A 1,153,433-nucleotide genomic window follows, 5' to 3' on the forward strand; every position below is an offset into this window, starting at 1 on the left:
GACATGGTCTTTAAAAAAAAATTGATCTGTGCTTTTATTTTCCAGTCGCCATTAAGAAGTAGAGAAACCAGGATTTTGTTTTGTTATTAAATAATTGCTAATAGTCTTTGACTATCTTTATATAACAGGTAGATTAATTATCATTGTTCTAAAAAGACACTCAGAACAATAGGTATCCTGCCATTTGATAAATGATTAAATGCTTTGATAAATTCTTAAACTGATTTGAAGATGATGGGTGAGTTCATATGAACCTCATGACAGTGTTCTTAGAATTTAAAACTTAACAGAAAAGTACCGAGAAATATTCTGTACTTCATCATAATGTGGCAGTTTGTGCTTATAAATTACCCTCAAGTCATCATACAGAGCAGAGGTCCAATTTAACAACACCGCTGAGCAATATTTGTTTAATGGTATCATTCTTACTGGCTACAAAATCATTAAAAACCACGGTACAGTTGGCCCTGGGAAGTCAAAATGTGAAGATTTCACATCAGTTTCTCTAGCCTGAACTGGGGGCCCAGCCTGCGTGTGCGTGCGTGTGTGTGTGTGTGTGAGGGGACAGGGAGGGGCTGCGGGAGTGGGGGGTGAAGGCTGGGGGCGCCCCATGCCATGAAGCCCTTCACTTCAAAGGGGCGGCCGGCGGGGAGCAGGTGGCCTCTAGGGAAGGTGCGGGGACAGTTGCTGTGCTGGAACACACATGTGGCGAGGCGGCACGTGAGGGGGGCCGGAGGTTCAAAGGGAAACCTGCAAGTCACAGGTCACCCCCAATCTGTACCTCTCAACTAGGATTACACTGTCAGGCATTTGAAAGGGAGCGCCTGCCCTTTCCAAGGTCAAGAGCCACAGGCTCCGGCGAGTCTGTAACGGATCTGACCCGGCCCCTGGCATTACTGCCGAGGACGGGGCCGGGCCCAGTGCAGCGCGTGACACTCGGGGAGAAGGAACCCGCATTCCAGGGGCGTCCCGGGGCTCTTCTGAAGTGTCTCCAGGGCTAAAGCAGCCACGCCAGAGGGCTCATTGAGCAAAGCTCACAAAGAACGCTGACCGCCCTCCAAACTGGCCCCGTGTCATTCCTCCAGCGCTGCCATCCGGGTACAAGAGGACAGCCTCCTGCCACTTGGCCCTTGCACAAGGTCGCCGATCAGGCAGCGACAGCATTTATAACCATCTCATGTATAAATGGCATCCGGCTTCAAGACATCACCCTTTAAGCCCTGGCCTTTTTTCTTGGTTAGAAAAAAAAAATAGACTGTTTCTAGGTTGATTTAGATTGAAGGGCCCATATGCAGTTGTAGCAGAGTCGAGCTGGTGAACAACCTGTCTTATGCATGGTGGGGATTGTTTCCTTAGACATTACGAAAAGCAAAATAACCTAGTCATTCCTTTTGTTAATTAACTGTGCGAATATCACCAGTTGTTCATGGGTCTTTGTGTTCTGGTTTCTTACTTTTGAGAGCCCCCAAGCCAGTCTCAATGGAGGTATAGAGCATCTATGAAAAATTTTGCCTAGTTCAACATAACACCTTAACTAGGCTGGTTAAGGATTACAAAGTCAGTCAAATGTTTTGTTCATGCATATCTTGTAGATTTCATTTCCAAAATTAAATTTGTTTGAGTGACTTCTGTTTTTCTTTAACTAAATACATTGAAAACATCTGCAAAATGTAGTTACAATTTTGAGGTTCCTTGGAGGAAAGACCCTGTAGGCTGAAGAGAATCCACTTTTTTCTAGCTGTCATCAGACTTGTGCAGGTGATATAAGCCACCATAACTCAGGCCTTTTCCTCCGTAGCTGGTGCTAAAAAATCTGGAGAGCTTAGATAAAAGTAGATTTTGCTCTGAGGATAATATGTGAGGTTTATCGCATTTCATGTCTCATCTTGCATGGTTCAGAGTGTCCATCAGCACAGTTCCACAAAATAACAAGTCCAGTCCAATAAATGTTTAAGTCATGTTCTCTCTGCCTGGGTACCCAGAAATGTTAGCTTATTTGATTTAATTACTGAAGAGGGTAATCAATCAAACACTATCACCAGAAAATTTCAAGCTATGCACACTCAATAAAATTATTCATTTAGTTGCCAGAAAACATGCCAAATACTCTGGCAGAAAAATCAAATTATCTGATTATATTTGATTAAAGCTGAAGTGAAACCAATGGGGAGAAAACATCGATTGTTTGTAGTGAAATCCCAACAGGGAAACAGCTCACATAATAATGTTGCTATTGGATAATGCTTAAGACACATAATTTGAAAAACCAGGTCTTTAGTGACAATAGGGACTAAAAAAAAATCAATTTGATTATAAAGGTCTCAATTTCTAAAATGCAAGCATTAACTTTTTATGATTTTCAGCAAAGAATAACAATGAGAATTCATTACCCAGTGGATGGGTGAGGTGGTTCACCATGGGGAGGGGCGTGGGGGGGACAGGACGTCCAGCTGTATGGGGCAGGTGTAAGGTGGCAAGGCCAGCCACAGTGACACCCCAAGCAGCCACACCATGGCAGAATTCTGGCTGTGCTTTACCTGTCCTGATTCCTGCCCACAGTCCTTTCCAGCTTTCCCTTAGATTCTGTCAGCTGAGCAACACTTTTAATAGATTCAATTTCAGCTTAAATTAGCCACATTTTCAGCATTGTTTGCAACCAAGAATCCTAAAAGTACAAAATATGATACAAAAGCACAAAAATGTGAAAAGGAGGTATGGCGAATAAAGGAATGTAAAATGTAGGTTTTATTTGACTGGAAAATACAGGGAAGAAATAAATAAGAACCCAACTAATTTCTCTAGCTGGCAACTTTCCTTAGGAGATTATGACAGGACTGACAAAACAGTTGAATTTTGTACCGTAGGGTGCCGAAACTGTTGTATAAAGTGAAATAGGAAAAATTTATGATCTTGGAACATATGGCTGTTTATTTCTCAAAAAAAAAAAAAATAAGTAAAAAGGAAGAAAATCTGGGCAGATGGTAGCCTATTTGAAAGCAGAGAGCTTGAACATGATTCATCTGCTCAATCCACCAACTTCAGGGTTTCCTGGTATCTGAGTTAATATACTTTCCTATGATACCCCTCCCTTGAGTTAATGTCAGTTTCCATCAAATCCCTCCTAATGGAGTACCAAGAAAATTGGGTCTTCATCTGCTCAGGAGATGAGGGCCTACTATGTGTACTGTTGCTCATAGTGGGACCACAGAGAGCCTGCCTCCCTTCTCTATACACAGTGTTGACTGAATTTTGTCTTGACTCATGCTGAGGGGCCAGGCATTCGAGGGCTGGGCTGCCCAGGCACAAGTCACCTCCTCATCAGGACTCATACTTGCTCCCTCAGGTTCTCTTGGCAGCCCTGACCTCCAGGACGCTTGGACATGTATTTTTACATTAGCTTCCATGGCACAAGCCCACAGTGCCCTGCCTCATGCCCTTCCCTTCTCTCCACCTATTGCTACTGCAGCGTGGGGAGCCAGGAACCGTCTTAATGGTCAAGGGTGTGCACCCTGGACTGACAGAGTTCATATCCTATGAAGAGTTAGCATCCCGTGGGGTAAATCTTTGACCAATGGGAAACGGGGGTTGTCAGATAAATTATTCTCCTTTCTCCTCTCAGAAGAACTGTCCTAAAATGCGGTAGTTCATGTCCTCTCAGAAGATGGCTCTGTGGGGTGGAGCTGTCATTCACTCTTGATATCAAATGTGGCCAGTCTTGTAATGCAGTTCCTTGTACTTGGCCTCCCTCCTCCTCTGCCTCATTTTCTATCTCCCTCCCTCCTGCTTCCGTGGCATTGAACTCCTTAATAATGTATCTGAGTATAAGATTTTCTGCCTCTATTTTCTACAGAGTCAGGACTAAAATATCCCTGATATTTAAAAATAGATCACTTATTTCCAATTATCTTCTTAAATTTCAGCCTTGGCTCCTAATTTACCCCCTAAATTAAAAATGTGCTATAATCAAGTTGTATCTGTCAGTTGTATATTGAAGGTTTACAAACAGCAAATAATTTAGGGGAAGGTCTGGGAACTAAAGTGGTGTTTCTTTGAGTCCAGACCCCAAAAGAGGCCACTCTGCCAGCACTCCTCACACGCAGCCTTGGTGAACTCCCTGTTGTTGGGCTATACAGAGCTCTTGTCTGTGTGTTCCCCACCCTTGCAAAGACCTTTCCTATTTATAAAACTTCTTTTCCAGTTATGCACAAACAGGTACTTTGACTAGTTTCTCTCAGGTCCCAATGGAACCCCTCACCCCACCCCAGAGAGAGACTCTGAGCTTGGCAGTTATATTAGCTTTGGAAGCTACATCTTGACCATCTCGACTTTATGCGTTAAATATTAGCAGATGTCATCGCCAGAATACACTGTGTCAGAGCTTCTTAATCTCTTCTAATAAGTCAGATAACAAACCTGTAAATAAGTGTACTGACTACTACATTCTCTCCTTACATCTATTTTTCCAAGAGTATCGATGAGAAATGAAGCGACTAAAGGTTGTTATTGTTTGTATGTTTGTTGATATAGGCCCCTCCTGTCATAGGAGAGGTAAAGTTAGAGTTAAGATAAAAAACTGCGTATGCTTAAAAGAAATTTCCCATACCCGAAGCATGTCAGCTAACAGGGGCCAGGCTCTGCGCTGAACCTTCTCACATCAAGGCTCTAACAGGGCTTCTGCGGTTTCACAGTTATTTTCTAATGCCATCACACAATTACAGTGCATATGATGGAAATCCAAATCACTCGCTCTTTTTGCTTTATCCCACACATTCCTGAGTCCAAATACCACCATCAATGATGTAGCAACAGATCTAAATTTAGGGGAAGAATCAACACTCCATTTCCAAATGATGGGGATTAACAAAGACATTGTTTTCTCCAGCAAATATTTGGATTAAACGGCTCAATTTATCCACTCTGTTGATGATCCAAGTTTCTGCTAGAAATTATTTATCTCTAAATAGCAATCTCAGCCTATTTACAGAAATAATCAGCAACAGAAAGAGTTTAATTACTCCTGTATGAAAGCAAAACTCTGGTAATCAGTCCAAGAATTCCAGGAGCGGTGTGACAAAATGCAAAAGAAACCAACACCCCAAAAACAAAGCAAAACAAAGAAACATGGTTGGCTCAAGTTAATAGCTCAATTTCAAAAATCAAGAGGAAGAGACTTTTATAAAATAGAAGCTGCACGTAAAATCAAGGTTACAGGAGACAGTGGGACAAAAAAACACCAGAATATTAGCTGTGCTCTCAACTATTCACAGGATATATTTCCTGGGTCTGAGCAAAGTGGTAGCCTTTAGGCACCAGCCCCAAACCCATCCTCAGAGAACCCGTGGGCTTGGAACCCAGCCATCAGGTTAACAGCCATCCGGCAGACAGATTTCCTGAGACTATGCCTTTCGCCTGAAGTGGGTAGCAATACCTGTTCCAGATTAAGAAATTGGGCGGGTTAAATAAAATTTAAAAATGTAAAACAATGATCATAGAGCTGGCACAGTTCTTCAATAAATTATAAGTCATTTTATTATCATTATTGTAGGAAAATCACAAGTGCTCACAATGTGGTTTTTTTTTTCAGATAATGTCCTTCTTGCTACATACTCTCATCTGCCCCTCACTATGGAGTTTAGGCTCATTTTGCCTCACCTTCCCTGTTTATATAAAAATGAGACAGGTTATTCTATTCTGGTTTTTTAAAGAGAGCAACTAAAACTAAATGTTTTGACTCTCAAGTCATCTTGATGGGCCAAAGCAGGAGATATACTAATATTTAATAATATATGCTAATCCAGTGTTTCTCCATGACAGCATTGCCCTTCATGGAAAATTCTGGAAACTTGTAGGCACATTTTTGGGTATGCCAATGACTGAGGAATTCTATTGGTATTTAATGTGGGACCAGAGATGTTGGACATTCAAGAACTACCAAAAAAAGCCCCACATTCCTCTAACTGTTCAAATATTTCTCCAGACATTCACATGAATAAGAAAAACATACATCATATCTTCTCAGAAATATCTGAGACAACACCCTACCATTGTTTCATAGATAAATACAAAATACATATGCACATACTGCTTTAAAAACTCAGAGATGCAGAACAGAAATCATTTACCAGCTGGTATGTGAATATTTCATTATTTTAACTAATATATTCATATTTAACTAATATATCCATAGTGGAACAAACCATCTATCAGACCTGCAAATGTACAGGTGTACTTTCTTTTTTAAACTGAGGCTACAATGACTCATCAAGATTAACTGAACATTTTACAAAAAACACATAATGGAATTGTTGCAATAGAATTACCATCCTTGTAGGAGTCAAATGAGGGGTCTGAAAGCTATGCATATCGCCACTGAAAGTTTTAAAAACTCTTTTAATCAGATCATCAAATAGTACTAATGATCACAGATGGAGAAAGTGATCTTACCAGGTGTATGATGGGCTTTTTAGTGAGACAAAGGGGAAAAAAATTCAACCGAAATAATGTGAAGAATGATACTGTTTTAGGAATAACCAATGAGATGCTGGAAGGTGGCAAAATTCAGCTGCTCAGTAAAGAGCCATCAGATGAACATGTATTTTGCATGATCATCAGGCTTTTTACTTACGTAACAGTTTTAAGGAGAAAAAGTTGTAAAGGCAAAGATTTTTTTTAAAGTTATAGGCAATGGATAGCTTGAAGAGTTGTCAATGTTTGAAACCTTTACAATTAGGGAAAGTATTACCTTTCCCAACACTGTTACTTCTGCAAAAGGTAAAGTTGCAACTATAATTGGTTAGAACATAGTATTAAAAGATAAAGTGAGGCACATTAAAAATTTTAGGTTTATTTGAGCAAAAATTGATTCAAAATGGGTAGCATTCAATCTAGCAAATAAAAAGGAGCTCCAAGGAGCTGTACAAAATGAGAGATTTCTATAGGCAAAGGGGAGCCAGGGACAAGGAATTTATATTGGGCAAAAACACACACAAAGCCCTGGGTTGGCTGTTGCAAGGTTACTCTCCTCTAGGGGGTCGGCAGGGACCTATCAGGCTGGCTTCCTACTGGGCTCCTCGGGAGATTTCTTACTGACTGGCTTAAGATTCCATTTCTGGGAAAACGGGAAACGATAATTAAGTCTTGTTTTGGTGACATGCGACTCCGTTTTGAGCCTGTGTCTTGCGTTTTAACAATAGACTTATAGTAGTTTTTAAAAAGTAGCACCAAATATTTTAAGAATTGATGATATTATTCCTTGACAATTAATCGCTAAGAATTCTAATGAGAGACTTGACAAATCAATAGACACTACCAGCTCTAGTTATAAAATAAGAGTAGTCTTTTAAATGACAGATTATTTTATCAAATGCTCAGTGATATGAAGACGAGTTTGTACATCTTACTCTACAAAAGTAAATAAGTTGACCCTTCAAAGGAAATCATTTGAATTTTTTTTTTTTAGTTTAATATTTGGTACTATTGTTGAGTACTACTGTTGATTTTTATTCTACCAAATAAAAAATTAAGAAAACTAAAATAAAATATTATGAAATTACATTAACCCTTCTAAAATATATTTAAAAGCTTAAATGAAATCCTTAAGCTGGAAGGAAATGAGATTATTAAAATAAAAGAAAGCTTAATGAGAATTAATAGACAAATTTACGTAATTTTAAAGTAAGCTTGACCACAGAGCTTCTGTTTTTACAGCAATTAGAAAATGATCGGCTTAAACTATTGATTTGAAAATATACTATTTCTATTTTTCCAAGTTACGCTTACTCCTGGGGTACATCCCAACATTCACACCGGCAAGAAGGGCAACCTAGCTGCCAATTCTCACCCTGAGGGTTGGTGTTTGGTGGCTCAGAGGTTTCACATTCGAAGGAAAACCTTGAGAATCCTTTCTGCACAAGCAGGAGTTTCTGTCCCACTGGGGTGTCCGCATGTGTGTCCACCGGAAAAAGCCCTCTTTTGTTTCCTCTGACACTGGTTTTTGGAAGGACAGTAGGGTATTCCCAGCATTATTAATGCCAATTGACACTTTTATTTTTCAAAGTTTTCACTCTGGTTTCTTTGCTCTGTCACTACCTACATGTGATAATTGGTTGGTCAGTAACTAAAATTACTAACAGCAAACAATCAAATACATAGATGAACTCCAACATCAACCCTTCAAAAACTAGGAATTACCAGCCCCCCACCCCAACCCCCTGCATTGCCATCAAATTCAGAGAAAAAAATATATATTTTATGCTATGGATTAGCAGACTTTGTGAGCCAACATGGTTTCCTAGGGCACATAAAAGGGAAAAAGTTTTACTGAGATTGGTATTTCTATGCTTTTTTGAGAAATTTTACTTTTCACTTTAATCAAGCTGTCGAATTACAAGCATGGAGGTAGTTACAAGCAGAAAAGTTGTATTATGAGCAAAAACCCCTTGAAATTAAAAGAAAAATGTTGGCTTATTTATGGGTATTCCAACATAATTTCAATATTTTCTTGAGGGAAGAATACTCCTCTAAAAAAGCAATGTGGATTCACACCAACAGCGGGAAATAAGCGTGTAGTTATACGTGAAGGGAAAGGTGTCAGGCACTTTTCTTTGTACTTAAATGTGGTATCTTTTATGTAAGATGGTTCTGTCAGTTTGTTCCAGATGTTTCCTTCAGCCCTACTAATCGCCCATTTAACTATGAATAAAAAAGATTTGCTTCTTTCTCGTTATTTCTGCAGATCAAGTTGAGCATTTCTCTCAAGAAACAACTAATGTCTTTAGTGCCCATGGGAAATAAAAAAACATATTTCAAAACAAAATTTCTTTCACCGAATTTCTTTCTTAGATTAATTTACCTTTTGCTCTCAGTTAGACTCAGAAATTCCAGTCTCATGTAGATATTCCCCCAGGGCAAGAGCAGAAAATATTCTGTTGATTTTCCTGATTATAAGAAAAGTGATTATCCAGGCATAAAGTTTGTTTTGAAAAATTCTTGGATTTCTGACAGCAAACATTTATTGGGACCTTTCCAGTGCATGTTTATTACAAACTACAATGAGGTTTATGGAAGAGCTCATAACTTGATTGTTGCCCCAGTAGAATTACAGAATTGCAAAGAAATTACAGAGTGACAAAAAAACTAATAATCTGTCATGCATATAAAAAATTATAAATTTTTAAATAATTTATAAGCTTAAAATTTATAACCTCTCAACCACCACAATCTCATTTCTAGATACACATTCATGCACCTAGAAAGCATTCATGAAATTTTCTGACAACCATAATATTCCCCATGCTGCTAATCATTTATGGTAGAAATGAACTGTTTATTTCAATCTATTTTTTATTAGCTTTGCAATACACAAAGGGAAAAAGGGTAATGACATAAATATCAACGAAAATTTTGTGATCTGTGGATTTGGGATATGTACTTCAAAACTAGGATTGTTTTCATGCTTCATATAAAATGGTGACTGTTATGAAACTGTAGAAAATAAAACACAAGCTGTTTTGTTGGGTTTTTTTGTGTGTTTTTTCTATTAAAAAAATAGTGTATTTTCTCCCTAAAACATGGAGGGGGGGATAAAGATTTTGAGGACGAGTTTATGAGACATGTACTGATTGTTCAGCCCACTTACGTGAAAGTAAGACTGTCTCTACGTGCTCGTAGGCTCAAGTCACATCACATCTGGGCTTGTGCTCATCAAAGTGTAAAACAATGTTTGCTCTGATGGAAAGATGTGGGATGAATGCTACTCAAAACTTCATATTTTTCTTGATTGTTTGAGTAGCTTTCCAGGAAAAACAGATTCTTTCATCAATATAGTCAAAGCATGGACTGCATCTCCCAAAATGAAAATTTTGCTTCTTGGTCCACTATTGTGGTTCCAACTTGGAGCAGGGCCCCCTGAGCACCTCAGACAATGGCTAGGGATCCCCTTCTTGCACCAACAGCCCATAGCTCCTAAGAGCATACCTAGGACAGGAGCTGGAATAATAAATATCCTACGGAGCTTTTTAGTTACCAATGTCTGTTTGCAGGAACCTATCAGTTATCACCAGATTCTCCACCCTCATCCCACCCAGCTGATAACACTCAGCAAGAGGCTATGCTCAGGTTTGAATTAAGTGTTTCTGGGGTGGAGCCTGGATGTTTGCATTGTGAGCAAGAATATCAGGTGATGCTGAAACACAGCAAAGTTTCAGAGCGTCTGGACTCGGTATGTCCCCGTGAATGTTCTCTGCAACGGAACAGAGCCTCCTGTGTCCCACCCATCAGTCTGTCTTCAGCATCCTGAGATGACTCCTCAGGGACGCAGTGAACCAGAAACATGTCAGAACAATGTGGCTTAGAAAGCAGGCTGAGCCATTAAGAAATGGCTCCCTCTTCAGCAGGTCCACAACCACAGGTCCCTGTAAAATTCCTTCAGGCTCGCTCCCTAGCTCAGGAAGGTCGAACAGCATTGGAACATTCTGGTCAAGAATCCAGGTTTTGAATTCTGGCTTCCTCATTAGCTCATTTGGCTGTTGGCAAGCTTAGTTACTTTATCTCCAAAATAGAATACCTACTTCATTAAGATTTTTTTTTGAATTTTCATTTAATAACAGTTTTATTGAGGTCTAATGCACATACCATACAACTCACACATTTAAAGAATACAATTCAGTGTCCTTTAGTATATCCACAGGGTTGTTCTACCATCACCACTATCTAATTTCAGAACATTTTCATAACCCCCAAAAGGAACTCCGTACCCATTAGCAGCCCCCCTACATCTCCCTTTCCAGGATAGGTTTCCCCATTTGGAGCATTTTAGATCCATGGAATCATACAGTATGTGGCCTTTTGTGACAGCTTTCTTTCAATTATGATGTTTTCAAGGTTTGTTTGCACTTACCAAATTTATCCCTTGTCATCGCCAAATAATATCCCATCGTGTGACTATGCCACAGTGTCTGTCATTCATCAGCTGATGGGCATTGTGTCGTTTCCAGCTTTGGGCTCTTTATTACGAATAGGGCCGCGTGGAGCATTTGGGCGCCAGCTTTCCTGTGGATGCGCGTTTGGGTGGAAGGCTCGATCACCCGGGAGCTCTCGGCTTAGCATTTTGAGGACCCGCCAGACCTTTCCCACCAGCAGTGCCCGAGGGGCCTCATCTCTCCACGTCCTCACACCCATTCTTGACTAAAGCCCTTCTGGTGACTACGCAGCGGCGCCTCATTGCGGGTTTGAGCTGCATTTCCCCGGTGGCCAGCGATGTTGGGCATCTGTTCACGGGCTACTGGCAACTTGCAGATCTCCTTCCAATGAGTGTTCAGATCCTTTGCCCATTTTTAACTGAGTAATTTGTCCTTCTATTAGTGAGTTGTAAGATTCCCTTATATATTCTGGATACAAGTCTCTTATCAGATACATATGATTTGCAAATATTTTCTCCCAGGGGGTTGTCTTTTCACTTTCTTGACAGTGCTCTTTGAAGCAAAACACTTTTCGTTTTGATGAAGTGCACTATATCTATTTTTTTCCTTTGGTTCCTTGTGTTTTTGGTACTGTAGCCTATTCCAAGGTCATGTAGATTTACTTGTGTGTCCTACAGAATTTTGGTAAAGAGTAACTGAGATAATGCTTGTAAGTCCTGGACATGTAAATAAGAGCCGAAAGTAATGATCACAATTGATATTATCATTCAGAAAATCCTCGGCTCTGTCTTCCACCCTGATCTGGTTTCTCTGGTTTCCACCCCAGTGCCCTCTCCTGGATTTTCTTTGTGGTCTGACCGGCTCTCTGGCTTCGATTTCAGTCTCCTCCTGACACACAGCATCAGGAAACTACAAGACCTTTAGTTGGAAGCAAGTGAGCTGACCGACCCTTGCTTGATCCAGGTTCTGGAGTGTCCAGGAGGGGGCATCAGATAACCAGAAGAGAGGCCCCTGGAAAAATCAGCCTTAATCACATGCTGTATCTACCATTCACTGAGCACCTGCTGTGTGATCTCCTGTCTGTATTATCTCTAGTCATTGGAACAACTGTGGGCATAAGTATTATCATCCCAATATTATGCATGAGCCAGCTGAGTTCGGGGAAGTATGGTAACTTTTCCAATATTTCGCAGTTTAGTAATCGATGAGCTGATTCGACTATTAAACCTGTGGTCTTTCTTTTATACCAGCAAGTCTCCACCTGAGAGGACAATAAGAAATCTTGAAGCAGCATTAGAACTTTCTTCTTTCTTTAGTAGCTCTGAACAGCATCAACAGATTAACAAGAATGTGCAAAGAGAATATGCACTGGACTTGGAGGACACTGACAAAACTGGAAATCAAGTTCACTGGCCACAGGGACTTGCAATATAAATAAATTAGAATGCAACAGTCAAACAAGCAACAAACCCTGGAAGCAGTTATGAAGTAATGATGCCTCGATAAAGTCAACCTTTTCTCTGGACTGGGTTATGATATTTATTATTGTTGAACACTGGCTTCAGTTTTAAAAAATTTGCACCTGATCAATTTCTCTCAGTCACTGTGCTTAAGACTTGACTATCTACCTACCCAGGGGACAGTCAGCAGTGCTTTCTCAAAATGCTGTCTGGGATCACTTGCAGCAGAATCCCGGGTATGCTCATTAAAATGCAGGCTCCAGAGCCACCCCCACAGTTGCTGACACCCAGGCCTGCTGCCTCCCGCTGCAGCTCTCAGCCCCTGTTCACTAAAAGCGAGAAACATCAAGTAGCAGAGGTCTTGCTCCATCACTGGATCTCACGAACTGCCTTTGGGAAACAACAGTTCTCACTTAAGGCCTCTCTCTCTCTTATCATGAGTCCTAAACAATTACTTAAAAATTTATAAAGCCAGTAAAATTTATATCATTTGTCACATAGTGATAATAATAATAACTAACATTCCCATAGAAGTTACCATGGGCCAGGTAATACTCTAAGCCCTTTACCAAGGTTTTTCACACATTGAATTCTCACAACAATCTCATGTTGTGGATACTATCAACTTCAAACCCATTACACAGATGAGTAAACAGAGGCCCAAGGTCAAGGTCATGCAGCTTGAAATTGATATTATTAGCCAAAATCTGAATCCACAGGCAACTAGACTTCATAAGCTCTTGGACAATATAATTCCTCTGCTGGAAAAAAATGATTTAAAGCAAAAGATTGGAAAAAACAAACCCGTATGTCTACCAACAGGGGCCTGGGTAAAGAAATTATGATTTTTCCCCCCCAAACAATGAAACACAGCAGCGAAAAACTATGAAGACACTATCACTAAGCTGAAAGGCAAGATGAGAATGTATATAATATGCTGCCTTTATGTTTAAAGCATTCCTTTTTTCAAATTGATTTTTGTTAGATCTTTATGTCCTGGGAGTTTAACCTTTGGCTGTGACAATTTTTCCCAGTTTGTCATTTGATTTTTATATCCTCATGGTATAATTTGCCATGCCACAGTTATTTTTACTCTTTGTACTTGAATTAACCTTTCATTTTATGGCTTTTGGATTTTGAAACATCTAATTAGGAAGACCTTCCCCACTCCAAGGATACAAAAGAATTCTCCCAATGTTCTCTTCTGGTGCTTTCAAGGTCTCTTTATAAATGTGGGATTTTTTCTGTACTTTAAGTTTATTGTGATATACAGGTGAGGGATGGAGGAGCTCGCCATTTCCACAAAACCCACTATTAAACTGCCCTTTGTCCCCCTGCTATGAGATGCCCTCTTTATCACCAAGTAAATTCTCCTATGTATTTCGGATCAAATCTGGACTTGCTGTGTCCCTTTGGGGACCATGTTTTTGATTTACGAGGCAGCCAGAGGCCATTGCCTTTGTACTTAAATATTATTTCAGTCCTAGAGTTAAATTTATGGCCTGTTTAATGAGCCAAGTTATTGCCAACATCCCTCATCAACCTGGGGAAGTTCCAGGAGTATGAACAGTGGTTTTACAGTGTGACTTTAGAAGGCAGCGGATCTAGAGAGACACTGTCCCTGTTGATCAAGATCTTGTGCCCCTCCCCTGAGGAGGCTTTCAAAGTCCTATCATTCTGTCCACTCAACTCGACAGGCATACAGCTAGCCTTTGGAAAACAGCAGCCACAAGGATTGGGTTCAATTCCCATCGTCTGCACCAAAAAGAGAAACTGCACTACCTCTGGCCATTCGCATCTCCTTGACTTTGTGTGGAGGCTGCAAAACCAAAATCAGACTTTCCAATTTTCCAAACTCCCAACTGGGCGTGTGTGTCTGCTGTTGGCTCCCTAGACCTGCCTGGAGTCCCCAGAAACCACAGTGAAATAGCAGCTTGACTCAGGAGCAGGGTGAGAGTGTCGCATTTTTCATGTCACAAAGTTCCCAGGTGGGCCACTCTGACCCAGACTCCCCTGAAGCCCCTAGAAAGCCCGGTTTGAATGGGCTGTACTTTCTGACCATTTTTGAACTTTGCAGACTCCATATAAGACTCCCCGTCTTAAGTTACCAGCTTGTGGTGGGACAGAGCAGGGGCAGGAGCGCTGGGCCTGGAGCCTGCGTGTGACCTGGCCAGTGCCCGGCGCAGTCCCCGCCCGTGACAAGCTGCGGGAACCGCGGCCGCAATGTGGTGCGTGCTCTCCAGGCCTGCACGGCAGGGAGGAAGGGGGCGAGTTACAAATTGAATTGGGAGGTGTAAAATGCTGCGGGAAGAAAACAAACCAGGATGGCTAAAACAGATGCCAAAGGGCGTTTGTTCACAACTCCGGCGCGGTTTCATTTCTTTGTGTATGATTAGCAGCTAAGCCGCATTAGGGAAAATTTCATGCTCCTTTAACCTTCGGGTGTCCTGAAGAGAGAAAGAAAGAACACCTGTCGCCGAAAAGAGTTTCCAAGAGAGGAGGCTCTGTTCCCCAGCAATCTCACAGGCTCTACGATCCCACACTTCGGATGGATCAAAAGACCCTGTCTTTGCCCTGGCTGGGTAGCTCAGTTGGTTAGAGTGTCGTCCCAATATGCCAAGGTTGCAGGTTCAATCTCTGGTCAGAATCAACCAATGAGTGCGTAATTAAGTGGAACAACCACAAAATCAGTGTTTCTCTCTCACACACACACTCTCCTTTCCTCTGTCTCTCTAAAAATCAATCAATCAATACAAAAGATCCTGTCTTTTAGAAACCAACCTCTTCAAGGACTAGCTGACTAGTACAACTGTCCCTTTATTGTAATTTTTACAATTTATTGTCTGAGAATCATCTCATTAGGTCTGAACTTTTTATTAGACAGACCTTAAGAAGTCACAAGCCTGCATCACTATAGTTCTAATCAGTTTGTCATAGTCCAAAGCATCTCTCACATGCTCCTGATGATTCGTGGATTCTAAACAGGAGACCCAAGGGGCAACATTTCTAGACAACAGCCACACAACACCATTGCACAATGAGCTTTGGCAGCACAGCCTGCAGGTAAACATTGGGTTGCAATTAAGCCACTAGTGACCGGCTCTCTGGCTCCACTGGTCCTTGCTGGGAGACCTGCACAGGCTTCAAATTTCCCCTCAACTGCCCTAGGAGGCAGCTTATGTGTTCCTCAGCCTGGTCTTCCTGCCTCGCCTTTAGTTTCCAGCTTTCTTCCTCGCCTGCTCTGGCTTGCTGCGTGTGGCTAATGCCTACAGAAGGTACCCCCATGGCTGCTGAGGCCTCATTGTCACATCTTTTCGTCCACATTGCAAACTGGAGCTCTGCGCCAAGGGGTTGTTTCTTAGTGCTGACACCCAAGTTCCTGGTACCTTGTGCTCTCAGGATCCTGGCTTGATAAATCTTTGACCTGATTTTTCATTATAGCCTTCACCTAAATACTCAAAGTGAAAACAGGACTTGAGGACCATCTGACTGAGTGCCAGATATCTATCTTCCCTTGAGGCCCATCATTCTTTAATCTTCTGTGCTTAGAGGAGGTTCTAAGAACCCTCTTCCATCTCAAAAGGCTTCTCAGACCTCCATGCCAATGGGACCCCAGCTAGGCTGCTCCATCAGTGCTTGAGGCAGGTCTAAGTCCTAGGGCAAACTTATACAGGCCTTCTGCTATGAGTAAAAGCAACATTGACATAAAACAACTTTGAAAGTCTCCTCTCTTCTTGAAATTGGCGTTCTGAATGTGTAATCCTTATGGGTGTAAGACAATAATTCTATCTCTGGTATATATTGAAGTTCACCTGAATTTCTTTTTCAACCCCTGGAGGGGAGCAAGAGTTGATCGTTCATAGGGACTGGTCTGATGTACAGCATTGATAATGTCCTACATTCCTATGTCCAACCCAGTTTTGGAGGAGCCATCTGCTTCATGGTGTTATATATTCAGGGCTCCCAGATCCATTAACCAGTGAAGTTCATGTGCTTATATACCTCATGGGCCATGGGTTTTCCTGTCCTTTCCATTTGGCCTCACTGTAACTCCGAACCCAGTCTCTTTGCTGCCAAGCTTGGCTTTGCAGCCAGTGGCATTTCCCTCACTCTTTGGAGGCAAGATGGCATAGTGAATTCTGGCTCCACAAAGCCTTAACAGTGTGGCCTTCCACTGATTATGAACCTTCCCCCAACGAATCTCTGCAGCTACAGAATGGGGATAATTAATAATAATAATAATAATAATACTTACTTCATGGTAATTTATCAAGGATTACATGAGGCAAAATATGTAAAAGCATATCAAATGTTAAGCATTCTTTAAATGTTAGCCAGGAATATTATTATTCATGAAAAGGCCTGCTATTAGCCCTCCATAAAGACCAGTCTCATGAATGACACTCTAAAGGGCCACTCTGAAGTACAGAGTTAGAGGATGTGATGTATAAGTACCTGGCTATTTCTTTAAAAATCGGCTCTTGGTAAATTTATCTCCATGACTACAGCTCAACAGAAATAAATTGAGTGAGTCCATAAATGGAAGGCTCTGTCACTGTCCCCTTCCCAGCACCAAGATGAGAGGGTGTGCCCTGGACCATGCGGCTCAGTTGGCTGAGTGTCCTCCTATGTCACACCCAGAGGTTGCTGTTTGATTCCCGATCAGGGCACATGTTTGGGTCATGGGCTTGATTCCCAGTAGGGGACGTGCAGCAGGCAGCCTACCAGTGTTTCTCTCTCATCCATGTTTCTCTCTCTCTCCCTCTGCCTCTTTCTCTCTAAAATCAAAAACATTTACAGCCCTAGCCGGTCTGGCTCAGTGGTTAGAGCATCAGCCTGCAGACTGAAGGGTGCTGGGTTCAATCCCGACCCAGGGCACATACCCCGGTTGTAGGGGCTGGGGTGCATGTGGGAGGCAACCAGTTGATGTGTCTCTCCCCCTCCCACTCTCTCTGAAAAGCAATGGCCTTGGGTGAGGATTTTTAAAAAATTTAAAAAGGCTCAGAAGAAAAACCAATGGCTGAGGCTGGCAGGAAAATAAGCCCTGCACAGAGGCAGGGCCAGGGCCCCGAGCTCGGCTGGGCCTCGGGCCGCCAGCTGGCAAGCAGCTCACAGTTGCCGACACGTGCTCCGGTCTTCAGAGCCCCCGGGAGCCAAAGCTGGGGTGCGAGGTGAAGGGAATTCATCTCACTCCATCTCTGGGCCACACCCTTGGTTCCATGGGTCCCAAATAGTTGCCCTGTGACTCTGAGGTGTCGCAGAGATTTTGGATAGATCCCCCCTTGAAATGCCGCCCTCGGTACGTTCTTCCTTTCAGATCGCCTGGGCAACGCTTTCTGACCAAGTTTCTATTCAGAGTCCCTCTCCCTTCCCTGAGGACACACAATCTTCCAGAGCGTTCTAGAGCCTCTCCACATCACGTCAGTCCCATGTGCCCAAATGTGTCTGAATTCGAGCATGGGCGGGGCTGAGGCCTAAGCTGGCCCCTGCCCCAAAACAATTTTGTCAGTGACCAGGGTCCCAGAGCCAGCGGGTCACAGAACTACGACTTTTGCCACAAAAGTCTGCTTCCAAGGCCCTTTTTCTTGCCCCGCCCCCCCCCACTTACTGTCTCCCTCCGTGAAACAGTGCAAGTCAATGACATGTAGGAGCAGTAGTCAGGAAGGGACAAGTCTCACTTGTCACAAGACAGCTAGCTAATAGATGGCTCTCTTTCCCCACAGTTCCCCTCCAGCAGAGGGTGTTAATGAGCAAAGTCCTTAAAAACTCTTCAACGTACCAACTTCAGAAAGTGTGGTTTTGGTATAAAACCCCAAACTAAAAACTTCTGAAAGGAAACATAAGGGAATATCTATGGTATTGAGTTGAGCAATTTTTTTTTAGACAAGACAGGAAAACAAAAAGAAAAAATGGGTAAATTTCACTTCATCAACATTTAAAACCCCCGTTCTTTGAGACACTTTAAGAAAATTAAAAGATGAGTCACAGACTGGGAGAAAGCCTTCGTGAAACACACATCTGCTAAAGAACCTGTTTCCAGAATATATAGAGAACTCATTAAATTAATGAGAAAACAAACAGCTCAAAAAGAAATGAGCAAAATATTTGAGCACACACTTGGTCAAAGGAGAGATAAGATGGCAAATAAGCATCTAAAAAATGCCCAACACATTAGTCATCAGGAAAACACAAATTAAAGCCACAATAAGAGACAAACATACACCCATTGGAATTGCTAATTAAAAGAAAAAATGCCAACTGCTGGCAAAAATGCAGAGTAACTGAAACTCTCCTAATTTGCTAGTGGGAATGTAAAATGCTACAACCACTATGGAAAATAGTTTGACAGCTTCTACTGAAATTAAATATATACTTATCATATAAGCAAGCATTTGAGTTTCCTTAAAGAGCTAGCAAACATGCCTATTGGACTTTTTAAAAATTTACTTTCTGAAAATTATCTGGTTCTTTTATTTTAAATGTGTAAGTCCCACTTAGCCTACTTATGCAATCAAAATAGGAGCTCCATTAAATTTAAGAGACTTTATAACTCAATTTATTATAAATTAGGAGATAAGCAGAGGCATAATACATATCTATCAAGAAACGTATTTTATAAAATATTTCATATTCATGTGGTAAAAGAATTTTATCCAACTCCTGAGCAAGCTAGGGAACTCTGGAGGAATTTAGTGATGGATTGCTTCCTATTATATACGTGTGTGTATTTTATTTTGTTTGTTTTTGACACAAAGCTCTTTTTCATATCTTCATCTGGTTCGTTGTGAAGTCTCGTTTGTTTTTAAAGAAATGAGAAAGGAAATTCAGCTGCTCAGCATCCTTCAGGCTGCAGAGGGAGTCCTGAAGCCCCTGGCAAGTCAGAAGTCACTTCCCCGTTCCATCTGCAGCCCCACACCACACACACGCACTGACAGAATTTCCTCCTTGGACTTGAGGAAAATTCTCAGGTCCCGACTCTTGTTCTAAAACCACATGAAACTAATCTCAACTATTTCTTAAATGTTTGTATGCACTCTCTTTTATTTGGTGGTAAATCTGTATTTTTGAATTAGATATCCCCAGTAGTGCATATGAATAAGTTCTTATGCTCAATTAATTCCCAGAAGTTGAGAGACACCATAAAGTAGGTGAATGCCAGCCACAAACACAAGATTAGTCATAAAAAGACCATTTGCAAAAGGCTAATAATTGCTTGTCTTTTACAAGAAGAGATAAGGCTTTTTCCCGTCCTATTACACACACAAACACACACACGGGGGTGGGGGGGGACAGGTGCACTTCTGCAACTGCATCCAGGAATCAAAAATAAACAACAAAACTCACCAATTTGTTGCAGCAGCTTTGGGAGCTGGGAGGCCAGAGAACAGGATTACAGGGAGCCGCTTTCCTTCCAGCAGGCACAACCATTTTTTCTCGAATGCGTTTTAGCGTGCAGTACTGTGTAAATCAGACAAACCGCACAGAGCGTCCTACCTGGGCAGGAGAAACAGCATTACGGCTGCAGGCTGCAACCTGGCCGCCTTCCTAGCCCCCCAGGTGGGACCCACTACTGGCCTGATTCAGCCTGTGCCTGCAATGCCAGCAGATGCCGAGAATCGCAAGACAGGCAAACAAAAACACAAATGGCTTTTCGATGGAGAATCAGAAGTTCAGGCAGCAAAAATCAGCTTCCTAACGTTGCTCGCACCAATGGAGCTATAATGCAGGCAAGCTGTGCGTAATCAAAAGCAGAACCAGATTTGCCCAAGACCCAGAAAAAGAACCAGGGGGGAAATAGAAGAGTCAACAAGGAGGAGAGCTTTGATAGTTGAAGGAGGCCCATCCACGGAGGCAGTCAGCACAGAAGGCGAGTCACCTGGGCAGCCCAGTGGATCTCCCACCTGTCAGAGGAAAACTCAGAAACAAGAGCATTTAGGACAGGCGTTCACTTGCAAAGGAGTCTGAAAGGGAATTGTCAGGCTTTAAAAGGACTGGCTCACAAAATAAAAAGACAAGGTATTTGAAAGGAAATCATCCCTCAAGTATGAATGACAGTTGAATTCACAGCCTGGTCATGAGAGTGTAAACAGCAATTTTTTCATTTAAGCATTCATCTCACATCTTCCGAGAAAAACCCTGGTTTTCTTATTTCTCTCTGGTTGCCAAGTCCTTTTCTTCCCCTACCCCATCCTTACCTACGAGCTGCTCCTTTAAAGAAAGGCAAGGTAAAATATTTGGTCTTGCAGCGCCCGGCTCCTCAGGCAGACTCAGGAACCCTGTTTACATTCTCTCCACAAGGCAAGCCCCAAAGAGGCCGGGTGTTTGATTATAAAGACAGATGTCCATAGTTAAAGTCCTCAGTCCCTACTTGATCTTGTTTTCGTGGCTGAGAGCAGAGATTAGTGGTTCTCAACTAGTGGCAGTTTTGCCCCATACATCAGCTGGCCATGTCTGAAGGTGTATTTGGTTATTACAGCCGGGGGTGGGGGGACGCTACTGGCATTACCTAGTAAATAGAGCCTGGGATGCTGCTAAATCGACCACTGCATGTCCGAGTTTTCCCGTCTACAGACTGAAGACAACGGTGCCTACACCTCAAAAAGCTGTGATTGGTAAGTGCTATATAATTGTTTGCTATGGGAATCTTTATTGGAAACACACAAATCTGTTCCTCCAGCGTTCTATATATCCATACATATTCATGTCAATACCACTTGGTCTTTTTCCCCTCTAATCTACATCTAAATTCTTTCTGCCCTGTTTCTACTTCTAGGTACAGAGGCCCCTACACGGGATAAATCTGACTGACCTTCAGTGAGACTCATCCCTTTCTATCAGCCATTTCTCGACATCAAGGCGTAGAGCTGGACAGAAAAGGGTTAACACAGCAGGTAGGACTGCGGTCCTTTGAAAGGGTTACTTACACGGTGGGCCTTGTTCTCCAGTATCTGAGGACTTAGATTTCGGGGGTATTCCTACAATTCCCCAAGGTGATAAAAAAGGCTCCCTGTGCCTAAACTGTTTGCACAAAATACCGAGTGTCCCCCCAAAATGTATACACTTTAACAGCTGATACCTCAGTTTTGAAAATGAGATGCACTTTAATAAGTACCGCCTTTAGAATTACTCAAACTGTGTCTGTACATATATGGGGATACCCTATACATGTGGTTTATGCAGAACGCAGGCTCACCTTCTGAGGCCGGGATTTTGTTGTACGCCTGGCAGAGGGTGCCTACCGGAACTGCCCCTATAAAGACCACAGCAGTCCTGCCCTGGCGGGTGGCTTAGCTGGTTGGAGTGTTGTCCCGCACACTGAAAGGTACGGGTTTGACTCCCAGTCAGGGCACATATTGCAGGTTTAATCCTCGGTCCGGGTGAGTATGGGCTGCAACCCTTAAACCCATAGATCTCTCTCTCTCTCTCTCTCTCTCCCCCCCCCCTTCCTCTCTAACACTCAAGAAGCACATCCTTGTGTACGGATTAAAAAGAAAAAATCACAGGCAGTCCTGAATGAGCTTTCCCGGTCGGCAACACTCCTGGAGAAAACCTTGGAAGCTCGGGCCGGGCTTCGCCCCACGCCCCGCACCCCTTCCCTTTGCCCCCGTTCTGCATCCCTTCGCTGTAACAGATCTTGGCGGTGAGTCCGACCATAGGCTGAGTCCTGCGAGCGCTCTCCGTGAAGCCCCAGGCGGTGGCCTTGGGGACTTCCAACACACAGTCCTGTTGATTTACTCCACCCGCTATGCAGAAGAAAATGTTTACCAACTTAGACTATCACGTTCCATACATTTCTCATGCACCGTGCATTGGTTGACAGACATGAGTTGATTCTAGCTTTCATTCTATTAATTCTTTTCCTGTGAAGAACTAGGTTTCAGCTGCTGTTTTCCCAGATCAAACACAGTATCTGCCATTATATGTGGGTTAATGTCAGCACACATCTTAAAGCCTGAACTGTACAGTATGACCTCTCTCCCCCTCCTGCGCATCCTGTTTCTCTTTTGATCCCATCAGCAAGGTCCTTGCAAGTATCTTTCCCACTGTCCCCACTGTCATGAGACATACTTCATTACCTCACTGAGTTCATTACTCTGGTACGTAGGGCCAGATTCAATTCTAACATCTACTATATAATCAGCCATTAATTTTTCATATTCCAAAAACTGAACTGTTCCACGTGAATGACAGGCAAAAAAAATAAAATCTTGTGTCCCAAATCCATCATTTTTTTTCTGTCTAGAGTTTATATTCCCTAACTAAAGATGCCTCACCTTTTATTTCTTCCTGATTTTTTTCAAACCATGTTCCCTGGGAACACTATCCTCAAGCTATTAAAAGGTATTTATGAAAAAAAGATTCCATGATTAACCAAGTTTGGGAAGTTAGGTAAACAAAGTTAAACAGATTCATTTATTATAAAACTTTTCAGCCTGGTGGCTCAGAAGCTGAGCATCGACCTAGGATCCAGGAGATCTTGGTTCGATTCCCAGTCAGGGCACATGCCCAGGTTGTTGGCTCAATCCCCTGCAGGGGGCATGCAGGAGGCAGCTGATCATTGACAGCGCTCTCATCATTGATGTTTCTCTCTCTCTCTCTCTTACTCTCCCTTCCTCTCTCTGAAATTAATAAAGATATATTTTTTAAAAAACAAAACAAACAAAAAAACCTTTTTAGAACCTTTGATGTAACCATTTGAATTGTGAACATTTTAGGGTTTTGGGTAGCATGTAGATTTTCATAAGTTACATAAAGTATAAAATTATTCTCCCAAGAACATCCTAGAGGGATGAAAATTTTACAGTGCACACTTGGAGAAATACTATGCCTGTCCCTGGTGGGGTAGCAGTAATCACATCTGATGTCTGAGACATCTGTGGATACAGGTCCAGGGAGGCTGCAAATATTCTGACCAACCAAATACAGTTACGCTGCTGAGTAAAGAACAAATTGCTTTTAGAACGGAAATGTCTAAAATATTAGGGAGACTATAAATTAAAAATGAGACCAAATAAAAATTCTTAATGGATTATCAGATCTTTCTATGAGAAAAATCACAATTCTGAATAACAGGGAAGGGTGGAATTTCTTTAACACTGTGGTGGTAAATTACTTGCCCCATAAAAGGAAAACCAAATTCAGTTAGTTGTAGGTCAGTAATCACTCAATAGCTCATCTAGCAAACTGGAACTTGCATTGCTTGATTTCTAAAATGAAAAGAAAAAAAAAACATACACAGAGAAACTAAAAATAAGACCACTGAGCAAGCATTTTTTAAAGCAATAAAAATAAGTTTCTACTAAATAAATTCAACAAAGAGGTTTGTTAATACTTTATTAGTATTTTCTAATGGACAGAACATAACACAAACCAAATAAAATTTTTGCTCTTTTTAGTTCAATAAAAATAACTGACATTCTGATTGTAGTTTCTTCTTTGTTAAAGAAGGAAAGTATTGATAGAATAGTTAGGCACACAGTTGACACTTACTGTACAATGATATGCACAAGTTATCTTTTAACAATTATAATCCTAAAATGTGCTCTTTATATTTTTCCCTTGTAATACAGGAGTCATGCTCCTATAAGCAAAACTTACTATTAACAAAAGAATTTTACAAGGAGTGACAAAAAAGACTTTTAAAACAAGTCCTTAAATAAAAGGATGCAGCAACAACGGAATGTAAGTTGTTGGGTTAAGAAGACAGTTTAAATTAGATCTCAAAACATTAAAAATTCATTTATTTTACAGTTACTCAAATACACATGCATTAAATGAAAATATTGCACAAAATTAAAATTTTAGATTGTGAAATTTATATTGTTCTTAATTTTTTAAAAATCGGTACACCTTCTGGTAGTACTTAACTGTTTGATTTTTTTATTCCAAACACCAGCAGCACAACTTATAATGAGCAAAATGAAATAGTCAAGAAAGTTTTAATGTTTGTTTAAAAAAAAATTAAGGCTAACCAAGTGCATCCATCGGTCAATGGCACAATTATTTTCAGCAACTATTCGAAACACTCAAATTATAGGAAATGCCCATCTAATATATTTAAATCATACAATCCATTTTCTTAGGTAAGTAAACTATTAAAAGTTAGTTGTGATGGTTCCTAAATAGTTTTTACCTGAAAAATCAGAAAACCCAAAGAATGATTACTTTTGAAGGTTTTTGCCTAAAGGCACCACTGACTTAAAAAACACATTCAAAAATCAAATATCAGAAGACATAAAGCCTCTTCATGTATATTCATATATGCAATAAATGCATTAAATGTAATAACTTTATTAAACATAGTACACTGTACTTGACTTATGGGTTAAGTATTTTACACACAGCTTGACCAAGTCATTCAAAAAGTATCTCTAAGTTTAGCATGACCATGGCTCTCTCTGATGTAAAACACAGATGTGCACAGAGAAGATGCACAACTGTTTACATAGACTACCATTTGACATTTCTGCCTTTGAAATATAAACTCTTTTAAACAAAAATTATTTTAAAAACTCATTTACTCAAATATTTTTGGTGTGATGCAGTTCTCTTGCAGGGCTGTTATGAAAATTTGTAATCTCACATGACATTTCTTTCCCTGGTTGATGGCCAGTGCTCCTCACATTATCTAGAAATGTTTTTCACATGTACACGCTAGACTCTTACATGAATTCTTCTGTTTACCCTTAGGTTTATTTATGTCAAAAATATACTTGAACTGGGCAGGGGCATATTTGAAAATCACTGCACTTGTGGCCATGCTGATGTTTTTTACAGACATGTTTTACACAGCCTCACTTTTAAAGCCTGGGGCACGGGGAGGAACCAGGGAAGGGAGACACACTGAGAAGAAGAAATTTCTTCCACCAGAGTCAGTGAGGAAAATCTTTCTCTTTTGCAAGTTGCAATTAAAGGGATTTCACTTATGCAATTCTGAAGACATGCAACACACGCTGAATAGATGCATACAACAAGTATGCACACTAGCATCATTAATAAATATGATTATTATTATAAAGCTTTAAAGGAAGGCTTTACTCTGTTATTAGGCTTCACTCTTTAAATAGGACCTCAGAGAAAACAAGACAATAATATCTTGTCCCAATCTTAAAGCTCCCAAATAACTGGGATACCAATACTTTGTCCCTTTATCTTAAGCACCCAGACGTTCTTTTAATACCCGGATCTTGGCTCAGTGGTCTGATAAGTAGCTTCACTATTTTAAGGTTTTAGTGTTAAATATTTTTAAAACAAAAAATGATGACACACCCAAACCCTTAGTCAGTGGAAGTATTTAAAACTATGCAGAAATCCTGCATACAAGGGATAGAAAGACTTCCAGGATGGACACACAGAAAGTGAGAAAACTATGGGAAATGCAGAGGCTCCAAAACTGGAAAAGGTATTTTGTTGTTGTTGGTATAAAATTATTTTAGGGACTTAAGTGTATACACTGAGGAATTTTGCCAACTTGCTTTATTTAGTAGAATTTTACATTATGCAAAATATAAATAAAAGCATATTTTAAAAAATATTATAGTTCTGTTTTCATTATTTATTTTCATATATGTACACTATAACAGAATTAGGAATTTGTATGTTTACAGATGACTAATAAGCTCATTTAATCCTTTGATTTGCTAGTTTTGCAATCACCTAAGGTATGTCTAGATCACACAATTTAAAATTATCATATGGTAACTTTCAATAGAGTGCTTATTTCCTTTTAAATTTTCATATTTTTAGGACAGAATTTATTTGGCAGTTCTTTCAACAAATTATACCCTACTTTATAAACAGTGATCTCTTAAAGATAAAGAAAACTGTAGTGATTTTGAACATTAAATGAGAGCCGCCATATGCTTCTTTTTGCACACAGAATGCCAAAAGAAAACGTGGATTGAGTACTGTAAGAGCAAAAGAGAGCCCTTAAAGCACATAAGAATCAATTAAAGTTTGTTTGATACCAGAGAACAAATCCAATCATTCTGGTTTTGATTGGCTTTATTTTATACTAGATTTAATTTTATGTCACAAAGCTGTAATTTGGGGTATAAGGTTACTTCATACTTTAAAGGCATTCTGTCACTTTCCCCAGACCCAAAACAGATGTTCCAAACATCATTCACCTGGCTAATCCACAATATGTTCAAATTCCAAGAGAGACCTATAAAATCATTATGCAAAACAAATCCCTCCAAATGGTACACTGCAGTCTCCCACTGTTGAACAAATTAGCCAATTGATCTGTGAACCGTTGTTTTGTGCTTTCCTTAGCTCCCCTCTACACACACTACTCTGGCACTTTGTCACTGCTGGAGATCGCTGCTTAGTTTGAAACTAAAGAGGTCAACATCATTCTTGCTTGAGATGGGGGCAGTATCCTCTCAATGTCGCAAAATATGCACCAAATCATTTAAGACACGGCAACTCTCTTGGTAGTGACTGGATTACAGACGGGGATGAGAAGAACCACAGTCTTGCGGGTGTGTTAATAATCTATTTGAGACACTAAGAGACTGGTGCAGGCACAACAGTATATGAGTTAAGCCCCAGAAGATCTGTCCACACTTCAGTTCTGGACAAAGGAACACCAGCTTCACAGATTGGAGGGTCACCTTTTCTGTAAAGAAGGCGCTTGAGATGTTTGAAGTTTCTGTTTGTATTTCTGCATCTGCATTGACCGTGAATGCAGTTTGTTGAAAAGTTCACGAAATTTATACTGTGGAAATAAGGTTTCCAAAAAACCTTCCAAGAAGACATAGACCATTCTCCTATTTAACTGGTTGTGCTGAAACATTTCAAAAACACGAAGAATACCTTTCCGTGTTGTCTCAGCCCCAATAATGTGCTTCAGTTCATCTACATAGGGGGAAAATAAACATAATTCATTATCCACATTAAGGAAACAAAACAGAAACTATGCTCTAAGTTAAATCAAGAATGTAAAGAACACAGCAGAGTAACTAATAGTAGGTGTTCAGTTAATGCCTTTCAGCTGTAACTGAGGCTTAGCATTTACACGTGTGTGTGCACGCATCCACCCACTTATGCGATAGACACTGGGAGAAAAGACAAAAGGGACAAAGTGAATTTAAGTTAGTGAATAGCAGTGTTCTGAGGAAGTAACAGAATGGCACTATGTGTACTTTCTTTGGGATCATGTTTTAATAAAGATTAATAATGGATCAATCAGTTGTTCCTATGTAAAAGGATTTTTTGAAAGAATTGGTTTGTTCTCTTAAGTAGAACAAACATTCTTCTTGAAAACCTCAAACTTCAGATTCCTTTATTAGCCCTTAAATCTGTTACATATTTTATCTGTCATCAACTTATTCTCAGAATGTTTCAAGGCAGCAAAGTGAAGTGGTTAAAAGCACCACTTTTTTTCAAGTGGTTAAAAGCAGTGGCTTTCAGGTCATTCAGAGCTGAGTCAGAATCCCACCACCTGCTCACTAGCTATAAACTCTGGGCGGCTTGCTTAACCTCTTTGAGCTTCTGTTTCCTCACATATAAAGCTATAACACTAACAGTGCCTACCTTCATAATAATGTCATGAGGATTGGTTAAGAAAAAATGAGGAATGCTAGAACAGTGCCTAGTATATGGTAAGCAATCAAATGGTAGCTGTTACAATCAAACTAGCATGCTCAATGCCAAAATTCAGAAGAACTACAAATTAATGAGATTTTTACCCAACATGTTCACTCACCTGGCATAATTGAAAGTAATTTAGTTTTTCCTGCAATTCTTGTTCTCATTCGGATAGCTTTATCTCTGCATGGAACAGTTTCTGCTAAAATGCCATTTGGCCAAAAGGCATCTCTATTTAAAAAGATTAAATAAATTTTGTAATCATTGTCATTTTCTAATGATACAAGTTGGTAAAATTATTCTAATTTTCTATAGAAAACACAAAGTAAACAGAAAGAGGAAACATTTCTGAAATTTTATATAAGTATAAAATCCAACAAATAGTAACTAACTACAAGGTTCAATTTTAGGTATAAAAGGACATACACAAGAAAGATACAGATGAATTTTACCCTGAAATAACTTATAAACACGGACAAATGGTAAAGACAGCAAAACGGAATACATAAATGACTATATCACAGTCATTTAAACTCAAAGTAGGCCTCTCCTCTCATTGAGATTGAATAACTCATCTAAATACAACCCCACGACATCCTGAATTCGGGCAACTTCGAGTTAATCTCCCTCAGGTCCCTTATAACTAAGCCAACATAAAAAAAAACTCTGCACCCACACCTTACAGCTGGATTGATTACAAGGTTCCTTTCACACATATAACCCATTCTCCTTCACTTTCACAGCATGCTTAATTCCTGGTTCCTTATTTATGAGGCCAAAAGCAGAGATTTAAGCACAATAACTAAGCTTCCATCTGGGAATCTGGTCTAAGGGAGAGAGAATCCCCAGAGCAGTCGTTCTTAACTTTACACATTAGAGACACCTGGGAGCTTTAAAACACTCTTAACGTGCAGGCCTTCCAACAGATTAATTAAGTCAGACTCTCTGGAGATGGGCCCAAGCACCAACACTTTTTAAAGCTTGTTTCCAAGTGATTTCAATGTGCAGCCAAGGTTGGGAATCACTGCTCACGAGGAACATCATTTACCTGGCCTGAAACAGAATCAACGTGTCAGGGCAGTGGTCCAATTTTTGGACACAGTATGGTATAATGAGGAAAACTATAGCTTCAGGTTAGAGAAACCCAGTTCCCTATTTCCAGCACGCAAGCCTCTGGGCAAGCTGCTTAACTTGTCTAATCCTCGATTTCCTCATAACAAAATGGAGACAAAAATCCCTACCTCACGAAACATGAGAAAATCAGAAAGTGTACATAAAGTAGTTGGCACAGTACCAAGCAAATGGGGCTCAGTACTGATAGCTCCCTTCTTGCTTCTGCTATTTCAAAATACAAGATGCCATGAAGATTTAAGCCTTGCTTGTCTTTCATGTCTAGAGAAGAGGTCTCCTTCTCTGCTGTTCCATGTTTTTCTTCAGGAGCTGCATCTGAGTCCCTGGTGACTGGCAAAGTGCTAGGCACAGAGGAGGGGCTCAGAATATTTTTGTAGAATGAACATATAAAGTGGAATACTACTGCCCTTAATCTGTATTCTTTTACGAGGTTCAGATAGTTAAAAAATTAGACTATGGCCAGAGACATACATATTTTTAAACCTTTTCATTTAAAATTAAGGTTAGCAAATACAAGTGAGAAAAATTAATCCCAACACTAGGTATTCGATTATATACAACCATGCCTTGCCCACACTAATATTTCAATTATTTTAAAGCCGCTTTACTGTGAGAAAATGTAGCCTGACATTTTAAGAATTTTCTTTTATACTTTTTTCTATTCTGGTTTTAAAGAAAACAAAGATCAATAGGCCCATGTAAAAAATGTTTATTACAATTCTTCCAAGTCTTTTGGCTCATTAGTGATAACTAAAACCAACTTTATGGCCAGGAAGAAAAGAAAAGCAATCAAAGTTAATCAGCAATAACTATGCTAAACTCTGTACTACCTGAAAGAAGTGACTGTGTCTTAAGATATACCTGAAACGTTTCACTAAGTCTGCTACTTGCTCAGGTGAGGTCATCCAATCAACATGGTCGACTATTTTTCTGAAAGTAAAGAAATTTAAATAAGTGAGATCATTTAAAATGAAATAATTTAAATTAGAAGATGAATAAAATGAACACTACTTTCATGGAGTACGCAACTTAGTTTGTATACGAATGCTCTCTGAGAGAGGCAGACTGCTTTAATGATGCTGAAAGGCCCAGAGGAGGAGATTCCCCTGTGAAGGTGGAGCAATCTACATCCAGAAGTAAAGTTTAACAGCTAAGCAAGGTCAGCCCTAAGTGGGGGAGGGTAAAAAACGTGGCACCTATTGATAGTATCGCCGTACGTGGCTCGAATAAGCTGTTGAAGTAGGTTTTTGATATTTCTTCGCAGCCACTGATTCCTCTCTTTTAAGTCGAATACTTCATCCATGAGAAGCAGCATTACCCTCAGTGGAATATTGTCATCCACCTGACAATGCATGAGAAGAGATAAATGCATTTACTTGAGTTACCTGTGCACCTTAGATAGATACTTGTACAAAATGACTGCTGCTATTTCACTGTCAAAGAACAAGCTATACTATAGCTTTCATAACCTGACATTTCATCATAATTTAGAAAGACATTTTTAACACTCATTTGGACAGCATACAGAAATTTACAGCCCTACAATGATGAGTAAATTCCATGACTCTGATGATGGTCTTGGGGAATGATTTTACTCTTTTAGTAGAGTCTGTGCTACTTTGCTAAGGCAAATACCAGCCCCTTACCTATATTCCTGGGGCAACTCTTTAAAAAAAAAACAAAATATTCTCAATATTTCTCCTTATTTAATACAACAAAACACAATCTATACAGAATACTGTGTTTTGCTTGGTTAATGAGTTGCATGTATTTAGGTATTTTCAGGGAAAAGAACTGAATAAAATCTAGTACACAGCTAAGCTAACATTACATAAGACATATTTCACTACTAGAATTTTCTTTTAACAAGTAAAAATTTGAACACTTTTATAATGGGAATATTTGATTAATGATATAAAAGTAAAGGAAGACACTTAGAATGCTTTGATGTAAATATATATATAGCCAAAACAGGTACAGATTTAGAAATGCAACAAAACTGCATATACAAGGTGTCCCAAAAAAAGTATACACACTTTAACAGCTGATTCTATTACATTTTGAAAATAAAATGTATTTTAATAAGCACTACCTTTATAATTATTCAATGTGTATACATTTTTTGGGATACCCTGTAATTGCCAGTTAAGTTCATAACTCTTCACTTAAAATACTCTCTCCATTGATTTCTTCATCAATGTTGTAATTTAAATATTGAGAAAATAGCATGAGTTATGCATTTTTCACTGTCATGTTATAAACATTTTCTTAGTGTGCCTTCCCTTTCACCACATACTGAAAACTCATAGCTTAACCAAGAGGAGGGGAGACATGGCAGAGGGGCAGTGAGGAGAGACACATTTCATTACTGAGGCAAAACACTGTCCTATTGTCTGATCAAGTATATTCGAGTTTGGTGCCACATGACAATTCTAAGTTAAACTGTAAAAACCTTTAACAAAAGGTACAATGTTATGGATATTATACCAGCACAACTCATAATAAAACATTCTGAAACAGTCTTAATAAACAAATAAAAATATTATATTTTTAAAAACAGTTTATCATAAAGAAATTTAATGAAAAACTGAAGGGAAATAATTATAACTTTAAAATAAATCTGCCTGATAGAGGAGAATACAGCACCCAGACCCAAATATATACAATAATCTGATTTGTGACAAAGGAGAAGCACAGAAACGGGGGAAAGAGAGTCTTCTCAGTAACTGGCGTTTGGGTCAACTGGACCCCTACATCATTCCATAGACAAAAATCATGCCAAATATAAATGTTACATGGTAAAAACAAACAAACAAAATTAAAGAAAATCACATATCTTTGTGACCTTGCAATAGGCACAGATTGTATACACCGAACAAAAGCACACAAGGAAGATATTTGCAATACACAAATCTGACGTAGAACCGATATTCAGATTATATAAAGCACTCTTACTAATCATAAGACAAAGACAGCCAAGACAACAGAAAAAATGGGGGAAAGTGCTAGACACAAAAGACAAGACACCCAAAAGGCCAATGAACATATGAAAAGGGGTTCAATATTTCACACAGTCATCAGAGAAATGAAAATCCATATGAGATACAAACACCAGAATGGCTAAAGTAAAAAAACACAACACTAGCAGGCTGTGGACCACTGGAATTCTCATGCATTGCTGGTGGCAGTGTAAGTGGAACACACACTTTGGAAAACTATTGGACAACATCTATTAAAACTGAAATTTTGCATACCCTCCAATCAAGCAATTCTATTCCTAGGTATAGGCCCAAAGGAAACAGGTTTATTTTTTTAATCAAAAGACACATACCAGAATGTTCATAGGAGTACTATTCATAATACAACAAATAAATTGTACAACAGTTACAAAATGGAGTACTGTAAGGCCACGAGAATGAAGAAAGTACAGTCACACGAAACAACATGAAGAGATAATCACAATGCTGAGCAAAAAAGGCAGACTTAAAGGAGTACATACCTTATAGTTTCATTTATATTAAGTATAAAAGCAGGGTAGAAGTCAGGATAGTGATTACCCTTGGTGGGGAGAGGATAGTGACAGGAAGAGAGCATTAGGGGCTTTCTGGGGCACAGACAACAATCTGTTTCTTGTTTAGTGTGCTGATTACATGGGTATGTTCAGTTTGTAAGAATTCATCAAACTCAACACTTACAATATATGCATATTAATCATAGCTATACATTACTACACTTCATTAAAATGTTAAGATCTGTAAAGTATGATTTGAATCACAACTGAATACTATCAAAAATAAAATTAACTCACAGTATCATCAAGTTGAGCTGAGACTCGACAATGTTCAGGATCTGAATCAGCCTTCGGAATTAAAGGAGGCATCTAACATTAAAAAAAATAAAAATAAAACAGAACAAAGTAAACACTCCGACAGTGAAAGAGCAAAATACAATAATAAACCAAAATGATTATCAAACATAATAAGTGGCATTTGATTTGATATTTGGGACAATATATAAACAAAGTATATTGTAAAAAGTATTAATAATCTGAAATTAGAAACCAAAATATAAAAGGGTGGTTACTTCATTACTGAAATATTTTTTTCCTTTAAAACGCTTAACTTTTTAGTTGGAAGGGGAGATTACTTAGTCAAACACCCATACTTTTTAGAAGAATTTAAAGCTAAGAAAGGTTAAATGATTTAAAGACCAAAAGTTAGTAACACAGCCAGGGAATAGAACTCCAATCTTTCTTTTACCACAGAGAGCTTGATAGTATGTTAACAGGGTGACAGAACTAATTAACTGATTGTTGGACAGAGTAAATTACGGTAAAAGAAAAAGAAGAAAAAAAAAAGGACAGAAAGACCATGTTAGCTGATAATCATTTATCATCACAGAAAGAAACATCAAAATCACCTATTATCACCCTTCATGTTATTGGTGAGGAGAAAGAAGCCTGGAAAAGTCCAGGGACTTTCCTATGAAGTCATAAGGGCGATTATCAGCAGAAGGGGCACTGGAAATCCTCATTTCAGTGTGAGTGTACTTCCCATGATTAGAAATAAAGATGAAGCATTAGAGAAAGTATGAGAACTAATAGAAGAGTATGACTGATACACTATTTTAGGAGTTGTCTCTATAGTAAAAAAAGTCTGTGTTTCTATATATTTCCTCTTCATTCAAACTGATCTAACAAATAGGAAACTGTAATAGCTACATGCTTTCTTTTATAGTCTTGATTATAACCTTAAACATTTAGGTCAAAATTATGAAGGTACAAATTATGAAGCCACAAACTACTTGGTCCACTGCCTATATTTGCTAATATAATGAAAAAGATTGCTAGGAAACTCTTCTACACCACTCAGGTACAGACTGGCAAGCATGGTCCCAGAGGCTCACGATGGTGAAAGACATTTCCTCCCTTTGATCGTTTATATCAGGAGAAATCAACCTTTATCTTTCCTCATGAATACTAGTATAACTAACTTGCACAATAGCTTTTAATTGTTTTGTTATAAAATTTAATAGCATTACAGGATTTAAAAAATGGCATAATGGAATAAAACAGAACAAAGAGTGTTAACTTTACCAATTTTAAATATTTGTTTTAAATAGATTTTAAAATTCTACCATAACAGAGACTGAGGAGTGACTGGATTTTATAGTATTCATTTCTGATAAGAATGTACTCTCTTTAGTTTTTTAAATTCTTTATGAGACTATGTGTTGGAGGACTTTGGACTTCCGTGAAAGAAATAGGTAAATCTAAGCAGGGGCTCAATAAATCTTAGTTGACTTAAAAGTAGTTTGCTTTAGACATTGCTGAAAATCTCTTACCTTGAAAAATGATTGCTTTATATCTTGACCTAATCTTTCTGACATTCTGCCCATGTTGTCCGACATTTTGGTCATCCCCTCTGCCAAGCTATCAGGAAGGGATTTAACCGCATTTGAAACGTTCCTCATAGAATTTCGAAGTGGGTTTACAAAAGTGTCCATCTACAGGGAAAAGATATTACACCATGACTTCACTGTATCAGATTTGTTATTCAACTGAGAAGCCTGGGAAAACACAGCGTGTAATACATAGAAGATGCAATAATTAATTTTCCAGTCTATAATAGTTCACTTCATTTTAAAAGTATGTAACTGTTGTCTTCGATGTGTCTTAAAAATGTATTTTCACATATAAGTACATGACAAACTTGAGTGATAACATTATTGCTAGAAAATATATATAAGCGTTGGCTGCCTTCTTATTAAAGAAATTCTGAAAAAAAAATAGTTTTTCAAAACAAAAACTGATGCAACTGGAATTAGCTATTAACATCCTTCTGCCACAATTCAAAGCAACAATGATACAGATATTTTTAGGAGCTACCGAACAGTTAACAAGGCAATAAAATAAACTGAAAGCTGAAATAACTAACAAGTGACTACTTAAAATTAATTTTTTAAAAATAATTTTTAGGATTCATACATCCAATAGAAGAAATTTGAAATCCATTATGAAGAAAAAGAGAAGTTACAAACCAGACATGTAAACCATATTTTAGTAACGAGAACAGAAACTGTCTAAAAGAAAATATGATCAGAGATATAAAATGAAATCATCTCCAGAGGATTTGGAAGCATTAAAATAGAACTGTGATTGTACAAATGTCAGATAATTTCAATTAGGAAAGAGCGCTACATCTAAAGAGGCCAAAGTAGCTGAATATGGAACTTTCTGAGACCAAAAAAAGGGGAGGAGACCAAAAAAAAGGGGAGGAGACCAAAAAACCCAGTCATACAAGAATATTTTCTAGAAAGTGTTTAGTCTCATAAAAACTACCACAGAAACAAATTATGTGCCATGCAAAAAGAAAAAAGCAAATAGTAAACAAACCAACAAACCACTGTTTAAGGAACACAGCACAATGTTAATACAAGGTATCAAGAAGACAAAACTCCTTCACTCTTATATGCTTTATAGTGTCCATCAAGAAAAACATTCTGAAAATGTAGAGTAATACAGTAATAACAACAAAAACTGAATTTCAAGGTAACTGTAAAAAGGATGGAGTGTTGGTTACTCCCTGGCCTAAGCTGAGCAACAGAGCTATAGACATGCTTGACGGGAATCTATGGGGGACACTGTCAAAGTAGAATTTAGAGTAGAGCCAAAGGACGGACATCAGGACGAAGAAGGATGTGAACATTACTACTGCTGAAGAGAGATGGAAATAAAAATGAAGCTAACTCTTGTGTGTTCACGTGCGCTTGCGTGTGTGTGTGAATGTAAAACTATGTTTGTGTGTGTGTACGTGTGTGTGTAATTCTAATTCTATATACAGTAATTTTTGGTTAACCAAGACAGTACTCAAATCAGGCAGAACATTATTTCCAACACTGACATTATCACATTTTTATCGCCAAGAGGTTGTGTTGTTTTTTTAACTGTAATGACATTATAAATGAACTAAGTCATAAGAACACAAGCAGAATTCTTGAGAGAGATAAACATGAGAATACCACATTTAAAATGCACAGCTTGAGGGAAAATTGCCACCTTTCTACTAAGATAATGTTCACAGAAGAGGTAGAATTTCAGAAGCACAGAAGGCACGGATTTCACTTTAATCCACAACCCACATTAAAAACTATTTGAATATCCTCAAAAATATTTTAGAATTTTATATATCTTACACTTCAGAAACATAATTTTAGTAGAAAAGTGGATTCAACTAGTACAACCTTTAAAGTTGGTTAAATGAATACAACCTCACATGCTATCTAGGTATGAGGATAAACTACAACTGATAGAAACTAAATCTATATCAAGAATTAGAAAATTACTTAAGGCCTGGCTGGTGTGGCTCAGTTGTTGGGTGTCATCCCACGCACCAAAAGCTGCTGGTTCGGTTCTTGGTCAGGGCACATGCCTGGGTTGCGGACTTGATATATGGCTCTAACATTGATGTTTCTCTCTCTCCCTCCCTCTCTCTCAAAATCAATAAAATATCTTCCCCCCAAAAAGACTATTTACAATAGTTGCTTGTGCACCATGCCAGACCTACAGAATCCATTTATCTCCTCCACCCTTTTCCCTTGTCTTTTCTTTTTCTTTCCCCAATTTCTGAGGGTAAAGCCCAACCATCTATATTAGGATAAAGATTGGGGGTACCAAGCAGGATATAGATAAATCACAGAAGACTGATGCCTAACCCTGAAGGAATTAGAATTTTAGAAGCATAAAAGCAGAGTCCATCACCATATGATAACATTTTTAACAACAGGATCTGTCTTAAAAACAGATGTTTAAAACAGAAAAAGAAAGAAACTTGCAAATTACCAAGCAGAGGAGTAAATTATGGATTGCTGGCACCTACCTGACTTACAAAGATGTTACCTATTCATTCAATTACCATCTCAGTTGAGTTATTTGTATCAATAACAACACAATCAAAGGAATTTTAACTTAAATTTAGGTCCCTAACTATAGCCTAAAATGCCTTCACACTGTGATATAAAACTGGACAGAAAGATACTGTGTGTGTACAGAGAAGACTGCTTGTCAGTTACTTTGTCATAGATTTTGCAAAGATAGACAAATTGTATGATCAAGTTAATGTTTTACAAAAAATTATTTCTCAAGCTCTAAATAGCTGATAAAATGTTTACAAGTAATTTTTTCTAATAGCTATTCAATTCCCACTAAAATATAATTAAGAAAACATATTAAACTATAATTTAGCCAAAAAGAAAATGTAGCTGAAAACCCCTAATTCTTGCTATGCATAAAAATTATTCTGACAATCTAAAAAGCTTCAGGATGACCCTGGTCATTACTGAGATGATTTTTTTTTTTTGGAAAAAGTATGTTATTGTGGATTTCCAAAAATGATTCAGAAGGATCTTTACACTCTAGCAGTAATTTTTTAAAAGGTGATATATAACTGTTTGGATATATAAAAGCTACTGCTTGTTAGTAAAAAGTATTGTGTACATTTAACAATGATTCTTTTATTTCAAAAAGCTGTTATCATTTATTAGCTTATCTTAAAATTGATGCAATCTTTTAAAAAAAAATTTACCGATTGATTTTTAGAAAGAGAGAGAGAGAGAGAGACACTGATTTGTTGTTCGACTTATTCATGCAGTCACTGGTTGATTCTTGTATGTGCCCTGACCAGGGACTGAACCCGCAACCTGTATATCAGGACAAGATGCTCTAACCAACTGAGCTACCTGGCCAGGGCTAAAACTGATGCAATCTTAAGAGAAAATAAGGTAAACATAAAAAAAGATGACATGTATTAATGCATCTCTATTGACAATAAAACCATTTAGAGCTGGAATTTAAACTCAATCACTTCAATCATGAATTACAAAGATAAGACCACCACATTTTTTTCCCATCATAAGGTTCAGGACCTGGAGTCATTAGTAAAACAAAACACTCCACCTAGAAATGTTAACATCCATTTGGATGTTAAAACCTAACAACTTCATTCACATGAAGTTTTTTTTTTGCTTACAGTTAATTCATATTCTGTACCAATTCCTTAATGTTTTTAATTTTTATTGAATTTATTGGGCTGACACTGGTTAATAAAATTCTACAGGTTTCAGGTGTACAGTTCTGTAGCACATCATCTGTATATTGTACTGTGTGTTCACCACCCAAAGTCAAGTCTCCTTCCATCACCATTTATCGCCCCTTCTCCTCTTCTACCCCCCATCCTCACTTCCCACTGGCCATCACCATACCCTTGTTGGATGTATACCTACAAGTGGAATCTCTGGGTCATAAACCAGATCCATCTTTAATTTTTTGAGGTAACTTCTTAATGTTGTTTTTTAAAGTTAGTCTTTTTAGGCAGGGCTGGGGGAATGGCAAGGGAGTCTTTTTTCTTTTTAATTTTCATTTTGAAATAATTTCAGACTTCTAAAAAGTTGTAAAATTAGTACACAGAGTTCCTTTGCCCAGCTTCCCCAAATGCTGTTACTGCTGCTGCTACTATTGCTGCTGCTACTACTAACATCCAACATTTATTCAGCTTAGTTATGTACCAGGCACTGCAATACACAGATTATCTCATTTGATTGACATGATGCTCTAAAATGAGGATTAACATCTTTATTTCCTGAGAAAACTAAAGGACCAAAAAGGTTAAGTAAAAGTTGCAGGTCACAGATGGTAAATGGAAGAGCAGCGATTTCAACCAAAGGCTACCTGATACAAAGTCTGTGTTCTCACCCACTAAGCTGTCTTGCCCAGTTTGAGTACTGAACCATTTATTGTCTTAACCTAGTATCTTATTCCAAATATAGGTCTTGCATACAAAAAGGAATTTTAAATAATAAAGATTTCACTTAAGAGGCATGAAAAATATATCCCATTTAACATTCTTCTTATCCTTTCTCCAAGCAAGACAGTCCCTACTGGTAAGAAGCAGTTCCCTTCTGAAGCTAATGAAAAGCTTGTGACGACCTGTGTTAGGCAAACCTTCCTCAATGTATCATTTCAAAGTTTTTTTTCCCTTTCTTTGGAGCTACTGCTGGATTTAATTCACACGTAAAGACAGGAGTTTATACTTATTAGATACATCTACCAATAGCAGGCTTAATAAAACACACAAGATAAACATGCCAAGGTACATTTAATAAAACTGTCTAGTTTTAAAACATACATAAATTTATTTTCTTATATCAAAACCAGAATAGATCTGTAAAGAAAATCAATGCAATGGTCTGCTTACCTTGCGAGCAAAATCCCCTTTCCCTTTACTGTAGGCTTTGTTCTCAAGGAAATCATATACATAGTGAGCCAAAGCTGGGGAGGCTTTCATCATTTCAGGAGTTAACAGTAACTAACAGGAAAAAAAGGGTAAAAAATTTTAATTTTACAGTAGAAAAACTATACAGTTAAAGTCATTAATAATTATATGACCATTAACAGTATGATGTATATTCTCCCCATCTGCTATTTTGCTTTCAGTATATCTAATGTGAAAGTTGTCCAAATATATTTACTATTCCATTTTCAGGTTTTATAACTAATCTTAAGATCCACATTAGTAAACTGTTATGTTATTCACATACTAATTTCAAATTTAACATTAATAGAAAGTACAAAATAATAATCCATAAAAAAACTTTTACGTGTTATAAAACAAAATATTGCTTTCACCAATGATACAACCTAACATTCTAGCTTAGTTCCTTCAATGAAGCATGTTTTGACATATTTAGTTCATTGGCTATATTAAAATGAAAATCTATGGGCAATAATAAACATGAACTTACCTGCAAATATGCATTAAGATCCTTTTTTCTCTTTTCTAAAAAATCTCTGTCCATATTATTAAAAGTCTTTTTACCGGGAAGCTTCAATATACTCGACAGATTTTCAAACTAGAAAACAAAATACATTCAATAATCTTAATTTTTTACTAACAGATAAAAATATTTTCCCAGTGACAATCTTGCTACATATCAAAAGCATCTTGAACAGATCACTTTGCAATATATTTTATTAAGCAAAAATCAGAAAACAGAAAAATATTTTCCAAATATGTCCAAACCACAGTTCTATATTTATTATAAATTAATTTCAATAAAGAATGACACACATGGATAACTGATGAAGATGGGTGATATTCACATGGAGTGTCATATTAATACTTTCTCTAATTTTGAGATTGTTCAAAATTTTTATAATAAAACATTTTAAAAAATATTGTCCTTAACAATCCTTTGGCTTGTGAATAAAGTATTAGCAAATAAATTTTAATGATCAAAGTTATGAGTTCCTGGCTCATTAAAAAATCTTATAAAAATATTTTTATATTGATGACATCAAATAAATTAATCACTGTAATGGCTAATTATCAAAAGTAGAAAACAAAATGTAAAAATATAGCTTAAGCTGTATAACAACTCCATATATATACAACTGTAGTACTACACTGATACTTTCCCACCAACCACATGAAAAATAAGCCCTTAGATTACTAACAAAAAAACTAAGAGCCATCAGCATTTATAGACATTTGGGTACACCTTCAAAGTGCCAGCTATGTAGTAATCTGCTGTGCCTTGCTGAAGCACAGTTTTAACCACACTAGCTGCTAACAAACAGTTTAAGAGTGAAGTAATTTTAGCCAGTGATTGTGCCTGGCCCACAGCCTAGCATCTGAAGCTTCAAGCAGTCTCATTGCTTTTCCCATGTGATACATATTCTGAAGTGAAACAACTTTCTAAAACCATCCTATGTTCAAAACTTCATCCATTTCTGGTGCAGAGATTAAAGAGAAGAGGAAATGAAAAGGTGTAGGATAATTTTCATTCCCAAACTGGAAAGTTCTGATAAATTATTAAATGGAATGGCAAATCAGATGTTTGCTTGGAGCTATAATGTGAACAAGTTCATTGTATGTTACACATGAAACGTAGAAGCAGTTCTTTTGCCCCAGCCAAGGCAAGAAAAACAAACAAGTGGAGAGGCAATTTTCAGGGGAAATGGTATGCTGCAGTGATACTCACAAATCTGGTGATTCACAAAACTATCAGAATAGGTCCTCCTTGGATATCAAATGGCCAATCAATTAATTTTTTTAAATCATACCTCACAGAGTGAATTTAATTTTTCAAGGTGTCCTAAAGATATTTAATTTCCTGGAATATTATTAATCTTCGTTATCTTAAATTATGGACTCAATTTTACAGAACACACAGTTTATTCTCGCTTTACCAATATGTTATGGGCTGAACTGTAGTTCCCCAATATGAAGGTCTACTCTCCAGTACTTCGTGAATGTGACTGTATGAAGATACAGCCTTCAGAGAGGTGATAAAATTAAAATGAGCTTTTAGGGTAGGTCCTAAACTAATCTGGCTGTTATACTTATAAAAGGATGAAATTTGGATACAAAAAAATAGAGGGAATGAGAGAGCCCGTCAAGAAAAGGCCATGTGAGGCGACAATGAGAAGGGCAGTCAACTGAAAGCTAAACTGAGGAAACAAAGTAACCAACAAGGAGATCTTGGCCTTCCAGTCTCCAGAACTATGAGAAAATAAATGTCTGTTGTTTAAGCCACCCAGTATGTAGTATTTTGTTATGGCAGCCCTAGCAAACTATACACCAAAGGAATATAACAGTATCTAGCAAAACAATTTATTTCAGAAACTTTAAAATATTAAACCTTATTAATAAAAAGAAAAAAATTCAATGCTACAATAACAATTATTTCCTTAAAGTCTAAATTATCAAAATCCTTTTTAAATTATCTGTCTGGAACAGAAGCATATATAATTAATAGTTTTCTCAAATATTGTTATTACAAAAGGAAAAAATGGGAAAATTTTATACTTCATGTTAATTTACTATAAGCTTGGTATTTAAAGTATTATTTATAAGTACAAGGTAGCCCATTCCAGAAAATTAATATAATTTCCTCTGCCAAAAATTCACAAAAATATTTTTTTTATTTATTTGTTTTTTAAAAAATATATCTTTATTGATTTCAGAGAGAGGAAAGGAGAGAGGGAGAGAGAGAGAGAGAAACATCAATGATGAGAGAGTCATCGATCGGCTGCAGCCCGCAACCTGGGCATGTGCCCTGACCGGGAATCGAACCCCAATCGCCTGGATCCTAGGTCAATGCTTAACCACTGAACCATGCCCAGCCGGGCCACAAAAATATTTTTAAAGGCATGTGAAAGAAATTAGAAATTTACCTAAAGAACCCTAAAGGAATTTACCTAAAGGAATTAAAATAAAGAATAAAAAGTAAGAGTATTTCAATGTTCACAAGAACTCAAATACTATATGTAAATCACAGACATTCCAAAAACCAAAGATTTTATATTTCCACATTGAGTATGTCAGGTTTAGATTCCTGACACACTACTGGAAAATTTAAAAAGCATCCTTGAAATTTTGTATCAGAAGAATTCAAAATGTGATTATATCCAGGCGCAAAAATATTTTTACTCAGTTATGTTAATGCATACTTAATATCTTTTAAATCCCTACTATTTTACCTATACTTATATACAGTTCACCCAATAAAAGACATGCACAGCATCTACTGGAATGTAAACTCCTGGAGGCAAGGACTTGTCTTGTTCACTATTATATTCTCAGCACTGAGAGCTGTGCCAGACCCATAGGAAAGGCTGGATAAATATGTTAAATAGATGAATGGGTAGTTCAGCCCATTTCTAAAATAATATGTTTCAGAAATTTAACATTTTCATTATTTCCTTTTAATTGTATCAATCTTTATCCATAAAGTAACAAATTAGACTTCTAAAAATATTTAAAGAAAATAAAAATGATAGTTCATATCTCTAGACTTGAAAAAAGTTATGTCACAAAGTAAAATAAAATGAAATATATTTTAAAATCAATGTAATACTTTAAGAATTCAATGCAGTTAAAATTTGTGTCAACAGTTTGTACTGTTACCAAATGGTGAATTACAAGTCACCACATTTTTCTTCTGCTGTTACAGGGAATTTGAGTTTAAAAAAAATCGATAACGCAGAGCTAAAAGGCAAACACCCTGAGTCTTATTTAGAAATGCTTAGTATTTTGCTTAAACCTAAATTTACATTCTTGACAAGCTTAGTTTTTAATTTCTTAAGCTCTGTGAGCAATCTAAACACTTAAGTAATCACTATGTAAGGTAAACACTTAAGTAAATACTACTATGACTTTATAGCAAACACAGGGTCAAAACACATCCACTTTGCCTACACTGAGCCCTTTCAAAAATGAACTGTACATTATCAATTTCATTACATTTCTGGTTCTGCATTGAAAAGGGAAATTTCTATACAAACTGTTCTATTTCTATTATGTTTTTTAAAACTATATTCTTCACTTACATTTGTAATATTTACAATCCTAGCCTAGAACATTTAAATTAGGCAATGATTATTCCTTTTAATAGCAGAAGGAAAATTAGAGCTATTCACACAAAGAAAATTTCATACTACAGAAAATTCCCATTAATTTGCAAGTAAATAAAATTACTTTGAGCAATTCAAATTTGTCCTCTTTGGTTAAAGTGAGAATGAGAAGAAATATCAGAGCTATGAGTTTTAAAACAATATCAAACAGATAATATTTGAAAAGAGTAAAAAATTATTTCTTCAATGTGGGGCAGAAAATTCTTTTACATCTGCAAACAAATCAAGAGAATCATAAAGACAAGATATACTCAACATGAACAAAAGAACAGACATATCCAAAGTTATTAATTTCCTTCTGAATATAATTCAAAATAGTCCTTTTAATATGGGCCTCTGGAGTCAACACTAACCTGTTTTTAATAATTTTTAAGCTATTAGTAGGTTATTTCACACTCATCCAAAAAGTATTTTAATGAGATTATCAGTGCCAACCATTTTTCTCCCACTACCATAAATGAAAAAGGTATTTTCTGATGACTAAACTAGTACAATGTCATTTCAAAGCTTTAGTCCACCCAGTCAAATATCACCATTAATTATTATAATTTGTATTGGTTTAATACCAGTTGTATATTTATAAACCTTTAATGAAATCAAACTCTCAAGAGTTAAAATTAATTTCATAGATCACCTATACTCCAATTCATATGATGGTAGTTTATTTTCTTCTAGGCTAAGGACAAGAAAAAATATTTAATAAAAAATAGAACAGAAACATTTATATTTGTTATCTTTAAGAGTTCTTATACTTCTATAAAGGATAACAAGAAGGTGGTATTTAGTAAAAATTAAAAACATTGTTTGATTAATGTTAAATTTAATTTAGGTTGTAGTTCTTAAAATAATTTAATGGATCAAAGATTTAACCGTTACGCTATTAAATAAGGATGTAATTTAAAACCACTATAGATCTAAATTATACTGCTGAAAGCAAACCCACACAATGTCCTACAGTGACCCCCATCCTGACCTTAAACCAAGCCCAAACACATCTGCAAAGCATGCACGTGTGCACACACACAACTCTTAAAATGAGAAATATACACTCATTTTCATTTCCCAAGGTATACCACTGTTATTTTGTCTAGTCCACAATGGTTATGATTAAAGTCTGATTTATTGGTTAAATGCTCAAAATCATTCTAACATTTATGCTGATTATATGCAAATTCTTACCTTATTTTCTTTTACTTGCTTATGGTCAATACCTTAGCATCCTCAGAACTATTTAGAATCAAACATTGAATCAGGAAACAATTTACAGTACACAAACTTTAAGACCTCATTACCTGTTCAGTGATTCTCATGTGGAAGTCATGGAAGTCACTGTAACGACGATAGGTTTTCCACATCTCCTCACTGTTTAGATTGCGCCGATGTACAGTGATGGCATACAATGCGTATGTCTTGCCATGATCATTACAAACGCCTGCCACAGCATATGGGTCATAGTCAGCATATACTAGTCATTTAAAACAAAATGAAGAGGAACAAAAGACACAAAAAGGAGGAAGATGAAGAACAAAAACAAAAAGGACAACATGAAATGAAGAATTTGAAATGACAGACTGAGACAAAAGGATGTCACCAAGGGATAAAATAGATTCCCATCCTCTGTACTCGCACCCATAAGGTATTATACATGATGGCTACACTGCAAAATAAACTACAAGCTTATGACACGACCAACCACACAACCAACCACACAGTGATGTCTACTTTGAACGATCTCCCCAAAGAGCTTTTACCTATATTATTAGTTATGATACCACAATACCACCGCCCAGGACAGCATTAACAGGACAGTATTAGGGCCTTAAATGTAATAGAGGAAAATAACAGAAATAAAACAATAACCTTTTGTACTAGCCTTCACTATTTAGTTATATTTCAATTAAAATCTCAACTGAACAGAAAGCAAAAGCCATAGGATAAAATTTATCCGCTATTTTGGCAACTCTTATTTTTAATATTCAACAATCTACAAGTGTAGTTTATTTTGGAGATTTTTTCAAAAGGCATCTTCCTACTAATTTTCCACAAACCATCCAAGTACAGTAGCCTTTAGAATCAAAACTTGCTCATATTTTGTACTAACTAATCTTAAGAGGTGCCCCTTGAACCCTTTTCTTTGTCTTCCTAGTTTCTACTTTCTTATCTCTCTGCATTGTCTTCTATTCTAGATCAGTTCTTCAGGTCTATAAAAGCTTACTGAGTCTCCACTGTACTTATTCCATCCACTGACCTTAATTCCAATCACTATATTTTTTTATTTCAATAATTTTACTTGGTTCTTTTTTCAGTGTTGTACCCTTATCTCTATGAATATTTTAAACACACTCTCAGGCTAGGAGATGCTGTGGTATACAATCACTTGAGGGTAGATGAATCTAGACATACCTATGTTGGGATACAAGATAGGCTTTCAATTTCTTGGAGGTAATAGGTACTATTTCTAACCATGATCTTCACATTCTTTGTTCTTTTCCTGGACAGTAGGCTAAAATTTCTAGAATCTCTTTTCACATCAAGTTACTCTCGTGACTCTGGGCTTTATGCAAAGGTCTGGGTTCCAGCTTCCCATGGCTTTAGGCCCATTCTGCCTCTTCTATACTTTAGGACATAAAAATGCTGTCAAAATCAAGATAGCAATCTTTATGCTCCTATAAGCTCCTTGGCTTCAACAACTCTTCACTTCTCTAAATTTGTTTTTCCTCATGGTTTATGGCACCTGTAGATTTCCCCCTTTAGTTACTTGTATTTTATTGTTTTTAGCCTTTCTGTGTGTGGGAGGTGACATTTCCCATAATAGTTTAAACTACCATATTGACCAAAATTGCTCTGCTAAAATAGATTACACTGATTCATATTGTGAATAAAAAGTGGCCAAGTTTGGAGCTGACTAAATATTTTTTATTTTCCATATAATTATGCAAAGAATTATCTGCGTAGCTTCTTAGTAAACTATTTAAATCACATAAAAGCTGAATATCTATACAGGCTTTCATCAAGTTTTTTCTGAGATTTACCACTTTTTACTCAAAATTGCCCTTCATTCCCTTTCCATCTAATATCAAGTGTTCCTGATTTGAGAAAATATAAAACTAAGGAGAAAAACTGGTTATGTTGCTCTAAGGGGCCTCAGCTATAGGTAACACTAGTTTTCACTCATCGCCTCTTCTGATCATCCTCCCAGAGACCTATGCATAAGAAACTGCAACACACTCTGTCATCATGTTGGAGAACCACCATCACTCAAGAGAGTAAGCATGGAACAAGGGAATGGCTTTAGCTGTTGTGGTTAAGATAGGTTTGGGAAAGGAAAACAGAAAGCAGAAGTCAATTAGGCAGCAAACCATAACCAATTAGGAGTTAATAAGAGCAAGGAGAATAGCACGGAACAGAAAAGGAAAGGAATGTAAGAAAGCATTCTAAAAAAGAATAATCAGGTTTGTCACATATTAATAGGCAGGTAGATCTTGGCCAGGATGCGTGCACAGTAGGAAGAATAATGAGGTTATTATAAAAGAAGCACAGGAGACAGAAGGTAATTTGATTTTAAAAGAAGATAAATGAGGTTACATACACTGATTCTGAGATGATGGTGAGATATTACAGAGGAAGTAGTAGGTTTTGTTTCCATTAGGACAACATTACTCATATCACATGATGTGCAAACTATGTTACTAATCTATAGCGAGATAAGAAAGTAGGACCAGAATATAAATCAATCTCTTCATTAAGCACATTGCTTAATTTAGCTAGTATTTTTTAAAGCAAGATTTCTCAACAAAGGAAGCTGGTAAGCACTTGTCTATGGATAGCTCTTTGAGTAGCACTGCACGAGTTTCAGTTCTTCCTGTAATAAAGATGTTAAGGGCGTGTAGATCTAGCCTCAAAGAGACTCAGGAGGCCCATTGATAGCATAAATATGTATAGAACAAGCACTAACATAAAATCCCCATTATGTAATTACTAATATAATGAGTTGACTAGTCCCATAACAACCCTATGAGGTAAGAATTACAAATTACAAATTATTAGTATTATTAGTATTAGTATTAGTATTCACAGATGAGGAAATTGAAGTACAGAGGTTAAAGAACTCCCACAATTTCACCCAGGTATTAGGTGACAGAGCTGGGGTTTCAACCCAAGCAATTTGGACAAAAAGTGCTCTTCACCACATATATGCAGCTTCTTTAGTATTTATATATGTTTGTCTGACAGGAATAACAATTTATTAAAAATGCTTAGCACTGTGCTTCCATACAAGAAGCTAATTAAAACTTGCTGAATAAATGGACAATGCAGTTGGAAAATTAGAACTCTCAGAGAAGAGAAAGATCCACATAAGAAATAGGACATGAGCACCTTCCTCTAGACATAAAAGCTTAAGGTCTTCAAGAAAGAAACAAAAGCACAAATACTAAACATTTGCACTTTAACAAAAGCTTTCACATTGGGAAAACAAGCCAACAAAGAAAATAGAGGTTTATAAAAGAATTTAAAATCTTAATGAAGGAAAAAGTTGGATAACTCTAGCAAAAGCTAGAAAGAAAAGCAACAAGACTTCTGGCTTTATTGACAGGGTTTCATCTAATGACCTTTCAAAGCAGAGTAACGTGTACACCAACTCCTTGTAAAAGATAAAGGTTTAGACAGCAATTATAGGTAAGTTATTCCAGAAATTTGGCAGAGAACAGAATGCAAAATGAGATTCCAGCTCTAGTGAGAAAAGAAAACAGAGATTAAAAAAAATAATGCAAATTATCTTTTAAACTGCACTTACACTATAAATTTCATTTCAGTATCTAAAATGTAAGCATTAAATTGAACTGAGATCTATATCTCACTGTGTTTATACTTCAGTATGTAATCTGACACAACGCTTCTAAATTCTAGGACCAGGGAGAGACCACAAAAGAAAATGTCATTATCTACTACTTACTAACTTTATCTAATAACCTAATGGCAATGATGAATATTGATTTTTTTCTCAGTTCACTAACCATATTGCTGATTGAAAAATCTTAGAGGTTTCTCACCTAATCCAAGCATGTATTGAACTTTTGTAAACTCCTATACCCAAAAGCTTCATTTACCCAATTATCTAATTGGGCTCTGCATGCATGAAAACAAAATCTGAACTAAAATGCGTCCCCAAACGATTTAATAAGAGTTATATAGACAATTATCAGCTAGACAAACAAAAAGAGAGAAAGATTGGCTCCAGAGTTTATTAGCAATGCCAAATGCTTCGAACTTGAGCTTTTTAAAATGCTAACAGTGATAACCTTAGAGAAAGGATATACCCATATACACAAGTAAAAAAATCAAAGAATTTAATGAAGAACATGCTGCAGGGAAAAAAAGTAACTTAAAAATGAATACAGAACAGAATAATGGTTTGTAAAAATAAATGTGGAAAATAATATAAGAGTAATAATAATCAAAAATTTTAAGTAATAAATATACCACAAAGTCTCTTACCTGTGTCTGAAATGTAAGCATGAAGTTGTACTAAGTCATCAGAAGATACATTTGAAAGGTCATCTAAAGACTGGGGGGGGGGGGGAATCAAAAATCAATAAACAAGATCTTTTTTATTATATAGAAAAAAGGTGTTAAAGAATTCCACAGCACATTCGCATTACTCATCTTTGCCGTATACAAGGTTTATGTTATTTGTATCCTCCCCCCTCCACAACAGTCCTTGCTAGTTACAGCACCACAAGAAAGAAAAGCCAAGATTAAGAAACTATAAAACAAAGTAATTTACAAATGCACTTAATAAATCAGATTATTTCTTCCTTCACTGTTTGTCCATATGCTAAAATTTGCCACTTCTCAGTTATATTCAATACATGGCAAGAAAAAAATGTGGATAAAAATAAGTGGACATATTCTTAAGTTAATGTTTCAATTTTTTAAATGCTGAAATATACTAAAGCCAACTCTGTATTTAACAGCGCTTTTGTTAATTTAAAAGTAATTTTAGTTAATTTAGATTCCTTACCTATAAAATGAGAATAGCACCTACATCATAGGGTTATGTGAGAATTAAAGCAGAAGACATGTAAAACATTTAAAAGACTAACACAAAAAATGTTAACTATTATGACTACTTTTTTTTTTTTTTAAATATACCTTTATTGATTTCAGAGAGAGGAAAGGAGATGGAGAGAGAGAGATAGAAACATCAATGATGAGAGTCATTGATCGGCTGCCTAGCCCGAAACCCGGGCATGTGCCCTGACCAGGAATCGAACCCCGATCGCCTGGATCCTAGGTCGACGCTCAACCGCTGAGCCACACCCAGCCAGGCATGACTACTTATTAAATGAAGTGAATCCATAGCCTAAGATGGATTTGAAATAATTTTCAAAATTAATTTCACAAACAAAAATTATTATAAATTCATTGAAAATGAATCTTTTATAACTTTGGCCTTTGGGTCAAAATTTTAAAAATTTGCTACATATATATACACCCACACATTCAGAGAAAGGAAAATAGTCATATAATGAAGACAGACTGTACAGAAAAGAGTTAATATAGCAGGCTTGAAACTGCTTGAGACTTCTTGAAATGTTGGCCCTTGGATGGCACCTGGGAATTTAGATTTAGGGAAGGTTCCCACCGTTCATTACTGCTAAGAATGGCTCACACTACCTAAGCTGTTTACAATGTGGTTTACCCTGAACATCTGCTTTCCTTCTGGAAGTATGGAATTTTGGCTTATGACAGGCAGAAGGTGCATATGTGACATGCCTCCAATAAAAACCCTGGGCATTTAGTTTGGTGAGCTTTCCTAGCGGCATTTCACCTGTGTTGTCGCATTCACTGCTGGGAGAATTAAGTTTTTCCCATGGGAAGTCTATGGGAGAGGAATCTTAGAAACTTCTGCCTGGTTTCCTCTGGGCTTTAGCCCACACACCTTTTCCCTTTGCTGATTTTGCTTTATGTCCTTTCGCTATGATAAATCCTAGCCATGAGTCGGACAATGCCGTGGTCTGTGACTCCTCTTAGTAAATCCTTGGACTTAGGAGTGGTGCTGGGTACCCTGACACACAAACATTATATGATTCAGACATATTTTACACTTTAAAAACCATATGATGTGAATGAACTTTGAAGCTCTAATGTGATATTACCAATTACTACTAAAAATCATCTAAATGACTTGAATGCAGCCATACTTACAACATAAAGCCATTTAAATTTGTCTATGTATTAAAAAAGAATCCAAAAACCTCCAGCTGCTTAAAAGCCTGAAGTTAACTGACTTATATGAATAACAAAATACTGCAAGTCAATGACCTCAAGTGTAACTTCTTCAATCCAGAGACTGTTCTGGCTTATACCACTATTTGACAAAAGAGATGTATAGCTCTCATTTGAAAAAGCATTTATTCCAGATACGGAATAAAGAAAAAATTATTTTTTTTACTAGTGTTCAAACACTTGTATAAGCACTACAAATGTAAATACCAAAATATTTCAAACCAACCAAAGATTTTGTCACATTGGAAATTTTTTCTGTATAATGAAAATTATTGCTAACATTTTCTTCATACTCTAGGAGCTATTCCTTTTTGTTATAAAGCTATTGAATATAACAAGTAAATGGTATTGATACCAAACAATTTAGGAAAACATTTTAAATGTTACAAAATATCTGACATAACACTATGGCTGATCTTATGTAGTATTTTGTTAAAGGTTATACTTTGTACAGTAATAGAACATTTACTCAATAAGGTTTTTTAGAAATAAGTGTATAGTACAGAAGACAACGTAAGATAGTGGACCTCTATACCACTTAGCTATTACAAAAAGTGAAAGAAAGTAATGTAGGTAGAAGGAAAAACACAGCAAACAATCTCCCTGCAAACTCTGGACTGAAACTTTTATAGGACACTAATATTTCTTCCTATCAGCATTTTATGAAATAAGTTATTAAATGGAAAGGATAGACATGCTATAAAAGAAGTGCAATGTTCAGTATTTCACACTTCACCTTGTATACATGAAACATCAATGACAGCTTATATGCTAAAAACATGTCATTCTTAAACCTGTAACCACAGATTAGTTGCTAAATTCACTATAAACCTCTCTACAATTAAAAAACCTGAATTTGTTATACTGTACACTTTAAGAAATATCTAGAAGTTTTCAGATACTCCAAATAGTTTTATAGTTCTTTTCTAAATACGAGAGAAGAAAACACTAATTCCAATGTAAACATTTATATGTCACAAATTTAATGCCTATCATTGTACTAATCAGAGTCATTTAAAAATACTAAATGAAAATAAGTTTCATTTTTAAATTCTAATTCACAGACGCCTTATATGTGAATTTAACATTTCTTTAAAAGCACAACTTCCTATAACACTAAAGGATGGTTTGGGGCTTCTAATATATTATTCACTTTCATATGTTAAGGCTCAACCTTTCATATTATTTTCAAGCCACTTTATTAAAGTACCCATAATAGTACTTACCAAATTTATGCTTCCTGTAGGAGACCCATTAAAAGATTCTGTGGGAAGGGAAATTCAACTTAGTATACAGTAAAACACTTTTGAAACATTTGTTTTATCTAAGGTCCAAACACCAAGAATGAAAGCCAAGTCAAGACATAACAGAACAGTAAAGAAAACTGTCACTCACTACTCCTGAACACCTGTTCCCTTAAGCCCCATGGGTTTCTCAGCTAGGAATTTCAGGTGAAAATATATATACAGGGTGAGGCAAAAGTAGGGTTACAGTTGTTTGTATGGAAGATAATATAATAATTAATAAATCATAAGAATAAACTCTGTATTTCATATACACAACTGTAAACCTACTTTTGCCCCACCATGTATGTACCTAAGTTGCCTCCACACACACACACACACACGAAGGCATTAATGTATACAGAGAACAACTATTAAATATTTTATCCTCATAGTGCCATATTAAGTTGTCTAATGCAACATAAATATGAGAAAAACACTGCAGACTGAGTGTTGGGATATGTGAGAAGTTATTTTGTTATTTCTGTCTCACTGGATTAAGAAATATTACAAATAAAGTTACCCTTTAGTGTGAAGAACAGACTTATTTTTAATATATCTTTAAGTCTACTTATTCTTAGTAGATGTGGTTCATAAACATTAGAAGTCTAGATTCTTAAATCACTACATAACTAATAGAACAAAATATATGTAAAACTCCACAGGCAATGCCATTTAATTAAAAGCAACTTAAATTATTTTAATTTATCTTTATTTTTGGAAGTATTACATTGCTGAATTCATTTATTAAATCTAGTAGTTTTCTGGTGGAGTCTTTAGGATTTTCTATGTACAATACCATGTCATCTGCAAATAATGACACTTTTACTTCCTCCTTTCCAATTTGGGTGCCTTTTATATTTTTCTTGTCTGATTACTGTGGCAAGGACTTCCAGTACTATGTTGAATAAGAGTGGTGAAAGTGCACCCCTCTTGTTGCACCACCAGTCTTGTTCTTGTTCTTAGGGGAAATGCTTTTCGTTTTTGCCCACTGGCTATGATGTTAGCTGTAGGTTTGGTTTGTCATATATGGCCTTTATTATGTTGATGTATGATCCCTCTATTCCCACTTTGCTGAGAATTTTTATCAAAAATGGGTGTTGGATTTTGTCGAATGCTTTTTCTACATCTATTGATATGATCATGTGATTTTTGTCTTTTAATTTGTTTATGTGATGTATCACGTTTATTGATTTGTGAATATTGTACCAGCCTTGTATCCATGGAATAAATCCCACTTGGTTATGATGTATGATCTTTTTAATATAATGCTGCATTCTGACTGTTGTAGCTTCTTCCAGCTTATACTGTACAGAATTTGGAAAATCATATAATTAAAGAGAAAAAAAACTATTTTTTTAATACAGCTTTATAGTTTGTGGTATACGCTCAGAATCATTACTTGTTATTCTCATTTAATCTTCTCAATAATCCTATTGTTAGTCATATTATTATTTACCATAAAAATATTTGCATGACAAAACTCAAAAAACATTTAAAAAAATTTTTTTAAATATATCTTTATTGATTTCAGAAAGAGGAAGGGGGAGAGAGAGAGAGAAACATCAATGATGAGAGAGTCACTGATTGGCGGCCTCCTGCACGCCCCCAACTGGGGATTGATCCCGCAACCCAGGCATGTGCTGTGATCGGGAATAGAACCATGATCTCCTGGACCCTAGGTTGAGGCTCAACCACTGAGCCATGCCTGGACAGGCAAAAACATTTTTTTTAAAGAATTCAAGGCTTCTATAGTTACATGTCCTAATCTGTTATTAAATTGTTGACATTTTAATTTAGTATAGTAACTAAATTTTGTCATTCATTTATACATTTTTAAATATATTATAATTTATATTTGAACTTCAAGAACATTTTTTTTTAATATATCTTTATTGAGTTCAGAGAGAGGAATGGAGAGGGAGAGAGAGAGGTGAAACATCAATGATGAGAGAGTCACTGATCGAGCCCACAACCCGGGCATGTGCCCTGACCAGGAATCAAACCATGATCTCCTGGATCCTAGGTCGATGCTCAACCACTGAGCCATGCCCGGCCAGGAAAGAACATTTTTTATCTCATCTGAAAGGTCATTTATTTGGTAAGCAGAATAAATAGGAATACATATATATATGCAATGTGTGCCGCCTACCTCCATCACCATCATCTGATCCTCTGAAACTAGGGTCCTTCAGCATATCCAGCTCAGCTAACATGCGCACGTAAAGTGCGTTCTGTCTGAAGGAAGGATAAAACCTTTCATCTCGTAGCATCAATTCATACACCTATTGAGTAAATGAAGATATTCAATCATTAATACAGAAAACGTACTGATTTTCACTAGTAAGATTTTACCAAAAGCTAGACTTAGGTCTTATTATAATGAATCACGGGCTCCATATCTACAAGATGTCACAACTAATGATTTCTCTGGTCCATGGGTACCTAAACTGCATTGAAAAGGGTCCTACTACAACATGTCACATGAGAGCAGGTTGTACATAATGTTCTAGGAAGCAGTGTTCTCTAAGAAACAAGTCCACCTAAAGGCTCAAGCACATTAAAATAAATTTGAGTGATGTTATTTATATACATCATCAACTCATGAAATTCAAAAACTATGTATCTGGCTCTTCAGTCAGATTCAAATAAAACAGCCTAAAATAAGCATTTTCCTCATTTGTTAAATAATTAAATAAACAAACAAACATAACTGGCCTGCCTTTTTTTGTAATTGAGAAGCATTATTTCCATAACTCATCTGTTTAGTTACCTCTCTAACTTTCAACCTTTTTAAAAACAAATTACATGCATGTGGAAATACACATTTTTTCCAAGAAAGATCTATTAATAAATGTTGTATATAGTACCTTTCTTTGAATGTCATCGAAGATTTCCGGAGTTGGATCTTCATGATTCAAAGTATCTGCTAATTTTGCTACCAAATAATCATCAACAGTAACTCTTGGAGATGCCTAACAAACAGAAAAATAATAGTAATTATCTTTGGCATTTCTAAATACAAGTTAAGCCTTGATAATAGGAGAATTAAATAATGGAATCATATTATTGAAAGTAATTGGCAGAAAACGCTTGGTTGCTAAACGATAACTTGATGTTTAAGAAGGCTAAAACAAGAACTAGAATCTCCTCGTCATCAGGTAATACAGTAGCCTGGTAGACAAGTATTTACTAAATCTGAAAAATGGAGATATTATTACATAAGATTATTATAAGGATTCAAAGAGATTTATGTAAACCATACAAACACAACGTCCAGCACATAGGAAATACTGTCATTAGGAGCTACTTTTTAGCATTCAGTAGTCCTGGATGTGTATTTACTGTAACTGCCAAAATAATATGCCATTGTTACTTACCGCTTACCACTACAAACAATCCTTTTGAATGGCCTTTAGAAGAAACTATCTTAATCTTAAATTTGGTTTTATTCCACTGCGGCAAAGTCCCATTGTGATATGAGAGAAAATTTATCTGAAAAGTTAATCTGTTCCAACAACTTCCAAAATCTGATGTTCAATGTGAAAAATTACTGAAAGAAAAAAATTCTGAAAATCTAGGAATATGGTTATCTTTAGGATGTCAACTTTGAATTTTTAGTTCTGAAGGCTCTGGAGAGTAAACAAGTGATAAGGATAGTAACTCCTAGAGAACTAGCAAAACAATGCATTGTTTAAGTAATTTCTCCATGCTATCCAAGAAAGTACCTAAGGAACAAAATGAATAAATCAAGAAAAAGGAGAAGAGGAGAAAAAGTAAGTATACAGCAGGGTATAAATGTACAGAAAAATGACTATGGAAGTTCTAATGCTCCCTTGTTAATTCAACATTTTTTGGGGGGAAAGGGTGCTTATCTGTTGTTTGTGTACAGGAGGGTGGGGTGTGGTGTATGTGTATATGTTTTCCCCTGAAACAGGAACAGGAGAGCTAAACAATGTGGAGTATGTGGCAAAAATTAGAGAGGAACATGATGTTAGTTGGCTTTGTACTTTCATTTGCCCTCTGAGCTCACTAAACTCAAGTTTCTAGGAAATAATAAGAGGCAAATTTGAAAATAACATTTTATATTTATTCAATTTTCCTGTAAAATTGGATACACAGAATTGGATTAAGGCTCTCTGATACAAGGTGACCAACACTATCAGAGAGCTATCATGGGTTACAACCTACCAGACTGCCCCACTCAAAAATATAGGAGAAATAGTTATACACGTTTGTTATTACTTTAACATAATAATACAAAAATGAGTGTTTTCCAAATTATCTATTAATCTGTATGCTTCACTTTTCTATTACACAAATATAGTTAAAAAAATAATAGGACTAGTTAACAATGGTAATTAGTAATTAATAGGACTAATTAAACAAATAATATGAGAAATATATAAGAATGTATTTATAGTGTTTCTGTCCTCTGATACAGCAATTCATTTTAACTTTTTAATTATTAGATATTTAAATATTATAGGCTATACTATTCTGTATTCTTAAAATTCTTAAATGTAAGACTTAAAATGAGATTATACATATAAAAGGACTAATTAAACAAATATCTATATTTAATAAAAAATTAACAATTACTTCTCTTTTTATTCCATGATCCCATAGGATATTTTTACTTTGTGTGTTTCCCTTTCAGTAAAACTCTGATCTGCCTGCAGCCTTTAGAACACCCTTTTCTTTTACATAGTGGTAAAACTGAGTATAATCAAATGTAAAAGTCACTTTCCCTTTCAGCTCTCCCGTTAAGGTTATTTCTCTTACCAGTCCAATGTGATGACATCAAGTTAAATATCCCTTCAATAAAATCATTTAGGCATAGAATAAGATTTTACTTACTAAAAACAGCAGGTTTTAAGAGCTGCAGGGATTTGTTTCCAGCTCTCCAAAAAATGTCCGTCGCCTTTGTAGCTAAAGGCTTGTTTGGTAGACCAGTTGTTTGTCAATTAGATCCTTTACATCTGGGAATTTATCATAAGCTACCTGTGTCTAAAATGGCCATTTTTTAATACTTCAAAGCTTAGTGATGTCATCATAAGTTAAACCTCTCCTCAAGGAAAATTGTTTTAAAATACACATATCCTTTAAACTTGTGAAGATTGAAGGCAGATTCTAAATAAATTAGTTTCAGTAAAGAAACAAAGAAAATCCTGTTTAAGCTGGCTGGCCCTTTCTGGTGATATTTTTTGAGTTCTCAATAGTCTTGTATCCAAAAACCAAGTCATTTTTCAATGTATAAATTTTTGTTATAGCCTACATATCAACCACTCAGGTCAGTCCATCCCTTTCAAGATTCCCTTTAGCCTCTTCAAAGGTCATTCAATAGTTTTGGAGAAAAAATTCTGTTTAATCCTTTTTACCATACTCATTCCTGATGTATTTCTGAATTAAAGAAGGATATTATTCTTGTCTCATTCTTTGAAAATACAATTTTGCTGCAGGCCAACATTTTAGCATCTTTTCTATAACTGGCAACAACGCCCATCTCAAAGAGAAATGTATAAAGAAGAAGTTATTCCTGACATTTTTTATGTCAAAAATCTTATCGTTTCTATGTTTTAAAACAAAAATTTTTTTTACAAAACCTCAGTAAGCAAATAAATATCTCCTTTTAGCAGTGTTATATAAAAGGAACACATGCTACTTAGCAGGTAAGATCTTTTTCTTTTTCTTTGCAAGAACTTTATGGACCAAATATAATTTGGTCAAATATATACTTACACTGTCTGCTAAACATGCAGATAGATGAGCAGAGTTTGTTTTATATTTTTACAGTTTATTAAAAATCTTAGAAATCAAGAAAATATCTAAAACTCCATTTTTTCAAATCAAAGTACTTAGGAGCTATGGCAAATACACTCATGTTTTTCCAATTTGATGTAACACAACATACTATAGAGAACATGATTGCTGGTAAGATCTCACAGAAAAAGTTCTAAACTTTAAAGAGTGAAATCATGTTATCAAAATGTCCTCTCTTGCTTCCCCACAGGATATTTCAGTTGAAACCTCTGAATCACAAGATATAACTCTACCCAGTTTACAAAATAATCAAGGGAAAGATAGGCCAATGTGTGTTCATTTGTGTGGTATGTCCAAGCTAATTCAACAGCCACTATTTTTTTGTTGTTATCCTCACCTGAGGATACTTCTTCCATTGCTTTTCACAGAGTTGAAGGGAAGGAGGGAGGAGGAAGAAGGAGAGAGAAAGGGAGAGGGAAAGAGAGACATACAGAAACATCGATGTGAGAGAGACACAGGAACTGGCTGCCTCCCATAAGCACCCCAACTAGGGAGCAAATCTGAAACCCAGGTACATGTCCTTGACCAGGAATTGAACCTGAGACCCTTCAGTGTGCGGGCTGACACTCTAACCACTGAGCACACTGGCCAGGGCCAACAGCCCTTCTTTTTAACTGATCACTGGGGTCTTAAAAGTATCTGTAATATTCAGCCTTCACTTTTGCTTTCATACCGTTCTCCACCATGTTTTTTGCACACTGTGCAGTGTGCTCTATTTGGTTATGTACTCTCTCCAATCCTGTTGTATGGTTCCTTCAATCTGTCATTAAAATAGTCCAGTCATTTAGTCTTCTTTTTCAGTGATGTCTGAGTCATGATGGTTTGGGTATTATAATCATTCTCATTTTCATTATCTGAACTTTTATAAAACATAACTGCAATATTCATAATGTTAAAAATTAAACACTGCTATCATAATACAAAGGCACAGGATAGGAAAAGTAAAAGATGAACTGTTAACACTCATGATAACAATGCACTTAAGTTGTACTCAGAGTGCTACACAATGGAAGATCCACTATAGTGAAGAGGAAATAATGGTTGCCACATTAGAGGTCAAGAGAAAAACAGCAATGACTACAAAGGGTAGACTACCCATGCCATAGTCATTTGACACAAGAACATGTTGTTTCAGTCCTTATTTTTGGAATCATAGGATGGGTTTTGTACTTTTTCTCAATCTTCCACATCTATGGCTAAAATCTGGGACTTTTGGTGTCCCTGGGAACGGTTTCCTGAGACGAGGGATGTCTTCATTCAATAATAAAAAAAGATTATCTTCAAAAGAAGAAACATATTGATTTCTCAATGGAAACAATGAGACACAAAACAATAAAAAATCTTTAAAAAGCTGAAACCAACTTAAGTAACTTAATTTTCGGATTTTTCCATTATAATTGTAATGCATACTATTGGACTACAATAGAATTTATAACATACTTTAAGAATTAACATGCGCCCGGCTGACATGGCTCAGTGGTTGAGCATTGACCTATGATCCAGGAGATTGAGGTTCGATTCCCGGTCAGGGCACATGCCTGGGTTGCGAGCTCAATCCCCAGTAGGGGGTGTGCAGGAGGCAGCCGATCAATGACTCTCTCATCATCGATGTTTCTATCTATCTCCCTCTCTCCTCCTCTCTCTGAAATCAATAAAGATATATTTAAAAAAAAAAAAAAAATTAACATACAGAAGGCTTATACACTCCAAAGCAGTGTTTTCAAATAGCAGAAACTTGAATTTGAAACATGAACAACAATATTCAGAGCAGCAGTGCAATAGAAACCAAAATGCTCATAAACATTATCAATGGTAAATAAATTACTGTATACCTGTGTAATGAAATACTTCAGTGAAAATGACTATTCCTGCATGCATCAACATTATGGATTCCAATATAATGGTAGGGAGTGGGAGAAAATAAATACTTACAGTATCATTCCATTGATATAAAGTTTAAAAACAAAGCTAAGTCATATATGGTTTAGAACATACATGTATAGCAAAACTACATGAATAAAAAAGTGAATAACTACAGGAGCCTGGATTCATCAATAAGAAACAAGTGAACCTGACAGGTGATAACAGGTGGAGAATACATAGGGATCTTCAAAAGCACGTAAATGTTCTATTTCTTAAGCTGGATGGTATATAGGTGTTTGCTATACTTGCTATACTATTATTCTTTGTTTTTTAAATCCTCACCCAAGGACATTTTTTCAATTGTTTTTCAGAGAGAGTGGAAGGGAGAGAGAGAAACATCAATGTGAGAGACACACATAGATTGGTTGCCTCCAGCATGGGCCTGGGGCCAGGGATCGAGCTTGCAAACCGAAATACGTGCCCTTGGCCGGAATCAAAGCCCGGACCCTTCAGTCTGCAGGCTGAAGCTCTAACTACTGAGCCAAATTGGCTAGGGCTATACTATTGTTCTTAAAAATGCACTATTTAAGTATATTTCACAAGGCAAAAAAGTAAGCAAATTCACATATGATCAGTTTTCAAATAAAATTCATACTGAAAATTCAAATTTAATTTTTGTGCTAGTAACTATAGCTTAATAGGTATTACAGCATAGCCATTAAAAGTACTGAAGTAAAAAATTAATTAAGATATTTCTTTGGGTTAGGAAAAAAATACTGGAGCACGAGTCATCTTGAATCTTGGAAATTTCTCCATCCATATTCATGGTATTGGTCTGTAGTTTTCTGAATGAAGTCTTCATCTGGCTTTGGTATCAGAATGATACTAGCCTCATAAAATGAGACAGAAAATGTATTTTTTTTTCCTATATATTATGGAAGAGTTTGTGAAATATTAGTATTATTTCTTCTTGAAATATGATGCAATTCACCAGTGAAACTACGTAGGCCTTGGTTTTTCATGAGATGATTTTTAATTACTAATTAAAATTTTTTATTTATTATATGTTCTATTTTTTCTTGAGTCAGTTTGGCAACTTGTGTCTTTCTAGGCATTTGTCTATTTCATCTAAGGTGTCTGATTTGTCAGAGTTGTTTACATATTTGCTTACAGTCCTGTTCTTTTCATTTCTATAGGGTTGGTGACGCCCCCTTTCATTCATGATTTTCGTGATCTTTCTTTCTGTCTTGGCCAAACTAGCTAGAGGTTTATCATTTTTGTTGATCTTTTCAAAGAATAAATTTTTGGTTTTATTGACTTTTATCAGTTTTTCTCTTCTCTATTTCACAGATTTCCATTCCGGTCATTACTGTTTCCTTCGTTCTGTTGCCTTGGGTTTATTCTGATTTGCTTTTTCTAGATTTTTAAGGTGAAATCGTAAATTGTTGATTTGAGATTTTTCTTCTTTCTATTTAGGCATTTAAAGTTATACCTTGCCTTCTAAGCACTGCTTTAGTTGCACTCCATACACTGCGACATTGTTTTCATTTACATTCAATTCAAAATAGTTCCCAACTTCCTTCTAATTTCTTTACTACCTAGAGGCTGTTTAGAATGTGTTAATGTACAAATCTGTATGGCTTCCAAAAATCCTTCTGTTGTTGATTTCTGATTAATTCCTTTATGAGAAAAGGACATACTTTGTATGATTTTCAATACTTTTACATTGAGAATTGTTGCACTGGCCAGGTGGCTCAGTTGGCTGGAGCAATGTCCTGAGCACCAAAATGTTGCAGGTTTGATTCTGTCAGGACACATACCTAGATTACAGGTTTGATCCCCAGCTGGGATGCATATATGGGAGGCAACTGATTGATGTTTCTCTCTCTCTCTTCCTCTCTCTCTAAAATCAATAAAAAAACATTGTAGGGTGAGGATTAAAACAACATTTTTTTTAAAACAATGTATCTGTAAATTGAGAGTTGTTTTATTGCCAAACTTATGGTCTATTCTGGAGAATGTTCCATGTGTATTTGAAAATAATGTTTATTCTGCTATTGTTATGGAAGTACTATGTAGATGTGAAAGATCTAGTTGGTTTATAGTGTTCTTTAATTCTTGTATATCCTTGGTGATTTTCTATCAAATTGTTCTATCAATTAATGACAGTGGGTACTGAAGTCTTAAACTGTTATTGCCGAATTACCTATTTCTCCCTTCAATTTTGTCAGTTTTTAAAAAAATGTTTTTATTTATTCTTTTTAGAGAGAGGAAGGGAGAGTGATAGAAACATCAATGAGAAACACCATCAATCAGCTGCCTCCAGCATGCCCCCTAGTGGGGATCAAGCCTGCAACCCGGGCATGTGCCCTGACTAGGAATTGAACCAGTGACCTCTTGGTTCATGGGTCAATGCTCAACCACTGAGCCACACCTGCCGGGCAATTTTGTCAGTTTCTTGTTTCATGGATGTGGGGCTTTTTATGTTTCTGATTGTTTTATCACCCTGATCAATTAACCTTTTTATTATTATAAATGTTCCTTTTCTCTAGTAATAATTTTTGTCTTAAAATCTATTGTCTAATATTAGTATAGCCACTCCAGCTCTGTTTTAGTTACTGCTTGCATGATTTACCTTTTTCGTCCTTTTACTTTCAACTACTGTGCCTTTGAATCTAAAGTGTGTGTTACTTTGAATCTTGACTTTGTCATTTAGTATTTTCGTGACCTTGGCCAAGTTAATTCAATTTTTTGAACAATAGTTTCTTCACCTACAAAACGAAAATAATAATACACAATAAGACTTTTATCAGGATTATATGAGACAATGTTTCTGAAAAAGTTGTGCCTAGTGTAAGTAATGGATATTTATTAAGTACTATAAAAACTGTTATTAATGATACTGCCAAAGAAGATAAGAACACAGTAACCAAAATATATCCTTACCTTTTCTGATAAATACTGTTCATAAATTCCAACAGCAGCTGCTCTTAAAAGACCTTTGGTTTGGTTGGTTTGATGTTTTCCATCTTTCTGACGGCTTAATAAAACTTCTAGTTGTTGCTGGGCTGTAACCCGGTATCCTTCCACTGTCATCCAGAAGAAGAGATGTGCTTGACCTCCAGTTTGCTGCATATAATCTACCAAACCAAATCCATAACAACATAGATAATAATGTCACACACTTCTGGGTGCAAGTAGTTGTATGATAAGCTAAGAAGGATTAAAGTTTCAAATATTTAAAATGTTTAAGGTAAAAATATAGTTATATCATGAATTAGTTAAGCTAAAAAGACGAATTATGTAGGAAACACAAAAGCACATTTTTAAAAAAATCTCATTTTTCATGATAAAATCTCGAGGGGATAAAATTGCTACACAAGGTTTCATCAGAAACAAACTATTTCACAAACATTCAGCTTTTGTTCTCAATAAAGATTATTAATCATAATATGTATTAATATTTCCTTAAATGTTAAAAATAAGGATTGAAATCTTCAACAAATCAAATATATATAATTTTGTTAATCCTCACCAGAGGATATTTTTTCCATTCATTATTTTTTTAGAGAGAGTGGCAAGGGGGGGGTGGAGAAAGAGAGAGAGAGACATGGGAAGAGAGAAATATCAATAGGAGACACATCAAATGGTTGCCTCTCACACACTCCCCAACAAGCGCCAGGGATCAAACCTGCAACCTTCAGTGCACGGGCTGATGCTCTAACCACTGAGAAACACTGGTCAGGACTGTATTTGTCTTTTTGATCATGAAAATTAAGATTCAGGAAGTTTTGCTGAAAATATCCTCCAAATAAAAGGAATTTTGATGTAATAGTAATAAAATTCCCTTCCCACCCACATACAAAAATTATGCAAACAAGTGATATATATTGCATATTCCTCATAAAGTACTCTTCCTCAAATAATAACTTCATAATAGACTCTCCTTAGCTTTATTTTAAAAGCAATTTAGCAAATGCACATTAGAGTTATAATAAGCATTTATTTATTCAAAAGCATTTATTTATTGAAAAACAAAATAAAACTCTACCTATGTTTTCCAGTGAAAAAGGAACACTTCCAAGAATAGGGGGGAAAAGAGAGACAGATTTCACATGCTTAATATTAAGTATTTAAAATTTAATAAAATTTATAATTATTAAAAATTTTAGGGGTTATATTATTTTCACCAAATGGATTTACCTACCCATAAAAAATTGTAGTGCAACATTGTCTATGAGGATGCTGTCCAGAGGGACTGTGCAAAGTTTCCCAAAGTTTGCTGCCAGTTTCACAGTATTTATTTCCTACAGGTAAAAGGGAATGTAGGTTAATATTTCATCTATTCAGTCACTGGGTTAAAGATCTTTACCTAGGTGTAAAAAAATCAAATTACAAATTAAAATAGAATAAAAATAAAGTTTTTCCTTTCTCATACATGTGGCTTCCCAAGAAAATAGTCTCAGCTCAGTGAATGTTATTTCCAGAGTTGCTTAGTAAATATGTATTAAGTATGATATGCATTCATTTCTTCCAACACAAAATAAATCTAAATTACTGTATTTTCAAATATTCTCTATCTCTACATACTCCAAATGAAAATGAATATTTTATAGGCTCAAGAGGATGTTTAAAATACTTAACATGTCCAAGAATAAGCAAATTATAACATTTTTAAGTACATATTGAAGTCTATTTACTAGGAAAACAGAAAATATTCCCAAAGAGTAGTATTGCTTCTAAAAGAGTAAAAACTCTACAAAATATTTTACAGAAATGTAAATGTAGAAAATGTATTTCTTCTCAGACTATGTAAACAATAAATTGCATATGCTTTTTGAAGTTATAAAGCACTGGTAACTTCCTACATATAAAACAAAAGGAGAAAAAAAAGGGTTCAAAATGTAGCAAATCTACACATCAAGCACTATGCTAGTACACTACACACATTACTTCATATAATCTCCACAACGATCCTACTGGATTAAGCACCATCAAAGCCATTTAAAATAAAAGAAAGCTGAAGATCAGAAAGGTTACCTATGATCACAAAGCTGGTAAGAATGAGTTTGATTTCAAAGCCTGCTGTCCTTTCCTCTAAAACCCATGATATTTCTGTGAACTATCTGTACCAGCTTCTCTGTACATACTCCCAAATCCGTATCTCACAACCCTCCATTTAAAAAAAAAAAAGATAGGCAGGTTTTCTGAAAGTTAAATAAGCTGCCTTATTCAAGGACAGATACTAAATTAGGCAAAGGTAATACATAAAGAAGAAGGAAGATAATTTGAGGAAAGGAGGAAAAATAATTCTTGTGTAATTAGTGTCCCTTCACATAAGTACCGAATAATAACAGGTAACTGAATTAAAACATCTAGCAAAACACAAACCAGTGCCAGCACATGATTTCTCCTATATTTCTCCTGCCCAGCAGCAGCTCCACAGATAATAGGCTGGGGAAGAGTATTCACTATAACTTTATTTGTAAAAAAAAAAAAAAGGGTATGATAAAGGGTCTTCTAAGAATTCAAGATGAGTAGCACAGTTAAAAAAAAATCTCTGTGGGGATTCTCAGGTTACTTCCAAAGGAAAATGCATGACCTGAACTATTGAAGAGGTAAAGCCTGGTATTCAAATAGAACTGACAGATTTCCAAACAAGGCACTTAATTTTAAAAGGATTCAATATAAAAAAGTGTATGGGCAAATAGACTTTAACTAATGATGATTAAGGATCACTAACTCTTAAGATTGAGATAGTGTACCTACTTAAAGAAACAATAAGCACTAGTGAAACCATATCATTCTTCTGTTCTGAATTTGCATAGGTATATAAACTAATTTTAAAATAGTCAGCTGAAACAAAGACAGGCATACATACAAATGCGCACACACACATATATGACAAATGTGGGTCTCAAGTAATGTTAGTTAAAATTAATCTAGCAAACTAAACTTTTAAAAAAATATCTTCTATTCCTCAAGAAAAACTGCAAAACCACAAGACCAGAGAGAGAATCACAAATAAATTTTCAAAATTAGAAAACAAGCACAAAAAAGTGACTACACTATAAAAACTACACTTAAAAATGTGTTTTCCTGTCTTACAGTCCCAAATCTCTGCTCTACTTTAAGTAAAACTCCTCCAAACAGTGAACAATAATTACTGTTTCTAATTCATCTCTTCCCATTTCCTCTTGGACTGACCCCCCCCATTAGGGTTGCTCTCCACTATTCCATCAAAATGTTATCATCAGATCAACAATAATCCCCTTGGTGACATACCCAATGGGCAATTCTAAGTCTCATCTTACTCAACTTATTAGTAGCCTTTGACATTCCTGATCTCTCATGTCTTCTTTAAACACTTTCTACATTTGGCTTCTAGGATATCACACTCTCAGGTTTTCCTTCAATCTCACCAGCCACTTACTCTGTATCTTTGGGTAGATCTTCTACTTTGTCTTAAACTCTAGTAACTAAAGTGCCTCAGGACTGAGTTCTTGGTATCTTCTTCCTTACACTCACTCTTTTAGGTAACTTCATCCAGTCTCTTAACTTTAAATAAATATCTGATAACCCTGAGGATTCTCAAAGTTTATTTCCATCACTAACCTTTCCTTGAACTTGAGTTTACCAATAAGCATGTCTACTTGAGTGTCGAACTAAAACATCCAAAATTAGATTCACTCTTCCAAATCTCCTCCTCCCTCAGTTTTATCCATTTTAATAGAAATTGACACTATTCATGCAGCTGCTCAGGACAAAAAAACTACAAATCATTCTTGAGTTCTTCTTTAGTTTCTCACCCCGTATTTAATCCATTTAATCCTGTTAGCACTATATCCAGTATCTACTTCTCACAAACTCTACAGACATCTCTTACAGGACTAAATGATCTCTTGTAAATGATTCCTAGTTTCCATTCTTGCCCCTACCACTACACCACGATTTATTCATCACAAAGAGCCAAAGTAATCATTTTAACTCACAAATCAGATCATATCACTCACCAAGGAAAATCTCCAATGGATTCCCATCACAATTAGAATCTTAAAAAAATCTTACTATGGCAGGTAAAACCATATATAATCTACCCAAGGTTCCTCTCCAACTTCATTCCTACTAACAATTTCTCTCATTCATTCTATACCAGCTAAACTGACCTCCTCAAACTCACCAAACTTTCCTATCTCAGGATCTTTGCCTTTGCTCTCACCTTGCCTGAAAGACTCTATTAAAAAATAAAATTCATAAGACTCTCATGTTATTTAGGCCTCCCTATGCTTAAAGGTCTCCAGATCTCTCAGTACTTACAGAAAACACTCCTAGACATTCTCTATGCCTTTACTTATATTTTTTCACATTTTCTTATTTTTTACATTATATATCAATTTACTTATTGGCTTACTTTATGACTCTGCAACTAAAATATAAGCTCCATGAAGAGAAAGATTTTGTCTTTTAGGTCAATCTACAATGGTTGCCGCAGGCACAAAATTCAATAAATACTGAATAAATGAAAGTGGGTAGATGAATAAATAAAATAAAATCTTTAATTATTTTAGCATTTTTTAGGCAGTGTTTCAAACTCTTCAGCGTGGTTTCACAAATACTTATACTATTGTTCAAGACAAGTTTTTTTCTAAAAGTTCTTTTGTACAGTACTGCACTGGTTAATATCCTTTTTGTTATTTGCTAGAAATTTTAAAACTTTACTTTTATATTTTACATACAATATTACATTAGTTTCAGGTGTACAATATAGTAACTAGACATTTATATACCTTATGATGTGATCACCACCATAAGTCTAGTAATCATCTGCCCCTATACACAGTTATTACGATATCATTGACTGTGTTCCCTATGTTGTACATTACTTCTCCGTCACGTATTTTATAACTGGCAGTTTGTACTTATTAATCCCCTTCATCTTTTCTACCCATCCCCCCACCCTGCTAGACATTTTAATAAAAAGTATTTATAATTAAATGTTAATTCAAAAATACTTTACTTACTTTGCCTGACTGCAACCGCTGTATTCTTGAATCACATACTTTCTTTACAAATAACAAACTATTTATTTGATTTTTGATAGTGTTGATATCTAAAAACAAACAAATTGATTATGAACTGGAAAGTGGTAATGTTATATGTGAAATACTTTAAATATGCACTTACTATAATTTAACATAAAAACCAATGCACAGAGCAATATTTTACTTAATACCCTAAAATTTTATAGTGAAATTTATTTAATTAATATTAAACCATGCCAATTCTCTTTACTTCAGAGATAACTGCTATAATAGTTTCATTTAGAAATCATAATGCCTTATCTTAGCACATGTTAAAACAATAAGCCAGATTTCAATTTAGTCAAGGCAAAAACAACTAATAGCATAAAATGACATTTAGGTAAATTACAGTTTTGTTTAAAGATAAAATAATCAATAATGAAGTAAAACATTCTTTTACTTAAACAAATTACTTACCATCACCAGCTGTATCTAGAGATCGAAGATACTGTAATTCTTCTACTGCCTTATCTCTGACTGCTTCTAGCTCTCCAATATTGTCACTCAATTTAATAATGTTCATGAAGGCCTCATAGTTGCAATTAGACTCACGGATCTGGAAAATAAAGTTTAAAAATCAGATAGGAGGGGTCTCACTTATTAAGGGAAAACAGAACTTTGAATGTCTTCCACGTGACAGGCACAACTTGTCATATTCCCAATGCTTGTAACAAAACAAAATGAAAATCTCTGTACTCATGGTACTTAAGTTCTTGTGGGTCATAAACTGTAAAGAAAGTAAGTAAAATATACAGCACAACAGAAAGCAGAAAACCATGCTCAAAATGTTTAATAGCAAGGAAGCCATGATGGTTGAGCTATATCAAAGAAAGGTAGAAGAGTAGACAACAAGATCAGTGGTGAAGGAGGGCAAACCAGTAGGATACAGTAAATGTTTTGACTTTGATTCTGAGTGGAATGAAAGTTACTTGAGGGTTTTAAACAGGCGAGAGGGATTCTCTGACCTCAATTTAACAGAATCACTGTGATGATATGAATACTTTTTATTGTCTTTTTCTTCAGTCACTTGCTATTTAAGAATAGGAATAGAGTAGATGGATATTTAAGTTGAATTTAACTTGAGTGTGGTTTCACCAAGCAAGTACAGTGAGAGAGAGAGATAAAAGGTAGTTGAGGATGTTGTGAAGGAACTAATCATTATTACTGCAAATAAAATTTAAACCAAATAAAGCTGTAAGGGGAGCTATGAAAAGGTAGCAGACTTGGGATATACTATCATCATTTTGAATGGCTGCATAGTATTCTACTGTATCAATATACATAATTTATTAAACTAATCCTCTATGTGAGACACTTAAATTGCTCTCAATGTTTTAGTATTATAAAGCAATGTTTCTATTAGCGGCCTTAAATGTTGTTGCAAATTTATTATCACTTTAGAATAAATTTCAGGAGTAGAATTCCTAACCAAATGATATACATTTTTAAAATTTTACTTATGTGGATATGCATAATTTTTTATAGACATTTTCCTCTATTTTTTTTTTAATCCTCACATGAGGATATTTTTTCCATTGCTTTTCAGAGAGTAGAAGGGAGAGAAGAGAGAAACATCAATGTGAGACACACTGATTGGTTGCCTCCTACATGTACCCCAACCTGAGCCCGGGATCGAGTCTACAACTGAGGTACATGGCCTTGGCCAGAATTGAACCCAGGACCTCTCAGTCCTTGGGCTGATGCTCTAACCACTGAGACAAACTGGTTAGAAGAGATATGCATATTTTTAAAGCTCTTGGTAGAGCCAGCAGGACTCTATAAAAGTTAACTAAAAAAAGAATATCAGGTTCTGTGACTTCCATGAAAGGGTCTAACTTTAAAAAATAACTCATCATCTATACACACAGGCAGTAAAATATCTTTTAAAATTTAAATAAGTAATAACAGCACCAAAACTGTAAAGATTATCTTACCTTTACACTTTTTTTAAAATATATCTTTATTGATTTCAGAGAGAGGAAGGGAGAGGGAGAGAGAGAGATAAAAACATCGATGATGATAGAGTTGTCATTGATCGGCTGCCTCCTGCACACCCCCCACTGGGGACTCAGCCCACAACCTGGGCATGTGCTCTGACTGGAAATCAGTGGTTGCACATTGACCTGAATCACAGGTCAATGCTCAAGCACTAAGCCATGCTGGCCAGGCATCTCTACACTTAAAGTGTAAAGATGACTAGCACATTCAACATAGTAGCAAACAGAAATACTGGAAATATACAGATTATCTCTAGATATGTTTTTATTTAATTTCTTTAATAAATTGTTACTTAATCATCCTAATTGCCAAATACTATTTCTACATTTTAAAAACCTGTTTTAAAGAGTTATAATTAAGAAAATACATACCATCCATATGATATATTGATTAATATAATCAGGATCACTGAGTTGATTTATTAATGGAAGAAGAATTCCTTGTGCAAGGATTTCCTGGACAGAATTTTAAAAAACAAAACCAAATTTAATTGAATATACTTCTCAAATCAACAGCATAATATAAATTCCCTAACACAATGCTGTTACTTAAGAAAAGTACAATACACGTAAAAGTAAAACTTGATAATCAACATAAGCTTACAAACCTATGAGCTAGTATACCACAGTTAAAATAAATTAAGTAAACTGAGATGAAGCTACCTATATCTGCGTGCATACATCTCCACAATGACACCTAGAGTTCAATGGAGAAAAGAAAAAAGACACCTCTAGTATGTTAGTATTTCTAACATACTAGAAGGCAAAACATGGCAGTATAAGTATTTATGGATTCCTATATCTATATTAAAAATATAATAACAAAGAAGAAAAGGAAAAGATACACATCAATTTTAGAATAGTGATTACCTTCAAGGGAGAAACAAAGCCACTACAGTAAAATATTAATATTGGTTGAATCTGAGTAGTTGGTACATAAATGTCTATTATGCCCTATACTTGTCTGTTTGAAAATTTTCCTATTAGAAAATAATGAAAATAATATATTAACACAATTATTCACCATTCTCTAGACTATACCTTCCCATTTTTTACAGCTGTTTATGCTACCTATCAAAATTCTTCTCTTCCTTCAAGGACTGACTACAGAGTCAATTCTCCAATTAAATAAACCCTGACCATTCCAACTAAACACTTTTTTACTTATATGTTGAAAATAACTTATACCCTGTATTTATGGCATTTATCACTTACCATTCTCTATGTAATTCTGTACCTTCCACTTCTCTAATACACTTACAACTCTCTAGGAACCTTCTGTATATGAATGAAACTAGTCAGTTGTTCTACTGATTTATGTATCTTCAAAATTATTTACCCTTCATTTTCTCAAGGTCATTGTCTTAAACATGGCAGACATTTGATAAATATAAAATGAATGAAAATAAACTAAGTATTTAGTGCTATGCTATTAACATATTTTCATCTGTTATTAATCTGTACACCTTTATGCCTGTAATATCTAAATTTACGAAACACTATTTCTTTAGAATACTGGAGAAGCTAAATAACTATAAGCTTAACAGGATGTTTCACTTTTCTTAGTAAAAGACTGATTTACCTATTCCTTCTTTCCAGATCTCTAACTTCTCTGGGCCATTATGTAATATAAGTTCATAGAAGATGGCCTTCACTTTATTTTCCTTTAGAGGAATATTATAAATTCTACTTCTGTAAGCTGTATAAGTCTCTGAAAACTATTATGCCATGATGAATCAATAATTTCAAGAGACACTAAAAAAGGCTCCAGTAACTTTCTGAAGTGTCCTTTGAAACATCTTACAGTCTCAAAAGAGAAGGAACTGCTTCTTTCAATTTGAGCTTTAGTCTCTAACTTCTTAAAAATTATTTTTAGTAATTATATAATTCCTTTCTTCAAATTATGTCTCTTTCCCATATGCTCAAATCTTAAAATGTAATTTGTAAGGAGAAAATACATAAACAAAAAACTTAAGTTTCTTTTCAAAATAATTTTTAAAAACACATGGGAAAAATTTTAAATAAATTTAATGCTTCTTATTACTTAATGCAATTAGTCAATCTGTTTTAGAAAACTACTTGGTCTTCTAACTTGCCTCAAAAAGGATTTAGTCAAGATGTAACCATATGACCTCCTATGTAGGTTCTAGTGAGGCAAAGGATAGTACAAAGGAAAGAAGGCGTCTTTCATCCGTTATTTAATCTTAACAAATACATCTTTGTGGAAAACTTGAATTTAATTACCAGCAAAAGAAAACAGATAAAGTCCTATCAAATTAAAAGGTAAAAACCTAGTTTGCTGAATGCAGAGCTCTATAATTATACTGAATTAGATTCTACCAAAAAGAAATAAAATAATTGGTCTAAAAGAACAAGCTATGCTAAAACATATTTGCTCTTTAAACAATCCTACTTATTTTAAACTACAATCACATATGACAAGGCAGATCTTCATTCGTGGATACTAAGAGTCAGCTTAATCTTCAGGGAGCTGCAGTAACATGTGCACCACTGCCAGCAAGGAAGGCAAACAGGTTTCCTCTTACATCAAAACTGATGTTCTGACTGGGTATCTGCTATGTGCCAGCTACTGGGATAACTACTAAGTACGTAATAATGATAAATACAGATATATGGCCCCTGTCTTTGTAAGGGAAAGATGCATCAAGTGAGTAAATACAACAACCAGATTATCCTTTTAAAATATGGTAAATGCTATAAAGGAAAACAACTGGGTAATGACCTATGGTAGCAGGAAATTATGAGGGTGCTTTAGATTAGGTGGCCAGGAGAGGCATTTCTGAGGAAGTGAGATATGAGGGATAAATACAATTTAGCCAAAAGGATAAAGTAAACAATTCTGAAGGGGGGAGGGGGGAGTATGAGACAGTCCTATGGTGGGGAGAAAAGGGCACTTACGGAGAAAAAAGACAATGTGGCTGGTTATAGTGACTGCACAGCACAAAGGCCAGAAAGGTAAACAAAGCCATACCACACCGGCCTTGTTAGCTTCTGAAAGAACTTGAGATATGAAAAATTTGCTAGAGGGTCATATCATTTACTGGGATGGAGAAAAAACTAAAAGGCAGACACGATATGGAGGCAAGAATAAGATTTCCATGTTGGACATTTAAAGGTTAAAAGGGCTGTAAGTCAATGAAATGGTGATTTCAGTGGGCAGCTAGGGCTTAGAAGGAAAGTCTGGACTAAAGATATAAATCTGGAAGATATTAGCATTTGAATGGCATTTAAAGCCTAAAGGATGGACGAGCAAGAAGCAAGTCCAGGCTTGAAAAACTTGGATATTTAAAAGTTAAATAAAAGTAGATGAGTTAAGGCATATAAAGATGACTAAAAAGGAGACCAAATGAAGAGACAAATGAGAAAAGAGTAATGACATGGAACCCAGGAAAGAGAGTTTCAGGAAGGAAAAGATTGCCAGCCATGTGAAATGCTGCTAAGATACTACCTAGCAGTGGCTGTCTGGAGGACGAGCTAGACAAAGATTCCGATGTCAAATAGATACTCAGCATGAATGAGTGCTACAATGGATTAGTAACATCTTCCTTAGTAGTAGAGGTGAATCAAGTGACAGACATGCCAGGTATTTACCACCCTTGAAAATGACTAGCCCAAATAACTGGTTTTATCGGTATATAATCTATTAGACTCTTCCCATCAAAACCAAGTATTTTCTAGTCACTTCAAAGTACCATTGCCCTAACTAAGAAGTGCGCTGAACTCAAGTTAGGTGGGTATTAGGAAACTGTGTGGTACTGCTTAAATAACAGCATACAAGCATAAAAGTACAACTCAGGAATTGAACTCCTGTTTTGCAGGAAGGCAGACTAAAGAGATCATAACTTTCATTTTACCCGTTCAACTATATAAGGTCTTATGTAGCTAGCATTTCTCAGTAATAACCAGCAGCCAAAGGCAAAATGTTATTCCTCTACATCTCCACACAGAATTTTCATCCAAAGGTTTATAGCCTGAGAGTAAAAAGTCCAACACTACTGTTCTCATTTGACTTATTAATTTTCCAATTACCAGTGGCAAAATCTCAGCTACCCAGTTTTTTTTCAAGTTTCTACCAGAAGCGTTTTTTTTTTAATTGAATGTTGTTGTTTTCCTCACCCGAGGATTTTTTTATTGATTTTAGAGGGAGAGGAAGGGAGAGACAGAGAAACAATGATCAGTGGCTTCCTGTACACACCACGACCAGAGATCAAACCCGAAACCTAGGTATGTGCCCTGACCAGTAATCAAGCCACAACCTTTTGGTGTACAGGACGATGTTCCAACCAACTGAGCTGCTTGGCCAGGGCCAGAAGTGTCATGTTAATCAGCCTAATTTAATTAGCATAAATTTATAGGTAAAGCCATGTTAAAGAAAATTTAAAACATCTTGGTATAACCAAAATCCAAGTACCTAACTAACTCTAAGTCAGGCAGTTCTCAAAGTGTTCTCCAGGGACCTCTGGGGAATCAGGGAGAGACAGGCATATAGTAATATTTTTCAAAAGAAACAAGATGTGATGGTATCATTTTAACTAATGAAATGTGTTTGTATATTCTTGTGTTTCAAAATGTCTTAGTTTTAATTTATAATATGGAAATATTGATAGACAAAACCAACATAAAAAAAGCTCTTTGGGGTCCTCAATAATTTGTAAGAGTGTAATAGGGTCCCGAGGCCAAAACTTTTGAGAAATGCTACTCTAAGTTTCTATACGGCCATTTATTTGGTATGAGTTTAAGCTTACCCTGACAAAGTATCGCATGGTCTTGTTCTGGAAATCTCCAGGAGGTAGCAGTAAATATAGTAAGACCTCACACAAATCCCTTAGGAATCCTAAAAATAAAAAGGTAGTTAAAATAACATTAGAAAACATGATATCTCCACCTATTCTTGATATAAAACACATAAATAAAGGTAGAAATAAGCAGTTTCTTGATTATACTGGCTTATTATTTTAGGAATTTTCATTAAAAATTCCTTTATTCTCCAAATAGTAACTACTCATTAATCAAAATGGTATTTTTTATTCTGTTCAGTTACATCCCACTTTGTGAATCACTGAGAAACTTCAATTACAAAAGTGTCCCCAAAACAACTTTAGTTGAACTATGTATTCTGTACTCTACCGCACAAATCAAATTATGTTTGCATACTTAAAAATTAATTACACACTTAAAAATATACCTGTAATTCTTCTTTCAAAAGAGAACCTCCACTATCTTGGCAGATAATAACAAAAGAAAAAAGAGTATGCTCTTCTAATTTACTGATTTATGAGGACCTGGTTTACATACAAGTACTGTACATCATTATATCTATTTCTCACATTTAGTTATTTCTTATCAATGCTATAAAATGGCAATTAAAAATTGAATTGCAAATAAATATAAAAAGGAAAGAAGAAAAAAGATGAAAAAAAGCAAATTAAAGAAATAAAAATGTTAAGCATTATAAAAATCAAAGAAAACAACTTCCATAACTAGAAATGCTTTTCTGTAGTTATTCACATGCTGACACTTCATGGGAATATAATTATATAGCTGATGCTGTTCATCTAAAAATGTGCCAAGTAGGAAAGACTTTTAGCTGTTGCAAATCTAGGAAAAAAAAAACATCCTTAGCTAAACCTTATCTGATCCAACCTCCCACAAAAAAGACAAGTTCATCCAACTCTAAAAGTTTTATTTGAAATTATAAGCATTACCTTAGAAAATATTTTAGGGTAACATATATATTCTTGAAGTAGAAATAATAAATTCAAGGTGAAAATAAAATTACTATCGATCAAAAAAGTAAATTTATAATTATAAAATGTTTACGCTTGTTATATTTTATAAAACAAGCGAGGTATCTTTAACGTATAAAGATAACCTTTAAAACAGAAAAAAAATTGGAAACTACTTTTAAGAATTAAAAGTATTTTAAGAATTAAACTATTTTAAGAATTAAAATATAAAATAAAGTGAACAGTAACAGTATCTTTACTACACTATCTGTCCTGTAAAAATAATTTAACCCTTTTATCTGTTACTGGTTCTGCTAACTCGTCTCTGACCAACTTGAACAGTTTCTATTCTCAAAAGAGTGAAAATGAAAACAAAACCTTCTTCATCTTTGGGAGAAGTGCATACTAGATCACGGCAAACGTCCTTCTCCATTTCAACTTCAACTTCAAAGAAGGTATCTACAAGATCTTCTGCTGTACCTGCACAAAGAAAGAAACAATTCAAGATACATGGAATGATAAGGAAAAACAGAATTTAAAAATCATAATTTTCAGGAATAAAGATATTACCTGTTACTTGATCATCTTTCTCTGTTATCCTCTGTTGAGCCTTTCTAAATACTCGTAGGTGTGTGCCAAAATCATCTACAATGCGTGTTGTAAAATAAGGTTGCCAGTCTATTTCTTTTGACCTTATAAAAAACACATTACAATAAAGCATTACTTAAATGCTTTTTAATAAAAAAGATATAAATTCATTTTAATGACCACTAAAAGACATCATTATCAGAGACTGGATTTATTTATACTGAGGTTTTGTTTATTTAATTAGAATTACATCTTAGCACTCCCTTTCACAAGACCCAAAGTGTATCAAAATCTATCTGACTAAGACTTCAAGCAGTATTAAGTATTTTATGTGCGAAAGCTTAAAGGTGAAAATAAACAGAAAAAAAATAAATTTTTCCAGTTAAATCTAAAATGAATCTAAGAGTTTTATCATGCAATTTCTCACCCCAGGCATAAGAATATATTAGGAATTCAGGACGTTTTTGCTTGCTTTTAAAAGAGCAGACAAACAGCCGTCAGAGGGGAGGGGCATTGGGGAGCTGGGGGGGGGGGAAGGTGAAGGAATTAAGAAAAAAAAAATTATATACATATATACATATGAATGACACATAGATACAGCCAACAGTATGGTGACAGACAGAGGGAAAGGGGTAGGGGGAGGTAGAAGTGCGCAAATGGGGGGTAAATGGGGATGGAAAGATGCTTGACTTTGGGTGATGAACATACAATGCATGCTTTTATTTCCATCTCTAACATAGGATCTGATTCCTTGCCTTTTAATCAGTCTCCCACGTCCACCCTTGTCTCCCCTCCATTCTATTTTCCATAGATCAGCCAGAGTGATCTTTTTAAAAATACAAATGTGATAGCACAAAATAAAAGCTTTCAGTAACTCTCCATTGATCTTAAGCTTGAGCACAAACACTTTCTCTAAAATCTTATATACCAGGGACACCGCTTATTTCCTCATCATCATCTGTTCCACCCTCTTCCTTCCCTTCTGTTCTGCACATTCACAGGCTTTCTTCCCATTTCTCAAACTCAAATATGCCTTTTCTTATCTCAGTGCTTCTGGACAAAATATTCTCTCTGCCAAGTTTGCTCACCCTTGCCCACTCTCCACAAATTTCCCCTCTCTTCCCCGCATTCACTAGACAATTCCCACTTATACTTTAGAGTTCGTCTAGAACATCAATTCCACACATCAGCCTTTGTTGACCCTCTCCCTCTGCCTTATTCCTTCAGGTTTGGATCTCTGGTTATATATTCTCATGGCACCAAATTTTTCACTTTTTTATAGCAACCTGCAGTTAAAAACTCTATTGCTAGAAATAAACTCAATTACTGAGACAAAAATCTCAGGAAGTCAGGAACTTTGTTTAATTCTGTGTTCATTTTATTCACAGTGGTATCCCCGGTGGCTAAATAATGTGTTGAACATTGGGAGGCACTCAATACATATTGATTTATTGATTCCTCTTTCAGGGTCAGAACATTGTTAACAGGTGCTTGAAAAATGGCCACATGAGACACATACAACAGTTGTTTTTTACTTCTTAAAATTCTGAAATAGAATATAAACTGAGGGTTTTTTTGCCTCTCTAAATCCCAAAGCTACTTACTGCTAATGCCTAAAAAGGGCAATGAATGTCCCAAATATGTGGGCTGAGACTGAGATGATATAAATTGCTTCACTGGTTCTAACTACTCTAAGCAGTGTACAGCTTATCATCACAAAAAACACCACCACCAAAATCAACCAAGTATTTCTGTAAAAAACACTGGACTAGCATATGTGTGTGTGTGTGTGTATGTATATGTGTATGTATGTGTATGTGTATGTATATATGCGTGTGTATATATATGTATATACATACGCGCGCGCGCACACACACACACACACACATCCTTAATTAAAGTAAAATTCATCATTTCACTAGTTGTGAAATTCAGCAAGTCACATCACTTCCCAGGGTTTATTTTCTTTAAGGACACACAGTTTTAAGAGTGTATGATTACATGAACTAAATACCCATACACACACACAAGAACAGAGTACATGGAAAACTGGTGACTGGTATGTACCTGTAAATAAAAATATTTGATCAAAAGAGGAAGTTATGAATATATTTCATTTTAACTTAAATCATATAAATCTTTCAGCATGAGGCTAAGACCTTTTACTTGACTGTTTTGCTTAGTGATATTAATGTAGCCTTTGTTGTGAATAAAACATTCCCACACTGTGAAGGTTATGCTTTCCAGTTTCTTTTAAGTAGCATGACAACTAAAGACACTTCTGAACAAATCTGAATGAAGAGTCCTTCACAACTTTTCACCAATACTTCATAGTTGTCTTTTGCACACCTAATTCAACTGCAATCTACCTAGCAACTAGCTATAAGTAAAATTCCAAAGCAAGTGACAGTTTTCATAGGAACTACCTTGCCATACTCCTAGTTCTTCAATCTGCACAGGAGTAGATTAAATTATGTGATTATAATTAAAAGTATAACTGGGATAACAGGTTCAGAAACAAATACAACATTATTTTTTAACACACTTAATTATCTTTCTCCTCTAAATCAGGAATGTTCAGCTCATACCACAGACCAATTGTATTAGATTTTCTAGGAGCAGGGCCCAGGGATCACATGACTTACTTCTGATAAGCTTAAAACTCAAAAGATAGGAACGGAAGTAAATAGAAGTACTAGAAAGTGGTCTATTAGCCTAGCCTTACTGCTAGGGGCATAAGTCAGTAAACCTTACAAAGGGAATGGAGAATACAGGCTAACAAAATATAAGTTAAAAGAATTTCTACTACGGTAGTACAGAATTGATACCAGTCCAAAAATAGTTAAAAATTTTGTTGACAGTTAACCATACACAGAAATAAGTAGAGGTTAATTAAGTAATGTTGTAATTTATATAGGATTAAAGAACAAGTAGTATTTAAATGTGGAAAGAAACAATATAGGAATGAGCAAAAGAAATGGAATGAATATGGTATATGCCAGAGTCATCGTCTCGACTTGCCTGACTAGAGAAGTGGGTGGCTATATGGCAATCTTTACATTCTTGGCAGAATGCTTTCCTGGAAAAAGTCCTTTTCGTCAAAATGATAAAAGTAAAAACTGATTTTCCCATAGAAACAATCCTATAATAAATGTATGTTCCTGATGCCACATTATTTTTTCACAGAAGTGACTATTAAGACTTTTTTTAAAACCAGTTAAGAATGTCACAGTATACTACTTACCGAATAGTGTGTGTATGTATATATATATACATACATATATAAATGGTTTTTTAAAGATATATTAATCAGTAAAGGCGAATATAATAACCAATCACATAAACTTAAAATAGTATGTATTAATTTCCCATATAAGGTTTTTTTATGTAGAAAAATCAGACATTTAAAAAAATCATTAGTGTGGTAAAATTCCATTTTTCTGAGTAGATTCTGACAAGCATCTACGGGGAGTTTTTGAGAAAAGTTTTATTCCACTAGAGGGCTTTTTGATCTACTGACCCATGGTGATCTTTTGTTGAAAGCAGTGGCCTATGTGTGAAAGAAGAAATTCCTTCTTCCTTAAGCCAGTGAATCAGGCAGTAACTTCCCCCTCATAACTTACTATTAGAAAGGATATACTCTTTAAAATACATAAACCTTTACTTCTTTCCATCGTTCTAGAGTTCTTGAGAAACTACTCTGTTCCAGTGTCAAAAGAATCAACCGGAGATTGAATTTGAGTCAAATTTTAAAGGCACAAAATTATAAGTGTGCTACTAAACCCATTAAAAGAATTCCCCTTCTTCCAACCTCAATTCAGTCATAAATCCTGCATGTTACAACTCTCCAGAGCACCTTTGTTTCCCTTTTAAAATCTGTAAGGATTTACTTATAAGAACTGAACATAAAATAAACTGACTTTTTTTCAAAACCCTTTACCATAATCCTCAAAAATATATGGAGAATTCCTATTTTATTGAAGTTTAATAAGCAACTACACAAAGAAACAAGTCTCATTACCAATCTGCCTGCTCCCTTTACTGGGCTGCCCTCCTCCCAGTTGTGTGCTGAGTGGGAGAGCCAGAAGTGTGCATCTCTTTCCTAACTCCATGTTCATCAGTGATGTCATGCAGACAGCTTAAAATTAGCCATGGTGGGATTATTCACACCTCACAAAACTTATAGTAGTATACTTATAAAACTACAAATTTATTGTGTTTTCAGCATTCTATAAAGAATAGCAGTAGTTTGGATCATTATAAAAAATTTTAAAGTTTCATCAATTCAAGATTTTTAACCATCAAGAAAAGATGAGTCTAAACTACGACATAGGAAATAGAGTCAGTAGTATTGTAATAACTATGTGTGGTACCAACTGGGTACTGGAAATATCAGGGAACACTTTGTAAAGTATATGATTGTCTAATTACTATGCTGTATGCCTGAAATTAATACAAAATAATAGTTAATAAAAAAGAAATAGGGCTGAAGATCATCACTTTTATTTATATTCCTTTTCTAGATAAAACTACCAAAGCCATGTTCCCATCAAAATAAGTATAGAAGAGTGGAAGAAGTTTTATTATATCAATGACAATAAGTTTTTGAACTCCTTTCAAATTATGCATCCAAATCACATAGTTATGTCATAAAAATTTAGTTTTAGTAATATATCAGCTAATAATTTGATTAGGTCCTCCTTTAATTCTGTTGAAATTAAGGAGTGGAAAAACCACCTGATTTCCAACTGGATTTGTTATGGAATCATTAGTTATACCCATTATTCTTTACTTTTAGTAAAGAATGATAAACTTAGAAAGGAGACTGGAAAACAGAAATATTAATTTTAAAACACTTCCGTCAATTCAACACTTTTTAAGCTGCTTTTATTTCTTCTCAAAGAAAAAAAAATAGACCAGTCTACTACACCTATGTTTGGGGTCAAGCATCCTACCTGACCATGTAGAAATAAATTAAAGGTTTAAATAAACTTTGTTATCATATAAGATCTCCTACTAATAAAATAGACCTGGAGTACTTAGACCCAAAGTAAATTTAATCTAATTATTAACCCTACACACTATAAAAAATAACTCCCCAAATGGTATTCAAAATGTGGGGTGTGACAGAGTATGTGAGTGTTTTTCGGAGGAGGCATGATTAAAAACAAACAAATCAAGATTAGTACCAACCTGACCTGGGAATCTCTAGTTTGTTACAACTGAAAGGGATCTGAAATAATTACCGTAAGCCCCTATAAATAAAGCCAGAACTTAATTTACTTAATCTAGATTACATAATGAAATTAAGACTTTATTTATAAAAAAAATCAGGGTTCTTTTTCAATTCTGTGTTTTCTCTACGACACCTTAACAACATGAAACTTCCTGACTCATAAAAGTTACTTTACAAAACAGTGGAAATGGAGAAAAATGTAGGCATGCCGTTTTATATAACCATATTAAAGCAATGGTACCTAGTGAGCTACACCACCACATAGGAAGTCCAGGTCTATGTCCCAATGCTTCAGAGAAGTCAATATCCAGATGTTCTAAAGGACTTGGATCTCAGGATATAATGAACAACTTGGGTAGAGGAACACACATGAAGCACACTCTCCTATTTTAGGGGTGGAGTATAAAGAACACAGAGCTGAAAGCCATACTCGAGCTACAGGAAAGGGAAAAAATAACCTGGGGCTAAGTATGCATTCTCTTAAGTATAATGTTAAATAAAGTATTAAAAATGAAATTCATGCTACCTATTAATAAACAAGATTTTTAGTGAATTTTTCTTGATAAAAAAAATAGTCCTAGGCCCAACAGTGAATATATTAAAATTTTATGGAAAAAAATTAACACGGAAATCATAAACGGGAACTTAATTTAAAAAAATATATTAGTATTCACTATTCTGTCATGTACAAAACACTATATTAAGCATTAGTTTCAAGATCACTTCCCAAGAAATAGAGGCTACCTATACCAAACATGTCACCTATAGTTGAAAAAATGATTCTTATATTTATGTTTTATTTATGTTTTCACAGAACATAAAAAGCCGAGAAACAGGTGAATTTATTTTTAAAAAGTCATCCTAGATATATTTATTGCTTATTACCAAATATTTCTAATAGATACCCATTTTTAAATAATTTCCTTCTTTAGATTTTCTGCATCAGTTATAATCAGTCATGAAGCCACAATCCAAAGGTCACTGTTAATATTTCAGTGTATTTCCTTTTAGTCTCTTTGCTATCATACAGTTATAACTTTTTAGACAGATGAAATAACATAGTACCCACTATTCTGTATTATTTTTATTCTAATATATTTCCAATTTGTTTAATAATGCTTCATAAATGATTTATGGCTGCAAAATTATCCATTCCAGAGGTCAGCAAATTTTTTCTCTAAAGAGCCAAATAGCAACTATTTTAGGCTTTGCAGGCCACATCATCTCGATCACAACAGTCAATTCTGCCACGGTAGTATAGGAACAGCCATGGACAAAATGCAAACAAATGAGCAGATTGTCCTATAAAACTATTTATGAAAACACGCAGTAGTACACTCAATAATAAAATTACAAATAATTTTAAAATGGGGGAAAGTGATAGTGAATACAGGTTATCTGAATAGACACTCTCTAAAGAAGATATACAAATGACTAATAAGTGCACAAAAAGATGCTCAAACCCATTAGCTATCAGGCAAATACAAATAAAATCCATAATGAAATGCCACTTTACACTCACTAGGAGGGCAAGGCAAGGATGTGGAGAAATTGAAACCCTCATACATTGTTGGTGGGAATGTAACACACTTTGAAAAATAGTGTGCAGTTCCTCAAAAGGTTAAACAGAGTTACTATACAACCCAGAAATTCCACTCATAGGTGGAATACACAACCAAGAGAAATGAAAACACGTTCACACAAAAACTTGTGCACAAATGCTCATAGTAGCATTCTTCATAATATCCAAAAGGTGGAAACAACTCATATGCCCACCAAGTGATGAATAGATAAACAAAAAAATGTGGTCTACCCATTCAGTGAATTGCTATTCTTATGAGTAAGTACTAATACATGCTACAACATGGGTAAACCTTGAAAACACTATGCTAAGTGAAAGAAGGCAATCATAAAAGACCACATATTATATTATTTCATTCATATAAAATGTCCAGCATAAGTAGGCAAATCCATAGAGATAAAAAGTAGTAAGTGGTTGCCTAGAGCTAGAAGCTTTTGAGGAATGGGGGAGTGACTGATAGTGGGTACAGGTCATAAAATGTTCTTACACTGTGATGATGGTTGCACAACTCTGTGAATATATTAAAAGCCACTGACTTTAAGGGGGTGAATTGAATGGTATGTGAATTATATAACTATACAGTTGACCCTTGAACAACAGAGTTCTGAACTGCCTGAGTCCACTCATATATAGATTTTTTTTCAATAAATACTCAGCTGGCCCTCTATATCCCTGGGTTTTGCATCGAGGATTCAGAGGGCCAAATATATGCATTGTTCTATACCATTTTATATTAGGGACTTGAGCATCTATGGACTTTGGTATCCGTGGGGAGTCCCGGGAAAAAATCCCCCATGGCTACCCAGGAACGATTGTAGTTAAGCTTTGGGGGAGACAAAAGTTATATGCAGATTTTTGACTATGCAAGGGGTCAGCACTCCTAACCCATACGTTGTTCAAGGGTCAACTGTATAATTAACAATCCATCTATTCTGTAGATATAAAAACATTAACATTTCTCCTTCTTTTAAATATTTAGATGGTTCCTAATAGTTTTTGCTCTACTATAGTAAATATGACAATAATCATCTTTCCATTTAATATTAGTTTTGAGCTGTTTTCAAATGGTAAAGAATATAAAATGGCAAAAGAGTATAAACTTTACTGGTGCAAATGTCTATTATTTTTATTGTGCTTGCCTTTTGAACAAATTTAGGAACATATGACATTATTTCTAGGCAAAAGGTAATGAGAAAAATGGCAAAACTTTCAGAACATACTCCCTTTTGTTCTAGAAATAATGATACAGTTACAACCATAACTGCTGAATCCTGGGACCTACAGAACATCCAGACTTCTTCCCCCAAGGGGAAAGCCCTTCAGGACAGAATGCAGTGGCATTAGAATATATCTTCTTTCCACTAATCTTGGGGTTAAAAGGAATAAAAATGGAGTGAGTTAGGAACCACTTTTCACTTTGGAGAGCAACAAGGTTCCTTGTTCATTTGTATCTCCTCATGGTTTCTACCACCTAATCTTATCCCCTTTTGTAGAACTTTGCTCACACTATCTCTCTTTTCTAACATGTCCTTTATCCCTCTCTCTCTATCTCAATATACCCATTATTGAAGACTAGTTTTGGCCTCAATCCACATGAGGTCTTCATCAGTTACTCTGGTCTACTCTACCTCTAGATGAAAATTTGCTCAGTACCATACAAACGATGACTTATTTTCCATTTCATGTGCTTTAATTTTGTCTCCCCCAGCCCCACAATAAAAAAAAAAAAAAAGCTAAGACAAGGTCAAAGAATCTGTATCCATATCCTAGGAACATAATAAATAACAAAAATAGTAACCAAAATAGCCCTGGCTGGGTGGCCCAGTTGGCTGGAGCGTTGTTGCATATACCAAAAAAAGTTGTGGGTTTGATTCCGTCAGGGCACATACCCTGGTTGTGGTTTGACCTCCAGTCGGGGCGCATATGGAGGGCAACCAATTAATGTTTCTCTCACATTGATGTATGTTTCTCTTTATCCCTTCCTCTCTCTCTTACAATCAATAAAAACATATCCTCAGTTGAAGATTAAAAAGATCATAATAATGGTAACCAAGTTAACCTTTATTGAACACTTATTATGTGCTAGATCCTGTGGTATGCTACATGTACTTCACCCCCCACATGATCATTACAACAACCCTATGGGACAATTACCCCATTTTACTAATGCAGAGACTGAGGCACAGAAAGTCAGGTAACTTGTTCAAAATGTCATTCATTGATTAACAAAGACCTTATGAAATGTCTCATACACATCATCTCATTTGTCCCATACAAATAGTATTACTATTTTAGTAATAGATGTTAAGAAATTTCCTTTTAAATACACTGTAACTTAATGCTATAGACAGAATTATAATACAGATATTCCAGGGCTTTCTGTCCTATGTCATGATATCTTATTTGAAGGGGGAATAAAAATACACAGGCTACTAAGTATTCATCAGCTAAGGCTCCAGCCTAATTCAAGTCCAGGCTGATAACACAGACTGCTACAGAAGAGGGGGGAAAAATTATGACATGAAGTTTAAAGAAAAGGTGATGGGGATCAAAAACAGGAAAAGCACTGCAAAGAGAGGAAAGAAAAGGTGGGGAGACTAAGATGAATAATCTAGATCATAACAGATATGATAGGGAATGGGGGGAAAGCAAGAACACTGGACTAAGAACAATCTGATTCTAATTCTTACTCTGCCCCCAACTCAATGGACTAATCACTTAATCTTTCTGGATCTTAGCTTCCTGATTTGTGAAATTGTGGATAATGGATGGCATAACAACTTAAATTTCTAAATTCCTTCACAATTTTTAAAACACTTCACAAGTATTATTTTCACTACATTTCACAAAGCAGGAATTTTGTTTGTCCCACTACTGCATACACAGCACCTGGTTGGTACAAAGTAGGCACAAAATATTAGCTGAATAGATGAATTTGATCCTGACAATAGCCCTTTGAGGAATGCAGAACAGGGTAGGCACCATTATGCTTATTTTACATATGAGAAAAATCAAGATTCAAGGAGTTTAAAATAGTTGCTCACAGTTCCATGGAAAAGTAGTAGAAGAGGATGCAAACTCAGGTCTTCCAATTACTAGTTCAAAGTTCTTTCCATGTCAAAAATGTGTTATATTTTAAAATACTCTTAGGCAGTCAGACACAAGAATAATGAACTCATCTTATTCCCACCCTTTCAAAGGAAAATCATTACAATGGTGTTACTACAGAAAGCAGTAAATGACTGATTCAGAAGAGTTATCTAAAAGAATACCTAATGCTTATTATTGTTACATATATGAAATAAAAGAGATAAAGCCCAATTTCTGACCTCCTTTGGTTATCCTTTATTATATTTCCTGTGTTTCACAGTTAGTCTACATGCATAATTAAAGCTGGCTACCTTGCACATGTCTGCTGTCAATCATAAGGGAGAAGAAGCTCAAATCTATCGCCACAAGTACGGTTATTGTTCAAACCATAAACCTTACTGCAGGCCTCCCCAATGACCTATGGTTGAGGAATTAACCTTCTACTCTAAAGCTCAGAATCAACTGAGTTATGGAGGAAAAGTCCTGAGAGAGCAGATGAGCTGGAAATATCTACGTGCACAGAGTGAGTTGCAGAGCAAATTAAGCCTGAAATTTTGCTGGAGGCAAAACTGACAAAACTGAAGCTGTCCTACTTTGGGCACATCATGAAAAGGCAGAGTTCTTTGGAAAAGACAATAACGTTGGGAAAAATAGCAGGCAGTAGGAAAAAGGAAGACCAAATATAAGATGGACTAACTCCATAAAAGGAGCCACAGGCATGAGTCTGCAGGAGCTGAGCAGGGCTGATGAGGACAGGATATGGTGGACATCACTCATCCACAGGGTCCTCAGAAGTCAAAGCCCATTCAAAGGTAAGGCAGCTAACATACACATAACAGAAATAAAGAAAACCAGTAAGAGCCCTAGGGAAAAAAGCTCCAAGATTCTCAAAAGTACAAGAAGGTATTTCAAGAACCAAAGTAAGAAAGAAGAAAGGGTGGCTAGAAAAAAACACTTTCAGATTTGGGAGTACTCATGGCCAAGGCATGCAGCCTAGGGCTTTGAGGATACAGGTTAGTAGGAAAATCTTTATGTGCACTGGGAAGCAAAATCTTGGATTAAAAAAAAAAAAAGGCCTGCAAACTCATACAAACATAAGTCCATCCTTTCAAAAATAAATAATTCCTGGATATGAAATGGCCCCCCTCAAAAAATCAAGTAGTTTTACTAAAAGGATATAAACCAAAATATTTTGTTATATGGGAGATACTATATAAGTGGGTGTTTCTTACAGCAAAATAATCAAAATACACTTCTCTTCTATAAATAAATAATAAACTGAATAGTCTCCACTGATTTATGCTCCTTTGGTTTCTTCTTCCATTAAGAGGATTTCCATTAGGTATGTGCCTAAAGAGAAACTAATTTCCTTAGCACTCAAAGAAAACAGAGTATCTGGATAAGGAGAAATAAACGATCAATAAGTGGGGTGGAAGGCTCTGAAATGTCACATGATTGGTCCCTGAGAAAGAAACTGACATAGACTGAGAGAACAGGGCTTAATCAAAATAAACATTCTGTAAATGTCAAGGTTAAATTTAAAGGACTAACTCTAGTTCTATAATCCAAGTTATCTATATTCTACTATTCTACTTACCTTTAAATACAGTGGACCCTTGAACAACATGGGTTTGAACTACACAAGCTCACTTATATGCATATTTTTAAAAATTTGCACAGTACTATAAAAGTACTTTCTTTACATTATGATTTTCTTAATAACATTTCCTTTCTCTCGTTTTATGGTAAAAATATGTAATACAGATAACAGACAAAATAAATGTTAATCAATCACTTGTTATTGGTAAGGCTTACAGTTTGGGGGAGTAAAGTTACATGCAAATTTTCAACTGTGAAAGGGGTTGGGCTCCTAACCCCAGTGTTATTTCAAGGGTCAACTATAATTAATGTTCCCCTCTCATTTAAGCTATTTTCCCCACTGGTACAAACAACATATTTAAGTTTTTCAGCATGAATACAATGCAGTGACCTTACCTAGTAGCAAACTGAATGAGTGCATTTTGAAGAGTCTGCCTAATTTCAAGAAGAAAAGATTCATCATCACTTAGTGTATAATACCAATACTGGACATAATCCCTCAAGGAAAACTGGATAACCTAAAACAAAAATATTGGGGGAACAAAAACAACTATTAGGATTTAAAAAGTAACAGTGGCAAATTAAAATCTAAAAAGATTATTTGCCAATTGATAATTACCTCTCTACACACTAAATTGTGGTGGCAACCTTTTTTTAATTTAAAAAACATAAATATGCCAAAAAACATTTCAAAAATTTTAAAATTACTTCGGTATCCCAATTCATACACTGCCCAAATTTTTTTTTACATTACTATCTATAGCCAAGCCTAACCCAAATTCGTAAAGACAGAGCTTGCAGAAAAAGTAAACTTTCAATGCTATAATATAATGGAGAGTTTTAATAGGTCTGATGTAATGAGATGCAAAGTAATGCCAGTGGTCCCTAATTCTCAAAAAGAAAACAATTTTTCCAATATTATATCGTCAGATTCCTTTCAGTCAAATTACAAAAATGACATACTTCAGTTAGGTCTAATACCTTTGATACTGCCAACAGTATTAAGTTAGCCAATAAATAGCAAATAATACAACTTAATGTATAATGTTTTTGTAATTCTGAGAAACTAAATATGGATTCATTTATGAAACTGTTAGAATCTTAAAGTACGCATTATAATTATCATATAATAAAAAAATCAGTGAAAAATACTATGGCGTAGAATAATTTTTTAAATTCTAACTTTTTAATGTTGTTGAATCAAAATAGGTATGTTTATTTTACAAAGTAATAAAGCTCACAGGGAATAAGGTCTGATTTACCAAAGCACTGAATCCGTTCATTAGCTAAGGATAACACTTTAACTGTAAAATAACTAGAAATATCATCAAATATATCAGTAAAAAGTTTTTTTCTAAATGCAAACTCAATCAAAAGGCTTTAATATTAAGTAAAATACCTCATTATAAATTAGTTCATAAATAAGGCATCTTTAAATATAGAATCCAAGAATAGCATTATATTTCTAGCATATTACATAAGTAGCAAAATTATTTAATATTTTCCAAAGAACTATACCTAGCACACAATATATGGAATTCAAATACCACATACTGAAACTCACTTGCTGGAGAGGTTCATCAATTATATTGGCACCAGTCAATCTTCTATCGATCTTTATAGTCCTGGCTTCCCGTTTCATTTCTTCTAAACACTTAAAGGAAACCATCACATCTTACTGTACAGTTTCTTGATTTAAAATCTATGTAGTTTACTTCTAACAGAACGTTCATTATAACTTTCCCATCATTATCTTCAGGTAAATAAATAATCTGATTTCTTGAGACTCTAGCATAAAAGAAACACTATTTCTCAAGTTAACAAAACTACACATCCAAAAATACATATATTCTTAACTTAAAAAATTTAATAAAATCAGCAAATGAAAATATACAGATATACTGTTGCCATATTTCAATGAAACTTTAAAAGCATAAGTTAGTTTTTTAAGAGAGTTAAATTATTAATTTTCCTCTTCCCTTTTCCCCCTTCCCAAACCAAAACAGCTGCCAAAGGAATATATTTTAAATTGATTTTATTTAGGGATGATTTTTAACAAATAATGAAAATTAATTTCGCTATTTCTCTGTAGTCTTCAGAAAGAACAATGGTCTGGAAACAGGGTGAAAAGTAGTGAGACACTCTTCAATTAAAAATACAAACCAAAGCGCGTATATATATATATATATATATATATATATTTATATATAACATATGCTTCACGTTTATATAACCTCTAAGATTTTTTTCCTAAAGCATGCTTATAAATCATTTTAGAAAAATAAAATCAAGTCACTATTATTTATACCATCTACTAAAATACAGATTATAAATACTAGTTTTGACTATGATTTATTACTGTTTGGCATCTTTTTTTTTTTCAAGATTTCTTTTTATTGACTTCTAGAGAGGAAGGGAGATGGAGGGGGAGACAGAAACACTGATGTGAGAGGAAAACAGATTGGCTGCCTCCTGCATCCCCCCCCCCCCCCCCCCCCCCGGGGATTGAGCCTGCAACCCTGGCATGTGCTCTGACCAGGGAATCGAACTGACAACCTTTCAGTGCACAGGACAATGCCCAACAAACTGAGCCACACCAGCCAGGGCTGAGATCTTAATTTTTACAATTTTTCCCATGTTCTATATTTATCACTCAAATGAATGGAAATTGTAAATGGTTAAGAAATGATTCAAACCAAGAAAATGTTCATTTCTTCCGAAAGATTTGCGAGCTATCTCAAAGAACACATATTAACAGGAGTTGTAAAGGAGGGCAAAAACACCTCAGTCGATTTTAAAAGTTACGGTAAGTACAGAAAAAAATTATTCATCAGTATGAAAATCAGTGGCACAGGGTTTTTATTTCAGTAACGTAAAATAATACTTTATATATTATTTTCTCTGCACCTCTTATATCTTAGCACAAATTGAACAAAATAATGAAGTTAAATTCCTAGCATCAACTCCAGACCATTTGGCTCTCCTTATAAAAGATGAAGCCATTCCAATCCCACAGCAAGAATTGAAGCAATGCAAATCTGAAGCCTATCTATATTACTATCCATAGTACTCAATTCTGATTTTATTTATAAGATATGACATTAAAGAAAAGAATTTAAAAATAAAAATAGCAACATTCAAGGTGATATGTAATTGCCCTAACTTATTAAAATTATAACTAATGCATAGCCTAACTACAAGCTATATTTTTCAAGTGAGTTAAAGAAAAAGTACCCCTTTTCTCCCTCTGCTTCCTTTGCTATTTTATTCAAAACACTACATTCATTGACACAAATCATACATGTGATACTCTGAAATTCTCAGTTAAGATAGCAGGAAAACACTCCAATTTTCTGTCTTTACCTCAAATCTGCATTCCCACTTTTAACATCTGAGAAAATTTAAAAGGTAACTTGTTAGAATGCATTTTTCTAAGCACAATCATAAAGTCTCCCATAAATGTATAATGAGCATTAATGAGTTATAAAAAAATCTGCCAAACCATATACGGATGATCACATTTTAAATTATCATTGCAGCCGGGCCAGGCGTGGCTCAGTGGTTGAGCATCAACCTAGGATCCAGGCGATCGGGGTTCGATTCCCGATCAGGGCACATGCCCGGGTTGCGGGCTGCAGCCGATCAATGACTCTCTCATCATTGATGTTTCTATCTCTTTCTCTCCCTCTCCTTTCCTCTCTCTGAAATAAAGATATATTTAAAAAAAAAAAAAAAATTATCATTGCACAGAACAGTATTTTAAGGTTTTGCATTCCTTTACCCTATTTACCTTAGGAATTCCAGTTGATGTTGGAGGAAGAAATGAGTGTTCACACTGCTCTAGGTACTTCTCTGAGTTTGTTTTTCCAAACAGGAGAGTGACCACAAAACCCCTGAAAAATATTTAATTATAGATACAAAAACAAAATTTTACTACAATCTAATACATCTATTACCAAATATATTTTTCAGAATTAACAGATCACTTATCGTTCACTAAAATATCAGTTTGCGACTTTGGCAAGGCAAGGAATTGACAGATTTTGCTACGTTCTGAAGCTTAAATCAACTGTATTTGTGAATTTACATAATAATGACTTTCAAAGTTTTCATCCAGTATATTTCATAAAAAAATCTCAGGGAACATTTTCAAATGTTAGGAAAATCAGTCCTCATTGAATAAGTAGGCTAATAAAAAAAAAAAGACAAAAACAAATGAGAGCTAAATTTATAGCTAAATCATACACTTTCTACTGTGAACTAATTAACATGAGATATTAATATAACTTGCCACTATGAATACAGAACAAAGGCTATATATAAAAAAGTGATCCAACTTATGATTTATCAAATAAGCTTGGAATTAATAAGACAAAATTATAGGGTCAAGGTAAGATAAACACTGGTTTTGAACTACTTTACTATAAGTATTAACTAAATGCTACCAGTATTTCCTCTATTTAAAATTTACCAATTAAATCTAAGCACTACTAAGTAGACAGGAATCCAATAAGGAAGAAAAATAAATTTTAATTTTGTAATGATCATATAGTAATGTTAAAGAAATTCAAAGACTGTAGTGACAAGAAGGGAGCAGGGAAAAATTACATATGGGCACCCTCAACTATTGAAGATTCTCAATGTTTTCTGCTTTTTGTGGCTATCTGCCACTTCACTGATCTGCAGCACAGGCATCACAAAGGCAGGGAGGAGAGTGGAAAACAAAAATAAAATCAGCTCATGTCACTGATTCTGTTTTTGTTTCTTTTTTAAAAGGCTGGCCTCAGAATTATCAGTAAATTTCACCTGTGTTGTATCTGATGTCATTATTAAGAATCATGTTGGCTCTGTATTTCAGCTTTACCTGGTTAAGAGCACATTTACATATATAATAAAATGTGTATATTAAGTAAACAATGTATTTCTAAAACATAATGAAACTGATAAAACATAAACCTTTGTCCACAGTATAACAGTAGGGAAGTAGGCTAAAAAAACAGTCTGATCTTCAAAGAACGTAAGTAATAAGCTTTAGCACTGAGGTTTAAGTAAAAACAGGTGCTGCAAATGATTGCATAACCAAACAAACATAACAGAATGCCATTAAGTAGCTATATAATGATATGCCAAAATAATAACTAAATAAAACAAACAAAAATCCCTCAGTGGTTTTCTAATCATTTCTAAATTATTTGAATTATATGAAATGTTTTTACTTGAGATTGATATTTAAAAGCCTATTTTTGCTTTTAAAATTATAAGGCATTAAACTATATTAAGTTAAAGAAGGGACAATCATTCTTTGTAACTAGAGCCAAAATAAAGATTTTACTCAGGTATGATAGTACTCATTGACCATAACTGAATAACCTAGAAGTGCTTAATTAATCTCTTCTTGAGAGGCTTGCTAGTATGCAAGTAGAAGTCCCCTACCGTGGCAGTGAGTTTCACTGAGATCAACAGTCTGGAACAGAACATCAATTTATGAAATGCCACCAACTTGGAATTTCACACCCTACCATGTGACTTAATGTTATCCAAAGAGTTTTTAGTGTCTCTCCCACACTCTCAAATGTCCCATCTTTTTATCTAAATATGTTTACATACTTACAAGTATCCTCTAATTGTTTTGAAAATTATTCCTTAATAAATTAGTAGATGCAAAAAGGAAACAGAGGTTCCCATGACTCTGAAATGAATGCACTCATCACTTCTCTCTGTCCCAAATTTTATACAAAGCAGTTTAGTCTATCTAAAAGAAGTAATTCTCCACCTCTCCATTTTCCAAAAGTTCCTAGGTCTCCTACCTTCCTCTATAAACCTGAAATTTCCTCCTTTTCTGAAGTATTTTTCTCCTTCACTTTTCCCAAGGGCTTATTCAATTAGTGAAATAGAAGAAATCTCTCCTTTCACAGAAACACCTCAAAATAATCTCCTTTCCAATAAGTAAAAGCAGTTATGACCCTACATGGGAAAGATGCAACCATGCAGCTATGCAACCAATTAGCTCTGGCCTTAATTTAGGGCTAAGGAGTATAATTTAGAAGCCAAAATGCTACAGATCTATGGTCTTCAATCATCTTTATAATCAATAAAGATATTTAGAACTACATTTATCTGATTCCTACTGCTTATTTCTTAATTGTTCAACAGTTATTTTATCTAAGCAATTCTAATAAAAACACTAAAACTAAAATAAAAAGTAGTTTTACAAATAGTCCTTTAATTCTTACTTGGTTCAACAATCAGTGGGTACACTCCCTATAAAATGGCTATGCATGACTTTCAAACCCATATCCTAAAAGAGGTAATAGGTAGTTAATATATTCAGAAGCCACCCTTTAGTTTCTTATACAGTTTTTCAGGCCATAGTTTATATAAGCTATTCAATTCAGCTAAGCCCTCTAAACCTATAGGATCAAATAACTCCTCCAAATTTGGGGGTTCTCATAAGATATTTTTAAAAGAACTTGTATTCATTTCACAAATAATTGCAGAAATTTACATAAATACATACATATACACATATATTAACAACAAAATGCTTATTTCAGCTAAGCTGGTTAGAGTATCTAAAACAAGCATCGCTCTTGTCTATACATTCTCTTACATGTAACTCATGCCTGACAAATGCTCTGCATGGGAAGCTATACAAAATCTTGACTGAAACCTCTCTTGTAAAGGTTTATCAAGGTAAGATAAAAAGCATAAACATTGTAAACTAAATAACCATGAAGAGAAAACTGAAAATTCAGGTGTTTGTTTGAATTTTCTTAAATAAAATGACAGCATACACTAAGGAAAATAATTAACATTACTGTTTGAAGTCTAATCAATAACACAGTATCTCTATGTAACACTTGATTTGTCATCTCAATATAACTTACCTTGTTACTGTTATAATAGATAAGGTAATTTCAACCTTAAAGGAGTAATAACACCGAAAGGAATTTAAAAATCTTAAAAACTTTCCTTTATCACAAAAAAGTTTGTATCATTAAAAATTTTATTTTATTTTTGAAGATAACTAACCATATTTCTGCCACAAATAATAACCATCATCGCTTTATTTATATAAGTATCTTAATTTTACTTTTAAACTTTGGTAAAAAATAATCTGTAAAAAAAGCATTCACAATAAATCATACTTCCATTTCTCTTGCATTTGTCTCAATTTTGAACAATAGAACATGACATATGAATTGTAAAATTATCACTGATTATACTTACCCACCCACAAAGCAGAAGATATAAAATGCCAAATAAAATATTACAAAGGGTCCAAAAGTTATTAGAGAAAGGACAATGCCAAGGCTTCCCCATCCCCATATGGATAGACTGGTCTGAAATAAAGCAAAAAAAAATTTTTTTAATAAATATGAATCAAAAAGAACCAACAAAATTTTTACATAGCTTTAAATTTCTCCTTTTGTATATTTATGGTATTGTTTCAATTACTGTTAAAGTATTTACTTTTGAAAATGTTAAGTATACTTTTGGAAATTTATCTCCAAGAAATGATATACAAAATCTGCGCGTAGAACGAGATTTATAGAACATCAGCAATGATTTTTTTTAAATCTAGTGACAATGTAAAGGTACAAGAAATAGTTATACACATTGTTGAATAATATGCTGGAATGAGTAATGATAAAGTATTTATAAAAACATTTGGGTATTTATATATGCAAAAGCATATGTAAAGTGCAGATCAAAATTGTGCTTAAAACTAAGTTTAAACATAACTATAGTATGACAACTTTAAAAAAAAAATTCAATGTAAGAAATCCGTATCTTACTGAAAATTTGTGACATTTTTAATTCAAACTGTATATAGAAATTTGTAAAATTATAATTACAAAACTTCCAACTTCCACTTAGCAAGATTTACCATGAGCTCAAACAAAACATCTCCAAAAATTCTCCACACTTAAAAAATAAACAAAAAAACCTATTTTGTTTAGAATTATGCTGTATTATCTAATAAAAATACTCCTTTTGTTGACGGCAAACTGGATTTTAGCCATTTAAGTCATTATGAATAAATAATGTATTCAACAAGTTATATCCATCTGCCTTGTATTGTGAGGTATACAAGGGAGCATTTGTCCCACTCTTTCCATCGAGAAGCACAGAGAAGACTATTTTATAGGAATGAGACAATTAAACAATGAACCCACAGAAAATAATAGAAAGCATTATAAATGCTAAACTAAACAAAATTAATGACCGAAAACTATGGAATAGATAGTAAGTGCTGTGGGTTATGAGAGAAACGACAGTTGTATTTATTCACTCATTCAGTCATTGACTGCTTCCTCTGTGCTCTAAGTTCAAGGTGCTGCGGAAACAATAGTGAATAAAACATACCGATAAATCTACATTCAATAAGGGAAGAAAGATGAGCATACCCTCATTAATTTAAAAAAATGGCAAAGAGACTTTACACAAGGTTTGATTGCTTTCATGCTCCTACTCTGTACCCTACAGTAGTCTCATGAGAATCTGGATATAATTTCTTGCTGCTTGGAAATACTTTGCAGTGGTTACTTTGCTGCAGTCCAAGCACCGCCATTTGGTCTGAGCCTGGAGATGTTGTAGACCTACTTCTCACACTGCTGGGGTGAGAATGAGGGAAATGTGCAATTTCCCAATTAGAAGATTATAAGGTACCATCACATCATTCGTTGGCATTGGAATAAGTCTGTAGCTGGAATGGGGCACTGGATTGTGATCTTGCAGTTATTAGCGCATAAGCAGCCAAAATGCCTAATCCAGAAGTCAGTCTGTTAGAAAGGGAAACGGAAAGTGACCTCCTTCCTCTGTGTTACATGAGTTCCAGAAAAGGGAAGTCTGTTTACCTTGTAGTGGGATCCCTCTGACAGCTTTTTTTTCTCCCACTTGTAGTACAAGTTGGCAAAGCTTTTACCAGTGTTTCTAAACATGTTGCATTTTCTTCACAGGCATGTCATTTTGACTATTTTTTTTTTTCAATCTTCTGTAAAGTAATGGAGGCATAAGTGGGTGGGACAGTTAGGACTCTGCTATCCTCTGATCTGGGTGTAGGATATATGCATATCTTTATAAGTTTACATTCCAGAAAGGGAAAAAAGACAAATAAGTAAGTAACTATACAGTTATGTAAGATAGGGATGAGTGTTATGGTGAAAAATAAAGCAACTTCCTCTGGTTGATCTAAGAAGCCCTCAAAGATTAGATGACACATGAACAGAAATCTTGGACAAGATTTAGGGAGAATTTATAATATTGAGCTTCCTACCCTAAAATAATATTTTTCCATTTATTTTTATCTTCTTTTATGTCACTGAGTGGTTTGTTGTTGCTGTTTTATTTCTTCTATATAGGGTTGGTACACACCACAGTACTGCCAGATGCCCAACTATGGGAAACAGATGCTATTTCCCAAGATTCACCCAGTCTTATACACGGACTTCCCTGAAAAGAGTTCTCGTAAATTCTCAGGAAAGCAGAAACCAGACTATGACCCAGATACTTTATTCAACCTGCCTCCTCGTGAGACTTGATCAAATATTAGCTATATTACCCTTTCTTTACACAGTTAGATTTATGCTTGCTAGTCAGTTTTTCAAAGTTAAACAACATATTAAGGATATATTCACAGGTCTTAAAAATAAAACCAAGCAAAGTGGCTATCTCTGGGGATAAAGGAAGAGAGCTTGCAATTGTAGGACAACACATGGGAGGCTTCTCACAGACTCAGTAATGTTCTGTTTCTTAACCAGGTGTTTGCTTTTTTTAATTTAATATGTCTTTATTATTTTCAGAGAGAGGAAGGGAGAGGGAGAGAGAAATAGAAACATCAATGATGAGCGAGTCACTGATCAGGTGCCTCCTGCACGCCTCCCTCCCCCAGCTCGGGATCAAGCCCACAAGCCGGGCATGTGTCCTGACCGGGAATAGAACCGCAATCTCCTGGATCATAGGTAGATGCTCAACCCCTGAGCTATGTCGGTTGGGCTGCTTTTTAAACTGTATAAATGTTTTATTTGTTCTTTTGTTTGAATTATATCTTCCACAATTAAAGAAACTATCAAAAAAGAATCACAGTATGGGGAAGATTATTTAATGCAACCATTAGTTAACATGGTGGAGATGCTCAACTGTCTAAAAACTCCTTTTCAGAATCTTGTAAGTATGTTATTCATTTGAAAACAGTGGCAAATTCACCAAAAACAAACCCTTATTCATTCACTTAACAAATATTTGTGAATACCTACCACGTGCCAGGTGTTAGTGATTTAACAGTGAACAAAATAGACATTACCGTCACATTAAAAAAAAAAAATCTTGATAAGACCCTTTCCTTAATTTAGTTTGAGAGAAATTTTTATATTCTAATAAAATTAGAGACTAATAAAAGTAAACATTTCCAATCAAGCAAGTTTAGTGCTCATTTGCTCTGTAGGTAATCTGTTCATTGAAACATCAGAATAGTGAACTGGTCAAAAATAAGTTTTATGTTATTCTTAGTGTTCCCATATATATAACTGGCTGAAATTACAATCTTATTTGGTGATATTAAGAAAAACATTTGCCCTAATACCATTTAAAAATTTTGAGTTCTAATTATTTCCTCAGATAATACAGGATAATTTGGTACTATGTCAGAAACCCAAGTACTACATAATCTTGCATTATTTCAACATGCATAAGGATAATACATCCAACAGTCTATTTTTAATATCATAAGCATTTCACCTTCACCAACTTTCATGCAGCTCTACTTTAGTCATAATAGTCCACACTCTTAATTTCATCATCACCTTGTCTTCTCTGAATGGGAAATGGGAAAATTAACTTTTTCCCTTACCACAACCTTCCAGTTCTAAATTAGTCACACCCACTGCCCCTATTTCATTTCCATTCAGAGCTGTAAACTACTTTCTCCTTACTTAGCCCACTTCTATATTCACTTCCCTATCGAGACTGGACCCACGGTTCACCATTTCAACCATTCTCTTGCCAGTATCCTCATTTATCATATTAGGGTGTAACTGCCTGTTTATTTTCCTGCATATACCACCATACACTATAAGTCACATGAGGACATAAACTGTGTATGTTTTGTTCCATGAGGTATTCTTAGTGCCAAGTATAACATTTGGTACATACAGTATATTGTAAGTATTACTATATACACAGATCTTCTGATTAATCATCTAAATCAATGTTATATAAATCAAGATTTTTTTTCCCAAGTGATAATCTTCACTCGTTTATCTTCCTTTCTGATCATTAATTGGCACCTTAACACTTAGGTCCCACCTGCCCTTGGTTTCTCTGTCAAATCAATTCATTGAGCAACTACTATCCATAGGACAGAGGGAAGAGAAGAACATAAAATGTAAGAACAACCAGAAATTAATAGTAAAATTAAATAAACACTTCAAGAAACTTATCAAAGCAAGAAAAGACAATTCACATCACTATCCTGAAGAGCACTTTTTAAAAATTTAATGAAAATTCTCTCTCATGTGTGTTTGAACAAGAAAGGTATGAAAGTACCCAGAACTGTCTTTAAAATGAAGAAAGCAAATAATACTTTTACTTTTTACTAAATACACTTCTGCACTGATTTACTTTTCAAAAAGCATGTGATTTTTTAACAAAAACTATATTACAAATATTTTATTATTTTGTTATTTATTTTTAAATATGTTTTTATTGATTTCAGAGAGAGGAAGGGAGAGAGAGAGAAACACTGATGAGAGAGAAACATCCATCAACTGCCTCCTAAACATCCCCTACTGGGGATTGAGCCCACACCTGGGCATGTGCCCTGATGGGGAATCAAACTGGCTACCTCCTGGTGCATGGGCTGACACTCAACCAACTGAGCGACACTGGCTAGGATACTTTGTTATTTTTAGACTGCACATACCACTTTTCTACAAGACACACCATATCCTTACCTCATTTTATTAACATTCAATTAACAGTCATTTAAAACATTTAAGTGAATACACTATTATTTATTTCTATCAAACAATGATCATAAAGGCTGTCATAAAACTTCTATTCCACCAAATGAAACACATGAAACTAACATCCTATTTGAGAAGGCAAAACAAAATTGTTGGTCCAATTATGGTAATAACAAGGAAAAAGCTTAACATACACAACCTTTAAAACAAATTTGTATGAGGAAAATCTTAAAAAGAAAAAAATTATATGTATTTGTATACTGTCAAGGTTCAATTATGTAAGTAGTAAATAAAAATTTTTAAAACATTTAATAAGTATGACACTAAGAAGATGGAGGTGATGACGGCAGACACACTACGGCAAGTGACCGCAAAGAGGCAGCTGGACCACAAACAGAGATGTACTCAAGAATATTATGATCTGAGCTATGATTCCTGAACCTGGAATGCTGATAAAATAACAAGCCAGCCTAGTAAGGAATCTCCAAAGTTAAGACCCAGAGACTCAGAATGTGCTTGGAGAAAAAAATCATGGATAAGCACCCCAATAATCATGAAATAATGCAGACAGGAATTCAGCAAGGAGGAATTAAGGGATTATACATATAAAGGAGGGGAGGGTTGGAATTGTATGGTCTCTGCTTTTGGAAGATTCTTCCTCCCCTCAAGGGTGTGGCTAACCATGAAAACACTCACAGCAGGGCAACTGAAGACAAGAACACTGTGGTGTTTTGGGTTACTGTAGTTCCCTTCCCGGCTACAGAGAACAGTGATTGTAAATTATCCAGCATTGCTACAATGTAAAACCCCAACCCCTCTTCTCCCTCAAATTCTCAGTAGTCTTCTGTAAACACACACACACACACACACACACACACACACACACACACACACCCCCATCTAGATATAATAACAAAACTCACAAAAAATTATTTTTCAAAATTTAAACTAGAAAAAACTATAATGGCTTAATTTCAGCCGTACTTTTTATCTATTTATTTTGTCTTGCTTATGTGATACTTGATACCATCTCCTGAAGCTAACTAAAGAAAATGCATTGCAAAATTTAAAAATAGCTTTTGACACCAAAAACACAATCAACAGAAGTAGATAAATTTCACTACAACAAAATTAGAAAATTTTGTGCTACAAATGATACCATGAAGAAAATGAAAAGTGAACCCACAGAATGGGAGAAAATGCTTGTAAATCATCTATCTGATAATGAACTTCTACCTGAAATATACAAAAAACTAAATAAAAAATAGACCAAAAAAAACAATTTTAAAATGAGACAAGGATAAGGGCGTTTCTGTTTGGGGTAATGAAGCCTACAACTTATTGTGGCAATACATACACAACTCTGTGAATATACTAAAAGCCACTGAATTGTACACTTTAATTGGATGAATTGCATGATATGCCAATTATATCTCAATAAAGTTATTTTTTAAATTACTACTTACTGGTTAAACAACAAAGAAAAGTAAAATAAGCAAAATAGGCTAAAGGCTAGATACACAGAATAGATTCAAGATATAAACAATTCTAAGAAATAAGTATTTTAAAAAATAAAGTGCAGAAAAGGTACTATCTTGAATGCACTGGTTCTCAGCCAAGGGGAGTTCTTCCCCCTAAGAGGCATTTATCAATGCATAAAAACATTTTTGGTTATCAAAATGGAGTGAGGGGGCTATCATAGCAGCCAAGGACGTTGCTGTGTGCATCCTACACAGCATCCTAATGCACAGGACAACCACCCACAACAATGAAGAGGGAGAAGGAGAAAGAGGAAGAAAGATGGGAGGTTATCTATTTTGGATTAAAGAGACATAGTAATAATATTGCTAGATTAGATAATGGTTCAAACTGGGGAAATTTTTATATACTAAATATTAGATGATAGTAGGGAATTGCTTGTAATTTTATTCAGTGTGACAATAATGCTATAGTTCTGTTAAAAAACTCCCTTATTCTTGGGATATTCAGGAAAGTACTTTGAGGAGAAGTGATATAAAATATGCAATTTAATTTAATATGGTTCAGCTACAATAACAACAAAAATGACACAGAGAATCAGGTCTGAAGCAAACATGACAAAATGTTAAGAAATCTAAGTAACTGATACATGGATTGATTCTGATGGCAATATTTCTTAAGATCTCTGTATGTCTGAAATTTTGCATTATTAAAACTTGATAAAAATTATGAATATTTTCCCCTAAAAATATGGAGAAAACAGCTTAAATTTTTCTGATTAAAAAAATTATAAATCATTGTATAATCTAGAGCCAGGAAAGATCTTTTTTAACATGGTAAAAATCTGCAGGAAAAGGATCACTTATTTAACAACATAAAATAAATGTATATTATAGCAAAAAAATCCATAAACTTATATATCCTTGTAAAAATATATAAACCAATTATAACAAAAGGTTAAAATCCACAAGAAAAGAGGTTATAAATCATTACGATATAGAGCAATATTTCAAAAGGAGAACAGAATAGGAACAGGCAATTCAAAACAAAATACAAATGGCCTATAAGCAAATAAAATATTATCAACCCCATCAATAATCAAAGAAATTCAACTTTTAAAGCAAAAATATAATTTTCACCTATGTGATAGACAAAGATGAAAAACTTTAAGTCAAATTTGTTCATGATGAATAAAAGCTAAATAAAAGATTTAAAAAATAGGAAGTGTGCTGTTGACATGGGTTTTAACATACAATTTTTAATAGAGTATTCATCTATTTTTATTTTATTAAATATATTTAATCAGGAGAGAGGTTGAATTTTATCAAATGCCTTCTTGGTATTATTTCCGACAATACTCAGGATTTTTTTCTGCACTGACCAATCAATAAAGTTATGTTATAATAACACTTCTAAAAAATGAGCCATTTTTGCATATCTGCAATGACTCCTACTTAAGTATAGCACAGTCTTCCTTTAATATACAATCTGACATTAATCTATTTTACTTACAACTTTTACATGAATATTCAAATATAAAATTGTTCTTTAAATTTATATTAAGTGAAGACAGGTGGGTATACAAATTTGTTTGTACATATGATCCACTTTAAAAAGTGTACAAATATAACACAGAATACTGAAAATAGGAAATGTAAAATGTGGTTATTCTGGGTGATAAAATTACAAGCAATTAATATTTCTTTTTTATATTTGACTTTATGCTTCAAATTTTATAACCATAAATTATTTTAAAAACTAACTACCAAAAAAGCTATCTTTGTTTGAAAAATAACTAGTTGTGAATGCCTACATAAAGAAAAGGAGCCCTCTGTATAACCTACTTGAAGTTCAACAACAGAAATAAGTCTTTGAATTAAAATGATAGAATCTCTAACAGGTTACCCTACTCCTGTACCTAGAAGGCTAAATGTATCTGAATAAAGGAAAAAAAAAACCTGAATTTCCTCCAATGGTTTATGAGAATTTTAAAAGACTGAAAATTATGTTACTAGATTTTTCAATCCTATTCTTAGAAATAATTAAACATTAAAAACTGCCAGGCTGGCATGGTTAAGTGGTTGAGCATCGACCTAGGAACCAGGAGTTCAAGATTCAATCCCACCTGGGGCTCATGCCCAGGTTTCCTGCTTGATCCCCAGCAAATGCATTTCTTATAAAATATTTAACAACAAAATAATTTTTTTAAATAAATCTTTATTGATTTCAGAGAGAGGAAAGGAGAGGGATAGAGAGATAGAAACATCAATGATGAGAGTCACTGACCAGCTTCAGCCCGCAACTCGGGCATGTGCCCTGACCTGGAATCGAACTCCGATCACCTCAATCCTAGGTCGACGCTCAACCGCTGAGCCACGCCTGGCCAGGCGACAAAATAATTTTTAAAATTACATTTAAATCATTTCTTTAAAAACCTCTCTCTGAATAATGGAATTTTAATTCATTATTTTTTCTTGAAACAACTATGGAAATGTTTTAATGGGGAAGAGGGCATTATTCCACTATATTTTTCAAGGCCAGAAAGAAAACATCAAAAGGAAATTACAATCTTGAATACCCAAGTTCCTTAATAATTTTCCTCCTATTCCATAAATTCTCTGTTCTTTTTAGATCCTGTCATTATGACACTACACTGAAACAAAATTATTTTGATATAATACAGTATTGTGCTTGTCATTTCTAACCCAACAATCTGTCTACTCCCTACCCACTCTGTTTGGGCCACATAAAGATCCTCAAACATCAAGACCATTCTCTATCATTACCTCATGAAAAACAAGCTGTTATGTGGCAATTCATCTTAAACTCCTTTAACAAAAGTGAATTAGAAAGAAAAGGAAAGCATAGATTTAGTTTATATCAGAACACTTTCAGTCACAAAAATGTTCCTCTACTAAAGTATACACAACTTTTACCACAGCATTTCACTGGTGCAAAAGTGAGATAAAACAGGTGTATTTGTAAACGGTCCCCTTTTCCCCCCTCATTCATATAAGACTGTTAACAATACAAGAATGAAAGTCCCAATACTCACTACTCAACTTCTACTTTTCCCCATAATATGTAATCCAAGGAGAAATCAAACAACACAGCCTATTACAGTACCAAGAGCTAGATCTTCACTTCAATTCATAGCCTAACTGAACTGTCACCAATCTCCTACCCTTCATTCATTCCTTATGATAAAGGGCACCCTCTAACGCATCATTTATTGAGTGTTTAGGATTGGCTAGGACCTTTGCTAACAACTTAATATATTATAAATATATGTATAAATATGTAGATTATAAATACATATTATATATATCTAATTCTCACAACTCTATAAGTTATATTACTAACTATTCTATAGATGAGGAAATAGCTAAGTCATAGAACTGAACCATGAACTGAGCTTGGTTTAAAATTCAAGCAAGTTCTGAACCATTATTTTACATTGACCACTGACTCTCAAGAAGGTTTTCAAAGGAGTGGGGGGAAGGTGGGCAAAATTCTGCACATAACATCTGAATAATCAAATAAAAGTAATTTATTTTTTTAAATATATATTTATTGATTTCAGAGAGAGGAAGAGAGAGGGATAGAGAGACAGAAACATCAATGATGAGAGAGTCATTGATCGGCTGCCTCCTGCATGCCTGAGTGGGGATGGAGCCCACAACCCGGGCATGTGCCCTGACCAGGAATCGAACCCCGATCGCCTGGATCCTAGGTAGATGCTCAACCGCTGAGCCACGCCCAATCGGGCTAAACGTAATTTATTAAGATTAAAAAATTCAGTTTATCAGAAAAAGCTAAAGTAACTAAACTGACACTGACACCTTCAAGTCCTGGTACTCTTTAATACGATGTAGATTTTGTAGGTATTAGTATTCAGATAACTTCCAGGGTATGTTCTAGAGTTGATACAGATTCAGATAAATTTTCTTCACATTCCTGAAGGCTATACAGTAACTCAGTATCAGAACAATGATCCTGAAAGTACTATAAGATGCCTTAATTCACAATAAAAAATAAAGCTCAAAAGTGTTCATTAACTCAGAGATTATGAGTCTTTTTAATCAAGATAAATTCAGACAAGAGGCATACAATCATAAAAGGAAATTACACTAAGCTGGATTGTTTTAAAAATGTATATAAAATGTTTTGTTTGCTTTCAAAATTAACAATGAAAAATATTTTTAAACCCATAAGTGAAGTATAACTTAAAAAATAAAAGTTAAATTCTCTATTGTGGCCAATTTGATTTATTTGAGACAGGAGGAAAAGGTAAAGGTTGGGGAAAAACAGAGAGAGCAAGAGGCAGACCTACAGACATAGAGGAAGATAATAAAAGACAGAGAGTGGGAGGTGAGGAGGTAGAGAATCAACACATCCACTAAGTGACAGGGTAAAAAAGGAAAAAATTGGTATAGAAAGGAAAAGAGAGACAGACATAGATTCACCCACAAAGGACCTAGATAATCTCCAGCTAAGTAAAATGTTGTTATAACATGAACACCCCACTCCTCTTTGAGAGTAGCAGTTTACTGTACTGTTACATGAATGCAGATAAGCACCTACTGTATAAAGGGGCTGAAATTATTTATATGCTTAATACCCATATTCAGAGTTATAAGTACAAATTTTATTTGTAGTAACTCAGCCCTAAGTTCTTTTCTTAACCCACTACACAGTTCTCCTAATACCAATCAAACCAACTACATACTTTTTACACAAAGGATTTTAATGTTCCTCACCTTTCTATTCCCTATAAAAGGAACAATTCAATAAAAGAGCTTATATAAATTTAGAGCTACTTTACATAAAATGTTATCAAACTGACAAGAACCACAGTGCTTTCCATAGCAGAAAAAAATATATAACACTGGCATTTTTAAAACATGAGATTATACTACAACTTTCCCTTTCACTTCATCTATAGTAAAAGCTTTAATGGCCAGAAGAAATTATTGGTTAGTCAAAAGTTCTAGTTATGACCAATTCATATTATAGAGGTGTAAACTCTTAATTTCATCCTGAATTCAGTCTAAATCTAAATCTTAATAAAATACATAAATTAGAAAGTTAATAAGAACAGAAAGAGAAGAATTAGATCATCTGAGCCAAAGAACATTTTAAAACTTCCTCAATGAAACAGAGCACACAAAAACAGCTTCAAACATTAAATTCTAAGTTACAAAAATAAACCACGTGCTATTTACATTTGAGGACGTAATAATAAAACTTCACATTTATTGAGTGTTACTGTGGGAAACACTGTGCACAGTGCTTAAAATGTGTTATTTCACTGAATACTTATAAAAACCTATGGGGCTAATAAGTATCATCAACTTACTAGTGACACAGATAAGAAAATTGAGGCTCAAAAAGTTAAAGCCAAAATGCTCTGAAGTGACAAAACTTAGATTCAAAGCCAAATAATCAGACATAAGCCATCATTCTTAACCAAAAAGCATATACTCTTCTTCAGAAACCAGGAATATTCAATTTATGATTAGAGGTATGTGTGTATGGAGAGAGAGGTATAATTGATTAACACTCTGAGTCCCAATACAAAGACAATCTCACTAATTTGAGGAGTCCTGTATTTTCTGCATTAATTCCTATTACTTGAATGAATATTCTCAACTATCAGACATTAACTTCTAGAGCTTTATTTGGTTCATAAAATACATTAATAAATTAAGCCAAATGGATTTTCCTAAAATTGCTATGTAATCAGCACATCCACTATTTGTAAAGTATACTATTTGTTTCTTTTTCTGTATATTTGTTGTGTTCCACCTCTCAAGTTCCAACCTCCCTCTAGCCCATTTTCTCTTATTCTAACTTGTACCAAGATTAGACCACTGCAATGGTTTAAGTGTTGAGCACTTAGGTACTATTAGTCAAGAAAAAGCATTAGGTGTTAGTAATTAAAATAACATTGATATAAAACTAGTTGATTGTATTAATAGTTGCAATCTGATTAAACATCCTGAGAAAAATTATGAGAACAAAATGCCATTTCAAACTCAGGAAAAGAAATCAAGAACAAATTCTAACGTACAGTATTATGATTTAAAGAAACACTGGAGAACACATAGTATCTTAAAATCAGTCCATGATTTCCCAAAATGTATGTAATAACTAAAATGAGGTGAAATTTTATTTCATACGTAACTCTTCCATTAAAACTGTAGAACTTCAATCAGTTTTATAATTTCTAAGCCTCAAATGATGGTGAATCCAAAAGCCATTCTCCACATGCATATTGTCACACAACTCTAGCCTGAAAATAAAAGTCACAATACACAGAATCACACACTCTCTCATGTGCCAAACCACAGTCAGGACAAAAATAGCCCCAGGGTTCCAGGAGCAAAAGGAATTCAGGTTTAAATAGAGTAACATTCAAGGACTCTCCAACAATGCAGGGCTAAGGTCAAAAGCAAAGCAGGATTCGTCTTAGGGATTTCACAGAGGTATCAGAATAAAAAGGTCCCTCAGGAAACTGGAGAAAACAGTGCAATATGCCCACAGCTGTGAATTACTCCATTTGACATATATGAGTCATTAGTACTAACTTAAAGATCACTAGACCAGTTTAATTTTCACAGTTGAACACAGCGGAATTACTATTGAACTTTTCTGGCACACATTATTTCTTAATACGCAATGGAACTGTATACGGATGGAACGATCTAACATTAAAATAACAAGTGAGAGGCACACTTCAGTCAAGAGATTGTGGTAGCAGCTGCACTCCTTGAAAATGTGCCCCCAAATTTTCCGATTTGTTGAAATCCATGACCAAATGTTTACCCATACTTGCAACTTTCAAGACAGCACACAAACTGTGAAACATTCAACAAAGTGCCACAAAAATCAGAATTATTGTACTATTATAAATGAAGCTTTCTTTCAGTTTATCTCATTTAGGAGTGCCTTTTTAAGCTGTATACATGAAGTCATAATAAAGTTTAAAGCAGTACAAGGTACAAGATAAAATCCAAGTTGTTTTGCATTTATAATTGGCTATATGAAGATAACATCAATCTATTCAGATTTTTTTTCATGTAGGAAAAATTAAGACTTTCATTCTAACTAAAAGCTTGATATTCAACTTTTTTTGTCAATTTTTTTGTGTGTTTTGTGATCCCAAACACAATATTAAACCACACTGCACTATTAAAAAATGTCTACTGGACACTAATAGGAAACAATCCTTGAAGGGTAATTAATGTGATAGTTTAAATTTACCATAGACAATGATTGTCTTGGTAATTTTTCACTTTTACCTTAATTTTACTGCAGGAAATATTCAACATTCATTCAACAGATGTTGAGTGAGGACTACTAAGCATCCAGTTCTGTTCCAGGCACTGGGAATACAACTGTAAGGCCCATCTTCAGGAGTTTACAGTCAAGTAGGGAAGAAATGAAAAATAAGGAAATAAATGAAAGGTGGGTGGAGACTAAGTATTACTTTCAACAGGGTAATAAAATTCAGCTGGGTCTTTTGGTAAAATTTGGTAGACCTCTTAAGGAGATTTTAAAGTCTTTTCAAGAAGAAGAAAAAAGACAAATTCACAGATTTTTCTTCTTCTCTGTTCTCACTTTTTCTTTCACTTCACACTATGAATTAGCTTGGAGCAAAAACAGACAGTAACTAGCTCATTTTAAAGTTGCCATCTATCCAAACTGGTTGCTTTACCTGGAGTTATAAAGCTAATACAAGTAATTACCTTTTAATTACATTCTCCAACCTTTTATTCCTCTTCACTTTTCACCCTTTAATTATGTTATTTGTTTTATTCTGACAAAATACCTCAAAGGCTTCAGCTGAATGATGGCCAAACTGGCACAATTTAATTCTGATAGTTAATTTTCTGAGGGCAGGTTTTAGGTCTGACTCACCACTTTAGCAGCAGAATTGAGCATGTGCCTACCACACAGTAGGTGTATTTGTGTTTGGTGGACAAGTTAATCCACAAAAATCAATGTCCAGAACAAGTCATAGCCAAAGCCTTATAAAAATTATCCTAAACAACAGCTTTTCCTTTTAAGAGTACCAGGATTTTTAAAATTACCAGGATTGATTAAAAATAAAAATTTCTGCCCTAGCCAGTAAGGCTCAGTGCTTAGAGCGTTGGCCCTCGGACTGAAGGGTCCCAGGTTCAATTCCAGCCAAGGACATGTACCTCGGTTGCAGGCTTGATCCCTGGACCCAGTCAGGGTGCATGAGGGAGGCAACCAATAAACGTCTCTCTCTCACAATGATGTTTCTCTGTCTCCCTACCTCCCCACCCCCACCCTCTGCTTCCACTCTCTCTGAAAAGCAATGGAAAAAATATCCTCAGGTGAGGATTTTAAAAAACAAATAAATAATAAATAAAATAAAAGATTTTCCACAAATATTTATGAATATACACACACAAATGACTGCTAACCTTCAAATAAGTAAACCTTACAAAATATTTTTTGGAACTTCCCTTTCAGAAATTCTTTGGCATCAGTTTACCAACCACACAATAAACTGCCCTCATTACTAGTTTGCAGGACATGCTCTCAGTCTATTTTTTTCCTTTCACTTCTTTTAGTTTATTCCCTGCCTCTCCTGTAACTACACCTATGGCTAGGGGACACCTTCTTTTTCCTGGAATCCACCCACCACTGAGAAGCTAGTGAGCCATAAAGCTAGAGAGAACATAGGACCTGAATTCATATTAGTACAAGGCATATAGAGAAAAAGCTGATGTACTAGCCATTGTTATTTGTATAATGATAGACAATTTACAAAGAATTATATACCCTCTTTCATTTTATTTGATCTTCACAATGAGAGAGCAGTGTAGGAAGGTGCTATTATTATTCCAGTTTTACAAAGAAGGAAACTAAGGCTCAAAGTTCAAACTACTTCCCCAACCCAATGTCACATCATAAATAAGTGAAGTTGGGACTCCTCCTTATATTGCTTAACATATAGGTCATTTGTGTGTTACCTCACTACTGTGTTAAGTATCACTTGTTGACAGACATAAGTATGCATTACCACACCTCCAGCCTATTTTTTCACTCAATTTTAACCACTTTATTAAAAGTGGTATGTTAAGAGTTGTCCACTTGCTTTAGTTCAAAGCTCCCTCTCCTCACATTTTATATCTCTTAACAGCCTTTGAATGCCAATGGACCTAGGGTGCTTTTCCTGGTTAGTTGCCTTTACAATATCATTAATTAATAATTAAAGAAATAGCTCATGTAGTTTAAGGAGCAATCCATCACAAGAGTTATTTCTATTAACAAATATATTAATCATCAAAATCAAGTCATAATTTTTTACTAATCACTTATTATGAGCAAGAGTGTATAAGTTGTGTGTGTGTGTGTGTGTGTGTGTGCGCGCGCGCGCGCATGTGTAAAAAGATCCCTGCACCTTGGCTCAGTGGCTAGAGCATTGGCCTGGGCACCAGGTTTGCAGATTCGACTGCAGGTCAAGGGCATGTACCTGGGTTGCAGGATTGATCCCTGCCCCCAACTGCATGCAGAAGGCAACCAATCCATGGGTCTCTCGTAGTCAATGTTTCTTTCTCTCCTCTCTCTCTTTCTCCCTCCCCCATCCCTTCAACTATCTCTAAAAATCAATGGAAAAAAATATCCTCCAGTGAGGATTAAAAAAAAAAAAAAAGATCCCTGCAAGTCCAGAACCCCTTCCTTGATGAACAATTCATCAAAACTCAGATTTCCTAAAATAAAATAAACTCTTTAAAAGTCTCCATATTAGAGTTTGCCAGATAAACAAAACCAATACATTGAACAACTCTGCCAAAAAATGCAAATTCTATCACCTTCTTTAATAGTAAATCACCTATCAAAAGCTATAAGGAGTCCTCCAGAGAAGAAACCTATGCAATTTCCTTTAGGCAAATATAATCCAAATGTATTTGAACCACAAAATTTTACTCCCTTAACAACTATTAACCTGGGACTTCTAAAAGTGCTGCAGTTTAACCCTCCTACAAAGGCGTGTCTGTGGTTCCCTGTCTTTGGACATTAAGAAAAAAAATAAATGAAATAATAAAATAAAAATTAAATTAAAATAAAATAAATAAAATGATAAAATAAGTAATTAAAATAAAAGTGCTGCAGTTTACACCTTTTCCCATCAGTATTATATCTGTTAACCACAAAATCAAGAATTAATAATGCTAATATATAAAAATCAATGAATCTGGATGTAAGTAACTTAACACAAATATAAACCATTTTTATTTAACATTAACTAATGCCCCATATTTGCACACAACCAAAACAACTATTAAGTTTAAATAACTACAATTTTTATTCACTATTTTTAAAAGCACAAGACAGGTGTTGTAGAAGTGACATTAAGAGTAAGAAGTCCTAAAGGGGACAAAGACAGTAGAAAAACAAAAAATTTCACCAGCATTAAAAAAAACAAGACAACCTCCTGGAGCTGTATTTTCAATTCACACTAATCTATCGTATTTCCAAGTTTCAAAGTTCATTGTACAATTTGCTCAATTGAGTAATTTTCTCTTTTAGCTTAATTTAAAATAGCCCTTAGTTGATCACTTGCATGGTTTCTCATTTCTGAAAAGATTTCAAAGATCTATTTTGACAAAAAGCACAAATGAAAAACATATGCATGTTTATCATTATTATGTTATTATGTGTCTACATACTTGGAATCCCCACCTTGGTTCAAAAAAAACTAAAAATAGTATATTGTTGATTATCAGCTACAAAAAATTAATGATGCGTTCCCTACTGAGCAACAAATACAGCACACAATTTGGAGTAAGAGGACTTAGGTGTGACTGCTGGCTCCACTACTTGTTACAGCAAGCCACTTCAACTCTCAATCTGGGTCTTCTAATCCAGCTAATGGAGATTATATCACCTTCTTCAATGTCAAAACATAAAAGAACCAAGCAGATAACACAATCACCACTTTCTGAGCACAGTATATGCTTGTTGAACATGAGACTTTCATTTTAGTTCTTCATTATACATTTTAATATCTAACATAAATTAAATCACATCTCCTAAAACTTGCTTATCTAAAGTGAGCGAGCGCTAAAAGAAGCAGTAAAAAGGAGTCCCACGCTACTAATTTTTTAGCAACTAACACTGAGTAAAAATTTTATATCTAAAATATTTCAAAATAGGACTATTCCTGAGACTTGTTTAAACAAACAAACAAAAAAGCTAACAGTAAAGCAAAAAGTCTTTCTCAAGTAATGGCAACTTCCAGTTTATATACTGACCATATTCAGACAAGAAAATAGCCTATTTTAAAATATATCAAATGAGTTGAAAACTACTCATTGAGAACGAAATGGTCCGAGTTCTGTACTGAGAGTCAGATAATGGGGTTCTAGTTTTACCTTTGCCACTAATAATTGTTTGACCTTGGACAAGTCTCTGGACTTCAGTTTTGTAATCTATAAAATGACTACTAAAAATCATAGATAAGATCCAAGTACCATTTAATCTGCACCTTACTTTAGAGAGGCATTTTAGTGTCACTGACTTACTTTAAAATATGTCACGGAAACACAAAATTATTTTAAAGTACAAAAGCTTAGAAAGTTCCAAATTTTTCCAAATCAAGACACTATCATTTTACTAGCAGACACCAAGAGTTCATGAGCTAACCTAAGCCAAATTTAATCAAAAGATTATCTCATGAAACATTGCACATTAGAGACCCCACTGAAAACTTATTATAAGACTAATTGCTCCCACCAAAATATCATGCTGAAGGTAAAAACAGAACTTCTGCTACTTCTAAGGTTTTTTTTAACCTAATACTGCTAATGACAACAGAAGCTTCTGATATACCATAATCTTTGGGAATGAAATAAACTCCAGGAATGAAAAAATCTGTGGAACTTAGAAATTACAGTGAAATACAAACTACTAGAAATAAGTAGTTCATGAATTAAAATCAATCAGTAAGTATTTAACAAAAAACATCATATGCCAGGTTCTGTGCATAGATTATTACGTACACACACACACCAAAGTAGGAAGTTCCTCAGAGTTAACCAAGTTGGAAAGGCAAGTAAGTCTTTTACTATCACATTTTCACACTGCCCTAACAAGTGTTTTTATTTCCCTTTTGGCCCAAGTAAGAATACTTCCCATTGCCCATTAAAACTGTCTCCTACCCCTTAGTTCAGCCCCAAAGATGCCCAAACTAGTCCCTGACAGCTGACACGGGAATCCTTACAGGACTTCAAGGGGGTAGCTTTTAGGATAGCTCCTTAAATCCACAAGCTTCGGAATTTATCTTCAATGATGCCCACAGCAGCACATACCACCACACACAACCGCGTTCACTGTGACAAGTGCCTAGTCCCATCCATTACAGTTCTTAAGGTATTGCCAGTAAAGGCAAAATCTACTACTTGAAAAAGTCTGCTTTTTCGCCATGGACATTAGGCACTAGAAAGGGAAATTGACTGGCTAGTTATAGCTGCCCTATTTCCATTTCAGGTTCAAGGAAAAAACTGGTCCCGGGAGAGAGCACCAAGGAGCCTGCAGCCATCAAGAGGGTGGATGCTAAACAGAACTTTCTCATTCCCACGGTTTCAGTGAAAGGTGACTGGGTGTGGAAGAGGCGGCGGGGGGGGGGAGGGGGGAGGTTCCCCAAGTGTCGCTGGAGGAAAGAGAAGGTCCACTGCACGGAGTAGTCAAAGGTGGGGTGGGACACAAACCGGTCTGGCCGAGGGACGAGCCCAGGATGCGGAGCGAGCGTGGAGGTGGAGGGCCGCGGAGGCCGGGGACTGGAGAGGGGAGACCTCGGACAAGCCGTGGGGAGACGGGGACCGGGGGCAACCCGGGGACCCACGATGCCACAGAGCAGCGTGGAAGGGGCACCACGGAAGCAGCGGCAAGTCGGGAGGTAGCGACAGCAGGAGGGAGACCAGTGCCGGGGTGACGGGCAAGTGGCAACTGCGAAGGAAGAGCGCAGGCAGCAGGAGGCGGCGGGACCGTGTTGAGTCAGCACTGCTCCCATTCGGGGGGCACTTGTAGGATCCCCGCTGCTCCTCGGGCCCCGCGGCCCGCTGCCGAGCGAGGGGTCGAGCCCGCCGGCGCGAGAAACAGTGGTGTCTGACGGGCTGTCACCGGCCCCTTCCCCATTTCACAGGTAAACACTGGCCGCCGTCGCCGCTTACCTCTGTTAACATTATTACACCCCGGGGAAGTGAGCTCCTCCCTAGCCTCGCCGCATGGCAACAGCCGTAGCAGCAGCGAAAACTGCCCGAGCCGCCGCCAACGGCGGCAACAGCTCCTTCAGTCCTTTCCCGGGCGGCGGCTTTACTCGGCTTCGCTGGCTTCCCCCCGGCCCGGCTGCTCGCGACGGACGCGCCGCCATCTTGGAAGAGCGACGTCCGCGTCTCCCGGCGACGTGCGCTCCCATTGGCGGGCGCGGGAGCCGCCGGCGTCTCGCGAAGGTCTCCACAGCGCCGGCGCGCGGAGGAGCGGAGACCGGCGTCTGGCGGCCCCCTCGGCGCCGGCGGCGGAGACCCTGTGGCTCGGCGCCCGGGCCGGCGAGGGGCCGCGGCGGGTGGAGCGAGGCCCCAGCGCCCGGCCAGCCGGGGAGCCGGCGCGCACGCCTCTGGGAACCGCTCCTCCTCCGCCGCACGCCGGGGTCGGCCGGGCCTGGGGTGGAGGTGGAGCGAGACCGGCGGAGGCCGAGCCTTGGTCGGAGGGCGCTGCGGAGCTCGCGGACAGGGCGGCAGACGTCCGGAAGAAAAGCTGCCTCCTCGCATTGCCCCGGGCGGCGGCCGAAGAGCCCGCGGGAGGCCCGGCTCCCTCCGGGGTCTGAGGCTCAGATGGGATCCGAAACTGCGGCGCGCGCTGTCGCTCTCCTAAACTTGGACAGAAACTTCCCCTGTCCCCACGGTCCTCGGCGAGCTGTGTGCCGGGGTGCGCGGCGGGTCGTGGAAGTGATACGGGCGTATCGTCTTATCATCTTTCCCCGGCTGCCCGCGCCGGGGACTGCCGCCCATTAGTTAATTGGCCAGCACCTGCATAACAATGGCGGCTTTGAGACCTCTGAAAAAAATTAAAGCCACTTTTGTTTTTTAACCGCCGTCTCAGCACAGCTTCGCCGGCTTCTTGACCCCCTGTTGCTGAGCTGTCGGGGTGCGCCCGGTTCCGCAGATGTCACTGTCGCCGTCCCGCTCCGTGGGACCGAGCTCCGGAGGGCCCGCGCCCGAAGCCCTGAGACACCCTGAGCCCGCCGCGGGTCACAGGCGCTGACCCGCACCTGCCGCCGGCGTGTGCTACCCTGTTGGAGAAACCATTTTCCCGGGAACCGAGGAGTAAATTTTCAGAGCTGACACAGAGCACTTCCATCCCTATTTACAGTGGATACAGGTAGAAAAGGAAGGCCGGTAATTCCTTACCCCTTGACCAGCGTCTCCCCGCCTCCGTACCCCTTCCTTAGTAATAACACTATTGGGAAAAGGGAATCTACTTCGCTAATAAAAGAGAGAATGCATTAATCTATCGCAAGACGTTAAGGAAAGGCCTTACCAACCTTGTGTTCTCTCTACGCTATTGAGTCCTCACCAAGGAAACGAAATGGTTCATTTCTGTAGCCAGGCAGAAATTAACGAAAAATCCTGATTGTGCTTCATTCTACTCATTGAGGACAAGTAGGTTTTTGTTGTTTTAACCTACATCTGATACATAATTTTCGTATTTCTGAGCCAGCAAAATTCTGACCTCTGCAACACAATAAAATGCGTTGCCGGTATTGACAGATTAAGCCATGAATAGGAAATAAGGTTGGAAAATACTATCTGGACTAAGATATTAAGGGACACCAAGAGATACTAGAGACAACATAGACCTGGAAAAAGATACTCTTCCAACCTGTAAATAAGAAAACAGAGAAGGAGGCTCATTAATATTTAAGATCCTAGCTAGTGAATTAAAACTGTAATTTAGGTGTCTTGCCTGAGAATTTAATTTTCTTCATATAGTTTTCCAATTCCACAAGCAAGGCATTTTCACTTATTTTTTAAATATATCTTTATTGATTTCAGAGAGAGGAAGGGAGAGAGGGAGAGAGAGATAGAAACATCAATGATGAGAGAGTCATTGATCTGCTGCAGCCCGCGACCGGGGCATGTGCCCTGACTGGGAATCGAACCCTGATCGCCTGGATCCTAGGCCGATGCTCAACCGCTGAGCCACGCCCTGCTGGGCTTCACTTATTTTAAAGGTGGTATAGACACAACTTGAGGTTTATACCAACCTCTAAATGGCATGGATATGCTTTTAACATATAAAAGTGTGCCTGGACCTTAGAACAAGACAAAATCATCAGCTCCCAGCTTTTTCAGCCAGAGTCCTTTCGGTGACCTAAAAAACATGCTGGCTAGCCTACCAAGTTCCTACAGTAACCTCTCTGACCTCATTTCCACTAAGCACTTTGTTCCAGCAGCACGCTCCTATAACAAGGAATCCTCTTGCTCTGGGGCCTTTGCACTAACTATTCCCTTTATCTGGAAAGATCTTTCCACTAGATACCTGCATGGCTCCCTCACTTCTGCCCCATCTTTGCTCAAATGTCGTCCTTTTCAAGGAAGCCCACTCTGACCACCTCATTTAAAATGTTGCCCCTCCCCCAGCATCCTCCTTTCCTTGCTTCAGTTTTCTTAATAAGCATTTACAACTTCTAACAAATACTTACCCTTTTTCTTATTGTGTCTTCCTTCCACTAGAATGTAAGTTCCATGAGGTCAGGATTTTTCTGTTTTGTTCAATGATATTTCCTCAGCACCTATTCTAGAATTCAAGAATAGTACAATGGCACATAGTAGACAATAAGTATTTCTTAAATGAATGGATGAATCACTTCCTAAAAAACCCCAAAAGGAAAAGACCTAATTACAACTGGTAAAAATAAAATAAAAAAATCCTTGATGTTGAATGATTTAATTTTTTTAAAAAGTGGCCATTGCATGTTCTTATCTTGCAATTATGGGGGAATTACTTTTATTGTCACTAAGAATGCTGGAAAGAAGTTTATGTCAATTGTTAGCTATGCCATTCCCTTCACTGCATATATTTTCAATGGTGGCAATAGGAGGGGAGATACCAAAGATAAAATATGTTAAAAACAAACCCTATATTTTAAGCATGCATCGAAGTTAATTTGCTAACAAGGGAAGCAACAAAGTGAATAAGATGTCATTTGAGAGAGTTGAGGAAATTTAGGAGTTATATAGTTGGGAGTTTTGTAAGAACGCTTACAAAAGCAGCTAGCTTTTTAAAAAAGTAAGCACCTAATTTGGTACAGATTGCAGTTCTAGTCTATATGGTCTTAAAAGCATATCAGTTGTTTAGAGGAAACCTGTGAAAGGCTGATCTGAGATGCTGCGTTCTTTGGCTATCAATCAGAAATTTAAAACAAAACAAAACAATCCATCTTAAGAAACACATGATAAGGATACATCTGTGTCTATCATTGCAAAAGGTTTGACTCTCCAACAGCAGTGTCCAGCCTGCCTGAGGAACACAGGAAAGGATGACAAAAAGAGGTCAGGGCCAAAAATCAAGTGTGATGCTTTCAAACAGGCCACTACCGGTGATTTCTAAACCTCCAAGGAACAAGTCACAATGTTCAGTTTGCTTATTTTTTAGTTTTAAAACAAAAGAATTCTGCTACATATTCAGGTTGTCACAAATTTGCTATAATTACTTTTGAGAAACAAAAAGCATAGAATCAACTTCCAAGCAAATTACATCTATCAAACAATTGTCACATTTAATCTTTTGATTTCTTAAGCCATATTATTAACTCCAGTTTCTTCATAATGCAGTGTCATTTACCACCTCTACTAAACACTACATAGTAGTATGCATTCAATAACAAGATCCAGTATCAAAGCCAGGGAATCAGTATTGAAGTAATGCATTGCCAACAGAGGAGATACTTTGTAAGAACAGACAACAGCAGGATATCCCGATTCTTTGTTACAGCTTTAGTAGGGCAACGGTAAGCAGAAATCTCAGGCCATTTATGTGTGATCTGATATCTAGCTTCAAATAGCCCAGCATGCACTTTTTTCTTGCATGGTATTTTTTGAGGAAATAGTGAGGCAAGTTAAGCCTAAAAGACAAAGACAAATAACATGAAGCTTTGCTAATAGCAGATGCAGCCATAATAATGTTCACAAGTCTCTTCAATAATAACTCCACAACGATACCAAGATCTAAAGCAAAAGGACCGTGTTATTTATATAGACATGGCTATATATATATAATAAGTAGAGGTTTGTAGAATATTTCAAAAGTATTACTAAATCACTGGCAACCCCAGTCAATAGTTTATAAAATAAGTATTTTTACATCACAAAAATTAGACCTGGAGCACTTTTCAAACATATAGTTCTCAATTATGAATATTATTTTTCAGTACCTGTTATCGGCCAGGTGCTGTGGGAGGCATTTTACATATATTTAACAATTGAAAAAGACTATCACCACAGATGTTCCCCTCAGAGGCATGAGAGGTTTAGTAACTTTCCCCAGGTTACCTATCAAAGATACATACTACCAATATGATTTATCACTCAATGTTGACATGGACCACCTGGCTGAGGCAGTGTTTGCCAGGTTTCTCCACTGCAAACTTACTTTCCCTCCCCCTTTCCATACACTTAATGATCAGGGATTTATGCTGTTTCTCCTTAAGGTTAGAGTAATCTACAAGAATTCTTTGAAATTATATTGCATAGAAAATTTTTCTCATTTCCATTTTATTGATTCAATAATTTGTTTCTATGAGTATGGACTCATAAATATTTATTTTATACTTTGGTTTAAATTCAATACTATTCTATTTTGTTACTCAAATTGTCCCAGCTTTGGCCATTGGCAGCTCTTTCAGTTTCCCTATATTTTTTAAATGTCCACCAATGTGAAGTGGTTTTTTGTTTGTTTTTCTTTTTGAACACTTCCTCACTTTCTGGCACTACATCATACCCCAGTCCTGAAATCAGCCATTTCTCCAGGGGACTTTGTTTCTTTTATTGGATAATGGTATTAGAAATCAAGGTGTAGGCCCTAGGTGTGTTATTTACTACTTGGGATGTCCTTTCTTTTTAGCCCTTGCAGTTGACAAACAAGGAAATATGTGGGTGTACACTAATCCATACATACAAACCTATCTGTGAATATTTCTGTATGGAACTATCTGTATCTGTATTAGGCTAAACAGATGTATCCAACTCTAACCCATTACCAGAAGGATCATTCTAAGATGGATCATCTCCCCTTTGCTAATCTGTAAAAATCCCTCTCCAACTGGTTCCTACCATCTGCCATCCATTTACTTAATTGTTCAATTTCAGTATACATGTATAGCAGTAAGAGAACTGTTAACCAATACCACCTTGTAAAACAACTGTATCAACTAGAGTACAATGCCTAGACACAGTTCCTTTTGTTTTTGTCTTACAAACCAATAACTTCCAAAAGTTGCTTAGTTTAGTTTAGCATCTTTTCCCCCACCCCCTTCAGTGAGGCCGTTTCATAAATTTGTAATACTGTTAGATTCTCTTGTTGCAGCCCACTTTCTTTCTTGAGATTCCTCAATCTCCTAAGTGATTTGATTTTTTAAATTGCGTCACTCTTTGTGCTGACTTGTGATAAATGTATGTTATATCATACAGAATAGTTTCACAGCCCTAAAACATAAAGAAAAAGGGAAATACATAATAAAATTACTTTCACATTTTATTTATAGGCCCAAACAACTGATGATTTCATAGAAAAAAACTTCACTTATATATAGATAGAGATATCAATAAGGATAATATATATACACACATATATATAATGTTAGATATATAATTCTCTATAATACTTCTATAACTTTTTACCATGTGCCAGGCTCTTCTAAGTGCTTCACAACAATCCTATAAAATAGGAACTGTTGTTATTCCCATTTTACAAATGAGAAAATCAAGGCTCAGAAAGTTAAATTTTTTTTTGGCCCAAGTTAACACAACTAGTAATAGAGTCAATATTGAATGAAAAAATTGAAATATATACACACATATGTATGTTTATATATATGCTGTAGAGTTTCACAATTCAGAATTATATGTGGATATAGAGTCTTTAAGTATATTGAATCAGTTAACTTTAAAAACTAAAATTTTTCAATAATCTTGTCCCCAATTTCTTATGTGAATCATAAGAATTGTGATGAGCCTTTGACCTCCTGTTTTTGCCTTCAGCCAAAGGAGGAAATGAGAAAAGGAATCAGTGCTCAAAAAGACAAAACCTTATATGTCCCCATATTTAAGGCTTACCTCAGCTAGTTCCATCTTTACAGAGTAAGGGTGAAATCAAAGACTGTTGTTATACTGCTTCCTACTTTACTAAACTTAATGACTAAGGCAAAAAATAAGATTATTCTAAGAACCACTATTGTTTTTAAACAGTAATATATTACATTAATTGGCACAAAGTTACTTTGACCTGCTTTCATCCTTACATATATGGTGATCTCTCTGTTTTCAATAAAAATTTTAAATTTAAAACTATTTGTAATATATGTATACACAATTAAGTGGAAGAACTATTAGAAATATGCCCCGTAATATTGGCTGTAGAATGAAACGAATAAAAAGCTGAGAAGATCTGCATTTTGGTTCTGTCTTTGCAATTAAATAGGATTAAACCTCAGAGTGAAAATTCATCATTTGTTAAGCTTCAGTGTCTTTTTCTGTAAAGTTAAGAGGTTGAAACCTTTCATTAGATTAGCACTAATATGCTATGTACATCAAGGGAGTCAGGTGTTTTTGAAGCATTGGACAATGCCTTGTGGCTCAAGATCACATGATCTTTAAGGTTTCTTTCAATTTTAAAACTGTGGTACCTTATGATAGCAAGTAAGTTACAAATCCTATCACTTTCCTTCAAGGAGTATATTCATCATTACCTTTTTTAAAAACCTTGCTACCAAGCAGAGATATGTGTATCTCTGCTGTGAACTGTTTTTACATATGGTAATAAACTTGAATTACCACATTTCGACTTAAAATGAGACACCTCCTCCTACCTAATCATGGTCATGTGTGTAAATACACATGAACAGAGAAATCAACAGAAATTTCAGGAAAAGGTCTAGTGTATAAAACCCAAAGCAAATAATCAAATACAAGGCATGTAAAATCAGGCTACTTATTCTGGAAAGCTATAGGACACTTACCTAATTCAAACGGGTAAGATTTATCTTGTTCACTAAGTCAGCAAAATGCTGAGGGCTTCACATTTTATTTTTAAAAATAGATGTCCTTTTTGGGTTTTCCTGTTGCTGGGGAAGTGTTCTTTCTGTTGCTCATGAGAGCTAAATGTTCTTCCTTGAATGGGACGTGTGTTTGTTTTTACAGATAGGTATGGTAGAAGGATGAATGAAGGGATCCAGTTTTTTCAACTGCGTTTCTATAAGTCAGATGTCTCCTTCTGGGTAAATGCATATGATTGACTATTTACCGGAGAATCCTTTAATAGAATCATGAAATTTGCTCATTTGTTTACACATTATTTTATTTGCTGAACCTTAAATGGGCTAACTATTCAAATTTTAAAGATCACAGGGTTATAGAATTCATGTTGAAACATCTATTACCAAGCAACCTCTAGTGGTTAGAAGGTACAAAGAGAACATTTATCATCTTTATGTTTTTGTCTGATATAATTTAGCCTCAAAAAAGCAAGGAAGAGATAGATGAGATCTGGCTTTCCCTAAAAATCTTATGATCAATACAAGCCATCTTGCTCTTCACCTTTGTATATTATTGTTTGCTCTGTCTAGGCCAGGAAACTGATAGAGGAAATATGACAGGCAAGCAAATCTGTACAAAATATTACTGTGGGACATTCTATGCTTAAAACTACATGGGGGAAAAAGGCTATTCATATCCTAAGCTTGAAATAAGAATTATAGAATTATCTCTAATGTAATTTTGTTAGCCAGAAATTAAGTTCTATATTCTCACCATCTTAACTGTGTCAAAGTACAGTTAATTTCTTAAACAGGAGCTTTTATTTTGTTTGAAGCTCTGTGTCTGAGTAATTCATCAAATTTTTATTTTATGGTTATGCCAGAAATTTGGGTACACTGAAACTCTATGCTGTGAAAATATAATTGAGTTTCTGTCTTCCAAATTTCATTTTGTTTTTAGAAGCAAGCTGTTATTCTATGAGCCATTGGCTTTTGGGAAAGGGAATATTTCAGGATATTTCTCTGAATCATTTTGTGGCATGATGAGGCTCTGCTGACCTTTCATTTCACTTTCCTAGTAATTTCATTTCCTCCTGGGCATTGAGGGAGTTTACAAATGCTGCCTTTCTAGGTGGAGTAGTGTAACTAGCTCAGGCCCATGGAATGCAGCAATTCTCTCTCTCCACTTTCCAAGGTGACTGTGGATGCTAATGGTTGAGATAATAGAGACTCAAGATAGAAAGAACCACACAGGAGAACCTGTCCACTAGATCAAAAAAAGACCTTTGGGATTTTCATGAGTGGCAAATTCTTTTATTATTGTGGGTGGTTGTTATGGCCATTAGCAATACATACCCTAAACAAAACACTCTCTAACTCTACTTACTAAAAGCAGAAAGTATCTAACCTGAGAAATCCTCACCCTCTCTGTCCCCCCTTCCCCTTAAGTGATATTACTTAAGTAAATCCTCAGTAGTTACATGGTTTTTTAATAAGTCATGGCCTGGTTACAGATTAGACACATACACACACACACAGAACACCTGAAGATTTCTGGGGTACAGGACGAGCCGAAGACCCCACGCCATCCAGTCACCTCAGAGAAGAAAACTAGGACAGTTAATGGAATAGGAAAAAGAGTGAAGGAGAGACAGGCATGAGCCAGAATCAAGGACCCATTGCTCTGAAAATCCCGAGAGCCTTCCCAGAGTTGAATAGCCATTCCCGATAGATGTGACCAGACTGGGAACTAAGGAAGGAAGAAGGTCAGGTATTTGGCTCAGGAATTATATCAAGAAGGACTTTCTGGTAACCTGGGCTGTGGGGCAGGTTTTGCCCTGGGAAAGTCTTCCATCCTGCCCTCTGATGGAGAGTTTCTCCACACTGAGCGGTTCACTCGGAAACAAGGGAACTAATGTTTATTAAACTCCTCCTCTGTGCCAGGTGCCTTGTATATCTGGTTACCCTTAATCCTTGTGGTAAGTATTGTTAGTCCCATTTTAAAAATGAGGACATCAATGCTCAGAAGATTTTTTAATATTCCTAAGAGTTCTCTGCTAATAAATAGCAAACCAACTTGAGTCTAGACTCTTCTGACTTGAAACTTACTTTTTTTTCCTGTTATCCCTCCCACAAGCTCAGCCTCAGAGCTAGGAGTTAATCTACTCTTTGAATAGCCAATAAAAGCTTATCTCTTTTTCCCAAACATTTCCTGCTTTTTACAGTCCAGATCTCATGAGGGTCTCTTTAAATAAACTATCATGATGACTTGCTTTTTCCAGTTCACCCACTTGCCCAAACCCCACTGCATCTCATATAAGAAAAGATAAGAGTATGAGTCCCACTCATCCGATTTCTTCTGTTAATTTGTCAAAATCAAACCACAGTTCTACTCTGATGTAAATACGCTGTACCTATCCTGATTGTGAAATGCTAATCTCGCAAGTTTATTTAATTTTTCTCATTGATCAACATGCATTATAAGTTCAGCTAGTGTCCCAGAGCCCCCCTCAAGGCCTCTCTATCACTGACATCAATATGACTTTATCTGTCTGTCTGGTGTCTGTGAGCCCTGCCCTAGCCATGCCTGTAACTGCAACCCATGGGTCTCTGGTCCATTTCTCTCATTCTGCCTCCCTTTCCAAGTGAACTGCAGCTGTATTGTTCTGTTCTCCTTCACTTTTCTCCCTCAGAGGACTAAGCTTTTCCCCTTTTCTAGACCAATTGCATCTCCCGCTCCTTGTCTGCTTCTGGCATAGATAAGTCTGGCATTAATCAAATCTTCCTCCTCCTGATGTAGGCTAATCCCTGGTCCCTAAAGTATCCTTTGTGACCATGGTTATAGGCTGCTTCTGAGCCCCATTAGAGCAGAAAGAGATGACCCTGTGACCTGTAACCACAAAAAAAGAACAAGCCACAAAGCACAAATGGTACACTAACTTCAGCAGCAGGCCTACTTCACTGCAGCACAGAAACATTTACGAGAAGTTAAGTCCAGAGTTCATTGCAAAATCTTCCATTTTTGACATCGCAGACAACTAATGCAGATTTAGTTTCATTATTTCATTACTTTCAGTCATTTCTGATGATTTTTCTCCTAAGCTCCAGACTATCTTTTCCTGGTTTATAGTCTCACTCACTACTCCTTTAGAACCAATTCCTTAGAAACATGTTTGGTGTACTGTATCTCACATAATGTTTTTCTTTGCTCCTTTTAAAAGAGAAAGCTACTGCAACTGAAAACATATACTAAGAAAACTGATAGGTTTTCACAACTGCTCAGTGTTTAAAAGTAACAAGTCTACTCAACACAGCATCAGAAACAAAATAATTACTAAATGACACTATTACCACAGTTTTCAACTTAATTTATTCAGCAATTACTCTCATTTATCCATTTCTTTTATTGCTTAAAGCACGTAAGAATTTGAGTCACCAGAAAGCCAACAAGCAGACACTTCTGCATTCAATGCCAAATACATAAAGTAAAAATATCAAAAGCATTTTTCACTGTTATTTCCTTTATTCCTGTTTCTTAGCCAAATCATATTCAATATTCACTGAAAGGCAGCAATATATCTGAAATAAAGAGCATATTCCTAGTGTTCACTGTCCCACTTTGCCTAGTATAGTTTTTCAGGAGGTTATTAAAGCGTGAAAGAGATTCTGATGGAGTTTATAATGTGAAGAAGTGGAAGTCAGATTTTAATCACACACATGCGTGAAGGAGCAGAAAAGGCTTTCAGAGATTCTGCATTTGCTTCCTTTTTTAACTAAACTATAAAGCTTGTGGAAATTATATTTTTTGTAAATGTGATAAAATAACCTCTCAATCACTTGCACTATTAAAAGAGAATGGATTTGAAAAATCCAAAATGGTGAATAACCTAAAACTTGTCAAACTATAAAGCAAAGCCGTTCAAATTTGAGTATATCTAATACTGAATATCCACCTAGCTATATTTATTGAGCATATTGTTTTAGATAAGTCACAGTAATGCCATGGCAGAACCTTGATTTCACATGTCAGCTCTCTATTTAACAATAACTTCAAGTTATTATTAACTACCTTTTCTTCATAGGAATCATGCAAACCACCAGTAGGAGGATGCCAGAGCTGGTTAAGACGGCTCATGAGCTAGGGCAATCATTAAAATTCTTGGAATTTTACTAGCCAATTTTTAGATACAGTCATTATTAAAAATTAAAGCCTATAAACTTGCAATTAAATAAATTATATATAAAACAAAGGAATTAAATAATCAAAATCTTCACTTTCTAATTATTTTACTGCTGTTTACTATTATCTATGTTGTTTAGATTATTTATGTTTATAGCAAAAATACCATAGGATAGTGTACTAGTTCATATCTCTGCCAAACTCTTTGTTTAGTGATGTGGTGTTGGTAGCTTAACCAGGCTGTGGTGGCAGCATTTACACCATGGAGATCTGCAAATATTACAAATCAAGGCTTGAATTATTGTCTTCTTGATTTTCTAGAGTTAAGGAAGTGATCAGGAATATATTAACAACTCATATTAAACTGAAAAGTCATCATAACTAACTCTTACATCGTGAGTAACACAAAGATATTTAGGAATTATCCTTCAAGTATTAAAAACCTAATATCCAATTCAGCAAAGAAGTTACTCACACCATTAACCAATGAACAAAGTTCTTACATCTTAATTATTAATGAAAAAGAAAATATCAGCTAGCATTCACATTCATCAAACACTTGCTTGTTCATTGCAACCATAGTTTAGCCAGGATACCAGAGTTCAGCAAAACTCAAAAGCATTAGAATAGAACCAAATAGCTGTATGCAAATAATACAAACATTTCACATTGTATCATTTTAATAAATTGTGTGCCACTCCCTCTTTAGATCAGTAAAAGATATAATAAATTTACATGCATCTGTAAATGGTTGCATACACTATTTTTCCAGAGAGCCATTTTACCAGCTCACCAATGTCTACCAGGGACACTCCTTCCTTCGCATAGCCTCAATTTACCCATAGGTTATTCCCCTCTACTCTGCCTCACATTTGATTGGTTAAGACCTGAAAGAGTTCTCAGATAAAGGTTGAAAAAGGTAATTCCTTGACCTTTATCTCTATTCTCTTAGATTCTTGATGCAGGGAGTCATGGATATTGGTTATAATATTTAAGGTGACCTACCCTCTTTTATCTAGTTACAGACTCTGTTTCCCTTGCCACAGGGGTCACCATGGATTTGGACTTGATTAATTTCAGCAACAGCAATTAGTGGATTGACAAGTGACCTAAGCAGAGATAGAGACCTTCTCTGACTTTGGTACCTGGATACCCAGGAATACTGTTTTTCCTGGGTTTGCTAAGCAGGATCTGCTGACGGGTATGTTCTCTATCACATGAAGAAGGCATCTCTGCAGCAGGAGAAAAGGAAATTAATGCACAAGAGAAGTATAGACAATCATAAAAGAGCAGTAAATAGAGTATGTTAAGTTCCCAGATCCGGTTCTTCAAATAAGTATTGCTTCCTATAGCCCCATTTCTTCATTTCTGTGTGTTATTTCAACATCTTTCCAGCTACATGGACCACTGTATTTATCTTTGCCTTAAGATAATACGAGCTGTTTTTGTCATACTTGCAATATTAGAGTCCTAACTAATACAAATCCCTATGCAGTTAATGGATAAGCTTCGGCAAGTCTGCAAACTGGCTGAAATTGAATGCAAGGTTTTCTCTGTGTTTAAGTGCATTTTCCTCCCTGGAAATAAGGTGCATAGGTTCCCTCAGAGTCACAAAAAGACCTATAAACTCACAAAAGCTGACTTAAGTTAATGTGAAACAAAATAAACTAAACAGCTTTCTGTGTCAGAATTTGCTGAGCACATACCACACCAAGCTAGAGGTTGTTACAGTCACCCGAGTAGGAATTTGAGTCTATCTTGGCCTGATGTTTCTAACCTAGATTTTAAGGCTTCCTTAGAGTTTTGAATCCCAAAGGCACTTAATTTTCATTTAATTCCGTTCTTGTTGTTACTTTCTTCACATCCTAGCCTATTTGTATATGTGTGATATTGTTAGCATATTTCTCAAGAGAGGCTAAAATGGGAAGCATTTGTTACTTGACTTATGAAGCTTCAAGTAAGATGAACATCTAATAAGAAGCAATTATCTATATTCTATCAAAACTTTAAAAATGACTTTATCTATCTTTAGGAATAACTTTAAAGGAAATAATATCAAGCATTAACTTCAAATTTTTGATAAATATATCTCAGATATTTGAAGATTGAAATGCAAAATGACTCCAGGTAAAAGGACAAGGCATTAAGTTATAGCACACGGAGAATCGTTATTGGGACAAATTAAAACTGGACTTAATAGGAATGAGAGAACCGTGAAATATAGGAAGCCCATCTTACTCTCTGGTGATGTTAGCTATCATGTGAAAAATAATTGTACTTGATAAAAAGCAAAATAAAGTGTTCCCAATACTATGCATTCAATACCTTTTACTTCAGAAAAAGCTAAAGCAATTTCAGAGGATGATTTTTGTCTAAAAAAGTAATTTATTGCTTGGATAAGCATGAAACAGAAGGCTGTGCAGGTTCTGCTCATCTAACTGAGGCAATATTTTGTTAGCCCTTGTGAGAGTTTTGGTTGATTGTACTTACTGCACCAAAAATAAATCATTTAAATCTCATTTAAAATATAATGGATACAATAAAGTAATACAGACAAAATTTTCTTTGAAAATAAATTTGTTTAAAAATTAAAATGTGGTACAATTAAGTTTCTAAAAAAACAAAACACTTTGTAATCAGAGTCAATAGACAACATTATAAATATCCTGTGAAGGCCAAAGTGAATGAACAATTTAAGGCTTATGCAATTAGACTAAGATGTCAAGTTAATTGGTAAGTCTAGTCGTGAGAGTTTAGGAGCTAAAGAGATCAAAATTACAGCAGTTAAACTTTGCTCTTAGTCAAAATTTAGGGTTACTTCTCTAAATCATATAAGCCATCAAGTTGCCAGTTGAGAATGATGCACAGAAAGAAATTCTATTCTTAGTTCTAAGGCTGCAGGAGGTTGTACCTATTTAACGGGTAGTTGTGCCAGTGTGACCTTTAAGGCTTGCTCACATTCTTGGAATCCATATTTTTGCCTATAGACTATCTTTACAAATACTTCTTATGCTATTGGCTATAATATTATATATTCTTATATATATGTTATATATATTTTTGTCTGTATAATTGTCTTCACAAATACTTCTTATGCTATTGGCTATAATATTAATCCAAACATGTTTACAAATAGATTAATAGATAAGCATGACACAGAAAGCTATGAAGACTCTGATCACCAAACAGAAATATTTTGCCACCCTTTAGTATACAGCTAAAAGAAAGGTTTGGGTAACTAAGACTAAGGAATTGGCCCCTGGATGTTAAGGACCACAGAGCTTAGACGTTCATGATGGCAATTCATTATAATAGAAGCGCAGATTAACACGGTTCTAGGTGCTCGTCAAGTGCAGCCTGTCCCTACCTCTCACGGTATTGCTAATTCATACAGCTGGGATCCGGCCTTTGTTTCCCTGCCTGGCAATCCGCTAAGACTCTAGCTTGTTTCTCTAATATCCAAAGGCTCTGCATAGAATTTACTATCATCTTCCCACCGAAATACTACTGCATCCTGTTCCCTGAATCTCCACACCATGAGTCACTGACTGATGACTGTTGTGAAATAATACCCCAGAACCAGACCGTCATCAAAATGACTTCTCAGAATTTACATTTCCCTGTACATTATACTGTTTATGCTCTGATGTGCTGTGAACTCCTTGTTTTGCTTGCCATCTCTATTATTATTGCCCAACTGGCTCTTCCCAAACAATGAATTCTGTTAGAATTAAGCCCAGGAATGCTTTAGACTATGGGCCTGGCTTCCTCAGCATCTTACTCAACAGTGACCCTTTCCGCTTGTAAACATGTCTTCCTTCCCCATGTCCAGTTCTTCTGGATAGAGTTAGATAGCTAAACCTGGGTGATTAGTTTAATCACCAAATTGCTTTTCATTATTTGGTGGTAGACATTACAGTGTTTACCAATATCAGCCCTCTTGTTCTGGAAACAACATGCATTACACTGCTCTGCCCACCTTGTAGTTAGGCAGCACTACCTTAGACCGAGTTCCCCGAAAGCAGTCTCTAAGACAAGAATGTGTGTGCAAATGATGTATTAAGAAGTGTTCTCAAGGGAGACTGGTAAGGATTGAGAGAAGCAAAACAGAAAATGAAATAAAGTCAAGCAAGAGTATAAGCTCAGGCAAAAGCCCCACAGAGAGTAGGCTTTCGCATGAGCCCACAGGAGAGTTCTGGAGGCTACGGGATGCCTCTGAGTTATCCTAAGCTGAGGATGGGATGTCAAGGCATATTCTGCACAAGACGTTCATTAATCAACAGCCACTAGGGCATATTCATGTGAATGCCAAGCATTTCTGAAACTCTGTGCAAAGCAGCTCCTGTAGCTCAAACCTAGGCTGCTGAGAAGAGACCCAGGTGTTGGCCACTGAAAGCATGCAGACTAGGGATTTAAGGGGGTACGCCAGGGAAAGACACTCTCTGCCTTGGGTGCCATGTGAGCAGTTACAGACAATGATTTTTAGATGGAAATTACTATCACAGGTAATTTGATTTTCAGTGTACAATCCTCTAGCATTTTCTTCTCTTATCTTAACAAATATAGAAGTCTACCTGCCTCAAACAATCCAACCTCACAAGATGGTGAAGTCTTGCCAGCCTGTATCCTTGAGTTGTCAGGGCAGAGACTCCTTCTGATCTGTGTTGGACACTTCTACTAGGTGAGAAGCTTAGGCTGTGTTTGTTATTACGGCACATCTCCTCCTATCCTAACTAACACATTATACATTCTTTATTAAGAAATGTTTGTTGTGCAAATACCATGTGTTAGGTCAATATTGTGCTAGAGAATATAAGAACAAAAGGAGAAAAAATGTTTTTCCTCATAGAGCCCATTTCACAAGAGAGTATAGTTAGTACCATAGTAGAGATAGGCTGTGGGATCCAGAGTGCTGTAGGAACAATGAACAGGAGACTGTAAATCAGAAAAGAAAGGCAGGAAAGACTTCTTAGAGGAGGTTATGTATGAGTGAAGTTGTAAACCATGAGTAGCAATTAGCTACAAAATTAAGGAGGCGAGGGAAGGATGGTCATCTCAGGCAGTAAGAACATGAGATGCAAAGCTCAGGTCATGAGGCACAGGAAGCACGGATGGCTCACTAAATATAGCAATACACAAATTAGTATTTTACTATTTTGTTTGTTATAACTTGGCTTATCAGATTGAACCATAGGCTAGTTAACTGACAGGAAGTCCATTCAAATGATGAAGTAGTTTGTGACCAAAGGCAAATTACTATTTTACCTCACCGTGTCCTGTTTACCTCCTCTGAAAGATGAAGGCACTGACTCACTTCATAGGGACGTTGTTTAATTAATATTTGAAGTTGCTTTGAAAATATCAAGCCCTTCTCAAACAAGAAGAACTAGTATAGCTTCCTTGGGAGCTGTGTTGACAAAAGCAGCATGATTTTTAAATCTTTATTTTAAACTTGTCTTTATTGTTGAAAGTACTACATACGTCCTCATTTTTCCCCATTGCCCCCTTCTTTAGACTGAAATAAATGTAAAGAAGAAACTAATTGCTGGCTCCCTTTCACCAGTACTAAAAGACTCTCTACTGCTATGTGTTTAATGATCTCTCACTAAAGAAAATGGTAAAGTTATGATCATTCCATAACAAGGCTGAAACACTTCACAACAGGTGGGGACATTTTCAAAGCATCCATCACTGGAGAAGGCTCCCAGGGAACCAGTACTCAGATGGCCCATTTTAAAATTTAAATGCCAGTGATGTTGATGATAACTTAATATCCAATGAGAAAAGACTGTGTTCTAGAACTGTTCAAAGTGCTTTTGCAATTAATATTTTTTTAAATTCTCTGGACAATCTTATGCAATAGGTCTATTACTATCCCTGTGTTACAGATAAGAAAATGCCGTCACATTATTTACTAACATGGCCAGGGTCACTCAGTAACCTTGGTGGCTCCTGGCTCTGGCAGTGTTCCTGAGTCCTCATGTGGCTCTGAGCTCTGTTTCTCCATATCTTTTTATGACACCTGCAATTTCCCTGTAGGTCTTGTGGGCAAAACAATGCCTTTAAGGTGTCACCAAAACTTTTGTATGTTTTTTTTCCCTGATCACTTTTAGTTGCCCTATATATTTTCCAATTCCGTGTCCATCAGAATCATGGCAGATTTCTGACTTATTCTTCCCCTGGAACAATTGTGTGTATGTATTTTTTCATGTATAACTGTTCCTGTAACTTCTGCCAGCCCAAATCTGATGTCACTTCCCAGAATTCAGACAGAATGAGAAACTACCATAGGCCCATTTTACTGACCAGACCACTTCCCAGGGGTCTCCTTTGCCCATGTTAGGATATGACATTAAGCAATGATATGTACCAAAATAATCCCCTAGGAAAACATTTTTTGTTTTTGAACACATTGAATATGTACCCTCTTATAGCATATTTTCAGTGTTCTTAGATGTATTAATGTATGGAAATGTTCTGATCCACATTTTAACTTATCTTTATAAGCCACTCTATATTTATTTGGTATTCAATAATGTTTCTTCCCAGAGAGAAAATATACAGTCTGAGGGATACCATTTTAATAAATCCCTTGCTTCTGGCTTTACATCTTGAATTTCTATGCCCATTAACCAAGGTCTGATACCATCACATACAGTGGTTAAAATTTTTCCCTGAGATCATCAAGGCTGTGTCACAGAATTTCTTGCCCTACCAAAACTCAGAAGAAAACACAGGAAGCTAGAAGTCTTTGGGTGCAATATTTTTAAAGCAATATTGATATTGCTTTAGGTTTCCCCATATAGGATATATTCTGAGAGCCTCATTCAGACTAAAGCATAAGAAAAGCTAATATAGATCAAACGTCAAGTAAATTACAGTCGGTAGTGTTTGCGTAGTATAATCTATCACATCAATCTCAAAAGACACAATTATCAAAGCAGAGTTGTATCCACTTCTCAAGTGGGCGTGTCCTATTATTTTCATATGCAGAGAATAGTCGAGTGATAGATTCACCTGTAGGACAGTAATGAAAATAATAGCTAATATTTATTGAGCACTTACCATGTGCCTGGCCCTATGCTAGTCATTTGACTTGCATTATCTCATCCATCATTTTTCAAAAATCTATGACCCATATGTATACTATGTGTACTAATCAACACACTAACTGGTAGATGGTAGAATTTTTGTATATGTTGCTTAACATTTCCATTGTGTACACTAAATAGTCTCAATTATAGGATTTTATGAAATAGATGAAAATTTTTCTAGTCATCCTATACTGACATGCAGTTTTCCCATTTGTCACTTAATTCCTATAGAAAATATCCTTTCTAATCTAGGGGTTTAATTATTACTTCTAGTGAATTTTTTTTTCACGCCTAGCATTTAGCAGATGTTGACAAGAGTCAAAAATTACAAGTATGAACAATTAGGAGAGATCAGAGGGGGAAAGACAGGGTCTGGAACCCTAGATCTTTATCAGTTCAGCTAGCAGCCAGCCAAAAGCCAGCAGTACATTGGAAGAGACATGAATGGGACTAGAAAGGGGGGAGAAAAAGAGACTTAACTTTGTGTATTAGCATCATAACGTAGGCTAAAGACAGTTACCTTTGTCCATTTCACACGAGATGAACTTGAAAGGTCAAACAACCACACAAAATCACACTGGTGGCAGAGCCTGAAGGCAAATCCAGATCTGATTACAAACCCTTGCTGCCTGGATCCATGACGCTTTTTTATTGCTGCAGTCTGAGGTGAGCTGACTTTCTCACCCTCTTCCCAAAGCAACCTACATCCAGGTTTTCTGATGTCTTTTGCAATTCATGGTCGGTGTGCAGTGAAAATCAGATTTACGTGCTGAGGCATGGAAGCAGCAGGCGAAGTCTGCGGACTCCGCAGCTTAACCTTTCAGAGTTCAAATTCCTGCTTTACTACTTGTTGCCTGTGTTTCCTCGGGCAAGTGTCTTAGACTTTTTATGAGTAAGTTTCCTTACTGCAAAACTGGGACAATAACAATACCTAGTTTATGCAGCTTTTTAAAAACATGCAGTAATAAATACTGCAAAGCACACAGAATAATTCCTTTCACACAGGGAGTGTGCAATTCACGTGGTAAGAGATTCCAACATAAATAACAAAACACAAATTCTATGATTGGACAGGAAGGCCATGAAGATCGAGCCCTGAAATCCTCTAAAGTAGATGGCAACAGCTTAGTGGAAGGAAAAGAGAGAAGGGAGAAGGCGCATAGAGACTTGTAGGCAAGTTGAACCAAAGGTCAAGTGATGAGAAAAGAATTTCAATTTAACAATCCAGAAGCTGCTGGGAGTGAGGAGGAACCCTGTCTTGCCTCCTCTAGCTGATTATAGAAACAGGAAGGCAAGAGCTTCCTAGAGGAAACAGATCTGCAAAGACCGCTGCAGAGAGCCTAGAGGAGATGGAGGGAAGCCATGAGATTGGGTAGGAGCAAAAACAGATTTGCCCTCAGGGGACTGGGCCCTGGAGGTCACAAAGGAAAGGATGGAAACCAGGGGGAAAGGAGCCTTGAAAGAAAATTGTATGGATAATAAATGTGGGCTGGGAAAGTGGGTGGGGAAAATAAGAATGAAGAAGTACTGGAGTAGGAGAAAAAAGTAGGACGTCCTATGAGGCAGAAAAGAGTCAACAGCCTGTTTTTCCAGGCACAAAGAGACCTCAAGGTAAATCAGGTACGCGGCTAGGGTTGAAAACTGCCTGTGGGTAGTCAGGTGATAGACCTGCAGTCATAGAATTGTGCTGGCAAAGAGTTACGTACCTTATTTCTAAACCCTAATCTCATAGTCACCCTCTGTCTCACCCAGAAAACCCTACTCACAGTAAGACAGACACAGACCTACAGCTTGATCCATGCTACACGTGAGTGGTTGGGATGTAGAAATCTTCTCCACACTTGTGGGCAGGTGCAAATTTAGGGTGAGAACATGCTGTTCACAATTGATGAAGCTGCACAGGCTCTATTACGGCTACTATATTAATGCCAGGGGTTCTGACCAGGGTATGATTTTAGAGCAACCTACTTAAGGAAGTGAAAATATCAGCTTTCCAGGCCTCAGAACAAATATGGTCTGGAACATTTAAATGTGGTATTTAAATCTGAATCGTTCACTCAGATTTTGACAGTGATCCTGGCGAACGGTAGAAGCCTTTGGCTCCCAGTACGGCTGTAAGTGAAGCAGGAAATCGAATAGGTTTTGAATGGAAGAGCTGGGCTGGATATATTTTTGTTCCAGGTATTGATAACATGACATTCTAAATAATCTGACTTTTTGTTTTTGGAGTACTAACATATGTTACTACAGGATAGGGCAAAAGTAGGTTTACAGTTGTTCACATGGAAAAAATGCAGTAATTAATAAATAATAATACAAGAACAAACTCTGTGTTTTGCTTACTCACAACAGTAAACCTACTTTTGCCCTACCCTGTATATTAAATATATTTTCCCAAAGATTCATTTTTTAAATAACTATAGCCAATGACTAGCAACATATTTAACTTCTTTCTAGTAGCCTTGTATTTTCCTTATAAAAATATTACCCCTTTTCTTGGGCACAACTCCCAAATATATGACATTAACTTTCAGAAGTAAAGGATTTCTGCGTACATGTAAATATTGAGATATTAAAAGATCTGAGGTTGATAGAATAATTTTTATATTATATTCTGAACTGAATTAAAATCCCAACTCTAGGTGGCAGTTTACTCCATCACTTGCTTATGTTCATTTAATAAGCAGTAGGTTCATTCACGGTTTTTCCGTGAATGCATAATTTTGTGTAAAAATTAGTCCTTGGCTCTCAATAGCTGTTAAAAATAGATTTGATTTTAGGAATAAAATCATAGCTTGACGTGCAGGTTTTCCATGTGTCTTGTCATTCTTGGTTTCATTAAGTTTATTGGATAAAGCAAAAAGAAGATGAATATTTTAACCAATTTTTTGGAATATAATCCTCAAATCATGCCAGAGTTCAATGACAAGGTTGTAGTTCTATCATGCAGAATAGAATTTAATATAAGTAATTTTTCCATGAATAATTTTCAGAAATATCAAGGATGCTCAGGACTCCTGATTCTCTGAAATTGTTTAATGGTATTGACTTATAGAAGGAAAAATATCCTACGGATAAGGAAAATGATTCATATCTGTGTTTCTTTGCATCTCATTAATGGAAACAGCCAAAGTTAAAGTTCAGTAGGGTCGTCAAGGACGAAAATACTCAGGCTGCCCATTAAAAACTCTGCTTCCCCCAACCCACTTACCCAAAAACCACAGCTGTATGAGTTCTGTTTTGTTTTATGTTTGTAAGGGCCCCAACAACAAGACATGCAGAATAACTCCCATCACTTCTCACCCAATTAATTTGCTATACTTCATAGTTCTCTCATTTTTTATTCCTATCAAGAGAAAAATGGGTAAAGATTTAAACTTTGTCCAAAAATTAGATTTTCTTTAAAATGGAGATGATAACCGTACCTACTTCTTTGTGTTGTTGTGAGCATGAAATGAGATCATGTCTGTACACAGTAACTGCCACCTGGCACTCTGTGCATATTAGTTTTCTCTCTATCCCTATTTTTAATTAATAAAGGGTACCAACTAGAATTGCGAAGAGACTGGTCAGCGTGACAAACTCATGGCGAGCCGTTACTTACGGAGTTGCATGCCTCTGGCTCACCGGGTTTAGCCCTGTCTCTATGTTCTCCTACATGTAAAAGGAACATAGGAAGAAGCCATATGGCAGGGGCATCGGGGGTGAGGGTGTTAGTCACTGAAGTGGGAAAATGCACAATTTCCAAAACGTGTCTAATTGCTTATAAAAATGAACATAAAACTGTCTTTGGCAAAGCTGAAATGGTTTTGGCATTTCTCCTTAATATTTACTGCATATGTGTGAATATATATATATTTATTTATTTATAGTATATGTGGATGGAGAGAGAAATATGCATTGTAATCCATCACCATCTCCACTCTCATTTTATTGAATGATCTTCAGGGTTTATATAGAAATCAAAGGTACCAACCTTAATAATAGATTGTAATCTTTTATTTTACTCAAGTTCCATTTCTTAGTTATTCATATAACTATGTCTAAATAAAACATCCCTATGGCAGAGCTTCCTAATTGGAATGCCATAGAGAAAATAGACAATAGGCATGCTGACATATTGATCCTTGAAGGTGTCAGGGCTGCCAGGTGGGGCCTGGAGCATCCGTGCATGGGGCCCTCAGCACTCAACAACCTCACCCATTTAACATGCGGTGCTATACAAATAGTATTACTTTTGTGTATCCTCATGTGAGAAAGGATGGGAAGAGCTATCCTAGCATAACGAGGTATTCTCATTATCAAGGGCTGAATATGTTCCATAATTACATGACCTGTCAATAATCCTCCCAAAGAAAAGTACTGATCACATGCAAAAACTTTTGATGACTCCCCATTGCCTATTAAGCAAAGCCGAGCTTCTCATGTGGTATTCAAGCCTCAATCTGGCTCCAGGCTGCCTTTCACGGCCCACACTGGAATGCACTTTCCCCACCTCCTTTCCACACACCAAATCCTGTGCAACTCAGGTGCAATTGTCTCTATATAGCCTTTCCAATTTCTCCCCTTTTTTAAGTAACTTCAACATTTTATTTTTCTCTCTGTATGATCGTTTCCATGTTCTATAAGCATCTTATATTTCAATATTAACTAAGATTAAGCTCAGCTCCATGTAACTTAAAATCACCAAATTACTCAAAATAAGAAGAGTTTAAACAAATAATTTTGTTTTCCAGTTCACATAAGTAAAATCCAGAAGGAGGTACCTAAGAGCTATTTCAGTGCCTCATAGCATCACCAACCTAGGTTCTTCTATGTCGTTACTCTACATTCCTTGGCATGTGGCGCCAACCTCATGGTCCAAGATGTGCTCAAGCTGGGCAACCTAACTAGCTGAACGAAGGGAAGAAGAGGAGCACCACCTTTGCACTTTGAAGACCCTTTCTGAAAGTTGTATACACTGCTTGCACTTATATTCCATTAGCCAGGTTTGAATTACTTGTCCACATCTACCAACTAGCTCAGCTGAAAATTCAACATTTATTCTGCATGCCCACATGCCTAATTTTTTTTTTAATTAGGTGTTATATTATTAGAGGAGAAAGAAGACAATATAGGGGACAACTATGAATGTCTGTTCCATCCACCCATGAGAGTATAAACTTTTTGAAAGACAGATCCATATTTGAAAAACAGATCCAACTTTGTAATCTGGGAATGAGAAAGAATGGCATATATATATTAATATCAAATGAATGAATACATGCATAAGAGTAAGATATGAGGATATTAGTCATCTGCTCTTTTATTGACCCAATCACTTGAAGTAACATTAAATATAGAGCTTGAATTTATCTGCACTCGATTTTATTTTATGCACACTTGACAACAGGACATTGAGAACCAAAGTGATATTTAAATATAGGGAAGTGAAATAAAAAGAAGTTACTCTAAATATTCTAAGCCATGAGAATCTGGAAATTGTGTGTATTAGACTTGTATTAATACCAAATTTAAATGCCATTATTGGCAAGCTTATTGTCATTGTTCCACTCCAACTGCCTGCGTGGGTATAGATTTGAAATTTACAAACCTGACCCTACCTAATTATTGGAAGCTTCGGGACCATCAATTATAAATTAAAAGAAGAAGAAATATGGATCACTCTCCTTGTTCCTTTCTCCATGAGGCAGTGACAGGTTGTGTTAATTTGTCACTGACAGCTACTTGGACTTGAAGGAGCCTCCTGGAATATACATTTCCACTTTTTACCGCCACCAGTGGAAGATGTTGGCTTTGGAAGAGTTAAGACATATCTTCTAAAGGTCTCACACACTGTAATTTATCATTTGATTTCTGTAGCTCCATTATTAGATTGTAATCTAGATAGAAGACTGTTGAATTTTACTTTCTAACTCTCTTCCTATGGGTCATTATTTAGTCCTATAGAATTTGTTATCATCTGAAGCGTGTCCTTAAAAATACACAGACACACTATTGTGAGAAAAGGGTCTTTCATTTGGGGAGATAGGAGGAAGAGGAGGGGAGTGGGAACTAAAAACCTATGGAAACTCAAAAATAAGTTGCACCTGTGTCTCACATTCTCAAAAACGACTACAATCTATTAACTTCTTTGACTTCATTTTATGTGCCTATCACTACAGAGCAGGCTTTATCACCAAAACTTAGACTTTATTAGGTTTTAATTAAATTCAGAACTTTAATCTTCTGTAAACTGACGAGAAGATTTAATATTGAATACACCCATTTATTCAACACATATTTATTGAGTGGCTATAATATATAAGGCACTAACATCAACACCTAAAATAAATACAGAGATGAATCCCATATCAGGTTGGCTCTCAGGAAGATGACAAGCCTGTCACGTAAAATAAATGTACAAGAGGTATTGGTTAGCATTAGGCTTAGATGTGAGTAACAAGGAAACTCAAAAGAGCGATGATTTAAAGAAGATATTTCTCTTCCATTTAAAGAAATCTAGAGGTGGTCAGTACCAACGGTACTGACAGGGATACTCCCCATGGCTGGCTTTCATGTCCAAGGCTTGTTCTTGGCCTCATGTTGCTTTTGGGGATTCCAGCCTTCATGACCAGTCAGCAGGAAAGGGGAAGGGAAAGAGGAAAGGTATACACTCTCTATTCGTTTCCTAAGGCTGCTTTAACAAATTGTTACAAAACTGGTGGCTTAAAACAACAGAAATGTCTTCTCTCACAGTTTTGGAGGCCAGGAATCTGAAATCAGGATTTGGATAGGGCCATGTTCCCTTCAAAGATACTTGGGAATCCTTCCTTGCCTCTTCAAGCCTCTGACGGCTCCAAAGATTCCTTGGCTTGGGGCTGCGTAACTCCAGTCCCTGCTGTCTTCTGATTGCCATTTTCCCTGTGTGTCTCTGGGTCACAAAAGGCCCTTTGCCTTTCTCTTGTAAGAACACTTGTCAATGGATTTAGAGTCTACCGTCAAGTCAGGATGATCATGTCTGAGGATCCTTCACTTAATTATATCCACAAGACCCTTTTTAAAAATAAGGTCACATTTATAGTTTCCAGGTGGATCTACCTTTGGGGGAGTGACAATTTGACAATTATAGTCTCTCACTTTAGTAATGCTTCCTGAAAGTTGTGCTCATCACTTCCACTTTTATCCCATTGAATAGAGTTTATTTAGTGTCCATACCTATTTATATGGGCAGCTGAGAAATGTAGTCTTTATTTTAAGTGACCATGTATTTAGTTTGAAACCAGGAGTTCCATTAATAATCACAGTAAAAGTGATATGGTTTTACCAAATCAAGAAAATGTGATCATGTTTTACTAAGGAATTACTTCGAAATGTTATTTTAACATACTGCCCATTTGAGTCAATGTTATTTTAATAAGTTAGACTCATATGAATTAGAAAAATTTTAAAAACAAATAACTTCTTATGACGCAGAAGCTGTAAAAGCCCTGCTAGGAATTTGGTACACGACAAATTCCATAACTGCCACATCTTCCTGCGGTGTTTGTGAGGTTTAGCGACACTAGTCTACAAAAGTCTCTTCAGCACCTCTTCCAGTTGCTGTTCTCTGCCTCAATTCTAGTTCCTAATAAACTCTGAGAATCACAGACTTGTTTTTTAATCAAGAAAGAAATCAGTTTACATTTGAGAAGAAAAAACTGTTACGCTCACAAATCTATAATTTGGAGGCTATAAAGTGCTTCTTTTTAAAAAGTGGCAATTGACTATATACTCAGTTGAATCAGATGGAATGATTGCTAGAAAGTTGAAAGAAGTAGCTATATCAAGTGTAAGGGTTTTAAATGAATTGCACTACAGGAAGAGACATTTCTGGGACTCAATCAGAAAGCAGCTTAATATTCGAAGTTCTGGGTAGTGGATCTTGGTTTATAAAGCCAGAAAAAATAAAGCCACCAAGATACAAGTAAGGACCTAAGTAAGTATCCACAAACCTAATGAATGAACACGTTGATCTTGTAATCTTAGACTTTCCTCTTATTGTTAAAATTTTCAGTCAAATTTGGGTCTTTTTGCAAAGATTATTTGAGTGTGTGTGTGTGTGTGAGTGTGTGAGCCAAGAGTACACTTAGACTATCAATGGAAATTATTTCTTCATATGGCCCCCTTTGCTTGGCTAGGGTTTCTTTTTACCACACTACTGAGGTTCCATTTTTGTACCCCAAAGTAGAATGCTTCACCTTAGAGAAAAATCTGGCATTTGCTACATGTTGCACAAAGAAAAATGGTTTTAAATAATCAACAATCTCATAGAAGAAAGTGATGGGAGAAAGAGGAACCTTTCTCAGGGTACACGAAACAGAATTAATTTAAGAAATCATTGGCTGTCAAAGTTACCAATCGGGTTTAGACTCCTAGTCCCATTTCACTCTCTTGTGCCTTTGAACTGCCCATCAGGGCAGACTCTGGTATATGAAAGGGAAACGAACACTTCCCTTCCTGTCCAGAGTATCCAACATAAAGATGTTAGCCATCAAGTTGCAAAAACTCCAAGCTGTAAAGCTACCACCCTCTGAGTGTATTATACGCTGGGTTTTGTCCAGATTTATTCCATGTGCTACCATTTAGAAAACCCAGGTGCTGTGTATAGCTGAGTTCTGTGAAGAATTTTCCATTTAGCACTCAGTGTTATACATGGGCAATTCTTAAATTTTAAAACCCTATTTAACTTTCGTTATTACTAAACTTTAATATTATAGTATTAGTCAGGCTTATGGGAACTGAAAAACAGGAAGTCTAGTTTTCTTTCCCTTGTTTCCTTAGAAACAAGCAAATTTTTAAAATAAAATGCTCCCCACTTCCCTTTTAGTATCTTTTTCTCACTATCTCCTCCTGGTCCACTCAGATCGGCAGTGTCTTCTTCCTGCCCCAAGCGCCCTTTATAGGCCTCTCCGAGGCCCCGCCCATTCTCCAGGGCACTCACTGGTCCCAATTATCTTATCTCCCCCACTGGAGTCCAAACTCAGGTCTCCCCCCCCAGCTTTCCTTTAGATATTGTGAGGAAAGCAATCTGATTGAATTAGTTTGAATTCTTGTGTCAGTGAGTAATAGTTTCTTTTGTGTTAATTCCTACTCTAAAACTAAGGGGTTAAACCAGATGATTTTCTGTGTTCCCTTTCGTCCTGATGTTCCTTTATTTTACGACTAAATAAGGGTTGTATAAGGGAAAGGTATTTTCAGTCACAGGCCCTTTGCCTCCCATAGCTGGTCTACTCCAGGTTCAGCTCAATTGCCGTTCTTGGACCACTTGGACTTTAGGCTGGAAACATGTAAGAAGTTCTAGACCCGCGCTGCCCAATAGAAACAGAATGTGAGTCATTATATTTTTGAGTTCTATTACCCACTTTTTATAAAGTAACAAAAAATAAATAAAAGTAATTTTATTTACCCTGACATATCCAAGAATTATAAAAACATAATCCTCATAAAAATTATTAATGAATATTTTACGTTATTATTTTCATAGTAAGTCTTTGAAATCCAGTGTGCATTTTACACTTATAGCACATCTCAATGCAGACTAATGACATTTCATGTGCTTTATAGACAGCCACATGTTGGTAGGGGCTATCATATTGAACAATGTAGTTCCAGACCATGAATCTCTACTTTGGCTGCACAGTAGAATCATCTGGGACATTTTAAGAGCCCTAATGTCCAAGCCAAACCCTAGACTCATGAAATTAGACTCTATTGGGGTAGAACCTGGCTGCAGGATTTGAAAAACTCTATCCAGGTGATTACAATGGGCAGCTAAGTTTGAGAACCCTCTAGACTAGTGTTTCTCAACTTTGGCTTCCAACACTTGTGTGGTTTTTGTTTTAAATAGCAACGCCCAGTCTCCGCTCCAGAGATTCAGATTTTAATTGGCTTAGGTTGGGTGCTAGGCAAAGATATTTATTTCAACTTCCCCCAGGTGATTATAATGTGTAAGCCAGGTGGAGAAACATTGGCTGATACTTTCGAATGCAGTATTCTGTCAGCAACTTCCTCTATGATCTTCCTCATCAGCTGGTAACAGGTCTCTATCTTGTTTCCAAGACCCACTGGCAAAACTATAGCCAAAGACTTGTACTTGAACCTGGCTTTTGTTTCTCTACTTGGGTCCTTACTTAGTATTCCATTTCTCATGGGTCTGTAGTCCCTTGCCTTGTTAGTTTCCCTCTCAGGCACTAGACTTCTCCCCCAAGACCTCACCCAGTGTATGGGTCACCTGCTGACAGACATTCCCCCAATACTTGTCTGCCTGCTGGGATTCTCAGGTGTCTCCCTTCCCTGAATTCTTTGTCAGTATGCTTGGTTGCCATTGGATACTTTCCTAAGATCACAATAGATATTCCCATTACCAGGGATTTGCCTCTCCTACCACCTATGACCACCTGTCTCTATCCACTCCAGGTACCACAGACTTCCTCAGCCTTCAATTGGCTTTATCGCCTCCTCACATGCCCCACCCCAGGATATTCAGGTAGTATATTCCCCCACTCTGCTCCATTCCGATGCAGCAGAGGCCTCATCAAACTCATGCGAAGGACTGTTTATGACTGGCACGCATTTTATTGTCAGTAGTCCCTCCCTGGTAGCCCACACTAGAGTAAATTCCCTTACACTGTTGACCTTTATAGTTTCTCCCCCAAGTCCTACTTAGATGCCACTACATTGTGATGCTGTGCTTCCCAAGTCTGCTCTTTCTCTTGTGAGCTGTCTCTCAGGCACCACCACACACCACTACCACCATCTACACTCTTACGTCAGCTAGGGGAATTTGGAACGGCCTCTCCTCCTTCACTCTCTGCCTTCAGTTGGTCACCGTGTTCTTTTTGATTCTACCAACTTCCTTCACGTTGCAACATTTGTCCAACACACTTATCTTTCTAAAAGACATTGAAGCATCACATACTTGCTGAAAACTCCCTGGCTCCCATCTGACTACAAGAGTTAAGTACAAATTCCTGAGCATGGCACATGACAATAAATAAAATTAACAATGAACACTGTTCAGGACTATGTGAAGAACCTCCATTTTTTCAGTCTGTCCTCAATCTTTCTGTTCAGCCTGATCTCATCACACTTCTGCCTTGTACGTTCTGTCTAGTCACCCTGAACATGCGTGTGCATTGGTGTACGTTTTCCAAGTTTGTTCTTTCTTCTGGTTGGACTACACAGTTAGGATGTGAGCAGGCTTCTTTATTTTTCTTTTTTTAATATTATTGATTTCAGAGAGAGGAAGCAAGAGGGAGAGAGAGATAGAAACATCAATGATGGGAGAGTCATCATTGATGAGCTGCCTCCTACACTCCCCCGACTAGGGATCGAGCCCGCAACCCGGGCATGTGCCCTGACAGGGAATCAAACTGCGATCTCCTGGATCCTAGGTCGATGCTCAACTGCTGAGCCACGCCGGGACAGGCCAGAGCACAGTTTTTAAACCAGATACTCCCTACACACAGATGCACCGGAGTGATAGATACAACACACAGATACACCAGAGTGATAGATACATAAGTCCCCAGGGAACTTGGTTCACTTAGGGGAGGGAAGAGAAGACTGAAGGGGAGGAAGAACAGAAGTGAAACTATTTTATTTTATTTTATTTTATTTTATTTTATTTTATTTTATTTTATTTTTTTACTACTGCCTGAAAGACATTACATTTTAAAGAAGAGTTTAAGATACCAAAAAGGTAAAAGTACAAGTTCTCCACCATCAATTCTGCGCCTTTGAGAAATGACTTCAAAGTTTAAACCTACTAAACACAACTGCCAAAGTGATGCATTAATGGCTCGTGACTTTCATCATTCATTCCTGTTAACAGCAGAGGTTTTCTCACTGATACACATAGGGGTGAAAATGTTGGCATTCTTCCTGTCTACCTCACCCAAGGTCAATCAGGAGACATCGCACCAGCCACTGATGGTGATCTCTTGTGGCAGCTGCGGGCACTACAGCACTTAGACCGGGGCAGGGGAAAGCAGAAAGGCCCATCAGTAGGGATGCTGTTAATGAAAAATAAGGCAGGGCTACAGAGGCGAGTCGGAAATGAATGGTTGACCAGCACCTGAGGGACAGAGCAATGGCTATAGTAGGATTCCCAGAGAGGATGCTCACAGAACCCCTGGTATGGGGATCTCACAATGGGGAGAGACTAGGAGCCAATAATGGGTGACCAAAGAGAAGGACCCTGACCATCTGAGGAAGTCACTTGATTCCAGTGGATTAGGAGACAGGAAGTATACAGGAGCTAGTCTGGTCAAGAGCAGCTAGGAAATTGACCTCATGATGTGGGTTTTGCTGACCATGTTTTGGACTTTGAACCAGCCCTACCTGCTTTCAAAGGCACACTGCTTATGACAGGGCCCTCACGGAACTCTCATGAGTTGCTGCTCTCCATTCCCACCAACCACTTTCATTCTTCAACACTTCGATGGCTTCTTCTACCTTTCTCTCTACCTCCCCTCAACTCAAGGATGCCTGTATTCCCTTACACCTTCACCTTTATCCAACTTCTTCCCACTATGCCTGCTTCTCTACAGACAATGTGTCTCACAGTAGATGACAAATCTTCTCTCACTAGCACCCGTTAAAGGTTCTTTGGCCGACCCTGCCTGTAATTTCTCAACTCTGCATCAATTGTGCAATTTGTCTTCCCCCCCCCCCTTGTAATATCCAGGCTGCAAATCAGAGCTCTAAAATATTGCCTACCTATAGAGAATGAGACCGTTCCAAATATACTCCAATTTCAGTGGAGCCTTTAATACCACGTAAAAATCCTTTTAAAAATACCCTGTGTCAACATACATTCTCCCCAAAGCTCTAGTAATCTGCCAACCCTTTTACTTGTATTAATATAAATAATAGCTAATATCTATTGAACACTCCTTGTGATAGGCATTTTACAAGCATCATCTTATTTAATTCTCACAATCACACCATGACCGGTGCTATTACTGACCTCATATTACAGGTGAAGAAATTTAGGATTGGAGACATTAAGCCACTTGCTCCCAGTCCCAGTTAGTAGATGGAGGAGCCAGTTCAAAGTGATTCCTCTCTGATTTCAGAACAATGCATTTTAACCACTAGGCGGCTCTGCATGCTTCTCAACAGCCTGTTCTAAACTTCCCCTGTTCTCTCCTCAAGACCCCTAGGATTCCTGCCCTCTGGTTCTTTTGGGCAATTGTCCTTCCTGTCTACATCACTGCAGGAGTAGATGCTGGCCTGCTGGAGCAACTATAACTCCTTCCCCTTCCTCCAAATATCTATCACCCTCCCCCCGCCATTTATATGAGAAGACCAAGTCCAGATCTTCCTGTCTTCTTCTAGGTCTTATTTTACCACTATTCCTTCTTTTGTATTATAACCTCTCCCTCTAGCTCTTTCCTCACAGGGTATAAACATGGTCAAATCTTTCTTGACTTCAGAAAAGAAAGAAAAGATTAACTTGGTTATTCCTTCTAGGTACTTCCATTTTTAACTTTCATATCCAAGCTTCATGAAAGACTAGCCCATGCCTCTGGTCTCAACCCTCATGACTGGGGGATCCGTGAGGACAGAGATCACATCTCCCTTGTTTACTGCTTTACTTACCCTCCATGCTCAGCACAGTGGAGGCACTGCTAGGCATTTGTTAAAGTTTTACTCCATTAATAAATGAGTGCATGGATGCCCTAGAAAAATAAATGGAGATTTCCATTACCAATAAATGTTTGAAAACTCTGATAGTCCTGCTTCATCTGAAATTAAGCTCAGTATTTTCCCTCTTCATGCCTATTTCTCCCTTTGTAACAGCTTCCTCTCCCTTAACTCATATGTGCAGCAAGTTACCAGATAAAACTATTACATCATACAAGTATAGCTTATGTGGTAAAGTAAAAAAAATGTTTATATTTGCCTCCCACTCTCCTTTGAAATATTTTTTTTTTTCTGGGACTAGTTTTCACTCTATCTGTGGTTGAAATCTAGGGCAAGAGCCATGATTTCCTGGTCACTTTTAGTGACCAGCTATATCAGTAGCCTGAAGACTCAGTCTACTGGGGCTAACCAACCAAATTCATTCAACAAAAGTGGCCTTTTCCCTAAGATGGATTTTCAGATCACATATATGTATATATTAAATGTAATATGAGTTATATATAAATTATATATTTTTTCCATGTTATTATATTTTTTGTTGCTCATTCTTGGCCCAAACCTTTTGGATTCATGCCTTTTAATGTGAATTTTTTCACAAAACACAGTTTCTCATTTGTGTCTCTTTGCTCTATGTATCCAAGTCTAGTAACAAGTTCCAACCTATTTCAGCTCTTAATCTCGAAACTGGCGAGCCCAGATCTTCTTGGAAGAGGAAGGTATAATTTCTAATCATTTGAGGGCTCTTTAATGGAAGGCATCATATCCTTTCATGCCCCCAACATGTAACTGTCCCCCTGGCACCCTGATATTGGCCCCGTTTTACACTTGTGCCTTAGGATCCAGCAGAATATTGAACCCTTAATGGTCAAGCTCCACATTTTGAGTTTGATTTGTTACATGTAAAAAGTCAGGTTGAGCACAGATGATCAAAACTCAAGCTACACACCCCATTGTCTCTGCAATGGGGATGCTACAAATTCAGTACCAAAATGTGCGACAATCAAATTCTGAGAGTTTCAGTACTAGAATTTTGTGCAGTTCTTCCTGACTTGTCTCATAAGACCACTGATGGCTTTCTTCCTCCCCATTGCCCATCCCACTCCTTGCCTATTGGACCCTCCTGTCACTCACTTTTTGGCATGAGTAACCCAGCCTCTGCTTGGGCCTAGGTTCAGTATGTGGCAGCTGTTTTCATTACCATCTCATTATTTCACTGAGGGGGAGATGTTTCCATGGTGATGCTGAACTGCTTAAGTAGAGATTTTACTACACTGAGCTTTCATCTACGCAGTGTTCCAGTTAGAAGGGAATTGAGCTAGAACCTTCCCAGTAAGAAAAGCGATTGTAAATCTCCCTTCTGTTTCCCATGAAGCCTGTTGCTTTTTCTCAGTGAAAGGATGATGTGATTATGAATTTTTAACAGATGGGAGTTGATGAAGAAAACCAGTAGTTGTTTCTTTTTATTTTAATTAACTTGCCCTTTTAAAATATCCATGAACGTTTTTAGAGTAGCATTACATGTAATAATTGATTGGCACTATTAATATTTTTTAAATAGTCCCACTAGGAAAAGAGAATTTGGAGTCCTAGGAAAAACTCTGTATGGCAACCGGACCCAATTACTAATGTGATTATTACCTCAAGCTTTGATTGCTTTCAAAGTTGTCATTGCCTGGGGAAACAAAGGTCATAACAGTATTGAATGGCTACTTAATACTTTCTTCCATGTGAATGAGTGGCATTGGCTTTTCATTAATTGCTTTGTGGTTAATCCTATGTTTGCAAGAAGATTTTTATTAATACGTTTTCCCCCTGTAGTAAGCCTTCAATAATTTAAAGTTCACTGAAAGTAAATCTATCCATAGCAGTGAGTTCTTTCTTCAGCATTTGCCTTTGGACTTTTAACCAAATCAAAATGCATTTGTTTAACACTGAAGATCTTAAGCATTATATTCTTAATTTAAGCAACAAAAGTGTGCTAACTGAAGTCCAAAGGCAATTTAATAGTTTGGAGGAAACAGCATTGACAATGACAAAATTCTTAAGGACATCCATTAAACAAATGCACCAATAAGGCAAATACACTGGAGCATGGGATTAATACAGAGCATGATCAAGCCAATTATGACATGGAATTCAGTTTAATATAAATTTACCTCTGAACTTATCCAATGGACTTCATAATCAGAAGAATATTGTTTTCACATAATTACTGATACCTTAGTGTTACTGCTATAGAGATTCTGCTGTGACTGATTTTCAATAAATATAATGTAACAGGTGGTGCAGAAGGATACAGAGTAACAGAACACTTCTTGAGGAAGGAACTATTGCATATTAGAGATGGTGGAAAATTTGTCTTCCTATATTACCTCACTTATTCCCTGCACCAAAGTGAGATGAATGATACTATTTCCACTTAAATGATGATGAAACAAATGTTTCAGGTATTTAAGTATCTTGTCAAATGAGAAACGTGCAGGCATTATGAGCACTGGGGTTCAAATTCTGGTGTTCAAGTCTACTCTTTCTGACACCTCATCAGAAGTAATTATGGAATTATGGTAGTCTGGGCTCTAAATAAACTAGAAAAAGGTTTTTGCAGGGGGCTGTGTGAACAATTACAGGGTGAGAGCAGGATGGAGAAGCACAGAAGAGAGAGTGAAATCCAACACAAAAATCTGATTTTATGAAGAATTCTATATATTAATAAATAATAGCAATATCTTGGACAAATAAATCACATATTAAAATGAAATATAGATATTTTTGTAGGTCAGGATTGGTTTGGTGGGACACTTCAAACTTCAGTAGAGTTTCTCCTCTCCATGAGCCCTCATTTCGAATCCCAGTGCATTAGAATTGTTCATTGCTGTTTATTTTAAGCTGCTTCTATTTCAACTAAAGCCCCACTTCTAGGGAGCAATATCTCCTGTCTCTACATAAAACTCAAGAATTATCTTCCCTAAGTATTTAGATATAACCTATAGAATTGCCATAATATGTACATTTGAAATAAGTGTAGATTCAAGACATGATGGTCTTGCCTTAATATCCCATTTGGCAAAGTTTTATTTCATTAACTCACTGAGCTAGATTAACTATAATTCTATCCTTGCTAATTAGAATGTTCTCATTTACACTCCCTGCAAAACTTTGTTTTCTGTGTCTTAAATTAAGAAGAAGCCTTGGAGTTGAGGAAAGAGATGTGCATTGACATAGGGTTATCAAGATATCATGTCTGGTTAGAATATTTCTAAAATATGCAAGATGAAACTAATACAACCAAAATGTTCATTCAAGTGTTTGTAGAACTGAGTTCTTTGAAAATCGTATTTATAGACACAGTAGAGCTCCATTTGACTACCAGCCAAGTATCACCTGGTACTATTTTTGTATAGCCTATTATTATCTAGAAACGTCTTCACAGAGAGTGCAAGTATAATGGCGTTTCAGTCTTCTAAATGTGGATAAGAGCTCAGTGTCAAAATATATCGCTATGCCTCGCCACATAGCTAGAAAGAAAATTAATCAAAATTTTATGTGTGCAGATGGAAATGCTTAAGCCAGTTTTACAAACCAATTACTGTTTGGTTCCAAAAACCTGTAACTTGTTTGAGATTTAATACACACTGAGCAGCCTCAGAACTCCTTGAAGAATAATAATTCAGGCTTAATGTAGAATGTAAGTTGACTACTATTTCTGTGTTCTTTCGCTCCTATATTTTTCAGTTAAGGTGAGTATAATTCATGACCATGCAGGAGGTGCCTTTATAGGATATGTTTTCTGCTGATTGGCCTTTTTACAAAGACTTATGCAGCATATTTTTAGTGATATAGTACCGTTGCTATTAGGGGGCCTGATTCTGCACTCCTTGTTCAGAATTAATGTCCTGAGAATCCTGGATAAAGACAGCTGAATTTAGGATCAAGAAGCGAGGCTTTATTTTACCATTTGTTGTAGCTAAAGCTTCAGAATGACTATCAAAGAATCGAATTCTGCAGGGATTTTTGTTGTTATTTTTTGTTTTTGCTTAGAAAAGCTGTTGATGTCCATATCAAAGAATACACTTTACTGTTTTAAATAACTTTTCTTACAATGTAAATAATACATGCTCAGGGTATAACAGATATACTAAAAGGAAAATAAAAATCACTCATAATTCCACCACCCAGAGATAACCATTATTCATGTTTTAGTGTTTAATATCAATGTTATAATCTAGTGAATATAGTTCAAATAATGAACATAATATGCTAAAATTGATGATACCATTAAAATTCTAACATCTTCTAGATTTTTAAAATTACAATGTATCATATTAAGACTGTCATTTAGCAAGCAATGTATTTTGAATGTTTTTCCATGTCTTCCATAAGACTATTTGTAGAGGCACAAAATATTAAAGACTAAATATACACTATATCTTTTCTAACTCTTCAAATTTTTGCTTTATTACTCCCTACAAATATTTTGAAAATTTTAGATACTCAATTGCTCATTTAAGTCAACATTTAAATTTTTTTATCATGGGTTTAATACTTACCAAATGTGCTATTTCTACAATATTAAAATATTAACATTTTAAATTAAAACAGTGCTATTAAATATAGATAGTGGTATCTAATATTGTAGTGATTGTATGCCCACATTTATACATTTAAAAGACACATCAACAAGTTCTTTTTGTCTGAAAGTATACAGTGTTTCTTTTCCTCCTTATACTCATACTCCCCTTCCACCCACCAGACTGATTTTTTTGTTTAAAGTATTTATGTTTGGAAAGGACTTGATTATACCTTTCCACCATTCTGAAACAAAATAGATACATAAAGTGACATTCAAAAGCACATTTATTGTCTGTTACCATAAAGCTCTAAGTTTTAAAAAATTTTTGATTGAGCTGTGATTTTTTAAAAATATTAATTGATCACAGATACCTAAATACATTATACTTTTTATAAATAATTATTACACACTAAGGTAAGATTTTATCAGAAATACATTTCTTAATGTGATGGATGCAGTTTTTTTTAAAATAAAGGTTATATCTCTGGATAAGTATACCTTATTTCTAAAATGAGACACGTTTTAGTGAAACTTAACTAAAAGGTCACTAATAAGTGAGCGGTGACATGATTGTTTCTAAGGGCATTGTTTGCAGAAGAATCCACACTTCCCTTTAAGTTCGTCCAAACCAAGTAAGTAGGTAGCAAAAAGGAAGAATCAGCAGAAAAGGTGATGACCTGTGATGGTGGCCAGGAGGCCTGCCCAAAGACAAGACACCCGAAATCACAGTATCAATAATATTTTAGCAAATGTTAATGGAAATATTTCTTCTATGAGTCTGAGTAAATGCTAAAAAATTTTTTTTAAAAACCCTCACTAACTTAACTTCCACTGTTGTTCTTTCCACTCAAACTTGAGAAACTAAGAGGAAGTAAAATCGGGATATTTCACTACCTCCTCTTTGAAATCATGAAAAAAAAACCTCAACAGAAACCCAAACAGTGTCGTGATTAAAGGAAGCTTCACAGACATCAAAATTGCCCCTCATTTGGCACCCCATAGGGGTTCACAGTGGGCACGAGGTGTGTTTTTCTTTGGCAAAGTGGAAAAGGGCATTAGGGAAAGCGAAGGTGGAAAAGGAAAACTGACATGATATTTTGACCACAGGCCCATTCTCAGGTTTCAGAAAAAAGTCATTTAAAATCCGAAGATCTGGAAATCGATTTCCTTAAAACTGTCAATACTGGTGTTCCATGGGGAGCGCCTTCAAATATCCCCCAAAATACTGAACCTTAGTTTCAACATCATTGGCACACTAGGTCTTCAACAGTAAAACATTTGCCTAAATTCATTGATTTAAGTGATTAATATTAAAAATACAATATTATTTGTTTTTTAGATAGTTACTCAAAGAGAGGGAATTCTAACGATCCTAGGTTACGTTATATAAAAATCAAATGATCACCGTTTGTGGCTGATGGAGACCTGCTCAGTCCCCTGAGTATGGATGGAAGGCTGAGACGCCCACAGAGGGAAATGTTTCTGCTCATGTCACCTGCATAGTTAGTTGTAACAGAGTAACTGGGATTAGCACACAAGTGCCCTCCTTTATGAACCATAGTGCTCAGGAAAGAAATTTTCTTTCATTTATTCTTTAAAGTCCAGCCTTAACATAGCTGGGAATTAGAATTCAAAAATTTCCAAGGGCCAAGTACAGAGACCCCGGTGAAGGGACTTCTCTGCAAACAAGCCTCTTGCCAGGAAATTAAATTTCAAGGAGCCCGCGTATGTCTCCATACCTGTTTATTCTTCAAGGTTTTGACCCGTGTCTGTTCCCTTGCTTTCTGCTGTGGCGTTTGCCTTCTTGGTCCTTGGAGTCTTTAGCTTCTTTTCTCCCAGTAACGAAGTGCTCAGAGACTTTCCCCACCTTGATAGCACTTCCCTTGGCAATTATCTTTGAGATTCTACTGGGCCTCCTGGAGACTGGCCCAGGTGAGTCTTGAATTCAAGAAAGCGCTGGAGCCCCTCAGCCCGTGTTTGTGGAGCCTCGCTAACGCCACGTATCAGGTATTCTCTTGGTCTTTCCCCATTTTGCTTGTCTTTTCAAACTGTGTCTCCTACCTGCTGACCCATCAGTCTCTCTCTGACTCCTTCAGAGCTTTTCACCTCTTTGATGCTTTCAGCCTCTCCATTGTTGCAGCTTTCTCTTGGTTCACTCTCTGCCACAAGACCTTTCTTTGTGTTTCCCTTCAGCTTCAATTTTACTGCCTGATTCTTTCAAATATTCACAATTGCCATTTCCTTAGAACAAGATTCTGATTGCCCCGGCTTATTTCTGCTTGGTCAGAGATTTTGATGCCAAGCAAACCTAAGCTTCTAGGCCAGCTCATAGTCTGGCTTCCTATGTGTCAGCAGCTTAGTTTTGGTCCGATCGGCTTTGGTAATGGTGGAGCACATCATCAGAGGCTTGAGGCCTTCCCTTCAGGAAGAGGATTGGCCTTGCAAATAGAACACGTTAGTGGTGCTCTGTAGAACACTGCTATAGCCTCAATAATGCTATTTTGCATCTTGATTTTTTTTTTGACAAAGCAATATATTGTGAACATCCTTTCATGATAATAAATATTTTTAATATCACCTTAGTGCAATAGTTTCCAAATAACACTGCACATTGCAATTGGGGAGCTTAAAAAAAATAATAACGCCTATGCCTCATTCCAAGAAATTATGATTTAGTTGGTGTAGAAGGTGATCTGGGCTTTGGAATTTTTAAAAGATCTCCAGATGATTCTAAATTGCAGACAAGCTTGGGAACTATGGCTTTTATAGTTGCAGACTGTCCTTGAATAGATGCACTATAACTTATTTAATGAATACAGGGTGGGGCAAAAGCAGGTTTACAGTTGTTCATATGGAAAATAATACAACAATTAACAAATAAAATATAGGAATAAACTCTGTGTTTCACGTACTCACAACTGTAAACCTACTTTCCCCCCATCCTGTATTTTCTCAGTGTATATATTTTAAGGATGTTGTTAAATTGTCACTATTTTAACAACATTAGCAAACTTTTTAAAATTGGATTGTTGGTGTTTTGGGTTTTTTGCTACAGAGTTTGCATAGGTTTTTATATATTTTGGGTATTAACCCCTTTTCAGATGTATGACTTGTAAATATTTTCTCCCGTTCAATAGGTTGCCTTTTCTTTTATTGATCATTTCCTTTGCTGTGAAGAAGATTTTTAGTTTGATGTAGTCCCACTTATTTATTTTTGCTTTTATTGCCTTTGATCTTAGAGTCTGATCCAAAAAATCATCGCCAGGACCAATGTCAAGGAGCTTATAGCCTATGTTTTCTTCTAGGAGTTTTATGGTTTCGGGTCTTACAGTCAAGTCTTTAATCCATTGTAAATAAATTAATTTGTGTATGGTGTAAGATAGTAGTCTAGTTCCATTCTTTTGCATTTGGCTATTTAGTTTCCCCAATACCGCTTACTGACGAGACTATCTTTTTCCCACTGTGTATTTTGCCTCCTTTGTTGTAAATTAATTAACCATATAGGCGTGGATTTATTTCTGGGTTCTCTGTTCTGTTTCATTGACCTATGTATGCCAGTTTTTTAACTTAAAATAAAACTTTCATTATTAATTTTCTAACCCTCCAAAAAGAACTTTTATCAAGAATAGAATTGTTTGTTGTTTTTATTATAAATGCATGAGACCTAGAACAACGTAATGAGTTTGTATTATTTAACTATTATTTGCATCCATTTCTTACCAGAAACATAAACTAAAAAACACAAAAGACATGCAAAAGTTTAACTCCATCAAAGTTTTTCCTTTTTGCAACACCTCTGCAATCCAAACACTGTAATTTTCCTGGGTATGCTGAAGCCACAGGGAAACGGCGATGATGGCATGATCAAGCCAGTGATGTTCCACTGAGGACCCTCTTGCTCATTTTATTTCATAATCAAAATCCCAAACATAAAGTTTAAAGGGGTCTGGATCCCCATCGAGCTTCCCTGACATTTGTGTTTGTCTGTAATGTAATCTGTACATATAGATCTCAAGTCCCGTGGAAAGTGAGCATTAAATTACCAGTTAATGTTCCTCTGGAAGAATCGTGTTCCTTACAGCATGTCTTTGAACCAACTCAAATATCCTTAGAGTTGTCCTTCGGTTTATGATGCTGAACCTATGGTGCTCTAGGCCTGTAAGAAAATGGCAAAGACGAGATTGCCTCGTAGTCTCATTGAGACGGTTAATTTTATCTTTGTTTTCTTAAGTCACATTTCATTGTGCTTCTCGATGGTGCAAAACTAATTGGCTCTTATCACAGTTACATTACCTTGCAAGGCAGATAAAATTAATGCAAAGTAGAAGATCGCCACAATCAGAGATATCTGCTTAAAAGGGAGACAGGCTTGCATAAAGTGGCTGCGCAATCCACAGAAGGCTCTGGCAGAATAATAAATCATGACTTTCTCCAGGTTATCATCTTGTGCTCCAGTTCATTATTTTGAATCATTTGTTTTAACCTTGGATTGTCCCTACTACATCTGCTCCACTGTGATTAATTCTGCTGATGGAAATAAACTGTCGAAGGGCAGCGCTGTGCTGCATGACTAATTAGCCTACCGAATTATGTCCATAAATTAACATTTTGTTTTTATTCATTTAAATAAATCAAAGTTGCCCAAACTTATTTTGTATAGATCACTCTAGTATCAGTGTAGTTTTGTAAACTTTCAGCTAGATCAATGTATTTACTTTTTGGTCAACTAATTCTTAAGTGGCTTCTTCCTTTCACTTTCTTAAAACTATTATAGCTAGGTTATTGTCCCTGTTGACCTAAGAGGAAGAAAGATTTTTTTTCCAGTTAAACTGAGCTCACTCCCAGGCTCTCTGCTTTCACTTACCCTTCCTCAGCTCCCTCCCAGCCCCAATCCTGGCCACGGGCCCTCATCCTCTGTTTCTATTGGTTATATGGAAATGGATATGCTGTGGACTAAATGTTCGTGTCTCCTTCAAAATTCAAATATTGAAGCCCTAATCCTCAGTGCGATGGTATTAGGAGATGGGCCTTTGGGAGCTACTTAGACTTAGATTAGGTCATGAGGGTGGGACCTCATATGGGACTAATGTCCTTATAAAAAGAACAGGAGACACCTTGTGAGGATACAGCACAAAGGCTGCAAACCAGCACCTTGATCTTGGACTTCTCAGTGTCCAAAACCTCCCAGTCTACGGTATCTTGCTATAGTGTCCAAACTACTAGGACAGGTTACTCTTGTGAAAAATCAAATTCTTCTCAAAGGAATCTTCTAGGGCCTCTATCAAAAGACTTTTAAAGATACGGAGGCAGGCAGGGGCCAAACCATTGATTTTTTTTTTAAGCCTTCACCTAGGATAGTAATTAGGACCAAGCAGGCTCACAGTAAATTTCAAACGTCAGCTCAAGATTGCTATATGAAAGAATATTATTAGTTATAAAAGAGATTATTTCAGGGACAGAAAAAATGAAGGGAAATATTTTTATATATTTTGCAACATTGGGTTGCTTGCCTCCAAAGACTATTTGAAGAATAGGACTAACCTTTCCAGAACACTCCTTCCTTTCCAATAAGGGGTTCAGTGCCAACCACCCTTGGAGACTGAATAATATGAGAGAAATCCTCAAGTTGATTTTAGAAGGTTCTCCTAGTGACTGTCCTAAACTTTCATGCAAGAGTGTGCTGGTGCAGGCTTCTACCAGCCCGCTGGACTAGGCTGTGAGCATCCTTCCCAATTTCCTGTTCAGTGAGGGTCTGTGGGTAGCTTGAATTTGGCAGCAAGAGTATTTATTCTATGGAAATATGCAAACAGGACAAGTCAGGACTTTCGCTTTCCAGAGAACTTGTGAAATACTTACCACCACCTGCTGTTTATATGCAAGCTAAATGTCCCTGGCCTCTCTCTACTATAGTGCCTTCTCTAATTAAATTCTTAGCTGGTTCGTAGATGAACCTTTATATTTATATTCATTCTCCTCCCCTCACTCCCTACCCCCTACTGGCCTTCTCTCCCCTCCCCTCCCCTCTTCTCTCTCTCTCTCCCTCCCTGGGAGCATAGGCCATCATCCTTACCTTTCTTCAGTCCTCTGTCCTGTTTGAAATAAATAATCTAGAAATTCTTTCAGAGTGAAAAAATCAGGAAACAGTTATCCCTGGGCCTCTCAACTCAGCTGAGCCAGATAGCATCATCCCAGTTAGTACTGCTGACAGGTTTCCACGATTATAACAGGTTTCTGCTTTACACGGGTGGGGTCACTTTCTGTCTTCTCTAATTCTTTGACAGGGGATAGCACCACATAACTGAATCACCATATGATACACAACTGAGCCACTACTCAGCTTGGTGGCCAACGTGTCTTCAAGGGAAGTGAAAGATTTGCCTATAGGAATTCAGTATATTGTACTAATTGTGGTGAGGGTCCCATTTAATTCCCATTTAAATATGATTCCATGGTTTCCTTACAAGTCTAGGGTGTACCCCCATACATGTTAAGAAAAGGTTAATTGAGAATTTTGCTTGTTTGAATATATTAGTTATCAAACTTTCAATAAATAACATTTTAGAGTATTTCTTCAAATTCCAACATTATACTATCCAAATTCTGTTACCAAGTAGAGGAACACAGGAAAAAGTCCTATAAGCAAGTCTGTTAATAGATGGAGATTTTTTAAAAATATATCTTTATTGACCTCAGAGGGAGGAAGGGAGAGAGAGAGAGAGATAGAAATATCAGTGATGAGAGAACCATTGATCGGCTGCCTCCTGCACACCCTCCACTGGGGATAGAGCCCGAAACCCAGGCATGTGCCCTGACCAGGAATAGAAACACAATCTCCTGGATCTTAGGTCGATGCCCAACTGCTGAGCTACACCAGGCCAGGCAATGGAGGGAGATTTTTATTTCAAGCAAAGGGAAGGAGGAGATCTAGGTTTTAAAAATTTCATTTACACACCATGTAACCAAAACTGTTCTGTTTCACACATATTCATATCGAATCACAGCAATCGTGTGAGTTATTTTATCTCCATTATGGAGATGAGGAATCAGAGGTTCAAAGATATATATTAACTGAGTAGTAATATAGCTGGTAAGCAGCCAGCTAAGATTAAAATTAAGATCTTCCAAGTCCTAAAGCTCACTTTTGTTTTCACTGTCCCATACTTTAGAAATGTCAGTATGCATAAGCTTTTATAAAATTTGAAATTTATTTTTTAAATAATACTGAAGCCATGAAGTCTATATCAATATACAGGTGCAGCAAAAGTAGGTTTACAGTTGTGAGTACCCAAAAGAGTTTGTTCTTGTATTGGTATTTATTAATTACTGTATAATTTTTATATAAATAACTGTAAACCTACTTTTGCCCCACCCTGTATATTGCTGACTCAATAAAACATCAACCCGCCAATCGTAAATATATTTTCCTAGGTAACAATTCAATATTGCTCAAAAGAAAAATCAGCTGGGAAGTCCCCCTGGTCTAGGGATAACCCTATTAGAGGGATGGCATATAAGTTTCATCTCCTATGTCTTATCAATTGGTAGCGGCTGCCTGGATCTCTGTGTGGAGAAGAAATTGAGGTCATGTCTAGAGTCAGCAGGAAGTAGCCTTGGGATCCATTAGACGTCAAGTCCATGGTCACGGGAGAGGAAAACAACGGCACATGTGCCCCGTGTTGGCAAGAGCTGACACAAACATTAGTAAAACAGTATGTAACTTGGGATGGAACTGCCCAAAACTGCCTTTCACCCTCAAAATTCTCTCTATTAATCTCACTTTTGGGGTTTAGTGTTTCCTAAGCTGGCTTAGTCATAAGAATCAGCTGGGTTAATTATTTTAAAACACTGTTTCCTGGGCCTCTTTCCTGGCGATTCAGGATGTTAAGAGTGGGAGGCCAGGAATTTTATGATCTGACAAGTCTGGGAATATCTGAGTTGCCTTTGTACTCAGAAAGTCCCTGTGAAAGACAAACATTAACTTATTAAGTAGGAATACTTTAAGGCATAATCTTTCCAGTAGAGATTTGAGGCCATACAGGCCGGGGGCAATCAACAGATCAATTTGATGGTGACCGATGATCCGAGAAATTCGCAGCAGGTGATGCCTACGGGCCTCATCTGGCTCCGCCCAAATTGCAGCCTTAATCCCACTCTGCTTTTCCTTCCCCTCAATCTGCTCCAGCCACACCAGCCTTTCTGTTGCTCTAACGAGGGCATGTTTCCTTCTCGCTCATTGCACTCCAGCCACACTAGTCTTTCTGTAGCTCTAACAAGTGCATGTTCCCACCTCAAAGCCTTTGCCCTCTTTGTCCCCCTGCATGGGATGTCATTCCTGGAGACCTGCGCAGGGCTGGTGCTTCCAACCCTCTCCAGTTGTAGGGCTGTTAAGTGAGAGAGCCTATTGGTAAGCAAGGGGGAAGGAGAAAGCACAATTTTACTTCTGTGAAGCATACACTACTCTGCCTATCTGACAACCAGAGATTCTTTAATTTGTGAAAGGGAGGCTCCCTTTCCTGGCCATAAGCAATGAGTTATGCCAGTCCTCACACAGCATCTGCAAAGAAATTAGGGTAAAGAAAATAATGGTTTTCCCAGAAGGAAAGAAACAGAATGTCGAGTATGAAAAGAAAGAAGAAAGTCACTAGTTGCAAAATAATTAAATCCGGGTAAAAGGTATTATTTAAAGCCATTCAATCACTGCCTTATCTTTTCTGATTCTTGTGGGGTGCTCATAAGTGTAATCATCTGACTGTATCTTTGAAATAGCATTAGGACTTGGGAAGCATCTTAATAAACACTAACTGGAGCAACTCTGAAGAAAACATCATTAATCATGTCATCTGATAAGAGATACTGTCAGTGTTACATTTAGAAATTTATACTCAGACTGAATTCCAGTAAACATCCCTCGTGCGCATTAGGGATTAGGACAATGAAGACTTCTTTGTTTACTCTAAATCTTTAAAAAAATTATATAGGCATAATTTTTCAAAATGGAACTCACATAGACACATTTGGTCTCCTAGTTGCAGACTCTTTCCAGTCCAGTTCACTTTGTACAATGCTGCTGCAGGCTCTTCAGAAAGTACTGCTTTCATTGCATCAGCCGCCTACTGAACATACACTGAAAATGCATAGCTCCCCATCGCTTTTCTGAATAAGTTTTAAAATCCTTAGGTTGGTATTTAAGACACAGACTTACTTAGCCATTGCTAGATTTACCCATCACCAGGTAAGGTCTATATCAATTTTAAATAATCAACCAAAGCATAATAACCAACTTAGTATATATTAAGCATTATATAAGGCATCTTAAAGATACAAAAAAATATATGAAATATTTGTAATCCTTAAGGATCACCCCAACTAATCTCTTAAGAGAAGGCAACACTGCAAAGCATGATGCAGACAATAGGAGTTTACAAAAGAGAGAAAGAAAATGGATGAGATGTTTTTAAAAGAAATGGGCCTTGAATAAAAGTCAGATTTAGTCAAGTAGAGGATAAGAGAGAGAGGCTATTTGGAGGTTAGGCGAATGTGTGTAAAGAAATGACAGAGGAGATTTGCAAGTATTTTCTGGGGCAAAGAATAGTAGAGAATTTATATTGGGAGTAATGGAACTGATTTTGATGTCATGCATCAAAATAAGGGGTGAATTTTTCTATGAACAATACAAAAATTGAAATTTTGATTATGGGATTAAGGTATTGAAAGTAATATTTTAGGCAAACAAGTCTGGCAGAAGTGCAAAGGGAATCTGTGTAGGAGTATATTTGGGTAACAGAGTCCTCTACCCTTCAGATTTGACCACAGTGGCTGAGAATAAGCTGTATCAGTGACAGGGTGGGGAAGAAGTAGAGAAGAGCTAAGAGTTGGGAGAAAAACTCCTGTGTTATAGCATCTGCCAAGTGGGTCCCCTCTGGCTCTGAGGAAGGATCTGCTCCATGCCTCTCTCCTAGCTTCTGGTGGGTGCTGGCAATCCCTGGCATTCCTTGGTTTGTAGACACATCACTTCAATCTCTGCCTTCATCTTCCTATCACCTTCTCCTCCTCTGTGTATCTCTCAAATCTCCCTCTGCTTTTCACTTAAAAAGGAACCTGCCATTGTATTTAAGGCCCACCCTAAATCCAGTATGATCTCCTCTAGAAATCCTAAATTTAATTGCAACTGTGAATACCCTTTATCTAAATAAGATCACATTCACAGGTTCTGGGGGTTATGACATGGATATATCTTTGGTGGGGGGAGCAGTTCTAGTCAACTCACTAAGGTCTGACATCTACTCCCCCTTCCAAAACGCACATCTGTCCCACATACAAAACAGATTCATCTCATGCCAACATCTCAAAAAGTCTCAGCCCATTACAACATCGATTCTAAGTCCAAAAATTCATCTAAGCATCCTCAGCTCAAAGTCCCAAATCTCATCATCTAAATCAGGTATGGATGAGACTGGGTAGGAACCATCCTGAGGCAAAACTCTTCCATATCTGTGGACTTGTGAACATAGAAAATGAATTATTGTTTTCAAAAATGCAATGGTGGGACAGGTGTGGGATATACACTTCCATTCTAAAAGGAGATATTGGGAGGAATAAAGAGGTTGTCCATCCGGAGCAAATTTGACACAAGTAGGACAAATTTCACTAGATTTTAAGGCCTGAGCATAATCCTCTGTATCTTGATGCTTCACCCTCTGGGTCCACGGCTGCAGCCTCTGGGCCTGTGGCAGGGGCTCCTTCAGCTTCTGGTTCACACAGCAGCCCAGTGGGCCTCTGGGCTACTCTCAGTGGCCCCCCTGGCATCTGCCCCAAGGGCCACTCTGCCCTTGGAGTCATTCTGTCTGTTTTCTTGAAGGGTTGCACATATTTGCAGCTGAGTAGCTCTTTCAGTCCATTTCCTGGCTATAGAATCCCAGAAACCATGTCTCAGTCTTATCTTTTATGAATTCCGAGTTTGACATCCATCTTAATAAGGCCTTTTCTGTTTCAAGACAATAAAAGTTATCCCACCTTTTCTTCCAGAGCTTAAGAGTTCTGTTCTTTATAACCATTACTTCTCAAATGTGTTTTTGTGTACCATTTAGGATTAGAAAAAAACTGGTTTCCTAATCAATATTTATCTAGCATCATTGATCAGTGCATTATTTATATAGTAACATTACAGTTTTATCAATATATTCACACTTGTTTTAATGCCACTTTGGCAAAATTAATTCTCTCTCCATGTGTATTTCCCTGTCTTCAACCTCTAAGTACTGTTGTGAGCTCTCAGCCAATGGGAGCTGGTACGTACTGTGATCAACTGCATAAAACAGTTCTCAGCTAATAATAATAAGTATACCATAGCTTTCAGTTCGGGAATCTGCTACTTTGCTAACTATGAGTTGAATATTTTCTGCAGCATGTGTTATTTAAAAAGTGCTATGGCCTCTTTTTCTTTTATTTTCTATACTGGAGAACACTTTGTCCAATAATAGCTGGTTATATGAGTGGAAATGATAATGTCAGATATACTTCATATAAACAAGGTAATCGTGTTCTAATGGGTCTTGAAGTGGATGTTTCTGAAGAGGCTGAAGCTGCTTTCCTGCATATAATCAAGCAAGCAGAAAGTTAAGACCATCAAGAAACGAGATACTGATAGGTGAGAATTACCATCAAGAAGCCCATCATAAGCATCACAATGACCTGGGGTGACCGTACAATTTTATGAAAATACTTAGAAAAACACTATGGCGGGAGTCTCCCCACTCCAGAGAATCTGAGTAGATTGCAGGCGTGGTTGCCAAGGCAGGATATCAGGAAAGCATCTCCACAGGGACTTTGTAATGGTGATTCTCCTATAGAATTGATTCAGTTATGCTCCTTTTTACAGTAACACAGTTCTTCCATTAAAAGGGGTATGTGTGTACAAAATTCCCGTAAGTTTACGTGGGTCTGTTTCAGGAATCTAAATTCTGCAGTATTAATTTATGTGTCCATTCCTGCATCAATTTAACAGTTTTAATTACTGTAGCTTTTTCACATATTATAGTACAAAAACATTTTCAGAAAGAGCTTGAATATTTCGATCACTTATTTCCCCAGATGAACTTGAAGAAAAGCTTGACAAGTTCTTGTAAATAAATTTAAAAAATTAAAATTTAAAAATTCTATGAGTGTGCTCTTTGGGCTTATTATACTGACTAGATGATTTGGGGAAACTCTCATATTGTTTTTCCTTTCCAGGTTCATGATATATTTATTCAGGTAGGTTTTATATCCTTTAGTAAATTTTTTTCATACAAGTCCTACAGTTTTGGGGTTTATTACTGGTTATTTTGTAAATTTTATTGATCTAATTGTGGAAACTTTTTAAAATTATATTTTTAAATGATATTTTCTTGGTACTTAGGAAAGGCATTTTATTTATCTGAAGTGCTGACCTCTCATAGGAATAGGTAGTTTCTCTTTTGATTGTTGAATTTTATGTTAACAATTATGACATCTGCAAATGACAGTTTAACCTTTTTTAATTTTTTCCCCCAGTATTACTACCTTTCTTATTTTCTTCGCCTTATTCCACTGGCTGGGAAATTTGCCTGATTTTAATGAAAATGTTTTCAATGTTTTATCACTAAGTATATCTTTGTGTGTCTCTGATAAATTTTCTCTATCAGGTCAAGCAAGCTTCATTCTGTTCCTATTTTATTGAGTTTTATTTTTTCACAATATCGTCAAGATGACTGTAGCAATTCTACTTTACTATATATGGTCTGTATAAATGCCTCTTAATGGAGGCATTTAGATGTAGATCATACATTTTTATCCTGCTAATTGTGTGACTGACATTTGTTTCTGCAATATTTTGATTCAGCCTAAAACCACATTTTCACATTTTGAAGTTGAATTTTAAATTATTAAAGAATTTTTGAATATATTTTCTCACCCTATTTTTTGAGCTTCTGCACTGGGCTGGGTTCATTCAGAGGATAAGCTCAGGACTAGGATAAGGAATGGAGTAGGCAACAGAAATAGCAAGATACGGTAATGCCTGTGAAACATTACTCTGTAGGGGGAAAAAGTGTTTTATATATTGACTGTGCTATTCTTATAAAACCAAACAAACAGCTATGTCAAAAAAGCTACATCAAAATGTCCTGCAGCTGATCCAGTCACTTCTTTCCTGAGCATCAACATGCTTGTCTCATTTCAGATTCTTCATAGTTGACAGTGCCTGCCAGCTCATTTCTGTCCACTGTCCTTCATTCATGTTCTTTCCTCTAGTAAAATCAACAGACCCACCTATACCATATAATTCTCATTCTCAGCCAGACTACATACAGTGATTCCTAAAGAAAATGCTGTGCCTTAATTTAGCAGCACTAAAAAGTACTTGCAGCTTCAATTAAAATGATTTTTCTCTTAGTGTTCTCAATGTGTCACACATTTTTTAAGAAAAACAAAACAGATTTTTAAATAGATTTAATATTACCTAAATAGAACTGAATACTAATGTAAACATTAAAAACCCATAATTGGTTGCGTTTTCCTTGAGGTGTTAAAGTAGGAGAAATTTTTGTCTTGCTGCTATTTTTGCTCCAAGCTCTGGCTGTTGCAACACCTCATAGTTTCAAGGATTTGTCTAGAATCATAAAATGTTAAAGATGAAATGGCCTTAAAGGCCACCCAGTCTAACATCCCAATTCACAGACAGGGAACCGAGGCCCAGAGAAATGAAGCAACTTGCCTGAGATCTAATAGCTAATTGGAGGCAGAATGTGGTCTAAAATATGGGATCCCTGAATTTTCGAATAGGGATTTTCTTACTGTCCCACTTCAAGGCCTTTTCTTTGAGGTTTGCCAGAATGAAGGGAAAATTAAAAAGTCATGCAGAAATTTTGGACAGAAAAATTTTACTCTTTTGTCAAACAACTGCAAAAAGAACAAAACCCCAAACCGGAGACTGGAAAATTCTCTTACTTTAAAAAAAAAAAAAAAATTCTGGAAAGAAATGAAGCATTAGTAGTGTCATGGAAATATCTTTATTACTCTGACATTTCTGTTACCTGGATCTACTGCAAGGGGATTTAGCTCCTGTTTACTTTAGTCGCTGTAGGGTGAGAGAGATATCTATCTTATCGTTGGCTGTTTCTGACAAAAGTTACAGGTAGAAATGATGCCTATTGAACAACACATTCTCTCTATTTAAGACATTGTGCTTTTTTAAAAAAATTATTGATTTGGTGGGGAAGGGGGAGAGAGACAGAGAGAGAGCAAGCAAGCGAGTGCGAGAGAGAGAGAGAGAGAGAGAGAGAGAGAGAGAGAGAGAGAGATTTGTTTTTCCATTTATTTATTCATTCATTAGTTACTTCTTGCATGTGCCCTGACCAGAGATCAAACCCACAACCTTGGCGTATGGAAACGATGGTCTAACCAACTGAGCTACCCGGCCAGGTACTAAGACATTGTTTCTTTTATTTTTTCTTTTGTTTAATATGTCTATTAATTTCAGAGAGAGGAAGGGAGAGAGAGAGAGAGAGAAAGAGAGAGAGAGAGAGAGAGAGAGAGAGAGAGAAACTTCAATGACGAGAGTCATTGATCGGCTGCCTCCTGCACGCCCCTGACTGGGGATGGAACCCGCAACCCGGGCATGTGCCCTGACTGGGAATCGAACTCCGATCTCCTGGATCCTAGGTCGATGCTCAACCGCTGAGCCACGCCTGACTGGGCTAAGATATTGTTTCTTAATAAATTACTCTGAAAATAAAAACTGTGGTAAAGAGAAAATGCCTTATCCTTCTCCTTCCCAAGGCAAGCATATTTAAATGTAATTTCTACAGATCTGTGAGAATATGAAGGTCTTTTGAGTGAATACCCAGAATATATGTATTACCTTGGTGATGGCTTCGTGCATTACTAATGATTCTTTTACCCTTCACAAGTCTAGCATAATAATTCAGAGAGCCCTGATGCAGCTTGATCAGCTCAAGAGAAAGGCATTCAGTCAATTCTTTCAGAAGCTGAGAAGAATGGTGGCTGTATTTTAAGTAAAATAAATGCTTTCACTAAACATACTTGCAGTTGACAAAATGCTAGATGTTTAGGTGGCAGTTATCGTCCTTTGATAAACTGTCACATCTTGTCACAACACGTTACAAACAAGGAAAGATTTTGACGTCCTTTGTGACAGCTTTGTGTAGGTTGAGAATGTTTGGCAGTTAATTTCGAACAAGGAACATGCTTTTCTTCGCAGCAGTTATCTGCTTGTTTATTAGGAAGAGTTTCTTTGTGCCTTTCATCTTACCCATTGGACTCACCGTTCCAGATCATTATTGTAACATTACCTCCCCTCACTTATTGTTCATAATCATCATCCGCAACACTTCGAGAAAACACCTTCCCACGGAGCTTTACATTGGTAGAAATGCTTTAAAGTTTGTTTTGTGATTGTTTACAATTAAAGTGGACTACTGTGTGTTTTTACTGAGCTTTTTGTTGGAAACCTGTCCTTTTATACAATAAATGTAAAGATAGTGATTAAGTAAGTAAAGCTGAGTAAAATAAGTAGGAGAAAACTTTGTGCTTCAGAAATGTGACTTTAATTCTGAGTATTATGTTAGACTCATGAGGGTGTTTTTGAAACACACTTTGGATTTTTGGTTTTTAATTTTCTGGTGGACTTAAAAATCTTAGTATGAAATAATAATCTTAGAATAACAATGCTAGATGTTTAGGTGGCAATTAGTTATTTGATAAACTAATATTATATGAGGTTACATGCTGAATAATATATCATTACAATGACAAGTGGATCAATATACGGAGAGATTCTATAACTAGTAGACTGCAAATAAAAAATATCTCCTTAATACTGATGTGCAATATTTTAAAGTAATTTAAAGCAGTTTTTGATAATGGATCTTTCCTTTCTCGTTTAGAATATTAGTTTCATGAAATTACTGAAAAGATACTCATGATAATTATATATATATTACTTTTATATATATATAATATATATAATATATTATATATATATATATATTACTTTTTAAATTTATCTTTATTGTTGAGAGTATTACAGGTATACCATTTAGCCCGCAACTGACCCCCTCCACTTCGCTCCCACCCCCTCCCCAGGCCTTCACCCTGTTATTGACTGTGTCCATGGGTTATGCATATATGCATATAACTTCTTTGGTTAATCTCTTCCCACCCTCCACCCCCCTTCCCTCTTTCATCTGAAATATGATCATCTGTTGCATGTGTCAATGTCTCTGGATCTATTTAGTTCATCAGATTCTTTTGTTCATTAGCTTCTTCTTAAAGAAGACCCTTCAACATTTCCTGTAGTGCTGGTCTGGTAGTGATGAACTCCTTTAGCTTTTTCTTATCTGTGAAGCTCTTTATCTGACCTTCAATTCTAAATGATAGCTTTGCTGGGTAGAGCAATCTTGGTTGTAGTTCCATGTTTTCCATCACTTTGCATATTTCTTGCCACTCCCTTCTGGCCTGCAAAGTTTCTGTTGAGAAATCAGCTGACAGTCGTATGGGTGCTCCCTTGTAGGTAACTAATTGCTTTTCTCTTGCTGCTTTTAAGATTCTCTCTTTGTCTTTAACCTTTGGCATTTTAATTATGACGTGTCTTGCTGTGGGCCTCTTTGGGTTCCTCTTCTTTGGGATCCTCTGTGCTTCCTGGACTCGAAAGTCGATTTCTTTCCCCATGTAGGGGAAGTTTTCTGTAATTATTTTTTCAAATAGGTTTTCAATTCCTTGGTCTCTTTCTGCTTCTTCTGGCACCACAATAATACGAATGTTGGGCCTCTTGAAGTTGTCCCAGAGGCTCCTTATACTATTTTCATATTTCTGGATTCTTTTTTCTTTTTGCTCTTCTGGTTGGGTGTTTTTTGTTTCCTCATGTTCCAAATTGCTGATTTGATTCTCAGCGTCCTCTACTCTACTGTTGATTCCCTGTAAATTATTCTTCATTTCAGTTCCTGTAGCCTTCATTTCAAATTGGTACTTTATTATGTTATCGATTTTCTCAGTTATTTCCCTAACCATCTGCTTAAACATCCTTATAACCAAAATTCTGAACTCTCTGTCTGTTAGCTTGCTTGGATCTATTTCATTTAGTTCCTCTTCTAGAGATTTCTTCTGTTCTTTCCTTTGTGACATGTTTCTTTGCCTCCACATTTTGGCTGCTTCTTGGTGTTCGTTTCTATGTATTAGGTAGAGCTGCTATGTCTCCTGGAATATGTAGAGTGGCTTTGTGTAGTAGGTGTCCTGTAGGGTCCAGTGGCTCAACCTCCACAGTCACCTGAGCTGGGCCTTCTAGGTGCTCCCCTGTGTGGGCTGTGTGCACTGTCCTGCTGTAGTTGAGCCTTGGTTGCTGTTGGCGTCCCTGGGAGGAACTACCCCCAGGCCAATCAGCTGTGAGGACCAGCTGCAACTACAGCCAAAGAGCTGCTGTGCTGGAGACACCCCTATGGAGCAGGATTTACTTCAGTGGGGCTTTGGTGTTCACCAAGTGCACCCCTTGAGTGTGTCACTCATGGCTGTGGTAGGGTTGTAATCCAGCCTGGTCGAGTCTGACCACCAGGTGCACTGTCTCTGGGGCCTCCCAGGAGGTGCAAAGTCAGCCTCTGCCAGTGCCTTGCCCAGGGCCACCCAGCATGAGCTGCACAGCAAACCGTAGTTGGCTGCTACTTGTGCTGGGCTTGGAGGTGCCCAGGAGAGGCCAAGCTATGAGCCAATGCAGCTGCCGCTAGTGCCAGGCCTGGGGCCGCTTATCAAGCCATACGGGGCAGCTGCTGCTTGTTTGAGAGATTTTAGGAAAGTCCTAAGCATGAGGCTCGAGAGGCCACTTGCACAGAAAAGCCCCTGGAAATGGCCTGGATGAGCTGCAGGTGGGAGGGCGGGGCCTCCGGGAATCACGGGGCGGGGCCAAAGGTGAGTCAGGTGCTGGCGACTCAAACATGGCGCCTGCCTGCCGGCTGTGTGCGGGGAGGACTCGCCAAAGGAGCCATGGCCTCCGCCAGCCCTTCTGCCTGGGAGGAAGCCGCCCTCCGCCTCTCGCCCGGATCTCAGGCAGGTTAGTTCCCCGCCGAGTGTCCCGGGTCCTTTCAGGCTGCTCCCGGCGCTGGGCTCAGAGGGAGCGTCCGAGTGAGTCCGTGCCGGGCCCTTTAGAGGAGCTGCTGGGGCTCCCGCAGCCTCCGCGACCCTCAGGGACAGTCCCCGCTGGTTTCACAGCCCGGAGTTGTGGGGGCTTCTCTTGTCAGTCCTGGAGCCCTGGGCTGGGGGCCTGCTGTGGGGCTGGGACCCCTCCCTCCTCCAGGAAACCCCCACCGCCGAGATTCCCTCCTGGGTTTCAACCGCGGCACCTGGTGTGGGCCCGCGGCCGCGTCTCTGCGATTCAGCCCCGATCCGCCTGCGTCTCCGCCCCTCCTACCAGTCTCCGTGCTTCTTCAGCTCCCTGATTGTGGGGCTTCTGTGCAGCCAGATTTCAGGAGGTTCTGGGTGATGCTGCTTCTGTATTTTAGTTGTAATTTTGATGTGTTTGCGGGAGGTGGCGGGTGCAGCTGTGACCTAGGCCGCCATCTTGTTTTTTTTCTCCTCATGATAATTATATTTTGAAAAATGCAAGCTCCACTTATGCTATTCAAACTTATTTTAAAGACATTTTATTTTTTTCCCTCTTCAATTGTTACTATTAATTTAATCCTCACAATGAACATTAAGTCCCGTTGTTCATTCACACAAGTAAAAACTGAGTGTCGTGTGGTTTGGAATGGTTTCGTGGTTCTCGAACTTGAAGGGCGTCAGAAGCACCAGGAGGGAAAGTTAGAATCCAGACTCCTGAGCCTCATAACCAGGGGTATGATCAGTAGACCTACGGTGGAGCCTCAGACCTTGTTTTTTGTCATGACACCAAGTAACGCTGATGCTGCCATTCTGGCGACCACACTTTTGAGAACCACTGGTTTATATCATCAGTATGTATTTTGCCATTTGGGAAGAGAAAAGGTACAGTTGATTTATTTTGCTTCTACACATTTTGCTGTCCCTTGTAATGTGGCATACTTTATTTTGCTTCTCAGTTTTTCCATGTTCTTCTTTTCTGTGTATTAACATTGCTTTCAGACTGCACATCAGTCTTTAAGAACTATAAACATACCCACTTTGACTTAAAATGTATTATTTTCCAGGAATATTTTGACAAATACGCATATTACGAACTCTTGTTATTTGGGGGTTTTTAAAAGTCCATTAGGCATCTGAATATCTAAAAACCAATTTCTACCTATCAGCCCACTAAGAACTGAATGAAAACCAAGAGGTTCTCCTACTTATTAGTGATTCCCCTTCCTTGAGTGATTTACAGTGTTCAACACTGACAAAGATCTTTTGTCATACTCTGAAAACCACTTGGTTATTCGTGATGATACTAAGGATGGTACAGAATAGATATTTGCTAGTTTGATTTGATTGGCCCTCTGGGAATGAACCATTGTATATCGGTTTATAAACAAACAAAAAAGCAAAAACAAAAGAATTTCTCTATTCAAATATGTGTTAGAAAGAGTAGCACCTTAAGGCTTCCATATTGTTTTTCCTCAAGGGTGTCTTGGCTATTCTTGACCCTCTGTACTTCTACATAAATTTTAGAATCAACTTTCAAGTTCCACAAAAATTTTTGTTGAGATTTTTATTGGAATTGCATTATATCTATAAATCAATTTAGGAAAAACTGATGTTTTAATACTATTGAGTTTTCTAATCCATGAGCATGCTGTTTTTTCTCCATTTTGTTACTTTTTAAAATGACAGTAAGTTTTTATAGAAATATTTTCTTAGATATACTTTACATATGTTTTTGATGTTTCCAAGTCCTCTACTTTTATATAGTTTGAATGGTGTCTTTTAGAAATCGCATTTTGTAACTGTTACATAGAGATATATTTGCTATTATAAATATTGTGTCCATTCTTAAAATTTATTTGTGAATTCTCAAAGTTTCTATATAAAGCCACCCTATCACCTGGAAATGAATGGCCATCATGGTTTTTTTTGTTTCTTGCATCCCCCCATGCAGTTGCTATGTGGTGCTGGGTAGGACATCTACAGTCAGGTTGACCAGAAACGCAGGCGGTGGGCATTCTTGCCTTAATCTCAAAGGAAAGCTTTTAATATTTCACCTTATGCATCATATTTGTGTTTCTTTTCTTTTAGATCAAGGAAGGGACTTGAATTAGGTCAAGTGTTTCTTTTTCCTGCATCTTTGGAAATTATAATATGCTTTTTCTTATTTAACCGCTTAATACGATAAATTATAATAATTTCTTTTCTAATGTTAAACAGACCTTACATTCATGGGATAAACCCAATTGAATCCTGATGCAGTATCTATTTTATATATTACTTGACTTGGTTAGCTAAAACTGTATTTCAAATTTTTTCATGTATCTTTACGAAAGAATGGGGCCCATAATTCTCTTGTCTTTACTTATTAGGTTAAGGAAACAAGATTATGCTAGCTATGTATGAGCTGAAGAGCATTTCACCAATTCATCTTTTTCTATCCTCTGGAAGAGTTGAATAAAGTAGGACATTAAGTGGAATTGGGCCAGAAGATTTTTGACTAATTACTCACATTTTAGTATCTGCAGGATCTTTAATATGATTTCATTTGTCATTTCTGATATTAGAGTTTTATAACTATTCTATTTCTTACCAATTTTACCAGAGTCTCCTAATTTTATCAATTTTTTCCAAAAACTTAATGTTTGAAATTGTTGATGCACCACCCCCGCCGCTGGCAGCCTGCTTTAAGCTCTGTTGACTTTAAGATTATTTTTACTATTTCCTTCCATCCCTTCTTTGTGTTTATTTTGCTGTTCTTTTTTAAACTTAAAATGTATGCTTAGCTTATTATTTATTAATCTTTAAAGCTATGGAATTTCTTCTGAGTACTGTTTTAACAGAAGAGTTATGTGCAGTATTTTTATAGTATTTCTGTTGGTGTTCAGGTTTCCAATGTGATGACGATTTCTTCTTTGTTTCAGGGGTTATTTAGTTTATTTCTTCATTAACAAATACATAAGGAAATTTCAGATATCTTGTTGTCGTTGTTTTTGGTTTCTAGCTTAATCATACTATAATCAGAAAACAAGTTCGGTGTAATTGAAATCCTTTGAAGTTTGCTAAAACTTTTTTTATGGTCCTAAGTGGTCACCTTTCATGAATATTCCATGTATACTAGAAAAAAATTATACTCTGGAGTGGTTAGGTGCTATATACTTCCACACATTAGATCTGGTTTGTTTGTAATGCTATTCATATCTTCTGTATCTTTACTGATTTGTTGTCCATTTTATCAAATACCGAGAGAAATATGTTAAAACTTCCACAATGATTGTTGGTGTGTATATATCTATCTTTCCTTCTAAGTCTCTCATTTATATTTCTCTGTATTTTGAGGCTTATTAGATTGTATGCAAATGCTAAGTTAATTTATAAAATGGACTTCAGCATCCACTGATTTTGGTATTTGAACGAGTGAGTATGTGGGGGCGTGTCCTGAAACCAATCCCCTGAGGATATGAAGGATGACTATAATGCCTTTGCCTTAAATCCTATTTTGTCTGATAATATAGTTATACCAGCTATCTTTTAAATAGTATTTGGTTTATTTCCCTATCTTTTAGTTTCAACCTTACTGTATATATTAGATGCATTGCCCGGCCGGGCGTGGCTCAGCGGTTAAGCTTCGACCTAGGATCCAGGCAATCAGGGTTCAATTCCCTGTCAGGGCACATGCCCGGGTTGTGGGCTCGATCAATGATTCTCTCATCATTGATGTTTCTATCTCTCTCTCTCCCTCTCCTTTCCTCTCTCTGAAATCAATAAAGATATATTTTTTTTAAAAAAATAGATGCATTGCTTATAAATGTCACTTAAGTTCATGTTAATTTATGCCATTTAACTTCATGTCACTTAACTTCATTTAGCCCCTCCTGACATAGATATTATCATTTACCTCCCTCCCTCCTTCCTTCCCTCCCTACCTCCCTCCCTTCCTCCCGATTCAGATTCAGTGTTATAAGTCGAGGTCTGAAATTGTTTAAAGTAATTACATGTTTGAGATTCATTTGGCTTCTTCGGTCTGTGGACTGGTGTCTTTCATCAGCTGAGGGGGAAAATTCTCACTAATTATCCCTTTCAAATATTGCCTCTGTCAAAGCCTCTCTCCTCCTACTGGAACTCTGATGAAATTTAAAATATATGTCTCATTCTATTTTCCATGAACCTCCATTTCATAATTTCTTTTAAAAAAATTATATTTTAATGTTGCATTTTTCTAACCTAGCTTCCTGATTCCTTTACTCTCTTTCGATCTGGATCTATTGTGTCATAAAAACAGTCAACAGAGGGTTTCTAATAACCATCCTTTTAGAGTAGTATTAGGTTTATAACAAAATTGAGAGGAAGGTAAAGAGATTTCCCATGTAGCCCCTGCCCCCACATATGCACAGCCTCCCTATTATCAACATCACTAACCACAAGGGTACTTTTTTTTAAAACCAGAGATTAACTACATTGATGCCAGAATTATCCAAAGCCCAGAGTTTACCTTAAGTTTCCCTCTTGGTGTTACACGTTCCGTGGGTTTGGACAAATGGATAATGACATGTATCCATCATTATAGTATCATGCAGAGTATTTTCACTGCCCTATAAATCCTCTGTGCTCTGCCTTTTCATCACCCCTCCTCTCACCACTGGCAGCTGCTGATCTTTTTAGCACCACCAAAGTTTTGCCTTTTCTGGAAGGTCATATTGTTGGAATCATATAGCCTGTAGCCTTTTCAGATTGACTTCTTTCACTTAGTAATATGCGTTTAAAGTTGCTTCCGATCTTTTCGTGGCTTGATAGCTCATTTCTTTTCAGCACTTAATAATATTCCATTGTCTGGATGGACCATCGTTTATGTATCCGTTCACCTACTGAAGGACAGCTTGGTTGCTTCCAAGCTTTGGCAATTGTAAATAAAACTGTTATAAACATCTGCGTGCAGGCTTTCATGTGGACATTAAGTTTTCACCTCTGGCTGAACACCGAGTGTGGTACCTGGATCGCATGGTAAGAGCACGCCTAGTTTTGTAAGAAACCTCAAAACTGCCTTCCAAAGTGGCTACCCCATTTTGTGTTCCCACCGGCAATATGTGAAATTCCTGTTGGTCCACACTCTCACTGGGGTTGTCAGTGTTCTGGAGGCCATTCTAATAGGCGTGTATATCTACTGAGTTTTTAATTTTAGTTCTTGTATTTTCATTTGAAGACATTTTGTTCAGTCCCTATTCATTTCTTCTGAGGCAATTTTCAGAGTTCATGTCCTCTGAAGATATCTCCAACCGTGTTTTTCCCCAAACCTTTTTTAAAATATACAGTATAATAGCTGTTTTATAAGATCTATCTGGTAATTCCAATGTCTGAAGTTTTTGGAACCTGTATCTGTTGTCTATTTTTCTTGCTCTGGCCGTTTTTCTTTTGTGCTTGCTGATGTTTATGTCCCCTCACGGCATATGCAGTGTTATTTGAGGGAATTCTTTGAAGCCTAGAACGTAAGGTTTTTTTCTTCCAGAGAGAATTTGCTTCTGACTCCTGTATATGGAATTGCTGTTAGTTTGGGACCACCTTAAATGTGCTTAAGTTTTCCTGGACCATCCAGGTGATATAACCCCAGAACCAAGCAAGAGTAGCCTAAGGTCACAACTCAGGGATCCACTCCTCCCAATCCTTCATCCCCCTTTCTCACACTGTTTTTCTCTGCTGTCTGCTATGCTCACCAATAATTCACCCCCCCCCCCATATGGCCTGTGCAGGCTAGTTTACCTCTGGTTCACCATTAGTGCTCTTCTGAAGATGGAGAGCTTTTGGATCCCAATTTAATGAATAGAAGGTCTCCTATGAGACTCCTCCCCTTGGGCAGGCCCTGAGCATTAAATTCCATTGTCCTTGACCCATGAAGTCTATAAAACTGAAACTTAAGATAATTATAGTTAGTCTTAGCTCTTATATCAAGAATTCAGGATGAGCTCATATCCCCTCCTTGAAGGCAGAATGGTAGACGCAGCAAGCAGCACCCGCCCCCCAAAGAGAACACCTGTCCCTGTCCCTGTCCCTGTCCCTGGGAAGCCATCTCAGGAGGATCAGCAGTAGCAGAGGCTGTGCATGGGGGCTGGTGAAGAGCCTGGAGTGGGCGAATCTGCAGGACCTCGTATAAGTAACAGAAACCAGTAGTTTGACACTTTGAGACAGGGCTCATTTTTTAAAATTAGCTAGTGTAAGCTTGCGCCATTATAGTCATATTTCCAGTTCCAACCTGGTTTTCCCATGTCAGCTAGGACCTTTGAAATCAAGGTTATACTGATACTTATGATAAATTCATGGTCAGTGATAAGAGACTAAATACACATAACGAGCGTGTATTCTATATACTACCTCCTAGTAATTTGTCTTTAAAAATGTTACTTGTGATTATTACTCACTTTAGCAGTTTACTTTGCCAACAGTCAATTTTTGTATAAATACATTCTGCTTCATATCCTTATATGTTAATTTACTTCTTATCAATTCAATTCATGAGCTCTTGTTTCAGATAAACAATGAAAAACTTGAAACAGCTTATTAGTGTCAATCTGTTTTCTTCCTTTCGTAGACATACCAAAAATAAGGTTTGCCAGTGGATAAGTGAATTTATGACAATAAGCTATTATGTTATTTCTTGAAAATTACACATTTTTTTAAGCAATATCTTATTTTCACTAACTCTGGAGGGTTCTGCTCTGTTTGGGGCCTAGAAAAATAGTGACTAATGGTGCTTCCAAGTAGGAGGAGTGGAATGGAAATCGTTGATTTCTGATTTTCAGTAAGGTTCTTCCAACTGCTGAGGGGCAGTTTGATGCTACGGATTTGCACACAGATTCTGATGCCAGACAGCCTGGGTTCGCGAATCCTGCTCAAAAGCTTACTGTTTGAGTGGCTTTGGGCAAACTACTTACCATATCTTTGTCAGCGTTTCCTCATCTACAAAACAGATGACAATAACAGTACTACCAACCCCTGAGGACTGTGAGGATTTAATAAGCAGAGCAAATATAAACCATTAGCAAACGACTTTACATATTCTATGTATATCACATGTACTTTACAAATGTTAGCTATTCGTGGATATAGGATACAGGTAGGTGTTGGAAGTTTTTGAAAAGTGGTAGCAGAATCTTGTCTGCAAAGAGACTCCCCCAGGTTCTTCTTTATTTGCCGCACATGCTCCTCCTGGAGGGGCAATGACAGTGCAGTAGAATGGGCGGATTATTGCTGCTCCCATTTCTCTCCCATGCGGTAGAGTGAGCTGTGATGGGAGGGCCACAGGCTGAAGGAATGCCTGCCCCAAAGAGCTCCATCTGATTCCTAGAACTGGAGTGAGTCTTTACCCAAAGGTGCCTACGTCAGGCCAAGTGAGAGCTGGGAAGGCACTGACATCTTAATGCATCCTTAAGACATCAAGCTCTCCCTACATATACAAATAGAATGAGAACCCTAAAAACAGTTTAGTTATAAGGCCTTGTGGAAAATTATTACTTAACCAAAACAGCATGGCTTCTCTCTCTCTCTCTCTTTTTTTAGTTTATCTTATAGAGATTAAACATATTTTGACTATAGATCATAAGATCTTCTGAACATGTCAATGTTTAATTTTCATAACTATGTATCAGGCCTCCATTTGTGGTATATTTTATAGCAATAAGTAGTGATTTGAAAACACCGCCTTCCTATGCTGAGATTCTGTGATAGTACACTATTGCTTCCAGCAAGACACTGCTGAAACATTTTGAACAAGGAAATACATGCCTTATTTATAATATCTGCAGGGAAGGAAACCCCACAGATCCTTTTGATGATTTGCTCTTTTAAAATAATGTCGCTCATTTTGGAAATTCTCTTAAGTATCCTCCGCCAAAGTTTAATCTCTTTCTTCCTTCCTTACTGCTTAGTAAAGGTGGAGAGCAGCTGATACCATCCCCTTCCTATACTAGAGAACCATTATTTAAAAATTCCTCTGCTGAATCATCTCGTTTTGTCAAGGCCTTCATCATAGACTCTATTTTTAAATCCTTTGATCTTTTTTACTGTTCCCCACGTCTCTCTCTTAAATCTCTGAATTTAAACAACTTGTGCTGCTGTGGGTCTGACCAGTGTAGCATTATGCTGGCTGTGTCACCTCACATTCCCAATGCTTAATGACTATTTATACACCCCAGTATCACACTTGCTTTTTTAAGAACAGTAAAAGCATTTCAATGGAGGTGATACATTATCTCTGCACATTTATTTGTGTCACAGGTAAACTAAGGCCATTTGAAAACCAATATCTTCCCTTCACACAAAAGAATATATCTTGATTGTAAATATTTTCTAATTAAACATGTTATTTAGAACAGCACTATATTTCAAAGCTTCTTGGGGTAAACTATGGTTTATTATACATTGAAGGAAGAAAAAACAGGGTATAAAGAGAATCCAGTGGATTTTTAGCAATTAATTGAATTACATAATTTTTAAAAAGCCGATGTGTCTGAAATAAATAAGTAGATCTGGGGTTGAATTATTAGATTTCACCGCTGATATGCTTTTAATCTTTCCACTTTCAATGTGGATTGTAGACCTAGTGTTTATGTTTGAAGACTGCCTCTGTCATTAGGATAGTTAAATAAAATTGGGATAATTGTGTTATGAAACTGGAACCAAAATTGGCAAGGCAACTCAGTGAAATTTAAGATTCCCTTGATTATTGTATTAGCTATCAGATTATTTCTTGAGTTTATGGTTAATACAAAGAGTAGATGACCTAGATTGTTTCTTATTTTAACTCTGTTTGCATGATAGGTTATGGTGTTGCTTTGTTTAGTGACAAAATTTCAGCTTGCTTCTTTCATTTATCTCTGGGTCTTTAAAGAGCTTTACCACTTTTTAAAAACATTGCAATCAGGGAAGATTGTCATTAAACCCTTTTTTCCATAGTTACTCTCTTATTTTGCTGATGAAATCTTTGTTTACTTTCCTTTGAAAGATTTAGATTATGGCTAACCATTTAGAGCATATTCATAATTTATTTATGACTCAAAATAAAATAAGACCAAAAATTAGTGAATGTAACACTTGAGAGGTTCCATATGTTTGGATGTGCTCAGATTATTATTTTTTCTGTATAAAGTTACAAATCACTGAGATGTAACTTCTGTGTAAGCACTGTATAAGATTCCATGAATATTTAGTGCTTTGTTTCTATTTCAAAGTCTGTGAAGTTTCATAAATCAGCACTGTTTTTTGCTTGGTTGCTACATAGCTGTGACTTTTGTGCTGTCTCTTCTGTATTATAAGGGCTGAGTTTCATATGATTTGCATATGAAAAGAGTCCCTGGTAGGTAAAAGACATATTATTTTGGTTCAGTGTTAAGGGTTATTATTTAAGTATATAATGGAAGTGGTTAATGTACATTTAAATTTCACCTTAAACCTCCAACTCTTATATGTTGTTTATAGGTTAGTAAATAGAGAGATCTTAAGAATTTATTTCCCATTTCATGATCTGGAATTCAAACTATTACCAAGTACTTATCTATCTGAATGTTCCATTGGCAATTTCTCCAATTTTATAACTGCAAAAATAGGCCCTCAGATATTTTATTGGGGTGTTACATGTTCTAAACCAGTGATTCCCAATGTAGCTAATCATCAGGATCATCTGGGTTGTTTTCTGAAAATGCATGTTTCCAGATTCAACCCCAGGACACATTTTTTACTTGGTAGCATTAAACCAGTGATTCTCAACGTTGGCTTCACATTAGAACCCCTAGGGAGCTTTAAAATAGCAAAACCTACCTTGGCTGGTTTGGCTCAGTGGTTAGAGCATCAGCCTGGGGACTGAAGGGTCCCCGGTTCGATTCCAGTCCAGGTGGTCATGTACCTCAGTTGCAGGCTCAATCCCCAGCCTGGGGCTCCTGTGGGAAGCAACCAATCAACGTGTGTCTCTTACATTGATGTTTCTCTCTCTCCCCTTTCCACTCTCTCTGAAAAGCAATGGAAAAAATATCTTTGGGTGAAGATTTAAAAAAAAAGTAAAATCTGATGTCTCATTGACATTCCATCCCTGGGGATCCTGATGTAATCAGTTCTGAGTCACCCTAACTCCAACCTGAATCCTGAGAGCTTTTCAGGCTAATGCCCAGCCGTTTTTGAGAACCACTGCTCTAAACAACACATTTCTTGATTAGAGTTTCTTATAGTACATATTGATTTATTTTACAACTTTACAATTTCATTACTACCTTCAAATATTTCTCTTTTTTTGGTTTCTAAAGTTACAGGGATAACTCCTGGGAGCAGCAGAGCCTGATGGCTCCACGCAAGCTCTGCATGGAGACAGGTATGAGCCTGCTTGTCTCAGCAGGGGAAAGAGACGACTGCTTTGAGGAGGACTGTAGAAGTTGGATTGTCATCTTTCCACCAGATGGAGAGCCTGCAGGCAGGGAAATTCAGGATGGTAGAGTTAATAAATTGATTTTGTTGTGCCCAGCACAACCAGGAGGCCTACTTTGGTTTGACTTGGCCCTTGGTAATGACAGCTGACACTTACTGAGTACTTGCTATAGGCCAAATACTTAGACTTCTTCACCATAGCCCAGCCCCATTTTACAGGAAAGGAAATGGCAGGCACAGAGGCTAAATCATTTTCCCAGAGGCACACGGCTGGTATGCAGTAAAGGCTAGATCTGACCCCAGGGCCCTTGTGACTGCCTATGGTGCCACCTTGCCTGACTAGCTAGACCACAATATGGTATAAGAGATATAAACGAGGAGGTTATATAAGTAGAATGAAGTCTGATCTTGTATAAGCGATGTTAACATATACAACTTACTTGACTTCTCCCAGATCCATGATCCCATCTATACAATGGGGTTAATAATAGTACCTTCTTCACAGGTTATTACAAGTTTTTTAAATAAAGGGTTAGCTTGGGGTCTGGAATATAGAGGTACTCAGGAAAAGACTTCTGTTTTTATAAGTCAGCACAGTTTATGAATCCAAAAGCGTAGACATTTTTGGTTTGGATTCACTGCCATTTTTCCTGTGGGTGGGCTAGATGGTAGTTCCAGTCAGTGTAGATAGATTAGTTAAGGCTTATTCTAACTCTGAAATTCTCTAATTTTTATAAATTGTATCATTCGCCCATTATCATTAGCTGGCAAAATTCTTCTAGTCCTCTCACTATGGTTAATAATTTAACTTGTTAAATAAATCTTATTTTTTCATTGATTTATATAAGCCAAGCTTCATTTTTATGAAATGTACTACTTCAGGTACTGAGCAGTAGTGTTTTCATGAGGAATTAATATGGTAGCTCACTTAAAAGTCTCCCATAACATGGTGCCACATAAAATTACTGAAATGGCTTTCAGAATAGTTGGATTCTTTCTTCTTCTTTCTTTAAGTACTGGGCAGTTCCAGGCACATTCACTTAACCTGTTAAATCTTTGATTGTCTTATATGTAAAATTGAGAAGCTGTATTATATGATAGTGATGGTTTCTTCTGACTAATATTATGTGATTTTGGATATTACAAAATAGCAGCAAGGATATATTTACATACGTAAACTATATATGTAATGCACACTGGAGGTCTCACCCACCAGCTCATCTTTTTAATTTCAACAATTTTTTCCTTAATATGATCTCTTCTGTCAAAACAAAAAGTAGGATTCTGTCATTTCTAACTTTATGATTCTATTACTCTTTTTTCCAGTATCAGCCATATGCTAAAAATGTAACAGCCTCAGAACTTAGAGATTTCTCTCCTTGTTACTCTCTAACAACTTTTACAAAATTGCTTTAACTTCTATCATCTGGTATTTTCATTACCTGATTATAGTGTTTCTCAAATATTGATTCCTGGATATGCATTTGCTTACACAGATAATGAAAATATTTTCTTAATTCACACACATACACACAGACATAAAAGTTGAATTAATGGATAGAAGACTTTCCCCATAAAATATTTTTAAACATCTGACAGCTGGTACCATTTGTTTGTATTAGAACAGAATATGACAGTGTTTCATTTAACACAAAATAATTTATGTTATAATTTAGTGCTCTAGAACTAACTTTGGTGAAGGGAAGTTTCCCTTTTTAATACCCAACTCATTGCAAACCAGTTTTTTGTAAAATACAAAAATAAGGAATTACTAGAAAAAAGATATCATCAAAAAGAAAAAAAACATACAAATCCAATTTTAAAATTATTTGTTTCAATAGACACTACTTTGTCAAACTGCTCTAAAATTACTTTCTCAATTTTTTATTCTCAATGTCTATACTTGTCTTAAACTGATAGCAGAGTTCATAGAACTATACTGATCTGTGGCTAAGACACTGGGTTGCACTACTCTTGAAAAACAAGTTTGACTTTTATTGTTTTTGTAAGTTTGACACTTTTCAGCAAAAATATATTACAACATCTACCATGCTGTGATATTGTAGTAAAAACAGTCACCTCTTCATGTACATAAAGTATATTTCCTTATAGTATTTGAACAAGCATGAAATGTAAACTGTAATGAACTTTAGCTTTTTCGCTTTGCCCTTTCTTATTTCCCTCCCTCAATTTGTGTAGTTCTTCAAAAGACTAGGTCTGGCCACTTCAGACAATCCCTACATTCAGTGACTGGATTCTTCAGGGGCTTTCCATGGTTAAAGTGTAAGTAGATATTAAGCCTCACCTCTGTTTAACCTTAGTGGAAATGAGTTGTTCAGATCCTTTCTTGATAACGGCTTTTAATTAAAAGGGGAAGAGGAAAGCCTGGGGGAGCCAGGTGACTCAGGTGTGGAGAGGGGATGCTACCAAAACAGTCTGTGTCTGCCTGAGCCACATCTCGGAAGCAGGGCACCAGAGCTTTACCCATGATTTGAAAGTCAGAATCATCGGCCAAGTGGAAAAGATTCCAAAAGGTCAATGATTTGCTGAAGGAAATGCATGTAAGATGACTGCACTGTGAAAATATAGGAGGCATTTACCCCCCCATTATATTTGTTGTAAGAAAGAATACAGAAGTTACTATTTCTCAAAATAGTAATTCTACTGGAAACTTCAAATAGCAAATTAGAAATATATGTATATAGATATTTAGGTCTATCTATCATCTCTCTCTCTCTCTCTCTCTCTCTCTCTCTCTCTCTCTCTCTCATCTATCTATCTATCTATCATCTATCTATCTCTATCTATCTATCATCATCTATCTATCTATCATCTATCATCTATCATCTATCTATCATCTATCATCTATCTATCTATCTATCTATCTATCTATCTATCTATCTATCTATCTATCATCTATCAATCATCTATCATCATCTATCTAAAGATAGTTGCTGAGTGAGTCGATTTTCCCGTCCCCAGTGAAGGATTCATTTCACAGTCAGTTTAAGCCTGTTCTTTTGAAACTTGAACCCCTACCTCATCTGGCAGAAAAAAAAGATCATAACTGCTGAGAGGAAATACAAAGATCTTTCAGGGCATCCAGATTTTACTTTTAAATCTTACCCTTTGTGGACTTTTCCCTACACTTAAAAAAAAAAAATCTTATTTATCCACCATGGAATTTTCAGCATTGTCATACAACCAAGTTGACTATTATAATGCAAAATCTACCTTGATAAGGAACCTTGAGATAAATAACGAAGTAGGTACTCAATAGCTACGTTTATTTAGCATTATTGGGAGATTTTTGCAAAAGTGAAGATCGTTTAACAGATTTATGGTGACAGACTAAAAATCAATATGAATTTTGATTTAAGGCATTAGAGTTCTCATAATTAAATTTATTTTACAGTGATGAATGTGAAAGGGGGAACGATGTCTTTAACTTTCTCCTAGATAGCACTTAGCATAGCATCATGTGTTAACAGACACTCACTGCTGATTTTGATGAATGACCAGCAAGCAATTTGCTTCCTTTCTGCAGGTCTCCTAAAAGTTCTACCACAGAGTCAAATGTAAAGAGTGATAAGCCTGGCATTAGAGCAGCGGTGCTCCAAAGCCTCAGCATAAGCGCTGGCTTCCAGATGAGGCTATTCTTGAAAGACTTAATTTAAGCTTTTCCACTTAGCATTTAATGTGACTTATTTTGTACAATGACAAAGCTGCAGGTGTTAACAAAATCTAAGAGTTTAAAAATGTGCTGTGGTATATTTAAAGTGACCAAAATAACATTTTTTAGGATTCAAAAATAAACTGTTGACATACATCACAGAAATATCACTGCTTAAGAAATACGATGTCATATTTCATCATTTTTGCTCGGAATTAAAGGTTCTTCATAATCTAGTCCCAGTTTAACTTCCGGCCTGCAGGTGTGGACGCTCAGGACACATTTGATTAGTGGTGGGTGACTCAAAGAGTGGGCTAAGCTGGGAAATGGAGAAGCCAGACCTGTCCAGTCCTTCTTGAAAGGGACTGAGGGCCTCATGGGAAGGCCAAAGACTAACGCTGTTGGAGTTGATCACTGGTCTCCCCAGGCAGATACCAAAAGCTATGCTCAAACTTCCCTGGCAGTGTGCTTGATGGAAAATGAGCGCATCCTGAGTGGTGGAGAAGCTGAGGGTCACAGGCTTGGCCCAGGGACAGTGGGTGAAGGTCAGAAGGGAAAGAGAATTCTGAACAAATCACAAGGGGTTAACACATAGCTTGTCCTTCAGCCCAGATCTTCTCAGCTCCTTCCTTCCTCAGGATTTGCAGCAGAGCTCAGCGAGAGGTCTTTTAAGTGACAAGGCACACAACTGAGAGTCACCAAGTGAGTGGTGGGTAATTAGTCGCTTTAGTCAGCAATGCAGAAGGGCAGCACAGTTGGACAGCTGAATGGGAAGCATTGGATGCTTAAAAAAAGTATTGGCTTCCACTTCTCCCTGATTCCCCATACTTCCAAGCTCCTAAACCTAAAGCAATCTAGGTTCTTTCCTAGAGAAACAAGATAACAGCATTTAAAGTGCCTTGTAATGCCTATAAAGAGATTATTTCTTGGTAGGGTCCCTCAGATGGAAGAAACCAAATGAGACATTTCACAATAGGGAAAGGGGAGGCTCCTCGTTAATTGAGAAAACATTTCTATTCACAGTCTTTAGAGTGAGAGTTAGAATGTACCAGATGAACATCTGTTGTTGGTAAAGATGGCATGACTAAATCCAACAAGTCCATTATTTGAAGGATATGGCATGCCCCCATTTCACCTTGGTGGGTCTACAGAGGAGGAAAGACCATCAGGAGCTTTCACAACCTTGTGATTACATTGAATATTCTTTTTACATAGAATAACTTATTCCTCCATCACCTCCAGAGGGAAATCTGAAAGGTTGAGCATTTATCTTAAAGATACTGAGTCATCAATATGAGTTTAAGAGACTGAGAAATCAACATTTGGTAAGTTTGCATCTCTCACCTGTAGCACTAATGCTCTCCACCAACTTCCTTCAGTATTGGCCTCAAGATAACTATTATGACCATTATCACACACACTCACACACACACACACACACTTTTCTTTGCATATCTGGTTGGAAAAGTGTTAATATTCAACCCAGTTATATGTAAATGATGACTATATGAAATACTTTCCCTGATTTCAGTCAAGTATTGCCCATCCTTTAAAACCCAATTTAAGTTCTAGACACGTTTGCTCTCCTACACTCCCTCACTCCTAGTTTGTTAAATTTTCTTAAGTCACAGTAGCACCCTCCTTTTTTAAAATTGATCTTAGAGAGAGGAAGGGGAGAGAGAGAGAGAGAGGGAAACATCAGTGTGAAAGAGAAACATTGATTGGTTGCCTCCCATACGGGCCCTGACAGGGGATTGAACCCACAACCCTTTGATGTACAGGATAACCCTTCAACCAACTAAGCCACACTAGCCAGGATGCACACCTCCTTTTTAACCTCTGAATTTAAAGCATTGTTATCTATATTTCGTATCTGTCCATTTGACAATGGTTCAAGGACACATTATTTGACTGGCTAGTCTTTCATATAAAAATTTAGTCACCTTAGACACTGATTTGTTCACATTTGATTGGGTTAGCCATACTGTAGCCCCAGCGGCTAGAAATTTGGGAGTTCTAGTCTACAAAAAGTTTCAAGACTGGCCAGGGTGGCTCAGTGATTGAGCATCAACCCACGAACCTGACTGTCACGTGGATTCCTGGTCAGGACACATGCCCAGGTATCAGCTTGATTCCCAGTAGGGGGCATGCAGAAGGCAGTCAACTGATGATTCTCTCTCATTATTATTATTATTATTTTAAATGTAGCTTTATTGATTTGAGAGAGAGGAAGGGAGAGAGAGAGAGAGAGGGAGAGAGAGAGAAAGATAGAAACATCAATGATGAGAGAGTCATTGATCGGCTGCCTCCTGCACGCCTCCTACTGGGGATCGAGCCCACAACCCAGGCATGTGCCCTGACCGGGAATCAAACTGCAATCTCCTGGATCCCAGGTCGCAGCTCAAGGGCTGAGCCACGCCCAGCTGGGCTTGGCTCATAATTGATGTTTTTATCTCTTTTTCCCTCTCCCTTTCTCTCTCTGAAATCAATAAAAAAACACTTTAAAAAATATTTCAAAATCATTTTTTAAAGGAATAAATGAACAGTTGGCAGGAAGTGCCTGTCACTAACACCATACTGAGCACGTATCAGTGGGAATTTCTCAATGGTGAACCTTAGCTCCTAGTTTTTGGTTTCTTGCATGTAATTCTATACTTTCTGTAAAGCTCCATGTTTATCTATTTCTTAATTTTTAAATTAATAAACATTTCTTGTTGAAGTTTTGAAAAGTATGAAAAAGTCTAAATGAATAGGAAAAAAAGTTACTTAAAACCTACTACTCATTTTGCCATATTTCTGGCATTTTTTGTTATCTATTTGAGACTTCACTCCTCATATCCTCCTTTTGCATTTATACTATAGCATGAGGATCTTCCTTAGTCATTTAAAACATCTAGCGAACATAGCTTTCAAGCAAAAATGAATATTTCTTTGTTTTCTGTTCTCATTATTTGACTATCTCATGTTAGCTATAGAAATTTCAAATAGCACACAAGTGTTTACAGCAACAGTAATCCCACGACACAGAAGTAAGTGCAGTAAAATTAGTGTGTGGCCTCCCAAATTTTTGTCCATGTGTTTAAACACAAACTTATATGCATATATACAGATAAATACATACAAATATGCAACATGGAGATCACATTTTGTTTACAGTTTGGCAGCCTACATTCATCACTTAATACATTTTGAGTATCTTATGATCAATCATCTACATATTTATTGTTTACTCCATTATACAGCTGCATAGTGTTAAATTCTAAAAAGAATTGTAATGATTACATAAAATTCCACTGAACAGATGTGTTATAGTGTATTTAACCTTTCCTCACTGCTCACTCCCACTCTCCCATTGGCATAGACTTGGTTTGTTTCTTAACTTTTAAACTTAAGAATAATTCCACACTAAAAATAATGCTGTGATGAACTTCTTTACTTACAGTGTCCACACATAAAATTCTTTCTTTAGAATGGAGTCTCACTCTTGAAATTATTGATTCAAGTATGTGAAAAGCTTAAGACTCTTGATAAGTGTTATAGATTTTCTATGTTTATAATGTAGAATTTCTTTGTGCTTTTCCTTATTTCATGTAAAAATTTTTGTGTGTACCTACCCTTTCCTTTTTACTGGGCTATATTCTAAAAGTATTTTACATTTACATTTTCAGTTCTGTCATTATCATTAAAGATACTGGACACGCTTTTATAAAATTTAGTTAGAATTTAAGAAAGACAACTGGGTAGATGGCTGGTGTGTGTGAAATTTGCTTGGAGGTTGATTTAATGGTGATTACCGGCTTTATCTTTTGTCCTTTGTCAGCCCCTCGGGGGAAGTTTATGACACTAAACACAATATAATGTGCCCAGAAATATGAAATTGGTCATCAGGAACTGCATTAATGGCTCTCATTCTGCCATAATGAGATGGGAGATGAGATTTGAGATCTCTTCTACTGAGAGATGAGCTTTTATTTAGAGAAGTGTTCAAATTTGAAGTTTCTTGCAATCTTCTATGACATGTGTGCGTTCAGAGTTAACATTTCATGAGTATTTTGCCCAAGGAGTTACTTTTCACCTCAGTTCAATGCTAATTTACTCTACTTGTAAGCAAACAGAATGTAGCAATACTATTTCTATCCCAAGAACATATGCACGTTGTTCCATTAGTAGTAATGTATTCATCAGAACATTGTCGAACAGTAGTGATAACATTTGTAGGCAGTAATCAGAAGCTTGACAGCTTTCCCCACCGCTAACATCCTCCCTTCTAGGAGGCGAGAGATGCACATTCAGAGAATGATTATTAGCTGATGTTAACTCAAATACCAAGCTGGAGTTGAATTACTTGTTTAAAAAAAGTTAGAGTGATCTTCTGAAGTTGCTGTATCCTAGTGGCTGCATTTTATAGGTGACAGTCATAATGGAGTAGAGAATGAAGTAGAATTAGGCAAAATTTCTTAACTCACACAGAGAAAATGTCCCTTAAGTAGCAGAGCAATCATATGCTTCATGACACAGGGGAGAGAACTGAATTAATGACATACCATGGATGCTTTTGGTCATTAAGGCTTCAAAATCCACTCCAGTGAAACCATGGTTGAGCATGGCCTGTGCCCCCACAACTTATTTCCCCCTCCACAGAGACAGCCACTTACACCCTTCATGCTCTTGCCCACCCCTCCTCTACCTCTCAGAACCCTGCTTACTACCAAACAGCTCACTTCTGGCTCTAGGCTTGCTTACTCTGCCCCATCAGCAAAACAAAACCTTCCCCCACATTTAACCAAATCGACGTATTTTCACAAAGCAATTTATCGACTTTCTACCCGTAACTCAAGTTTGACTTTTATGTGACCAAACACCCATCCCAAAGTACTTATATCCAAATATCTACCCTGCCCAGGCCGGGTGGCTCGGTTGATTGGAGCATCTTCCCATACACTGAAGAGGTGCGGGATCAGCTCCTGGTCAGGGCACATACTGAGGTTGCGGGTTTGATCCCCGGTTTGGGGTGTGTACAGGAGGCAACCGATGGATGTTTCTCTCTCTCCCTCTCTCTCCCTGCCTACCCCTCTCTCTAAAATCAATAAAAGCATATCCTCTGGTGAGGATTTAAAAAAAAAAATCTACCCAACAGGCTTCTTTGAGTGTGTGTGTGTGTGTGTGTGTGTGTGTGTAAGAGGAGCCTCTCCAAATCAATACACGTTTGTTCCCAAGTTTGGTAAGGACGACAATGTAGGCTGAAACGATATTATTTTTATTTGGTAATAATTTGAATAAGGAACAATATGAAATGCCAAGAAAATGTTGATCATATCTTCACAATCTTTATTCTCATCTTTAGCATCCTATTACTTATTCATGTTAATATAATTATTTTGAAACGCTCTTCCTCTGCTACATAAATATGCATCACTGGATAATTGGATATAAACCAGTATCTGTTCTATTCCAACGTTCCTCCCTAGACTAGTCTCCCCCACTCATGGATACCGCGCTGTGCTGTTCAAATCTCCCGTGCAGAGCTGAGGGGCTTGCTCCCTCCGCTGATGGGAAGGACTGTCCTCTGTTGAACACGGCCTCCTGCCCAACTCATGCCTCTGAACTAAGGACAGAAACGGCTCGGCCTCCTTGCCCCCGTTTAGGACAGCTGGCAAGGGCCATCCGTTCAGGAGCCCAGCTTCTCCCTCTGCCCCATCCCACTGCCTTCCCTTCCCTGCAGGGCTTGGTCCCCAGGGCTCTGCTTAATAAGCTTTCTGTACACGAATCTCCACCTTAGAGTGTGCTTTCTGGGGGAACCAAGTGTAATCCGCCCTCACTGTCACCTCCTTCCAGAATATTGGAGATTGAGTGTTTCTCACACCTGTTCCTGAGCTGCCTGCCCTCAGAGCTGCTGCTTATCGTGCTTGTCTCTGTCACCACTCACTTTGCTGCTGGCTCTTCCCTGGAAGAGCTATGCTCCCTCCCAGCAGGAGCCCCGCTAGAAGATTCACTGTGGGGCAGGAACCATTCCCTTTACTGTCCTATGTTTTTATTTTCTACAACATCACCCACACCAGGCTACGAGGATATATCGGAATTACTGAAGCACTGCAGGCAACTGAATACTATCACTATTAAATATGACTGACTCCGGACTGCAAACGAGAGAAGCACAAAATGTTAAACCCATCATGGGGGACCCTCATGGACACATCCCAGGTCTTTATTATGTTCTTGATCTTCAAATTCTTGTTCCCCCACCCCTAGAATAATAAGTAGCTCCTTTTTCAAGCATCCACAATTTACTTCTTTCTTCTCTTTTAGGGAAACCCCACTGTCAACCTGCAAGATTTCTAGGATCATCTCCCTCAGTCCGTCCCAGGGAGTAGCAATCCAATTCCTAAAATCTGGCCATCAGGTGGACAGTGCCATGTGGATGCTGGCATTTCAAGTCAGTCTACCGTGTGGTCTGGTTTTTAATGTAATGTACAGACATGTCTCTTCAGTTTCCCTGGTCATCCAGTCATTCACTATTAAATTATCTCCTAAGGACAAATGAAAAATTTCTGAGCAATTGTTATCTAACTCTGCACTCCAATATCATTTCCACGAGCCAATACCCCTTGCAGAGGTACCTGTTACTTCCAATTCTTGGACTTGAGATGTGAGATGACTTATTTCTAGTTTTAGTCTTCTCTTGGCTTCTGTATCAGCTATAATTTATCCATCTCACTTTCCAATATCTAAAATTGTGCTGTTGTCATTTTCTTTCCTATTTTGTTTTCATGGTTGGTGCTTTAAAAATATCTTTATTGTCATTTTAATAGGGTTTTAGGAGAACCTGAGACAAACACATGTTCAGTCCACTATGTTTAACTCAAAGTTCCAAGTAGAGTATTCTCAAACAGTTAAACTCTTTCTGCATAGGTCCTAATTTTATAATAAAATTGTAGAAATTCATTGTTATAAAATATAGGAATTAGTCTCTAGAATCATTTGTTATAGCATAAATATTTTGGCTACCATTGTGGTTAAATGACATTGAAATAGGAGTAAAGAAGATTTCCTGTAATTCCATACAAAATACATCAAAATGGCATTTCAATATAAGGATTTGCGAATATAGCATATTAGTTCCTCTAAAATTCCCTAGTCTTTTTTGAGGAAGGTTTCTTTATTCCTTTAAAACCTCTAAGAAAAGCAAGCAGGAAAGAACATCTCCCCAGCAAGAGTTTTCTTAACATTTATGTATGTCTTTTGCATCCTATATTTTATCTCAGTCTTTGTCGGGCTATAATGCAACCTATTTTAAATCATGGATGTGTTTCACATTAAAAGATGACCAAATATGCCTTTGTTACTAGTGAGCTAAAGAGGGAAAATAACATTTTGTTTTGCATATTAAATGTCTGAGCAACACATAAGCAGTGGAGAGCCAATAATGCATATTTAAGAAATATATTACAAATCTAAAATGCTTATTTTAAGCACTGAACTGTGCAACTGTTATGAGTTGAGTAATATACTATAAAATACAGTTACTGAGTTCTATCTTTCAAGGGTTTTCAACAGACACTATGGAAGTTTTGTTCAATTACAAAAGATCGAAGTCTTTTTTGGAAGAGAAGAAAGATGTTCTTGATGGGACTGGGGTTTACAACACTCTGAATTCATTCAGAGGAAGTCCATTTTTTGGGGGGTATAAAGAGAAAAGCATCCATAAGGGGTACCATGCTGACAGTACCTTTAAAAATACAAATAAATATTGAGACTGGAGGAATTATAAGAAAACATGTAGTTCCAAAACAACAGAAGTAGTTTAAAAATTTCCGTACTGTATTAGGGGACTAACCCCATTCATTGAGTTAACTATATTTTGCAATCATTAAAGACTATTTCTATTTATTACTCTGATTTTTCCCCCCCAACAACTCCATTGTTTCAGTTCTTTGGAACTTTGATATGAACCATTATGATATCGAAACAACCAAATGGGAGGTAAACATTTTTCCTTTTCTTTATATACACGGGTCAGCCTCAAATCTGAACCTTCCTGTTCTCTTAACACCTCACTGTGGCGTTAGACCACCTAATCTAAAGGTGCCTGGCTGGGAGTACTGAGCACACCCCTTTTGAAGACTGACAGAAACATCACTTTCTTCAATCATGGCCCTGAAGAAAACATTATAATGGAAAGAATGCTTTTCTGTGTTAAGTACTTAAAAAATGTTTCTTTTTGGTCCACAATTTACATATTTTATATGGATGATTCACTTCCATGCAACTTGCTGCATCAATACTACTAGTATTGTGTAAGATATATCTGCTGAAGACATGCATGTACATCTTACATTCACACACACACACACACACACACGGAAATACTCTTCCCTCATCGATGAGGCCAAAGCATGGAGGAATGCACACACGTCCTAGATGCCTTGAATCATGTTGAATGGGAAAGGCCGGTGTTTGTGGGAAACCTTGGGTTTGAGGCTTTGATGAGTTCCCTGTTGCGCCTTGAAAGCTGTGCAATCTTACTCTGGTGATGGTGACAGATATATGGTAGCTGACAGGGCATTTCGTAGGTGACTGATTTAGAACCTCATTCTTAGTTCAGGTAGTTTTTAGTCCAAGCAGGAAAACAGATGGCACAATCAAAGGGGTAAAGAGGGTCTGAGGGACTCCTTCTAGAGGTGTGGGCAGTGTTAAAGGAGTCAACAAGAAGTAGAGAAGTGCCTAGGGCCCAGCAATAGGGAGCAGTCCTTAATGTCCCCCAGTCTGAGGGGGCTGAAGGGGGAGAGTAATTGAGCAGAACCCCACAAGAGCTGTGTCTGTGGGAGCTGCGGGCTGAAGAACACGATCACTGCCAAGCTGTGGCCCAGCAGGCAGAGCTGGAGCGGTGGGACGAAACGTGGCCTGACCTCTCTCTCTCTGAGCCTCCCACTGGCCAAACCCAGTCCAAGTGCTACAGTCTGTAGAGGCCAAGCTTCTGGGCAGAGCCAGACTGAGAAGAGCATGGATGTGGAGGGAATAGATGAAATATTCCTTTTAAAATATTCCCTGAAAAAAATGTGGCTCGATTACTATGAAACTGATATGACATTGGGATTAAACTGAAAATGTGACTCAGTTAAACCCGGTTCCTACTGACTACCGATTACACAAAAGGCACAAATGACGCAGAGCATAACTGAACAGTTAAGGTTGGAACCCGAAATGAATCGACACATTTAATAATGTGCTCAGTCAACATCGTGTATATTGTGTTCATTTATTTATTCATTCAGTCATCCATTCAAGGTAAGCGGTTTACCATAGACTATGATTTATATTCAAAGCCTAACTTGATTTTTATTTTTTTTTAATTCTCACCAAAGGATAATTTTTCCATTGCTTTTCAGAGAGAGTGGAAGGGAGAGAGAAAGAGAGAGAAACATCGATGTGAGAGAGACACATCGATTGGTCACCTCCCACTTGCTCCCCGACGGGGGCCAGGGATGGAGCCCACAACTGAGGTACGTGCCCTTGGCAGGAATCAAACCCCGGACCCTTCGGTCTGCGGGCCAACAAACAGGCTGGGGCCTAACTTAATTTTTAATTAAAAAAAAAGACAAACTTTCCCCTCTGTTAGTGTATCAGAGGATCAGGACTAGAACCCAGGAATAAGAGGGATGAAAGAAATATGCTACATTTCATGTGCTAAGCGTATGTGGTAATTAAGTTGTAAGTGCATATAAAGGAGAGAGAGAAGCAACTGGGCCTGTTGGGGCAAAAGAGAGACGACTTGGTCAATTCAGGTTAGTAGGGAAGGAGTGGAACCAACAAACCGAAAAAGCAAGTGGCAGCATGATTTCCTCACTTGTTCACACTTAGTCCCTAGAAACAATTCCAGAGTAACAGCAGTGAGCTTTTCCTCCCACAGTGAGAAAATGAGCGGGGATTTATTTGCACGAGAATGTAATCCATATCAGATCTCTCTTATTCAGAAGGGTGTGGGACATGGCACAGGAGCCGATGGGGCGAAAGGGGTGGAAAGTAACGTTGAAGGTTTGGGAAGGAAACTTACTGATTGATCCTACACACCTTTCGCGTAATTGTGTAAATTTGGACTTTAATTCTACACACTCCTGCCTACTTTTCTTAACTCATTCTGGAGCGATACAAGCAGGACAATGCAAGTGACTGGTGCATTTCTCAAAGGGTTATTATTCAGATTGCTTGAGATAACGCATGCAGAATAAAATGCCTGAGACTTGTGAAATCTCACTGAATGTTAGCAGCTGTGATTGAGGGTGACCACGACACCAATGCCAACGTCAGAATGGTTCTTTCTGATGTTATTATGGCTGAGAGCGATATGTACCAACTCTCAGATTTAGTAAAATGGCATCGTTTGAGAAAGTCACAAGTATGTAGTATAGACAAAACTATTAGGAATTTAAGATTGAACACTTTAGTATACATAGCTACCGGTAAAGAAACATTCAGTGTGAGTTTCGACCACAAACCCCTCTAAAACAGGAGAGGTAGTTCAAGAGCCCGAAAGGCCAAGGAGCCATATCTCAGTTAATTTCTGAGGTCCCCTTGGTCTGATCTTGGTTTTTTTCAATACATATTATCTCTCTTACATAATCCTTCTTGATCTTTTCCTCCTCAATCCCTAGGGCTCCCTCTCCATTCTGTTATGGATATTGCAAGAGACGCATGGATTGTTTTTGCAAGTAATCAAGTTTACTAAACATGTATATTACCAGACTTGCTGACTTAGTGCTGAAGTCGTATGAGCTTCCTTTGTTTATCGCATATATTTCTCAATATTGCATCTTTTGTCTTCTGCATTCCATATTCAGTAAACTGTGGCGTCGGGCTTTGCTATTTCAGCACATTGCTGAGGACTTGGGCCCTGGAGTCAGCCTGCCTATGTCTGAATTTAGGCTCCAATGTTCACTCCTTAGTGGTGAGATTTCAACATTATTTAAGGTGACAATTATAAGTACCCAAATTGTAGGGTTGTTGTAAAATTAAGTGGGATAATCTACTTACTAGCACCTAGCTTTGTGCCCCGTGTATAGAAAATCCTTAATAAACATGATTATTGTTAGTACATTATCATCAGTACTACTTGAGGCTCCTCAGTCTGAGGGGGATCAGACTTCCCACTACCTTGAAGTGAGGCTTGGCTAAGTGACTTGCTTTCCCTAATGAAATGTGAGGGGAATTAATATATACAACTTTCCAAGGGAAGCCCTTAGAGCCAGTCCACCTGCCCATCATAGCTGTGCTTTCTCTGCCTTAAAAATGTACTTTCCAGAGAGCAGTGCTCTCTGTGTCAGGACCCTGCAACAGATACAACTGCTGAACAACCAAGGACCAAGTTCATGAGCATAAAATAAACCTTTGAGATCCAAATCATGCACAATTTAAAGAAAGCTAATATTTTCCTCATGCCATCAGAATTCACTCTTAGATTGTTACTTGTTCACTGTCTTTATATCTGTAGGTCTTTATTTTTTTTAATAGAGTAAAACATAGATTCTATGGCCTCGTAGTACAGGTGATCATTTGGCCACTGAAGACTTGGCCTCTGAGCAGTGCCACCCTTAAGACAAGTCCACATTACCCGCTGCTCTGTTCCATCATTGTCATAAATGTTGATACTTTGTTCAGAGTAACACGGCAACTTTTGAAAATTTAGGTATAAAATCTTGGTGTTTTCTTTTTTAAGAATTTTCTGCAATGACACTTAGGTAACTTAAAAGCTGTTTATTGTTATATATTTGTTTAGAAGAAATAATGCTTATATATAAAATGGGGATTAAATTATTTAATGCTTTCTAAGTGTTCTTGAATTGCATGAAAAGAAAAATTGGGAATTTAGAAATCACTAGAAAGCTCATTAGGTAATTAAGATCCAGAGATTAAAATTTTTAAACACTTCATAAATTTTAAGAAAAATTTCCATTTTCTAATTATATTTAACAGTGCATGATTATAGATGTCAGTGAGCAAAACTATTACAGCACAAATAATGTTTTGTTAATACGCACTCTCCAAATTAATATATTTTTTAAATTTGAATTTTCATGTCTATTTTATGGCTGTATCCTGTCTTCTTAGGCAGCCCCAGGGAGCTATAGTGAAAGAACGTACTCCTTTACAGGCACTTAGAATTCACTTTAGAGAAGGAAGGCACATTCTAGCGTTCTTAATGCTCAGAAACAACAACTTCAAAGGTAGCAGAAGGTTGAGAATGGGACAGCAGAAAAGGAGGGTTATAGTGCAAAACTGCCTTCAAATACGAATCCAAATGACACCAAATGATTTGGAAAATTTTTACCACGTATTTGGAATTTTGACTCAGAAGAGAGTTAGAGGTGGTAGGCATACTTCTGGGTTTTTTTTGTTTCTTTGTTTGTTTTTAATACTTAAACAGAAATGGCTGAGTGGTCAGGGGTTGGATGCTGACAAAGGTGTGTGTTAGATCGTAGAGGGTTCTAAGCTTTGGAATAATTAAGACCTGCTTGGACCTGGGTGGGTACTCAGTTGGCTGGAGTGCCGCCCTGATATGCCAAGGTTGCAGGTTCGATCTCTGGTCAGGGCACATACAAGAAGCAACCAATGAGTGCACAAATAAGTGGAACAACAGATATTTCTGTCTGTCTCTCTCAAAACAATTAAAAAAAAAAAAAAAGACCTAACCATAGTTGTGGGCAAGTTACTTAAAATTTCTGGGTCTGTTTCTTCATCTGTGACATTGAGTTGGTTAGATGTGATCACTAAAATCAGAGTAATGAACTTGTGAAACTATAAAATTCTCTAATAAAGCACATTCTTTTTAAAAATATTGAGTAACAAAATTTTTCTAGTACAGTCAATATCAATTTTTTTTTAAAAATTTAACTTTGGAAGCTATGTCAAATATTATAATTTGGTTCACTATTTAAACTTTTCCCCTTATGTTTCTCTAGTATAGAGGCTGGAAAAATAAATAAATAATAAATAAATAAACATGACATAAAATTGGCAATCTCCTTCCTTGCAGTCAGTGTTGATGATTTGAGACAGCTGTGGTCAGTGAGAGCTAGGTAGACATCTGTTCGGGACTTCTGGGAAAAAAATCTCTGCTTCTCTTGATACAGGTGTTACTACTTTTATATTCCCTCTCACCTTTGCTTTTTCTTACCCTCTAGGAAGTAGATTTGATGGCAGAAGCTGCAACAGTCATTTTGTGACAGTAAGAAAAAGGCCTTGAAAAATCACAAAATCTTGCCCTTCTCTTCTTGAGCTACCAAACCAATACCAGTAGCTTTCTACTTCTTATTGTGTTAAAAAATAAATAAAACTTTTAGTTAGCTCAAAACACTGCTCATTTAGATTTCCCACAGATGAAAAACAAACCTTACCTCTTAGAGTGACTGAAAATAGGATCCTTTACAAAGGCATCCTTATTGTATATGTTTATTCAGATAGCAAACAATGTTATGCAGCAGGTTGAACACCCTAGGTTTAAAAGGCAACATTAAATTTATACTTCACATTATAAGGTAACATTATATTAGAGCTGAAATATAACTTAATGATTAGTCCAAGCATAGAAAAACAACCCGAAGATAGCATTAATTTGTTCATGTTCTTCCTCTACCTTAATTGGAATAAAATTTATGTTAGGAATTATTTTCCAATAAGGACTTTAATTTACCTGCCAATATTATGTATAAATATAGGCATGCACATATAAATGTATATATCTAAATTTTAAAATATTTTATTTCAATGTAAACAGATTAGCTATAGATCAAGGGACGTAGATTCACTTTAATGTGGAATATTTATCAAACTGGATATGAAAATTATTCTTTGAAAAGACACTGTGAAAGTATAAAAAGCAAAGGCTTTTGATTGTTTCATAATTCAAAAACTTGGTTTGACAGCCTAGCAGCCCAAGGGCATAGTAGCACTTCACATTTGTATGTGACTAATTGCAGTTCAGAGTATTTCATAAATGAGCAATGGGTCGTGATTAAACCTTACCGTGACCCACACAGTTTTGCATAAGAAAGGGAATTATTAAAAATAGAAGTGGAATAGTCATCCAGTTTCCATTCAGAATTTAGCAAGGGAAAGAAATCCTTAATGGCTCACATTATAACCTCTATTACTGCACAGACCTCTCCCTTCATTGGGGGGATTCCTGAACAGAGGATACACAATACAATATCAATTGCTGCAGACCTAGAAACAGACCAAATTAACTGAGAAAAAAATAGTCGCTTAAACCTCCCGGCGAAGTATTATCAGCAACCATGAGAGAAAAAATTGTTTTCAAAATGAAATGACTTCTAGGAAAAAAGGATCTCGGTGAAAACTGGAAATTTTATGGAGAGGACTAATAATGTGCCCAAAGATTCTTCTTGGTTACAAAAAAAGAAAAAAAAAGAAAGCCACATGATGGGAAAATGCTATAGTGGGTACACAGACATTGGACTAGCAGGTTGAGTTGTTTCTGGGTTCAGGAGGTTCTGCCTAATGCTGAATATATCTCCTTTCTTATTGTAGATTCACTTGCTCACTAGTGTGCTTTTTTTAAAATTTATAATCAGATTAATTTATTTGCTCAAGGTCACAAAATGTGCAAGATAGAACAAGAGCACAGGTCTTCTTATTCCAATGACCATGTTCCTTCCCCTAAAACATTTTGAAAGATTCCTAAAAAAGATTAAACCAAAACTAGGCTATTAATCATTTAGTTGATCAAAAAATGCAAACACCCTAGTTAAATAAGTTTTTGCTTACAATAATGTATAATACTAGACTATGATAATTATATCTCTCTCTCTATCTTACTCTCTCCAGAGAATTATTTTTGCAGTAACCTAAATGGCTATCAAAATTATAAGAAAAATTATGAATGTAAATGATAAACCCCTTTCCTTTTGAGATTTTGATGCTAAATTAGTGGGAAACAAAAGCAATGAAGAATTCCAGACATGACAGACTGTTACCAAGACTTGTCTTCTTGCTATAAACAACTCTATATATAAGTTAACAAAATATATAAGGCAACTATTTTCAGGCACTGGAAAATCAGCATCTTAACATACATTCTAAGATAATTCAGGTACACTTTAGTAGCTTATAAGAACTTTTAATCAGCTAATAATATGTTTAAGGACTTAAAGGAAAACATCATCTCAATGAGTGAATAAATGGGAAAGCTGGGCAGATAAATGAAAATTACAATAAAGAACCAAATGAAAATTCTAAAACTAAGAAATGTACAATAGCATCAATTTCACTGGGTGTGCTTAAAAGACAATTTGAGACAGAAAATAAGGGCTGCTAACTAGTTTTAAATCTGACTGGGGAACCCAAACTTCAGTCTCACCTTGCACAGCACCCTTTCTGGGAAGTCAGGTGCACAGACTGTGGGAGTGCCGCCTGTTAATGTTTATGACTCTTATAGCTCTCTGCTTTCATCTTCTTATATTTGGCAATGTACAGGGAAAGAGCCCAGTCTGGCGGGGTCTGAAGCTTAATCATATTTGGGGCCCTTTTAAGTAAAATAATACTAAATTATGAATACTGGGCCTTAGAAGGCACCTGTGCAAACAAGGGTCCCTGAAGCCTAAGCTTCATTAGCTTTCTGGTAAAATCTATCTCTGGTAGTATACTATTCTAGCTAAATTTCTTTACCTATTACTTCTAAATATTACATCTTTACTTTTTCAAATGGCATCACCCTAAAATTAATAACACGAATAAAATTTACAGAGCACTTCTCCTTATAAAGAAAACTACAAAACAACTACCATTACTACTACCACAGACATCTCATTTACCTTCCTTCTACGCCTAACAACAACAACAACAAAAATGGAGATTTAGCATGAGGCATTTTCCTCCTGCTAAAATACAGAACATTATCAATTTTCTTAGAGGGAAAAAGTTCTGTTTAAGCCTAATCTTGCAATTCACAAGAGCCTATTATGGTGAGGGCACTATGCTGATCCCTGGAGAAAAAAGTATGAATGAATACACAAGAATTCCAAATAAATTGTGTAGATTACTCTACCCTAGAGGAGGCAGGACTAACTCCCACTCCTTAAGGGTGGGCCGTGCATAGTGACTTCCTTTCAAGGACTATGGCATGGAAGGGGGGGAGGGGAGAGTTAATTTCCAATGGAGAAACCTGGCAAACACTATTTCAGCCAGGTCAGCATCAACAGTGATAAATCACATCGCTAGTATGTACCCTTGATATGATGTGTTGAAAAATGACACTTTCCTTCTTTGATCTTCCTTCCCAAACCCATAACCCCCGTCTCATGAGAAAAATGCCAGACAAATTCCAACAGAGGGGCCTCCTACAATATACCTGATCACTACTCTTCAAAACTGTCATGATCTTCAAAAACAAGTCAAGTCTGAGAAAATGTCACAGCCAAGAGGGGCCTAAGGAGATATAACCACTAAATATAATGTATCTTGGATGGGATCCTGAAGTGGGAAAAGGGCATAAGGTAAAAACTAAGGAAATCTGAGTAAACTATGGATTTCAGTTAATAACAGCGTGTCAGTATTAGTTCACTGATTGTAATGAATGTACAATACTAATGTAAGATGCTATTACTCACAGGGGAAATTGTGTGTGTATGTGGGGGGATATACGGGAACTCCCTATAGTATCTTCTAAGTTTCTCTGTAAATCTAACACTGTTCTTTAAAAGGGGGTTCAGTTGAGAGAATAAAATCAGAAAAAAATCATAATACAGTGTCATAAATCTACACTATACGTTTGAACAGAGAGCTGTGGGGGTTGCATCAGGACTTTTAAGAGAAATTATAATCTTTTCTACTAAAGATTTAAAATATTTGAATCTCTGGTAGCACCCAGCAAGTGCCTTGCTCGAAGTCAGCATTCAGACACCTCAGAGAATGCAGAGGAAGACAGCTCCCTTCTGTAAAATTGACCTAGATGTGGTGGACATAAATAGAAAGAAGTGAAGATAAACTACTCCGTGTACCAGACACACGTTTGTTACACAGACAGCTGGTGAGATCCCAGCACTTTGTCCAATTTTTGTGTGCTTCAACTACACATCACACGAAAGGTTTTCTTGAGAAACAATACAGGGGAAATTATTTTTCTGTGAGTCAGTAGTAGGCAAACAGAATCACCAAAAAAAAAAAAAAAAAACACCCCACAAAAAGACTGGACACTTGACCATTTCAGAAAGGCCTCCATTTTTGGAAGGTAACTAGATGTTTACATCTGCTTATACTGTGTTTATATGCAAAGAGCATTTTCAAAATATTGTAGTCAACACCAGATTTACCACTGAGAACCCATTACTGAGATTTATCAGGCTAATTAACAGAATCCCTAGCGCAGATGGCAGGTTAAACCAGTTGAAACTCCAGCAACAACAGCCTTAAGGGCCTGATTTTTTTTCTCTCGTTAAAGCTGGCTGACCACCTCTGTGGTGTGGATTCCTGGTTAGAGCAAAGTGAGGGTAAAATCTAACCATGGCATGTCTTCGTTCTACAGTGATGGCTGAAGTATTTCAAATCAAATTACATACAGGATACCACCATGGTGTCCTGTGCTATCCTCTGGGTTATGCTTGTTTTCATCTGAACCCTGCCACCAACTGCGAGGCCTCGCGCAAATCTCCTTAGTCGTCTAGATGATCTCAGTTCCTTCTTCTGAAAACCAGGGCTCTGGTGCTTTCCATCCACATAATTTACGAACCTGCTATGTTTTAGCTGAAGTAGAAAAAACCATAAATGTACATGTAGAGCCACTAACTTTAATTCTTTTGAGTATACACACCATAAATATTAGCTTCTTTGCGGGCTCAAATGTTAGCATTAGACAAGTATGTTTAGAACTACACTTTTTTTTTTCTTTTTTTTTTTAATCTTTCAGTGTTCTGCGCTTTACAAAGGATTCTACAGGTATTGGTGATGCTCGTATAGAGTAAGTTACAGAGTGGTTTTTGTTGTTGTTAAGTCCCAAAGTAAAAACCGTAACCACTGACGGGGACCTGCCCATGGGCTCTCAGCTCTCTCCGCCTCGCGTGCTGAAGGCTGGTTTCCCTGCGGACGGTGCCCGCCTTTCAGCCTTAAAACGCGACAAACCGAATGCACGGTTCCAGCAGCAGTCACCATATTTCCTCGCGTTGCCCATTTGGTCCTTTATAAAAACCCAAACGTAGCATTTTCTATTAAAATTGAGGGGTTCCGTAAGCTCCAAGCACAGGGGAGCACCCTCCAGGTACCGACCCGCAGCGCTCCCCGCTCTCAAGAAGTCGCGGAGCTGTGGCCCCGCGGGCGCCGCGCGGCGCGCACCTGAGCCGCGGGCGGCACGGAGCCGGGGCGGGCTCCGCGGCGGGGCTCCTCCCGCACGGCCCTCGGCGCGGCCGCCGGCTGCCAAGGGGCCCGCAGGAGCAGCGCGCGCCGCCCGCCCGCCCGTCACCTTGCGCTTCGCGTGGGCGCGTTTCGCGGCAGAAGCCCCAAGTCGTAGGCGCCGCGTCCTTCCCCTCGCGGGAACCGCGGGTGCGGCCCCCGGCTCTCCACCCCGGGCGGCACCCCGGGTGCTCCTGCCTCCCGGCGCCGCCTTCCCGGGCCTCGGCCGCGCGCCCAGGTGTCCCCAGCCCCGGCCCGCGCCTCCGGGGCCTGCGGGCGTGCAGCGCCTGGGCCCGCGCTCCCGCCGCGGGTCCTGCCTCGCTTCCCACCGGCCCCGCCCAGCCTCCGCCGCGCCGGGGCTCTGGGCCCGGCCCCCGCGTCTCCCTCCCACCTCCGCCCCCCACCCTCCTCCCGGAGAGTTGCTATTTTTAGCAAATCCTCCGCGCGCCGCCACCGGCTCAGTTCGCAGCTCACAGTTCGCAGCCGCGCGCTGCCGCCCTCCCGAGCTCCAACCCCGGCGCGGCGATCGCGGCCGCGGCGCGTCCCGCACCCGGCACGGCGCGCGCCGACCCGGCCCCCGCTCCCGCTCCCGCTCCCGCCGCGCTCGCCCGCGTCCCCTCCTCCGGCGCCTGTCGTGGCCGCCGAGTCCCTGCTGGCGGAGCAGCGACGGTCCCCGAGTCAACTTTCGGTCCCCCCTTGGCTTCTGCCTCGCCATTCTCTTCTCCTCGAAAGATGGCTGTTTGGAGAAGGGGGAGAAGTTAGGGGTCGCCAGCGCGGGGCGAAGGAGGGCGCGACAGCCTCAGAAGGAGCGGGCGGAGGTGAGTGGCACCACAGCCCGGTCCCCGACTCGCGCTAGGGGGAAGCCCTGGGAATTGGGGGTCCAAGCGTCCTCCGGTGGCGCTGCTGAATTCCCTGCGCGGGTTCCCCCAGGTTACCAGCATCCCGGTCGGGACGCCGCCGCCGCTTGCCCGCAGCCCAGAGGTGGGGGGTTTAGGGGAACCTTCACCCGAAGTTCGGAGCCAGGTGATCTTTTGGTGTAGACCCTGACGCGCGCTAGGCAAGCCTAGGCGAGGGGTCGGTTGCGTGACCCCTCCCCCGCCCCCCGACAACCCCACCCTGGCCCCCGGTTTAAGCTGGAGCCGAGTTATGAATGGAAAGTTGTACTGCCAACGTGTTGCTCGAGGGGAGCGATGCTGAGTGGGGGTACCTTGCGTGTTTCGTGGGGGACTTCAGTTCCAAGTCTGTGCACCAGAATACTGTACTGGGTTTGAAGAAAAGTTCTGGAGCCTGGGGGATGGGAGGCAAAGCAGTTCCTTGGCTCGTGGAAGGAGAGTGATGCATTGTAGCTTATTCATGCGAACTGGCGAATTAAAGGCCACCCGAGACTGTCACAGTAGGGACTCCGGGGAGGGGAGGACGGGGGCGTTTCCCCGAGCGCCCGGCCGGCAGCGTTTGTTTGGCTCCGAAGCCTTCGCCCCCGGCGCGCAGGGAGAGCGGCCGGCGTCGGAGGCCCGCGCGCCCGCGGTGGGAGCGAGCGGAACCCCGCTGCGCCCCGGCTCCGGGCGCGGGTGTGGGGGAGAGGTGGCCTGCGGCGGGGAGCTGAGGACGCGGTGCGGGTGAGACGGAATTGGAAATTCTCCAGTGAGCCTGCTATGCTCTAATTTCAGGAAGATTGGTCGCGTTTGTTTTCCCTGCCAGGGAGGCGTGCGTAATCTCCTAAAAGGAACTTTACATTAGGTAACTGTGACCTTTGAAATCGGCGAGAAATCGACGTATATCCCGTTGTACGTGTATATATATATTGTGTGTGTGTGTATACAAAATGTGGGAGTGGCCTAAGAAAGGCTTAAAAAGTTTGACTTCAACTGGAAAAGAAAGTGAAGAGTTAATTTTTTTTCCCCCCCTCCCCGAAGGGTATAACAATGCTTATACAAAACACTCCTGGCGTGCTGAGATTTCTCATAAAGGGTAAGATTTAGGAATTGCAGGTATTTAGAGTACAACCAGTGTTTTCAAATCTTGCAAGCGTTATTGAAATCTAGAAAAGGGGAGTAAGTGTATAGAGAAGCTATATTAAAGAAAATTATTTCAAATTATTTGGAAAGAAAATCATTTGACGTTTGGAAAGGTCTGGATGTTATTTTCTGATGCTTTAGAAATTGTTTTAATCCTGTAATTAATAACAGCGCAGAATAAGTTGCAGTTAGTAAGTGAGGACAATTAAAATACCACGTTTGGAAAGGATATCTTTTGAACTCTCTTTGGTACTTTGGATGTTTATTAGGAAATTATTGTGACTGAAAACCTGCTGTTTGATATATTTGCTATTTACCACAGATAATTAGTCCTTTCTGTCTAAACCTCTGTTCCAGTTTGGACCAATTTAATTACCCAAACACCAAATCACTGGAAATCGTGCCTTCTGGAAAGCATTTGCATTCAAAATGCTTAATAGGGATATTGTGTTTCCAAAAGGACAAATAATTTAGTTGTAAAACTTTCTTGTAATTTCATCCATTTTGTTTGAACGAGACAACCCTCAGGGAGAGAAGCAGTTTCTTGGAGTATGTTATGTCCTTTTCTGTGTGGCAGAAAGCGAATGTTTTTGTGTGTGCTTCAGTCACAAACAGGTGCACGTAGTGTGGAAATCCCGAGTCTGGCCTTTGGTGTGAGGCTGCCAGCTGGAGGGAGAGATGCTTTCCCAGCTCTCCTCCTGAACTGATCACCTTCACTGCAGAATGAGCACCATTAGATGCGCATAAGACTGTGCCCAGGGAAGGGACGAGTTTTAAGTGAAGTGCCAGTTAATGGTTGGGAGGGAAGGTTTATTTGGTTTGGGTCTCTTTCTCTCTTTCTTTCTCTCTCTGTCTCTCTCTCTCTCTCTTTCTCCTTTCTTTAGTCTTCCTGTTTCCTTCCCTCTGCAATTAAGCCTACTGGGCCCGCCTCTAACCAATTGATCCTATTGGCTAGAGAGCGTTTGTCATATTAAATTACCGTCTGCTGTAAAAATAACGATGGCCCTCCTGAAATTAAAAAGGTAATTTTATACATTGTCACAGACTTTTATGATTGTTTTGTTAGCATTATTCTGCCTATTATGCCCAGTATTATCGTAGACAATATCGCTTTATGAAGTTATTACCACTATATATCTGTAATTACTTAATAAATTACTTAATATATGTACATATATATATATATATATTTGGGGTATATTTGGAACATACTTGGGTTTAAGGAATTTTTTTTTTTTAATTGATTTTAGGGAGAAGAGAGAGAGAGTGAGAAACATCAATGTGAGAGAGAAGCATTGATTGGTTGCCTCCCAATGTCATCCTGATTGGGGATTGAACTAGAAACCTGGCTATGTGCTCTGACTGGGAATTGAACCTACGACCCTTTGGTGCATGGGATGACATTCCAACCATCTGAGGCACACTGGCCGGGGCTGGGTTTAAGGACTTTTAAATCATAAAGCCAACTGACCGTATAACTTGTTTAATTAACTAGTTTAGGTGATACACATAATTCAGATTTGTATTAATATATCTGCATCTAAGGATGTTTTATGGTCATAGTGCTGTCATTTCTTTTTATTAGAATTACCTGTATTTTGAATTTGTTTAAATATTGCAACGTATCATGCTATAATTTATACTCATTCTGTGGGGAAGGTGTAGGTTATTCTTAAATAGAGATATGGAGAAATAGCTAATAAGAAGAGTCATTTGAGAAACATATGGACATCATAAAATCCTTCTGTATGTAGCATCTGTAGCTTCTCATTAGTGAAATATTGTAGTTATGGACATTTTTTATTATTACATCCAAATGGGGCTTTTAATTTTTGCTTCAATGGATTGGTTTGTTTTAAAATGTAATTTATATTAATGTTTAAGTTGTCAGGGGCTTTTATTGTTTGAAGCCCTTCCCTTTCAACAAGAATATCATACTTAATTTTTATTGCACACATCCTCTAATACATACACTTGTTTCCTAGCTTGTTATTGTAACTCTTACCTTTCATTTGAGAGACAGATAGGAAGACATATTGTTCTCATTTTCTGAAGGAGGCAGCAGGTACACTGATACATCCAAGGTCACACACTAGAGAATCAGTGTGAAGCTGAGGATAACATCTATGTTTCCCATATCCTAGTCACAGCAGCAAGCTGCTCCGGTGGCTGTATTATGACATCTTCATAAATTTATACATTCCTAAGTCTTTAGAGTGCTTAACTTTGTAGATCTGCAGGTCAGCTTTTCTACCAGTAAATATAGTCATAAGGGAATGAGCCTTTAGTGTTGCCTGCTGATGGAGAGCTGTGACTCCTATAGCTAGTGCTAAAGCAAACATGCACACCTCTGCGGGGTACCCATTCTTGCACATCTCTCTGCCTGCACTGGCCCCACTGTATCAACTGCATACTGCCCTTTTATTGGCCAAAACTGATTTGAAGTTTATTAGCACAGTTATCAAGCTTGAGGGTCATCAGGCTCACTGGTGAGAGAACTCAGAACATGACTTTTGAGAAGAGAGAGTATTGACCGGACAGTAATGGACCGCCCACTCTAGGACAAGCCAATATTGATTAGGGATCCTGTTGTTCTGGGTCAAGACACCTACCTTCTTTTATTAGCTCTGCTTCTTCGGCCAAACTTATAGAAATCAAAGTGAACAGAGGGTTCATGTGATTATCTAGTCATTTATGGCCATGTAGACCTGGTGTCTTGATAAATCAGAGTTTAAAAAAAGGAAAGAAAAGAAAAAGGAGAGCAATTTGTTCTTTTCTAGAGGAGATACTCTTAGGACTGTTTCTTCAACTTCCCAAATCCCTTCTCCTTCAGTTCTTTACAGAATCTTTCAGAGCAATTGCCCAAATGAATTGTAACAGCCAAGGTATATAGTCTTCTGAGATTGTATTGTTAGATTCAAAAGTGGAATATATTATCCAGGATGCAGAAGAAAGCATTGTAATTCCATAGAAATATATAATCTTATGCAAGCTCACATGTATTTTATGAAAATACTTTCAGCACTTTTGAATAAGCAGCTGATACCAGGAGCTCTCTATTTCTTTTACTGCTCTTTTCCCTAAATGTATGGTTCATAGGTGTGCATACAAATCATTTTAAATGTGAAATACTGAAAAAAGTGACTATTCCAGTGTGGCTTGCTATTTACTATAATTAATTCTGTCTAGAGCCCCAAGGAGAGGAAGTCTCCCATTCTGTATATTCTTTGCAGCACCAGAGAGAGTATAGCAGGCTGCTAGTGAGGCTGAGAAGAGTTGAAGCTGCTGGAAATGCTACTTTCTCCCTATTTCCATAGCAGGAGAAGGGTGTGGTGGCCTAGTCTAGCCTGAATGGAACAGGCATGAGTGGAATTAGAACTGTATTAGAAGATACTGACTCTGTTTGTTTTCTGTTGTTTGGTAACACATGATCACAGACTGAGCAGCTTGAAACAACACATGTTTTTTTATCTCAGTTTCATTGCTCAGAAGTCCATATGTGGCTCACCTGGGTCCTTTGCTTAGAGATTTCACCTGATGTTGGTTAGTGCTTCTGTCTTTTCAGAGACTTAACTGGGGAGAGACCTGCTTCTAAGCTTCCTTAGATTGTCGGGAGAATTCATCTCCTTGTGGATGTAGGACTGAGGTTTCCATTTTCCTCCTGGCTGTCAATCAGAGACCGATCACAGTTTTTAGAGACTGCTTGCTGTTCTTTATCATGTGACCCCCTCATGGGCACTCTTACAACATTTCACCTTACTTTTCAAAGCCAGCAAGGAAGAATATCTTTTTTAGTATAAGACAGTCATCACTCTTCCATTCAAACTAGACTAGTCCACATCTGTCTCCTTCTTCTGTAACATACAGGAGTGATACGACATCACCTTTGTCATACAGCATAATCTAATTAAGGAAGCAACATCCATCGCCTCTGCCGTAGTCTGTTGGTTAGAAGCAAGTCACATATTCTACCCAAATTTAAGAGGAGGGGACAATGCAAGGGCATGACTCAGTGGAGGTCACCTCCACAGCATTGACTAGCTCATAGAATCTCTTAAATAGTCAGCAGACGTGGCTTAGAAACCACTCATGGGAAAAATGCCCTCGATCACTCTGAAGAACTAATTTTGTGAGGTAGTGTTGCCGTCACTGTTGGCACACCAGCCTCTATAGTGGAAGGTGGGCTCTGCACCATAAGACGGAGGATTCTCCATATAATTATATGGGGTTCAGTTGCTCTCGGCCAAAAAGAATGACAAATGTCCGCTGCTGAAGGAAAGGGGAAAAAATGTGAGCAAATGATTAATGAAAGGTTGATGTTTTTGACCAGGAAAGGCGTGATGACCATTTAGAGGTGTGATTGGAGAGTAGCTGGAGTCATGCAGCTCCTTAGAAAGAAAACTCTGTAGGATTTGGGAGAATGGTGGTAGTGGGGCCCTATTTAGGCATGGTGGTGGTGAGAAAGGAGTAGAAGCATTTTAAAAGATGAATCACTAGCACATGTTAGTCTAGGATTAGACTTCATTAGTGCCCTAATGTATTCCATATGCAAATAATTTTTAAGGGACTGGTGCCACCAATCCTCGCAGGGAACCAGCACTGCAATTTGGAGGCCTGCAGTGTGGCCTGCCCTTATTTTACAAGAGGAGCAGAGCCGGAGGCCACCACAGATCCACTGTACGTCTGTGGTCCAGTGACAATGGGGTGTTGTGTAGGGACATGTGGGGGTCTATTGAGCATAGCCTGTTGCTCCAAGTACTTTGCAGGAATGATTTTAGCTAATCTGTATCTCATCTTTGGCAACTGAGTGCAAATTTCCTAGTTCTGCCCCCCCCCCCCCCCCCCCCCCCGGGAATGGAGATTTTGAAAGGCAAAATCACTTGCTAAGGGTCATTCAGCTAGGATAGGAAATCTAGGTCTGACTTCAAAGTCCTTAGTCTTGTAGTACACATCCCACGCTCACGAGCAGTCAGTGAAGTTTCCAGGGGAAGAGCTTTTATTTTTTTCCTATTGAAGAGAAAGGCAGCACTATAATTGCTCTTGGATTCCTTCATTCATCATGAGAACTGGATGCTGAAAGATGAGAGTTAAAGAGGGGACAGAGAACGTGTGCTGCACCGTGCCTTCTTTTATTTTCCCGGCAGCAAGTAGAGATTATAGGTCTCTTCCAGCTAAACATAAGACCGTGGAGTGCGGTGCATTTTTATTTCTACGTATCATCTTGGGCACAATCAGAAGCGCTGTGTCTCCTTTCTCTCCTATATGCAGATTTCCACTATTAAATTCAATCAGGAAACATTATGAATTCTCAGTGCCTCTTTGGCCACGGGGTTCTTTCTATAGGTTTTTCAGTTTTTGATCTACTTGAAAAGTCTATTCAGACATTCCTCTTTTTTTATTTCTTCTATTACTTGGTCCCCCTTTCTAGTCGGTGGTGCCCCTGTATTCTATTCATAGGTATGCTACTTTTTTTTCTCCTCTGTTTTATGTACTTAAATCTCTTCTCTAAATGGATCTAGTTCCATTGATCCGAATTGTTGGCCCAGATCCCTTTGCTGCTCTACTGGAACATACAAGCTCAGTGTGGACTCGTCTGAATTCTGTGAACTTTACTGAGTTGTACCTCTCAGCATGGTTGAGGAAGACTTAGATTTCCCTGAGTATTTAAGTCAAAATGTAAACATTTAAAATAGAATACTCCAAAGCAGTGCCCGGATTGGATTGTGTTAGGTCACAATCCAGAGCAAGCTATAACTCAAGAATTCTTGGAATAAACATGTTTCTTCATACAAGTTTTAGATTTTCTTTTTCTTTTTTAAAAATATACCTTTATTGATTTCAGAGAGAGGAAAGGAGAGGGAGAGAGAGAGATAGAAACATCAATGATGAGAGAGTCATTGATCGGCTGCAGCCTGCAACCCGGGCATGTGCCCTGACCGGGAATCGAACCCTGATCGCCTGGATCCTAGGTCGATGCTTAACCGCTGAGCCACGCCCGGCCGGGCAAGTTTTAGATTTTCTAGTTTATCTTAGACCAGATTTGGCTCTAAAAGCCCAGTGTCCTTAGCGTGGCACCCAGATTCTCTTATAGACTGAACCTCGTCTGTCTTTATTAACTTTACATTTTTTAACTCTTGCTATTCCCTGCCTTATGGCTTTAAGGATTTTAAGCCCTAAGCTTGGAGCTAGCAAATGGCTTAGATTTTAGGTAATAGAAACAGCCAGCCTGAGAGAGTCACTATGTAAAAAAAAAGTCAAGTCAAGATATGTATGCATGTGCATGTATGTGTGTATATTTGGCAGGTAGGGAACAAAGGAAAGCAGCATTTCAGTTTTTCATTTCCTACGTGTAGTCATTCTTGATGCCATTCTACCACTGATTTTTTCTGGGATTGTGTTATGTAAGCAATGAATTATCCCCAAATTGAGTTTCTGCCCCTTGTAATTGAGAGTACATACTAAGTAGCACAGATTTCTTTCAGCCTAGCATTCTCAGTACACTTTCTCGACCTGCTCCCTCAGAACTGTTGATGGCCTTCTCTTAGCTAAAATCAGGCTTTTGCTCCTCTGGGGTTTTCTTTGGGAAGTGTGCTCATTAGGAGGCTGTACCTTCTCTGCTCTCGTTTTCCTCTAGGCCCAACTTATGTTCCTCCTCCTCTGTGATGTTCCTCCGATTTCTGTACCTGACCATCATCTGACTCTTCTCTGAATTCCCACAGCAATTTAGGACTTTGGCAGTGGCTCACACAAGCTTACAAGTTGAAGTTTAGTATTAATGCAGAAATTCATAATAAAAAAGGCTGCTGCCCTGGCCAGTTAGAGCGTCGGCCCGTGGACTGAAGGGTCCTGGGTTCAATTCCGGCCAAGGACACGTACCTCAGTTGCAGGCGCCTTCCCTGGCCCCAGTTGGGGTGCATGCAGGAGGCAACCAATTGATGTCTCTCTCACATTGATGTTTCTCTCTCTCTCTCTCTCCCCCTCTCCCTTGTACTCTCTCTGAAAAGCAATGGAAAAAATTTCCTCAGGTGAGGATTAAAAGGAAAAAAAAAGCTGCTGTATGATGATAGTCTTTAAAGGAATTTTTATTTTATTGCCCAGAACACCTTTATATTTTTGAAATATAAGTAGTATATTTAATATACGGAATGATTTGTATATGTATCTGTGGTTCTTTTCAATTCCTCTGTGATACAGTACAGAGCCATGGACTCCCATGCCTAGATGGAAAGGAAGGGAGAGAAGGTTTTGCCTCCTAATGAGCACCCTCTGCAAATAAAACACCCTAGGAAGAGTGGTCTGATTTTAGCTAAGACAACTGCTCTATACAGCGTGAACCTAAGTTATTCTTATTTTACATTTTACTTAAGTATGTAGGAACATAAAATAAATACAGATGGTTTCACTTGTAGATTTCACAAATTATAAAACCAAAACCAATGAACAAACACTAAATGGGAACAACAGAACTGATGAAATCAAAAGATTGAATTATGTGGCAAATGATATTCTACTGCCGAACTTACATCACCAGTGTAGGGTTTAACAGTATAAAGATGTAGCTTCAGATCCTGTTCTTATTTAATCTGTTTGTATGTTTCATATTAATAGAAATGCAGAAAATATCCTTTTAAAAAGTCGATTAAAAGGAAACAATATTAACTTCAAGTTCGTGTTTGCTGGTTCAGGTTAATTAGACTTCATACGTGACCAAAACTCTACCAGTAAATTACCTCCAAATGTCAGTTTTAGTGAGATGTCACCTGAGAACTCTGTAACATCTTTCTGCTCTCTTAAAGATGTGATTAGCATTGTAAAGTTATTGAATTCTGAATAAAATTTTTTAGCCATATCCAAAGATTGTAGGAATGGAGAACAGATTGTGTAGAAACCACACAGAGATAGGATGCATGCATCATCTTCCTGTGATGATGATTTTAACCGTAGAGCACAGGTGCCTTTGGATGCCTGTGCTACCATGTGTTCTATGACGACTCAATTCATCTTCACCTTTTTTCTAATTAGCATATGTTTAGCGAATTGCGTGTTATTTGGCCTTCCCCTAGTACATGATTGAGAACATCTACAGCAAGTACCAAAGTGAAAATTTGGTGGCCATGTTTAGTTTTAAGATGATTATTCAGAAATTAATTAGAATATATATATATAAAATTATCATCTCAGTGCAAACCCAAAGTGGAAAAATGTCCACATCAAACTCCTGAATCTCAGTTTGAAGTACATAGTCCCAAATATTAATTGCTTCTTAAAGCATTTTACATTTAACTGTGTAATATGTCATTAACTAGGTTGTGAGTCCTTTGAAGGCTGAGAGCACTTGCTTACTGTTTTATGTTTTCTTCCACAGCAGTAAGTGCATTTCAGATAGTTGCTGCCCAACAAGCGTTTGCTGGTTGACCAACTATTTATATGTCATTATTTCCTTACTGCACCCTGAGCACCTTGAGGACAGAGACTGTTTTGTTTTCGTCTGTGGACTCCAAATGCCTAGCACAGCAACTCTTACATGAGAAACACTCAATATATGTTTTGAAAGAGAAAATGGATAAATTATGAGCTTTGTGTGTTTGTGTGTGCATGGGTGCGTGTGTCTTCTTTTCAGTTTCATCTTCCATATACAAGACACTTCCAACAGTTGTAAAGATGAGTGCTGTCCAATGGAGTTTTCTGACCAGATGGAAATGTTCTATATCTGTGTTCTCCAGGACCATAGTCACTAGCCACATGTGACCTTTGACCATGGGTAGTGTAGTCAGGCCAAGAGCCTGAATTAAATTTTAATTATAAAATAGTGTCATGTGGCTAGTAGGCAGCCCACATCCAGATATAATGCCTCTCTTCTCAAACTTTACATCTCCAACCCTACTGCATCTTTTGGTTGTAATTGGATGCTGTTACTGGCTATTGCTCTTGGATGGTTAAAGTGAGTGATATCATTTATGCACAGAGCAATGTATTCCATCAAATTGGTTTCATCTCCCAAGTGACCGACGCTGCATGCCATGTCTTCACTCATCCACCATCTGAGTTTTTTAATCATTTCTTTATATTCTTGTTGCCTAACACTGACTGCTTTACCCAGTTAAGGTTTACATACAGTTTTTTAAAAAACAGCCCAGGTTTCCTTATGTTTCTTATTCTTATTGTTTTAATCTTATCCTTTCCTAATAAGACATGTAAACTTGGGTCATCTGTGTGGTCATTGTCCTTATTCCCTTCATTGTCATCACCGCCATCCTATAACATAGTGTTTATGCTCTGCTAGTCTGTATTTGACGCACTAACGTCTGCTGATACTGGGGACGGATTTCAGATTTACTCTATTCTTAAAAATGCCTCTGAATGTTCCTTCTCTTTGATTCATTTCTTTGCTTTTCTTGTTCCTTTACTCTTTCTGGTATAGAGACAAATGAAGAAGACTCATATGCATTTAAATACATAATAACCTAATCCTTATATAAGATGTAACCCCACCCAAACAAGTGTCACACAGCTGGTGTCAAAATGCGTAATAAAATCAATACAACAGGATTTTCTGTTTAGAAAGGTAAGAATTGCTTCCTATCAGTGGCCAAGTCTTGCAACCTGTGGCACTTCTAGAGCGAGACTGTGATTGACATCCATCCTACATTTAATGAGTCCCCGTATTGGGTGTATTCACATATATTGTCTCATTTCCTTTAAGAACGCTGAATCTAGTAATATGTGACGGTTATAGAGACTAAATATTCAAATAAAGTGAAATAAACTCTTCTGACAGGCAGAAACACTTCGGCATATTTCCACTCACTCTGTACTCTGGAGATTTAATAGTTGTCTTCAATGGCAGGATTTGAAAGCACACGCTTCAGCATGGTGACTTGCCTTTTGTTCATTCTTTTAGCCTAGTGCAGTAGTTCCCAAACTTGAGCATGCATCTGAATTTCTCTGCAGGGCTATACACACAAAGGACCCTAAACGACTTTATGGCTGATTTAACTCCTTTCCCAAGGCAGTTTTGTCTAGACTAGGTTTTCATCTTGGAACCTACTTTTCCCTCACTACCCCAAAGATGCACCTCCTCTGTATTTCCTTATTTCTACTTTAATTCCAGCATGGGACTACTCATTGAGAGCATCTGTAGATATGCTTTTTAATAGATTTCACAAAATAGGAGAAAAACTCAGTAGCAATATATAGAATTTTGCACTCATTACTAACCAGCTGTGCTTTGGTCTCATGATTCATTTCATCTGCCTCTTAATGGTGAGAGGCTTCGTTAACTTCCTTTAACCTTCCCAAGAACCATTTCCTACAAGTCCTTAATGACGTTTATTATTTATTATGTTCATTTCAGGCAGGTTTGGGGAGCAAAGAAGGGAACTTTCTTTTGTGACTCATGCTATAAATATATTTTTAAATCGCCTACTTATCTGTTTGGCCCCATTTTTAAAAGTTACCTACATTAAATAAATATTTGATGAGTTAGCATTGTATTGAAACAATAGTTGTTTGCTTTTATTTATAAAGTTCAGCAAAAGCCATTGCCACACCTTGTGAGCTAACTTGTTTACTAATAAGAACACCCTTTTGGAGTCACTTACTACTTTTTCTCTATGAAAACAAATTTAATAAATTCAGCTTGTTATATTTTTGAAAGTATAATGCTAAGACTACTCAAGCCAAATGGGAAAGTGTAGGCCAAATGGAATGGGATTTCAGAATAATAGCTACAGTTTTAATTCCCTTAGAATAGCAAATCTGAAATGTTCTTGTGTGAATTTATAATTTTTAAGTAACTATTGAAACTACATTAAAATTTATTTCATATCCTCTTCTGTTTTTCTTACATATCTTATAATCCCCACATTATATTATTATTTTTGCATGAACAGCAAATTATCTTTTGGAGAGCTATTTATAATAAAAACAAATATTTTATATTTACAGTAGTTCCCCGTTATCTGTGGGGCTACATTCCAAGACCCATAGTGGATACTTGAAACTACAGATGGTACCAAACCTTACATACACTATGTTTTCCTGTACATACATACATATCATAAAGTTTAATTTCTAAGTTAAGCACAGTAAGAGATTAACAACAGTAATTAATAATAAAATAGAATTATTGTAACAGTACACTATAAAAAAGTTATGTGAATATTGTCTCTCTTAAAATATCTTTGTACTGTACTCTTCTTATGATGATGTGAGATGGTAAAGTATTTGATTGAATCAAGAACTTTCACCTTTTCATTTAAAGCAGTGATTTTCAACCAGTGTGCCACACTGGTGTGCCGCAAAAAGTTTTAAAACATCCAGTACCTGACTATTTAGTCAGGGGCACTGACCTCTTTTCCTTTAGATTGCCAAATTAAAAAAAAAAAAATGACAACAGCCAACAGAACAATAGCCATCCATTGTTAATCAAAATTATAACTTTTTTTGGTCAAATCTGCAAAAAATATATTTTTTGGCATGCTGCAATTTTAGTAATTAGTTTATGTGTGCCATGAGATGAAAAGGTTGAAAATTGATGATTTAAAGGAAGTACTTTGTGGCTTTTCTTTGTCAGATCTGAATTGTCAACATCACTACTCTTGAGCTTTGGGGTCATTATTAAATAAAATAAGGGTTACTTGAACACAAGCACTGTGATACTTTGACAGTCCAAATGATGACCAAGATGACTGCTAAGTGGCTAATGGGTGGGTACTATATATAGTGTAGATACACTGGAGAAAAGGATGATCCATGTCCCAGGCTGGAAGGAACTGGACAGATCAAGATTTTTATCACACTATTCAGAACAGCCCGCAATTTAAAACTTATGAATTGTTTATGTCTGGAATTTTTCATTCAGTATTTTTGGACTGTGATGGGTAACTGAAACCTGGGAAGGTGAAACCGTGGATAAGGGGAGTCATACTGTACTCATGTAGTTCCCATTTTCAGTGCTTTTCATTTTTCATTGTCTCTCATGTTTTTCATACCATTTCCACCTGGTATCATCTTTCTTCTGCCTGAAGCACTTCCTTTAACATTTCTTGTAGCATAGGCTTGCTGATGTTGAACCTTTTCAGCTTTTGTATGATTGAAAACATCTTTATTTTACCTTCATTTTATAAGATTTTTGCTGGGTATGGGATTCTAGATTGACAGGTGGTTTTTTTTTTTAATACTTTAAAGGTTGTTGCTTGACTGTTTTCTCACTTGCATTGTCTTTTTATGAGAAATCTGCTGTCATTTTAATTTTTGTTCCTCTTTATATATAAAATATTCTTAAAGATACTCCCTTTACCACTGGTTTTGAAGGATTTGATTATGATATATCTTGGTATAGTGATCTTCATGTTTCTTGTGCTTTGGGTTTACTGAGTTTCTTGGACCTGTGGGTTTATAATTTCCATTAAATTTGAAAAAATTTAGTCATTATTCAAGTTATTTTGGTTTTCCTCCTTCTCCTCCTCTCTTTCATGATCTTTAACACGTATATATTAGAATCACTGATGCTCTGGTTATTTGTTTTTATTCTTTTTTTCTCTGTGTGTTTCATTTTACATAGTTTCTATTGTGTCAAGTTCACTACCAGTAATCATGTTGAGTGTGTTTTTCATCTGATACATTATTGTTTTCATATTTTGTAGTTCAGTTTGGGTGTTTTAAAATTTTCCATGTCTCTATTGAACTGTTTTGAATATACAGAATAGATTGATAATAACTGTTTTAGTGACCTTGTCTGCAAATTCTAACATCTATTTAAGTTCTTAGTCAATTTTGTTTGTTTGATTTTTCCTTGTTATGGTTTATATTTTTCTACTTGTTTGTGTGCCTGGTAATTCTTAATGGATCCCAGACACTGTGAATTTTACATTGAAGGGTATTGGATATTTTTATATCCCTATAAATCTTTTTGATCATTTTTTATGGGATGTAGTCAGATACTTGGAAACAGTTTCATCCTTTCAGATCTCATTTTTAAGATTAGTTCTGAGTACTATACCCCAAACTCCATGAATTATAAGCTTTCCAGTTTGGCTGGTGGGAACAGGCACAGTTCTCAGCCCTGAGTGAGTGCCAGGTACTGTTCCCTCTAATTCTTTCAGGTGTTTCCTTCCCTGGCCATTGGTTGTTTCCTCACATATATGTGCTGAGCCATACTCTGCTGAATACCTGAGGAGTGTTTATAGATCTCTGGAGACCTTTCTTGATCAGCCCTCCTCCCTCCAGTATTCTGTCCTGAGATTCTAGCTGTTCTAATCTCCCTGGATTTTCAGATACATCTCTGCAATTCAGGGATGGTGCTGGACACTGCCTCGGTTTTGTTTCCGAGGGCTATGGTCTGGAAACTGGGACAGTCATGTCATCAGTTTCCCATTTCTCAAGAATCACTGCCTGGTGTCCAGTGTCTTGAAAATTATTGTTTCATATATTTTGTATAGCACTTTTATCTTTTCAGGCAGGAGGGCAGTTCCCTTCCCTTTTATTTTATCTTGATTGGATGTGGGCGCTCTTCATTCATTTTTCTCTTCCATGAAAATCTTGTTGGTCAAGATAATTTTGGAAACTATTTACATATTTAATACTCAATATAATGCAGTTCATTGTGATATTCTTTCTATTTTTCAGTAGTTTTCAAACTTTCTATAGTGAATACTTTGCACTGTAAACATGTTTTCAAAAATTAAGTTTTAATTATACTCAGACATGTCCTATACTGTGCTTGATGATTTTAACCCTAGCAATTCAAAACCATTTTAAGGCAAGCCAGTCATAAATCAAGAAGTTAAATTGGTTAAACACAATAATTTACATGCTTTTAAGTGGATAAAAAAATGCTACTGTAGTGAAGCACTATGTTCCTATTAGCTTGTTTTGGTTTTTTTTTTACAAGGATTGAAGCCAAGTAGCTTTGAAATAATCTACTTTTGAATTTGTAGGTATAAATGGTCATAAAACAGCTGTTAAATTACTGTCTTTTTAAAAAATATATTTTTATGATTTCAGAGAGAGGAAGGGAGAGAGAGAGGGAGAGAGAAACATCAGTGATGAGAGTCATTGATCGGCTGCCTCCTGCACACCCCCGACTGGGGATCGAGCCCGCAACCTGGGCATGTGCCCTGACCGGGAATCGAACCACAATCTCCTGGATCCTAGGTAGATGCTCAACTGCTGAGCCACACCAGCGGGCAAATTACTGACTTTTAAATTGTATCACTTTTCATGGAATTCCTTTTTATATTTATTTAGGAGATTCTATAGTTCATGGGTAGATCTTTAAAATGTTCACATATCAAGCAGTAGTGAACTATTTTATTTTTAGTTTCTCTAGTATTTGAATGATAAAATATAGCACTGTGAGCTAATATGAGAATAAAGTGTCAAAATTCAGGAGCACATGTTGCTATAGTGCATATATCTTGTTGCTTCAAGAGTTTTCTGGCAGTAAGGGCACAATTGACTTAATTTAAAAGAATCCTTGAGGTGGTATAGTTCCATATGCTGTAGGAATATGTCAGTGGTTTTTTCATTTTATAATCTGAGTATTTAATGCAGTCTTTTGAAAGCTAGTTGTTAAGCATGGCAAGAAGACTAGAGTTGCTTTAGGATTCTTAGGAAAATAATTTTGTAAGAACAAATTAAAATTAACTTTAACTTTCTTCAGCACTGTCATAAATACCAGCATGCTGAAGCCAAAATTGCAGCGATATTACATTGCCGTGTTTCCAATATTTAAGCATAAAGATTAGGCCAGATTTATATTCTCTTGTAAAATTGAACCAAAATATAAATTATTTGTAGAGTGCTAAGAACAGAATCTTAAAAAATTGAATACCACTCTGTGGTGGAGACTGCTGGTTTTCCCCCAATATCCCTTTTCTCCATCATCCTTAGATATAGAATTCCTGAAATTTCACTGGGGACAGACCCCTACAGAATACAAATGACATTTCTCAGCCTCCTTTGCAGGTAGGCATTATGCCATGTGACAAAGTTCTGGCCATAGGATGTAAGCGAAAGTGATTTGGGAAACTTCCCAATGGGGCATTCAGGACAAGGGGTGGTATGGGTTTGGTGGGATACTCTCTTAGACCTTGCTAAAGAGGCCGGCACTCTAAGGATGGTGGAGCCACAAGACGTTTTAAACAAACACTGGGGCAATGAGGATGACTTCTTGAAGTAGAGCTGTCGTAACAGCTCGGGGTTTTATGTGAGCGAGTAAGAAACTTCTATCTTGTCTAAGCCACTGTTATTTTGGGCTTCTGTCACACAGGCAAAGCTATATACACTGTTCCCACATATTTTGTTTATAAAATATGTTAGTAGTTGCTTTTTATAACTGCAAACTTGAAAGGACCAAGTGATCATGCGTCATAGATATCTAAACTTCTTCAAAGGACCTATTTTTTTGTTGTTGTTGTTTTAATTGGACTAGTTCATGATTATCAGCTGAAGAAAACAATACAGTAATCTCATCTGGCTCTTCTCTGAGAAACTTAAAGATTTGAGATACAGAATCCTTATGCTGATTTTTTAAGAAACCGAAGTTTGAGAAAAGAGAGAAAGCTAAATTATTCAGCTTTCTACTTTGCTTCCAGTCACCAAATGTTTTTTTTCAATTTGCCCGTATTTTGTATTTCATAGTTGTCAAATCCCAAAGTCCACTTTTAGTTCCCAGTGGGAAGTGGCTCCCTGTGCCATTTGATACTGTTTACTATTCCCCCTTGTGGAAACTGTCATCCCTGAGCCTCTAGGATGTCGCAGCCTTGCAGTTTGGCCCTCTGCCCCTGCCCCAGCCCCTGCCCCCTCTCTGGTCTCCTTCACCGAATCTTCTCTAACCCTTCTCTTTTTTGTGGGTGTACTCTGATTCTTGGCTTACTGTTTCTTTTACTCTGTGTTAGGGAAATCACAAATGGACACGTTGCAGTCATGTTGTGTTGATATGGCACGGAATTTAAAGAAATATTTTATTAATTGGTAATATTAAAAAATCAGGATATTTAACACGCAATTCAGATTTCGGCTTCTCTTCATCTAGGAGAAGAGCTGATGGCACTGCACCTACATTCCCCACAGCATTAGGAGGTTGGAGCTGAGTTATTGATGCTTCCTTTAGATTGGACATGCTCTTTCTTCTTTGTTATAGTCCCCACCGTTCTCTGTTGCTTACATCTTGTTTTATTTAGTTATTTTTATTACATGCCCGATCATTTAGACATTTAAGTTTATGATGCTCATATTCTTGGGTAATTTAAATTTTAATTGATCTTTTCTAAAAGTGATTTTCCTTCCCCCCCCCCCCCTTTCTTTTCATTTCTAATTCCTCCTTCCCATCCCTACTACCCTAATTAGACTATTTTATTGTCTCACCTAGCTTCCTTGGGTAGAACCTTAACTTAGTTTTGTGTCTCTTATATTATCCAGATCCTCTGATTACCTTCCACATTGCTTCTGGAATAGAGATCTTTCTAAAATTAAAATTTTCATATGACTCTATCCAGCCTCAGGACTTTGAGTGGCTGCCTTTTAGATGACTTCAGGCTCCTAAGCACTGGCTTCAGTGTCAAATGGTGCAACCACTTTGGAAAACAGTTGGGCAGTTCCTCAAAAAGTTAAATGTAGGGTTACTATATTACTCAGTAGTTCCACTCCTGGGTATATGCCTAAAGGAATTGAAAACATATCTCTAGATAAAAATGTGTACATGAATATTCATAGCCATTTATAATGTCCCCAAACTGGAAACAACACAAATGTCCATCAATTGATGAATAAATACAATGTGGTCTATTCACACAGTGGAATATTACTTGGCCATAAAAAAGAGTGAAGTACTGACTCATCTACAGTATGGATGAACATTGAAAACTTTATGCTAGGTAAAAGAAACCTGACTTGTAAGGGTTTTTTGTAAGGTCACATATTGTATAGTTTCATTTATATGAAATATCCAGATAGGGGCCGAGGGAGGGGAAGTGGGGTGTGACTGCTGAAGGATATGGGTTTCTTTTCTAGGGTGATAAATATGTTCTAGAATTAGATAGGGCTGATGGTTTCACAGCTCTGTGAATATGCAAAAAGAAGCCACTGAATTGTACAGTTGAAAAGGGTGAATTATACCTCAAAAAACAAAAATCAGAAGACAAAGCAGATATGACTTTTGCTGATTTCTCCAGGCTCCTCTGCTGGTACTTCAGCCTTCCCACAACCCCTCTCTCCCTCGTGGTGGTGTGCGGATCTCCTAACTGCTCCGATTCCATGCCAATGCTCAGTTACCCATTTACACGCTCCTGCCAGGAAAACCCTACCTGCTCCGCCCTCCCTGATTTTCCTTTAAGTTTTAGTTCAGGTGTCGCTTCCTCTGGAATTTCTTCTTCTGCAGCAGTGCTGGCTTACTTAAGATCCAGATTAGGTAGATTCTCCAGAGCCAAGCAAGAATACTCTAAAAAATAAAAAGAGATTCACTTTAATAAGCTCATCCAAATTTTGCAATCAGAAAATCTAAAAAGAAAGTCTTTTTATTTTAGTGTAAATGGAAGTGTTCATGTTTTATAGTTTTTAATTTTAATTTATTAAATTATTATTTTTTCCCTGTCACCATTTATCCCTCATATACCCTCTTCAACCTCTACCCTTAAATAAAATATGGTAGGCTTGGTGTGGGGAATCATATTTTAAAGCAAACATCCTGTCACAATCTTTATCCACCTTTGCTGCCTGCACCTCCCTCTCCCTATCCTGTGTAGGTTAGGAGAATCTTATTTGGTGACCCCAGACACCCTGGACACCCCTTATCATCCTGAATGGTAACTATCTATTGTTTTTTTCCTGTCTCCCCATCTAGATTGGGGACTTTTGGGGGACAGTGCTTGTGTGTCTTTCATTTCTCTATCTATACAAGTAAATCCTAGTAATTCTCCATAGAAAGTGTTTGGCAAATTTTGAATAAATGAATGGACATTTTCAATGACATCAAATGCATTCGTATGGGAGAAATAGCTTGCACTTACTTGCTTTACTGAAAATCAGAGATCTGAGACTGTTTAAGAAATGCTATGTAATTTGAGATGGCTTCATTAAAATACAACCTGATCTTTCCCTCTCTTCCCCTCCCTCCCTCCCTCCCCCCTCCCTCCACCCCTCCCTCCCTTCCTCTACACACATACCCTTTAAAAAGCTATTTTGAAAAAGAGTACAATAAAAAAATGAGAATTTTCACTTTTCTCACAACCTATGCGCCTGAGAAAGGTGTTAGATTTAAGGCCTAAAGTGGGCATTAAAATGGCACTTTCCCCAACAGATTTTTAAAGTGTTTTCTGTATTTTTTGAAACAGTCTTCCCTCTTTATGGCAGAAAAGTCATTAAGTTAAAATTCACGTACTAACATTAACTCCCAGTTTGGATCTTTTCACTATACAGTGGCAAATAGGGGCTAGTTAACGTTTTTTCTTTAAAAAATGTGACTGTACTTAATTATTTCTAAGTCATCCCTCACTTTTTTACCTTTGGTTTTTAAAACTAGAAATTTCTTTCCTATCCTATGTTGTCCCATCTGGATTCTCACAGTCAGACACTGAGACAAAGGTTTGAGAGCAGGTAGTTTATGTAGGAGGCAGAGAACCCATGAGCAGGACTAGGAAAGACAGACAGGAAAGGGTGTGCATTAAGCCAGCTACCATTTTGGGCAACTGAAGCTTAATTCTTCAGGGGAAACTGTAGAAGGCACCTCTTAGAATTGTCTCCCTGAGAAGCAAAGGGGCTGGGGTATTGTACCATAGACCCATCACTGCTCGGTTGAGGGCTGCTTCCATCCTGCTGTGAGGGACCAGAGGACACCTCTGGGCAACCAAATAGAAGTGTTGGCAGTTGGAGGTCCGTGGGCCTGCTTTCGAGTAGTAATGGTCAGGGGATGTGGGAGTCAACAGTGTCCGCTGTTATATGGAGGTGGTGCACCATAACGGAAGGAGTGCTAAATGTGAAAAGTGTCAGAGTTTAAGCTAGCCTTGCTCAGACATTTACCCAGCCGTCAGATAAGTACCTACTATGTGCTAAATGCTCTGCTAGGTGACGGGATAGACCTATCTGCTTATTGAGGCACTTAGCTTTTTAAAGCTCAGGTTCTTCTTTTATAAAGATAACTTATTTTCTTCCTTTCCAAGTTGAGACATAAATGACATGATATTTTCAAGAATACTTTGGAATGTTTAAATTAGTGTTTCAAATTTATTATTATGGTATTTACCCAAATTTGCCCTAAGACAGCAGTAGGAATGTGGTCAGGCCATAAACTTGTCTCTCCTCAGGGATATGTTCGCCAGTCAGAAGCTTTTTTCACTCGGGCCGCATGCCTCTGGCCTCTGCTCCATTTGTATAAGACAGAAAATTTTTAAGTTCCCTGAAAGGAAAAAGGTACCACGGGGATGGTTATTTTTAGCCAGTTGGCAGAGAAGGGATCCCAGGGAAAGTGGATTAAAAGAACCCTAGCGTAATCGGTAGGAATTAGCGGCGTGGAAACAGGAAATTGATGAAGGAACGGTGCGTTCCAGGAGGCTTTTGCTAAGTCCACGTGGCAGAGCAGGTCACAATCCACTTGATGCCCAGGGTAAGCTTCAAGCCCGTGGGTTGGCCGGGACACGGTGACATTCTGTCTCTACTGCTAACTAGCTGTGTTGCATCTGACTGGTTACTTCAGTTTTCCTGGCCTTTCTTTCCTTAGCTATAATTTTGGGAAAGTAGCACTACCTGTACTGTAGGGTTGTTATAAGGATAAATGGGATGCGTTACACGAGGCAGTTAGAATACAGAAAATTCTCAGTAGCCTCATCCATAGCTGTTGGTTTCAGTGTAATTTCAGATTCCAAGTCATATTGCCCTACGATGCACCCAGCCCCGCGCCACACAAGGTTTTCCAGAGTATATGGCACATTAATCCCACACCGTCTGCGAGAAAAAGGGATTACGAGGTTAAAAGAATGTGAGAAACCCTATTCTGTACCATAGATGGACTTTATGGAGAATCACATTAAGATATTAATAGCACTGAGGTGGCTGGGAAACGTGTTTGACTTCATTTAATACTGTGTTTTAAATTTCTTTAATTGCCAGTTTCTCCCTCCGGCCCCTCAATGTAATACCTATTTGCATTGGATGCTTCTTGAGATGTGCTGACTTGAAGAGCTTCATGAGTTGGATCAAGCAAGTTACCAATACTTATTCATCCACATTAATATTGTTTATCAAAGTAATCACCTGAAGGACTTGTAAATGTCTTTCGATAATATGGTCTTTGTTCAAAAGGTTTCTCGAGATCCTCTCTTCAGGTATGCCTCTGAGCCAATGTATGAGTCAGTCCCCACATCAGTGGTTACATGACCGTTTACATATTTCATAATTCATTTGCTATACAGAATTATATCACTTGCCCTATGATTCGTTGTAGGCCTCAGATCTGTTCACAATGATGTTTTTTTGGCCTCACTTGAGGTAATTTAAAGAACATGCCCCAGACAGCTCTGAAAGTCAACTTCCAAAAATGCTTGGAGTAGTGCCATTGTTATTAAACTAAGAGGTTAACTTTCAAGGTGAATGGTTTAAGAAGGGACAGCAGCTACTTGGATGCATATTTTCCCTGCAGAACAAATAGTTCGTCATTTTATCTTCATAAAAGGAGCGCTGAGTTCCTACTGTGTGCTTGTCCCTACGGTAGATATAGTTGATTTGGGGCATATGTTCATAACCTAGTGGGGGAGAAATAAATGTTCCAAAGTAATCATGGTCAAAGGGGATAAATCCAGTCATAGAAGGATCGGAGAGTTATGAAAGAATGGAGGAGGGGTCTGCCTTGGGGTCACAAAAAGCTTCCCAGCTGCAGGGGTACTTATGATAAGCCTTGATTGCCATGTGAGCAATAGAGAAAGGATATTCCAGGTGAGAGAAACCAGTGTAAGGGGGCTCAGAGATGTGAAAAAGGGTGAGGGAACTGCAACCACCTGAGGGCAAGTAGAGTGTAGGCTCCTCAGGAGCATGGGAGGTGATGAGGAGGTGATGAGGCCGGGAAGCCAGGTGGAGTCCTGACCACAAAGGGCTATGTAAGTGCTGAGCGGGGAGTATGGAGTTACTCCTCTAGAGCAGGAGTGGGGAACCTTTTTTGTGCCCAGGGCCATCTGGATACTTATAACATCATTGGCAGGCCATAGAAAAATTAGCTATGAAAAAAGCTCCTAGATTTATTGAATTTCAACTCTTGCCTGCAGTTGCCTTGGCAGGGCCAGACCAAATGATTTAGTGGGGATGTTCCCCACCCCTGCTCTAGATGGTGGAGCACCACTGATAAATTACTTTACAGAGATGGCCATTGTTGTAATTTTAAAAAGGTGGGTTTGGTAATACTCTGCAGGTGATTTGGAGTTGTGAGAGACAGGAGGCAATTGCAGAGGAGTGATGTTCCCTGGGTACCAGGTATATAGGTAGCCATAAGACATTTGCCCATTTGAGGATGTGCGTGCGTGCGTGTGTGTGTGTTTACTTGGATGAATTTATAGCCCTAAGGAGAGGGGCCCATAGAGAGGAAGAAATTGATGGTACAGAAAAAAGATAGAAATAGATGTTGGGAAAAGGTGACAAAGAAGTGGGAGGAAATAAGAATGCAGACCATTGTGGGAAAGTTACCCTTGAACATGGGTAGCACCCCTATTCCTGTAAGGATGAGGAATGATAATTTGAGATGTGATAAATTTAACTGCATGTACATTAAAGTCATTTACATCAGCGAACTGTCATTTAAGAAATGGGCAGGGTGAATTCCAGAAAATAAATCAAGAAAGATATCTGTTAATTGATGAATAAATTAGACAATAAGAGGTTAATGCCGTGATTGACCAGGGCAAGTTTTCATGATAATTTAATCTCTGAAAGATTATACTGTATTTTTAGTCTCTTTTTGTATGTGGAGATTTTTTAAATTAAAAAAGAGACAATTTAAAGGCACCTCGTGCATTTAAATGCCAACTATTATTTTACCTGCTAAATTTCCACGGACGCAGGTTGAGTTTCTACAAGATGATCAGAAATGGGGTATAATTTGAGGTTGACTAAGAAGCATTCATTGCATGCATGGATAGTTTGAACACAAGGTAAAATGTTATCCAGACTGCTGAAGAAAACAAGTCTTATTTTGGAACATGACTTTCTTCAGCATTATAATTTATGACTTTTCGCTTGGATTCTTGCTTTTAACACACTCATATTTATATATATGCTTCAATCAAAGAAATGCATAACATTTTGCTTACACTGTCTCAGTTCTATTAGTTTTCCGCTCTTGAAATTTAGAATTCTAATTTTTCTCTCCATTGAAATACATTAAAATAAAGAACTATTTTGTATTTTCACAGTATTTTAACATTTCATATCTTCTCAGGTCTGTTTTCTAAAAAGATATTAAATAATTATCCTAAGTATTCAGAGGTACTGGCATTGCTTATGCTAAATATAAGTATTGTTATTAAATATTACATGTAGCAGACCCTTGGTTGCCATCGTAGCTATTATTTTTTGATATTATGGTTATCTCATTTGTAGTCCGATGGTCCCTCATCCATCTGGCTGAGGATCTCAAGGTCTTAACCTTGACTTTTGGGAGGATAAACTCTCACTCTGTACTGATGTTGTTAAGAGTTAGAACAATGAATTAGAATTGTGGCCCTGCTCAGGCAGCTGGTCCTTGTGTTTGTTGACTGACTCGTGGTTGAAAGACTCTACTGTAGGTCTAAACATCATGTTCCTGTTCAAGGTAGAAGAAAAGGGTGTGGGGCAGGGAAAGGACAGTGCCAGGCATGTGTGTCCTGTTTAGAATTCTTTAGAGACACTTCCTCAGCAGGTTTCTGCCGAGACCTCATTGTCCACCCCTAGGTAAGGAGAGTTTAGAAAGTGAATATTTACTTTCCCAACATTTATTGGGGGAGACAGCAAAGGGGAAGGTGGTAGAGAATAGATTAGGTTAGCCAATTAGCAGTGTTTGCCAAAGGTGAGGATCTCAAGTCCTGTTTAGCTCCAACCTTTGCATTTCTATAACATCAACGTAAGGCTGTCTTACCTGGAAAGCAACCTTTTTAGTGTCCTTACCTGCAGGCCTAGGAGAAACATTTTTGGCCCCTCTCTAGACTTTACTTTTAATTCGTAAGTAAAGCCATGAGACAGCCCTTTCTGGAGGAGAGGATCCATCCTTCAGTATCAGTCTAGGTAGACCCATCCAGGAATTAAGACACAACTCTGAAATTGAAAGGGAACCTCCATTAACAGCATCTCAGTACCAAGCATGGCTGCTGGGAAAGCTCCTGTAAAAAAAAATCAAATTGGCAAGGAAGAAAGTAATCTAAGACTGTTAATACCTTTTTATCTGAATAATTTAAATAAGTAGAGCTACATGTATTACTGGTTGTTTTCTGGTTGGTGTGGGACCGTATATCAAGACTCTTTGTTTGAAATATGTTAGTTTCTTTCTTTACTACTAAAAAAATATTAGAAAATAGTGAAATTTAAGCAAACTCTCTGATCTTGGACCACTTGGGAGCACTGAGAAGGGATCTGAAGTGACAATATTTCCAAAATTCATGCCTAGGATTATGTCTCAATCTTGCACTATCACACCTGCAAAAATAAAATATTTATGATTCTCTAGGCATAGAATAATTTTTTGTTTTGACTTTATGAGAATAATTTTTAAATGATAAAAAATTTGCAGTGCATATAAATGAAAAGCCAATTACAAATTATTCATAAAATTAAATTCAATCCTGAAGGTATAATGAGACAGATATTTTTTCAGAGATCATATTGTATTCCAGTATTTGGGCTAAGTGATTCAGATATATTATTTTATATCCTCAAAGTAGTTAGTATTACTTCCCCTTTTGAAGAAAGATGCTCATAGAGGTTAAGTTACTTGCCCAAGTTTTCAATGTCAGTAATTCCTAGCAGCTGTGATTTCAAACTAGGCAGTTGCCATACCTGCCAGGTGTGGACCTATGCTCTTAATAATAATAATTAGGCACTATGTCAAAGATTTTATATTCATTTCATCTATTATTCATTAAGATCCTTGACTTTGGTACTATTGTCATCATCCCTGGTTTACAGTGAGAACACCGGTATTAGAAAGAGATACAGCAGCTGTGTCAATTCTTCACAGCATCCAAGTTACGGCTCCCAACCCCGGCAGTCTGGCCTGACTCCATGTGGATCCTAACCACTTCACTGCACTGCTTGTGTAGTCACACATCAGACTTGTGTCTCTAGAGTTTTCTATAAAATGTAATGTTTATCTCTAAAGAGAAAATTTCATCCACATTGTAAACCTTCAGGAAAACCTCCTCATGTTTCCCAGTGGTTCCATGCTGAGACACATTTTCTCTGCGTTGATCAAATTTGGCTGCTGTTTTTCTGGTGTACATTAACAAAAATTTGATATAGATTGGTTTGTGTCCTACATGTATGACCAGAGCTTTGATTAGTTTCATTTCTTAGGTGACTGAGTACATTTTTCTTTATCAAAAGTAACTAAATTATATTAGAAAATTTCCTGGCTGAGAAAACCTGACCTCAGAATTCAGCAATGATGAAAGATTATGCCTGACTGGAAAAGTTAATGATTTACGTTAATTGCTGATGTTTTATGATAAGGCTAAAGTGATTATTTTTATTCAAATACCACTTTGCTTAAAGGATAGTAATAGAAAGTAGTATGTACTTCCTTATACTGTGAATTGTGATTGGAAAGAAAATGTATTTGCTATTCAGTCTCAAAAAATATCTATATTCCAAAAACATTCATATGAAATTATAGTTGATTCTAGACCAGTGGTGCTTGGTTCAAATGTATATAAAAATTGTTGCATGAAAAAAAATCAACTCTGTATTATTCCAAGCACATTTCGTCACCTAAGTCTCTTTTACCCAAATTCAGTGCTGTATTTTATAGTGATTGACTCACAGGAGAAAGATCTGTGCCTTCTATCTTACTGCATGACCTTGGGGAAAATTGGCTTAAATGTATGAAAGGATATTTGAGGCATTGACTCAGACTAAATAAATGTGCTAAATTTGATACAGTGAGTGGGAAATTTTTCTCACCACATGGAACCACTAATGAGCTTGGGAAGTAAACATGGTTAAGTAGATATAGTTGCTTTTTTGTTACAATAATTCCGAATTGGCCTATTAGATGAATATCATTCAGTGAATTTCACATTTGTAGCTTTAGGGCTGACCAAAAAATTCCAAAACAAACAAAAACAAAATAAAATGTCTCCAGAGGAGAGAGCTGTTGTGGGTTAAATGGCATTCCCCAAAAAGACATGTTTAAGTCCTGTCCCCTGGTACCTGTGAGAGTGACTTTATTTGGACAAGGGGTCTTTGTAGATTTAATCAAGTTAAGATGAGATCATACTGGAGTAGAGTGGGCCCTTAGTCCAGGATGACTGGTGTCCTTATGAGAAGAGGAGAAGGAATTGAGACACTCAGGGAGCACACTGGTGACAAAAGGAGTAGAAGCTGGCAGCAGCAAACCAAAGAATGCTAAGGACTACCAACCACCACCAGAAGCTAGGAAGAGGCTGGGAAGGATTCCTCCCAGAGTCTCAGAGGGTACTTGGTCTTGCTGACACCTGGATTTCAGACTTCTAGTCTCTAGAACTGAGAGAAGAAATACCTGTTGTTTTAAGCCACTTAGTCTGTAGTAGTTAAGGCAGTCCGAGAAACTAATGCAAGAGGAAAGAATGGAGCAGTGATGGAAAGAGTGAGTGGTAGTGCTCCATGGATTTGCTCTTTCTCCTCTAGTTCCACATCTTCCTTCTCCTCCCCATGTTATTATAATCATCAGCAAACGGGATACTACCCCTCCATCATACACCTTTGCAACATTACTTAGTCTCTCTGGGTCTCATTTGCTTTGTTGGTGAAGTGAGGATCTCTCACCCTCCTGACTAATAATAATGGCCAACATTTGTGAGACTTTCCCCCATTCAGACCTAGAGTGCAGTACTTAACATGAATTATGTCATTTACTTCTCACCAGAACCCTAAGAGGAATGTGTTATTGCTATCCCTACTTTACAAATGAGCCAAATAATGACATTGACTGTGACTTCTCACTTTTTCTTCTCTGTCCCTTTAGTGGCTTGAACATGGGAGTCAGAGCTGAAATAGTGCATTTATCTTTCCTTGATGGGACAGATACCCAACTTGACTTAATCTGAGTAGAAAGCGAGTAAGAGCCTTTGTAAAGGGGATGCTACATCAACATGTTCCTCTCATGTTGGCCATGTCCCTTTATGTGCAGGACAGAGGGTTCATATTTTCATTTTTAAGTTCCCCTCCCTTTTTATACTTTACCCCTATTGTGAAAAAAATTTAATGCAGTTTTCGTATTTTCTAGCTTGCTTGAAAATGTCATTATTGGAGCTACTTCAAGTTAGGATATAATAGGGGAATCTAATGATATAACTGACATTGCTGCTAATCACTGTGTGCTACACACACATTCCATACAGCAGCCTATGAGATAATTGATAATATTGCACAGCATACAGACTGAGCCTTAGAAAAGTAATTTGGTCAAAATTACTAGTCTTCAAGTCCTTGTCTGTTTTGCTTCCAGAGTCTATTTTTGTACATTCTTGTTAGAGAAGGCCATTAACACAGCATGGATTAATTTATCATATTAATGATCAACTTGGAAGCTAGGCATATGGGCCCTAAGATGATACTGGCCAAGATAGGTGAGTATGGGAAACTGGAAACATCTGACAAATGGTATGCTGAATGGAGTAGGTTAGGCCTGGGGATGGGACACAACATGAGGACTTCAGGTGTATCAGCATGCGGATGTCAAAGATTAACTTGGCTTATTTCAGAATACTTAATCTAAAGCTATTCTAGAATTAGACTAATTACATTTAATTACCATAATTAGTGTGAAGCAAAAATGGAATGTTTCCTGCTTAACTTTTAGATTGCTTATATTTTCCCATTCAAGAACATGGTGACACACTCCACACTCTATCCCTACCTACCACTGAGCTTTTAGTACATGATAGGTTGCAACCCTATAATAGAAAAGATGCTATATTTGAAATCAGAGGGCAAAATAAATCCATTTCATGCTGTTTCTTTCATAGACATTTTGTCACATGCCTCTAATACTAAACATTCTTAGAAAATACAGCAAGCAGTAGGATTTGAGTAGGTCTTAGAGGCAAAACTGACATGACCAAGCAAGGTACGTTGGTTAAGTGAACTATGAAAGACTGCCTGTTCTATCTCAGCTGAGGATGTCTGCCATGGAAAATGTTTGTTATGGCACAGCAGAGAGACTGAAGCTACCAGTTTTTTGCTACCCAAACTTGCCTTGGTTAAATTTGTCTTCTGTCTTCTAGACCCTAGAGAACTGTCAGGCTCCTGAAGAAGTGGGCAGTATAGTGCAGGAAACAGGAAGCGGGTTTGGGGAGCTTAGCCAGGTTACCAGAAGGATTTTCTGGGAAAACGCATGGGACAGTGAATAGACACTGGAAAGTCTGACTGTCTAACTTGGATTTTCCCCTTGTACCTGTCATGGTGAAGTGAAATATCTGTTGGACTGGGAGTACGTGTGGCAGTATTTTGGCCCCAGGTTTGCTACAAATTAACACTAGGACTGAGAAGTAGTGCTTTGTGGTAGTAACTTTCTTCTTGGGTTTTTACATTTTCTTGAACTTCACTGAAGTTCCTTCTCTGCTCACAGAAGACTCTAGGTGTCATAGTGTCCTCAAGTGTTGATTAACCCCTGGACATTTGCCATGACCTTGCCACTTTTGCCACGAATGGACTTGTTCATGGCTAACATATCGGAGGTTTGACATGTGGCTGGTATCACAGTTTTTATCTGGAAACTACAATCTAATGGATAATGGTAATGACGAACACTACTAGACGAGTACTAGTATGAAGTAAGTGAGCGTTTATTTTGGGCCAGATCACTCACCGATACTCATGGGAAGGCTTTGCCCAGGGACGTTGGCAGTGTCTGGAGACTTATAGGTTATTACAACAGTGGGAGGTGCTACTGGCATCTAGTGGGTAGAGGAGGCCAGGGATGCTGCTAAACATCTTTTATAAAAATTGTCATTTGAGGATATGTTTATTGATTTGAAAGAGAGAGGAAAGGAAAGCATGTGCCCTGACTGGAAATCGAACCCTCAACCTTTTGGTGTATGGGACAATGCTCCAACCAACTGAGCCAACCGGCCAGGGCTGTTAAACATCTTTTAGTGCACAAAATAGCCCTCACAACAGAAAAAGTTCTGGCCCAAATTGCCAGTACTGTGAAGACCGAGAAACCTTGTTTCTTAGCCAATCTTTTTGTTTAGTTTAAATACATGATGATCATAGAAGATAAGCCCATTTTACAGCTGAGGTTCCAAAAGGTTAAGTCAATTTCTCAATGTTAAATAACTTATTACACACAGAGCCAGCATTTCATCTCAGTCTCTAAAGCTCACTCCTGTTAAACTAAGAGATGGTACCCAAACACAAATCTCTTTCCCCTACATTGGCAAGTGGCCTTCACTTTCCTTTCTTCATCTTTAATATGAGAAGTTGGGGTTTTTTTGGTTCTTTACCTAGAAGTTTGTAGTAATATATTTTGGTTGGGGCTAGGTAGTGGGGAGGAAAGATAGGGGTTTGCAGATTTTCAAAAAGTCGAGGTATTATACTTAAATGTAATATTTTTGGCAAAAATCTGTAGTCATAAGCAGTGTGGGTGAAATACAAAATATATATTTAGAGTTTAGTGTTGCTCATACATATGCATTGTTTTTAGATTAAGAATGAGAGCTTTTAGTTTCTGCTTCTCTTTGTATCTCTCAAAAGCAATTCGATTTGCTCTTCTCTTGGGTGTGATGGTGAGTTGTAGAGCTGGCTGGTTGTTGAGGAGTGGGACATTCTTTGTGAGTCCTTAAGGGCGAGAGTTTACTTCTCTGTAGGTGGATTTGGAGTATTTTGGACTTAAAACATAACAGGAGATGTAGAGATGTGGGAAAGGCCACACAAATTGCACTAGTGGAGAGAAGTGTGGAGAGCTCCATGGGGAAACTGTGTTTTATTTACTTCTCGGGTTACTGATCAATCTCAATTTTTGGATAAAACCCGACAAATAAGGTTAGAGTATGATGCAGGGAAATGTTAATATAAATTATTTAATTTGAAAACTTATATTTTATGAGTGGTAAGCATAGCTTAGGAAAGTGACAGGACTCATCCCTCTATATTATTAATTTTTTGCCAAAATATTAAATTGTCTTTTGCATGGTGCATTTGGGGACTTGTGCACTGACATGTCTGGACAGCTGCCTTGGGCAGGGTTATTCTTGCCCCTGGAGTTTTACACCTGCACAGAGTCCGGTTTTATTCTGGAGACTTGTGGCAGCAGCTTCAGTTGCTTTGCATGATAATCACACCGAACAAAAGGTGCCTCTTTGATCTACCTGATGTTCATTCTGTCAGTTAGAAGATTTAATGACCAGGGAAGGGACAGCGCTTGCAGCCATGGTAAGGTGAGCTCCATGACAACATGCAAATGATACTTTGGAATTATCTACAGAGGAGTCAAAAACAGGCAGCTTCTAATCAGCATCTGAAAATTGAACATTTAAGGGAGCAATACACAGAGATATGCTCAGTGTGGCAGTCAAGTTAACTGAAAGCATGGATTCCAGCTTTTTAGCGTTAATTTCAAAGCTTAAGCACACAGGCCCAGTCTTACTGCCTTATATTAACTACAGACATCATTATTTTCACAGGCATCCACTGGTCATTGACATTTATTTTTAGGTAAAAAAGTTGCTGTATTTATGAAGAATAGTTTTGGCCACTTTGAAACGTAGCAGTTTACCAAGAGAAAGATGAGACCTTGAGGAAAAGAAGGGATTCTCTGCAGTGTAGCAAACCTTGATTTGAATTATAATTGTTAACTTGTTTCCTTTTCACGGTTCTGTGAAACAAAGCTACCCCTGTGTTTCTTCGTCATGTCCATTCCCCAGAAGCCAACATCAAGATCCATGGGTTCATCAGAATTAAAATGTTACAGCAATTACAGTATTGAAAAATCCCCATCGCATTCAATCACAATGTTTTGTATAAGGCCGAGGGAAATGTCAATTCATTTCATAGACACTTGAAAGGTTATGTTAGACTTGATTTTCTTTAGAGACCAAGTGCACATGTTCCAGTGGAATAAACTCTGGTTGCCCCTTATGTGTGTCGGCTGGTGAGAATTTGGATATGCTGTCTGAGGGCGTTTTTCTTGTAGGAAGAGGAGGGTAGAAGGTGATGGAACTGACACAGGTGCTCACTAGGTTTCAGGGACAGCCCTGAGGATGCTGTGTCCTGTCAGTGCCCCAGCGGCTCTGGGTCTAGATGGTATCCTTCATTGTCCTTTTACAGTTGAGGAAATAGAGACAAAGAGCTACACTAACTAGGAAGTACTTTTTCTTTGTTTTTTATTTTTTATTAAATTTATTGGGTGGCATTGGTTAATAAGATTATAAAGGTTTCAGGTGTATAATTCTATGATCCATGATCTGTATATCGCATTGTGTGCCCACCACACAAAGTCAGATCTTCTTCTGTCACCATCTATTTGACCCCCTGTACCCTTTACTACCTCCCACCCCATTTCCCTCTAGTCACCACCACACTGTTGTCTGTGTCTATGAGCTTTTGTTTGTTTGTTTTTTTATTTGATCATTGGTTGCTTTCCTTTTTTTTCTACTTTACCCTAATCCATCTCTAGTACCTGGACCAAGAAATGGAGTTTTTTTTTTTTGGGGGGGGGGGAGGGTGTTAACCAACTATAACTTGAACACAGACTTCTGAGGGTTTGGAGTCATCCTTAAATGCAAAGGTTTCTGCTAGTTGGAGGGAAAGTTTTCATGCTCTCATTCAGGTTACTGCTTGAACTATCTCCTAGTGTTCCCAAAGACACATGGCTACAGCGACAGATTTGGCACCATGGGCACTATTTAATTAGTAAGGTAACCCCCTCCTTCAACAGAAAGTTGGAATCTGGCAGGTTATCTTAGGTCTGATTTTTTGCATTATTTGGTACTGCAAGATGTCACAACCCCTTCTTATTCAGAGCTGTTTTGTCCAAAACGGCAAAGGGACATGGATCAGTTTAAAGCCAGAAGTCCAAATGTGATTTTTTGCAACTAATAACTCAAATTTCATCCCTGTGCATTTTGATTATAAATAAATATGCAACCTCTCAATTTAAAACAGGTTGCATTCAAAAGTTCATTTGGAACAGAGTAGTTTAGAGTTTGAAACATTTTTCCATAGAAACAATGTTAGGTTTCCAGGCCAACCCACAAAAACCTACTTAAACCATATTGTACAGTTTCTGCTCTAAAATCATCATGGGGCCCACACAACATATATAATAATATTTCACTGGGAAAATGCACTTGGAGTTCGGCTTAGAATAGAGTTTCACTGGGGTATAACTGGGCACTTGAAGTCCTCCTGACAGCTTGGCAATGAGAATTAACATTTTTGTGTGTGTGTGTATGATGATATCTGTGGTTCCCATGACCTTTGGTGAAGACTCTAGCAGGATGAAGTCTAAAGCAGGGAATGGAGCATCTTCTAAGAGTGGATGCATGGTTCAACATGCTTTTTGCTGCAAGCAAGAGAAACTAAAATAATAGGGTGTATTCTCTCATAGGAAGCCTGGAACAGGTAGTTTCAGCATCGGTTAGTTAATTGAGCAACTCAGCAGAGTCAGAGTTCTAGGTTAGGTTAGGTGCTTTGAAATATTCATAACCCATGGCTGTGAGGTGTCCACTGAGGCACAAATATCTTGTCCTTGCATCTCAAACTCTGAAAGGTGAAAGAATGAGGAGTGGTCTTAGTCTTATTAAGTAGGAAAATATCTCCTGGAAGGCCCTCCCCTCAGCAGGTTTTTTCTTTACATACAGTTGGTCAGAAGCCGGCCACTGAAAATTTGTTTGCTAGAATTGGCTTGTACGAATTATATTTTATCTTCTGGGGTTGGGGTAGATGCCCACCTTCTATGAGCACAGTACCAAGCTCATTTGGAGATCTGCAAACAGCACAGAAGGTGGCATTTCTGTTGGGTGAATGTCAACTGTGTTTTCCACACTGTCTGTTATTAGTGAGTAAAGGCCTGGGGCGAGGGGAAGGTCAGAAAGTCTGAGCTTTTGTCAGCTCCCTCCACCAAGCGGTGTGATCTTGGAAAAGTCATGCGATTTCCCTCCCCATCCCCACCCCCCTCTTCAGTTTCTATAAAGTAAGGGGGAAGGACACATTCATTTATTCATTCAACAAATGTTCATTGAGCATCTAATTTGTTACGGGCAGTACTTTAGGCACAGAGGACACAGCTGTGAGCCTTCGGCTGTCCTCAGCTCTCATGTTCCTCTGGGATTCTGTGCTGAGCTGTTGTGGTGATAAAGCTTTGGGCAGCGGGGTAGGATGGTGTAGACATATAAGGCTGTTTGATAGTGTAAACTATAGGGGGGTTTTTTATCGCCCATTCTAAAACAAGACACCATCTCAGTGCATTTTTCTTATACTTCTGCCCCCAAAGGAACAGATAACTTGACTGATGTTTTCTAAGTTCTTAAAACATATATTCTTAGCAGTAGAGGAAATAGGGGGGTGGTAGTGTTTAGGGAGTATCTTCACCTGCCTTTCTTTTTTCCTCTGAGACCTGTAGAGAAAGTTACCCAAGCGCATCAAGAGAATACTAGTGCTTCCTTGAACCCAAAGTACCCAAGTAAGATCTACTTAACATTTCCGAGAAATATCCAGACTTGCTGAGGCAGGAGAGGTCTGTTGGAGGAGGTTGCCCGGTGCTGAGTGGAGCTGCGGGAGCACTGAGGAGCGAGGTTACCCTCCCATCCCTACCCGTGGACTCGGCCTTATCCATTCCCACCGCCCGGGCACTGCCCTGCCTGGCTGCGGTGATGTGCGGGAGGACCCAGGACTGGAGAGGGGAAGGGGCTGTGCGAGCAGCATAGGAGATTGCAGGCACTGAGGGAAGGGGAGGGAGAAGATGGAGAGATCCTCTGCTGAGAAGATAGTGAAGTCCCGCTGCAACCCGAGTTTCTGGGCCTCTCCTGAAGTTCCACTGAAAAAAAATAATTTTTAAAAGACTTTAAATTACAGTTGATATACAATGTTACATTAGTTTCAGCTGTAAGGCATAGTGATTGGGCATTTATATAACCTAGGAAGTGATCACCCCCAGTAAGCCCAGTACCCACCTGAAACCACACAGAGTTATTACAGTACTATTGACTATATTCCCTAGGCCGCACTTGACATCCTCATGACTGTTTTTATCAAGGGCAATTTGTATTTCTTAATCTTTTTCGCCACCCCCACCCCCAATCTGGCAACCGTCCTTTGTTCTCTGTATTTATGAGTTTGTTTCTGCTGTTTGTTTCTTTATTTTGTTCTTTAGATTCCACATGTAAGTGAAATCATATGGTATTTGTTTTTCTCTGTCTGACTTATTTCACATAGCATTATAACCTCTAGGTTTATCCATGCTGTTGCAAGCTGTAAGGCTTCATTATTTTTTTATGGCTGAGTAATACTCCATTGTATATGTGTAACCATTTCTTTATCCAGTCATCTAGTGATGGACACTGAGGTTGTTTCCATGTCTTGGCTATTGTAAATAATGCTGCAATGAACACAGGGGTGCATTTGTCTTTTCAAATTAAGTGCTTTGGATTTCTTTGGATAAATACCCGAAAGTGGAATTGCTGGGTCATATGGTAGTTCTACTTTAATTTTTTGAGGAACCTCCATATTGCTTTGGAAGTCCATTTTCTAAAGGAAAGCATACATATAATCAAAGATAACAGTAAGATGAGTACCGACATGATAAATATATTTTGCTTTATTTTTTAAAAAATAAATATTAATTTCAGAGAAAGGGAGAAGGAGAGAGGGAGATAGAAACGTCAATGATGAGAGAGTCGTCATCGATGAGCTGCCTCCTGCATGCCCTTGACTGGGGATGGAGCCCGCAACCTGGGCATGTGCTCTGACGGGGAGGGAATCAAACTGCGATCTCCTAGACCCTAGGTCAGTGCTCAACTGCTGAGCCACTCCGGCTGGGCTATATTTTGCTTTTTAAGTGATGATAAAATATGTTCCAAAGCACTATGATGATTTTAATTACCATGCTTTCGAAATCTAGTGAAACTTTTTGGGACATGTAGATAATACAGGATTACAATTTGCATCATCTATCTATATATCTGTGGACCTTAGGAGCCAGCATACTTTTCTGCAAAAGGCAAGAAAGTAAATATTTAGGCTTTGTGGGCCATATGACCTGTGTTCCAAGTTCTCTACTTCGTTGCTATACCACAAAAGTGCCATATACAGTAGGTAAATAAATGGATGTAGCTGTGTTCCAATGACAGTTTATGGACAACTTCCTTGTGTTTCCTTCAATTTCATTTAATTTGCACATGCCATCAAATATTTTTCTTCTTTTGATTTTTTTTTCAATCATTTAAAAATGTAAGAGCCACTCTTACCTTGTGGCAGTGCTAAGACAGGGCAGAGGCCAGATTTGGCCCTCAGGCAGTAGTTTGTCCATCCTGGTCTGACTATCATCTGTTTATCTATCTTTCTTCTTTCCTTTTTCATCTGTGAGCAAGAATCTGATTCCATTAAATTGTATACAAGGAATGCTTCCATATTCATATAGTCTATTGCTCTAAACACTTAGAAAGGAGATAGACTAGCTGACCTGTTGAATCTCTAGTATTGATTCACTTCTGTTTTCTGAGGTTGAACTTGTGTATGCTTTAAATATTATCATTTTGATTTTAAAAATACTACATTTAGCATTCTTATAACCAATATGGAATAATTTCCTTGTAAAAAGATTCTTAAGGAAGTACATTACATCTAATAATAAATGACGTTGGACCTTAAGACCTAAAAACCACAGGTGCGTGATAGAGTCACATCCGTTTTTACATCCTGAATAGGGCACTTGTTTTTCTGAGTCAGACCGGCAAGACTTGGATAGCCATATATTACTGTTTATGAGCCTTATCCTTCACTGCAAATCAAGTGTTTATTCCACTCCTGAACTTAATTAGCAGCTAAGAGCTTTGTGCTTTGTATTTTAAGGAAGCATGTGATTTGTTGATTAGTTCAAAAGCAGATTAATTATTATATCTTTAGTCACCATCTGTAAACACATCTATATTGGTGAGCTCTCTCCTGCTGAGTTACCTTGAAATGCCCTGTGGTGTTTTATTAGCTTTCAATTCTGTGTTTATTACAGTTGGCTGGAGGTTTTTCAATTTAGTTTATTGGCCACAGAAAGTCCAATTCTGTGGAAACTACCAATTTCTGAGGGTGAGGGATTTATTAATGCTGGCTATCAATTTGCTATAAACGTTTCCCCCAAGTCATACTTTTGTTTTGGTTTGGATTAAATATATTAGTAGGTCAATTATAAGCCAAGCTTTCAAGTACCTTATGTGTGTCTAGGTTCAAGAAAGAGCAATTGGGAATAAAATTAGTAACCTGTATAAAAAATGTCTTCCAAGTCCAGTCAGCCCGAGACAGAATTACTGAGTACACGAGTGCAAAAGGATAAATGAATAGTTATTGATGCATTGGCATTTTAATATTTTTTAATTTTGGGATTGCCAAAATCCTTTCAGGTTCCAAGTGATTCTCAGAGAATTTAAAGAGGTAACATAAGGTCAGCAGTCGATATGGGATATGAACCAAAGTCATATGGCTTGTGAGTTTATGTTCCTCTTTACCAGTGTTTAGGCTGCCAGATAAAATACAAAGATGCCCAATTAAATTAGAATTTTATATAATCAACAAATAATTTTTTTAGTGTAAGTATGTTCCAAATATTACATGGGGCATATTTTTACTGCAAATATTTATTGTTTATCTGAAATTTAAGTTTAATTGGGCATGCTGTATTATCATTATATACTAAATCTGGCACCCCTAGTAGTGTCTCTTTCTCCTCTCCCCTTGTCTAGGCAGGGCCCCCCACTCTGCTCCTGGCTTTGGTTTATTAACTCTGTCTTAGTTCCTTCAGGCTACTATTACAAAGTACCATTGGCTGGGTAGTTTATAAACAGCAAATTTATTTGTCAGAGTTCTGGAGCCTGGATAATCAAAATCAACGCACCAGCAGATCTGTTTTCTGGAAGGCCTGTTATGGTGGAAGGGGCTAGAGATCTCTCTGGGGCCTCTTTTATAAGGGCACAAATCCCATTGATAAGGTCTTCACCCTCATGACCTAATGACCTCCAGAAGGCCCTACCTCCTAACACCATCATCTTGGGGGTTAGGATTTAAACATATGAATTTTGAGGAACAGAAATATTCAGACCATAGCAAACCCCATTCTTTGCTTCTTTAGTTTGAAGTTTACCTACTTAGGAACATTAAGTGAGGACCTTATATTTCAAAGTGTCCAGTGACTAATCTGATAAAGTAGTGTGAGTTCACCTATTTATCAGAGCTAATGGCTGCATGCATTATTCCTTCCAGGTTACATATTTTACTTAACACAACCTGCTGTTTGCTAATGCTTTTAACACACAGTAACTCTAGAGGCTAGAACTTCAGATGCCGTGCAGAGAAAATGGGGATGAGTTTTGAAATCATTTTTCATTTATTCTGGTAGAGTGTTTTTTCTCACAGAACTTCAGTTTGTGACTTCAGTTGTATTTATAATTTCATCTAAAATTTGATTGATATAGTTGTGGGGGTTTTTTTGCTTATAATTCTTGTGAACTTCACATATTAAAAAGACAATTTTGGTGCAGTTTTTTCAACAGACTTATAAAATACTTTAAAAAATTTAGTGGGTGATTGAGATCTCTAACAATTCTGAAACTATATTTTCACTTTTTGCAGTAAAGCTTTTATTTCTTGAGCACATCAGAATAGAGTGGCAGAAGTTAGAGTTCTCAGCATCTAGATGCTTTCAGGGAGTGGGGAAATCAATGGCCCTGCCAAGGCAATCGCAGGCAGGACACGAAATTCAGTAAATCTAGGAGCTTCTTTTCATAGCTAATTTTTAATATGCTGATATTAATTATGTTGATAATTTTGTATGGCCTGAGAATGATGTTATAAATATCCAAATGGCCATTGGCAGAAAAAAGTTCCTTACCCCTGAATTCTAAATGATGGGAGCTAAGTAAAATAGCTTCTTAATGGGCCTTGAATTGTGCCACACCTCTTTTCCCTTGTAAGGAATGCATCTGAATCTCCAGTCTCGTCCCCTCCCCTCATCTCTCCCTCCCCTCTCCTCTTCTTTCTCTCCCTCCCTCCATCTCTCCCTCTCGCAGTTCCTTCTTTCTTTTTCTTCCTTTCCTGCCATTTTAACAATGATGAGAACAGGACTTTTAGGAGACAGTCTTCCAGAAATAGTTGTATTTATTGCCTATCTAGATTTCCAGAGCTCGTTTTTCTCCACGTGCTTTCTAATCAGAGAGAAGATGCAACACAAGCACCTAGCCTTTCAAATATGTTGAAGAGAATGATGCTGTAATTAGAGCAAGAAGATTGGGGTTTGAATCCTGTGTCCTCTTTTTATTTACTATTTTATGACCATTGGAGAAGTCACTGACTACATTTCCTATCTAAAATGTAAATAAAATATAATCCCGCACTAGTAGAGTTTCTATAACATTGAAATTTTATGGGAAAGCACTTTTTAAACTGGTATATACTGTTCAAATAATTTTTTCATGTACCTAGGTAGGGTTATTTTCTTTTCAAATTCAGAACAATTTCCAGATTTCTAAATTCACTAATAAAATTTACATTGATGAAGCGTCGTCTTTCTTATTACCCATTATTATTCAATGTTTAGAAATCTTTATAGGTCATCAGTTGGTCGTCTTTTGTCTGTTACCCAAATCTGATCTCCTTCACTTAACAGTGTTAGGAATCTGGATGGAACCTTTGTAATGTAGTAGACACATTGCATAAAGGTTTCTTGCCCCTCTCAATAAAAGGCAAACTGGGGGAGTGTGCATTTTGGAGTTTTGGATGGTATGTGGAAGGAAAAACACTTAAAAGTCTATTGTAATTATTTTTTTAAAGTAGACTCTCTGTTTTGAAGATAGAACAGTGATAACTCTATGCTCAATACTTGTTAGTATGGACTTGATTGATTGATTGATAGATAGCTAATAGCACTATTTGGTTGCTGGTTAGATATCTATAGCCTGCTGAAAATAAGAATGTTATGGTTGAAAACATAGCTCATTAGCACCAATCAGAATTCTGTGGTTTCTGGGAAATTAGGAGGTCACTTTTTTCTACTTAGGAAAAGAAATTAAGAAGTATTAATCTTCATTTATTTTTGACCGGACCATTTGTGGAATGGAGTGAGAGCTGTAGTGTACAGTATTGAACCAGTCTCTAAAGTGAGTTATAGAAAACATCTTTTGACATTAGAAAAGGAAGAGTCAATGTCTTTCCTGGGCCAAAGCTTTGGCCATTGTCACCCCTACCCCCCCCAGAGAAGGAAAAAAATCTCTAATGTTACAAGCAAGAGAGGATGGTGAAGGTGAATATTGCCATTGTAAGGCTGTGAGTAGTCTAATCCTAACAGAGGACTTTAGACCCTCCCCTCACTGCTCACTCATCTTTGGTCTTTGCGATCTGAGCAATACAAAATTTAGAAATCATGATGTAATGACAGAGAATTGGAGTCAACATTTAAGACACAGCTTCTGCAATTTGTTTTAGGCTTATTGAGGAAGAGGCTGACGTCAGGTAGTTAAGAGCTGTTTCAGCTAATGGCAATGGATAGATAATGGAGATTCACTGCTCGTTCTTTGGGCCAGGTGGTAATTACAGACTTGGAGAAATGAGTTGAATGTGTTCCATTCTCTAACACCTCCCCATACCTCTTTTTAAAAATCCTCTATTGCGTGTTCCTTTGCTCCCTTCTCTTTGCTCCCAAGTTACAGCAATTAGGGCTTTTTCTTGCCTTCATGTGCCAACGTGGCGCAGTGGCATTATTTCTCTTTTCTTCAGACAATGAGTAGTTTCCAAAATCCACAATGGTCTTTAAATTGCTAACGACAGAAGTAAAATATAACTTCATTCGAGGTGTTTAGAAACTCATAAGGTTATAGTAATATGAGGAATATTACTAGGCAAAATATTTAGCCATATCTGAGTACACTCAAAAGTTGTTATCAAAGTCTGTAGCCTATCCTTTGTGGAGTCAAGAAACTTAATATTACCTTCTGAATTAAATGGGAGAAATTAATAATTTCTAAAAAGACAGTATGTTCCTTCAGGCAAGATTATTCAGAAAATGGTATAAAATCATTAAATGACTTTGGCTGAGTTCTTTGGACCTGTGAGGCCTTAGTTTTATTATCTGTAAAGAAGCGCTCAGCCTAAATCGGTTTTTGGCGAGGTGGGTCTGCAAGGCTGACAGTGAGGAACAGCTCTTCTAAGTGATATTGTTTCTTTCTATCAGAATCCCAGGGTGCCCTGCTCTGCCTCCCCTGAATCAGGTGACTTCACTTTTCATTTGATTTTATTTTTGTAAAACATCCTAAGGTTAACAGTCTTCTAAAATAACTCTCAGAATTAAATCAGCTGGCAGTGAACTTTGGGCCCTGGCCTAACCGGGTCCTCTGGCCTTTAATATAGATGAAATTGCTCACCATGGAAACAGTTGGTATCAGTGGTCTGTTTGTCAAAGACAGAGAATCTTGACTCATACTTCTGCTCCTTACCTCCCCCACCCCAACTCATCACCCTTAGCTTCTGTCTTAAATTGCATTGAAAATTAATAACAGCAACAAAAAACCCCACAGAGATATGAACTCTGGTTTAAAGCAGAACAAATTCCTCCCAAATTATCCATGGCATGTCAGTAGAAAAAAAAACAAAACAGGATTAATCACAGAAAATAATTGTAGTCTTTGAACATGCCAGAACCTCATAATATATTTAGAGCTGTTCATTTCTCATACCACCTTCTTAAGAAAAAAAAAAATCCACTGGGCTTTTAGTAAAGTGGTGGTGATATTCTAAGTGACATATGAGAAGACTTGTCAAATATCCATGACTTGGAACTAGAAACAGCATGACTTCTTGTCATTTTAGGGAGACTTAGGAGCTAAGTCTGGTAGCCTTGGCATCAGCTTATTTTTAGCAGCGTGTGATGTCTGTTTTTCCTCGTTATGATCCTTGGGCTTAATTTTGCAATTATAAGATACACACGTTATTCAGCAGATATGAACATTTTCACTTTGTGTATTCCGTGCATATGAACACTTTTTAAATGAATTAATGGGCTCAGTGTTTGCTGGTTATTTTGCATTTAAAATGGCACTTGAGTCAGATAACCAAAAGCATCAGCATGGAAAGAAAATGGTTATTGTAGAAAAAGAGAAAGCAGTATGTTTCTGTAGATGCTTTCATGTCGCTTACTCAGAGAAAACCATTGGACTGTTGGGAGTTGCTATGGGAAGCATGCAACATTTCCATGGCATTCTATTTTCTTTTCTTGTTTGCTTGTTTGAAGTTGTTCTTAAAAAATTTTATCTATATATTTGTATATTACACATATACCTATATACATAAAAATACCTGTGTGTATACATATTACACACAGGTATATGTTTATATAATTATTTTTATTTTTTAAATGCCTGAGTGCCCCTTCTCTGGCAGGGTCAGCAGAGTAAAATTTAGCTTTATTACAATGTTCCCCCTCTGGGAATTGGTCCGTTATGACCATTGTGTGAATAACCTTGTGGAAGTTTCCCGTGACTGTGCTGGCTCCTTGGCACCATAGCGTGCTCTGTGTTCATGCTGTGGGACTGCTTAAAAGTTCAAGCCTCCCTACCAAGAGGCTTGGTATTTCAGAGAGGGATTCTCTTGGGGCTGAGCAATGCAAAATTGACCTGCTTTACTCCTAATTCTGCTGCATAGCATATTATTTTCCACTAATGTCACAGTATATATTAATTAAGAAGTGTTATTAAAGGACTGCTAGGGAAAGAAATGAGCCTTTGGGGGACCATATACATTTTTTTTTATAACTCTGATAGATCGAAACCAGTGAAACTTGTGGTTAATTTCTACCATTAACTGAATGTATACCTGACATTATCAAAAGCCATGGATTGAATATAGCTTAGAGATTCTCATGCATGACTCTGCTTGAAGCAGTAGAAATTGGATATGAGTCTTCAAAGGCAGAAATTAGTTACAAGGACTACATCAGAGGAAAAAAGAAGATCCATGAAAGTTGTCAACATTACTGAGCAACCTTACTGCTCCTTCTCAAACACTGTGATTCTGAATCAGATTTATGTTTCTCGTTCTCAGGTTCATCTCCATGCCCATCCCCACCCTCAACCCAAATAATATTTGACTGAAACCAGAAGTGTACCTCTCTCTTTATTTGCTACATTAGGGATTCAGAAGGAGTTCTGTTCACCCAGGGAAAAGAAAAACAGGCCAGTTCTGTGAAACTAAAAATAAAGCTATGCAAAATTGTTTTCAGAATGGAATTCATTGGCATTTGTTTTTATGCATGACAACCCTTTAGAATATTGCATTGAATCAAACTATGATTCTGACATCAATTATTTTTATAGTCACTTAAGAATATTGACTATAGATTTTTCTTACATGGTTTATATCTAAAGAGATCTAATTTAAATCCCTGTAGCACAGTAATAATATTAATAATGATGACAGCAGTAATACTTACTGAGTTGATTATATGTGGGTGACAATATGCTAAATTATTTACATATATTTTCTCTTTTAATTTTCACAGGTACCTTTCCAAGTGGGTAGTATTAGCCCCATTGAAAGTGTAACAAAGTGGAGAAAATGTCTTATCAATTTGACAAAAATAATAAAAATTTCTCTTAGGAAGAGAAACGTGTTATTCTGCAGTCTGGATAAGGGTTCTGGGGAGAACATCAGCTTCCCTTCCCCAATGCCTTTCTCTCCCCCTCTCCTTTCAAGGGCTTCTCTTGTCACTGGTGCCAAGACTTGAGAGTGAGAAGCGGGTTTCTGAGGAGCTTGAAAAGGGTTTGGAGTTCCTGGGTTTATGTGAGATAGAGGGAGTGTGGACTGGAGATGACAGGAGGAGGAAAAGGGAACCAAAGAGAAATATCATGGGAAGCTTTTGATGGAGTTGTTTTTTTAATTATTATTATTATTATTTTGTGCATGCAAATTTGGGCTCTAGGCTCAAATATACACAGTGCTGGAGAAAGCCCAAGCAGCAGACAGTGACAGGCTGCAACCTCCCATAGAACTGGTAGCAAAAGAGACAGGGCTATTTTGGACTTGCACCAGCGGAGGATTAGAGGCTCAAGTCTGTTTCATTATGGATCTCGAATGGCGGGAAATGCCCGGAGACTTCTCTCTCTCCACATATTGGCAAACTGAACATATGTGCCTCCCTGAAGTCACTCACCTGTCAGGGGCCAGGCTGGGGTGCAGAGCCCGACTCTCTCAGTTCAGAGCGCTTGATTCTCTGTTCCACCTCCCTGGCACTTTAGAATAAGGATTTCTAGCAGGAGACATGGTAGAGTCCCAACAGATACATGTTACGATTATATCTGTGTTTACCAGCAGTTCTAATAATCTTCCATTTCTAAACTTGGCAATCAAATGTGTTTGAAAATATTTTTTAAGTGATGTGAAAATACTTTTTAAAAGAATGTTTAGGAATATTAAATATTTAATATCATTGGCCACCATCATCATACCATTATAATCTAGACTTTCTGTGATATTTTATCTTACCCCAAGCAACAAGAAATTAAGGAACATATGATGCTTTACTTATAACCTACACTTTACTTATAATCTACACATGTTTGGCTATTCTTTTGTTTTCTGAGAGTCAGGGAGAAATAAATTGGCAGGTTTCACAAATGGTTCTATAGTATATTGGATTGTACAAGACACCTGTAGTAAGCTGAATGATAGCACCCCATAAGATATCCACGTCCCAATCTTTGGAACCTCTGAATATCACCTTATATGTCCATAAAAGGACTTGGAAGATGTGATTAAATTAAGGAACTTCAGATTATCCTGATTATTCTGTATTATCTAGGTAGGCCCAAAAGGCGTCACATATATCCACATAAGAGGGAGGCAGAGGGACATTTGATGCAGCCAGAAGAGGAGAAGGCAGTGGGACCATGGAGGCAGATTGGAGTGATGCTGCCCCAGAACTTAGGAAAAATTGTGTCCCTCTGACTAGATCCAGATTTCATCTCATCTCTTGTTCTTATCTTAATTCTAATAAACAAAAATAGGAAACTGCATCAAAACTTTGTATTATGTAGGAGGAATTATTAGTAATTATGTTTAGACAATTGATTATTCAAGATTTTCCTTTTATTTAGCTGTATAAATAACTATACCCATCTAATTATAATAACTTAGAATTTTTTGAAATTACTGCTTGGCATACAAAAGTTGGAAAAATAAAATTAATATTTTTCTTTTCCATACCAAAGATTTTAATCTATAGGCCTATGACATTGAACATATATATATATATATATATATATATATATATATATATATATATATATTCTGTTCTTCTTTAAATTTCTCTAGTGATAAATATCAAGTTAAGAACAAAGCTGCTCTGTTGGCACAGCATTTAACATAGAGGTCACTCATATTATGATTGGGAAATCAAATCGTAAGCTTTTTTTTTAAAATCAAATAGCTACAATAGAAATCTACTTCCTGCCCCTTCATAAAACTACAATTCTCAACGGGCAGCATTTTTCTTTGGAATTAACCAGCCACTATGAAAACAAGCTTCTTCGGCTGGTGAGAAGTTGTGTGCCCTGATTAGCAAGCCAGCCACACTGGGCTTGAAGCATTTCAGAATTGAACCAAGGGCCCTGCTGAAGCACAGCTTCTATTGTCTGGTAATGAGTATTTTGCAGAGTCCTTTCAAAGTAAACTGTATTGTTCCCTTGCCAGTTGCAGCGCATCGGAGTCAGGTGATTATGGTTTCCTAAAAAGCACTTTCAGGACTGCAAAAAAAATTATCTATTTGAAAAAAGATTTCTTTTCCCCCATGTCTGGTGATAAATTTAAGAACCTTGAACATTTCCTGAGCACCCAAGCAAGGGCTTTAAAATTATCTGAAAATCCTGCCTTTGATCCCAGGTGCACAGTGTCTAAAAACCCCTCAGAGCCTGCAGGCAGGGCTCTGCTTCCTGAGCTGCTGGTTGGGCAGGAAATTTTACATAATGAATACTTTAAAACATTGGTATTCAGAAAGTCCAGGGGAGGACTACCATCTCTGAATAAATAGAGCAGATTTTCAGGGCGCCGAGGCACTTGTGTGGATATTGAGGCAGCCTTGTTCATCATATAAGATGGGACATTCGGAGCTCATTTGTGTTTTCTGAAGGAATGTCTATGAGGCTCCCAGATTGGGAGGTATGGGGAGGGACTGGGGCTCAACTTTACCTCTCTGCATTTTCATGTATCCTTTCTTCTTAGTTACTTGTGCCATTTCATTATTAATAAGTTGAAATAACCAGTCTTGGTCCCGCTCTAAGAGATTATTTATTAAAATGTTCATTCTATAGATTTTATTTTTAAAAACTTATCTTTGTTGAAAGTATTACACATGTCCCCATTTTTCTCCCATTGACCCCCTTCACCCCCACCCCCCAAGGGCTACCACACTATTGTCTGTGTCCATGGATTATGGATATATTCATATAAGTCCTTTGGTTAATGCTCTATGGACTTTACATAACCTAGGCAGCATTTGGAAAACCAGGGGCCAGTATTGGATGAAGTCTAGAACACCCTGTCAGCTCATTGCATCATGATTTTCCCACACAAATCCTCGGGTTTTTGATTTATTGAATTGACCTTAGTCCTTTGTTGTCTCAGGACGTTTCCCCTAAATCCTAATTGAGTAGAAGTCCTACCTGAAGAATTCTTGCCCCACCTGCTGTCTGTGTAGGAGTTATTCTTCTGTCTCTTAGAGGAGGTGGGGCCAAGTCGCAAAGAACCGGTATCTCTAAGCGTCCCCCCATTTCTCCATCCACTGAAAGCATATTCTAGGGGATATAAAAGGGTTAAAAGTGTCTTAATTTGGCCCAAAGAAGTAATTTAATATGACCCAATGACACTATTTTTAAAATGTGATCTTTTGTTTCCAAAATGATCCGTTATAGCAGAGTAGTCTCCCGAAGGGACCCCTCACTTCTGTGTGCCCTTCCTACCCCTCTGGCTGTTCTCATTCTGAGGTTCTCCTTCCCATTGAAAAACATGCATGCTTGAAGATGAAACACACTGGAATCTTAGCACTGCCCCAGCTTACTCTAGAGACCTCAGTTCTGTTGTTCCTGGGATGAGGTCAGCATCACCCCATAGACTTTTGTTGTCCTGTCTTCATCATGCAAGAGGATTAGTCGGAGTTTTGTTAATTCCCTAGCTGTTTCTCTGTTTCTAGCAGAAAGGACAACTAGCCGTTTTTCCTTTCTGAGGCCTGCTCATCTGAGGCCAGCCTGACAACCTCCCAACTTGCCCTCTGCCAGGACCCTCATCCCTGGTGGCCCAGAGGGTGGCATGATTTTACTTCGCTTGAAGTAGAACAGTCAGCCCCCTTCCCAGGGGGTTTGGCAGGTCAGGAATATTCAGCTTCATGTTTATATCTTGTGATTCCAGCTCTTCCTGCCCGCAAGTCTGTGGACTATACTTGTAGCAGCGAATATTGCACAAAGCTGAGGGGGCCTCTTCCCTTAAAATGTTCCAGCATCTCAGCAGCATCCACAGAAGCACCGGGATTAGTTGTTAGGTATTTGTAGTCCCCCTTTTTAGATCCCATAGGTTTATGGCAACCTAGAGGAGACACTTCTGAAAACCCCACCCCTTCCTCTTTTCTCATCCAAATGTAAGCTTCATGAGGCAGGGAATCATTTCTAGCCCCCTTTTTTGTAAACTGGTGTTTTCCCCAGACCTGTTGTTGAATGAGCAAGTCTCTGCAGTGACATATTTGCATTTTGTAGTAAATACTACTAATAATTCTTCTCAAAACCTGGAAGAAAAATTCCTCTAAGAAATTAAGACATGGGGTTATAATACTTGTTAACCTTAACCACACAACTGAGTACATTAAGACACTTTTGAGAAAACTTTCTATACAAGGCCAGTGGTCAGTCTGTTCATGAAGATGGCATGTTATATATATATAAGAAGGTCTGTTTATTGGCAGAATGGTAGACTCTGTCTAAATTACCATGGCAAGATATTAAGTGTGTAAGATGAGTTGCTGCTATAAGTAAGCAAAAATTGAAAGCAACATAATCAGTTTATAGGAAGAGAGGGTCCCTTTTGTCTTATGTATTCATTTGGTGCAGACTGTGGCTATGCATGACATATCCTAATAGGAGGCATTACACAAAAGTGCTGTGGCACATGGCAGACAACCTCATTAGAAGAAGAAAAGAAGCCCAGGCTGACATAGATCACCTGGTAGTGTCATAGTCTATAATTGCTGGCTGTGTTTATGCAAAAAATTAAATCGCCAACACTCTAAATCTATCTACATGTCACACCTGGCTTTGACTTTTCTGACTTTTACACTCTTCAATGGGAAGTAAGTCAAATAATAAAACAAACATTTTGAAATTTTTTTTCTAATTATGAATAAAACATTTTAAAAGAAAACTTGTAAATTAAAAACAGGCAGAAGAAGATAAAATCACCTGAAATACCAGTTCCCAGAGACAACCATTAATGTGTTGATGTGTTTCCTTCCCTCAATCCAGGGAAAGTGAAGGCTTCTGAGCTGCCTGTTCCTCATTTCTTATTCCTGATTTCTGTGACTGGGACCTCCTTCTGGTTGGTACTTGAAATATTGGGGGCATCACTTTGAAAAGTATATGATTGTCTAACTGCTATGCTGTATACCTGAAGCAAGTACACAGTAATATTGAATGCAAAGTTTAATTGAAAAATGAAATAAAATAATAAATAAAAGAAAATAATTCCAGTAAAAAAGAAAAAAAGAAAGCTTGGGGATCATCTCTGACTTTCCCTTTTACTCACCCCTTCATCAGTTGGCCCTGTGGTCCTGCCTTGAATATCCCTGTGCTCCGTTGCCTCTGGTCCAACCCCACCGCCATCACCTTTGCTCAGTCTCCCTCCGGCTCTTACTTAGAATCCTGATGCAGCTTCCTACCCAGTCATCTCAGCAGCGTGCATCACCCTAAGACGATGGCCACAGGGAAAAGAACATTCTTCCTAAGACAAGACACTGATGGGCCAGGCGTGGGCCATGCTGCCATGCTTTTAAATTCGCTTCCTAACACGGCAGTGAACTAACGTCCTTTTTTTCTGTTAACCCAAGTAGTCGTGCTCTGGTTTAAATCCTTCTAGTGGCTCCCAGTGCCCCCCTTTTCCCGATCTGCCCTGGTAACTCCCTGGTCGCCCTTCTTGCCTTTCCCATCCCCCTTCTCAGCCATCACCCGGGTCCATCCTCAGCAGTGCCTACATTATCCTTTTATTACTTCCTTAGTGTTCACACATTCTGTCCCCTGTCCCTGTAATGCCTTCTTCCAACCTCCTTGAAGTCTCAAACCTTCTGAAGGCTAAAAAAGTGAAACAGGAGACGTTGCAGTACTGCTTGTTGATTGTAAATGCGTATTTGAATGATAGCTCCCTGTTCCTTCCGTAGAACTCAGCTTGTCATCCTCAAAGACGTAAGTTTCCCTCGTCCTGTGTTTCTGTGATTTATGGCCAGCACTTAGGCATTGTATGGCTTAGATCAGTAAGTGATCCTGAATATGTGCCAGGCAAAAAATATTGAGAAGTAATATTTTAAGTAGGTTTTGTTTGAATAGACAACAGTGTGTATGGGCTCTCTGTCATATGCCAGACACGCTTTTCTGGATCCCATAAATTAGACAGACATCATCTTAGTTTCATGGAGTTTGTGTACTGGCGGTAGAGACAGACGCTCAACAGGAGCAGCGGATAAGCAAGGCGATTATTCATGGCGTGGCTCAGCGGTTGAGCATCGACCTGGGATCCAGGAGATTACGGTTCGATTCCCGGTCAGGGCGCGTGCCCGGGTTGCGGGCTCAATCCTTAGTGGGGCGGGGGTGGTGGTGCAGGGGGCAGACGATTGATGGCTCTCATCATTGATGTTTCTATCTCTCCCTCCCTCTCCCTTCCTCTCTCTGCAATCAATAAAGACATATATATATATATATATATATATATATATATATATATGAGCATATAAATAATAATTTGAAGTAATAAACCCAGGGCGATGTGATGGGGTTGGGTGTGGTAGTTTGCTTTTTGATTGACTGAGCTGCTAAGGGCTATGCTATTTTATATATGCCAATATCGTATCCAGGCATATGCCAGTCGTATCTTCGGTTAACATCAGTTGGGTCATGGCTTATTTGAGTGGAGAGAGGGTATTAAGATTTGAAGAAAAAAATAACATTCAAGTAAGTGAAGGACTATATAACATAACAGATGCTGGATCAACCACAGAGACTGAATGAAGTAGACCAATAAATAGAACTCACAGAAAGGTATATCTCAACTTAATGTTGAGAATGTCTTTTAAATGATTGCAATTTATTCATCAATAGAATGGATCTGGAAAGCTGATGTATCAGGGGTCAGTGGGGAATTTCCTCTAAAGTAAATAAATGCCTAACCGAGGAGAAAAAGGAGTAGGTGCTCGAAGAGAAAATGATCCTCGTTAGAGAAGGAAGACCCCTCAGAAGAAGTGGAAAGAGCAAGAGATGACATTTCTCTGGAGAAGCGGGCACATAGAAAATATGTAAGAATGTAGATCCACCAAAGGAAAGGTCTTTATGATGCTGATTGGGAAAAAAGGAAACAGAAAAAAGATCAAGAAAGGGAAAGGGTCTTATTGAATAAAAGACTCTCTAGAAAGCAAAATGTAGTCATGCTCTGCATAAATCAAGGCCTTCATTAGAGGGACAAGCTTTGATGATAAGATCATGTTTGGCTGGGATATTTCTTAAGTCACTGTTTCTTAGGTGATAGTTCTTACTCCATGAGCACCCTAAGGAGTATTATGTAAATTAAAGTAGACTGGAGTAGTACGTTTATCTTTTGTTTTAGGCATAGTAATGTGGCAATCCTTATTTCTGATATCCAGAATTGCTGATTGAGGCATCCGTTGGTCAGGAAAATAACAAAGAAACATGATTTTCTTTAGAGCTGCTATTACTGCCTTTTAGTTGTGGTTGGTGTTTTGGCAGGCACAGGTATTACATTGTGTGCCACCCAGAACTAAATATAACCCATTTAGTTTTCTAAGGCTTAAAAGAAAGGGACCTTGGCTTTTGAAGAGATAAAGTAAGCTTTATTTGGATAACAATGGGTTGCAATACAATACTTCTGCTTTTACCCATGTCATATGTTTAAGTTGGCAAAAACAAATTAGTGCCAATATTTTAACTTGTGAATGCTTCCCAGAGAAAGAGTTAAAATTTTCCATCCATGAGGTAAAGCAGTCAAAGTGGAAAACCCCCTCACTTTTACAATTTCCCAAGAAGCAGAATAGTCATTTCCTAATCCTCTCCTAATGCCCTCGGGGCATTGGACGGACCTTGCCTCTTAAAAAAGAAATAGGAATCGAAGCATCTTTGGTGGAAGTATAAATAATAAAGGAAAAATATCAAACCACAAAAAGTAGATTTATATTTTTCCCTCAATATTTGTGTCTGTAGCTAATAGGCTTATTAATCCTTATGATGAAGAGTTTTGATAATGTTAAGTAGAATTGTTTTTTTGTTTATTTAACAATTTATTTAAACACTGTTTCTAAATGAACCATCTCATTTTTTGTTTGAAAGATGACAGCATGTTTATTATGGTCCATTTCATAAATACCCACTTTCAAATAGACCTCTTCCCAGCTGGGTGTGCCTATTTGGAGACATGCAGAAAAAAATCCTCCCAATGTGAATTAGTTCTTGACTTTCAGGCAGGAGATGAAATTGCTTAAAATAAATGGAAAAATAAGAATCTGTTTGTTTCAGTGTACATTTGGAAAGTTACAAAAATTGGGTCAAATATTGATATTTGCTTTTTGGTATTTTTGTCTTTTAATTGGCAAGTTAATAGGGATACTTCTTTGGGTGAGATCATTTTCTGTGAGCTTGGGAGGTATCAGTTGCCTGTTTGCCAGTGGACACATGGAAAGTACATCATTGGAGCATATGTTGTTTAGTTTTTGATGATGAACTATTTCAGCAGTACAGAAAAGTATGAATAATAAATTTAATCATCTACTTGCTATGGATTTGACAGATTTTTGCATTTCGGGTTATTTACCTTGGGACTTTTTGTTGTTGGTGGTGTTTCATGAAATAAAGCATGTAAGATGTGCTTGAAGCACTCTGTACAATTTGCTTACTTTCTGAGATAGCCACTGACCCGAGTAGAGTGTTTATCATTCCCATTCATTTATTTATTTTTAATTACAATATATTTATCCACAAATATCATCATAATCATTTTGTATGTTTTTGACCCTTACAAAAATGAACCTTATATTATATGCATTATGCCTTAGCTTATTTCATTAATTTACCATAAGTTTTGAGCTGTTTCCATGTTTGTAGCTCTAGATCCTATATATAGCTCTAGATCCTATATATTAATTACTATATATTATTCTATTATGTAGATTACCAAAGTGTTCATATATCCATTCTCCTGCTGATGAAGATTAGTTCCAAAATTTTTGTTCTTAATAGTCTTGCTGTGAACATTCTTGTGATTCTGCCCAAGAAGACACGTGGGAGAATTTCCCTAGGAGTAGAATTGCTGGGTCATTAATTGGTTTCCTACTGCTGCTGAAACAAATTAGCCCACACCTGCTAGCTGAAAACAACACAGATTTATTATCTTACAGTTACGGAGACTAGAAGTCTGACTCGGGTCTCCATGGGCTAAAATCTCAGTGTTGGCAGGGCTGTGTCTCTTCTGGAACCTCTAGGGGAGAATTCATTTCTTGCCTTTTCCAGCTCCTGGAGAGCTCACATTCTTTGGATTGCAGCCTCACGCCTCTGTCTTCAAAGCTAACAGTGCTGGGCCTCTCTGATTACTATTCCATAGTCACATCTCCCTCTGCCTCTCTGCCTCTGTCTTCCACTTTTAAAAACTCTTGTGAATACTGGACCCACGTGAATTATCCAGGGTAATTTCCCTATCATTTTTTTAAAATCTTCTCCTGAAACTATGTTTTTATTTATTTTAGAGAGAGAGAAACATTGATCTGTTGTCTCCCACACACACCCGACCTCGAATCAAACCTGCAACCTAGGTATGTGCCCTGACTGGGAATCGAACTCACAGCCTTTGAAGCATGGGCCAGTGCTCCAACCAACTGAGCCACCCGGCCAGGGCTAATTTCTCTACTTTAAGGTCATTTATTAGCCAACTTAATTCCATCGGCAATCTTAATTCCCCTTCTCTATGTAAGGTAACATAGTCACAGGTTCTGGGAATAGGCCCAGAACATCTTTTTTGGGAGGTGTAGGGTGTATTACCCTGCCTGCCGCAGGTCATAGGGTATTATAAATCTTCCATTTGACTAGATAGCTTTAAATTGCTGTTCTAAGTGGTGCCTGCATTTACACTGTTTCTGAAAGAGTATGAGAATTTCACTTGTGCCATTTCCTTGCCAACACTAGGATTGTAAGATTTTAAAAGGATACACAATCTGATGGGTGTGATTGGTGTCTCACTGAGCATTTTTTTCAGATAATTACTGGCTGTTGAAGTTTTCCTCTTAGGTCATCGTTCATTCCTCTTCCTATTTCTAAATTGTTCTTTTTTGTTTTGTTTTCTTACTGATTTATGGGTGTTCTTAAAATATTCCCATTACTAATTCTTTGTTGGTTTGCACTGCAATATTTTTTCCTCAGTGTAATTTATCTTTATGCTTTTATTTGAGATTTTCTCTTATTGAACAAAGGTTTTAATTTCAAAGTTGACAAATTCTGTCTTGTTTAGGAAATAATACCCTACTCCAAGTCATAAAGATATCTCTCTTTATTTTTTAAAGATTTGTGCAACAGAGCAAAATTTACATTTTAATATTCTTTGTCTCTGGGTGTATACATTGCTGTGTACATTCGTGAAATGTAGCTACACAAACAAGTCTGATTTATTGGGTTGGTTCAGTTTTATGGGCTGCAACTGAGAACTATATAATTGAAAGATTGATGGGTTTATGAAATGTTATTGCTTGGAAGAACTTTAGAGGCCATCTGGTCCAAAACTGATGCCCAGAGAGACAGGGATTGGCAGTTCTAGAACTACTTCTATTGACCGAGTGAATTGCATAGATACTGCACTCTTATCTTCATAACCCAGTAGCCTGCCTCACCTTTAAGAGAAGTTTTATGTTACTGGTCGATAACAACTTTTGGACAGAGTAAAATAATGGATGCTGATTTACATCCAAGAAAATAAAACATTTACGTAGAAATTTTCATGATACGGGAGCAGATCACTTTGTTTCTACGTATCCAGGGTGAAAAAAATAGAGCATGTGAAGCTAGGAATAGTTGATCGCTGTGACTATAACCCTTATTTATCCTTAAGTGATGAGCACATGACTATAAAAATAGCTAGACATCAGTTTTGTTGAAAATCACCTATTTCCCCCAGAGGGCATATTTTCTTTTGGACGGCTTCTGTCACAAACATGCCTCGATTGTGGACCAGTTTCCAAAAGTGAAACCTACTTCATCGAAGTCCCTCATCTTTCCTTTCTGGGAATTCACCCACATCCCTACCTGTACCACAAACGCCCTTCCTCCCACTCACTAAACATGTTTACTTTCCCACTATCATTCAATTCTCAGACTCTTTAGACTCAGGGATAAAAGTTAAGTGCATTTCTTATGCCCCAAATAAGCATCTCAATAATTTTTCATGATTTTTTCTCTCTCAAAGGAGTATTGCAGAGGAACTTAGGAGTGAGTAACAGTTGACAGAAGATGTGGTTGCCCAGCAACTGGCACTTTAAACAAGTAGGAGCTGATCTGATTTACCAACCTGATAAACAGCAAGAACTTTAATACAATCTTCAGGACTGCTACAGATGTTGCATTGAGCTATTTATATGTGCTGATCTGTCTCAGTCTATTTTAATATATATGTATATATGCATATTTTTTCCCTGCAGGACTGGGATATGAAAGCAAAGGCTGTAGCTCTCCCCTGTGTGACATTAATAGCAGTTGCCTGCAATAAAATGAGTTGTCTTAGCCCCTTTGTTTTTATACAGATACTCAGTTTCAAAGGAGGCTTTTTCGCTCAGCGAATACATGTTCTGTGGATTGAATGCTGAGCTTGTTTTGAGTTCTCAGATTATATTTATACACTCAGCAATTGTTGTTACCTTATTTTGTAGATTTTATCTTTTGAAACGTTTCTCCATTTTTAAAATTTTTTTTTTTTCAGGTGGAGTATTAGTTATTCTTTATCCTGCACAGGAATGATGAGGTTTAATAGGATTGGCTCTGAGTTGGCTTAATTGGTTAGTGTGCTTTACTAATGGGATCAAGAGGCCTGATCCCATCATGAGCCAGTTAGCTTCCTGGAGCAGGTGAACATTCATCTTTGCTGAAGGCAGCCTTCCTGACTCTCCAGGGACGTCTTTCACATGGTTCTCCCATCACTAATAGTAGTATAGTAACCCAAAGACTGCCCTCCCCGGCACGAGGTCAGATCTGTCATTTTGTATATAAAGAACATGGCATACCTGAGAAGCAGTCTGTCTAAACTTCTGCATCTTGGTGGGAATGGAATGTCTGACATAAAATAGCCACCGGCCCTGACCCGTTGGCTCGGTTGGAGTGTTGTCCTGTATCCTGGAAGGCTGCAGGTTCCGTCCCAGTCGGGGTGCGTGTGAGAGGCAGCTGATCCATGTTACTCTCACACGGATGGTTCTCTCCCACTCTCTCCCCTCCTCTCTAAAATCAGTAAAAACATATCCTCTGCTGAGGATTAAAAACAACAATCCTGTGTAGCACAGAACTTGAGGTAATTTTAAGGCTAATTTTAACACTGAAAATATTTTATAATATAGGAATGTAAAAATGGATCATTTCAATCATGAAATAGTTGGGGGACACAACAAGTAATTTTAAAGTTGTTTCTTAAAGCTGTTTACAAGTCATTGAGATTAGGACTTGAGGAACTTCCAGGAAAGGAGGACATTTCTGTCAGCTGTGTATTTCTGAATGAAATTCAATATCCTGAAGCTGCATTCCAGCTCTTCCATGGTACCTTCCCCTTCTACCCCTATTTACAATGAAAACTCTCTTCAGATTCCTGTAGACCTGTGCTGTTCTGTTCTTTTAAGAATTAATATCTATTAGGGCTGCAGTGTTTCACAACTCCATGGCAATTTGCAACAACAGAGGCCCTGTCGTAACGATATCTCACATTTATTGAATACTACGCTAAGAATTTTGAATATATTGTCATTTGTCCCTAGTGCTCCTGCAATAAGTATTAGAGCCAGCAACTTACTGGTGAGCAAACTGAAGGCCAGAGTGGTAAAGTAATTTGCCTGTGAAAAAAATAGCAAGAAAATCAGAGAGGGGTATTTGCATTAAGTTCTGTCAGACTCCAAACCCAGTGCACTTTTTCCCACTGTGTCACTGCCTCTCAGTATGTTTTGTTATTTGGTTCTCATACTTTAGCTCAGTGATTCAGGAGGTCTTCGAAAAGACTGCATTTTGAGGGGAGTCCTTGGACCCAATTCTGAGAAATCCCTGGTGTAAAATCTGTGAGGCCAGAACTCTCTGAGCTACCCGCTCAGCTTTGTTCTGAACATTCACAGTAAGCACTCAATAAATACATGTTAAATTCAAGCATGGTTACAACTGTCGCTCCAGTGCTAAATATAGCCCTCAAAGTTCCTTCCATAGCATCAACCTGAGTGGGTCTTAACCTGAACATCAAGTTTGTGCAAGCTAGAAAATTCAGTACCCATTGGTAAGGTGCCAATCAAAGATTCATTTCTTGTGTATTTTGAAAACTTAGGTGTATACTGAGATACCGGTATGTGGTCAAAGGAAGCCTGTGTAGAAAATGGAAAAGCATAGTTGAAAGAAAAGTCAGAAGGGGATGCAGTTGAGATAAATCTTCAGAATAAAGTAGGGTTCTTTGGAGGGTCTGAGAAGGAGGCAGAGGTGGGAGATGGGAGGTTGGTTGAGCTCGTTCGTGAAGAGGGGTGCTTTGGAAAGGGGTCAAAAAACTAAATGACCTGTTCAGTCAGAAGAGACCCCGGGGAAGACCAGTGGAAGAGAGGGTCGCAGGTAAAGGGCCAAAGAGTAAAAGGAGTCAGTGCTAAGGTGGGTATTGTTGGGGAGGGGTCCCATGCTCCTCTTGGCAGTGGATCTGGTGGCTCAAGACCTACCCTGTTCCTTCTCCATCGCGTGGCTGTCCTGCTGTTGTGATTTCTTCCCCAGAAGTGCCTAGCTGTCCATGTCTGGGGAGGATTCTGGGCGCTGGCTTAAAACTGAACTGACCACTGGTGAGAGAGAGAGCAGCGAGTAAAAGGATCGGTGAAATCCTCCTCCCAACACAAAGGGAGGCTTTAGAGACTATTGAGGTTCCCAAAGTGATCTGTTAAAACAATAGAAAAGTCCTTTATGGAAGGATTTATACAGCCCTCGGCGACCATGCTTCATGTTTCTGCAAAATGATAGTTGTTTTCCTTCCCATCAATACCCGAGTGATTTTTTTTTTTTTTTTATATTAGTAACATAAGTGAAAGATTTGGGTAAATGTGGTATATTCACAAGCAAACGATAACACAGGACATTTCCTTAGAGTACGCATTGCCTTCTAAAAGAATGAAGCAAAGAAAGAAAAAAGCTTCAGTAATTGGATCCCTGTTGTAACCCTGGTGGAGTGAGAAAGATGAATTGCTGTGCGGCAGAACCCTGTTCCAGGGCGACAGGCACCGCGGGCCACTGTTTCCTCCTGGGACGGAAGTTGGCCTCAAGTAAAACACAGTTTCTGTACTAATAATGATAATAACAGCCAACATTTTTGAGCACTTTCTCCCTGCTGAGTACATTCATTTTCTGCAAGCCTCCCAACAACCTGGTAAGGGAAATAATTTGTGTTTAAGCAACTGAGGCTCAGAGAGGTTAATTGACTTCCTGACCCTGGCTACTGAGACATTTCACTGAATGAAGGGATTATCAGATCTTCGAGAGGGAGGCTGCAGCATTAAAGAAAGAAAGCACAGACATTCAAAATACATATTCAATATTGAAGTGTGAAAAAGAGAACCACATCAGTCTAAGTTGCAGTGATGGCTAAAGATCTTTTGTGTTTCTCCAGCTGATCATAACCTGAGTCTCCACCCTGGCAGGTAGCAGACCTGGAGCTGGTTCTTTTAAGTGTGCTTGACCTTGACCGGGGCAGTTTTCTGCAGGGAAGGTTACAGTGTGAGAGTTACAAAGCCCTCCTACTGCACAGGTCTCAGAGGTTGTCTGTTACAAGTTCCTTCACTTCGACTATTACTTCCTTTGCTCAATTCTCTTTTGGACTTCCGTCTCGTGTGTATTTACAGGTAGACAAAGCTTGCTTCTTTCTTTCTTTTTTTTTTAAACAACCCCTTTGCCATGACTGAAAAGGAGCCTCGTATGTCCTGCAGTTTCTGGGCATTGTGAATCTAGTTTTAAACACAGGCTGATAATAATGGTGGCTGTGACTCCCTACTCCCTATTGCCCAAGGCGGGAAGTTTCAGGCCGGGAACTTCAATGATCCAATAAAAATCAGCGAAGGAAGGCTTTTTGATAAGATGGTCTTTATTATATAGAAACTGTTTGCGATATGACTTGGGTACTGCCCTGGGGCTAATCACAGGGTTTTAAACATCAAGGCTTATAAAGTAAAGGTCTGTTTTTATTAGTGCAGGTACTGTCGTTGGCAGAATTTTTTCTTATGAAATAAAATATCTAGCAGACCATTCCTGATTATGTTATATATTTTTAGATGTTACCATTGAGTTATATTTATAGTATAGACTACTGAATCCTATCTTAAATATGCAAAATATATGCATAACTAACCTCCCAAGCTGCGTTCCTGCTCTATATTACACCCTACAATGTAGCCTGCGCTTAAATGGTTTTTCTAAAAGGCTTACCATGGAGCTTATGATTTGCTTTTCAAATGTAAGCACAGAGCATGCATGGGAGATGTGCGGCCCTCAGGGTGACACGTTCTGCTCTTAGCTGTACTCTAAGGGGGAAGCCAGCAAATATCTGGCAAGCAGACTGGGATTGAAACCAATAGTCTTTCATCAGTAACTGCCCGGAGACCAGGATGAGATGAAAGGAGTAGCTGTACCAGTTTTTTTGGTGTGTTCAGTAATTCTGAGCACCAGGTGTCTGCTGCAGTGTTAGGGGAGGTTAACTCACTGACTGCATCCTTGGGGTGGCTCCCTTCTGTGCCCATTAGTTTTCCCAGTCTCCAGAGTCTCCCGGGGCCTGTTGCTTAAAACAAGTATTGTCGGAGCATTATTTGCATAGTCCTGCTTCTGCTACTAAAGTTGAAAGAACAAGTATTCTTAAATCTCTGTGTCCCATTCTCCTGTGTCTTGATGAAGAGTGGTTCGATTATTTTGATGTAATCGTGAGGTTGAAGAGCTTGTCTAATAAAGAAATGAATTCTTTTGGCAGAGGAAACACTGAAGCTAATAAGAAGGTTGAAAAGGTGAACCCTTCCAGTGACCTGAGAAATGACGGTATCTTGGGCAACATAATTCAAGGGTGTTGTTGGGTGCCTGGGGTCTCCCGCTGATCCAGAAGGCACCCACCTCATGTGGGTCTGCCCTTTCTAGATGGTGGCCCAAACTCTAGAGCGTTTTTCTTTCTGTCTTTGATCAAAATCAAAGGACTGTGACCTAGTGCTTCAAAACACTCTGCTGACAAGTTGGATAAATGATTCTGCCCCAGAGTCAGGCAACTACAGATTCATAGGTTTAGCCCTTTCCCTTAGTTGACTCGTTCACCTATCAAGAATTTGTTGTGTACTTACACGTACCAGGCCCTGTACTAGGTGTGGGAGTTACTGAGATGAACATAGTGTCATCCCTGAACCTAGAAACATTGTCACATGGTGGATGAAAGCAATGCGCCCACATAAGAGGTGGTATTATTATCTAACCTAAGGGGCGCTAGTATAAGTATGGTGGGAGCGTAGATGAGGAAGGTGACTTTTTCCTTGCAGTGGTTGGTTAAGAATTCTCACTGAACATAGCCTTAAAGAATTTGAGCTGGGAGGCAGAGAAGAGGTGATAGTATCCTTTGCAGAAAATGGCACAAAAACATGGAAATACGAATGATACTATACAGGGAAAATCAAGACTCACAGTCAGCTGGTGTATTTAGTGTTCATTCTGATGAGTTTGTGCCTATGTCTCAGTAGTTCATGATGTTGAATAGCACCCTAGGAATAATGACAGATTGCTTGGAACCATAGGAGTTACGTGTGAGAGAAAAAAAGAAGAGAAAACAAATTATGAGGGAACTTGAATACCAACTAAGGAGTATGCAGGACACCAGATTTTAACTTACCCATTTATTTATTTATACATCCCCCAGAGGCAGGGATACCAGATAGGAGACTAGATAAAGAATCTGACTAAGAACAAATGATTACTCGAGCCACGACAGCATTCATTGAAATGGAAAGGAGGGCCTCGATATGAAAGATATTTTTAAGACATCAGTGGGCTGGCTTTGATGACTATATATGGGAAATGCCAGAAACAGAAAATGAAATAGAATCTGAGGTTCCCATAATGGGTAGTGGAGTATCTTGGATGTTGCCAGTAAAAGTTTGTTGAAAAGAATGTTAAGAGCAGTTTTCTAGTATTTATCTCTGAAGATGAAATTCAGGTTCTGAGGCACAAGAGAGAGACTGTGGGTCTGAAGAACCTCCTGATACTCCATGAACTTGCACAGTAGGCTTATTCCACTAATAAACTATCTCTACAGTGGGTATTAGGAACTGAGTCAGCTCATGAAGCCTACTCTTCAGGGGAATTGAAGCCAATGGCTCCATCTGAGAAGAAAAGGACCCGCAGGCTGAACTGTGGGTTACAACTTGCCGTAAATCTGAGGAAGATATATTAGAGACACAGGGTTTTTGCTAGCTACATAGACTAAAACATCATTTTGCTTTCAAAGTGGCTTACTGTCCAAAATAATACAAATTGCCCAAAAGGGAAAAAAAAGAAAACTGTAATTAGAATCTCAGACTATCGTTAAAAAACCAACAGAAAGATTGTGGTAGGAACATGATGTCTAAGTCAGATTTGAAAGCTTATGTTGTGAGATTTCTTGCAGACATTTATTCCAACTATTTATTTTATCATCTTTTTTGTCTGAGTTCAGTTTAGTCACTGGCTAGATAAGTTCTGTAGTAAAGAAGACCTGTAACTCAGTGAGTCATTATTGAAATTGTGATGACTGGGTAGAGTCTTGATATTCAAGCAGCTCCTCGAGCATGGTTTGCAATTCCTTGTGATGCAACACAAGAGAGCACTGGGCTAAGAGTCAGGAGACCAGCCCTCTCATTTACCACCTCTATGTCTCTGAACACATTCCTGACACTCTCTTAGCCTCCAGTTCCTCATCTGTAGGATGGGGATCATAATGGCTTACTCAGTGTACTCCAGAGGGTTGTTGTGAGATCAGAGGAGATGATCCTTGGGCAGATGCTTTGTGATTTGTAAAGCTCTGCTGGTTTGCCCTTCCTTACTATGGAACAGGCATGTATGGAATGGTTAAAGGATTTACGAATCACCACCACAGTGATAATGAGAGCAGTGTGGGCTGGGGCAATGGGATGTGATAGTGCCCTCTCTTTGGCTGGCTGCACAAGCAAGCTAAGACATTGCAGGGTGTCCCCCCTTGGGCTGTTGCACTGTGCTATATATATTCCAGGATATCGTAGCAGTAACCTGTAGCAGGCAGATGACCAGCTTGTAGTCAGAGATGATCATTTTGTATAAAGACTCTTGGTTTCTTATTGTGGATCCAGGTAGCTCAAGGATAGTCAAGAGCCAAAATAACAATTCTTGGATCTCAATAGGTAAAAGATTCATAGGAACAATTTTGCTCTTGCTGTGCTTTATCTCCTGAAATGTAAATGTATTTTCACAGCAAAGGCAAATTAATGTGCAAATTAATCAAAACTATTAATTGAAAACAGATATATTTCTATACCTGCTTTGATAATCTGCACTCACAATCAGCATTACTTTTTTTTTTCATTTATCTACTCACTTGAAGGCCAGTTCCCTATTATTTCTAGTTGAGGCTTACTGGAAGGATGACTCACATACTAAAGGAAAATGTCCCCATTCTCAGAAAATAGTGCATTTCTCTGAAGCCCAGTTGGATAAAGAAGTGTGGGAAAATTTAAGAATAAATTGCTCATCCTCATTGACAGATGTTCCCCACCAACCCCTCTTTCTTCTCCGAGCAGGTAAAAACGGGCTTCATTTTGTATCAATTTTGTCCCTAAAAGGTGTGAATAGGGCTTCTAATCTGTTGACTTGTTAGCCACCAGGAAAGGGAAGATTAGGTAGTTGATGATATGTCGTGTGCACCCGCACACACACTCGCACACACTCACACACACACATGCACACAGTGTGCATGTATGTGTAGAGGATCCGTACCTCTGAAATCTTTTAGGAGAGCTCTTTAAAGAATCATATTTCAATTATGCAGCTATAGTTGTTATAACTTTGGTTCATTGTGGCTCATTAAAAATGGAGATGTAATAATAACTGGAAGCAAGTACATATCAACATAGAAACGCATATTTATTTTCTTTATAACTGTTCAGATAATAGGCTTTCATAATGTTGCAAGAATATGTCATGATTAGGAAGTTACTAAAACAACTGAATGGCAAAGAGAGTAGTTTAAATTTTAAAAAGGTATTTAATGATGATATTTTAGAAGTAGAGTTCATATTTCCATCTGAGATTAACTTTGCAACTCAAGTCTAGAGCTATGAAGGTGAAACCCACCAATTATGTAACTACCCATAAATCGACATGTTATGGACTGTCATTATTTATGTTTGTGGAAATAAGAGGCAGACGTGGTGAAAAGTGAAAGATCTTTGTAATTTTAGATTTGGGGACAAGTAGTAAAACTTTGCTTTAGTATTACTACTGTTAACGGTTGGATATTATTGGTTAAATTGAGTTATATTTGTAAATATACAAGCATCAATTGTAGAAAGTGATATTATAGATTTTTTTGTTTGTTTAAACACAGAGTAACTGCGCTTCTGATGGAAGGCATCTCTCTGTGCTGCTTTACTTACATTCTCTTAGAGTTTCCTGTCCCTTATGTTTTGTTATTCTTAATTTAAAATTAAACCATGCCATTGAGAATTGAGAATGCAGCCAGTCTCTCTCTCTCCCCCTCTTCCTTCCTCTCTCTCCAAAAATTCAATAAAAAAACATAGCATTGTCCATGCACTGGATGGTCGCTGGTTTGATTCCTGGTCAGGGAATATGACCAGGTCGCGGGCTCGATCCCTGGTCAGGGTGCTTGTGGGAGGCAACCAATCAATGTTTCTCTTTCCATCAATGTTCCTCTCTTCCACCCCCTCTCCCTCTCCCTTCCTCTCTCTCTAAAAAGTCAGTGAAAAACATTTAAAAAAAGAATGCAGCAATAGCTTTTATGAAATGTTTCAGACTGCAGTGTAAAAAAGTAAAAAATGGGAAAAACCTCAAAGTACACACTCATTAATTTGATATACTCTATACATTTAAATCTTACTCAGTTTTAATTTTTATTTTGCTTCATTACCTTTTAATTACGAAATAGGTGACATCTCAATATTCTCACCTATGAAGGATGTATGTGGAGAGTTCCAAGTATCTATTAGCATCGTGGATGCGAAAATGACATAAAATATGGTCTCTCTAAAAGTGTTTTACAACTATTAAGAACTACACAAGCGATTTTTTTTAAATATGACATTGACATTTTTTTATTTAGAAGCCAACATCAGAAAGTCTGTTTGCTGATAAAGAAATCAAAAGACCTTCCTGCTCTACCTTTTTCATTTTTTAAAGAAATATTGCTTTCTCATCAACATGGAAATTAAGATTCTTTAATAATGTTGGTGAAATAAGCACATCAGTGTAATTTTTTTACATCAGTGTAATTTTGAAGATTTATAAAAATATGTTTTATTGTTACTAAATCCTAATATATATCCAGCACTAAAGATGTGATAAGCAGCCTGCTACAACTGATAAATCTATTTAAGTCTTCTAATAATGAGCATATTTCTATTTAGAGGCCATTTAAAGTATTATAGGTATTCTTGGTGAGGTTACATAGTTCTTCAAAGGAAATATGTATTTATATCCTGCCTTATACATTTGGGCAAAAAATAGTAATAGCACTTTCAAAATACTGATGAGAAAACGAATCACAATAAATATGTTGGATTCTCAAGATAAAGAGATGTATGTTTCTCAGAGTTAACAGCCTTCTGTGTATAAAAATAGTGCAATTGGGTTATACTATTTTTGCAAGAAACTCATTAAGTGCAACTTTGAAAGCTCCTTCTTCCTCCTCTCCTTTTTTTAAAACTTTGACAAGTTCCAGTAAACTGTGAGGAAACTGCCTTTCCAATTGCTTTTCCTTTGCCGAGATGTCTAGCAATGAGAGTGCATTCGAATTAAAAGCAGAAAGTCCCTTAAATTCCTGTCAAGAAGTCCATCCTGTAAGTGCCACTCCTGGGAAGACCATGGCTGTTACTACTTTTGGCTGCAGCGAGATTGCAAAAGTCTTCAAGAAGAAGTGGAAATTGTAATGGAACTTTTCCGTCGCTCTTATAATTTATGGTTTATTTATTCCCTTTTTCAGTCTATTAAAATCCCTTCACCAAGAAGTCTTATCTCCACAAGGAAATCTTTGACAATGATAAAAACACTATGCAATGACATATTCATATCCAAAATTCCAAAACATAGTTTAAATTTCTTTAATAGCGATAATAAAAAACAAATTATAGGGACTAGTAAATAGGAAACTAATTATAATTATGTGAAGTGGTTTTCCATTCACAGGATTTATTTTATTTTATTTTTGTGTTCACAGTATTCCTAGTTTTAAGCAAGACTGGTAAATTTGTACCGTTACAGATAAAATTATAGATGTATAAATAATATCAATTACTTGTCTATATGTAATATCTTTATATCCATAATAGATAATATATATTGATATGGATATTCTAGATGAAGATTTAAGACACTTGGGAGGTTGATGTGGCTGCCTCTCAGACCCATGGCTGAGCTGTGGCTGAGCTGAGACTGTTTTTTCCTTTGTGGCTTGGCAGACCCCGTGTCACCCCCCTGCATTTTTCTTGCCTTCTAGGTTTCTCTCCCGGCCCCTGGTGACCCGCATCGCCAGCTGCAGGAAGGCTGTGAATCCACTGTCCCCGGTCGTCCTTTGCCCGATTGCCACGATGAGCTCGCCTGTGCAGCCTGGTCAGTCTCATTGCTTTTAAAACCATTAGCAGTCTTTATATGAAAGATGTTGCTTTGTGTTGCGTCAAGTCAAAAATTTAAGTCATGAAAGGACTGTTGTTTTGTTTTCTGATGAAGGTTGCTTGATATAATGAATTTTGGATTTTGGAATCTACAGCGTGTCCTCTGTTACGTAACCCAGTTGGCTTTGTGGGCAACTAATTTCATTCGCATTGTTATCTGAGCACTGGGTTTTCATTCCTCTGCTTCTAATGTAACATTTGGGTTGAATTTTATGAAGTTATAAATGTTTATTAAATATAATGCAGGCATGTAATTCACACCCATAGCTTTTCTGACCTCATGTGTGTCTGAATGCTCTTAAATTTTTCTGTGGACTTTGAAAGTCGGCCTGTGGAATCACTCCTTCTTCATCCCTTGACACGCAGGAAGGATATTTCTCCTCTGCACCCTGCTTTACTGTCACCCCTATACACATATTGAGTTATAATCTTAGCACCTGCTTCCTCCAAATCCAGGGTACTGTGTGGCTTGAGTAGTGTGACCAGCACTGCCAACTCCCATTCCTCCAGGAACAGGGTGTCACTTTTGGCACAAACACAGTCTAATTCTTAAGTATGATGGAGTAGGGTCAGAAACCACATGTTTAGCATGAACACATTTTAAAAGAATTTTCCGTTTGGATTATTATAGGAGCATTTATTTCTATACGCTATTTAAAACACCCTTTCAGTGTATTGCTATCCTGTGTTATCCAACTTCCAAGGTTGAAGCTAGTGTAATGTTATATTCAGAGTTTATAAAGGGATGTGTTCTGCCAAGATTTTCACTCTGTGGAGTGCCACACCCAGATTAGCTGCTCTGAAAGTTCATGGCCTCTTCAGTCTTTCCCCACAGTCCCAGTAGTCCACCAGCTTGTAGGTTGAATTTGGGACTGGAAATCATTGCAGAGTAGAACTGTGATTGTTGATTCTAAATGATGTAGCAAAGCTGTTCCAGAGTCTTTAGTCACAGTCATGATTTATAATTGGTATTGTCATCTGGATATTCAGATGAAGTGTTACCTAGGCCTCTTACCTCTGAGTCCCTGTAGCCCAGAGGTTCTCAAACTTTACCATGGGTTAGCATCATTGGAAGGGATTGTTCAAAACAAGCCCCATGCCCATAGTTTTTGACTCAGTAGGTCTGGAGTGGGGCTCAAGAATTGTGATTTTTACAGGTAGATGCTACTGCTTGCCTGGGGACTACACTTTGGCAACCACTGTTGAACCTGTTGTACCTGTTCTTTCCCCTGCCTGCTCCCTACCCCACCCTCGCAGACAGCCCTGTGTGAGCTGCATTGCTCATCACAGTTATAGTGTAGTCTTCTTATCCTTTCTATTGAGATGAACTTAAAACCATGTTTGCATTTTATAGATGTGTATAGTGCATTTTAAATATATATTACATATATTCATTTATATATAAATTTAATGTTTCAAAATTGCATAATTTAACACGCATTTAATTTAGAAGCACCACAGTCAAGCTTTTTTTCTTGTGGTAGAATGTGTTGGAATCATAAAAACATACTAAAAGCAATAGGAACAAATTGGCTAAGTACAGAAGTGGCAGAAAAAGTGGCAGAAAACTTCCCCCATTTCCAGAGGTTATTGTTTAGAATTTATATAGGAGCTTGTCTTTAATTCTTAAGACCGGAAACTAGACTTTTTATATATTTCTTAAAAATTTCCCATGTCCCTTTTCTGCCTACCCCCTCAACACACACACACACCCTTCCCACATTGTTTGTTACCTCCCGGCTTCGCTTCACAGGAGAGTGACAGGGCACGCTGAATGATGGGAAGATAGAATCTATGACAGTGACAGCAACTGAATCTAAATGAAACATTTGATAGGGCATTTCTACCTGGATATGTAATCTTGACATGGACACAAAGTGCAGATACCATCAAGGCTAATGAAGGATGAAACTACACAGGATAAATTTGAATCCAAATTATAATGAAACTCAAGTTATAAAACTTACTAACTTTCAAATAAGTGCAAGTGTAGCAATTTCAGTGTCTCTGTGGTCTTCGTTTACCATCTTTCTAACACGTGTAGACCTTGGACCTGCTTGTTTTTAATGAGAAACACGTAGTCCCATTAGAACACTGTTGGAAAGTGGTTAGATTCCCAGGTCAGCCCATCTAGGCCTATTTAAAGGTAACTAGATTGCAATGAATGGATACAGAAATATTTTGATAAACTTAGTTGAAAAAGAAAACCGATGCAATGTAATGAGAACTAATTTTAAATTTTAACATGCTTAAGGAAAAGTGGATCAAATGGCAGAACGTTAAACAGGTGAGAGATTTTATGGTGATTCTTAGTGTGAGCTATGGGCACCTTAGAGATTTCTCAGGCAGGTCTGTGCTACATCTAATTTCAGTGTAAAAGTAATATTTTTGGAGAGATCTGTGTAAGGGTGATATCACTCTTCATTTTCTCATCTATATGTGTGAGGGTGGGGTGAGATTTTTGTTATTAATGTTGTTGTTGAGGTAATTGCTTAAGATGTAAAGTATATTGGACAAGAAAGCTGTGGAAATGGTGTATATATGTAACAGATGGTCAGAATTAACATTTACTGAACTTGGTGAGGTAAGGGGGAGAAGTAAAACAGATGAGTGCATGCAGCTAATACCTCCTGAGGGAAAAGAAACAGACACGATTAAAGGGGATTTGAGGTTAAATAGGAGTTTTACTGTCCACCCCGGGTAGGTGGTTGGTTGTGTAGAAAGTGAATGTGAGTCTGTGCTTCAAGGGACTACAATGCATACATAGCTCAGCTCCTTATACTCAAGATGACAGCAACCTGTAGCATTTTAGGAAAAATTCAGAGTTCCTGTATATATATGTATTGTAAGACATAAGATGGTCAAATACATTGGACTCTCTTTCAAAAAGTAAAATAATACCAGATAACCTTGGTGAATTCCACATACAGTAGACCTGACACTAGCTCACAACTGGTAGTATTTGACAATCGAAATCAGCACAACCTGCCCCCCCTCCCCGAATATTCACTTTATAATATGAAAATATCCTTTGAGGCTGCTGTTTTAATGACGAAGTTCTTGCCAGAATGGTAATTGTTCAGTTAAGAGAAGGGAAAAAGTGAGTGATAAATGAGACAACTACTGAGTGAAGCTCATTTGATTGTAGAGTCCTTAAAATTTCCTTGTGTACTTTCTTATAAATACTGTTGTTCTGCTGAGAACAGCATTATACAGAGGTCTTAATCAATTCCGTTTGGGAAGTTTTTGTGAATGAAATCTGAATTGAGGAAAGTCGTAGCAAATGGGCCAGGTAGATGGGAGTCTTTCCTGTTTACTGCAAGTACAAACCTGAAACGCACTTGGCATATATAAAGGAAAATGTCCGGCCACAAACATTAAAACATTATTCTGCTCTTGGTCTGTATCTTATGGTGTGATAAATATTCTACTGGTGAGAAATAACCTAATAGTTTGACTTAGAAAAAGTGTTTTTCTTACATCTCCTTTTTTTTAACTATGTAAAAAGGAGAATTAAATCGGTCTTATGCCTTCACCATCCATTTATTTTGCTTTTGTTCCTCAAAGGGCGCCAAGGAGTTTTTGTGCACCAGAAAAATAAACTCATTTCAGTTATTATAGAAGTTATTTAATAGTCACTTTCTCTGACAGAATATTTCTGTTTGTCTTGAAAATTGGGCCTGGGACTGTGTGAATTCTTATTTTCCCCATGCATTGCCATCATTCTCATAAAAGTTCTCCATCCATATTGAAGTACAGTTGACACCAAGTACTGCACCATTACTGCCTTGATCATGCATTCCGTCAAAAAATAAGTGCTGAGTTTCGAATATAGAATCACTGGTTTTTATTTCAATCTTGCAGCCCCAACAATGTTCTCAGTCAGGGCACTGGGGAGCCTGAATGGAGGGAAGACTGTGTGGATAGGATTGGCAGCTAGCTGCTGCAATTGAGATAGTTACTCATTTAAAACTTATGAAGCATCTCTTTTTGTGCCAGGCAGTGTGTTATATAGTAGGGACACAAAGAGCACACTAAATCATGGTTTCTACTATTATGGACAGTACCATTCAGTGGGAGAGACAGAAGTGGAATAGTTTTGGTTCAGTCAGTGTGTCGAGTACTTTGTGAAATATATCAGCAGACATTAATTTCTTCTGTACAGCAGTATGGATGCCATTTCTGGTAATTTAAGTTTTATCAGGATTGCCAAATCTCGGCAGGAAAGAGTTGAGGGCTCATCTAATCTAGAGTTTCCCAAACATGTCCAATAATAAAAATCACGTGGAGCTCTTGTTAGCAATACAGAGTCTCAGCCCCTCCTCTAAGGAGACTAGTGTGCTAGACCTGGAGGTGGTACTAAGTAGCGTAGAGCACAGTGCTGTTCCCTGTGATTTGATGAAGTGCAGAGATGTTCTTTAATCTAACAAGCTATAGTGCTTCTTACTTTGGGACTCTAGAAAAACAAAAAATACATCATTAAATCCTATCTCAATATAGGTGTTTTCTCTTGTGAGCTGAGATATCTCAGTTATTCTGCTTTCTGACGAATAAAACACAAGTGCTGTTGAAACCTAGAGGAGGGAATGATTTGTGAGAAAACTCTAATGGCTTATATGTATTCTCTGCCACCTAGGCCATCCTGTTTTTATGTGGTGATGAACCAAAGAGATTCTTATAGAGTACATTCCTCCCCTGCCTCCACGCCCTGAAAACAAGTTTCTACCTATTTGAACCTAGATCAGAATTTTAGTATGATACCAAGATTATAAGGAACATGATTTGAGCCTGAACATTTTTAAGAGTAAATAAATTAGGCTGCATCAACCCTCAGCTGATTCCAGTGTGACTTTGAATTTGGATGAATCTAATTTATAGAAAGTAATTTTGATGAACCTGCGCCCAAAGGAATTTTCCACCCTGGAGCTATGCAATGATGGCATCTTGTGGGCTTCTAGGTGACTTTGGATGGTGGAGTTGCCTTAACAGTAATTGCAAAGTCCTATAGCTTTAGTTTTGAAAGCCTATTGCGTAAAGGTAGCTAGTTTCTCTTCAAATGCTCCACCCATATGGAGTGAAAGGACTAGGCTGTTCATACAATAAGCTAAGGGTTTATGGCAAGATCGTCTATTCCTTTTCTTTTCTCATTGGCAAATCTTAGGCAAAAATTGCTTGAGTTTTTCCTACATGCCTGTTTTGCTAAACAGCTGAATTCTCTTATAGAAATTTAGAGTAGGCCTAGCTAATGATCAAAAAGTTCTTTGAAATATAACTTTGTTATGGAAATGCTAAGTAGTATAAACAATTTGAGGGCAAGCATCAATAAGAGCTTCACTGCAAGCATTTTTAAAGAGGCCTAATAAAAGCTTCACAGTTCAATTAATACAGCACCACATTGGGTTTTCTGGAAGCATATGGGGCCCAGAAGGCCTGCCCCTGTTTTTAAAATTTACGAACTCTTTAATGATTCACCACTTTTACTCCAGCGCATTACCCACTGTGGTGCCATTTAGTCATTAAGTGGGAAACAAAAACCAGGACAAAGCTACAAACAAATATCATAATGTCCAAGTGGGGACTTTTTCTTGAGTTTCTTCAGAATTTGTTACCATAAAAAATGAATGGTACACCCAAAACATTTAATAAAAAAATTTTTTTTAAGTGAATGGTAAATGAAAGAGAGTCATAGGACAAACCAAGTAGGTTATGCCTTGCTTCCCCAGATGAGCAATCAGTTGGCTTCTTAATGAAACATAGGCCAAACCTCATTGCGATGAGCTCTATGTAACTAAAATATTTTCAGGTTCCTGGCTAATTATCTATTTCAAGAAAAATATTCTAAGATAATCAAGTAAACGAGTCCCTTGAAGTTTTTTGGTCATAGAATTTGATCACAGAGTGCAGTATGGGTGGGAACCACTGAATATTAAATTTATTGAATATTGTTTTAGATGTATTTTTTACTAATATAACTTTACAGTTAAGTTATTCATTCTCTTGGTATTTCTAAGTCTAAACTTCTCAATCTGATACTCCAGTTGAAACATAAACCAGAGTGAGCATTTTATTTTATTCATTCTCCAATTCCTGAGGGACAGGGCTTTAAAAGTGAGGCACAAGCCTTTTTCCAAACTGTTCAGTTTAAATTTATTCTGCCTGTTTATTTGTTCCCAACTTTGCTTTCCACAATAAATTTTGGTGGGTAATTTAGTTTATATATTCCTTCATTGTTGCAACACTACCAAAAGCCTCATAATGTAGTTCAAACAGGAAGCAAGGCTCTTTCTCACTCACATAAAGACCGAGAGGTTTTCCTGCATGGTGGGTGGGCTGTTCTTTTTCTAGTGGCTCCTCAGGGCCCCAGACAGCTTAGGCATGTGGCTCACACTTCTACAGCTAATGGAATCTAAGATCAACGTGCATCTCTCCACATCAAGCTGATGGAAGGGAAATGGAAGAAGTGGATTGTGTGTAAGTTTCCGTAGGTACATTGCTTCTGTTCAGTTTATTGGGTAGAGTTTAGACACATGGGCACATTAATTACAAAGAACATTAGGAAATGTCATCTAGCAGTAGCCCAGGAAGAGATGGAAGCCGGCTTGGTGACTAGCTGGCCAGTCTCCACCACGCTTGTCTGGAACATTTACACCTGGGAGTGCAAATATGGTATTGCTTACAAGAGGTGGAGTATTTCATAATGCACTTTTGATTAAGCCAGTTATTAAAGAGTTAATAAGTAAAGTTCCTTTAAAGAGATAGAAGCACATTAAAATAAGGGCACATCAACTTATACACATTTTCTAAGAGCAGTTTAACTAAGCCTTTCTTTATGAATCAGGCTAAACAGTGAAGCAGAGCTGCTGTTAGAAAATTCAAGTTCTTGATTTTAGTGGGAACACTCCAGAAAATGGGAATAATATGTATAATGTAGGATAGTGTGTCTTTAGTAAGTGTATAAAAGTCATGTCATTGACAGCCGAAGACTGAAAAAAAAAAGATCATGTCAGTTTATCTGAAATACATAGTTTCATGTATGCTGAGGGAAAACTCAATGTTCACAATTCTTATGGTTGTTCCTTATTGCCTGTTGGTGTCACATTTTTAAACACCTTCATAGTCTTAAATATTACTATGAAAATCTAGGCCAATACAATGGTTGATAAATATTTGTTTTACATTGATCTTTTCGGGAACACAGTTCTCAAACAATACTAGGTTTTATTTTCTGAAGATCCATGAGCAAAATTTTGGTAATTCTACAAAATTCACAGGGACAGCCTTTTGTTTATAGCATTACCTGGGACCTTTATAGAATTCTTTCTCTGTATACTTTAGGGTTTGCTCTGAGGAGTACCAAAAGTTTGTACATGTATAAGTTGTGTGGTGTGTGCATGTTTTCGTTTGTGTTGCAATATTATAATAACTCTGAGGAATACAGAGGTATATAGGGCCATATTACTTCCCCTAGGTAACACTCAAATGCTTTGCTTTATATGGCTTTCTGTTTATTTCTGAATTTTTGTCTGTCATCTTTTGAGAATGTCAGTATATAGCATCTCCTCCATCTATAATTTATTGCTGGGTTAGAAAGCAAAGAACTGTGTTAAATGAATTTGTTAATAAGATAAGAACAAGTTATATAGGTTTTAAGGAAATGCACAACGGTCTCTTTTATGAGCAAAATACATGTTTATTTTTTCTTACAAATAGTAATTATATTTTAACTGTCTCCTGACACCCCTCATTTTCTTGGTTCCCTCTGTCTTTGCTATGTAGATTTATAAAATTCTGAGTGTTTGTAATAGGTGAGACATTATTATGGTATTGATTTTGCCATGCATGTCTTGCAAATTATGATCAATAAGTTTAATCAACACATATCCATATGTTGCTTTATTTGTGTTGCTTTGGAGTTACTTTAATATCCAAAATGAAAGAACCACCACTAAATTATTGGTGAGTTTTTCTTTAAAATCTCCTATCGACTTACAGAAAATGGAAAAACCGAGATAGTCTGAAATTGCTTTAAGTCTTTTTTTCACGATAACTTTCAAGCATTTGATTATATAAGCCTCTTTCCTCTTGTGATAGATGGTTGCTCCTTAGGTAGTACCGCATAATTAACCTTTTCTCCCCAGACTCTTCTTAACTTCCAAGACGACTTTCTCTTCGTATTGGTATTACAGTCCCACTGGCAGCTGCCAAGCTGGGGAATTGCCTTTGGAGTTGGAATTTGCCCTAATAATTTCACCCTCTTTGGAATTACGCGAGTCCTGAGAGAGGGCAGATAATCGTCGCGGCACACATGTAGGCGTTCGTCTTTTATCTCTCACTCTTGGATGAACTTGTTCTTCCGAAAGAAATGCTGAAATGACGTATGAACAGATTATTAATAAGGAAAGCTAGTTACGAGGTTTGGACTGTGGGAAGACATACATGTTTAATAAAAGCTAGTGACACCTTCTGGGTCTACTTTTACTGAAAGAGCTATTTGATTACCTGACCTGTGTTTTTCTTTTTTTTTTTAACAGTGGTTCCTAATCCTGGATGATTTTTTTTTTTTTTAGGTATATCTTTATTGACCTCAGAGGAAGGGAGAGGGAGAGAGGGATAGAAACATCAATGATGAGAGAGTCACTGATCGGCTGCCTCCTGCACGCCCCCCACTGGGGATGGAGCCCACAACCTGGGCCTGTGCCCTGACTGGGAATCGAACCCAGATCTCCTGGATCCTAGGTCGATGCTCAACTGCTGAGCCACGCCCAGCAGGGCTGACCTGTGTTTCTCTGATCTTGAGATTCTAAATGTTTTCAGGCGATCTAAGACTACTGTACAGATAGATGGGCAAAGCCAGAACTTTATCCTGATCCCCTCTTTTTAAAATCTGTATCTGATAGGAAAAAACTGGACAAGTCATTGTATTTATTTGTTTGGTTTGTCACTGGGATCCCAAATGTCTGCCTAATGTGTTCATGGACATGGGCGTTTTGGGAATTTTACTATCATTTTGGGTGTACTGTCTGTTGAAATGGACTATTAACCCAGTGATTGTGAAAAATTCTTCCTGAAGTCCTATCTTCTCTCATTGTATGTTGTATTAAAAGAAGTATTGTAATTAAAAACTTAAGAAAATAAAACCACATAGCTATGAAAATTCTTTTGGGGTGGTTTTTATGTTATTTTTAATATATCGGAATCTTTGTGCCTTTAATATGGTGCTTCATTTTTTAATGATGAAGAATTGAATTTATCTTGTTTTGGCTTTATGTTGAAAGTGAAACAATCAATTGTAAAACAGATTTTAGAGGTAATAGTATATTAGCGAAAGGGCCTGCGAATTAGTAGAGAAAGTCAGGAAGCCAATTATAGAAAGGGGAAAATTAATACATACCATAACGTGTTAGGCTATGTGTTATTGAATCTCCAAATTTCAATAAAATATGTCAAAGTAGAGTTCATTTCCCCTTCTGTTGGGAGAGCAGATAATTCGCCTACCCATCTGCCTTCCTACCTTTCTTAGTTTTCTTTCTTTTAACTCCAAAAAGGATTTGGGATCTGTATCATAAGTTTTAAAAAATAAAATACACGAGGAGGAAAGAAAATAAGGGAAGGGAAGTGGATAAATACCCTTAGTACATACTCTTAAGCTCTATAAAGTTTCTAGAAGATGTCTAGGCTCTGAGCTCCCTGGTTGCATGTCTGTTTTCTATTATGAGGTTAATCTTCCTTCAGCCTCCATCTGTTCAAGTCACCTCTGTGTTTAAGAAATGTCAGTGGCTTTCCATTTCCTCTACCAGAGGTACAGGTGTATCTTCCTTTATCTTCTCAATGAACCGTGCACCCTGATCTAGTCACCTCTCGGAGCTGTGTGTCTTCCTCAGGTCCTCCCCTCCTGCATTTGTCTCTGCTGGGAGTGTCATCTCCCCACCATACCACCACCCTGTCCCCGTAGTTCTTGAGAAATTTCTTTACTTATCCTCAAGACTTGACTTCAGTTCCATTCTCCTGTGAAGCCTTCCTGGCTGACCCTGGGCTTCTCTGACATGTTAACTCTGTTGATTATAGAACTTCTCCCTTAGTGCTGGGAGTTGTCTTAGTAATAGACTAAGCTTTTTGAGAGCTAGGGATATCTTTCTAAGATTGTGGGTTTTTTTTGTTTTTGTATAAAGTAAAGCAATGCTATTTATTTTACTCACAGTTGCTCGCTTAGTTAAGTAATACACTGCCTAGCACATAAAAGGAGCCAAATAAGTGAGGGGAAAAAAGGACAGTTTGTGAGGAGGCTGATGATAGTGGTGCTATCATTGGAGGGTGGGGAGGCGGTTGAAAATATCTGAGCAAAACCAAGCTGCTTGATCTCTGGTAGATCGTGTCCCTTCCTCGCTGTTTTTTCTCATTTACTCCTCTGTTGACTTTCTGTTCCTTTCACTTCTGAATGACAGCTTTGAGATGCTCTTTAACTTCTATCTAGTGCTACCCACCGACGTGTTTTTTCTTTTTTCTAGGGGGGAGGGGGCTCGCCTATTCCTTGAACAATCAACATTGCAATAGGGTGGTTATTGTCTGCAAGACTTGTGGCCACATACTGAGTTCCCTAAATGTGGAGAAGCCTCTAAATTTGGAGCTGCTTTAGCTAGCACAGTGTGGAGAAGCAGCCCCACCAGCCTTTTTCCTCTCAGTAACTTGGACGCCCCCTGTTCTAACACTTATAAGCTACCTCCCTCCCCATAAAAAATACGCGTTGTAGTTAAGAATAGAGGAAAGAGTAAAAGGATTTTGAATGGTGGTTAAGCAGGAAATTGTTTTAAATTAGTTTAGAATTCATTAGTCCAGCATCCTTTAAACTTTAAGAAAATTAATGCACTTTTGCAATCTGTATTATTAAGGTACTGTTTTATATATTGTTTCTGAGGACCTTCAATAAAAATGTATATCAAACAGCTGGCTTAAAATTTATGACTTTTCAATCTATGTATGTTTTCAGTTCCTCTTATTTAAAGTAGTTTTATTAACCAATGTCACCCCAGTACATTTAATAAAAATTTTTGATATGAGGAAAAAAAATAATGAGCTTAGAAGCAATTTAATATAATCATTGAAGTCTTCAGAAAGATAAAATTAGGATCTTAAACTTTGTGTTTCCATTAACGATGTGTTTTTGGCTTTCTTATTTGACAGCGTTGCAGTATAATATTTGATAGACAAAGTGATCTCTTACCTTATACATCTAGTCAACTGAGGTTCCTTTCCTGTCTGCCCAGGAAGTTCATTTTTCTAAAGATCGTGGGCAGAACAGATGTGGAACAGGCCAACGCTGCCTGTCTTTCACACACAGCTCTCCGGGGAACCCCTTTGGGGAGGCTTTTGTTTGTCACACGCGTAACAAGTATGTCTTTACCCTGAATGATGCAACGGCCCAGCCTCCTGTGGGGTAACATCCACTGACAATAACGCCATGAGCCATTGGTTTGATCGCAAACTCCCTGAGCCCGCAGGGCTTTGCTCGGCCTAAATGAGTGACTGAGTCTTAAACTGTGAGATAACCCTGAGGTCCTTGGGGAGCAGGGACTTGTCAAGGCGAGGCTGTTTATTTCGCTTGTTATACCTGTAGGATCATTAAGGGAATGTTTGCACCCTGTTCTGGTTGTGTCCTTAACCAACATAGGAGGTGGGCAGGTTTCACCTTTCTGCTCCTGCTTCCCTTACATTCCTCATAATTCTTTCTCCTTCGCCCCTATGAAAAAGGTCTCCACACTCGTGAGATCTGAGTAATCCCATATCTCTTGCTTTGACCACTTGGTTACCTTATCTGTCTATTAATGTTTAATTATGCGAATGCCTATTTGGAGTTATCAGTAAAGGCCCAAGAATTTAAACATAAGCTCTGGAAACAAGTGTTATCTGTCATCTATCTGTGATTCACTGAATCTACCTTCATCCCAGTTTCCTTATTTGGAAAATATACCATGAAGTTGTCGCATTGGGACATAAAAGGCATAATTGTGTATAAAGATGATAGTAAAGGATCTGGTGTTCGTTTAGAATTATTGCACCTCAGGGTATTTTTTTTTCTCACCTGCAACCTGTAGCTGTCCTTTGTGAATGTCCCTGAAAACTCTGGTGTCTGCAGATCTTTCTACGCTGGTGAGAAAGACCATCATGGCCAGGTTCTATCACAATTTCCACTTTGGCTCTGTCTCCAGTTTGCTCACTTTTGAGCAAATGGAATCATTCCATTGTTCTTTTAAATTATATGCCAGCTCTCTGCTCTGTCCCATCTCCAACGGTGAGGGACTCTCTCGCCTTGCTTTGTCTTTCTGGTCTGTTTTTATAGTGTTTGCCATGCCAGCATTTCTTGTAAGCACCCCTCTCCCTCCCTTGCCCTCTGGACATTTGCTGTTGTACATTGATTACATATGGCTTAATGCAAATATTGGCCATGCGTATCTTTCTGGATCTTATATGGCAGTACTATATTGTCATTTTTGTAAAATGACTTTTTTTGCAGTTTATCATTTTTGCGGTTTCCATCCCATGACCATAGAAGAGGCTATATTTGGCACCCAGGTTTAGAACAGAAAGTTGCAGAACTCAGTGGGTTTTGTTTTCTGGAGCAGGCAGCTGAGTCCTGTGGAAAGAGAGCAAGCATGTCAGCGAGCCAGGAGATCCCTGTTAGAAACCTGGCTCTGCCCTGACTAATGTGGGGCTTTGGAAAAGTCATTTTACCTCTCCAGATATCAGTTTTCCTCTGTGGCTGCTGTAACCACAAGCTTGATGGCTTGAAATAACAGAAATGTATTCTCTCACAGTTCTGGAAGCCAGAAGTCCAAAATCAGTGTCACTGGGCTGACATCTAGGTGTCAGCAGGGCGGGGCTCCCTCCAGGGGCTCTAGGGCAGAATTGGTTCCTTGCCTCTTCCAGCCTCTGGTGGCTGCCAACATTCATTAGTTTGTGGCTGCATCACACAGTCTCTGCCTCTGTGGTCACAGTGTCTGCTCTTCTGTGCATGTCAAATCTCCCTTTGCCTCCCCGTTATAAGGATACATGTGATTGCATTTAGGGCTCACCTGATTAATACAACATTATCTCTCCATCTCAAGATCTTTAATCACAACAAAGTCTTTTTTTTTTTTTCTTCCATGTGAGGTACCATTCATAGGTTCCAGAGATAATGATTTCTAAAGTCCTGTTGGCTATAATTTCTATTCATGCATTTGCTCACTCATTCACCCATTTGCCAAACTTTTATTTCATGCCCACCATATGCCAGACACTGTTCTAGTCATTGCCTTTAATAAGTTCATTAAATTATTGATAAGATGTGCCATACACAATAAATGCAGAGATCAAGGTAAGAGAGTCAACTTGATTCAGACTATAAGATTAATTCTTTGTATGTCTCCTTTTGCATAATTTTAGAGCGTAAGTCCCCATCATTCCTCAGTGCTCATAAATTACATCAGTAATTAGGGATTATGTGCAGCATGTGGACCAGGTACATGCAGGGGGGAAAGCATGTATCAGCTTCAGTTCATTTCAAAAGAATGTGTTTAGTATAAAGTAAACCATGGACATTGACCCTCAAGGAATTTATAATCTTCTACAATCCTTATCAACCCTGGCTGCACATCAACATAAACAGCAGAGATTTAAAAAAAAAGCCATGCTTTCTCCCCCACCCCACATTGTTCTTGATTCTGGGTGCAGCCAGGGTTGTTTTGTTTTGTTTTGTTTTGTTTTGTTTTGTTTTAAGCTCATCAGAAAGTTCTTACTTGCTGCCAGCATTGAGCACAGAGAATCCAGTAGAAGCTACCTTAACTAGGAAACCAAATACACAGTTACTGATAAAAACGCAAGACAAAATGCCATTAAGTTTCATTGATATATAGAATCAAAATAATTTGGATACTCAGAAAAGAATGAATTCATACCTGGCTCAAGGGAATTTGGAGAAGAAAGCATTTGAAATGTCCTTGATGGCTGGGTAAGGCTTCAAAGGGCATCGGGGAAGGGGGCTGGGAAGAGAATCCTCAGAGGTGAGGCGGGGAAAGGGTGTCAGGCATGGCTGGAGACAGGAGCTAGGTACCAGTTCTTTTGCTCAGACTTTCTGGCCTGGAACCCAGAGGAGGCTGAAAATCTAAATTTAAACCTGGTCTTCTAGGCATTTTGAAGGTATATTTTTCCAAGGTAGGAGGTTGGAACATATTTTATTTAATAGCTGATAGGTGGATTTATACTTTTTAAAAATGTAGAAATGTGACAGACTGCCTCTAGTTGTACTCTTGCTGTAGGCCCTGCAAATATTAGGAGTAGGATTCATCGAGAGAAATAAAAATGGAGAGGAAAGTTTTCTTTAAAATGTTTCACAAAGCGAATAGCCAGGATATGGTGACTGACTAGAAGACAAACACAGTGGGAGGTAACAAAGGTCATTTTGAAGTTCAAGCATGATGCTAGAATGAGTGAGAGTGAGGGACATTGGCAGAAAAGATAGCTAACATTTGCTGAGTTCTTTCCACAAACCAGAGACTTTACTCTTGCAATTTCTTTATCTCGTGGAACTCTTTTCATAACTCTTGAGGTGGATACAACTCTTATTCCTATTTTACTGATCGGGAAATTGAGAGAGGTTAAGTATCTTGTTCTAGCGAGGTCTCACATTAAATTGAGTGGAACTTCTAGGACTCAGATCTAGTGACCCAGATTCTAGAGTTTGTACTGTTAACCATCTTTCTGCTAGTTGTCAGGAGGCTAGCTTGAGAGTAAAGTTGATGAAGAGAAGTCCAACCCAAATATAGGAGTTTAAGAATCATCTGAATAAAGGTCACAGTTGAAAACATGGGTGGCTTCAAAGTAGCAAGCATCACCTATCGTTTAAAAGATGGAAGGGCCAGGGACCATTGAGACTTTCAGGGACAGTGTCTTGTTCCTTTTTAAAGATGGGAGTCACTTAACACATGATTGATTTAAAAAAATTCTTAAATATTTAAATAAACAAACGAACCAATCTTTCAATCCTGAATTTGTCTACCTATGCTTAAGATTCTACTTAATAACTCCAATTACTCAAAGGAGACAAATCTAAACATTTCACTTTTGTTACCTGTATTTGTGAACCTGATTCCCTTTCAAATCCTTGGATTCCATTTTTCCACCTTACTCTATGTTTTTCTCCAATGGAAAGGGTTACTCCGTAGAGTGGTTATACTAGTGTAAGAGGATTGGCAGATAGTTCCATATTTTTGTCATTTTAAAACAACACATAAATGGTGAAATGTCTTGGCTAAAGAGTGTCTTTCTCTTCCTGCTCCTCTTGGAGTACCTGAAACTTCATTGCATTCCACCATTATCACAGTATATGCATAAAAAGACACTATTAAGTAACCCAGGAAAATTAAATTATTGCCTTTGAAATATGTAATATTCTTTTCTGTTACCTGTCAGTATAATAAGATCACATTTTCTAGGCTTTTCTTGTTCTTTTAACCTGCGCTGTTCCACAAGCCAGATCCAGCATATGCATTAGAAGGGTTTCAGGTATTGAATAAAAAGCATTTCAAAATAGCTCTATGGCTGTGCCAAATATTTTAATGTTATAATGCTATGTTTCTTATGCTGGTTTCCTTAGCATCACATTTTTCTCATTGATTTATAATTTCAAGTATTACAAAATTAATGTCATAACTAAACTCTGCAGAATAATCTGCATCCTGCAGGTCCCATTTTTCTAGTACTGTAATTGAATGTTGTGTATCATGTGATCTTCTTATATAACTCACCCCACCTTAGAAAAATTAATGGAATGGGACTCTTGCAAATGTGTTTGATTAGAATCAAGGGAAATCAAGCTAATTTGTATTAAAGGTCAAGATTGGCTTTCAGAGTAAGCAGTTTTATGGTTTGAAGTAAAACAACTTTCTTTACAGATAGCTGTCATCAAGGCAAAAAAAAAAAATCCATCATTTTGTTGTTTGAAAGACATTGGGTAAATCAGTGATTCTCATTTTGGGCCATGCATTAAAGGGGTGTGTAGAACTTAAAAAAATAAAAGCAAAAACAAAACCTGTACTGGGCCCTCCAACCTCAAGGATTCTGACTTGCTTGGACTTCTACGATGCCTAAGCATAGGTATTCATTAAACCTCCAAAGTGATTATAATATGCAACCAATGTTGAGATCCACTGTTAAATGAAACACCAGGAAAGTACAAGAGAGCAGGAGAAAGTAAATACAGAATTCTTACAATTTGGGAAAAAATACTTTCTAAATAAGGAAATATTGTCTAATTAGTTATGAAAATTAAGCTCTTAGTTTTACTTTGCAAGGAGACAGATTAAGTTAATTTAGATATTATTACAAGGATGTGTGAGAGTACATATTTATGTGTTTAAAAAGCCCTTTTCCTGCATGTTTCTAAACTCACCTATTATTCTTATGTTTAAGATTATTGAATCTCAACTATGGGTCTAGTCCCCCCTCCCCCCCATTATTCCAATTTATGAACTGAAAATGTACATTACTTTCCAAACAGATAATTTCAAATCATTGGAGTGACTGTGACACTTGCAGTCAATGAAAAAATCATGATTATCTTGGGCGTTTTTCCTCCATAAAGAAAGCATAGTTCCTGTTACAAAAAGATGTTTGGTCACTTTGTGCAAAGCATCTTTATCATTTTGGGCCTGGGTTACTTTCTTTGTAAGACTGGGATACCACACATTGCTGAATAGCAATGACCATGTATTGAGTGTTCATTATATTTCAAGTTCTAAGTGTGCCAAGTGCTTTATATGTGGTATATCATTGAATCATAGTGAAAACCCAATGGAATAAGTGCTATTATCTAAACCCCCCATTTTAAATATGAAAAACCAGTTTCAAAGGGAGGACATGCTGTCCAAGGTTGTACATCTAATTAGGGATAGGGCCAGGATGAGCATTCAGGGAGTACAGTGTCATGCGCGGAGTAAGGTAACAGCAATAATCCAATATGCAGACAAATTTTTCTGTTTAACCAATTAGTTAAGATCAGAAAATTAAAGCTTGCCCCTTCATTATAGGAAACCTTTCCAAAAGAAGTCCTGATATTTCCCATGAGAACAGCAGATTTTTCTGTTGGAGCTAAGGACCAGGGGAACATCCTACACTGGCACTGGCCTCGAGGGAAGATGGGTGCTCTCTGGTGCGGGTTGGATGTTGAGACAGGAGCAGTACTCGCACCACTTCTGAACCCACAAAACTCTGCCCCACCCTGCACTTGCAGATTGTAGGATGGAAAAATTAGGGTGGGATGAAGCATGGAAGAGAGCTCATCTGGAATCACATGAACGGGCGTGAGGATGTGGGTAGTGGGAAGCTCAGAACACTTGTGGTCCAAAGACCTCAACGTAAGTTCTGGCTCTGACACCGGTGCCCTAAAAGTCATTCAACTTTACCGAATCTCGGTTTTCTCATCTTTTAAATAGAAGTGACAATAATCGTAACTGAATTCCTTTACTCAAGGGGTTGAAGATCAAATGCAGTAATATACTGTAAAAACTCTAAAGCGTAAGATGTTTTTCACACCATTAATGGTAACATAGTGGATTTTTGTTAACCTGTAAAACTGAAGAAAACATTTTCTCAACAATCCCACTGTATTTAGAATGTCCTCACCAAAACACTTGGACTTATACTTCATTCAAGTGTTCAAAACCCTTATGCATTTAAGCAATCTCTAAGTGTACCAATTACTGTCTAATGGGCAAATCCCATGATCTTTTTCAGTCTTCAATAGAATTGGAACAGCAATAGTAGTAATTCATTCATTCAGTAGGTTTATTGAGTGCCTACTATGTGTCTGGAATGGTTTTAAGTCATTGAAAGTAAAAATCAGTAGACATAAATGAAATTGTTTATTAATCACCTGCTGTGGATCAAGTGTTACATTTAATCTCATTTAGTCTTCATGACAATCCTGCAAAATAGATTTTACTAGCATTATTTATAAATGAGGCACTGAGGTTCAGAGAGCTTAAGAGATGTGTCCAGTGCCTTCTAGCAAGGAGATAGTAGAACAGGGATTAAAACCCTATTTCCTCTCCCAGCAAATGGTCTTTCTTTTGACCACTCACTTATTCATTCATTTATTTATTTATACTTCACCTGTTCTATATCTTTTTTACCTTCGTTCTTTCTATGAACATCACAATTATCTTCTTAGCTACCTGTGCCTAAAGCAGTAGTGCCATTTTTGGAACTCTTACTGTGCTCCCCTCCACATCAGGTTGGCTTGAATCTTGATTGACTCTACTTCCATATTTGTTGCCAACCTTTAGCACTCATTATTTCTTGCTCCCAACTAGTCTTTCTATTTTTATTCTCTCCTCCATTCAGCCTACGTGTATAGTGCTGCCTAGTGACTGCTATTAAAGCACAAATCTAATTATTTCCTTTTTCAAAAATTTTCCATGGCTTGCCATGTTCTACAAAAATTTCCAATACTCATGAGATATTCCTAGTGTCCAGGGTATAGGGTGAACCACATTTCCAGACCTTTCCATCAGTGCACTCTCTCCCATACATGATAAGAATCACGTGGGCTTCTTAATATACAAGTTTAAGATTATTAAACAAGAAAAACAATGACTAGAAAGTAAGATGAAGGAAAAGTATTTCTTCTATAAAAACTTTCTACATTATCATTTAAATGGTTAAATAATAGAACATTGAAATAAAGGTCATTACTTCTCTTTTCCTTTTATCTTCCCTAATTTGCACCAGTAATAAGCAAAAGTACCTAGTTTAAAAATATATTATCATCTACATATATACATATTTTTTATTCTCAGTAATTTCTATTTTCCCCAAATTCCTTTTAAGTGTAGTATATTTATGAACCTCAAATTAAGAAAATTGTAAGTAAAGTAGTAGCATGTAATTATTTTATTTTTATTTTTTTCTGAAAACGAAACAATCTAGATTCTTTGGGCATTGTATGAGTTAGGGTTAGAAGTAAATACAGATACATGTTTCATTGGAAAGGGAAAAAATCATTTTTAAAATCATAAGTAAAATGAGATACTTAATTATTACATTTCAGAATGTGAGTAGTGTGACTACGAATTCATTCTTTCCTGCACCCATCTTTCCATCCACCCATTCATCCACAGTGTATTTATTGAGCACCTACTATGCAAAGAGCCGGAACAGATGAATAGCCTTAAAATTTTGCTGTAGCCTTGATATGCACCGAGTAACACTGACCTTCTCAGACCCGAAAAAAGATAAATGTGATTGGTGTCACTATCCTAGGTTGGTTGACTTCAGCATTAACATACTTTTTAAAATACTGATTTAATGTTTCAAATAAGTACTTATCTTTATTCTGTTACTCAGTGTATGAATGAGTTTTATGAGGCGTCTAGTCATAGTACATTTGGCCATGAAATCAGTGGCTCTGCTGTCTTACTGGGAGGAGTGTTCTCCTTTCCAGGTGGGACAGGGTAGTCTAGGAAATGTGTTTTTAATTAGTTCCCTGACCTGCTTTTATGGTGCCAGCATTCAGGCCTTAGTTATCTCTTATACAGAGGGGTTGTAAGTGCTGAGTGTGTTTGCGCCTGGCCCTTGAGCCTGCTCTCTTGGTGGGGAGAGTCATGCTATACACACCCCACAAGAGACAGGGAGGCTGTTGTTGCCCTTGGTTACAGCCCTCCTGTTCTAGTAGAAAGAGGCCGGGCTTTGAAGCTAGGTAGATGCATATTTAAATCTTTCTCACTTTTTGCCTCTTGGACAAATTATCATCTCTGAGCGCTCAGTTTCACATATGTAAAATGAAGAGAATATTGTCTAGGTTATGGCTCTTATTCACTATCAAAAATTTGCTTCTTTATAGTCATTAATATTGTGATAACTATGTATGGTGCTAGGGGGATACTGGAAATACTGGAGGGATCACTTTGTAAAGTATATGATTGTCTAACTACTGTGCTGTACACCTAAAACCAATACAAATAGTATTGAAAACAAATACAAATATATTTGGAGAAAAAATGCAGTGTTTGAAAAAGACTTTATTTTCCTTTCACTATCAATAACTATTTGTTTAATGTAACTAAATGATAATGCTTTTAGAATTACATGTATGAAGCTAATTTGGCTATTTGTTTTACCTGTTAGTTTTCTGTTACAGGTGGTATGTTCATGTCATCACAAAATTCAAATGTTGAAACCCTAGCCCCCAATTTGATAGCATTTGAGGGATGATTAGTTTTAGATTAGGTTGTAAGGGTAGCTTCCTCATGATGGGATTGGTGCCCATATAAGAAGAGGAAGAGAGAGATCTGTCTCTTTATGAGCATGTACCCAAGAAAGACCATGTGAGCACACAGCAAGAAGGCAGCCGTCTGCAAACCGGGAAGAGGGTCCTCTCCAGACACTGAATCTGTCAGCACCTTTGGACTTTCCAGCCTCCACAACTGTGAGAAATAAGTTTCTGTTTAAATCACTCAAGTCTTTGGTGTTTTGTTATAGCAGCCTGAGCAGACTACCACAGCTCCCTTTCTAAATTTCTTACTAACTCCTTAGGGTAAGAGCTATAATTTGCATCTTTGTTTAGGATCCGGTGTATCTTGTACTACCTAGGGCATTGGACTCAATAAATAGCTGTTGAGCACAACTGAGGTTGTAGAATGATAAATCAGTCCCCACATTCTTAGCATCTTAGCACCTACAATCTCCATTAATCACTTTCTCCACCACTCATACACAAAGCCCATCATGGTTTAGGCAAATTGGCTAAAATAAAAGCCCACAATTCGATCATAAGGCTCATCGGGAAAAGTGTGATACAGTTTCCATCTTGAGGTTGGGTATAAAACAGAATGGATGTGCATTAGGTACGTGGGTGAAGAAAAGTTATTTAACTTGACCGACTCCATTTATTCTTCAAAGAATCTTGGCAGACCTGTTTTTAGCATTAGATGGTATCATGTAATAAAAAAATGTGGAGGTTTCCTGAGTAGTTTTATCATTTTGTATCATTATTTAAATATATTTACACTGTGTCTCAAGTCCTGAAAGAATGATTTTCGAGTCATTCAGAGAACTCGCTTTTGAGTGTCATTCTTTCTTTCAGCTGTATTTCCTTGTGGCAGGAAGCGATAAAAACACATGGCGCAGACAGCTAGTGACTGAAGAGGAAGTTAATGGTGTTTGTTTTTCCTCCAGAATTAGTAGTTCAAAGATTAAAAATAAAAATGTATCTTGCCAAGTTTGAGAAATACACAGAATGCTTTGATTATAGGATTACAATGGACCTAATTTTTTTGACATTAGTATTTCTTTCATATTATGAATTGTAGTGCTCTTTAAATTTGAGGCTTTATGTTTTGTTTTATAAACTGGAATGATTATAATATCCAAATGCCATTAAACACATGTGGAATTTATTTCTTCTTTACCCTGCAGACTTAGAAATGTAGAGAAGGTCTAGAGGGTAGCATTTTGAAATCATTGACAAACACAACTGATACTGTGAGGGTCCCATGTGACGATGGTAATGCCTTTGAAGAGACCGTGATTTAGGGGGTGTTTAATCTACAGTGGCTTGAAATAAACAAGGCCTTTCCCCAGCTACATACTGAAAAAGCTGCAGGTCTGTGATTGGGAGGTATTGTTTGACTCAAAGCCAGCCCATTTCCCACCAGAGATTCCTACACGCGCACAAGTTTGGGGCCTTACTGAAGATCGTGGAAACGAAACAATTAGGTGGGGCGTGTTGCAGCAGAAAGCAGCCACTTAAGAAAATCTGCAAGAGTGACAATAGATGGTACTGTAGAAAGTCAGAATATTTTCATTTCGGGGAACATATTTTATAGTTTGGGAGGCAGAACGCCTCTACTTTGAAATCTCTCTCGTTTAATTGAAATCAAGGTTTATGGGGTGCACTGTTGCTGCATGTGTGTCCCGTTGACTTCTGCTTAGCTGGCGCCTAGTAGTTTACAAAGATTCAAATGGACTTGATTGTGGGTAAAAGGGAGTTTCTTTGGTAGATGTTAAACTTTTTATTGCAAAATTCCATGTGCTCACTTCTGCTGTCAGGTCTGGCTTAGTCATGCTCCCTGGGAAAATCATTTTGAAAGTCGGTTGAGTGGAAAGGATCATGGGTGTTTACTGTGAGGAAGAAGGGAAGGCAAAGGTGTCATAGGGATTATATCATTTCACTCAGGAATTAGCCTTGGAAAGGTCATTGAGGAACTCGTATTTGGGAATGGTGAATAGTTTTAGGCTGCTGCTTAGTAAAATCTTTTTTTTTTTTGGTCTTTTATTTTTTATTTTATTTTTTTGTTTTGTTTTAATTTTATTGCCGAAAGTATTACAAATGTCCCCCTTTCCTCCCATCGATCCCTCCCACCATGATGAACTGGAAAGAAATCATTTAGTCCAGTGTTTTCCAAACTGTATATCACTAACTATTATTTATCCATGAAATCAACTTAGTAGGGGGCAGTTAAACAACAGAACAGAATAAACCTCATCACAACATACCACAGTACACACACGTTGTAAAATTAAGTATTGATGTGATTACGCTGTGAAACTGATGTTTAAGTTCTATATAGAGAAGCAAGTTTCTACGCATATATAAATGCAGTGCATTTAATGTGAAATGTCTTTCTTTTGTGTGAGTAGAAGCGGAAGAAGCTTGAAGGCCACAGGCTGAGTCTGGCATCCTTTTCAGATGAGGACATTGAAGGAGGCTGGCTCCTAGCTTATTTGGGCGGGTCTCCTTAAGGTGGCTTCTCTGTCATGAGCTCTCTCTCCTCTTAGGAGTGTTGTGTTGATCAGGTGCACATCTTTGACGTTTTCCCTCCATGCTTTAAAATGTCTATGTTTTAGTCACCAGAGATTGGGTCAAAGATGCTGATTTTGAAGAACTGAACCTTTACCGAGCCTCTGAACACCCTGCCCTGTGGGTGATTGGTACTTGTGATCCCAAGTAGAAAAGAACAGAACATTCACAGCTCTTGCTATAGCTAAGGCCAGGTATTTCCACAGGTTAAGTCAGGTGGAAAGGTGGAACCATAGTCAGTGTCATCAATAGATACAGGTAATCTTTATTAGTGTCTACTTGTTTCAGTTCAGTCGAACACATATTTTTTCAGCTCCTGCTCTGTGCCAGGTGTTTTGCCAGCCACTTCCTTCCTTCTGGATGGGGAACGAGTATTCAGGTAATTAAAGTGATCCCTCACTTTGCCTGTGGGAAATCCCAGAGGACTTACCAAAGCACAAGGTGTTTGGGGTTGTCTGTCAAAGATAAGAGGGATGTAACCCCGTGTTTTATAACACATCATGTGCCTTTGAAACTCTGTCATGCTTGACCTGGAAATGTTCCTGATATCTTGACTCTGACTCTCACTCGTTAGGAAGCCCTGCAAAGATCAAGTTCATGTAGAATGTTTTTCTTTATCTTTGCTTCCTTAACACATTGATTTTTATTGGGCTTTTCTCTCTGTCGCTACACAGTGGCACTTCTGTACTGAGAGCTGATGGAGATTTTTAATTTTTCTCTGACAACCTTAGACTCCAGGTAGCAGGACCAAGGCGGCTGACTGTCTGGATACCATGGTGGGGGGGGGGGTTGTCCTTCCCACATTGTCACTGTTTCTTGTTTGCCTTTCTGTGTGGCTGTTCCTGAAGGTGGTGTCTGTTCTCTGTCTCTCCTTCTTTTGCTTTTAAAATGTTTGTGCAAAGTGTATTATTCTCTTCAGTTTGGTTATTAGTTAACTATTGGCCACACAAGTCATTGCCTGAGGCAGTCACAGCATCAGGAAGTGGTCCCCAGATGGCTCCATGAGCCTGCATTTTCTTGATGGCTGTCAGTGTAGAGGGGAGACCCATTAGGTCCAAGCCAGTGGAGGGAGATGTATACAAAAAGCCTGATCTTGTCAGTGGGTAGAGAAAAGTGCTTATTTTTTTTAAAGAAATTCTCAATCTTTTAAAAAAAATTTATATTTCAATTACAGTTTGCATTCAGTATTATTTTGTATTAGCTTCAGGTGTACAGCATAGTGGTTAGATAATCATATACTTTGCAAAGTGATTCCCTCCCCCCATATTTCCAGTACCCACCGAACACCATGCATAGTTATATTATTGACTATTTCCTATGCTGTACTTTACACCCCGTGACTATTTTTATCTACAAATTTGTACTTAAAAATTCTCAATCTTTTTAATCTTTGCTAATTTGAAAGATTAAACATGATAGTTTAGTAATTTTTACTTGCCTTCTTAATGATTAGTGGTTTTGAACATTTTATCCCATATATTTATTGGATTTTATTCCTCCGTTTTGAATTTCTGTTTGTGCCCTTTGCCCATATTTCTTTTAGACTTCTCTATTTTGTTATTGATTTATAAGAGCCTTTTATTATTTTATTGAAATTATTTTTCAATCATGGTAAAATATATCTAACATCAAATTTACCATTTTAACCCTCTTTGAGTGTAAACTTTAATGGTATTAAGTACATTCACATTATTATGCAACTTTCACAAATATTTCTCTCCAGAACTTTTCCATCATCCTCAAGTAGAAAACAAAACAAAACTGAAAAATCACCCCATGGTTAGATGCCACGAAGTAGGTGGCAATGTCTTTTTCCCCCCTACTGATTTTTAGAGACAGAGGAAGGGAGAGGGAGAGAGAAACATTGATGCAAGAGTGCAAATCAGTTGGCAACCCCAGGCATGTGCCCTGACCAGAAGTCCAACTGGCTGCTTTTCAGTGCACAGGCCAGTGCCCGGCCAACTGAGCCGCTCGGCCAGGGCAGTGGCAGTGTCTTAACCTGTGTGGGCACTAGGACTCTGTTATTCTGTCAAGGGGAGTGCTAACCTTTTCTTCTTTCCTATAGCACTAGAAAAACTTCTTGAATGATATAATCCCCTAATTGTTTCTCTGCATCCAGATCTTCCTTGGTTATGGCTACTTCACTTTAAAAGACATATTCATATATTAAACATGCGAAAGCTGTTTTCATACGACCATCTTACTGAGCAAGTTCTGTTTTGTTGAGTCTTTATAGTTCCCCCACTTTTTATTTAATCTTTTGGAGTTTGATGTTTTTCTCGCTTGCCAATGTGGTATTTCCAGCTGTGCATGGAAATTAATTTTCTGTTTGAATAGACAATTCCAGGAAATTATCTATTAAGATTATAGGAGGCAAAGAGAGTGCTGTTTTACAATTCTTTTCTGGTATTCTTTGCATTATAAGGGGAGGAAAAGGGTTGACTTAAGAGTGCATGATGGGCAATTTGTTTTTTGTTTTTAACTAATTTTATTTAAGTAAAATAAACTTTGCCACGGATAACAGATGTGCTTAATAATTGAATGTGTTTGGCACTGAAAACTGCTCCATTTAATAAAACAATTCTAAGTGGATCTTCCATGGACTCCCAAACCATTTTTTGGAAAATAGGCCCCTTTTTAGGACAATAGTATACCTGACTGATTCTGTGGAACCTTGAAATCTAGGGTTCGTAGAATCTTACCCCAAACCCTAGGGACCAGGTATGTTTTAAAACTGAGAATTTCTCGTATTTTAAAAAGGTAGTATGGGGCGTGGACCCTGTGTTACCTTTCATGGGATCTGGGACAGCTCTGTGTAAGGCTGGGAATATAAGAATAAAAATTAATACTCCTGCAGCAGAATTCATTGATATTAATGCTAAATGAGATAAAGAATAAATAGCCTCATGTCTGTTTTGGCCGCTTTTTGTTACCAGATGAGCTTAGATTGGTCCTCAAATGATTTATGAAAAATCTTTGTTCTTCATGATCACAAATAAAAGACAAACTAAAACTTAACTGTACTTCAGGGACTTCCAACTACCTCGGCTAGAAGTGGCGTGGCTCCGTGCTCCAGCTGTGCCTGCTTCTCCGCAGCCCCGCTCAGGCTGCGACTTAGCATTCGCAGGATTACAGACGTTTTGCTTCTGGGGCTCTGTACCTATTACTCAACGATTCTTCTGCTGAGTTAAATCTCTTGTTTTTCAGCCATCCTGTGTCTGAGTTCTGATCCTTTATACCTAGTATGCTTGCCATAGTGGTAGATGTCTCATATATATGTAATATACACGATATTCTTCATAATCTATATAAGGTATATATTATAGAGATATTGATCATTACATATGCTATGTATTCTATATGTATATGTTCTTCATCATCTCTGTTCCTTTGCACTGTTATTCTCAGTACTTGAAATGCCTCTCTCTTCCTCCTGTAAAATTTCCTCCCTACCACCTCATTCTATTAGGACAATTTAGTTTCTCCCTTTGTTATAGACCCTGTCTTTCATTGGAGCTTTGGGATAGCATGCAGTTCATTACTGCATAATTTGAATAATGATCTGTTTCTCTTATCACACTGTAAGGTTCTTGAGAGTAGCACCTCCTTGTATATCAGTTGTCCTTACACAGTGCTTGGAACATCACAGAGTCAAAGATTTTCAGCCCAAGGTAAATAGAAAGTGTGTATTTGGAGGCAATAGGGTGAGACTGGGAACCAGAGAAGAGGGTTGTGCAATAGAAATAAATTAGAGCCCTAGCCAGTTTGACTCAGTGGTTAGCACGTCAGTCCGCGGACTGAAGGGTCCCGGGTTTGATTTTGGACAAGGGCATGTACCTCAGCTGCAGGCTGGATCCCCGGCCTCAGTTGGGGTGCATGCAGGAGGCAACCAGTCGATGTGTCTCTCTTACATCAGTGTTTTTCTCTCTCTCCCCCTTCCACTCTCTCTGAAAAGCAATGGAAAAAGTATCCTTGGGTGAGGAGTTAAAAAAAAAAGAAAGAAATTAGAGAACAAGACAGAGTGGTTTAGAGGAACAGTGGTTTTGTTTTGCTTAAATGCACATGAGGATTAGAAAATTAAAATATTTATATTGTTTGGAGAATTAGGAAAACTTCTGAAAATATTTGAAGGTAGAGACAAACGTCGGCAGGTAGATGTGATTGGGGTAGACCAAGAAGCGTGAATGCACAGTGCCTTCCGGAGAAGGGCAGTGTGTCGAGGAGAGAATGGGGGTTGATGACCGAGGAAGGTATTTAAGCTACTGGCCAGTTACAATGTAAGTTCTGAATTAGGAGAGTGATGAAAGAAACAGGTCAGTAGGCCAAAGAGGACTAGTTTATGTAGGACAATATATTATAAGAAAAACAATGGATCTATTTAGAGAAAGATGCCATTGTGAGTTGAGGTATAGAACATAAATGATATGATAAAAACATTTCTGAAAATAAATGTATATCCACAGCATACCCAGTGATGCCTGAACTAAAGGATGGGGCAGGGGGTTGGTTTACATTTTTTTTTTTTGCTGAAAATCAGTCAGAGATCATAGGACCTGAACTGAGATAATGGTAGTGGGAATGAGAATGGAAAAGAGTGTGAAACTTTTGAAAAGTGAAACCATAGTGTGATGGTTAATTTTTTTGTGTCATTTTGACTGGGCCACCAAGTGCCTAAGTATTTGGTCAGAAATTATTTCTGTGAATGGGTTTTTGGATGAGATTAACATTTAAGTCTGTAACCTGGGGAAAGCAGATTGAACTCCATAATGTGGTGAGCCTCATCCAATCAGTGGAAGGCCTGTATAGAACAAAAGACATAGCTAATATCAGTTTGGGCATTTGACCAGTGTGTGATGTTTAAGTTGCAGTCTTCAAATTGGTAGTTGCAAAATAGTCACAGGGATCTAATGTATAGCATAGGGAATATAGTTAATAATATTGTAATGACTATGTATGTGCCAGGTGAGTACTTGAAATATCCGGGGGACCAGTTTGTAAAGTGTACGATTGTCTAACCACTAAGCTGTACACCTAAAACTAATGAAAATAATATTGAATATAAACTGTAATTGAAAAAAAAATAAGTTGTAGTCTGTACCCTTTAACAATTTTTTTCTGATGGTACAATTTGAAATATGGTGAATTTCTAAAGATAGTTTGGAAAAAATATAACTGCTCTATTTTTAAAATGTACAACATGTATATTTGATATATTTGACACAGAAACTGTTCAAAAGATGGGGAAGAGTTGTCATAAACTTTAATCCAAAGGCATTAAAGTACCAGCATTAAAATCTAACTTTAAAAAAATTTAAATGGAACTTATTGTGCCCCCAAGATATGCACTGTGTGTGAGATACTGTTTATCATTCTAACTGGCTGCCTTCTTCCTTTCTGGTTTGCAAAAACACTGGCCATTCTTGCTCAGTGACCGTCTACAATGTGCACCTTCCATCTGGAAATAATCTTCTGCCTTGAACTCACAAAGTGCTGATGTTGCTTTTCATGTCATTCAATGTCTCTTGTATTTGCTTTGTGGCTCCTTAATTGAGCATGATTAACAGTTAAGAATTCTCCAGGGAATAAACAGTGTCGCAACAGTAATCAGAGATGCACTTTCCTGGATCAATTCCTCTACGTACAAAGTGAAATCTAAAGATATTATTTATTTCCAATAGTAATACTTTAAAATTATTTATTATTACTTCCCCCAGACCTCAAACGTATGGATTTCTTGTGAAGGCAAGTAATTTATGTATTTGTGTATAATTTTTAAAGAATTTTATTTTTGTATGTATTTATAGCCAAGTCATTTAGCCATTTGTCTTAGTTCTGTTCGTATCATGTATGGGCACAAGCACCTGCTTTTACTATTTGCAATCAGATATATAATAGATTTAAAAATAAAATCTACATATACAGGAACATAAAAAAGCACTAGTAAAACTTTTGTGATAACTTTGCTCCATTTATAAGGCACACTAATGACTGCTTTGCTTCTCAGTAATTTTCCTTTTGTAACATTTTATACCTGAATACACAAGTGTAATGCAATTGAACAGAAAACAATTATCTGTCTGGTGGAAGTAATGTACTTATCTCATTGAAACAATTGACTTGTTTAATAATACACAGAAGTTCTAGTTCGGCTCAGACTGTGGTTACCTGTAATTGGTACAGAATTTACAGGAAAAATTAAGATCCTCTGATGTAATGGGATCAGCAATTGAATCCAATGCTTGTGAATGATACATTTCCATGCAAAATTCCCTTCTAATACAAACTTCTATTTGGAACTATTTTGGGTTTGAGAGCTTATTTCAGTAATCTCTGAGTCTTGGCTGGATCCCTGGAAAACTGCACTCAAAAGCTGTATCTTCCAGTGAAAGCTTAGATTGCCTTGTGGATTCCATGTCAGTGGAACATTTCGGGACTGTTTGGCCTGGCTTAAATGTTCCTTTGGCATTTTCTGAGGGCTTTGGCTCATCCCATCTATAGGATCACATTGGATTTTGGATAAATCCTAAATGCCATCATTCATCTGCAAGCTAATTTGGGATTTTATTGGGTTTTGTAGTGAACTAACACCACTGGGCAATTAAAGATTCAGTATTTTTGAAATATTTCCAAGGACATACCTACTTTAAAAATAATACAAGGAGAGACTACTTTTCCTTTAGCCCAGTGCTTATTCTTCTTGTATCTGATCTTTTCACAGAGGTCAGTGTTCTATTTTAATTCCTTATTATAATTTTTTCCCTCCTCAGCAGTTTCTAAAGCTACTGCAGGTCAACAGCTCTTTTTTTTCTTTTTCTTTATTGAAGAGAGATTGCTCTGGCTCTTGGCTGACTTCAGCCTTGTGATGTGGAACTGATGTGGGTTTTCATTTTTCACTTTAAAGGTGCTGTCAAAGCTAGTTAATTTCAGTTATAGCATCACAGAGTGTTGGTGCCTATAGGTGCTCTCCAGATGGTTTGGTTCAGTCCTCTCATTTTCCACAGAAGGTGACCATGCCCAGTTCCTCAGTTATCTTGGAAAGCTATGGCACTGTTAGCCTGGAAGTCTGACCACCTTGCAAGAGAGCTGGTTTGTAGAAGCTCCCAGGGCTGCTTAAAGATCTCCTCCCGCCCTTTCCCCGCCTCACACTTTGTACCTTTAGGTAGTTTCCTTGAGCCCTTTTAAATTTAGCTTTCCATACTTCATGTTAATTTGGAAAACCAGCCAAAATTTTGTTTTATATTTGCTTGGGATTCCAGAGTTTCATGTACTACTCCATTCTCCTCATGGTCTTAGCTGCAGAGAAATAAATATAGGGCATAGAAAGGGATCAACATTTGAATCTGCTTTATTACAAATAATGTTGGGGTTTAGAACATACACTGGGCCCAAGGCTGAACCTGGCTTCCTCCCCTAACACCCTATTGAACTTAGCCACGGTTAAAAAAAACCTGCATGGTCCAGGCTTTTCTCAGAGAAAGGATTTATTGAGCCAAATGCTCAGCAGGAGAGGCCCAGGTCCTGGGATATGCAGTCAACCACCAGCAACAGGGCCAGAAGGAGAAGGCAACATGTCCACCGTCCTGGAGATGGCAGGCTCTTTTACACATTACATTCTAAGGAAGAAAGACATAAGCTGGTTTGTAAGAATTTACATTGGCTACAGATGGGGGGGGGGGCGGAAGTGGGGGCAGTTCTACGACAGGGGCACAGGCCATAAGGAAGAAATACCTACTATGTTAGGTTGCTTACCGGCAATAAGCCTGAAAGTTCATGCTTATGTGGGAGGTGGTGGCATCTGGTGGACGCTACAGGAGTGGATTCAGGGCTCCAGCTTCCATTCAGGGATGTGAGCAGGCTAGTGTTAGTTGGCCCACAGCTGTGAGCTAGTTAAATGCTCTTGTCTCTTTCTCCCACTCTCAGGCCCTCTGTCATTTACTTTAGGATTCTCAGAATTTTTCTCTTGTCACCGCCCAGTTATGAACGGAGAGGTGCGGGCCTGCAGGTTTCCACCCCACCTCCACGCAGGCGATCCTCAGAGAGGACTGTCAGACCAGTGCTCCTGAGACCCCAGGGCCTCCTGCCAGGACCCTGACCCATCAGAGAAGCCCTGCCCACCCGCCGGGAGCAGCTCCTTTCAAGTAGCTCACCTTTCGGTGAGTATCTTTGTCTTTCCTTCTTTTTTTCTTGGTTTTCCCACATGCATCCTGACAGTTTTTCCCCTGAAAGATAAGCGATTTTCTCTTTACTCTCCTGCATAGAGTAAAAAGAGGAAGGGTAGTAAAGTCAGCCTGATTATTCACAGTTCAGGAAAATAAATGAGAATTAAGCTACTGGTAATGAGTTGATACCTTGTACATGTGACTGTTTTGCAGCACCAGGAAATGAGTAACTTCTCCACTTTCCCATCACCAGGCCCTCTTCTGACATTTTTAAGGAGAGAAGGCTGGGGAAGAGTTCACCTCTCTACATGCCATGTTTGTTTAAACTCTAGACCCCTGCCAGCACCCGCCGTTATATTTTAATAAATATATTCCCGGCTGTCTATAGGCACACTCAAGTGATCTGTTTGCTTGCTTCTGTTTTCTTCTGGGCCAGTGGAACGAAGTAAGCTTTCAGGGCACAGAGGTCTTGGAATTCTTAGTTGATTTTTTGTTTTATGTAGGTAGGTTTCTACTTGGTTTCACTACTTCATTTTTTTTCCCCAGACATTTTTTTAAGTGATTACCTTTTTTCTTTACCTTATGCATTTAAGGTCTTTAAGATAGTTACCTATGACAGCCCAGAAAACAGCAGTTTTCTTCCTATTAAGGGCTTTTTTTCCTTAGGAATTTTTTTTTTTTTTTTTTTTGGCCTGTGGAGCATGTTGTACTTACGTGCAGACACTTGTACTTAATTCAGAGGTAAATTAAAAGTAATTTAACATTTGGATATTCTGGATACTCATGCCTTCTTCCCCCTATTATTATTATGATTAGTAGGCTTTTCCTTCCTTTTAGTGGATTCACAACTATTTAGATAAAAAGATACTGAATTATTGATGAGTAGCTTTAAGATTTTATGTTTTAAGATGTTAAGATTTAAGATGTTCCAGTACCATTTTTGGAATCGAAATCATCATCTTTAAGATGAATTGTTTCTGAAGAAGTAGTTAAGCTGATATCTCGTCAATCATCATAATGTTTTTGCTTAGTGGGCATGTCATGTATCCATTTCAGTAGAAACTAAGAGATGGCGCACAGGAAATAGCACAAAGGTAGAAGGTGGGCACAGTCCGCAGCAGTTGGCACCTAGGCAATAGAAGGTAGTGGTGGAGACCTTGGGCCCCAGAGCTATGTACTTGTGTTGAAATTCAGTTCCAGCACTGACTTTCATAACCTCTCTTTCAGTTTACTCTCTGTACAATGGGCAGAGTAATTAATGTATGTACCTTAAAAAGTTCTTTTGAGGAACTAATTAATACATGTAAAGTACTTTAGAATGTGCTTTATAAATGTTAGCTATTAGTCTTCACATTCCTGATTGGGTTAATGGATCAAGGGTCATTTGTACTTTCAAATGTTTTTCTTAGGATGTTGGTATTTAAGAAAACCTGCACTAGAAAGATCTTTTCTGAGGTGTTCCTGGCTTCTATTTTTAGAGGTGAACTGTGCATCAAAATATTATGAGCCTTGTATAATTTTATATTAATAAATAACCTGGGCTCTTTGGTTGTCTGTATGAAAAGATTAATGATTTCAGGCAATTTCCTTTCCACTGACAAACTGTATATATTGTCTTCACCATTGGCATTGGGTTAGATGCTACAATTGTTCTGTTTTCACAGTTGCTTGGATAAGAAGGGAAATATTGAGGAAGTAGCTCTCCAGTTGTTGACAGATTTCAGTAATCATATAATAGTTGGGTATTTTGGAAGAATGTAGGAAAATATACTACCCAGGGGCATAATACCCCAAGTAGAAAATTTCATAATCTAATGTATATGTGTTTATGTGTATGGGGTGTTAATGTGGTTATGCCAGTTTTGTCAGGTAAGAAATAGTGAAGGAAAAGTTTTGGGGGAACCTAAAAGTTTTACTTTAGCTTGTATAATAATTATAATAATTAACTTGGCTACATAAATACCAGGAAAATCATTAGAATAACAGATTATGTTGAAGGCCTAAAGAAATATGTTTGACAACTCTTAATTTGTTTTCCTCCCACACATCACTTCCTAGTTTGTTTCTGGCACATCAGATGTGCCCAATGCAGTGGCCGACCTGGGTCTCCGGAGTTGTGTGAAGACCCGTGATGGTGGCATAACAGATTTTCTCATTTTGGATACATTAATCGAACTAAATGTAGAAGGAGCACTATATTTTGCAAATAACGTTATACAGATTTAAGGGATAGTCTGCCCTTCCCTCTAACCTCAGAATCCACGTGCTTTTTAAAAAAATTTATCTTTATTGTTGAAAGTGTTACAGATGTCCCCCTTCTATTCCCCCATTGACACCCCTCCACCCTGCTCCAAATGGTAAACATACACAAACAGATGCTGATTGTAACCTTGTTGCTTTGCATAGTTGGACATCAGTGGGCACAGGCATGAAGAGGGATGACTGGGGGAAATGTGAAAAATAAATAGTCACTGAGGAAGGTTTTTAAAAATAATATTTCTTTTTCTGTTTTCCAGCTTTATTGGAACCAGTTAATTTGCTGTTTTTTAAAGCTTAAAACCAGCTTTAGTTCTTGATTTCCATAGAGAAAGAACTTTCCATCAGCATTTTTATTTTGTCTTTCATTCATTTACTGTCTTAATTGTCCCATTATTCTTAGCCTTTTCTCAATTTAAATGCCAGGGTAAGTATTAATAGTACTACATCCCAGAAATTATAATTTCTTTCAAAGGAATTAATTTTGTTTTTTGCTTTGGCCTCATATGTGATCCTTCTGTGTGTCCCTAGTTTTGATCATCTAATAATTTATATGTTTTTTCATCTCAATTTTTTATGATAGAATAAACACTAGTACAAGAAGAAAGGATCTGTGCCTCAGCATACCACCTTGTGCAATTTGTTTCCTTTCAGCTTCTGATCACATTCAGTTTCAATTTACATCGCCCTTTACAGGTATTATACTCTGTAATGGGCGATTTTCAAGAGCAGTTGTTGAATAATTGGTAGTTTACTTAATAATTCCTCTGATGTTAAAGAGCTAGATTTATGATGTTTTGCTATTATAAATGATATCACCCCAAAAACCTATTTGAGTAGGTCTTTGCTTTCTTTCTTTAACTGTAGGCTAAAGGTTTTCAATATTTTTATGGAATCGAACAATATATTTTAAAAGTAGCTTTTGAAGTGTGCTGTCAATTGGCTTTCTAATGAAAATTGCCAACAATAATGTATGGCTTTATCAGTTTTATTTTTCCAGGAATCTGGACACTGTTGAGTATTGTTTTCTAGAATTGTTGCATTTATTGGTTAAAAGTAAGGTACTTCACCGTTCCTTTAATTTGCGTTGCTTGGATAAATAAAATGCTCGAATGTTCTTTTTTCCTTTGTGTGCTTAATAATTTGATTTCCCCTTGTGCATGTCCTTGTTATTGATATATATTTCCTCTGGATTTTAGGTTTTACTGTCAGATTGTTTATCCAGTCTTTGTAGCATAGAAATCAAACTTTTATCTCTTGTATTTGATAAACATATTTCTGCAACATGTTGTTTTCTTCCTTCCATGACTGCTACTTTTCTTAGTACTAAAGATAAATCTTTTATTCAAATTTATACTTTTTTGTTCACTTTATTGACTCACAGTTTAGAAAGCTATTGTTCTTTCAAAAATACTCAATTCTATTTTATGCTAATTTTATGAGCTAAATCATATATATTATACATATTTATGCAGAAATACATATACATATATACACAGATATATAGAGAGGAGATATTAGCATTATAATTATAAAGTATGGTATAAATTTTGCTCCATTTTCCCTCAAATTATCAACTGGTTATCTCAATATCATCTATTAAATAGCTTCCCTCCCCCTACCCTCACCGTTGTTTTGAATTTCCTTCTTATCATATTATTATTACCTTCTTCATATAATTAGATATTTTACTGTAGAGTCAATTCTTATTTATCAATCTGTCACAGATTAGATATCACTGCATTATTTAAATGATTAATGCTTCATGATATTTTTAAAACTCTAGTAAGTTCAGCTCTTCTTTTTCCAAAATCATTGAGCTTCTACAGTGTGCTCAAAAAGCAGATATAGAAATTAGAATCACCCAGTTTTCCCACCCCTGGTGATTAAGGTTTTGCCAGGAAAACAAACATGTAAAAAGGCATTTATACTATCATGTGATAAAAACCACAAAAGAGAAATGAATAGTGATATATGGTAGCACAGAGAAGAGCATATTTTCATTTGTTTATCTTTCTAGAATATATTTTCTAGTTCAAATGTTCTATTTTAATTATGATTGCTATTTTATTATGTCTACCAAATAAAATGAGAACATTTTAATCATATAATCTTCTCACTCAGGTTATTGTCTGTGCCATCTTTTTTACTTTCTAATTAAGTTCTGTAGTTTTCTTTAATATTAAGTGCATGTTAGAAAAATTTCAAGTTAAACATGTACATGTTAGGAATCGTATTTGTGACAGTGCCGCGATAATTCTATATTTGATTTATTTCTTTAGAAAAGTGTTTATATTGGGTTTGATACAGGGAAATTGGCACATAATTCATCTTTTTCTGTTGGGAGATATGCAAACATTCATTGATAATATTTCTGTGATTTGGTAAGACTTAGGATATATACAGGGGTTGGCAAAAGTAGGCTTATAGTTGTTCATATGCAAAACACAGTTTATTCTTGTGTTATTATTTATTAATTATTGTATTATTTATTTGTATTACAACTGTAAACCTACTTTTGCCCATGCCCATATAAGACACAAACATAGAGGTGTCATTGATGTTTACTGATAGTTAATTTTTGAAACCATTAATAGGCCAATGAGAAATTCTTGTGCAGAGAAAACGATATACTTTTGAAATCTAATTGAAATTGTAGAAAACAATCTGTGTTCCATAACCATGGAAACTTTAAGCAGATCATTTTTGGCATGTGAATTATGGCTTCTATCAAGACAGCTGTTAACTGTGGAAAGAAATGGATAAAAGGTGCTAAGGATAAACATAAACACATATTAATTAAGTAGTCATTTCTGCAATGCCACTTACATCACTTGTTTAAACTCAACTTTTAAAATGTAGAATAAACTTTATTACTTCAGTGTTCTTAATAATTATTTCTATTTATTTAAAAATACCAGTGTATTTGCAAATTAGATTTGGAACAAGCAGGACCTTGGTGATGACGTAAATAACAAATCCCAATGGAAGATTGTCTTTGGACTTTTTCTTTTATATATTTCTTTTTATATACAAGAACACTTCTCTTGGCCGGGATCCCATTATTAAAAAAAAAAAAAAAAAAAAGTGGAGGTGGAGGGGATAAATAGTCCCAGAGAGACTTCTTGAATTTCAGCCTTTCCATTACTCGATTATTCGTGTGGCTACAGGAGATGAAAGACTAATGAGTTCATTTCCTATATGAATCATAAAAAATAAAGTGGGTATGCACAGGGCCACTGACTTGAATTAATGGATAGCCTTTGACCAATTTTCCTTTTGGGGAGCACAGTGCTTTCGGGGGGACACTAAGATTGTTTTAGTGGTCTAAGTCCTGTGACTTGGAGCACATTCAAGTGCAGGAAGAGGAGTCGCAGGCATGTGATAATAAATTTACTCCAAGTGTTTAGTTTATTTAATATATGCCCCGCCTCATTCAAACATTATTTGAGACATCTTATAAGAACATATTTTACTTATTAATAAGCAAAAGTAGACAGAAAAGATTCATTATTAGGAAAATGTAAATAAGTAGGAAGTCCTAACTATAAAAAATAAGTATTTTATTTATTTTACATGTCATAGCTCATACTACATGCATTTATTATAATTATTTGTTTTATATTTATTAAAGCTTTGTATTTTGTTATTATTATTATTTTTAATCCTCACCTGATGATATTTTTTCATTGTTTTTCAGAGAGAGTGGAAGGGGAGAGAGAGAGAGAAACATCGATGTGAGAGAGACGTCAACTGGTTGCTTCCTGCATGACCAGGGCCGGGGACCAAGCCTGCAACCGAGGTACATGCCCTTGGTTAGAATCGAACCCTGGACCCTTCACTCCATGGGCTGATGCTCTAACCACGGAGCCAGACTAGCCTGGGCTTTGTGTTATTATATATTTTTAAAAAGCACATTGCACTCACATTTCTTAGGAAAAGCACAGCTATATGAAACTCTAATTTCTGAAATAAATTCTTATACATAAAGCATGTACCAAGTGCTGCACGCACTGTTAAGTGATTTTCTTTAACAGAGTTGGTTTACCTGTAGGTGATTTCAGATCAGCCCGTTCAGTACCTAATTTAAGAGTGCCGGGATAAAAAATGTTTGGGAGAGAAGTGCAGGCATGGTAGATGTGATGGAGAAAAGTGACTGAGTCCTGCCTTTGAGAGACAACTTCAGATTTTTTTTTATTGAACTTGTTGGGGCAACATTGCTTAATAAAATTTTATAGGATTCAAGTGTACAATTCTATGGTACATCATCTGTGTGTTGTACTGTGTGTTCACCACCCAAAGTCAGGTCTCCTTCCATCGCCATTTCTTCCCTCCTTTACCTTCCCCACCCCTTTTGCTCTGGTAATCACCATACTGTTGTATCTATGAGATATTTTAAAAAAAATTTATTTTGCTTAATCCCTTCACCATTTTCACCCAGCCCCCCAACCTCCCTACCTCTAATTTTTTAAACTTATTGGGTGACATTGGTTAATAAAATTATACAGGTTTTAAATGTACAGTTTTATGACACATCATCTGTATATTGCCAAGTCAAATCTTCTTCCGTCACCATATATTTGACCCCCTTTGGTCACCCTTTACTCCCCCTCAACCCCCTTCCCTCTGGTCACCACCCTGCTGTTGTCTGTGTCTATGAGTCTTTGTGTGTTTGTTTTTCCTGTTCATTTGTTTCTTTTAGTTGTATATCCCACATATGAAGTCATGTGGTTCTTGACTTTTTCTTACTGACTGACTCCGTTTAGCGCGATACTCTCAGGACCCACCCATGTTGTCACAGATGACAGCATTTCACCTTCTTTATGGCTGAGTGGTGCTCCATTGTATACATGCACCACATCAAATGCTGTTTATTCGTTACCCAGATTACAACCTCTCACAGTTTCTCTCTCAACATCTAGCTCCCTTTGCTACCCTATCACCACCTGCAACAAACAAAACAAAAATTAATTCCCGCAATCTGAAACCATTTTTAACTTGTGGGGTCCAAGTGTATTCATTCCAGTTGCAGCAGAGTCATCACTGGTAGCATAGAGCAGCGATTTTCAACCGGTGAGCCACAAGAATTTTTAAAATATGCAATACCTGACTATTTAGTCAGGGGCACTGACCTCTTTTCCCTTAGATTGTCAAATAAAAAAATGACAACAGCCAATATAACCATAGCTGTCTGGTGGGAATGAATCAAAATTATATCTAATTTTTTTGTCACGTCTGCAAAAAATATATTTTTTGGCATGCTGTAGAATTTTAGTAATTAGTTTATGTGTGCCATGAGATGAAAAGGTTGAAAATTGCTGGCACAGAGCATAGGAAGAAAATGCAAAGAAAATTTTCATTTACCTGTCAATGAGAAAGGAAAGTTGAATAGTATAAATTTGAATTTACAATGTGGTTACTAATTCTCAGAGAATTCAAATTCAGTAAATTTCTTACTGGAATAATGAGCTTTGGGCACTGATTAATCATGTAATAAAGAGTGTATGTTCTAGCTAAGTGTTTTTTGTTGTTGTTTTTTGTGTTTTTTTATTTCAGACAATCTAAGTTAAGTTAGCTTGTACCATGATTTTAAATCCTTTTCAAGTATAACCCAAATTTTACGTTTAGAACCAAAGGATGCTGAAAAGAGTTCATTATAATGTAATTGAGTCATGTACCAGGCGTATTTTAAACCAGTTATTTCCTTTTCTTTCTTTGTACCCTGTGACACATGGACTTCCAGAATCAGGAAGGTATTGTTTTTGTTTTTAGGGAGTTACTATATTATGTGGAACCAAAACTAAATTCATATGAATAGCGTTCCGCTCAAGGTAGTAAATTAAATGGAAAATTTCTTCTTCCCCCTTTAATTTAGGCATGAAGTAGTTTCTCATATTGTAAATTGACAATTTTTATTTATTCATAATGAAATAATGCCTTTTATTTATAGCCAAGCTCATCATTTTAACACTTAATCTTCAAAGACAGTCTGCAGGAGAGGAAACTTGGCAACCATTCATTATTATCTGTTTTTGCCATCAGAAGGCATTGACTTGTAAGGGGAGTATGGCAGTGACGTTAAGGATGGGAATGAAATACTCCTTAACATTTTTATACAACGTGGCCTTGCCTTCAGTATCATGAACGTCAGTATGACCATAACTACTTAAAATGCATGCAAAGTCCCCTGGAAACACCAAAGCATATAATTATAGCTGTGGAAGGAGAATGTCTAATAATAAAGGGAGAAAGGGCAATCTTGGATTAGTGATTTGGTAATCCCATCAGTGACCATCTATAGCATCTCATCTACATTCTAAAGAAGTTGACAGAGTTTTGAGCCCAACAGTGCTGGCCTATATTGAGAGAAGTTCAATGTCAAGGGCATAAGGATTTGACTTTTTAGCATGCATGTGAGAAAGATGAATGTCTATGGAAGTGCTAATATCTTCATGATTTCCTTCTGATACGGTCATAGTATTTTATGACTCTTATTTGACTTGGTCCTTATGACAAAATTACATGGGAGTTCACTGGTGTTTACTTAATTCATTATGAACAGGGAGAAAACTCGAATCTGGACAAAACTGGGGATCCTGGGGTTTTTTTAATTTGTTCCTGGAAAGAATGACTTTTGTGGTCCTGAATTTAGTAAGCGCTTCTGAGTGTTGGTGATTGTGCTGATCTCTGAGGGTGAAGACTGTGCAGTGAAGACCTGGGCATTGTATTCTAGCTGGAAACATATAAATAAGTGGCCCTAGCTGGTTTTGCTCAGTGGTTAGAGCTTCAGTCTGTGGACTGAAGGGTCCTGGGTTTGATTCTGGCCAAGGGCATGTACCTCGGCTGCAGGCTCTATCCCTGACCCTGGTCAGGATGCGTGTAGGAGGCAACCAATCCATGTGTCTCTCAGATAGATGTTTCTCTCTCTCACTCTCTCGCTTCCACTATCTCTAAAAAGCAATGGAAAAAATATCCTCAGGTGAGCATTAAAAAAAAAAAGTAATATATAGCATAGATTTGAAAATATAAAGCATGACCATTGTGGGGTTTTTATTATGGTGAGTATGAAGTATTGTGTGAGTTTATAATGGGGAAGGAGTGAGAAAAGTGAGGAGAGGGCATTTAGCTGAGAGAGGAGGAGTGAAGAGGAGACTTGGAAGTGTGTGAGAAATTATGGACAGAAGGGGGATAGTGAAGTTTGAGGGACAGAAGACCATTGTGGTGGAGTGAGCAAAGGGAAAGTGGCCTGAGCTAAAGGTTAAGGTTCAAGGATTCTCTTGGACAGAATTCTTTAGTTACGGAAAGATCAGGCTGTTTATTGAGGTAGAGCTTCATTGACTGTGTTCCTTTTTCTCAGACGCCTATAAAAATGAACATGCCCATGTCTTGCCCTGGCCAGTATGGATCAGTTGATTGGAACATCATCTAATGAACTATCTGAAAGAGAAACTAAGAAAACAATCCCATTTACAGCTGCATAAAAAAATAAAATAAAATACCTAGGAATAAATTTAACCAAGGAGATAAAAGACATGTACTCAATCTATAGATCAACTCAGTTCCTATAGAAATAAACAATAGATTTGATTAAGCAAAGGATCAAATCAGTGATTTGGAAGACAAGGTGGCAAAAAACACCCAATCAGAGCAGCCAAAAGAAAAAAGAATTAAAATACCCATATCTTTTTAGTAATGTAAATGGCTTTTGTATATTGCTGTCTAGCACCCAAGTCTGACTTCATCCTAAGTTGATGATTGGACTGATGTTTTAAATTAGAGATTTAAGTTTCCGTATTTAGTATTCATCATCTTTATTGTTCTAGGGTTCTGTTCTAGTGTGTTCTAATATGTTTCCTCCATCCAAATTTATTTAATAATATTAAATTTCTTCATGGTGCATTATTAAAATTCATTACTAACCCTGCCAGTAGTGAGGCAATATAATCTTACGGTTAATAGCTCAGGCTCTGGAGCCAGAAGATATGGGTGTGACTCCTAGTTGCATCATTCACTGCCTTTTTTACCTTGAGCATGTTGAGCCTCTCAAGACCATTGTTTCCTCTTCTGTGCAATGGGATAATAATTGTCCCAGCCTGCTAGTATGGATAAATAATGTTCCTTGAGCTCTCTTCTTTTGATTAATCCTCTGACAGAGGGGGTGTCTTTTTCTCCCTTGGGACACATCCACAGAGGAGCAGGTTCTCAAAATTAGGTCTCAACTCACCACCTAGCACCATGTTTGAGACCAAACCACAGTTTTACATAGACCTTTTTGTAATCCAAGATAGTTGTTCACTTATTAATGCCAGTGCCTTGTGCCTTGGATGTGTGAGCCCTAAAAATATACTTCCAGGGATAAAAATAGACCTCTCAGAGTTCTGAGATGCTGCTTAATCAGAACCAGCTGCAAGCTGTCTAGAAAATGCAAGTTATATGAGCCAGATGGCTTTTGCCCTTTTTGCTTTAGACAGCGTGTAATTTGGATAACTACAGCTACAGTAATACATTTTGCCAGTCACACTGTTTGATAAACATATTTGTTGAGAACAGCCACTTCCAATTAAAGACCCAGTAAAATGTTAATTTATTTTAATAATTTTTTCCTCTAGGGTAAGACAAAGAATACTTTTAAGAGGTTACAGAAATATCTGTTCACAGGGGGAGAGTACTGTTCAAGAGTTATTGTATGCCGGTGGTTAATTTTTAGGCTTGGCATTTAAATAACGATGAGGGGTATTCATGACCAAACCCTCCTTTTTCCTTCTTAAAAGCCAGCCTGTTTACGAGGGACCGTGATTTTCCGTGTTTTATAATTATGTTTGCCTTACCTGTAAAAAGATGGTTTGGCTCGTTTGTTACTCTCTTCTCCACAGATCTAATTACTATAAACTCTGATAATAGTTACTGAATTATTGTTTGTCCACAGACCGTTATTAATGTGGCATTGCTGGGGATTTTACTTTTATGACCATGTTCTTTGGGAAGGAATTTTCTCTATTATTAGCCTGATGACTGATTTTTCTAGACCGCAGATGACTGCAAACATAGCCACTGATATTAGCAGAATTTTAATTGCATCCAGTTCTTGATCGACTCATAAAACTGCAAAGCTGAACGTTTGGGCCATTCACACTTGAAGACCTGAGCTCAGACACAAGCCTGCTTTTAGAGATGGGAAACTCGCATTTCTATTTCTAATGGTGGCACTGCCTCTTGGAAAAGCATTTTGAAGCCTAGTCTCCCATTACATGTGATGAAGTATTCTCTACTTTATTTCTCAAGACATCTACCAGGCAGCAAATAATAGATTCCTAAATGCCTCTGAAGGATCTCTTGTGTCATAATTTTTTCACAGTTCCAAGCCTTCTAGCATTGTAAGTTTACAAGTCTCCCACTAGTATTTTTATCCAGTTGAGAGAGGAGAGGATATTTCATCTGCAGCATTAGTGTTATTCGAATCTAACTTCACTGTGATAACAGCTCTAGGTTTATTGACTCTTCCTGTAGTACCAGGAACTCTGCTGATCACTCTATTCATTACTGCATCTAAGCCTCGTGCCAACATAACAACATTATACGGTGTGTATTTTTATCCTGTTTTACAGATAAAGAAGCAGTGGATTTGGAGTATAATTATTCAATACCATACAGAAAGTGTCAGAGTCAGAACTGGAAGCTACTGTTGTTTTAATGGTCTGCCTGACACATGCATTTAATGTGGCATTTAATTCCACACATTAAGCTATGAAAAGTGGCATTGACTTAGGCAGAGCTGGTTTTTTCAGAGATAAACACATGTCTCTGTCCGTCCTTGGGTAACAGAGATGCTTTTTGGAATTTAAGCTCAGATTGCTATGGGAAAGAGCCTAATCTCGCTCACTCCGCTTCATTACATACATTAGAACTGCTTCAGAAGGAAACGTCCTGCCAATGGGGAGAATCTCATGTTGCTGCTTTTCCAATATGTTGGTAAGAATTGTACTGAAATGCAGTGCTGGGAGAAACTGGTCAAGTGCTTGTGTGATAGGAAACTGCATTGGAAGCTAGTTTACAAAATTTACCAAAATCTAAATCCTACATTTATGCTTTTATGTCACAGACTAAGTAATAAGATAAAGACATTCAGTAATGAATGCCACAGGTCACACCTTACACATTGTGTCACAGGCAGCAGGAAATTAAGCAGAGCATTAGTCTAGACATCTTAGTTGGGATTCTGTCCACCCAAAGCAAACTGATGCATCATGGAAGAGGTTCTTTTATTTCTGACTGTTTCAGAAGATGATAGTGTTGTGATTATTTACATTTGGAACCATAATATGCTATTTCTTGAAAGATAATATAAAATAATAGAAAAGCTTATACTTATGTACTATGGTTTAATAATGGGCTTGTGCTATCTGTTAGCAAATAGTTCATGTTATTTATTGTTTACTGGACATGGAAAGGGAAAACAGATAGAAAACATTACTTTCTAATAAACTGATTATTTCCTTTTTTAAAAAAATAAGAATCAGCATTTTAAAAATTTTTATTGATTTCTGAGAGAGGAAGGGACAGAGAAACATTATTGATGAGAGACTCATTGATTGACTGCCTCCTGCTTGCCCCCTACTGGGGATCGAGCCTGAAACCTAGATATGTGCCCGGACAGGGGATCTAACCCTGACCTCCTGGTTCATAGGCCGACACTCAACCACTGAGCCACGTCCGCCAGGCTAAACTGATTATTTCTAAAAAATATTATACAACACTATATTTAAATAACTAGTTAACCCCTTTTTTCATATCTCATGCAGTTGTACTCAATTAAGATAGAGTCAAATATGAAATCTGATACCTTCTTGGCCCAACTGAGAAAAACATTTTTATGTCACTAGATGAGAGACATTATAAATGGCCTAGAGAGAATCTCAGTCCTTTCTTTATATGAAGAGATACACCTTGAAATGACCAAAAAGCCTGATTAGTCAATAGATGTCAGTTTTCTGTTTATGTGTGAGGCATTGTTTGTTCATGCTATGGAAATGAAAGGGATACATGCAGATCAGTCTCTGCTAAATTTATTTATATTTATACAAATGTGGGTAAATTGTTCCCTTTTCACTGTGTTAAGGTTTAGTAACTTAATAATTGCTCAGCTTTGTTTAAATAACTTAATAAAGAAACACTGAACATCTAAAGAAGTGACTGTGTCATTGTCCTCAAAGAGCTTTTGGCACTTGGCACCAAAAAGGGCCATTGTTCTTGCGTGATTTAAAATGTGGTCCCAGAACATTGTGATTTTTGGAGTTTAGCGACTGTGAAGAAAATAAGGTAGGTGAAGGCAAACATCTTACTCTCTTCACCCATGGGGAACTTGATTGCCTTTGTCTTCCTGAAGAAAAGACAGGTCCTGGCCTCAAAATGTATATTCTGTACCTTTGAGCTCCATTGGCACATTCCAAGTGGTTATTGTCAATCAAATAAATACATATTTAGACAACTTAGGAAATATTTGTCAGTGCTTGAAAAGAAAGAAGTCATTTTGGTGTATCAGATTGACACGTAAGGTGACTTTCTAGAGTTCTGTCATTTCTGCACTGTGGCTTCCCTTGTCCTGCACCTCTGTCAAAGGCCTCTTTACCCCTTTCTTTTGTCATTAGACAACCATAATTTTATTTCCAGATATGAGGCAGTATGAGGGGTGTGTGTGGGGGTGTGTGTGTGTGTGTGTGTGTATGTATGTAGTGTGTATGTGAGAGAAAAAGAAGAGAAAGGAGATTGAAATATTGGTTGGCTTTTTCCTGAAAACTTTCTAGCTGTTGGTGGCATACCGAAAAGTTTACCAAAATCTCCTTATTTTACTTTTCATGGATTTCAGTTAAATCTCTTGGTTTTTAAACGATAAGCAGCAAGATTATATGCATATATATTCTGCCATTCTAATCTTTGTAAATTTTAGTTCTTTTTGTTTGTTTATGATAAAAATGTCATAATTTCACCCTAATATTAGTGAAGGGCATATGTACATCAGCCGTTATTCAGAATGATGCTAAATGTTTAATAGGGTTCTGACTCTAAGGTGAAGATAGTCTTACCATGTTATTCATTACCTGGTTTACCAGCCTATGGACATATATCAATATGACGACTATTTTTTTTTTCCTGAGGGGATGGTTCTGTTTTAATTGCTTTTGACCTGTCGATGTTTATTAGTAGGTTTCTCAATATTAAATCATTCTGGGCTTCCTGAAACAAACCGAACTGGACATATTTTATTATTATTTCAATATGCTACCTCTGTGTTCATGAATGATACTGACCTGTAGTTTTCTCTTTATTTTTAGCTATTTTCCAGGCTTTAGTGTAAGGGTTACTAAGCCCATCGCTTGTGATTATACAGCTTGTACACTGTCACCTATTGTATTGTAATTTGAAAAGCTATGACAGTTTTACAGATGAATGCAGTAGAGTATCTTGAGGAGGAGACCTTTTTCTAACAAACCATATCAGCTAGCAGAAAAGTAAGGGTTCCTTTAATATCCCTAAAATAGATTTTTAAAAATATCTTCATATTTTTCTGTTCCTTCAATGGTTAAAAGAACTAACACATAAAATCATTGTGGTCTGGAAACTTTATTTGGCAGTAGTTGTTCAGTTGCTTTGTGAATGCTTGGTCTGTTTACGTACATACTCTTCGGGGAGAATCTTTTCATTTCATTGAAATTAAAAATTTGTTTTACCAATTAACTATACGTAGCACTTTGCGATTATTTTAATCTTTCCCGTGTTAGTGATTTTTCTCTCTTTTATTTTCTTGTTTTTTGTTCCTTTTCTTGAGTACAGAGGTTCGCCTTTTTTCTTCTTTTTTCCTCCTTTCCCCATCCAAATACCTTTGGCTTTATTTACCAGATTATACGTTTTACTATTTTTTTAAAAATTATAATTGTTTTTGTCTTTAGTATTTTTTTCCTCCTGTTTTTCTTAGATATAGTTTATCTTTAAAAAAACCCAACTATTTGCATTGACTATTTGGTTAATTTATTTTTATTTCTTAGTTGCAAATGGCTGTTCCAGGGATTTTTTTTGGCTTTCTTTCTAATTTACTACAACTGTAGAATTCAGTTTATAGATTACTTGGACCTCTCTGCAGCTGAACTACACGTATATGTTACCTGGTGAGAATTCTTTGGACACATTCAGCTTGAAACATTGACACTTGGGTTAATCTTAAAAATCTGTATTAGGATTATATTGACAAACAATGTCTAGTGTTTTAAAACAGCATTTTGAGAGGAAGAACTGGGGAGGGATGGGAGATGGGGGAAGGGGGGTAAAGGGGAGAAAATGGGGGACATCTGTAATACTTTCAACAATAAAATAAATTAAAAAATAATAAATAAAATGGAATTTTGTTCGTGCTCTATTTTTAAAGAGCACTACATTCCATAAAAATTTGGAATGTATAGAGAAACATACTTTATTAGTTACCACTGCTGTGTAACAAATTACCTTTAAAATTCAGTAACTTGAAACAATAAATACTTATTTTCTTTTTTGTATTGGCAATAAAAAATGCTTTGTTTTTCTTTTAGGTTTTTAACTTTTTATTTATTTATTTTTTAATATATCTTTATTGATTTCAGAGAGACGAAAGGAGAGGGAGAGAGAGAGATAGAAACATCAATGATGAGAAAGTCACTGATCGAGCCCGCAGCCCGGGCATGTGCCCTGACCAGGAATCGAACCCCGATCTCCTGGATCCCAGGTCGACCCTCAACCGCTGAGCCACGCCCGGCCAGGCTAACTTTATTTTTAATAACAGTTGACATTTACTTTCTTACACAGTTCTGAGAGTCAGGAATCTGGGAGCGGCTTAGCTGGGCTCTTCTGGCCAAGTGTCCCTCATGAAGTTGCAGTCAAGCTGTTGGCTGGGACTGTTGTCATCTGAAGGCTTGAATGGCCCGGAGGACCCATTTCCAAGATAGTTCCCTCACACGGCTGTTGAGTGGATGCCTCAGTTCCTCAGCCACTACTGGCAAAAGGTCTTCGTTCCTGCCGTGTAGGCCTCCCCACAGGGCTTCGTGCTTCTCTCAGGGTGAGTGGGATCCAAAGGAGAGTGAGGTGGAAGCTGCAGTGTCTTTTATGAACTTCCCTCAGAAGTGACATACTATCCTTTCTGCTGTATTCCATTAATCCCACCTGCCAACCTTGATACAGTGTGGGAGGTACAGCAGTGAGTGAAAGGCAGAAGGTGGGGGACATTGGGTCATCTTGAAAGTTAGTCACCGCCCGCACCTAAGGATATAAAAATTACCCGAGTTCACCATCCATACATAGTGGATCTTCCAGGGTGTTTTTTGTTTGTTTCTTCTCTGTTTTTCCCTTCCAATGCAGTATGACCTTGAACATTTTTAAAAAACAAATTAGGAAATATATTGTTTTCAGCTTTTTCTTGTAAGATAAAAGATCACAGACACTTTTCATGTTATGAAATAGTGTTTTTAAAATGGGATTTCTATATGTTAGCGTAGCATCCATAGTGTGGGCATGCCATGATTTATTTTTACCAATCTACTAGTGTTGTCTTATCATTAGGTTGTTTTGAGTTTTTGACTATTGTAAATTATTTATTAAAAATTGTTTTTGCTCATAAATCCTTAAGCACATCTTCTACCATTTACCTATAGTAAATTCTTAGAAATTATTGCTGGGTCAATGCATATAAATATTTTAAGGTTTTATGCACACATTGCCAAAATATTCTCTGAAAATTTGTATCAAATTTATGTTCCCATTGGTATAATAAAAGAGTGTCTGGTTTCTTATACTATGCTTATCAATACTAGGTACTATATTTGAAAAATAGAAACGAGCATGATAGGGACATAGTATCTAATTGTAGCTTTAATTTTTATTTTTGGATTACTAATGAGGTAGGGGAATTACTTTTAAAGTCTTATTCCTGAATATATATAATATTTTTCTTCTTGATTTTTGAAAGTACATCTCCCTCGTAATTACTTTTAAAGATTTAAGTAGTTCTCTTTGAAAATGTCATGTTTTGTTTTCATTGGAATTTTCCATTAAGGCTACAGACTGTTCTGTAGTGAACCTGGATATATCAGAAAGTAATTGTATAACTGAAGCACTTTCAAAATACACATCAATTACAATTAGTTTGATGGCTACTAAAGTCGCCCTAACTTGTATTTTATTGTTTGAACATTTGCTAGACTTGTGGATAAAAATTGAAAAGATGCTTTTTTTGTTGTTGTTGTCAGCCATCTGCCAAAATTTGGGTGAGTATTGAAGAACATTTGTCCAGGGCTAAAAAAGCATAATTGAGAGTTGTCTCGTCTAAAAAAAAAAAAAAAAAAAAAAAAAGGCACTCTCAGTGTTCCCATGTGATAGAATGACTGTTATTACTTGGAAAGTTTTCCTGCCCAGCACTTTCATTTCACTGGTCTTCCCACTGTTGTACTAGAAAAATTTAACCTGTTGAACACTTTTCTGGATCTCAGAAAACTTTCATTTTGATACTTCGATAATAATGGATTTTAAACTTTAAATGTCATTGAGAGGCTGAGACTTGGAGCAGGGGTAGAATATGTGAACACACTGCAGGAGCAGAGTGTAGCAGGGAGACCTTCCAGTCTGAAGGTTCTCGCTTGATGGTCAGCCCTCGCTGACTTGCTTTGTGACCTTGGCCCTTTCAGCCTGTTACCTACCTGTATAAAAGGGGTAAAAATGCCTACTTTGCCACATTACATATATACACATAGTGTTTGACACCCAAGTGCACGACACGTATATGAAGGAACATGAATGACTACAGAAGTGTATACTATCCTTGGAAAGCATTATCTTCTCAAGACCTTAACAAAATGAAAACTTCAGTCATTTGTTAGGTGAATATTAAATTTATGCAATAATTCTGACCAAGAATTTTTGTGATGGGGAAGGGCATGGACAAATACTTATTTTTGCACCAGCGAACAACTTTATTATTATACTTTTATAGAAGTATTTTAAGGGATTAAAAATAGAATCATATTAATCATGACTCTCTATTCTGAACTGAGGACCATGCCAGGCAAAGAAAGCCATTGACTAATAGTATGAACATAAAAATGAAACTGATAGATATGATAAATTCTATGGTAGTGGCTCTAAATGTATAAATACATATACATTCAGGATTTCATGGAAGGAGGAGTAGGTCTCAAACTGGATTCGGAGAATGGATTGGTTTGCACAAGAGCAAGGGAAGGAGTGTCTTAGTCTGGGGATGGTAAGAGCACTTGCGCCGAAAGTGCTGCCCACGTGGTGCTTTGCAGTGAATACGCAGACTTTACCCTAGAGTACAGCATCCGTGTCTGGGATCCAGTGTGCATAGGGAAGGTTGACTGATGAACAGGCAGAAGAGGTTCAGCAGGCAGTAGACAATCCCTTGAAGCTGCTGGAGCAGGAGAGAAGTGATTCTAGTGTTTGAGGGACTTCAGTGTAAGAGGAGGAAGGCTGGTAGGAAGATGCTCGCTGGAAGGCAGCTCAGTAACCCAGGAATGGGACAGTCAGATTCCAAACACTGGAACCGTCACTTCGGTCCTGCTCAAGAAGCTTCTAGTGTTGTGTTCCTGTTCTTGTTCTCTTATGAATATATTGCTTTAAAAAAAGGAAATGAAAATGTAAGCTGGTTGGTGAACAGTCACTTACCTTTGGTTGACTTTGCTTTATTTTTTATTTTTATTTTAGCACTTTATTTTCAAGAAGGCCAAGAAAACACATGCTTTGAAAATCACATAATTATGATTTTACAATTATAATTACTGTCATATTTCACAATTTTGGTCTGTCTTGATGCACTCACTATGAATTATCCTGGCTATAGAAAAACCAGAATGGAAGTAGCATTTTTCTGAGCTCCTGTGTTGTGTTATGCATCGTAGTGGGTCTCCACACATCTTATAAAGCAGGTGATGTTATCCTGTTTTACAGCTGTGTACACTAACCTTTCCCAAAATTAGACCTCTGGTGGGTGTTGGTGCAGCCTGCTCTGCGCTGTAGCATGATGCTTCCTAAGAGAACCCAGGGGACACACAACTATTGAGAGGAGGAGTGAAGACTGAACTAAGTGCACTTAATGCTGTAGATATAGGGAAGTTACTGTCCCTTGACGAAATCCAACTTACTTCTTTCTGAAGGATATAATTAATATCTAGTATGAGGACTGTTTCTCTGCTTCCTGAGGAAGTGAAATTCTGAAACTCTTCACTAAATTGGGTGGTGGCTTTCCATATTTAAATATAGTTAAAGCTTGCTTTAGTAAAAATGTTCAAAACCATGGGAATACAAAATATTTGACCTCAAGGTTTTAATACTCTTCACTGATGAAAAAAATACCATGTTTTCATTTTACTTCAATAATCATGATTTTTCCACATAACCATAGCTTCTGAAAGAAGTGCATTAGTTTATCATTAATGATAAGAAATTATTTTTTCTTCTAAAAATTAGGTTGAAAGGTACAGGTTTTATGGGACATAGGGAATCTCTTAGTTTCTAAAGTATAAAAACACTTTGAAAGTCAAATTGAACTGGACTAATTCCAGTTATTAAGATTTCTTTCAGTGTTCTGCCTGCTATGGATTATAGTTCTTGGTTTCAAGTATTAATGGAGATGTTACTTGCACATTAAACTCTGAACAGGGAAACGTGTTTGTGAATTTCTTTATAAGTAGCTTTTTAAATTATAGTTCTTTTAAAAAGGAAGTTAACACTTGAAGTATATATTAATTCTTGACAAGGACCTTATTGAAAAAAGTGTTTTAGAAAGGCAGGTAGCTGGTAGTATTATATGAGAACCTGAAACTAGGAGAGAAATTACTATGAGTTTCTTAATCTTTTATTTTTTCCAAAAATAGAAATGTCTCTCTTTTTCTAATTATAAAAGCAATTCTTAACGTTAAGAAGAATTCAAACAGTACTGAACAATATAAATTAAAAAGTGAAAGCTTCCTATAATCTTACCCCATCAAGATGGCCACTCATTAGATATATATTCTTCCAGAACTTTTTCTTTGCAAATATAAACCTATATTACTGCCCACATATGTTTTAAATATGATTGATTATACTACATGTACTATTCTTTAATCTGATTTTTCGTATTGAATATTGGCCTATTGATCTATTTCTGCTTCAGTAATCACAGACCTACCTCTTAGGTTACTGATTTCTTTCCTTTGCTATTTTAAGTGTGAAAAATAACTATTTTGTATGTTTTTACAAACTTCTCTATTTCCATAGGCCAAATTCATATCAATAGATTGTTCAGAGAAAGGTAATGCATATTTAAATTTCCATATATCCTCATAAACATCTCTAAAAAGTTTTGCCAACTTGTTTCCTCATCAGTATTACATAAGAAAGTGCTTTTGCCCTACTCATTTACAGTGCTGTGAATAATCAGTTTTTGCTTGTCAGAAATGAGAAAAGAAATGTATTTCTCAGGTTATTAGTGAGGTTGAAAAAAATGTAATATGTCTGTGGGCCTTTGTATTTCTCTTTGGAATAGCTTGTTCATGACATTTGCCCCATTTTTTCTTGAAGTGCTTATTTTTATATTCATTTAAAGAGCTTTTAATATATCCTTGAGCATATGTTATAAATATTTACATACTTTTTTCTTTTACCTTTATTGTGATGCTGTTTGTTGCAAAAATAATTTGAAAGTATTGTCATTCTTTTTGCTGATGGTTGTGAATTTTGTTTCATGCTAAAAACAATAACTACAGCTAACATTCCTTGGGCACCTAATAAGCATCTTGTGTGCCTGCTCTCATTGGGTCCTCACAATAGCCTTATGACTAGGACACTGTTAATCTTTCTTTTACAGATAATGGGTAACTTATCCAAGGTTAGTTTTATTTATTTATTTATTAAATTTATTGAGGTCACATCGGTTAATAAGATTCTATAGGTTTCGAGTGTAGATTTCTCTGATACATGACCTATACATCGCATTGTGTGTCCACCACCCAAAGTCAAATCATCTTCCGTCACCATATATTTGGCCCCCTTCACCCTTTACTAGCCCCCACTTCCCTTCCCTCTGGTACCCACCAGACTGTTGTGTCTATGAGTTTCAGTTTTATATCCCACATATGAGTGAAATCATATGTTCTTAGCTGTTTCTGACTGACTTGTTTCACATGATATTCTCAAGGACAGTCCATGGTGCCGCAAATGGCAGCATTCATCTTTTCTTATGGCTGAGTGATATTCCTTTGTGTATATGTACCACGCTCACCCAAGGTTAGTTTTAAATGATAGTATCACAAGTCAAATTCAGGCAGTTATAACCCAAAGCCCAAGATTACTGATACAAACAACAAAACCTCTTGTATCATTTCTACTTTTTGTTTTCCTAAAAAAATTAAATAGAATAATTCTTATGGAATTCATCTTTTCAACTGTGTAAGGTAAGAGTCTCACTGTTTAATTTCATTTTCAATTTCATCTGTGTCTACCTGTAAACTCTCTTTCTTATTATAATTATACTTTGCTAGTAGTATAATTTATACTACTGTTTAAATTATTCTCGTTTTAGAGTAGTTTTCATGCCTAAGGGAAGATCTCCATCATTATTTTTCTCTTTAAACCTCCTGTTGTCTATTCTTACATACTATTTCTTTCAGAATCAATATGTTAATTTTGACTTGTGAATATTCCCTTCAAAATAGTTTGTAATTGTACTAATTGTAATTGCACAATTAGCATCTTTATAATATTGATCATCCTATTCAGGAAAATGGTATGTTTTTTTAATTAACATTTTTAATAGGGTTGTACAATTGATTTTAGTTTTTGGACATTTTATTTTAAGTACATTCCTGGTGAAAGCTTGATTATGTTCCTTACTGTTCAGATTTATAACTGAATACAGCTTGATAGTGGGTATATGTTAACTCTCATTAATATTTACCAACTTGGTTTCCATTTTATAATTATTATGCTAATTTATGGCCTTTTTCTGTATGCTCAGCGTAAGAGAGTAAGGAATGGTTTCAGTGTCTTGATGGCCAAAGACTCTACCTAATGAACTATTAGTACCTGAAAATCCAGTTTCCTTTGATGATATGATTTGTTCATATGCTCTTAATTATTAGTTGATTTGAATCCTGTATATTTATTTAAAATTATATTTGAAATCATAATGGACAAAAATTCTTGAAAATTGAACTGAAAGTCACAAGGCACCGTTGAATAGGTAGAATGTCACATTTAAATTGTTAGCAAAAATAGTTCTGCATGAATAGGTTTGTTTTTCCCCCCAGGTGTGAGTACCTTTGCCACGCATGTAGGGTATAGGAAGAGTGTGGTATGCCCTTGAAATTGAGGACCACAGTGACATCACACACTAAGACGTTTTGCTAGTTCTTCCCTTGCTGCCCTGTGTCTGTGATAACTGCAAGAAAGAAGGCCTTAGTTTATATTTTCTTGACCAAGCATGGCCAAAGGCCTGCAGAATTAGACGTGAATGGAGATTGTCTTAGAAATTGAATTCTAAAGAGGTAGGAGGCTGGACAGCAATTATAGTAGTGAAAGAAGGCCAGAGGGAGCCAGGAAAAAGGATATTAAAGAAGAGATTAAATGGGAAAAGCTGCAGAGCATTGAGACCAAAAATAATAATAATAATAATAATAAAAGCTTGAGAGGAAGTTGGAGAATATGGGGAAGAGAAGAGGAAGAAGGGGGAATGGCCTGTAGAAAAAAATGCAACCAAGTAAAGAGAGTGAAAATTTAGTCAGGTTGACAGATCCTTGCAGATGCAGTTGGCTTAGGAAAAACCCCACTGATCTTTCCCTTTAAACTGCTCAGTATCTAAAGAAAGAAGTTGTTGACTTCTCGTTAGCAGGCTGCTTCGGTAGGTGCATTTTGGAGATTTCCTCATGGAACATCGGGGTATTTTACTACCTGACTCAAAGTGAATAAACAGTTCTGGAGGATCTGTGCTGTGCGCATTTTTGCAGCCTTATTATATCCTTATATAGGTAGAGAGAGAAGTTCTACACAGAGCGTGCCAAAGTGACCACATGCTACACACTTGCACTACCTCTTTTTATGAAGCTAAATTTGGAGTTTTCAAAACCTCCTGTTTAAAAATACATCCCCAAAGACTTCTGCTTATTGCACATTTTTCCCCCCTGTCCTGTAAAACTTAGATCTTCATTTATAATTCTTCTTTGGAACATTTTTCCTTTTGTCATAAACACAAAAGGAAGATATTGACCTATAATCCTTCACGCTGGTACATGCAGTAGCATCATAACTCTCAAATTTTGAGAATATATATATTTTTTTCTTCAAGTCTAGAAACACATCTTACAAGAATGTTTAATTATGTATTCATGCATATACATGGACTTTTAAATATAATTGAATGAATAAAAATGAAGTTGCCACAAAATAGTTTATGCAGGCATTCTTCACTTAAAATAACAGATACTTTGCAAGAAAAAAAATTCTCTGACAGATATTTCTGATATGATTTATATTTTCCTGTTAGATCTCATAATAAAATTATAGATTTGTTTTATAAAAGGGAAAACTTGCTTTTTGATTTTAAATAAGAAGTCAGAAAATATATTCAAGAATGCATCAGTCCTTTGAAAATAATCTATGTAAACATAAAGTAGTAATTTTATAAAATTTATTAGCAAACATATTTAGAATATTAACATCTGTTCTTATGCTCAATAGAAAATTTAAAATTAAAGATGACAGTTCCAGAAACTCTCAAAATAATCTCTCTTCTAACTTTACTCATAATATAATTCCTTAACCTATTTGTTCTTTTCAAAATGCTAACTTGCCTATTTTCAACTATCTTCAGCTATACTTACCAATAACATGTCTGTACCTTATTTTACCTTATTCCTGGATAAGATAAATTTAGAGTTTGTGAAATTTAAGGCTAAAATGTTGGTGAAATTACTGTTTAAACATTTTCCTAAATGTGTGATTTTTCTGAAATGAACTAATGGATGAAAATGATCGCAGATTAGTGAATTCTTGCTATGCTGGCTCATCTGTTTCCAATTTAGGGCTTATTTAAATAGAGTACTATTAATAGGAATTTTTTAAGTATATCAGATTTATGTCGAGAGTCTAAAATTTATTAGATAGAAAATGTTGGAAGGAGTTTGGAAGTAAGACATATATTAAGAGTGGCTTCAACTTAACTGGTGGTAATAATAGTGCCAGAATTGTGGGTAAGCTGGATGGATGGCACCTAATTATTTATTCATCTCTTCAATAAACAGTAATTTATGGAGCACCTCCTATTGGGCTAGGTTAGAGGGACCACAGCAGTAAACCAGACATGTAGTCTCTGACTTTCAGAGCGTATAGATCATCATCAGTGACAGTACATAATTAATTATAATTGGGCTTTTGAGAGTTCCCAGTAAAAATCACTGCGTGTCCCTACCAGGTTTCTGAATGAGGTGAGAAAGGGAAGAAGAGAGTATGGTGGATGGAAAACAAAAGCTGTCACCTTTATCCTGATAGAGGTGGTGTTAGATGGAGGAGGCTGTATTAAGGGCAAGTGGGCTTCCTGATACTAAGCCCTTTCTGCTCTCATCCTGTCCGGGGGTGGGGACAACGGCAGGCTCCTCCCCAGAGAGAAGCACCTGGCCCCTGTGGGACATAGAGCATCTGAAAGTAAAGCACATGCTCCCAGGAAGAAAAAGGTGAGGGACTCTGAGTTGCCCTTTAAAAATTCAAGTCAATAAAAACATTAAATTTTTTTTTTGGCCTGGCTGGTGTGGCTCAGTGGTTGAGCATCAACCCATGAACTGAGAGGTCACTGGTTTGATTCCAGGTCAGGCACATGCCTGTGTTGCGGGCTAGATCCCCAGTAGGGGGCGTGCAGGAGTCAGCCGATCAATTTTTCTTTCTCATAAATTTCTTTTCTTTTTAAATGTTGTTTATTGATTTCAGAGAGAGGAAGCAAGAGGGAGAGAGAGATAGAAACATCAATGATGAGACATCAGCTGCCTTCTGCACACCCCCTACTAGGGATAGAGCCTGCTCGTCCCCTGATCGGGAATCGAACCGTGATCTCCTGGGTCATGGGTTGATGCCCAACCACTGAGCCAGGCCGGCTGGGCCAATGTTTCTCTCTCTATCCCTCTCCCTTCCTCTCTCTCTAAAAAAATAATCAATAAAAACGTATTTAAAAATGTAACAGGGCCCAGCCGGGCGTGGCTCAGCGGTTGAGCATCCACCCAGGATCCAGGAGATCGGGGTTCGATTCCTGGTCGGGGCACATGCCCGGGGTGTGGGCTGCAGCCGATCATTGACTCTCATCATTGATGTCTCTCTCTCTCTCTCCCTCTCCCTTCCTCTGTCTGAAATCAATAAAGATATATTTAAAAATAAATAAGTAAAATAAAAATGTAACAGGTCAGTCACTCCTTGAAGGAAGAGGAAGAGTGTCATGCTAAGAGCTCTCTTCTCATGTGAGAGAAACTTCCAGAATGAGGAAGAAGCGTTCCCCCTAATCCCCGACCCCCAAACAGTACTAATGTGTGATCAGTTTGGGGTGCTGAGAAAGGAGGTACCCAATGCTGCGGGAACATAAGCTCGTGTGGGTAGGGCTTCGGGAGAGGTGAGATTGAAGCTGAAGGAACGGGGGGGGGGGCAGGGGAAGGTTTCGCGGGGAGGAGGGGCATCATGACATCTGTGCGAGTCAGGGCAGTTCAGCGGCACTGGTGGCAGCTGAAACCGTGAGACAGTGGAGAGCGATGCAGCAGTTACGTGAGCTGTGACCAAGTCGCAAAGTGCATTGTGAGTCAGATTCAAGCGAATCAAGGGAAATTGGAAACGTTTGGAGAGTTTCAAATAGAGCAATGACATAAGCAGATTTGTGTTTCAAGGTGAAGGTCATCCTGGCTCTAGCTTGGAGGGAAGCTAAGCTGGGGGGAGGAAGACCTGTTAGCAGTATGCAAAGAAGGGAGCTTATAGCGGGGGTGGGCAGGGAACTAGTATAATTTTGTACATTTTGCCCTTGAAGGGCAAGAAAGGTATTTAGAAGGTTAGCTGAGTGCATACATGAGAACCTGCTACGAATGCCTTATATTTGAAAAATTGATCAGTGAATATATGCTAGGACAGCTGTAAGTCTAATTAGATTTCTCACCTTCTGATAGACTCTTTCTAATACTTTTGAATATTTTCTTTAGCTTTCTGGTGAATCCAATTTTTTGAATAAAATTACTTAAGAAAAAATGGACATATAAAAATTCACTTGTTTGTTACAAGATGCTTTGATATGTTGTAAGAGTTCTAGTTTATGAGAGAACAAAGGAAATTTTAAGCTCATTTTTGGTAAGGCACGTTTCCATTGAAACTGAACTTGCTAAAAGTGCATAATCATACCCAAAATGCATTCGTCATACAGCCCATTTTTCTTAGATGCTATCAAAATAGAAACATTTAAAGGCTGCACGATTTCAAAAGGTAACAATTTGTTATCAATATTCTCCTTAGGTAAATGCAAAGAGCCTGGAACCGTACCTGATAAAACTTCCAAATTTATAGGAGAAAGTCCTTTACAAAGATAATTTTGTGCTACCTAGTCAAAGGCTCCTCAGCATCAATTAAAAATGCAGCCTGCTGCATTTGTCATTTTTCTTCTTTTAGAAATATTATAGCTTATGGGTAACATTAGCTTCCAAAGAATGTTTCCTAAGATTCTGAGAACTTCTGTTTGCTCTCCAGTCGAAAGAGTGTGACCTGTTAGTGCCTACTGGATGGATTACATGTGTTGAATGTCTCTGTTTCTAAGCCACTGTGCTAATACATTCTTTATTCACTTTCCCTTGTGTTATAATAATTATATTTAAGTCTCATGGCAATCTTCTTTAGTTTATATATCTGCTCAAAAATTTCTTTTGAGCAGATATATAAATCAAAAGAAATTTAGCTGGAAATGGCACATGTGGTTTGGATTTCTTTAGCTTGCAATTCCTAATCACTGCTTTATCTGGTGCAAATGTTAATGTTTGATGCCAAAAGGACTGCAAATACCTTTGAACCCCTTTAGTCACATGCACTTTCATAGAATAAAGGTGATTGCTTAGTACTCCAAGAATTCACTGTTCCTATTCTGATTTTGTTATTTTTATTATTGCCATGTGTTTTTATAAAGAAAAATTATCTTTATAACTGACTTCACTTTTATTTATCTATAACTTCACTGTTGAAGAAAGCAGTTGAAATTACTGAAAATGAAGCTTAAAACCTTATTTATTAAAATGGTTAAAAACCATCTTACAACACCACATCTCTTAAAACACAATTTCACCCACACAGCAGTTCTGATGTTCTCTCTCACTGGTATAAAGGAAACCCGTGACAGTAGAGGGAAATATTTCTAGAGAAAATAGGCAAATTATGTTTCCTTCCCCCTGGTGAGGTTGTCTAGAAAGCTCCAGCAGGCTGCGGGGTGGAACCAGGAAGCGAGAAGGCCCAGCAGCACCTTTTCGCTTCTTTCACCCCTTTCCTCTGGTTCTAGGATCAGCATGGAAAGCACGCGTCCTCCTGCTCTTGTGGTTATGCTTCTGATAGGAGCAAAGCTGGAAAGAGCACTCTGACTTTGAGCTCAGGAAGAGAGTTTAGGCTGAGAAAATTGGGCCAAAGAAGATAAAGTCTGCAGCCTTCTAAACCAGTCCTGTTCTCTTTCTAAGTCCACGAGGTGGTAAAGTGGAATGAATGTTAGCTGACAGCATACAGCTGTGAGCCTGTCAGTCTGAAAGGGACTCTGGGGAGAGAGCTCAAAGGTCTGTATGACCCCTGCAGAGGAGGACCCAGGTTTTGTGGATTTGGGGTTCTTATACAGTTTGGGGTTCTCTTTAAGAAAAGAGATACATTCTTTTTTATAGCTGAGTTAAAAAATAATAAAATAAAATCTTACCACTTGCAACAGCATGGATGGACCTAGAAGGTATTATGCTAAGTGAAATAAGTCAGACAAAGACAAATACCATATGATTTCACTTATATGTAGACTCTAAAGAGCAACATAAACAAACAATATAGACTCATAGATATAGAGAACAGACTGATGGTTGTCAGAGCTCTGGGTGAAAAAGGTGAAGGGATTCACAACTACAAATTCATAGTCACAAAATAGTCCCAGGGATGTAAAATACAGCACAGGGCATATAGTACTGTACTATCTTAATACTGTATAATTACATGTGGTGCCACATGGGTACTTGAATATATCAGGAACCACTGTGTAAAGTATATAATTGTGCTGTACACCTGAAACTAATACACAATAATATTGAATGTAAACTGTATTTGAAAAATAAAATTAAAAGGAAAAGGGTACAGAATTACAAATACAAACTTAGTGAAAAAGTCTTGGAAGGTCCCTATGCAAGTCAAGAACCCTGAACTTCAGGCTCATTAACTTAGAGTAAGTCTACCTCCAGCCTCATGCATAAACCCTCACCTATTAAGTTAAATGTTGAATTGATAATGAAGCTAAATATTTTAATGTAAGTTTGATTGTCACATTCTTGGAGAAAATTGCCCTGGCCCCTTCCTTTGTAAGTCGACCGTGTCACGTGTCCAGTGTGGTAATTGTCCACTGCTTGTCTGTATGCCCTCTAGATTGTAAGCTACAGGCAGGTTGAGACGTCTTCCCCAAGGATGTGTCTGTTGTGCCTAGCACGGTGCTTGGGAGATTGTAGTTGTTTAAATGAGAATGGAGAGATGCTGGGATCTGGGTACCTTAGACACCTTCGACACCTTCTAACCCAGCTCTGGTGCGGTGCTTGGTGGGCTGATGGAGGCCTCTGGTGCTATTACATGCAGAAATAATCTTCATCAATCATGCGGACAGCAGCTGCCAAGTTCTATTTTACCTGGTGTGTTATGTATGGGAAAGATGTCTTTCAACTATGGGCAAAAATTCATCAAGAACAGGCTAGGATTCCATTCCTCTGGCAAGAGAAGTAATTACAACAGATCTGAAGTCAGAGTAAGGTATCAAATGCCCTCTGAGGATTTTTACTTCTCTTTGAACACATTTAAAAGTTTATTTCTTAAGACAAAAAGATCAAGGGGAACACTCATGGAAGGCATAATTCAGAGATGAAATTCTTCATTTTGATGAAGTTATGCTTCATCTAACTGGGTAATTGATTTTAAACCAGAAGTCTACTTAGAGATTTTATAGCTAAGACATCTAACTATATCTAACTAAGAAAACATCATGAAGGGTGGGCAAAGGGCGAGTGGGGGGTGGGTGGAGAAGGGACACCTGCAACATTAAAAAATTTTAATAAAAAATAATTTCAAAAAAAAGAAAACATCGTAATAAATGTGTTATTTCTGATAAAACCTGTCTTGAGCTTAAGTACATGAAGGGAGAAATATAATGGCTTTTCTTTTCTCCCAAATAAAAGAATTATATTCTTATGTTTAGTGTTCATAAGATTTAAGATTGGTGGGTTTGGTAGAGGATGTTTATATATCCATGGTGAATATTTTTTAATACTTAGAAAATATGTAGGACAAATTCTATAAATACTATACAGTACTTGATGTTGCCAACCAGAAACATGCTAAAAGAAGAAATTTAAGGCCTGAGATAAGAACAAGATGTTTGAAAGATGGCAAGACCAGCTATGCAATTTGTAGTGCCCAGGGCAAAATGAAATTATGGGAACCCTTGTTAAAAAAAATTTTTAATTTTCAAGACAACAACAGCAGAGCATAAACTAAGGGTGGGGGTGTCCTAAGCGTGGGGTGCTGTGCAACTACCTGGGTTCCACGCCCAGGAAGCTGACCCTGCAGGACACCTTTGCATGGCTTATGAAAGCTGCTATTAAAGACCTTACTCAGTATGTTGTGTGGTGAATATAAAGAAAGATTCGTGTGATAAATTCCTCTTTGGTCACTGCACCAGAATAGTGTTTATCACCCTAAATGACCTATGAGGTTCCTTTGAGCTCCCAGACTTAAGTGTTGTGTTCAAATGGGGTCCTTGGGTCCAGGTCTTCTGATGTCTTTCCTTTTTTATTATTTGAGTTTGGTTTTGTTCCCATTGTTAATGGGTTTTGGTCTTTTGTGTTTTAAGCCACCTCAGATCCTTTCTTGGAAGTCAGTAGATCGGATAAATAAACGAAACTCTTAAAAGTTGCTTTAAAAAGCCTATCATTATCAATGTTATTTACTGGGTGCAGTAATAGCTCTATTAGTGAAATTAAAGCATTCCGACAACATAATTATTTGTTTAGAGACTTCATAACCTCAGGCAAAAATAACCTGGGAAGCAGAAGTTTGCATTCCAGATAAGCAAGACTACAGGACAGACATTTTAAATTGTGATAAAAACATCTTCGTCTTAAACAAAAGCAAAAGTTAAGGTTAAAGGAGATGAAGCCTGGGACTTGGTTTATACTTGGGAGAGGAAAATCCACTGGGGACAAGCTTAGAGGGAAAGGACCTGCTGGCAGACAGCCCTTTGCTGGGGTGACGTAGGCTCACTTCAGATGTAACATATGCTCTTCTATTCCCTCAAGTTTCTAGAAGCCTTAGGCAGAGTTGCAGAAGAGCAGGAGCTAGTCTGGCTTATGGAGACCATGCTTTGTGCCTCCCTCCGCAGCTTACCCCACAAGAATTAAATTGGATTGTCATTCAGACATGGCTGCTGTGTTCAGTTGTGCAGGATTTCTCACTGCACAGATCCACTAAATGACAGGCAAGTGACATCTGAGTCCTCCCCACTTTGTGATGCTCAAGCTGTCTCTCCTTACATGTGACTGTGCCCCACTCAGGGTGCAACAACATGTAGGCTGGTGTTTAGGACAACCTGAGAACCTGCTAAGTAGGCTTAATAGACAGTCTAAGCATTCAGGAGTCCTTCACAGTGAGAAGATGCCTTTCCTTATTAAGAATAAAGATATTGTCTTTAATTAGAGAGCTCTAACAATACAAATATTTTGAGTTAATTTCAGTGTGAATCAGTACTGGTTAAAGTAGAATGGTAAGACTGGAGTTTCTTCATTTTTTTGGTAGGACTATGTTATCCAAAGAGACAGAGCCTCTATGTATGAGTTGGTGGCTAGGGAATGGGAACCATGGAGGCAGGAGAAAATTGCTGCAGTGGTTTTCACTACATTGGCTTTGGCTTTGGCTTAGGTACCCTCTTCTAAGGGTAATTGTTAATTGAACTATTACTTGTATGTGTTAATTAAAGTAATAGTAAAGAAATCATATTTGTATTCCCTTGCTAAGACTGATGAAAACATGTAAAATCATGTATGAACATATAGAAAGATACACACTGATAAGTGAGCTCGCATTTTTTGTAATAGCAAAATGAGAGCAAGTTAATTTCCACTGATGATAAAATGAGCACATTTGTGATACGTGCGGCTTGCTCCTTACAGCTGTGAGACATGACATTTAAGTGCACACTTAGAATGAGACCGAGCCTCCCCTTTTATGTTAAAACGCTGGTCACCTTCTGGGTAGGATCTTACCCTTGCGTGGCTGTCCTAGCTGCGGTGTTTTCCCTCCTCGATGTCGCTGGGCTTGACAGCCTCTCGTGTGCCAGGCAGGCTGCTAGGGGGGCAGACCCCAAAGCTCCCAGGGTTGCAGGTTAATTAGCACATGGCGTGATAATAGCCTCTCTTCATTTCCCCCCCCCTTGTTACCGTGGCCGGGACTTCCAAATGCACCCCGTTCCACCACTGTTGCAAGCCTCCACACCTCAGGAAAGGTACAGGCTTCTCTCTATTGCTGGTTTTTTGTGTGTAAAATCTTTGCCTATTCCCCTGCTTGGAGCTGATCGCTGCCTCCCTAGTGTTTTCCAGAGTACTTCGTATTTGACTTTTTCTGTCCCGGTTATTTTTATTCATGTCCTTATTTCCCCCTGGATTTCAAGTTTCCTGATGACATGGATTCTGATGAATCCTTGACCGTCCGTTGCTCACGATGTTAGCAGAATGTTTTTATCGTACTTGGTGCTCAAAAACAGTTCATTGCATCAAATCGATTGGATTAAAAAAATGGTCTACCTGCTGACGGTTCAGGGACGCAGATTGTGGACCTAGTGTGCTGCATGTGGAGCCAAATTGGGCTACTGTCCGCATTCTTCGTTTGTGTTTATTGCACAGTGGGAAACCGAATGCCCAATCTCTTATCCCTAAACAGCTCAACTATTGTCATCTTTTCTGATCTCTTTCCAGTCTGGAGTATTTGAAAACATAATTTCTATGAATCTGTGAGCATTGCCTCATAATATAGATTTAGTTTTGTGCTCCATACTATTTGTTCAGATTTGTAGGAGGCTCTTAATTAAACTAAAGAAACAAGCAATTTTATTGAAAAGCATAAAACTTTTGAAAGATTGTTGCCCCGAAGCAGCCTTTCAGTTCTGAGGGAAGCATGTCCAGAGGCTTCTTATCAGGCTTCAGAAAGTGCATCCTTTCAAACATTTCTAATGGTGGCGGCCTAAGTGATGCCCACATAGCAGATCACCAAGACTGGGCTTTTCCTCCAGTGAAACTAGAGTGTCTAATAATTCGAGACAAAATTCTAATTATTTTAATGGGATTATTCTGCTCCTTGGCATATCAAGCAATTTATTTTACACCTGAGTCATTATTTTTCATTTTTGAAGACTTAAATGGAGGAGACGTGACAGAGCAGAAGTCCCGTTTCATCTCTCGGACCATTAATTATGCTCTGTCGGTTTCAGTGTTGCTGAGGCCCCGGAGAAATGAGTCTTGTCGGGTCTTACTTGGTTTAACAGGTCTCATTCTTTATACCTCAAACGAGTTTTCTTAGAAAACCATTAATCACTAACCTATGGATTCAATAGTGACAATAATGGAAATATAACCAACAACAAATTGTTCATGGTTGGCTTCTCCAAGGATTTGACAGCTAATTTATAAAACAAGTTCTTTTTATAGAGCAAGACTTTTGTGATTAAAGTAAAATTGCTTTGGCAAAATGCTCGGTATTACTTTGTAGTCTGCGGGGGAGACGATACGCACACACAGACCTTCATCTTTCTCTCTTGACCCCCTTTCCTTACCACTTTTTCCAAGAATGTTGAAATCATTGCTAGCCTGTGGCCTTGAAGCAGTTACTCAGTTTGTTTCTATAAAACACGATGAAATGTATTTTATTTTGTCAACTCAGGGCCCACATTGGAGAGCTCTCAAGCCATAATGTAGGAAACTTGGCAGATAGGGTAAAACAAAATTTCAAGGATTCTGTTGCAGAAGAGTGATGGTCTCGCTTTGGGACAGGCACACCCTAGGGAGTGGCTGGAGATGGGGAGAAGGTGTGTTGAGACCAGGCAGTAGAGGACTTTGAAAGCCAGAATGTGGGGTTTGTGTTTTATCCATAGCACCACCTGTTGTCTTAGGACCACCTGTTTGGGATACCCCCAGAGCTTGTAAAAAATGCCTCTTCAGGATCCTTCCTCAGGCCTCTTGTTCGGATTCTCAGGGGTACACCTTGAAATTTGAATTTTTTTTTGTTAATCCTCACCTGAGGATATTTTTCCCATTGCTTTTCAGAGAGAGTGGAAGGGCGGAAGGGAGGGGGTGAGAGAGAGGGAGAGAGAGAAACATCGATGTGAGAGCGACCATATTTGTATGTATTTAAGTATGTTTTGTTTAAATGACATTTTTGTGTGGTATAAAAGGGAGAAGAAAAATGTATGTTTATCACTTATCAAAAACTGACACTGGTGGCTGCTGTGGCTCAGTGGGTTACAGCATTGTCCCATGCCTCAGAAGGTCATGGGTTCGATTCCCAGTTGGGGCACATGCCCAGGTTGCAGGCTCCATCCCCGGCCAGGGTCGGGGTGGGTGTGGGATGCAACCGATTGATGTTTCTCACATCAACATTTCTTTCTCTCTCCCCCTTCCACTCTCTCTGAAATCAATGGGAAAAAATATCTCCAGGTGGGGATAAATTAAAAACAACAACAACAACAACAAACTGACACTGGAAATATACCTGTCAAAGACCCAGTATGTCATATAAACAAACAGTGGCATGCTGGCAAATGCTTAACAACTAGCTCTCTGAAAACAAACAAACAAGCCACACACAAGTCCTGACTTGTAGTATTTGTTGTTTTCAAGCTACCAACTTAGCATCATTAAGTGTGGAGTTGGAAAGCCATGTACACAATTGGTGAATTGCATATATATAGTTTTGCCACACACATATCCAGTTTTTGTAAAGTTAACTATTTAGGCTGATGGGTATTTGTGTGCATGATCACAGATATTTACCTTAAATATAACCATTAAATATTTTCAAAGCATGTTCTAAAACAATACCTTTGAGTCCTAAAAGTATTCTGTGAAATTGCCTTGGCAGGGAAAATAATATTAGCCTTTTTTAATAGATGAGAAAACTGAGAGCTGATGGAACTTATCCCAGGTCACATGGCAATTAAAAAGCAAAGCCTGACTTAGAAGTTTCTAGACTACATTTCAAGTCTTTCTCCTTCACTCTACACTACTACTTAACAAGCTACAAGACACATTGAAGGGGAGGTATGTGTGTGGACAATGCTAAGAGAATGACACTATGGATTTAGCAAAGTGAGAATTCTGAGGTATTAGCTGATGTGTTTCTACAACCTCATGTTTCCTTGTGTTACACTATTTGACCCATCCCCAAGTCTAGACAGGTAAGGCATTCATTCCATCCTCACTGCGATTGTTTCTTGCCACTTGGAGAGATCAAAGCTTCAGGGAGACAATTCAGAGTGGAAGAAAACTAATGAGGAACTAAAATTAACTAGGAGACCTCTAGACTTATGCCACTACACAATGGGATACCGCTTGCCGTAAAAAAGGAAACCTTACCTTTCGCAACAGCATGGATGGACCTGGAGACTATTATGCTAAGTGAATAAGCCAGTCAGAGAAAGACAAATACCATATGATTTCACTTACATGTGGAATCTAATGAACAAAATCAACAAAATAGAAACAGACTCACTCATAGATACAGAGAACAGACTGACAGCTGTCAGAGGGGTAGGGCTTGGAGGGCTGGGTGAAATAGGTGAAGGGATTAAGCAAAAACAAACAAAAAAAAACACCCTCACAGACACAAACAACAGTATGGTGATTACCAGAGGGAAAGGGGGTGGGGGGAGCAGATAGAAGAGGGTAAGTGGGGTATAAATGGTGATGGAAGGAGACCTGACTTTGGGTGGTGAACACAATACAATATACAGATGATGTACTATAGAATTATACACTTGAAACCTATATAATTTTATTAACCGGTGTAATCTCAATAAATTCAATAGAATTTTTTTAAGAAAGAAAACTTTCAAACAGGATTATAATAGCTGGAACAACAACAACAAAGTGTGACCATGAGATCAACAGCATCAGCTTCACTAGGAACGTGTTAGAAGTGCAAACTCTTGGGCCTCCCACCCTGACCCACTGGATCTGAAGCTGTGGCGCTACTGCTAGTGATGTGTAATCAACAAGTCCTCAAGCAGATTCCCCTGCTTGCTGAAATTGGAGAGGGGCCCGAGGCCTTCACCATTCCTAGACCCAGAAACCCTAGAGATGTTGGGGGACCTTAAAAGAGGAGAAAACCTGGGTGTCTCTTTCCAAGCGGACAGAATTTAAATCAGAAATAACTGAGTAATCGCTAACTTGATTGTATTTACTTGAAGTGACTCAATTAAGTTGTCTGCTATTAGCTGGAATTGGGGACTTAAGGTAAATATTAAGTTCAGTTGAAAGGAAATGAAGATAGTTACACTCTATACACACCTGGGTTTGTGGCTTATAAAATTGAATTTTCAATGTACACTTTGGATGCACTTGGAATTTTGTCCTGGAATGAACCAAACAGATGAAGTGAACACGCAGACCTTGGGACCTCATGTAGTGTCAGATGGCAGTTCATACACTTGACTGAATTAAGGTTCCTTATGTACAGCTATGGGGCGGGCAGAGAAAGCATTGGAAATAGTGAGCTGTGGAGAAATACGCTGCAGGCGACTTCTCCTTGGCCTTTGGCGCTGTGAGCTCTCCCCGCCCCTCATGGCTTTCACTCACCATGGTCCTAAGAGGGTGAGCAACTCATCCCAGTTTGCCTGAGATTTTCCCAGTTTTAAAACGGAAAGTCCCATATCCTGGAAACCTCCTAGTCCCAGCAGACTGGCACAGTTGGTCATCCTGACCTTAACCCACTTAAGACCATGCTGGGCATGTCCTTTGCATCTGTCACTGGTGCAGGTTGATCCCACATCTCTGCCAGGCTGGCAGTCCCAGCTTGTACTGCTTGTGGGGGACTCCAGGGCAACCAGCTACTGAGAGTTCCCGTGAAACAGCCACTTCCTTCTTGTACCATAACTAATATTTGGAGAAGACATGATTAGTAGTTATTTTTAGCACCGTGTTAAGTATTTCTTATGATGTGGAAATGTCTAGTCACATATTACTGACCCAGCCAGATTACTAACTGTAATTTATTAAAGCTTGGAAATGTCTTGCTGTTGAATGACTTCATTTAAGGAAAATCACTCAGGGTGGATTTAAAAGTTTAAAGCTGGGCATGACACCAGGTGTTGATTATTTGGGTGATACCTGAAAGTGGAATTTTAAGAAAATTAATCCTGACATTTGTGGCACAGAGTATGGGGGTTCTGAGGCACAGAAGTCTCCTGAGGAAACACATCTGTTAGTCTAGGATGGAGATAATAAAGGCACTCTATGGAGTTAATGGTCAGAAAAAAAGAAAATAATTAAAATAATTATTGAAAGGCATTTTTTTGTATCTTTATTGATTTCAGAGAGAGGAAGGGAGAGGGAGAGAGAGAAACATCAATGATGAGAGTCATTGATCGGCTGCTCCCCGCACGCCCCCTACTGGGGATGGAGCCCATAACCCAGGCATGTGCCTTGACTGGGAATCAAACCGCGATCTCCTGGATCCTAGGCCAATGCTCAACCGCTGAGCCATGGTGGCCGGGCTGAAAGACATTTTGAGGGAAGAATGGTGGAGTACTAACCTAGGTTATTGAGAGATTAATGATACCGCTGATGGGAAAGCAGGCAAGTCTGAATTTCAACAGTTGAACTCAGTTTTAGGACGGGTAAGTTCCAGGAGCTCAGATGATCCTAAATGGTTTGAGATTTGGGTTAAGGCCTTGGAGAAAGCAGTGGGCTGCATATGACCACTGAGGTCTCTTATTTAAAGGTGACAGTTGAAAACTTGACGGGGCGTAGTATCCTTACTATCGTCACCGGCAATAGTCCAGAGCAGACACAGCTGAGCTGAGTAGTGACATGGCCATAACTCTTTTGGTTATTCCTCAGTACGTTTTGATGCTAGGTAATTAACACTGATTCAAGGTTTTATTGTGGTTCCTTCCATGACATTTTAGCAGTAGAAATTTCAGTGAACCAATTAGAACTGTGAGCTTGATTGCACATGCTAATAAGAGGCTTCTTAATTAACTTTTTATTAATAAAAACATCATCAAGTTCTCAAGAGCTACTTACGGCCACAGTGATTAGCAAATTAGGGTTTGAGAATACCAATAATAGTCGAATCCCTTTATTTCTATAGCATTTATAGTTTGCAAAGCATTTTGCCATTTATTATTTATCTCTGACTAAATCCTCTGAGACAGGTTGTTTAATGCCCAATTTACAGATGAGTAAACTGAGGCTCAGAGTGATGGTAGTGCCTAAGGACATAGGGTGAAATCAATTGTAGACAAGTCGGGTCTTTTTATTTTTTTTAAATATATTTTTATTGATTTCAGAGAGAGGAAGGGAGAGGAGGGAGAGATAGAAACATCAATGATGAGAGTCATTGATCAGCTGCCTCCTGCACACCCCCTGCTGGGGATCGAGCCCCCAACCCTGGCGTGTGCCCTGACCAGGAATCAAACCACAATCTCCTGGATCCTAGGTTGATGCTCACCCACTGAGCCAAGCCAGCTGGGCAGGGTCTTTTGATTCCTTTACCAACATAGCTGCCATACCTTCACTCCGGTATATGACTGGTTCCTCGAGTATTTCCCCAGCACAGTGTAGACTTCAGAAGCTTACAAAGATGTGCCTTCATTAATCATCAAAAGACAGACCCTCTAAAATTGGAAGTTTTAGGCGGATAAATATATCTGACACTGCAATAAGACCTTGGCGCCACAATTGTCCGATTCAGTCATCTTCACTGGAAAACCAAGAATAAAAATCGGGCTGATTGAGGGCAGAAGAAGACTGAGCCAATTAACGAAAAACCCTGGGAAGCCAGGATTAAGTAGCACAAAGATGCAGATGAGCGAGCTGATGAAATTGCACCCCTAGCTGAAAAGCAGCGCACTCACAGTAAAGCCTTCCACTGTTCCGCTAGCTTGGAGCAGTGGGAGTTACATAATGTAATAATTAATTGTCTGGAGCTCTAGGCCCATTAGGGAGTGCGGAACCGACTCCAGAGGCGACTCGCCGGCTTTGGTGGTGGTCAGAACAGTGCCTTAGGCGCTCATCTTCATCACGGTCACGCCTACGAGGGGCTTGGCCATCATTTTTAACCCTGGGTACAGTCCGGCTTGTGCTAATGGGTATTTTAAGTGTATCCTAAAGATTTTTCACAGGCCTTTCACTTAGGGTGGGGAACTGCCCAGTTTATAACGCTACATCCTAGTGTCAAATTTGGCACTAACCCCTTTCCCCTGAAAGACAATGCCCACATGAAAGGTGACAATGTCCCCGGCACACTGGAGAAAAATTGAGAGCGTGTGCCAACAGAAGGCTGCGTCCTTTTAAAATAGTTTAAAGTGCCTTTTGAATAGAAGGAACCCCATTTTATGAGCGTTGCTTTGAACGGCCCTTACTCTCTCAGAGGCGGGTATGAATTCCGACTTGCAAAGGAGGAGCCCACACAGCACGGACGGAGGCTGGAGACGGCCTGCGAGTGGAGGAAGGCCCTCAGTCGGCAGGGCCATAGGTTTCGTTTTGATGAACATAAAAGCTGACCAAGGACTTTGTGAAAACTTTGAGCTGCCTTCCTGACCGCCTTGGTTTCTTTCCTTCACCCATAGATCAGCGTCACGGACAACCCTGTTCTTTTCAAGTGGTCAAAGAAGTTAAAAATAAAGTTCTATTTTAGAGGTACCTTTGATTTTCTTCAAAAAAACATTTCAGATGATAGGAAAGAGAAATACAGTGATAAATTCGAGCAGAGACCTGGCAGAGTTTTCCTACACTTTAATAAAAAATGGGCCCTGCTTCAAATATATTAAGTTGCCACAGGAGAACGGGAGTGCCTTTTGGGAACAGTGAGTGGTTCCCAGAATTTTATTCTTCTTTTATCATAATACAGGATGAAATTTCCAAGGTAAATGAAGACAAATAATGTTTAAAGGAATATTGCCTGAAATGTAAGAGGTGACATATTTTGAAAGAGTAATCCTGTACAGCTGGCCTTTCCTATGACTTGGGCCATATATTTTCTCTGGATAATTTGGACTTCTTCCAGGACAGCAAATTCCACTGTTTCTTTCCTTTTTAAAATTTTATTAAAATTTTTTTTTAAATTTTTCAGTTACAGTTGTGTTTCAGTATTATATTGAAATATATTATCAGGTGTATGGATTAGTGGTTAGACATTTATATACCTTAAGAAGTGATTCTCCCCATGAGTCTAGTACTCACCCGACAACATACATAGTTATTACAGTGTTATTGACTGTCCCTCCTATGCTGTACTTTATGTCCCCGTGACTGTTTTGTAACTGCCAATTTGTACTTCTTAATCCCGTCACCTTTTTCACTCCTCCTCTCAATCCCCCTCCCATCTGGCAACCATCAGTTTGTTCTCTGTATCTAATTGTTTGTTCTGTTTGTTCATTTATTTTGTTTTTTTAGATTCCACATGTAAGTGAGAACATACGGTACTTGTCTTTGTCTGACTTATTTCACTGAGCATAAAATACCCTTTAGGTCCATCCATGTTGTTGCAAATGGTAAGAGCTCATTCTTTTTTATGGCCCAGTAATATTCCGTTATACGCATGTACCACAACTTCTTTATCTCTAAGCTCTGATATGGACGGGGGTAAGGTAGAGTACAAGTTTAGCTGGAGATTGGGCTGCTTCTATTATATATCATCTTCTGTTATGTAAAGCCAACGCAGTTCTGGGATTTTAGCAAACCTTTAGGTATAGCATGGATTTTAGCAAACCTTTAGGTATAGCATGAGTTTTAGATTATGGCCTTTGAAGAGCTGGTTTCCAACCACTAGGGAGGGTGCTCTGCCTGTTTCAGATCCTTCTGAACCTTGTTTTACCCCAGTCCATGATGGGGAGCCACTCGGGTATCTGCTTGTCATTCCTCAGTACACACTGCTGTGTCGCATTCTCTGACTTAGAATTTCCTGATTACTGTTTCTCCCCCAGCTTGTTGTTCTTTGAGGGGCTTTCTGAACATATAAGCCTACCTTCTGCTATATGTAGGCATTTGATACATCTTGATGGAGAATTGAAATTGTGTCATTTACAGTTATTATTTTCTTATCATTAATCCTTGTACTATTTTTGCATGGGGAGAATTTTATCAGATATTATAAACCCAAATCAAAGGAAGAAGCTGGAGTCTAATTGACTTGTTTTGAGAAGAAAAAAAAGACTAGCTAGGAAACTGAGGGATATAAAGTTGAACTTGAGCCCTTGAGCTTATCTAATCTGATAATGTATTACCATCAATCTATATAGTATTTTCTCAATTTTTGTGTGTTCTTCATTTTCTTCTTTAGAGAGAAATTTATAACATATATTTATATTAAGAATATTGTCTATTCTTAAGGATTAGGGCCAATATTAATTATTTTCTCTTTAGTCTTTGTTTCAGAGAAAATTTTACTAAATTTGTGTGCTAATTATAACTTTTCATATTTTTTCTTTTTCTGCCTTCTACTTTCCCCCTATGTCCTCACTTCAGATGCTTTTCTCACATTTCCCTTAAATGTTCCTGTTGGCTCTCAAGTCTACAGTTCCATTTCTGTGAATCTTGTGGTCTATTATGTACCTTTAGAATGGAAAAAGGAGCACAAAACTGTGCATGCTAGGTGATTCAATTTTTTGGAAAAAAAATATTTTGTTTTAGCCATTTATGCATAACAGATGTGAATGTTAGGTACCAAAATACTAACTGTGATTATTTGAGAGTGGTTGGAATTTTGGTGGTTATAGTTTTTTCTCTTTTTTTTCTTTTCTCATTCATTCATTCAATGTATATTTTTATTTTCTAATTTTTTGTACTATTAATGTTAAAAGCAAACACTAAGTGGGAAAACACATAAAAAAAGAAAAGTTCTGTGGACATAAAGGAATGATAAGTTTGATGATTTGATTTCAAATCGTATCAAATTGATGGTGTTATAAAAAAAATTTAACATTTTGTGTGTGTGTGGTTGTGAGAACTAGACTCCGATGCGTACTTCTCTCGTTTTTAGGGCATGGATTATGTCTTCCTCATACAGTCAGAATGGCTTACTTATTGTCACAGTGATCAAGGAAGGGGCTCACTTTGCATATGCCAATGAAGCAGTGATGACTTCTAGCCTCTGGGTAAATCTTGGTGGAATGGAGATACTTCTTCCAAATTCCACTCCCATAGGACAGTCCTGTTGCTGACTGAGGGGACCCCACTCAGGAGTGTTATACTGAATCTGTCCTAAAGAAAACGATAAAAGCCAGATAGAAAAGATTGGGAAAGAAAACATGGACCTATGCTAAGACCAACCCCCACTGCCACCCACACATTTGTTTTGTTTACTTGAATGAAATATAGAGCTATATAAAATTCCTGTATAACACAGTGCTATCAATAAAATGCAGTCTAGTTAAAAAATATATTTTATTTTTCCATTTGTGATTGCATTAAGCTCCCGTGAAAATGGAACTCACCAGTTTCACAGCAGGAGAAGATAGATACAGAGAGATTAGTAGGCAAGATGTTCAGAATTGGAAGGATGTGTGTGGCTGGGAGGGAGGTAATGATAATGATTATGTGATAATAGTACCGTTGTGCTGTTTTATGAGGCAGTAATCCAGCTCCCAAAGCAGATACACTGTGGGGCTGAGGGCTGAGTTCATCCCGTGGAGGGGAATAGATTGTTGCTGAATAACCCAGTGTGACAGTAAGGCGCTTGCTTTTTTGCGGCAAGAACTTAAAAGTTAAGTTTTAAAATAAATTGAGTAACTTCCCAAATATGAGCAAGTCAACAGCTGAGCAGGGGTAAAAGAAAACCAACTTGTGCAGGAGAGTGTGGACTAGAGGACTAGGGATGAGACTGTGCAATAGGAACCAGAGTTCTAGTAATAGGCAACCAAGTTTCCAGGACCCAAAACAAAAACAAAACCCCACCGCTGTACATATTGGCAGCTGAAACGCAGTGGTATCTTTCTAGAAAAGTATTCAACTGCTGCAAAATGCCAACAGATTCCCCTTCATCTCGTTTTCAGCCACGGAAAGGGCCTGCGTTATACAGCAGCAGTTACAGGCAAATGGCAAAATACCCTTGCCTTCCATGAGCTAACAGATCAGTGTTGCTTAATACGATGTTGAAAGGACGCAATGTTCAGTGTTGCTTTTGTATCCAAGATTGACCAGAGAGCAAATGCCACCCACTCTTGGAGATTGTCCCCCTTCCTACGTATATATGAGCATCTCGAGGCTACTCAGTTTTAGAAAACGGAGGTTGGATAGGACTCACTCCTCAGTCCATGTCAGTCCCTTCTCCTGGGCTCCTCACTGAGGCATGTCGTGGCAATTCAATTTGGGTGGCTCCACTGGCAGCTGGTCTCACTCGGGGACAGCTGGGAAATTCTGCTTTAGTGCTTAGTACTGATTCTTTGTCCCTCGCAGGCTGCCAGCAGGCACGACCTCCGAAGCTTCGCTATCAAATGGGCTCATCTCTCTTACACCCTGTAGAATCGCAGTGCCTATCTTTTCGAAGTATCTGGAATCTGTTAGACCTCCCAAGGGATGGGGCCACTTCTAACACTAAACCTCATCTGCTTCTCCATTTTCAAACAAATATTCCAGCTCAGCAGCCCCATGGGCTTTGGCCTTCCAGTGCAAAGGCCCATTAAGGATTTGTCTGGGGCGCCCACCCAGCTGCACCTTTTTTTCAGACTAATCGCTCAAAGAGGCCAATTTCAAGGATACTGAGGTTACTTTTAAGGTTACCTTCTGGGGAATGCAGGGATGAAAAATAAAGAGCTTTGTTTCTACTGAGTGAAGCTAAATTAAAAACAAAACAAACTTAAATTCTCAGAAGGTTATTCTGCTACACCGAATTCTCCATAAAGTCCCTGCTCTACTTAACAGGAAGCATTGGGACTGTTTGTTCACCACTGAATTCCTAATAACTGGCAAATTGCCTGGCTCATAGTAGGCCTAATATATTTTTCACATAAATCAGACTGTTAAATAGTTTCCAGAAATTGGTCACCATGACTGGTTCTGCCATTGCCCATCTCTTGGAACACTGAAGAGCATTTATTCACAGATATTTACAGAGTGTTTGTTTGTACCAGGCACTTATCTGAGCACTTGGAATCCATCACTGAACACGAGAGACAGAGTGCTGCCCTCTTGGAGCTTTCAGACCAGCAAAGGAGACAATAAACAATCCATATATTCAATAGTTAAGTTACCCAGCATGTTAGAAAATAGGGATTGAGCAGGGTAAGGGTTATCCAGAGTAAGGAGCAGTTTCTGTTCATGTCTTTCTTATAGGTTAGTTTATAACTATTTCCTCAAAAACTAAGAAAATTTGGAAATTTAAAAGTCATGGAGAGAATCTGAATAGCCTTTCCTCCTAGCCCCTTGGAAAAACAGAAAATTATATGCAGTGCTTATTTTAAGGCCTTTGCAATGCTTAATTTAGATACATAAAAATGCATTATGTATAACCGCTAATAAAGTTTTGCCTGGGATAATTAAAATATGGTAGATTAAGAGAACAATTGCAAATTTACTAATCAAATTTTCTATCTGATGTTAAGTTTTTAAATCACAAATAGGGTTCTAAAGTTGCCTTAGTGAAAAGAATTTAATCGAGAATCATATGGACACTGGAAAACTATCAATACTTATATTACCAATAAACAGATTCTGTTTTAATTAGTTTTGTGTTGTGACATTAAAAAGTTTTAGGAAGAATTTTCTGAGAAGCAGCTATATAGTAAGCAGGGGGGCACCCTTGTGTTCATTGGACGTGCTCTTTGACGTGAAACCTGGTTGAACTGTTTGCAGCTTTGAGCCGCCTCCTTGCACGGTGTCCTCTGGTGCATTGGCTCATGCCTAGCATGCTTCTTTACCAATGTAAGTGATAAATGAATGTTTATAAATGGTAGCGGGTAATTTTGTGGGTGCTTGAACACTGCGAGTTTTACTGGGTTGAAGCATGCTATTCTACTCTTTCATTTGATAATTGTGTTACAACCTAAATATTTTCAAATAAAGGTCAGTGTCTTTCATGCACCACTTGAGATGAAGGAGGCAGAAATAGATGCAGGAGAAGTCTTAGAGAATGGATTCTGCAAAGGTCTTCTCACCAGGCTGTGGGGGAGAGAGTCGATTTCATTGAACATTTATTGAGCATCTACTGTGTGCCAAGCATTATGTTAAAGGCTGTGATGCAAAGATGAGACCTAGATTAATTCATTCAATGATTAATTCAGTCAACATTTATCCAGCATCATTTCAATTATTCAGGCATATATTCAAAGACAGTTATTCTGCAGTCATTGAAAATAGAAAAAAGTTATTTTTTGCTCTTTAATTTAATTATGTAAAGTACTATGTTACCTGATACCATTTCTGTTTCTAGTTTTGAATCTAAGATTCAAACTTCTTGCTGCTGGAATCTTAGGGATCCATTTTGGGGGAAAGCTATTATATTTGTTATTACAGAACTCATAAGAGAGAGCTTAATTTTTTCATTTCAGGATATATTTTTAAAACAGGCAAAAACAGTGTTTTCATAAAATCTTTCTAAAGTATGTGTTTTTTAAGTGGGTAGTTTTATAGGTGAGGGGTTATTTCTTAAATTTCCTTCAAGTGGGCAAACTTGTCAGTATTTGCTGCTATGTCCCGCCATCTACCCTCCCACCCCCAAATTAACTCTTCCTTATCAATGAATGATCTTTCTGTTTTTCTGGGGAAAGCATCAATTAAATAATTAGGTAATTAGGTACCTAGTGTCTTTGACATTTCTTTTTAATACCTGTTAATTACCTCTTAATGAATAGGTTATATTCCCTCTGCAGGTACAAAACCAAGATGAGAAATCTAAGCAAATAGTTTTAAAATAAGGATTTAACCCATCATAAATGTGCCTGCTAATTTTAGGCAAAATTTTGCCCCAGGAACTAAAGAAATAAAAAATAAAATTAATGGTTTTCCAGCTCTGAAGGAAGTAACAATAAAATGAGAGCAAAGAAGGGAAACCAGACATTATTTAGATGGAATTGCACTAAAAGCCCCTGCCAATAAATAAAGTAAAATAAAATAACATAAAACGGGAGCAGTTGTGGACTGTTGAAATCAAAAGGAAAACCATACCCTATTTAGATATCCTTGTGTAAAGCTTGTGAAAATGCTTTTATCTCTCTGAGTTATCGTATTATTGAAGTTGGGATCGGCCTGTGTAAGATCAATCAGAAGAGCCAACAGCACTGAGTTTTGAGGCAGTATCTAGAAGGAAGTGATGATTTTGCCCCCAACAGAGACAGTGTGAGAATATATTTCCTGGGTGACATACCTTGCATGTTCTTCCAGTATAATCTGAATTCTGAGCAAGAGGCCAAGAGGATGCCTCTCACTCGGCAACCTCCCAGCTTCCTGCAACCTTCCTGAAGTTGCCTTGGTGGTGGTGAACACTTGCCTTTCCACCATCCCCCTTTTCTCACTCATAATCCCGGGTTGAATGCGTGCATTCCTTGGTAACAACCAGCATGAGGACCCCTCTGTCTCTTTAGCCCTTAGATGAGGGCCTGACACGGTGTCAGTGCTCAACAAATATTTTTAGTGAATGAGTCACCATCCAAATATCAAGGCGTTTACTATATTAAGCTCTAGTGGGGGGTTTGGGGCAGGTAGAGGGCGGGAAGACTCTAAGAACACATGTTTGTGATACTAATAAAAACAAATGAAAGCAACGTTAGCAATTGACCGTTTGAGTTTTTTCAGGTAGGACTTTACCTGCAATTTAAAAAATGATGTATAGCTTTTAATATTGTGTCTACTCCATGCTTTCACCTCATTCACAAGTTTTTATTTAATGTATGTGCTTTACCCATCTGAGTGATAACAGCTGAATGACTTTGTATGTATGTGTATGTGGCTGTCAGATTTAGATATTGCCTGTGTCATTAAATGCAACTACTATGAAGTTAGCATCAGAAAGTTATTTTGTTATAGTTGAGATATGAGTAAAGGAAAGAAGTTATGTGCACTGTATATGCTTATGTCCCTTGAGAGTATGCTTTGCAAAAATGATGGCTTGCATTTTTATATTCCTTTAGATTTTCACTTCTATCACTATCACAAGAAAGTATCTACAAATAGTTCTACATGCCAGTTAGCTGGTCTTGAGAACACTCAGCATTTATCAGCACAGAGCAATATAAAAATAAGTAAAAGATAAAATCTTCTGCCTTCATGAAGTTAACATTTCAATAGAGAAGTTGGACAAAAAATTATGAAATATCTGAGTCCACCAACACAACAAATGTGTCACTGCAACCTGCTGTAGTGACCCTCAGATCCAGAGGGTTGACTTGAGTCACTGCAGTCATGGATCTAGGAATGGTCTGGAGAACCATGGATCACTGTCTGAAAGCTGGGTGTATGTCAACTTTCATACGCCAGTTCTTTGTGTGACAAATAGTATTTTCTGTGTCATTAAATGTTAATAATATACGTATTAATCTTCGATTTTTAATATTTTTATAACTATACAAGAGTATTTTAATTATATACCCCATATAGTGAATTTATCTCACACACACACATACACGAATCTCCTAACGTGCATGAAACAATAGTCAAGAGTAACTTTAAAAGTACACAAATTAAGAATTTTTTATTGTTGCCATGTTTCAAAGGAGCTATCTGTAATCCCTGCTTAACACCTTGAATTTATTTTTTTGTTTGCATCAAGCCTACTTAACACCAAAGCACACTTATAAAAGTAATTAATTGATTATGAAGGGTAATAATAGCTAGGGAACCTATACCTGAAGTCGCATGCTTCTCTTTATAAAATATTTATTAAAATCAAAATTGTTATTCATTCGCGTTTAAATTAGGGTAGGTGAGTATAACTAACAAGCCCCAGATCTTGATGGCTTCATACCATAAAGGGTCACTTCTCACCAGGTGGTCACCCAGTCCAAGTTAGCGTTGGTGGTGGCGGGGTAGGTACTGAGAGCCTTTGCTCTCCCCAGTCATTTAGGAATTCTGCCTTCTTGCGTTGAGGGGCATCACTGCCAGTGAACGCCATAGCCCCCAGTGAGTCCTCGCGCGGGCCTGTAAACAGAGAGGACAGCACGGAGGACTGCATCAAGGGCATTTCAGGGCAGGCCTGGAGGCGCTCGCCATCACTTCTGACCACCTTTCCTCACTGCACTTTAATCACATGGTTGCACTTAACTTAGGGGGAGGCTGGGAAATGTAATCTAGTGCTGTGCCCTGGAGGGGGGCAGGATTTGGGAACACACAGCCCTGTCTCTGCCACAGTGTATACACGTGGCACGTTGATTTAATTTTCCAATTTTTCAATATACTTCAAGAGTTTCCAACTTAACACAGTCAGCAAATCAAATGAAAACAGAATGACCAAAAATATCACAAGAAGGAGGACCTATCAAGTGCATCGGCCAAGTTGGATGCAGCTATTTTGAAAGAAGTGGCAGTCCAAAGACAGTTCCATCCGAAGCGAAGGGTGACTCATTCAGTCTCTCAGATCTTAGACTAAATGTGATAATGTGAAGAGTTAGCTGTCTGGGCAGTGCCATGAACTGGCCGTGCATCCTTGAATCAGCACTCGCTTAACTTCTCTCAGAATTGATTACAGCCTCTGAAAATGGAGGTAAGAGTGCCCTGGCTGGTTTTGCTTAGTGGGTAGAGTGTCGGCCCTCAGACTGAAAGGTCCCAGGTTCGATTCCGGATTGGGGCACGTGCGGGGGGCAAGCAATTGATGTGCTCTCTCACTTTGATGTTTCTCTCTGTCTCTCCCCCTCCCTTCCACCCTCCATAAAATATCAGTGGAAAAATATCCTGGGGTAAGGATTAACAACAACAAAAATTTTTTTTAATTGAGGTGAAGCAAATAAAATCATGTATTTGAGGGGGTCTATAAAATATTAATTGCAAAACAAATCTTATTTCAGGCTAGTTTCATTAAGGAAAAATTACCTCCAAGACTGCTTTTGCCATTCACCCATGACTCATGAATTTTCAGCTGGCATAGAGTAGCCGAGGAAAGCCTTTCAAATACTGTAAAATCAAGGTTGATCTGAGGTAACCTTTGCTGCTTGTAGGAAGTGCGTGGCTGAGTAATGGGTCAAAAATAGCAAGTTATTTATTTGAGGAAGAACATCTGTTCTTAAACAAAATAAGTATTCTAAAGAATAATTGTATAGCATATTTAATCATACATTTAAAATATTTTGATTCCTGTAATTTAGAGCACTGTAGTACTTTGATATGAATTTTTAAGGGCTTTATTAAATGCAGTGGTACCCAGCTGAGCACTATTATATGCATAGTTGCATTTTATGAGTAGCTCTTATCAACCTCTGTGAGGGAAAACTAAGCCATGAATCATCAAAATTGGAATACACAGACTCAACATTTTATATATTTAATGTGTGTTTTGCAAAAGTGTGAGCATTTGCTTATACACACACACAGAAATGGTAGGTGCAACTAAAAGAGACTTGTTTCATAAGTCAAAGAAGTAAACAAATAACCCAATCCTTCTTGGCTTTATAATGACCTACTGATCCATGACTACCAGGAGTTTGTCAATGGGTTCATTCAACAGATATTTGAAGAGTAGGTTGTAGGGAGTAGGAAGGGGTTTTCAGGATATTAACAAAAAGAAGCCATAACTTCCTTCAGGGAACTAGTCCGTTAATTGATATCATATACAGAAAAAAACAAAATGTAGTCAAAGGCAGTATTTTGTAAGGAGTCAGGAGACAGACTATTAATGGTATAAATATGGCAGAGTAAGATTTCTTTTAGGTTGGAGAACAGGGAAAGACTCATCAAGAAGGAGGAATGTTTCATTGGCTCCTGAAGGATGGATAGGATTCAGCTGTGACAAGCATGACTGGACTTCAGGCAGGGAACATGGTGTGAGCAAGACAAGGGGATGAGAGAGGAGCCCTTTGAGATGAGGAAAGAGATTGATTTGGTTGGAAAATTAGATACATAAAAATAATGAGAAATCTTTAGGTGTGGCCATACCCTGGATAGCCTTAAAAGCCAGGCAACTTTACAGACAACTTTGATGAGGCATTGGGGAGTTTCTACAATGGAGTGAATTGATTAAGAGAGCTTTGAAAGCATTGTCTTAAAAAATCTTAATTGCTTAGGTGACTTCACCATTATCCTTGACTTTTTATTTTATTTTTTAAAAATACATCTTTATTGATTTCAAAGAGAGGAAAGGAGAGGGAGAGAGAGAGAGATAGAAACATCAGTGATGAGAGACTCATCATTGATCGGCTGCCTCCTGCACGCCCCCGACTGGGGATCAAGCCTCCAACCCGGGAATGTGCCCTGACCAGGAATTGAACTGCCATCTCCTGGATCCTAGATGGATGTTCAACCACTGAGCCACACCCAGCCAGGCTGTCCTTGGCTTCTTAAAAGATATATGTTTATTAATGTTTAGAGAGGAAAGGAGAGGGATAGAGAGAGAGAAACATCAGTGTGAGAGAGAAACATTAATAGGTTGCCTCCTGCATGCCCCCTACCAAGGATTGTGCTCACAACCTGGGCATGTGTCCTGACTGGGAATCAAACTGGCAACCTATTTGTGCACAGGAAGATACCCAACCAACTGAGCCACACGAGCCAGGGCTATCATTGGCTCTTTAGAAACCTTCCCATCCTGGCAGATATAGAGCTTTTCTTAACTTAAAGGGTTAATTCTGTTTGCCCAGATTTTTATATTTTTATTTCTTACCCCTGTGTTGAGTGTTTAAGATTATTATGCAATGCCCCCTATTGTAGGGTTCCTACATAAAAATAGCAGTAGCAATGCTGTTACTTAACAAGCAGGAAGTAATAATGATTCTGACTACATGGAAAGTAGGATAAATCAGTTTCTGTCTCCTCCCTCTCTCTCTAAAATCAATAAGTAAAAATTTTTTAAAAATAAGTAAAATAAAACTAAATAAAGCAATTAACTGCAAAGTGCTATATTAGCCCAACTCAAAGGTTGCATTTTTAAACATGAGGGAGTAAGGAAATGTAGAAGTTAAATTCTCATAGCAACATTAACTCCTGCATTTCACCCATCGTGCATTAAATACACATTTAATAACCTAATTAAACACATAGTAAGTTTAACAGAACTAAATGGTTGTGAAGCTGAGAATCCAACTTTTGCCTTTCTTGGTCTTTTGTGCTTAAATTTACACTTTATATTTCATCAACAGATTTCCCCACTGTGATACCTATTTCCTTTCCAAAGAGTTAAAAATAGAGTAGCATTGTAATGACCTCTTACCCATATCCATGTATCATTTGATAAAAATCAATTTACTTATTTCAGAAAGTTAAACCTGTGGTCAGGTTTAATAAAATCTTTTAGAAAGACCTATTGTATCCAACTGTGGTCATCAGACAGCTAATTTTAAGCCAGATATTATTTATTAACCAAAAGCTTTCATATGCAAAATATCAACATATTAATTTTCATCAGCATAACATGAAATCCAATGACTCATTTTAAAAGCAGATTCTCATTTTGTAGGAATTTAGTCAGGTGGAACTGTTAAAATGTGTGAATTGATTTTGATATGTCAAGTTTCAAGCAGTTTCTTATTTGGCTAACCCCTTCTTACCTTGCTATAATGATTGATTGATCCCAGAAAGGTTCTAGGACAGAGTCTCTGGTGACTTAGAGTAAAAAGGATTGCGTGTTTGCCATAATGGTGTGCTCTTTCTCATCCTCCCAGAGAGCACACATGAGATGGTCTCTGAACAAGAAAGCAGTAGTGGAAAAATTCAGTTATCATTTCATAAGAAGGACCTGAACAAGCCTGTGAAGTCAAAGCCTTTGGTTATATTAGCCCTTTTCAAAATAAGTGATATGTGCTGAGCATGCGTGAAGATCAAAAAACCTCTGGGTGGGGAGCGGGCTATAGGAGAAGATGCTGATCTCAGGAGCTTTTCATATAACTGTTTAGAATTTTAATCTGAAGAGAGAAGCACTTTGGCATTTTCTGGCCATTATTGTCTTCAAGGTTTTATTGAAATATGCAACCATTGTAACATTTTGCCTTTTAATGCTTGGATCAAGTTTTATGTTTTTAAAATCATCTATGATAAATATGCAAAGATAAATTCATTCTGACAAACATAAGACTATGATTCATTCAGAGTCAGGCAGAAAAATATTAGCTAATAGAAAAGGACAGATCCACAATAAATTTTGTGTCATTTAATAAGAATTCCTATTGAGGATACTTCAGTGTCTTGCTTTATATAAAAATGGAACTTTTGTCAGGGTCTCCTTTAGGAGAATATCGAGAGATTTGCACATGTCCAGGAAAGACCTGAGAAGGTCCTAATCTCTCACCTATGTCAGACACTGAGCCTTTGCATAGCAGAAAGTGAGAGCTAAGGTAGAGTTATAAACTCCCCACTAGAACATTGAATCCATGCCCTAACATGCATACAGAGCCCCTTGGCAAAAGTTGGAACACATACTGGTTCAAATAATTTCAGGAAATTTTTGTCTAATCATTAGCTCATCACAAATCTAACTCAGCAATGACTTTGGTGGCCAAATATGACAAAATATAAACTTTAGAGAATTCAGAAAAGTCACTAAGAAAATAACAGCAGAAGTGGCAGCAGCAACAATGATAACCATAACTAATAGCCAAAACTATAATCCCTGGGGATAAGAGATAAACCTGATTTCCAGAGTTGCCACATTATATTATTTAACATGCAAGATATGACAAAAATATAAAAGTGTAACTCTTAAACAGGGGGAAAAAGTCAATATAAACTGTCCCTAAGGAAGTCCAGGCATTGAACTTACTAGAGAAAGAAACTAAATCAGCTATAACAAATATGTTCAAAAACATAAGGAAACCATGCCTAAAGCACTAAAGGAAAGTATGAGAACAATGTGTCACCAAGTATACAATGTCAGTAAAGAGTTGGACATTATATTAAAAAAAAGAATCAGATAGTAATTACTATAGGAGCTTAAGAGCGGATTTGAGCTGGCGGAGAAAAAAATTAGTGAACCTGAAGATAGGTTAATTGAGATTATTCAGTCTGAGGAACAGAGAAGTTAAAGAATGCAGATAAATGAAGATTCTCAGACCTTTAGGACCCCATCAGAAGTACCAACATTTACATAACGGAAGTCCCAAAGGAACAGGAGAGAAACAAAGGAGCAGAAATTATATTTCAAGAAATAGTGGCTGAACACTATACAGATTTGATGATAAACATTCATCTACACATCCCAAAAGCTCAAAAAACTCTAAATAGGTTAGATGCAAAGAGTACCACACCTAGATATCTCATAGTTAAACTGATGAAGCAAAAAACAGAGAATCCTGAAAGCGAAAGAGAAGTGACTCATCAAATCAAAGGATCCTCAATAAGATTGACAGCTGATTTATCTTCAGAAACTCTGGAGACCAGAACATTTTCAAAGCACTAGACCATTAATAAAAAATTTAATACCCAGCAAAACTGTCCTTCAAAATAAAAGGTAAATTAAAATATTCCAAGATAAACAAAAACTGAATTTGTCATTAGCAGATCTGCCTGCCCTAGAAAAAATACTAAAGGAATTTCTTCAGGCTGAAATGAAAGCATATTAGACCACAATTCAAATCCACATGAAGAAATAAAGACCACTGATAAAATTAACTACATAGATATAGATAAATATAAAAGACAATATAAATTTATTTTTGTTTATAACTCATTTTTTTCTCCTGATTTAAAAGACAATGCATAAAGCAATAACTTTAAAACTATGTTAATGGGCTTATAGTATATAAAGAAGTAATTTGTATTACAATAATAATACAAGGGAGCAGGAAGGGGAAAAAGCTATGTAGTAGCAAAAGTTTTATATACTATTGAAATTCAAATACTATTAATTTGAACTAGATTGTTGTAAATTAAGATAATTTTAGTCCTCAGGAATCAAGAAAACAAAATATATATTAAAAGAATTGAGAAAGGGAATGAGAAGGGTACACTATAAACTATCTGTATAATACAAAAGAAGGTAATAATGGAAGAATAAAGGAACAAAAGAGACATGACATGGAAAACAAATAATAAAATGGCAGACATAAATCTTATTTTATCAATTTGTTTAATATAAATGAATTAAATAATCCAGTCAAAAAGCATACATTGGCAGGATGGATAAAAACATCATCTATCTATACCCTATATATAAGAAACACATGTTAGGTGAAAAAACACAAATAGATTAAATGTAAAAGAATGGAAAAAGTTATTCAATGCAAAGAATAAGCGGAAGAGACAATACCAATACCGGAGTAGACCTTAAGGCAAAAATTATTTCTAGGGACAAAAAATACTTTAAAAATGTATATGTATATCTTTATTGATTTCAGAGAGAGGAAGGGAGAGGGAGAGAGATATAGAAACATCAGTGATGAAAGAGTCATTGATTGGCTGCCTCCTACACATCCCCCACTGGGGATTGAGCCCGCAACCCAGGCATGTGCCCTGATCGGGAATTGAATCGCCATCTCCTGGATCATAGGTTGGTCCTCAACTGCTAAGCGACACCAGCCTGCCAAAAAATACTTTTATAATGATAAAACAGTCAATCCATTAAGAAGACATTGTAATTATGTACTTAATAATAGAGCCCCAAAATATATGAAGCAGAAACTGACAGAATTAAGTGAGAAGAAATACTCAACTATAATAGTTGGAGACCACCCCACTTTTACTAATGGATAGAAAAACTTAACAGAAAATCTGCAAGAAAATAGAAGACTACAATATCACTATAATCAACTAGACCTACCAGAAATCTATAAAACACTCTACCCAACAGCAATATAATACATGTTATTCTCAAGTTCACAAAGACAATTCTCTAGTACTAGACTCTAAGATAGGATATGCTAGGCCATAAAACAAGTGCCAATACATCCAAAATAATTGAAATGCAAAGTATATTCTCCAACCACAATAGAATGAAATTTAAAAAAACGAAATTTGGTAAATTTACAAATATATGTGAGTTAAACAACATAGTCCTAAATAACCAATGGGCCAAAAAAGAACAAAACAGCCCTGGCTCGGAGGGTCAGTGGGTTGGAGCATCGTTCCATACACCAAAAGGTCACGGGTTCGATTCCCAGTGAGGGTGCATACCCAGGTTGCAGGTTTGATCCCTGGTGGGGACACATGAGGCAACCGATAGATGTATTTCTCTCTCTCTCTCTCTTTCTCTCTCTCCCTTCCTCTCTCAAAAAAAAAAAAAAATCAATAAAAAAAGAACAAAACATGGCACATATGCATAAATTAATTAATTTAAAGAAAGTGTAGATACATCATAGTTTTAAAAAAATTATCGTGCTATTGTACAAGCAGAGCACTTTCTTTACAGCCATGGTAAAATTAGGTATGGGAGATTTTAGCTTGCTAAAAATGACTGTACATATACTCATTATGTAAGAGGGACATGGATGTAGAGGCCAGGAATTCATTTTGAAGGATTAACACATTTCTATTTTAGAAGGGATGATCCATGTTAAGACAGCCTTACCCATGTATGCCTGCTATATGACTTAGTTCTTACGGGCATGAATAATTTACTGTCTTATTGACAACTCACAGCCCTTGCTTCAAATTCAGATTTCAATTTGACAAAATTTGAATTGTAAGATAGAGCTGTTTCTATAAGTGAATTTAGACATTTAGCTATATATCTTTTTAAAAATCTTGACTGTATTTTATGGTGTTCGATAGGCCACATCTTTTTCAGTTTACTTTTTGCTATATACTTTAGTGCCATTCAGAGAGAAGTATTCAGTTACTCTAGGGGTATTTAAACTTTGTGCCCAGAAGCGTCTATGCATGTTCATCATGATGCATTGCTAAGTTCAGAGCACGTGCGTTTAAGAGTCTTGATGTTTATTGAAGAACAGCAAGCACTTTTGTTATAAATACTGAGCTTGATTTAATTTCAGTTTATGTTAGGTGGTGGGAAGAAAAAAAAAAGATCCTGCAAGTATAAAAAGAAAACTTGCTCTGTTTTCAGAACAAGAAGCAATCAATATTGGGTGTTTCAATTGAATGAGGTTTAACTTTCAATTATAATCATCTCTATGATTGTTGAAATAGGAGACCAAAGCAAAAATCATGACATGCACAGAAATGTTGTTGTAAATAATATCTTACGAGCTCTCCGCTCGTGCTGTTTTCTCTAACAGAATTTTAAGTTTAGAGATCAGACGTTATTTTATTAAACAACCAAAAGACCCACGAAAGAGGAATAGTGTGTCAGATCACAAAATAGTTTTGTTTTCTGTTGTGTGTGTGGCTGGTAAACACCCAGAAACTGGAGTTAGGTCAGAAAGAGAGTCTATGCACATTTCTTTAGCCCAGAAGCTTGTGTCTCTGATGATATCCAGTGTATTCCTGTAAAGGGCTCTTCTGTAATTTATTTCCTCAGCTAGAAATGTTGGATGCTTCTGGTTCTGTATTTTACATAGCTATTTAAATGGTGGACAGTAGGCTTTAGGTGGATACATAAATACTATGAAAATCTCAACAAAAAAACCTTGAAACCATGCTTATAGTATATTTCCAATTTTACTAGTCTTCTGCTTAGTACTTGGTAGGATGCTGAGCACCATGAATGAACAGAGATCCATTTCAGTTATGTTGGTGTAATTCACAGGTATTGGAGTCATTTAAAATGTACATTTCTGGATCAATTAATACTTCCATGAAAACTTGGATATTTAATAGAGCTAGTAGAAAACACTAAACCTATCAGATTATTCAGAAATCAGAGAGAACAGTAGAAAATCTTTTAAAAGTTTCTACCCAAATATCAACTATGTTGTGTACTTTACAGTTATTTTGGAAAACTAGTTATCAGTTTCCATGTTTTGTTGACAGACATATAGTTGATATATAAATTGCTTGAGCTGACACTTTCTTTTTTTGAACAATTTTTAAATATGTTTTTATTGATTTCAGAAAAAGGAAGGGAGAAGGAGAGAAAGATAGAAACACTGATCACATGAGAGTGGTTGATCGGCTGCCTCTTGCATCCCCCCTACTGGGGATCGAGCCTGCAACCCGGGCACGTGTCCTGACCGGGAATTGAACCATGACCTCCTGGTTCATAGGTCCATGCTCAACTACTGAGCCACACTGGCCGGGCAGAGCTGATGCTTTCTTTGATAACTATGTCTCTTTGTCAGGTGCTGTAGTATTCTACACATTGGACTTCACAAAAGTTTGTTGAATAGCTTGAATTTCATCCCTCCTTTATTTATGGATGTTTGAGTTACACAAATTGCATTTCTAAGTGAGTTGAAAAATTTCCAAGTGTCAAAGAGGTTGCCAGAACCAAAGTTTAAAAAAAAAAATTGTTTCTGAAAATTCTTTCTTAGGCTCCTCAACTTTCAAATGTGGTTGATTTTAATTAAAGTTTAAAGAGCAAAAGAAACCATTGGAAGGATATTGGAACTAAATAATTCACTTCTGGTGAACAGGGAGTTTGCATTTGGAGTTAATGGCATTCATTACACTGATTAAAAGCAGTGAGCCGTTTTGCCCTGTTTATTTTCCAAACCAGTGTTTCCAGTAATGGGAGGTGGTTGGTATTTGATGTTTTATGTGATGAGGTATTTACTGATGGGATGCTTTGACTTTTCACTTAAATTGATAACCACTTGAAAGGAACTTAGACAAAGGAACAACTTTTTTTGGAGCTGGACCATTTATTCCAGGTTGAGACAGTGAGAAAACAATTGAGCAGCTTTTATGGCCACCAGCTGTGTTATGGTTATTTGAACAAATGGAAGACTAAAGGAATTGTACAATCTCATTACGTACAGCATTACACAAAACCAGGATTCTTTTGCCTAATAAATACTGCATTTGTAGTTGGAGAACTTATAATTACTTAGATTTTGTTTACTGCTATGATGAGTTTACTGCCCTTTGGAGGCTCATGTAGGTCTATCAAAATAGAGTCTTCTAGAATTTCAGAGAAGGTGCTGCTGCAGGGTTTATAGCAAATTTACGATTATGTGTCCTGCAAATGTACGTATATATCTATACATACTATATGTGCTACATATATAGTATATATGGAATATATATATATGTGTGTATTCCAAAATAAACAGCATGAAAAATAAAACAAGCTGTCTACACTGAAAAATTACATTTCTTCATCAAGGAATTCCAGTGATTAATATCATTTGGCTACTCTAGGGCTTTGGAAAAAATGAGAAGTGGGTGTTTGAATGTTTTAAGAGGTAATTTTCCAAGCAATTGAGCAGGTAGTTAAAAATACCTTGTTTTCATTTCCTTGCCTGAGAAAATCCTGAAGTCTGAAGGTTTAAAGAGAGCAGAAGCGACGCTGACTAGAGGCTGAAGCATAGGCCCCAGATGTCAGTCTCACACTTGCCAGTCTCCAGAGCTCATTCAGCAGCACATGGAGTCATTGTGTTTGAAAGATGAGCATGGGAACTGGGCCATTCTGTTGACCTAAATATGTAGTTTCATGGAGATTATTGGTTTACTTGTTTCATTTTATAATTTATTGTTATCGTTGGAGCGAGATGATCTCTTGAAATGATCGAGTTGGTCAGACCACAGGCAAGGACCAGAGCAGGGTTTCTTAGCCCTACCCCCTCCGTTTTTTGACCCTTGGGGCCAGATGATTCTTTGTTGCGGGGCCTGTCCTGTGCGTGGTAGAATGTTTAGCAACATCTCTGGCCTCTGCCCACTAAATACCAATAGGAGCCTCCCCCGTGTTGTGACAAGCAGAAATGTCTCCAGGCAGTGCCAGATGTCCCCTGTGGGGCAAAATCATTTCAGTTGTGAACCGCTGTGATAGACAGTGAGCTCCTGGCAATAGATACTGGTTCTCATCCATCCCTGGATCCTTGGCAGTTATTGAAGGCCTAGCATAGAGTTGCACCGCAATAAATGTTTGCGGAGATTTTTTATAAGATGATTTAGAGAAGAAGGGTGATTTATTTTGCTATCACCTTTTCTGCCATTTTGGTAGACGAGTCATAGAATAGAAAGCCTCAATGCTGCATTATTTATAAAGAGCAAAAAAAAAATCAGAAAAAATATTTGAATGCCTGTTCATGGAGAGAAAGGCGACATTTATATGAGGCATTGCTTCTATGGAATATTACACATTTATAAAATAGTTCATCTGCCCAATCTTCTTAATGATACTGTTTTTGTAAAAAGTAGATTAGAAACTTAAAGGATGAATTGTTTTCGAATGCATATATTAACAAAAGACCAGGAAGAAAAATGCTAAATTATTAGTCATGGTTGCTTCTGGCATTTTGATTAGATTTTATGTGCACCTCTGAATTATTATTGACCAGATGCCTCCTTTTACTTCGGTGTTTAGAAAAGCCAAATAAAATGAATAGAAAACCGACCAAGTCTGTGTGGATCTTATATCATCATCTGAAATGGCGTTCTGTTCATTCGTTTAATGAAAAGACAAAAATAAATTACTAGCTCTACTTACTATTCCTGAAATTAAGTTACCCAAATTTTCCTAGAGTTATATTATTTGATTTCTGTTGTAACCTTGTTATCTCGCAAGAACCAATGTAGCATTAAAATTGATTTGGTATGCTAAACACAACCTAGAAAGGATACTCAGTTTCTTTAATAACTCTTATAAGGAAAATCTTTAAAATGTAGATGAAATAATTTCTCCAAAGTTTGTCTGAGTTGCAAACATCCCTTTCTAATTTTGGTTATCTATCACCATTATTACATGTCATTATCTTATAGTAAAATCTTTTTGTAGAAACTGTAATTAGGGGAGGAAATGTGGATGCTATAAGTGTAGAGTGTGTGATTTTTAAAAGAATTACACATTCTCGGTTATTAGGGAGATTCACATAAGTGGCTATATACCTACACGTATACTCTGTGTATATATGTGAATATGGAAGTGAGACTGTATAGGAACTATTTGTGAATTAATCCCAGCTCTCTTGCCTAAGTACCTTTTAGGTACATACATATATTCTTAGAAAGATCCACAGCTTAGAACATTAGGAATCCCAGTTCTGCCTCTCCTCATCATGGTGGACATGAAAGTCCATGTATTTCAGGCTGCCATATGTTTAAGAAGTCAAAGATCAAGAAGAGAAAGGTAAAGCCAAATCAGAAAAAAAAAATTAAACAATTTAAAAATATCTGACTCATATTAAAGGGCCTGTACTTCCTTACTGTAGAATAAAAGTAGCCCTACATCCCACTGATCCTTCCTAGAAGGCTACTTCCATTTGAAGGGCAAGGAGTGAAAACAAAACAAAACACTTCATTATCTTTCTCAGTAGGAAAGCAGAAAAAGAAACACTATTCAGAGAAAATAGAGCCATTTCAGGACAAATAAGAATAGTCAATTATGATTAAATGAAATTTAAGTGGCGACGAAACAGCCAAAAAGTGGTGGGGAAATAAATGCCAATTAAAACTACAGTGCCATACAATTTCATACACCCATCAGACTGACCAAATGTAAAGTTCAACAATACCAGGTGTTGGTGAGGATATGGAGCAGTTGGAAATTTCACAATACTGGGGAGTATAAGTTAGTACCACTTAGGAGCACATTTTATTCATATATATATAGTCAAGTTGTATATCTTATAAAGGCCCAGCAATTCCACTGGAAGATATAATCTCATAGATAACTCTTCGTATGTACACCAGGAGACTTGTCAAGGAATGTTCATTGCTGCATTGTTCGTAATACTGCAAAACTGGAGTAAAACTAAATGTCCATCAATAGAAAAATGGATAATTTGAGGTATATTTATGTATGGACTATTATGTGGCTTTGGTAATGAACAAACTAGGCATGTAGATATAGACGTAGATATAGATATAGATGTAGATGTATAAAATCATAGATAAATCTCAAAAATATGTTGACACTACTGTGTGTTGTTTAGGGCTACAAACATATGAAATAAAATCAAAGACATGCTTACAAGTGATAAGCACTGCATTCTTTATCAAATGAAATGGAATTAATGAGAGGCTCAGCGTGTATATTGAATAGATAGCTCATACCGAAGGAGGACCTGGCAAGGGCAAGCTCACCCAAGAGCAGGTGCGGATGTTGGCACAATATTTCCTCTAGCGATACATTTTACACTCTTATATGGAACCTAGCAAGACACAAAATCCTCCCCTGCTCTACAGATATTCTTTTGAATTTCTCGGGCAATATATTCAGCAGGTATCAGCTTCTTGATATTATTTTAACATGTCTTTCTGTAATTGTTTTTTAAGTGCAGCTTTTGAGTTTTCAGGAATGTTCTGAGTTGTGATTAATCATTGTACATGCATTTTGAATGGGGACATCTGTCTCTGCAGCATATTACGTCTCTTGACATGCCATTTCTCAGCTTGACAGAGCACCTCTAGAGGGCATAGGTTTTAATAAGAGAGAATATGTGACTTTTTTCTTCCATAGAAAGTGGGTGGTGTTACATTTCATAATGAAATAATGAATAGTTGGATTGACAGCTTATCCAATTTACTTTTATTCATGATCCAAATATAAAACTAGAAATAATGCTTATTCATTTTAGCCTTTATAACATTCACTATGAACAAAACTTTAATACAAGAGTATTGCCTGAATAAGTTTGCTTGTAATCACAGTAGACAGTGACAAAAATGGCTTCTTTTTCACCTAAATTCTTCTTGTATTATCACTTTTATTCTGTACCCTAAATGTCTTCTTGCATCTATTATATGAGCAGACTAAACATTTTAAGACATGGGGAGACATTGTAATTTTTGAACCACGTCGTTGTTTTCATTGTCTATTTAAAATTTTCTTTGATGCGATTGTCACCAGTCATTCAGTAATCACGGCACAATTCTGAAAAACAAAGATAGAGCTACAGAGATGAATGAATGAGTTTTCTGTGGACTCTGCCCTAGAGGGGGCCCCAGTTTCTTGCGAGAACCGGAGAAAACCACCTTCATAGTGACAAGATAGGAGCACACAGGCAGAATTGGAATGGTGGCCTGTGACATTGAAGAAGCAGTGACAGAGCTCTGCTTGTGTGGGGGACACTGAGCGAGCTGACAGAGAATACAGCCGATTCCAGCCTAAAACGTGAGTGTGACTGTGCCCGCAAGAGGAGAGGGGAGACGGGACAGACAGGTGGAACCCAAGCGCCGATGGGTGGGGGACGCGAAGTCCTGGGGAAAATGACAGGTGAAACTGGAAAAGTGGAATTTCATTGATACATAGGACATGTAGCCCTTCTCTTCTATTTCCACAGCTCCTGCGGGCCTCTAATATCTTGTCTTGAGCTGCTCCCAACCCCCAGGTTTTGCTTGGTCATTTGAGAAGCCTCACTGGTAGTTATTTTTCCTCCCTCATTTCCTCATTTTTCTAACAACTCCTTTCAACTGTCTTGGTTCATTTCCAAATATGGGAATTAATTTTAGGTACTGTGTTCAAAAGGTTTTATTAAAAGGTCCCACCTTTGATCCAACTAAATGGTTAGCCAATTTACAAATTAAAAGAGATGCTTATACTTATAAGTTAACGTGTCACCAGTTTAAATCAAATTGATTAATTCATCTCTTTGCTTGGTTAATTCACCTGTTTCACAGGCGGTGAGTATTAAAGAAATTTTTTTGTATGGTGTACGTTTATGCGACTCGTTAACATTAGTTTTTTTCCAGGCCTATGTCATCGCATGATCCAGAAGGAACCCCATCTTAAACTCTTCTTGTGTAGAAATCCCTTCTCCTTTGAAGTATTTTGTTACTGAACAAGCTATTTCCCATTTCTGGATGTTTTGGTAAATTTTCAAAGCGTTTCGAAATCATATGACACTCTTTTCAGTTGCAGGAAATTATCATTTTATTTCAGAATTCCATGATCTGTGAAATGGGTTTTCAGTTACTTAAAACACTTCAGGAGATTAGTTTCATGTCCAGGATGTTTGCTCTAAACAGTTCAAAGGTAACTTTTGTTTGTTCACATTCAGCAGCGATATTTTTAAAAACTTTGAATGGACTGCTTTATTAAAATAATGGAAGAACTTAGTGGAGGAAGAACTCCCAGGGAAGAGGTTAAATAATATAAATAGCTCTGCTGAGAGTGCAACAAAGTTCTCTATTGTGCCGTTGCCACAGCAGCGCCAATAATTCAAAACAAGGAAATGGAGCCTCATGTTTAATATAATACAGACTTTTCCCTAGAACTTCTGTGGTCTAGGGTTTTTCGGGGATAGTATGTTTATCTACATATGTCTAAATTTAGATATGCCTTTTATGTAACACGGTAAAAGAGAAGTACTTAAAATTCTATAAGATGCAGTTAGTTCTTAAGCATTTTTTTGTTTGTTTTAAATTGAATTTAAACCATCAGGAGTTTTTCTGCTGAAGTAGTGCCTCAGGATATTGTGAATATGTGCAGTTAGAGCGAGACATACTTTTTAATGCATTTCACATTCCATTTTAAAATGTCCCTTTGAAAGAGGTATGAAGAGGTGTTTGGTAATTTGAGAAAGAAAAATGATTGTTTTTTCTATTGAACATTTAACCCTATAACAAGAGCTGCCTTTTCTATGGAAGGAGGCATTCTATTCTGAAAGTTCCTATCTGGAAACTCAAAAATCTAGATGTAGGTGTTTGGGAATTTTTAAGTAAACTTTATGTCATTTTAGAAAGAAATTTGAAAGATATTGAAGTTCAGTTTCAGCCATGTATGAAATTTAATTCCCCATATAATAAAACACAACTAAACCTCTGCAAAAAGGAAAGAGATTTCAATGCACAATAAAAGCTTATTTCAAAGAAAGTTTTTAATGTAGCAACCTGCTTTTAATTAAACATACTTGACCCGATGCAATCTGTATGGAAACCTTCTTTAAATTTTAAAATTCTTTGGTGCCTATGATAGCTACTTCATCTCACTGCCTGCCTATTTGGCTTTCAAACCACCAATTTACCCTTGTTTTTACAAAAAGGTAAGTGTGTCGGCAATTGATTGTTATGGTATAAGAATAAATGGAATGATTAGGGAAATTTTCCTGTTCTGCTGTTTTCTACCCAGTGACATTATGATAAAGATGATGCAAAAAAATTGGTCAGATGTTTATCCAGTATGTATGTTTGCATTTTATCTATTTAACAAGGACAGATGTTGCCTAGAAACTAATTTTCTCAAAGGCTTAATTCACGTACTATGTGTACACTGGTCAAATATTATTATTACACGAAAATTTTATTAAGGAATTACAACTCCATTTTTTACTTATCTCCTCTGTCTAATGTTTTGAGGGGAATTCTGAGGGTTGAAAGGAGACTTCTCAGAGGTGTAAGAAAATAATTTTGCATTACCATAAAAAATGACTGAGAAGTTAAACAGGAAATAGAAAGAAAATGAAAGTGTATTTATTCATCCAGCAAATATTTGTGAAGAAACTACCTCTGTGGGGTATGTTTCTAGGCATTGGATGGAGCTAAAGTATTGAAAAAGACAGGATAGCCTCATGAAACTTATATGTAAAAAGTATTTAAGGAGGGGATACAGGGACTTGGGATAATACAATAACCTGTTGAGATTTTCTAATATTGTTAGGACTCCTCCCCTTAACCCACTCATTCAGGCAATATTTACTGTGAGCACATAGAAATTTTTATTATGTCTCCCAATCTCCCTTTCTTCATCCATTGTTATCATTTCCAATTTCTTGAAAAGAAATGCAATTTTAAGAAATTAAATGGACATCACATGTCATTTGGAAACAGGGTGAGAAGTATATTTCAGGCCTTTGTTTTATTTTGCTGTTTTCATCGCAGCCTTGATGCCTGACTTTTGGGAAGTTGTGCACGAGGAAGATGAATGCAATATTCAAGAGCAGAGCTTTGCCTGTGAGATCAAAACAGCATCAGGCAGAATGCTCTAGGTGTGCTGGAGGGTCTTAAACTCCTGTGGGACGGCCATGGGTTGTGGGGTATTCGTGAGCAATGATAACTATTGATTTCTAGTAATTGATTGTTCTGAAGAGAAGGGAAATATTGGAGGCCAGTCTTACTGACTCCTCCGACTTAGCATGCTTTGTGGAATATGCTGGGAGAGAGGGACTGACAAAGGCTCCTATGACTTGCAGTCTTCAAATGATGAAAATGGAGGATTTCAGGAAACCACTTAATTGACTCTCTTTTCTAGTAAAAAAATATATTGCAAAGGATAATAGCCTAAGATTTCACTCCAAAGCTTCAGTGTAGATGAGAAATCCTTCTGGCTGAACTATACAGCTAATGCCCAATTACCTTAGCGTCTATTGAACCGTATGCTAAACACCTTCTTTTGTAAGCATCACCTTGTGCAGAAGCCTGTATTTTTAGCCTTAAGCAGAGCTCAAGCACTGTATTTAGACATCTGACTTGAAGACTAAAATTTGCTCAGTGAGCAGAACAAATGTTCAGAAAATAACATTTCAAGGTTAGAGTTAGTGTCCTGAATAAAACTCCTTTTCTTCTCTTTCTCCTTTGTGAGTAGAACATAAATAATGTACCCTGACGGGCTTTCAAGATTAAAAACTTGGTGAATAACAGTGAACTTGGGAAGGGAAGGGGGAGTAATTAAAAATTGAAGGGGCTTCTGTTGAACAATTGTTTGCCTGAAACTAAGTACATGTTTTATTCCTCATTCAAGAGGATTATGGGATCTTAGAAGGATTTTTAAAAATATATAGTAAAGCTTTCAGAAAAGGGGCCAAAAATGAGCCTACTGCCACCTTAAGAAATATTGAAAACACACATACACAACGTCGTTATGATATTCCTCTAGAATGGAGAGAAGACTGTTTAAATATTGTTTGTGATTAGTTGTAGTGATTGTAGTTATAAATTTTCAACCATTTACATTATGCTAGTCATGTGTGAAGGCCCTTTGTATAATTGACCTTATTTAATGTTCACAGTAATTCAACGAAATGGACATCTTTAGCCACATTTCATAAATGAGAAAATAAAAGCCAGTACATTTAATAACATTACCAGGACTTTATAGTTAGTGAGTGGCAATATATTATGGAGATTTCTCAGGAAAATCCCAAAATGGTGTCCAAGGCACCCTAGTGTTGAAAAATACAAACATTTTACGTTTTAGGGGAATGCATGAGAGTGCTACAATCATGATTATTATTCTTAAACTTTACCCCTCCGGTAATGAACATATTGTTGTCTGTCTATGAGGGTTTTTTTCCCTTAATCCCTTCAGCTTTTTCACCCAGCCCCCCTATACCCTCCCCTGTGATAGATGGCAGTTTGTATCTATGACTCTGTTTCTATTTTGTCAGTTTATTTTGTTCATTATATTCCACATATAAGTGAAAATCATATGATATTTCTCTTTCTCTGACTAGCTTATTTCACTTGGCATAATACTGTGCAGGTCCATTCATGCTGTTGCAAAAGCTAAGATTTCCTTCTCTCTTACTGCCAAGTAGTAGTTCACTGTGCAAATGTGCCACAGCTTTTTTATTCACTCACCTACTGATGGGCATTTGGGTTGTTTCCAGATCTTGGCTATTGTAAATAATGCTCCAATGAACCTAGGGGTGCATATATTCTTTTGAATTAGTGTTTCAGTTTTCTTTGCATGTATTTCCAGAAGTGGAATCGCTGGGTCATAAGGCAGGTCCATTTTTAATTTTTTGAGGTAACTGTACTGCGTTTCATAGTGGCTGAACCAGTCTGCATTCCCACCAGCACTGTGTGATGGTTCCCTTTTCTCCACACCGTTGACAACATTGTTTGTTGATGTCTTGATGGTAGCTATTCTGATAGGTGTAAAGTGATATCTCATTGTGATTTTAACTTGTATTTCTCTGATAATTAGTGATGTTAAGCATCTTTTCATATGCCTACTGGTCATCTCTATGCTCTCTTTGAAAAATGCCTATTCAAATCCTTTGCCCATTTTTTAATTAGATTTTTGGTTTTTTGGTGTTGTGTAAGTTCTCAGCAATCTTAAAAAAGAACAAAGTTGAAGGAATCTCGTTACCTGATATCAAACTATACTACAAGGCCATAGTAATATAAACAGCATGACCCTGGCATAAAAACAGACATATAAGATCAATGGAACAGAATAGAGAGCCTAGGAATCCCATATTTTTATGGTCAATTAATATTTGACAAAGGAGGCAAGAACATACCCTGGGGTAAAGATAGTCTATTCAATAAATGGTGTTGGGAAAATTGAACAGATACGTGCAAAAAAAAAAAATGAAACTAGACCACCTTCTTACACCATACACAAGAATAAATTCAAAATGGATTCAACACTTAAATGTAAGGCCCAAACCATAAACATCCTAGAAGAAAACATAGGCAGTAAAATCTTGGACATTTCTCATAGCAGTATTTTTTCTGATTTATCTCCCGGGGCAAGGGAAACAAAAGAAAAAAACAAACAAATGAGACTACATCAAACTAAAAAGGTTTTGCACAGCAAAGGAAACCATCGACAAAATGAAAAGACAACCCACTCAATGTGAGAACATATTCACTGATACATCTGATAGGGGATTGCTGTCCAAAATTCATAAAGAACTTATCCAATCTCAGTTTTTAAAAATGTTTTGGGATATGTGTCAGTAAGCAAGATCTTGGCTAAAAATAATCACCTTAGCAGCAAGTTTAATCAAATGCCTAAAGCAGTGTAAAGAGACGACATTTGGGACTTTTCCCTTTGAAAGATGTGAGCCCGATACTATGCTTATGAGGTTTTCATACCTCCTTTTATGCTGGGAAGTTGGTAATTTTGCTGTTCACCTTGGGTTCCCCAACAGTGTAGAACTAGCGACTTTCAAAACTGCAAACATCTGCTTTTGTTATCAAAATGGAAAGATATAACCGAAAGGAAAGATTTAGTTCACATCTGTATAATCTTCTGATTCTGCAGAATTGAAATGAATAAACTTGAAAACATATTTAGGGACTCAGGCTCCAGTCAGCATATAGCTTAAGATTGAAGAAAAAGTGAGTTTCCCCTCAAAGTAAACACTAGCATGACTGTACGTCCTAACAAGAAAGGTACCATCTCCAAAAATAATATCATAGTTTCCACACTAATTACTATGATTTTAAAAACTCCCTTCTACACAGTCTGTTGGCACACTTTTATAAATTCAAAAATATCAGTCACAAGTAGAGAATTTTTAATGTGTATACATGTGTATTTTAAATGGTTTTATTATGTATAATATTTTTAAGATGTTAGCTTACTTTTCCAGGATGTTATGTTTGGTGCATAGAAGAATCAGCTTTGAAACATTTCTAATTAAATATTTCTAATTTCGGTGCAATTCAGTTTTTATAGGAGTAAAATGTGGTCCAGTTCTTCAGCAGATTGAAGGATAAGACTGGATTATAAGAAGAGAGGTTTTATAAAGTATTTCTTAAACCTTTGAGGAAGTTAATAAAATAATTTTATTGAATTCCAACATGACTCAGCTTCTATTAATTTTGTAAATAGGAAAAAAGCTAATTAAATTATTAAAGCATCTTTATTTGAAAGGTTAACTTTATTATTATTGTTTAGCTCATAGGGAAATTTACTTTTTACCTCTTTTAAAGCCCTCAATCTCTTTAAATCGACACACAATTAGCTAGCGTGCTTTCTATGTCATGCATTTAGTCTTAGATCCTACCTGTGGATCTATTAAATAAATGGGATAAAATAATGACGTACAGACCTGAAACACAAGGTAATAAATTCAGTTACTTAAGCACATCCATATTCTGATTTGCAGACAGCTTAATGTTTAGAACTGGTCTTTACCCAGTGCTTGACATGGAACAGAATGGACTATTTGAGAGGAATTCTAGTTGTTTGTCCATTTTAACTGTGGTCCTTTCTGAAAGTGCTCAAAGAGGTTTTCATAACTACCATCCTCTAATTTTCAAAAACTAAATATACTGTCTATTGCTTATTTCGTACTGTAAAACCTTACGTGTTCATTTTAGAAAAATTAAAAATTACTGAAAAGTAAAATTATATACATATATATAGCAACAGAGAATTTTTTCCAGTCCTGCAAACTTTTTTTCCTTTATTTTATTTTTTGCCATCACCATTTATTCCCCCATACCCTCTTCCACCCTCCCCACAATCACTAAAGTGTTGTCCATGCCCATGAGTTCTTTCTTTTTTCTTTTTTGTTCAATCCCTACACCCCCACAACACCCCCCACCACCAATGCTGTCTGCCTGCTCTCTATCTATGAGCCTATCTCTATATTGCTTGTTACTAGAGAATTCTTGTTAACATTTTGGCTGACACTGCAGAGTCTATTCTATATAATTCATATATACTAGTTTTTACACAATGGGACCAAAGTACTTGGTCATCTGCGTGTTACACTGAATATCATGTCGTTGACATTACATAGTTTATTAATGTCGTTACATTTTTTTTTTTAGCAACTAGTACCTAGATCACATCAGCCTGCAGACAAATTTTTATGGTCTGAAAAGTGTTTGAAAAGGAAATTTCATGTAAAAAAACATCCGTATGTCTACTTTGCCTTGAAAGCTGGGAAGCTGCGCACTGCTCCTCATGTGCTTGGCGCGGTTGGTAGGAGCCTGCCATGGCCGCGGGTGGCGGGCCGCCTTAGCTGAGCGTGTGCTTTCTGCATTCAGTGCGACCTCCCCGGGGCTTCTTCACTCCCCCATGGTCCTGCCCGACTCCTGAAGCCAGCCGAGTATGCAAGGCTAGTGGTTTGTCTAGGGTAGTGGTTTTCAACACCACCGCACTGGCTCCTGAGGCGAGGGCTGGAAATTTGTGGGCATGTTTTCTGGATGCTACAATGCTTGGGAGGGTGCTACTGGTATTTAGTGCGCCAGTCTCGTGGACGCGAGGGGTCTTGTAAAGTGAATTTTTCTCGTGTCTTGCATTTTCAGATATCCCTTGGATATTTGTTTGGGTGAGATACCTGTTTATAATTATTTGAGCCTGGAAACAAAATCTATTGCACATATAAAAATGGTTTTTATTCAATTTTAGTGTACACCAAATTTTCTAGGATTATGACTACCATATACTTTCATGTTTTATTATTAAAAATTTTCCTATGGATTAATTGCTCACCGTTTGGAAAACCATGTCACCGTCAACAATGTAGCTCATGGTACCTGAACCACCGACACACAGCATTATGGGTGTGTGTTTGAGATTCCCTTGTTCAATGTAGACAAAAGGAATGTTGGGACCCCTTTAAAATCTTTTATGAATAAGGGATTAATCTCAGTTCCCATGAGAGGCTGTTAATCATTCTTCATATGTCTATAGTCTGTAGTTTGCCCTAGCATGTTTTCCAGACTTCAGTTCATCTCATTTTTCTTTGATTTTATCATGTGCCTGTAAGTCTGGCTTATTGTTTCTAATTTCACTACTAGCTTTTATTCTCGTGTCCACCCACCCTTCAGTCTTTCACTTCCCTCCCCTTCTTGTAAGAACTGGCTTCTTACCACTTCTCTTCAGTCCATGTTTAGTCACTGGTAGTAGGGCAGCCATTGGAGGGCATCTTAAATGTGTGAATACTTGTGCCTGGGAGCACTTTATCGATTTAAAAAAATAGTTTATAGAGGCTGGCTTCGAATCTGTGAGTTTCATTTTAGGTTAGCCAAAGAGGCATTGCAAAATATTTGTTTGAAAAGTGGGGCCTTGTGCTTGGTAAGCCTGATGTCCTAGTGAGCATCAAGGACGGATATGAGGTCTAAAGAGGCCCACAGTCCACATTGTCTACAACTACTTTAAGGCTAGACTCGGCTGATAGAGAAATATGCTCTAGGATTTCAGAGAGAGGCAGGCCAGGATGTTTGATGGGGGGGAAGGCTTCTGGGAGAGGCTAAGGAGGTGTCCTGAATGCAGAAGCTTGGGGGGGGGGGGCTGCGTAGAGTTTTAGAGGAGAGACTGAGGCTAGTTCTCTCTTTCTTTTTACTTTTTCCTTCCCTTCTTTCTCTGGAACACTTCTTTTCCTCTTCTTTCCTTGACGATGCAGAAGCTGCAGATGTGAGTGAGTGAGACTAAAGCGACTTGGCCGTGTGTGTGAAGTATAGATTTTACGTATTTGGTCTCAGCTTAAACTCAGGCAAACAGAAAGATGTAACCTTGAGGGCTTAGAACCATGTAGTTGTTGCTCTTCAAGGGCAATTGTAGGTGGGATGTCAGGTGAGCATCACTTGTATTTCCCTTCAGTATACTACGTTTTCTTAGGTCTAGTTAGAGAACAAACTTCTGGAGATAGAAAATACATGCAATAGCTCTCCAAAGTTTTCCATTTATGTATTTATTAGCGAGCAATATTGAGTGGGGGGAATACTAAGAAAGGAAGGGTGACAATAGTCAATTGCTAGTTTCCTTAACCTGCCTCAGTTTACCAAATTTAAGTCTTTTGGCAACACCATCTCAGGCGGATATGTAAAAACTGCTCTGAAGGGACATTTTCTCAGCCAGTCAGAGGTAAGGGTTGATGAGCCCTCAGTGATGATTTGGTTTTCAGGCATTCTTTTCCCTAATGTCATAATCCTTAGATATGATGGGAAATGCATATTTTAAAGCGATTACTCCAAATTTAATTCAAATGCCACCCATTTACGTAGCTCAGAAAATTGCAGTATATAGGGTTCTGGGGTAACAGTGTTTTGTATGTTGCTGTGGTCTTTTACAGTTGTATCAACATATCAAAAGTACTTTATCTCATTAAAATCTGTCTCAGGCTCAGTATTCTCTGTTACTGCGGATCTTTACACCTAGAAAACAAATCCAGAGGCACATATCTGCCACATTGTCCTCTGTTTTAATTGCTAAACTTTAGAGGAAGAGAATGGTCTGAGCCAAGGCCCCAAGTTGTGGAAGTTTCTATATCTGGTAAACTGGCTCCACTCCAGGGCAGAATAATTTATCAACAAATGAAACACCAGCTACTTCCCACACGTCCTCTGATTGCATTAAAATCACTCCCCTTCCCACCCAGCAGACGGAGTTTGCTTAGAGCATGCAGCTGACAGACATTCCCTCTCCTCCTCCTGCTTCTGTAGTCTGTTAGGCTTCTTATTAATAGTAATAAAATGTTCATTCATTAGCTGTCTCATGCTTATGAACTAGATAGATATTGTCACTCTCTTTCCCCCTCGAGTTCTGCCGTTTTTATAAACTTGTGCTGTAGCAGGAAACTGAGCTGGAAAACTGATTTTGTGTCTGTCGCATCAGGTACTATTTAACCAGAGGGAGGGACTGATAAAATTAGCAAGTTGACTAACCACTTCCCTTCCTGGCTGCTCTTTAATATTATAACGGATACTGAAAAGTTCAGAAGGACGGGGCTAGCTTTCGAAACCATAGCACACTGAGGCGGAGAAGGAATGCACAACAGAGCGGGTAAGTTCCTTTCTTTAGATTTTTTTAAGAGAACCATGAGAAGGATGTTGGGGTGGAAATTATAAAGTTTGGCGATGCAAATAGTCTTTAGTAATTTGTAGGCTGTGGAAAGATAAACCTGCAAGCAGGAGGGAAGCAAAAGTTTCTGCAATCAACAGCAGTAGCTTCAAGGACACACCCATTAGAGTGATTCTGAGAATGTCTTTATTATTCCAGGTAGACAAGACTTGAGATATTGTGAGGGGAGGGTTCTTGTATTAGAATCATTTTTGAGAAATGTTTCTACACTCTCAGCTCTGGAAAACTAAACTGGAATTGTCAGCAGAGCCACCGACTCACTGACCCAGAATGTCCCTCTGGATCTTGAAACAGCTTAAGATCTTCAGTGATCTTCTTTGTGGTTGAAATTTTTATTGCTTTTAACTTTGTATCGTGGAAAACCTCAAACACAAACAAAAGTAGAGCGAACAGTGTACAGATTTCCCATGCATCCATCACACAGCTTCAAGAGCTGTTTCATCCACGCCTCCATGGTGTGCACCCTACTTTTAGTCTACTTGAATCACAATACTTGCAATGGACCCATTGTGAACATTGAATGAAAGAGGCCTAGAATCTCCTAAAGCCTCATGGCAGTTCAGACATGTAAGTGTCAGAGAAATATTATTACAAAAATTCAATTAGAAGTCTGAGAAAGCAAGACCAAGTTTTACCAGTGTGAGTGGGAACAGAGGATAGTAGTTAAGATCATGAACTGGGGAGCCAGACTGTTTGGGGTCAAATTTTGTTCCCATTGCAATCCAGTGTCCCTGTGGAAGTTTCCTAACCTTTCTATGCCTCGGTTTCCTTACTTGAAAATGAAGATAATAATAGTACTGATCCTTCAAGGGAAGGATTCAGTGAGACCATAAATTGCTGAGAACAGAGCGCTCACTGTAGGTTAGCCACAGATCGATTTGCTGAAATTATTAGAATGACAGCGAAGATGAGTTGTGTTTAAACAGAAAGCCAGACCTGTGCTTGAGCACGCTTGGTTGTCTTCTGACCACTGTTTTTCTCCTGATTATTTATTTGTGAGGTTGGGAGAAGTCTCCACTGAAATATCGCAGTTGCTCCTAGGCCCCTGGAAACTCCCTGCTCCTGCGCTTCCCACCAGAGCTGACTTAACGCTCTCTGAAAACAGTGTCAGAGCGTGTCTGTCCACCTCTCACTTTGAACATGAGGGAGTAGAAGTTTGTCTAAGCTCAGAGATCAAGGAGTACTGGATTTGAGGAAAGAGTCATGAGCTCCTCTCATCCCTGTTGGGGGTGTGCTGTTGTTGGGTTTCCTCAAAGCAGGTGGGCCTGGAGGCTGCCTCACGCCTGAGCTCTTGTCCTTTCCTCTCAGAGACAGAGGTCTCCAGGAGGCTTGCCAGGGTCACAAGCTGCCCAGATATTTTTTTCATTAGTCATGAAGATGGTACAGTTCTGAAGATGGCAGGTGGGGAGGCGAGGCCCTTCCCTAGTTTATTACTTCTCTTTCATATTAATAAAAATAGGAATGGCTGCTATTTATTGAGCATTTATTACTTGCCTGGCACTGCACTGAGGGATGTCCTCATTTAATCAACCTAATATCCCTATGTGACACTGTTACTGTCTTCATTTTATACGTAGGGAAACTGGGGCAGGGAGAGATTAAGCAATTTACTGTGATGACCGAGCTAATAAGAGACAGCCAGGATTTTGTGCCAAGTCTGTTTGACTTAACCCCTTTTAGAGCATTTGCCCATGACAGGTCAGTGTATTCACACAGGTGCAATCAAAATGCATCCATGATTTTGCTCTTAGCCTCCCTGGAGGTGAAAGCCATCCCTGTTCCTCTAAAGCAAGCTGAATGGGAAAGCTTTTGTGTAGCAGTAGTTTTCCCACAGTGAATTTTCATAATGGCTAATTATAAGCTGGAAATTTGTCACAAATCTTGGCAAATACAGAGGCCAGCAGGCCAGGGGTAGAGTTACCACTCTAATGAAGCAAATATTGAACAGAAAGGGTAAAAAAAAGAAATGCATTTTTAGTAAATTAACTACGCCTCAGTGGTGGATTTTGCTTTTAAGGCCATTTGTCTCTCTTGAGTTTTTGTAAACGATGGGTGAAATTCATCTAAGTCAATTTTCAAGAACATGCAGTGCTGTTGTAAAACAAATGATAAACATGGATGCGCTGCAGAAATAAAAATTGGCTGGATCTTCTGGGAGGTGCTGGAGAGAACTGGGACATACACAGTCAGACATTGTAGAAACCTGGAATTGACTTGCAGTGCTTTTTCTTTTAGATTACTGGTAGCACTGTAAAAATAGAACCCAATGTGTGAATGAAGGGAGAGGTGAATTTCACAACTTTGGAGAACTCCCTCCCCCCGCCTCCAGTGGAGTAATGGTGCTTTTAAATTTTTTCCTGCACTAAAAGGGACCAGCCGAAAATGAAAATATCAGATATAAAATGATTGATTTCTCTTATTGGGCAATCTGATATGATCCGCAGTCTTTCATCTTTATCTTTCCTTCACTGGTACCATACTTTGGTCATCTTGATAGGATGCAGCCAAGTTTACTTATAAAGATGCTGCAAGAGATTTGAAATATTGCTCATTTTGCAGAGAAGGGAGGAGATAAATGGAGTTGAGGCTGCCTTACGGGGTGCGGCAGGGGGAGTACAGTGGGAAGGTTCGTTGTTACAAGATGCGCTTTTATCCTTAAATCTTAGAGAAAGCAAAGAGGCTCTTTAGTACTTGTGATTGCAAACCACTTTTTCCAGAATTCTTCCACCACCCCTGATTTTATAATTTTATTGGTCTCTAATGTCTTTATCTCCTAAGAACACATCATTCACAACCTGTAAAGTGGGACTTGAGTTTGGAAATGTCCATATTTGTCTGTGGTTAGAGACAGGTTCAGAAGTGCCATTTAGTTGGTCAGGGTCCCCTTTTTTGTGCACTAGCGTCATTTCTGATGAGCTCGGCTCTCTCCTCCTCCCCCGATTACCAAACACCCTCATGCTTCCAGATCCACCTTTTCTGTCCTAATCCTTACTTTTGTCATTGCTTTACTGTCACTGCTGTTTGGGTATTAAATACTTTATTAAAAGTCTTGAATAAATAAAGCATTGCTTTGCCTTGAGGTGAGTTCTCTCTCTTTCTCTCTCTCTCTTTTTTTTCCTTTTGACAATTTAGTCACCTTTTTTAGCATCACCTGCCCTAGAGATTCAGAGACCAATAATCCCAGCGCCTACCCTCAGAAAGCTTACCCATTAGACTAGAGGGTGAAACGAAGTTGTGGTGAAGCTGTAGTTCATAAAATGTATTCTAGCTTCATTGGACTAACTACCTTGGGAAGGCGGTGTGTGTGTGTGTGTGTGTGTGTGTGTGTGTGTGTGTGTGTGTGTGTGTGTGTAAGAGCCCAGGTTCTGAGATGTTAGAGCTATGTTTCAAATCCTGTTATTCTGTGATTTGGGGTATTTTACTAACCTTCCTAAGCCTTGATTTCTTTACCTGTAAAATAATTCTGAGCTCATAGATTATTTGTATGAATTATATGGTCTAATTGATCTATGTTAAATATCAATATAGCATGACATATATAAATTGGGAGGTTCAGGGAAAGTCTTTCTCGCCTGGCAGAGCGTGGCTCAGTGGTTGAGCATCGACCTAGGATCCAGGAGATCGAGGTTCAATTCCCGGTCAGGGCACATGCCCGGGTTGTGGGCTTGATCCCCAATCACTCTCTCATCATTGATGTTTCTTCTCCTCTCTCTCTCTTTTCCTCTCTCTGAAATCAATAAAGATTAGCCAGAAAGACCCTTCTAGGCATAGGGAACTGCGTATGTGCCAGATGGGTAAAGAGTTTGGCTTCTCTGAGAAAGTGAGTAAAGGCCAACGTGGCTGAAACATGGAAAAGGGGGAAAGTTGCTTGGAGGTATCAGCAGCCGGGCCCAGTAAGTCATAGTAGGGAGGTTGCGTATTGTTCTCAGTGCCATCAGAAGTGACTGAAAGTTTACACGTAAAGTTGCATGATCTGAGTACTATTTTTAAATTAGTTGCAGAGTGGAGACTAGATTCTCAAGGAACAAGAGTAGACACATAGAAATGGATTAGAGAGCTCTTGCAGTAGGCTAGTCTAGAAATGATGATAGCCTGGACTGAATAGTACCTGTAGGGATGAGAGCCGTAGACAGAGGTGAGAGATCTTGTGTAATCAGTACACTTAGTAAAGAATTGGATACAAAGGTAAAAATGAGGGAAGTGTCAATCATGATCCTCCGACATGAGCAGCTGGGTCTAGGGAGATTTCATCCATGATTGTGGGGAGAATTGGAAGAGGAACAGGCTTGGACATCGAAATGGAAATGCTTCTGAAACATTCAAGGGAATATGTCAGGGAGGCAGCTGGTGTCATGTGGATGGTATGTGGAGCCGTGGGATTAGATGTGATCACCTAGGGAGATGGTATGAAGTGAGAAAAGCTGAAGGCCTAGTACTCAACTATGGGAGACTCCAAAATTTGGAAGATAGGAGATGACTAAGTAGTGGCCAGAGAATAGAGAACACCAGAAAACAGAGTATTCAGGAGAAAGAAGTGATGACCTCTATCCAATGTTAATTAGAAGCCAGTAAATTACCACCCTGGCTGGGTGGCTCAGTTGTTGGAGCATCATGCCATACACCAGAAAGGTTCCAGGCTCAGTTCCCGGTCAGGGTGCATACCTAGGTTGTGGGTTGGATCTTAGTCAAGGCATATGCAGGAGGCAACCATTCGATGTTTCGCTCTCACAGCAGTGTTTTCTCTTTCTTTCTCCCTTTCTGTCTCTTTAAAAATCAAGAAAAACATATCCTTCAGTGAGGATTTTTTTAAAAGCTAGTAATTTATCAGATACCATTATGTGATTTGGTAACATAAAGCTCATTGGCATATAATAAATAGGCACAAAAATTAACTTCTTTAAAATGTTATTGCATTTTAACATATTGACAGTTTTACTATTGACTAATTGAATAAATGCATGAAAACTAATATTATTTAAGAGTCATCTTAGTTTCCTAGTGGGAGTCTATTTATAGACTTCCTTATTTTATTTTCAAGTAACTATATGATATCCAAAGAAATAATGATAAGCCACTTATGCTGGTCTAAATTTAGTTTCCTATAGTATAAACTGCTTGAAATCATCACTTTCTCCATATTTGTATTCCCAATGTCCAGGCCCCTGGGTAGTTGCGGAGGGAATCTCTTGGGGTGCCATTCACATAGTGCTTCTCAACCAGGGACATTTTTTTTCTCTACAGGACATTTGGCAATGTCTGGAGATATTTTTGAATTTCACAACTGGAGGCAAGGGGACAGGGATGCTGTTAAATAGTCTACAATGCACAGAACAACTTCACAAAGCAAAGATTTATTTGACTTGAAATGTCAATAGCACTGAGCCCTGACATAGGCTATGATGCAGACCTGGTCAGTGTCTCCAGGAGACATTAGCCATAGTAGTTATTCACGAGTTTTTCTGCAAGAGAGTGGGGATTTATCTCTCACTGTGTTTGTCATTGTCTACCAATATGTTGATGTCTTTGGATTTTCTCATCTTGAGACTTGATAGAAGGAAGTGAATAAATAAAAGTAAAGTGCATTTCTATAAACCTCCTCTGCAGAACTAATTTTCAACAGAATTCATCTATATGGTTAGAAAAAAAGGACAGTGCTCCACCCAATGGATGTTAGACTTTTTACATCAGAGCTGGAACCTTTAAGAAGAGTTAGTTCCTATACTAAAGTGTATACCAGGGAAGTTTAATATTAAAAATAATTTTAAAATTTATTAGATTTGTTTAAAAAACCCTACCAGGCTCTAACTCTTCCTTTGAAAATAAACACTTTTACTTTCACTTTATTATAAATTAGTTCATGTATCTAAAATTGTGTATGTGTGTGAATATAATATCCTAAATGCTCATCACCAGCTTAGAAACGGAATTAACTGTTATCCATGAAGCCTTGGGTGTGACTTCCTCTCCCCCCACCCCCCACCTCCCGCCAGGGGAAACACAATTCTGAACTTTCGTTTATTGTTTCTTTAATTTATGTTAAAGTTTTACTACATATATATGTATCCCTAAACAAATGACCTTTTTAAAAATGTCTGTCTATGAATAGACCATTATCTTACACCGTACACAAAAATCAACTCAAAATAGATTCAAGACTTAAACAGAATGCCTGAAACTAGAAAACTCCTAGGGGAAAACTTCATAATATTAGTGTTGGCAATGAGTTTGTGGATGTAACACCAAAGGCACAGGCAACAAAAGCAAAAATAGGCAAGTGGGACTCCATCAGACTAAACAGCTTGTGCACAGCAAAGAAAATAATCAGCAGAGTGAAAAAGCAACCTAGGAATAGGAGAAAATATTTGCAAATCTCATATCTGATAAGGGGTTAATATCCAAAATATATAAGGATCTCCTACAACTCGATAGTAAAATAAAATAATAAATACAATAATCTGGTTAAAATGGGTAAAGAACTTAAATTGTTATTTCCCCAAAAAAGACATAGAAATGACTAATAAGTATATGAAAAGCTGTTCAACATTGCTAATCATCAGACAAATACACATCAAAACCACAATGATAGATCACCTCACACTTGTTAGATGGTTATTTTAAAAAACAGCAGAAATAACAAATATTGGCCAGGAAGTGGAAAAATTGGAACCCTTGTGAACTATTGGTAGGGACTTGAAATGGTACAGCTGCTATGGAAAATAGTATGGAGGCTTCTCAAGAAATTAAAAATAGAACTGCCATATGTTCCAGCAATCCCACTTCTGGGTATTTATCCAAAAGAATTGAAATCAGGATTTGGAAGAAATATTAGCACTTCCATGTTAATTGCAATATTTAATTCACAATAGCCAAGAGGTGGAAGCAACCTAGATGTCTATCAATGGATGAATGGGTCAAGAAAATGTGGTATAAGAGGACATTTTGATGGTTGCCAGATCGGAGAGGGGTTGGGGGTGGGTGGGTGACAAAGGTGAAGGAATTTAGAAGTACAGATTGCTAGTTACAGAATAGTCATGGAGATGTTAAGTCATGGAGGAGTTACAGCATAGGGATTATAGTCAATAGTATGGTAATAACTACATACGGTGTCAGGTGAGTACTAGATTTATTGGGGTGATCACTCATAAATAAATGTCTAATCAATATTGTCTAACCTAAAACTAATACCATATTTTATGTCAACTATAATTTAAAAATTAAAAAAGAAATATTTCACACACAAAGAAAATGTGGTATATATACAGTGGAATATTATTTTGCCATAAAAAAGAAGGAAATCCTGTCATGCTGCAACAAGGATTAACCTTGAATACATTATGCTAAGTGGAATAAACCAGGCACAGAAGGACAAATACTGCCTGATTCCACATATGTGAGGTATCTAAAGTAGTCAAACTCATATAAAAAGAAAGAAGAATGCTGGTTGCTGGGGCCTAAAGAAAGGGGGAAATGGAAGTTGCTGTTTAATGGATGTAGAGTTTGAGTCAAGCAAAATGAAAAAGTTCTGGGGATCTGATGTATAACATTACGCTTATAGTTAACAATACTGTATCGTTACACTTGTTAAGAGAGTAGATCTCATGTGATGTGTTTTTTGTTGGTTGGTTGGTTAGTTTTACCACAGTTTAAAAAAGTGTCTATGCCCGTAGGATGCACTGGCAAGGGGAAGGGTGGGAGGAACAAAACAAGGTCAAAGACTGCTTGAGAAATGCAAGCAGGTGATGGGAAAGCCTCCCACTAAGGGTGGGGACAATGACACCACTAGAAAGAAGGGAACATTTTCTGTGACAATATCTGTGGATAAAAGAGGAGCCTAAGATCAAGATGATGGTGTTTTAAACATGGGGAGTAGAGTGGACTTTTTTTTAAAAGAAAAAACTCTTTATTGATTTTGGAGAGAGTAGGGAGAGGGGGAGAGAGAGAGAGAAATATCAATGATGAGAATCACTGATGGGCTGCCTCCTGCACGCCCCCCACTGGGGACCAAGCCCACAACCCGGGCACGTGCCCTGACCAGGAATCAAACCACAATCTCCTGGATCATAGGTCGATGCTCAACCACTGAGCCACGCCGACCAGGCAGAATGGACGTTTTAGTAACAGAAGCACAGAAGGTCTCAGGACCAGAAGCACACAGAGTGAGGTTCAGTTGGATGCTGGTTCTTCCTTCAAGAAGGTTGAGGGACCCTGTTCATTATCTAGACTTGGACTTGCCATGTCAGCAGGACGTCGAAGAGTTTGGGGCAGTTCCAGGTATCCAGGTAGGAAGACAGTCATTGCTGAGAAGGCGGAACAAGAGATGGATGGTCTTCATGTGGAGTTCAAGTTGAGGCCACATAAGAGAAGAAAAGTAGGGATAAAAGGGACATTAAGTTTGGGGAATTCCATGAGTAATGGTGGGATTTAAAAAGAAACATGACCTTTTCTATTGCTTTTATGCTTATTTTTACTTTAAAATCTTTTATCAATTTGATTACATATGCGTCTTCTGCCTTCCTGTCTTCACAATGTGCATTATTGTAGTGGATGAACATTAAAAACTAGGTTGGATTCTTGGGTCAGTAAATATGATATGGTTTGAGAAAAAATAACATGGTTTGATTTGAAATTTTTTTATGACTTGGAATAAGTTTTTAGTCCTAATCAGAAGATGTGTAACTATCAGAAGAATGGAAGTTGACATCAGCCAAGTTTGTTTCTAGGGTGCCACTGCCCTTTTTGTTGCTTTCTTTGGTTCTAAAAATAAGAAGTTGGGCCCGGCCAGCGTGGCTCAGTGGTTGAGCATAGACCTAGGATCCAGGAGATCACGGTTTGATTCCCCATCAGGGCACATGCCCGGGTTGTGGGCTTGGTCCCCAGTGGGGGGCGTGCAGGAGGCAGCCCATCAATGACTCTCTCGTCATTGATATTTCTGTCTGTCTCTCTTCCTCTCCCTTCCTCTCTCAGAAATCAATAAAGATATATATATATTTTTAAATAAGAAGTTGGTCCAGATAACGTGTAAAATCATTCAAAAACATTTTCTCTGCCTTTTGAGCATTTCGCCCTCTAACCTTCATGAGCCTCTTTCCTACTTGTTAGGGCCTAAGCCTGAGGGATTTCACTCTGCTCTCTCCTCCCTCACACCAAATTTCAATGTCACAGTTCTACACCCCTTTTTCTCAGAGGCCTGCTGGTTAGTAATGCTAATGTGTTAAGTCTGTACTATTCACAGTAATTCACAATAGGCTATTATTGGCCTAATGTATTCACTCCCAGATGGCATCTTCATTGGGGGCTGCATTGCCTGCACCTAAAGTAATGCTTAATGGTGCACTATTCAGGTACCATGGCAGGTGTAAGCCAAACAAGTCTATATTAGTATTATTTACTTTCACAAGTACTTTTTTGTTCCATATTTATCTAACCTTTATTAACATAACATTAGAAATCTAAGAAAGACCTAAATTTTATTACTTGAAATGATTTTCCAAAGTTTTACTTTTATAGTGATTAACATTCTTTTTATTCAATTTGTACTTGAATTGATTGGCTAGGTTCTTAAGTCAATTTTTTTCATATATATATATATCTTTATTGATTTCAGAGAAAGGAAGGGAGGGTGGGGAGAGAGAGAGATAAAAACATCAATGATGAGAGAGCCATTGATCGACTGCCTCCTGCATGCCCCTGACTAGAGATCGAGCCCACAACCTGGGCATGTGCCCTGATGGGGAATCAAACCTGGACCTCCTGGATCCTAGGTCTATGCTCAACCACTGAGCCACATCCAGCCAGGCTTACGTAAATTTTTATATGATCATGTTGCTACCTATGATAGTCTTAGCATATCCTACAGTTGCTAGATGTTTTCAGTAGTCCCATATGAGAAGTTACAAAGACAAATAGTAAACCTGCTATTTTAGATTTACCCATAAGAAAACTAAAATTTTATTAAAAACGTTGTACCAGAATTATGTGGTTTTGCAATAACATCACGAAAGAAAACCCAATAGGTGGGAGAAAAAGTATTTTATTATTATAGTTAATATCAAATCTTTTTAAAAAAAATCTTTTGTTTTGTTGTTGTTTTTAGAAAAAGAAAGGGAGAGGGAGAGAAAAGCACATTGATGTGAGCAAAACATTGATTGGCTGCCACCTGCACACTTCCTACCTGGGATTAAGCCCTCACCTGGCATGTACCCTGACCAAGAATTGAACTGACAACCCCTTGGCATGGGACAGTGCCCAACCACCTGAGCAACACTGGCCGGGACAGCATCAACTCTGATTCAAAATGATGAGTTAGATTTTAAACTTTCTCGGACCCAACTTTTCTCAAGTTTCCAAATGAATAAAGATATTTATATGATTAAAATTCAGTTTATTAATAAAAACTGAATCCAGATGATAGTGAAAGAAGAGCCTCAGGTGTATCACTGCATTTTAAAGTGGTATTTCATGTTTATGCAAGAGTATGACTTTTTTTAAAAAAATTTATTTTAAAAAGTTAGCACCTTGGTTGTACAGCTTCTAGGATTTTTTTTTTTTTTTGTAACACTGCATAAAATTTCAAGCCTTTTTTACTTCAAAATTTGACCTACTTAGAAAAGTTCTGATAATTCCAATGTAATATGTTCCCTCCGTCTTGTAAGCGCCTTTGGGTAATGTATTGGAGAGGCAAGTAATCTCATCAGGAAGCGTAATGGACCCTATCACATTTCAAGATATGTTTTTTTTTATTACTTCTGCTTCAAATTTAGTTGTGTTTAATGATACCACACTTTACTGGCAAGGGTACTTTTCCAGTAGTTTAACTCTCTTTGCATACAAATGGTGTTTCTGGGTCTGGTTGCCATTGCAGACTTTTTTCCTTGAAACGAGGTGACATAATTTGATTTTTTACAGTCAGGAGCAAAAGTGTTTGTTCTTCTTGAGACGCTGGAGAAAGAAAGGTTGTTACTGAATAAAATGCATGGCTTGACATAATTGAAAAATGGGTTGGTGCCAGCTTGAGAAAGCAGGACAGTCTTACTTGGTTGAAAAGTGGGATTGGCCTGCTGGTAAAGGAGATCCCGGGGATCAGTCCTTCCGAGCTCTGCAATGAGAGTGAGGGATCCGGCAGCAAAGAGGGAAAGGAGCCAGGCCACCTTCACCTGAGCACTTTCCCTCGTGGGTTCCGCTGAGCTGCGTGTCTTAGTCAGACATGTCAAATTTGAAGGCTTCTCAAGAGGCTCTTTTGACATGTAAGATAGTATTTATTATCTAGATTTTTACCAATAAAATACATGGGGTCCCAAAAGTTATTAAGTAACTTTCCTAGAAATTCAGCTGCCCCCCTAAAATTCAGGACTTCTTCCTCCTAGAGCGGTGTTTCTCTAAATATATGGACTTTTCCAAGGAATGTCAAGGGTAAGATCTGATTTTAGCAGGTGGACAGCATCCTTTTGTAAATACATTTGCTTTGACTTACCAATAACTTAATAAAGGAACACATCGTACAGAAGGACCTATTAAAAGCAGGTTGCATAAGCCATTACAAAAATATATTTAATGTCCTGGCCAGTGTGGCTCAGTTGGTTGGAGTGTCGTCCCATGCATGGGAGGGTCGAAGGTTCAGTTCCCGGTCAGGGCACATACCCAGGTTGCATGTTCAGTCCCCTGTACGTATAGGAGGTAACCTATCAATATTTCTCTCCCACATCGATGTTTCTCTCTCTCTCCCTTCCTTTCTTTCTAAAATCAATATAAGCATATCCTCAGGTGAAGATTAAATAATATATGTGTATATATTTAATAATATGTAAAACATCTATACTAAATGGAAAAAAAAAGCAGATTATAAAGCAATATATTGATTATATGCAGAGATTATTTTACCAAAATAAAATTCAGAACACATTGATTCGGTTTTTCAGTTTGCAAACATCTTCTTAAGTAAATATAAGTAAATATCTTAAACATAAATTTTAAAGTTCTTGAACTGTATACCACACAAACTATTCCAAGTAAACAAGTAGGTTATATTGAAGCGAGGCTGGGCCTTATCTTGTCTATGCTGCTAGAAAAGACATTTCTGCATATGGTGGAAGACAAAGATGATTTCATATTTATAGCTGACAAAAAATTACTTTTAGGAGAAACAATCATTTTACTAATGGTCGTGAAACAGCAGTTGAAAACTCTGAAATCCTAGAGTCTAGTTAATATAATAAAGAATTGCGTACCCAATTCTTCATGAACCATGCTGAGAAAAATACTGTAAAATAAAGAATTCAGTACAGTTTAATAAATCAATTTGTTTCTTTAAAACTGAAGTTAAAAAGGGCAAACCTTTTTGTCCCAGGGAAAACACTTTTTCCTGCAATGCAGTTTTTTAAAAATAAACTGTTTATTGCACATGCATTTGGAAGACCATGTCATACTTGTTTTGTGTGAAATTGCTTAAAAGCATATTCCCTCAAGTTAAATGTTCAGTTGGAACTTTCTAGCTTCTCAGTATAAGCATCAGAATTATATTTTAAGGTAATAAGATCACGAGCTATTGTGTACGCGATTTTGAAGATATAATGTCTTTATTCTCAGATGGAGCAAGTTAGTTTTAAGTGTGGTAGTTGAAGTTGCATTTTATGATAGAACATGAAATTGTCTTTAATTTAACCTTCCACTGAATACAGCTATAGACCAAAACAATCTAGGTACATTATAGATTTTTTTTTTTTTTGCCTGAAGTGACTTAATTCCCTGTTTTATTCCAGAGACTTATTTCGTTTTCGTTTAGTATCCCACTGAGATAGTAAATAACTTAATACTTTCTTTTATATTGCTCTCTGTGCATTTAAGTGTAGAAATAGAGACCAACACTTTGACTCCTACTGTATTTGAATGTATGAGTTTACATATATAAAAATGTACAACAATAAATGTAGGTATAGAATATATCACCATATTATCTTTATTTGTAGCATATTAATTACAGAGACTAAGAGAGCAAATAAATTTGCCCTCAAGTAATGAGTTCCAGCCCCTTCTCTCGTTTCTCCATTAAATGAGAGATTTAATAATGAGGTTTAATGAGTGATGAATTGGGAAAAGGTCTGTCTTGTTATTTAGAAGTTCTCAGATGATAAGGTCTTATTTAACACACCTATGTTTTCCTGTTCTCTGACAACTCCCGCAGAATTCAATATTTAGGAAAATCGATTTTTGTATAAATCGTAGTTTTTGTGTGCATATGTATTTGACTAAGTAACTCACTTAAATGTTTGTTAACTCTAAGGTCATATGTGTAGTTCTATGAAATCTAAACCACTTAGATATTAAGAACAGAGGTCTCACCATCTCAGTTGGCAGTTTTCTTAAGTGGAAATTTCTGTTCTAACTTGAAGAGTCCAAGTTGCATGTAAGTAGACAGTGTGCATGTGATCAGTTACACTCCCTGGTCTGCTTGCTTGTTTCCACTCTGGGGTCAGTGCTGCTGTTTTATGCCCTTAATTGCCACTTGTGACGTGTGCCCACGTGCACAGTTCTCTAATCATGGTTCCGATGGGGACTCCTTTGGCATATGTAGTTTTTATGCATCATTTCTGTCAGAAAGTGAGAAAAAAAAATTCAGATGATGATGTTAAATGAATGAGATATATATCTCTATAGATATAGATAATAGATGCTTTGCTAAGTCATTGCTAACCTGTGTGGTGTGTTTGGAGCTGGGGGTTGAGACATCACTGAAAGGATATTGGTCCCAAAGCCAAGGTGATCTGGGTTTTAACATGAACAATCTTACTGACTAGTTGAGTGAGTGACATTAGCAGATTGGCTTTACAGTTTTGAAGAATCAAAACCTTCGTCTGTGATCTCTACTTTGTAAGGTGGTAGTGAAGGTAAAATGAAATACTTTTACATAAAGCTTGAACCTAACCTTCTAGACGACAAAGACAAATTGACTTTACTTTTTTGAGTTTCAGTTTCCTCATCTGTAATGTTTATTCTGTGAGGTAGTAATAAAGGTAAAATTGATTAACTATGCATGTCCTGGCCCAAGTGGCTCAGTTGCTTGGTGTTCATCCCGTGCACCGAAAAGGTTGTGGTTTCGATTCCTGATCAGGGCACCTGCATGGGTTCCGGCCTGATCCCTGGCAGGGGGCGTGCAGAAGGCAGCCAATTGGTGTTTCGCTCTTGCAGATGTTTCTCTCTCTCCCCCTCTCTCAAAAGCAATAAAAATATTTTTAAAAAACATGGGACCATAGTCCTCAATGTTATTAAGATGGAGTAACATGTTTAAGAGCCTGATTTTTAAAAAAAATGTTATTGATTGATTTTAGTGAGAGAGAGAGGGAAAGAGAGAGAGAGTGACGTCGATTTGTTGGTCCACTCATTTATGCATTCATTGGTTGCTTCTAGTATGTGCCCTGACCAGAGATGGAACCCCCAACCTTGGCATGTCAGGACAACACTCTAACCAACACTCAGGCTGGCCAGGGCTGAGCCTGAATTTTTAAATGATGTTTCTTTATAGGCAGAATAATCAGTTTTTTGCTCATCTGCTCTTCCTTTAGGACGGGAAGACGTTCCCTGACTCGCCCCATCTGAGGAGCCCCTTTCAGTCCTGGTGAATCTCTTTACTGGACGCTGTCTTTCCTTTATAGCCCTACTTTTCATAATTCTAATTTTATTTTTCTGTGTATTTGTTTTCACTTGCATATTGTCTGCCTTCTCTCATCTTCACCCTTGACTCTCAGTGCCAGGACAGCAAAAATCCTATTTTCCCTCCAGCCAATGTGCACAGGTCTCCTCGGCCTGGGCCAGACACGGAGCCGGTGCTCAGTAAAGAACTGTTGAATGAGGAAATGGGTGAAGGATTCTTGGTTTGAGTAAAAGGCAAATGCACTTAGTTTATTTCCTCTACATTCTCTGCCAGCCCTGAAAAGCTGGGAAACTGAAAGCCTGTTTGGGATCCCTGAGCTTTCACTTTGGGGCTAGAAAGCTCAGTTCAGATTGGCAGGTCCTTTCACCTTTCACTCTGCCAAACCACGTGTCCAAAGAACCGTAGCTCAGCTCTAAGCTAAGTCAAGCACGACTCCCCTTTGGTCGGCAGGCTTTCTGGTCTGTACGCCAGTGGAGAGAGGCAGGAACCCATGGCCCTTGGAATGACAGGATGCTGTGCTCGATCTACCCTGGTAGAGAATCCAGAGAAGCACGCTCTGTACAAGACGCACACAGGCGCCGTGCCATGTAGAACAAATACAAAGTAAAGGCAATCGTGTTTAGAGGTTCTGGAAGGGGAGCTGGCGCCCGGCGCTGGGCCGATCAGGAAAGCTTGGAGTAGAGGTGAAGGGGTACATACTCTTTTTGAAAAGAATTCAATTTCACCCTAGCCAGTTGGCTCAGTGGTTAGAGCATTGGCCCCCGGACTGAAGGGTCCCAGGTTCCATTCCGGCCCAGGGCATGTACCTTGATTGCAGGCCCGATTCCTGGCCCTGGTTGGGGTGCGTGCGAGAGGCAACCAATGGGTGTGTCTCCCTCATATTGATGTTTCTCCTTTTCTCTCTCTCTCCCCCTCCCTTCCACTCTCTCTGCAAAGCAATGGAAAAAATATCCTCAGGTGTGTATCGATTTTTTCCATCTTTTTCAATTACAGTTTACATTCACTATTATTTTGCATTAGTTTCAGGTGTACCGCATAGGGATTAGACAGTCACGTACTTCAGAGGCTCTAAGAACAAAACGGTAACTTGAGCCAAGGTGAGTTCCAACGTCGCGATGTGTTTGAGTTCCGAGTCCACCCCAGTCCCAAGCAGGCCCTGAGGCAAGGAGTCAAGTTTATTTATTTATTTATTTTTAATATATCTTTATTGATTTCAGAGAGAGGAAAGGAGAGGGAGAGAGAGAGATAGAAACATCAATGATGAGAGAGTCATTGATCAAGCCCGCAACCGGGCATGTGCCCTGACCGGGAATCGAACCCCAATCGCCTGGATCCTAGGTTGATGCTCAACCACTGAGCCACGCCCGGCCGGGCTTCATCAATATCTTTTAACACAAATCCTTTACTCCAAACAGAGTGTTAATTCACATGCCTCCTGTCAGTCTGGATGTGTGAAACACCTCCCACTCCACCCATCTCATTGTCCATGTCCACTTAGCAATCCTCTTACCCTGATGTCCTCTTGGCCATCTGAGCCATCAGTGGCCTCGCTCCTTACGCTCCCTGCACAGTTCACATTGTGCCATGGCTTCCATTTATTAACTTAAATGGCAATTCTCACTTTTATTATTAAATTTGTTGTGTGCTTATATCTTGCCCCCCCCCCAGTTGGGTTGTATACTCTCTGAGAGGGACAGTTCTACCCGTTGGGGGGAGGGTGGGGGGTGGGTTAGCAAGATTACCTGCTTTGAAGCCACACTTCCTGGGTTCAAATCCTGGCTCAAGCCTTTGTGAGTTTTGTGTCAATGGGCAAGGAATTAATTGGTGCTGCAGTCTGCATGGACATTTATACTGATCAATCCAAGAATACAAATCGAAGGCACACAGATGAACCTTCTGCCTGATGCATATTAGAAAGGCTCTTAACGTGAGAATCATCTTGAATGTTGACTTTTGTAAAAATAATGGTAATTGTTTAGAGCCATTTTTTAAAAAGGCAGTTGTTCATGTTACATGTTGTCATTTTTCTCAAATTAAGCCCTTAACCATCCTTAGAGTCTAAAAATAGTTTCTAACTTTATAAAATAATAACAATCAAAATCATAGTGATATTTAAAAAACAGTAATCTTCCCTGCCGGGCATGGCTCAGCGGTTGAGCATCGACCTAGGATCCAGGCGATCAGGGTTCGATTCCCGGTCAGGGCACATGGCCGGGTTGCGGGCTAGCTGATCAATGACTCTCATCATTGATGTTTCTGTCTCTCCCTCTCCTTTCCTCTCTCTGAAATCAATAAAGATATATTTAAAAAGTAAAAAAAAAATAAAATAAAAGACAGTAATCACATACATAAAAGCAACATATACCATTAATTAATACCAAAGTTCATTATGGGAAAGGAAAGCTATGCATGTGTGATTCTCCATCTGGCCACATGTTCCTGCTATATAATGAAAATACTTGAAGGCATGCAAAAGGTAGAAGAGAAATATTTCTAGGACTGGAAAATATACATGAAAATGTTAAAAATGAGGTAAATTCTTTGTTAAAAGTTATGCTGTGATTCTGAAGAGTGATGTATGGATAAGCAATTTCTTCAATTTAAGTCAAAATTGTAGTGCTTTGGTTTAGTTTATGCTTACATTCCAACTAGTTTAAATAAAACAGTATTGCAAACCAGTTTTGATTGCTAAAGACTTTTTAATTCATTTAATGAACTTGGTTCTGGCTATCTAGATTACTTGGAATGTGAAATTTGCAAAACCAAGCCAACAGAGAGCATTGTAAACATCAGAGAGGAAGAAATGACACCATGTTAGCCCGGTTTTACCCACAGTCACGTAGATTTGTTTGACCACGTATAAGCAGGAAAACGTTTCCAGTGAGGAAGAAGTTAAACTTGACCCCTGACTCACAAAAATTTACGCTTTGGAGAGTTCACAGCCATTATCATTTGCTACAAATACACCATACTCCCTCCTACGTGATATTTCACCTGCATTTAGTACCTGATAGTGGATTTTCATACTTTTGAAGATGTAAAGGTTTTGGTAGTCTTTGTAGATGACTGAAGATATACTGCTCTGTTGGGATGTTAGGTGGGTCTGACTTTGAGAGAATGTTTTGTTAATCTTTTTCTTATGACAGATTTATAACAAAAAGTTGTGGAGAGTATATAAAGACAGAATGTATCATGTATAACGTCAATATGAAAAGTTGCCAGCCATTATTTACCTCTTATCCATACTGTCTCCTAACTTAAACTCAAATTCTGGAGATTAATGTGAGTTTTTATGGATGAATACAGAGGCTGGGAAATAGAGTCCCTCCATTGCCTTCTTGGTGCCGTATCTTAAGTCCACTCTCTACGACAGGTTTTACCTGTGTGTGCAGGTGTGGAAACAGGTCCAGAAACATCAGGAAGGCTGAACAAGGCCGCATGGCTGGTGAGGAGAGGATTCGCCTCAACTCCAAATCCCAAGCTCTTGCTTACGCTTGGTGAGGCCTCTAGAACAATCGATGTCGCCTCTGTTGTATTGCACAGTTGTGAGTTTGCTGAGACTGGCCAGAATTACTTGTAAAGCTGGGTTTGTATCGGGCTGTGATAAGAACTGAAGTATGTGATTTCTAGCACAAAGAAATGGTCGTCCCTTTACACAGTATTCATTTTTCTCTGCCTAGTGTACATCTGTCCTCGGTTTAAGCACCCATTTTCTTCAGGATCTTTCTAATAAGACTGAGGATTTTCCAAAAAATATATTTTGTCAGTGACAGTTTCTTCACCTTACTTACATAGTTCCAGGAACTGCTTGTTTAAATTTAGATACTGTTTCTGATGAAATGTTTTGACAAAGTAATACCAGCTTGATACTATTTAAAATATTTTGACAGATGGGAAAATTGTTTCAGTCTGAGTTGAGCAATACTTTATTACAGTATTTTGGCACTTAGGAAAAAAAAAAAATAGTGAAGGTAGCCCCTCTGTTCCCAAAATAACATTCTTCCATTCTCCCCAAGAAAAGAGAGACCTCCATTCAGTCATAGATTACAGTGTGTGTGCCACGCATGTTAAGGATTTATGCAGTTTAAACAAGAGGGAACATCTGGGGATTATTTCCAAACAGGGAGCATTTATTGTTCTGAAAGCAAACAGAACCTAAAGAACTTTAGGAACGTTTGTTGCTATAGCGCTTTATCAGAGCTTCTCTCTTGCTGTAACGAGCTCTCAACTAATGAAGCTAAATCACTGGGATTTAAAAACTGCTTGGTTGAAAAAGGAATCCTCAAATCCAGTTACTTTTATACCTTGAATTTTTAGACGGCTATTGTAATAAAAATGTTTAAGTCTCTCAAAGTAGTTGCAGAGGAATAATACAGGTGATTCTTGTTTTCGTTATATTTAGCGAGTGTGTTGAAGAAAGGATGGGGTTGTGGTTCTCAGTGGACTGGGAGCATCAGCATCATCTGGAAAACTTGTAAGAAATGCAGATCCTCCAGGGCCATAGCAGGCCTGAATCAGGCGCTGGTGGAGTCCAGCCTTCTGGGCTCTGAGAAGCCTTCCCGATCATGCTATAGTTTGATAACTTCACAGATAGAATGGAGGCTTTCAAACAATCCCACAGAGCTCCTTCCAGGTCTGCCATGCGGAAGGAGAAGGCATTGGTGGGGAATGATCGGGAAGGTTTTCCATTGCCCACTCTCCCTGTCATCCCCAAAGCCACTCGCCCCACCTGTGTTAGCGAGGGGACCCTTGGCTTTCTATTTCACACCATTTTAGATAGGGTTCTGCCACTAAACAAGGGTTTGAATGCCACTGGGATGCATCTTTCTTTGGAGGCCTATAGTTAGTGGCTCAGAAAGGCTTCTTAGGGTGACAGTGTCTCTTGCTGTTTGTATTACTCTAGCCAGTGGCTTTGAAACTGTTCAGTAAAGAAAGAATTGGTCTGTGTCTCAACAGCAGCTCCATATGCACCAGACTCCTAAGGAACGTATGTGCCAATCAGAATGCTAGCTTTAGTTTTCAGATTACAATGAGGAGCATAAAGTTAAAACTATACTCATGTTTAACTCCTCCCAGTTCCTCTTGATTGAGTGATTGGTTAGATTGATTGATTGATTTGAAAGAGAGAGAGGAAGGGAAGGAGGGAGAGAAAGAGAGAGAGAGGAACATTGGTTTGTTGTTCCACTTACGCATTCATTGGTTGCGTCTTATGTGTGCCCTGACCAGAGATTGAACCCGAAACCTTGATGTATCAGGATGTTGCTCAACCAACTGAGCTACCCAGCCAGGGTAGCTGTGCACCAGTTGCCATTTAGAGCTGGGGATATTGTTGTCCAGTGATTGAATCACTGGTGAAACTGACTCAGTCCCCTACCCTACCTTCTGCAGGCTGCTGCAGATGAGATGTAGAATTAATGATGGATCTTTCCTTTGCAAGTATAGAATCAGGGGAAAGAGAAGTTGATATTTTCTCCAGATCATCATGAACCTGTATGAACTTTACACACACACACACACACACACACACACACACACACACACACGAGTTTATTGTTTCCCAGATGGCTAAGTGCCCCTGTACTCCTATACTCAGTGTCTCTCTTACCTGAACTGTGTTACATAAATTTACTATATTATTTATTTCCAAATTTCTGCTTTTAAAATTTTTCCAAGTGATCATTGATGGTTATTTCTGTAGATATTTTAATCTCATTAAACTTCAATAAGATTTTCATTTTATATAACTTTTTTGCTACCACCAATTATATAGGATATTTCTCATTCAATTCTCTGAGTTCTGCAAATTGATGATGACAGTGACAAAAAACAGGTTATCATTATTACAACAAAGGTCACAGAAGGTCACACTGAGAGTGCTTACCAAGTCCTAGGCAGTGTACTAAATACTTAGTATTTATTAATATATATTTTTCCCTCATAGTCAACCTATAACAGAGACTTTTAAGTTTTGAACATGACTCCCAAAGAGAAGTTGAGACTTAATATATATATACTCCCTCTATGTGAATGGAAAAAATTCATGATCAACTTTTACTATCATGATATTTTTTTCTATTGCATTTCATTTTTTTCTGTCTCATTCAATTGAAGAAATGCCAGTTGTGACTTAGCAGATTGATTCTATCACTCACACTAATGGGTTGCAACCTGCAGAATGAAAGGCTGTGCTATCAGGTAGTATTATTATTACCCATGTTTTTCAGATAAGAGAACAGGTCTACAGAGGTTATGTAAACTGCCCAAGTCTACTTACTAAGTGACGAATCCAGGGTTCAAGCTGAGGCAGGCTCTCTCCAGCACCCTCACTCACAGCACTGTGTTCGTCTGGCCTACTCAGAACCCTCTGACTTGACCTACTGTCGAGGAGGACTGTACCAAGTAGGGATTTTTTTCTCTCAAGTATGGGGACAGTGTATACCATTGGCCTCAGAATCCCTACATAGAAGAGTTTAGAGATGAAGAGTGGACATTGGCTGAGGAAGGTAGCACCTTTTTTTTTTTTTTAATAAACTCAGAATGTATGCTTGTCTCTGGGAAGCTTTTGTGAGGAGGCTGATGGAGATGAATGTGGAAGGGAAATGGCTGTTGCCACCAAACCAACTTCTGCATGCTGCCATGGGAAGTCTACTGTAAGCAATCCAAAGAACAGTAGGGGGATGTTTACCCAAAACAGTCTTTGTTATGTGGTGCTTCCTGGGGAGTGGGGAAGAAGAAATGCAAGTCCTTTGGGTTTTTATCCTTGTTAGCTGGGAAGACCTGCTGACTTGGCTGGATATTTTTGGACCCAGGCATTAGTCTCTCCCTAGTGCTATTAAATATGATTTCCAAATATGGATTAGATATATGGGTACAAAATTTAAAGATAGAAAAAACATAGAGTGAAAAGTCTGTCTCTCTCCCGCTTTTTCCTTGGTGGTTCCTGACCTCTCTCCACTCAGTCACTGCTACCTGTTTCTTGTGTAGACCTCCAGATGTGCTCTGTGTGAATGAACTATGAACATATTGTAACACATTTTCTGTGCCTTGGGTTTTGTTTTTATTTTCCCCTTACAGTTCATTTTCAAAATTTAAGACTCTACAGAAATGAATAATTTTTTTTTGTCAACGCCTGTTTTCAAACCAATGACCGTTCTGGTCCAGGTGCTACTGGTCACGGAAAGCAATGGAATCACAAACATCAAGAATCATTTCACATGGTATTTCTGTGCCCTCAGTTTGTCAACTGTTGCTGGTTTTGTACCATAAACTTCGTCGTTTCTGTATCCCCATAAAAACGTCTAGTGGGTAAATTTTCTTTGTTTATAGCTTAGCCTGGCTTCACCCATTATTTCAAGTCAGTTAAATCTTCAAAGGAGTGAAAATTAAGTGAGTTATCAGCTGTTAAAGTGTGTGTACATTTTTGGGGAGACACACTTTGAATAATTATAGAGGCAGTGTTTGTACTTCAACTGGGTTTTCAAACTTCCAGTATCATTTTTGGGGTGAACTTCCTCTCTTCAAAGCTGAGTCTGGCTGAAAAGAAAGAAACCTCCGTTGAGCTCTCAGCTCATGTTTTTGGGATGCCCTGTGTATTTAAGTACCTTCCTGCCTCCCTTTTCACAGCTACATCGTATTTCCTTGTATGAATTTTCTAAAATTCATTTGACAGGTCTTCTAGGAACAGACATGTAACTTCTAACCTTTTCAAGCCTGATTATTTTATGAGCAAATTGCCCTTAGGGCTCCGAGTCCTCTGTGTGGTCCTTAGATTCTCAGCAGAGGCCTCTCTCAGCCTGGAGCGGGAACCGATACAGATCAGGCTGTTCTGTTAGGTCAGGAAGCTGCTTGATCTCAATTTTCTTCAGTGCCTATTTTTAGCTTCTGAACAGTAATCATGGTAAGAAATCTTTATATCTCGCCCTAGACAACCATCTCTTAGAAGATTAAAGTGGTCCCCTTGAAAAGGCTCAAGAAACGCAATTTGCTAACAGTTTAGTGAGTTGGGTAAGGACGTTGAGTATTTATTTTTAGAAGGCCAAAATGTTCTCTGAAAGTTCCAGCTCCTTCATTCTTCATAGCCGTGAAAACCTTTTCAGATTTATTTTACTATAATTCATGGAGATTTGGGAAATTAAATGGGAGGTATGTATTTTTTTAAATGCATAGTTACCTATTATTTCTTTGTTCTGTTCTTTGAAGACAATTCTGGGAACTGTTCCGCTTTACAAAGAAAACATTCGTTTACCATCTGCATTTTCTGTCATTTATGCATTTTAAGATCGTTTTCGCCAATTTCAGGGAAAAATATTCAATATCAGTGAGTGATAATTATATCAGAAATTGAACAGCCAGGCATTCGAGTGGAAAGTTGGTAGAAGTATGTGGATAAGTGATTTGGTCCATCTATGTTTTTCTGACTCAATTATATCCACATCAACTCAGAGATAACAACATTGGTGCTACGTCGCCCATAATCTGAAAAAAACAATGCTGCGAATCCTTTGAGGAGTGGTTTTAGAGTTTAATATTTTCCTGTCAGGAGATTTATGGCCTGACATTGAAAATTATGAAGGCTCAGATCCAAATACTTTGCTCATTTCCTCTTGCTCAGCATTTAGTGAAAACCTGGAACACACTAACCAGATATTGTTAGCCGGGCCTAGGATTCAAGATTTGATAGCCTTGTCACCATGTGTGAACTTTGGAATATTTGGATTTTAATATATGCAAATGCTTTTATAATGTGTAATGTGTTAGGTGAAAAATTAGTACACATGCCATCAATTTAATTTAAAATGCTTCTCCTGAATATTTTATAAATCTCTGGAATGACAACATACCCTTAATGAGCATTGGAAAGTTATGTTTTCTTATTTTGCTAAATCATGTGGTCTCCATTATTCTTAATACACTGCCTCAATGTATTCTTTTGTGCTAGGAATTTTATGTTAAAATAGCAAACAATCAACCGTCCAAGTTGGACTGCAATCACATTCACTTGGGAAATTTCATTTAGAGATATTTGATACATTTTTTGGAGGAGTTTTAGGAGTCTAGATCGGTTCATTTATATCTGTAATTTGGTTATATATAAAATTAAAGTTAATCTAAGTGGACAGAATCAATACTCTTCCAAATTTAATTAGATGGCCAGCATCCAAGCAAGAGATTATTCTTTTTCGTATCTTCCTTTCCTCTTTTCTTCCAGGGTGAAATAATTCCTTTGCCAAAGTACTTTGGACAGTTCCCCGGTGACAGGCTCTATAGAAACCCAGAGCCTGTGCCCTTAGCAACATGAGAGGGAGGGGAGGGAGACGTGGGCAAGGAAGCCATTGTGTTTTGGGGACCGTAATATGCCTGCCCTATCTCCACATCACAGCCCAGGCAAGGGGACAGTGTCTCCTTGGCAGTGGATCCTCAGTGACTGTTTCTAACCCAATTTATTAAAGAAGATGGTATTTCAGGCTGAAGCATCCTAGGACAGCAGGGCAGGGAGAATGGGGAAATATATTATAAGTTAGACTGGACTAGCAGTTTGAAGATGCTACTATTTATAGTGATCCTGGATGTGGGATGCCTGGAAACGTGGCAATAAATTGAAGCTGAGGCTTTCTTTCAGGTAATAACTTTCTTTTTTATGCCTCTTGGAGCATCATTAAAACAACTGAAGGAGTTTTAGAAGAGCTGGATTGTACAGCCATTGGTCTTTGTGTTCAGTGCCGTAAACACGTTTTTATGTTATTGAGGAGGAGGTTGTTTACAGTTTTAAGAAGGTGATTTGAGTCTAGCTCCATATCGCAGCTAGGTGGAGTTGTTCTGGCTGACACTATAGAAACTACGTGACGGGCAAATCCATTTTTGGTAATAAGCTCAAAATAAGTTTAGTAATATTTAAGCTACATGAATTATTTCTAATTTTGTGCCTGTCTTTTTTAAAATAAATGAATTCTGAAATTTGTATTTTATAATTCGGATTTTATTTCCGAATGTGTGTTTAGCTGGTGCTACGGAGAAGACGCAGTGGGGGAGGCAAGGAAACATAAGAAAGATCATTGTCCTCAGTGGTTCTCAAAATCTGGTTGGAAAAACCCTGGTAAAAGTACAGGAAATAAAAGTAACCTGAACCCCATAATGGTTGTGATCTTATTGTAGGTATATTATGCAGAACATCAACACATAAGGCACTTGTCTCAACCCCCATGTTAAAGGAAATGAATTCCTTTTTTTAAGACTAACCAAGACCAAAGAAACCAACCATTTTTTCGGCTCTGTTTCATGTACCTTTGTAAAAAATGAGAATTGATTATTTACGAGCTGTCAGCGGTGCTGTTCTGTGTGCTCTGCATGTATGAATTCCTTTAATCCTTGACACCTTGTGAGATGGGGACAGTGATTTTATCCCCTTGGAGTAGATAAAGGAACTGGGGCCAGGGATGATGATTCCTTAGTTGCTCAAGGTCACAGAGCTCATCACGGAGGGAGCTGGGTGAGGAAAGCAGACCTCTGTGCTTTATACTTTCTCATCTTGCTTATGAGTTAACACCTCTCTGCTTTGGTGTTCACTAGATGCCCAATTTGCCCTAGTGAAATACACGCCCTAAGCTAGGATCAGACACTTGAAATTTATTCCTGTACAAAATGATGATACGTTATTTTGATGCAAATATTCACAGCACTACAAAATTCAGTGATTAAATCAGTCCCCATTGGTGAGGTGGGGGGAGTTCCTAGGAGGAAAACACTCTGCCTTTAAGGGAGCTGTGAACTGCTTATTTATGCAAGTACGCATTTCTGCTGCCTCCTCAGTCTCACCTGACTTTCTTTCTGAGAAGATCCCTGTGATGACATGTGTCACAGATCACAAGAGATTTAATCACAGCTTCGAGGTCCACATACTCTAGAGAGGCCGTTAGAGACTGGGTGGAGGGATATTTGTCGTCAGGGATGGTCCTTACCCAGTGCTGCTTTTCATGAATATGAGCGGATCTCAAACTTGAGCAGGCATCAGAATGAGCTGGAAGACGTATATAATAGGCAGAGTGCTGGTTCCACCCACAGAGTTTTGCTGTAATAAGTTTGGGGAAGGGCCCGAGAATTGACTTTTCTAAGAAGTATCTCGTGAAGGTGATGCTGCTGGTCTGGGGACCACACTTTGAGAAACACGATTTATCCTAAAAATTAACTGAAAGAGTTCAGCTAGCCCATCCCTTCCTTCACTTTGCTTTTAGGTCAGTGCTTACTCCTTAAATGCCCTTGTTTTATTTTTAAAGATTAGAAAGTCTAATGAGCCCTGGCTGGTATGGCTCAGTTGGTTGGGCATCATCTCATGCACCTAGAGGTTACTGCTTCCATTCCTGCTTGAGTTTTGGGCTCAGTCCCCAGTAGGGGGCGCGCAGGAGGCAGTGCATTCATGTTTCTCTCCCATTGATGTTTCTCTCTCTGTCTCTCTCCCTTTCCCTTCTCTTTCTAAAATCAATAAAAACATTTTTTAAAAAAAAAAAAAGAAAGAAAATCTAATGATTAGCTTTCTTAGACCCTGGAAAGATCCCAGTAAGTTTCTTAATAATGTAATAATCACTCATAAGATACTGCACTTTTAATAATAATTGACTCCATTTATTGAGTGCTAGTTACTTTGCTGGGCACATCACCAGGCTCACTGCCTGTATAATCTAATAAAACAACAAGCCCAGTGATCAGTGCTATTCTTATCTTCATTTTGCATTAGGAAACTAAGGCTTAGAAAACCACATGCTCTCTCAAGATTACATATTTAACACAAGGTACAGTTAAAATTCAAACCCAGATAATGAATGAATTTCAATAGCTGTGCCCTTGACCACTGTGGTTTTAAAAATCTATAGTGATGAGCTGGTTTTTAGTTAGACTTCAAGTTTTAACCCGAGGGGTGCTCCATTTTCATTTCTCCTTTTATTTAGGTTCTTAAACATCCTAAAATCAGCGGGGCAGAAAAATTGTGTGACTGCAGACTTCTCAAAGGGAGTGTATAAGTGTAAATTGCTGCTTGGAATATGATTTTTCCATTTGTAGAGGTCCTTTTCAGATTTCTAGGATGAAAGCATTAACGTTAAGAAAATAATTTTCTGCGGATTGCTTTGCAATTATTTGTTTGCTCCTGTACCTACTCACCATGAGGATTTCAAGAAGTCATTGTGAAACTTTTTTAGGAAGTAGACTCATTGAAAACTACAAACCTTCTCGTGAGAAATGTGCACTAAACTTTGCATAGTATTTACCACCTACCTGTGGGCTCTGGATAAAGACACTCGGCCCTAAAGACAGCAGGGCAGAGAGAAGGAAGTTGGGCTATTATATCCCATGGCTTTGGGCTTGCTTTGCTTCTTCCTGTTCCTGGAAGGGTATTCCTGAGTCTTACATTTTCATCCATAAATGGTAACGATGAAAGGAATTATCTCTAGCTAATAGGGTTGTTATGAGTATTAAATTTTCAAACAAGTTTCTCCCTCGCTCGGTTCCTGCTACACCATGTTTCCTAGTCTTTAAAGTGCCTTGAGTCACCTGGAGAACTTGATAAAGTGCAGACACAGACTCAGCAGGTGTGGGGGGAGGCCTGAGATTTTTGCATTTCTAACAAGCTCTTGGGTGATGCTGGTGCCGCTGGTCCAGGGACCACACTCTGAATGGCAGGTGCTACCAAATATGCCTAGAAGAGATGTTTCTATTAATATGTCCTCTTAAATCTCATCTTAACAGAATATTTTCATTGATAACTTTGCACTCCATTTGGGCTGATCTGCTCAAATATGCACATATAACAAATACCACCAGGTTTGAAATGTGTGGCCTTTAGAATCTTCTCATTGGGAAGTAATGAATGTGTTGCCTACTGGTTTTGTTGTGTCCCCAAATCAGTATGGAGTCCTGTTTGGGATAAGACTGCATTAAAAAATTACCTGTATTTAAAATGTTCCTATGTATGAAATAGTGAATGGACGATGTGATTGGGTAACTTTGGATCATGATTTTACTTCTGTCAGCTGGATGTTCTTGATGAAAGCAATAATAGGCCATGGTTCCTAATTATTTCAAATAGCAACTCTTTTCTTCTTTTGAGAACATTGCTCTTGATATACGTTGAATAAGGAATGGCTGAAGTTAAGTATGCTGGACTTCTTTCTGATAAACTTGAATCTGAAGAGCAGACTTTGGAAGACATGAGAAGACAAACCATGTTTGAATATCTAGTCACGCCTCATGTTTACAAAAAGGAGGAATCTGCCAGGACGGAGTGGCTCAGTTGGTTGAGTGTAGTCCTGTGTACCAAGAGGTTGCCGGTTCGATGCCCAGACAGGGCCCATACCTAGGTTGTGGATTTGATCCATGAGTGTGTGTGTGTGGGAGGGAGGGCGGTGGGCTGCAGCCAAGCAATGTCTCTCTCTTGCGCTCTGTCTCTCTCTCCCTCCCTTCCTCTCTCTAAGCATGTCCTGAGGTGAGGATTTTTAAAATAGGAAGAATTCCCAAACGTGGGCTGAATAACTGGCTCCAGTTTGTCGCTGATGACTTGCCACCTTGGTGCCGAGTATGTTTCTCTGACAGCTACTGAATCAACCACTGACTAAAAGTAATGGCTAGACAGGTGAAAAGCCTCTGGCAACCTTTGGAATTGTTGTTAAGGCTGATAGAACTTTCTACTTTGGGGAAAATTGATGGTGTAAGGCCCTGCTCCACATCTCATTTCTTTTCATTAAACTACTTTTGTGCTGCTGAGATTTCAACATGAATTTCATTGCTCTGTCTTGCACACATGGCCCAGTATAAAAGTTCTTGAAAGTGGGTGGTTCTACTGAAAAATGTGCCTGCAAAAACAGAAATAGGGAGAGAGGCCTGCCCTAGTTATGCTGCAGAAAATATGATAATAGTGATCAGGAGGAGCTCTGACTGATCATGTATTTTCTGATGACGTGCGCTCCCTGTAGACAGAGCATGGGGGTAGAGAGGAACAGAACTGTATCCGAACTGGCTCCCTCCCAACGTCCTGGCCTCCAAGGGAGGTTTTGGAATGGAAAGGTTTTCTACATGCAGCTTCTGGAAGCACCAGCAACTTTGGGATCGAAGCCTTTCCTGAAATAAGGAAGAATTACAAAATGGTATGGTTCAGGCCTAGGGATAAATGGAAAGGTCACATATTGTGTGTTGTCATCCAATAGAAAATGCTAAGTAAACGTCCAAGCTTTTTTAAGGATGAGATGTTTTCCCTAAAACCCGCATATCAGATCTGCACCCACACCTCACACTTGCCATTTTCAGTAACAATGGAATGTAGACAGCATTGATCTCAGTGGGTTTCCTCTTCAGACAGCATAGAAAATGAATAACTTTAGTCATTCCCAGAGTCACCTGTGGAGACGGTGAAAATATTCAGAATTCTCCATTTCTAGCACATTTATTGCAAAAAGAAATTTACTGGGGTGGGGCCTAAGCATCTGGACTTTTAAACTTCTCTATATCGATTTAAATCAGTTCATCTTGGATTAGCATGTTGTTAGTATTTTCTTGAGCGATGAAGGCAGGGACATACTCTAGACAAGGGCCTTTGGCTTTAAAAAGACCAGGGTTTATATTTTGGTTCTATCACTTACTAGTTGTGTGAAATCTCTCTTTTCTGAAGTTTCCTCATTTAATAGGTGGGGACAATGCTACCTATATCATAGGGTAGCCAAGAAGGTTACATGTAAAAATATATGCCTAATATAGTGCTACAGCTTTGCTACTCAGGGTCTGGACCTCAGCATCACACCAGGGGGATGTTAGAAGTGCAAAATCTCAGGCCCCTCCCGCGACCTCCTCAGTCAGAATCTCTGCTGGGGGTGGGGGAAGGCGGAGCTTCCTCCGTCCATTGGTGCTGATATAGACAAAGATGAAATGTTTGTTAGTTAGCAGTGCTTGCGATGACTGTTGGGTGCTATATAATTCTAAACTGAAAACCTTAAAAACACCTGATGGTTAAAACAGAGGCATTTTATGGCATTTCTTTTTTTGTACATTGACTTGATTACCCATTACTAACAAGAGTAGTTTCTGTTGCTGGTAAGGATTCTTTTGGGGGTTCACTAAAATTTTAAAAATGGCCTCTCAAATCTTAAAGTAGCTTTTAGTTATCACCTTCGTTTTATGTTTACTCATTTCAGTATAAACTTTTAAAGCCAAAGAAACAGTTTAAAAGTAGGAACAATGTGTTTACAAATAAAAAAGCTCCTCTAACCACCAATAAAATGGAAACTGGTGAATGTGTTTAAGCAGATGTTAGCCAGATTTTTAAAAAATCAGATCAAATAAAATATTTGAAAACTGTGCTCTTTGTTGACTCCCATAAATGTAAAACAAAGTCTAACAAACTTGCTATTTTTGCAATGCCTCCGTTTTATGGGTTTCCCATCATTATTGGAATGAGAAATCACCGTTGCAAACACTGTGCTAAACTTAATTTTTTTATTTGACTTTTACAACTCACTAATATATTATTGCTTGTAATTCTGCCCTGGCAAAAATATAGAAAAGAATGACCTTTCAGAGGCACCTCCATGGTGCTCCTCAGAAAAGTTTTAGCCATCCGATTTTGAAGGGAAAGTAAAGATGCATTTGCCAGCCTATAGCTTGACTTAATTATTACTGAAACCATTATTGAAGGATTTTGAAAAGTTTCTTTCCAGTTATTAAAATAAGAGCATTTGCATTTGCAGCAGACAATCAAAACATTCATCCCATTTATTTATTTTTATTATTTTTTTTACTTGGAGCACCAACTAAGTGAGAAACATACAGAATCTATTTTAGGTGGTCCAGCAGGTTTTTGTTGTTGTTGACCGATTTTCAGTTCCATGTCTTAGAACCTTTAACAAGTCGTGATGGCGGGAACAAAAGATTTTCTCTTAGTCTACAGCCCAAGTTATTCCAGCACCTGCTGCTCACCATAGGCAGCCTGGCTTTTCTAACGGGCTCATCAGCAAATCTGTGGGAGCAAAGGACATTCAACCACAGTTGAGGTGCCCACAGTGATCATCAAGGACGCTTCCAGTCACAGCCTGTTAAATTCCAACCAGTTGGAGGCTATTAAGAGATCTCTGAATATCTTTCAAATGAGCTTGGAGCATCCCCACCGCCGCCACCACCACTCCTGTTATCTGCATGTGTAATTTGGGTTGATCAGATCCTTCACTGTATTCTTTATCTCCTCTCCTCCACGGGCTCCACGGTGAATCTCTCATCAAACCCTCGGGTGACACTTCCCTCAGGCTGGGGCGTCGGCCCCCCTCCCGCCGGTGGAGGAGCCAGGCTCAGGTCAGTGACAGCGAGCGCGAGGAAAGCCTCTGCCTGCCCCCCCCCCCCGTTGGGCCCTCACCTGCGGGCCCAGCAGCCCTTTCAAGCCGCCCTCCTTGACAATCACGCCGGCTAATTACCCGCCGAGGACTCTGGCTCTTGGTGAACTTGGAATTTGCTCTTAAAAGAACACACCACTAACTCTTGGAGCTTGAGGAACTGTCATTCTTTCTGCTGATTCATTTTTCTTTTCTTTTTTATCCTCCCTTGTCCTCTGCTACATGACGGGGAAGGGAGCTCTATTTTGGTCGATAGAACTTTGTCCCTCAGTGAAATCCTGAGTGTGCAGGGAGGTCTGACACCCCCTCTTCCATCCACTTTTTCTCCTTGGACCTTCCCGCTGTGGCAGTGGTGGTGGGGAGCACAGTGGGCAGGGAGGGAGTGGACCCCGACCGCTGCTCCCCAATCTGCCTGTGCCCTGCAGAGTGACCTCAAGCAGCCCCTTAGCCTCTTTAAGGGAACTTTCCAATTGCCCATTTTTCCAGCATATGTATCTCAGTCATGGTTGGGGGGAGGAGGGGAGACGAGGGATAGTCAGGGAATATTAGTATTTACTATAAAAATATGTACTTTGGAGTGAATCCTATGCAATGGCTGTTTTTGGTAGGTCAGGCAATTTGATATCGTTCAAGCTAATAGATGTCTCCATCCACACCTCAAGGCCTAAGGGTGGATATCTATATCTATGACTATGTCTATATATCTATATATCTATATCTATATCTACATCTATATATATCATCTATATCTGTATATCTATATTACAGTCAAATTGTGTATCTATGTGGCAAGTTCTACAGATGAAGAGATTTTCTTACTGGCATGGTCAGATCTGACTTGAGTCTAAATAGTGGAGCAGATGGAAACTTAGTATCCACAAGTATTTTTTCTGTGTCTTCCCTTTCATACTACTTTCCCCTCCACCCCACCCCACCCCTGGTTAAATCCAGGCCTTCAGAGCCTTTGTGTTCTTCCTGTCAGCCTGCCTACCTCACGCATCTCCTTACCTCTAGTGCTTTCAGCACATCATTTCCATGCACGATGTGAAATAAAAGAAAAGAGGTCATATGGGGAGAAGCTCAAAATTGCTGATTAACCCAATAATGGGCTATTTTAAGTAGGTATTATGGTTGAATGTGGTTAAAGAGAGTGCCTTTTTAACCAGAGGATCATTTGTAAGCTTTTAAAAAAATGTGTGTGTGTGTGAGTGTGGAATTAAAGGGATAATAAAATTAAATAGGAAAGGGGTTGCTTGATGTAGTCCAGAGAACACTCTTGAAGCAGTATTATTGGTGAGCTCTAGAAAGGTTAGCCCTTCTGAGAATAACATATACTGGGCCCTTTTGAAGATCCAAATTCATGTCTGCTTTAAGTAGTGCATGCCTAGTGGCCTTATTAACTTTTCTTTCTTGAACTAAGACAGGTTCTAAGCGGGCTGTACAGTGAGCCCGAGATGAGATGCAGCCTGGTGCATAGTAACCATATTCTGTGGTCGGCATCATTCCTTTTGAATTGGAGAGCTGTCATGTTTTCATAACTTGGAATATTTCATTTAGAATTTATATAATAAGTAATGCAGAGATTCTGTATCTGCTTTTCATAATGTATTAGCCTCAGTTTCAAAGAGATATTTAATATCTCAAACTAGTTAAATTTATTTTATTCTTCTTTTAGATGAGAATTCCTTTGAGATTTCGGATGGAATAAATGGATAGCTCCCCCGTCACGAATCCCCCCAAGGTCCTTTCTCTTGTATTTGAAACACCTTCTGACCATGACATATAGAAAAGTCTTCTCTGTAGAAAAAGCTAACATTAAAACCACCCCTTTAACAGCATTAAAAACTGTCCATTTATAAAGTTGTGGCATAATTGGAAAATTGTTTTTTTTTAGTCCAGTACTTCAGGATTTAAATGTGAGCATCACAATTCAGATTACTGAGCTTGTTCCTTTTTCATAATCACAGACGTTGGGCATAGGAGAAAAGTAGTTTTAGATATTCAGGAAGGGGGCCCTGGCCAGTGTGGCTCAGTTGGTTGGGCATCCTCCTGGCCTGTGCCCTGACAGGGGTTTCAGCGACAAGCAAAACCAGCTCATCCCTGCGTGAATTGGACTGTTGGGTGTGTCTTGGTAGCAACCCACCAGGCTGCTCAGTCAGGAGCCATCGACTAGCTTTTGGGTTTCAACGATGAGTGAGGCCAACCAAGTTCCAACTCTCAGGCCTTTGATAACTGACAAGGAAGACCAGGACCTCACCCAGGTAACTGTGATATTCTTTGTCGAGTGCTAGACCCGCAGTATGAACAAATATGAGGGGCCACTCAGGGGAAACCAGAAAGTTGCACATAGTGCAGGGAAGTCAAAGAAGTAGTGTCCTGCTGGGTTTTGAAGGCTAAAAGATTCTCCCTGACAGAGCAGGAGAGAAAAGTGTACCCAAAACAACCTCATTTATCAGGGCTGTGAGATGCTAAGAGGAAACAGGTTGATGTGAATAGAGCTGAGGCCTTTGAATCAAGCAAACCTGGGTTCAGTTACTTAGGCAAATGATTTTACCCCTTAGAGCCTCAATTTTCCTCTCTGTAAAATGGAGATAATAATAGTAACTACCTCATAGGGATGTGAGAATTATCAGCTGTATTTGGCACATTGTAGGTATTCAATGTTACCAAAGCTAACTAGGTATTTCTTTCAAAGAAAATTGAAAGGAAGACCTTAAGTGGCTCATGGCTGGTCTAGGTCCATGGCCTTGCAACTCACATGGTCTTCGAGTCAGCAGCATCCACATAACCTTGCAGTTGGTCCGAGTTGCAGTGACTTGGGCCCATCCCAGAACCACAGAACCGAATCTGCATTCTGACGAGGTCCCCAGGTGATGCACATTAAATTCAAGGAGCATTTCTGTAAAGCATAACAAGTTGAATAGGGAATAGTTCATGGCCTTTTGGAGCTTAGAGGTCCCTGAAGCACCTTTACTGTTTACAGAAATAATTATAATGTGATAAGTGACATGAGACAGCCACGCCAAATGCTACAATACCACAGATTGTTTCAAGCTAAAATGGAAAAGAGTATAAAGTTTCTTTTCTGATAAATTCTGAAAGTTCTTCAAGTTACAGTGAACCTTTTTCCCAAATGCTGTACACTGCAGAGCTTAACGTGTATGGAAGTGGGGAGCTAAATTTGTTCATGCTTATTAGGGACAGTTGACCTACAGGTACAAGATGAATCACTGCCTGAAAGAAAAGGTAACAAAAATGACCCAATAATTTTAAATTTATGAGATAGACTGCCCAGAGAAAGATCGTGGTTAAGAAAAAGCATGTGAGTGGAAATATCCCAGTTACTTTAATTTTTGATCCTCAATACTTTTGAAAGCTACTTTTTAAATCCAAAAGGAATGAAGAAAACAAAACACTGGCCTGCACTTTCCCCTGTTGACTTTGTGAACAAGGTATTGATTTGTTAATTTTCTCCTTGCAATGGTCCTGATTTCATCTTGTCACGTTTCCCAGGGCAGGTTTCCAAGAAGTAAAAGAATTTAGTCAAAGGACATGATTAAACTCCTGATAATCGCTGCGACTTGCTTATTAGTTTTGGAATTATTAGCAGCAAAATGGACTTAAATGATTATTAAAATACAGAAAGAGACTGGCGTTGTTTAGTATATCTGAGGTAAAGAATGATATATGTGGGATTTAAGAGAAATTTCATCCACTATCCTTCTACCCTGGCTAAAAGGCTTCTAAAAGGAAATACAGATGAAAAGTTAAGATGATAATTTTCATGAGATGCAGTAATTTAGTCCCTTCCGCTGATGTAATGGAAAATTTCAGGTTTATGCAGAAGCCGATAGCTTTGAATTTGAAGGCTGTTTCAGTGATATTAAAGATATTGCATTTTATTAGAATTTACCACACAAAAGCATTTTGCTTTTCTATTTTTTATTATTTATTTTCTAAATAAGCAGGTAAAAAATTCAAGTTTGGGGATATTTCACTTCAAGTTGTGGTAAAACCACAGGGCCCAGCATACTATAGGCAAAAATAATCATTTGAAATATGTGTTTAACTTTTTGTCACTGGCTGTGATTTTTTTTTTCTTTTTATTGAATTTATGGGGGTGACACTGGTTAACAGAATTCTACAGGTTTCAGGTACACAATTCCACAACACGTCATCTGCACACTGTAATGTGTGTTCACCAGCCCAAGTCAGGTCTCCTTCTAGCAACGTTAATACCCCACTGTACCCTCCCCTGCCTCCCCTCACCCCTCTCTCCCCAGCAGTCACCGCACCTTTGTCTGTGGCCGTGAATTTATTCTGTTCTTTTTTGCTCCATCCCAGGTATTTGATGAAAGTGAATAAATTTAAGTGGGGTTTTGTTCTTGATAAGCAGATGTTGTAAATAGCGAAAGTGGTTTTCAAATGATAAATTGGACCAATGTGATTCAGACGCAGCAGGAGTGAACTTGTCCACGGTTAATTTTATTTAGTATGGTTTTGTTATTACTAACCTTAAATATCTGTTATTGTCTTATTTCAGATTGCAGTTTTGTCTGGCAGTGGCTTTAGTTTTTACGTTTCAGAGCTGATTTCAAATTGAAATTTCCTACCTACAGTCTTCAAATAATGTATGTTTGAATAAAATTACCTAAAAAAAAATTTCTTACAAATAATATTCTTAGGATTTTTTACAAATTGTTTTGGACACGGGAAGCACAAAGGAAATATAAGTTGGGTGATAGATATTGAGAAGTATTTATAATATTTTGGCTTTCTATGCAAATAAAGTAGGTGCTTCACTTTCTCTTTGGGAATTAGCCTCTCTCAATTCCTCTTCACTTATCCATTTCTGATTTTGTCCCAAACAATAAAAAATGCTGGCGTGTTTTTGGTACCTAGAACAAAGGGCCCGATTAGGAAGATGGACATATTCACAATACATGTGGCCCATCTGTCACCGAAATGAATATATAAATTGGATTTTTCAGCCCTTTAAACTGTTTAGGTTTTTAAAAACTCCATCAGAAGGGCTAGCTAAGAGTTGTACTGTGTCTGGGCTATGTTCTTGTAATGCAGGTTCATCTTTGCAAGCCATTTATTTCTAGTTGTATTTCCTTTTGTAGAGCGTGAACATTTTTTAGAAATCTGAGGTCTTCATAGCTGAAATCCAAGGGAGGGCTGATGTTAGGGAGTGATTTGAATGACGAAGCATTGCAGAATATTCAGGCAAACATAGGTCTTTCCCCTGAATGCCGTATTTTCCATAATTTCACTATTTTCTTATGATTTTGGATACCTCAGGTCATCTATAAGAGCAATTAAGAACCGAGGGACATTTCCCCCGCCCTCCACATTTCCCGTGTGATGATGACCCATTAAAACCCATATTAATATGTGACATCTATTAATGAATTCTGACACTGATGTCTATCTGAGCTCATTTAAATATGACTTATTTATTGGACTTCATTTATGGAAACATCTTTTTCATTTTCAATTAGTACATGGAGGGCTTATATGATTACAAATAGTTGCGTTTAGGGAAATAACTTATTAAGCTGATTTATTTGGTATAAGTTAAATTTAATGTGATAACTAAAATGTTATTATTTTTAGTTTACATCAACTGGCTAGGAAATATAATGCTACAATTTAGCTAATTTGCAGTAAAAACTGTGTTTTTCAATAAATGTTAGTTTAAGCCATATGAAATAGCTATTTGACCATTTTTGACCTACAGATATGGCAGTTGCATTTGGTTCCACCTAACACTAAAAGCCAACACATGGGATGTTATTATAATTAAAGCAATAACAAAACAAACCATGGAATGGGTAACACCTCACTCCTGGGGTGCAAATTTTTGTGTTAAAGAAAACAAACATTGAAAGAAAAACACATTTCTGAAAACTTGTTATTTTTATGATCATTGCATAAATGTGAAAAAGCTAATTAAAGCTATTAATAACCAGAAAATTGAAGGTAAAGTTGAAAAGCCTACACCAATGAAAGTGTTGGATACACAGCAAAAAAATCCATGAGTTACTCTGAAATAACTTTGTGTTTCCTTACTAACATCAAACTGCCAAACTTCCTGATTTCAATCACAACTTCTTGGTTATTTTAATCGGCTTTTGGTACTTATATTTACAGGATTAGGTGAAATAGTAACGTCAGTTTGCTCCTTTGTAAAAGGTGAGGTTGTGTTACAAGTACTTTAAGGTGCCTTTTAGCAAAAGGCTGCCTTACGAATAGGGGGAAAAAAACCTAACCTGGTTTAAAGAATATTTATTTAAGCAGTAATTATGACTGGAAAACATCAGAGTGGAAATGAGGTATGTTTTAGAGGCCTCTTTGCTTTAGCTCATTTTGGGGGGAGTTCATTAAAATAAAAAGAAATTGTGGAAGTTTAAACCATGACTATTTTTCTCTTTGAACTTTAGTTCCTGTTGAAATTGGAAAGAAAACTACATGGCAACTTCTTGGTGCTACCAAGAGCAGTCAGCTGGCTTCCTGGGGCTTTCACCAGGTGGCGTAGCCTTTAGTCATTCGTTTATTAAATGCCCGTTGTGTGCCAGGGCTGCACGCACAGGTTCTAGGGTGAGGACCTCAGCAGCGGAGATCCAGACAGTTGTTTGGTTAGCATATTGGGAGTGCATGCATGGACCGAACTCAAAAGATATTAATGTATAAACCGAAATGCAAACATATTGGCTTACAATAAGAATTCTTTGCTCCAAATGATTTAGAATAGACACGTGAACCTACTTAGTGCTGCCTCCCTGGAAATTACAGGGAAAATTTAATTGTAACTAGAAGGTTGGGTGGTGAGTACGTTTTAAGAGGGAAGGGGATGAGTGGCATGGTTCCGTGTTTCCTGTTGTTCTCTGATAGTCTGATGTCTCCCATTCAACAATCATGATGCAACTTCCAGAGGGACCAGATTGCTCAGGGTTTCTGAACCAGTGTGTGCCTCCTGTAGACAGTGCTTGGATGCAGATTACGTCTTTTGAAGATATCCCTGTTTTTCTCAATTTCCTCCTTACCCCAGTATTTTATAAGCCTGCAAATGCAGCTTTCTAGCTCAATGTCTAGCCCCAAAAAGGTGCTCAAGAAAGGCTTAATCAATTGACACTACCATTTGGTTAGCTACAAAATTCTTATCTTCTCAGACACTCTGTGTACCGTGTATTGGTTGATTCTAAGGGGTGTGTGTGTGTGTCTGTGTGTGTGTGTGTAATGGGAAGGGAATGATACCTACCTCCCATGCTTTGAAGAGTTGGGAAAGTAAAAATTTTCCGATTATATTATTTTGCAAAAGTTATGGATATGCTTATACATTCTTTTTATTTGCTTGCAATAAAGATTTAGATGGTGAAGACTCTTACCAGAGATGAAACTTCAAACCTCAATGAGATTCAGAGTATCCCTAATTCTTCCCAGTTGGGTGAAGCCCTTTGGATGATAGTGAGTGTGTATTTGGGTGGGTGGGCACGGAGAACCTACTTCCGAGACACCTGAAGGTCATACTCAAATACTTAGTCATTTGCCAGAAACCTGAACTTTGGCCTGGTTGAGCATTGGCCTATGAACCAGGAGGTCACAGTTCTGTTCCCGGTCAGGGCACATGCCCAGGTTTCAGGCTCCATCCCCAGTAGGAGGCATACAGGAGGCAGCCGATCAATGACTCTCATCATTGATGTTTCTATTTCTCTCTCCCTCTCCCTTCCTCTCTCTGAAATCAATAAAAACATATTGGGGGGGGGGGGGAAGGAAAGAAACCTGGTTTTAGTCTAATTGTCACTAAATTGCTGTTTTTTCCCCTCCTAAAATGGCTATTGCATTATTAAAATTAGTGAATATATGAGATATTTTGCCTGTAAATAAAACAGATGATTCTGATATTTTGCTATAATCCCTCCAAGTATGAGTCTGCAATGTTGACTAAATGGGTTGAAAAGATATTTTCAGAAAAGCCTAAGAGAGATCTTTCAGAATACTTCTGAAACCACAAACTTCTGTTTTCTATTTTATATTTCTATACCTGAAAAAACACACAGCCAAAAAAAAACCCCTCAAAACTATTTCCCCTTCACTCTCTCCCCCTTTTCTAAAAATAGCTCACTCTTGGTTTGCTACCCTGTAACACACGCCAAAAGTCAGCCCAGAGTGAATTTTTGTAGCCAACTTTGAACCCAAAAATAGAAACTGCTGACAGTTCCTTAAATACAGTAACACTGGCAGGTGCCTTGGTAATAAATTCACAAGCTTAGAATTCACAAAACAATAAAGTTATGCAAATCGGAGCATGTAGGAAGAGTAATTGGTAACAAATGGCAGAGCAGCGAGTTTAGCACTGTGGCATCCTGGTTTTACCAACATAAGGCAAATAACCCTGAGGAGAGGCAGAGCGAAATTTAAGATCATTCTGGGAGACAGACACAATCCATAAACACAGTTCGGGCTGACCAGGTAACGACAACCATAAACAGAGCTGAGAAACTGATCAGAAGGTTTTGCCTTTCCAGTATAAATAACAAAAGGCAAATGGAGAAATAAAAAAGAGACCTACTATGGTTGAAATCATCACAGTTGCTTTGTTTTAATTGTCCCTTCAGCATCATTCCCATCCGTCATATGCAGATTAGTTGTTTAATTTTTGTCAATCAAGCATGTAATACATTTTGAATTTCATTTATTTTAAATGCCCCTGCTTAATTTGCTTTTACTTTAAACTCTGATACTATTGGCATAATGGAAAGTGGTTGTTGTGTGTGTTTTTTAATATAAAAGAAAAGGCAATATGTTCAGTTAACTTATTTTTAGGAAATACAAGTTTTCCATTACAACTTAAAATAGCTGTCATAGTCATAGACAAAAGTGGAGCCGAGTAATATAGTAGCATCTTTTGTTAGGCGTGTGGTCAAATGTAACTTTTCGAACCTATGGCTTGCAGGATATAACAGAAATGTTTAACTTTTCTTCTTTTGGTTTCTATCACCTTTAACTCCCAAAGAAGCAAAATGGCTTTTGGGTGCATAAGAAAAACAGAATAATGGTTATGTTTAAATATAGTAAATCATCCTACTTGAGGTGAAATAGTGGACTCCTGTAAATTTGTTGGAGGCAGGAACCCTAACTGCCCCTTTTCGTGCTATATTGCATGGCCTAGCACCATTGTCTGGCACTTGATAGATCCTTAATGTTACCTGAAATAACAATATCATATGCAAACATATGTTCACAAAAATTGAGTTCAAAGGCATGGCGGGGACCATCTGTGCAAAGCCTCTCAGGAAAGGAAGGCCTAGAGAAACATCTAGAGGTAGATGCTAAGGTCACAGAGCCCGGGCTGGAACACATAATAGTCTTCATAAGGCTCAGTACACCCACTGGGACCACATTTGCCGGGCATTCAAAAGTTTCAGCTTATTTAAAGGCTGCCTTTTTTTTTTTTTTTTTTTTTTTTTAGTTCTAATTAAATTTATTTCTAACAGAAAAAGATACTAAATAGTTTTTCTGATTATTTCCTTACTTAAACATCTTCAAATGAACAACCAAAATATTCTGGTGGAAACAAGGTTGACCAGTAAATATTATAACCTGTTGTGACCAGAGTTCCCCTATGAGGATTCCTCATTCAATCTCAAAGACCATTTTTTCTTTACTTTTTTTTTGGAAGTCTGCAATTTATAGCTATGCTTGTGTGTGTGTGTGTGTGTGTGTGTGTGTGTGTGTGTGTGTGTGTGTGATTTTCCTAAAAACCCCCTTCCTAGTCACTTAAACTTGATTATTGCTTCTCTTCTAGCATACAATTTTTCTAATCAAATTAATGAAAAATATGGTAAATTAGTGAGTGCATTTCATAATTAAACCAATAAAAAAAGGAATTACATTGGAAGAGGAGCATGGCAGCAGAATCTAAAAAAATTGCTCTGCCCCCGGCTACTCTGCAGTAGATGTGAGACTGTAGGTAGATCCTTGAGCCTCTGTCAATTTCAGTTAATGCATCTGTAAAATCGTTTTTAAAAATTCAAGGTGGTGGTGAAGAGGTTGAAAAACACCACTTCTCATTTTGACCTGACATTTTGTGTTGAATCTAAAGGAATTTCCCTCTTTTCATGTACAATAGACGTGAGCCAGAGGGATCAACAAGCATCTTTGAACCATGAGAAAATAGAGGCCTGGTTTCATTTCACACGTGGAGAGCACTGGGACAGAACATCCATTGCGAGGAGATCAACTTCCACAAAGATCCTGACTCAGAGCGTTTGCTGTGGAGTGTGAAGTCTATTTATCATGCCAGATTTAGGTGCTTATAATATTGTTAGGTATTAAGTTATGTGCCCAAGATGCTATGTATAATATGTATGCCGTGTTCTCTGAACAAAATGTAATAAAACCAGATAATAGCACAAAGTAAACAATTTCTTGGAAGAAATAAGCCATTAAAAACTTTTGGGCTGAGCCAAGCGTGGCTCAGTGGTTGAGCATCGACCTAGGATCCAGGAGATCGGGGTTGGATTCCCGGTCAGGGCACATGCCCGGGTTGCGGGCTCCATCCCCAGTGGTAGGCGTGCAGGAGGCAGCCGATCAAGGACTCTCTCATCACTGATGTTTCTCTCTCTCTCTCTCCCTCTCTCTTCCTCTCTCTCAAATCAATAAAGGTATATTAAAAAACAACAACAGCAAAAAAATTATTGGATCAGAGGCAAAACTTCAAATATGAGTCATTTAAAAAATAATAACACTGCGGGGGGGGGCAGCTGAAATGCAGCAAAGTTGTTCTCACAAGCAAATATATATTGTTAAATAATTTCACTTTAAACTACAAAAAGTAAAACACAAAATACTTTAGGAATTTTTAAAAATATATATTATTTAAACAATATAAGGAGAATTTGATGAGATTTTAAAAAAAACACCCCAAAATTTAAAGAAACAGTAAAAGGCAGAGTCTATATATCAAAAAGCTGGTTCTTAAAAGTAATAATTTAAAATCCTTTGGATATATAACTAAGAAAAAATGTAAAACACACTTATTTAAAAAGTGAACCAAAAAGTTGAAATACAGATTTCAATAAAAATAGAAAGCGTAAGCTGATTCTCTGTGAAACCATGTAGCAGGACATAATTCAGTGGCCGCCTGTAATTTTGGAGTAAAAAACTGCAGTATCTGAAATGGGAGAAATTAAAAAAAAATTATTCACAAATTACTCATCAAAATGTTTTGTAAGGAAGCTTTTCAAATTTGAGGGAAGTAAATTCTTGTTCATATGAGTAGAAATTGAGAGTACGAGAGGAGGGCACTAAGTTTGTTCTAACATAGATCCTTTCCTCTGCCTTAGACGCATCAACCTTCTCCCTCTCCTTTCTTTGACTCTGTTTACGTTGACTCTCCATTTCTTAATCCCACACAGTCTTTGTGCCACTGCGGCCTTGTGGCTTCTTCAGCTGAGAGGACTGAGCTGAGAGATCCCATCTCCTGATTCCCCCTGGGTTGCTCTTGAGCATGTTCAAGGTCAGACCAGGCCCCCGATCGTCCTGGTGGAGGTGGGTTTGCTGCTGGCCCTAGCCTAACACAAGACCATGGGCCCCTTTTGCATCGCCTTAGCCTCCAAGGTTCTCCTGGAGACTGGGAGAGGAAAAGGGCGAGTGAGGCATTTTTAATTTCAAAAATGCAGGAAGAACATGATCGAAGAGGTCAACAGGGAAAGTAGACTTCTTCCCGGGTGCGCGGTGGGGAGACGTGCTGAACTGTTTAGCTTTCGGAGAATGCTCAGGCTCTTCTCACGGACACAGCTGTGCTGTATATAGGACGGCTCCGCACCTCCGCCTTCCCTGCCTAGTAGAAGTCGTGAGTGGACGGGGGTCGTCATTTTATGTTCGGGAGGCTAATCCATATGTAAGGGGCAAGTGTAAGTAAATCGTGAATCAGCGTAATTCCTAAAGCATTCTGGCCCTGGCTGGAGCATCACTGTCCTGTACACCAAAAGGTTGCAGGTTCGATTCCCTGTCAGGGCACAAAGCTATGTTGCCAGTTCGATCCTCGGTTGGGGTATGTACAGGAGGCAACTTACCGATGTTTCCCTCCCAGTGTTGTTCCCTCTCTCCCTCTCTCTCTCTCTCTGCCCCTCTTCTGCCTCTCTAACATCAATAAAAACATATCCTTGGGTAAGGGTTAAAAAAAAAAAAAGCTTTTCAGTTGCACCAACATTTTATAGTTTGCAATTTTTTCACTTAGTTATTTTATTGTTCATGATACCATACTGATATCATCAACTGTATAATTTGTATAATTATATAAAGTTCATACAAAAAACTTAAGTTTTGCCTTAGGAAAATCAGGAAATCACCCTCTCTCGCCAGATTGTCTGGGATCAGATTTTCACTCACCTGCTTGCTAGCTGTGGGCTTTGGACAAGGGTTTTTAACCTCGTGAGCTTCAGTTCCCCCCACCTGTAAAATGGAAATAATAATAGCACACAGCACATGTTCGGTCAGGAGCTAATAACGATTGTTATTAGTACTGTTAGTATTGTTATAAACATTTTGGGCTAGCCTCGCTTTGACTTCCCCACGAGATGTGGCCTAACTCTGATTGTCCACTTGTTATATCTTAACCTCTCTTTCAGTTAATTGCTCACGTTTTCACATTCAAACACCGATGCAAACGCAGCCCTTGTGTGTAAGTACAGATCAGCAGAGAGGTGCTGTGCCAGGAATTCTGAGAACAGAGGCCTGTTAACGTAGTGTCCTCTGTAAGGTAAAGAACAGTGTCTTCACCTGAACATAAGTGCTTGTCCCCCTGGCTGAGTAGCTCACTTAGTTAGAGCATCATCCCAGTAGGCCAGGGCCAGGGGTTCAATCCCCGGTCAGGGCACAAACAGGAATCAAGCAATGAATGTATCAATAAGTGGAACAACAAATTGATCTCCCTCTCTCCCTTCCTTCCTCTCTCTCTAAAAAAAAAAAATCAGTAAATTAAAATTAAAAAAAAAACATGGGCACTTTTCATTAGGAATATATGTTAATTCCTTCTCTTTTAATGAGTGGAACTGGTAGCGATTTGGTTGCAATGCTAGCCATTGGGGAGAAAGTGAATTATTTATTGTTAGTTTAATCTCATGCGTAATAGTTCTGAAAAGCCTCTCTCCGAGTTGAGGGGGTTGTAGATGAAAATGTCACAGCTGTTGATGAGTGAAAGCTAAAATTTCATCATGTTAATTTTATGTTTCCTAAGCCGGCAAATCTATTGCCGCAACTTATTCCCCGTCTCTCTTCTTTTGAGGAAGCCAACGGAACGCCACGTTCCTGTGGATGTATTTCTTTTAAAAGTGGTGGTGCCATACCACGTACTGTCATTATTTAAGAACTGTGACATTCTGACAGTGTGTCAGAAAAAGTGGTGGCTGTGTGAAATTTACATGCCTAAGTTTGTAACTAAAACTAATTTTGTCAGGGAATATTTTATAATTACCAAATTAAAGAACTGTATAATTAAAGTAAAATGAGCTCCGCATGTGCCTAGAAACATAATCTCTTAATGCTTTTGTTAGTTTTTCCCCCAGTGACATTACTTTGGACTATATATAATTTATTTCAGAAATAGCGACGCAAGGAAGGTCGTTTTCCAGAGATCTGCAATCACTTGGAGAAGTCGGTGAACAACTTACTGCGTTGAGTTCTTTTCATATGCAGTTTAGTGACTTTTAAAAGAGGAACAGCACATTAACCAACTTCAAATACCCCTCCCTTCTCATACTTCTGTATTTTATTTATAGCAGAGGAGGACCTTTCTTCTTGCCTTCCTCTCAGCTGTGCAGAGAGGAGCAGTACTACTGAAACTGGGCAAAGGAATATCCAAAATACTTCTGAGCACTTTGGGTTGGTCTCTGTTCAATTAAGATAATTATTTCTTAGCTAAGCTGATGCGGAGCTGAAAAGCTAATTATTTTTATAAGACTCCTATATAAAACTTCAAGACGTTCCTGCAGTGAGAAGCATTTATTTCTGCAGATGAATTTGGTCGAAGTGCAGTGCACGTTGTTTGTATTTCGGAATCTAATGTTTCGGTGATACGGATTCTTAGTCCTGTGATCTGGAGCTTTCCTGACACACGTGCTCACCCTTCAGTCGGCCTGGTCCTCCTGTAACAGGCTGGAGGAGTGTGCACGTCCCACGGTGAACTTCGTCACTGTTGGGCAGGACGCTTCATAACCAAACTGGAACGATGTCATTACTGTGGGTGTGTTTGAAGGAGCCTGTTTGGAAAATAGTACTTTTCTTTCTTTGTCTGGCTTATTTCACTTAGCACAGTACCCTCCAGGTTCATCCATAGTGTCACAACGGACAAGGTTTTGTTCGTCTTGTTAAGGCTGAATAATACTCTACTCTGCACGCATTTATCTGTGTGTCCATATCCCATTTCTTGATCTAGTCATACCTGGACAGACCCTTCGGTGGTATGGGAGCGCAGGTATCTCTTTGAGATAATGGTTTTGTTTCTTTTCAGTATCTACCCAGAAGTAGGGTTGCTGGATCCCATGGTAGTTCTATTTTTAGTTTCTTGAGGAACTTCCATTACAGTTTCTTCGTGACCGTATCAGTTTACATTCCCACCAGCAGTTTACAGGGGTTGCCTTTTTTCCAGCTCCTCCACAGCCTTTGTTATCTCTTGTCTTTTTTCTTTTTATCATCACCATTTTAATAGGTGTGAGGTCATATCTCATCCTGGTTTTGTTTGCATTCCCCTGAGGATTAGCTATGTGGAGCACCTTTTCATGTGCCTGTTGGCCAGTTGTGTGTCTTCTTCGGAAAAATGTCTATTGAGAGTCTTTGCCCATTTGCCGATTGAATTTTTTGTTTGTTTGCTGTTTGGGTTGTATGAGTTCCTTCTGTGATTTAACCCCTTATTAGATACGTGGTTTGCAAATATTTTCTCCCATTTCATGGGTTGCTTTTTTATGCTCTTGATGGTTTCCTTTTTCTCTCCAACTGGGAGACTGCTGAGATCTTCCTGAGTAACCACTCACTACACTGCTGCCAGGAAATCTTTCAAGGCGGGCAGGTGGAGCAGTCCCTGGCTACTTAGTGACACTATTTCACGTCGCTGGGCCCAGCGATCACTATACTTCGTTGCCTGATGTTGTGTCTGAAAACCATTGCTTCACATGTTTTGTCCATTGTTTAGTTGCTTCAGGTGGGAGAATAAATCGGGTTCATTATTCCATCTTGACAATGGAAATTTCTGATTCTTAGTAATTTTTGTATCATAAGAATGTCATCAATTCTTATTTTTTCCCCTTTTTACTATGGAGGCTAGTTTCTTAACGTCTGTGTGCCCCAACATCTTCATTTATAAAATTAGAATTATATTGGTGCTCACTTTTAGGGTTGTTGAGAGAAACATCTGTTGGTTGCCTCCTGCACACCCCCTGCCGGGAATCAAGCCCACAGCCCAGAGCATGTGGCCCGACCGGGAATTGAACTGGCAGCCTTTCAGTGCACCGGGGCGATATGCACACTGGTCAGGGCAAGTTTCTTAATGCTTAGGCCACTGGGAAACATTCTGCCATTCCCTAAGGTGAAATGTAGAAGCTATTTAATAGTAAATACTTCATGTCTTACGAACTTCTGACAAAGGAGGTAATTAGTAACTTTCTATGTAAAACCCTGCTATTGATGGTATATAAAATAAACTCTTAATGCACGGTTATAATACATTAGACATAATTTAATGGAAACAATATTAGGCACATTTGAAATCATCTTAGCATTCAGATTACCTGCAGGAAAACTTGTCTGTGTATATGGTGTGTGCAGTTCAGCCAGGTTTATTAACAGTATTGACAGGAGAAGGAACTATTCTTCACATCAAAATTAAACCAAAATCCAAATTAATATTTTTATTTTTAAATTAAATATGCCTAAAATATATTCTTTATAAATGATAGAATATAAAGCATAAGAAATAAATGTCCCCCTTGGCCCTAGCTAGAAGACTCTTTTGTCTTCTTGACTTTATTTGGATTGAGTAAAAGAACAACCATTGTAACGTAGATTTTTATCTATGCTAATCTGCATTTCTTCAAGAAAAACTATTTCCATTTTAGTAAATTTATCTTTGTATATGTATTTATTTCCACCAAAAGGAATCATAATATTCTTTTATCAAAAGTAGGAACAGATGATATTTATCACTAAAATGATAGTCTCATATAATCTAGAAATAGTTCTGGGGAACTTTTTTCAGTAACTCAACTCTTTTGGGTCCTGACCAAATTCTACATGCTTTTACTAAATTTTTTCTGTAGTGGGCAGTTCAATAAGAAGATTCTTATTGAGTAATTACTTGGATGAAGAGAATGGTATATTTGACAGAAATGATTTCATTTCTTACAGAGTTTTGTTGTTATTATAATGTCCAAAATTATTATTTTCCTTTGGCAAATTCATGATTAGAATTTTATCCAGTAGGTGCAAATGTCTATTAGGATATCATAGTAAGGGCATCGTTTATTGAGTAGCTACTGGGTGGTAGGAACTGGGTTAGATACTTCAAATTTATTGTCTCATTGACTCCTCCCAACAAGCCTATGAGATATTAGTATCCCCATCTGACAGATAAAGAAATCGAGGCTGAGAGGTTAAGGATATTGGCCACGTAGCAAAGAATTCTAATGCAGTCATCTGATTTTAAGCCAGATGGCGATAGTGACACCTTCAGGATATCCGTGTTTACATATCACCTCCAGAAATATTTGAGTTAATACTAATGCTAAAATAGCAAATCAGACTAATCTGTCATTCTGTTGGTCTCAAAAGCATGTTTTTTCTTTGCATCCAAATTACCATAATAACGTTTTCAGGGAAGCTAGAATCTGCATATTCTGAGCCTTTGTTTTGGCAGAAAAAAAAACAGAAGTTAAAAATGTGCAATTTGTTCAAAGTGCAGATATGCTGTGGCATTTTGGCATTGTTCCAAGGGCACAGATTTAACTTGGGATTTTGGTGGCTGTGACTTGGAATGTACTGTTTATCAAATTCAGTGTTAACTGCACAGTTGAAGATTTTCTAGCAAAACTCTCTTTTTAACTTAAAAAAAATTCTTTCACCGACTTCTGAGGACTGGTAAGTAAAATACACGAGGAGGTATGGTCTTTGAAGAGCCGGGGCTTCTATTAAATAAGAGCCATTGGTGAGATCATTCGATGGAGAGGTTGTATGATTGCAATCTGGATAATTCGGCATCTCTGCTGAAGCCTCTCGGCCTCACATCATAATGAAAATGAAAGAGGGCAGAGTTTCTAGCCCTTCATTGCCTTCATTAGGTAGTGAAAGAACCAGGCAGCAAACACCGTCAGATGGAAGCAGGTGCTCCTGAGAGGGTGGACAGGTAATATTTTAATCAGGTACATTGGTCATTCTGTGACCTGAAAGGGTTATGATGTCTCCAAAGGCCAGAGTTGCCTTTCTTCTAGATGGTTTGTGTCCCTCTGTATAAATGTCTTCAAATGAAACATCATGAATATGGACACCTTTCAGCCTATTGCTGAGTTTTGCCCGGCTGGCCTCTTCATTGCTTTCAGGAGTTCCCCTCTTCTGCGTTTCCGTGGCGGGTGATCCACGCGGGCCGTGGCCTGATGAGGCCACTGACATCCGGAATCAAGGTTCTCCTAGCTGGCCACAAGTGGAGCTCAAGAAATTAATTTAATAACTTCTTGTTTAATCAAAATACGTGATCCGTGAACCTGAAACTGCTCTAAAAAATGGTCTTAATTTTTTAAAAGTCCACGATAGTCTTGCAGTGGGGGCCGTTTGTTGTCTTTACTAGTTAACAGAAGAGGGAAAGAAAAAGACAGTTTTTCGAGGGACTAGCGGACTGATGAAGAAATTCCGTTAGCTTATTTCGCTCCCCAGAATGTGTGTAAAAAGAGGTGATTTTCTTTCACAAGTTGAATGACAAATGATTCAAATTCATTTTATCCTAGATGAGGGCCCCAAAGAATCCCTTTACGATTCTTGTTTGATTGGATGACTGAGTCTTTCTTTTCAGGTTGGTTTCTGCAGCACCTCCATTCAGCATTTTTCTTTTCTTTTACCTGTATTTTGGGGATTTTACTCCCCCTGCTGGCCCTTGGCACGCATTAGAGTTGAATCTTCTCCAAGGACTCCATAGGCTGACTCTATAGTTAATTGTTCCTGTCTGTCTCTCTTCCAGCCTCATGCATAGTAATATTTATGTTCGAAACACAGCAGCAAACCCGTAAGTTTAAAGGTAGATATTTTTAGTTTTTAGGCACTCATTTTTCTCAAATATTTCCTAGAAAGACTAGAGTAGACTGATGCTAATTTTAAAAGTATAGAAAAGACATTCTAAATAGTATTTGAATGCTAAATATAATTAGTTTAATTAAAAATCATTTGCTGAAGAAAAGTTACGTTCTTGTTTCTAAGGAAGAAAGTTTTTCTTCCTGCTAATACACAGCAGTTGTGCTAGGAAACCAAAAATGGATTGCATTTTCAAAGAATTCGTAAAACTTTTGCAACTGATAGCTTGATGTTGCGAATCAGTGGCACTGGATGATTTCAGAGTACATTTACTCTGACAGTGCTTTGAAACAGGTACCACCCAACGTCTTTAAATCTTTATGACTATTTTCTTATGAGAGAATTAGGATCATTTTAAATCTCAAAAAAATTGCCACATGCTATTTTTAGCTCCAGGAGTTTTGCGTTTGTTGGATGGCCCAACCTGCCCTTTTGTTCATGTTGGACTAAAAGGTGAACATGAATATTTCCCGAGCGCTGTTTGTTTTAGGTTGAAGAGAAGTGTTGCAGTTTCCACATTGTTCCTTTGTTGTCATTAAAAGAAAACAAATCACCTAACCAGGAAATAATATTTTTTAGTAAACATGCTCTCAGAATCTCCTTCCCAACTTGGCATCTCTACGTAGATGTTGCTGCTTTTTGATAGCAGATTGTCAGTAGGATTGAAAGACACTTTAACTTGTACATTTATAATCACTAGTATGTGTGATCAGTAATGCCCATCATTAATACTCACTGAAATCTCAAAGCAAGAGAGGCTGGGCCTTTCCTATTGTTTGTTGAGAGCCAGAGGATGAGAGGAAGATCATTATTCTTGGTCTGAAGACAGTAGAATAGCCATTCTGCCACTTTACTTTGTTTCCTACATCAAAATCTTCTCCCCAGTTTTTCCTAATTCGTGAGTGTGGCATTCATGGGACGATCTGGTGATACAAAGATGATACCTGCCAGTGAATTTCCTTACATCACACCCTTGGGCGGGAGTTACAAAAACTGATCTCGCGTGTTCAGTGCACCACACCGAATGAATATTTTATAGCACTTTTCAGAATGCAAAACTTTGTGGAAAACATAATTATTCACCATTTTAATGTAACACCATCTAATCCTAGTTACCAGCCCTTCAAAGTAGGTACCACTTGGCAGTTGCCAGAATATACAGCAGTGTGTGTTTTTAAAACATATTAAAACTTTCCAAATGAAACCTGTTTTCCCTCTCTTACCAGAAAGTAAAGGAAACTGGACACTTCATCAGCAACGCTCTTAATTATGTTACCAAGAAATAAAACACGAAGAAACGTTTCTAGATATGATGAGACCTTGATCACAACAACCTGCAGGGGGTGAGGAGGAGATGATTTTTATGATGAAGTCTATGTAAAAACATCCAATATTAGAAAATCCTTCCTTAGAGATTTGCTGGGATTTGTAGCCAGTAATGGGAAAACAGCACTAAAAACAGCAACTCCCACGCACATTGTATTGATTCCCATTTGACAAAGTTGACACAGTGCAGCATTTAAAAAATCTGTATTGCAGGGCCTTGTGTCTTTGCAAAGTATTGGGCTTTGAAATAGGTAGAGGGGTTGAAAGGACCATATATTTTTCCCCCTTTTAAAAGGGAGAAGATTTAGGTAGCAGTTATAGAGTTGAAAAGAGCACTGTGCAGTAACTATCCAGTGTTCCTCAAAATTCCCTAATCATAAAAATCTCCTGGATTACTTATTTAAAATATCAACTTCTTGGCTGTTCCACCAAAAAAATCAGGGTTCTGCAGTGGGACACAGGAAAAAACACAAGCATCCCAGTTGACTCTTATAATCAGAAGAATTTGGGAAACATTTATGTGGTTTAATGAGTTGTAGAGGCAATTGGAGCCATTTGGATGTCAAATTTGGAGTAAAAATTCATACATTCACTTGAGAAACATTTGTTGAACACTTCCCATGGATTGGGTGTGAGCACATATACCAGATGTGTGATTTTGGAATTTTTTTTTTTTTTTTTTTTACTTATTTTGAACCTCAGTTTCTCATTTTGAAAATAAGTTTAATATCTTACTCGTAGGTTATTGGGAACATTCAATTATATATACCCTAAGGAATCATTAATTTTTACTTAACAGTGCCAATTTTTTTCATCAGTTACATTATGGGGATTATAACTTGATGACCAAAATTAGGCATTTTTATTGTACACCAAGTTCTCCTTATGAAACCACACATCTGTTGTCTGAACTGGCATCTTTGGGAGATTTATTTAGACCTCAAGGGCTCCTTAACATCTCTGGGATTCAAAGCCTGTCCTAATACCAACTTCCTCCCTCTACTTCTCTTTGGCCCTTTTAAAATGCGTGTTTCCTGCCTCAGTTCACATCAAGCACATTTTCCAGCAGCTTACAACACTATTAAAATGACAACTCTTAGTTCTTAAGCATTTACTATTATCCAGGAACAATCTTCGGTGCTGTTTGTATTCTTTAATCTTCACTGTATACTGCAATGTAGGTTTTATAACCATTTAAACAGAGCCCGAGAAATGCAGTAATTAAGCCAGTCTTACAGCTATGACGTTGAAGAACAGAAATTATTTTATTCCAGATATGTCGGTCTTCAAGCCTAAGTCCTGGCCACCATGTCACAAACTGTCCCTATGACTCGAGAACAATCATTTCCCCCTAAGACCGAACAACGCATTTCTCACGTTGGTTTCTCAATGGCCGTCTTCTCACTGAGAGTGAAATTCAGCCGGTACCAAGGCCCAGAAAGCGCCGCATCTACACCTTACGTGATCCAGAGCCTTGCACTCCTGGACCCTGAGTTGGAGCTTTCCTCTGTGTTCCTCTGCTGTCCCTAGATATACACACAGCTCTCCCCACCTCACCAGAGACATCTTACCCAATACCTCGTGTCAGAGAGCTCTGTACACATACACACACAGACGTTGCCCCTCCTTGCTGGCTGATGTTTCCCCTGTAGCAGGGATCCATCCATAGCTAACATCTACTGTGGGCTTTACCATTGACTTCATATTTCTCCCCAGTAAATATCAGTCCTCAAGAACAAACAGTGGCTTCATTTATGCCACCACCATCTCCCCATGTCCCTAGAACATAGCAGGGACTCAATTAAAATGCTAATATTGAACACTGAATTGGGGGACATCTTGATATTCTTTATATTAGTAATATTATCATTTGCAGAGCAATTAAAGCCTCATAGATGACATCTTGGTAATTTCCTATTATTGTCTGTATTAGCTGTACTTTTCATTCCAAAGCCCCTGACTAAACAATGGGTTGTTGGATTTCACTCTTTGTAGCAACAGGAATATCACTATGAAGAAAATAAAGTATATCTTTCTAGGTAGAATATTTAGAATGAAAGAGCCTGTTAGCAGACCCTTTGCTTGAGTAACTTAGTAGCAATTCACTATTAATACTCAGTACATTTCCCTTGCTCTTTTATTTAGAAGCCAGAGCATTAGAATGTATGTGAATATTAAGCATTACCTGTGTATTAGGAGGCCCTCTACCTGCTGAGGGAGTACTTCCTGTGTGCCAGCTCTGCTCAACATTCATTATTATTTTTATTAGTAGTAGTAATAGTAGTAGTACTACTTTTAGTAGTAATAGTAGTAATAATAGTAATAGTAGTATATAAATGTGATATGCTAATTCAATAGGTTTTTTTCACCTGTTATTATTTCAGTTTTTTACCCTGAAGTTTGCCCTGTGGCAAACTGGATTTATAGGTCCAGCATTATTGCACATGAGTGTAATTTAATGATTTAAGTGTGTAGTTAGCCACCTTGTCTTTCCTCAAGTAAGTTCTAGAAACACTTCATTGACATCTCCAGTAATGTAAGTGCTAACTTTTAAAAAGCAGTTTCTTTGGGGGAGGCAGTAGTTTCGAGTATTTGGATTCCATGAAAAAAGGAACTTGGGAAGCTCATTGCGCCCCAGATTCTGGGGCACGTGCGCAGAGCAGTGTTTAGCCACTGTCAGCGGCAGGTGCCTCTGATTTCCCTTTCCCACTAGCTGGTCAGTTAGGGACTTTTGTCAATACCAGTATTTTAATTTCCTCTTTCAGGTATCTTTCTGTTTTTCTTTCCTTCTCGCACTCCCCTTCCTCCTCTCTTTAAGCTACTTTTCAAACTAATAATTTAATGACGTTTTGGATGCAAATCACTCTGGAAGTGAGAAGGCGCGTATTTACACATGTGTTCTGTGGCAGGGTTTTCTGAGCGTGTCCCACTGGGGATGGTTAGTACATTCCAGAGCTATAAGGGAAAAACCCGAGTTTCCCAGAAATAAAGGTCAGAGATGTGGAACAACTTTTTTATTATTTGCTTTCAAAACAGGGGGGAAGATTTATGTAGGATATAAGCTTATGTCATAGCTGCGCAGGTGCTGCCGAGAAGCCCTGACCCCCGTCTAATCCCCATAACGACACTGGGCACTGACCGCATTTGCTTTGTTGTTACGGAGCCGCTTTCCCAGGGGCCTGCAAGTGTCTGAAGCCGGCCGCTGGCTCGCTGGCCGGCCTGTGCTTCGTGCAAGGACATTGTCTCCAAGTGCAACCTGAGGTACACTTTCTAATCCCTGTCTGCCTTAAATGGCTGTTGTGATGGTGCCACTATGATTGAGTCTAAAGGCCCGTATTAACTTTCTCTCTGAAAAGTGAGTTTAATATTAATCTAGAAATAATAGGTTTACATTTCCTTCTTATGTTATTGCATATAAATAATCACAGTTATTTCATTGTGAGAAGTAAACAATTGCTTGATATTTACAAGGTACATTTTTTATATTGACTCTAATATTTATAATACCAGTAGACTTTAAAGTATTCATTTTCTTTTTTTTGAAATTTATCTTTATTGTTGAAAGTATTACAGATGTCCCCTTTTCCCCCCATTGACCCCTTCTAACCCCCCTAGGCCTTCACCCCACTATTGTCTGTGTCCATGGGTTATGTATATATGCATATAAATTCTTGATTAATCCCCACCTACCCACCCATTTTTTTAATTGCTCCCTTATATACCTTCAAATCATCTCTGAGGCTTCTCAGTTTTGTTAAGGTTTCTTTAGGTCACCTATTTAGCCTGATTTCTCTGACAAGCACACGTAAATAAACAGGACCTCCTAAACAAGCAAAAAAATGAATATTTACTATTTTGCAAAAGCTGTAGCAAAGATTACTTTTGAGCAGGACCAAAGGAAATGGCAAGAAAAAAGAGCCAAGAAAGGGTAATAGTCTAATTAGGGAAAAATAGTCATTTGCTCCTGATTTTTAGGTTTATGTTTTTAAAAATATTTGAGATGGCAGGAGTAAAATTCTAATGAGGATTGCCGCCGCATACATAGCTCCTTGGTCCTCACGTTCATCGATGAAAAGTATTTGCCAAGAACTCGCCTCTGGAGGGCAGTGCCGTCTTATATTTGTTGCAGGAGCTTTGGGCAGCTTTAAACTTTTCCTCAAGTTCATTTCAAAGATTCATGGCCTTGTAAGATGCGAATCACCCTGTGTTTTAAATACTCAAAGGAGACATAAACCTGAAAGTAGAATCGTTTCTGCTAAGGTGGTTAACCTGTTAGATCATTATGGGGGGAGAGAGGGAATTACCCAGAGAGGACTTTAAATTCCCATATGAAAAGTGTGAGCATTGCTTGCACAGAATTGGTGAAGCTGGGTATGTAAATAAAGAGCCCACTGATATTTGTCTTTATTTCCCTGGGTTCAGATTCCTGTGTACCTCAACTTAATTATCCTTGTTTTGGTCCCGGCTTTACTCTCAAATACAAATCTGTATCTTCTGAGAAAATCTGTTGACAGCCTAGACAGTTGACACTGTATCGTTGTCAAATCCGTTGACACTGTAAGTGTCCTGGAGCCAGTCAGCCCTGCAGCCAGCAGAAGTCTCCCAGTACCTTAACAAATCAGCAAAATATTTTGAGAAATGCTTTACTTTTATGAACAAAATACCCTGATAGTTATTGGATTTGTCACAGCATCTAAGGTTTCTCTCATAATCATACTGACCTTCACGTGCTATTAGATTACAAAACCAACTCTTTATGTAATCAAACCAAAGGAAGAATGCTTAATTAGCTCTCCATGACCTGTGTTACACCGTAGGCATACAAATGTTATTTTCTTCAGCGCTATCTAACTATTGTATGAAGAAATGTCTTGATACAGTGAGGCCTGGGCTATTTGAAGTCTCGGGAGGAAAGCAATATCCGGATTTTCCTTTTCCTCTGAAGGCCGTTGGAGAGCTTTCAGCAGTGGGATAGCACATGCAAAGGCTGCCTGAGATCTCATAACTCCAAGTGTCACAGAAATGTGGAGATTATGAAAGACTTTTCTCCTGAGCAAAACAACTGTACTTTTTAACCCTAAATCATGACATAGTCTTGTTATACCGCAAAGAATTCGAGACTGTTGAGTAAATGACTTTCTTCCCTCCCCCTGTGCCTCTGAGGATAGTTATTAATGTCGATTCTTGCTGCTGAGTGATCCTGAAGCTACTGTCGCAACCTTTTATTCCCCGAGTGCAAATGAATCCTTTATGAGGTAATTGAAGGAAATTGATGACATTATTTGCTGTATCTTGGATATCAACGGCATATAAATGAAAAACACAGTTATCACACTGACCAACACATTTGGATGGAAAGATCTCAAGCTATTCTCTGCCTAGGCGGATTTTAGACTTGTGTGTAAAGCGAAGTACACAGCTTTTTAAAAATGATTAGTTCTTGGTGTAAGTTCACCATCGCCTGGTGCAGGGACAAGTTTTTTAGAGATGCAAAGAGCCTGGCAGTGACCTGTTCGATATTTCTATTTGAATGTCAGCACGTGCACATTCTAAGCCGAGGATGGCTTTAACCTTGAAGTTAACCTTCATCATTTGGGCCATAGCAAATTTTCGGTTGTGTGTTTAGAGGGGAGGGAGAAAGCACTGAAAATAAATTTTAAAGAAAAATTATTATAATACAGAGTATAGATTAATGGTATAAATACAAAGCCTATTTTAAATCAGCACTACTGAAGGGGCTATACTAAAAGAACATTCATTTACCAAGTTTGGGAAAAGCCATCTTAAATACGGCCTCTAGTTTATTTTCTTCTCAGTTATTACATTTGCCATTTATTGTGACCTTAGTATGACCTTGTAGTTTATGGGCTAAAGGTAACCATTACGTAATAATGAAAATATGCAGACCCAGCTTTACCACCTAGAAAGAATTGGCTTTTTATATTTTGTTTAAATTAACACTCTTTGCTGTTTATAAAACTCTGCTCCATGGTGCTTGAAAGGGTAGAGAAGCATTAATTGCAATTAATGTGCAGATCTGGGCTTTTAGAGACTCGTGTTCAGTGGAGGTGAGTCAGCAGGCCTTGTTACCTTAATTATAGTGGTTGGATCCTACGCTGGTTTTGGTTCACAAAGATACCTACCGTTCCTAACTTAATAATGCTTTAAAGCATAAGTTGCTTAGGGAAAAAGGAACCTCAAAATCAAACCATTCATACTCAACTTTGATTTTGTGTTTTATTTGATTTGTTTTATTTTACTTACCAAGACCCGAATTTACCCCACTTCCACCTTGCTGTGGTTCCAGAATCTGATCTTCGTGAAGTAGGCACTTTGCTACTTGTATGGGTGAGGGAAATGCCTTTATAAGGCAATAAAAAACAGGAAATACAAAAGCACGAGAGTGGGTCAGCACATCCTTGGCACATGCGCCCTGACATTAATTGTTACCTTCTATGTGACCAGCCTTTGATTTTCCTCCTGGTTTGTGCCTTGGTCATGGAAATGAACTGCAGCCACAGCCTGGCCTTGAAGATTGACAGAGCATGTGAATAAGTAATTATAAGTTGATTATCAAAATCCTCAGTCTGCCGATTGTCAGTCATCTTTCTACTACCAATCATAAATCTGTTCTTTACCGAAATAGAAATGATGAAAATTATCCTTGGCAAAGTACCGTTCAAATAATATTGATTGCAGTCACTGTGGGCAATTTCCAGGCACTCATCTCAGCACTGCTACACCAAAATAAACTCTTATTATTTCAATTGTATGCATGAGGAAATAGCACAAATAATTAAGTGCCCTGCGCAGGGTAACACGTCAAATTCCAGAGCAGGACTCCTGCCCCAAAGGCCAGTCTGGCTGGAGCTGTAGATCTTAACCTTTCCAGAACCTGAGTTCTTGAGGGAATCTTCACTTTCATCAGTGGGGTCTGCGTCATGCCACTAGAATTGAAATGCTGTCAACAGATTCGAAATGGAGATATTTTTAAAAGCTTGTTAGCAAAGAGAATAACAGGATTTTTTTCTATAGTTGATTAAAATGGATTGCTCATGTGCAGTGGAGGCAAATATAAAAGCCATTAATCCTTTATAAAACCTTTGGGTGGAAAATCGTATTTTGAAATAGACCATTGGCCTGTACCCTAAAAGTGTACCATGGTCAATTCTTACACAGACATTAGAGACAGAAGTTTAAATATATACTGTATAAGACATTGAGAAGTAGATATGTACAGGTACTTCCCCCAAAAGTTTGATTTGATTTCATGACTTTGGTCAAAGCAGGACATTTTGAAGGAGAAGCATTACAAAAAGGAAGGCTCGTTTTAATGCTTTTGCTGGGGAGTGTTTCATTGCAGACGTTTGTATTTCAAAAATGAAATAAGAGGCAAGTCCATAGAGATACCGAGTAGATTGGTGGTTTCCGGGGCCTTGGGACGGAATGGGGATGAGCTGTAAGTTGGCAGGAGGGATCTTAGTGGGTGTGATGGACATGTTCTGAAACTGGATTATGGTGATAGTTGCACAACCCTGTTTAAATATGCTAAAAAGGAATAATTTAATTGTATTTTTAAAACAGGTAAATTTATGGTGTATAACATTCTATAAAGTTATTTAAAATCTATGGTATATAACATTCAATAAAATTGTTTTTAAAATACATGTAAAAAACTAACAAAGGGAAAAAAAGATCCAGAATTGTGTTTTTAGAGAGAACTGTTATTTGCAGCAGAGTCAGAATTTCCTCCATAGGATATTAACTTACTCCTCAAATTTAGAGCCTTAACACTAAATGTAATACGTTTGGCCAGAAAAACAGTGAATGTAAACATCAGCGGCCTGCCCTCTTTCCCTTTACTTTCCCCCCTTTCAGTATTTTCAGGTTGATTCATTTTTCCTTGTAGCCTCTAGAGGGCAGCACATGTGTTTTTATTTGAAATGCGATGTCTTCTCAGAAGCCTTACCTTCCTCAAACAAACTGCAGTAACTTTCAAGGATCAGGGACGCCAAATTGCTTTAGATAAACCTTCTGATTTTAAGGACTCACCCTGAGGACCTCCAAAGCTGAGAACCTTCCTTCAGCGACTCATTGGCATGAATCATCCCGTCTTCCCTGTCAGCTGTCTCTCCCACCTCCAGATATTCATGCCCAGTCTGCAGGGGGATGTAGGAGTAATTTCACTGGTGACTTCACGATGGTTTTCTTTTAGAAGGTTTTTAGGTAAAAGATAACAGTTGAAGGACATAATCACTATTTGCACGTGGGAGAAGTGGGGTAGGGGGAGGTCCAGGAAATTGTGATATGAATCCCTGTACCTCATAAATTTATAAGGTTACATTGGAAAAAGTAGGCTCTGATAGACGCAAGTGCAATGCCAGTGTTCTCTTCAATGTCTAAATAATTAGGAGTGTAGGACTTTAAAAAAAATCTGTAAGAATTTTTTGAATTGCGAGATGTAAACATTGTGGGTTTCTTTTTCCCCAGTTGTTTTTGTGTAACTATTATTAGTCTTGTGTACAGTCAAAATGGCCAAATAATTGTCTAAAAGGTAAATTAATTATCATTACATTGTATAACTTCAAGTCATTTTAAGAAATGACTAGTTTCCTCTTAGCCCACAATAGATGGCATATTCCTTATGGTCATTTAATTTGAAAAAACCAAAAACCTATAAGCTTACACCATTCTAGGATCTTATCAACACATGGGATTTATAAGCATTGCTTTTGGTGTAGCAAGCCGAAACAAATTTTAAGGTCCACCTCAATGTGTCTTATTTTTACCTTGGTTCTGAAATTCTTCCTACATATCCAACTCAGTTTATATGTGAAAAAGTATAGACAAAAAAGGTCAGAAATAACTTGAGAATTGTCTGAACAGACATTCCCATTGTCTAAACAGACCTCACAGTCCAATGATAAAAAAATTAAACTTGAGTGAACCTAGCAGTTAAGTTTCCTTTTCTTCTCTCCCTCCTCCTTTCTTCATTTCTCTCAATAAACTTTGATCGGATGCTACTGCATGTTGGGCATTTTGTTAGGTTCCACCTGTACAATAGTGAAAACACAAGCAGAGTTTCTGACTTTGTGGAATATAGCCAGAGGAAAGACAGATGAAACAACACATAAACAAAAAGTAAATGCATCACTGCAGATCGAAATCATTTCTGAAAAGGAAAATGGACAGGAAGAGTAACTCTTGGGGCCAACTTTAGGCTAGGTAGTCAGGAAAGATGTTTTTGAGGAGGTGACTTTAGGTGGCCCCAGACACATAAAGGATTGGGGGAAGAGCTTTCTAGGCATGGGACAAAGTATGAAAGGCCCTGATCAGGAAAGAGCTTGGCTTATTCTGGGAACTGAACCAGTGTGTAGATATCTCACTACACACCTGTTGGTGGGCCAGGATCATGGCCAGCGATGTTTCTAGGTACAGTGATGGCTTTAAAGAGCAACAGTGAGGTCGTCTCTAATTCAGCTTTTGAAAGGCTCGTTCTAGCTTGTCTATGGAGAAAGGCCTGGAGAGATGCTCAGGTGACTGGGGGGGAGGTAGGAGGCAGCTGCAGTAATCTAGACAAGAACGATTTTATAATTGACTTTCCCCTGGATGTTGGGAGTAGAGGAAAAGGCCCCGTTTTGTTTCTTTAAAAGTATAAATAGTTCTCATCTTGTTAGATGTGGCTACGTTGAGAGAGTAGTCAGTGATTAGTGGGATATTGAAAAGTACTTTTGGAAACATTAATATCTTGAATTTCTAGTTTTGTGCAAACTGACATTGATTTTAAAAAGCCCAGGCAATCCAAACATCTTTAGACAAGTGTTTCCCTTTCTGAAGGCTGGAATTTTAAAAATTACTCATAAAATATGGGAGTAGATGAGAACACTAAGAACTTGATAAGTATGTTTATGTATCCCTTAATATTATTGTGTTAGGAACTTCTCTTTTAATCAAATACAGTAATAAACTGAGGCTTAAAATGTCAAAAAAACACAAAACCCTATGAAATAATATTAAAACCTCCAGGAAGACTTTACACATGTATAGCTACTAATACATATATACTTACATTCATGAATGCCTAAGATATTTTTGAATAATATGTTAAAATAATATGAACTTATCAATTTGTGGATACTGCTTAGCTGTTGTATAAGGATATATTGGTGGTCTGATGGTCTGGTGGTCTGGTATGAGCAGAAATGAAATGGAAAACAACATTTGGGATATTTTACACCTACCACATAAGACTCCATTCTGCTGAGGTAGTTAATGTGACATGTAGTGGTAAAAATAAAAGTATCCAAAGTATCTCCACTGCAGCATCTCTGAGGGACCAGATGAGATCCAAACCCCACAGCAGCACCAACCATTGAAATTTAGGAAGGTGGTACTAGTAGGGATGGTCTCAGATGCTGGAGTTGGACTACTTGGGTTCTTGCCTTGGAAGCTCACTAACTTTGTGACCTTGAGTATGTTCTTTAACCTGTCTGTGTCTCCATTTGCTTCTCTGTGTAATGGGAATAATAAATTCACCAAGTTCATATAGTTCTTGAAATGACTAAAAGAGTCATTACATGAAAAGAACAGTATCTGGCACTTATGAAGCAACACATGTTTGTATCCCCAGTAGCACTGGTCACTCAGTGCCATTTGTTGAGCTGAACACGATGCAAACTGTGTCATCAGGTGCTTTATGGTATTTCTCAGGGGACATAGGATTTGCTGTTTTAGGCACCATCCCCAGACATGCCATTTTCTGGGCACTTTACTCCTTTGTCACAGACTAAAAGATACGTGAATAGCATTGCCCTGTTAGGGGCTTGTACTAGAGTACAAGTGAATCTCTCGGTCTGGCCACACCAAAGTTGTGACACAGCCCAAAGGACTTTCATATACTGCTTGCCTTACGTAGTAGTTTTAGAACACTTCGGTTAGTTATCAGCATAGAAATTTTTATTCTCTTTTGAAAAATGAAAGCTCTGTAGACATAGATCCACTGCCATGAGACATGGCAACCATGGACGGCTACTGAGTGGTGACTACTTCTTGAACCCCATTTAACAGTTGGGGTGAGCTCTGCAGCCCCCTAAAAGTGTGTGTTAGCCAACGGGCTCTTGCAGGCATTGGCTTTGAGATGGCTTGAGATGGCTTCAGGTTGAGAGTATGTTAAATAAGAGCAGTAGATGCAAAGATCTAGAAAGCACTCACGTCTTGGGTATGGTACGTACACAGATATCATGGAGTACATTTTACCTTCACTTGTTCCCCCTCTGTCGCTTAGTAATTAAGAACAAAGGCTCTAGAATCAACAGAGCTAGGTTTCATTCCTGGCTTTACCCCTTACCAGCTATAATTTTAGACACATGTATTCTCACTGATCCTGCTGGACTAGAAAGCTGAGCTTTGAGAACCATGTTATAAGAATGTGAAGATTAAATGAAATAATGTATGTGAATGACCTGCCACATGGTCAGTATTCAGGAAATGAAGCACTTATCTTATAGTCAGTATTTAAGAACAGGTGACTTGCCCCAGGACACCCGCTAATAAACAGCAAGGATAATACTTGTCCTATTCATGACTATGCTATACTTCGTCCTTAAATCGGGGTGGTAGGACCAGAGGGACCAAGAGACATCTGCTGCCTTCCCTAAACTACCGTTTTACTTGTCTTCTTTCTTTCACTTTCATTTCCTCAATTTTAATTCCCATTTTCTAAAATGTAAGAAAGAAATTTTCCAAGTTACACAGCAGAGAATAGCCCAGTGACCCTCCACGTAGCCACAGCCTCCAGTACCTGCCTTCGGTGTCCAGTGACCTGCGAGGTAACTGTGGTCATTTTCTCACCAAACCCAAGAGCATTTTCTCAATCCCTTTTTCCTCTCCAGTACAGGCTACCGCTGACCAACCCTTTCCCCTCCTGCGGAAGCATCACGACACTGTACTGTCACCTTCTTTAGTCTTCTAGATCTTCTATCAACTCCTCAATTCTTGGTCTTCTCTCTCCTCTTTGTAGACTGTTTTAAGAAAGCTTTCCTGCTTTCTTGTACTCAACTATAATTCCAATTTAGGTGCAAACTACTCTAATATCCAGTCCTGAACTCCTACCCTAAAGCATTCAGTTACTTTTAAACATTTAAGTACAAATCCATCGCCTCTCTCACCAAGTGGACTTCCTTTGTGTCATGATTTTACACAACTGAGACTTTGAGGTTCTTTCTATTTTTATAGCCTATCGTTCAGTCCCAGTCTTTATTGGCAATAGTGTTTAGTATCTTCTCTTTATTTCCCTGCTCTAGAAACATCTATGAACCTCATGACTAGACTATTATGTATTGACCTCCTGATAGTCATCCCTACTTTAATCTTTCCCCCGACCCTTTCACCTCTCCAGCCACAAGTTTCCAGAGGCTCCGCATTTGCTACGGAAAAAGGAAAATTTCAGCATCTCCACGTCTCCCTCTTTGCCTCTCTATCCAGTGCCGTTCCTCTCACTGTGACTTCAGCCTAATAAATTCTGCATTTTCCCCAAGATCCACTTTCACGAAGGATTCATCTCCCTCATGAAGGTTTTCATGTTCTTCAGAGGATAACTTCTTCCTTGCCTTTAGTTAGTCTACACACTTGGTCGCCCTCATTTCTAAGTTAGTCCACGACACATTACCGACAATTCTTATTTATTTGTCTTGCTTTACCAGCAAGAGCATATACTTTCCAAGGACTGGGATGAATTTTTCCCCCTGCTTATTTGTTCCCACAGTGTGTAGAGCACCTTTTTTTGTACATAATTCTTGATTGACTGATCTGCACGTATCTAAAAATATGGTAGAACAATTATCCTACTTTGATGTCAGTTTTTGTAACATGCCACAGTTACAAGCGATTTTTCAGTTCACTGGGCTCCTTCCAAAATAACCTGGTCCTAGGAGCAGAATAGTGTTTCTCCTCTTCTGAGAATTATAAGAAAGTATTAGCCAAGTCTTTTGTCTCTTGCTGTATCTTTACAATATACAGATATAGTGTATCTTTACAATATTTAGTATTAACAGGAATGTATTTTAAAGACTATACTGAAGTTTCTAAAAGCTGAAAGGATTTATTCTTTACTCTGGTCAAGAATAGCAAGGAGATACACTAGGTATTCTAAAATATTAAGTTACTAGAATTATAGGTACTCATTGAAAGTCTCAAACGATACACAGGTAAGTAAAAATAGATGGTGACTGATCTTTACCCCGCCCGCACCTTGAAGTTATCCAGACCAGTGCTTTCTGTCCCTTTACAACATCTAGTCTGTTGGGTGTTGATTTCTCGTTTGGCTAGTTCCCCCCTCCCCTGACCCCCAGGAAGAACTTAAACCTTTAAATTAAATTTTAATTTAAACATTCTCATTCTGTATATTTGGTAAATAATTACATTCAGTTAGTTATATTACACCAGGGAAACCAAAAGAAAGTTTCATTTCTCTTATTTTGGAAACCCTTTAACTGACTCAATAGGCATAAAATTTTACTGAGGGTTAGATTTCTGTTGAACATATAGTTAATACTACTTCTGTTTAAGGAAAAGACCTTAACTTTAATTCATAGGGCGATACTGTTGCAAATGTGCAATTTTCCAAATTGTCCGTAGTCCACAAAACACTATAATGTACTATTTCCTTTATTGCAAAGAAAGAGAAAAACATTTTGGCAGAAAGCCACATTACTGATACACTCGGGAGGCCCACTGTCAGTCCATGATATGCTCTCTTCCTCCAAGTCCACCTTTTTTCTAACCCGCTCTCCTTGCCAGCTCCCCACCCTTCTGGAATTTCTTGGTTCAAGGACAAGTGCTGACTCAGCATGGGCCACTGTCTTGAGCTAACTTAGTACTTTTGCTGCTCCTGGGGAGTCACTTTGGGGGGAACAAATGAAACACCAGCACATTTCTCAATTCTCTTAGGAGTCATAGAACTCCTCACTGATTATGAATTGTTTCTCGGAGAACAGAATGAGCTGTGAGGCTGCAAATGATCTAACTTTCATACTTGGTCATGCGGACTTTCAACATTCACGATCTTCCAGTCTTCATTTCCAAATTTTGCTCCAGAATTGCAAAAATGAAAGGATCCTATTGGCACAGAATAGAAATCTGTGATGCTTACGTGTTTCTATCCCAGTTTCCCTCCACGTCTGTGTTAGAGGAAAGTGATGTGTTTATATTATGTTTGTAGAAGAATCTTGGTTTTTAGTAAAAATATGAATTTTCATAACTTGGAAACACAGTATGGCCCAGGCATCAATATCATGATAAAGACTCTAAACATTGAGGAACTTAGAAATTTATCATTCATAAAGGCAAGAAAAAGCAACCTATATCTAGTCTATATCATTTATATCTAAATCTAGATATAAATAGCTTGTGATTATCATGAGTGCAAGTATTAAGTTTAAAACCAGTGATTTGCTACCAAAATGAGCAAGAAATGACCTAGGAAGAGTGAAATTTTTATGTTCACAACCCTTAGTCCCACCATATACCAACTTGTCATGCTGGTGATTTTAAATTCTGTGCCAGCTCTCCTGCACGTAGCAAGAATTTCTCATGACTCATATTTTGAAGGTAGAGCAATCCAGAATAAAGATAATTCTTGCTAATGTTTTAAAAGGTCAAAAGATATACATTGTTGTATAGTTTATAGCTTTCTCTAGTAAAAAAAAAAATCTATGCCTGGCAATTACCAAAGAAGTTGAGTTTGTGGGGGGAAAATTTATCCCAAACTCATTCAAGTATCTAATGGTGCTAGTTTTAGACCTGTGTCTATAAAGCTTATTAAAATTAGTAAACTCACTAATAAGCCTTTTTGCATTTTGGATTGATTAAAGAATGTTTATGTCAAGAAAAGCACATCATAAAAGTAATTACAGCCATTAATTATACTAATTCTATTTATCTCCTTTAAGGAAGAATGGGATTTAATAAGGTGGTTTTTCATAGAGCCTTTAATCCATGACTTTTATTTTAGCCACAGTGGATTTTCATACAATTTCCTTCTTTAGTTTTTCTTAATGTCAAATGAGGTATATATCTTTTGTTAACTTCCTGGTGTCTGATCTCAGATACTTCTAAAGCTAATTGTCAGGATTAATGGGCAAGACTTCTGTCTAGTAATTTTGTGTTTTAGAAGAAATACATTAATTCTAGAGAAAGAACTGACACATTTTTGCATGTTTAGCAGAATTTGGCCTAAATTAGAGAAAAAGGGAAAAAAAAGGAGACTCCTGGTTGTTCAGTTTCTTAACAAAGAAAGGCCCCATTTTTGGTTTTGTTTTTTAAGGCTCGCCTTTGGTACTATGCTGTGTAGATAAATCAGTGGAACCTAAGTCAGGCTGGACTGTGAATTTCTGTTACTGATTCACTAAGAACCACCAAATCACTGCATCTGCTTCCTATTTGCAAAATGGAGATGTTTTTCTGCTTCTAATTTGCCCCTCAGAAGTGCAGTGTTATATGGATTAATTAGAGAAGGGCAATAGCCTGAGCGTTGAGGAAGGCATAAATATAGACCAAAGGCTACCAGGCCAGGTGTCTCTTCTTTTGGTAGGCAGTTGATCTCCATTCTGAGAACTCGGCTTTGGCATTTTTATAAAAGGGATATCACGTTAGGTCTCTTGGTTCAATCTGTTGCAATGGTAAAGAGATGAACTGCCCAGAATTTGATTTTCTCCTCTGCCCCCCCCCCCCAAAACACTCTACCATGAATATTTTTTTTGAGTCAAACTTTTCTTAAAGATTCTTTGGGTTCAGAAATTTAATTCCGAGTGCATGGCAATCCATTTACCCTCTCGCGTTCTAGCAGACTTCCTGCCATGGTTCATAATCCCTCTTTTGGCAGCCGTTTCCCCTTATTTATCACACCTTTCTGCCGCTTACTTTCAAGATGCAAGGTTGGCGTCACTGGCCTGCTCACGCCTCCCTGAACCACACTGACGTGAGGCAGGATCGTCAAGGTGAAGGTCCCAGGCTTTTGAATTAAATTGCATGGGGCTGGATCCCTGCTCCAGGCTGGCTCTGCGATGTTGGTGATGGCATCTCAGTTACCATCTGTCAAATGAAAAACTTCTCAAGGATTTTTCCGAGGACCAAGATAATGAATTAAGGTTTGTAGAATAGTGGCTGGTACAGAATAAATGCTCAACATAATATTATTTTTATTAATATTAGAAATTTAAAAAAAAATGTTTAGGCCCAAGGAAGAAGAAAAGACATCTTCAGGAGGGATAGAAAGGAAAATCTGAAAGTGGAGAGAACTAGCATGGGGTATATACTGGAAATAAAAAAGGAGACTTTGATCCTAAATGGGAGAGCTGTATACAGCCTTGTCATGCAGAGTGTGGTCCCTGGCTGATGAACTTTCACATGAATGAACACACTCCAAAAGAGCAGGGCTGGGAGCCCAAGGGTGGGACGCATAAATTTCATAACCTCCCTTTCCTTTTTACTCTTCAAGAAAATTTAAGAACATCTGACGCTGACAGATGATGCTATTTTTTGGCAGGGAGGCTGGGCCTTTGCTACAAGGCAGCTTTTTGTTTTGCAATTGCAAAGTCATAGCTCGGGTTCTAAAGAAATGCTCATAGCTCTTCACTTAGTTCATATTCCCTTCTCAGATTGAAATGCCGATGAGTCTTCTCTTTACTTAAAAATCTTCTGTGTTTACGTAAAAGTGATGCTTTTAATTCAGTAGTTATATTGTCTACCTATTGTTTACTTCATTTAATCTAATACGAAAACCACTATATGAGATATTTCAGTTTAAACATATTTATTAAAATTTTATAAATTAGGCTAGTTCTATTAAAATGTAATTCTTAACATGGAGCATTCACCACCTTCTAGATAACGTCTTTCTCATCTGTATGAAATTTCTTTATTTTTCCCTTGGAATATCCATCAAAATAATGCTTGTGTTTCCTTTTCATTAGTAATATTCACTACAGAAGGATAAGAAACACAGATAAGCAAAGAGAAGAAATAAAACCATATTTAATTTCACCATTCTTGAGAGAGCCACTGTTACTCCCAGTTCATTCAAAAGCTTTGCTAACTCAGACAACTTAGAGGGACCAGGGTGATAACAAATGAATGAATTGAGCCCTGGGACTGGAGAGAGTAGCTTGTACTTAGCTGCATGATTTTTGTACCATGCAAGGATGGGGGCCTATGGTCACCAGTTCTTTCTACATTTCAAGGACAGAGTACCAGGTTTTTTATATGATACATCTCATTTTGAAATTTGAATGACATAAAAATTAGTCAAGATCATACATACACCAAACAGAACAGGTATTTTTCATTCTTTTATACATACATAATCTAACATTAGAAATTTCAATTGTATTTGTCATTTTTTAGGGTAAGGTTTTATACATACAGAATATACATGCAATTTATAATAACATGAATGCTTGTGAACCCACCACCCACTTAAGAACATTCCCAGTATATGCAGTATTGTGCTTTACACCAATCCAGTTCCATGATAATTGCTACCCCCCACGTTAAATTTCTCATTCCTGTTTGTTTGTTTGTTTTTGTAAAAATGTATTATATCTGTATATACTCTAAAATAATCTTTCATTTATTTTTTTGTCTTGGAGCTTTGTAAACATAGCTTACAATTTGCTTTTTTCACTGAATATTTTGTTTTAAAGTTCATTCCGAGGTTATTATGTACAGCTGAAATTCATTCATTTTCACTGCACTTTAATATTTCATTACCTGTATAAATCACATTTGCTTTTCTTTTTTCCTCCTAATAGGCATTTGTGTTGTTTTAGGGTTTTACTATCATAGTCAAGACTCTTCTAAACATGCTGTTTATGCTTGTTTGCTGGTATGTGTGCAGCTTTTTTTAGGGTATATCTGGATGTAGAATTGCTGAGTCATAACATGCCTACATAAAATTTTACAATTCCAAATTATTTTTAAAAATGGTTGGCATCAATTTATACACTCATCATCAGTGTCTGAGAGTTCCTGTTGCTCTGCCTTTTCTCCAACACTTGTGTATTCAGAATTCTTCGTTTTTGTCATCCTAAGGATATTATTTTGATCTTAATCAACACGTTCCTGATTAGTGTGAGGTTGACCATCTTTGGATGTGTTTATTCAGCATAGTGTTTTGTTTTGTTTTCTTTTTTCATGGGAAAGGGGCCTTGGTCTATTTTCCTGTGGGGTGGTTTCAGCACGATCTTAGTGACTTCAGAGGTTGTTGGAATAATCTGGTACTGATCCCTTGTCAATTTTATGTTGCCAATCCCTCTTCCCAGATTGTAGGTGGTTTTTTCCCTTTATTTATAGTGTTCCTTGATAAAGAGAAGATTTTAATATTAATGGATTCAAATTTATTATTTTTCCTTTAACAGTTCATACTCTTTTATGTCTTGTTTGAAATTTCTTTCTTATGAAGAAGGTCAGAAAGCTATCTTCCTGTATTTATTCTAAAATTAAAGTTACCTATTATATTTTACCTTTAAATCCACTTGGGATTTTTTTTTGTGTGCAGTATAAGGTAGGGATCCTGTCTCATTTTTGTCTTCCATACGGTTAACCAAGTGTCCCAGACTAATTAGTGATCTGCAGTGCTATCACAGCCATATATCAGATGTCATATATAAAACAAGACCACACTGTTCTGTTTCTGAACTCCATTTGGTTCCATTGATGAGAACTTTGCCTCTCACATAAACTCTCTGTTTATAAAGCAAACAGTATTGTTTTGTTAAAATGAGCTTTATTTTCTGGGGGGTGGGGGGAGGTTTAAATTAATTTTATGGGGAAAAAGACCATCAGTTCAATTTCATGCCTTTCTCTTCTATCCCCTTGTGTTGGTTGTTAGGATTTTAGTCTTTCCATTGTCTAAGCTTCATGATGACACAGTTGAGTTATGCTGAAGAAGAAAGAACATCCCCAGGTTTCAGGCATATATTCAGGGAGTGAAAACTAAATGTGGAAGCCCTCACATGACCAATGACCAATGACCAAGTCAAAAGGGGACATGCTTCTTGGTGATGCCTCTGAGAAAGAATAGGGGTTAGAATTGTTAAACTGTCTATGTGGGCACAGCCTGATGCTCAGATATACTGCTGACAAAAATCCTTACCAGTATCCAGACACAGAGATTATAAATTACCCTTTTTTTCCATCTGTTGCTAGTTTAAAAGTTCTCTAAACCCATTTTTTAGTCCCTGAAAATCTACCACCTGGCTAAGTGCTTTCACACTATTTATATATAGGACATTTAGGGTTTTCTTAATTTTTTTTTTTTACCTTTGTTCTATTTCAGTATCTTTTATGTATTTAAAGTGAAAAATACTCCCACATTTTCCATATCACAGACTATAAAAATCGGCTGGATCATGCTATGTGTTCCTCTATTGCTTTGAATTAGATATGAGATGAAATCCACAGTTGTTTGTAATGGAAAACTGTGAGTCCATTCTGTCCTGTGAAACAATAGAACATTGCAACACTTAAGTAAACTGGTTTTTACACTTAAAAATTTTTCCTTTTTGTGAACTCAAATTCAAGAAAAGGGTAATTAACAACTTGTGTCATTATTTTCTGTATCAATATTTAGAATATTGTAATAATATGCTTATCACGTTGTCCAAAAATGAAACAAGGTTAGATTACAGAAGATCTCAGCTGTTGTCTTCCCTTTCCTTTCCTTATTCCTTTTTGTGTTCTGTGCTGAGTATCTGTAAGTTAGTGACCTTACATTGTAATCTTGAGAACACTTTGAGTTTTGTTTCCACTCTTTATGTATCTAATGACTCTTTTAGTGGAATTTCTGATTGTGTTTGGACTGTATTTCCCCTCAATGGTGTGAGACTGTACAGTAGGCCGACTAAACCAAGACAGCTAACATTGTTGTTCTCAAAATCTTTTGAGAATTTTGCAGGGAAAGTCATGAAAAGTGTTTCATGGTCAGTCCAGGAGACACTCCGAGGGATGGCTGAGGAATTGTGCCACTCACTGAGTCTGTCCCTGCCATCGTCCCGAAATGGGATTGTTTGCATCTGTCTGGCTGCTGCTCTGAGGGGAAAAAAGCTTTTATAGAGAATCTTTACATCATTCCAGGGTAGGAAGGAATTATAAGGTCAACTTTCCCACCACCTGCCAATGCAATAATAATTTTCTTTTGTGGGTTCAAAGCATATTCAAGAAGAGGTGTTTGGTTTGTTTTATTTTTTATAAAAACAACACCACAAAATGATCTTTTGAGACTTGCTTTTTAAGTTCCTTTCTTCGGTAACTACAAAAAAAACTTGTCCATAGAGATAATGATACTAAAAAGGAACAAAAGTCTGAATTTTAATAGACTGGAGCACAAGCTATTAAGAAAGTAATTTATTCCAGCAAACCACTGTGCACGTAGTCCTATAGGTTCTCCAAATCCCAGGCGGGTTACCTTCTTCCTGTACTCACCAGCAGGCCAGTCGGTGTGGTTCTAGTTAGAATCCCATAAATCTGCAATATAATTAATTGCATATCCTTTCAAGCTAGCAGTGAAAGGAATAACACTGGCCAGGATTTTGATGTTTTGCCATATTCTGAAATCAACATGATGGTATACGACGCTGCTGAAAACATTAATTTAGAGGGTGGCTGGAAATTGCTGAAAATATTGAACTCCAGCTAGTGAACCCAAACATTCTCTTTTTTTTCCTGCTCCTACATCAGAGAGTCCATGTAGTTAAAACTTCACTCCTAATCTAATTCTGTATTTCAAGTCTATATGCATAAAACCATATTTTTTTGTTTAGCAAGCTCAACACTGCTTCTTATAATATGAGTCTGTAAATCATAAGCGTGAGGCAGCTGGATCATTGTGCTCTATCCGAAGCCTGTTCCACAATAGTCAGTTTATTTTATTTGACTTTTATCTAGCCCTTGCTGGCCATATACCGGGTTTTGTGTGATGCATTTTGCATAAGGGTTCTGTTTGGTCCGTGATGGTTTGTGTAATGAACTATTTGCCCTCTTCTAGACGACATCCAGTGGCTTCAAACCTATAATGAGACGTCAGGTGAATTGCACTGATTGGCACTGATGGATGAGCTTTCTGAAATATTGCAGGCTTTCCTGCAGGGCCAGAGAGGAAGATTGCTGTTTAGAGCTTTGGGTCTCCTCAGCACTGAAACTGTAATCACATAAACAGAACCACTTCTGCAGGTCCAAGGTGTCATCGTGAATTTTCTGGCTAATCCATCCATTCATCTCAACGGCCCAGAACTTGCGCTTCCTGTCACTCTTTGCCTTTGTTCTGCACTTTGATCTTTCAGAATGTCTGTCAGAAGAAAAGTGTTTATGTTGAATTATGTGTGGAAAAGGGTAGGGTGCATACTTCAGAAGCTTGGCATGAAATTTGCTAAATAAACCTTGCCAGTCGCTCTGCAGCAATCATCAAGGTATGGGTTTCAGTTTAACAACATGTAGCTATACATTTTTCCACTCAAAAACAACTTCAATGTAGATGTTTAGGTGCAGGAGACTTTATTTTATTTATTCTGTAGCATGCTTCTAGCACCTTAATTGGTAATGGTTAAAGTTAATGTTAAGAAGGAAGATACATTTTTTATTGAAGTTTTTCTCATAAAATTCTGATTAAAGGAATCAGTTAAATGAATGCTTGAGATGAAGTATCATTTGTGCATATACTTTATCTCGTTGATTCTTTAAGACAGTAAGTCTGTTTTAGTATCTATAAGGACTATTATATGTATTAGAACAAAGTTAGAAACAATATTAGGAACTGATTACACTGAAAGTACTATACAGATGCAAAAGCAGAAAAAATGGATGTATTATTAATTGCTGTATCCCATCACAGATATTCTTTTTCATCTTCCTCATGTCATTTTAATAATTATGGAATAAAGATTTTTGTTTTGTTTTTTTCCTCCTTAGAGTATCTCAAATGGTTTAAGAACTCTGAATCCAATATATACTAATTGCATTTCTCAGACTAACTGACCTTACGATGAGCAGAAACAATTCAGAGATCTTTTGATGTTGGTCATACGTCTTTGCTTAATCTGGACCCTAAAGTATCGGTGCTCTCTATTTCTGTGAGCAGATTCTCTAGGTGGGAGCAGATCTTATGCCAACCTTGGGGTTCCTTTGAATTGAAATGGGCCCATACCCCCCCAATGACACTGATGATCTTGAATCAGTTATGTTTTCACTACAGATGAGGGATTCATGGAATCTAAATGAGCTTAGTCAGCCCAGTGAGGTTTCTCACACCTAAAAAACTCTGATTTGGTCTTCATTGAGACCCAGGCATTAGTATTTCTGAAAGCTCTCCTGGTGATTCCAATATGCAGAAAGATTTGAGAACCACTCAGCTAGAGAGATTGAACATAGTGGTTGCAACTGGGGGACTATCAGACTGTCCAAGTAGAATGAATTACAATGGAAACCAGTGAGCCATAGAGAGTGGTAGCTTGCCCTGCTAGTCTTCAGAGGGCTTTTTAATCCTGAGAACAAGGACAGGCATGGCAGAGCAATGGCTGAACATGCAGCAGAGAGCTTTTGAGTCAAGAGTAATCTGTTTCCCAGGTTTGGATTCCCCTAGTTCAAGATCACTTCGGAAGCTAAATAATATTTTAATTTTTTTACAGGTTTTGACTTGGTTAATAGAAATACCCCTTCCCACTCCTAGGGTCACTCTTGAATGGTTGAAAACATTTTTATAGAAGAGTAAGAGGGACAGAGCAATAATTATTTTCTGCAAAAATTGTAAACACGAGATTGACATGGGCTCAGGTCAGAGCTAGTCTAATCCATGATCTACCAGGGCTAGTAGAAAAAGCTTTCTTGACCAGCTAAACATCTTGGCCGACTTGGTTGTGTTGGATGGCCTAGGTGATCGATCATATTGGCAATGCTATGGTAGTGGCTAGGTATTAAGATTATAAGAAGAGCCTGGCCAGGCGTGGCTCAGCATTTGAGCATCGACCTGGGATCCAGGAGATCACAGTTTGATTCCCGGTCAGGGCACATGCCCAGGGTGTGGGCTCCATCCCTGGTTGGGGGCGTGCAGGAGGCAGCTGATCATTGACGGCTCTCTCATCATTGATGTTTCTGTCTCTCTCCCTCTCCTTTCCTCTCTCTGAAACCAATAAATATATATTTAAAAAAAAAGAAAAAAAAGATTATAAGAAGATACAGGCAGCATGGTTATGAACCATAGAAATGATTTATCTATCCAAAGCCGTGGGCTTTAATAAACTAGAAATTTCATACCTGCATAGTCATTTGTTTAATTTTGGTTCAAAACATAAATGAATTGGAGCCAAAAGACTTGAGATTTTATCTGAAGATGTAGTACTTTCTAGCTGAGCTGTAATGAGCATGTTGCTTTTACGGTATAGTAAGAAAAGGTATGTATGTTCGTTTATTTAATTTAAAGTTATTATTTATGCAGAGTCCATCTTGTTTCATAAAAATTTTAGTGAGGATCTACAATATACCTTTTGCAACAAATATAAATGGAAAAAGGGATATTTAAGTATGCTTGTCTCAGTTTATTCATCTCTAAAATGGGAATAATAACAGTGCCTACCGTATGGAATTGTTATGATACCTAAATATGTATATTTGGAGGGTCGTAACAATGATGTTAACAACTATTCTGTTGAGTTTGTGTCCAAGAAAATCAGAAATCTTTATGACGTTTCTTTTATTTGAATATTGAAGACATTTTTTTATTTTAATGGGATTTCATAGTAGGTTAGAGAGCCTAAGCCAAGAATTGAGGTGGTTAAGTGCCACATTTGCAATGCTCCTACTTCCCTTGAGATCCAGGTGAAACTGAAGGAGCTTTGAAGGGAACATACCAAACCTGAACCCTTGAGGTGACCCTTCCTTACTAATCATTGGCATTTTTCAGCTTTGCCTTGAAATTTCATTTGTTTTGCTAAAAAATCATAATGCATTATTTCTGGCATTATAAAGACATGTTAACTTTTTAAAAGAAATAGTAGACTTATACTTGTGACCCTTTGAAATTTTTTTAGTTGATACTTGATATTTTTAGAAATACGAAAAACACTCTGTAATTATATTTTTAACCTGAGTACTTCTAAAAATAATGGCAGATATTAATTTATTATAATTTATTGGTGCTGTAAAAAGTTGTAGAATATAAAAATTATTAAACTCATAAAGTGGAATTAAAATGTGACTAGTTCTTTGTTAGATGTGTTTCTTTTAATTTGGTCGAATGTTTATTCACTGAACTATTCTCTCACTCTCTCTACACACACATCTATTGTACCCTAAATCTCTCTATATATATTTCTTGCCCCTGTAGCATGTATAGTAGGAGGCAAATGTTCCAAGAAAAGAGCATGGGCATCAAAGTTAGACAGTCAGGCTTCATAAAGATTTCATTTTCTCTCCTATGAAATGAGTGTGAAAACACCTACTTCGTAAGGTTGTTTGCAAGAACAAAGTAGATAATTTATATAATGAATGGACTTGATGTATAGCAAGCTTTTAATAAATGGCCCCTTCCCTTTCCCCTTAGCCAGGCCACCATACAGGTGGGGCAGATGGGACCGATGGGACCCTACACTTTGACACTGGCTTAGGGGTACATGGATGTTAATGTCCAACCTGGCTTCCTTTTAATCAACTTCCAACTTTGGTGTGTAACTATGTTCACACTAGTCTGGCCTTAGAGCCCTGAAGTGAGAATCTGAAGTCCAGGACTGAATCCTGTCTGGCCCTAATAATCTACATGGCCCTAGTCATGTCATTGAACAATTTCTCATCTACTCCTTTATGTAAAGAAAAGGCGTTAGTATCTGTCCTCTAATGTTAATGTCATTTTTCGAAGATGAAATAAAATGTCTATTAAAAATAACTAGGAAAGTAATGTATTATGCAGATTTCTGTGAAACAGATTGTTTTTTAATGCAGAATAGACAGGATCATTAAAATGCTTTGGTTATTGACATTGAGACTTACTGTTTAGTTAGATTAATGGCTTTTTAGAAAGCAGCCCAGAGATCTTTGTGACTTGTCTGAGGATTGGGAACTGGCCTAAAGAGGAGGTGGGCTGGGAAGTAAGGCCCTGGAGGGAGGGAGAGACATGAGAGGTCGCCACGAAAGGCAGCGGCTAGAGAATGACATGGATCTTGCTTGAGCTGAAAGACACTGTGAAGGAAAAGGTGCGCTACTCAGCTACAGATTTTTCCAAACACATTCACTCTAGAAGTAGAATTGCAGTTTCTCTTCTAAATATGATTTGAAATGTTTACATTTGCAATAACTCTGTATCTGAAAAATAAATAGTATAAAAATAATACTGAACTTGCTCTCACGCGATGATTTTGATTCTTTGAATGAATGCACACTTTCCTTCACACGCAGGAGGCTTTGATTCATCTAAAATGATACATAGTTCCATTTTTATTGTTAAATTATTGAGTGAATTATTGTATGTTTCTGTTGCTGTGGGATCCTGGAAATCACGAAATAATTCTGGTGCTAGGTTGACACCGGCTTCTGGCTGCTAACTGTAATGCTAAGGTCATGCCCCCTTCCCTTTGCTGAAGTTGAAGCCATCAGAGATGCTGAGGCTACTATGTAGGCAGTAGCCTAGAAACTTCTTATGGACCAGCACTGTGCTCATTTCTACCCTATAACATCTACTTGACAGTCACTTTAATTCATAAATAATGCATTTTCTTTTAAAAAATTGCTATCTTGGTTTTCTTTAAAAATGAGTGTTAGTTTTACCTACAAAATGCTATAGGTGTTTTACTAGTTGGTAATACTTTTTTATTGCTCTCTATTAATTCCTTATTTACTTAGGAAAATTTCTTCTATTTATTTATCTTTTAAGAATGGACAATATACTCAGAGCTCACATATAGGCATGATACTTGTTTTAGTTGAAGCTTAAGGATGGTAAAGATAATAATTTCAGTGTAAGCCTGACATTCCCTTATGAGAGTGAACGTGGCAAAGGTGTTCGGTGTGCTTTGAAATTTAGGTACCAGCCTGCAGAGTTCAGGCGTATTTTATTCTGCCAGTAAGTCAGGCAGGCTAAGGGTACATTTTGAGCAGCTATTTTGATCAATCTTTGTGCTTCATTCTCCAAGGATAATAATGTAATAATGATTCATGTCCCTAAGCCTTTAAAAACCCACAGTTATTCATAGAAAGATAAGGATTTTTTAAATTATCTCTCCTTTCCCCCCCCCCCCCCAGATTTAAAGTAGAAACTTAGTCCTTTGCATGGATAAGGGAACATGGAGGTGTTTTGATTTTGCACATTGAGAAATACTTAACTTTCTTTCCAGAAAACCCAGTGAAGGTGTCAGATCCCTCAGAAAGTGGAACAAAACTAGTAAACCTAGAGACTCGAAATAACAGAGGGACAGCGTAGCTGAGTGAGGAGCCACTCTTTGTCTCCTGGACCCATACCAATAGCGCCCAGGGCCTACTGCTGACTGATTTCGTTCAGATTTAAGAAAATAGAGATTATGAAACTAAATATAAATGTCCCTTCAAGTATAAACAGATGCCACAGCTAAACTTCTGAGAATATATATGTACAGGGTGGAGCAAAAGTGGGTTTAAAGTTGTTTGTATGGAAAATAATACAATAATTAATAGAAAATAATACGAGAATAAACTGTTTCACATATAACTATATATAATATATACACATATATATTTTCAGTATATAGTATATATTTTTATATTTGTATATATATTTTATATGTACAAAACTATGTATTTCATATATATTTGGAAAATATATTTATTTTATTTTACTTCATTGTTGATCATATTATATAGTACCGTGTTTTCATAATCATGCCGGATAAAGATAACTAGAAGTGAATTAAATTCACATTAAGAATAATTAGGGGGGAAAGGAGCCTAACCACAGATAATCAAATTTTAGTAATCTAATATTTTTCCTGTGGATGTTGACCAGAATATGGTGAATTTTATATATATCCATATCTAACATAGATGTATTTATTCATTCACATGTGTTTATATACATATAAATATGTTTATGTGTATGCATTGTCTGTATTTTGGAGTAAACATATGCATTTTATAAAGCAGAGCTCATACCAAAACAAAACAAAATGCCTTCACTTCAATATGTCTGAGCGATTGAAGCAATAAAGCAGATAGCAAAGGGAGCTTGTTTTTTATTAAGTGACATCTGTATTGTTTTTACCAGAACTAAATATGGAAAGCCTCTCCTAATTCAATTTTATCTAAAGCTGTAATTGGTTATTTGATCTATGGGCACATCAGTTTTATTCAAATACTGAAATTAAACCAAAGTTTATTTTTGAAAGATTTATATCTAAAAATCATTATTCTCACTACACATAGGGATCTATATTTTTATTTGAGGTGCAGTCATTGAAATTTATAACTTCATAATTCAAAAATGACTTCTCTCTGCAGTAATATTTTTGAAAGTCACCACTCAAAATTTGGTTCTCTGAACAATAGAAGATGCACTTAAGAGAATGCATATAAGAGCCGCATTGTTTTTAGTACATTGTAGATCAGGTTTTATTGATTCTTAGATAAGCATAGATTGGAGTTGTAACTCTATTACCTTACATTAGTGGTTGCTATTTAGTTTCTAGTATTCCTTTCAGAGGAGCAAACAATTAAGTTTGCCCGTGTAGCAAATAGGCCCCAAATTCATATATACTGCAGACACAACTGTTTTGTCTTACAACAAGAAACCTGTTTACTTTGTGAGCGTCTTCTTAGGGAAATCAATACTACTTTTTCATGAATCCTCGAAAATATTGCACTATTCTGTCTCTAGGTGGCCTGCTATTCTGTGTGAGAAATTGAACTGAGTCAGGTAAGAAATTGGGTAGCCCACCAAGTATGTTTTATTGAACCCAAATGCACACAGAAATCTAACTTCCCAATCAGTTTTTAAATTTTCAGATTAACTGTAAGTATGCAACTTTTTTCTGTCTTAGTCTCCTAATCTGTCACATTACTGAATTTTTTAAAAAATATTGATTTTTGTATTAAACTGGGAGGATGGTTATCTTTTTTCATTGTGTAGCATTCATTTCTCTGGGGTTCACAGAAAATTCTTGGTAACTAATTGTGGTGTCTCTGTTTCTTGACTCTTGCATGTAGCTTTTGAACAGATCTAAGGGATCTTTATTCCCTATAGACTCTACAGAATCCCTAATGACTTGTTTGAACTCCCTGCCAATACCCTTAGATTTGCATCTTTCGATGAACTCTTATCCAAGAAAGTCACTGGAAAGTGGGAATGATATCTTCCTGCATGCTTTTCCCACCTCGCTGGAATGAGTGAAATAACTCATTTTAGTCTTGCTCTAAAACTAATTGAGTTCCTAAAATAAAGCCTTTGATCCTTAAGTAAAATGACATTTCATTATGCCAATTTACACAAATGCATCAAATGTCCACTTTAAATGACAAAGAGGTTCTTTCAGATTAGGCTCAAAAATACCATTTCCAACAATAAGTTTAAAATAAAAAAATGGGTGAAAATAGATCAGCTAAGTGCAAATAGGGAAATTGATATAACAACTCATAGAATATAAATTTAAAAAGTATTAAATGAGAAAAAATGAACTTATTTCATGTCATATAAAGAAACATCCACAGTGAAAACACAGTTGTGACATGCTTGTTGTTGTTGTTGTTAATACTCACCTAAGGATATTTTTGCCATTGAATTTTTAGAGAGAGTGAGAAGGGGTGAGGGAAAGAGATAGAGAAAGAGAAAGAGAGGTTGGTTGCCTCCCTCACTCATCCTGACCCAGGCCAGGGACCTACCTTGCAACCAAGGCGTGTGTCATTGACAGGGAATCAAGCCTGCGACCCTTCGGTGTGCGGGCCAGGGCTCTAACCACTGAGCAACGCCAGCCAGGGCCAAGTGTAACAGTTTGTATATTAAAAATACAAAGAAAAGAACCGCAAATTTAAATGCATTGATTAAACTGCATTGGCAGTTTGGCAATTTAGATTAACAAAGGAACAGAGCAAAACATTAATTGTCATAAGTTTTTCATAAAATTTGCCAAAAGTTCATGATTAAACAGAAGAGAGAGGTGGCTGAACAGAGGAAAGATGTGGCAAGTTACTGTGACGCTTTTCCTTTGCCCCTAATGCTGATGCCCTTGGCTCTCCTGGCATGGAGATGGGCCTCACAGAGTAGAAGGGGAGGCTGAGTCCTGCCATGCTGGGATCTGTTTACGCCCGGCTTCCAGCACCATTCCAGAAGAATTACCTTCTCTTACAGGGGCTTTTTTGGTTCTTTAGTCAAATTCATTATTTGTAAAGCTGTGTCTTCATCTGGGGGTGGGGGTGGGGGTGGGGGGGAATACTTAATAGGCTGGGGTCCCACCAAATATCTTCACTTCCAGCTCTCTGGAGTTCTCGAAAGCTCTCTCTTCATATTTATAGAGCAAAACTTTGGAAAAAGAAGATTAATTGTGTTGGACACACAGTTATTCTGGGTCTTTGACAAATGGTTTGGGAAAAAGCTTGAAGGATATAAATTAATGTGAATGAATAAATATTTCAAACTAGAAAGAGCATAGTTTACATTAACTCAACACAAAGCAATAATAAAGTAGAAATTAAAAATGAAGCTTTAAATTAAAAAAAATACTAGAGACATAAAACGAAAACCACTTTTCTAAATTTTTGGATCATAAAGGAAATCAAAACTGTAATTACTAACAGTTAAGAAAAATGGCAATGATGAGATCATGTGTCAAGATGTGCGGGATAGGACAGAACTGCAATTAACAGGCGAATTTCAGATCTGTGCTTTGTTATTAAGTACTTAGTGAAAATAAACTACCCACTCAACATTAAAATTTAGACATATAATGCCAAAGAAAGAATGTGAAGGAAATAATTTTCAAAATAAAATATTGATGAGAGGCAAATTTAATAGAGTAGACAAATAAGTTGAAGAGTCCATTGTAGGAAAAATACATTTTGATAATATGGATCTTATTTCAGGACTTGGCAGTATGTTTAATATTAGAAAATATTTTAATGTTTTATTTGATATTTGGTTACTTGTTTCATGATTGAGTTCTTGGATAGTTCATGAAAAAATTTAATGCCTTTTCATTAAAAGGCAATTAAATACAAACTTGTTTTTACGCAAGTTTTATACAGACTTGTGGGTTTCAGAGCTTAAATGCAAACTCCTGTGTGAGTGATGTTTTTCTGGGCAGTGTCAATATTAGTATCTCAAGGAGGTCTGGAAACCCCTCACCCTCCAAGATGATTATTTTTACTGAAACAATAAATCATGTTAATAGGGTAAAGGAGAAAACCTTCATGGTGATCTTTTTAAAGAAATCTCCAAATGGGGTCGATTTGCATTATGTATTTAAATTTTTTTAAAAAAAACAAGAACCAGATTAGTTATAGAAAGATGATTTCTTAACAGTAATGCATTATACTTCCTCCAGTATTTAGGCATTAGTTATATGTAATAGAGAGCTAACACTGACATTCTCAGTAAAGATTTACCCCACCATAGTATTCTAGAAGTTTGAAGTCAGGAACCAGACCTTTGAGATCAAACCCTGAAGAGGACATTGCTATTATTTTCAGAAGATAATTTTATTTCAAGCCACAGAGTCGTTTACCAACTATTTATTGAACATCCGTGTGGCCAGCACTGTTCTAGACACTGGAGACCAGGCCTTGCACAGCACGGGAAAGACCCTGGTCCCAGGAAGGGTATCATTTCCAGTGGGTAAGGGACAGAAGACAGTGAGGAAGGGGGCAAATGAACAGATTTAAAACAGAATTCTGGTCACTTCAGACTTGATGTCATTGGCTACCTAAAAAGCCAAAATGTGTCAGCAGAAAAAATATAAATAACATGGGGGAATGGTGAGTTAAGAGGATATAAAATACATACAAGGCAGCCCGGCCAGCGTGGCTCAGTGGTTGAGCGTCGACCTGTGAACCAGGAGGTCACCGCCTGATTCCTGGTCAGGGCACATGCCTGGGTTTCGGGCTTGATGCCCAGTAGGGGGCGTGCAGGAGGCCAGCCGATGAGTGACTCTCGTCATTGATGTTTCTCTCTCTCCCTCTCCCTTCCTCTCTCTGAAGTCAATGAAAAACTTATTTTAAAAAATACATATAAAATAGTAGTTCTAAAATAATCATGTATAAAATGTAATGGACCCATATCTCCATTCACAATAGCAGCAAATAATAAGAAATATATAGGAACAAACTTAACAAGAAAGTACAGGACATATAATTTTAAAAATCTAGCTGTGAATGTATATGTATGTCACCTGAATACACACACACACACACATATATTAATTGAAAGAATACATGACTCTATAAATGGAGCCACTTATGTTTCTGGCTAGAAAGACTAGTCATAAAGGTGTCATTTATCTTCATATTTTTTTATAAATTTACTGCTCCTATAATTCTAACAAAATTCTTTGGGACACTTGTAAAGAGAATATAATATTCATCTGGAATAATAAACATTAAAGAACAGCCATAAATAATTTGATTAAGAAGGGAAATAAAAGGGCACCTGGGCTACAAGATATTAAAATATATCATAAAGCTGCAATGGAATTGAGCTGGAAACTGTAGAAACCGATTAACTAGTGCAGGGATGGGACATCTGTTGCAGTCACCATCTTCTCCCATTTTCCTCTCCTTGGCAGACATTCATTGCTAAATGACATGAGTACCCATCCCTGGGCCTGGACACCTGGTCTGAGAATCCCCCAGGCAGGCACTATTAGGCCATCAAATTTGGCACATGGATTAAAACATTTAGGCACTGTGTTCAGGTATGTGATAAAAGTGGCATTTAAGTTAGTAAGGAGAGGAAAGATTCTTTCAGAAATGATTCTGGAAAACCTGGCTAAGTCTTTGGGAAAAAAATGGAACGATCCTTTACTTTATATACTAAAATAAATTCCAGATGGATCAAAGGATTGAATATAAAAAAAGAAAGCAGGAAAGAGCTTGAAGATAATATACTTATCTGACATCAAAGCAAAGCGGGTCTTTTTAGCAGGAAAGAGAGGGAAGAAATCAATAAAAGAAAGGATGCATAGATGGAGTTACTCCAAAAGTTTTCATTTCTGTAAGTCTTAAAAGTACTATTTATAAAACATACTGGGCATGTTTTACAATATTTTGTGAAATGTTTTTTGGAAAAAAAAAATCTATATACATATATACATACTAAAGAGATTAGGTTGAAACACAGAAAAATATTTTAGCCATTCATTTAAGGTGGGAAGATTATGGATAATTTTATTTTTAAAATTTTGTACAATAAATATGTTATCCCCAAAAGGAGTGTCTATCAGATTTATGAAGGAAAATATAGGAAACTAATATTTTTAAAATATCTAATATACAATATTTTTTACAGACGTTATTTCTGAATTCTCTTAGCCACCTCTTGAAGTATGTAATAATATTCTACTTTTAAACATGAGGGACCTGAGGTTCAGTGAGATTACATAAAATGCCCCAAGACAACTCAGGTAGGAGGTGGTAAGGTTGTGATCGGAAGTGGAGGTTTGTGTAATCCCACAGGCCATTACCCAGCATCAGTTGAAGATCTCTGTTCTACTTGATGCCGGAATTGGCGAGAGAGATTAGGGGTGGGGGTGGGGTATGTTTATGTTCAGGCCTGAACTTTCAACAGCCAAAGGGGGCTTATTGTATCCTACTCTCTGCCTGTCCTCAGTTCCTCCCATCCAGTCCTCCAAGGGGATGGTAAGGCACATGCGTATCTCCTCTAGATGTTAGGCTCCTAGAGATGAAACATGAGAGTTGGGTAAAAAGTGAGCTCTTTCTGTTCTACTTTACTCTTTGCAAATGTGAGTCTGTGCTTGAAGATGATCATTCTTTCTTTTTCTAGTTCACTACTTTGTAAATCTTGTATTTGAGTTATTGTGGTTTCCAAGACTGTTAATATTTTTTTTTAAAAGGTGTATTGCTTTATTACAGATGTTCTAGAGTCTTTAATTCTATGTATTATAGGCACCTTGCTGCAAAATGATGGAATCAAATGTATGCATTATAGCTCCAGGGAGGAAATAAGCGCTCTTCAGTGCAGAGGTATTTTGAGATTGTTAATTATGCTTAGATAGATGTGTGTTCAATAAACCTTTCTTCTTCCTGCATGCGTGCTTCTCAAATCCCTTCATTTCCCTTTGGATCATAGCGCCTTAAGAAATGAATGCATTTATGGTACTAGGTTAGTGAATGCAGCCAGCTTACAGTTAGTCTACTAAAATAAATGTACCTGTATTTTGGAAATATATTTTGTGTATATCATGATCGATATGTTGTATTATTCTCTGGCCTGAGTCTGGGGTCATTTCTCTGCTTGTGTTCACAGGGGATCATTATTTTAAAATATCAAACTATATATAACAAATTTCAAATAGACTCAAATAAGGACTGTAGTTATATTTAGGATATTGTTCCTCTAGAACTATTTGGTGATGGCAGTTTTCTTCCAAGTTAGTTTTAGAACATATTTCTAAACAGCATGATTGTGATCACTTTGTTTCAAGCCTCCCAACCTGCACAGAAGCCTCCGACCCTTTTATTTTCAAGTTCAGTTTATGACATTGCAGCCATTGCTGACATCTGAAAGAGCTGGAGGAAAGAGTTCCCAGCACAGGGTCTTTCACTAAGCTCTGTTTGTCCTGCTAGATTTTTAGTTGGGTCCCCACTGCTTCTCAAAAAGTCACTCTTCAGCCCAGCTGGCATGGCTCAGTGGTTGAGAATCTACCTATGAACCTGGAGGTCACGGTAGGTTTGATTCCCAGTCAGGGCACATGCCTGGGTTTTGGGCACAATCCCCAGTAGGGAGCGTGCAAGAGGCAGCCGATCAGTGACTCTCTCTCATCATTGATGTTTCTATTTCTCTCTCCCTCTCCCTTCCTCTCTCTGAAATCAATAAAAACATAATTTTTTAAAAAGTCACTCTTCATGTTGCCTAAGGCTACCTTTCAAGTGACTTTTAATATTTAATGCACCCTTTGTTCCAGCAAAACGCACCATTCAATATTCAGCTGATGATGCTCATTTCCTGTTTTCTTTGGTCATTGCCATTTTGATTTCCTGATAACATCGTCTTCCTCCGTCTCTGTCTGGTGAGATCCTACGTGCCTTAACTCATCAATAGAGCTTTCCCACATCTCAGACTCTGAACGCCTACAGGTCCTTTGTTGGGACCTCTGACACCATATACTGTGCAGACAGACTCCTTCTAAGTCCTCTTGGCAGCCCCGTAACCTGCACCCTGGGCACCTGTGTCGTGCATCCATTTCATTCTCTCAGCTAATTAATTCTTCATTCTTCACTTCATTTTGGTTTCTGTTTTCCATTGACTCCAGTTTTACATCTGGCCATGGGGTCCTATTTTCACTGAACCCATTGCATTGGAAATCTCAGTTTGTAATCTTCATTTTGAAGTGATCTCTCAAGGACAAGTCTTGGGCCCTGTTCATGTCACCCTATACTTTTTGAGGTCAGCAAGGACCTTGAGACCAAACAACAACTGGAAACCCAGGCCACTCTCACCTTGAACCTGCTTTTCAGTTGGCTCCAGCTACCAAAGTGGGGGGGGGAATTAAACACCTACAAGAATATTACAGTTACCACTGCAGTTTATGAGGTGGTTTCCCAGTCCCTTTTGTGGAGCCCAGTTAGGGTGATAGAGTGACCTATTCTCATGAAAGGAGAGTGTCCCCTCTCTTCAGTGTCAAGCAATCTGTTCCCAGTCCTGCTGTGTCTTTAGGGTGATGAGGATTCTAGACTGCCTTCTTTAGTCTTTTCAGCTCTTTTACAGATTTCTACTCATGTAATTTACTCCTAATCTTTTGGGACACACCATGTGGCCATATCCATTCTTACTTTTGGCAGAGATATCTTCATGGGTCCTTTACCATTTAGCTCTCTCTCACCATTTTCTTCCCTCCCCCCAGTCCAGCAGTCATCAGTCTTTTTATGTCTTTGTGTCTGGCCTTTTATGGGGATTATATATTTCAGATCTGTTATTGCTGATAAGGAGTGGTGACCTCTAGCTCCTGAAGATAGAAGACCTAAAGAAGAAGAGTGTATATCAGCTGCTCAGAAGAGTGCCTGTCTCTACCTTTGCTTGAAAAGCTACCCCTCCTTTATTTATAACCTTAACCTTTATATGTTTCAGCATTGGATGGGTCAAGGGAAAACTTTCCCAGTCGCATCGTTTCTGTTCATAACTCTCCTTGCTCTTCTCATGTTTCTGTCGCCAGCCAGTGCCCAGTGAGAAGACTTACGTGTAGAAGGTGCTCGATTAAATGCTGGATTCATAATCCTGTCCAGTTTTGACTCCCCACATCTTATTGTCTTCTGCTACTGCAGAACCGGAGTGCAATTAAAGCATTCGCCAAATTGCCTGCGTCGTAGTTCTCAGTCAGAAGCTTGCAAAGAATATTTTAAACAGTTGTCGTGTGGGCTTTTCCTGAAATGCCATGTCACTCCAAAAGTGATACTCTGCTATTTTGACTACTCATAGAAAATGAGGGAGGAGGGAGGCTGAACAGAGAGAAGTTCCAACTGAAATAGTATCCAAGCCACGCCAGTGGGGTAGGAACATTGCTTATCTTCAGAATTTTAGAAATAATTAAGGCAGTGTGGGTTCTTAAAGATCTCTCCTGTCAGTGGCCAAAGTAAATGATAAACAGTAATGGAAGTTGGTATAGGGATAACCTATGGGGGAAAAAACACCCTCCTTTCTTGACACTTTCGATACTCATTCCAATAGTATTACGGGGTAATATACGGGGGACTATGTGTATTAGAGTAAAACAACAAATTATATCAACTCACTATTTGAAAAACACCTTGGCACTTTTTGTAGGTTTTAAATTAGGTTATGGGGGGGTAACCTGGGGAGGGATAAAAAACGGTTCCCATTTATTACTAGATTGTAGCAACTCAGTGATTTTCTGTACTTTTTAAAGGTTCCTGCGATGTTAATTTTAATTTCTAGTAATGATATTTTAGGTTATACATAGGAGATATGGGGGGCCATCTTGTCCAGGAAAGAAAAATCTGTATCACTTAACTGTGAGGGTTGCGTTATGAAAATAATTTAAATATTCTGATCAAAAACACTTTGATGTGTTTGAATGCGTGGCTAAGATAATCAAAATGGTGATACCTCTAAAATTATTCCCAGAGCACTTTATTTATGTTCTCAGAGGCTTCTGCCACAGTCCTCTGGAAAGTTCTCCCTGTTCATGAGTCCCCATGAACACATCTGAAGTGGCTGGTGGGGGAGGTAAGGTGCCCACCGTGGGGGCTGCATGGCTTTCACAGCCCACAGCCCACTAGCATCAGTTTGGAGCCCCAGGGATTGTTTTCTCAGCTTGTAGAAGAAGAATGAAAAAAGGCAAATTTTTGATGACTAGCCTCAGCGTGCCTTAAGGAAATTCTAATGAGATAATTTAGCTTTGTTCTCTTAGATTCTTTAGCAGTTCTCTCATGAATTTGGTAGGCTTCTGATACATTGCTTTCAGTGAGCTCCATGGCCACACACTACATTTTTCTAAACATGTTTCCTAACTCTGTTCTTTTCCTTTCCTCTAGCTTCTATGCCTTTTTAAAATTCAGTGGTGGCCAACTTCAGTCCATCTGAAGCAAAGGCTGGGGGAAGGGGTGCAAGTGGCACTAGCTACAATCTTATTTTTGTCACAGAGTTAAATTCTTTTGTTTAACTGGCAATTTTTAATGGATTTTGTTGTTCACAGCCTTTTGCAATTATATTTACTTTTGCTATTTGGGGAACAGAAGCAGTCTGATTTTACAGATTTTCAAGGTCCAGAATTTTTGGTCTCTGGACTCCCTTTCCTTTCCTCCTCCAAGTTCCTTTTGGCCTGATCTCATCCTTCTGGTCATGCTGTGCAAGAAGCAGCGAGGAACAAGCACTGGACCCTGTTGTAAGGCCCATCTACAGCGTCTCCCTGAGAGCCAGTGGCGAGTTCACCAGGCACTTGGATTGCCTTAGGAGTAATTGTAGGCTTCAGTCTTACTCAGAGTTTCCCGGTGGCAGGAATCGCCAGCTTTCCAGTTGTTCTGTTTCCTTGCTACCTGATCCTGACCACTAAGCCAACATAAAGTTCGGGGGCCTGTGTCATGGTCCCATTCTGCTTCATGGTGCCAATTCATGTCTCTGTGAAGCTAGGGTACACATGGTAACAGAAGGGCCACAAAATGTCAGTAGATGATCACAATAACATTTTGTTTCTCATCGATGGAAGAGTCCTTGGGTTATAGGAGTTTAAGTCAGCACGACAGCTTTCCTCTCCTGTGTCCCTGGACCCATACAGATGGTAGTTTTGAACTTTTCCACGTCTTCCCATGTTGCCCGGACACTGGAAGGGAGACGCATATGGAGGAGCCCTCAGGGGCATTCCGTAGAGGCTGGGCCTGGAGTGGCCCGTGTCATTGCTGCTCGAATCCCATCGGTGTTGTGGTTGTAGCGAGCTGCGAGGAGCCTGGGGTGCGCGTGGGAGGAGGAGAGAGCTGTCAGTAGTTAGCTGGGGCTCAGCCACAAGGAGGTGGGAAGGAGTTTGTGTGTCAAGGATATGCAGAAGGAAACAGAGGAGTGCCTGAGAGGCAGTTGGACTCAGGCACTAGATGATAGAGAACGGACGGGTGGAAAAGGAACTGTGAACTAATGATTAATAGCAGGTGATACTCTGAAAGGTGTAACCAATCTGATTACCGTGACTGTGGCGAAGGGAAGCACGGGCCCCTAACAGGTGTTCTTTGCAGGCATGGGCTCTAAAGAGTGCGCGGCTGCCTGAGGATGTAGCTTTCAGAATTTATTTTGGCATTTTGTGAACATGACCAACATATTCTCTACGCGTATCAATTAGTGTCATTGTTTTGAGAAAATAAGCTATTTTTAGACGTCAGTTGTGCTTGCCCTGGAGGAAGAAAGACCACACACATGCAGGTACGAGGCAAGCATGAGAAGCAAAACTGCGTTTAAAGGTCTCGCCGTGATTTTCTTGGCTTTCGTTGGGAAAGCTCCGTTTCGAAGTAATTGTTAGATAGCGATGAGATGATGTTTGCCTGACTCTTGGCAGCCAGCTTCTCCTGGAACAGGAGAGGAGGTATCCACGCCAGCCCTCCGGCCTCTTCTGAGTTACAGCTAAGACCCTAGTAGGTCGGCACGTTCTGTCTCCCAGGAACTGCTGGTCCCTAGCGGCCCTCAGGGTTTACTGCTGTTCCTGAATGTTCGATTTCTCGCTTCCTGCTTTTTCTCTCTGCCACCTCCTGGTCTAGCCCACTTTGCATGCCATTTGGAACTCCTTCAATAGCCTTGTAATGGCTGCGAAGGCCTCTCCGCGTTAGCATATTCTGTGCCCTGACTCCTCCTGCTCATGAAAATTTTAAATGGAGTGCACTTTCCGTGGGATGTATTTCAAGAGCTGTCGCTATCTGTGCCTCGGCAAGGCCTGGCCCAGCAGCCAGAGATCTGCAGTTCTGGCTTCCAGTTTACCCCCATCCGCTGCGTGACCATGGAGAAGTCACTTAGGAGACACTAAGTGTCACCTGCTGCCCTGCAAAACAGCTATTTCTTGGTCATAGATGATTAGAAAAGATTGTGCACTGCATGCTTTTCTTAGTAATCTAAAATTGCATAGTGGTACATTTGAAAGGTTCTGGGAAGTTCTGCCACAAAGCAACCTGTTTACCTGGGTTTAACCAGATCCTTTTATTCACACATCACTATTGATACTCCAAGCAAACAGTGTTCTTTAGAAGACACACTTGGAAATAGTGAACTAGATTTGGTGACACTAAGGACCTTCCAGAAATTTCTCCACTTTTTTCATCTTTATCAACTACTGAGCATGGCAGCTCCAGAGTGAAACATCTGGATATTATCAATCCAAGTTCCCTCACTTACTTTGTGGGCAACCTTGGGTGAGTTACTTAACTTTTTTGTTCCTTGGTTTTTTATTTGTCAAGCGAGAGCAATAATAGCTTTTACCTAATGAGATTGTTTTCAGGATTAAATGAGCTCATGCAGGTTTAGTGCTCAGAGCCGAACCTGGCATGAAGTAAACACTCAGTAAATGTTGCCCCTGTTATTAGTCACTATCTACTCCATATGCCTTTTACTTCCCCATACTTTATGTTCACATGTCTTTTCCCTTAAATAAAAAGACTTTGTCATCCTCATACCTTAGCTAATACCTTCTTGAATGAGATGAGCAAGATATAGTGAAAAGAGAACAGTTTCAGATTTGTGTTCCCAGCCCAGTGCCACAATTTACAATTTACAAGGAGTGTCCCCTGAGCAAGTACTCAGCCTACCTGGACTGCAGACTCCCTGGCAAACTGGGGTTATTATGATGCCCCACTAGTTTGCTGTGTATGCTCTGTTGTGCATTCACACACACACACACACACACACACACACACACACGCAAGTATATGTTCTGTGTGGGTGCTGCTAATCTCAGTTACGAGCACACATAGGTATTTGGTGAGGACTGCTGCTGTTAATATCATTACTAGATTATTAGTTCAAATCCTGTTCTCTCGTTTTCATTTTCCCTGACCCCTGTTGTCCAAGTAATGCAGTTTTCCCCAGAACTGGAAGAGCTTGACACCTGTGTATCACACATCTACAAGATTTTATTATTGGCTTTTTATCCTTGTGAGAGAAACACGCCAATTGGTTGCCTCCTGAATGCACCCGGACCCGGATAGGGGTGGGAAACCTGCAACCAAGGTACATGCCCTTGACCTGAAATCAGACCTGCAACCCTTATGTCCATGGGCTGATTCTCTAACCACTGAGCCAAACCTGTCAGGGCTACATTCTTTTTACAGAGGACATGGCATTTTACCTTTTAACACAGATGCAATTTAGGCTGGAAAAAAGGAGCCAAAGGAGGGCTGTGGGATACAGTTGAATATACTTTCCTGCTGACCCTGTTTATTTGCTGCACTGTGACAATCAGAGTAAACAGTCCACTAGGAGGCTCAAAAAGCATGAAAGATGGGAGATGCTGAATATAAGTTTAAATATGATTGACAGAAACAATTGGAAAGATTAATAAAATAGCCAAATTCTGCCAAGATTTATTTTAAAAAGTAAGTATGGAAATACAAAGACTCATTGTTAGAAATGGGAATGGACATAATGATGCTTTGGTAAGGATATTAAAATCATAGGGAAATAGGAAAAACTATCTGCCAATAACTTTTAAAACTTAGATAAAATGGATTTAAAAAAAGAAAGAAAACCATAAAGTGACTCGATAAAAGAACAAACATGATCAGCAAGCAGTAAATAAATGAACTCAGGCCAAGGAGCAGAGCGAACTGAAGTACTGGATAAGAGATAAAACATAAAACTGGTCAAAACTGGAACTAGTTGAAAAGGAGTTTTGGAGGAGGGATCATTTGGGCCTGATACGATCAGGGGCATTTCCACAGAACGGATGAGACCAGCGTGGTCAAGTAGAAGGAAGAATAAAAGAGATTTGAAGGACACATGGCAAAGCATCTACCCATTTTAAACCGGGCCTGCTTCTCATATTATTTTTGCTACTTCTCTGAATATTTGAAATATTTCTGAGTTTAAAATTAAGTTGCTAAGAGAGTGGGTGAGGCGAGGTGGTAGTGGGGACAGAACGCTTCGTCTGGGGTGGATTTTTGTCCAGAAGGCAGGAGGAGAGCGAGCTGAAAGGGAAGGCACCGAGTTACAGAGCGAGATGCGAGCCCCGAATTTCCCCCCGCCCCTGCGCCCACAGAGCTGCCTTTCATTCCCTAGATGCTGAGAGCCTGGGAAGTGTGTATATTTTCAGTGAAATCACTCTGGCCTTCCTTTTCTTGGTAATGGGAAATTGTTTCAGTGAAAATTTCCTACAGGCTGCTTAAAAGCACTGCAAGGAACAATGGGCCCTGTGGCGAGTGAAATGCGTGCGGGGAAGTACTTAGAGTTCAGTGGGAGTTATTTTTATTTCCATTCATAGACACGTCTCCGTGAAGTTCAAATTAGCCCTTGGACAGTGGAAGGCAGCCTGTTCATTTAAAGCTCGACTTTTTTGGTTCCATAAAGCCAAATTTAGGATAGATTTCTAAAGCTAAATAAACAACGGTCTACCTCCCCATTAAAAATGAGTGTGTCGGGTTTCTGTGTACTTAACTTCTTTAAATAATCTTCACTTAGCATTTCTACAAGGGGCCTTAAATATTTAGGAAGAGGCGATCTTTTACAGGCAGGCCGTGTTCGTTAAAGGGATGCTAAAATGCGGGGGCCTTTTTAATTTTATTACTAAAATTCTGTTGGTGTCCTGTGGATTTTAACATATGAAAACGGAGGCTGAGAAAGTTGTGCCTATTGGGAGGGGTGTCACTGTGACGTTCAGGGAGGCAGCACGGGCCGAAATCCTTAGAGATGTCGCTCAGCATCCTTTTTGTGTAATGCCATAAAATATATTTCAGAAAATTGTCAGAGGAAACGAATGTTGTACTTTCTAGTGATGGTTCTGAATCTGATTCTTAATCAGAATCCCCTGTGGAGTTCTCTAAAATATGTCCATAGGGACCCTGTGTTGAAAATTCTGATTCAATAGTGATTCAAAGGCATGGTTGTGTGTGTGTGTGTGTGTGTGTGTGTGTGTGCAAGCGCGCACGTGTGTAGAAAGTTCCACAAGTTATTCTGAAGCAGATCCCAGGGTTGAGAGCTTTCACAATATACTGAATTCCTTCTCTGTGGAAATTTATTGTTTAAGAACCACTCTGCAGATTTCGTGCATGCCAAGCTGTAACAGAGCCGCTATTTAAGAGATTGCAGGGTAAAGATTTAGTAGAACTGTTGAATGTATGAGTGTGTCATTTCTTATATCAAAGGACGCTTTATAAATCAATCAGGAACACAGTTGTTTCTGGGCTTATAAGTTAAAGTTATGTATTTTAGTCTTTAAATTTTTATTTACCATATTTTAACAAAATAAAACCTTCACTGAGTTAAAAACACAAATATTAGGAAATTTAACAATATTCTGATTAACATGAAAGCTGACATGATTTACAGAAAAAATTTATCAAAATGATAATCATTTCACAATGTGGATTTAAATGGATAATTTCAATATCTTTGACATCCTACTGAGGGAGGATTATTTTTGTTAAAATGCTGTGCTATAGGGAGGCAGTTAGACAAACTAGACAGAGCTTTGAATTTGGTCCTGCCAATGTGACCAGGCAACTAGTGTAAACTTAAAATAGTGCTAATTTTATCAACTATACTACAAGATTATTTTGAGGATTAAATGAGATACTGCCTGAAATTTTACATAAATATAAAGTAGTATCATTAAGTAGTTGGACCGAGACTCACTTTGCATGCTCTCCCTATTGGACAATGTTGTACATATGTGTATGAGTTTATGTGTGGTAATATTGTGTATGCAGATTGTAGAATTACAGAAGAAATGAATTATTCCAGGCATTTTCATTTACACTTTTAGCTACTCAAGCTTTCCAAGAGGGAATTGTAAATATTCCCTCACTCTTTGGGGAAGGAGAGCATTCTTTGTTAGAGCGTTCTCAGGTGGGACCATTCTCCACAGAGGTTGGTTTTCTTTAATATTACTTATGATTACACAAAAGATATATTCTGTGTGCCGGAAACTTGACATCGCCAGCACATGTAAGACTTTTTAAACATGAAACTTTCAACCGCTGCTCCCCAAAGGCCATTATATTATTTCAGAGAAGGAACCTTAAGCTTTTAATTTTGCCTCAAAAATTCTAGAGCTGTAAGAATTTCATGCTGACACCGTAACGTTCAACACAACTTTTTTTTATGTGAGAAAAAGTGGGAGATACCATCTTCTGAAAACATATATATTGATCTTGTAGTTGATTCTACTTTAGTTTGTTTTCTCACATGATGAATTACAGTATATTCAGTTATACTTTTGATTTTATTAGGAAGGTTGTCGGGAAATTGCAGTCCTATAATATTATTATTAGTTAAGTAGATTGTCCTGACAGTGACTTTGAAATTATTTGTCATTACTCCAAAACTCCCTCTCCTTCCCCTCCGTTCCTCCCTTTGTCCCTTTCTTCCATAAATGTTTATCAAGGGACACTGTGTGCCAGGCCCTGTATTAGACACTGGGAGTAGATACGAATAAAAAACACCGAGTCCCTGCTCATATAGAACTTAGACTCTAGTGAGGGAGACAAATAATAACTAGGTCAAAATATATAAGATGGTTGCAGAAATGGTAAGGACTGTGCAGATATTAGCAGGTGCTGTTGTAGAGAGGAGAAATAGTATAGATGGGCTCTTCTCATTGCATGAGACTCCGGGGATGTGCTAGTAGGTCATTAATACCCCCTGCAGCTTAGAAACAAAGAGTTGCTATTTCCCACTCCCCTTCTCTCCCATATGTTCTCCTCTGTAACTTTATTTACCCTTTGTGGCTTTTCTTGCCCTTTAATTGGAACTCAATTCTATCTCTGTTAATAGTTTTAAAGAATAGAGGTCAAGTTGTTAATTTTTACCCCTGACTGGCACAGTCAAGAGATGTTGCCCCTAAGTTTCACACTTCTTTACGGAGACCAGGCTTAAAAATTCCAGGTGTCTGATTTGTAGTCATAACGGTGCCAGCCAATATATTAAAGATGGTTAAATACTGGAATTTTGCTGGGGAAAAGTACTTCAGTTAGCATGTTCTCTGTGGAAATACAAGGTGTCTTGACTCATTTTTGCTGGCTTTGATGGTAGAATTAATGGGCATGGGGGCATGGTTGTCATCTTGTTCTATAAGGCCTTCCCTCCCTCCTTGCCCACTCTCACCTCCTTTCTAAGGAGACAAGTCGATGCTATGTTGGAGAAAAACAATTTATGCTTCCTATCTTTGGGCAGAACAGGAAGGGAACAGAGGAAATAGATTTGGGATGCATGAAAGTAGGTGATTCAGGGAGATGATGGATATCAATAGAAGTAGACTAGAAGCATCAGGGTCTAAATGGATGGAGGCTTGTGTAAGAGGACAGGGGCAGAAAGGAATGGCCATTGTAGGTTAGTGTTCATATAGTCTTATAGCTCAAGAGTAGAAGATGAAATGAAGACATAGTAGCACTAGGTTAATGAAGACATTTGTTGGTAAAAATACTAGCGTATTTTGAACTCAGAATGCACTGAGTTGCAAGCAAATGCTTGTTTATTACAGAGAGGAAAATGTGTCACAGGATCTGGAAGTGGCAGTTAGAAACCTGTAAAGCTCTTCATCAAGAATGATCAGCATAGAGATTATTCCCTAGGTGACGTTTTGGCAGGTGGATTATTCACTGTATTTACTGTTTTAGGAAAAGTTAAACACCACCACCTCCAAAGAAAACTTCTAACTTCCCCTCCTCTCTGTGTTAATGAATGTCTGAGAATGCAGAATTCTTTTAATGTTAACCTAAAGCCAGACGTCATTTAGAAATGCAATATGCTTCTAAAAATTCATTTAATATATGGAAAAATTAAAACATAAGTGATCTTTAAACATCTGCTGTATAGAAATACATTGCCTGGGACATTCCCACTCCAGTGCCTGATAACAAAAAGTTACCTCTAGTGAGGTTTACATCAGAGATCAATAGACAAAAAAATCTCATGTCCCCAGTTACTGTTGCCACAATTTGTAGTACTGGATCAATCAGGAGGACCAGAGAGGAAGCTTCCTACAGGGTAATTAACAGTGTCACAAAATAGAAGGCCTACAAACCAAGTATTGTGTGTATATGTCATCCTAGTATGAGGGTCTGGAAGGGATGCCAGTAATTATGAATCCAACTCCATCATCTTACTGGTAAGGACACTGAAGCCCACTGAGATTAAATGATTGTCCAAGGTTACAGTACATAATCTTAAATTCCAAGTTTCTTCCAAAGTAAATTTGTATTACAGGTGGCATAATTTATTTCTAAACCCTAATCCTAGAATATATCCCTTGTGCCTTTAACTTATGACTTGTTGCCATCATAAGTGCTTCAAAATACTGCCCTCTTCAACAAACAGTATTTTTTTATATTGATTGATTGATTTTAGAGAGAGAGGAAGGGGGAGAAAGAGAAACATCAGTATGATGTTCCACTAATTTATGCATTCATTGGTTGATTCTCATATGTGCCCTGACTGGAGATTGAACACACAATCTTGGAGCTACCCTATCAGGGCAATGGATAGTATTTTAAGATAGGCAAAAATTCAGAACACAATTCAAATAGATGAGCGTTATTTAATAAGGAACTTTATTCGTATTTTCTCATATTGTAATTAATGTCTTCTTATTTTCCCTGTAGAAAAGAAGGCTTTTTCAGTGTGAACTTCAATGACACAAAATAAGATTTTGTTCTTGGGAAACTGTTGGTCTAAACTTCAAAAAGTAAAACACTGCCTTAGAGTTGAGTTTGTTTATTTTTCTATTTTCTTTCTTTTGTCCTTCAACAACTTAAAATGTTTGCCAGCTTCCCTGCTTAGAAGCACTGTGGTGGACTTTATAGAACCTCAAATTTGACAAGTGGAAAGACAGAAGATTGTGGGTCTGATCTTTTGCTCAACTCAATAGTTGAGCTGCGTTCGCCCACTGGGTTGTTTAAGATATATTTCAGTCATAATTTTATCATTTAAGTGTGACTAAACCGAGGTTAGCCAACTCTGATACATTTTTCAAAAGAATGAGCTGCTGAGCTAAGACTCTATATGCCATATTTCAGCCCCAAGCAGATTTTTATGACAAAGTAATGAACCCCTAGAAACAGGTTTATAATGGAAAATGCAACTTGACCTGAACTAAAGGAGCCTGAGTGCACCTTACAACAGCACATTTCTGAAACACACGAAATCCTTTTCTCCCAAGAGTGGCGTCACAGGAGGAAGGTGTCTAATAATAGTTGTATTTACCATAAATACCTAACATATTTTATGATGATTTGATTCTATTTAAAAATTTCACCTTATAGATTTTAATAAAGCCGCCTATGGGCAAAGTTATTGCAGTTGGATTTCTTTGCCTTTGCCTACTGGTCTCAGTGGAAAGAAGCAAGCAACCCTTATAAAAAGCTTTAGTTTTTAGTACCTGGTTAATAAAAAATAATTTCCTCTCCTTTGGACTTGTTCACGAAGCTGAAAAATGACTCCGCAGGTCAGTGGTGTATGGCAAAGCTAATTTCCATAAGCTTTTTATCAGGTGGCACTGAGTAAAACAATATGGAGAAACTGAAAAACCCGCCCTTCTGTGCCACATTTACAAGGGTGAGAGTTATCCCCAGTGTCACAAAAAGGAAAAAAATGACACTTTTTTTTCCTTCCAAATTTCACAACAAAAAAATTCTGAGATATAAAACGTACAGAAGGAAAAAATGAAGCATATGGAAAGTTTCCGTTAAATATAGATTTCAAAATCTGACACAAATGGCATTCATTGTTGCAACCACAATAAAACTCAACTTTCATTTGTCATTCTGTTGACAGGGGGACCTCATAGTAGCACATGGGAGTGAGGCAGGGCATGTCATAGCAACCCAGAAAGTGACTGTCATTCCAATAGTCTGCAAAGTGTCTTTCCCCCACCTTCACATCTGCTCAGAGGATCATCAGGAGAACATTCTAATGAAGAAACATTAGGCTTCTTCCCTTGAGGTTCAGCAGATGTGTCTTGCAGAGTGTGCCAGAGAGGAGGACCGTCACACCCCCTGTCCCTCCAGGACATCCACAGGCCAGTTTCAGGAAAGAAGCTGGGAGCAGGGCTGTGTAACGCGCCCAGGCGCCAGTGTAGTGGGCAGCTCTGATCCCAGTGAGCCTGAAAGCACACTTCTTTCTCTACTTCTTCAGGCTGGGCAATTGCAGAGATGCACAGCAGCCGTGCTGCTCAGGGGGTCACAGATCCCCTTCTTGCCATCCTTGTGTAAGACACCCAGGGCATCCTTACATGGGCCTATTCCCCTCAGAGTCCACAGGAAGAGTCTGAAGCTGCAGAGATCTGGAAAGGTGATGGGTGAGTCTGTCTTCGATTGTTTATTTCGATGGCCACTCAGAGATGACCGCATTAGACAGAAGAAGTAGCATGTTCCTTTGGAGCCATGTCTTAGGTGAAGGTAAAGAGACAAAGACAATTATAAGGCCTTTGGAAGTTGTAGCCAAATAACTTATTTCTTCTTTTGAAATTCAATTTAACAACAAAAAAGTAAAGGCACATGGTGTGTCGTTATGAGAGGTGTTTTGGATCATCAGGTTAGAGACATATAAGGAGGCCGATACAATGCTGTTGAGCAGAATTGGCTGGGATAATGATTGGAGACAAGTATCAAAGGATGGGTGTCAGACAAGTACATTGTTGTGGGAGCCCGGGGCTGGCAGTGTTCCCTCCCATCAGATGACCTATTTATATCAAAATGAAGTTGGCCATGGGACATTCACTGAGAGCGTGTTGCGGAGGTGTGGATGGGATCCTCAAGAGAGTGGATAAGAGATTAGTGGACAGTTTCTGGAATGGGAAAGGATGCTGACTAGTGAGGCATAGGAAAATTGAAAGCCCTGCTTCCAATTATATGTGGATTTACGTGAGTCAAGTAGAGGAGGGCAGGGGACAGAGAAGTTAGAGGTGTGACAAGAACAATTAGTCCCCAGGCCTGGAAAAGGAAGAGTGAACTTCAGTGATCATCTCCTTCAAGAACTAGAGGTGGTATCATGTAAATCAAGTCTATATTTTGTAAAAGTAACTTTCCTCTTAGTTTCTCTTTCCCTAATGGAGTGGGGCATGAGTGTTTAGGTTAAACTATCAGATGTTAAATAAACACAGGAGTCCAATTTGCGTAAGCTAGGCTGAGAAACTTTAGTTGTGGTATAAAAATGATGGGAAAGGCTTAAATCTAAACTTAATCATATTTAGGCTGGTTGTGGCTGTTCAAGAGGAAATAAGTCTTCCTATATTTTTCCCAGCTTTCATTTCTTTTAATTCTTTGGGTGGTGGCATATCAAATATTTGCGCTCTGAAAACTGTGGGGAATTGGAATTTTATAAAGTATTGTACATTTATTTGAAGCGTGACAGTTGTGAATTCACAGGCTAATAGGAAACCAAATGATCTGACAGCCTGTTCCAGGGCCCTGTGAGAAGGATTTGTACTCAAAGAAAGGAGCCTCACTCACCCACTGAGCATCCCTTTCCCCTTTGGCATTGTCGCTTTGCAGGGTCTATAGTTATTCACCTTGTTTGGAGATGTAGTTGGGGGGCATGGGAGCAGAAATGCTGAGGCTCGCGGTGGCTGGGTTCTCCTACAAAACCCCAGCTCTTCTGGACTACTCTTACCTGGGATCTTTGTGTTTTGCATAATAATACTTAGTGTCTCCCATTTAGACACACAGAGTGACAAAGCTGGAGTGGTAGTGGTGGTGACAGGAGATAACTGATGCAGCATTAGACAGACAGTGCTCTTTCCTCTCATCAAAACCATGCTCAAAAGTCCGCAGTGGTTCTGTCTTACTTGCATCTTAAAGGCTAAACTCCTTAAATACTTGAGCCTTCAAAGAACCCCACGCTCTAAGCCCTATCCTAAACTCCTTTTTATTTTTATTCCACACTATTCAGCGCCCTATACTTCTCTTGGCCAACATTACTGCTCATAGTTCATGGTCTGTCATTACCTGCTTCTGGGATTTATTTATACAGGTGTTTCCTCTGACCTTCTTTCCATTTTCTCCTATCAAGATTTTTGCTCCATTTGAAAGACCCAATTCAAATAGAACTTTCACTTAGGAAGGCTTGATTTTCTCAATCTATTGTTTCTTCTTTCCACTCCTGTGAGCCTGTATTCATACACTCCTTTGTGGCATTTCTTATATTCATTTCCTGATTTATGACCGTATGTGTACTTTTCTCATTTCTGTCCCGCCAATCTATTTTGTAAATTCCTTAAGTATCTTTTCGGGAAGGGAAATTACTAATGTTTATTAAGCACCAATCTTGTGTTAAACACCAGGGTTGGCTTGGGTTGGAGGCTACAAAAAAAAAGAGACATGCTTGCCTGTTCTCAGGGATCTTGGAGTCTAGCCAGAAGTAGACAGGTAAGCAGATCATATAAGTATAGCAATGCAGGCACCTCAAATCGTTCTGCGACAGAGAAAGTCACCTAGCCTGGGGTGGTGAGCTTAGAGAAGGCCTTCTGGAGGAAAGAACCCTTGAAGTAGATATTCAGGGCTGGTTATGAATACCAGCCAGGAGAGGAGTGAGTTCTGGGCCGAGGAAAGAACATGAGCAGAGGCTCCAAGGTGTGAGATGTGATGTTGGGTAAGAGCACCTGTGAACTTTTCAGTATCAGCAGAGCATGCAATGCAAGATGGGGCAAGGTTGGGGGTGAGCATGGGTGGAAGGTGGGCCAGTTCATGCAGGCTTCTGTTTGCTCAGCCCAGGAACATGAATTCAATCCTGAATGTGTTGGAGCACTACCCCCAGAAGGTTTCAGACATGTGAGAGGCATGATAGGATTGTTGGTTTAGACAGCTGACTTTTGTAGCACTGTGGAGAATGAATCTGAAGGTGGGGGACTGGCTAATATTTTGTATTGCTGATGGTTGGAATGAATTTTTTCTGTATAACAGCACATAAAACAGTTGAATGAAAGGTTGCTTTCATGCCCTCCTTCATTGGCTAGGCACCTCTTTGAAGAACAAACTCAATAAAGTACTATGTACATTATATTAACCTTCAGAGAGAAAATTTTGGGCGTCATAGCAAGACTAAAAAAAAAAATCCACGGGAAATATGATGTTCTAAACAGAGTGATTATATAAAATGCTAGCATGTGGCTTAAACAAACACAATCATAGAATTGCATAGCTATGAGTCAGAGTCGGCTTGGGCCTTAAAGTCCCTTGCTTGATAGCAAATTAGTGGCTTAGGGAAATATGTTTACATTTCATTTCTTATGGTATATCTGATTGCATGATTTGAAAGTTGGTTACTAAATTTCTTTATTTACAAATTTGGAGCAGGGAATTATATTGACTGTGTGTGCATACAGACTTAAGTTTCCCAGTTACGTATATAAATATAGAGAGGTATATCCTTACATAGTAAGGTATTGCTAATTTGCCATTTTATTTCAAATAGAAACATATACAAGACACACTATCAAAATTCAGTCACTCTTATAGTTAAATCATCATTACTATAGAATGGCATATTAGGTCTTATGATTTGGTCAGTAATAATTTATTGGTTGGAGAAAGAACAGACAAGTATTTTTAAACTATGTATTTCCCTGTGCTTCCCTATTTCTTCCTATCATAAAACTTAAGCATCTTATTACACTCATTATTTGCCTGTGTGTTTCTTTTAGGTTCTATGTCCTTTGAAAGCACAGCCTGCTGTAGTCCCAGAGTCTAGCACAGTGCCTAGTCATAGTAATTGCTCTGTATATATTTGTTAGAATGGAATGGCAAAATGACTAAATGCGTAAATAAATGTAAATAAATGAAGAGTCTGTTAATAACTGAATAAGTAAATGACTGCAGGTCGGTTGGCCTAACTCATAAACATTTATTGAGAAACTACTATATCCCAGGTTCTGAGTTGGTGCATAAATAGTAAGCAAGACAGAAACAGCTCTTAGGTTTAGAGTTCTTGTTTTGAAGAGTAAGACATGTTAATCAAATAATTATAGAAGAAAATGTTTAATGAAGGTATACTGGAAGTGTTTCGAAGGAAACAAAGAGCTTGCCATGAGGGTGCTTGACTTGACCCATCCTGGGGAGGTCAGGGCAAGCATCTGTGAAGAAGTAACCTTCCAGCTGGAACCTGGAGAATGAATTAATGTTGGTTAAATGAAGAGGGGAGAGAACACTTCTCTTCCAGGCAGAGGGAACACTTCTCTTGAAGGTCTGGAGGACTGTAGGAATGTGGTAACTTGGAGAAACAGCAAGACAGAGAAAATGGAAGGAGAGTGGAGCATGAGATACTGGAGAACCAGTCTAATGGTTTGTCCTCAGTGGGTCATCCGATACATGAGGCAGGGATGTGTTGTCTTTTTTTTTTTTTTATCACTATACCTACAGTACCTAATTCTCTAGGTACAGAAGGCACTTAGTAAAATAAGAGGGAATGGATGAGTCACTTCCTAACTTGTGTCTGTCTGTTGGCCTTTACATACGCAGATATTCTCTTAGCCTTAAAAAAAAATCAGACATCATATAATACCTCCACTAGCTTTCTGGCATAAATCTTTTAATTACCCTCTTAGGAGGCTAGTTCACATAAATAAAACACTTGAAAAAGAAAATAGCTCTGCTTGGTATTTTAAGTTCAAAATAATAACTAATTTCTTAATATGGTAGTAATTCCTAGTGCGACTAGCTGGGCTGGGACTGAGACCAAGGGCCCCGAGACTCATGGGTCCCTTATGAAGCTCACGTGGCCTGAAGTCATCTTATCGGAATGTGGTTAGTGGCCATCGGCATTGTTACAGGCAAGAATCGCCAGGCGTTTTCTTTCTGGAGGTGCCTTCTTTAGATGTCTGTATTTTGTTGGACCCGCATTTAGGATCCTGGCTTGGATATTTACATAAGAACAAACAGCCCTAATAAATCTATAATAATGTCTGCAGCAGCCTCTGGCACAGACCTAGAGTGCAAACCACACCAGGAAAGGTACAGACTGAAACTGAAACAAGAGCGACCTGGTCCAAATAAAATCCTTCAGGTAGCAGCTTTTTGTAGAGAATCAGATTTTTGACTTCCCACTTTTGTTTTCACTAATTTCATGCCCTCCATAGGGACATGACTTTTCCTATGTATTTGTGTGCTTTTCCTTCTTGGTGACTTTGGTTAGGGATCTGGCCTGGAATATAGTTGCCTTGGGGGGGAAAAAAAAATCAAGAGACTACTTTCTAGGTTTTGCTGACTGTGCCTTGGAAGCAAACACATTATGGTGCAGGGCTGGAGCTTTACCTACTTGTTAATTAGCAGGTTAAACTTTTATGAGTTTCTGGTACCCTGGCGATACATGACTATTAAAGTTTGCAGGTGGTTCAAGGGGAGAGAGATGTAAGTTCCTGTGCTAGTAATATATCATAAAAGTGTGTATTTCATGTGCCTGTTGTGCAAGTGGAGACTTTAATACTCTTTCATGATATAAGCTGATTAAGGAATCTTTATGGCTCTCATTAACTATGGCTCCTTTTTTCATAGAAAAGTGAAAAGTGTAATGCATATAGACAGAAGCATCCAGGAAAATAATTAGCCACAGTGGTACCTCTTTGAGACTAACGAAAAGCTTAGTGACACCCTGGCATTCACCTCTCAACCTTCGGAAACTTCTACCACATGAAATGCTATAAATCTGATGTTTTGATTTCTCCCTTCAGAAGACAGTGTTTGCTTAATTACGCTTGTGTTGTATTTAAATGTTAGCTTATTTCCTTTTTAGAGTCCACCTTTTTATCAGGAAATATAAATATATATAACGTGGTAAGGGACGTGATTCCACAAGGTAAACTAAATTGTGGAAAAAGTGATATGATTGTAGTTTTTTTGGAAACTATACTTCCTTACATTTTATATGTGGTTTTAGGGGGGAAACCCTCACATATTGGCTAAATTAATCATTTCCCCCCAAATCTTAGAAGTAGCTCTTTGTAATTAGGATTATAGCTTGTTTTAAGACAGGTAAATAGTGAAGTTAATTAGTCTTAATTAAGAAAAGGGTAGAAAAATGAACAATAAAAGCATTTAATTTTTAATTTTTAACTCAACATTTTTCTTTACCCAGTTTTTAGGGTATTTCTGTTTGTTTCTCTCAGTGTTGAATCATAATCTAAGAAGAGTTCTTTTGGAGCAGTAGATTTTAATTTAGTTTCTTCACTCTGTTGATGAATATTGTATGGATATAATGTTTTCGGTGGAAGGTACTACATCCATTTGTTGCTGAGAAAGAAAAACAGAATCTTTCTTCAGATTCATTCTTTGAAAAACTTACAGTGATTGTTCAATGTTAACAATGAAGAAGAAAAATTGTACTAGAAGATGGACCATCTTGTTGGGGCTTTTACTTTTGACAATAGTCATGCGAACCTGGTCTCCAAAACTCTGTGTGCCAAGAATTTATAGTACTTCATTTTGCCAAAGACACAAACACACTGTTGAGGTACTATATTTTAAGGACTCAAGAATCAATTTTTCTTTCTTTAAACTAGTTTAGTTTTTTTAATGTTTTTTCTTTCTTTTTAAAAAAACCACCCAATGAGATGTATTTTTTTATTGACTTTAGAGGGAGAGGAAGGGGGGGAAGAGAGAGAAAGAAACATCCATGTGAGAAAACACAGCTTAGTTGCCTCCCATACCTGCCCTGACCGGGGATTGAACCCACAACCTAGGTATGTGTCCTGACCGGGAATTGAACATGCAACCTTTTGGTTTACAGATGACACTCCAGCCAACTGAGCCACCTGGCCAGGGCTAAGTTAGGTTAGTTTTTTAAATCTCCTTTTCACATGTGGAGCAATAGAGCAATAGACCATGCTATAAAGTTGCAAGGAAAATAATTATTTGAAATATTTTGTTCCCTCGTCCTTACTTTTATTTTTTGTTAAGAGTATTTTGCTTCAGGAAAGAAGAATTAAAAGTTCTTTGACCTCACGAAACACAAGGAATGCATATCAAGACTTCTATCTTAAAGTCTTCTTAAATTGAAAAAGTTTTCCAAATAATATTCTTATCAAGCAAATAGTCTTTTAAAAATGTGGTAAAAATAAGCTTTATTGAAAGGGCATTGTTTTGGTGAGGGGTATGGGACGCATACAAAAACTCCCTTTTGTCAGAAAGATGGAATAAAAAAAAGACAGCTCTAGAGCATTACAGTTTAGTCAAGGAAGTATTTGAGAATCAAAGCCTCGTTTTGAAAATCCATTTCTTGCAAAGTGAAAAGGTGCTAAGCTGCTCAGCAAGAAGCAGTTTGCAGCATAGGCTTGTAGTGTTAATAAGCCACTTTCAGTTTAGGGTATTTGGGGTACCCACAGAGTGCTGGTGGGTCCCTCACCTTCGGGGAAGATCCCAGTCATGGCACGATCGTTATCTGGGCCTCCTTTCAATATTTAGGTCTTTCATTAGGTGCCTGTTTAGAAGAAAACATTATTTAAAAATAAGTAATAGGGATATGTCTTATTTTATATATTTTTATTTCCTATCCAGAAAAATTAACAAGAAATAGCTCAGTGGGAAAACCGTAATAACCACAAAAGAAATGCAGATGGAGTGTACCAGGGAGAGGGGGAGGCGGAGACGGGTTTGGGCAAAGGAAGCTTCCCCGGGAGGAAATGATAGTGTGGTGATTGCTTGCAGATTCCCTGGCGGCTTTAGGCGCTGTGCCTTATAATGGTTTATTTTCACCACTTAGCCTCGTAGAAACCTGCGGCAGAGATGGTTTTCCTCTGTGGCATGAGGACCTGAAGTTCCGAGGAGCGAAGGAACTTGCTGGGCGTCGCAGCCCTCAGACTCGTACCCATGCCTGACTTGGGTAGAGTCTGAGCTTGTCGCTCCATAGCAGAAGACAAAGTGAATTTTATTAAAACTAAAAAGCAGCCCGGCCAGCATGGCCCAGTGGTTGAGCATCGACCTAGGATCCAGGAGATCGCAGTTTGATTCCCGGTCAGGGCACATGCCCGGGTTGCGGGCTCGATCCCTGGTCGGGGGCGTGCAGGAGGCAGCCGATCAATGGCTCTCTCCTCATTGATGTTTCTCTCTCTCTCTGAAATCAGTAAAGATATATTAAAAACAAAACTAAACTAAAGCTAAAAAGTATATGTCACCTGCAATAGGGACACCTCTCCCTGTGTTTTCCTGGTTTGTGAGAGAAAAATTTATGTACAAAGCAGAAGAAATGACAGTGTAACAAACGAAAACTCTTCGTCTAGTGAAAACTTGAAAAAGTTAGAACAATAGTGTGAAGAAATGGATAATTCCTTTTTCTTTATATTTAAAAGAGTATTGATTTGAAAAACTTTAGAAGCTAGCATAATAGGAAACATTATAAAGCACATAATAACAAATGTCACTTCAAGGTTTTAAAATATGGCCATCTTCAGGTTAATTAATTAAAAATATGGCTTACCTTAAGCAAATTGTAAAACTTCTGGTCAGTAACATATGTCTACTACAGAATTTGTTAGAAAGCATTCATTTGTTTTAACTATTGACTAAATAGGGAAGGTATCACCATAGTTTGAAGAACATGCAGAATAGTAATTTTCTATAAATACTTCCACGGTGAATTAGTATTTCAAGCAATGATACCACAAAGGGAAGGAGAGTAGGAGGAAACAGCAAGCTAAATTTGAGAAAAAGTTGTGTTAACTACAATATAGGGGTGGGTAAAAGTAGGTTTATAGTTGTAATACAAGTAAATAATACAATAATTAAGTAATAATAAAGAATAAACTATGTGTTTCGCATACTCACAACTGTAAACCTACTTTTCCCACCCTTGTATATTCCACTGGTTCTCTAGATTCAATTGAAAATCTCTAAGAAAAATGCAGAATTCTTTGAACGAATGACTGCCACCTGGAGTCCATCTCTGGATTCCTCAGGGTCCACCAACTTAAAATGTTGTATTCTTATTAATACTTAAAGATCCCAACATTAATACTTTTACTCCAGTTGGGCTAGAGGCATTAATTAGCTTGACAAAGTTTACACAGCTGCTAATTGGTCCAAATTGGGGCAAGAACTCTGATCTTCTGTTCCCCAGTACACTGATCTCCCTGACTCTATATGGAGTTATTTAATAAGACGGTGCTGCTGATAGACTGAGGTGTAGTTCTCAATTGCTTAACGTGTTTGTGTTTTCCTGTCTACACTTTAATGTCTGTAGGGCTGATATTCAACCAGTTCACAGTGGTAGAGCTGTACCCATTGTGAAAATATTGAGATATTTGCATACTGGCTAATAATTAGCCACTGGTAGGAGCCTCTCAACTGTACCTACTTCTACTTCAGAAGTTCTAGCGCATCCTTCAGGAACCACTCCCTAATCTGCAATGCCCTCACAACTTGGCCCAGTAGCATTCGCAGTGAGGCATTTAGCTGCTGACCAATTAACTGAATAAGTTAGGAACTTCGGAAGAAGGGGCCTGGTGGGGGTATACAGAGCCACAGTCTCTAACATATTTATCTCTTAGGTTTGTTTCATTCTAATAATGATGAGAGGGAAAATTGAATCTCCTAAAAGGATGCTGATTCCAGGTTTTGATTTTTTTATGTCTTTTTTTTCCCTTGTGGTGGGATATGTATGAAATCAGTATTCAAAAACTTATCATACAGTATCAGTTTTTTCTAGCAACTATATCTGCTTCAAGTTTTGCAAATGTGTTCCCTTCAAAGATCATTTAAAAGTTTTGATTCTGAAGTAACTTGAAGTATTTATATATGTTTTGTGGATTCTCAATATGGAAGTGCTATTGTTATATCTCGAAAGTGTTATTTGTATATTTTTAGTTTGTTTTTGCTAATATGGAGAATTATAGTGATGGGTTTTCAAATGCTAAACTGTCTGAGCATTTTTGGGATAAACCCTACTTGAGCATGACGTATTATTATTTTTATATATTGTTCAATTTGCTAAAGATTCTTTAGAATTTTTTTCATTTATGTTCATAAGGGATATTAATCTATAGTTTTCTTATAACATCCTTGTCAAGTTCTAGTGTCAAGATAATGCTGGCCTCATAGAAATAGTTGGATAGTATTGCCTGCTCTTCACTTTTCTGGAGGAGTTGTATAGAATTGATATTACGTTTTCTTTAAATGTTTGATGGTATTCACAAGTGAAGCCATCTAGACCTCTAGTATTCTTTGCAGGAATGTTTTAAACGAAATATTTAATTTCTATAACATATATAAGATTATTTAGGTTACGTATTTCTTCTTGAGTAAACTTTGGCAGGTAGTGTTTCAGAAAATTTGTCCATTTCCTTTAAGTTGTCCAATTTATTTGAAAATGACTGCTCATAATATTGCCTTATTATCTTTGTAATATCTACAGAATCTGTACTGATGTCACCTTTGTGTCTTCTTTTTTCCAAATTTAAACAAGTTCTATCTTTTTGTTCATATTGTTTTCAGTGAGATATCTGCTTTAATTCGTATCCTTGTTACTCTCTACATTGTGTGTTTTTACTGTAGATTTATAAACTCTTTCCTCTTTATCATTTGTTTTGAGTAATTTGATTATGATGTATTTCATTGTAGTTTTCCTCATGTTTCTTATACTTTCAGCTCACAGGTTTTATCAAATTTGGATAATTTCCTTTACACATTTTTCTGTCCCCCTCCCACCTCCTTTGGGGATACCAATTATACATATATTAGACTGTTTAAAGTTACTCCATAGCTCACTGATGTTTTATTAGTAGAAGTATTTTATTCTTTCTCTCTTTTTCTCCTTTTGGATAATTTTTATTGCTCTGCATTCTAATTTACTAATCTTTTCTTCTACATTGTCTACTCTGCCATTTATCCAATCCACCATATTGTTCATCTCACACATTGTAATTTTCACCTCTATAAGTTTAATTTCTATCTTTTTTATATCTTTCATATTTCTACTTAACTTTTTCAACATATGAATTATAGTTTTAATGATTGTTTTAATCTCTGCTAATTTTAACATCTATTTCAGTGCTGTGTCAGTTTCAATTGAGTGTTTTTGTTTTTGTTTTGTTTTTGTTTTGTTTTTAATATATCTTTATTGATTTCAGAGAGAGGAAAGGAGAAGAAGAGAGAGAGAGAAAAACATCAATGATGAGAGAGTCATTGATTGGCTGCCTCCCACATACCCCCAAATGGGGATCGAGCCCTCAACCTGGGCATGTGTTCTGACCAGGAATCGAACCCCAATTGCCTGGATCCTGCTCAACTGCTGAGCCACGCCCGGCCAGGCTGATTGTTTTTTTTTTATTATGGGTCATACTTTTTGCTTTTTTAAAATGTCTGCTAATTTTTTATTGGAAGCCAGTCATTATGAATTCTAACTTGTTGGGTGCTGGATATTTTTGTATTCCTACAAACCTTACTTTATTCTGGGATACAGTAAAGTTACATGTAAACAGTTTTATTTTTTCAGGTATTGCTTTTAATATTTGTTTGGCAGGACTAGATCACTGTTTAATTTTGGACTAATTATTTTCCAATACTGATACAACACAATTCTGGGCACCCTTCCCTATGTTCTTTGTATTATGAGGTTTTCTAGCCTGAACAATGAGAGCAGGCCCTATTACTGGCCTGTATGTGTGCTGGTCACTGTTACCTCTAGATTTTTCTGGTGTGTGTTTTTTTTTCGTACCTCAGGCTGTTTCTTCCCAAATATGTACTGACTGGTACTCTGATGAATACTTAGTGGAAACCTTTTATAGATTTTCAGAGTTCTATCTCTGTGCAGCCCTCCTTCCTCTGGTACTCTATCCTGAGTACTTTAGCTACCTTCTTCTCTTTGGAATCTCAGATCTGTCTCCTCAAGTCTGTTAGTCCATCAAGCTCCTTCTGGACTTTCCCTCCCTGTGCTATTGCCTAGAAACTCTCTCAAGGCAACAAGCTTGGGTAGTTGTAGGGCTCACCTCATTTCTTTCCCATCTCTCAGGATTACTGTTCTTGTTGTATTGAGCTCAAGATCTTGAAAACCGTTGTTTCTGTTTTGGGTTTAGTTTGCTTCAGGGTTTTAGTTGTCTCAGGGAAAAGGGTAAATTCACTTCTTGTTATTCCATCTAAGTTGAAAGCAAAAGTTCCTCAACATTTGGGGCAGAGCTGAAGTGGCTAAAGTAGGGAGACTTAGGATACAGAAATGTCAGCCTCAGAGAGTAAAACTCAGGAGAATAAATCTTAGTAATTTGGCTATTGGTTGCACCTTTATATTAATGTTTTTCTTTCACAAAATAAAATTGTACTCATTAAAAAGATTATAAAAATATACAAACAAAAACTATAGCCACGCAAACATCTAAAGTTTTCTTCAGTAAATTAATAAAATAAGCTACTGTGGGCTGTCTAAAATATTATGTAGGTAGTTCCCAAAGTCATATCCATGAATAAGTACTTATCTTTAGGGGCATTTTCACCATTCCATAGAAGAATAGGAAAAATATCAGGAGTTTTCATAAAACTAAATTTATTACTTTTTAAAGACTATTTTTTGACTATATTCTTTCTACATTTTTAGTGATAAAAGTCCACGTTTTATTGACTTTATGATGATAGCAGATGGATGGTAAGGTTTTTGTTTTTTGGTGTGTGTGTTTTAAGTCATTACATGGTAAAAGTATAAGTGGTCCATCCTTTGTTAATTCCCCATAAAATTTTTGCTTACTGCTCTTGGTACTCCAATACCCTGGCACCAACTGTTGGGCTATGCTCAAATATTTTAGCTCTACCTATTTTTAAAAAATAAATATTGATTACCATAAGAATTTCAGGAAAACAAGTAAATACTCTTTTTGAGCATCAATTTATTTGAGGATATTGTGTTCTGCCTCATACAACACGTAGAATCTTTATAGAGAATGTGACATATCTGATTGGTCAAATTGGGTCATCTTTATACTTCCTTTCTTTGTTTATTCAATAGTAGCTAAGCAACTCAGTTCTTTCCTGATACTTATAAGCTGCATTTTGGAGACCAATGATTGATTTTGATTGTTTCCTGACATCCTTTCTTCTTTTTGTGTGACAAGAGAACAGGAAATAACTTGATTTCTTTCCTCTTTGTCATGAACATATGGCCAGTGTATTAGGCTTTTTTAGAACAAAAAACAAAACAGCCCTGGCCAGTTTGTCTCGGTGGCTGTCCTGTGGACTGAAGGGTCCCAAGTTCAATTCTGGCCAAGGGCATGTACCTCGGTTGCAGGATCCATCCCTGGCCCCTGTTGGGGCATGTGTGGGAGGCAGCCAATCAATGTGTCTCTCTCATATCGATGTTTCTCTCTCTCTCTCCCTTCCACTCTCTCTGAAAAGCAATGGAAAAAATATCCTCAGGTGAGGATTAAAAAAACAAAAGAAACAAAACAAAACAGAACCAATAGAAGATGATAGATGATATAGATAGATGATAGATAGATAGATAGATAGATAGATAGATGATAGATAGATGACAGATAGATAGATGATATAGATGATAGATAGATAGATAGATAGATAGATAGATAGATAGATAGATAGATAGATAGATGATGGATAGATAGATAGATAGATGATAGATAGATAGATAGATAGATAGATAGATAGATAGATAGATAGATAGATAGATTTGCACAGAAGAGAGAGAATGGGATTGATTGATTTATTACAGGAATTGGCTCACATGGTTATGGTGGGTGGAAAGTTCCATGTTCTGCCATCTGCAAGCTAGAGGACCAGGAAAGCTGGTGGTATAATTCAGTGTGAGCCCAAAGTCCTGAGAATAGGGAGGCTGGTGGGGCTGATAGTAAAAGTCCTGGTCTGAGTCTGAAGGCTGAGAACTGGGATGTCCGAGGACAGGAGAAGATGCTGCCCCAGTGGGAGCTAAAAGAGCAAATTCACTTTTCCTCTGCCTTTTTTTTGGTCTATTCAGGCTCTCAAAGTATAGGATGACTCCACATAGTACTGGTAAGGGCATATTCTTTATTCAGTCTACTGATTCAAATGCTAATCTCTTCCAGAAACACTCTCACAGACACACCCAGAAATAATGTTTTACCAGCTATCTGGACATCCCTTAGCCCAGTCAAGTTAAATTAACCATCACAGCCAGTAAGAAAAATGCCTCTCAATGATGGTATAAATAATAATAATAATATTTTAACAACGATAATAATTATAAATACAAGTGTCAATTTTTTTTCTTTTTAATTCTCACCTGAGGATATTTTTTCATTGCTTTTCAGAGAGAGCGGAAGGGAGGGGGGGGGAGAGAGAGAGAGAGAGAGAACCATTGATGTGAGAGAGACACGTCAGTTGGTTGCCTCCTGCTCTCGCCCTACCGGAGCTGGGGATCAAGCCTGCAACCGAGGTACATGCCCTTGTCCCCAGGACCTATTAGTCTGCAAGCCATCACTCTAACCACTGAGCCAAACAGGCTAGGGCCAAAGGCCAATTATTGATGTACTAAGAAATACATTATATCATTCAAAACTTAGGATAACTTTGTGAGATAGATATGAGCATTCTCATTTTACAAATGAAGAAATTAAGTCTTAAAGAATTTAAGTAACTGGTCAAGATGTCACTGCTACAGTAAAGCTCGAGACGAGATGTCAGGTCTGTGTTAGGCAAAGACTGTGCCCCGCTGCCTCCAAGTGAGATGAGTTTCAGTTTTTCCAAATCGTGGCAGCATGTTCCTCTCTAGACACGACTCAGAATCTCCAAAGAGGAGCAGGACTCCATCCTGTGCGCTGTTTATTGCTTCTTTTATTATACAGTGCTTTCTATTTAAAGAGGAGAATGTTGCTAATGATAAATTACACTCTGTTACTGAAATAAGCCTTTCGGACCTTTGAAGAGGTTTGGAAACCAGAGGAAACAGACATTCCAGAAGAAGCACGGCCTTTCTTCTTTTAATACATCTTTTCTTTTGTTAAGATCTCCTAAAAATCTTTCCATCTTTATAAAAGCGTCTGGTTCCTTTGTGAAAATAGCTGCAAGGATATGTCACTGGGTAGGATCATTAAAAATTACAAGCATTCTCGGCGACTGTGAAAAGTTCCCGTGGCCTGTTTCCTGCGCTTGGGGAAGGGTGGGATTTCCACGAGGCTGCCCGAGAATCCAGGAGGCCTGCACCTGCAGATTGCAGCCTGGGGCACAGGCACCAAGAGCAGCCCCCATTTTTGTAAAAACCAAAAGCTCTGCTGTTCTTAAAAAAAAAGAAAGAAAAAAAAGTTTCCAACCGAGAAACGGACCTCAATGAGATAAACAAAACCCATAAACCACCGAGATTAGATAAATTGCTAGAGTTGCATGGATGGCCAGGCAGGAACAAACATTTTCTTCCTAAATGCAGTTTTCCCGCACTTGGGACAAACACACGCTCTGATTACCCGGGATGATTTATTTATCTTTCTAGACTGTTGACATGACGTCTGAATCCAGGCACGGGAATAGGTGTACTTCCCATGGTCATTTTGTTTGAAGAATCGCTGGCTTCTCTCGTGTTGCTTTTTGGGATTGCTGGAGCTGAGCTCACGTCATCTGTAACAGTCAAGCACTAGTTAATCACGCAGGATTTGAAGTTTAGGCCCTGGCAGAAAAATGGACAATAAACAGAGTTCCTGCTTTTTTATGGCTTCATCTACAGCTGGTACCAGGGATACTTCAGGTTCTTCTCCCTGTAGGCTTTTCATACTAATAATGCATGAACTGTATGCTGCGGGGTGAGCAAAGTCCCGTGAATGCCTTCCTTCCTCTATTTGTTTCTTCATTGACTTCAAGTTTTTATAAAATCTCTAATCTCTGTCAGACAGTCTCGTGGCTCACGGGGCCTCCGTGGTGAAAAAACAGATCCCTGCTCTTACAGACTTCATGCTTTCCTTGGGAAGCAGAGGGGAGGTGAATAAATGAGCAAGGAGATATCGGAGAGTAAATATTGCTCAGGGGACATTAGGACAAAGTGAAGGAGCCCTGGCCGGGTGGCTCAGTTGGTTGGAGCATTGTCCTGGACACCAAAAGGTTGCAGGTTCAGCTCCAGGTCAGGGCGCATACCTAGGTTTCTGGTTTGATCTCTGGTTGGGGCATGGGTGGGAGGCTACTGTCTCTCTTCTCACATCGATGCTTCTCTCTCCTTCCCCTTCCTCTTTCTAAAATCAGTTAAAAAAATAAACATATCCTCGGGTGAGAATTAAAAGACAAAAAACAAAGTGAAGTCATCAAGTGCGCCTAGAAGCCAACTTTAGATGGGCTGTGAAGGGTGGCTCCTGCAGGATGTGGCATTTAAGCTGATACCTGAGTGAGAAGCAGGCTGCTCTGCAAAAGATCTGCTGGAGGACTATTCCCGGCAGAGGTGACAGCTAACGCAAAGATACAGCCACAACATGGACACGGCCAGACACTCGTCATGTCTCCTTGACTTATTGCTGTGATTTGCTTTCGCTTTTACTGTTCAAAATGTTCCTTCTGCTCTCTGTCCCATCACACCTTACCCTTCCAATTAGCGTATCCTTAATGAAAGCTATATCTGTAGGGGACCAGAGAAATACTGTTTTAGCTGATTGATTCTACAGTGTTTTCAGGAAATTGTTTCACATTTGGAATAACTGTACAAAACAACTTAGTTTAAAAGTAGTTGCTTAAGAAACAAGTAAATTTCAAAACAATTCCCCCCAAAATCTTTTCTTTCAAAACACCCATTAAAATTGGCAAATATAAGGTCTCTTAAAAACACAGAGAGAGAGAGAGAGAGAGAGGAAGGAGGGAGGAGGGAGGGAGGGAGGGAGGGAGGGAGGAAGGAAGGAAGGAAGGAAGGAAGGAAGGAAGGAAGGAAGGAAGGAAGGAAGGAAGGAAGGAAGGAAGGGAGGGAGAAAATGCAATTATTTTTATGTCTGGAAAGATACAGGGAACTTTTTCCCAAATGAGGTAACTTTGAAGCTGGGAGACAGATTCACACGTTCATAACGTGAAACTTCCAGGGCATAATATCCTAAATTATTTCTTTCATTGCCCTCTTGGTAGCTCAGTGTCATGGGTGAGCGCGTTTACCTCACAAGTAAGCAGTTAGCTCCCCAAGAACAGACTCTTAGCCTTCGCTCGCCTCGTGATTGGACTCGGGGTGAATGCGCAAGATTAATGAGAGCCCTGAGTGAAAACAGTCTCTTGAAAGGACAGCACTAAATCTTGAGAGTCTGGTTGTTATTGTTTTTGGAGGCTGAGCCCTGGACCGAGCCCTGGGCCAGCCCCAGAAGGGATGGTGGTGGTGGTGGCGGCTCCTGGCCTGGGTCTATCTTGAATGCCTAGACCCTATTTTCTGGGACTGGCATAATGTCATTCTCTGTTGTAATCTATGTTTAGGAGCCACTGCATTGTCTTTTGTTTCTCACTGTGTCTAAATAATCTGATTATTCCACTTTCTTCCACTTATTTTCCCAGATGTAGCAAGAGGACACGTTCTCACATCTGGAAGTGTGCGTTTCGCTCTAGTTTATTCCCCCTCCAAGTACACTAACGATTTTTTTCTTTCCTAGTGTTGGTCTAGTGGACCATAAAATGGTGAGAAAAGAGTCTGTAAACTCTTCCCATTCTCCTCAAATACAGAACAGTGAACGTTGGGGAGAAAGGCTAGAAAGGAGAAGCCATGGGCTGCTAACAATCAGCAATAACAACTAGAGATTTCATATTGGCAGGCGAGACAGGCTGGTTGGAAAAATGCATATGCAAATTAGAAATAGATTATAAACAAATACTTATACACAGGAGGAAAATCTGAATTGACTCCACTCTACCCAGTTTTTGTCAATTGACTGCTAAATGGTGGTCTCCAAAGAGCGCTCCTTAATAGGCAAGAATGAGGCATTGATTTTATACAACAGAATCTTCAAAGAGGGGGAAGCCAAGCCTGTGGGGAAAGAAAGCAGAAGTCTGGCAAGAGGTCATGGGAAAGGAAGGCATCACCCTGGGGTTTGGACTTGGACGCAGAGCGAAGTAGCAGCAGGCCACAGCCCAACCTGTCATTAGCTTTTAAAGAAAAAACAAAAAACTGCCACTAACCTCAGAATGGATTGAGTTGAAGGTTATTTTTTCCCCTCTCTAGACTCATTTCCTATCTGGAGTTTATGTTTAATAATTTCACTGTCTCTACACAGGCCTCAGTTTGAGGAGAAAGGGGCTAGGTCTTAAAACTTCCAATCTAATAGTTCTGTGTATGCCCCCAAAGTGTGAAGTGGAAAGGTTTCGACTGGGCTAATAGCTACAAATACATCAGTTTTCTATCAAAAGTCACTTTATAGCAGGCTGTTATTGGGTAACTGAGATAGACTTCACTAAAATTATAACAGGTTTAAACTAGCGGATTTTATTAATACTTGTTTTTGTTTTTTACAATCTAATTACCTGGAACACTACAAGTTTATTCAGAACAGGTATTTTTTGTTTTTATTTCAAAAATACATTGATTATTTTTATGAATATTTAAAACTTAACAGCTTTTGCGGAGTGAAAATTTCAACAAATAACTCTTAACTTTTCCCCCCATTTTGGGTGTGTATTTGCTGCGCTTCATTTACACCAGATATATTTTATATATATAGGATTTTTGAAAATCAGTAATCCTAATTTATTTCTTCTCTGACAATATTGAGAAAGTGTAGTTTCTAGGTACTTGGTGTTGCATCAGGAGATGGCTTTATTTGTAAAACAGTACAAAATGATTAACGCAGTGGCTTAAAGCAACAGATTTAATTAACCACTATTTAATTTATTTATTGTTGACACTATTACAAATGTCCCCATTTTCTTCCCCTTTCACTGCCCCCTCTCAACCTCCCCCCTTCCTTCCGGCCATCACCCCACTGTTGTCTGTGAGTTATGCATCGACGTTCTTTGGCTATTTAACCACTATTTTAATTCTCTGTTGGTATGTAACAAATAACCCCCAAAATGTACTAACTTAAAACACAACCAATTATTTGCTCATGGTTCTGTATCTTGGACAGTACTTGATAAGATGGCCCTTTTCCGCTCTCATGGCACTCAGCTGGGGCTGGAATTGGGAACGGCAAGGCCAGGGTGACCTCGCATTCTCCAGGGCCTTTCTCCACATGGCCCCCTGTCATTCATAGCCTCGACTTCTTGTGTGGAGGCTGGGTCTCAGGAGAGTGAAAGCGGAAGGTCTGGGTGTCATAAAGGCTAATCGTGTTTAAAGGCTTGGCTCAGAACTGGCAGAGTACCGCTTACACCACCTCGTATGGTACAAAGCAAGTCACAAGGCCAACCCAGGTTTGAGGAGAGGGGAAATGACTCCATGTCTTGCTGGGAGGAATTGTAAACACTTACAAGGGGGAAAGGAATGTCGGCCACTCCACTTGGAGACTATCTAGCACAACCGTGGAATAAAAACCTCCTTGAACAGCATGAGAAAACTCCGCATCTTAAATATGAAGATCTTTGGATACAGATTACCTACAAATATCCTGCTGTAATTTTGTCTTCACTCTTAATCTTGTAGTGTGACCTTGTATTTCCCTGATTTGAAGTTACGGCATTTCACGTTATTGATCTTCAGCCTAACAATAAAGAGCTGCACCTCTCACCCAAGTCAGATCATTTCCAAATGTTCGCTGTTACTCACTTGGCAAACAACTGAGTTATTTTTTTAAAACCTCCCCTGCACTTTGGTAAAGTGAAAAGAACCTGGAGGCAGTTGGATTTGGGTTCAAATGCAATCCCGCCACTTACTATGTACATTGGGCAAGTTATTTAAATTATTTGGGTCTCGTTTTCTTTGTATTTTGAAAATAATTATATGTACTGTATCAGGTTGGCATGAAATTAAATAATGTAATTCTATAAATAACACTGGGGCACTATGCTGGGAAATAGTAGGTTTTTCTTTTCGGTAATTCCCTTCAGTGCAATAATTAAATTTCCTATATAAAAGTTGTTTTTGAAATTTTGAGGGGAAGTAGGCCTTCCTCAGTTTTAGATTTGATTCTCTTAGTCACATCTTGTAATAGGAAGAATAATAGTATTCTTCCTTTAAATATTTGGAGGAAAAATAAGTAGAAAAATATAAAGTTTGGTATAAATTCTAGAAGCTTAGTATTTTATGCTTATTGAGGTTTCATTTATATGGAGGCTTCATTTTTTAGAGTTCTTTTTCTTAATCCTTTATAATGACAGCATTCTTCACAAAGGGAAGGCATTTAGCATTTTTAAAAATTTTGCCTTTATAGAGATTAAATGATTATATGACTTTTACAACAAGGTCATCAAAAAATTTAATGGGACATTACCCAGCATTAGCCTTTAATAGTTAAATGTAGCAGTAGCAAAGGTAGTAATATTTTATGCCCTGGCTGGGGTTGCGAGGTTGGCCTAGTGTCATCCCATACACCTAGAGATTCCTGGTTCGATTCCCGGTCAGGTTGTGGGCTCGATCCCCAGTACGGGGTATACAGAAGGCAGCAGATCAGTGGTTCTCTCTCATAGATGTTTCTCTCTCTCTTCCTCTCCCTTTCTCTCTTTCTCTCTAAAAATCAATTAAAAACCATTAAAAAATAATATTTTATGATTATATCATTAAGAATGTTTTATTGTGTATTCAAATTACATGGTACTCGTGTCATATGACAAAGATATCTGTAGGTTACTGGGAAATACATATGAAAATATTTTATTATGAGTTTCAATCTCTCGGTGTCATAGACACATTCTTTTCTTGTCACAGGAGAGTCTTCAGAAAGTTGAACCTTTGCTTTACGAAAAGTAATTGGACAGGAATTTGTAGACAGCTTGTTGGGAGTGTGTCCAAGTAGATTAAAATTTTTCAGAAAAATGCAGAATTATTATTAACAAAATTATTGTTGCAGGAAGTTTTGTTCCAGAAAATATAGAAATCGTTGTAAAGTGACAGTCTGCCTCTGAGATGTAGCACAAGGACTCGATTTTGAAAGTTGGCTAGGAACAAAGATTGTTCAGCAAGTACTCATCTCACCATAAAGAGAAAAACGTAGAGCTGAAGGTGGCGTGACACATTCTCATTCTCAGCTGAGTGGGCAGGTGACGTGTTGGGGAGAGAGCTGCTTTCTGATTTTCCAGTGGTAAAGCTTGCCAATGCCAGTGAATTTTGCATTTTTCAAATATCACAGTGGATGCCCTCTTAGGCGTGTTTGAACATTTGATGAACTCTTACACCTGGCCCCAGAGGAGGGTCTTCCTTTCCCAGTTACTACTAAATTATCGGTGCTTGGGCAGGAAGCAGAAAGTGCCATGTGGGTTGTGATTCTGGAGATTTAACATTTAAATGCTCATTGTACATTACATTTATAGAAAATATTGAGAGGAAGTTTCTCTCCGGCAAGCTCCATCCAAGGTTCGGGCTCTTTCTAGAATAAATGGCAAGTCTTCTTAACACTGTTCTCGTGATCAGGACATAGAGGTGGAATCATCAGCTGTCCTGAAACAGCAGTTATAGCCCCTTGTAATGAATTTATGTCAATTTGCCTTCTACCAAGCCAGCCTGTATTTTTCAACTTTGAGAAGAGACAACAGAAGAGAACGTGGCTGAGTAGCCGCTGGCTGCTCAGTGGGGAACAGGCCCCATATATCAGCACAGCGATACGTGGGTACACAATTGCAGTCACACAGATTCATTATTTGCATTTGATGTTTGGGATTAACCCATGTATAATATTTCTTCTGAATCAGTCAGGCATAATTATGAGCCACATGTGACTAAATCAGGTCGAGTAATTCCAGGGAATTGATTGGCACACATCAAAAGCTTTAGAAGAGAAATGTCAGTGGTTTATATTTATTATCTTTTATTCATGGGAACCTCTGAAGGCAGCTGCTCAGCAAAAGCCATTTGTCTTTCTCTCCCTCTAAGTGCCAATTTGCCAAGTGAGTTTCCGTATCAGTTGACAGCATTTCCACAAATGCTAATAGAGTTTTTTAATCTTAGTGGGAAGCATACAATCTGAATATTTTACTAAAGTACAACAACAGTGGTGCTTAATATCAAACAGCAACTTTTATCCAGGGATATCTATATAATTTACAATCGAATTGGCACAAATTATTTACAAACATTAAGGGCATCAGGTGACCACATTTAGGCCATAATTTATTTGACATTTGAACACCCTGAAAGGAAATGTGAATTTTTCATTCAGCATCTTCAAAGAGTCTAAAATGATGACCTCAGGCCTATAATAACCAAAAAGTTTAGTCACACTTACATACACAATCTTGGAACTGCTTTTATTTACCACTCTCATCCTCATTTCAAGTCTAGTTGTATACTTTATGAATCCACAAATGATTGCCTTTATTGGAAGGCTCGTGTTATTCAAGATGACTTGTAAAGTTTATTCAATCTTCCCTAGCAAGGGAAACAGGAAATTCCAGAGAACACTAGACTCAGCAAACCTATAAAATCTGAGAAAGCACACCATTATTTCTGGAGACATTTCACATAACACTTTGGGAAGCAATGACTAATTAGTTTTTGGTCTTAACAATAGCACTTTCAGGGGCTGGGTTTTTTTCCCCCCCTCCTTTTATAGCTTTCATATTAGGAAAAGAAGGGAAATAACTCAGAATGATGAAATATTGGCAACGTCTGCACTTGCTTCGCTGTAGGAGCTCAACTCTTTGATCCTTAGTACAATTACCTTCATCGCCTGGCTGCTATGCGCTGGCTGGAGAGTCACAACCAATTGTTGCAGGCACGACACCATCCTAATATACTTTATGCTTCTAGTAACTGACTGATTATTTCAAGTTGAAGGCTCTGTTCTATTCCCAAGTTCCTGTTGTGGTAAGTTAAGACCTTAAATGAGCATGGGTACTTGCCCATGCCCGGAGCCCCATCTTTCCATGGCAGCACCTTGCCTAGGCACCCACTCACAATTGGTTTTATGAGACACACACTGTTGTAGAAACTGCCTCTATATGCATAAAGCACTGCAGGTACAAGATGCAACAAAATTAGACCTTAAGGGACCTACGAAGGGCTGGAAGAAAAATTAATGATTAGATACAGTAATCATACAAAATAATATATGAAATGTCAAAGGCCCTCAACTTTGTTACTTCTATGAGGGCATAAAAGTAGGAGAGATTCCTTGGATTCCTCCTCTCAGATATTTTCAAGAATTTCAACCTGATGAGGCCATGGGAACTAGGACAGTGGCTCCCATAGTATTGCTACACCATGCCTGTGCAGCCTTGCCATATGTTTCTCCCTGGCCTATGTCGCTAATTTTGATACCTGACCCCAAACTGTTATGCTTTAATTTTGTGAGTATTTTTGATATATATATATTATATCCCCAATAACACTTTGGACTCTAAATCCAGAAAGGACCAAAGAAGAGGGTAGCTGTGAATGGGCTTAAAAAACAAAGAGCTAAGTACAGCAATGCATCCTTCCCGATGTACATATCATTGCTGCTAACATTGTTACTAACACTGTTATTATTCTTTTATACCCCATGATGCCTTAAAAACTAAACATAACCGCTTGCTGTGTTGACAAATGAGCACATTATACACAGGTTTTAATACTGTACAGTATATGCCATAGCGAGTGTGACTGTGACTTGCATATCGGTTTCTCCGTATCTCAGCATTAATTTCATTATCTATTATGAGAAAGTCGTTCAGTCAGTTTATTCAACAAACACTTACTGAGAACTTCATATGCGTAGAACACTGTGCTGAGCACCATCTCCTCTGCGTACACCTTAAAGTCGGAATTCCTGGCCTTGTCATTTTTACATCTTTAACCCCATCTCCTGTGATTTCTCCCTCACCTTCTCCCTGCACAAGGGCTGTTTGGAGGGTCCTGAATAAAGCACGAATCCATGCCTATGCGTCTTAGCCCAGCTGCTGAGTCCTATTTGTCTGACAAACCTAATCATGTCTTTCAGTTATTGCTTCTTTCACCAAAGGAGAGTCAGCGTTTATCCATCTTTTTTTTAAACCCTCACCTAAGGATATTTTTTCCATTCCTTGTTCAGAGAGAGTAGGAAGGAGGGAAGAGAGAGAGAGAAAAAGAGAGAGAGAGAGAAACACCCATGTGGGAGAGACACATCGATTGCTTACCTCCCAGGAACCCCGACCAGGGCCAGGGATCAAGCCTGCAACCTAGGTACATGCCCTTGGCTGGAATTGAACCCAGGACTCTTCAGTCTGCAGGCCGATGCTTTTAACCACTGAGCCAGACCGGCCAGGGCTCTATCCATCTATCTTCTCAACACATGCTCTTTGGGGACCCCCTAGCCTCCAGCTCTGACCTAGGCAGTGATGTTAGAGCAGCGAACCTGCCAGACCCTCTGCCCTTGGAAGCACTCCCTTCCTGCCCTTGGCACGGTGCCCTGGTCCATTCTTCTGCTGAGCAGAACTCTGATGTTTTGTGACCATTATACTTACCTGTTTCTTCTGATAGATGTGGAACTCTCCTGAGGACATTTATTTTAACTAATTTACCTTTGCATTTCTAGAGCTTAGCATGAGGCTTTGCGCGTGGTAGACCCTCCGTAAATGCTGAATTGAATGGAGGGACATTTGTAAAATTTGACGTAGGTTTCTCATCACAAGCCTGGCGATGATGCAAGCGACCTCCAGTCCCTCGGGCCCTGGGCCTGTGTAAAACACTCCGGTGCACTTCTGTGTGCATCTGCACCTGGAATCAGGAATAACACTCCTTCCCACCCCCTGAGCACTGAGGCTTATGTTGGAAATCTGAATGCTCCTGTTGTATGCCTGAGACATCTGAAAGGAAGGGTTCTGCACAGGAGGGCCGAAGTCTGTGGTTACATAGACTATGCCAGCTAGAGTTAAATTAGCAATATTTTTTCTTTTTTCTTTTTTTAAAAAATATATCTTTATTGATTTCAAAGAGAGGAAAGGCGAGGGAGAGAGAGAGAGAAAAACATCAATGATGAGAGAGTCATTGATCGGCTGCCTCCTGCATGCCCCCGACTGGGGATCGAGCCCGCAACCCGGGCATGTGCCCTGACCGGGAATCAAACCCTGATCGCCTGGATCCTGGGTCGATGCCCAACTGCTGAGCCACGCCCGGCCGGGCAGCAATATTTGTTCTTTACTAATAGTAGTAGTAGCAGTAGTGAGAAATGTACAACGCTCACAATTGACGGCTCTTAGAAATTTTCTTTGAAGGTATGTGAGTAATATATGAGGACAAGTGAATTTTATAAAATCTATTACTGCTGAAGTCTGAAGTTTTGTTGTTCAATCAAAATTTGATTGAAACGATATTTTTGAGGAGATTTCTCCTCCAAATAAAATCATATAAAGATTAAGTTTTGGTCACCAATCGCAAATGTTTGGTAGCAATCTGAACAGAAAAAAGGCGCAGTTGTTGAAACTTGGAAAGCTTGTGAATAACTGTAAGGTGGATGCAAGAAAATTCCTCGATTCCATTCATTTTTATTACAAAAATTCATATGTGGTTGTTTTGTTTTCACATTAATTTCAAGATAGAGCTTTAGAAAGCTATCTGTCTCAATGATTTTAAGTTGTGGAATTATCATGAGGGAATGTTTGTTTGATGCCTCACATATACCATAAATATTTCATTTCTTTGCAGGAGAAAGGGTATAAAACATTTAACATCTGCTAAGAATGGCGGTACCTTGTAAATTGTAAATTTAATAGATTATGTTTTCATAAAAAGTTGCCTTTGCTAAATGAGGCTTGATTTTAATATACCTCTTATAGATTGAAATCACCGGTGTGTTAGTAGCAAGATAATGAAATGTAGATGGCGATTTAGCGTGGTTTGGTTATTGAGGGAAGAAGTAGATGATAAGGAATAGATTTGATCTGATGGAAATAATAGGATTGCTGGTCCTGAAATTCAAACCCTGGTACATATCATTTACTATAAATAAATCCAGCTATACTAATAACTATACTAATAAATCCAACTATACTAATTACACTTACATATGTATTATTAACTAATGAGCCTCTTTAGGATGAGGCTAATGTGAAGGGAGAGGGATTTTTAAGGCCCTCTTCCAGTGGGACTGGAGATTTACTTACTAGTTCAAACTCTGTAAATCTCCTCCTAGCCCTGGCAATCCAGTATCAGGTTTTCTGAGCTGATTTTAATTAAAGTTGATTTTAGGCTCAATTTCACTTCATCTGAAGCTAAAATGGTCTGTGCAAAGTAGTCTTTTATGTATGAGCGTAAAAGGAGAATTTTAAAAGAGTGTATGGATGTATGTGTGTGGGGGGGAATGTGTGTGTGTTTATACATGTGTAATATATTCAAGAACACTAAGATAAAGCCTGCCAAAAATATCACATGCCTTTTTTGTTACTATAGTTTGTTTGAGTCCTAGCCAGAGGAACTTGCCCACTGAAGTCAGACCCTCTGAATCACCAGTGTATACCTATGTGACCATGGGCAAGTCATTTAAACTCATCTGAGTCTCTATGAGCTCATCTGTAATCAGTGTGTTTTTTTTTATTTCTACCATCAATACATACTTCAGAAGCCATAAAGAAAAAGATTAGAAATTTGGCATGTTGTAGACTGACAGATAATATCCGTAACATATATATAGGTGCTGGGTAAATATGTAAACATATGCTATAAATATATGAATAAGTACATAAAGTGTTCCTATAGATCATCAGACAAACTAAAAGTAAACGTGCACAAAGGATATGCGAGCACTATTCATGGAAGAACAAATGCAGATGCCCAATAAACAGATGACATATGCTTAATAAAAAATTAATATGAGCCACCTTTATTCAAACATTTTTAAAAGACTGGTGTTACCCAGAGTTGGTAATGGTCTGGGGAAATGGGCACTTGATATATCATTAGAAACATTTTGGGGACCAATAATTTGTCATTAAAATTTTTTAATATAATACATTGCAAGCACTTCAACTTTTTAAAATCAACTTACCATGTGGAAATATTTATACATTTTGTGCAAACTCATGCATATAGGCTTTTTATTTATAATCACAAAACGATTGGAGATGGGCTAAATGATGATGTATCCATACATTAGAAATAGGTTAGAGATGTATATCTAGATATGGAAAGTCCAAGACATTGCAGAAGCGAGAAGAGAGTATATGCTACATATATTATATGTTACCTATATATAATTGTGTGCACATAAATATTTAGAAAAGAGGGTCTGGAAGGATACACAACAAACTGTTAACAGTTGTGAATCCTGGGAAGGGCATACTCTCTCTTTTTATTCCCTAAACTACAACTGTGGTGTCCTGGTTCATCGGTGAACACTCCACCACTGAGCCATGCCCACTGGGCTGGGGCTAACGTTTAAATAATATTTTTTAAAACCAACAGAAGTTCTAAATTTTTCCTTCCTATATCAGTCCTGTTAAGCTCTAAGGGAACCAGTGAGTGTAAAAATTATTTTTTGAACACTGCTAAGTCCCAAATAGACATAAATGATGTGCGTGTCGTTGGTATGACTCCGTCCTTGGTATCTGGGTTTATGTAGCATGTGCATGATATGTGATTTTGGATGTGTTTGAATAGATCCCACTTGATAAGCAGTTAATTTATCGTGCATAGCTCATTACTTATTGGCTCTGTTGGTTTGGAATAATGCTAAGTATTTCTCTTCTGTAAGGAGTCCGAGAGAATTAAAACGGGAAGGTCACCACACTGACAGAAGTGTCTGTCCACCCCTCCGCCTCTCCGCTCTCGCTCTGCCTCCCCTTCTCTGCGGCTCTGTGCGCCCCATGTCATTCATCCAGTCTCTTCCTTCCTATCTCCTCTCATTCTCGTAAATTCGAAAAACATAGTTTTATATAAATACTGGAAGCAAATTGCAGTTTGACTTTCTCATAGTAATGTTAAGTTTTGAAATGTTTCAAATAGGTTAAATCGAGGCAACAAATTAGAGCCTGACCGACCCTGTCTGGCTGTCAGCCTCATATGAAAACTCAGTAGGCATCTCATTCCTGCTTCATCAGGCTCTCCACAGCCGCTGCTCCCAAGGTGCTAGTGTGGCCACTGCCGCCTTCTCTCTTCAGTCCTCTAGGAAACCCTGGACATTCCTTGGTCCTACAGTCATAGACCTGATTCCCTCATTACTACTGTCTTCTCACTGACAAGGAGACCTAGTCTTAGTTTGAGAAATCAAGTCAGAGGATTGAGACCAGCATTTTAAACACAGGATTGAAAGTATCAGAGTGTACATAACATATAGAGAAATATCATTTCTGAAAAACTTTAGTGTCTCTCTCTCTCTCTCAGATGCTGACAGCTAAGTTTGCCATAATAAACAGACATGACAAAACATATGTCTCTTTTTTGAGCTCTGATAATCTTATATTTAAATACTACTATCTTTCCTGAAAGCTTCCTTATTAATGTTTTCTAAGCCAAATCCATAGTAAGAGTTAATGGTACTGCAGTGTGTTAGGGGAAAGGAGATCTTGCTTCCAGCTCCTAGTTCCAACTTTCCCCCTTTGCTCTTAGGGACTTTGGCAACTCAGTCACCTTCTCTGGACCTTATTCCTTTATCTAGATAATGGATGCAATAATCTCAAAAGTTGATGAAAACTGAAGGAGTAGCCCAGATTGTGACTCAAAGTCCTTTCAAAGATCGAACTTTTGAATATCTAAGACCATATAATTCTATTGCTCATAGCAACATCATAAGCGCCTTCATATGTAGACATGTGGCGAATTATTTTTAAAAGTATTATGTCACTTCACCCATATCATCAGTCAGCTCTTATTGTAATATTTTACTTGGACGTTTGTCATTTATCTTTCTCCCCATTTTGGATTTACCTTTACTTATGAGTTTTCAATATTTTAGCACTTGTATGGCAATGAAAAATGTCAAATTTTTAAATAAAATGTTTAGAAGGATTTAAAAGTAAACAAATGCACACATATAGGCACATATTTTTTCTACATAGTGGCATGACATTTGCTTGGAAATAATAAGCTGTGACTTATCTCAGCTTTTATTTTTACACATTCATAATACAGGTTGCAAATTATCCTACATTCCAAAGACATTTTTCAGTATTCACCTGTTCTGAGGTGAGACTCTCGGGAGACTTAGGTTTTAGAAATCTAAAACAAAAGAAAGCAAAATACATACATAACAGCCCCATGCTTTCATCCATCTTCCACACATGGAGGGACTTACATGGTTAGAAGGGCTGTAGAGACACAGAGGGGAAATTGATTTTCACACACATTTTCAATTCCCAGTGCAGGGGCCCTTCAAAGTGAGAGCAAACTAAAGACGACAGGGCCACCAGCGACTCTGCTTATGCACATTGCTCTTACACACAGGATTCCTTTCCCATCTAAATTTAGCATTTTCCACCCCTCTATTAGTTGTGGGGATTGGGTGGGAAGAACTGTAATTTTTTTCCCCTCTGTCACATTTATTCTTTTAACAAGATGCATGACTTCATGCAGCCTTAAATTCATATTAATGCTTGGAAATAAGGAATTTGAAACAATAGAGAAGGCCAAATACACATTCCTCCCCTCCCCCTCTGCAAAGCTGAGACATGTACTCCATGTGACCATGATTCATCTCCTCTTTGCCTTCCCCACCCCTACTTTGCTGTGTTCATCTGCATCTCCACTGGGGGGCCCACATTCAGTTGGGTACCTTGGATTAGCAATGGATTTATAAGAACCCTCATTTGCCGAAATGCTACATTTCTCAGAGTAATAAAACTAAACAAAGTCTATAATAGGTTTTATTCTTTTGAGTGGAGGGCGGGCGTTTACACCATGCTGCTACTTCGCAGGGTCTATTTATAATTCTTCATGCTGCAGTGCCATGGGAAATGTGTATTTTTTCTTCTCTCTAGGGTTTTCAGTGGTCGGATAGTCATGACAGTGCCTGGTTAATTAGCAGCTGGTCTGTCCATGTCCCCAGAGACTCATTCAGTCCCAGCCCAGCCACAGAATGTACAGCTTCAAACCAGGGAAGATGACTTTGATGTGTGACTGGTAAAATTCACAAGGGGGCGTGTTCGGGGATTCAGCTACAGTGTTTGCTCCAGGCACCAGACTGAGGGCCGATTGGCTCTTAATCAGAATCAGAAACAATTCACAGCAGTCCCTGCCTTCATACAAAGTCACTTCCATTGAACTGAGACAGAATCTTAGTAATCAGTGACAGCCAGGGATGGTAAGGCCTACTTTGCCTAACCTGGCCTATTGAATACAGATTTTTGTGACGGAAACCCCTTTCTTTGCTATGATCATCAGTTTCAACAGGGATATGTTATATTTTAGCATTAATTTTGTGTATCATGACATCAGCGAAAATTATTTAGTCATTTAGTGTAACTATATTTTCTCTGATAGAAAATCAGACTGAAGACCTGAGGTGGGGTAAATAGCCCCACCTCTCCCGTAAAACCAAGTTGGAAACTGGTCATGTTACAGGGAGCGCACACATGCACCTCACAGAAGGAAACAGAGCTAAATAAACAGGAAGTAAGCACGAGTAATACTGTTAAGGATTCATATTTTTTAAAGTCTTGACTCTCCAGGTGTTAGTTACGGTCCATTCTAAAAAACATGTTATTGTTTAATAATGATAGCCCTGGAGGTAAATACTAGCGAAGGTCTCAAGATAGCGCATATATATATATATATACACACACACACACACACACACATATTTATATATATGTATAAGACCAGATGTTTAACTCTTGTGTTAACTAACAGAGCACCACACTTCACTTATAAAATAGAATTTAGGAACTTAAAAATGCTTTGTATGACAATTGAACCCAATTTTAATTTGTACACACATACAAACACGTACAAATGGTATGGTCTTTATACTCACTCATGCAAGTGTATGTCTGTATCTGTCTAGCAGGAGTGTAAGTGTATGTCTGTATCTGTCTAGAAGGAGAAAGGCTTAATTGACTGTGATAGCTACTAATAATAATGGTGACTTACTGTCATCAGCAATAATGAAATGTCTCTGAATAGACATCTGAGTATATATTTTCTACATACTAAGAGGCACATCTTGTAAATAAAAGGGAAAAATTAGATCACTATATTTTATCAACCAGACATTGTACATCCCATACTTATTTTAGTATTTAAATTGCTGTTTCCAAATATATTCATTTTTTAAGCATATGGGATGAGATGCTATCTAGATACAATAGATTCTGGGGTTTTTTGACCTTGCCAGAACTATTTTCCTTGCATACACTAGTTCTTCAAACCATGCCATATCCAAAGAAGCCACTAGCAAGTAAATAAAATAGTGCCAATGTGATGTTAAATGTTTGGTACCAAAATATAAGTTGTGAGTGATAACACTATTGTCATTTTTCAAAAAACAGGGTTTTGCTAACTCTTCTTGCTCATCAGCATCAAGTACTGTGTCTAATCTTTGTCATACTATGACTTTCATCTATTTAATTCAAATGTACTAAGAATAGAAAATATTATCTTTCTCATCTCTTATATTTAATCACTAAATTTTCCTAGGATATGCAGCCAATGTAAGATTCAGGGCTGGAAATGTTAGCTCTGTCTGAGGTTTCTAAAATTATTCAAGAGCTTAATCATTCTATGACCTAAGAAGGTCATGCCCAGCTACCAGTATATGTATTACAGAAAGACAAGGGGTTGTAGTCACCATATCAATGATACAAGAATTCACAGTGCAGAAAATGAATTATGCCTCCTCTTAAGACAATAGCCATATCATGGAAACAGATTACCTACTTAACTATAATCAGCTTCACTAATCATGGAAGGTACAATTCCTATTAGCTCAAGTCACAACTTCCTTTAAGTAGTAATGTAAATCCAATTACATTGAGTTACTTTCACTTTTTTGGTGACTATTTCATTGTTTTCCACTGGAAGCTGTTTTGAATAAGGGGTGTGTAACTTCTTTATATGTTTGCATTATATTCTATATAATGATGTTAATTGACTTTACATATTGACAGGTTGCAGATTTTCTGCTCACTCAATAATTTCCTTGACTGTGTTGTTCTGGGAATAAGTTACACTAAAATATATAGGACTTGGTGGTCCCTATAATTGTGTTTAGATTGCACATGACATTCTTGAAAAAAGAAATATCTGTGATAACAGGAGTTGATGTTCACAGAGCTTTCTGAGCCTTTTTTAATGAAAATTTAAGCCCAATACAGTTCATCAGTGCCAGCAATTGTTTTTCTGTGTTTTGTAACCAAGCCTGTCTGTTCCCAAATGCCCCGAGGCAGAGCTGTTTACAAATAGTCAGAAATGAAGGCATTGTTTTGAAAAGTCAGCTTGCCTGAATCAAATACTTCTTTTATGCTTGAATAGCTAAATGGGTAAAAAGAGAGTTGACAGCAATAGTTGGAAACATCCTGAAAATGATTTGACCTTTTCATTAGGTGCTGGAAGTAAAAACAGAATAAACAGAAGACTTTTATTTAACCTTTTGAACAAAATCCTGCTTATAAGTCAGACACGTCTTGGGTATGTGCATGAGTTGCTGATGGCATAGAGGCTCGCTTGCTCCTTAAAGAACAAAATTGGAACACAAGGAAAGAAAACCTTTCTCTAGAACAAGTAAGCTCTATTTAAAAAGTGTAGGTCTCTATTTAAAGAGAGTAGGGACTGGCAAGGGCCTCTGTCATCTGGCCAGACAAGAGGATAATATGCAGAGACATTTAAATTCAGTGGGACAAACACTACCCTTTGTTGGCTCCCACACTCTCAGACACATACACAGAGCTTCCACTAAAGTTAGAGAACTGTATCTAATTTGGAATTCAGAAGATGGCCCAAAATAGTGTATTGTCATATTCAGATTTTATTCATGGTTTTCTAGGTTGGTGTATGTGACATCACTGCTCTAAAACCAGCCATTCATGGACATTGGTCACTATTCATCCACATGCCAAGGTGGGGGTGGGTTTAATAAAGAAATAAAGAATCTGTTTAGCATAAATTTGACAAGCCTTGAACAAAGTAAAAGGTTAGGGCTACATTTTGGAGTCAGATCTTCTTTATTCTAATCCTGCTCTCCATGTAAAGGATATTATAGCATTTGGGGTTTTTAAATTACAAAAATCCTGATGTTTATTGTAAAAAATTATCATATTAAGAATAAATGAAAAAACTGAAGCTCCCTTTCCACCTATATTTCCTTGAAGAGAACACTTTCAATAGTATGGTTCTTTCAAGTTTTTTCCTTTATGTTTACAAATATACAAATGTGATATTCTCTCCCCCCCCCTTTTTTAAACTTAGCAAAATATCAAGGCAGCTTTCTGTTGAAAGCTATAAATGTTCCAATTTATTTTAACATTTGCACATTTATCCCACAATGTTGGGTATTTAGTCTGTTTCCAATTTTTCTCTATTACCAAAAAAATTGCCCCAATGAATATTTGTGTTCGTGTTAATCAGTGAATGCTTGTGACCATGTGAGCTTTACTTTTTTTTTTTAAGTTCTGAATATTTGGAAAAATGTTGAATTCCCATGTCGCTAGATTCTTTCTTGCAACCCTAAAAATAATATAGGATTATTGATGTAGTTAAAATAATGAAAATGTTTATTGACTTTAGTATATCTAGGGCATTGTTGACCTTTTAAAAAATCCAAATCTAGTTATGAGTCAGTGGTATGAAAATAAAAATAGGAGAGAGTTTAAAATGATTTATGTTGAAGTATATTAACACCTAAAATAACCCCTCTGTGAAGAAATACTGCATGCTGTTTAATATTATTCCTATATTTCACAGAAACATTTCTATACCCCTTACCAAAATCACGGTCTATAATATTACCCTATTTTTTCACTGGATTTTTGGTTTTGGAATAAAAATAAATACTGATAATGTTACACTGTTTATAAAAGAGAAGAGATTAAGATGTGTTGAATTTAATCATTGTAGAGCCATTTGTGTTATTAGTCCCTTTGGGGAAAAGACAGAAGTGCAGCTATGCCCACCATTCGTTTCATGCATGTGTAGCCTAGAATTTGAAATACATTAAATATCAGAGCATATTTAAATTATACAGTTGAGATTATTCTTATGAATCGTAGCAATGTCTATATCTGCAGTGCTTATAAACTATATTTTATTACCCAGACTGAATATTGTAGCAAGAACTTTATTATTAATCACCATATGCATCTAAAAAAGACGACCATAGATTTTACAAAATCCAAGTTTGATTGCTTAAAAGTCTCCCTTTGTACCCATTGTGTACCTATTTCTATTATAACATGTATTTGGAAGAATACAGCTAGATCATGTCCAAAGAAAAGTAGTTAAATTGCAGGGAGTCCTGAAACCATGTCATAGGAAGAACTATAGAAGGATATGGAGGTATTTATTCTGTGAAGAAAGAACCATGTTATAAGCTATTTCAAGAGCTCTTGTGTGGAAAATAAGCTAAATTTATTCTATGTAGCTACACAGAGCAGAACTAAGACCAATGAGTCGATGTTGAAAGGGAAGCATTTTTCCTTTAGTCTAATCCTTATGGATATTTTCTGCTTATACAAGTAATGCATATTTATTGTATAAAATGAAAGTACTAAAATAAAATAGGATCACATTTGATCCTACCACCAAGAAATAAATTGGCATATTTTCTTTCAAGATTTTATATATGTACAGTTGTATTCAAATTAATTGAGTGTTCATTATTAGACTTCTAACAGTTATTAGGCTGTACAGGGAAGTAAAGGGAGCTAGTGTTTCATGGCAAAGTGAATAGTTATAAAATTTATTTTCACTCAAATATTCCTACTTAACCTCACTTTTTTTGTTTGTTTTCATAACTCACCCATTTAGTCAGTTTCCTTCTCAGTCAGCGTCCTGTTGGATTTTGGATACAATTTGGAAAGGACTCCTTTTAAAAATATAGTGCAAATGCAGTGCAAAGTCAAGTTATGTTTTTTGGAAAAGATTCTGGATTTTATTAACTTGCTGAGAGTGATGTTGAAAAACAGTTTGAACAGCAAAGCTCCTGAAATTCTGGTAGAATTTAACCTGTTGATTTTCTAAGAAGGGGAAACTTGCAATATTTGTGGCATGGAAAATGCTTAAAAAAAGAAGTGGAGGGTAGGGGTGGGGGGAGAGTAATTTGTATATTAGAAGAGTAGAAGACTCTTGGGGGAAAACTGATAAAGCCCTAGAATATTTTGGCAACCTGAAGACTGTGTTATGGAACTAACTTATTTTGCTGAGACATTTAAGCTCCAGACAGTTTATACTAAACCTGAGCATATGCATACCATATGACCCAGCATTATACCTTTATATACAAACCCTAGAGAAATATATACACCAAGATGTGTTTACCAAAACTACATGTACAGAAATGCTTATAGCATCCTATTAGTAATAGCCACAAGATGGAAACACACAATGTTCCTCAAAATTAGAATGGATAAATTGTGATATATTCTTATGATAGAACATCATACAGCAATGAAAATAAATGAGCTGCTATTGCATGCAATAATATTGATGAACCTCACAAATACCATGTTGAAAGAAAGAAGCAAGACACAAAAGTGCCTAGCGTATGATTTAATTTTATCAAGTTAAAAAATAGGCAAACCCCACGTATGATGTGAGAAGCCCAGCTAGTAGGTACTTAGAGGGGATTTGGGACAGAGAGGGCCATGGGGAAGGCTGCTGTGGTTTCAAAATGTTTTCTTTCTTGATATGGCTGGTTTCTTGGGTGTGTTTACTTTGTGTTAGTTTATTGAGATCTATACCTATGGTTTGCTCACTTTTTTTATGTGTATAGTATTAGAATAAAAATGTTTATATAAAAAAAGCTTTACCACCCCTTTCCCAAACACAATACCTAATTCACTATTTGTTCATTATAAGAAAGAGTTCAGAGTTGTAAGTATAACTAAAATATGTATTAAAACCAACTTATTTTTGCATTTTATTTAATTTTGAGTAAAGACCCCCCTACCTTTCCCTCCTCCTTATTATGGAATTTAATTTCACTAATGGTCTCTGGTATCTCAGATAATATAAATCTCCAATTTGTACCTCCAATATATTCAATATCATACTTCTTATGTATGTTTCACGTATCTTTCTGATTCCAGTTGAGGAAACACTTTTTTAACAAAGATGTTAACAAATGAAACAAGCATCTCAAAAGAATTTGTTCCCTTTATTGGAGACATTCAAGCTGAGGTTAGTGGTCACTTATTGAAGAAGTGAGGGGAATCAGACAGACACTCTACTGTCTGACAAATATTAGGCTTTTCAGAAATGTCTGTGGAATGAATTAATGTTTTTGGAAACCCTTCCAACTCTGATTGCCTAGGATATGTGAGCAAGTGAAGTCAACAAGAATATTGTGAAATTTTCCCTAATTGAGGCTAATTGGTGTGTTGATAGTGCCTGATTCTAATTATTGCATCTGCATCTATGGTTCCTGATTCAACTCCAGTGCTTTGATATTTATTCATCAACTGTGCCATTGTTTCAAAGACAAAAGATCGACACCATTCACATGAGTGGGAGCCTTTGCTTGGGGAAATGGTAGATGTCTCGAAAAATGGCTTTTTCCATGGTGGAAGAATGTTGAACAGAGCTTGTCTGCTTTAGTTTAATTCTCCATAACTTTTGCACAGTGTTAGTTACAGGGCAGACACCTTTACTACCCCCCCCTTGAATGACCCAAGTATTTTATGAGTATAACTGGTGAGTCCATCATTAGTATCATTCTTCACTTAGCCATGTGTGAATAAATTTGATTAGGACTTTTAAAAATTTATCTTTATTGTTGAAAGTATTACCAGTGTCTCCCTTTTTCGTCATTGACTCCATCTACCCAGCACCCACCCCCCACCCCCCACCCCAGGCCTTTACCACGCTATTGTGTGTGTCGGTGGGTTATGCAGATATGTATATAAATTCTTTGGTTAATCTCTCCCCACCACCCACCCCTGCCTTCCCTCTGAGATTCCTTAATCTGTTCCTACTTTTAAATAAGGTTAAGAAGTAAGTGTTTTCGTATTTAAAGAGTGTTTCTCTTCTGTCTTACTGAGCATGGGAGTCTTACATTGAATTGTACTGTCATTGTTTCTTTATATTTAAATATAACTAATAGCATTATTTAATATAAAACTTTTTATTCTATGCTGCTTTATGTTTTTGAGAAGAGGCAAGCTCTAGATTTTATATTTTGATTGGTCAGTTTCTTAATCAAAAGGAATGGAAGGATTCAGTTATGTACCTTTCACATTTACCCTTTGAGTGCAAAGCAACAAAACACACAAAATGATGGGGAAAGTATCAAGAAGTGGAAAGAAAGCAGGATTAGCCGAAGAACATATATGCATACATAACCCATAGACACACAACAGTTTTGTGATGGTCAGAGGGAAGGGGGGGGGGCTGGATGGAGGTGGCAAAGGGTGGGGGGAATGGGGACATCTGTAATAGTGTCAACAATAAAAATATAATTTAAAAAAAGAAAGAAAAGTAGAGCATAAATGTAATATGTGTTTCATGTGGATGTATGTTAATATGTGAGTTATGTATACATATGTGTATGTTGGGGTATATATATACACACACACACACACACACACATACATATATGTATATACTTATACAGATAGGTGTATAGACAGACAGATAGATATCCATAAATAATAGAGAATTCCACCTGACCAGGAGTATAGATCGTATACAACCCACATGTGGAGTTCCTAGACAAAAGACATCCCCTCTTTCCACATTATTTGTAACCACTGATTTATCTGGATATGGTAAACTTGGAAAAAAACATGTTTGCCATTCAGCCCTATTGGCATATTTGGTGACCTGTGTAATGTGGGGAGGCTTGGAGAATAGAAGACAGATTCTCAGAAGGACTTTGTGGGCCCTAGGAAAGAATTCATTCAAAGGCAAAAAGAAGTCTGGCTCAGTGGCCTGGGCTCAGGGAGGAGGTGAGCTCCAGGGGAATTGTGGATTTGGGAGCAGTGTGATTTCACAGAATCTACCCCAATCCAGCAATCCTACAGTAGATGCATATCCTGGGGTGTAAAGATCTGTGTGGAACCTAAAAGAGGTGCTTTGTAAAAGTACTGTGTCTCAAGCAACGTTGCTGTGGGATCCTTCTGAAGCCTGGAGTCAGCATCTGCTGTATCAGCCAGCAGCCTCGAGATGGTTGGGGTGGGGTGGGCCGCTGTGGAGCAGGCCAGCGAGTTACAGGACAGAGGCCAGCAGCTGAGCGAGGAGTGGTGACAAGGCATCAGGGACTCACCTTGATGCCTTGATGAGTCACGGGCTCAGCCCGGGTAGCAGATCAGTTACTGAGCATCGTGTAGCAATCTGTCCAGCACACGAGCTGGTCAAAAGAGCACAAAGAATATGGCCTGAGTGTAAAGCAGAAGGTGGCACTTGGAGCATTGGCCAGGCTAGACCTGTAAAAACCCATGCGATACTCTTACAAAGCAAACAGGAATATCAAGAAATGAGGCACAGAGGCCCATGTGACACAACTGGGGGTAACAAGCTAGAGCTCAGGCCTGATTTGTCAGGGCACCTTTGTGGGAAACCTGTCAGGGTAGGTAGGCCTGCCTTTTACACCTAGAGAGCATGTGAGTAGCCAGATGACTTATAGGTTGCCTCAATATATAATATAAATTTGGGTACACATAATGTAAACTTGGGACTCTTCATCAGGGAGAGCCAATAAAGAGTTATTCTTGTTTCCCAATGCAGGTTAAACATGATTTTACTTTTTTCTCATTACTGTGATACTTTTCACAAAATAACTTAGAAAGTACTAATTGAATAAATTTACATATTCCAATCAGACTTTTCCCTAGCATTGTCTCTACTCATAAGGTCAGGGTAAAAATTGCTTTTTTATATGTCTACTGTTTCAAAAAACTGGAGTTTAAATTTTACTTTTTACTTATTTGAGATAGTGATCGGCTTATTTCTTATGCATTTTCCACAGTGGATTATTCCTGATAGTATCCACCTGTTTCTAGGCTTAAAAATAATAGCTGTACTAAGGACAGCATCAGCATTGGTACGAGGGAATGTGTGCTAATTCTAGAGGTAAAATCCATTTGGTTAAACAGAGCAAGACTATACCTGAAAGACTGCTGCAAGCACGTAATGGTCTAAGACATAAATAGGTAAATATTTTTCTCCTTGACTGTGAAACCCACAGGATTGGAAGCAGCTGCCTGGAGTGCCGAGTTAAGAAAGAGGCTGAGGCTTGGTGGAAAGGAATTGGTGATGTTATCTGGGAGTGCTAACCTAGTGGCTGGGAGTTGTGGAGGCTTAAGTGCCACGTATATGCCAGTCCTGGTCTACGAGCTTTCCTTAACTAATTAGATTAACTGGCTCACTCTCACTATATAGAATAATTATTTTTGTGTTTACTTTTCATAATTTTTTCTACAGATATTTAAAGTAAATGTCAGTCTTGTATACAGCTATCAGGGACCAAATTTTCACCATGCGTGCGTAAGATCTAATTCAAACAATATACTTGCCCAAGCAACCTATGGCTGAAAACCAGAGTCGCATTTAAACTTGCCTACAAACAAAAGGAAGGGACTCATAACCTTGCATACATAGGAAATTGTTCCTTTTCAGTTCAATTGCAGAAATATTTATTTAGCGAGTGCCAAGATAGTCTCAGAATTAGATTATGCACTGAGAACCTCATAATCTAATATGAAAATAGGCATATTACTTAGAACTGTGATTGCCTATGTTAAAAAATACAGAATTACTAAAATTTTCTAAAGTCTTAATTATAGAATTATTAAGGGCCAGTTTAGATGCAGAAAAAAAAAAGTCTAGTTGTCTGATATATATGGCAATCTTATGAAAATACTGGAGATTTACAAAATCATATATATGATATATATATGTATATATGTATTTACTTTTGAGCTCAAAAATAATTCATCAAATTAATAATTTGATGAATTGCAGTTCTTCTTGGTCAATGTAATTAACCTTCTAATTTTAGGTGAGCCACTGCAATTTTGAAATTAAGGCTTTAGAAAATTTTATAATAGCAGTATTTTATATTTGGATAGTGCTTTACAATTTGCAAAGTGTTATGTTTTCATGTGCTTTACTTGATAATATAATAGGCCAGGCATTGCCTCCTCTTTCCATTTTAGGTAACTTTGGCTCAGTAAGTTTAAATTGGTGACTCAAGTTCATGAAGCCAGTAGAGTTGGAAGTCAATACAAGTATTTGGGCTTCTATTCCAAAATCCTTTCTTTGTTACATTAAGTTGAACATAATATATTCTAGAAAACAATTAAAGAATATGTCACTATAAGACAAAATAAAATTTTATTCATTTATTTTACTTATTACTCATTTGAAATCCTGTGGATACAGGAAACCTGCTTCATTAATGCCCTAATTAAACAGAATTGTCTTCTATCATATTATGCAGCTGTTATTTTCACTTATCCTTAAAAAGGTGGTTTTTGATAATTAGCTAATTATACAAGTTTTATTTAGCAATTCTGTTTATCTCATTACCAGGTTAAATATAACTATTTTTTTGTAACTGTATAAGGTAGAACATTATAAATTAATATCCTTGCGGATTTTGGTTCTTACTGACAACAAATATTTTAAAAATAAATATTTTCCTTACCTGAAAATGGGGGAAGGATGGCATCAGAATTTCCTTTCTTCTTAACTGATTTCTAATTAGTTGACCTGAGCACACAGGTCATACCTAATTCACGGCTATCCGTTGTCTGGATTTTTCCTTTTCTTTCTCTTCTTTTAAAACGGGGTGTCTATTGGCTTTATTCAAAGCCCAATATTTGGATAATAAAACAGAGTCAGGGACATGAAAATGAGTGTACGGAATACACCAGATCTCTTTTTGCTTATAAGAAACAATATTCTGCAGCTCGAGTATAGTCCTGTAATTAAAATAAAATAAAATAAAAAAGTTCCTGCTTTTTCACTTTAAGTTCAAGATAGTTTTATGTGTTTTTTTAAATCTTTTTTTTTCATTGCTTTTCAGAGAGAGAGAAACATGGATGTGAGAGAGACATGTCGATTGGTTGCCTCCTGCGTGAGCCCTGAGCCTGTAACCTCGCTATATGACCTTGGCCAGAATCGAACCCGGCACCTTTTAGTCCTCGGGCCAGTGCCCTAACCACTAAGCCAAACCGGTTGGGGAGTAAGATAGTTCTTTTTTTTAATGTTAAGTCTAATTTAATGAATCCTGTAAAACCTGAACTAGAAATACTTACACTTGTGATATCCTTGGCCCTTTTCCCCCATTTAATGTGAAATTTTACCCAGGGCATTGATTTCATTACATGATTAAAAATATCCTGGGCTATGAAAGCATGTAAATGAAATGAAAACAAACTAAAGAATTTTGGATGAGTGATTATATTCTCTTTTCTAAACCCAGAAGGGGAAATTCTGACAATGAAGATCTGTCAGCCAGGTCTGAGCTTTGTTAATAATCAGAATTTAAAAATACATTATAAATAAGTGTTTTCATTAACTCATTTTCCAAAGGATGGATCCAAGTACAGAATCCATTGCAGACCCAGAAGAGAGCACAAGAAGAATGGGCCAGGGTGGGGAATGTAGCCAGCCGCCTAATTACACAAATAGGTTCACAGCACAGTTGGGTCACAAATCATGTTTCTAAACTTAGGAGATGAATCTCCACCATAAATTATTGAAAAGCACTCTGTGGTGCTCCACTCTCCATTTCCCACAAATTAGATTACTAAGAGCTATAAAACATCTTTAGAAAGTGTTTTCCTTGCTGTTTTAAAATTTTCCTTTATCATCAATTAGTGTCAACTTCGGAAAAAAATCAGCTATAACCAGCAAATGGAACCAAAGGATAAAATAAAAAGCAAGGAAGTTATTTGTAAAAGAAGAGAATATTGTTTTGTTTACCTGCTAGGGAGATTTAACTTAATAAAATATTCATGGGTTTCTATATCCCAAATTTGGAGGGGGGTAGAAATGTAATAACATATTACATAAATATAGTTCCCACATTTCATTTCCATGTTGACATCAACGGTGAAATAAGCATAGTTGTACCTGGAGTGAGTTGTGTGAAGATAATTTCATTCTACAACATAAATATCCAATTTGCATCATTAGTCCACATTTCGCTTTTAAGCTTACATATATTCACCACTTTTATTCCCAAGATTAATGGTTAAAGGTAGAAAGAGAATAACTTGAAATAAAAATAAATGTTTGTTGTTAAGTTGGTCAAGACTTCAGATTAATACATGTGGGGCCCTTGGCCTCTACCCAAAGCAATAACAAAGGGAGAAGTAAAGGTGTTGGCTCTTGTTTGCCATTCCCAAGGAGGGTCTATCTTTATTAAACCTGACTTTCCTGCCCCAGCAGACCTCACTCATTTAAAAAATTGAACTCATAATTAATTCCCACAAAGAATATTCCAGGTTTCACCAGTATCCTGTACCAAGAATCTAAGGAAGATACAACATAACTTATTCCTGGCCCAGCCAGTGTGGCTTAGTGGTTGAGCATCAACCTATGAACCAGGAGATCACGGTTCGATTCCCATCAGGGCACATGCCCGGGTTGCGGCTCCATCCCCAGTAGGGGGTGTGCAGGAGGCAGCCGATCAGTGACTCTCTCTTATCATTGATGTTTCTCTCTCTCCCTCTCCCTTCCTCTCTATGAAATCAATTTTAAAAAAAAAGTGATTCCAGGAAATAGTGATCTAGCTCCTACCTGGTAGAATAAGACAATCCACAGACAAAGGAAAATCAACGTAAAAGTCTTATCACCTGAAAATCTGTGCGTTCAAACACAGTGAAGTCAGTGTAATGGTACTTTTGACCAATCATTAAAGTGAGTTCTATGTAAACTTAACATTTTTTAAAACTCCTAATTTGGGTACTGTTCTCTGGCTTCTGTAGTTACTTCCCAGGTAGATCCAGACTTCACACTGTTTCTTTGGTTTCTTTAGAATTAAACTACGAATGAGTGGGTGACTTTCTTTCCCAGGCTGTTGGTAAAATCTGCGGTCAGCACCTACTTTGGCCAAGATATGGCTGCCCAATTATGACATGAGTGACTGATTAAGGGGTCATTCTAGAGGAGCAGGGTTCCCAGCTGGGCAAAACTCTCAGGTTGGTTAGGTGTATCTTGGGTCTGTTCACCTCTCTCCACTCTTATTGACCTTGCCTCGGGCCCCTGGATTCCTTTTCCTTCCTAGCCCTGAGTGCTGAAACCTGTTACTTCCTACTAAGTTTTAACATATAAATCAGACAGAGATTGAAATGCTAAGAATTAACTCTTCTCTCAGTTGAATGATTTTTAAAAGATAACCTAATGGGATAGGAATTGGGTAGGAAAGCACAATAGTGTTTCGAAATAGTAAGAGTAAGAGAAATTTTCCAAGAAAAATAGGAACAAATAAATAAAATTGCCTTTTGGTAGGATACATGCTCACATGGTTTATTTTTCCAGTTTTTTTGTGTGGGCTGTTTTCTGAAGAGGCAATTTTTTTTTTAATAAGCAAGATAAGCTTCATTTTACTGACTATAATCGACTAATGGTAACCATAGAAAATGGCCCTTGGCCTCAGTGTTTGCTCCCTTGCCAGTGAGTCAGCCTGCTTAGGGTGATGATTTAATTTTCATGGTGTTCAAATTACAAATTAACTTTTGCAAATGTAGATTTTGGGGCATTGTGCTGAAGCTTAGTAGAGTTCTCTTGAGGATAGTGTGCCCCCTTGGGCTGCCTCAGATGACTTCTTGTTAAAGTGAAAGGAAATTCCCTTTTAGTTTTCTGACAGCCTATCTATCTTCCAGTCCTCATATTTGCGAAAGACATTCATCTAACCTACAGAATCTTCAAACCTCATAGATTCTTCTGTATCAAAATATTTCAGATCTTCAGTTTGCACACTGCTTATGGATGAAGTTAACTTAGAAGGACTGAGAACATCATACTCTGTTCACTTCTGATGATCACAGTTCATCAGCACAGTGCATATAATTCTACCCCCTTGACCATAGAGAGGATACTTCATAATATTACTTGCACCTGTGTTTGTAGTTTAACTTTTATAGAATTATAAAGAGGAAATACAGCTTTTTTACTGTGGCCAGGCTTGGTTTCAGAGCAGAATAAACAATTATTTTTTTAATAATATAAAATGTGGAATTACAGTACATAACAGCTGCATTTGGGGTGACCGAATTCATAGGTTTCTATATTTTGTAGTTTTCAACCTCATTCTAGGGTATGAAGAGTGGATTTTCCTGAACTGTAATAGAAAATATTTAGAGAGAAAGACGACTATGTTTTCCTGTAAGGTAGATTAAGCAGAAAACTTATAAAAACAACCTAATTCTGTACTGTGACTAACACTTGCAACTCAACCAGTTTAATAGACTCTGAAAAATAAACTGGTTTTTAGGGAAGAGTGAAAAAGCCAAAAAGAGAAAATTAAATTAGGGGAGCTCTTTCTGTGGGGAACCCTATTAACTAGGGAACAGAATAACAAAGCCAGCCCTGGCCAGTGTGGCTCAGGTTGGTGCTCTGTCCTGTCTACCCAACGTTGTGGGTTTGATCCCAGCCAGGGCACACATGGAAGCAACAAGGCGGTGTTTCTCTCTTACATCAATATTTCTCTCTCTCACTCTCTCTCTGTCTCTAAAATCAACAAACATATCTTGGGTGAGGGTTAAAAAAAAGAATAGCAAATTCTAGCAAAAGGTTTTTTGTGTGTGTGCTTGCACACAAACACATACATGGATTTTGTGGTCAGAAAAAATGTGGAGTCCCAAATATTTGGTAAAACACTGGAAAGTAATAAACTGACTTCTAGAATGCAATTTAACCCATTTTGATACAGATTGATCCTGTTATAAAAATTATAAAATCTGTGAAATTTAAAAATAAAAGCCTGTTACACAGTGCTGAAATAGATATTAGTAATTTTAGGTAAGTCTAAGTTAAAGTGATTAAAAAAAGAGGACTTCTAATGAAAATGTTTCCTAGAAAACTGAAGGGTTTTAAAATATTTGGTTACAATTCCCAAAAACACCAAAAAGGCTCAAAAAGTTTTAGTTAAATCCAGTATTGCCTAAAATGTTTATAAAATTGTAACCTAGTTACATAACACTCGGACATGATTTTGTAAGCAGCAGTATTATGCTATCTGCCATTTGATCATAAGATTTCTATTTTTCTATTTTTTTATTATATAAAAATCACAAATTTGTACTAGGCAAAGCATCGGGGTTTTTTCTATCTTCTTATTTTTTTCCTGGCAAATTTGGACTGAAGTTGTCACTTTGTTAAGGCTATATTGCCTACTTGTTTTTCCAGGACAGCATCTGAAGAGAGATCTCCCAATTATTTTAAGATCAGTTTCAGTTCATTAACTTAGATTTTTTTTTCCATAAACTTTTAGAAGAAATGTATTTCCTATTCGACTTTTGTTCCCCAATCAACCCAAACCGAATCTTCTGTGATTCGTTTTGTTTTATTTTTTATCAGTACTGTCTAATCAAAGGATTAAGTGAAGTTTAAGCAATTTTAGTAAGAACAGTCTTTTAGGGGGAAAATATAGCTCCCCTTACCCATTTATTGCCTATGAAATGCAACTGAGGGCTGGGTGAAGGTTTTATACAACTGTAATTTGGATTCCTGGGACTTTTTTGCTTTGTTTAAGAAAAAGTAATAAATTTGAAATAAATTGAATTATTTGATTGAAATGATTATAACACTAAAAATGTTTAAACTAATTTGGCTTTAGTCAGTTGTATATTATGATGATGATGATGATAGCTCACAATAAGGGAGCTTTTTATGGGCCAGGCATTGTATTAAACATCTTACATAGATTATCTCATTTATTCCTCTCAAGTGTTATATTAGGATAAGAAAACTGAGGCCTAAAGAAGTTGAGTGATGTGCTCATGGTCACTATATTAGTAAGTGGTTATGTTTCACTCAGTATGTATTATTATCATTAATATGACTGTCTCCCTCCTATTATTGAATCAGAAACCTCTGAGTTTGAAACTTCTAATCTTAATGTTGAAAAATTAATGGGCAAGAAGTTATAAATTTGTCATATAAAGGTGTATCTTAATTTTCAAGTAATAATGTTATAGCACTGCCACTTCCACAGTCATCCCCAGTATTTAATCTTTGATAAGAGGATTACTTGTTACAGCCCCTTACCTTCCTTTCTGTATCTTGACTTCCTGTACGTATCCACTCTTTATATCTAACTTTGTAATACTCTGATATCAGGCTCACATTATTACTCTCTTATAAAAAATGCTGTTTTAAGGATTTTTTGTTTGTTTGTTTCTTACTTTTTTTAATGAGGTAAAATCCACATACAGAAAAATGCTCAATGAACATATTCTAGTTATAACCTCTCAGGTGAAATAGAATAATGTGAGGACTTTATAATGTAGCGGTCTGGTCCCTTCCCCACCCCTATTTCAACCTTCCCCATAGGTAACCTCTACTTTGCTTTCTATACATGTCATTTTATTTTGCCTTTTCATATACTGCACAGAAATGCAGTTATATGGTGTACATTGTTTTGTGACTGGACTTTTCACTCAAAGTTAAATTTGTGAGATTCATCCATGGCGTCGTTTATACCTCTAATTTATTTCTATTGCTGTATAGTATCCACTCCATGACTATATCAGAATTTATTTACCCATTCTACTGTTGATGGGTATTTAGGTTTTCTCCAGTTTTGACCAATTACGAATAATGCTGTTATAGAAAGGTTTTGTTCATGTACCTTGGAGGATGCATTTGCCCCCTATGAATTGCCATGGTATAGCATATGAGTATATTCAAATATAATATTCAACATCAGTTTTCCAAGTTGGTTGGATCAGTTTGCAGTTCTGTTCTCCTGGAGCACTGGTGGCTCCATGTTTTTGTCAACACTTGGTGTCATCAGTTTTTGTAATTTTAGCCATGTGGTGGGTGTATAGTTTTGGTTGTAATTAGGATTTCCCTGATTCACTATAACTATTAAAGAAGGAAATCCAACCTATTCTTTTTACTTATGTCTGGATTTCACCTCTATATTTGTGTAGGATTTTTGTTTTTATGTTCATGAATGAGACTACAATTTCCTGTCTTGGCATCATCTTATCAGATTTGGTATTAGGATATACCCACATAATGAGTTGGTCACTGTTCCCAACATTTTCAACTTCTGGAATAATGTAGTGTTATATCTTTGTTAATTTTGTGGTTGAGTTTACTAGTGAAGCTGGAAATTTTCTTTGTCGGAAGATTTTTTAATTATGGGTTCAATTTTTTAATGGTTGTATGACTATACAGATTTTTCCTAGTTATTCTTGTGTCAGTTTTATGTGTTTTGATTTTTTTAGGAATTTGTCCATGTTATTTAAATTTTCCATTTTTATTTTTTAAACAGAAAATTCTTTTAAAATATAGTTGAGTTATTCATCTAGGTCTTCTTTTATATTCCTATTTTATTCTTTGTGTTGCAGTTCAATACTACTTGACTTATTTTGTTGATTCAATTATTATAGCTTTAGCCATTGGAAGTTGTAAATTTTAAATATCTCTTTTCCTGGTTATAGAATATAAACTCCATGAGGATGGGTACTATGTCTGTTTTATCCCAAAAGGGTAGCAAAGAGACTGGCACCTTCTAGAAATCAATATTTATTTCTTGCAATATTTCAGTTCATAAGTGGTGAATGAATGGAACCCGTAAAGATGAGAAAATAACATTAAACTTATTTAGTGTTTAATGGTTCATGAGTAGTATTCATTTTCTACATGCTTGGTTAGTTTTCATTTCTTCCATACCTCCAGACTACTGTATAGATGAAAAGCAGTTGATATAAAAATAAGCACAGAAACAAGCAAATCTCTGTGTTGTCAAGACTATGCATGTGTAGAAGGATGAGATCATTGTTACCTTAGGTATCTGTCTCATTCTAGACTTATTTTTTGTGCTTCTTAGTCATCCCACCATCCTTTCAAGTTTTATAATCACCTACTCTGTATTAATTCAGACCCAAACATAATTGTGGCAGACTTGGTGTTTTTCCATAGAAAACAAAACCACCAGGTTTTTGTAATGTCTGGTCTTACTTCACTGGCCTGTGTGACTAAATCAAAACCTATGAGGAGGTGAGAAGGTTTTTGTTTGTGGAACTACTGTGTGTGTGTGTGCGTGTGCATGTGTGCGTGTGTGTGTTGACAGAGGGGTAGTGTTAGCTTATTTATAATATTCTACCTCTTTCACTTCAGAGAAGAGCAGTAAATTTTTATGTTCAAATTTGGGGACTTCTCACTGTTATTCACCATCAGGTACAGATCTCATAAATCAAAGAGCAGTTTTAAATATCATATTTGTATATGCTGTTTCTGGGAAACACCAGATAGAGTGTTATTTGGGGAAACTGTGGGTTGATCTCGCAAAACTCCCATTAACAAGAGAAATAAAAAAGTACATTTTAAATGGTGACACATCTAACCGGGTAGCTCCAAAGAGCAAGAGAAATGTGTAGGTGTTCAATAGTAACTACCTAATGGCACCACATTGTATTTCATGAATGAGAGCAATTCACAGAGTTCCCACACACGGAACCTCACGGAGAACATAAAGGTCTAGTATCTTCCCTTATCATTCATGCTATCAACATTTTCCAAGTCCCTACTAAGTACCAGGCAGGATCCTGGTTACTGTGAAAATAAAAATGAGTGAGTTACAGTTCCTTCTTGCATGTCTCTCAGTCCAATGGGGAGAACTCAGCTTTTATAGTTATAACACAGTATTTATTTTAGATCTAATGAATTGTAAGTAAGATTAACTTTGAGAATAAAGTCGCCACCTAAATATGTCTTCTTCCATTTAGTAAACCAATTACAAAGAGGACTGAAAGGAAATATGTCAGGAATTTAATAGAGGTGACCTCCGTGTTTGCTAATTAGTAGTGATTTTATAAATGTTCTGTGATTTCTAAAATGAGTATGTATTTCTTTAAGTTTGAGAAATAAGAAACAAAGAAAAAATGACTTACTTTAAGCTACTCTAGTTTCCATGGATCATCTTGATGTTTCCTTGCATTTAGTTCCATAGTGCTTAGCCAGTTACGGAATTTTCAATTTCTTACTATTAAATTAAAATTAGTTTTTTGAAAATTATGAAAATGCAGAGGTAGGAGAATCTTTCCCTAGAGAGGTTAAGGAGCCTGCATGAGAATCTCATCGCATGGCTTACAAACTTTCTCTAAAAAGAGCAGATAGTAAATAGTTCAGGCTTTGCAGTCCATACAGTCTCTGCCACAACTATTCAGCTCTGCTTTTTAGCAGGAAAACAATCATAGATATCATATGTAATAATATGTAAGAGGACTTATGTTTTCCTTAGAGTTTCATACTGATGGATCAACTTGTTGATGAAATTATTTTAAATAGCTTTAAGTGAGCTTAAAATATTTCAGATATCAAACTCTTTGACCTCTTTGGGTAAAGCCTAAGAGGGACCTTGTGCCATCCTGGCTACACAGTAAGTGATGTGCAGTAAGTAACATACAGTAAATAAATAACAAGGCTCCTGTATGAGTTGATGGTGTTCCACACGCATCACTTGAAATGCAGAAATGAAACAACTAGAGGTTGCCAGGCCCTCTTACCCTGTATCACACAGGCTGCAGAATTCCAAGGGGTGCATGGCCGTGCTCCTCTGCACTGCTGCTCTCGGTGGACAGCGTTGCTCTGTAATTTCTATGGACTTCCTCTAGACCTGAAGATTTGATTTGGAGTCCTGCTTTAGCTGCCTTTAGCTGGAAGATTTGATTTTCAGTCCTGTTTTTGCTTTGAGATTACATTTATTTATAATATCTATCCCTGCCTACTTCCAAGAAAAGTTTGTTACTGGCAGGTTTCAAATCAAATTTCAAGGTAAGAAATAGCACAGATAATGCTCAGGCCACTACCTCTAATCTATTCACCTCTGGTTCTGTTCCTGATTAGCAGCCACCCAGACAGGCAATGGCACAGCATGGTCGCAGACTTGCTCTGCAGCGTGATAGCTCTTAGAACGAAGCTCTTTTCCCCTGTATGACCTCACCTCCTCCATACTCAACCCTTCAAACTCTCTTTCTTCTGGTGTAATCTGCAAGGATTAGAAGCTTCTGATTGCTTTTCCCTCCAAAAGCATCTTTTTTAACTCCTCCCTACTCCTTTCTTTGCAACAGTTCTACTCACCTGGTTTCATTGCAGACACACAGAGGGTCTGTTCCCTCTGCCTGGAATGTACCTTAACTGCATATTTACAAGGCTGGCTCCATCGTGTATTTCCAATCTCAGCTCTAGAGTCACCTCCTGAGGGAAAGCAGACTTCTCTACCTCCCTTTCTAAAAGGTCCCTGCCCCCTAAATCACTCTGTATCCCATTACACAGTTTTATTTCATTGTTGCAATGATCACTCTCTGGAACCCCACTTCTTCCTGTACTTGTTTATCATTTTATTACCCCCACTAGATTATAAACTCCATGAAAACATGGCTTTTGTTTCTGGTCTTTCCCAGGGGTTTAGAACAGTGCCTGATATGCTAGGTGCTCATTGAACAAATGAATGAATGAAGGTCCATTTCCAATTTCCAAATCATCTTTGATGCACAACAACCCATAGGCACAGCAATGCAGACAGGCTCACCTGTCTGGGGTGTAGCAAAGCCAGGAAGAACAAAGTTAAGGCATCAGCACCTTTTGGATTGTGTGGGGCTGAGATCACTGGACTGGCTGAACCTCTGGTTCCAGGAACAGACACCCCTTCAAGAAGGGTGCTGGGGATTGGAAGCACCTTTCATACCTGTGCTCTTGGATCACCCTTCTCATTATCTGTGCCCCCTCTGTGTTTGCAGAGCTCAGCAGAGAATTTTTCCAGGCTGGGAAGAAATAACACGTAGTAGTTATAATGAAAATTGGCACAAGGCGTACCTCTAACATTAACTCAGAGCACTTATTTTTGATTCCTCCTTTTATGAGACCCAATCATTTCTAATTTCTGCTCAGTCGACAATACTTATATATTCATCAGCCTCACAAGTCTCTATGGGAAATATTTCTTTTCTTCTCATATGTACCCTCATAGCCCAGATGCACACATGCGTGGACACTTAGACCAACAGTTTCATTTCTGAGAAGTGTTGCACAAGCCAAGCCATAGCACCAGCTACTAAAATGACCTCTGACCTTTGAATGAGGAATTATTTTGGAAAACTTTGAAGTAAATGTGAACACAAAAGATATGTTGAAATTTCTTTAGCAACCTTGATTTTTCCCCCCAATAGCTTGGGCAGCATACATAATTATTCATAGCTGTTATAATATGTAATTGGTTTACTTCTCACTGAATAAAGCCTAGAGCTTCATACTGATGAATCAGCCTGTTGATGAAATTATTTTAAATCGTTTTAAGCAGACTTAAAATATTTCAGAAATCAAACTCTTTGACCTCTTTGGGTAGAGTCTAAGAGGGGCCTTGTGCTGTATTGGCTACACAGTAAGTAATTTGCAGTAAATAATGTACAGTAAATAAATAACAAGGCTCCTGTATGAGTTGATGGTGCTCCACACACACATCACTTAAAATGCAGAAATTAAACAACCAGATGTTGCCAGGCCCTAGTGCTTCTCAGCTTCTTATCCCGTATCATTTTAGGCCGCCTAAGAAGACTTGGAGGAAGGGGGTGGCATCCCAATATTTGTATGGAGAAGTCTATTTCTGTCTTTCTGCCCAACACTGATATTGAGTCTTCATCCTTGCTAATATCTCACAACATTTTTTTTTTTTTTTTTTGGTATAGATAAATGGGACATTCTTTGAAAGCTAAATTAAATTAAATTTTAAAATAGCTATATAATGTGGCTCAATGTTAAATATTGATGAATCTGTGTATCAGGTGCATTACATTTTTTGTATGCTTGCACCTTTTTTGTAAATTTTAAATGATCTAAACAAAATGTTCAACAGAATATCAGCAACATTAAGGCAATCAGAACTGTGGTTTCCCATTTCAGTTATCTCCCTGTAGCTGTCCCTGCAGCATCTGCCTTTCCCTGGGAGACTCCAGCCACAATAATCTCCAGGGAAGGCTCTGCTGAGCTGATGAAACCAGAGACCTAGGGAAACAAAAATTGAAGAAATAAAGTTTGCATCTAATTTTTAGAATGCACCAAAATGATACTGAGGACATCACATTTTATAATAATAGAATTTTAATATATCCTTTTATTTTTATATGTTTTATTATCTTTGAACTACAGTTTTCTTACTCTCTGGGAGTAGGGCTGATTCATTATCAAATTATAATAAACCTTTACAGTCTCAAATAATTTAAAAGCAAGTTTGAAATAGGTAGTAATTATTTGATATGTTTATCTTGAGCTGAAATTCATATTGCCTAGTTTCAGGATATTAGAGAACTACTTCTTAATAATGACAACACTAGAAATCGGAAAGTCAGAGGCAAAAACAATGAAGTTTAAAATATTCATAGCATGAATCTGTAATAACCAGAGGAAGAAATGTAAGTGAAAATACTACTGGAAGGAAGGGACAATGGAGAGGGGAGGTTTGGAGAGAGGGAGGTTTGGAGGTTGGGAGGTTGGGAGGTTGGGAGGTTGGGAGGGAGGGAGGGTTACAAAGGATGGAAAGGAAGAAGCAGCTATGAAAAGAAAGAGAAATCTAGAAAGACATTGTGCAAATATTGCTGTCTTCACTTAGTGGGAAGCACATAATGTCATTGAAAGAATCAAATAAGTGTTATTAACCTTTAAAATAGCGTTCATCCTGTGGTGTGAATTGACCCTGTGTGTTCTGTAGAAGCTCAGGCTGCAGGCAAGGCCAGGTGCAGTGTCGCGATCAGGTAGCGCCCTTTGCCCGCAAAGCCTGGGAGGATCCTGCGTGGTTAATGGCCAGGCCATCTTTTCACCCAAGGAAGCTGCTGCCTTAGGAACAAACCTCTGAAAGTGGACCAAGAGCCCTTTGCTCTTCTGCCACTGACCGTGAGCCCATGCAGAGTGTCATTTCACCAAATGGTCTGCTTCCAGAACTAGTATGGAGCAGTTCTGTGTACGGAATGAGTGAGTTAATTTCTCTGAGTCATGTTTTTATGGAGATCTAAGAGTTAATTTTACAGAGGATGCCAAACCTCTTAGAAGCAAGTTTCTGGATAAATATTTTTAGTTACCATTCCCTCTGTCCCTGGAGATATCCTACTATCATTATTAGAATTGTTTTTGTATTATTTTAGAAAGAGGTTCGTCTTTAGCTCCACACCAAGGCAAAGGTGTCAATTGGACTTTAAATCAATGCTTTAGCTGTCAGCATGAAGATGCGTTTTCTTCTAATTTTGCTAACACTCTAGCCAGTCACCATGCCTCCCCAGTCCATGCAGCTGCATAATTATACATCAGATCTCCAAAACGAATTAGTTTATTTTTAAAACAGCTAATTGCCTTAGTGGAGTCATGTTTTACCAGAAGCACAAAACAGCTTTGTTCATTGCAGGGAAATTTTTTTCTGGAATGAGTTAGGCTCTAGCTTCTGAGAATGTCAGTCATAAGCAGCAAAATATCAGCAAAATCCACTAAGATCACTAATATTCCAGCGCATCCCATTGTGATCCCAGCATTATTTATTCTGCATGTTGCTCTATGTGATCTGAAAATGCCCTACTTAGGAATGTTCTTTGGGACAATGATATGCAATAGAGCCCTTTACATGCATGTTTTTTGTAGAACAGTCTAGGTCTTGTGTCCTGAAACCCAACTATGTAATTTATAAGGCAAACCTCCCATTGCATTTTCCCATCACCATTATAAGTGATAGGCCATTGCTTTGAAATCAAGACTTCTCTCTCTTACAGTCCCAAACTTGAACTTTTAAAGTTTGATTTTGGATGCTTGTATCATACTTAAATTATGCAACTTGGGAAATGTTTTCAGAAAACACTGATTAAAGATCCTTTGCAATAGGTAGCCCTGTCAACTACAAGAGTCTGTTAGTGTGTCCCCGCAGGATGGTGTTACCTTGACAAATTCACAGCAGCAATGCTCACAGAGACAAGTGGATTTAACCAGAATGTCATATGAATAGTCCCAGTGAAAAGCGTTACTCCAGGGGACAGTACCCTTACAACCTCTGACCAGCAAATTCTGGGAAACCAGATTATAATTAGAAGGTTGGTGACAGAATTTTTACTGAAAACCATGCTTGTTAGTTATATGGTTTGAATGTTTAATAACATGAGTCTGGGATGACTGGATGGATCTGACTCTTTGACCCAGATGTGGCAAGACCACCACAGAGAGCCTCGGATCTGGCCCCAAACCCACTCTGACGGTTTTTGGACTTGTGTTTCATTACCCCAAAAGGAAAATTTAACTTCATATGCTTTAAGGTTTAAAGCATTAGTGAGTAGTTTAGACTTCTATAGAGAACAACCTAATGAAGACCACAGAGTAAAACGTCATTGAAAAATCCCCATTCGATATCTAGTTTCTTCCCTTAGTGTTTTTCCCTGGAAGCCAATAACCTTATCTGTATTTTTTGGTGTTTTTTCCCCCATTCTTTGTCCACAAAGCCCCTGGAATATACTGTCCTGTGCAATTAAACTCTGGTTCCATTTTTGTATTCCCACCCAAAAAAAGCAAAGCCTGCAGTTAGCTAAACCCTTCTCTTGTTTTCAAAGTTCCGCTATTTAAGTTTGCCACCTGGAGATCTGATCTTTCATGCCAAATGGGTTTTCACCTAATAATTCCTAGGAAAACATTCTGCTGCTAAGAAAAATAGGGCTTCCTATTCTTAATAATAGGAATTCACCAACTTCTGGGGCTGAACACCCTCTCCCCAGACCACAGCTTAGGTGAGCACTGGCAGTATTTACCTCTATGTTCCATGCTTTCTCCAAAGATAACATGATATCCTTTCTGATGGGTCCTTCACTCAATAGATTAAAGTAATTAATTATATTACAGTAAACTGACCAATCTGGGTTAAGACTAGGTGCTATCTTATTTGAGTTAACTCTCTAGGAAATTAAATGTAATGGAAATAATAACCTCTGAGAGCTAACTTGGCCCCATGAACTGGCAGTTGAATGATTAACAATAGAGGGCTCAAAGCTGTCCAGGGAAGCCCAATATCCAGCGTGTCAAAATTTCTCAACCGGGGCTGGCAGAGGAGGTAATTAGTTTTATATATAAACAAACCAACAAACAAACACACACATTTATTTGAGAAACCAGAAGACAATATTTACCAAATATAGTTGAGATGGTATATTTGTTGAAATCAAATTGTGTCCATATGGGGACAATATTTCTTTATTAGTAAAATATATTTTTATAATTTAAGAGCTTTGTGATGGTCTTAAAATTCATTTCTGGTCACATTTTCTAGCATTCATGAACCTTTGAAACTTAAAAGTGAGATTTCCAGAGTTTAATAGTATGCTGGTTCTTAATATTTGTCGTTATTCTCAAATTACATTTGTTTCAAACATTCATGAAAATCAAGAGAATTATAGAATGCTTATGTATTTTCTTCAATTTATGAATACCCTGTCATAGAATATAACTATCTTCTACCCAATCTGGCAGTAGTATATTTATTTAGATATTTTAAATAAGAGCTCCATTTTCATTTTGTTAAGTCAAAATGTGTTTGCCTATCACAACTGTATCTGCATTTAACAATTCTTGCTTTTGACACTACAGACAAAGATCAGTGAATACTTTAATTGTCAGAGGGCTATCAACAGACATGAAGCTTTCCTTAAAGTAGTAATCATTGCAAAAGAAACTGTACTTTTAAGAGCAATTTATGCATTTACTAATTCGGTGCCACACTCTTGAGATGATGGGCTGCACATTAGCTCTTTCTTTTTATGTTACATGACTTAATTTGGAAATCAACTTTTATTTCAAGTGTCATAGTAATTTCTCATTGTTGACAGCAGAATTACAATGAGAAAATCTTGAAAAGAATATATTTAGCTTAAATGAAGCAAAAAAAAAGAAAAAAGAAAAGAGAGAGATAGAAAAGTAAGCTTAGCCAAGATTCAATTTAGGATTTTACCTAGAATATTTAGTTGCTTTAGAATATACAAAATGTTGCCACTTTAAATGGAAATTTTTTCAGACAGTCTAGTCTTCCTTAAGTGAAATGTTTGTAACAAATAAACTTTTGCTGTGGATATGTAAGAGTTCTTATTACTCAACATTTTTTACCAATACTTAGTATTTATTATTAGACTCATTTTTACCTAGTCACTGGATTTATAATTGTATCTCATTATGGACTAATTTTTAATTCCCTGATCATAAGTGATTTTGAATATTTCATACTTAGATTGGATGTTAGACTTTCCTCTTCCATGAATGTCTATTTTTATCTTTCTCCTACTTTTTCATTGGAATGTATCTTTTCTGATTTGTAAATATTATTATATTCTGAACACTAATAATTGGTTGATTAAATACGCTGAAAATGTTTTCTCTCAATGTCATTGATTTTTTTCTTTTTTAATGATGTGCTTTTCCATTTGTATTCTTACGTCATCTTTAGCAATCTTTTCCTTTATGATTTGTGTTTTTCTGTATCTTAATCTGAGGATTTGAACACATTCTTTTAAGTTTTATTCTTCTAAAACTTTTTAACTTTTCTGTTTGTATATAGATTATTAATCTGCTTACTTGATTTTGTGACTCTGCATATGTCTGTGTGTGTAGTTTAGTGTAGGGATCGAATTTCTAGGGATTTAATAGTCTAACAGAGAACCAATGGTCTTAGCACCGTTTATTGAAAATCTTCACTTATTTATGGTGCTAGTACTAACATATGTAAAGTTTTCATTTATATATGGGCCTAATGTTTGTTGGTCTTTTCTATTATCTCTCTTATTTGTTTATTTTTGAACCAATAATACATTTATAACACAACAGATAAGTTTTAAAGGCTGATAAGTCACATGCTCTAATTTTTATCTCCTTCAAAATTGTCATGACTTTCTTTAGAGCTCTGATATTTCATATAAATTTTAGAATTAGCTTGTAAACTAAAGATATTAATATTATGTTAATATTAAAGTTAATATTGATTTTTTTCTAAACTTGGACACAATCTATCTCAATATTAAATTTTTCTTTGTTGTCTTTAATCTATGACTCCTTAAATGGAGGACACTTTTATTAGTTTAAACATCACTCAGGGCTATCATTAACATTATTATGTACATTATTCTAATATTATGTAATATGTTAATGGTTTATTATATTACATAATAGTGAAGTGTCTAAGGTCCATGTGTGTCAACAGTCAGTTATACTAGCTTACAAGGCTTAGAGTAGTTTCAAAGATGCTAATTTATTATCTTAAGCCTTTATAATATTTATGAAGATATTCCTTATTCTTTATTAATTCATCCTTGATCTTTTTTTAGTTGGAAGATTGCCTGTTTTTAGCAGCGCCCTTCCTCTCCTTCTATTTTTTTCTTCCAATCTGTTGCCAATTAACTTGGTAGAATTTTGTCTAATATCAAAATAAATTTATCGTAGGGGTTTAAGACATAATATATGCATCTATGCATCTAACCCATGGACACAGACAATAGTGCAGTGAAGGCCTGGCTGGGGGGGGCGGTGCAGGGTGGAGGGGGTCAATAGGGAAAAAGGGGACACCAGTAATACTTTCAACAATAAAGATAAATTTTTAAAAAGACATAATAATTAATTAGGTACTATTTGTTGATCAAATACTATGTGTCAGTGTTTGTGTAGACATTTTATATGTCATCAAAGAAACACTCCTCCAGGGATATTTGATAATAGCCAATATGTGGATAAAACTGAGGGTAACTTATCCCAGGCCATGAAGCTGTAATGCCCTATAGTCAGGGTTGGATCTGAATCTTTGCTTTTCTCTTGTACTGTCTTGCCTCTAATACATAACAAGATGTTACAACTGAAATTTAGTAAGAGACATCGTGTCAAAATATTCTAAAGCCAGACACCCTGACCCTGAGGTAGGATTAGTGCCTTCCCCTGGCCCTGGAGGTCCTGGTGTGTTAGTTTTAGGAGGGATGGGTGAGTGGAAAGAGGCAGGTAGAGGCTAGACTGGAGGAGTCTTTCAAAGGCCGCGTGGTGAGCTAAGAAAAGCACCTTCCATATGTCAGAGCCTTGGATTGCAGGGGAAGAAATAAAGGAAGTTTCAAGATGGTTAGTCTGTTCTGCTCCAACTCGTTCCTGTAACAAAAAGGAAATAAAATGTGATTGGAAATAGATAATAAGAGTATAAAGTGGATGTTGGTTTCTACGTGATTTTTCCCCGGGCATTGGAAACCAGAAGAGTAGCAACAGAATAACTTTCAGTAAAAAGAGGGAAAGGAAAAAGCTACCAATTTGGCTGATAGGTTGCCTGCAGGAGCCATTGTAACTGAATTTAACAAAAAGCTAGTGCCTGCATCCGGTCAGTCCCTCACCACGATGCAGGGGCCTGGCCCTGGGCAGCCGTGGGCTCCTGGCAGGAGGCAGGTCCTCCCAGGCCCACCTGAAATGCACCTGCAGCCTCGGTGTCCGCTTCTCATTGCCTCAGCACCCGTTCCTCCTCCACCCCTGCTTTGTTTTGTGCATTTGTACATTCACTGTGGCTGCCTCTGGCCAAGCTGAGCTGTGGTTTTTGTTTCTTTTTTGGGGGTGAAAGGCCAGCTTATTTCCCCAGTTAAAAATGATAAATCTTAATAATAATTTTAGATGATGATTGTGGTACAGTTACAAAATAGCATAGGTTTTGAACAGTTTGCTGTTAACCTATCATCCTGGAAAATAGTTATTTAGAATACCTAATTAACAGAATAAGAATTTTCTCTGAACTCAATTAGGATGTTCTAGCTGACATGCATGTATTATTATGGGCTTATTGTTTCCTTCGTGGTGTTGAAAAATTATAAATAAAGGACTTAGCTTACTTGGATATTACTTTGGGGTTACTCAACTGTGTATGCTTAACCAAACACTACTGTGAACCACTGAACTCTCCTGGACAGCCCTGTAAAGGTTATACTGTGTTCTGTTTACTTGAGTACCAGAGTTTCTGTCTCTAGTAGTCAGGTTTTATCCCGGCATCCATGACACAGCCTAGAAAATTTCTCTTTAACTCAAGGCCTAGGGAGGATCAAAAAGTGATTTAATATGATACATCTGCATAATGATTTACTTGATTACCTAAAGCACAGCAAAACTGTGTGTGAGAAATGATGAGTCCTGATATGAATCTTCAGTTCCTATCTCACCTCCACTGTGTGGAAGGAAGTCCAGTCGTGAGTTCTTGTTTTGCATAATCTGAACGCTGGAATTTCTCTTCTAGATGGGTCACGTTGTGGCCTGATGATTTCTGTCTGGCTGTTACTTCCTCACGTTAAGACTCTGGCTGTATTTGCAGAAAAATGGTTAGGCTCCGTGTCTGTACTTGCCTGTGAGTCATCTTAAGTGCCAAGTACTCGCCACTAGCATTTCTGAAGGGTTTCGTTTTCCTGCAATATGTTCATCAAATGCCTGCTTCGGCTGTGTATTCCTGAGGCCCGATCGGATCGCACAGCCAGGAGCCTCTCTAGCTCTCACCGAGCTCGGCAGTTTCTCTGCAAAGCTGGCGCAGTGGGAAAGATCAGATCCTGCTCCTTCTGGCGAGAAGAGAAGGGATCTGAACCCAGAACAGGCGCACAGCCGCGCCTGATCTTCTGTAATGAATGCCCTGCCCTTCTGTTAAGGGGCCTCCCTGGTTGCCACATCTCAGGGGAATATTTTCAACTCGTCCCCCCTTATGTGGATATTGTTTGTGTTTTTGTCTTGATCTCAGCTATCTTCCAGCACTAAATACTCGAGATGTTATCCTACTGCTGAAGTATTAGAAATGAATGTGACAGGCGGAGAAATAGTCTATTAGAAGATTAAAACCTGCCTTTATGAAGGAATCGTTTTGCTTTGTAATGATGCCATATCCCTTCATAATTCATGTGGAGCCCTAATTTTTCTTTTTTTCTTCCTGGAGCAGCATAGCACATTTGCAGGAACACAGTGTTAGGATTCAAAGGACATGATTCCTATTCCTGGGTCACCGGATCAGAGTGTTCCAGAGCGACCCTTAGCACCAGGCTTGCCACACTGCCCCTACGGGTCACGCTCACTTCATGTGAACACCCGAGGCCCTTCTTCCCAGAAGCCTTTGCAAGAGCCAATAGCTGTCAAAGGAAACGGTATTTGTTGTGTAAATATAGGAAACTCTTAAAATTAAAAACAGAACAAAGGTTATTGTATTTTTTAAGGTTGGTCAGAAGCGTTACTTTTGCTGCTACTACAGTTTTCCCGGTACGGAAATTAGCCAAAGGGGAAAAAAACACTGACTTACGGACTCGATATAGGCTACAAAGGAAGATAAACGAAGGAAGGGAAAAGAGCATGAACACTAGTGGGTTGGGAACATGTGCTTGAGTTTGGGGCAAGAAGAAAATTGACATCTGATTTCTGTGCGAGGAAACAAAGACCTTGGATTGGTGTGTGAATAAATGTCTAGAAAGGAGGCAATTAATGCTGAGACGAGGGAGCGATCATTTTAAGCTACTAGAAAGGACACTTGAAAACGCATTGATATATAGTTGGGATTGTGAAGAACCTAATGAAAAATGAAGCAAGGTTTAAAAAAACAACAAAGTGGAAAATTAACGCGCCAAAAGGAGATCCATTTGATAGTAGAATATTTTGACTCATGAAGTGTGTCGGTGGACATCGGTCATTGATGTCGGGATCGTAGGGAAATCCTGAGAAGATGTGCTCAGAAGAAAGAGTGGCCCTGTCGTCTAATGTGTCTTCTAGTTCCGTGCACCCCCATGGTTAGAAGCTTTATTCTGAAAAGTCAAAATTGCCCCTGGATATACATAGCGATTTCTGGGTATACATAGTGATTTTGTTTTTCCCCTCAAGAAATACAGTTATTTAAAATTTTTCCAAATAAAGTTCTTTCTCTCTTTTCTGTTGAATTTTCTAAGACTGATGCTACATTGGCAATTACATAAAAGTTCCCAGTTGATTGATTTCATTATTAGAAAGACTGATAAGATAGCAGAACAGCCCATACCTTATACTCAGTGGCACAGATGCAGAATTTTGAGTAATATCTTGCTCTTTCTTATCAACTGATTTGACTCATATATATACATTTGGAGTCTGAAAGCCAATCTACTTTACTATTTAATCATTCATACATTCTTGAGATATTATAATAATCCATGATTCATTTGAAAATAGAGGAAAAAGTACTGTAGGTTTACGCTGATGAGCGGGTATTAAAAATATGGTTATAGGTGTTCTACTGTGAGATACAAAGGTAGCTATGTTAGTATAGACCTTGAAAGTTATTATGGGTCCTCATTTCTCATCCCCCATATTGGTTAAAACTTTTTGTGTAATGCTCTATGTGTGGTTAATCCCTTTCTGAGAGAAGTACATCTTTTAAATAAAATGAAATACCTGAAAGTTTTGAATGTTATTTCCTGCTAATGTCTTCTCCCTAAGTTATAAAGGGGACAGCATTAACTTAGGCTTGAGAATTCCCTGTCATGTAGCTCTCAGAACACTAATTACTCCCAGACTTTAGTTTTCTTTAACTAGAATTGGGTTCCATTAAGTCAATATAGAATGATGCATAACTTAAATAATCAAAAAGTAGTAAATTTTATCCAGCTAAGGTCTGGAATTTAAAATAAGTGAATTTGACTTCCAAAGGATCTCTTCTACTTATGAGAAATACTGTTGAGAATTTCCCTCAGATATGACGAATATCCCCAATTCATTAAAAAAATCAACAGCAGCATATTGTTATAGTTTCAGGTAAAATAACTAATGTGAGCTCTTGGTTTTTAACTAAATGGTCCCTGGGACCTGGAATGAAAACATTAGTTGGGGGGGATGCATTGTGGATTGCGGATATTCCTAGGCTGCAATTAAATGTGTAGATATCAAACACATCATGTGCATTTACTTAATTCACATATATCCATTTAACCAACATGTTTAGAGTGCTAATGACAGTGTGGGACAGGCACATAGATGAATGACATCTCTCTGTTATTGACTTGCTGAGGCCTAGTGTGGGGAACAGAAATGTAACCAAGTTATTAAAGTAGCCTATGGTTTATGCTATGAAAAAAATAAGGATAGCGGTAGGTCCTCTGGTTCATTGCGGCTTATGTTCAGAGAACTTTGCCAAGGAGGACGTGGTTGGGCAGAATTTTGCAAGATAAAGTAGATGTACTACTTCTTTGCTCTTGAGAAAATGATGAACCAGCTAGGACTGTGAATTCCCTTCTGGAAACACCAACTGCAAGACTTTTCTGTGACCTAAAAGGGAAAAACAATCCAAGAAATATGTTGCCTATAAACGTCATACTTAAAAAGGGAAACAATGGGTTAAAATAAAAGGATAGAAAAATATCTACCTGGCAAGTGTAAACTAAAAAGAAGTCTGTTATACAAGTTTTGAGGTTTTAAAAATATTTTAAGGAACAATATTTTAAGAAAGGTGTTATAGTCTAGTAAAATTAAAAGGAATGTTCAGATAGAGGACAGTGGAACAACATTCTGGATTCAAGGAACAGCATATGCAAAGGTATGGAAGAAAGGAGGTTTTGTGTGAGTAACACCAAGAAACTGTCTGTGGTGCGAAGTTTGACAAAGAAGGTAAAGGATGGTTAAGTTCAGTCAATTTTGCTGTGAGAACAGGAACGGCCTGAGATTTCATGATTCTCTGTTCTTGTCACCGAAATAGGGAAGATTCTGTGTCCGTGGGATCTCTGATAAACTTAGTGGTATGGCCAATTGCAAATGTTTGTACTTTAGTTATAGGCTATTCCTATAAATATTTTGATCAGTCAAAAATAAGTAAAGTATGTGTTGGGTTTGGTGATTTCTTAAATTTGGTAGTTGGCACCCAGCTAGACGGAATTATGAAGTCAGAATTTAATTGCAACTTTTAAAAATGTTGCTATTTTCAGAGGCAGGCATGCTGACATGCTCTTGATTTAACTTGGTGATTGAAATGGTTTGGTATGGTAAATATCAACTTGACCTTTGTGGTAAGAAATGACGTGAAAAGCTCTGGGTTGACTTTTTAATGTTTGCCTTAATTTATATTAGCATGTGGAAATTACTCTTATCACTCCTCTCAAATGTAGAGTTCATCCAGATGCTACGTATAACTATTAATTTTGATGATCAGAATCCCACTTACTTCCAGCATGATCACGATTAAAGGTACAGCTGCATAAGGAGACTTACTTTATAGAATAATATAAAATTAAACCTTTGAGTCATACCAAGTAGCCAAGATCAGAATGCTAATTTTACATAATTGGAATTCTCTCAGAATTTCTATTTTATTAGCTCTGTCGCCAAAAATGGTATTTTGCCTTGAAACTAAGGCTTCTATTAAGAGTTCCTCGTCTCATAAATACATTGTCCATACAAAATTCAGTAAACACAGGATGGTTAGTCAAGGTTGGTTCGTATTTCCGAATCAATGCTGGTGTCAAAGAGAAATGGTGCTTCTTTATCAGTGTGAAACATCACAAAGATTTCAGGTTGGCACGTGATATTTACATTCAGGCATATTAGTACGTACACTAATGTGAAATAGTTTTCCTATGTGAAATATTAATTTTAGAGTCACAGAAAAAATGATTAACTGTCATTTGGTCCTATCCAAAATGTCCTGGAGACATTTGGTCCATGCCAAAAGATCCTTGAAATTTAATCCTGCCCAAAACTTCCATGAGCATATCTGGTTCATGCCCAATGGCCTGTGATACTTGGTCCTGACTAAAATGTCGACACTTAGAAAGTGTCTCTGGAGTCAAATAGGCCATAGCGTTTATTTACACTTTTGGTTTATAGGGTTAATACATGTTTTCTTGGTCCAATAATGACATTGTGGGTGTATCACCAATAATAACCCTTCTTGTCTCCATAGCCTAGCTGGTAATTGTACATGGGGTTAGGTAAATGGGTCAAGGTTTGAATCTTGTGGAAGAGTAGGGTTTCTATTAACCATGGCTACTGAGGATGAGCCCTCCAGTTAGACAAACACACAAAGGACATGTAGAGGATGGGATCTTGGTATGCGTGGCGTGTTAATATGTTAGCAAATTTCTTTTTGGTGTAGACCAAATGTCTCCATGGATGTGTTTGGACAGGACCGACTATCTAGGACCTTTTGGCATGGACCAAATGTCTCAGTGGATAGTGGATGTTTGGAAAGGACCAAATGTCCTATAAGGCAGAAATATCGTGTACATAGAATGCAGGAAATGTGTTATTGTTTCTCAAGTGACTTTTGCAGAGAAGGAAGGTTGAATCTGAAGCTGTATTTTAGAATTTTGAGTCAGAATGGCCTAATCGATGGAATTCACCAATTAAAAATAGAACTTGTGGTACTAGGCACTGCAGTTGATAACCAGACTTTTCTAAGAGCTCAGCCATCACACAGTTCTTAGATCTATTACAAATGCATTATTATGTTAATTTCTTAGTACCAACTCTTTAAGATACTTCACAAGAAAAATATTTGAAACTCTGTTCACTCAAAAATAATTGATAACTTTGTTCACTCAAATTATACCATGTAAGATAATTTCTGAGACGGTCTGCTGCCTGATCTTTTTCACTGGTTATTGCATCCTGTGAAATAGCAACAAGGCAAGGAAAATAAATGCAAGAAATAGAAGTGCAAGGAAACTGTACTTGATTTCAACAAAAGATACATTGTCAGACATGCATTTACTTAGCTTTTTAAAATTGCGATGTATTACTGATTTGAAGATAATTATTGAGATTTTAATAAGATATGCTAAAATGAAAAACAATGAAATGTTAGATGTTGACTATATTAGTGACTTGCTCTGGATCATTACTTTCTTAATAGGATGCTCTAGAGAAGGAATCACTTATTTGTTGCACAAATATTTAGTGACATACTATGTGCAAGACATTATACTAAGCTCTGGTAATATTATAGGAAGTAAAATTCTTTTTCAGTTTTTTTAAACGAAGCATCTATCACTAATGGTAAGGAACTCAACGTTTAATAGGTTACATAATCCTCTTTAGAACTTATACAGTTCCTTGGAAAAACAGGCCAGTTACAGTTTTCAAGTATTTTAAAAATTATGAATTAAAGGTCCATAGGGTATTTTATTATTGTTAGTTATAGTAATAATAGCTACCATTTATTGAATGCCTATTTGATAGGTATGATATGATACCCCGTAACCCTCATAACAGCCCTGCAAGTTTATTATTTTATTTTTTTATGATTGTAAAAGCTTGGAGACTTGTAGTTCTAGGGTATAATTTAAACTTAAAATGACAAAAGACAGATGAGTATATTATAGCAATACTGGGACTTTTGTAATCCGTCAGATGTTTAGCGACAGCTTTGCATATTCGAAACCACTCTGAGACAATTAGACAGTGGTTCCAGTTTTGATCACTAGAAAATATTAAAACTTATTTTGAGTATCGCAGGTAATTATCTGCATCATTCCAGTTAGGGACAAGTTGGCAGACTAAAGAACGCGAATGGGAGACCTAGTTCGAGATGACCTGTTGGAGGCTCGGCAGGACCCTTTGGTCGCAGTGCCATGAATGAGTGCTTTTAGGGCCGTGGGCAAGTCTTTTCACTTCCTTCACGTGTCTGGATTAGATGAATGGTTTCCAGTTATTATTTTTTAAATATAAAAAGTTGTTCAAAAGAAGTCTTACCCAAACGTAGACAGATGAAAGTGAGGCTACCCTGGTTGGGGGAAGAACCTTTTCTGGATGGAAAACACTGAGAGTCAGCTCCCAAGTGCTTCAGCACCCAGAAGGACAGAGTTTAATCACGGCTGCAGACAAACTCTAGATCTCCTGCAAGGTCTAAAATGCTATGGTTGGTTACATCATCTCCGAGGTAAGCTGCCAGATCTACAGCCTTTCCATCTCTTGAATCTTATATACCAATCTCTTAATTGAGCGAAAGTTCACGTGTAATACCAGATGGAATTAAAGGGTGTCCCCCCCTCCCCCCGACAGGAACTTAAGATTTTCTTGTTTAGCTTAAGTAAATGCCGTTTGGAATAAGTTCTTTTTTTAAAGCTTGTAATTTATCTGTCCAAATATAATTTTGCAAGAAGTAGGAGTCATCTGTGAAAGAAGGAAAATTCGGTGCCCTTCTCTTCAGCCGTGGGTTACCTGCTGGTGACAACACCTTCCCCCTCTCCCCCCATTCCGTGTCCTCTTGTTCTTACCCTGCCCCACCCTCTGTCCTGGACTGAGATCCCCCCTCCATCTGATTGTTCTGCGAATCTTGAAACATTCTGCTTTTTCTTTCTCTGTTGTAACTACTGCCTTAGGAATGACATTTGTCTTGCTGGCGTAGTTTGGAAAGGGGAGAAAGGCTCTCATGGCCAGTGGATTATCGCTTTTGCCTTTGCCCTTGGAGTGGCTAGGTGCTGGCAACCCAATTTGTGATACAGAATTATTTCTCATAAAGAAATGATGTCATAAGTATATACCACAGACTATAGAATCCTTACTACCACGTACTGTAGTCCATTTACTTTATAGGTGAGTTCCCCAATATGTGTTGGTCTGGGAATCCATCTACTGTTATCAATGCTATTTCTTTTAGAAAACAGAGGTCTGTGTTCCAGGCATCCAATGTAGAGATGAATGCAGAACATTCATAGTTGGGGACTCAGCATATTTATTTATTGATCCACAAGCACATACGTTCCCTAATTCTGCGTCCACCTGTAAGAAAGCACCCATACTTGCTGATCCTTTGGCAGGTAAATTGATTTTCACCTCAGAGGCGGAAACAGAGGGAACATGTTCAGGTCTAAGCTGTTTTTAAAATGTAAATATCGGAGAGACTGGATGCAATAAAACTGATAGTGGGTACCACCATCCTATTTAGGTGTGTGCAATGGACAATTGCCTTATATAAACAGCAAGTAAAAAAATCTAGCCAGTCCTTTATAAACATTTTCTTCTAGAGTGCGCTTGTTTTCCCAAACTACCTCTGCTAAATCTCCTGTCAGTCTTAAAACTCGAAGGCAGAAAAGCTTCTACTGCTACAGCCAACTGCAGTGTAGCCAAAGAAACAGGCAACAAAAATAGAACGCCAGGATTGCTGTGCGTGGGTGAGGCAGAAACCACATTATGAGCAAAAGCTTCCAGTATTATTTTAGAACCAATACAGAGCTCTGCACTTCTCTCCTCTCTCTTCCAAAAACACATACTACAAAAATAAAATGAAATGAAATGTATGTGCATTTGCCCTCTTAGAATTATGTTTCTTAATTTTACTTTTTTATTATTATTATTTTTGCCTTCCTTTCTTTGGTTGCGAATCACCAGTGTGGAAACAGTGTGTTAGGCAAGCCTGGAGGGAGGAAAGAGTTAATTGCTTCTAAGGCCCAGCAATAGAATTATGGTTTGAAAGATAGAGGCTGGACAGCTGGGTTTGCTGGGGTATTTTTAAATGCATTAATGCAGGCTCCAATCACTCGGCCAGGCTTGACCTATTTTTGGCTCAGGCCGACCATTGTTCTATTTCTGTGCCTGTGGGCCATGCTGTTGTTGATTCATATGCAAATGGATTATCACTAGGTTTAGCCAACTTGAGCCGAGAGAGACCAGAGACGGGGGAAGACACACACACAAACAGATAGGCGAAGGGCACCAGCTGAAGCCACATGCAGGACTGACGCTTCTTGCAAGGAAACTCTAGCAGCCTGAAGAACTTTAAGCCAGGTTTAATTGGTTTCTTTTTCTCGCGGGTAGAGCTGCTATTTTTCTACTTATTCTGACAAAGCAATATCCCCGAAGCACATTCCAATTTCCCACCTGCTTTTGGTTTTCAGGATAACCCAAACTCCAGAGAGTCCTAGCATCCACCCGATCCTTTCTCCTCTGCACACAGGTTGGTATGACACGGGGGAAAGTGCCCAGGTCTTAGGACAAAGTGTGTGTCCACCTGAGCAGAAAGGAAATCATTGCCGAAGTTGCTCCTCCGCTGCTGCTGCTCCCTGGGGGAGGAGGGCCGGCCAGCGAGGGTAGCTCCTGGGGCCCCTGCACTGAGCAGAGATGAATCTTTCATGGGGCTGAAGTAAGAGCGATTGCAACATGCTGCAGACAGTTTACGAGAGTGACTTGTGTTTTTCCTCAGATGGGGTGGCTGGACGAGAGCAGCTCTTGGCTCAGCAGAGAATGCACAGTATGATCAGCTCAGGTAAGAGCCTCTTTCCTAACTGACACGTTGTGCCCGGGGCGGGGGGCTGGCTTGGGACACGCAGCGGAGAGAAACACTCTCAAGGACTTGCTGCTCTTTGGTGCTCAGGTTGCTGCTTGCTCTGGGCGTCCGTGGGGTTTATCTTCCATCCCTTTCATGACTGTTCCTGGGCATAGTCAGTCTCCTTCTGAATGAAATCGCCAGCCTCTGATGAGGGATGGGACTGAGATAACGTCTAACGTCGCTGGGGGTGTTTTTGCCTTACTATGCAACCAGAAAGAGGAGCTCGGTACTGATGGGGAGCATATTCTAACGGGACTTTCAAAATCAGGTAAGTTTCTATCGGGGCTCCGGTTTAAATTGCAGCCTCCGCTAGCCTGATGATTTTGCATTGACTGTGTGCATGCTGAAGCACATTTATTTATAGACCTACCTTCTGAAATGTGCTTGCTACAGAGTTGTGAAGGTAGTTTTAACGTGTCTTTTTTCTTCTTCTCATCAACCTAAAATGAAACTATTCAGGATGAAATAGACTTATTATTATTAGCAGATGGTTATTTTTATTTTCTTCAAAGCCAGGTGGGAAGTCTAGCATTGCCAGTCAGATGCAGTGGCATAGCACACTGCAGAGGTGTTACAAGCAGGTGCAGTGTTTTAAAGAGTGACAGTCACAGATCCCAGCTTCCAGCTTCTCTGTGTGTGCGGGGTGCCTGCAAGGGGGTGTGCTGATGAGCCATGAAACTTGTCAGCTTGATCAGTTTCTGTCGGTTCAAAGAGGGGACTCTCCAGGCAGTATCACTTATCTGTCACTGGTGCTTTTCCTGCTTCTTTCCTCCAGCTAGTTCATAACGATTTGGGCTTGTTTCGCCCCTCTTCTGAATGCTTCCATCCAAATGGACTTAAAGTTCCCTTTTCCATCGCCCGAGTTCCTGTGTGGGCTTAATCGTAATTCTAGATCCCCACCTAGACTTCTGTGATTAAAATGCAACGTAAAGCAGTGTTTACTCAGTAGAACTAGATGGGAAAGAAATACTCCACAGGTTGGCATGATGTCTCTTTTGGTGTTGAACACCTTACCCTCAACTGATCTGTGTTTGAAGCAAGTTTTCTTTAAATCTCTGTTGGTTATGATGATTTTTAAGATTCTTCCATTGACTCAGTGTTTTTATGGAATTAGAATGAAATAATCAATTCTGTAGGATTTGGTATGCTTACACTTAAGTGACAGGAATTATATTAATTGATAGTGTCTGCTCATCTAAAGCAGGTACCAGAATTTCGGTGCAGTTTATTATTTCCCTGGTGATAAATTCGACAAGAGCTTGGGGAGGGTCCGCCCATGTGTCTTGGATGGAACTGGTCACTTAACTTAGCATTTTATTTAAAAATATGGACCAACTCTTTAAAATTAACTATTTTGGTACCTTTCCAGTATTACACTTGATCCTGTAGTCTCTGGGCTGCAAGTTTGATATTTTTTTCATAGGGTAGAAACAAAGCTGCGCCTTTCTCCTGACATTGACTCTCACTACAGGTGTTTACAAGCCTCACTGTTTCTCAGTGTCTTTGGTAATTACACGTAACTTTCCTCCGACTTCAGTCCAGATAATCATCTTTCCAACACTGAATGATTTTTATACAAAGCATCACTCTTTTCAAGCAGGGCAGTGCTTGAGACGGTCCAGGCTGTCATCAGTTCTGCAGGAAGCAACACTGAAGTACCAGCAATTAAATGAAAAGTGATGTAGGTTGATAATAACTCCCCAGTCTGTCGGATATAAATAAGGAAACTCCCATTTCTATTTATTTTTAAAATTTGAAACATAAAAACATGTGCATCTTTCCTGTCATGTTGTGCAATGTTTAATTTTGTTTAATATAATATGCCCTTAAATTTAATACCCCAGTCTTTTTTGTGTACTTCCCCTGAGGAACTGGCTCTAAACTCGGAGTCACTGGGAGTATTTTACAAAATACTGATACCTGGGTTTTACCCCCAGAGTTTCTGATTTCATTGGCATGGGAAACAGCTTGAGTATTGGGATAGTTAAAATCTGCCACACAGTCCTAATGTGCAGCAAACACTGAGTGTCACTCATGTGGGGCAGGGGGGAGCGATGGTGATGCTGGTACCCATTTCAGTAGGGTTTGTCCTGTTAATTCGTTTCTGAATTAGAGGTGTGCTTGTCTTAGTTTAGTTACAAATCTTGTTCAACTTCGTTTTGGACCAGTGGCATGGATGGAGTAATGGGCTTAGAAATGGATGGAGCCTTTGGATCTGAAAGAGAGAAAAGATAAAAGGTAAACGGTGCATAGTGGTGGAGAGAGCACTGTTCTAGGAGTCAAGAGCTCCGTGTTCTAAGAGCTCTGCTGCTAGCCCATTGTGTGACTGATGTCCTCCTGATTACCTCATGGCATTCAGGTGAGGTTCAAACATCATGTTATTGACGTATGTACTCTCTATTATTATTACTGTTTCTAGTGAATGAACCTGGGCTCCTGGCTCTTCAGTACCTTGCTCTCTCTCTCTGATCAAGACAGATGAGTTAGATTATTTGTCACATAGGGAAATGATTTTTTGTTTTGATAGTAAGTTTTCTTTAGTTACCTAATAAGTCAGCTATTTTTTTCCTGGTGTGATAAGAATTACATTATTTCCTTGTGCAAATTGTGACTGCAAATCAGAGTAGCTCGTGTGTGTGCCTGTGTGTGTTCTGTGAAATGTCTCATTACATTATCATCAAAGGCAAACAGGCTGTAGAATTGAACAGTGAAACCCCAACTGCAGATTTCTTGTGATTAATTGTTTAAAAAGCTTTGTTTTGTTGTTAGCCATTGTTTTAGAGTTTGCATTTGTTACTCTGGTTATATTGGATACTGTGCATTAATATAGAAGATTTTTCTCCAGAGATCTTTATATGCTATTGAATTGTGTTTTATATAGTTCCATTTTTCCCCTGATATTGACCCATCCAGGCTAGACATCTTAGGTAGACTAGGTTCTTCAGTGTAGTCTGCTAATGTCTTAATTTTAGTTTCAAAAGCGCTATAATATTGCATCTTGGAGTTCAGTATGCGTGACATGTTTTGCCAGGTCCGTCTCCACTTTTGTGGCTTGTGTCGGCCAATATAAGTGATAACCACAGCAGAAACTGAAGCACGTACAAGTACAAATATTGACCCAGGTCACTCAGCAGTGGCTGGCAGATTGGGCGTGTCCTTGGGTTGCCAGGCATGTCCCTTAACACACTGGACAGCAGAGCTGTCCAGACAATATTGGCACCGTTATTATGGGAGCATTTCCTAGAGTTTGTACAGCATTAATGTAAAATACAGTCACAATAAGGAAGACATTTTCACTTATGTATTCATTCTTTATTTTTTCTTTTTATTTATTTATCTTTTACTATGTGTTCTTATTTTAGGGTATAAAAGAAAAACACTTAAAACTAAATTCTGAATTTCTCTATGGAAAATGTATCTTCACCCTTTGAGAATTGTTTCCCCTGTGGTGTGTATTGTCAAGGGGAAGGGAACATTTTAGAGTCGGTAGTCGTTTATGTCTCCTTGGAAAGCAGAATCTAATTATGAAAATGTAAGTCTGTGAAATGCTCCTGTCATGTCAAGAATCACTTCTGGTGCTCCCCATAATTACTATTTTGCTGTTCCCTAACTCAGGTTGTCTTCACTTACAAGGCTGTTATCAATTTGAATATCTGATAGGTAGCAATCAAAGAGCCAGTTAGAAATAGGCCCATTCAGAATGGGGACAATAATGAATATTTTTTATTTCTGTGCACACAGGTGGCATCATTATTGTTATAGCCTTTAAGTAAGAAGACAAAAATAAATCTAAATTATGAATTTTAAAAGGTGCTTTTGATTTTGGAGAGGAGAAATTTGAAAATGTGGCACACAGTTTCTCACCACTGATAGATAACATAGTGATCTTAAAATAGTATAAGCCAGCAAACCCCCCCCCCACACACACACACACGCACCTGATAGTAGCAATAACTGAGCAAAGAAAATGGTATAACTTACTTCATTAAAACTCAGAAACTAGTAGTCAAGCCTGGCCGGCGTGGCTTAGCGGTTGAGTATCACCCTAGGATCCAGGAGGTCACTGTTCGATTCCTGGTCAGGGTACAAGCCCAGGTTGCAGGCTCGATCCCCAGTAGGGGGCTGCAGGAGGCAGCCGATCAATGATTCTCTCCTATCATTGATGTTTCTATCTCTCTCTCCCTCTCCCTTCCTCTCTCTGAAATCAATAAAAATATATTAAAGAAAAAAAAGAAACTAATAGTCAAGGGAAAAATGGAAGCAGGGATCCTGGATCAGAACAGAGAGACCTAACAGGACCCGAATCCTGGGTGTCCTTAGAATTTTACTGATAAGATGACCACCTGCTGAAAATTCTAACTCTGGAGAGAGTCAGACTGACTGGGTAGCTCCCACTTGGGCATGGGTTTTGTTTGTTTTTATTGTTGCTGCTTTTTCTTGTGACTGAAGAATTAGTAGAAAGGGTTTTGAAAGAGAAGGTAGTGAAATGCAAGAAGGTGACCCAACATTGCCTCCCTGGGGGAAGGAAGGCTTCAGAGCAACGATCTCCATTGGGAAACTGATCTGTTCCTTGCTGTGAAATACCCTTCCCCAACCAAGCATAGAGCTTCCACCAAGAAGAAAACATCCACTCCCTGAATCCACGGAATTGTCTGATAATTGCCTCTTCTAAGTAGAGCATCTAATTTAATAAGAACATAAATTCCGTAAAACAGTAACTCAGAGATGAGCTGATGAAACAATAGAGTGAGATGAAAAAGGGTATTTTAGATCTAGGGAAACAGATTGGGAATGAAAAAAGCATGGTAATTATAGAACAAAAAATATTCATTAGAAATAGCAGGAAACAGAATAGACACCAGTGAAAATCTTTACCAACAAAGAGGAAAGGCTTGAGACAATCAGTTGGAATGAAAAAGGGAAATTAATTAAAGCATTTGGAGCGAAGTCAATAATGAGAAAGACAAAGACAATATAACAAAAAGATTATTTATGTCCCTGAAGTTGGTGTTTCAAAACATTTAAACGGAAGATAATTTTGTGACAATGAAGAAAGATCATTTCACTGGAAAAGAAAAATAAATAAATCTACAGATTTAAAAAGCTCCCATCTTTTAGGAAAATTTGCTGGAAATGGTCAGCACAGTCATATTCTAAATGGGCTGTTGAATTTCAAATGATAAGTAATTTTTCAGGGGTTCATGCAGGTAAAACAAAGATCTATGGTGGGGAAAGGGTAGGAAGGAAGGGAATATATGAGACTTAAGAAAACATCAAATGTACCCAATATCTAATATCAGAAGATAATGAAGAAAAATCTCTGAAGTTCTAGAAATCCAATGTTCTACCAGGCAAGATGTTAATAAAATATAGGGAAAATAGGTAGGGAAGTTAGAAATTCTCAGACATGAACTAGACTAGTTGACAATGACACCCACACAGTGAAGAGATGAACTTAAAGCAAAATTGGGATTTAGAAGTAGAGAAAACATAGTTAAGATTAATTAGGGGCAACATTGAATCCATTTAAACAACTATGAGATTGTGCTTATAGGTCAGAAAGGGGATTTTATAAAGTAGGGCAACTAAAAAATATTCGTCAAGCTAACCAATATGAGGCATTGGGGAAAGGTGAGATGGAGAGATGTGTGAAAGTGTTAATATCTTGTCCCTGAGCAGGGACAGACTCTCTGCTGCTTAAAATAGAAACATATAGTTAAAAAATATAGACTCCAACTTTCAGCTTTCAGCTCAGAGGAGGCTTCGGGGTTCAGCTTTCTTCAGCTGTCCTGAATCTGGGTTCATTGGACACCAGCTGCCTCTACCATGTCACCCAGGTTCAACCTCAACAAGATCAGCCATCTACCTGAGGTGCACCGGTGGGGTAGTCTGTGCCATGTCTGCCCTGGCCCCCAAAACCCACCTCCTGGATCTGTCTCCAAAAAAGATTGGTGATGACATCACCAATGCAACTGGGTGATTGGAAGGGTCTGAGGATTACAGTGAAACTGACCATTCAGAGCAGACAGGCCCAGATTGAGAGAGGGCCTTCTGCCTCTGCCCTGGCCCTCGAAGCCTACCAAGAATGGCCAAGAGACTGAAAGTAGCAAAAAAAGCCCACACCATTAATCACAGTGGAAATATCCCTTTTGATGAGATTGTCAACATTGCCCAATAGATGCAGCACTCGTCTTTAGCTAGCAACTTTCTGGAACCATTAAAGAGATCCTGGAGGCTGCCCAGTCTGTGGGCTGAATGTTGATGTCCACCACCCTCATCACCACATAGATGACATCACAATGCTGCAGTGAATGCCCAGCTAGTTAAGAACCACAAAGGAAAGTATTTCAGTTAAAGATCATTTGACAACCAAATAATAATAATAATAATAAAATAAATAACAAGATTCCAAACAATGATTTTTAAAAATATTTTTATTGATATTTTAGAGAGAGAGGAAGGGAGAGGAAACGATGGAAACATCGATGAGAGAGAAACATCCATCGCCGCCTCCCACACTCCCCTGCTGGGGATCGAGCCCACAACCCAGTCATGTGCCCTGACCAGGAATCAAACCAGTGACCTCTTGCTGCGTGGGAAGGTGCTCAACCAACTGAGCCACACTGGCCGGGCCCAAACACTGATTTTTTAAAAATAGTTTCTTTATATAACCTTGGTTCTTTTTGGAAATAGTGCCTCCTATGAGAAGGAAGCATTTAGTATGTGTATAGTCCCTTCAACTGCAGTTTTTATTAAATTAATTTAGATTTAATGATTTTTTAAAATAAAGAATAATATAAGTGATATTCTCTCATTTCATAAAAGTATACTTTTTGTCGATCCATTCATTTCCCAGAAGAATTCATGCATTGATAGAAATCAGGAAAAAAAACTTTGTGTGTGGCCATAGTTTTGGGTGGTAGAAGGGCTTTTGTGTTTATCATCGGACCTTTTTACCTTGTTTGAATTTTTATAATATGCACCTATCTTCTAAAGATGTGTTTCTTACACGTGCACACACAAAGCTACTGTGCGAGAATACACAGAGCGAGAAATTGTAAGTAGTCGATGTGAGTTAGGTTGTATTCCACAGCACGAAATAGGAAATTTTCCTCATGGTGACCAGTGACAAAGACATTACTCACTGAGTGAACCAGCAGGGTGGTTAGGCAGCCCCAGGTGGTCCCTACTGCTCCGTCCTGCTGGTGCCATCACAGCCCCGTGTCCTCCAGTAGTCACGAGTTGACTGTACTAGTTCCAGGCATGGCATCTATTTATGCCTAATACACATTCCAGAGACATAGAAGAGAAACTTTGCTTTCTTGGCTGTTTTCTTCAGGAGGGACATTTTACCCACAGTTTCTCCAGCAGAGCATCCTTCGTGCTCATTGGCCACAGTAGCATCGCTTGCTAATACCTTCGCCACCCATTGAAAAGAATGGGTCAGCCACCGTGGTGGGTCCTTAGGGCCGTGGCTGAGCCGGGGAGGGGTGACATTGCAGCTGATAATCTAGTGTCTGCAGGAAAAGCAAAGCAAGAAGAGTGGATCTTAGCGAGGCACCCGCAGCGTTTGCTACAGTGCATTTGTTGGTGGTTGGAATCTCTTCTTTGTAATTTCTTTTTTTACCAGAAAAATCCTCCTTCGAACACACTTTTGCTCTTGGTTTACTTCACCTTCTTTAAGGCTATTTTTTCAGTTACAGTTGACATTCAATATTACTTTTATCGGTTTCAGGCGTACAGCATAGTGGTTAGATAATCAGATCCTTTACAAAGTGACCCCCTGCCCCACTGTATTTCAAGTACCCACCTGTCTGTAACTTTCTTTCGCTTGTAGTTTTGACAAAATATAATTAATTAAGTGAAGGAGGTGGACTGTATAATTTCTCTTTCAGTGGAATCATGGATCTTCATTTTTATGAGGATACATATTCATTTAAACACTGCTAAATTTTTTTTTACTCGTACCGAATGGAAAGACTTACTACTATCTGTTGTTAGAAGGAACCTGAACAGCCCTGGCCGGGTAGCTCAGTTGGTTAGAGTGTCATCCTGATAAGCCAGGGTTGCAGGTTCGATCCTTGATCAGGGCACATGCAAGAAGTAACCAGTGGATGCATCAATAAGTGGAACAATGAATCGATGTTTCTCTCTCTCCCTCTCTAAAATCAATCAACTTTTTTTCTTTAAAAAAAAAAAGAAGGAACCCTAACAAAGAGGCAGAAGTAATTGTGGTAGAAAATTGGGACTGTCTATGTTGTAAGTCATTTTTTTAGAAAGGGAGAAAGTCAACATTGTGGACTGGTGCATTACAAGCATTTATTATAAGTTTGAGTAAAATATTCCTTTAATATTGGCTTTGAGAGATACAGAAAATATTAAGAGAAATTTAATTAGGTAAAAAAAAAAAAAAGGAGGATTATCTTAAAGATATTCAGAATGTAATTTCTTTGCCAGTATGTTGTTTATAACTAATACATTTTACAGTAATGAACAATTTTAACAATCTGGAATGGTGACTGCATTTTAACAATTCTTTTCTGAATTGGAATACTTTGAAAAAATTTAATTGGAATAAAAACCCATGAAAATGACTTTAAAAACAAGCTTTCTCTAGATGAGATTCAAAGATATTTTGGCATTTGCTTCAGATCAGTGTGGCAGTGCTGTGGTCTTTTTCATTCTTGAAAGGAGCTTGAGGCCCGGCCGGGCGTGGCTCAGCAGTTGAGCATGGACCTAGGATCCAGGCCATCGGGGTTCCATTCCTGGTCAGGGCACATGCCTGGGTTGTGGGCTCGATCCCCAGCAGGAGGCAGCTGATCAATGACTCTCATCATTGGTGTTTCTATCTCTCTCTCCCTCTCCCTTCCTCTCTCTAAAATCAATAAAGATATATTAAAAAAAAAAAGGGAATTTAAACTGTCAGTGGTTGGCTTGGGATGCACGGAGTCCTCAAAATCGACAATTTTCCCTTTTCTAGTCTTGGGAGATTAACAACCAGAACATGAAAAGACAAGAAAATACCTTGTGTCCACTAGTCCATTCTTCTTTCCACTAAGTCAGTTACTCAAAAACAAATTTAATTTAAATGAACTTATTTTTACAATACTAAAGGACCTACACTTTTAAGTGTTACCAAAGAATATTATATTTTAGGATTACTCAATGATGCTATGGTTTATGAATAGAACACTAAGTCTTATGTTTTATAAGAATTATTCCATTCCTTATTTTAATGTTAAATTTTTCATAGTAAAATAAGTGGTGGGGCTTTTATATATAGTGCTTTAAAAATACCCCATAATTAAATCCAATGAAAACTGCATTTAAGGAAGAAGGAAATTTACCAAACCACAAAGTGTAACTAGTCATTTACTTATGATTAAACTGTTTGCATGTTGATAAGGTTGGAAATACCCCAGAACTTCATTTTCTTGTTTCTTCCCTTCATGGTCTAGCACTTATGATATAAATGTTAAATTCATCATTTATATTTAGTATTGATGCAATTGTAGCCATAGAGGTGCCGTTTTTAGTTATTTGAAGTAAATTTTGGTGTCTATGGCATGACATTTTCAGGCTAGATGAAAATATGAGAATGTCATAAAATTTTTTCAAAATTTGAAATTGAGAATAGGAAAGAAGATTTCACTGGCTTTCCATTAAATTACATTGTGGCTTGGGACTTCTTGCTTTAGTATGAAAATGTTTACCCAGAATGTTTTCAGGGAACCCCGTATGGGGTGAACTAGAAAAGCTCCTGGTGAAGTGAATGCCATTTAAATTTTATTTTTCATAGTGCTTTTTACTTCAGCTTACAGATGAAATTCAAATGCGTATTTTGAATTCGTGATTTTACATCAATAACTACTCATTTTAGATTATAAAGAGAACACATCGCCATCAGTTATTAGGAGTTTTCTGCCACCTTCTACTCTGATCTAGTTGTTTAGCCTCAGTTTAAAAGTTTAATGATGGACCCGTATTTTCTTGTTTCTTATCAATGTCCTTATTATTATTGATATAAGAGGCTCATGTTTCGAAGCTTTTTCTGTACCAAGCATTGATTTACCATTTACTCCCCTCCACGGTTAGAAGAGATCCGAAATACTTAGGGTTGCAGCAGTAGTCACGTTGTGCAGATGAGGGAATAAATTCAGAGGGACTTAACTGATTAACTGAGGGTCACCAGTGCTAGGACCTGGCAGTGTCTAGTGTGAACTTGTTCTTGGTTGCCATGCCCCTACCACTTTTTCTCAAAGAGGAAAACTATTTAGCATAGGATAATGTTTGGTGCTAAAAATACGAAATCAGCTGTATTTATAAACAAACATCTAGGCACAGTTCTTATTCCCGGGTAGTTTAAGGCACAAATAGGCATCTATGTTAAGAGGCTTGCTGGAGGAGCCTTATTTCGCGTTCCCAGTGCTTGGCAATTAAATTGGTTGGAGTTAATGTTATCCGGGGCTGAGACAAACTTAAACCAGCCTCCAGAGCTCCCTGAGACTGATGACACGCAGAGTAATGAGCAGACGCTGGAGATGGAACCAGCATTCCCAGTACATTGGGTGTATGTTTTCCAGGGCTCCCAGTGCATCTCCTAAATCATAAAGGCAAGGTTTGCAGCACTTCAGAAGAGCACATGATTGCTAATGTATTTTAGCAGAAGGCAGTTTTTCAAATTTGAGGGGTCAGTTTCTTTTGAATTATACCCACCTTGGTTTTTAGCTAGAAATGGAGGGTGGTGTCAATAAAGTCTGCATCTGCACTCAAATCCAGATTTCAACATGCAACATCCTTGAGCCAGAAAGAATGATCTAACTAACAAAATTTAGATTCTGCCTGTTTTTAATATATATTTGTCCAGTTTGGGCATTTTGGGTGGAAAGTGTATGGCAGTGTTTTCATATACCAACGTATTACATTTATTTTATTTCATTGGATGCATATTGTATGTTCTGCAGGTGGCTTATGCATGAAATTCACTAATTGGATGCTAGCCCAATTATTTAAGAGTCAACTCTGGTTTCCATCAACTATTTTTTATACTCTCATTTGCTGTGAGAATCTTGAACCATTTTTTATGAATCAATACATTGTAAAAGCATTATTGATTGTCATTTTAATGACCAGTGTAATTGATTGCCTTCCTAGGGGGACAGAAGCTTTCAGAAGATCATTAAATGCATTACAATCTGCAGATACCTACACGTCTGTGACTGTCTTTAGCAGGCTGACTCCTTTGGGTCAGTTATTCTTAGCCTCGGTATTTCTATCTTATGGCATCGCAGGGCTAAGATTAGCTTGTTAGGCGTTATCATGCCATCTGAGTTACCTCCTAATATAACTCTACACTGGAATGATTATTTATAGAAAGAGCATTCTGTCATTTTTGGGTTATTTCTAGTAGTTTAAATAAAGAAGAATAACATTCGAGTGAAACCACAGATTCCTTCCTGCTGCCAAAACAACATGATAACTGTCTGCTTAAGGGGCAGCAATGTTTAAATGTGTGCTTAGGGTGATTGCAGAACTCTTTTTATCTCTGCCACCTTGACAGAAAGGGGAGGCCTTTGGGTAGTGATGTATAATGCTGGTGGAAAGGCAGAGAAGCAGCCCCGATGCTTCTGTCACAGAGCACAGAATACTCCGGTTGATGATGACAAGAGACACACAGGGCTTATTTTTAGAAACAGACATTGCTAAGCTCTCTGTTTGGTGTTAATATGGCTTATAAATAGGGCTCCTCGCTGTTGACCTTTCCAGTGAAAATGGCATTATATTCTACACACACGCACACACACACTTTTTCAATTTGCAAGAATGCATCAATTATTAAGAAAATAATTAGGACTTTTTTAAGCTAAGAAATCTAAATTCTTGCATTGGATATAGAGTATTTTTTTAAACCCCATGAAGACTGGGCTTTAGAGATGGTTTATGAAAAACAATTGAATGTTGTAAGTACAATGAATAGAACTTGGCAATAAGATGTGGGAAAATAGGTGAAGGTACTTCATAAATGACTCTTAATAATTACAGTACCTGTAAAGTAATATCACATAGTTTCCTTCCAGATTTATTGCAACAATATATAAAATACAGCTATTAAATATATGATGCATTAGTGTAAGTTGTTGCTTTAGATAGATGAGATGAAATTCTCAGTGTATAGAAAAGTAGGTATTAGCCTTTGCTGGTTGTTCTGGCATAACTAACTCGTGATGAACTCACATAATTTCATGTACAATAAAATGTAGTTTCACATTTGAGAACTGTTCTCTTAGCTGTTATGCTTAATTCGGACCTTAGGAATTGATATTTCACTATAAAATTAGAATTGTGAGTTAATGTTTCATTTGCATTTTATGTTTCCTGATTATTAACTCATTGTTGTTAGATGATGAAGATGTTAAAAAGTATGTTAATACACTTCATGTTGAACATTAATTGAAATGCTTTAGAGTAGATAACTTAGAGCTCTGTAAGAATATTCTTACTTCTGTTTACTGAAAAAAAAAAATCTTTAAAAAAAAAAACTATTTTTGTGCTTGTGTTCAATATAAGGCATCCACTGACCATTAGGAATTTGCAAAGTGACAGACGAAAACAGGAAACACACAGCAATTCAAGGGTAGTCTCAAAGAAGCCAAGATGTAAATAAATTCAGAGGGTAGGAGTTGAGGCAATTGTTTGGAAGCAGTTGCATCCTGATGACTCTTAATTAGCAGGTTGAGGGTTTGGGGAGGTGATGCAATTGTTTGAAGCTTTGGAAGCTGAGGTGAAATAATCATTCATGTGTTTATTTTTTCACACAAAAATATTTGAGAGCCAACGGTATACCAGGTATTGTGCTCTGCTTGGAGGATTCAACTGTGAAACAAGACAGGAAGACACATGGTTGACTGTTCAATTGAATGATGGGTAGATAAGGCTTTTTTAGATAGTAATAGGTACTAAAGAAAAATGAAATCGAAAAATAGGATGGAAAGTGACTGATGGTGGCAGGGGCAGTGTTCGCTAGGGTACTCATCACCCTTTTGTGGAGGCTCAGATGTAAAGAACATCTTCCCAGTAAAAGTAGGCTTTCTGTTGACATTCCCTTTGGGCTCATTCAGATAGAATGAAAGCACAGTTAGAATAGAGCAGAAAAGGTTGTGGAATTCTTTTAGTCTCCACTTACCTCTGCCTTGTGCCAGGGATGGGGAGCTTTTATTAGTGGGTGAGTGAGGAAGCCGGGGGAAGGCTGTTTATTAACCACGATTTTCTCTGTTTTCCAAAGAGAGACTGTGGAATCAGGCGGCTCCTTCATAGGATTAATGCTGTTGACTAGAAACCGAGGACCTTTTAGAATACCTTACCATTGTTCCGTCCTGCAGATTCATCTGTGCCCCTTATCCCACTATGTTGAAACTTGCTATCTAAGCAACATGAGCCATCTTAGTAGTTTCCTGAAATGAACATTTCCTCTTCCCTTAGGGGACAAAAGAAGGGGAACAATATGTCTTCATTTGCTGAAGTTAGAGGTCTGAGAATATTTTCTTATAAACACAATATTACACACTTTTATATAGTATTTACTGCACTGGCATTTATTGAGCAACTACAGTGTGCCAAGTATTTAATTCAGGGAGAGCATGGGTCAAATAGCAACGTGTTAGATGGCTGTAGAGCTGTAACTTCCTAACAAGATATTTAGAGCACACAATCTTCATTGTGTGGGAGAGTGGATAGGTTTGTGACAAATGGGTACAATTGTTGAAAAGGGAAGTATTTCATAGAGGTGACAGGGGGAAAAAGGAAGAATAGCAGTGTGACAGCTAAGAGCTGTTTCCCCCACATATTCTGCTTTCTCGTGGACAGGGAACAGCGATGGACAAACATGTTCGGGGGCCTGACACATCCCCTCACATGCCTGGTGCCTCATGGGGCTTTCCCGGCACATTCCAAGGGGTCGAAGTCAAATGGAAGGAGCGCACTCAGGGCAGCAGGAGGTGTCCTGGGCTGTTTCAGTCCCCGCCGCCTGCTCCTTGTGCGGGGGGGGCCTCCATCAGCAGGTAGGCCGGAGCCCGGGAAGGCTGGCCGCGACGATTTTTCCGGAGCTTCAAGACTGGGACGGAGCCAGACTCCTGGCCGGCAGGCTTTGTTGGATCCACAGTGTAGCTTGAGGAAAACAGTTAATAGCTACCTTTATTTTCCCCAAGGTATTTGAAAGCTGGATTTTGTTCATCTATTATTGGGGTGTGTGTGTGTGTGTGTGTATACATATATATATATATATATATATATATATATGTATATATGTATATATATGAACTAATAATTAGCTATTTCCTTTTTCTGAAATACCTTCTGCTCCATTCCAGCCAGTCTTCACTAGGGCAAATCCTAACTCATACAAAGGCCAGTTCAGATGTCTCCAAATTCCACCCCTCCCCACAGCACTCCCCCAGTTGTGTTTCTTTTCCTCTCCCCCCCCCCAGGAGTCCTTTGTTCCCCTCTTAGGACATTCCCATTTTCTGTCTTAGACTGTGGTTGTTTATGTTTGTGTTCTGCCCCCCCCCCATTAGTTATATTACAAACTCCAAGACAAAAAGGATCATGTTTTACTTCTGTTTTTATTCTGCACAGTGCCTCGCACATCATTTATCCCTGGCACTATTTTTAAATAAATGAATGAGTGATTAAAGAGTACAGTGGTATCGCCCAGTCTGGTTTTATAAAATTTTTATATTTTAGAAATGATCCCTTTTATGTGGAAAAGAAGTCCTCAGTTTCATTGTAAATTTGAAAAATGCAGACTTTGGGGGGACGTTAGAGCCTTTGACTCAAAAATTAAAAGCATTCATTGTAGAACATAAGTCGAGAATGGCCTTCAGTGCTTTCACAACATGCATATGACTCTTTAAATGTCTTCATGATTCTTAACAAAGGGAATTTGGGAATATTCTTATTTGACTTGATTTTTCAGTGAATAAATCCCAACAGAAATTTCATGAGACATGTGTCTGCATTCGGACGTTAAGTGTGAAATAGCTAATTTAAGAGTGGTGGCTGAGTAGAAATTCGTCCTTCTTATCCAAGGAGAACAGTAAATTTGGTTGTGCAAATGATTCCAGGTGTATTTTATGTTCTTCAAGCACCACTTCCACATTTAATCCCGTTTCTCTCTTCAGGATATTTTTACGTAGAGACAGTCTCCTTACATAAAGAACAAAAGTGGATGGATGTTTTGTGGTTAACAGTGGTATCGATTTGAAGGCGCTCTGTACCTCAGATTACTCTTTAGAGCTCATCTGCATTAATTCGGGCTATATGTCATTGGCTATATTCTTCGGGAGGGGGACAGTTAGGGAAGATTTTTTGGTAAACACTTTGATAATCAAATTTTGAACGCCAAGGGTATCAGTAATTTAAAAAAACATCTAACCTAAATGTCAGAACAGGGAATTCACAGAGTGCGATATTAAGGGGAAAACAGATGGAAGGAATGAATCAATCTCTACACACAGCTATTCAACGAGAAAAATGAAATAAATACATTTATGTTTAAGTGGGAGAGGAATGGTGAAGAGGGTAAGGTGGAATATAAGTAGAGAAAAGATACATAATTTTTTAAGGGTAGATTTTTATTGCCTTTGCCTTGGTTTAGACTTAAAAGTCAGCACAAGTTAGGATAAATTAAGGGTATTAAGGCACAGAAAATTAATTGAGCTAGTTAATAATATAAATGTGAGCCAAGAAAGGAGTTGGATAATAAAAGCAAATTTTGCAATGTACTCGGTTTATTAGAGCACAGAGAATCGATGCATGCCAGTGTTCCCTCAGACGGTTTGCAAATGCTGCCAATTGTGTTTTCTCATCATTGGGAGGCCAAGAGAAGTTTTCTAACTGCTGTAATAATCATTTTGAGATGGAACAAGTCAAGATTGGTTGACCATGGATTTACAAGTTTCTCATTCTTATATTAAGCATTACCAAGAAATAAGAATTAGTTCAAGCCAATTTCCAGAGAATTACAATGATGGGAGCTATAAACTCAGTTCATTGGAATCACTCATTTGTTTTTCTTTTCTGAACGTTGAACATGAAAATGTTAGAAAAAGATCTGGATATCAACTTAACCTGACTTGCCTCTTGTAAGAAGGAAAATAATAGAAATAACGTCCCGCAACTAAGGGTTAAATATATTTAAAACAATGTTCCTTCTCTAAAGTCACTTCCTTCAAGTTTTAATCAAGAGTCAACTCTCACTCTCCACTATCCCAGTAATTAAGTGGGAATTCTCCTGTATCATTGGCCTGAAAAGATCTGTGTGTGTGTGTGTGTGTGTGTGCCTTCTCTCTCCAGCAGATAGTTCTAAACCTGAATATAGATATAACTCTAACTCTAGAAAACTTTATATAGAGAGTTGATTTTCAGGTGACTAGAATATATATTAAATTTCTTTGTAGATGTGGGAGAGAACATCTTTCTACTTCGTTATCTACTGCCCCGTCAAGTTCCTCGGGCCCTTGAACCAATATGCAGTAGTGATTATCTTTATAATTTTCGTAAGTCATACACCAGAAAACCATTTTTCCCACACCCCTGCCCTTACTGGCTGTTGTCAGACTTCAGATATTTTTGCCAAGTTGAGAGATGAAAAATGGAACAGCATTTCTTTTTTATGTGAATTTCTCTGATTACTGGTGGGCTTGAATGATTTTCGTATGTTATTAGCCATTTGGGTTTTGTTTTATGAGGAGAGACTTCCAGGAATACAAAAATGCTTAAAGGGAAAAAAAATATATCAGAGAATGTTACTCTGTTAATAGATTACTTTAAAAAAAAAAAAAAAAAAAAAGATCATCTCATTAAATGCAGAAAAGCACTTAATAAAATGCAGTGTCTTTCCAGGATAGAAACTCTTATTAAATTCAGAATAGAAGAAAGTGTTATCAACCACAATCTTTTCTGAAACTTTATATTTAGTGGTAGAGATAAAACTCATTCTCTTTAACATTCAGAACTTTGTCTTTGGAGATTCTGGTCAGTGTTCCAAGACAGGGACATTCAATAAGAGATACAAGAGTTTGAAAAGAAAAGAAACTAAACGAACTGCTAGAGTTCAGATAGATTTTTCAGTACAAGGTAAATGTAATATAAAAAAAAATAGGAAAGATTGCTTTATACCAGAAATACCCAAACACAAAACACAATAAACATGATACTGTTTATAATAGCAGCTAAAACTGTTATGGAGATATTAATAAAATTCTTGAAGGGCATGTATGAAAACTTGAACAAATTTCAGATATGCCTTGTCCATAAATAGGAAGACTACTTCCTTAAAAAGTCAGCTATTCCAAAATTAATTTAGAAATCTCTCTGTCTTTAAAACAGCTAATTTTCTTCAGAAAACAGATGATTCATTCATAATACAAAAGTCAAATGTACGTAATGGTATTACATAGTAAAAAAGTAAATCTCACTTCTTATTTACCATATAGTTCTCTGTTTCAGTAGCCTGATATCAGTTGCTTCTGTCCTTGAGAGGTGTATTGTATGTGAATACAGATTCAGTTAGAGTCCTACCAGGATCTATCAGCGAACGTGGCGTACTGACCCTGACCTTCAGATGTGAGAGTAAGCGTGCACAGTGGCATCTGGCAACAGCGAGTGAGGAGGAGAGGGCTAGCTAGCAAAGCATACAGATTGGTATTAATGGTGATGGGTTTGGGCAGGGGCACAGTCACAGAGATCAGAGGGCAATTTTTAATAACTTTGTATATGACAAGGTTTGCATTACAAATCAATGGTCAGAGGGTAGACAGTTAAATGGTTTGGGAACAATTAACATATTCAGTTTGTAAACTCACAGGCAAATGATCGCGTACTCAAATATCTATTTTTATGATATCGTGTTGTCCGATTGGACAGGTTGCAACTTGAACTTCTGCAAAGCCCATGTATGATTTCATGTACATAGGGTCTGCCATTTTAGGGAGGGATGGAAAGGAATTTTATGAAGGTACAGGAAGGGTTTTTAGATAAGTTTAGCTAAATTAGGTGAGAGAAGTACTTGATATTTATGTCGCTCACCAGTTTTCAAAAGATACCTTGCGATTAATTTAAATAAAAGGTTCAGATTTAAGAGAACCATTGAATACAATAGAGGGGTGATAGTTGAGTAAGGAAAGATGGTAGATAACACTGTCCTAAGGCTTCTCCAAATAGTAGTTGCCAGGAATGCCTAAAAGGACCAGTGAGGAAGTGAGTTTTAAGGTAAGACCTAACTGACTAGAAGAGCCCAACCATGCAAAGATGTAAGGAAAGGCGTTCTAGGCAGAAGGAACAGCCAGTGCAAAGGCCCTAAGTTCAAAATATATGTGGCTGTTTTTAGAATGAAGGCTGGTATGGCCCAGCATTTTCAACAAAGCAGAGAGGAAAGGTAAATGGTGAGGCCGGGGTCGCTTGGATATTGCAGCTAAACTGTGTTTTGCAACAAACTTAGAATGTTACACTTTTCATATTCCTAATTTAGGATTTCACAAGCTCTCCAGTGTCATACACCACTCTCTGCTGTTTGTCTTTAGAAAGCACCACTCACGTGCTAAAGAACAGAACATTCTTTTTTATTTTTCCATGAATGCCAGAAATATATGGACTGTAATTCTAACACCAACGCATGCAGGAACAATTTAAGTATTGCATGGCATACTAGATATGAAATCAGGAAAATTGGGTGTGCTTGTTCATTCACATTTTACGGACCTAGGAAAGGCACTAAAAAGTTTCAGGCTTAATGAAATTGATGAGGAAACGCAACCTCTGATCTCAGGGAGCTTATACCTTATGAGGGTATTAGCTCAGGGTCTGACACTGTTTGGGTAAAGGTAGGTAATTTCATTGTCTTCTCTTGGCATCTACAAACCATGAGGGGAGTTGCCTAGATTACTGTTTGGGTCCCCACTGAATAGTACATGTCAGTGATTCACCTTTTTAAGGACCTATAAAGGTCACAGCGTTGTGTGTTTCTTACGTCCAAATGTAATTTTGACTCAGTGGTTCAATTGCCACACTAATAGGTTGGTCTGATACCGTCCGGTTGTAATATTACATATTTTAGGCTCAGAAACTCATTCCCCTCTAGTTTATTTTAACTGTTTTCTGAAGCTTGTGCTCTGACTGGTTTTGAAGGTCTTAACCTTTTCCCAAGTGTCATGGTTAGATCTGTTTACAAAAAACTATTCAGTAACTGTTATGACTTATTTAGCTTAATTTAATACTTCAAAACCATCAAAATCAATTTCTTTCTCTCTCCATGTACACATATACATGTGCCTGTATGTGTTTGTGTATGTTTGTATACACATATATAATGCATGTATTATAATTATAATTGAATTAATATTTTATCTCCCTGTAGCAAGAGTCATGGCATTCTTCTAATAGAAAAAGAATTGTAGGGAAAATATGATGATGTACTAAACTCAGGTATAGTTTAGAACCAGTTATTTATTTCCATTTTAGAAATGAAGATTATCATTTACTGTTAATCAGAAATGTAAAGTTTTTATCATGTGTTCATTTTTTCCCCCATTTCTGCCTAATGACTGCATTTGAATTTTCTAGATCTCATTCAGAATTGCACTTCACTTTTAAAAGTTAGGTCTTATTTTAGACTAATAAATATAACAGAAATTTCAATTTAAATAGCACTATACGGAAATTATGATAAATAACCAGGAAGTTTAGTCAGATCTTCAATAATTGTTGCCAGTTAAAATAATGAATGCAAGTCAGCTGCTAAATAGATAAAGAATCATTTCCAGCGTTTTTCCCCCGCAATTTATTTAAATCAAAATAATTTTTTTCGTAAAAACAGTATTTTGGAATAAGTACTGCAGAGTACTTAGGAATTTTTTAATTCATAATTTTTTCTACATCCCAATTTAATATTAATATGGTTAGAATTTAAGAAAAGAGAGATTATATTGGTTATTGGTTCTAAAGCAGTATTTTATTGGGTTTTACACCTACTGCGGGTGATATTTAAATGATGCCAAAGCTGCATGTTGCAATCAAGATAGCAACAGTGTTCTTTCCTTCTTTTTCCTTCCAATCTTTTGAAATGTAATGCATGGAAATTTTTCTTTCATATGTTAAGTGTATCTCATTGCTGAATATAGTGTGCCTCACTGAAGTAGACACTTCTTTGCCAAAAACACATCAGTCATTCACAAATATTCAGGAGTCTGAGAATGAACATTTTTTTTAGCAACTTGGGTAGTTAGAGAAAGCCAGTTTGCAAAGATTTCTAACTCCACAGTGTTAGATGTGTCCTGTGGAAGCTAGAGCTAAGTATCTAAGCATTAGCACCCAGCACACGAGGTAGAGGTCTAGATACCCGGGACCCTGCCGGCTACCATACTGTGGACCAAGGTTTGTAGCCGATTAGTAGAATGATGCTAATTCATCATCTCTTGCAGGCCTCTTTCTAGTGGGCCACATCCTGTTACCCTAAGTTGTTCTGTGCAAAATAGTTAGAAAAGAGACTGACACCTCACGACCCTGCTCAATATCCGCTTTACCCAGAAACTCTAAAGGAAAAGCCCAGTGCAAGCCTGCTCCACCGCCCTCTTCAGAAAAGAGCTCCAGAGAGTGTCCTGATGTGTGTCAAGTTCAGATTCTAGGGTAACGGTGAATCGAGCATCTGATCTGCCTTAGATAAAGAAATCAAACATCTCCGGGTATAGTAGTAAAAATTATTATAAAAATATTATTTTAAAGGACCAACATCAGATTTTAGGCTACTTTTTTTTTTTTTTTTAATAATTCTGATTTCTCTTTCAATAAACATGAATATTTAGTCTGATTCCTGATTTCTTGGGTAAAAACTGGTGACCTCACAAATAGAGAAATTCGCTTTCTACTGTTTAAAGGCAAATACATATGCAATGGTCATGATGTGACCGAGCTCCATGTGTTTATGGCATTGGTGACCTTTAATAGGCTTCAGTGAACGTCATGACCGCCTCAAGTCACTGCTTTCCACCTGAGTTTGTTGGCTTGTTTGCTTGTTTAAAAAACAGCATCTATTTATTATCTTTCAGTTCCTGAGGCTAGAGCATCCTCAGGTCTCCAAAGGCTAAAGTCCATGTGTCGCCTGGGGCTGTACCTTCATCTGGATCTCTGAGACCTTTCCAAGCTCATCCAGGCTGTTGGCAAGGCTCGGTTTCTGGTAGTTGTAGGACAGAGGCCCAGGGTTTTTTGTTGGCTGTCAGCTTGGTTCACTCTCACCCTCTGGAACCTACTCTGAATGCCCCCTCCACCTCAGTTAAGGAACACCCTTTCATTGACTCCATGTTCAGCTTCACATTTCTCTGATTTCTTCTTCTACCAGTCAGAGAAAACTCTCTTCTTTTAAAGAGTCCCATGTGATCAGGTTAGGCCCACTTGGATAATATCTTAAAGTCAACTGATTACTAATATCACCTTAATTAGTAATATACCTTAATTACACCTGCAAATTCCATTGCCAAATTCTATAATCATGGGAGTAGCACCAGGTAGGGAACTTCATGTGAACCAGCTTACAATTCTGCCTTCCTCAGGAATTGTTTTTTAAAGTTTATTAGTTTTTATACATTCTAGAGTCATCTCCTATCCCCACTCAGCTTCAGTTACCAGCTCTATGGTGATAACTCACAAACCTCTAGCCTAAGCCCCAACCTCACTCCTTTAGACCTGTCTAAAGCAACTCCCTCTGTCCATTTAGAGGCCCCACAGATGCCTTACTTTTAGAGACCAGAAAAAGTCACCTGCCTCAGTTTCTGTGAATGATCAAAGTTCAGAGAATGCATTATGAAAATGAGTTCTGAGAATGCTTAATTTCTTTACTATTCTCCATGTGCACGTTCATGTAAAGCCTGACTGCTTGCCCTCGGTAAGGACCCAGAACCCTGACTGGGAATGAATGGACTGGCGTCCGAGATGCCTTCAGTCACCTCCTCCCGGCCACCCTCTGCCCTGCTGCTCCCCGAGTCCCACGTGGAGCTGTCCCCATGCTTCCAGACGCGTGTTCTGAGCACTTAGCCGTTTCCTCGTACACACCATATCCGCCTCTTGTGTTCTCTTGATTTCAACCAGGCTTTTCTCACTGCTGACCTGATCGCTTGGCAACCTTGAGGGACAAGACCTTGCAGGGGAGGAGTACAAGCTAAGCCAGGGCACCTTCGTTGAAGAAGAGGCCCTTTAGTCGCCCCGCCCATTCCCACCCATGGGTGTCCTGCCAGGATTATGACAATGGGTAGAAATCGGGCTTTTGATACTGACTTGACCAGAAGCAGGGCAGTGAGGACAGGAACCTCCTTTTGCATGTTAAGGAGCTCCGGGCTGAACTTCTGTCCTTGTCAATGCAGCTTTGCCCTCTGAGTACAGTTTTCTGTTTTAAAAATGCAGATGATCCCCTTCGCTTTCTTTTCTCAGTCCTCACATTCACACGCTCACATTTGCAGTGTTCACACATACGGTTTTCATTGTTTCCCTTTGGAAATCACATGAGAAAATTTCACCACAGACACATAATCACGTATTTCCTATGTTTTGATTGAGAATTTAGAAGGGCATTATTCATTATGATTTCACATAGATTTTCATTTGTTGGTTTACTGTCTCCCCCAGGGGTGAATTTTGGGGGGGTCTTTCTTCTATAACTACATTGACTTCTGTTAATATGAACCAAAATCAGTAGTTTGGTGTAAACTGGAAAGAAAAGAAAAAAAAGAGGACCTGGAGAGTCCAAGGGATTCATGAGTGGCATTTAGGTATTTTCTTAATTCTATGAAATTACCTTCACAGTAATATATTTGTGCACATGAACATTTTTCTTGAGAGACTGTCTAGTCTGCCTAATTCTCAAAGAAATGTATGACCACAGTAATGATAAGTAATCATTTTTAGAAGGAGTGATAACAAATGTGACTATTGGGAGCCTCAACCCTGAGGTCAGTAGTCACAGATTAACGTCAGGGGAGAATATTAGAGCCAGGCTTGCCCACAGCCACAGTGCACAGTAGCAAACAAGATGTACCCTCCAACACAATATTGTGAAAGTAGAGACAGAACTAAAACAAATGAACCAAAAAAGCAGCCTAATCCCATGAGGACCCACAAGCCCTAAGGGAACCACTGGGTCACAGCACAGTAAGTGATGGGCACAGTGATGGCCATGGGTCCTCCTGTTGTGGGCATCTTTATAAGCAGTGATATGTCTAATCTATTTTGAAAAGAGTCTCTGAAAACAGTAAAATGAAACTTAAAAATATTTTAAGAGCCAGCTTCAGCTACCTGAAATGTTTATTCCCATAGGAATTGAGATAGGGATGTGAGAGTGTGGGATCTGTCACCTGACCCTTAAAGCTATACTGTAAAGGAAAATAAATCTTTTCTTCCATAAACCCAGTACCTGGTTTCTTAGTTTTGCACACGTTTGTCTGCTCTGTTAAGTGATGAAGAAACACGCTGTGTAGAATGAACCTAGAGCTTGGTTTTGAGTCCCTACTTCACAGACTGAAATGAAAAAGACGCTAGCAGAAATTGCACTTTATGCCTTGGAAAAAGAACTCTATTTATAGTAATGAGCTTATGGGTGAGGTCATCAGGATTCATTCTAGGAAAGATCTCTGTCTGTGGAATCCTATCTAGAGAGAGAGTTAAAAAAGAGTGATGTTTGATTTGGCGATGTCAATCAGAAACAAATTTTATGTCAAATAATGCTACGATTTTTCACTAAATGACAGAAGGAAAATAGTTACCATGTATAAAACACTCAAGAGGTTAATATCTGTAAGGTACAAATCCAAAGTCTAAATCAGAAAACTAACATTAACTCAGTGAAAAGATGCTCAAATGTATGAAGAACACCTTCACAGAGGAAGAACCAAAAATGACCAATAAATAAGTGAGTGGATGATCAATCTCAGTCATGATTTTTACATTAATAAGGTGCTATTTTTGTATCCTTTATGTTAGTAAAAGCAAAAAGACTCATACTGCCCACTGTTGATGAGGGTTTGGAGGAAAAGGGCACCCTTATATATTAATGGAAGAGCATACCGATGAAAATTTTGTATGAGCATAAATTGCAGCACTATCAAAATTTAAAAAGTACGTGCTCTGCAATTCAATAATTCCACTTAAATGCTATAACTGAAATACTTGCACCAATGCACAAGAATTTGTATACTAGGATATTTATTTGCAGTGTTATTTATAGTCATGAAAAATGGAAGGTGATTTAAGTATTGGACTACACAAAAATCAATAGCCATAATCCATACTCAGCAATGCAATATTATAGTCATTAAATTTAATAAGTAATGACTGAATATATTAACATGGGAGAATGGGCTAGATATATTATTGAGTGGGGAAAAAACTCAAAAGGTATAACCATATACATATAGGATGGGAAACTCAAGTAATAGATCCATGGTGTCATTTTAGTGCTATAGGAGCAAAATAAAAGTATTAAAAAAGAGTATTTTAATTTAAAGAAAAAACACTAGAATGAAACACATCAAGTAAAGAGAACGTTGTTAAAGCCATGATATATATATATTTAAAGCAAGAAAGTATTTTTCCTCAACTAGTTAACTTGAAAGTTATTAATAAAATTAATTCAGTAATAAGATTAATTATACATATGTATGAGAACCAAAACCTAAGGTAAGGATGCTGTGTTTTTATTTGCATTCTGAAGACCACTTGCAGATAATTTTTACTTAGTTTATTATACTGCCTCATTCTCCCTTCTCTTATTATACAAGTGGGTTACCTGTTAGTCGCAGAAATGTCACTCACTATTAATACCACTTTGCAGCACAGAAGAAAAAAATTTTAGCATAATTAGAGGCAACCAGCCTGCTTAGAGTTGGTTAATTAAGTTGCAAAATTCTAAGGGAGATGGTGAACTAAGTAGACATATGTATACAGAGCTTTCTGTTCTGCTTTTTTATCAAATGTTTCTGGCACCTGGGTTTCTCAACTGCCCTTCTGTTGAATATGGTTTTCAAATTCATGTTTGGAAGAGCAAGTAGTACTCTCTGGGCAAGTAAGCTCTTCGTTTGTAGAGTGATGATATGTCAACACACATTTTCTAAAATAACAGCCCTACTACCCTCGATGTCTTGGAAAGAGTTACCTGATACCCAGAGAGTGGAGTACAGCTAGCCGAGAGCCTTGGACACAAGGCAGGAGGGTTAGTGAAAGGAGATAGCCCAGATAGCTGGAGCCCTGCTCTGCTGTGTCGACATGTCTAGAGCTCCGAATAAAATTGAGTTTCCTGCTTTAGCCATAGCTGGGTCTTAAAATAACCTGGAGAAATTATAGTTCTGATTACATAGAAAGTGAAGGACTTAGAACATTCTCCTAATAAAGCCATGAGAATGACACACAGCTTAGTCATCGGCAGTCCTTCTCGAACAGGCATTTTAGAGAGAAAAATAGAGCTTTGAAATGGGATAATTTGATTTGAAATCTTGCCTAATTATTTTAAGAATTCAGAAAACTTTTCTTTTTGGCCAAAAAAATAATGATCTGGAATCCAATTATGAAAGAACAGGCTTTTAAAATGTTTGATAGCTCCAGTAATGGGGGAAAAAAAAAAAAAAATCATGTCCTTAAAATCACATTCTACTGGAAATCTCATTCTTGGATGTCTTGCTTTTTTGCATATTGAATGGACAAATTTAATGTCATTTCCTTTTGGGAACATGGCGTTGGAAAAGTTAGATGGAGTATTTGATTCCGTGTTGGATCCTATCTGCTAGGGTACAGATTTTAGGAGCAAAACACTTCTTGTTTCATTTTCATTCCTAAAGGGAGCTGTCTGACTTAACTAAAAGCCTTGAGATTTGTCATATCACAGATTGTTTATTTACATGGAATCAGTGCCCGTATCCATCTATTTGATTAGCATACCATGAATGAAATAAACAAAATGGATAAAGCCTCTAATACTTCCAATTAAAAATTATTACTCTTACTCTCGTCTTTAATGGGCTACCTCCCATGGCATTTATTGCCACACGGTCTTACCATGCTATTTGTGTGCTCTTACTTTCTCAGGATACCTGGCTTCACATAGTGCTTGAGTTATAGCCATGTCAATAATATGATTCATAATTAACAATAGTCTAGGATTTCCAATTTCTTTTTTAAAGAAGGGACAGTAAAACAAGTAAAGGGAGCTTATGTTGAGATATTAATTTTTACTTATAAATTAAAAGGAAAACATTCAACTAATAAGGCATTTTTTATTAATATCCTGAAATGGTTCCAGTTATTTTTATTCAACAGTTAGCTGAATTTTTGTATTATACATGAGACTGAGATTCAACTAAACCTTAGCAAAGTGCCTTGGAGCAGGAGGTTGAATAAACATTTGTTGAAAGGAAAAATCAGTTATCGAAATATTGTGTCTTCCATTACCATTCTTGAGAAACAGTGGTGAGACAACTTAGTAGAAGTGACTAACAACCACAGATATACAGAAGACAGGATGTAAGTCTCCAAGGTAATCAAGACCATCAGGAGAATGTGAGAGCAAAATTAACACCGAGAGAAATGTGTTATGCATATATTACAGCCCACGTATAGAAATCTGTTCATTTATAGAGAAATTGCCTCTCTGTGAATGGCTAAGTTGGCTCCTTCAAGCACACACACACATACACACACCGTTTAGAGCCATTCAGAAGTAATAACCACACACTCACACAATGAAATATTTTAAAGCATAAAGTATCTAATTAGTAAATACGTCCTTGGATACAGGGATGGACATTTTAACAGAGAAATAGATGCTAGGCATGTGGAGGACTCCGGGGTTAATGAAGGCTCCTGGCTGAGAAATTCTGAGGAACCAGAACCTGCTAACAATATGCTCAGAACTCACTCCCAGTTATCTGGCCACATTTCCATTTATCCTCTTTATCCCAAGAATTGATCATCTATATCTAGTCAGATTTTTCCCAGGCGTACAACTAGGCAGGATCTTAGTATCTCAGCTTTCACTCAGATATATCATCAAGTTCTTTTGCTAATACCAAAAGGAGAAAGGCAGGTTATGAATGAACAGACAAACACATTCAAAACATCTCTTATTTCTTGCCCCATCTAATTTTTATTTAGACCTTCTAGGTAAGGCAGTTGAAAAGGAAACAAGGATATCTTAAAAAGTAGTAATAGTCCCTGAGGATCAATACGAACTTTCAATGTGTGCTATTGTATTTGTTCCTCCCTGGGACCCTCTTCGTAGGTAATTTTAAAAAGTGAGGAAACTGAGCTCCTAGAGGCTGAACAACTTAAATTAAGAGCAATTTATAGGATGAGAGGAGGGGTAGCGAAGAAGAGAGTTAAAAAATGTGAACTTCCTGGTATAAGAGAAATAAGTACTAGCGATATAATGCAGAACGTGGTGGCTATAGTTAATACTGGGTATGATTTATAGGAAAGTTGTTAAAAGAGTAAATTCTAAGCGTTCCCATCACAGGGAGAATATTTTTTTCCTTTCTTTTTATTGTATTTCTATAAGATGATAGATATTAACTGAACCTATTGTGGTAATCACTTCACAGTGAATGTAAATCAAAGTATCATGCGGCACACCTTAAGCATAAACAGTGATGGATTTCAGTTATTTCTCAATAAAACTGGAAAAAGCATTTGTGGGTGCTCCTGAATTTATTCCAAAGTGAATGACCCTTCCAGAGCACACTGTTTAGAGTGGAGGGAAAGGCGATGTAAACGGAATGGAGAAGCCAACAGCCCAAACTAGACTAGGCAGCCGGGGAAGGTCTGGGATACCTTGCAGAGGAGATAATTGGAGGGAACTGCCCTTCGTTTGAGGGGCGCAGGAGGCCTTAACCTAATGTTGTTGCGGCAAGAGGCGAGGCTATAAGCAGGCAGGAGACAGATGAGGGAGGGCCTTGAATGCCCTGCAAAGACTGCCAGTGGACTTTACAGGATTTTAAGCAGTGGAGCTGCATGGCCACAAATACTTCCTGGCAGTGTAACTTTGGCTACAGTGTAAAGGACGGGACCCTCCTTAAAATGACTTGTGTGACTATCGTTCGACCTGTTAACTATTAACTATCCCTGGGATATGGAGAGGGAACTGCGTGGACCCAAAATAGAGGCATCGTAATTTAATGCAGCAGGTAGAGGAGAGTCTAGGCGGCCTCCGAGATCTCCAGCCTTCCTGACGGGGGAGGTGATGCCATTACTCACTCATTCCACAAGTGATGTCTCAGAGCCTCTGCGTGCCAGGCCTTGTCCGGGTGCCCGAGGGAGACGCGGAGATAGAACGGACAACCCGCTGCACTGGCCCTTGTGGGGCCTGGTGGGAAACACTGACCCATTCCTGTGCGCGAGGGACAGGGAGGGACGACAGGAGAACCTTCAGCAGGGGCGCCCGGGAGGGGAGAAAGCCCCACGGCAGCTTCAGCACCGGGCCGGGGTAGCTGTTCTCACAATAATCAAGTATAAAAGACACTTGATAGGTGGACATTTGACCTTTATGCGCACACACCCCTACATGCATCCATGCATTTGCACATACAGTGAATATGAAAATGATCATATTTATGCATAAATATATACATGTGTGTGTGTATATAAAAAATAAAAAATAACTGCTGTGTTCTCTGAGGATTGAAAGCAAACTTTTATACTTGAAGAAAATTCTGACTACGGTCTTAAGGAGTGCAGGGATTTGAAACTCAGAATTACTGGTAGCTGTAAACTTCAGATGCCGTAGGCCTTTGCCTTTCTCACCGAAAGGAGCTGAAATGCTCCAGCCCTCTACTTGTGATGGGCCTGCTGTCGGAGTTACACGCGCGAGGCTCGCGCTCTGCTGTTTCAGTAGCTGCCCAGGTTCCGGGAAGCGTACAGCGCGCAGAGGCTGCCGTCGGGAGCGCAGCGTATCACGGACTGTGCCTCAAGTTAATAACGTACAATTTTAAAAGATATCGATGCAATTGAAAATAAGGTTCCAGCTTGGGGAGGGAGGAAGATTAAGAGGGTGAACGTAAAGGCGTGGGTGAGAGCAGGTTTACATTTATTTGTTCATATGGAAAAAGACTTAACCTGAAAGATGAAATCGTAAGTAAGGATACAAAATAATAACAAGAATTACAAGAAGACAGATAATAGAAATAAATAATACAACAATAAATAATAATAGTACAATAAGAAACTTGGTGCTTTGCATAGTCACAATTGTAAACCTACTCTTTCCCACCCCTGTGTATTGTGTGTGTGTGTGTGTGTGTGTGTGTGTGTGTGTGTGTGTGTGTGTGAGAGAGAGAGAGAGAGAGGTTGAGAGAGGGAAAGAGAGAGAGAAAGAGAGATTTAGAGAGGGAATTGGAATTAGTAGATATGAATCTTAATACTGCTTAATAAAATATCACCCCAATACCTGGAGAGTTTCTGCTAAAGATTTTGGGCAGAAGAAGATTGTCATGAAACTAAGTGATTTAAATATGTATGAAATAAAGCTAGAAAAATATGGATGCAGAAGGAAAGTTGCTTTTCTACATCTAATGTAATGCTTTTAATACACCACCCAAGACATCTTTGGAATCTTTAGAAAATAAAGCTGGTTTTGTCTGTGAAACCGTATTCCACTAATTCGTCTTCAGGCTTTAGTAAAATCATTCATATGGATATTAAATAATGTTCCTTCTAAATTGTTTTGCTCTATACATGTTTTTTTGTTAACACTGAATTGTTTTGCCTTTTTTAAGCTGCTGGTTTTATGTACTCCTACATCCCCTTTTTTCATGGATAATGTATGCTGTCACTTAAAATTAGAAATGCTACTGAAACGGATTATATTAATGGCTTAATGAAGATAGGATTGCTCTTTGAGTACAGGGCTGTGGTTTCCTGTAAACTAAGTCTGGCCTTGCAGAGCAGGGTGGAATGCTCCCAGCCTGTTCCCTGGAGGTTGGAGTCTTTGACCTTGGGTCCATCACACTTTGGGAATGCACAGCTCCTGGATTGCTGCTCTACAGGTATCTTTAACTTTCTGCATGTGATTTCTGGTTCACCTGCCTTTAAGTCCTAACTGCCAGCACTGCCGCTCCAGCGGCTCACATTCCCTCATCCCCTGAAACATAACGTCCTGCAGTTTCTTCATGATGTCTCCTTGCATGTCACTGAAGAGTTGTCCTGCAGCAGATGAAACACATTCTTGGGGGAGCACATTAAGAATCACTTCCCTGAGAAAGCCTGCAAGCTTCATGGGAAAGGTTCACAAAGTATATAATGGATTACCGTAATAACTTCTTGATATATTTTCTTGGCATCATATAACAGTGTTTTAAGTTAATATTTGAGAATTCTTGTGTCTTGAATCATCTTTTTGGTAGACTGATATATCAATCCTTCCACTGACTGCTCCCCACACCCAAAAGGATCATGCTGTGAACGCTGCTCAGTGAGCCGTTAGAAACTCAATGGGGATCACACATCAAGGAACTCAGATATGAAAAGGATGGTATTTTATGAGCAGTGGACATTTTTGTCATAGGGATTTCAACTGACACTATCTTTATTACTACCCTGTGTCTATATCTGAAGACTCAGACTCCAGTAGTCTTAATGCAATAGGTGTAAAAGGTGGGAAAAGCCCATTCTTGTCAGCGTGTCACCAAACATGTTATCAAAGTTAATCTCATAAGGGTGTCAGAGGAAATTAAAGTTGCCTTTGGCTCCGTGCTCTAAGAACGGACTGAAATTTCAAACTCCCTCAGTAGCTGACTACAGAGCAGCAGCAGGAAGCCTTCAATTAACTGTATCATTTCTATTTGTAGTACAAAGGATCTATGGCTTAGAATAGCCTACATAACTTAAAAAGGGAAAAAAACCCAGCTAGATCTTAACAGCCTCCTGAAGTGCAGCCGGAGAGAAAACGATACACAGGGTCAGGCAGGAGCATGGAGGATAGTAACTAATTCAAAGGCGAGGGGTCTTAGGCGGAGCTTTGAAAAATGTTCTGTCTAGTCAATAAAAAATCCAGCCAAAATTTCTTCGAAAGGTAAGCCAGGTGGAGAGCAGCAGTCTACATTCTAGATATTATAACAATAAAAGTCAGTAATATGAAATGATTTAGTAGAGAGAAAAAAGACAGTCTTTTTATAAGAATGGTGAGTAGAAGAATTCTTGAGGTTATAATGAGAAATTCACATGGATTTGATAGTAAAAGATTATTTCCATATGATTCTCAGCCTCGCCCTGTTTCTAGGACTACAGTTAAGAAAAACCTGGAGGAGCATTACAGAGAAAGGATTAGAGACTGCTCCTGCTTCTGGTATTTTCTTTTACTCGTTGAAACTCTACCTTACACTAATTTTTGAGATAAAAAATTTTTGGAGAGTGAAACTGGCATGTCTTTTGCATAATTTTAGTTAAAGCCGAATGATCTCAATTTTACCATCTTTGTTTTTCCTCTTTTGTCTCCCCCTCCTTCTGCTCTATGCACCATGTCTAATTAATGTTGAAAAAAACTTTGAAGCATTTATAAAATTCCTGGGGATCTCTGGGTAATGGCACAAAATTAGATTTGAAAGTCACTGAAAGAAATATTGTGGCTCAATGAGGAAGTTGGTTAGGTTTGTGATAATACTGAAAAAAATCTCTATTTTGGTTTTCTCTAAATTAGGGTTCACAATACAGAAGTCATTCTGAGAATTGTAGTTAAAATAAAAAGTCTGATATTTTGCACAAAATTTGGTAATTATTTTTGGAAAATAATTTTCACAGAGAAAAAGCTTGATCAAGTTAAAATAAGTATATTTAGGAAGCCAATCTATGAGTTTCTTGAGTTGATATATCCATGTGGAATTTAAATGATGAAAAATTTAATATATATTTCAGTTCTGACCTTACTGTTCTATTTATCCTATATAAATATAGTTTCCATGAATTGTTCTCTAAAATAATTTTAAGTCAAGTTAATGAATTTATTTTTCAGAAAGTATATTTTTGGAGCTGATAAGTAGCAATGATAAATACTAGAGTAACAGAAGTGTAGTATAACATATTAGTGTAGCATCTCATATGTAAGTGGAAAAAATAAATTATTAAGGTAGATCAGTACAGTTGACCCTTGAACAACGTGTGTTTGGACTGCACAGCTCCACTTGTAATTCTGATTTTTTTCCAATAAATACCTGTACTGGTTTTGGTCCACGGGTGGGAGTCACGGATGTGAGGGCCTGACTGTATGCATTGATCTATGTTGTTTTATATAGGGACTTGAGCTTCCATGGGTTTTGATAACCATAGGGGTCCTGGAACCAATTCCCTGCAGATACCAAGGGACAACTAAGTTTTGGAGAGTCAAAATTTGTAATGGATTTTCGATTGTGCAGGGTGTCAGTGCCTCGAACCCTGAAGGACCAACTGTATATTCATAAGCCTGATGAAGAAAATGGGCTAAATTCCCTTTTGGGTCTTCAGACCAAATGGACTTTCTGGTCCTTCACTTAAAATCATGAGATATGATTTATAATATTAATATTTATTTTTCTTTGCCCTTTCCCTTTTTAGTCTCTATTAGAGCATTAAAAATGACTTAAACTCATAATTATATATGAGAGCATTGTCTTTGGTAGGAGTTTTATTTAAAAGTTATACAATGTTTCTGATTACCTTTGCACTAATAATATTAATAATAAAAATACATTTATGATCATGAGAGACACGCAGAAAGACAGGAATCGATGAGAACCAAGATGTATTATGGCATGTAGCCTATCATCATTCCGCTTATGAAGCATTAGAAGGTAATACTTCATTTTCACTGCTCTTTCCTTTTATTTCAACAATTCCCTGCCGAGTCTGGAGGGTATATATGTGGAGTGATATATATTATATTGCCAAAGGAACCACATAAGTAAAAACCCTCAGGCAAAATCGCTATTTCAGCTATCAGAGTTTTCTTAGGGTATTTGTATGAGATTTCTATTTTCTTGTCTGTTGTCTGTGTCCTTCCATTCTGTGACTCTCTTGAATCCCAAACATTTGGGTGTAAAGTCTTTTTTCTTATATGACTCAATATAAGAAGGTTTCAGACAGCTAAACACATTAACATGACTGAACATTTTCTATAGCCAAGAGGAAAATTAGTAATAGGAGACAGGAAATAAGATAGAGAGGAAAATAACATGTTAGAGTAATGGTGAGATGTCTTTGAGGGAACCTTTCAGAAATAGACACCTCCCATCTCCTCCCCGTTTCTTTTCCTTCCTTGCCATCCCAAGGTCATCAGTTGGCACAGAACATAAAAGCAAATCAGAAGGTAGTAGGATATCTGCCATTAAAAGGGGGGGTTGGTACAGACCAGAGTGAGATATTACTTCAGTTGGTTCTGAGTGAAGTTTCCTCCAAACCCTTAGTTCGGAGGAATTGGTAGTTAACAGGTAGATCCCCGTGTAGATTTCCAATGTAGATGGCAGAGCAGACTGAGAAAGCTGGTGGGCCAGTCCCTAAGACGCGTTAAAGGAATTTGGAAAGCTTCCAATGATGCCTTTAACTTAAAAGAAAAAGCACTCATGATTGTGGGCATCATTTGTGTGTTTATGCTTACACCCATTATGAAGTTCGTTTCATGCAAAGGCTTATTTTTTATCAGTTATTTCTTCAATTGCTCTTATTGTTGGGAAAAGAGACTGGGGCTGGTCGGAATCACCAGTGTTTACAGTCCTCACCTGGCTTCCGTTGATCTGATGGGGTACATGATTTGCTGTGACATCCGTCCTTTTAATGTGAATTATAAGATTCAGCATTTTACTCCATTTGCCTCATTACTTATAAAACTTAATCTAATTTATATTCTAATTTTTTAAATAGACAGTTAGTGCTTAAAGAATAGCACATTTATACAATAATGTATATTCTACCTGAAAACAACATTGTTAACATGCTATGGAAGCTGCTTCCAGAACTGAGGGAGGGACTTGCACATGTGAAGTTAGCCAACCCCATGACCACTTCAGAAAATAAACAATGTTTTACATACGAGTATTGAACAAAAAATGATACCCTTGCTAAAAGCCACTACTATTGATGCGTAGCTCCAAAAAAAAAAATGATTTCTACATTTAGTAAGATGGCAGGGATTTTTTCAGCTAATGCAAAATCTTCTAGGAAAAAAGAAATGTTTGTTGAGAAGTCTCTGAAAGGATGTGAAGTTTCTTATTTTACATTTATCAACTTTTTATTTTATTCAAAGATCAGAAATAGGTGGTTGGTCATGCATTGTAAATTCACCATCTGTGTCCACCCAGTTCTCTGAGGGATTTCCCCCAGTTTCACAAACTTCTGAAGATGTATTTCATGTTTGGGAAAGCATCAGGTGCTTAATTTCATATACATTTATATAATGTATATTTATGTTGTATATATTATATATACAAATATACAATTATATACACAAATCTAAAATTATATACAAATGTATAATATGATATACATTTATGTGTATGTGTATTAGAATAAAATGTATGTACACAACACTTGTAAAAGTGTTGGAAGTTTAAATATACATATATAGTCTTTAAAAATCAAATCAATCAGTATAGAAAGGCTAACAATGAAAAGAAATTGTTCTCGCTCCCACTTCCACTTATTGCCAATCCTCTTTCCCATATTAGTCAGTTTTAACAATTTCTGACTTTTATGTTTATAGTGATAATCTCTATATCTTTAAATAAAATACTTGATTTACTTACTTTAAACATTGTCTATTGACCTATTGCATGGTGATGAACTTACTAATTTTCCTCTCCTCTCCCCTACTTCGTAGTATAGTTACATCACATTCTTAGTTTTTCCACTTATTATTATTATTATCATTATCTTACTTTTTTTTTTAGTACTGCTCAGTGAACTCAGGAATAGTGACATTCTTTACTGGTCTGCAGTTTGTTGAGGTATATGTAGACTCGAATGATTCGGAATGTAAGTGTGACTGCAGTGCAGTAGACTAGCAAACTGGAAACACCATATAAATGTGCTTCATTAAGAAGTGTGGTTACACTCAAATTACTATGTTTTTTAGGAACATAAAAATTTAAACCACTTGACATAAACCGGAGGAAATTGCTAAATGATTTATCTTAATTTCTTCAAATTCTTTCTTCTGATGTGCATGTAATTAAGAACCAAATAAGAAATGGACTCTTTAAAAAACTGAACTTAAAAGAAAGTCAACTTTTCCTATGATTGAAAAAAAACCCAAAAGGCACAACCCTCAAGTTAATGCCTGGTGTATATGGTGCTTTGGACAATCTTTTTTTTTTTTTAATTCAAAATTTTTTACAAATATGTCTTTGTTGATTTCAGAGAGAGGAAGGGAGAGGGAGAGGGAGAGAGAGAGAAACATCAATGATGAGAGTCTTTGCTCGGCTGCCCCCTGCACGCCCCCTGCTGGGGATCGAGTCCGAAAACTGGGCACAGGGCCTGACCGGGAATGGAATCCCACCATTATCTCCTGAGCCAGGCCCAGCCAGGCTGGACAATTTTTAATGAACAAATTGATGAATTTCATATAAATAAGGAAATGGGGGGGGAAGGACATCCTTAGGCCTCTTTATACTTTTCTCCCTGATTCATCAAGGGTCAGTCCTGCCTTTGTGAGCCCGTGGAAGCAGGACTCAGTGCCTGCTTACACAAGCAGTGCCACAGTGCTTAGAGCTTTGTACACTTTTGAGAATCTTCCTTTTATCAAAGCAAACTGTTCTCATTTTAATGTACCAGGTAACTTCCTTTATTAGATTTATATTAATTGTAAATAATCAAAAAATTTTTATTTCCTTACCTTTACTTTATGCTTTTTCTCTGCCTCCCCCTCCAACCCCGACGTTTATCTTGATCTCTCCCACATGGTGGAACCTCTCATATTTAAAAGTGAACATTTGCTCATTGGAAACTTATTATTTGTGTGGCAGTTGTAGACTAGACGGCTTCCTGAGCAGGAGATTAGAGTAGTTAGCAGTCCTTTGATTGGTGTATGTGTGTGTGTTTGTGTGTGGTCCTGGGGGGCAGGGAAGGGGGATCCTTACATATCAGTGTCTTTAGATTTCTTCTCATGAGTTGGTCAGTGTCTTCAGGGAGAAATCTTCCAGGCCTCCCCGCGAGGGGAATACCCTTGGCTGCCAGAGCTCAGGGAGTAGAATGGCAGGTAGGTGATGCAGGCTGCCACTCATCTGCTGCTTTCTATTTGTTTATTTTTATTTTTTTAACCCTCATCCGAGGATATTTTTCCTGTTGCTTTTCAGAGAGACTGGAAGGGAGAGAGAGAGCTAGAAAAACATGGATGTGAGAGAGACACATGGATTGGTTGCTTCCCGCATGCCCTACCTGGGGATCGAGCCTGAGACCAAGGTACGTGCCCTGGGCGAGAATTGAACCCGGGACCCTTCTGTCTGCCAGCAGATGCTCTAACCAATGAGCCGAACCAGCTAGAGCTCATCTGCTTTTTAGATCTATGTGTGTCCCATGATCTCTGCTAGGACTGGGTCCCAGTTCAGTTAAGTTGATGCAGGGAATAACTCTCTAGTCTCTTAGAGTGGTGACAATGGGCACAGTCCACGTGGAGTGTGAAAAGGGGCCGGGATAGAAGGAGAAATCTCCCGATGTGGAAGAGAGGACATGGAGATGTAAGTGCTCTGTAAATAGGTCTTATATCAGTCCCTCTTATTTTATTTTTAATTCATTGATTTTTTGAGAGAGAGAGAGAAACATCAGTTTGTTGTTCCACTTACTTATGCATTCATTGGTTGGTTGTTGTGTGTGTCCTGACCCAGAATCGAGCCTGGGACGTTGTGGTGTATCTAACCAACTGAGCTACCAGGCCGGGGCTCAGTCCCTCTGCTTCTGACCACTTTCCTTCCTTCATGCCTCTGCTGCAAGTTCTAGCCTCGGGGATTCTCTGGCATCGTGGTCAGGCCGAGGGTTGCTTCCTCAGTGCAGGCGGCGCTGGCTCCACGCAGCAGGGCTGTTCATCACTGTGCCGTTCACTTTCCCTCTTCAAAATTTCACAGCACTATCATGCTCATTTGTGTCATCTCTTCCATTTTCTTTTTCATCATTGGTTTATAGAATTTTAATTATTTTACTGCCAATTTATGGCATTTCTGAAGAGAGCAGAAGTAAATGTATTTAGTTAGATCGTCACTTTTATTCAGAAGTGGTACAGTCTTTAAATCACCCCAAATTAACATCATCAGTATTCCTCTTGATGTTTTTCTTCTTATTATTTGTAACATGAGGTATTTTAAGATAATAATATTGGAACCTTCCCAAGAAGCTTCCTAAACTAGACCACTGAAGAAGCCCATTATAGCCATGGACCTGATCAATGGCTATAATTTTAATGAGGATGTCATGAGATTAAAATTTGTGATGCACATTTGTGATCTCTGTCAGTGATATATTCATATCTACATATGTTCATTTCTTTAGTCATAGCTCATCGATCCCGAACTCAGCTCTCCAGCAATCTCACTTTATTGGTAACAAATGCCACAACAGAGAAAGTACCAGAAACATCCTTGAAACAACACAAGGTTGCCTTTGACTCTGCAAATGTTTCTCTGGGGATAACTGACAAGGGCCTTAAGCAAAAAAGTTTGTACTTCTGTTTCATAACCAATTATAATACCTTTTGAAATGTACATTCAGAATACATAGACGTTAGAAATCAAAACACAAAGAAATAAAAGAGAAGCCTACCAGAGGCAAGAAGCAACCTATGACGTGCTTAAGCACAAAAAAGCACACAGGAGAGTGAAAAATGGTAAACAAAGGGACTCCAGTCCTGTTAGAAGCTGCAGGCACCCCACCCAATCTCCTGGCCTGGCTCTTGCCAGCATAGATCTCTCTTTGCCTGAGGGATTTCTCTGGTAGCCCAGGCCCACACCAGATGCCTATTACAGGCTCATGACAGGTCAGAAGTGCCAGAGAATTAATGCCACCGGGAAGCAGCCTGCAACCAATGACTGACAGGAGTTGATGTGTAAATATCTCAGCTTCCTTGCCCCTTGGTTGAGTTAAGTCTAAAGAATGTTTTGTGTCCTGGCAAGCAGAGGTCCCCAGGGGGATGAAGCTCCAGTTGTCCACAGTGGTAATTTGGTTTTTTTCTTGGCTGCCTTCCTTTACTGTCTTCTTTCCCTACTCCCCTACTGGTGTTTTGTAGAATCATCTCCCAAATGAACTGCTTGCAGTCAGATTTTTGGCTTAGTTTAGGAGAACACAAACTAAGAAAGGACTATTTAGATTTAGGGGACAATGATATATTCCTCAATAGAACAGAGTTATATGCACACAAGATAAAACATTTCATTTTCAGGATGCCCTGCTGTCAGTGTGGAAATATTAAGTCATATTCGGTAAATTCTGTTTAAGAACATGACATTTATGTATATATTTAAGAAAGATTTCTCATTTAAAGTAGCTAATAGATTACAGTTCCAGTGTTTGACCTTTGCCTATAAAGAAGTTTAAAACGTCCTGAATGATTCATTTGATTAGAGTTCTGTATATCCAAGATGTTACTGTGCTAATTAAAACATAGGTGTGAATGTTAAAGTATTTTAAAACAATGAGAGATCATTAACTTACTAGTGCTCAATAAAAAATCCTACCTAAGTCTACATAAATTCATGGTAATTGACTAGTGCAAGTATTAGTAAAGTTAATCATACGGTTACTACTCTCGATAGAAGCTTGCCAAATTAAAAAACAGCAGCAACTACTGACATGAAATACTGCGTTTATATCTGTGTGCACTCTACCTCAACTTCTCCTGGAAATTAGTTTACTAGGATATCATTATTGCTAACACATTTTCGCATTCTCCTAACCCTCCTTGGGTTATCTGAAATACGGGACAAAACATACTTTCACTCTACTACAGAAATGTAATCAACAGGAATAATTGTAGAGCAAACATTTTAAGTGTGGCCTGAATAAATTTGCCTCTGTGCTCCCCCTTCCTGCCTCCTCACCTTCGAGCTGGAAAGGGTAGAAGCACTTGAGGTGTGAATTTGGGGACAGGTAGAGGAGAGAGTTAGATCTCTGCCAAGAGGATGGAAGAAATCGATTTGTTGTTGTTCCTAGAGGAGTGGAACTGAATAAAAATGGCTGGAATGGGAGAGAGAACATATGGAAAAGTAATGAGAGGGAGAAGCCAGTGAACTTAAAAAGCAGACATGTCACATATTCATATTTTACAGTGTTTATGCTGTATTCTTCATCCCCAACTCTACAGTAAAATCCAATTCCCACAAAAAAGGCCACAAATGAGTGGATTTATTTTTATAGGGATCAAAAGGATAAGTAATTTTTGTTATTTATGTTAACAAAGGATCAATGCCAGGGCATGGATAAAAGTGAAAAATGCAGAGCAGAAAACAGTAATTTAGTGGAGACAGGAAGTTAAAGCCAGAAGTAGCCATAATATCGTAAGTCCCTGGGAACTCCCTTAAATATGAGGAAAGCCATTAGACTATGCACATAGAGGAGAAGACAAGTCCAATCCCATCTGACCTAAATGTCACAGGGGAGAAAAGTTAAGGGCCAAAGAGATGAGGGTAATATCTGAGTTTTTAACCATTCGGTGCCCACAGACATTACAACACTTAAAAATGCCCAAGTCCTAAAATTGAGCATCTCAGTTTTGGCCCCAGGGTGGAGTGGTGGACCAGCCTCTTTCCTAAGGCCTGGTTGATTGGTGAGACCTCCAGCCCCTGCCTGACCTTCAGGCGGTGGTGTTCTCGGAGCCTCCGATGACTCTGCTCTGTGCTGCAGGTGACCTTGGAGTTATTTTACAGGAGGCCACTCATCCCCCTGAAGCCTTGATCATATATATGGACAGAGGAGAGCTGCGGTCCTCTTTTACCTGATAATCCTTTGCCGTTATTTTCTGCCTGCTTCTCTGTCATTTCCACGCTGAATTTCCTTTCTGGTCATGCATCTACTTTCATTCCGCCATGGGATCTCGCTTTCCATTTAGTGGTACTCTTTCCAGCCTGGGTGATGTTTCCCTGTGTTGTCTGGCATCAGCACTCATGACAGGGCCGATCTATCAATTTGCTCACTGTCACACAGCTCAGCCACAGCTTATGCAATAAACACGCTGCTTCAAGTATGTTGGTATGTTGAGGTATTAAGGTAAAGCATGTGAGCTGCATACTTAGAAACAGCGGCAGGAGTTTATCTCTTCACTCTCATTGACATTTATTTCTGGGGAGATGAATGGGCGGCCTGGTAAGATGACAGTGTGTGTTGGGAATCAGATATTTGTGGACTTGAATTTTACGTTCTTAATAATTCACCACTGTTTCATTCCAGTGAGCCTCAATTTCCTTATAAAATGGAGATGGTAAGACTGTCTCATGTACGAGGAGAGGAATAAATGGAAAGCACCTTTCACGTAACACCTTCCCCGTGATAGGATTGTGGATGAGTACAGTCATGGTGCTGATTTGAAAGCAGTGACTCAATAAATGAGTCAAGGATGGAGCACAGAAAGGGGGAAATAGTAATTTTACAGAGGAGAAACCTTGGGGGAACCTCCATAACCAAGTGATAAGTGTGGGACCTGCTGTGCGTATGTGGATGTGATGAGAAGGCCGGTTGACCTTTCTGCATTCTTCCCCCAAATCCATATTCTCGGTCTAACAATGCAGATGCAACAGAGGGACAAACTTGAGGAACATTCCATAAAATACTTGAGAGTATAATCTTCAAATAGTGGGAAGGTCATGAAAAATCAGGAAAGACTGGAAACTGTCACATGAAGGATGAGATTGAGGAGACAGGGGCACTAAGTGTTATGAGGGACCCCTGATTGGATCTCGGGACAGTTAAAAGGATGTTACTGGGAAACTGATGAAATCCAAATAAAGTCTGTAGTTTAGTTCATACTAGTGTATCGATGTTAACTTCTTAATTTTGACAGATGTCCTGTGGTTATATAAGATGTTAACATTAAGGGAAGCCAGGTGAAGCGCATACAGGAAATTGATATATTAGCATGACAACTTTTATGCAAATCTAAAGTTATTATAAAATGAGAAGTTCAAAAAATTTTGTTTAATATTTAAAAGTAAAATTTACAGTGACAGGGAACATATCAGTGGTTGCCAGGGGTTGGGGTGAGTGGAGCATAAGGGACTTTTGAGGGGATGAGAGACCTGTTTTGTATTCTGAATCTGATTATAATTATATTAATTTATACATGTGTTAAAATTCATTACACATGTACACCAAAAGAGTCAATTTAAAAAAATAAAACAAAAGTGAATGGGAAGAATATAATAAGGTACAAAAATATGTGTATAGACTAAAGTTAGAGCCATGTTTCTCATATATTATATTGCCATCATGAAGTCAACAAAACCTTATTAAATTTTTTGTTCTATAATTTAACAAATATTTGTTGAGTCCCTACAATGTGTTGGACACTGTACTAAGGCTTCAAGGTACTCAAGAACTTGATGTATTGTTCTAGGTGTTTCAAAAAAGTCCTTATTCCAATGTAGGCCAACACATACTATAAAAAATATATATTTTTGTGAGGAATCAGGGCATGGGCATATGGAGAGTTAAATGGCATGAAATGTTTACATAACATTTCAAGGTCATGGTAGTATTATATTAAGCAAGGTGAATTATGATGATCTAAGTTCAGAGGAGACCTAAACATCCTTGGATATGGAATTTTTATGAAGGAGGTGCATAGAACCTGAGAAGAGATTACTTTGCCTATTACCTAATACTATTATATTTAGGAAAGGAATGCTTAAACACCACAATGTATTTTTTGCTTCAAAATTTATTTAAATACCACAATATATTTTTTTTGTTTCAAAATTGTTATGAACTAAATGTTTGTGTTCCCCCCGAATCCTTATGTTGAAGGTCTAACACCCTAGGTGATTTTATTGGAGGTAAGGCCTTGATAAGGTAATTTGATTTAGATGAGGTCATGATTGGGAGGGTATCCTCATGGTGAGATTAGTGTCCTTCTAAGAAGAGACCAGAGAGTTTGCTCACTCCCTGTCCACCATATGAGTATAAAATAAGAAAATAGCCATCTTCAGACCAGGAAGACAGCTCTCACCAGACATTGCTGCCTTGGTCTTGGACTTCTCAGCCTCCAGAATTCTGAGAAATAAATATTTGTTGTTTATATCACCCAGTCTCTGGTATTTTGCTATAGTAGTCCAAGCAAACTTAGACAGAAATTACACTACAGTGTCCATTATTAATGAGCATTTAGCATATGTAAAACACTTATAAGGACTTTCCATGTACTAACCAACAAGATTCTTGCAAGAACCCTAAGAGATAGATACTGTTATTTCCACCCCAATTTTAGAGATAAAGAAACTTAATCATGGGGCAGTTCAATGAAGTGCCTAAGATCAGACAACTTATCACTGGCAAAGCCAGGATCTGAATCCACGTGTCTTACTCTGGAGCACACATCCAACCCTCTGAAATACAGAATATCTACAGTCCTGGTGGTTTCATTTTTCAGCTGGAAATAAGCATACAATGTTTCAAATGTCAAGAAACTCTCTTTTTTCCCTAGAAAAAATGATTTAAAATACAAGTAATTATAAAACACTTTTTTCCCCATGGAAGCAAATAGCCTTTGCCATGCCCTCAGTTGGCACCCTGCCCCTTACTTATGTGCAGGGGCGGGTGCCTTTCACTTTGCCGCCTGCCGACGGAACGTGACCTTGGCAGCCTGGCATGCCAGCCAAGATTCCAAAATAGCAAAAGTAGAACTAAAGTTCCGGAAGAAACTTTTTGAACCACCAAGTATGCCTTGCTGTGTCAATCGACATGTTGATGGGCATGGCGATAGTCCTTTTATAGGTGGCTTGTTAGGGAATGGTTCTAAGTGCCGCTAAATTTCTCTGCTTGCCTGCAATGCCCTTGTAATTCTAATACCCTTGTATAGTATTTTCTTTATTTCGTGTTTTCCTGTTGTTAGATTGCCTAATTTGTCCAAAATATTTTTGTGTGTGTATTTCTCAGCAATGGCCCCATTTGCTTGCAAGCATTTTGGTGACAAAGACAATAATTACGGGATTTTGTTTTGAATAATTTTTGTGGGAACAAAAACAGGAATTCTAATTCTCTGTGCAGTTACTAAAAAACAAGGATGCTCTGCAAATGAATTATATGTGGCTAAATGTTCAGTTTTTATAGTGTATTTAATTCTGGAAGCTTAATAATAAATTTGATGCAAGCTGCCAGTGAACGGATATGTAGATAACAGCATATGTTCACGGTGATCCAAGAAAACTTAATCCTTTTATGGTGTTCCTCTATATTATTGATACCAAATCTTTCTCTCTAACCTAGACCACTTTTCTGAGTTCCAAACGCCATACTAAATCTATCCATTTTGATTGTGGTTTTCCAGCCTTGGCATTATTGGTGTTCTGGGCTGGCTAGTTTGTTGTGGGGGGTCACACTCTGTCTTCTACAATGTTCACCAGCATTCCTGACCTCTACCCGCTAGATGCAAGTACCATGCTTCCCCTCAGCTGAGACAATGAAAAACATCTCCAGCAATCGCCTCATGTCTCCTGCAAGATCATTCAATCCCTAGTTGAGAACCTGACTTAAATGTTCTATAGGTTTATGAAAGAAACGTGCAAACATTAAACTCGTTTTCCCTTCAGATCTCCCCCTCCAGAGAAATGAAGAGCATGTCCGAGGAAAACCTTAACTCCCTCCTTTAATAGCTGTGTCACTGCATCAAGCTACTAATTTCTCTACACCCCAGTTCCTTCATCTGTAAATAAATGTAGTAATAAAGCCTTTTTCATTTGACTGTAAGGATCGAATGGACTGATATGTGTAAAACATTTAGAACACTTCGTGGCACATAGTATTGCTTAAGTTAATAAATATAGGGTGTATACACACACAAAATGTGTATGTACTTTAACAACTGATAGCTCAATTGATGTTTCTTTTCAGATTTAACCCATTGGAATTAATAATTATTCAAAGCGTGTATACATTTTTTTGGGTCACCCTGTATTTGTAATAATAAAAGAATACTGTTAAATGTTAACAATGTTCATACAGTACAGGAAGTTCCTAAGATTCTTCTTTCCAGAGGACATGTACAGACAATTTTAAAAGGGAGATATACAAGTGATAGTAAATATATGAAACAATGTTTAACATCACTAATAATCAAGAAAATACAAAACAGCATTATGATGTACTACTTTATTTAAATCTGTTAAGTTTGAAAGATTTTTAAAATAATTGAAATATTGAAATTGATAACAGTGTGGCAAAAAGTCACTAACACTGTGTTCAGAGAATGTGTAGTGCTACATACTTTCTGGAGGGTTAGTGGAGGTGTGTATCCGAGCTTTCAAATATTATAGCCTTTAGGAGGACACACTGAGGCCTTTGGTCCTGTCAAAAAGTCCTCGACCATGTGCCGTTCGAGGCTACCAAGGCAAGAAGGGTTATTATTGGCAGTACAGCCATAACGTAATTATTGGACTAAATAAAACATGATAGTATATATTATGTATTAATCAAATAAACTAAATGTATAAATAAACATTATGGACTATTTGAACGCAGGGATGTTTTCTAAGTATGAAAGCTTCGATAGTACCAAATATTAGGGCCATTCGGTGTGGACCAAATATGCTCATGGACAGTTTTGATAGGAGCAAATTTCAAAGACCTTTTGTCATGGATCAACTGTCTCAGTGGATGTTTTGGACATGACCAAATGTCCACTAATCCTGAGAGAGTAACATGTTCAAAAATTAATACAGAAATATGTTGATTACTCTTATTTATGATGGGGGAAATTAGAAGCAACTTCATAGAAGAATGATGAAATAACTAATGGTGTATTTATGTCATAGAATATGTATCTATCTAGCCCCAAATGTCAACAGCACCAAAGTTGAGAAACGCTGCACTAAACTTACGGTTCCTAAAACTACAGTTCCCAGAGTAGATCCAAAAATGTGCTATGGGGACATTACAGATTTTGGATTTTGGAAACAGAGACATCTGTCAAACACCGCGTGAACTGCTAGCTGAAGGAAGCTAACAGTTTGACTATTATAGCTCTTCATGCCTTTTAATAACATCTTATCTTTGTAAAACTTGGGTTTTGGAGCTTGCTGTGATAAAAAATCAAGTATTTAGGGAAAATCATTTTGGAACAGGAAGTGAAAGTGGTGGTTTCCAATCTGATTCTGAGGTTTGAGAAGTTGTGCTGTGCCTAAAAGGTGTGAGGTTGTTAGGACATAAATAGTTATTAAGTTGTTTAGATCTGGCAACTCAGTAAACCCAATCAATAGGTATTTCTTTTGGCTTTAGTATAGTAAAATAATAACTGAGATGCTAAAGGCACCATGAAAGAGAAAGTTGGGAACTGCTGTGCTAGATTCATAGTTCCTTGTGCATAGATACCGTGTATTAGTACTTTATACCCCAGTACCTAGCACAGTCACAGCCCAGGTGTGAGGTGTGAGATGCCCAGTGGATGTCCGTGTGGAGATTACAGGAAATTGAGTACATATAGAATGGTGGGCTTGGAATAAATGAACAAAGAGGGCACATGTGCACTGTGGTGTCAAGGCAATGATACGGTTATTGGTGAAATTCTATAAACTGGTTCACTGTATGCTAAGATATCCCTAAATATACTTTTATTTCTATTTGGCCAAAAGCCCTTTATTTATATTTAGGGAAAAGAGCTTGGCTTTCTTACTCTTTGGCCTTGAGAGTATCTCGATTATAATTTCTTGATTTTAGCACTTGCAAGTTTACTTCCTCTAATTACCACTACAAACTTTTTTTTTAACAATACAAATTTCTCTTCTCCCTTATATTATGCATATCGACACAACTGTGTTGCTTTTCTGTAGGAATGTGTAAGAGGGATCAATTTGAATATCTCATCAATTTTTGGCTGCTTTCCTTCCTGTCCCGTTTGCCAAGCACTCCATGCCCTTGCCTAGTTATTCCATAGATGCTAGGAAGAGATGTTCTCCTTAGATTTAGTCAGTTTATTTTGTTTCAAATAAAAAGGAATCTTTTCAGTATCAGAATATGAATTAAGAGTATAAGCTCCCAGAAGCACTCTTGGTGGAGCGGAAAGCAGGTGGCTTTTAAAAGGAATTAAAGCAGCCCCCTGCATCCCACCCTCACTGAGGGGAATCAAGCAAATTCTTAGTTTTGTCATCTGCACACTTGGAATAAAAATAGTTACCTCTTGCCAGGCCGGACATGGCTCAGCGGTTGAGCGTTGACCTAGGATCCAGGTGATCGCGGTTCGATTCCCAGTCAGGGCACTTGCCCGGGTTGCGGGCTCAATCCTCAGGGGCGTGCAGGAGGCAGCCGATCAATGACTCTCCCATCATTGATGTTTCTCTCTCTCTCCCTCTCCCTTCCTCTCTCTGAAATCAATAAAGATATATTAAAAATAAAACAATTCTGACCTCTCAAAGCTGTGGTAAGAATTAGATGAGTCTAGCGGGTGGAAGTACCCAGCACTGTGCCTGGCGCCAGGAGGGAGACCGAGCCGATGTTCCTCTTCTCTTTCAGGCTCGCCTGTCCTGACACCTTCCCCCTCCCTCTGCTTATTCCTTGGTTTGACTTTACCTAGGATGAAGCTGATAGAATGTACTACCATTTTAAAATAGACAAGACTTCAGTTTTGTTGGTACCTCATGTTTATGATGGCGTTTTCCCCCTTAGCGTTGTGAAGCAATAGGTGTTATCAAATGTAAACACATCGCAGAAAGTGCCCAGCAAGGAGCAGAGCTGGAGAATCACTGTGTCGCCAGGGGCCACTTGCCGTCTCCTCGCCTGAGAGTGCTCCCAGCAGGCCTTCCGGCTCGGTTGGTATAGCTGGCCTGGAAGAACGTGAGGTCAGGGACCCCGTGGACAGTCAAGTTTCGAGATAATCAATACAGCCAAGTTTATATAGTTGTTCTAACTTCCACCAGCGCCTTTTACAGAGTTGCCAACGTGCAGCCCGATTTGAAATCTGACTTCCTTCACTTCCTCAGCTCAGTGGACCGTGTATTAGCTCTAATCACAATTCTGCTGGCCACTGGCTGCCCTGCTCTGCTCTGCTCTGCACACGGCTCACGTAGCGAGCATCGTTTCCCGGGCTCCTTGGCCAACTGTTTGCTTCGTGGGCTCCGCCTGTGGGAAGCGCTGGGTGGAGACTGAAGGGAGATGGAGAGGACTGGTTTACCTCCCACCTCCATCCCCACTCCGCACCTACTCCTCTCGTGGAAGCCACAGTGTATGTAATGGTTCCACATCTGTCCAAATGGCTGCATTTTCTCCTTCGCTCCAAATCTAACCTCACAGCCTTGGCCTTGCTGCCCATAGGGTGGTACCTCGGTGGCCTTCTGACTTTCTGGCTCCATCCTGCCAAACCCAGCTTCTGGGCTCTAATGTTCCACGTCTTCTCTTTATCACCCTGATCCTTGTGGCAGCAGCGCTTGTTAAATCTCTGCGGTCCTCCCCTTCCTCTGTTTTCTTTCATCTCTTCCGACACTTCTCCGGCTAATTCTGCCATAATCATTTTATTCTTTCAGGCACCTTGCATGGCTTCTCTTTCCCTGAATGGACACTAACTAATATAATGACGATAATATTTCTATAACTGTTGGTAATGAGTAGTGTAATTGAAAGATCAGAAAACCCAACATTTAAAAGAAATTGAGGGAAAACAAAGGGACCGGAACCTCACTCATGAACACAGGCTTAATTTGGTAATATAGACAGGTTTTATTTTTGTGACAAAGGATTTATGTGGACGAACTCTCTTAAATTATCAAAAAGAATGTGAGGTATTTGTCACATACAGTAGGTAAGTTTAATTTTCAGAAAAATAGAAACTACTATTAAACTTTACAAATATATATGTATATATTTTTACTGACACATAATTGACATACAAGATCCTATTAGTTTCAGGTTACATCATAGTGATTAAATATTTATGTACATTATAGAATGATTCATATAAGTCTAGTTACCATGTCTCCATACAGAGCTTTTACAATATTACTGACTATATTCCCTGTGCTGTACACTATGTCCCCATGACTTATTTATTTTATAACTGGAAGATTGTACTTCTTAATTCCTTTCTACCTGTTTTTCTATCCCCCAACTCATTTTCTGTCTAGTAACTATCAGTTTGTTTTCTGTATCTATGAATGTTTCTGTTGTGTTTTGTTTGTTCATTTGTTTTGGTTTTTAGATTTAATATATAAGTGAAATTATATGATATATGTCTTTCTGTGTCTGACTTTTCTCTCTTAGCACAATATCCTCTAGGTCCATCCATGTTGTTGCTAATGGCAGGATTTCATTCTTTTTTTATGACTGAGTAGAAACATATTAGCAGAGAACCCATTGGTCCATATTCTGCCAAGTAACAAAAAGACAAGATTTGACCGTGAGGCTCCTGATCCATGCATACAAAAGCTGAGAATAGTGTGTGGGATGTGTGTGTAGGGGGTGGTGTGGGTTTATAATGATACACAGTACATACATCTACAGAATAAATGTGAATGAATGAATGTAGGGTGTATATTTACATCTAGTTTTTATTACAAAATTTATTTTTTTATTTAAAATATTTTTCTGAGGAATCAGAGAAAATTTTAAAGAGATAACATGAGCAGACATGAAAAACTAAATGCACAAGTAACAAAAAAGTCATTTCAATATAGTTGTATCTGTTGTGTAATGAGCTCTTGGGTTTATTACTTTAATGAGTATATAATATGAGTCCATGAGTAAAACCCTGACTGTATAAAAATGAAATACTTTTACAAATACATATGTGACAAAGGACTAATAAATGGAATGTATAAATAACTCTCTAAATTTGACACTTTAAAAAACAACAACAAGTATTCTAATTAGAATATTGGCAAAAGAAATGAAGCATTTCAATGAGGAAGATAGATAAATAGCAAATAAGCATATGAAGAGATGTTCAAAATCATTAGCCATTAGGGAAATGAAATTAAAACCACAATGAGATATCAGCATCCACCCATTAGAACAGCTAAAATAAAATAGTGACTATGTCAAGTGCTGATGAGGAAGCAGAGAAATTGGATCTCTCATACATTGCTGATGGGAGTGTAAAATGATATTGCCACAGTGAAAAGTTCTTTTCCTAAAAAATATAAAAACATAGGGCTTACAGTATAAACCAACAATTGTACTTCTGGGAATTCACCCTAGGAAAATTAAAACTTATGTTCACATACACAAAAACTGTACAAGATTGTTTATTGCAGCTTTATTCTTAATAGCTCAAAACAGTAAACCTCCACAATGTCCCTCAACAGGTGAATGATTACACAAACTGCCCATGCCATGGAGTACTATATAGCAATAAAAAATGAACTACTGATAAAAGCAACAGCTTGGATGGATTTCAAGAAAATTATCCTGAATGAAAAATGCCAATCCCAAAAGTTCATACACATCCACTTATATACAATTGTATCAATGTTAACATTCTGGTTTTGATATTGTACTATAATTATGCAAGACGTAACCATTGGGCAAAACTGAGTAAAGGATACATAGGGGTCCTCTTTGTACTATTTTCGCAATTCTCTATGACTCTAAAATTATTTCCAAATAATAAGTTATTTTAAGCCATAATTTGCACACTTACTGCTGCTCACTGGAAATGGGTTACTTTGAAATCAGTGAGAAGTACAGGCATTTCACTTATTGTAGCCAAAATTGTTTATCTCTTTTTGTGTAGGATTTTCAGATTTCTTGCTTTTCTCATTTAGGAATATGCCCTCCCTGGTTCTGGTGCCGCCTTACTAGTGCCTGTTTTGTTTAGAAAGACAGTCATTTTTATAATTAATTCATTCATTGTTATTATAATTGGGGTATATGTCTTCTTTGAAATGTCCAAGTCATCTCATGGCGATTTCATTGTTCCTTTGGTACTCAGACTTTTCTTTAACTGATTAGAAACAGAAACAGAGTTGGGGATATTAAGTGCGTAGCAAAACAGAACAGCCAGGTGCTTTACTATTCTATTCTGTTCTGTTCTGTTTATTTTTCATTCCATTCCATTTCCCTGTGTGATTCCCCAACCTATTCTGCCCCATTCAAGTAATTTTATAAGTAGTTATTGAGTATCTGGTATGTGCCAGGTATTATTCTGGGTGACTTGGGCTGTACCGGGGAAGAAATCAGACAGAAATTGCGGCTCTCCTAAAGCTTACAGCCCAAAGAAGGGAGTCAAATAAAATAGGCATGGCATATAAATAAATGTTATAATATAAGTTAGTGGGTGCTATGGAGAAAAAGAGAAAGCTAAGCAGATGGAAGGTGTGGGGTGGGGATACAGGGAAAGCCCTCATTTTCAAACAAGAGAAGGTGTGAGAAACTGTGAGGAGGAAATGGTTTAGCCATCAGTTGATTCGAGGGAAGAGTTTTCTGGGAACTAGGATGGGAGGTGCGTGCACTGTTTAAGGAAAGACAGGGAGGCCCCTGCATCTAGAACAGTCCGTGAGAGGGAATTCATGGGAGGTGGAGCCAGAGGAAAAGAAAGGCCTGATCCTGTGGGGCCTGGGAGGGTCATGACCTTTATTCTGAACCAGCCAGCTCTAGGGGATCAGTAGAGGATCCAGGGATCCGATCAGTTTAGGACCATGGTCATTGCGTTAGAAAGACCTTGGCTTCTACTGTACTGTTGGCAGTGGAGTTGAGAGGATTGCCTGATGACTTTGACAGGGTGCGAGTTGGGGACCTGAGCAGCTGGAAGGAGATGGCTGCCGGCAATGCACGTGGATCGCAGCACCGATGGGGAGGGTTTGAGGGGAAATCAGTGCATTTTTAAACATGGTGACTCTGAGGTATCATTTAGACATGCAAGGAGACACTGCTTGTCAGCAGGGGGATATGTGGATCCTAGAGCTCAGGAGAGTGGTCCGCAGGGAGAAAAATATTTCAGTGTTGCCAACTCACAGTGATATTTATGATGAGATTAGATGAATTCACCAAGCAAGTCACTGTAGGTAGTGAGGCGGAGAGGGCCAAGCACTAAACCCTGGGGACTCCAGAATTAAGAGGTCAGGGGAGAGAGAAGTGACCGGTGAATGGGAGCGCAGAGGCCCCCAGTCCTGAAAGTGGAAACCGAAGCGTTCAGTGTCCTCTAAACCAAGTAAAAGCTGTGTATCAAAAGGCGCCCAATTGCTAAGATGTAACGATTACCATCAGTCAAGTGAGTGATGTGATTCAGTCTTACTGAACCCCTATTTTTATACTGGGAAACAAGATCATTTTTTGTTGAAAATGAATCATACCAAATTTTTGACTTTTTGTTGATCAAGTTGCAGAGAATCAACATTGATTTAAATTGCTTCTGTGGCGATTCTGTATTTCTTTGACCCATTATTTGCAGTAGATGATGGTGCAGTGTCTGGGTAAGAATGTGCGTTACACTTGCTCTATGAGGCTAAACTGAAATGTTTTTTATGTGTAATCATTTGAGGAAAAAGAAATTAAGCTTCTTATCTGTGTTATAATCCTGCTCGTTATTATCAGCATCTTTTATAAATAACACTTTTGTACTACCTTTCTCCCCAGCCTGTGCATGTTAAAAGATTAAGCATTTGACCTGGAATTACTAAATAATCCTTTATAATAACTGCGATTAAAAATTTCAAGCAGTGACTTATATGTGAAAGTTTACACTCTTCTTAATGAATGTCTCCATGTATTTTATTCAAGCATATAAAGTATTCCTATGCCAAGAGCATGAAGGATGATGGGTAGAAAATATAAACTTTTAGGAAATGCAGTTTTGCTCTCTAGGCAAAGGGCTACATTTTCAGTTCAAAAATTTTTCACCTGCAGAATATTTTGAAATGAACTTGCATGTATTTTGTGCATCTTTATGTGGCCTTTCGCTTATAATCTGTGTTGTATTCTCTTAGTTGCACCTTATGAGTGGGCTTTCTAGCACCCACAAATTACTGTAACAAAGTAAAACAAAACAAAACAAAAAAACTATAGACCTAGAGAACCGGACTGCTGAGAGGAAGGGAGCTGAGTAAACACCAGCTTCCCTTTTCACAGGGTCTGCTCCAAACAAAGCAGAAGCTGCTCCTTTATCCCAGGGAAGGAAAAATAATGACCGGGTTTTCTTTATTTTTCTGGTGAGCAACTGAACTGCTCCCTCCATCTGGCTCATTGTCTCGTGCCTTTTATTGGCAGGGGGCTGTGACCAGGTACAGCACTCTCTACCGCACGTCTGTTTTCTTGACCACAGTGTATATTTTGAGTCATATTTACCAACGCTGATATTTGGTTTCTCTCGAAGCAGCGGTTCAGAGAGAAATTCAAGACTGAAACTGGAGGCACAACCTTTTTTCCAGGCATGTAAGTGTGTGTATGTGCGTTTGCAGAATTATCATCAAGGAGAGAAGATCATTCGCCCAGATGGCATCACCTTCATAGAAACTGCTCGTAGGCACATGCTTGAAAACCGTTTCTAATCCAAATGCACTGGGAGCATATTGTTTTCAAAAGTAGTTGAATTGCTCTTTGAACCTTTTATTTTATTAAATTCTACTTTAACTGGAATTTTTGAAATAATCGCTCTTCCAAAGAAGTCACCCCTTGAGTGTTGTGTGTGCGAGCCTTGGTGTGTATTTGTGTTGTGTGTACACCACTGTGTATTTTGGCACGGCCAGAGTCAGCAGGAAGGCTCCGGGGTTGGGGCTGCTTTCATCCTATGTTCCACCCTCACAACCTTCCTGCTTTACGATAATTCTGAAACCTAATGCTCCTGCCACTTCTAACTCACAACTATGTTTATTTGCCTGTGGCCTGTTTTATTGTAAAATTAAAATCTTAAGAACCCTATGTCTTAGGGTGTTTTTTCCCCAAGATCAGTATGGTTGCCTTAAAGGCTAAATGACTGTGTTTTACTGGTGTGTAAAGATTCAGTAAAATATAAATCATGGTACTTTTGTTTTAAGAAGACATTTTTAAAGGTAATATATGCTGCAGACTTCAAAAAAGTCCAATAAACCAATTAAGAACAAACTGTACTTGTCTGAACTTATCATTTTATTCTGCACTTTTCCATGATGTGTTAAGTCTGAGTTTCAGAAAATCCTCAATGCTTCAGTGCCAGGTAGCCACTGGTAGGGGATTAGAGCTACGGTTATTTAAAAATAAGTTTTCACAGTTCTTGAATGTCTCTAGGAATTTTTTTTGCCCATGGCAAGTGACAGAGGAAATTAAAGCTGATTTCTTTCTCTGCCAATGTAAACCATTAGATAGGCGGCTGCCATTGATTTTATTTCACAGACTGGTAAATTATAGTCTCATCATTTTCTGGTAATGCCCCTCATGGTGATGAGAAAAACATCATTGATTTGAAGCCAAACTGGGGAGAGGCAAGAAAAAAAAAAGAATTCTTTAGCTACTGAACAGAACCAAATGCTTTGGACAATATGGGGTATTTCTGTAGAAAAAGAGGGGGATTTTTTAGCCAAAAAATGAAGTTTAGTTTATATTTAAGCACTGAAATATAAAAATAAATTGCTGAGGTGACTTTAATTTTACTAATATAAGCCTTTGCTAATAATGCTATCATGTTATGTTAACCAAGAAAAAGGGGAATTCTAAGATACTTAAACTGTGGATAATTTTTTTTTCAGTTTTACTTTTCACCTTTAGTTGGTTTTCTTGTCTCTAATTACTGGCAATTTTTTGTTACTTTATTAAGTAGTATGGGTGGTTCTTGAATATCCATCACATTTCATGAGAACAGAATAATATTTTCGATTTTTCTCAAATTGGGTTTTGTATTGCCCTATAGTTGTATTTTGTAAGTAAGGAAAATATTTATCCTATTTTCATAAATAATGAATTACAAAATGTAAATAATCAGACTGTTGGTGAAGTGCTTTGAACATTTTACTTATTTTTGAAATTTTACTAATTTTTATTTTAATCTGTCAAAGAGGTATCCAATGTATGTTTACTACATACCTACCATCCATGTGTTCTAGGTGTGATGAGGGTAACAGATGGTAAAATACCATCTTCTCCTCAAGGAACTTACCGTCTGGCCCAGTATGTGTTAAGAAAGGGAGGCTGGGGTATTATTGACATTTTAGACAGGACAATTATTTGTTGTGTGGAAATGTTTAGCTCATTGCTGGAGGTTAGGCTCCTCTGGCCCTTGACCATTGATCATTAGTAGTAACATTGGTTATTGTGCAATGAAAAATACTTCCATATATTTATCAAATGTCCCCCAAAGAGGCTGTTAGTAGCACCCCTTCCTCCTGAGAACAGCTGGAGGGACTGAAGTATATTCTACAAGGATAGGAAGCAATAATAGAATTCTCTTGGTCTATAATCACTTCCTATTGATTATAGAACTCTCTTGTTGAATTGACGTTAAGGAAAGACACATACCATGGAAGTTGAGAAAACAGAGGAAAAAAGGCTGAGGCAGTTTCCCCTGTTTATACCAAGTTATGTTACAGATTACTCTTGAAGCTCATGCTGATCCTTCTGCTATGACTATCTTCTGTTTTTTCCTTTCTACTTTTGTATTCTCCTGGCTAACTCCTACTTAGTCATCAAAAGTACATTGTTATAGTATCCAAGAAGCCTTCATTAACTTTCTATTTTCTTAGATTGGGTTGGATGGTTCCTATCTTTGTTCTTACAAATCTTTGGGCATACTTCTGTTGTCTTCCAGCATTATATTGACCACATCTGCTGTGGATCAGTTATAGCTGCTCAATAGATTGTACGATTATTGTGGGCAGAAACTATGCTATACCCTACCTAGTTAAATTCTACTTGTGTAGTACATGTTTAATAAACTGACTTGAACTTGGCAGATAAATGATGGAAGCACATGAAGTTGTCTAGTCTTTCATTGATTCTTGACATCAAATTAGAATTGTGTTCAAAGTTTCCCTTAATGTTTAACTATGCTAATTTTAAGAAGATTCTCATGCCCTGCTGTTGGAAATGTAACTTGGTACAATGCTTTTGGAAAGTCATTTGGCAGTAGGTATCAAGAGATTTACAAGTTCATGGCATTTGATTCATTAATTCCATTTCTGGGAACCTCTCCTAAGGAAACAATTCTAATTATAGAAAAAGCCTTATGCACCAAAGTCTCCATTTCAGCACTGTTACTAATAGCAAAATATTGGAAACTCTTCAATAAGTCTGGGTAATAAAAATGGGACTTTGCTAATTTTCAACAAACTACTTCTAACGGGCAATTTGGGGGAATTGAGTTTTGTGAATATGATGTTTTTTAGATGAAATGAATTTATTCTGAAATAAAAATGAGGAGATTTTTAAACCAAAAAAATAATATAAATACAAAACAATTTGAGTATATCACTCATTTTAGTTCAAAGATACACAAATACATACACACAGGTATATATAGAGTAGAAGCTCCTCATTCAGGGAAGGTAAGTTCTAAGACACCCCCTTCCAGTACTATCCTGAAACCGCGGGTGGTACTGAGCCCTATATATACTATGTTTTTCCTGTATATACACACCTATCATAAAGTTTAAGTTATAAACTAGGCACAGTAAGACATTAACAACCATAACTAATACTAGGACAATTATAACAATATACTGTAATAAAAGTTATGTGAATGTGGCCTTTCCCTCTCTCAAAATATCTAACTGTATCACCCTTCTTCTTGTGATGATGTGAGATGAAGTGAGGTGAATGACGCAGGCATTGTAACATAGCGTCAGGCTGCTGTTAACCTGATGTTGCGTATCAAGCATTTTATGGCTTCTCTTTGGCGTATCTGAATTGCCAGCATCACTGCTCTTAGGCTTTGGGGCCCTTATGAAGCGGAATAAGGATTACTTGAATGCAAGCATTGTGGTACCTTAACTGTCAATCTGATAATCAAGATGCTACACAGTGACTACGGTTGAGGCACGTACACAAGGTGGATACACTGGACAGAGGGATGGCTCGTGTCCCGGGCAGGACGGAGTAGGATGGCATGAGATTTCATCACACTACTCAGAACAGCACAGAATTTAAAGCTCACGAATTGCTCATTTCTGGAATTTTCCATTTAACATTTTTGGATTTGGCTGCAGATAACTGAAAGCTCAGAAAGCAAAACCACCAAATAAGGAGGGGGACTGTATGCATAAAAGGTCCAGCAGTATATATTAAGATCTTGACCGTGGCAACCTCTGTGTGTTAGGAATTGATTTTTTTTTTTTAATATATCTTTATTGATTTCAGAGAGAGGAAAGGAGAGGGAGAGAGAGATAGAAACATCAGTGATGAGTCATTGATCGAGCCCGCAACCCAGGCATGTGCCCTGACCCGGAATCGAACCCTGATCGCCTGGATCCTAGGTCGATGCTCAACCGCTGAGCCATGCCCGGCCGGGCAGGAATTGATTTTTATATTTTCTGATTATTGTTGCTTTTTCTAATTTTCTACAACATCCTTGCACAAGTGTAATAATAAAAGATGATTTTTAAAAACAAGTAAGTGAAAACAATATGCAAGTTTCATTATGGTTAAATTAAATATTACAGCATTTATAAGAAGTTTTAATATTAATAGCATGTACAATGTTTATATCATAATATTCAGTGAAAAGAGCAGAGTGAAAAAAATTTTTTACATAGTTTGGTCTCATTATGTTTGTATTCAAAAAATAGATCTTACAGTTACTTTTTTTGCCTTTTTTACTTTTCTATAGTAAGTACATAATAGTTTTTACTTGGAGAAAATATATATCATCAAAAATTCTCTTAGAAGAACTCTAGTATGTGTTTCAGAAATTTTAAGATATTTTCTCAAGCAGTGAAAAAAGTTATAGTTGCAAATTATGGCTGTATTTAAATAAAAGTACTAACATTGTGTGATAGAAATACGTGTTAGGAGGGAATATATTATGTCTTCTGTAAGGATCGGATGAGATCCTACAGACTTCTTGTGGGCAAAAATGGTTATAAAGTTGTATGAATGCACCATAAAGGTAGGTTTCTTAGTATTACTTTTCATTAAATCATTCATTTAGCAATTATGTGTAGAATATAGACTTGGATCATGTGGATTTAGAAGTAAGAAATGTTAGAGGAGATATACCTAAAATTGACTGTTGTCTTATCATTTGGCCAAAAGTTGAGAGAAGGTTAAATTCTCTTATGACAGCAATATCATATGTGATCAAAAGTCCAAAGCATCTTTACTATGTAAATAATATTTACTAAATTTCCATATGCTCTCTCAGCTCTTTAATTCGGTTCCCTGATTTCTGTCTCATTCCAGTGTTGAAGTCAGCAGCCAAATTCCACATATGGAAAAATGTTCTTCTGGAAGTAAATTGAATATTTTAAAATTTACTGTCACTTATCTTAATATTTAACTCAATAAAACTTCTGTTTCTCAGTGTTTCCCCACACATTTTCATGTGTTTGTTAAATTGTTGGTAATGCTACATAATTCAGCAAGAAACTAAATGGGTTCTACCTCATGTAGATTAGTTTTAGGGGTAATGTGATAAATCATTCTTTGAAGTAATTGAATAAGTCTAATAAGTGCTATTTGATTTCTTTTTGGTGTAACCAACTTTGTTTACTTCGTCGTGGTAAATTTAGAAGGCTATTAATATTACTACTTATTCAGAGGGCCTCTGAATATCTTTTAATGAGAAAAATCTACCAGGTAATGGTAGAAACTCAAGGAATCCAATTGATTCCATAAGAATTTTTGATGGATCTCATTAATATTTCAGTTTTAAGTTAAGAGAGAATATTCTATGCTCAAATTCCCAGCTACTTTAGGTTTAGTATGATTATAGTTATTTTTAAACCCAGAAGAAGCTATTTTGGAGTCTTATTAGTTCAACATTCTAGATCTATTCTCCATATGATATTGACTTAAAATTTAAAAAGCAGATGTAGGTCAAAGGAGAATCTGAAAACACTTTCAGTGTTTTATCCTGGGGTTTTGACAACTTGAAAGCAATGGCAAGATGCTGAGGTTTCCTTTATATCTAACCTCCACCCTCCTAGTATATTTTACAGTCATCTCTTCCTAAATATTCTTTATTAAAAGTAAAAATAAACGTATAATTCTTATGCTTGTTCTTCATATCAGCAGTAGTATCTGTTTTGTGTATAATACACAGAGACAGAAACAACACCTCAGGAGAGATAGGCCTGCGACAAACACACAAGAAACTGTTAATAGGTTTTTCTTCTAGGAGTAGAGGTGGGAAAGGGGGTGAGAAGGAGAAGTGCTTACCTGCTGCTTTTTCCTTTGCACTATTGAAATGTTTTCCCGTGAACATACTGCTACTTTTGTAATTTAAAACAAAAAGATAAAATTTTTATTTATTTACACACAGATTTTAACTTTAGAATAGGCTTTTGGCATATTATGAGTTTTTAATAAATACTGAATTCTGTTTCAGCGTTTACCTGAGTTTCTTTTTATTTTTAAAAGTGTGCCTACCACGTGCTGAACTTGAAAGAAGCTAGCATTACAAAAATTTTAACAAGATGCAAGACCTAGAGTAAACAGGCACAAGTACTTTAAAGATATTTAAAGAATATTCTTACATTTGTTAAACTTTGGCCTCCAAATACAGAAAGAGTTTCTTTTCATAATAAACCAAAAGCATTGCATACAGTATAATCCATGTAGAACTTTATATAATCAGTACACTTTTCTCACCCAATCATTAATTGTTATTCTTCTTATGTTTTATACATTTCATTTTCAGAATTCTCAGAAAACATACCCATTTTCCTCCTACTAAAAATAAACATACAGTTCATTCCTAAGTGTAGTATATTTCCAATTATTGGTGTTTCTGCCACAGGCCATGACAATTAAAGGAACTGGAGATATACAAGGGGTAAAAGGTGACAAGAATGACATCCTGAGAACAATATCATCTAAAAGCTGTACATGAGGGCTTATTTCAAGACTGAATTTCAGAACTAATCCCCTAAATCTTACACCATATCGTACAGTGGAGACTGAGGTTGAGCCTTGCTTAACACACTAATACGTGGCTCTGATATACCAAGTTCGTATGATGATTTAGTCTCTCTTTGGGCTGATTCTGTTTTCTCACAACTAGTGTAACTTTTATATTAAACATGTGGGATTATACAGTGCCAATAGAAAACCAACTCGAACCTCTTTCCCCTCTGACCATTCAAACTAGTACTGGAGGAGTCTGACACAACTCTGGGGATAAATTATAGGTCCCATGAAGTCCTCAAGCCACTTTAACCCTAGATTGTTTCAGTTCTGTCATTATCAATATAACACTCAAACTTTATTCAAAGTAAAAATTTCTGCCCTCCTGGACAGATTCTAGCACAGTCCTGCGTCACTCTTGCCATTTTCATTTTTCCCTGGCCCAAATCTGGGCTACACGATACACCTACACCTTCGACCTGCCCATCAGGTGGCCGTCTTTTCCCCAGTGGATTCCATTACCTCTCAACCTTGGCTTTCATACTTTAGAGTTCTCAGACTTGAGTTAGAAACCAGTCCCCCCTGTCTCCAAAACTTCAGGTTTTCTACGTGTGTTCTCTGAAGCCCTTCTTATTAATCTTAAGGTGAGGGACAAACAAGCCTTCCATCACTACAGAGGAGGGGTGGGGATGGGAAATGTATTGACGTTCTCCCTCAGGAAATGCTCCGTATCTTTTCTCCAGCTCCTTGGTCAGTTTTACTGCAGTTCATTTATACCTTTGAGAGTTGAAGACCCAAGGGTCCCACAGGGGTTTTCAGTTTACTCCTGCATGGGTGGTCTAGAATGTGGGAGTAGCCGACACCTATTTTTCTGGAACTTCAGCCAAAATAGAGACAACTACTTAGTAACAGCTTTGGGAATATAACTTTTATGTAGCCTCTGCAATACTTTTTCATTCAAATGTCACATTCTAAGGTCTACTTGTTTTGTATTTGCTTGTTAGAGGCAGTAATGCTGGCTGCAATCCCTAAATATAAGTTTAGATACTTAAGATGGCTCAAGATGACCCAAACCTTGTGTTTTCCTATATTTAGACTGGTTATTAATTCACTTGAATAGATAGTGCATAACATAGTATGAACAGTTATGTACATGGTTTTGTGTGGATGTGTTTGTTTGTTTTACTCTTGTATATACCTAGAGGTTGAACAGCTGGGGTCATACATGCTTGTCAACACTTGTTATAATATCTTTTTTGATTATAATGGTTCCAGTGGGTGTGAAGTAATATCTCATTGTGGTTTTGATTTGCATTGCCCTAAAGACTAATGATGTTGAGTACCTTTTCAGCTGCTTATTGATCATTTCCATGTCTTCTTTGAAGAAATGTCTTTTCAAATCCTATTCTATTCTGTGTTTGCTAGCCGTAACTATTCAATGCTTAACTTCTAGGTGGGTTTTTCGTTTGTTTGTTGCTGCTGTTTTTTGCCTTTACTGTTAGCTCTTTAGTTGTTTCACCATCCTGCAGTCTTTAATATCTTGGACTCAGAAGACTTTCTTATAACCCCTACAGACAGAATTGCTTTTTTCTATTTCTGTGATTTCTTGATGTATTTAAGGCGCTTAGCACAATACCTTTCATAGAGAAAACTCTCAGAAATTGGCACCTATTAAATACAATGCTAATTATGTATTCAAATCATTAGTATAGCCTTTGTTATATTCTTTGATTTCTCACCATCTCTTCTCTCAGATTCTCACCCTGCTTAGATTATAAATCTTTTGATAACAACTAGTTATTCCTCCTCATCTTTCTATTGACAGGGGTTACATAGTTTAGAAAGAATAAAACTGAGTTAAGTTGTAAGAGTGTAAATAAATAAAACTGTCCATTATTACAAATTAATCTATCTTGTTTCTCTCTGTCAAGTTACGATTAGTATTAACTTGGTGATAAATAAATAAGACATTAAAGTTTTCTCAATTTTGAAGTGACCCTTTTTTTTAACTTGCCTCTTCCTCTTAAACTTCCAAATATATATGTATTTTTAAAGGAGAATTGTATTTCTGGCTTTATTTTACAATTTGGTTTTATCAGTTCTGTGTGCATAATGAGGGGAAGCTGGCATATAGTAATCTAAGCTAAGTGAAAAATAAGTCCTCAGTTCTAATGTACAAAAACAGAATCTAAGATGCCAATTTTTTAAAATAATTTTTTCACTCTGAATAACAATTAGGTGCACTATAATATTTATATCCCTTCCAATTATTTTATACCACATGCTTATCATGTTCATTGGGTCTCTATTTCTAATTCTTTTGCTTAAGATGCTACTTTTTTTTACTAATATTTTACTAACAGGATATTAAAATGCAATTCATAGTATGCACAATTTCAATTCTATACCTTTTTTTTCCTGCAAGACATAGCAAGTGTCATTCTCTAGAAAGTTATTTTTGAGCTCATCTTTGGGCTCTACTGTTCCCTATGTTTCCCTTTATCCTTTTGAACTGTAAAATCCATGAATATAAGCACCATGCCTTAGTTTTCTTTGTATCTCAAATGCCTAGGCCAATGCTCAATGAATGTATTTTTTAAAGTGTCCCATGGTTTGTTTATCATATAACTTACAATTGAGAATCTAAATATTTTTCAAAGGGAGAATTTCTGAAAGCAGTTTTTTTTCTTAGCATCTTAACATCCAAATTCTGCTTGTTCACAAGATGACTTAATCAGCACCATATCAGAGACAGCTTGCTGTGTTTACCATTGTTAGTTGGGCCAGCATATGTCCCAAACAGTTGGAATGAGAAAAACAGCATTGACTTGAAGCCAAACTAAAGAGAGTGGGGGTGGGAGGAGGGTTCTTTAGCTGTTGAACAGGACTAAATGCTTTGGACAGTACAGGGTACTTATGTAGTTAAAAAAGGGTGGGTGGGTATTTTTTAGCAACCCCCCCAAAAGAAAGGTTCAGCTCATATCTAAATGCACTGATATAATAAAAATAAGTTGCTGATGTGACTTTAGTTTTCCTCTATAAGCCTTTGCAAGTAATGTTATTTTGCTATGTTAACCAATAAAGGGAATTCTAAGATATGTAAATTGTGGGTAGGTTTTTTTTTCAGTTTTACTTTTCAACTTTAGTTGGTTTCCTTGTTTCTAATTTCTGGCAATTTTCTGTTGCTTTATTAACAATGTGGGTTTCTTTGAATATCCATCACATTTCATGGAATCAGAATATTTCTGATTTTTCTCAAATTGGGTATTGCTCTGTAGTAGCACCTCGTGAGGAAAACGTTTCTTATTTTCATAAGTAATGAATTAGAAAATGTAGATATTTTTGTTTGTTACACCCTACTGAGAAACAACTCTCGTACAAAAGATATATTTTCAATGAAACAGAAAAGAGAAAGTACTGTTTTGCTCTTTGTAATGGAAGGTTTAAGGAGAAGTTTCCAAACAACACAATCAGGGAATAAAACAATTTTGGCTATAATTGAGTTTTATATCTCAGACAAAGCCTGCTCTAGGGTAATTTTTTAATTAGATAAAGTTTTTCTAAAGGAGTTCCTGGTTTCCATTCTCTGTCATTTTCTCCTACTTGGTAGGAGTCCCTCTCTTCCCTCCTACAACCTTTTGCTGGTTATTGATTTACCCATAGAGATCAATGGAGGCCAACAGTAATTGCCTCTCATGAGATAGACTTTTTGATAGGAACTAATATATATTCTGGATAATTTGGGGGTAAGGAGAGAATAGCCTTGGTACAGAAAGAGCCTCAGGAATCATTGCTTCAGCTTGTTTATTCGGTTTATATACAAACAACCCAAGGCCCACTGTAGTAGAGTGATCAGGATTACAACTGGGAACTTAGTTTTTTATCTGCCATGTTCTGCTTCTATCCTGTGGCAAGATATCAGGCACTAGCCAGTGACCGAAAGAAGATAGATTGATAGATTAATTTATTCCCTAAATCAACTATGTCCCTTGAGGGAGAGAAAAAAGTAAGACAGACTTGGTTTTAACAATGAGGTGTTCCTGATGAGTTTGGAGAAAGCATTTTCAGCGCACCATAGGAGGTGGAAACGAGGCTTGTACCCTGGGACCTGGAGGTGAGCGTGCACTGGAGGGATGCACTGTGTACTTAGAATCCCTCAGGCCCTGAGGCTTGGTTGTCAGGTCAAGTGTGTCCGACCCAGCTTCCTCTTTGCTGAAGATGAGTTTTTCTTAAGAGGTGCCTTAGTCATTTATGCAAATGGACATCTGCTATGCCAGCCCCACCTGCTCTTCAGACATGCCCAGAAATTTCTGAACCTTGGCTTTGACTAAATCCTGCACCCTGCCAAATGTACCTTGAGAGGAATAAGCCCAACTGAAAGGCCTACATAAACCCAGCAGAGGCGTTCCTGCCGGGCAGGCTGAACTGCCTCAGCGCCCTAAGGAATCCCAGGCGGGGAGGAGAAGCCTGCCTAACCCCTGCACAAGTGCGTTTCTCAAAGCATCAAGCAAAATTGCATCTATTTTTTGTTCTCATTTCTTTTAACGTATTTCCTTTTTTTTTTTTTTGAGGATTATAAATTCCAAACCATTGACCTAAAGCACTTGAAAAAACAAACTAGAACTTAAAATTTTGTATAACAAATGAGTTCTCAAGCTGCCGAATGTCCTCTATTGGTCTGATCTAAGTTACATTATGAATTCTGTGGAAAATAAAATTGAAATCATTGGATTCAGAATGGCTTTTCTAAGCTCTATGATTAGCCGTGTATTTCCTATGATCTTGGGTTACATTAATTTAAAATTACATTAATATCTGGAAGAACATTTGGGTAACTATTTTTTTCCATTAGCTTTTTTTTTTCTTTCTTTCTTACAATGCCTAAATACGAGGGCTATTTTGTTTGAGGCACCGAATTTCTTTAGTGGTTTGGCTATAGATCTATCACTAGGGTAAAATAGCCAACCTTGTAGTAGTAGTATTGTAGCTTTGAGGTACATGTGATGTTTCTTTAAAACCTCAAGGTTTTAAAATATTCAATATGAACTGAATCAACCCACACATTATTAACAAAAATTTTAATGTCACATAAGCACAGTATCCTGTAATTTCCAAACATTCCTTTCCTACGCTCATTCAAATGTTGATTTCCATAAGCTGTACTAGCCTTTTGAGTCCCTATTTTATATTTTTATGTATTATTTATATATAAAGATACTTATATATCATATATATGGAATTGGAAATAATTACTACACAGATGGGAGCAGTTTATGCTTTTTTTCTTTATTTTATTTAAGGAAATTTTAATCAAACAAATGTTTGTTCTAAATATAGCTTCATGCAGGGTATGTTATCTTTGCCTCGTGGAAAAGAGAGAGATTAAAAGGCGAACACATTTGAATCTTTTGGTATGGAATATGGTAGTGACTTTCATTTAGTGTCATTCGGGATTAATATTGACCATGATTTTAAATAAGCAAGATAAAAAAGTCACACTTAAAAAAAGATGTGTATCTGCCCTTAGGAAAATTAACATTAACCTGTCCAGTACACCTTATCCTCACCTGATGATAAGGTTGCTGTATTAAATGAAAAAAAATCCTTGCAAAAAAAACCACTAGCTAGTGCTCAGCACATTTTGCTTACTTAAAAATGCCATAGTTCTTATTTATAATTTTATTTTCCAGTTTACTCCTTAATGAGAAGCACTAGCAACAGAGTCTAAAATTAATATATCAATCCAGTGAAAAATACCTAGAGCTTCTTTTATATGACATTTCTTGTCAGCATAATCTGCTTCCTAAGTATGTTTTCTTTTAGCTGAAATAAACTATGGTGAGTTTTAATCTTCTACATTAAACCAGTAGGGTAAAGATTGGAGAGTGGCTTGGAAATTTTCTAATCACAGGGAAGTACCATGTGTGAGAATAAAAACTGGCCGTAGATTTCCCTGCAGCAGGGTTTGGCAGACTTCTTCTGTTAGGGGCTGATAGTGAATGTTTTAGGCTTTGCAGGTCACACTGCCTGCCTCTATTACACTGAACTCTGACTTTGCAGTGTGAAAGAGCCTTGGACAATACTGTGTTCTAATAACACTTTATTTATGAACACTGAAATTTGAGTTTCATATAATTTTCACGCCATGAAATTTGTGTGTGTGTGTATGTTGTTGTTGTTTTTATCCATTTAAGAATGTGTAAATCAAAGCCTTGGCCGGGTAGCTCGGTTGGTTGAAGTGTTGTCCCCATATGCCAAGATTGTGTGTTCGATCCTGGTCAGGGCACATACAAGAATCAACCGATGAATGAATAAATATGTGGAACAACAAATCGATGTTTCTCTCTCCCCCTCACACTTCCTCTATAAATTCAATTTTTCTAAAAAGCATGTATAAATCATTCTTAGGTAGCAGGCAATGAAAACAAAAGGGGTGGACGAGGCTGGATTTGCCTGTGAGCTATAGTTTGCTGACCTCTGTTCTGCAGTCAGTTCACTTTTAATACTTTAAATAACTTCTCATACTTTTTGTTTGTACAAATGGTACACTTCAAATTATAGAGTGATCATCTCAAAGCTATGCTTAAAATATTGAGAAGCATTCTGTAATGCTGACAGTTCTCTGAATACAGGCTATTTCTATAAACAGATACTATGAGCTCTACCAGAAATAGACATTTTAATGACAGTCTAATTAAAGAGAAGCCAAAGAGAAAAATGTTACATTTTCTTATGCCAAATTATGACTATCTTTAATTAATGCACAGATATAGACACATTGATTTCTATTTATTTATATATCTTTAAAAATTAGGTTTTCCTGACAACTTCAGGTTCTTCTTTGAGGTAAACCCTCCCACTTATCTAATAAATTGAGCTTTAATGGCCAGTACTCATCTCTCATAGTGCACAGAGAATTATGAAACAAAAATAGAAAGCTCTGAAATAAGAAAAAAATAAACCACCAAAGCCTATCCTGTCAAATCCTTTCTCATATTGTCAAAAAACAGCTGCTTCTTCCATTTTGTTACTATTTCCTTTCTTCAATTAAAAAGTAATCTAAAAATTTATGAACAATACATTCAAACCCCATTAACACTGTTTACAGTTGATTGTGATTGAGGCTCTCTACCTCTGATTCAATCTAGTGGGATTTAGTTAATCAAGTACTAATGATGACTTTATTATTAGGCTTTTACCCATGAGTTAATAGATTCAGATTGGAGAGTAAGATGAATCTAAAGAAGTGTATAGCTACTACAGAATTTTCTATAGCTAATAGAAAAGAGTAAAATACCAATTTTCCATTCCTAAATACAGAGTTGTTTCTAAAAAGAGCATTGAAACATACATGTTGACAAAGATGCTTTGAACTCACCTGAAAATACACAGATGTCTCACAATATTCAGAAATATGTTCCATTACACATTTCTCTTTGGTATATATTGACAGTTACAAGTAATACTTCTCTTTACCTTTAAAAATAAAAATATGTGATATTATCTTAACAAAAGATTTTAGTCTCCTTTATGTCAAGGCATACCCCAACGTGAACTACATAATTCAGTTGGATACTTATTGTATAGAACTCGGGAAGAATAAATGTGGACTGGCTAAGATCGTGGACTCTGGCCTTGGATGATGTGTGTTCTAATTCCTGTTGTACCACTTAGTACCTTGACCTTAATGACCTTGACCAAATTCCTCGGTGGCCTCCATTTCCCTCATCTGTGAATGGGGATCACGATTGTGCCTACCCCATAGGTTACCAGAGAGTACAACCTCATAGGGTTGTGAGGAAGAATAAACAAATTAACATTTATCGTATAAAGCTTTTGGAACAGTGTTTAGCCCATAATAAGTGTAGTATTGCTGTTGGCTCCATAATTTAAATTAAAAGAAAACAACTCTCTAGACAGGCTGACATTATGGTATTAGTCTTTGTTCTTGCTCAGGTTTAGAAAGCCAAATTTAGACTTGGCATAGGGAAGTCACATTTTATTTGAATGCTCAAACCCCCAAAACTCTGCATAATTCCAGGCTTGCATAATTATTGTAAAACCCACATATCCAAAGCTCTTCCTGACAAAGGATAGTGGGTATTTCTACTTATGAGCAAAAGTGGTGCCACCATGTGGCAGTAACGTAAACACAGGTGCCAGTGCATTTGTCTGGCTAGGTTGGAAATTATGCAACATTAGGTGAATTTTTATTTTTTAACACATACTCCCCTCCCCCAAATTGCATGTATGAAGTGAAACCTTATTAATGATTTCCAATTCAAAAATTCCAAATTTCCATAATTGCACGAAACAGTAATGCACTGTCTTTGAAACAGCAGTAATGTAATTTGCCTTGAATTTGAATTTGGCAAATAAAGATATATTGCAGTTAGAACAGTGAATTTCAAACCGAATTCCACGGAGTCTGAATTCCCAGGGGAAGGGGCCAGAGAGCAAGTGAGTGGGTGGGACATCGACTCCCCCTTCACAGTTTCACTCGTGTTGGTTTTATATGTTGGGTCTTTTCATAAGATTTTATTTGAAGAACATGTCTAGCTATCTCAAGAAGTGTTTTTGCTTTTTAAAAGCCAATGCAATCCTATATTAGAAGGGTTTGGTGGGACTTTAAGACTTTTTGTTTTGTGATAAAGATTTCCTCTGAACTTAGGAAATAACTGAAATCTGGAAAAGAAAAAAAAAGTACATTGTTTGAGGCCCTAGTCCCATTCTGCAGGACTGAACAGTGGAGGACAGCGAAGGAAAAGACATGGTTTGAATGAACGAGAAGGGCAGGGAGGCACTGTGAGTGGCATTTCTGTCCTTTCCTCTGACTTCCCTGCACCTTTTCCTATATGCCATTGTCTTGAATATATTAAACAGTGAAGCTTTCAGGAAATATTGGGATATTTTTTACTGGGTGAAGTTAATTTTTTCTTACTGGCAGGACACAAGAACCAATAAGAGCTTTTTCTTTTTCTATCAAAACAGCCCAGTTACATACTTCCACAAACAAGGGTTCCTGATAGAAGACTGGAACATACTCTTTAAAATAAGTTTATTTGCTGAACAAGCAAAGAGTGTTGTTAGAGAGGGTCTCTGCTGAGAAGGTCACTTATTCAGTCAAGATTCATTATACTTACTAAATTTATATTACACGTCAGATGATGGACAAAATTCTGGGGTTAGAAGGTAATCAGAACCCTGCTTCATCGTCCAGCCGATGTGGCTCAGCGGTTGAGCATCGACCTAGGATCCAGGAGATCGAGGTTCGATTCCCGGTCAGGGCACAGGCCCGGGTTGCGGGCTCGATCCCCAGTGGGGGGCGTGTAGGAGGCAGCCGATCAATGACTCTCTCATCATTGATGTTTCTCTCTCTTTCCCCCTCTCCCGTCCTCTCTCTGAAATCAATAAAAACATATTGAGGGGAAAAAAAACCTCTGTCTCAAATATTCAGTTTTCATAATGAGAAGGAAGTTTTGTTAGACATTTACAGATTGTAATAATCTAGTATTTGTCTATAACCCAGAAGAACTATAAATTGTAGAATAAATATGGGGAAGGAGACAATTTGTCTCACCTTCATTGTAGTTCTTGGAGGAGTCGTTTTGCTCTAGATCCTAGACCATGAGCGTTATATGTGGCTAAACAATATTTTTAAAATACCTGTATTTACTGTTTTAAAGCACTAAAGTTTTGCATCAACTAAAGGTTTCATTTATTTACAGGTATCGTTATATCAGATTACATTTTTATCTCCAATTACAGAATGGTATGGATTAGGTTCTTAGCTCCTATTACCTTAAAGTCACATAAATTGGCCTGATTTTGTTTCCCCGCTGCAAGGAGCTCAATGAAGCTTTTACCTGGTTCTCAAACAGTCAAGAACCAGCAAGCACAGCAATACTTTAGGCCTAAGTGGGTATTACAAATGAGTTGGCAGTTCATGTTTGTGTTATGGTTTGTTATGACTGCTTAATTCAAAAGCATATTTGCAGAGAGGGAATTTGAATTAAGTAAATCAAAATAGTAAGGCTTTGATTAAAAAGTTAGCTTGCCTTAACTTAAATGTTGATATTTCAAGGCCTACTGATATTTTAGTCATTTGTGGTTATTTTTGTTTCCTGTTCAGACCCCTGGGAAATAAGAGAGTAGTAAATCAAAGCCCAGATTGCTTCTTGCATTTATTTTCTTTTCACTTATGCCATGTATTAGTGCACTTTAAAGAAACTAAAGACATGTAGAACTGGAACAGAATCACTTTGAGGGAGACTTGTGTTTCTGGACTAATCAATTTAAATAATTCTTCTTATAAAAATTGTACTTTTCATGTTTGAGAACTTACTAATTCTTTTTATTTCATGATGATGCAATCATAAATATTAATAGTGGAAAGTCAGCTAAGAATAGTTGTATTACTAAAGAGAAATCTGGGCATCATTTTCATCAAACTGAGGTTGTATTACTTGCTTTTTCTATGTCCCATTTTGATGTTAGGCTCAGTTAAATACATTAATTTTCTTTTTCAGAAAAAAATGTACCTTCCAAGACTGACATGACATTACTCATTTCAGTGAAGAGTTTTCAATAAAATGTGCTTCAGCATTTTTTTTTTTAAATCACTTACTGGTTATTTTAGCTAAAATGTTAAAGAATTTTGATTAAATCACTTTACGAGGATTTATTCTTTTCTATTTACATTTAGTAATCTATTCCTTCACTTTCAAATCAAAGATTAAAAAAGTTGTTAGCTTACAGTTTATCAGTTCTCTAATTTTCTTTCTTATTTACTTATTATTGATTTTAGAGAGAGAGAAACATTGATTTGTTGTTCCACCTATTTATGCATTCATTGGTTAGTTCTTGTATGTGCCCTGATCGGGGATCGAACCCTCAACCTTGGTGTATCAGGAAGATGATGTAACCAACTGAGCTCTCCGGCCAGGGCCATCTAACTTTCTCATAATCTAACATGCGGTAAGCATTCATGAATTAGGCCTTATTGTTCAGGTAATTCAGGATCGTGGCTTATTCTTGGAGATCCTTACTGAGGCAAACAGCATGGATACGTAAGTTTTATTTTACCCAGTGCCCCATTACCTCATTTTTGGTGATTGTGACTTCTCAGCACCCTGAGTTTTAAGAGGTACATTGGGGTCTGGGAAAAGTGAAATGACGCCTTAGGTGGAAAATGTTTTGAGATTTTTCTTTCCCAAATAAATATTCACTATTACCAGAACTCATTCATTTATCAATAATTTCAATATTCCAGTAATATCTGGAATTCAGACAGTCAAAAATTCTGGTGAGTAAATTGCTTTAGAATTTTAATTGTGCATGTGTATGTGTGTGTCTGCAAACATGCACAGGTGTTTCTAAGTTCATTCATTCCTTCATTCATTCCAGGTATGCATTGTATTTTTATGCTGTACTAGGTAATGAAACTATAGTCCCTCCTGTCATGGGACTTAGAATAATAATGGTGAAAGGAGACAGTTAAACAAACGTTAGGAAAAAGAATTGCAAATGTAAGAAGAAAATGCGATAGGACTCAGACATCCTACATAGTCATTTTTAGCTAAGATATGAAGGATACGTAAGAAACAGTCTAGAAAAGTGGGGCGGGATTGGATTTTAGGAAGAGAGATCATGTACAAGGAATCTCCAAGCCGTAGGAAAGCATGATGTGTTTAGGGATCAGTGTGACTGAAGCGAAGGGGCAGTGGATGGTGTCGAGGCCAGAAAGACCCGCAGGAATCCCAGCGCCGGGGGATAGGCCAGCTTGCTAGCAGCGGGGGTCCCACGGATGGATTCGAGCCAGGAAAGTGACTGAGGACTGACTGCTTCAGCGACACAGGCAATGGCTGTAGACACATCTTGATGAAGTCAAAAAAATATTTGAATTAAGAGTAATATTCAAAAAAACATTTGAATAAGAGTAGAAGGGATCATTCGTTGGTACTTGAGCTGAGTCTCAGAGATGCCAACGTGGATACATGTGGACGTATTTTTGTAGAAGCAGCTGCCCTGGCAAAGGCTGCCAAAAAGAAACAAATATAAAAAGATTAGTGAAAGATGTCTGTACTTGGGGAAGTTTTACCTAAAGTCCTGCCGAATGAGCCATGTAGCTTAAACTATTATTACAGGCTACACTTTGAGGAAGCCCTGACTGCATGTATCTGAGGCAGCTCTTCCACCTTCTTTTCTGGACCCTGAACCACCCAGATGACTACATAGTTGACTGGACAATATTAAAGCCGAAAACAGCAGAGCAGGCAGCCCTCCCAGTGGGCAGTCAGCAGGCCCAACCCGTCACAGATTTCTGCGCATGAAAGGGGAGCAGAAGAAGCTGAAGGGGTGACCCGAGCAGCCATTTCCTTGGCATAAAGACCTTAATTTCCCTATAATCTGGCTCTGAGCAGCACTGCTGATGCTATGCCCCAAGTTGTAGCTGCTGTAACTATGAGTTAACTGAGACAGTGAAACATGGTTTTAGTTTTTATGCACTTTTTTTCATGTTTCAATTTTTAACTCAGTTGACACATACAAATGGGTGGCGAGATTGTGCCTATGGCAATTTTTTGTGTGAAAACCTGTATTTTTCACTCTGGGCTTTGAGATCTCATTTCAGGGGAGCAACACGAACAGTCTTCAGCCACAGTTGTGATATTTGTAAATGGTCAAAATTGTGCATTCTTAGAATTTTTCCATCCATGAGGTTTGCCAGTTGTTCACTTGAAACATTCTTAAAATGGAAGGCTTCTTGTTTATAGGCCAGGTGATAAAGTAGCAGCCAGAGATTCCTGCTTTGGGAACATAGGAAAATTCTTCCTACTTACCTGTGATGTAAATACCAGCATCTAAAGTGAAGAATTAAGAAACATCCATGGCTACTAGATTACCCTTAGTGCTCTGAATTATCTCTTTAACAGCCTTGATGTTGAAAAGAAAAACATCTGTCTCAGAAATTTCATTACAGCTGGACAGGTATGCATGGTGCTTAAATAAATGTTATTATCATAAACATCTATGTGATCTGAAATTTTTATTTTGCAATGGGAGCCCTTTGTTTCCATGGTCATTAAAAACTAAAAACTTTTCAAAAAGACTGCATGAGTTGATAAGTTCTAAACGGAAGAACCACCAAAGAGCAGTTAAGAAAGACACCAAAGAAAGAATGAAGAGGGCTTTGTAAAGTGGTAATTAAGACTTGTTAATATCTAATGTGCAGATGTTCTGAATGGACACTTGGTATTAGGATAAATAATATACATATATAACATGTTGGCATGCATTTGAAATGTCAGACAAACTGGGGAAGTTCAAATAAAGTTATGAGGTCTAGAGATCTGTTAAGAAAACATGCTTCATTTATAAGCAATGCTAACACTAATATTTGTTGTCATCAACTTATTTCTAATTTATGCGTCACTGGCCACCTGCTCTAAGTCATTTGTAAGGAATTTGCATGTTCCTAGACAAGGCATGTTGCGAACAGGGATGATTCCATTTCCCCACTGCTAAAATTGGGTGTTAATTTTTCCTCCTAAGCCGATTATTTCTGACGACGACTTTAATCCAGCAGCTGTGGACAGTGCCCTTTCTCGCACATTCTGTGATATGAAAGGGACTGCGACTTGGTAAAACTCAGCCCTGGTGTTGTGTTACTATTATTGCTCCTGGGGAGGCTTATTAGCCTGTCACAGAAGACGTAAGAAAAATCCATCATTCCTTTTGGAATACGATGAGTCTTTGTCACCACAGTGCAATTAATGTTGAAAATAGAAGGAATGACTATGATATGATTATGATTAGCCAGAGATGAGCTATTGTCCAAGTAACAGGCACTAATCCAGCAGGCCAGAGATGACCTACACAGAACCATCAGTTTGCTGATTGCCATTTCTCTCTGAGTTTGATGAAATATTCATGCCTTCGCTCTCCTCTCTGCAAGCACTATTGATTTCTTGTATAAACGCTGCTATATTTAGTCTAGACAAATGGAATGTGGATTGCTGCTGAATAAATTGGATGAAAGACTGGGATCTTGCCTGCCGCTTTCTCTCAGTCTTGGGCAATTATTTATAATCAAGAGCAGTTTTTGTAAGTTGAGGGTGATTTTTCACAATTTAGTGATTAGTCTCTGAACAAAGGCAAGCAGTTAGACACAATCATTTCTGTTGGGAGAGCAGGTTAAGAAGTCAGATTACCCTTTGAGGTTTACAATAGCTGTTTTGGAGAGTTCAGGGGCATTTTTCCCTTATCTTTTTTTGGGGGGATTTTTTTAGGGGTTCAATGTTTACAGTTCATGAATAGTAAGAATACCAGCAAGAAGAGACCCCAGGGTCTCTTGAAATTTTTCATTTGTCTGTATAGGGTTAAATTCTGATTTTTGTTTATTGGCATTTTCATGTAAAACCTGGAGGCTGCAGTTTGGCCTTTTTAATGTAAAAATGAAATATATCATTAGCAGCCTTTGCTTTGGGTTGGAGTGATGCCAACTCTATAAATTAATGCTCAAAATCTCATGTTACTCCAGTGCCTTGATTGAAACTTGTACATTGGACACTGCAACTAGAGATCTTAGTGGCCATCATTCTCATTTAGTGTCAAATCTGGCTCAGGTAATAGCTTTCCCTTCACAAAGATCATGATTTAAAAGACCTTGTCCACCAAACTATGGTATATTAATAAATTATTTTACCGTTTTCATTGAAGTGCCATTGCCAACAACGAAAACTTATGATCAGTACCTTGAAAAATAACCAGTGTTGGCAACCCAAGACTGATTCCTGTCCCGTGCCCCCCCCCTCACAGGTGCACACACATGCCTGTACGTACACATAGTTCACATGATAAGTGAGGACATGAATGTTTCATTTAGTATTTGCAGCCTTAACTTCCATAGACAGGATTTCTGTTAGGCTTTCTCGACTCTCTGAAAATAGCTCTCAAATCCACGTGGAATATTAACTTTGTGGTTCCCAACCTGGAATCTGGAAATCTAAGTTACTTACAGCAGTCATCAGAGCATTAGATGCAATTTGGAAAAATACAGAAAAGTAGGAGGGGAGAAAGTATTCATATTTCCACACCAAATACAGATCATCCTCTGCTCTGTGTCTCACCAGTCTCTGCTGTTAGAATTCAGAGACTAGTATAATTAAAACCCCAGTAGATCTGATATGCTCTATGAGGGCTGGAATTTTTGTCTTTTTTGTTTTACTAATAAACCCCAACCTTTAGAATCATGCCTGGGAATTTAGTGTTCTCAATAAATGTATATTGACTAAGTTAAATTATATATATTTAAGTTTAAAGAGGTATCTTTACTGTTTTTGTTTTTATTTAATGTAGTAACAGCATTTTTCATGTTCCCATAAATATTATTTTTAATGATTGCATGTTTTTACACGAAATGGACATGACATGTTTTTCTTAAACATTTCCTTGTAGTTGGTGATTTCAATTAAAATAATAACACTTCAGTAAACAATATGGTATTGAACTGTTTCTTCCTGTTAGTATTATCTCAAGACATATTCTTAGAGTTGGCAAATCTGAATAAAATGGCAGAAATATTTAATGCCTCTTGATACATATCAACAAATTGTTTTTCAGGCATTTGAAGCCCATTGGTAGTGTCTTTTGTAATATATAGTTGTCTACTTGGTCATATGTTTACCCTATACAATGGAGCAGAACATACACACACATATGCATATACATGAATTATATATATGATATTTAATAATTAGAAAGTGATGCCTTGTTTTGACTTAAAATTTGTCTTTCTTTACTAGTGAAGGTGAAAAGGTAAAATGTTTGAGTGGCTTATCTATATTCCTGTGTTTTCTTTTTTCGTTTTCTAGAAGTTTTAGTGTTTTTATTTTCTGATATGTAACAGAAATTGTATACAATTTTATTTTCATTCTTGCTCCTAATATTTTTGTTTTGTTAGCCACTGTGTTGATGATTTCAATCTTTTAGGTTATTTGTAACTGAAAATTAGGTGACTTCTGTCTACTCTGGATATGTATTTCCTTCCTCCCTTCCTCCCTCCCTTCCTCCCTCCCTCCCTCCCTCTTTCTTTCCTTCCTCCCTCCCCTCCCCTCCCCTCCCCTCCCCTCCCCTCCCCTCCCCTCCCTCCTTCCCTCTCTCCCTTCCTTCCTTCCTTCCTTCCTTCCTTCCTTCCTTCCTTCCTTCCTTCCTTCCTTCCTTCCCTCTCTTTCTTCCTTCCTTTTCCCACCAGTAATTGCTTGGATCTCCGTAGTGGCTGGCCACTTTAGCAAAGCCATGCAGTCCAGTTGGCCACCATTCTTCCTCCAAAATCCCCATTATCTTTACATAAACCTGTTTCATTCAACTACATACTTCTCTTGATTCCTATGGGCAAAAGTAATATTCAGAATATTTAACAACCAGTTTGGCATAGACACTGACTAATCTGAATGGACGCCAGCCAGGAGCAACTGGTGAACCTGCGCATCTACCCTGTCTGTGAGCTTTTGTGCGTATCCCACTCCTGGAAGTTACCTCACAGAAGTTGTGCTAAAAACTTTATACACATTATCTAATTTAATTTTTATAAATTCAAGTATCTATAATTAGTCTCAGATCATTCAATCTTTCTTCATCCAGTGGCTTGATTTGAATACTTATTTAAGCATCCTGCCTTGTTTAGTTCAGGAACAAGGTAATTGCCGTTCAGATCATTAGCATTTAAAAGCCAGCACTAGGAGCTTGCCTGCTTTCATTCCTTCATGGTTGGCTCTGGCTCCCTTGATGAACTAACCTACTCACCATTCCCCACATCTTAGCATGCACATTTGAAAATGTTCTTTGCTTGGGTCCAGTGGCCTTACAATACATCATGTTAAAAAGCTTTAACTTCTTAAGGAATATATCTCAGAATGGATCTTCAAACTGTAGTTTCAAACAAAAATGTTTGCGAGGGTACAGATTTGGTTGTGTCAGAAGTTCTCTATTAAAACATGACATCTTTTCCTCAGTCGAGCTGCATTTTTGGTCCTCGGTTGACTTGACTCTTGCAAATGGTCCAGTAGAATAAGGTTTGTGAATGACTTTGATACCAGAAAATAATTGGAATCATCACTCTGAAAACGTGAAGGTTATTGCAGAGTTCAAATTGCCTGGGGGGAAATTAGCATATGGTACATCGTATCAAAATTGATATACAAAAGACCTTTCATCGTCATCGTAAAAAAATGACTAGATTTGGTGATGTACATTTTGCTGTACGGTTGTAGGGCCTTCTTTTTTGCCCGTGTCCAGCGCCCTGTGCCAATTTCCTGTCCTTCCTTTGTCCCCTGCTTCTCCAGTGGATGTCAAGTCGGAGGTTCCCGTGGGCCTGGAGCCCATCTCGCCCTTAGACCTAAGGACAGACCTCAGGATGATGATGCCCGCGGTGGACCCTGTCGTCCGCGAGAAGCAGCTGCAGCAGGAGCTGCTGCTCATTCAGCAGCAGCAGCAGATCCAGAAGCAGCTCCTGATCGCAGAGTTTCAGAAACAGCATGAGAACCTGACACGGCAGCACCAGGCTCAGCTGCAGGAGCACATCAAGGTAGCAAATGCGTCCTCGCCTCTGCCCTTTGCGCTCGGGGAAGGGAGCCTGTGCCATGACGTGGGGGAAGAAGGAGCTCTGGGGCAGGTTCACTGTGGTTAACACACCAAGTGTGGCTTGGAGGAAATTTGGGGTGCACTGGGGGAAACCTTGGGGAAGTGCTGGGAATGCTGACTCTCAGCCTGCTTTGCTGCTTGGAGGGGCCTCTACCGCTCTTTCGTGCTTTAGTTACAGCAGCAAAAGTAGGGAATGGTAGCCTCCCACCCTTTTTAAGATTCCCTTCTGCATGATTTTGTTCATTTGCCCCATCAGTTTTCACCAAGAAGAACCATGAGCCTCAGAAGAATCATTTTATGTTTCTATAAAGAACCTGCTTGCATTATTTATCAGAAAGGATGCATTAGTCACTTATTGTTTTCCTTAATATTTCTTATGGAAAAGACCTCATAATGTATACATTCAAAATAACATAAAAAGTTCAAGAGAATTTTATGGAGAAACTGGTGCAAATATTTTCAATATGTTTATATGAGTCTAATAGACTATAGATGATAATTTATTGAAAGAATGTCAGGAGTAGTTGACAATTGCAGACTCAAGTTGTTTAAATTATTCTAGGAGGAAAAATAGGTCCATGTCCCAGGATTTTTTATGATGAGCTATTTTCTTGTCAGATCATTTTAGATGTCTATGTACCTATTTCTTCTCTTTTATCTTCAGAAATAAGTATTACGTTAGCTTTGCTCGTAAAATGTTTTTCAACTTCTTGACAATGACATTTAAAACAAAGCTATTTTGGCCTGATCAAATAGATGCCTAATTTGAATTTATTATGACAGTGCTATAAAGCAGCAAATATTTATAATAAAAAATATTCATGTTATGTTCAGTTCCTTCAAAATGACTTAAATATGTTAATTTACTAATACAATAAATGACCTTATACTATGTTATATTGCAATATATTTTATTATAGATGCTTGATTACTTGCATATCAAATAACAGCACATTTATATGGGGTTAATATAGATAATTTATATAAATATTTACCATTTTACCGCATTAATATTACAGTGTCTGAGAAGATAAAAATGGTGTCTTTTTCCCTATGTCCCTTGTTTTATGAGAGATTTCGTTAAACAAAAAGACTTATTTTTTTTTTTCCAAAATAACATTCTTCAACACCTAATATAAACCATAGTAAATTTTTCATTTACTAGTGAACTTTACTAAAAGAACTCTTGCAATTTATTGATCTGTAGGATACCTTAAGAACAGGAGCGAGCATTGTGTTTGGGGTCTCACATGGAATCAGTAGTTCATGGCTATATTTCGTAGTAATGGGAAACCTTCATTTCGTTTGTAGACTTAATTTTGAATGATTCTGAAGCATTATTATTTGACCTTTGAAACAATAATAGGAAAATTGATGTCTAGGTCTCCTTCTTCATTCTAGGCAGGTTAAGATGGCAATGGTGATGAGTAAAATTTATATTTCCCACCATAGTTGAAGATTTAGGTAACCATATGGTTCATTGTGCTCTGGGAGGTGAGTCATGTTGCTCCAAGTACAGGGTGATACTGATAAGTCCCTGCCTTCTTCAGATACTTCTCTGCGTTCATGTCTGATGCCTTTTGTAATTGTAAAAATGAATATAAAATTTTAAAGTAATTTATTTTTTCATTTTACTCAAAAATTAATAGTAGCAAGTAGATAATGAACTGTTACTTTGGCCCAAGCAACATAACATGGTAGGTTTACTGACACCTGGAAAATACTGGAAAGAGGAGGCTCCTGAGAGAAACAAAAACAATTCAGAGATAGCTAAAAGGAAAATTTAACATTTAAAATGATTTTCCAAGGCAATGAGTAGTTTTCTCAAAAACTAAAGACATACTTAATTTTTGTGTGTTTAAGAAGTGTTTTGCCTTTCAAAATTTTTGTTGTTTTATATTTTTTATGGGAAGGCTGAAAGTTGATGCTGTTTAGCATTCATTTAGATTTTAATGAGGAAGACACTTCATGATGCTTTAGTTATATTAGCGTTTTGAATCTTTGCCCTCCAGAATAAACATCTGTTGAGTTAGATGCTATTATCCCATGTTTTTACCTAGTAAGCTGAGGCAGAGAGAAATACTGTAACTTGCCCAGGGCCACACAGACAGTGAGTGGTGGTTCCAGTATTTGTAGTCCTGCCTTGTCTGTCTCCAAAGCTCTTCCATATCGTGTGTGTCTCCTGGACCAAAACATCTGAAACTGGAGAGGTGACATTTGTTTTTGGGTTTTTTCAGCCCCATTCCTGCAGTCTTCAGTAATGAATGGTGGCTGTGAAAATTAAATTTTGAGCGTTTCTAGATTCCTAAGCTAGATTAAATTTCAGTTCCATCGGGATTTGGATGAAATACTGAGTTCATTTGACCAATCCTAATATCTGTACAGAATTAACATTTAAGGCAGAATTTAAGCAAAGTTATGCATTTTTCTGTTACAGTGGAATATCTAAAAGTACCCAATAAGGGACTGGTGTATCAAAGCCAAAACGCCCAAGATTTTATATGAAGAGTACCCGGCCCGTCTGGCAGGGGTGAGGCTATCGTGGTTCACACACGCAGTTGGCTTCTTGTTGCTCCAGAGCCATGCCGATGCCATCCCACAATGCCTTTCATTTTCATTCTGTTACCTTTGGGCATACATTTTACAGCTTTAGGCACCTATCTGATATAAACCACATTACACCGACTTCATTGGTATTGAGAGTTAAAAATAGTGATAATGATTGAAAGTAATATGGTTCAAACTTACAAACTAAATTTCACATACGTTGTGGGCTGGATGTGTGGGGGCAGTTATTTCTCTAACATATGGGGAGCCAAGGCCCTGAGTAGTTCAGTAACTTGCTTACACCTCCTGTCTAGTCATGTCAGAATCTAAGGAGAACTCCCAGCCTTCAGTTATTCATCAGTGGGCACGTTTCCTATTATTCATAAGCATCCATCTCTCAATCTGAGAGAAAGCTGATATCTCACAACGGTGGTTAAGAATCCTTCATAGTCATGTTAGTCATTGTTTGGAATTTAAATCAAGGGATCCAGATAGCCAAACCACAGTGCCTCAAACTGCAATTTAGTGGAGGTGATTTTTTTTGACCCATCTCTCTAATCTGAATATTTTTGTGTGCTGGGTGAACAAGCTAGTCTTCTGCTCTTTTGAGAAAAGAGCCTGTTATGGGTAATGGATTGCATAAATCTATCGAGAACCTTCTCTGTAGAGTTTTGAAATTCTTAACATTTATTCTTTCAGGTAGACTTCCCCGAAATTAACTCATTTCTTATCATTCTATTCAGTTAATATTCACACCATTTCTTGGGATAGGAAATGAAGGTTTCAGTTGTTTATTTATAATGGGAGAGAAGCAGTAATATAGACTCCTGGGTAGTTCCTGCCTTTGCCCGTTTTATATATTTCAGATCACAAAGAAAAGTTACTCAGTTCACTAGAGATCTGAGTGAATTTGGTGATGATTTTTGACAGGGCGGAACAGGTAATGTAGCTCCCCCAAAACTACCTTATTGATGACATTAAGACCACCTATGGCATTAGAGGCTTCTCTTCAGATTTTGATAATTTATCCAAAAAGTGGGTAAAAATGTAAACTAAATACAAGCAGGTTCGGAAAGCTCATAGCATTTCAGTTTTGGTCAGTGATGACGATGAAGCTTAAAGAAATTGCACACTCTCACGTCTTTCTCTTCTCGTAAGTTGCAACAGGAACTTCTAGCCATAAAACAGCAGCAAGAACTCCTCGAAAAGGAGCAGAAGCTGGAGCAGCAGAGGCAAGAGCAAGAAGTGGAGAGGCACCGCAGAGAGCAGCAGCTCCCTCCTCTCCGAGGCAAAGAGAGGGGGCGCGAAAGTAAGAGGCCTCTCCCCTCGCCTTAGCTGGCTGCCACGCAGGCCTGCAGACAGAGGCCCGGGACAGCGTGGAAGTGACCTTGTCCACATGGTCTGCACTTAACTAAAAGAATAAGTCACGGACCCAAGTGTAAAGCTCTGACCTCACCTCCCAGCTCTCTGCATTCAGTCTGCAAAGCATCCCAGGAAGTAAACACAGCATTGTTTGGCAAAGATACTCCTTTCTGTTGTTGTGTTTTTTTTAATTTCAAAAATAATGTCACAGTAAACCGGTCTAGCTCTACCATACTGTTGAATAATAACCTTGCTCCAGCTCAAGGAATAACTGCTCTGTAAGACCAGCCTGGCCTCCATTTAGTTTTTGAGTAGCGAGAAGTTGGGAAGATTTAAGGCAGAACATTTGCCAAAATAAAAAACTATCCACAAGAGGGAGACAGAGCCAAATAATTCCCCTGTATGAGGTCAGTTCAAAACCTGGTTGTCACAAGGTTTAAAACTGGATGACTTGAACTGGAATTGTCAGCAGGAGTTATTTGTTTAATGCTCAAAAGAGGTTTTTAAGAAGTTCGTTTTTCAAAATAGTGATCCGAAAAGGTCATTTGATGTGTTTAATCACTTATATGGTTCCCCAAGATTTTTGACTTTTAAAAGGCAGTGTTTTGTTTCCCAGCTTTTAAAAAAAAAAAAAGCTTAGAAAAAATTACTATTAATTCTGGGTCTCCCCTTTCTGCAAAAGCAATTAAGGAAATCATCGAAGGTCTTTTGAAAATTGGCAGTTTAATCAGTAGTTACAAAACCTTACTATGCCATTTTCTAAAGCCCGTTTAGACTCTGGTTTCTTCTTTTAATAGGAAAACTTCATATGCTGTGACCAGTGCTGTTCCTTCTTAATTTTTGCTAAATATTTTAGAAGCACAAACGGATAAAGCTCTCAGTCAACATCTGTTTTTGTACGTGTGCGTTTCAGGGGCAGTGGCGAGTACAGAAGTAAAGCAGAAGCTTCAAGAATTCCTGTTGAGTAAATCAGCAACGAAAGACACTCCAACTAATGGAAAAAATCATTCCGTGAGCCGCCATCCCAAGCTCTGGTACACGTATGTTCAATGTTTGGCTGTTTTCATTACCAGGGGTAAAGAACACAGGGTGTGTACTCAGCCAGCCTGGGCACAGATCTGGGGCTTGCTGGTTCTCAGCTATGCGTCTCTGGGTAAAGTTATTTTAATTCCCTTAACATCCAGTTTCCCTCTCTGTAAAAAACAGCTTAATAATAGTCCCAGCCCTCTTGGCTGGCTGGGAGAGTCCTATGAAATAAAGTGGTAAAGTGGGTAAGAGAGGCCAGGGCTTAATAACTGTTGGCGGGCATCGTCTCAAGGGCCAGGAAGGATGTATGTTCTTTGCTCAGTGAGCAAGTGACAGCTGTGGGATGGGCATAGAAATAAATTCAGACTTTGCATGTTCCTATTTTCAGACGGTGCGTCTGATATCTTTACAATAATTTTTGAACATTTGACAGGTTGAGATTTCATTTTACTTGGCTTGATATAAGATGGAGAGCTGAGCTATTTTTAAAAGTCCAGAAGATTTTTTTTGTTTGTTTAAAACAAGAAAAGGAAGATAAGAGAGGGAAGGGAAGGGTGGTAACTAAATGAATCTAAGTCTTCAGTGACTAGTTTACCCCTGCACATGTCACCTTATTTCTTCCCACCTGTGAAGTGAGAGTAGACTGGCTTCTGACACACCGCGGACAACGTAAGACACTGTGGTATTAGCGTTTTTATGGACATGCTTCCCCAAGTCCAGTTCTTTCTGCAGAACATAAGGAAGGAGGTGTTTTTAGCAATCAGGACGAAATTTATAGGCGAAGAATGTCTGGATAATAGACTAATAGATAATAGTTTCATTTCTCTCATTTTATAAATATCTTTGTTGAATGACCATGGGATTTTACATTTACATATTTTAATCCCTCACATCATAAGGATAAAGGAATAAGTATTTGATTACTCTGCTGTAATGAAATTGTAAGCATCCCAGGGGTTCTATTTAAAGTATTATTATACATAAATTCTATTTTATAAGTGTCTGCCCTTCTCTGCATCCAACAAAAGGTAACTGAGGCAAATTCCAAAATGCAGTATAAATACTTTATAATGGTTTTCATAATATCTGTCATGCATGTCCGTTCACTTGAGCAACCAATCCTAAAAGAAAATTTTCAAATGTTCAATCGACATCACAGTCTCTTTTAAAAAGAAATACAGTATTAATGCCTAAAATTACAAACATAATTTATAACTAATTCATATATGCTTTCTAAGTTAAATTCTGTTTTAAGACGTGATGCTTTTTAAAAAAATCTTCACCCAAGGATATGTTTATTGATTTTGGAGAGAGAGGAAGGGCAAGAGAGAGAAACATCGAAGAAAGAAACATCTGTCAGTTGCCTCCCTTACACACCCCAACCCAGGATCGAACCCACAACCTAGGTAAGTGCCCTGACTGGGAATCGAATCCGTGACCCTTTCGGTGTCCAGGATGACGCTCCAACCAACTTGAGCCACCCAGCCGGGCAGAAGAGATACTTTTTTTTTTTAAATGGGAGACGACTACATGTAAACAACTTGTCAGCTGAAAATTTTTTAGCAGTTCCATTGGGTTTATTCATCATGACTCTCAAATGTTACTTAGCAATCCTTTTTGTACTGAGTTGAACTTCAGCAGGGCCTGACTCCAAACAACCATAAATCATTAAATTATGGAATCTGAATTTAACACTTTTTTGCCAGATGAAATATCTTTAAACCGGTTCAGTTCTTGAGAATGTGATTCAGAAGAATGCTGGTAGAATAGCCACCTTGTTGGTGACACCATGCCCTGCCCATTGCTTCCTTCAGATGTAATCATTGGAGATGTTTATATCCACTGGCTAGTTTACGTTCAGTCCTGTAAACTATCCTCCAGTCCCACAATTGCATCTCCTTTGCTGTATTTATGCAGAAAAGAGAAAACATTTTGAGAAATCAGTTTTATATTGAAAAAGGAAGGGACCCCCGGTCTTCACCTTGGACTGCTATAAGTCAGGAGACCGAGGCTGATGGCACAGTACTGTCTTTCCAGTAGAAAAGTTTTTCGTGTCCTCTCTAGCAATTTTTAAAAAGGAAGTGCTTCTATGTGTTTACTTTACCTTGGTGGTTCTACATTGTTGACTGAAAAGGGCTCGGATGATGACTCTTTCACTAGTATGGCTCTTAAGAAAACAGACACAGTAATCTCAGATGATCACGACTCAGGCTCTTAGTAAATGTCTCTCTTTCAGTAAAACAAACTTTTCCGTGTGACCAGACACACGGTGAGCATTCTCGGGAATCCTGAAGCATTGCATAGCACGCTGCTATCGTGAACTCGGATACTTGAGGCTGTGGTTTGTACATACTAAAAAGAAAGAACATAAACACAGCTGAGACACGTGTAGGGCATGTGCAACTGATTATTGCTGACCAACATGCAGGAAAAACTGCAGCGCAAATGGTGCAGCCTCTTTTTCCCTTGCAGGGCTGCCCACCATACGTCATTGGATCAAAGCTCTCCACCCCTGAGTGGGACGTCTCCCTCCTACAAATACACATTACCAGGAGCGCAAGATGCGAAAGATGACTTCCCCCTCCGGAAAACTGGTAAGTAGGCCTGCTCTTCCAGAACGGGCCTGCACCTTGACTGCCTCTGAAAGAAAGTCAAAGGATTTGAATCAGAGCTGTTAGGCCCTCTGCACCCCCTGGCCTCAGCATTAACAAGTATGTGTGTGGCTGGGGCGAGTGCACACACACACACACACACATACACACACCTATTTTTACTTCAGTGGATTCAATATGTAATCAAAGTACCTTCTCTAATTTAAAAGTTGGTCATATTTGGATTTTAGTGAGATCTTACTAGCAATGAACGGTAGAATTAAGGAACATAGAAAGTTGATTTCTCAGAAAATTTTGATCTTTCCCATTAATGAGGACCTCTATAACTTTCACCATTTATCTGATTTTCTCTTGAGCCTCAGTCATTTACCACAACTATAGAAATGATAAGTTTTCCTTTTTAAAGAAAAAGTTTAAGTGGTCAAAAACAGATAAGGCCAAAGCTACCTTCTGAGTAAGTGACTTGCCTAATGTCTCACAGATCCCAGGGGAACTCAGAGTGAAGTTTTGTACCTAATAATCTCATGCAATGATATTAAAATTTGCTTAGGGGAGCGGGGACAATGAAGCTTCTATTTGGAATTTAGTGAGCAGCCCTGCGGCTCTAAGGCCTGGGCATGTTTTCACATCTCCTATTTTTAGCCCTCTGATACGTGCATATTTATTGTGTTATAGGCTCTTACCTCTATAGTAAATCTATTTTAAAACTTAGCAAGATATAAGCATAAGTGGCATGCATGTACATTTTGTTCTAACTCTTATGATTTCTTCCAACTATGGCTCTTTACAGAAAGTTGTAAATTTCAGAACTTTAATATCCACAGTTGAACTGAGTAGGTATTCAGAGAAGATAATTTGGTCCATCATATTTTACTCAGGCCAACTTGAAGAAGTATAGATGGATGTAATTTTTGTATGAAAGCCACCGAGAGAAAATTATTTTAAATAATTATATTTCTTTACCCAAGTAATTTTGAATAATTAAAATGGATATACATTGTTTAAAAAAACACATGCTGAAGATATTTCCTCTCATATAATTTTCCTGAAGCCTAATGAAGATTGCAAAATAAAATCAATCATGGGTAAGAATTTATTATGTAATATTTATTGTACCAGATACTGGGGAAAGATGGTCCATGTTGCAAAGCAATCCATGTCTTTTTCTTTTAATATCCCAAAGATTTTTGCATTTCTACTATAAAATAAAAGCTATAGTGAAACACTTCACGATAGGGAAAGGGAAAAATGAGTTTTATATGTTGCATCAGAATTTCACCCTGTTATCTATAAATCAGATTATCTTTTATATAAATAAACATCTCAGGGATAAAGGAAAGAAAGCATAGAGTGAGCCTCCGTGTATTTCTAAAACACGGAGTACAGTTTATGAAAATTGATCCATAAAGGGACATGAGTTTTAGAATGTGTGGTCTTTGATCTGCAGCCTTGACATTTAGTTGCACCAATGGCATGCATAGGAACTATTGACAGAGATTATGTGAATATTGCCCCAGGTCTCGGGCAGTGACTGGCATTCAAGGGCCCATGGAGTCACTAAAAGGAAAGAAAACACAAGTCCCCTGATGGCAGGAGGTTACTGATGAGTGATATAGTTACATTCACAGAGAAAGACTTCTACCCTGCTGTGCACACAGCCTTTGAATGTATTCTTACCACTGGGAGATTGAAAACTGACTGCAGAAGAAGTGGCCTTTAGAACAGTAAGCATCCAAAAAGAAAATCTGATTTTTTTAAAATACTATAGACAAGTACTAAAAGCCCATACTTTGTGTCCCACTGTTTCCATGAGAACAGTTTAGGATTTTTCCTCTGAGAAGAATGAATAGCAAGCTGTTAATTTATTTTTTTAGAAATTCTCATCCTCAACAAAATTCAAAGAGAAATCCTGCTCAGAATATATGTTATAGAATTGTATTGAAAACTTTACTAATATGAAAGACATTTTCTGTGTCTATTTGCCCAGTATTTTAAATTTCTTCCTTTTATATTGAAAATCTGATACTTGTGAAGTATCAGGCTGTTGATCTGTAAAACCAAACATTTTCTAGCATTGTACCCATAAAGTTCTTGAACAACCATTAATACTTTTATCTCTGCAGGGGCTTCAAAATATTCCTTAATGAAATTACCATTGTCTAAGAAAAGTATGATATAATTAAATACAGACGTTTTCCATACATTATCTAAAATGCTTACAGGTACCCCTCATTATTACAAATAGGCAGAACTCTTCCAACTTTTATAATTATAATCCATTTCCTGTATTTCTAATCCACTATGAGAAAGTTTAGACATATATTTGTACTAAATAGAAAAGCATCGAAGTACAGTCAAATAATAATTTAATTCAGCATTTGTATTTTAGTGACTCAAGTTATTACAAAAGAAATTAAACAATAAAAAATGACCATGATTAAACATATGTGATGATTGGGGAGACTGTGTAATTTTTGCAGAAAGTTACCTCAATATTAAATGAAATTTAGAGTAGTGGTGTTGATCATAGAGTGTAAATACCAGGACAGTCATAATAGAGTCAAACTTTTCTCTTGGGGCCTGGTTATCATTCTCTGTGGTCTACTTGAATTTCATTGAACTGAATCTTAGATTTAAAGGAAGTTGTTAAATAGTGGATGTTCTATCTTTTGATATGCATATAATACTAAATTCTTTCAATTTCTTTTTAACCTACATTGGTATGGAATTGCCAATGTGTAGTAGCAAGATTTAAGAGAGTAAAGCTGGAGCCAGAGTAAGAAAATCTTAATGACCTTAAAAAGTGGCCCCAAGGGTGTCCCTGAAGCAGTGAATACAATTTGGAACCTCTCTTGACCTCTTGGGCCCCAGCCAGACAGTGACAACCTAGGAACAGTCAACCATGGAAGTCTCATTTGCCTGCAGAAATCTGACCTTGTCATGCAAAGCAGACCTTCACTTCCTTCCCCTAGGAGAATCACAGTTGCTCATACAATTTGAGCATGTTGGAAACATCAGAATAATACGAATAGTTGGCTTTAATCAGGCCCATTTCTAAACCACTTTTCTCTTAAATGTAGGAATGGAGAGTCTTTTGCTCCTTTCACAACAATGAGCATCAAAGACTTTTATAATTGCTTGTGAAGTTGAAATAAAATAATTGTTTTTAATTATTTCTATCTATTGCCCTTACCTCAAGTAGCACATCCTTTTAGAATTACACTCTGTGATTCCTTTCATTCTATAACACCAAGATTTGGTGATACTGAAATTTGGAATATTTTACTGAACTTTATAATTTGGCTGCAAACTATATCATTCTGTAATAGGTGATTTTTCCCCCCTAATACAGTCTACTGCTGGACAGATAAGAAACCATAAAATGGGGAAAGAAAGCTTCTGGTTCCAACACTTTTTGAAGTAGCACATATTTCTAACAAAGATAGCGCATATGTGCTGACTTTGAACTGACCTTCAAAACCATTGGACTTGGATTCTGTTCCAGCAAGTGTACGCATATGTTTCATAAAACATTATTGTTAAAAGTTCTAGAGGTTTTATGCTCCATTATATTATTGGGGTCTTACCCAGTGAACTTTGGCTTTCTTTGAATATTGCAGTCTTTCCATTTAATGCTTCTGAACAAAGTGAGCTGGCTGGCAAGATTAACCTCTTAAAGCGCACAAGCCATATAAAGCTTGGCTTGGGCTAATAGGACTGTTCCAGCCCCACTGGAAAGATTCATTTTAATGGTCAGCAGCACTAGAGTAAGACTCAAAGATGGAAGGGGTCCAAACATAAGCGAAGGCTTCGGAAGGCCAATGTCGTTTTCCACATTGAGTAAATTGGAAAGAAGGCGGAGATGAAATACATACCCCTCAGTATAGCAGTTAGAATTTATGTTGTGGTACTTTGGTAACCTGTTCAAATTATTATAATCCAGAATAAATACCAAGGAGATTTTTTTTAAATGTTTTAAAATCTTTCTGTCGTCGTCTTCTCTCTCTGGTTCTGTGTCCCTCTCGTAATACACAGATGTGTATGTGCACATCTGGACAGGCACACACATTTCTGCACAGAAATCACTAGATAGCATGTCTGCTTATAAAAATATTCACTCCTAATCTTATTCCAGATTGACAAAAACTGGAGCATTTGTATATATCTTAGGACTCTCATTGCCATTGTTGTGGTGATTCTTGCCTCACGTTGGCAAGAATTATTGAAATATACTCTTGTTGATGATTTTTTTTAATCCTTACCTGAGGATATTTTTTCCATTGCTCTTTCATTGAGAGTGGAAGGGAGAAAGAGAGAGAGAGAGGGAGAGAGAGAGAAACATCGATGTGAGAGAGACATGTCGATTGGTTGCCTCCCATAGGAACCTTGACTGTGGCCGGCATCAAGCCTGCAACCGAGGTATCTGCCCTTGGCCAGAATTGAACCCAGGACCCTTCGGGCCGAGGGCCGATGCTCTAACCACTGAGCCAAATTGGCTAGGGCTCTTGGTGTTAAATTTACACCTGTTTTCCCAGAATTGAGAAGCAGCGTGGCTCAGTAACACAGGCTTTGAATCCATCTGCGTTTGAAACCTGGATCCTCAATCTTGGGAAATACACTTGACCTCCTTAGGCCACATTCTCATCTGTAAACAGGGAATAATTGTTACACTTGGTTCACAAGGTTATTTTGAGAATTCAGTTGAGTAATGCAAGGAATGTGCTTCGGATCACACCTAGAATTTAGGGAGCTCTTCATCTTAATTTTCCCCTTCAGTTTGATAAGGAATTGAGTTTCATTTATTTTCACCAGGTTGACACTAAATCCCTTACTGTTGTGGAAAGTCTTTTTAAAGTCTTGCATTGTACCCTTTATTGATAAAACAAGAAAATTGAGCAGAAAGTGAAAAACATTTTTAGTTTAAGCTATGTGCATCTTGCGATGCTGATGCCAAGAAGGGAATAGTCCCTGGCGTTTCAGAGCCTGGTATGGTGTCCGAAGGTAGCAGCAGCCCTGTTTCTGTCCTTTCCCGTAGAGGGAACTCTAATTGATGCTCGGGGCTCACTAGGGCCAAACTGGGTTCTAATTTCTGCACTGACTTCATTTTTAAATAAATAGACTACAATTTTTAGAACACTTCTAGATTTACATAAAACTTGAGTAGACAGTATAGGGGGTTCCCATATTACTCCCCATCTCCCCCAGAGTCTCTGCTCTTAGTAACATCTTGAATTATTAGTGTGGTACATTTGGTCCAGTTAATGAACCACTGTCGATATATTACTATTAATGTAGTTCATAATTTACATTAAGGTTTATTCTTCATGTTGTAAAGTTCTGTTTTGACAAATGCGTAATGTCACGCCTTATATCCATTATTGCAATATAATAGCGTCACCGCCCTCTAAACCCTCTGAATTCACTCTGTCTATCCATCCCTCCCCCTGACCAACCTCTGGTAGCCGCTGATATTTAGACTGTCTCTATAGTTTTATCTTCTGCGGAATGTCTTATAGTTGGACTCACAGAGTATGTAGTCTTTTCAGACTGGCTTTTTTCACTTGGCAATGTGCATTTAAGATGCCTTCATGTCTTTTTATGGCTTGAAAGTTCGTTTCTTTTCATCGCTGAGTAATATTGCACGGCACGGATGAACCACAGTTTGTCACTTTACCTATTGAAAGACATCTTGGTTCTTTCCAAGTTTTAGCAGTTACAAAGCTTTACCGACATTCATGTGTAGGTTTTTGTGTTGGATACAAGTTTTCAACGCAATTTAGGTAAATACTTAGGAATGTGATAGCTGAAATTGACAGAGAAGCTGCTAAACTGTCTTCCCAAGTAGCTGGGCCATTTAGCACATTGCCCAGCAGTGCGTCTGAGTCCTGTTGCTCCACATACTCAGCAGCACTTGGTATTTTCGGTTTCAATTGTTTGATTTTCACCTACTCTAATAGGTATGTAATGGTTTCTCATTGTGCTTCTGATTTTTAATTTCCTAATATTAGCACGGAATATTTTTCTCTATCCCCTTATTTTTAATCTCTCTGTCTTTATATTTAAATTTTTTTTTTTTTTTTACAGGCAACATATAGTTGGGTCTTTTTGTTTTGTTTTGTTTGTTTTAACCCACCCTGACAGTCTCTTTAGTGTATTAGACCATTCACACTTAAAGTGGTTATTGATATACTTAGAATAATATCTACCACGTTTGTAACTGTTTCCTAATCATTATACTCACTCCCTTTATTTGTTTAATCTTCCCCTCTTTTTCTGACTTCTCTGGTTTGAATTGAGCATTTTATACGATTCCATGTTCTCTACCATCTTAGCATATCAGTTATACCTCTTTATAAAAAAATTTCCTTTGTGGTTTCCTTAGAATTTGAAGTACACATTTAAAACTATCACATCCACTTTCAAATGATGTTATACTGCTTTGTAGGTATAAGTACCTAATAACAGTACCAATAATAGGTACCAATAATTGGTAATATAGGTACCAGTAATAATTGGGAATACCTAATATTCCCAATTCCTCTCTCCCACCCTTTATAATATTGATGTTGTTAATTTCACTGTTCCATAAGCTAAAATCACCCAATACATTGTTAATATTATTTTCCTCCATAAGGAAAATAAAATATTTTACATTCATTTATTCCTTCCTTTATATAGATCTGAGTTTTGATCTGTACCCTTTTTTTTTTTTCTTGCTGAGGAACTTATTTTAATATTTCTTGCAAGGCAAGTCTATGGGCAACAAATTTCCTTGGTTTTTGTTTATCGGCAAAAATTTTTATTTCTACTTCTTGTTTAAAGGATAGTTTTACTGAACATAGAATTCTAGATTGCTGGGTTTTCTTCTTGTAACACTTTAAATACTTCTTGCTAGTGTGGTTCCTGACAAGAAATTTGGTGTAATTCTCAGTCTTGTTACTCTATAGGCAAGTTGTTTCTAATGTCTTCTGGTTTCTTGGGGGATATTCTCTTTATCTTTGGTTTTCTGCAGTCGGCTCTGATATGCCTCGGTGTTTTGATTTGGGTGTTTATACGGCTTCATGTTCCTTGAGAGTCCAGCCATTATTCAGATATTCTCTTGCTCCCTTATCTTCTTGTTATTCTGGGATTCCCCTCATGCGTATGTTGCACCTTTTGTAATTGCCTTAGAGTTCTGGGGTATTCTGTCGGTTCTTTTTTTCTTTGCTTTTCAGCTTGGAAAGTTTCTATTGACTTGTCTTCAGGGTCATTGCTAATTTCCTTAGTTATTTCCAGTCTGCTCATGAGCCCATCCAAGGCATTGTTTGTTTCTATGCTTTGGATTTCAAGCATTTCCTTTTTTTAATATATATGTATCTTTATTGATTTCAGAGATAGGAAAGGAGAAAGAGAGAGAGAAAGATAGAAACATCAATGAGAGAGAGCCATTGATCAGCTGCCTTCTGCATGCTCCCCACTGGTATTGAGCCCACAACCCAGGCATGTGCCCTGACCGGGAATTGAACCGTGATCTTCTGGATCCTAGGTTGATGCTCAACCACTGAGCCACACTCGGCCGGGGTCAAGCATTTCCTTTTGATTCTTTCTTAGAGTTTCCATTTCTCTGCTTATGTTTTCCCATATGTTATTACATGTTGCAACTTTAAACTACCATATTTCATTGATTTTAAAATGCCCACTTTTTTATTTACTTTTATTTTATTTTTAATTGAATTTGTTGGAATGACATTGGTTAATAAAATTATATAGGTTTCAGGTGTACAGTGTTATAATACAACATCTGTATACTGCTTTGTGTGTTCACCACCCCATCAAGTCTCCTTCCATCACCATTTATCCCCCTATACCCCCTTCTGCCTCCCCGCAGCCACCATCAAGATGCTCATTTTTAAATAACATCTGAAATCTGAGAAAGTCTAATGGATATCATAGTTTAGCAATGTTTTTGCTTTTTTAAAAGTGGTATTCAAGGTAGTTGTACATGTTACAGTTGATAAATCACTGTAGTATTTAGAATTAAATGGTTTAGAATAGTAAGATTCCTTGTGCTAAAGAAAGGACACAAATTTCTATGTGATTTTCAGCCATCAAAGGAGAGGGAGGTGGAAAAGACTAGAAGAAAGAAGGTAAAGAGATTAGCCAAAGAACATATATGCATAATTTATAGACAACAGTGTGGTGATGGCCAGAGGGAAGGAGAGGCGGGTGAGGCATGGGCTAGGTAGAGGTGGGAAGGGGGGGAATGGGGACATCAGTAATAGTGTCAACAATAAAAATACAGTTAAAAATAAAAATTATAAAAAGCATAATAGAAAAATAACGTTCCCAAGATTTTTTTTAACTCAAAAGTTAGTTACAGTTAGGTTAAAATTAACGAAATGGTTCAAGTTTCATAATTCAATAAATGAGGTGCTGGTCTCACAGACTGTGTATGCAATATGTATGGTAACTAAGAGCAGGTGTTAATTGAGACTTGTGTGATAATTAATCAACCTTGTAAAAACTTTGAAAATCTAACTCAAGTTATTTGCTTGTGGGGGGAACTAGTATGAAAAAGCAGACTAGAAAGACAAAGCATGGAAAGTAATCTCATGGTTTGGGGTTAGATCTGGCTGAGAATTCCACCATGGTGCTCCCACTTAGAGCTGCGTGACCATGGGCTAGTTACAGGGCTTCTCCGAGCCTCACTTTTTTCAAGTGTCAGGTAAGGAAAATATTTGCCATGCATGGTTATTGTAAGCAATGAAGTTACTGCATGAAAATGCCCAGAACAGAGCCTGACATATGACAATCTCAGTATATGAGTTTGAGTTACTAGGATTAATGGTGTGGCATTAGTAGTAGGAATTGTTTGTTGTAGCCACATAGTAAAACTGTAAAAGAATTGGAGTGGCAAAGGGAGTCTCAATTTGTGGCCTTAACCCTATCACTAATAAATGACCTTGAACACACCATTTAATGATTTGGGATCTTAGATTTCTCAATTAATTGAAAGATTTGGATCAAATGATTCCTAAGATTGTGTACAAGTCTAACAGCAAATATGTCATCATGCTTTATGAAGAGTAAGATAAGAAAATGTTAATGATTTGAAGGATGTATAAATAAGAAATAAATGATGGTGCCTTTGAAGGGTTGTATCTAAAATTTATTTTAATTAACTGTAGCAAAGGCTAATGACATATCCCCCCTCCCCCAAATGCTCAATTAGAAATAGGCAGGACATTTTAGATAAGATTGGAATGAGAAATTGGCAAAAAATAATAATTAAAACTTTAAAACATTTAGCCATCTGTTGTATAATCATGAGAATGATTGAAAAATGACTCCTAATTTATAATATTCACAATTATATAACTTGAAACACTGGAAAAATAGTCCACACAAATATATGCACTTATATATCTCTAGATATATCTAATGAAACAAATTAAAAGATGACAAACTAGATTATCAAGTATTTGTGATTACATTTTCTTTTAAATTTTTAACCACCCACTGAGCTACTTTGAAATGAAAGTGTCCTTTATGGCAAAGAAGTTGGGAAGAAACCATTATCAGCTTGCTCAAAAACCTTCTTAGTATTTAAGGCAGGACATAAGAACAGTTTTAACTGGCAAGCTAGGTTTTTCACTAAGTGGCCTTAATTTACCTATACTGAGTCATCTTTATTTCTTTCCCCCTGTCTCCTCTTTTATAAAATTATTTGCTTTTGAGCTTTTTTTGTTATAATATTTATACTGATTCCTCCATTCTATACCGTAACCCATTCATACATGACATAAATCCAAAAGTCATTTTGTATGAAAACTTCATTCTCACATTTTCTTTATCTGTATTCCCAGTTCACTGTAATTTTTGCTGTAAAAGCTGGCAAGCATATGTCAGTTATTAGCTATCATATTTTATACAGTTTTTATCTCATTCTGCCCAATTGGGTGATAAAAATGTCCTTGAAGAAAGTGTTTATATATCTTCATTTCTTAACTAACAAATCACACATTGTGCTGGGCCTGTTCGTGGGTATTAAAGACATTAATATGCCCTGGCCAGTTTGGTGGAGTTTATGGTAGTTCTCCAGTGAATTGGCCTGGGAATGAAACTGACGGGCATTCGTCCTTCTAAAGGCAGCTCTGATCCCAGTAACTCTCCTGTTCACGGTGCTGTGGGGGTCTTCACAGTGCCCCAGGCCTTTCCTGGGGGGACCTTCAGATCTGATTTGCCTACTCACCCTTCAAAAGGCATCTCAGGTCCTACAGTGTATGGGAAGCTTTTCCAAATCCTTTACCTCCCTACCCCAAAGCAGTGATGTTGAAATATTTTACAATTCAGCTCCCTTAATTTGTCCTGACTACCTGTCGTTATTCCTGTGTAAACACTGCCCCTCTATAATAATGAAATTTACTCCATGGCAGGATTTGTGTTTTATTTGTGGCTTCAACTATAAAGACCACAGTATTTGTATGTATTATCTCAGCCTTTCAGCGTTTTGTGGCTGTAACCAACTACCACACAATGTGGAACACACATGCATCTGAAAAACAAATAAAAATTCACAATACCTTTATCATGGATGATGGTTTCTTCCCTATTCTATTCTATTTATTTTATTTTAAAGTGCTGGTTGCAATACAGTAGATTCATATCCCATATTTTGGTGAAACATCATCGGGGATTATCATGTGATGTTTGTGAATTGAATATTTGCCAGGGAAATGCACTGAGAACTTTGTGACATAAATCATGTTTTGGGAATAAAAAATATAATGTCAAGAGAAACATAATGATTAATTAATTACATGAGGACGGTATTTACCTACTTTATACACTTTGTTCCTCTCCAGTAAAACTCTTGTAAACGAGAGAGCAGCCAATTACCTTGCTATTATAGCTGATCATGAATAAATGGGTAATCTATGGATTTTGAGATTACCACTGGCAGGAATAATATTGAAATACGTATGCATTTTAAATATGTTTATAAAATAATCATATGGAAAGAATTCATGTTAACAGCTAGTTAGATGTATGTGGTAATAGATAACATGAGTCACTTCCTGATGGGTACAATTTTAAGCATCTTGCTGTATCTCTTATTGACTCCATACAACCACCTTTGAAATACATCTCATTATTTCTCACCAGGGGTGTAGACAAGGGAAAAGGAGAGGTTAGTAATTTCCCTCAGTCTCATTCTATTTATATGAGCAGTAAGTACAATGCCAGGTTTGAAAACAGGGAGTTTGATTTCGGAACCTGGTCTTTCAACTCCTTTGTTTCATACATAAATAAGTGTTATCTAGTACTGTATCGCTGAAAATGGCAATTTTGCTAAAATGAAAGCACCATGCTGATGCATCCTAATGAAAGCAGTGAATTAATAACAAAGTAGATTGTGCCCATTGTAATTTAACTTCAGTCCAATGACAAGTAATGTTCAAAATATTTTAGAAATAACAGATGAGTTTGGATTATTCTTTATAAACCCAACTACTACAGACATTTTCCACTGAAAACAAATTATTTAAAACCACAAACTGATATATTCTTTCTACATTTTAATATTTAAACTTTTTTAAAATATAAACTCTCCAAGAAGTAAAAATTATTTTAAGTTGGCCCTTGCAAATATGTTTTCAACAAACAAATATGAACTAATATATTGATCAGTGACAGAATTCTGAGAAACTGTAAATGTAAATTAGTGCCATAATAGGATACTTTGTAGTCACTATACAAGAAAATATTATTTTCCCAATATGCTATATTTCTTTAGGGTGATAGGTAAACTTACAGAAACATAAAAACTGATAGATATACTTTATTTGTGCTTAAATAATCCATGTAGAAGCTATTTTACTTTTTAAATTCATTATGTTTATAATACAGTTATAAGAAAAAACATATGAGGAATATTTCCCCAACTTCATAAAATGTTTTTTAAAGACACATCTGTTATCTTTTCCGTTATCATTACATGTACATACATATAAAATAATTTCCCTGTGGGTTCATGACTAAGATAGTGTTTGTCTTTCTTGAAGAAATAACATGATTATTTACTGCAACTATACAATTCTTTTAAAAAAATTTCTTCCTTGTCAGAAACTAAGCTATTCAATTTGCTCAGTTGAAGTAACTATCTTTAGTCTACACAGAGATTTTCCTTACATGTATTTTAACTTATGGGGCTTAAAAGTTGACCCCTCCCATATTTTACCTCAAGTCTTGCTCTTTCTCAATCCTACTAATGCCTCTCCCCCAAGCATGCAGGTAGATCGTTGGATTCCCCTTTGGCTCCATCATTTTCTTCCCTCTTGTCCAGTCCATCACCAAGTTAAGACCTTCCCCCCGTCCCCAGCTCTTTCTCTCTTTTAAAGTAGGAATCATCATTTTAGATGTGTTTTTTTGGTCCCGTAATACCTAGTGTACAACCTTGCACAGAGCAAATGCTCAGTAAATAGTTGTTGAAAGAAGTGTCTCGCTCTTCTTTCTATCTAACTGCTCTTAGTACTTGTTCAGAAATGTTGAATCATAATTAAAACCAGTAAAACAAGAATCAGAGCAGCATTCTCTGTTTTCCACTCCTAGCTCAAGAGCAACGTTTCAACCACCTGAAATAGAACAAACTGGTTAGAATAACAACGTTGTTCTTTGAGCCCCTACAGAACATAAATTCAGTGAAAACCTGTTCAAACCACAACTCTAATTAAAGGTTTTAGCTGCCAAATAATATGTTCTGGTTAAAGCCAAGTTCGTGTTATGGAGTGTTTCATGAAGAACGGCAAAAGCTTTATACTTTGCTGTTGATTTTCTCATGGGAAACTCATGTAAAGGAGTGATACCTCCCTGTTGACTTTAACTTTTAGAAATGCAAAGCACGCTGAAATTGTACATAATTCTCTTCTAAAGAAAAGGAAATAGCATTTCAATGGTTTTCCTCAGTGTCTTGTTGAGTTATGATGGGGCACAACAATTGATTTACCAGATGGGAGTTGCATTTTATATTTAGCTGATTAAGTTGTAGGAGACTGGAATTGTATCTTATACCATAAAGATCACATGTAAAAGCAAACATATTTTAATTAACTACTGAAAGTGGCTAATTAGAGGTTTAAACTTTTTTCCCCTCTTTTTACTTACATTGCACCAAAAGGAAATTGTTCTTAGAAATGGGCCTTATCATACAGTTATTTGGCTTAATGATTTAATATCTCAAATGGAATCTGTTTTTTAAAAAAGTAAAATGGTCCCACTTGAGTGAGTTTTGGAAATTGCTTGCTTATTGTGGCTATTTAATATGTATGAAGTACTCTTAGCATTTTAGAATTAAAATAATTTACGCCCTTATGGAACTTTAGCAGAAAAATTTTAAAGTAAAAAAGCTATATTTTTGTGCTTTTTCCCCTCCTTTGTATCTTTTTACAAATAAACAAATATATTAATAAAACCTTTGCTTTTTATAGAAAATTATATCTGTTAAAGTGGTAAATACTAATTTTAGGTAAACTATTATCCTGGTATTTTTGCTAAGTGATGGACATATATCATTAATAGTTTTCTTTAATGTCCTACTTTCTTACCTAAAAATAATACAATAAAAACATAGCACAGTAAAACCTGATCTCATCAGAACCTGTATTTCAGAATATTCAGATTTCCAAAGCAATACCAACCTTGGAATTCATTAGACTGTTCCTATAGCTCCTGTAATAAATTACCACAAACTTAGTTGCTTAAAATAACACATATTTATTATCTTACTGTACTGGAGGTCAGAAGTCCAAAATGAGTCTCATTGGGCTAAAATTGAGGTGTCAGTAGGGCTGGGATCCTTTTTAGAGGCTCTAGGGGCAATTCCATTTCCTTGCTTTTTTCAGATGCTGGGGGCTGCCCACATTTTCTATCTCGTGGCCCCTTCCATCCTCAATACCAGCAATGACTAGTAGAGTCTTTCTCACACTGCATCACTCTAACCCACCTATGCCTCTCTGTTCCATATTTTTAAAGAATCCTTGTGATTATATTGGTTAACCTGGATAATCCAGGATAATCTCTTTATGTTTAAATTAGCTGATTATCAACCTTAAACCCATCTGCAACCTTAATTTCCCTCTTACCATGTAAAATAATAGTCACAAGTTCTGGGGAGTAGGACATAGATATCTTTGGGGAAGAGACTTTTTTTTGCCTACCTCAATTACTAGTTTTTATTAGGATGATGTTTTTTTTCTACAGGGTACTTTGACTTACTTCCCCTTTATCATTTTATTTGAAGTTTGTTTTGATTTTTACTTATTCAGACAATCATCCAGAGAAAGTTAACTAAGGAAAGGATGTTTAACTGAAGATCTGTTTAGAGAAAGGTTCTGGGGTGAGCTTCATAAATCGAGAGGCAAAATATTGCCTTTTACATCAGTCTGAAACAGATACTAGTGTTTCCTTATAAATATGTATTATAAAGAAAATTCACGATAAAGATGATACAGCAAAATTATGAATTCCACAGAAGCAGAAGTGAAATTACCAGGAACATTGTAAAACTACCAAGTTTTCAAAGTCAGAACTTGCAAAGAAAAAGGAATAATAACAAGACCCGCCCACATGACTTGGAATGTCAGAAGCAGAAAGCAAGCGGGCATTGGAGCTGGGCGGAGGACAAGCTCCTGTTGGCCAGAAGTCAACTAACATTTTGTTGCTGGTGCTGTTGACTTACAGCAACTGGATGTATCTGAGGCCAAATAGACTAGTGGTTGCACCTAAAGACCTGAAATTATATTGAAGCAGTTCTAAGTAGCAGTAATTAAACCTTAAGTAAATATAGGTATATGACAAGATTAATCAGAAAGCCGCTTAAACTGTGCTAAAAACCTTGATTCCCTAAAGAGACTGAAGGGACCCTCTTCTGCATAGTTCCTAACCCAGAACTCTGGAAGGCTCCCTGGCTAACAGTTCCCCTTCTCTCACCATCTGCTCTGTCATTGCTTGCTCCCGAACCTCCTCTTTCTCATCATACTTTCTGCTGTTGTTCAGCACCCGTTCAGTTTAATTCCCATTCCAGTTCTTGACCATTCTCTGACTCCACCATACCCCTGTCCAGTCAATCCTCTCTGGCTTTCTAAAATTTAAACCCAACTACCCATCCTTCTACTTAAGAATTTTTTTAATACCTCTTCTATCACGTGCAAGGCTAAGGCCCTTCCATGACATACACGAACTCCTTCCTCCCTCCCACCCTCCCTCCCTAACTTTCTCCCCTATTTTCCCAACCCCACCATTCATGTCCCTTTGCCCTAGCACTACAGAACAAGTGGCAGATCCATGAACAATTCTCCCTGTTTCACACTCACACAAACCGTTCACACCTGGTTTTTCAAATGGTCCTTGCTCTTCGTAAAATGTGTACTTGAATAGCTTATACTCCTCTTTAAGTGCTCAGCTGATACATTCTTCCTCTCTGTTAAGCTTTACTTGATACCTTCCTGTCACCCACCAGGCTGCCCTAAATGTTCACTACATTCTTTATGCCAATTATGTATGCCCAAATATACCAGGACATATTTCTGTGCATATATGTCTATATTAAAACTAAAATTCTCTACTTAGGTAAGAAATCCTTAAGGATAATATCTATAATATATTTGGTATTGTATCCCCAGCATCTTCAGAAAGTTCTAAAGAGCACTGAATAAATGTATCTTACATTATGTAAATAAATATATAAAATAAAATTGTAACTAGTATACATCTCTTTAGGTATTTAAAAATATAGCAAGATCCTTTATAAAAGAATTTTTAAAAACTTAATTGGCAATAATATTTTATAGGAGAGATTGAGTGACTGCTTTTGGATGGCTATAAACTGAGCAAGTCAGCAGAAAACAAAGGAAACATGAAAAAAGCTAGAGAATGATTTTGTAGCTTTATGGGAATGAACTGAAAAATTTCAGATAAACATCAGAGACAAAGTTGAAAGTCGTACATTTGAGGAAAGTAAGTTTTATGGCATTTAAACTAGACAGTGATTTACTCTGTTTACTGCGTATCATTCCATTCAATACTTTTGTACTTTATGTATAAAGTCAGGAGAAAGGATATTGCTGTCCACATTTGCAGGCAAGCAAATGGAGGCACAGAAACATTGAATAATACTTTACCCAAATCACACAGTTAATGGCAGAATCTAAACTGGAAAACAAATCTAGACTCTTATGACTGTAACCAGGTGAAGTTCATGCTGAGAGCACAAATAAGTATAATAAAGGTTAAGTTTATGCTGGTACCCAGGGAGTTATCAGGAGATAGATATTAATTTTCTGAATGAGAACTTGTGTGTTGACCCAGCATGTGTCTCTAGCAAATACTGGGCTGCCCCGGGGCAGAGCTCACCCACTAAGATGGTCCTCACCTGGTCGTGAAATCAGGTCACACCTCTGTTTATACATGTAGCTCTGAAGTGTCTGGGTAGAAAGTGTGTTAAAAAGATTTACAGCCACAAATAATACTATTCATGACATTTCTATTAAAAAGAGTATATAAAAGGTACACCTAATAGAAGATAAATATAAAACTGTAAAACACATGGTGTCTCTTTTTTTTTTTCATGCATAGACAGGAATTAGTTCATTACTGAAAAGATGAATAGAATTGAGTAATTCTGAATTTTTATTTATAAGTACAGAATTTTAGAACTAAAGAGGATTATTAGGGAAAAAAAGAAACAGATGGATAAATTCAGACTTCCCCTGAAGTAGCACCTTATTTAAGTTGTGAAATACTAGCTCAGAAGTAAGACTGTATTGTAAACCCTTAGGCTTTAGGCTAAAAAAAGAAAATATTTTAGAAACTGAGTTGAAGAAAACTAAAACATGCTCCTAATCTAGTTTGTTTTATTAAAGTGATCATTCAAAATTTTATATATTTTAAAAATGGAGATCTTCCAAATTTACATTAGAAAAATTAAAGCATATAAAGGAATTAACATAGAAATGTGTTCTAGGCTGTATGGGATATGGATTCCCTTGACTCCCACACATAGTAATTTTGATGCCTGCCAGAAAAAGGAAATTCCTCCTCCATCCCACATCTGCTCTAGAAGACCTCTTATCCTACATTCAACATCAAGAAATTCTTAGAAATTAGAGAATTTGAAATTCAGCCAGTTCTCTTCTCAACATTTGCAAACCAGCCTTTTAACATAAGTTTTCTTTCACGCGTGGACACGTGCGAACATGCATTTATTCGTTCAACAACTGTTTATTGAGACCCACCACGAGTCTGTGTAGTTGGTACGCACTGAGAATAGACATAAAATTGGTTGTTACATTTACTGCTCTGAGCGCTACGTGTGGTATTTTCAGTGAAACAGTGAGGGTTAGAGCCATATTGCAGTGGTTTGAGGTTCAGAAATGGTGGTGGCAAGTGTAAGGCTACGTAAAAATAATTTTAAAAAACTTGACTGTGAATTAAAGTATACATGCAGACAGTAGCCAGTAATACCTATATCTCAGGAAGGCTTCTTTTTAATTGAATGGGAAAGAGCTGAGCATGTCTATATGCTGAAAAGAAAGCCAGAAGAGAGAGGGAGTTTGAAGATACAGATTGAGCAGTGTCTGTTAGTACTGCAAAATTCAGCTAAATTCTGCTTGATATATATCTTTGAAGCCTTAACTTCCATTCAGCATCCCTTCCCTACCCTGCCAGCATGTTTAATCTCCAGCTCTTCCAGTGGGCAAAGTGGTTTCCTCTACATAGAACTGCACTTCCCTCCCGCCTCTGTGGGTCAGGATCTCCCTGGACCCCTAGGATTTCCCCACAAGGCCAGAGGATCTCTATCTTATGGCCACCAGGCCACCACACTCCGCTTACATCTGTCACATGGCATTGATTGCAGCTAGTGTATTGCTCATTCCTGCTGGACCGTGAGTACCTAGGAGAAAAGGGCTCTCTGTACTCTCTCTGAGGCACTTGCCTCAGTACTGACACAGCCCTTTTCTCAAGCATTGGTTCATTCATGGAATAAGCCATTAATGGGTTTATTCTATCTAATCGGCCCTGCAGAAGTGCTAAATAAACAACAGGAACCTACCTAGACAGGTTCTCACACTTTCCCAGTCTTCATGGAACGTGCAGACTTGGCTCTCAGTATTGTTATTCAGTACTCTTAATTGAACTTAATCAATGGAACCGATAAATAGTTTAATCTTACCTATAGTGATGAAATATTTCATCACATATTATAACTTTAATTTCTTTCTGTCCAGAATAACAATATTTGATTAAAGTATCTTATCTGTTAAAAATGGTAGTATTTGCTCTAGCTGGTTTGGCTCGGTGGTTAGAGCGTCAGCCTGCGGACTGAAGGGTTCCGGGTTCGATTCTGGCCAAGGGCACATACCTCGGTTGCAGGCTGGATCCCCAGCCCCGGTCTTTGAGAGAGCAGATGACCAATTGATGTGTTTCTCTCACATCGATATTTCTCTCTCTCTCCCTCTCCCTCTTTCGCCTTACCCCTGCTCCACTCTCTCTGAAAAGCAATGGAAAAAATATCCTTGGGTGATGATTTTGAAAAAAGGTAATATTTACTTTAAATGTTATAAAAAATCTAAGAAAATAGTTATTTCCTCCTCCCTTTGTCCTTGTGTGTATGTGTGTTTTTAAAGCATTGAGTAGTATATGTGCATTCATTCATTCAGTAAACTTTTACTGAGTGCAGACGAGCCAGTTGAGAAGCAGATACTCTGGAGAAACACTGGTGAGGAAACGGAAGCAGGAGTTAGCAGAGAGCACTGCTCCTAGATTGAGGGAACTGAGAGCCCTGCCAGGGGCCTTGGAGCTTTGGAGGCCCCTGCACTGGCTCCTGAGATGAGGCACCCTAAGGGAAAATGCCCACCCAGAGCTCACAGCCCTCCCAGTCTCCTTATGAGCATATCCAGTGAACATGAAGGGCTTCTATATACCATGATACGTGATGTTGAATTTTTGTCTAAGTCATTGGCTTAAAGAATATTCATAATTTAGGATTAAGAGTGAACAGAGATAAAATAAACCCAGTCAGTAATCATTCTTAGTAGATGGTATTGTTTTTACACCATAGAACAAAATCGTGTAGAAATTATAAACAGGCAAGTTAAAAAAAGTGCGGAAAGTATGTGAAGTCAATTATTAACCAAAAAGTATTTAAAATATTCTGAGTGAAAAATCCGAAAAAGACTATTGTCATTTTTGTAATTGTCCTTATAGGTAACATTGCACTCAGCAAGGCGGGTAGACCAGTTGTGTGGCCTTGTGTCCCTCTGCGGGTCTTTTCATTTTAGTTGTTTGGTTTTATTTTAATATAAGTTCCTCAATCTTATATGTGGACTGCATTAAACATTCATCTCTTCAACATCTATGGAAGGACTTAACCTTTTGACTGCCAGCCAGGTGAGCTAGTAACTTTGCTCCACCTCTCTAAGCTTCCACCACAATGCTTGGTAGGCATTGTGACTGCTCTAGAATAGATGGTGAAATGACTCGTGGAGGGTTGCAGTTAGTACATGGGGAAGTTAGCCTTGAAATCTGGGAGTCTGCTCTGTTTCTGGGAGAGACCTCCCTGCTTCTACAAAAGATAGTTCCCGTGTTTGTATGTATGTGTGCATGTGTGAAGACGACACACACACACCCAACTCAGTGAAATGAAAAGTCTGGGCCATGTCCCTTACTGTGCCCTGGAATCCAGATTTTTTACGCTGCGCTTCTGCTACTTAACTTTACTGTTTATTTGCCACTGTTTACCCTCATATCCTGTCACACCCAAGTTCATCCCCTATCATGGAGATCGGTAAGAGAAAAAAAGATGCGATAAAATCAGCTTATGAGGCAGTCTTCGCAAGTTTTCTGTTTCCTTTTGTTCAGTTGTCTTCTTCTTTTAAGTAAAAAGAGAAAAAGTTTTTAGTTCTGTCCTCTTTATTCTAATATTGATTGTTTTATTTAAATAATGATAATCAATTTTTCATGCAAGGTTTCCATCTCCACAGACAAGTGCATTTAGATGGGCACACACACTAAAAAGCTTTGCTTCTGTTTCTGCGATTAATTGAGATGCAGAGAGTGATGGGTGTGGGGTAAAAATAGAAATGCAATTAGTGCAACTAGGCATGAAATACGTTCACATACAAGCAGAATGTCTCCCCAGTTAGTGATGTCTTTCTGGGCTCTTGAGGATTTACATTCCATTAGTAAGTCACTGGAATGGAAATCTTCAGACTTTAGGGAGACCAGAACGTGAAAAAAATAATGGAATTAACTTTAACTGCAAACTGAGTCAGCACAATAGGTCATTAATTCTACCGCATGGGTATATATCATGCTGAGCTTCAGTGGGTGGGCTTCTGAAATGTTAGGACTGAGTTTATAAAGCATTGCAAGGACTAAATGATGGTTATCTATCATTCCAACCTTCGCCCTCACCACTGACATACTAATATCTACTGTGACTCAAAACCAGTATTGAAATATAGGCCAAAGTTTTTGCTAAAACCAGTGGATATGACCCTTTACTTAGGAAAGTTGTATATAATATTGTTATCAGAGAAATGCGTGGATGGCCTTTCTCCATTGCTAGTGGGGGTGAGGTTCTTGGGGTGCCACTGCAATAAGCATTTCCGGAGGCCCCCACGGGAGGATGAGATGTGGTAGGAAGCTTTATTTGCGTGGAATTATATCCCTCGGTTTGCAAAGTCCTATTTCCCTTAATCCAGTCCTGGAAAATAGGCCGCTGGTGATTTAGTAGAGCTAGGAGCAAAGCCAGTGTCCAAAGTTTCCTTTCCATGGTGGCACTGAGTCCAGTACAGCATTAGGCTGGTTACAGTCCATCAGTCCATTGTGTGGGGTCCCCATGGCGGTGGGCCACGTGAGCAAATGCAGAGGTGAGAGTCCCGCAGGCCAGGAGTCACGTGTGAGCAAGCAAGAGGCAAGAAAGCAAGAGAGAGAACTTCTTTGTTTAGGAGCTTAAGTATCTTAAATCTCCCTGCTCTTGCAGTGGCCATGCCTACGTTGGCCAATGACCTGTTCCCAGGTGTGACTGATAGGCAAGTATCTTCCCTGTGTCACCCAGACTTTACTGGGCATGCCTATAATATGGCCTTTCCTTTCCTCCTTTCCAGTTGTTAATAACTGGGTTTGTTACAAGGATATCAGTATATTTTAAGAAAATTAATTTATGTTGCACTTTATAGAATATCAATAATTCCTAGTGTTAAAAAGCTATGTCCTCCATTGATAGAGGGGGAAAAAATTAACAATGCCTCAAATATTATTGTTCCAAATTGAGAAATTCATCTTTCTGTATATTTCTATAACCAGTGGAAGTTGATTGACTTTGCTTTCTTTAGAAATAACTGTGGTGACACAAATGTTTTAAAATAAATTTCTAAGTATAAAATGCTTTGAAATATTTCGTATTTTCAAGCTACCTATAGCACTCCCTGATTTCTGACAATCTTCATCCCCCGCCCTTACTCTGTCCTGCATCGTCTCTGAGGATCTCTAACAGGTATCATCTCCTTTGATCCCCGTGTAGTACAGTTATTAACAACTGTCCTTACTGATTGCTTACCCCAGGGTTTCTCACACTTGGCAGTACTGACATTTGGGACCGGATAATTCTTTGTTGTGTAGGCTAGAGTATGCATTGTAGGATATTTAGAAAGATCCCTGGCCTCTGTCCGCTAGATTCCAGTAACAACTCCCCATACTGACAATGCCCGTTAGTGTCAAAATCTTTCCTGGTTGAGAATCACTAGTTTATTTTCTACTAGACATTATTTCATTTGATTCTATCATAACTTTGCAAAATATGTAGGACTGTGTTCATCACAATCTTGACAGGAAACAGAACCTACACAGTATGGGTCATAGACTTACGATGCTTAGGGATGTTGAGGAGCCCAGGAAATAGCAACAGCAGGAAGCCATAGGGCTGAAGAAGCAGGGAGAGAAAATTGTGTTCCTGGAGCGCTGGGCAAGGTGGAGCCATGGACCACAGCACCTCCAGAAGGAGACGGATGAAGGAGAGGCAAAGCTGTAGCCAGTGATGCGAGAGCAGAGGATACCCTGGCCCCTCCCTCCTCCTTAATCCTTAGGTCACTAGCCAGTCCTACCAGTAGGCTGAGCTCAAATGAAACCCAGCCAGCAAAGGACTGGAGTGATGTAATCCTAGGACTCAGTCTCCATGGATTTAGAGACAGACAGAAATGGAATCTGTTAGGGGACAACAAAGGAGGGGGGGTTCAGGAAAAAACTACCCCCAGTTTTAACATGGAAAACTGAAGTTTACAGATACAAAGTAATTCATCCCAAGTCAAATAGCCAATGTATGGAACAGGCATTTAAATGCACATCTAAATAACACTCTGGTTTCTCTTCAGATCGCATGAATCTTTCCCCTTTTTAAATGCGCATCTGTTGATGTGCTCTGCAAAGGTATCTCTCAAGCTAATTTGCATGAATGAACTTTTAGTTGAGCCTCTGAATTAGTCCAGGTTATTGATTTTAGTAGCTGACAGATGCAAGACCAGAACCCAGTTCTCATTCCTAATCGGTGTTCACTTTTTTTTATGTTGACCCATGGGAAGAAATTTAAGAGCTATCTATCCAGCCCATTCTCAAATAGACTTGGAATGAAAGCTATTTACCGACCTGAAAAGCTTATGGAATTCTAGGTTTCATGTAGAATGTTTCAGTGGCAGGGGCTGTTTTTCCAAGTTTTTGCACAATTTTGTCTTGATTTTGGAAACTGCCCCAGCTCCTGCGGTGTGTCAGGAGAGGGAGGGAGACTGGACTGAGAATCAGGGGGTTGGGGCCCAGCACTGGCTGTCATTCTGCAGGACTAGGGGCAATAGTAAAAATTCTATAAACCTCTCCTTCCCTTTTGTGTTCACCCAGATCTTCATAGTTATTTGCAGGCATCTAATCAAGGGGTCACAGCCCTGTGGAAAAAAGTAAGGGGTTAGACTTTTATGTTTCACAGCAAAGAGTCAGGCTCAGAAAGCACTGGAATCTCACCAACAACCCCATAGCTGGGAAATGGTGTCATGTGGACTCAATTCTACACGTTCCTACTGAAAACACGGTGCCTTTTCTACACCTTTTGAAGTGTTTAATCAATTGATTTACTCCCTCTGGACAGGCAATCTATAGTTTACTCCATTAGGGTTCATCATAAAATCATGCCTCGATCCAAGTCTCAGAATCTGATTTTTGTCCTAGATACCCATACAGTTAAGGATTACACATTTTTTTTCTTTCTAGGTTTTAGATGAATATATTTATTAGTTATTAGCTTTTCAGTGACAAAATGAGTGTGATTAGGGGAATTTTAAAATAAATATATACAGAAAAAAAGTCTAAGTAAAGTGAATGCAGTCCTATTTTCTCTCTTCAATCCTGGGTGAGTTGGATGCTAGTCATTCAGATTCAGACTTCTCCACTGAGATAAGGTGGTTGGACTCCTGGAAGGTCTGGCAAGAACCTTACGCCTGCCCCCAAACGGTTTTCCTTTTTTTGCCTCAAAATGGGAGGCCCAGGAAGTAATACATTTCAGGGGTACAGTTACTGAGCTTTCTGTTCTCCATCCTGATTTCTGCCCTCTCCCCACCTTCTAGTTTTAGAACATTTTCATGACCCCATTTTTTACTTTTTAAAATATTTTCAGGCATAAGATCAGTTGCAGAACACAAAAAATTAACTTGTTTTGTTTTTTGTAACTGAAGATTTCCTTCGAATTCTTATTTCACTTAGCTAGTTCTAAGAAAACCTAGAATGCAAGGGTTCTCTGTCCAAGGAGAAGCTGCAGAGAAGGGGTCAAAGAGAAAAACTTAAGTAGAGATATTTGAAATCTAAAGGCAAAATAAATAAAGCGATAAAATTTTAAGTTCTGCTTATGATACTTTTTGTAGTCTGGAAAAATAGAAAATTCCTTCAAGGAAAGTGTTTTCACAGATCAAAAAAATCTAGCTAAATTATAACATTGTACCAGATATAGGTGATTAACAGCGCTTTGAAAAAAGTTTTGTAATTTGTATGGTGTTTGGACATAAGGAAAGGTGGAGGAGCAGTATTTCCAGTATTTAGAAGGCTGAACTTGAGCTGGACGACCTGATTACAGATCCTGGCTTCATCCCATTTTACCTGTGACCTTGGGCAAGTTACTTACCCTCTCTCTATGTTTTGGTTTTTCGTTGATATATAATTGAGGTATAAAAATCCATATGCCATATGGATTTTTTTATGGTTAATCAAGTTAATATTGACAAAGTGTTTAGAACAGTTTGTCATAGAAATCACTATATAAAATTTAGCTATCACCAGAAATCACTATATAAATGTTAGCTATCACTATATAAATCAGTGGAATATAGGAATCACTATATAAATGTTATATAGAAATATATAACATAGAAATAACTATATAAAAGTTACCTATCATCAGAAATGTCTTTTCCATAATCATTATTGTCTTCATCACCACCATCATTGTCATTGATTTCTACTACACAGAAATTCAATCCAACGTTTCCATTCTTCTAAAACATAATTACTTAAAAAACTAATAAGGACTAATTATAACGCATCACTATTTAGAGCAGTTTAACCAAAGAAATAACAGCATATATATGAATAATGTGCATTTGTCTTTTGGAACGTATAAACTAACTCATAATTTTTTAACTCTAAGATTTGGCCACCCTTCCTTTCTAGTTCATTGTATATTCAATGTACAGAAAGTTTTATTCAAAGTGATTCTACTTGGTTTGGTATTATTAATGCTGAGTATATATTCCCAGGATTTTAAGTTAGAAACTACTGACAAAGAAATATTCCAGAAGTCAGAGTGAGACATAAATTATATGCTACCGAGGTGTCTTCTTACTACCAGAAGTCAGGCCAGAGTCCCTAAAATCACATTAGGGTACTGTTTTTGTGCTTATTGAGTTTCACCCTTGAGAAAATTAAAAGAGCTGACAATGAAAGATAATAAATCTTACTCTGACCCAAACATATTTAGTGACTAAATTTCCCATTACCAATCCCATTCTGTTAGAAAAAATAAGTAGAAAACGGTTTTAACTCCTTTCCCACTTTACATTTATAGAAATATTATAGCATTTCACACATATCATAAAAATAATTACTATGTTTTGTCTGTTTAATTCAAGGTTAGTGCTTTATTTACATGCTTCGGATTTTAATTTGAGTTGAGAAGGGACCAAGAAAAGGGGAAGCCACTTTTTATACACAGGAGCAATTGGCTCTCTGTTTTTAATTTTTATCTATTTTTCTTTGTCTCAATCCCCAGCCTCTGAGCCCAACTTGAAGGTGCGGTCCAGGTTAAAACAGAAAGTGGCAGAGAGGAGAAGCAGCCCCTTACTCAGGCGGAAGGATGGAAATGTCACTTCATTCAAGAAGCGAATGTTTGAGGTGACAGGTAATTGAGGACTGGGCAGACACACACTAAAAAATGCTGGTAGTAGAAATGAAAAAAAAAAAAAAATAGTTAGAATAAACATGCCTGTTGCATATTAAAAGTATTTTGAGGAGTAACATTTCTTGAAAGAAGATAATATTGAAAACTCACAAGTAGTTCAGTAAACCTTGCCACATACTCGCCAACTGTGTTAAACAGGAAATGAATGAAAAACAGAAAAGTGTGTCCATCTAGGCATAACTAGGAAAGCCAAAGCTCACCTTAATCTTTGCAGAAACACGCAGTCCATTTGGGGAATGCCAACCAGGAGAGTATAACTTTTAATGAAATTTGATGAGAAAGGAGCAGAGGGAGGTCCAAGAAGAACACTTCCCCCCATACTCAGACATGAATGTACAAAATGCATCTGGGAAAATTAAACTGCGTAGAACAGCAAACCTTGACTTTTCAACAAATTTACAGAACTCATAAATGACTTTATGTGTTTACTAGTGAACTGGGACTTATGGCAGGAGGGGGATATATTGCCTTTTATGAAGGGAAAGAATCTGTCATTTTCACTAGTCTCAAATGGAAGAGTTCTTATTTTTTTAGCTGCCCAGTTAGTAGTGGGGTGAACAGGTTAGGAAATTCAACCTGATGTCTTACAAAGCCCCGTAGTCCCAGTTGTACCTGGTCTGAAATTAGAGAAGACCTAGGGATACAAGAACCAAAAGGGCTCACCAAAACAATAATACCCACTACTGTTTATTGAGTACCTGCTTAGGTCTATGCATTGTGGCCGTTCATTTCCTTGGGCTGCATCTATCAAGAAGTGGGAATCTACAACCATTTTCCTCCATTCTCAAGAAAATGTGCGCTTGTACCAATGTGATCAGTTGATATATCATTTCTCCAACACCAGCTCTTATCCTTAGCAGATTTTTTTAAAGTACTTGTTTTCTGTATTTCCTTTGCCAATGACAGTGTCTACTTTGGGGAGATAATATATACAGAATTGTGGAAGTACAGGATACTCATGCAGCTTATTAGTTTGACAGGTTATTTAGGGGAAAAAGTTTAGTCTCCAATTTTAACAGATGAATATGTTTATCTGAAGAAAACTATTAGTGGGAAAATTTTTCCTTGAGGGATAAGAAATATTAAAAAAATAAACAAAAATTATTTTGCTAGAGTTTATGTTTATTTTATAATATCAAATGCAATCACTAATTTAGACCAATTGAATTCTAAATTCAGAGTTAATAGACTTTATTTTCAAGTAAAAATCTTATGTAAGCTTTCATAGTAGAGGTCCTTGGTGGGGGTGGGGTGTTGGGGAGTGAACCTGTATCTTAATGAACGCAAAGAGTAATGAATGTATCAGTCGACTGATATAAATAGATATATAGGTGATTTTTCCAATTGGCGAGAGGAGGCTCCCTCACAGCAGAAAACTTGAAGTAAACAGAAAGCCATATAAATTGCTTTTTTTTGGCTTCAGAATCTTATTACTTAAGGTCATATTTATTTATCCCAATGTTCTTTTCTATTTTCCTGTTAATCTCTTGTCTTGAGCATAAGCTTTCCTCCACAGTCACATCTCTCTTGACAAATTACAGTGAAATTTAGCTTAAGACCTATCGGAGTTACTATTAATTCTCATTCATAAGGGTTACCACTTGCTAGAGTTTTATTCAAGTTTATTTACTTCTGAAATGTCATGTTTTTCTCTTCCTAATGCTGTGAGGTAATGACTCCCCTTTTCAGCTGAGAAAAGTCATGTGTGTGCAAAGAGAGGCCTGTGCGTCCGTTAGACACACGTTCCTGGTCAATGGGCGGGCCTCGTGGGGCTTAGGGAGATATTTTTAACTGGCTTGTTGTACTTACTCTAAATGTGTTTGGAGAGTCTGAACTACAGGACACAGCTTTCTTCACCTGTCCCCTTGTCCTTTTTCTGCAGCTTGCATGTCATTTGGATGAGCCCTGTCTGGGCCTTTGTGCTAATTATTTCTCAGTCTAGCATCCCAGCCGTTGAGTTCCTCTTGCTCTTCTGCTCTCGCCGCTGCATCCTTCTGCGCTGCGTGGGCTCAGCTCTGCTGTTTCCCACCCACGCCGCCTCTTCCCTCCCAGTAGTTGACATGAGAACCCCTTGCCATCTTTTTCAAATTCAAGCTGTCCGCCCTTCTCCCCACCAAGGCCATGTTAGGTTTTCAGTTCTAAGTCTTCGCATGTCCCTGTGCCCACGGTGCCCTCTCTTCCACCCCCCCTTCTCCACTGGCCCCCTTTCCTGAACTACTCTTAGTCCAGCCCCAGCTGCGTTATCTTTTCTGAGATTTTTCTCAGCATTCCCAGGATCAGTTGCCACCCCTCCTCCCAGACCCTTTCCAGGGGGAAGTTGTAGAATTCTGTTCCAGCATTTGTTGCCTTGAATTCTAGTGCTTATCACAGTGATTTCTACATAAGGAAATCCTTCTGTCTGAATATCACATAAGATAATATAAGTCATATCATTTTAAATTGATAAGACAGAATGTTGAAGGCAATAGTTTTAGTTGTTTTTTTAGCGACAGGATATGGAAATGAGACATCAAGGAAAAATCAGTCTTTAGTCTTACAGGAAAGACAAGAGTTAGGAGTCTGGGGGGAAAAGACGCTCCTAGGAGGAGTTTTTTAAAGGTGCATTTTCTTCTTTAAAAGAAAAGTAACCAAGAAAGAGGCAACAGTAAAAAGGCAGATTCGTCAGAATGAATGCAAGATATAGAGACAGAAAGGTAGTGAGCAAGATATGTTATCTTAAAATTTTATGATGCCCAAGACTTGATGAAATCCCGCCTCACGTTCTTTCCATTGGCATGGCACTTCTGAGTAGAGAAATCTTTAGAATAGAAAGTTGAAATTTAGAGATGTTCCAAGGGAGGGCAAGCAAACATTGCCTGCAAATTGGGAGCTCCTGTTCCCTGGTGGACAGATGGTGCATGAGCCAGGCTGTGATCTTAGAGGTGGGATTGGACCTGCGATGAAACAGGCGGAGGCCAAGGTAGATAAAAGCGTGAAATGGGAAAGTGGTACTCAAGGTGGAGGAGGCCATTTAAATGGGAGCGCAGAGCACAGGAAGGGGGATAACAGGAAATCATGGCAGGCTAGGTTCCATTCGGAAGTGGAGGAATGTGAACTGAAATATTTTCAGTGGAATATCACTATCAGGATCCTATAAGGGAGTCTGAAGGTCATTAGGAAGGTCAGACTTATACAGGTCTGCACCAGGATAAGGTTTGGACTTCTGAACTTTTGTCTTGCTTTAGAAGTACATTCTGGAACTTGCCCCCCTGCCTCTTACCTTAGAGTTTTATCACCTGGACCTGACCAAACCTTTCTGAACCAGGCGCCACCCCATGCTAAGCAGCCAATAGGAATAGTTTCTTTGGTTCCAGCTTGTGGTTTTGCCTTTGTAAGCTCTGGCTAGCTGCATCTTCCCTGGGGTACAGTCCAGGTGGGTCCCTGAATCTGTTTCCAAGATTTAGTTTTTTAAAATTCCAAATGAACTTTTGAACTGTTTTATAGCCTCAGACCTTTATTGGTGGACAGGCAGGTGGTGAAACTTGTCTCAACCGTGATCCATCTTACTGGCCGCAGTTTAGAAAAGAGTTTTGAGAAACGACTGTAGTAATTCAGAAGTATTAGGAGAATTTTGCTAGAGTCCCTGAGGGAGTCGTGAGGGTTGAGGGCTAACCCTGAAATGATCATAGTCAGAAGTAGATGAAAGACAATGTAGTGAACAAAATGAATTGACCTGGTAAGCAATCAGATTTGGGCTGAAGAAGGAAATGAGAATCTCTAAGGGTAGTGATAAGCAGAGATAAGCAGGACATATTTTATATTGGAACACACTGAGTTTGATTCACATATAAAGAGAGATTAAAAATGTCCAGCATCCCAAAGGGATTCAGGCTGGAATTTATGAGAGATAAACACAAGAAATATAACTTTTGTGAGAATATTCCGCCTAAAGATGATAGTGGATATCACAATATTGAATGATTTTGACAAGGGAAAGAGAAAATGGGTAAGGCCATGAACTTAGGTGAAATACTCCCAAATTTTTCACCCTTCTTTTTATGTACCAACCTGGTGCTTGTCCTTCAGTTAGGGGGTAAAAACAATGTTCAGTGCTGTATATGTCTTAGTGTATTACTGAAGTTCAATTTTTGTTTTTTATGAATAAATATGTACTTCTCAATGTTTTTCAGAATCCTCAGTCAGTAGCAGTTCTCCAGGGTCTGGTCCCAGTTCTCCAAACAATGGCCCAACTGGAAATGTTACTGAAAATGAGACTTCGGTTTTGCCACCGACTCCTCATGCTGAGGTAAGACTCTTGTTATTTTGGTTCCTTTAAAGGTTAGATCTTCCTCAATTAGCCCCCAAAAACAAAGGGATAGTTCTCTATTGAAGTTTAAAGCCACCTGTTCTTAGGGATTTTTCTTATAAATTCATAATGTGTGGAATTGAATAAACTTGACCTTATTTAGAAAGTTTGGATGACAATCAGATTTGGAAATATTGAAATGTAATCCTCAAAAAAAACCCCACTCACTGATGCTGAGTATATACTGCCCAGAAGTAGAGCAGCTCAACAGTCCTTCCACTGGGTTCTTCTTTATTGTGATGGGAGCAGACCTATCGTAAGTAAAAAACCAACCTCATGCAAACCTCAAAGAAGAACAGTGTAGCAAGGTAGGTTTTATTCAGTTGACCTAAAGAGTAATGAAAAAAAGAATTGGAGCATTATAGTTGAGGAACAGTGGGCTCCACTGAGCAAACATTAATTGAGGACCTACTATGTGCCAGTTATTTTGCCTGGCAAGGGGGATATAAAGATGAGTAAGATATGAACTCTGTCCTTGAAGAAAGAAATATTAAAGGAAATGGGTCTAAAATTACACATGGTCATTTTTTTCTGATTGTATGCAGTCAAGTTTATTAACATTTGTTTTTCACTGCATGGTTTATTGAATCCAGTGATGTAAGAATAGAGGAAAACAAGTTAGAAGCGGCAAGAAGTTGTCTGTGTAGTTTCTGTGTTAGGCTAAGCCAAGGCTACGGTCTGGAAATAGCTACTCCTATGGAATCAGCTGAGTTGAAGTTTCCATCAATTGATTGAGATTCTCAATTTTTCTTTCCTGTCATTTTAATGCCTCCTTACCATGCATTGCTCTATGCAGGGAAAGCTGGTGCGATAACTTCTCGTTTGTGACTTGCTTCTTCCCTTGTATTTTATAGAGTCATGGTACCTTGGGCTGAAACAGACTGATCAAATCTCTGATTCTTCGATCACCTGTATAGCTTTCCTGATATGTAATTATGAAATTTCTACTAGAACACTTCTACTTATAGGTCGGGCACTCACACCACTGTCTCCTGAGACAACTTTGTTGATTTGAGACACTGAGCGTGACTGATAGAAATGTCTTCTGTATCTTATGCCACAATCTGTGTCTCTATAATTTTATACACACACACTCACACACATGCATACACATTTATAATAAATTATTTATAAATTATAAAATTATTAGGCCAAAATATCATTGAAGGCAGAAATCCAGACCTTATTCATCATAAGCAAAGGACCGAAGCCAGTGGGGTCACTTTTGCTCCTAGGACATGTCTGTACTGGGTTTTGGTTTTCAGGACCTCATAAAGCTCAGGAGATAGAAAGCAAAGGCCAGTCTGACCAAGGAGAATAATCTAATAGGGGACCCTACAGACCTTAAGCTGGGATCCCAAAGCCCATATCTGTGCTACACTGACACCCCCACCCCCAGAGGTGTCCTGATGGGGACCACAGTGGGCAGAATCTTGCCCTTTTTGGAACCAGGAGCTAGTCCCTGCATGGAGTTGTAGCCCAAATTTACATAACCTCCAACTATTAATTTGCTTTAGAGTGCCCCAGTTTTGGAATTCCCCTGAGTTTCTGGAACAAGCAAATGTAAATTCTCTCTAGGGATATACACCTTTATTCTAAACTTCAAAAATTTCCTCAATTTTCCAAGGAAAATGAGCAGAGTAGATAGATGCTGTCTCGCTTGTAACCATCTTTTAGCTACTTGAAGAATAACAGTTCTGGCTTCTACATTATCTCCAGCCCCTTCGTCTGTTTCTTACCATACTGTTACCTCTCTTTCTCTTTTTAGTCGTCTTTTCCAAAACATAATACCTGATGGAATAAATGCCTCCTCTGTATTTGTGGCCATAGCTGCAAGTGGAATTCTTAGACTATTGGTTATAGGTATTGTATTTGTTAGTGCAATTCTGTCTCCAGTATTGGTCAGTTTTCTGCCACCCTTTAGTTCATTTACAGGAAAAGAACAACTTGGTAACAATTATTTTTTAAGAACGTTAGATTTCCATCTGTTCTCATTTTAAAGAATGCGATTCTCGGTAATAGAAGGAATACTGAAGGGTTCTCTGGATGAACTTTTTACCTTTGGAAAATTAAAATGACACACTAGACTACATTTGACAGAGTGTATGGTTCTTAGAAATTCATTGTTAGTGCAAAAAGGTGCAAAAGACCACTTTACAGCATGACAGTATTTTATAGGTTCAGAAACAGCAGCACGGGATTTTGATCAGGAAACCATATGTAGTAGAAGTATAATTTTAAAAAGCCAAGGGAGTGATGAACACAAAATTTAGCATGGTGGTTACCTCACAGGAGGGAGGAAGGGGGTAGTGACATGGTCGATGAGTAAAGAGGAAGATACACAGATTCATTCACTATGAGCACATATATATGCATACAGCACTTAGTACCACATAAAGGAACAACCAAGAAATATATATTCATGAGATTGGAAATAAATGGAAAAGGTGAGATTTTTCCTCTTTGCGTCAAGCTTTCTGTGACCTGTTAAATTAAAATCGGTGTCCCAGATTGTAACTTTAAAGGTCCTATCTTTATATTTCAAAATATATACAGTGGAGAATGTAAATGAAAGGAATTTTAATCTGTTTTATATTCCTAAAAGGTTTACTGTCACAAATATTTGTTTAGATATTTGTGTAGATGCCCAAGAATTTCAGCTAATTGTTGAACATATTCTGTCACTATGAACTTTCCTTCTACCCCCACCATTTAAAAAAAAAAATAACAAAAACAAAAACACCAAAAAAAAAAAAAAAAAAGCCAGAAGGAAATGTGATTTAATGGAGTTTGAAAGAGTAGCAGTATTTCTTCAGGTCAGTGCCAGGACGTTCACCTCCAAAGCTGGAAACACTAGTTCAAAAGCAAGCGGTGACTTACCTCATAATGAATTAATTGTGTGCCTGAACTGTGAACCAAAAGGCCAGGTGGGCAGACCTTTCTGCACCGATGGGTAGCCTCTCCGTGGCCCAGAACAAAAAATTCCACCCTGATGGCTAACATGTGGTTTTCTGCTGCATTGCACTTACAGAGGTCTGTAATTGTAATTCAGACAGGAGAGGCGAGGAGATAGCACAAGTCAAACTAAAACTCTCAGCCAATTAATATCTTAGCTTTGTAACACTAAGTGCTTCCACTTAAACTAGAGAAAAGAGGAACAAAATATTTTCAGTCAATTCTTGAATCACAACCGTGTTGAATTTAGTATGATTTTGAAAGACATCTTCTAAGATTAATATTAACATATAATTTCATATCAACAAATATTGGGGGGGTGAAGAATTAACATCATTGACTACACTTTCAAAAGCCAAGTTAGTTGCATACTTCACCATTTACAAAATAGGCTTATTCTACCATCTTTACTTAAAGATGGAATGAGTTTTTATTTTAAAATAGTGTAACCACGGGTGAGTTTTTATTTTAAAATAATGTAACAGTGCCTATGTGAATGAATGTTTTATTCTGCGACCTGTGAGTAGAGAAGCATATCACCTAATTCTTTGAGAGCCCAAGTCAATGAAAGGGATTCTACTCCCTTCTGCTCCTTGGGAAATAGGAAAGCAAGTCTGTATCTCAGGCTGATCTTAGGCAAAAAGAAAATTTTTTATCTTGTAATTCACATGCCCTGCATAATTTAGATACAGGTTAAGACATAAGTAGGAGCCCGGCCAGCATGGCTCGGTGGTTGAGTGTCGACCCATGAACCAGGAGGTCAGGGTTTGATTCCCGGTCAGGGCACAGGCCTGGGTTGGGAACAGCACAGAGAATTGAAATGTTTGGGTCTTCCATTCAGAAGGCTTCGTGGGAGCCTGGCTCCAAAACAAACCACTTTGTTCTCATTGGTTAAGCCCTTAAACTTGCCCTGAACCTCTGATCTAGTGAAAAGCAGCAATCCCTACCCCACCAGCTTTGGAGGGAGGAATGTGTGTTTGCAAGGCAGGTGGTACATTGGGAGTGGGAAGCAAGTTCATTCCTCGTTGTTATCAGTGCTGACTCCTAATAGGGAGAGCTCATTAGCATGTTTGTCTTGAAGCCAACAAATCTCATGTGCGAAGGAGTCTCCATCTGCTCTGACCAGTTCTGTTCCATTTCTTCTGTTTCTTACATATGCTCAGTCCCAAACTCAAATTGTTGGAGCTACTTCCTTTACTCATTTGAAAACGTGGCTGGGGAGCTGAAGCCTAAGGAGTTTCTCTTTCCAATTCCAGTCAGAGATGTCTTTACCTATCTGGTTACTTTATTGTTAATACTGTGGGCTTGTGGGTTCAAGTATGTTTCCACGAATATCAGCACCATTCTTTTAGATTCATGGATTTATTTGATAGCTCTTCTAACAGTAGCCAAGCAGCTGGTTTATTTCTAGTTGAACATTAGTGGCTGGCTCTGCTGTGCTATTTTTTAAGTAATTTTTTCCAGCAGATACGAACGATTTCTTAAAAGGATTCTAATAATAAGGTTAAGTGCTCTAAAATCGTCGGAAATGTTGCTGTTTTGCCCCAGTCTCACATGACTCATCTGCCTATTGTTTCATAATAGTTGTTGTGACATTTGTTGTAAATGTTATGCTCCCTTCTGAGTGGGCGTAGGGCTATGGTTTTAGATGGCAGCAAATAAAAAAACCGCTTTCTCCCTCCTGGGGGAAAAGAGGTTGCTATGACAAAGGAATCATTTACTAGGAATGACATGAGTCAATATTGTAAAGCAAGACATCAATGCCTTTTAAATGCAAAGGAAGTCTTGTTAAATGATGTATTTTTTTTTTTTTTGTCTCCAAACCATTTTATAGTAATACATGCTTGGGTGTTCCATAAAAATAAAAACTTAGAAATTTTTACTGCCTAAAACATTTCTTCATCACGTGGAGATGTTGGTTTTCTATCAGCTGTCTGAAAGGAGAGTAGAAAATAAATAGTATCTTGAAAAATAGCCTGAAAGGCACAGGCAGACATTAAAAGCTTAGATTTGTTGGTTTTCAATGTGGTCTCTTCTTTTTAGATAGTCTAGATTTGGGGATTGGGACATTTTAAAGACAAAACAGACATCTTCCTGGATGCTATTCTTTTTGTTTTGTTTTAATTTATCTTTATTGTTGAAAGTATTACAGATGTCCCCCTTTCCCCCCCATTGACCCCCTCCCGCCCTACTCCCACCCCCTCCCCCAGCCTTCGCTGCGCTAATTGTCAGTGTCCATGGGTTATGCCCAGATGCTGTGCTAACTTAGACACACGAATTTATCAGACAGAGCTAGTCAGAGAGGCTTCGGTCTTAGGCAGGAGGATCTGATGACCAGGGAAGGTCTAGATTTAAAAGCCAGGAGTTAAAAGCCAGTGAGTGGCAGAGCTCAAGTGCAAAATGCTTAGACCACACTTTTCCCTTGGCCTGACTGCTTCTCACCTAAACCCTGTAGAGACTTACATTCCTTTTCTAATGCTCCTGCGCATTGTAGGTAGCTTTGAATATGCAGTAAACTGAAAAGTCTACATCCAGTTTTTTCTATGAGCTTCTTAAAAAGTGGGTGTTTGTTTACATATCTCCTGTTGTCAGGCGTCATCTGTTGACCTCTTTGCCTTATTTTCTGTTTATGTGGATTTCATTTATGTGGATTTCAGATATTACCCATAAGGTAGGCTTCTAAATACTATGATGGTGAGAAAAGTAATTAAGTTTGGAAGATCATTATTAAAATGTGAGGAGACCTCCCCTGCCCCAACACCTGGCTCAGGCGTATCCCTCTTCTCGAGATCATGCTCTTTCTGGTGAAATGCTAGTTACCCATGAAAGCCTGGTTTAAAATCGACACCCTGCTCTGAGCCACTTACGTTTGTAACCCTCCTCCAGCGATAGTGATGATTACAGGCCATCAGGATTAATTCTCCACTTCTCTGTGCCCCCGAATAGCACATGGACTTACGTGCTATAGGACCTCTGTGCACGCCCACCACCCAATACCACAGTCTTCATCTAACTTGTTACTCGTTAGTTGCTTTGTGAGTGTTAAGTGAGATCCATTTATATATTTAATTTTTTCATTTTATCTATCTGCAGCAATGGTTTCTGGTTCTGAAATTTTTTTTAAGATCGAAACCATCTAGCACCTACGTTCTAAGATGGGAAATGTGGGCTTCTTAGCCCGGCACTGGTTTCAGGGCTGGGTGGGTTTCAGACCTGCTTCCTGGGAGCACCCCGGTTTGGCCTGAAATGCTCGTGGGCTCCGCACAGCGCTGGGCTGGCGGGGCCGTCGGCCTCCCACCAACACTGGGCAGGACCCTCCGCTGTTTGAGGGCAACGGTGCCTCTCGCCACCTGTTGTTTCTGGCTTTCAAGGGTGTCTGCACTCCTTGAACTGTGTAGAATACAGCGCCGGGTTCTTATTAAATGACATTGACCTGGACCTGATAGACTGCTCCCACCAAAAAGCCAAATGGAGGAAAGCTGTATTTAAAGAAGGTAATCTGGAGAAAGCCTTCTTCAGGTCTGTTAAGTCACTTCAGTTCTAGCCGTCGGAAGGTGACATAAGTGCTCGGCCTGCTTCTTCATCTGTAATCCAAGGGAAACAAACTAAGTGACATCCTAGACCCTGAAGTTCACCATCTCTATGGGAAGACCTGGGAAGTGCCAACTGTACCGAGTGACCTAGGTCGACTCAGGACTTTCCTTGCTTCCTTAGGAGTTGACTCCGTGACTTAAGGATCCTCACATCTATAACGTCTCCAGGTCTTTTGCTTTGTCCTGCCCAGGTCAGCTGGATGCTTTTATTTTCCATGCGCCTCAGGGCCTGGTTCTGCCTCCTCTCTAAAGACCTGTGTTCCCCATGCTTTTTTACTGGTCCCCTTATCTCTCAGCGGTGGCTGCAGAGTGGTGGGTAGCTCTTGTGCAGCAGAACCTGAAAACAGGTCCTGTAGCCTTGCTCACTTTTAAAGTTTTATTGCTGATCCCGTTGGGAACCAGAGCTGGGGAGATCACTCTGTTTCTCCGTCTATAACATGAACACGATGGTAGCTGGAGAGTGCCTCTGAAGAACCCCTGGCACAGGGCTTGGCACAGGCTAGGTGCTGAAAATCAATACACTGTCGTAGGAAATGGAGACACTCAGTTTTGATGTGAAACTACAGGGATCTGAAATCCCATAGTAAGAATATTCCCAAATTCTTTCACTTTCGCGTGAGTAGCCAGTGTGCCAGTGCCGTCTGAGGAGAAAACTTCTCTCACTTTAGTATATGTTTGTGATGACATGGGAGGATATCACAGAAGTTCTGTCTGGGAAACAAAGATAACCTCTTTTTTAGGTCTGTGCTGTCTTTCGCTGTCATTCCCATAGTGCATGTCAAGGCTCAGTGCTGTGGGAAGCAGATACAACCTTGAGTGATTATTATACATCATTCCCAGTGCTTACTTTCCCACGTATATTTCTCTTCCATGAATACAGATAAGTGAGTGAAATATCCCTTTATTATAAATTACATGCTGTCAGTGAGCTAGTTAAAACTTTTACTTCCTCAAACATTAAAATTTATGCTAAAAGAATATTCATGTAAACACAATAGTAGCTTATCTTTTTCGTTAGAGCAAATATGCAACTGTTTCTGATAACCCCTAAAATAAAATTGCGGCCTCACACATTGCAGTGATGAAGTCCTTTCCAGCAATCTTCATGCCGTGGCATTTTAGACAACTTTGTAGAAGGTTACCTATAAAGTCAACCTCCTGTTAAAAGTTTCAGTACGCCTCTTGATTTTCATGCACAAATATCTGACTTGTTTTTAGAGAAAGAAAAAAACCACAAAATCTGAGTTAGCTTGGAATTTCAAGCTGCAATGAGAAAAATCCACGTTTAACCTCTGCCTTTAGGATCCTAAGGCTATGACTCATCTGCAAACAGACCTATGATTGAGGTGATGTTTTGGAATAACATCCTGTGTTTTGGTGGCGCATCACTCTTCAGTGACAGTCTGAGCTTGCATTGTGTGAGCACATGATATTTCCCCCAGTTAATTGATATCCCAGGTTTGTCCAGGGGAAAATCTACAGCTCCCCCAAACATGCTTGACAAGTTATTATATTTACTTTAGTCAAAGCCCGTGTGTGCAATATCCCTCTTGGAGGTGGTCTATTATTGGAGTCCCATATGCTTTTTGTTTGGGAAGAAAGCAGTCACTGTGTCATACTGTTACATGGAGTATTCTTTTTCAGGGATGTTGTTCCCTTGGGGACCATATCAGGCCAGAGTTCCTTAGTCTAATAAGACCTTTGTAACTCTTTTTGTATAAGAGTTCTGGGAGGGAAGCAAGAATTAAACAGAAAATGTAATTCAAGCAACCATATTAGGCCACATGTGGGAAAACCTGACTCTTAGTATTGTATTTTAAAAAGGTATTTGTTGTTAAAAAGGACTGTGATGCCAAAACGTTTAGCGTATTTCAGTGAAAATGAAGGCTATTGTGGCACAGGGAACTAATAATGCTTTACATCTACTTCAGTTTCTAAATATGAAGGATCTAAAAAGCACCACACAGAGTTGTCTACTCACAAATTTTATATTAAAGCATACGATTAATTATTACAAAAGTCCTATATGGTGGTATTTAATCTAAGATTTCCTTGTGTGAGCTTTCCCATCAGTAAAATGTTTAACCCACATGAAGACAATGATTTTATCTACATATATATTCATCACTCAGTAATACAAAAATGTATATATAACTCATAAGAATTACTCAGTGTTACTGTTGTACTTTACTGATTGATGTCAAACACACTGATTTTGGCCCATAAAGCTGGAATTATAAAAAAGAATTTTGCAAAATGAACGTGGAAGCCTTTTCTTCAGATTTTATAATTATGTCTGAGGAAGAAAATTTTAACTTAATTCTTACATTTAACATCTGGATACAGAAATCCTAAGATAAATAATCAAAATACTTAAAATTATTTTGACTAAATATGATAATATAAAACCTATTGTCTGAAATCTGAACATTTCACAGTAAAATTTGTGGTACTATAATCTTTTGAGACTCCCCTTTCACTTTCCCCCCTTTTCTTTTCTTTTCTTTTCTTTACAGCAAATGGTTTCACAGCAGCGCATTCTCATTCACGAAGATTCCGTGAACCTGCTCAGTCTTTATACCTCTCCCTCTTTACCCAATATCACCTTGGGACTGCCAGCCGTACCTGCCCAGCTCAGTGTAAGTCGCCCCACACAGCGGCCTAAAGCAGCCCGAGGGGTATTTTCACAGGGGATCTCTCATTTCTCATGGATTTAGACTTGAAGGAAACTCGGTAGAAACCACTCTCCTTTGCTGTTTACTGAGTTGTTCAAAGATGTTCAGTTTAATTTCAAAGGAAAAATTATACTGGTTTGTATAATAATTTATAAAAATAATAACTAACATTTGTATCATGCTTCATAGCTTTTGTTTGTTTGTTAATCATCGCCCAAGGATATTTTTCCCATTGATTTTTAGAGAGAGGGGAAGGAGGAGAGAGAAGCATGGATGTGAGAGAGACACATTGATTGGTTGCCTCCAGCACGCGCCCCAGCCAGGGGCTGGGGATCAAACTTGCAACCCAGGTACGTGCCCTTGATCGGGAATCGAATCTGAGACCCTTCAGGACACAGGGCAGTGCTCTAACCACTGAGCAACTCTGGCCTGGGCAGTAATGCTTCATGGCTTTAAAAAAGAAAGCACTTTCCAGCTATTTTATTAGCTCCACACGACCATCCCATGAATCAGAGATCACCAGCCACATTTTTACAAAAGAAGAAGCTGAGACTAGTAATATTGAAAAGTCCAAGAGCACAGAGCCAGTCAGTAGCCGACCTAAAGCTCCACCCAGGCCAGTGCTGAGAGGTGTAGCTTCTATCTAAAGCACAGCACATATGTTTATAGAATTTATTTTTCTGCGAATGACTTTATTTTGAGAATTTATGTTACTGACTATCGTACTGAAGAATACGTATCTGGAAAACCTCTTTGAGAACAATATTAAATTCTTCCCAGGAGACTTAAAGTGAAGAAATTACTTTAAAAGTCCTGACAACTGAAATAGGATCTTGTGGAGGTAATTGTCCAACTAGCAGAAGACAGCAATAATTATTTTATACGTATTCCCTAAAATAATGGAAACTTTTGTCATTGTCAAAGATTTTTAAGCTTTACCCAGAATAATTCATCTATGAAATGTGTGAAAATTAAATCAATTGCAGTTATGCAAAGGTCGTGTGATACATTGGGTTTAAAGAGAAATTTGTTTTAACCCTTGGCACCAATTTTGTCAATCTTTGTTTATTTATTTATTTATTTTTATTTATTCATTTTAACCCTCACCCGAGGATATTTTTTCCATTGCTTTTCAGAGAGAGTGGAACGGGGAGAGAGAGAGAGAGAAACTTCAATGTGAGAGAGACACATCGATTGGTTGCCTCCTGCATGTGCCTGACGGGGGCCAGGGACTGAGCCTGCAACCAAAGTACGTGCCCTTGGCCGGAATCATACCTGGAACCCTTCAGTCCACAGGTCGATGCTCTAACCATTGATCCAAACCAGCTAGGGCCAATTTTGCCAATCTTCAGAAGCAAGTCTTTCCCTGAGTGTAACTTGTCAAATTCACATCTTCTATAATATTCCAAGGTTAGGAAATTATAAAGAGTGGACCATTTTGTGACCTCATTTATTTTCAGAATATAAGACCTGTTTATAGGATGCTAATTTACACAAACACACCTATAGTGACATTTTTAAATGACAGATTTGACCTTGGGTTCAGTAGTACATATTATAAAACCAGTCTAAGGTGTATCTTCTATACTTGGTATTTTTAACAGAGTGGAATGTGGTCTTATGTGATACCGTTACTTACAGCAGTGAGAAGAAAGCAAGATTTAGATGCTGCTATATATCTGGGGATTGAAGAGAAGCTTACAAATACCAAATTCAGTTATGCTCTTGAAATTCTACATGCAGCATTTGTAAACAGTTGGTTCTAGCAAAAAATGAAAAAGGAATCAAGGATGGAACTAAACCTAAATATTCCTGCATGATATTTTCAAACCTTCACTTATTAAAAATTATTTTTCTCCCAGTCCTGTTTTTCTCATCTCTTCTCACGATAAGCAAATACTGACACAGAAACTTCTTATGACGCATGAATAAGCATTTTAGATCCACTCCTTTTTGCAGGCTCTAAGTCACTCCTATCAGCTAACACAAACACACACCACTTTTCATGTGGTGAGGGAGAATTTTTTTCTCAAAGGGCCGAGTACTGAAGCCAGACCATTTAATGTTTTGATGGTAATACAATTTGGTGCCGTTGGATGAGTAAACCAGTGCGGTTTGGATGGAAGTTTCATTTTTCTTTGCTTCCATTTTGGTGTAGATGAGGCCATCACAATTAATTTTTCAAGCTTAGCATGGCTTTGGCAAAGGGACCTCTAATATTCCATTTCCCCACTGAGTAGTGGGAAATTTTTAAGGAAAAGAGGCCAGGAGAAGGAATCGCTGCTGGATGAAACATCGCGTTGACTTGCCGTGTGACTAAGACGAACCATTTACCTCTTTGTCCTGTAATTTCTCCATCACTGAAAATTGCTTTGCTTCCCTGGTGCACGGTAATTTTGAAAGATGAAACATGAGTTTTGAAAAGAAACATGCCACATAATTTTGAGGTATTAGACTTCTGCTTTTGTAATACCAAAATGACCACCATTCATTAAATTCTTTGAATAGGGTAATTCATTATTACTATTGATGGTATAATTATTATTGCCTTATGACTGTTATCATACATTTCAAGTTCTTAATAGCGTTTTTATTTGATATAATTCCACTTGGAGTTTATTTTATTAAATAAAAGTATTTGGAGTGTCATTTTCAATATTTAGAGAGTTGGGGATCTGTTATGAATTAATATAAAATACATGTTTAAATCAAATTTCTGCACATTTTATACAACCTCTCATTGAGTTATCTGAAGAATTTTATTTTAAAAATTAAATATTGGAAAGTTGGGGCTCTGCGAACTTATTAGAGGGCATGTAGAGAAAGGACAAATTGTTCCTTCTGCTTCTGATTCCAGAATCACAGACCGTTTCATCTCTAGCTTCTTAATTGCTGTGATGTATCCTTAGTTTAGCAGTTTGAATAAATTTTACTTTTTTAATATACCTTTTACTTAATCAGTATATTAAAATATTTTAGAAATCAACTTCCTAGTTAGTAAGCCTGAAATTGGCATCTTTTGTTTTTTCAACCCTTACCCGAGGATATTTTTTCCATTGCTTTTCAGAGAGAGTGGAAGGGAGAGAGAGAGAGAGAGAGAAACATCGATGTGAGAGAGACACATCGATGGGCTGCTTCCCATGTTCACCCCAGCGATGGCCTGGGACCGAGCCTGCAACCAAGGCCCGTGCCCTTGGTGGGAATCAAACCCAGCACCCTTCAGTGTGCCGGCTGGAGCTCTAACCACTGAGCAACACCGGCCAGGGCAGATTAGCATCATTTTTTAATGTTAAAAAATCTTTTTTAAGTTCAGTACGATGATACCTAATACTAAATTGTCTCCAATGCTTCAGCTCTACTTTTATGTCTCCTTTGTGAATTCAGTTAGATTAAAAGACACGCTGTTATCCATTTTTCCCTACCCAGCCACAGGTAAAATGGGTCTTTTTTTTTTTTTAGGGGTATGAGGCGGGATATGGAATGAAAAACTAATGTACAGATCTAACGACCTACATGGATGAAAGAGCATTAATACCTTTACTCTTTCTTGACACAGGCTTCGAATTCACTGAAAGAGAAACAGAAGTGTGAGGCCCAGACCCTGAGGCAAGGCGTGCCTCTGCCTGGGCAGTTCGGGGGCACCATCCCCGCGTCTTCAAGCCATCCCCACGTCGCTTTAGAGGGAAAGCCCAACAGCAGCCACCAGGCCCTCCTGCAGCATTTATTATTGAAAGAACAAATGCGACAGCAAAAGCTTCTTGTAGCTGGTAATTAACAAGGGCACCGTTTGTACGTCATTTGGGGGCTTTTATTTATCAGCTATGCAATGCGATGTCTTTTTAAGTCAAGGCTCCAATAAAGATTTACCATTTACCAAGGTCTCCCTAATACCTGGTACTGTGGGAAAGGCTGTTATCTTTAGTTACGCCTCTAGATCAGGAATGGGGAAACTTTTTCCTGCCCAGGGCCATTTGGATATTTATAACATCATTTGCAGGCCATACAAAATTATCAACTTAAAAATTAGCTAAGAAAAAAGCTCCTAGATTTATTGAATTTCTAGTCCCGCCTGCAGTTGCCTTGGCAGGGCCAGACCAAATGATTTTGAGGGCCGTATACAGCCTGCAAGCCAGATGTTCCCCACCCCTGCTCTAGATCCATGAAAAACAACAACAACTCACCTTATTTAACCTTCGCATACCAGAGTGGACTACCGGTGAGTCATTGCTCAGCCTCAGGCCTGGTCAATGCTTTGGCACTTTTGCCTTCACTACATCCAACCCAGCCTTCTGATGTTTGCCCGGTAGAATCACTTCTTTTCTTAAAACGTATCTTCTCTGTTTTCTGTGGCTTCTTGTCTTTTCTTAAACAAAATTGTGTGTGTTTGTACATGGATTTTTTTTTTTCAGGCGCAGTTCCCTTACATCCTCAGTCTCCCTTGGCAACAAAAGAGAGAATTTCACCTGGCATTCGAGGTACCCACAAACTACCCCGCCACAGACCCCTGAATCGAACCCAGTCTGCACCTTTGCCTCAGAGCACGTTGGCTCAGCTGGTCATTCAGCAGCAACACCAGCAGTTCTTGGAGAAGCAGAAGCAATACCAGCAACAGATCCACATGAACAAAGTAAGCCCAGAGCCAGATCAAAGTGTCATAACCGCCATTGTGGAAATTGGGGTTCTCTTCCCCAACCTGGGCATTCAGGGGGAGAAAGTTGGTATAATTCTTATTCCAAAGGAGATTGCCACCAGAACTCAAGGACACCATCCCGGTACCAGGGTTTTCACCATCCTTGCATTTATGGGATATTTGTAGCAATTTTGACATTATGGATTAGCAAGGTCTTTTGTGACTGAGCACCTATTTTAATACAGAAGGACAGACAGGCACTTGTGTGCAGAGCCTCATACCTATTGCAGAAGAGGCTTGAGGCAGAGTTGATGGTGGTGGGTTGGCATCTTAAAAGGTTTGCACAGGTGCTGGCAGATTTAAATGACAAGGTTAGCCAACAAGGTATTTTTCAGCAACTTGTATATATCCATGTTGTAGTTACTTTTCTTAGCATTTCCCACTTCATTCCGAACAGTTTTTAAAACAGTTTCTGAGAACCTTGTGGTAATTTCCTGCTGGCAGCCCTGTGGTGGCTAAAATGGACAGCGAATGTCTGTATCGCACCACATCCTTAGATGCTCTCCTGCTGAGGCAACCACAAGCAGACAGTGATTACAATCTAACAACAGCAGACAGGCTGGTGAAGCATTTTCCCTGGACTTTTAAGCAAAACTGGTCCGTACAGTTTTGCAACTACCCTCTGGTATGGTTGGTCTACAAAATGGAATCTCCTCATTCCTGGAAAATGTTAAGGTCCTGAATCTCAAGAGTCTATCCACTCACCTTTGTTACTGTACCACCTACAATCTCATAGAGACATTATGTTGAGAAATGATGTCCTGTTTATAGATAGACTAGATAGATGATAGATAGATGATAGATAGATAGATAGATAGATAGATAGATAGATAGATAGATAGATAGATGATAGATAGATAGATAGATAGATAGATAGATAGATAGATAGATAGATGATAGATAGATAGATACATTATTTTATTGTATTGTAAACAAAGCGAAACCTTTGGGCAAAGGTCTAATCATCTAATAGCAGTAGGAGAAGGGGGTCTTTATCAAGTGCTTACCTGATTGCAGGTGGGCCTAGAGTTGCTCTTTTCTCTTTGGGCTCCACCTTACAAGGCAGGGCCGTGAAGGGAGCATGGGCTGAAGATGACACTACTGAACAGAAATTCTTCCAGCCCAGCCCTTCCATACTTTCAGAGATGCTGTGTATGTGTGTGGGTTGGGGGTTGGAAGGAGCTTGCTGGCAGTGGCAACTACCTCTCCTGCCATCTTTCAATCTACTGCAGACTCCTTATATATCATCAGATTAATGCCTATTTTATCCCTACAGCATTTCTCTAAATTATGAAATTATTTTTGTATAACACCAGTCTCATGGGAGAACCAACTTCCCTCTTATATAATGGCATAATACTCATTGACTTGAATGTGCTTCTGCATGTTTGCTGTGTTATGGTAGAGTTAGGTTGTTTTGTGGTTTCTCAGCATGACTTAAAACTGCCAGGTATTCTTGAAAAATACTTGGTCGAGTGTCCAAATATAGTGAGAAAAATGTATGTGGAAGGAAAGATTGGGAATCCTACTTTTTGCCTGATAATATTCTAATATAGAATTGGGTTTGTTAGAGTCCTATGAATACCTTTAAGATTATTTTGGAATACGTGTTTTATGACCTAGAGTTGCCACTGTTTCAGACTCAGATGGTATGCTGGTGTCAGAGTCTCTATATTTCAGCATCGCACTTGAGATTTTCATAGGCGATGCCCATCTCTGTCACGTGGCGGAAACTGAGCTGGAAAGCAGGCATTTGCATGTTAGCAATGAGCAAAGCAAATCTTATCAGAGATCTGCTCCCATGTGGAGCCGATTCCTTGGAATCTGTTAAGAATTCTTCCCAAAATTAGAAACAAACCTACACGTTTAGGTACATGTTTGTACAGTGGTTTGATTATGAAATCTTGTCCTAATTAGGGAAAATGAAGTCCAGAAAACTTCAAAGCACAAGGCTGATCTTTATATATTAACCCCTCTCAGCTCGGGTGTTTAGATTACTCACGCAGGTCTCCCGGTGGCTTTTGCCCAAGTATGTATTCCATATGTTTAATCAAGATGGCATATGCATTGGGTATCCTCCGGGTTTTGAAAAGATTTCACCTGCTCTCAATTGTCAAAGGGAACAGAGTAGAACCTTATTAAAGAAAATATTAAACCTCTGTCCTATTTTAAAGTATTCACAATAGAACCATCAGGAAACAAATTGCTATAGTTCAGCCTTCCCGTGAGGTGATGAAAACGTTTATTTCACATTGGGTGAGGGCCATAACTTAGATGTCAAAGCTACCAGGTTTCTGTATAACAATATATTTATCTGTCCTATAACTATTTAGACTACCCACTAATGAGAAATAAACACAGAAACTTTATATCATCTTTTTGCCTGTTATCTTGGATGAACTTGTATTGAATCCTTCAAACTGGAGCCTAATAGTTGGCGTAATGAAAACATGGCCCCTGCTCTTGGGATACTTACTATAGCAGGAAATATAGGCAGGTGTGCAAACGACATAGTTTAAAATGCCTCTGCCTTTTACTTCCTCAACTTTTTTATTCGAGGTATTTAGGGAAACAGAAATGGAGTGACAAGAAAGAAAAAATAAGATTTATTTCTAAACCTACATTTTATTAAATATGAGAGGCCTTCATGGTGTGAAATTTTTAATGATATATTTCAATTGCTAATAACCTTTAGAATTAGAAGCACAGAGCATAGTTTATACAATGGTTTACATATTAAATTTTGAAGACTTTCTCATATCTTGCTATAATTTGAATATATTTATGAAAGCAGTCATTCATGCTTGTTGTAACTGTACAGTGTAAATGTTGTTAATTATACTAAACAATTTTACCTGCTTGTTGCCTAATATACAGTGACGTTTACATGGGAAATTTGTGCATTGTAAGAATTATTTGCCTGATATAATTATGGTGTAGGTACTCAATAGCTTAGCAGAAATATCCCTGGGATGGGTTTATATAATATTTGTATTGTTATATCTACACAATGAGGCAAGTTAGAAAGGTGAGTGAAGATCCTGTCCCAATGATTTATCTCTGCTAATCAGTACGAATATTCTACCTTCACTGAAAGTGTTTTGAGAAGCTTAATCATAAAAAATTCATGGCTTATAGCATTTGTTCTTTTCTCTTTTTGAGACATCGAACAAATTCAGAAATGCGTCGAACAGTTTTTATTGCTGATATGTGGTACATTCATGCAAGGATGACTTGTGAGCCTTTACAAAAAACACAAGAGTTTCTTTATACTGACATCAAAGTAAGACTTGCTTTTGCTAGTCTTTTGCTCTTTTTTTAAAAAAAGATTTTTTAATTGATTTTTAGGGAGAGGGAGTGAGAGAGAAACCTTGATGTGAGAGAACATTGATCAGCTGCCTCCTGCACGCCCCCTGCCGGGCACTGAGCCTGCAACCTGGGCATGTGGCCTGCCCGGGAATTGAATGGGCAACCTTTCGGTGCGTGGGATGACCCCCAACCAGCTGAGCCACACCAGCAAGGGCTCTTTCCTTTTTTATTTATTGGAAGAAAAAATCGTTTCTAAAATAGAATTCTCTTCATAAATACAAAAGAGCAAACAAAAAAATAAGAGGGTATTGGTAATTTTCTTCGGAGCCCATTTCAAGTTTAAGTATTGGCACAGCTTTTCTGGTAAAGTAAAACTATGATAAATGAAAACAAAACACACCTCAGTTATTTGGATATTTTTATGATTTCTGAAGTATCCTGACTGCCTATTTAAATGAAGGGCACATCTCTAGTCATATCACTATGTGATATACAGAAATTTCCCGAAGCATCTTCAGGCATTTTTCTGGTGAGATAATTTGGCATAGCTCTCAGTCTCCTTCCCATGACATTTCTCAGTTAATTACTTTATTGTTGCAGTATTAATAGAATTGCCTCGATTTATGCCTAATAGTTTCTATTTTAACTATAATTACAGTATCTTTTCTAATACCTATGTTTTTTCATATTCTTCCAAATCCATATGAGCAGAAATTAAAAGAAACCTCTTCCTTCATTCGGTAGTTATTGGAATTAAATACTGACCTGTGCTTGCATCCATTTAGCAAATCATATTGAATTTTTACTTTGTGCCAGGCACTATTTTAGGCACTAAGAAAACAACATTCAGTGTCCTCGTGGAGCTTACATTGTGGGGAGCAGGGGGGGGAGGGTCAGTATTCAAGGGAACAGTAATACAATGTGTTCAGTATTAGGATAGAAGACATGAGGGAAGGAGCTTGTTTTCTTTGAGGAAATAAGACTTGAGACTTGTTTGGTTACTTCTCTGGGTTGTCTTGTCCTTTTACATCTTTTCTTTGTTTATTTCTGTCTTCCTTCCCTTCCTTCTTTCTCTCTCTCTTCCTGTCTCTCTCTCCCCCCTCTCCCCCTTTCTCTCCTTCCCTCCCTCCCTCCCTCTCTTTCTTTCTTATATATGCTTGGTGATAAATATCTTATGCATTCCTATGACTGGATACCAGCCAACACTTTTTAAAAAACTCACATAAATCATGAGATGCTATCTTATATATGTCAAGGTTCACTCCAGATATAAGTATTTATTATATATTTATTACTATGATACTTAGGCATTTTGACATGAGAGCTATTTTATCATAATAAAAATATATTTAAGACAAGACCAGCAAAGGGCAGGCCAAGCAGATGTCTTGTGTTGCCCTTACTCAAACAGGTAGATGTTATGTCTGACAAGCAAGGCATGAATATAATTCTGCTCAAATGCTGGAACAGAGCAAATGGGGAGCTTTCGTTAAGTTTTAGGAGAGAATTTGACCTTTTATGTGAGCAGTATCTGTTCTATTCCTTTTCTTGACATAATTTCTAACACAAATGTTACATATTCTCTATAGCCCTTCATGATTCATACCCACTCCTTGTCCCCAATCCATCCCCAGGAGCCCAACGGAGTATCTTCTTTCATGCCTGTGGTCACATACAAACATAGCATGTATACGTATGGGTGTTACTTTTTTTTTATGAAGTGTCCCCGAAGGCAGACCTAAGATAAAGCTGTTTTGTACACTGTTGAGCAAAGTGTATATTTTCCCAAGAAGATTAATGTGAAGAACAACTATTATTTAATAAAGGTAATTCTATCCATGGCTTACCTGTGGGGAGATTAAAATTTTAAGTTTAATTCGATGAGGCCCATGGACCAATCTTTGCTTTGCAGCTGCACCCACTTCTCCTAGCATGTGTTTCCCTCCCCTTTTATGCGCTGTGCATCTTCTCCATGGGTACCTAGGGACAGGATCATTTAAATAATACCAGCTCCCTCTTATGTAGGATCTCCTGTGAGCTGGGACACCATGCTCACGTTCTTATGGATGTTATCCCCTCAAACTTAACAACCCACTTTTTTTTTAATGTCAAGAAATTTAATTTGAATGAGCTTACATACGTTGACAAAGGTGACAGGGCTGGCAGTCGACAGAGCTGGAATTCGACATAGGAATGACAGCCTGTCCTTCACCTGAACTTGTGCTTATGATTTTAGTGTTGTTCTTACACCAGGCAGGAGACAAGGTTTTCCTAATTTTATTTTTGCCCGAAAGTAGAAAACTTACAATTAAAAACAAGGCAAACTAACAAAAAAAGGAAGGTCGTCTTATGTTCTGTTGGTGTTGGTTTGGATTTGTCAGGATGAACAAGTCCCATTTCCTTACCCTGCCTCCCCACTTCCCATGCATTGCCCTCCGTCTTGGGAGCTTTTTGTTGTTGTTTAATGGGCCTGAGGGTAGGACATTCAGATATCCTGTTGGTTTATAAGGTTTTTCAGTGTGAGCGCGGTGCAGAGCCGAGTACAGCCAGGCCACGTTTCATTCCTTTCCCGCCTGCTGTAACACTGCCATTTTTTAAAATTGGGCAAACATCTCGCAGGACTTCTGAGCAATCCTGGAGCTGAAAGTCCACTGACTTCATCAAGTTCAGCCGAAATGCAAATGTTGGCATCTCATCTATGGGTGGTTGGAAAATGCCTTGTTTTAAGTTTTGAAAAATGGATGAGCAGAAACTTGAACTGGGCTTTCATTTAGGAAAGTAGGCATTACTGTTGTCAGGTCTAATTTCCCTCTATCCATTTGACAGCTTGTTTCCATGCAGAGTCTTTAATCACCAATTTCGGATTACATTCTGCCCATTAGATGGATAGTATATCCAAAAAACGTTAGCTAGCACTGAAAGGTAGTCTTAATTTTATAACTGTAAAAAGGGTCCTAGATTATTTATCTATCTGTAGAGGTTTATAAAAGAAACTTTGACTTTACCCTTAAATAGATGCTATTTTGACATGATTAGCCCAATGTAAATAGATCTGTGTAGGTACGTAGTTGGCTTCAAAAAAAACCACTTATGCTACAATCCCAGCTTACATCAGCATAGAGAATTCATATAGAAGCATTTCACTATATAATTACAAGTCGATGGTTTATAATATACAGAAAATGGCTTGTTGCTTTATTATTAGATGTGATGAAACCCTGTGTTTGTAAAAGAAACTAAATGACCATTTCAGTGGATTAATGTAAAACATTCATAAACGTTCCCAGTGCTGCATTTATTCCTCAAAGATGCAGGGAAGGACCTTAACCTTTCCCTTTTACTCTGTACTGTTAATCTAGACAGAGACGCTCTTACTGAATGAGGCAAACAATAGACGGACATGACTGTGAGGTAAGAAAATAGGGGAAAGGAAAATATCTGGGGAATTAAACCATGCGAGTCTTTTGACTGATGTTGCTTCCAGGCAGTTCAAAGGGAGAGGGGAGCTAAATAATTTGGTTGTTTCCCAACCTTGACAAATAGTTTCATTGGACAGAATGAAATAATTAGGTCTTACTAAAGAATTTTTAATATAGCTCAGTGATTTGCGGACATGAAACCCACCAACGTGTAGCTGTCCCCTTGGTACAGAGTTTGGTTGCTTATAAGTTCCCGATTGTAGATTTTTTTCTCCCTCTATCTTTCTGCTCTTTCTCTAAATACTTATGAAATCCGAGGGATTATAGTGACCCTGAAATGTCATATGGTCTAGAGTATCCCCATTTCTGGAGGCAGAATTGCATCCAGGGCTATTCCCCCTTATCCTGAATGAAACGTTACTCTCTTGCTCTCAATTTAGTTGTACCAACCAGCAATAATAACTCACTTCTACAAAATAATTTCTGGCATGGAATAATTTACGATGTCCCACAGAGATTTATTAGCGACCATTATGCTGCATACTGGAAATGAAAATAAAGAAAGCATGTTATTTCCCTTGAATGGGCTCACAGACCTGCAAACAGATAATTCTCTTCAAAGGTAGTTCTACATAATACATAGCTCATTTGAGTAGCAAGATCAAGAATACTTGATATACTTTCCAAAAGACGTTTCTGGTGTCCTGCACAGTTATCTATTAGTTTTTCATCTTAGGTCAAACTGTCGAACCTCTTTGTCCAGTAATTCTCTAATCTGCACATTTCAGAGGTAGCTCGCGAGGCTTACCCGAGAGAACGTACGGAAAGTGCTTTGTAAGCATGGTAAGCGGTACTGAAATCTAGCTCAGTATTTACATTCTTATATAGCACGAATAGTTCTTTTTTAAAATTGATTGATTGATTTTAGAGACAGAGAAGAAGGGAGGAGAGAGAGAGAAACAGCGATTTGTTGTTCCGCTTATTTCTGCGCTCATTGGTTGCTGCTTGTATGTGTCTGACTAGGGATCGAACCCTCAACCTTGGCATATGGGGACAATGCTCGAACCATTTGAGCTACCCAGCTAGGGACTAATAGTTCTATTTTCCTTTTCCTTTTTCTGTTAATGAAAATGGTTGCCTGGAAGGCCTAGACTGTTTCCAAGGCACACATTTCCCACTTGTCTCAATATTGCATCGAGCTGTTTCGTTGTCAACCAAACCACTAAATTTTGTTCCAGTTTTCTCTTACATCTTTATATTCACTATGCAGCCAACCTTGTTTTATCTTTGGAACAATATTATGGTTAGTTATTGAATTTTTATTGAGGCATAATTTACACACAGTAAAATTTATTCCTTTCGCTGTACAGTTCAGTGAGTTTTGACAAATGCATATTATTGTCATATAATTATCACAATCAAGATTACAGAACAAGTCCTGCAACTTCCAGAATTCCCTTCTCCTCTCCTTTGTGGCCAGTGCCTACCCCTACCTCCAACCCCTGGCAGGGTAGTTAAAGTTTTCACCATGTAAGGAACATTTTTAAGAAGTCCCAATTGTGAAGGATGGTGTATTTTGAAAGCATGCACATTAGCCCTATCTGATCTAAACCGCATAATTTTCAGCCAAGAAGGGACATAGGGATTGTTTTCAGAGGTCACACGCTGACAGTCTTAGGCAGGATCTATTCCGTTGAACTGCTCTTTGGCCTGCCTGGTATCTTAAAAAGCACTTGAATTATTGGTGAATCTTTAAAAGTAGAAATACTTCAAATACAATTCTGGATTTCTGGCATCGTCTGAAAAATTAAAAAGTCTGGCCACACTGGGTCCACGTTTCCAAGTGGCAGTTATCATCTGGGGCTTGTTCTTCATCACCCATTTTATTTTATTTTTTTAAAGTTAATTTTATTTTTTCTAACCATTTATCCCCTCTATGCCCTCTTCTACCTCGCCTGTCCCCCGTCACTACACTGTTGTCCATATCCAAGAGTTCTCTCTCTTTTTTTTCTTCTTTGCTCAATCCCTCCACCCCCCTCCAAACTGGGTCTGCCAGGCCGTCCCTTTTACCAAAGGGATTGATCAACGCAGGCAAAGGGAGGTGGTCACACGTCAAGTGATTCGAAGAGCATTGGCTTTGAGATCTTGTCTATTCTGAGACAGTCCAAAATCACCAGTGATTAGCAAAAAAGATAAATAAATATGGATACCTTTCCTCGCTGTGCCTCTATTCATTACCCTTAAAGAGCAAAAAAAGAAAACATTGAAAGAAAGTGTACTTTCAAATGAAAATCAGAAAGATTATTGGGAAAATCCTATTATGTAATATGAAAGGGCCTATAGTACACCGTGCTGTAACAGAGGGAAAAATAAGTCCCTTCGTGTTCCGGTTAAGAGAAATCCCTCATGGTTATGTTCTCTTGCTGAGGATTTTATGTTCTGAAAGGCCTATTTTCCCGTTTCCCCTTTTGCCCACCTAAATCCAATCTTCTAGAGTGGCCAGCATGATCCTTTACAAATGCAAGTCAACCTAAGTCAAAGGCTTGCTTAAAACTCCCCAGTTGCTCTTTATTGCTTCTAGGATGAAATTCAAACGTCTGTGACCTACCAGGCTGTCCTGATCCGGCTCTTGTCCCCTGGGTGACCTCGTCTCACTCCCTTCCCTTACTAACAGCTCCGGCCACACTGGCCTCCTCTCCTGTCTGTGGGGAATCTCAGCCCACCGCCAGGAGCTGTGCTGTGCTAGCCACAGTTCTTTATGGAAGGTCCAACCTCCAGGGCTTCTCATGACTAGATCTTGGTAATGGAGCCTCTCTCAGCTCAAACCTCACGTCTTCAGAGAATTCTTCCCTGCCCAAACTAGACACAGACACTTCGCCCATCTTCTTCTATCACATTAAGTTACAGTCTTCAGTTGCTGATTTTCTGTTTACCCCACTGAGGGTTTGCCTAACTGACCTCTCTCTTCCCAGGGGCTGGTATATAGTAAGTGCTCAATAAAAATTGTCGAATGCATGAAGGCGTGAGTGGGTAAACTAGCTGAGAGGAGGAAATGTTCATTCTCCTTCTCAGAGGTAAACACTCAAGTTATTGAAACATTAAGATGCTGTCAGAGCCAAAGATAGGGATTTAAATTGCAGGTGTTGCTTTAGACAATCATTTAGAGTTATAAAGATATACAAGTTTTTATTAAGAATGTACTTGGTCCCTAGATTAATTTATGTGGCTCCAATATTGGTAAGAAAGGGTGTTTTTCAGTTCAGACGTCTAATTTATGTGAATAAGGAACCAATAGATGGAAAATCTTTCTCTCTTGTTATTTAATTTTGGTTCTTCTGGTTATTTTCCCAAAACGCACAGAAGCGAAATAGCATGGAGTATTTTGGCTAGAGGCAGAGTTCTTCTATGAGTAGACCTCTAGATTTGAAAGCCCTCCAAGCTCTGCGTGTTGTTTTTGAGAACATTTGGTGCATACCTAATCTGTTTGTGAATTGAAACCCAATTTTATCATTATTTTTAAGTCTAGTTTCCTTGGAGCTTAAGGGAGAGGTTTTATTTTCCAAAAGAAGAATTTTACTCTTTTTTTTTTTTAAGTGTGCTATTGCCATGATCCAAGTAAAATCTGCCTTTAAATCTGAGGCAAAATAAGAAAGCATTGAGTTGGGTTGAAGGTCATTTTACATAGTTTAATAATCACATTCAACCATTTGTGCCTAATGATTTGTTGATAATTTCAGAAAATCAGATGTCTGTCAGAAACAGATTTACTCCTTGTGCACTCCTGTTCTTGGTTGCCATTCCAGATCTGAAGATATTTGTGGGGACATGAAGGATTTCTGTGGCAAAAGTTAAAAAAAAGAATTTAAAGATATTTTATTCAAAAAGCACTTAATGCTCGTTGACTTCTAGACTTATCAAACAATGTACCTCACATGCAGATGAGCTTCATGGGTTAATGTGTAAAGATTAGCACACAGCCTTTAATTATTTAATGAACTTTACAGCATTTTCCCATAGAACATGGGATGTTTAACATGGAATATAAAACATTGAAATTATGGACACGCTATAAATATGATCATATTAAGGACTGATAAGAATTGAAGGGTTAAGTTGTAATACCTGGAGTGTTAGAAATCTGAATAAATCACACTATCTGGCCTATAGACTATCTGTGTGAGTGTGTATAGGTGTGTGTTACACATGCAGAATGGGCATAGGCTGGTAGCTTCTTAGTGTTCCTGCAGTTGATGGACAACACCGTGGACAATGGCATGGAGAACAGAGACACGCTGACAGGTTAGTAAGAGCACAGATGAAAGGGGCAGGAGAAGCTGTGCAGCCATCAGCTTCATCTCAGCTGGGTTCCCACCAGGGTAACTCACCTGGTGGCAGAGGAATGACACACGGTGTTTCACCGACGGGCCTCACCCGAGATTCACACAGGCTCGCACATTTATCTGCCACACATATGGTTCGTCTTGTGTTTTCTAGCCAGCAAGGCAAGAGCTCAACCTTGCTGGGGGATCACCTCCAGATGTTCAACCAAAGAGAGACCCTGCCACCCCACTGAGAGTAAGCAGACAGCTCCTCCCCGCATCTGGGGCCTCTCAGCGCCTGCACAAATTCGAAAAATTGCCATCTTTGTAATGGTCGTGTTTGTAGTTCAAAAACAGGTAGAACTCACAACTTTGTCTGAATACTGACTTTCTTAGTAAATAGGCGGAAACTTACAGATAGTACCAAGTAACTTTTTATTTTAAATACCTGAAAGAAGTCACACCTGGCAGGCGGGTTTTCTGGGACTTTTGTTAGCAGATTCTCCTTGCTCATGTTAATTGCTCACTTTTCCACTCTGGCCAATTTGACTGTTTAAAGAAAAACAGCTTTTGTGAAATACCTAAAACACAATAGGAGGTGCAGGTTAACTCCCTCCGTGCCTTTAGGTCTTGCAGTGCCAGCCGCAGGAGGTCCCATGTCTCTCTTTTCCATTTCCCGAAACTTGACAAAGCCCATTTTGTTCCAGAGATGGTGGTAGTTTACTGTCCACATCGACACTGGCATTTGGTTCATAACCTGGGAAGGAAGGTGTCAAAGCCTTGCTCCCGAACGTTAAGTTTTCAGGTATTGATGAAAAAGGCAAGTGAGGGAGAAATGGGGAGCAATCCTAGATTTTTGACGCATGCCATTGGGTCACACTGTTCACTCAGGTGAGAAAATAGGTGATGGATCCATTTGGGTGGGCTGGGAATAAAGATGATCTTAGAGTCGTTTAAAGTTTATGGTGCCTATTAGATATTCCAGATCTAAGCAAAAACATGAAGCAAGCAGCTGACTCGGCAGGTTTGGAGCTCTGGGGAGACATTGGAATTGTTTGTATTAATCCAGTTGTCATCAGAATGTGGCCGTTTCAGAGCAGAGTGCAGAGTGGAAGGGTGTAAAAGCGCGTAGGTGTCTACTCTTTTTGGGAGACGCTTCAGTTTTTCTTGGGCATGAAGTGTCTTCTTTATAAAATACGGGTTTGAAGAGTATTATACATTTTCCAACACCACCATTTTATACCTGTATGATCTTCATGCATAAGTGAACTGTTGTATGTCAAGAAATTGTTTCTCTTTACAAACCATTAAGGAATTCTGCCCTTGGAAGAGGGTCTGTTTGTCATTCGGACTTCATGTCCAGTTTTCACAGCGTTATTCAGTCTGGGAGTTTTCTCCCTCCTGGTTCCTCTAGGGCATCAGAGGTGAAGATAAAGCCAGGGAACTGCTGGAATAAATGGCGTGGTGTCTAGATGGCTCTCTAAAAATTGTTATACACAATTTCCGTACAGATCTCTGTCAGTGAGGTGGTAAATACCGACCCAGCTTGATTCATGGATGAAATGATGTGATTCCTGGGTACTTCAGTCATCTCACAATTATATTAACAGGTCAGATCTTAGAAGGTCTTTTGTTAAAATGAACATATGATATATTCTGTGAACACTCAGCATTTTGTCAGCGGTAGAGATTTTCTCAGACATACTTGCTTTGGGAAATGAGAGTCCAGTATATTCACACAGTTTGTCTGGCCTTTGGCTGCGCCGACACCAGTAATATTAACTTTGTGCTTTCAAAGGTGCTGTGATGGTGTCTTGTTTTCCTTTCTAAAATGCATCACCCTTCCTGACACGTATTAATAGTCTATTGAAATTGCCGATAGATGTGGCATTCGTGCGGTCATTAAGTGACTTTTGTCAGGAGAGATTTCAGTCAAATAGTGTGGATGAAAGCCTGTTTGTTGTGAATTCTAAAGTGAATGAGAAAAGAAAAATAAAGACGGGAAGAGAGACAACTCAAGGAGTTTTACTGTGAAGTTTTACAGGATGGCTGTGGAGGGAGGGGCAGGTTTTATTTAAGAGGAATGAAACCACCGAAAGCGCACAAGTGAGGGCACCCCATTAGAGGGGGGACTGTGGGATGGAGCAGGCAAGTGCAGGGGCGCAGACCCCCCTGAAGCCAGCGACGGATCGGGCCAGGAGCGCAGACGTCGCTCTCATTGCAGCCGGGGGAGGGCGACTGGGACAGTCCGGTTTCTCAGCTGGTGCTTCTATTTTCCCAGTGAAAGGAGAAGCAAAGGTATGGATAGGGAGTGAGGAAAAGGCCTGGAGATTACTAATTTGAGGAGAGAGGAGTCATATGAAATAGTCACCTAAGGGGGGGGGCAGTAAATTATCTGGAGAAATGTAGTGGGATTGCCAGGACCCATTTGGGGGCTACGATCGTGAATTTGAAGAGAGACACTCGGCACGATCGCAGCTTGTTTATTTGTTTCCCAGCTCATTCAGCGGCTCGGGTTTGCAGAGATTTGTTATTAACCCAGGTTAGAAGTCCTGGTTATGAAAAGGCAGGGCAGTTGGAGATAATGTAAGGGAGCGAGTTTTAATGATAGAGGGTGGAGCCCATCCGGCCAGGAGGGAGCCGAGGGACTGTGGGAAGGGGGGATGGGCAGTGAGAATGTGGTTGGCTCGGTGGCTTTTAGGACCCTCCAGAGATGAGGTCTGGTTGTGGTCAGAATGTCCTGAGGATGAGCCAGAAGAAAGGAGTGAGGTTGGAAATTGAGATTCAGGCGAGGGTACAGTACAGATAAAGTCCAGGTCTGGGGTGTGATGGTGATGTTGAGAGCGGAGGTACAGTGGAGGCCAAGGCCACCGGAGGTAAGGAGGCCAAGGCCCTGAGAGGCCCTGTTGGAACTGGGGAGGAGAGCAAGAGCAACAGGAAAGCCTTTTCCTCTTGGTTATTAAATACTCCTGCAGCCAGGCATCCAGAAGCTGGAGAAGATGTGGAGTCTCCCTTCTCAAGCAGGGACTTTTGACATGGCATTTCCTGGGCACTGGTCATGTGCTGTCCGTCTAACCTTTCATGAATGGCCCTCAGTCCCTGGGCGACGACCACACGTACCATATAGTTGTTTTTTTCTCTAGTCCTGTTTATCTTTATTTCCACCCCTCACACACATGTTACTAACAATCCCTTCCCATCCTTCATCTTTCATGTCTCAGGCTAAACATAGCACCCTCTCGGCGAAACCTTCCCTAACAGTCCACACTCCACTCCATGCCACTGGGATGTGCCCTTGTAACACCATGTTTCTTTCTTTTCCATGTACCATTCTTGCAAACAAGAATGCGTTTATCAGCTTCTAACAGTAGCCTTTAAGCTTCATGAGGGCAGGGTGATGGCTGTTTTCCCAGCGCTCGGAACGGTGTCTTGAACATAGTTGGCACTCAACTGGTATTCATTGAAAAATGAATGAAAACTCCCAATAGTTCTACCTACAGTGAAAATGAAGGGCTTCATCAGCATGCACAGGGCCTCTTGAGGTTTATGCCTAAAGGGGTTACGACACCCTTCAAAGTTTGAATCCTTATGTTTTCTAACTCTAACGTGTGTGTTTAGTTTTAAAAACATAGGTCGGTGTGAGTGGGAGGGTAGACTTGAATTTTACGTAGAAAAGTCTGCATTCATGCTTTTAGCGGTGGTGTTGAGTGTGTTGCTTATTACATAATTGGCATGTTGCTTATGTGGGCACTGACTCAGCAGAAAACCAAACACTTTTGAAAATACAGTTCAAGATCTGCAGATGAGCAGTCAGAGTCAGTGTCAAATAAAACAAAAGGCCTATCTATGGGAGGTGAAATCAGATTGAGAATTTCCCCCCATTACTGAGCTTTATGTACTTTGCTATTATTTAAATTAGGTGTGTTATCTATCAGTTATCTTTTAAAATCAGTGGCCAGTTAATTCATACACTTTTGAAGATTAAGTAGGGTTTAATGTACAAGATAAACAAAAGGTCTAAATAATAATTATCAAATTAAAAAAATAATTTCTTGTTTCTTTCCTAATGTTTAATTTCCCTTTGGATGGGTTCGTAGGACACTTTTAGTACAGTCAAAAAAATTTGAAGCCCTACATATTTTTTAAGTTCAGGATTTCATATCGTTATTTTCGTGTTTTACACATATATATAAGAAGGTGTTTTATCACTTGACCACTTAGGAATAGGACTGTTAGCATTTGTATTCTGGATTTTATAGTGGTTGACATTTTTTGAAAAACGAGATTTTTGGAAAATTTTCACTACCTTTCCATTATGTTCATTACATTTCCTATTTTGAGAAGAAAAAAAAAATTCCAGGTTTATTTGGATTACATTGACTCCGTTCTTGTGAAAGTTTTATGGTTTCATAGGAAAAGTTTATTATTTACCTCTTTTCCACCATTTTCTAAGTGTGTTAAAGAGTCATTAGAAATCTAAGTGCATTTTGCTGCCCTGTTACCACCAAGAACTATTGAATGTTGAACCCCTCAACACTCTCTTCTAGCTGCTTTCGAAATCTATCGAACAACTGAAGCAACCAGGCAGTCACCTGGAGGAAGCCGAGGAAGAGCTGCAGGGGGACCAGGCGATGCAGGAAGACAGAGCGCCCTCTAGTGGCAACAGCACTAGGAGCGACAGCAGTGCTTGTGTGGAGGACACTCTGGGACAAGTTGGGGCTGTGAAGGTGAAGGAGGAACCAGTGGACAGTGATGAAGATGCTCAGATCCAGGAAATGGAATCTGGGGAGCAGGCTGCTTTTATGCAACAGGTAATAGGCAAAGATTTAGCTCCAGGATTTGTCATTAAAGTCATTATCTGATCATAAAATGCACTGCAGATTTTGGTAAATGGATTATCATTTCCTATCTCTGAATAATCTGATTTTCGAGGTTAAGGATTCTAACTAATGTGTATATATCTATATAGAGGTCTCTGTAGACTGATCTCTATATAGATATCAAGGTTTCATCGAAACTTCACTGGTAAGGAAATACCTGTTACACTAATAGTATACTACATAAGCATCCAAGTAATTAACAGGCTTTAAGTTCATCCCAAAGCCTGCCGCATCGGTTACTTCGAAGGAAAACCAACTCACTGTTGTTTTAGTTTATCTGTTGAGATCAGTGACTGCTGGATAGAGAGTCCCAGTCCGATCAATGACACATTCTATTAGTTCTTGATTTTTTTTTTTAATATGTAGAATTCAATGTTCACATTGTTGTACATAATGTATGATACTAGTCTTGAACACTGTTAAAGGTAGTCTGCCCCTTCCTTCCTCTCTCATTTTTGTTAAGTGACGTGTTCTGGTTACCATGCCAATAGTCCTAGGTTACTGTATAGATTGCAATTGAAAATATTAGGAATAGAGGTGGTTTTAAATATATAGATGCAAAGTACAGCACTATTTTAAATATCACATTATGTCTCACCTAGCACTGCTCGTGGTACTTTTATCTTGTGTTATTTGATGACACTGTCTATCCACAAAAGATAAATGAAGCAGATGCAGATGTTGGCAAGAAGGAACGTGTGCAGCCTGATGGTCCAATCAGATACTCTCTTGTATCCACAGTTGCAGAAAACACGGCAAGAGTGTGCTTATTTCTGATACGAGGTCAACATCATGTTTCAGAGAAGCCAGTTATCATATTTTATAATCTCTATCCCTAGGATCTCTTAAGTATAATTCCATAACGCCCTGGCATACGCCATCCCACTTGGGCAGATAAAATATTAGGGAGGCGAGGCTTGACAGAAGAACCCACTGGTACATAATGCACCTTCAGAAGGACTGTGTCCTTTGATGCTATCAAATGCAGACAACTTTGAAGGCCACAGAAGGCTGTTTATTTAAGTCACTTCTTTGTCAGGTCCCTGCTGTTCTGCAGAAAGCTGATTCCATGAGGCTGAAGGGGAAATGCCTGTGGAAGCAGGAAGTCCAAGTGATTCATGTCCCGGGGAATGCAGGGGGGAAGCAGTAGTGTTTTCCTCTTTCTGTTTTTAAAGGGCGCTCTATGAATTGATTTATTGTCTAAGAAAATAACACCCCACGTAGGGAAATTGTTAAGGAAGCTTTCCACTGGAACACTTCCTTCACTGCTCCCTTTTGATATGTTTACCTTGTTTTATAGGTTTACTTTTGTTAAGCTGGTTAAATATTCGTTGTGTTAAGACCCCTCTAATATGAATAATCCGAGTTGACCTAGAATCTTTGTGAAGTTTTTTTCTATTAAAATATTTATATTTCTAAATCCGAGGTATTGAAAGGTGTAGTATCCTGTTTCAAAGGAGATATAGCAGTTTTGCCAAATGTAGACATTGTACAATTGTTATGTTACTGGCACGTGTTGTTTACATTTTGCTGTGACATTTAAAAATATTTCTTAAAAAAAAAAAAGGTTACTGCTAAAGATACATTATCCTTTTTTAAAAAGTCTCCATTCAAATTAAATTAATACAGCTAGAAGTTAGAAAGTTTAAAACTTTTCCATATAATGAAAGTCCTGATCATTTGACAAATAGCTATAATACTTCCTATTACCAAGATATTTTGGTTAGTCTATTCCTTCAGATTAAAATGACGTTTTGTCAGTTTTTTTGCATTAAAAATACGGCATTCCTAAAATAAAATTGTATATTTTTTCCATCTCATAAATATACATTTTCTTTAAAGTCTTTTTTTCAATCTCATAGAAAAAGGGATAGTGCATCTTTTAAAATACATTTTATTTGGGGAGGAACATGTGGCTGAGCAGACTTTTGTATAATATTACTTCAAAGATATGTAATCACAAACAAAAAAAAAACAACCCTATTTTTTATAATGTTATTTGAGAGAGCTTCATCAGTACAGTTGGTGGACGTTCACTGTTTGAATTTGATAGTCTTTGAATTTAATCAAGAAACTACCTGGAACCAGTGAAAAGAAAAGCTGGACTTAAATAATCTTAAAGCTAATTGATAATTGTCTCTTTTAAAATCTACTGTATTTATTATAATTTACACCCTTGATGGTGATCTCTTGTTTTGTGTTGTAAATATATTGTTTGTATGTTTCTCTTCTTGCCTTCTGTTATAAGTCTCTTCCTTTCTCAAATAAAGTTTTTTTTAAAAGATCCCCTTTCATACATATGGCTTTGTGTAAATTTGATATATAATCGAATTCGAAGCTCACGCATTAGGTGTCATCTACCAAAATATATTACCACTCTTTGTTGAAACAAGAAAATAAACATATTTTGAGCAGTTACGTCTATGCCATTAATAATAATAAATCCAACAATAATGATTTAAAGTATCTACATCAGCCATTATCAAATAGCAAACACATGTAAACTTTGTTGCCTTTTCATTCCCCCAGTGTGGCCTTTTTCATGATATGCTATCAACTTTGATGTCAATATAAAATTTTATGTAAATAGATGTCAATTCCTAACTTTTCTCAACTTAAAAAATTATTTTTAAACAGGTTAACTTAATCCCTTGACTATAACAAGCACTCAATAAATATTAAAATAAATAACTTTTTATGTATTATGATAGTTCTATCTATTACAGTGAGAGCCTGACCTACAAGTATAAAGTGACAGTACATAAATTTAAGGAGAAAAGAGTAATTAAATTACCTCCCCTTATATGGAAATAATTATTTAATGCTACTGTGAAAAACAAGGAGCCTGACTCAGGAAACGGGAACTGGACCAAGACATCCCATAGGCCATGACATACTTTGTTCCTCTTCTGGTCAGTTGCTAGCAAAACTTATTAGCCCATATTTCATAATGGGTCGCTGTATATTTGATTCAATAGGTTAAAAATATTTGTTTTATATTCTTTGATTCCCTTAATCTAAACTTTAATAGTGTCATACAAATTCAAGTTACTCTAAGTCACAACAGTATTGCCCTAGATTGTTAAGCATACTGAAGCTAGTGTCGTTGACTATTGTAAAATGGGTTATCATTCCTTAATGCCATACATTTGATACTTTGGTTAGAATTGTGGAAATACCTTGGATATTAGTCATGACTTCCTGCAACTTGCCTTTGGACTATAAAATTACAAGATGAACTAGGTACTAGACATCCTCAAAAAAGAGTTGGAGGAATCAACTAGATAACGGTTTTATACTATATATTTGATTTCCAAACTGTGAAGTAGCTATTTCAATAAAAAGCACCAATCTCGTGTTAGGAACTTATTCTTCAGAAAAATGGTTTTTACCAGGACTTGCAATAAATGTCCGTTAGATTTCCTCTTCCAGCAATAAAAAGTGGCCTTTTTCTTTGAGGAGATGGCTGCTGAAATAGAGATTGCTACTTTCCATAGATCTGAGAAAGAAGTCTTGAAGATATTTTGATGTTTCATATTTCTTTTTTCTATGGGATGTTGTAAAAAGGAATTCGGACACGAAACATTTTTTTGAAACCTAGTACTCAACAGATATGTAAGCAACAGTATTATTTTTAATTTGGCATTTCTTTGTGATCTTTTTTCAATAATGGAAACATGCAATTATGGGTATATAATTGTGGGTTGACAATGATAAATAATCAAGGTCTTCAAATTATAACCAATTATAATCAGGAACTCCGAGATGCAAGAGAAGGAGTTTGAGAGGTAGATTACCATTCCTTTTTAATCAATAATTTTAAAGGGAAAGTATGGAAGGGCAGTCAAGCAAATAAAACAGGATATTGGGAATGTTATTTTTCAGAACTTATGGATTTTAAAAGGTTTCTATTCTCATTTTATAAAAACTTCTTAAAGGCTTATAAACTAGAGTTTAGACTACAAATTTGGGGGATTGTCTTGATTTACAAAAAGACTTTTACTTTTAACTATTGCAAACATATAGTGTACCATGTATTGTTTTAAGCATTTTACATCTGTTAACTAACTTCGTCCTCACAGCAACCTTATAGGGTCGGTATCATTGTCCCATTGTAGAGATGAGGGCACTAGGTCACAGAGACGTTAAATAAGGTCACGGTCACCCAGTGACACTCTAGCTCTCGTTTGAACCCAGGAACTCGGGCACCAGAGTCCTTGTTCTCAAAGTTTACCACCCACTGTATCGTACAACAATTCTTTATATGTGTCCAAGTTTATTAAATCATTACTACATTTCTCTCTCTCTACCCATCAGCATTAATCATTGCTGTAAATTAGGAGATTAGGAGTCTTTTTTTCTAATTCACAGATGAGAGATCTAATTCTTGTAAACACTTATGTTCAATCTTTAGAACCATGAACATTTGTGAGTTTATTTTTTCTGCACAAAGACAGCCCTAGGATGGCGTGGAAAAGATGGACTGTGCTTGGATTGAGCTCTTTGGGGGATAGAAGGAGAAAAGATCTCAGCCACTGCACAGCCTTTCTTCACCCCCTTTTACCTTCATCCTCCAACTAAGGTGAAGAAACTCTAGTTTCGAAGCCATTAGGATGCTTCCTTTTAAAAACCTTTAGAACTATTGAGGATGCACTTGTTATTATCATTTGGACCTAAAGTAGTCTGTATAAAATGTTGTGAAGCAGAAAACTGGGGACACTTGTTCTAGACCTCCTAGGTGGCTATCTGATTGAAAGGGGCGTGAAAACCCTCTTCAGTGAAGCGGTTGACAATTCTGAGAAACCTCCCAGGGGTTCTGATTCTGGGGTCCTGACAGGGATCCCAGGAATCGACGTTTCCCAAGCCCTTTGGGAGAGCCTGATGCAGAAACAGTGCTCTGGAGATGGCCCGGAGCCCAAAACCACTTCCTGAAATACAGCCTGGTTTCTCATAGCTTTTACCTAAGATTCTTGGATTCTCTGATTCATGGTTTTCAAAATAGATTATCTCGTATTTCTTGTATATTGTTCCGTCCCACCTGCATTTTACCTCTACTGTAGGCTATTCTCAGTATAGTCACTGCTATTCGTTCTTTGATAATATTTGTCCCTTTTACCTATTTTTCTCCTCTAATTTAAACAATTTCATAGCCTCCTTGTAGAATATTAACTCACCCAACTTGGGAAATTATTTTTCCTTACATGTGCTGAGCTGTTTTTTTTATGGGTTTTTTTTGTTTGTTTGTTCATTCTTACTGACACAAAATTCATACAACATCAAGCTCGCCATTTGGTCATTTTGAAGCATACAGTTCAGTGGTTTTAAGTAGATTCACGATGCTCTGCCGTCATCACTACTATCTAATTCCAGAACATTTTCATCAATTCAAAGAAGTCCTGCACCAGTGAGGCAGTCGCTCCTGGTCCCTTCTCCCTCCACCGCCTGGGAACTGCTCATTTCCTCCCTGTCTCTGGGGATTTGTGTGTCGTGGACATTTCATGTCAATGAAGCCGTACGTTAGGAGGCCTTCTGTGGCCTGGCCCCTTTCACTTTGCATAGCACCTTCGGGATTCATCCACAGGATAGCACCTGTCTGTACGTCGCTCCTTCTTATGGTTGAATAATATTCCGTTGTGTGAATATACTACATTTTGTATATTCTGGGGACATTTGTTCTAGACCTCCTAGGTGGTTATCTAATTGAAAGGTGCGTAAAACCCTCCTTGATCAGCTATTGGACACTTGGATTGTACTCATTTGGGGGGCTGTTATGAGCAATGCTACTATGAACATCCACGTACAAGTTTTGGTTTTAACCTGTAGTTTCAGTTCTCTTAGGTATTTACGTAGGCGTGAAATTGCTGGGTCCTATGGTAACTCTGTTTAACTTTTGAGGCCCCCCAGAGTGTTTTACGCAGTGGCCTGTTGTACGTTCCCGCTAGCCATGTGTGAAGGGTTCCGGTTTCTCCACATTCTCTCCAACACTTCTAATTTTCTTTTATTTCTTTTTTGTAGCTAAACTAGCGCATGTGAAGTATACTAGCTCAGTGTTGTTTTCACCTCTGTTTCACTGACGACTAATGATGCTGAGCATCTTTTCATTGACTTTTTGGATGTTTGTACATTTTCTTTGGAGAAATGTCCATGGACGTCTTTTGCCCATTTTTAAGTTGGCTTGCCTGTCTTTTTGTTGTTGAGTTGCAAGAGTTTTCAAATATATTCTGGATGCTAGACCGCTATCAGATATATGAATTGCAAATATTTTCTCCCATCCTGTGGGTCGTCTTTCATTTTCTTGGTAGGTGACCTTTGATGTACAAACCCTTTTAGCTCTGTTGAAGTCTAATTTTCTACTTTTTCTTTTGTTGTTTATGCTTTTGGTGTCATTTTAAGAAACCGTTGCCTAATCCAATGCCACAAAGATACACACCTATGTTTCCTCCTAAGAGTTTTATAATTTTAGCAATTACTTCTAGGTCTTGAATCCATTTTGAGTTGTGTAGATTATTTTTTAAAAATATTGTTCCATGCATTTGAGTTATTTTAAGAGATAAGAACATTTTAATAATTATTGGACTCCTACCCATTCTCTCGTGCATGAGCCGTTTCCCTGATTTCTAACTGATTTTGGTTTTGCTTTTCTGCCTTTACTGCTGCTGCTGCTTATTGCTTCCTAGCTTTCGATGCTGTTTCTCTTTTTCTTTCCAGTGAATTATTTAAATTCTACAGTCTTGATGTTTATTATATCTAGTATAAACCAAAGAAAACATTGTTTATTTTTTCTTTAAGAAATGCCTTAATTCTGGTGACCTTTTGAAACTAAATCGGAGTTATTTTTCATTTATATGGCTTTAAAATTCTACCCTGGTTACCCATTTTTATTTGTCTACTTTGCACTTAAGTTTTATGTTGAACTAATGTTCGAGTCTTTGCTTTGAACTTTGTGCCTCTGTTGACAGAATTTCTGCAAAGACCTCTATACTTGTATTGTCCAACCTGGTAGCCACATGTATCTACTGAGAATTTAAAATGTGACTGGTACGAATAATATGCGCTTTAAGTGTAAAATACACACCAGATTTCAAAGGCATAGTATAAAATACATACTCATATATAAGTAACAGAGATATATATTGATTACATATTAGAATGATATTTTAAATATATTAAGTTATGTAACATGTTTAGAATTCATCTTACCTTTTTTCTGTTACTTAATGTGGCTCTTAGAAAATTTAAAATTATATTTGTGCCTGCATTTGTGGCTCCCATAGTTTCTAGTGTAGAATGCAGCTTTCTATCAGCATCCTCTCATTTTATATTAATAGATCTCTCACTGTATCCCTTTGGAAATAAGGGGGCCATAAAACCTGAACAAAAGCCTATTTGCTCTTGCCAGCATCTTTCTATTGCCATTACTTAATGTAACCTAGAGGCATAAAATGCTAGTGTTGGATGAGATCTGGGGCATCTTAATGGTTTAAAGGTTTAAAGATTTCTTTCTCTATCTTAAAGGCACCTCAAAGTCTATTGGATGTTTTATTAATTCTGTCAGTCGTAAGGATGATCCAGTTATTGCTCCACTCTCACTTCCAAGTTAGTAAATTCATCATCTGTAAATGGCTTATTTTTTTCCCAGCTCTTCCATTTCTGTCCTTGGAACCACCTTTTGGACTCTGGATAAATTACCATGAAATTATCTGCAATTATTTTCTCTTCTTTATTGTTTATAGGCAATTAGTACTCCTATGTCTGATTTCAGGCCATCATATCTCTTCACTTTCTCTTTGGCTCTGCTTTCCCTAGTCAATACCTTAATTAATACTGAAGTGAATTTATTCTTTTGTAATTGTGGCAGCCTCTTTACACATTAGTGTGATCTTTGTACCGATTCAATTAACTTACTGTAAAATACCACTATCATCTTTCTATTCTTTCTGACAGAACCTATGATAATATCTTCCTAATTGTTTCATCTGAATGGTATCAAGGAGTTGCAACCCTCATAATTCAACCTTTATACTCTGACCAACCACTAATCCTTGCCTATCTAATTTAATCAGGTACCATGTACAGTAAATTTCATTGGCAATTTATATATCTGCTTTGGTAAATTGCTGATCCAACTATGGCATGCATGCGTGTTTTTTTTTTTATTGGAGTATCTTTTTTATTATTAATTGTAGAAATAACAATGCATTCAGTTCTTTTCTAGATATATATGTTGCAAATATTTTTACCTGGCCCATATCTTGTCTTTTATTATGAAGAACAGAATGTTTTAATTTTTTAAAACTATGTTTTTATTGAGTTTGAGAGAGAGAGGAAGGGAGGAGAGAGAGAGAAACATCCGTGTGAGAGAGAAACCTTCATCGGCTGTCTCCTGCACACCCCCTCCTGGGGACCGAGCCAGCGACCAGGGCATGTGCCCTGACCGGGAACGGAGCCGGCGGCCTTTTGGAGCACAGGACAATGCCTAACCAACTGAGCCGCCAGCCAGGGCAGAATGTTTTCATTTTGATGTTACCATTCTGTCCATTTTTTCTTCTGTGGTTAGGGCTCTAGTATCCTATCTAAGAAAGACTGACTTCCATGTTTTCTTCCTTTAGTTCAGTTTTTACATTTAAGGCAAAGCCATTTTGAGCCAGTTAATTTTGTATATGATCTGAAGAGAGGCTGAGGTTCATTATCTTCCATAGGTCCCCACATTTTTCAGCACCAGTTTTGAGAAGATTATCCGTGATCATCTGAATTATTCTGGTGCCGTTTTTAGAAATTGCTTGAACACATATATGTGAGCAAATTTCTGAGCTCTTTTCTTTTCTTCCGTTGATCTATATGTCTGACTTTGCACCAGTACCCCAGAATCTGGATGGCTCTTTCTTTACAGCAAATCTTAAAATCAGGTGGTGTATTTTTCTTCTGCTTGTTTTCAAGAGTTTCTTGTTACTGGTTTTCAGCAACTTGGTTGATTTGCCTTCATTCAATTTTCCGTGTATCCTGCTTTGGTTCACTGAGCTTCTTATATCTGTGTGGTCCACTTTTTAAATGTTGCACAATGTAAGACATTGTTTCTTCTAATACTAATTTTCCTTCTTTGTGAGGGGACCCCAGTTACACATAGGGTAGACCGCTGGATGTCTCAGCAATCTATAAGTCTCTATATTTTTTCTTATTCCTGTTTTCTCTCTGTATTTCAGTCTGCATAGTTTCTGTTGCCATACTCATCTTTTCTAGTGGATAAACTTTTATTCACACTCAATAAATTCTTCATTTACGATACGATATTTTTCAGATCTAGGGGTTTCATTTGGTTCTTTTATATTTTCCTATTTATGCCCTCCTTATATTCATGTTTTCCTTTAAATCTTTGAACCTATTTATAATACTCCTTTTAAATTTCTGCTGATTCTGCTGTCTGCCCTTTCTGTGTCTGCTACTACTGCTTAATTTCTCTCCTGAATATCATTTTGTTTTCCTGCTCCTTTTAATGTCTAGTGAATTTTTATTAGGTGCCAGACAATTTAATTTTGTTGTCTTTCTTTAAAGATTATTGATCATGTTGAACCTTTTAAGACTTTGAGCATTGTTAGAGCAGGTCTATAGTAGCCTTGACTGTGAACCTAATTTCTCTCTCACATACCTGAGTTCTCTGGGCCTCACCGAAGGTCCTATATGTTTACAGAGATGGATGACACCAAGGATTTATCAGTCTTGGCCTAGGGCCCTGGGGGAGGAATGAGGATGGGGAAGGGACCTGGGATTCAGCAACGGTGTGAAGAGATCAGTGCATTTATCTGAGGAGGGCCTGGGGTGGAGAGGTGGCTCAGCTCACTCTTAGGCCTGGCTTCACCTTAGAAGCTGGTCACCTACTGGCTCCCATCTCATCAGTTCTTTGCTATGACTTCACCATTTTTCTCCCAGGCTTTGAGTTTCCTGGATATTTGGTTATCTTTACATTCAAATGTTAATTTGGAAGGTATACATGGGGAAGCAAGCAATCATTGCTTATTGATTTCTGGCATGGTACACAAACAGACCCAATGGGCGTTGCGGACCCATATGTATTAGATAACATCTTGTCATCCTATGATTTTATGAAGCAAACTGAGTAAAAAACGATAATACTGATGAGTTTTCAAACACCTTTCAAATCTCAGTTTAAAATTAGACTCTATCATCTCTGTCTCTAATCTCTTTATTTCTCTTTCATGGAATGCCCCTGAATTGAGTGTGTTTTTGTAGTTAAAGATCATGTATACTGTAATTTTATTAAGTCATGGTCCATTAATGCAGTTAACTCTTTCATACAGCAAGAAATAATAAATCTAGTGAAAATTCTTAAACTCAAGTTAGAAAAGCATGGATAATGGGATATTTATAACATCTGAATACTGGCTACCACAAATGTAATTTTCACCAGAGAACAGACTCAGTACCACTTGCGTTTTGTATATTATATTACATATTTAATGTATAGTATATAATTCTGATTAAGCAGAAAAGCCATGGTCTGAACTGGGTCTAAGTTTGCTGTCTCTAAGTTAAAATTACCTTGCAATCCTCTAATTCAGGATCCCTATGAAAGCAGTTTCCTTGTCTTTATTTTTGCACCATAATGCTTCTAAGATAACAATTACTATTTTATAGTCCCTGTGTTTTACATTAGAAATCAATGCTAATCAAAACCATGATTGATAAAAATGAGTAGCAACTAACCCACGGAAATTCTTCTAGATACACGAAGGCATGGATTTGCTTAAAATAATATTATCTTAAACAAAAGCCTAGATCTACAATGACAAACTTAGAGAAAATTATGGTATTGGGTGAGAAATTTGGGGGAACATAGAAGAGTTTTCTCAATAGATTCTTAAGGCTTCATACCTTTTATCAATTTGTCCCAATTTTCAGTTAGGTAATGGGGAGGTAGGATATAAAACTGGTGGGAAGTGAGCAATAAATTTTATTTCAACTTTGATTCAGAAGTACTGAGGTTTTGAGTTAATTTGATGTAGAAATGTGTACTTAAAGCATTCAGAATATTGGCTTAAGTTAAAGCGTTGGGGGGGGGGGGGGTGTGCAGCTTTCTTTTTCATCTTCTTTAATTACGATGAACTTTTGGATGGCTCCTAAAGTGGATTGGGAAGTTCTTAGACATTTGGCACTAAAGTTCAGGCCCAGGGTGTTTATGCGGATATGCAGCTCCTGATTCTTGGATGGTGTGTTGATACTGTATATTTTTTAATGGTTACGTTTTTCCTTGACTAGTATAAAAGATTTACTGTTACAGTTTGTGTGTGGCCAGGCAGTGGCATATGGAAAAGCTGTTTCCTGCTATTTAATTTAATTAGCCCAATCACGTGCCAGCCTTCGGGCATGTCACTCTGGACCTCTGAGGCTCTTTGTCTGTCAAAGAGATGGACAATATCTTGGCTTTGTTTGGTTGTTGGGCATGCTGCAGATAAAACCACTGAGATTCTGACTGTTTGTTTAACCAAATCTTTGCATTTTTACCATTTGGCTTTGATTTTCTTTTACAAAAAAATAGATGACATTATGGCCTTGGGAAGGTGAAAAATAAATATTGAGAATCTGAAGAAGAGCTGTTGCTCTTTGTGGTTTAATATAGTGTTGAGAATATTATCATCTTCTCATCAGAAATTTTTAGTTAGTTTGTTTCTACTTTGTTAGTAGAAACTCAAGACAATCATCATTGAACCATTTTAAACCTAACTTAGCTGACAAACTGTCAATTCAAATCACGTCTCCTTTTTTGGTTCATGTCTAATTTGATGTGATTGCTTCATCCTGACAAATCTCCAATAAATCTTTCAGTAAATTTATTGTTGAAGAAGAAAGTATTTCTTTTGATATTTTGGATGAGTATAGTTTAGTTTTGTTTTGTTCTCACAGAAAGGACAGTGATTAACACATTTAGTCACCTGAATTGCGCCCAATATTTTAGTCTATATTAGAAGCTCAAAGATATTTTAAAAATTTTCTTTTTAATTGATATGTTCAAATTTTAAAAATTCTCTTTAATCATAGAAGTCACAATTATATTCCTAAAATTTTTCAAGACTTAAAATTAGTCAAGACTATTTGAAAAGAAACAAGATTAAAAATATATTCTGCAGTTTAGGAATCTGATTTGCAATGAGGACTTTTGCCTAAATTTCCAGCTGAATTTAACAGCAACTTCCCTGAGTCAAAATGACTTGCCCAAGGTAATAAACTTATTTGAATATCCCCTTTTAAAATGAGATGTTCCAGGTTTAAGATTCTTAAATAATTTAGGCACATGCACAGTTTCAAATATCAACAGGATTTGCATGTGGACTTAATAAGGCACAGAGTTAAATTAAATCAAACTGAACATCTAGTCACTGTGTTCTTCTGTGTTAGGTGCCAAGATAGAGCCCCTACCCTCTGACATTTCTTGGCCTTTGGAGCAACCCACAGGACCTACACTGAATAAATGACAATCAGTCTCAAAGGAAATAGCCTTGTCCTAAAGCTAATAGATCTATCACTTTTCAGTAGATTAGGAATTTCTAAGAGAATTATTGCAGATTTGACTTTCATAGAATTGCAAATTAGATCCTTACCTTTGATCAATTTTTAATTTTAGAAAGTTGAGGGATAAAAGAAAAGGAAATCAAAACCTAAATACATAAATCCTCTTAACCAACATAATTCTTAAACATAATTTACACTTATAATGCAGACATTGCTAAAGACCCTGTTGATATGGCTTCCACCACCCATGCAAAGTATAAATAAGTCTGAGTGGGGACCCAAGAGCTGAGTGGATTTTGTCTTTTGTTTAAGGGCAAGAAAACATCAGCAACAAAATGAAAGGCTGAGCTATTTATCTCCTAATGCTTTTTATGATCAGTGCAACTGTACTTCAATCTTCAATGCATCTATTTTCAGATTCATTTTTGTGTTCTATCGTTTTTACATATAATTATTTTTTGTTTTCTTTTAAATGTATATTTAAAGAGTGATTTTTCTGAGGGCACATGCACACTGCCACGCATTGATTTTTGGATCAAGTAGGACCCATTTAGGAAAATTCACTTTGCTGGTAACTTTTTAAGTATAAGTATATTTTTAATATTGAGGCACACCCATATTCTCTACAGAAAATAAACTTATGGCAAAAATACGGCAAGCCTTCATAAAGCTCTGCTTTTCGGTGGGATGTTTTATTGAAAATGTTATGAAGTATAACATGACTGTGGTTGACGTGAAATTATGATGAGGTGACAGTGAATTCAGAAATAGAGGTCTGCTTGCCTGGCTAGTGTGGCTCAGGGGTTGAGCATCCACCTAGGATCCAGGAGACCGCGGTTCTATTCCTGCACATCCCCAGCAGGGGGCAGGCAAGAGGCAGCCTATCGATGACTCTCTCTCATTGATGTTTCTCTCTCTCTCCCTCTCCCTCCCTCTCTGTGAAATCAATAAAAACATAGGTAAAAAAAAAAGAAATAGAGATCTGCTTAAGATTTTTTTAAGGAAAGCGTATTCAGTATTAACTTAAAGGAAGACCCTTAAATATAGGTATTAAAATGGTACAACTTGGTTTCTTCTAGAAAATATAACCCTTGTAAAATTCTTTTTTTTTTTTTTTTTTTTTTTTACAAAAAAAAAAATAACTATGGTGAAGTTACTTATGCAATTTCAAATACATATTTAAAAAAGCAAATCTGGGGAAAAGGGTATTTACAATTAAACATCAATTAATTGGGCTTGTAGCAAATAACCCACATTTTCTTTACTTGTCAGCCTAAGTTTTATTTCATATACTCTTATGGGTGTGTAACTATGCATGTAAATTGGCTTATGTCCCTCATCTACTCTTTTTTTAAATTGCAGCTTAGCCTAATACACACTAATAGTTCAGACCAAATCAATAAATGTATACTGAACAACAACATGTGCCTGGGACTTCCACCAGGGACTGAGAGATGACCAGAGAATACCGCTAATGAGGGAGCATATGGACTTCTCAATTTACTGTCTCGCTGACAAATGGACAGGTAAACAAATGAAGAAAACAAAGTATCACTTATGCCACCGTGGTAAACATATAAATAGCACAAAATCTGCATAGGTCTTGGCCAAAATCTTACAACGTCTAAGTTGCTGAACTAAGTTCAAAACCCACATCAACTGTCCAGGTTCTTTCCAATACCCACTGTTACCTGCGAGTAGAAAAGCCTGGAAGGGGTGGGGTCTTGAAGTCCGTATGCTGACTACAGCTGCATGGACCATGCTGTGCACTGAGCTACCCTGAGAAATTGCTTCCACTGATAATTATAATAGTTGATATTTTTATTTGTTTTATGACAACGAAGATGCACCAAAGAGACTGCCTATTTTTTTTAAGAAGATTGAGAGGATTTTTGTATTTTGTTACTTATCCCCTAAAAAGAAGGATATTGCAGGCAGAAAGGGATTTTTCAATCCTTCTATGTTAACTCTATTCAGTATAAGCTGGAGGTATCAACATTTGAGTCAAGATATGGGGCTTGAGTTTTCTAAGTGTAATTTATGTTAATATGCCTCCATTTATGGAACTTTTTTATTGTGGTGAAACAGTGTAACATAAAATTTAACGTCTTACCCATTTTTAAGTGTACAGTATAGTAGTTTTAACTATATTGTTGCACAACAGATCTCTAGATTTTTTTCATCTTGCAAAGCTGAAACTCTATACCCAATGAACAACACCCCATGTCCCCTTCCCTCCAAGCTCCTGGTAACCACATTCTACTTTGTTTGTATGAATTCGACTATTTTATATCCTCATATACATGGAACCGTGCAGTATTTATCTTTTGTGACTGATTTATTTCACCTAGCATAGGTTTATTCATGTCATATCGAGATTTCTACCTATGGGGCTGGGGGCAACATGGGAGAAACACATTCCATGCTGACAGAATTTTTGATATTCCTCATTAGTGAAAATAATCTAACTATATTAGTCATATGATAAATGTAAAAATAGTGAGGGCCAGCATTTAAAGTTTTATAGAAAGCAATATTAAAAATAGTGCAGAATGACCAATTTTTATTATTGGCAGGAATGTTATATCATGACAGTAACAAAAAATGTTACTACGGATTGAGTGAATTAAATGCCAAACACCGTCCCCAGCAATTTACATACATTATGTCATTTATTCATCATCTCTTAGTTATAGATGAAGAATTGGAGGCTTCAGAACTGTGAAACAGTTGCACAGATCTAGAAAGTAAGTAGAGCTCAGATTCCAGCTCCAGCCCAGATCCGGGGAGGTCAAGAGATGGCTCTGTTGTAAGAGACTCAGAGACCATTGAATAAATCCAGAATATACTTCCTTCATCTTCAAATCAGAAAGCCATGTACTACGTTACCTTTTCACCCATGTCTGTCTTACTCCTCCCAATTGTTTTGATGAGAATGTGCTGGCCCTCGTAGAAGGAAAAGTCAAAGTGAAAAATGGCAATTAGTAAGTCAGAAGTCATTGTATGAATAGCTACACAGTTGTGGCCCTGCTTTTCCTCTGCATACAAAATACATTCCTACCATCTTTTAATTCTATTTAACTCTAGTTGGTAAAACTTAGTGGCCACGGCTTGGGAGACATTGCAAAGTGTCATCTATGAGCCCCTCAACTCTTCAAGGCTACCTTTCATACTCAATATATGAGATTTACTTTTTTTTACTAAATTTGTATTTGATTTACAATATATGTCCCCTTCCTTGGTCTCTTAATAAACACAAATTTAAATAGTTATGTTGGCATAACTTCTTCGCAGTTGGAGGAACTGTCCTTAAACTACCCAGTGAATTATGCAGTTTTAACTCTGAATACCAACATTTATAAAGAATTTCCTCTCTCCTGTTTACAATGATACTAAAACACTAGGTTTAAAGAAAGGTTGGAATCCTCTCTCCTTTATATGTGAGAATACCCATAAAGTAATGCTCACTAAGCTAGTTTGTATCCTCACTTATTTACTTGTTAATTGCTCATCATATATCTATAATTTGTAGGACATTGTTGTAAACGTTGGATACATTCCTGCCTGGCTCCAGTAAGGTTATAATCTGTCAAGAGGATAAGTCACATACAGTAATAATTGTTGGGTACCACATGATAGGTACAGATATAGTATTTGGTGGTTTATCTGTTTTAACAACTGATAAAGATGGAATTTTCCAAATGCCCTACAACTTAACACAAATATAATTAATGAACACTTATACTTTCTAACGCCATCAAATTCTTAACTTACCTTTTTAAATGTCATTTGTATGTATAAGCATTTCCTAGCTCAACACATTTTCCAGCACAGGCAATAAACTCTTCAATATATGAGCTAGTAAGTAGCACTAACTCAATTATTTTAAGCAAATATAATTTAAATAAATGTTCCATTCAACTCACTGGCCATGCTGGTTCCCTCTACATATATTTATATGCAAAACCACAGGCTAGTTTAAGATTCTAAAAACCACAGATATTCAAATGTGTAAGACTTAACTTACAACAATTTTTTGGTAATTGATACTGTAATAGAACTCTCACTGATGAGACAGGATTTTCTTCCTTAGGGTAAATAACACATGTGCTGTTCAAACTTACTTGAGTGACTTTTGCAGTCTTTCGTTTTTACAACTCAAGGCATTTTAGTATATATAATATATTATTTTGCCAGCATAGTCAATATTCAGGTATCTTTAACATTCACCAAGCAATAGAACTTTTCAGTATATGAAGAACAGATCCAAGGAGGTGACCTCACGGGCTTGAGGTTAATTAATGGCCTAAGATAGCCTGACTCAAAATAAATAAGAGTTCAGAAAGGGAGGGAGGGGGGGAGCTGTGTATTTCTTCAGGGTTTCACAACTTGTTAGAGGGACATATTTTATTGTGTTTTCTCACAAGGGAGACATTTTCCTCCATTGTATGTTGAGGTGTGGTCTGCTGTAATAAAGAACGTTTTAGTCTTTACCTAATAAATTTTCCCTATTATCTACTATAAAGTCTGGCTAGATACTCTTTTTACTTTACAGACTTTTTCCATAATGCAACGTGTGAAGGAGTGAGGTGGCTCAGATTTCCTTTTATAAGCTAACTAAGAACATGAAAACCCCAAAGCAGCCTGTATAACTTGAAAATTGAATAAAAATGACTATACATATGAGTTTCTGTATATATAGGCATAACACATATTGTGTGTATGTGTGTACTAGTTAAAGTAGTTCTCTCTATTTTGGGTCATCACTTTAGTATTACCCTATTTTTAATTACCTTAGTTTATTATCCACAATAGGATTTTAAAGCAACACCAAGAAATACCATATTCTCAGAGAAGGAGAAAAGTTGGAGGGAAAATGCTATTGTATAAAGCTACCAGTGACACAGGAAATGCCTTTCTATAAACTTCTAAATAGTGAATGTTCCAGTTCTAGCATATTTATATATAAATTTTATGCATAATGTGCAAACCTAAGAACGATGATTTGGTTAACTTCGATTTCTGTTTCCTACTTAAATCAGTTGTAGAGATGGCATCACATATGACCACGTATATTGCTGATAAAAGCTAACTCGTGAAAGGTTTCTTGTTTATCATTTCTTTTCATTTCCCTTTTCTTATTTTGATAGTGAATTCTGGGCTCACTTCTTAGAGTTGGCATATCATATCTTTGTGTTGTCTTCTTTCTGAACTTCTTTCTTCCAATGCACCACTACACACCCCACAATTTCTTTCAAATAGGAGGTAATTGGTTAGACAACTAGATCCTGCTGCTTCCACAGAAAATCTAGAAGAAGCACACATTCAGGGGGAATGTCTTTTAGTTTATCTTTAAATTGGAGCAGGGCAGAGGTCAGTAGCTGAAAGGAAGTCAAAATGACCTAACAGTTGCAAAGAAAGGTTAAGACAAGTAATATCTTTCCATGAGACACTTGGACTGTTGTTAGCTACCTGGCACAGACTATTTTTCCACTGAAATAAATTAAAACATCACTGACTTAGTAAAAGTAGGGAGAGGTAGTCTAACTTAATGGAAGTCTCAATTACAGTCTACTTTAAAAGTGATTTCAATTTTATTGCTTCTAAACCTGCATTCCCTCACATACATTAAAACTAATATGTAGGAGCAGCTAAATTAAAAATACAGTTCACAAAATACTTACATTGAAAAATGCTTTTCATAAACACAGCCACCATTAGTATTTAAATTTTTGTTGCTAGAGCTTGCCCTAATTTCTGGGGAAACAATACTTAATTTGGATTTTTAGGAATTTTATCTTCTAAACATTGTAAAAATTTCCCAGTGAATAGTGAATGATGCAATAAATAGTGAGTTTAAACTAAGACACAGGAGGCAGCAAGTGAGAGATTTCAGGCACTACGGACTCCATTACAGTTTTCGGAATTTAGGAATTTTGAATTTTCTGGTAGGCTTTTCTAGTAAGACATGGCTGAGAAGCGATGTCACCAGGGTCAATGGTAATTGCTGTAGAGGATCTAAGTGGTCAGAGTGGAATGTTCAAATTCAGAGAGGAGGGAAAATAAATCTAACCGAAGGATCCCATCAAAAATGGTTTAGAAATGTATTGCAAGTGCTCTAACCAAAGCACAGTGCCTGATATTCTTAGAGAGGTTTTCGCCACTCAGGGCAAAGCTCCCGTTGGTTTTTGGTTTACAGCGATGCTGACTCTCGCCAATTTTGTGCAACCATGGAAGCAATAAAGGCTAGTGCTTAGCATGATGGATTTATGGGCCATGTTTTGCTTACGACCATTAGGATCCTGAGCAGCCCTAGTTTCCTTTGATTTAAACAGGATATCTTTGGTTTGGTTGGTGGTGTATTTTCCCATGTCTATGGTTAACTCAAAATAAGTGTTTTTAATGTATTTGCCAACTCTGTCTCGGGAGAGGAAATAATCGACATTGTACAGATTTTATTTAGAAAAGGAATCACATTCTTGCTTATGCCCTATAAAGGAAGACACGAATTCCAATATATTGTGTTTAAGACATTCTTCCATGGGTAATTTTATCACGTTAAATCAAGATTTATTGACATCAAACAGTGGTATTTCATCGCATGCCTGAGCGTCCTCGAGAAAGGCCAAGAGGCCGCCGGGCCGGCCGAGTCCAGCCAGCGCTCTGCCGCCTGCCGCTCGGGCCTTTCGCAGGAGCCCCCGTACCTGGGTAACGGAGGGGCTTTCAGCTCATGCCCCAGACTCGAGGAGGCCAGAGGCGAGCCCAAGCGCATCCTAGCTTTTGAGCACATGCAGCAAGGGGACGTTGCTGGCCATCGCATGCCAAGGGGCTGCAGTGTGCAGTTATGAGACTCGTATTCGCAAAGCATTTCCCACCACTCTTCACAGACTGTGTGCTACGAATATATATCGAGGCATTTTATTTTTGTCTTGACCGGAAAATGGTATCTTGAAACCTTGACCCTCCTTTGCAGGTTGAGGCTGGAAAGGGGACTGTGAGCATGTTTTTAGCCAGTCCATCTCCTGCGGAACACAATTCCCTTCAGGCATTTCTCGAATGTTAGGAGAAGTCTTCATACACCCCCTCCTCCTCACTTGGAGCCTTTTTGTGTCCTTGCTGCTGTTCTGAAAGGGAAGGAGAACTTCTTTCTATTTTCATGAAGGTCAAATTGCAAAAAAGTTGCTACAATATACATTATGCATTTATTGCTTCCTAGAGAAGGGGCAATTGTAATTATTTAGAGAGAAGCTGCTCTTTTTAAAAAAGAAAAAAAAAAAAAAAATATATATATATATATATATATACACACATATATATTTATATCTTTATTAGTTTCAGAGAGAGGAAGGGAGAGGAAAGAGAGGCAGAAACATCAATGATGAGAAAATCATAGATCGTCTGCCCCCTGCGCCCCCCCACCCCACTAAGGACCGAGCCCGCAACCCGGGCCTGTGCCCTGACCGAGAATCGAGCCGCGATCTGCTGGATCCTAGGTCCATGCTCATCCACTGAGCCACGCAGGCCGGGTGCAGGAGAAACTGCTCTGTAAAGTTGAACAAAGATAGTAATGAAATCATCTTGCAACCAATAGCTAGAGTACAAATTAGCATATTTTGGCCCTGTGCCTTTTTTTCCTACTAAAAGATATGTTTGATAATAGAGTGGTTTAGTGTCCTTTATGGAGTTTCCCCGTCCTCTCTCATAAGAATGGCATATTTCCGTGTGACACTGTACCATGTGATTATAGTTTTCCACTAAGGAATTGCAGGGGGGAAATTACTAATGTTATTGGATATTTGTTTAATGAATATTTATTTCAGAATTATTCTTGTGAACTTCTTCTATCTTGGAGAATTCTGAGGAAAAAAAAATGCTAACTGCATTGGGTTTGCAATACTTACGGCATGTGTAGAGGCTCTTACCTGTGAATGGGCCTATATAATAGATGATGAAGGAAAAGTGTCTGAAAGAGGATTTTCAGGAGATTTGAGAAACGGCAAACCATGCTGATGAATTTGTGGAGTCCAATTCATTTTATGCATGTGAGGGTTTTTGTTTCCTGATTTAAAAAAAATCTGTGCAACATAAGAATTTAGTATGTCCCAAGTAATGCTAATAGAAGATGATCCAGAAGTTTGCTTTGTTTTCTCAAAATTTCTCTGATAGGTTTGTTGGTCACTTTGTGTCCCTCTTTCTGATCTTATATTCAATTTAGTGCCAAAAAGTAGAGGGACTGAAGTGAACAGAGCCTAAGTTATAGGTTGATTTTCCGTGGCCTGTTAATATCTTATTACTGTGAGATGGAAAGAGGCACCTTGTGGCTTTTGGCTTGGTAGTATTTGGCTTGTAGGTAAAGAGAAGGGAAACATACTCTGCCTCTGACATGTATGCTAATCTCCAACTGCTCTTTAACATAAATTTCTTTTAGTTGTTTTCAAATTTATCTTTGATTAGTATTCTAATATGCATGTATCCCCCATCTTACTCTGTGTGTTATAAATGGCAGTCCTTTAGAATGGATAGTGTTCTGAATAAAATTATCAAATGTGCTAATCTTCCATGCTAAAGAGAAATCAAGTGAACAATGGTGAAAGACCAAACCATCGTGATTGCCATTGCAGGGTAGACAATCTTGATTCCAATAAGGTTACATGAACTACACAACAGCAGACAAGCCACTGAAGAGTTTCAGCAAAAGGGAGCCGTTTTTGCAACACAGTATCAGAGAAAGATGTTGGACTTTCCAGAGAGCATCTGTGTCTGAGGCCTGGCTTGGTCTCTCATTTGTCCTGAGACCTCTTAAACTCTGAGTCTAAAGTTCCTCCCCTATGAGAGAGAGTTGATAACATCTATTTCCAGAGGTCCATGGTGAGCTTTAGCTGAGAGCATATTTCATGTTCATTCACAGAGCTGGTACTCAGTGTGATACCTGCAAGTTGGAAATAAATGAGGTTTCCCTTTCTTTAAGAGCACACAGAAGTAGAAAGGCTGGATGACTTCAGAATTTTCCAAACTGTGGGTTTTGAAACATCAATCCAGAGATGTTCTCTGGTAGGATGAATTTTGGAAACTCTGAATTCTATGTAAGGTTTTGAGGAACACCCAATTTACTTTAGGAAATTAATGGCTCTGATAAGTCCTGCAACAAGGCAACTTATTTATATTGTTTAACCTGACATTAAAAAATATGACCATGACATTTTTCAAATGTTTTGTTCTACTGCACATACTTTTTGAAACAGTGACCTAGGGCATTAAGCTCCTCCCATCCTAGTCTTTACATAACATATAATTGAAGTGAAATGTAACCTATAACAAACCATCTCTCTTAACTATATTTGTGGCATGTAGGAAAAATATTTGGGTCTAAGTTCATTTATCTTAGACCAAGTTTGGCATTCCTCGTTAATCTCTCTTTAAGAGACTTTGTGGGCTACAGACACTAATGAAGAGCTGGTTAGTCTATAATACTTTCTCAGCATGGGGTGGCTCAGTTTGGTTGTTTGCTGGTCTCATATATAAAATGGGCACTGAAAGCATCCAGAACTGAAAATCTAGTATATCTTGCAGCAGTTTATAAAAGTACCTCTTTATGCTTTATCCTAAAAGGAAAAGCGCATCATTTGGGTACTGGCAAATAATGAATTTTTTATTTGTCTACCATTTTTTGGAGAAAAAATTTCTACATTATAATTAGATGTTTGCGGTGAAAAAGAATAGCCATATTCACTAGCTGGTGACAAATACATCTTCAATGTGAAGTCTGGTAAGCTAATTTTGAGGGGGACATTTTAATTTTTTTTATTGTGGTAAAATATACATAATATATAAATTAATTTATTTTTGAATAGTAGCTGAGAATGAAAACTAGATCAACGTAGATATTATTGAAGCTCTGGGACCCACAGGAGACAATGATTTGCAATAAGGATCATATCAGACACTTATTAAAAGGAGAGACAATGAAGTCAAACACAAATATTTTTATTTCTATTTTTATTTAGTTTATTGCAACATTTTCCTAATAGAATTCTGAGTTACGTTTATTAAAACAAACATCATTCTTTGATTATTATGAAAAGAAAAACTCTTGAGGGAGAGAAAAGAAAGAAAGAAAAGAAGGAAGGAAGGAAGGAAAGAAGGGAGGGAGGGAGGGAGGGAGGAAAAGAAAGAAAGAAAGAAGAAAGAAAGAAAGAAAGAAAGAAAGAAAGAAAGAAAGAAAGAAAGAAAGAAAGAAAGAAAGAAAGAAAGAAGAAAGAACCTTGAAAGGGAGACTAGATTAAATGTAAGACTTTTAATTGAATTATTGAATAAACATAATACTATTCATATTTTGAAGTCAATATATCTTTATAGGATTATGTGGTGTATTTGTTTCAGCTAAATATTCAATATTAGAAAAGAGTTTGACAAGTTTTATTTTTTTTATTTTTTTATTTATTTTTTTATAATTTTTATAAAGTATTACAGATGTCCCTTTTTCTCCCCAATGACCCATTCCCCCCGTTCCTTCCCCCTCCCCAGTCACTCTCCCCACCATTGTCCGTGTCCTTGGGTTGTGCATATCTGCATATAAATTTTGACAATGTTTAAAGACAAAAGTAAAAAATCCACAGCTCCCTGCCTCCCCAGGGAGGAATGGTGAGAACGAATAGATGCTTTCAGTCCCGCGGCAGCACCAGCTGCCCAGCTGTCCAGCAGGGGCTGCTCACAGAGCATAAAGGCTGGGTCTTCCAGCTACGAGTCTCGTGACTCTAAGGAGGCTGGGATTTCAGGAGCCCCCCAATGTCTGCAGTTGAAATGACCCCTTCATGATCTCCATCCGAAAGTGACCCAGCCTCAGATATCGACTCTAATAAAATAAGATGGGTAAAATTAAAGAATGACTAAAGTAAGTCATTTGCCTCTTGTCATCTGCCTTCACATGACACTTTCCAAACCGCATTTGAAACGGCGTTGCTGCGCAAGAGCGAGGAGAACTCATAACTGCATTTCCAAACAGAATCAGAGTGTTGTTAAATTGTTTTTAAACACAGATTTAGAGAATGAAATGGAGGGTAGTAAACTGGTAGCCAACTAAAGCAAAACCAGCTGGAATGTTGGTAACCGATTGCACACGCAGGATCCAAGCAAAACATCTTGAATTGCTAGTACCATAATAAATTATAGTTTTCACATTTGTATTTTGCAAGTGAAAACAGCACTGAGTCAAGCTTGTGAACTGCAGACCAAATGATGGCATTTTTAATTCTCCCACACCTATGATCACTGAGTAGACCTGCTGCGTCATTCCCCAAATTGGATAGCTGAGGTTGTCAAGAAAAGGCCGAGGAACGGACTCTCCGGGGCCAAAATGCAGCTGTAGATGGGAGAAAACGGGTGAGGCAGGCAAAGAGTTAATTGTCACACAGAATCTAATGAATGTGATGATTTCTCCTCCAAGGAGACCCATGCCACATTCACCTAACACCCAAGGGGGCGGTTATCTCTTTTTCTTCAGAGTTAATTTTCTCTTTAACATAATGAGATAAAAGGCTCAATGGGGTTAGTGTCCTGGGAGTGTTCAGAGGGCAAGAAATGGTCAAGAACTGGTTTATCTCCAAACTTCATTAGCCTATTTGATAACCGATGCTGGGGCCCCCAATTAACTTAAAGAACGAAGGACTTCTAAGGCAGGAGAGTCAGTCCTCAGAATAATGGGGCTTGGCCTCCTGTTTCAGAAGGGAGATTCGCAAATCCCCGCCGTGGAGTGGGACTCTCCTGGATGCAGAGGATGGGCTGATTTATTTCTCCGCGGTGTCCTGGAGTGTATCTGCCCTGACTGACTCCCTTGATCTTGACATCAGTCACTTTGGAGTCAAGATAGTGAAAACTGCATTAAAGAGGCCCCTCCAGTTTATGCAAATGGTACTTTATCTTCAAAGAGGCAAGATCCTTGGGAGAGCGTCTTGGCTATTTAAAAAGTATTAATAAAAGAAAACGTGTTAGATAGTTCCTTCCTTCTTTCCCTTTTTTTTCTTTAATTTGCACAGCAGCAAGAGTGAGACTTTGCTTTTATTTTATTAAAACCCTAAGCTTTCTTGATGCTTCGCGTAAGGAAATTTAATCGTGTTTAGTTTGAAGGTCTTTGTACCGAATTAGTAAGGGCCCATAAGTGAGGCATGAACATTATTCTAAACAAATGAAGTCACACATTTTATTGGAGCTTCTGAACCAAGATGACTGTGGAGGAAACTCAGATTTGCATCTGAACAGGTGTTCCTTGGGGTGATAGAGCCAAAACGTTGGCACCATAAGCAATGGCATCTGCAGATGGACCTTGGGCTACCACTCACATTAGCGAAGAATCGTGTTATGTCTGCACGTGGGCTTCTGAGGGAGGGAATGGATAACACACAAGGGGAAGTGTTGGAATCACGGGGGAGCTCCGGATTTACCAAATAACAGCTACACCAAAATCTCAACAGTCGATGAGGATTGTGCTTGCAGGACACAGTCCCTGTTTACTGGGCATTCTAGTGGATCGATTTTTGAGAGCATAAGCTTCCTTTGAGATACCGAGAAAGAGCCTGGCATACAGCCTCCTGACACTTTCAATGACCAGAGTGCGACTTGGAGAGCAGCGGTGAAAGACCCAACAGACGGTGTGCTCGGTAATCCCTCCGGTGTTTTGAAAATGTTACCAAGGTTAGAGATACAGGATTTATTTTGACCTTGATGTCAGGTTTGTGTTCCTTAGTGTTCCGAATTTAGAATGAATGGGTGGATTATGACTGCCCAAAGGCGCTTATCCTCACCTGAACTTTCTTTAACAACAACCAAGAAAAAAAGAAAAAGGGAAAGAAAACCTCACAACCTGAGGAATTGGTCCTTCCTTTGAGAAAAACCGGTATCTAAAGAATAATGTCTTGGTTTTCTCTTGCATTTTTACTTGTTTTCCTTGCTAGCGTTTTGAATATATCATATTTGAGTGGTAAAATGTCTGCGAATATTTCACATGGAACTCCTTTGCTGAGTGCACTGAAACGCCTACTTTATTTTTGAAAGTAAGAACCTGTGATACCTTTTGCCATAACATTATACTGTTTTACAGAACATATAAAGTGTGGTAGGACGCTTTTCCTTTCAACGTCATCTTTGTCTTTTCCTTAGTATTTTCAATCAGGTAGCAACCATTCAGTGAATACATTTACACAGGACTCCAAAGTGATACCTTCTTTAAGTCACACAGACTTTTACTTCAAACTAATCACTAAAATAGATTGGCTGTGAAGTTATGATTAAGTTATCTTAATTATATATCACCACAAAATGTAAAACTCGATTCCTGTTGCATAATTATATAATGATATTATAATTATATGTTGTAATTGTTACCTAGGACTACAGAACGTATTATATATTATGTAGTTATATCTTAGTTATATAACCACCATCATGATTAACCTGAGGTCATCCTGATTCTTACCTGCGGTGTGGTTGTACCATGATAGGTGGGATTCACAATGTTTAACAACCTTTAGGCACAAGCAGTGACCCAACAGACAGATAGTGGTATAGCAATGGTCACATGCTCACTGAACGTCATCAGCCTCGGGCCAGAGATGTGAGTTCCAACTATTTGTCGGAGTTCTTCCTACAAACAAAACGATTCTTGGAGGAGAACTGAGTAAAAGAGAACAGGAGAGTTCCTTTGCTAGCGAAGACACAGATGCTAGCTTCTTAGAGTTGGGCTGAGAATAAAAGACTGCCTGAGGAGTGCAGTCAAAGTCCCAGCCACTGAAGTTGGACGTCTCTCCTTCCAAAACAGCCCAGCAGCTTCCCTTCAGCAGCCAGGAAATCCTGGAGCAGCTTCTCGGAGATTATGTCAAGGCCAGTGTCCACCGTGGCAAGGCCTAGCCTACGGGAGATGGGATCATTGGTATGTCTTTCCCGTTAAAAAGGCCTTTCCCGCTCATCTTTGTGGTTTCCCCCTCCTTTATTTTTTAACCAGGAGTGCAGAATCTTTGCAGAAAGTTGGCAAAAACAGACAAGTACAAAAAGCAGGTGAAAAATCACCCGTAATGCCCACCGGCCCACAGCAAGCGCAGTTAACATTTCTGTACGCTTCCTTCTAGACTCTCTGTCTCCAAAATTACCTTGCTGTTTGGGAAAGATGGCAAATATTTCTTCTAAAATTTTAGGTGAAAATACTGTCCCCGTCCAACTCCTGTCCATTGCAGTGCTACATATATTTACCTTGTTTGAAGTAGTTAATCTTTTAGACACTAATGTTGCTCATGTGTTCAGGTGGCTGCTCTCTGTTCCCTGAGTCACTAAGCTTTGTTCAGCTTTCATAGGTCCTGTGAGGAAATTCTTCTCAGGGCTCGTGGCATGAGCCAGCTGTTCAGAGTTCAAGCATTGCTGTCTTGGATTCAAAATGGAAGTAAACAGATTTTGGGGCGTGCTCGTCACTGCCAACGTTTTCATTTTAGGGTTGGCTATCACATGGCGAGTGTGGTCAGTGTGAAAGCTTTGTCTTAAAAAAGAATATTGGTGGTAGTCCTGGAAGTGTGTGGTGAACCCTAAATGCTTGGTGAACCAATGACATCATGAATAAGGCTAAAATTAGGCCCACTATAGGAAAAGATGCAGGAACAAAAATTACAGGATTATTAAGTCATGGGAGCAGGAGGGAAATTTATCCACTATCATAAATGCAGATTATAACCCTGGGAACATTTCACGGAATACATTCAAAATATGTTTTGATCAGACGTTCATACAGGGTGTTCCCCAAAAATGTTCGCACACTTTAACAGCTCATAGCTCGATTTTGAAAATGAAATGTATTTGAATAAACACTTCCTTTATAATTATTCAAAGTGTGTGTATATTTTTGGGGGGACACCCTATATATGCTCAACGCCTTGATAATAACGTAAGTGAGCCCTTTGTTCCTTCCCTCCCCCTCAACCGAACGCCTAAATAAACTTTATTTTCAAGTTGAAAGGACCTTTCTAAAATTCCTCATTCTTAATGCTCTAAAAAGCCCGGGTTCAGAAAATTCAATTACACCATTTTTATCTGTTGGAGATCAGCTCTGTTTCCTCCTTTGCTTTGTGTTTACTTTCCTGCAGTAGCTGACATCAAAATGTTTTCTGGAATGCTGGGACTAAATAAGTTATGCTTAACTCAATATCTAATACAAATAGCCCTGGGGAGCTTCAGCGACACAATCATAAAAGCTATAGTTTCTTTTAATAGCTTGCCACACTTTGCTGATATAGTATTTCTCTAATCACCAATCTTTATGTGCCTTCCTGACCTTGGAGCTCTCAGCCCAAATGGCTTTGTGGTATCAAAGGCCCATGTCATTGGAAGAGTGAATGGCTTTCATTTTTCCCCTTGAAACTTCCGGTTCCTGGCATCTGTAAAGAATTACTCGAGTGGTGTTTCGCTGCCTTGCGGCCACTGCCCCATCCAATGGAAGTGACTTTCCCCAGAAAGGTCACAGTGGTCAGTAATAGGTGGATATTGCATTTGGGGAGGAAGAAACTCTGATTTCTCTAGTCTTTCTGTTACAACATTCATTATTCTTACATCCCATTTGTTGTTAAAAATCCAAGTCACATTTTGTTTGCAAAGTAGGTTTCAGCAAGAAAAGATACACTCTGGCATGAAGTAAAGCTGAAAAGATTAGCAATGAGCTTCTGTTGGGAAAAAGTAAACTTCCCATTTACACCTTTGGGGGGATTAGTTTTTGACAGTGCCCATGAATTCTTCTTTAGAGTCTGCTACTCTCCACGACTTAAAAGCACACACACATGTTTGGCACTGGAGCGAATGGGGAGTCTGAAATCTGCAGATTCTGTCCCCAAACTGGTGTCAGCCAGGGCAACTATTGAGACTTCTGACTCATGCCTTATTTTAAAATTGCATTTCTCAATACTGTTATCTTTTAAGTATTCTGCATAGTTAATAGCAAGGATTGTGTGGATATATTTCTAGGCTACTGGCTTAGACTGGAAATCTGGGTAATGGATAACATTTCAGAATATTCCAATGATTAGGTGACTTGCTTTTAAATAATTTCATACCTTGTCTTCTCATTCAAATCTTAAAAGAGAGAGACAGGGTGGGAGGGGGACAGAAATAATGTAGAATAGTGGAGAGAGCTGTGAAGCAATTTGACATGCTTCCAATGAGAGGTTCTTAATAATGCAATTTCATCTACCACTCCATTTATTTATATAAAATCTATACATGCTTTTACTACTGGAATGAACACCCACCCACTCCTGGGAATGTTCACTGTCACTAATCCAAAGTTTTTGATTTTCTCCCCTAAATGACTCTTAGATGTTATTTTATATATTAGCTATTCCCCCACTGATTTCCAGTTTACACTAATGTATTTTTACATATATTTTAATACTACTGAGGATTAAAACTAGAGAATAAAATTCTTCTATATTCCATAATGTATGCCCTTTACTATTTGGGTACATTTTCTTTATTTTTGTTTATTTTATATATAAAATATACAGAATTCTTAAATAACTGAATTCATATTAAATGTACAGCCTTGTGGAGGGATTTATTATCTATATTTTAGCATTGTTCCATGTTGCTGAAGATCTTCAAAACCCTGTTTTACTGGAATAGCCAGAATGCCTTAAAATTAATGCTTATTTAAGAAAATGGGTACATATTTAAAAGTTATAGGTATATCTTAAAAAGGAATACCTACTTCAGATAGTAAGTCCCGTAGATGATGGTAACAGAGTAACAAGCAAGCTCGTCCTAGCCTTGGAAGCCTCCAGAAGAAGAAAAAATGTCTCCTTTATGGAGGGGTAACAGTTTTGAAAGTTTCAATGTCTTAGAGCAATTAGGGAACTTGAGTGTTTCCTTTCCTCTACTTGCTCAGCCCTGTGTGTGTGTGTGTGTGAGAGAGAGAGAGAGAGAGAGAGAGAGAGAGAGAGAGAGAGAGAGAGAGAATTTTAAGTCTTTGGATTTCTGGGGAACATAAGAGTCCTATGAATGAGTTGCCGTGTCCTTGCTAACTTGACACCCCCTGAAACTCCTCACTGTCCCCTGCAGCCTTTTGCATCGAGATTGGTGACAGTGGGACTGCAGTTCCAGAATTTATTTTCCTGAAAATAACTGAAATAGCTAATCTGTCTATCAAGATAAGGTCAGGAGTGAGGCTATCTTTAGCTCTGTGTGTTAGCAACATTTTTCAGTCACGTTAAGCCTCAGCTGGATTTATATTTATCGTTTTGGAGGAATGGTGTTGAGCTGGTTACCTTTTGCTCTGTAACAAACTCACTTAAAACACAGTGGCTTAAAACAGTAAACACATTACTTCTCATGATCTGCTGATCAGCTGGTGGTTCTCCTGTTCTAAGCCAGCTCAGCGAGGGCTGAATGGTCTAGGAGGGCCTTTGTCACACGCCTGGGAATTCGGGGGCCTCTCCCCACGTGGTCTCTCATCTTCCAGGGGCTAGCCTCATACACTTGGTACAAGGTTCTCAGTAACCAGAAGGGACCTGTCCCGGGGGCAAGCACTTTCCAGTGTCTGCTTCTTTCACACTTGGCGTTTATTATCTCATTGGTCAAAGCACATCACAGGGCCAAGCTCAGAGTCACCATGGGAGGGGACTATTTAGGGTCGTGTATATAGGTAGGAATGAGTTGGGGGGGCGGCTTACTAATACATTATAGCATCATCTCTCCAATGTCTGCTATCACTTCAATGAGACAATTACAGGGACTAATTTTTAAACTTGTAAATAATTGTTACTTTTATGTTCATATTAGGATCGATAGAGCTGAAGATATTGAAAACCAGAAACTTGCTTTTGAAAAGAAGCTTGGCAGTGTTTTTTCTCTTTAAGCAAAATCAAAACCAGGGAAACAAAACAAAAGAACACCCCAACTCTGGGAGAGAATTGGAATTTCTCCCAGTTTTGTCCCATCGTTCTAGCCATTTCCGATATTTAGGGGAGTAATGAATAGATGTATTTTAACACAACTGTGGTCTGGCATGGCAGAAAGACATTTTTAATTCTATAACTTATCGTAAAATTCATTCTTTTATGTACAATTTACTGTACACGAGTACTATGAGACTCAACTGATTAATATTTATATGTAGTTTTAGATGAAGTCAGTTTCATAAGGATAAAGCATTTTATTAGCAGTTCTTAGATATAATATATATATATAAACACACACACACACACATTGCATATTTTGCCTAACAAAAAATGCAATGCTGTTTCAATTTTTAAAAAACATGAGAATGAGTTATAAGACAGAATCCCGGGTAATTTGTGGAGAAAGGCCTCTCTCAGTAACATGCCTCGTTCCTATAGGAGGTAGACGTGGAGCATCTATCAGATTCCAAAGGCATTCCAGACGCCAGCAGCCCTGTGATATGCTGTGGATGCGATTTCCCCTGAACCCACCGGCCGGGCGTGGAGAGGTGGAAGCATGCATGCTGGAGACAGGCTTGGGTTTCGCCTCTGGCTCTGTTAATCACTGTAAAACACGGGGCAAAACCCTCCAATTTTCTGTTTCCAGAGGGATGAAGCGGAGCTAAATACTCGAAGGGTATATAGGAAAAAGTCTCATTGTTAGTTGCCTTTCCTCCTGTCTGTTCACTCGTTTTCCTGCTAGTTACTTTCTCAGCTACTAAAAGCAGTTGAAACCTTCCCGATGAGTGCAAGTTAGGGAGTGTGGGAGCCGGGAAGGAGACCGAAATCCTGATTCTGGATTCGGCCGAATGTTTCCGCCCACACCCAGCCTGACCGTCTGTCCGTCCGCGGCTCTTGGCTGCAGCCTGACCGTCTGTCCGTCCGTCCGCGGCTCTTTCCTCCTCTCGCAGTTTTCCTGGGTCTGCGTTTGCAGAGACCTGGGAAATTTCGTTGCACGCCCATCCCCGCCTTGCTCTGCCGCTCCGAGCCCTCTATGACTTCAGGAGAAAGGCAGCCTGGGGCCCTGATGAGAACTTAAGACGCAGCAGCCTAACCCCGAGGGAGCTCACGGAGGCTCCGGGGCCTGGAGCACCCCAGAAGGTAGCCGGGCGAGCAGGAGGAAAGCGGGCGGCCGTCTGGGGTGCAGCCTGGAGGGCCTGGCCGTGTCTGTGACTTGCATGTGTGTTTTCCCTAAACTTTAGATGGCTTAATTTGCCAGCGGGTCGGAATCAAAAGCACTTCAGGACACCCGTAAGGTTACCCTGAGAGATCCCAGGGACGAGCTAATTAGGAATAAAGAGGTGAGATGGAGAAGAGGGCGTATCTGGGTAGCTTCACAGGGTGAAATCCCCTCATAGGAGGTGGCAGCTCCGAAATCTGCGTAGTAACAAACCTGTCACAAATCAAGGACAACTCGACGGAACAATTAGAATTAACATTTTACTCTGACATTTATCAAAAAATCTCTGTCCACGTTATGCTCTGCAACAGAAACGGTGGTTGTGCCCTAACGTTGACTGAGCGGCTGCCTGACGTTCATCCGCAAGGCAGGCCCTTCCTGCTACACGAGCAAAGGAAGGCTGCGTCCTCTGAAGTCCTCACATCCCAGGCGAACCCCAGGCTTATTCAGTTGAATGGCAATTGCGTATTTTGAAGTCCATACATACTCTATGAATCCTACACTTATTCCATTCGAAATGAGGAATGTTGGAGGAAGTCAGGGAAATAGTAAACATTTTATGGTAGATAAGGTCTGTTTCAATGACCTCTTCTTCAAAACCTGTTTCCTTTTACTCGTCCCTAAAACTCTCTAAAGGGAAGCAAAGAAAACCAGATACTCTGAGTATATTATATATTTTCCCTTAATGAAGAAAACCCCACAATTCTGATTTTCTAATGTCCATTCAATATAAAACAGTACTTTGAATGTTTTATTTCTGAATAGAAGCTCAGAGGAAATTAAAAAGTTAGAAGCGTTATGGTATTTTGTAAACAGTAATGTAAGTATATCCCGATGTCCTATTTCCATCACGTTGCTATGGATATTCATATATTAGGATACATGTTTTCCCCGAATAATTTTTGAAATTAAATAAAATAATCAGAAGTGACAATGAGGGTAAAAGTCCATCGTTAGATGCCCAATTATGCAAATTAATGACTGATCTTTAAGAAGACAAAGAGATGTTAGAGCAAATCTATGTTTGCATGTCTCTGAATTTCTTGCCCACTCCTCTCCCTAGAGGCACAAACTGATACATTCCCAATTCCATCTTTCTACTGTTACCCAACTTTTAAAGACATAGTGAGCTAATGCATGAAATATTATAGCATATTTACCAAGGATTCCACACTGAAAGAGTTGGGGAGGAAACAATGCAATGAGATTAGCAGAAGGGTCTGAAAAGCAAAGGGAAGAAAACTGATATACTCGCCCCAGCCCCCTCTCCCCTCCTGGGCAGAGCTACACTCCTACTTCCTTCTTCAGACAGAACAATACAAGTGTGATCAGGAGCTGCCCCTCCACGCCTCCCCTTTCTCCACAACACAGGCGTACATTCAGCCCATTACTAATTTTAGCCATTTCCCTTCGCATGTTCCCACAACTGGATCCTAGGCCAAGCCCTGACCTTGTCCTGCTTGACGAATGGGGCATCCCTGCCTCTCCTGGTCTGGGAGAAAAACAATATCAAAAACAGCCCTTCGAAACAAGAGGCATACCCTGCTGCGTGGCAAGTGTCACCTTCAATCCTCTCGAGAGCCCAGGAGTGTCCTTGCTGTAATTAGAACCCAGGGGCATCTGTGTGCCCCGCCGGCAAGCACAGCCTTAGCGAGATTTAACAGAAAAAGGGTCTTAGATTCAACAAGATGTGCTCTTGCGCGGCCCGACTTCCTCCATGGCTTGTTGATTTGGAAGATTTCGGGCTTACCTTGTTTAGAAATACTAGAAGTCCTGTGAGCTCTTCCTTACCTTTTGTGACTTTAAGACTCGGCATTCTTCCATGTACTACATAATGCCCTAATGCAATCTGTTTTTTCTCCAAAATTTTAAGAAGTGGTTGTCAGTACTTGACTGAATTTGTAGGTCTGGATGCTCCTTGAAAGATGGACACATTCTCATTGGCAGCCTCACCCCTGGTGACACTCTCGTCTACTTCGACCTCAATATTCTTTTCCTTTTAGTTACTTTAAAAACAGGATTTGGAGCCCTGGCCAGTGTGGCTCAGTGGTTAGAGGATCGGCCTGCACACCTAAGGGCTGCCGGGTTCCATTCCCAGTCAAGGGCACATACCTGGGTTGCAGGTTCGATCCCACATGTGGGAGGCAAGCAGTTGATGTGTCTCTCTTACATCAATGCTTTTCTCTCTCTCTCTCCCCCTCTATTTCACTCTCTCTAAAAATCAATGGAAAAAATATCCTCGGGTGTGGATTACCAAAAGGATTTGGAGCAAGTATAATTTCAAGAATTTGCTCAAAGTCTAAACATATTGGTGATTTCAGTAGCTAGTGTTAAATTTTTCTTTAAGCATCTGAGCAGTAGGAGAGGTATTCTCTTACACACACACATTGGATAATAATTTTTTAAGAAAATTACATAAGCTTACTTATGACTAGCAGTTAAAGACTAAACTACAATATAATAAATTAAGGCAGAGGGGGGGAAGAGAAATAAAATATCAACTCCTATTGGTCAAAAAAGGATTTTAACATTTTACAGGAAATGAAATTATTTTTTATCGATATGAAGAAATGGATAGATCAGCACTGTCCAACAGAAGTATAATGCAGTCCACATATGTGATTTTATATTTTCTAGTAGTCACTTTATACATAAAACGAAACAGGTAAAAATTATTTTTAATAACATATTTTTGTTTTACCCAGTATGTTTCACCCAATATATCTAATATATTGTCAGGGTTCATGATAAAATAATCTGGCAAGATCCTGTGTTTAAAGACATTAAATTAAAATGTATTATTTACTTATTTATTTTATTGCAGGAGTCCAGATTCTTTAACATGCTAATTGGTGTGGTGGATCCATAAGCATGGGGCGGAGCTGTGTTTCCCAACCTCAGCACTGCTGACATTCCAAAATGTCAGCCCAATGATTCTTCTTTGTGGGGGACTCTCCTGTGCATTTTAGTACTTTAGTAGCATCTCTCACCTCTACCTACTAGATGCCAGTAGCACCCCTTTCCTAACTGACAACCAGAAATATCTCTAGACATTGTCAAATGTCCTATGGTGTGCAAAATTCACCCCCACTGAGAGTAACTGGGAAGCTGTGTTGAGCATGATTTCTCTCATTTGCTCACATCTGCTTATCTCAATGGGTCTGGACCTTGTATTCCAACTGAACACATATATCCAGGCTTATTAATTGAATTGGATTACAGTTGACTCTTGAACAATGGGGGATTATAGGCACTGACCAACCAACCCCTGCACAGTAGAAAATATGCATATGACTTTTAACTCCCCCCCAATTTAACTACAGTCCTTCAGTATTAAAAGGGATTGGTTCCGGGACTCCCTGCTGATCACAAAATCTGCAGATGCTCTAGTTCCTTATATAAAATGATGTAATACAACATGTTCCTCCCCACCTCCACCCCCCTATCCCTGTACCCCAACCACAGATCGAAAGTATCATGTTTGATCCTCAGTTGGTTGAATTTGGGAATGTAAAACCAGGGGATATGGAGGGTCGACTATATATTTATTGAAAAAAATCCATGTATAAGTGGACCTTACAGTTCAAACTTGTGTTGCTCAAGGGTCAACTGTAATACAAAATATTTTAGACTTTCTGGCATTATATGGTATTTCATTGGAGCAAAATGTGAACCTATGCTCCATTGCTACATTGAAAGGAATAATCTCATTGATCTCTGGGCAGACTTGTGTCATTTGAAGACCTGGATTCTGACCCATCTGTTTGAATAAAACCTTTCCCAGTTTTTCCCATATTATTGGGAAACACCCCATCCCTCTTGCCTTTGTACCAACCAGGTCTTTTATTCACATGCAGTAAAAGGTTAGCTCCTCTGAAAGGTATCCTTTGTTGCTTTCCTCTCTCTGAGTAGTAATAAAATTTCCAAATTGCCACAGCAAACCTTAGTTAATTTCCATATGCATGCTGATTGCAGGTCTGACTCATTTCTTTCCTCCAAAATTGTAAGTTCTTGGAGGTTAAGAACTGTTGATTTTTAATAACTATCACGGAACAAGGACACTTGTTAGTAATATTTGCGTGATGGTTGACAATAAAAATGGAATGTTTTTATAAAAACAATAACCTGAATCTATTAATTTTTATTTTTCCCAGTTTTTCCTTGTAATTTGGTCCATATCTTTATTTAACTTCATTTATATGCTGGACACTGGGCTGGCTGTATGCTGGACAAAAAGCTCACAGTTTAGCACCATGGTTCTCAAGCTGGGGGGGGATTTTGTATCATGGGAATTGGACAATGTCTTCAGACATTTTTAATGACCACAACTGGGATGAGTTGCTACTAACGTGGGATCGGTAGAGGAGGTGAAGGATGCTGCTAAACATCTGCAATACACAGGACAGAGCCCACAACCAAGACTTATCTGGCCCCAAATGTCTATAGTGCTGAGGTTGAGAAACCCTGGAGAGGGGACAAGTCACCAATGGTTTAGATTAGAAGTAATGCATGTCACAAAAAGAGTTAGATATAGGATGCCATATGAAAAGGAATAATAGTTCAGAGTGCCTGCCTGAGGATAGGAAGGGCTCCCCAGAGGAGATAAGCTCGGTTGGGCATGCAGGTTGGGGGTCAGAGGCATGAAGGGTGAGGCACTGCTTACCCCCAGAAGAGAGTGTAGAGATGGAGCCAGGAACTGCGGATGGAGCTCCAGGGAAGCCAACCTCCAAAGGCAGGGCCAGGAAGGAGAATGCGACTGGGGGTATCTGGAGGGAGGAAGGCAGGGAGATGGGTTCTTTCTAAGGGGAACAGAGGCCGACATAGATGAGAGTTTCAAAGAGAGCAGGGTGGGCAATGTCAAGTGCCTCGGAGGAGCTGAGTGAAATAACCCAGAGAAGTCTCCCTAACATTGCTGAAGAGTCATCGGTAACTTTAATAAGAGAAATCTCCAGTGAAGGAGGTAGACGACAGCTTGTCCTAGGCAGAGAAATGAATGGGAGGCGAGACAAAGGATAGGTGTATCTTCAGGAAGCATGTTTATGATTTGAGAAGAGAAAAATTGAACAGAATCTAATAAAGAATATATTTAAATTGTTTACAAAGAGAATGTACTAATACACAACCACTAAGGGACATGTTGGTGAGGGGTATTTAAGACTTTTGAAAAATGACCGTAGTAAGTGTAAAAACAAACAAGATGCAAACCCTTAGGCAATGCAATGCCCAACTTTTTTTTATAGGCACAGGACAAGAAAATTAAATAAACAAAACCAAGAAATTAACAGTTCTCATCCCTAGGTGGTGTAAATCATGCACAATTGTTATTTTCTTCTTTGACAATCTTTCTTCTCCAAATGTTCTAACATGAGTACGTATTGCTTTTAAAATCAGAGTAAACTTTAAGGAAAAAGAAAAAAAAAGCTTGGCTGAGAAAGAAAAGAGAAAGTTTTGGCAGTAACTTGAAGAGAATACAGGGAGGGGGAAGGAGTGTGTGTGTGTGTGTGTGCGTGTGTGAGTCTGTATTTGAGTTGGAAGCAATGAGAGAATTTTGTCCGTGGAGGGGAGAGAGCCAGTGAGGCTGAAGATACAGGAGCATGGATGATGGATGGAGCACGTCCCCGAGGGAGCCGGAGGGGATGGAATCCAGATCGCAGGTGGTGGGATTAGCCGTGGCTAAGAGGAGAGACATCACTTCCACTGAAAAATGAAGACGAGGGAAGGATGGATGTGGGTGCTGATAAGAATGGAGAGGAGGGGGCAGGAAGTTGAGGGAGTTGCTGTCTCTTGGCCTCTATTTCCTTTGTGAAGTAGAAGGTGAGGTCATTTGCTGATTGGGGTCAAGGGTTTACGAGGAATGATGGGGATTTTGGAAGGGCTCCTAAGGGGGAAGAGGGAGGAAGGGGACCTGGGACATATAGACAGATTATCCAGCTGACTTGAGAGGCCAGCAGAGGCTGAAGACTAGATTTTTAATGAAGGGCACCTATTTCTGTGTCCGCATGACTTTCTCTCACAGCACTCTGCAACATCAATTTAAAAATAAAGAAAGCAAATACTGAGACTGATCGGAGGGTTGCAGATTTGGCAGGGGGCTGAAGAAACCCCATCCTTTTGAGTGCTGGAAGTGATAAACAATGGGGTTTATGCTGGAAAGGGAGAGAAATAAAGCCAGAAGAGAGATGAAGGAATGGAAGTCACAATGAGGTCTGTGGCCAAGGAAATGGGACACAAGGAGTGGGAGAACTTGAATAATGAGAGGTTTCAGCTGAGAATGGGGTATTGGGAGGCAAGACTCTAGGGATGAAAGATTACTAGTTAGAGGTAAGAGACGTAAGTCAGCCAGTGTCTCCATGGATTCTCCGAGGTAGAATGGTCACTGGACAGTGAAAACACAACTTCTGTTCATAGGTGGAACACAGTAACTCCTACAAAATAAAAAGTTATCTCTCTCTCTACCCCTTCTCTCCCTCTCTCCCCCCACAAATGTATATAATTTGAAATATTACTAAGAAAATAACATAGACATTAAAACAGGCTATCAACCAAGCATAAAAAACCCTGGGCCTTGTTTCAATTCCGGATGCTTAATTGCTCTATAGCATGAGCAAGTCACTCTCATATTAGAAAACAATTTTCTCAGTTGTAAGTGGGTTACATTAGATCTATTTAATGTAACAATTTTTTTAAAAGAACTATATTAAAATTTTTAAATAAATCTCAGAGTTTTGGAAACCCCAAATACTATAGTTTAATTCACCCATTCAGCAGATATCTATTGCCCTCTACAATATGCTTGTATCTGTGATCGGTGAATCTAATAGTGAACAAAACTAATTCCCTCTTCTCCCTCCCAAGTTCAGAAGCAAAAGGGAGAATTTAAGGAATCATCATACAAATAATAGGGGATCTTCCTTGCCCTCTGATTCTAATCCTTACCACATCCCAAGATCTATGTCAGGGTTCTTCCAGGGCCCTCCTAGACACAGATATATCTCCTGAGAAATCACAATTTGTTAATGTTTTATTTTGTTACTTTTATATCTTTAATAATTTAAAATCTTGAATGCAAGTTTATAATCCCACTTGCAAATTTTTATTTTTACATGCTGATGTACACATGCACATTCAAAGATGTAACAAATGCACATACACAGACACATGTATTTGCACACATACATTATATATATATATATATACACACATATATACTTATTCTGGTAGGAAAGAAGTCAAGCATAATGAAATCCTAAAAGAAATTAAATATTCAGAATATTAGCCTATCAAGAGTCAGCATGTTGGAGATAAGATCGATGCTGATACATCTCTTCATCTAACAGATTACTAGCATTTATATCTAGGAGTTGAAAGTACAGCAGAAGCTCTTTGATGAGCTAGGTGAAATGAAAAATCAGTGTTATGCCTCTAACAATGAAAGCCACTGAGTTTAAATAACAATAAAGAGCACATGGAATAGAGTATAAAGTCTATGTAGCACATTTATTGCTTTACTAGTCAGTAGCCAATTGTACATATGTGTGTACATGTGTATATTTATACACATAAATATATATAAATTTTAAACTAACAATGGTAACTTACATACATTTCAAGTTTGTATATGAATAGAACTTTTTAAAATTAACTATTTGGTTTACTTGCAATCTGAATACTTTCTGCAGGTATAGTTGCTAATAGGTTCTGAATGCCTAGAATGAGCCTCCCACTGTGCTAAATATTTTTAGTGGGTCATCTCATTTTTCTTTGAAAAAAATATCCATGCAGTAAATACTATTATTATTCAAAATTTACAAATTCAAAAAAAATGGGACAACCAAGGTTTCAAAAAGATAAGTGATTGGCCTATCATTGTACAACTGCTGAGTGAAAAGCCCAAAACAATCTGATTTCAGAGCCCACGCTCTTCATCTCTGCCCCCAAGTAGAAAACATCTTCCCATTTCAGCAAATTGTGCTCATTCCGTCTTCTAAATATCTCACGGGTCCACCTTCCTCTCTTCAACCCACTGCCGAAATCCTAGCTCTAACTGCATTCGCCAGGATATTGCAGAGCAGAGGCTCTCCTCTCTGATAGTCTGATGTCTTGGGTTCATTTGCAGCCCATGTGACTGGCAGTGATTGCAGAACAGGTCGCATTAGCATCGATTACCCGCTTTTCTCTGTCATGATAGCCCTTAACATTATATGCTGAAAAGCGAGCCTCTCAGTACTTCTGGATATGTTCTGAGGGATCTCCGTGTGTTCAGAAATCAGTGTGTGCTCACTTGAGAACCACCATCACCTGCCATGACCAGCCACACCTACCTCCGGCCACACTCTGTCGCCCCCCAGGTTCTCAGAGCTTTCCAGTCCTCGCAGTGCCAAGTGGCTCCTCGTTGCCTTCAGTCCCCAATGATAGCTTCTGCCAGAAATGAGAGGAGTGCCCTTCAGACACTGTGACTCCATTTTGTCACAAGAGGCACAGAAGAACAGTGTTTGCACCCTAAATTTCATTTAAAATTAGCTTTTAAAAAAATGTATCCTTATTGTTGAAATTATTACAGATATCCCCTCCCCCCCCATTGATCCCCTCCACCCTGCACCCGCCCCACCCCAGGCCTTCCCCACACTATTGTCTGTGTCCGTGGGTTATAAGTTCTTTGATAAAATATAGTAAGTTTGCTGATAATTGAATATAACCACTTTTACTATCTTATTCATATTTATTTCATACATGGATCATTGATAGAATCATTGATAGACCGAGCATAAGGATAAAACTGGGAAAACCAAGAATTTCAACAAAAATGCAATTAACATTGCCCTACTTATTAATTTCACATTACAAGTTTAAAAAAATTTGTTGGAAACAATGTCTGATATTGCTGATATCCTCTGGTGAAACTGACCAAACAATTACAACTACAACTAACATTCCATAATGCTCAATATACATGCCAGGTACCACTGTAAATTTCATACATACTCTTTTAAATAACTTCCTTTAGTTTGCTTAAGAAGGGGCTTGAAAATTAAAGTTACCTACCCTACATAAACTATGGGTTATTATTTTACTGGAATGATAATTTCAAAATGCAAATCTGTTCTTATCAACCCTACTCAACGTCCAGTTCCCAGGTCTAAACTCTTGGGAGCTTAAAACTCTTCATTGAGTTGCCATTGCTCTTGGGATTAAGACTCAGCCTCTTCAGAAAGGACGCAAACCCTACAAGGTCTCACCCTCCCTACTCCTCCGTTTCTTCTTGAATTCAGCCTCCGCAGCCTCCTCTTGTGATGAACAGCCCTGCAGGCCTGCACCTGTTGCGTGGTTCTTACCAGGCCCCCTACCAGCAGAGCCCCTCCGCACATGCTCTTCCCTCCACATGGAACATTCTTCTTCCCCTTTGTCAACTTAAATTCGTCTCATCCTTCATCCTTTGGCTCACATATCCCCTCCTTAGAGAAGCTTTTCTTGACTTTCTTAAAGTAGAGCCTTAAACCACCTTTCATAGCCCTTCCCTCAGTGACTCTTACATTTATTTGTGCAATACTTGTCTCCCTCACCAGACTGTAAGTTCCACAGAGGAGTGACTATCGCTTTCGTTCACCGTTGCATCCCCTAGTTTCTGATGCAGTGCCTAACGCCTAGGAGACTCTTCACACAGTGAATGAGTGAACAAGTAAATTATTTTAATCCCACCAAAGTCAAGAAATAATTACAGAGTCATTTGAAATGACAATGCCTTTTTGTGATATTTAATTTTAGGTTCAAAAAAATACTTACAAAGGTAGTCCTTTAAAAAATTAAACATAGAATTTTGAGGTGTATTATGTTACATTCATCTCAACAAATGTACCCTAGGATTATTGTTAAAAGTTTGGTTGTAGTGGAAACAGCAATTTTCAATTTGAAAAATCAGTGACAAGTGTTTATTCTATTTAGGAGGTTTTCTTACACGCTACGGGTTGAGCTGTGTGCTTCCTCAAACACTTGTCTTTTTTAAAGGGAAAATTTATTTTTTAAGGGGATGCTTGTGGTTAAACATCAAAAGAAATAAAGATTAAACAATATTCTTTCCTTTTTTTTTTTTTTTTTTGTTAGCCAAATATTTTAGCAGTAATTGGTTTCTAGTTCAGTGACAAGAGACTTTGAATATCTTGCCTTCGACCCATGCATGCTTTGAGAGAAAGGGGGAAATGGACATAAAGTCACACATTTTCTGGAATTTGATGTGTTTGGTAATGTGCATACAAGCAATTGGATCTGGAGACTAGTGATGAAATATGGTGATTCTCCTAATGTTGAGTTTAGTAAGATGCTTTCTTGGGCTTAGAGATGAGAGCATAAAACTTCATGCCTGATTCTGCAAGAGTTCTGATCCTGCTCACCTGGTTCAGCTTATGGTATGGTCGAACCCATGGGTTTCAAAAAAATCCATTCACAATATATTGTCATTGTTAAAACTTGTTTATTAATAGAGAAACCAAAAAGTTGTACTTAGTAAGATATTATTTTGGCCAATTACTGCATTTTCCCCCTTAGAACTGTGATTCATAACACTTTTTAAAAAATTAAGGACCCCTTTGATGAAAGTTGTGGACTGTGTCTCTAGAAAATTCACAGATGCACATACTCATACAACTTTGCACACAATTTCAAAGGTTTCATGTCTATGAGAATTCTTCCAGAGATCCGAGACTGGGAACACCTATTCAACATAAATCCATCTAATTCATGTTGTTAAATGGCAATGATTTATATTGCTTGTCATTTCTCTCATTATGATTTGTTTTATATCTGGACTTTAATTATCAAAGGGGAGGAATAAAGGAAATGTTCAAGAGATTCATCACAGTAAAAAAAAAAAAAAAAAGCCCCTCTTCTACCCCCTCCCCCCTTTATTTTCAGGCTATTATTTCTAGACCAGAGCTCTATTGTTTGTGCTGTACTATACACTGGCTACCAACCAGACAGAGGATGCTAGTCTAGGCCATTGTACAATTTAATCTTCCTCTGGGCTGTTATGTAATTAAAATAATGTCAGTGCACTCTCTTGAACATTTTTTTTTTCTACAGGCAATTGTAAAAACGTGAACGTTGAAAAGCAAATAAAGGAACAAAAATATAACTTGTTTTCTTTATTTTTTATTGGAAAAAATTACTCATTATGGACTAGTTATTTAATTTAAAACTTTGAATGCGGTTTCTTTTGTATTCTGTAGTAGAATAAAATCTCCATTGGTTTCAAATGGTCATTTTTTTACAAGTGTGCTCCAAAGTGGCTGGATCTTAAACATTTCTAAACCAACCACCCTTTAACAGATACAAATATATAGTGCAACCGAATTAGTCATTTATTTTCCCCTGGAACTCTTCTGTCTGAGGCTGTCTATAATGCATTGGGAGCTATTCACATACTCTGTATATAGGTAATAACTTTTACCTACATTCTACCCAATTAAAGAACAATGTTGTTAAATAGGTTCACTTTTACAGTATTAAAATAAATCTCTAAGCCTCAATTCAGAATCACAGGTTAACTACACACTACACACACTCCCACTGTACATGCATAGAGGGTGTAGAAAAATATGTATACACACACTTAGAATAATTATAAAGGCAGTGTTAATCAAAATACATTTCATTTTCAAAATTAAGCTAGCAGCTGTTACAGCGTATATACATATTTTTAGGGTCACCCTGTATAAACACTGGTTACAGGGGAAACCAGTTACCTCTGATTCTGCTGGTGATGCTTTAGTGGAAGGCTTGTAGTGTTTAACTATCGACAGCCCTGCCTTCTGAGTCATATTGTTGTTTATAGATTCCTCATGATCTAAAAATGAGGATAGTTGTTTATATACTGTATAAAATTTTACCAACCCTTTGTGCTTCTTTGTATATTATTTGCTGGCATGAATAATATGCTAGACAAAGACTCTGGAATGAGAAGAGCCTGAGAAGAAGGGAGTGGGCCCGGCCTGACCTCACTGGAAGCAAGCAGTTCTCCCAGGAGGGTAATGATTCATCTACCTCGAGCCCGAACTTTGCTACAAGAGGCCACCACTTGGCTCTGGAAAGAGGGCTGCTAGAGAAATAGTGTGTGCTTTCTGTTGGTGAGCTCAAACTTGTTAATCCAGCTTCTCCTAGACTGTGTGTCACTCTTGCGTTTCCTTCAGAAATACTGCCCTTTGATATGGGAGAAGGGGCATCAAAAACAGTCTTACATATTTGTCAAAGGCATCTTCTATCTTACTAATTTTTACTTTATAAAAAGCACTTCACCTTCCAACTATTATGCATTGATTTACAATTTTTTAATTTTTCACTAGTTTACATTCAATACTATTTTCTATTAGTTTTAGGGGTACAGCATAGTGTTTAAACTATCATGTTTTACAAAGCATTCCCCCCAATATTTCCAGTACCCACCTGGCATCATACATAGTTATCACAATATTATTGACTATATTTCTTATGCTGTACTTTACATCCCTGTGGCTATTTTGTAACTACCAATTTTTCTTTCTAATTCCTTCACCTCTTTCACCCAGCCCCCAACCCCTCTCCCCTCTGGCAACCATCAGTCTGTTCTCTGTATCTATGAGTCTGTTTCTGTTTTGTTCTTTCCTTTATTTTGTTTTTTAAATCCCACATGTGAGTGAAATCATGTGGTATTTGTCTTTCTCTGACTGACTTATTTCACTTGGCATAATACCCTCTAGGTTCATCCATGCTATTGAAAATGGTAAGATTTCATTCTTTTATGGCCAAGTAATATTCCATTTGATCTACAATTTTTAAATCACGAACAATAAAAATATTTTACCATGCACTTATGTATATAATTGTTATATAGACATATAAAGACAGAAATTATATATTTACATGTTATATAACTGTATCACTATTATCAGTGTATTATATGTTCTAAAACAAACAAAAATAGAAATTAACAAAGGTGAGATAAACATTGTAAATAAATTTTATCTTATGAGTGGGATAGCAACCTTTTGTACTATACTGAAACAGTTATTTTATTTTTAAAAAATATATCTTTATTGATTTCAAAGAGAGGGAGAGGCGGATAGAAACAATGATGAGGGTCATTGATGGGCTGCCTCCTGCACGCCCCCCACTGGGGATCGAGCCCGCGACCCCAACACGGGAATCCAACTGCGATCTCCTGGATCCTAGGCTGAGCCACTCCTGGGCCCCTGATGAAACAGTTATTTTTAATAAATTTATTGAGATATAGCGCAGTTGCCTCATGTCAGCGTGCAATCCAATGGTTTACAGTGTATTCACACCGCTGTGCAACCATCAGCACAGCCGACTTTAGAATATTTTCATCCCGCACCCAAAGCGGCTCTGCCCCGCAGCAATATTTCCGCACTGCCCCCGCTTCGATTCGGGGAACCACGAATGTACTTTCTGTCGCCATAAGCTGAGCTGTTCGGGACGTTTCGTGTAGACGGAACTGTGCAGGCCCCGGCTCTCTGGCGCCCGGCAGCCTTCACTTAGCATGTTTTCCGGGGTTCACCCCGCTGCTGCAGCGGCGCCTTATTCCGTTTTTCCTTCCCAGTGCACCATGCAGCATTAACTACAGTCACCATGCTGTGGGTGACACCCTTAGGACTTACTCATTCCGCAACTCGAACCAGCACCGTTCCAGCACCTTGATCCACTCTGCACCCCGCGCCCCGAACCGTCCGGCTTCCCCCGCGGGCCCTGCGGTTCGCGGGGCGAGCGCGAGAGCGGGAGCGAACAGGTCTGCAGTTCCCACTCCTGCCTCTGGGTGGGGCTGGCGGGGGTCTCGGCGCCCAGCTCCGCGTCCCCGACGCACGTCCTAGTGGACGTCGCTCTGCGTAACCCCCGGCGCTGCCTCGCTGCTCCGCTCACCACCACGCTGTCGGCGCGGGCGTCGGAAGTTCTTCCTCAGCCGCTGGTGCCCGGGGAGCCCGCCCCCGGCCTCGGGGAGGATGCGGCGGGTGCCGCTCTAGTCAGCAGACACCCCGCCTGCTGCGGGCCGGCGCTGACTCATCTCCCTGGGCCTCAGGAACGGGCCCACGCAGGCCTCGCAGGGAAAGGCGTGTTGCGGGAGGCGGAAATGTCAGCATCGCCTCTCTCTGAAAATTGGGACAAAACTCCAGGACGAGAAGCCAGTGGCCGCGCCAGGGCCGGAAGCCGGAGCACCTGGTCGGCCGCGGCGCCTCCGGCCCGGGCAGCGCGGGCCAGGCCTTGTTCCTCTGGGATTTCCAGGGCCCCGCACCGCGTCGCGGGCAGCTCGGCCGGGAAGCCCCGCTAGACACCGCCGATTTTGCAAGAACGCGGTTCCGGGTGCGGGGACAGTGCCGGCAGCGGAAGAAAAGGTCGCCTCTTCCCATGATGCAACGCGCCGCCGCCTTCCGGTCCCGTGGCCTAGAGGAGAAACGCGCTTTGGCCCGTTTCTCTAGGGAGCTTGGTGTGCATCCGTTTTTTGTTTTTTGTTGTTTGCCTCCGAGGTGGGTGGTGGCAAGAGAGGGGACCGCTGTGTGAGGCCGGTGTCCCCAGGCGGAGGCGGCTGCGGGCCGGTGGGCCCCCCGTGGGGGCTTCCGCTCGGGTTTTCCTGGCGCTGCTCGGGCCAAGGCGGCTGCTCGAGGCCTTCCCGTTCCGTCGCCGGAGGCCACCGAGGCAGCCGCGTTCCTGGTGCTGCACGAACAGCCCTAACGAAGACCCGGCCTCGCTGTGGGAAGCGGCAGCGGCCCCGCGTCCAGGTCTCTGCTGGGTCCCCGCTGTCACGGGCTGGCGCCCCCGGCCCGCAGGTCAGGAAGCCGCCGCCTTCAGGTGCGAGCGCCTGGCCGCTCCTCCTGGCCCCGGTGACCTCCGCGGGCTCGCTGCCTCCCGGGCCTCTGCTGCGAGCCCGGCCTCCTTTCGAGCCAGGCTCCCGGCCTGACCCGGGCCTGGAGCGGGCGTCTCAGCTTGTCTCGTTCCAGGCAGGAGGCCTTGGCGGTGTGTTTGCCCAGTGCGGGTAGACTGACTACCCAGTGGTGGTACTTTTTTGAAATGCCTAAGAGCGTTGCTGCATCTTGGACCCATCAAAAGGTGGTGGAAGCCAGCTGGCGGCGGAGCTGGCGCGGCCACTGCGGTCGCCTCGGGAGGCCTGGCCACCTGGCCTCCGGGGCCGACACATCGGGTCTCATTGGAAACGGGCTGCTCCCAGCAGCGCGTCGCGAACGTCTCCCTCCGTCTGGCCGCGCTCTGGTCTTCCTGCAGCTGTGCAGGTCCCTCTGCTACTTCTGGGAGGTTCGAGACTTCGCATTCACCCTGCCCACCTGAGGCGAGGATGGAGCATGCTGTGAGGACAGACCTGTCCCAGCAGGATTTGGGGACTGTCAGAGTCCGGGGGACCTGGCTGGGATCTGCAGCTCTTTGCTTCTTGACCTCCGGGGCGCTGTGCACACCGACCACGTGGGCTGCCCACAGGTAGGTCAGCGGCTCAGACACATCTAGTTCCATTTGCTTCTGGAAGCTTCTGCCTGGGCCCTCTTTTTCTCTGCCAATAACCTGATTAACCAAGCTCTCCAGCACCTAAGACTTGGCATTCTTTTTGTCAGCTCCGTTGTGCGTTAAATGTTTGGCTTCAACAGGTTGCAACAGCCTTTCTATAGGACGCATTTAGCCACCAGCGGATGCGGGGAGGAGGGCACCCACTTGTTGGCCTGGTGGGGTGTCCTCTGGGGGATTGCTGGCAGCTTCGTGTTGTTTGATTTGTGACTTTGACGTAATAGATAGGTTTGTGGTTTTTAAAATTTAAAGATATTAAGACTGGATTCACTAAAATTTATTCTAAGAGGATATTTGTTTAGGCTTTTGTATTTTTTAGATATCTGTATTTTAATCAGCTTACAATTTAATGCCTGTTTTCCCTGAAAATAGCATATAAAATTGTATATGTATGAATGAGCGAAACAAAACAAAAACGTACTTTTAAAAAGCTGGATAGTATTCCGTTATATAGATATACCATATTTTATTTATCCATCAGTTGATGGACATTTGGGCTGTTTCTACTTTGGGCAATTGTGAATAGTGTTGCCATAAACATTCATGTATAAGTTTTTGTGGGGCACATACTTTCATCGTTATATACATATTATTGGAATTGCTGTGTCATATGGTAGCTCTATGTTGAACTTTTTGAGAAACTGCTAAACTGTTTTCTACACCGGCTGCACCATTTTACCTTCTCACCTACAATGTATGAAAATTCCAGTTTCTCCACGTCCTCACCAACACTTGCTATTATTTATCTCTTTTTTTGATGATAAGCCCTTCCAGCTGGTGTGAAGTTATATCTCACTGTGGTTCTGATTTGCAGGTTTCTGATGATTAATGATGTTGAACATCTTTTCATGTGCTTATTGGTATTTGTATATCTATTGTAGAGAAATGTTTATTCAGAAATTTCACTCGTTTTTAAATTGGATTCTCTTTTGATGATTGAGATGTAAAGAATTCTTTATATATTTTGGGTACCAATTAGTCTCTTACCAGATATATGGTTTGCAAATATTTTCTCTAATTTGTGGGTTATCTTAATTTACTTGATGGTGGCCGTTGAAGTACAAAAGTTTTTAACTCTGATTTTATATAATTTATCTGGGTGGTTTTTTGTCATTCACTTTTTCTTTCAGTCTTGCGTCTAAGTAGACTTGCTCCTATATTTCTCCTAAGAATTTTATAGTTTTAATTCTTACATTTAGTTCTATGATCCATTTGATGTTAATGTTTGTGTGTGGTGTGAGGAATGGGTTCAATTTCATTCTTTTGCATGTGGCTCTGTAGTTGTCCCAGCTCCATTTGTTGAAAGACTTGGCACCCTTGGTGAAAATCAATTGACCATAAGTATAACAGTTTATTTCTGGATTCTCAATTCAATTCCATTTAGCCATATATCTGTCCTTATGCCAGGACCACACTCTTTTAATTACTGTAGCTGTATATTAAGGGTTGAAATTGGACTTCCCTTCCTAACTTAGGATATCTCACAATTTGTGCTATATGAGCCTTGATGTAGGGACTGGGTGTAAATGCTAGTGTTGCTAGTGTCTGTCTGTATATCAAGTATTGTATAGTTTTTTTGCTTTCTTATACATTTAAAAAAATTAAATATGAGTAGAATCTCTGCTATTTTCTTCTGTACCTCACCAGATTAGCATGTACTCTTCATTTTGGAGACCACCACTATCGCATACCATATTGGGTTTTATTCTGTACTATACCAGTCTTTAGCCAAATATTATCAACCAGTGGCTCACCACCCCTCCATCAGATCCCCAGGAAATATTGAATCACTTGTAATGTGTCTCTCTCACATCCATGTTTCTACACACCCCAAAACATCTCTAGGGAAATAGACTTTATCTGAAACTTCGCCTTGATCACCCTGTTCTCACTGTGGTTTTAGTAAGGTTTATCCTAATAGAGTGGTGAGTAAAAACATACTACTAGAGATATAGTGACCTGGAATTGTTGATGGGTTTACCAGAGAGTTTTCTGACACAACGTGAAGAAGAAAAATAAGAAATATAAATTGCATAGATTTACCAGCTCAGTCAAATCAATTAGAGTCAGATTCCCCCCAAGAGAAAATAAGGAAAGATTGTGATAATGAACAGCCATAACATGTAGCCTCAGAAATAAACTGTAATACATACAACTGAAATTTCCTATATATTTCTCTCCTATTTTATCTTGCTCCCATTCCTTCTCTTCTGAATTTGCTTTTTATTTTTCTCATGTATTTCTTTATATTTTATATATTAACACATATATTTAAGCAATATATGATATTCCCTTTCATATTTTTAAATTTAAATAGTTGTTTTTATATACATTCTCTTGAACATTTTTTTCATTCACCATTTTTACTGTAGGCTTACTGTCCATCTTCACTTTTACTAAATATTAGTGGGTTGTTCTTTGAAGTGGATATAACAATTTAGTCTCCTATAAGCAGTCTATGAGTTTCTCTTGCCCTATATTTTCACTAATGCTTGGTGTTATGAGACCTTTAATGGTCTGATCAGCCTTATGGGTATAAAATTGTATCTCATGTTGGTTTTAATTTGCATTTTCTTGATTACTGGTGGGGTTGTTTCTGTTCATATATTTGTTGAATTATTGAAATATTTCATTTTCTGTTAATTTTCTGTTTGTACATTTTGTTCATTTTTCGGTTTTTATTTATTTTTAGAGTATGTATTGTAGACATTAAACATTGCTTTATGTTATGTTTGGCAAATATTTATTCCCAACTTCTGGCCTGCATTTTTCTGGCTTATGATAAATAAAAGTATTTGAATTACTTTCCAAAGTTTAAATATTTTCCACGTTTTCCTAAAAATTTTTAAATTGTGCATTTTACATTTCAGTTTTTAATCTACTTTCAGTTGTTTTTTTGCATGTAATATTAGGTAGGTATCTAAATTCATCATTCCCCTTATGGATAACCAGTTTGCCCTGCACATCTTATTATATTATTTTATTTTATTTTACTTTATATTTTATTTTACTTACTGTTGTTATTTTTTTTGTCAATCTTCACCTGAGGATATTTTTCCATTGACTTTCTTAGAGTGGAAGGGAAGGAGGGAGGGAGGGAGAGAGGGAGAAAGAGAGAGACAGAGAGAGAGGGAGAGAAAGAGAAACATGGATGTGAGAGACACATCAAGTGGTTGCCTCCCACATCCACCCTGACTGGGGCTGGGGGTGTTGAAGCTGCAACCCAGGTACATGTCCTTGACCTGGAATGGAACCCACAGTCCTTTGGTGCATGGCCCAATGCTCTAACCATCTAGGCACACTGCTAGGGCAGCCCTGCATCATTTACTGACATTCCTTGTTTACCTCCTACTCTGTATCTCATCCGTATTATAAAGTTTCCATATACTCCATCTGCTCTGGGCTCTCTTGTATTCCATTAGTCTATTTTGCATAATACTCTGTTGTCTTAAATGATTTAGCTTTTAGTATGTAGATATCTGGTTGGGCCTATCTTGCCAATTTACTCTTTATTTTCAAGATTCTTTTGGCTATTCTCTGCCTTTCCTCTCCTAGAATTAGCTGAAAATTTTCAGAAATATAGATTAATTTGGGGAGAACTGTTATCTTTATGAAATTGATTCTTCCTATCACAGAATATACTGTATATTTTCATCTACTTTACATTTCTGACTATAACGTGGTCAGGGTACATGATCTATGATATTAATTCCTCTTTTTCCAGTAAAATATATATAACAAAAAATTTACCATTTTCAGTGTATAGTTTCAGGGGCATTAAGTATATTCACATTATTGTGTAACAATCACCACCCTGTACCTATTAAACAATAACCCTCCATTTCCCACGCTCAGCCCCTGGCAGCCACCATCCTACTTTCTGTCTCTATGAATTCAACTACTTCAGGTATGTCATATAAGTGGAATAACAGAGTATTTGTTCTTTGTCACTGGCTTTTTTCACTTAGAGTAATGTCTTCAAGATTCATCCATGTTGTAGCACATGTCAGAATTTCCTTCTTTCTTAAACTGAGTAATATTCCACTGTAAATATTAATTTTTAAAGTTTGTTGACACTTGCTTTATTGTATTGGTCAATTTTTAAATTGTTACATGTGTGCTAGAAAGAATATATGTTTATTGGTGGCAAATTTCAATATATCTCAAAGCTAGTAAATTGTGTTATTTAAATTGTAACCTCGATCATTTTGTTATAAATTTGTTATAACCCCCTTCCATGATGTGGATTTTTTAGCTTTTCTTTAGAGTTCTGCCAATTTATGCTTTTTACAATTTGAGCCTATGTTATTAGGTTTAGAAAAAATTTTTTGGTTAATTGAATTTTTGTGTTACTTATTTTATATATACCCTTAAATGGTCTCAAATTTTTTCACCTGAAGTTTATTTTTCCTGTTTTTACCATGGCTACACAAGGCTTTTACTACTTCTTCCTTTTTTGTTTTGTTTTGTTAGTATTTTCCTTATGTCTAAATAGAACCTATTAATTTAACCTCTCTGCAAAGAAAATAGATTTTCTATTTTTAAAATTCAGTTTGACTGTCTCCATCTTTTAACTAGTAAGTTGAGTACGTTCACATCAACTGTGCTTAGTGATATATGGGGATTTGTTTCTAGTATGTTATTTGTGAATTATATTCAACTTTTTCAGATAATGCTTTATTTTTTCTCCATTTATTTTTAGATAGATTGTTTCTTGGTATTGCTTCTCTTTCAAAATCTTTTGTCTACTTAAAAGTTATGCACATTATTTCTATTTATTCAATAGTTACTTTTAAATGATTAACATGCATGTTTAGCTTTAAAAAGTCTAAAATTAACTAATATTACTACACCCATCCTGAATAATACAAAGATTTTAGAACATGTAAATTCCCACTAGCCCTTGGCATCTTATGAGATAACCTTAGGCATATTTATGATTCTAATTTTCTATAAAAGCAAGGCTTCTGAAATTCAAAACACTGCCAACCAAAAAAGAAAATTTTGTTTGCTCATAAGTACAAAGAAATGGCTTTAGGAATAGGATTTTATTTTTTTGTAATTATTTTTCATGGTCTTCTTTCTTTTACTTTGAGCTCATATCCTTTTTTAAACAACTTCAAATAATTCTGATTATTTCAAAGATTAAACACTATAACTGATGACTTCTGTATTTGATCCTGCAGAAATTGCATGATGATATTGATTATAGCGCACAGTGTGTAACCACCCACGTGTCTGGAAACACATGCAACTATCCAGAACAAAGTGGAAACCCAGAGGCCATAAAATCAGTCCCTAAGCAGTGGCGACAAGAAAGCAAAACCAAACCAAACAGAAGCAAAACCAAAATGACTGCTATTATAAAAAAATAAAATAAAAGACCCTTGAAGTCTCCTTAGCCCAGGGACTTTATGACCTCATAATGGCCATTAGTAAATCACCCCCAAATAAATATTTTACTCTATGCAAGAACATTGTGCTCGTCATACAGACAACTTCAAGGCTTATTCCTACTCATCTTCCAAATAGATGGCAATGCCTGTCTACCACAATTTAGGAAGAATTTGGGCCCCAATGGCATTGATGTCTTACTAGGCATCAGTAAAGAATTTATAAAATGGGTGCATAGTAACTTGTCTGTGAGAGGAATTTGCAGTTTTTATCAGTGGAAGGAAACAGGTGATGTTCAGGTATAGTGGCATTAGAGCACTTCGTACCATCTCAATATACTGATTTACCTAAGTAACAGTCTGGCAAAGTAACCAATTAAAGTCCCCAATTAAATCACCGGAAAAAAGAAAGACTCATATATGCATAAGAAACAGACTTAATACTGCATATTTAAAAGACATTTTCATTTGATGGGATAATACATTTTCCAGTGGCATCCAGTAGATGAAAGGTTAATTTGGGTATCTATTGAATTTTCAATAACAATAGGTTCTGAACTGCTTGACTTTTTTTTTCTTTTTTCTCCCCTGACAATGCAAGAGAGAAACAGCTGCTTTCATATTTACTAGAAGTATGGAAAATAACCATGGACAAAATTATCTCATTAAAATTGCTAATAGGAAAAAAAAAGGTATAGTGAAATATTTTAGTCAATTCCAGCTACAGCTGAAAAATATTATCTCCATTTTAAACCTTAAGAAAGATGCTTTGTATTGGTGAGAAGTACTATCTATTGGAAATAAAAGTGGCCTACCATTTTGTGCTACTTTGGTGACTATTATGTACCATGATAATGTGGGCCTTAGTGGACTGTCAAGGTTTGCTCTGTACATTAAAAGCCAGACTTAATCCGCGGAAGCATATAATAATTGTAGCCAACTCTTTGGAAAATGAATAAACCCTTCTCTCTTCTATAGTTTCATTTTTCTGGCAGAAGGTCCAAAAATATTTGACCCATGTCTGCTCTTAGGTCCAAAGATTATGAATCTGTCCTAATGAAGTGTTTGAAAGGTTCAACTGTTTATTTTAAGTAACATTTACCATTTTTCTTAATTAAAATTTTAATGTGGGTGAAATGCAGAAAATTTGGAAACCGCATAAAAGTACAAAGGGAAAACAATCCTCAAATCACTCATTTCTTTTGTAATCGCTTGGCTCTAACACTAAATATTTCAGAGTACCGTCTCCCTTTGATCATTTTTCTGTTGGGTATCTATTTTCTTAAATTTTCATTAGCCATCCATTATTTCCTTTATGTTATGCTTGCTTATAATATGCTTTCTTGGTTTATCTTATTTTCCAGGGAGGTCTCAATGATGACCACATATCTCCTTTCTATTTATTATATTATTAAACCTATATTTATTAGCACCTACTATGTGTGAATTCCTACTATGTAGGAATATATGAGTCAATGAGCAAAGCTCATACCCTTATGAAAATTACTAGGGATAAAGTGCTTGAATTTGGGGTGTCAACACACAAGATCAGGCTTCATGCTTAATTCATTATTCTGTCTATACAGTGCAGCATAGGATCTGTTTTTTTCTGCGTGCACGGTCGATGCTGGATGGACACTTATATGTGATGAATACATAATGACTATTGAATAAGTAGTTATTTGTCTCTTACCTACACTGTCATATTCCTAATAGTAGAGATTGGATAAATAGGATTTTGCTTGTCTCATTGTAAAGTTCTATGTTAAAATGTAACATTTGTATCATGCTTACCAATTAGCAAGCAGTTATTCCATTATCGCCAGGGCTTCCAGTGATGCCCAGGTAAAGCAATAAATATGCCCTATTAACAAAGAAGGAAGGTGCTGGTGTTATTTACATGTAGTTCTTACAGTACTGAGCTACTCAATGAGAGATAAAAACATTTAGTAACCTCAGGCATCTAAAACATGGTTATGTTATTGGGGAAAAAACGTATGGACTTCAATTTCCAAATATCTGCTGAATATTCTTAATGTACAAATAATTACTTAGCTTTGAGAAAGCATGAGAAAAGATATAAAATGCAGCAGAAAATAAATTCACAGATGGTTTAGCTACAGTCCTGGGTTAAAAAAGCTTCACTATTATACATGGAAAGATCATTTTGCATGCGCGCACGCACACACACACACACACACACACAGGTAAAATATATCTAGAGCTGCTTTCCACTCATCACCTGGCTAATTCAGTTTTTCCTTCACATCTCAGATTAAACATCACTTATTAGATAGAAGGTCCCTCAACCTCTGTGCCAGGTTCTTTTTTTTTTCCATCAGCTTCTTTATAGTTTTTTTATGGTATTCTGCATTTTTTTTTCTGTACAGCACTCCTTATATTCATAATTCCATTAAACTTAGAAATATTTAGTCTCTTTCTTTTCACTACAGACAGTAAACATAGAAAGGGCACAACACACCAACAGAGTGTCTGGTACAGAGTATGAGCACTAAGTAGTTGTTGCAGGTAATGAGTCCAACGTAGAAAAGACGGCAGGGAGAGACTGAGGAAAGCAGAGTGTGATGGGAATTTAATGGCAAGTGAACACAGGTTTAATGTGAGACCTCATGAAAGGTTCTCTGTAAAATTGAAGTGGGCCTTCAAGGGTGCGTGTGAGTGCAAACTGTGAAGTTCCATGGACACGCCTCAAGGGGATGGTACAGAAAAGATAGATTGACGGGAGCATGAATGGTCAGGGCCGACATAGCCATTGGCACAGTAAACACTGTGAGAGAGCCCATAATACTTTAAGGGGCCCACAAAATATTTTAAACTTTAATTTTTGATCAGAACAAAATGAATTTTATAATGATGAATTTAATGTATGCCAATGTAAGCATAAAATGGAATTTTTAATTTTATTTTTTATGGAGGAAGGGGTCCAAGAAGGCAAAGGTGCCCTGGGCTCATGAAAGTCTTTATCGCAGCGCTAGGATGGTATTTGTTATACTGTAGATGGCATTTTGGCCAGAATGTAGAAAGGGAATAGATTGAAATCTGCAGATACAGGTTGGTCCTCAGGTCCAGGAGTGACCAAATGACAGGCTGGGCGGTTCTTCAAACTGGTTTACCTTCAGGGAATTTTGTGTGGACTTTTCCTCCCAGGAGGGCTCTAGGGAGAGAATTCTGGCAGGAAGGATTAGGAAGGGTTGGGTTTAGAAGTGCATTGCCTCTGTAATATCCATGAGAGGAGGGACAATGTCAGTCTTACTGGTGTATCCTCAGGGCATTCACCATGGAGATGATTGAGAAAACGAGTTAGACCTCTGTAAAAGTGTTAAACATATTATAACTAGAATTAGACGTTCACCAAGCCATTCTAATCATTGAAGCAAATGCCCAAAGCCTGAGCATATGACAAATGCGTTCCAATTGAAAAAGTAAATGCTAACCAGGTAGGCCAGAGCAGAAGGGCGTCTACATTTTTTAAATGACAGGAATTAGATTTGTATTTAAAAGGCTTTGTTAAACTTTTAGAGCATCGGTTTCCTTATCCAGTGCATGTGATGATCATCTTTTGTATCACCATTCAGCTATTTTCCATGTTAAAAAATATAAAAAACATAAAAAGTAACTCAAAGGTTATGAATTTCCTGATGTTGAAAAGAGAGGAAATATTCATTGTGTAGTATTGATCGTTAAATTAGCTGCTTATCTGTGTTTTAGAGATTGTCTTTTTGGAGACAGAAGAATACACTAATTGAATCTTCCAGAAGCTTCCAAACTCGGGTTCTTTGATTTGATAACTTGAGAAGTATGAAGAATGAGAACATTGTTAAATCACCGAGAATATATTTAATACTGTATACAAGAAACTAATGATTTTTATAGCATTGGAACTATACCATACAACCTACAAAAAGTTCATTGCCCTATATCATTATAAGAAGACTGAAAGGTGTCAAAATAGAGCCCTTTAATTGGTAATTTTTAGGATCTCGTAGACTTCATTGGCAATATTACTGAAATAAAATCTCTATAGAACTTTCAAAATCGAGCTCATTGGCAGCTTGAAAGTGGTTGAATTATTTCCTACTCGGTGTTGCAACAGTTCTGGGGCTGTATTTAAAACGTTGGTATCAAGATAGGAAATGAGTCTAAGTCGACGTTCCTCTTGAGGTTAAAGGTCTGTTTCTTTCAATCAGTTCAAACTGACAGGCCTCCTGCCATCACCTCCTCCTTAGCGAGGCAGACAGGCCCTGGCTGTCAGTGTGAAAACATCTGTTGAATGGATTTATTGACTAGATCTTGTTTTTTCTCTCCCTTTCTCTATTTTTCTTTTCTTTTTCCTTCACGCCGTTTATTATGTCGCTGACCTGATGAACTTAATTTGTTGACATGTCGCTCTCAGTGTCTCCCTCAATGCTTGTCTCACATTTCTTTCTACTGTGCTTTTCTCTTGGCAACAGCGCGTCCCGGAGCCCCAGCACACACGTGCGCTCTCGATGCGCCAAGCTCAGCTGGCTGTGGTTGGCATGGACGGATTAGAGAAACATCATCTTGTCTCCAGGACTCATTCCTCCCCTGCTGCCTCTCTTTTACCTCACCCAGCAGTGGACCGCCCCCTCCAGCCTGGCTCTGCAACTGGTAGGAATCCCTAAAGACTCTCCCTAATAGGCAGGCTAAATGTACCGTTCTTGTAGGATTAACCGATTTAAATGCTCTGAATAACTCCAATAGCAGAACGCTCCATCTTAACCCAACACAACCTAAATTTTATGAGGTTATATTGGCCGCAAGACAAACAGCACATCTGATAAATCTTGGGCTTAGTATTAATAGCCTCATAAATTGTTATCATTCAAGGGCCTGGAAAACACATCAACAGGTGCATGGGTCCCTTCTGGAAAGAAAAATCCCCGTAGCATTTTTTTAGACTTGTTCCTCAATCTCTTCCTGCTAGTAGTCCTGGCCACTAGGAAATTTATGATGCTCAGCTACATTTGAATCTTGTTTTTTTTGTTCTTTTGCTTGACTGTTTTCTCCTGACTTCCCATGCAAGTGACTCATGAGAGACAATGGTGCCAAGCAAACCAAACTTAATTCTATACAGTTAGTTCCATTTCCATTTATTATGGCACCTCTGGGTGGGCTACTTAACCAGCCTATTCCTTTGCCTACAGCTGTGTTTGATATTTCAGAACCTGCCTACAGAGGAAAACAAACCAGATAATTCCGATGTCAGAGGAAGGTCAAGGCTGGAACACACACAGAAAGGGGTGCTGTTCCTTGTACAAAGGAACTTTGCTGTGTTCCTTTCTATTTGTTGGACCGAGTTCTTGTTCCAGGCTCTCAAACTGGCTGATCAAGTGAAAGCTATTGCAGCCCTAAAGGACTCATAATTTAGATGCAGCAAGGGGAGAATTCATATGTACCTTCCCCGAGAGGCTCTCATAGATTATCTGATTTATTTTTGAATCACTTTTTGGGATTCAGAGTTTCTTTCTGTGGCTTCTGTGACCTCATGCAACCCTTTGTGCTTAGAAAAGTTAAAGTACTTTTTATGAAATCACATTCCAAAGCCTTGATATCATTTTTTATTTGAAAATCAATGAATGAAATGGGCGAGTTATTTAACTTTGACAGACATCTTTAAAAGGTATGTATAGGAGCTACTTTTTATAATGTGTTATACCACAAGCCAACATTCCATACTAGGAGCTACAGGCTGGGCATATTTGGATATATTTCTTTTACCACATTAGCCACTGCCTCTGATCCCCTTATTTCTTGGAGCAGAGCAGACCTGCCCCAGTATCCCAGACGACCCAGGACTGCAGCCCAGTGTGAGCGGAAGCCACTTGGATCAGTCAGGCCTGGTTCTCTCCCTGGGATTCAGAGAGTTTTTGTTCAAAGCCAAATACATGATGTAGAGGAATGCGTTTTGTAGGAATGTTTTTGCATAGCCTTTAAGAATTACATACTTCTCAATTTTTTTTCCTGAAAGTGGTTTTTACTCAGCCATAAGCTTTCAGAGAACACAAAGTTACAACCATCCTATCATAATGCCAATTCCATTCACTCAAAATCATTTCCTTATTTTAAAGGGAGCTTAACTGTACATTTTCATGGTGCTATTCCCATGTAGGCTGCTGTCTACTATTATAATTTCTACTGATAAGAGTTTCTTTCCTTGGTTAAGGGGAGTGGTCCATTGCTGTATGCTTTGGTTTCCTTTACTTTTATGTGTTCCTTCAATATGAATGAAGCAAGATCTCTGAATATTAGAATGATCCTAGAAGTTGGAGGAAACAGTGTTTCCAAAGGGACAGGATTTGTAGGCCTGAGAAGAATCCAGGTGAAAGGTTGTACTGCAAACCTAATAATATAGCCACGACATAAGCATAACCTCATCCTTCAATCTAAAGACTGGTCATTTCAGATGATTAATTTCTTTCTCTTAATGTCAGTGTCCTAGTATTCATCAGAGTTTATACTCCAAACACAAGCAGGGAAATGAACTCGATATTATTTTCATATTTAATGGACTTGATGAGGCATATTTCTTGCCTAAATAAGAAATTTATAAATTTATATTTTAAAAGAACAGGATTTTATACTTAATAGGCCTTCGATAAATTTTAGTTGAATCAATAAATAATAACTTGTATAGCATATATATAATATATATAGATATAGCCATAAACACTTATTAATTTACTAAGTCAAATCTAAAAACTCTGAAAGTAAAAGTTACATTTTATTTATTGTTCTAGCTAAAGAATAACTAAATGATTTCAAGGTTATAGTATTTAATAGAGAAAAACCTGCCTATTGTCTTATTTGACCTTAAAAATGTTGTATCCTAAGACTTGAATTCTTAAAATAAAAAGGCTCAGTAATTTTTTTTTTTTTTTAATCGTGCAAAGTATATAATTTATATATCTGCTAATACCTTCTCCACTGTCATTTGGATTAAAAATATATATAGTTGGTAATTTTCATTTAGACTTTTCCAAATCCAAAGGAAATGAAATGCACAGTTTTCACTCTACTCTTCCACATATTGTTCTGGCTTTAATCCAAACTTAAATTCCCCCTGTAGTCTGCACACTCTTATAATCCACATGATCTCAAAATTCATTTTAGTGTTTCTAATGACCTTGGTTTTAGAGATAAGCTCTTAAGGCTTTCATTTGTAGTATGTTTGAAAATAAATATTTTTAAGCATTAAATTCACATTGTTGGCTCTTTAATATCTATTTGTTATAGATACAATTAAAAAAATCAAAAGTGACATCCAATTATGTTCTTTGGGAATATTTAGTTGTTGTTTTTTCCAGAAGAAAGTGATATCATCTCACACACTCAATAGTTGTTCCACTAAAAAGTAAAGGAGAGAAAACAAATACGTTGTAAAGGTGTTTGTTTAACTCCATTCTGTAAGAGCCATACTTTTGGATACACTAAAAAGTTATTTAATCCTATACTCACATAATTTTCAAGGCACACCATTCAAACCTTCACTCTCCATGTGGATTCTCAGTAGCCAACTGTAGTAGCCACACTGGCCCCTTTTTGTGAAGAACAAAGCAGTGTTCCAAGAGGGAAATGTCTGAGTTCAGTCAGTTGTTGAAAGATGAAATCTCCAGTTCATTTCCTGTGAGGACTTGACTGGACCAAGAAACAGAGACTGAGATGTAGCTACTACTTGGTGGGCCTCCAGAGATCCTGGATGAAATTATTTCCAGGGTGGACGAGAAGAACAGATCATGCAGCTGCTATGGTGACAACAAAGAATGTGTTGCAGAGTCACGTTGCCACATATTCAAATGGATTTATGTTGTATTTGAATCTGAGAAATAATATTCAATATAAGAGGTGCTTTTTCATTCTGTTTAAAGCCAATGCATGGTATTTGCATGTGTTCTGATAACTAAGGGAAGGGCAAAGTATTTTATTTGAGTCATCTCTTCTATTCAACTCTTCCTAACAGAGTTGAGGCTAGGCCAAGGCTTCACAACAGGACATGGACAATAGGTGACACAATTGTGCTTGTTTATACCAAATGGGATTCACTGAAACAAGAATCTAATGACCAATAAGCTTGATTGACTTTATCTTCTCTATCATCCAGTACAATTTAAGGCCTTCCTTACCCCAACACTAGGTTTCTTTGTGTAATCTGTGAGTAAATTCCTTCTTTGTAATATCTCTTTAGTCAGAGTCTAATGCAAAATAGAATCATGGTGCTCAACTAAACCAACTTTTGTGAAAGCCATTAAAATAATTCAGGGACTTCAAATACTTATTTAATAAAACTAAAATCCAGAGAAAGCACAAAGTCTAAAATACGTATCAAAATTTTTTGACTTTTTTTTTTGTATAAATAAACTACTAGGGTTTAAAATACAGGTAAACACTTTATGTTAAGACTCTTGTGTATTTCCCCAAATCCTAATTTTAACTCATCCCTTTGGTCAAGAGAGAGATGGATCCACTGGTTTATGTTGCAAGTGGTAACCAATGGGGCAGAAAGGGTCAAAGAAAAGTAGGATTCCATGTGAATCCCAAAGAGAGGGGCAGGATTGCTTCTCACCCTATAAGTCTTTGTTTCTGAAAAGGAAAAGAGAATAGAAAAGAAAAAAAAAGGGAGAGGAAAAGAATGGAGAGGAAGAGTGAGGTTAAAACCCTCACCTTGGGCTACCTGTTAACACCTCAGTGCTACATCATTAAGATGAGTAAGTGGAGGTTTAGGGTTCCAGGCTTTATTTATCTCTCCTTAAATTCAAATGTCTTTCCAAGAGCTCCTGGGCTTTGTGTTATAATCTCCAGATACTTGCAATAACTTCCAGCTACTATAACCTGTTTCATAATTTTTTTGGCAGTGGTGTATAGAGAAAATGTTAAAAGAGGAACAATTACTATGGAGGTGAAGTTGGATATGTCAAGAGGTGAAATAGTGGAAGAAAAAAGCAGCTTAAACATTTGAATCTCTACCCCTGAAGAATATGTTTTTAAAATGAGGGAGATACTTTATTTTTCATTTCCGTATGGTGAATATATTTTTTTACTTTGCGTGGTTGAAAATATGTTAAACCATTTTTGTTACGTAATAGCAACTCATAAATACTTGATATATCTGAGTTGTGAAGACATGTCCTTTATATCGTTACATTTTGGAATGTTTCTTTTTATGAAAAGAAACATTCTTTCCTTTCTCCCTTCCTTCATGGCTTCATTTGGACTTTATTTAAAAAATATTTATTCACCTCCTTTTTGTGCAAAATGCCATGTATGAATATAAAGCTGAATAAAAGAAATGCCTGTATTAGAGATACTTGCCAATAGGAAGAGAAGATATAAAATAAAAGGTAGTATGCTAAAGTAAGGGTACAAGACCTCCAGGAGTTCAAGGAGATCTACTAGTTAGGTTCATCAAGGGAAGCTTTATGAAGAAGATATCTGACCTAATTCTTGAGTCTATCGTTTACAGGGTGGGGCAAAAGTAGGTTTATAGTTGTTCATATAGAAAATAATACAATAATTAATAAAAATATAAGAGTAAACTCTGTGTTTTGCATGTTCACAACTGTAAACCTACTTTTGTGGGGACCCCCCACCCCGTACTTGTTTTTTTATTCATTAAAAATACTTTTGAGGACCTAATATATCCCAAGCATGTTTACAGATACTAAGAGTTCAGAGGTTAAACAGTATAGCTCTAGTGTGTGCTTTCATAGATCTTACAGGATGAAGAAATGTACAAGTAACAAGATTATACACCAATTAAATAATGTGATAAACACTCTGAAGACTTAGAAGATGCTGTGAGTGCATGTAGTAGGACACCTAATTTAGAGATCTCGGGTAATGCTTTGTCGAGTAAGTGGCATTAAAACAGCCTTAAAGAATGAATAGGAATTAGCCAAATGGGGGCTAGAAGGAAGAAGAATTTTGGCGTAGATGGAACAGTATGTATGAAGATCACAAGGCTGGTATGATTTTTATCCTTTTGTGAAGGGGAAGACAGGCCTTTGTGGGAGAAATAGAGACAAGGGAGGGAGGTGTAGGAGATGAAGCTGGAGAGAAGGGAAGGGACATAAATATATGCTAACCTTGAGAAAAGTTCATCCCATCAGTGAAGTCATCAAAGGATTTGAGCAAAAGTAGCTACTGTTGTGCAGCAAATGGAATAGAGTGAAAGTCAGGTAGCCAATTACAGGGCTAGCTCAGGAGTGCAAATTAGAGACAACTGAACCTTGGATTGATTGTGTATGGTTTTGGCCTTGGAGATGAGACGTGAGTAATTTAAGGTGTATTTTGGAGGGAAAATACACACTACTTGTTGTTTCATTGCATAGGGAGAATCAAGAAGACACTAAGATTTCTTGCATGAGTGATAGTGGATCATGATGTCCTTTCCTGAAATGAGGAACACTGAGTGCAGTTTAAGGTCATGAACTCAAACCCGAGACATCCACATGGAGATTTTGAATGGACAATGAGTAGACAAGTGTGCACATGTACTGCTCAGAAGAGAGATCAGCACTGAGGAGGAAAGTGTGAGAGCCAGGGGTCTAGGGATAGATTTTGAAGCCATTTGAGTCTTAAGAATGGATATTATTTGGACGAGCAAAATTACATATACATTTTTAGATGCAATTATTACCACATGGCTTCAAAATAGATATCTCATTCTTCTGCATGATTTTAGTATACTCAGGAACAAATATTTTCCCTTCAGTAACATTCTTCTAATATGATAATCTAAGTCAGAGGGATAATCAGATGCATTAATTCATTAAATTTACTTTATAACACAAATAGTTGGATTCAACTTATTTTATAACACAAATAGTTGGTACTTATCTGTTTTGAAATAGACACTTGTTTTTGCTTTTGATATCTTAACATAGATTCTTCTGCCCTCACTTCATATCCCCAGAGAATGTATTTTGATGCTAATTTATTGGAATATTGGTTAAATAATTTCTTTTTTTTTCAAACAAATAATTTTTTTAAAATATATCTTTATTTATTTCAGATAGAGGAAAGGAGAGGGAGAGAGAGAGATAGAAACATCAGTGATGAGAGAGTCATTGATCGGCTGCAGCCCGCAACCTGGGCATGTGCCCTAACCGGGAATTGAACCCCGATCGCCTGGATCCTAGGTCGATGCTCAACTGCTGAGCCACACCCGGCCGGGCCTAAATAATTTCTTATGTTAGGCAATTTTGTAAGTAACATGTGTTCCCCCTGAAGGAATTGGATTAAGAGTGGAACTCTTTGCAAAATTAACCAGTTATAATTGTCATGTAATTTGTTGCTTTAATAAGTCATTTTATGTATCTTTAGTAGTTAATTTCATCAAATTTTTATAAAATCTTTCTCATCATAGGGTCTAACTGAAATATGAAATATGTTAACTCATGCTTAAAAGCAGATTTTAAAAGCAGATTTTATTCATGAAGCATCTCTGTAATTTCTACTAAAAGGATTGCAATTGACTTATTTTCTAAAAGAAACACTTCAATTGTCCTACAATATTATAAGATCTACAATATCCATATTGCTTACAGATTGGCATAAATTATGAGGAAAGCACAGTAAGCAAAGAAGAAACTCTTTCTGCACAAATTTGAAAGAAATTGCTAAGCAGAGCAGGAAAGGAATTGGAAAATCTTCCAATTTATTACAAAGATGTAACCCAGTCTAAAGTGAGGCTAGAATTACTCATGAAATAAATTCACAATTTAAAGAGTCAGCTCATTTTGTGGCTTCAGTGATAAAATTTAAGCCTCTACTGAATTGAATTATCTGTCTAAAAACACTTCATAATGATTTAAGACACTGGTAAAATTTGTTTTTTTTAGTCTAAAGTTTTAAAGTATTTTCTTAAAATATCACCATCTTCACACACTCTATAGACTTACTAAGCTAGGTTCTGAGTACTGACTAATCCAGAGCTTGACTTTTTTTGCTATATATCCAGATATACAGAACTAAATAGCTCTTACGTGCTGTTGGGAGTTGGTGGATATATAATTCTCTATTAGTAAATTTATTTTGAAAAGAATGCCTTTTTTGATGATCACATTGTCATCTAACTTTGTATCGTTATTCAGTCTTGTGCTGTGTTTTCTTTGTCTGGAAGGAATTGCCTATGACCCTCTGATGCTGAAACACCAGTGCATTTGTGGCAATTCCACCACCCACCCTGAGCATGCTGGACGGATACAGAGCATCTGGTCACGGCTGCAAGAAACTGGGCTGCTAAATAAATGTGAGGTAATCCTGAATTGGCCACACTCTTTTACTTACTTAAATAAATCATGTAAAGAGGCCAGTATTCATTTGAGTAGTAGTAGAAAAATGTTAACTCTGTAGCACCAACACCGTGATTGATGAACCATCGTCAGCACTAGTAGCATAGAACTTATGACCTGACTGGATTGGGCACACAGTAGGTATACTCAGTCAGTGTTGACAGCCTGAGCAGCTGCCTAATGTGTGTGTGCTATTATTTCAGCATTTTTTTGTACACATGCTAACATTCTTGTTTCCAAATAGGTGTCATTTATTGAGTTAATTGTCTGAGAAATCTTTGCAAACTCCTAAGTGCTAGGTAGTTGTTATAAGCTGTGCTGAATGCACATATATATACAAGGGTGGGCAAAAGTAGGTTTACAGTTGTTCATGTGGAAAGTAATGCAATAATTAAGAAATAATACAAGATTAAACTCTGTATTTTGGGTACTCACAACCGTAAACCTGCTTTTGCCCCACCCCTGTATCTAAGCCAGTTTTGTCTCATGGAAATGAATATATTTAGAAGATTAACTGTCCCCTTACCAAGAAAACTCACTTCTTTTTATTGATGTGGCTGATGCTTTTATATTTTTATGGTAGAGGTTTGATTACTTTTATCAGTATTTCTTTAGATCCATTCCTGTAGGTTCCTTGTGAGTCCTGTTTTTTATTTAGAAAAACCTGTTTATTTAGGCTTTCAAAGGATAAAAGTAAAAATGATGACCACTTCAAAAAGGCTCCCATTTTCAAATTTGGGAAGAAATTAAATGGATAATATTTTGATTATAGTTATGTCATGAGGAAACTGATACATTGAAACCATATTAAATTCACTGTACTGTGATAAAGGCCCAATTTTTTTGACTATTTTTGAGTTAATTAGTTTTTGGCAACCCAAAATGAAGTCAAGGAAATTCCTATGGAAAGCCAATTTAGTTTAAAGTGAAACTGTAAAATATTCCAGTTGAAATAAAAATGCCACGGCGGGCGAATGTCTCTCAGAGTCCGGTGCCCTCGCCTGTGCTTGATAACGTGAATTACATCAATCTGATCCCCTTCTCTGCGGAACAGTGATAGACTGACTTTCGAAGATGCAGTCATTTGTTCAGTGCGTTCATGTCTAATGCTAAATTATTCTCTTTATTGATTTTCTCTTTCCAAGATGAATAATATAGCTCAGCATACAGGGGAACTGAATGGTTATTTTCTTTACATCAAATCATAGATGATTGGGACTGTAGATGAATACACAGAGCAGTATGTACAGATTTAGTTTCACAAGTTTGATCATATGTTTATAGTAGAATTATCAAATGTTTCTCATACTTAGAGCCCTGCTTTTGACTAAATGTATCCTTTACCTCAAAACTCCAAAGCGAGGGAATATGAGCAACATTGATTTCTCTGATTCTTTCCTGAGCGAAGGTGTATTATTTATCTTTTGCTGTTAGCATCCATATTATATGGCAGAGGCTTTCAGGCTCTTTGGTAAATTTCAGAGTTATCACTAAGGTTTTCACTGTATTGATAATGTAGTTTAGAGGCCAAATCCCTCTGTTTATAGAATCCCGAAAGCATTACATATACCAGCAGGGGGACTAATTTGTGGTACTCTGGTCTTAACAGACATTTATTCACGTGGACATTCCTATCTCACTTTTGCATCTACTCTAATCGTTTTCCAGCCTGGCAATCTTTCAGTGCTTTTGCCAGCAGAGGCATTGCTGTTTACGTATTTGCACTTTCAGGTCTTTGCTATATCCTGAAGCCTTACCCCAACTACTCCAAATTAGCAGTGGCTGGTCACAGCACTCAGTGCATTGTTACATTGTGGTGTTCCTTTAAGTCTCTTACCTGAAGGAGCACTGTTTATGAACAGAGCAAATGCAGAAATATACGGTACACATGGGTCTTAGAATCTGTCTGTGACCATCCCTTTCTGACCAGTCTTCCTTTTAAGTTCCTCATACAGCACATTATTTTAGTCATGTATCATTTGAAACCACAAAAGTTAATTCATACTACATATCGACTGATGTGATAGAAGTCCCAGGGTGAAATGTCAGAAGCACTGTGGGGTTGATGAGAATAAGTGAGTGAGTCTAGCCCCAGAGCAGTAAGCTAAGGAAGAGTTTCTCTGGCAGACAATCACACAATTACCAAGTAGTGTACTCGAAAGCCCAGATCAGCAGATTTGATCTTGATGAAGACCAAGCACAAAAGTCTGATCCAAAACTTCAGGGTAATGCAAACAGAACACGCTTTTTCTTAACATAGTTTGAGAGAAGTTTACTGTTTGCTTTCTTAAGTGATGAAATTGTTGCCCATATGTGTTTATTTGCTCCTGTATTATCAAATATCGATGATTTTATGCTGACCTAATCCAAAGCAAAAAACGGAATTTTTAAAACCATTAAAAAACCATTAACTTGAAGACATCTAGGAATGCAATGTCCCTTTGCCTCTGTTTGTGTGAATTATTTTATTTTTATTATTATTTTTAATATATCTTTATTGATTTCAGAGAGAGGAAGAAAGAGGAAGAGAGAGAGTTGAAGCATCAATGATGAGAGAGTCATCATTGATCGGCTGCCTCCTGCACGCCCCCTACTGGGGATCAAGCCCACAACCGGGCATGTGCCCTGACAGGGAATCGAACTGCGATCTCCTGGATCCCAGGTTGATGCTCAGCTGCTGAGCCATGCCCGGCCGGGCTGATTTGAAAATATAAAGTAGAATTTTTGGAAATGAACATTAGCTAAACAAATGTTATCCTTTTCTAGAGACTTTTAGATTGTAAGATAAAACATAGTACCAAAAGGTATAAAACATAGAACCAAAAGAAACATGACTTATTTTCTCTTCCCGATTGTTTCTACCAGAAGTGTAGGGGAGGAAATGAAATAAAAAGGGGACATACAGAGAGTGTTGCAAACCAGTTTAATCCACTCAGAAATAGCAGAATCTCTTTCTTTGGCCAGTATTCTCCCCAGTAAGCACAGCTGATACATGGTCATTGTGAATTTTCTTGTAAAGTTTTTGATTCGACATGTTAAATCTAATATACACATTCATTAATATATTATTAAACCCTCCTGCAAGGATGTTAACCTTTCTATCTTAAGCCAAGTTATTTAGAAAATTTCAGTGCTGTGGGGAAAAATGAAACCCCAAAACATACAGCAAACCTTTCAGCAATTCACCAAAACTCATTCCAGTTGCATAAGAACCTTCTTGCCTTTTCAACCAGATAATGCATCCCCATGTAACTTGCCATTTAATGGTTCTTATGCTGATGAGCTTCCTGGTTAGTGTTAACGAGCCTTCTACAGCCTCCAAGGCCAAGGACAACATCTTCCCATTGAACTTGACTTTTTTCAGTCCAAGAGAAGTTAAGTTCCAGCTTGGATGTAAATGATTATTTACCATGATGGCCCCCTTGGGAGAATCAGGGAGGGACTGGGGAGGGGGAAGGAACGGGGTGGAACGGGTCATTGGGGAGAAAAAGGGACATCTGTAATATTTTAAACAATAATAAAATTAAAAAAAAAAAAAAAAAATTGTCCAGGTGAGACTGTCAGGAAGTTCAAGCCCCGCTCTGTTCCTTGGGTATGTCTATAGCAAGCATACCTGAGAAGGTAAAATCTGTGTGTCTGGGACTCTAGGTATTTGTCATTTCATGTAGCAATGTAGAAAATTAACCAAAATGGATTCTTCAGAGGTTATTGTTCAGTGTTAGAGTTCGCCTTAGTCCTGCCATTAATTATCTGTGTACTTTTGTCAAATCATTTAACCCTACTGATGAGGGTGTTAGGCAGGGTCTTTTCTCAGATCCCTTTCAGCTCTAATATTGTATGAAATTACCTGGCTAAGGAGTTCATTTAGAACATAACACTTTCTTTGGTTAAGAGTAGACAACATTTTTAGGCTGTTTCAGTAGACACATTGCTTTTAGCTTGTAAGCTATAGTGTAAATTGGCTGTGCTTACTAGTCCTGATTAGCAGCCAGAGAAAACATTAGTCCTCATTATGTTAGGTTACAGTGGTTACATGGGTTAACTTCTTTTGGTATGACGTGGCACTGTTTTTAAAAAATTGAGGTGCTTGGTAGTGCTTCATGCCAACACCATTTACTTTTTCCCCTGCTGAGTCATCTATACTTAGTTTAGTGATTTGGTTGGGAACAAAAAGCAAAACCAGCAACTTTCTTGTCACTGTGATAAAGAGATCTAGAGGGGTCATTTGGTGTCCTCTTCAGAAACAAACTCTTTGTAGAAGCCTCCAGGTTTCTAAAGTGTGTGTGCCCCTGAAGGAAAGAACATCCTCTTCTGTGCTTAAAAATTGCAGAGATTGACCCATCATCTGTTAGAAATGCACTTGCAGTTGTTTTTCCAGAAGTGCTCACGACTCTCAGCCCCACCAAGCCACCCACAGACATTTGCTTGCTCTCACATTTGTTTTGAGAATAATATTTTACAGTGCTTTTGTTGGATTGCACATTATGTGGAATTTGCATTGCCTCTTTGTGACTAGTATTGAATAACTTTGTTTCGCTTAATTCCTAAGTAAAAAGCATAAGCAACATCCTGGGCTGCAATGTTTTACTCCCTTATTCAAGTGCCAACACAAAGGAATTACAAAACAATTCTGGGACCCAAAACCAAGCTACCGTTGCCTCTCTGGGACTCCTTAGCAGTTCCAGTGAGAAAAGTGGGGAGCGGGTTCAGTGTACAATCTCAAGATGCCAAAGAGCTCAGGGCTAGAGTCTCCAGCACACATTCCCACACACACACAGGTGATTTTCAAATACCTTTTGCAAATCTAAATAAAGAAATACAATACCCTTTGGAGAAACGCTTTAGGAATGTTCAGGTTTTCTGACATCGATGCTGCAGTGCACTGCATCCTGCAAGTTAATGGAAATTCAATTAAACATTTGTTTTATAGAGTAATCTAACTAGATGGCAGCACATAACAGCTTACTATTTTGTTTAGTTTGAAAAAAAATAAAAATGTGTTTTTGTGTTTTAGAATCTAACTGCAGAGCAGTAAAAAAGTCTCAAACAGGGAGGCTTGTGAGTGGTCTCTGAAGATATAGCAGTCTTAGGAAGCAGTACAGATGCTCTAGATGTGATGAGTGAACCAGTATATTGTGTTGTTACTCTGAGGGAGATTTGTATACTACAGCAGAGTGGACCCAGACAGATAAATGCATGAAAAATGCTGGTGCAGCCTATAATCAGAAGATGAATTGAGATTTTTTGTTTTATTTCTTCAAAAAAGGGAAGAATTAATATGGAAAACCATCAATAAAAGGAAAGAAGACACACTGCCCTTCTGAATCCATTTGGAAAGTGATACAGGAATTTTTTAAACAGCAACTTATTAACCAAATATTTATTAAAAACGAAGTTATGTTTTTCAACCATCTGAAAATTGTAGTGTTAAAGTAACACAAAATATTTATTGTGACAATTTGTTTTACATATGATTATTATATAAAAAAGCAGTGCTTTAACCAAAATCATTAAAATGTTCATTCACAATGAAGTTTAAAAAATAATTACAGTGTAGGGGATCCAGTTGCTCATTCGCATAAAAACTGTGAAAATTGAGCAGTTTCACTTAGAGGTAACTTTTTTTTTAAACTTTCTGATGAGCATAATGATTTTAAATGGGTGAAAATCAAATTGTAAGAAATATATAGTACATATGCTGTTTAGCACTCAGACTTTTATTACTGAATGGGATTTGCTGTTTTTCTGAAGTGATTTTGAAATTGCTCTAATCCCTGAAATATTTTTAAGTAAATTGTAATGATTAAATCAAGGCAGTGTTACAAGGAAGTAGAAGGCACTTGTCATTTTGAAGACCAGATAGGTCTTTTTTACGTCCCAAGCTTCTCTGTGCCAACCATTTATTTTAACTACTTGTTAGTCCCAAATGTTGGTCAGTCAGTTCAGCTTCAGTATCTTGAGTTCACTTATGAACAGGAAGAATGGACAGGTCCCTCTAACACGTGGTTCTTGACGTAGGCTGCTCATTTAAACCCATGGGGTGGCTCTAAGTACCTGAATGCCCAGGCTGTACCCAGACAAAGTTAATCAGAAGCCCTGGAGGTAGGTCCCAGGAGTCCATACTTTTTAAACTTCTGTAGCTGATTCCAACTTACAGCCAGTGTTAAAAATCACTGCCCCCAAAACTCAACGTCTTAAGTTTATGAAGTTTCAACCTCATAAGCTAACTGAAGTAGAGACAAACAAGGGAGTGGAGTCAGGTATTTGGAGATGGATGGTTACCAAAGTCAGTGTTTACTTGAGAAACAACAGTTACATACATAATTTTTTTTTTTTAATTGGGAAAATTGTTCATTATTTTAAAGTTGTCACAGACTAAGGATATGAGTTTAAAAATTATTCTTATTTTTCAATTACAAGTAAGTACATAAAAAATGGGCTTCAAAGAATAGAGTCCTTTTGAAAACCTTCATAGTCAGATCTCTCTTATCTCACCCACAGTAATGGGTCACTTCAAGTATTATATTTTCTTGCTTAAGGCAAGCCTATAAATTAACATAAAGGATATTTTATTGAGTTTTTATTGTATTTAAGGTTATTTCACATAGAATATTATTATTTTAGGGCTAAAAGGGGGCTTTGAAATAATTTGGTCAGCCCTGGCTGATGTGGCCCAGTTGGTTGGGCATTGTCCCATGCACTGAAAAGTTGCCTGTTCAATTCCCGGTAGGATACATCCTTGGGTTGTGGGCTTGGTCCCTGGTAAGGGGTATGCAGGAGGCAGACCGATGTTTCACTTTCACATCGATTTTTCTTTTTCTCTCTCTCCCTCTCCCTCCCTCTCTCTCTAAAAATCAATAAAATAATAATGATAATTATAATTTGGTCAGCCTTCTATGGTTATATAAAAAGAAACAATGGCCCAGAGAGGTAGCTCATAGCTGGCTGTGGGTGCATTAAGGACTCATGAGAGTCAGTACCCAGAACTCACGACTTCTTACTTGCAATTCACTCTCTTTCTATGTGACCAACAGAAAGAACCAAAAGTCTGCTGGGCTGCCTGCCTCCTTCCAGTTTTGGAAATTCTGAGGAGAACAAGTTATTAGAAGATGAAGGATATATGGAAGAAGAGAATGCAGTTGTGGGGAGGGCAAAGAAACTATCTTCTATGTAACATTTAAAGAAGCAATTTGTTGTAGTATTTGCAAACTCCAGTAGGAACACCTGGGCATATGCATGAGACCAATTTTTTTCATTGTTTACGAGAGAAAAGTGTATCAAGAATAATGAAACAGGCCATGAGCTGATTCATTAAATGTTAAGTATGGAATTTGTAACAGAGGATAACTCTGACACTCATAAATCATTTATGATTCTTTAATTCTATAAGTTGCAGCCCTGTGGATTTTTGTAGGAAAAAAAACATCTCTATTTAGGGACACTGGATGAAATATTTTCAGAAAATGAAATATTTCAGTGGAAATTCTTGCCTAATATGTCACCACTTTGAAAATGATTAAAGAAAATGGGGTCTCCCCCAGCAGAGGCAGGTACTTTGACTTGTCAAATCTAAGCTGGACATTTTCTCTTAGTTTGGAACTGCCACAAAACGAGCCCTTTCATGTCCTCAATAATACCAAACCAATGCAATCCATCTGTTCTGCTAAATTATTTCTAGTTCCCTAACCAAAGGCACTGCTTTTTCATGCATTTTATCATGATTTTATGCCCTTTATTATATTTTACAAAAGGTTCTGATTCCTCCAGGGCCAATGAGAACTGATTAGGACACTGGCCTCAATCCAGGCTTTGAACACAGGAGGGGAAGGAATAGAACTGTTTCCTTTTTACCCTGCTCCTTGGCAGAAAAAAAAAAAAAATGAATCTATACCGTGTGTGTGCTCTGTGTGTGGGTGGGTGTGGGCAGGCTGCATTTCATCCTGTCACAATATGACTTTGTAGATCATGTTCAGAACATTCCTTCTATAATCAGGTTGCATTAATGGGCTTTATTTCAGGAAGACTGTTTCTTTAGGGAAGAACCGTGGTGTGCTGTGAGACTCAATGATATGGTCGTTTTAAATGACTTGAGTCAGACTTCAAACCGGAATGCAGGCTTGGGTTCAGAACTAAACCAGCATCCCCAGGTGCATAGCGTAGAGTAGGCCCTCCCTGAACATCAGCTCCTTCCCAGCAGGCAGGGAAGGAACTGCCTGAGTGCAAGTCACAGAGAATGAACAGAGAATAAAGAACACATCCCACACTGCAAGATTTCTTTATACGAACCCGAAAGGAGAGCTATAAGCTTGCTTTCCCAGGCCTCTGTTAGCAAGGTAATTAAGACCTGTATTTGGATCTCAAGTGAGATTTCCAGAAACACCCAAATGAACACCGTCTCTTCAATGCATCGTGTTTCCAAATATACTCAGAATTCTCAAAAAAACCTTTTGGTCAGAATCATAGATGACTCTGGATAGGCATCCTGCAGACGAAATATCTCTGAGAACGGAAATCTGTATCTCCCTAAATTACGACGATCAGAGCACTTTCCCCTGTTTTGTGACTCATTTTGCAGTTGACCTTTGGCTCAAGAGAGCATCATGAGAGAGAAATGAAGGGGAAAAGGGTGCACAGGAAATAGAAAATATGGGAAGGGATTAAATGAAAATCTATATTTAAACACAGACACATAACATAATAAATTACTCATGATCATATCAGAAAACGAAAACTGTTAGAGACCTCAGTTTGAGAGAAGTGAAATTGACAAATCTCAGGCATCTGACATTAGCAGGGCAAAATGGAAGTTCTCCAGGGGACTCAGTGAGGAAGAAAGGAGAGCTGTCGCCATTTCAGAGTTTTTAGCTTACACATCCTTCAAGTTCCCGTAGCAGTGCCCCCGTGAGATATAAATCTCAAAACATGCTTTCTCCAGGTCCTTTTCCCAGGTAGAAACATTTTTCCTATTACATTGTGTTTTTTTCTCACAGCTCTCTTTCTATAGAAACATGCACGTCCTGCAGCCATAGAAGCAGAGGTGATGGTTAAGAAGAAGTATTCCTTATATTTAGTGTATTTATTGTTTAAAAGAAATATATTTTATAATAATAAAAAGGGCCAGTGGAAAATACTTACTGGGAGCAAAAAGGAGATAAAGAGGGGGCGGGTAAAATGAAAGCAGTAAAATGAACTTATGTTTTAATAGTGACAAGGAGCACTAGAGTGTACACTAGAACAGCATACTCTTAGAGTAAGTAAGTCAAATAGGCTGGGCCAGATGCTCCATCCTTTCTGTTGGTTAGCTGGTATTATTTAAGGGGATGACTGATACTCAATCCTGCAGGTGTCCTCTTAAGATTTCTTGCACTGGAGCTACTGTCTGTAGTTGAATCTTGTTAGCAGGTTATTTTTCAAACATGTGATTGGGAGAACAAGAAAGGAGTCAGGACAAGCACAGAGTGAATGGTTGTAAATAGATATGACTAGTTAATGAAAACATGAAGACATATTTCTTATTAATGGTATTTAATGTCAGACCAGAGGCGGAAATTCAATTTCAGAGCTGAAAAATATATATACAGAAAAATAAAAAGGAAAAAAAATTTGATATGAAATCAGTCAAAATGTGGATCTGATTATTAACTATAGAACTGACATTACTTAAGGTATAGATGTTTCACTATATCAGCATATAAAATATTAGTGGCTATGGATTTCTTAGATTCGTAGAAGTGAGAGCCGGGAGCCCTCTTATTTCACAGTGCTCATTATTCTGCCAGATGGGACTGGTTGCCACAGTCTGGTTTCCAGTGCTCTGCTCACTCCAATTTTAGATGACTCAGACCATGGATTTACCACTGTTTATCTTGGATCATCCACCAGCTGAAATCTCACAGTTAAAATGTTTCTCTTTAATATTGACTTTGAACGTTCGATTCCTAATTTTATCTCATTACTTCTCATTCTGTTGCTTTGGTTGTTCTGGTTTTCCATAAACATTTCCAAATTTAATGTTTATCATCAAGCCACATAGGTCAATAACATGTTCATTTATTGATCAGAGCAATGACTGACCAGATGGCCATCATTAAATTTGCCTTAGTTTTCATTACTTACCTGGTTTAATTTCAATACTTAACACCTACCTGGGAATAATTTCTCTGAAACATATTTTTATTCTTCTGGAAATGTAAATTGGGTGTCAAAAAGAGGGAAATTCAATGCTATGACACAGAAATTTCCATAAGCATGTGTTTGTTTATTTGGTACACGATGGCACAGTGTCTAGAAATTTCTGTTTTCTATCACTCATTTACCTTCCTGTTATCCCTTGGATCTCACACCATTCTTCCCTCTCTGTTACATGACTTACTCTCAGTGACAGGCTCAGCTCTGCCTTCTACCCAGTAAACCCCTAGGAATTGTCAGTAAATTGAGGTTTCTGGCCTGCTCCCTCAGTGAACCATACATCGACAGCACATGCATCACCTTAAATTAGGGAGGTTGAATATGGACTTGTCCTGGTCCCGAGAGAGGTATTGTTGTCACCTGATGTTTCTCTGTCAACTGGTGATTCCATGGGCAGGAACATGAAAGGACAGCAATCCCTAAAGAGATTCTCTTTGAAGTCCACTGTACGTTGTTTCCGTCTAATCTGTTGCCTTACAAGTCCCTTATTGCGATACATATTTTAAGTGAAATATTAATGCTATCTGGGTAACTTTAGGAAACATGACAATTTTCAGAAGTTAGGCTAATTCACTTCATACACCAACATGATGTTTATTGGGCTTGTAGTTATGCCAGCTGAGAACTGTGGCCAGGAAGAACACTTCCATTCCCATATGGACTAACTGAGCTTTGACTTAATGTGTGGTTTTGTCTGTGTCAAAGGACCATTCTTTCTTAGTTGAAATGAAAGTCTCTGCCTGGCGATTGTGTAAAAATATTGACTGAGTCTAGAGTGTCTCAGACTGTCTCTGGTTAAGCAGCAGTTATTGTTTTTGTTTCATTTCCATTATGTCACAAACCAGTGCCTCTATAAAATACATTAAAAATGAAGTACTACAAAAGTGAAATGTGATTGAAGACGTACAAGATTATATTAGATTCAATAGACATAAAGATATTCTGTTAAAATACTATAAAAGTTTCTAAATGTCTACTTTGAATTTGATACAGAGCTCATCACAGACCATTCATAAATAGTTCTTGAACTGTTCCTGATCCCACAGGGCACACTTTGAGGGACACTGGTCTACAATCTAGACTCTAGGTGAACACTACTATGGGGCGCACACACATGGAGTGATCAGCATATTTGTTATAATCAAATACATTAAAATGTATTGGTTTTATTTAAGTTCTTTAAGAAACAATAAGGAATTTGTTTCAACAGCTTTTATAGGTGAGTATAAAATAAGTTGATGAATTTACTCCTCAGCTAAACAGTTGACCTTATTTGTTTTAAGCTGATACTTTTACATATGAGTTAACTGTTAATTTCTTTGTTATAGATTTTTTTTTATGCCAAAGAAGAATATGCTTTATGTCAATTGCCCATTCAGGCATAAGCAAGCCAAGATTCTGAACCTTGCATACTCTCATTTTTCAAATATTATTATGGTACTTTGCTAAGCAAATCAGTGTCACATTCCTCCATGATGAAACCCAGCCCGTTATTAATCATCTTAAATGTGACTCGGGGCCTTATTTTCTTCTAAATGTTGTCAGTGGAGTACTGGAGGCTTCTGCTGTTTTCTTTCAGCGGATTCAAGGTCGAAAAGCCAGCCTGGAGGAAATACAGCTTGTTCATTCTGCACATCACTCACTGTTGTATGGCACCAACCCCCTGGATGGACAGAAGCTGGACCCCAGGACACTCCTAGGTCTGTATGGGCCTCCCTTCTACAGAGAACAGCACATTCCAGCACTATCATTAGTCAAGGCGGGTGTCAGTTCAAAATACTTGGCAAGCAGTGTGACAAAAAAAATCAGCTCTCCATCAGTGTTGCTCTGTGGAATGAGTGGTTTACAATAGACGCCAATGCAGATGAAGAAAAGTCTTGCATTAGAAAAAAATGACCATGCAAGTCCCATGATGTTTACTTTTCAATTCATCTCTATTTGAATAGTGTTCCTTCTCTGTATTTTAGCATACAGGAATAAATGCACTGTGGAGTCTGTTTGCTTCCATTTTCAAACTAAAAGAAGAAAGGTTTTCACATTATTTATGCAAATTTATCTTCACCTTTTTCATTTGTTTTGTGCTGTTCAGCTCTTTTGTTTATGACCTTAACAGACAGAGGGCATAGCACACCTGTTTTAAGTGAAAACTCCTTCTTGCTATGTGTAGAATACTGCATTTTATAGTTAGGTTGCATTTTAAACCTTAGTGTAAACTTTTTAATGTCTTAACTGTGGAATTAAACAGTAAAGTAGATTAAACAGGCTGAAGTAGAAAACTAATAAACATAATTTTTAGTTAATGTATTATTTTTCAAATCTTTGCCATCAGATTTTAAAGTAAAATCAATGTTGCACAGATTTATATAGACTTTATATGAGAGAAATACCAGATTTGGGAAAAGTTCATTACGAAACCTTATTTTAGATGAAATAATTCTATTAAGTTTATTAATAACCTTTTATAATGGAATAACAATATATAACATGGTAATATATGCCAAAAGGATATTTTAAAAACTATTTTAACTTAAAAAAGGCATTTTAGGACTTTTTTTTCTCCCCTTCTTTCAACAAAACCTATTGTGTCAATCTCAAATCATTGGACTCTCTCACCTAATTCAATATTATTTCAAAATGATTTTGTGTTAACTTGCCCTAAGCAGTTGAAAAGCAAATGTATGACATGTAGTAGGCAGGCATCTTGGAAAATAATCATAAGGGGAAATTAACAGCTGCCCATTGTGGCACTTACAATCTGCCTTTTAAAAGGAGTGGGAGGCATCCCTAAATTTATGAAGGAAAGGGATGTGGGTGTGTGTATGCGCACATGCATTCAGGGGAAGTGGTGGTAGCTTGGGAAGAAATTGAAAGAAAGGGGGAACACATGAAGATTGTTCAGTTTTTAGAAAACTATTAAAATTTGATGAGAAATAATTTGTATAGAATTAAATCTATATATTAATATAAAGGCAAATAAGTCAATCTAAACATATATACTTTCTGTTGAAAGGAAGGAATCTCTATACATATAGATTCTTTATATAAAGAACTGCATTTGCTTTGAGCACTATGTAATAATGTCCTTATTTTTACAGGAATTAATAATCTCACACAATTTACCCAAAGATAAAGTAAACCAGACATTAACTTTCATGTTTTTATGAGGTGAAAATACACATTGAAATATAGGAAGCTGTGTTCATTTTGATTACTTTTTAACTTAGTTGCGAGAAAACAAGTAGCAACATCCCCCATCTTTTTTAAACTATGGTCTTAAACTATAAATCAGCCTAGATATAGGACTAAGTATTTTGGATTTTATCGGGAAGAACTTACATCTGTTTGAGAGATGTTCCAAAACAACCATTGTCTACATTTTGAGAGAAAAGACATATTTGTAAAAGAAATGAAGTTTAAATTTGATGACTTGGAACTGTTTACTTTTGAAACGTGGCAATACCACCAATTTTTAAAATGAAATTTGACACTTGAACAAAACTGATTTTCTCAAAATATGCAACATAAATATCATTTAAAAATTTGATGGTTTGAAAATGAATTCAAACGCGTATTTTAGATCTCAGACAATTCTTTTAATGTATGCATTTGATGAAAACACTAAGTACCAATAATCTAATTTTTAAAGTTTAAATCCAAATAAATTGGCCACTTATCTCATTAGTTTTGAATATTTAATGTGGGATAATATTTATGAAATTAATGATGTTAGAATTAGCTTTGGGTATATATGTGGAGTTAGTTCTCTAGGAACCTCTCGGGTCAGTGTGACAGTTTCAGTATTCTGTGCAGGACACGTGAGTAAATATAAACAAGGATATTGCATTGCTCAGCCTTGATGTCAAGTATGAAATTCAACTTTACTGCCACTCCTGACCCACTTTAGTTCCTCCTGTGAGTCCAGGAACAGCCGGTTTTCCTTGATTCAAGTTCTCAGTGACTAATTCGATCCTTTTTAAAGTTTAACTTTTCATGCTTTTTTGTTCCTTGTAAAATTTGAATTCTTGTGGCTTGTTTTTTGTTTACGTCTGAAATAGCCAGATTGAAGCTGCCAGGTGTAAATGCAGAAATTTAGAGCCATCAAGGTATTTCCCTTTCTTTCTGGCCTTCCGTTCACTGCCACATTTCCCCTTCTCCATTCCCTCCCATCACAGAGTGGTGCTGGGGTGGGGCAGAGTTTGTCAGTGCACACACACTGAATTTGAACCCATTCAGCTTTCGAAATTTCCTAGGTGATTTGAGAAGTACTGCTCTTCATAGTTATGTTCTGGAGTTAGGAGGAAGGATTTAAGTAGGAGTCCATTATGACCAGACCTATCAGTGGTTGTATCTTGAAAGATAGCCATAGCTTATAAAATAATTAGATTTGAAAGTGTGCACCATTTATCTCTTTAAATACTCTAGATCCTTGTAAGGGGACACTTTTAAAAACATTCTCTCCTATCATTTCTGGTAGGAGGTTTTCCCTAGCATTAATATTCCTGTCGTTCCTACTACCAGTTTTTATTGTCGTGTGGCTAGCCAGATCTCAGGTCATGGAGATGGCAACACAACATTAGCTTCAAAAATTCCAGTCAATTCAGTAAATTAAAATATTTAATGCATTACTAATTTAAATTATTATTTGTCTTTTTTGTGTTATGCAAACATTACTAGATACAATTCTCCTTAAGCAGTGTATCATTTATTTTCCCTATTCTTAGTTTATATAAAATTTTAAAAGTTACTTTATTGCATTGTAATATTAACTTTATTCCTTTTAACTATGGAATAGAGTTCAGACATTAAAATATACAATATTACATATTTTAATTTCACATGTGACATATGAATGCATCCTTGCAAAATATTCAGTGATACAGAAATATCTTTGCTATGAGCAACAATGTAAGTAACCTTTACTCCTCCCCAAGCTATCCATCAAGTTTTTATGTATCTTTTACTGATGTCAGCATTTCACGTTTACTATTTTTTCATGACCTGTTCTTTGTTGTTGTTTACTTCTTTTATTTTTATGAAGATCCTTCTATATAATGAGATGTATCATTTTTTCATTTGTGCTTAAATTTTTGTTTACCATTTTCCATCTGTTAGCTATTGCATTTGAAAAATCAACTCATGCAATTTCTTGTTTTCAAAAATCTATTTTTTTCTGTAATAGTAAAATCTATTTAGACTTTTATTGATGTGGCATGTGAATTCCACCACGAGTCTGTTTTCAATTTTCATTATTATTTCCTTGATCATCAATAGAACAAATGAATTGGGAAAGGTGAAATGCAGGTTTGTACCTGTTTCTACCACTAATCTCCCGAGTGACCCATCCAAGTCACTACAGTCATTTGACTATGATACAGAAATGCCCACTGCCTTTCCCTTTAATTGCTTTGCAAGGCAGATTTTAGCCTAAGAAATTTAGGAGTAGTTATTTTTGTTTTCTCTACTCATGTAGTAGATAATGCAGAAAATAAAAGTGCAGGTAACCAAAAGGATTAAAAATTCCATGAATTATCAAACTAAGAGACAGTCACAGATAAGATTTTACCATATATTTTAAAGAAGATATATTTATATTATATAGATCCCCAAATAGTGTTATCCTCATTGTAGTGTTTTGTGACTTGTTTAAAAAATTGTAAATATTGGAGAGGCTAAAGATACTTAGTCTTAGCTATATCTGAAGTAGAAATTCAAAATAAATCTGTGTATTTGAATAGATGTTTTAATATTTGAAACATTGAAAAAATGACAGTGTATTTCATAAATCTTGGCTTTCAGAACCACATTAGAGGGATACACCCAGTGAATAGCTGAGTTATTAATACTAAAGTATAAATTTAAAAGTGTTGTGATATATTATACAGCATGTGGGACAGTTAAAACAAACCTTAAGACTCAAATTTCATAGGTATTTGTTTGTTCATGTGGACAATAGACTATAATATTTTTATTATTTGTAATATTTTATTTATGTGTAATATATTTATTTAAATAGGTATTTATATATTTATTTAAATATTTTATTTATTTACCTTTCTAAAATTTGATGAGTTTCCTCCTGAGTTGAATGATAAATACCATGTGATATAATACTATGTATTAATAAACACATCAAAAAACTAAATTAGTTTTTAAGAATATTAAAATTTTAATATTTTAAAAACTATAATTACATTCCCAATTTATATATTTTTTCATGTCTTCTTTCTGTGTAGGTGACTCCTCTCAAAAATTTTTTTCTTCATTACCTTGTGGTGGACTTGGGGTAAGTATGAGATTGTTTACTGCTCTTAAATAACAAACTTCTGAAAATATCTCCTTTATGTATCTATTGACATGTTTAAGGCTGTTTCTCAGTAAAAGTTATACTAGACTGCAAGACTGGCTACATAATTTGTAGGGTTCAGTGCTAAATAAAAATATAGATCCCCTTGTTCAAAAGCTAAGAATTTCAAGATGGCAACAATAGTGGATGAAATCAGTGTGGGTCCCCCCAACCGCAGGGTTCTGTGCGACTGCACAGGTCACATGTTCACAAAGATGGCTTTGCTAGAGTTTTATATAGCTGGAGAAAAGGTAATAGCAGAGAGTATGTACATTACAGTCCTTATGAAAACTGCATAAACTTCACAGAGTGCTTTGCATTGTGGGACATTATGTTTGTGAACCTTCTGGGACCATTGTTGTCTTCAATAATTAACAAAGCCTTTCTGACCCAGGATATTTATACCACATTGCAAGGACAAATTTGTTTGAATCCTGCGACATATGAAGAAAAATGCCTGCATTTTTGTGGATGATTAGAACATACCCTATAGCCTGCAATGTATTTAAAGTTAACCCTTACCATTAACAACCCATCATCCTATAGAGCTGAGTGCTAAGTCACATTAGGATAAGAGAATTCTAGATCAGGTTTCTAAGGACTAAGGAGTTTAAGTCAATGAGGTTTCTTGGATATTGAAGGGAAGGAACAAAACAAGTCCTGTGTATACCATGTACTAGGCAGTGTTTTCCGTAGCTAAATTTTATACAGGGAATCCTCATATATTTTCAGCTAACTCATTTTAGTGGTGCTAGATTTATCAAGGATAATCTTTCTATTCCTTTACCTGTGATTCTGCCCTCTAGAACTAAAAATGGCAGCTACAACTAATGTGATTGGACTTTATAGTTCACCAACATTCAACAGGTTCATAACAACTTGGTAAAATCGTCATTATCATTAATACCATTTTACATATGAGAACCTGAAGTCTCCTAGAAGTGAGGTTAATTTCCCGGAGTCACACAGTAAAGGGTAAAATGTGGAAAGTATGAGGTGGATGAGCATGTCCATGTGGAGGAGTGCCACAGGAGCATTTTAGGACCTTCTATGGCTTTCATCTTTAACAGGCTAGCCACAGGCCCTGGAGCCCATCAGTGCAGCCGTGTGGCCAATGTACCGAGGTCCCCTTTGTGGCAGCTCACTGGTGAGTTGGCCTTTTAACCTCTAGCACAGGACAGTCACCACCCCCATATTAACCCTTGCTGATTTTTAGCAAACCTCCTGTGAAGCCAGGAGCTTACAAAATTATTCTAGAAGGCAGGGGACAAACCGATTTTTAAAGTGGGTTTCATTGGCTTTGAGATTATTTCTTAATGTCCCAAGTGGCCATTTTAAGAGAATGGCTGATTACCTGCAAATGAGGCAAAGAATGAAACAAAGCTAAGGACTACTTAGTGGGTATGGTGATGGGGTATGGTGAAAGAGTGGTGGCCACCAAACCCCCACTCGTTTATAAGTACATTTGTCTCATGACTCAGAGCTCCCTAGGACCCACCTCTCAAGTCTGAACTGGGCTTTGCCTATGACTCACTATCCCTTGAACACAAAGTACCTCTACTCCACTATTCTAAACCCACAGCATGGTAATTTCTTGTCTTTAGCCAGAACTGCTCTAGTAAACTCTTAAATGTGCCCAATGAATAAATAGTACCTGCTACTTCTGACACAGTGGGTGTCATAGAGTAAGTCCTTAATAACGTCCTCAGACTCTGACCTAATCCAGACAGTGGCAGTGATGGTGGGTAAGTCTAGCTTGAGCAGAGGCAGGAGGAGAGAGACTGATTAGCTTGACTGCAGTAATACTGGAAAGGGCTGAAGAGAGGTACCTCTATTTATCAAATTGGCTTTTAGGTCCTTTGGTGGTGGTTTTGTAGGTCTAGTTGAGTGTGTGTGTGTGTGTGTGTGTGTGTGTGTGTGTGTGTGTGCATGCACACAACCTTGTTCTGTTGATGCACTAGAGAACTAGTTTCATTCAGTCTTTTGTTTATTTCAGGAATCAAATTGTATTCCTAGACATTAAGGTATACCATCTTGCCCCTTAAGATCTTTCATTTTGATATAAGTCCTAAGAGACATTCTGGGTCCTCTGATATGTATTAGTCTCCATTTTTACCTCCAGGACAGAACTAGACATATTAAGTATATAAAAGATACTCAGTATGAACTTGGTGTGGCCCAACCTAGCAACATAGGGTCACGCTAGTGAGCTTGGAAACCACTGAAATGGCTTTTATCTTAGGGCCCCCTTCTCATTCAGATGATCTAAGATGGACCCATTGGTTCAAATTCTGAAATACTTAGTGCTCTCCAACTTTTAAAGAAAATTCCAGTTACCTAGAATGCATACCTTCCTGCTAGAAGGGTTTATTATATACCTACTGAATGCTGATGATTAATTGGCTTTTGAGGAGACTTCCCGAGGTGTTATGAAATCAGAAACTCCCCCCTAAAATTCCATGTGATAATTCAACAGTGTTGTTCAGGTAGCTCAACAGGTGAGGGGCATTTAATGTGCTTGAAAGTATGTTCTCCCGAGTTGCATTTTGAGCAACAGTCTCAAGGTTTCGGAATTCCTTTGTGTTTGGTTTTCTTTTTGTTTAGTTGCTATGGCATGACTCATTTCTGATTACTGTGTGATTGCACTACAAGAAAATGCACCAGTTGAAAAGAGCATTGCGCCAAACCCAGGACTTGGTCATCTTATAGTGAAACAGAAAATTAAGGGACGCTGGAAACAAAAGCCAGCGCAAGACCATTTTAGTTCTCACTCCTCAGGGTATACATATCACCAAAAATAGTGATCATTTTCCTGGCCATCTGACCTGCTGCTGTGTGAAGAAATCTTGAAGTCATTTCTCAGCCTTATTTTTCCCTCTTCACTTGATAGGCCACAAAGAAAAGGGAAAGAAAAAAAAAGAAAACCCACAAAAGCAAGGACGAGCAGGCTTTTATGATAATGTCGTCATCAGCTCCCAGCTTCAAACGCTTCTGCGGCTTTTGAGTTGTCATTTATAACTTGGAACTGAATCGACCCATAATTCCCCTGATACACTTAGAGAAATTGATAACAGACTCCGCACTTCTTTTATGGCTCGGAGGAGGCAACTCCAATCACATCACTATTGGCAGGCAATATTATTTTTTGACATGGTTGTAAAAGTATAAAGGGGCTTATGGCATTTGTTTAGATGAGGGATGGGCTCTCAAGCTGTGCTGGGGTTTACGGGACCAGATTAGCAAGAAGCGAAGGGGATATGGTGTTTGCAAACAGGATATGATTTTATATATAAGTTTGGGTTTCATGCTCCGGTCCCTGGGGAAAGCCCTGCAGACAGCAGAGAATTCCACTCTTCTCCAGCAGACAAGCTCCGAGTGCCAAAAGGCAGAAAAAGAAACGTGGTCAATGGGCAGCGTCAGACCCTTGATGGGAGGAGGAGGAGCTGTGGAAGAGGCAGAACAATTCCCTAGGAGGGATGAGGAATTGCAGAGCATGGGCAGAATCCGGGCCAGCCTAACTGGTCAAAGATGTGCCAGAAGTGGGGCTCTGTGCGTTTAATCAAGGCGCCTCTGCAGCAGCAACCCGGCCAGCCTGTGAGCAGGAAGCGGGCTCTTTACTGCAAACCTTCGCTCTGTCCCTGCTCTGTGTGACTGCACCTAGCTCTGACACCCTGGGCACGGGGGTGTCATTTTTTTTGTGATTTGGGGAGGGGGAGATGGGGAGAAGAATTAGGTGATTGTGGGGAGGTAGTTTAAGGCTCATTTCAGTTGCTCTGAGGTTTTCAGCAGGCGGTTCGGTCATATACTAACTACACTCACTATACAGGAGGCAGGTTTGGGGGAAATGGCTCAAATTTTCTTTCATTGTGTAAGGTTTAAAATATAAGCTCTCCCATCTGATAGATAAAATTTACATATGTATAAATATTATATATGTACATACACATATTCAGAAGAAAATTCTGGTATTGTACACTACTTTCATCCCTTCATATGATTTTTCCATTTAATATACCACATTGGTCCTCCACGTTTATTCCCCCCGCTAATAGTAAAAAAAGGCCCAGTGGCCAGCCTTCCAAAGGACTGCTTGGACTTTCTCTATTGTTGCAATATCAGGGAATGATTCATTGTGACCAAATCTATGGTTATATTGTTAAATTCAATGTAACAGATTGGTTTGGTTAAGACACATTCCTCCTGCTATTTAGAATGGTTTTCTTTGAAAAAAAATTAGTATTTATTTTTTTTTTTTTTGTTAATCCTCGCCTGAGGATATTTTTTCCACAGATCCATAGAGAGACTGGGAAGGGGGAGGGAGGGGGGAGAGAGAGAGAAACATGGATATGAGAGAGACACATACATTGGTTGCCTCCCGCCCCCCCCCCCCCCAACTGGGGCCAGGGATTGAACCTGTAACCCAGGTAGAGGCCCTCGACCAGGAATCAAACTCGTGACCCATTGGTGCACGGGCGATGCTCTAACCACTGACCCACACCAGCCAGGTCAAAAAAATTAGTGTTTTAGAACGCATAACAGGCCATCTCTAGAGGAGGGAAGGGCAGGAAAAATAAGGTAAGACTTGTTGCCGGTGGTTCACTAAGGTGCAGGAATGAGATAAGAAATAAGACTAATGAGTTAAGACCATTTTCCTCAGTTGCTCGTAGCATTTTCATCGGGGTGATTTGGGCAAATGAGCTATGGGGGCACAGAGGAGGGGACTTCCAGAAGAGAAAAGAAAGGAGAGAGGTGGCTGGGGTGGGGGTTACTCAAGCAGCCGTAAGCTAAATCTTCCAAACAACTAGGAATGAATGCGTTTGGGTGGGTTTGTGTGTGGTGGGGGGTAGGCATCCAGTATTAACTGTTTGGGCTGTAATAACACACCATATTTTTGACATTTTCACCAAGCAGTTGCCGATTAATAGGGAATTGTTCTGTCTTCATAAAAACCTGAAACTAAGCCTATGCTTAGGCCAAAATTGGGATGTTCCTAAAGTTTTGATAATGACTCAGGAACTCCTTCCTTTTATCCCAAGTATACGCATCATGTGTTATTCCCACCCAGTTATCCCGAGCACGCACAGTGCCTTTCGTTGGGTCCATGGAGAGAAGAGGCGGTCACGTGACGTCTGTGTCTCACGTGCAGAAATCGGGGTAATGTTGATTTCCCTCGTGTTAACATTCAGCTCAGACCTGGCTTGCAATCAGTACTTCAATTCCTCCACTGCTGTTATCAAAGATACATCACAGTCCTTGCACATCGGAGGACCCGCCTTGATTTGGGACCTCTCGTTTCCGCATGTCCCCTTCCTCACTGTATTTGGATTTTCATTAGTTTCAGACTTGATGCAAATGATACTAGCAGGAACACCCCACGGCACCTGGAAAAAGTAAGACAGATAAGCCACCCTAATGAAATTGTTTGCAAATTTTGTTTTTTGCTTTGGATTTCACAGAAAGATCATGTTGCCCCAGACTTGGAAAACATAGTACAAAATATTATGCAAGCCAGGGGATTCCTTCTAAGTGACAAAGGAAGTTTCCAGCATTGCTTAGATGAGGCTAATTGTGTATACTCGATAATATTTGCAGGGATGGAGACAACACTCCCACAGAGATAAACAATATATAAATGACTGCGTGTTTACTATAAAATGTAAAGTTCTATAGAATCTTTAACTATCTGATGTCCATTGCAGGAAAGGAAAATTAGAACTGAAAACCTTAACTTCCTCCTTCACTTACTTAGCTGTAGCGTCCCATTTGTGATTAAATTCCTTTCATTGCTTTGACATTCTGGCTGAGGACAACAGGATGCATTTTGAAATTTCATCTTCATTTTGTTTTTTAAAGTAAACTTCAATATAGCAAAGGTATTACAATTCCTCTGTTGTCAAAATGAAATCATCATCAAAGCTTTACACATGTGTTTTTCACATCCTTAGGACTATAATGTGTATAAAAAATTATATGTGTACCCAGCTGGTGTGGCTCAGTGGTTGAGCATTCACCTGTGATCCAAGGAGATCAAGGTTCGATTCCCGGTCAGGGCACATACCCGGGTTGCAGGCTTGATCCCCAGTAGGGGGCGTTCAGGAGGCAGCCAGTCAATAACTCTCATCATTGATGGTTCTCTCTCTCTCTCTCTCCCTTCCTCTCTCTGAAATCAATGAAGATATTTTTTAAAAAAGTTATATGTGCAACTACTGTATTAACCAAAGCGATCAGTAGCAGGGAAGAAAAAAAAACATACCCTTTTCTAGAATTTCTTGTTCTGTCATTTTTCTCTGTTCTATAATAATGTTCTCCACTTGCCTATGTGTCCTGATGATGAGAAGAAATTGCACCTTAGATTCTGCAGTTGCTGAAGATAAGTGGATTTGATGAACTCTGAACTTCTGCCTAGTTCAGGAAAGCTATGGTTTCTATGGAACAAAAACTCTAAAAAATTAAATCATACTTGAATAAACTTGAATATACAGTCATCTACTGATTGCCACTTCTGACTGTCAAGAATCCATAAAGTCATAGGTCAAACAGAAACTGAGAGTTCACCGAGGAAATGGGGCAACCTAGAAAAAGGAATCTTGAGCCAGTGCCTATGTCCTGCAGCCTGAGATGCAGCTAAATCCAGTCCCACCTCTGCCTTTCCTTCTGATGTGAAAAAACTGCGCTTACATTTTCCCGTTGTCATATTTCTACCCTGGGTAGTTACAGATCCAGACATTCATCCTTGTAACAAACAGACACACTATCCAGAACATAATATGGGCATATCATTAGATGTGTCACCGTGAAGTATTTTGACAGAAAGTTCAGCGAAGCATAATGACTGAGTTTTCAAATAATCATTTTTCTTTCAAAATCCAAAATGAAAATACATTAGTTTACTGAATGCTTGAGACTAGCAGGCAGTTCACGGCAGAGTTCCTAAGACATAATCATTTCAAACTCCCAAGTGGAACTCATAGCTCCTGACTTCTAGGTCAGCAGCATTCTGGTTACTGTGCAGTGTCTTTATTTTAAATATAAAATAAGCAAAATAAAGGACTTTAAATACTAAGCAATGGCTCACTTATCTTAGAAACAAAGCATACGTGGAATCATTGTTTATATAAAGACTAATGAAACTGCTAAAAGACTAATACATTTAGAATGGTATACATCCAAATAGTTTGGTTAGTTTATTCTGTTATATTATCAATAACATGATTTATATGACCTCCAGTTAATATTTACTGTGGACGCATATCTGCATTTCCTTTATAATGATTCATAAAGACTTCTCAAAATGATCCTACACCAGTCTGAAATGTGATCATTTAAAGAAGCAAAAAAAAACACAAGGCCTGCAAGTAGTGAAATTCTTTGTTTTTAACGAGATCACTTTTTTTTACTTAACCTGTTGCCTCCCCTTTAGACATTTAAACATCCATCCATCCATTCCTTTATTAAATAAACGTGTATAAGAGACTCCTCTGTGCCAACTACGGAGCAATCTCTAGCCTCATGTTTCTCTCTTACATGTTGCTGGAGTGTTTTCCCATTTTGATTCCCACTTATACCTTTTTTTTTTTTTTTTATCACCTTTTTCCTATGTTCACCCTCTATTTCTGTTCATCAGTTTTAGTGAGAAAAACCAGGGAATTAATAGAGATATGGATTGAAGGTAATCAGAGTATCTGAACTGTTAGTCGAAAAAGATTCAGTGTCATTTTTCCAATGAAATATTTCTACAAGATAGCGTGTCTCAGCTTTGGAGAGGCATCGAGTGTGTATTCTGAAAGCTAGAAGTACAGTTTCCAGCATGTCTTTGGACTTAATACACTCACAGCTTCTGGTGGCTACCACAGCTTGGACAGGATTCATTCATTTCTTCATTCACTTACAAAGTTAGTAATCACTGAGTGCTTATTATGTGCCAGGGACTGCAGGTACATCACTGAACAAAACACAAAATTCTATCCTGATGCTTGAACTTATGTTCTGGTGGGGGAGACAGTTGAGCAAATACACATTAGTTTAAATATGTATGTGTAATGGTGAATGCTACGGAGAAAAGAAAGCAAAGAAGGGGGTGTGGCATTTTGTGGGCCTGGGGAACAGAAGTGCTGGCTGATGGGAAGTGTTGCCTTTTGAAGATTAGAAATGATGGGTGAGGAATCATCTGGGAGTCTTGGTTGCTTGCAGTGAGTTACTTAAAGAGGGATACAGGGGGTAGTGAGATCTGTACTGAGTGCCCAAGACAGGATGATGGGGAAGCAATTAAAATTCAGGGGGTCAGAGTGAGTCCCCATCTTCACTCCTGCCCATGAAGATACGAACAGCTGGGGGTAGGGTTGTCCTATCCAGAACACACAGAGCTCTTGGCCTCCTTTTTGACTCCCAGATTGAGTTGTGGTGGTGTAGGAGCAGGCAAGCTGACTTACAGGCACAGCCTGAGATCCTGAGATCTCACGTTAAGATCTGATCTTGGAGGGATTGGAGGAGCTTGAGTCTAGGGGCACAGTTAGAAAGGATTCAGAGATCTGGGACTCAACAGCAGAACCTGGGCTGTGAGACATCTGGGCGGCTCCACTTCTTAGCAACATTATGTGCTTTGGGGTTCCCAGTCCCCCGGGACGTTATTCAAACATAGTTTCCTGTATAAATTGTGCAGCTGCAAATTAGATACAGTATTCTAACACCTGCCTATATTCAGGCATAATGAAAATGCCCTGACATGTGCATGACATTCCCCAGCGCCTTTTCATGTTCATTTTAGTGGCTTTTTGAATGACACCCTTATATTGTGCCTCAGTTGTCTCTGGCTGGGCCCTGCTAATTTATATCCCAGTTGAAAGATTCGGGGTAACTGATTTGTTGATCCCATTAGGCTAGTACACAGATTAAAAAGGATGGTGACTTCTCAGTTTCTTCATGGTCAATTGTATTTTGCATGTATACAATTCAAGGCACTCAAACTTTGGCATCTGAATTCCAGGGACATTTCTTACGAATAACTGTCAGTTTCTGATCCTCAGTATCTTCAATATTAAATGGAACAAACCAATAAAAAAATGTGGGCTAAGTAATTTAGGACTGTACTCTAACCATATAAATAAAATGATAACTCTTAAGTTTGACCCTAATGGGGTCCAGAAGATTAACTTTAACGACGGAATTGTCCCTTCGGTAGAGGGACAGGTGAGATGCCCTGGCTTAGTCAGGGGCCTAGAGGACTCTTTTACCCCATTTGTTCTTGCATAATTGGGCTGATTCACATCAGAGACTAACTATTGTGTACATGCAGCTTCCAATAATAACCTACCTTATATCTTTTAATTCTTATAACAGTTCCAGGAATCTTACTTCGAAAGGTGTAACTGAGGCTTCCTATTCTACAGAAAAGGAAACTGAGGCTCAGAGAGGGGAGTAAGTTATTCAAGTCACGCAGTTAGTAGGTGGTGAAGTAGAAATCTCCTGATTCCCAATCTCTTAACCACAATGCTATGCACACACAACTCTCCATAATTCCAACCTCATATGATTGTCAACACTCCTGTCCCAAATGAGAATAACCCTAGCCATAGACAGCACAATTGTTTCCTTTGCCAAAAGCATTCTCTGTTTTATTGGAATTCCTATAGAGTATTCAATCTGTGTACTCAGACATCATTAATTTGGGGGGAAAAATTATGCAGTTGTACACAGCATTTCAGCCCTATCTAGAACACTGAAAAATCTTTGCCATTGGACCGAACCACTGTGAGATGAGTTAGAGAGAACTCGTTTTACACACCAACTGAGTCAGAGTTAATTTTATTAAGCTGCTCTTGGTAGGAACGGGGTCCTAACATGCACTGTCCAGGGAATAAAGAGGCTAGCATATTATGAAATACCATTTGCACAATACGTACATCAGATTAAATGAAGAAACAGTAGGAAAATACTGAAAATGTAACACTTGGCTTTATCTCTAACTCAATCTTGGAAGGACCCAGCAGCAAGTCACTGAAACTGTGAATAACAACGGTGACTCTCAAATTCCTTGACTGACCACATAACCCACAGGAATCCATATATTATTTGGCAAGTCCTTGGGTTCACCAGCATCTTAAGTAAGGATCCTTCCTGTCTCAAAATGTAGCACTTTGTCACAACAAACATGTTCCTCTGCTCTTGTTACTGCCACACAAATAGTAAAGGACCTATTTTGAAGATGGAGAGTAACTAGAAATTGTACACGCAAGGTCAGTAGAGCTTCCAGAAAGCAGTTGATCACACTGCGGGGCGGCTTGTAGTAGAACATTAACATACGTGACATGCCCCTCATCTCCTCCAGCTGCTGCACTGATAGTTAACGCCTTCTTTCCATATGGAATATTGGTCACAGTATTCATTCATCATATCCATGGTTTTGCTTGGAATCCGAAAGTCCTCCCTGTAGCTGCTCTTTCTTTTTCATCTCACCATGACTAAAGAAGCTAAGGTGTGGGCATTATAACCTACAAGTGATCCCAAGGGAATATGCTGTCATTCATGTGTTCCTCCCTGTGCCAAACAAAAGAGAGAAAGCATGTGGGTTCACCCACCCATTGTCATCATAAATCCATCCCAGCTCCATTTCAAAGGTCTCAGGGTTTTAGCAGGACATCTCACATGAAATGAATATATACATTCAGAGAGCTGGCATGTTGTATCACATGGGAGACGGGAGAACACCCATTGTTACAGGCTGCAGAGCCATCTGAATGAGAATAACTTAAAGAATACCATAGGTCCTCAGCTCAGAAAGATGACTTTCATTAGCATCCTACAGGAGGGAAAAAGGATGGTCACCGGACACTTCCTCACTCTGACAGGTGGCCCTAATTAGGCCTGGTTTGGCAGAAAATAAATAGGCTGCTGTCTCAGGGGTATGATTTAAAAGCTCTTCAAAGCTCTGAAACCCTGAGGTCTCATCTGATGTACCTGCCCAAATGATGTTCTACCATCAGCATCATCGAAATTTAGGAGACTAGTACGAGGAGGGGGCACTGTTTTCTGAAGCCACTGTGATGAAGCACGTGGGCAAAGAACCTTGATTTAGAAATTAGAACATTTGTATTCAAATCTCCACACCGTCATTGCTTCCAAAGTGTTTTTCCAACTCTGCAACTCTGAAGTGTAGATTCTGATTCAATAGAACCAGTGGGGCCTGAAATTCTGCATTTCTCACAAACACCCTTGTGATATCAATGCTGCTTATCCATGAACCACACTTTGAGTGGCAGGGTCCTATATGACCATGAATGGGCAAGTCATTTAATATTTCTGGGCCTCAGTTTCTTTACTTCTATAAAGTAGAGGTGGATAATGAAATGTGATTTATCATCCTCTTTGGGGATCACCTATGGCGTACTTGGGGATTTGGTTGACTAAGACTTAGAATGTAATCTGTCTAGGAAAGTTTCTGTAGGGGTGGACCATGACAACAAAGGTCTTGAGTGCAAGGGGCACTCCAGATGTTGCTGAATACCAAGGCAGGGAAAGGAGGGACCTAGTGCTGGCAAATGAGAGCTGCAAGAGTCCGTGCGACACTAACTGAAGGAGAGAGAAGGGTACTTCAATAAATTATACATGTCTCTCAGGACCCGAATAGGGTAATGATTTTTATATCACATTTTAGTTTTTTAGCCACATTGAAACCCTGCCAAGAAATATAGGGGTGGGCAAAAGTAGGTTTACAGTTGTGAGTGACATTCTTCTGAACTAAAAAAGCTATTGTAATAATCATAACCTGTGTGTCTTTTTCCATACAAACAACTGAAAACCTACTTTTGCCCACCCCTGTGTATTACTATAGAATGCATTTGTTCTCATTCATTTATTAATTTCCTGGGCAAAAATTTATTAAGCATCTATTACATGTCAGACCTGGCACCGATGGCACTTAACACCAGCTTTGATGGTATGTCATTAAAAAGAGGTCTACAGAACAATCAATGTAGAAAAGCTTTTTAAAGTTCATAGCTGTATCAGTTTGCTCCAGCTGCCATAAAATATACCACAGACTGGGTGACTCAAACAGAAATTTATGTTCTCACAGTCTGGAAATCTGAAGCCAATCTCTCTTTGGCTTGCAGATGGCTACCTTCTTTCTGTGTTTTCAGGTGGCCTTCTCTTCGATCTGTGTTTGTATGTGTGTGTACCTAGTGTCTTTTCTTCTTATAAGGACACCAATAATATTGGATTAGGACCCCACCCTTATGACCTCATTTAACCTTAATTACCTTTTTAAAGGTCCTGTCTACAAATACAGTTACATTGGGCTTCACTATTTGAATTGAGGAGGAGTACAATTCCATACCTAACAACATTCATGTCTCGGGTTGACTTTGATTGAAATCCCAGCGGTGTGCCTTATCAATTATGTAACTTTGTTTTAAATTACTTAACATCTCTAAAGCTATCATGGGGAAAAACTGATTAATGTTTGTAAAATGTTTAACACAGTGTCCAGCACTTATTAGTTCCCCACTCTGCCTGCTATGTCTTTCTTTAGATGCTGACCAGAGATATTTACTTTTTGCTTTCTTTGGGTAATACATTTGACTTTAGTAGCACTTACACTGAATCTACTAATAAATTAGGATTTTCTCTCTCTGAATCTTTTCTACTGCCACCCCCACTATTACTGTTCCTGAAAAGAAAATATCTACTAGAATCTTCAACTCTAGCTCTAAGAATGGAGGCTTGTTGATACTCGATCTTCTCAAATATCTCTTCTCAAATATTGAACTTCTCAAATATCTCTTAAGTGGAAAAAAGTAATTATTTTATTTCCCAAAACAAACAAACAAACAAGAAATTTGGCATACAGATGCCATTATACATACTCTATTGAACTTAAAACTGAATCAACTATGTAGAAAAACTGAAAGTTTTAAAAATTAAATCAAGCTAAAATGATTTTAGTGGTTTAAAAGATATTAGTTAACTTCTAAGTTACCAAATCAAGATGCCTTATGAAGAAATATCTGCATTTAAAAAGTACACTTTACCTGATGCGGTGTAGAAGTTGAAAATAAAGTTAATTTCTCGTACATTGAAATTTTTATACAACATGGCTGAAAGGACACAGAATCAGCACTATGATGAAAAACCTGTTTCTTTGTTGAGTCTGGTGTCTGTCAGGAGGTTTCCAGGGCCATCCAATCATTATTCGAGCTTCAATTCGATTATTCAGAAATGCCCTGTGGCCCTAGTAACAGCATAGAAACAGTGAGCTTACTAAACAGCTTAGTATTGGCTGAGGAGTTTGGCTCCCAGTTTTCAGGGTGAGAGATCCAAAGCATCATAGGAAGAATCGTGTACCACATTAGCCGTGCCCAGTGTATGTGAAACCTGTTCTGTTAATGGGTGCAGTAGTATTACATTGAACTCTGGAATATTTCCGAAAGGAATCAACAAGCTGCTTTTAGATTATACAAAGGAGACTGTTCCTAAATTCCTTTTCTTTTAAGTCATTCTATTTCCCTGTTAAATACTTTCACATCCACTTTCAGTGCAGGTAGCTTAATTTCTATCATGTGCAGCTTTTCAGAGCATTAACTTTGTTTCAGGTGCCAATGATTGAGCTACACTGGATGTGCTTGGAAAAGGTCCACGTTCATTCAGGAAACTGTAGTTGAACTAGATCCATATGTAGCTTAAAAAATGTAGCATTCTGATTGGAGGTAGTTTCTGGCTTCCAGCAGTATCACATATGATTTTGTTTTTGATGTGCTGTGGAATAGAAAGTAATGTTGGAACCAGAACTCTGGGATTTTTTCCCCTATACTTAACATTTACTGAGAGCTTCCTACTTGCACCATTGTGTTGTATTATGTTAAGTATTTTACATGCATTAGCTAATTTAATGCTAATAATAACCCTATGAGGAAGCTAGTATTATCTCCATTTTTCTTAAAGCTTGGAATTTGTTAATGAAAGTGCCTAAGTTTGAACAGCTTGTAAGTGGAAGCGGTGGTTTTCAAGGTCTCTAACTCTAACGTCAACAAACATAAATAAAGTGTTATTGAGCTAATCACTGACGATACCTTTGCCAAAACCACCACCCAAAAGAATGGGATAAGGTAAAGGAAAGTTTGTCCAAAGGTTGGTTTCTTGGGATTTCTGTTATAAAGCTAATTAGAAAGCCTGGCAATTTCTCCAAATTCTGGGGTTATGGAAGGCCTGTTGGTATAAACTATTGGTGTAATACTTAGACAAATTATTGGTAGTCATTGTATCTTGTTACAACTTATCTTGATAAGGCTCATTTGTTACTAGAACTCTTAACACATCCTAATTTTACCTGTAGCTTTACTTGTGCTTTCTTCCCCTCTTACCCAAATAGAGTTCTTTCTCTGCACAATTTGGAAGAAAAAAAGCCTTTCTTTATTAACTTAATGCTTCTCAAATAATGATACGTGAAGCACAAGATTTTGTTTGCTTATGTTTTACTCTCTATTTATCATAAAGCAATACTTATGTAAAATGCATTAAAATGAATTACTAAAAGTGATTTACAAAATAAAAAACTCAATTATTTTATTAGATTCAACAGATATGAAATTATTCTAAACAGATTGCTATAAAAGCTTGTAAGTGTTTGCTGTGGACTGGGAACATTCTGTGGACCACCATGGTTCCCTGGACCACACTTTGAACAGCAATATTCTAGGCCAATAAGTGGTTCTTGATACGGTTGAATTGAAATCTATCATCTTGTTAGGTTTATATTTGTCCCATCTGGTTTGTTGTTGTTGGTTGGTTGGTTTTTCCTTTATACCTTTTTCTGCCTTCTTTTGAATTGAATATTTTAACACATTATTTCATTTTAATTCCACTATTGACTTATTTGTTGCCCTCTTTATTTTTTCAGTAGCTTCCTTAGCATTTACACTTATTAATACTTATCACAGTCAGCTTTCCAGTAACATTTCTCTACTGCTTAAACAAGACTCCTACAGCAGTTTATTTGCAGTCTGCTCTGTGCTTCTGTTGTCATACATCTGACTGTTACATGGGCCATAAACCCCATAAGTTTTTTATTTTTATTTTTTTGCTTTAGTCAATTACTTTTTTAAGGGAATGAAAATAAGAAGAAGTCTCTGTTGTATGTGCCTTCATTATTATCATTTTTAGCACTCTTCATTTCTTTGTATCAATCCAAGTTCCCATCTGGTATTATACTGTTTTTTCTGGCATTTTAATGATTTATTTTACCAGTTTTTATAACTCTAGTCTGATGGAAAAACAATGGCATGGCTGTTATTTTTCTTTAAAATCTTTATTTTTACCTTTTAAAGTTATTTTTAAAAGATACTTTTTTTTTTTTTTTTTTTGCTTATATAGAATTCTAGGTTGCCTTTTGTTTGAAAATGTCATTCCATTGTCTTCTAGCTTGAATTTTTTTCTATTAACAAATCTTCTATCTTCCTTTGTTCAGTTTTATGTAATGTGTCTCTTTTCACTGGCTGTCTTCAAGAATTTTTTGTTGAGTTTTTAGCAGTTTGGTTTTCTCGTGTTTGTGTAATTGATATTTTTGGTGTGTTTTTTCTAGTTATGCTTTGAATATTTTAGATCTGTGGTTTCATTATTTTTGAGAACATCTCAGTCATCTCTTAAATATTTCTTTTGCCTCATTTTTCTCTATTTCCTCCTTTCAAGAATCCAGTTAAAATGTTTGACAGTTCAGGTTTCTTGGTTGCCTGTGACCTCAGCTCCCAAATGACCCCCCAAGTTAATATTTTTTCAACCTTGTTCTTATTATGAGGGTGAGTACATCACTCTTTGCAGCTTTTTATACCCTAAATAATAAAGTTAGACCAATTATTCTTAAGTTGTGTTCTGTAAGTGAAAGACTGAGGTTATTAATTACAAGGAGCCCATGAATTCACTTGCACACCCAACATGGACTGAACAAATATTATGTGTCAAAAATATGAGGCTACATTTTCAAATGCATGTAAGTGTTGCTGCAATTAATATAGTTCAAATGAATTTCAAATAATTGCTGAATTAATTATAATTTTCACCACTATTTTCTCAAATAACAAACTTTAATAGTGCAATAAAACTCTGTAGTGCTGTGAATATTTTTAGCATTTACTTGAAATGTTAACCTGAGCATCCTTGCTCCGCTCGTATCCTCAAGCTGAGACTAGAATCCTTTATGAACACAGCCCTGTAATTATACACTCCAAGTGCCCCACCCTAAGAAACCCCCTTGAGTTAGGCTGTGATCATTGTGCACAAGGAACCAACCCAGCTAGTTCCCATGAGACACAATTTTCCCTTTCCTGCTTTAGAATTTTTTAAATTTGTGTAAAAATAAGTCTCTCTGGACATCAGAAGTTATGTATTGGCAGCCCAGGATCCATATTCAAGAAACAGGTTTTTGGTGTGTTTTTTAAGCCTGGCTAAAGATTTTTTAAAGTAAATTGTCAATATTTATAATTGAGTAATTGCACCTACGGCCCCACCTCATTTTCTTGCATTACATCTATATTACCAGTCTGACCTCTGAAGTCATTTGAACACGTAGCTACTGCTTTAGCCCTAATCTGTACACTTCTGTATACGAGTCTTTTTTTCATACTTTGCCCCCGTTCATGGACTCTTTTTGTCCATATTGGTCATCAACCCCCCTAACACCAAAAAAATTATTTTCACCCTAGTTAACATTAACTTGTACCTGCTGCAAACCTGAGGAAATATTTAATGAGAAAATTGCTGTTGTTACTGCTGTTTTTTAAACCACAAATTTCATGCCAATGTATATTATCCAGTGACAGATCTATCTTTGGACAACTAACGTACGTGGAACTTGGATTTTTTTGTGTACTATATGTCACACTTGTAATTTGCTGTCCTTTTGTATGTGGCCATTCTCAGAATAAAGAATAATTTTTTTAAAAAAGCTCTGGCTGAATGGCTCAGTTGGTTGGAACATCCCATAAACCAAAAGGTAGCGGGTTCAGTTCCTGGTCAGGGCCCATGCCCAGGTTGTGGGTTTGATCCCTGGTCAGGGCAAGTGCAGGAAGTCAGCCAATTGATGTCTCTCTCACATTGATGTTTTGTACTCTCTCTCCTCCTCCCCCCCGTTCTCTCTCTCAAAAAAACAAAAATAAAACCTGAAGACAGTTCAGTGAATACCCAAAAGGTATTTGGACACACAGGGGCTTTGGAGTAAGAGGTGGGGGTGGAGTAGAGGAAGCACCCTTATTTCTTGCAAAATCCAGATCATGAGTTTTTGATTGTTTAAATTCATGCTCCTAATTCACAGTGAAATAAATAAACTGTGAAAACTGTGGTTTTTGATGTATTATACCCAGCTCTCAGATACTCAATCTGTTTCAAAGGAAGTGAACATGTTGGAAGAGTGGGTTCACTCAGAAACTGTGCTTATATTTCTCCATTCGCCCAAGTAAATCGTGGCTGCTCGAAGGCGTCCGGCTGTCCACGTACTCCTGGCCTTCCACGTGCCCAGGAACAAACCCAGCGTTCTCCTGAGCAGCTCTCCCCATGCTTTCAATAGGTAGAAACGGTCTGTTTCTTCTTTCTTTTTTCCTTCTCAGTATAGATGCCAATAATCATATGATGTCCTTGGTCTTTTATTTTGCCACTGGTACTATATAATTATTTCCTTTTTGAGGCCATTAAAAGAAATTGCAGTCCCTTTCTTTGATGTATTAAGGAAAGATAAGTTGAGATTGGAGCAAAAGAATGAGAAGAACTGTGAAAGGTTTTTCCTGGCTCCGTCACTAACATTTGTGAAACTTAAGAAACAGAAAAGGGCAGAACAATCTTAAAAATAAGTTTATATTAGTGTTGATTCTATTCCGTAGACATAATTATTTGGGTAAATTCAGGAAAAGAACAATATTGAAAAAAATTATTCTTGGTGGTATTCCAAATAAAAAGCAAGAGAGAAAGCACAACTTGAAAAAAGTCACAATGAAAATATAAAGCTTTTTCCTCCCTGTTCTTCCTCCTCCCCTCCATACTCTCTGGCTCTCTCTCTGCTTTGCCTTTACTGCTTCCCATTCCTTCCTTCTATTTTCTTTTTAGTCTTGCCATATCCCATAAAGGATTTGAAGCACCTTTCAAAACAAATAAATATGAACTCTGTGTGTGTGCGTGTGTGTGTTTATAAAATAGGTGTGGTAATCATTCAAAAGTGAAAATACAAGGAGCCAGGATTGAAATTAGTACATAAAGTGTGTGCTATAGTAGCTACTACGTTTACTAGAGAAAGACCACAATTTGGCTTTGAAATTTCCAGCAACCCATATGAAGAAGGCAGCACTGGTATTTAGATGGTTCTCAGTGTTTCGAGGGCAGGCTTTCTCAACCTTGGCATTATTGACATTTTGGGTCAGATACTTCTTTGTTACACTGGCCTGTTGCACTATAAGATATTTAGCAGCATTCCTGGCTCCTACCCAGCAGAAGCCAGAAACACATCTGCCCCTCAGTCTTGACAACCAAAAATGTCTCCAGAAACTGCCAAGTAGCCCCTGGGGGACAAAACCACCCTGCCCCCATTGAGAACCTCTGCACTAGAAAAATGGCAGACAAATTACAACACTTGGAAAAAGTCCAGCCGGTTCAGATACAGCTTGCGGCTTTTGAATCTGTTGAATATTTTAGAAAATTTTACACGGTAAAAATTCAACACTTTTAAGATAATTCATATACGTCTTGGCTGATTTGTTTCATTAGGGAAATCTTTGATTCTACAAATATGGTTAGAATGTGTTTTTAAATCATTTTATTATTTGTATAGTTATTAGATTATGATTATACTAGCCTAAAAATCAATCAGAAGAGCTCATACTCTTTTTTCCCTGGGTTCTCATTCCAACTCCACTAATTATTAGCTGAACATCCTCTCTGAATTTCAGAGACAACACTGCTTAATAATAGCATCTACGTCAATGGTTGTTGTAAGAATTGTGTGCATTAATATAAACAAACAGCTTTGCCCAGTGCCCCGGATCTTAATAAGTACCCTATAATGATGAGATGATACCTAAAATTATTATCATTATTATGTTACTACTAATAAAGACCACAATCTTGTAGAGTAGGGGAATATATAATACTAAAACTGAAAACCTGCAATGTCCATAGTAGTTTTCTTTTACTTTCCTAAATTTCATTCTGCTGTGACTTCAGTGAGTGAGATCACATTTCCGCTGTTCACTTCCCAGAAGTCGTGTTTGAGTCAGCGGTTTTCCTTATTGTCCCTCACTCTCTGTCACTACTAGTAAGGGAGACTGCGCTGTGATCTTCTTTTTTCAGATGTGGATAGTACTAGCTGGTGGCTAAGTTTTATAAACAGATGTATAAATACTACTGGTTTGGCTTGACTCTCCCTCCTATTACAGTTCCTCCATGTCTCTGTGAAGAGAGGATCTTCTTAATTTTTTTAGAAGCCTTAGATAATGACTAATATGAATAATTACTGTATTATTCTGAATTGCTGAATATTCCCCCCATCTCCTGTTCTTTCCTTTTTTTTTCCTTTCCCTTTTTAAAAAATTATTTATTGAGTTTTTAGAGACAGAGAGAGAAACATCAATTTGTTGTTCCACCCATCCGTGCATTCCCTGGTTGCTTCTTGTATACGCCCTTACCAGAGATCCAACCCGGGACCTTGGCATGTTGGGACGATGGTCCAACCAATTGAGCTACCCATCCAGGGCCACCTTCCTTTCTTTTTCTTTTCTTTTTAAATTGATGAGTTCTGCTGGCCTCTGCTGATTATGGGGTTTTCACATGGCCAGTTGCTCTGGATTCTCTGAGGCCCATCATGAGGTAGAAAATATGCCTTTCTCCCTCTTTTAAAATTATAATTTTTAAGTTGATACCAAAAAGTTCTACTTCAATCTCTTTTTTTACAGATTTTAAAATGTATTGCCTATTTCAGTCTTAGTGAACCTTCTCTTTCTCCTCACCCCTTTCTCCCATAGAATAGATGTGAGTCTCTGGGAGCATGGGCTAGGGGTTCTCAGCGCCAGACTCTGTCCTGTTGCCAGAATTGCGCCTCCTTCTGGATGATTGAATCTCCCTTCTGGGCCAAGCTTGTATAATCCTCAATTCCAACCCCATCTTACCATTTAATCCTCACAAAAATCATATGCTGATGGTATTTTAAAAAGTTGCCATTTCACAGGCAAGGGAGTACAGAGACACTCATTAATTAATTGCTCAATGTCATTCAGGTTTATGTCCACCATGATTTCACCCAAATGGTTTAATTCCAGAAACTTTTGTCTTCACCACTGTGCTATTGTTGAAAGGATCTTAATTTTCTATTTAGGTATTTATTGTTCTCATTTATTATTTATTCATTTTCCTTGACAGAATTGAGGTTGGTAAGTTTCTCATGAGAAAAGACGTGAAAATACCTTGGAAACTGCATAGTGCATTGTGAATATGTGTTATTGTTATTTATTGTATTTGCTTATATCATTAGGTCTTTTTAATTCTTTAAAAATATCTTCTTCATTTTGTGTGGAATTTCCCTTCGTTGACCCATTCGAGAAATCTTAATATTTGCAGAGTCACAAAAATTTTTTTGTATTACGTAGTCTTCAAGTAATTTGTGTCCTAAAATTAGAGACATCTACCATTTCATACTGTTATTTTTCATATTGTGAAATATTTGTACATAAAATATGTAACACACATGATAAATATAAACCACTACTATTACACTTTTCCTGTCTTTGTTATGTATGTTCTCTTATTGCACAGCATTTTATAAAGGTAAATCCAAAATATTAGTTCATGCTTTGTTTCGATAATAATGTCCTCTAGAATAGAAGCTACCATGTATTTTAATGGCCTCTCCAATTTTAATAATACTATTTGCACTAAGACCAACTGCCAAACTGTACTAAATGTTATAGGTTTCAACCTTATACTTTGAAAATCAAATTCTCCTTGCAGTTGAATATTGTGAATATTTAAAGTGTGAGGACCACACTCCTTCCGTTTAGTTGGAGAAGCCTGCTACCTGCCTAATCATTGTCTTTGCCTCTTTGTAAACCTGCAGCCAGGAAGGTATTTGAATTTCCCCCTCTAGCACTTGCAAATCCGATTTTTATGTAGAGCTAAGTGCTCTTAGCTTTTACTCTCTCTACTTCTGGGGCCTGGTTTCTCGCAGGCCTGTAACTACGCCAGATCTAGCCTATGTAATGCTGTTTGTAATGAGAAATAAACAGGGAATGGCAGTGAGGCATGGCAGGAATGTGTTTCCATTGGAGAAGTCAGTACAGAGAAAAAATATAAGCAAAGCTGTGTCCAGAAGGCCCTTTCAGCTGGCCAAGACGGAAGACTAATGTTATTGTACATAGGCTGTTACTGTGCCAGCCCTTCCTCACAAATTTGCTTTCTCTCTCTTCCCCTCTCCTCAACTCCCCTCCCCCTTCCTCCCTCTTTCATCTCTGCCTTCTCCTCCGTCTCCCTCTCTCCTTCTGTGGGCTCTGCGGACTGTTTGCTCAGGTGGACAGTGACACCATTTGGAATGAGCTGCACTCGTCCGGTGCTGCACGCATGGCTGTTGGCTGTGTCATCGAGCTCGCTTCCAAAGTGGCCTCAGGAGAGCTGAAGGTGAGGTCTGGGTTGCATTAAGTGTGGGAAATCCAGAGAAGAAGCCGAAACAGAGATGTTGTTGTTTGGGAATTGTGGGGAGTATGGTGTGGTAATAAAAAGAAAGGGGCAGAGGGAAGAGGGCAGGGAGATGGCCACTGAGGTGTGATAATAACTAGTGTGAGGTAGGGAGTAGCTGATCCTGCTGGAAGGGCCTTCCTCTCCTTAGGGACACTCTGCGGTCAGGGCACACTGGTGTGTTTTTAAGAGCATAGAAATGGTGAGTAAAGCTATGGTCCAGGTTAAAAATACCCAGTATATACATATCTGTCATGCCCTCCTGGGATTCTCTTTTGAAGTGATTTAAAAAATATGATTACTGAGTACTATGTATAAGCTCAGAATACCACCCAGAGAGAAGGAGGGGAGGGAGGAGAAAGGTAAATACCAGACGGGAAGGATTGGGAGGAAGAAGGACATTGTTGATTAGAAGGGTAATGATCCAGAGTATGTTTTTCCACGACAGGACTTCAAAAATGAGCTGGGCTTTATTGTTCTGATCTTTTTTACGGTCTCTTCTTTTCTACATCGTATGAAAAGAACGAAGCCCAAACTCCATGTTTCCCAGTCTAAACAATTTATAAAAGCCAGAGACCTGACAGACGTTGACATTTTATTTGGTATTTTAACAGTGCGATTTAAAGGTATGCTGTGCATCTTGAATGCAGTTGCCCAGTAAACTTGGTTGGTGCTAACGTGGCCCTTCAATGAACTAGTTTACACACTTAATGAAATCTGGGTGGTGAATGACTTGATATTTTGAGCAGTTGTGGAGCTTAAGGGAAATATATTGTGATCAACAACATAGGCACTGTGAATTTTGTTAATCTAAAAGTCTAATTAGGATTATTTTTCTTTTTTTTAATTGAATTTATTGAGGTGACATTGGTTAATAAAATTAAATAGGTTTCAGGTGAACAGTTCTATAACACATCATCTGTATATTGTATTGTGTGTTCACCGAGGGTTGTTTTTCTTTGTCTAATGAATTATTATTCTGTTTCTATTTGTTGCACTTGTGATTAAAAATTAAGTTTAGGAATGTATATAATGAATTATATCTCCCAGAAGTCTTTGCTCTAACTCTTTAAGAAGTCAGAATCTACAGAAATATAATTTTGATAAGGCGGGATGGGTGTGTGTATATACACACATACATGCACATGCCTTCTGTGTAGTTGACGTGATTAGCATCAGGACCTTAATTATACATCACAGAGTATTTGTGGCGCCATTAATGAGGTGCTTACTACTCAGTCTTTGCCCTTGTTAATGAGGTATTGAAAGTAGAGAAGAGACCCAGCCTATGGAGAGGTTGTGGCCATCTCCCAGTAGCACTTCAGCCATAATTCTTTGTCTTGGAGCATGTTTCTTGTAGCACTGGAGTAAATTGACTTTTTAAAAGAATAACGTTTGAGGGTCTTATTTTCAAAAGGATTCAAATGACAGACAATATCCAGGCCACAGTATTAGTTTTTAAATGATTGTGCTGGCGTTGATCCACTTCATAGCAAAGAAAAATGATTACGTTAGCATTCACAATTTCTAATTGTTTTGATTTTGTGGAAGTTTAATCAGTAATTTAGAAGTAGAATGCCTACATGTTCCACTTAAAATCATCCTTAGCCTCACAGAAGGCAGAATTGCCAAGTCTATGTATGAAGACTGTTGAACAAAAACCTAATTCTACTTTATAGGAAGTAGTCATTTAAAATAGCCAACTGCAAACAAAGTGTCAACAACATATAGTGTGGACATGCTGACCACCAGCTGTACTAACATTGACTATTTATGTTCAGAACAAGGATCCATACAAATGCTTCCCCCCTCCCCATCCTCTTGGTTGGGAAATCAGTAGGTATGGTTAAGAAAGAGAAGAGAAGAATGGGAAAAAGGAACCAGACTAAGAATCAAGAAATCTTAGTCCAGACCTGGCCACTTAAATGCTGTGTCCTTTGGGGCAAATCACTTAACTTCTCTGAGCCCCGTTCTTGTGCAGGATCAGCAGAGTGGAATTGTTAATGTTGAAAGTAGTGTGTGGTGCCGACATTTTGAGCTGTTTGCAAATTAAAAGTGGGCCTGATTTTCAGTTATACTCACTATGGCATGGCAAGTAGTAGATCCTTGAAAACTAATTCTAATGTACTTTGGTGAGTATACTGGATTTTGCAGCTGGTTTATCTTTCTGGTTGTTAAACCCAAAGTAAAAGTCCAAGGCAGGCAGGATCGTAACAAAGGCACCAGTGCTGACAGGCCAAGAGACTGAACCCATTAGTTGCTAATAATTTGGGGAGACCATGGGAATGCCATTTGGGAAGGTAGTGGTTACAAATGATTTGCGGCCACAGTGAAGAACTGAAGTGCGTTTAGGGACCTCTAGCTAACCAAGCATGTGACTTAGTGTCTGCCTGTCCCAAGCTCCAACATGACCTGCCGGCCAGGAGCAATAACACTCTTGGCTGTGTATTTGTTTCATTCAGATCTAGGACAGAGATAGAGAAGCTTATTTGAGGACATTGGTAAGTTATCTGCTGATAAGAGATACAAAAGAGAGAAAACTTTTGGTTTCATTTTTTGTTTTCTGCATCTACGTTCAGTTTTCACATGCATTACCACATTCTCGCAGAAAATCAATCACATAATGAACATAATACTGCATTTTGTTAGACTGCACTAATTTTGCTTAGAAAATATAGAATTAAGAGCCTTATTTCTAATAGGATGGACCTGGATGGAATGCTGAGCTCAGGGGTGAGAGAAAGCTGGGAGGAGGTCATTGGACTCATAGAAGATGGGGACCCAGGAGACAAGAAATGTGTACGAAAAGGGAAAATGCCAAATACAAATTTGATTACCTGCAATTTTTGCTTAATGCTGAACTTGTCATGATCACTGCCCTAACTTTTGACCTTTCTTCACCTGGGGGTACTGATGGGCTGCAACAATAGAATGAGCCAGGCATCGGGAGTGGGTCTCATGCTGATGCTTAAATAGACTGTGTGCAGCAAACTATGACAGTAAGTTGGTGTATTTTTTGGTACAGAATGGGCATGCTCAGTGAAATGAAAATGATGGAGGCTTTCAACTTTTCTGGGTTTTTAACAAGATATTTAAAAAAGAAAACCCACACAAGTGGAAATTTCTCAACTCTACACATACCCAAATTGGCTGTTTCTCAGATTATAATACTAAGGAACACAAATATTCTGAAAATGCTGGAATGGATCAAAATTGTTTTATTATTCTATAGGATATTTTTAAAAGTATGTATAGAAATAGAAATATCTCTAAAAGATGAGCATTTTTTAAATTATAAATGGTTCAGCCCTCGCCAGTGTGGCTCACTTGGTTGGAGTGTCATCCTGTACACCAAGAGGTTGCAGGTTTGACTCCTGGTCAGGGCACATACCCAGGTTTCGCATTCGATCCCTAGTAGGGACGTATGTGGGAGGCAACTGATTGATGTTTCACTCTCACATCAGTGTTCCTCTTTCCCTGTCTGTCTCTCCTCTCATCTCCTCTAGCCTTGAAAAAGGCTAGAGACTGTTGGTTCCAGGCATTTGAGGAAATCTCTGTCCAATCACTAACTTACCACTGAATTAACCAAGCAAAGGACTCCTCTGTACCACACTCAACATGCAATGCAGACTTTATAGAATCAGTTCAGAAAAGCCAGTAACCAAACCAAACAACAGCCAACCCTGGGGAGGGGTGAAAATCTGATTTGCAAATTGCCATATTGTGTTGTTTAAAGTGCCCAGTTTTCAACATAAAATTATGAGACATGCAAAGAAACATATGAATCCACATGAAAAAAGTGAAGAGCACCAATAAATAAATATAAATGATAGTATAATTGTATTTTTGTTTGTAACTCCTTTTCTCATCTCAGATTAAAACATAAATGCATAAAATGATAACCATAAATCTGTGTTGATGGGTACACAGTGAATAAAGATGTAATATTCAGGACAATATCAGCACAAAGAAGGGCATTAGGAATGGAGCTATCTAACAGCAAAACAAAGTTTTTGGATACTATTGAAATTTGGTTCATGTGTGAACTAGGCTGATAAAAGGTAAGGTGTTAATTATAATCCACTGAGCAACCAAAAAGAAAATAACTAAAAATACATATTAAAGGCAATGTCAGGGGAATTAAAATGGTATACTGGAGAATACCTACTTCACTTAAAAGAAAGCAGTAATGGAAGAATCGAGGAACCAAAACAGGAAAAAGATACAGAGAAAAAAATACCCAAGTCTTTGTGCCGATTTTATAGCCCGCAAGCAGCACGTAGAAATTCCTAGTGCTCTTCGTTCTTGCCTATATTTACCATTTTTAGATTTTAAAATGTTTGCCAATCTTGTGGGTGTAAAATGCCATGTTTTAATGAACATCTGTTGTCAGATACAGATCAATTAAGTTATATTCTTCTTAAACCTTTTAATGTTTAATAATTACCTCACGTCATGCTCTTTGTATAGCATTACCAGACTTCTTTTCTTTTCTAGCATTTGCCTAGTTTGTTTACCGTCCCTTTACTTGCATACTTTCTCTTTGCTATGTATTACATGTATCTCTTATCAATAGCTCATGCCTGCATTTTCTTCTCTAATTTGACTGTATTTAAACTGAGGAGTTCAGTTCACTTCTGTTTGTTATGATTGGTAGTATACACAGTTGTGTTTCTATCATCATATTTCTTTTTTCATCTCATCCCACTATTTATGTTTCTTCTTTCTTTCACTCACCACTTGCTTTGTTTTCAACTGAAATTTTTCTTCTCGTTGTATGTTACCGCTAATCTCACTAGCAACACCAGAAATTCAGAATGTTTTAAAGGCAATTATCCTGTTCCAAATGATATGCTATTATGATTCAGTGTTTTAGTTTCATATATTTTTAAAAATAAAATCACTAATGAGACATTATTATGATACTGTTTTAAACCATCACTGTTTCTTTACACTGACCCCCGTATTTATCATTTTCCTTACTCGCCGTTTATCTTTGTATCTGAAACTTCCATTCTGGGATTGTTTTCTTTCTTCCAGTACATTTTTTAGAAGTTTCTTTAGTGATGGTGTCTCAGTTTTTGTTTAGCTGTGATATCCTTTTGCCCTCATTTTTGAAAGATAGTTGCGTTAAGTACACAGTTCAGGGTTGACAGTTTCTCTCAGAACTTTGAAGATCTTCAGTGCTTCTCTGGCTTCCAGTTTTGACAAAGAAAATACCATTTGCCAATATAAGTATAATTTCTTATAGATACTGTGTTTTTTCCCCTCTCTGATTGCTTTTAATGTCCTCTTTCTGGCTTTGATAGTCTATATTTTTCTTAGCATGTTTCTAATGGTGGATTTTACTGATTCAAGGTTATTTAAAGTATATATAAGCAAAACTAAAATGTAATGCAAACCTGTGTTGATACTTTGTGATAAGTCACTTGTCTCAGACTTACATTAACCTGGCTGATTTAAAAAAAGAAACAACCTTGCTGGTTTTGATCATTAATTATTCATTTAAGAAGCAAATATGTATTAAGTTCCTATTATATGCCAGGAAGTACTATAAATACTGAAAACCCCAAGACGTGGTAACTAGGTGCTCTCATGGAGAAGGGTGAATAGGTAAACAGTAAGCCAATGACAAGTCCAGGTCAAAAGACATGCTGTGGATAAAAAAGGAAGCATGAAAGAATTAGAGGGAGACTTAGCGAGAGGACTAGGTTGTCTGGAAGACCTTGATGATAGGGAGGGATCTAAGCTGAATGACATAAGGGAAGAACCATGTAGACATGTAGGGAAAGAATATTCCATACAAGAGAAAAAGCAAATACATAATCTCTCTTGTAGGATGGAGTGAGTAAGTCTTGACATGTTTAAGGATCTGCAAGAGGACTTGTGTGTCTGGATCTGAGTCATCTGCAGAGGGTCTAGTGGGAGTTGATGTTAGAGAGACAGTCAATGGCCAGATAATGGGATGCACACACACATGATACAGCATTGTCATATCAGATTCATTTTGTCACCAATTTCGCCTTTCTTAAAAATGTTATACTGTTTATCCTAACATGGTACAACAAAATAAGGTATGGAGTGGAAAATTTGTGTAGACTCCAATTTTGATCAAGGTTTCAAGCAGAGGACAAATGGGTGATAATATTGTCTGGTGGACACCACTTGAAGGGATTCATTAAAAGATAGTCAAATAAGCCTGTGATTATCTTTCTTAACCCAGTTTATATAACAGAAGGCTAGGTAATAGTTATGTGCTTGATGGAAGATTCTTGTGTATTTTGGCTATTTTTCTGTTCCTGTGCTTTCCCCAATCTAAGCTAAATGTATAGGAGGTGGAGAGGGTGTCCAAGGAAATCACTTATGCCTGCAAATGGGAGGAGTGGCTTTTTAGCCCTTAGCTTGATGTATGTTGAGTTATAGACATTTGTAGGATCGCTCTAGACTACTACTACCAGGATGGGGCATAAAGGAGTTCACTAGAGGGCCTGACATGTGTATCAGGACTTCAGGAGCTGTGTAAAGATAGACGAGTGCCTGAGCTTGTCCCTGGAAATGCAAACTGGAGAACTGGCTGTAATTGCCCTGTGGGCCAGCTGAACAGAAAGGGGGTGAGCAACGGCACTGAAACTGAGTGCTGGTGAGGCCAGGGTTTTTTCTCCCCTTGTGGGCCAGTGGACACTTTGGACAGGAGACAGGTTTGAATCATTTTTAAAGGATCTCACCAAAGAAGTCAACCTTCCAAGGCAAACAACATTCCCTCCACCATTCCCCAGTAGTCTGAGACTGGAGATGTGTGAAAGAACCGATCAGGGATTGCAAGGTCCGTCAACAAGGGCATTGTCCGAATCAATGAAGTTTGCAGACTGGAGGTCACTGACAGTGTCCTCAAGGAACCTGTAAATGCTCCCAGTGAAAGAGGGACAATGTTTGAGTTCCTTGCCTGACAGAGGTCACTTGAAGAACCAAAAGAGATCTCCAGATTGCACTGCTAATCCAAAGCCTTTATTTTTTTAACCTTACTCTCCAGAGCTGAAGCATCCATAAGCTAGGCATGAAGTGGTAGAGCAAGAAAGGAAAACATACTATCAGTGCCATAGCTTTCTCCCCTGCACACACAGGCACCACATCTCCCCACTGCTGGTCCCTAATTCTGTGGGTCAGCAGGTCAGTGAGGGACAGCTTTAAATGAGATGTGACACTAAAGAGTTTAAATAGACTGAATTTGACATTTTAATATGTAAGTGTGAGACTGTTCCTATAGCTGAAAGCCATCTGAAAAGCTGTGGAATATATCAGATAAAGACCAAAGACAGGTTAGTGCTGGGGGTGGGTGGGAATAATACTATTTCCTTTTTATACCATTCCTAATTCAGCCCATCCATTTTACCAGTGTATTAGTTTTCTGTTGCTTCTGTAACAAATTACCACAAATTTAATGACTTAAGACAACACAAATTTATTTTTTTCAGTCCTGGTGATCAGAAGAATTGTGCAGGTCTCGCTGCAGCCCTGCTGACACCTTGATTTTACCCTGGTGAGACCTGTACAGTTACCTTGCTGAGTCAGGTACAGGCAGAATTAACTTCTGCGTGGTTGTAGGGCTGAGGTCTCCATTTTCCGGCTAGCCATCGCTGGGGGCTCCTCTCAGCTCCTAGGAACCTCCCTCTATTCTTTGCACTTGGCCCCTATGTTACAGAGCCAGCGAGAGGGCAGAGAACCCTTCTGAAACTCTCCTTTTTCTGACCCTTTTCCGTCATTGCATCTCTCTTTGACCATAGCTAGGAAAGTTTCTCAGCCTTTAGAATGCATATGGTTTGAATGGAAACACCTGTATAAAGCTGGATGCCCTTTCTGTCTCAAGGTCTTTATCTTAATCATATCTGCAGTCTCTTTTGCCATGTAAGGTAGCATTCACCAGTTCTGGGGACATGGACATCTTTTAGGGGAATTCTGCTTACTGTAAGCAGTTACTCAAAATTCAGTGTAGATTCATTCTTTTGATACTCTCATTGCTTATGGCTGTAAGCTGCTTAGTCATCACTTGAGACTTTTCAAAACTTGATAATGTGATTTATTCTTTAATCAAGATATAATGTACATTGAATAGAATGCACAGATTTTCAAGGGTATGATGCATTTTCTATACCTGGCTCCCACTGTAAGTTATAAAATATTTAAATCACCCAGAAAGTTCCTTCATATCCTTTAGTAGTTGCTCTCCAGCACAGGCAAACACTGATCTGATTTTTTTCATAGTCACCTAATTTTTCCTGTTAAAGAACATTGTATATATATTGAAAGCATGGTTTGTAGACTTACTTTGTGGCTTTTTTTCACTTATGTTTTTGAGATACATCCATGCGATGGCATGTATCATTTAGCTTGTCAACTTTTTTTTTTTTTAAATATATCTTTATTGATTTCAGAGAGAGGAAGGGAGATGGGGAGAGAGATAGAAACATCAGTGATGAGAGAGTCATTGACCAGCTGCATCCTGCACGCCCCTGCTGGGGATCGAGCCCGCAACCCGGGCATGTGCCCTGACCGGGAATCATCGAACTTCGGTCTCCGGGATTATAGGTTGATGCTCAGCAGCTGAGCCACGCCCGGCCGGGCCTAAATTGTCAACTTTTATAGCTGAGTAGTATTCTACTTTATTAATGTTATGCAATTGTTGGCCTACTGGAAACAAAGTTTTGGACTGTTATGAATAGAGCTGTCGTGAGAATACTTTTCCAAGTCTGTTTGTCAACGTACATTTTTATTTCTCATGGGTGAATGACTAGGAGATAAAAAACTGTAAGTTAGGTAGATATGTAGCTTTATAAGAAAAGGACAACAAACTATTCTGCAAAATAAATACTCTTTATCTGTAGTTTTGTTACCTCTCTCTCATTCCCGACACTGGTAATTTGTGTCTTTCTTTTTTTATGATCAGCCTGGCTAGAAGTTTAGCAGTTTTATTGATCTCGAATAATCTTCTTTTGGTTTCATTAATAGTCTTTTTGTTTCTGTTTTCTGTTTTAATCATTATTATTTCTTTTTCTCATTTACATTGGCTTTCATTTGCTCTTTCTTTCTAGGGTTGTTTTTTTAATCTTCAGCAGAGGACATTTTTTTCTATTGACTTTAGAGAGAGTAGAAGGGAGAGGGGAGGGAGGAGAGAGACATCAAGTGACTGCCTCCCACACCCGCCCCAACCAGCGCCAGGTTGATTGAGCCTGTGACCAAGGTGCGTGTCCTTGACCAGGAATTGAACCTGTGACCCTTCAGTCCTTGGGCCAGTGCTCTAACGACTGAGGCAAACTGGCCAGCGCTTTTTCTAGTTTATTTAAGGTGGAAGCTGAGGTCTTAGACTTGAGACTTTTCTTCTTTACCAATAGAAGCATTTAGTGCTATGAATTTATTATTTAATTTTTTAATCCTCACCCGAGGATATGTTTTTATGATTTTTAGAGAGAGAGTGAGAGAAACATCGATGTGGGAGAGAAACATTTATCAGTTGCCTCCTGTATGTGCCCTGACCTGGGATTGAACCTGCAACCTGGGTGTGTACCCTGACTGGGAATCGAACCTGCAAACTTTTGATGTACAGAACGATGCTGCAATCAACTGAGCCACTTAGCCAGGGCTTCTTTATTATTTTTTACAAAAATTATATGCATTTAAGATGTAACCTCTGATGATTTGATAGACATATATATTGTGAAATGGTTATTACAGTCAAGCTAATAAACATATCATTATATTAATAGATAAGTCAAATAGTTGCCTTTTTTAATGGTAAGTACACCTGAAATCTACTTTCTAAGCAAATTTCTAGTATGCAAAATGATTAATTATCATAAATTTCTAAATACTCCTTTAGTTGTATCCTATAAATTCTCGCATGTTACATTTTTATTTTCATTATGTTCAAAATACTTGGTAGTTTCCCATTTGACTTCTTGACACTTGAGTTATTTAGAAGTGTGTTACTTAGTGTCTATTTGGGGATTTTTCCAGATATCTTTCTGTAATCAGTTATAAAATACAGTTATAAAATATACTTTGTATGACTTGAATCATTTTATATTTATTATATAGTTATGGAGACTTATAACAGTGTAACTCTCTTTATCTCCTTCTACTCTCTGTATTAATGTTATCATACACTTTCTTTCACACATATTATAGATCTCCACTGTAAATTATTACCTTTACTGGAATAGTTGAAAGTTTTGAAACAAGTTCAAAGTGTTTGTGTGTATTTATGTGTGTGTGTGTGTGTGTGTGTGAGAGAGAGAGAGAGAGAGAGAGAGAGAGAAATGTGTATACAAATTTAAAGATAATTTCTAAAATGTCTTTTATATTTGCCCAGGTATTTAATCTTTCTAGTCTTCTGTATTTATGTGGGGGCAGATCCAGGCTTCCATCTGGTGTCATTTCCTTTCAGTCAGAAGAATTTCCTTCAACATTCTTTGTACTGCAGTTCTACTGGCAACAAATTCATCTTTTGTTTATAAGAAAATGTTTCTCTTTTCCTTTAGTCTTTGAGTGATACTATCATTTGATATAGAACTCTGTGTTGGCCATTACTTCAAACTTTAAAGATATCCTTCCAGTGTTATCTCTTCCCCTTTTTTTTAATGATGAGAAATCAGCTGTCATTCTTATCATCCATCTCCTTTTTTAATAGTTTAGTGCATCTCTTCTCTCTCTGTCTCTAAGACTTTTTTTTAATCCTTGTCTTTCTAGTCACTTTGTGATTAGGTGTGGTTTTCCCCCTGCTTGGAGTTCACCGAATTTCCTGGGTCAGTGGCTTGTCGTTTTCGATAAAATGTGGAGAACCTTTACCTAACATTTCTTAAAATACTTTATTCTACCCCATTCGCTCTACCCTCTGTTTCTTAGAGCCCAATTATATGTTCATTGGATCACTTCACATTGTCCCAGTGTCAACTGACATTCGTTCTTTTCTTCTTCTCTGTACTTCTGTTTGGATAATTTCTCTTGACCTATAATCAAGTTCATTTTTTTTTTTTCTTCTCTTGCACCCAAGCTGCCATTAATTTCATTCAAATAAATTTTCATTTCACACAGTGTTCTCTTCACTTTTAATATTCCTGATTAATTATTTTTTTACAGCTTCCAGATCACTTTTGAAAGTCTTCCTCTCTTCACCCTTATCTCTCTCTTCACCATCTTTTCCTACAGATTCCTTAAGATGTCTGTCATAATTATTTAAAAATCTTTATCTGATAATTGTAATATCTGGGCCGCTTGTAAGTAGGTTTCTATTACCTTATTTTTTATGTTATTATACCTCTCCTTATTTTGCTTCTTTGCATGTCTTGTAATATTTGATTATGTGCTAAACATTGTGTTTAAAAACCAGTAAAGGCTAGGAAGGGTTTTTTGGTGTGTGTTTTTTAGTTGAATTCTTTAAAAAATTTCTTTATGTCCAAAGCTCTTAAGTGATTTAAAGAAAAACATGCTTCTTTTGGTTTATTTTTTTTAATACTGTTACTATTGCAGAACTGAAGTTTTGTATGCACATTTTCCTTCTAAATTAAGTGTGGATTTCTAAAACAAATCTATTTTTGAGAGGATGTTGAAGTTCTCCTGTTTCAAATTTTATCTCTAGCACTCATTCATAAGGAGCAAATGCCAGTGATTAGAATAGGGGCACATTGACATTACTTTGATTATTCAACTGAAATGAAGGAAAGGACAAATATGTACATAAGTGTATGTATCCTCTGCACATCTGCTGTGAATAGCTCCCCAAGCATCAGGTGAGTGGAGAAACATTTTTACTCTTGTGGGAAACTGCATTATCCTTGACCTTCTCACCTCCTCTGTACCATGTGCTCCACTTTTTTATGAAAACATTTAAATTAGTCTATTTATGGAATTACTTACACCTCAGACAAATGACAAATATACAAACACTTTGCAGCTCTTAGATTAAAAGGTGAGGCTACCTACTGCTCAGATTTTTTTGCTCGGAAATCAAAACTTATTGTAGCCTACTTGGCCTGCCTGCGATGATCCTGCTGTACAGTCTGCTTCCCCTTAGGTTTTATTCTGCCCACCTGCTTTTCTGATGGCTAATATTTCACTTTCTAGTTTGTAGTTTTAACTGCCTGCTCCATGGTAATTGGATCTGCTGATTCCAGCCTCTTCATCTGGTTCTTGGCTTTGGACTGTCCAGATTTCATTACTTGTATGTGGTTTAGCTCATACTGACTAAAAATTGCCACATCTGCCCTCAGAATCTGTCGACATCTCTTTTCTCTCTAAACCTTGCTGAGTTTTTCTCAGTCCCTGACACCTACTTTACACTTTTAGTCAAAGTCCTGATGATATTTTTAAAATAACTTAGATTGGAGAGAATGCTTTCTGAAATAAATTCCGCTCTCAGATTTCACATTTACTTATAAGGTGTTCTACTGCTATATTTTCTATGTTTAAAGTATAGAACAAATATTATATAATGGGGAAAAAAATCTTCCAACTAATTTATTTGTTTCTTATCTTTGATAGTATTAAATTTGATACCTGCTGGTTTATGTATAATGCAGGTGTTTCCTTGCTTTTTTCTTTTAATCTCTGCAAAAGTCTTGCTTTAAATATGTGTGTGTATGTGTGTGTGTATAATGTTTTTATTGGTTTTGGAGAAAGAGAAAGATGGAGAGAGAGAAACATTGATCAGTTGCCTCCTGAACTTGCCCCAACCAGCAGGGATTGAACCCACAACTTGGGTATGTGCCCTGACTGAGAATTGAACCTGCCACCTTTTGGTGTACTGGACAACACCCCAACCAGGTGAACCACATCAGTCAGGGCAAGAGTTTTGCTTTATGATACCACTATCTAAATTGTGCATATCATACACTGGAGAACATACATATTTTACGTCTTTGTAATTTTATATGGCAGTGAATTTCATACACACGTGCACACACACACACACACCATGAAAAAAGTCTGGACAATTGATTTGCTGTTCTTTCTATATAATGCTAATATGTACATAATGCTACATAATTTAATTCCTTTGGTTGACATTTTTATTCAGTTGCCTACTTTTGACTGAATCGACCAATGTAATTGTTGATAGCTATTCTGGTTGTAGTACATGGTGATGGAGAATTAGGATTTAATGGAAGAAGAAAATTTACAGTTAGAGTGAGAATGATGTGGCCAAAGTTAGAATTTAGTACATAAAAGCTAGGTATTTTGGTAATAGTTATAAGATGTACATTGCTACTCTAAAAATTTTTGAAATTTCATATACTAATTTGTATGAATGCATATAACAAAAGATACCAAGGAGCCACTATTGATTGAATGCAAATCTGCTATAGTAAGATGTGAGTGTAATGACAACTGTGATCTTACCATGGGATATGTATTGATATAGTCTTTCCCCCTCAGCATCATCTGTGCTCAGGTCTTGGTCATTACTATTATCTTCCTATTATTATAATATTATACTATTATAGTTACTATTATTATAATGTCATGCTATTATTTTGTGCTATTATCTTCACAGAAGGCTCTGATCATCTGTCTGAAAAATGTTGTTTTCTCTGGTTCTTTTTTTTTTCTTTCTTTATTGTTGAAAGTATTACAGGTGTCCCATTTCCCCCCCTCCCCCCAATTGACGCCCTCCACCTCATTCCCACCCCCTTCCCAGGCCTTTACCCCATCATTGTCTGTGTCCATGGATTATGCATATATGCATATAACTTCTTTGGTTAATCTCTTCCCATCCTCCACCCCCTTCCCTCTTTCCCCTGAAATATGATCGTCTGTTACATGTGTCAATATTTCTGGATCTATTTAGTTTATCAGATTCTTTTGTTCATTAGCTTCTTGTTAAAGAAGACCCTTCAACTTTTCCTGTAGTGCTGGTTTGGTGGTGATGAACTCCTTTAGCTTTTCCTTGTCTGAGAAGCTCTTTATCTGACCTTCAATTCTAAATGAAAGCTTTGCTGGGTAATCTTGGTTCTAGTTCCATGTTTTTCATCACTTTGAATATTTCTTGCCACTCCCTTCTGGCCTGCAAAGTTTCTATTGAGAAATCAGCTGACAATTATATGGGTGCTCCCTTGTATATAATTAACTGCGTTTTTCTTGCTGCTTTTAAGATTCTCTCTTTGTCTTTAATCTTTGGCATTTTAATTATGATGTGTCTTGCTGTGGGCCTTTTTGGGTTCCTCTTGTTTGGGACCCTCTGTGCTTCCTGGACTTGTAAGTCTATTTCTTTCCCCAGGTAGGGGAAGTTTTCTGTAATTATTTTTTCAAATAGGTTTTCAATTTCTTGCTCTCTTTCCTCTCCTTCTGGCACCCCAGTAATACAAATGTTGGGCCTCTTAAAGTTGTCCCAGAAGCTCCTTATGCTATCTTCATATTTCTAGATTCTTTTTTCTTTTTGCTCTTCTGGTTGGGTGTGTTTTGTTTCTTCATGTTCCATATTGCTGATTTGATTCTCAGTGTCCTCTACTGTTGATTCCCTGTAAATTATTCTTCATTTCAGTTTGTGTAGCCTTCCTTTCAAATTGGTACTTTATTATGTCATCGATTTTCTCAATTATTTTCATCGTACTCTTAACTAATATCCTTGAGCATCCTTATAACCATTATTCTGAACTCTGTATCTGTTAGCTTGCTTGAATCTATTTCATTTAATTCCTTTTCTAGAGATTTCTTCTGTTCTTTCCTTTGTGGCATGTTTCTTTGCCTCTGCATTTTGGCTGCTTCCAGGTGTTTGTTTCTGTGTATTAGGTAGAGCTGCTATGTCTCCTGGAATGTGTAGAGTGGCTTTGTGTAGTAGATCTCCTGTAGGGTCCAGTGGCTCAGCCTCCCCAGTTACCTCAGCTGGGCCTTCTAGGTGCTCCCCTGTGTGGGCTGTGTGCACTGTCCTGTTGTAGTTGAGCCTTGGTTGCTGTTGGCATCACTGGGGGGAATTGGCCACCCGGCCAATCGGCTGTAAGGACCAGCTGCAACTACAGCCAGAGAGCTGCTGTGCTGGAGACACCCCTATGGAGCAGGATTTACTTCAGTGGGGCTTTGGTGTTCACCAAGTGCTCCCCTTGAGTGTGTCACTCATGGATGTGGTAGGGTTGTAATCCAGTGTGTTTGAGTCTGACCACCAGGTGCACTGTCTCTGGGGCTTCCTGGGAGGTGCAGAGTCAGCCTGTGTCAGTGCCTTCCTCAGGGCCACCCAGCATGAGCTACACAGCAAACCGTAGTTGGCTGCTACTTGTACTGGACTTGGTGTTGTCCAGGAGAGGCCAAGCTATGAGCCAGTGCAGCTGCCACTAGTGCCAGGCCTGGGGCCACTTATCAAGCCATATGGGGCAGCTGCTGCTTGTTTGAGAAATTTTAGGAAAGTCCTAAGCATCAGACTCGAGAGGCCACTTGCATAGAAAAGCCCCTGGAAATGGCCTGGATGAGCTGCAGGTGGGGAGGGGCGGGGCCAACGGTGCGAGTCAGGTGCTGGCGATTCAAATATGGCGCCTGCCTGCCGGCTGTGTGCGGGGCGGACTCGCAAAGGAGCCATGGCCTCCGCCGGCCCTTCTGCCTGGGAGGAAGCCGCCCTCCGCCTCTCGCCCGGATCTCAGGCAGGTTAGTTCCCCCCCGAGTGTCCCGGGTCCTTTCAGGCTGCTGCCCGGCGCTGGGCTCAGAGGGAGCGTCCGAGTGAGTCCGTGCCGGGCCCTTTAGAGGAGCTGCTGGGGCTCCCGCAGCCTCCGAGACCCTCAGCGACAGTCCCCGCTGGTTTTACAGCCCGGAGTTGTGGGGACGTCTCTTCTGGGCCCTGGAGCCCTGGGCTGGGGGCCTGCTGTGGGGCTGGGCCCCCTCACTCCTCCAGAAAACCTCCACTGCTGAGATTCCCTCCCGGGTTTACCTGGCTGCACCCGGTGTGGGCCCGCGGCTGCGTCTCTGAGATTCAGCCCCGATCCGCCCGCGTCTCCGCCCCTCCTCCCGGTCTCGGTGCTGCTTCAGGTCCCTGGGTGTGGGGCTTCTGTGCAGCCAGGTCTCAGGAGGCACTGAGTGAAGGTGGTTCAGTAGTTTGGTTGTGATTTTGATGTGGTTGCGGGAGGCGGTGGGTGCAGCTGTGACCTACGCTGCCATCTTGTTTCTCTCCCTCTCTTGTTCTTAAAGAAAAAAAGCAAAAGCAAAAATTCTTTGCCCTACTTTCTTGGTTCAGAAAGTTTTCATACTGAGGCTCTTTCTTACGTGATGAAAAATACCTGATTTTTTTCGGTCATTGTGGTCCAAAAACCAGTCATGTTTCAAAAAGTTAGGGGAATTAAATTGTTGGGCATTTTGTCAACTGAAACCACTGGTTGATAAACTAAACAAATTGCTTTCAGTGGGTTATTATTGCCTTACCAAGACCCACATCCTGATATCTTCCCCCTGCCCCACTCACAACAAAAACTTCTTCATAGTGAATCCATTGTTGTTATTTTCATTCAAGGCTCAGCTTAAATTATGTGTAATATAAGCACCGTCCAGTGCCCTGTCTCCCTTCCACCAGGAGACTGGTTCTTCATGAATGTGTTTATCCGTATCTGTAGCCGCATCTTTGCCAAGCTCAAGGCTGTCGGCATTATGGGCCACAGATGCCAGGCTTCCTAAGAACTGTTTTCCAGTGCTGTCATCAAGCTCCTTCCTTCTCGATCCTTCAGGGAGAAGGGCTGGCAGCTGTGCATATGCTCTGGGGTCCACCATTCAGTGAAACTGCTAATGCTGGGCTCCTGTTTTCCTGGCTCTTTTGCACTCACTCAAAGAAACAAAATGGTATTCCCATATGTCCCTTATTGTTTTCTTGGCACATCTCCCTACTTCCTTTAACCTCCCAGATTCTAGTATGTGAGAGACAAACTTTCTTTGTGAAAATTTTTCCCCCTCAGATGCTGTAGATTAATAACATTGATTCTAAAGCAAACTGTCTATTTAGAAAGCCTCTTTTAAAGGCTAGAGTTAACTGGTTTTAAGGAGTATATCAGCACATTCCAAAATAGTATGCATCCCAGTGAATTGCAGTTTTAGGGAACCCAAAAGGCTTGATTTACTAATTTGAATGTCAGATTTTACAAATGGTTTAGATACCTTTAGGAGATACCTATTGACTGAGTGTCTAAGTATTCTGCAATTTAGTTCTTTATTATTATATTTCTATTCAATTCCTTCCTTCCAGAAAGAATCACAAAACTAGATTTTATATTTTCACATATAAAATTAACAATAAAGATATCACATAGCATTTCTTATAGACTTGTGGAATTGAACACAAGTGGATGAAGTCTAGCATTTGTCAGTAGTAGGTCCCTAAGATGATATAATTTCATCTCTCTCTCTTAAAGACTGACACCGTAGGGTAGGGAAAACCAACTATTTATGATGTTTAGTAGACACAATGCATTTCTTTTATTTCTAAATAAGATTTTATTGCAAGAAATTAAAGCTGAGAAATCATGTGGAACTATTTTTCATCACAAGTATCAGCATAGCTAAAGAAGACTTCAGAATACACCAGAGATCTGCAGTTCCTGTTTAACAGGGACTCTGAAGGGGAGCTGGTATGGCAGTCCCCTCTTACCCGCCATTTCGCTTTCTGTGGTTTCAGTTACCTACAGCCAACCGTGGTCCAAAAATGTGAAATGGAAAATTCCAAAAATAAACAATTTAGAAATTTTAAACTGTGCACAGTGTGAGTGCGTGATGACATTTCACACTGTCCTGCCCCTTCGCGCACAGGATGGGACTCATCCCTTTGTCGAGCATACTCACACTGTATCCGCTCCCTGCCTGTTAGTCACTTAGCCATCGCAGGTCTCAGGTCAGCTATCCTGGTGTCACATTACTGTTGTTCAAGTGGCCCTTATTTTACTTCATAATGGCCTCAAAGTACAAGAGTATGCCAGAGAGAAGCCATAAAGTGCTTCCTTTAAGTAAAAAGGTGAGCACAGTACAATAAGATATTTTGAGAGAATATTCACATAACTTTTACTACTACAGTATATTATTATAATTGTTCTATTTTATTATTAGTTATATTGTTAATCTCTTACTGTGCCTAATTTATAAATGGATTATAAACTTTATCATAAGTGTATATACATAGGAAAAAACATAATATGCAGAGATTGGCACTATCTGTAGTTGCCGACATCCACTCCAGTCTTGGAATGTGTCCTCATGGACAATGGGGGGCTGCAGTATAAGGCATGTTGAACAAATGATGAGCTGTATCATGTCCATAATGACCAGCTCTAGACTGCAGGCCGTTCAGCCAGTCATCAGCAATACTGCTGTGCCTGAGCCATTACTAAAACCTGGAACCCGAGACAATTGTTGTACGAGCTCCTACAAGGTAAACAGAAGTGGGGAAAGCAAGGAAGGTCAATATCTGTTTTTCTTTCTCTGCTCCTGAGTTGGTTTCCAATCATCTAAATCCCCAAAACCATTAGCAGAGTGATAGGAGGGTCATTGATGATCTGACCTCAAAAATTTAACATCCATTGATATCCACAGAGACACTGTGAACAATTGCCACTGAAGAATTTTCAGTTTTATTAGCCAAAAGAATGAACTGTGATACCACCATGTTGAGTGTAACCAGTACCACTTTGGAAGGGGAAGAAGAATTTGATCAAGTTCAAGTGAGCCATCATAGGTGTTCCACAAGATGCTAGAGAATTTTGTTGGACATTTTTGCCTTACCTGAATCGGGGGAGGGGAATTCTTATAAATGAAGTACTTAATGTAGCAAGATGAGAGCAGTGTTATTTACATTTTATATCTTGTTACAACAAATATCATTACCCTCCACCCACCCAACCAAAAAACAAAGAAAAACCTTATATAACAATTAAAAAAACAAAACAGGATTCAATAGAAGACAACACAATTAGCAATGATTTTTAAAAGCAAAATTTTAGTATAATAGGAACATTAGGATCTTCTATCTAATTAAATATTTCAAAAGCATTGTCTTTACCATGTTTCTAACTTCTTAACCTCTGTACAACTTAATATAAAGAACCAGAGCTTATTACTATAAATGAAAATTTTAAAATGTGCCAAATCAGCAAACACATGCTTTATTTTCATTACTCTTTTGAACTATCAACAGGTAAAATACTTGAATTTTTGGCAAGCACATTTATTGAGATGTTAGAAAAGGCACTTAGGAGCATACTGATTTGTTAGGAGATAAATTGTGCTCTCCTAGCATAGTCATGTAAATTGCAGGTTTGGGCTGTTTTCTGCATGTCTTTATATTAGCACCAAATAGCTTATGTACCGACCAGTGTATTTTATAATTACAGTTATTATTGACTATCAAAGTTGCTTAAGAAATTTCCAACTATTTCCAATTCTTTGAAATTTATATTTCCAATTTTTTAATAAATTAACCTAGCCCTGGCTGGTGTGGCTCAGTTGGTTGGGCATCATCCCGTGCACAGAAAGGTTGCCAGTTTGATTCCCAGTCAGGGCACATGCCCAGGTTGCAGGCTAGATCCCTGGTTGGGGATGTGCAGGAGGCAGCCCACTGATGGTTCCCTCTCACATCAGTGTTTCTCCCACTCTCTCCTTCTCCCTTCTGCTCTCTTTAAAAAAAATCAACCTATATGTATGTAGATAAAGGAATGTTTCTTAAAGTTATTTTCAAAATTGATAATGCATCAGTATGAATCAGAGGTACCTGGGATTTTGGCTTCCAGTGAAATTTTTCAAGCACTTAAATCATTGCATATGACTTTCCAATTCAGCAAATGTATTGGAAGTAATAATTCAACCATCACATCTTTCCTTGGTAATACATGCTGTAGAGTTTTTCCATGCTGTGCTTGGTTTTGATACATATTATTTCATTGAGGATTGATACTTTAGTACATTTAGAAATACTTTAGTGGTAATACTTAGGCATCGGGAGGTAATTACTGAGCTCTAAATTAGCAATGCACTAAAAGAGAAATTTTAAAAACAGAATTCCAATCAACTGTTCTGACATGCTCAATTACTTTTTGGATTGTAGGAAGTTATATTATATAGAAAACATTTTCAACAGGACAGATTTCTTTGTTTTTATTCATGTAGCTTCCCAAACTAGTGTTCTGCTTTAAAAAATGAAGATTATTATTAGCATTAGATGAGAAAATAATAAACTGAGCCACTGAATCCTTTATTATATACAAGTTTTTTAATATTTTTGTGAGGTTAGTAGATTATTAAGTTCTTTTAAAATGCAGTAAATTACCTATTTAAAATTCTCATTGAAAAATATTCATTGAAGATATATATGTTCTTGAGCCAAGGAAAATTTTGGTTCAAGTGATATCATGTACAATAAATCTTTGTGCATGACACTAAAGGGTACAGAAATTTACAAAACAAATTCCTTGTCAAGAGGTCCAGAATCCAGTGTGAAAATCAGATATTTCTGTAAGAACAAGAATAATAATAATCTTACTTTAAAGCACTTGTCACAATAGTTCATTGAATCAAACTCCATTAACTGTAAGCAATAGAGTGTTCTTTGTCTTTCTAAGAAATAAGATGCTACCAAGTCTAATAGGAAACCTCCCACAAAAAGCAGGCTTGCAAAAGCTAGGACCTTTGAGAGAAAGAAGGCAGGAAAGGTCAGAGCAAAGGAATGGCCACAAGAGTAAGAGCCTGAGTAGTACCTACTTACAAATTTATTTTGTTCTTTACCAATCTCTAGCTGTGTGCCAGGCACTCTGTAAATATAGATGATAAAATGGTAAACCAGGTCATAAAGTGAGGATCTGCTGTGGGGAGTAAGGGTGTGGACATTAATCATAAATCACAATAATCAAAATGATAAATCTAATAAATCAATCAACATTTTCAGAAACAAGGGTTGGCAGATCTTTAAGAGGGTAAACAGAGGTAACTGATTGGGACCTGCCTAGGCTCAGGAATGGTTTCCCTGTGGAAGTGATGTTGGAACTGAAATGGGCAGATAAGGAGGGCTAATCCAGGTAAACGGAGGGAGTAGGAGCATGTGCAAAGGCCAGTGTGGCTGCAATGGAGAAAACAGAGTGGATGGTGGTATAAGGTGAAGCTTAAGAGGTGGGCAGAGGCCAGGTTGTGCAGTGTGGCCAGTCTTAAATGCATGTTTTTATTAAATGCACCTGTTTACGGGTGCCAGACTGTCTGGGATAGAATCCCAGCACTGTCACTTGCTAGTTATAAACCTTAAGCAAGTTGTTTAATCTTGCTATGACTGGATTTTTCATTTATGAAATGAAGATAATGTTATGTGCCCTCAGATGTTGTTAGGATTAAAGGAGTAGAAAAATATTAGAGCTTATTATTTATCACACTGTTATTTGCAAATGTGACTTTTATGTATTATATATTACATTATATCATTATAATACAGAGGTGGGCAAAAGTAGGTTTATAGTTATGAGTACATGAAACACAGTTTATTCTTGTATATTTATTAATTATTGTATTATTTTTATAGGTACAACTGTAAACGTACTTTTGGGCCACCCTGTATGATACTGTTATTTGTTATTTTGATTTGTTTTTATTAAGAGGAGGTACTTAATTTTTTTACTCTGGTGGCAACAATCCAATATAGGAAAAAACTGATGATACCAGAGAGAGAGGGGAAATCTGCAGATGAGATGTCCTTGACTAGGTCAGAAGGGATGCAATTAAATACACAGGGGGAATGAATAGCTGTTACACGGGATCAGGAAATGGTGGGGAAAGATGTCCAGATTTCATTATGGAAAGAAGAGGACATTTTATTCCAATTGCTTCTATTTTCTAAGTGGAGTAAGAAGCTAAAGTCATCAGCAAGGGACAGAGTGAGCAGGGGTTAGTGAAGATTTGAAAAAAGAGAAGGTAGGAATTCTCTCCTGAAAGACTTGGAGAGTTAATTGACTAGGGAATAGAGTGTGAGGAGGAGCCTACTTGAGGCTTATCATTGTGAATTTAAAGTATGGTAGTTGAAGGGATCAGTGGAACTAAAGGTGAATATTTATATCTATATATCTATATATATATAATTTTTTTGTAAATACATGTATATGTTTGTATTCTGGTTAACAATTTTATTTTTGAGATGGCAGAAACTTGAGCCTATTTAAATCTTAATAATACATATATATATGTAATTGGGAATTTTAATATGAATCGAATATGTTAGTGAGAAAAACATAAATGATAGTGGACAAGTCGGAGAGAGTGAGGCCCTAACTGCAGGTGGTGGGGTAGGTATTGGGAAGACTAATGCCTCCTGTGGGTAACCAGAGAGGAGGGGAGCGGCCGGCCCAGGGCTCAGTCTCACCTTTCTGGGCTCTCTCTTCTCTTCCTGGGTGATCTAACCCTCTTTCACCAGAGACTAGTACGGAAGTGGGTGGGAGCGGTGGGATTTATGCTCTCGGAGCAGCAGCAAGAACAAGGACACAGCTGCGTCTTCTGCAGGCAGGCCGTGATGTGTGAGAGAAGAGGCAGCTACCACTTGAGCAGGCAGATTATGGGAAAAGCAGCCTTGCCGGGTTTCAGCTAAAGAAAGGGGACTTTCAGAAAACACATGGAAAAGGCAGGGAGGGGAGCTGGCCGTTTCTGAGAGCCCAATGGAAGGTTTGGGTGGATCATGGTGACTGAGAAGAGGCTTGTTATTAGCAAGAAGAAGACACTTTTCAACCCCAAATGAAGCAGATTAGCAGAATGGTAGAGGTTACTGAGGGGGATTATAGTGAAAGGCAGACCCTTTCTTTGTTCAAGGAATTTGTCTATAAGAGAAAAAAAGAAGATGGAATTCAGATTCTATTGAGCTGTTTGTACTCTATAACCTAGCTAATTACCTGTGTGATTTCATTTCCATGTTTCTTAACATGATCTCTATTTAGAATGATTTCCTGTACATAGTGTTTTCCAAAATCCTTTCTTCTGAGCCATTGTTCATGCTTTTCCTCCTGCCCAGAATGCCCTGTAAATTGTTTTGCTGCCTTTTTGAGCACAACGCTTTCTCTAAGACCCATTAAAATCTACCGCTCCACTTTCTCTGTCTTACGGTTTTTTCACTATGAAATAATGTTTGTTGTAAAACCATTTGGGAAAGACATGAAATTATCAATTAAAAATAGCCCACATAAGACCCTCACTTAGATATATCATACTTTACATATTATTTTTAACAGTAATACTTGTAAAATTGATGAGCATTTCTTTTCCACTAAATATTTATAATAATATTTTAATGACTGTCTAATTTTCTGTGGTATAGATGTACCATAATTCATGTAAACATTTTCCTATTATTAGTTAACTTAGATAATCCCCATTTTTCCTATTGTAAATAAAACATTATATTTTGCATAAATACTTGTCTACACAGTTAATAACACCTTTAAGGCAAAAATTTTTTAAGTAGATTACCCATTCTTATATTATTTATATCCAAAAAGTATGTAAATATTTTTAAAGGCTCTAGATACATAGAGGTAGATTATTTTCCAGAAAGACAATAATAAATTATCCTCCTACAAGCAGCATTTATGAGTCTGTAAGGCACAACTCCATTGTCAGCTTAGTGTATTTTTTTAAATTCCAGTTTCCTTGTTGGAAAAATGTCTTTCCATTGGGCTTTTCATCTGCTTTTATTTGATTACTAATATAAGTTGAATATTTTTTCTTATAGTTATGGATCACTAGATATTTTTTCTTTGTATTGTCTAGCCATGCCCTTTACCCATAAAACATCGTATTTTAGATTGAATAGTAAAAAATCATTATTAATGTTAACCTAATTATAAGATTGTTACATGCTAATATTATATTTGTTGTTATTTTCAGCCTAACTGTTGTTTTCCTAATAACATATATTGCACCTATCTGAATCTTTACTGAATTCTCCTTTTTCAGAAGTCCTTTAGTTTCTTTCTTATATTTATCAGAGAGATAGTAAGTACCTTAATAATAAGAGTAGGGGATATATTTATCACCATTCATAGATTTATATTGATTTTGTGTTATTTGATTTCTAATTTGCTTCTGAGTTAATCATTATTCATGTGCTTATCAAAATACATAAGGAATTAACCCACTGTGTGTTAATTACCATAATATTCTAGAAAAATGTATATATACTTAAAGCCCTAGGGAATAGATTACTTTTCCTGATATTTTGTTTGTGTTTGTAGTAAGATTTGGAAAAAATACCCCTGGGTGTAATAAATTATTTCCAAAGTTTTAGGATCTGTGTCAAAGAAACATTGTATTTTGAGCATGTTACTTGAATCATAGTTAAGTGAAAGGTGGTGTGAACCATCTGATAAATGATTTTTTTTTATGTCTAGCAACCCAACTTTTCTGAGCATGCTGGCTCTGCAAGGATTTATAGACCCCTGCCTTCATGCTGGAGTTACCTCAGCTTCCCGCCATGCATTCCAACGCCTTAATCTGGAGGTTAAGGCATTCCTTGATCAGGGATAGATCTGATTGCTACTCAGCCCTGGAATTCTTTATAAAATTCCAGAACGTGGGCTAGAAATTGACTTAGGGAATCCAATAAAGTTGCAAGTCTTGGCAGTCTTCCAAGCTAAATTTATAGACTGGAGGAAATATGGGTTTTCCATTGTTCTTTTTCACCTTTCTGGGGTTTCTTTTGTGTGTATGTGAGTGTGTGAGTGTAAATTTATCATGTCACTGACACTGGAGTGGAAAGAACCATTGAGGGAATCCAGCTCAAGCATTTTCACTGTGGATCTTCCCTGGTTTTTCTGAACTTTGACCCAAACTTGCACCAAGAGTGACTTGCTTCCCTTTCTGTAGGATGCTGGTGTCATAAAATAAGAAGTCGTTGTTGAAAATGTGTAATGCTAGTGTAACAGCTGACATGCACATTTGCCAGCCAGGTACAACCCCCAAGTCCTTGGCTCTGTGGGAGCCTTCTTTTTGAGGTACAATCTGAGAAAACGTGATCATTTATATTGTTTCTGTTCATTTTATGAAACAATAATGGGGCAAGAAAACAAACTCTGAAGCCTCCATAGACGTCAGTCTTTTTGTGTCTGCCTGATGGTCTATAGTGCATGGAGGTCCAAGCACTCCTCCCCTATCTGATCATTGGAAACGTATCTTGTTCTTACAGAATGGATTTGCTGTTGTGAGGCCCCCAGGCCATCACGCTGAAGAATCCACAGCCATGTAAGTACCAGGGACTGTTGCCCATCTCCAAGCGCCACGGTTCCTGGCAGTCACCTGCCCCGTGCATGTCTCTGAAGCCTCTAATTGTTAGCAGATGGAATGAAAAATCTTGCGAGGTACTCCCAGAAGCAGATTTATGGCTTCAGAGATCATATAGCATTTTTTAAAATGCTCTGAACATTATTTATAATGGTTTTCCCGGCTGATTTGCTTTCTTATTTCTCTGTTCTTCTCTATTCCGCAGGGGGTTCTGCTTTTTTAATTCAGTTGCAATTACCGCCAAATACTTGAGAGACCAACTAAATATAAGCAAGATATTGATTGTAGATCTGGTATGTATTCCTGGCCAGAGCTGCATTTTCAGTGACTCTAGATAAAAGAGAGTGCATTTGTATTTCTCTGTTAGGTTGTCCTGCTTTGAGCACTTGCAAACAACTGAAGGGTGCGTTTCCTTTGAATGTGGAAACTCATTAAATTCAGGATTGCAGTTCTAAAACCATAAACATTCACGTTTCACTTTCATGGTGTTAACTGCAATTTAATGAGAAGAAGGCGCAGATCAGGGCAACTTTTATGATCCTTAAATGAATTGATACTTCCACAGTTAAAATAACCCAACAGAACCTGAGTTTACTTTTCCCTACAGAATATGGACTTGAAGCAGTCAGATGTGCTGGAAAGAATGCTGTTGCTTTGGTAACCAATTGGCCACTTCCCTTGGTTAGCAATCATGTTGCTTGTTGTGCAACAGTGGTATTATTAAAACAAGTCAGCGTGTCATTCTTTCTGAAAAGATTTCAGATCATGCCTGCCAGTTTGGGATGACTCCCGGCAGGGACCCCGAGTGATTAAAAGTCAGAGGCATTAGATTAGTCTTGCATTTTAACATGATGCATTCTTACACAATAGAGTTATAATTTGTTTTAACAAATGGTTTGTTTAAATGCAGATGACACTTGGCATGTTGTCTATAGTATATTCATGAATAATGAGCTGGAGATCTGCCCCATACAAAAGGACCAACCCAGGAAAGGGCGCAGGAGAGCTGGCTGGTGATTTATGAGCCCCGTTTTCGGTTTGCCTCTAGTTCACGAGGAGGTGTAATAGGTTGTCTGACAAAGCATAGACAGGAAATGAACCCTGGCATCCAAAGCGAACCTGCTACATCTGCACTTAATTAATTTTTGCAGGTGATAAAAGATTTAAAGGCAAAATATGTTAAAAGTTTTTTTTGAAGTGCAAGGCTTAATAGTCTAAATCTTGTTCATATCTGCACTCATAATTAAATCTTATTGGTAAGTCGTGGCCTCACCGTCCAACCCTTCAATTCAGTTAAGCAGGCGCACCAAAGGGTTGAGAGCACAAACAAAACCATGGGAAGAAATACTGAGTTAAGGTAAAATGAAGATAAAAGGAATGGAAGACTGATAACCATTTCTCGTGCTTGGTAGGAATGGTGTTTTCCATATACAGTATCGTAGCCTTACTGTAAGCACTTTGGTGCTGAGATATTAAAACCCAGCTTTCAATGTTATTTTCCAGCCATGCTTAAGTTTCAATGCAGGTCATAGTTCACCATTAAAGAAATGTGCTGAAGGCCTAGATATACTACAGCAGCAGGCTCTTAAAACTTAACAGAAAGGGGGACATCAGTAGCCATTTTCCCATGTACATACAAAATTACATTTTAAATAATAATTATTGGTTTGCATATTTATGAGAGGAAGTTAAAAAATAATAGGTTTCTAGTACTGTAAGTTCTTAGAAAGATAAGCCAAAAACTTGAAGAAAGGGTAACAGATGAAGACCAAGGATTGTGTGAAAAATTTGCTAAGCTTTCTAAATTTGTCACAATTATGGGGGAAGAAGGGAATCTTTTACTGTTACTTTCTAAGGAACCTCCTGTGCTACCATTTTATGGTTCTATGAAGATAACCAATAACCATTGGGTCCCTAAGAAAACACATCTGTGACATCCAAACTCTAAAGTAATGAATTGTGCAATAGACTTGAAATCTGAAATGCCTAGCTTATGATAGATGGCTATTTTGCACCTTGGAGGATTTGTCTGTAAAGTTTTGTTTTTTGTACATCAATATAAGAATAAAAGACTGCTGGAGGTAATTCTGTGTGATTTATAAAATAAGCTGCTTGGTAGCTCCAAGGAGTGTCCTGTAGGATTACTGGCCTTTGATTATGAATTAGTTCCATTATCCAATCGTAAAGGATACCGATTTCCCAGCAGGCTGTAGTAAAGGAGAAGTTTTTGTTTCAGATTTTCTAAACATAGGAAGTTCTGTCCAAAGGGTTGCCTCTGAGATCACCACCAGCCTGTGTATTCTGACTTTCAAGTTGTCCAAATTCTGCAGCTGCGATACTTTGAGGAAATTCCCCTGCTCCTTCCAGCTGCCGAGAAGGAAGTTTTAAAGTGCCACGTGGCTCTGAGACATCCGTTCTCCCTGGCTAACAGGTCTGTCCTGCAAGTTAGCAAAAGAGAAGTGAAGGTTCTTCAGTGGCAAAAGAACTTCGTTCCTGAATATCCAAAGCCACTAACTTTTGCTAATCAGTGTGACCTAGCTCCACAAATTCGTGGACCAACAGAAGGCAATGCTCCTCTATTGTCCAGTAGATAGTTTCAGCATTTTTACCCGCCTAGTAAATAGATAGCCAGAGCTCTAATTCACCTCCTTTACGGGCCACAGCCAAGCAGCCAGCGCTCTAATTCACCTCCTTTGCGGGCCACAGCCAAGCTCAGAGGCATTGAGTAACTGAGGCAGGAATGATTCTAGTTGGCCTGTGGGGCTCATTCATTCCATTTCTCCTTCTGGGGAAGATTCCAGAAACATTCAGATTGGTGAGGAGAGGGAGCAGGTGCACTTGCTTTTCAACTTGCAAGATACTGGTCACTGCATTCAGGGTTGTACCTGTTCTTAGAAGTATGATTTGCCTGCATGACTCAGGTAGCTTTTATTGAATGTGACTTACAGTTGAAAAGAATATGTTTTGGGCTTTCTTCATAAAAGAAAAGTCACTTCAGATGTCAGATTTTGGGCATTTCCAGTTTTTATCAAACACCAAATCTGACCAAAGAATTGTCACAAGTGCCAGTACTAAATAATTATAGGTGATAACTTTAGCTGGTAGAATATATTATTTAATCACAGCTATTTTAATGTTTTAATAAAGACATATTGGGTCTAAATCCTTATATAGAATAAATGTTAGCAGTATATTTGAGCAGTAAAATGTTGAAATGATTTTCAGCATTTCCCAGAAAATCTTCTACACAAGGTCTATTTTGAGGTATTTAATGATTCAATTAATTTCATTATTATAGTACTTTCACATAACCACCAGCGAGTTTCTTATGTTAGTCTAGTACATTTGGTTGCCATGGGGGGAAAAATCCTCAGATCATACCTGAGCATTAAGTACTTTGTATGAATATTTTACAACAAAGAAATCTGAAAAAAAATTATATTTTCAAGGTTATAAGTTATTGACCAAAACAAAAGGCATATTTGTCCTTACTTTTATCTCTAAACACTTTGTGAATATGAATATGGAATGAATAATTCTCTAAGTATTTTTATTTTTTATTATTTTTAAAAAATATATCTTTATTGATTTCAGAGAGAGGAAGGGAGAGAGAGAGAAACATCAGTGATGAGAGTCATTGATTGGCTGCCTCCTGCATGCCCCCTATGGGGGTTGAGCCCAAAATCGGGCATGTGCCCTGACCTGGCATCGAACTGCGATCTCCTGGATCTTAGGTCAATGCTCAACTGCTGAGCCAGACTCTGAGTAATTTTAGAATGGGTTCATGTATTTCAGTGAAAAATGTCTATTTTAACCTTATTGTGCTGTGTACAAGACTATATTTCTTATTCAGAAATTTATTCAATTATAAGCACCCAACACAATTTTCCACAACTATTGATTGTACATCAGAGACAAATGATCACCTTTTATTTGACATTCTTAAATAAACTTTCACAACATCACTAAAGAAACAAAAGTGATCAAGGCAATATATTTTTGGTTTTTAAAGTATGGATGCATTTAGGCCCAGAGAAACATTTTTCTTACAATGCTGACTAAAAATTCTGTCATGTAGTAGAAATGCAAACATTCCTTCGCTGTTGTTTTGCAAAGTATTTTTTTTGTTCATCCTCTGACTATCCAGTAGCAATCTCAAAAGACATTGTGGCTGAAACTTTTCATTTTTGTTTACATGTAGGAAAATAGATTTGCTCTCTCCCCCTTCCTTTCCTTTGAACATTCAGAAATACCAGGAATGGATATATTTTCAGTAAGCTATTTGTTTTCCTGGGTCATATGCCTTGAGCCAGAATAAGTTTCTGGAATGATCCACATCTTCCCCAATATTTTATGATCCCCTAATTGGTTTGTGGATTCATGTACTATATAAAAGCAGAGAGGACTAGTATATGTTTACACTCTGGAGAGTAAGCTCAGCACAGGCTTTCCAAACCCGCCAAAGGGAGCCTTTGGTTGTGTCTAGTGAGGAAGCTCTGGGCTGAAGGTTGAAACGGAGACAAGTTATATGAATTTCAGTAAGGAGCAATAATGATCACCAATCTCACTTCACGGGTTTGCTAAGAGGATCAAAGAGACGATGAATATAAGTTAGCAATACAGTGGTTATGAGTTTGGCCTTTGGAGTAAGAAGTGGATTGAAGACACAGTCTTGTAATGTGTTCTCTGTAGAGCCTTAGTAAATTACTGACACTCTGTGTCTGTTTAGTTTGTTTTTTTTTTTTAGTAAATTTTTAATTTACTAATTTAAAACACCAGAGGAATAATACCATATACATCATATATTTGTTAAGTAGGCCATTTAATGTAGTGCCTGACCCCCAAACTGTAGGAATCATTGTTGAAAATAGTGTGATTCTTACTGTTATAAACTGAAGTACTGTATAAGGATATAGTTACACATGACCAAAATGTTTTATAAGAGAACCTGAAGCATATACAACAATAATATTATGTTGAATACAAATATATAGATTGTTCACTTTTAGTGTCATCTATTTTATTTTTGTTCAGAAGGTATTAGGATGGATATTAACTGTGGTCTTTCAGTGAAAACATTTTTTAAAATGCTATTAGCTTTATTTTTCCCATTTCTTTGACAATTCCAGCATATATCTATATAATAAAACAATTAGAAAAAAGAATTGTGAAGTTCTGAATCATTATCATTTACAAGTGTCTGAGGAATTTTTTTATTCATTAAAATGACAAGGGTTTGTTTTGTTTTGTTTTGTTTTGTTTTGTTTTGTTTTGTTTTTGGAAGAGGGAGTGGTGTAGGGAAAGAAAAAAAGGGAGGGAAGGAGGCTGGGGAGAGAGCCCTGATATAATATTAAAATTAGGCAGATTGGACAAGATTGCATAAAGCCCCATGCCATCTTTTTGCTTTAGACCAAATGATTTAATAGCTAATGAGCTCATGCTCCTGTGTCTTTGACTTGCCGTCACGATTTTACCAAAATAAAGTATGAAGTCCTTTTTGCATCTGGCATCTCTTTTGAAGTGATTCTAACTGCTGAGGGATTGCTAACTGAACTGAATGCTTCAAGAAAGCCAATTTACTCAGCTGGTTGCAAAGCCTTTGACCTCAATGGTGGGACTTGGCAAATCAATGCATACACGTATGTTTAGTGTTCTGTCAAGAATTGCAAAAATGCTCTGTAAGCCATAGATCCTTCTGCAAAATACTAGTTTGTAGTTTAAACATTAGTCTTTCTTCAGAGGCCAATGAGGCTAGTTAATTAAGCCTGAGGGGTTATGAACTGTTGGCAGTTAATAAGTCATAAAATTCCTCCATAAAACAGGATGCGAGATTCCATCACTGAAGCAAAGAGTACAAAGGGCCGGTGTATAAATATCTAATTGTACCAAAGGACTGGGCTTTCTCAGTGACTGCTCATCTGGAGTCTCCAGGGCATGTTCGCTGTGGTTTCCTGATTTTTAGAAGCCAGTTTAAAAAATGAGTGCATTAAAGGGTAATTTGCCTGAAAGTTCAGGAAGTAAAGGGGGTGGTGTGGAAGCAAGCTGAAGGGGAGAGGGAAAGGACAGAAAATGAGGAGGAGGGTGGGGGAGAAAGGCAGGGAACTCAAAATCAGAAGAGTTGTCTCCACATAGAGTTAGACCTGACTGTAGCTGTCATCTGTTTTCTTTTCCCTGTAGGATGTTCACCATGGAAATGGCACACAGCAGGCCTTTTATGCTGACCCCAGCATTCTGTATATTTCACTCCATCGCTATGATGAAGGGAACTTTTTCCCTGGCAGTGGAGCCCCAAATGAGGTTCGGTTTATTTCTTTAGAGCCCCACTTTTATTTGTATCTTTCAGGTAATTGCATTGCATGATTACCCATAATTTTCTTGTCCTTTGCTGGTGTTTTAAATTACACGAGATTACTGAATTGTCCCACGGGAGCAAGGACCAGTGCAGAACAAGTGCATAACCCAGAGCACTGGTTGTCAAGCAAGGGTGGGCTGATTTGACATGTTGTTTGATGTTTATTTCAAGAGCTCACATGTGTTTGTTTTCCCCTCTTTTTGCTTTCTTCCTTGTGCCCTCCTCTACCCACTGTGGTGTGGTTTTTCTCTTCCCAGGTTGGAACAGGCCTCGGAGAAGGGTACAATATAAATATTGCCTGGACAGGTGGCCTTGATCCCCCCATGGGAGATACTGAGTACCTTGAAGCATTCAGGTTGGTACTTCTTTCTATGAAAGTGGCAAATTAGAAAACAAATGTCGGTGGAAACAACACCAAACATAAAACAGAAATGTAAATTTCTACCTAAGGTAAAGTGGCTAAAGGAGCTTTCCATCAAAGCTCCAAAAATTGTGTGGTTTGGGGACCTGAATATTGATTGCTACAAAGCCAATAAGGAATATATGTAAGCCAAAAAGGTACAAGAGCTAGTTCTATTATTGGTGAGTATCTTCTCCCATTCAGTTGTCTTTCATTTTGTTGATGGTTTCCTTTGCTGTGCAAAACCTCTTTAGTTTGATGTAGTCCCATTTGTTTATTTTTTTATTTTTTTATTTTTTTTGCCTGAGGATATATATCCAGAAATGTTACCAATGAATTTTTCTATTTACCAAGTAATCCTAGTACCTTGCATGACATAAAGTTCTCAGCCTTACTGTAGCTTATGATCATATCCATTGCTCTGCAATATGGAATTCTTTGTTGTTTTTAATCATAGTACTATTAGTGGTACTGTAGCTTTGCATAGAAATGGATCATTCATCCACAGCAGGGAAAGATAATTTAGATTTTTGTACCCGTTGTTCTCACATGCAAAGTGAATGGTTGGTTGATGAGATTTTTTTAAAGAACCCCCTTGCATACAACAATTTCATTAAATAATGTGGAAACAGATAGTATGTATACATTATTTTTTTTTATTGAAATGTTAAGTGAATCTAGTGTTCCTCAAAGTTACTGAATGTTCTCAAGAATGGCACCTTCTCTTTGCCTGGAATGTGCACACATATTAGCAAACTTTTCTAAACTTTCCAGTACAGTCACCATACTTAAACTTAACTAGAGGAGAAGCACCATTATTTAGCTAGGCTGCAGAAATGTAAAATTGTCGCTTATTCATAGTTATATAAGAACAAGATTTAAGCCATAATAATTCTGTTAGTTTTGAACTGTACCATGTCTGTTTGCCATTTCGTGTGTATGACTAGAAAAACTTGTGAACCTGTTACGGGAGAATCAAGAAATTAAGTCATTTATTCAGTAGCATTAATTGAACATATGTTATGTGCCAGGCACAGTGACCAGCACTTGGAATTCAGAACTGGTTTGCTCTTAGGGAACATAATAGAGGTGATACTTTTTGTTCTAGAGAACAGATGTCCTTAGACTTGGAGAGGGTGAAATGAACTCTTCTTAGAGGGTTTCAGGAAAGACTTCATCAAGTATTGTTTGACTAGTGCTTTCAAGGATGAGTGAAAGTTTTCAAGGGATGAAGGAATTGGAGTAGTGGGGGATTCATACTAGGCAGGGAGAATAGACTGAAAAGCATGGAGTCATGAAGTAGCCTTGCTCTGTTGGGCAAGGTCCTTAGGGTGGGATTGTGTGGCAGGAATACAGATAATACTTCATAAAGTCTTTTGCAGGCAAAGAATTGCCTATCTAAATAGGAAAGTTCCTTTCTAATTTGGGGCTTTAACAACATAAAATCCCAAACAGTTTTGATGTAATATTATTTATCTTTCTTAATACAACCTTTGTTTCCCAGCATTGAAACTGAAGATCTTTCTGGCATCTGTGTATGGGTGCAGGATATGGAGGTGGGGAAAAATAAATGGTGTATTTTCTTTTTTCCTAATTTTTAATTGTTTCTGGACTGTGATGAGTATCTTTGGAGGGGACGCCTCTCTCTAGGAAACTACATTTATAGTGGGATATAAGACGGTTGCTCATTTTTCCAGCCAAAATTTGTTACATATATATTGCCCTGTGGTTTCTACTGTGTCTATGGCAAAAAGAAAACTTCAGACAAACCCAGTATTTTCATGTTTGTTATAAGCTTTAAAGATAATTTAAAAAATATAATGGGATGCCTAAGTTAGTTCTGATAACTAGTTACTTATTCCATGCAGTTAATCATTCATCCCTGAAATAATGGAAGGATATACTTAAGATTTTTCACAAGAGTTTTCAAAATATTTAATAATATCAAATATCGCCTATGTTCAACTAAAATATATTTTTAAGGTTACTATTTTACAAAATAATTATGGCTGTTTTTATTGAGGTCTTATATGCCAAGTCTTAGATTAAAAATTTTATAGACATTATGGCTAATTCTTAAGTGGTTTGTATGAACCACAGAACAACTAACTGGAAGGGTCATGATGTGAACTCAGTTTATGGCTCCAAGATCTTTGCCCTTTTTTTCATGCCACATGGCTACTCTTCTATTGTTCATGATTCAAAAGACTAAGGAGCAATAAAGCACAATGAACTTTCACTGAAACATAAGCCCTCTCCCCTCTAACCCAAGTCACAGATGCCTAGTACTCATCATGGCAAAGAAGAGGTATTTAATATGGGCTGAATGAATCAATGAATAAATGAATGAGTCAGAGAAGAGAATAGAAGTTATTTTGACTCTAAGAGAAACATTAGAAACCCCTAGTCTGAAGGAACTATATGAAACCTAACTATCTCTTAGCCACTCGAGGAATATGGTTTACGAAGAACTCTGAACACCCATTCATTTGCTTATAACAATGTCAGATGTCTTCTCTTCATCCAACAAATAATTTTGCTGAATGCCTGCTAAATACTCTGTGTTCCAGTTACTTCAAAAGATTGTTCAATGCTTCTGTTTTATCCATAATCTCTAAATTATGTACTGAATAGGCTATTTTTTTCTACAGATCACCTCTTTAAGAGTCTTCTAAATATTAAAGTGATTAGTTATATAAGAATATTTAAATAGTTTGTATATAGTGGGCAAGAGACAATATGTATCTCATGCTTCTATTTAAATCTAAAGAGGAAAACATCTCCAAGGGTTTAAAAAAATGAGTAGCCATTTCCAATGTAGAAGATATTAGTAGTTCTTGAAATTATGCCTTTTTATTGAAAAACTAAATGAGTGAATGAATCACAGTCCTTATGTGACTTTTTAATATAAAAAAAGAAGTACAAACCCCTTAAATTCAGAAGGTTTTGATGAAATAATAAATGACTCATTTGGTACACAAGGAGAACTGGCTAAGAGAGTAGCATAGAGCTGTTGATCTGGGTTTCTTTGATGCAAACAAGTTGTGATTTAAAAAGTCACAACTTGTCAAGCCTGTGTGTTATATAGTCTGTAGCTGCCATAATTAATTTTTCATAATGATGATTTCCAAAAGACAAAGACCTTTAAATATCAGCTCTTCAGGGATGTTCACCTCAGGGGAAAACTCTGATCCAGAATGATCCTGTTTCACTGAAGTTGTCAGTATGCCAACTAAAAACGGGTTTTGAGTGAGTTGTCTAAGCTAGAAAATAAATATCTGGTCAAATTTTTGGTGGTTTTTATTGTTAACTACTTACTTTTTTTTCTTATTGACTTACAAAGTATCTCTATTTAACCAAAATGTTTTGTGCTTATAAACGTAGCCTTTGCTAAAATATTTTGACCCAGTACCAACTGGAATGTTTAAAAACTAGAATATTTGTTACACAGTCAAATCAGTTGAATCAGTTGAGCATATAAAAACAGTTCAAATCACATATATCTTTTTCTCCTCTCCTGTCTTTGATTCAGACTTGTTTAACTTAATAAGAGAAGCAAAATTAAAATCCACTACTACAGAACTGTGACCGGAAACTTGACTAGATAGCATGTCTATTTTTAGTGCAGAAGTCAAACTGTCAGTTCTCTTCTAGATTGGGCATCTTTCAAATAGGAACCCAAAGCTTTGTATGATTTTTCCCTTGCTTGTGGCAAAAATTTAAAAAAACCACATTTAACTTAAAAGCAGAGAATAGAGCCCTATTGTCATGCTCATAGAGCAGGTGTTCTTCAGAGGACTGGTCAATAATTGTCAGCCTGGAGTTTTCTTAGAGTGGTTGAGTTTACCATGGAGTAATGGTAGATAATTCGGGGTAGGACACATAAATAAGTGCAGAATTTTATTTCTCTCTCGTTATTTTACCAAACATATCATCAATATTCTAATTAATTTTAGAGCACTGACTTCTAAATATTCTTGTCATATGCATAGACTGAAAAAGGAGTTGCTACATTCTGAGACATGAGATGGGACCATAGTAAATATTTATGATGATGATAATAACATAGTGATATAGAACACTCATTGAGGACTTAATATTTGCTAGTTGCTCATTTCTTTTCATCTTTACCAGTTGTTGAGCTAAGTGCTCCCCATTTCCAGATGCAAATATCAAGCCCCTTTTGTGTTTCAGTAGGTTTTCTGATGTCACACAGCTGGTATAGAGTGGTCAGGGACTTCGTGGCAACAAGTATGAGTATGTAGACGGACTCCTTTACCCCCAGCTTTAAAGTAAGTGCCTCGGCCAAGAATAGGGGTGACAAAGCAATAATATAGTGAGAAATTCTTTGGAAATGCATTTCAGTCCAGCATTTGGATTAGACATCTACATTGGTAACACTATTTTAAAAATTGAAAATAACTCCTTGACTTTCACTAACCTTGTATCTTATAATAACTCCAAACCACTTCTTTTTGTGCCTTTCCCTCATCTGACATACTTAGAGAGCCTAGCCAATGAAACTCCTATGATTTTTCTTCCTTTTGATTAGTTAGACTATTTACAACGGAAAATATATTTTCCTTCTCTGTTAAAAGAAATATTTTCTTCTCATGTATACATTTAGATTTTTTGGAATGCGTATGTAATTGAACTTGAGAAATATAAAATTAAATTTTAATAGAACTTAGGGTGATAAATGAGCTTTTAGATTTAATTTTGAAATAAAGAATGATTTGTTGTCATCTAAAAATCATACTCAATACTGCAGAATGATTTGGAGCCTTATTTTGTCTCTAAGAGCTGTGCTTGATGCTTCCCACTTTGAAATGGGTTCTCAATTGTTAATGACAACCGAATATATTGTGCTCATGATAGTATGTATTTTCCCAAGGACGTCGAAGACATTTTGGGAAAGGGTGGAATTTCTTGAAACAATTTGCCAATATGAAATACTGTACATATCAAATTGGCCCTACTACCATCTTTCCCAGACCATTTATCATAGCTCACAAATCAAGCCCACATTTTCTCTTTCTGAAAGACTTGGCTAATAAAGAAGATGTGGGCTCCAAATTCGAACTTGTCAATCAATCTTGGGAACAAAGCAGTAATGATTTTCATCTATTGATATTTCATTTCAGTGAAGAGCAGTACATATGAATTTACTGCTAGTGTGATCTACAGTTTTATTCATTGTCCAGATTCTATTCTTTATATTCAGCATGTAAAGATCTTTTTAAAAGTTTTACCGGAACATGTCAGAAGAAAAAGATCTATAGGACTAAATTTTCAGAAAGCTGTCAGCTCTATCTGCTCTTTAGTTTCACCAATAAGTACACTTTAAGAACACTTTTGTCTCTTTCATCTGTGCAACATATTGTACCAATTTTCATCAAAAAATTACAATTTCTATAGGTGTATGTCTGTAGATACCCTTAGAATTCTGCTCTTTGACCCTGGGAGTAAATTGATCTTATGCACACCTGTCTTCCTTGGGAAACTTGCAAACTTTATTTTTGGGCTGAGCATCAAAGAGATATGATATTATTAGACAGTAGAGAGCTCAGGTAAAAAGTCCAGGAAGTATCCTGAAGTGATTGAAGTTTTGAAAGGTGAATGATATTATTTTCAGTGAAGAACTATTTAAAATAGTTCAATTCTACAACATTGTTTTTAATATTGTTTTAAAAGGTCAGATCAACTATAAAAATTTTAAGACAACATTTTTGCCTTCTGACTTAGAACAGTTTTAAGGCCAAATATTTACAGGAATTTGTGTAGCAATTATACAGTTTTCCAAATAATAGGACTAATTAAAAGAGCAGCTATGTTCAATGAACTCTTTTTTCCTAGCACTTCTCTCTAAGAAAGAAAGCAATTTGCGTGACTAGAAATGATTTGTTTTTATTTGAAGATGGAACAATGGACTGTAAAACCCTTGCCTTGCATAAAATCCTCCCAACATATGTGTAATACTCAAAGATATCAGGAAATGAAAGCTTTCCACGAAATCTTATTGTGAAGCTCTTTAGGCCAGAAATAGCAGATTTTTTGGACTGTCAAGCAGCTCAGATCAATTCATCAACTTAAATCATCTCATCTAGTAATAATGGAATTGTGCAGTTAATTATGATATGGCACAGCCAGAATGGAAAATAAATATAATTAAGAAACTATGGAGTCACACTTTTTTTCACAGTTTTATTGAGGATTTTAAGATTATGCTTCACTTATTGGTACAATAAAGCCAAGTAAAAATCACTTATCCTCTATCTCAATGAATAGCTATTAACCAAATATCAATGCCTTTGGATCTTAGATGTGTTTTCTTGAAACTGACTTGCACTTTCATGATTTCACACCTGAACTTTACTATCAGTAAATCTATCAAGATGACAAATAATGTGAAAAAATAATTTTTTTAAATGTACAATTAATGCAAATTTATGTTCCTGTTTTGAGACCTGGATAAATATAACATTTACTAATAAGACTTGACTTATTAACTTATTCAGATAGAGGAGTCATCTTTGGGAAATTTCTGTTCAACAGGAAGTCTGTTCAGATATTACTTCTGAGATGCAGGGCTGAAGCTTACACCATTTTCTGGTAGACAGGACTTTTGGAGATGAGTTCAAGTCCTTGTCTGACATCAAACATCTGGATGATAGACTCAGTTTTCCATATTTCATCCCAATCATTTTATGTCATTTAGATGAAATTTGTATATCAACATCTGTTCCCATTTATGCAGACATTTAAACTCCTCTGTTGCTCTTCTAGAAGGGTGAGGACTTGTCCTCATATCTTTTCGGAATCTGCCCATCTTTCTTGCAGGCACCGTTGTCCTGGGCATTGGTTGTCTAAACATCTATTCTAAATAGCAGCATTGCTATCCTAAAGCCAATGGAGGACAGTGGGCTTAAGAACTGCATAAGTTCTAATGAAACAGGCTTAGGAAAATACCTTTCTTGCCATTATAGTTTATATTTCACAATTTTTAAAAAAAATATATCTTTATTGGTTTCAGAGAGAGGAAAGGAGAGGGAGGGAGAGAGAGAGAGAGAAACATGAATGATGAGAGAGTCATTGATTGGCTGCCTCCTTGCATGCTCCCGACTGGGGATCGAGCCCGCAACCCTGGCATGTGCCTGGACTAGGAATCTACCCTGATTGCCTGGATCCTAGGTTGACACTCAACCACTGAGCCACTCCCGGCCGGGCTATATTTCACAATTTTAAAACTGGGTGGGGAAGAGGGGGTGTGGATGATTTAGTTACCTTGCAATCTCAACAGAATTTTAAATCCACCTACACCTCAAACTGGGAATATTTTGCCTCTCAAAACAATTTTGGAAAAGTCTATGGAGAAAGTAGCATCTATATGATATCTTACCTATTAAAGAAAGATACATATTTTTGCACTTGAAACAAAATATTGGTTCAGCTAGGATATGTTTTTTTTAGTTCATACTTCTTTAAATTAAAGCAATATTGGAGTTACTTAAATTGACTGAATTTAAGAAATAAATGAGCATTTGTTCAAACAATAGCCAAAGGCAAAGAAATGAAGAGTTTATTTACAATCCAGAGCAAGAGTGGAGCAGGCACAGATATATAATTTGAGTTTTGTAGCCCAAAGAAAGCTTGGTCATTGGATCCTCTGTGCGTTCAGTTCCATAAAACATCTCTTAGATATTAAAGTTGTCACACTGGGCCTCTGAGTTCCTTTTGTGTCCCCAAGTCTTCTCCACTGTACAAGTTTCTGATACTATTTATTACCCTTGGTATTCCAGGATTTCAAAGTTGAAAATAACATTGCAGACATTATTCAGTGATGCCTTTCTCTTCAGTAAGTATAATTACACCAAATGTCAGCGGTAAAAAACTCCCTTACTTCAAACAAAACAAACAAACAAAACAGCTTCCTACAGAAATAATAAAATCTGGTCTGTGTCATATTTAACTGATTTAATTAAAAATCATCTGGTTAAATTTTAAATTCAGAGAACTCAAGTTTGCCAAAAGTTTGTTAATTTATTCCACTTAATTTAGTTTTTTGAAGATATGGTAATTGATAAAAATCAGATGATTATATGTAGAATCTAGATGAAAAATTAATATGAAAGAGAGGTCATTCACCTGTAGGTTTATTAGTATCAGTTCTTAAAAAGATAACATATTAATATTTCATCTGTCTTTTAAAATAGAAAAGAAATATATATGTATGTATGTATAAATATGTCATTGCAATTAGATATATGTTTGACCCAGTTCCCTAAACATGCTTTTGAGAAGTTAGAATGTAAACTGATCATCCCATTGTCAGAATTGGGCATGCGATCCTGTACTGAGTTTGAAGGGCTTATGAGGCCCAATTCAAAATTTTGTTGTTTCATAATAACTTTGGAAAAGTGTATTGTTCCTTGTAAAATGCCCATATGCTCTCCTTTGGAACAGCTCCAGACTGGAACTGAACTGCGAGGTTGCCCCCTGGTGCTTTATGTATTGTTTAATTGTTTGCCTTTGGTGGATGTTTGTATTAAGAGCCTGTTATTTAGGATAAGAGCAGAGTGTCATTTTAAGAACAGCAGAAGCAGAGCTGTTCAGTGCCATGGTTCTTTTTCATAGGTGTGCTAGTGAACACTGGATGCAGCTAATGAGCCTGCCTACATTTTTTCTTGTAATACTTCAAAAAGAGCAACAACAACAACAAACAAAACCCTGGGTTTTTATTTTCTTCCAATAAAACATGACTGGATTGGCTAGAAAAGCTGGGAGCCTGCATGGCTGTGCCCAGGGCGGGAGGGGGGAGAGGTGCCTGCATGCTGTTCTGACTATGTTTTGGTCCTGAGGAGCTAGAATGGAGTCACTTGCACTCTGAAGCATGTGGTCCTATCAAGGCAAGGAGCGTGGGAGGCAGGGACATCCACGTGTTAGGAAGGTGATGGTGGGCTTTCCTGGGTGTTTACCAAATGCATGTGTGCTTCAGTGTATGTCAGAGCTGTAAGGAAAGGTTTCAATGCCCTCCCCCTCCCCTCAATGCAATTGCAAGCTAAGCATCATTCTGAGGTTCTAAGTTCACTCTGAATGCCACTTAGGTCTGGGAAAAGTTTTTTCATTGAGTAGTTTTAATCCTAAAGGTTCTCTTTCTCCCTGAATATTTTCTTTTCTGAATTGGCATCATCCTATCCTTCACTGATTTCTCAGAGTTGGGCTCCGGAAAGAATTCACAGTGCTCTCCAGCAGGTCCTGGCCACAAGGGGTGAGCAAGAATCTGATTAGTCTTCCTCCCAAGCTAGCCTTTGTGACTGTGACCCACCCTCAGGCAGAAAAACTTGAAGGCCATATACCTTGATACAGTTTCTGGGACTTAAATGATCTCATTAAATTCCGATGCTAGATATCATTGACATTTGAGGAAATATGATTATTGACAAAATGTAAGCCTGTTACATACTATATCACTTCAAAAGGAGAAAGGCCATTAGGCCATAATTACATCAGAAACAGTATACACATTTGGCTGGTTTATAAACTGTCACTTTCAGAAGTATGAAGACGTATAAAAGTTTCCAAAGGCTCCATTATGACCCTATTTCCAACAGTATTCTCTGACAAACTAAATAAATTACTGCATATATTGGACCTTTGAGGCTTGGGGCAAAGAATGGAAAAATTATTTACAAAAGCTTGAAAATATTTAATCACCAGAGGCAGGGGGGCAACAGTGTTTTAATTAGCAGGTCCTCGGGCCATTGGCGGACTGGAGGCTTTCTCAAACAACCACACAAATGCACCGAATAGCTGTTTGCCAGCCTTAGGGTCAGGCCTGAGATGAAACAGATAAGATAATTGGCTCTAATGAAATCCAGAAGGCCTTGGCTTTCTTGTTTGAGCTTGGATTTGAAAAGTGCGTGTGGAAGTGAGGCTTAATTCAAACCAGAACTGAGCTAGGCCCGTTTCTCAGTGACTTTGATATTGTTTGAAGTTCTAAAAGTGTTCGCCACACCACTAGCCTGCTGGGCTGGGCCTCCCTGGTACCCTTAATTACTAAGCTTTATTGCTGACTTTACTACACAGGAAAGGGGCCATTATATGTTCCATCAACATCAGCTCTTCTCAGATTGGAGGAAAGGGCAGGGTTAAAGGCCACTGTAGGAAGGCAAAAACTTCACTTTGAGGTAGTCAGATCATTTACCAGTGTTGAATTTCACCGTTATGCACATACATTCCTTATAACACAGAAGCCCAATTTCCATTTTTTAAACAAGTGATTACTTTTCAAAACATTTTTGTTTGTGCCTGTTTTTTGCAGAGAGAACATTTATTTTTTAGGAACTAAAATGATTGCACCTGATATATTGGGGGGAGAAAATACAACACCTCCCAATTAATCATCACACCAGAAAGGTCTGGCTGGATTCTGTAATAAGGAGGATTATTATTAATGCCCCTTTGAAGTGGAAATAAGTGAGGAACCCTCCTGTGGCGTTAGAGTTGTCCTGACACCCTGAGGAATAAAGACCCCTCAGGAGACCCTACAAAATTAAATCCCAGCTTCCAGAGGCTCTCACAAAGAGGTTACACAAAAGTGCTCCCAATTGGGTCCAAAGCCAAGAAGCAGACCTGAGGTAGTCTCTCTCAGGGGTTGGCTGTAGCGTCACCAAGGAATTCATCCTTCCGAAACTCGGTACTGCTCATCTTTGGGTCCAGTTGGTAACAATGGATTATGCATCTTAATGAATCAATAATTGCTCAGCCCTTCGCCCTCTTAGAGGAAGAGACATGGTCATGCTGTGAAAGCCAAGAGACATGAAATCCAGGCCTATTTCCTGTGCTATTTATCACCTTTCGGGGAGCAAAGTCATGAGTGATACCATCTGACTTTGCTCTCTTTGAAATAAAAAGTTAATTATTTTTGCATTATTTAAGTACACTTGACATCACTGTGGTCTAATGTTATGCCTGATCCTGGTGACCATTCATCCAATACTCCTTCCTGTGTATTCTCAGTCATGGGCTGCACTGGATGCTATTCTTTCATAAGGATGTGTCTGGGCCTAAGTTACCACATGGAGAACGCAGGGAGATCAGCACTGGGAAGACAAAACCAAGTCTCCAGTCTGCAGCCTCTCCTAAGAGAGATTCAGGAGGCCTGATAGACTTGGGCCAGGGATGAGCATGATGTCAGCTCACATCAGAAGAAAGAAATCTTAGAATAGTCAGCTAATTCAAAAAGTGTTTTTTTCATTAGGCACTGTTATAGGCTGACTGTGTTTCCCCGGAATTCATTTTTTGATGCCCGAATTCCCAGTATGACAGTATTTGCAGATGGGGCCTGTGGGAAGTAATTAGGGTTAGATGAGGTCATGAGGGCAGAGCCCTGACCTGATGGGATTACTGTCCTTCTAAGAAGAGAAGCTACAGGGCTTGCTCTCCAGTCTCTCTCTCTCTCCCCCCTTCCCCCCTTTTTCTCTCTTGCTTTCTTTTGCTCTCTCCCTCGCTCCTTCCTTTCTTGCTCTCTCTCTTGCTCTCCCTCTCTCTCACTTGCTCTCTCCTTGTGTGCATGCACAGAGGAAAGGCCATGTGGGCACATGGCAAGTTGGTAGCTGTCTACAAGCCAAGAAGAGGGCCCTCACCAGATCTCAACCCGGCTGGCACCCTGATCTCTAACTTCCAGGCTCCAGAACTGTGAGAAAATAAATTTCTGTTGTTGAAACCACCCAGGCTATGGTATTTGTTATGGCTGCCTGAGCAGAGCTAAGGCAGCCACCACAAAGATCTCTGGGAGACCAAATAACCCACAATGGCTCTAAACTTGAGATACCAATAAAAGTATTTTCCAAAGTACATTCTGCTAAGTGCTACATATAGGGGATATTAATAAGTGTTTCTGAGCAATAAAAAATATTCTATGGGGAAGAAAATCTCCTCCTAAAGATAATTTGCAAAAGCAAATTAAAGACTTTAAGAATTTCAGTAGTAAGGAGGTCCTACATTATTTGTTTCCTCAAATTGCTTGAACATAGAACTCCCCACTCCTCCAGTTTTTTCCGCCCAAGATAATTATAAATATCATGGAAACTAGCATTCCATAGAGCATAGTTTAGGAAGTCCTGATATATAGGGTGCAAGCTTAGTGGACATTTTAGACAGTTCATAACTAATTAATAAACATAATACTATAGAAGGAAGTAAAACTAATCTACCCTTAAGATCTTCACAATTAATCTAATAAAAAAGCAATAAATTATATTGCTGTATAATGCATCAAATAATATTTTATTATCAGATAAACTGAGTACTTGGGTGACCAAGATTCTACAGATTTCTTCTCCATTTCCCACTGGTTGTATCTGCGTTGTTAGATAAAGAACAGACTCACAAAGACAAAGAAAGAAAGAAGGAGAAACAGAGAATCAACAAGAGGGAAAAGAGAAAGAGGGTCAATTTCCTTTGATATCACTATTAAATCATCCAGTGAATTTTCTTAGGGTAGAGTTACTGCCATTCAAAATTATAGCAAATTGGTGATATTTTACAGTGACTGTGTATATTTTGTTTCAGCTTAAATATGTGCATATATCTCCCAAACTTATTTTAGATCAGATATGACATATTAAAAACATGGATTTGTTTTTCTAACTCTTAAAATTAGCAACTAATTGCAGTGTGAACACATAATTGGTTTTATGGGTAAATCCATTTACAGACTTACAAAGTTTTAAGACCTCATTGGTTATTCATGACTATGTTTTGCTGAGGGAAAAAAGTGAACCTAGTGTGTCTTACTGTCAACAGGGGAGAGTTTCAATGAAGTGAATACCCTTCATGATAAGAAACCACACCCTGAAATAAGCCAGCAAATGATAAAATATATTGCTTTTACTGCTTAAAAGAGAAAAGTGGCTTTGGGAGGGGACCCTGTGGTATCATGGTGTGCCAATGTCATTTTGTTTCCAAAGATAATATTTCTAGTTGTACAGATGTTCTGAACTTTATTAAATCACAGCTGTGGGTTATCACATATTTTTTTCAAAAGATATTATAGCTATCAAAGCAATAAATCATCAGAGTTCTTAGTCATTTGCTTAAAATGCTCTTTCGTTTTACTCCATGCATAAGTGTCTTTAAGATATCCATGCAAGTGGATTTATTTAAGTGAAAGGAAAAAAGTCTGATAGAAACACATGAATGAGAAAGAAAGTATTATTTATATCAGAGCATTCAGGTATCATTATGACATGAGGCTTTATGGCTTTTAATAGATCTCCTCCCCAAAAAGAGAAAATACTTTTCTTGAATAACACCAAAGTATGCAGCCATCCTTTGCTAAATATGCTGAGTAGGGGATATGCTTGGGAAATTGTGGGGTGGCTAGAAGGCTCCCTATTCTGGGAAATGAAGAAGTGTGGCGATTGTCTTCCCAAAGTGACAGTCGAAAGATTTCTTTCCTGGAATAAGCCTACGGAATGCTTCCTTCCATGAATCATCAACAGATTTTTCCGGAGGCCAACGTAATGAAGTGTCTTTCTTACCGAAGCTCAAAATCTCGGCATCTATTGAAATATTTTATTTGTTCTCCGATATCCTTATACATCGGACGAGGTACTCGCCAAGATCATACAGAAAATTAGTGTCAGGACTAGAACAAAAGCTTGAATGTTCCCCCACCAGTAACTCAAAATGGGAAGCTGAGTGCATTCCAAGGAAGAACATGAATGGATGTAGAAATTCGCCGAGAAGAAACCCCTCTCCTGGGTGCAGTGCTGCCCTTTGCCCAGCAAGGCTCACTGCTCTCCACACTCCTCCCCGGGAAGGATCTGGGCGGCAGTGTCTGCCACAGTTTCTCTGGTGCTTTGCTTTATTATCATCTCTCGGTTATTATCCTCTATTTGCCTTCCCATGAAACTGTGTCTTTAATTTTCAAAGGGTGCATGTGAAAGGTTAAGACCTGGATTTATATAATGTAATTTTCCTGAAATGGTAGCTGGCGTATTGATTTATATTACGTCATCCAATCAACTTTTTAAAATTCCATTAACATGGAATGTCTCTAATTAGTGCTGTCTTTCAAAATACATTTATGAAAGCAAACCATTTTCCATTTTCTTTCTTTTACACAGCCATCGGTTTAAAGCTGGTTTCCTAAGTGCTTCTATTCCTTAGACTTTCTTCCCCTCTCATAATACAGGACCAGCGTCTCAGCAAGGCCTGCTTCCCTCCTGGCAGGCAGGTGTGCCTGTGGGGGCAGTGCCACAGAAACTGAGGCATATTGGAAACTTGTTCCCAGCTAGAGCTCTCCTGACGTGGCTGCTGAGGGGGGCAGAAATGGCACAGCTCTGTTCTGACTGCTGGGTCAGTGTCCCAACTCAGCCTTGGGTGCCTGAGGCATTTTTCCTGAGTATGGATGTGCATAAAGCTGCCTGACAGCTGACCCAGGACAGGCTCAGTGCTGAGCTAGCTGCTGTGGAGGGAAATGCAGAAGCATTCAGCAGTCTCCCTGGAGAAGTGTACAGTGCTGATCGGGAATGACCATTACTGCGAGGCAATTAGAGAATGAACAAAGCAGGAACTATTGACCATGCAGGACACAGATAAAGGATGGGCATGCTCATCCAAGCCTTATAAGCAGCCCCCGCGCCCCCCAGCCCCACAGGTACCCAGGGGAGGGTGGTTTCACACAGCACAAGCATGTTCACATTCCTGCTCCGGCATGGGCCACCATCTTCTACATTTACGGGGACTCTCTTGCAGAGAGAAAGTACAAAGGAAAAAAATTAAAAATAGGTAGAGTGTGTTGGGAAGGGTCCATGTAAGTAGGGACTCTGGAAATTAAGCTTTACTGACTTTATGGTAAAGATGCCTTAGTTCATGTAACCTTACTGCTTTGTATTGCTGTTATTTGGAATGAAACTACAACGTATCGTGTAATGAGCCTTCAGTAAAGTTAGTGGCCCCGCCAGCTAGTGATGGGAAGGAAGAAGAGGAATTCTGCAAGGCTGGAGGATTTCTTAGAAACGCTGCACTGACAGAGAGAATGGTCCTGACATAAAAATTTAACTGGGGATATATTTTTCATCCTAGGACATATGCCAAGGAGATCAAAGTAAAGGATTTTTTTTTTCTCTGTCTTTCCAGTGCATGCTAAGGTAGATTTAAAACAAGCAAACGACCCCCCCTCCCCCACCAAACCAGAAAAGATACATCAATAATGAAGTCAGTTTCAACAAAATAAAACAAATCAAAGTTGGGATGGGGAGAGAAACCGATTTTTACACGGGGAGGACGCCCTTTTCTATTGATTTTGGCGTGAAGAGTCCACCTGTTTGTGAGCATGTTCCAAATCTAGTGGCAGGCGAGTCCCTGAGCTGGCCCGGCTCTGACTTCCCTCCTGAGGGGTAGGGTTGCTTTAATGCAGTTCACATGCAGGGTGTTTCATCTTAACCAGAGTGATTTATGTTAATGAAATGAAACAGAGAAAATACCCTTGACATCCTACTCTCCTTTAAAAATTATTAAATAAATATGGCCAGGACTTTTGTATGATTATATTTATTAAAACAAATGGAAGACTTCAATACATTCCAGAATAAATTTGTAGGTGACCCTGGGTAGGGTTAAGTCCATTAGGGGAAAAAAATGAGTTGTGGTGTTCCTTACTAATTCTGAAATTTCTAAACAGCCATTAAGATCAGATAATGAGCATCAACTCTAAGGTAATTTATTCTGTGATTTAGAGGATTTTTTTTTTTTTTTTTTTGATCTGGCTTCTGAAAATGTGATCCCCAAATCATGATTCACAAAATATATTCAGAACATCTTTATAAATCTATACTAGGTCTCCTTATGACCTCACTGGAAGTTAAGTATGGGTCATCTTTACCTGTAAAGTATCTCTTTGAAAATGTTATAATTTAAGAGTTTATGTTCTAGTGTTTAATTTTTTTTACTAATTATAGAACTAGTCACTTTAACAGAACTTACGAAGGAGCAGAAAGACTCTTTTCAGCTCTTATATTTTATTCATATGCATTTGCCTATCCCTACACAATTATGTAATTAAATTCCATGGAAATTAAATTAGTCAAATGAATAGATTTTAAAAATATCAGTTGATTGGAATCTTTCTCAAAAGTTACCTGTCTGAATAAACATTTGATAAAGAACGTGTCTGGTTATCTTTACTGCTGATTGAATTGTAACTTATCCAGCTAATTGCAACATTTAGAGAACCCAAAATTAGCTAATGAAAAAGTTTACCTGCTAGGAACATATCAGCGTAGTTTTAATTCCACTAGTACATGTAAACAGTAATCTATTTTTAGAAGACTATTTAAAGTCAAGATTAAGAAAATAAAACTGAATAAAATTTGTATTTTTCAAAATCTTTTTGTCCATTGCTGTGGGCAGATTTCACCAGATATGTACCAGAAATTTGCCTAATGCCATGGAGCTGTAGGTATTTGGCAAGCATGCCAGGTGGCAGCTACTTGCCATTATGCAGGAAAGTAAAATAAAATGAAAAGGAATTATACACTACATTCCTGGGAAATGCTTAGCTTTATCTGCTGGTTGATATATCATTACACTGTGATATAATAGCAACTGGAAAACTACTTTTTTTGGTATCATGGATATAAAAATTAAGTAAATGATTTTGTGGGGCTCATGATGTTGATGATGATTGTGATGATGTTGATGATGCCCATTTATTGAGTACTGAGATTGCTGTTATGTCTTATGACTTAGTAAGTCCATAACACTTTAAGAGCATTATCTATTAGACATAAAAGGGGGTCAGAAGAAGGGTCAGTATGTGGGTAAAGAAAGTATTGAAATGGCTAAGAGTGGGCAAATAAAAGGGTATAGAAAAAGGGAAGTGAGGACCGTATACACAGGCTTGAGTATGAAATGCTAAAATAAAAAATAAAATAAAAGGGTCTAATAGAGGAGTAAATAATCAAATCAGGAGTAATTTTTTAAATGGGGGTAAAGAGCCATGACAGCAAGGAAAAATCAAATAGTAAATGCCGTGATTTCCAGTTCTTGCTATAATTTATAAAAATCATGGTCATTGGCATTATAGCTTTTTATGGTCTGTACATTTTGTCACTACAGTTAAACCCTCAAAGGAGGCAATGTGGTCAGTGTCTGTACAAATTGACTAGGTCTTGTGTTGTGATTGGTAAATACTTTGAATATCACGGAAGTTTAAGATAATGCTTTTATAGCGTAATGGGAAAACAGATGCATTTGGTTGCTAAAGTGATTGGAGTCAAATTTCACATGTAGATGGAATTAACTAGAAGGGATCCTTTAATCCCACCACACACTACTCTCCAAGACAGTCTGAAACCAGGGAAACGAAGGCCATCCCTCCATCACACCGTCAGTGAATGGCAGAGCCTGGTTTCAAAAATAGATCATCTGACTCCAAGCCCAGGGCACTTTCAACTAGATTCCATACAGCAAATTTCTCTTAATATACACCCCCCAAAGATCTGTCTTGCCCCAGCATCGTGTTATTATAGAAAAGGTGGTTTGAAAGCTTGACTAATTGATTAGTGGCTGTTCTCTGAACCTGACATAATTGTTGTTGTACCTGGACTATAGTCAACATCCCTAGTCTCTTCCTTCCTGTCATTGCTAGAGATTGTTGGGCTTTAAGACTTCACGGTGAGCTCTCCTTTCCTGCTCATCCTCTGCAGATGCTGTTCATACAGTTCATCGCACCCACTGTGTTTAGAAATGGTGGCCGTGCTGACCTTGGGCGCTCCTTTTCAGCTGCCTGTGGTTTCACCACTTCTTAATATGTTAAATTTAATTAGGCTGTGGTTGCTAGCCCCTTTTTTGCTTGCCATTCTGTCAGTTAATGTTTCCCTTGCACAGGTCAGAAGGCACAAGGGAGGAGAGTAGAGGGGAAGGGGATCCTTAGCCAAATCCAGGTCAAGCTGTTGAACCGAACGGTAGCTTATTTTACTACTGACTCAGTCTCTGTTTCCCAGCCTGTGCGGTACCAGGAGACCTTTGCAGGAATGGAAACATTCCTTCTCTTAGTCCTGTGCACCGTCGTCTTCCTTGACTTCATGCAGAGAAACATGAGGGGCGAAATAATTGTAAGCGTTACAGCCTTTCTCTCTAATGACCTGGCCTCTGCACTGGGATAAATGTGTAATTATGAAGACTTCAGCACAGACCACATTAGCAGCGCTGATGTTTGCTTTGCACACAGACCAACATATGTTGCGTCTTTGCAGTGGGGCTGTTGGTTGGGGGAACTGAAACCTGCTGTTCTCTTAAAATGCATGTTTTAGAAAGAAGGTGCTTTCATGATACTTTGGTCCTGAGATATATGGCCTCATAGGTTCCGGCTAAAGGTTTACAGCCCCCAAGAAACTGTAAGTGGTTAGATTTTGAATCTAACCCCTGCACTAACCCTAAGAATCAAAATTCATTTCCTAAAGTAACCCTAAAAGTCAGAATGCATTTTGCTGTGTTGGTCATTACCATGAGCAGACAGTTGACTGGGCTGTCGTCTCCTCACCACTCATGGCTACTCCATCAAAATGGCCCCCAAAGGGTGTCCCTATCATTGATTTTAGAAATTTGTAGATACAACTTCACTTTTCTACTACTGAACTTGGAGTGGGTAAAAAGAAGTCTATTTTCTACAAATGCATTAGCATCTTCCCTTAACGTCAGGCTACTTGTGAGATAAATATCAGGACAGAATTTCATGTGCGTTTTCCTTTGGAAATCCCACAGTGATTTAATCATTTTCTATTAACATGGGTTTAGTTAATGTCAGCAGTTCTATCAAGTGTAACCTCAATTCTGGCACAAACTGTTTCTTTTTGGGAAACCAGTTTTGTAGTTTACCACAGTATTTGTTGTAATTACTTAAATTATTCAGAAACTTAGCCTGGTTTCAAACCTCAGTTCCTCCATTTACTGCCTGTATAACCCTGGGCAAGACAGTTAAGCCATCTGTGCCTCAATTTTTTGCATCTGCAAAACGGGAAACATGAATAGGAATACTTCCCAGGATTCTGTGTGGAATATATGAGTTTATTTAAGTAATGTACTATGAGTAGGGTGTGACACAAACTAAGTGCCATTTGCTATTATTACTGCTTTGAAGCAGGCTTCCTAACATGGTACAGCTGTTCCAGTTACAATTCATACCTAGAGATAAATTTAGATACAATAGATTCTAAGGTTTACACATTACATTAGTGCAGTGATTTTCAATATTTTTCATCTCATGGCACACGTAAACTAATAAAATTCTGCAACACACCAAAAAATGTTATATTTTTTGCCAATCTTACAAAAAAAAAATATAATTTTGGTTCATTCACACTGGATGGCTATTGTACTGGCTGCTGTCAGTTTTTATTTGACAGTCTAAGGGAAAAGAGGTCAGTGCCCCTGACTAAATAGTCAAATATTGCATGTTCTGAAAATTCTTGTGGCACTCCAGTTGAAAATCGCTGCATTTGGGCATCACAGTTCTCTCACATAAAATGCAAATTTTCCTGGAAATGAGGTGACAAAGAACCATGTTAGGGGCTAAGACCTAAAAAAAGAAAAAAGACTGCCTGAAAGGGGCTGTACCCAAAGGTTACTCTTCTCCAGGACACCTCCCTGCTCACAACTCAACCTCAAAATGGCTAAAGAAGGGCTTCTGGGACTTTTTAGAGGTCATGGGGATACAGGTTGATAGACACATAATATTCATTTATCCTGGGCTGTAATCACATGTAGTTATAGAATTGTTTTATGCCAAAATCTGTAACGAAAATAACTCACTATGTCTGATTATTCAGATATCATCATCATTCACTCAAGTTGCTCTATTCTGTTTATTAAAACTATTTGGGGTGGCCTGTTCATAGAAGTCAGTGTACCAGTGACTTTTTTAGCCTATTATCATATTTCTCAATCTGTCAGTAACTAGATATACTCTTTCTTGAAATTTGTACCCTTCCTTATTTTTGTAGCACTGTGGTCTCATGAGTCTCTTCTTGTGATTTTAAAGGGGTTCTCTTTAATTATTCTTATTTTACTTTCTTCCTTCTGCCCCCCAAAAGGTAGAGTACCCAAGGTTCTGGTTTAAGGTCCCTGTATGTTTAGGAACTTGACCTAAAGAAAGAAGTGTTTATATTCATCACTTGGACTGATACAAGAATATAATATGTTATAACATGTTAAAGAAAAGTTGAAAAATGGAGATACCAAAAAAATCATTACCCATTATCCTTCTAACAAAAGACAGTATAATGACTTTAGGATGAATGACAATTTAAAAATTCTGGTATTATATTTTGAGTAAATATTAAATCTCAATTTAAATTATATTCTTTTTGGGAAAATTAAATTGTGATTCTTAGAAGATTTCAGGTACAGATGCTCCTCGGCTTACAATGGGGTTACATCCTCATAAAAATGAAAATATTGTAAGTCAAAAATGCATATGGTACACCTAACCTACTGAACATCATAGCTTAGCTTAGCCTACTTTGAACATCCTTATATTAGCTACAGTTAAACAGAATCATCTCTCTGCCGCTGCCCAGCATCATGGGAGAGTATGTCCTGCATATCGCTAGCCCAGAAGAAGATAAATTTCAAAATTTGAAGTTGTGTAGTTTCTACTGAACACATACCGCTTTCATACATCATAAAGTAGAAAACCCTAAGTAGAACCATGTTAAGTTGGCGTCCATCTGTATTTTAACTGTTGATTCTGGTTGCAAATGCCAATTAGAGAACTGCTTTGTTGTCCAGATGCCATTTTGATACCAATAGAATGTCTTTGCTAGAAAATGCAGTAAGAGAAAAAAATATACATACGACATTTTTATAGAAACACTGCTACTCTTCCTCACCCCATGCCTGTGATGATTCAATTCCATTGACATTTTTAACATTTTCTGAATATGTCATGTCTATGACTGTGATGTGAGGTTCCCTTTGTCTTGAATTATTTTATTCAAACGGGTAATTGCTTCTCTTCCTTTAAATGAGTGTTTTTTAAAGTGTGAGTTGCCCTTCATTAAAATATTATAAAATCAACTTAGTCAAGACTGGCTCTTTTGGAAAGGAAAGAAGTGGAATATAATAGAAAATGTAAGGGTACAAGTATTATTTCATGAAATTTATGTTTTAGATGTGTGTGTGTGTTGGTTTGCAAAGTGAATTTTTTTTTTTTTTTGCTGTTTCTTGTATTGAGAATTTTGAAGCCCCCTGAGTTACTGTATTAGGCATCCAACTCAAAAATAATTTTATCTATAAAGCTTTCCTCTATTCCCTAGGGACAATTAATAACTTCCTTTTCTATGTCTACATGCACTCTATCTTTTTAAGGTACTTATTTTGAAATGGGAGGGGAAAAATCTATATCAGTATTAGAGAACTTGTCACTTTGAACTGGGGGAAATTTATTTACAGATCTATTTCACATATGCCATGTGAGGTCCTAGAGTACAAGAATCTGTCATAATAGTGTGAAATCCAGCTGGCAAAGAAATACGGTATGGATGCTTAATGAATACTTGGTGGGTAAGTGAATGAATGAATGAACACATCTATGAATAAGAAAACTGTCCAAGTCAGCTTCAGCTTTGTTTTCAAATGGGACTGTGATGTACACAAACCAATTTGAAAATATTTATAGAGTAGCTGCTCCTTGGAAAGGTTTATAAAGTCAAGTTAAATCTTTTTGATGGAAGGGTGCAGAACTGCTGTACAGATGACTGTAGAAGAGTATTTGGTTGTAAGGCAAACATCCATGCACGAGAGAAGATTAGTCTCCAAGCTTTTTATCTTCTGGAATCTGTGTTTCTGCCAAGTGTTCAGCTGCTCGTTTAATGTGTCGCTGTATCACTATAGCAGCATCCACGTGCCACCATGACATCCGTGTTTAAAAAAATAGTCCCATACCTAGCTGTTTGTATATATGGAGCCAGATGTTTGGAAAAATGGATGATCAGCATCTTTTTACACTTCTTATGTGGAATGTTTGAGTGTACTTAGAAATTGTTTTTGTGCTAATTCAACTGACAATCCATAATCTAACCTGCTTGTGGTATTTTATATTTTTGTCGTAACTACTTAGAGTAAAATACCAATTACTCTGTCAGGACACCATGGAAGACAGTCCATGCTCATTGGTGGGATGAACATAGTGGTTGGAATTGTGCCTGGAAATAAGGTACTGCAGAATAAATGTCCATCTCTAGTCTCATTTCTGCCATCTCTTGTAAAGTAAGGCATAGCAACCCTGCTTCTTTTCTAACTCACAGAAACATCGAAGTGATTCGTTTGCTACAGATGATATACTTTCATTTCCTCATGGAATCATAACATTTTGAACACCAATTTGTCATCTAGTAATGAGTTAAAAGACACTGAAATTGTCAGGTTTGTGAGAACATGTTCTTTGGATTCAGACAAATTTGGAATTGAATCCCAATTCATGCCAGTTACTTGCTGAATCAACTTGACAAAATTTTTAACTTAATTGAGTCTTAGTTTAATTATCTATAAAATGGGAGATCCAGATACATAACTTCAGATATGTCATAGGCATTACAGAGTTAGAGATAGTGTATAAACTGCCTAACTCCATGCTTGGCATACGGTACATTGTCAGAATGGCTGATAATTTTATTCTGTTACTAGAAGAAAAGAGTGAGCTTGCCTCCAACATAAATGAATTGTTTCTTTAGCTTTGGGATTAACAGTGCTCTCCTGTCATTTTAGATAGGAATGAAATTAAAACTCCTTGATTTTGGGCTGGTCTCCTGGTTGAGGAGCTACCCTCTCTCTGCCTTTGAGAACTCCATTCAGCTAGAAAGTTCTTCTTTCTCAGTCTCTTGCTGGCTAGTCTCAGGGATTTAAATTACTAAATGAGCTTGCCTTTTGTCTTGTTTGTCTCATATTTTTACGCAATTAAAAGAAAAAAATGTTGATGATGCTGCCTGCCTCAGAAAGGCCACATCAAAAGGTAGAGTTGACCAAAAATAATACACACTTTTTCCGAAGACACAAACAGTTCCTTGAAAAGGATGTCATGCTGTAATTTATTTTGTGAATTCTATAAACCACAGAGCATTTACTTACAGTAAAGTTTGACCTTTCTCTTCCTTTTTATGCCTACGAAGCTCCATCTTCTCTTCTTTTGAGAAGAAATATAATGGCTAACATTCTCTTTAAAATGTGTGTGTGTGTGTGTGTGTAGAATGTATACTCTAGATTGGATTTTATTGGAATCCTGAGTTTAATTTTTAACCAGGGTTCTTTGGCTTTATGCAATAATATTTTATCGAATGCAATCACTTGTGCAAAGACCAAAGAGAGACCCATTTGAAACTTTACAGAAAGAATATTCTGTGCTCAGAGGGTGATGGGAAATGCAATATGTGTACTAAGCTCCCCCTTACACCCCACCGAAAGCAGAGTAATCCCTACGACTGATTTGACGGTAGTAAAATCTCTTCAGGGATTTTTTTGGATGAAGAAAGTAATAACAAGAAATGGGCACATAATTAAGTTTCCAAAGTGCACGTGTCATAAGCATCGTATTGTCCCTCTGGAGGAGAAATTTACTGTTGACTTAGGTAGACATTTTCCTGCTATGAGCCCATTTAAAAAAAAAAATCTGCCTTTCTGAATTCTCTAAACAATTCTCTGCTATTTCAGTTATAAGAGCATTTTACTGTCATTGGTGTTCTATTTTCTACTCTTTATGGCCATGTTTTACAGTCACCAGGTTGCTATAGAAACTAAAATAAACAAAGATTTGGAAAGATGCATGTCGCAGGGCTCGTTCTGCCTCTCTTCCTGAAGACGTGGGTTATGTTGTCTTCTGAACATTCTTTCTTGGTTATCTGGTTGGTCTTCACCTAAGGAGGCAGAGTTGAACATTTTGTGATCTGATTTGTATAAATTTTTTCCAAAGTTGTCTTAAATTATTTTCATGTCCTTTAAGAATAAATTGGTCTAAAAAAAAGAGAGAAATTAGAAAATTAATAAAGGAAAGAGAAGAAAGAGGGAAGGCAGAAAAGAAGGGAGGGAACAAGGAAGGAAGAGAGGAGTAATGAGGTGGGAGTAGGAGAAGTTAGAGTGTAAAGTGCTGTGAAACTAGCATCTCCATAGCTACTCACTGTAACCATCGAGAAAAACGCATTTTACTTGGGGAGTCGGGCAGCTTTGAAGGGGTTTAAGAAGGAATCAGTGGTGCATTATGCTGGAGAAGACCTTGGTCCTTTCTCTTTTGGCTCAGCAAAGGTTACCTATGACTCAGTCCTTTGTTAATTGGATGGTGGCAGACCAATTGTTCCTTTCCAGCCCTAGCTTTTTGCAAATTTGGAAGAAATGATTTAGCAATCCTTTTGAAACTAAAGACATAAGACCATGTGTAAGTTACTGGATCCACTTTTGGAATCATAATAAAATATTTTTGAAAACCACTGTTGCAAAATTATAGCCACATTTTTGGCATATTAAAATGCATGGTATTTATATACTTTCATAAATAATGATTGGGAAGGGACATATATAATCATGTATACATTTCATTCTATATTTCAAAGGAAAGAATGTTCATTTCGATAAATTAATATTAACTCTTAAATGACTTCTAAAAACTCCAAGTTAAGCATGTCTCAGAGTTTCCTAATTCTGGTTTGTTAATTTTTCTAGACCACATTTCAAAATAGAGTTCAACAAAAGCAAAATCTGTCCGTTCTGTTACAACTGTGCTTGTTTATGGTAATTATATAAGATTCACTTTAACTTTATTGATTTTGATAGGCTAGCAATTCTGTACTTTTTCTCAGCTTGAGTGTAGGAGTTTGCATAGAAAGCCAGTATCATTCCACATTCACAGAAACACCAAATATAATAATATGAATACAATATGACACTCATTGACAGCATCCCCAAAGCCAGAAATAGTTATTGTTGAGAAAATCTTTTCTCCCAGCTCTCAGCTCACAGACACATTGAGTAATAACTTTGAATTAGTCAGAATTGTTACTGGCCATATGACACATCTTAGGCAAGGAAAGTCCCTTAGTCCCTTCAAGTATTCATTTTTCTTAAATGACAGAGTTCTAAAATTAGCAATGACATTTTAATGTACTAAAACAAAGTAAACTTACTAAATGTCAAATTTAAAAACTCTAATTAAAAGAATGAACTTTATGGACTAGGGCTATGTATATGTAATTAGGTATTATGTACATGTATGTATATAGACATACATATTTAGTTAGAATATATGTTCCTAGTTAGAATATATTGTGTGGTATTATATGGCACACACATTTAAATGTAATATAATGGTGTCTTAGATCTATTATTATGCCAAGTTTTAAAGTGTGTGGCTTGTACATAGTTTCCTTACCCTCATCTAGGATGCATTCTTTTAAAAACACAGAGTACTATAATCAGCATTTTAAAGTAGCAAAATAATAATATAAACTCACTAAAGGTCATATTTGGAACTCCAGTCTCTTTAAAAATGATTATTTTGAACTAGGAATAAATACTTTGTTCTTGGAGTGAAGTCAATTGCATTTGACTCTAGAGTCCCGAGTCATCAAAGGAAAGACATGCTTCAGAATTGAAATCAGGAAACAGAAGGTCAAATCTTTGCATGTAACAAAGATTTTGATCAGAAATGTTGAGCTTCAGGCAATGGTGATTTTTTTTCTGTTTTTTGTTTGTTTTTAGTTTTATTGACTTACGATTGATATATGACTTTTTAAAGTTTAAAGTGCACAACATGATTTGATTGATATAAGTACATATTGTTTGGGGCAAAGGTAGGTTTGCAGTTGTTCATATGAAAAATAATACACTAAATAATAATTCAAGAGCAAACTCTGTGTTTGCATACTCACAACTGTAAACCTCCTTCTGCCCCACACTGTGGAGCAAAACAATAACACAATAAGGTTAGTTAACATCAGTCACCTCACAAGGTGATAGTTTCTTTGTCCTTGTGGTGAGAACTTTTAAGATTCACTCTTAGCAAATTTTAAATATACAGTACAGTATTGTTAACTATACTCATCATTGTGCACATTGCATCCCCAGAATTCATCTATCTTATAACTGGAAGCTTGTACCTTAGAACCACCTTCACCTAATTTCCCACCCCCCTCCCAGGCAATGGTGCTTCTTTTCAAATGCAAGAGAAAGAGGGTAAGAAGAGAAAAAATGTCCCTTTGATGTAGTAGCTCTGAGACGTAAAAAAATCATATGTTGTGAGAGCTGCATATGACTTTAGAGACCATATAGATGAACCCCCCCCCCCCCATTTTTATAGCTGAGGAAACTAATAGTTGAGGAAAGACAATTTACTTAAGGTCATACATTTAGGAGCAGAGCCAAGAACTGAAACCAGATGTCTTGGGTTGGAGTCCATTGATCTTTCTACAATTGTTCACTGAAACCAGAGAATTCCATTTTGAGACGGCACCCAGTGGAAAGTGTTGCAGAGTTTGGTCCCCTTATTTTCAGGCTTTTGGAGAAACCCGATATGACCCTCGTCTCCCTCTCTTTCATACGGGTTCACTGCTCATCAAAGTGGATGATTGGATAATAATGTCCTCTGTGCTGACAGAGTGCCTATTCTAATGTTCAATTTGCACACATACAAAAGAACTAGACACTGAGAGCACATCTAAATCAGTGAACAAAAATAGGTCAAGATAGAGGAAATTCATATTGAGCAGAATTATAGAGATAAAGAAAAGCTATGTAGACTACAGAGAGGAAAGTAGACAAAACATATATAGAAATAGAAGCCACATCTGTAGCTGTGAAGACTTTTACCATTTTTTTTTCTCAGTATAATTTCTAAATTAAAAATGAACGAAATGACAGTTTGCATATTCTTTTATTTATCATCCTTATTGTGTTTTCGTGCTTGGAGAATTTTATAATCAGCTGGCCAAGAGAGGAAAGTGGGATTATCTGATGATTGCACTCAAGGCAAAAGTTCACCTACAAGGCAGTGGCAATAGAAATGTGAATCACATTTACTAAAAGAGGCATTTCAAATATATCTGTGAAATGTACACAGGTTGAAAAAGGTTGGGGAGCCAAGAAAACCTGAGCTGAAAGCATGAAAAGTCAGAGAGGCTATCATTGGGCATTCTGTTCAACAGCTATTTATTGAGTATCCACCACATGGGAGGCACTCTTCTGGGTCCCTGGGATACATCTGTGAACAAAGAGGCAAACAGTTTCTTCCCTTGGGGAGCTTACATCCAGTGGGGAGAATTGGACAATAAAAAAACACAATGAACATGATATATAAATAATCATGTATTGCTTTGAAAGTGTTATGAGGGGCAGAATAAAGAATGATGGAAGTGGGGGTAGATGTCGGAAACAGTTTCAGGAAAAGGTCTTACTGAGATTATAATAATAGGAGCAAAATTTGGGAGAGGGCATTCTGGGCAGAGGAAATACCCAGTGTGAAATCCCAATGGCCAGAGCTCATCTGGCATATTTATGAATTGAGTTTTGGCAGGGAGTGGTAAGAGATAGGATCAGAGAGACGCAGGGCAGCCTCATTGCATAGAGACGTGTGGGTCATTTAAAAACACCTTTACTGTTACCCTGAGAAGAGTGATGGGGATCTGACTAAACATCATCCTTGCTGCCCTGTTAAGAATAAAGTGCAGATTGGGGGAGTAATGGGGTACCCCTTAGGAAGCTGTAGCTGTAATCCAGGTAAGAGGTGTTGGCACAGGCCAGGGTGATGACAAAGGAGATGTTTGAGACACAATTCCTGGATGTAGCCTGAATGTAGACAGTGGGATTTCCTGATGGATTGGACATGGGTGTGAGAGAAAGGGAGGCTCGTGGAGATGGAAAATTGAGGCAAGAAAGAAATAGGATGGGCCTGGCGAGCATTGAGCATTGACCTATGATTCAGAAAATAGCGGCTCGATTCCTGGTCAGGGCACATGCCTGGGTTTCGGGCTCGATCCCCAGCAGGGGGCGTGCAGGAGGCAGCCGATCAATGACTCTCATCATTGATATTTCTTACTCTCCCTCTCCCTTCTTTCCTATAAAATCAATAAAAATGTATTTAAAATATATATGTATTATTTAAAAAAGAATGGGAGTAAAGGAGATAAAAGGATTGTGGGGGGGCGGCGTGTGAGGATGTGGAAGGTGAAGAAGGGTAAGGAAGAAGAGCAGGGCTTACTCAGTCTGGGCTGGTGCATCTGGAGAGCACCAGTTATGCTTGGTGTGCTTGGAGTTCCCAGGATCTTCAGCAAATACCCATGATCGTCCTTCCTCTGGTGCTTCCCCAGAAGGGCACTGGTGAGGTCCCGGGGCATCATGAAGCGTCGGCAGCCACAGCTGCTCCCTGGAGTCTGCTTAGCGGCAGCTCTTTGATGCACTGCCTCCACCATGTGTCCAAGCAGGAACTGTCATGAAGAGTTTTTCTTGGGAACATCCTTCTGCACTCCGCGCACAAACGTGCAGATGGATGAGAAACTGTGCCTGCTGTAGTGAGCACTTTCATTTTTCTTAGAAAAATCTAAAAGGAACAGAAGTCTTTGTACCATTTGCAAATATGTAATTTTATAATCTAGTGCTTTTAAGCAATGACCTACAATTAAACTATAAAGAAAAACATAGGCTTGGCTTTTCACCTATAAACCATATTTGCATGATTATAATATGCCCTTATAAATTATACAGGGGCTCAGAACCTGCTCTCTTAGAGGGCAAAGAGACCTCATGATTCTAAAGGACGCTTTTAAATACATAGCTTAGTTGATGAGAGCAGAAATGGTATATGTCAGATCATGTCACTGTCCTCCTCAAAACTTCCAGTTTCTCTTCTCATTCAGAATGAAGTTCAAAATATTTACAGTAGTCGAACAAACTGGCTTTATGCCACCTTTCTGGCCCATATCCAACCATATTTCCTGTCATTTACTTTGTGTCAGCCACAGTATCCTCCTTGTGCTGCCTAGAATACACTGAAGACCCTGCCACCTCAGGTCCTATGCACTCCCTGTCCCCACAAGCCATGGTCTTTCCCCATGATTCACGTGACCTACCTCCTCACTTCAAACAGGGCAGTTTTCTGTTCCACTGTCACCACATGAGAGCACCCGTATCTAAACGTGCACCACTTCCCATGACTTTGTGATGATTTTCACTTTCGTCCTTACTACATGCTTGCTTGTGTATTTAATTTTAATTTTTTTAAATGTTTTTATTGACTTTATCGCACCAGGAAGGGAGAGGGAGAGGGAGAGAAAAACATCAATGAGAGAGTAACATCAACATCGATTGGCTGCCTCCTGAACGCCCCCTACTGGGGATCAAGCCCAGCAACCCAGACATGTGCCCTGACCAGAATTGAACCCGTGACCTCCTGGTGCATGGGTCGTTGCTCAGCCACTTAACCACACCAGCCGGGCGCGTCCTTATTTATTTATGCACTGTCTTTTCCCACTATTAGAATGCAAACGCCATGAAGGCAAGAGATCAAGGCCTTTGTTTGCTAATAACCCTGACTCCAGTGTCCGGCATATTGCAAGTGGTTGGTAAAGATTTGCTGAGTGAAGGCCACGAATGGGATGACCTTTGTAATGCATTCATACTATAGTCCACTCTCCAGTTCTCGAAATACTTGCTGCCACCATCCCCAGTCCCTGGCTTCCTCAACACCAGGCTCTCCTGGATCTGTTTCAGACACTTAGGGCTTGTGATCTGCACGCCTTCTCTGCTCTTGCTGCTCCAGACGCTCCAGTCATATCGAACTATTTGTCACAGCCCCCACGCCCATTCCAGTGTTCATGACTTCGCACTTGCTAGTCCATCTGCCTGCACTGTCCTCCCTGCTTTTTCTTCCCGGCAAGCTCTTACATTAACGTCCAAATCTACTTTTTATGTTCCCTCTTCTGATGGATGTTTCTGCATCCCTCTTGGCTGCCCAGTCCCCTCTGCCTCTTGGTACAGTGTTTGTGCCTGAGTTTGTATCATGCTGTACTTCAAAGACAAATGCTTCCTTCTAGGTTATGGACTCCTTGAGGGCAGAGCTGCAACATACTCATATCTTTGAATCCTGGCATAATCCCAGTGCCTCTCACATTATAGGAGCTCAGTGAATGACTTCTGAATGAAAACAAAAATATTGTTGAGTAACTCTATGGGTTATTATGCTTTCAGATGCTTTCAAATGCCTTGTGTTTCCCTTAAAGCCAGAGCAGTCCCCCCCTGCACTGAGCATACCAAGTGAGTGAGTAGCATCGTGTGCTGAGCACTCAGCACACAGCGAGGTGAGTCATGGGAAATCGATGGGTGGTTCTGCTGAAGCCCAGCGCATGACTCAGTGCAACCAGTTCTTTGGCCACCGACGAGATGAAAGAAGTCCAGAGGTCTGATTCTGACTGGGGAGCTTCCGAATCAGAATCACATTTCTTGGAAAGAAATACAGAATGGGATCCTTTTCTCCTTACTGTGTTTAGTGTCTGGTTACATGACCTTTGTCTCCTTTTATTAGTAGTAGTAGTGGTGGTATTTTTGTCTCCCTTTCTTTTTATAAGCCCATTGTACTCTCTCTAATATGAGTCTCCCCTGGGGAGAGGACTTGAACAGAGGAGGAGGAGGGTTGCTCTTCAAGAAGAACATGGCAGAATTTTCAGAGGGCAGGTGATGGTAAAAGGCATGTACGCAGTTATCACTGCTTCAATCACCTGTTCACCAGCAAATAAATACGTATACAAGTCATGGGCGGACCCCCTTTAGCGGTCTCCTATGCTCTATCCACTGCTTTGGTCCTATGCCTCTCTGTCTCTTTGGTTTACTTCCTTGCTTGGCAGTACATTTTCATGTAAATTATTCAGGAAGGGTGATTTGGAGTTAAATTTCTGAGTCCTTAAGTGTCTTAAAATATTTTTATTTAAGTAACAATACTTGATTGCTAGCACGTAATGGCTAGAAGTAGAATTAAAGTATAAAAATAATTTTCCCTCACAATATGTGGACATTGAGTGTTGCTGATAGGATTTGGATGTCAGTTTCATTCTTTGTCTCTTTTGAGGGTGACTTTTTTTCTTTTTTAAGGCTCTCTGGGGATTTGAAGTACTATTAGAATATGTCTAAGTGTGTATATGCTTTTATATGCAGAGCTTTGCATTGATTGGACTAATCAGATCTGTAGATTTGGATTATTTTTCAGTTCCTAAAAATTATTTTCTATTATTAGTTGAAAACTTTTTCTCCTTCCTTTCTCAGGATTCTCAAGGACCCTATTAATCAGATATAGGACTTCAGCATTGATCCCCTATGTCTCACATTTTCCCACTTATCATATAGTTCATCCATTTGTTTCCTTTTATGAGGGATTGCTCCAATTTTATTTTTTTCAGACCTTCTACTAATTTACTCACTTGCAATTTTTATCTTGAATTGCGTCCCTTGTTCTTTGCCCTTTTTCATAATAGCATGTCTGTTTAAGAATTAAATATTTTCTTGAATCTCTTCAAGGCTATTATTCTGTTGCCTGAATTATCTGTTTTTCTAGAGTTGTTTATATTTATGTTTATTTCAGTCTTTTCTTTTTCTTCATACCACAGGCTCTCCCTATGTGCCGGGAAGTTTCTGCTTTGACATTAATATTTATGCAAGTAGTAACCGGTGTCATTTTTCCCTGTGGTTATGTAAATGGGTCAGTTGGGAGCTCATGTCAGCTGGTGTGGGACAGAGTGCATGGATGGCCAAACCCCACATTGGAGTGAGCATTCCAGAAGATGGCTCATAGTCTCTGAATCTCCTTAATTGATAAAATCAGGAAGACTGTATTTTGAGGCAACAATATCCACACTAGAAGCCTTGGCTTTCTCCAGACACATCCTTTTCTTAAGAGAGAGTCATCTGAATAATCTGCCTAGAATAAACACTGGTTACTGGCATAGAGGGAAGGTAATTAGGTATGGGATGCAGTCCTGGTCTCCGTAACCAACTAGCATTTCTTTAGTTTTTTTGTATTCAGTCCTGCTTCTCTTTTCCGTCACTATACTTGCTTTTTTCAGGGGGTTCCATTGGATGGAGTGTCTCTTATCTCCTCTGTAGTCCCATGAGACATGTTCAGGGTTGTAGCTTTCTTTTTAGTTTCATTTTTTAAGTATGCACCCAGCCTATTTCCCTTTCTGGAGATTTGTTTTTTAAAAAAATCACTGTTTGGCCCTAGCTGGTGTGGCTCAGTTGGTTGAGCGTTGTCCCATGCACCAAAGATCAGTTAGGGCACATGCCTGGGTTGCCAGCTTGATCCCCAGGAAGGGGGTGTGCAGGAGGCAGCCGATAGATGTTTCTCTTTCTCATGGATGTTTCTCTCTCCCTCTCCCTTCCTCTCTCTCTAAAGTCAATAAAACATATTTTTTTAAAATCACTCTTGACAACTCTCCCATCTTTTATTGTTATACACTTACTCTTTTTTTGTGTTCTGAGACTTGGTAACATTTTATTTTGAAATACTATTGGACTTACAGAAAAGTTATAAGACTAGCCCAGAGTTCCTGTATGCCTTATACTCAGTTTCCCCTAATGTTAAAAACTAATATAACCATAGAGCAATTATCCAAGTTAAGAAATTAATATTTGCACCATAACGTTAGCTTCACTGCAGACTTTATATGGGACTGAAGTTTTTCCACTAGTTTTCCTGCTCCAGATTCCAATCCAGAGCTTCACATTGCACCCAGATGTCATGCCTGCTTAGTCCCATCCAATCTGGAGCAATGCCCTGTCTTTCCTGGCCATGACTTTCAAAGTGGACCGGTCAGTTATTTTGTCAAATGTCCCTTCATTTAGGTTTGTCTGATGTTTTCTCAATAGATTTGAGGTTCCATATTTTACTTTATTATTTTATTTTAATTTTTTAAAAATATATATTTATTGATTTCAGAGAGAAGAAGGGAGCGAGAGAGAGAGAGAGAGAAACATCAATGATGAGAGAGTCATTGATCTGCTGCCTCCTGCAGGCCCCCAGCTGGGGATTGAGCCCGCACATCGGGCATGTGCCCTGACCAGGAATGGAACTGAAATGTCCTGGATCCTAGGTTGATGCTCAACCACTGAGCCATGCCCAGCCAGACAGAGGGTCTATATTTTAGCAAGAACAGTACAGAACGGATCTGCCTCTCCCAGTGTATCACACCAGGGAATGTTGATATTGATCTGTATTATCACTAGAGATGTTAAACTGAGTCACTGTATTAAGGTGGTATTGGCAGGTTTCTTTGTTGTAATGTTCCTTTTTTCCCCTCTTTATAATATCTTGGGGAAAATACTTTTGGATTATGTGAATATCATGTTTCTTCTCAAATGTTTGTCTACTGATTTCAGCATCCCTCTGTGGCCTTTCCCTGCATCAGTTATATATGTCTTGTTCAAATGGTGACTTCTCTCTTTCCTTCAATTCTTCTAGTTATTAGTTGAAATTTTTTGTAAGACAGAACTGTTTCTTCTTTACTCTATTTATTCATTTATTTTTGAATCTCTGTGCAGACGGACTCATGGATACTAATTTCACTTTTTGGATTATAATTCTGGACTGTCATTTATTTTGCTCCTTAAATTGTCCCAAATTTGGCCATTGGGAGCTCTTTCACATTGGTTCATATTCCCTACTGACCTGTTCCCATCCCTTTTTGAGCATTTCATTGTTTTTTGTCATCACAAGATGTTCCAGAAACACATAGATTGGTTGCCTCCTGCGTGTGCCCTGACCAGGGCCAGGGATTAAACCTGCAACCTAGGTACATGCCCAAGACCCTTTGATGTGTGGGCCAAAGCTCTAACCACTTAGCCACACCGGCCAGAGCTTATGCCCTCATTTTGATGGAATATATCATCTAATACCTTCCTGTGAAAATATTTGTAGGAGATACTGTTGTTTTTTAAGATTTTGAATGTCTGAAACTATTCTATTCTCAATTTTGATTGGCAGTTTGAGTGGATATGAGATTCTAAATTTAAAAAAATGTTCCTTAGACTTTTCTTCATATGTTAATTTCCTAAATGGGTCCTTTAAGTTTCTGATCTATTCCTGTCAGTTTTCCATGTCTCTGTTTGTGCTTAACTTTCTGAGAACTAGTCAGCTTTATCTCTTAAAGAGTCTATGTTTTGTTTTCTGTTTCTTCTTTATTTTAATAGGATCCTCTTTTCATTCCCTAGATGTCCAGTCATCTCATAATATCCTTGGGGCCTTGGTTCCAGGACTACCCTGGATACCAAAATCTGTGGATGTTCAAGTTATATAAATAAAATATCGTAGTATTTGCATATAAACATATGTATATCTTCTATGTACTTTAAATCGTGTTAGATTATTTATAATACGTAATAAAATATAAATGCTATGTAAATGGTTGTTATGCTGTGTTGTTAGAGAATAAAGACTAGGAAAAAAGTCTGTATATTTTCAGTACACTTGCAACCATTGTAGGCCTAACTACATAGTACATGTCAGCAACAATGTAACATTTTCCCCCCAAATATTTTCAGTCCATGGTTGGTTGAATCCATGGATATGGAACGCCAACTGTACTATTTTGTGTCTTTGAGGATAATCCTGGTGTTTGTAATTTAGTCTTTTGACTGCGTTTTCTCAGATTTTCCTGAGTTCCCTTTCTTTTATTTGTTTGTTTGCATGTTAGTTTTGTTGTCTTTCCTGCTAGAAGCTTTCTTCAAACAGTCCATCATGTTTGAGAAAGGGATACTGGAAAGAGAGTGGAAGCTCCATATGCCTGAGTGGGGCTTTCTGACTTGCATTCACTATAGGAACACTGAGGAAGATACCTGACTATTGGTTTGAGTGACATAAGTGTCAGTCTCTCTAGGTATTTTCTTTTTGTTCAGTTTGTTTCTCCAGGAAGAGAGAGAAAAGTCAGCTAGCTTTTTGTGGCTTTGACTCTGTAGACACATTCATGTTTTAGCTTTGCCCTCTGAAGATCACTGTGTTTTCAGTATTCTAAAATTCTGTTGTCAATCCTTGTCTCCTATTGTCTCCTGTCTTTGTCCTTCAATAATGCATGCATGCCTGGCAGCGCGTCGCTCAGCGGTTGGGCATTAGCCTAGGATCCAGGAGATCACAGTTCGATTCCAGGTCCAGGCACATGCCCGGGTTGTGGGCTCGATCCCCAGTCGGGGCATGCAAGAGGCAGCCGATCAGTGACTCTCTCTTATCATTGATGTTTCTATCTCTCTGTCCCTCTCCCTTCCTCTCTCTGAAATCAATAAAGTTATATTTAAAAGTAATAATAATAATGCATACATGTGTATTTCATATCCGTATGCACAGAGAAGCCTTTGTAAAGAAGATAGTAAGTGAGCTGAACCTTGAAGGATGTTTACCCTTCAATCAGACTTACAAAGAGACGTTGATTAGGGAGATAAGAAGAGAGGAGAAGAGAGAACCTTCCAAACAGAGGGAAAGGAGATGGAAAAAGAGATGCTATGATGCATATGATTGGATGGACAACCTTGTTCATTCATCCACTCATATTGTCCTAAGAGTATTGTTTGTTGTCTAAGGGAATACATAGGATTAATCAAATTAAATAGATGGTGTACCATGATAAAAACACTTTTGATTGTTTGCGACAACTTATTCCAGTACCTAATGTCCCAACAGATATCACATGGCTATTTTACTCATATGAAAAGTAGTGGATTGATAATGTATGACACTTTAATGAAAAATGCAGTGTAAGAGTTGGTATTATTAGGAAGGAAAAGAATTGGTGAGACTGCTCCTGATAATGTAACTTTATTAGAGGTTTTTAATTTTATGGAAGAACAAAATAATGAAATTGTGCATAGGAAACAAAATTATGTTTTGACTTAGTTTCCCTGATGGGGCAATGCCAATATAAGTGGCTTTCCGATTGTTGGAAGGAGTTCCACAGAAGTCACTTACATGTACATTAAAGAGTTTGAAGGATTGAACTTTTATACTTTTATAATAGTAGTGGAGTTATGAAAAGCATTTTATTCATTTATGTCTTCATCTAGGTAAGTTTCAAGTAAATAGTTTTCATTCTGTAACTTCACCTTCTTATTTACATGCAAAACATTTTAACTATAAATCTGATATTATTATGGGAAATTTGCAAATATAAAAAATTTTAAATAACTATATCACTACTCAAGAATAATTATTTTAATATTTGGTTTAGTCATTCTCCCAAACACACAATAAAGACAAAGTACTACTTTTTAAATTTCCCATGCTGTGCAGTTTTCCCATTTCATTAAATTGTCTTTGAGAATTTGAATTCTAATGATGGCCTACTGGTCTTGAAACCTGCATTCACAAAGCATTTGCACTTTCTAAAGCCAAGTAGCATCCATTAGGCATTCTCTCTCAGGTCCAGCACTGAGGAGAAAGGGATCAGGGAAGCCTGAGAAGGCTGCAGAGGCGAGTGTGGAGTGTCGGAGCGGGGCCAGCAGGGGCTTCTGTCATGGATGAGGCTGCCACATTGTTGGTGTCTCTGACCTTGGACTCACTTTAACATTATAGTCTGGATTCTATTAAGGGAATCTCATGTTTTTCCTTTGCAAGAATCACCCCCTACCATGACAAATATTTTTTTTTTAATATTTTTAAGTTGTGAAAGCAGTGACTTCCCCAAAAGAAATTTATAGTTCAAATTTACACGAAGTTCTCTAACTGGAGCAAGCCAGGTTTTCACTAAAGCTTCAGCTTTCCTCTGTAAAACATTAGTCACTCCCTTGGAAGAAGCGATGTTTTATAGGCAGTGGGATAAAACAGCCACAGATGTGCATGGGAAATGATAGGCTTAAGAATGTACCTGCAAAGCATTCTTATTTAATTTGAAGGTAAAAATATGAAAGAAGGCTAAATTGGGGTGCTAAAATAGCAGCGATTCTGTAATAAGGAAATGATAAGTTTCTGATCCGTTTCAAACAGTGTTTACTTTTCCCCTTTCCTTTATTCTTGGGAAGTTCTTGAGATTGTGCCAAGCCTTTTTCACTCACGATTTTGAAAGGTATTCACCATTCCCATGAGTAACTGGTTGCCTTTTTACTGTGCAGGACTGTAGTGACGCCTGTGGCCAAAGAGTTTGATCCAGACATGGTCCTAGTTTCCGCTGGATTTGATGCAATAGAAGGCCACGCCCCTCCTCTGGGGGGATACAAAGTGACAGCAAAATGTAAGTAAATCCTTTAGGGCCTTATGAAATGCTATGACATAATAACACCTTTAAGGTCTTTAAAAGAGACAGCACCTTTTGCACGCATCTAGTAAAGTGAGGTAAGACTGTTAAAAATGATTGAGATGGTGTTTACTGCTCTGTCAGATTCATCTCTTTGTAGAAATTGGCCTTTAAGAAAACAAAGTTAATTTGTTTCCTTTGGTGGACTTGAGGGGACAATTCAGGACCTTTATGTTTTTCAGGAGTCCCCGGTTGCTATTTAAAGGCAGAAGTGATAGGGCTTCTGTTTAAAATACGTTGAATGACTTGAAAGGTCACGCGTCTAGAAAAGCTACTGGACTTTTTACAAGGAGAAAAGAAGCTGCTGTTTTTATTCTATTGTACATGGAGTAAAAAAAAAAAAAGTTATTTCCCAATAATACTGTGCTCTTTGGGTCTGAATACAAAGTGTGGTTCCCCGAGCTCACAGGCTTTGTACATGCCTATGGGCAATGCTCTGGATCTTCTATTGTGTTGCAAAGATTAATTTTTTGGCTGTGTTCCTCAGCAACTAGACACCAAATGGACAAATGAATTTTGTGTTATGTTGCATTTGATTGATGTGACTTAATGCAATTTGGCTAGAAAGAGTCTTTCTTTAAGAATAATTTCTGTGTTCCCTGAGTGTGAAAACAAGGCATATGCATAGTCCACGGGTACAAATGTTTGCTAGCGCTGTGGATGGCTATTTTAAAAATGAAGGAAAAAGAACATTTACACAAAGAATAGGCTCCATCATGGTGTTTTTTAGCGGGTTGGGGGGAAATGAAAACAAACAAATAAAAAACAACCCAAATAGTGTTAAGTGAGAGAGATGAATTTGGATGGAGCTTGATTTATTAATTGGGGGGAAAAACAAAGAACCAGCATCATGCCAACCTTTGTTTTCAGTTGGCATCTCATGTGAGGGAGTTTTCTGCACTCTAATTGTTCCAGTAACATTGTTAGGTAGTAGCTATTTTTAACATCTTTTAGTTACCCAGGGTTCTTAGTGCCTTGCTGTCTATTGAAAACATATTAAAAGAAGGAACTCCACAAGCACAGACAAAACACAGTAATCCGCAGCATTGGTACAATTTAATAGAGAGGTATTTGGTCAAATCAAATATCCTTATAACCCACGCCATGTGAGTGGCATTTCTTCGTGGAATGCCACTCACATGGAAGTCAATTTTTCCACTAGAGCTAAACCTCATTTGAGTCAAGATTAGTGAATAGTTTAGTCTAAATAAAAAAATAAGAGCTTATACCTTAAATTGAGATAAACTCAAACAGTGGAAAACACATGGAATAACAATGGAAATCTAGAAAAGGTGTTGCTTGTTATTAAATCCAAGAATCTCCCTAAGGAGGGAGAAATAGCGGAAGAATATCTACATTTGGGTCTTTCTCCCTGCCAAGGAGACAAGCTGTAGCAAGTCCACTTTTCAGAATTAGCTAGAAGGAATTCATCTTTTTGTTCTCTTGCTTGTTTGTTCATGGTGTTTTTGTTTTTTTCCAAGTCAAGTTCCAATATCAAATGTCATCTTGGAAGGTAGCATAGAAAGTACTAGTAGTATGGTTTCTCTTGGTCATAGACAGAAGAAACATGGTTCGTACCTCTTGTTAGCTTCAGTACAATGCGCCAAGACCTTCTTTAGGTTGTGTGTCTTTATTCGTTTGGGGGGACATTCTTCATTGCTTTCTAGGCCAGGATAAGTTTGTCTATAATCTCCCCAACCTCCCTCCCTTCCTTATCTGTTTCTTCCCTTCTTTGTTTTTTCTACTCATTGGGCCACATGCTTCCTTACTAGGTGATTTGTTTACTAAGAAAAACAGACATAAATTTTAAGTGATTTAATAACTCACCCTTTCTCGAGTATTTGCACTTAATAAGGAAAAGATATACAATGAGGAGAGGAAATCTTAGAACCCAAGGAAGTTATAGTAGAGGCTATCTAAAAACAGTTCACATATTTTATAGATGAGAAAATATTATCATCTGAAATAATTGGGGTTAAAACCAAAGTGCTTACCCTGAATTTGTAGTTAGATGAAATTGCATACGGCTTTTACTGGATTTTTTTCACTAAAGAGTAAATGTTTCATAAAATGCATGAGACTAGAGAACTTGCATGCACACTACAGAGGCCATATTGGTGCCTAAGACCCTTAGCTTTTCAAGCACAGTCTGTATCACCGACTAGTCCCATGATACTTAAATGAAAAAACAACACAGCGTCACGTCTGGGCAACTGGGTGTATAGATCATCTGATGCAGGCCTGAGTTTGCTGGCTGTGTTTTCTAGAGATGCTGCCACATTAACTGGGCAGAAGTTAGCATTATTGGACAGCTGTATAGTTAGTTATTCCCCAAAGAGCTCACCCCTGGGTCTCTTTGTTCTCTTTCTACCACCTGTCAGATGCACTTACATTACTTGGGACTGAAAGTTCTGCACAGGCCATTAGTATTGGGCCCTTTCTGTCCCATGCCAGAGCCATCCTCTGTTTGAGGGGAGTCTCAAAATGAGGCTAGAAATAGGCTAAACCTAAAAATAGGTGGAAATTATAAAAACAAATTCCTCTTCTGTTTTCCCATTCTGAAAAACTCGCCCTTGCCCGAAGTAGAATGTTCAAGGACTTTAAAGAGAGGTTTTGTAATCATATCAGAGATGCTAAAATTTTGTTGTCTTAGCACATTGAATGAATATTTTAAAATAATTGTGTTCGATATTCAGAAAGGAAAGGATAAAGTCAAAACATCTAGTGTTTTTGTTTGTTTTTAAACACCTAATTAGCTACCTGTTGTTGTTTTTTAAAGAATTGGTTGAGACTATGGACAAAAGTTTCAGCCCAAATGTAGAAGTGATTTAAAATTAAAGTTGGTTCTTGGTTAGTACTATTTTTTCCCCTCTCTTTTCTCATTTCTTTACATATCAAGTGTCCTCTGCTGTGAAACTACAACAAAAATATTCAGATTTGTTTCTGCTGAAGTTTTAAGTAAATTATCTGAATTAGTTATTTGAAATCTACACGGTTGTTTCAATTAACCCCAGGGTTAGGGCCCAAGCTGAAAGGAATAAGTATCTTTGTGTCCTACCCTAAGCCCTATCTCAAACTTTACCTTGAAGTTATCAGTTTATCTTTTAAAATACTCTCATTTCCATCTGATTGTCTTCCTGTTACAGTTTAAGAAGGTTGGCATGACAACTAAGTGCCATGTTCAAACAATACAATTGAATGAAATTGATTCACCATATTGCAGCACCCCCTGGCTTTACTGTGTTGTCATCGTTAAATTCATCTTACAAAAAAATAGATTTTTTTCCCTTCATTTTCAACACATTTACATATTCTCTACTTTCATTGGCTTCAGGTAGTGAATTAATAGGTGCAAATTGTTTTTATCATGAGAATAAATTTTTCCTTTTCTTTGAAATAATGCAAAAGTCATTGTAAGATGACAGCAACATCTGATTAAAAAACATGTTTCTTTAGTAAACATTGAGGTAGTTTTACAGTTCTTGAGATAGAAATCATTTCCCTCGGCAAATACACGAGTATAGAATAGCTAATTTAACAAGTAAAGAATAGCTAATAGTTGAAGGAAATGTAAACAGTGTATCTTAGAGTTTTGCATTACCATCTTCTCCTGGATAGAAGGTTGTATCCTTTTTGGTGATCCCCTTATTCCACTTTTCCCCCTGTGAATGTCCGACAGGGAGAGACTGTTGTGGGACAGATACCTGTACAAGTGAATTCGTCCGTAGCTGTGAGTTTGTCCTGGGAAAGCACAAAAATTCCCGGAGTAGTCAATCCTCCAAAAATAAATCTCTAAGAAGTTTAAGTGCTAAACCAGTCAACAAATAAGTGCCAAGAAATAAACGTTGTTAAACAAATGAGGCTGTGTTGGTCTACTTCACCTACTAATGATGAGTGTACATGCTAACAAGCTTCATGATTTCCACCATTTAGAATTGGCAACAGCTAAAACTTTTATTATATTTACTCCAAGTCTTTTGTTTATAAAAGAAATAAAAATCACTGCCCCCAAGCCCTATTCCCCTCCCCTCCTAAACAATGTCATAATTTGTGTGTTTTCTAGTACACACACATACCATACAATATTATTTTAGTGAGTGTGTTTTCAAATTTAACATATATAGCAAAAGGTAAGCATTAAATTATTGTTCTGTACATATAGTTCGTCGAACTTGCTTGTTTTGCTTTTAATATCTTTGTTCTGACATACAAGTGTTTATATATCCTTTTACTTTCTTTATTTTAGGCCATTATGGACATATCCTATTATGTATTTTATCTGCCCTCCTACTAATGGACCTTTCAGTTGTTTCCAAACAGTGTTGAAGTGAACATCATTTCACAGGTTTTCTCTCGCCCGGGTGTTACCTCCCACGGACTGGTTTAGTCAGGTTGGGCTTCTGTTTCTTTTTCAGTGTATAGGTCTTGAAGGTGTGGAGGGAGGCAGCTAAGGAAAGAAGGAATGCCTTCTCCCTTCCTTAACTACCCCAAACCACGGCTCATACCCTCCTGTCTCAGAACAGGACCTCTCCTCTTCTCTTGACCACTTTATATTTTGTGTATCACACCCCTCCCTTTCCCGTAACAATTGTCAGAGAGCACTTTGTTGTGTTCTAATAGTCTTCAAGTCTAATCCAAACACTTATGGGAAAAAATGGACTAGAAGTCATGTGATAGATGGATAAAAAAAATTATTTTACTGTGTTTTCAAGCAATACTCTAGGAATTAAATTTAAGTAGAAAAGATGATTTTCGACTCACAGCCGATTTGATTGGCTGTACTGTCAGTGACTAGGGAGGGCACTGTGGCCCTGAGTTTGAAAGCACAGTCTGGTCATGCAGTAGACAAGTGACAATCCTGGCATGAGCCCTTAGCTTGACCACAAGGATGCCACTCAACCTCTCGAAGATTGTTTTCTTGACCTTAACATTAAACTTCATCCTGGCAGTGTTATTGTTATTGTTGATAGAATAGTGATATCTGCTGGCAATCGCTGAATGTTTACTCTGCACTAGGTATTATATGTAGTACTTTCTGCATCAACTCATTTTGTTTTTTATGATTAAATAATACATATAAAGCACCCTTTTCTTATATGTTTTTATTATGATGATCTTGTACCTCCTTAATACCCTGAAATCACTAAAGAAGATTTAACAGTCATTTACATTTCCAAATTTTTAAAAAGTGACAGAAAAATTAAGTGATTCACTCAGGCACAGAGCTGAAGATTAACAAAACCACACTTGAGCTCATGTCTCTTTACTTCCAGCTTAGCATAGTTTTCATTTGGTTCAACAGGTTATTAAAAAATATCCCAAATAAATTAGCAGAGTTTTTAATTACTGTAGAAGTGTATTCTGAATTGTGAAAATACGGAAAATGAAAGGAAATTTTCCCAACAACAAATTACTGATCTGAATAAAATTTTCCAAGTCAAAAATGTTAGCAGAGCTTGTCAAATACGTATGGGAGCTTACCAGTTTGCAGATCATACTTGTTATTTGTCATGGAGGATTCTGCAGAAGAACCAGTCAGGTACTTAGTCTTTGCCTCAAAATTTTCATCTTTAGCTTAAAAGTTTCACATACCAGTAGTCTCTTTGTTGCATTTACAAGCAAGTACGAGGCCTCCTGCAAAGACAGGAGGACGTGGATTTGCAGGACATTCATATTTATAAATATAAATATATGTGTATGCAGCCTAGTTTCCTTGTATATATCTAACAGCCAACATAAAGAAGCAACAGAGTTAATTAAGGAAGAAAAATGCCAGTGTATAAAAAATAACAAAGTTTAGATTTGGGCATGATTTGATTTTGAAATGACAGCCAAGAGTTGTATTCAATGAGTGCTCCACGTTTTACTATTACCCTGCCTTCATTTTCTCGCTCAATTGCCTGTTTCCTTACACCACATGACAACTCAGATACCAAATTGTAGAAGAATATTTTCCATCTGCCGTGCTTAGTTACTGATGTCATGAAACAATCCTTAGGCTAGGATGACTACTACTTAACTTTGAAGAGCAAAATTACTATAACTGTACCATAACTGGGGCCAGATCAACATCACTTTTGAAAAGAAAATACATAAGCAGAGTTTGCCCCGAGGGAGAATGCCAGCTGCAACTGCAGAACCAAATGTGTCCTGAATTTCATTGATGCTAAAATGCACTTTTTCATATTTTAACAAGTCTGAATTGGGATGCCTCTTACATTGGATGGCATTTCATTATTGGATTAGCAATGTTCTTTTTATTTTTATAGTGGCATATTAAAAATGGTCACAATAATTTTGTGCTATAATTGATGACATCTTAGATTTAAAGAAATATTTTACTTTTTGAAAGGTTTTAAAAATACCAGTCAAAAGCCATAACTAAAATTGTAGCTTAGATTTCCATTTTATATTTACTCTCCAGGCTTCTGAGGATTTAATAGAATCCCAAGAAAGCAAACATTAAAATAACAATTCAAACAAACAAAAATACATTATCAGGGAGAGATTTTAGATAGCGGATTCTCTTAATGTGAGTTTGCTGGTAGCTCAGACAAAGATTGTCCTTCTTTGGCCTGAGATCTCCATAACCATAGGTTCTGACTTTATTGTGATGATCCCTCTAATTAAGTAATTGGTTCCCAGTTTTACAAATCAAATCAATAAGAAGAGAATCAGTCAAATAATTTATGAAGTCATAGGTCAGTGCAGTAGTAAGCCTATGGGCCATAGCTATATGACTAAGAGTCATCTTCTAGCATATGTGTGGCTGATGAAGTTATCAGGAAATTATGGGGAATGAATATGTACTTGCCATTTACAGGAAGTTTTCTTCGTACTATTCTCATGGGCTGTAGAATCATTTGGTCTAGTACAGTGGTTTTCAGACCAGCAGGCATTGGCATCATCTGGTGGCCTTGTGGGGCCCCACTCTGAGACTTTCTGATTCCTTAAGTTTGATGTTGGGCTTATAATTTGTATTTCCAAGTTCCAAGGTGATGCTGTTACTCCTAGTATAGGGACCAAACCACTGGACTAGTTACAGAGAGGAAAGACACAGGCTTTGGAGTTAGTTGGTCTGTAGTTTGGGTCTAATTTGTGACAAACTCACCTTTCTGTGTGGTAATGTTCTTGTTTCTCAAAGAGAAATGATATAAACTGTATCTGTTTTGGCTAAATATATGGCTATTATGAGAATCAAATGAGGTAATGGACTTGAAAACAAAGTTTTTCAATATGGGACACTCTAGATATTACAGGATATCAGTGATACTGTACCCATTAAATTTAGGAATGCTATTTTTTTCATACACATAAGCTGAGTTAAGAATTCATAGGTCAAAACACTATGTTTGTTGCTATGGGGAAAAATAAAGAATAGAATCAGTATTCATTCTGCCAAGCAGTTTTGTTTGGGTAGTAATTCAAAAAAGCAGGCTCTGGAATGTAACTTTCTAAGTTCAACACTTGGCTCTGCCACTTTTTTTGTGTGTGTGACTTTGGGCCACTTACTTTACCTTAGTGGGACTGAATTTTCTCAAACACAAATGGGACTGTCTATTTCCTAGGTTTGTGAAGATTAAATAAGACAGCCCATTTTTCAACCTAAAGAGTGACATTTAGTAATAAGCACTCAACAAATGTTAGCCAATATTAGATAGTCTTAAATTTTTCATGTGCCAGGCTAGGCTCTGGATTATAACAAGTTTGATGCATGCATAGCATATTACTCTTATTGGAGTCGAACAGCTCTAGATCTGTGTCTTGATAATAACAGAACTGTCTGGCTTTTAAATGCTTCGAACTAATTTACAGATGAAAGCTATAATAATGAGCATTGTTAACAAAATGCCTGAGTCCACAGATTTGGGAGATCGCTTATGTCAATAGAAGGAATCTCCCAGACTTCTGCTTACCAGGGAGGCAGTCCAGCTAGCTCACGTACAGGCTAAGAACATAGCAGTACAGGCTAATAATATTTATTCATTTAGTGAGAATTTCCATTAACATCTAAAAGATTTTCATAGCCCAGCCAGTGTGGCTCAGTGTTTGAGTGTTGACCAGTGAACCAGGAGATCATGGTTCGATTCCAGGTCAGGGCACATGCAGTAGGCGGTGAGCAGGAGGCAGCTGATCAATGACTCTCTCTCATCATTGATGTTTTTATCTTTCTTTTCCTTTCTCTTCCTCTCACTAAAATCAATAAAAACTTATTTTTAAAAAAATTTTTTAAATTCTCGTATACAGAAAAAAAGACTGATCATGTTGCTTAAAATAAAAATGAGCAAAACCGAGGGAGCATTTCTCTTGGTGATTGGGAATATATCAGATCTACTGTTACTGATTACCTTTTCAAAAGCAAATTTTTAACACTATAAAGGAAATTTATATGAGATAATATTTATTTTTGAACAATTTATGGAAATTTGTCATCAGTACTGCTCTGATATAAAATTTTAAATAAGACAGAAATTAGAAAGTTGAAAGGATAGTTGGAGCTAGTGATGAAAAAACAAAGGTAAGCTCAGAGAGACCAGTCAGGCCAATTTAATTAATATGGCTGGCCTTTATTTAACTTGAAGTGTAGAATGTTTTGGCAAGTCTGTCTGATCTGGGTTTCATAGCACATATTTTTGTGTGTGTTACGTGCTGTTGAGTCATCTCTAACTCCTGGCAAACTTATGAATGAGTGATGTCTACAATGTCCTGTCCTCAGCAGCCCTGCTCAGCTCCTGCAGACTCATGCCTATGGCTTCTTTTATGGAGTCACACCATCTCATATTTGGTCTTCCTCTTTTCCTGCTGCCTTTTGTTTCCCCCAGCATCATTGTCTTTTCCAAAGAACCCTCCTTCTCAAGATGGGACCGATGTAAGACAGCATATTTGTACACTATATAAAATCCAGTCATCTCGTTTAGAATCGCTTATCTCAGATTCAAAGAGTTGCCAGCTCTGTTCATTTATTTGCAGTTTTCTGGATCTACTATAAACAGTTTTCTCAGATGTTGTTATTTCTAGTCAAAGATTTCTTCCCACAGCACTGCCCTTATGCACAGTATTTCCTTCCTGTTTTAGAGTAATTATCTAAATAAGGCACACATCAGAGTCCCAAAAATCACTTTATTGTCCCAGTAGCCAACAGAAGGAATCATTTATTAAATGTAGCTAATTTCAGTAACTGACAGGCACATGAAGTGCCTAAAGAAAACAGAGGAGTGTCAGACTACTTGGGATGGTTCCAGGAAGGTTGTCTCCTCTAAGAGCTACATTTTACTAAGGATCATGATGGTTGTTGAAACTTTTCCTGTTGTTTTACTCAGTAGTCTCAGGGGGACTGTTTGGCACTAGGGTGCAAAATGAGATCAGCAATTAAGAAAAGACACCACTGTGAGCACTTGAAGAGTAAATCACTGAGTACCAGACTAAATAACCAGTAAGTGCCAGGCCAAAGTAATAGCAAGGTTGTGTGAGAGCCCAGCTTCTTCATCTTGCCAGGGTGCCTGCTGCTGCCGCTCACTGCGTGACTGTCCCCAGAGGAGGTGTGCAGGTGTTTGACAAGAGGAAAGTCAGTGGCAATCAACTCTTATGCCCAGTAGAAAAGATCACCCAAAGGCTTAGAAGCTTTATCATCTAGAAACTAAAAAAAAACACAAAAAACCTTACACTGGCCACAGCTGTCTATCTAGGGGCAGCCCTGGAGCCACCTTCCACACAGGACAGGGGCACTGGTTACTCTGACAGCCTGGCAGGTGTGTATGTGAATGAATCTGACCCCGCTGGTGGCAAGGAGAGCACTTCCAGCTGATCTGCTTGATGACTCCCGATCGGAGAAGCAGAATGTTAAGTAACTTCTTATTTGCAGCCAAAGCCACAGTTTCCCCCTCCAGTTCCCCCAGATGTGATTACCCTTTTTACTTCCATATAACAATCAAGAAAAGAATGGAGAGGAACAAGGGGACATGGTGAGTGATGTACTGGAAATTGTAGTACGTAAAAGGCAACTTTCCTTCTCGCCCTCATTTATACACTAAATATGTGTTTTTAAAAACTGGTGTCTCTATAGAATCATGGAAAAGACAGAGGGATCTCAGAGGGAAGGGGGAGGTGGGAGGAGATTAACATAAGGATTTATATGCATATGTGCATAATCCATGGACATAGACAATAGTGGGGTGAAGGCCTGGGGAGGGGTACAGGGTGGAGGGGATCATTGGGGGGAAAATGGAGACATTTGCAATACTTTCAACAATAAAAATAAATAAATAAATAAATAAAGTAAGTAAGTAAGTAAGTGAGTGAGTGAGTGTGTAAATAAATTGGTGTCTCCAGTCCTCAGCTGTAAAATGAAGTATTTGGACCAACGAGTGGTTTAAAATTCTCTATCTAGAATAGCAAGAGCGGCAGACATTTAATAAGTGCTTGTAATCTATTGTCAGCACATTACATTTACTTTAGATATTTTTATAACAACACTCCAAGATAAGTGATGTTGCTGTGATCCCCATTTTACAGATGAAGAAACTAAAATATTAAAAAAAAAAAAAAGAAGAAATGTTCTAATTTCTGAAAAAGCTACAGCTGGTAATTCCTGAGTGTTTCAGATCTGGTAAAAACGTATTTTATCAGAAATTGACCTTGAAAACCAGGAGAGACGAGGACCATGGCACATTTAGGACTTGCATCACCATTTGGATCCAGGTTTATTAAGTTTATTCCTTTGGCTAAAATAGCCACATCTCTGTCCCTTCCTGCTATTCCCACTTTTTATTTCTCTCTCCTGGAAGGTCATGTTGTATATTGAGAGCATAAAACTCTCCACCTTGAAGAACTTGGGCCCTGCCCTGTGTAAGACCAGTGACACTTCTTTCTTGGTAAAGAGATGAGATTTATATTCTAAGGATAATTACTATCAAGTTTATATCTGATCTTCTTTTTTAATACTAGATGCTTCTCATATTTGGCCTTTCTTCTAAAGCTGGGTTGTTGAGAACCTACACAGGGTTTCAAGTAGGCAAAAGAATTAAATGGGAACAGAGAGAGAGAGAAAGAGAGGGAGGGAGGGAGGGAGGGAGGGAGGGAGGGAGGGAGGGAGGGAGGGAGGGAGGGAGGGAGGGAGGGAGGGAGGGAGGGAGGGAGGAGAGGGCCCTAAGTGCTTTTGTTATGAAGGCAGTGATAGTAGACAAGTAGGAAAATACCTCCATATCTAGGGCTTTGCCACTGGATGGGAGCTAACATGTAACCTGTGCTCTGTGCCTCAACCAAATACCATGGCCTGGCTCAATATTTAAGCAGGAAAATGAACCCAGAAAGGAAAGAAGTGTTCAGTTCATTGAACAGATATACATTGGACACCTACTGTGTGTTCCATGATGTTGTAGGTCCTGGGGTTACATCATCTGAAAAAGTCAGAACTCCCTGTTCTCATGCAGCTTATGTATTCAGGCTGTGCTGTCTAAAAGGGTACCCACTGGCCACATGTGGCAATTTAAATTTAAATTAATTAAACTATATTTCAGGTGCTCCCTAGTCATACATAACTGGCAACTGCTACATTGGACGGCACTGATATAGAACATTTGCATCATGGCAAAATTTTGGAGGGCATCTTTCAGTGGTTAATGACTAAACAAAATACATAACATATAGTGCCTTAGGAGTGTATATGCTAAGAATAAACTTAAAGTAGGGAAAGGATCGGGTTATGTTGGGAGAAGTGAGATTTGCAGATTTAGGAAGGATGGTCAGAGATGACGTCACTCACAAATGACATTTACAGGAAGACCAGAAGGTGGTGAGGGAGCAGGCTGTGAGACCACCACAGGGAACAGCATTCTAGGTAGGAGAACAGAGAGGACAAAGGCCCTGAGGCAAAGGTTCCTTGGTGTGGTCGAGGAAAAAGGAGGCAAGTATGACTGAGACCGAGTGATCAAGTGAGAAGGAAGGTGGAAATGTTGTTGATGGGTTAAGTTAGATAAGAAGTAGTTGCTGAATTCAGTATCATAGAGGGGATTGCTGACCTTGTCAGTGAGGGGTTTCATGAGTTAAAATCCTGATTAGAGGAGAGAATTGCAGGAGAGCAATGGAAGACTTTATGCATACACTACTCATCTTGTGAGGAATTTTCCTCTGATGGGGATCAGATCAATGGACTGATCGGAGAGAGAAGAGAGTGAGTATTTAAACAAATAATATTAGTAAAATCACAGCATATCTAGTACAAAGCCAAAGGCTGATGCTGTTGAAGAGAGAGAGGAGAATTAATTTCTGAAGAAATCTCCTTGAATTTATGACAGGAATGTGACCTGGTGCACACGTGGAAGGCTTGGACTTAAATACGTGGGCAGTTTGCCCATGGTATCAGTAGGGAAAGCAGAGCACAGGGTCCAGATGCTGGCAGGTGTGTGAGGGTAGCCGCGGGAGACTTACGAAGTGTGCTCCTGACAGACTTGCTCCTCAGCGAGCAGGAGCCGGGCCACACCGGGAATGAGAAGGGGAGGGAACTTTGGGGGCTAGCAGACCAGAGAGAAGATACGACATAATTAGCTGAGAGAGTGGAAAAGGGAATCTCTTGGGAGAGCACGGCACGAAGCAGCGCTGAGGGGCCCATGTAAGCTTCATGGACATCACTTCAGAGTGAGACAGTTCATTTTCACCAGCCATGTTGAATGCCAGTTTAAACAGGGTTGAATTTATAAAGAGGTAAAAAGCAATTATGTGATGCCCTATGAATTTTAAACTAGTTGGAGGGAAGTGAGAAAATGAGGAGTATAGAGAAATGAAAAATTGATAGGACCGATGAACTGCAGATCCCAAAATTATTGCAGTTGCAGTAGTAGTGGAGGAAACTGAAAAGAGAGGAGACAATGATATAAGAGGAGAATTCTTGGAATTCATATTATGGAGGGGTTCTGATTAAAGGGACTGGGACATGATCATAAGATGAGTCACTAAATCCTATGCCAAAGATCAACTCATGAAGGGAGTCACTTTTTTATTAGGTCGGTGTACACTCTGACTTGCAGTGTTATCTCTTTATGAAAGAAGAAAATTTGTAATAGATACAATCAGTTGATGCTTAAATTTAAAAATTTAAAAATAATAGGGTAGCATATTCCCCTCAGATGGCATCAGATAGATCTCTTTGGTCTATCTCTTGGGAAGCTAGACAGGGCAACGCTGGGGTTTGCATTTGATCAGAAGCTCAAACTTCTTGTTCCACCCAGTTTCCAAGAGTTTCTTGTATAGGGATTTCAAATACAAGCCCAGTAACAATAATCATTATTTAATTATGCTTAGCCACTTTCTTTATGAATATATTTCTACAAGAGAGGAATGTCAGTGTCCTGGGTAAGGATTCTGGACTATTTGACTCCACAATTGATATTTGTATAATCAGTTATACAAATTGATCCATTTGTATAATCAAGAAAGCTCAAGAAATGAGCAGGTACATGTTTTGTTAAAGCAAAAGATAAAAATCAGGAAGATACATTTCCTAATGTGTAGGAAATTCTAAGTATTATTTGTGAAAGAAGGAATTATTTGATGAGACACAGTTGATGCTTAGGTTTAAATTTTATTTTCCATTCCAGTCTTATTTATGTTTCTGAATGAAAGAACAAACAAATATTTATATTTATTCTGGAAACAAAGATACGGAAATATTTCTGCCTACTGATTTGGAGATTTATTGGCAGTCAATGGAAAAAAAAATAGAAAGTGAACAATTGCTTTTTTTAAAACCCAAGAAAAATGTGTACATTTTCTCCAACTTTAGAAAGACTTCGATAAAACACTCAATTTGGTCTGGCAGGATTCTTTCACCATTACCTTTAAAAGTACAAGGTAGGACCTTATCTTCATTAAGTGCCACTGAATGTCTGGCACCACATAACTAACCAGAGAATTGGTAGCTTAGGGTCCATGGGATGCCTCAAGTTCAAAGGGAATAGAGACATCCTGTTTGGTGTTGTATTTCACTCATGCTGTTAAAACTGCCCAGACCCCCTTAAATGTTTTCTTTTTCATTCTTGAGCATGATCTTCTTTGTTCCTCGAGTATAACACAAAGCATAATAAAACCCAATGTCAGAGCAAATAATTTTCATAATGTGTCACAAGATTTTATTTTTAGGTATAAAGGTCTTCTTTCCTTTTATACAAAGAATCTTTTTTTTCTTTTTAATGATGGTGAAAACAGGTCACTTGCCACCCCTGAGGACCTGTGACTTGTTAGAAAAGAAAGAACAGCTTTGGAGTTACCAATGCTGACCCAATACCTTAAAAGTGCAGATTCTATTATCGAAACTTTAGTACAAAGGAAGTCTATTGAGAAACAAAGGTGGATGAATTAAGCTCTAACTTGTCCAATGAGGATAATTCATTCTCAATTCCTAAGACCATAAACATGAACAAAGTAAATTAAGGTGTTTTAAATTACCTCTGCATTCAACGACATTTTAAAAGATTTAGTAACGTGTTCATTCAATCCAGAAAATCCACATGCTAACTTTCTTGAATGTCTCAAAGCTTATTTTCATTAACATTTACTATTTTTAAATTTTAAATTATGGAAAAAATGCTGGCTGAACAAACTCTGGTCTGACTGAAGTTTTTAGAAATGGCTTAGTGATATTTTTCTACATACTAATTTGTAACAGGGGGTGATAAATAAATACAAAACTATAAATTCTGTATATGAGATGTATACTGAAGCTTAGCTGTCATTTGGGGGAAAAATTAATAAGGTCTCTCAAATGATTACTTAATAAATAATTTCTGAAACTTAAACAGTGCTCAAAGACGAAAATTCATGGTTTGTCAAAACTCTAGGACTTTACACATTTTCCTTTATTTTCTTAGGGGGGAAAATGTGTGTATGTATATATATATGAATATATATATGAATACATAAATATTACATGACTCGTTTAATCCAGTGTTACAATGACCACAAATTGTTTAGAGGAAGCTATATAGGGGCTTCTGCTACCTTCATCTGCAGACTATCAAATGATCAAACTTGTAGGTCACATTCAATTTGACCATGGTCTAGTGGAGGAGGTCTGGTTAAGCTGCTTGATTGGGCAATCAAAAAGAATGAATGCTGAGCTATAATTCTACAAGTAATATTTTTTAAAGTATTTTCCATTTTAAAACATCGAACCTGCAACCTAGGTATGTGCCTTGATTGACAATCAAACCTGCAACCTTTTGGTGTTATGGAACATGGCTCCAACCAACTGAGCCACCTGGCCAGGGCAAGTTCTTAATTATTTGTTAATTCATTTGTTTCATTTAAAAACATTAATCAAGCCTTTAAAATACAGTAAGTATTCATGGTCTATGAAGAGAGACATGTATACAACTATAGCAATAGAGATGTAAAATGTTGACATAGCCTATGAGAACACAGATGAGGAAGTGGATCCGTTTACCTGGTTGAGGGAAGACCTTGCTGACAAGGTAACAAGTATGGCATGAAATGTTGAGTGGTGCTCAGGCAAATGGAATAGACAGAGAAATTTCATATAAATAGAAAAAAGATTCTAAAAGTACACTGTATTTTCATGAAAATGATAAGGGGCCTCATGTAGATAGTAGAGTATTAGAAGGAGAGTGATTAAGAGAATGCATTATCTCGGAGTTTCCTGTGGACACAAAACAAAATGAGTTTTACTAAGCAGTACTAAGGGAGGCAACATCTCTTTTTACTTAGGTTACAAACTCATAAGGCTGTGCTCCTCTTTGTATGTATGAATGTATGTATTTATGTATGTATGTATGTATGTATGTTTGTAACTACCTACCTATTTTATCTGTTCATCCACCCATCCATCTGTTACCATTCTACCTATGTAGAATTCACTTTCACAATATTTAAATGTAAAAAGGAACTAATACTTTTTCCTGGCTAAAAAAAAAAAAAAGTAAGTGTGATTTAGTTGATTGGTGTGACAAAAAGGACTGGTATTGCCAATTCCATTAAATGGTAGACATTTTCCATAAACGTCTGGATCAAGAGGTCCACTGTTTTGAGGAAATGTTTTTAAAGCACTTATACAATATACTTAAAGTACATCCTTTAAAAAATACTAACCCATAAAAATGTTAGACATCCCATTAAAATATGCAAGAGGCTATATAGTTTTTCAAATTCTATTAAGATTATACTATCAAACAAGTATGAAGATTGCTTAGTTAGAAAGTTATTGCGTGGGGAATGTTTCCAAAGTATGGACTTCGGTTTTGGAATCTCTACTAAGTTAACTGTTATTAATGAGAAATCATGTTTTAATCTTGGGATATATTTGCTCTGGTTTCACTAATTGAAAACATAACTTTTGGGTGAGTTATAGACTGTTCTCTCTCAGAATCAAAATGCTAATTCAGTGTCCCATCAATAGAGGGCACTTGCTTTGTTGTGTTTGGATTTTGACTGAGCTCTTACGTGGTAAATAGCAATCAGGATGATTGAATTAACTCTGCTCTGGTGTTAGTGCTGGCATCACTTTTTCTGAAAATGACTTGCTGTAGCTGAACATAAACCTGATCTCTTCTTTAGCATTATCTTTACTGAGATTCATGAAGAATCTGACAGCCTAGGCTAGGTTACATTAAATACATTGGTAAGGGAAGACTGTTATCCACTAGTAGCAAGATTCAGTTAACTTTATATTGAGTAAATAAATCACACTTTAAAATTTTATAGACTCCAAAAGATTACAAATTGTAATTGTTTCAGTCCAAAATTAAAATAAATAGTATTTTAATTATTTTTTTAGAGCATGCTGTGACTAACTTAATTTACAAAACAATATGATTACAAAGGGTTAATAATATTTAAAATCAATATATTAGCTTTAGCTTTGAATTATTCAATATAATTACCGTCACCTATCAAGTAGTGTGGTTAAAGCAAATATTCACATTAATCGTCTTGGCTTATAAAATAATTTTTATATTGGGTTTGGAAATATTAACCAAAAAATTCAAGTTTCTATGTTTTAGTTCCAGATCTCAAAAACTGAGAATGTATTGTGTGTTTCCTGAAACGAAGTCTTCTTTGAAACAGTGAATAGATAGTACATACAGCTATTCAAAAGATTAAGAAGAGGGATTCCTCTGTATGTGAGTCTAAAACAGAGTTTCTCTAATTAAAAAAAAAAAAGAAAGGCCTCACAATACACTCAGAGGAAACAAAGAATTTCAGCAGGACAGCATAGCATTCCAGTGTTTTTCCCCTCCCCAAAGGATGTATGAGTTTTATAAATACATACTTTAGTTTTATTTTAATTGTGATCGTCTTACTTTTAATTCTATAACGGACACTTAAATCTCCCAAACACACACGCACACACGCAGGCACATTTGTACCTACATATACTATCATTATTTAGAGAGGCTAAGGTAAATAAACTTCAAATATGTGTTATTAGGATTGGGAAAGCTCTGCAGTACTGACACCAATAAGCATGAAATGTACTTGATCCTGGGTTGGTGTGAAAACTATGAGCAGATTCAAGAACAGATGGCCCCTATTCACCCCATGTGGCTAAACACACAAATGCCAACCTCAGAGACGCCTTACCTTTGCCCTGTCTGTCCCTTCTAGGCTGGTTCTGTTATATTAAGGGTTATTGCCTTCTTGGCCCTCCCTGCAATCAGCTTTTGAAGTCCATGGCCAAGAAGGCAGTGTGAGACACCATTATGAGAGAGGTGTTTGCTTAAAGATAGAGTCTGAACAAGATCCCATGAACCCCTTGATAGTCTAGCAGGGAACCACAAACTCTAGCCAAGATCTTCTAATCCCCTGAGGATTCAGAACTGCCCACCATAAAAACATAATGGGCTGTTTATCTGAGCAGCCAGGAGATAACATCTTAAAGTTACAATCTGGGTTACAGACTGGTGACATGAAGCAATAAGAAATTCGAATACCTCCTTCGCCCTGGGAAAAACAACATGTGTGCAACCCAGCATATAGATATCACTAGACTCTCCTTTCTCATGCTAATGAGAGTCACAATGTTCCCAACATTTTTCTATTAAATAAATTAAATATACTTGGGAAGAAATGGATGGGCCCTGCCCCTTACTCCATTTGCACGCTTTATACTATTTTTGAAGTTTGGGACTATGTTAGGCAATATTCCCACTGGCCCAATCAAGGGAATTTTTGTGGCACATTTTGACTTCTTTTCAAAGATTGCTTCAATTCTATGACATTAATCATGATTGTCTAATAAAATACTACAGAGATTCCCAACAAGATGCTTTATTCCCAGAGCTCCCATCCTGCAACAGATCAGACGCTTATTTGTGTGTGTGTGTGTGTGTGTGTGTGTGTGTGTGTGTGTGTGTGTGTGTGTGAAAGTGAAAATAATATATTTTCTCCTGTGATTCTTTGGTTCTCTGCTGGAGAAAAAATTTAAACATCTCAAAGTTAAAAAATCCTCCAAAGGCCTGTTATTTGTCTGCATTGCTGATATTAGGAAAAAGAGAGGCTAGATGCAATATTTAAATTACGTCTATTGAACACATAGTATAGCGGAGATTCTGCAACCATTTGTTTGTGCCTAGTGAGCCTATTTGTTATGATCAGTTGACTGGGAGAATGCCATGCCTGTAGGGGATTTTCCCCCTCAAATAAATGAATCTCTGTAATTATGGACAGTGAGCAAATTAACCACTTAGTTGCTAGGCTTCTCCTCCTTGGACACTATGGGTACTTTCGCATATATAAATCTGACCACTAACTATATTTCAACCAACTTGGTGCATTTCAACCTTTTCCTAAACACTAATCAAGCCTGTTTAATCATAAAAATGGGCTTCATATCCATCTAATATGTTTAATCTTTTTACCCTCAGACCTGCATATCTGTATATTTCCGATCTACGATATTTAACAAGTAGCTTTCTTTTTCAGTTCTCTCCTGGGCGAGTCATATTATTTTACCTCAGATTCAACTTCATCACAGGCATTGCCTGGTCTGGCCTATTTTACTCTCTTCTACCCTTTTCTGTAAAGCGGAAGAGGAAAGTTACATATAAAATTGCTCTGAAATGTGTAGAAATAGCTCAAGTCACAACTGTGTAGTACGAGTCAATAAAGCTACCCTCATGGGCAACTGCCTCTTGAGACAGAAGCCTCTGAACTGATCTCAAAGAGGAAACACTGCATCCCAAACATACTCCTTAACGATGACTGAAACGTGAAATGCCTGCCCTCCTTGGGAACGTGAAGCAATGCTGCTTTCCCTTACAACTTGAAAAGGTTTTATTGGCTTTAAGAATTTGTTTAATCAAATCCTAGTGAAGGCCCTTCTCACTCCTGGGGCTCCTTAGTAAAATATGGATTAGGGCAAAGCCCTCTAATGTGTCCTTAGGAGAGTCATCATGGTGAGATCCATGGAGGGGTGGGGGAGAACTGAACAGTCTCCAGAAAACAGCCTTTGGCCAAAAAAGAGGAGAAAAATGAGGCTTTGGCAGGAAAATCTCCCTGTGTTTGAAACAAAACTATGAAAGAAAAGTATGTCAGTAAAAAAAGATTTCCCCAAAGGTTCGTTTGGAATTGAATTTTCAATATAATGAAGATAAAGCACTTTTTGAGAACCCCCTCTAACAATATTTCATTCCTAATAGAATTGCCTGAGAGCAACTGAAACAATTGATGGAGGCAGGGGAAAATACTTGATTGAGTAAATTGTATCACTGAAATAAATAAAAATATACTTACCTCTGTTAGACATCTTGTTGGATTTCCTAGAGTATAATTGTTTTGCTAAGGAATCAAATTAGCATGGAAACAAAAGAGGAACACTTGATTTTAGTACCCAAGGAAAAGAAAATGTTGGGAGAAAGAAATTTCACACTATTTGCAGGCACATTTCTCTACCCTCAGTGTGTAAGCTTTCTGCATCCAGGACTCTCACTGATCTGACTCCTCTGAGTGTTTTTTGACAAGTGTAATTATCTACAGGAAGAGCACTTATTTGCCTGTGCTATTACACTGCTAAAGATTGAATAAAACAAATTGTGCAGAGATATCCCCTGCCTTGTAGGAAAGGGAAGTCCGATATAAAAAAGTACTATACAAAGTTATTCAGGGGGAAATTAACAAATATATTCAGCCACGTTCTTGCATGAGCTATTTGCAAATAATTGACATGTTCAGACCAGAGTGTAAAATGTACTGATCACAGCAGGAGAAAGGGAATGCTCTGGAAACTGATAGAAATTTCAACGTGGTGGTTAGATATACCAGGGGCTATGGAGCTAGGCAAACCTGCATTTGGGTACTGACTTGGCCTTTTATAAGCCACAAACTTAAGTTTTCTCACTTACAAAATAGAAATAACAAATATAATTTCCTCATAGTTCATATAAAATACTTGCGTGTGACCTAAGCAATGGTAAGTTATTAGACCAAAATTAGTTCATGAGTAATAATCCTCTCAAGCTTTAATCCATATTCCTCTTCCTTGACTTCTTTATTCCATAGTCGTCTTCTTGACACTCTTTCAAATAGATCTTCAGTAGAATTTCCTCTCTTCCACTGAGGACATCCATAGTTTCGTCTGTTTTTAACTGTCTTAATTTTCCCTTCTACCATGATCTCACTGAGTGCCAGTATTTGACCATGAAAAGGGTGAGTTTTCATATTCTTGCAAAAAAAATGTTAACAGTTTTCTTGTCCTTCTTGCCAGCTATTTACTCTCATGTCTTCAGTCATCTTTCTGCCAAATACTCTCATATGTCTTCCTACATCTTATACAAAAGTGGAACTTCTATTCTGTGCTGAAGGTCTCTTCGCCCTTTCATTGTCAGTCACCATTAGTCAAGAATGTACCATTTGGCTCACTCTGGCTTGGGATCTTTGTAGTTCAGTGTGCTGTTCTCTCTGTTTTATAAATCTGGAGTTACTTTAATGTTTCAAGTGGAATTGGAGCCAGATACCTCATATTCTGCTCACCTCTGCATGACCTTTACACAACTGGCAAAAGATCTAGAATAAGAATAATGCTGGCTACACGATTCTGCTGAATGTCTGAGCCTGCAATACTCATAATTACAACAGGCACAATTCCTATCTTTCCACAAACACCCAACAGTTGGAACAAGTACAGGCTTTAAAATACCTTGGGTTAAGAACATGCTTTTCCCCTATTTCTTTTAAATAGATAACAATTATTTTTTACTTTAGTAAGAAGTAGAAATTACTTAATAGTAAGGTTTATTTTCTGTTTCACATATTTATACAATGGTAGTAGAAGATAATTATAAAACACACACTTCTTCACACTCCCAATACATTAGAAAAGGAGAACCAGCCAGTAGAGCTAACAAGTCACAGAATTCAGTGTAGATGTGGTGGGCAGGGCACCCTGCTGCCACTGTGATGATAAAGTGTAACTAACATACGATGTGGTGATGTGGGCTTAGCCCTTATATGAGTTTGCTAGGGCTGCCATAACAAAATACTACAGGCTTAAACAACAGATATTTATTTTCTGCTAGTTCTGGATGCTAGAAGTCCAAGATTGAGGAGTCGGCAGGTTTGGTTTCTCCTGATGCCTCTGTCTTTGGCTTGAAGATGTCTCTCCCTCTCTTACAAGGATACCAGTCATATTAGATTAAAGCCCCATCTAATAGCATCGTTTTAATTTAATCACTTTTTAAAAGATCTTATCTCCAAATATGGTTTCATTCAACATATGAATTTGGGAGGGGAACACAATTCGGCCCATAGTAGCCCTCATGGAGATTAAGGGTAAGATCTATATCGCAGAAATGAATTTGCTCTAAAGCCCTTGGATTTATAAAATATCGCATTGGTTTATTTTTCTAAATCAAATTTGATCTGGTTCTGAATTTCCCACTGCTACATCCTCAGCGTAAGTCAATGGGGAGTCCTCTAACCATCCCCAAAGTCATGCTGAGACCTGAGTGACAGGGTAGAGGAGGGTTGCAGAGTGAAAATCTTTCAAAGGAGGCTGTAGCCTTTAGACCATCACGGTTGCTGTTGTCCACTGTCTGAGTTCCTGCAATCCATTCTAAGGCAGTACTTTGACTCTCTGTTCCCAGCAAGGGCAAGGGGTGTGACTTGTTTTCCTTTGACTCCCAATTTCACAAGCTTTTGGTGTTCTGTTGTCAAAATGTATGTATTGCCCCATCAACACTCCTTTCAAAATGTTAAGGGAAGGTAACCTCCCTGTCATTTCGAGGACCTAGTCCTTCACTTAGGGGATTTTAAATGTGTGTGATATTCTCTGCCTGCCCCTCTACATCAGCTCTCTGCCTGCTCCTCTGTATCAACTCTCCAAGCTGCTCTATGCCCTAGGAGACTGGCCCCTATAGTCTGCAGCACCAGACTCCCTTGATTCTAGAGGAGTGTGGCCAATGGGGGTACTGGCAGGAGCTCAGAGGGCAAGAAGAGAGAGAGGCTGGAGTGTTGATTCTCCAAGGCCTCCCACAACTCCCCCTGGCCTGGGGCAAGGACTACATTCTTGTACCTAAGGTCACAGCTTTTATTACTGGGCCCTTTCCGCACAGCTACAGGTCATCTCTCTCCTTCTCCTTGCCCCTCCTGCCTAAAGGTTGCAATGACTTCCCACTGTTGCAAGTATTGTTCCCATCTCAGTGAAAAGTTCCTTCATTAAACTCTGTTCTCATAGTGCCACCTTTTCCCTGCTGGAACCCCAAGTAATGTTGCTAGGGATGCGATTGTTAGGATGAGACAGAAATTCACCATCCTCATTGAACTTATTTTCTGGGAGTAATGAGGGTGTGGGAGTTAGACAATTAGCAAACAAACAAACAAACATGGATAATAGTAGCATTAAGTGTTAAAGGAAAAGTAAAATTGGTGACATGACAGAGTGACATAATGGCTACTTTAGATTTAGGATTCTCCCTACCATCTCTGTGAAACCACACCTGGGATCAGGCCAGTTTCTGTCCCTTTATTTAACACAAGCTCCAGTCTCCATTTCCCTCTCTCTCAGTCATTACTGAGATCTGTATTAAATGATCTCAACAGGGCTGGACTTACAAACAAAAGTCTGGATTGTCTTCTGTTATCTGACATCAAGAGCCTCTGAAGACCAAGGAACCTAGCACTCAGCACCCAGAGTCCTGGGATTTCTCTGTGAATAGAAGAGGGCATATGTATGGGGTGGAGGGGTGGAAAGAAAACCTTTTCACTTTCCCAAAAAGAAGAGGAACTAATTAACATCTCAATAGATTGTTTTCCATATACATATGCAAGAAAATTTAAACTAAACCTTACTGACTCTCATCTTTATCATCTATGTTTGGATTTATTCTGTTGCCAAAATTCCATGAACTTACGGGTTTTTGTGTGATAAGTGAGTGACAAAAGTAAGTGCTCTAAGCTTTCAGAAGATCTCTTCCAGTCAAGATGGTCAGGGATAGAGTAGCTTTTATAAAGAAATGATATTCAAGAGGCTCCATGAGCTGTCTGCAAGCTCCCCTTACTGTGATGTTTGCCCTTTTCTACATAAAGCTCTCCTTTATGTTTAGTGATGCAACCCCAAATCTTCTGCCTTCCTCTCTCTGTAACTTGCTCAGTGTACTCTCTGTCCTCAAAGCCCTTTTTCCCACTTTTACTGGCCAAATTGTACTGATCTGATCCTAGAGCTATAGCGTAAACATCCTGTCCTCCCAGAATATCCAGCCTCCTGATTTCCCAGCTAAAAGAACTCTCTTCTCTTGCTCATATTGAACTCTCGTGAATTCTCGTGATGCTATTGGACTCTCTTCTCTTGCTCATTTCTCTGTCTCTGTACTGTCATGATCCATGACCTTGCCTTTTGTCTCTTACCTGTCTAAAGGCACTTGGGAGTTATTAAAGCATCTTACAGTAGGTGGATGTACACTAAAGCTACTTTGTCCCTTATGAGCTACCTACAATGTATTCAAAGCTTCTTTCCAAAGACTTTGGAAACCCATTTCCCCCCCAAGATTATGAAGGGTTCAGGGTTGAGATGGTGAGGATATTAGGAAATTTATAGTTTCATGGATGTCTTAAAGTTTTTAAACTCTGGAAAGCTCTGACTTGGATCAATGAATACCAGAACACTTGTCCTAGAGATGGGACAGTTTGAGTGTAAAACTGGGGAAAGAGAACATGGGATGGAAGAAAGCTCTCTCTTTTCACATCTGGAGCATCCTCGCATGAAAAGAAGAAACCAACCCCATGTGCATCCAAAAGGTTAGCAGCACAAGCAGGTTCTATAAAAACAAGCCCCAACAACAAGCAAATGATCCCATTGGTGGGGAATCCATTCTGTAGGATGGCGTACCATTCAAATGTGGAAAGGTGATTTTTAAAAAATATTTGTTTGAATGGAAAAAAAAAGTTTAAGGTAGAGGAGGAGGAAGGAGTTTCTCACACAAATCACTAGACTACTCTGATTTGGAAAATGTTTCCCAGGTAAAATAGATAATGCCCAGATTAAGTTTCTATTAAAAACATTATACCTAGGTTAGGTATAATTGGAGTTTTTAAGTTATGAGGTTTTGTCTAAAAAGATTTTCAAAGAGAGGCCATATCATAAGATTCTGTGATGTAAATCGAGATTACCTCACTCATGCTATTCCCAGTTGAGTCATACTGCTAGTTTCGGAATTCCCCACAGATTTTGTGATATCATATTATTTGACAAGTAAAATTTAACTACAGGTGGATAATACCACAACCTCAGAAAGCAAAGTAGAATCCAGAAATGATGTCATTGTGGCTCATCCTTATGAGAAGGGCCACACACTTTTAGAGCGATAGTTAGGAGAAGGGTGAACCAACAACCCTCAGTGCCATACAACCCAGTGAGGAATCAGGTAATCCTTGAAAGAAAACAAAGTGCACCAAAGGGCAACATGCACAGTGTATGAGGCATTCCTACAGTTCACCTTACTCTTGATTGTGTAGTGACATATTGGTAGAATATTAAGATGTCTTAAGGGTAGGTATAAGAATGCAGGCCATTTTCAGCATCATCTAGGTGTAAAAGAACCTTTAAAGTGAAGGTTAAAGGTGACCTCCATTGAATTGGCTCTGAACAAATTTATACCTTTAGTATATGTCATAGTCATAGTATATTCTATTATGTATACATAGTATGTATACCTAGTATATTTTAGATATTTTTACAATATAATACACTATCAAAAATAATATATTCTAAAGGAAAATACATAAATTTTTATACAGCCTCTTAACATATAGAATAAAAAACTTTATATGGAGCCCATTTTTAAATGTTGCATGAATATTAGTACTTCACAGGTATATGTGTATGCTTAAAAAGATTAATGTTCTAGGAATAAGCATAATATGAAAACTAAGAGCTGCAACAATTACACTGCTTTTACTTAGTCAGTGCTTAATAATTTTTTATTGAATATGTAGATATGAACTTTAGAATTAAATATGTTTAAATCTAGCGCAGTAGCTGCACAATCTTTGGGAAGTTATTTCCTTCTCTATTTTCAGTTTTCTCTTCTATGAAGATGGTCATAAGAGCCTGTTTTCTTAAGTTATTATGAGAATTAAATGAGATAACATTTTTTAATTTTTTGAAAACTACAAAAGTATTGATAAGTGGGAGAATGTACTATTATGATGGGGGTCTTCTTTATTAATAGATGAGAAAACTCTTAAAAGGTATTATGTGTCAAATGAACATTTTCACTGAAAATCATTCGAATTTAGTGGTTCTCAACTGCAGGTGATTTTGTACTTCAATAGATATTTGCAGTTTTCACAGCTGGATGATGCTACTGGCATCCAGTGGGTAGAGCCCAGGATTATTGCTGAACATCCTGCAAGACACTGGAGAGATTCCTCTCATCAAGTATTATCAGATCCAAATGTCAATAATGTGGAGGCTGAGAAATATTAGTCTGATTTTACAGAAAAAACTTGTGTGTGACATTAATTATAATAATTTTAATAAAAATTAGAGTAACCCTCTTGCTAGAATTGGGATAAGACAGAATTGGTCTGAACCTAGGTATGCCTAAGATTTAGGTATTTCGGTTTCAGTTTCACCAAGAACATACTCATGCTCCTTAAAAATGATGTTATGCCAGAGCTTAGGTAGAATGTTTGGATTAATGCTCTCATCTGTCCACTACAAATAATACTAATTTTAAATATTAGAAAACTACCTAAAGAGAAATTTTCAGTGAAAGAGTTCTGTTTAGTTGTAGCACATGCAAATGAATATTTTTCTCTGCCTAAAAATGTTCTCTTTTGGGCATTGAGGGGAATCTAGCATTTTTGAGAACTAGACCAAAGGTTATACGAGTGTATATAAATAATCCAATTTTTTCAACACGTGGCTAATTTCCATGGTCAAACTTTTTCCAGTTCTTGTCCAAATCTCTTTCGCATCCCTTCTGGAGAAAGAGATCTTAATTTTCTGTGTCTAAAATCTGTTTGTATTCAAGACAATCATTCATATCAGAATAATAGAATTTAAACTACTTGACACGGGAATGTTTTTCATTTGCAGATGGAGGCTGTTGTCAATGTAGAATGGGAGGAAGCTTGGCAACCCATCTGATGATTATTTAATACTTAAGGGATTAGGCTACTTGACATACTTGGTACCTCCCTTCTAGACACTTACAGTCCAAGATTCTAAGGTAATGACTTAGCAATACACACTTTAGTCCCTGCTCCCTTAAAAAATATAAATATATATATGTATAATTTTCTTTTTGTTTCATTTGGACCACATGTGCCAGATCCTGTGCCAGAAAATTAGAGGAATCTTATATTAAGGTTCCTAATTACTATTGACATCACAGAGTATATAAGGTTTTATTAAAGCTCTAAGAGGTGGTTCAGTAGATATGAAAATGTAATTTTATTCTAGGCAGAAGAGGAGTTAAACCTTAGAAGCTGGGCATTTAAAAAGAAAATCAATACAATGAGTAGCAGTGAAAGGTTAAAGACTAGAATGCAGTTAAGGAAGTATGAGGAGTTTCTCTACTTCTCCCCTTCAGACCTTCCCCCAAAAGAAGACATAACAAAAGTAAATTTCAGCTTTCAATTCTTATTTGAAATACTCAAGATAAAATATAAAGTGATCATTATAAATTGTTGAATCTAGGTAGGCCTGAGATTTAGATATTTTAGGTATAATTTAGGTATAAATTGTAAATTAGTTCTTTTGAATAATTTGGGTGTGGAGGGCAATGAGTGGTGTGCAGGTAAATGTTTAAAAAGAAATTCTCCAACATAAAGAAAAATAAATAAGCCTGTTGTGTAATCCTCCCCCTTGGCCAATTTCAGCTATCAACTTGAAGTCACTAACACAAGTTGAGACAAGATGTTCAATGGCAAAGTGTCATGTAATATTTCTACTATATCAGTACAGTTGATATAAATAACCCCAGGAGCACAAACAATAGCAAATATACTAAAATAATTAGGAAGTGTGGTTTTGAATATTTAATATTTTTGTTTTTAATATAATTTTTAATTTGTAAGTTTATGCATTTTAATGTTAATAATGGCTGTGCTTACACGTAGCTCACAGAATTCCTGAAAGTTTAGCAGTCAGTTCTCACAAATCAGTGTGAGCTGACCAATGGTGGGGAATAGTTCTTTCCTCTTCCCACTTCAGTTTGCTGTATGGAGTTGGAAGTTGGTATAAAAATAGACAAGTAGTCACTGAGGGTGTATTGAAGGTCAGTAAATTGGATGAAAATCATAACTTTTGAAATGTTGACCATGCGTCGTCCCATGCACTGAGAGGTTGCCAGTTCGATTCCTCAGCAGAACATGCCCGGGTTGCAGGCTCGCTCTGTCCCCAGGAGGGGGTGTGCAGGAGGCAGCCAATTGATGTTTCTCTCTCATCCATGTTTCTCTCTCTCTCTCCATCACTCTTCCTCTCTCTCTCAAATCAATAAAAAACATTTTAAGAAAAGAATATACAGAAAAGAAATTCCAGAGTAGAAGTTTTACTATAAAAGTGGAAAGAGGTAGAAAAAGTGTAGCAGTATTTTGAAAGAATATAAGTATTAGAATACTTTATATGATAAAACCATGAAGAGGAATGAGGAAAATGATTTTAAGGACTAAGAATATTTAAGCCTGTTCATATTCATATTTGCATATAGGTTTAAAAGGGGCTGTTAGATTGCAAAATCCCTGTGTACCTTGTTCAAATAACTATGTATGACCAGTGAATGACAACATTAAATAAATTTGAGTATGTTTGTACGTGTGTGTCTGTGTGTGTGTGTCTGTGTGTTTTCAAATGTGGCACTCACCAGACCATATTTGAAATGCAGTTTTTATTAAGGATCCCTGAAATCTTTCATAAAGATCTTTTGTTATTAGAGCATGAAAATGAAGTAGACATTTCCTTTGGACTGCCTGAAAATTTAAGGTACATTTTTGTCTTTATGCCAAGAGAATTGGGTACTTTAAGAGCTAAACCCTATATTACTATGGCTTTTATCAAAAAGGTTCCATTTAGTATATTGCTCTGGATTTTCCAGTTCCTTTCTTGTCTTCCGAAAACCACAATAAACTATTTTCTAGTTGATTAAAATAAAAGTAGAATGCTTCATTTTGCAGGGGAAAGAAATCGCTGAAGATTAAGCTTAAAGGGGAAAAGAAATTACAAAAAGGTATGTGGCACAATGAAGCTTTGAAAACGAAGCCCGAGCATAATGAAAGAAGGACAATTTGTAAATCAGGAGCCCAGAAGTTCGGTTTCGTGATTATGTTGCAGTTTAATTTCTTTATATCTTTCTGCCATTGTTAGAAAAAAAAAAAAAAAAAAAGCAGCCAGGACTTCAAAGGGACCTCGCATGTGTTCCAAATCAGGGCTTCAGAGCTGATGTCTGACAGCCCAGAAATTAAAACGAAATAAATGTGCTGTTTAAACTCCCATTTTTCCTCAACAACAACAACAAAATCACTTTTTCTGTATTAAGGGTTTTTCTTTTGTTGTTGTTAACTTTAAAATTCTGTTCCCTTGGATATTTCCTCACTTGTTGCTTATGGGCCCTGGGCCTATGGAGTACAGCATTCCCATAGACTTCGGAGGGAATTGAGACAACCAGAGGGGATGTCAAGACTTCAGGATCAGCCTCTGTTACTTTTTCTGTACATTAAAACAGATTCCGACTCAAAAAAAAAAAAAAAAAGACAGCCATAGTTGTTAGGCCATGCCCAAACACCTGTGTTTGACTGTTCTTGCATTTTCTTGGGATGATGGAAACAGACATCTCCAAAGAACAAAGAAAGGCTCGGGATGGTTTGTGTTTAAAAGTGCACCAGCGTGGATGTGAAATGTCAGTCACTAGCCAGAAATTTGGCAGTCATCTCTTGGAATACCGAAGAGAATATTCTGACTTTGACCTGGTGAGCTGCTATATGGGGGAAAAGATGAGTCCTTCGCTGAGGTAGAATCATAGATGCAAAAGAAGTTCCATGTCATCAATTTTTACAACAGTTAATGTAGAACAATTTCTTAGTTTTACAGGTGAGGAAGGGAAGACATTGCATATCAGAGTGGCAAAGTGGTTTGCTCAAAGTAACACAGTAAAGATGTAGAATTTTGGTGAATTCTCTCATGTGGCTAATGACGTGGATTTAGAAAGTATTGGTTTTCAGAGAGAAACAGGCATATGAACACTTTCTGTGGGTTTAGGCAGTGCTTTCTACCTGCCTATCAGAGCTGTTATCCTCAAGCCAACCCCTGCTTTCCTCTGTTACCCGATATTAACACACACCCAGGAAGCGTGGGCAAGCAACAGCCAGGAGCAAAGGGCTTCCCTGCCACGTCTCTACAGAGAAAGTAGCCACCCTGGGAATGTGCTAGATTTCATGGGTTTGGGTTCTTGCTCTCCTCTCCCACATGTCATTTCATAGTCTGCACATCTGGCCTGCAGAATATCCCAGAATGTTTACTTCCGGACCCTGAGAAGCTTTCCTGAGCATTGCTTGGGTAGACTCCACATTTTGTTCCTGTTAAATTACATTTTGAGAGTATGTAGTGCCCAAATAAAGGAGACAATACACTTTAGTTTTCACATTATCCTAAAAGTTCTGTGAGTACGTGTGATGGAGAGAAAGGAGTCAGTAAAGATGAGTTGAAATGCTTTCCAAGTTCACAAATAGGAACTCTTTCCCCATCCCTAGGGGAAGAGCGAAGAGAATGCCAAAGCACTGCTCTCCCTGACCCAAGTGTCACAATGTTTGCTGTCTGTCATGACTAAGAACTCAGATTCAGGCATGGGCACTGCTCAGTCCAAATGTCCCCCTGGATATACATGAGTGTGCGGAACGCTGGCATTTCATTTATTCAGTAACTACTGTTTTTGTTTACTGGCAGTCATGTCAAAAATTGGGATGTTGACCCACTCTTTCAGAATCTCACAATTAAATTGAAAATAAAAAAAGACATATATGTGAGGAAAAAAACAGATTCTGATAAAGTGAATTCTGCAGACAAAATGTGTAGTGGTGGGGGGGATTTCTGTAGAGATAGTGAAGGGGGGCAGCAGAGCCGGCTCTTGAATGATGAATTGGACACGGATGAGAGGAGGAAGGAAAGCAGATGGAAGGAAGGACACAGGCAAATGTGGCACATTTGTTTTTCAGCAACTGTATCCTCACGTTGTGCTTAAGTGGACACGTCCATTCTTCCGTGTAGTCACCATAACCCCACTTCACAGGAGCAGAAATGGAGACTCAGTGAGCTTAAAGAACATGCCTGAGATGACACTGATGACAGAGAGAAATGGAATTCAACCTCCCAAAGCTCTGCCCTTGTCCAGTTCACTATCCAGAAGTAAAGACTATTTAGGAATGGCAATATGGCATATTAAGGCCTGGATTACCAAGCCAAATAGTGTGAGCATTATCATTGGCAGATGTTTAGGGGAGGTGAGGAGGAGAAGCTACTGAAGACAGATAATGGATAATATGTGGACATATTCCATTAGAGTCAAGTAAGGAGAGCTGGAGAATTCAATCTCTGACTTAATGCATGTAACTGTGATAGTGAAAAGATTCACTGATGGACAGTGTTTGCAGAGGGAGAGTAGAGCACTGGGGGCAGAACCTTGGGAGTACCCATATTCTCAGGTGGAAGGAGGTAGAGGAGCCAGCAACTAGACAGAATGGGAGAGAAAGGAAGAAAAACTGACAGTGGGATGGCACAAGGCCAGCTGAGAGTGTTTCTTAGAGCAAGGGGGAAAAAATGTTAATGATACAGAAAGAGTATCATTCAAGAGATATTCTGTAGGTTAATGCATTTAAGTGAGACATTTATATAAATTATTCACAATATTCTCCACTTATTTATGCTAACAATAGATAAGAATTCCAGGCTTTTTTTTTTTTTTTTTTTTAGGTGATCATTAAAATTTGCCCCTAGCCCAGCCGGGCGTGGCTCAGCAGTTGAGCATCAACCTAGGATCCAGGCGATCGGGGTTCGATTCCCGGTCAGGGCACATTCCCCGTTTCGGGCTCAATCAGTGACTCTCATCATTGATGTTTCTATCTCTCTCTCTCTCTCTCTCCTTTCCTCTCTCTCTGAAATCAATAAAGATATATTTAAAATTTGCCCCTAAATTAAGCCACCAAAATAACCATGATTTATTACCTTTTCCTGTTGATTGCACTCTCTCCCCTCTACTAAAAGGCCAGTATATTCTTTGCTTAAAAATATTTTTAATTTATTTTTTTTAGAGAGAGCAAGGAAGGGAAAGGGGGAGAGAGAGAGAAATGTTGGTATAAGAGAGGAACATCTATCAGCTGCCTCCTGCACCCCCCTCCCCCACTGGGGATCAAGAATGCAACCAGGCATGTGCCCTGACCAGAAATCAAACTGGCCACCTTTTGGTGCATGGAATGATGCTCAACCAACTGAGCCACACCAGCCAGGGCATGGCTAGCATATGCTTGAGTAATGTGTTCACACATAACCAATTTGATCATACATCGTTACAAATGCCACTACCTCAGTAGTTTCAGCCAGAAAACAAAACTTTAGTAGAGCCAGTATTTGACTGAATCAACCAATTGAGATGGTGAAGTATCCTAAGAACCTACTTTTCCTTATATGTTCAATGATCTCGGTTTTCACCAGAGTTCTCCTATTAATAAAAATTTGTTTTAATCCCAAGGTCCTGAAAAGTTGTTTTTCATTGAGAAGCATGGCCCCTCACATCTCGTTGTGCTGGTTGAACATAAGCCCTGTGTCTTTTTTGGTTGGTTGGTTTGTTTAACATATTACATGTCTCAGATCCCCTACTCAAATCAATTATTACACTTTGAAGTAGGAGGTAATGAAAAGGCACATAGAAAACTTTCTTTAATAAATACTTAATTCTTGAATAAATAAATAATAAGATACATTTAGGGGCCTAATCATAAAGAAAATTCAATGTGCTCAGGGAATATTTTTTTATCTTTAGAAACATGAAGTCAGAAGGGCACTTGTGTATCATTTTGCAAATTATTGTTTCCAAAGAGCTGCCCTATTGTCATTATAACTTATACTATTTACTTATCATTAGTGGAACATTTTCTTCATGTTGGCATTTTACTCTTTATAATTCATCATAAGAGTAACCAGCATGATGCTAACAAGATTTTGTCTTAAATGTGAGTAGTGCCCTTTAAGCCTATATTTGGGGAAAACTAAGACATAGCTCCACTTAAGAAATCTTCCTCGTAGAGGAAAAGGTGTTTATTATTCCAGAATTAACACAAGTTATGTAACTCTTCTTACAATGAATCAGGCACGTTTTTATGAGTTTTACAAATATTAACATTTAAATATTGAGATGAGGCCTCCATGTCTAAAGCTTTCTGACAAAGATAGCCCATTGACATAAATTTACTGTGTGAGAAGCCTTATAGGAAGCGGTGTATTTCATGAGGACCAGAGAGAAGAGCACTCGAAAGGCAGGTTGGGATGTATCCCAGCACAGGAGAGCAGTGAGAGGGCAGGTTGAAATGCTGCCTTCTCTGCAGTTTCATGGAAGCCCAAACTTGGAGTAACAGTGCACTCTATTATTTTGATTTTAATGCCTGTCTTATTGATAAAAATAAAACTGGGTCAGTTTTGCTTGTTTTTTTGGTAAGTTTAAATTGTTGATTACTATGAACTTATAAAAGATATCAAAGGATCAACACAAATAACAAAACTGAAAGGAGCCTTTAAGATTTTTCAGTCAGATATCTCTCAATCCTCAGGTGAGGGGCTTATTTTAATGTAGAGTCTGGGTCTCACTCAGAGATTTGGATTCCAACTCGGTTGTTAATGAGACTTAGGAATCTGCATTTAATAAACACCCAGATGATTCTGATTAGACACAGGTTAATCTCACTTTAAGAAATACTGACTTAGTCCAACCCCTTTATTTGACCCATAGAGAAATAAAAACCTAGAGATAGGAATTGGCTTTATTCAGCAGGTCAAAGAACTTGAACTAGAATTTAGTTGACAGTATCCATTGTAATTGTTGATTTAATGCCGTCCAATGTTATTCAAATAGTCAGTTGTGCCACATTGGTTATGTCACTGATGCTTCACAAGACAGACTAGATCATTTTTTTCTAGAAACTAACATTCTTCAAGTAATAATCAGCAAATGTCCTGGGAGGATTTAAGCAGCTGGCAGACAACATCTGGGTATCTCTTAAGAGAAATAATTTCTCTTTAACGAATTTGAGGCTGAAAATAGTTAAGAGTTACACAACTCTTAATACTTAGTGGTTATATTCCTTTAATAATCACTTAGAGTTTCTTTTTTCATATATTATTAATTAGATAATTTGGGGCATCTAGTTGCTCTTTTTTTTTTTTTCTTTTTCTGAAGCCATGACACTTTTGACTGGGAAGAAAAATGCTGATAGTTGCAGCTTAATAAAATTCCCACTTTTTTTTTTTCCAGCTATAGGTCTGTCCATTAACATCCAGATTCTGAAATTTGAATTATTTTTGGTAAATCTGAACTGACACTCTGAGGGAGGAGCAATAGATTCCACAGCTGCATATCCCAAGTGTGATTCAGCTTGACTTCTAGGCAAGTGCATGTGTGATCATCTTTAGTTGAAAATTGGTTGCCTAATCTCATTACAGACTCTTGTTAAAAGATGCCCATGACCTCTCAGTTCTAATGTTCTGGAATTAGCAGCAGGTTATGTGTCTTCATTTATTCTGATACATACCCAGCTGGACTCAAAATTGTGGCTACTCCTCTTTACCTTTGATCTACCCATCCTGAATCTGGCCTCTGCTTCCTTCACTCTCTCAACTTTCAATTCCACAGTCTAGGTTTTTATTTCTCTATGGGTCAAATAAAAGGGTTGGACTAAGTCAGTATTTCTTTCAGATCCCTTAAGTGCCTGGAAGTGTTTGACCTAAAATGCCACCGCCCTCCTTAAAATACGGTCTTTGCCATATGAAGGTTTTATAGTATTTTATATGATACAAGATAGATATTGGGCCTCATTCACAAAGAAACTGTGCTTAAGATGCAGGACCTCTCATAAGATCAAGGAAACACTTGTTTTTCATGTCACCCATCTTCAACTTGGAAAAGCAGGAAAAACAATGCAGGATAAAAACCACAATGAAATGTGCTCTGGAATATTTAAAACTCCCCTGCCCCAAAATGATAGCTATGTTCAAGTGTTTGATGGACATGTGAAGGAGTTCCTGTTTTCATCTACCTTCAATTCATTCCAATTTTTATGGCAGATGGGAATAGCATATAATAGACCAAAACCACTTTGACGATAAATATTTAAAATGAAACCCTTTTTGGGTCCATATTGGCAAGTTGAATTATGGCATTTGTAAAGATTTATAGGATCCTGGCCATGTTTGCACTGCAGATTTCTGCCATGATGTTGGAGAATGGGATACTTTTTAAAGAGCCTACCCTATTGGGCTTGTTAGAGTTTCAGGGGTTTTGCTAAATGCTATACTTTCTTTTTCAAAATGTTCTTTTAGTATGTCAATTAAATGGTGATTTATTTTAAAAATCAGCAATAACAAATGTGTAATAAAAGCCAAGTATTACAGAATTCTTAATCTTTCACAAATACATTCAGAGCCATTTTGTATTTATTTAACATACAATTGCTGTCTAATTTAATCTAAATTAAATGGTTGCTTGCAACCTGTAATTTCAAGGGTTCCTGAACCTCCTTTTATGGGCAGGGAAAAATAAGAAATCATTGGTTTCTCCCAGAGGGTAGATACTTATCTCTTAAAATCAGGTGTTTTGTCTTGAAATTAAAAACCTAGGTCATTTGGAAAATGAAATTCCAAGTAATGTTTTGGCAGTGAGACATATGTCCTTATTTTCCTTAGAAAAGACTAATTTTTTTTTTTTTTTTTTTTTTTTGCCATTCAACAAACCTTTAAAATTTGGCTGATTCTTCTTAGCACTTTGAAGATACTTTATCATCTGTCTTGTTTACAGGCATCTATCCATTGTGAGGAGTTTATACATTAAGATTCAGTGTGTGGGGAGGGGGGGAGGGGGCGGTTATTGTTTGTTTTTAAAGAAAAGACCAAATAACTCTGGGTACTGTGTGTCAGGTAATTAGTTGGAAATATCAGTTCTTTAAAAAACAATCATGAAGTTAACCACAAGGACAAGTAGTACAAACTAGGGGAAAAATTTTTGAAAATGGTCACTGCAAGTGGAATGCTGTCGTGAATTCATGCCATACTGAAGCTGAAATGACAATATAGTCCCAAGAGTTAGTTTGAAGAGGAACTAGGAGGTGTGTGTTTTTGCGGGGAGGGGGCTAATATATTTTCTTCCACTGACAATATCCAAAATATCAAAGTGGGTATTTCTTTTTCTGAAAATTATTTTTTATTAAAAATTTTTAATGTTGACACTATTGCAGGTATCCCCCTTTTCCCCCCTTTGCCTACCTCCCCCTCCCCCTCCCCCCTTCACCTCCCTTGGCCTTCACCAAACTATTATCAGTGTCCGTGGGGTTTTTATGAAGGTAAGTTAAAGCTTGAGTAAGAAGAATAGGTTACATTCATTGATATTTGATGGCTATTCAGACAATTGGTGCTGTGACTATAACACTAATATGTTAAACTATCGCTTCAGTTTAGATTTATGCACAGATGAGTAGATTCAAGGACAAGTCCTGGAGTCAGTCAACTTCTTGTTGTAGTTTGCCACTGACTGTGTGGCTTCAGCAAGTCAATATCTTAATAACTTAATCTCCCACTTGGGCAGTTGTGTGATGATGAAATGACATAGTGCATTTCGAACACACAGAATGGTGCCTGATGATGTTAGCTTTCACTAACATTAGTTTATAAGTGATATAAGAGTAGGAACTGTCTTTGTTTTGCTCCAAACTATATTGTCATTGACCATCACAGTCGCTGTCACATAGTAGCTTCTCAACAAACTAAGTTTTTAAATTTATTGGGGTGACATTGGTTAATAAGATAACTTGACTTTGGATTGTGGGCACACAGTGCAATATACAGATGATGTATCATATAAATGTACACTTGAAATCAACAAATATCTTTTGAATGGATCAGCCACAATTGTTTTGTTGCGTACTCTTGAAGACAAGGTGTTCTAGTTTCACTTTATGTAAAAAAAAATGAAAGTCTTATAAATTTTCTAGAACTGTGTAAGAAACAGTCTGTGACGAGAAGGACTTGGCTTTTCTCTTTGGTCTTTATGTTTCTTTGCACCTGAATTTCTTCCCCAGATACTGGTCCTCTCCAGTATTTGAAAAAGATTTTCTATTTACAATGGCCACAAAATCATTTTAAAAACCTTCTTTAAAAAAGGAAAATATATATTCTATAGTAGGTATATCATAAGAGCATAACTTTTTTAGGGCCTTGCTGTTTTTTACTTTTCTCCCAAACTTGCTATCCAGTATTACTATGGGCCCTGAATAAAAAAAGTTGAGTATTGTGGCTTACGAGTATGGACTCCAGAGTCAGAGGGTTTAAATCATACTTTTACTGTTTTATTTTGGACAATTTACTTAAACTTTCTGTGTTTGTTTTCTCTAAATAAGAATAATGGTAATGCCTCTTTTGCATCTGTGTGTATGTGTGAACATTAAATAAGTTATAAAGTGTTTAGCACAGAGCCTACCCTTCAGTAATATCCACAGAAACTAGTTTTTATGACACATTCAGCCAGGTCTATTAAGTCAGCTTCAAGTCTCTCTGTTATGTCCACATCAGTTATTTCATTAACATATTGAAAATTCCCAGCACTGTACTAGGCAGTGGCTATACAAAGTCAGGCAAGATGTGGTACCTCTCTGCTAGCAGTTTATAGCCTGGCAGGGTGAACTGACAAAGTAAGGATGAGAGAGAGAGAAATAGATGTGAAAGGGGCACTTAAAATCAATTTTGCATTGCACGGGACTTGGTGGGGTGGGGTGCGATGTTGAGGATGTTGCTTATACTGAATTTAGAGGATTAATAGGAGTCAGCTGGATGTGCACAGGACATTCCATCCATAGAAGCTCAGAATTGTGGATGCTATTTAATTGCAGGGCTTATCAAACTGTATAAATAGTTGAGTCTAAGTCAAGGGAAGACTGAGTGTGTGGGCATGTCAGAAGATGGGGCTGGACAGACCATGTGTTGAAGGCTTTGAATTTAATCCTGAAAAGTGTGAGATGCCAAGGACAAGTGGTTTTGTGAGTGGTGTGTTAAGCTCATTGTTCTATGCTGGTGAGCTTAGAATTTTTGCTACCATGCTTGCCCAGCTCCAGGCCCACAGTCTTCTAACTTGTATAGTCTTTCAGCCACATAAGACCTCCTAGAAGTTCTTGAGCACAAGGTACATTAGTTAGAAAAGCCTTGCAAGGTCCACCCTGATGTGGCCAATGAACATATATATATGTCTTTGATGGAGCCCTTGGTTCTTTAGAAGAGTTCACAGTTCTGGAAATCTCTACCTGAGAAAGGTCACCTAATCTACATAAACTCAAGGTCATCCAGGAGTGGAGCTCTCATGTTCTTTTAAACAAAACGACCCACAGATTTTGGCTTTGGTTCAGGGTAATAGTGAAACTCACAGCACTGACTCTATTCAAAGTATCTCATCACAGCTGACAACTCATCATAACCTTATTTTCATCCAACAGCTCACCTGCCCCTGATCCAACAGACTATTAGTTGAGGCATTGCCTTATTCCTCAGCATACCCGCACTTGGCGCTTAGTGGGGGAAATGGGCAGAGAACAGTGAGAACGGGTGAACTCTTTGGGCACATGGTGACATGCATTGCTTACATCATCTCATTCTAAATGAAAGGTAAACATACTTTATGTGTGTGGATTTTTAAACAGGCATTCTGTTGAGCAGTTAAGACCTCCAACTCTAAATTCAGACAGCCAGAGTTGAGTCCTTACATTCCTAATTTCTAGTTGTGCGACCTTGAAAAAGTTACTCAACTTCTCTTGGTTTGCTTCTCTGTAGAAAGCTGGATATTCCCTGTAGCTACATCATGAAGTTGGCATGAGGATTGAATGAAACATCTCTGTAAAGCCTAGGACCCGGCAAATATTTTAGAGTCGTTAATTGTTGTAATTTCCATTGTTATTCCTTACATCTCAATTTACCTCATGAAGTGGAATTATGATAGACCTATAGTATATTCAGAGATGTGTGAAAACTTGTAAGGTAAAACACTGTCCATTTACCACCGCGCAATTCTATAGGCTACAAGTATCGGCAGACTTAATTGGGTTCTCTGCTTTCAGGTCTCATGAGGCTGTTACCAAGATATCAGACACAGATAAGGCCTAGTGGGGAGGAGAGGCGGAGGTAGGGTGGAGGGGGTCAATGGGGGGAAAAGGGGACATCTGTAATATTTTCAACAATAAGGATAAAAAAAATAAAGGTAATTCCTTGCCTGTTAAAAAAAAAAAAAGGTATCAGCCAGGCTGGATTCTTAATCTGGAGGTTTTGAGGAAGACTCTTCTGAGCTCATTCACGTTGCTTGCCAACATTCTGTATCTTGCAGTTTTAGGACTAAGATCCCCTTTTCCTTGCTGGCTAGAAGCCTCCAGCTTCCCTCTGACATGAGTCCCCTCCATTTTTAAACCATCGGTGGTGCATCAAATTCTTCTCATGCTTCAAATATCTTTAATTTCTTTTTATAGGAACAGCTAAAGAACATTCCTTGCTTTTGGAGGGCTCCTGTGATTGGATCATCTCCCTTCCAACACTGCCTCAAATCTCTCTTTTGTTCTATTCAAACTCCACTGAGAAATCCCTTTGCTATGTCACAGGCGTATATAATATGCATAGGTTCCACCCCCATTCAAAGGGGAGAGGATTGCACAAGGGCAAGAGTCATTTGGGGTCCTTCTGGGAATTCTACCCACCATACTCTCCAATGGGAATGGAATCAAGTAAACAGCCACCTATTAAGCCTTATAAAAGCTTTATAAAATGTGTTTATTTTATAACGCTTATCTTTATGTTAAATTATATTCATCTGTGTGCATGTCCCTTATATTTTAGGTCGTTGGAAGCTGGAACCATATCTTACACACCCTTGTGCATCCCTAGCTATTATTAGCGTATGTGCCCACTAAATACTGGTTGAATTTGAGTAGTGCAAACTACTGTAATGGGATCATTGTTGCTTAGCAGGATCTGTCCTGCTCTTGCTCCATCCCACTTGGCCAATAATGCATGGGCATCCATGAGAGAATAGATCCCATGTGTTTGATGCATTATTGAAAACAGCAGTAAAAAAGTAGTGATTGGCAAACCAAATTGCAGTTGGGGTTTGGTGAAAACAATTTTATTGAAGGCTAGGAAGTAATGCTTCTATAATATCCAAAAGCATTTTCTAGGGATTGCTTTTTTCTCACTGGTTTTATATTTGTGTTTTTTAAGGGAAATTTAAATTCACATGTTTCTGGTTTGTTTACACTTAACACACCAGAGCAGTGATTTGTAAAAGCCACTTGGTGTCTGGGAACTCTTTCTAAAGTTTCTTTTGAACTGGAAATCATGTCTGAACATATGGGCAATATTAATATCTATGAGTTGGCTGATTGGTAGAAAATGCACCCCCTGAGAGCTTTGGGTTCTCGCTCCAGTTCTGTTGTTAACTGTTTCCCTTGATAATTCACATTCTGGGTCTTAGTTTCCTCTTTCTTAAAAGGAAAGGTTGGAATATATAAATTGAAACTTATTTACAGATTTAAAATTCTCTGATTAAAATCTTTTATTAAAATATTATAAAAACTAAGTACCTGTTATGTGCCCAGTTCAGTTCAATCTTTTTTTTTTTTTTTTTTTGAGTCAGCTTTTTTGATTAGATATTCATTTCAGTTCTGTGAGGTAGACTAAATAATCCTTAGTTATATTTACAAGTGAAAAAACTGAGATTCACATATCTGTTTAAAGTATCAGATTTATAGATAAATCTGTGGCACATGGTAGGTATTTAGTAAATAATTACTGATTTGTAGATGGGTGGATGAATGATGGATAGATGGATGAATGGCCAAAATACCAGTCAACCTTTCTTGCCATTTCACCCTTGGAAAGTCCTAAGGATAAATGTTTTTTCATTTTCCAGAAATAATGTATTGGAATATCCTCTTGTCTCAGGCTTTTTAAGGATACAAATCTACTATTCATTTGTTTTCAAAAGGTGCTGAGAATGTAAACTTACTCCTGTAGTATTACTGACTACAACAGTAAAAGGATCTTTACCATGGTTAAAAGTGCCTTCTTTGAAACATATGCAGTATTTATAGGGTTGCCCGGAATAAGCCAACTGAAAGATTTAATGATAATAATCTCCATATTTCTTCTAAAATTGATTTCCGGCTTCGATGAACTTGGAAAGAGTCCTGGGACATCAAATAAGTAAAGATCATAACATGAAATGAATCTTCAGAATATGTTCATAAATTTACATTTTAAACATGACCAGAAAATATATATCTTTGCCCATTATTAAGGTGATACTTTAATGAAAAATTTTCATTTGCATGAAATAAACCTTTTTGGCTACAGATGAAAGGATTTTATGGTAGCGACAATGGTTTTGTGAGTTAAATGATCCCAACATCATCAGGAATGAATCACAAGTGCCTCCCATATGAATTACAGCACCATGAGTCTTAAAAAGGTATTTCTGTGCAAAGCATTCTCCCCATCTGCAACAATCAGATTCTGCTTTGAAGTCCTGCTAGAGAGCCTCACAGTACATGAGACAGCCACATGCTCTCCGAACTTCTCTCTCAACTAGCGTTTGACTGCATTTTCTAAAGAACAACTTGGTTACTTAATGACAGAGGGGTTTCGAGAGGAAAAAGGCTACAGTTTTTGTAGTTCTACCTCACAGTACTTGCATTTTTCAGTGATCCTTTCTGGACGCAACTATAGAAAATATACCAGTAGATGTGCAAAATAAACTTTCAAATTAAAATGGGACAGAAATGTGTGACTCCTTTGATCCTTCAATATGAAATCTGCAAGGATGTCTTCGCAAACATTTCAGGCCCAAATGAAACTAACCTGTTAAAAAATGCATAAGTTGTTTTAGAGGCTTTTTAGCCATATCAGAAAGTTTCAAAAATGGTATAAATCAATAACATTAGGCATCAGTATTTCGAAAGAGACTCTTTCTACTGCTGACTTTCACTCCACTGCCTCTGCTGCATGGCAATGTGGGGGTGGGGATTCGCTGCTCTCATTTTTGCTTTTATTACTGAAAGCTTATCCTCAACAGACACAGAAAATATTAGTGGAAAACACCAGTAGAGAATGGGAGAATGGCATAAGCAAAGTTAGGATATTTATAAGCAGTCACTTGGTGTCACTCTTTATTAATCAAATGAATCATGACCCAGGTACCTTTCTTTGGAAGCTGGCTGCTGATTCTAGCACCTGATCTATTACAGAATTGCAGAGTAGGAGCGGTAATTAATTGTAGGTTGAAGAGGGACTTCTCTCCAACCTACAGCAGAATTCTCTCCGTTCTGGCCCCCGTAGAGAGCTCAAGTACACTATTTGCAATTTCATAAGAGAAAAAGACTTTCTGGAGTCTCGTTTCTCTGAGTTTCTATAAGAATGTTTCAGTTATCCACAGGCATTGCTGAACACACATAGGTGTTTTTTTAATAGGTTTAATCTTTATTTAAAATAATGTTTAGCGTAAAGGGAGGGATAAGTGGTGATGGAAGGAGACTTGACTTGGGGTGATGGACAATATACAGTTGATGTATTATAGAATTGTACCAGAAACCTATATAACTTTATTCGCCAATGTCACCCCAATAAATTCAAATTTTTTAAAAAAAGCAGTCAATTAGAGTAAGAGCCCATTGTAATGTAAAAAAAAAAATAAGGTAATAATAAATATCATTTTTGAGTGCTAAAAAAAATTAAATTTATAAAATTTTTACTGTACGTTGTTTCCATTTTGCCTATATGTGCTTTACTATTTATGTTCTATCTCATACTCTGGTTTTTTTAAAAAAGTTAGCAATACTGTAAAGAGTGGGCCTCTTTCCATTCTGAAATAATACATAGTAACAGTGGAATCAGATAAGTGCTAGTTTGTAGTGGCCACTTCAACCATACTAGAGAATGTTATCTGCAATCATATAGTATATAAAACAGAAAACCTAGTTACAACTTAAATACCTAAAAATAGACAATTGGTTGGTATATTAATACATTTAAAGTGATATTGTAGAGGGCATGAAAACTGTTTCACACTATATTGATATTTGTACATATAAGTTAAAAAAATTACAATATGACCTTGTTTTATTTTTAAAATACATAAAAATAAACACTAAATACCACAAAAGTGGAATTGGCTACTTCTAGTTGGTAGGACTTCATATTTATTATTTTATATATACAATTATTGTATTACTATTTTTATTATTTATTAATAATAGACAATATGTAGTATGTAACAACATATATTTATTATATATTATACTATTTTTTCTGTTACTTTCCAAATTTTCTACAATGAACATGTGCTATTTTTGGTTTTTAAAATAGTTGTTTTTAAATGGAAATTAAAATAAAGCTAGTTAGGGTTGTTTCCTTTCACTACCACTCTTCTCTGGGAACAATTTGGGAAACATTATAGGGAAGTGTTTGAGATGTGCTATTTTGAAGAATGAATCCTTTTGTGTCTTAGTTATTAAATACCTATCTAAAGTTACTCTTTGAGCTTTCTAAGATCAGCCTTTCATTTCAAACAGTTTTTCTGAACTAGTACAAATGCTGACACAGTATGACTTCTTACGCAGAAACAAGCTCTCACAGACCATCGGGAATTCAAGTTGAAACTATTAAACTACTACCATATTTACAACTTATTTCATATACTTTTTAACAAAAATATTAAACTTGCCTCTAGTAAATCAACGGAACTGAACAGAGGATTTTTAACTGAAAATGTTCTTCCAATTCTTTTTCTTAGTGGTGTCTCAATCTTGGTAGTTACCAGTTCTGCTGTGTTTGGTCATCAAAAGAAATGGTTTGTTACAATATAGCTTTCTTCTCATTCCTTTGATTTAATGTTGATTGAATTAAACTAGGTTAATGCTTTCTAAAACGACCAGGCTACAGGTAAGATTCTTTATTGTAGTAACAATAGAAGTTATGGTAGTACTTTGTTGATGCCTCCTTCTGGATTTCCTTAACATAGTTTAAGGTGCTGAATCTCACTGAGAAAGTACCTCTTCGAGAATTCTGTCCTAGTCAATGCAGGTAGTAGGGATGACTGCTGAGGCCAATTTTAAGTGAATATGTATCAATTCCAGTAGGTAACCTGAGCCTGCTCATCTTGTTACCCCAGGCATTTGGGCTCCTCCCTAAGCTCTGTACCCCATCCCAAAAGAAATTCAGAAACTAAAGGTATATCTGGACTCAAGAATCCAGTTCCATTCCCATACCTGGTGATTACTTGGGCCCAAGATACATCACTTTTACAAACATATTTTCTCACTTGAGCACTTCCTTTTCATCACACCTCACACTGAGGATGCTTCAACCTTCTTGAGGGAAACATTGCTACCTATGGTCTCTGCTACAGTTTTTCAACTGCGCAGGTTAAGTTTGTTGTGACAAGTAGGATGAGCTTTTGTGCCTTTTATGAAGCTAGAAGTATAAACTATTAAATGAAACTTGCAATTATGCCCATTAAAAATGTTATATGAGCCTGGCAGGGCATGGCTCAGCAGTTGAGCATCGACCTATGATCAAGGAAATTGCTGTTCAATTCCCAGTCAGGGCACATGCCCGGGTTGCAGGGTCGATCCCTAGTGGGGGGCGTGCAGGAGGCAGCGGATCTATGACTCTCATCATCGATGTTTCTCTCTCTCTCTCCCTCCCGCCCTTCCTCTCTCTGAAATCAATAAAGATATATATATTTTTTAAAATGTTACATGACCTCTAATCAAATAAACGCACACACAAACACATACACACACCACTGAAACTTTTATCTCACATGTTCTGAAAAATACCTTGAAATTGGTAGCCACCCCTGGCTTTTCTAATCATGTATATACATACACGTACATACTGCAGCAATAGACACAGTAGAACTCAGGTTACTAAAAATTATCTTGACTACTGTGATAGGAAGAGAGGGCACAAACCTTGTAGAAATTGCCGTTTCTTTAGTTCACTTGAATGTTTTGTGCATGCATAACTCAGAGTGCAGCTGCCTCAGTCTGGTTCCAGCGATCACATGGGTAACATGTGAATGGAAATAAACCCTGTAGGTAAAAGAAAGAGGAATTTGGATGGAGATCAAAGATTAGCTTCACTCCATTCTTCCCTTCTACTTTTTACTGTCCCATCTAAATTTGGCATTTTATGGGAACTTTTCTAATCCCAGAGGAAAGAGTGAAGTTAAATAAGATTTGGGAGTTTCTCCATTTTTTTCTTTAAATCCATGCGATTTTCTCTGCTCAGTCATGACTTTAGATAATTGAATTCTCAATTACTAGGACCCTTCAGAGAGAAAGATACGGTGTACTGGCTTGATTCATTATTGTATCTTTTTAAGTTATCACCGAGCCTGGTTTAGGTTATAGGAAATGGTGCCGGGAATATTTATCAATATAATTAGCAGAAATATTTGCCTATGAGTATTAGGAGTATTGTTTGCTTTTATATCTTCTGGAGTGGAACTACTTACTATATACTATTAACCTTGACTTGCGCCAAGAACATTTTTAAGCTTTAGGAATCAGAACGTTGCATTACACATTTTCCAGAAGCTTACTGTTCTTTTTATAGTAATCAGATAAGAAGGTGAAGTTTAGTGTGGTCAGCCTCATTCCTAAGTGGCTTTTGGAAAAGATTTTTGCTGGTATCAAAATGAGGTCCATAGGAAATGAGAAATATTTGCAATACTTGACAGCAGTTTTTACCTCATTTTGCATAACTTTTAGAATAATTTTTGCCAACTATTTAGAAACATAGAATAACTATAAAGTGACTATTTTGACTTCCCTCACAATAATAGCTGAGTGGAAAGAATCAACACATTGAGGTGTTTCAAGGTAGTGGGGAAATGACTTTATCTTGTCCATGGCTAGCCTCAAGTGCCAAACTAGAACTGAAATTCTGGACAGTTCTCGCTTATTGGATGGATAGGTGTATGCATTCCAAGGCTTAAAACAATATTATTGAATTGTTCCAAAATGGAAGCAACTTAGTTTGGTTTGGGGGGAGTTCTCATTGTTTGACAGTTTTATAGACTTTCATTTAGTTCTCCCAGCTCTATTCTGAGAATTTTCTTACTTTTCAAACCAAAGACCTTGAGACTTAAGAGAGGAACAGAGGTCGGGCTTGAAAACAGCCCAGATACATGTGCGGGATGTAGAACATGCACTTCCATATGTAAGGTTATTCTTTCAAGTTTTCATAGATATAGAAGTATTCTAAATATTGTAAGTTATATAAAAAAGGAAAAATAAGATAATTCTTTTACTTCAGATAATGCAAGAAGTTAAAAATTTGAATTAATGTAAACATTGTCTACAATGAAAGAACTCTAGAGACAAAAAAGATCATTGGCTTGCAGGTGTTGGTGGGCGGAGAGGAGGGATGAATAAGTGGAGCACAGAGGATTTTTTAGGACAGCGAAACTATTCTGTATGATAATGTAATGATGAATACATGACATTATGCATTTGTCAAATCCAATATAACCATACAACACAAAGAGTGAATCCTAACTGTAGACTTTTGTTAACAATAATATATCAATATTGGCTCATCAGTTTTAAGAAATGTACCACACTGCCTGGCCAGCATGGCTCAGCGGTTGAGCATCAACCCATGATCCAGGAGATTGCTGTTTGATTCCGGGTCAGGGCACATGCCCTGGTTGCGGGCTCGATCGCCAGCAAGGGGTGTACTGGAGGCAGCTGATCACTGACTCTCTCTCAGTGGTGTTTCTATCTCCCTCTCCCTCTCCCTCTCCCTTTCTCTCTCTGAAATCAATATATATTATATATATATATATATATTTTTAAAGAAATTTATCACACTAATGCAAAATGTTAATAACAGGGGAAATGACATTGAGGGGGTGGGATAGTGTATGGGAATTCTCTGTACTTACTCCTTTTTCTGTAAACCCAAAACGGCTCTAAAAAAATAAAACCTATTATTTAAAAATATAATTGATTTGAAAATTAAATGTTTATTCTCTGCAAGTTCTTAAAGCATATTTAAAAATAAAATGTCAGATTGAAGACATGGTTTTATTTATTTTCATCTAAAAATATTTTTTTCCATTTTTTTTGCAATTGCCCCTGAAATTGGGCAGGTTGGATGAAATGTTAACTTTTTAAAGTTGAATGAGAAACATTTGCATTTGGCAATATAAAAGACTACATATCCTGAAATACTCCTACATAGAAATTGAGTAGTTTTGACTACTCCTGAGTTTATGGATGACTTCCAAAAAGATGAAGGCGAGCAAACACTAGCCGTGTTGGCTAGAGCTTGAATGTTGTAGATGACTGCATACTGGAAAGGGAGTCAGAGCCTTGGGCCTGGAAGCGAAGGGTTTTAGTTGGAGACCAGAAGAAAGAAGGAATGTCAGGGGGCCAGATCTCTGGAAAAGGATGAGTGGGGGAAAGGAAGCGCTACTGATTAAAACAGCAAATTCATCTGAGCCATGGCCATCGATAGGATTTCAAAGGAAATAGAAAGGGGGAAAAACTGAATTTCTTTACCATAAGTGTTTATAATCAAGTTTTGGGGCACACATTTGCAATAAAAAATAGCCTTTCAATCTATAATCTGGTATTATTTGTCAGATTTTAAGCCACTACAATTTGACTCCACTTTTGCACATGTGCAAAAAAGACTTGTGTAAGAATGTGTGTGGAGGTATTCTTTGTATAACAAAACACTGGGGTTTGTAATAACAGAAAACGTAAATGCCTGTGAACAGGAGAGTGGCTAAATAAATTCTTCTATCTCATAAAATGGCCAACTAGATAGCAAAGAATTGTCTCTTTATATATCAACAGAGATAAGCTAATAAAATGTGTCAAAAGAGCAAGTTGAAAAAGTATGAAACCATTTTTATAAAGTTCAGAAATAAGCAGATGAAAGAAAGGAAAGCAAGGAAATGGTAAACACAAACTCCGGATGTTATTAGAGAGAGGCACACAATATTATTGCTAACAATATTTTCCTTAACTTAGAAGGTGAGTAAAGACATGCTTGTCATATTGTACTTTATAATATATAGATGTTAATTTTTTGCACTTATTGAGTATTTCATAATAAAAGAATGTCTGTAAAAACCTAATGCGATAGTAAAGTAATTTGAGGTGGTACATAGAAAACTTCCTTTATAATAAAGATACAGGCAGGTGATGGAGACAAGAAACAAATGTCAAGCAAATGGCATTACGTTATTTAGTTTATAACATCGGCCATATACTAATTTTTCCATCCAGACACATACAGAATGTGTTGTAAATGTACTGTGCCATGGTGAGTGCCAGGTAGACCATTGCAAATCTTGGTTGTGATACTTCTTAGCTGTTAGGACCTTGAGTTTTGGTTCCCTCTAACAATAGGACCTAAGTTAGGGAGTTTTTGAGAGCATTAAATGAGTTAGCACATGGTAAGTGCTGAGAAAGGACATGTACAGAATAAGTGCTCAATTAATATTAGATTCTAGTGGACATTCTTTTTTGATTTAATACTTTGAACTGTTTGTTTGTATTATGGTAGGCTTTGGCCATTTGACGAAGCAATTGATGACACTGGCTGATGGACACGTGGTCCTGGCTCTAGAAGGAGGACATGATCTCACAGCCATCTGCGATGCCTCAGAAGCCTGTGTAAATGCCCTTCTAGGAAATGAGGTAAACCAACAAACAAACAAACCACACATTGTGAAATGATATCCACCATTAATTTAACACATTTATTACCTCATATAGTTCCTTTTTGTGTTTTTTTTGGTAAGAACACTTAAGTTCTACTTTCTTAACAAATTTCAATTTTACAATACAGTATTGTCAACTGTAGATGTATCTGTTATACATCAGATCTGCAAACCTTATTCATCTTATAACTAAAAGTTTAAAACCTTTTTACCAACCTCTCCTTATCTTCACCTAATACCACCACCACCATACCCCTCTCCCTACCCCTGTACCCCACCCCTGGTGACCATCACTCTACTCTTTGTTTCTGTGAGTTTGACTATTCCTTTCTTTCTTTTTTTATTTTATTCTGGTTTCATACAAGTGACACCATGCAGTATTTTTTCTTTCTCTGTCTGGCCTATTTCACTTAGCATAATGCCCTCCAAGATGTTGCAAATCACAAGATTTCATCCATGTTGTTGCAAATGACAAGATTTCCTTCTTTTTTTAAGGCTGAATAATATTCATATATCTATATATCTACATGTCTGTATATTTGTATATAGATATATCACATTTTCTTTATCTATTCATCTGTTAATGGATAGTTCTGTTGTTTCCATACCTTGGCTATGTGAATAATGCTGCAATAAACATGGTAGTACAGATAGTTCTTCAGGATAGTGATTTTGTTTCCTTTCGATGTTACCCAGAAGTGGGATTGCTGGGTCATATGGTTGTTCTATTTTTAATTTTTTGAAGAACCTTCTACTGCTAGATGATCTATTAACTGTTGAAAGTGGGGTATTAAAGTCCCCTACTATCATTGTAATTTTTCTATTTCTCCCTTTAGATGTATTAATACTTGCTTTATAAATTTAGGTTGTTCCTATGTTGGACACATATTTATGGTTGTTACATTCTCTTGATTAGTTGACCACTTTATCATCATATAATAACTTTGTCTCTATAGTTTTTGGCTTAAAGTTCTTTTTTTTTTTTTTTTTTTTTTTTAATATATATATATATCTTTATTGATTTCAGAGAGAGGAAAGGAGAGGGAGAGAGAGAGATAGAAACATCAATGATGAGAGTGTCACTGATCAAGCCTGCAACCTGGGCATGTGCCCTGACCGGGAATCGAATCCCGATTGCCTGGATCCCAGGTCGACGCTCAACCACTGAGCCACGCCCGGCTGGGCGGCTTAAAGTTCTTTTTTTTACTGATATATCTAACTCTGCTTTCCTCTGATTTCCATTGGCATGGAATATCTTTTCCATCCATTCACATTTAGTCTGTGTGTCCTTAAAACTGAAGTGATTTTCTTGTAGGCAGCATATAGTTAGGTCTTATTTGTTTTATCCATTCAGCCACTCTGTGTCTTTTGATTGGAGAATTTAGCCCATTTACATTTAAAGTAGTTATTGATATATATGGGCTTACTATTGCTATCTTGCTGTTTTCTGGCTGTTTTGTAGTTTCTTACTATCTCTCTTGGTAAATTGATGATTTTCCATAGTAGTATGTTTGATTCCCTTCTTTTACCTTTTGCTTATCTACTATCATTTTTTTTCTTTGTGGTTACTATGATGCTCACATAAAACATTTAATAGTTATAATAGTACATTTTAAGTTGGTAACATCTTAACATCTAATGCATTCAAAAACTCTACATTTTTACACTACCCTCCCTCAATTTATGTTTTTAAAGTCACAAATTAAATCTTTCTTATACTGTGTACCCATTATTGTAGTTTTAGTTATTTTAATACTTTTGTCTTTCAAGCTTTACACTAGAGTTATTTATCTGCCACAATTACAATATTATAATATTCTGAATTTAATTATATGTTTACCTTTACCAGTGAGTTTTATATTTTTATAAGTTTTCATATTACTAGTTACCATCCTTTCCTTTCAGCTTGAAGAACTCCCTTTAGCATTTCTTTTAAGGCTAAACTAGTGGTGATGAATTCTTCATCTTTTGTCTACAAATCTATTCTTAAGGACAACTTTACTGGGTAGAGTACTCTTGGTTGACAGTTTTTCCCCACTGTACTTTAAAAATATCACCCCACTTCTTACTGATATGCAGTTTCTGCTGAAAAAATTCACTCGTAAACTTAATGACTTACTCTTATATGTAACAAGTGGCTTTTCTTTCACCATTTTAAAGATCCTCTCTTTAACTTTTGACAGTTTAATTATAACGTGCCTTGATATGACTCTCTCTAGGTCCGTCTTAATTGATAGTTTTGGGGTTTCCTGGATTTGGATGTCTGTTTCTTTTCTAAAATTAGGATAGTTTTCTACCATTATTTCTTCCAATATGCTTTCAAGCCCTTCCTTCTCTATTCTCATTCTGGGACCCCTATAATATTAGTTGGTCTGTTGGGTGTTGTCCTTTAAGTCCTTTAAGCTATCATTGCTGTTTTTCATATATTTTTTTTCTTTTTGTTACTCTGATTTGATGAGTTTAATTGCCCAGTCTTAGAGTACACTGGTGTTTTCTTCCACTTGATCTAGTTTACTGTTGAACTCCTCTATTGAATTTTTCAGTTGAGTTATTGTATTCATCAGCTCTATGATTTCTCTTTTCTACCTTTTAATATTTTCTATCTCTTGGGTTAAATTCTCTGTTTATGCATTGTTCTCCTGTCCTCAGTGATAATCTTTATGGCCGGTAATTGAATACCCTTGGGTAAATCACTTCATTTCATTAAGATTAATTTCATTAATTTCTGAGGATTTGTCTTCTTTTGCTTGAAATACATTCCCCTGGTTTTTTTGTTTTGTTTTTTATTTTTCATTTTTCTTGACTCTCTTTGCTGGTTTGTGCACATTGGCTAAAACAACCACCTCTACCAGTCTTGACAGATTGGTTTCATGTAGAAGATGAACTTCACCAATCAACCCAATGCAAGCTCCTGTTTACCATTCAAACCTTTGTGATTGTCCAAGCTACAGTCTCTGTTGTTAGTGGCTCCCAGTACTTGAGTGTGTGCCAAGACCTGTCAGTGTCCCTAAGGCAAGGATTATGGTCAGCCCCTAGGTGTAGGCTGACTAAAAGCTGGACACCCCCCATAAAGAAACTGTGAGATGGGCATTTTCCCTGTTCCTTCTGCACTAAGCCATGGGTGTATAGCCCATGGGGGATGGGGAGTGTTCCTGTGCTGGTTTAAAAACTTCTTTGTTTACTATAATCTTATGGGACTCATGAATACGTGCTGTGTTGGCTATCAGGGCTAGGTGATTTGAAGGCCCATCCTTTGGGTAACAGCCATAAAAGTTGAGGAGCTAGATATAAGAAAAAGTTCCTTCCAGGTAGATATTGGCTAGTTGGTTTTAATTGTTGAAGTAAATCAGAAAAAGAAGGCGGGAGAAATGCCCACCAGCTCTTTTAGGCTCTGGGGGAAATCTCAGTGAGCACCTTTATGCATGGTAATTAAAAGCCAGACTCCTCAGGCAGCAGCTTGTAAAGTATGTACCTCCCCTTCCAGGAAAGACTGGGAGATGGACTTTTTTGCCTGCTCCCTCTGACTGAGCCCTGGGGGAATGGCCCAAGCAAGTGCTCACACACCTATTAAGAACTGTTTCTTTGTTTGCTAAAGTCCTGTGGGACTCATGAACGTAAGCTTTCATAGCTAGGTGTTTTGAGAGACCATTCTTGGGTGGGAAACTTAAAAGATATGGTGCTAGATGTATGGTCCAAGCCCTTCACTCCTCAGAGCAGAACTGGAAGTTTGTGGTTCCCTTCCAATTGTATGTGCTGAGCCAAGGATGGGCTTATGGCAAAAGTGTGTCTCAGCCTTTCCTACCCTTTTGATGTGGATATTTTCTCATTCACTCAGTGTGTAGGAGTCACTCAGCTAGGTTCAGGAATCTCTCAGAATTGCTTTATGTGTTGCTGTGGAAAGAGGAAAATTCAGGAGCCTCCTGTGTCACCATCTTGGTCTGGAATCTTAAAAATATAGATAAACTCTTTTTTCCTGTCACCATTTATGAATTCTCTAGGCTAAAAGATAGATATTATTTCCGTCATTCAGATGTTGATAATGAGTCAAAGAGGTTTAAGAAAGTCATTCACAGTCATGCGGCCCAAATGCATTAGATCTAAGATTTGAACTTGAATCTACATTGCCAAAGGTCATTCTTTTTTTCTTTCACATCACATACATAATTTTTTATGACTGCTCTGCGGACATCACATCAGTATCATGAGGTTCACGTCTAGATCATGACAAGCTTTTTGGACCAATTAAGTGCAATTCCACAAATATTTCAAAGTTTGTTTATATTCATTAATGTTATCAATTCATTTTTTATAGTGAATGTGTAGAGATCTTATGACTGTTTTATATATTTTACCTTTTTCATGAACTTGAAATATGACTTTTAATGAAATAAACATATATAGAATTATTTTTAAAATCTATGATTCATAATGTTTTTTAACAGTAGCTCATGCTTGTGCCTAAACTATTCATAAAAGGAGAACAGTATCTTCTGCACACTGAACATATACATTTTATTGTCATTATTACCTTATAGTTTTTCAACATAATTATTTTGCCATATTGAGTGAAATAAATATGTACATTTTTTATTTGAAGGAAAACATGAGAGAGAAAACTTGAGTACTACTGTGTATACTCTGTGTGTCCTTTTAGGCAGCTCAATAATCCAAAAGATGTGAGTATCTGATGATTAGCATTGTTATTAGTAAACTGCTTTTTCAGATCATGCATAATTCAAGCTAAGATTTTCTAAATATTAGAGTCTTTCTAAGATTCTTATGAACAAATACTGTCAAACAGAATGTCAAGTTTGTTGTTTTTTGGTGCCATTTGAGGAGTGCAAAAAATAAATGCTACTTCTACTTATCAGTTAAAGTTGGGCTGTTCTGTTTGCCTACCAGATAATATATTTTACATATTCACCTATATTCTCAGATTACTTATTTGATTTTAAATATAGAAACATTTTAAGAGCACCAACTGGTTTTAATATTTGCATTAAAAAGGCTTATGCCAGATGTGCAGAAAACCTAATGGTAGGTTGTAGATTATGGCTCCATGGATGATAGAACTTCCCAGAAGGAAATGTTACCCACTTGCAAAAGCCAACTACTTTTACAACTACGTGAAAGGAAATTATGGATTTCACTGACTCTCTTGGAACACAGTGCTCTTGTAGTCTCTGCACCTTGCCTGCTCTATTCTTCCAAGGGAATATTTTCAATGAGGATGGAGCAATTTTTCCTGTAGTCCCTTTCTTATAGAAATGACTGTGTTGAAGAACACATTCAAGGCAGTTGTATGGAGTCATGTGGGGGCCTTAATTTATCTGAGTTTACTAAAAAGCAAATTGGATGTGCTTTGGATCTTCCTTTCCCTGTATGCTCTTTTGACTGGGATCTCTGTGGTCATTTTATTATATGACCTAATCCTACAGATCAAGTAGACTGTTTACATAGGACAGTTAGTAACATTAGAAAGATATTACCTAATTGAAAGTTTGAAACCTGTGCCTTTTCTCTACATTTTTAGAAAGACCAGGCTTGAGATAGAGGCCAATTTTAAAAAACAAAAAACAAAACATGGCCATGGGAGTGTATAGGTGCTAAAAATTCTAGTAAGTGGTAACTGAAGTGAATATTGGCTATATTGACTATTTAATCAACTTTACCTACATGTCTTATAGTAAATTTGATTTAGTTATTATAATACCCTGAAAATACCATCTTGTCCCTTTTCATTGGCTATCTTCAATTACATAAGCACAGTTGAAAATTTCTTCATCATGAACTAAAGAAAGAGAGGTTTAGAGAATCTGTCTTTCTATATTTTTTTTCCATTGAGATTTCTTAGGAATATAGATAAGACTATACATTTACCACAAGATACTTTAAGAATAACAGATAGATTTGGTATATTGAACTTTCAGAGGTAAATTTTGGTGTGTCAAGTCTATCGGTGTACAGAGTAGCAAAACTAAGAGAAATATAAGGATTTTTTAAAATGAAAAATGAAAGAAAAATACATGTGTGTTGTACATTATAATTCATTTGAAAAAAGGAAATGAAAATGTAATATTTGGAACAACTTAAGGAACAAAGAGTACTTCTCACTTTCATTGACAGTATAATTTATAATCCAATGCCTGGTTTTCTGTATTTTTTTCTAGTTCAAAGGTCATCATGACTAACAGCCATGACTACATTGAAGTTTTAAATTTCATTCTTTTAAAAAAAGTAATAAGGCATATTGCATGTAACTCACCATTTAAAAAAAAAAAAGTGCATGCATGTAGTTTTTACAGTAGTTTTACGTGGTAAGCTCTAGGTAAGAAAATAAAAAAGGACACCTTTCAGTTACCAATTGTGCAATTTCAAATCGTAATTTTCCTTCAAACTCCCTTTTCAAGTGATTAATAGGGCAATTATAACTTATTATCTGGGATTTCACTTTCACAAATAACAAAATGTAGTAAAGGTTGAGCTTAAAACATTGGCAGAACCTACTTTGGCTTCTCAACACTGAACATGCAATTGAACTCAAATTAGGAAGGTCAAGAAGGGCCTTTGTGAGGGACTCTGCACTTTGTCAGATGTATTTATTCATGTGCAGAGGATTAGAATTCATAAACATTTTGCCAGTTTTTTTAATGCTATTTCTTTTCCTTGTTGTTCTTGGCCAGACCATGTCAATACAGCAAAATGCTGCTTCATATGCCTTATTATCAGCAGAATAATATGAATTACATAACCCAAAGGAATTGTAAAATCAGCAGGAACTCTTGGTTCTGCATCTCAGTGTAGATACGTAGATGGGTGCCAGCACACTTTATTTTTTAAAAATTAAGTTATCTGAGTATTACACCCAAAATAGGCATTTCTTATTTTCAAATATTTTTATCGTAAAAGTGATCTGGTTAGCAAAACATCTTTTAACTATTCTTTGAAGAAATATGCACAAGGTCAGTCAAAATAATATACTGTTGGATTAAAATTAATTTGAGCATGGTACAGGAAATTCCAAGAGGCAACTGATTTTGAAGACATACCAGAAGTCCATTTTTTTTCTTTTTCTTGGCAAAGTTCAGAACTTAGATTTATTAGTCCAATCAGTGTATGATGAATATTTTTGAACTTCTTCAGTGAAGCACTTAGAAACAACAGCTTGGAGTTTGCAATAAATTGAAGTGACTACCGAAATGAGGAGACTCGTTAGGTTGCTTGGAATGGCTTCAGAGATACTCATGTGAATAGTCCCATCTTTTTCAGAGTTAGTTATAGAAACATCTGTAGGATTCTCAGAGAAACTGATTTGGTAATCTGCATTTGTGCTGGCTGGCAAACAATGTCACAGTTGCTTTAAGGCCAAATTTGCCTACTGTTCTGCAAAGCCAATTAGCAACACCCTGGGTTGCTTCCTCTGAAAAAACTTTTTTCAAGAGGTGAGAAAAGCTTAAGCAGTTGGCATTCCTATGGAATTTGAAAGGAAAACATTGAGGAACTTGAGGCAGGTAAAAGAACAGGACATATCCTAGGTAAGAGCCTTGGGTAGTGAGTTGAGAACATTGCCATTAAAAGACCACCTGTCAAAATAGAATAAATGACAGTTTTAAGCTTGTTGGAGAAAGAATACAAATTGTCATAGATGGAAGCTGTTGAGATGATGCTACAGCCTCTAGTACTGAAGGTTCAGCACATATTTGAGTATATAACATATTTTGTCTTGATCTCCCCCATTCTTTATAAGATTTGACTTCTAGATCTTTCCTCCCTCCCTCCCTCCCTTCCTCTCTTCCTTCTTCCCCCTCCTTCTCTCTGTGTCTCCCTCCCCCTCCCTCTCTCCTTTTCTTTGTAATAACTGCTGTCTCCTGTTGAGTAGGCTCAGCTGCTTTCATTTGACTTGGATTTCAGCAACAGTGGCTGAACTTAGTGATTGTGTATGCTGATAATCTTTCCAATATGACTTTTTGCTCTAAAGCTGCTGAAAAAGTCTCTTGAATTGACTCTAGTAAGTTTTGACAACCACCCTCGAGGTGAACTCTTAAGATGTTGTTGTCCAAGTTGCTCATCAGGGGTTTGTTTTCATTAGATCTTGAATGGGGAAGCAGTCTTGCCATCTTTTTCATCCTTTAGATTATGTATGGCTGACTCCATTGGGGAATTGGTGTGAATCTGGGAAAGCTTACAAGCTTCTCTTTTGGAGCTTGTAATTCATGAGTAGAGGAAGGGGAGCTCAATACAGAGAGAATGTGTGATAATCCAAAATAATGTTTTTCCATGATCTTCTCTTAGACTTTGAAACCTATCCACACTCTGAAAGAGAATATATGGATAACTTAAAGACATTAAAAATATTTGGAAAATATTATTTGAAGATACTTTCCATTGTAGATATGGCCTATGATGTTGTATTTCTTATATTCAATAAGGGTTATGAGAAGCAGAGTTAAAGTAACTGGATTTTTTGTTTGTTTATGTGTTTTAGCAAATGCTAAATGAAGTAGAAATTACCTGGATAATTAAGCCTTCATTATGCAGATATTCTGTACTGTTTGTCTTTCGGCTTTTCAGAAGGTGTTAAAAGGAACGTGGCTGGGAAACTGGACCCTTCATAGTGCTCTGGTTATCAACAAAAGAAAGCAAACGTTTCTTTTCAGTGATGGAACAAACATGTTACATCATTCATTTATCTATACATTCATTCAGTAGTCTTCATTGGGCATCTATTTTGTGCCCAAATGTTCTAAAACAAGTGAAAAGAAATATTAACAAATTAATTTAGGAATGTATGACCCTTTGTTTTTAGCTACATTTGTATGGAGGAATATTTTAATAGAGGAAGTAACATTTAACTTTGGTCTTGAATAAAAATGTGATTTTGACAAGCTAAAGGACAAGGAAAGGATTTCTCTCTTGTAGTGGAAATGCATAAAGACACTAAGACTTCTTGAAATAGTGGATGGCTCCGTTTTGGATTTGTTTGTTTTGTTTTTGGCAGAAGAGAGGCCTCTCTAAGTGTAATAAAAGTAAATAATGAGGCTGGATCAGTGGAACTGAATATCGTAAGAAATTAGAATTTCTGTGGAAAATATAGAAGCATTGAACAAATGATTCCCATGCTTTGGGGTACTATAATAACCAAATAGAGTACGATTTTTGGAGTCAGCAGAATCTCATACAAGAAAATAAAAAATCATTAAGGAAATAATCCTTAGCAATAGTTTTCCTCAGATTATCAATGAAAAAAGGTATACTTTCTCAGTGATATGCTGGACCTGGCTCTTAATAGCTTGTGAGAGCTAATTCAGTATATCAGTACTCAGATCTGAGTTTAGTGACATCACATTGGTAGCTTGAAATAGGCCATGGTGGGAATATTTACACCACAGAAATCAGCAAATACTACAAATTACAGCTATTTTTTAAACAGCCAGCTGTTAAACATTTACCAGCACACCACTGCTACATGATGTGAAACAGCTCTTCTTAGCAGAAAAGTCAACATTTGGAAAAAAGTATAATACAAATCTTTTTACTAAACAAAAAATTAAGGAAAAACAGTTTTAAAACATGCAAATTAGCAGATTAAAGAACAGAAAATTTAAAAAGCAAATGAGGGTAAGAAAACCAAGGATCAAAGAAAATGAAACATGAGGATTTAACCAAGTATAGCTATCACATTTAAACTTATTTACAAGGAAGCAAGATTTTTGGCATATAAAATGAACTAGCCTTCTTTATAACAATTGATGTTGAAACTATGGACATTATGTTAGGAAACTATACATATAGCACTGAGCAAACTTCCCTTCAATGTTATTGAAACTTCAATTTAAGATGCACCTTTCAATATATATAGTATTTCCCTTACTCAACTATGTGGTTTGAAATGTTTTCTTGTTATGTTGCATGTCTACAGTCTTACGTCAGCGTTTAAACAAAAACATTGATAGTCTGAATTATCCAACTAATTGCATTCATTATCTTTTTTCCAATAGACCATCATGCCTACTTCTTTTTACCTTTAAATTTAATTTTTATTATTTAGCTAATTGTTGCCATAGGTATTTAATTATGTCATTTCATCCAAACTTTCCATAGTTAAGTGCCATGGAAATTATAGAATATTCTTTGGATATCATAGTGAATGGAGGCCCTTCCTCATAGTCTTCCTTCTTCATTTAATGCTGATATATTGTGTAACCTACAATTCTCCAAGGTTGGTAGCTTTGGATAAAACTTAACTCATAGAACAATAACCAGAGTGGGAATCTCACAGTCTAGCCCACTTGTCTCACTTATTTTATTCAAGGAATTTATTCAGTATCCAATGTGCGCTGAATGGCCATGACTGTACCCTTTGCCTCTTGGTCCTCTCGATACCCTCAGAAGGGTGGTTAGGTTTATGTCACTGCTCTTGGCTAGAGATGTTTTTAATTGCTATTGATGTAACCCTTCATCATCCACATGTGTGTCAGCTGCAGGCCGACTCAATATGAATAATCTCAGTGGTCTGTCAGTGTAGTAACTTTATTATCAGTAGAATCTACCCTGATTTTTTTTTTTTTTTTTCAGTTTATTTGGTCAAGGATTTTAGTGACTTCAAATGAGCAAAAGGGGTTATTTTGAGAATGACTCATGAATCACAATATGGATAAAATTATAACCAGATCTACTTAAGCAATCAGATTAAACATATACAACTAATTGCAGACATCTCTAAGACAATTATTTCAATGGAAGTTGAGTTGTAACCACCAATGCGTCCTCACTAGGGAATTTTTAATAGTTCATTAGCATGGAGGGTCAGGTCCCTATTGCAGTCTGCTTCCCTTATCCTTTGGTCTTGATCATCATATTCCAAAGTTCCAAAATGTATTTCATCCTGACAACTGAACCTTTTCTGCATTTTTTCTGAGTCTCTTTGCATGTTGTAGGGGGACTTTCAGTTCCCTTTGTTAGTGAATTTGCTGCAAAACTTATCATCTCACTTTGTTCTTAGAGGCACCGTAAAATAGTAGAAAGAACAGGGACGCAAGAACCAGACTTAGTTTCTCTATGGCTTTATGTCAGAAAATATATTCTCTTTTAAAATTGTTTTAAATTATAAAATATAATATTCGTACAGAAAACTGTATAAGACATAAATGTACAACTCAAGGAAATATCACAAATAGAGCACATATACAACCATCACCCAGGTCAAGAAATAGAATAATGTCTGTGCCTCAATAGACCCCATATCCCCTTTCCTAATCTGTACTACATTTGTCATATCTGAAAGTAACCAATTTTCTGGTTTCTAACAAAAGGTTTTAATTTCCTTGCTCTAGAACTTTATAGACAATAAATATATACATCCCTTTGCATCTAACTTCTTTAGCTCAACATTACGTTTGTGAAATTCACCCATGTTGTTCTAGCTAGCTATATAGTTCATTCATTTTCCTTATTAATATAGCATTCAATTTCATAAAAAGAATTTCTAGGAAAATGTCATGGTTCATGTATCTATTCTACTTTTGATGGTCATGGGGAATTTTTCCAGTTTGGGTACTATTTTGTACAATGCTGTGATTGACATTTTATATACGTTTCTTGGTACATTTGTACATACATTTCTGTTTGGTATAATTTCAAAAAGCGGTATTGCTAGATCATGATATATGCCTGTGTTTAATCTTTGTAGGTAATACTGAACTGTTTTCCATAGTGGTTGTCACAACTCATACTCATATGTTCCCATTGTTCCATATCCTTCCAACACTGGTATGGTCAATCTTTTAAAATTTTAGATATTCTGCGGAATGTGTAGTAAAATATCATCATGGTTTTGACTTGCTAGAGTACTAACAAAGTGAAAAACAGCTCCTATTCAAGTCTTTTGTCCATTTTCAGATTGTCTTTTTTTAGTGATTTGAGCAGTTTTTATAGATTCTATTGGTTTCATGTGTTAAAGTAACCATGTCTGTCTTTTCACCCTCTTAATTTGTGTCCTTTGACAAAAGTAATTTTTAAATGCAGTACAATTTATCAGTAGTTTCCTTTCTCATTAGCTCTTTTTGTATTCTGGTTAAGTATTCTTTCTGTACACCAAAGTCAGGAAAACACTCTCCTTCTTCTTTCCTTAAAGCTTTATTTTTGATTTCAGCATTGACTTCATCAGGAGTTGAATCTCTATGCATGCAGCATGAGATAAAAGTCAAGTTTTTGTTGTTGTTTTTATATGAATATACAGTGAATCCAGGCCCATGTATTTTAAAGACCCATCTATTCCTTATGGCTTGGCAGTGGTACCTTTGTCCAATACATACATGGAAACTGTATTCTATTCCACAGGGTTTTTTTTGTCTATCCTTGTGATATCTTAACTACTGTAGCCTTTTAAGAAATTTTGATGTATGGTAGAACAAATCTTTCCGTTTAAAGACTTAAATATAAGATCCCAAATTATAAAATGCCTAGACGAAAATAGGGAAAAAGTTTTATACAAACTTGGTATAAGACATTGGTATTGGCAATAATTTTATGGATATGACACCAGAAGCCTTGGCAACAAAACCCAGAACAAGTGGGGATACCTCACACCAAATAGCTTTTATACAGCATAGGAAACAACCAGCAGAATTCAAGGCAGTCTGTGGGATGGGAGAAAAGAGTTGTATGTGATAAAGTATTCATCTCCAAAAGATATAAGAAACTCTTAGAGGTCTGTAATAAAACAAAACAAATAAGCAAAAAAATCTGATAACCTGGTTTTTAAAATGGGCTAAGGCCTTGAATAGACATACCTCCAAAGAAGACATATGAATGGTTAACAGGTATATGAAAAAATGCTTATTGTCACTAATGATCAGTGAAATGCAAATAAAAACTACAATGAGAGGGTTATCACCTCACGTGTCAGGATGTCAGGATGACTATTATCAAAAACAAGTGTTCGCAAGAATAGGGAGAAATTGGAACCCTTGCAGGCTATTGGTGTGAATGCAAAGTGTTAAAAACACTGTTGGAAACAGAATAGAGGATGCTCAAAAAGTTAACTATAGGACTGCCATATTGATCCAGCAATTCCACTTTTGAGATTGGTCCAAAAGAATCAAAGTCAGGATCTCGAAAAATATTAACACTCCTATGACCCTTGTGGCACTAGTCACCATAGCCAATGTGTGGAAACAAGCTAAGGGTCCATTGACAGACAAATGGATAAGAAAATGTGGCACATGCATACAATGGAATACTATTCAGCCTTAAAAAAGAAGGAAATTCTGCAATATTCAACAACATGGATGAATCTTAAAGACATTATGCTAAGTGAAATAATTCAGTTGCAGAAAGACAAGTATTGTTATGACTCCACTTATATGAGGTGTATAAAATAATCAAATTCATAGAATCAGAGTAGGAATGTTGTTGTCAGAGGCTGGGAGAGAGGGAAATGGGGAGTTACTAATTAATGGGCATAAAGTTTCAATCAAACAAGATGAATAAGTTTGAGAGATCTGCTCTACAACATTATACCTACAGTCAACAATAATGTGTTGTACATTTAAAAACTGGTCACACGGTTAGATTTCATGTTGTGTGCATCCTACAATAAAGTAAAATTAAAATTAAGTAAGATACCAATGATCTAAAATGAAATGATGAGCCATAAAAGCAAAACTAAAAGAAAAAAATAAAGTAGGTGTATAATTTGAAATAAAAGAGATAATTGGAAAATCTCATATATTTGGAGATTTCAAAATATACTCTCCATGTCAAAGAAATCACAATGAAAATTAGAAAATATTTTAAGCCGAATGATTATTAAAATGTGAAATATCAAAACTTGTATGATCTATATAAAGCTGAATTTAGAGAAAAATATAAAGCTTTAAATGTATATATTAGAATAGAAGAAAGCTTAATATTAAAGGTAGTAGCACGCATATCAACAAATTAGAAAACCCCAGCAACAAATTAAACGTGAATTAAGCAAAGGACATATAAAGAGAAAAAATAATGAAATAGAAAACAAACATGCACTATATGAGATTTTAAAAAGCCAGACTTTAGTTTTTAAATACTAACAAAATTAATAGAACTCTAACACTAATTGACAAAGGAAAATTCATGTATTACCAGCACTCAGAATGAGAAAGAGGACTTCACTGTGGCTATTAATGTATTGAAAGGATTATAAGAGAATATTTCAAATGCAACTTTATGTAAAAAATTTTATAATTTTTTTTGAAATGGAAAAATTCTTACAAAAATACAATGTTGCCAAAACTGAATCAAGAAGACAGAAAACACTGAACGGTACTATAGTTATAAATCAAATTGAATCTTTAATACCAAATTTACCAAGAGAAAATACCAGACACCCATATAGCTTCACCAGGGAATTCTACCATTAATTTAAGGAATAAAAAATACCAATTTTATACTGTTTTAGGGTAAAGGGGAGGGAGAGAACAGTTTACAACTGATTTTTTTTTGAGACCAGTATACTGATATCCCAAACTAAAACAAACAAACAAATCAAAACATTATAAGAAAGCAGTATTACAGGAAAATCTTGATCATAAGCATAGTAGTTAAAACCCTAAACAAAGTATTAGTGGTTCATCAATATATTAAAAGCCATAACAAAATTGGGTTTAGACTAGCATGTAACATATTAACATTGTGAAATGTCATTGTAATTCACATTAAGGGAATCAAGAAGAAATATAACCATTTCAGTAGATGTTTAAACATCAGTCAATAAATTATGATGAACTATTTTTGGAAAACTAGGAACAATAGGAAAATTTATTAACCTGATAAACTTATCTACAAACAGTTCTATAGTGTACATCAGACTTAAAGGTGAAACATGGGGAATTTTCTTTGAAATCAAAAGCAATACAAAGATGCTCACTCTTACTGCTTTGTTTCAACATTATACTGGTGGTCCTAACAGTGCAATTGAGTAAAAAAAAGAAATTAAAAATGTAAATATTGGAGAGGAATTAAATAAATCTCTCACAGATCATATAATTATGTAGAAAATCTATACAAAATTATTTATATATACATTAGAATAAGTTTAACACAAATGATGGTCAATTTAAAAATCAATTAAAACTTAAAAATCATTAAAACATTCATTAAAAATCAATTATATTGATTTAAAAGTGAATTATCACTGTTTTTCTTCCTAGTCTTTCACCCTAAAACTATGCCCTGATTACAGCAGGCAACCAAGAGGAAGAACCTATTTCATTAAGTCTGTTAGCCACAGAGTGCAGAATAAAGGCTGCCTCTCCGTGTTTTCTTTCAGTTAATCCTCCGTTCATTCATTCAGCATTTGAAATAAATGCCTATTGTATACCAGGCTCTATCTTTGCCATGTGTACATGGCTCACAACGCAGTAGAGAATGGCTAACTACAATATAACGTGTTTAGTAGAGTAAACAAGAGTATTTGAGACACAGGTGGAAGCAATTTGCTTCATCAAAGAATGTTAGAAAGATTTCACAGAGCAGGCAATATTTGCACAGCCCTTGAATGATGTAGTAAGATATCACCGATTCAGAGAAGGGTGGCAAAAAGAGAGATCAGAGGGAACAGGATAAACAGAGGTACAGAAGTGTGAAAATACTTGGCATATTTGGGAAACATAAACTCTAACAAGAATGGTTAGTAGGTCTTTCGCTGTGTTGGTATATGCATCTCTTCTCATGTACCTGTCATATTTACAAAATCTGTTTAGCTTTTTTTTCCTGTTCTGGGTCATGAAAATAATAGAGTTGATTTTTACCTCTCAGAAGAAAGAGTGAGTTTTAAAACTCTTACTCAAGAGCTTCTTCACGGATATCCCATGCCCATGTCCCTAAATGCATCTTAGCCAACTAAAATGATTATTTTTAAATCCTCACCCAAGGATATGTTTATGTTGACTTGAGAGAGAGAGGGAAGCATTGATGTGAGAGAGGAACATCAATCTGTTGCCTCCCGTATGCACCCCGGCCGGGGATCAAACTGCAACCCAGGTACGTGTCCTGACTGACCAGGAATCGAACCGTCAACCTTTTGGTGTACGGGAGGACACGCCAGTCAGCTGAGCCACCTGGCCAGGGCTAAAATGATTTTGATAACTGAAATGATCTGGTTCTAAAAAAAATCATAAAATTACTTATTCACAACATGATAATGGCAAATTTTATGGTGTTTTAAAAGAGCTGTAATGCTCCGAAATTCCATGATATGTGCAACTTACCAAACATCTGAATTTTATCAATGCGTTATTGCAATTTTCTGTAAAAGATACAGAAATATAAATTTCCCTGACACAGTCTGAAAATTTGTATAAAGAATTGCTGTAACTAATGGTTGCAATTAAGCTTTAGATACAATAAAGCTGAATAAGCAATTTATGTGTCAAGAGGTTATGTTAAAATTATGTAGTGTATCTTATAACTCCATGATAATTATTATTACATGATGGAATTGCTCAACAAACTGGTACTGACATTGATTAGCCTCAGTAGCCAAAGTTTTTGCTACATCTTACTGGCCAAACTAAATACACAACCCAGCTTTACTGAATATTCTTATTTTTGCTCTAAATTTATAAAACATTATTTATTTAATGTTATTTCATTGTCGTTAGTTATTAGATTACTAATGATGACCAATACTCATAAATATTTATTAAATAGATGCTTCAATCAGATGTTTTTAATGCTTATAATTGTGAATGATTAAATCAACAAACCCTAGAAAAGACAACTCAATTTTGTGGTCCTTCTCTGCAAGGTTTTAATTTATGAAAACAGACTCTAAATTCTGCTTGCCTTCTTGCCAACTGAGAGTACTACCCATTGCGTTCTCTATAGAGCCACCCAAGAGAAAATAAAGAACCTGCATTGAGAATTTTCTGAATTCAGCTCTGTGTGTATACCCTCAAAATGAAACAAATTGGGGCAATTTACTGAAGGTTAAATCCTCTAAATGACATTCACCTAAAACACGCTGGGAAATGGTCTGGGAGGCTTAAATTATCAATGTAATTGCCTTAATTCTCTAGGTTGCTTTTAAAAGTAGACGCAACTTTATCGAACCTAACTGACGATTCCGAATTGGGAGTTTAGGGGTGTTTGTATTTCTTTCTCTCAACACCCTGAATCACGTTTACTTTCTGTATAACCCAAGTCTTATAAATAGCCCACAGATTTTAATGCAAGAGGGTTCCAGAAGTGAGGTTTTTACATTAATGATTTGTCTGTAGCTTTTTTTTCTAGTAGCCAGCGTCATTCAGTTTGTCAGCCTTTCTACCCTAAAGTCACAGGGAATGTTTATGAACAACTATGTATGCCTGTGATTTTGTTCTTCAATATTTGAACATGCAGTGATGTTTCAAAACACTGTATTAATAAATTCTACCTAATTTCTATTTAAAATATTCCCTAAGATTGGAGATAGAAGTGAAAGAAAAGATTATTTATGTGGAAGGTAGCTCAACCATGTCTAGTTCTTGAGTGAGAGTTTTCCTAGTAGTTTCTCGGAGTTAAGAGGTTTTTACCAGGACAACATATTCTTGAAGACACCATCTGAAATACCAGATTATTAAAAAATGATTTTAACAAGTTTTAAGGGTTTAAGATTGCAGAACCTTTCCCTGAACACTGTTGTTTTCTTTTCCTCTCGCCAAACCGTATTGCAAATAAACTTTTTGATGTTGTAAAGGTTTTTCTTTGTCAGCTAAGAAAAACACTATGGAGAGTTCTATTTAGTGAATTTACCCATGTATAAATATCCCTGAGCTAGTCTGTTGTCCCGTGGCATCTGGAAGAAAGGTGCTATTGTTTTAGATTCCATGATTGAAGTATGGAATGATCAATTCAGAAAGACCCTGGGGGGAAGATTCACTCACATATGCAGTGGAAACTTGGAATCCTGAGTTTTTTAGTTTTTTCTACAGACCGCAAGTCATAGATGAGTTCATGCTTCGACACAACGTCCAGTGACATCAGTTCCCATTCATGCCATGTGATAGTTTTACCATCACTTTGTATTTGAGAATACAGGTACTAACTTTAGATTTTCTAAGAAAACTCCTTTTTTTGTCAATCCCTTGGTGACTATTGCTTTCCTTGCTTTCTGGGTCACAGTAGCTAGACAGCCATTGTGATTGCAAACGCTCTGGTTATGCAGTTTCTGCTGCTGCACACCAGGCTACATCACCAGGGTATTCCCAAGGATGCATCATCAGAATTAGTTCTGCCAAAACACTCCATAAATTATTCAGAGCTTCTCTTCATTTCTTGCAAATCAATGTTTGCTGAGCTTCTCCGTGAAAAATCAGTGTAATTCCAGATCACGATAGATTTGCAGGACAGGAATTTGTCCTGCGTTTCCACATGGACATCTGCATAGCTATGAATGTGGTAGAAGCTAAAGTGTACAGTTATTTTACCTCTGGTTTTATTTGAACTTTTACTCTAACACTTGTTCACTAGCAATTGAATAAGAGAAGCTGTGTCTCATGGTTTTCTACTGTGAAGTGTGCAAAAGTCTAAGGTGGTTCCATGTAAAAACAGTGCAGAACTGTGCATCATAGGCTGCCCGCTTTCTGTCTACTGCAACTTCCCTGAGGTTTCCTTTGCAGGGCCCAGCTGCACCGACAGACATGATGGAATTTGGTTTGTGAGGAACCTGCAAAAGTTACACAAATAACTCAGATTTTTAATGAATAATACACAGACATGCACCTGCTTCTGGGACTTCACAGATTAGCCTTGTGACCAATAGAAAAGCCATTTGGAATTCAATTACATGGCTGCAAAATGGAAACTAAAACTGGCTACACTTTTAGAACTGAAATCAGCAAAATGTTAACTAGTTCTTGGAGCACTTTTTTTTTTTTTTAGGTTGTTTCAATTTGCTTTGCTTCTATGGGACTTACTATAAAGTCATAATATTCTGCTCATGTTATTACCTGCTATTCTTGCAGCTGGAGCCACTTGCGGAAGAGACTCTCCACCAAGCCCCGAACATGAATGCTGTTATTTCTTTACAGAAGATCATTGAAATTCAAAGTATGTCTTAAAAGTTTTTTTCTAATTTGTAATCAGATATCACCAATTAAACATATATTGAGAATTTGAGCATATGAGCAGCATATTTGAATTTCTCAAATAAGAGAAACGTATTTAGAGTTATTATAATTTGCACATATTATGTATTCATACCTAAATGTGTTATTGCCTTGCTCTTTATATGTAATCAGTAACATTACACTGATAATGTTACTCAGGCACTCTAGATTTAGAATCTTGCTTTTTCTCATATTTCCAAGTATTTGGATTTTTTTCCATTACTACCACTAAACATCCACCAGAACATTCAAATTAGTGTAGAAACTGTGATTATATTGCCCAGTCTTAACTAAGGTAAGTTATTCCCTAATGATATTGGAATTCAGCAATTATTTATTGGTTTTAAGTTTGGCAGGAGAGGAAAAGTTAATGAGAAAGCCTCAGTATTAGAAAACCCAACTAGACAAAGCAGGGGAAGTCAGAGACTTTATTACTGCCCAGTTTTCTTTACTGCTGTGTCTTGTCAAGAGATATCCTTTTTAGATGGTAAGATGCATGAGTGTGTGCATTTGCACACGTGCACATGCACATGTGCACACACACATTGAAATCAAGCACAAATCAGCACAAAAATTAGCCTGGAGGGGAAAACTAAAGGGCAAAATTAAGTGTGAAGGATTATGAAAACCCTCAGCTTTGCTACTATCCTGTAGAAGCATTTTTTAAACACCACTGAAGAAGCCACCTTCCAGCTCTTTCTCTGAGTCCTTGCCTTTGCTTGTTCAGCAGTAATTTGGAGATATGAGTGTGACTGGGGTTCTTTATTATCTATACATCTGATGCTGTGACTATTTACAAATCATGCCATGCAGAAACTGGAAGTAATGTCCCAGCTTACTTAATTTCACTCATGCCTGGATTGAGGACCATAGGCATCCAATAAATATTTATTGACTATATATAACTGGAATAAACTATGAATTTTAAAGGTTTTCAGAGTATAGTCTAATAAACATTCAAATGCCAGGAACCAAAGCCTCTGAGAGAAAGCTCAGGTAAAGAAACTGACAAAGATGAAGAACGAAAGGCTGGAGAAGGTGTCACAAGCTTCCAATGAGTACAGATCCTGTCAGTATACTGACTTATCTCATTGCCATTGAAGGCAGATTTAGAGGCTGTACTATATGTTATTCCGGATATGCAGGAAAGGAATCTTGAAGTGACAGCTTTCACATATTCCTCCACATCCAATCTAATGCCCCCTTCAGGTCATCCATCAAATAGTACAAAAAGATCTAGGTTTTATACACATTATTTCCATTTATTCTGAGCATTCTTTTGCTATTACACAGATTATTAAAAGTTATTGTTCCTCTGGTCTATCATACCACTTTCAAGAAGCATTCTTGAGTACTTATTACATGTTGACGCCTGGTAAACTGAGCAGTTGAGACAGCACCGAGATGATGAACAGCAGTAAGGCAGAGTTTCTGGCATCAGGAGTTCACAGCTCCATGAGAGAGAGACAGCAGTAGACCAGTCCAGGCAAGGCCACATGGTGCAGTGAGATCGGGGAGGAGGGCAGTCCCCTTCCTCAGCCCCTGTCAGCTGGTATGAACGGTGCAGGAGCATGAGGGAGGTCCAAGGAAGGTTCAAGGAAGACTTCTTGGCAGTGATAGAGCCTGAGCTCGATCTTGAAGACTGAGCAGGGTTTTGTTCAGATGAAGAAAGAGGGAATGTTTGGAAAGGAATAGCAAGAGCCAAGGGCCCTATTTTCAGTGGGTGTGGAAAATCGTAATGAATCATCATCTACATCTTGAGAACCTGTACTGCTTGCCTTTTGTATTGGCTGTAATTTCCTAGTAATGACTTTCTGTGCATGATTTTTCCCCTCTCTCCACTCACATTTGCAAGTTGTGCAGCCTGCACCACCAAACAAACCTGTTTGACTCTGGAAAAGAATTCAATCTATTGTGAAGACTTGCTGTATGAGAATCCTGCCACTATGGATTCTGAATCTCTGTTTCCTGCTCCCCAAGTTTCACAACACCCAGCACTGACTGCTTCCCCCATTTAAAAATCAGTTTCTTCCTAACTCCTATTGAGGATTCTTTCCAGTGCTTGTTAGTTGAATACTTCTGTAAACTCTCAGCCCTAACATGTGGAGTTCAAGTAGTGGTATTTTTATTATAAATTTTTCTATTGTTAGAGTCTTTTGTATATTTTGCAGTCTGTTAGTTGTGGTTCCTTTATTAGATGACGATCATTGAGAGGACAGGAATAATATGTCCTCACCCCTGCATGTACCTACAGGACGGTTGGCAGCAGGGAGGAGGTTTGAAGTGAATGGGAGCTTGGGAATTGAGAGCAGGCAGATTTTAGTAGGAAGGATTTGAATGACTAACTCTTCAAGGCTCTCAGGAACCAAAGCTTGCATCAAAGAGAGCTTTTGAAGAATGCTCTGAGGCATGGGTATATGGTGTAGTGGGGAGTCATGGATATATGGTGTAGGTGGGTACTGTTGTTGGCTACTCAGCAGCCTTACCATCCTCACTTCTACCTAAAAGAAGTCTGGTTTTACTCATGAATCCTTGCCACCAGATACCATGCAACTCAACAACTCAAGGGAAGATGAACTTATGCCCAGCTCCAGGGGAGCTGCTCTTAGTCTAAGGCTCAACTAGTCAGTGATTAACAGTGACCAGATAGATTAAGCAAAAACTTAACAGTAATTGGTTAAGGACTGGGTGTATCACCCAGTTCTGGTCAATGAGAATCAGAGCTGGCTTCATGGATGGTCAACCTGTGCAGTCACATAAGCCCCACATTTATAAGAGTTCTGTGCATGGTTTAATGCTTTTACTGTTGCCTTGAATTTCTTACTAAGTTTTGAACAAGTGGCCCACATTTTCATTTTGCACTGGGCTCTACAAATTACGTAGCCAATACTGATGAAAATCAAAGTGCGGGTGATGCAAAAAAAATATTTCCTAAAAAGACTGATAGTAGCATCACCACAGGGAGAACTCAGGTTGTGGCTGAGAAGGAACTGAATGGTAGGTTGAGGTTGTAAAGTGAAAGACAGACACAAGATAACAGTAATCTCTTGCCATTTAGGACATGGTGTGAAAACCAGTACAGAGAAAGTGGTTTGGTGCTGTGGCTTTGACCACTGTGTGATACATCCTTATGTGGGTCTATTGAATTGTGTCTCTTTGTGGCCACTCTTCCAAATTAAAGAAACAGAGCAGAGCTATGCAAGGTCCATAGAGCAATAAAATACAAAGTGGGTATTTCAGAGTTGGAAACTTCATAATGGCTTGGGAAATTAAAACTGTGGGCTCCTGGGTAAGCAAACAATGCTGGATTTCTTTACAAAATATAAAGTTGCACTTTACGTTTATTTTTCTCTATTTTACAGCCCACTCTTCCATTTCAAGTGTTCCAATAGGACACCAGGACCTTGACTGGGCTCCCACTTTCCCCTTTGGTGGGAAAGGTGGTCAGGAGTAGCTATATAATTCGTGGTTCCCAATGCAAAATGAAAATGTGTTAATGCTTCCTTGTTAAAGAAATTACTAATAATTTCATGAAGGTAACAGCAGAGCATTGAACCAAGCATGGGGGCCCTCTGAGCATGGGGCCCTTTGGGACTGCACAGGTTGCCTGTTTATGAAGTCAGCCTTAAAGGTAGCCTTTGTTTAACAGGAGACCCTCCTCTTCACATATGTCTCTGAGCGTCACACAGGTGCCTCCTTTTAACTTTAGGAGGTGTTTGAATTTCAGCCCACCTCCTAGCCAGGTTCTGAAGGATTCTTTTGTGCTACAGTTTGGGACTACAGTATCACAAAACTATGTAGATGTCGAGAAGCTGGCCTCATAGCATGTGGGAAACATTCAGGCAAGTTCCTAGATAGCCTTGTCCCAAGGCAGACAGCAAGGTGCTGACAGGCTGTATGTGAATTTTTCTTTGAGAACTGAGCCCCCCAGCTGAGGGTATGCAGGTGCTGGAGGCCGTGATTAGCATTGGCCCTTTGCCTGGCCACATGTATGTGAGTATTTTGCAGCAGGATTATTCCCGTTGTCCCGTCCTTGTTTATGTTACTCACTTAGCTGAGAAGAAACAAACAGCAAGGCAAACATTTCTCCTGACAGGTAAAGACCCCATCTGACAGATTAGAATTTGGTTTCATCTCAAGATGGTAGCTGTATACAAAGATCAGCCATAGTTGAGATGACGAAATCTTCTGCCTTATTCCTATTACGTTTTCAAGATTTAGCTCAGATGTTATCTCTTTTGGGAAGCCATCTCTGAATCACCTTCATCTCTATTCTAGATTAGGTACAGTTCCTGCATGTTTCTATGGCAGATTCTTTGGCGTGTTTTTTTTTTTGTGTGTGTGTTTTAAATTATAGTTTACTTTAATATATTTTGTATTAGCCTCAAGAGTCTTTATTTTTCATTGTGGTATCCTTTGTATGGTGTCTGGCACATAGTAGGTGCTCTGCAAATTGAATGAATAAATCAGCCAGTATGTCAGTATTTGCCACATTTTTTTTCTATAGCCCAGACTGACTTTTTTTTTTTTAATATATCTTTATTGATTTCAGAGAGAGGAAGGGAGAGAGAGAGATAGAAACATCAATGATGAGAGAGTCATTGATCAGCTGCCTCCTGCATGCTCCCTACTGGGGACTGAGCCCACAACACGGGCATGTGCCCTGACTGGGAATCGAACCATGATCTCCTGGATCCCAGGCAGACTGACTTTTTTTAAACTAACTAAGGTAATTATACTCCTGGGCTAGCCCATGAAGAATGAGAGGTTAAAAAGAGCAGGCAAATCTGTGAAAGCCCATTTCTTCCCTTTCCTTCACAACCCACAAGGATGAATCGTTTCTAAGTTAGAAAGAACATAAATTATTTGGCAAATACTATTTCCATGTCTGAGCTTGGAGGTTTCAGTTCTCAGAGCTGAAGCTTGTAGTTGGCTGGCTGGCTGGAATCACAAACAGGTGATGCCAGGGAGGAGTCAACCCAGAATAGGATAAAAGACCTTCATAGATATGTTTCCTTTCTTGAAACTCATCCTAACAACATACAGAGCCCATGGAGCTCTTCCCTGTTTTGACATGACATGGTGAGAAGCAAGGTTCCCAGACACCATTTTTTCACACCAGTGGTGGCCCATGATAACATTTTCATTGATTTTGAAGAAGAACCATGAAGTAAGTTTTCTACAAAACTAAACTTAGTTTGAAAAACTATAATTTTATGCCCTATAAACATATAATGAAGGATATTGATCTGTGAAGCCCCAAAATATGAAAACCACAAGTAGAGAGCCATGGTTTCCTTGTATCTATTTAAATTTTTTAGTAAGAGGAGTACTCTTTTAAGTGTCAACCAATTTGTGTAGACTTCTTACGTGATAATATTGATAATCATAGTACCTTTGGATTTGTGGATCAAGAAAACGTATGTACACAAAATTTTACTGCAACCCCTCCAGGGTTTGCAGCTGATATGTTGAAAAACACTAGTTAGTGTAGAGGGTTTTTAAATGATATGAATTCCAGTATAATCCTCTCCTCTGCTCATCAACCATGTGACAATGCGTAAGCTGATTAACTTTTCTGAGGACTTTCAAGAGGAATGACATGTCACCATCTTTTTTCCTAAGTCGGTGCTACTGTGGCAACAAAATGGAAGAAAGGAAACAGAACCATAAAAGAAACAGTAGGACTTTTTCCCCTTCACCCCACTTTTATATTTTTCCCACTCTAGGAACTCTGCCCTTGTTTAGTGGTTTGGGTCTTCTTAGAATTCCTTTATGCCAACTGCAACAAAATAGTGACCCAGGCCAGAATGGGCAAGGGACAGTATTTACAGTGTCACCGTACAGTCCTGTCAGACTTGTTTTGCGCAAATTCAGGAACAACATTGATGTCGCCTGTATATGCAATTTGTCTTTAGGCTAATTGTGTATTTCCTGGAACACATACATACGGTATTATTTAGGGCAATGAGAGGTGAATTTATGTCCTCTGAACTAATCCAACTTGCGAAGCCAGTAGGAAAAGGGATATGATTTTCTCATTGCAGGAGAATGTACCATGTGACTGTCACTGACTAGAGGCGGGATTCAGGCACCTGCGATGTGCAGAGCACACCCTTCCATGCATTCTAGAGAAATAAAAATAAGATCAGATTTTCTCTGGGAGATCAAGGGCAAGTGTGATACCTACTCCTTATCAGAACTGTGCTTAATTTGTGTTTCCCATGTGTCTCATTGAGGGATGACCTCCTCCTCGGGACTTATTTTTAATCTCTTTCTCCCCTTCCTCCACCCCCACCTCCCTCTTCTCATTCTCGTCCTTGCCCTCCGCCTTCCTTGTAATGTGATTCTATCTGCTGCCATGGGAACTATCCATAGAAGTAACAATGGATGCTAGAAAAAATAAAGAAATGTTAACATTGTTGATTTCACTTCTACTCCATTCCCAGTGAGAGATGACCAGTTGATAAAACACAAAACAAACACCGTTGATGTTATTTTAGAGTGACTGGTCAGAGTAGGTGCTGTTCAGTTCTCTTTGATGATAAAGAGATCTGGATGATAATTCGTGAAAAACGCTATTAAAGTAAGGCAAGATTTGCTCTGGAGATGGCAACTGTCTTTTTTATGTGAAATGCCATTCTCAGCCATCTCGCCCCATTACTATAATGTTCTCTTCCTACCCCCTTCCCAGGGAGAAGGGGCATTTACATCACAGTCCAGGAGAGAATCCAGATTGTTTCTAAGCTGAAAGGAATTTGTATACATCTCTTGTTGTGGGGAAACTGTCCAATAATTTGACCTCATGGGGCTATGCACACAGTTCAAAGGTTTGTTTCCCGAGATTGCAACATGCGCTGCATAAATCATTTCATAGACTTTACTAGCCTCTTGACTCCACACCCAAATTCTAATCCACCCTCAATTTTTCCTCTCCCTTTTTGTCCCTTCCTATTTCATTCTGATTTTCTGTCTTTTTCTACTCTCCCTCTCTCCTCCATCTCCCTTCTATTGCGACCCAGGGGAGAACAGAGATACCCTCAATGTAAAAAGGGCCTTTTAACTCACAAGGATTTGAGCTTTCATTGCAAGCAGGGAAGAACATGATCAACAGATCTCTATGCCTACAGTAAGGACAGGAGATTTAGCAGGGCTTATTGTCAGATGTTGCCAGTTTCATTTAGAGTAGAAATGGCAAGGTATGGTACCTAATTGGCATGGAAATCATTAATGATTTCTAAGTTTCAGGCTTAGACAACTAAGCAGAGGGTGGTGTCACCTGCTTGAGAGGGAACAGTGGAGGAGGAAGAGGTTTGAAAGGAAGTTGATGAATCTTTAAGAAAAAGAAACTCCCCTGATTGAAAGGCTTAAAAGTTTGGGGGGAAGGAGACATCATCCTAAATATCAGTTGTTTGATGAAGGTATGGAGGGACATTGGATGAAATGATTTACACAATGCAAGCCCTGTGAGCTATTAGCAAATAATAAAATAGCAATTATTGAATGTTTTTAATGTGCTTGACACTGTTCTAAGTGGTCTTGTTAATATAAAATTAACTCATTCAATCTTCTCAGCAAACCTATGAGGTAGACACTATTTTTTATTCCCATTTTCAGCCAAGTAAACTGAGGCGCATCTACATTAATTAACTCCTCCTAGATTACACAACTAATAAGTGGACAAAGGCAAGATCATAAATCAAGCAGCCTAGTTCCAGAATCTGTAGTCTCGCCCATTATGTTATAATATCTTACAAATAAATGCATTCTTTTTGCAATTATTGTGTACACTTTTCCTCATTTCTTCCAAAAGTGATATGTTTATTTTAAAAACATCAATTTTACTGAAGATTTGGAGTTTGGGAAGTTCTGGTTAATTGAGGGTTAGCCGCAGTCAGTTTTAGAAGGGCAGTGCCAAATTACAAGGAGCCATGGAGCTATGAATCCACGTTGGAGCTCCTTTATAAACTTGCAAAATACATCTAATCACAAAAAAATGCAAGGATTGGCAGAATTTCAAATCCCTGCCCTGTTGAGTTTAAAACCCTGACTGTTGTCAGGTGTGAGCTGCTATTTGTCATGGATTCTTTGGCTTTAGACAGAGGCCTTGACGTTGCAGGCCTGGGCCAGGCAGACCTTCATTGAAGAAAAGCAGTGTTAGACATTTTCCCACTATTAACCCCGCCACCCCTTCTTGTATCAGAGCCAGGTCAAACTTGTACGCATGGCTTTGCAAAAGTTGATTTTGAACTTCTAATTAACCATTCTCTTGAAATGTTGAAACTCTGATTATTGTTTGGTGGAGCCCTAATACTAGAATTGTACCCGAATAAAAAGGGAAATCTGCAATCTGCTTAGAGGCTTAACTTGTCTGGATTCCTTTTTTATTTCAACTGCATCTGTAATTATGAATTTTCTTTCACTCATATTTTTAAGGCAAAACTAATCAAACCAAGAGAATAAATAAAATTATGTGTGTTTCTAGGGTTGGAAACTCTTCCAGATTGCTTTGTGATCACATACTAAGCACCCATGTGAGCTTCACACACACATGTGGTACCATTCACTGAGATAGGGCATGTCAGAGGGTCAGTTTGGGGGAAGATCATTTGCTAGGTTACGTATACAGGCTGTAATCCTCATATAGCTTACAATGCAAATTAGTTTCCTCATCTCATTGATGAATAAATTGAGGCTTAACAGGTTTATGTCATTTGTTGAGGGTCTTTCAATGAGTAAGCGGTGAAACCAAGATTTGAACCCTGGTCTGGCTGTGCTGTCACATCTCATTTTCTTTCTGTTAAATCATGTGACTTTCCTATTCCCACCTCATTTCATGTATAAGAATATAGTTCCACCTGACTTCATATTCCCAAGTATCCCAGAATAGACACTACAATAGACCATTTCTAAAACGTAATCGATTTCTGCATACATTAAAACAGACTATTTTAATACACTACTGGGCTTGCTAGAATATAAGGGAATGGGAGAGAAAAAGAAAACATTAGCTGACATTTAATAGGGGGCAGTAAGCCGTAGGTAACATAAAATAGCAGAAACGCCTGAGACAAATGATATGAGAACTATAAGCTCCCAAGAAAGCCCAGGTCTGCATCCAGGTTGGGGATATGAGTTTGATGGGTTCTAAAGATGAATAAGTTGGTCCACCTCCAGACTCTGGAGGAAGCAAATGCCATTCCTTTCTGGAGGAAGTATCCCTAATTTAGACCCTCCATATACTCAAAATATGAGCTCTAATGAATAAATATATAATTATTTAAATAAGTGAATCAAGTCAAATACACACACATGTCACTAGGGAAAGTCAACAGAAAGGAGAAACAAGAAAATGATAAGCTTTATTTGTGGGGGTAAGATGGAGGTAGGGCACTATTCTCAAGTAATGATAATAGACTAAAAATACTCATTTACTTTCACTCTTCCATGGAACTCCAAGAAAATAATGATAAAGAGGATTTGTTTTGTTTTGTTTTGTTTTGAAGACATCCACTCATAGGGGTAAAGAATGAAAAAGGAAATCCTAGGATCCTGGAGAGCAGATGGCCATCTGTTACTGTCTTAGCCGACCTGAAAGCAGTGAATCCTAAGTCAGTCCTGGCAGCATATCTCTGCCAGGGAGGGCTATGCCATAGACTCATATGCCGTGGAATTGTCTACCCACACACCTGAGACTCTTTATGTTATTTCATTTATTTTAATTGATCGTTTCTTCTAATTCATTATCCCTTTCCTTTCTTTACTTTTTACTCTGTCCAGCTTAAAAACAACTTCAAGTTAAATTGATTTATTTTTCTGCTTTCAATGTGCCTTCAAAATTTCCCCCAAAAATCTCAACTCCAAACACATTCTACAAAGAGCTTTCTCTGACACTAGACCTACATAAACACGTCTGCTTAAGATTGTCATGAATCATGGCAGTTTGGCCTCCTATAAATTTATGATCACCAAACTCAAATGGGCCCATTGTAATCCTTCTGTGTTCCTCAGGTCAATTTACTCTGCCTCTCTCACACTGCCCTTTCAAACTTCCCTCTCCTCAAACCTCCATCGGGCTCACCTTCCCCCTTAAATCAGCTACACTTGAAGTGTAGCTAGCAAACTGCTTTCCTATCAGCATTGAAACGCCCCCAGATCTCTCCCATCCTAAAAACAAATTCCAGCAATACCCCTCCTTCTCCAGTTTCCCATCGTATTGCTCTTCAACACTTTAGGAACAAATTCTTGAAAAGTGTTTCGATCTAGTTATCTCCGTTCTCTCACCTCCATATCCCTGTCAGAACCACTCTAGTCTGGTTGTGATCTCACTATGGTTACAGCATCTTTTCTACTGCCAGATTTAAAGTTATTTCAGTAAACTTTCATTTTGAAATAATTTCAGATTTAGAGAAAAGTTACAAATATAATACAGGGTTCTTGTATAACCTTCACCCTGCTTCCCCTCATGCTGACGTCTCGTATAACCATGGCACCATTATAGAAACTAAGAAATGAACAGTAATGCGATACTGTTAACTAAACTGTAGGCTTCCCCTGGACTCCACCAGTGTTTTCACTGATTTCCTTATTCGTGCCAGAATTCAATCTGTGACCAGCACATTGCATCTAGTTGTCATGTCCCAGTCTTACCCTGTCTGTGACAGTTCCTCAGTCTTTCCATTTCTTTTATGACTTTTACTCTCCTGGAAAACACTGCTAAGTTGTTTCTCAGCTTGGGTTTTTCTGTATACCTTCATGAGTATATCTTTTACAAGATTACCAGAGCAGTGAGAGAGTCCTCTTAGTGCATCGGATGTGTGGTACGTAATGTCAGCAAGTCTTATTATTGATGAGGTTAACATTGATCAATTGGTTAAGAAGATCTTGATATAATGGTACAGTGTTTTCCTTTGGAATTAATAAGCATCTTGGGAAGGCACTTTGAGATTATGCAAATATCCCATTTCTCCTCAAACTTTTGCTCATTAATTTTAGCGGCCATTGGTGGATCTTCCTAAATTTTTGGATCTCTTTATTAAACCAAGGCAGGTCTGCCATTTCTAAACACTCACTGTGGGCCACCTTTGGGTCCACATTTTAGCCGATCAAACAAATGAACTGTTAGAACTCCTCCTAACTCCCCTCACTGCAGCATTAAGTGCAGAATCTCCACTTAGTGAGCCTATAATCCTCTACCTAATTCCTTTTCACTCTCTGTATTCTTTACCTAAGCATGCAATACGAATAAGTTACTTCAACCCTCTTCAGCTTTCTCAGCTGTAAAGGAAAATGAAAGAATCTATCTCACAGGGTAGTTTTGAAATTATATGAAATTACCTATAAAACACATTATCATAGGCACTCAATAACTGTTTCTTATTATTTTACTTATTGTTGTTTTTGACCCAGAACTTAGCTTCATAGTTATCTCTACCTGATAACCCTAAAAATTGATATCAGCTCAGACCTGAGTTCCAGATGTTTATTAAACTTCTAGCTCAGCATCTTTCCCTCGATATCACAAAGGCACATCTAGTCAACATATCCAACGCCATTGTCATTATTTTTGCCCCAAACCTCTTTCAGGTTTCTTGATTCAAGCAGATGATGCCCCACCTTTCCAGTTTTGCTAGGCAGGAATGTAGTAATTATCTGTCATGTTCTTTCCATTGCTGTCTACATTCACTCCATTGCCCCATTCTGGTTTTTGTGCTCTTTAAACATTTCATTCACCCATCCACTTATTTCTGTTCCCATGACCACCGTTCCAAATCCAGCTTCTATCAACTTTCTCCCGGACCATTTCTATATTCTACAGAGTGGTCTACTCACATCCACTCTAGCTTTCTCCATTTTATTTTCTAAATTGATGCCAGTGTGATCTTTTACTAAATACAGCAGACTAGTCTGTATACTTCCCTGCTTTAAACCAGAAGTGAATAAGGATTTTCTGTACAATGTTAGATAGTAAATATACATGGTGATGTGTTTCAACTGCTTAACTGTTTCCTTGTAGCAAGGAAGCAACCATAGGCAATGTGTAGTGAGTATAGTTGTGTTTCAGTACAACTTTATTTACAAAAATGGGGTGTAAGACCAATTTGGTTTCTGAAAAATGAAAAATCTGAAACAAGTAGTATCAGGATGGAATGTTGAAATAACAGACATCAACCAAAACTCCATTTGTAAAGGACACCTAAATTTCTGGTCTGAGAAGTGGAGGAAGAAATATTCAACATTGCTGCCACCTGGTGCACCAGACAGGTGTGCCGTAGCCACAGCTGTGACATGCATGAAGCCACTAAGCTGCCAGAAGGTGGGGTTGTGGGGAGCATAGGGAATCAGAGATTAGGTGTGGAGAAAATAGGTTCAAGAAATAGGGGGAGCAATCCTAAATGCAGTGTTTATACTCTGAATTTTTTTTTTTTGCAGATGTTTTGTCAATTATTTTATATCACAACTCTGAAACTATTTTATGGTTACATTTTTAAATTTTGCCATCAACACTATTGGTTGAAGAGTGCTCACAAATGTGCATGTTAAAAAATGTAGTGCTCAATTGCCATTTCCCAAGGTAAGGTGATAATTAACATATAACTTGCACAAAATGTCATTGTTCATCATTCATCATGGGGACACTGTGATATGAGTGACATGAACACTGAAGATCCATGCTGCTGAATCAGTGGCAGTATCTACTTTAAAATTTATTAATTATTCAAAACAAAACAAATATAGAAACTAAAGCCAAAGGAGATAATTTAACAAGTGCAATTGCACAAAGTGCATTTAGCTATCCCTCTATGAAGCCTGACTTTTTATTTAGGTAAAAAGACTATGCTTCTAAATTTTTTAATGAATTTTCACTTTCAAGTTTTCTTTTTCAAACTCCGATGTGAGGCAATCATTGTTATTTATTAACTCCACCAGAAGAATATTTTGGTTAAATGATAATAGTGTCCCAGGATACTACAAATAGAAACATCAATTAATTCTAATAATGGTTGTTATAACATTCATGGAATCAAAGTGAAGCTTTGGAAATAAATCTGCCAAAAATGAAACACAGGGCATTATTGTGAAGACTGTTGTAAATTACAGTGAAAATCTAAAACAGACAATGAAATAATTTGATTAATATGCAAATTTAAACTTTGGAGGAGCACAGCTTTGTCTTAAAGAACAGAAAGATGTTTGGCATTAGCTATGGAGTACACAAAATTCATAAATTTTATAATATAATAAAAATAATAAATGTAATAACATTTTATTTTTAAATTCCTAAAAAAAGAGCAATAGGCTTATCCTACTACTGAAAGTTAAAGCTATTCTCAAAACTTTAAATACCTTTATATAAACACAGTTAAGGTGAAATATAGATAAATGAAATATAATGCTATTTAAATACAGCTGCTATTAATGAAAAAGAAAACACTTCCATATGGCAATATAAAATTTCTCTTTGTTGCCCATTATCAACTGTAGTAATATTTAACTATTTTATGAATGAGTTTTCTGAATTTTGATTATATTTTTTTCTAATTAGTTAGAAATAATCAAAATATTCAAAAAATGATGGGACAACTGCATACTTTAGGAATCACTCTGTGATCAGAAATACAAGAAAAGCAGAAAAACATATATACGGAACACTGTTTTTGGACACTGGAAAGGCCTGTGATTCCAGTTGTAAACAAACAAGGAAAGAGAAATAAACGAAATGATTCCTACAATTGCAGGAGTTTACTGATGAGAGGCAATTCCCAGGCTGCATCATAGAGAAGGAGAATCCAAATAGAGTCCAGTGGTTTTTCTGAGTTGAAGATAAAGTAATCAGAGTTTGGGGAGGTTAAAATGACCAGAATTTGTGAGGCATAGTATTTGAGATGAAGTTGCTACATAGAGAAAGAGCTCCGTACATGAGTTTCCTTAAACCTTTGTCTTATCTTTACATGCATGAGGTGGAACACCAGGAGGCTGGGGAACTAACCAATGGAAAATGGTAGGTTAAGTAATTCAAGGCGTTCACACAGAACTGGAAATAGTTTGTATTCCCACTAGCCAGAGTGGAGAGACCTTGTAGTGCACAAGGCATGATGTAGAGACATCAAAATGGTTTCATTTTAGTTGTGGGAATAAATTTGCCTTATACCACAGCCTGCTCTGAAGCCACTCCAACAAAGAGTACAGGCAAGCCTCAGAAGGATCATGCTAATTGCAAGTAATTTACAAGTCCACAATTTCAAAGAACACAACAAAATTGAACAACCAAAAATGTTCACATTGACAATGTCAAGAATTTAGCTGAAAATTACCAGGCATGCCATGAAGTAGGAAAATATGACCTACAACTATAAGAGAAATCAATGAACAAAAACTGACTCAGAAATGCAAGGTATGATGGAATTAGCAGACAAGAATGTGAAAAAGTTACTTCTGATGTGAAGAAGAAAGTGCACACATAATACAGAGAGATGAAAAACATAAAAACCAATGAAATGCAAGTCTTAGAAATGGAAAATACACTATTTGAAATAAAAGTCTGCACCCTGGAAGGACTAATGGCATATTATACACACAAGACACACACAAAAAAAAAAAACCAAAATCAAATTTTAAAAAAGACAGTCAAGTTGAATACAAACTATTCAAATTGAAGATTAGAGAGAAAAAGACTGAAAAATAGTGTATCAGTTATATATTGAACAACATCAATCAGTACAACATATCTATAATTAAGAGTCTTGGAAAGGGTGGCAGTTGGGGGAATATTTGAAGAAATAAGGGAAAGAGGTTTTATAAATTTGATGGAAAACTACAAATCCACAGATCCATGAAACTCAGTGAATCTCAAGCAGAATAAACATGAATAAAATCACAGAGGAACATCGTAATGAAATCTTAAAAGAAACCTGAGGGAAAACAAAATCATATTATATACAAGGAAACAAAGATAGAGATGATAAAATAAAGATAAGAAATGTTTTGAATCTCAAAATATTATGTTAAGTGAAAGAAGCCAGATATTAAAGACTATATGGTTCCATTTATATGAAATTCTAGAAAAGGCAAAAGTACGATGGCAGAATTTCAGTGATTATTAGGGGCCAAGAGGGAGAGTAAGAAGTTGACTCCAAAGGGCCAAAAGGAACTTTTTGTGGTGAAGAAAATATATATTTTGGTTGTGGTAGTCATTATATGACTGCGTGCAGTTGTCAACATGCATCATAACCTGCCCTTAAAATTGGTAAATTTTACTGAGTATAAACTATACCTCAATGAAGCTGATAAGAAATAGTCATGAAATGAAGAAAAAAGGTCAGCTTTTGAAGCTTTTAAAGACTTACAGCAAACAGTGTTTTCAAAAAAGGAAAACATTTTAATCGATCCCCATGAAAGCAGGGAAGTAAATGAGAAAATTGAAGGGTAAGCAGTCAAACCATGCACAAGGTTTGATTTCTGTAATTGGACTTTGAAAGATGTCTGTTTGGTGGTAGAACCACTGATAAAACTATTCTTAACTAAATAACTTTATATTCTGTTCTGGAATGGAATGAAATTGAGAAGTCATAAGATTTTTTACAGCATCTAAATTCAATAAATAAAATGTTGAATAGTCATAAATGGAGAAAATGCCTTTAAAAAGTTTGTCTTAGGTAAAATGTTTGCCAAAGAAAGGTACTCTGAAAGGAGGGAAAAGACTGTAGTCTCAAAAATATTTGGTGTCAAATACTTACTCATTTCAATATTTTAATAAGTAAAGTAAAAATATTTCACAGCAGAAATTACCCTGAGCTTACTAGATAGCACTGCACATGCAGAGACAGTATTTGTCAACTAAGATGTTATAGTCTCTTGAAAAGGGTAAATTAGAGATGCCACAATTTAAAATTTCCACTTTGAAGAAGATTGCAGGCAATTTTATGAAAAAGTCTAAAATCTTTAGATCACTTAAAAGTAAAAAAAATGCAGTCTTCATAAAAAATACAATAATATTCTACCAGTGAGAGATATGGCCACAAAACTGATTAACGTGAATATTTACCAATAATCATAATTCTGCTTATGTTATTTTCTAATGTTAAGATAATATAAAGAAATTGGTTAATGTGCTTATATATGAATTATGCTCTTTTTATTTTTTAGAATGAATTTTAATTGTTAAAATAATTTTTGAATAGGCCTATTTTATAGATCCACTGATAAAAATAATTCGTTGACCAATAAATGAATATTTCCATTACATACAATTTTTATTTTTAGCCCAATTTTAACCTCAAACTTGGATGAAAGGTGACCTTGTCACTAGTTATATGTTAATTATCAATACATCTTTTTTTTTTTTAATATATGCTTTCTTTTTTAACAATGCTTTGGATTCCAATAAAATTTTCCATGTAGCTCCACAAAATGTATCTTTTAAAAGTATTAAGAAGCTCTGAGCTCTGGAAAATTCATGAACCGAGGCCCCGTGTAAATCCCAGGTGTTGATAATATTTAAGCTTGAAGGGGATAGGGAGAGGTTTAGGTCAGTATCAGCTTCTTTTCCTATGAGAACATGGTGTGTAATGACAAAAGGCGACATCATTCAAATGGGAAGAACAAATCTGAGAAGTGACCCTAAAGATCCCAAAATAATTGAAGGGGGAGATTTCTGGGGTCAGGAGGCTTTCAAAGTGTCAAAGGGCTTTGGTTGGAAAAACTTTTGGTAGATGTGTTATTTCTAACACATCCTTCATATGTCAGCAACTACCTATTTTTTCAAATTGCTCATTACCAAGGACAATCTGGTTTCTACTGAAGTCTGGTTACGCGGTTCCTGCAAAATGTCCTCTCGTGGCTCAGCGACCCTCCGCTTACAGGCCCCACCTCTTCACTTCCCGCATTCTATTATCTAGTCTTTACCTTCACTTTGGACTCATTCTGTGGTTTACCTTACCAGACAAAACAAAAAAGGCAGAATAAAGAACGCTGAATAATCAAAAAGGAAAGAAAGGCTGAAGAGTGGGAAGGTTTACACAGTAGGAAAAATGAAAAAGGGCAGAGAGTGTTACCAAAGAGGGAGTTGGGGGTGCGGTGGGTTTTAATGGAAAACTCTCTTGCCAGCTTTATTGCCTTAGGAGAGTGACCCAGTGGTGGCTCGTTACTAATATTTTACTTTACGAATAGCTGCTCCTGAAAACTCTATTAGTAAACCTTCCTTCCTTTCTCTTATGTGCTAATAGGCATATTATTCCCATGTCAACAGATAGGATTTTCTTGCACATGTTCCTGAAAGAAAAAAATCCTCCCCATCATGTGGAAATATAACCCATGAATTGTGGGGTTTGAACTGGCTTCATATTTCAGCCTGTGCTATGCACACTTTAATTAGTCTCCCTTACAGATAGAGATAGTGGTCTATAAATGCATTATTAATGTAGAATATTTCCCTTGTTTTTATAGGCCTTGCCAGAGGCCATATTGAATTTAAAGTTTTGGTTATTTCTGAGTCAGGAACCTCATATACATCTGGATAAAAGCCAAACTTTTAACGCTGATTCTTAACTTAGCAGGATATTTTATACACATTAAATTTTATTCCAAAAGGTTTCAGCCATTGAAAATGTTTCTTACTACTCACATACACTAAGACTAAACTTTGAGGGATCGTTGTCAGTCATTCTACTGAGAGGCTGCTATTAATGATTCATACTTTCTGTCCTGATTGTGTTTTGGGATAAAGATGTTTGTTTTGTCTATAATCAAGAGCTCTCTCCTTGAAGAAAAAGTGCAGTGCTTGAAAATTAAAGCCCATGGTTACTCTAGATATGCCGTATTATCTAAAAGTGTTTGCTGACCTCTTCAAGGGTTCATAGGCCCACAGAAAAGTAAGATTTTCTGCCATAATAAATTTATTGAAATATCCAACAATGATACATAATGTGAGATTAGAAGAATTACAATAATTGAGAATTAGAGCAGAAAGAGACCTTTCATTCTCATTACCCACACCTATCATTTTATAAATGTGGAAATTGTGCACCAGAGTGATCAGAATGATTTCTCTGGGACTAGTGCGTAGCCTCCAACCTGGAAATCATGGCTTTTAGTTCAGGGTTCCGTCTTCCATGGACTTCTTATTCATAGTCTTCAATGAGGAAGCACTTTTCTCCAGTTTTATACTTGCTTTGTCAATGATTTCTACCTAGTTATCCAGGTGCTCTCAATATTATAAGGTTATGAGAAAGGAAGAGCAGGAAAAAATTAGTCTCAACATGGTTGTCTCACTTGGTGCAATAAATCCATGCTATTAAGCCAATAAAAGATAGATCGACTGAGTCATATATCTAAGGAAAGGGTAACTTGTCATTACCAAAGGTAATTCTTTTGCAATGTTCATAATTGTTTAAGTTGGGATTTCATATACTGAGTCTGTCTTTCTATATTTATGTGTAGTTGGAGGAGGATCGAGGAGGAATAAATAATGGACAACCACAGAATATAGAGAAAGAGACATTTTGGAAGCAGGCAGTCCTTATTGAAGGTGTCAGCTCCTCTGTTTGCTAGCCATGTAACCTCAGAAAAAAATCACCTAACATTGCCTACACAGTCATGAGGATTAAATAAAATTATAAACATGAAAACACTTAGCACAGTCCTTGGCATATATTCGGAGCTCAATAATGGTAGTTTCCCTTTCCGGTAGTGTTTATAACATAATTTAACCGACAACCACCGGCTCCCTGTTGTTTTTAGAGGCCCCATGGTAGTCACTCCAGAGAAAAAGAAACGCATGTCACCCAGCGTCACCAGCTTTGTGATTTTCATGAGCTAAAATAATGTTTAATGATAATATTTTTTGAAACTCATTACAACCGAATGCACTTATAGATGGAATGTGGAATTTCCAACTGGGGCAAGATTATAATATATAGTGATCTAGAGAAGTCAGGGCTTTGTAATGGGACTGTCAATTCAGAGCCATCTTTCAAAGTTGAAAGAGGTAGGGGGCACTGCATTGCATTTGCATTGTCTACCTCCTAAACCTCTCTTTAGTCCGTCTTCTCGTTTCTATTCAGTCATTTCCTTCTAATTTAGAAGTCATTTCCCCCTGGACTTTTGCCAAGACATGAAATTGGTTTTCTGCCACCACTCTCCTGCCTTCAAATCTATCGTCCATGATCTCTCCAGAAGGATCTTTTACAAACTTAAACCTGATTCCCTGCATCTTCTTCTTAAAATGACCCTCACACCCCGCAAGTTGAAGTCCAAGATCACGGGCATACTATCCAAGATTGTGTGTTAATTAGCCCATGCCTATCACAGCAGTGTCATTCATCACATCCAGACTTTTCCTGTGTTCCAGTTGTGCCTAGCAGTGGACTTTGTACCCCAATAGAGTACAGAAACTCAAGGTTCTGCACATTTGTACACACTGTTTTCTTTTGCAGGGATACCTCATCATCACCACCTCCCTCTATTTCAGCTTGACTAACTTCTGATGGTCTTTCAAATACTCGGTCAAGTGTTATTTTTTCTGGCAAGTCTTCTCTCACCTTCCCGTCAACATTAAGTATATGTTCTACTAATTTCCTCTTGGGAACACATGGGCCTCTTCTACACAGAATTGTCGTTGTTTGTTTGCTAAAAGCACCGTCTCAACTTGACCATGAGTTTGATGCCAGGGAAGCATCATTGTGTCCCCAACATCTGGCACAGCCTTATCATTAAAAAAACATATATTAGTTTGTGGATTCATTCACAGTTAAAACTGCTGTTATGTGGTCCAAATGAAAAGCTTTGTGATTCTCAGGCTTTGGTCAGGATAGGTGATCACACAACATTCATTCCTTTGTGAAGCAGTAAGATAAAGGTCAGTCCTAGATCTTAGTTAGAGCTTGGAGGGATTCAAGGCCGTCCTTTTGCTTTGAGAAGAAGTAATAAAGTGTGGAGAGTGCTGCCAGCAGAGACAGAGCTGGACCCTCAAGCCAGGTATCTTTCTTTCCACCACAGGGCTCATCCATTCGTCTGTTTGCTTTTCCCTCCTCTTTCTTTTGGAACCAAGCAAACAGTGCACCCAGCTTCTGTCCTAGTCGGTCAGGCTGCAGAGACAGTTCTAGCCTGGTGAGTCATGTTAGCACCTAGGGAGATTCTCCTGCTTTGATTTCGGGCTACAACACACTTCACAAAAAATAGCTCAGGGGCTGCAAGAAGGTCATTAACTCTGCTCTTTCCTATTTATCCCACTGGCATGTTCTCATGAAATGACCTCCTATTTTCCTCTCTTTCTCCTTCCCTGCCTCAAAAAAAAGAAACATCCCTGTGACGTATGGAAGGGTGCCAACATCAGCCAGTGCATATATTAAAGTTTTAAATCAGTTATTGTTCTAGTACACACCCTGGGGTTAAGAAAGAGAGAACATCCAGGACTAACAAACCTGATTGTTCTGGCAAAGTTGCCATTCGATTCACGCTGGCATTTCTTTTTCATTAATAATCCAACCTCATTAAAAAAAAAAAAAAAAAGTTTATGGCTCAAGTAGCAATTTTTAACGTTCCTATTTCATTCAGTTTCTCCATGAGACTTCTACCTCCCAGTCCCTTGAGGGTTTCCCAGGGGGCACAGTGCCCAGAATGTGCTTAGTTAGTTGCAGAGACAGCTGTCAATCTGAGAGTGAGTTCATTAGACCTGGATTATTCCTCATTTACTACCTTCTGAGCAAGGGAGAGACTCAGAATTGGGAATGTGAGCACTTAACAACTTGGCATTCTTAGACTGAGTAGAAGACTTAATCGTAAGAGTTAAGAAACCAAATTACAACTATGTATAACATGGTGAATTTTAACTTAACAACTACTCGGAGTTGGACCTAGGAGGGTATTCTGATTAATAACTGCTCTAAATAAAATTCCAATAAAGTTTGATGTGTGTTTTTTCTTTCTAGGCAAGTACTGGAAGTCGGTAAGGATGGTGGCGGTGCCAAGGGGCTGTGCTCTGCCTGGGGCTCAGCTGCAAGAGGAGACGGACACTGTTTCTGCCCTGGCTTCCCTGACAGTAGATGTGGAACAGCCCTTCGCTCAAGAAGACAGCAGGTATGGACCTAACATGGGGGAATCATTAAGGTCAGTAATATCCAGGCCCGTCGTTAATGCTCATGAACCAACCTCCAGACTTCTCTTCACCTGTCTCCTCCACTTCCACCACCTGTCTTCTCCACAGCCACAGGTGCCACAGCACATGCTGTCGGCTGTCAAGAATTCATTCATTTGTTTCGTTCTTCATGGGAAACACAGAGCTGGAGCATGTGGTTGCAGTTCACAGAGAAATGGAGGGGATGAGATAGATAGTGAGAAAAATCACTTCTTGTTGGATAATTTAATGCAGGTTATTATGGAAAGAGCTGCTTTGAGGGCTTACCTTCTATCCCTAGTTATCTCTGTTTTTCCAGATGTTCTTTTCGTTCTCTCATCATCTTGAAATTACTGATATAACCAACGGAAAAAGGGAGAGCAGAGCTGGAGGTATTGCTAGTCAGTTGGATCCTCCACATACATACAAGCTCCTTATATGACTGTCCTTGAGGTATTAACAAGATAAAAGTGGAAGTTGCCTCCATCTTTGATTGGAATCTGTGTAAAGGAAAAGTGTGGACTTGAGTCTGATTTTATTTTACACTATGATCAGAAGGGGCTGATTTCAATTAGTCTTCATATGAATGCATATAGCTTTCAGGGGAAAAAAAAGGTGGACCAAAAATTGGATTTGCTTAATTTCTTTTTAAGAACTGTTTGTCAGTTTATGCATTTTGGTGTTCACCAGCCTCTCCTACAGACAGTGCTATATGCAGAATTTCTTTTCAGCCTACTATGACCAAAGCCACCACGAATGTCCATACATTGATATTGGTGCTTTCTATGGCTGACTTCAAAGTCCCATTTCCTCAACTTAAACACGAATCAGGTGAGGCTTCACTAAGGCTCTGGCAGCTTGCACTTGAAAATTGCTTCTGAGAATGAAACTGGACTCCCTCTGTAAATAACATCACCATTAATTACACAGAACCTGCTACTAGTACATAGATTGGCAATTTTCCCAAGAATGCATAAATTTGAACAGTTTTAGCTTTCTTTTACTGAAAATTCAGTTTAATGGATTTAACATCTTGTTTTGGTCAAGAGCAGGAGATACGTCGAATAAGAGATTTCACTTTTATGCACTTATTTTTTCTTACCATAACCACTTAAATAACAGATTACCAGTAGGAAAAAAAAAAAGTTGCACAGCATTGTATTAAAAGGCATCATCATACGGGCATCTGGCACATAAGGGAGAACTTATTCTACGTCTTTGATAATATGAACTAACCCCCTGCTGTTCCCAGCTAAGAACTGAACCAAGTTCATAATCCAAAGGTGTTGCAATTATTCCCAAGGCCAAATACAGTTAGTTTCTGTCACTGGAGGGCCATAAAACTGAGGGAACTAGCATCTGTTAGTGTTGGACATGAAGTGAGAACAGCAATTCTCGAGAATTCACTTAATATGGAGAAATGAAGCTAAATTCCAAACTGGGTGAAATGAATTGTAAGTAATTTTACTCATTAAATTGCAGAGCTTATAATAATTAAGGATAATAAGGCCCTGGCCGGGTGGCCCAGTTGCTTGGAGCGTCCTCCTGTACAATAAAGGTTGTGGGTTCCATCCCCAGTTGGGGTGCATGTTGGAGGCAACTGATCAATGTTTCTCTTTCACATCGATGTTTCTCTCTCTCTCTCTCTCTCACAAATCAATAAAAGCATATCCTCGGGTGAGGATTAAATGAATAAATAAAATTATTTTAAAAAAGTAGAATAATAAGTCATGTTAGGAGCCCCAGGTAATGTAAAGGTCTGAGTACTTTGGCAGGAATTAGCTCTGGACGAGTGTGTGTTTATCCAGGTAGACAGCGTGCCTGACTCCTGCTAAGCTACAGGGACTCAGCTCTGGCTTCGGTTCACAGTGGCTTCTGAGCTGCCTCTCGTGGCGGAGAGAGCGCGGGAAAGGGAACGTTCTGACATACAGGGAAACAGAACTGACACGGGTGGCTTCAACTCATACTTGTTTATCAGTTTTAGACAGATTGTATCCATTTTGATTGGTTTTTCTTGTGGGAAGGAAAATGCTTCCCTCAGGAAATATTGTAGGAATATTGCTTGAAATATTGTGTATGGCGCTGAACTCGCTTTTTCAGCAGAGGGAAGGAAAACTGGTCCTTGAGCTGGCCTTTGCATTTCTGTGGAACCATGCATGGGTTTCGTCAGGGAGGGCCCGGCGAGAGAAACCCTGAAGGCCACAGAGCATTCCTTCTTCTCCGGAGAATGCACCCGAATCGTGCCCCTGCTCAGTTCAGGAAAGGGGACTTTCAGATAAAGAGGAGGAAACGATCCCGGGCCTTTGTCATGAATGCAGCATTCTAAGTGTGCAGGAAATTGAAAAATTAGGAAAATCAGAGAGCTAGATGGATGGAAAAGGGTGAAGGCAAGATTCTTTTTATAGGATGTTCTTGCCAGTTATTTTGGAGGATATATTGGTGTTTGGAGTGAGATGACTCATTTTGTACTAAGATTTTGGGTAAAGCAGCTCTTTTCCTGGCCAACTCATATCTGACTCATTTACCACTAGTGAATAAGGGATAAAGTGCTCCTGGCTAGGAACCATTGTAAGTATTTTTTGTTCATTTTTCTTGGATGGGGGGACAGGGGGTGGAGATGACAACACAGTGCAAAACAGTCATTTCGTTTTTATAACTCATTAGTGGACCATGAAGAATAAATTATTAGCAAACATTGATATGTGGGGATTCATTTTTGGGGACAATTAATTGAAATACAGTTTTCAAAACCTAATTTTCAGGTGGCAAAGGACTTGAGTGGGGAAAAATGATTGGTGGATCAGCAAAAAAACACACCACAAAAACAAAAACAAAATACAAAAGCAACTAAGGGGGCAAGTTATATGTCCAAAGAGTATTAAGTAGATAGGCCTATATATAGCATATTATTTTTTTTAAAGAACTGTAATATTAAGAGGGCTTTTGGTTTGCCAAGAGACTATACCTTTAAAAGATTATTATTTGTATTAGTCGGATATGTGTTTCAAATACTTCTACTGTGAAAAGGTCAGTGCAGTCTTCAGGTTTATTCTTGGACACCCGTTCGGGATCTGCTGACAATCAAGAAAAAAAATCTCTGTCAAGTAAGACTTCAGGATGTTCCACTATTAAGTTATTGGGAACGCACTGAAAGTTAGGTTTCAAATGTGAGATTGACCTATTGATGATAGTGTGGATCGTGTTATATTTTCTTAATACAGTCTGATCTGGTTGTTTAATTAATCATGTCATCTTCAAATTTGGGCAACTTCTCTCATGACTGAGATGGGACAGAAGCCTGAGGAAATGTGCGATGCTGAGTCTGGCCATTTTGTTTTTGAGTAACTGTCTTATTCATGAGTATGAAAAAAGTGTAGGAGTAAACTGAAAAGTCCCACGTATACCTGCTTTAGCTCTGAATGGCCTATCTGTAGTGCCATGGACATATATAACCCTGTTTTCCTGGAGCTTGAAGGCTTATGTGGAAATAGACCACTGTTAGAAATACGCACTCACGTCTGACGTTTAGAAAATCAACTTTGTTTTCCATTCTTTAAGAGTGCGTCTCCAAGGCTTCTAGAAGCTAAAATATTACACAAATTGTGCAGGTTTCTGATTTTTCTCTAAGATGCCATTATTTTGAGCACTTGTTTATCTGACTAGGCAAACATACCAATATAAGTTTTATTAATTTTTCATCCTGTGCCAACAAATCCTTAGTTGAAATGTGGGCTGAGATTTGGAAACTCCTGGTTAAAGGAAGGATAATCTGTCCCTTACCGTCTTTTCTACTTCTTCCTGGGACCATTTTTTAATCTTTGTTTTCAGTGCTGAACTGCAGTCTTGAGGCACATGTGAAGCCCGACTTAGTATATAGGGATTAAATCCAGTGCCCAATTATGTATTCCAGAATTTCATTCTGAATTCCTAATTAAGAAGTGTTTAATTTTGAAAGAGAAACACAGTTAAACTGAACCATAACTAAAGTGAGATGCCTAATAACTTGAGCTTCCCATCATCTCATCTTAGTCTGTTCTCTCACAACTGTCATCTTACAATTACAGAGGAAGAGCAGAGTGTGACTCTAGAATCAGCTGGTCTAGATAACAATCTAATCTCCAACTTAATAACTATGTGGTCAGAGACACTTTACTTATCTTTCTGGGCTTTATTTTCTTTGTCTTTAAAATGAAGGGAAAATGTCATAGGGTTTTGAGGGTGAAATGACACAAATACATCTTAAGAACTTAACCCCTGACATACAGTAAGCACTTAGGAAAAGTTGGTTTTATTACTGTTTTCTATCATATTTCTTCTTCCTCAGTTTGCTCTACTTTTCCCACCTTTAATACATTGTTCATCACCCAGTGATCTATAACACCAGAATATAGAGGCTGTATGTTTAACTGTTCATCTGTATGTTTAAATCAATAGGATAGTCATTAAAAACCAGAATTTGACAAATAATCACTAAGCAATAAGTTGGCTCAATTAACTAATCCATGGTTTGCTGACTGAAGAACTTCCACAATGCTAAATACATTGTAGGTAATAAAAAAATCCTTATTGAATGAATGAATGAATGTATCCAAAAACAGAAGGCAAAACATTTAAAAAATGGTAACATAACATTTTGTGGTGATACCTGAGCCTTTCTTGTCTTTATTATGTTTTCGGAGGGAATCGGCATTTTTATATTTTTATGAGTTTGCAAAATGTGTATTATACATTTATTTTCTTTCATGGTACTGATTGATAGTGTCCCTTTTCAAATATGAAATGGGCATATCCATAGTACTAACCAGAATCCATATCATAAACATGATTTACTGAGGAAACATAATGAAGGAAGGAGGGTGAGGTAAAGTGTCTGTTTGAATGGAAAATGGAATTGTCTTTATGCAGAGAAAAAAACCCAGGAGTGATGCTGGCAGATTACAGGATAATCCTCCAGCTTGCAGAATGAGGCGGAAGATCATCCAGTTTGTGCATTCTTTAACACATACTTTCTATGTGTGAAACAAATGTTGGGAGCCAGGGTCACAAAGCTTCCTTGCGTCCTCAAAACATTCACATACTTGGGGATTGTATTAGTTTTCAATTGTTGTCTTAAAAAGTTACTACAAACTTAGTGGCTTAAAAGGACAAAAAGGTCAGAAAGCTGACACAGGTCTCTTGGGCTAAAATCATGAGGTTGGAGGGGCCTGGTTCCTTTCTGGAAGCGGTAAAGGAGAATCTGTCTCTTTGACTTTTCCAGCGTCTTGAGTCTGCCTACATTCCTTGGCTCATGAGCGCCTTCCTCTATCTTCAAAGGCAACAACTTTATATCTCTCCGACCTTTCTTCAGTCAGCACACATCTCTTGTAGTGAAGGAAAAAAAGCCAGGAAAACTGGCTTTAAAAAAAACAGAAAGATTCTCTACTTTTAAAGACTCCAATTATTACATTAGACCCACCAGGACAATTTAGGCTAATTCTCCATCTTAAGATCCTTAACCTTAAGCACAACTACAAAGTTAGTTTTGCCTTGCATGGCAACATATTTATAGCTTCCAGGAATTAAAATATAGATATCAACCAACTATATTAAGTGACAAGTCATTTGATAGATTGAGCTGCAGAATTAAAGAAGACCTAACATAGACCAAGAACTGGGGACCAAATCGCAGGACTGGGATAAAAAAGCCAGGGTGAAAAAATATGTAGGATTTTACCTAGTAAATGAGAAAGAAGACATCCAAGAGGGAGACAATAGCTTGAGCAAACCATCTCTCTTTTTTTAAACATCTATTGCCATCACTCAGTCTAAAGTACCTTCATCTTTCATCCAAATTCACAGTAGTTTCCTTACTAATTCCCATGTATATTTTGCTTCTTTTCTAATTAATTTTCTGCACAGCAATCAGATCTTCAAAATGATACAAAAAAAACAACTAGAAAGTAAATCTTGCCATGCCTTCGTGTGAAACCCTTCAATGCCTTTCTATTCCATTAGCATAAATTAGCAACATTCTTAACCCATAAACCTAGCATGATCAGACCCTCACCTTCATTTTGTGTCTTATCTCTGACATCTTTCCTCTTTGTTTTGTGATCTGTTTCCAACAATGACCTTGTTTCATTTGTTAAACTGAGATATACCTGCTATAACTGAAATATACAAATCAAAATATTTTTATACCTATTCCATAGTCATATACAGACCACCCAGAACAGGATCAAGAACACTTTCATCACCCAGAAAGTTTATTTGTACCTCTTATTAGTCAATGCCACTCCCTCCAGAAGTAACCTTTTTTTTTTTTTTTTTTTTTTTTTTTTAGTTTTAACACTGTAGATTAGTTTTGCTAGTTCTTGAACTTAATCTAAAGGGATCAGTGAGGGAGGGGAGGAGGGAGATATCTGTAATACTTTCAACAATAAAGATAAATTAAAAAAATAAATAAATAAAGGGAACCATGTAATATATATTGCTTTGTAACTAGCTTTCACTCCACTAAGCATAATGTTTTTGAGTCCATTCAATCAGTAGTTTGTTCCTTTTTATTATTGTGCATTATTCCAGTGTATAAACAAACCCTAATTTCTTTATTCATGCACCTGTGAATGGGCGTTTGACTTGTTTCCCATTTGGGGCTATTTGTTTTTTTCTGATTCTTTTTATTGAGATATAATTGACATGCAACATATTACTTTCAGGTGCACAAAATAATGATTCAATATTTGTGTATACTGTGAAATAAACACAATAAATCTAATTAGCATTTATCACCACATATAGCAACAAATTGTTTTCTTTTGATGAGAATTTTTAAGATTTATTCGCATAGCAACTTTCAAATATATAACACACTATTATTAACTGTAGTTGCCAGGCTGTACGTTAGATTCCCAGGACTTACTTATTTTATAACTGGAAGTTTGTACCTTTTGACCCCTTTCACCCATTTTGTCCTACCTCTGGAAACCACCAATCTGCTCATTGTATCTATAAGTTTAGGCTTTTTTAGCTTCCACAAGTGAGATCATGCAGTATTTGTCTTTCTTTGTCTGACTTATTTCACTTAATATAATGCCCTCAAGTTCCATGTTTCCTTCTTTTTTAGGGCCAAATAATATTTCACTGCATAGATAGATTAGATAGATAGATGATGATAGATGATGATGATAGATAGATGATTGATTGATTGATAGATGATAGATGATGATGATAGATAGATGATAGATAGATAGATAGATTGATAGATAGATAGATAGATAGATGATAGATAGATAGATAATAGATAGATAGATGATAGATAGATAGATAGATAGATAGATAGATAGATAGATAGATAGATAGATAGATAGATAGATAGATAGATAGATGATAGATAGATGATAGATAGATAGATAGATAGATAGATAGATAGATAGATAGATAGATAGATGATAGAATTTCCTTACCCATTTATCTACTGATGAACACTTCGGTTGCTTCCATGTCTTAGCTATTGTAAATAATGCTACAATGAATATGGGGTGCAGATAGCTTTTTGAGTCAGTGTTTTCATTTCCTTCAGGTGAATACCCAGAAGTGGAATTGCTGAATCACACAGTAGTTCTATTTTTAATTTTTGAGGAGCCTCCATGCTGTGTTTCATAGTCATTGCACCAATTTACACTGGCACCAGCAGGGCACAGGGTTCCTTTTTCCCCTCATCCTTGCCAATACTTGTTATTTCTCATCTTTTTTATAATAACCATTCTAACAAGTACAAGGTAGGTGATATCGTGGTTTTGATTTGCATTTTCCTGATGATCAGTGATGTTGAGCACATTTTCATGTACCTGTTGGCCATCTGTATGTCTTCTTTGGAAAAATGTCTATTCAGGTCCTCTGCCATTTGGGGGATATTATGAATAAAGCTGCTATGATTTCTTTTATTGTGGTAAAAAGCACATAACATTTACCATCTGAACCATTTTTGAGTGTACAGTAACTACTATTAACTACATGCCCATTGTTATGCAACATATCTCCAGAACATTTTCATCTTGCAAAACTGAAAACTCTAAACCCATTAAACAATAGCTTCCCTCTTCCCCCTGCCCCCAGCTCCTGGCAACCACAATTCTACTTTCCATTTCTAAGAATTTGACTACTTTAGATACCTCATATAAGTGGAATCATGCAGTATTTGCCTTTTTGTGACTTGGCTTACTTTACTTAGCATAACATCCTCAAGGTTCATCCATGTTGTAGCATATGGCAAGACCTCCATCTGTCTCATGGCTGAATACTTCAGTGAATGAACATACACTTATCTCTTCAAGATCCTGTTTTCAGTTATTTTGGATGTATACCCAGAAGTGGAATTGCTGAATGATATGGTAATTATATTTTTGATTTTCTGAGGAACCCAAGTCTCTGAAATATTTGTTCAAATTTTTATTTTGTGAACAGAAGCACTCAATATCTCTGATACATACCTAGAAGAGCAAGTGCCGAGTTGCAAGGAAGCCATCTGTTTTACTTTGTAAGAAACTTCCAAAGTGCTTTCCAAAAGGGCTGTGCCATTTTTCATTCCCATCCGCAATGAAAGACAGTTCCAATTGCTTCATATCCTCACCTACACTTTGTATAATCAGTCTTTGTAATTAAGCCTTTCTAGTGAGTATTCAGTGGTATCTCATTGTGGTTTCAAAGTCTCTCCAAAGAGCCACATTCGTGTTCCCATCAGGCCTTCCGGCACACACCCTTTCCTCTGTTTGGATCACTTCTCTGTCTTCTTCATCCTCCCACTGACCCCCTACTGGCTTCTCCATTCTCTTCCACTTATACTTTAGATCTCAGATCCAATGCTGCTTTCTCTCCTTGGAGAAGGCTCCCTGACCACCAATCCCAAAATTAGACCAGGTCCCCCTGCTATACTTTTTATGTCTCCCCTGTAGTTCTAATCTTATGTCTGCCCTAGAACAGAGCCAGATGCATGATATATACTCAGTAATTATTTCTTGAATCAATGAAAAATTCAATAAACTGAGGTGTGCCAGCATTTGTGGAGCTATGGGGCTTTGGAGTGAGCCCTCACAGCTGTGGAAAGTAAACTATGACAGCCTTGCTGGAAAGCAGTGTACTACCAGTCAGTACACACAAAACTTAGGACGCCATAATCCTGCTCCTGGGAATGTATACTGAAGACATTTTCACCTGAGGTCATTAGAGCACTTGTACTAAGAAGTTGGCCACAGCTTTATTAATGATGGGTAGATAGGAGTAGTCAAGCCAGGGACCCGGTCCTGGGAGAACAAATAGCTAAAATAAGGTGAATGCACACCATGGGGATGCCATGTAGCACTTGGCAGCTACAGACTAGAAAACATAAATACAGCACTGAGTGAGAATACTAAGCAAGATTAATTACACCTGTGTATATAAAAATAAAATTTGCATAAAATAAAAATACTGTATATGCCCACAAACAGTAACATATAGCTTTGAAGAATGCCTTATGGACAAAATTGCGTACAAGCAAGCCTTAGGTTGCCTCGGAGGAGGAAGAGGGAGTAAAATATAGGGATTAAATTAAACCAATAAATAAGAGAAGCTGTGTCTTACTAAATAACATTATTAATATTAACTAACAATGTTTTAAAAATCATAGGATATGAAATACCCATTTAAGGAAAAATGTAAGAATTTAATTTTATGCCATATCTTATCTCAAGTTAAATGCTTTCTGATTTTCATTTGTATAAATTATAACCTATGATTGGTGGACTGAACTAATTCTTCCCTTAGTATATAAAATTATTTCCCTTCATTAAAAGAAAACCATCAGTGCTCACTGTCAAGGTGGCTTGCTATAGTAGAAGTTTATATCTTTCAATTGGCTGAAGTATTGTACTAAAATTTACTTTTAGAGGTTTTATTTAGACCATACCATGTCTCTACCTCACTTAATTAAAAATAGGATTAAATTCAAAGATATAAAGATTCATATCTTCCCTTCTCCCATCCCTTTCCACAACTGTATTTTGTTAATCAAGTAAACTTGGTATGTCCAGAGATGATTGAAGTGGATAGCCCCCACATTTCCAGAGCATCTCTTCTCACTCTTTCACCAAAAACAAACATTAAATGGTCACCCCAAACCAGTTCATTTTCTAAGTGTTTCGTGAAGATGATTTCTTAAAGAGTTCCCTTTTAAAAACTATTTAGAGGTATAACACTTTTACTTAGAGACAAGGACTGAGTAAAAATAACACCGCCTATACTAACAGCCATGGATATGAGAAGGGAGAGACTATAACTAATCACAGTGGCAGATATAAGTAATATATTCTGTAACTAACTGTTTAACACTTTGCAATGTATAAAGCATGTTCTCTTAAATTAGCTCACTTGAATCTCACAACCCTGAGGGCAGGGCAGGGATTATTATTTCCGTTTTAAAGAGAAAACTGATAATCTAGAGATGGTGACTTGCTCAAAGTTAAATTTTAGAAAGTGGCAAAACTGGGACTTAAATGCAAGGCATCTAAACCTTGAAATCCAAGATATTTTCCCACTTGCTAGGCTACTAACACTAATTCCGAGCTTCAAGACATGGAGAGAATTGGCTAGTTATGTGTATGTGTATTTGATTCAGTAGAAGGTGGGGAGCAGTAAATGGACTACTTTCAAAAAATGGTTACTATAAAGTGATTTTGGAGGGAAGAAAGGAAGGAGACGCATCTAAATAGAAAGCTTTATATCGTACTTGCCAGTCCCCATGTTTCAACAGAAGGGGCTCTAGTTTTGCCGGTAATGGGGTTGCACTACAGACACCCTGATCATGTCCTCCTGCTCCAGAACCAGAGCAACAGGGATCATGAAGAATCAGGGAAACCTGGCACCACCAAAGGAACACAGTAACCATCTAGTAACTGACCCCCCAAAATGTAGATATATGAATGCCTGAAAAAGAATTAGAAATAATTGTTATAAAGATGCTCAAAGGGTTATAAGAGAACACAGATAAACAATTTAACAAAAAATCAGGAAGAACACAATGAGAAATACAACAAAGAGATAGAAAACCTTAAAAAGAACCAAACAGAAGTTCAGAGCTGAAGAATACAATAACTGAACTAAAAACTTCAATACAGAGCTCAAAATCAGACTGAACCAAGCAGAACTAAGAATCAGCAAACTCAAAGTCAGATCACTGGAAATTATCCAGTCAGAGTTTCAAAAGGAAAAATAATGAAAAGGAATGCAGAAAGCCTTTTGGACTCATGGAACACCACTAAGATAAATAATTGGTGAATTATTGGAGTCCTAGGAGAAGAGAGGGTAAAAGCGGCAGACAGCTTATATGAAGTGACGATGGCTGAGAACTTCCAAGACCTGAGGAGAGATTTGAACATTCAGGTTTAGGAAGCTAATAAGTCAGCCCCAAATTTCAATCCAAAACGATTCTTCTCCAAGACACATTATAATAAAACTGTCTAAAAGCAAAGACAGCCTGGCTGGGCGTGGCTCAGCGCTTGAGCATCCACCTATGATCCGGGAGACTGAAGTTCGATTCCCGGTCAGGACGCATGCCGGGGCTGCAAGCTCCATCCCGGTTGGGGGTGTGCAGGAGGCAGCCGATCAATGACTCTCTCATCATTGATGTTTTTATCTCTTTCTCTGCCTCTCCCTTCCTCTCTCTGAAATCAATAAAGATATATTTTAAAAATAAATAAAAATAAAAGCAAAAACAGAGAGATGATTGTAAAAGTAGCAAGAAAAAAACAATTCTCTTGTTCAAGGGAACTATCAGTGGATTTCGCAGCAGAAATCTTGCAGGCCAGGAAAGAGTAGAATAATATAGTCAAAGTGTTGAAGAAAAAAACTTCCAACCACAATACTGTACCCAGCAAAGTTGTTCTTCAGAAATGAAGGTGAGATGAAGACTTTCTCTGCCTTACACAAAATGCTGAACGTTCTTCAGGCTGAAAAGAAAGGTTGATAATAAGTAACATGAAAATATACACACTGGTAACAGTAAGTATATAGGCAGCTGCAGAATACTCCAGTATCGTAATATGATGGTGTGTCAATCACATAATTCTAAAATAAAGGTTAAAAGACAGAAGTATAAAAATAGGTATAATTTGTTAATGGATGCACAATATAAAAAGATATAAATTGTGACATCACAAATATAATCTATTATCAGGTTAAAATAGTCTGTTGTATCTATGTTTCAAGTAAGCCTCAGAGTAACCATAAAACAAAAACCTGTAGTAGATACACAAAATACAAAAAGAAGGTAGTCAAAGTATACCACAATGGGAAATCATCAATTCAAAAGGAAGACCTCAAAAGAAGACAGAAACTACAAAACAGACAGAAAACCATTAACAAGATGGCAATTGTAAATCCTTAACTATCAATCGTTACTTTAAATGTAAAGGGATTAGATTTGCCAATCAAAAGGCATAGAGTGACAGAATGAATTTTTTTAAAAAAAGATCCAACTACATACTGCCTACAGAGGACTCACTTTAGTTTCAAGAATACACATAGGCTCAATGTGAAGGGATAGAAAAAGATATTCCATGTAAATGGAAACCGAAATCGAACAGGGTTAGCTATACCGATATCAGAAAGAAATAGACTTTAAGTCTAAAATAGTAACAAGACACAAAGAAGGTCATTATACAGTGATGAAGAGGTCAATTTCTCAAGAGGAAACAATGATTGTAAATATATATCCACCCAAAATCAGACACCTATGCAAATACTAACAGATCTGAAGGGAGTAATAGGCACAATACAATAATAGTAGGGGAATTCAATACCCAATTTTCTATAATGAATAGACCATCCAGACAGAAAATCAATAATGAAATATTGGGCTTAATCTTCAGACCATGTGTACCTAACAGACATACACAGGATGTTCCATCCAACAAAAGGAAAATATATACATTTCTTTCCATGTTTCACATGGAACATTCTCCAGAATAGGTCTTGTTAGGTCACAAAACAATTCTTAGCAAATTTTAAAAGCTTGAAATAATACCAGCTATTATGAAACTAGATGGTATGAAACTAGAAATCAATAACAGGAAGAAAACTGGAAAATTCACAAATATGTGGAAATTAAACAACACCTGTTTAATTTCCTAAATTTACAACTATGCAACTAATGGATCAAGGATTAAATAAGAAGAAAATAAAAAAAAATTATCTTGAAACAAATGAAAATGGAAACACAACATAACAAAACTTATAGGATGCAACAAAAGCAATGCCAAGAGGCAAATTTACAGCAATAAATGCCTACATTAAAAAAAGAAAGATCTTAAATTAACTTTACTATCCTAAAGGACTAGAAAAAGAACAAATTAAGTCTAAAGTCAGCAGAAGAAAGGAGATAAAAATCAGAGCAGAAAATAAATGAAATAGAGAATAGAAAAACAATAGAAAAGATCAATGAAACTTAGTTGTTTTTAAAAAAAGATTTTAAAATGCCAAATCTTTAGCTAGACTTACCAAGAAAAAAGGGGGCGAACTCAAATAAATAAAACTGTAAATGAAGGAGGAGACATTATAACTGATACCACACAAACACAAAGTGTTATAAGAGACTACTATGAACAATTATATGCCAACAAATTGGATAAACTACAAGAAATGGATAAATTCCTAGAAGCATACAACCTAGCAAGTTTGAATCATGAAGAAATAGAAAATCTAAACAGACCAGTTACTAGTAAGGAAATTTAATCAATAATCAAAAACCTTCCAGCAAAGAAAAGCCCAGTCCAATGATTTCACTGGTGAATTCTAAAAATTTAAGGAAGAATTAACATCAGTGCTTCTCAAAGTCATCCAAAAAAGACTGAAGAGGAGGGAACACTCCCAACTCATTTTATGCAGCCAGCATTACCCTGATACCAAAGCCAGACAAGGATACTAAGGAAAACTACATAGGCCGATATTCCTGATGAACATAGATGCAGAAGGCCTCAGCAAAATACTAGCAAACCAATTTCCACAGCACATTAAAAGGATCATGCACTGTGATTGAATAGGGTGGGAGGATGGTGCAACATATGCAAATCAATCAGTATGATACATCGCATTAATAAATGAAAGATAAAAATCATATGGTCCTCTCAATAAGTGCAGAAAATTCAATATCTTTGATAATAAAAACTCTCAGCAAATTGAGTATAGAGGTAATTAAGGCCATATATGACCCACTGCTAACATACTCAACAGTAAAATGTTGAAAACTTTCCCTCTAACATCAGAAACAAGACAAGAGTGTCTCTGTTGAGTATATGATCTTGGATATAAAAAGTGCTAAAACCACCAAAAAACCTGTTAAAACATTCAGTACAGTTTCAGGATACAAAATAAGATCCTTATGCCCAAAACAGTGAAGACTGATTAAATAAATTGAAGAATACACAAATGAATGGAAATATATTTCATGTTCACAGATTAGAAGAGATTATATTGTTAAAACATCCATACTGCCCAAAGTCATGTATAGATTTCAACGCAATTCTTATCAAAATCCAATGGCATTTTTCATAGAAATAGAAAAAATCCTAAAGTTCATATGGAACCACAGAAGACCCTCAATAACCAAAGCAATCTTGAGAAAGAACATAGCTGGAGGCATTCCGAGTTCAAACTATATTAGAAAGCTAAAGTAATCAAAACAATATGGCACTGGCATAAAAACGGACACAAAGACCAATGGAACAGAATTGAGAGCCCAGCAATGAACCCTCACATATATGGTCAGCTTATATTTGATAAGGGAGCCAAGAATACTCAGTGGGGAAATAGTAACCTCTTCAGTAAATGGTTTTGGAAAAAAACTGTATATTCACATGTAAAAGAATGAAATCAGACCCCTATCTTACACCAGTCATAAAAATTAGCTTAAAATGGATTAAGGACTTAAATTTAGACCTGAAACTGTGAAATTCTCAAAAGAAAACAGGGAAAACGCTCCTTGACTTTGGTCTTTGCAGTGGTTTTTAGATAGAAAACAACAAAGCACTAAAAATAAATGTGACTACATCAGACAAAAATCTTCCATGTAACAAAAGACACAACAAAATGAAAAGGCAACCTGTGAGAGAGGAGAAAATATTTGCAAACCGTGTATCTGATAAAGGGTTAATATCCACAATCTACAAGGAACTCATACAATTTAACACCTAATAAGAAGAAGAATCCAATTTAACAATGGGCAGAAGACCAGAATATTTTTCTAATATGTACAAATGGCCAACAGCTACATGAAAAAGTGTTCAATATCACTAATCATCAGGGAAATGCAAATCAAAGCAACAGTGAGATCTCTCTCCTTACATGTGTCACAATGGCTATCATAAGACAATAGATAAGAATATTAGTGAGGATATGGAGAATAGGGAACCCTTGGGCACTGTGGGTTGGAACATAAATTGGTACAGCCACTGTGGAAAGCAGTACGGAGGGTCCTCAAAAGTAGAACTACCATGTGATCCAGCAAAGCCCCTTCTGGGTATATATCCGAAGGAAACAAAATCATGTTTTAAATGCATAGAAATCTTGGCTTTTTCCCTTTTAAATATATAAAATAACATGGCTAAGTAGTTCGTTTGTCTTCATAAACAGCTGTGTTTCAAGCATAGCATTTTTTCCTGGTATGAAAGTAATTCATTATAGAATACTGGCAAGTAGATAAGCAATCTGAAAAAAGAAAATGAAAACCACCCACCTGTCATTCCACCATCCAGAGAAAGCCATCCTCCATGTCGGTATGGTATTTCCTATGGTAGTATAGTCATGGCTCTGTATCTGTATGCGATTCAGCACAATTTTATGCATATGTTAGATGATGAAAAGACAGATCCAAAGTATTAAATAACTAATGTCTCAGTGTTTGTTGTTTACGGGTTAATTTTACCTCCTTTATTTTTTTTAACCTGCACTAATTCGGTAAGGAACATCTTTTTTTCTCATGGTCTTAAACCTGAAACCGCAGCTTCACAGAAGTGAGTTACGTTAAAAAGTTGCAGCATTAGCAAATTGCAGAGCTCAGACTCAAAGGCAATTCTCCAGGCATCTAAAATTCCAGTATTGTTCCCTCGACAGTCCAGCCACCTCGTGTATGTGGATTCCTGCTACAATTTGTCCTTTTGGCTAAATTAAAAAATCATTCTAAAAGTTTGCCTTAAAACACCCTCAGAGTGTTACTAAATTAAGGTTAAATCTCAAGTATAAATTTTCAAGCAATTAGTTTTGGTTTTACCCGAGCAGAACACCCCACAGATGATGCCGAATAAAAACTATTTACACACACTACCATAGTGCATTTCTTGTAAAAACGTTGGGTCTGTAGCAGCGATTTGCTAATCAAATTCAGAATTTGATTTGAAATGCCTCCGGCAGGCGGCCAATCCAGTTATGAAAGAACAGAAGCAAAAACCAGAGCCCTGGTGAGTTTCCTCCAGAAGCTAGCTGGGTCCTTTGCTCTAGTTAGCAAACCGGTTCCATAGGAAATCACTGCAATTGCTCCTAAAATAAAATATCGTAGTTAATTTTTTCAATAAATTATCAGACTGAACTAGACACAAAACATGTACATTTTGGAATCTAGAGTTATAAAATATTCTGACATGTTTTAATATAAACAGGAACATTTCCAATGATTGCTTGGATCTAAAATGTTTTTCCACTTGACATTTGTTTATACTTCCTAGGAAAGAAACTCTATTTATGGATAACTGAACAACACAAATAAACATTAGAGAGAGCTGAAAAATCAGCTTTGATTATGCATGAAAATCTACAATGTCATTGTGTACTCTTATGCCGTATTCTGATTGCCTGTTTATTTTTACAGAATCGCTGGTGAGCCTATGGAAGAGGAGCCAGCCTTGTGAAGTGCCAAGTCCCCCTTGCCCCCCCATATTTCCTGTGTGTGACATCATTGTGTATCCCCCCCCACCCCAGCACCCACAGACATGTCTTGTCTGCTGCCTGGGTGGCACGGATTCGATGGAACATAAACACTGGGCACAAAATTCTGAACAGCAGCTTCACTTGTTCTTTGGACGGACTTGAAAGGGCATTAAAGATTCCTTAAATGTAACCGCTGTGATTCTAAAGTTACAGTAAACCACGATTGGAAGAAACTGCTTCCAGCGTGCATTTAATATATGCTGGGTGACCCACTCCCAGGTCCGGAGTAGGAACTAGAAACATCCAGTACAGCATTAGATACTGTTGATTACAAATGCTATGACAGCCAGTAAAATTTTGGGCAAAACCTAAGAAATACTCATTCCTGACATTCTGATCAGTTTTTTATTGGGTAATTTTTGTCAAACAGTCTCAAATTGTTTACAGGATTTGCTTTCAACTATGAACAGATAGCAATTCCCGACAGAGTGCAGGGATTTTGTTTTGTTTTGTTTTGTTTGTTTTTTGGCCTTTGTTTTAACACATGGTTCGACTCTTGCTAGTTAAGAGTTGAAGATGGAGGAACTGGGCCGAGGCTTTTTCAGCAGAACAAACCAAGCTATATCTCAAAGTCCACATGCCAAACAAACCTCAAACACTGTATATAATGGTGCAATATTTTATGTCACTTTTTTGGAAAAAAAATTACCCTGTTTCCCTAACATCCCTCTCTGTGTTCTCACACACAAAGGAGATTTGCAACTGAAATTGAGGATGAGATCTCCCTCCCCACTCCCATCCCTTGCTCTGATGACAGTAGCTCGGAGCATATGTTTCATGGAGGATTTCCAGTGTCTTTGAAAACTTTTCAAAGATGGTCTTAATTTGTTCCAAATCTATCAAGAACATATTCTCTCACTTTTCTTTTCTGCCCTCTATCACTTCTTTTCTTCTTACCTTTCATCCATCCTTCATATAGAAAAGCTAAAGATTACCTACAATCTCCCAATTTCTCAGGAGCTTTGAGTATTTACTTATTTTTTTTTACTTTTCAGGTTAACACAGTTGCTTGGTCTAATGAGTTCTCATAGCTGTGAAATCATTGAGGTGAATATGGCTTGAGCAATGCTACTGAATTTTCTAGATCTTTGAAATGCATTAATGAAGGCATTACCTATTTGAAGTCACCTTGAATCGAGTTAACCTTGAAGTTGTGCCTTTATGTGAAAAAAACAAAACTGCAAACTTAACCTTTACACATGTTGCCTTAGCATCAAAGGCTAAAAGTAACAGACATTTATTTCTGAGATTAAAAGTAGCTTACTAAATATAAGTAGGTCATCCCCCTACCATCCAAAAATCCATTTCAATGTATAACTCGAACACATAAAGGCATTGATATAGAATACCTCGCAGTATTTAATATCTGACAATGCTTTTGAAAGAGTTGATGTTTCTTTTTATATATTTTCCTAACTCAAAGGATATATTAAAGCCATAAGTGAAGATTGTCATGCTTTTATTCAGAAATCTGAAAGAAACCTTAATTAAAACAAGGTTTTAGGGAAGGCCATGATATGAAAGATATGGAACAATATGGTTTTAGTTAAAGAGGACTCGAACCTGTAAATCAAAGATGAAAGATTTCACTCAAGTAGAATTATATAACTCCCTTTTGTTATACAGTCAGACCATATTTTTCATGCATTTGGTTTTTTTAGGATTACCATTTTAATTTTAAAGACTTTTATTACATATACAAAAATGGCTCGATACTTGGTTTAACATCTTAGAAATTTGAGATGCCCTTTGAAATAGGAAATCTGAAGTGGAATGTAACTCAGTATTAGGTAAAAAATTACTTTCATTGAATAGGAGTAAGGTCAATGTCAATACACAATAGTAATGAATTTTTTTGTAAAAAAATGTCGTGATATTTTCAGAGAAATTCATGACAGTCATATTTGTTAGCTCTTGCTATTTTGCTGTAATTCCTTGAAATTTACTAAAAGGAAACCAAATAATGGGCCAAAGCCGTTTTTAAAAGGTTCCCCTCTTTAAAACAGAAAGTTATATCATTTTAATTGGAAACATAATTGTGACTATTTAAAAATAAATTGATATTTACAAATCTCTATTATTGCTCTCCATCCTTCCAAATATTCTTTAGACGTTGAGTAAGAAAATGAGCCGGTTTAGTGCAAACATACTAACTCACTGATGTTTCCTACAGTCATTTGGTCGCATTCTTATGCACAGCCGTCAGTCTGACGGAGCCAGATCACTGGGACATCTCCATGGCTGTTTAGATTCCAAACGTAACACATTAAGGAGTTGATTACACATCCTTCCATGCGATATGTGCCCAACTGGTTGCACTGAGAGTCTTTAGGATACATGGAGAGCCTGATAAACTATGGAGAGGATTAATCACAGCTGAATGTAGCGGTAAGAACAGAAGGCAGTGCTTTTTGATTAGACCCTTACAAGGTGTAGTGACGCCCTCAGGGACAGAATGGGAGCTTTTGGAGAATATCAACATATCTTTTGAAATAGTCAGCACTTTTGAAAGGGTAGTTTCACTTGGTGTAGTTTTCTTGACTTACACATTTCGTTTTTATTGCTCACAGTAGTTCCCAGTAAAAGGCTTATTAGAGGACTGTGTCCCTAAGCTTTATCAATATCTTTCTGATCCATATTTTGAAGGATAATCACATCGGCTTTCTCACAAACATAATAACTCACACATGAACAATAAAAATAATGTATTTTGAGAAATCTAGTAAACAATGCTAGGAGTTCAATTTACGATTGAATTATAGGTATAAGAAGAAAACGTAAGAGAATTAATTTTCTCAGATAGTATAATCTGGGTTTGTATATTAAATTGAAAAACTGTTTTATTAGATACTAAGTAAGTGACCTCAAATGGTAACAGAGGCTATTTAACCACTGTTTAGTAAGTGGTAAGGACATTTTGAGATAAAATATTTTTAAATCTTTTACCAAATTTACACCATCCATGGTGGAGAAAGAAATCATCTTTTGGAGAAAACAGAGAGACTTATGAAAAACTATCACCAATCACATTTCCCTTACCAATACTAGGAACTGAAATATTGCCTTCAGTTTTGACTGTAAGCCTTTGCAAAACTCACACACCTCTCCATGAAAACAGGACATCTCACACAGGATTTCAGAAGCTGTGGGGCCAGTCTCTCCAGAAAGCTTGATGCCCTTCTGTTTCTGAAGGTCATTCATAAAGCTGTGTAGATATAGTGGGTTTCTTTACAGGCACCATATGGAACTGAAATAAAATGACCATGTGGACAGTCTCCTGTGAGACAATTTCTCTTCAGTCAGCACTTTAAACTTATGTTTTATCCCAGCATTTATGTTTAGGACAATTTATTTAAATATTTCTATTTATCTTTTGAAAGTTCACTCTCAGTTTGCCTCAATGAAACTATTAAATGTCTAATAATCACTATACAAACAAGCCAAAGGTTTCTGTCTTAAAAGTGATTCATTCCGATCTTGAAATAATCACTCTGTTGGAGTTCAACATTGTCTTTAGAGCAGCATCTATCTTAACATGCTTTTCCTGCTTCAGAAACGAAATCACTGGGCATGCTGAGAAAATAAGAAAAACGATAGAAAAGGTAGGGAACAACATACCTGTTCAACTACAGTATTACAAAAAGAGGGCATTTCACCTCCCAAAGAAATAAAAAGGTGATCTATGCTAAGAAATGAAGGCATTTTATTGTTGTCTTCAAAACTGATCATCAACATGGTCGTGATCATCATCAACTAGTTCTTGTGTTCTCAAAGGACACAATTATATTTTGGGCTCCAGCAGTATTTTGTACTATTTACTGCCTTTTCACTGAAGTATCATGAATATTATATCACCTTCATCACCATCACTGAAATACGGAAGTGCCTATATAGGGCTGCTTTTCCTGGTCATGTTTATATGGGAAATCACACTACCCTGGCCTCCTAAAGGCCCTTTTTTACTCCATCAAATATCTCATGAAGCTCAGCATGATTGTCATGTGGCCAGAGTATACATTTTTTAGATGAACATGGTATACTCACACAGGACCCTACAGCTTGGTTTCTTCAAATAACTGCAGTCCATTTTTTTTCTATAATATACCTGGCTAGTTTTATATAATGGTTTATGCAACAACTGAGTCAGTTATTATTATGCTGGGAAAAGCTTGGTCAGACAATTGAAGCTTCCACTAGTGATCTGGTACTGTTTGGACTTGATCTCAATCACGGAGTGATAGGGCTGTAACAATTTCTCAAACCGTCTCAATTCTCAGCCTGAAACATTTAGCAACTATATGGTGAATTCACCTTACAGTGCCAATCATTCTAACCAATTTCCTTTCCACTCTTCTCTCCTTCCCCTGTTCAACTGCCAATACTAAATTGCCATAGACAATAATTTTTTAAATCTCCACTTTACGCTTCCTAAAGTAGAAACAACCTTGGCAACTTATTTTCTGAGACGCCAATAAGTATACTTTCTTTCCTGCCATTTTATATAAACACTGTAGTAGCTGTTCTTTATCTTGATTTTTATCTCTTCATTTTGAAGAACTACTTGACTTTTTTACTATTCTTATCTTAAAAGATAGATCAAGTTATTGTGCTTTGGTCTACAGTTTTGGGCCTGGCACTTTGTTTTATTAATATAGAATTTCTCTTTTTGTCTCAACTACAGTTTCCCACCATTCTTGATACTACCCATTATGTTGTGTAGTTATCACAGAGAGGATTGTACATGTAATATTTTTGCCCTTTGGATGATGTCTTTATGAGTCAAACTTGCAAGCATAAACTCCAAACTGAAGAAAAAATGCGAAAGAGACATTTTAAATTAATATAATTTGAAAGTAAGATATTTCCAGACTATTCAAAGAAAATCACATCCTTTTATTTTTCTGTTTGGGCCTTAGGCACATTGGAGGCAAATATTGCAACATCAAATAATAAAAGGAGGGACAGATGTTTTGTGAGATGTTGTGGTCACATCCTTTCAGCTTCTTTGCCGTGCCCTTTCTTGGAGTTGGTATTTTATGACAATTGATAGAGATCTTGCAGCGATTTCTGGCTATTGCTTTTTTTCATTAACTTAAAATTGAGTAGAAATGGGGTAATAAAAAAATAAAAAAAAACACCTTAGGAATTCAGAATTCTAAAATCTGAGGAAGAATGGCAATTCCTTGGATATGGAAACATTGTGTTTAGATTAAAATCTCCATATGCTCTTCCTAGATGGTAAGATTCTCAAACTTTGTGGACAAGCAGTGACAGTGTCTATCTCCACAGCGGCTGGGTTGTGGAGATAGGGCAGTGGTTGCTGGGCATAAGAAGCATGCTATTAAAAATGAGTGACCACTTAGTAGATTATAGCCTAGGCAGTCTGTCATTTGAAAGCAAATATCCTGATATTTTTAAATAATGTGGGCAGGACAGGCAGGAATCCAGTATTTATTACTCTTGCAATTAAACACTCTAGGCCTGGCTTGTTGATGTATGTGCCAGTGATCTGGAGTTTCTGGCTTAGTGTAATATTTAAATGTCTCTTCTATCGTGGTCTGATATCTGTTTCTGTAATAAGATCAGTGTGTTGTCCTCTCTGCACCAGTGGTTTTGCCCTTAATTTTTTGGCTAGCAGTCACCAAATCTGTCATCCAGTGCTGCTGAGAAAAATACACGTTGCCAAACTTCTTTTCTTAAAATTGTGCTGCCAGTGATGTCTTCTCACATGTGAAAAATAATTATCCAATAAAGGATTAACACCTAATAACAATACCACTGAACATTTTCATGCAATGTTCACCTTCTTTCTGATTCCTTTTTTTTTGGTATTTGAAAATATTAAATGGAAAATTCATTGGTGTGTTCTGAATTATCGTTGATGTTAATACCATGACTTTCCTTCAGAAAGGATGAAAGACTCCCTTTTGTCCTGTGTTTTCTACTGAATTAGATTTTCCTCTAGTACTAGTATGAATAAAAGCTATTTGAAATAAAAGTGTTCTCATTTTTCTGCCTCCTTGGTGCTGACCATTAGACTCTGAATACTAGGTATTTGACAAATAGTTGTTGAACAAATAAAATATTACTAATTATAAATTACTGTGACATATACTGTTCCACTTTGAAAATCTGAAAGAGTTACTTGCAAGTAAATCCCTGTTTTAATGATGTGAGAATTCACGAAAGAAGGAAACGTAAATGAAAACAGAGTTGCTATTTGGACGTAATTTGCTGGTCAGGATAAAGAATACTAATGGTTAATACTGATGAAGCCCCAGCCGTGCGCCTGTTCCAGTCCTGAGCACTGGACCAAACTCGGGTTTCCCAGCACACGGCCCTACTCCCAGCTACAGATGAGCGCGGAGCAGGGAAAAGTGAGCTCGTTACCTGTTGTTACAGATACCAAGGGGGAAAATGAAACCCTCTCTGCCTCCATCGAGCTCTAAAGTCTGCATCCTGTTCTCTCGCCCTCACCCGCTTGGCTCAGTGGTTAGAGCATCAGAGCCCGGACTGAAGGGTCTTGGGTTCAGTTCCAGCCAAGGACACGCACCTCGGTTGCAGGCTGGATCCGGGGCCCAGTTGGGGCTCGTGCAGGAGGCAACCAATAGATGTCTGTCTGTCTCTCTTTCTCTCTCTCCTCTCTTTTCCTCCCTCCCTTCCACTCTCCCACTCTCTGAAAAGCAATGGAAAAAATATCCTCAGGTGAGGATTAAAAAAATAGTAATAGCCCGGCGGGGCGTGGCTCAGCAGTTGAGCATCGACCTGGGATCCAGGAGATCACGGTTCGATTCCCATCAGGGCACATGCCCGGGTTGCGGGCTCGATCCCTAGTTGGTGGCGTGCAGGAGGCAGTCGATCAATGACTCTCATCATTGATGTTTCTCTCTCCCTCTCCCTTCCTCTCTCTGAAATCAATAAAGATATATTTAAAAATAAATAAATAAAGTCTGTTCTCTCTCCAAATGGCATACATGATACGTCAAAGATGATATGCTAAAGGCATTCTTAAACTACAAAAACTAGGACTAACCTTCAGTATAGACTGTATGCTCAGTTTCTGCTGATCTTACGATTTTCTTAAATTATCATTTTAAATGGGTCTGGTCATTGTGGCTAGGTTTGTACAGTAAGTACAAGTTACAGACATTTCTTTTATTCCCTGTTTCAACATCTTTCTTTACTGTAGCCAAGATCCCTAAGCTGTCTTTGGAATACATATTCCAAAAACGCTTGAAATCGATTCCAAGACCAATACTTATTTTTGTATTTTATAACCCCCTGCAATGTTTAACATTCTAAAATATAACTGTTTCCAGTGGACAATGGTTTGGGTTCCTTCTCGGAAAAGACGGCAATATTTTGTCTAAGGAAAAGTAAACTTGAGATGAAGTGGGAAGGTAGAGTCAGTTTCAACGGTAAACACCCTTGATTTAATCAGGTTTGTCAAATGGTAAATGTTACTTCATGGTTCTTTGTTTCTTTTAAGTTTCTGTGGTGAAAAGAGAACAATTAGAAAAGTGGAATATAAGTAAAAAATAAGAATGAGTGTGCTACTGTTATTTTTAAAAGTAGTTTGCAGTTAAAAATAGAATGCTAAGGAATTTTTTCACTACTTAATACTTTCAGAGTTACTTAACTCAGAGTAGTCCCAAATATTGTAATTACTTCTTAGCTTTGTAATATCAATTCTTATGGTCACCCCAGATTACCATAAATGGATCATTCCCCACAGATCCTAATAAGTATAGTGGAAAACTGAGAGGTATTCTTTCAAACGTTATAATAGAGAAACAAGATTCAGGGAATGAAGTGCGTGGATTCCTTTTTTCAATCTTTAAAAAACTGGAGATACAATGAATAAAATAAAATAAAGGTTGCACGTTAAAGTCAACTTGAAAGTTCTTAGTGTATCTACAAAAGACACTATTAACTTCATATTGAAAGCATATGCAGTACATTCAAAATCTGATATAGTGCCACATATAATTTTGCTTTTTCTTCCAAAATAATTTTTCCAAAAGAATAACATTTAAAAACTTATGATGTGATAAAGTAAATGTATTTAATGATATAATAAAAATAAAATTTTAATAACAGTTAATCATATATTTATGAAGATTTATTCTTAATTGGATGCTAAGACTTTATATCCATGTTAAATGAGGTTGTTTCTTTTAAGAGTGTATATTTTAGTGCACTATTTTTAAGTTTCCTCCTTTGCCAACATTTGTTTTATTTTAGTTATTCTAAAAATAAAAATATTAATAGTTATGAAACCCTTCTTACCCTGTGCTCATATTTAAATCTCAAAACACTCCTGTGAGGGGAGTAATTTAATAGAAGACAATGAGGCTTAAGTGCTTGGGAGGAGGAACACATCTTTATGGAGGTAGACCTAAAAATACATTAAAGAAATGTGTGTTGTTTAAGTTACATATAATTAGTATTTTTCTTTTTCTATTATAGTTTACATTCAATATTATTTTGTATTAGTTTCACATGTGCGGGATAGTGGTTAGACAATCATATACTTTACAAATTGGTCCCATCAATGTTTCAAGTACCCACCTGGCACCATACATAGTTATTACAGTGTTATTGACTATATTCCCTATGCTGTACTTCACACCCCCAGGACCATTTTGTGACTAACAATTTGTAATTATCAATCTCTTTACCTTTTTCACCTAGCCACCCAACCCAGTTACATATAATCATATTCACAGGAAGATTTGTGCAAAGATCTATCAAAAGAGTAGGTAGGATTTAGGGTGTTTTGTTAATATCCATTTCATCTCTAATGTCTACCCTTCTTTATGTCAATAGTTAACTGAAAATATATAATGCTGAGAATTAGATAGGAGATAAAATGTATAGAGATCCTAAAAATCCCCTTAGAAATTGCTTTCTAAATTGCAACCATTTACATTTCTCTCATTATTTCTTTTTGAAAAATTATAATTTCCTGTGCATTGAATGTCAGATAATCAGTTCTTCAATAACCATTTCTGCTTTATTTCACTTGCCCTTTAATGAAACATAATTTCCAATACATTTTTACATTCAAAGTACTGATCTTGATAAGCAGTATACTTTCAGAAATTTTGTCAGACACCCAAACCCTGATAGGCCATAACATCCTTACCAAACAGACTGTCAAAGGTTAAAGACATAGAATCTTAAAAGCAGCAAGAGAAAAGCAGTTAGTTACCTACAAGGGAGCTCCCATAAGACTATCAGCTGATTTCTCAACAGAAACTTTGCAGGCCAGAAGGGAGAGGCCAGAAATATCCAAAGTGATGAAAAGTAAGGACCTACAACCAAGATTACTCTACCAGCAAAGCTATCATTTAGAATCAAAGGACAGATAAAGAGCTTCCCAGACAAGAAGAAGCTAAAGGAGTTCACCACCACCAAACCAGTATTACAGGAAATGTTAAAAGATTTCCTTTAAGAAGAAAAAAAGTCAAAAATAAGAATAATAAAATGGCTAAATGCATATCAACAATTAATTGAAATGATGAAATCTTACCATCTGCAACAACATGGATGGACCCAGAGGGTACTGTGCTGAGTGGAATAAGTCAGACAGAAGAAGACAAATGCCATATGACTTCACTTATATGTGGAATCTAAAAAAAGAAAGTAAGCAGAACAGAAATAGACTCATAGATCCAGACAGCATTTTGATGGTTGCCAAATAGGAGGGAGGTTGGAAGAAGGGGGGGGGGGGGAGTGAAGAAATTAAGAAGTACAGATTGGTAATTACAGAATAGTCACAGGGATGTAAAGTATAGCATAGGAAATATAGTCAATAATATTGTAATAACTAGGTATGGTGTCAGACGGGCACTAGATTTATCAAGGTGATCACTTAGTAAATTATATAATGTCTAATCACTGGTTTGTACACCTGAAACTAATATTGTATGTCAACTGTAATTGAAAAATAAAAATTATTTAAAGACAAAAATTAATAATAAATAATAAAAATAAAATTCCCACTTGACTTAAGGTCAGTTTTCTTAATCATACATCTCTATATCCCCTTTGCAAAATATAAAAGCCTTAAATTGCATTGATTCCAATATATCCTATTTAATCTTATATTTTGTTATTGTCTAGCATTTAGTTTCACTTTGTTTTTAAACCTTGATTTGATTTATAACAGTTATTGCTACATATCAGTGATTATTAATGTTTTCCATTTATAACAGCAATAACAATAGTAATTCAATAATTATTGAGTTTTATCAAGTTTGCCAATTTCTTTGCTCAGTAATTTTGTGTGCACCCCATTTCCTTCTTATTTTAGGCTTGGCGTGATTTTCTCCTGCTTTTCCCATCTGAAATGTATTTATTTTTTTTTTTGGCCTCACTGTTAAATGATATATTGGCTGGGTAGTAAGCTCTAGGTTGTCAATTATTTTTTCTCAGCACTATGATAACACTGTTTTACTGTATTCTTACCTCTGTTTTCACTACCAAACATCTGTAATTGCTTTGAAAGTAATGCATATTTTCTTTAGATCTTTTAAGGTCTCTGTGAATAGGTATGATCTTTGTGTTTATCCTGCAAGACACTTGATGTGTTTCCAAAATCTGAGAATTAAATTTTCTTCTATTCTAAGTTCTTTATGGTTGAAAACAGCTCCCCCAATTTTCTATTCCCTTCTTCCCTAACTTTTACTAGATCCAACTCTTATTAGACATATATTAATTGGCCTTACTCTGTATTTTTCATCTGTAAACTTATCTTTTACATTTTCTATTGCCCTTTCTCTTTATGCTCCCTCTGCATAATTTTCTCTAATCTTTCATGTGTGATTTTGTGCATTTCTATCCTATGAATTTTAACTTTCAAAGACCATATTGTTCATTTTTAAAAGATGCACTTACTTCTTTTTCAATATTCCATGATTCTGGTGGCTTATTTTCTTATTGCTTAAACTTTTTGTTTTACATTTTAATCATTTTCTGTACATTTACTTTATAGTGTCTGTCAGCATTCTCCATGATCTCAAGTATTGTTCATATTAGTTTATTTACTCTTCCGAAAAACATTCATTGTGAATTTATTTTCAGCAGGCTTTTACCTGTGAGAAATCTATGTTATCTGGATTGAGGACATAGCCCTCTTGAGCAGTTTTGTATTTCCGTCTGGTAGGAATTCCAAAGGTTTTATCATAAAGGACAATTTTAATGCTAATTTTGCTGCTAATGGATTCTTTGACCATATGTCTAATATGGATTTAAACCACAAATCTATGTGCAGCCTTACCAATTCTCAGGAGAAACTTTTTTCCCACCTGGTGTCCACAAAGAAACAACCAGCTTCCTTGTTGTCATTCTTTTAGTCTATCCTACAACTTAGGGGGCAGCCTTTCAAGGGCCTAGATTAATTGTGAACATGTGCACAGGATGAGTTTCTTATTTCCATTTCTCTTCTTCAAGAAGTCCCAAGTGTTCATCTCTTGTCTCTGCATAAGTATTAAAACATAAACCCTGGGGTTACATATACTGGCCATGCCCCACAACCCCACCTAAACCAATGGCATCATCTGCTCTCCAACCTTCCACTCTTATTTTCAGTGCCTCCCTCCTTCCTGATACTAGGAGGTTTTCCTAGCTTTGGTGAATTTATGCATTTAAGTGAAAATTTCACCCAACATTTCTTCATCTTTATGGCAGAAGTATTGCAGTTTAACTGGTCCTTCACACTGATAGCATTGGAAGTGGTTTCAGGCTCTTTCTATGAAAGGAGAGCATTGGCTATCTATTCTCTGTGGTTCCCTTTAGCTCTGATAGTATGTGAATTCTTCCTGTGCATGAAATTACACTTTAGTTTCTGAAACTTTTGGTTATTCCATTGCTTAAGAGAGTTCCTCACTCTGGGTGATGGGTGGCTACTGCCATAAGCATTTTTCACAAGCTCAAAATGATGAAAGAGTGTTCAGGCTGCTTCAAGGGTGGAAAGAAGGTTAGAAGCACATAGGCCATCTGTAGAGATTTGACTGCGAATCATTTGGTATTTCTTGCACCCTCTGAAAATGACCTCTGAAGAGGCAGTGCTGATAGTCCGTTCTTTGGGTGTGTGCGCTCAATCTCACTGTTGGCAGCAAAGGAAAGGAGGAAGGAATGGCAGGGAGTGCCACTTGTCGGGACCTTAGAAGTGAGGATAGGGTTACATGGGCATCATTATCCTCTCTCTGAAAGCATGACGGGGAAACAGACACCCGTCACAGGTCAGAGAGCGAAAGATCGGGCTAATGCTTGGCAGGAACATACATAGCTGAGGTTTCAGTTCTTTGCTCTCGAGTACATACTGTGGCCATGTTAAAGTTCAGACTGCACATTCCTTTCTGGTGAAAAAATGATTTAATGAATATGCTACAGATTCTTCTAGATGCTAAATGGCATGCATCTTCCTTTCCTTTTGGCTGCCTTTTCTCCACTACCTTCGATATATAGTTCATGGGTATCTTTCCAACTCAAAAGTACTTATTGAGAAGGAGGAGGAGTCATTGCTGTGGGACAAAAACATTTTCCCTCAAAAAAGAATGTACAAGCACACACAAAAAAAGATGTGGGATTTTTATGAATCATATCCTGTAATTTTTCACTTTTTTCCAGCTACCTCCTTCTTAGAACAGAATCCAAGAAAACCAAAGAAAACTATTTGTGCTGTGAGCAAAAATTTTGCCAAATTGAATTACATAATTCATCTAGCAGATTTGATGAGTTCCTGGATGCAATTTGCAAATTTGCATTTTGGGCACAAGGAAATAATGCATTTGTTATATATGAAAAAACACAGTGCTTGTTACAAAACCCTATTTTGTAACTGCTCAGGAATGTCTCCGTATGTATATATAGTACATATACTTAGGCATGAAACTTGGCTATTTATCATATACCCTTCAGGATATTTGACAGTGAACATAGTGAACTATGGAACCAAATTCAAGAATTACTAGAAATTAAGCATGTTTATAAATTTATAATATTAAAACATTGTTTAAATATACCAACTAAATATGATTGACCAACTGTCAAAACTTCCAGGTAAAGGCATTTACTCACATTGGTGTGTCCTACTTGAATTTATTATACATTATCCCTTATTTCTCAAAATAAACATTATAAACTGTGGAGAGGAGGGTGGATGTCAGCAAGATGGTGGAGTAGGCAGCTCCAGGTTCTTATTTCCCTAAAGAATTATCAAATAACTAGCCATAGACTGACTAAAATAATTTCACAGGAGCTCTGAAAACCAGCTAAAGATCTACAGCAACCAAGCAAATGCCCAATCAAGAAGAAGCCACATTCAAAATGGTAAGAAAGGTTTTGGGGCTTTTACTCACTTTTGCACCAGCCCCTCCTTGTCCTTGCACAACTTTCTGCACCGAGGTCAGGAGGAAGTAGCCTGTCTTAGTAAGCTCAGACTGCTCTAACAAAATATCATCAATGCCCCATTAACAACCTAACTTTACACTTTAAGAAAATAAAGAACCAGCTAAATCCAAAGCTAGCAGAAGGAAGGAAAAACGAAGAGAAGAACTGGGATAAGTAAAATAGAAAAACTATAAAACAAAATCAACATTAACAAGAGTTGGTTCTTTGAAAAGATCAACAAAATTGATAAACCTTTCAATAGACTAAGAAAAAAAAGAGAGAAGACCCCCAATAACTAAAATCAGAAATGAAGGAGGGAACATTACTAGAGATTTTTATGGGAAAAAGGATTATAATAAAGTATTATGAACAATAGTACTCCAAAAAATTGAAACTTAGATGTAATGGACAAGGTACTAAAACATATAATGTACCAAGAATGAACATGAAGGAATAGAAAATCTGAATATTCCTATAAGTAGTAGGAAAGAAAGTCAATAATCAAAATCTTTCGAACAAAAAGATATTCTACCAAAGAACAAATGTTTACACTGATGAATTCTACCAAACGTTGAAAGAATACCTATCCTTTTCTGTCTCTCCTAAAAATTTAAAGATGAGTGAGCACCCTCTAAACCATTCTATGAGATTAGCATTACCCTGATATTAAAGCCAGACTAAGACTAAAAGAAAATTACAGACAAATATCGCCCTAAATATTGATGTAAAAATCTCCAACAAAATATTAGCAAACAGAATTCAACAGAAGGTTAAAAGGATTATATATCATGACCGAATGGGATATATTCCTCGAATATAAGGATGGTTCAACATACAAAACCATAGCCAATGCAATACACCACATAACAGAATGAAGAGAAAAATATCTACATGATTACCTCCATTAATACAGAAAAAAGCAGTTGACAAAATTCAACATCCTTCATGATAAAATTTTAAACTAGGATAGAAGGAAATTACATGAACACACTAAAGGCCATACATGAAAACCTACAGCCAACATCATCCTTGCATTAGTCTTAAGTTCTCTAGAGAAACAGAATCAATAGGTTATACAGTTTGTCCCTGAACTGAATCCACGGGGAATTGGTTCCAGGACATTCCCCACTCCCCCAGATACCAAAATCCATGGATGCTCAAACCCCTTATATAAATGATGTAGTATTTGAGCATAACCTATGCACAGTCTCTCATATACTTTACATCATCTCTAGATTACTTATAATACCTAATACAATGTAAATAGCAAAATGTTGTATAGGCATACAGTGGACTATAATTCAGCCTTTAAATGAAATTTTGACACATGCTACAGTATGGATGAACTTTGAAGATGCCAAGATGCTAAGCAAAATAAGCCCTTTACAAAAAGATAAATGTTGTATATGATTGCATATGAGGTGTCTAGAGTAGTCAAGTTTTTACAGACAAAAAACAGAATTGTAGTTGCCAGGGGCTAGAAGGGAGTTAGTGTTTAATAGGTACAGAGTTTCAGTTGGAGAAGATAAAATAAGTTTTGGAGATGGGTGGTGGTGATGGGTGCATCACAATGTGAATGCATTTCATTCCACAGAAGTGTACACTTAAAAATTGTTAAAGTGGTAAATTTTATATTGCATATATTTTACCACAATAAAAAATATCCTAAATTTTTCCTAAAACTTTTGGAAAAAATTTGGAGTTGGAGGACTCTTAAAGAGAGTGAGAAACTGTGGGTGGGCAGATTGGAAGGAACATTGGCAGCAAATGGCTCATTAATATAATTCTCATTTAACTTTGGACTCCACTCTTCCAAGTGAATTTAATGTCCAAATGTAAGAAGCTGGACTAAGAGTTCTGAGGGTGACAGTGAAAATGTTTTATTTCCAATATTTACAAGATACTTTTAATATTATTGTTTATTAATTTTTTACACAAAAAATATATAAATATTACAAAGACATATAAACATTAAAAAGTGTATACATAAGACAGTGAGAATAAATAAAGCAAATAGCCTTGTAGTATAAGGGCCTAACCTTAAGCTTTTTGATTGCAGTATAAATACCTGACATTAAACTTTTGATTGCTGGGGCATACATTTCAAAAAACATCCATCTTGAATAAATCTATTGCCAGCTCTCAGCTGCTAACAAAACCACCAGAAAAGGAATCATGCCAACCCCACCCATGAAGATCCCTAGCGCAGAAAGCCCTGGGTAACCTGGACCATTCGAGTGATCCTGCTTATCCTTTCCTGTGCCCTAATTCCTGCTCTTATGCTTGAAATTAGCCATGAAAAAGTGAACTTGCAAAACTCTAGCCACCCCTACTTCAGACCCTAATCAAGACAGAGCCCCCCACCCAGTGTGGCACAGTGATTGAGCATTGACCCATGAACCAAGAGGTCACTGGTTTGATTCCTGGTCAGGGCACATGCCCGGGTTACAGGCTCCATTCCTGGGGAGGGGGGGAGGGGTTGCAGGAGGCAGCTGATCAATGTTTCTATCTCTCTATCCCTCTCCCTTCCTCTGTCTCTAAAACCAATAAAAATATATTTAAAAAAAATAAAGACAGCCCTAGGTCTGCGCACTCTACCCTTGACCTTACTGCATGGCCCTTGAGCACACCGTGTACTCTCCAGGACATGTGAGTAGTAAAAATCATTCCTCAAAGTTTCCTCATGGTTTTTGCTGAAGTGCATTCTGCAATCGTAATAAGAACCACAAGGGCCATTCCAGCCACAATATTAGCCCCCAGGGGGAAAATGTCTGTGGGGACTTGCTACAAGTACTAGGGGCCAGGGAAAGTGCCTCAAGCATTCCTAGCCGATAGCATCATTGTCAATAGTCTGGGACCTACACAGCAGTCTTTCTCCAAGCCATCGGCAAATCTAGTAGGAAGAACCAAGATTTGCTTTCTAGTCTTGAATATATCACCATATTTTAAACCATTTTGCTTCACCTCAGTATTTCTCTGGACCCAATTTCCACATTGGAGACTATTGTGAGAATTTACTGGGAAAGTCAGATAAACTCTTATACATAACTGTGCAAAAGCAATTCCTAAACTATATCATCAAGGCCTCTGCCCCAAATTATCTCCCTCTCAATCATACAGCAGACGAGCACTGAACATGAGGAAAGTCATCAACTTCAAAAGAAACAATACACATACCCTTAGGGAAAGACATGCATTAAATTTAAACTCACCTATCCACAGTGTAGAGTGTGCCAGGAGAACTTAGAAGATAGAAATACCTGCAAACACTTTAAGGGAAAGCACCAGGAGGGCAGAAGATGCTTTGGAAAAGAAAGCTGAAAGAGCCAAGAATAAACTTCATTACTACAGAAAGATCTTCAACAGGAGGAGCTATATATCACCCTTTGCGATGATTAATAATCTTTCTTCTAGTAGAAAATGCAACGATTTGCCTTCGTGTTCATCTGCATTGAATCAAGAAGTTTTAGTAGAAATAAATTTTCCTTATATCCATCTATTTACGTACACACAAAAATCTGAGTATGGCCTATTGAATGATTTCACTTGAAACTGCCCATGCTGAAGGGAAGTGGTCTTGCTTTCCAGGACTCTAAGAAGCTGTGAAGCCTGTGCAGATCAATGCGTGACGGATAAAACACCACTGCTTCCTGGCTGGGAATTTCTCTATGAAGAGCTTCTGCCCTTTGCCAGGGCCACAGTGGAGTTTTCCTGCCACTAGAAGGAAGCACTGTCCAAAATGTTAATTCGATAACTATGATTGTTGTGAGCTGAATCATATCAAGAAGTAGTCTAACTGGGCAGCTGCCTTGGAAGCCAACTATAAAAGGTACTAAAATATCACTGGAAAAAAATAGTAATACGATGCCAGTTAACACTGATTTCCACATGGGACTCCTTACATAACTGGCGAAAGGTCAATTGGCCCTGATTTCCCTGAAACAGCAGCCCGGAGTGGGAATGGCACACACGTCACCCTCCTTGGCCTGTCTGTATCGAAAATGTTTGCCATCGAGATGTGTAGGTCACGTGGTGCTACTATAGGTCTTAATTCCCAGGACCAACAAGGCCATAGTTTCCCAAAGTTGGCAGCCTCAAGGCAGGTTACCAGGTACAGGTGATTTATATTTTCATATAAAAATGGAAACCATTTCATTTGTCTCCAAAGAATCTATTTAGTTCAGAAATCACAAAAGAAAACCAAAGAGGAAAAGTTGGAAATACCTCACCTATGTGGAAGCTGGGGGTAGGGCAGGTGGTGGGAAAGAAAATTTAAATATTATCTCTGTCTTCAGTGAGTGTGAGTGACTGATGCAATATGCCAATGAGTAGGGGGAAATTTGAGAAACAAAAGCAACCCCAAATACTGTGAAATGTGGTGGTGTACTCTATCCAAGTAATCTATTCCTACCACGGGTCACCAGCAAGCTCTGTCTCATCCAGCCCGAATCCTGAGCTCCACTCAATGCCTTTGCATTCAGAGGAAAGAGGGGCCAGACCCTGGGGTATTTGTTAAAGTCATGAAATATCATAGAGTTTAGGCCAACAGGTTGATTTAAGATTTTATGATACACTTTAGAACAATAAATACCTAGAATTTTGAAGAGAGTCCACAGTGATGTTGGCAGAAATGACCGAGTAATCTGAAAAAAACCTTAGAGTTGTAGAATTCTGTAAGCATGAGACTCATCGAAGAGAGGCCCCTTACTAATTGTAAATTGTTAATGTAGATTTGTGGGAGAGTTCACAGCTTTAGCATCTCCATCACAAAAGGTTTTCCATTTTATTTCTGATATGTAATCTCATTTGCATGACTCCCTTCCTACTCTAGGTTTTACTTTATTAATTTGTATTATTTCCACACAAACATTACAGTAAGCCAAAGAAATAATTTGGGGAGCTTCTCCAAGTTTAGAAAAGTTAAGAAAGCAAAACAATTTTTGAGAAACATATTTAAGATCCTTGAAAGGCATTTTAGGTATTTAGTTGAATTTCAAAGTTCCTGGAAATAAGGGTAAGTTACATTTATAGAGATTTGTCTTTTTAAAAGAGTTTCTTTCCATTTGGTTTGATATATTTTTGAATGAAACTTCTAGTTTATATGAACTATTATTTCCAAAAATAAAAAATATGAATGTAATGCTTAATGTTTCCAAAATATTATTTGTTCTTCTGACCTTGGAGAAGACACCTTTGTGTCAACACAAGCAAAGTGCATGAACTTAATATGTCTACTTAATCATTTGTAGCTGGAGAAATGTAATTATTTAAGTGGGTATAATTTCATGCTTTGGCATCCCTCAAATTACAGTATGAAAATGACTTTATAGTTAGCTAGGAAGTACATGAGAGACTGAGGAAGGAACATTTAAAAGCACACTGCAAAGAGAAGTCACTTCCACTAGCATGGAAGTTTTCTCAGTGACATCTGATCAAAAAACAATTGTATAACTACATTATTTACTTGGTGCTTTTTAAAATTTTTGCCATCTCTTTATTTTTTAAAATAGTCTTTATCAAGTCAACATGACGGAAATATTTGAAAGCGATGTTGCCTTGAAAGACCAAGAGTTAGACGTCTGTTAAACCCTTAGTTAATTACCCAGGCAAATTAAAAATGGGTGCTTCAGACACTAAAGTAATTAGACCCATAATCTCAGAGAAAGTATTGTCAACATGGAATACAGGATTTTCAGATACGTGTATGTGTGCGCGCATGCATTTTCCTTTCTGTTGTCTCTGCTTCCAATTTCTACGTAAAATGGTCTGAAAACCCCAGCAATGTAAAAATATACAAATAAGGAATAATTTACTGATTTTTCAACTCCAATATTTTCTACAATTTTGGTCAGAGTCAGAACAGCTAACTTTTTTCTAGCAATTCACTTTGCCATTTACTCAAGTTAAAGTTACTCATGTAAAAACTCTGAGAGTTGCTTATAATTTTTATGTATGCCTCTCTCACAGTAAGATCAAGCTCCTTGACTTTTCTTTCATTCATTCAATCAACAAATATTTATTTAGTTCCTACTCTCTGTCAGATACTGTATATTGGGAGATATCTAAAACTATTCAGATTGTTGTCTAAAAAACCTCATATTCTAGTTTGCAGAGATTGTCAACAAATAATAAAGGTACTGAATATATAAACATCAGGTGGCATATGCGATGGGAAAAAGTAAAAGGAGAGCAGGGGAAGGGGAATCAGGAGTTAAGGAGGGAGCGTATGAAATCTGTACGTTTAAATGAAGTGATTGGGGTAGGCCTGGCGCAAATACTCCCACCATGGTCAATTTCAAGCTACAAAAGCTTTGAAAAATGGCTTGCAAAATTCCTGAATACTTAATAATTGGCTCTCATGAACTGGTAAAAGCTGGCTCTGGAACAAATTTTGAGCAAAGACTTAAAGAAATTGAAGGTGTTAGCCAAGCATACATCTGTGCAAAGAGCCTTCAGAGAGAGCAGCCAGCAAGTGGGTCTGCGGGCTAGAGCGCAGGAAAGAAGTCTCGAGAAAGGGTCAGCATCCCCAGGGCCCTGCAAGCCTTTGCAAAGACCAATCTTCCCCCGCTTGAAGGAATCTATCGCAGAGTGCTGAGGAGAGGGGTGGAATGAGAGCATTTTTAAAGGATCACTTCGGCTGCTTTGTGAAGAACAGATTTTAAGAGAACAAATTTGGAAACAGGGAGACCAGTTTGGCAGCTAAGCCATTAATCCAGATGGTGACAGAAGCTTTCGAAGGCAGAACTGGCTTTCCTAATGGATTGGATGTATGGTGAGAGAGCAAGAGAGAAGGGCCAAAGATGACTCCAAAGCTTGGGAGCTGAGCTGGAAAGATGGAGTTGCCTCTGCATGGGATGGAGAAGGCCATGGGTGGACTCCTCCCATGTTGCAGGGGACAGTTCAGGAGTTGAGTTTTAGCAGCTCGTGTTTGAGATGTCTATTAGACGATCAAGCAGAGATACCAAGTAGAGAGCTTCAGACGTAAATCTGGACTTTGGGAAAGGGGTCCGGTTTAGGCATATACAGTTTGGAGTCACTAAAACATGGGTGCTATTTACAGTCATACATTTGGAGGGAAATGCCAAGGGAGTAGGTACAGATGGATGAGAACCATGGACTGGGTCATGGTGCATTTCAACCAGTAATCGCAAGCTGGAGAGAACACAGGTAATCAAAGAGGAAACTGAAAAGGAGCTACAAAAATGAACAAAAGTTAAGGAGTGTAGTATCCTAGAAGCCACTGAAGGGTCCTAAAGAAAGTGTGTCAGCTATGGATTCAATATCCCTTCTTACTGAGGAGTATTTTTTTTTTCCAGAATTATTTTTTATGCTTATCCTAAATATGTGGCAACTAGAATTTTCAACTAGAGAACTGACATTCTAATAAAATGACATTTAGTTGGAGGTAATACCCACTTGCCTTAATAATGAACAAAACTGGTATCTATTGTAGTAATTTTTTAAAATTTACACTCAGCTCAAAAAGGAATCTAAGATCTTTTATTAGGGATTCCACTATGAAATCAGAATTTTATATTCACTTTTGGATGTTTGGGTCACACAAAATTGAATAAATTATGATCCTTAGTTCATAAGATAGTCTTAGCATTGCATACTCTACTTTTATTTATATAGCTATTTATATATTTATAGTTACCACCCATAACTCCAACCTAAAATCCAGCACCCAAAACAAAAGTTAGGATCTTGAAAATTACATAATTTGGCAATATAGTTTGCCTACTCTTCCATTCTGTTGGCTTCCTCTACCCAAGATAACCATTCTTTTAACTCTTTATCATTCTTTCAATGCTTTACTTCTTTATAGATTTAGTGCATCAATAAGTATTTCTTTAAAAGTATATTTTATTTGAGTTATTTTTAATTTATAAAACGGGGAAATGTGTAATATTTCAAGACTTTTTCACATGTTATATTGCTGAGATTCATATATATTGTTTTATGTTTAAAAGGTGCATTCATTTTGACTGCTATATAATACTCCATCGTGTGAATGAATTCTATTCATTCATTATCAGTTGATGGGCCCTTGCGCTGTTTCCAGATTTTTGCTAGCGTGAGCAATACTGTTCTGAACGTTCTATAGATTCCCCACCCCATTGGTTTCTTTCTTATGATGTCTCATGAGGCAAGCTGCCCCATTTGTCCGCCTTCAGTTGCATCTCAGCATTTCTTGGTCATTTGGCCTTTCATAGAAATTTTAATATCAACATGTAACGTTGTACAAAAAATTTGTTGAAATTTTTATTGTAATTGAATTGAAACTATAGGTTAGTGGGAAATTAGAACTGACTCACACACTTATGGAGGCTGGTAAATCCAAAATCTGTAGTCAGTGTGCCAGTTTAAGTCTGAGCCTGAAGGTTCTCAGACTGCTAGAAAACCGGGAAAATCAATGTCTCAGTTTGAAGGCTATCAGGCAGGAAGACCTAATGTTCCAGTTCAAAGGCCATCAGGCAGGAGAATTTGCTCTTACTCAGGGGAGGGTAAGCATTTTGTTTTTTTCAGGCCTTCAACTGTTTGGATGAGGCCCACCAGCATTATGAAGGGCAATCTACTTTATTCTGTCTACTGATTTAAAGGTTAATGTCACCATTGTAATCAAAACAGCCTGGTATTGGTACAACGCCAGACATACAGATCAATGTAATAGAACAGAGACCCCAGAAATCGACCCCAACCATTATGGTCAGTTAATGTTTGACACAGGAGGCAAGAGCATACAACGGAGTAAAGACAGTCTCTTCAATAAGTGGTGCTGGGAAAATTGGACAGGTACATGCAAAAAAATGAAACTAGACCACCAACTTACACCATACACAAGAATAAATTCAAAATGGATGAAAGACTTAAATGTAAGTCATGAAACCATAAAAATCCTGGAAGAAAACATAGGCAGTAAAGTCACAGACATCTCACGTAGTGGAATTTTCGCCAATACATCTCCTAGGGCAAGAGAAACAAAGGAAAAAATAAACAAATGGTACTACATCAAACTAAAAAGCTTCTCATAGCAAAAGAAAACAATCTCAAAATACAAAGGAACCCCATGGTATGGGAGAACATATTTGCCAAGGAAACATCTGATAAGGGGCTAATTTCCAAAGTGTACAAAGAACTCATACAACTCAACATGAGGAAGACAAACAATCCATTTAAAAAAGGGCAAAGGACCTGAATAGACACTTCTCCAAAGAGGACATACAGATGGACAAGAGACATATGAAAAAAATGCTCAAAGTCGCTAATCATCAGAGAGATGCAAATTAAAACCACAATGAGGTGTCACTTCACGCCTGTCAGAATGGCTCCATCAACAAGTCAACAAACAACAAGTGCTGGCGAGGGTGTGGAGAAAGGGGAACCCTGGTATGCTGCTGGTGGGAATGCAGACTGGGGCAGCCACTATGGAAAACAGTATGGAGTTTCCTCAGAAGTTTAAAACTGGAACTGCCTTTTGACCCAGTGATCCCACTTCTAGGAATATATCCTAAGAAACCCAAAACACTAATCAAAAAGAATATATGCGCCCCAATGTTCATAGCAGCTCAATTTACAATAGCTAAGATCTGGAAACAGCCCAAGTGCCCATCAGTAGATGAGTGGATAAAAAAGCTCTGGGACATTCACACCATGGAATACTACGCAGCTGTAAAGAAGAAGGATCTCGTACCCTTTGGGACAGTATGGATGGACCTGGAGAATATTATGCTAAGTGAAATCAGCCAGGCAGCGAAAGACAAATATCACATGATTTCACTTATATGTGGAATCTAAAGAACATAATAAACTGATGAACAAAATAGATTCAGTGACAGAGCATGGAACAGACTGACAAATCTCAGAGGAAAGGTAGGGGTGGGTGTGTGGGGGAGAGATTAACCGAAGAATTTAAATGCATATATGCATAACCCTAGGACACAGAAAATAGTGTGGTGAAGGTCTGGGCAGGGGAGTGGGTGGTGGTGGAAGGGGTTAATGGGGGAAAAAGGGAACATCTGTAATATTTTCAACAATAAAGATAAATTAAATAAATAAATAAGTAAATAAATGTTAATGTCATCCAAACGCACCCTCATGGAAACACCCAGAATAATGTTTGACCAAATGTCAATGCACCACATGGCCCAGTCAAATTAACACATTAATTTGGCTGATTACTGAGATAATCATTTGGCTTTCTCTTGTCATGGGTTAATGTGATGACTGGTAATTGATTTTCTATGATAAATCTGCTTCACAAATTATTTTTATATACATGACTTGAGTGTTTTTGCTAGTATTTTATCAAAGTTTTGCATATGCCTTTCTAAGAGAGATTTGCCTTCAATTGTATTTCCTTGTACCCTCATCTCCATTTGGGAATATAGTTATTTAAGCCACTTAAGATGATGAATAGGGGACTGATTTCTATTTCTCTCTACCCTCGTATAGTTTATATAATCTCTTTTCTTTGTAACAAGATATTATTTAAAATATAGTGCTTTTCTGGTATTCTACAAGTTTTAATACATAAAAATTTACCACTTACATTGGAGTTAAGTCCACCTCTTTAAAAATAATCTAAATAACTGTGGATGTTTTTTCGTAAGTGCAGATTTGCACATATCCTACCGAGTTCAGTTTGGATACTAGCACTGTAGAACCGAAAGACATCTGGCTTTAGAACATGGGATTTGCTACATGATTCTTCTTAGAATGGGGTTCTCAAGAGCAGGCGCACCATCCAGAGGGCCTAACGTGGTGTCAGGAATCAAGGTGGAGCACTGTGGTGGACAAGGACCTGTGTCGCCCAGACCTCATTTCATGGGAGGGCGTATGTCACCCTGTCAACTGGCAGCCTGTTCAGAGGACTGTCTGGGCTACAGTCACACTCTGACTGAGCAGCCCACAACCTATTCTAACATAGGTTTGGGTTCAATTTTTCACATCCCTGAAGCTTCCGATTGGGCCACCCACGACGATGCTTCACCTGCATTGCCCAGACCCAGCCTGACCTAGAGATCGAATCCCCAGGTCCCCAGGACACTGGCCCTGTCTCCTTGACAGGCCTGGCGGGGCTGCTCTTGATTTAGGTTCCCCTTATTCATCGTGCATATGTGTATAATCTGACAGACAAACAAAAGGCCAGGAAGGAATCGGCACCATCTGGTGAATTAGAAAAGGTTAAATTTGCGAAATGAAGAAATAAAACATTTTCTCACATTCTTTAATTCTAAAAAATGACACCTGCTTTTTGAGGAAAGAAAATTCTCAAAACTATATGAAGTTTTATCACAAGCATATTAAGGTTGCATATACACAAGACCAGCCAAGGGATAGACTGAGCTTAAGGAGCTTATTACTCACATTATGATTTTTAATACCATAAAATCTAATTTTGTGAGTCCATAATAAATGAATAACTACTTTTTAAACGTTTACACTATTTTCCATTCCTGATTGTGTGCTGATATATGAGAGATGCAAATATCTTATTATTTTCTAGAATGTTTGGCAAGATTACATTAATAATGTTCTTAGTAAATGTCCTCCCCTTATGTTTCCTTGTTGTGTTTGTGCCCTGAAGATACTCAGTCATTTCTGGGGAGCGCAGATTAATCTTCTAAAATCTTCTCATCAATCTTTGTCTTTGAAACTTTTAAATCATTTTAGCCAAAGAAATGAAAGCTCTATGTAGCATAGCTCAAAAAGAGCAAGGTGTGTTTGCCTTCTGTGGCTTCTTCCCAGACTAGAAATAGCTTTAGGTAGTTAGTGTAAGTCAAGCGAAACACCAGCTCCTAGGTGCATGCAAAATTTTTAGCCTGGACATTTGTAATCTATAAATTTCGTAAGCTAGATCCCGTATTTCCAGCGACTTGAGAGCCCCCAGAATCTGCAGATGTTCGTGGCACTAGCACCCATCGAAGAGCGTTCGGCATCTGCTCCATGGCTGGAAAACGTTCTCCAGGGTCTTGCTGTGCAATGCACAGTGCAGAACGCTTCGTGCTGTGCACACGGGATTATTTGTGAGCTTGCTGTTCTCTGAGGTGCTCTCTCTGGCCTCTGCAGCTCGTAACCTCAGCATTTGCTCTTTTTGCTCCGTCTTGTTAAATTTCTTTAAGTCACATATTTTAAGGATTGTATCGAACCCAAATAATAATAATATGGTGAATTATTCAAATAACTGCCAGGTTTGGGTTCTCTTAAAGAGGACTATTGACCTACCTGGGCATTTATTTGGCCCCAAAGTGTGCATCAGAGTGTATCTCAGAGTGTACTTGTCTTGACTGATCTGCAGCTGGACTGACACAAAACACAGCAGCTGTGGCAAATTTCCCCAGTTCTACTTTATGGAGTGTTCATTGAGAAGCATAATTTTGACCTTTTAAAGACTGGACCTTAGTTTAGGTATTTTTCCCAAAAGCACTATCCAAGGGAGAGGAAGTTCTTCCTATTAACCTATAGGACACACTTAATTGGGAGGACTGTCTAACTGAGACATCTTCCAGATACTCCATTTAAACGTAATGATATATAATGGCAGTAACTGCCGCTTAATTACCAGAGTAATTCTGCTACATCGGAAAGTAACCAAACCATTGAAGGGTGTTGCTTTTCTATCAAAAGGGTAAATTTCCTATAGGCTCGGAAATTATATTTTTATTTTTCTAAACTCTAAAATCCTGTGATGCTGGGGGTACTTTCTAGTATTTTAGCTTCATCGCTAGACTGAAATTCCAATTAATAAGGGTTATTTGATTGAATTAAAGACAATTTTTACCTGGAATATTATCTTAGAAAACATAAAGGAAAAGAATGAAAATTCCCAAATATCTGTGCTGTATCAGGGGCTATGCTGTGTATTTAAACATGTGATATTTTCTTTGATGTTCACAAAATATTATTACTCATTTTAAAGACTGAGAGCCTGAAGCTCAAAGAAGTTAAGAAACTTGAGATTATTACCAAATAAAAGTCCAAGTGAATTGCAGGCCTTAATCTATTTGATGATTCTTTGTACCTACGGGTTGTTTGGGTTTAAACAGGCATTGACATGGTATTATCATGGACCCCAAATGGTTAAATACCTATGATGCACAAGGAGGCGTAAGTTTGGGTGCCATTCCTATACTCTTTCAGCCATCAAAAAGGTTTGTACTGAAGCGTATTTGATGATTCATTTATTTGTAGAAACAGCTGACATTTTCCTACATTCAACTCAATTCTAGTAGGTGAATGTGAAATTAGAAAAATACGACAGACAGAATTACACTGCTGCCAGCACTACAGCTGTTTTCTAAGAAAGGTAGGGCACAGTCAAGAATATTAGTTAACTAAAATCTGAAGGCACAGTCTTAATCTAGAACATATTTTCAGGTCTTTCTTAGGCCAGCAACCTTTCTCCTAGCCTAAGAAATGATACCCTAAGTTCTGAGCTAATGGAGATATTTGTGTTGACTCCCAGAGAATTTACATACACACACACACACACACACACACACACACACACACACACACACACCACTCTACATCCCACTATCCCCAGCAATAGTTGTTATTAGACATCTGTGATTGGTCCATCTACCAGAAATAAGTATAAAGAGTGGAGGCTATTTCCCAAATTGGGCTTCCAAATCTTCTGTTTAGGAAAAAAAAAAAATCCGTTTGTACGCATTGATCAAATTTCCCTGTTAAATGCTTAGTTTTACACTTTGCTTTACATGTATAGACATCTAGAATAAAACCAGTAATAATACTACTCAGTATAATATCTACAACATTTTTGAAACTGTGTCAACATAGTTTTCAGTAAATTTAAGCTAAAGAAGCAACACAAATTGACTCCACTTATTAGATTTTTCAATTATCCTAATTCATAAGTAATGAATTACTTTAGTTTCTCATGATCCAAGTGACCATTTTTCTGATTTTTTAAATTAAAAAATAAGAAAGTAAGCCCAAGGTTTTGCTAGACTTGTGGGACTTAAATAATAGGAAGCAAACTACTCTGTAATGCTGGACATAATTTTTTTTAAGTATAGTTGGTATACAATATTATATTAGTTCTATTAGATTCAGGTGTACAATACAGTGATTCAACATTTTTATACCTTATAATGTGATCACCCACTACTTCTGGTAATTATCTGAACATAAACATGTATATCAGGGTTACGCTTGGGCTTATTTATTTATTTATTTATTTATTTATTTATTTATTTATTTTTAGAATGGAAAGTTTTATCTATAGTATAAATTATCATTAGAGTGATATTACAATGTTAAATCTCTTTATCTTAAATAGCAAACATTTGTATAGAAAGCATGAGGATTTCTAATTAGTTTCCTCTAGTACTTTCCTGGTTTTATTTTTTATAGATTATATTTGTTATATAACACTATGTAAATTTAAGGTGTACAACATATTAATTTACTTTTTTAGGTAATGCAATATGATTGCTGTTGTAGCAATACTTAACCCCTCTATAACATCACATAATTATCCTTTCTTTTTAGTGGTTAGAATAATTAAATTTTAGTCTCTTAGCAAAACTTGAGCATATCAAGGCTCTGAGCACTTGGACTCCTTTAAATAAATGTTGCCTAAAATCAATAACAGCTATATATATATATATATATATATATAACAGAATCGAGGTAGGTGATTTTCTGACTTGGATACTTTAGCATTAGACAAAAGGACAAGTGAGTAACTGGATCTGATATGTAAACTACTATCACAATACTATGCAGTATTTATTAAAAAACATATACTGAGCATGTGTTCTGTGCCAACCTGTATTTAAGATAATGGGTAAAAACAAACACTCTTCCTTGCTGATAAGTGTAGAGGGCAAGAAAAGAGACAGGAAAGACAAATTGGGGTCATTTTTTACTGCCAGACAAACTGGTTCTTCATGCATAGGTATTTGGCAGACATTTTCTCCAAAATTACCAAAATGAGCCTGCCACTTCAAAACAACTAACATGTTTGTTGTTGATGATAACATTTAATCCTTCAAATAAAAATTTCAAATTTTGGAAAACTGGTATTAACCACCCTGAATTTGACATATTCCCAATACTTATGACGTATTGCTCATCAGCTTAATAACCCACAACCTTCATTTGCAACAACATGGATGGACCTTGAGAATATTGTGCTAAGTGAAATAAGTAAGTCAGAAAAAGCTAATAACCATATGATTTCACTTATAAGGGGGATATAAAACTGAAACTCGTAGACACAAACAGCAGTGTGATGATTGCCAGGGGGAAGGGGGGGGAGGTGAAGGGGGTCATAATATATGGTGACGGGAGAAGATTTGACTTTGGGTGGTGGGCACACAGGGCAACATACAGATCTTGTAACATAGAAACCCACACCTGAAACCTATATGATCATATTAACAGTGTCACCAAAAAAATTAATAATAATAATAAATAAGGTAATACCAAAGAAAAGACCTTTTGGATGAGTGTGGTAATACTGTATTGAGTATGGGGTTTTGATACTGGATAATAAAATGTGTCAACATTTGGAAATTCTGCATAACTTGGTGAACCAACATTTTTAAGATTATCAATGCATAATGTAACAAAATCATACATTGGTAAAAGATTTAAAGTACAAGATACAAATAGATTTTAATGTAACAAAAATGAAAATTGAAATGATGTGGTTTCAAACTCCACATTGAAACTATCTTTAAGAAACTACTATTGTTGAGTTTTGGTGTAGTAGCAAAGAAGAACGTTGGCAATCATGCAAAAGGCTAGTAAAATATTCCTCCTATGCCTAACTTCATATCTTTGTAAAGTCAGATTTTTGCCATATGTGTTAATCAAAACAATATATTGCAATAGACTGAATACAGAAACGGACTCTAGCTATCTTTTCTTAAACCAGGTATCAAGAGAGTTGCAAAACTCTAACACCATGTCATTTTTTTTACTATATTTCTTAGTCTTAGAAAATATAGTTATTCTGTAGGAAAATATGTTCAAAGTTTTCATTTCTAATAAATATCAATACATATAACCCAGATAAGCAAAACCTCTTTGAGGTGCTCAGTAATTTCTAAAAACCAATTCCCCTGTTCTTAAAAGATTCTGGTTACTCAAGAAAGGCCATACAGGGCGTTTAACTTCCACTGGGGAATTTTAGAAAAGAACTGCTGAAAATCAATGAAGGCCATTCATGAGACAGGTGCCTCTTGAGTTGATTAAATTCTGTTGTCATTATTTTCAAACCCCAACATTTCAGGGGACTGAGTTGGCTGAAGATGAACCTTCTAGCTTTGTGTTGCTATAGGGAGAAAAGCAAAGCAGCATATTATAAATTGCTAAGAGTAAGTAGAATAAGACAGTCACCAATAGTGGAGAGTAGAAAGGAGGTGGCAGGATAAAAGGGAAGGAAATCAGAGGCCTTCTATTGATCCAGGTGGGGTGAACTCAAAGGATGCTGAGGAGTCAATAAATTCCATTTGGAGGAGTATAAGGGGTGGGTCTGGGATCTGCCTTAATGTCTAACTGTACTGTGTAAATTTACTGAAACCCCCAAGACCTATAATATTACCATTGAGCTCTGGCTTTCTGTCTTCATGTGATTCTCAAGGTGTCTATCTCAAAATCACAAATCAGGAAGTCCTTGGTGTTCTGTGATTAAAGCATAAGACACCATAAGTATCAGAAACTCTCTGTTTGAGTCAACTTATTTTACAAACAAAGAAACCGAAATCTTCAGTGGGAAATTACTTGGCCACAGAATGGTAGAGCTAACCCTGGAATCTGGGTTTTCTGACTCTTGAATCTGTAGTTTTTATGAATATAAAAAACGACACCTTAAAAATTTTATCCCAGAGAGACAAGAGATTAATTTCATCTTAAATCGTCCAAATAACTTTGACCAATGTAAATGTTCTTCATTTACATTGACTTCACTGGGTAAATCAAAGCTAGATTAACCAGAACAGATTGGCTTTGTCACATGAGAAGGTTTAGAGAAGAATACCAAGCATCATCTGCATGTGCAACCTAAGTTCTATTCCATTAATTCCATCTGCAGCCACTTTTGCTTTTTCCTATATAGCATAAGTCACTTTTCCCCCCTTAAATGTATTGCATACACCCTTGCTTAGGATATTGCAGGACTCTCTCTCAATAGTATTAAGCCAGTCCATTTCCATGCTCCAGTTAATAGGTCACAATAATAGTACAATGCGAAATCCAGAAAACACTTGAATTTCCACATTAAAAGAAAGAAAAGGGTGTGGGTAATTAAAAATGGTGACTAATCCCAAAGACATTTATATTTGTAATGTGTTTTGTGCTAACATTAAACATGGACACAATTATGTTTTGAAAATTGTCTTCAAACAAATGAAGTCATTCTCTAAATGTCTCCCTTTCCTTGTTTTTGCTGTTTAATTGTCCATACCCTATCTCATATCCTCCCTTCATGATAGTTATGTCTAAATCCTTCAGAAGAACCCTTATTTAGAAATAGAAAGGACTTGATAAATTATATAGCTGAGAGACAGCAAATATTTTACTTCAGATGTAGCTATTTCTTATCCTTCATCCTTAGCAGATGTCCCTTATTGATGGAGGTACTTTTGACCAATGGGCTTAAATTCTGCTTCAGATTTCTTCTCAGCACAGCATTTTCACACAGCTGTGTTGGACTAACACAAAAAAATAAAACCTGTTTGACAATACTTATCTAGTCATTGACATTTTCCCCAGTGCTGCTCACTCCTTATCCAATAATGCACAGTTGGTTAGCTACATGACCAAGTCTGAAATGCAAATCCGTAATGCTTTCTGTACAATATTTTAGTGTCAAAAGTCTCGCTTCTTTAGATTTAATGAATTAACTGAGTTAACCCATTTGACATGAGTTATATGAGGGATACATGTTAAAATGACAATAAGATTTGATTCTAAATATTTACACTGTTTGATAAAATCGTGCACCCATTTATTATAAAAACCCTCAGCAAAGTGAGAATAGAGGAAACATAACAATGTTATAAAGGTCATATATGAAAAACCCACAGCCAACATCATACTCAAGGGGCTAAAACTAAAATCATTTTCTTTAACACTGGGAACAAGACAGGGATGTCCCCTTTCACCATTCTTATTCAACATAGTACTGGAAGTCCTAGACACAGCAATAAGACAAGAAGAAGAAATACAAGGCATCCAAATTGGGAAGGAAGAAGTAAAACTGTCATTATTTGCAGATGACCTGATACTCTATACAGAGAATCCTAAAGATTTCACCAAAAAGAAAATACTGGAACTGACAAATGAATTCAGTAAAGTAGCAGGATTCAAAATAAATATCCAGAAATCAGTTGCATTTTTATATACCAATAATAAACTATCAGAAAGGGAAACTAAGAAAACAATCCCATTTACAATTGCATCAAAAAAATTAAATACCTAGGAATAAATTTAACCATGGATGTAAAAGACCTGTACTTGGAAAATTATAAGCCACTGAAGAAAGAAATTGAAGAAGATATAAATAAGTGGAAGCACATACCATGTCCACAACTAGAAAGGATTAACATTAAAAAGTCCATACTGTCCAAAGCAATCTACAGATTCAACGCAATTCCTATCAGGATACCAATGGTGTATTTCACAGAACTAGAACAAATGTTTCAACAATTTGAGTGGAACCACAAAAGACCCCTAATGGCAACAGTGTTCTTGAGAAAGAAGAATAAAGTTGGAGGAATCACTCTACCTGATATCAAACTATACTACAAGGCTATAGTAATCAAAACAGCATGGTACTGGCATAAAAACTGACACATAGATCAATGGAACAAAATAGAAAACCCAGAAATAAACACACTCCTTTATGGTCAATTAATATTTGACAAAGGAAGCAAAAATATACAATGGGGTAAAGATAGTCTATTCGATAAATAGCATTGGTAAAACATATTTGCCAATGATACATCTGATAAGAAGCTAATATCCAAAACATAAAGAACTCTGTATACAACTCAACACCAAACAAAAACAAAAACACCCCAAATAATCCAATAAAAAAATGGACAAAATACCTGATAGACACTTCTCCAAAGAGGACATACAGATGCTAACAGACGTATGAAAAGATGCTCAACATCACTAATCATCAGAGAAATGCAAATTAAAACCACAGTGAAGTAGTATCACCTCACACCTGTCAGAATAGGAATCATTAATAAATAAACAAATGACAAGTGTTGGCAAGGATGTGGAGAAGAGGAACCCTGTGTATTGTTGGTGGGAATGCAGATTGGTGCAGCCAATGTGGAAAACAGTATGGCGGTTCCTCAAAAAATTAAAAATGGAGCTGCCTTATAACCCATAATTCCACTTCTGGGAACATATCCCAAGAAACCTGAAACACTGATTTGAAAGGATATATGCACCCCTATGTTCATTGCAGCATTATTTACGGTAGCCAAGATTTGGAAGCAGCCCAAGTAAACGAGTGGATAAAAAAGCTGTGGGACATTTACACAGTGGACTACTACTCAGTGGTCAAGAAAGAAAGAAATCTTACCCTTTGCAACAGCACTATGGATCTCGAGCATAGTATGCTAACTGATATAAGCCAGCCAGAGAAAGACAAGTACCATATAATTTCAATTATACATGGAATTTAATGAACAAAATAGAAACAAACTCATAGATACAGAGAATAGACTGACAGCTGTCAGAGGTGAACCCATTGGGGGACTGGGTGAAAAAGGTGAAGGGATTAAGGAAGAAAAAAACAAAAACGAAAACCTCATAGATACAAACAACAGTATGGTGATTACCAGAGTGAAACGGAGGTAGGGGAGGTAGAAGAGAGTAAATGGTGATGGAAGGAGACTGGGCTTGGGGTAGTGAACACACAATAAAATATACAGATGAAATAGTATAGATTTGTACACCTAAAACCCGTCTAATTTTATTAACCAATGTCATCCCAATATATTCAATAAAAATTTTAAAAATAGCAAAGGACTTTAAAGATATTTAAAACCTAGACTCAATCATCACTCATATATATATATGAATTATATAGTTGGATGAAGCAGAAATTGGCTACTTGGTAAATAAATTTATTTTCTCTTCCTCCTGGACACACAGCTAAGCTAATGCTACTTAGAATTCAGGTCACTAAAAACTTGCATCAGAATGTAAATCAACAAACTACTGCCCTCATCAAGAAAGTTGTTACTGTACCCAACAGTGTACTTACTAAAATAGCTGATTATATACAGAACAAGTTCCTTATTTTATCAAAGAACAGTAACAAATAGTTTCTAGATGGACAGCCGGTCCAGGGCCCACAGTTTGAATACTATTGACCTAGACTACAGTCTCCGTTGTAGCTAAGTTCTAACCGCTGGGATGTGGCTGAAGAGGAGGCCCACCACATCCACATTACCACCAGCACACCCTTCCATACTGAGGAAACATCCTGTTAATTTTAAGATATATATCTTTGCTTTTTATGCTTAGATCAGCATTCGCATTTGTGTCTCCTTGCCTTATATAATGCACAATCACTTTTCTTCGTATTAGAACCCCATCCAGGGCAAATGAAGGCCCTCTTCATTCTAAACTGTACCCATTACTCACAGTATACACAATAATAACCACCCAAATTTCCTGTGTGTCAGATGCCAACCTGGGTGCTTTCTAACTAGTGTCACTAATCCTCATAATAACCCTCCCAACAGGCATATGAGGTTATGCTCCCATGAAAAACTAAGGACTTTTAAAGGTACCTTGTCCAAAGTCACAACGCGAGTCAAGAAAAGCTATGATTTGTACTCCACAGGCCATAATGTTTTCTACCATCTCATTCTACCAAGCACATAGGCCAATATAACTTGTGCACTTCCATATGTCCTTAAAGAGGTTCTGTTGCACGTTATTTGTGATCAACACACTTAATTCCACTACGCAGCAGCCACAGAGACAGGCTAACTGCAGGCATCTTCTACATGGTAACATGGGAACTTGGTGTGTTCTGAGACTTCACTATAAGGATCCTGTTTATCAGTCAATATCTGACACTAATATACTTTTTGAATGACCAGTAATTCTGTTTGTGATAGGTCCAACCTCTCTGACAAAAAAAAGAGAGAAAAGCATTGTATAGTTTCTAGGCTTTCCGTTTACAAGACAGTCTATTAACATAGATCAGAGATTAAGAATGTGGACTCTGAAGACAGTCAGAGTTAGGTTCCAGGCTCAGATATTTCATTTACTGACCACATGACCTGGAACCTCTGTGACAGTCAGTTAACTCAACATTCTATTTCATGGAATTGATTTGAAGATTAGAGAAATGGATGCATGTAACAGGTAACACAGTGATAAGCAAGTGGTAAATACTAAATAAATAGCAGTCATTCTGGTCTAGATTTCTTGTTTCCCATTTCTAGTTTTGCACCTTTGACTCTTTTACTGGAAACCGCCCTCTTCTATAGGAAAAAGATTGTGGTAGTATTTTTCATCAGGGACATTTCTTGTTTGGGTAAATACATGGAACATGGAACTAAAATCCAATTAAACAAAAAATGAGGAAAGAACCTAGGTAGAGGAGAATATTGAGGAATGCAATAGGGATCCTTTAAAGTGATTTAACAAGCATGTGAATTGACATGCATATCCATAAACATCTACTATTCCTACTGCATATGAAAAATATGCAAGTTAATAATTAATCTAAAAACTATTTATATATGAATGGTAATATTTATGGGCTTCTAACACAGAAGTGGCTCAAAGGAAATAGGATCCACCATCTGAAACTATAGCATGCTATCTTTCAAATTCCTACTTTTCATTTTTCTTTGTCTAGCTTGTATAATTATATCTAAAGATGATGTTATAAGACTTCAGTGTTTTAAGTCCTTTTTAATAGCTATTCTAAATGTTTTCATCAGTTAGAAAATTTAATAGTATGTGAAATCACTCATGCTAAGGACATTTTAGAGAGCTCTCCCAATATGCTGCAAATCCATGTTATGACATAAAAGCTAAACAGAAACTGCTGTCCAAAGTGACTATACAATGATTTTTTTTTTTTTTTAAAGACAAGAAACAAAGAAATGTCAAAAATTGACAGTTGGCAAGGTGTTAGCATTTAAACAGTATCCACCCAATAAACTATTTTATTAAAACAACATTTTTAAATAATAAATTCTGTCATCTTGAGAAGATAATTCCAGAGTTTCCTGTCTCCTCCACATTGTAGGACTTTGTGTTCCTCAGAGTAGGAGGAGAGAATTAAACAAGAATTTGGATTTTAATGTTAAGCACATCTAAATAAAAACCAATTCTTTAAGAGTAGCATGACAAATTATTGGAATTCTTCATCTAAATATTTAATATTAATGAAATTCATCCTTTTATAAGCCCCAAACAAAGCAATTTATACAAATCATCTAAAATATTTTTATAATATACAACTCAAAATTTGATGGTCATAGCAAACTAATTTTATATAGAGCATAATTTGCAGTGCTACAAAAGTAACTTTTACTGGAATGCAAAGTAATACATTTGAAATTACACAATTATGAAAAATAATACCTATAATCATACCCACACTTTAGTCTTTTTTCTATGAATACTTTTAAAATTCATAGTTAAGATTACATATACTAAGACAAACGGTAACTAGGTTTATTTTGGTGGTCATTACACATTGTATACAAATAGTGAATTATGTAGTGAGCCTGAAGCTAATATAATATTATATGTCAATTATACCCCAATTTTTAAAAAAATATTACATATACTACAAATTTGGCATCTTGCTTTTTTCACTTATAACTACTTTTAATAGCATTAATATTATTTCTAAAACTGTTACATAACATTTCAACATATGACAGGTGCCACAACTTATTTATTCTAATATAGGATATTAAAGACAACTCTATTCTTGATATTATAATTAATTCTATTCCAAAAATTTTATATATAAATACTTATTCACATATCCTCAAGGAAAAGTCAAGTAACTATCACCATTTAAAAATGGGCAAAGGATCTGTACACGGTTCTCCAAAGAAGATACACTACAAAGAACCAGTAAGCACAGGAAGAGATGCTTGACACCATTAGCCATCAGAGGAATGCAAATCAAAACTACAATGAGATACTGCTTTCATACTTACTAAAATGGCTAAATCAAAAAGTCAGATAATAATAAATGTTAGCAACTGAGAATATGGAGAAATTGGAACCCTTGTGCACTGCTGATGGGAATGTAAAATGGTGAGGCCACTTTGGAAAGTACTCCAGCAGTTCTTCAAATAATTAAACATGAATCATTATATGACTAAGGAATCTGCCTCCTACCCATATTCTCAAGAGAAGCAAAGACTTATACATGAATGTTTATAGTAGCATTATTTATAATAGCTAAAAAGTGGAAAGAACCCAAATTTCTATCTACTGATGAATGGAGAAACAATCTGGTATATTCATACAATGGGATATTATTTGGCCATAAAAATGAGTGAAATACTGATACATGCTACACACAACATTGATGAACCCTAAACATATTATGCTAAATCAAAGAAGCCAGTCACAAAGACTACATAACACATGATTCCGTTTAAATGAGATGTCCAGAATTGGCAAATCTCTAGAGACAGAAAGTAGATTGGTAGCTGCTTAGGGCTGGGAGGCCTAGGGGCCTAGGAAGGTGACAGTTAAATGATAGATGCTTTCTTTTTGAAGTGATGAAAACATTCTAAAACTGACTCTGGTGGTCTTTGCATATGTTCATGAATATACAAAAAATCATTGACTTGTATACTTTAAAGGGGTGAGCTGTATGGTATGTGAACTATATATAGCTCAATAAAGCTGTAAAAAATCTTTTCAACATATCAGTTGTAGAATTGAACAATATATAGAAAATTCAAAAGAACATATGGCCAAATATTTTCCCTTTGAAGCTTTGTATTAATAATGCCTCTGTTTATGATTCATTTACATGTAATTCATCAACATGGTTTCTAGCATTTGATGATTAAGGGGACTAATAAACCTTTTATTTGGTGAACCTCGGTTGGATGTTTTTCTTTTTTCCCTCTGAACCGTGATGTTGTGCTTGACAACATTAGCTTTAACTTAGTTCTGGAAAGGTTCATTTCCAGTTCCAAACTCAGATCTTAGGGACTGCAAGGGAGTCCTACGTTTTGTAAAAATGCGGAACATATTATTTCCTCTGGTTTGAATGATGAAGCCGATTACATGTGACACTGAGGAGCAAGATAGCAAGTTCAAATGCCTAGAGATTTTATCCACATGTAAAGTGATACATAGCACCTCAGACATGGTTTGCACGAGTTCTGTTTCCTGTCTCTGGGCCATCGGGGGGCCGGGGTGAGCAGGGTTGACACATGGGTACTTCCTAGAAGAGGCAACAGGGACAGTCAGGGGAAGCACTTCTGCTAACTTAGTGTCACTCGGTTGGAGACCCTCTGCTAGACCCCTACATGAGTTATGTCTGTGAGAGATTATTAAGAGCAAACTCTACTGCAGGGAAGAGAGTGAGATGCAGCATGGGGCTGATGTTCCCTTGTAGAAATGGAGTGAAGCAGAGACGTGACTCAGGGGTATTTAGGGGCCATGATCCCCGAGACTGAAGCATTGAACATGCTCCATGGACAACTCCGAGCTCCTCCATGGAGCGTGTGCTCTGTGCTCTTGCAGTCATTTCCTGGGGTAGCCAGCATGGTCTTACCCTCACGACGAGAAAAGGTGTGCTCAGAGGTCAGAGAGGTGAGGCCTGGCTCCTCCGACCCAACAGAAACCTCCCTGTTACTATTAAGTCGGCCCTTCCCATTGCAGGGCAACAGCCACACTGACCTCAACTGTTTCTGAGTCGTCGCATTAAATCAGATCTACCAAGGGCAGGGGAACGAGGTGAAGGGAAAACCTCCATCTCAGTGAAAACTGCCATTTAGAAGCGGAGGGCCAACCTCCCAGCCCCAGGACACACCCACCTACTTACACACTCTGCGCTTGTGAGCGTGGCTGGGAAAGGGTGCAAAGTGCGGGCGAGGCTGAGAGGGAATTCAGAGGCGGGCAGCAAGTCCCAGCTGCAGCCACGGATTCAAAGCTGAGGATTCTCGGCTTCGAAGAAGCACGGAGCTGCGAGAACAGGTCAGAGAAACGGCTGCTTGCTTCCCTACAGCCCTAAGGCTGAACGGCCAGCAGGCAGAATGACAGGGCAGACACTGGTCTAGATCCTTCCACAGATAATCCGCAGGCAGGTACTGTTACTGTCCACTTAACAAGCATGAAACCTGGGTGCAGAGAGACTGAGGCTGTGCAAAATGTCATATTGCCGAGCGGCCACAAGGGAGATTTGGGTCAAAGGAACAAACTTTGGAGGCCAAAGCCCTCACCATATGTGACAGTGAAAAGGGACCTGGGGCAAGTGAAGGAGACATGGGGCCACATTAGTTCAATTCACCGACCGTTTACTGAAAGCCTCCTATCACAGTGAGTATATACATGGACCCCCAAATATATTTTTTCTACCCCCATATTAAAATCCAATTGCTAGAATTAAGTACTGAGGGAAAAGAAACTTTACTTTTTTTAGAACGTATGCTTGTGACTGGGAAGAAAGGCTTTCAGCCAGATACACAATATTTAGTTTATAAAGCCTTTAAGGAGCAGATGAGACCCTGGAATGGCAGATTGATGGAAATTATATAAACATGACTTAACGGGGCCTATAAAGTACCATAAAGTTAAAAGAAAGCAAGTCTCCCTGCTGAAGAGTCGAGGCAGAATTGCAGTCTAAAATTAGATCAATCATATGATTGAAACAATTCCTCTAGAGGATGGGAAGGGGACATGAAGAAACTGGAATATTTAAAATGTTAAGAGAAAAAAAGAAAACTCTTCTAGAGACTTGAGAACAAACGCGGCTTCAACAATGTGGGCATCAAGCCCAAAACTGCCACGTTGCCTTTGGGGATAAAGACACTTAGCTGCGTTCCTGGACGGATCACAAAACAGACTGTTTCCTCTTCTCCTACCTCCCTGCAATAAACAGTCAAGATGCATCGTGTGAAAATACTGCGTTTGGACTCTGAGGCCATATGCTGACACTGAGAATTTCAAATGGGCTGACTCATGGGCCTTGTGATTTTTTTCCCCTTCATTGTCCTGATTAATAAGGTTAGCTGAAGTCAAGTTATGAGAAAAACCAGTTGAGAAAAGATGCCTTTTCGTTTCTTTTCAGAAAATACCACCCGGCTTTTCATTACACATGCTGTATTTACAACAACATGCCAATATATTGTTGGCCTTTACTGAGAAGGAAAGCAGTATTTGGACAATTTCTTTTAATGTTTGAAAAGCAGGATGTTTAAAAATATTATCGGGTTGTAATTAGCCGTGTCCCCAGCCCCACCAGAATGGCCATTTTGACTAGAAACAAAGTTGGATAGGGGTGAGGTCATTCGACTTTGAACCTCACAAACTTAAATTGAAATCCTGCTGCTATCAGTTAATGGCTGTTAACTCCTGAGTGATTTACTCAACCTCTCTGAACTTTATTACCTTATTTGTAAAATGAGGATTATATACATCACACTATAAGTTACTTTAAGAACTAGAGATAATGTATATATGCCTAATATATATGCTAATATATATGTTACTTATAAACAACTTATTACTTATCTGATGAACTGACTGGCTCACAGGTTTGCCTACTAATCAAGATGTTCCTTGATCTGATAGAGCCTACTACCAGAGTTTTTGGAGTCTTTTATAAAGAACTGCTTTAGCTAAACAGATTGGAATCATAGGAGACACAGGCTTTTTGGTTGTCCCTGTAACATACACAGTGCAAGATGCAATAGAGAGTAAATTAGAGCTCCAAATTCCTGGTCCCTGATGTCAAAAAACAACCTCGCTACTTATTCACAAACTACTTACTGAGGTTTCATTGCATAGCTAACACTAGGATCACACAGGTGAACAAAAGAGAAAATGCTCTGTTTTCATAAAATGTACATTTATGAGACAGGGTGGGAGGGGGGAGAGGGCAGAGCTACCAGGTTGGAGGCAAGAAGCAAAGGCTATGGGGTGGTATAAAGCAAGGTTAAAGCTGGGGCTGTGGATTATTTGTGTGAATTGATCAAGAAAGAACAATGTTTGAAGTAGCTCTCCCCTTATACAGTGGGGGGAAAAAGTTTTTAAAGTTTTACATTTTTATCATATCCTGGGTGGCCACTTCTGATTTTAATTCAGTTTTTGCTTACTTACTCCAGCTAGCTTTTTTTTTTTTTAATCCAAAAACCTTGTCAATATAGGTCCTAGGACTCTCACTTGTAATGTCAGGATTGTAAATTCAACGCATTTGAAGTTTTCTGCAATGTCGGTAGGAACTGAGGGAAAAGATTTATTCTTCAAGGTACTTGAGACAGAATCTTTCAGTCCTCTTCAGACAAAAAAAGGCTCTGTGATAGGCTGCATTGTGTCCTACCAAAATTAGTATGTTGGGGTCCTAACCCTCAGCACTGCAGAACGTGACTCTATTTGGAGATAGGGTTTTTAAATAAGTAAGATTAAATGAGGTCATTAGCTGGACTTTAATCCAATATGAGTGGTGTCCTTATAAGAAGAGGAGATTAGAAACCTAAGTGTCCATCCATGGATGAGTGGATAAAGAAAATATATTCAGCCACACACAAGAAAGAAAGAAATCTTCCCATTTGCAACAACATGGATACATGGAGGGACCTGAAGGCTTTATGCTAAATAGAATAATTCAGACAGAGAAAAACAAATGCCATATGATCTCACTTATATGTGGAATCTAAATTTAAAAATCCAAACCAAAACCAAAACAAACACACAAGTGCATAGATAGAGAAAGATTGGTGGTTGCCAGAGGTGGGGGTGTGGGGCAGTGGAATAAATGGGTAAAGGGAGTCAAAAGGTACAAACTTCCAGTTATAAGATAATAAGTCATGGAGATGTACTGTACAGTGTGATGGCTATAGTTAATAACACTGTATTGCAGACTTGAAAGTTGCTGAGAGTAAGTCTTCAAAGTTCTCATCACAAGAAAAAATTGTAACTATATATGGGACAGATGTTAACTAGACTCAGTGTGGTGATCATTTTACAATGTGTGCGAATACACTGAAGCATAATGTATTAAAGCATAATGTGTGTACACCTGAAACTAATATAAAGTTATATGTCAATTATACCTCAATTAAGAAAGAGAGAGAGAAAGAGATTAAGACATAGAAACACATGGAGGGGAGACCATGTGAAGACATAAGAAGAGTCCTCAGAGGAAATCAACCCTGTCACACATGAATCTTGTACTTCTAGCTTCCAGAATTGTTAGAAAATAACATTTTGTTGCTTAGCCCAGTCTGTGATCCTTTGTTATGGCAGCTCGGGCTGACTAATACAGGCTCCAAAGGAATATGAAAGCCATTTAGTGCATTTGCCTTCTTGGTCACTTATTTTTCAGTTTACTTCACTTCCACTCATAATAAGGATGTAGGTTATAAATATAGATTAACATTTAACATCTAGGAACAAGATGTGCTTTTCTGCTCTAAACCCCTTGAATTTTTCCCCTTTGGGCAGAAAGGTAAGGTACCAGACTAGGAGTAGAATTCTACATTTCTTCTTTGTGAAAGTGTAGAAATATTTTGAAAAACATGACATTTCCATTTTGATTTTTGAGATCTTACTGGAATGCAATTTTAAATACCCTATTCTTGAGGAGAGAGAGAAATCCGAACTGCAAAACTATCTTGAGACTGAAAAAAATATATGTATATTAATTCTCAATTTTCTCTTCCTATAATGCTAAAAAAAAAAAAAAGGCAGAAAAGGTAACAGGTTCCTAAGCAGTATCTGTCATCAGGAAATGATTTGGGATGGTATCGGCTAGTTCTTTCCCATTGAGTCCTCAGAGTTTAACAGAAAGTTGGAATGCTGGACCAGCAGAGCAGGAAATTCCTTCCAAGCCCCCACTTCCACATCTGCTGCCTCCTTTTAAATCCATTGACTGAAGTTCAGCAGTGTCCCCATATTTCCCCAATTAATCTGCCAGTTAGCAATTCCCTACAAGTAACCCTGTATTTTTGTAGATGAAAGGTCCCCAAATCCTTTTTGCCATAAACATTAATACTGTAAAAATATTCGCAAAGAGGTAATGAGAATGGAACACTATTTGTATACAGTCTGCGCCACTCATATTCATAGTTATTAAAATAGTACATTGTAAGGTGCTTTATTATATTTCTAAAGTTCTTCTTGACCACTCTCTCATGTAGTTTTCAAGTAAGTAGGCAGTTATTGGTGGGTTCTTACTGATTTCAGAGCGGTGTGAGAGAGAGGGAGACCAGTGGCAGAGATGTCAACTGACTCAATGACAAATAGGTGGACCTAGAACCCAGGTATGCTGCTCCCCACCCCATCTCGTGAGTTTCACGATTTAAATACTGTGCTTGTGTGCACATTTGACCTTTTCTGACAATTTGAATATATCAGCATTTTTTAAAAATCTGGTCGTTTGATTGAAATTACTGATCAATCAAGAGAAAAGAGTTACTCTGGTTGAACATGTAACCACTGCCCTAGGGGCTGTACTCTCTGGGACACAGGTGTGCTGTGTTATGTCAGTGGGATTCAGGGCAATTAATGTTTTCTTTCTCCTGTCGCCTATTTAGCACACAGCGAAGCTGGCCTCTTCCCGAATCCTCATGTGATCCTTGATTGCATTACAAAATATGATCAAAAGACTCCACCTCAATGGGCATGATTGTGCTGCTTGCTAAACTCAATGGCAATTTATTTAAATATGATACTCTGCAGGAGAACTCCTTCAAAGAAAAGGCACAACGGCCAGTTTATCATTTCCATGCGAGGCATTTGGAGTTATTGCCTCTTGAAAGCACTGGGGAAACAAGGAATACGCTGGTGGAAGAGTTAAAATGTGATATGATCATAAGCCCTGCTCTCCATGAACAATGCTAGTTATGTCCTAGAGTTAATAGCTTGGTGGTCCCTTCTTAACACAAATCAGCCTCCCAAACAGAGGAAAGCGATGGGTGTGGGTGGTAAAGAAATTAGGAGCATGGATTCTAGACAATAATGCATCTGAGATAATCGAGTGATGCAAGCACATTACTATTCAGTGTGTGGCAGAGTGCCGCTAATTCCCTAAAAAGCTAACTCAGGCAAATATAAATTAAAGCATGTGCAGGACTGGGTTGTAAAAAATAAGAGCAATTAGCACTGCGGTATGTGCACATCTGCAATAATCCTGTTGGATGCATCTTCTATTAATTAACTTTATGGGAAGAAAAAAATCAGGTCAACAGAAGGAAATGCACAGCTCTTGGCCACTACAAAGCATTTCCAAACATTGACTAAGTTCGCCATGTAAATGTGTCAAATGTCCTCCTTTCAGCCCAGAATAGAAAAGCAAAATGCCTCTTATTTGTAAAGCTGTGACTTTTAAGCTTACAAAGTTTAATTTTCAGAAGTACATTATGACAACTTTTGTTTGTGTACTCATTTCTCTGCCTGGTAACATGTTTCCTGTGTTTACAGGGGAAATTATGTTAAAAAGCAGGTTGAATAATTTTATTTGTTTACATGTGAATTGCAACCCCATCAAATCTATGATTTGGGATATGTAATGTGAAAAGTTATAATTATGCTCCTGAATCACTGTATAGTCTTTATTCAATATTGCATTTTAAATATTTCTTTATTCAAGTATAGAGAACAAGATCATAGAGCAAAAGTAATATAAAAAGATTCAAACAATATGGAAAGTAGTTTTAGAATGCAGCAATCCTTTCCAAAGTACACAAGTGATTTAACTCCTACCTTAATAGGTTGTGAAATATTTCTCACTAAATGTTATTTTACCTGTATTTTCTGATATCTCTAGTATAGACAGGTGAATTATCAGTTTTGAATAAATTGAATTATATATTGGGAATGAGTATTTCTTAAATATATCATCCACGATGTCTCATTTTTAGAGTCAATTTGCTTTTAAAATAGACACAACTCTAAAATAAAAAGTTGTATTTGGGCACATGATGTTTATGTCAAAAACCAAAAATTATTTTTCTTAACTAAAATTGGAAGCAGTCTGTACTATATATATTTCATGTAAATTCATCTTTATTTTTCTGATTCCAAATATGCTTACTTTAAATAACTGATATATTTGGTTTTTACTACCTTTCTTGTGCATTTACAAAGATAGCAAATAATATGGCTGTAAATGAAGCAAAACATTAATTAACTAATTAATTATCATTGTTTAATTCCTTTGACAAAACTCCAGCTCAACAGGAACACTTTTAAAAGTGTATTATTTTCATTATGTGACAGTGCACTTTGAATAATACCATTAAAAGTATATGTATAATTCAAGAACTGTCAGTCTTTCTAATTTGCAGAGAGTAAAAACTGAAAGCATTATACACAATCTAATGAGATATTTTACTATAAATTACACTTAATTCTGATAATAATTATGTACTTAATAATTTCTTTAAAAACAGAACCACTCTTAATATAGATGCTCTTATTAAAATTCAAAATGTTTTCTGCACTAAATAATAATTAAATATTAAAATGGAAACAACAAGCAAGTATAATTTTTTGAGAAATAAATTAAATACAATGTAATAACAAACCAGATTAAATGTCTTCATCAATAGAAATTTGCTCTTGATTGCTTAATGAATTTCAGTTTCTATATAATTGTGTGTAAGATAATTTTGAAAATCAACAGTTAAAAAATATAACCTTCACAACCATTGAACTTTTGCCTTCTGTGTTATGTACATAAAGGAGACTTTATTTCCTAAGAGCTAATCTGTGTTAATAGCCTGAATTTCTGGCCTCTTAAGTGAGATCAGTAAAATAGACGGGTTTGGAAGCATGACTTCTCCCATACAACACAGCAAAGATTGTACAAGTAAGTAGTACTTCTAAAAACTCATTTGAGAATATCATTTTTTTCAAGTTCATGCCATTAAACACATCTATACCACAGACCAAAATCTACACTCTCATTTTAGAAGTCTTTTGAATTTGTGACTTTTGTCTATGTATTAAGGTTAGACAAGAATTGGTGTTTATGAAGAGCATTAGTTTATATTAAAGTATGAATATCAGTGTCTCAGATAAATTGTACTAACCATGTATGCCCTCCTGATGAAATTTCTATTGATGAAAACATCATCCTGTCAATATTATTGGTTTTTAAAAAAATTTTACATATATGTGAACTGGGCACTCACTACCTGTCATTCTTCAGAGATCCGTAAGCCCCTTGGACACAGAGCCAGATAAGAGCTTCTGCATTAACTCTCAATTTCCTGGCTTTTGAGCACTCCGGCAGACCCATAATATTTCTTTAACATTGGTTTTTTTTGTGTGGTTTAATATTTCTAAAAGCAGTAAATTATTTCCAGCATATGTAAAAAAGACAAATTTCTCTGTGGTTAGTGACCACAAAACAAAACAAGAAACAGAAATACTTCAGAGCATGAATCCTAAGAAAAGCTTCAAGTTTTAAACTCTTACTTTGATGTCATATATGGAAAAGGAAATTTCGATGAAGAATTGTGAACTAATATTTGGAAGACACCTTGCAGCCGATGTACGGTTCCGCACCCAACATCGTCATTATCGATAATAAGCGTGCGAATTGTTAGGTAAACACACATATGCATTGTCTCTCAAAGGCTTCGAACAGAGCCATGAGCTACTAAATAATACCGACTAGTAAAGATATTTTATAAATGACTTAAGATAGACTCAGCCTTCAATTTAAGGGATGCATAATAAATACTTCATTTTAACCAACCAGCAAAGTAAAACTTAGCAAATGACTTTTAAAAGCAATGAGATGTTACTGACTTGTCACTGCTTTTGTACTTGCTCCCAGATCTCAAGTTTTTATTTTTGTCTTTTAAGTACAATAATTTGAAGTTGAGGCAGTTTAATAATGCTTCACTTCACAATTTTCCAGTTGGAATTTTAGAAAATACAACATTTTAATTAATCTGATAGATTTAAAATTTGGCATGGAACAGAGAAAGTTTCTTGACAAGTTAATTCACAGTGGCAATTAAAAATTGTATTTTCTTGAAGCATCCTCAGAGGCATTAGATAATACACGGTCAGCGTGATGCCTGTGATACAATCTAGCATGCTCCCCAGTTTCCGAGAACCTGATGCCCAGATAAATTCAGTGAATTGGCAAATAGCACAGCTAGTAGGTGGTGAAGCTTAGACTAGTCTTATTCTTTTTTCATTTATGCCCTAAACTAATCCAACTACCCATCAGGAAAGGGACCTTAATTTAGGGCAAAAAGAAAACTTCAAGAAGACCTCATAGCCTCGGAACAAAGCTACAGATGCCAATGAAAAAGAGCATTCAGGGCGTGAGCACTCCATGTGAGGGAAAGAAGAGCAAAAAGCGTGCTTAGATTTCCTAACAGAGCGGGGAAAACTCTTAAGCATCTTTCATTGTTTCACGTTGCTAAACCCGCACCTTCTTTCGAAAACGTGGCCTCATTGGCAGACAGAGCACAAAGCAATGGAAATTCATGGAAGAAAGAGACCAAAAGTGACAAAACGCAGTGCAGATTCTAGACTCTGGATCTCAAGCAAAGTAAAATAATCAAGTTTTTAACTTTTTTCCAACATGATTCCTGCTTGTTTATGCATATTTCTTCTGGAGCAGATCAAAACTAAGCTGAGAACCTAGATGGTATGTATAGATAAAGGAAATGGGCATATCACTTGGAGATTTCCACCCCTGATATGTGAAGCCAATGTTATATATGGAACAGCTTTTTCTAAACTTTCTAAATTACATGTCTGTATCTGTGAATTTCTTAGCTTAGAAAAATAGGAAGCCACAGACTCAGGATTTTCTTTTTCTTTTTATATATACCTACCATTAAGATGGACAAATGACGGTTTCAGGACATATGATATTAGAATTCTTCCAGAACCTTTTTTTCTGGCTTTTTCTAACAATCCTTTCCTATGAACGATAAGTCCTACTTTAGAAACCCGAATTGAATATTTTAAAAAAGGGAAGAAAAACAAAACAAAAAACTTTTAGTTTAATAAATTATTTTGCTTCAAATGTATAATTATTCTCACACAAAAACTATAGTCTCATGTATTATATCTTCTCTATTAAAAATATTTACATACTCCTTCCGTGAGCTCTTCTCACTATAATGAAATACAGCATTTACTTTACATGCAAAAGCAGAGTTGGCTTCCCCTGTCCCAAACTTGACTATGGCGTTTTAAAGTGAAAGGTAAACTATGATACGGTGTCCTAAGAGGCTATTAAAACATAAACGTGAAGTGGACTATCACAGTCAGATTTGTCAAACGCTGAGTTAATAGTGTTAAATCATATAGTGATGGAGGAAGAATGACCCAGACTTCCTATTAGGCCTCTTTACACTAATAACCACCATGTTGAAACAAAGGACTTTGTTGGGGAGTAATTGAAGCAAAATTCCAGGAAAGAAAAAGATGGTCATAGATAAGATATACATGAAAACTGCTTTTAAGACTGAAAATGTGTGAGTAGCTTAAAGAGTTAAAATTATATATAAACTTATAAAACATTACACCTGCGCTGCCTGGCCGAGGTCGATACAATGCTCTTCCACAAGGAATGGAGCCTGAAGGCCACGCGTGCACCTTCTGCGGGCAGGGGCTGCTCCTTTCTGTTAGACTCGCTAATTCCATTCAAAGCTGGGTGGCTTTTCTGGAGGGGTGAGTCCTGTGCATTTCTTGACCGTCAACATTTCTTTACCTTCAACATTTGCAAAGCCGCTACTCTATTTTCCTACCTCCCACTGGAATCTTTTTCTGACGTTTGCAAGGATGCCATTTCTTCGAGCTTTTCTGTTCCGAAAGGAGCAGAAAGGCGGGATGTCGCAGAAACGCAGCCATGCTGATGGCCTGGTAGATGTTGCTACTGTTTCCAACAGCAACAAAGACGCCACTGGGTGCCCTCAGGTGAGTCCCTTAACCTGCTGTGTCACAACTGCTCCACCTGCAGCTCAGATAATCGCCTTTGCCACCCATCTTCCTCTCGGGGTTGTTTTGAGAATGTCATAACCGGTCATCTCTTTGATCTGTTCAGAAAACACTCAATGCCCTTGGCCCCGCGAATGCGCATGCCCAAGTTCAAGCTCAGTTATGAAACTACACCCAACAGGAATGTTTCTTTACTGAAAGAGACAAAGGGCAGCCAGTTGAAGAATGCCAGACCCAAACGACATCTTGAAGGCCTTTGAGATTCTCAGATGAAAGGCTTTATATAAAAATAAAGTATTATTACCTAGGCAGAGAAAAATGCACGCATTTTTCTGTCAGCATTCAAGAGCCAAATATAGGGGTGCCCTCTGCTCCCCTTTGATATTTTGTTTGCATTTAGTTTGATGACTATATAGATAAATCCTCTATTTGGTGCCATTGGACCCGGGTTACATTTCAGTGTGTAGAAAATGACAAAATGAAAGAGAGAAGCCTTTGAAAGAAAGTGAAAATAAATGTAATAGCCAAAAGCCAAATAATAGTCATAGTATATTTAAAGTCTATTAAAGAGCAGCAGTCACGGTATCAAATGCACACTCTCTCATCCTCTGTGGTCAGCCTACTATGTGGACCACCTGCCTTAAATTACACAAGTTCACCGCATCCCTGGAGTGAAGCGGGAAGGCTGGAGAAGAACAGGGAAGGAGAAGCAGCTTTCTCCATTCATACTAATCATACCAAATTTAAAATATTTTTCAAATGCCCCCTTTCAATTCACAATCAATTATATTTGAATCTCTAAAGCACCACTCTTGGGTTTGGAACAATGTGTGCATGTATGCAATAAGTAAGTAGCTTGGGATTTCAGTTTTTCAGTAGATACTGATTGACATGAACTGTTTAGTTATCAGTGGTTATGCTGTTTTAGGAGGTGACAGGGCAATGTTTATAGCACAGGAATTGAAGAAAATGGAACCCCAATTGGCTAGATCAGGAGAAGAGACCCTTCTGGACAGACTGCCCCAGTCTGGTTAAGAAGCACACTTGGAGAGTCTGTATTTGGGTCTTTCATAGAAATCAAGTGGAATCAATTTCACAAATATGAAAATGCACTGATAATAAGCTGGCCAGATTCCTTATTAAATTTGGCAATAATTGCTTTTGGGGTGCCAAGACTGCTGCATATAGTTGTGAGGGATGCTCACTGATAAATGGCATTTGGTCCATGCAGTAATGGGGTCTGAAATCAGCCCTGCTCTGACAGGTAAGCCATATGCCCTGGGAAAAAAGGGTCCCTAAACTTATTCACACAAAGAAATATAGGCAGATGGCAGGTGTGGGCTCCATACAGGAAAGCACTCTAATATACTTAAATATAATGTCTGAATCTCAATGTTTTAAGAAATGTCTTCCTTTGTGCTTGGGTTTTCAGTCTAAACGTCAACCCGAGAGACAAGTGCAGTATATGAATTTGCCCACCTTAACAGTATGGGACTGTCATATAGTTATTTTTTGAGTCTTTTAGATGTGGATTCTGCCTCTTGGCCTCAGTTTCCTATTAGTATAATGGTGATGTTAGTTCAAATCCACAAAAATCCCATGTGACAGGTGCTAAGCAGGGTGTTGGAATTAGAGTGATAAGCTGGACGGGCACCTGTTTACAAAAAGCTTAACATCTAATAAGCAACTATTAATCTATAAGATACTGCTCCAGATTGATGAATGTATACTGAAGAAAAAAAAGTAGTAGAGGCCACTTCTCTCTGTTCTAAAGTTTCCAGTCTTAGACTGCTAAATGCAGAGGAGCCACTTTGCCTCTCCATTTCTTCCACCCAGAATATCAAAGAAAACTCAGAGAAAGTAACCACTATAGGGACCTCCAGAGCACACACAGCAAATACCCACAGGTGAGACCAGCCTTCTGTGATTAGAGGCTCCTTTGTTTGTTATGAGGAGCATGACAGAGTCACTTCTGCACAGCCTTTAGACCTTGGAGAGACCCTCAAGAAATGTTTGTTGACTGAATAATCATGCTTTTGTTTAATTGAAGGCAGTGTCATAGTGGCCACCCACGCAGCCTCTCACTTGGGGAAAAGTGCTTGGGAAAGAGTGAACATTTCGAAATTGCTTCTCAAGATCTAAGTGATATTTAACTCTAGCTGTGCAATCAGACAATCGAGTAGATCTTTTACAGGAGAAAAATGAATCTCTCATGCTATATATTTGAATAAGTTCCCACACTTTACCTTGATTGCTGTTTTTCCAAATCATGCTACCTACAATCTGATCTCAGGTTGCCCTTTGCATCAGTAACTCATGAAAACAAAACTCACTAGGAAAGCATGTCAGACATAAGAATGCATCACAGATCACAAATTGAAAAGGCCTCTGGGATCATTTTCACTGAGTAGGAAAACCTACTTATGATCACTCTCCTTTGGTTCTGCCTCATTCCATAATCGCTCCATGGGGCAAACTACACTCCTGGTTTTTCTGCCCAACAAACAGTTTCTGCACATGCTAGTTAAATTATCTTTCTGTTTCCTTTAGTCTTGAATTCATAAGAATATTGTTAGTAGCAATTATTCTTGTAAAAGACAAAAATAATGGTCTTAGGGCTTTTTCCCCCACAAACAAGGCTTTGTTTCAGTAATTGCAAAAATAAAAATAAAGTAAAAAGTACCCTGAAAGGTACTCATATTCATAATATTACTATTAGAATTTTTAGTGTATATAAAGACATACTCATTTTCATTCTTAGGATGTGAAAAGGCAAAACAGCTAAATAAGAACCTGGCCTTTACTATTTATCAGGTGTTAAGTCTATACACAGAGTAGTGTCCAGACTCACTTATAGACAGCAGTGTCTTGTTATCTTCTATGTTTATGCAAAACTTTGTAGTAGAAGAGCAAGATAGTGAGCCTTGGGAAATAGTTGCTCAGCTGGAAGATAATGGGTAGTTCTGGTAATCAGGCCAATTCTGGAATTTACTACCCTGTTTAAAATCTTAAAACATGTTCCCAAGAAGTGAAAAGAACACTGGACTAGGCCCAATTAGTCCTGGGCAAATATCTCAAACACTTTGGACTTCAGAGTCCTTTGTTCTTAATTAAATGGTTAAATTAAAGGACTCTAAACCTTGAGAGAAATGGAGATGTTATTCCAATGGTAGAGGGCCTACTGATAGCCAATCAAGGAAGGTATCTAAGTCACCATCATGCCAATTTTAACACTGGGAACCTGTTCTCTAGGGAAACGTAGCCAGGAACCCAAAGCAACCCTTGAAGGCATTGTGATGTGAACCAAAGGGAGAACTGGACATAATGACAATGGTGTCAAATCAATATCAGGGTTTGTCAGAGGACTGGTTCTCAAAAGCCCCAGGTGACAAGCATATTAACCTGTAATTCAACAGTTAAAGTTTGATGTATTTTTAAGAAATCAAAAGTCCTATGTAAGCTATAAGTGGAAAAAGTAGCTACTTATGTTTTGTAAATTATGCTGAGTTGCACATCCGTCTTGCTCATCACAGCCAACTACAGAAATAATGCCACCAGTGTCACCTTCCAGTATAAAGGACCATCTCTCAATATGGCAGAGTTACAGGTTGGAAGGACTATTTGGATGAAACATTTCAGAAGGCAATTGGTGTTAGCTCTTAAAAATCAATGCACACGTCCCTCCATCCCCCAATTAAATAATATTTGCTATCATAGACACTACAGCCTTCCACAGAAAATAAAATCCAAACTCATAGGAATTCAACACTAATTTCTCCTTACACAGAATACAGATGACCCCTTTGATCACCAACCTGTCTTTCGTGCTAGTTTTAGAAACCCTGTCAGGAAGAATAAAAATGTCTGTGGCTTGTGGAACTTTTGGGGGGGGGGGGGGTATAAGGTCTTGACCAGCAAATATGAAAGTATATCGTTTGGTTTCCTCTCAATATCAATAGTTAGTATCACATTTTGGGGCCTTTTAAGTGCTCCCATATGTTTTAGAAATAATTAAATTTTTATTGACATTTTGGCCTGCCTCCTAAAGATGAATATCCTTCAGCTGTTAAACATCTGATAGGTTTGAAGTTGGGAAAGTTTTTTATTTAATATTTTTATGCTCTTGAATATATACACGCTGAAAACACAAGAGGTGACCTGAGTCCTTTTGATGTAGGCATCGGAACCCTAGGGAGAAGGCAGCGACTCTCACACACACGCAGGCTGTCCTTGGAGAGAGGAGGGGAACCACCACTATGCCTTTTGTCATATGATTAAGCTTATCAAATCAGGATCGGTTCTACGCAACCCAGTAAACTGATCTGGTTCCTCGTTTGCAACGTTTATGACGAAGGAAGGAAGCGTGTTCATTGGAAACGGAGGTTTTCTAAAGGCTCTCGAGTTAATCCGTTTCCTTCACCCCGGAAATCAGGCGTATTTTCTGATCCGGGAAAGCAAACTGCTGACCTTCAGGTTGCTAAATTCGAAGGGGCTGGGGAGGTGGGACGGTAGGGGCTCCTCCAAAAGGGCTGAGGCACCGTTGCCCATATACTGCGGATACCCAGGCGCGTGGGATTGTGCGGGAGTAGCGGGAACACCGCGCGGAGCTGACCCTGCGTGGTGAGCGCACGTTCCCCGCAGCGCCCGGCCTCCCCCCTGCTCGCGCTGGTCTCCCCTCAATTTGCCTCCACCTTGGGCAAGAAGAAAGGAAACAAAGTTTCTCCTTCCCAAACCCCCATCTGTTACATTTCGAAGAAGAAATGGGTGGAGAACCCGCGTCCGCTGGAGGCTACTGCGGGTCGGGCCCATCGTTAGCTTCGGGTTGACAAACGTCTGCAGCGTGTTCTCAGCTCTGCGGGCCCCGGCGCGGGACGGAACGGGACGGGGGGCAGGGGGGTTCCCCTAAAATCGCACTAGCGCTCGCCCTGTCTGACCTGCCCCCTGCCGCGGAGCACATTTCAGCTCTCCAGCTTCCTGGCGGAGCGCGCGGTAACCGAGTCGGAGGGTTGTTTTTCCTGGCTTCGCCCGGCCTCCCGAGCCTGCGGGGAGCTTTCGGAAAGACGTCGCCTCCTCCCCCGACGCCCCGACGGCTTCTGAGCGCTGCCTGGGTCTCCGCCCCGCGGGAAGCGGCCAGAGGCTGAGGCCGGAGGGTGAAACCACCAGGGGTCCCAACGGAGGGCTTATTCCCGCCCCGTTTCACAGTGGGGGTCAAGTCGCGTTAACACCAAACCACCGGCGGGGCGGGGAGCAGGTGGTTAATTGCGCAAAGCAGACTTAGCTGCAAGAGGCTAACGTTACTGGAGAGTGACTTGGTTTCCCTCCCTAGTTTGGTCATCTCTAAAAATGGTCCATGCATCCTCCAGCGCTGGAAGGCGGGGAGAGGTTATCAGCCGCCGGGGGCTGGTGCACGCGGTCAGTTTAGGGTGGCCGGCAGGCAGGCGCTCTGGGGCTCCCACCGCACAGCTATCTGGGAGCAGGCTTCCTTCACCCTTTCTGGAAGGTAAGAGCTTTGGCATCTGGAAGTGTCAGAAAGGAGCCTTTTGCCATAAATCATCCTGAAAAGCATTCAAATCAGACAAGCGTCTAGAGACCCCTTAAGACACTCCACCCCCAAAATCCTAGATCAAAGTGCAATTCCTGGAACCATAAACACCTATTATAACTAAAATCCTACTTATCTGGAGGATGCAAAGCCGGGGGAAAAGGAAGGGGTAAGGGGCCTTTGTCGCTGTAAATCCCACGCACAAAATCACCAACCCTGTCTTTTCTCTAACGCCGTCAACTGCTCTTTTCGGAGCTAGCCAACCACAGCGCTGCTAACCCGGCGCGGCGCGCGTTCCTGGGGTCTTGGGAACAGCTGGCCGGAGCGCTCAGCACGCGGGGACTGGACATTCGCTTTTGCTTATTTGCTCAACCAGGAGAAGCAGGTGCGAGAGAGTCCGGGGCTTGGGAGGTGGGAGGCGGCGAGAGACAATCCGTGGGGCCCCAGTTTCGAGGACAGCGACCGCGCCTTACATCCTACGCTAGGGCGGCAAGCCTCCGTGCAAAGAACTGCTCCTCGGAAACCTACAAAACTCGGATGGGAAAACGCCCGTCCGGTCCGTTTCTAATTCTAACTTCTCTCTCCCGAGGCGTTACATTGTGCATATTTCCGAGAGGGTCGAGGGCGCGACGAAGGCGGGGGGGAGGGGGGAGGTCTCCGAATCTTAAGGGCGCAACTTTCTCGCCTCAGTAATGAAAAGACCCCAACTTTTTTCCCTCGCGAGTTCCTTGGTCAATCCAGAGTCAACCGATTGTATTAAAAATCTCAAGCCTGGAGCAGGGATGGCCCCGCGGGGCGTCTGAGGCGGAAGCTGGGGGGGGAGGGGAGCGGGAAAAGGTGGGGGCGGGGAGGACAGAGAACGGGAGCCCTCCCCCTACAGCTCCCGGGGCTGGGAGACCCTCTGGCCTCGCGGGCAGGGCGAGAGGGGCCTCAGGGAGGGCGCTGGCAGGCAGCGGGCTCCAGAGCTGAGATTATGGGACACGTGTCTCTTACTCCTCACGATCCATTTCTTACGGGTGATTTATGAACGAACCTCTTTGATCAGGGACGGTTTTATCTAACCCCTGCTACAGATGACAGGCGCGGCTGCTAAAACGCCTCGTCCGCTGCCTAAAAGGATGCTTAACTCCCCCCCCTTCCCAAATGCTGTTGCTTTTTCTCCGGTGATCCCCACCCCCTGCCTCTTTGCTCCCCTCCCCTACCCCCAGCCGCGTTTGCTAGGTTCGTTGCAGTCTCTCCGTGCGTTTTAAGTCAACAACAAAAAAAGCCCTGGGCAGGGTCATTTGGGAGCCACGGCAGGCAAATTCGGGGCACGCCATCCCTTTGGTGCCACGCGTGTTTGGAGTCCTGGAGAGGGCTCCAGGCAGGAGCCAGCTCGCTCCGGCAGTTCGGGCGCCCGCCTTGGGAAGGGGGAAGGCGAAGCCCTCGCCGCGCGTCAAGTCCCCGGGGGCCTGGGTTCGCGCAGAGGAGGGACGGGGAGCGGGGATGCAGCCGGTAGTGTCAATCCGCTGTCATCTGCGGACCCGGACTCGTCAGAACGACCACTTTAGCTTAATTGGGGAGGAAAGGAGGCGGCAGGAAAGGGGGAGAGGGGATCACGTTACGGAACCTCCTAGTCCCTAATAGGTAAAGGGAAAGCGGAGTCTCAGAAGCGGTTATTAATAGTCGCTTTTTTTGTGTGCGGTAGTAGTATTTCATTAAAACCATATTCTGGAACAAAGAGTTGTTCTTTCATGTTTTTTTGTTGTTGTTGTTGTTTTGTGTTTTGCTTTGTTATTACTCTGACAGGAGTTCTAAAACTAGGATTTTCCAAATCAAAGGGTCCCTGGAGTCGTCTGCCCCCTCCCAGCCCCCCTTCGCTTCCCTTCCCCAAACTGCTCTTGGTATCATTATCCCTGCACGGAGTTTTATACTCTTGATTCAGCCTGAGGACATTTAATAGCTGACTGGATTAAATATTGCAGACTCCAGCCTGGGCTATTTGAAAATCCGGGTCGTGGACTGTGCCTAACTTCAGAGAAGGAAAGCTGATCTATGAGATGTGTTTTAAGTTTCACTCAGTCGGGGCCTGGAGAGAAGGAAGGGGAAGAAGGATTCTCTCTGCTCCAGATCTCTTTTATATGTTACAAAGTTAGAAGTTTTTAAAAGGTGTGTGTTGATGAGGGGTAGCAAGAGAAGTCAAGGGTGGAATGAGGCGAGAGGCAACCTTAGCAAGAGGCTAACAGAAATTTCCTTCTGTCATGATGTGCAAAGGGGGTTTATAAGAATGTTTTAAAGAATGCTGCCCTGGGTAGGCTTCTGCCCCAGGAATGGAACTGTTTGGTGTAGGGGCATCAGCAGACCTCTCTCTAGGGTTCATTGTCATTGCTAAACTTGCAGTACTGAAATGGTCTCTGTTTGCTGCTTGCTGGCCTTCAACAACAGTAACAACTCTTTGATTGGTGTTAAGTTTCAGGAACAAAAGAGGAAAAGAAATGTAAACTTTTCTCCCAGCACTATGTTTAGAAATGGAGGTCTGCAAGCCCCAAAGGAAGGCTCCACGTAGCAGAGTTAGGGTGTCAGGGTCCAACCCAACATTCATCTTGGCTAGGGAAACCCAGAAGGGTAGGGTCTGAGGTCTTCCTCCAGGATGCTTTGCAGGGCTATAACCAGATATGGTGTGCACCCAAAGGTAATAAATAAAGGTTAAGTCCCTCCAAGGATGGCCTGCGTGGATATTTAAAGTAAATGATATAGGGGGAAGAGGTGTGTCTATTTATGTGGTCTTGTGCACTTTTAAAACGGTCAACCCTTAAAGCTAATGTGATCACTTTGGATAGATTTCAATTCTGACCACGCCTTTGGAAACCCAAAAAGAAATGATAAACTCTAACAGCAAATTTAGATTTAATATTGTGGAAGGAAATACCCCAAGTTACCATCTTTTACATTTTGTTTAAAGTAGATTGCTGTATGGGTGGCTATATAACTATAAGCCAGGTGCAATGTCAGTTTAACAGAGACTTAGGAATCATGTTGCATTTGAATTTAAATAAGAGCCACAGCAGTACCTTTAATGTGCAGTCCTAAAGGTATTGTGGACAAATATTTAAAACCTTAATATGCGCAGAGACCCATGCCTGAGCCACATGGTAAGAGTCACAATAACCTCTATGGACATCTCTCTTAAGTGGAGAAAGGAATTGGACTGTCTTCCACAACTGGGCAACTGGTAATTCATTTTAATTTTGTTTATACACGGGGCTTCCTTATTGCATGGAGAAAAAGAATGCTCCTATCTGTACAAGTCATTTAAAAAAATCCTGTTCAATCAAACTGATGATTTAACTTGGTAAAAACCCTACCCCATAGGCAGCTGGGATCCCCAGTGCCGGGGTCCCAGGGCTAGGAGGGAGGGATCACCGCTCATCTTTCAGCTCATCCAAGCATCTTGGAGGTTTAGGGTCTGCTAGGCCTGGCATTCCTTCGCTGTTCTTATCGCTCTCTACCCCTTCAAAAGGCAATTGATTAGTTTCAGCTTTCCCAAACCGAGATCCGATATGTTTCTCAGGATCAAACGTCTTTGAGAAACCCAGAGAGAGGCGTGGGGGATGGGGAATGTGAAGCATGAAACGCGGAGGGGAGAAATTTGCCCTCCACCCCAACCCCCGAACCCCAGGCACCTAGGGCATGGGAGGGCCGGGCAGGGGATGAGATTGTGACTTCTCCTGAAAAGGCACTTAAGGTAAGATATGTCTTCCCTTTCCGGAAGCAAATATTTAAAGGAGAAAATAGATACTAGAAAAGGAGGTTGATGATTTATGCCTGGATTTCCCTCGGAGCTTTTGCCTCCCTTGAGTTTACAGGCGTGGCCCCCTTTGCAAGTTGTACATCTGTTCTCTTCACGTGACGTTTCATAAAAGCCTTAACATCTGGGCAAGATAAACTTCCTTCAGGTACCTGCTTAACTTTTCACTTGTCACACTTGCGTCACCCCCTCCTGCCTGCCACAGTGGCTGGGTCTAGGGCATGCTTGTTTCCAGCTCGCCCCCCCCCCCCAGCCCCAGGTGACCCCCACATCGCCCCCTCCCAGCGCCAGCCTCGGCCAGGGCCTGTTTCTTTGGCAGCGCCCCCATCCTTACGTCTCCCGCCTCTGGCTCCACTCTGCAGGTCAATGAAGGCACCATCTTGAATCCAAGGAGAAAAGCCCTATTTCGTTGGATTCCGGCTTCAGAACAAAAACAAAACAGCTGCCTAATGAGCTACACTCGGCCTCGCGCTCAGAGCCGACGGCCTCGCGCGCATCCCCACCGCCCGCGGTAAAACGAGGAAAGGGGCCGCCTGGCCGACCGCGGGCTTTACCTGGGCGTCCGCTCTGCGCGCTAGATGCTGAAACTGCATGTTTTACAGAAATTCAATTTCACTCGCTCCAGTCTCTCCTCCCCCAAGAAGGCCGCCTTCTGGGATCAATGTTCTTATACGTGCTTGTTTGTGTTTTGTTTTTTGTTTGTTTGTTTTTCCCCCTAATCTGGAATTTTGTTCCCCTGGCTTCAGCCTACACCGCACACAGAGGGACGAAGACACATCCATAGACTTGAGAAGGGGTGGGGGGGGGGAATAGAAGTAAAAGAAAATAGTCCACGTAAACAAGCGAGCCGGCTGCTGGGGCCCTCGCTCCAGCAAGCCCCAAACGATCTCATTGCAGGGCGCCCACGAAATCCCGGCTGTAATTGAGTGTTTTCTTCTGAGGTTTTCTGACCATGTGCTTTTTCCCATGGTTACCATGACTCTGGGGGAAGCTGGATGTTCCCTACGCTCGCGCCCCATCCTTTCCCGGGGCTTATCTCTCTGGCCCTCACAAAGGACACCATACGGGGGGCAACTTTTGTGCCAGTGGTTTTAACCTGCCCCACCCTCCAGTGACCTGCCACATGCTCCTTCTTACTTTATAGACATCTGGGAATTCCATACATGCCTTAAACTCCAATTACACACCTTCAAAGGACACGTGCTTTGATTTGCTGAGAACGTTAAGTGGGCTCACGTCCTGGGGCCTTGGGACAAAAGCGAATGGAAAATGTATCCCATGGCCTGTGGACTGGGTCTGGCTTTTGCTGTTCAGTAAATAACGCTCATCAATAAATCTTTCTCGCACGGGGAGGGCCGGGTTTCGAGGTTTCTGGGACATAGTGGGGTCGCCGGCTTTGAGCAATTGCGCGGAACCCGATTTCTCCTTCCCCTTGGCCGGAGCGCTTTCCTTCCACTTTCGCTGGCGCTGGGGGGTGGGGCACGCTTTACGACACACAGGCAGAAAATTCTGGAAAAGTGGCCCCCGGGGATCCCCCCGCTGACCCCCGTGTGTCGCTAATGCGGGCCTGTCTCTGGAAATTTGAGGTTGGGCCTTCGCCTGAAGCTGCTGCGCCGCCGCTCCCCTCGCTACCGCTGACACTTGGAGCCGCGGCCCCCGCGCCACCGCCAGACGCAGGGCCCCGGGCGCCGCGCGCCGGCCGAGGAAGGCCGGGCGCTGTCGCCGACCCCACGGCGCTGCCACCCACGCAGGGGAGTCTGGGCCCCAGTCCCCTCCCGCGCCCGCTGCAGGTGAGACTCCCGCTCCCCGCTGAGCTCTGTTTGGGTTTCCGTGGCGTTTGTTCCCCGCAGGTTTGTTTGTTTTTCTTCAAATTACAGATGCAGGGAAAACCGCCTGACATCATGAGAGCGGGACAAACGCTCACTTTGAAGGATTCCTGGGCAGGACTTCAAGTGAAATCATATGCCTGAGAAGAACTTGATACCGGTCTAGAGAAAATAACCAGTTCTGGGTTTGCCAAACCGTGGAATGTGCAAAATGCTCGACTTTTTTGCAAGAGGCCAAGTGTCCCTTAAAAAGCTCCGTTATGAGTATGAGCCTGGAGGCCGAGGGAGCAAGGAGCTTGTGCCATTGTCGGGTGTGGGAAAGAAGGGCACACGTTGTGCGAGTTTCTGCTCTTGAGCGTTACTGTGTGTGTTTCACTCGGGGAAGGGTACCTGTGACTGTGCATGAACTACCAGCCGTGCGTGTGCTCAGCAAGCGCGTGCACAGAGGGGAAATGTGTGTATATGGGAACAAAACTTGCTGCTTGCTTATGACTGAAGGCTATCAATCAATCCAACGGCATTAAGAGCAAGACAAAAAAATTATGTGCACAATAAACATTCTTACTCAGTTTAGAATTCACCCAAGACAACTTAATACAATACTTGTCCTCCAGTGATAGGTTCTGGTTAAAGGGTTAAGACTCCTGGGTCCAGCCACCACATTAAATTCTCACTTCTGATACAGAAGTAAGTCACTTCCAAGTGTCCTTTAAATAAGAATGGGTAGCAAAAATAAAATGAAATAAAATGCAACACGAAATAATGGAAAAAACACACAGGTGGCTTTATTTCTATTCTAAAAAAGAATTAGCAGCATCATGTGTATTGGGGTTGGGAAGTTGGAATATAGAAATAGTCTGCAAGCTGAAAATTGTATTTTAATAGTTGTTTTTCACCCTAATTCTCAAAGTAAAACTAGCCACCACCTTGCTTTCATTCATTTGTTTATTTCTCTGAAAATCTAGGGGAAAATATTACCTTCAGCTTAGTATTTAGTATTACTCAATAGAAATGTGGCATTTGCTTTTCTCCAAAGTGTTTTCTCTTATAAGAAAAATGGAGAGAGCAAAACACCAGGAAAAAAGAGGCAAATGGAAGACTACCTGTTTTTTGAAACTTCTGGTTTTTATATCATCAGAGTTAAGATATAGAGATTACCTTCTCAGCAATGAGGGTCAGCTCCATCCTGATGTACGTCAAGAAATCTGAAATATCAAATAGTCAGACCAAGCTAGTGAACAAGGAGGTTCCTCCACGAACAATTTAGAAAATGGAGGTGGTTTGATGATACACACAGGAAAGAGAATTACCATCTCGATGGTCTCCCTCATCCTTCTAGAGCACTCTCCTCACATTTCTGCCCTGCACACACACACACACACACACACACACCCCACAAATACACCCACACATAATTACTTTCCCATCTCATTATTTGGTAAAAGACTAGCAAAATCCAAAAATTAATTCCCCAAGCTTCCACTAATCTTTTAATATAAATAAATGCTACGGGCTTCCTCTCGTAAACTACGGTTTAAAATATTCGCAATAATAAATGTACAATACTGTTAAGTCAGCATTCTGTGAAGGTGTGTGGGGAGGGAAACAGAAACCTCGGGGAATATAACAACCTCGACCTGAGCTGAGCAAACATGATCTGTTTGCATTCATACTTATTTGCCACAGCCATTGTTTGAATTAGGCAGCAAAATTATTTTCCAGTTTGAAAGCTTTCCTATTTATATTCGAATGCAGTAAACTGGAAGTAAAAGTTATGAACTAAGTGATACAAACTTACCATTTCTGATGATATTAATTATAAAAGCCAGGACTTTCCTGGCCCAGAAATAACCAGAATGAAATAAAAATCAAGCACCATTTGTAGCCTATTGTTTTACTTAACTTTATCAGATTTTGTATACATAATGTAATGGGGAAAAATTCTGTGTAATTTTGGATAAAATATATTTGCTAATGAACCAACTAGAAAATGAATAGCTATAGCATTTAAAATTGTAATTGTTCCAATAGTTACCGAGGATGCTGAAAGTTCATGTTCTTTGTTAATTGTATTTCACTCCACATGTTCACTGTATATAAAGAAGGAACATGCTTCCCAAATGGGTAACATCAAAATGGGAAAATTCTTAACTTTGGCTTTCTTTTTCAGCAAACGTGACACTAAATGTCATTTTCATTCATGAAAGAAGAGTTAAGTAAATTACTTTACAAATGGAATTCTCTTTCCTGCTGAATTAAACTTCATTATTTTCTATGCACATGTATTCATTTACATGTGTATATAGATTGATAATTTTAATAACACTTTATGCATCCTTTCACTGAAATAAATCCATTATTTAAGAGTCCTCACGAAAATTGGAGGACATGACAAAAATATACAGTAACAAGACAAAACAGTGCTGACTTAACTTTTATAGCTGCCTCTTCAAAATATAAGCAAGAGGGGTAAATAACAGATTTAAGTTTTTGCCGTTTGGGGACCTGATAAGAGATGGAGATATGCCACTAAGCCCTCTGAACACCAACTGGAATAATAATAAAGCTGTCTTTCTAAATAGCATGCCTGTACCTGTCAGTAGCTAGTTTATTTGAGTTTTGCACTCCTTTGTTTATATTAGTGCCCCCTCCCTCCTGTGTGCCTCCAGAGTTAAACAAGCAGGTATTTATCTCCAACTTAATCCTGAGCTTTAAAAATATAGACCAAACTCTAAGGTTCTTAAAATTTTCAGTCATATTTATTTATTGCAGAAAAATAATATACAAAGATATTTACAAAACAATCATAAAAATATGAATGCATTTAGACACCGGATCTATTTGCATTTTACCATGGGTCATCAATAAATAAATAGAATGTTGTTTTTTGTATTTTAAGTTTTTTTTTTCCCTCAGAGGAAGGATGAAAAAAGGAATTAACTGACTGATTTTGCAAGTCAGTTTGATTCCAGCATTTTTATTTCTAAAGGTGTTCTTAAAATTCCTCTGATTGTTACCATTTTAAAATGGAGAAAGTCCATAATGATGCCTTTCCTTTCAGTGGCTGATTGGCACGACCTCTTGAGAATGCATGCATGAAAAAATAAAAATAAAAACATTCTTCGTCATAAAAAAAAAAAAGGAACACAAACAACTGTTCAAACTTCTATCAGAATGTAGAGGTGTGAGGATGGTGCCGCTGCCCGTCTGGGAATCTCTGTCCACGGGCCTGTCTCGCTTTCTCTTTTAAAAGTGCGCCCCACGCCCTGTTTCTTTGAATTTGGGTTCTGCTCTTCTAATTTCCAAGAAAATCTTTGGCATATATATTTATTTTTAGTTATCCAGCTCCAGAGTCTCTAGACTGTCCATTTTCTCCTTCTCTGGAAACAATGACATCTGCAAAAACCCAAAAGGGGGTAAAGTTGGTTATTGTTTAGGTCTCTGTGGCTGTTTTCTACGACTAGTGAGCACGGCTCTTATCACCACCACCGAGAAATTACGCTGAACAACCTGGAAGGATTTCAGCCCAAGGGCAAGAGGAAGTGGGTGGGCGGAAAGAAGGAGGTGGAATTTGGAAACATCGGTTGTAAAAAGAACTAAAACTTGAAAGCCAAGAGAAAGGGAGGCGCTGGCAACCGTCCTTACCCATGACCCTCGACTCGCAAGGCTTCCCTCCAGCCTGTCACGCACGCTCACCCACACGCACACCTTCACCGGGGCGCATCCCTCACTCCCCAGCCCTACCCAACTGCCTCCGGGGACGCTCGGGGTGCGGTGGCGGTGCCGGGTTGGGTGGGGAGGCTGAGGGGGGAGCGGGGAGGAAGGCGCGGTGGGCGGGGGTCCGCGGCCTGGCCGCCAGTCCCGCCACCTGAGCGCATTAGGGGCGCAGGAGCGCCGGTCCTTACCTAGGTCTCCGGCCCTGCCGAGGGGGTGGGGAGCTCCGCCTGCTAGTGGGACGCGGACATGGACCAGGCCCCCTCCATCCTCCAGACCGAGAAGGCGTAGCTGAGCCTCTCGTGGGCCACATAGCTGCAGCTTGCCATCTTGGAGTCCAGCTCGTCGCTCTGGAGGACCTGGTAGAGGAAGTCGATGTACCTGGCCGCCAACTTGAGGGTCTGGATCTTGCTCAGCTTGTCCGAGGGCAGCGTGGGGATGATCTTCCGCAGCGCGGCGAACGCCTCGTTCAGCGACTGCGTGCGCTGGCGCTCCCGCACGTTGGCCATGACCCGCTGCGTCTGCAGCTCCTCGTAGGACTGCGGGCTCCCGCCGCCGCTGCTGCTGCCGCCGCCGCCCGCGCCGCCGCCGCCGCCCGCGGACTTCTTGCCGCGCTTGCCCTGGGCCGGGCTGCCCGGCTCCTCGCCGCCTCCGACGCCCCCGCCCGCGGCCCCGCCGGGCCCCGAGCCGCCGGCTGCGCTGCGCCGGCTGCTGCGCCGCTTGCGCCCCCCGCGCTTGCCGCTCGGGGGCTGCTGCCGGTCCGGCTCCTCCTCGCTGTTGCTCAGGCTGTCGTCGGCCGGCGAGACTGGCGAGCTGGACACGTCCTGCATCATCTCTCGGGCGGCAACGTGCGGCCTCGCAGGCCCGGGGCAGAGGAGCGGCCCGGGGAAGAGGAGGAGAGCCGGGCGCCTCAGCCCGCCAGCTTCCCCCGCGCGCGGCGCCGGCCCGGGCGGTGCGGCCCGCCGAGGAGGGAGCGGGAGGAGGGACGGGGAGGATCTCCGCGGGGAGGGCGCGCGGGGGAGGCGGGGAGGGAGGCGGGAGGGGGAGGGGACGGTGTGGATGGCCCCGAGGTCCAAAAAGAAGGCGCCCAGCGGCCGCACGCACACCCGCTCGGCCTCCTGGAAACGCCGCCGGTGCCGGCTAGCCCGCGAGGTGTCTGGGAGTTGAGCGAAAGCTGCAGACTTGGAGGCTCTTATATCTCTGTGCTGGCGGAAAGTTTGGGGGCAGCAGTGTCATTGGCCTGACGTGGGGAGGAGGGACTTTTCGAAGTTTTATAGGAAAGTTTCCGCTTTCCAGCCCCCCTTCTCCGTCCCCACCCCCCTTCCTCGGGGTCTAACAACCCGTCCTCCCAAACCATTCAAAACCGACCTGGCCCCTGCGGCCGGCCCCTCTGCCCGCCTCTTTGCTGCCCTCCCCCTTCCCGCCCCGCCGCCCTCCGCCCGCGGGATCCGGCGATTTTCTTCCGCGCCGGAGCGCGCGGGCCGCGCCCCCGCACCCGAGCGCAGCCCGGGGGAGCCGCCGGAGGGGACCGTCGCGGCCGCGGGGTCGGTCCCTCCCGGAGTGGCTGTGACAGCAGCGAGGGCAGCGGCTTCTGCGCAGTGGGTGATGTCTCATTTCGCCCCAGTACCCTCCAGGTCCGTGGGGCCGGTTGGGCGGGAGAGAAATGGAAAGAAAATTGGCAACCGCGTAGCCCATCCAATGGTCAAGTAGACAGGCCCCTGGAGTCCCAAGGGCCAAACTACCGCGGCTGGCCCGGCGGTCGTGGGCGTTCCTGGAGACGTGGCCACGCCGCCGGGACTGCGAATGTGCGCCCAGGCCTGCTCGCTCACCCCTGCCCGAGAGGCGTCCGAGGTTCTGTCTCTCTGAATAGCGATCCAAACTAAAGCTTCCCAGCACCCAGGGTGCTGTACCTCCGAAGGTGCTAGAAAGAGGCAGAAGTTCGCTCTCCCGCGGAAGGCCGGCCTCCTGTCCTTGGAGGAGGCAGTAGGGCCAGAGGGGGGCAGCGCAGCGACTTCGCCGCGGCCCTGACCGCCTGAGCTGCCGGCCCAAGGTGGAGGGCCGTTTTGTCCCCACCCCACTCCCAAAGGAGCCCTCGCGTGGCAACCTCTAAAGGTCGGCTCGAAAGCGTGAGACGGGGGCTCAGCGTTGCCTGGACACGGGGGGCTGCCGGCTGGGAGAACCTCCTTTCCCACCCCAGTTCCTGGAGGTCGAGTGGTCAGTTATGCGTCCTGCGCCCCAAACGCATGCCAATTGCTTGGACACGTTTACATTTTAAGCATTTCAATATAATAAGGTAACAACGAAGAACCCCAAAGAGGGTGTTAGTGTAGAATCTGGCAAATTGGAAGCAACAAAAGTTGGTGAGCTGGGGAAGGGGAAGGGAAGGGAAACCGCCGTGGAAGGGAAGCTCATCTTTGCAGTGCTCAACCTTTTCTTCTTTGGAGCCAGTTGGGGTAGAATAACCGTTTCATGGTCATGCGTTGCTTTGCAAAGCAAACCAGCGGCCAAAAGCAGTAGTCGGTTTGAGGGGTCAGATTGGGGGTGGGGGGCTGCTTGAGTTCAGTGCCCTGGGCTCAGGTCCCCTGCGCAGGCCGAGGTCCACTCAAGGCCTCCCCAGTCTGGACTCAGAGATGAGAACTGACTCAGCAAAGCGCCTCTTTCGTGGCCAGACCGAGGGTCGCGGTTGCGGGCGGCCGCAGGAGGAGGCGGGAGCCCAGGCGACACGCGAGCAGGCCACGTGGCGGTGCCCGCTGAGGCCTCGGCTTCGGTCCGGGAAACCCAGGGGCCTGGAGCGCCTGGTCTCCTGGGCGCAGCGAGGGCGAGCGGCGCCCCTCCCGCGGGGCCGAGCGAGGCTGTGCTGCCTTGGGAGGGGCGACTTGCAGGGTTTGTCCGGCACCGTTTTCACTGATGCTCGGCAACAATGACCACAGCGTGCCAACCGGCCTGCCTCTCGAGTCACGGCCATACTTTAAAATCAAGTCTGTCTGAAAATCAAATTCTACTTGACCTCCACTTACTAGCACTCAGGCAGGTCTCCTTAAAACAAAACGCACCCTGATATGTCACCCTTGTGTTTTTGCATCTTCTGCCGGGAGAACTTGATCTCCTGGGAGCAGTTAGAGACCGGGCAAAAGTTCTGCCCTGGTATCTACCAAGTGCTCTTTCTTGTAAATCGGAATTGCAGAATATTCCGCGATTCTTATTTGAAAGTAGCTGCAGAAATCTTGAACATTTCCCACCTTCGCCTATCTCGTTTTTTGTTGTTGTTTTGGTTTTTTTTTTTTGAGAAAGAGATCAATCTCAAATCTGAATTTTGTTTTGTGTGTTGTTTTTTTCTCTTTAGCCGAATTCTCAAAAAATAAAGAGATCGACTATTTGGACGCTTTCCTTTGTGGCTGTGGGTAAGCAAGACAGGAAAGTGTGGGCAAAGTGTAAAGGAAACCGTACCTGACCAAGGGGAATGGGGGTGGGGGTGGGGGTGGGGGTGGGGGCTGAAAATGGGGGCGGGGAAACTGGGAGAGAAACCGAGTCCTTGACAGCGCTGCAGCCTGGGATCCTTAGCCAGCCCGACTGGCCAAGTCATCAATCACCGAGACTGGTTCCTAAACAAGGGAGCCCAGCCCTTCTCCTGGCACTAAACTTCTCTAGAGCATGAAGAGCTCCTGGCCGGCGCAGGGACCCTGGGGGTTGAGGTGAAGCTCTGAGTGACAGAATGCTTAGAGGGTTTAAAATGAATGACCTAACTAGAACCATCCCGCAGAACCTTCCCTGAGCAAGTCACAATGAATGACTTGAGCTCTGAGAAGGAATGGGGATGGGACTGGGCTCTGAGGGCTCCAGTGTTGCTTTGCGAGCAGAAGGCTGTAGCCTGCAGATTGAATCCCGGCGGGATTGTCCCACTTGCCTGGTCTGCACCCCACCTAACACTGTATCTAAGGATTTTCTTAGCCACACTTCCTGAGGCAAGAGCAAAGGCGGGATCCCTGTCTATGTGCTCATGAGCCAAAAGCAATTCCGCCTATGTTGCAAACACCACACCAGTGATAACTTCAGATGTACTCACTTTAACAAACGAAAGCTCAGTTGTGAAAGCCTAATTTCGAAACTCTTAAAATTAAAACAGTCTTTGAAATTTCCCTTTGAGCCCCAACTCAGCCTGACGTGAAGAATGTCCGGGAAGCGCTATCTTCATTGGGAACACTGGATTAATTGCCATTTACTAATTCTTTTTTGCCTACTTCGAAAATCAATTTTCTGAACATAATTTAACTGAAAACAAAAAAGGTTTTCTTTTGCACTCGATAACTCAAAACGAACTTTGTTTTCAAACTGCTAACTTGGCGTGTTTGCAGTCCGTCCTGAGGAATGTGTGCTGTGTTAATTTTTTTAAGAAAACTGTTACAAGTAACAGAGTTAAGAATCTCATACTGAGCATATGCAATAAGTATGTAGGCATCTGTATCTTTACAGTTTGAGTTTGCACGGGCATTCTCGTAGCAACAGTCATTTAGAAATACTTTTAGAGATGGAAAAGACACACACACACTGTGAAACTGTTAGCAAGCTGGTAAGTTTTGGGGTTGGTCTTGCACAAAAGATGAGTAACTGACTCTGTGTCTCCGCTTCCTCCTCAGTCTTTGGATGACCTACCACCTGCTTGTCGGCTTAGGTTCTGTGAAATAATTTCTCCCAGTTGCATGAATGAAGCACAGGATGATTCACACAGAAGGGGGCGCAAACTGGAAAAGGCTGCAGTGAGTGGATCTCAGATGAGACAGCACATTGTAGATTAAATCTGGGTTTGAACACTGTACAGGAATTTAAGTGAGGGGCTCTTATCAAAGTGCAGCCTAAAGTTTGTGGCAGCACAAGTGACTTTGATAACTGTATAAAAGCAGATTATTTCCCTGGGACACAGGTAGCCTTAATGATGTTTGAACACCTTGCCCTAACCAAGGGGTCAGTCTCTTTCTCTTTTAATGTTAGGTTCATTCATGAATTTAACTGATTCTATGTTTCTGTTTCTGTATTTCTTAAGGAAAAAGAAGCTAAAGTTATAAGCAACTAAAATTTGAAGCTTGAAATCCAGAAGTTAAAAAAATAGAAAGCACTAGAAATTGAGTTGCCAAGAACACCTCAAATGAGCAAATCAGATTTTCCAATAAATATTAGTTTTTCCAATATCTGGCATTGTGCACTCAAAATGAGGGTGAAATGAGGAGACACAACTTGCTGAACTTGTAGGGAGAGGAGAATCAGAGTGTGGAAAAGTATGGAGTTTTAAAGAGCCTTTCCCCAAAGTCTTTATTAGTGTATTGGGTGCATAGGCTAGAAAGTCCGTGCCTGTCTTTGCTGCCAACTAACCTTGTTGAAATACACTCTCACTTTACTTATTTGAAAGAATCACTGCGATAACTGAAGACATAATTAAGAAATTCATATTTATTCATAGAGGCCTTTATCATGGCCACAATCTTCCTACATCATATGCATTTTACCTCCTTTTTAATCATCTCATAACCGAGCAATTTAAATATAAATCAAATGATTTGCATTCTGTGTTTTTCCAGCGAAATTTCCCTTTCTAATTACTTACAACTTTCATCTCTCTTCACTTCAAGGGGTTTCCTTTTTTTCTCCAATGGCTTTTCCTGAATCCTTAAATCCTGTATTCATTGTTAGGATTGATTCCTTCTGCAGAAAACATGTTGTTTTTGCTAGTGACCACAAGAGGACACAATTTCCCAGAGAACTTTGTTTAAAAAAAAAAAAAGCTTGTGGAAGTGGAAAGCTAACAACATAGCAAAAATACTACACAATCAACGAATGTCGTTTTAGGGATGTCTAGTTGATTTATGCCACTTTTATTAATTTTTGAAAACAAAAACATGAGTTGGCATTCAAGCTTTAGATTTTTTTGGAAAAATTAGTATCTTTTTCTTTGTTGTAGAACATAAAAGAAAAGCATACATGAATGAAAGTATACTAAAATACCATATTAAGGGGAAGTGTTTATTTTACATTAGCAGAATTTCATACAAAACTCTTGCTGACCAGGAATTTTATTTTCTTAAGTTTAGAGTCATGTTTGGCAATGAAAACCAGTTTTTTAAAAAATATATGAACATTCCAAAATGCTGTTGGAAGTTTGAATTTTTAGTTTGGGCATCTGGGATGTCTTTACATTAAAAAATTACACTGCAATTATGTTTTCTCTTTCGTCAATTATAGTTTAATGCACACAGTAGGTTAAGACCTATAATTATGTTTCAAACATATAGGAAAATAGGATACTTAAAAAATATTGACTTTTAACACTTTCCCAGAATTATTGCTCATAATCTTTGATTTAATTTAAGAGTCCCTCCCTCTTTACTACTACTTCCTCTCAAAAAAGGTTTCAGGGTGTCTGATTACTTCTTAAAGTAATTTAAAATGAATTCTGTCTTGCTATTTTTCTGGAAGAATTTTATAGTTCTGGTGGAGTGCCCTGACCACCAGGCTGGGGCATTTCAGTGTCAGTTGGAACCTAATGCTTTTGTCTTGCATTTGTGTCTTCTTGCAGATACATTCCTAATCACACTCTCTTGTCCCTGCTGGAGGGACTGAGCAATGGACCAAAAGACCTGGGGGGGAAAAAAGAGAAAAAGACGAGAGAGAGAACAGAGTAAAAATGAGTGATGAAGAGAGACAGCAGACGGTGGAGAGGTACCAGATGGAGCTGGAGCAAGTGAGCAAAAGGGAATCCATGGCGAAAATGAGAGTGAGGCTTGATATGCAGGAGACTCGAAGGCTTAAATGACAGGAGAGGAAAAGAAATAATTGCACATAATGGAAACTAGAAAACGCACCAGGATCGTTTGCCTCAGTTTCCACGCAAAGAGATTGTAGTAAGTAGCTACCTGTTCCTTATTGTAGACATTTAGTTTTTAAAATCCCTGTCTCTGTCACCCACGTTATAACAAAAAAGAAGAAACAGGTGAAGGGCCATGAAACTTTTAATTAAAGTGGGTGTTCATCAAATAGGCATGCCCTGTCCAGAATTAGAGCAAAGATGGTAACATGCCATTACTGGATCTCAAGATGTTGAAGGGGAAACATCTGGGGAAATACCGACACCATTACTTCTTGAAAAAATGCTATGACCCATGCTAGGATTTCAGAAACCTTGTGTGGTTGCTAAGACTCCTAGCTCATTAGTTATTTTCCACTTGACCTCCAGAATGGAGATCAAACTGGGTGTTTTTCCCTGTAGTTAATCAGGATCAATGCCTTTGCCCTCTCCACCTCAGATTCCTCAGGGGAAGGCATAGTGTAAGTGATGAGTCTTAGTCTCACTCGCCCCTGCTCAAGACCTTGAGAGATGGGAAGGTTCTGGTTCTGCCTAATGGTGCAATCAGAGATCTGAATTCTGGTTTCAAGTGGCACTAATGAATTGCAACGCATTTATTGACTTGTAGTTTAACAAACTCGTCAAAGTCTTTAATAATTTTAGGTGCTCTGAGTGAGAAGATTTAGTCTCATGTCACGGTCTAATGGGAAATAAAACATGCAAACAATTTTGTAACATGGAGAGCTAAATGCTGTGATAGATGCTTTCTTTTTTCCCCCCTTTTTTAAATTGATTTTATTGGGTGACATTGGTTCACAAAACCCATACATGCAAGTTTCATGTGTACAGCTCAACAAAACATCATCTGCACACTACATCTCGCACCCATTGCCCAAAGCAAAGTCTCTTTCCGTCCCCATTTATCCCCCCTTTGCCCGACTCCACCTACCCCACCGCGTTTTTCCTCTGGCTATGTGACAGATGTTTCCAAGCAGTGCCAAGGCAGGACACTGGACCTGGTCCGAGGCAACAGGATGCCTTTGCATTTTGGGAAAACTCCTCGCTGTGATGGTAGCCTCCAAATAGACTTCCAGGAAGCCTGTCCCAGAGAGAAACACACAGAAAGGCCCACAGACCAAACGGAGATGCACATATCACATGGTTTATTAAATCAATTTGAAACATACAGAAAGAAAGGGAAATATATGGAATATATTAATACACTAGTTCAGGTTGCAAACAGGCAGGAAGGACCATGCTACCCAGATCCTGAGGTACACAGATCCACAATATTAATATTCTCTCTCTCTCTCTCTCTCTCTTTCTCTCCCCCCCCCCGTCCCTTTATCTCTACCCATCAGCCTTCTTGCTGATGAGGGTAAGAGGTCCAAAGTTTACAGTGAGCAGTGTTGGAAGGTGGCTGGAGCTGAAATGTACTTGTTCTACCAGAGAGGCACAGGGCAAATATACTCTGTCACAGCTGGGCTTGACACTTAACCGGCTGAGCAGCTATTTATTTTATCTTTCTGTCTTGGACAGAGGACAGGTGGACCAAATTGGATGTCAGCAGTGGAGATCCTGTATAAGATCTCACGGATGTGGGTGCCTCATGAATACTGGGTTCTCCGAGAGCTTCATGACTATTTGATGCACACATAGTCCTGTCCCTTCCTACTTTACTTTACCGATGTCTGAGATGTCTCTCAGGTTACTTGTTTCCATGCTTAATGCCATCTCTCCTCCTTATTCCTCTTATTCTCTTTAGCAGAATCAGATGTTCATAAATAGTGCAGCAAGCATACTTCGCAGTTTTCCTGAAGCACGCAGTATTTCAGCTTTCGTTCTGAAGGATGAATCGGGGTGAACCAGGTGAGAAGGAGAAAGGGTTGGAGGAAAGGAAGACTTTGGGAGTGGCGTGGGCAGAGGCACGGAGGCCTGAGCACGTATGGTGGCCTTTTCAGGGAGTTCTGGGTGGCTGGAGGGGGAATGGGTGTGGAAACAGCCAGAAAGGGCACAAAGTTCAGATCACAGTAACTTTGTGTGTTTGTGTGCCATGCTGAGGAATTTGGGTTTAATTCTAAAACCAGTTGGAAAATGGAAGAATGTTAAGGGGGAAAGGACATGATCAGATTTACATTTTAGAAATATTAATCTGTGGACAGACACGGTGTAAGGGATGGATTAAGCAGTTGTGTGATTGGGTTTAGGAAGATCTTGCATCAACCCACAATATACTAATGGAAGTGCATCAGTTGATTTACGAGAACTTACCTCATTGCTGTTGCTATGGGGATGTGGACAGGATAATACAAAATTGAGAGAAAATGACTGGATTAAGGGAGATTTGGGGGCTGCAGTTCTTTATCGTAAAATAAAGTCAATGGGTAATTAGAAAAAATTAAAAAATAAGTAAACTGGAAAGGATTTTAGAAATTACCTAGTCTGACTAGTCAGTTTTATGCATGACAAAGTTTTTTCTGACCGCTTATAACTAAGATCCGGCAATATCTGGAACCTAAAAGCATTTTCCTAAGTGATGAGAGTGAGTTTCCTTCTAATTCTGGAAACCGTGTGTGGCCAACTATGGACCTAAACTTTTACGCCAAAAATGAGTAAAATAGGCAGTGAAGTGCTTTGAAGGGGCGTAGAGGAGGCTCCTTCCAAAAACCACCTTATACTTCCCATAGTCATGCTTTAAATCTATCACTGGTCACTCATTAAGTTGGGGCCTGGTATTGTCCTCTGCAGGCTCCTTTTGTAGATGGCAAAGTCCCCAAGGTGAAGTCACACATTAGGTCACTAACACCTTTGAGTGAATCAGATTGTGTGATGTTTTTCTCAAGGCAGGAGGGGCCCAGGGTAGCTGAAGGACACTGGGATATATTGGCGAGGCGGGACCGAAAGGCAGGGAGAATTGTGAAGAAAGAAGAGGTCGTGGTACTGGGGCCTGAGCGATTTTTCCAAGTGTGGGCCTTGGAAAAGGCTGTGGCTCATGGGCCTGTGGGAGAGGCACCTGCCTGTTGGGGAGGGTGGCTGAAGATACCCAGTTCCGTTGTCTGGATCCAGATCTGAGTGAGGAAACCAGAGCCCCCCCGCCTTGTCTCATGGTCAGGCTTTCCGTCAAGGCCTTTGAACCTTGATGTGTCCATCAAATAAGGGGGACTCTTCTGTTTACTATCAGGTGTAAATTAAGAGCAAACAATAATTCACGATCTCTTTGTTTTTACTATAATGGGTCTGTTTATATGTAGTTGTGTCCAAGACCAGAAATATTTCTGGGAAACTTGAAGTGTATATAATGATTGAAAAAACAGAAATATCCATTAATGGGCATAAGCAACCTTAATGCAATTTTAACTTCAGTCATTTTTTGGGGGAGAAAAAATCGTTGTTAAAAATACCCTAAAGCAAGGACAAAGATGTTCATTCTGAAGCATATCAGCAGGCTTGGGAAATCTGAGGAGCAGATACTACAAATGAATTATGTTTAATTTATTTTTTAATTTGGCGATCCTCCAAAATAGACTACACAGTGTGATATGATTATTAGGAAAAATATTCTGTACTTCTAAATTTATGTAACATTTACTCACTATTATTTTCATTATACTGATTCTTATATGAAAATTGGGCACCCAGATATTTTATAGAATCATTAAAACATACTGTGGTCCATTGAACACACGGCTTAAATGAGAGAGAAAGAATTTCATGGGAGACATTGGTAAGGCAGAATGACAGTCAGATTTTATATGTGAATACATCAACAATAGAGCTGCGATCACAAGTGTGCCTTAGCTTCTGTCATTTCCATGAGTTAATAGCCATGACAGAGGATCACATTATTGGAGTAATTCCATAGAATGAAAGCAGAATAAAAATAGGCACCGAAGTAATTTCCCTAGGTGATCATTTTACTCTAATTTCTTAAAAAGTTTTAAAAACATTACAATTGCAGAACTGGAGAAACCGCTTAGAAAAAAATCACTTCATTGAAGTCATAGAAGACAAGAGTTAGAATAAGTTTTAGAAGTCCAGAACACTTCTTCCTGGCGAGAGAGTACAGAGTAGTGGATGTTAGGCTTGATTCTGGAGCCAGTTAGTGAAGGTTCAGATGTGGCTAAACTCACTGCCCTTGACCTTAGATCTGTTACTTACCCCTCTGTGCTCCCAGTGAAGGGGAGAGAATCATGTAACTCAGATGATTAAATAAAGTCCTAAGTACTAACCACTTAACATGGTGCCTGGCACTTGATACACGTTTGATATTGTTGTTGTTATTGTCATTTTAAAAAAAAAATTATTGTTGAAAGTATTGCAGATATCCCCTTTTTAATGAAACTAAGTTATGCAGTACTTTGTGGACAGAGATGAAGCAGTTGCACTCAAGTCTAAGGGCAAAAAGAAAGGTTTAAAGGGTCAATGAGGAAATTCCTTGATGATCCGGTTTAGTTTGAAGAGGAACTGTTCCTATATCTTTGTCTAAATCCCTGAAGATCAAAGTTCAGGGTGGGAACATTAAATGGAGGAAGTTTAATAATTTATCTGTGCCCTAGCTGCCAGGAAATGGCAACAGGACGCATATGACCCCTTCAGTTTCTGTATTGGGTAATGTTTTGTCTGAGCTGAAGATTCTCATATTCAACTGTCCGCTTGACACCATAATGTGGTTTCTCACAGAGAAGTTGAACTTACATATAAATTGTTCCTTCCACTCCTGCAAATTAGTAAATTTCAGTAAATTATTTATATAACTGGTTTTTTAATTAAATTTTTCTTTATTAAAGTTGACTTTCAATACTGTATTAGTTTCAGGTATACATCATAGTGGTTAGACATTTATATAACTTAGGAAGTGATTCCCCCGATAAGTCTAGTATCCACTTGACATCATATATCGTTATCACAACACTATTGACTATATTCCCTGTGCTGTACTTTGCAGTATCTACACAAGTTTGTTATGTGTATGTCCCTCAATCTCTTCTACTATGGGCTCCTTTTAGGTAAGATATATTAACCAAACTAGAAAATTGTGTTGAGAAAAGAGTCAAGTCCAATAAATATTTGACAGAATTTTATTAAATTGGTAATGAAAGTTAGAACAAGGACTGGATGCTGAACAGCAAGAACACTCAATCTGATCTAGTCCAAGTTAGACATAAGCCAAGCCTACACTACTGCGACTTCCCACTCTCTCCTCAGTGTGACCTTCGCGTGCTTGTTCAGTTTAGGACTGCATGTAAGAACGACCGTGAACCTGTGACTTGGGAAAGTGGTGTCAGGAAATTGTTCCCCTTCTTGATGATTTTGTCAACTCCTCTCTTCTAAAGGAGACATTTATGTAGTCTAATAACTTCACTGAATTGTAATAAAACATATCTTCATGTTTCCTTTCTCTATAATTTCTGTTTAAAACATAATTTGCATGCATTTTTATAGAAGGAAAAAGTCTTGAAAAGAGGAGAAACTTTTTTTGTTAATCTTCACCCAAGGGTATTAATTCCATTGATTTTTACAGAGTGGAAAGGAGGAAGGGAGGGGGAGAGAGGGAGACAGGGAAAGAGAGAGAGAGAAACATCGATGTGAGAGAGACACATTGGTTGGCTGCCTCCTGCATGTGCCCTGATCCAGGTGGGGATCGAACCTGCAACCCAGGTATGTGTGGGCCGGTGCTCTAACCACTGAGCAACACTGGCCAGAGCAAGAGGAGAAACTTTTACTTTTTTATACAGCATATAAAATATAGTCCAAATGAATCCATCAGTGACAGGATAAAAGGAAAAAATACTGTGTGGGGGGAAAGAAAAACAGGACAAGGGAAGCAGGAGAGATGTATAATTATTTTATTTTTTGTTCTACATAGCCACTTATCCTTGCGACATGGATGATAAATGAACAACCAGTAGAACTGTAACACAGTACAATACATTGAAAGCCAATTAGGAATGATATAGGAACATTAAAAAGCAACTACAACTAAATTGTAGCCAATCAGTCAGAGTATGAAAGAAAAACATTAGATTTATGAAAGAGTGAATTACTCTGAAGAACATCCACAAAATCAGAGCTGTAATAATGGCATTATACGCTAAGCTGATGAAGAAAATATTGTAAATCATATCTTCTCACTTGGAAACTCTCCCAATGGTTGGAATTTTATTCCAAGAGAACCTCTCTTTCTGAATTAAATGTCATAAATCTGAGAATTGTATTCACTTTTGTCACTTGATCCATTTGGTAATAAATTTATGGTGAGCCCCCATGAAAAGTTTGCAGCTGCATAGTTAAGGTTAGTCTGAGTACTCCCCTTTCCTCTTAAAAGATGTTTTCTTGGCATTTGTGCCTGTCCCCTCTGTGCTAGGGCTCAGTATCTTTGACTCTGGTGCTCTTGGTACTGTATTGGGTTCCTTGGCTGTGATATAACTTAGCAAATTATTTCTTATTCTAGCATTGCATATGGATACCAGCCAGCCTTCTATTTCAGCCCAGAAGTTGTGTTCTCCTTTTGTTAAAATGAGGAAACAAACATCTTTGTAATTTTTCTCCCTTTCAATGTTAAATATTGCTTTTTAGAAGTTTACTGCAATTTAATTTTAATTTTGTTAAAGATCACAAAAATAAAGTGAACAAAAAGAGAAAACCTTCACGTAACTTTGTCCAGGAGCACAAGGGCAGTGATATCAAGTTTGGTAGCAGTGGGTGGACCTGGCCCAAAAAGCATAGATTTATCCGATGGTCATCTATTCTCTGCTATTCCAACATCATAAATAAGACAAATGTCATATATAGGGTATCTGAGCGGATAGCATACATTATGATTATGTAATTATGAATCAGCGGCTCTAATGAAAGGCAATACCAAATGTCCTTCTAATAAAGGAAATACCAGAGATTATGTGGTCTTGAGGTGGTAACCTTTTTATTAGACAGGCGGTAGGAAGCTATATATGTATGTCACTCACAAACACACACATGCACCCACATACAGACATAAACATGTATTTCTGAGCATTTAAGAAAACAGCCCAATTTATACGCAAAGAACTAGTTCTTACTGTGAACATAAAGCAGTAGTGATAATATAGAAAATGAGAGTAGGGGAGCATTATATAAATTGCATGAAATAGAAATCATCCCAGTAGCACAGAGGGACTGTTTGAACGATGGTATAAATTGAAACCCTAGAATCTAGAGAGAAGGTGCCTATGAAAGTGGAGGCAGAAAAACCAGCCAAACAAGTAAAATTGAATTTATCAGCCATTACTTTCCATTTGGTCCTTTATGTCCCTTTGGACTAGTGGTGAAGATAATGGAGTTACGGGCGAGTAAGTAAACCCTTTTGTTTTGGGGACCATTTCTCTTTAGAATTCACCCAAATTTTCATACACTCGATGACCGGTTAATTTTGGACAATTAAATGTGAACAAAGAAGAATTGTAAATACTGCGTAACATACATGAATCAATAGACAGGGTTTTGTTTTGTTCAAATTAGCTCCCTGGGGGCTAATAGGAACATATTCTAGGTATTAATTTAGCTTAAGTGGCTCCCACAGAAACTGTTTTGGTTTCTATGGCGACTTTTGCTCTGGTTTACTGATCTATAACAGTTTCCTCACCTTTTCATTTCCTGAAATAGCACCAAGTACAGTATCTAAATTTTGACTAATATAAATCAAAGCACATGCTTACCTTTCAGTAAAGTCCTCTATTTCAACACGTGCGCAGGGTTTTCCTTTTTAATGCATTAGACATCTGTTATTGCTAATGGGGATAAAATGTCACATGTTAAAAACAATAAAAGTTATTAAAAGCAGTGCAGGTTTGAAACATTTTGAAATTATGTTAGAAATGTAATTGTGTGGGATGTTTTTTTTCCCCCTTTTGGTCTATGGCAGTTTTCAAACCTTGAATATGAAAACTATGGGAAAACAAGTATGCACATGAATATGTGAATGTGAACATGTAAAGCTTTTTGTGAGTATATTTATCAGGTTCTAATGTAGCCTATTAAAAATAAATTGAATATTAAATGTTACACAATCTCTATGTACCTTCACACACACACACACACACACACACACACACACACACACAGGTGCACGCACGCAAGCGCACTACACACATTGTAACCCCCATGGGGCCAAACAGGAGGCAAAACTGTGGTACTAATTGTTTAAAAATCATGAATTTCATTAGAAATTCAGAGTGTATTCCTGACCAGTCAATAAGTGCCTTAGCATTAGGAGACTTTACTGTACCTGTTCTTATTAGGGGTGTGTGTGTGTGTCACAGGTGAGCTCAGCTGTGTTTAAGGAGGAACACCTCACATTGTTAAACTTTCCATTTCAGAGTCAATGAAATTAAAGTGCACATGTGCTAAGTAATTTTCTTTGTAATTTTAAACTCTGTTTAATGGTAAATTTAATTCTTATCTTTCCAATTAATTTTAACTTCTCTTCTTGGGGAGACTGTCAGAATACTTGCTTTACTGAAGATAAATTTATAAATGAAAATCAGTCTACCAAAGCCCAGTTATTGCATGCATATGAAGCAATACAACTCTGAAGCTAACTGAGGCTGTTAGGAAGCAGGTCACTAGATATGCTTGCCGGGAGAGGAGGGTAATAATGGGAAGGACTCACAAGAGGGGCCTCTAATATGCTCGTATATCTGCTCCTAGTATCCAAAGGAATCACAGAATATTATTTATAAGCATGTTAGATACCTAATTTAAATGTTTTAGAGTTAAGGCAAGAGTTCTCTTCTGAGCAACAGCATCCTGCCAGACAACTAAGAGTACAACTCACAATTTGTATTGATGTGTTGCTATTTTTAGTTTAAAGTAATTTTTCTTCGTTTTTTTTTTTTATGGTGGTAACATTTCAGACCTATTCTTTCAGCAACTCCCAAGTATGTAGTGCAGTGTTGTTAACTATAGTCGCCCTGCTCTACAGTAGGCCCTCAGAACTTACTCTGATAACTGGAAGTTTGTACCTTAGACCAATATCCCCCCATGTCCTCCACCCACAACTCCTGGAGACCACCATTCGACACGATTTTTACAAGCTTCGCATTTTGGGATTCCACATATGAGCGAGAACATACCGTATCTGTCTTTCTCTGACTCGGTTCACCTAGTGTGACGCCCTCAGGGCCTATCCCCGCAGTCGCGAAAGGCAGGGTTTTCTTCCTAGGGCTCACTGGTATCTCGCTGGGCGTCTCCGCGCCTCCCTCGGCCGCCCAGCGCGGGTAGGCACTGGGCTGTCCCCGTGCCGTGGCTGTTGCGACGAGGCTGCAGTGAACATGGGCTCAGACACCTCTTCCAGGGGCTGATTTCATTTCCTTCAGTTATCATTCCCACCACATGGGCAATTGTTGGGTCAGGCCATAGTTTTATCTTAATATTTTGAGGAACCTCCGTAGTATTTACCGCAGTGGCTGTACCAATTTATAGTTCTGCCCGCAGTGTGGAAGGGTTTCCCTTTCTCCACATCACCGACACGTCTCCCGTATCTTTCTGATGACAGCCATTCTAACGGGGAGGCGACATCTCGTGGTTCTGATTTGCATTTCTCTGATGACTTGTGATGTTGAGCGTCTTTTCATGTACCTGTTGGCCATCTGTATGTATTCTTTGGGGAAATGTCTAGTCAGGTCTTTTGCTCATTTTTAAATCAGATTATCTGTGTTTTTGCTGTGGAGTTGTATGAGTTCCTTGTATCTTTTGGATGTTAACCCCTTATCAGATAGACGGTTTGCAGATATTTTCTCCCATTCCATAGGTTGTCTTTTCATTTCGTTGGTAGTTCCTTTTGCTGTGCAGTAAAGCTTTTTATTCTGATGTAGCCCCACTTGCTTTCAAATAATTTTATTATTTTTCTGACCAAAAGGGAATGGTAGAGAACTGGAAAAGTACAAACAAGTATAGAAATGACCAGTTCTCCTATAGCATACGTAAAATGAACATTTATATAAAATGAACATTATAGATATAAAGATACGCATAGTACCCATATATATTTACATGCACTCCTATATGAAACAGAAATGAACCATGCCTTATGTATTGCTTTATAAAATACTTTTTTACTTATCATTTATTGAAATCATCTTTCCACAGCACAAACTATTTTGTACAACATCTTTTTAACAACTGCAATAATTTCAAATGAGGACTCGCATTTTTAGCCAACTAGGCTATTTTCTATATTTTGGTATTATAAACAAGACTGAGATACATATTTTGTAGTCTGATCTTTGTACATAGTCTTCATTATTTCCTTAGGCTAAATTCCTACCAGTGAAATTTCTGTAAACGAGCTATAAGAATCCACATAGTGTCCTAACGTTGTAAAATATGGCTTAGATCTTCCCAACCTGAGCCAAGGTTCAGAGAGCATTCTTGACTCCTTTCTAACGTCGATCTTGATATGGTAAATTACCTAAACTTCAGATATTCTTGATTCTCTCCAAGAGGAAGCAGCTCTGCTCTGAGGGAAAATTCTGTTTTTCTCATTGAGTCAGTGACCCCCATCTAATCAATGAGTGTTCTGTAGGTTTCCTGAATGGCAATTCCAGACACCTTCTTTTCTCCAATTGACTGGCTGCTGGTCTTAGTAATTATATTCAGGCCTGATATACTTTTGTGGGGCTAATGCTAAATCAAGAACTGGAGTCCTTTGGGGGCTTGTTTTCAATGTATGTAAAAACAATGATACTGAAATTTTGGTGACAAAAAATGGGAATGTTCAATAATCATTCATATTATGACATAGGAAGTGTTCAAGAAAGAGATGTCTTTTAGTAAAAAAGGGTGAAACTACTAAAGTATGGAGGAAAAGAAGAAAAATAAAAAATATTTTTAAGGTGTGAGCTATGAGTAAACACATTTACTTATGTATGTACCCCCCCATGCTAAGATACATGTGAAGGTATTCTGATGGAAATACTTTTACATGTATGCACGTTTGCATGTATGTGAATCATACAATGGAGGGAAGGGTTATAACTATAGAAGCAGACACTCTGGAGTGTCCAGGGTAAGGACCCTGAAGTATGGATTGAGGTATGTGCATATTTTCATGTGGGTATAATTTGGGAAGATTTTTGTTGTGTTTTCTTGTGTAGTGCTTTGAGTTGTGGGCATTTTTCAGCCTGTTTCAAGTTAATTTTAGAAGCAGTTGATTGAATTTGATGAAATGTAGTACACTGTTCAGTGTATGAAATTTAATTTGTGGTTGTGTTGTCTTGAAACAAAGTGGTATACTAGATATATTTTTTAACTGAGCTCATCTGCTCTAATTATAATAGGCTTTGGTGAGATTAGGCAAATGAACAGTGATGAAAGAAATGGTGTGGCATGTTCAGTAAGATCTACAATTAACTAAACCACTACTTGTCAAATGCTTGTTAACTACAGTCACCACATTTTTTGGTCAAAAATATGAACCCATGGTGAGAATCTTTGAGACAGGGTATGTTTCCCAAGTCAGAAAAATTTTAATAAATTTCAGAAGGCCCTTTACCATCAACTTCAAATAAGCCACTTGAAATTGAATCAAAGCATTTAAAAGGAACAAGGTATTTAATAATTATTCTTTCACTTTTCTATGCAAGGAGGAAAAATTATCATAAAAATAGTAGATATGAAAAAATTATCCATTTTTAAATTTTGAGAAATTATGTATAAGGCCAACTTTTCAAAAACTGATATTTAAATTGCAAATAAATCTAGGAGAAAGAATATACCACTTCTCAGAGATTTTGTATAAACCCACTAATGTCAGAATGAAAAGAGGAATTCTGTGTGCATACAGAGGATAAGGCCAGGTGCCAAAGATGTTCAAGAACGCACTTTGGGATTCGACTTCCCTCTCTGTTGCTCCGAAAAGGCTCCTGTTCTCTTATCCGCACTGATTCCTTTTTGTCGGGGGGTAGGTGGCAGACACTTACTTAACCTTCTTGGGTGCACAGGGACTCTTATGTCCCTTGGGAACCTAACATAAAGCATGACCCTGCTACCCCAGTCCCAGTTAACTGGGCTGAGTGGGTGTTTAGATTTCGTGTTGGCCTAGATCAATGCTAAATAACTGCCACAGTCCCACTTGTCCCTTACTATCACCAACTTAGCTTTCAAGTTGAATTTGCTCAAATATAAATTCCCAGAGGATTTACCAAGTGAGGTATCACTTTTTCATATAAAGAGCTTCATATGCAAATTTTAGAGATTATTTTAGGAATGTAGTGTTTATAGTGACCTTCCTGGCCAACCAAAGACTGTGATTACATATTTCATAGATCAGAAGTCTCACCTTAAATATCCATGTTTTAAAAACAAAAATATGTTATTACGACAGCAGCTCAAATTGGACACAAATGTCATTCTACTTAAGACTCTGATTCCGTTTAGGAGAAGCAGTACAGACTATTGAATATCACTTTTTTGTGTGTTTTCATGAGCCCTTCTAAAAGGCTGAATTGTCATTTTGCTCTCTATAAAAGCTCAACATTGAACTAGCATAAACAGCAACAACAGTGGCCAAGTATTACTCTGTGTGAGGCCCTGTACTAAGCACTTTATAGGATCTCTTCTGATATTTTAAATAACCCTGAGTTTATTGTTTCCATTTTACAGATCAGGGTAGGTACTGAAGCCCAGATGTTTTAAGTGAGTTACCTAATTTAGTAAGTAGGAGAATTAAGATGTGAAGCTCCTCCAACACTATAAATCCATACTTGAGAATGCCTTTTGCCAAGAATGTCAACATGGATGGATCTTGAGAATATCATGCTAAGTGAAAAAAGTCAGGAATAGTTAAGAACCATATGATTTCACTCATATGTGGGATATAAAACTGAAAGCAGCAAATGAACAGACAAGAAAAACAAACAAACAAAAACTCATAGACACAGACAACAGTTACCAGAGGGAAGGGGGTGTGGGAAGGGGGTGTGGGGGTAGTCAAGGGTAAAGGGGGTCAAACATACGGTGACAGAAGACTTGACTTTGGGTGGTGGGCAGGCAATGCAATATACAGATGATGTATCAGAAATGTATATTTGAAGCCTCTATAATCTTATTAACCAATGTCAACACAATAAATTTAATTAAAAAAAAAAAAATGTCAGCATGAACCAAAGGACCTAGAATCAGATACTCAGTGCTTGTCTATGTCCTTTCGGGGCTGAGTCCTGATTTTTCTTCCAGGATCCACATAATACCACGCATAAAACTTGGTTTCATGTTCATGAAACACTTGAAGAAAAAATTTAGAACATGATATGAATCAAGTATATGTGAATGTCTCCCTAAAATTAATAATTTACATTTGTAAGGCACTTTATAGGTTCAAAGGAATGTCATAGTAATTATCTGATTTTTTCACTTTTTATTTTGAAATAATTATAGATTACAGGGCATTGCAAAAATGTTAGAGAGATTCTGTGCTGTTCCTTTCAGTTTCCACTAGTTACTTCCTACACATTACAGTATAATATCAAAACTGGGAAGTTGACATTGGTGTGAAAAGGCATAGTTCTGTGCCATTCTATCAGATATGTAGATTAGTGTAGCCACCATTGCAACTAAGATACAGAATTATTTCATCAGGAATTATCTGATCTGAATAAATGCACACTAATTTGGAAAACATATACTTAAATATAATGTCTGGGCTGCTGACAAAACAGGGCTACTCTGAATGAATTCAGATAATTTTTTCAGATTTAAAGTGACCTACCATTTGTTTTTTAATATATGTGCCATTACAGTAGCAGGATACATGGGATACAATGTCTGACTTAAAAAGATATGCATACCAGGACTAAATGCTGGCAGGCAAGTATTCCAGACATAAAAAATATTGGGGACAAAAAAAATTATTTTATTTTTTCAATGTATTTAAAAGAATTATAAAATGACTCCTGATCTTTATATAGTATTTTATGCTTTTACCTATAACCATTGGTGGTGAAGGTGATGGCTTGTTCGTAGAGTCTTCATTGCCCTAGAATTGGAAGGGATGTAACAATAATGATGATGATGATGATGTCTATTCTAATAGAAGTTACCATTTACTGAGTGCTCACTGTGCACCATTTACTCTGCATACATATTTCAGCCAGTCCTCATAAGAGCCCTATCAGATAAACATTATTCCCATTTTAAAGATGAAGAAACTGAGGGTCAACAAGGTTAAGTTGTACCAGCTTCCATAGCATCATGTGATGTACTTGTGATTCAAACCCACTTCTGTTGAATTCTAAAGCTTTTGTTCATAAGCACGCATTCATCAAAAGAAAGCTGTGGCCTCAAAATAGCCACAGAAGATTATTCCAAGGCCTCTTCAAAAACTTCCACCAGTAGTACATCTTTCTGGTTTTTTTGCAGAGACTATATCTCTCTGGTATAAGAAAAGCCCATGCCTATATTTCTGAGGTCCTCAGTAAAGATAAAGAATACTCATTTTCACATCATTTCTGCTTAAATGTAATAATCATGTAATCATTTACAAATAATCTCAGTGTCTAAGAATTTGTTCTCTGAAATTCTTCACTCGGCATACATCTTAGCTTCACTATGTATTAGCTGATTGAGCTTGGGAAGTTATGTAACTTCTCTCTTCCATGGTGTCCTCATCACTATGAGGGTAATAACATGAAGATAATAATATATCCTGAAGTTATAATGAGAACTTTAATAGTTATGTGAAGAACTAAACACAGCATTTAGAACGTGTGCTTTCATTAAGCAATACAGTATATATGTATATATATATTATTATAGATATTACTACTAATTATTATAGATGTTACTACTTCATCCAGAACTAATAATCCAATTACTTGGTGGTTCTCCTTGAGCCCATTTCTAGTTTCTCCAACATTTCACTAAACTATGGGATTAAATTGGTCAGCAATTTACTAAATTATGGGACTAAATAGAGTTCGAGATCTGACTGGTAACAAATATAACCTGTGATTTTATTAAGTTTTGAAGAAGTCACAAAATTATCTGCAGTAAAATAATTGTATAATCATATTCATTCATTCATTCGTCCATTCAAACGCGTTTATATGATGCCATTGCGTTTTATTGCTCACCGTTTGATCTATTTCCATATCTCATAGACATGTCTCTCCCGTTTGAAGACTGGATAGCATAAAAAGCTGTCTTTAACAGCTGCTTTGAGGTCATCTACATTTGCTGGCTGCAGGTGGAAATCTCCTTCATAGAGCCCTAAATAGAAGGTTGTAAAATTTGGCCTTTGAGGGAGCAGACCATACCAGACTTTTGTATAATTTATCATCCACAGAGTGTGTTAACGTGCTTTTGATCTTTGAAGGCAATATCTTTCAAAGTCATGTGCTGCTTCTATGTGACCATTGGTCCTTTTTAGGAATCTCAGTATCATGCTGATTTCAGCGAGCAAATGAATTTTTAAGATGGCACACTGACCACTCAATTTAACTGAGACTCTAGATCCTCATGAAATCCAGTTGGGAGGATCATCTGAGAGCAAGTAAATGAATAGGGCTTTGAAAACAACAAGTGACTAAGTACCCATAAGATATTTTATTATGATCATTTCTCTTCTGTAATATTTGTCAAATTCTTGATTTCACTAAATATTAAAGCTTCTTTGCCTTGTACAATTTTAAGGGTAGGATTCTGCCAAATTTTAGCCATAAAGGGTGTTTTAAAATACATTCACACTGTTCTTTGCATTTCGTTCTATTCCCTTATACTTCTTTGCAGAATGTATTTTAAGCACAGAGCTGAAACTTTGGTGTCACGGAGAGAGTTGCGGTAATTTATAAGCTTTGGTTTCGAGAGCCTTGGAGAAGTTTTTCCATCTTTCTGGTATTTTATCCCTGTCAGTTTGCATTGCTTCTTTGCTTTCCTTCCCTTCCTCCGCCAGGTTTGGTTTTGAGCTTTGGATTCAAAGAAACCCCAAAGTCAAAACAAAATGGTCAGAACTGCTGACTCTTGTTTTGTAACCTTTTTTAGTCCAGCATTCCCAGGAAGAGAGGGCACTGACCAGAATTTGGTCCTAACTTCACCCAAAATGTTGGCAAGTTTGGGAACCTAGGAAGGAACTTGGGCCAAGATACAGATATATACCAAAATTTCAACACTTTCCCAGCACATTTAAATATAATTTAATGAAATATCACCCTATAAAAAGTAGAGTTTGTACTTAACATTTGTTATTATTCTGCCGGCTACTTTTGATGAAAATGAAATAATCTAATTTATATTTCGTATTAAATAGACTCTCTTGGTTTTTAAAGTTGCAGGTACATTTTGGGACCTCACTTGTAAAATGTGCTTAATGTCTTACTTTTCTTTTTTTGAGGATTTGTAATTACAAAAAATAAAGTTATATTAAACTGGCTTATCAAGTTTCAACTCAGAATTTTTATAGCTATGTTATAAATCTTCCACAATAGTGTTTTTATAATGGAAATGCTGACAAATGCAATAATAAACACCAACCCAAGGGTCTTAATTGTATGTTCATGCATACTAGCATAATATTTGGTTCAATTTCCAGTGCTAATTTTGCCAAAATCTGCTTTCACATTGGGCAACTGTAAACGAAGATCAGCCTGAATGACTGCCTGTTGATGGCAAAGGCTTCTGATTATTTTTACTTTCCTTGGAAAGCCTGATTATGTCTTCCAAATATGATTTCATTTAGATCTTTTTTTGGTTTACATGTCTGAATACTAATAGTAACCTGATAGTTATGGGGAACTTAGTTTGAGACCAAAAGGCAGTTTTCAGTCAGCAAAGAGTGTATAAATAAATTGACTCCAAGCAACATCTAAAATGGTACATTCCAAGTGTCCAAATTACTTTAAGATTTCAAAAACTAATTATTACAATTTTCCAGATGTAATTGACACCATTAGGATTTTTTTTTTTTAACTGGTAAAGGTACTGAAAAACCAGTGCTGCCGTAGCTGGGTAGCTCAGTTGGTTTCAGCATCATCCTGATACCCCAAGGTTGTGGGTTTGTTCCCCAGTCAGGGCACGTACGAGAATCAGCCACTAGATGCATAAATGAGTGGGACAACAAATCAATGTCTCTCTCAAAAAAATTGTTTTTCAAAAAGGAAAAACCAATGTCTACTGATGCTTCTATCAATTTTGGTTTAGAAGATAATAAAGAATAAAACAATTTTAACAGGTTGTTTTATATACTAAAACACTATTTAAAAGTACAGTGAATTTATGGATCTAACGTGAAAAAATAAAACTATCACGTTGCTTAGAAGAGTTGAGTGTCAAGATACGGAGGTGCAGTAAATTCCTGTTGCAAATGCAGGTCATTTTGCCTTATCTCCAGGGATAATTTGATGTAAGGAAAATATCTCTCCATTCCTCTGTGTTTCTGATCCTTATTTGGACTCAGTTTATTCTATTAATACAATGATTTAAAGATGCCTTCAGAGACTATATATTTTGGAGCAGCTTCCCAACATATAAAAAACTTACAGAGAACAAAGCATTTTATAAGCTGTAACAGTTTTAAGAATTGTGAGCATAATTCTAATAGTAGGGAAATAGCTTTTTATTTGGAGGTCCTTTGGGTATTATTGACTAAGCCAAAGAGGTGCTCACTGTAGGATATCGTGTGCCTACTAAGCACATAGCACAATGCTTCAGAATATGAGGGACAGCCTGAAGGATGATGGTTGTACTTTCTCTTCAGAATCCAAAGACTTTGAGGCCCTTTGTCTGCACAGGTTGTGTTGTGTGTGTTTTTAAATTCTGGTTTTCAAAATTGGTTCTTTCAACAAATTATTAATGATTCTTAGAGTTGAACCTTTTTTTTTTTTTTTTACTTATTTAAGACTTGTAGATTTTTTTTTTTTAACGGTGTTTAGGTTTCAGGACTTTAAGTGGGAGAAGAAAGAGCACTTCTGTGATCCCTTTTGGTTTTGGACCCACTCGCACTGTATGTAAAATGTCAGCACAATTTTTAACTGGATAGACGAATAACTCAATAGCACGAGGGACTGATGGAGCCACTAGCACTCTGTAAGGGGGAAGCCCAATACTATTTGATGATGAGATGAAACACAATTAGTTATTTTTCCCTTAACGTATTGAAATGAGTAATTTAAAATTCATTTTACAAAATACAAATATGCTAGTCTTAGTAGCTAAAACATTGCCTAGAAATAGAGAATACAATGAGTAATTTTACTTTATAAAACTGATATATAGAGGTCATTGTCCAAATTTCAGGTTTTTTTTCAGTAAAGGTGCTGGAGAATTAAAAAATACACTGCCTGGTGGTGGTGTTTGGTCTCAGCTGGTTACATTTTTTTCTTTTACTTGTTTATCCTGATTTTTGTGGTACAGGTAGAAAAAATCCAGGTGAAAAGATGCAGTCACAGTAAGAAATCATCTTGGGGAGGGTGGTCATTTCAGAACAAATCCAGTGCCTGTAGATAGGAGGATTGGGAAAAGTTTTAAATGAAGGCACTTCAGAGGCAGGCACATCCCTGCAATGCTGGTCGGAGGGAGTGTGAACTGGCAGAACCTAACTGGGAGGCAAGCTGGCCATTTGTAGCCACAGACTTAAATGTTGACGCATAAATTTCACTTCTATTTAATATTAGGGAATTATCTTAGACAGAGATTTATAAGAATGGTCTTTGCATCATCATCATTTATTTTTTTTTAAAAGAACTATTATGCACCTGTAAAGGATTGGAGTTAAGTTGTGAAACATCTCTATGACAAAATACAGTAATCAAAATCACGTTTGGATCATACTTAAAGTCAAAGGAAAACTGCTCATTCCATAATGCTGAGTGGAGAAAGATCAGTACTCAGAATTAGCCCAAACTTGTTAAACATACTGAATTTATACCTGTATAGAAAAAAGAAAAAAAAAAGACTAGGATATAGGTAAAGAATGCTGTGTGGTAACGCTGAGTGATTTAACTTTTATTTCTTTTTTTTTAACCTTTGTTTTCCCAACTTTCTAGGGTGGGTATATATTACTTCTTAATATAATGAATTACATTTCTAAAAATGTGATATGGAGTGTGTGTGTGTGTGTGTGAGTGTGTGTGAGTGTGTGTGTGTGTGTGTGAGTGTGTGTGTGTGTGTGTGTGTGTGTGTGTGTGTGGCACGCATGCGCGATGGGAGGGGCGGGGAGCGCAAAGGAAAGTGCTGTTAAGCGGGGCCCTGCCCTTCAGGGTGCTGACCTTACCGGGAGGCGGGCTCGCCCGCCGGCTCCTGTCTGAGGGCCCCGGGCTCGGGGTTAGCAGGTCGCGCAGGAGGAAGGGCTGGGCACGGCCGCGGGTCCGACCAGGAGGCGGCCCCTCTGCGCTGCGCGGCTGCGGGTCGCGGGTGCCCTCGGCGGGCCCCGGGCAGCTAGGAGGGAGCTCGCTTCCCTGCTTTGAAAGTGCGCGCTCGGGCCACGCCGCGCCCGGGCGGACCCCGCCTTCCCCCGCCGGGAGACGGGGGCAGCAGCGCCCCCCGGGCCCGGGCCTGAGCCGCCCCCCTCCCACCTCCGAGCTCCAGCGTCGCGCTCCGCGAGGGACTCCGACCTGGCTGCTAATTCTGCGCGTAGAAAGAGGGCGCGGGGGCGCGGGGAGGAGAGAAGGGGGCGAGGCCTCGGGGCCTCCCCGCGCCCCTTCCTTCCGCGGCTGCGCCCTGGCGTCCCTCTGCGAGCCTGAACGACCTGACCCGAGACGGAGCCCCCCGGCCTGTCCCGAGACCGGTACCCAGCCCCCCTCCCGGGTGCTCGCCCCCCGACCTCCCTAAGGGCGCAGGCCGGAGCGGAGCGCCTGCCCGGGGTGGCGCGGGAGACTCTTGGGGTTCAAATGGGTCTGTTTAAAAAAAAAAAAAAAAAAGCGAGGAGGAGAGATTGGACTCTCCAGAAGGTCCCGAAGCCTGCCGTTTGCGGAGACGATTAGCTCCCCACCCACGGGGCGGCGGAAACTGCTTCCGCGCGCGCGCCTCGACGGCCTCGCGCCTCGACGGCCTGGCCCGCGCGCCCTCACGGTCCCCCGGCGCCGCGCCCGCCCCCGCGCAACGCGCCACGGAGCGCGACCGCGAACGTGGTAACTCGGCGCGGGCTCTGGGCGTTTTACAACCGAACCGAGCCCCAGGAGGTCCGACGTCCTGCCTCGGAGCGTCCCTCCAGGCCTTCCCGCCGCCGGGACCCCAAACGCCCTAAACTCGCAGGCGCCCAGGCGGGAGGCGGCCGACGCGCCCTCGCGGACGGGCTCAGCAGGTTTCCTTTTTCTTGCAGCTGTCCAAGAGCTCGGTCATGAAGGAGATGTAGACGATGGCCAGGCGGAGGGTCTCGATCCGAGACAGCCTTTTCTCGTACGCAAAAGTGGGCACCTTCCTGCGCAGCCGGTCGAAAGCCTCGTTGAGGTTGAACATGCGCTTCCTCTCGCGGACGTTGGCCGCCTGGCGCTGGGCGTAGGTGATCACCCTTTTCCTCTTGGGGCGGCCCAGCAGGGAGGCGCCTCTTCCCGGCCCCTCTTCCCCCTCCTCCCCCTCGTCGACTTCACCCCCCTCTTCTTCGGGATCCTCGCCAAAGCACGCCAGACTCCTGGGTCTTCCCTCCTGCAGCGCGAGGCCTCGGTCCCCAAAGGGGAGCCCGGGAGCGAAGTCGCAGAGGAGAGGGTGCCCCGGGGAGGCGAGGGACAGGTCTGCGACGAAGTCCAGCACGGTGGCGTCCACGCAGCTCTCCGGATAGACCGCCATCGAGTCCTCTTGGTCCAGTGTCTCATCGGTTTCTCGCAGGGAGAGGCGGGACAGGTGATCCGCGTCCTAGCAGCCCTGGATCTGATGCGACAGCATCCGCGAAGGGCCAGGGGGACGTTGATATTTATAACCCAGCTGATAACAGGATTAGTCGCACCGACCGGGAAGGCTAAGACGACGTCCCTCCTGGCGAAACTGGTGGAAGGAGGCGAGCTCGACCACGCCCCGAGGGCTCCTGGAGACGGGCCTCCAGCTCCGATACTGTATCCATTGCGCCGCGCCACCTGGGACAGTTCCTTCTTGGCAGCTGCCCCCGGCTCTTACCTGCTGTGCTTTTCGGGTCTCTCCTCACCCCGCGGCCAACTAATATTCTTCAGACTCCTTCTCTCATGTAGTTCTTTAATTTAGATTTGGCTTTTCAAAGCGAGGATGTTTTCCACCGCCCTGGCTTCTCCTTGGCTTCCGAGCGGAGCCCTGAATCTCGCCCTCCGAGGCCGCCAACCAGCGCGAAACAAGCGCATGTGCTTTTAATGAGGTCCCGAAGAGGGGCCCTGCCTGCTAGGGGTCGCGGGGGGCTGTTTGTCTGGTATCCCGGTGCAGCGGCTACTGAAAGGCAAGACCTTCCATTAGCTTAAGTAAGCACGGTCGGGGGGCCCGGAGCGCATTCCCCACAGTCGCTGTTGGAACCGGCTTTCTCCTTCCAGGGCCTCGTAAACATCTCTCCTGCCGAGTCACAAACCCTGCCTTCTAAAGTCCGTTTTGTCACGAGCAGCCTAACAATTCAGACACTTGACTTTCCTTTCCCTACCCTTATCTTCGACTCATGTAAAGGAGAGGATTTTCCTTCGAGGGCAGAAGTTATGAGGGTAATAAAACGAAAGGGGGGGGGGTCGGCGTATTTTCTCAGAGCTTGCTCTCGTGTATAATCCCAGCGTGGGGGGCAGAGCACACCCTCCCCGCCCCCAAACCAAACAGCCTCAATCTCCTTTCAAAAATGTGATCTGCCCTTTGGAAAACCCGTGGGTCCACCAGCTCACCCTCCGTTGAGAAGCTGTCTCTCGAATTTTAAATGGCTTGATCGGCGTTTGCGAACAAGAAAAACCCTGACGCTTCCACCTGGTTTATTTTCCTCACTGCTCTGCACCGCCCCACAGGACATAAGAGCAGAAATTATACTTCATTCATTCTATTTATGGGAGATGTTTGGTTATCTTTGGATCATTTTTTTTTTTAAGATGAAAAAGGAAATTTAAGCTTGGTATAATGAAAATGAAATTTTACTGATTTTATATTCTCTCTCATATTTTAACAAAGAAGCGTTCATTTTTCCCTTTAGAAGTAATAGACCCCCCAAAAAGAAAAGATTAGCAAATAGATGGCTTGGTTCAAGACGGACTAGAATCACCATGTGCATTCATTCCTGGTAAGGAGGTAAGTTGTGACTGGGATGGTCCAGCTGGTACATTGGACAGCTCCCAGAAACCAACTATTTCTAACAGGTACGCTCAATTCCTTCTTCCCAGATTTCCAATGTATACTCTCAGATGCCATTAAAGCTGTACCATCTAGAATTCTTCTTTTCCCTTCTTTTTTTTTTTTAACTCACTTGTGCCTGAGCTCACCTTGCTGTTTTGTCCTTTAATTGATTTTCTTTTTTCTTGCTTGTGTTTGCTAACTTCATTCTCCAACGTTTGTTGTGAAAGTCACATGCCCGAGGATGTTAATGGGAAGGAGATCTTTGATTAGGATTACCTATTTGGTTCTTACGAAACTCCTTTCAAAGAGAAGACTGAAAAAGAAAAACTAATTGGGATTTCAACAGTGGCTAACGAATAAGAAAACGGGGAGATTAATTTTTTGTTTTGACACATAGTAGCATGCTTTGTTACTAACGCTTGTATGGCTTTATGTGTTATCACACATTCTGACAAATTTTAGAATTGACTTTTAGTTGTTAAGTGTTTCTCCAGAGATTTATTAGAATCTGAGCTGCTTCCGTCCTTGTCAAAAGTTAGCATTTTCAAGCCATTCTGAAGGTGTGCAGTGTGGTTTTGACCTGCATTTCCCTGATGACAAATGTTCTGCTCATGATCTCACTCATACGTGAAATCTAATGAGCAAAATAAACTGATGAACAAAATAGATACAGAGACATAGAACTGTGGAGCAGTCGGACGAATTTCAGGGGGGAGGGGAGGGAGACAATAGTGTGGGGGAGGGGGAGAGAGGCTAATCAGAGAACTTAGATGCATATATACGTGACCTATGGACACAGACAATAGTGTGGAGAAGGCCTGGGGGGGTGGATGTCTGCTGGAGGGGTTCAGTGGGGGGGAGAAGGGGGACATCTGTAATACTTTCAACAATTAAAAAAATATCAGGGTAACCGGGCTCTGGGTGAATTACATGTATCTAGGAGTAAGTAAGAGGAGGCAGAGTTCCTGGACGGAGCAGGCTTCCCCTTTGTGAAGTGCTTCTCATTGTCAAAATTCATGCATTCAGAAAAGCAAGCAGCTGCTTCGAGAGGCTTGTCCTTTCCACCCTCGTTCCCACCTATGCCACGTAGATAGTTGTGGCGGCAACTGCTCGTTGCCCTAGAGTGTGCACTTACCGTCTGTGCTCTTGGCGACAGGCCCACCCACACCCGCTTCAGCGGGCGCGTTGCTGGCCCACCGCGTTCACACCAGTGGGTAAATGAGAAGTGAAATGTACAAGTTCAAGTCGGTCCGTCGAAGAGGAGAGCATCTGCCTCCCACGTGGTCTTCTGCCCTCTCCCCACAGCCCGCAACGTGGGTACTCTGGTGGGGAGTAGCCCTGACCGTGTACACAAGGGCATCACTCTGTGCAAGGGTTGGATAAACACTTTCGGTAAGGGACCAGTACATATTTTAGGTTTTGCAGACTATACGATCTCTGTCACAGCCAGTCAACTCGCCCGCTGTGCTATGAAAAGAGCCATAAGCAATACGTAAACGAGTGAGTGTAGCGGAGTTCCAATGGAATTTTATTTACAAAAGGTGGCAGCAGAATTTGGTCCCCAGGCTGCAGTTGGCTGACTGCTGCCCTGGGGGGGGGCAGAGCAGCAGGAATCGGGGACTTGAAGTGATCTAATGGAGTAGAGCCGTACCTCTCAAATACAGATTAATATGCGAGAAAGGTTGCACTTCCAGTGGATAACAGTTTTCCTCCTTACAGTGGTGTTTTCTGCTGGCAGAAAAGACTAAATAGATACGCGTCTGTATATCTATTTCGAAGTATCATTTATAAAAACTGCTTAAAATCAGTTATTAAGTTTTTTTTACTTGATGGTTTTCCTATTTATATGAAATGTTTTCCCTCTTAATATGAAAGTTAGCCTGAGAACAAATCTATTTTCCAAATTTTCAATTATATTAGTTCTTACATTCGTTGTTGTTTGAACCCTCTCCAAATTATTCACTTCTTTTTGAAAAACGTGGAAAATTAGAACTGTGTGAAGGAAAAGTATCTCCCAGGATGTTATAAACTATTACCCCCAAATAATTTCCTTTATCCCCCTCATTTCCTATACTATATTTTAATAGTGACTTTCCTTTGAAATAAATATTATAGTAGGCTTGACAGTCATCCTGAAATCCATAAGTTCTTTGTATATTTGGAGTTTAACATTATATGTGTGATTTTGTAATTTAATGTTTTTTCAAAAGTCTTTATCATATTACTCTTCATTTGTGAAATGTTAGTATTAAGTTGAAACATGTAACTTCCAAAAATCAAACTATTTTTAACCTAAAAAAAATTGAGTCATTTAATTTGGTTCGGCCTAATATATTCAAAGACACTACAACTAAATAAGAAAATTGAATCAAATACATTAAAATTAATATTACACATGAATTTAGTACTTTCATCAATAGATACAAATTATAACCTGCTATATTATTGCGCATTAAATTTATTTTACACTAAATTAAAAAAAACATACAATTTTTTCAACAAATTTTTATTGAATGCCTATGATGAGCCTGATCCTTGTGGCACTGATTTAGGAGTTTGATATATATCAATGAACAAGACAGGAAACACAAAAAATTATTGTGTTGAGGGAGGTCAGTGCTACGGAAAAAACTTGCTTAGTATAAGTGGGAACACGAATGCTGAAAGTTGGGTGCAGGTTGCTGTTTTTAATAGGGTTATCGTGTAAACGTCTGATTGGAAGGTGATATTTGACTAAATACTTGAAGGTAGTAGGGAGGCAGTTAATTGCTTATCAAGTGAGAGTGTCCAAGCAGAGAGAACTGACATTTCAGAGAAGGTAAGGTGGAAGGACACCTGGAATCCTAAGAACATCACAGAGGCCACTAGAAAGAAAGAGCTGGGGGAAGGAAGAAGACTGAGAGATGAGGTCAGTGGTAGTATGGGGCAGGGTTGTGATCCACTCTGGCACCTCTTGGCACACCCTTGCCTAATTATGAGTGAGGAGCATATGGTTACAAGACTAAGAATTTTGGAAAGAGGGCTTGAGTTACATCATTAGATAAACCTCCAAGACCAGCCTAGATGACAGCTGAGGGAGGCAGGAATTTAGAATGGAGAGTGGGAAAGGAAGGCAAGGAGTGCCAGTTGCAATCACAAGAAGAACTGCAGTGATGGGTCTATAGTTGGTTCTACTGATCTCTCTCTTCCAAATTTCTGCTCAAGAAGAGACCATCATTGCATCCTGGGGTAGTCACCACTCAACACTTGCATGGAGAGTTGAATCCACGTGGCACAAAGAGTGAACTGTGGCATCGAAGGATGTGTACTGCTCATCTCTCCCTTCTAGAAAGGATGCACTGAGCTTGAGGAGTGCAGTTACTAGACGTCTCCCTGTGCACTGTGACTCCCCATTCTATTGGCTGAGACATTGCCACATCTGCTTCACAGTCTAATTCTCTCTGCCCAGTTTTGTTTCTTCACTGATTTCCTTTTGCAGGTGTCATGTCTGATCACAGCCTGAAAGCTTTCTAGCCCAGTTCTGCTTCCCCACTCTATCTTTCATAGACATGACCCCCCCCCCCCCAACACACACACACTAGCCTCGTTCACTCCTAACTGGGTCTCAGCATCTGCTTCCTGGAGGACCCAAACTGACCTACTCCATGGGGGCAAGATTTCATCTTTTTGATTCTCAACTGAATCCCCAGTGCCTTGAACAGTATCTCCCAAGTTATAGTCATGAAATAAGTAGATTTTTAAACTTGTAATCTGAATTAAGCATAATAATTATCTCCCTTCTTATTAGATGTGGACTCCTTCAAGACTGGTATAGTAATAATAATAATAATATAGTGATAACAAAAATGATATCGAATACTTATGTGTTAAGTGCTATGCATTTATTATTTCACTTACTACCACAACTGATGCAGAAGATTCATTTCCCCCTTTTCCAAATGAGTCCCAAAATGGTTGTGTTCACAAATGTGTAAATGCTCACATCAGGATTCAAACATAGGTGAGAGCCCAGAGATGTGGTTACTACATTACAATGCTTCCACTAACTCACGCCTTAACCTGTCTGATAGCAGCACTAACAGAGTCTAACACAATACTTCCTTAATAATTTTGAAAGTGTTTCTATGAAATTTCCACCTTCAATGCTATTTGCGTTTTGTTTGGAAGCTTTTTATCACTTTTTTCTACGATGAAGAATACTGTGTTGGGTTCACTAGGTATTTTCATTAAACAACTTTCTTTACGTAAGGATACCAAGGGTACCATTTAGATTTATTTCTGTCCTATATTATCTCTTCTAAATTTAAGTGATTTACTTAAGCTTAAAAATGCCAGCTGTATCAGAGCTAACAACTTTGAAGTGAAGGGCTCCCTAACCACTTTCCGGCTTCTTGACTCACCCATCTTCCTTGGGCAGGGTTTCCTGGTTATCCTGCCACGGTCTTTAGCCTCTTTGTGGCTTCTTACAGCTATCATTTGAGGATTACAGAATCTCCATATTGGTTAGTACCATGGATGGAGGAAACCATCATCACAGTGCAAGCCGTTACTGTCATTATCTCTGTGGGTCCTGAAAGATGATGACCCTCCAGAGCACTCTCTCAAGGGTTGCTCTATGCCTACAGAAAATTCCAATTTTTAAAACAAATCTCTTCTCATCCCACTGAAGTGGCATTAACGTCATAGCCATTTCATTTGGCAAAGTGGTTTGTTCGGTACAGGCTTTCTTTACCTTCTTCCAAGACCTCTTTCAACATATTGCCTCAGGATTTCATGGAGTTCTCAGATCCAAATTTGAGACTATCCTGCCTCTGTCTTTTAGAGCTACACTGACCCACCCACATACTGTTAATGAACGTTTAAAAGTAAGTTGCCACACCCACCAGTGGCCGGATCAATAGAACTATTCTCAAGGCTCCTCACGTTTTACCCCTCACGTGGATGCAGTCTCGGTGGAGCCCTCCCGCCAGGCTTCAACGCTTAGTCTCTGCGACTGCGACCACTTATTATGTACCGTGCATCTGATCTGCTCTTTTTCCCCTTGGCCAGTTCGAAGTGGCCCTTGGGGCCATTATCTCCCGATTGGCCATCTTCAGTCAGAATCCACTCCAAGGAAGCATCTGGTAAGTTTCTTCCAGTTCGTGACAAGGTAGAGTGATAATATGGTAATCACATTGGCCATAGCAGAGACGATTAGATTCTAAAATTTTTAATATTCTAGAGAAAAAAAAGTGGTCAAAAGGTTTTTAAAGTCTCTGACAATTTATCTGTACTTTATAGGTAAAACGAGACTTGCGAGACTTGTCTTGTTCACACTCTAGCTCACAGCCTGGTGACTTTGACCTTTGTTTGGGTATCAGGCTTGGGCAAGTGTGAGCAACTCAGTGCTGTCTTTGGAATGAATAAAATAAACAGCATTGAAAACAGCGCCATAATGTTGCTAGCCATTGTCCATTTGCTTTCTCTCCTCTGAGAAGAAACATCCCAAACAAACAGTATTATAATGGAGTGAGCCCCGGGGGAGACTTTTCTAGGGGCCCGCAGTTTCTTTTCTCCTTTCTCCTTGCTCCTTCCGCTCGCCTCTTCCTGCCACACGCTTTCACTCGCTGGCCCTCGCAGCGCTCTCCCTCCCCCGGGCTCTCCTATGATGGGTGCCGTGCTATTGATTAACCAGGGCCACCTGGAGGCGACGGCCCCACAGCGGCCTGCTGCGGTCGGTGGGCCCGCGCACGCCTGCTCCTGGGCGCCGGGCTTGGTGGCTGATGGCAGCAGCTGCGGGGGCCGCGCTCCTTCGCCACGCAGAGGGCACTGCTCCGGTGGGCAGGTAGGCCAGGGCCAGGGAGGTGGGGCGCAGGGTGGGCCACCCCCAGACCAGGCTGGCTGCCAGCTGACCCGTATGGGCCACCAGTGGCTGTCTTAAGGACTGAGGACAGGGGCGTCCGGCTTTTTTGTTACTGGGCTCACTCTGAGCCGCCGAGTGGCCCACTGGCTGGGTCCCCACGGGCCAACCCCTTGGCTCGGGCAGTGGTCATCAGAGTGGTCTTGGGGCTGCAGTGCTGGGGTTGAGGGGGTTTGGGGTGTCCGTGCATGGCTGAGGCCTTGATAGCTCCACCTGCTTGGGGAGTGGGGGACAGCCTCTCAGGGTCCGCGGCGCAGATGCTGGGCTGGGTGGGCAGCAGGGGCGTGGGGAACTTGAGGTCATCAGTGGGTCGTGGCAAAGGCCCTTCAGCCCTCGAGTGTCCGGCCCAGTCCTTGTGCTGTGGGTGGCCGGCTGGGGGCTACACAGGTTGGGCAGGGACTTGCTGACTCACATGGGCACGGCTCCTCGGCCCCCGTGTGGCATTCCCTGCCTGCTCCTGGGACCTGGCGCTGCTGTCGTTGGGGCACCTGGACTCAGGTGCTGGTGCAAAGGACAGGGCCTTGCAGTGCTCAAACTTGCAGGGTGACACTAAGCACAGGTCTGTGTTGTGCGCGTGACCCAAGGCCAAGAGCTGCACCTGGAGGCCCAGCTCTGTTTCCTGGGACAGCACAGCAGGAGGCTCAGTCTGGCCTGGCTCTTGGTGGTGGGTGGTGGCTGCTCCTTCTGGAAGGACACAGGCAGGGACTCACACCTGGGTGGAGTGTGGGAAGCCTGCTTCCCCAGGCAGTCAGGGCGTGGTCACCGCAGGTTAGGGTGTTAATGAGCACCTGCTGTGTGTTATGAGCACCTGCTGTGTGTTATGAGCACTTACTGTGTGTTATGAGCACCTGCTGTGTGTTATGAGCACTTACTGTGTGTTATGAGCACCTGCTGTGTGTTATGAGCACTTACTGTGTGTTATGAGCACCTACTGTGTGTTATGAGCACTTACTGTGTGTTATGAGCACCTGCTGTGTGTTATGAGCACTTACTGTGTGTTATGAGCACCTGCTGTGTGTTATGAGCACTTACTGTGTGTTATGAGCACCTGCTGTGTGTTATGAGCACTTACTGTGTGTTAGACACCGTGCAGGTGCTCATTGTCTTATCTGTCCCTGCTCTTCATCTATGATCTGCGTCCTTCCAGACTGCATATTTCTCTTAGCATGTCTTAGTCCAGACACTGGCTTTTAGGAAGAGCACAAGGCCACTCTCTAGTCTTCCTCTTATTTCATTCCTGTGGAGGAGAAGTTCTGGTGCAGCGTCGAGGATATTTTGTTGGCAGAGCCTGCACCCATGGAACTTCTGCTCACCTGGGTGTCTTCTTCTCACTTCTCTTCATTACTGGAGCCCTCACATGTCAACCTGTCCTCTGAGTTCACTTTCCTGTCTCACACTCTGGGTCTCTTTTGCCTCCGAAACTGGAGGTGTGCACTTTAGATAGGCCTTAAACACAGACCTCTGGAATAATACAGAGCTTGGTTTTGAATTTAGGACAGTGATTCTCATTTGATCCATAGACCGCCTATCTCAGGATGAACTGCTAGCTAAAAGGCAGATTCTTGGACCCATCCTAGGGTCATGCAGTCAGAATATCTGATGGCAGACAGGGTTTGCCCTATCAAGGAAATTGTTATGTATGTCCTCAAGATTTTGGTTCATGGATTAAATCTAACGCTGATTCTCAATCTTGGCGGCGTGTAAGAATTACCTGTGAATTGAAAACTAACTATTGATAGTGGAATAATATTCCAGAAAAACTAACTCAGCATTTAAATGGAATTCCTCACTTGACTCCAATATGCAGGTACAGTTGAAATTTGTGGATTAGGAAAGCCATATTGCCTAAATACTGATGTCTCACTTAGACTTTGCTTTCTTTCTGACCTCATGGTATGTGGTTTAATCAAAGTTACATTCCTATTCAGTCATTACTTCCAACAAGAAGAAAGATGAGATACATTTAGAGCCAATAAGAACACAAAAACTAGAACATCTGTGTTGAGCTCTTAGCCTGTGAAACTTTGTTTTACGTAAGTTGTAAAAATAAAAATTTGGTCATCGTAGCTAAAGTCAAGTTAGATAAATTTTGTACTACAAAAAGGAAATAGGCTTTTAAATATATTTCACCAAAGATTTCTTCATGAGCTTTCAGTGATTAAAGTATCACATACACTGAAAAGGAAAATCCTTTTCATCCACTTTATTTCTCTTGGAAGTGATGGAAATCTGGTGCATAGAGGACTGATTACCACAACTGATGCTGAGGGTTTTCTTACCACCCTTATATTGCCAAGATATACTTAGTGCTCAGATTAATCTTGTATGTTGTGTATCAGGTGATCACCTAAATGCCTTCCAGCAGTTCTTAGGCATGGTGTGTCATTTCTTAATGGATTCTAGGGTCATCATCATCATCATCATCACCACACACACACACACACACACACACACACACTGTGTTGAAGGATGTATACTTACCTATACAGTTACTGAATTGTCATTGATGAATTTTAAGTCTATGGTACTGATCATTTTGTTGAACCTGAGCTTTCATTTCATTGATATGCTGGAGCTTTTTGGTTTTGAAAAGAGTAATGACAATTTAGACTGAGGGAGACAAATCAGTAGTGGTTTATATAATGCAAGTTGTGAATCAGATCATCAAAACCAATCTCAAAGTGTAGGATGCAGAATATATTTTCTTTGTCACAGAGCTCAATTTCCTAAGAATACTTTCCATAAAGGGAAAGGGGACATGTACATGCATTACTCTATTATCATTTTGACTTCATTAATAATGATGATCGTGAAGATGTTAATTTGTTTGAGTTCACTATTAATCGTTTTATTGCCATTAACCTATTAAATGCTTAAACAGGTTAGAATATAAATTAATAGAGGAATATATTTTAATACTTAAGATGCTAAACAGTCAAAATTATATGGGTTGAAATAATGTGAATACAGTCAGAAATTATTTACATAATAGAGGAAATATTACAAAATGCTATGATAAGTCTACTTAAAATATATAAAACCTTTTGAGGGCTAAACAATATTTTAGGTTTATAAGAGACAAATACGGAAGAATTGAGAAATGAGTTGGTTTAATGAGTGACTGTGAATAAATTGTGAGGCTTTAAGACTAGATAGAGATTTCTGTTCTGATTTCAATTCCCATTTTCATAAATCTACCACAATTCTGTATTGCTTTGATTCAATATCTGCAATTATTTCCAAATGTCCTTGAGACTCATCTTCATCTCTTTTAATCCAGGGACCATTTTATTATCAGCCTAAAGCACTTCTCTGACATTCTTCCACACAAAACCTTCAATTTGCTCAATATATAATGTTGTCATTCATATAATATGAAATCCTTTGAGTACCATTACAGACCCCGAGCTTCCTCTCTCTTCTAACTTACATTAAACCTCACATGCTCTCTCTTAACCATGTCAGGAATATATTTTCTCCTTCCTGATTATTTGCCTTTGATCACAGTACACCCTAAACCCCTCCTCCTCACTTACCTTATGTCATGCATTTGCCCAAAATGTTTCACATTTACTAAATTGTCTCTGAATATCTTACTCCATTGTAATGCATTTTTTCACTCTGCAGCTAAAAGTGATTCTTTTAACATTATAAATCAATTCTAAACAGTTTTTCTCAGTGGTTGGAGTGTCGGCCCTCAGACTGAAGGGTCTTGGGTTCGATTCCGGCCAAGGGCAGGTACCTCGGTTGCAGCCACAGTCCCCGGCCTCGGTCCTGGGTCAGGCACATAAGGGACGCAGGCAGCCAGTTGATGTGTCTCTCTCACATCAATGTTTCTCTCTCTCTCTCTCTCTCTCTCTCTCTCTCTCTCTCTCTCTCTCTCTCTCTCTCTCTCTCTCTTTCTCCCTCTCTCTCCCTTCCACTCTCTCTGAAAAAAAATGGAAAAAATATCCTCGGGTGAGGAATACATTTAAAAAAAAAAAAATTGCAAATCTAATCACAACTATTCTGTGTGCATTCTCTCAGTTACTTCCATCATTCTTAGGATGGAATTAGAAATCCATGATAGACTTGCAAGGTCTTCAGTAATATGACATCTGTCAACCTTTCTGGAGTCCTCTCTCACCTTTTCTCTTTGTTCTAGACATGCTAGGACCCTTTAAATTCCTGGGGTAGGCCACAGTTACTCTCTACACCTTCTGATGTGGGACATTATCTGCACCCCTGGTACCATATCCTATGTTTTTTCCCTAGTTGTCCAGATAGGAAATGAATACAGAGATTGTGTAGTTAATGCTCTTTTGAAAAAATAAAGAATAGAGGACTTCCACTTTGGGGGAAGGTGGAACAATAGGGACTGCATTTATTCTGCTGTGTGAAACAAAGGGAAAATAGACAAAATATCTGAAAAACGCCTTGGGCAATAGGATTTTCAAACAACCCTCAAAACTCTTCTGTATCATACAACCTGTCGTCGTAACTTTGGCCACCTACCTAGCCACCATGCATTTCTTCAATGACCCCACATCAGTAAATTTTATTTTATGTATATTGAGGTAAAATCAAATGCTCCTCAAAATGAATCTGAGGCTAGGTGTAAAACCTATAAGGCTTTTATAAAAAACATAAGAGAACACTTTCGTGATCCTGAGTTTTGCAAAGATTTCTCAGATGTGACTGTTAAAGCATGATCCATAAAAATACCAAATTGATAAATTGGATGTTATCAAAATTAAAACTTGATCTTTGGAAGACACTGCTAAGAGAAATAAAAGGCAAAACACAGACTAGGAGACACTATTTGCTAATTCCCTATCTGAATACATAGAAAACGTATTTAAAATGTATTCTAAAAATATTTTCAAAACTCAATTATAAGAAAACAAGCCATCCAATAAAAAGCTGAGCGAATTCTACAACTTTAAGAAAGTAAATTTATGACAGTAAGCACATGAAAAGAGGTCAATATTATTAGTCAATAGGGAAATACACATTTAAACCACAGATACTACTCCATACCTATCAGAATGAATGAATTAAAAAGACAGACCGTCCTAAGTTTTGGCGAGTATGTGGAGAAACTGGAACTCTTAGTCTCTGCTTGTTGGAATGTAAAGTGGGATGACTACTTTGGAAAATAATTTGGCAGTTTCTTAAAAATTTAAGCATATACTTCCCATATGATCTAGTCATTCACCCTTAGGTTTTTACCCAAGAGAAATAAAAGCATACATGATATACAGGAATGTTCATAGCAGCTTTACTTTAATAGCCCCAAACTGGAAACAATTCAAATGCCCATCAACAGATGAACAAACAAGTAAACAGAGGTGTATCTAAAGAATGAAATACGACTCAGCAATAAAAGAAACGGACTATCGATACCTGCTACAACATAGTTGAATGTTAAAATACTTATACTGAGTTAAAGGAAACAGAGTAGAAGAGAGTTCATATTTTATTATAACATTTATATAATGCTCTTGAAAATGCAAACTAATTTATAATAACTGGAAGCAGATCAGGGGTTGTCAGTGAATGAGGGTGTGTGGTTTGGAGGAAGGAACTAGGAAAGGACATGCGCAAACTAGTGGGTGTTAGAAAGCTCATTATTTTTATTGTAGTGGTAGTTTTGCAGATGTATACCTATGTTGAAATTTCTCAAATTGCACTTAAATAGGTGCCACTTATTATATGTCAATTACACCTTTAAATAAAGCTGATTCAGAGAGAGAGAGAGAGAGAGAGAGGGTCTAATGGGCAAAGCTTCCCTTAAGCTACTTTACTAGCTTTCCGGAGTTGATGAGAGGTGCAATTACTCAGCAGACTGCCGTGCCCAGCCAAGAATGAGAAGCACATAGCAAGGGATTTGAAGAATGTAGCTTGTAGTGGCTTGAGAATAAATCTGGGTTCTTGAGGTATAGACCTGGGAATTCTCAGAAACCTTAAAAGTTATCAGCTTAGGATTCTGGGTCACGGCCCAATTACGCATTTCTTGAATTCAGTCTCCCAGTTTTGTGCCACTGGCAATCGAGTGAGATTGCTATGTACCCTCTTGTTTAGATTATATATATAACACTTCATACAGGTAGAGTGTTGTAGAGTCCAATTTGTAATTGCCTTCATTGTTTTTGGTAATTCTGGAAAAGGCTTTATATCATAATTTTAAGTTAGTTTTTTAGTGGTTTACACGTACTGAGCATACTTTTAAAAATGTCTTTTGATTACTTTTATCATCAGTATGTAACCTAATGCAATTGTCATCCTAAACTTTGATGAAATATAATGTGATTCTATTATTTTGGAAGCTTGGAAGCCTCCCTATGTGGTGAGCAATTAAATCTAGGACCAATGGTTTTAGTAAATAGACTGCAAAATATGAAAACCGCATAACCCAAGTAGTTATATAATACTAAACAAACTTTCTGAAACATATTTTTAGGGCTATATTCAGTCCAAAAACCATGGAATCAGCAGTTTTCTCATGGATTATTTTTTGATGGCTTAATATTCTGGTCCTTGCATGACTGAAATTATAGTTGGAACGCTTTGGAATTTACATTACTGTAAAATTCCTTTCCTTTGCTGTTCAATGAGTATTGCTTTGAACTAATAAGATGGTCTTTAATCTACCTCATAGAAAAATTATTCAGTTATTATGTTGAAAAATATCCAAATAGTTGCAGTTTTAGACCATACAGAACAATATTGATTAGGATTTTTGACCAAAAAGTAGTATTAGATATGTTTCCCATCAAACATGAAATCTATATTATTATATCATTGTTCATATACACAATATTAGGTATTGTTTCCAGATGATATTAGGTATTGTTTTTTTAATCAATGAGATTCTGTCTAACTTTTAATAAAAAAAAAAGTTTTTTATTGAGTTTTAGAGAGAGGGAGGGAAAGGGAGAAACATCGGTCTGTTGCCTCCTGCAAGCACCCCAACCAGGAATCGAACCTGCAACCTTTTTGGTGTCTGGAATGATGCTCCAACCAACTGTGTCACCCCACCAGGGTGGAACAGAGTCGGTTTATAATGAAAAGGGGTTTCTTGGTCTTCAAGCTTCTACAGATATGCAGCAGAGAAAGTTATTCAGCTCTAAACACAGGCCAGGAGCAGAGCCAAAAGTCATAGTAAATTACTCTCAGGAGCTGGTCTGGCTTTAATCAAGGAGTTGGGGATGTATGTTTAGCTGTATTTCAGAATTGTAGTAGTATGCAATTGTTCTGAGCCTTCCTTTATCCTTGCTCCATTTTATTCGAAATTTTGTTTATTGTGCTAAATTACACATAACATAAAATTTCCCATCTTAACCATTTTTAAGTGCACAGTTCAATGGTATTAAATATTCATATTGTTGCACAACCATCACCATCAACCATCTCCAGAACTCTTTTCATCTTCAAAACTGAAACTCTATACCCATTAAAACAATAACTTTCCATTCACTCCTCTCCCTAGTTCATGGCAACCAACATTCTACCTTGTGTCTCTGATTTTGACTATTCTAAATATTTCATATAAGTGGAAACATACAGTATTTGTTTTTTGTGTCTGGCTTTTTCATTTAGCATAATGTTTTCAAGGTTCACCCATGTTGTAGCATATGTCAAAATTTTCTTCTTGTTTAAGGTTGAATAATATTCCATTGGATGCATATACTATATTTTATTTATCCATTCATTGGTCAATGTATCCTTGGGTTACGTCCATGTTTAAGCAGTTGTGAGTAATGCAGCTATGAAAATGGACATATAACTATCTTCTCAGACCTTGCTTTCAATTCTCTGAGTATATACCCAGAAGTAGAATTGCTGGAGCATATATTTTTTTGAGGAACCACAATACTGGTATTACAGAAGCAATATCTTTTATTATTTCCACCAACAATGTACAAGGGCTCTAATTTTTCTACATCTTTGCCAACACTTGTGTGTGTTTTTTATGTAGTAGTCATCCTAAGGTGTGTGAGGTGCTTTCTCATTGATTTATATTTTCCTAATTATTAGTGATGTTGAGCATCTTTTCACATGCTTATTGGCCATTTGTATATCTTTTCCCTGTGCATGCCCCCAAGTATATATCTTCTTTAGAGAGTGTCTATTCAAGTCCTTTCTCTATCTTTGAATCAGGTTTGTTATTATTGTTGAGTTTTAGGAAAATTCTGAATATTAATCGATGATCAGATATATGATTTGCAAATATCCCATTCTATGGATTTACTTTCTAATTTGCTGATAGTATCTTTTGCTTTACAGCTTTCTCTTTTGTTGCAAGTGCCTTTGGTGTCATATCCAAGAAATCATTGCCAAATCTGATGTCATAAAGCTTGTCCTCTATTTTTCCTTCTAAAAGTTTTATACGGCAGAGGCTTGCAATGGTGGGGGGAGGCTCAACAAAAATGGCCACCCACCTCTTTGTCTGCATCTCTGTGATTAGAAGCAGCAATCAGTGATCAGAGCACAGGTCCCTGATATGTGGAGGACATGGTGCTTTTTGCCCACTGTGGCTCCTGCAAACTGTGTATAGCTGCTGGAAAGCCTGCATATCTTGCCTGCTATGGGACTGAGGAGTAAGGATGCATAGCTGTTGCTGTGCTAAGAGCCAAAATTTACCAAAATTAGCTACAATTTACCCTCCAAACTTTCTCCTAGAAGTTGTAAGCCTTCCATAGACTCCAGAGTTTCAAAATAGTTACATCAGAAAGATTCTGCTAGTGCAGTTTTTGTGTAGGTGGGAAGATAGACAGATTCCTAGTGCTTTCTACTCCACCATCTTGTCAGAACCTTCTCTGAGTCAGTGTATCTTTTTGATCAACCTCTTAAATTGTTGGACATAAACCAACATTTAAAATATGCTTTTAAGAGCCCAAGTTAAATTAACTTGAACTGGAAAGATGTGGCTGAATTATGGAAGACCAGCAGCCCCCTTTGATTGCATATTATCTATTATTATTTTAATATGACTGATTTTTATGTATAAGGATATTCTAATAGTTTTATTTGTTCAATATGACTTTTAATCAATAGCTAGTTGTATTTATCAGCCTCTAGAATGGAACCTATAATATCTAGCTATTTATGAATTTAAATTGATGATGGTAATTGGATCATAATTTGTCTTATTTGGTCAAAACGGTCAAGTCAAACATAAGTACCCAGCTCATGACAAGTCTTTGTCATTGGCCTATGCAAGGTTTCTCTGATTGTTTATTTATTTAAAAAAATTATCCCATTTCATCAGCAATTTCTATCCTATATCCTTACCCTTATGAGCAGTTTTAGACTATGTTTGAGGTGTATCATTCTATTTGTATTTAATCTTGTAAAATCTATATATGCTGTTGTGTGGATTTTTGTATTGTTATATAGAACTAGTTTTGTTTATTGTTTTCTTCTATTTAGTATTTTTATGATCTATGTTACTTCTTTTATATCTATTCAATATTTTCCTTGCTACCACACAGTAGATTATAATATGCATATACAGTTTATCTAGCTTCTTTCCCAAAGTGGATTCACAGATCTCCTATTTTTTATCCTTGCAAACAGTCCTTGTACAACTTCCCTTGTGGACTGCATCATAAATTTTATTCAGCAAAAAACAATGCTATTAATGCTGCTTTTGAAGTAGACTACATGCATATATGTAACTTTAAAGACTCATATCCTAGGTTACTCCCTGGGAATTTAAATTAAAGGCCATAGGAAGAAACCTTTTAATCCCAAATTAAGGGGCCACTGATTTTCCCACAGACTTATTAATGAAGTGAATCAAGCCATAATGGTCTAAATTCTGTGTGAATATCGAGTATTGTTTAAATAGCCATTAAAACATACTTCTGGAAAGAAAAATTCTCCCATGGAAGTGTATGAAAATTGTTGCTATCATTATAAAGTCATTTGAAAGAGCACACTGTTTGCTATGCAGTCTATCATAACTTCTAACTCTAAAGTATATTTTTAAGTGCTATGAAACAATTGCCATTTTCCTCCCTATAATCTTGAGTGTTGGCATCTTTGCCAATTTATCTGGGTTGAGTTGAAGTTATGATCCATAAATAACACCATCCATCAAATTTTCAGACTAGTGGTTAACATAAATAAGTATACTTGGACTGCTAGTTGACATTATATACTAGTTATAAGCTAATTGAAACTTAAAATTCTAATAAAATATAAATTACTTCCTTCCTGTGAACAATGATTAAGCATATTAAATTTCACCACTTTTTACTTCTCTTATTTTAGAAATTTGGTAAGTGAAAACAAATTTTTCAAAATAAAATTTAAGGCTTTATTTCCAGCCAAGAGCTTAGTATGACGTATTAAAAGTAGTCACAGGAGGGTCTCTTCCCCACCTCTAGAATCTAAGTGAGCTCTGTGACTTCTTTGAGCAATAGAATATGACAGTGTGACCTTGTATCTGTTTCCAAGCCTCGCTTTAAAGAAAAAGGCAGTTTCCAATTATATCCTCTTGGAATGCTCATTCTGAGGACAGCCAGTAGGAAGACTGATTATGCTAAGAGAACCGTGCTATGAAGAAGCCCAGGCTAGCCACATGGAGAGCAGATGAAGGTGCATTTAGCCTTTAGCTGCCCCAACCACGTCAGCACAAGCATCAGACGTGGGTGAAGGAGCCTTTAGATACCCCAGACCCAGCCAGTCTCTGACTGTAATAGAATTAGAGACCCCAACCGTGAAACACTTCAGCTGAGCTCAGTCAGCCCACAGAATACTGTAAAATAAACGATTGTCTTAAGCCATTAAATTTTGGGGTCATTAATATGCAGCATTAGACTGTAGGAACACTTGATCTCCAAATTGTTGCTCAGGTTTATGGGATGTTATGGAATTGTGTTAAAACAAAATCTGTCGGTGGGGTTATGTGTGCTCTTTTTTAACTAAAAACGTTTATTTCTATCTGTGGTAACCGGGACAAGAAGCAGGAGACAGTGAGTAGTTTCTGAATGTTTAAGGATTGGACTGAATTTGAGACTTACTGTTGCCGGGATCTATTGAGCACGGAAGACCAGGAGGAAAGGGAGGAAAGTGTGCTTGCAATTGCAGATGCATTTGATGCCCCTGAAAGTGATTCAGTTCTTATAATGTTAAAAAATATATTTCTCAGCAATTCTTTCATCACCCTCCTCCCCCAAGGAACATTCTGCATTGCTCTGTGAGACTATATAGATTTGGGAAGTTTTCATTTTGTGAGATAAATCTTTATTTATTCTTCCATTTGGGGCTGTGCGTATGGTATTTGAACATGTGAAAATTTACCTTTGCCTCCATGTACCCTTTCAAATGCCTTATCTTTGAGTCCTTACCAGACATGTGATCTACCTGGACCACTGACCCTCAGTGTCTTAATCTGTAAAATGAAGTGAATGACTGTAACCGGTTGTGTCCTTATTGAGAAGCACAATGAGAGAATTCAGGAAAAACTCAGGGGAGTGCCTGGCAGATATTAGATGCCCAGTCAAGTTTATTATTACTATTAATATTGCCATTATCATCACCATATAAATAATAACAATAGAAATCAAAGGTTGCAGCAAGAGATTGTTTCGAAAGAGATTAAGTCCACAGTCTCTCCATTTTCAAGCAGAGTCTAGTGGAATTCCAGCCCTTCCCCATTGCTATTTGCAATTGTCCTGAACATTCTTACAAAATATTTTCTTGAGTAAGTAGTAAATATCTGGACACCAGTGTAAAATGCTCCCTGTATCTTTCTTCTATTTTAAACAGGTTGTCCACATTTTGGAAGAATGTATTCCTCGTAGTCTGGACCAGGGAGTGGAAGACTCTACAGGTACCCAGGGATCCTCAGATGATGCTTAAAGAATTCCTTATCTAGGGCTGAGGTGAGTCATAAGCAGTGCAGGTTTCCCTTCCTGGAGTAGTAGCTGAGATGAGATATAAAGTTCTTCATGATCAGGACATTTTTATTTTTTTTACCTCTGTGCATTAACCCTCCCCATTGCTTGCCTTGGAGTCCTCACTTTTGGCTTGTGATTATACAAGGTGGGGCAAAAGTAGGCTTGCAGTTGTGAGTACAAAAAACACAGCTTATTCTTGTGTTATTATTTCTTAATTATTGTATTGTTTTCCATACGAACAACTGTAAACCTGCTTTTGTCCCACCCTGTATAAACTTGCTGTACATTGTCACCTCTGGGAAGCCACACATCTTTTCCTTCTGCCAGGACCACTCCTTTCCTCTTCCCCCACTAATCCTGTTCGTTTTCTAAATCTCAGAGTAGAAATTACTCTGCAGAGTCTGCTCAGATGTATCAAAACAGGTAGACATCTCCTTCCTTAATGTTTCTGTGGTTAACCTGTATTTTGCTTAATCTAACACCTGCCCCATTATACAGAAAAATTTAGTGTATTTGTCTCTTCCGATAGATTATAAGTTCCTTGAAGGAAGGAACTGCTTTGTTTTCACTGGTGTCTACCTTGCTTGGCAGACAGAAGGTACTCAGTAAATATTTGTTGAATTAATGAACAAAGAGATGCTAAAGTCAGAGTCAACTCCTTTGATTTCTGTCCAGAAAAAAAAGAGCATGTTGCCATGGAAATTACGCCCTGGGTTTTCAGCTCTTCTTTGTCCAACTAACTTTTGGAGCTAGTTAAGTTTTATAACTTTTTTTTTTTCTTTTTCCCATTTACTTTAGCTTTTGTGTTTCCATATCTATCTGATTTGTGTCACATATTATTTACGGGCCTGGGCTACCCCTTCGTTAAATAAAGCATTGACCTGTTTTTATTTTTTAACCCCCAAAATTGAATTTATTTTTGCAGTCATAGTGGTGTTGATTTCCCTTGCAAACATGGATGTTCCCTTAACACACATTAAGGCCGTATCACACTCTATAGTGTTCCAAATGGGAAGGTGAACTGTTTTCAAAGGCAATAAATAGCTTCAGCAACAAAGGATGTAAACACCTCATGAAACAAAAAGTCTCTAGTCGTATGAATGACTTGTGGCTGAATATTTCAACAGGATCAACCTTTGTTTCTTTGATCTTGAGGTTTCTACTTTTGAATGTCCACACCTGGCATCTGCAGTAAAATGCACAGCATCTGGGTTACAGAATGCAAATACCATCCATTCAGGCAGAACTTCAAGAGAGGCTGCTTTGGTATCTGCATCATGCATTGGAAATAAATTGATTTGGACTGTAGTAGAAACTTTATAGGATTTAGGGGGTCAACTTTAACTTTTGTTGGGATGGCCCTGTTATGCCTTCCTTTTTGGTACAAAATAGGATTTATTATTTTTTTTACTGTTCTCAGTATCATTTTAATTCTAAACAATATTAACCTAGCATATTTAGCAAGAATGATTAGTTTTGCTTCTTAAGTTTCTGTGTACCGTTCTGCTTTAAACAGATTTCTAAAACTCAAGGGAAATTCTTTTATTAGCAAGATACTTAAACATTTCCCTTATGTTATTTATTGTCTGCAAGTTTCAGGTACCTTGGAAAAATGTAAAAATTTGAAACAAGCCAACATGTTTTTTTCCAATTATACAGCATCATGACTTCTTTCTTCCCCAAACTTTCATTGAAGTGGGGTTAGAAAAAGTGCAGGGGTGGCGAAACACAGAGGAAGGCAAACACTAATTGTGGTGTATGATTGGGTGATATGCCTTAGAGGCAAAATGTTTCTGGGACAAGCTTTATGTTAAGTAGATAACTATGTGATGCATTGCTTCAAGAAAACTTATAGATCAAGTTCCCTCTAAGTGGATTGTTTAACTTGCTTTTGGGTACAATAAAAGTGATACTAGGTTACTTGAGCAATATATAATAGTAACTTTAGGGTCTTTTTAACTAAAGCTTTTTGGTTAGTAAACATGTGTATGTGACTGGTGCAGTTGGGTTGTGAATTTTTATTTCTGTTATAACCTAGCTATTTTGTAAAGAAGGTATCTTAAGAAATATTACATTCAAAGTGAATAAAATTATATACAATTAAGATCTGTACATTCAGACAATGCTTCAGGTCTTGTTAATTTCCCCCCATCCCTATCCATCTAAATATCCAGATGTTTGATGTTACATGTGATTGTACGAAGGCTCTGATCTGAAATCCTATGGCTTACTGGATTACCCTTTGCCCACATGGTTTAAATTAATAATAAAAAAATGAACCAGGGCAATCTTGCAACAAAAGAACAAGACTTTATTGTATAACAGAATTGCAGATGTGGAAAGGTGCTCATAATAAAGACAGAATATTTCTGTTCCGTAGAGCATCTGGAATGCCACAGGATCTCTACGTTATCAGGAGCTAATGTTAGACAGCCTTGGTTTGTGATTAATTTAATATTCAGAGGAACTTTTTTTAAAGCCTTGTGCCATTCATCATCATAATGTCATTTTTGCAATCCTAAAATGATTTACAAAGTCAACTCTCCCCCCTAATTTCTAAAACAATATTAAGACATCAAAAAGTTTCAGATACAAACTTCAAAGGGCAGCCAAATCAGAGATTTCTGGCTAAGACAGTTTAGATCATTTAATATCCTTCGGTTTTCCTGGGATTAAATTACAGCCTATAGAATTCCTGGAATCTGGCTAAGGAAATATTATATAATATCGCATGGCAATTTGGGGGAGGCTGACAGAGGACTATGAGAAGGAGATGCCCTCTTTTCAATGTACCCACCTTTCGGCAAATGCTTGTGAAATGTTGGAGGTAATGAGCGGCTATCCCAGCGTGGATACTAAGCTCCGACAACCAGGGGATGTTTGCGTGGAAGCTCAGGGTGACATTCCTTTGGAGAGACTGCCTTTCGTCCCTGCAGTCATCACATGACAGTGAAGCTGGGACTCAGGGCTCGTGAATGACCATCTCAGGTGGGAGCCCATTACACAGACTCATTCCGGCCCAGTCCCCAGGGCGCTGCTTCCGGGCATCGCGCTTTCCCCGGGCAGCGGTGAGTGCGGGGTGCTCGTGAGGCCGCACAGGAGAATCCCACCACGCACCATTCTGCCTGCAGGCACCCCACACGGAACCCCGGCCTTTCTGAGGAAACCCAGCGGTTTTTGAAAGAAGCACATTCAGCTTGAAGTGGAGCTGGTAAAAGAAAATTCCTGTGAAACAAATGTTAGTGCCCTCACTAAACCAAAACCTGAGGGATCGTTACAGGAAAGGACCTGTGACAGAGGACTTTCCACCCCAAACACACACAGGCCACAAGGAGGGTGAGTGTATTACAAGCTGTGGTCTGCATAAAGGTAGATTCGGTCACTTTTAGGATAATAGATGTTATTTATTTATTTGCTCTCTCCCCAGGGTATTTTTTCTATTGCTTTTCAGAGAGACTGGGGGGGGGGGGGGAGAGAGCAAGAAAGAGAGAGAGAAACATCGATGTGAGAGAGGCACATAGATTGGTTGCCTCCTACATGTACCCACATGAGGATCAAACCTGCAACCGAGGTATGTGCCCTTGGCCAGAATCGAACCCAGGACCCTTCAGTCCACCGGCCCATGTCCTAACCACTGAGCCAAACTGGCTGGAGTGATAGTAGCTGTTTTTATACAAGAGTTTGGTGACCTCAGACTACACTGCCGGTCTGATCATCAGGTTTGTTTCTATGCCTTAAGTTGGCAACAAATGTACAAGCAAAATGCATTGAGGTTTCTATGCTGCAGAGAGATCAACAGCAAAAAGACAGAAATTACAGAACAAGTTTACATAAAAGTCACTTTTCACAATTTAAAATTTAAATATACATCTACTATTCCTAACATCCATGTTTTGTGCATGTGTGTAAGAGCATCAGTACCTTAAGCCACAGGAGCATGATTTAAAGTGATTAAAGTGTGAGATCTGCTTAAACATTCAGTGCATCTGAACCATAGTCTTAGGAAACCAGAGTTCACTTTGTAGATGTATTTTGATTTGGCATAACTAACTGGACCAAGCCCTTATTAGTTCAAGCTGCATTTTATACTGTTCCTAACATGTGTTGATCCTCTCAGTTTATTTCCTTTGCACATCACATTTAAGAAATAGGTATGCTGTTCCATCAGAATGTAGCTAATCTTTATTGTTTTTAAAGGTTGGAAGCCTAACAATCTACTTTAGCATCAAGTCTTGCGCAAATTGCTTTACGTCATATTTTTGGGTTCATTTTCTCCCTTGGATCCTTCCATGTAGTTACTTAGAATTTCCTTGTGTGTGAAATCTTCTAAAATAAAGGAAACCGTAACAGCACATGCAAAATTTCGATAGGCATGACCATTACACCAGTATTACTTTTCACATTCTTTCCACAACATTTCTTTGTCTATCTTCATTTTAAAGATCAATGAAAGCTGGTTTAGAGGGAGTAGATGTAGGATGGAAACACAAATAAGGGAAGAAAGCAGGCTAAAGAGACAAAAAAATCAAGTTAGGCTTAAAAGGGAGGCAGCTCCTGAACTGTGGTTGGAGCTATGCCATGTGTTTTGCCTAAAAACGTTAAAATGCTGATAACGGTGGATGGAGAAGAAGGGTGCATGTACAGTTGGGTGTGGCTGCGGGGAATTCATCAATGATGACATGTCACACCTTTGCCTTTACGTTGACAATCTTCCCACCAGTTTCTTACGTCTCTGCCAGAATCTAGATTATTTTATTTAAACCTCGTAGACATGGACCACAGTGTGGTGATTGCGGGGGTGGGTGATGGGGTGGGGTAGGTGGAGGAGGGTATAGGAGGGATAAATGCTGATGGAGAAAGACTCGGCTTGAGGTGAACCCACAATACAGTGTACAGATGATGTGTTGTAGAATTGTGCACCTGAAACCTGTATAATTTTGTTAACCAGGGTCATTCCAGTACATTGAATGAAAAGGAAAAAAAAAAACAAAGCCCTTAGGAGGTACCCTAAAAAATCTGGGTTTTTTTCTCCTGTTGAGGTCACACACTAATGCTTAACAGAGGCACAGCGAGCCGCAGAGAGTAGGGTAAACATGTCCTATTTGGCATTATGTTCGCTCAACAAGACTTGGGGAAGCTTGGATTTGGGAGGCACTCTTTCCTTATAGGGGCAGCTGGCACCTCAGGCCTGTCCACTTGCTGCTGTGACGGACTGTGTGGCCTGTGTAGCTGTAGTTGACTCCTAACCACGTCAATAGGAAACAAAAATGTAAGTTTCCTACCATTAAAAAATGCAGTAAAAAAAGTCAAAAGGCAGTATAAAATTTTGGTGTTATGTAATTTATTCCGGAAATCTTCAAATCAAGGGAAACCTAATTAAATCACATAGTATCATAATTCTGTGTCTAGATACATAGAATACATAGAAAAATACACACTCCTTTCTTTGAAAATCAAAAAACCATGGAGGATATGGAAGCCTATGAGATCCTGGATACCTAGAGGGGAAGAAAGAAGGCCTTGAGTTTTCACAATCATATTAGTTCTTGCTTTGTTGGTTCTTTCTCGTTAAGATTGGCTCTCACAATTGAGGGACATTAGAACACGGGCTGTGTATGAAAATTTTATCTTCTACTGTCTGAGTTTTAAAATCTCATATATGTTATTAAAACAAAGGCTATTAATTCCAGTGATTGCATGAAGGTGGTTTTGAACTTACACAGGTTGCCCCATAGGATAAGTCATCAGATATTTGAATTCCGTTTAGATGCTTTCTCAGAACTGCATATTCACGGTGTGCCAAATGCAAGTATTTGATTTAAAGGGAGAACTGAGCAAGACTCGCTGTCCATTACGCAGAAGATTGCTGTAGCTATATCACATATGAGGTAGTCTGGGGACATACTTTGAATAACCAGTTAGGAGCCCCTTGATGAAGGTATGTGTATGTGTACTCATTGGAAATCACTTGGACCCAAAGAATCCCACAGCCTCTAACATACGGGATCTCTACATTGTTTTAGGTTAGTCTACTTTTTTTCCAATGAGAACTGAACCATTTTTTTCAAATAAAAGTATTTTATGCACAAGGAAAAATGATAGTGACATACGAAATGTAGAAAGACCACAACAAAGAATTACCTTTTAGATTAGCTATGTCTCTTTATAATTCTTCTTCAAATACTAACTATAAATAGAACCCCATATAAAGTAAATTTACTGTTTTAACTGAATGGTTTTAGATTTTTTTAAGTGACAGAAGTAAAATTTCCCTGTACCTACATGCCTTTTTTGTTAAACATAAATATGGAGATATATATATGAATTAATACAAATGACTCAGAAGTTAATAAATCTTTTTAATTAAAATAAATAAATCTAAAGAGGCTAGATGACTTTAGGTACTCTCAGATTCCCCAGTCACTATTCACAAGAAAAAATATAGATATGGTATATTAATTCCCTCTAAAGCCTTGTGCTATCCAAGGTGGCCTAACATCAAACACCCTTCCTTTGCAGTTCATTGCTGATGTCTAGGCTCATCTCTTGTGTTGGGTAACTGCTGAGACTGGTATTTGTTTGGAGGGAGGTGGCAAAGAGCATTGTACTGTGCTCTGTTTTTCTGAACAACATAAAAATTCAATTCCCCAATCCTGTGTTTTTGTTGTTTTTGAATTTATCTTTATTGTTGAAAGTATTACAGATGTCCCTTTTTTCTCCATTGACCCCCTCCACCCTGCACTCCCCCCCCCCCCCAGGGCCTTCACAGCATTATTGTCTGTTTCTGTGGGTTATACATATATGCATATAAATTCTTTGGCTAATCTCTTCCTGCCTTTCTTTCCCCGCTTCCCTCAGAGATTCATCAGTCAGTTCCATGCTTCTGTGTCTCTGGATCTATTTTATTTTAACAATAAAAAGGGACCTAAGAAAGATGCCAACAATATAGCTCCTTTGAATGAGATTATCTTAGATAATATTGACATATTATCTTATGTCAATACTTTTCCCCTCTTTTAGAGCTCATTAGAGCTCTCAGTTGGCCTCCCTTTTCAGTCAGTTCTTTTCTAAGCTTTTAAGAACTGTTGTCTCCCCACTTTTCCAAGTGGCTCAGTGGTCAGTGATTTGTTGAGAGTGCACCTGTGAAGTTTAGAAAGTACTGTAATGATTTCATGAATCATAACATTGGGGTTTTGAGTTTATTCTCTGACAAATTGAAGAGTTTCTATGTAGACTTTATATTTGTTTAAGTTCAATGGGTGGAAAAGTGTTGCTGAGAAGGAATTGTGAATTAGGATAGAGGGAGAAAGGAGGTGGGCAAGAATCCACCTTTGTCCTTCATGCATATCAGTTACACTGTATCCCTGGCTTTTTTAATTTAAATATTTATTAAGTGCTTCCTGTGTTGAGGACTGGTGTTTTCTGGTCAACAACAATCATTTCTTCCTTCATAAAGTTGATTTAATTTGAGGCTAAGTCGCCCCTTGCCTTTCTACTTGATTTTCCTTGTTCTCATTTTGTTAACGTTGACTTGGGGCTGCTTTTGTTGTTTCACACTGTGTGCTCCGTGGTGATCATTAATTTATTATGCAAAAATTTGGGGCATTGGTGGGAGAACAGGTACCTAAGTCTCTTTCCAGGCACTCTGGAGGTTAGGAAGGTTGCCTCAGAGGTAGATCTGATGAACAGCTGTATGTCCATATAATACATTTGTACAAGTGGGAAATGAGATACAGCAGCGAAAGCACTGACTTGGATTCCAGTGCTATATAGAATTGGGTGTTACCACTATGTGGTATTGGAAAAAAAGACCGTATTATTTTTTAACCCCACTTCCATCCTCTATAGATTGGAAGCATTTAGATATAGGTTCACTAGGGTCTCTTCCATTGTAAAATAATTCTGTTATTTCAAGAGGATAACCTTAGTCATGGAGTTGAACATTTGTAAACTATGCATTTAGTGGATCAGGGACTTATTTAAATTAATTTATTAAATGTGAATAGCATCAGACAGGACTCCCTAAGGTTATCTGTTTCATTCATTTTTAAGAATCTGGAATCATCAGGCAGTATGATTACTGGAAATTTCAGGACTCACTAGTAGAATGCACATGTACTTTTAAGTACCATTAAGACAAACATGTAGCCATCCTCATTGTTATATCTCCGTGTCTGTGAGAAACAAGCTTCCCTGGAGTCATTTAAATTCACTTCCTTGTTTTGAATTTTTCAAAATATAAAGAGTTATATGGCAATATAACTTTTCTTTATCAACCATTTATTGATATTGATAGCCTCTTTTACATCCTATGAAGTCATACCTCTGGTTCTCTCCTCTCTCTGGTAAATAATCTTTTTAAAAATTGTATTTGCCAATTTTAAGGGATTTTCAGGGAAGGTAAACGATCTAAAATGGATGTTTTGAGTAATTGTTACTCGGTGAACTTCACTGTATCACAGTGCATAAAACAGAAATATGATCTCCTTAATCTTGATTCTATTTTCTACATGTTCCATAACTTCCTCCATCAATACAACCAAAGCAGCTGAAAGTTAGAAAACTGTGGTACTTGTCTTCAAATCCCTTTGCACTTAGGTAGTGGGTGTGAAAACAGAAATGTAAGAAACAGAACATGTGTGATATATGAATCAAAGTGTAGAGGCTATTTGGTGTGAAACAATGTGATCCTTGTAGCTCCTGCTAATGCATCATTCGGCAAATGCCTGAAGAAGACAGTTTTCAATGGCAAAAACAGTCTCCTGGAAATAGACCCTTCATTCATTCCCTTGCATGAGACTTTACTGGATGAAAACAAAGGAATATCTTCATCTTACGGACCTAACATAGGTGTCTGTAATTGGATACATAACAAATACAGCGAAGTGATTGGTTCACCTAATTACCTGTTTTCTGTAAAACTAGCTACTCCCCATTTCAGTTAAAATTCTTAACAAGTCAAGGTATCATATGTAGCACATGGAAACAAATGTGGATAAGGTATATTTTCTAAAGGGAGTAACTTAACTGGTGTTGTTGACCTTGGGCCCTAAAATGTGATTATAGCAATTAGGTCGAATTCACACAGCCCCAGATATCTAACTATAAATACATGGACGTATTCTTTAATCCAGAACTTTTATGAAGGTGATATGCATAATCATTGAGGATGACCAAGTTAGAGTATAAATAGTATAGATTTTGATCTGTTAGCCTAAATATTATTATATGACAGCTTACAGAGGAAACACTGTGGAGCTCGAATCATTTTCTTTAGGAGCTGATGAAAAGGAGTATGGGTAAGAGAGGGTATGGAAGGGAGAATTGTTCTGTTCTAGTCTTACACAGGTATTTATGACCTTTTTGTGAGTGTTCCCAACTTTGCTTATCTCATGCTCTTGTGTGCCTCATTGTTTTTTTCATTTCAGTGACCCTGCTTCTATCCCTAGACAATTCTTTGTCTCTTCTACTGCAGTTGCTCTAAGATCTCTAAATATTGATTAATCCCATGACTACGGAACGCCCCCCTACAGCGTGCCCTGCAGAATATCCCGAGTCATTTATTACTCTAGCATTACCCTCTCTCATTTGGTCAGTACTGTGGGTCAGCTTTCTAACCAGAGAGCCGGTGTTGCCTGGTCACCTACCTCTGCAGGGATTGGAAAGAATCCGGCCAGAATGTTCAAATTCTCCTGATGGGAGTCACCGTTTAAAATGCAGCCTCCCTTGGATGGCTTCACGACACAGACTTTGCAATTCAGTTACACAAGCCCAGGCTGCGTCCTGCCACACCCTCGGCCGCCACCTGAAGAATTTCTGCAATGTGACTACAGAACAGTTCCATCGCTTCCTCAGCCCAGCATTTCCAGCCCCCTCCACTGTTGCCAGGCTGTGAAGCAGCTGGTCCAGACCTGATTACATCATCTTTATATTTATTGTTTCACTTTCTTTTCCTGGGGCTGTTTGCCTGTGTTTCCTCGAAGTATTTCTGTCTTTTCAGTCCCCCCCCCACTGCTTTCTGCATCCACAGGTTGCAGCGGTGGACTGGTGGTGGAAACTCCGTTGTTGGAATGTGTTTTTTCTTTCTTCTTACTACTGGATAATTTGAACTTGGAACGTGGTCCATTTAATGCTGAAGCCATGGGTCTGGTACGGATTAAATATTACCCCTGGTGATTTCATTATTTTGCGAGGGTGAGGAGGAGATTTGGAGATGGTCACCATTTTTCTCAAATGTCCAACATTTGTATTGTTGGGGGACTACATGATATCCTGGACATAAAGGTTCAAACACTCCATCTAGATAATTGCTGATCATAAGATGAACAAATATCAATCTTGTATTTTGTGGGGGACTTTTTGAAGAGCAATGAGGTAATACATGGGACATGTTTTGTCAGCTTCATGGACTTCCTAATAGGCATTTGTCAGTGTTACCCATACTTTCTTTTGTCTACTCCTGCAAGGCCCATGGTTCTGCTTCTCAGTTCTGGCCAGTCCAAGTCCTGATTCCATTTTACAGAGATGCTGTTCCATTAGGGTTTTCAACACTGATATTTATATTTTTAAAAGATGGAGTTACACTTTTAGAGATTGCACATGATTGGGACATGCTATATCTTTTTATGAGCATCAGAAGACTCCTTGGCAATTAGAATGCTTCAGACTTTTAACCTCAGCTTCACATGAGCAGCTATGCACATCAGAGTATATGTTTTTTGTAAGCTTTCTTTACTAATTTTTTGTAACATGTGTATAACATGAGTAAAGAAATAATAATTAACCAGGTGTTTCTTTTGTCATATTGTCAATGGAGATTTATACTAACTGATGGCCAACCTTACAAACTCAAAAACAAGATGCTATGACTCTTGCATGATTAAAGATTCATTGGAGTGATCTGGCTTCAAGGTGATTTGTGTGTAATGCAAAAGGGAGAAGATTTAGAAGAGAAGTGAGAATTTTATTTTCATATAGTTAATCTATTAAAATCTTATACTAAACAAAGAGTACTTTTGGGGGGGGCAGTTAATCCTCACCTGAGGATATTTTCTCCATTGATTTTTTAGAGAGTAGAAGGGAAGGGGTGGGGGGAGAGAGAGAGAGACATCCATGGGAGAGAGACACATCAGTTGGTTGCCTCCTGCATGGGCCCTGGCTGGGGCTGGGGCTAGAACTTGAAACCCAGGTACCTGCGCTTGACTGGGAATCAAACCTGAGACCCTTTGGTTTGAGGGCCAACGCTTTGACTGCTGAGCCACACCAGCCAGGGCCAAAGAGTACATTTTAAAAAAATTGTTTGCTCCTGTTACTTTGACTATAATTCTGTATGTCTAGTTTTACCATGAGAGCCTTTAAACCTCAGTAACATTAAATATAATATAAAATATGTTATTATAGACCTGGCTGGTGTGGCTTAGTGGTTCATATTTAAGCAGAGAACCAGAAAGCGGGGTCTCTTCTATATGGAGTTTCTACTGACATAGTATTTTTTCCCAAAGTATTTTTTCCCAAAGAATATCTCCTAGGGATAACTACTATTCTTCCCAAAGTAATTTAAAATTAATGTTTTATATATTATACTATATATTTGCCCCTTCCTCTGCTCCTGTTTTCACTCTTGTGTTTATAGAACACAAATCCCCAATCACTACTATAAAGACTAACAGCAAGTATTTCTTGAATATCCATATGCTAGTTATTGTACATAAATGAACTTTGAGTTTAATAATAAATTAAAAAATGACAAGGCAAAATGGTACAGCCCTACTTATCTCTGACATTACTTCTGTCCTAATTCAGTTTTCCATTATTTATCATTTTATTCCTGAACTTCCACTAAGTCTTGACATTTACACATTAGAATATTCCCCCAGGTCTGTATTTTCTCCTAAGGCTCCAGTCACTCCAGAATTACAGGAGTGCTAGACAACTAAAGAGTTTCAATATTTTGGTGCCCAATCATTTTAAGAAATGATTTTTGTGTTCCCAAACCAAGTTTGGCCAAGAGTAGAGACACACTGCATGACTTACTTGGAATCTCCAAAAAGTCCCACAAAGAGACTATTGCTTGAAAATGATGTAGAGCGGAGAGGAGAGGCGCTGGACCAAGAAGATGTTTCATCACCAGGGAGAGGAACAGGTTCCAAACAGTGGCGCTCCGCGGAGAGTTGTTGATGGCCATTGTGTCAAAGTTCTCGTTCTTACTTTTCACTGACAGGGAGCTGGCACGCATCTCAGCTGTGTCAGGAAATGTGTTTTTGACATTTGAGAGGTGAGAAGAGAGCCAGGAAGGAGACTTTGGGACCTTTTAAATGATTATACAACTTAAGCCAGATTCTTATTCTATCGAAATAGTCATATTGAGTTATAAGTATGAAAATCTGGCTCCACTGTTTTTTATTCTCTAAAGAGCTTAACATTTCATCTTATTTTATCCAGCCACGCTAATGTGCTTCACCTGCACTAGGCATTCTGAAGTACATATTTAATGGAATTAAGTCACTGGAGCTTTACGTCTGATGTGGCCTTTAATAATTATGAAAAGCTGTATGATTACTATTTGGGAATTATTTTGGCCAACCCAAAAGACAAACTCTTCCTTCATCCCTTTATATCTTAGCATCAACACAGTGTTGTGGGATGAAAAAGCATTGAGTTATAATTCTATTGAGGCCGGGTGTTATGTCAAATTTCGTTTATAAGTCAATTAGAGCTGCTTCGGAATGAGGTCAGGCCATTGTGCATTTGCTTTCGTGCAGTAATTTCTGCTTCCTACTCAGGGAAAGGGTTATGGGGTTAGTACAAGTAATCCCTTCTGCTCTCTCTTCATGCTCTGTGCTCAGGATATAAACAAAAAGGGTGTGCTGATTCAAGGAAGGCATTTTTTCCAAAGCGGCTGCTGCCTCCTCTGTCCCACATGGACCTCTCAGACTAGTGGCCACAATTTTGGTGGTTATTGCCTGCTCTGTCCCATGTGGTTCTGTCAAAATAGTGGCCACAAGTTTGGTTGGTCACAACAGGCTGGGGAATTCTTTTCCCTAATAAGACATGAAGGGAACACATGCTGGTGGATTTATAACATCAACAAAAACCTGATTAAAGATGAATTGGATTCAGGCTGGATTTCTAGACAACCGAATACAGCTTTTAAGTTAAGACAAATCCAAACAACAAAACCCCAGCAAACAGTATGGTGTTCACCTGCTCACCCACTGGAGTACTGACGGAGTACGTGGTCATATGAGCTCCTGTCCAGTCACCACCCTAAGTCTGAGTCTTTACTGCCATGATCTGTAGAGGCCCCAGCGTGTCACAGACCCGTATCCTCCTGATCACTTCCTTGAACCCGAGCCCATATCCTCATTGCAGAGGGCTCTGTTTATGTCTGCAGTTGCTCAAACGCCATCTGTGAAGCATTGAGCTATTGTGCCTGTATTTCTACTGGCTCCAGCTATTTCTCTTCATATTTTCTATGGCAAAAATAAGTGCAATTTTGGGGAAACAGATGTTTTTTCAGTGTGGATGATTCTGCTAACACTTAGCAAAAATCTGTCTGCTACAAAAGGCTTTTTGCACTTGGGGTAAGTTGGGTTTTGTTGGTCTCTCTCAATTTAGACAGGGGACAGTTAGGTTCTCATTTCTATATTACCCAGAAGAAAGTTTCATTCTTCTCTTCACGACACAATTTTGTTTTGCTGAATGTCTCCGGCCTCTTGCTATGGCATTCCCCAGGACTGGTTAAATTGGGGATTAAGATTGTGTCACTTGCCTTTTCTAGAATCTAGATGGTTGTTTCGCCAAGGAGGGTAGGATTTGTCAGTATCTGAGAGGAAGCTGGTCATTACAAACAGCTTCAGAGTTTTCTAAAGATTATTGTTGTTCCCTGAAGGGTAGCAGTGAGAGGAATATTGGCTACTCTTTTGTACCCTGGAGAGAGCTTGGGTGATACGCAGGGACAATATATAGAACACGTAGGACACTATACACGCAGTGAGTCCTACATCGCTGTCAGGGGCTGTTCCTGTTGTTGCTGTTTTTACTCTTTGAGATGATGGTGGAACTACTGATGCAACCAGAGGAAACCGACCTTCCCCGAACTGGCTTGTCGCAGAAGAACTGAAGAAAGCAGCTAGTGTTACCCCTGCGCAAGCTTCAGCTTGTCAAAGATAAGGCTCTGCAAGGAGAAGAGACTTCCACCTAAAATCCCACCTCCAAGGCACAGAAGAGCTTCGTCATTTTTTCTTCAAAGGATGTTTTCCCACGGATGCTTTTTAAACAGACTGGGGCCTCTCGAGTTATAGAACTTGGTGGAGGAAGAACTTGCCTGCTTCGGGCCACTGTCTGTAGCCTTTATAAAAGGGGGTCACGTTTTAAGTGGGCGCAACAGATAAAGGAGCAGTGGCCCAGGTGGGCCGACGTGGAGGTTTCGTTCGAGTCAGCGGCCACTTGAGAGGTTTGTTGGTGACATCGGTGGTGCAGGTCTGGGTTCAGAGCCCGGAGATCTAAGGCTGGCTGCCAGCTTGAGCATCGCCGGTCACTTAACCTTTGTTTCTGCTCCTGTGAAAGAGGTTACATTCACTAAGCCAAACCCAGGGGAACCCCGGAAGGCTTAATTGTGTAGGGATTTTGAGTAGTAAGATTCTCAGAAAACGTATTTTTTAATGTGTTTTTTTTTTTTTTTTGATTTCAGAGAGAGGACAGGAGAGGGAGAGAGAGATGAAACATCAATGTTGAGAGAGTCATTGATCAGCTGCCTCCTGCATGCCCCCGACTGGGGACCAAGCCCTCAACCCGGGCATGTGGCCTGACTGGGAATCGAACTGTGACCTCCTGGTTCATGGGTCGACGCTCAACCACTAAGCCACCACACCAGCTGGGCGAAAACGTATTTTTTTAATTCCTAAATTTGCCCCATAGTATTTGAAAAATGTGAATCTTTTGTTCTGGATTGTGTTCTGTTGGAGCCCATCAATTATGACTGTACTTCTTTAAAGAAAAAAAAAAGTGCTTCAAAATGAATATTATGAGGTGATGAGGTAATGAAAACAGATAGAGCCTGTTCCTAGTAAAGAATTTTCTTTAAGCTTAACTCTGTTTTGATTGGAGTTTAATAATATCCTTTAAAACGATACATAGACTAAGAAGTAACTGATATTTATGTGGCATGTTATTGTTTTGCAAGTGCTGGCTCGTGTTATTTCACTTAAGCATCACAGCAACTTTATGTGAAATAGTGCGAGGAATTTGGATTTCAGAGCTTGTAAGTGGCTTGCCCGAGGACACACGGCTGGCGAGAGGGGGACCGAAACACAGCCCACCAGCTTCAAACCCAGAGCTCTCTCCAAACTCACCACAACCCCTTCAAAGGCTAAAAGACTGGACCCCTCAGACTTTCATCTGATGAACACATACTCAGTCAAAACCTACATTGCGAAATTAATGATAAAATAATGGTTTCATCTTGCAGGCAATCCTCCCAACCACACCTACCACCAATTCCCGAAATCCCAAACCTTCTCTCTTCAGTAGGCAAACACCCTTCTTAATGTACTTGAGCTTTTTTTTTTTATAGCATGTCCTGATGCAATATGAAAAAGGAATTTGTTTTTTTCATAAACTTAATATAGAATCGGTACTTTTTACATAGTGTTCTCATATATAACAAAACGAATTCTCCCATGTTTTTCTGGCAGAGGAGTGGAGGAGTGATTTGAATTATAACGCAGCTGGCAAAACTGTAGGCATCGTTGGTCATTAAGGCCAGTTTGGCATGTTGATCATTTAGCGCAAACAGTGATATCTGACCCAGTTTCCTTCCTTCTTGACATTTGACTGTGCGTCGCCTCTTCAGTCCGTTTGCTGGCATTGCTTATTAAACACTTAGTTCTTTAAATCGGGGGAAATCCTCCATCGCTCTCATTCATTCAGACATTTGCCTGTGGGTCACCGCGACTGCTGCTCCTAAGAGCTCTGCTAATGGGAAGAAATGGGAGGGCTGTCATCACGTCAGGTTTGCTCGTGTGCGATGCTCACTGTCTTTTCTTTGTCTGCCTTTAGCCTTTTAAACTGTGAAAGTGTCATCATAACAGCATTAAGTGGCTTTTAAGAGAACTCATAGACTTCGGCCCCGCCCCCCTTCATCCCACGGATTTTCCTTCCTGGCTTCCCTTTGTCCTTATTGCACTTCGCGCGCGTCCGAGCCGACAGGGCTCCGCCTCAGCCCCGATCAGGGTGCCCGCTGTACCGCGTCAAGATCGGCCGGCCGCTTGCTGGGCTGCAAACTCCTGCAGGAGGGAAGCTTTATTTTGCTGGGCTTTTTAGCCGCAGCTCCTAGAATGGTGTGTGACACATACTAGCTATTCATGAAATGTTTGATGAATAAATGAATGAATATCAAATCAGGTTCACTGAGACAGCACCCCCGTTTTTTCATTCTCTGGCTGTTTCCCTTGGGTATAATGCTCAGTTTCCAGGTATAAAATGGAGGCAATGGTAATGTTATTCTCAGTGATTACTGTAAGGGTTCCTTAGACCAGGCACTTTGGTGGTTTTTATACTGTGAAGTAATCTTCAAAAGATAATGATGCTAATTATCACAGCTTTGTATCTGTGTCTTTTACTTTCCATGAATATACCATAGACACTTTTTTTTTTTTTTTTTTTTGCTTTAGTTCAGGTCTGGGTTATTGCAATAGTTTCAATTCCCGCTTTTCCTCTCACACTGCACCTAGACCAACTATTGAAAACATAAGATAGGATAGTCAATTCCTCACACCCTTCAATAGAGGCTTGTCTGTCTCAGTTACCACCACATCCCCAACTCCTGGGCCAATGCCTGGTATTTGTGCTTATAAATAAGCCTTTGGTAGTTCCATGTCCAGCATCTGCAGGCCCCCAAAGAAGGCATACAGGTTTCTCATCACATGCCTCCTGCATATCTTCCCAGCCTCAATCTCTCTCCTGCAAGACTTGGGCACCTATATGGGAGTGTAATAATGAATAACAGTGGGCGATTCCCCATCCAGACTATACTCTTTCCCACCTCAGTGCCTTTGCACATGCTTCCTTTTCTTCCCAGAGGCTGTCTCCCTCCCCTACTGGAACGCTTGACAAATGTTTATCCCTTACCACTCAGCTTAACATTAACACTCCTCTTCAAAGCTCTTCCCTTTCACCTGGCAGAGGTTCCTTGTCATTTGAGCTCTCACAGCACATGCACGTAAGCATATTATACAGTATGCAGGTCATCTGTAATAATCGTTTGCATGTGTTTTTTTCTTAACTTGATGATGAGCTCTGTGCATGGAAACTGAAATGTAATGTCATCCCTATTCCTTGCACCTAATGTGGTGGTGCTTGGTACTCCACAGGCACTCAATAAATATTTCTGGAATGAATTACTATACAAACTTTGTAACTATAATTTCATTGGCAACAGTATAATCTACCATATTCCTCTAATTTAATTAACTATTCTTCTAGTATGGAAACTTCAGAAATTCCCAGTCATTCTGCATGCAGGTTCTCAATTCAGTGGAATTTTCCACTTAGTGAAAATTCTCAGACAACGAAATATTTTAAAATAAAGTTTCTAATACAATGGTTAGGTTAAATCAGAAAGGAGGAAAAGTACTTTTGTCAGCCTATGTACACGTGGGTGCTTTGTATACATAGTCAAAAACTGAAAATATTCAGTTATCCACATGAAACGTGGCATTTATGTGCATATGTGACTTTAATTTATATACGGAGCATTTAAAACAGGAAGTACAGTAGCAAAATGGGCAACTGGTATTACTAGGCAATTCACAGAAGGTGAACCACCAACGACTTTCAAGCGTACGAAGAGATGTTCAAGTTCAGCAGTCATGCAGGAGATGCAAATTAACACATCAACAGTTATCACTCACTTCACTTCAGCCAGTATTGAAAAAATTAAAGAGAAGGGTTATTACTGAGCATTGGCAAAGCACTAGGAAGACATAATTTTTTGCTCTGCTAGTGAAAATGTAGACCAGAACAGTCATTCTGGCAAGCGGTCTTACAGTACTTAGAAAATGAAGTCATTTCGCACAGCATTCTTTGTGTCGTAGGGAGGTGAAGGCGGCCTAGATGCCTCGCGCAAGCAAACTACCTAAAAAATGTGATAGGCGCCGCAATTAGAAGCAAAGGATGACATACAACAAAATTAATGCCATAGAAACATAAATATTTTCTGAAATAGTATGAAAAAGGTAAGAAATAGAATGTAGTACATATTTATACTTTCTCATATGTCATTTTCTTTCTCATGCTTTAATGGTAATGAGATAGGATGATTTCAGTTTTGTTTTATCTTGTCCTGTTAGCAAGTTGAATGCGATTGTCAGCCTTTCTCTTGGCACATAAACTAATTACTAAGATTCTGTGGCACACCACAAAATATATTTTTTGCTGATCTGACCAAAAAATAGGTATAATTTTGATTCATTCACACCAGAAGGCTATTGTTACGTTGGCTGTTGTCTTTTTATTTTATTTTATTTGACAATTTGAGGGAAAAGAGGTCAGTGCCCCTGACTAAATAGTCAGGCATTGCATGTTTTAAAAATTCTTGTGGCTCACCAGTTGAAAATAGCTGTTCTATAGTAATGTTGCATGGTTATGTAACATGTTTCAACGCTACAGCTATTTCTTAAGGAACTAGATTTTAAAATGAATTTATTAAAAGAAAGGTCAGGTCGATTTTTATTCCCTATCATTTAAGACTGTGAGAAGCAATTTTTTCTTTAATATTGAAAACTATGTTTGTTGGATTGCTACATTTTTAAAGCATTTTTTCTTCTCTCTGAGAAGGAGTGGAGGTCAAAGGATTAAGAAAAAATAATTATAAAATATTTTAAATTCTTGGTTTATTTAAGAACCCAAGTAATCAATTCTTTTCTTTTTTGTGGTATATTTATATGCACTAGTTTGGTAAATGTTTTCCACTTTCTGTTCAAATGTCATTTAAAGAAGGTGTTAAACTAATTTCGTTTTAACTGTCATAATGGTAGAACCAGGTGGCAAAAATAGAGCATAGAGAGTGCAGGACACGTCAAAGTAGGCAAGCTGACATGTAATTTTCTGGACTAAACTATAAATTTATATATGACTCACTGTTTCTGACTTTTATGGGTTTTTTAGAAATATTTTATTCTTTTAATTTTTATTTATTTTTAGAGAGAGGGAGGGAGAGATAGAGAGAAACATTGATGTGAGTTGTCTCCCACAGGGGCCCTGCGGGGAATGGAACCTGCCACCTTCTGGTGTATGGGTTGACACTTCAACCAACTGAGCTACGCCTGCCAGGGCCCTTTATGTTTCTCCAATCAGAAGTTACCATGAGTGAAGACAATTCAAGGCTATAAACTTCCAGTTATAAAATGAGTTAGTCATAGGGATGTAATACACAGCATCATGGTGACTATAAGTTAGCAATACCATATTGTATATTTGAAAGTTGCTGAGGGTAGATCTTAAAATTATCATAATAAGAAAAAAAAAGTAACTATGGGCTGTGATGAATGTTAACTAGATTTGTGTTGGTGGTTATTTTGTAGCATATACAAATATCAAATTATTATGTTAAATACGTAAAACATATATAAAGTTATGTGTCAACTATATCTCAGTAAGAAGGAGAGAAGTTATCATATCATGGTTATCTTCGACTAGTCTATTTTTCTGACTCCTAGATGTACCCATGGCTATTAAGTCCCGTGAAGTCTCCCTCCTAAATGTCTTTCTAATCAATCTTGCCTATTTCACCATAACTTCTCTACTTAACTTCTTCTTTTGTTTACTGTAACAGCAGTCTTATTTTATAGTCTCACCTCGCTGCAATCCATCTCCCCAGTTATGCTTTTAAAATTATCACTGACTTGCTGAAAATCAGTTCTCCCGTTCCTCACAAGACCAAGCCTAAGATTCGCTGGAATGGCATCCAAGGCCCTTTGCTCACCGTGTGCTTCCATCTCCCAGCGCACTCCCTCCGCATCACTCCCTGCTCCTAAAACTCGCCTCCTGGTTTTCACAATGTGTTTAACACTCAATAGAGAAGATCTTCCCTCTGTGAAGCTGCTCCGGGAAAAGTGGGCCCATCCTATGTGTTTCCATTGTGCTTTGTAAATGCATCTACTTCAGCGCCAGAAATGATGCCTACTGGTTAGGGGTCTGCCTCCCAAGGAAGAGCCCTACATAGTCTGTCAGGGCTGGTGCAAATAGTTAATGTGTTTCTTCAGAAAATAATTACGGGAGCCATCTTCCTTGGAAACTTAAAAGCAAAAAATAACTGATAGAAACCTTTGTTCAGGAGAACTGGGATTTCTATCTTCATTTTATCTCGGTAGCAGTTCTGAAAACAAGAGATCACAATCGATGATGAAGGAAGATAGTTTCAATCCTTTCCCCTCCCCCATTCTCCAAATACATACACCAGCCAAACTACAGATGTGTCTGTGTCCAAAGCCTGACGTCACTGTATTTACATTGAAGATGCTGTTATTTATGCCACAGGTCTTTCACCTTAAAATTCATTCTATTATAGAAAAATTTGGCTGAGGACTTCTAAAGTCACCTAACCAGAGATATACAGAATGGGAGTCAGATGTTTCAAAGTCCTACTGAGTTCTTTTTAAAATACTGTGCTTGTGTTACTTTATAATGAACTTAGATTAAAGATACAGCTGTGGGCATGAAGGAATGTCCTTACTGTGACCATGATTTTGAAGTATAAACAACAAAATTGGGGATCAAACCATTAACTTCTTATATTTTGGTCTTTTTCTAGCTTCCTTTTGGGTATAAATAAGACATCATTTTTATGTAATTTGGAAAGTTCTTTGGAACCTTAATGGGAGAGATTTTTTTCTATCATTTGTTTAGACAAAAAGACAAAACTGGTAAATTTAGGATTTCTTTGTGGAAAGTCTCTGTAAATGAAACTAATGAATCTTGATTTAATAAACTTGAATGAATATGTATTTTGTCATAGTTGAATGATCTAAGTACTCCGAAGTCAGATGTGCTTTCAAAATTCTCCCATAAATGTAAATTCTTAATTATGACCATTTTTAGGGTATTTATCTGTCTCCTGGTGGCTGTTGCTCCTTTGGCCCCTTTTATATGTTTTGGACAGAGAAAGAAACACAATGCTTGCATTCCTGTGGTTGCTATAGTAATGGGGAAAAAAACCCTGCAGCTGTGATTGTAGACTTGGAGAAAAAGACTGAGGTAACTTCAGCCCTGGAGACTTAGTAAATATTAATTGTGAAAAGAAAGCTCCTGCTCTCATTCTTTAATAGATTTTTATATATATAAGAGCCAGGAGTCATTATACTGAGATAAATTGTGGCTCAATATTGCTGCCTCTAATTGCATTCCAAAGGGTTGAAATGTTAACTAAAATTCTAAGCAGTAGGATTTTACATTCGATTTAATGAATTCTCTGGCTAGAGCTGATATCCTATGATGCAGAAGGAAAAACTGGGGCTTGATAAAAATAAAACTGTAGATTCTCTCACAGAGCAAGAAACTACAGTTGTCTCTCAGGTGTTTCTTGATTAAATTTTTACTAAATCTGTGGTCCATTTTGGATTCTCTTTGGTCAGTTGCATGGCCCATACAGACCAACCTCAGAGCAATATCCTTTCTGTATTGCATAGAGCACAGGCACAGTGATAGCCCAGAGGCTGAAATCTTAGTTGATCCTCAATAAATATTAACTCCTGTCTTTACTAGGGTTAATATTATCTTATTTGTGTAGCAGCAGATGTTATATTGTTATTATCTTTGTCCTAGGGGTAACAATCTGAAAGGAGTTCAGTGGTCAGCGTTCAGAAGTTGATGGTGAAAGTCAGCTGCCATAAAGTCCTGCCAGTGGAGCCGACAGGAATACCCAATAGTAGTCAGCAGCCATGGTGTTCAGGTGGGTTTTTATCAGCACATACTGATTGAGTGTTTATCATATACTGAGTCACAGGTTAGGCATATGGGTTCAAGGAGATGTAATTTTCCTTCCTGCCCAAGATGGGCTCACAGAGGATTTTAGATTATATTACTATGAATTATAAAGTAATAATGGAACATTATTATATTTCTATGCTGGACATTAATAATAAAATATTATATTACTATAAATAGTATATATAAATAAAATATAACAATACACACACACACATATCTATAATATTATTTTACCATAATTTGAAAAGCACCACTACAGAGGCATGTGTAGGGTGCTACACAAGCACAGAGGTAAAATGGAATCAACACTCTATAGAGACAGCATTGAAACTTGATGGTTGAGACTGGACTCTGGAGCCAGGCTACCTAGGTTTAAATCTTAACCTTGTCATCTCCTCCCTGTGCAATGTTGGCTATGTTAATTAACATCTGTGTCTCTGTTTTCTCTTCTGTGAAATGTGAGTAATAAGTACCTAGTTTACAGGATGTTCTGAAGTTTGGGTTTGTGTAAATAGTGATAAACTGAATATATGTCTGTCTATCATCTGTCATCTGTATTAGAACAGTATCTGGCATATAGCAAGTGCTATATATATATTTAAAAGGATGACAGTTGGGTCAGTGATACTTCTGATGTCAAATAGTTTATTTAACACCACAGTCCTGGGACCTTCTGGCCTTGGTTTCAATGGGCAATGGCCTGAATCATATAAGAATCCAAGGATCCCATAATGAGTATCCCTTTTGGAAATAGTGTGTTGAATACATATACATTCTAATCTCACTAGTGTTGTTTTAGAGAATCATTAAACACTATTAAAAATAACCTAGCTCTCACAGTCTTGGAGCAGACTATATACAGTGGTATAAATAAGCAGTAGTTCAATTCAATATCATGCTGGCATTTAAGAGTAGTTACTGTTAAGACTTTTAGCTTTATATGAACTCATATTTATTTATGCCCAGAGTATCTTTTAAAATATGGTATATTCTTGACAGTTTGCAGACACATAAACATTTTGTTATACTTGATACCTCCTCAAGCCCCTCCCCTGGAAAATTTATATCTGCTATAAACCTGTATTTTAGTTGATATGACCAAAAATATACCCTCCAAATCTGAGAAATCATATCTATCAATTTTTGTGGTATAATTCAGGAAATATAGAGGCGTCTGTGCATGTGTCATTATTATAATATTATTGTTATTTTATTACCCTCATTAGTAGAAGCAATATACTAGAGGCTCAGATGTAGCTTTACAGGTGGGGAGGGACCCATTCTTACATACCTGCAAGACACAGTGATTTGATGTACATTTACTGTTCATAAGTGCCATTAGGCATTTCAGACTAAAAAAAATGTAAACAGTGATGTGTAGAGGACTGACGAATATTTGGCCAATGATTTTCAGGCCCTATAAAGCTTAGTAGGGTTGTTGCCACCAAGATTTTGTATTTTGTCTTTTGTCTTATAAAATGATTTTTGTTTTAGTAGATTCTAGAGGTATTTATGTCACAGTTAATTGATTCCATAAATTCAATTTACTTGAGTCTAATTTATAAGTTAGAATGCAAATTTACTCCCCTCTGCAAAGAACTTCAATGGCTCCTAATTGCTTATTGGGTAAATTCCAAGTCTGTTGGAATTCTTTGTTCCATGATCTGACCCAAGCTACTTCTCAACCTCATTATTACTTTTTTTCTAAATTCATGACTTTCAACTGGAAGAAAAGAAAATGCCACTGATGTTCTCAAGTGCTCCAGTTTCTCCAAGGACTTTAAAGTTGTTATAAATTCATCTTCCTTTCTTTTGTGTTAAATCTTCCCATTGAGTTAGGCATCAGCAGCAATTGATATCAGTTGTTGGGTTTAATTAACTAATGGTAGACTTTTATTCACATCTCACATACATGGTTCAGAAACATATCTCTCCTGATTGGCCCCAGCAATTATTCATTATTCCGTCTTTGTATTTTTTTTTTAGCAGGAAACTGTCCATTCTGTACATCTTTTCTTTTTGAGATTTATAATGGTCCCCAGAATCTGCAGGGCTCAACATTATTTTGAAATAAGAGGTGTCATTTGTTTTCTTGCAAAAAATCTAAGTGTAGCTAGCCTCTGTGGAGTCTCAAATGCATTGTACTTCTGCAAGATGAGAACAGGATCGAGTTTTTCCTCTTTTCCTAGACTATATCAAACTAATACTTTTTCTGTTGACTAGCCTTGAGAAGGGCTTGGAATTATCTTCTCCCTAGACTGTTTCTTTAATTTTTTTTGTTAAAATAATTCTGTGTCTTCTTAATGAGATGGAAACTATAGAAGCATTTGTCATACTGGGATTCATGCTGAGTATCCATTCATTCATTCATTCATTCATTCATTCATTCATCCTTTATTCACTCATGCATTCAGATATTTATTTAACATATCTATATGACCGACACAACACAAATGGTAGTAGCAATAGTGACAGAGAAAGATATTTTTACTACTCCAAGGAGACTATGATCTCATGCGACAAATATATAAACTAATAATTATAAAAACATTTAATAAATACTATTAAATCCATTTGAGGGAGTCCTTTGCAATCCTGGGTATCAAGAATGGCTTCACAGCCCTGGCTGGTGTGGCTCAGTTGGTTGGGCACCATCCCATGCACCGAAAGGTCACTGGTTCAATTCCCGGTCAGGGCACATGGCTGTGTTGTGGGCTTGATCCCTGGCAGGGGGCATGCAGGAGGCAGCCGATTGATGTTCTGCTCTCACATCAATGTTTCTTCCTTTCCCTTTTTCTCTCTCTAAAAATCAATAAAAATTTTAAAAAGAAAAAAAAAGAATGGCTTCCCAGACTAGATACTTGTGAAAGGATGAGTAGAAATATTTTTTCAGTGAGAAGGGAAGGGAGGAAGTGTAGGTTGAGGGAACAGCATGTTCAAAGGCAGAAGAGTGTGACGGTGACCTGGAATATTTGGAATCTCCAAGGTGCCAGTTAGGTCTGGAGCTTATGGAACGGAGATAGTGGTGTGAGATGAGACAGGAGATGAAAGCAAGTGCTTGGCAGGACTGTGTATGTCATGGGAAGGACTTTAAGCTCCATTTGAAGGGCTTTGGTTTTGAAGGACTTAAGTCTAGGGAGTGATGATCAGTTCAGAATGAAGGGTCTTGCTGGGCATAGAGAGATGAGCCGCGAAGTGGTTGCAAAGGCCCTTGTAGTGACAACCTTGAATAAAGCAGTGGCAGTGGTGATAGGAAGGAAGAGTAGAAGTAAGGGATACTTTATGGGTTGAATCAGTAAGAATTAGTGGCTGACTGGATGTTCGACATGAAGGAGAGGGAATGATGTTTGACATTAGAATAATGCCTACATTATAACTTGGATGTCTGAATGGAGTCTATGTCCTACCGCAGTGATTCTTTGTCCAAACACATTTCTTCAAAAATTTTTAAATTAATTAAAAAAAAATTAAAACCATTTCAATGTGGTGCTTGTAGAAACTGTGAAAATTGGCATCAGTGAAACCATTTAAAAATGGAGCGTTTCAGAGGAACTGTCTGACATTCCTGCTCCTTGAACCTTTGGAGTACTTGAACGAGGCCAGACCTTTGGACTGGGTGAAAGCAAGATTGTCTTACAAACAGTTGTTTGTAAAACCAGCAGAAAAGCAGATGTCCTAACCACAAGACTGATGATTATGGACTCTTTATCTGAGGATAGAATCAATAACCAATCATGTGTAGCTAAAGAATAACATGTTATTCTGTAACTCAGCACCAAGAAGAATTTCTTCTTCATGTGATCATTCCTTTCCTTTCCTTATAAAAAACATTTTCTTTCACCCTGTAATCAGGGGCACTATTTGAGTTTCTGTCTAAATTTATGCTCCCTGATTGCAATTATTTGATTCCCAGGTAAATGCTTAATGCCTGTCATTTTGGCTTAAATTTGGCTTTAATTTTAGGTTTAAAAAAGCACAAAACTTGTGAGTGAAGTTAATAAGTTATTTAACCTGTGTGTCAGCTTGCTTTGCTTTTTAAAATGTCTTTAATCTCTGATAAAATGTATATCACATAAAATCTACCATTTAAAACATTTTCTAGTGTACAGTTCAGTAACGTTGAATTCCTTCACATTGTTGCACAATCAATCTCAACTCATCTTGCAAAACGAAAACTCTATTTTTAAAGTCACACATAGCAGCCTTATGTTGCTGTTTTTTAAAACTTTGATTGATTGATTGATTGATTGATTTGAGAGAGAGAAGAGATTTGTTCTTCCACTCATTTATTCATTCATTGGTTGATTCTTGCATGTGCCCTGACGGTATTGAACCTGTAACCTTGGCGTACAGCATGAGTATCAGGACAACTCTCTAACCAACTGAGCTACCCCTCTATCCACTCCCCCTATGTCTGTTCTGATCTTTTCCCAAGCTAACCATACAGCAATTTCATTATTCATACTGCCTTTGATATAAACCAAAGTTTGATTTTTAAAGTAAGAAAAGGATCACATTGCAAAGTATTTTGAATGTCGAGGAAAGGTTATCTTACATGAAATTTTAGGCTTTTTACATTTTATGACTCAAGCACATTAGTGGTTACATGACCTGAAATAGACACATTTCAGTGTAAAAGCAGCTTATATTGTAGTTGCTTTCTGGCAGATGGAGGAATTTAGTTCATATCTAAATATGAGCTTTGTTTATTTTTATCAGATTACCAACTCTGCAAATTGGATTAATGTATAATTTTAAGCATGGCAGGCATAAGACTTCATAGAAGGGTTTCATATTTCTAGCATTTCCATCTCAAATCTTATTGAGTTATTTTCAAATTTTACAACTGATCTTAGACAATGGCACATTTTTACTTTCTTTCAAAAACTGATGTATAAAGTAATATTATTGCTCTGGTAGACTCCTTGAAAGAAGTTGTCTAGTGGCCACTGCTGCCTAGTATTCTGTAGCTAATGGAAAATAAGGCAGGACCAAACTCTGCTGCAGGGAGTTTGTGAAAAAAATAAGGCCTTGGTGAGCAGATTTCTTGTTTTCCCATTCCCAAGCCCACAGGACTTTAGATCTGTGTTCAAGGTCACCGTCAGACCCCTTAACTAAGCTCAGCTCTGGGCTGGAGGCCAGTGAATCCTGGGCCTCGGCCATCAGTCTGTCTTTCAGAGTGGGGAATAGAAATCTTGAATTCAACGTCTGTGTAATCCCTTTCTCTAGCTTCATGTGTCCCTATATAAACTTTTTAGTTTTCCTTGTCACTCAGATATCAAAGTGACAGCTTTTGGCACTTGGAGGTAGAAAACTCTCAACTAATGAGGTGTAAAAACATAAGGACCAGTACACACCTCGCCCCTGCTTTCCACCTCAGTTCAGTTCACAGAAAAAAGAAGTGTCCTGGGGGAGAGGCAGAGTACAGCATGAAAACAATGGTTGTAGTAGTTTGGCAAACATGATTAAATATGATAAAAGTACTTTATGTCTTTCCATGAGGTAGATGTCAAAATTTTATTTTGGTTTCTAATTTGAAGAAAAATTAGCAATATAGTATAGGCTTAACAATAGAACCATGACATACCTTATGCAGTGGTCATTGATGATTCTATCTCCAGGCTCTATCACATTTCTTTGGGATGTTATATTAGAACACGACAGTGGGTGCAAATTGTGATGGGGTTAGAAGACGGAGTGGGGAATTACTGCAGAAATCAGCTGAAATAATTAGACTGGTTCCTAGAATGGGAAACGAGTCAGGGTCTCTGGATCTCGATTATTCAAGTTGTTTAACATTATTTTCATAATCTTGCTCAAATTTCATGAATTTATTTTGAACAAATATTACAAAAACTTGTGTGTTATGCCATTTTGCTACTCTTATAGTTACTGTGGCTTCCTTCTTGACAAAATGGAAATCCTGTTTGTTGGTTGGCCATGTACATTAAGTTGCCCCTAGAGCCTGTGACTGGGTCTAGAATGCCTGTGCCAAGCAGGTTTGATAAGGCTCCCATTGGAAAGGAGTAGGTTACATTTTGCCAGGTGTAACCTGCATCCATGAGGAAAGAACTGCACAGTCAGGTCTTGGAGTTAGCTGGGATCACACAAATGTTTGAAGTTGTGAGGTTATCTAAGGACTGTGATTTTCTCAGAAAAGGACTTCAGTTGTTTTGACTAAAGTAAACCCAATACCCCCCCCCCCAGGATACTGGGAGCGAAGGAGAGGAGGGAGGGGTGTATCTGATTGACCAGATGTGGGAAAAGAAATGGACTCTGCATAGCTCAGCCCCCTCACCTTTCCTGCTTTTGAGAACCTTCCTGCCTACAGTGAGCATGCACTCTAGTTTGCTCCTCTGAGCCATACATTTTCCAAGACAATAACAAGCATGTGGGAGTCTGTGGCTGGTTAACACTGTCTGCAATGCCACAGGTAAGCCTAATCCTGAGGTTCAGTATCAGGTAGTTTATTGTTGCCACATCCTGCAATACATCATTTATTTGCATGAAGCTCATATTTTGATATCCATCCGCTTGAATGTTTTTTGTCTATCTCTAAAATGTCTTCAAACTCAGAAGGAAAAGTAACATTTTGTATATTCCTGCAAACCCCAAACCTATATATAATTTAAGAAAATATGTCTAATTTGTAACATATGGTCACTCTTCTTGGGTTGTCTTCATATCCCTCTTCATCAACCTTCCAAAGAAAATCCATATTTATATTTAAGAAAAGCTGTGAGGGGCCTGCAAATAGTAGCCAACATATTTCAGAATAAGGACATATAGTAAATTGGAAGGTTAAACGAGGCAGCGACATGACATGAATTTTTTTAAATGTTAGTCTAGTATTATTGGTAATAATTGTTAGGGGAGAATTCCCATTTCCCAGTTCTGTTTCTCTGTAAAGAGTTTCTATTAAAGTAAAATCCTTTCCTCTGGCTAGAAGATGGAGTTGGAGAAAGAACCTGAGAATGCGTGGCCTGGCTCTTCTGAATCCTTGCGTTGGGACATGCTGCCTACCTCAGGTAACATGAGTACTGGTTGTCCACTTTTAGTGTTCTTTCTATCATTATTTAGAATCCAACTTACGTATCCCTTTTCTCTAATCTCTGACAAGCAAACTGCCAAAACTGGGATCAGCATAGATTGGGGAAGTTCCAGCTTCTGCAAATTTTCTGGAGAAAGGACAATGTCCTTACCCCTTTGTGAGACACCAAGTCTTAGAGTGTCTCAGTCACAGTTGTATATAAGAATCATCCCTGGAACTTGTTCAAAATAGATAATACCAGTTTTCATTCTAAAATATCTGATTCAGTAGATTGAGGCTGCCCTTAGAATTAGCCTCATTAACAGGGTCCACAGATGTTACTAATGAAAGCAATTCTTGGACTGTACTTTGAGGAACTACCATAGGGTAGGTACACCCTTGTCTTGAGAATATTGAAGTCTGTAGGGACTGTGCACAATCTCTTTCATGCTTAGTGTCATTATGAACTATGGTCTTCATTAACTCTTGGTCATGATTAACTATGTAGTGTTTCCTTTGACCAGCTTCAAGGGATGGACTGGGACTTCCTGGAGCCACTCATCACATTTCTACCCACAGTGGTGATACAAAGATCATCACTGAAAGAACATTTTGAACGCTTTTTTCCTCTTTGACTTTGGGAAATTTACCAGTTTTGAGAAAGTGGATAGTATAAATTATTGCTCTATGTACTGGGGATGCAGTTAAATATATTTTCAAACACATTGTATAGTGTTGTAAAATCCTGTTTTCTTGTGACTTCTCATCGAATAGTTTTCATCTCTTCAGGAGAAAAGCAGATGTTACCTTGACTGAAGGGATGTAGCTGATGCTTTTTTATTTTTTTGAGTTCATAGAATAAAATAGTATTAAGAAAGTTAAAGAGTTTCCAAAGTCCCTTAAACTCACATCAAGACATCTAGGTTGTTAAATGTCATAGGACAGAACAGACAGGGAGCTGGGAGAGGAAGTTAGGTGCTAAAGTTCTTGTACTGGAGTTAAACCTTGAAGGGGAATATGCAAACACACAGGTATGTTTGGAGATACCCAGGAATAAGCATTGACATTAGAAGTCAGCTCATTTAGGCACAGTCCAGAGAAACTTCAGACTCTAGCAGAAACATAGTTTTCTGTCCAAGAGTTGGCCATAGTTAGAAGAAAACTTGACTAGATGGATAAGCCTGAAAACTACACTCCTGGCTCAACATAGCCTGTTCATGCCATTCAGAAGATCCAGAAAGGGGAGCTATTGACAAGGCTGATGTTAGAGTCACATACACCCCCTGATGTCTATGTGGCGTCATGAAGAAAGATTGGAGAGGAGAAAAATCAGAAAGAAGAAGACATTCACATGAGAGTGATTTAAATCACTAGCTATCTAGCTAGCTAACTGAGTAACTAAATAATTACCTATCTACCTGAACCAGAAGACACTGAGAAACTAAGATATCATTGATTGAAAGTTTAAATAAATTTCCCTACTAAATTTTTATTAGGCATAAGTGGGAATATGCCGTGATAATCTATTTGTAAATCTGAATATTTATTATGAGGTTCTATAATTTTATTCAGTACACTCTAATATAATGCAGCCTACTAGGCATGAAGTAGGCAATTCACATGGATTAGCCTTCCAAGTTATCCGTTATTTGCGAAAAGTGCCAATGTTCAGTACCCGTGGAATGTTGGCATTTCAAGAATGCCACCGCCACCACACCATGAAAACAGTTGCCAGGAGTAAAGTAGCTTAATAAAAATACATGTTTTATCCACAGAGAGTTTCCATCAGCTCTCCACTATTTTAATTTCAGCAATTTTTAAAATAACATATGACATTGAGGTTAAAATTAAATTGAATTATAGGAACCCTAAGATATAAGATAGAGCACTTGAACTAAAAGATAAAGTTTCAATTGCTTTCACTCTGTGCTGATAGCTTCAGATCCAATGGAGAGACTGTGCGGTGATAGTATCTCCTTTTCAAAGATTCATTTTCTCCCATTCAGTTAAAAAACAAGAGTGTCTAAATAGCCAAATTATCCATCTTGTCGTCATTTTTGCTTTACTTTGGCTGTGAGATGATTTTTAAAACTAAAATCTCTCACTGTTTCTTGATCAACTACAAAAAATTGGTTCTACAAATCTAGCTATATACCATGAATTTACCAGAACCTGTGGTGTAACTCGAAAGATTGTTGTTCTTGGAAATAATGATGATGATTATTTCCACATCTAGATATTTTCCCAAGCAGACCATGGCACAGAGTATAAGTCATTTTTCCTTGTCTGATGATGGCAGAGTTGCTTTCAAATGATCCTGTAGTGGTCTTGATGGCCGCGCCATAGTAGGCTGTGGCCCATTCATTTAGTACATATGGGGGAAAACAAGGTGTTTGGAGAATTTCATTCTTTTCTTTTCTTTTCTTTTCTTTTTTCTTTTCTTTTCTTTTTTCTTTTTTCTTTTCTTTTCTTTTCTTTTCTTTTCTTTTCTTTTCTTTTCTTTTCTTTTCTTTTCTTTTCTTTTCAAGTTCATGTATTCTAGACCTCTGAATAATGCATGATAGACTTTTTGAAAACCTTATGAGGGAGCACGAGATTTTTCTTAATATGTCTTATTCACAGAATATAATTTTGTGGTGAAAGCACTAAATGACATGACATAGTGGTATTTAGGTGTCCACGTTTTTAATGGCCACATCACGAAGTATCGTGTTTTAGTTCTCTTTCCATCTAAACGATCTACTGAGTTTGAGCACTATCCAACTGTGTCATACTTTATCATAACGGACCTCACATATTGCTGTTTTCCAAAGAACTTTCTTTTATTTATCTTATAATTATATTGATCGAGTCGCAGAGAGTTTCTCTATTTTCTTCATGTTCCTGTTAAAATACTTAATTCATACGTAAATGAAAATATTTGCTTAGATATGATAGTTTCTCTTTATTTCCCCCCCTTTTTTGTCTCAGAAATATGGTTTGTCTCCTTTTTTATATATGGCAACCATAATTCCTGTGATGATTTTTACCCTTTCTTTGAGTTGTCGGGAATTTCACCCAGAATTGCACAAGGTGTTACAAGTGAAGATGTCTGTGGGTTGATAAAACATGGAAGTTCCTGTTTTTCACAGATCTTGTTGATTGGCCTTTAGCAGACCTTTTCTTGTGCAATAGTGTGTAGTTAACTTCTCTAAAAAAGAGAGCATAATGTCTTATAGATCTTATTTCAAATCACAACCAGTATTTTAGAATAAAACACTTTATAGCAATAGATTGGGCTACTTATCTTTTTTTCTTTTTTTTTTTAAATACATCTTTATTGATTTCAGAAAGAGGAAAGGAGAGGGAGAGAGAGAGAGAGAGAAACATCAATGATTAGAGAGTCATTGACCGGGAATCGAACCCTGATTGCCTGGATCCTAGGTTGATGCTTAACCACTGAGCCACACCAGGCTGGGGTGGGCTACTTATCTTAAGTGCCTTCTTTCAGCTTGCTTCCCTCCTCAAACTCTTTTTTCTTTCCATTTTCTTTTGCATATCATGTAAATCAATTCCCTAAAATGAAATACCTAAATAAATTTGATGAAACTCACTTCACCTCAACACCCATTCATGCTACTAGTTTTTCTTAATTTTTTGCTTCATGCCCTGACATGGGGTAGGAACACATAAAATGGTTGCTCTAGGACCTCACCACTAATTTAATATTTTTAATTTATAATCTGGCTCCCAAACCCACCACTGAAAATGAAACCTTAAAGAACAAGTGATGACCCTATACACAACCCCTCACAACATTCCTTTCTCATTCCCTGCCCTCTTCTATTCTGTTATATCCACTGTTATTCCCTTAAATCATTTTTATCTTCTTTAAATTCATTGATATTGCCTGGCCAGGTGTGGCTCAGCAGTTGAGCATCGACCTAGGATCCAGGAGATCATGTTTTGATTCCCGGTCAGGGCACATGCCTGGGTTGTGGGCTCGATCCCCAGTGTGGGGTGTGCAGGAGGCAGCCGATCAGTGACTCTCATCGTTGAAGTTTCTGTCTCTCTCTCTCCCTCCCCCTTCTTCTCTCTGAAATCAATAAAGATATATATATATACACACACACATATATACACACACACACACACATATATATGTATATATATGTATATATATAAATTCATTGCTCTTTTTCCTTTCTCTAAGGGAGGCAAGCAAGAAAGTGAGGAGGGGCCTGGTGGTTAGCTATGAACAAGGCACAGTGTTACATGATTTTATATATTGTATCTCTTTTATTCTTCAGAATAATTCAGAGAGGAAGATATTTTTCCACTCAAGAAGTTTTAGAAATTTTTTTGGTCACGTAGACTTTGGTGAAACCCAAATCTAAACGTACGTCTTATCTTTATTCCTTCGTATCTTGGGACCTCATATACATTTTCCTCTTTTCACCCACCAAATATAGGTATCCTGTGAAGCTCTACCCCTTGTCTTGTTTCCTTCATTCTGTCTTCATGTCTTGGACTTATGCGCAGACGGCTCAAAAAGCATATCGTAAGCCCAAGCCTCTCAAAACTCTCCACTTACCTCCTCTCCATCTCTCGTCTGCTTTCCTTCGCTCCCTCCCAACTTGCCTTCCCCTCTTTCTCTTCGCCTCTCCTTTCCTCTTTTGTTTTCACATGTATGGAGCATTGGCTGTGTGCTGGTCACAGTGATAGGTACGTGACACGCACGGTCTTACTCTCATAGCCCACTTACCGGCAGCTCAGCTTGAAACAGCAGGAGACGGAGGCTGAGAGAAGTTATTCAGCTTGACAAAGGTGAACAGCTAGCAAGGGCAGAGCCCGGCGCGGAGCCCATTTCCCTCTGACGTCGTCGCTCACTTTCTCCTGCTGCTGAGGGATCAGTTGCTGCTTTCTGGACGTGCACAACTTTCTCGCTTGTTGCTCTCGCTCATGCTGTCGCTCCCTCCTATTTGGTATGAATTCCACACATTCCTCAAGGCCTTTCCTGAAACCCCTTATTGGATGCGGTGGTTTCCCCATTCCCAGCCTCAGAGCATCTCATACACTCAGAGGGTGCACATATATATTTTCTTCTTGCAATGGTATAAATTCTTAAGAGGTAGGAACTGTCTTTCACATACAGTAGGTGCTCTCAATAAATCTTTTTAAATTGAGGTGAATTCTAAATTGGCAGTCCAGTGTTTTTTAAACAAACAAACAAACAACAATCATATTTCAAATGCAATATTACTAGAATGGCAGTAAAGAACAGAATTAATTTTCATCATGACTTAGAGGCTAATGAAATGGAGACTGCATTAATATTTATGTATTTCATGGCTTTGTAGTTTTCTAAATTACTTTTTCCCATTACTCAAATGATTACTCTCTCATCCGCAGGGTAGGAACTGTGAGAGAACCTTCCATTTACAGTGTTTAGATTGGAAACAATTTCCAAATGGTAGTGAGCTCATTATATGTGATGGTATTTTAATGTCACTTTAAGTTTTTTGCTAATGCCCTTCAAGTCCAATGAAAAAAATCCCAAGCCCTGTTGTCAAACTACCCTAATATAATTAAGCAAGGCAACTATAAGGGTCTAATCAAACAAGGTTGTTTTGTATTTCCTGTTTGTTTTATTTCTGGATTCTCCAGTTTCCAGTTTTGGAGGTCAGACTTAAAACATGTACATGGATGCAATTCCCACAGGGAGCCCTGGGAGATTGGTGTGAGAGGGATTGCAGCCTGGGTATAAAGGAATTGTGTTATGCCTTTCTTTTCTTTATTCTCCAGCTGCTGTTCCTTAAATAAAACGTTAAAAATAACTTTTATAGGGTGGTTAATAGATTCCTACCCTGTGGGGACAGCCTACATTCTCAGCTGCCCAAGATTTTAAGCAGGCTCTAGTAATTTGGGTAAAGAAACAGGCTCTTGTCTCGAGTCTTGAAGAATTGCCACAGGGTCAAGGCCAGAGCAAGGGAAGTGTGGGCACCGGTGAACTTGCACTCTGTGCACACTTCCCTGGGGACCGCAGGAGAGGGCCGGGCAGAGTTCAGGTGGTGAGGAAGTGGGACAGGGTCACAGGGGTAATCTGAATTTTCTGAGAGAAGAGGAGAGTCACGGTTCTTAAATTTAGAAGGTCCTATGCCTTTCTCAAGTAGTTTCTTTTATCATTTTGACCCACTCTTTATTGAGTTAAACTTGGATATTGGACAGCCTGTGGGAATGCAGCAGGAGCCTATAACCTCAGTATGACTGCCTATGAAATCCGGTTTTCTTAGGGGAGCAAGCTGGGCAGAGGTATGCTGGAGGCTCTAAAATCCCAGTGGTCCTTTATGTGAAAGTAACTATCATCTGAGCCCGCAGCTGGAGCAGCACTGTGGGCTGTCACATGTGCCCAGCACACCCTGGTTAGAGACAGTGTTGAGTCCGTGCAGCTACTGGTTTGGCCGTTGGTGATGTGTGATCTGCTGGCCTGCTCTGTGGCAGAGATTTGGCTCGCATGGAAAAATCCAAACTGAAAGGTGGGAGGGATTCTTGGATATCCACTACCTACCTCTCCCGACCCCTGCGCATGCATACCTTGCATATTTTTACAGATAAGGGGATAGGTGGGGTATAAAAAGAAAAGTGGGCAGATAATTTACATCTTCAATTGTCTTCTACATGCCAGGCGGTCACTAGTAGGTGTTCCATGTCACCTCGCATCACTGAAGTTTATCTCACATAAGACCAATCAGGTAGGTATTATTATCTCCATTTATAGACGAAAACAGTAATGTCCAGAGGAAGGCAGGATACCTGAGAAGTTATTATGTGACTGATGTTTGAATTGTTCATATGCCAGTGGGAGAGGGTTCACAGGATTGCTTTGACACCCTTGTTTCAAGATAGTAATGCTATCAGCTTTTATAGCACTTCATAATTTAAAACGTGCTTTTATGTATACTGTTTGATTTTCATAATAATCATGTGAGGTGTGCAGGATGGACAGTATTATTCCCATTTTGCTGATGTAAACACTAAAGTTCAAAGATTCAAGTGATGTTGGGTTTATGTAGTAAAAGGATCAACCAGCATGTAGCTAGTTCACGACTTCCAGCTGCCTGGGCACAGCAGGTCCAGAGCACCTTAGTGATGGCCAAGTTTCTGCATTTTGTAACTCTTTAACAGAGTTTTTATCTGATGCAAACTAATATATGTGCCTATGGAACATTCCCAGAATTCCACTGCTCTGCATTATCATTGTGGTCTATTTCCTTTCAGGTTTTTTTTTCTAGGCAAATGCAAAAATATGTACATAACTAGGATTATATTCGCTTTTCACACACTACTGTGTTTTCCCCAACAGCTACATTTTATATTATATAATATATTATAATATATATTTAGTTTTATGGTAATAAACTTGTAGTATAGTTTATTTAGTCATTTTTCTACTATCCATTGTAATTTGTACTAAAAGAAATATAGCTGTTATTTAAAAATGGATATCATAATCTCTTCGTTCTTTCTAAAGGTTTCTTTAGGCAAGATTCCTAGAAGTTAAATTACTAGGTACGGCAGTGTAATGGACATCTATTATCTGTATGTGCACAACATCCATTTCCCTCCTCCTAGATACAGCACCTGGATTTTCCATTGTAAACGGCCTCCCCTAATCTGCACCCCTGTGATTCAAGCCCTGATTCAGGCAGGATGAACCCCATACCCTGCTCATGTCCCAGGAAGCTGAACCTATTCCCTTATCACAGTGATGAGATGAGCGTGTGACCCAGGTCATGCCTATAAGATACAACGCTGTGTAATCTTGAGATTTTGCAGACAATTATGGGTAGTTGAGGTTCTCTTTCCGCCAGTTTATTAAGCTGGTAGGACATAAATCTCAAGTGCAAGGTTGTCATCTTTCACCTTGAGGGAGAGCCTGCCTGAGACAAAAACAAAGCCATCCAAGTTGAAAGCAGACCGGATGCAGAAAGAGAGAGATTCATAATCTCATGCTGAGCACAGGGATCCAGCACGAGCCCTGCTGGAATTTTCACCTGTGTGAGCCAATCCATCCCTTTTCTCGTTACAGCATTTTGAGCAGGTTTCTGCACTTGGAGGCAGAAGTGTTGATTTAGTACACTGGCTCAGTAGGGTATGAACACTTAGGAAGGTCTTTATATGTGTCGCAAAATTAATTTCTGACAGCACTAGCAGCCATGTAGCACTTATTGCTGTGTGCCAATATTGACCCAAGTAATATGCATTTTAAATATGAAAACATTTCATTTCTAGAATATTTGTCACATGATTAATGACCTTTTATATTTCTTCTCTGGTTTGCCTATCCTCTGATTTGCCTGTATTTAATTTGGAATGGTAGTATATTTCTACAGTTTAGAGCTCTCCTTTTGTGTTACAAATACATATGAAATCTTTAGTGTATTTGTTGAAGATATTTCCCTGTTTGTTATTTGTTTATAAATTGTACTCATGCTACAGATGTATGAAAGGCTAACTAGCATGTCAATTCCTTTTTCTGTCATAGAGTTTTTACATTTAGAATTGCTGTGTACCTTCCAAAGAAGAATATTTTTATAGTTGCATTATGTGCCATTTTTAAATTTAGCATACGCTCCTTTTGGAATTGATGTTGGTAGATAAAGTAATGTTGTTTAGGAATATTCTGGATGCAATCACAAGAGTTCTGGGGCTGTCAAAAGTAGGTCACTTCTTATAAAGAATAGAGGGGTGGCCCTGGCCAGGTGGCTCAGTTGGTTGGAGCATTGTCTCCTGCACCAAAAGGTTGTGGGTTCAATTCCAGGTCAGGGCATATATCTAGGTTGTGGGTTCGATCTCCACTCAGAGAGTGTATGAGAGGCAATCGATCAACGTTTCTCTCCCTGTCTTTCTTGCTTCCTCTCTCTCTCAAAATCAATAAAACCTATCCTTCGGTAAGGATTTAAAAAGAAAAATACAGGGGTGTTTCCCGGAACCCATGTTTGGGATGCAGCCACACTTCAAGGAGACCCGGGAAGCCAGGGCGGCCATACCTTTGGGATTCTGTGCCTTGGTTTTCTGCTCTGGCCTGTGCTCTCGGTGCCTTTCCCCATCCTTCTCATTTGTTCTCTCTGCTTCTGTGTCCCAGTGGGAACCATCCAACCACCCAGAGAAAGACTGAATCTGGCTTTTACCCTCAATCTGAATTCCCAGCACAACCACCCTGTCTTTCTAATCTAGATACAGTGCTTACAGTTGCCCTGAAACAGGGCGTGTTGGGTGGGCTCTGGCTTCTAGCAGCCCATTCTCCATGGATCAGATTCCATAGCAAAGAATCTGGGGAAGGGAGTTACCAGCGAAGGGGACATATTTTGAGCTGGGAAGACAGCCAACAGGCAAGTGGTCATTACAGAGATGGAGACTTAACTTGATTATTTCCCAAATAGCGCTTTAAACAAGTATTGTTGTCCTATCCTTTCATTATTGATTTATAGTATCTGTTTTGTCCTATATAAATGCATTAATCTAGCATGTTATTACTATTACAAGTACAGTTCTTTTAGTCACTAATAGAATATTTAAAGATCAACAAAACAAGCAAAAATGTATGAATTTTACAAAATTAATAGCATTTAACTTGTCTACCAGGTAAGATTGGTACACCTGCTGGAGCTTTATTCAAAAGCATGTCAGTGCCGCTCACAGTGTAGAATCTAGAATTGGATCTATGGGAAGAGGCTGAAGGCCTGAGTTCTGTTGTGAGCTCTGTGTCCTGAGAAAGATATTGAAGATTTCTGGGCCTTTTGCTTTGAACCTCAATAAAATGTATTTTTATCTTATGATTTTATAATTTTTTTATATGTAAGTATTACTTTTGACTGAGGTAACAGTATTCCCCCCCCACCTTTCTGTAAAACTGATCATATTTATATGGAATTATTTTTATTTTGGTTGTTATAGTTCTTCAAATCTTATTAACCAGTTTTATTTTAAAATTATTTTGGAACTTTAAGAAATGTGCGCCATAAAACTTAGCTATTTCTGCAAAATATATCCCATCATATTTAGTAAATAAAAATTTGAAAATATTACTCTAGCTTATAATTCCCTCCATAAAAGGCAGCAACATAGCCCTGGCAGGTGGCCGAGTTGACGTGTCATTCTATGCACCAAAAAGTCACGGGTTCCATTTCTGATGTGATTCCTGGTCAAGGCACATACCTAGGTTGTGAGTTCAATCCCCGGGGGAGGCAACTGATCGGTGTTTCTCTCTCACATCAATTTTTCTCTCTCTCTCTCTCCTCTCTGCTTCTTTCCTCTCCTCTCTCTAAAAATAACACAACATATTCTCCAGTGAGGATTTAAAAAAAAAAGGCAGCAACTTAAAACTGAAAAACATAAGGAACCTCCTCAGATACATAATGACCCTATAGATAAAGTACTGAAATCCCTTATAAGTGCTTTTGCAATATATGCCAATAAAACAGCTCTGCAGGACATCATTTCTGAGGAAACATTAACTGTGCCCTGACCTAAATACGCATAATTCAACTAGGAACGTGGGATGATATTGATGCTTTATGAGTTAAGCACTGGGGGAATTCATGAAGGCAAACACATTGAATTTCTATATCAGCTAATTTTTTAAAAAATATATTCTTATTAAAGTAATATAACCAAATAGGAATATATTAAATAATAGTATTTTAGGGTGAATAGCAACTTTTCCTCACTTACTCCTTAGCTCTAGTTATACTTCCTAAGTTTATCTTTTAACTCCTTTCCCTATTTAATTATGATAATTTTAGAATTTTTGAAGATATACTTATATCTCTAATCTTTGATTTATCAAGTTGATTTATTAAATTTATCAGTCTGTGCATTGATTCCTTAGGATGAAAAATTAAGACTTAACACACTTACTCTCTTCCCATTCCTATTTCTCTTTCCTCTTCATGTTTGATATTTATCCAAATTAAAGTTTCCTATTGTTATCTTTGTAGTTTTAATATATTTAAACCTCTGTTAGTAACCCTTCCCTTATTTCACCCCCCTCTTCCCCTACCCTGGCCAAAATCCTATTTTCTCTTAGCGATACATTTATATCTTTAAAGTTGGTAATAATTATATTATCATCAGTTAATCTTGACTTTACAGAACAGTCTCCAATTCTTTACATCTCTGAAACATACAAGGGCCTGTGCCACCTGTTACTTTATAAGGTGCTTATATGGGCTTCTGGCTTTTTCCTCAATTACATTTCCATTTAGAATTTTGTGCGGCCTATGTGTAACCTCACACCACAAGTCTTCTTTTAAAGTTTTTATTTCATTTAATGATCACTTTTTGTACTGGAAGAAGTAATTGCTAAATCAGTTTCCTTAATTAGATTTTCTTGTTTTTCTACATAATGTACATAATGTAAGGTGAACTCATTCATACAATCATCGCATTTGATTCGTGTGCTCAAATTTATCTATAACTTTTATTTTCTGGCTAAGGAACAGTTGTGGCTTTTTTAGACTGCTCCATTTCTTTTTATTTCTATCAATAGGGCTAGCTCTTGTCATTCTTTGGGATTTTCCACAGAGACAATGCTTTATTCACCTTACAAGACTCATTAAAAACGTCGGGGAAAGGAGACAAACAAAACCTTCTAATCAGTGCACTGAAGTAACGTATGGATACTTTGAGTGGACAGTAAGGCCCACTGCTACACCATCCTCTAAGTACACATAATTCAAATTTGTGACTCAGAAAATTGTACTTGTTTCATGAACTTTTAGTTATTTTCAAGGTCTCTTCCTAATAGTTTAAATTGAAAATGTCAGTTACTCAAATGCGATGGAGGGACTATAATTTTTGTTAAAACTCATATCAAGGGATTGGACAATACCTAGGAGTAGCCAATAACGGTTTTGGAGCCATTGTCAATAGCCAATATCTAAGGTCTGTTTTAATTGAGAAGTTGTTTCCTTTCATATCATTTAAAGAGCAAGAAAAAAAAAAAAGTGCCCTCTAATTTAATCCAAAACCTTGGAAGACACACTTGACCACTTTCAAAATCTGGTTCTGGGAGTAAAAATGAAAGTATTTTAAATTTCACGCTACAATAATTATAGGTGCAACTTTGACATTTCTCCTTCTCTTAGATTTGACAAATGTTACCTAGTGTTTTCATAATGACATAACAGTTTTGTGTAGTACACAATCAAAATGTCATTATAGTATATTACCCAACCATTGGACATGCTGTTCTTTGCCAGAGAATCTTTTCTTAGTACGTGTATTTCAAAAGTACCTACTCTGTAAATGAAAGATTAAGGTTTAGCTGACCTAGATTGAGCTGTGTGGATTTAAAATCCAGGCAGGGATCAGTCATCTTGGGTCTACGTCAGTTCAATTCTTTTTTTCAATTTTTTGGATGGCTCAGTGGATTCATTCCAGTTTTCTGGACAAAGAAAATCTTTCATGCTTGCTTTTAAAAAGACACCAAAATGAAAACAAAGAAAACATGGGGGAAATAAGCAAGCATGATTTAGATGATCCACTTTTGAGTATGATACCACAAGTATTCTGTTGAGAGAAATGGGAAATTCTATTGTCATTTCATTGGAGATTGACAAAGAAGTCTCAAGAAGATGTATAGTTTTATTTGGAAATAAATCTGTCTTCCCCAAAACATCTCCTTTTAATCTATGACCGTGTGTTCCCAAGCCTTGAGATGAGTGGAAAATTCTTTTACCCCTTATTTATGAAGAATCAACAAGAAAGACCCAACATGGGCAGAACCATTGCACTTCTAAGTTCTATAATTAACTAAATAACAAACATGAAACCTTTGAAAAGTTCTCAGTTGATACAGAATCAGTAGGTATGTAATTTTAAAAATGTAGTCCTACTTGGAGAAATTCTTTTTAAAGAGTCTGCATGATGTTCAATTATGTTTGCTTTTTGGAAAAATATTATGGAATATATTTTCAGAATCTTAAAGAATCAATTTCCATTGAAAATGGAAAAGAAAATTGAACTTAACACAAAGGAAAACCAATCTTATGTAGCAATTGACTACATATTAAGATATTTGATTAAGATATACAATGGCAACAAACCAGAATACTCTTATTTTTCTAGAAGATTTACTTGAAATTTTACTATATATTGGTAAGAACTTCAAATAGAAACAAAGTAATTAAAATGTAAGACTATAATTTTTAAAAAAAACATTCAATAACTTGCACAGAAAAGAAACAGTCTAGACTTCCTTCTTTCACCACCAGTCATAAGAAAACCAGATTTGCTTTCTCACACTTAACGACTAGAGGACATCATTTTTCAGGCAGTGGCCAAAAGGTAGCTCAGAACATTCATCCCTGAGAGAAGGAAAACAAAGTATGAGGGTCTTAAAACTGTCCCAACTCATGGCCTGGAGTTTCCAGGAGACAGAATAGTTAAGAGAAACCTCAACAATGCTCAGAAGCCTTGTGAAGTTGAGAAGACAGAGTTTAAGGACATCAAGTTACCTAGAATTTGGGGTGATAAATTCCAGATATGAGGGAGCAGCACAGATATACATCACCAAATATCTGCGTAGGATGACCTTGAGGTTCTACTAGAGTACTGCTCTGCACATACATGTGAGGAAAGTACAGGAAATGAAGGGATGGACCAACAGAAAATACTTATTTAGATTTATTAATATTTTTATAATTTCTTTGCATACTGGATTCCTTCCTTCTGGATTTAATTTTGTTCTTACCAAATAGTTCTGTTGGGAAATATAATGATGAGGAGTAAAATTTTAAATAAAATATACACTTCAGTTAATGTTTAGTTAGAATGTTAGAAGTTGGTAGATTTAACAATTTGAGGTAAAAAGTGATTTGTACTTTAAAAAAAAGGGGGCAGCTATAAAAGAACAAAAATAAAACCAAAATGGACTAATATCAATTCAGACTTAATCCCTCCCTGGAATTTTTATTTCTCTACTCTTTATCTTATTTTACTTTGGTTTTTAAGAATCCCTCTGTAGACCTGGGTCAACAATTGTATTCCCCTGTCAAGGAGAAAGTATATTTTCAGGCTCCATGAAAGGTGCCTTGTTTCTCATCTCCTGAGTCCACATAAGCAATAGGACTCCAGTCATCAGACCCTTGAACCTACAGATGGGTTGAATCTCCCATGAGCTTTTGCTGCTTCTTACCACTCTAGGTTTGATTTATCTCCACAATTCTGGAAGCCAGGAGATTCCCCTTTCTTTTAAGGTCCACCATGTGTTTGTTTTAATATGATTATATTTTATAAAAAATTCTTATGTATTATAGTATGAGAAAAGTTCTTCTGTGTCAGTTCAGACTTTCAAGTTGCCAGACAACTATGACTAGTTTCTATAAAAGTAAGATGAGTTTGATGGACGACTTAACATTTCAAGGTTTTTTAAAGGTACTTTTGTTTTCAGTGTGGTGACAAAAGCAATGTTTTCCTCTTGGGTCAAAACACTGTTAGCTTTCAAAAGTACATAGTTTTAGTAGTAATTTTTTTTCACAGAGATAAAACCAATACATGCGACTTTCAAATGGCTTTACAAAAACCTGTGAACTTGCATCTTTGGTTATCATAAAATTGGTATGTCTCAGCTATCATAAGGCAACTGTAGGGAAGAACCTCTCAACAAAAGATGCCGTTTGTAAAAAATGACAGCTGGAATTTCTCAACCTCCAGAGGCCAAGTTCACTTAAATCAAGTCAACAACCACATCAGTAGTAGAATCCATGCTCTACACAAATCACAAGATATAAATGTTTTCTAAAAGCCACTCTCCTTTGTCATTTGAAGCAGTGATTCTCAAATTATACTTCAGAAATCTCTCTATCATGAGTTAAAATGTAGTGACTTCTGCTTTCTAACTCACAGCTCCATTTGTTTAAATTGTTTAATTATTTATTTGGTTTTCTGTTCCTCCTCAAATTTTTTAGATGATTATACTTGTATATAAATGTGTTACAGCTATTTTGAAGTTTCATGTATTCCCTTGGTATTTCCTTGTAGAAACATATCCTGTCTGAAAAATATAAGTTTAGTTAAGAATACTTGATGATTGCCTCAACAATGCAGTACTGGGTGGGATATAAGGTTTGAAGGGAATTGTCTTGTTTTTGTGTATTTTTACAAGTTTAGGAGAATGTTTACATTCTTAGAAGTTTAAGAACCCTCAAAATCATCAAATCTATTCAAGTGAGTATGTAGGGGCAAGGAAAAACTTAGTCTAGGACTTGTTATAAAGGCATTTGTTTTAAAATCTTTGTAAGCAAAGTTCATAGAGCCAAAGAAACACCAATGGTATTATTAAATACTCTCTGTGCCAGGCATTGATTTAAATCTTCTTAAATTAATTAACACACTTAATATTCAAAACAAAGCTATTACAAGTTATACCATGTAACAGATAAGCCAACTGAGACAGAGGGAGGGTGAGTAAGTTGCCCAAGATCGCATGACCTGTAAGTGGCTGAGTTAGGATATGAACATTATCAGATCCTAGGCTTCACTGGTTAAGAATAAAGCAAGAATAGTTAAATAGAGGTGAGACTTCTATGATGTCTCCTAACTCCTGATTTAGTGCTCTTCACAGGGTATCTTATAGATATCAAACTTAAGTTATTGATGTCATAAGAATCATTTTGCTAAATTGAAAGGTAAACTCTGTCAAATTCTGAAAGCAGTACGTTATGAATTTCCAATAGAAACTAATGTAGAGCCATTCAGTGATGAGTATGCCATAGATGGAATGAGAAATTGACAGTTTTTCGCATTTCATTAGGTTGCAACATTGCATCTGAGTATGTTGTGAACTCCCCCTCTAGATTTATCAGCATTTTCAGAACCTGTACTATTTTTATAAAGTTCTGTGATCCGTCAATACAAAATTTCAATCAATTTGACATTTCATTCTTGGTAAACCTGTCTGATGTTACTTCTTAATGTTCAAGTTTATTTGCCACATTTAATGTAAGACTAGTTGAAATTCAGTGAGATTAAAAGGACATTGTCTAAGGTAGTAAGTTCACAGTAATCTGCTCCCGCAGTTGTAGGGTAGTCACACACTAGCCTGCACACTAGTAAGAAACATCTTAGTTAATTGGGATCCTTGTACAACTGGTCAGGTTTTGGATATTCCTTCCCTTGAATAAGAGGGTATTTTGCTTTATTTATGATGCTGAAAATGTACCTTTCGATTCTCGACTGTAAACTGGTTACCATAAATGCTATGTTCATAAGTTCCTTAGCCATTATGGTAACATGGATGTACCGAGACAATTCATCATTGCCAAAATGGTACCACAGATCTAGGCTCTATTTAAATGAGAGCTCCAACCGTTTTATTTACTTTCAGAAAACAGTCACTTAGGACTGAATGACGGCCTTGCATTGCTTCATTACAATTGCATTTGGGTTCAGTTTTGGCACTTAGAAAGTATTAGAATTTCATCAGCTTAGCTATTAACTGTGTGGGAAGTCATGATAAGGATTCAAAACAGCGATGAAGATTTAATTTTGGCTAAAATGTCATGATTCTGACGGTTGATATAAGGTTAGCATAGATGTGGCTAGATAATGATTGCTTTGGGTTGTTTCGGATGAAGATTTTTTTGGATTAAGACATTTAAAATTGAATTTTGATTTACTTCCACGTAAACAGCATTTTTATTTGAGAACTGGAGCATCTTCCAGCCTGTCTTATTTTTAAATGACAAAACATTTTGTCGAGGAGCTGATGTAAAGATGTTGGGTAGCAGACTGTACAGGCTGGAAAGTACACTTGATTTCTTCTGTACCCCTCAGCCCACCAATGCCGTTTTCACTGCATTCGGGCTTTCTTTTCGCTATGATGACATATTAGGATGGCAGAATAAGCTGGTAGTCTTTTGTATTTTTTGTAATCTATAAGCAAATGGTAAAATAGGTTTCTCCTTTACATTTAGAATGAATTTGCATTACATTCATTGGATCTGGCAAATTACTATAAGAAAGTCACTGTCATCTAAACCTCAATTACAATGAACAGTATATTTTCTGCTCTCTCCATCACTATTTATTGTACTCAAAATTTTTTTCAACAACAGTTTAATTCAACACTATACTGTGTTAGTTTCAGATGTATAGTGAAGTGGGCAGAAAATCTTGTACTTTACAGAGTGGTCTCCCTGATTAAGCTGGTAATCTTGAGACATCATGGATGCTATAGGTTCCCAAAAGAAGAAGTTTCACATCTCTTATCCCTGTAAAAACTACCAATGTGGGATTCTATTATTAACAAGCAAGCACAAAAGAGAAAATTCGTATGACCTGTTCTTAGATTGACCATACAACTTATCATCTAAACCCAGATACCTATGAGAGTGAAATTAGGCATTATTAGTAATTACACTGGGACAATAAGCCCAAAGTAAGACTGTCCTAGATATACAGTTAATATATCTGTAAGTTCAGTGAATCAAAGCTCTTTGCCCTGCTATGTACTCTGTTCAGTATTTTGAATAAAAGATTTACTTAAGGCAAATGCAAAATTCCAGGTCAACATTAATGTTAGTCTTTTGGCTAACAGAGTCCAAAGTTATGATTGGATAAGCCCTGTAGTGTTGAGCCTAAAGAAGCATTCATTCCTAAGGGTATAAGTTCAGGCCTTGCCAGAATTCTTTTTTAACTTGCTCATAAAGGATAGGAAATTCTTTTAAACTAGAATATGTGAATCACATGAGGATTTTGTTAAAATGCAGATTCTGATACAGTAAGCCTGGAGTGGAGTCTGAGATTTTACATTTCTGATTAAGACCCCATACCCACCTTTAGTAGCAAAGCAGAAGATTATTTTAGGCAATTCATCCTTCTTGATTATCTCTGTTTTCACCAACAAATGCTAATTTCATCACTCAGACTAACAATCTATGTCACTAGTTTCACCAATAAAATAAAACAATGCTGATATTCCAAAAAAGAACCCCATTTTAGGTATCCAATAACCTAATTAGCAAAATATCTGATCACAGACATATTTTAGGAGGGCTGTACAGCCACCTTGCAGGTTTGGCCCACTCTGACAGTATGCTGCATTTTTGCCATATTTAGATGGGGGCATTCTGGATCAGCATGTCAGTGGACCACTTCGCAAGCATGCTTTCTTGGTGGGCACTTGGGTGTGGGCTCACCTTAAATAAAACTTACACATTCTATCACATTGCTTATGCTGTATTTCAGGCATCCTGACTCTTGGATCTCTTTTGCCTTTCTTCCTCCCCTAGTCAGTACATGCTATCTGTGTAATTTTCACAGTTATGTGATCATCTGATGCTAGCATGAGGGAGAACACAAATATCAAGAGGTTGACCTGAGTGTTAGGTGACGCTGACTCACAAGATGAAGGTAGAGGGGACCCTCCGAGACGAGTCTCCTCAGTTAGTAGTGAGAGTCTCAATGGTCATCTGAACTCTCCCTGATGGTAAGGATAGAAGCATTTGTGCCTTTTCAAAATCCAGTCACTCCTTGAAGGCAAGTGGGGATGCTCTGAACCTGGCTTCCATATGACCGTAGACTTTTTGGTCTAATGACTCTAAATGCTTAATAAGATTGTATAAACCAGCAAGGTTATAGTCTAGACAAAGATTTTCAATAAGAGTCAGGAGATCTGATGGAAGAGGCTCTGTCTCTCACACGTTTGGATTCTTAGTCATTTAATGTTTTTGTTATAATGCTTTTATTTGTAATATAGCAGCACACGCCACCACATTGCCAAGATTATCAAATCAGTTGATGTGCATAATATGCTTTGAAAAAATAAGATGCATCACAATGCATAAAATTGCAAATTCACATTTTAATGAATTTATTAAATTAATAATTATTGATTTTAACTAATTTTAAATTATTAATGTTAATAATATTTAACTCTATAAATCATCATGGATCACTTTTCATGACCATCAACCCATCAAAATATTGAGGGAAAACAAAACTATTTTCTCTTACTTCCCAATGTTTTAAGAATTATTTATATATTGTGGTTGGGAATAGAAACAAATATATAAATGGAAATCATAAGGATGTGTATAAATTAGGCTTGTTCAGTTGGAAAACCTGTGAATGCAGAGAATTTAGAATAATGAAGCTCAGATATTCCCATTTCTAACACTAGAAAATGTAACCATGAAATTTAGTTTTTCTTTGTGTTCTAAAGAAAGAGTTATCTTCTTTCTCATTTAAAGTTTGACCCTCCTGCCTGGACAAAGGGTACTTGTGTCATATAAATGACCATTTGTTTTACATTTAAGTGGATGGATATTTTCTTTTCTTTTCTCTTTATAACGAGGATCACAGACATTATGGAAAGCTTCTTTGAAGTTTTATGCTAAGTACTCTCTGCTAAAGCTCTCATTTTCCTCTCTTTGCTCACTGCCTTTCCATTATGATAAATCACTGAAATCTCATAGGCTTATCTTACTACAAAACTATCATTCCTTTCTCTCCTCCTTTTGTTTTTCTTTTCCTTCTCTGAAGTTTTGATGACTTAGATGACTTAGAGTACACATGCCACTTCTAAGAGTAATGTTTTAATAGTATATATAGTAGTTTTTCATCTATTATGTATGGATTTCCCCTAATATCACCTTGCTACTTTGTCACTGTATGCTTCAATTACAGTGCTGAGCTGAATCTTGAACTCATTTATGCTGTTCACTATACTAGATACAACTTATACGATTTCCCACATGCATATTACCCAGTGGTAATATTGCTCTATATAAAATCTATAATCAGTTTTATTTCTACTTTTTCACATTTCTGGTCTTCAAATGTACATGTATTTCATTGTACTGTTGTTATTTGAATAAAATTTGCATTACTTTTTGTTTCTTATGTATGCTATCATCAGTAAACAATTAATGAATATGTAGTGTGTGTGTCTCAAAAGGCCTATAAATCTTTACTGTAAAATTCTATAAACAAATAAGAAGTCAAAAGTTTTAATTTTTAAAAAATTGATTAAGTGCCCGGCTGGGTGTGGCTCAGTGGTTGAGCATCAACCTAGGATCCAGGAGATCGAGGTTCGATTCCCGGTCAGGGCACATGCCCGGGTTGTGGCCTCGATCCCCAGTGGGGGGCGTGCAGGAGACAGCCGATCAATGACTCTCATCATTGATGTTTCTCTCTCTCTCTCCCTCTCCCTTCCTCTCTGAGATCAATGGAGATATATTTAGGAAAAAAATTGATTAAGTAAAACTTTATTTCTTGGTTGTATACATTATTCATTTAGATACAAAAATTTTTATTTTGACTACAAATATATTAGTGACTATATTCTACTAAAGTTCATTCCAGTAAATCGTTCTCATAGCACAAAACACTAATGTGTTTTAAAAGTCATGCAATTCCACCCTGGAAGAACAGCTCTAACTTCACAGAACTATTTTAAAGAGGAGTCAACCGTATTTCCCCCTTAGCATGAGGAAATCGGGGTGAAGAAAGTCCTGTGCAGATGGGGAACCTAGAAAGACAGGGAGGAGGAAGGTGCGGAAACTGACTTGGAAGAGACAAAAATCTGAAGCCAGAAACAAATCCGAGAGGAAGAAGAGATATACGATTTTTTTAGAAGGAAGGCCAGAGAGAAAAAGAGAAGGGAGGCGGGGTGGGAGGGAAGTAGGAGAGAAAGAAAAGAAAGTATAAAAACACAAAATGAAATGTGATAATACTGTAGATAACTAATTTCACATTTAGAAGTCTTCACAAGGACAATATACCTTACTAAAAATAAATTTCTTATTTAACCATTTATTTTATTTTGGCCTTCAAGTGTCAAATAACCAGTAAAATTGACTTTTTAAAAATCCCCAGTAAATTAAGGCATTTACCTAATATCCTATTATTTCTAACTTCCCTGTCTCTCCAGGCCAAAGTTGCAAAGATCAGCATCGATGTTTTATCGACTTGATGTGAATCCTGCTACATCTATGCCTAAAATTTGTAAGTTTTTTCTGTTATTTACTGTGTTATTTTCCCTAATTCTTTTTTATAAGTATTAAAGAAAATTCATAATTTGTAAATTAAGATTAGAACATCTACAATTGCTAATTTAAACTTTGGTTTTAACAGGTGATTTTGAATTATGTGTGAATCCAGGGGATAGATCCTGTCCCTTTTTTGGGATAAGAGTTTCTAAAAACAAATTACACTGAACTTTTACAAGGTTAAAAGGTTAACAAAAGTTATTAAATCAAAATGAATTTACAGTTTAATTCATCTACCTTCCGGTCCCCCCCCCCCCACCAGTAACAACGTTTTATCTTCAGAGGAAAGAATAAGAATTATTTGGTGCAGAGCTGATGCTTTTTAAAAAACTGTTTAACTTTAATTGGACTCTTTCTCCCTTGATCTTGTCCCCAAGCAAGCACAGTCTTTTCATTGAGACCTGGGGGAAAATAGGTAGGCCAACAGGTAGCCAGTTTGATCATATAAACCATTTTCTGTATCTCTCACCCGCCCCTTCCTATTGTATTCAACTGAACTCTATCTGACGGATTAAGAAAGGAGGTCACAAGGTTCTAGTTCTGTCGCTTTTGCGTTAGTGTGTCATCACCACATTGTGTTCTTCACTATCCTTACGCATTCTTTGCACATGTTTGAATTATTGACTAGATTTCTTACAAATCAGGCACTGTGCTTCCCCTTGATTTTCACTATCTCGATTAATCCTCACAGCACCTTACAGCGTGGGCAGTAATGGTAACTAGCTAAGCTGGAATTCAGTCCCAGGTCTGACAAAACCAGAGCCCATGATCTTGACCAGTGTGCATACTGCTTTCCCATTTGGTTTTTGTTGCTAAAATAATCAGGCTTTTCATTTTCAAGCAATGAAAATAAATTCACTTGGTTTTCACTAATCACAGGCCATTAATTCAGACCCTGGGAAGTGGGATCATTTCTGTTCTTTCAGCTAATCCCTCTGATTTTAGTTTGGAAATACTTTAGTAAAAACCTTTTATCCAAACTATTACAGAACTTCAGTGCTAAGGCCCAAGCTTTAGAGAAAATAGAATTACAATTTGAGTAACATTATATTAAACAATATTTGTAAAAATCACTATAACCTGGACTAAAATTATAATTCCATTTTAAGTAAAATTTTTATAATGCTCCCTTCATAAATTACTGAATAATAAGACTTTAAAATATAATTTAAATATATAATTGCTCTTACTGCAATTAGTATTAATTTTCCAAGAAATCAGCCTATAATTATAGATTAAAATTATCAAACTTTGCGTAAGAGAATAAAAAAAAAAGAATGTCATCTCCTGGGGATTAAGATATCATAAAAATACATTCTATTAAATTGATATAGAGAACCATTTCACAAATTTTCCAGAATTCCCCTTGAGCTACCTTGAAGAGAAAATTATTTCTGTGAATTGCACTCTTATCAAGTTGCCAGTAAGTCAATTTTCTAAAGTATAAATGTGATGTAAGAATGAAGCTTTGGCCTCTGGACACCCTTTGTAGGCAAGAGCCCTTTTCGTTTATTTTTGTACTCCCAGCATCTGTGTATCCTAGACTGTAGCTTTTTCTCCACAAATGCTTGATGACTGAATGAATGACTGTAACCAGTGTATCCAAGAGGCTAATCATGATTATTCTTTCTACTGTAGTTGTTTTTCCTCAGGGAAGAGATCCATTTTGTGATTAAAGTTCCATGTACAAATTTGAATATTAGGGCAGATGTATTTGCCTACATGTTCACACTTGTAGTGGTAATCTGTTCCATTATAGTTTCACAACCCACCCCCCATGGCTCTATAGATAAAAAAGAATACAGTGAAAAGGTACATCTGCCTATAAATCACTTTTTATAAAAATATGATTGTTATGATCTAAATAATAAAATAACTATTGAAGGGGTTTTGTTGTTATTAATTAGTAGCTAAAGAAATCTGATGTCCAATGTGGTTTCCAAATACCTCATTATATTAGATAAATCACAACCTTTGGTTCACAACAGTCTAGCATTGTTGGTCCATGAATGGTTAAAAAACATAATTAATCAATATAGAATGAACACCAATGATCTTACTACCCACCCAAAAAATAGGTTAACAGTATCTTACACTTACTTCTGTGTTGCTCCTCTATCCCATCTCTCCTGATCCTCCTAGCAGAATTAAGAATTCTCTTTAAGTTTGTATTTCTTGTATATTTGTTTGGTTTTTGCTTTCAGCTTAAACATATATGCCTGAAGAATATATTATTAAATTTTATTTGTTTTCAAACTTATAAAAGGGATATTAAAAGTACATGCCATTTGATATAAATCAAAGCTGAACTATTGTATGCTTATAATTAAGTCAAACATTTTAAATTCTAAAAATATACTAACATACCAGGTATTTTGATAGACTCTATAAATATAAACCAATATTTGACGGTATTCTGATCTGGGGGGATTCTTGGTCTTTGGCGAAAATAGACAAGTAAATTCATAATTACTGTATGATTTGGCAAAGAAAGGGGCCCTAATTCTTTATGATATGTACCAGCGGGAGGATTGAGTTGAACCTTGAAGAAGGGGCAGGATTCACTTAAAGCAAGGGGAGTGGCCTTGTAGGCCTTTTCTATGTTTGCATGGTGACTGTTAATGCGTGGCATAAGATGGGTCTGGAAAGGCAGACAGAGGGTATACAAAGAGCCTGGGCAGTCCTCTGTAGGCTTCAGGGAGCCTGGGAAGATATAAAGGAGAAGCATGAAACAATTCGTTGTTTTTAGAGAAATCACCCTAGCAGCAGTATGGGTGATGGGTTGCAAAACATAGGTTAATAGGCGTGCTTTCCAGATTATGGTGATGGTCCAGGTAAGAAGTTTTGAAGAGTCCATCTAAGACAGAGGCATGTTGGTGGAAAGAAGTCGGAGACTTACAAGGAATTCTGAAGGGAACATCAACAAGAATTGCTTACCAATGTGAATGACTGAATGGGAATTGTGCTGAAAGTTGAGAAATTGAAGAAAACTCAGCTGTTTGGATTAGATTGCTGAACAACTGGTGGGACCACTAGCCCAGTCTAGGGAATTTTTGTAAAGAGAAAGTTTTGTGAGGGATTGGATAGGGGTGTGGGGAGAGAGTTTGGCGTAAAACCTATTGAGTTCTAGAACCTATAAGACAACACCTAAAGCTATAGCTGAGTACCTAAACACAAGGTGCTATGCTAAGAGTTCTGGAAGAATAACATCAGACAGTTTTAAGCCTCAAAAATTTTACTCTCAGGGGAGGAATGATAAAAGGACCCAGGTATCTCTAAGATAAGACAGAATATCCTAGATGGCATTGAACAGGAACACGCAGTGCTATGATTTGCCAGAGAGAGAAAGCTCTCTTCTGCTTGAGTGATCAGGACGAGCTGCATGAGTGAGATGTTCCTTGAGGTTCACCTTGATAGATCATGAGTCTTTAGTTAACAGGGAGAGTGGTGAAGGAGGGAAATACAGCAAACTAGACATGAGTGTAACAGACAGGAAGCATGGAAAATATTTATGGAGCATCCAGTCCCTCAGTTTGACTACAATTTAAGGTTTTAAAAAAACGCTAGTAAATGGTGAACTTGAAATAAAAATTGGGATCAGATTCTGAAGGGCTCTGAATGCTACTCATTGTAGTTTATTTAGTTGGCCACTGCATTGGGGGTCTAAGCTCTAGCTGAGGAATAGTTTTAAGGTTAAAACAACCATATCAGAGTTTCAATGAGGGGGGTAGAAAGTTACTGTTAGGATACTGTTTAGAAACCTATTGTAAAGATTCATAAAGAGAAAATGAAAGCCGTAAAGGACAATAAAAAGGGGGAGAGGATGGATATGATTTCACATTATTTTTAAAGTAAATGTGCAGGGAAGGAGGAAGTCATGGATGGTTCTAAGCACTTGATGGGAATTCCGGTGAAGACCATGTGTATCTGGGATGATCCCAGGTCGCTGTGTGTTGGAATAAATTTATGATAATTCAGAATATTTAAGAAATACTTTTTTTCCCCCTGGTGAGTGTGGGGATAAATGGACACGTCTTTTTCTATAGCCCTCTTTCAGTAAGATTCATTGAGGTGAAAGAGCACAGTGGCATGCAGGTTAGTTGTGGGCAAAAGGCATCTGGTATCAATCATCTGGGAAGAAGATGATGTTTCTTTGATCCATTGCATTTCATTTCGAGGAACAGATATGGAAAAATTCTTAGGATTTTCCTCACCTCCATTAGCTTAGCCCAGATTACCGTAGTCAACTGTGTCTTGGCTTTGGATAGAAGACAAAGAGGCATGTAGGTGGAGAAGCACCGAGCCAGCCCTCCTGTCTGATATTATCCAGGTTTAGAGAATCTCATGCATTTAGAGGTGTGATATCTTAAAATGTTGGCCACATGTGAAGATTATTTTTTTCTCAGAGAAGGAGATTATATAGGCCATGATATAGTTTTTAAAATCAGAAATCCATGCACAGGTAAAACACAACAGTGACGATACTGTTTTCAATGTGATTAAAGAGAGTCTTCAAGAGAACTCGCAGAAAACTCTTTGCTGTCAGTAGTTGTTTATAAACATCTTTACTTGAAGTCGCAGCTGGGAAGCTGGAACAGGTCAAGGGCACATACTGTTTCTCACTGAATCCCAGTCATTGTACTTCAAAACGATGCTGAATCCTTGTTCGTTGAAGACCAAACTGAGACTTGTGTAGCATTTGAAAACAAAATAATATTTCCTGGCCGAAACTGAAATCTCAAAATGTAGACAATGTGCAGTCCGGACCCACTGCACCTGCTTTTCAAAGCTGCCAAATGTTTACTCTCTTCTCATTTTGTCCTGTGTTGTGTTTTCACTCATAACACATCTTTTGGACCAAACATAATTTAGTGGCTTAGTGGGAATAGAGTCATAAATGAGGGGAAAATGGAGAAACTGCTGGCTGGTGGAGCAGCCCACGATTAATAAATTGTGCAACATGTGACTTGGCAGCTCTTTGATTCACCAGCAGAGTCTCCTCCCTTGTAAATTCTAGTTGGCTTTCCCATACATTATTATGTGGATTCCTTATAACCACTTCCCTTTCTGATTTTCCAGAGACAGGGTATAAAGTTTCCCTAAACGCCAATAAAATGTGAAATCTTATCCCCCTCTTTAGGCTGGCTTTGTGTAGTCATCTTCTAAAATAAGAACAGCCAACGTCTTAAACATTGCTATTTTTTATTTTTATGTCCATTCAATAGTTAGAATTCTTCCTAATATCAGTGTTTTCATTTCAACAACAGTTTGTTAAATTTTTTGGCATGAATATGGAAAGAAATAATATGTATTTCCTCCTTTACAAGTAAAATTAATTTTGCATACCACTGTGAAGATAAATGCACTTCTTTAAATTACTACCCAGTATACACTAATATCTCCATTTAATCAAAATCTATAGATGAATGGGTTTGAATAAACTCCATTAACTTCAAATCCTTCAACACATAATTTTGGTTTGCTGGCATGTTCCTGAAACAACATAAAAACACTGGGGTTCAAATGTTGATTTTGTTTACATAATCAGAGGATATTTGTTTTCTAGGGAGGCAATAAATTCAAGCATTGTTATTAACTGTGACACATTAAGAACAAAGATTCTTTCCTCTGCCATAATGAAGCATTTGTTGACAAGCTTTTAAGAGGAGGTTTTCGCGTTGAGCAATGAAGGAGCAGAGGGATATAAATAGCTTTCATCGTGTGCAGTGTCTTCCGAGAATAATTTCTTTTTCTTTCTTTCTTCTTCATCTTTTTTTTTTTAAATGGAACTTTGGCAAGGAAAAGCCTCAAACATATACACGGCATTACATCATTTGTATTAAATCATTTTGTGTTTTGAGGGCCTTCTAGATTCATAGAGTAGAAATTAGTTAGAGTGAAGAGATAAATCGTTCAATATGTCTAAAAGCCTCAGGATCCATGCTCCCCGGTATCAGAAAAAGTTCACGGCCTATTTTATATCAGACCTGCAACGTATGAGCCTTGAATGTTTAAAAGTTGCCTCGGGATGAAACTGAAGAAACTGGATTTGCAAAAGGCGTATACTAAGTTTGGGATAAAGGGAATGTAGCTTCACTTAGTTTTGATTTCTATAGTTCACCAAACTTAGGGAACACAGGGGAAACTCTGAAATTTCTGATATGCTTTTCCCTTTTGCATTTCTAAATACATAACTTTTATGCTTATTACACTTGTGCATTTCCCTGACTCTGGAGATTGGGCTTAGAGTGGAGGGTGGTGTACAGATCTGACATATTTCTACAGAGAGAGAGAGACTTAGACAATAGTTAACTATGACTTTGCAACAAGATAATAGGCTTGAAATTTAGATTTGGGGGAAGAGAAAAGATTGTCCAAATTTATCCGACAACCTAGGTATGTGCCCTGATCGGCAATCCAACCTGCCACCTTTTGGTAGATAAGATGATGCTCCAAGCAACTGAGCCACCTGGCCAGGATTGTCCAGATTTCTTTAGCTCACATTAAGGCACCAAAGATTCAGCCTGGAGGACCCACACATAGAGCTGGGCCTTGTAGATAGGATGCCTCTTCTGCTTGCCCCAGCCAGACACTTTTATGGTAGACAACAGATATGATCTACAGAAAGTAAAAGAAAATCTCCCCTTTCTGGCCTCTGGAAATGTGGGAAGGAAAGGAGATAGAGGGAGATGAGAAGAGAAAAGCAATCAGGTATGTGTCCTTAATTCATCTTATCTGCCCACAGAAGAAGGGGATGTTATGTAATTGGGGTGTGACGTATAATTAGAACAGGGGGGCATTGCCCAATTCCCCATTAGAAGAGACCACATGGTAAAAGACACACCAGTGTGGACTAGCCTTGTCCTACCTAACCTCCCTCAGCTACTCATGGGTGTGGTTGCTGAGGTGAGATTTAGTGGGCCTGCAGGGTGGGGTAAGGGGAGTCCTGACACAGGCTCAAGTTGACCACCAGGCCAGGGATCAGCTGGAGACCTGCAGAGACCTGAGTATGAAACCCTTTATAACTGAGGGGAAAGAAAGCCAGCAAAGGTCAGGGGACCCATGTCCCTGGGGGGGATGCCCTTGGCCCAAAGAAGGAACAATGAGCTAGTCACCCGAGGAGTTGTAAAACCGAAGCCAGCAGTATTCTTAGAAACCAAGTGGATTGGGAGCATTATGCTAGAAACAAGTGGATGCATGCAGTGTACCTAAGGGAGTCAAATTAGGGAGAGGGTTGGAGTAGGGGTTGAGAGGGGTGGTGCCCCAGTCATATAAGGTAGTAACTACTACCTAAAGAGACTATTCAGATATATGCATTAGATTGAGTTTTAAATTGGATAAAGCCAGAGTTTAATTCTTGCCCTCTGCCAATTACCCCCGCCCCCACCCCAATAACTGGTAGGTGGTAGCTTAAGAAGAGAATCAGCTTAATTATAGGCTGAATAAAGAAGCTAATTTTTACAGTATATTCAAGGACTACTGACCTACCTCTACTTTGAGCAATGGTCTGGACAAATCGCTAAAGTTACTGGTTGTCTATTGAGCAGCATCACTACACCTGAGTTCCCAAATGTGTCATGTGATGTCCCATCGAGTCTTCTACTGTATAGGAAAGTGTCAGTAAAAACTCCACTGCTTATGCTGTAAAAAATATAAATAAAATCTGTAATTCCTCTTTGCAAATACTAGAAGTCACAAACTGATTCTGTGAGTCATGCCAACCCTGTAGATATGTTTTATTTGTGCAGTAGTGTTTTTTAAATAAAGATAATATTTTAAAATTTCAACAAATTTAGTATTTTAAAAGGATTTAATATTAGGATTTAAAAATTAGGATAAAAAAAGAATATTTCACATAATAAGATTTTTGGCTACTACTGAAAAGATTTGGAGGTCTGGTACATGGTGCCTGGGTTCCTAAAGTCACTAATTGCTAGAGCTAAGTACTAGGTGCCCATTTCACGTGGACAACGTGCTTGTACTTTGCTACTGTTCCGACTACTGTCCCCACCCGACAGGCTTTGCTCATGACTCTTAGCTCCCTGGCTCTCTTTAGAATTGGATTTGTGACCACTGCATCCAAAGGATAAATTTGTGCTTTAATCCTATACCCAAGCCCCCCAGAAGGCCCCCTGAACCTATATTTTCTGCCTCATCTTCAATTATCTCTTTATGTTTCTTCCTCTTTAGACATAGCCCCAAGTTCTTCACTTGTGTTTGTCTGAACCCATTCCTTTCCTTCCAGGTTCCACTCCTCACATTCCTAATCTCTTCTTAGCCTAACCAAACCTTCAAGAAAAAAAGAGTTAATCAAACTAAGACCATGGACATAACCTTAAGATGCCATTATATGTGGAGGCATTGTGTTGGGTGCTGCTGGGATCCATTCCCATAAGAAGATTACAATATCTTTGTGAGAATAGCATGTAAACACATAAAAATTAAATCGAACATATGGTGCATTAAATATCAGATCACTAAAATTATAGGAAAGATATTAACAAGTGGTGTCACCAGTGGCACCACAGAAATCTGTATGAGTTGCCCACATTATCTGCACCTCCTGAGGACAGAGAATCAGTATCCTGGTTTGGTGTCGTGGAAGAGTAGTTCCATTTATTTCAAGGGTGTCACTAAAATCTCAATTCAGACAATATTTATTTAAATTGAAAACAAAATCCAAGAACTAAATTAATTTACATCAGTGTACACATCAATATTTAGCATGCATACACACATAAAGATAGATAATGAACATTTACTAAACGTTCATAAAGATTAAAAGCATGTGTATAAATTTCATGGTTCTTTGAATTTCTAGGTCAGTGATTCTTCATAAAATTTGCAGTTTAAAGCTAGGTAATGTGAAAGCAGCCACAGTTGTTTTCTTATCTTTTAATACAAGTTAAAAACATGATATTTTCTCTCAGTATATCAGATTTTCCTAGAACACTTTACTGCCATGAGAAATATGTTCTAGGAAACGTGAGGAATTGTTTTTTTCTCTTTCCTGTCCAATTGTTAGGACTTATTTCTCTATGGTTAGACCTAGTTAAGAGATCATGAATATATCCTACTGGTGAGCAAGTTAGTTGCTAAATAAGGCTCTGGGGTGAAAGGTTAACAGGCATGCCTTCAATAACAACCTTTTATAATAGACACGCATCACACCTATTAACTTAAACTCCCTATTACTTGCTCATATTTAGTTGTATTTTATTTCAGTTTCCACCATTCCCATTTTACGAAATTGCTGTTTGCTTTATATTCTTGGGACTACATAAATCACAATTGCCATCTTGAAATTAGTTCTCTCTACTGGTCATATTCACATCAAGCATTGAAATTATTATTTAACTAAAACCTATGTGAAATAAGGTCTAAAGAGTCTTGCTTAAATAAGCTGAATTAATTCTGTTGTCTCTTTATTGTTGGTTTTCAAGAATTACTTGAATTGCCGAAAATGAAATAGCATATGCCAAAAGATTACGGTACTTAGTAGAGTATACATGGCAATCTATTTATTTCAGCCAACCTAGTGATTAATTAATGTAGGTTAATTAATTAACCTTGTTAGGTGGCATCCTGTGGAGGTTAATGGTGACCATCCATCTATATTTCTGCCATTAATGAGGCCAAGGAGTAATGGCATCACCAGGAACAGGAAGGTTTAGAGCCTCCCATGGTCATATTTACATACTATAAAGCAAAAACTATTCATGCTTCTACTGGAATAGACCACTACTCTCAGTTTAAAAGAAGTGGGGAAAGAGGGGCAGGGAGTTAGAGAAAGCTCCTTTTCTATCACTTTCCCAGGATACTACTGAAAGCTTATCAGGTCATAGTAGAAAAATCTCTGGCCCTTGCCAACTTGTTGCTTAGCAACTAAATCATTTTCTCCTTCCCCATTTGGTCTACTCACCTTGCAACCCAAAAGACCAAAAAATGTATCCCATATGTGCAAAATGAACATAAGGCCATCAAGATTCAGGAGATTTTCCTAGGTTTAGGACATGTCAGGAAAGTAGCTATATGTTAATGTCATCCAGAGTATCTCCGAGGGAGAGGCTTTAAGTAGGCTTGAGTAGCAAAATGTTATCAACTGCAAAGGCTATTTTTACCAAAATTATATATCTAGTGGTCCTTGATTTCCAAATTCATTAGTTAGTATTTTTTCCCTGGAAAAAAGAAAGAAACAGGGTCTTACGGTTCTTTTCTAGTGAACAACTAAAAGTTTAATTCTGTAATTCTTAAAAGTGGGTCCCCAGAATAGGGTCATAGTGGGGTGTTCCTTACACTGGCTAGACTTTCTCCTACTAGGAAAATTGTATGATTTCCATTTTATTTATGAAAACTTTTAGTGTTTAAAAAACACAAAGAAATGAAGATTTAAGGAAAACATTTTACATTTGTGTGTATACTCATTACAATTTTCATATTTTTTTTAATCTTAATTCTTTCTAAACTTCCAAGTTTCTCTAAACATTTACTTGGGGAGAGGAGAATCTCTACTTGAGATATAATTATAAAAAATGCACGATTTAAAAACACACACACTCAAATGCACAAACACATCAGTATACAGTAAAACATGTACCGCTGATAAAACTTTCTTATCCAAATATTTGTAAACTGGTTTGCCAGAACAACAACCATGACCACAACAAAAACCAACGGAATAAGCTTTCATTTGGGGCCACAAGACTGTGTAAAGCAGGATCACTGATAATTACAATTAGGCAAAATTGTGGTTAGCTTAATGAAAAGGCTCAAAAGTGTGCCAGGCCAATGGCAGAGGCCCGAAATCTAAAGACAGACAAGCTTTTCTTGATTACAGTGATTACATCATGGTCATTAGAATTTAAAGTCACTAACCCAAACACAGACATCATATCTTCATTTGATAGCTGTAGTCTACTAAATAGTGGGAAAGGATGTTATGTATGGATTAAGCTTGATGAAACAAAAACAGACATTCTTTTTGAACCTGTCTGGCAAAGAAAATCCAAAGTTCAGAATCAGGCAGTAAAGTTAACCTTTAAAGCTCAGGCTCTTTGATTGGAGGGGGTCTGTGTAGTGTTTTTGGCTATTCTTTGTTTTATAGGGAAGCCACTGCCGCAACCAGCTACGCAGGGCTCATTCTTGCACGCAATCTGTAGTCAGGTAAGACATTTGAGATCTCCTTTTTTGGAACTTAAGACAGTTATTTTTTTTTCAAAGTATAACAAGGTGCTAGCAATGGTTCAACATTTGTTGTCTCATCGGCTGTAACACAGTTAAACCTCAAGTGTGAGATTTACCTCTCCAAATGTCGAATCTCAAGCAGGCTGCAGGGCCCTGCTCTGCTCTGCTCTGCATGTAGACAGTTCATGCTGAGAAGACAAATGCTTTGCTCAGGGAAAGGGATGCATTGGGTTACAGTTAGAGCTACTTACATGAAAGCAAGCCCATGGACCTCTGACCTGAAACCCCAACTTCATAGCACTGCCTGTGGGAATACTTACTGCCTCTAACCAGAAGCACAGCTATTTAGGAAGATCAGGGGAGTGAGGCAAAGAAAAACAAGGCACAGAGCATAACAGGGCCTGGTGAAGTTTTACTGTATTACCTGTTTTATTGATTAGAGGATCCCAGCTTGGTTTAAGAAAAGGCAGCCGTTAAAAAAATTTCTTTCACATTAAGAAAATGTAGACAAAGAAGAAATAGACTTAAGTAACAACCATATTATGTAATTTTAAGAAAAAAACTGATAGATACCCTATGGTCTGAACTTCAGTTGGACATTCAGTGTTAAGTAGAGAGAAAGAACTCCCATGTTAAAATCAACTTTGCTACTATCTTTATCAAAAAGCATTTATTGAGTGTCTGGATGCACTGAGCATCATGGAACCTACTATATTTAAAGTACTTAAGAAAGGAAACTAAGTCTTAATGTAAACACAGCTCAAGTAACATGAATTGATATCACTTCCTTAAAATGCACCTTAAAGAACCCATTAGGATGTTTAAAGAAAAGCTATCTAGAAATGGCATGAGAAGATAGCTTGTTTTATCACTCTGGTAAATAAGTGGTTTCATCTTCTACTTTTATTGAAGTTTCAAAATGGTCAGAGAAACTCACAAATGTTTCCCAGCAATTCTCAGACAAGGTTTTTATTATCATAAGGAACAAACCATGGGTTAAATTTATCTTCCCAAATACATTTTCTCCAGTCACTTTGTTTTGAAATAAAAGTCAATCAAACTTGCAAAGTTTTATATTACCTGTTGTCCTAGCATCTGCCACAGCCATTGCCGAGGAATTTTCCTCATAGCCCAGAAAACACACATATATAATGGCATTGCCCAGAAACTTTTAAATCTATTAAGGTACCAAGGCCCTGAAACCCTAGCCTGCTGAGATGGAAGCCAGGCAGGTGGTCATGTCAGTAAGAGTGAAGGAAAACCTCAGTGAGCACATGCATGTGTTCACCATCTTTTAGGGCACTGGTTCCCAACAGATTCTTATTTAATTGTTTTGGGCTAGGATCAAGCAGAAGCATTTATTGAAATTTCCCTACAGGAATCTAATTTTCACTGTGAGATGGCTTAGATTCTTCTATCAATTTCTATTCATTAAAGAGTTATTTCTTGTATTGAAGTGATTATACATTCTTCGAGTAGAACAGAGATCAGAATGATTCTACCTGTCAGAGATGAGTAACGTGGAGGTGTCCTGGATACTTACAAAACGTGGTCACTATTATTTCACCTTCTAATGCCTGCCGCCATTCCATGAGAGATAAGGGAGAAAGGAGCTCTCAGTTATATTGACCTGGTCATTTTAAAAGTGGTAAATTGCAGTGCAGATCATAAACCTGAGTAGCATTGTGTGGATAAATGTCAAGCTGGAGTTCCCTGCTAAGGGATCCAAGTAGGGCTACAGGGAGATGCATTATCACACTGGAAAGAAAACAAACAAATACAAACAAACCAATGGAGTTTGAGGAAACAGTAGAATTAAGCGCTGAGGACTGAGGAGCCCAGGGGCTGGTAAGGGAGTAGCAGGTGAGAAAGCCGTACCGGCAAGCAAGAAGGTAAGTTAGGCAGGGGAGGGACAATCTGGGCACAGAGGCCATGTTCTTATCGCTTGGAAATAACACTCAGGCTTTTTGTAGGGCCTAATGTAAGCATCCAGAATTGGATGAGTTCAGGAGAGTGTATAAAAATATCTGAAAGGGAAGACTGAGGCTGGAAATTCAACCCCAATTCTAAGTCATTGGTTATTTCAGAGTCTCGTCCCGGTACAGACAATAAAAATATCAATGACTCGTGTGCATCAGTGCACTATTCTACAGACTTCACATATATATTGTCACATTTAATTCTCATCGTAATTACAGAGAACTGTTATTTCACTTTTTTCAGATGAAGAGACTAGAAATTTGGTGATGTTAATGAACTTGTCCAAGGTACAGACCTATTAATAATAGAATCAGGTGTGAACTATCTGCTTATATAAATGTTAGGCATTTTACCCCCTTTATTTCATTGTTTTATAGATTATTTCATTAACATTTGTATAGTCCAGAATAGAGACTCAGGTAATAAGTGATAAAGTTTTGAATGCTTCTTGTAACATTTGTGAAAAATTCTAGATATTTCTGCTCCTTTTTCATATTTTTGCATTTTCATATGCTCATTTCCTTTGTTTATAATTTTGTAAACCTTGTAAGATTTATATGTAGTGTTAATATTTGGCAATAAATTTTAAATTTTGTAACATTAGTATTTTCCTTTATTATGCAGTGAATATTTTTAACAGTTACTTTAAATGGTAACAGAAGATTTTGAGTTCGTAATTCTGGTAAAACTTAATGATAGGATTTCAGGTTTGGGTTAAGCAACATCCAAACACCAGCTAAATTGCTGAGGTTTTGTTTTAATAATAATGCCAATTTAAAATATAAATATGATTTATTTAACAATAGAAACAGCCTCAATAGGAAATTACTGTAATGTTTACAAATTCAAAACCTAACCTATCAAGATTAGGAATTCTCACTTCATTCAGTCCTGGGCATCTTAAATATTCTAATATGCTAACACTTGAATTGAGGGACAATTCATGAAATCTTTGAAAAGTCACGTCTTCACGCCTTAAAATAAGTGTCTGCTATAGAAGGCAGCATTAAGCCCAGTCAGTCAATCAACCAGTTTGTTAATTCTTTTATATTTACCGAATGCTCTTGAAAGCTCAAGGAAAGGGCGATAAGACCCAGTCCTTGGTCTCAAGAAAACATATACAAAAAAAATACAAAGGGGCTAATATATGAGGGCATTAAGTAAACAAGTTTTTAAAGATATGACAGCTACTTTATTCCCAAGACATGAAGGAAGCCGAAAAGAAGGCTTAGAAAAGGGCTTATAAAGGAACTGGCATGTTAACAACTAAATGCTCAGCAAAAGGGATCCTTTCAAGGGAGGTGGCAACAGCTTTTCAGACATAAACAAAGGATGGAAGTAAGAATGTGTGACCACGGGAGTGAGCACTCGTTTTAGAGAAGTGATCCTGGAAACACCAAGTAAGCCAAGGTTATGGAGAATCTTTCTTTCCCAGCAGTGTTTTAGACTTGGAGCAACTTGCTGTTTTTGATAGGAACTATTCTTTTAAAAAATTAATTAATTGATTTTAACTGAGTTTATTGGGGTGACATTGGTTAATAAAATTATGTGGGTTCCATGGGTACAATTTCACAACACATCGTCTGCACACTGTATTGTGTGTCCCCACCTCAAGTCAACTCTCCTTCTATCACCATTTCCCCCCCTTTACCTTCTTCTACCTCATCCCACTCCCACTTCCCTCTTGCAGTCACCATTCTGTTATCTGTGTCCATGAGTCTTTCTTTCTTTTTTTCTTTCCTATTAAGAATAGGAGCTATTATTAAAAAGTTTTGTTTAAAGATCAGCTGCCTCAGGTTTTGCAGAATGGCCGGGAGAGGGAACACAGGGGCGAACTTGCATGGCAGGGCCTAAGGAGGCAGGAGCAATAGGAGAGAGAAAGTGCTGACACTGAGACACTATTCAGGATTTTCCATATTTTTGCAATGATCTGGTATTAGAGATTATTTTGAGGGGAAAAAAAAGAGAAATAGTATTTAAAGTTCTACTCAAATATAATAGCTTTCATTTTAGAGTATGCCCTCCCAGTCTTGATTGCCATATATTTTGACATTATGGTATCCAAAGAGGTATGTAATTTAAAATTTTTCTTGTAATAGTATACTTTTTAAAACTTCCTATTATTGCTAAAAACTAAAAGGAATATGAAAGAAAAAAATGGAAAATGGAGTACCTGAATACTGTGGAGGTAAATGATAGAAAAATTAAATGTGACTCCCAAAAGAATTTGTATCAGCGGTACAAATAACAGAATGGGAACCGCGTTAGTGCGTGAGTACTAAAGTTCAATTTTGGATATACTGACAGTAAGTTGAAAATATCTCAGAGACAGCTAGACACATGAGACTGGAGGTCTGGTCTGGAGATGTAGATTTGACAGTAGAGAAATAGTATGACTTTAAGTTCACATAAACTCAGGGTTTATTATGATTCTTTCTGTATATTATCTGGGTGACCTCAGGCACGTTATCTAAACCCTTGGTGTTTTAGTGCCTTTGGAAAATAAAAATCTGTCTTTTAGAATTTTGAGGGTAGCACCTTGTAGACACAATTAAGATGTTAATTGTCCTGAGGAAATAACAATTCTTAAAAAAAATAATTGTGGTATCTTCATTTTAATTTCACTGCAATTGAACATTTTTTTGGCATAATAATTGGGAGTAACATCATGAGCCAACATACTTTTTTAAAATCAGGAATTGCCCTAAGGTGGGCAGTTTGGCTCAAAATATATAAAATGGTCTACTGGTTTGGCATAAATCTATTCTAAATTAGGTGACTGAAAACCAAAAAGATCGTCGTCTATATTATTTTGTTTTCCCCAAATTAATTTCCCTTCAACATTGTCTAACCTTCCTGTTAAAAGACATCATTGATGTGAAACCCCTTTTTTTGCAAAGCTGTCTGAGAACTGTTTAATGAAAAATGGTGATTTCTGTGTAGCCGGAATATGCCTATCAGAAATGATACTTGATGAAATGTGAAAATGCTGACGAATGAAGAAGAGATTGTACAGGTCTGGGAATGCCAGATAACTTTGTGCTCCAGGTTGCATCTGAAAGTAAAGTACAGGGAAAATGTCCTGCCTTAGCCTGTGAATAAAGGAACTTCAGTCTCTGTGACTGCCCATCTGGCATTTTTCACCAGCACCAAATTCATTAGCAATGATTAGTCCTTCCCTCCAAACCCCTCACTCAAAATAAGTAAATAAAAGGAGGTTTTCGGCAGTAAAAGATCAAGGAATAGTATCTCTATTTTGAGATGTCCTTAAGTTATCCTGATTGGTCAAAACCTAAACAAGCATTAAAAAAGGAGCTACGTGATGAAAAGACGAATTCTCAGTAAACATCTCCTTTTGCTATGTTCTATTTAAGGTAACTTAGAGAATTCAGTTGAATTCACTCACATATAGTGACAATTTCTCATGAGCATTTAAATTTCAAATGACATGGAAAAATTATTTTACTTCTTTATTTCTCTACTTCAGAAACAGAAAAGTATTTTCAGTTTGTTTTATTGATATATGTCATAGAAACCTTTGGAATATACATAGTCTGCTCTTTTTAAGCTCATTTCTTTTTATGCACAATATTATATTAAAAGATTTGTTGAATGCTAAGTCATCATGTGGTTATAATATAATCATTATATTGTTTGATATTGTAAAGCCAATATAGGATTCCTACAGGCAGTAACCATCTTCAACATTTATACATCAGCAGAGTGAAATCCAGATTTTAGGGCCCAGTTTTAAGTTGAAGCTGGAGAGAGAGAGAGAAAGAGAGGAGGGGAGGGGAGAGAGAGACAGAGAGAAGAGGGGAAGGGAGAAAAAGAGGGGGGGAGAGAGAGAGATTGGGGATTTAAGAACAGATTTCCCCCAAGGAAATCTCTAAATCTTTAACTATTCAGAAGTTGCTTTTGTAGAAAGTGCTTTTTGAAAAACATGACATAGTGTAGTATACCTAGACAAAAATGTTAGAAACCTTACTTCAACTTTTTTTTTTATTAAATGCATCTAATGTGAGTTAAGTATTAGACATCAATTATAAAGAGTGATGATGCACATGATCAAAATACTGCAGTACTGTACAGTTATTTTAATATTAGTTTTAAACATATACTGGTTAACAGTGCTCAGAAATAATATAAGTTGCTTAATCAAATTCCACAGTACAGGGTCTCATCGTTTCCCAAACACCACCTCATTCATCCCTGGGTAGCTTCCTGTTATATTATTTCCTGCTGTCCTTAGACAGTTTTGCAGTTTATCATTTGGATTCAATGGATTAGTAGATTTATAGTAATCACGAGTGTTTGGTTTGGGAAAAAATAACTTTTCCTATCCTCAGCATCTAATGTGTTTCTATCATGTAAGCACTGTGGTTCATGTAATAATAATATTACCTTCTTTGCATTGGCTGCTGGAAAATTCCAAGCCAAATCCATGACCACTTCTAAAAAGTTTAGAGGATTCAAGGCATTTTTTTCATATATTAACCTTTTCTTCCCTGTACCCTTATTTTCCCAACTCTCTTACTTTAGTTACATTATATTGCATTTGGATACCCACCCTGTAACAAGATTTGTATAGGTAACTGCATATTTAACATCATAAATATATGCTTCCAACTGCTTATGACTTCTATCACATAAAGAACATGCATTCTAAGAAGCATGATGCAGGGAGCTCCAAAGCTTGTCTTTTCTTAGGTATCACACTACCTGATATCAAACTATACTTCAAGGCTATAGTACTTAAAACAGCACGGTACTGGCATAAAAACAGACATATAGATGAATGGAACAGATTAGAGAGCACAGAAATAAACACACTACTATGTGGTCAATTATTATATAACAAAGAAGGCAAGAATATACAGTGGGGTAAAGACAATCTATTCAATAAGTAGTGTTGGGAAAATCAGACAGATTATGCAAAAAAAAAACCCCAAAAAACTAGACCAACTTCTTACTCCATATACAAGAATGAACTCAAAATTGATTAAACACTTAAGTGTAAGACCCAAACCATAAAACTCCTAGAAGAAAACATAGGCATTAAACTCTCTGACATTGCTCTTAGTAATATATTTTTCTGATATAGATATTTCCTTGGGAAAGGGAAACAAAAGAAAAAATAAACAAATGGGACTACATCAAACAAAAAAGTTTTTACACAGCAAAGGAAAGCACCAATAAAACAAAAAGTCAGCCTATTAAATGGAAGAAGATATTTGTCAATGATATATCCAATAAGGGGTTGATTCCCAAAATTTATGAACTTATATAACTCAATACCAAAAAAAAAAATCCAATTAAAAAAATGGGCAGAGGACCTGAATATACATTTCTCCAAAGAAGAATGTCCAATAGACATATGAAAAGATGCTCAACATCACTAATCATAAGAGAAATGCAAATTAAAACCACAGTGAGATATCATTTCACACCTATTAGAATGGCTATCGGTAATATATCCACAAACAACAAATGTTGCTGAGGATGTGGAGAAAAGGGAACCCTCATGCACAGTTGGTGGGATTGCAAATTGGTACAGACATTATGGAAAACAGTATGGAGTTTCCTCAAAAAATTTAAAACAGAGGTACCTTATAACCCAGCAATTCCACTTCTGGTTATATATCCAAAGAAATCCAAAAACACTAATTCAAAAAGATATATGCATCCCTGTGTTCACTGCAGCATTATTTACAATAGACAAGATATGGAAGCAGCCCAAGTGTCCATCAATAGATAATTGGATAAAAATGCTGTAGCACATATATACAATGGAGTATTACTTGGGCCATTAAAAACAATTAAATTTTACCATTTGCAACAAGATGGATGGAGCTAGAGGATATTATGCTAAGTAAAATAAGTCAGACAGAGAAAGATAATAACCATATGATTTCACTTACATGTAGAATCTAAAGAACCAAATACATGAACAAACAAAATAGAAATAGACTCATAGATACAGAGAACAAACTGAGGGTTGCCAGGTGGAACAGGTATTGGGGGGTGGCTTGTAAAAGGTGAAAAGATTAAGAATTACGAGTTGGTACTTACAAAATAGTCACAGAGATGTAAAGTGCAGTATAGGGAATATACTCAATAAATTACGTCTAGTGCCTGTTGGGTATTAGAATTATTGAGAGGATTACTTTGTAAATTATATAATTGTCTGACCACTATCCTGTACACCTGAAACCAATATAAAATAATATTGAATGTCAACTTAAATTGAAAAAATTTTTAAAGTTTGTCTTTTGTTGTGTCTGATTTGTAAATATGTCCCCAAATACAATATTTTCATTAGTGTTTGAAATTTAAAAAAAAAAAATAGAAAGGGGATCCAATGAGAAAATTAATATTTACTGAGAACTGTGCTAAGCAGTATATATATAATCTAATTTTTGCTTATAGAATAACCTTAGAAAGGTAGGAACTATTTCTATCCCCATTTTACTGATCAGAAAAATGAAGGTCAAAACCTTTAGCAGTCTGAAGTTACATTGTAAGTGGTATGACTGTAATTTAAAAATGTGAGTTCCACATTCTTATAAAACAAACCACTCAGGAAAGAAGTAATTTTCATGGATCTGGCACGAAGCTGTACTCTTGATTGCCAACAACTTTCTTGGTTCATTCTGCCACTCAGAGATTAATTTTCTGCTATTGGAATTCACTGCATATCAGTTGCCCCTCCCCCCCTTTTAATTTGCTAAAGGTTAACAACCAAGGAGCCTGTGTGTGTGTGTTGGAGGGTAGGTGTGCCGGCGAGGGAGAAAGAATGTTAGAGAAAGTGAGTTCTGGGGATGTCGAATGCTGCTGAATATGATCTCCTTGCCCTGGAATCATTCCTTGAAAGCTCTATGGAAGAAGTATGTAGTACCAGAAACGAGTCTTTGGGCTTAGATCATCATTCAGTTTGATGATTTAAGAGTTGGCATTTCTTATTGGAATGAACTGGTTGGGGGCACATTGAGCCCTTTCTTTGAGCCCTTTCTTTAGGATGGCTCAGTCTCTCTCATCGATGGCCTTAGCAGATCAGGAATTTATATTGTTGCTTTCAAAAGAGAATCACTAAATGCCTAGAATAAGAGCTAGGAGAGTAAAATATTAGTGGTGAGTACATCTAAATATTTCCTTGATAAATTAATTATTAGTTGTGGTGGCAAAATTAGTTTGTCACATGGGCTGATTTTTGTTTTACCTTTACTTTTATCAGGACCCCCTTTGATGTTGATTTTCTGTCTTCATTGAAGGAAACATCTGTAGCCTAAAGTACTAATAACCCAAACAGGTCCATTCGAAGTCTATTGAGCCTCTGAGTCTCTTTCAAGGTTATTTTTGTTAGTTTAAGGATTACAAATAGGCAATTCATCTTTGAAATGGGAGCAAGTTCTGTAACTTTATCTATTAATGAAAACCAGAAGTCTCTCAACTGCCCTACCACTTGGCCATTTAAGTGGCTTGTGATAAACTATCAATTCGCCTTTCATCAAATGTTCTAGAGATTCATTTTCCTGACTTCCACAGTGAGTTGGTAGCTTATCACTGCGGGGGCCATGATTTAGTTTTACAGAGGTAGTAGAAGAAATAATTGCTAATACTTAGGAAAAAAAGACTTGATTTCGATCTGGGCAATATGGATTCTTCATTCACGCAGCTATAAAACATATAGGAATAAAAAGTGTTCCAGAATGAGATCTCTACTGAGGAAGACTATGAGATAAAGACTCTTGGACTGGAAATCAACAGCCTTAATTAAATTGCTGTTCTAGTTGAATGACAAACTACCCTAATACCTTGATTAACTTTACCTTGTCTGAGACCATCTTTTTCATTCATTAAACTAAAGCCTCAATTTCTAAGGTTTTCTCCCTGCCCCAATGCAATGAATGAGCCCCTCCAGCTTTGTTTGCATCCAGAAGTGTGTTCACTGCCATCCTTGTTGATGTGAGTTTTTGCCAATTGATATATGCTGAGAAACAAGTATTTGGCTTGATTAGCAATACTTGATGAAGACTAAAGTTTATGAAACTGCTATGGCTTTAGTTGTTTGGCAGCACCTTTTATTATCACAGCTATGTTTTATAAGTATTGGTGAGTGCAGACGGGACAACAGAATTTTTCTATAAATGTTTTACATACTATAGTTCTGCTTTTTAATGCAGTCAGTTATTTGGCTGGAATTGAAGAAAGTGGTTTTATTTGAAAGGCTCCTTTAAAATAATCAAAAATATTAAAAAGCTCGAAATAGGTGTATGAGAATAACAAATATAAGGATTTTAAAAACTGACTTTTATCTGTCTCAGACTTAGTCTTACTTATGAAGAATTTGATATTATACATAGTTGGCACAAAGGTAATTATCTGGGAAAGCTGAAATTTTATTTTCACAAATACATTAATTAGTTGTTTCAAATTTAAGCTAAGATGGGCTATTCCTGTTTAGGTAAATTAGGCAAAACCAAAAATGGAGAAGTTGAGTTCAATGAGATTATTTTCAGAATTTATTTGTATCATATTTAAAATGCCATTTGTGACAACATGGGTGGATCTTGAGACTATCACACTGAGTGAAATAAGTCCGATGGAAAAAGTCAAGAACCGTGTGATTTCAATCATATGTGGGATATAAAATGAAAGTGACAAATAACAAACAAAACATACAAACAAAAACTCAGAAACACCAACAACTGTATAGTGGTTACTAGAGAGAAATAGAGGCCGTGGGGGAAGGTAGTAAAGAGTAAAGGGGGTCAAATATATGGTGATGGAAGGAGATCTGACACTGGGTGGTAAACACATGATGCAATATACAGATAATGTATTATAGAATTGTATACTTGAAACCTATATAATTTTATTAACCAGTAAATTTAATTAAAATATTTTAAAGTCATACTTTAATTAATAAAGGGTATGGGTCTAAAAGCACATGCAAACTCCATTTTTTATGTACCCCACCCCATGACCTCAGAAAAGTCAGCAGTTTCTAGACTATAACATTTGCTGAGACTTTAATTTCTAAATCCAGTTAGTATATTAGGTGTGCTAGTATTCTTCATTCTATTGAAACTCTAAGTTGATATTCAAGAATGATTCACCCAAACTTATAAAAAAGTATCTTTTCCAGTTTTCTTAAATCTTACAACTTTTTTGAGTACTGTCCAGGAAGAAAAACAGATTACAACTTTTAATAACATAGGAAGAAAATGTTATTGTCACAGTTTGAAATCTGTTAACAGGGGCTTTCTTTAGGGAACAGACATTAAAGTACAGCAGAAATTTAATTACAAGAAGATTTTCCACTTGTCAGAAATATTTGCATTAATGTCAGTAATAACTACAATAAAGAGACCATTGTCTTGTCCTGCAAAAAAGAGAAAAGATGAAAGAGGTTCCTGTAATCCCTGTTACTCAAAAGGGTCATTGATTATTTAAATTTTCTTTTGGATTACCCCAAACAAAATATTGAGTAAAAATATTAAAGCAATGCCCATTCATTCTTATTATATTAGTTATCGCTGTTTCACCAGGGAATTGTCAGGGCTGCTCTTAGTTCTTCTGGTCTGGTATGGAAATAGACCACTAAGTATATAATATTTGTGGAGAAATGTGACAACTATAGAAAATCATTAGCATATTTTATTGATTCTTTCTTTGTTTTCCATCCCCTAAGTTCAGGACATTGCTTATAGGGGGAGCTTTATAAGTAAGCATCACATGAAAAATCCAGATATTAAATTTATTTAGAACTTGAGTCTTAATGATGCTGCAAGAGACAGGGTCAACAGAAAATCTTGTGGCAGATCAGATAATGCTTTCAAATGTTGTGGCTGTAGGTCCTCTTGTTACAGGGAATAGAAAAATATGTTCATGAAATGGATTTCTTGTAAGGAACCAAGAGTGGTCTCAATAGTTAAATTATCTACCCAGCATCACTTGGAAAGAAGGGAGAACTTTACAGAGCTCCTACTACATGTTGAACGCTTCACATATATTATTTTATTTGTCCACACAACACTTAGGTGATGCAGATATAATTATGCTCTTTCCATAGACGTAGAGAAACAAAATGCATTTCCCAGGGCCATTTACCTAGAACATGGTAGCTTCTTGAATGAATGTAGCCCCACAGATTTCATATCCCATTCACAGTCAACGACACATTTTTTTACAACTTTGGTGAGCCATTTGAAATATCCTTTGAGACAAATTTCAAGCTCAAACCAATGAAAGCAAAGCCGTTATCACATGCTTCCCAACCTATGGATCATGGGTCCCTGGGTGATATCCAAGTTAACATAAAGCAACCTAGAGTCTAAATATTCATAAAGCATTATCTTTAGATGATAAAGGTGTCGCATGTACTATTAAATAGAAATATATGCTTTGTGAGTAATAAAATACCAGTTCAATTATTAATCACTATTGATCCTTAGAAGCATTATCCATTATCATTTTTCTAGCCAATTAAATTATTACCAAAAAAAGTTTTGCTGAGTGTCAGCTATATGCCAGACACTATTTCTAGTCGCTGAGGTGATAGCAGCACAGAACATGGACAAAGACCCTGCTTTCTAGGAGCTTAAATTCTAATGTTATGTGTACTGTATTACAATGTCTATATTTGTATTTCAACCATAATTGTTTTCTAAAATAATCTTGGCCCTACCTGAAGATATTGCCTTTGTCACTTTTCAGTGGAGTTGGAGCAGGAAGTGATACAGGCTAAGTATCTTGTAGGTTTCCAACAGAAGCGAGTTTAGAAATGGATTGGACAAGCTGTCAATCAGGATTAGCCATATGTGATCCCTACACTCCAGGGTATTGGCAGAGAGTATAACTTTGGTGACCCAACTCTTAACCAAAACTTGTTTTTTTGAGAGGTAATATTAAAAAAGATTGCCTGAACGAGTCCACCCAGTCAGCTAAATAGCATAAAAAAATTGTATCCCTGGATAAAGTTGGGCAATCACAAAGCTGTGTGCATAGAGAGTGTGGTTTGGCAACCCCTTTGAACTGCATTTATTAAACTGTGTTTTGGCATGGATTCCCAGCTGAGCATGGTGGGACAGCCACAACGTGGAGCTTTCTATGTGACGTAGGGGTGATGTCCCCAAAGTTCCTCAGGGTTCCCTCTATGAGCAACTATGGGAGAATTGTGTGCAGGCTTTAAATTAGGAAAATGTGTGTTTCTCTGGAACAGCTGGTATGTTTTTATCTTATGCACGATGATAATTTTATAACCGATCATATTTCCCACTTCAGTTTGTCTGCGAGAGGACTTGAAGCTGAATTTATGGCCCACCTTTAATTCTCTCGCAGGAGTGCACACATTCATTCCTGAGTTCTTCCTCCCCGGCTCCTTCATAATATATGAGCCTCATTTTCCCTACTCCCTGATTTCCCTAATTTAAGAAGTTTTATTTTACCATATGGATTTTTATAAGCAACCGCAAATGCTTTTGGGAACGAGGCAGGCTATAGATTAATTAATGAAATAAATATAATACTAAGAGCTGGGAGAGAGTGAACGAAGTAAAACACTCTAAGCCCCTTGCCTTAAAGTCACACCAAATATAAACTAACCCTGTAAGGTGACTACCTACCATTTTCTTTAAAGTTCTTCAAAACAGACTCTAGAAAAATATCTTTTGAATCATCTTCCGATTCCTGTCCCCTGCCCCCTGTATCTATAGAGTGGTTCAAACAACACAGTTTACCTGAAACAAGAAGTTAAGCAACTAAAGGAAGAATTGCATCATATATCTGTGATATCTTACTTGGATTGTCACTGTATGCATCTTTAGGAACCTCCTATTTTTGTAGCTCATTCTCAGAATCTTTATGTCAAGTAACAAATTAGATAGATTATTTTGACATCTCTGCTTCTTTTTGCATTATATATATGTTTTATTAGTTTACTTTGAAAAGTCATTTAATGTCAGTCTCCTATTGAATAGAATTCATATGAGTAGAAATGTTTGTTATATAAGAAAACAGGTATTTTTAAAAAAAACCCACTCAACATCTAAGTTTCAAAGGCCCAGATACATTAAGAATATAGAGCTACCTTCATCTTCTAGTCATGCTAGTCCACTTTCATTTTTAAAATAAGAATGTCAGTCGTACTCAACTGTCAGGTTCATTGGTTTATCAACTGTAGAAGTTTAAGTAACTGATGCTCACGGGAGGTTCCTATTTGACTTCATTGGACTGAGGACGGTAGATCTCTTAAGAGGAATTTAGATTAGGAGATGTACAGCCCTCCCAGGTCATATTAAGCTTACTTTCCCCACATACGACTGTAGTTCTTTCCATAGAGCACAATTCCTACTTCTCCACCGTCCCAAGGAGATTGTATGTGTAAACAGGGATTTTCTCTTGTGGGGTGAGAAGAGAGTTGAGCAGGATGTGAACCAGGCTAATAAAATGGGAATTTATAGGTGTTCTGCTTCTGAGTCCACTCTCTCTGTCTGTTAGGACCAGCCCTTCCTGAACCTTTCCCACTGCAGAGAACTGCTGTTCTTTTTTGTGGTTAATGAGTATGACAGGTTGTTCTGAGATAGCACAAGGATGGCAGAGATCACAGCAACGTGAAGCAACTACACAGTGCTCAGGTGAATTAGGGAGAGCCAAAGCCCAAGTTGAACTATATCTTAGAGTTTAAAAATGACATTTAATTTGTCAATAGACTTGAAAAAGGGACACACTATTTCCTTACATTTTTTCCTCTGAATCTTTTAATTAATTCTGAACCAATCCTTTGTCTTGATAATCGTCTGCATATTTATTTTTAAACACTAATATGATTTAAAATCTTCAGACCCATGTGGTAACCTTGTTAGGAAACTTATTCATCACTTAACCAATCAACCAACCAACTAACCAACCCCACCAACTAACCAACAAACAAATATTCCTTGTGAAAAAAAAACAACACCTGAACATAGCATTTCTATTACAGTCCCATATAATAAGCCATGTGGGTTTCTAAGATAGCTAACACTTTCCTTAAAGTGGAAAGATTTTCAAAGTTAATGTCAGATATTCCTGTTGAGTGATTCTTAAAACACATGAGAATGAAAATGGCCAAGAATTGAAGTTAACTTCTTTTGACAATTCAATAATATCAGCTATTACAGATTCAAAACAGGGCAATAACTCCATATGAAAGTTTGGCCAGTTTGGTCTTAAAAACTTTAGGATGAAAAGCCATACAGGATGCTCCCACATAGTATTTCATAAAAATATGATTTGATCTGATGGTCATAGTCTGGAACATATTTTTTTTGGTATTTGGCTTTTTCCCCCTCATGCCTGAAATAAATTTTATGGAGTCTGTGTCTTTGCTATACTGTGTATTCAGAACAAAAATATCTTTCTTCTCTAGGGAGTGACTGAGGCAAATGCTCCTTTACATGGTATTTTTTACTGCCTGCACTTTTTCAGGTGCCTTGGCTTAGAAATGTCACTCATTACATTTTTACTCCTCACTAATTTTTAAAAAATGCAGTAAAATCCTCCTTCTTATCTTGTCTATTATTAACTCTCTTAAGTCAACTTCAACCTGCCACTTACACAAGTTTAAATATATCTAGAATGCCTCCACGTATTCCCTACAGTGTCTTTGCTTCTTGTTTCCTTCTACCCTTTGTCATATTTCTTGGTGCAGGCTCTTTGGAGATGCTCAATAAATACTCCTTGAATGAATGAACAAATAAGCAAATGTTTCTGTTACTTTTGCCATATACTGCTTTGTATTGTAGTTAAATTTTGTACATGTAAACTGTAAGTACTTTAAGGTCTATAATGTTGGGATACATCTCCCCTCCAGACCTCATGCATATGTACATGTGTGCATGTGAAACACACCAAACATACACACACACACACACACACACACACACACACACACAGTACCTCGCTCAGAAAATTGACATGGTAGGTGGTAGACGTCAAAACATTTGCACTGAATATGTAAATCAAGTCAGAGTAATGGCAAACCAAAACATGGAATACACTAACACTACATCTTAAATGGGGTGCTTTTCTTTCTTTCTTTCTTTCTTTCTTTCTTTCTTTCTTTCTTTCTTTCTTTCTTTCTTTCTTTCTTTCTTTCTTTCTTTCTTTCTTTCTTCCTTCCTTCCTTCCTTCCTTCCTTCCTTCCTTCCTTCCTTCCTTCCTTCCTTCCTTCCTTCCTTCAACAAGTATGTGTTGTGTATTATAATATGCTACATATCGTTCTAGGCACCAATACAACGGTGGTGAACAAAAGAAGGAGAGTTCCTAACATCATAGATCTTACCTTCTAGTCGGGGAGAGAGATCATACACAAATTGATGAATAAATATATGACATGTCATTATCAATGAATGTTATAAAGAAAATGAATCAGGTCCAGGGCCTAGCATGGATGGTGAAGAAAGGGCTGTATCCAAAAAGGTCAGAACAGATCTTTCCACCGTCATGATATTTGAGTAGACATGCCCCTGAAGCGAGGGAATGAGTCATGGGGCTACTCTAGGAACAGCCTTCTAGGCAGAGAGGAAGCAAATGCAGATGCTCTGAGGCTAGAATAAATTTGACCGGGTCAAGGATGAGCAAAAAGCCAACATGGTGAGTGTTCGTGAACGAGATAGAGAGGCCTTGTTTATTCATCTGGCCGTTACCACCAGGTGTTAGACAGGTGTCTCCAAATGAGACAGAGAAGCAGTGACCACTGAGGTAGGAGAACCAAGGGACCCCGAGCCCGCGGAAAGAAGTGTTCCAGAATGTGGGGGTGATCATCTGTGTCAGTGCTGCTAAGGGATCAGGGGAGATGAGCATTGAAATTTGATCAGCTGCTTTGACAAGGAGATCACCAATGGAGATCTTTAAAAGAATGGTTTCTGTGAAGACGTGGGCATGGACATCTGACTGGAGTTGGCCAAATAAGGTTCAGAGGTGGGAAACGGGAGAGCGAGGACAGGCAGGTATTTTGAGGAACCGTGCTAGAAAGAAATGCAGAGAAGTGGAGAAGTTTCTATAGGGACTAGTTAGGACCTTTTTTTCGCATTGAAATTTTTAATGTGGACATTATTACCCACCTCCACCCACCTCCCCTCTCCCTCCTTTGGCCTTCACCGTATTTTATAAGTTGGTGAATATTACAGCCTGTGTGTGTGTGTGTGTGTGTGGGTGGGTGGGTGGGTGCTGTGAGGAACACACACACATTCAAATGCAGATTAGTTCAGGAATCCAGATACAGGCTTTAGTGACTGGCCGAGTAATTTCATATTGGGAGAGGGTCATGCCAATTTTTAACTGCCTTCATCTTCTTCCTTCTTCCGAGTGATGATCTTATGAATTTGTTTGTTTCCTAAGTGCTCTATACAGAGCTAGCCTGTAATTAGACATTGCCCTGTTGAGAGCAGAGAGAACTGACCGGTCAGGCCATCTGTCTTCTTGGTAGCCGTACTCTCTGCTTTAGTGATTTGTTCTGATTTCATACTGCATGTCTGCAGCATACTGGTCTAAATAACACAAGTTGAAATATTAAATTTAAAATGTGTTCATATTTCTATGGGATTAATTAAATTTCTATTTTTATGAACACATTAAAATGAACAAAATTTCTTTGTTATATTTGAGGGGCTGCCAAGAGCGTTTTTGGAGCATAGTTTCATTTTACTGAGAAAAATATTTTTAGTCGCATACAACTTCTATGATTATTAACTCCACTAGTAATAAGCAAAACCTTTAAAATTTTCTTAGTTTGACATAGGATTGTAAAATGCTCTTTCCAAAAAATGGGTCAGGGAGAAAACACTTTCACTTCGGAGGACATCCAAGCCTAGGGCGCAACACACTTATCTCTTAATATCTGGGGTAAATATCTGCGTTCCAATGACAACTAACCACTTACATTCACTATGTGATGCCGCAGGCAAAAATTAGCGACCGTATATCATGTGTTTGACTGGCATTTTTGTTGTCATGTCCTCCTTAGCTTTTAACAAACGTTTTTTGAAACTTGGAAACTGAACCACTTGCAGTCCTTTGGGAGAAGAGGGAAAGGGAACTTTCACGTGAATCTGCTCCGTGGTGATACACTCCCAGCACGGGGTGCAATGTGAAGGAAAAAGTTTAAAGAAACCCAACAACTTTATTAAGCCTTCTGTGCGGTGTCGTTACAGTAGGACGTTATTATTTCCCCTGCAGTGGACCCCCAGAGGAGCAGATTCCACGTAAGTCAAATGTCAGTATGAAAACACAATGGCTTGATTCAAAGCTTTCCTCCAGGCTTCCCTGAGAGGATCTGTCAGCTTGGATTGCTCACCGTCCGTGTTCTTCCATCAATTTAAATGGCCAACAGTTATTTATAGTTATGTGAAATATTACAGTTTTTCTTCTTAATTAAGTATGTGGTTTTATTTGCTTGATTTCTGCATACCAAATTGATGGGGGGGAGGAATCTCAGCGTAATATTTCCCATGTTAATATGTTTGTATTTTCAGATCCATGAATGTTATGCAGTTTATTAAAATTACAGTTCACTTATAAGTGATAAGCAATTTCAGGAAAGTAAGACATCTTCCTGGATTTGAGGGATCAATAGCATTTGTTGAGGACCTACCATCTGTAGGATATTGTTTGCTGCAGGTGTCACATGGAAAACAATGACCCTTCATGCATCAACTTTGGGATCATGAATTACAATTAAATCAGGGAAAGGAAACAGGCACTTACAGAATTTCCAGAATGCAAAGAAGACTGCTTCATTGCAGGAACGTTCTCAGGTTAATAGTTTATGAGTTACTTCCTTCCTTCCCCATTTTCTTTAAAAATAATTACTTTTTTTTTTTTTTTTTTTTTAGTTAAAGTAGTCTAATAACAGGAAAACTTTGTAGCAACTTTTCAAGGGAGCTTACCTAAGAAGGGGAAATCTTTTAATCTGGAATCATGAGATGCTTTCGTGATATGGAGTTCAACTTGAAAGTAAAAATATATACTCTTCTAATTATTTTGTAATTTTTTTTCATGCATTCTTAGTTCGAAAGGAGTTGACCCACTATTTACCCAAGGCTTTTTAAAGAAATGTGTAATGCCAGAGAAGAAAATTTCAGACAAACCAGAGCCTTTCTTTCCCCACAAAGTTATATAGCCATAAAAGAAAATTATGATAAAAAACATTTTGTGACTTTAATTATAGCATTTTTCTGCCATACACGACTTGCATAATTATAGCCGGGGGGATAGTTCTGCCCCAGGTCTTTAGTACCTAGACTCCACGGAACCAGAGTCCTGAGTCCTGGCAGACTGAACTCCACTCCTAATCCCTCTGAGGCAGATAAATTGAGTTCCACACCATTTAGTTTCTGAGACCTCATTGGTGCTACAGTATATTAGCGATTTCATGGATGTTGTAAAGGCAACAGATCCACCCTGGTGTCCTGGGCCTGAACTTCTGTGGGGTAACTTAAAGACCAGGGGATCCCGGGACCTCCGGTCAGCTAGATATGGGGTGACTGAGACACATGCTCTCTCCACCTTGTCTCACTCGTGTTGAAGATAATGTCAAAATTCAATGAAAAGGTAAAACCATAATGACATTGGTATTAGTCACGTTTCCTCATTTGATCACGTGAAAAATATTGGTCAGTTTAGTTAAAGCAGACTGAAGGGTCAGGGGAGGACCTGGGGGTCTTAATGTTAGTAGCTTCAAGTCCTTTCCTGACAATTTCTTGGAAGTTATAGGTATCTCACTTTTCAGAAGGGGAAGGGAGGGGGGGAAGGAAGGAAGGAAGGAAGGAAGGAAGGAAGGAAGGAAGGAAGGAGGGAAGGAGGGAGGGAGGGAGGGAGGGAGGGAGGGAGGGAGGGAGGGAAGGAAGGAAGGAAGGAAGGAAGGAAGGAAGGAAGGAAGGAAGGAAGGAAGGAAGAAGGGAGGGAGGGAGGGAGGGAGGAAGGAAGGAAGGAGGGAAGGAGGGAGGGAGGAAGGAAGGAAGGAAGGAAGGAAGGAAGGAAGGAAGGAAGGAAGGAAGGAAGGAGGGAGGGAGGGAGGGAGGAAGGAAGGAAGGAAGGAAGGAAGGAAGGAGGGAAGGAAGGAGGGAAGGAGGGAAGGAGGGAAGGAAGGAGGGAAGGAGGGAAGGAGGGAGGGAGGGAGGGAGGGAGGAAGGAAGGAAGGAAGGAAGGAAGGAAGGAGGGAGGGAGGGAGGGAGGGAGGGAGGGAGGAAGGAAGGAAGGAGGGAGGGAGGGAGGGAGGGAGGGAGGGAGGGAGGGAAGGAAGGAAGGAAGGAAGGAAGGAAGGAAGGAAGGAAGGAAGGAAGAAGGGAGGGAGGGAGGGAGGGAGGAAGGAAGGAAGGAGGGAAGGAGGGAGGGAGGAAGGAAGGAAGGAAGGAAGGAAGGAAGGAAGGAAGGAAGGAGGGAGGGAGGGAGGGAGGAAGGAAGGAAGGAAGGAAGGAAGGAAGGAAGGAAGGAGGGAAGGAAGGAGGGAAGGAGGGAAGGAAGGAGGGAAGGAGGGAAGGAGGGAGGGAGGGAGGGAGGGAGGAAGGAAGGAAGGAAGGAAGGAAGGAGGGAGGGAGGGAGGGAGGGAGGAAGGAAGGAAGGAAGGAAGGAAGGAAGGAAGGAGGGAAGGAGGGAGGGAGGGAGGGAGGGAGGAAGGAAGGAAGGAAGGAAGGAAGGAAGGAAGGAAGGAAGGAGGGAAGGAGGGAAGGAAGGAGGGAAGGAGGGAAGGAGGGAGGGAGGGAGGGAGGAAGGAAGGAAGGAAGGAAGGAAGGAAGGAAGGAAGGAAGGAAGGAGGGAAGGAGGGAAGGAAGGAGGGAAGGAGGGAAGGAGGGAGGGAGGGAGGGAGGGAGGAAGGAAGGAAGGAAGGAAGGAGGGAGGGAGGGAGGGAGGGAGGAAGGAGGGAGGGAGGGAGGGAGGAAGGGAGGGAGGGAGGGAGGGAGGAAGGAAGGAAGGAAGGAGGGAGGGAGGGAGGGAGGAAGGGAGGGAGGGAGGGAGGGAGGAAGGAAGGAAGGAAGGAAGGAGGGAGGGAGGGAGGGAGGGAGGGAGGAAGGAAGGAAGGAAGGAAGGAAGGAAGGAAGGAAGGAAGGAAGGAAGGAAGGAAGGAAGGGGAAACATAAATAAGCACCTATTTAATTTTCTCCGCACAGCTTTGCTCCTCAAAAGCAAGTCTCCTCCCACCTGTCAGCCGACTCCCAGACATACCTGCTCAGCAAAGCCCACATTCCCTGCAGCCGGTCCACAGTGTCAGCCCCTATCCCGGCCTCTGAAGCAGGTCTTACAAGTACCATTCTCTTAGGGTTGTGATTCTATTGCTCCTACGCTTAGGCGATGGTCTGATAAGGTCGGAAAACTGCCTTCAGGGACCCCAGCCCTTTTTCTGTTTCCAGAGGCAGAGCTGGCTGAAGGCTGATGCTCTAGGAGGCCCTGCCCTTCACAGGCTGTGTTTCCTTCAGCCTCATGGAACCTCCCGGCGCAGGAGCGCCTCATTCACAGGGGTCCCTTGAGATCCATGTGAAAGAAGGCGCACAACAGCTAGCTGCCCTCAGGGGGCTGGCTTCGAGCTGAGCCGTGTGCGAATCGTGCCAGCACGATTCCTTTCCTTATTGCCTTCTGATCTACGTCTGTTTAGTGCTGTGCAAGAATCCCCGGGACACTAACTTCCACACCCTTTATGTTTTCTTCCCCAGGCGGGGGCATACCAAGCGCGGTTCCCAGTTTCCTCTTTGATCCCAACCCCACATGAGCGTAGGACCAACGGCCTTAAGGCGAGGTGATAATAGGAGCCGCACGCGCCCTCCTCGGTCTTAACGGGTTGCAGTGAATTCATTGCGCTCTGATGCTCGGTGACTTTCTGAACTCCTCAGGCCTACCCCGTGTCACACATCCACCGAAAGCAACGCTGGCCTTTCCCTTCCAGCTCAGCCCGGCGTCCTCGCCAAGCATATTTATCACTAGAAAACAATTACTTCACACTCTGGTTTCGTTTCAGCTTCTCGTTATTGGTGACTTGACCTGGCTTTCACCTCGATGACTGCTCTGTCTGGCTTCTTTCCCTCCCACCTACAGGGTGTACCTTCGACCTTCTTGCTCATGTTCTGCACTTTCCACCCCACGAAACTGCTCCACCTCCCACAGCAGACGTGAGCAGTTCACCACTGTGAGCGATGCCACGTTTCTTAGTGAATATTTTGTATATTTTCCTAGTCGCACTGTGAATTCTTTTATCCAGTGACCTACATCTTAGACTATACTGCTCTCTTGGTTCTAATACAAGGTATTATGTACAAGTTTAAATATGTGCATAATACATTATAATCTTATGTGTTTAGTAGAAAAATTAATAAAAAATATTTCATTTTTTTCTTTCTATTATTTTCAAACTCATGCAAAAGGTAGTTTTGAATTGTGTTTCTGTGCATTTCTTAAATTTGGAAAATCACTTTTTTAAGATAAGAATAGATGCTAATTTAAAATCATAGTTTTATTTTGCATTTCATAGGATTAACTTTAAAAAATATTTATTTTTCACACCAGGAATCCAAGATATCCTCATAGTTTTCATGTGGTATCATTTTAAATAAAGCAGATATTTTAAAATAATCATCTCAAAATATTTAATTTTAAAGAATGAAAATGTTTTAAAACATAATTAATTTGCATAGCTTAACAATTAATAGCTTAACAATTAATTAAATTAATATAATATGATTAATTGTTAAGGTTAATTGAATATGTGTTTTGAACCCACCATTTCTGGAATTTGGAGCATTAAAAACAATTTATAAAAAGCAGTTGAGTATGTCATGTAATTATTATGAGGAGGATTTGAACTGACTTTAGAAATTGGCTAAGGAGTTGAATGGCTCTCTGTAAATGTAAAATAAGAGTCTAGTTATGGATAAAAATGAACATTTAAGAGAGGAGAAGAAATGTGAGAGACTAGAAGAACATTTAAAACTGGTTTTGAGACTACAGCCCCTGAATAGCCTTTGGAAACTTGTTTTTGACATATTAATTTAATCTCACCTTGTTTGTCAGATAAAT

The 1,153,433-nt window shown here is 38.0% G+C and overlaps 4 protein-coding genes and 1 long non-coding RNA gene across 18 annotated transcripts; 2 read left to right on the forward strand and 3 right to left on the reverse strand.

Annotated features, from left to right (window-relative positions):
* Positions 1 to 23,683: 23,683 nt before the first annotated feature.
* SNX13 (sorting nexin 13) lies at positions 23,684 to 115,083 on the reverse strand. 2 transcript variants are annotated; one of them, XM_081146399.1, is made up of 26 exons: positions 114,410 to 115,083; positions 94,984 to 95,096; positions 91,544 to 91,646; positions 89,318 to 89,407; positions 88,150 to 88,271; positions 76,229 to 76,350; positions 76,037 to 76,138; positions 74,678 to 74,766; positions 70,284 to 70,367; positions 68,332 to 68,470; positions 67,855 to 67,943; positions 64,041 to 64,140; positions 62,780 to 62,973; positions 55,018 to 55,122; positions 54,300 to 54,432; positions 52,091 to 52,128; positions 49,071 to 49,140; positions 44,867 to 45,039; positions 39,902 to 40,009; positions 39,355 to 39,465; positions 34,448 to 34,609; positions 32,913 to 32,984; positions 30,301 to 30,446; positions 29,966 to 30,034; positions 28,092 to 28,204; positions 23,684 to 27,241 (listed from the first exon to the last, which is right to left on the reverse strand). In XM_081146399.1, exons 1-26 carry the CDS (start codon positions 115,004 to 115,006, stop codon positions 26,994 to 26,996), a joined length of 3,492 nt encoding a protein of 1,163 aa, XP_081002525.1. In that variant the 5' UTR covers positions 115,007 to 115,083; the 3' UTR covers positions 23,684 to 26,993. The 2 variants fall into 2 exon arrangements, with proteins under 2 accessions (XP_081002525.1, XP_081002526.1); XM_081146400.1 differs by having other exon boundaries at positions 44,867 to 45,006; positions 114,410 to 114,629.
* Positions 115,084 to 223,840: 108,757 nt separating this feature from the next.
* Positions 223,841 to 920,821, forward strand: HDAC9 (histone deacetylase 9). 13 transcript variants are annotated; one of them, XM_081146569.1, is made up of 25 exons: positions 223,841 to 223,929; positions 267,212 to 267,324; positions 536,612 to 536,674; positions 613,201 to 613,442; positions 617,213 to 617,354; positions 618,321 to 618,447; positions 620,906 to 621,027; positions 646,385 to 646,513; positions 650,743 to 650,858; positions 659,983 to 660,105; positions 663,698 to 663,908; positions 664,551 to 664,768; positions 680,426 to 680,689; positions 737,832 to 738,009; positions 745,520 to 745,653; positions 757,459 to 757,579; positions 762,113 to 762,162; positions 783,748 to 783,855; positions 809,057 to 809,112; positions 809,357 to 809,444; positions 815,329 to 815,448; positions 815,761 to 815,858; positions 853,026 to 853,144; positions 901,515 to 901,648; positions 920,658 to 920,821. In XM_081146569.1, the coding sequence occupies exons 1-25, from the start codon at positions 223,874 to 223,876 to the stop codon at positions 920,751 to 920,753; spliced, it is 3,228 nt and encodes a 1,075-aa protein (XP_081002695.1). In that variant the 5' UTR covers positions 223,841 to 223,873; the 3' UTR covers positions 920,754 to 920,821. The 13 variants fall into 13 exon arrangements, with proteins under 13 accessions (XP_081002695.1, XP_081002702.1, XP_081002704.1 ...); XM_081146576.1 differs by lacking the exons at positions 737,832 to 738,009; positions 745,520 to 745,653; positions 757,459 to 757,579; ... (7 more) ...; positions 901,515 to 901,648; positions 920,658 to 920,821 and having other exon boundaries at positions 618,321 to 618,441; positions 680,426 to 683,047; XM_081146575.1 differs by lacking the exons at positions 737,832 to 738,009; positions 745,520 to 745,653; positions 757,459 to 757,579; ... (7 more) ...; positions 901,515 to 901,648; positions 920,658 to 920,821 and having other exon boundaries at positions 223,848 to 223,929; positions 617,204 to 617,354; positions 618,321 to 618,441; positions 680,426 to 683,047.
* Positions 920,822 to 1,021,343: 100,522 nt separating this feature from the next.
* Positions 1,021,344 to 1,023,552, reverse strand: TWIST1 (twist family bHLH transcription factor 1). The gene is made up of 2 exons (XM_081146585.1): positions 1,022,512 to 1,023,552; positions 1,021,344 to 1,022,002 (listed from the first exon to the last, which is right to left on the reverse strand). The coding sequence occupies exon 1, from the start codon at positions 1,023,151 to 1,023,153 to the stop codon at positions 1,022,554 to 1,022,556; it is 600 nt and encodes a 199-aa protein (XP_081002711.1). The 5' UTR covers positions 1,023,154 to 1,023,552; the 3' UTR covers positions 1,021,344 to 1,022,002; positions 1,022,512 to 1,022,553.
* A 200-nt stretch (positions 1,023,553 to 1,023,752) lies between these two features.
* On the forward strand, positions 1,023,753 to 1,037,088 carry LOC308561493. The gene is made up of 5 exons (XR_013999513.1): positions 1,023,753 to 1,023,954; positions 1,025,664 to 1,025,721; positions 1,026,955 to 1,027,074; positions 1,028,886 to 1,032,083; positions 1,032,230 to 1,037,088. It is a non-coding gene; the product is annotated as an uncharacterized lncRNA (long non-coding RNA).
* A 12,326-nt stretch (positions 1,037,089 to 1,049,414) lies between these two features.
* FERD3L (Fer3 like bHLH transcription factor) lies at positions 1,049,415 to 1,052,071 on the reverse strand (the record flags this gene model as incomplete). The annotated part of the gene is made up of 1 exon (XM_081146982.1): positions 1,049,415 to 1,052,071. The coding sequence occupies exon 1, from the start codon at positions 1,049,901 to 1,049,903 to the stop codon at positions 1,049,415 to 1,049,417; it is 489 nt and encodes a 162-aa protein (XP_081003108.1). The 5' UTR covers positions 1,049,904 to 1,052,071.
* Between the last annotated feature and the right edge of the window lie 101,362 nt (positions 1,052,072 to 1,153,433).

This window comes from Miniopterus schreibersii (assembly GCF_964146895.1).
Source record: "Miniopterus schreibersii genome assembly, chromosome: 9".
Taxonomy (NCBI): domain Eukaryota; kingdom Metazoa; phylum Chordata; class Mammalia; order Chiroptera; family Miniopteridae; genus Miniopterus; species Miniopterus schreibersii.

Bases quoted from the DNA above. Each gene is read 5' to 3' on its own strand.
- SNX13 (XM_081146399.1), bottom strand. From the start codon at position 115,006: ATGCGAGGAGGCAGCTTTTCTTCCGGACGTCTGCCGCCCTGTCCGCGA. The intron at 30,035-30,300 runs GTGCCACGTTTT...CTTTACTTTCAG, and splicing joins TACGGCGATACTATCAATAG to AAAAATAGTCGACCATGTTG. The intron at 27,242-28,091 runs GTGAGTGAACAT...CCCCCTATGTAG, and splicing joins ATTACTTTCAATTATGCCAG to ATGAACTGAAGCACATTATT.
- HDAC9 (XM_081146569.1), top strand. From the start codon at position 223,874: ATGTCTTTCGATAATATGGTCTTTGTTCAAAAGGTTTCTCGAGATCCT. The intron at 738,010-745,519 runs GTAGGAATCCCT...TTTGTCTGGAAG, and splicing joins CCAGCCTGGCTCTGCAACTG to GAATTGCCTATGACCCTCTG. The intron at 809,445-815,328 runs GTATGTATTCCT...TTTTCCCTGTAG, and splicing joins AGATATTGATTGTAGATCTG to GATGTTCACCATGGAAATGG.
- TWIST1 (XM_081146585.1), bottom strand. From the start codon at position 1,023,153: ATGATGCAGGACGTGTCCAGCTCGCCAGTCTCGCCGGCCGACGACAGC.